Raw genomic sequence first — 1153433 nt, 5'->3', positions numbered from 1 at the left:
TGGTAATAATCAGCAAGCACAGCCAGAAATAAAGAACAGCACTCACCCTTTCCCAGCAGCACTAGTGATGTGGATGAATGCAAGAAGCTGTACAGATCTGTTGTGGGTGATTGTGACATGCTGGACAGCAGGGGTAAATAAATTCCTGGACTGCTTGCAGAGAGAAGGTTTTTTGCCCTACCAATCAAAAGGCATTGCACAACTATTCCATCTTTCCCTCCTTAACAGATTTTCTGTAGAAAGAAAAAAGATAGAAGAAATGGTGGGGGAACACCGGAGGATTACAAATGGAAGACATCATCATCTGTGTGTGTCCCCTGCCCCGGTAAAATTCCATAAACGAGGCAGGACAATTGCACAATAAAAGCCTCTCCTGAAAGCATCCCTGGAAAGCAACTTGTCAAGTTTCCCTTTGCCCCTGCTGAAATCTTCAAAAGCCAAATCAAAACACAGACAAAAAGCCTTCAATCCACGGCCCTTTAATCCACTTACTTCATTGGGTCATACAGATGCAAACTGTCAGTGACTCACAGTCTACAAAGGAAATGCCTTCAGGGAGTTCAAAGGAAAGCTACAAAAGTTGCCCACCATTTGAAGAAAAGGCGGGCTACAATCCTAACTTAAGCGGGGGGTCTCCCTCTCTCTTGTGAGACCTCTAAGTGCAGCTGTTCTTGCCAGGCCAAGCGGGCAGACCATCTAAGCTCCACCCCTGCCATGTCTCTCTTGGCTCTGCGTCTGTGCCTGGCGTCTAAGAATTCAGGCTCTCCAAGCCCCACCTCTCCCTGTTTGCTATCTCTCACAGGGGTGTGTGAAGACAGGCCCTCTCCATCCTAGGCCATTGAAGCCTGAGGAATCTGTGTCTCCATCTCTGGACAAGCCTGGGAAACTTCCTCCCCCGTGCCTTGCAATTCGTCTTCAGAATCTGAGCTACTGTGCCACCCCCTGTGCTCAGAGGCAACCCTGACTTCATCCCCACTCCCATGAGGCCCCCCCTTGCTCCCTCCCTGGGGCCCCAGGCTTGTGGGGGTATTGCCAGTGGAAATGGCTTAGCAGCAAAAGGGCATGTAAATGTTAGGCTGGTTCCCAGGAATGTTCACCCGGGCCATACCCCTTCCAGTCCACCAGGTATTGCAGGCGCCCACAGAGAAGGTGCGAGTCCAGGATGTCAGCGACTTCAAACTCCTCCTCCCCCTGCAACACCAGAGGTGTTGGGGATCGCCAGAGACCGCTGGGGAAAGCAAGGAGCAATGAAAAACAAGATGCACCATCATGGAGAAGGAGAGTGCCAGTTGAAAAGTGACAGGGTTAATCTGGGCTGCAATTTGGAAGGGACCCATCCATCAGTCTGTGAGCTTCTTAGAGCAGGGGGGAGAGGGGAGACCAGACCCAGTCCCCAACTTGCACAGGCAGGCCAGGCTGGCGACGTCAGTCCACAGTTTCTTTATACACTGCTTTCACCTGTTCGATGTAGTCCTGTAAGAGGTGGTGCACAGAGTGCAATTCCTCCCAAAATTCATGGGCCATGGGCACTGAGGCAGGGCCAGGTGAGAAGAGGAATGCCTTGGGATGGTACCCAAAATTGGCAAAGAAAGGAGTTTGGCGGGTGGAGGCATGGCATGCATTGTTGTAAGTAAATTCTGCCAGAGGCAGCAGGGAAAATCAGTTGTCTTGTTGGTAGTTTACATAACAGTGTAAGTATTGTTCCAGCATGGCATTGATACGTTCAGTCTGACCATCCATCTGGGGGTAGTGAGTGGAGGAAAGCCTGAGCGTCACATTGAGCAATGCAAGCAACTCCCGCCAGAAATAAGCCATGAATTGGGGGATCTGATCCAAAATAAGCCCCTCCGGCCAGCCATACAGCTGGAAAACATGACAAAAAGAGTCTCCCTGGCCGTGGGCAGCCCTGAGCACGGGATAAACTGAGCCATTTTAGAAAACAAGTCCACCACCACCAGAAGGGTGGTCTTACCTTGTGAGCAGGGCAAGTCAGTGATGAAGTTGAGGGAGATTAGCTTCCAGGGGCCTGAGGGTGTCTGAAGGGGGGTGTAAGCCAGTGGGTTTGCCTGAGGGGTCTTTCACTCATTGACAGGTCTCGCAGGAGGTGACATAGGTTCTGATGTCCTGACACACTTGGGGCCACCAAAATACCCGCGTAACTCCATGTAAGGGCTTGGAGAAACCAAAATGCCCAGTGGTGGGGGAGTTGTGGCACTGATGGAAGACTCTTTCTCAGAAGGCACATAAACCCTGAGTGAGTGGTAAAGCAGTCCTCCTTGCAAGGAGAAGGAGGTAGACTTGGACAAGCCAGTTGCTTGTTCTAGTTCCGCCACCTTTTCGCGGACAAAGGGATCCTGGGCTTGGTTGGTGCGAAGGAGCTCTATCCAAGAGTGAGGTCCCACAGCAGCAGAGAGACTTTGGGGAGGAAGGATCAGGGCAGGGGAGGGGCTCTCCTCACCTCCTAGCTGTAGGTCCGGCTTATGGGAGAGTGCATCCACCTGTTGGTTGTCGGTTGCTCTCATGTGGTGGATCTTTAGGTTAAATAATGAAAAAAATAAAGACCACCTAATCTGATGCTGTTTTAAGGCTCAGGCTGTCTGGAAATGTTCCAGGTTATGATGGTAACTTCTTACTTCGACTGGGTGCTGTGCCCCTTCCAAAAGGTGATGCCATGTCTCTAAGGTGGATTTTATGGCTAGCAGCTCTTTCTCCCAGATGGTACAATTCTGCTTGGACATGTTTAATTTCCTGGAGTGGTAAGCACAAGCCTGCAACTCACCTCCTGCTGCTCCTGGCTGAAAGAGTACGGCCCCCACCACAAAGTCAGAGGCGTCTGTTTGCACTACAAAAGGCTTCCCTGGCTCAGGATGTAAAAGGATCAGCTCAGAGCTAAATAGCCTTTTCAGCTTTTCAAAAGACTGTTGGGTGGAGGCAGTCCAGTGAAAGGGAGATTTCTTGCCTCTGAGGAGGAATGTGAGAGGAGTTGTCAGCCTTGCATAGCAAGGCAGGAACTTTCTGTAGAAATTGGCAAAACCCAGGAAATGTTGTAAGTCCTTCTTTGTGGATGGAGCCTGCCAGGAGAGGACAGCTTGGACCTTTGCAGGATCCATCTTGATGCCGTCTGCTGAAATAATGTAACCTAGGTAGTCCAAGTATGTCAAGTCAAAGGCAATTTATCCAGCTTTACAAAGAGGCGGTGATTCCAGAGACACTGTAAGACAGCTTCCACATTTATTTTTTATTTATTTATTAAATTTATTACTCACCCATCTGGCTGGTCACCCAGCCACTCTGGGCGATGTACAGCGTATAGTAAAGCAGTTCAAAACAATAAAATTCTACAATAAAAACGTTTTCTAAAATACCCTAACCCACCCCAAATGCCTGCCTGAACAACCACGTTTTTAATGCATGACGGAAGCTCATTAAAGAGGGGGCATGGCAGAGTTCCCTAGGGAGGGAGTTCCACAGAGTGGGGGCCACCACAGAAAAGGCCCTCTCCCTCGTCCCCACCAGTCTAGCTGTCCTGGCTGATGGGACAGAGAGAAGGCCATCCGAGGCTGATCTTGTTAAGTGGCCTGTCTGGTGTTGCTGGAGGCGCTCCTTAAGATAGGCTGGGCCGGAACCATATAGGGTTTTAAAGGTCAAAACCAACACCTTGAATTTGGCCCGGAAAACAACTGGTAACCAGTGCAACTCCTTCAGCACTGGAATGTTGTGATCTCACCGGGGGCTGCCTTTAATCAGGCAAGCCGCCGTGTTCTGTACCAGCTGCAGTTTCCGAACCGTCTTCAAGGGTAACCCCACGTAGAGTGCATTATAGTAGTCTAAACTAGAGGAGACCAGGGTACATACTTCCACATGTTGTTGATGGGAGTGGGGGTCAAGAAAATATAAGTAAATCATCCAGATAAATAATAAGAAGTGTCCAAATAGTCCTGGAAGATGGCATAAAACACGAAAAAGTAGAGGGAGCAGACGCTAGGCTGAAAGGCATGACTAAATATTCATAGGATCTGTACCATGTTCTGAAACAGGTCTTCCACTCATCTGCCTCCCAGATGCGAATCAGATTATAGGCACCACACAGGTCCAATTTAGTGAAAATCTTGGCTTGTTCCAGGTGCTTGAGCATCGCAGGAATTAGGAGAAGGGGGTATTTGTCAGGGATAGTAATTAAGGCATTGAGGTTTCTGTAGTCATGGATGGGATGGAGCTCCCCTGATTTCTTCTTCATGAACATAGTGAGAGCACTGGCAGGGGAGGTGGAGGGATGAATGAAACCGCGCCGCAGGTTAGTATCCAAAAACTCCCTCAGAGCTCGGAGTTCTGGCTCTGACATAGAGTACAGGTGGCCAGCCGGGGTGGTAGCTCCTGGGATCAGGTTAATGGTGCAATCATGGGGGGGGGGGGGGAGTCGGCCGGCCTTTTTCTTGTCAAAAACATCCCGGAACGCAAAATACTCTTCTGGTAGGATCCCTGGAGTTCAAGAAGAACTGCTTGGGGGAGATAAGGAGGGAGAGGAAAGGGTTAAGGCCTGAGCTGGGGCCGTCTTCGCTCCCAGGAAGCAAGGCTGTTGGCAGTAGGGGGATGAGAACTGCACTTGATGAAGCTCCCAAGAAATCTGAGGGTTATGTTTAGAGAGCCAGGACATGCCCAGCACAATTGGGTATTGGGGCACCATGGCCAGGTGAAATTGAATCTGCTCGGCATGCCCCTGGGAATGTAGGGTGACTGGAGTAGAGATGTCAGAGAATTCCGCCACGAATCTCGGGGAGGCCGAATGCCAGTGCATTTGGCCCCCCGAAATCGGTGGCAGAACGGTCTGCCCCCCCACCCCCACCCCGGGACGGGACTTACCTTGGGCGGATCTTCCTGGCGGCGGGGGCTCCGGCGGCGGTTCGGTGGCAGCAGCTGCGGCAGCCGGTCTTCTGACCGGCTGCCGCCGCCACCATTTCCAGTTAAAAAACAACAACAAAAAAAACGTGATAGGCTACGTAAAGATTTACGTAGCCTAGCAAGGCTAGATTTTTAAAAAACACCATGATAGGCTACGTAAATGTTTACGTAGCCTATCACAGCTGATTTAAAAGAAAAAAACGCGCGTATGCAAATGGCGGCGCCCATGGGCGCCGCCATTTGCGTTCCTTATTTTGGCACGTCTTAGTCTATGTAAACATTTACATAGACTAAGACGGCGAAAATAAGGGGAACGCAAATAGCGTAGCGTCTACACTATTTGCGTTCCCCTTATTTTCGCCATCTTAGTCTACATAAATGTTTACATAGACTAAGACGTGCCAAAAGAAGGAATGCAAATTGCGGTGCCCATGGGTGCCGCCATTTGCATACGCGCTTTTTTAAAAAAAAAATCAGCCGTGATAGGCTACATAAACATTTACATAGCCTATCACGGCTACCTGCAGGGAAGCAAATGGCGGTGGCTATGGCCGCCGCCATTTGCATCCCTGCTAGCCAGCGGCCGGATGTCCGGCTGCTGGAGGAGCCAGCCGGTGGCTCCGCAGAATCCCTGTGGAGCGGAGCCGGCCGGCCAGAATTTGGGGGGGGAGGGACGGAGCGCCTCCTCCCCGGCCAGAATTTCGGGGGGAGGGACAGAGCACCTCCCCCCCACCATGAATCACCCCGTCGAAAAGGTAAGTGACTTTCGTACATCCCTAGACTGGAGTTGTAATCTGAGTGACTGCTCTGGAAGAGAGAGGATGGCTGTCGATAGTCTCCATTTTCAAAGGGGTAGGGAGAGCAGAACAGAAATGTTGGTGCCCCAGGGTCCACCAGCACCATGACCTCTTCCCCCCACCGTTGGGAAGAATGGAGATGCACAGGAAGCAGCAGATGGGATGGGGGGGATGTGTGGAAGGCGTACCCTGGGTGTGGATGGTGTCTCCTCACTGGAGACCCCCAATACACTTGGTGGGGTGGCCTAGTCAGGCTTGGGGGGCAAGAGGTGGGGAGGGGGGGTGGGGCCATTGGTTGGGAATGGCAGAATCTGGCAAAGTGGCCCTTCTTTCTACACCTGAAGCACTGAGGCTTCGTGCACTGCCGCTCCAGTTCTTCCAGCGATAGCATGGATCGGGTTGCTCCCAGTTGCATCGGGGTCTCCTCTGTCCCTGCAGCAGGGCTGTGGGGGGAAGGGCAGTGGCCACAGGGGAATGGGAGGAGGGAAATCCTGGCTAACAGAGGTCTTCTTGGCTTGATGGTGCCCTTCCAGCCATCTGTCAATCTGCAGACAAGATTGGATGAGCTCCACCAGCGTCGGTGGATGTGGCACCCATGCTAGCTCATCTAAGATGTGGTGCCCGTGCTAGCTCAGCATTCAAGCTGTCCAAAAATTGGGCCACCAGATCCTCATTGTTCCATTGTAAATCCTGCATGAGCAAGTGAAAAGTGGTCTCATAGCTGGAAACTGAGTCCTTGCCTTGCTTGAGGTGGCAGATATCCCGGGTTGCCATCTCCGCACAAAGGGGGTCACCAAAAAATCCCCCCATCGCAGTCATGAAGCCTTGGTAGTCTGCCAGCAGGAGGTCATTTGGGAGAAGTGCTGAAGCCCATTTAGCCACTATGCCTGAAAGCAGGTTAATGATAAACCCCGCACGAATCTGGTCTTTCTGGAAATCTTCTGGCCAGAGGCACATATACAGTTCTGACTGGGCGCAAAAAATTTGAAAAACTCCTCTGTCACCAGCAAACTTCTCAGGCAGTGCCACAGGGCATTTTCAATGGGGAGGGATTGGGGGTGGAGGGGGCTGAGCGGCCACTTGTAAGGGTTGTTTAGCACCCGTCAGTTGATTGACCTGATCGCAAAGAGCCTGGTTCTCCTACATCAATGTGTTCAAAGCCTGCTCCATGGCGCTGTCCCAGAGCGTGGTCAGTGAAAAAGAAATGATGAAGAGAGTAGAGAAAGATGGGGGGAAAGGATGGTAGGCAAGCTGTCAGGTTTCCCTTTGCCCCTGCTGAAATCTTCAAAAGCCAACTCAAAACACAGACAAAAAGGCTTCAATCCATGGCTATTTAATCCACGGCTCTTTAATCCACTTACTTCATTGGGTCATACAGATGCAAATTGTCAGTGACTCACAGTCTACAAAGGAAATGCCTTCAGGGAGTTCAAAGGAAAGCTACGAAAGTTGCCCACAGTTTGAAGAAAAGGCTGGCTACCATCCTAACTTAAGGGGTGGGGTGGGGGACTCCCTCTCTCTTGTGAGACCTCTAAGTTCAGCTGTTCTCACCAGGCCAAGCGGGCAGACCGTCTAAGCTCCGCCCCTGCCATGTCTCTATTGGCTCTGCATCTGTGCCTGGTGTCTAAGAATTCAGGCTCTCCAAGCCCCACCTCTCCCTGTTTGCTATCTCTCACAGGAATGTATGAAGAGAGGCCCTCTTCGTCCTAGGCCTTTGAAGCCTGAGGAGTCTGTGTCTCCATCTCTGGACAAGCCTGGGAAACTTCCTCCCCCATGCCTTGCAATTCTTCTTCAGAATCTGAGCTACTGTGCCACCCCCTGTGCTCAGAGGCAACCCTGACACAACTTAAGGGCCAGTGTAGTACAGTGGCTATCATGCTGGACCACCTAAAAAGATCTATCTAGTTTTCAACAGTTGCACCAGGCATAATTTGTCCTAGCCCAGCACAGACTTGTGACATGGGTTCCCTCCTTCCCATGCCATTTCTTGTCAGTTTTGAAACATTCACAACATGTAGGGTGGCTGTATGTCCTATTTTCCAGAGGACAGTCCTCTGTTTGAAAGGCCGCCAGAGGACTATTCTGTATTTTGAAGGCATTCTGTATTTGAAGAGGTGTGCAGTCCAAGTCTGGTAAAAGATTAAAAAAAAAAACCTATCGGAAGAGCCTTGAAGTTGCCCATCAACAGCACTGGAACAGCAAAGCACACAGGTCACCTGGTCAGAGATATCCACACCATGGTAAATTTCTATGTTAATTATAATAATTATTTCTAATCTTGTATCTATACACATAAATTAGCATATGCAAAATCTTATGCAAACCATTGTCCTCTTTTCAGAGATTCACAACTGGCCACCCTATTTACAAGAAAAATCCTTGGCTGTCTTGAAAAAAAAAAGATTAGTATTCTTTAGCTTCATTAGATCCCTTTTTTTAAGCTCCTGTTTCTGACTGCCTGATTTATATTTATAGCCAGACATGGCAGTGTGACATTATACACAAGCAACAAACACCGTTTCAATGCTGTTCCCTGTCTCTGGGATCTAGTATTAGTTCTTCTGTGCACTATGGAGACAGAGGCCTATCTCACATCTGTTCCAAGGCTTGTAAATCCTATCAGCAGCACTGGCTCCCATTGTCCCAAGGATCTTAATGTTTATTACCATGGTACTTGCCTCTGCCTTCTGCTGCCAGTTGTGTGCCACACCCTGCTGGCTCTTCCTGCCTGTGCACAGAAAATGCTTGACAGAACATGTTACATAGGGAGGCACACATCTCTGTCTCTCAGACTAGAAGATCTATTATAATTTCCTGAACAAGCCTCTCTGTTCCAGAGAAAAAACAACTAAGAGTCTTGTGGCACCTTAAAGACTAACGAATTTATTCTGGCATGAGCTTTTGTGGACTACAGCCCACTGCATCAGATGTACTGCAGCCTGTGCTTTTGAATAATGGACATGATGCATTATCGTGGATAATAATATTCATGCAATGTGGTTCAGTGACTCTGACCTGCTTCACAAAAACTGCATATCCACTTTTGCAGATTAATACCCCAAGCAGGTGATGCCAGCATGTTGGAAGGCAGAACTATCTATAAAAATAAAATGGAACAGGTTTTACACAGCCATAGCAGAAGCTGGTACAATTTGCAATGTAATAATAACTTAATATTACCAACTTCTGTTTACTATAGTTTCCTTTCCTTAAAGAAGGCAATAGTTTGCAGTAACAACTATCTTTCCAGTTGTATCAAGGTATTCATATTTTTAGAAAAATGTTTCAGTTGTGAGGCCTTTTGTTTGCTTTTTTTATATATAACTAGGTATTTCAAAAACCAACAACAGTCATTAATTCCATGGTCTCTAAAGTGTTTTTCAAATGTCTTTTATGAAAGCAAATCAGCAGAACAGTATCATATTTTATGTCAAGCTATAAAATCCTTCCTTGACTGTATAACAAGAAATACCGTTTTCTACTTTTACAGGGTTTTTATATCTTCACATAAAAATAATTATGGGTTGGATCCAGATTTAAATCATGCTGACAGTAGACCCACTAAAATCAATTGGACAAATTAGCCATGACACACTTAAGCGCCATTGATTCCAATAGGTCTGTTCTATGTATGACTAATTCTGGAACCAACCCAGTGACTGTACATGTCCTTGCTTTTTGTATAAGCTTTTGATTGGTGTGATGTATACCTGAAAGCAATGGATCAGCACTACTACACACTTTTTTCTTCCCGATTACTCCAGGGACAAAGGAAGCAGGTATCACTTTCTCTTCCAACATACCACATGCAATTGAAAAAATTCTAATTAAGAGCTCTGTGTTTTTTACAGTTGTTGCTTTTTTAAAAACCCTACAGTCATTACCTTAGATACGCAGTGTTGGTGAAGTTCACAATTCATTGCAAATGCCCTGCAACCAGTCTCAAAATCTGTAACTTATGAATAAATAGAAATGGTGGCAAGAAAGTTTAAAATACAGTTTAAAATACATGAAAGGAAATCATAGTGTCCCCAAGTTAAATCATACACCCCCCAAATGATGGATGTGTAATATTTAGATGATATTTAGACATTTAGACAAGTGTAATATTTAGTATAAAATATTACACTTATATGTGTAATATAAGTGCCTTGGGAGAAGGACCCTGTAAAGGATTGTTGGTCTCACCTCAACAACACTGCAAGGTAGGCCAGGCCCAAATTGACCACAAGTTTCCCAAAGTTGACCCAGTAGCTCCCCTCCCAGGCTAATAGGCACTGTATTTAGCACTGAAGTTATATAGGACACACCATACCAACTGGAAGTTGGATAAAAGTTTATTAGGGGAAAGGAATAAAGAGGAAGGAAAAGGGAGAGGTAGTAGGTTGTACAGCAGATTACAAGCAAGTTAGAATACTCAAAGCAAAACCAGAAATGCCAAATACCAAGGCACACACTCCCAAGAGCAAAATAATAAAGCTAGCTAGTCTATCCTATACATACCAAAGTATGGGCCTCTCAGGATAGCCATCGACCAGCAGCACACCCTAGTACCGTCAGGCCCAAGAAGAGAACCTGCCCCTTCTTTAGCCCTCTTTTTATTGCCCAGCCCTAGCAACTCAGAGCAGATTTGAAACACCCAATCAAAGTCCAGTCCCACGTAGGGATGTACGAAAGTGACTTACCTGTTCGCGGATTATGTTTATGGTGGGGGGGGAGGCGTTCCGTCCCTCCCCCCGGAATCTTCGTCGGGGGGTAGGAGCTCCGTTCCTCCCCCCCCGGAATCCTCGAATGGCCGGCTGTGCTCCACGGCAGCTCCACAGAGCAGCCGGTCAGGCCCAGCCAGGCCAGAGGCGTCTGCAGCCGGATTTCCAGCCGCGGAGGGCTCTGGGTAAAACAAAACAGAACAAACCCCCCCCCCCACGTACGCAAATGGTGGCGGCTACGGCCGCCGCCATTTGCATTCCTTCTTTTTGGCCGTCTTAATCTACGTAAATATTTACGTAGACTATGACGGCGAAAATAAAGGGGAATGCAAATAGCGTAGCGGGCGCTATTTGCGTCCCTTTTTGATTCACTGTTTTAGCCTACGTAAATCTTTACGTAGGCTAAAATGGCGAATCAAAAGGGGACGCAAATAGCGCCCGCTACGCTATTTGCGTTCCCCTTTATTTTCGCCGTCATTGTCTACGTAAATATTTACGTAGACTTAAGATGGTCAAAAAGAAGGAACGCAAATGGCGGCGGCTACGGGGGGGGGTTGCATACGCGGGTGTTTGTTTTTTTTTAAACCCACCCAGCCATCACATCTTTTTTTTTTTTTTTACCAAGACTGGAAATGGTGGCAGTGGTGGCCGGTCGGAAGACCAGCCGCCGCCAGAGCCAGAGCCGCCCGGAAGATCCGCCCCAGGTAAGTCTCATCCCAGGGGGGATCCGTGGGGGGCCAAGGGGGTAGCAGGCCGTTCCGCCACAGATTTTGGGGGGCCGTATGCATTGGCATTTGGCCTCACCGAGATCCGGGGCGGAATTCTCTGCCATCCCTAGTCCCAGGACACCCCATTCCAGCTGCCAGAGAGGCTGAATCTTCCCACCAGGCACGGCTGTTATCATTTTCCCAATTAGCTGAAGCAGAGCATGGCCTTGAGCTGCTGGGCTGAGAAACGGCCAAAAAACAATCAACCTCCAAGTGGCTACTTCATACGTGACTACCCAAGTGGCCCTCATGGCTCCAACTTCTACTGTCCCATTCTTGACAGGCCACTATTCTTTTATGTTCTTTCTTTTTTTCTGTAGGCATTTCTACACCAGCCTAAAATCCTGCATTTAAAACGGGGCTTTCTGCTTCTGTTTTAAATGCAGGATCACAACGGACTCCCTTTACACATGCTTCCTTTCCCCGCTCCCCTTTTCCCCGTATCTGAGTCTTCCATTATCTTTCATTGATGTCGCTCCTCTTCTTGCCGCTTTAACTCTTTTGACAGAGGAAACTGAAGTGGAACACAATGGGGTAATTTGATAGCTCATTATCTGTGATCTATTTAAAAACGGAACAAAGGGCATTTAGTGCAGGACGATCACGGCAGGGTCACTACATCATGTAAAGAGCCCACGAACTTCCATGAAGGAACAATCTCAATCGCAGGATAAAAGCCCAGTGTGAAGGAGCCCTATGTTACTTTCTAAAGTGTTCCTGATGGCAACAAGAAGAACAAATACTCCTGAAATTATTTTAAGGAACTCCGAACTAGCAATTTCAGAAAAAACCCTAGGTATCAGAGCCCCAAGAATCAATTTCACAGAACCAGTTTTCTACCTTAAAAGGAATCAATAAACAGTGTGATCCTTCCTTACTTGAGAGGTGCTACTAACTATATGCAATAGTAGCACAATCTCTGTAGTGGAGCACAGGCCATGCTAAATTCGTATAAAAGAGTGGCAATTAGAAGGTGGGTGAACCTTTTGTTCACAGCCCTTCTCCTTCTCCTAATTGTCTTCTTTTTCCCTGGTGGAGTTTATTTCCAGCCTTAAACCCCACTTTGAGGGGGGAAAGTCTGGAAGTCAGGTTGCAAAGGAAAAGTAGCAGGCAGAAAAGGGTTGAGCACTCCCTCCTGCTCACTGCTTCAAATTGCTCCACTTCCAGCTCTTACTTTATATGTATTTGGCAGTGACTCATGTTCTAATACAACAGCCTGCTGCCATCACATGTTGTTAGCCTCTAAGCAGCAACCTGCTCTCTACTCAAACGATCCTGGGACCTTCCTAGACTTTTGGTCGCATTTCCTTCCTTTGCCTTGCTTTTCTGGCACTCATGTAGCACTTATTATTATTATTATTATTATTATAGACTTATAATAACATATTTTCAATGTAATTAATGAGCATATAAACATATTCTAAAAAAATACAACATTACATAGGAAATCCAGTTACAGTCAACAGGGATCACAAGAGTTTCAATGTATTAATAACCTTATATTTATCCACAGAAGTTCTTCAGGGGTTTAAGATTCAGTTGTAATTATTGAAATGTATCTCTCCATATCTGTCCATGACAGGGTGGTGGTTTTCTATGAGAATCTTGTTTACTAATAAAGTAAATGAATTTATACCAGAAGGTGTCAGATTCTTTTTGTTGTTTTTGGGCCCTTATCTGTTTAGTTAGTTTTTCAGTCAACGCAATATTCCAAAGGTAATTATACCACACAATTATTAATAGATCTGTAGATTCTTTCCAATTCTTTGATTTAATTGACAAGATGCTACCATCATAAAAGTCAGCATTTCTTTGTCTGGTAAATGTTCATTAGGGCCACTGAAGATAGTACTGCCAATTTAGGATCCATATGAACCTCCACTCCTATGACTACATTCTTGAAAGACCACCCTCCAAAAGCTATGTATTTGTCCACATTCCCACCACATATGATGGTATGTACCCTCTCCAACAGTTCGGTGATGTTGTTTTGTGTATATGGCATAAAGTTATTGGGGTTAAATACCACCTCAGTACCTCATGTAGTGTGCTGTCTCAGCTGTCTTCTGCCATTCCTCCCCTTCTCCTCTTTCAATTTCTTCCCTCTGAATCTACATTGTGTGTGACTGAAAATGTGCCAAGTAATTTAGTACATTCCCCTTTCCCCTATCTCTACCCCAAGTCTGAAGACCTATGATGTCCCATCCTGCTATTGTATCATGGGACCAGCACTTGGCCTCCTTGGGTAGCTGCCAGGATCATAGAATCATAGAACAGTAAGGTTGGAAGGGGCCTACAAGATCATTGAATCCAACCCCCCACTCAGTTCAGGAATCCAAGTCAGAGTATCCCTGACAGATGGCTGTCCAGCCTTGTCTTGAATGCCTCCAGTGTGGGAGAGCCAACCACCTTCCTGGGTACTTGGTTCCATTGTTGTATTACTCTAACCATCAGGAAGTTTTTCCTGATGTTCAGCTGAAAACTGGCTTCGTGTCACTTGAGCCCATTATTCCGTGTCCTGCACTCTGGGATGATCGAGAAGAGATCCTGGCCTTCCTCTCTGTGACAACCTTTCAAGTACTTGAAGAGCACTACCATATCTCCCCTCAGTCTTTTCTTCTCAAGGCTCAACATGCCCAGTTCTTTCAGTCTCTCTTCATAGGGCTTTGTTTCCAGTCCCCTGATCATCTTTGTTGCCCTCCTCTGAACCCTCTCCAGCTTGTCTGCATCCTTCTTAAAGTGCAGTGCCCAGAACTGGACACAGTACTCCAGATGAGGCCTAACCAGTGCTGAGTAGAAGGGAACTAGTACTTCCTGGGATTTGGAAGCTATGCTTCTATTAATGCAGCCCAAAAGAGCATTTGCCTTTTTTGCAGCCACATCACATTGTTGTCTCATATTCAGCTTGCAATCTACCACAGTTCCAAGATCCTTCTCGCTTGTAGTATTGTTGAGCCAAGTATCCCCCATCTTATAACTGTGCATTTGGTTTCTTTTTCCGAGGTGCAGAACTTGGCATTTATCCCTATTAAATTTCATTCTGTTGTTTTCTGCCCAGCACTCCAGTCTATCAAGATCACTTTGAATTTTGTTTCTGTTTTCCAAGGTATTAGCTATCCCGCCCAATTTTGTGTCATCTGCAAATTTGATCAGGTTCCCTGCACCTCCTCCTCCAAGTCATTAATAAAAATGTTGAAGAGCACTGGGCCCAGGATTGAGCTCTGCGGTACCCTGTTCATTACCTCTCCCCAGTTTGAGAAGATCCCATTGATAAGCATTCTTTGAGTCCAATTCTGTAGCCAGCTGTGGATCCACCTGATAGTAGATCTATCCCACTTTTAGCTAGTTTGTTCATCAGGATATCATGGGGCACTTTGTCGAAAGCTTTGCTGAAGTTGAGGTATATTATGTCCACAGCATTCTCACAGTCCACAAGGGAGGTTACTTGATCAAAAAATGAGATCAGATTCATCTGGCAGGATTTCTTCTTGACAAATCCATGTTGGCTTCGAGTAATAACGGCATTGTTTTCAAGGTGCTTTCAGATGGATTGCTTTATAATCTGCTCCAGAATTTTCCGAGGGACTGATGTCAGACTGACTGGTCTGTACTTCCCAGGTTCCTCCTTTTTACCCTTTTTGAAGATAGGGACAACATTAGCCCTCCTCCAGTCATCTGGCACTTCACCTGTCCTCCATGATTTCTCAAAGATAATAGGCAGTGGTTATGAGAGTTCTTCTGCCAGTTCCTTCATTACTCTAGGATACAGATCATCTGGTCCTGGAGATCTGAGCTCATGTGATTTGACTGAACACATCAGTGGCATGGAGTACCTTCTACCAGCTTAGGCTTGTGGCCCAGCTACACTCCTCTCTGAAGAGGGATAACCTGGTTACAGTAGTCTACACTTGAAGAAGTAACCTCCAAGTTGTACAATCAGCAAAATTAAGTGATACAGCTTTTCCTGGACTTTACCACTTCTTCATGTTCATCCATGTTTTCAGATGATCAGCACTGCACAAATGGTTAGCAACTTCAATGTGTCAAATATCAGTTTATATTTTGTTGACCCACATGATTTTTGAAGTTCAGTAAAATGATCACATCATGCATGCATCAATTACTGCTTGTATCCGATTGGTTTTCTAGACTTGTGTGATCTTATTCGTGGTTGCTGTTGCCAAGCATGGATGATTATAATTATTCACCAACTCATTCTCTTGCTTATTCATTACTCACACTCTTTATGTAGTTTACTCACTCAGTCCTATAATAAAAATAGTAATAATTTACACAAATAATAATTTATATTGCTCCCTTGCAAATTTAGTCATCTACTAACTTATATGCTTCCTCACTTCACTCACTTACTCATTTATTCACTTTTTTCACTTAATGCCTCACATATTCACTTGCTTCTCATAATAATTTTGCAGATACCCAATATAAGAGGGTAAAAACTTTATTGAACCAAAGCAGGGCCTCTCCTGCCTGGGCAAAAAATTATCCTCATTCTTATATTATAAAAGGGTGTCTGGCAAACTCTATCTACTGCGCACATCTGCATTTGAATGCTATCCACCTGGCCAGAATCAAATATCTCATACCAATAACGTCAAGCTGATAACCACTTTGAAAATAAGGTTCAAAGTTTTAGCTCTGTTGAGTTTGCTCCGGTAAGCTAGTGGTGGTAATTAGAAAGGACCAAAGTCAGAAAATAAATCTGAAGGATTTATTTAGTGACAAATGATGAAAACATGCAGAGTCAGCAATGAAATATGAAAGCAGTATATAAATGAACAAATAGATACATGGAATGATTTACCTGAAAAAATGTGAAAATGTAAATACAGAAACAATAGAAAATTAACCTCAGGGACCAGACAGTGCAATAGAGATATAAAGATAGCAGCAATTTATACAAAAATTATTGTAACTAAAACAATAATGGTCAGTTACCAATAAAGCATAAATATTAAAAAGTCCCAAATTGTATCCATCTAAAACTTCCACCTGTCCAAACTAGTAAAAGCTTACTACACTCCCAACTGTATAGCAGTTTAAAGGCCTAAACTGAGGAAGAAATACTAAGCAGAGGAGACAAACTCACGTGGGCTCAGATGGAAGTGGAGGAGGACTGATCCAGGTGGAAATTGAAAAAAAGGATTTAAAAAAAATAAGTGGGGCAGTTTGAGCCTCACAAGGGAATAAATGAAAATAAAATAAGAAATTTTATATTAAAAACAACACCAACAGGGCCTGAATCCATTCCAAATTGTTCATGAGTTCAGCATCTAGCCCAAAAGGCTTTCTCAGAAAAGATGGCTAAGAAAAGCTTCAAAAGCTTTAGGTCAAAGTAAGAAATCCCATCTGCCTGTCTGTCTGTCTCAAAGAGGAGGTAAAAAAGGCAAAATGGGATCCAAAACTTCCCAGAACAAGTAAGAATCTGCTAACAAATGGAAACTAAGCAAAAAGTAAAATTGAGAAGAGAGGAGTTGAGCAGAGTTCTGGTACTGAGATACAATTGGTTTTTGATCCATTCACACCCCTTAATTTTCCTGCCTTCTGACGAGCTTTTTCTTCTTCTCCCCAGTTGCCAATGGGAAATTTGGTTCTGGATTGATTAATGGCATGTTGAAGGGCAGAAACCTGCAGAGACAGTTTTCCGTTGTTTCACTGGCATACTCCCAATTTTTTCAGAATACCTAGGTACATGCAAGACCCATGAAGATCACCCAGAGTGGCTGGACATAGGGAGTGCTGTACTTTCTATCTTCTTCCATATTGATCTATTGTCTTGGCTCTAGATTTTGGCTTTATCCAGTGTTTCTATTTTCTGTCTTTCCAACATACCAAATTTCAAACTGATGTCTGACCTCAAGAAAGACAGTCTTGCTTTGCAAACCAAGCCATGATCCTATTGACCAATTTTTTCCTCCATTCTGTTCCATAGCTCCTGTAGGCCTCTATTACCTGAATCCTCAAAAAGGGACCTGAGTAATACACTCCACCTGACATGAGGCCATTGTAGGCACTAGTTAGTGTTCACCAAGCCATGCAAATAACGACTTGTGGTCTGTGAGATCATGAATGTATACGCTTACTAACTGCAATGGAACTTCTTGGCCCCAAAGAGAATTGTTAGTGCCTATTTATCTAGTGAGAATAATGTATCACTATATCCCTAGCAGAGGAAGCAAATCCAGGAAGCTTTTTTGAGTCATCTGGATATCCATGGGTCAAAACTACCTTCATTCTATACAGGGAGACATCAGCACCATTGGTAGACTACAGTCAAAGTTCATCAGTACCTTGATGATCACCACAGTATTTCTGAAATCTGGAATGCAACCTTTTGAGTCACCATCCATTTCCATTGGACATTTCTGTTCCATAACCATTCATGGAACGCGACCCATACTGCAGACAAATTAGGCAAAGCCCAATGTTCAAAGCATATTTGTGTCTCCTGAATTATTATTATTATTATTATTATTATTATTATTATTATTATTCAGGAGGCATAAATATGCTTTAAGCTCAAAGACTGTTACAGGTGATGGGACATCTGCAATTGCCTTGCAGGCAGAAGCTTCCTTCTTCAATAATACATCCTAGATATTGTACAGGGAAGACTGTCAAGGAACATTTACTCCTATATAGCTTTAATCCCACTTTAAATCTAGAGCCTTCCAAGCACTGCCTACACTCTCATAGTGGGATTCCTGATCTGCCTTTGATCTCAAAATATCATTTGCACAGCCAAGATTGGGAATCCCCCATAACACACTTTCCATCCCTCTTTGAAAAATTCCAGGGGCCAAAGTCATCTCAAAATATACTTAAATACTGCTTCTACCACCACCACGCGTGTTAATGGTTTAGCAATTCCTCACTGCAAAGCAGCTGCTGTTCATTATTTTGGGTGCTTCCAGATGTGGCTTTTATTGTGCAATCTCTGTGCCTCATTCACAGAATTTTACCAGGAGTCCAGATTACTTAGTCTTCAACTTGTAACACTCTCGTGTTTTCCTACCACTTCTTTCATCTTTTTTTCTTACTGCAGAAAATCCTGTTAAGGAAAAGATGGAACAGGTGCACAGTGTTTTTTGACTGGTGGCACTAGGATTCCTCCATCTGGAAGCACCCTTAGATCCTGTGTGAAGAATACTGTCCCACCCCCTCAACTAAGGATGCAAATAAATCATACATTTGGGGCAAAGGACATGGATCCAGCTTTGTGATCTTGTTGAGAGTCACTCTGTAATCCCTGCAAAACCTTACAAACTCATTTGCCTTAACAACTGGTAAAATCACTGTGGCCCAGCAAGAAAACTGGACGGCCTCCAAAATATCTTCTTTCTCCAGACGCTGTATATCTGCTTCCACTGTATTGCACAGGTCATGTGGCACTGGGTGGGTTTTCAAAAAATGAAGCTTTACATCTGGACTTGTGTGTATCTTGGCTGTCACCCTACATTGGAATAAAAATCTCCTGCTTGCTCCAAGAGTTCCTCCAGTGACCCCAAGCAGAGTAAATAAATGTGCTGCCAAGCCAATCTCAATTCTTTTAGCCAGTTCTGGCCCATCAAGGTTAGACCCTTTCCTTGCATCACCTACAAAAGTAAATTCTTGCATGTATGTCACTGGCAGGAGCACTCTGCAGGTCAGGGGAATAGTTTCTCATGCACAGGTTTGTTTGAAGCTGTGCCCTTGCAGATGGTCAGGGTGCTGGTGTGGCTGGGGCCTTTGGTATGAAAAAGGTGTCCTCCTCTATTTTGGAAAATGCTGCCCTGGTGTCCACTTACATGTCCAGGGTGTTACCTGCAATGGTCATGTGCCTGTATTGATGATGAAAGGTACACATGACTTTGATCTTTTCTACATGAGGCATTTATTGTGCACTCATCGTTCTCTACTCACAGTTGTTTACAGGTTCTTTAGATGATGAAGACACCCTCCCCTTTTGCTTCTGTTTTTAAACAGCACTTTCGACAAGGTTTTTGAGAGCAGGGAAAATGTGGTGTTATTTGTGAAAGTGAAAGAAAATGCACTTTTCCCTTGTGTAATTGTTCTATTCCACTATACCACAGTGCCACCTAGAGGTTATGTAGTGGAAAAATGGGAAAAGAAACGCTCTTCGTGTAGTGCTCAAATCTCAATTTTGTGCCAAAACCAAAAATAGATACAGCAGGTTAACAGCCTCATGTAGAAAAGCTCTATGATTCTGCCCACTGTCATCCTTACTTTCCTTGTTGTGCACCTCCACCAACTTGGCTTCTCTTGGCTGACACTGCTGATTCACTGGGTAGTTGTAGAATGGATGTTGGGTACTCATGTACTCACCACTGCACTGCCTATCCACTGTGGTGACAGTGCCAACAAACTGTGGACCTAGATGTGACACTGCAGTCATCACTCGTAATAAGAAAAAGCCAAGTTAATAGCAGGCACCAGGGGGTCACCTTTTGTTGGGATTGCGGTTCATGGGGAGGAGGTTTAACTCTTTCTTCCCCTACTATGGACCCAACAAACACACACACACACACACACACCCAAGCTGCTATTAGACCTGGTGATGGGGGAAGCTCCCATTGACACCAATGGGAATTTCCCTCCTGGGTTATGTTAAAAAAAAGTTTACAGCAAAAATTTAAAAAAAAAACACGTAATTATCCCTTTCCTTCTCTGCCATGGTCCCAATAAAATAACGCAACTGCAAATGATACCTTTAGTGACATGTCTCATTTGGCCTTTAGTATCTGTTGATCATTCAAGGCATTAGAACAGAAACAGCAGCCTGTCATGTTCTGTAAAGGAACATGATATCATCTGCCCCCATCCAGAATGCTGCAAAGTTGGCACCACAGAAGGCTGGTTTCTTGCTGTTCAATTAGTCCTTCCTATATGTAAATCCTGGACTTTTGAGACTGCCGTTTTCACTGATAAAGTACTGTCCACTGCCATTTTAACATGTTGTTTCTTTTCCAATAGCCAGTATTCTCTTGTCTGATCTATTACTCCTACTGCCACAAACGTATGTGACGTATGGTCTTAAGCATATCCAGTTTCACAAAACTTTGTCAAATGGCATGATTCATCCACAAAATCAGAAATTATTTCCCCCGTTGGCTGTCATCAGCTGTAGAATGTGAGGGACTGTATCATTACTGCAGACTGCAGGCATTTACATGTTGTTGTACTAGAGAGCACAATTTTTTCAAACTTTTCTTCCCTAGCTTTCGTGGCGCCACCAGCATTCATAACAGGACACAAGTCTTTTGCCCACAAACTTCAAAATTACACATTCCTCTTGGACTGCATTCCCCCAATCCTGTTTGTGTTCAAATAATATTCTAGCTTCTCCACATACCCGACCACTCACTCTGTCAGGCCCTGGGATTACACCATACATCGCCATGCTCTAGGCAGCAGTGTTATAATTCCTCAGGCACACAGGATAATAAACTTAATTGGAGCCAGAACAGGGACAAAAGTAAAATGACGAGCAACAAAAATGGAAAGTGAAACTAGACAAAAGTAACTCCTTTGCCCCTAAGATTTTGTCTTGGAATTCCTACTCATTGCAGCAGGGGAACATTACCAGATTTCCAGTTGCCAGCAGCAGTTATTCCATACAACATAATGCTTTCTCACATGCTGACTCATTGAGAAAGACTATGGCCTAAGTCTCACAAACCAACAGCATATGAAGTGGTAAGCCTCAGTCTGGACTTTAGGCTACAGGTTGGGGCTCATCTGAGTGAATGCTCCTCCATACAAAAGATTCCCTGCACATAGAAACCTAGATGATAGGGAGAAGGGTACTAGCCTAGCATTCTACCTGACATGCTCATTTTCTAAGTATATGAAACTTTGTCCATGCGGGAGCGTTGCATCATGTCAGTCCCCATCTGTAGTCTGATGTAGGTCTGCCCAGACACAGATTAATCTCCTTATCTGCTGTTCGTGAGAACTAGGCCTTAGAGGAGCCTCCCCCAACCTAGTGCCTTTTGGACTACAACTCCCAGCATTCCTAACCATTGTTGATGCTGGCTTGGGCTGATGGGAACTGAAATCCAGAACATCTGGAGGGGAAGGCTGCTTTAGAGATTGTCATTGTTGTACAAAAGAGAAGGTCAGTTGTCCAGCAGAGACAAATCCACAGCATCAGGAAGCGTGTGAAGTGCTGTCTGCATAACAGCAGACCTGAATAAAATACTGTACCTTCATAATAGACAGATGCTGACCATTTGATAGCCAAATCTGTCAGGCTGAGCATGAGACAACATATCTGCACTATAGTCAAGAGGAACACCAAAACTAATATATGAAACAGCATGCACTACACTACTGTCACTATACATTTTTCTGTACTCTGAACTTCAGATAGCAAAACCACTTTCCTGATAATAAATCAACTGGTTTTACAGCAAATTTGAAAAGTTGTAAGAATCTGCATAACTCTGCATTCCTGTTTAGAAAACATGATATTTGCAATTATTCATATTAAATAAATATTAAAGTATTCATATTAAAGTATATTGAACTAGGCTTACTAAGGGGTGATAACCTAAAAGCTCATAGTAAATTCTTTTCCTGGAAATCCTATATGTCAGCATTTGCTGTGGTTCTGGCTCCGAGTAAAGGTTAGATTTCTCCTTATTCTGTATTTTCATTAAGGTTAATATTTAATCTCTGCTGCTGGGGTGTTCAAGAGAACAGTTGGTCCTTGTACAGCTATAAATGGCAGAGATTGAGCCTGGCTCTGCTAGAACATGTCTGTCAGCTGTTTGAACAAGGCAAGCACCCTGATGCTGCTGGCCTTGGAGTGTGTGCCGTCCCACAGCCCTCATGGTATTTATTTCTACCGGCTCTGTGATTGGCTGAGGCTGCTGTCCTCCCTGCATCCTCTAGTGACTGCTGCTGACAGGGTATCTCTCCTCAACTGAGATTACTGCTGCGTATGACCTACTTTGAAAATGGTGTGAACCAAGGTTCACAAATTACCTTGGAAGGGTGCCATGGAGCTGGTGTGCAAAGAGAAGTCATCCAGGAGGCACTTGCCAGAATGAAATGAAATACACACACATGGTTTTCTGTGTCCTTCCAGAGGCAGTGTGTGCGTTCTTTTCCATGGGACCTTGGCCTGACAGTTTATCTTTGTGTTCTTCACGAGTGCAACACATTCATTTACTGTGCAGGCCTGCAAAATTAGACAGCTACTGGTCAATTAAAGAAAGGACAGGTCCTGCTGCTTTTCTCCTCAGAAAAACCAAAGTACTGATCAAAATGAATACAGGCTTTTGGACTGAGCTACCTAGGTATGGTGTCACTGTAGTTTATCATGGACCCTTGATGTCATCAGTAAAATCAGTGTTGTTACATACACAGTTCATCAGATGACAAAATTGTGTGCTTTGTTCCATGTGGTTGATGCTTTCATCTCTGTCAGAAGAGATCACTTGGACATTCCAGTCACTCCAAATACCAAGTGTAGTGAAAAATACAAAGCGATTGCCTAGAACACTCCCAGTCAAGATCACATTTTCTTCTTTTCTTCTTTGTGAATTTATAGTGTTGCTACAGGAGGTTTGTATTGAATCCAAAGGCGGATGGAGTTTTCTTGGAGCTGTAAATCAGCTTTAAAGAAGAGTTGTCCCCGCCCCCCCTTTCTGAGGCTAATGCATTTCATACAGAACAGAGCCACTTTTGTGTTTGCTATCTTATCAGATAATTAGCATTGGTTACAAGGTGAAGTAGTTGTATTTGTAAAGGGCAGTGTTGCTGTACATCAATAGAATTAAATAGCTTGCCTATCAGGCTGTTTCTCATAGAGAAGGATTTTCTTTCCTGGTCTTTAGGTCACAAAGCTCTGTAATAAATTAGCAATACAAATGAATTTTAATGTATATCCTTACAATATGAAAATATTTCATGGCATTTTGAGATTTTCTGCAGATTCTGCTTTAGAAATAGGGTAAATGAGAGACTTTTTGTTATAAACCTCTGATATAAAAATATTGTGCATTTATATCATGTTTTTGAGTGTCCAAAGCAATTCACATGCACTATTTTAATAATCTTACAATAATCCTGCATGGTAGCGCAGGATCAGAGTCCTCATATTGAGATGGGAGAGGGCTGAGATTTTTTAAAAACTACATTTATATCCTTACATATACATACCTATATGCTATCCATACATTCATACTTTTTAATATTACATTCATATGTTTGATGAAGAGATCTGAAGCTCTTGAAAGCTTGCACTTGTTTGTGATCTTTTGGTTGGCCTAATAAAGGCATTACATAATATAAATTTTTGTATTTTTCTTATGATCAACATGGTTACCTTTGTTTTTAGTTATATCCTGCTTTTCTTCCAAGGAGCTCAAGGTGGCATATAAGGTTCACCCTCCCATTTTATTCCCACAGCAACCTTGTGAGATAGATTAGGCTGAGATTGGACCAAGGTCACCCAGTAAGCTTCATGGCTGAATGAGAATTTGTACTAGGGATGTCAGAGAATTCCGCCACGGATCCCAGGGAGGCCGAATTCCAGTGAATTTGGCCCGCCGGAATCTGTGGCGGAACGAAGCATCCCCCCCTGCCACCCTGCGAAATGGGCCCAGAACGGAGCCTACCTTGTGTTGGCCGTCCGGCAAAGGACAGGGACACAAATGGTGGCAGCTACGGCGGCCGCCATTTGTGTCCCTGTGCAGCCCAGCGGCCGGATGTCCGGCTGCGGGTGGCCCCGGCCGGTGGCTCCATGGAGTTGCCGTGGAGTGGAGCCAGCTGGGAAGAATTCTGGGGGGAGGAATATAGCGCCTCCCCCCCCACCGCGAATGACCTCACGTGGAACGAGGTAAGGGATTCGTACATCCCTAATCTTCTTCCTTCATCCATGCCAAAACTGCCTCCGAGCACTTATTCAAGGTATTGCATTGCAACCTTAGCCACTATGCTATACCACCTGGGGAACACAAATTATCTTCCTTTTGACTGATGCTATCTGGAAGTATAACCTCTTGTGCTGGGCTGGATCTACATGACTGGTAAAAGATGGATCATCTTACCACATCCAGATTGACATCCATTGTGGTTTCTATGCAGTGTGATAGCAGAAACACAGTGCATCATTGTCATGGCTTTCAAGAACATAGGAGCCTGCCTTATACCAGGTCAGGCAGATAGGGATGCAGAGAATTCCGCCACGGATTCCATTGAGGCCGGATTCTAAAGAATCCGTGAAAACCCGGAATCCGTGGCAGAATGCCCTCCTGCCCCCCCGCCCCCCACGGAATTCCCCCGGGATGGCACTTACCGGGGCGGATTCAGCGGCGGCAGATTCGGCGGCAGCAGCTCCAGCGGCGGTGGCTGGTCTCCTGGCCAGCCACAGCAGGGCTGCCACCGCCACCATTGCCATCCTTGGATCATGATAGGCTATGTAAGAATTTATGTAGCCTATCATGGCTAACGTAAAAAAACCCCCAAAACACACGCAGCGTACGCAAATGGCGGCGGCTACGGCGGCCGCCATTTGCGTTCCCTATTTTTCGCCGACTTATCTTACGTAAATATTTATGTAAGATAAAACGGCGGAAAAAAAGGGGAACACAAATAGCGTAGTGGACGCTATTTGCGTTCCTTTATTTTTCGCTGTTCTGGCCTACGTAAATATTTACATAGGTTAGAATGGCGAAAAATAAAGGAACGCAAATAGCGTCCACTACGCTATTTGTGTTCCCCTTTTTTTTCCGCCGTTTTATCTTACGTAAATATTTACGTAAGATAAGTCGGCGAAAAATAGGGAACGCAAATGGCAGCCGCCGTAGCTGCCGCCATTTGCGTACGCTGTGTGTTTTTGTTTTTGTTTTGACGTTAGCTGTGATAGGCTACGTAAATTCTTACGTAGCCTATCACGGCTGTCTAGCTGGACGCAAATGGCGGCTGCTATGGCAGCCACCATTTGTGTCCACACCAGGCCGTCCGCAGCCAGAAATCCGGCTGCAGATGGCCCTGGCCGGCTGCTCTGCGGCCTGGCCGCAGAGTGGAGCTGGCCATCGAGGATTCCGGGGGGGAGGACCAGATCGCCTCCCCCCCGTCAAGGATTCCGCGGGGAGGGACGGAGCAAAGGTAAGTGAGTTTCGTAAATCCCTAATTTGTACCTCCTGGTTTCCCCCAATCCTTGTCTGACTGTCTAACCATTACTCTATACTGGCTCTTAATTGTACTGAGAGGCTGTTTATTGTCTAACGCTGCTTAGGCTGCAGTCCTATATACATTTACCTGGGAGTAAGTCTCATTGAATTCAGTGGGACTTATTTCTGAGTAAGCATGCATAGGATTGCAGTGAGTGACTTTATGGCTGATGTGAAGTAAGGTTTGGATCTGAGACTTGCAAATGTACAGCTCACCCTCTTAGCCATTACACTACCCAGGTTCCAGTTGCCAACCAATCAGAAAAAGGAAGTCATAGTTTGGTTGTTGGTTTGTTGGTTTGTTGAACCTTCTGGACATTTTTGAATAAAAGCCAGTATTTTAGGTTAATTGCCAGAATTTATTTATTCCCTCACCCCGCCCCGCCCCACCCCTATAGCTGGACCTTTCTGAGTAAAAGTCAGCATTTTCACATTGCTTACTCCACATTCTTTGACTGTGTCATCTCACACATATGTTCTAAGGATCCAGGTTGTTGAGTTCAATCCCAACATACCATATGACACATTGTGATACAACAGACTGTAGGATATTTGTGGCTGCTTCCACTGTAACTGTCCCCACAGATACTGATGAGCTGAGAGAGGCAGGATGGGTGGTGACAGAGCAGTTTCGTGACTGACAGATGCAGCTGTGGGGGTTGCCCTTACAGTCATTTCCATATGCTGGTTCCTCACCCTGCACAAGAACCTAAGCTCAGGCTCAGACCACTATATCTGCCAGCACTTACCACAGAAGTGGAATTAATTATTTATATCTATTACATTAATATCTCAACTTTCCTCAAAGGAGCTCAAGGCAGTGTATATGATTCACAACTCGAAGCTTTCAAGATCATGCCTCAATTAGAAAAAAAAAATTGCAGAGAAGCCCCGATTCTGCGAGGATAATGCCTGAATTTTAAAAAAAACACATCCAGAGCGGGGGATAGGAAGGGGTAAAACTTAATCTCATTTGAAGGAATACAACAATCCCCTACTCAGTGCAGGAAGCCTGATTCCCAGGTGGAATCCAATCCAAGCATTGACCAGGACCAACCCTGCTTAGCTTCCGAGATCAGACAAGCATGCGAACATCCAGCCCTTTGCTTGTTGCTGAGGAAATGGGGGCTGCTGAGGAAGCTATGTGATCGGTAGCTGGAAGAAGACATGGGGCTGTCGAGAGGTGTGATTGGACAGGAGGGAAATACAAACACTGCTGCATATGGACAGGCGGGGGAGGGGACTACGACTGGATATGGTAGCGAAGGCGGAAAATCAGAGCACATTAAGGGGAAATACTGGGATATTAGGGTACTGAAAGCGGGAGCACAGAAGTGGGAAATTCCGGTTCCAATTCGAGGCGGCTACTGCGTAGTGTGAAAGGTGGGCGGTGAAACCTCATTGGAAGCGAAAAAAGGCGGTAAGTATAGATCCAGCCTAAATTGCTGAAAGAACGCTTGGGATGAAAACCAGGAGTGGATTTTTGTGTAGAATGCTTGTGAGTTTTGTTAATTTCTGGTACTCAGAACAAATTTCTGGGCTCAGAATTCTTTAATTCTAAGTATATGTCTTTTGCGTCAAGCTCTAGTTGGTAGATCATGGGGTTGTAGTAAAAAAGCAAGTAGATTCTACAAGGCTGAAGTCTGTCCACCTCTGCTAAACACTGTGCATTTATTTCTGTTGTTTTTAAACCTTTGCTCTAAACCATCTTGAATGGCCCAGTAGAAAGGTGGGATACAAATTAATGAATAATAATGAAAAAATAATGAAATCCTATGCAATCTAATAAGAAGTTTTAAGAGTTTCTCACAAAGACTGGTCTCGGACTATACCCTGCAGATAGATTGCCAATTAGGGAAACATTTCCCAGTCACTAGTACCCACTGAAGAAATATCAATTGATCAGCCTTTACCATTAGCAAGCAATCAGCTTAAACAAAAGTTCATCACCCAACAGTCTACCGTGCAGAGGCCAATGGCAATCACCCTGTGCACATCAATTTAGTAGTGTGTTCACAGTGCAGTTATAGTGGTAAGTGCTTGAAGCCAGGCTGTGATGGTTTAAAAATAGGGGAAGCTGAGACAAAAGACCTTTAAGAATTCTACTATTGGAGGGTTATCTGTTGCAGACAGTATTAACACTACCATGTCAGGGACAGTGTCTTTGCTAGTTGCTAAACAGCTAAAAGCCTCACAGAGGTCATTGGAAAAGAAGCGGGGGGGTGGGGGGTAGAGTGGGGGGAAGGATATGAAACAGGAGCTTGGCTTTTGATGGTTGTCAGCCCAGTTCATTAAGTGATTGGTCCAGAATCAAGACAGCTTTGCGTCTCTGACTGACCAGCCTCTCAACTTGCTGAGATATTCTGCTGCAAAGTGTTCTAGTCGAACAAATGTATTAATATAAATTGCCACTCTGTTGACAGTTTGGCCTGGCAGGGTCATTCGTAAGTCTCAGATGGCAGTGTACATTTTAATGAAAACTGTTTGCTGAAGTGGTTTTTTTTTATTAAGACCCAGGGAGGTAGAAACCAGAGACAATAAATAAGGGGATACTTTTTATTCTCCAACTTGTGTGTAAGCTTTTCGCACAAGTTGGAGAATGAAAAGTATCCCCTTATTTCACACAGATTTTTGTTTTGTTTTTTCACACAAGTTTTTCATTCTCCAGTGTGTCACATTTCCAGGCTATTTCATGTAAATTCTGCTTTGGAAATTACCAACCCTGCCACTGAGGTTTACTTCCTCTGTGAGGAAAAAGGAGGTTTGTGTCAAGATGCCACAGCAACATCAATATGGTCAATGCAGTATTGATTTTACTGTGAACATAAAATAGATAGCAGTATCTGTTTAAAAAAAAGGTTGTCTGAAGCACAGAAGGCAAAAAGGGGACCTTAGGTATTTCTCTGCACCAACCTGGGATTCATAGTTAGTTAGTTAGTTAGTTAGTTATTAGAAATATAGCCAAAGCTCTCTGGGTGGTTTAGATGAAATGCAGGTAATCACAGCTGGGGCCAGTTTGGGGAGAGCATCAGCGGATAGCTCCTGTCATCCTGAAATAGCTTCTGAAGTTGCTGCAACTCACTTTTTAAAATTTTCTCACAGGTGGACAGTTTCTAAAATCAAGTCAGCACCAGCTAGCAGTTAGCAGTAAGAGCTTCAGAGCTGAGGAACTATTGGTCACTGGAGTAAGAGGTTATGAGTGGGTGGAGGAGATAATGTTCTTCCCTAAACATTGCTAAAGGCACTGCCCAGCCCTTCCCCCTGTGAAACCATGGCCAGGGATTGAATCTGGGGCCTCTTATGTACTGCTGTTCCACTGTAGCCCCACATTAGGCCTTTTTAGTCCATAGAATTGTGCACCCTGGATGGTATGCACGAGGCAGGGGCAGGGGGAGATGGAGAATACAGGTGTCATGGGCTAGGGCCCTGATTTACTACCCTCCATCCTCATGTGCCCCTTCATGGATCACTGCCTTGTTGTGGCGAAGGGGCTTGCGTAACTCAGTGAAGCCATAAGCTATGCCGTGCAGGGCCACCCAAGACGGACAGGTCATGGCAGAGAGTTCTGACAAAATGTGGTCCACTGGAGAAGGAAATGGCAACCCACTCCAGTATTCTTGCCAAGAAAACCCCATGGAACGTATCACAAGCCTAAAAGATATGACGCCGGAAGATGAGCCCCTCAGGTCGGAAGGTGTCCAATATGCTACTGGGGAAGAGCAGAGGATATTTCCAAGTAGCGCCAGAAAGAGTGAAGCGGCTGGGCCAAACCCGAAAGGACACTCAGCTGTGGATGTGTCTGGTGGTGAAAAGAAAATCCGATGCTGTAAAGAACAATATTGTTTAGGAACCTGGAATGTCAGATCAATGAATCAAGGTAAGCTGGAGGTGGTCAAACAGGAGATGGCAAGATTGAACATCGACATCTTGGGAATCAGCGAACTCAAATGGACAGGCATGGGCGAATTTAATTCAGGTGACCATCATATCTACTATTGTGGGCAAGAATCCCTTAGAAGAAATGGAGTAGCACTCATAGTCAACAAAAGGGTGGGAAAAGCAGTACTGGGGTACAATCTTAAAAATGATAGAATGATCTCAGTACGAATCCAAGGCAAACCATTCAACATCACAGTAATTCAAGTCTATGCCCCAACCACTGAGGCCGAAGAAGCTGAGGTTGATGGGTTCTATGAAGACCTACAACACCTTCTAGAACTAACACCAAAAAAAGATGTCCTCTTCATCATAGGGGATTGGAATGCTAAAGTAGGAAGTCAAGAAATCACCGGGATAACAGGCAGGCATGGCCTTGGTGTACAAAATGAAGCAGGACAAAAGCTAATAGAGTTTTGCCAAGAGAACATGCTGATCATAGCAAACACTCTTTTCCAACAGCACAAGAGGCGACTCTACACATGGACGTCACCAGATGGTCAATATCGAAATCAGATTGATTATGTCCTTTGCAGCCAAAGATGGAGAAGCTCCATACAGTCAGTAAAAACAAGACCTGGAGCTGACTGTGGCTCAGATCATGAGCTGCTTCTTGCAAAATTTCGGCTTAAATTGAAGAACGTCGGGAAAACCACTAAACCGTTCAGGTATGACCTAAATCATATCCCTGATGAATATACAGTGGAGGTGAGGAATAGATTTCAGGGATAAGACCTGATAGACAGAGTGCCTGAGGAACTATGGACGGAGGTCCGTAACATTGTTCAGGAGGCAGCAACTCAATCCATCCCAAAGAAAAAGAAATGCAAGAAAGCCAAGTGGCTGTCTGATGAGGCTTTACAAGTAGCTGAGGAAAGAAGGGAAGCGAAAAGCAAGGGAGAAAGGGGAAGATATACCCAACTGAATGCAGAGTTCCAGAGAATAGCAAGGAGAGAAAAGAAGGCCTTCTTAAATGAACAATGCAAAGAAATTGAGGAAAACAACAGAATGGGAAAGACTAGAGATCTCTTCAAGAAAATTGGAGATCTCAAGGGAACGTTTTGTGCAAAGACGGGCATGATAAAGGACAAAGAAGGCAGGGACCTAACAGAAGCAGATGAGATTAAGAAGAGGTGGCAAGAATAAACAGAAGAACTATACAGGAAAGATCTGAATGTCCCTGATAGCCATGATAGTGCGGTCACTGAACTTGAGCCGGACATCCTCGAGAGTGAAGTCAAGTGGGCCTTAGGAAGCATTAGTAACAACAAAGCTAGCGGAGATGACAGTATTCCAGCCAAGCTATTTAAAATCCTAAAAGATGATGCTGTTAAAGTGCTGCATTCAATATGCCAACAAATCTGGAACACTCAACAGTGGCCACAAGACTGGAAAAGGTCAGTTTACATTCCAATTCCAAAGAAGGGCAACGCCAAAGAGTGTTCAAACTACCGCACCATTGCGCTCATTTCACATGCCAGCAAGGTGATGCTCAAAATCCTACAAGCTAGGCTTCAGCAGTATGCGAACCGAGAACTACCGGAAGTACAAGCTGGGTTTAGAAGAGGCAGAGGAACTAGAGATCAAATCGCCAACATTCGCTGCATCATGGAGAAAGCAAGAGAATTCCAGAAAAACTTCTATTTCTGCTTCATTGACTACGCTAAAGCTTTTGATTGTGTGGATCACAACAAACTGTGGCAAATTCTTAAAGTGATGGGAGTACCAGACCACCTTACCTGTCTCCTGAGAAACCTGTACGAGGGTCAAGAAGCAACAGTAAGAACCAGACATGGAACAACCGATTGGTTCAAAATTGGGAAAGGAGTACGACAAGGCTGCATATTGTCACCCTGCTTATTTAACTTATATGCAGAGTACATCATGAGAAATGCCGGGTTGGATGAATCAGAGGTCGGAATTAAGATTGCTGGGAGAATTATCAACAACCTCCGATATGCAGACAATACCACCCTAATGGCAGAAAGCAAAGAAGATCTCAAGAGCCTCTTGTTGAGGGTGAAAGAGGAGAGTGCAAAAGCTGGTTTGAAACTCAACATTAAAAAAACTAAGATCATGGCATCTGGCCCCATCACTTCCTGGCATATAGAAGGGGAAGAAATGGAAGCAGTGACAGATTTTACTTTCTTGGGCTCCAAGATCACCGCAGACGGTGACTGTAGCCATGAAATTAAAAGACGCTTGCTCCTTGGGAGGAAAGCTATGGCCAACGTAGACAGCATAGTAAGAAGCAGAGACATCACCTTGCCGACAAAGGTCCGTCTAATCAAAGCTATGGTTTTCCCAGTAGTAATGTATGGCTGTGAGAGCTGGACTATAAGGAAGGCTGAGCGCCGAAGAATTGATGCTTTCGAACTGTGGTGCTGGAGAAGACTCTTACGAGTGCCCTGGACTGCAAGGAGGTCAAATCAGTCCATCCTAAAGGAAATCAACCCTGAGTGCTCATTGGAAGGACAGATACTGAAGCTGAAGCTCCAATATTTTGGCCACCTAATGCGAAGAGAAAACTCCCTGGAAAAGACCCTGATGCTGGGAAAGACTGAAGGCAAAAGGAGAAGGGGACGGCAGAGGATGAGATGGCTAGATAGCATCACGGATGCAATGAATATGGACTTGAGCACGCTCCGGGAGAGAGCGCAGGACAGGAAGGCCTGGTGTGCTATGGTCCATGGGGTCACGAAGAGTCGGACACGACTGAACGACTGAACAACAACAATCCTCATGTGTCTGTCTTCTGTCTGCTCCTGTGGCTGTGCAGTTAGTGAGTTGTTCTGTAGAATAGGAGGCTTCTGTACTAATACTTCTGCCACTCCCTTCCATCTAAACTGATTGTTGCTGGCATCACAGCCCACCAGCAAGGTTTGTCTGTTATACAGGTCATTTCCATATCTCCTTATAGTAGGACTCAAACCAACATCTTCTGTTTCTCTTTGCTAAGTTATATTCTCTGAACTACCAGGTGACTCTTCCTCATGCTGGTTCCTGAGAACTTCCTGTGTGATTTCCTTTCCTCTTTGTCCATGTGGCCCACTCTCTTCTAAAAGCCTTGGTCTCTTCTGTACAACTGCCTAGGGTGGCCAGTACAACTGTCTACAGAGGACAGTGTTCTATTTGAAAAACTGTCCAGACCAAGTCCAGTTGAAAGATAAAGAACCATAAAAAGCAGGAGCAGGGGCCTCGAAGTTGCTCATATACACTTACTAGCACCTAATCACAGTCTTCCCCACTATGTTAAGATATATTGGTTTTTCTATTTCAATTATAGGAATTATTTCGAAATGTCCATCTGTACATATAAATTAGCATATGCAAATTTTATGCAAATCTGCCCTCTTTTATTCTCTCTTTTTGGATAATTTCCTCTTTTCTGACAATATGTAAATGGACACCCTACTGTGTTGTGTGAGTGGCTCAATTAGTGTTGTGTAGAGCATTGTTCCCATAGCCAAATTCATTCATGCATTCAACACATTTGTATCCTGTTTTGCAGAGATAGCATCTTACAAACAATAAAGATGTTGAACACAAGCACATATCACTATACAAAAATAGCACTATTAGAACTGAAAAAATTAAGGCAAGTTTGAGGTTGTTGAGAGTAAAACACATGTTAACTACATACTCAGGAAAAGCCACGTTGAATAAGTATGTTTTTTAAAGCACAAAGCAGCAGGAAGGGAGTTCCAAAATCAAGGGGCCACCACCAAGGAAGTCCTTCACCCTTGTGCTCACCAATCTAGATGTTCTAACCAGCAAGCACATAAGCAGAGCCCTGATGATGACTTAATCATATGGGCAGGATTGTATGGATGAAGGTGGTGCTTTAGGTAACCTGATCCCAGACCATTTAAGGCATTAAAGATATTAACCAGCCCTTTGAAACAAGCCCAGAAATGAATTGGTAACCAATGTAACTGGCTAGAGATGAGGGGGCATAACCTTTAAAGGCTTACATTATTTGGGCCCAAGCTACTTGAATGACCGCCTTCTTCTATACCAGCCTGCCTGCACTTTGAGCTCATCAACAGAGATGCTTCTCACCTGCCTGCCACCAAGGCTGATGAGTAAAAAGAGAGAGGGCCTTCTCAGCAGGGGCCCCACACCTCTGGAATCAACTTCCATCAAGGGTTCGTCAGACTCCTTCTTGCAGGTCTTCAGGAAAGCTCTGAAGGACCCATCCGTTTTCATAGGCTTTCCCTTAAGTCTGGGCTGTTGGTTTTTACTGATAAGTCTCTCTTACTGTGCTCCATGCTAACAGTCCCTCTGCTAATCTGTACTACCTTATCCTTGATACTGTTGGCAGAAATGAGACAGTGAGCTGTGGGTTACCAACCCATCAATCAGACTCTTCATGAAAAACATGCAGACATATTTTGTTAAAATCTCGAATACTGTTACCTGCCTCAGACAAGAGATTGCCTTTAGAGCAAATGGATTATCAAATGGAGGTCTCCAGAATTTAGCTCATAGCTGGAGCTGTGAAACAAATTTTCTTGTCAGCAGGTTGTTAGCTGATTTTCTTATAAGGAAATAAATTGTCTGTATGGTGCAAGACCATCAACAATTTTATTAGGCCCAGTCTCAATGAAAAGATTGCCCTGTTTCCAAGTCATGGCACTACAGACAATCTTTAAAAAGCAAATATTGTAAAGCATTTGTAGCATTCCCTATGACGAAAATGCTGGGTGGGATTTTTTAAATTAAACCTGGCCCTAAGTAAGTAAAAGTGCTTTATAATCACTGTGCTATTCAAAGAAAGCCAGAAACATTCTTTTAATATTGGAGCTGTATGATAGATAAACTTGGATCCTCCAGGGAATCCTGGCAAATCAGTTTGGCAGAAAGTTAGCTTCAGGGGAAAACAAAGAGTCATAAGAATTAACTCAGGTGAACAAGACTATCAACGTTAAATGTACATGTGTTCTCTGGATTGCAGCCAAGTACTGGAAGAGAGAAGAGCACAAGGATCTAAGCCGCTGGTGAATGGGTAAGGGCAGAGAGAACAGGAAACTGAGACAGGTATGGGGAATAGATCAACAGGGCTTTAGGGTCAGGAAGACAACAATTGAGAGACAAGGCAACTGAATCCAAGCATGGGCCCTGAAAAACCATGGGATGGGCACAATGAAAGAGACAAAGTTTTAAAGCTCATCTATGGGTCCAGAAACCTGGACCAGCGCTGAGATCACAACTGAGTTAATCATTGGTTATGAAAGGGCAGCCTGCCACCTGGTTGTAATGTCTCTCCAGTCACATCTAAGCACACTGTTTTGCAACCTAGAAGATAAACATGGAACCAGATGCACCAGGAGAACATGGGAAAAGAAAACAGTACTGGACAGGTAGAGAGACGAGTTTGACTAGGACACTGCAGAGGTAACAGTAAGTGAGTGGAGGTATATGTTTCTTACCATGAAGGGATACAGACAGGGATGTTCACCAGAGAGTTGAAACACACCACCTAAAGCGTGAACTGGGCCTTTAAGGGTGCAATCCTGTGCAGGTTTAGGCAGAAAAAAGTCCTACAAGTTGAAAAAAGTCCTATGCTGTCTAAACTGCATAGGGTTACGCTCTGAACCTTGAGAGAAACACTGACTACCAATCTTATATCAGGGTCAAATGTAGTCCAAAAAATAAAATACCTGGTGGGAGTTATTAAGAATGAGACTATTTGGAAGTTTAAAAATCATGCCTTTACTGAGACCTTCCCTTTTCCAGTAAAACAACATAATTGCTCATGAGTCATCAGTGTCAACAATACCTCACAATGTAAACTACGAACGCCCGCACAAACGGTATGTGGGGGTCTAACTGACTCCATAGTACTTAGTCTCATTATATGACAATGAAAACATACAACTAAAAAATAAGGCTCTTCTGACATTCTTTTGGACAGTAAGGATGGAAATAGCGAGGAGTTGGAAAAGCACTCACAGTCCATCTATTCAACAATGGTGTCTCAGATTATGGTTGATAGCTTTAATGGAAAAGTTAACCAACACATGAAGGGCATACAGAAATGTTCAAGAAGGGGATAACTTCATCATGACTTGGTAGGATTTTATAAACTTTATGATGCAGCACAAAGAGGTAAATCAAGCACCACAGTCTTTTATGGAAAGATTTATTAGGTTAACAGAATATAAACTGATAAAGATAGGAAATCAGACAAGCAACACAATTGCATGTAACAAGGATCGAGATAAAGATGAATTGATGTTCTTATTTATATCTCGCATTGTGAAGTTACTTAGGGTGCCATCCTATGCATGTTTAGACAGAAAAAATGTCCTACAAATCCCAGCATGCCCCAGCCAGCATGGCTGGCTGGGGCATGCTGGGAATTGTAGGACATTTTTTCTGTCTAAACATGCATAGGACTGCACTTTTGATGTACTGTTAAATTTGAAAAATAAATTTATATATATATATATATACACACACACACACACACGCATTCACGCACTAATGGTACAATGTTTTGTTACACATACACACACCCCCAAACATTGTGCCATTGTTGTTGTTGTTCAGTCGTGTCCGACTCTTCGTGACCCCATGGACCATAGCATGCCAGGCCTTCCTGTTGTGATTGTGGCATTAGCATACATATAATTATAACTGTTGCACAAAAATAAGTGCAATAATCATGAGTTGTGCATTACTGGTAACAACAACCACACATTTCCTTGCAACCATAACACACACTATCCAAGCAGCCTATGTGCAATCTCCACATTTCACAACTGCATGAGTAGGACAGACAAAATGGTTACATAAAGCATAGTTGCAGTAATGTATTGTCAGCTGCAAAAATAACATCTCCGTTTTCTGGTGTTAGCAGGGGCAGGTCCTACCAGTTCTGAAGCTGCCTCTTTTGACATCCCAGGCAAGCTGGCTATGTGTCTAGTCTCAACCCAGGATTCGCTCTACCAGGTCTACTAGGAAAAGACTCCTTTTGGGATGTTTACATCATCATGTGTTTTCCACTTCCAAACAATATAGGCATTTAAGCAGGCAATGTCCACATATTTGAAGGGGAGGAAAAACATGACTGGACACCGTTTGATTATGTTTCTGGAAGTGTTCGTGGAGACCATCTGGTCACATGTGTCCACATCACCTTAAGTTTTATTATAATAAAGAATTATCTCAGCTTGGAATTTTGGTCTAAGATTGCTGCATTATTACACATTGAAGAAAGGAGAATAACTGTCCTTCCTTTCTTTGAGCATTTCTACATAAGGTTTTTATTGCACACTCATGATTGGTCACTCATGGAAGTTTGTGAGTCCCTTACATGACATTGTCAACCTCCAGGGCGTCTCCCGTGCTTTCTGATCTTTATCCTACCTTTTTAAAGATTGGAGATAACCTGATAATATAAGCAACAATCTGGTATATCGGCTCTGTGTAATTGCACAGTTCTGCTATAATCACAGTGCCATCTAGTGGCTGTAAAATGAAATATTTAGAACTTGGAATTCCCCAATTCAAAGGACATGTCTGCCCATGTAAAGGAGATGACCTTAATCCTGCAAAGAATCTGGAAGCAGAAGCCCCACTAAGGATGTGGGATTTTAGCCTTGTATGGTGAAGCTCTAAGTCTTTCAGGTGTGAAATGTTACTTACAAGTAAGCTAATTTACAAGTGTCAGATATTCTTAAAATCCAAATAAGCTACTGCTGACACTTCTGGATTTATGGGCAAGGGACTATGGGGAATTTCTGGGGGGTTTTTGTTCCCATTATGCTAAAGCATCTACTTTTTTGAAAATAGGCAAAATACAATGGGTTTCCCCCCCTCTGGTATGCTCCTTTCTCACAAAAAATTGAAAGAACAGGTTCTGGGCTAAGTATCTGTAGACATGAGTGACTATCAAATTTAAATATAATTTTGTGGGGTCACTTTGACCCATATCTTTTGTGCACAGTTTTTCATTTGTTTCAGTCCTTCCAATAACTAAGGGGTAGAACTGACCCCAAAAGCTGTAGGAATAAAAACACAGACACAAACATTTTATGATTCCCCACCCCCCACCCCAATGCTGTCAGGATGCATTTGAGCCCACCTCTTGATGGAGGGTTAAATTAGCATAACTACAATGAAGAAAGACTTTTGTTCCCAATCAGTTCTAACTCCAGACAAAAAAGGAGATTTAGGGAAGCACTGGCTCTATGAGGCTTGATTATAAAAGCCCACAAAACGGTGGCAGTTAAAATGTTATACCAAATGTAAGATAAGCTTCCAATGTGCTTTGTTTCGTGCCAGGTCTCTGGTGAGTGAAAGGCTTCCTCTTTTTCCTGCAAAATTTGAAACTTTCAAGGCTGTCTTCCGGAGAACAGTGCAATTAGGTTCCTATTAAGAGCTCATATTGGTCTTTTCTGACATAGCTGTTTCTCTGATCACTCTTTCATTTTGGAGGATTCCCTGGTAAGGGCAACAATAGTGGCATTTGACCTCTGACCTTTTTAATGACAGAATATGGCCCATTACTCTACAAACATAACTAGTCCTTGTCTACATAAAACAAATTTGAGTGTATTATCTCGCAATGTCTACAAAATTATTTTTAAAATGAAAATACGCCATACTGAGTTTCCAAATACATGGTCTGTTTTGGTTTGTGAAATATCCTTTGGAATCTGTAACAAGCATCTTTATTATACTTCTAGTTGGAGATAGTGTGCCATCAGCTTCAAGGCTCTTGAGATTCCAAAAGTCTATAAATGTTGTTAGAAACCATCACAGCAATATGAGTGGATGGCAGAAGTAAGTCTTATTAGACATATCCATCTAAAAAAAATATTTTCTGATTGGAACCTGTTTCAGAAGCAATTAAACATTTCACTGACTCCATAGATTTATTTTTCCACAGTGATTTGTACAAATTTGTGATACCTGACAGGAGTATTCTGATCACTTCTGTGGTACTGGGAAATAGATATTCCCTGCAATATTCCCTGCAATTTACTTTCCTAATTGTCACTGCTCAGAAACAAGCAATCTGGTGAGCTTTTAAGCACCACATTTATCCTGTAATTATGGAAGCTGATCTGGGTAAAAAAATAAATCTGTATCCCAAAGAACCAGGTGGAATTTATGAGGGTCCCCCACTTTCCACCAGAGCCTTATATCCTTTTGAAACAGCTTTCCCCAACCTGGTACTTTCCAGATGTTTGGGACTTCAACTCCCATCAGCCGCAGACAGCATGTCCAGTGGTCAGGAATGCTGTGGGTTGTAGTCCAAAGCTTCTGGAGGGCACCAGGGTGTGGAAGGCTGCTTCTGAAACTACCACACGAAGTCAGAAGATCCAATGCAACATGAGGAGTTGCAGTTGAATGGGAACACCCCAAAAGCCCTAATTTGCATGCAAACAAATGCTTGACCTGGGCTCTTTCATCTTTGCCTACCCTGCACATTTTAGTACATTAATTAATTTGTATGATGAATCATTTACATTGATCCAATGGCATCTTGTGCCCCCCAAATTTATTTATTTTTATTTATTTAGAATATTTGTATACTGCTCCATATCTAAAATAGATTTCAGAGCAGTGGACACAAAAGATAAAACAGTAATGTGGCAAAATGTGGCAGTGCATTCAAGCTCTTCCCCCCACCTTTGCTGTTCACATTCTGATATTTCTCCAATCAGATCAGAACGTTCACTTGCAACATGCCAGTCACAAACCCTTGGTAATACTAGAATTCTAATTAACTGTTCATAGACGATGACCTGGTTTGGATGTCATGATTACCCAGTTTACCTGGGTAGTCGAGAATGAGCGGGAGGAAGCAATCAAGCTGGCTCCTGGCCTCTGAATCGCTCCTGCTGAGCTAAACAAGCCAGGGATGCTCCGTTCCTGGGCTGTTTAGTGTGTTGTCTGAATGAGGAGCTCTGGGTTGTTGGGAGAGTTGTAACCCATGGTTTGTTCTTGGCTAAGAACTCTGGGTTGTCTTTCCCCCAACAACCCAGAGTTCTGTATTCAGACACCATACTAAACAACCCAGGGACGGGGCATCCAGGGTTGCATAGCTCTGCCTGGCTGCAGAAGGAGCAATTGGGTAACAAGAACTGGCACACTCCCTTGCTCCCACTTCTCTCACAACATCCCTGGATTTAAAAAATATATGAACTTGTTCTTTGGCTGAGTTCCTTGAACAGTAACATACTGACATTGCAAGTTGTCAAGGCTGGGAATCCACAGAAAAAGAAAAAGTTTTGCATACACTTCAGTATGAGTAACGTTACAGATTCTGCATACAAATAAATCCTGGGGCCAATCTACACAGTCGATTTAACACAGTTGTAGAGCGCATTGGGGTCATTTGTGACAGATGATATTGTCGCTAATCCACTGCCATCCCGCAGCATCTGTCCTGAAAATGTGCATTTTCGGAAAGTCCTTTTACTCCATTGTTTTTCTGAAATGAGGCTCTGGAGCAGTTCAGCAGCAGTATGCTCTGTCCCTGCCCCCATTAAATCCTAGGCATTAAATCCTAGTCACCTGGCTATGACCTCCAAGTGATATGGTCAAGAGGTGGAGCCAACCCTTCCCCCCTCCCTGTTTTTCCCCATTTGCAGTAGGGCTGCTTTCACAATAAGTAGTCTCCTTTTCCCATTCATAATAGCAGTAGTGCTGTTTCATTCACAATAGTGGAGTAGCCTGTTTATATGTAGTGCACAATAAGAATACACAGAGCTGAAGGAGAAAGGGCAGCCAGCAGCAGGAGCCTGCACCTGTGGTATTTTGCAGTCATGTTACTGCAATACACCTACAACTTCATAGTGGTATGACACACCTACAACTAAGGAATCCCTGGAAGGGAAGGAGAGAGGGTGGCCAGCCTTGGTATTTCGCAGCCATGATACACCTGCAACTTCGCAGTCACGATATACCTGCAGCTTCGCAGCCATGCGATACACCTACAACTTTGCAGTCGTGCAATACACTACAACTAAGGAATACCCAGAAGGGAAGGAGAAAGAGCACTACTGACCCCAGGGAGAGTAACTAGAGTAACTAGCCTGTATTTCCAACTCATCAAAGTGCTAGAGCGCTCTTTTGAGCCTTCAGAATCGCTCTGTGCTTCCTTTTTGCCAGTGGGAGTAACTAGTCTCCATTTCCCAGCCCATCTCTGTTGATAGCCATGATTATGTGCTTCTCTGATGTTTATGTTACTTTGGCACTTCTCTGATGATTGTGGAACTTTGCCACTTCTCTAATGCTTGTTTAATTTTGCTGTATTGGGGATGTACGATCAGGGAATCGTGATCCTTCTCTGATGCATGTGTAACTTCGTGTTTCTCTGATGTTTGTGTAACTTCACTGCTTCTCTGATGTTTGAGTTACTTCGCAGCTTGAAAAGTGTGCATAGAGGGGGAAAGGGGGTGGGAAGTATAACCCCCTGACAGTTTGCTGGAATGGGTCGAAATTGCACAGGAGGGATGACCTCAGGGTGCCCCTCTGAATGCTTTAGTGGATAATAGCAGGATTTAGCTTCTTAATTGAGAAGTGGGCATAAATAGGAAAAGGGGGTGGGAACTATAACTTCCTGGTGCTGGTGGGGTGCTCTCAGGGGAAGCCTTCAGATGCTGTACTGGATAATTGGGGATTTTAGTTTCTTCAGTGCCAACTGTGCATAACACTTCAGAACTGCAAAGTAGTTACTTCCCCATTCATAATAATGTAGTAGTGGGGGGGGGGGCAGGACACAAGCCACTCTCATTGATGAGCACCTGCCAGGTTGATGAGGTTCAGTTCTGCTCTGTCCACCCAACCTGGAAATATGTTGATTTCAAGTGCTGTGTGACCCATGAAAAGTGCAGTTTTAGGTACAGTGTACTCCACTTTTCTTGTTTCGTGTGTCACTGATGGACCAAAGCCAATTCCATGAAAATGCGGATAATATTCTGAAGCACTTCTCCACTGCCATGTAGATGGACTCCTGGTGGTTGTGTAAAACAAAACAAATGTTTATGTTTCAGACTCATTCTAGAACTCAAATACAAATACTTATCCTCCGATCTCCTATGTTAAGCTTCTGCCGTGGATGGCTCCTGTCTCCTTTGGACAGAAAATACAGTATCTTCATGTACTACATGATTAGTATAGTGTTCCTTGTCTTCAGTGAAATCTTTGAAGACATCATGTCAGAACTAACACCAGATCAGCCAAGCTACAACCAACACCAGATCAGAGAAGGCACCAAAAATATACTAAGCACTCTAAACGGGGAGCGTGGTGGGGAGGGCAATTAAGCAAACAGCAAATAGAAATAATGAATGAAACTGAACACAGCCGGAAAAGAGGAAGTGATTTGAACTAAAAATTGACTCAAAGTTAATACAAAATATGCACACTGAATATGAGACGGCATATTGAAAAGCTACATCAAGTTTTCACACAACTCAAAAGCTTCTAGCAAACTGCTTGCAGTTAGCCCATCGTGGAAGTCATCACATGTTCCCACACCATCATGAATTAATTTATCAAATTTCTCCTGCCCTGTTTTAGCTTTACCTTGCTTCTGTTCTGACCTTCTCCACAGTGCTTGCTCTCACACCACCTCGTATGTATAGCCCTTTAAGGGACAGAAGGGAACCAGGAGGAGCACTCTGGAGTTGCAGGTGCTCAGTGGGGTGTTAAGTTTGGATGGCTTCCTGGTTGTTGTTTTGTCACTTTATAATTGTTGCTGATGGAGTTGCAGGCCTAGTTTGGGGGGAAGTACCATATATATATATATACACACACATACATACATACATACATACACACACATACATACATATACATACACACACACACACACACCCTGAACAGCTTGGCTTAGGTAAGCTATACGTTTAGAAATTTAAATATTCCAGAGTAATACTTGTTGTGCCTGTATGAGTGCACGTAGCCTGTCAGGTGTTGTTTTTTTTAATTGTTGCATGGCTTCTTCTTTCATTTTATATCTTCTTGGTCTATTGCCTTAGGTGTGAACTGTGTTTTTATTACTGAAGCCTAGAAGTGTGTATTTCTCAAGGGTCTCTTCTACAGCCTGCCAAGTCTCCTAACTTTGAAGTTTGCCCTGCTGCTTACACTGATTTGCCAGTGGATGACAAAAGCAAGTCTTATTAGACATATCCATCTAAAGAAATATTTTCTGATTGGAGCCTGCCACCATCAGTTTTAGCTTGGAGAACATGGAGAGGGAGACACTCTAGTAGCCATGCTCTCTGTGTTTGGCCCTCTGTTCATGGCTGCTAGAACTTCTCCAAAAGCTGCATTTAGAGGGCCAACCATAGAGAGCATGGCTGCTAGAGCATCATCCTCTCCATGGTCTCCACGATAACACTGGCAGTGGTGGGAGTTTTTACTAAGATTTCTGGGGAGGGGAGCAGTTTTCATAGGCCTCACAGGGGAGAGGGAAGGGAAGCACCCACTGTGTGACAGAGATGGGGAGAGGAAGGTTGTGTGTCTGTATGTGTGTGGGAGCGGGGAAGGATGTGTGTCTATTTGTTTGTGTCTGTTTACTGTTGTAAATATCTGCAGGAGACCTTGTTATCAAGAGTGTTTATAATTATGGTTAGCATAAATATGCAGATGTGGGTGTTTATTCTCCAATTGACTCTTGAGTTTGCTCTAACATTAATCGCTATAACTTTAACCTTGGCAGAAAAAGAGAAGATTACATAGACATAGGGAAGCATTATGTCTTAGGACTCTTAGGAAAAGGGAGCAGACAACTATATGAAGTCTAGGGCGCAATCCTATGGCTGCTAGACAGCAGCTAGACTGCCAAAGGTTTGTTTGGCTCCCAGAATACCACCTCCCTGCCCTTGCCGCCCGGTAGGTGGTATGTATAGACCCCAGGCTCCGTGCTCAGAAGAGCAGCGTGGAGCGGGGCAAAAGGGGGCATTCCCAGGGACGGCAAGGCACAGGGAGTGCAGAAGTGCTGGCACGATGCTTCCTGTGCATCGTCTGGCCTCCCTCACCAGCTTCGAAATCCCATGACTAGACAGCTGAAATCAGCCATCTAGCCACAAATGCAAGGTGGCCAGAGCGTGGAGGAGAAGATCCCCTCCACACTCCACCCACCCTGCATTGGATGGTTGGTCACCCCTGAGTTCGGAGGCAGCTGCCTATTCCAATAGGATTGCTCCCTCTGAAATGGCCATGCTGTCTAGGAGTTATGGGGGTTGCAGCCCAACACTTCTGTAGAGCACCAGGTTGGGGAAGGCAGATCTGAAATATTTTCGCCCTGCTCTTCAGCCACAAAGAATATGGAGCAAAGTTCATATTCCACTTGCAGAAAAGCAATAATCAGGTGCCACTAAAGCACCCGTGTTTGGAAGCACCAACAGTGTGTGCCAGGATGCAGTGCAAAGTCCATTTTTGGGAAGGCGAAGCAGATAGTCCAGGTACAAAATTGTGTGTGTTAAAACAGCTGACTCAAAAGTACCATAGTCTGGGCAAGATTTTAAAAAATTATCTGACAGTCTCCACATTCATTCATTCGTTTTTCTTTCTTTTCTTTTTGATTGCGTGACAGCACTTATTGTGCAAAAATACACATGAGTCACGTAGTACTGGGGGACCACTGAGCTCTTGGGACCCCGAAACTCCCAAGAGCTCATCACTGCCCAGTCATAGTCCAGCCCCCAATGACAAATTGTTGCTGCTGCTTTAATCTCCAGTATTAAAAGCCCATCAGTTATCCATGAACACATCTAGATGCCATTACTGCTGCAAATTGTGGCCGTTTACAGACCAAAGAAAAGAAATGTGTCTCCAATGCAAATTAACCGCATTGCTTATTTTGGTCTCTAGGTGGCAGCAAGCCAAGATTGTTCTGTGCATAGTTTAATAATCTGAACTCTGTTTCCACTGCTAATCTGGGTTTGATGTTACATAGCATGGACTATCAGAGTCAAGAGATCACTTTGTTATCTTGACTTCAAAGCCAAGAACATACTGTCAGTCGGGCTTTCCAAAACACTTCGTTTTATCTGTCCTGCAAACTCTTTAGTAAACTAAAAACACACACCATATAACAAGAGTTGAAAATCCTAGTAGATTGTACACAGCTTTGTGTCACAGATTTATCCTTGAAAATATTAGGGACATATTTCTTTCTAACATTAACTAGCCACTGCATGTTGTAAAATTTATGATGAGTGTTTATCCCTGCTTATTTTTCAGTCACAAAATAGTAAATCCTGCATTTAATTTTCAGATTTCAGATTCAGGAAATTTGAATGTCATATATGAAAAAAAACATTTCAACATTTCACTGGAAAAACTTCAGTTTTCCAAAATACAGCCTTTGAACTCTTCAAAGTATACAAGTTATATGAGTATACTTTCATATTAAATGAAAAATTAGAGTAAAAGGATTAACTTTTAGTAGTTATTTCTCCTTAGTGTTCGCTAGCCTTTAATTTATCTTGGAATTTACTCTGTTACCTAGAAGTAGGACAATAGGTATTCAGCCTATTTGTGCAGAAGTTTAGTTGTAATGATAGTGATAATCTTGGTATAGTAACTCTGTTAGCCAATCAGATCGTATCTTTAATCCAGAGCACTTTCATTAGGTCTGATAATAAATGCTGAAATCTGGTGTTAAGGCATCATACAAAGATACTCTTTAATACACACAATTTGGATTATATTTGGAATTCTATATCCAACCTACAATTACTGTATTGTTTCCTTCCCTCTTTTTCCTCCTTCCAATTTATTTTTAATTCCACAAAAATATAAAAGAGCATCATGCTAGAGGCAGCAGTTTGAAGTCGAACTGCAGAGGATTTCAATGGAAAGTTGATTTATTTCAGGGGATTATGAGAGCCCAGGGATAAAGCTGGCACCATGCCATAGGGAGAGCCCTTGACCTAGAAGCAAGGAACAGTTACAAAGCTGTTCGTGTACATAACTGAACAGAACACTTTAATTTTGTGCAGAGCGTAACCTGAATTCTTTCTCCAAGGGAAGATGAAAGAAACAAGCCCTGCTGCTTAGTAGGACATTGGATGCCGTATCCAAGGCTCTTTGCCTTCTTTACATCTTACTTGGCAGGACTGCAAGAAGCAATTGTTTGTAACAAAGGGCATTTTGTTATTATCTGTTTTTTTTCATGGTGGAAAATTAATTAAGATGCCGCTCATAAAACCAGATCAGGATGCAGAATTCATTCAGTGTTCCAATGGGCAAAAGAAAAACTAACCAGCTGTAAAGCCATCCAGGTAGCTCTGCATTAATGCATGAAGCCTAATTTCTCTCTCTTTTGGCCTTGAGCTGTAATTATAAAGACTTCACATCTCCCTGGTGACATCAGACAGTTAACAAAATGTGAATTAGGGAAGGGAAACAACTGGTAGTCTCCTTGCTATAGCTTTGTTCATACTTCAGAAAAGACAATTTTTTCATGAGAGATCATTCCACCACTATGACTTATTAATTTTTGTGGCTACTTTTCAGTAAGCCTCCTATCACTCAAGATTCAAATAAACAATCTTGCACCACAGACAAGGAGCATAATAACACAGTGGGAGACTGTATTCCTGCAAAATCATATTACGAAACATTTACCAAGGCCTTGCACTAAATCAAACATGCCATAGTAATTACATTTACCTTCTTAAAGCTTCTTTAACCATCTTTAAGATTAACAGGAGTAGCTTTACTTTCCCTGAAAAGAACCTTCACAAAGTATGCATTTTATTTCAGCACTGAATGTTGTCCCATTAAAAGCTAGTTCACCCTAACACTTTTCGGGATCCCATCCTCTGTCAACAATAGAAGCCAAGAGTTTCAGCAGTGGAGCAGTGCCTCCTCCAACAGAGCAAGAAGGCAGGATCTAGCCTTCAGTGCTACCTGGTCTTGGGCATACACTGTTCTGAAGAAAGGTGTCCGGTAACCCTGTAAGACATGCTGTTCCTTCTTTCTTAAAAACCGCCACTACCCTTTTGCTTCTTTCATAGCTTTTAGGGAGAACGAAATCCCCCAAAGTTGTGGGTTTGTATTTAGAAAGGCAGCTTTAGCAAACTCTCCTCACTGCCGTGTGACAGAGCGCAATAGATCATCCCCTTCTCTCTTTTGAGACCAAAATGTGATCCTCAGTAACCAAACAATCTAGCAAGTAGGACAATATTCTGAGGGTGATCGAAATACGCAATGATCAGTTGTATGCCACAATTTGCCCATCCCTGCACTAGGGGGAAAATACTATTCTGGGCTGCTCTGAATGTGACAGAAGAGAATGCATGGAATGGAGGTGCTAGCTTAAAGATTATTAAAGAGACAGGGGGCATCTCTACACCAGCCTAAAATCCTGCATTTACAACGGGGCTTTCTGCTTCCGTTTTAAATGCAGGATCACAACTGACTCCCTTTACACGTGCTTCCTTTCCCCCTTGCCCTTCCCCCCTCCTTCCCCCAAAGCTGAGTCTTCCATTATCTATCATTGATCTTGCTATTCTTCTTGCCGCTTTTATTCTTTTCATAGAGGAAACTGAAGCAGAACACAATGGGGTAATTTGATAGCTCATTATCTGCCATCTTTTTAAAAAAAGGAGCAAAGGGCATTTAGTGCAGGAGATGCCCTGGAGGGTCACAGCAGGGTCACAGCATCATGTAAAGAGCCCGCAAACTTCCGTGAAGGAGCAATCTCAATCGCAGGATGAAAGCTCCGTGTGAAGGAGCCCAGGGTCAGTGTGGTCAGCCTGTCTTCACACTATCTATATCGGGGCAGGCAACACCATGCCCGCAGGTACCAAAGTGCCCCCAGACACCTTCCTTGATGCCCACTGAGTCACCCTAATCTTCCCAATTTTTATTTTAAAATATTTTTATATTTTCTTGTTGACAGCTGAGATTGCTTCAAAGCAAAATGGGAGTCTCTAGCTGCTGCCATCTTAATTTCCCACAAATGCTTCTGGGCAGGTTACTTGTCTTGTATAACTAGGCATGCCTACCCATGGTAGCCATTTTATGATTGTGCCCAGGACAGTTTCTTAAATTTCCAGATGCGCCTACAGGACAAAAGATTGCCTCCCCCTGATCTACATGCCTGGACTTTGAAACATTACTTCCATCTTGCTGGTTCTTCATATTAGAGAGTGGTGCAGTGTCATGATTAAGAGACTGAGGTACAAGACAGGATGTTCCTAGGACGAATCTCAGTGTTGTCAGGAAGTTACTGGGTGGCCTTAGGCAAGTCTTTCTCTCTCTCTCTCTCTCTCTACCTCAGCACACCCACTTGTAATGTAGGAATAATTATACTGTCCTACTTTATAGGTTTGATGTAAGGCTTATGTGAAGTTCTTTGAAATGGCTAGACTCTAAGGGCACAATCCTATGATTCTTTAGACAGAAAAAAGTCCTCCAACTCCCAGCATTCCCCTGCTGGCATGGCTCACTGGGGAATGTTGGGAGCCATGGGACCTTTTCTGTCTAAACATGCATAGGATTGTGCCCTAAACCAACAATATTTAGTAAATGATAAATATTATTATCACCATGAGAATTAATCTTCTGGTGTTTGTGATATATGTTGATTCTTATGTTTTATGTATATAGAATAGACACAAATGTGGATTCAATTACTTTCAGACAAAGTGAAAATCCTTCAAAGTTAGTTACCCCCTGTATAAGCAAAGGGTTGCTTGTGATCATACATAATTATTAATATAGTTGAATATATATTATAAAGGAATAAGTTCTTAAGCATGCTGTTGAAATGAACTTCAGAGAGGGGGAATAAGAACATTTTTGTGCTGACCATGGTTGACCCAATTGAGGGTGGCCGAAACACCAGAAAGAAACTAGAATATCTTCTTCCATGAATCCCCACTTATGCACTTCCTGATGTTGTCTGATCATGTGACATCACAAACAGTCTCATTTGCAAACCTTGGAATCCGGGGTATTTTGAATAACCCAGTATTTATCCTTCTGTACAGCTTTCAGTGAATTAGGAAGCAACTGAAGGATTTCCTGAGGGAGTAGGAGAAGGAAAAGTATCATTAAAAGATCAGAGTAGGCTTGTGCATTGAACATACTCTATGGTTACGGGGTGTGTGTGTGTGCTCAGTACAGAACTGAGTGCTTTAAACTCTACTTCTTTTAACTTTGAAAATGTCCTTCTCGGCATTCAGATTTCAAAGCATCCTGCTGAAATACAAGGCAGCTATACCAAGAAGGCAACGGGGGGGGGGGGGTGTCGCCACAGTTGATTTGCTGTGAGTTGGCTTGGCTCCGTTTGGAAGTTGTTCGGGACACATGATATCATGGCCATCCAGCAGCCACCCCGGAGCTTTTCATGGAAAAAACAGATTTCCTGAGACTACTTCAAGTCCGATTCTTTTCCTTACGTCAGGTTCTCTGCGCTACTGTTGTTGTGTACCCCAATCCCCACATTTGCTTTGGGTATGCTAGCCCTGCCCAGGGGTGTGTCTTTCACTGTGACCCCAGTCAAAGGGTGCTTCCCGTCCCTGTGTTTCCCAGCACAACCTATTTGTGTCTACTCGGAAGTAATTTCCCATTGTGATCAATGAGGCTTGTTCCCTAAAAGCGCACTCCCGAAGTTACTGAGATTCCCATCAATCAAAATAGCGCATTTAGGAGCCTTAAAGCACTAATTCTCCTAAAGCCTGTGAAGCGCGATCTCGAAGCTGCATTTTTTTGATGTTTGGTTCATTGCTTTTAAGAAGTAACAAATCTGCAGCTTTGATCCTTCACAGCATTACCCAGCAGGAGCTTAATGGGGAAGGAGGAAGGTGGTGAGAGCCTGGATGGGGGAGGGGAGGCTGTCTCATTGGTTGAGCTTCAGGGAGAAAGGAGGATACAGCCTGACCTGGGGGGGGGGCTCTCTCATGAGTTGAGCAGCCCCTGCCAGTCTGATAACGGTCAGTTCCAATCCCCTCACCCCACCTGGAAGTATGTGCCTATGAAGCGACTTATAAAGGTGCAGAGTGCTCGTTCGTGGAGTTGTCCTGCATGGACCAAAGCCGATTCCTCGAAAAATCCAGGTAAGCCACCATTTGCTTCTCATTCCATTGTCGTGGAGATTCCCACCAGGTCATTTTTAACTCGTGCCCTTATCTGATACTTCTGTTTTGTGTGTGTGTATGCCTAAGTACATAATCTTTGGGGAAATGTTGTAGTTAGACTTCTTAGGCTGCAGTCCTATACTCACTTATGTTGGAGGAAGCCTCATTTAACTTGGTGGGACTTACTTCTGAGTAGATATGTATAGGATTGCACTTTTAGTGATTGTAAATCTTTACTTGGCATCTACTTTTTATCAATTAACAAAATATTTCCATTTTCTTTAGCACTGGACCCCAGATAGCCACTTTATTCTGTTGCTACTTTCTTGTAATTTATTAATATTCATGGCTCTGAATCATCCAAGGGTAACACTAATAACTAAAAAAAAGCGAACATTATTGCCATTCGGTCATGTAGCCATAGAGCAGTCATCCACTACTCAGCCTGCCGCTCTGTTTAAGCAACCAATTTTTCACATTATATGCATCAGCTGTCTTTCTCTCCCCCTTCCTACAATGCAGGGAATGCTTTCTTTCATCAGTTAACAATAACTTTTGCTCTAGGTCACCACCACCCTCCCCCCACCAACATCCAAGCTCTTCTGAACATATCAACAAGCCCTAGGAGCTGCTTTGTAAATCTATTGACCTTTGATCCTGTGGATTTGTATTTTTAATTATTTCAATATTTATATCCCATCTTTTGGCCCTTCACTCCGCCCCCATGTGGTTCACAACATTAATTAAAAGTCCCTAAAACAATACAACTAATTAAAAAATGAAGCTACAAATCATAAGTTAGATATTAAAATTACAAAAGTGGGAGGACCCAAACCAAACGTGTAGTGAACCAAATGGGATTGGCATAATTGCAAAACGTTAATAAAGGGGCCAATTGAGCCTTCTGGACAAGGGAGTTGTGATGAACCTGCCAAGACAGGACCAATCTACACAGCTGATTTAATGCAGAGCGACAGCACATCAGGGTTGCTTGCAACAGATGGGGTTGTCGCCAATCCACAGCAACCCTGCACCTTCCCTCTGGAAAAGGCACATTTTCGGAAAGTCCTTTTAGTGCATTTTTCCCCTTAAACATGGCTCCTGCACAATTCCACTGTAGTGCCATCCCCCTGCATTAAATTCTGGGCATGCCTACTTCTGTGACCTGGTCAAGTGGTGGGGCTGCTTCCCCCACCCCATTCCCTCTCTTTCCCCATTTGCAGTAGGGCTGCTTTCCCATTAAAAATATCTGGCCTCTTTTTCCCATTCACAGTATCGAATTATTGAAACAGTATTGTTTCAAGCATTCACAATAGCTCAGTAGCTGCTTTCCCCATTCACCATATGTAGCCTGTTTTTCCCATTCAGAAAATCGCAGTAGCGCTGTTTCAGGAATTCACAATAGCACAGTAGCTGCTTTCCCCATTCACGGTCTGTAGCCTGTTTTTCCCATTCACAATAGCACAGTATCTTTTAAAAAAACAACAACCACAACAACAAATTAACAACACAGGCCTAATTCAGTGCTACTGGTAAACTTCCCTGAACAGGGGAGGGTGGACAGCAGCAGGGAAGGGAACAAGGTTCTCTCATTCTCTGAGCAGCAACTACAGGGCTGATGATGTTCAGTTCTACTCTGTCCACCCAATCCTGAAGTATGGGGGTTTCAAGTCCTGTGTGACCCACGAAAACAGGTTTTTAGGTACTGTATACTTTCCTTGCTTCATGTGCCCCTGACGGACCAAAGTGATTTCATGCAAATCTGGATATAACTAGAAAGCACTTCTCAGTCCATTTCCATGTAGATGGAGCCATAGGGTGCTACAACTGAAAAGGCCCTATCATGCACCCCACCCAGCCAGACCTCTGATGGCAATGGAACATCAAGCATGGCCCCTGATGACAATCACAGTGGGTATGCAGGCTCCTGTAGAAGAAGGCAGACCTTCAAAATCCTGGCTCCAAAACTTTTATGGCTTAATAAGTAATAACTAGCACTTTGAATTGTGCTCTGAAATAAACTGATAACCATTGAAGACTGAACAAAAAAGCAGGCCCAAGTCACAAACCCAGTCACATTTTCTATCAGCTGAAGTTTCCAAATGTTTTTCAGAAGCAACTCCTCAGCGAATGTGTTGCAGTAATCTAATCTGGATGTGCTCAAGCATCCTTTTCTGAACACAGTGCCTGGGCATTAGCTTTGAAGAGGATACTTCCCCATATATTCCCCACTATTCTCTCTAAAAGGGCAAATTCTCATGTGTTGGGTTTTTGTTTTTGTTTTGGTGGGTAAACATACCCAAGTACAACCTACATATGCCTCCATCAAGTTTGAAAGGTGTATGGGTATCTTTTCCCCTCTTTGTTTCCTTACATGCAACAGAGGCACTATTTGGGTACAATTGCCACTGACGTTATTTTAAAGAGAACATGGCAATTCATACTTACATACATGCAGTACATACAAGTTGCGTGCATCCTTCAGACCTGACAGCCACAGGTGTATGTTGCATTTGAGTATCTTTATCTTTAGATCAGAGTTGGAAAGGACAGCCCTTCAAATCAAGGACACTTTCAAAATAGAGGACAGTCCTCTGGCAGCCCTTCAAATAGAAGACTGTCCTCTGTAAAAGGGGACACATGGCCACCCTATGACAACAACAATTTAGGCATGCTTCTTGTCCTCGCCTGCCAAACACTTGTGAGAGATTAATGGAAGAGGCTTGATAAGGCACACATGTATTTTGTTCTCAGGTGTATATCTAATCAAATACAGATCGGAATTACCCTGCAATCCACTTCACAGAAACCCCTGTATACCCCATCACCTCCTCTTAAGACTGGTTCCTTGATGTTTTCCCTTCGGCCTGAACCTGCTCTGTGTCTACTGCTCTGCCTTTGTTGGCACGATGCTTGCCTGCAGCTTGGTCTCATGCCTTTGGACTCTCTGCCCCATGCCATTGCTCTGCACTTAGCTTGTGTCTTGCTCTGACCACTACAAAAAGGGCCAGCCCTCTTCTTGCCAGCCTTCTCCACCAGCCCTGATTCTGCATCCACCAGTCATTTGTTTTCTTTCATTTGATTTACAAACATTCCTGGTTGATGAGACTTCCCATTCTGTGCATTCGTTTTCTACTTAAGGATTGTTTGTAATTTACAGTTTAAGTTGGCATGCTGTTATTTTATGTTGTCAAAAAAGCATCTGTTGCAATTGCTGTCTCTTTGCATGTATAAGAGTTAAAATAAATCATCCCAGCAACATTAGCAGCCAATAGTAAGAGCGCCAAAGGCTGCTCAGAAGTTTACTAAAGTATCTTTGGGAGAGTGACCTACAAAGCTGTACAACCTTCTAGGATTCTGTATATGAAAGCTCCTGCCCCGTAAGCAGCTACCTATGCAGCCACATTCGTGTACCAGCACTGCACCCATCCTGATGATCTGGAACTGAGTCCAAACACACACAATTAGCAAAAGGCTCATGATGGACAGTACAGTGTTCAGTGCTGCATGTTTGTTTCACATCTCTTTTAATTAAGATGAAGATCTTATATTTGGGGCTATGAGAAATCCTGGAGTTCTTTTTTGAAACTAAAAAAAAAAAAGTCAGTACCACTGATATATATCCCCAGCTAACTCTATACTGGAATGATTAGGGGCTAAAAATTCTTTACGTATGCAAAAAATATAATTGGTAGTTTATAGAGCAATTAAAACACTAAGGGCGCAATCCTACAAGATTGCTGCCCATTTGACAAAAAGTCTTATGCCCTGCCAAGTTGTTGCCAGCAGGGCGGGAGGAGGATGGAGGCTATTTTGCCTTCTGTTCCTTGGCCAGAAAAAAAAACCCACCTAGATGGGCCTCCGAGCCTATCTAGCTCACTTCCTGACAATGGGTAGGGACCGGTGAAGGGAAGGCCACAGGATTCTGCAGAACCTGACCTCTCTTCTCCCCCTCCTTTCCCCACCCATTGGAACACCCCCCCTTTTTGACCTCTATGAGGTCATCCAAGGTTGCTGTTGTGACTTTGGAAATCAGCTGGCATAGTTCTTTCCATGATGGCCGTGAAGGGGTAAGGGAGAGGGTGCAGGGTGGGATCTGATGTCAGATTCCCCCTCCCAAGGTCATAGCAGTGTCTACAGCCTTGGGAGAGAGAGTCCAAAATATCCTATGGTCCTTCAGACATTCTCCCAGGTACCATAAGGTTGCTCTGCCTATAAATTAAGCGTGGTTTCACTGACAGGTGTAAGGGCACTTCCATAAGGAGGGCTCCTCACACTACGAATGAGAAGGCATTGTCTGCTCTTCCATCTCTGTCTTCCTTAATGGATTTTCTATGCTAAGGAAAAAGGTGGAAGAAGTGATGGGAAAACAGCGGAGGGTTACAGATGGAAGACAATGATGTCTGATCTCCCCATAAAATTATGTGAATGAGGCAGGAACATGGTATGATGAAAGCCTTTTCTTGAAGCCCCCTAGATTTAAAACAAGCAGGGACGTGCAGGCTCCTCTATTCTGTTGGTTAACATTACTTAAAGCACTCCCCCCCATCCCGGTTATTTTCTGCTTCCATTGTTCCCATATCAGAAGGTCATCCAAGTACACTGGTTATACTGGAGCATACCGTTTTCACCATTGTTACTTAGAAATAAATCAGTTTATTTGTTTTTACAGTTCCTGCACCTGCAATTTTAAAACTGAATTTTAAAACTTCACTTGTTAGTAGGTATACTCAATGTTAAAGCGGCTCCCTTATTTTTCTGCCTCACATTCAGAAGTAATGCATCCCAGACTAAAAGGCATTGTTTGAGTCACCTGTGGAAACGCCCTAATGATGTTTGGTTTCTCCTAGACTACTTTCTGTTCTTAAATCTCTCATGAGAATTACACATTCATGTACTGGGATAATGCCTGCTTTTCATTAAGCAAATGTCTGATATTGCATAGTTGTAGAAAGTGTAAACAGAACAATGGCCTAAAGCTTACAAATCCTGGCATTTTAAACCAGGATGTTGACAAGGAAATGTAGTACTTTTTCTACACAAGGTATTTCTTGTGGGCTTGTCATTCCTTGCTCAGGGTCGTTTATAGGTTCTTTAGATAATGCCATAACCTTCCAGTTTCGCTTCTGTTTTTAAAGAGCACTTTTCCGGGGGATGGGGGGGTTAGAGCAAGGAAAATGGAGCATTATTTGTGAAAGCGAAAGAAAATGTATTTTCCGGCTTTAGTAATTGTGTTATGCTGCCTAGAGGTTATGTAGCGGAAAAGCAGGAAAGGAAAAGTTCTTTGTGTAGAGTTTGGATCTCAATTCTGCTACAAAACCAAAAGTAGATACGGCAGATTAACAGCCTCATGTAGAAAAGCTCGTAGAGGGGGTGGGGGCAGGAATGCATATGAGACTGTAAAAGGTTTATTCCATGGCCAGCTGTTGAGGCTGGAATTCTCAGCATGTTAACACCACACAGGCATAGACTCTTACAGTGTAATTCTATGTCTACTGAGAATCGAGCCCCATGGAGTTCCTTGGACTTGGGGGACTTATTGGGAGACTTCCCAGGTAAGTGCAAATAGTATTGTAGTCTTAGATATTTTAATTGCCAGGAATGGAGATAAAATCCAGAAAATTGTCTGGCAACAACAGATGCTGCAGCATAACTGAGGGCTTGATCAGTAATGCTGAATTTGTATAATGCTCTTACATGAGGCTCCGAGATTACTGATTATCTGGGATTGTCACATCAATCAGCCACAGGATTCAAGGAGGGCCCCCAATGTGGACTGCTGAAGCAATATATCCAGAATGTTTCATGATACCATCTCTAGCACTGCAGGTGGAAAATGAATCCAACATTCATAGGCCAGAAAGCATTTTTGTTGAGCAACCGGCTTCCTCTAATTTATCACAGCCAGACATATGCACAGATTTGGATCTCCTGCAGAGCAGCATACTGGAGAGAGGACAATGTTATCCAGAACACCATCTAGAGACTTTATTTGTGAACTCTGCCTTCTATGGCTCTTCATAAAACACTTAGTATGTAATTTTGTTTTCATCATCTTTAGTCTTGGGGTACTGGAGGATAATTATCCTGTTATTATGGATCCTTTTCCATTTGTGCAGCCCAAGGATGTAGACAAGAGGCTTGGACGAGTGAGGGTGATACTTGAATGCTTGACCATTGCCCATCTTGGCTTGTTCAGGTAGGGTCATGCATTTGGTTAATACCTCCCTAGAGGAGGACGTAGTTCTATCCAGATTTAAATCAGCTGTAGTAAGATAGTTAATAAAGAAACTCTCTCTGGATCCCACTGTTTTGGATAATTTGTGGCAAGCCTTTAATATTCCTTTCTTAGGCACGGTGATTTAACATGTAGAGGAAAGCTTCAGGTGTTCTTGATGAAATGGATGATCTAAACCCATTTCATTCTGATTTTCAGCATGATTTCATGTCTTGTCTCGGGACAGAGACTGCTTTGCCTGCCCTAGTAGACAACCTACAGCAGGAACTAGATGGGGGAATGCTTCTCTGTTGGTTCTACTGGACTTCTCAGAAGCTTTAGTTATAAACCATGGTATTCTTCTGGATTGGCTTTCTGTGATGGGATTTAGAGGCACTGTTCTGAGGTGTGCTTCTGGTGCTTCCTGTTGGGTCAGTCCCAGAAGCTGATGCTGGCCCAATGAATATTACTTTACACTTGCTGACAACTGGACTACATTTACCATTTCAATGTCTATTCTGCCAATTTGGAGAGATCCTTTTGGAGGTTTTCACAATCCCTTTTTGTTTTAACCACTCTAAATTATTTGGTGTCATCAGCAACCTTAGCCAACTCATTGCTTAGCTGTAACTCCAAATTTATTTATTATTTTATTACATTTATCTCCCACCTTTTTTCCTCCTTAAGGAACCCAAGCTGGCAGACATAATCCTCCTCCTCTCTATTTTATCTCACAACAACAACGCTGTGAGGTAGGTTGGGCCGAGAGTAAGTGACTGGCCCAAGGTCACCCAGTGAGCTTCTATGGCCGAGTGGGGACTAGAACCTGGATCTCCTAAGTCCCAGTCCAACATTCTAGCCACCACAGCACACTGGTTCTCACCACAAATCATTTATGAACAAGTTAAAAAACACTAGTCTCAAGACAGATAATTGGCTGACCCAACTATTTACACTCTCCATTGGCAGAACTGACCATTCCTACTCTCCTATTCTTCATCAAGAAGCAGCCCGTGCCAGGAAACTGGGAGGCAGATCAGGAGGATCCTGGGCCCTCAGGGGAGATGGCTGCAGGTAGGGGAATTCCACCACGGAGGCTGAGTGACCACCAAGCCTCAAGAACGTTGTTGTCTCAGGACACGGGCCAGAACAATCTCTGTGAGAAGGAATGCCTATTTGCAAAGGAAGTAAAGGACTCCTTGTGAGTGGGCCTTCCTCACAAGGAAAACTTCTTCCAGAAGCCTCAGCTACAGTTGAGTCCTGGGTGGTGCTTTGGAAGCTCCACCTTCTAAGCCTCAGTTCTCGGCAGGGAGGTTGTTGGAACAACAGCTTTATTTCAGCTCCCAGTACCTAGCTTTCTTGACTTTGCTTCTTGACCTTTGGACTGATCTCTCATGCTGCTGACTCTTTCTCGGATTGTGCTTGATTTGGACTGCTTTCCTGTGCTCTGCCTCAGACCCTGCTTTTAGACTGCCCTTTCCTCTTGACCAGTAATACTGTGCATCTGATATCTGCCTGCTTTCTGACTTTGCTGAATGGATTTGCCTCATAGTTTGAGCCAGGGTAGTGTAGTGGTTTGAGTGTTGGACTGGGACTCAGGATACCTGGATTCTAGTCCCTTCTCAGTCATGAAGTTCACTGCGTGCCTTTGGGCCAGTCACTGACTCTCAGCCTAACCTACCTCACAAGGTTGTTGTGTGGATAAAATGGAGAGGAGGAGAATTGTGTGTGCTGCCTTGGGCTCCTTGGAGGAAAGGTGGGATATAAATATAACAAATAAATAAGTATAGTTTGTCCCAGGTCTGAGCTTGTCCCAGCTATAGCAGGACACAATAGGAAATGGGCATTTCCCAGAGAGCAAAAATTAAAACTGACCAATCAGTAGCCTGGGAAGACCTGATGGTGCAGCCTTCAGGTGATTTCTGCCGTGCTTGCTTTTATATAAGCTGAGTTAATACAGATTTTGGAGTCTATTATAGTCTGACCATGCCAGGCATGTTCTTTATTAGGCAACTTTTCCACGAAGAAGGGGTGGGGTAGGTTTGTTTCATCAGACCTCCCCTCTGGTCAGTTCTATGACCAACTATTCTAATGCAGAGTCATTCAGGATATATAAGCCCTACAAGTATTCTTCCATTTACTGCAATTAACGTTCTAAATATTCTGCATCCATTTATTATGGAAGTTTGATCTGACAAAAATAATTCAGATGCATGTTTTTCTAAGCTTTCCGCATCTGTGCCTAAATTTTTAACAGAACTGTCTTAATTTTTAGTGCTGATCTTGGGCTATCGTATTTTCTCCTTCACATTCCATCTTCTGCTTGCCCAGTTTTAGAAAGGACTGCCGTTTTGTTTTCCACGCACATTCTGGCATGCTGCTTTTGTGTAACAACATATAGTATGGAGAAGAAAACACCCTTCTTATTATAGCATAGCTGAAAGACCTGTCAGTGTTTCCATCTGAAATTCCTATTTTCAGGGACTTGCTACAGGGCTGTAACAAACTGAAGGCAGGATATCTGGCACTCCCCAGCCTAGGAGCAAATTCTTTTACCAACTCACAATAAATAAAATTAATTAGTATTAATGGCATGTCCTTCCAGTAACCAAAGCAAAGGAGAGTCATTTATATTTCTCTGAAACACACCGTAAAAGAATAAGAAAAGTAAGTGCTTTAAGTGTCTATGCACATGTAAAGAGCATGGGAAATAGGCTGAGAGTAATGTTTCTGAATGAGGAAGATTATTATTTATCCTTCGGGTATTATTGAAAGAAGATAAAATGCTTCTTGTAAGAGGGATATTGGTAGCTGTGAGCATTGATCAATAGATAGGAGACATAAAATAGAAGCAGAAAAAGGGAGGTCTGTTATCAAAAGTATTTCTAATGCCAGCAAATAGCATTTGACAATGGGTGAAGGTGACATTCTTTGTGTAAGGTTAAAAGAACTGGAGAGTAGGGATGTTGCAAACATTAGTTTCCTGCTCATGTTTGACGATCGCCTCTCTGTTCAGCTTCCCGAACTGAAGTTCGTGAACCCTCCCTTGCCCGACCCTGCTCCATTCCAGTTGAGAGATTCCCCTGAAGTCTTGGGTGCTATGGTAATCCTGTTCGCTAGTTTCCCCCAGCTTTGGTGGCTATCCCTTCGGTTTTGCGCATTTGCCCTTCATTTTTTCTCATTTACCCATGATGTGTGCATCTGCATATATGCGCATTTGGGGAGTGGGAAAAGAAATAGCGCAGCTGCCAGGGCCATTTTGATTTTGCACATTCAATGAATTGAGAAATGCCACAGCCACAGAGAGATCCAAGTGTTGTAGGGGTGGGGAGACGTCGAGGGGGGGAATAGAAAAAGATGAGAGCAAGCAACCCCCTTCCTACCTGAATGATGGTCATTTCATTCAGATTAAAATGGGCCATTGCCCTCAATTTCTGCATAACAATTAGAAAGTACTATTCCTTCACAGTGGCAAGTTGAGATACCCACCGAGCAAGGAGATGTGCTATTATGTTGCAAATCAATCCTAAAACTTAGAATTTAACTCCAACATTTGAGCGAATATGTTCACAAGCAGAAAATATGGAAAGAAAAATATAGTTCCTTCATTCATAAATCAATATATGCATGCATTAGGGATGTACGAAACCCCTACTTTCCTTTCCGGGGGAGGTGATCCGTTCTTCCCCCTGGAATCCTCGTGGGCCAGCTCCGCTCTGCGGCAATTCTGCGGAGCTGCCGGCCAGCTCCGTATAGCCAGCGATACAGCCACCATTGCCGTGCCGTATCGCTGAGGAAGGAATCCGGATGCAAATGGCATCCACTACACCATTTGCGGCTGTAAAGCTCTTAGATTAACCTACATGCAGCCCTAAATGGCTGCATTTAGGGCTTTACAGCTGCAAATGGTGTCCACTACGCCATTTGTGTCTGTGATTTTTCAAGCGATAGGCTAGCCTATCGTGGGAAAAACCACGGACGCAAATGGCGTAGTGGACACCATTTGCGTCTGGATTCCTTCCTCCTCAGTGATATGGCACGGCAATGGTGGCCATATCTCTGGCGATACAGAGCTGGCCACGGAGAGGAGCTGGCTTCACAGTGGATTCCGGGGGAGGTGGAGGTGAGTGTCCTGTTCCGCCATGGACTCTGAAGGCCGGATTCCTTTGAATCCGACCTCATTGGGGTCTGCGGCGGATTTCTCCGCCATCGCTAGCGTGCATATCTTTGGGCAGTGCTTTTCAATATGGAAATAAATAATTGTTTTACTGTGTGCTTTTTGTTGTAATTTCTGTGAACGGCAGCCCAGAGAGCTTTGGCTATTGGGCGGAATAGAAATGAAATACATACATACATAAAACAGGGCAGTGTGGTCTTGGTCTCTTGGTTATGGAGGCATTTTGTGTTTCAGCTTGGCCGGGGTGACCACTGGGCTGTGAGATAACCAAAAGGGCAGCCCAAGAAATATGCCCATGATGGTGACACCACTGTCACACTAGCAGGAACTATATACTATATGTATCTGGAGAAATGGGAAGTTCCCTTTCCAGCTGCAGCAGGCATGGTGCTAGGCTTTGCAGCAGGAGCAGACGGACATATCTGCGTAATTCTTTCCACCTCCTCCTTCCCAGTCATGCAGACTGGGAATGCACACAAACCTCATTTTCCGTATCTCTGCTTCTTGCATTTCTGTGTGTCTGCTGCAGTGTGGAAGGCATCAGAACCCCCCCCCCCCAAACAAGGGTCACGATGTCTCATAGGAAACAGCTGGAAAACCTTAATGAGTAGGATGAATTGCCGGGCAGGGCTGGAGTTTCTTGTGGCCCACTGAATGTGCAGTACATTTTTTAAAAGCTCTCCTTTTCCCCTCATTTTCTTGTTATGATTTAACTGGAGCTGTACATATCGGAGTACCGTTGTGTGAGGAATTTAACCAGCAACACATCCCAATGTTGACAACAGAAGACAGAAATGTGCCCTTTCTGCACAGCAAGAATTACTCCAACTCTCCTACCTATATGTTCTGCAAACTATTCTCCTCACCAATAACAAATAGTCAGATTGCTGATGGAATGAATCTTTGGGTTCCATGGCATCTCACAAACATACACATACTCTCACTGCAGGCTGCCCTCACTCCCATTCCCACCACTACCCGCCCTCAGCCAGAGAATTCATAGGGGGCCTGGAATGTCTGCCTATCCAGGCTTAGGAGGCAGAAAATGGGAAACTTCCCTGAAAGGAAACCAGAATCTGTCATTCCCTACAGGTAGGGATGTTGGAGAATTCTGCCACGGATTCCAGTGAGGCTGGATTCTTTAGAATCCATGATAGGCTACGTAAGTATCTACGTAGCCTATCACGGCAAAAGACAGGGACACAAATGGCATAGGGGACGCCATTTGAGTCCCTGCTTTAGCCATGATAGGCTATGTAAATATATACGTAGCCTATCATGGCCTAGTGTAGGGACGCAAATGGCGTCCCCTACACAGGACACCATTTGCGTACTCAGCAGCTCGGCAGTGGATGGAGGCCCCGCTGCAGATCAGCCCGGCCAGCGGCTCCGCGGACTGGCCACAGAGCAGAGCCGGCTGGGCAGGATTCTTGGGGGGAGGACCTGATCGCTTCCCCCCTGTTGAGGATTCCGGGGGAAGGACTGGATGCCCCCCCCCACGAAACCCAGCGGAGCCAGGTAAGTGGGGTTTCGTACACCCCTACCCGCAGGTGAGAGAGACCATTCCCTTCCCCTTTTCCCTCAGAGAAACAAGCAAGTCCCTCTGCTCTAGCCATGCCTGTCTCTCATTCAGAAGAACCCACTAAATAAAGCGGTTGATACACTTTCTGGCACAGGATAGGCAGTATCCTAGCAGCAAGGAAGCCAGAGGATGCCAAAGGGGATAGAGTACCTGAACTTTCGATGGCTGAGTAGAAGGCGACTTTCAGCAGGTGTAGGTGATCATGCAAGTAACACTGCTGAAATTCCCTCTTCCACCCAACTATTAAAAATGCAGGAGCCTTGCTGTTTTGCATCTGGCCACGTTATCCAGTAGGGCATCTTCACCAACCTTAACATTCAACATACTTGTCAAAACTTTGGTACTTTTATATTAATCCACTACAGGTTTGCTAAAAACATTGTAACTACCAAAGTACCTTATAGCGCTTTGAGACAAGGCTTTTCTCATGCAATCACCTTATTTAGGGAATTTCACTGGGTACAGACAACATCATCTTCAGCTTGGACCCTCCTGTGTTTTCCCACTGCATCTTCTATCTTTTTTCTTTCCACAAAACATTAATTAAGGAAGAAAAGACAGAATAGCTGCACAATTTCTTTTGACTGGTTGTGCTAGGAGACTTCCATGTGGAAGCATCTCTACATTCTCTTTGTAAGGAACATAGATCGTTTTGCATGGTTAAATAGGTTTCTGTCCTCTGCTTATCATTCCCTCTATTTCCAGTGTTCAGGCTTTGAGTATTGTTGCTTATTTCATTTCATTTATTATATTTCCATACTTCCCCCTAGCCAAAGCTCTCTGGGTGGTTCACAAATGTAGCCAAAATGTTTGAATGACCAAAGTATCTTGCTCATTGTCTCTGTAGGGAAGATTATTGCATTGTCTGCAAAGCTAAATAGGTTTTGGTTCCCACCTGCAACTCCTTCAATGATTTGTTCAGCCTGTGAGCAATGTAGCCAAAATTGCATCACCCAGGCACAAAAGGGCGGCACAAGCAGGCTTATCTGGAGGAATCCTGCAGGAGGGGCCCGTCTGGGGTTTGCAGAAGTCCAGAAAATATTTAGGAAGAAGGAAACTTAACTGGGGGGCACCCCCACCCCAACAGCTCAGTGAGGCTGTGCATGCTCAGTGGCCATGGCATGCTGACTGACTGTGTGTGGGGAACAGAAAATGGGGGGGGGTAGAATGGAGTGGCTACAATCCTGAACAGGGAGCCTTCCATACTGCCACTTGCATAGGTAGGATGGATGGCTGCACTTAAGAGGTATTTTCCCAAGGAAGCCCAGCTGAGCTGTAGCCCCAGGGGCCTGCCCCTTTCAGGGGTATTCCAGGCCGCTCCCTGAATCTTCAGGTTCCGTTTTAAAATGTAAGCCTCTAGCTCTTTTACTTATGGAGATATGCAAGGAGTCATAATTGCATTCAATTATGACTGAATTAATAATATGGCTTAGCTAGAGTTTTAACCTAGCTCTCTATCTAACACTCAGTCAGTTTCTATAGCCTTTTTAGAGTGTAGTGAGAAGACGGGCACCTCAGAACAGCCTTTTAGCTCAGGATGTATAAATACAATCATGAAACCAGCATTTTGGCCTCTCTGCCTAAAAAGATTTGTGCAAAATCAGGACTGTGTACAGTGCATTCCTGAAAGAAGGAATTATACAGGGGACCTATAGCAGTGGTCCAGTTCAGGCTGCATAGGCTGGGAAACTGTGTACTTTGCATCAGGGCCAGGACAAGACGTGGTTGCATCTGTAACTATTGGGCAAGGAATCACACATAGAACGTACCTGGACTGTTCAAGGTAAGTAGGAGAAGGGGAAATGAGTGCTGTTAATTAAGGAATGGGAAGAAGTTTCCAGTGTTCCCACGAAACAGAGGCCACCCACTGTTAAGATAAGACACTCCTGTCTTTGGTTGGTAGTACAATAGAGAGAGCAGAGAACACTATCCTACTGCAGCTAGAAGCTTTGATCCTGGGTTGGGATGCTATGAGGCAGCATGTAACTCTTTGCATGGCATTTTCTCTCTCAACATGCTCTGAGAGGCAGCGCTTCCAACTAGCTGTATTTTTACAAGGGGCAATTCCTCCACGTTTGCATGAAGAATACACTACACAATGGAGAGTGTGCATGTGGCGGGGGGACATGCTACTTGAACACCAGTTTGCCTTGTATGGCTGGCTCTGTGATGACATCCCAGTGCAGACAGGAAAGATTGCAGGCGTGGGAAGAGAGCCCAGCCCAGGACAAACCAAGGAGCATAGTTATACTAATACCATTTCCAACCTGGCTCTTACTGTGCTGGGATGACTGAAGTGACTTACACCGTACAACAGTCCCATGAAACCTGTGACAATCACATAAACAGAAATGCATTCAGGCAAAAGTCATGACAACAAAGTGTCTCTTTACTTTGCAAGGTCAATTAAAATATATAGAACATGAATATTTTAATTGTATACAACTGCTCCATTAAAAGGACAAGAAATACCATAGCCATAACGCAGCCTGCACATATGCTAATTGCAGAATGGAGAAACCAAAATGGACTGCAATTGTGTACAGTTGTGTACCTCAGGCAGAGATATTGCTTGGTAGGAATAGAAGAGGAAAGGCACATCTTCCATTCAGACACTGTAAATAAGTCCCCCTCCCCCCAGGCCCTTTCCACAGCCAGGCATGTGAATGAATGAATGACGGTAGTCAATAGACATTCAGTTATATCCCCAGGCAGTCAGCTAAAGAGAATGAATGAGGTACTGAGTCGCCTGCCCCGGCCTGTCCTTTATTATCATGGAAATGCATTCTTAAAACAAGGGAGAGGTGATTTTGCTTATTGCCCTCAGTTAGCAGATGAACAGTATTGCTGATTTCTGAGCAAGTGGGTCTTTCCACATTCTACCCAATGAACCAAAAAAACTGTGCTGATTGAGAGAAGTGGTCAAAGCCTCCATAGAAGCCTCAGTCTTACAAGGGGACTTTGGCTTTTTCAAATTCTTCTTCTTTTTATTTATTACAGTTATATGCTGCCTTTTCCCCTCCTTAAAGAACCCAAGGCAGCATACATAATCCTCCTCCTTTCCATTTTATCCTCACAAGAACAACCCTGTGAGGTCGGTTGGGCTGAGAGTCTGTGACTGGCCCTAAGTCACCCAGTGAGCTTCCATGGCCAAGTGGGGACTAGAAGTTCTAGAACCCTGGTCTCCTGACTCCTAGTCCAACATGGTCATCTCTCTCTCTGCATCAACATCATTTCTTCCAGAGTTCAGCTTTTAATTTCAGCAAGCCTTGTCCTACCTAGCAGCCTTCTTTCCAGGAAACTCATTCTGATGATGGATGGAGCTAGTGCTGCTTTTTCCTCTCTGAGCTCCCTCCAAATATCCCTGATTTACCAGGGGTTTGCCCCATATAGCCCAGTCCAGTGCCTGTCGCAGTGAAGCCCCATCCCTCTCCTCAAAGACTGTTGGAGAGAGGTTGCCACATCTAGGGATGGGGGAGAATTTCTCCCCGAAACTTCGGGGGGCCGAGTGCCAACGCATTCGGTCCTCCGAAGGTTGTTCGGGGAGAAATTCTCCGCCCCCCGCCCCCCCCCCGGGATGGGACTTACCTTTCATGAATGTCCCTCCCGGCTGCGGGTCCCGGCGGTGGTTCGGCAGGTCTTCGTCGGGGGCGGCAGCCGGTTTTTCAACCGGCTGCCGCTGCCGCCATTACAAGAAAAGTAAAAAAAAAAAAAGCCCCTGTGATAGGCTACATAACGATTAACGTAGCCTATCACGGCTAGATTTGCAAAGTCAGCCGTGATAGGCTACGTTAATCGTCACGTAGCCTATCACGGGTGACCTTAAAAAAAACAAACAGCACGTACGGCTAATGGCGGCCCCCAAAGGGAGCCGCCATTCGCGTTCCTTATTTGGTCCCTGTAGTCTACGTAAAGATTTACGTAGACTACGGCGAAAATAAGGACAACGCAAATAACGTTGCCCTTATTTTCGCCGTAGTCTACGTAAATCTTTACGTAGACTACAGGGACCAAATAAGGAACGCGAATGGCAGCTCCCTATGGGGGCCGCCATTTGTGTACGCGCTTTTTTTTTCTTCTCAAAGTCACCCGTGATAGGCTACGTGACGATTAACGTAGCCTATCACGGCTGACTTTGCAGATCTAGCCATGATCGGCTACGTTAATCGTTACGTAGCCTATCACAGGGGCGTTTTTTTTTTCTTTTGAAGTTCGCGGCCAGGGAGACAGGGAGCTTCTCCCTGACCTGAATTTCGGCCGGGTGAGGTGGGAAGCCTCCCCCCCGGCCTGAACTTCGGGGGGAGCAGCGAAGCGACTCCCCCCCACCGCGAAGCAAGCTGCGAGACCAGGTAAGTGACTTTCTTGCATCCCTAGCCACATCACAGTGGCATATTTTCTGAGGTTTACAAAGACTCAAATAAGTTGCCTTCTGGGACAATTAGCAAATGTACCCTGAAGCCTACACACACACACGCAGAAGGAAAAGTAGGGGTGGAGAGGAACCTACAGTTTGTAAGAGCATCCTCCCAACAAACAAAAGCAATATATCTTTCTTGGCTGAAGCCCTCTTCTGCAGACAGGAGCTAGTGCACAAAAATCCCCATGTCTGTTAATCTGCGATAGCACTGAACTGACCAGACCTCTGCATCCGCCCCCCCAACATATAATTGTGCATATTCTCAGACAACAAAAGACTCAAGTGCCCAGCATTAGCAAAACAAAGGAGAGGAGAGGTGCAGCAGGCAGAATCAATGAGTGAGTCATCATGCTAATTGTCAGGAGGTCGCCTCTGCCACCTTCTGAAATCCTCAGGTAGCCAGAATCAACACACAGACAATAGGGCTCTTTTCTAAGGCTTTATTCCCATTCAACCTAATGATGCTTACAGATGCTAATTGCTTGATCCTACGAGTGAGACTTAAGAGAGCTGCCTACCTCTGGGGTTCTAACCTTAGGAATCAGTTGATCTCCGTTTGGAGGGGAAGGCGGGAAACCTCTGTACTTATGGGCTAGGAGGAGAGAGTCCACCCCTTTCCTGTGGGGCATTGGGGCGCCACTGTTGCCATAACACCAAGCGGGCTGAGCGCCTCCTCTCAGCGCCCGCCATCTCCCACTTGATGCTGTGCCGGCACCTAGCGTCCAGAAACTGCTGTTGCGCCTCCCTCTCCCTGCCAGGGTCACTATCACTCTCAGGAATGTGTACCGGGAGGGGCTCCCCCCCAGCTGTCTGGGCTCCTCTGAACAGTGCGTGGGTTCCTCTCCCGTGGTTTCTATCTCTTCCTCAGAACCAGAACTGCTTTGGGGCTGTCTGGGCTTCAATCCAACCCTGACAATAATGGCTTACAGAATTAAAAATGGTCAGATTCATTCACTACACGGAAAGATCATTGTTCAATTGGGAAACACGGGGGCCTGCCCAACACACATCATCAGCTTCTTCTTTTTGCTTGGGGGATGGGGTGTCTGTGTCAGCAGCAGGGCAGGATGTTAGCACATCGCAGCAACAACTCAACACTCCTCAATACTGTATACAAATGTTGCGCAGATGTAGCTGAAAGAGCGCATTTCAGAGATTTCAAAGTGGGCAAATGTGAGGCTTTGTGTGTGCACTTCCCTTTTTTGTGCATATGAGTTCCCAAGTAAAAAAAAAACCTGGCGAAGCCACAAATGGTTCGTGGGACGATTGATGGTGACTACTGATTGCTTGCGTGCTTCGACGAAGGGGAGGAGAGGCGAGCAGCGGGGGGAGGGGTTCTCACATTCCTACTGGAGAGCAACAAAGAAACATCTCCTGTGGATCAGTACAGATGAAGAACTTCTAGATCCCAACAATCCAAATCATGGGATAGATGTGCAGGGTTGTTGATACATACTTAAAGAAGTTCCAATTGTCACTAAAATATATATCTGGGATCAAGATAGAAGATTCTTAAAGAGCACCTGAGTACTGCTGAGAATGGACCAACACAGAGGCAGTGAAGTTGTTTTCTTGCATTTACTAACCAGTAGTGCTGCTTGCTACTCATATCCCTGCATCTTTGCAGAATGGACCAACACAGGGGCAGTGAAGTTGTTTTCTTGCATTTACTAACCAGTAGCACTGCTTGCTATGGGGGCTGCGGTGGCTTAGTGGTTAAGATGCTGAACTGCAGACTGGAAGGTCAGCAGGTCAGCAGTTCGAGACCCGAGTGCTGCATGACGGAGTGAGCTCCTGTCTTCAGTCCCAGCTTCTGCCAACCTAGCAGTTCGAAAGCAAGAAATTGCGAGTAGATAAATAGGTACCGCCTCGGCGGGAAAGGTAACAGCGTTCCGTGCACCTCGGTGTTCAGTCATGCTGGCCACATGACCACGGAAGCATCTTCGGACAGCGCTGGCTCTTCGACTTAGAAACAGGGATGAGCACCGCACCCTAGAGTCGGACACGACTGGTTGGGGACACCTTTACCTTTACCTTTTTAGCACTGCTTGCTACTCATATCCCTGCATCTTTGCAGAATGGACCAACACAGGGGCAGTGAAGTTGTTTTCTTGCATTTACTAACCAGTAGCGCTGCTTGCTACTCATATCCCTGCATCTTTGGGCTCTGAAATGAGAAGCAATAACTCCCAGCAAACCAATTATCTTCTGCTATATATAGGCATAGAAACAACTCACCAGTGTTACTGGCTACAAATCACAATTTTTTTTGGCTTACCAGAGCACAGTGCTGGATTCAGAGGTGAGCCAGGATTTTTCAGAGTGAGAGAACACAGAAAAACAAACAAACAAACAGCAGTTTAGCAAGAGTGGAGCACTTTAAAAGTATGGCTCTATTCACCTATCATCTAATGGCCATCATGGCACATGGGTTCCATCACATTTAGGAAATAAACATGCCTCACAAATTGGTCTCAGCTTACAGCCAATCTTTGGCTAGTTTTGGCTGCATAAAAGTTCCAGGAAAACACCAGGGAAAAAACATTTTTTCCAGCCTTTCGTATCTCCAGTTTTGGACGATCTGGTATGCTTTCTCTCTCTCTCTCTCTCTCCCCCCCCCCCCAACACACACTCTCTAACACACACTCACATCATTTTTGGAAAAGAGGAGAGAAAGCAAATTTTCCTATCCCGTCTGGGGGGGGGGGGGATCTCCACGACAATGGGAGAAGAAGCAAATGGAGGATTTTTCAGGGAATTCAATTGGCCCGCACAGGGCTCCACGAATGAGTGCACTGTACCATTCTAAGTCACTTCACAGGAACATACTTTTGGGTGAGGTGGGGGGTTTGGAGTGAACATCATCAGACTGGCAGGGGCTGCTCAACCAATGGCAGGGACTCCCCCTGCCCCTCATCCAGGCTCTATCCTCCTTTCTCCTTCCCTCTGAAACTCCCGTTATGTGAAGGATTGAAGCTTTGCATTAATTACTTCTTCACAGCTGACAAACATTAAAGAAATGCAGCTTCAGCCTTCTCCCTCCCCTGAAGCTCCTGATGCTGTGAAAAATCGAAGCTTCCCATTAATTATTTTCTTACAGGTGACAAAGCAAACATCAAAGACACGCAGCCATTGCACTTCACAGCCTTTAGGAGAATTAACCCTATGAATACTTGAAGCACTGTAGCTCCAGCCAACCCCCTTCTAATCCCTTTCTCCTTTCCCCTGAAGCTCCTGATGCTGTGAAGGATTGAAGCTGTGAATTAATTACTTCTGAAAAGCAAGAAAGCAAACATCAAAGACACACAGCTTCAACATAGCTTTAAGGCTCCTAAATGCGTTATTCGATGCATGGGAATCTCGGTAACTTCTGGAGTGCATATTTTGGGAACAAGGCTCATTGACCACAATGGGAGTTACTTCTGAGTAGACACACATATGTTTGTGCTGGGAAAGACAGGGACAGGAAAGACAGGGACAGGAAACACCACTTGACTGGGGTCATGGTGAAAGGCACACCCCTAGGCAGGGCTAGCATACCCAAAGTAAATACGGGTAGCGGTACACAGCAACTACATGGAGAACCCGACTTAAGGAAAAGAATCAGACTTTAAGTAGTCTCAGGAAGTCTGGTATTTCCGCGAAAAGCTCTAGGGTAGCTGTGGGATGGCCATGACGTCATGTGCTCTGAACGACCTCCAAACACAGCCAGCTCGCAGCAAATTGCCCATGGAGACATCCTCCAGTTTTCCTTAAAGCAATTTTAAATTTTGTTTATTTTCCACAGGCCTGCATTATGCAGGCCTGGTGTATGTGCCGTATTGTACCCAGCTTTCGCATTCTGGTCTAAGTTTTCCCATTGTAAGTGGCAAGGTGGAGTGTGCTGCAGCTATTGAGTTAATACCTAGCCCATGTCAGCCAGCAACAGAGAAAAGCTGAGGAACAGGCTGAAGCAGCAGGTAAATGTGTGTGTGTGTATGGGGGGGGCATGGGCACCCATGGGTAAATGTTTTGTAGATTATTTTCCTTGACCACACAATGTATATTGCTTATGTGTGCCTATTGTGGCTTGATCTGGTCTGTGCCTTGGCTCACTTTTGTGAGTGATCTGCACTGCATTTATTTTTTTTTCTGTATCGTCGATTCACTGATAGTACTTGAAACTGGTCTTGGCCTCAATATTTCCACCTATAAAATGGGTAAGGTTTCTATAACGTCTTCTAAATGTTTAATACTATAATAACTAATATATGATATAGTAATGATACTAATAAATCCTTAACAGTATGCTGCATGTATGTCTATTATATATATGACTTGCTGTGTAGTGTGTGGCCAGCCTCACTGGCTTGAGCTATCTGCTCTACATGCACTAGTAATTTTTCCATTGTGCTTATGGAACGGTTACAGCTACAGTCTGCATTGTGTTAGACTGATACGTGGTGACCATAATACCTGTGATGTTATATGCAGATAAGAAAGCATTGCTTGGTAGCAGGGCACTTGCAAGCATATGTTGTAGCTGTACAACTTGAACAGAGTATTTTCTGTGGGTACCACACCCACACTCTACTCCATGACCTCCCAAGCACTATCCATTGGCCCCGTTTGTCTCCTCTGACCTACCAAGTTGAATCCCTTGATTTTCTGGGCTCTGTCCCCAGGCCATTATGAGAGAACAGATTTTTTTAAATTTCAAAAGTTGGCAACCCGTTTTTTCAAAGCCTGCTGAATCAAATGTAAAGCAGTGAATCGACTCCTTCACTCTGGAGATCCCTGCCTGTTGATGTCAGACAGACACCAACATAATTTCATTTTTGGTACTTACTGAAGACATTTTTATATAAATGAACTTTCCCTATCTGACCAGCCATGGTTTTATTTGTATAATTTGGTTTTAAAGATTTTAATTCTGAATTTTTATTCTTCCTTCCCCCCACCCCTTCCTTTTTTACTGTTCACCACAATAATTTCATTGGATATGGAGCGGTATGTATAAATATTGTAAGTAAAATAAATGGGAAGTTGTTACTTTTACCTAGAAAAGGATTCCCAGATTGAGAATGACAGCAAAATAAGAGAAGTTGTCACTGTGACCATGGACTGTGAGTTTTGCAACATGACATACACACGCTGCAACAGACAAGTGTAATAGCTTACTGGAAAGTAAATTATGAGGAAGTATACTATGCAAATAATATAAAGGGTCATGAGCAAAAATGTGTTGGTTTTGCATTCGTATATAATATAGTAGGATTTACAACCATGATTCTCAAAAGTAGGAGACATACCACACAAAGAAAGGAGAAATTCAGATCCCATTGCTCCAAGTCTAGGCCCAGCAGTCCTGCCTAGCAATGACTGCCTGCTCCTAAGTTTGATCTATAGGTATGGCAAAAAACCTGGGCCACTTCTGTTTTCCCATATTATTTCTTTCTGTCTTCCTATTTTCACATCACTCTAGAAAGGCTCAAAAAGAAGGATAAGACTTTGAAAAGAGTAATCTTGCCGTTAATCTTGATTTAAAACAACAACTAAAAAGTATATATGAAAAAGCTGAGGAATGTTTCACAGTTTGAAACAGATTTGAATTAAAATGCTACAGTGAATGTCTTACCAAAAAAACCCTTGAATATGTAAACTGGCGCAACTAGGCATTATTTCATAGCGATAGGAAACTTCTTTTAAGGAGGCAAAAAAGAGAGTACAGGTGAACCGCAACATGTCCTTGGAGAGGGAGTTGCATCGAGATAACAACAGTGAAGGCTTTGTTTTGCATTTTCATTAGTGATCTGGGAAAGATCTTGGTTGAAAAAACAATGACATGTGGAGACTGTGAGGATCTGAAAGGCCTGGGAATATTACTCAACCAAGGACCTTCAAGTGGAGGCAAAAATTCACAGTGCAGATTGATGAATTACATGATCAGCTTTGGTACACAAACAGGTTAAGTTATGCAATCAGTCTTTACAGCCAGGGCCATCGTCAAGGTTGGCATGGCTGGGCACCAGCTGAGGGCCCACACATCAGCAGGGGCCCACTGGCAGGAGCTGCTCCTCCTCTTCAGTCTGTTTCCCGCCTCCCAGCTGAGCAGAGCAGAGCAGAGCAAGCTGCTCCAGCTGGTCCAGGGACTACAGAAGCAGGCAAGCTCCCAGAGAGCGAGCGAACAGAGCGAGCGAACAGGGGGAGCAAACAGGAGTTGGCCAGGGGAGTTGCAGTGGTTGAAGAGACAAAGGAGACAAAGGAGACAGAGGCTAAGAGGTAAGTGGGTTGCAGGAAGCCCAGGGCGCTGCCCTTTATCCTTCTGACTGGCTGTGAGCTCACCAGGAGCTTCTGAGAGCTCCAACTGAATTGGAGGGGTGTGGCCTGAGTACTCCCAGCAGCTGACTGTGCGGGAAGCTTCAGTCTGTTTCCCGCCTCCCAGCTGAGCAGAGCAGAGCAGAGCAGAGCAAGCTGCTCCAGCTGGTCCAGGGACTACAGAAGCAGGCAAGCTCCCAGAGAGCGAGCGAACAGGGGGAGCAAACAGGGGGAGCAAACAGGAGTTGGCCAGGGGAGTTGCAGTGGTTGAAGAGACAAAGGAGACAAAGGAGACAGAGGCTAAGAGGTAAGTGGGTTGCAGGAAGCCCAGGGCGCTGCCCTTTATCCTTCTGACTGGCTGTGAGCTCACCAGGAGCTTCTGAGAGCTCCAACTGAATTGGAGGGGTGTGGCCTGAGTACTCCCAGCAGCTGACTGGGCGGGAAGCTTCAGTCTGTTTCCCGCCTCCCAGCTGAGCAGAGCAGAGCAGAGCAAGCTGCTCCAGCTGGTCCAGGGACTACAGAAGCAGGCAAGCTCCCAGAGAGCGAGCGAACAGGGGGAGCGAACAGGGGGAGCAAACAGGGGGAGCAAACAGGAGTTGGCCAGGGGAGTTCGGCAGGGGAGGTCAAGGGGGAGGCCCCTAACATTTTTTTTTTTTTTTTACTAACTTTTTTTCATTTATTTGTCTTGTAACACACACTTCCACACCAGTGGGACTCTGCTTTTAACCTCTACTGAGTAGAGGAGCAGGCACAGGCTAGTCTAGAACAATCACAAAGCTAGACACAAAAAGGGAAAAGAGGCAATGGAAGAACAAGACTCTCCAGTGGTGGTGACCTGCAAGGTGTGTGCAATGTTTGTTTTCTTGCCTGAGAACAACATGGCCTACACCTGCAACAAGTGCAAGTTGATCACGCTGCTGGAAGAGAAAGTAAGTGGACTGGAGCGGCGACTGTCAACCCTCCAGGGAATAAGAGAACACGAAGAGTTCTTGGACAGAATGGGAGAACTACAACAGCAAAGGGCAGACCAGAAGCTTGAAGAGCAACAGCAAGATGAGGCAGTGGGAAATGCTGAGGTGAAAAAAAATGGAGTAGAGGATACTCCTTGGAAAACGGTGACAGTTAGGAGAAGAAGAACTAGACGCCACTCTGCACCAGTGGAAGCGGTGGAGCTGTGGAACCGATTCCAGGTACTTGCAGATGAGACTGGAGGACAGCCTGCAGAGGAAGAATCACAGGGGAACCTGCATGAGAGTGAGCAAGAGGCTAAAGGTCAGTCAAACAGAGGCGATGAAACCCAGGCCTACAAGAAGAAGAAGAGAAGAGTGGTAGTAGTGGGAGACTCCTTGCTGCGTGGGATCGAGACCCAAGTATGTCGCGAAGACCCGTGGACTCGCCAGGTATGTTGTCTCCCGGGAGGACAGATTAGAGACGTGACTGAAAGGTTGCCTGCACTCATAAAGCCCACTGACAGGTATCCCTTTCTTCTCATCCATGTGGGAACAAATGATACCGCCAAGCGGAGCTACGAAGAGATCACGTCAGACTTTGAAGCTTTGGGAAGGAAACTCAAGAACTTTGGGGCCCAGATAGTTTTCTCATCCATCCTTCCAGTAGTTAGAAGAGGGATAGAAAGGGAACGAAAAATACTCCGGGTGAATGACTGGCTACGAAGGTGGTGCCGACGAGAGAGATTTGGATTCTGGGACCACGGGCTATACTTCCTGGAAGATGGGCTGTTGGCTAGGGATGGGTTGCACCTCACAAAGGCTGGGAAGAATGTGTTTGGCCACAGCATGAAGAACTTCATCAGGAGGGCTTTAAACTGAATCCTACGGGGAAGGGAGATGTAATGTTGGGGGTAACAATGGACGTAGGCGCATGCACTGCAATGGAGAGAACAGCTCTGATAGCGTCCAATAATAGTCTTCAGACACAGGTAGGAAGAAAGCCAGACTATGAAGCACATGGTCTTCGATGTCTATATACTAATGCCCAGAGTATGGGAAACAAACAGAACGAACTTGAACTCTTAATACAGGAGGGAAATTATGACTTGATAGGTATAACTGAGACTTGGTGGGATGACTCTCATGACTGGAATACAGCAATTGAAGGATATAACTTGTTCAAAAAGAACAGGAGGAACAGAAAGGGAGGCGGGGTTGCACTGTATGTGAAAAATACATATCTCTGCACAGAAATACAGGAGGAGGAGCTTGGTAGCCCCATCGAGAGCATCTGGGTTGAAATAAATGGAGCAAAGAATAAAAGGAACCTGGTGGTCGGAGTCTACTACCGGCCACCCAATCAAGGAGAAGACAAGGATGAAACTTTTGAAAAGCAAATAGCCAATGTTTTAAGGAAGCATGATGTAGTAGTAATGGGGGACTTCAATTTCCCCGATATTTGTTGGGAGACAAATTCTGCAAAACATGGCCCCTCCAGGAAATTCCTGACTTGTGTGGCGGATAACTTCCTCCTACAGAAAGTAGAGGAAGGAACTAGAGGATCGGCTATCCTTGACTTGATCCTAACCAACAGAGATGACTTAGTGGATAAAGTAGCAGTTACAGGAACTCTGGGGGAAAGCGACCATGTTGTACTTGAGTTCTTGGTTCTAAGGGAAGCAAAAGCCGAGTGTACTCAAACGCGTACCCTGGATTTTAGGAAAGCTGATTTTAATAAACTCAGAACAATGATCAGTAAGGTCCCATGGCAAGCAATGCTAGCGAGAAAAGGAGTCCAAGATGGGTGGGAACTTTTAAAAAAGGAAATTCTCAAGGCACAATCACAAACAATTCCAACAAGAAGAAAAGGTGGAAGACAACAGAAGAAGCCAATGTGGCTTCACAAAAAGCTTAGGGATGACCTGAAAACAAAAAAGGACACATATAGGAAGTGGAAAGAAGGCCAAGTAACAAAGGAAGAGTACAGGCAGGTAGCACAGAATTGCAGGGATGGCGTCAGGAAGGCTAAAGCGGACAACGAGGTGAGGTTAGCGAGGGATGCTAAAAACAACAAAAAGGGTTTCTTCAGCTACGTGCATAGTAAAAGGCAGAGGAAAGAAATGGTTGTTCAGCTATTAAATAAGGATGGCAAAATGATAACAGAGGACAAAGAAAAGGCAGAGGTGCTCAATTCCTACTTTGGCTCAGTCTTCTCCCAAAAGAGGGTCTATGACCCCCCTGGCAAAGGCGAAGTACAGGCTGAAGGGGCAGGATTGCAGCTTGAGATCGACAGGCATATGGTCAAGGAACACCTCATTACTTTGAATGAGTTCAAATCTCCAGGGCCAGATGAACTGCATCCTAGAGTCATAAAGGAACTGGCAGAAGAACTCTCAGAACCGCTGTCTATTCTCTTTGAGAAATCATGGAGGACCGGGGAAGTGCCAGATGACTGGAGGAGGGCTAACGTTGTCCCTATCTTCAAAAAGGGTAAAAAGGAGGAACCTGGGAACTACAGACCAGTCAGTCTGACATCAATCCCTGGGAAAATTCTGGAGCAGATGATAAAGGAATCCATCTGGAAGCACCTTGACAACAATGCCGTGATTACTCGAAGCCAACATGGATTTGTCAAAAACAAGTCCTGCCAGACAAATCTGATCTCATTTTTTGATCAAGTCACCTCCCTTGTAGACCGTGGGAATGCTGTAGACATCATATACCTCGACTTCAGCAAAGCTTTCGACAAAGTGCCCCATGATATCCTGATGAGCAAACTAGCTCGAAGTGGGCTAGATGAAACAACGATCCGGTGGATCCACAGTTGGCTACAGAATCGGACTCAAAGAGTGCTTATCAATGGGACCTTCTCAAGCTGGGGAGAGGTAACGAGTGGGGTACCGCAGGGCTCAGTCCTGGGCCCAGTGCTCTTCAATATTTTTATTAATGACTTGGAGGAGGAGGTGCAGGGAATGCTGATCAAATTTGCAGATGACACAAAATTGGGAGGGATAGCTAATACTTTGGAAGACAGAAACAAAATTCAAAGTGATCTGGATAGACTGGAGTGCTGGGCAGAAAACAACAGAATGGCATTTAATAGGGACAAATGCCAAGTTCTGCACCTAGGAAAAAGAAACCAAATGCACAGTTACAAGATGGGGGATACGTGGCTCAACCACACTATGAGCGAGAAGGATCTTGGAATTGTCGTCGATCACAAGCTGAATATGAGCCAACAATGTGATGTGGCTGCAAAAAAGGCAAATGCTATTTTGGGCTGCATTCATAGAAGCATCGCTTCCAAATCCCGGGAAGTACTAGTTCCCCTCTACTCAGCACTGGTTAGGCCTCATCTGGAGTACTGTGTCCAGTTCTGGGCACCACACTTTAAGAAGGATGCAGACAAACTGGAGAGGGTTCAAAGGAGGGCAACAAAGATGATCAGGGGACTGGAAACAAAGCCCTATGAAGAGAGACTGAAAGAACTGGGCATGTTTAGCCTTGAGAAGAGAAGACTGAGGGGAGATATGATAGCACTCTTCAAGTACTTGAAAGGTTGTCACAGAGAAGAAGGCCAGGATCTCTTCTCGATCATCCCAGAGTGCAGGACACGGAATAATGGGCTCAAGTTACAGGAAGCCAGATTCCGACTGAACATCAGGAAAAACTTCCTGAGTGTCAGAGCAATACGGCAATGGAACCAATTACCTGGGGAGGTGGTGGGCTCTCCCACACTGGAGGCCTTCAAGACGAGGCTGGACAGCCATTTGTCAGGGATGCTCTGACTTGGGTTCCTGCATTGAGCGGGGGGTTGGACTCGATGGCCTTGTAGGCCCCTTCCAACCCTACTATTCTATGATTCTATGATTCACCACGGCAACGTGCTTGTTCTCCTGCCTCGCCCTCTGGCCCAGACAACGGTGGGGGTGAGGAGCAGGAGCAGGAGATGCCACCGCCTGCTTGCTCCCTGGCCCTCTGCCTGTCAGGCAAGCAAGCGGTAGCAATGGTGAGAAAGCGGAGGAGGAGCCGTAGCAGCTGTCAACAATGGTGGTGAGACGGGGGACTCACTGAGGCAGGGGGCCCATGGAGGGTGTTTTGCTCAAGGGCACTCAAAAACCTGGAGCTGGCACTGTTTACAACAAAGAGCCATGTGTGACCTTAAAGACAAACAAATGTATTCAGGCACAATCTTCCATCGACTATAGTCCCTGTCATCAGATGCATAGAGTATTACGTAGAGTATCAGTTTTTTAATACAGCGCATATGGTTGAGTGTATGTGAAGAATTATAAACAGTGAGGTCAGAAGGAAGTTCAATGCACAGTACTGATGGTGACAACCACATTATTAAGATTATTAATCACATTATTTAATGTGATTGTCAGTATAAAATATTGGAGAGAGGAAAAAAGTCAACTGGTGACAGTTGGAGAGGCTGAGAAGAGACTGCTGCAGAGAGTCCGGAGGGAGAAGAAAAAGAGAAGAGAAGAGAGCAGATACAAGACACTGGAAAGTAGAGAAAGTGAACTCAAGCTGGAGGAACTCGATAGTGATAGAACTGTGTATAAAAAACTGATATTCAGCCAACAACAATTAAGTGGCATCGTGAATGTAATCAATAGTAGTTTGGGGCTAGGAAATCTATGTTCTGTTGTTGTTTGTTGTTTATTTTAATTTGTCCTTTGTTATTATAATATAAACATTCCCCAGATTCACTGGATTCCAGAACTGGTTCTACCTTGCCTCTCCTCATCCATAGTAAACAAAAAACAGTGTGCATTACAGATCAATTTAATAAGTGATTTGTGTGCATAAGGGCATCGGGGGATTCCTTGTATTTATTCATTTTGTTATATTAATTTACCTATTACAATTACTTCTGTTGGTAAAAATAAATTCCTAACACAAAAACGAGCTCAAAATATATAAGAATCTCTTTTTCAGGAAGGGTTCCATATTACGAAGAGGGAATACATGATCAAAAAACAAAAACAAAAAAACTAGAAGAATTACAGTTGGGTGATTTAGACATAATATTGCAAACCAAATACAATATATGATGTTAAAAACATAAACATTCTCTTTCTCAGCCCTGGAAAGAAAAATTATTGCTATTGTTAATGTCTACTTTACCCATATTGATAAATAGAGAACAAAGAGAATAGAAATAAATAAATAAATAAAATAAAGAGAAGCAGATCATATATGAACATAATTGGAATAGACTTCTATCCATCACTCAGAGGGTTTTCTGTTGCCAATTTGTAGCTAGCATTTAGTGCTCTAGCAAACAGTTGCAAAACATGTTTGAGTGAACAAAACCCCTTCCTCAAATGCATTAATTTGTGCCTTTGCTGTAGATATGAGGTTCGCTAACACTGGCTGTAAAAACTGCAGAAAGAATATTTATATATATGCACGTGTCATGGTGATGATATTCTGATCAGGTTGGATTAGATTGATATTCATATCATATATACTCATGCAGAGCAATTTAGGCATATTTACTTAGAAGTAATCCCCCACTATTTACAATGGGGTTTACACCCTAGTAAGTGTGTTTAAGATTGCAGCCTTAGGGTGCAATCCTATACTAAACTTATACTGGCTGGAGAGTCTTGAGGTTTGGCACAAGTCCCCTTTGCCAGCATATCTTGAGATGCCGCCCTTGGGGACCCTACACAAGCGGAGGGTCCAAAAAGAGGTGGCATTGGGCATATTGAGGGAGAAGCAGGTTCAGTGTAAATCTTCAACTCCTCTAGACCCTGTTCCCAGCCTCTACGTTATCATCATGTTACACCAATAGAGGAAGGGGGGCAAGTCAAAATACTTCCATTGAACTTGATGAAGAGGTATAAGACACGCTCCTCCCCCCGCCCCCGGTCTCTTTCTGTTCTGCTCAAACTGCCACTATGGAGTCTAGGTAGCAGCGAACCCTGCATTCAGCATACTCGCAGCAGTATATAAACCCCTCCCTGGGATCCCTTTGCAACAGGCAAGTGGCACATGGGCTACATCTCTCTGGCCTCATATTAGGACCATAGGAAGCTACTTTATACTGAGTCAAACCATTGGTCCATCTAGCTCAGTGTTGCCTACAATGACTCGGAACTGTTCTCCAGGGTTCCAGATCGGAGTCTTTCCCAGTACTACCTAGAGATGCCAGGGACTGAATCTGGGAACTTTTGAATGAAAAGCTCACGCTCTACTACTGAATTGCAGCCCTTCTCCTTTGCGCACGCAAGAAGGAACTCTGTAGATGGGAACTTTGCAAAAACAGTGTGGCCTCAGAATGCATATAAAGAAGAGCACATTGCTGATGCTTCTCAGTACCTTACAGTTCTCTACCTTGGATACAAACATCCAACAGCAACTAGCAGTCCATCCTTACAACTGGGGTTGCTGGAACAAAGCATCCCACACAGGTAAGTAAAGGATGGGGTAAGCCTTTGAGTATGACTGCTTCAAAAACATCCCATGTTGCTCCCCTTCCCTTGCTGTCACTTAACTATGAAGAACTGTGTCTTGGCTAAACTGTCTTGTTGGTTAAACCATCCTCCCTCCCTCAACAACAACTAAAAGCTTTGTCTCTCACCCAGGACAAACAAGGGGAAATGTTCACTGTGCAGAAGGGGAGGGCCTGGTGGCCATGAACCACTTCACTCGCTGCTGTTGCTGGCCAAACACTCTTGCAAGGCAAACACTTCTGCCTTGCATTATCACATTGAGCAGAATAAAGAAGATTATCCACGGCAACACTTACAGAAGTGTAAGTAATATCTCAGCCCCTACACTCTATTTATTGGTATGTGGCACTTGATTGCATTATAAAATGTTACCAAATGTCCTCTCTGAATGCATGTACAAGTGTACACAGAGAGATACACCCATCTACAGGATGTTTTAACTTAATGATGTGCATACACACACACAAAAAAGGGAACTTTGCTGAATGCGCAAGCATAAAACATATACACTGTGATTACTACTTGGGAATTAACTGGTTGGCAATAGGCACTATATGAATTTTAGAATGAACTCAATCAGTTTACAATTTACAAACACACCTAGACAGATTAGGCAAATGTAGTAAAAGGCAAAATGGAAAATGTAGTCATCAATGCACTGGGTTCAAGTGGTGGGGAAATTAGCTAAAAAAATCCACTTGGCATCTAAATGGAGGAATGTGGTGCACAGACAACTAGGTCACGGATGTGTGTGGAACGTCCAGGTTGGACTAATGAGTTTGTTAGTCCACTGTATCTACTTTCCGTTTTGTTGCAGAATTGAGATCTGAGCTCTACAAAGAGCTTTTCCTCTCCTGCTTTTCTGCTACATAACCTCTAGGTGGCACTGTACTACAATGGAATAATACAATTACACAAGTAGGAAAATACATTTTCTTTCACTTTCATAAATAACACTCCATTTTCCCCACTCTAACCCGCCCACCCCAGAAAGTGCGCTTAAAAAACAGATGTGAAACTGGAAGGTCATGACATTGTCTAAAGGACCTATAAACAACTGTGAGTGAGGTATGATGAGCGCACAATAAATGACTCATGTAGAAAAGGTCTGGGTTGGTCTATGGCTCTGAGGGAGTTTCAGAACTCAAGGCTAAGCAAATTGGGGGCCCTAACATTGCTTCTGAGAAAGAGAAAGATATTTGGGATCGAGATTGTACGAGTGGGGGGAGGAAAGAGCTCACAGGGGTTTGTCTGTAGCAGAATGTATTGCACAAGGCTAGTCCTTGTGCACAGTCACAGTGATGAAAAGAGAGGGGAGGACTTGGGTTACTTATATTTACACAGAGCATTTCTACACCAGCCTAAAATCCCACATTTAAAATAGGGCTTTCTGCTTTCGTTTTAAATGCAGGATCACAACAGACTCCCTTTACACATGCTTCCTTTTCCCCCTCTTTCCCCCTCGTCCCCTTATCTGAGTCTTCCATATGTTTCATTGATCTAGCTCCTGCTCTTGCAGCTTTTCCTTTCTCACAGAGGGAACTCAAGTGGAACACAAGTGGGGTAATTTGATACTTCATTATCTCCGATCTATTTTAAATTGGAATAAAGATCATTTAGTGTGGGAGACACCCTGAAGGTTAATGACGTCATCTAAAGGGCCCACAAACTTCCGTGAGTAATCAAGCTCAATAACAGGATAAAAGCTCCGTGTGAAGAAGCACTCACTTCAATTTATAGCACCTTCTCTGCAGCCCACTTCTTGTCTTCCCTTTAGGGAAACATGCTTGCACCCACCAACCAACCCCTTTGAAGAACTTGGCTCACCACAAAAGGGTGAGCCTTTTGTAGAGAGTTGAAGACAAAGAGGACCACAAAACAAGGAAGCCTGGTTGTGATCCTTCCCACTGGACAACCAGGGAAGGCGAAACTCAGGTGGCCAGGCTTCAAACCAAAAATGGATTAAAAATAGACCAAATTGCTACACATTCACACCAGCACATGATAGGAAAGTGGGTATGGGTTGGAGGCTAGAATTTGCTGATAGAGGAGCTCCAGAAGATAGGAGAAGGCCTGAAAGAAACCTTTCCTGGGATCTCATTAGATTTTTCTAGCAGATGGCACTGGGTGCAGTGAAACTCCTGAGGTTTCAGCAAAAGGATGGAATCCTTGAAAGAGGCTGCAGATGGATCACCACTTTAGCATAAACAGGGCCCTGGGAGAACAGAGCACGTGCTCTGGGAGAAGGGGTCTGATGAGGCTCTGACAGAACCCCAGGTTCTGCAGCTTTCAAGTGATTTCAGTGTATTATTATTATTATTATTATTATTATTATTATATTTATTTATATCACGCCTTTTCCCCAATACTGGCTAGAGTAGCTAGAGCCAACGCTTGCAACCAGGATTAACTGGGCCTGCCATGCAACCATGTGATTTCAGCAAAAGGTGCCTGCCTTGGGTGATCAGGACTTGAGTGATTTCAGCAGCACAGTGGTACCTTACCTTCAAGTGTCCTGGAAGACTGTGGACCTGAAGTCCAGGGTTTTTATAGGGTTTAAACAAGGACTACAAAGGGATCTGGGTCCAATGAAGACCATAAAACAAAAGAGGGGACAAGGCTCTGGGGCAGAGTCAAGACTGTTTTTGGACAACCATAAAAAAGACTGAGGTGGTTGGTTCCTAAAACCATCATGGATCCTAGTTTGGGATGGGCAAAATCTAAGCAGGAGAGTGCTGTGCCCAAAGCTGCAGTGCCTAAGATTGGGAAATTCCCTGTCAATTATTGTCACATGTGGAGGGAAGTCATTCTGAGCCTGGGGTGCATGCGTATCTACTTTCCTGATAGCTGTGCCTGATCTAATTATGGGGCACTTAATCTAGTGCTGTTTGATTAGGTGGTATTGCTAAATCTGGACCTGGGTATGTGACTCAGTGCTGCTGCCTTTATAGAAAGTTTGTTTGCTAAATTGCCCTGTAATGTCTCCAAGCATTGACTTGCTCCATTCTAGGCTGAGTTTCCTAAAGTGAACACACCATATGCTGCCAAATACTGGGGTGTGCTGTCTGTGCATACTCTGTGCCAAGAGCTTGCCAACAAAATATAGTGGATACTATACTGTATTCATTAACATGTGACCACAGAGCAGCAGTTGCAAGTGAAATAAACACTGGCAGAGGAGTGCCTTGGAAACAAAAGGGGCTCCAGTGTAAACTCTACCCAAGTCTTTCTCGTTACTCTGCTTTTAATCAATGGGAATTGCATTTGGCAAGAAAGAGGTGGCCACTGGTCTTCAACTATTAATTTGACTGAAACTTTATTTAAGTAAGAAATCATCTTAAGATCAGTGAAGATGTGTATATGTGGGGGGTGGGGATAAGGCAGGTATATATTGTCACTGTCTGTGGGCCTTTCTTACCCTCTTCACTGTGCTACCCATCATGGAAACAGACCAGCACCACTTGGCCTCCTTCCCTCTCCCCAGTATATGCCCCAAGAGGTTTTAAATCAGGGGTGCACAACCTTTTTGTGCACATCAGGTGTCTGCTGGGGTGGTGGGGGCAGCAAATGTGTGCATACACAATGCACACAGATGCACATGCATATTCACATACAACTCTCTCTCTCTCTCTCACACACACACACACACACACACACACTGCACTTGTCTTGTATACATTCTAATATTAAAACACCTTCCATTTAAGGAAGGGATGGGAAAACTTTGCTGCATTCCCTTGGGGGTAGTCTATCAGGAGAAGGGGTCCCTCTATGCCCCTTAACTCACACACACTACCCCCACTCATACGCACATCCACTCACTTCTCCCCTCAAGTCACTCGTCCCCGCTCAAGCATACATACACCTACTCACTCAAAGCTTTACCCCTTCCCTTCTCTCTGTCATCACTTAAAAAGAAAAAAATGCTCTAGGAATGGGCTCTGTGGCTCCTCCCATAGAAGCTTTGTTCCAAGAGCGTCCCCAAAACATCCTAGGAAGTAGGCAGAAACCTTTAAACGCAGCTTCCTAGGATATTCTAGGAATGAGGCTTCTATGGCAGGAACCATAGAGGCCATTCCTAGAGCAACTTTTTCTTTTCCAGTGATGGCAGCTGCTAGGGGCTTGGGGGGCTGCAGTCTACCTGCAGTCTATGTGCTGCACTTCTTGTACTCCTGTTTTAAATAACTGTGTCCGGGTTTGCCTCATCAAGATCAACTCCCTCAAGGGAAATGTGTAGGCCACTGTCTCAAATTGTGAACTCTCACCCAGGTAGCAGCAGTGCCCTCTTGCCCTTGGGATCCCAAGGGAAATGTGTAGGCCACTGTCTCAAACTGTGAACTCTCACCCAGGTAGCAGCAGTGCCCTCTTGCCCTTGGGATCCTTTACAGCTTGTGCATCTGTGCCTGAACCTACAAAATGGCCTCTTGTGCTTTCCCAGATCATTGTGCCCACAGCAAAATTGGTTGCTGGTGTCCTTGCCTGGGGAGGCCTCATGTAAGACCCCTTGCGCACCCTGTTCTCAGCACGTGGCCATTATTGGCCCTATTTCCTGGTGAGGCCCAGTCTGTAGACGTTAACATCCGGTCACATCTCTGATTGCTTTATGTCCCACCAGAGGGTTGTGCCCATGACAGCTTTCAATCTAAATTGTTCATTGCATCGAAGCCAAGTTGGCCCTGGCAATGAACTGTAAGTCCTGTGTTATGATGTCTGACATTCTACGGTTTTCCCTAGGGCAAAACAAACATGCATGTTCCTCATGACAGAAGTTGTATGCATCTCTGTCTTTCTACTAACATACACACAATACACACTGACATACCGATTTCCCTAGCCTGATCTCTCAGGTTCATTGCTTTATTTACAACTCCACATAGAACTTGTCGTCATTCCACAAAAGCCAATGTATCTATCTTAGGTCTTTAGCAGTAATAAAAAAAATCAAATTAAAAGCTGTTTATTTTGGTTCACTCATAAAAGCCACTATTCAAGTACTAGTCTGAGGAACTTCTCCTATTTCAGGCTGCAGCATAAAGCATGATGATATAAATACCAAAAAGCATAGACTAATATTGCGAAATGTTCCTTTCATTCGCTGGATATTCTTCAATCTTCATGACATCAAAATGCAAATCTGTTTTTTTTTTTTTAACTGCAATGCTCTTTAAAAAAAACCACTATATTTTTTGCACAAAAGTTTGCTGGGATCCCAAAATAAACTTCAGCCTCAAATGTTGAGGCTCTCACTCTCACTCTTAAAACTCTCACTCTTTGTTTAAAGAAAACTTTTGCATATTCAAGTATACAAACAAATTTAAGAAGAGAACAGGAAAACATAATGTATACAATAAATATTAAAAGAGAATAAACATTAAAAAGCTATAGTATCATAACACAATTATGTCTATGTAAGAGTGCTTGATTCTTTCATATCCAGTTTAAAAGCAGTATACCCATTAAAAACTCACAAGTGTCTCATACTCCTTTCTTATTCTGGCCCAAACACACTTTTAAATTCAACCACTGGATGCCACCCAAAACATTCTATCTTCCAGATAAAAGATAAATCTTATTACGCAAATCAGGATAATCTGTAAGGATAACAGCAGGACTGCACATCACACACAGTCTGCATTTCGATGTCACACTAGTCCAAAATTTAGCACGATACTGCTGGAGAATGCCTTGGGCTTGCATACCCACTCCCTTCTCCTCCGATGTGGCTGTGAGCTTTTGCTTCTGGTTTAGATTATCTGCAGCTTGTCATGTTGTCCAAACCCACCAGACTATGGTTAATCTCAACTATGCTTTGCTTGAAACAAGCCAACTTCAAACATGGGTTATGAAGCTGTTTTCTGTAAACAAACCATAGTTAACACTGAACACAGTTTAGGGTTTGGATGATGGACTAAACTGTTATCGTTTGAAATCAGAAGTAAAAGCTCCTGAACTCCTCTCATAGCCATGTTGGAAAAGTGTGTGTATGGGGGGGGGGGGGTGTGCGATCCTGAGGATCGCTGTGGCCCATTCTTGTCATGGTAAGCTATAGTCTGGTGTGACATCTGTCCACAGACACACTTTGCTTTTTCCTCTCTATTGTCAATGTTCACTGTCTTCTCTGTCACTGGACATTTGGAAGGAAGATTGGTAGAGTCCTACTTTAAAATTTCCAAACAGCCTCTTTCTTATAAAGAGTCTTCCAAGGGTAATGTTTTATTGCTTGCAACAGCAAAGACCCAAACGCACACATAGACAAAGCCACAAATTAACACAAATCTGTCTTCAGTAGCCATGTTGTGAGAGGCAACAACATGGGTACTGTTACCCCAGCCTTTCTGAGTGTTCTGTTATTTCAAAAGTGATCAACTACAGAATGATTTTCCTGGAGGAGTGACCTGGGGGTTGTTTCCCCCCGTGATTTACTCTGAGCCAACTGCATGTTGAGGTCATTAGGGATACATGACGTCGTGGCCATCCAGCAGCCATCCTGGAGCTTATCAGGGAAAAGCCGGATTTCCTGAGACTGCTTAAAGTCCGATTCTTTTCCTTAACTCAGGTTCTCCCCGGCATAGTTGTTGTATGCCCCAACCCCTGCATTTAGCGCGGGTATGCTAGCCCTGCCCAGGGGTGTGCCTTTCACCATGACTCCAGTCAAGGTGTGTTTCCTCCCATTGTGCTGAATGAAGCTTGCCCTCTCAATGACCACAGAAATAACAGAGAAGTCCCTCAATTGACATGGCACATGTTAAAGCCCAATTCTTTAAGTGCAATTAAGTGCACTCTTGAGGCTTCAATTCATTGCCTTAGGAAGTAACTACCTCACAGCTTCCTTATAGAGATCCTGTGCATTAAAATGGGTGCTGGTTTCTATCAGTTTCCCACAACAAACCTATTAGTGTCTCCTCAGAAGTAACCCCCATTGCAGTCAATGAGACTTGCCTTTGAATGCCCACATTAGAATGTACAGAGATTCCCCTCAACTGAAATTGCACACGTTAAAGCCCAATTTTAAGTACATCACAGCTTCCTTATAGATGTCCTCCAGGTTACAATGGGGGCTGGTTTCTGTCTTTGTGTTTACTGATCTCTTTCCCACAACAAACCCATTACTGTCTCCTCAGAAGTAACTTCCATTGTGGTCAATGAGGTCCTGTACGTTAAAGTGGGGGCTGGTTTCCATCTTTGTGTTCTCCCTCGCCCTTTCCCAGCACAAGCATATGTATGTCTACTTGGAAATAACTCTCATTGTGCTCAATGAGGCTTGCTCCTGAAATGCAGGTGCATCTGGGCTTTCAGGGGAAAGGAGAAAGTGGGAGGGGGAGAAGGGGGAAGCCTCTCTTTGTTGAGCAGCCCCTGTCAGTCAGATGATGTTCACTCCAACCCCCACTCCCACTGGGAAGCATGTTCAGTGAAGCGATTTTTACTGGTCCGGAGAATCTGCTCGTGGAGCTCTGCTCACAGCAAAGCCAATTCCTTTTTAAAAAATCTGGTACTTCCCCATTAGCTTCTCCTTCCATTGTCTTGGAAACACAGCCTAGGTCTTCCACAAAAAAATCAGCACAAAGTGCAGTTTTGATTATCCAGTGTTGGGACGCACCCTTCTCATGAACATAAGAAGAGCCCTACTGGATCAGGCCAAAGGCCATCCGGACCAGAGGTGAGAGAAAGTATATCCTCAGATGTTTGGGATGTCAGTTCCCAGCCTTCCTGACAATTGGCCATGATGGCAGGGGCTTCTGGGAGTTTAAGTCCAAAATGTCTGCAGATCTAACTTCTGCCCAGCCATGATCTAGACCAACTTCCTGTTTCCCAGAATCGGTAGCTTACAGCAGGGCATAACCACAGTATTCCTCTGCTTGCTCCCCAGAAACTGGTTGTCAAGAACAGCAGACAGGTTACCAGTTTCCACTCTGGTTGCCTCAGCCATCATGCTAGGCCCAGTTAGCACATAATGATGTAACCACCTGGAAATTTGCTGGTTCAGGGCAGCTCCCTGTGCTTAAGGCCAAGGCTAGGCTCTGCTATTGGGATAAATGATTACAGCTGGACTTGGTGAGAAAACGTAACTGGGGGGGGGGGCACTCCATTGGCACTGGCTCAGGATTGGCTGCCTGAGATCTGCCTTGAGTTGCCAGGGCCTGAGAGATAAAAGGTGATGGAGGACGGCTTAGTTGTGTCCCATCTTTGTGTGTCAGGTGGGTGTGAATTGGTGCATTCTTGAACCCTAGCTAGGACTCTATCCGGTGAGACCCTTACTCCACTAATGTATAGGGTAGGTCAGTTAGTGTTTTATTGTTTTGCTTGGGATATTGTATCAAAGATTCTCTCTAACTTCTTGTATAACCTTATTTTCCTTTTCCCCATTCCCCTTCCCTCATTTTAATAAACTGCTTATCTACCTCTGGGGCTGAATGTGGTTCCTTCTGGGTAAACCTCGGTGCTAAGGTCAGTGCCTCTTGGCTGAGCAATTGGTTACCATGTAATGTTTGGGCTTGGGGCCTAAGGTAGAGGGTGTCAGCTTGAGCCCTTGTTTTAGTGGACCCCAAGCAGACTTGAAGGTCTGAGAGTCCCCTGACTTGGACTGGATTAAAGGAATCAGGGGTGGTGGCAGCCTGTTGACTTGTGGCAGTCCCTACCTACCTTGCAGGGACTTTGGAGTAACTCCAATTCTCCCTTCACACTGGTATTCAAAGGCATGGTACCTCAGAGCACAGAGGTTCTATTATATGTATGTACGTACGTATTTATATCCTGGTGTTTATTTTTATCAGGGATTTCAAGGTAGTTTACAAACATTTAAACAAGTAAACAACAATAAACACAAAAACAACAGGAAATAAAAGCAAAATTAAAAGTTAGAGAGTTTAAAATATTTTAGATAGTTAAATAAAAAAGTTCCGGTCTGGCCCCTAAAAGATGGTGAAGTGAGCACCACGTAGACCGCCTTGGGGAGGACATTATTCCATGGCTGGGATGTCACAGTCAAGAAACCTCTCTCCTTTGTTGTAACAAACTTCACCTCTAATGGAGGCAATATTTGGAGAAGGGCCTCAGCCAGTGACAGTGTGTGGGCATGTTGGTATGAAGAAGCACCCCTTGAAGTACTTGGGTCCCAAGTTATTTAGGGCTTCAAAAGTAAGCACTAATAAGCAGACAGTTAAGTTATTTTAAAGCTGGCAAGATTTGATCCGAACAGGCTGTGCCTGTCAACATTCTGGCTGCTACATTCTACACTAACTAAAGTTGCCAGATTGTTTTCAGAGGCAACCCTCTGAAATAATGTTTTGCAGTAATACAGGCAGAATATCTATGGCCCAGGGTATCTCTGTCCAGGAGAGGTCACAGCTGGAAAAACAGCCAAAGCAGGGTACAGGCACTTCATACTACAGATGTCATCAGGAACTCTAAAGACAAGGTTGGATCAAAGAGCACCTACAAGCTGTGATCCTGTTCCTTCATGGTGAGTGCAAATACCATCTGCCTGAAAGAGAGAACCGTCTACTAATGGGACCTCTTTTTTTTGTTAATATTAAGCTCCTCTTTATTGTCCATCATCCAACGTGTTTCCGAATCCAAGCACTGGTTCGGCACGTTCACAATCTCACCTGGCTCAGATGACAAGGAGAAATACAGCTTAGTTGGTAAAGCATGCTAGAGACACTTCAAGTTCAAATCTCCAGATTATCTCTCCCAATGGCTTTGTATAGGTGTTAAAGAGCTTGGAGGATAAGAAGAACCTTGTGGGATCTAATAGCACACATGCCAAGGGGCTGAGTAGCAGTCCTTCAGTGCAGCTCTCTGGAAACGACCCTGGCTGTAAGTAGGAACAGAACCACTTACTGGTGGTTAGTGGTTACCACAACATCATGATACCAACTCCCCCTCACAGAGCCAGACTAGTAAAATACCATGGTTACTGCCATCAAAAGCTGCCAAGAGGCCAAGGGGAAACAACAGAGACTCGTTCCCACATCTTCCTTCCAACAGAGATCATCCATCAGGGTGACCAAAGCTGTTTATGTGCTGAAAATAGGGTTTGTTGGGTCTAGAAGGTAAATGTGTCTAGGTCAGGGGCAGACAACCTTTCTGGCCTGCGAGCACATCTGGCAATTTGAGAAACTGTCTTGGACACCACTACGAATAGCTGCCATGGGAAGCATGGCAAAGGACAAGTAACCTGCCCAAAAGACTGAGTACAAGGCAGAGGTGGGGTCTGTGCCTCAACACACTACTAAACAACTCATTTGAAGTCATAGTTTTCAGCACCAACAGAAACCTCTCATAGCAATCCCAGCTGCCAGTACGGCTCATCTGGACACACCGTCGAGGTTTATTTATTATTAAATTTATTAATCTGCCCTATGTCTGTCCTTGGACTCTCACAAGTGGTGATGTAGTCAGACAGTCCATCTACAACCCACCTTTTTCCTTGCATACTGCTTCATCACCACTTACTACCTCAGGTATGTCAAGGGGTCCAGTATCTGTTTACAGCAATGGGGAAGGAGAGTTGTGTATCAAATGGGTGAGGGCAGAACAGCTTAGATTTGCAGGAAAGTGGACTGTCAAAACTTTGAGAAAAAGCAGGGAGGGAGCACAAGGAGATAATGAAAAAGAAAAGGTTGTACCATTGGCCTTCAACCCTGTCAACTCAATGCACTTTGGCAAATAAATAAGTTGGAAATACTGACCTGGGTTATTTAACCCATGGATTGCCAAAAACAAGCACAAGCCGTTGAGTGTGCTGGCTTTGACATGCTCTTTGCTTGCGCTTTCAAGTAACAGCCCACAATTGCCCTGTTTGTAGGTTGTATGGCCTAAAGATCCATCACTGTTCTCCTTCCATTCTCACGGAGAAATTCTTGGCTCTTGCAACAGCTTCAGCACTGGCCTTCCATCTCGAAGCCCTGTGCCCAAGAGCAACCTTCTTGCAGGGGTCTTGCAAATTCCTGTCTAACTGATCAGGTTATCAGTTATCATAACATTGGGTCAACATGGATGACTGTCATCCCTTTATAAGAGCTTTGGTTATTGGGTGGTATAGAATGTAATAAATAAATACCGAATAATCTAGAACATTTCCCTCTATCCTGCTAGCAAATTCAAGCCACCACTATGATCTAAGCTCTCATAACTTGTGTTGGACAATGCTATGGTCAGGGATACCAAAAGTAGGGATGAGATAAATTCTTAACAAATGTATAAATACTGTGGAAAATTACATCTGTTGGGTTGTCGTGGCACGTGATTTTTTGTCTCAACTAATAGTTCATACACGTTCTTGTACACAGTTTCCATCCTATTGTTCTGAATCCAGAGATCCACTTCCAGCTGAAGGATCTCACTTTGATGGGCTGGGCTACATGTAGCCTGTTCATAGGCATGCAGTAGTGTGGTAAATTATGGGTTATGATTTGCCGAGTCATGTGCCAGTACTGTTTTGATTATGCAACCTCTGATCGGCCCGATCGTAAGTTGCTTCATGACATGCGAACTTTGACACTATAGGTAGTGGGTTAAACAACCCAGTTAACCTAAGAACTAATCGTAGGTTAACTTTGGGTTGTTTAACTCATGAATAACCCATAGTGCCTGGGTTTGCATGTTATGGAGTAGCCTACAATCGGGCCAATCAGAGGTTGCATATTCAAAACGGCAGCAACACACACACAGGTAGCGGCCGCCATTTGCGTGCCTGCGTTAGCCGTGATAGGTTACGTATATATTTACGTAGCCTATCACGAAAACAGCAGGGACGCAAATGGCGTAGCGGCCGCCATTTGCGTCCCTGCTCTTTGCTGTGATAGGCTATGTAAATACTTACATAGCCTATCACGGCTAAAGTAGGGAGACAAATGGTGGCCGCAGACCGGGGCAGCAGATGGACTGGACAGCCGACAAAAGGTAGGGTCTGTCCCAGGGAAATTTTGCGGGATGGCGGGCGGGATTGCTCCATTCCGCCACGGACTCTGGGCGGAATGGAGCAATTTCTTCTTTAGAATCCGGCCTCATTGGAGTTCGTGGCGGAATTCTCTAACATCCCTACTGGATAGTCCGCAGCCTCCAAGTTTGGTTGCTGGCAATCCACATAGGATTGTGCCCTGTGTGTGTATGAAATCCACACTGGCTTTCTGTTTCCTTTCAGATTGCATAAAGCAGTATCAGTATCACTAGAACTTATATTGTGGAGTTGGTGAGAGAGGCCACCACAACCACAGTGCTGCACATCTTGGAGGTAAGTGTTCAAGGAAAGATGGTGGCAACTGTATGTTTCATTTAAAGCAGGAACTTTAAAGTAGAACCTGGCAGGAAGATTTACCACCTGAACCACATGTGGTGAGCCTGCTGCTGCTCATGACTACAACTGTATGCAAGATACAACAATTAGAAGGAGAAGAAAAAACTCTAGCATCACAGAGCATGCGGAAGCACAATTACGTTCGTTTTTCAGAAGCAGTTATAATGTATGGAGTTTCCCTCATTCCTCATAAAGGACAGGGGAGGTTTGACAGGGGGACATAGAAATCTTGTTTTTTTTAAGGTAATTAATTCAACAGAAAGATTAGTTTTTATTCTAAAGAATGCACTTTAAAAATAAATAAAATACTTTGATAATGAAGAACATGGAATACTCTATACCTTCCTTGTTTATATATCTTTTTTGTTATTTTATGCCCTAGTAGTTTATTTTCTTTAGATAATTCCATGGTTTGTGTTTATATTACTCTGACTTAATAAATTCCATAATTTATGGCTCATGCATATAAAGTATTTAGTTCAATTAAAGTGCAGCTATTGATTTGATGGTTGAGCATACTTTTATCATCAATTGTTAGATGCTGGCATAGTATTCCCTAAGTGTTCATTAGAAGCCGGATGAATGTGTGATAAAGGCTGTGTAGAGATGTTAGTTCTGTATTGGAATTATACCATGTTCTGCAAACTATGTTCTGCAATTATTAATACTGTATGCAAAAATCAAGCTGTAAATGAAATTACATATAACAAAATGTTCTCCCTTAAGGACTTGTGTTAGATTCTCACAACAGCTCTGAGAAGTAAGATTAAGCAAAAAGATAGTATGTTACCCAGAACTATCCCATCCTTTTCATGGGTGAGCAGAAATTTGATCCTAAATGTACCAAACTCTACTGTATTTACTGCACCACATGACTAGGTTAGCACAATTACCGCGGCTCATGGTGGGTTGTGATGTGTGCTAACTGCTGTTTTTAATATTCAACCCCTGACAGGGGGTTGCCATACTTTATCATGTTGTCCGAACCCATGGGCTGTTATATGGTTATTTGAGGATTGTTTAACTCTCAAACAACCCCTGCTACTTGAGTTTGGACAATAGAGAATTGTAGATTTGGAAGGAAACTTGGAGGTATTTTACACTGTGGAGTAAAAAGTAATAACTTTTAATGAATTGGTCACACATTAGCTTTCACATTAGCTTCCAGAAAACAAGAGATTCCACCACCCTTTGAATATACATTTACTGCCCCCAGAGGATAGTGACCAATGGCAGTCATCAGCACTTTCTAACCACAGCCATTGAATATTAAAGGACATTGATTTGAGGGTCAATATGAGTGAAGTTTTCTTAATCGAATCTGGCTGTTTTACATGTAATTTAGGGGAGTCATGTTGTGCTACCAAATATGCAAATGTAGCTTTTCATTCTTGCAGTAGTGAGGTGATATTCCCGTTAAGTACTTGTGCTGCATACCCAGTGCAACAAAAAGAACTCTGCCCAGGATGGGCATTCCCTTTGGTACAACGTAAAACTTAGCTGCCACACGATTTGTCTCAAATGCTACTTTTGCTGACAGACAACCAAGAACTGGAATTGGATTCCTTTAGTAACTTTTGAGACACAATTTTGGTCACCAGATTGTTGTATTGCAAGAATTCCAGTATAGCGGAGACAAATATTAAAAGCCTCTTTAGTCTGTTGTTGTTGTTGTTCAGTCGTTCAGTCGTGTCCGACTCTTCGTGACCCCATGGACCATAGCACGCCAGGCCTTCCTGTCCTGCGCTCTCTCCCGGAGCGTGCTCAAGTTCATATTCATTGCATCCGTGATGCTACCTAGCCATCTCATCCTCTGCCGTCCCCTTCTCCTTTTGCCTTCAGTCTTTCCCAGCATCAGGGTCTTTTCCAGGGAGTTTTCTCTTCGCATTAGGTGGCCAAAATATTGGAGCTTCAGCTTCATTATCTGTCCTTCCAATGAGCACTCAGGGTTGATTTCCTTTAGGATGGACTGATTTGACCTCCTTGCAGTCCAGGGCACTCGTAAGAGTCTTCTCCAGCACCACAGTTCGAAAGCATCAATTCTTCGGCGCTCAGCCTTCCTTATAGTCCAGCTCTCACAGCCATACATTACTACTGGGAAAACCATAGCTTTGATTAGACGGACCTTTGTCGGCAAGGTGATGTCTCTGCTTCTTACTATGCTGTCTAGGTTGGCCATAGCTTTCCTCCCAAGGAGCAAGCGTCTTTTAATTTCATGGCTACAGTCACCATCTGCGGTGATCTTGGAGCCCAAGAAAGTAAAATCTGTCACTGCTTCCATTTCTTCCCCTTCTATATGCCAGGAAGTGATGGGGCCAGATGCCATGATCTTAGCTTCCTAAGGCCCACTTGACTTCACTCTCTAGGATGTCCGGCTCAAGTTCAGTGACCGCACTATCATGGCTATCAGGGACATTCAGATCTTTCCTGTATAGTTCTTCTGTGTATTCTTGCCACCTCTTCTTAATCTCATCTGCTTCTGTTAGGTCCCTGCCTTCTTTGTCCTTTATCATGCCCGTCTTTGCACAAAACGTTCCCTTGAGATCTCCAGTTTTCTTGAAGAGATCTCTAGTCTTTCCCATTCTGTTGTTTTCCTCAATTTCTTTGCATTGTTCATTTAAGAAGACCTTCTTGTCTCTCCTTGCTATTCTCTGGAACTCTGCATTCAGTTGGGTATATCTTCCCCTTTCTCCCTTGCTTTTCGCTTCCCTTCTTTCCTCAGCTACTTGTAAAGCCTCATCAGACAGCCACTTGGCTTTCTTGCATTTCTTTTTCTTTGGGATGGATTGAGTTGCTGCCTCCTGAACAATGTTACGGACCTCCGTCCATAGTTCCTCAGGCACTCTGTCTATCAGGTCTAATCCCTGAAATCTATTCCTCACCTCCACTGTATATTCATCAGGGATATGATTTAGGTCATACCTGAACGGTTTAGTGGTTTTCCCGACGTTCTTCAATTTAAGCCGAAATTTTGCAAGAAGCAGCTCATGATCTGAGCCACAGTCAGCTCCAGGTCTTGTTTTTACTGACTGTATGGAGCTTCTCCATCTTTGGCTGCAAAGGACATAATCAATCTGATTTCGATATTGACCATCTGGTGATGTCCATGTGTAGAGTCGCCTCTTGTGCTGTTGGAAAAGAGTGTTTGCTATGATCAGCATGTTCTCTTGGCAAAACTCTATTAGCTTTTGTCCTGCTTCATTTTGTACACCAAGGCCATGCCTGCCTGTTATCCCAGTGATTTCTTGACTTCCTACTTTAGCATTCCAATCCCCTATGATGAAGAGGACATCTTTTTTTGGTGTTAGTTCTAGAAGGTGTTGTAGGTCTTCATAGAACCGATCAACCTCAGCTTCTTCGGCCTCAGTGGTTGGGGCATAGACTTGAATTACTGTGATGTTGAATGGTTTGCCTTGGATTCGTACTGAGATCATTCTATCATTTTTAAGATTGTACCCCAGTACTGCTTTTCCCACCCTTTTGTTGACTATGAGTGCTACTCCATTTCTTCTAAGGGATTCTTGCCCACAATAGTAGATATGATAGTCACCTGAATTAAATTCGCCCATGCCTGTCCATTTTAGTTCGCTGATTCCCAAGATGTCGATGTTCAATCTTGCCATCTCCTGTTTGACCACCTCCAGCTTACCTTGATTCATTGATCTGACATTCCAGGTTCCTAAACAATATCGTTCTTTACAGCATCGGATTTTCTTTTCACCACCAGACACATCCACAGCTGAGTGTCCTTTCGGGTTTGGCCCAGCCGCTTCACTCTTTCTGGCGCTACTTGGAAATACCCTCTGCTCTTCCCCAGTAGCATATTGGACACCTTCCGACCTGAGGGGCTCATCTTCCAGCGTCATATCTTTTAGCCTTGTGATACGTTCCATGGGGTTTTCTTGGCAAGAATACTGGAGTGGGTTGCCATTTCCTTCTCCAGTGGACCACATTTTGTCAGAACTCTCTGCCATGACCTGTCCGTCTTGGGTGGCCCTGCACGGCATAGCTTATGGCTTCACTGAGTTACGCAAGCCCCTTCGCCACAACAACGCAGTGATCCATGAAGGGGTCTCTTTAGTCTAGGCCTTCACTAAAAAGTCTAGGCCTTCACTAAAAAGTGAAACTAAAAACACCATCACTCTGCAATCACCCTGGCTCTTCCTTCCACTTCCTCTTCCTCCCAGCTCCTTTTCATGTCTCTGCTACAACTACCAACATGCAGTTCACCGACCACAATACCACAGTTCTCAAATTCTTCCATTAAATATACATATTTGGCTGTGTAAAAAGGATGTTTTACCATTAAAAAAACATTTTGACTGTGAAAGAAACATAACCCCAATTATGATACTTTAGACTGCAGTTCTGACCTATGTGCATTTACCTGGGAGTAAGCCCCATTGAATGGGGCTTACTTCTGAGTAGACATGTATAGGGTTGTGCTCTTAATGTAGCCCTCAGCATAACACAGGTCAAAGAACTTAATTTGATAAGTCTGGTTTAAAGTCCAATAACTTGGGGTTACATACAATAGCTGTGCTTTTGGAAAGATATCTAGACTTGATTTTAAGTGCTGAAGACTTGGAAGCATTACCTTTATACCTATTCTAGTTATTGAAAAGTGGCGGTAAAATATGCTGTAAATACAGTCAATATCTAAAATGGAATAGAAGTTGTGTACAAGCATTATTTTTGAATTTACTTCCATGTAAATATTAAATGTCATTAAACAATTTATCTTCCCCTGACAAATTGTTAAGATCCTCTCTTCTTTCCCTGGCCACTTTCCCTAATTTTGTTCAGTGCCTCCTCTTATTGCAATAATCTAAGTCTAAAATTGTTCATACAATTCCTAGCAATACAACCAAATTAAATAAAGTCGATCTGAATTTCTTTTTTTAATAATTATTTCTATTGACTTTTAATCACATGTTTGCAATGTAATGAATGAGTATATAAAATATTACAACTTTTTCAACTAACAAAACACAAACATTACTTAGGAAAACCAATTACAGTTAACAGGAATCACAGGAATTTAAATACATTAATAACCTTATATGTCTCTGCAGAAGTTCATCAGGGGTTTAGGATTCATTTGTAAATATCTAAATGTATCTTTCCATATCTGTCCGTGATTTAAAAATTCTGATGCAGTTTATGGGCTGGGGCAAAAGAGAATCAGTTTTAGCTGAGCATGTGCAGAGGCAGCCTGTTGCGCCGGGTTATGGCTGATGTCAGTACAACCTTGTGGTTTACTGTGAGTGTGATATTCAAAATATAATGGAAAATATTACAAGAAAATCCATGTGTGTTCAGTTGTCTGCATTTGTTTGTTATGGGGCAGGATTCAACACTTACACCCCTGATTGAGATATGCATGTGGGTAGCTGTGTGCATTCTGACAGTACTGATAATTACCTATTTTGTGGGTGGTGGAGGAAAGGGGTCTGGATTTAATCCTCTCCACCGCTGAATATGTGATAAACAATGTAAGGGTGGACAGTGCTGGCATTCTTGAGCAGGGCTGTACTTAGTTTCCTGATTCAATGATGAGACCAATGCATGCAGTTCTGGAAGGTTGATGCAACTTGGAGCCATGTGCATAGCACACAAGTGCAGTTCCTTATTCAATAGGGGATGTGTGTGCATCACTGTAGCTCAGGAGTAGGCGACCTTTTGGGCCCATTTGGAAATTTGAGAAACTGTCCTGGGCACAACCATAAAATGACTGCCATGGGTGGGCATGCCTAATTACATAGGACTAGTAACCTGCCCAGAGGCATTCATAGGAAATTAAGATGGCAGCAGCTGGCGGCTCCCATTTCGCTTTGAAGCAATCTCAGCTGCCAGTAACAAAAGATAAATATATTATTTAAATAAAAATTGGGAAGAGTAGGGTGTCTCAGTGGGCACCATGGGAAGCACATTACCTATCCCTCCTCTATTTCTATAGGGACACATGTCTTTCAGGTCTGGACTGCGGCAGGTTACAGTCACAGCAAGGCCTTCTGCAATTGTGCTAGCCATCAGAAGCATTTGTTGTTCAGTCGTGTCCGACTCTTCGTGACCCCGTGGACCATAGCACACCAGGCCTTCCTGTCCTCCGCTCTCTCCCGGAGTGTGCTCAAGTCCATATTCATTGCATCAGTGATGCTATCTAGTCATCTCATCCTCTGCCGTCCCATCCCCTTCTCCTTTTGACTTCAATCTTTCCTAGCATCAGGGTCTTTTCCAGGGAGGTTTCTCTTCGCATTAGGTGGCCAAAATAGTTGAGCTTCAGCTTCAGTATCTGTCCTTCCAATGAGCACTCAGGGTTGATTTCCTTGAGGATGGACTGATTTGACCTCCTTGCAGTCCAGGGGACTCGTAAGAGTCTTCTCCAGCACCACAGTTCGAAAGCATCGATTCTTCGGCGCTCAGCCTTCCTTAGAGTCCAGCTCTCACAGCCATACGTTGCTACTGGGAAAACCATAGCTTTGATTATACGAACCTTTGTTGGCAAGGTGATGTCTCTGCTTCTTACTATGCTGTCTAGGTTTGCCATCGCTTTCCTCCCAAGGAGCAAGCGTCTTTTAATTTAATGGCTACAGTCACCGTCTGTGGTGATCTTGGAGCCCAAGAAAATACAATCTGTCACTGCTTCCATTTCTTCCCCTTCTATATGCCAGGAAGTGATGGGGCCAGATGCCATGATCTTAGTTTTTTTAATGTTGAGTTTCAAACCAGCTTTTGCACTCTCCACTTTCACCCTCAACAAGAGGCTCTTTAGATCCTCTTCTCCAGGGCACCACATTTTGTCAGAACTCTCCACCATGACCTGTCCGTCTTGGGTGGCCCTGCATGGCATAGTTTATGGCTTCACTGAGTTACACAAGCCCCTTTGCCACAACAAGGCAGTGATCCATGAAGGGGATCAGAAGCATACATAATGGTATATATTTAGGAAATAATTCTTGGACACAGAGCATTTAAAAAATTAGTTTAATTGAAGTGTTTTACAGTAAATATAATCAAAGAGGGGGGAAAGTCAATAAAAAGTGATCTATTGGGTCACCCTCAAGCTTACAGTAAATATGGTATTTTTGTTTTCTTTCCAATAGGATATTTTCTTTAAAAACACTTTATTTTAAATAAAAGCATTTATGGAATTGTTCAGTAAAACAAATTATAAATATCAATTAAAGAAATGCATAGATCCAGAATGACTACATTTCCTCTCTTGTAACAACAGACAGAAAATCTGAAATGTATTTGATTTTATTCATGTTACTTCTGTAACCAGAATCTCCTGAGAGTAGTAACTGTTTGAGAAAGCCTACTTTGTCTGAAGTTGGAAAGGGAAACTGCAAAAGAATATGCTCAGATGTTGGTAGTGTGTACTTGGACTGACCTGCCACAACTGAGCTCAAGGGTGGTGGCCTGAAATAAAGCTGTGGGTGTGTGAATTGCCCGAAGTAGAACTATTCCAAAGGTAATTGGCCGGACTCCAAAGGGAGTGCTTTGAGGTTTCTGTAGAGACAGAGCATGTGTGACTGCGTTGAGAAATAGATTACTGTTGTCCACTAGAGGCTGTAGTGAGACCAGTGATGTTATTTTTATGACAGGCCTGAAATGTAGACAATCATCAATTACTTTACAATATAATATTCAAAGGCCTTAGAAAGTAATTGGCAAAATATTCCTTTTCAGTGACCTGATGTTAAGATAGCATATCTAAATTTAACAGCTATTTTGTGTCTCCATTGTCATAAATAGAGGTATAATACATATATAGATCATGACACATGACCCCATGTGTCTCCATGGAGTATCTTCTGGACTCGTGTGTGTGTGTGTGTGTGTGTGTGTGAGTGTACAATGTCAAAATGAGTCATATCTTATCCTCATTAATTCATGTAGAAAATAATAATATGTACTACATCAGCAGCAGCAAGTACACTAACTACCGTGGATGCATCTTCTCTCTTCTCCTGGCACCTTAAATTTGTGCTTTTGCCAATGCCCAAGGCAGAGATAGTTAGCTGGGATTTACTAAAGGATATGTGAGCCTTGTGCTAAACATTTTGCATGCCTCAGACCTGCTTTATTTTTTCCTAAGATAGAAGTTAACACAGAAGCTAAGATGTGTCGGTACAGAATAGCTTCAAATATCACAACTGAGTTCTTGGGAGCTATAGGAGGTACATCCATTCTACCCACACTGTGTAAGCTTCCAGTTTTTGTTTTCCCGCTGCACAGAGTCTATAATCTCCAGGCATATCCATAAAGGTTTTGGCGGGGGGTTAGATCTGGTGTGACATGTTCTGGCAGGAAAGCTGATCATACCTGGGATTCTTCTAATGACTCATAGAATGGTGGTGTCAGCACAAAAAGGACAGTCCATTTGGGCATGTTGCACAAAATGTGTGTAAGTTTGTATCTCCTTTTTGGGGTATTGCTTCCCGCCTCTTCAGTTTAGCACTGAAGCTCCAAGCCAATTGCATGGAAAGCATGGGACCTTGTTGCCACTAAAGGGGACAAGTTAGAATTCGAAGTAAGAATTCTTACTTATTTTAAGTAAGAATAATATGTAACAGAAATATGCATCCTAACCCATGTAGTGGCATAATGCTACACTTTACAAATCGTATGCAGGTTTTTTCCTACTTGAATATTCTAGGTCATAAAAATGTTAGCAGTTTTCAGTAACTGAACATCTTCCCCTTGCGGTTTTGACATATACAAAGCATAAGCATATAAGAATTTGTTTGTCTTTTAGTGGCCAGCTAGTAAGACATTATTTGGAGAACTTTTGTTGGGGTTTGACATTTATTTATTAAGATTATTTGTATCCTCCTTTTCAAGGCTGTCAGATTCCCAAAAGATGGGTACATCTAGTCAGTCGTGACCTGTGCAGGTAGGCCATGTGTCCTACTTTACAGAGGATAGTCCCCTATTTGAAGGTGTCCTCTATTAGGTGGGCTATCCAGTCCAAGTCCAGTTTAAAGATAAAGAGCCATCAGAGGGAAGAGCTGGGCCTTGACGTTGCCCATCAGGAGCATCTGGACAGCAGACTGTGCAAGGCATACAGGCCCCCTGGTCACAGTTTTTCTCACTATGGTGAGATGTACTGTATTTCTATTTAAATTATAGTCATTTCTAAATTTGCATCTCTCTATATAAATTAGTATGTGCAATTTCTATGCAAAGCAATTCCTTCTTTTGTTCTCTTTTGGGGTGATGCATTTCCTCTTTGGGGGTGATGTGTAAGTGGCCACCCTATGTGCAGGGTTTGGGCTACTTATCACAGCGACCTCTGCTAGGCTGCACACAAGGGGACATAGGGGGGTCATACACTTTCCAGTTACAAGTGGTTTCTGAGGAGGAGAGATGGCCTAGATTGTATTGTGCAGGAAGCCTATGCGGAGTTGCATTTGTGGGATTTAAAATTTTGTAGACTGCCTATACTCTATGAGCTCCATTACCCTTAGTTTCTATTTTGCAGTGGGGCCCTGGAAGTACAACACACACAGACCTATGGAGCACAATGGAGTCTCACTGTGGTTATGAGGGTTTAAAAATCTGCATATCTTGTTTCTTTAGTTGTATGCCTGGTTTTGTACATGTTGTCCACTTTGAGCTCTTTGAATAGGGTGGGTTAAATAAATTAATAAATAACTCTGCAAACTGTTATTTCTAAACAAACATGAATAATTTTCAGCTTCATGTCTCCCATAATAATCCTCCACTGCAATGGATGCTGTACGATACATCCTTGAGGTCTCTGAGCAACAAGTGACTTCTGAAATAGGTGGGAGAATTATTTGGCTTCATTTGGAGCATTAAGGAAGCATAAACTCAGAGTAAAGGTTATCAAAACAGTGGGAGTGCTTTTGCACTGAACATAGGAAGGCTGGCCAGTTTACTTAATTGTGAGAAGCATCTTTCAAGTCTCTACCTTTTGCTTTTGCAGAGACCCACTCCCGCATGCCTTGTTTTTCAGCAGAAACGCTGGAAATCCAGCAGTGTGGTGGTGGGGCCACACCATGGAGGCAGAAAACCCAGTGGGGGCAGCATGTTACCCACCCCTGTGATACTGTATCAAAGTTCCCATCAAAGTTTGATGGGAAAGGCCTGTTTAAGTGGCAAGTTGCTCCACCACTGCTCTCGCCTGTGGCAGAGAGGATCCTCCAAGAGTCGTACATCCCATTCACCAGGGACACTGTGTTTTTATCCATCTGCTTTGCAATGGCAAAAAGATCATGCCCATCTACAAAGTTTTGGTGGCCTAGCCATTGCAGGGCCTTAGATGCCTCCTCGTATCAACTTTAAATCTGGACTTGTCATCGTTCAGGGACTGTGCACTTCAGTGTTTGGGACTAGGCTCTGGCACTTCAGTTTGGTGGGGCATGCCATCATCGACTGCTGGGTCTTGAGCATTGTTCTAATATAATTGAGTTCTTGCTTCCTCTCTGCTCCAGTCAGTGGACTCTGGCTGATTGGGCCAAAACCTTTTGGTTCTGTGAGTTGCTACAAATAAACATATTTGTCACCTGTGCCAATGAGTAGTGCTGCTAGTTCTGCAGCCTAGCAGGCATGTACTGTGGGATGTTGGAGGATGCATTCCTGCTCAGGTGTGACGAACATCTCCTCTACATAGTTTCCCCCTGATCTTGCTGTTGGTGTGGACAGTTACAAAGATATGATAAAATGGGGCAGACTGCATTGTTGTCATTCAAGGGCCACAACGCTCTCCTGCATGATTACCACCATCTGCTGGAGTCTTCAAGCCTTCTCTTTTGTGATTGAGAGCAAATTCTCCATCCCAATGTCCTCAAACTCAAGCTGATGAGATGGTGGATCTGGCCCCAATGTGGTTCCTAGACAGAAGGGTAACTGAACACTTATCTAGGTTTGTGGAGTAGCATAGCCTTGAAGCAGTATCTTGCCCCTATTTGATGTTCTATACTTCCTGCTTTTGCTCTGGACAGGTGGATTGGTGTTTTCCTTACTTAGAGTTTATCTGGCAACTATTTCCATGTTTCATTGTCCTGTTGACAATTGCACAGTGTTTGCTGCATGCAGCAATTAAATGGTTCATGAATGGTTTGTTGAACGTCTGCCCTCTTGTCCAAACCTCTCCATCACTGTTGAACCTCTCTGTGATTGATGGCAGAGTCCTTCAAACCACTGGGTACTCATGATCTCAGCCTGCTCACCTTCAGAGAGGCCTTCCTGGTGGCTATTAACTTCTACAAGAACTGGTATGCTTTGTGCTCTTCATTTTGATCTGCCCAATCTCATGCTGCATAGGGATACGGCAGTGCTCTAGCCAGACCTGTCCTTTCTGCTGAAGGTTGTGTCGGCATTCTATCTGCACCAGAAAATTGTCCTTTTGCTGTTCTACATGAACCTCCTCATTGAGCCTGGAGCATCCACTGTGTTGGGTATATGGCAACCCTTGGCCTTCTTCATTGACGAAACAGCTGGATCCTTTGTCATCTCAAAGTACAGCACCTACCAAAGCTCCAGCCACCCATGATCTTAATTTGCCCAGAGTGCATCTAGGCCCATGTGGGACCCCACATTGGGGCAAAAGACATGAGTCTTGGCAAGGACTGTGCTTTACAATGCAACCAGCCACCCTGGAAGAAAGGGGAGGGGAGGGGCAGGAGAGCCTCATAGGTGTTGCAGCAGGGCTTTACAAATGCCATGTTGGAGAAGCCTGAATTAAAAGTACTTCCCTTCTTATCCTCTGACCTCATTATGCTCGCAATCTCCTCCTGGGTTTCTGATCTCTATGCCTGCCCTGCATTTCTTGATGCTGTCGCTTAATCGGCTGTGATGTCATAGTGGCCCTGCAATACTCTTGATCATGAGGCAGCTTTCCTGGCCAATATATTTGAGGGCTTCAGGTATCACATGGATGCTATTGGGTTAGTTGCTCTGAAGGAACAGATGGGCATGTATTCTTGGAGCCAAACAACTGCTGGGGGTGGGGGTGGGTGGGAAAAACTTCAAATTCTGAGGTCTACAAGTAACTTTTGCTTGATTACACCAAGTGCTTTCCCCCAAATCCCTCCCTGATAGTTGATTGTGTTAGGCTGTACATGAAGTTGCCCATCCTTTCCAAAAAAAATATTACAAGGTTTGAAGTTCTATTAAAAATACATATATATTTTAGAGGTGAGCTTTACAGAGGTTTGTTACAGAGTAAGCCCATTTTAGGAAAATGAAATGCTAATCAGTATCATTCCTTAACTCATAATAGGGAGTTGCTTCCTATCTCTGGTTCTCTCTTGGCTAAGGCTCAGTTTCAATTATAGTTATCACTGCAATACAATAAGGGCACAGTCCTATGCATGTTTAGACAGAAAAAAGTCCTACAACTCCCAGCATTCCCTAGTCAGCCATGTTGCTGGGGAATGCTGGGCGTTGTAGGACTTCTTTCTATCTAAGTGTGCATAGGATTCTGTCCTGAAGAGGCTTCCTCCATACAGGTTTGGAGCAGCACTAAAGTATCATCTTCAGCTTTCAGGGTTGTATTTTCTTCCTTTCAATAACAGAATAACCTTGGGCAGACAACTGACTTTTCAGCACATCAACTCACTGTCATTTGGAAGGGACAAAATGCTTCAGCAGCTGGTTCTTTACCATTAGGGCCTTTCCTTAGTATATTTTCACACACACACAATAAATGCACACTTGCTACTCATCTGTTTGTGGTATCCCATTTTCAAGGAAGAATGTATTGTAGGAATACATTTATTTAAAGTACTTTTATCCTGCTCCCCACCCCAAAAAGGCCTGTGGAGCAGCTTATATATAATCAGTAAAATAAGACAGTCCCTGCCTGCAGGTTTACAATCCAAAAAGACATGACACACAAGGAAAAAGGAATGAAGAGGGAAGAGGAAAAAAAACAAGTTTTTCAGTAGGGGCATCTTCCTCAGCACAGCCTGCTGGAATAGCTCACATTTCATAAATATTACATAAATATCACATTTTCCCATAGGTCAAATATTTTGCTGAGAATGTGTATTGTTCCCCTACAGAGCATACCGATAAGGGTAGTCACATGCAGTGTTGAATTTGTGTGGGTACCGGGAGTGGGGCACCTGCTGGGTGCCTTTGATATTACTAACTACATGTGACACCCCCCCCCCGCCCCCATGAATGTGCTATTTTGTGAACCCTTAAAAAGTGTTCTATTTTTAAAATGCTCACAGAGTGAGCACTCCCTCAGTATACCACTCAGGCCTAGTATGAGTATATGCTGGGTTTATGCACGCTTAGGAGCAAGGCCCATTGAACGCAATGAAAGTTCTGAGTAAATATGCATAACATCAGGCTTTAAGAATGTTAAAGAATCATTTTTTTGGGTGTAATCTGAAAAGGCCTTTACAGTGCAACCCTATACGTGTCTACTCGGAAGTAAGTCACATTGAGTTCAGTGGGGCTTACCAGGTAAGTGGATACATGATTGCAGCCTTAGGGCTCAGTCCTATGCATTTTTAGACAGAAAAGAGGCCTGCAACTCCCAGCATGCTGAGAGGCTTTTTTCTGTCTAAACATGCATAGGATCGGATCCTTAAAGAATATTTTCCTCACATCTGTGAATGCTACCAAAATCATACAGAAAGCATAATAATGGGGGGGGGGGGAGAAAAGTCTCACAGGTATCTCGTAATAAAAACAGAACATCCACATTCCTTCCTGGAAGCTGCGAAGGAACTCTGGAAAGGGTTAAAGCTGGCTAGGCTCTGTTGTGCGTATGCAATAATCTGTGTGGCTCTCTTGGCCGCCTGACAAAGTGTTGCCTCCTTCTCCTCCCTCCCCCCTCCCTTTTGCATGAAGTAGGATCCTTGAGCTGATGCAGAGGCAGCCAACTGCTCCATATTTGGCTTCTATTACACATTTACATACTGGAGAAGAGAGGAGCGAGCTTCTATACCGCAGACATCATTTCCACTACCGTTGGTGAGGAGACATTCGTATCACAGCGAGGGGGAAGAGCAATAAAAAACATTTTTTAAAAAAAGCCAAGCAGTCCTTGCGATCGGCTGGCAAGACCTTGTGAGTCTTTCCCCCCTTTTACGCTCCCCCCCCCTACCCCGACACTTTATACAGAGTAAGTGGCTTAAAAAAAAAAAATCCTTCTCTGCTTTCGCTTCGCTTTCTCTCTCCACACTGCCCCCACCCCCCGAAAACCTCCAGCGATTTCCAGCTGGAAAAACACACACAGGGCCGCTGGAGGGAGGGGGGAGGGTAATGCGATGTCCCGTCATCTCAAGGGTTTGACGTCTCCCTTACTAGAACCCAACCCTGCATCTTTGCTCCCCCCTCCCCCCATCCTGAGTTGAGGAGGCTGGAGGTGCGGGAGGAAGGGGAAAGCGGGCCAGGAAATGTGTGTGTTTTGCCATGGGGGCGGTGCTGGCTGGAATTCTGTGCGCTCTGTGTGTGTGCATGCGAGAAATGTCCTCCTTACGCAAGCAAATAAACATAAAGACCGGGAGGTTGTAAGTGTCTTCCCACCGCCCCCACTCCGCGCGCGCGCGCGCTCCCGCCCGTGTATGTGGCTTGTTTGCTCGCTGTCCTTCCCCCCAGACGAGCGGGAGCGCCCCCGGTGCGAGCCTGCGTGCATTGGTGCTCGGAAGGCTGGCTGGCGCTGCCTGCGCGCCTGCCCTCTCCTTGGCGATATCGCGCGGCTGCGCCCTGGGAAGGAGGCTGGCGAAAAACTCGGGCGACGATGAGCGCGCGGAGTTCGCCCGGGCCCCGGGTTTTTGTGTGTCCCGAAGCAACGCCCTCCGCCGGTTGCGCCGCCGCCGTCTGGCTTGAGCTGCGTCCCTCTTGCCGCCGCCGCCGCCGCTCCTGAAGGCCGGCTCGACTGCCGTGGGCGAGCGGCGCGGCGCGCGCCCTGCCTCCCCTCCGTCCCTCCCTCCGCTTCGTAGTAGGGAGGGCCAGCCTTCGCTGCACTGTGTAGTACGGGGCTGGGTGGTTGCCGGAGGGGTGAATGAAGCGAGGAGGCGGCGGCGGAGGAGGAGGCGGCGGCGCTGGGACTGGGATGTGCCCGGCAGCAGCAGCAGCTCCACCACTATGCTCCTACATTCAGGGCCCAGGTCGGCTGGAGACTCCTGCGGACTCCCCAGCAAGGAGTCAGTGAGTGAGTGACGGCCACTGCTGAGCACCAGGACAGGAGGTAGGGGATCCGTGGGAGCGGGAGGCCTGCGTTCCCCCTTCAGCTTGACACCGTCCTCCAAGCCAGCTTCTGCTTTTTTTACCTTCCTCCAATCTTTGTCAGCGAGCAGATATGCACAGTCCAGTTTCTCCAAGGGACTGACAACATTCTTTTGGTTTTCAGGGGCTGATGGGCATGTTTCCACATATTACAGGATTCCCCATCTCTCTCCCCCCGCCCCATTTTTCTTCTTTTAATGGGGAGCGGGAAGACAGGAGAATTCTGAGACTGCAACTGTTTTTTAAATTGTTACATGCCTCCAATCTCCCCTCTCTCGTTCAGAATTATTTTTCAAAGTTACCTTATTTTAATTTGCCCGAGCTTTAATAATCTGTATACACAAGATAATTGTGTATCTCCCAAGAACGTTAGAAACAATTAAGGTTTTTTAAACATATGTTGGCGTGTCTGAAATACTATATTAATAATACAGCAACGTAATGTTAAAAACGCAGTATTGGAGGTGTTTGGAATTTTGTACAAAGAGCAGGCACGGTGATTAGAAAGCAATGATAGAAAAGAGAGCAAATTGAAAGCTTGTTATATAATGCCACACTATGTGGATAACAAGAACATGCTATTTTTATTTTGTTTACCGTATGGTATGCAATAGGGACTCCTCCAAAATAATATTTCTTCTCGGTTATCCTGGAACCCCATTACAGTTAGAGGAAAGAGAAAACCCACAAGGTGGCATATTATGCATAATATTGCTTTGTACAATTTTAAGCTTATATGCATGCACACACACACTTATGCAGATGTATGCCTTGAGTTTGTGGCTCCCTTTTTCTTCCATAAATATGGATAAGAAACATGACATGATGCAGTTGATTAAATATTCAGTAATTCCTGTTATATTTTATGCAACTAATATATGTTTGAATGTAGCCAATTACTTTGCTGACATTTTAGGCAGTTCATTTCAGTTTCTGATGAAACCCTTAACAGCAAATTCAGATTTCATCTCTGAATGTGGAGTTGTTTGGCTGGCTGGTGGGGACAGCCTAGTTTTATTGCTCTCAGGAGTAGGGCTTATGAATGAGGAAGAGATAATTGAAAGAGGGAGAAAGACTATATTGCTAGAGTTATGGGTTATTTTTATCTATTCTTTTTTTAAAAAACAGTATTTTACAGGTCATAGTTCTGTTGAATAGGTGGCTTTAATCTCATCACTTTTGTATGTCAGACAAAATACTGATAGGTTTTCCACAGCTGTGTGTGTGTGTGAGATCATGTAGAGACATGTCAGTGGTGTAGGTTTTCAGTGCACTCACTCTAGCCCTGATCAGTCATGTAATTAGATCGGGCTGCCATGGTAACAGACAGTATTCATCGTCCATTCAGGTGCATTTTTCTTGTGACTGGGATGCCTCAAATTGTGTCTGTACTGCAGGGATGGGCAACTTGTTAAGCTGTGTTTATTGTTTATTGTGTGCTGCAGCTTGTTTGCATTTCATTTACATAATTTGCATGTAATTTGAAATGGAAGATATCAGTGGCCCCTGTACATAACAGCACTTCTGTGATATCAGTAGTAGACTTTCTACTCTACTAGAAGTTGCAGTTAAGATTTTTTTGTAGCTGATTAATAATTATTTGAGATTTTTGTTTACAGTGCTTTAGCAGTGGTTACTGTGCCAAAAATAAAAAGTAGGTTAAGCTTGTTGCGCCACATTTACTTATTTTTAGTTCTTTTCAGAGACTGGTAAAATTCTGGATGGAGACCCACCTCCCACTAGCTTTGTGGGTCAGTTGGTTCCCTTTGCAGCTGTAGATACATTAGCTAAATTATTTGTTAAGAGCAGATACCACTCCGATGTTGTCTTTAAGAAGTTTCCTTTTAACTCCAGCCACACTTCCTCTGCAGTTGCCATCTATTTTTCATAATTGGCATTTTACTTTGAAGAAGCCCTTTGTGGCATTTTTGGAGGCATGGGAAGGCCTTCCTTGCTACTTACATCTTCTATTCAGTGGGGCTGCTCAAGCATGCATTGAATGACAACAACTCAAAATGTGACAACAGCTCTTTAATAGCATGACATTTGAAAAGAATAAAAATAGGATTTTTATTTGACTTTAATTTTTTTCTAGTATTGAATTAAATTCTAATTGTGTTTTCAAGTTTTTCTTCCTTATCTTGGTTCCCCTCCTCCAATACAACATGAGATTGTTAGGATTTTAACGAGATTGGACCAAGGATAGGAACTTGATGCCCTACAGATGTTTTACACTACAACTCCCATCAGCCCCAGCCAGCCTCTCCAGTGTTCAGGTATTATGAGAGCAGTAGTCCAAAAAATCTGGAGGGAACCAGGTTGCGTACCCCTAACAAAAGTGTCCCAGGAGGTGCCTGTGGGCCATTAATCTCTCATTTGGGATCTTTTGTATTAATAGCCCATAGCTTGTGTGTGGTGTTGTATTTTACTCATTACTCATCTTTGCATTACAACTGTGCCTAAAATGTTCAAAGCATCCCATTACTGTTGGAATTTAAGGGTTCCCGTCCTCAAATGTTGCAAAGGGATAAGCTTCCTGGAATAAGTCTTCTGGCCATGCTGTTTGATGAATGGCTGCTACATCCCAGTTTCTAAAATTTGTACCATTTTTTACAATAATGTGCAGGCTTGTAAGTAACTAGTGCTTTCTTATCTTTGGTTCCTGATCACTAAAAATTTAAGGAAGTTAATCCTGAATCATATAATGTTGGTAGATTTCCCCCCAGAAATAGATTATCTCTATATAGTAAAACTTGCATACAAATAACATGGGTGTGTGTTATTAGTCAGCCAGCAAATGTTTGTAGCTTTTAAAACCTTCAGAGTTGGTATCAAAAAGTTCTATACAATCTGGTGCTTTTGGTTGTGTATTTAACCTTTTGAAGACAGGAATTGCATGTGAAGCTTCAAAAGTATTCAAAATTTGACGAGACTGATGTATTAGTTTGTAAATTTGCAAAAATTATGCACGTATTTAATCTTAACTGTATCAAGTAGTGCAATTCAAAATGATAGAACTTAATTATCAAGGTTAAAGTTAAATGCATTGTGGCGTAAATGAGTTCTTGTTTTATTCCGGATATTTGTAATCTTAGAAAAAGGTTTAGACAAAATAAAACCAATGGAACTTAAAAAATATGTTTTCATTAATGGTTCAGGTAGTCAGTAGTTTTATTTTTCATTCAGTTTCACTATTTTCATTCGAAGTGAGGGAACAGTAAAGGCCTCTTACTGTTAAGTTAATACATTTTTAATGTAAAATAAGAGCACTTTGATATTGCAAATAGCTTATATTGCCATTTCCAGCATATATTTAACAGACATATTTTACCAGATTCAAAAGTTGGATTACCATGTTATTAAACAGCATTGAGATTTGAAATGTTTATAGTATGTGTGATACTTATTTTATTTTTTTCAGTATTTTAGATCATGCATTGCAGGTATGTTCATAGTCTGTCCTGTAGTATAACTGAACTGGCAGGCTTCTCTCCATCTGCCAAGACTCAGCTTCTCTTGCCTTGATGGGTTTTGGGAGCAGTTTCTCACAAATTGAGAAGGCTAAGCTCTATCATGCCAGCCTGGACAGTGCTCTTACGGCAGGCTGTAGTTAGTTTCCAGTCTTCAGCTTTTGTTTTGGGTCAGTGTGTCCAGGCCACTTGTCTGAAAACAGAAGGCAGATAGGAACAGGATGGGGAAAGTGAAATAGCAACATAAAAGTGCTTGTATAGAATGAGAGTCTGTGAATTGCATCATGGCCTTGGTACATATTGTTATATGTTGATTTGTTTATAATGTGAGGTTTTATGTGCTTCCAGAAATGGTTTAGATGAGTGATTGAGATGTCTGAAGAACCAATTACATGTTTTTCCCCAGGACGTCATTATGTAAAAACTTAGCAAAGGGGCTTTTATTTTAAAGGATATTTTATAAAAAGCTTCCCCGCTTATTTATGACTTATTAAATCATATCAAATGTTCTTTATTTTAGTATTTTACAGTACAATAAGCTATCTCGTGCAATATAACACATGATCTAACTCTTTGCTCTCTGACAGCCAGAGGCAATACTTACTTACATTGACGTCTGGGGGAGCAAAAACAGGCTTTTCTTTTCTTTTCTTTTCTTTTCTTTTCTTTTCTTTTCCTTTGCTGCATAATAGTAAATGTTGTCTGAAATGTTTACTGGTTTCAGGCACAATTTGGTAAGAGATGTTTCTGTGAGAGATGCACTGAGAAAATCCTTGAGCTCCTAGCTGACCCTAGCAACTGTTAAATGTTTAACTCTTTAGGTACAATTTATGCATTTAGTTCAGATAATAGGTTTAAGGTGCAATCCTATGCGAGTTTAGACAGAAAAAAGGCCTGCAGTTCCCAGATTCCCTCTAGCCATCCATTCTGGCTGGGGCAAGCTGGAAACTGTAGGCCTCTTTTCTGCCTAAACATGCATAGGATTGCACTCTTAGAGTCCAATCCTATACCCAGTTACCTGGGAGTAAGCCCATTGAAGTGGTACTTACTTCTGAGTAGATATTTATGGGATTTTGCTGTAAATTGGGCCTTTTATTGGGGACCGATGTAACAAGACAAACATAAATCATAAATAAACTCTATCACCAAATGATGACAATTGGGGAGTAGACGGAAAGTATTTCATACTTCCCAAAGGAAACTGTCTTGTGAAATTTACTGGAAAAAAGTGAAACTCCAAACCTTTTCCAGTTACTTAAGGTGTAGCTTTGAGGCTACCTTTACCTAAATGTTAAAATATTCATTTTTCAGTATTATAATTTATTCCTTGAGATGCAATTACTTGTAAATACAGCACATCATATCAAAACTGCATTAATATATCTGGAATATGACATGGAAAATTTTCATTCAGAATTCATGTTTTGTTTAAGAGAAGAACGAGATTGTAATTAAGGTCTGTATAGGTTTTTAAAAACAGAGTGCAGCAGACCAAATTGTCTATTGGCATTTAAAGTAAATCTCTGTGTTTTTTTTATAATGTATCTAAATTAATGAAAGGTGGATGAATGTTTAATGATCCATTGGATTTTTCTAGCATGATTGTATTGAGAATACCAATAATTATCGGCACAGTCCACCAGTGAAGTTTTCTTGCACCAGCTTTATTTAAATGGGGCTTGTGCAGGAGATCTTCCTGGTAGATTGTGCTCAGTGTGATTAATCCCTCTGCTTAATTTGACTTAAAGTTAAGCAGGGGTGTAAAGGTTGGAGGGGTGTGTGTGTATGTATATATGTGTGTACACAGACCCATACACTATTTCAAGGGTGAAAAGTTTAGCTTTCAAGCTTATGTGATCTGGAAGAATCATTGTGTGTATGTGTGTGCGTTCCAAAATAGTGTCGTGTCCCCCCCCCCCCCCGAGGAACAATGTAATATGTTTACATTACTGAGAGTTTGTACTGTGAATGTTGGGTGTAATGTGTCAGGAATAACATGGTAAATTGTAGATATGGGGAGAGAGATGATAAAGCTGGGCAGCTGGTCCTTGGACTCCTCTTGCGAAACACATTTTCCTGTTGTATTGTATTTTAAGCTAGAGTTTTAAAAACTACAACTTTAGCTGAAAGCTTGGCAAATAGTGCATCCCCCCAAAGAAGCAAATGCATTTTAATTGATTATGGTATTTTATTATTGATTGCTCTGTTGTTAGGGGTTCTAAATATATTTTCAGATAAGGTGGATTATGAATTTAAAAAATATTTATGTGTATATAGTTGTATTATAATTGGAAGGCTCCTCCTGCATTCTTTTTTTGTAAGGCAAGACGTCTTGGCCCTATAGGCATAGCTACTATACCAACTGCTGGCCCTGCAGTTAGACTCTTTGTCATTCACAACCCCATCATAAATGGTCACTTACAGTAATGGGCATTAAGCAGACAGATGTTTATCAATATAATGAATGTTATGGTGGCCAAAATCCTTTAAGAGAATGTGTAGGTGAATTGTCCCTACTATTCCATCTGCTGTGCCTCCTCTCTGCCCAAGTATGCACTGTACAACACGTTTGCATGGCATGACTGTTCCTGGAGAATATGGATGCACCTCTGCTCCTGTGTTGCATTTTGACTTGCAGATCATTTTGATTTGTATTGCATTATATCTTCAGGGCTTTATGGCCTTTGAGGGAACGAGAGTGAGCGAGCTATATTTTAGTTTGTTTAAAATCAAGAGCATAAAATATGCCAAAAAGGGAGTCCGTCATGCATGTAAAAACCTGAGTTTGGTGTAAAGGCGAGGAAATGAGAAATTAAGGTAGAGTTCTGCTTATCATACAGTTTTAGTTTCGTTTGGCTTAGGGCTTCTGGATCATGAAGGTTATGGTGCAGTCTGGCTTTTAAGCTATTTTCTCCAGCTATTGCCAAAAAAACTTTGCTATCTAAGGTTGGTTTTGAATGCAGTTTTAATGCATCTAGTTTCTTTTCGGGGTGTGTGTGTGAGAGAGTGAGAGGCAGACAGACAGTTTTCCAGAAATAATTTTTGGATTACTTTTTGAAAGTGAAATTTGTCCAGACACATTTATATTACAAAATCATATATATCATATCATGATAATGTCAGTTCAGTTTCAAGAGGGTTAACTGTGTTAGTCTGTTGCAGCAAATATAACCAACTGCCCCATGGCACCTTAAAGACTGACAGTATATTTCTGTGCATGGCAACTCAGAAGTAAGTTGCACTGAATTCAGTGGGACTTATTCCAGAGTAAGCATATATGATTGCAGACTAATAGACTTCTAGTGGCATAAATGTTTGTGGACTGCAGTCCTCTTCATCAGTTAAAGTTATTCTGCCCTGTTCAAAACAGTCTTCATATTTTTCCTAGGAGTGTTCTAGCACTTTGTAAGCAAGCGGCAAATTAACAATTTTTTTGTTCGTTTGTTTTTCTCTTCTCTTCAGTTTTTGGACCAACAGTTGCAGCAACATAGAAAGGCAGTCTAAGCACTGAGTTTCTTCTTGACCTCTCTAAGAAAAACCACCACTACAATTTTCACTGATGAAAGGTGCTGTGTAAATAAGGTGAGAATTTAAAACCTCCATTCTGTTCATGTATCGTATCCTCCAGAAATGTTTCTTTTGAGGTGGGCTTGGATACACTTCATGAGTTTTTATGTACCTCCTATTGGCAAGGGAATAACATGCTATGTATACAAAATAATTTTTACTACTCAGTCCTGAAAGACACACAGACGCACATGGATGCATACATGTACGTGTGTGTTGTGTGTGTGTTTGAGAGAGAGAGAGACTGCAACCTCAGATGTTTAGCATTTTTTTAGCTCCTGATTTTTTCCAAGCAAATTCCAGACTTTAAGATTTTGTTTTTGCTGTTAATAGCTAATGTGGTCACTTGTTCTGAGAGCAGGGAACATTATTTATTCTAATTTGCATGAACATACTAATTTAAATAGGTCCACCTTTTGAATTGTTTGTTCATCTCCTGGAGACTGAGCTAAAAAAGCCCACCCTCTGTAATGGTGGCAACCATAGAAGTAGATTAGAAACCTGCTCAGCCACAGATACTAAAGTATGAATGGTTGGGCAGGTTGCGGGGGAGTTGCAGTATTTGACTTGTGTAATATGAAACATGAAAAACCAAAATTCTATCTGTGCTTTTATTGGCTATTTAAAACAACAACAGTAACAACAACCACAGTTGTATAGACACCACAGTGAAGAACTATTCCACCTTCCTGTTTTGGTTTATAATCTCACCAAATCAGTAACTGTTAGCAGACTTTCCTCTCTTCCTACTCCCATCTTTAATATGGTTTAACTAACATAAAAAATCAAAAGTTAGAATAGTTTTTTAATAGCAATTCAAAGTGCTGGAGTATGAAGAATTTGTATAAACCTAGAAAATTACATTACTATAGTATTCTCCTTAGGAAAATCTGATAAAGATGTCCTTGGAAGAGCTTGTTCATGTATACAGAATGTCTTAATGAATTATATAGTACATAGTTTATGTTTTATTGTGTCTGTGGCTTGGGTGTTGCACTTTAAAGGAGAATAATTTCAAGAACTCACTGCATGTAAATACATGCAACCTCCAGTGCACATTGACTTGTTGGAATGGAGAAGGCATGTTTAAATTATGTCACTTAGCAATTTTACTCTTTCTAAATGATGTCAGACAAAACACTTTAATACTTGCACATTTAGACCCTTTATTATTTTTGTAAGGAAAATTACATAATGATAGATCACTTGGGATAAGTTGTGTCATAATAGCACTAATGTTTATCTGAAGCCAGTAGCAGTATGTGCATGATGAGCATTGCAGTTACTAGCCATCAGTACTGTGCTGAGGGTGAGTGGGAAGGCCTTGGTTTGCATGCTGGAGGCACTGTTATGTTCCATCTGCTCAGAGTCCTATAGTAGCTTGTAGAAAATGATGATGTCATTGGTTCTGGTTCACAACGGTACAGATACTATATACTTCCATACAAATTCAGTGTGAACTCTCATGCCCCCAACTCCCCAACTAGTTGACGTGCAAGCTAGGATTTTACAGTGTGTGTTGCAGAGTAAGTTCTGTTTGACCACACTTGAGACAGAGGACAACTGCAGGCTTTAAACAGGACCTTCATTTAATATTAACAGGCATCTTCTTGTTACAGCTAAAACAGGCAAAGTTAAAACCAACCCCCAACTCCCTACATGCATTAACCATTTAGTAGCTTTTCAACTAGTTATTTCCCTTCCATACAGTGGGTTTTGATTAATAGCTGTTGATTATTCCAGTAGTATGCACCACTACACAGGTTGCTGCTGCTTGGAGTGCATATTTGCAGAATTATCATAGCAGTGTTTTTGTTTATTGGGATGGTTGCTCTAGAACATGCTCATATTTAATAGATGAAATTATTTTTCAAAATCAAACCTAAGTGAGTTGAGAGAGTCTACTGCTTGTTGTTGTAAAGGCACTACGATGTCACATTTAGTATTCCTATTTCCTGCAAAATAAACCAATATTGAAAATAGTAAGAAAATATTTTGCAAGGATAGTTTAATATTGTGGGACAACCCATAGTAAGGATGGCATTTCTAAGGAGATGGGTGGAACTGGGGTTGTGTCTATACAATTGATCATACTTATTTCTGCTAATTCTTGCAGAGAGATTTGGGAAGAATATAGTAATAGTTTTGTACAGTGCTGGATAGTTTATAACTCTTGAAGAGTTTGCAAAGCACTTGGATTAGTGCCATGGTTGCCTTTCACTTGTCATGGAAAGTGAAAAGCATGGTACGTGGTTAAAAAACAAAACTCCCAAATGTGTTCAGTTAGGGTTGTCTGTAGTGCCTCTTGTTTGATTGGGACTGTATACATATATGTTGAATAGAGACAGTCAGGTTTGGTGGCTTTGGCAGTGCTGATCACCTAAGGGTACCTGATCTGGATAGAATCAGTCAATTCTCCATTTTGTATCCTCCTTTGGTGGAATTCATTATCTGTGTGTGCATCACAATTTATTTTTGAACTTGTTTTTATGGAATTGCTATATGTGATGGGTATTGATAGTTGTGTGATAATCTATAAATACATTTTAAAAACAGGGAGATTTTTGCAACTGAAGGGAAGATATTAGTGCCCCCTGCTGTCTATTTGAGAGCAGCATTTGTCTTACTTAGCAGCAGTATTTTGTTATGCCATTAACATTGCATACGCAATGACCTGAAGGGGAAGTGTGAAAAACAAGTTGAGAAAATTTTATTGAACTGAAAGTACGAGGAGAATGAATTTGGATTTTTGATTTCAGTGTAATTAGATTATAACTGGAGAAAACATCAACTCTTTTTAAAAAATTACATCCTTAGTATTGAAGTATAAAAGTGAACTTAATCTACTTAGAACTGACGTAGTGCTGGTGCTGTAGTACTCTACTTCATGAGATTCAAATTTTTAATCATTACTGGCTTTAAAATAATAGTGTTTTAGAAAGGTTCATCATCTTCATCATTATTTCTATACCGCCCAATAGCTGAAGCTCTCTGGACAGTTCACAACAGTTTATGAGTCCAAGCCCTTAAACTACATTTCTGTATTTTCTCTCTCTCTCTCTCTCACTCACTCACTCACTCCCGCCCTGTCTCCCCACCCCTGTAACATTGGAGAGTGAAATTAACCCACTTAGATATGAAAGTTGAGATTTCCAAATATATATTTTTATGATCTAGATTGGAACTTGAGGGCGAAAAGGCATTCAGTCTTTTCAGCTCTCTAGATCAAATTGTCATCAGTGGTCTCTTAATTGTGTGAACACAAGTGATCTTTTCCACTCTAGCCTACTTCTTCCAATGACAAGGGATAGAATTTTACCTGGGTGCACTTTTATTGCAGAATTTACACAGAAGTAGACCTATAACATAATCATCCTAGGATATTGTCACCTACAATTTCAGTGAGTCTGAAATCTGTTGATTCACAGTTATATTTCCGTTTACAAAAAGTTCCTGGAACAAAAAATAATCCAGAAAACCTGACTGATTCCAGTGTTTAGGGTGCTTTTTTGTCTCAGCCAATGGAATGTGTTGGGGTACATAATTTCTAACAAATTGATTAAACGAAGCCGATTTAAATACCCATACAGGGTTTTCTTCCTGAAAACCAAAGAAGGTCCGAGACAAAAGTATCACAGGAAATCTATTGATTTTTACCATTGGGATATGTTTACGTCCCAGCCAGTGGGAAGTATTGGGGTGAAAAAAGGGCTCATTGGGGTGAAAAAATGCTCCCATGATACAGGAAAGCCGAATTAAATGCCTTTTGCCTGTAACCACACACAGTTTTGTTTTTGGGGCATCTTACTATCCCAAGATAGATTTCAATGTGGCTTCTGGTAGTAGAATACCCCAAAACCATTTGACAGAGTTTTTGTTTATGAGACAGCCACATGTGCACTATAGATGTATGCATATAAAGTAAATGATGGCTTTGAAGTGACTATGCAGTGGAATCTAATCTTCTTGGAAATAAATGATAATATATCATTTGAGGGGGCTAAACTTACCCAAAATACTTTGGAACAGTTGCAACTATCATGTCATGTTTTTATTTCTTAGATATCTAATAAACCACAGATTTCAGACAAATGGTTGCAGAAATAAGCCTGATTCAGCCAAAGTTAAATGCTTTTAAGTACTAGTGGCTTCAGTGGGAGAGTTAAGCATATGCTTAGATCTCACATGGTGAGGTTTAAAGTGCTTAATTTTTGTTGGATTGGGCAAAATGTGAACGTAGTAGAATTCCAAAAAGAAATGCAGGCCTCTGAAGCTGACCTTGGCTCTCCTTGCCTTCCAGAATAAATATTTCTCAGTAGTTCTTTTTCATGTTGATGTCATGCTATACTTAACCAAGCAAGGAGTTTCTCTAGAGAAAATAATGGTCTGGCAATTCTTGAAGTGTGTTGTAGTGCTGATTTTTGAGGTGAAGGCCAATTTATCCTATAATGCAATTAACCATATAAGGTTTGTTTAAGTTTTCCGTATGTTTTAGCATTGGCGTGGTTAGAATGTAAGGACAACCCAGAGTATGGATTGAGTATGGGTTGTTCAGTTGTGGGATGTCATTGCATGTGAACCCTGTGCTATGGTTTTAACTATGGGTTGTTAACCACGAACAACCCAGGAAGAGAACCCGTGATTTGTTGTTGGGTTGTGAACTCTGGGTTGTTCATGATTAACAACCCATAGTTAAGTCATAGTGCAGGGTTCTCATGTAACGACATCTCATGATTGAACAACAACCCATACTCAGCCTATACTCAGGGTTGTTGTTACGAGCTAACCAGGTCATTGTGTTGTAAATAAGAACAGAGGGTTGTATCAAATGTTCATCTTGACTAGCTTAAGTCCCATTCATTTCAGTGGGTGTACTCTTAAGTAGGACTAGCATTGCATACAACCCATAAGAAGAGCCCTGCTGGATCACACCAAAATGTCCATCTACTCCAGCAACTTGTTTCCCACAATGGTCAGCCAGATGCCCCAATGGGATGCTCACAAGCAGGGCATGAATGAAACAGTCTTCTGTTCTTGCCTTCTAGCAACTGGTATTCAGTGGCATATTGCTTCTGAACATAAAGCTTCCATATAGTCGCCATGCCGAGAAACCATTGATAGCCTTATCCTCCATGAATTGTCTAATCCCTTTTTAAAGCAATCTAAGGGCAGTATCCAGTGCTGTTGCTGCACTAGTGAGAACAACTGCTAGAGCAATGGGAAACTAGTGCAACTGGAAACTAACTGCAGCTACCAGTTCCGGCAAGTCAATGGAGCAATTGCAGCATTTGTTAGTATCCAGGTTGGGCCCAGCCACTTTTGCAGCATCAGAGTCTCCGTCACTATTAGAAGCACTTACTGAGGCTGGTCAGGCAAAGTAACCCACAATTCATGTCTATAAATAGTTGTTATTGGTGAATAAATGCAAGTTGCCGCGTTTTAAGCAGGAATGGTATATGGAATTGAATTTTCCCATTCTGCCTAGACAGTGGATTGCCACTTTGGCATCTATACCTGTTGCGTCTTTGGATCTTAGTCTGGGTCTTACTCACTGAAAACTTTTGTTTCGTGTCTGTTGGCCACCGCAACATCTCTTTAATAAGGGATTGTCTAATTCGGCTAATTGCTGGTGGCGCAATGCAGCTAATGCTTCTTGTAAACATATGCTTTGGCAGTGTCCAGTAGTTCCTTCTTTTTTGTGGGAGGAGGTTATTACACAGATAAATTTTGCACTGGAGCAGTCTGTAATATTCACTGATGTACACACTCCTTTAAATTATTTACCTGCTTCATGGAAATTAACAATCAGTGCAAATGGATTCTCCATGGCTTCTTCACAGCTAAAAGACAGATACTACAAAATTGGAGGGATAAACTCTAACCTCCTATAATGCAATGGATTGAGGACATTATAATGCTTTTAACATTTGAACAGGTTGTATATATATGTCACCTTCAAATGGATACTTATTTGGATATCTGATCCACTTTTGTTGAAGCCTATGTATAATTGCTAGTAAGTTGCATTTTCTCACTTATGCATTTCATATGTATTCATTGCTATGGATATATACAGATTTATGTATGTGTATTAAAATAACTAAAAAAGAAAAAAAGGTTAGCAGAGCTCTCTTCCGCACCTTTGCTGACTTTCCCATTCCAGAAGTGGTTATGTGGCAGCAAATTTATTAATTTATTTAATAGATTTATATACCCCTGTCTATATTTAAAAATACCACTATTTAAAATGTATTGTGCGAAGAAGTATTTTCTTCTGTCTGTCCTTAGTTTCCTGCCAATTAGATGACAGCAATTTCTAGTATTATGAGAAAAAGAGAAACTTCTCTGTATCCATTTCCTTCATATCATGCTTAATTTTATAAACATCTATCATGATGTCAGGAATGAATCTGAGCGTGTGGAGGTGTCTGGCAGCTCAGATTAGGGATGTACGAAGGTCACTTACCTTTTCGCGGAATTGATTCATGGTGCGGGGGGAGGTGCTCCGTCCCTCCCCCCAGAATCCTCGCCGGAGGGAAGGCGATCTGGTCCTCCCCCCCGGAATCCTGCCTAGCTGGCCGCGCTCCACGGCTGCTCCGCGGAGCAGCCGGCCAGGGCTGTCCGCAGCCGGACTTCCATCCACAGACTGGCTGCTGCGGACGCAAATGGTGGCCGCCGTAGCGGCCACTATTTGCATCCAGCCAGGCTGCTGTGATAGGCTACGTAAGTATTTACGTAGCCTATCATGGTTGGGCAAAAACCCAAAAAACCCCAAAACAGCGTACGCAAATGGCGGCGGCTATGGCGGCCGCCATTTGCGTTCCCTATTTTTTGCCATTTTAGCCTACGTAAATATTTACGTAGGCTATTACCGCGGAAAAAAAGGGGACGCAAATAGTGTAGTGGGCACTATTTGCGTTCCCCTTCTTTTGCCGAAATAGCTTACATAAATATTTACGTAGGCTAAAATGGCGGAAAAAAAAGGAACGCAAATAGCGCCTACCTACTATGCTATTTGTGTCCCCCCTTTTTTTTCGCTGTAATAGCCTACATAAAAATTTATGTAGGCTAAAAAGGCGAAAAATTGGGAACGCAAATGGCGGCTGCCGTGGCCACCGCCATTTGCGTACGCTGTTTTTTTTTGTTTTTTTGCTTGGCTTGCCGTGATAGGCTACGTAAATACTTACGCAGCCTATCACGGCAAAGACCAAGATTCAAATGGCGGCTGTGGCAGCCGGTCGAAAGACCAGCCGCCGCCGGAGCCACCGCTGTCCGGAACATCCACCCCAGGTAAGCTTTGCCCGAGGGGGAATCTGCGGGGGGGCGGGGGGGCAGGCCGTTCCGCCACGGATTTTGGGGGGGGCCGAATGCCAGTGCATTCGGCCTCACTGAAATCTGTGGCGGAATTCTCCACCATCCCTAGCTCAGATATCAGAATCAGAACAGGAATATCAAGAACAGAGGGAGGAACCCTCCCTAGTGAGCCCAGATACGGCGAGACTTCCTTCCCAAGACCTTGACACACAGATGGCCCAGCCTGAACGGCTCCCCCATTCCTCCACCATGAGAACTCAAGTTTCAGAGGGAGAAGAGGAGGAAACCAAGGGGTGTGACTTGAAGGATGCTAGGGTCTGTCGCAGAGCAAAGCAGGAAAAGTTAGGGGCAGGGCTCAGATGCTCCGCTGGGTTGGCTGCTCATGGAAGCCAACGTAGGAGGGAGCCACCCTAAGGGAGGGACATTCCTGCCTAGCAAGTCTGGCCCTGAAGTTCATGCGCAAACTGCTGGCAAGTTCTCTAACTTCCACTTTGTATCCTCTGTTGATATTTGTAGATGTGTGGACTGGCAGGTTCTATGCAGTCTGACAATTTCCTAGAATCTGCATTTGTAAAGTAGCTAGTCGTTTACTAATAAAGTAGTGTTGGCCTGAAGCTTTGTTTCCTGGAGTGTGTTGATTTCAAAGGGAGAAGATGAAGGAATGTGGAACATGTCCCCCCGCCCCACCTGTCTTCCCCCCCCCAAACTAAAAAGCACAAATGTTGTAGCCTTCCCTCCTATGGAAGTTATTCCAGCCCCTTGATCATTTTGGTTGCTTTTGGGGGAGTACCTTTTCCAGATGTACAATATTCTTTTCGAGATGGGGTGACCAGAACTGTACACAGTATTCCAAGATTTGTATAATGGCATTACAATACTAGCAGTTTTATTTACAGTCCCTGGAATTCACCTTTTTTCACAGCTGCCACATATTCCTGACCACAGTGACATATCTGTGCGTGCTCAGCCCTGGTTGAGGTATCACAGCCCAGCTGCAATTAATTCCATCTTTCTGTGTCCCACACTGAAATCTTCCTATTTCCATGGGATTCCAGTTACCCACTTGCAGAAATTCAGTAATCAGGCAGTGGATTCTTATCTATAGGCTCTAAGCTTGTTTTGTCATAGAGCTGAATCCCTAAGAAAAACAGCAGCACTAGCTTAGAGCAACATTGCCATTTCCTCCAGGAATATATGTTATTGCAAGGGAAGAACATAAGAAGAGCCATGCTGGATCAGGTGTCATGGTCCCAGGTGTTACGCCGCCACTGGAGTCATCTTCAGAGGAAGAACCAGAACCATCAGAGCCAGGACTCAGTCTAGATCAGGACACCAAGGGTCTATCTAGTCTGTCAGCATTCTGTGGCCAACCAGCTGCCCAAGGGAAACCCACAAGCAGGTCACGAGTGCAACAGCACCCTCCTGCCCATGTTCCCTAGCAACTGGTGTACATAGGCATACTGCCTCTGATACTGGAAGTAGTATATAGCCATTGATAGTCTTATCCTCCATGAATTTGTTCAGTTGCCTTTTAAAGTAATCCAAATTGGTGGTCATCAGTATGTCTTGTGGTAGAGAATTCCATAGTTTAACTGTGCACTGTTAGCAGAAGTACTTCCCTTTATCTGTCCAGAATCTCCCACCAATTAGCTTCACGGGATGACTCTGGGTTCTAGTATTATGAGACAGGGAGAAACATGTCCCCCTATCCACTTTCTCCACACCATGCATAATTTTGTAGACCTTACATCATTTCCCCCCTTACTTGCCTTTTTCCAAGCTAAACAATCCCAGCTGTGATAACTTTTCCTCATAGGGAAGTTGCTCCAGCCCTTTGATCATTTTAGTTTCCCCTTTCAGCATTTTTTTCCAAATTGATAATATCATTTTTTAGGTGAAGCGACCAGAACTGTACACAGTATTCTAAGTGTGGTCACACCATAGATTTATATAAATGGCGTATGGTCTTGGCAGTTTCATTTTTAATTCCTCTCCTAATTATGCCTAACATGGAATTTGTCTTTTTCACAGCAGCTGCATACTGGGTTGACATTTTCATCGAGCTGCCCACCACAACCCCAAGATCTCTTTCTTGGTCAGTCACTGCTAGCTCAGATCCCATCAGCTTATACTTGAAGTTATAATTTTGATAAACTGGGTAGGTTCACCTAGGACTGACAGAGGCATATAAGTGCCCAGTGTCCATATCATATGAGTGACCTCACATTGCTGATAAATACATGATGTGGAGATCTTATGAATGTCTCCTTTGGGAAGGTATCTGTGATCCAAAGAGCTGGAAAACCTAAGCATTTGGATGCAGCTGTTTCTACTTTGGGTGGAGTGACCCTAGGAAAAACATTTGTTCTGTAGCAATATCTTAAAGTATACTGGATTATTTGACAAAACTGAATTTCAGGTTTATTACCAACGTTCCGCTAGTGATTAAAATATTATAGTTCTAATCCTATGCAGTATTTTATTTACAGATGAGAAAGCTCTGGTTCTGACATATGACTAAGAGAGCGCCCCTCCTTTTAGCAGTTGTATGTCATCTGCTTCAAAGAAATAATTACTTGGCAATTCCCATTTGATAATTCCTTCTTTATTTTCTGGTGAGTTACTTAATAATGATGGGATTGTTGAGCAGACTGTGTTTAATCTGAGCTTCAGAAGCGTCAGTGTGGATCTGGGGGTATAGTTGTATGTGTTTTTTATATTGTTTAGTCTTGCCATAAGAATACTCAGACTATGGCAAGACAAGTGAACACTTGACAATGGTGAATAATAGCTTTTAATGAATAATAGTTCTTTTAAATCAAAGCTAGGTTTTAATTCTTTTGGTCTTATTCTACATGTGTTTTAAACATATTGCATAAAGTATAAATGGGCTTCGAACAGGATTTTAAAAAGATAACATTTCCAAGACAAAATATGTAAACAGTCACACTAAGAGATACAAACTGCATCATAAGTGTAGCTTTACATTGTATTGCCCCTGCAGTAGGCGTTGAACTCTCAATTTAGAGGTGCCAAGATAGTAATAAATCAGATCCAGTTTTACTTACAAGGAGATACTCTATTGAGTACGATCAGCACACAGGCATACCCAGTGGTTGCATCAGATAGCTTCTCTGAACCCAGAGCCATGGGGTAAAATGGGTTTTATATCATACATGTTAGCAGTGAAGCAGCATGACAACAGCAAGCGTTAATTAGCATTCGTCTGCCACTTTCCCAGCATAGGCTAGCAGTGCTTGGTCAGAAGGGAAACAGTCAGAGCTTTCCCACTACAGACATCTGCAGCTTTAAAGCAAGTAAGCAAGCTTCACTTCCCAGGTGCATCCTAATAAGACCCTCTAACTTATTAGCATGGAATATGCTTGAGGCTGCACTATCGGCCTTTGACTCATCCTGGTAAATCAGGAGGCCTGTTGAGGAAAACAGTCTGCCAACTGAACCAAAGTCAGAGAGCACGTATGGATCATCTAAGCCCCTCTAAAACTGTTAATAGTTTGGTTCAGGCCTGGGGCCTTACATATATCTGTATTCACATTCTGATCTTCCCCATCCCATCCCAAATAATTGGTAACTTGGCAGTTTTTACAACACTTTTGCATTATAAAAGGTTCCTTGATCCGTTAGCATTTGTTTTCTCTAATATCCCTAGATACTTTGGTCATTGCTTTTTTCTCATTCTGTTGTTGTTATGGCCAGTCAGGTTCATTTCTGCTTGAGGAATGAATGATGGTTTGCAGGTCCCTCATTGCATGCAAGGCACCCAGAGAGCAGGAGGTTAGCATTTTTATGACTTTTTTGCCAAGTTAATTTGTTTTAAATGCAGGCCTGTGTTTGCAATGTGTTCCAATGATAAAAAAAAATAAGTATGTAGAGATTGGCTACTTCTGTTTGATTACCTCTTTTAAAAAAACAGCAACTCAGTAGTGGTTTGACTATTCAATTAGCACAAAAGAAAGCATATTCTATGAACTGCCTTATATAACATTGCATCATTCGACATATCAGATGTTTTCTAAGCATTATCATGGGCTCAGTTGTGTCCAGTAAACATAAAAACCTTTACTGTTGACTTGCTGTTCACTGGTGTGTGTGTGTGTTTTATCTTTTGAAATTTGTGGTAGGAGCAGTGAGTCACAAGTTTTGTTCACTCTACATGTATTTATTCATTCGTTAAATATTATCCTATAAAGACATAATTAAAGTTGGCATGCTATTATGGAAGGAGTACTGATTGGGGCACATTCGTTTCTGTAGTTCTGATATGTTCTCTTTTCATTCAAGAAAACAAAAATAGTAAAAAGTATAAGATTTTACTAAATCTCTTTTTAGTGCCGGACGCTGGTTACCCCAAAGTCTCTTCATTTCTCAAGTATAATTTGGTCTGTAGGTGTGGGAAAGAGTCATTTTGTTGGATTAAATATTGAGTAAAAAATCCTTGCAACTCTACTGCAGATCACCCAGAGATCTACCAGTAGATTCAAATCTACCTTCTGCCCACGCCTGCTGTAAGATGTTTCTGTGTGCAGAGAATAGAGGGATGCACTACACACCCATCCATCCATTGCTGGAGTGTGTACGTCCAATATCCAGATCTACCTTAGACTTCAGTTGCAAGGGTGGAATTGATGAAGGAGTTAGCTGTAGCAGACAGTAGGGTGAGGGAGGGGCCATAGCTCAGTGGTAGAGCCCCTACTTTGCATGCAGTAGGTCCCAGGGTCAATCCCCATCACCCCAGTTAGGGCTGGAAAAGCTCCTGCCTGAAACCTTGGAGAGCCGCTGCCAGTCAGTGTTGACAGTAGTGGGCTAGATGGACCCATAGTCTGACTCAGTAGAAGGCAGCTTCCTATGTTCCACTCTCTTGGAGATCGGAAAGCTCCATATGGTACCGTCTGCAACTGGCTTGGCTTGCCTCTTTGACCAGGGATGCTGCTGGCATGCTGAAAGTTGGAGAGGAGCTTGGGGTGGTTTCTACTTCATGCAAGGAAGAGAGTGCTGCTGGGTCAGAAGTTGTGCCTTTTGCTTATGCAGTGCTACTCCCTAACAAATGTGCTCTCAAAATGTGAATGAGTTTTTTCCTTTAAGGTTGCCAACCTTAAAAAAAAAGTATCTTCTGGGTAAGGGATGGGGGAAAAGCCTTCTGGATCAGAGGGAACAACCCAGCATTTTTTGCTGGCTTTAAGGGCAGTATAAAACCTGTATATTTATTTAAGGCATTCAGTCTTAAAAAAAATCTGAGCAGGAGAAAATGGCCCTGTCTCTTGTTTTTGGCAACTGTCCTGAAAAGAGTAAGCAAACAAATGATTTTTTCTGGTCCATTTGCTGTGAACATGCACAGGAGAGCTTTTGGGGAGAAATGTTTGCAAATTTGTATATTTTTATATATATATATAAAAATATATAAAAAATGCATTTTCATACTTTAGTCAGCGGGGGACAGTGCACACTTTCAAAAACTATGCACAGAAATGTGCACTTTTCCCGCTTGAATGAGCTGAAAAACAGGGTGAAAATTAAAATGGGGGTGAGTCAAAGAGAACTTTGACGTGGTTTTCGATGAATTTGTTGTTGTTGTTGTTGTTCAGTCGTTCAGTTGTGTCCGACTCTTCGTGACCCCATGGACCATAGCACGCCAGGCCTTCCTGTCCTGTGCTCTCTCCCGGAGCGTGCTCAAGTTCATATTCATTGCATCCGTGATGCTATCTAGCCATCTCATCCTCTGCCGTCCCCTTCTCCTTTTGCCTTCCGTCTTTCCCAGCATCAGGGTCTTTTCCAGAGAGTTTTCTCTTTGCATTAGGTGGCCAAAATATTTGAGCTTCAGCTTCAGTATCTGTCCTTCCAATGAGCACTCAGGGTTGATTTCCTTTAGGATGGACTGATTTGACCTCCTTGCAGTCCAGGGGACTCGTAAGAGTCTTCTCCAGCACCACAGTTCGAAAGCATCAATTCTTTGGCGCTCAGCCTTCCTTGTAGTCCAGCTCTCACAGCCATACATTACTACTGGGAAGACCATAGCTTTGATTAGACGGACCTTTGTCGGCAAGGTGATGTCTCTGCTTCTTACTATGCTGTCTAGGTTTGCCATAGCTTTCCTCCCAAGGAGCAAGCATCTTCTAATTTCATGGCTACAGTCACCGTCTGCGGTGATCTTGGAGCCCAAGAAAGTAAAATCTGTCACTGCTTCCATTTCTTGCCCTTCTATATGCCAGGAAGTGATAGGGCCAGATGCCATGATCTTCGTTTTTTTAATATTGAGTTTCAAACCAGCTTTTGCACTCTCCTCTTTCACCAAGAGGCTCTTTAGATCCTCTTCGCTTTCTGCCATTAGGGCAAGCTCAAAAATTGGTGGTTCTTTCATCCCTAGTAGTGACAACGTCATTGGGGGCGGGGAGAGCTTGCTTTAGTAGATTTGCTACTTTTCTTTTCCAACTTAATAACTTTAATCATACTTGGCATTTATAGAGCTGAACAACATACTTAGCATGTTGCAGCAGGAGTGAACAGGCAGCACGCATGAGCTTGCTGCTTATTGTGATCGGCAAACTGGGTCAGTTGCTTTATCATACAAGTGGACAGTATAACATCTGATAGAGAAGGTTTCTCTGTAAACAGGGAAAAATTAAGGGCACAATCCTATGCATGTTTAGACAACAAAAAGTCCTACAGCTCCCAGCATTCGCCAGCCAGCCATGCTGGCAGGCAAATGCCAGGATTTGTACAACTTTTTCTGTCTAAATATGCATAGGATTGTGCCTTAACAGTCTAGTGCAGAAAATATTATTCAACCACTGAGTGTTGCCTTCAAAATTCGATTAGGATATGGACTTGAGACATATTTGGAGTAATGCAAATCTGCTACTTGGTTTTATATCAGCTGTGTGTTGATATGTAGTTTGGTCATGAGACCTGTATAAATAGACTGGCATCTGCAGAGGTGTTAGATTGTCCATGATTTTTAGAGGTACTATATACTTTGCAGCCCACTACTTTGCTTCCTAATGCGTCCAACCTGCAGCAGTGGTGGGTATGACCACCTTACCCTGTGGCTCTGGGCAAATCAGTGTCACAGGGTTGCCCAGTTCCACAAAATTAGAATAATAAAGGTTCCATAGGATTGCTAAGTAGCATTGTAAAGCATTTTGTATACTAGTTCCACTAGCTTAATTGTACCCTTTACTGTTTCTGTTTTAGAAGTTTCTGTGCAACCCAAATGGAAACTCTTATATTTTCTGTGTCAGGCCACAACTCTGCCTAGGAATCTGGCTTCCTATTAGCATATTAAATCTGACACCCAATTAAAAACCACCCCATAAATGGTCTTTTGTTTTCTGAACATCCACTAACCTGCATTCAAAAAATATATAAAACAACTTTGCTTGGGTGCAGCCATGCTCAGTGGAGAATCTATGGCTAATCCAAGGACTAGCACCTGTGATATTTTCTTCTACATTAATGTATACTCACTTTTAGTGGAGAAAATCTATGGAGCTATAACTCTACTAAGACATACATTATTTCTAGCAATACAAATCTGATCTCTGTTGTGCTGTTTTCTCAGCAGCAGTAGTATATGAGCAGCTTTGGACTGTGTTGCTTAGTTGTGTATACACTCTTGACAGGAGCTCATAAACCAGCCTTCCTCAACCATGGCAGGCTAGGAGATGCTGGGAGTTGTAGTCCAACACATCTGGAGGGCACCAGTTGGGGAAAGCTGTCATAAGTAATATACCAGTGGTGATAAAAGTACTCTCAGATAATGGATTTGAGGCCAGTGTGGTTCAAAAACTTGTGAAAAATTCTTAACCTGATGTGGTTTTCAGAAACTAATGGCTGTAAGAAATAGGTTTTGAGTGGTTTGATTTGCACAAAAGGTATTCCCTAATATTAAAGAGAATAGGGTGTCCTCTGGTCAGAGCTCTGTGTTCAGCCAGAGAGCCCTGGAGGTACTGAAATAGGACAGGCATCTTTATTTTGTCTGTCTTCAACTATCTAGCTGGATAAGCTATAGATCTTCAGTGTATTTCAAAGGAATGCAGGATAAGTGAATTAAAATAGTTGGATTGTATTACATTTCCTGCCAGGTAGCACTGTGTATATTACGTTAAAGTCAAGACTACATTTTTAATAACAGAAATAGACATAGAAAAGGCTCCTTTTTTCTTTTTCTGTGTTAAACATTGCCAGACAATATGCACCCTTGTCAGGAGTTCAACTTGTGTGGAATGTTATTTAGAAGAAAAGGAATGGGAGAAATGCAAACCAAGTGACACTTCACCAACATTTATAATAGCCAGGCATACTGGAAAGTGCTTAGTGCTTTTTAAAATAGCTGTTGCTTGCAAGGGTATCCTAACAAATAGTTTTGTGTTCCATATGTTATACCCACCAAAGCCTTCTGTCCTTTATTTTCCCTAACATGTTTTATGTACCTCCTAAGATAGTAAGCTCATAGACGGCAGTTAAATGCCAGAAGCTCATTTAATTGCTGTAGGTTTACACTGCTAGGCTAAGGACCTGTGCTGGTAAAGAGAGGCAGGACTGTGGGAATGGTAAACCCCCACTACATGATCAAATTCTGCTTTTTTTAAGGGTCATTACTTTTGTAGTGTGTTGCATCCTCTCTTTTTTTTTTCTGGCCTTGTCTGTGACCCCTTGTTAGCTGAAGGATTTGTAAAGCTGTCAGCATTTCTGTAGAATTGCATGCAACAAAATCCTTTTTTGGGGGGCGGGGGAGGGGAATAGCCTTCTTTCCTTATTAGTCATAAATGAGTTCCAAGTCTCTACAGTTCATATGATTTGTCTGAAGTAGACTTTCATTCCAGGAACCCTCCCCCCGCTTTCACTCATGGGAAAATCTTTATATATACACATTCCTCTGAAACTTACTGCAATTTTAAGAATCTTGCATGCCCCTGCCAGCCGTTTTTTTTGTTTCAGTTGCAGTGCTTTTTAATGTCTGCTAGTTTTTAACATGAAAGTGGATAAAATGCAACTCATCATTTACATTGTAGACAGTTAAAAATCACGCAGCTGCTTTTTCTATATTGGTGCCTCATCAGGGAGGAACATTTAGTTCACCAGTTTTAAGGAATGCTGTTATGTTAAATGGTTGCAAGTCCTACATTGTAAGGCTCTAAACTTGTGGAGGGTTGTAAGCAATTGATGATGGTCAAGTCTTCTGTGTGCTGTTTCTTATACTAGAAGGAAAAGTAACAACAATAGAGTTGCCCATGATATTAGGATTTTTGTTGGTTGAAATAGTATAAATCGTGGGTGATAATGCTACAACACGAGTATTGCCAGTAGCACAGGTAGCAGGAGTTTGTGGTACTCCTGTACAAGAGCAAAAGAGTAGTGGGCCTTGTTATGGTATTGTCTGGTCTACACTTTGTCTCCTTCTATTGTGCCAGGGAGTAGTAATACTGTTCAATAGAACTAGAGGCAAAGCCACATCAAGGCATTAGAGTGGCACTGTCTAATAATCAATGATTGACTTGTGGCCACCACTAGTCTAACTTATATCTTTTGCTGTCAAAATAATATTTACTGTTCACTAAGTTATTTAGGTTACGTTTAGCACTTTATTATCAGGCATATGCCTACATAAGTTGCAGGTGGGTGCGGCAGAGGAGGCATGTGCAGGATGGGAGAGTCCATAACTCAGATGCCACAGTTTGCTTAGTGGAGGGACATATCAGGATACAGTGAGGCTGGACAGTCTAGAGAACTGAATAGGAAGAATATAGGAGACCAGAGAGCAATCTGGAAGCTACAAGGGATAGCCTAGTGGCTACTCTGACAATATTCAGTCTGACTGTGTACCAGGCATTCCCAACCATTTTGGGCCTGTTGCCACATTTTAAAATGTGAGAAACTGTCATATGTACCACTATAAAATGTCTGCCACAGGGATATGGCTGGTCACAAAATGGATGCAGTGAGGGCCTGCGTAGCACCTTGTCTGAGATACTGAATATAAGGCAGAGGTAGGGTCTGAATCCCAAATGCATGCATAGCCACACCAGCAGCAACTTCTAAAGTCTGGGGAGTGGACATTTTCCATCATCATCCCCCCAGAGCATCCCTAAGACATCACTTCATTTTCAATATTATTATGTGTTATGTAATGTGGTGTGGTGAACCAGTGTGGTGTAGTGGTTAGAGTGTCGGACTGGGACTCCAGAAATCCGAGGTCTAGCCTCCACTTGGCCATGAAGCTCACTGAATAACTTTGGGCCAGTCGCTGACTCTCAGCCTAACCCACCTCACAGGATTCATGTGAGGATAATACGGAGAGAAGGAGGACTATGTGAGCTGCCTTGGGTTCCTTGTGAGAGGATATAAATGTAATAATAAATTTAAAAAATAGCAGCATCCATTCTCACCAGTATTACTCACCTTGGTTATAACCTGTCATTGAGCATAATTGTGGGATATAAATATTTAAAATAAATAAATGCCAAACCACAGATATGCCCCCCACAAAGCATAACAAAATATCCATTTCACAGAAGCAAAACTGGTTATGCTCAGAGATAGACAGTCATAAACACGCACACACCCTACCCAATACTGCTATACATACTCAACAGACACACCTGGAAAAACCCACAGGCAAAATATGTGCACCCCCCCCAAATCAGGTACCCTCCCACTCAAGTGTGAGGGGGCCTTGAGCAAGATGTCCTCTGGGGCCCCCTGCACCACTCTGGTGGGCCCCCCTTGTAAGTTTAATAGGCAGCAGTGGGCAGGGCTTTGGGTAAGCAGTGTCTGTCCTGGTCTGAAATATCTGCATTGGCTCTGTTGGTGCAGGTAGTAGAACAGCAGTGCTTGGCCCACTGGGCTCTTGGTTCGAGCCACATAGAACAGTGTCCAACGGGGCTGCTGTGCTCCTGCTGATTGTGTTGTGCCAGCAGGGCTGATAGCTGGCGAAATAGGAAGTTAGCAGTTCTAAAAGTAACCCTGGAAATCAGCATCAGCTCTAAATTCCTGATTGGGACAGGTCAGCAAAGCTCCCTTCTGTGAGCTCCACTGACATGCCCCATTCTGGAAATGAGCATTTCTGCTAATTTCAGGTTGCTTTTAGACCCGCTAACTTCCGGTTGTGCTAATGGTTGGTCCTGCTGGCGCACACACACAATAGGACACTGTCCGTGGTGCCTGCCATTTACTTTAGAAAACATATCATGATGGGATTCTACCTTGTTGCCAATTAGTGTGTGTGTGTGTGTGTGTGAGAGAGAGAGAGAGAGAGAGAACAAGAAGCGCTGTAGTATTTATGCTTCAGATTTCTGTAAAGACTGCTTAAACCAAAACAAGTATGTTTTTATGAGATCATCCCCTGAGCTTGCTTTAAAAATAAAACAGAACACTTTGTAAAGTTGTTATTGTGTGGAGTATTTCTTTAAAAGCGTTACTTCAATTTTCAGTTTAGCAAGAAGGAAGAAGTCTTAACACACCGAAGAAAAGTTTGCTTAATTGGATTGGGTATTTCAGGCCAACTTTTAAAATAAGTAATGGCATTAAACAAAGCACTGAAATGCCTCAAATAGAGGAGAGGTTAATTTTATGTTAATTAACATAAATAAATAATTTTGGGAATAACAGATTTATTTTTTAATATAAGTAGTGTTCTGGATTTATAAGCCATGGCAGTGTAATTCAGAAGCTGGAGTCTTGAGCTTGGGCCTGAGTAACTTGTGCTCAGGTACCAGTTCAGCCACAGACCTGCTGTTGGATAAGTGTTGTGTGGCTTCAGTTTCCCTACAATAAGATGGGAAAGAATGAACTGGTTCACAGCACTGTGGTGAGCACAGGTAAGATAAAGACTGCAAAGAATTCCCCCCCCCCCAAATTGCATGTTAATGAACAAGGATCTATCAGACTTTTTAAAAGTCATTCAGAAAATTGTTTGCCACAATAAACTGCATACAGTTAGTACAAATGATAGAAATTAATGGAGAAAAGATCCTTTTCCAGTTTGTTTGCATTCTGTATTTGACAGCACTTTGTTTATAGTCAGTTTCACTTCTCTTCTGTATCATCAGTTTCCTCAGGGGAGAAAGAAAGAAAGAAAGAAAGAAAGAAAGAAAGAGAGAGAAAGAAAGAAAGAAAGAAAGAGAGAAAGAAAGAAAGAGAAAAATATCTCCAACCAGAAAATGTTGGCTTTCAGGAATTTGGAAATGGGTTTAATGCTGGAAAATGCTTTTAAGTTTAAAAAAATTCAATTAGCTACCATATTGATGGAGTCTCCTTAAAACCAGTGTCCTTTTAATCAGCAAACTGGTCCTTGTTGTTGTTGTTCAGTCGTGTCCGACTCTTCGTGACCCCATGGACCATAGCACGCCAGGCCTTCCTGTCCTGCGCTCTCTCCCGGAGTGTGCTCAAGTTCATATTCATTGCATCGGTGATGCTATCTAGCCATCTCATCCTCTGTCGTCCCCTTCTCCTTTTGCCTTCAGTCTTTCCCAGCATCATGGTCTTTTCCAGAGAGTTTTCTCTTTGCATTAGGTGGCCAAAATATTTGAGCTTCAGCTTCAGTATCTGTCCTTCCAATGAGCAGTCAGGGTTGATTTCCTTTAGGATGGACTGATTTGACCTCCTTGCAGTCCATGGGACTCGTAAGAGTCTTCTCCAGCACCACAGTTCGAAAGCATCAATTCTTTGGCGCTCAGCCTTCCTTATAGTCCAGCTCTCACAGCTATACATTGCTACTGGGAAAACCATAGCTTTGATTATGTGGACCTTTGTCGGCAAGGCGAAGTCTCTGCTTCTTACTATGCTGTCTAGGTTTGCCATAGCTTTCCTTCCAAGGAGCAAGCGTCTTTTAATTTCATGGCTACAGTCACCGTCTGTGGTGATCTTGGAGCCCAAGAAAGTAAAATCTGTCACTGCTTCCATTTCTTCCCCTTCTATATGCCAGGAAGTGATGGGGCCAGATGTCATGATCTTCGTTTTTTTAATGTTGAGTTTCAAACCAGCTTTTGCACTCTCCACTTTCACCCTCAACAAGAGGCTCTTGAGATCCTCTTCGCTTTCTGCCATTAGGGTGGTATCGTCTGCATATCGGAGGTTGTTGATAATTCTCCCGGCAATCTTAATTCCAACCTGTGATTCATCCAACCCGGCGTTTCTCATGATGTACTCTGCATATAAGTTAAATAAGCAGGGTGACAATATGCAGCCTTGTCGTACTCCTTTCCCACTTTTGAACCACTCGGTTGTTCCATGTCCGCTTCTTACTGTTGCTTCTTGACCCTTGTACAGGTTTCTCAGGAGACAGGTAAGGTGGTCTGGTACTCCCATCACTTTAAGAATTTGCCACAGTTTGTTGTGATCCACACAATCAAAGGCTTTAGCGTAGTCAATGAAGCAGAAATAGACGTTTTTCTGGAATTCTCTTGCTTTCTCCATGATGCAGCGAATGTTGGCGATTTGATCTCTAGTTCCTCTGCCTCTTCTAAACCCAGCTTGTACTTCCGGTAGTTCTCGGTTCGCATACTGCTGAAGCCTAGCTTGTAGGCTTTTGAGCATCACCTTGCTGGCATGTGAAATGAGCGCAATTGTGGGGTAGTTTGAACACTCTTTGGCGTTGCCCTTCTTTGGAATTGGAATGTAAACTGACCTTTTCCAGTCTTGTGGCCACTGTTGAGTGTTCCAGATTTGTTGGCATATTGAATGCAGCACTTTAACAGCATCATCTTTTAGGATTTTAAATAGCTCAGCTGGAATACTGTCATCTCCACTAGCTTTGTTGTTACTAATGCTTCCTAAGGCCCACTTCACTCTCGAGGATGTCCGGCTCAAGTTCAGTGACCGCACTATCATGGCTATCAGGGACATTAAGATCTTTTCTGTATAGTTCTTGTGTGTATTCTTGCCACCTCTTCTTAATCTCATCTGCTTCTGTTAGGTTTATCATGCCCGTCTTTGCACAAAATGTTCCCTTGAGATCTCCAATTTTCTTGAAGAGATCTCTAGTCTTTCCCATTCTGTTGTTTTCCTCGATTTCTTTGCCTTGTTCATTTAAGAAGGCCTTCTTGTCTCTCCTTGCTATTCTCTGGAACTCTGCATTCAGTTGGCTATATCTTCTCCTTTCTCCCTTGCTTTTCGCTTCCCTTCTTTCCTCAGCTACTTGTAAAGCCTCCTCAGACAGCCACTTTGCTTTCTTGCATTTCTGTTTCTTTGGGATGGATTTCATTGCTGCCTCCTGATCAGTGTTACGGACCTCCGTCCATAGTTGCTCACGCACTCTGTCTATCAGGTCTAATCCCTGAAATCTATTCCTCACCTCCACTGTTTATTCATAAGGGATATGATTTGGGTCATACCTGAACGGTTTAGTGGTTTTCCCTATGTTCTTCAATTTAAGCTGAAATTTTGCAACAAGAAGCCCATGATCTGAGCCACAGTCAGCTCCAGGTCTTGTTTTTACTGACTGTATAGAGCTTCTCCATCTTTGACTGCAAAGGACATAATCAATCTGATTTCAATATTGACCAACTGGTAATGTCCATGTGTAGAGTCGCCTCTTGTGCTGTTGGAAAAGAGTGTTTGCTATGATCAGCGTGTTCTCTTGGCAAAACTCTATTAGCTTTTGTCCTGCTTCATTTTGTACACCAAGGCCATGCCTGCCTGTTATCCCGGTGATTTCTTGACTTCCTACTTTAGCATCCCAATCCCCTATGATGAAGAGGACATCTTTTTTTGGTGTTAGTTCTAGAAGGTGTTGTAGGTCTTCATAGAACCGATCAACCTCAGCTTCTTCGGCCTCAGTGGTTGTGGCATAGACTTGAATTACTGTGATGTTGAATGGTTTGCCTTGGATTCGTACTGAGATCATTCTATCATTTTTAAGATTGTACCCCAGTACTGCTTTTCCCACCCTTTTGTTGACTATGAGTGCTACTCCATTTCTTCTAAGGCATTCTTGCCCACAGTAGTAGATATGATGGTCACCTGAATTAAATTCGCCCATGCCTGTCCATTTTAATTCACTGATTCCCAAGATGTCGATGTTCAATCTTGCCATCTCCTGTCTGACCACCTCCAGCTTACCTTGATTCATTGATCTGACATTCCAGGTTCCTAAACAATATTGTTCTTTACAGCATCGGATTTTCTTTTCACCACCAGACACATCCACAGCTGAGTGTCCTTTCGGGTTTGGCCCAGCCGCTTCACTCTTTCTGGCGCTACTTGGAAATACCCTCTGCTCTTCCCCAGTAGTATATTGGCCACTTTCCGACCTGAGGGGCTCATCTTCCGGCGTCATGTCTTTTAGCCTTGTGATATGTTCCATGGGGTTTTCTTGGCAAGAATACTGGAGCGGGTTGCCATTTCCTTCTCCAGTGGACCACATTTTGTCAGAACTCTCTGCCATGACCTGTCCGTCTTGGGTGGCCCTGCACAGCATAGCTTATGGCTTCACTGAGTTACGCAAGCCCCTTCGCCGCAACAAGGCAGTGATCCATGAAGGGGAAACTGGTCCTTAGTGCCTCTTTAAAATAACGAAAAATAGAGCACTGTTTGTGAAGAAGGCATCTTGCAAAAGTGCATGCATTTCCATCTGTATGTGCTTAGCAAAATGGCTTGCACTAAAGAGCACAATCCTTTTCCTGCTTTTTGTATTTTATCCTGGTGACCTGTTTCCTTGATAAATAGTTGTATTCAATAGTTTCTGTCCCAGGATTGTGAACATGTTTGAAAGTTTCTTGTTACACTTTGCAAAACTGGAAGGGACATTATGGGGTTGTCATGTTCAACTCCCAAACTTGTCAAAAGATTATGGCTTGGATCCTAAGATAAGTTAACTTAGGAGAGCTCATGGAAGGAAAGTTTCTTTTCCCTCCTCTCTCTCCACTTCTCACATTGTTTAGGAGGGCCCTCATACTCTCACATGGCTTTTCTTGGAGGGAAGGTGGTTGCAGGAAAGATGAGGGGATTGGAAACATTCCTTCTATGAACTTGGATAACTTATTTTAGGATCCATGCCTGGGTATTTTCATCCCCAATGAGAGGTACCATGGAAATTATCTCCAGTCTTCCTAATCTCAGTGAATGAATCCACTTCAGTTTGGCCAGGTGGGCAGCTGGTGGCCCTCCAGATGTTTTGGCTTGCAAGTTGCCTACCTCTGCACTAAGCCAAACTCAATCCACCAGTTATGTATGGTGGGCCACCAGGGGCTTGATAAACCTCCTGTTTTTGCTCCCTGCCTGGAATTGCAAAAGCAGGAAGGGCTGCCAAGCACCTGATAGGCCACAAAACCTGAGACCTTCTGCATTCAGAGCATATGCTCTACATTGAGCTATTCTTGAGAAGAACATACAACAAAAGACCCTTATTGAAGTAGGAGAAGAGTTTGAAAGCCTGTTTGCCCTTCATCAATTGGTAGAGTGAGAGCCTAGAGAAGACACAGAGAGCTGCAGTATGTTTCCAAATAAAAGCAAAAGACATTAATCAGTGGAGAATCTACCATATCCATAGGTAACATCTCCAACACTGCACAGTTCCTGCAGTTCCTCCTAATGTCCCTTCTAAATTTTTCAGTTGCATTTTGACCTGTTCTGTCTTGTCTTTAGTAGATAGAATGATCAACTGTTCCCTGTGTGTTTCCAGATGAGATGTTTATTGCGCCATTGTCCTGCTTCATTCACAGAATTTTATGGGTGTATCCAGATGAGGCTGTCTTCCACTCATAACTCTCCCACGTTTTCCCACTGCTTCCATCTTTTTCCTTATTGCAGAAAATCACTTAAAGGGAAAAAAGATGCAAATGCTGAACAATGCCTTGTAGCACTAGAAGCCTTCCGTCTGGAAGCACACTATCTTTAAGGCAACTCTTCATGTATTTCAAGGCCTAGCAGTTCTCCATTCAGTCTTCTCCCAGCTATCCACACCCAAGTCTTCCTATAAGTTTTTGTTACTTCTCTGGAGTTGTCCCTCCTGCCCCATCTTCTTCATATCTGTCTTGAAGTGAGGTAATCAGAACAAGACACAGCCCTCTAGCAAAACCTTTGCCAGGGGTGAATAAAATAGGAGGAGCATGTAAAGGGTTAACAGCAGAAGATGGAGAACAGGAAACATAGACATCATAGGGCTTGAGTGTGCTTTCCAAGATGTACAGTGAAGTGGAGAGCAGGAGTGCAGCCTGGTACACTTTGCTACTTATATGTTACATGAAAATGCATGTAATGAATCCTTAACAGCCTGCTTCCTTACTGCAAAGCAGTATCCTGGCAAGATAAAATTGCGGAGAAATAGTAGGCTGTGTAGGGCATTAGGGATACTGGAGAAATTTGAGGCAAACTAAAATGAGCTCGGATTTCTAAGAATCCGACCTGCAGAATACTCAGCGGAGCAACCCCCTCAGGCTATGCGGATGTTTTCCAGATTTTTTTTTACTTTCCCAAAATTTACACATTTATTTATAGGAAAATATTCAAGTTTCTGCTGAGGAAAAGTTGAATGGAATAGGGGATAATACGCTAAATGTTACGTACTAAGGTAAATTATGTAAATTCTTATGAAACCTCTTACATAATTATTTGCATATTTTTCCGCATGACAAAAAAATATTCCCATCTGTCTGTGAATGGATGATGGAACAAAAGGTGCCTGACAATCTGCGAACAGAGACGGAGAGGATTTTACACAGTCTGTACATCCCTAGGTGTACGTAAACCTTTCCCCATCAGCTGCCTTCCCATTGCAACTCCCACAAACCTCTTTTCCCACCCAGAGTGTTCCAGTTGCATGTTTACATCACAAACGCATGTCTAGAACAATGCTGTGCAAAAAGCAACTGAGGGGAAAAGCAAAGAGGAAGGGATGTTTCACCTCCCCCTGCTTTTCTGCTCTGAATTGCTCCTGGGCCATTGGGATTCCAATATGTATAAACACGTTTTCCTGTAGTTTGATTCTCCATAGCTTGTTCAGAGACAGCTGCTGTTACTTACAACAAGCAAGCAGGGCAGGAGCACATTACACATCTGACTTCAACCCATGTCCTTCATTTCACCATGTATACAAGATGCTGGCCTAGACCCTACTTCTGAGAACAACATCTTAGGGCACAATCCCATGCATGTTGATACAGAAAAAAATCCTACAACTCCCACCCCACCAATTCTATTTTAGGACAACTTTTTTTTTGGGGGGACAACTATTTTTTTTTGGTATAAACTCCATTTCATGTCTCTGGTTGCATTTGAATGAGTACTTGCATGTATAGACTTGCAAGTTCATTTTTTTCCTCAGGAAAGCGTGCAAGAAAGAATTGTCTTTTTACAAACAATGTGTTTTGCAATATATGGAGCTTAGCATATTTGTTCAGTTGTGTCGTTAACCAGATAATAGATAGGAATGAGACAAAGGTCTCAATCTTCTGTAGTCACTTCTTCTGTATAGCCTTCTGACCATCAGTATTACTTGCATATTCTGGGATAGTATCTTGGATGTAAAATTTCACACTCCTTGACAAATGTACTGCCTGTGAAAATGGAAGGATGCCTCTGTACTCATAGGGCTGATAACCCTGTACTCACCTGTTTCCTCATAAACTGTCTCTGATAGACAGATGTAGTGTGAGAAGTGGCCTTTAACTGCAATGTTTTTAGTTTGATCTGTCAGCAAATAGTAGCTTAGGTTAACTAAACTGAAGAGATGGAGGGAGCAATCCTATGGCCCCTAAGCCCAGTCTGTAGGCCCATAGAATATTTTGGATTCCTGGATCCAAGTTTGGAGATAGCCCTCTGACCTTGGACCCAGGAATCTGAGCTTCTTCCCCCCTCCCCCTCACAGCCAGCACAGAGAGAACTGTGCCAGCGACCTTGGATAGGAGGTAAACAGGGAGTTCCTGTGGGTGGGGAGGGGAGAGGATGGAATGGGACTGGAGAGGCCAGCTTATGCTGTATCCTGAGACCTCTTCAGCCTCCTTTCCTCTCCCTCTGTGATGCCTCAGCTAGATGGGCAAAAAAGCCCATCTATCTGAAATGGAGAGTGGGAGGTGTGGTGGAGGAGAGGATTACCATTGCTGCGCCTCTTGCTCTGCACTGGATATTTGTAAGCCTCTGAATCTGAGGCTTACGAGTGTCAAGGACAGATCTTATAGGATTTTAGTTCTATCACGCAGATTTTATGCGACTTTATTGAAAGCCCGCACAAATATTGCTCAAATTTGAAGGAAGAGTAGGGATGTCCATCACTGGGAAATCCGATTCTTTTTTGGTTTGATGGAGTTCCACGGTGTGCATAACCCGATTTGCATTTGCAAGCTGAGCTGCGAGCTTTTCCCTGAACTCCAGGAACTTTTTTGTGCGCACTTTCCCCTGGGTTTTACAATTTGAGCAAATTGCTCAGAAATTTGCGCAGATTGCCTAGCAAATCCATGAACTGGCCCGACTTGCTGCAGACTGAATAGTGCGCTGCAGTGGAAACCAGAACGAAGTCTAGAGGCCGAACCTAGGAAACCCCGTTTAACTGCACCCCTCAAATGGATTTCTCTGAAATCCCAAAGGAAGAGGCATGATCTGAGCTATACAATTTTAGTACATGTTACTATTAAGACAGCTGCTTGTAATAAAAAAGTAACAGCTCTGAAGAAGCACAAGCACTTGTTTTGGACTGCAATCCTATAACTACTTATCTGGAAATAAGCCCCATTAATCTCAGTGACACTGACTTCTTAGTAGATTGCACTGTTAAAAGAGTACACAGACAATCATGCCTGGCAAAGTATAGCAAAATGTTAAAATTGAGTGTTAAAAGAAATTAATTAAACTTTTCCATAAAATATATAAAGATGTGATGATTCACGGCAGGTTAAAGTGGCTATTGTATGCAGTGTGTATATATGAAACAAATATGTCACACTCAACAGTATAAACTCAAAGGATATATCAGTGTGAATAGCACTCCTTAGAAAGAATAAATATATATTGTATTTGGAAACCAGAATAACTGTTTCAGGAAATGCAAGAGCACTGTTATAAAGGCACACACAAAAGAGATTCAAAAGAAATGTTATACAAGTTTTTAAAGTGCTGTTTTCTTCCAGTCAGGCTTGTTGAAATTGCAAGTCAGTAGCAATATTAATGCATCACTTAAAATTGCTCCAAATGCCTTAGACATCACAGGAAATGTGTTTTCACATACTTGACATTTAGATATTAATACTGATACCAAAACCTTTTGACCACAAAGAAATGCTGGAACAAGATTTGGAAAGGGGACTTTTTGATTAGGTGAAATATAAACTAATTCTAGCAACACTGTCTAAAACTTGTCCTGTATTTTTAATATTTTGGTCACTTGGAGAACGTATACAAGATGAGGTAAGAGTGAAACTAGAAATGTGTTTTATTCTCACCTCTTATTTGGATTTGCTCCTTTAAAGAAAGAATAATTATGAATAATAATAATAATAATAATTTGCATTTCTATACTGCCCCATAGCTGAAGATCTCTGGGAGGTTTACAAATCAGTTAGAAACCATTAAAATGCATTATACAAAGTGTAAAACTATTTACATAAAAACATAAACAAACAGCAAACACACAGACAACATATCTAAAAACAATTTTAAACAATCAACCATAGGACAGATCCATAAAAACTCATCATGTGCTGCCAAATGCCTGAGAGAAGAGAAAGGTGCTGAAAAGATTGATTCATTGATTGATTGATTGCATTTCTATACTGCCCAATAGCCGAAGCTCTCTGGGTGGTTCACAAGAATTAAAACCAAAAAGTGCAGGGTAAAACAATATAAAATATAAAAGCATTAAAACCACAATATAACAATACAACCAGAATAAAACCTAGCAGCAATGCAGAGATTTCAAATACAGATTTAAAACACCAAAGCTAAAAGACGAGAAAGCTAAAATGCCTGGGAGAATAAAAAGGTCTACACCTGGCGCTGGAAGGAATACAGCGTAGGTGCCAGGTGAACCTCACTAGGGAGCTCATTCCACAGCTGGGTGCCACAGCAGAAAAGGCCCTCTTCCTGGTAGCCACCCACCTCACTTCCTTTGGCAGGGGCTCATGGAGAAGGAACACTGAGGATGATCTTAAGGTCTGGGCGGGCACATATGGGAGGAGGTGATCCTTCAGGTAGCCTGGCCTCAAGCTGTTTAGGGCTTTGAATATTAATACCAGCACTTGGAATTGGGCCCGGAAATGGACTGGCAGCCAGTGCAGCTGGAAAAGTACTGGCGTAATATGAGCTCATTGGCCAGTCCCAGTTAACAATCTTGCTGTCCTATTTTGGACTAGCTGAAGTTTCCAGACCATTTTCAAAGGCAGCCCCACGTATAATGCATTGCAGTAATCCAGACAAGAAGTTATCAGAGCATGGATAACTGTAGTTAGGCTATCTCTGTCAAGACAAAGGCGTAGTTGACATAACCGGCCTAAGCTGATAACAATTGCACCATGCCACTGAGTTCATCTGAGCCTCAAGTGACAGTTCTGGGTCCAAGAGCACCCCCAAACTATGAACCTCATCCTTTAGTGGGAGTGCAACCCCCTCTAGAACAGGTTGAATATCACCTAGCTGGGCAGATGAACCACCCACTAACACTACCTCCATCTTGACTGGATTGAGTTTCAGTTTATTGGTCCTCATCCAGTCCATTACCGTGCCCAGGCCCTGATTCAGAACAGCCACTGCCTCACCTGGTTTTGATGAGAAAGAGAGGTAGAGCTGGGTGTCATCCACATATTGATGGTACCTCAGCCCACACCTCTGGATAACCTCTCCTAGTGGTTTGATGTAGATGTTAAACAGCATGGGGGATAAAATGAGGCCATCTAAGCCTGAAGGTACAAAGATGGCTCTAGGGGAACCACCAAGCTACGAACCTGCTTCTTCGGGCAGGGGGCAGTGCAACTCCATCCAGAGCAGGTTGCGCATCCTCCATCTAGTCAGAAGAACCACCCACTAACAGCATCTCATTCTTGTCTAGATTGAGTTTCAGTTTATTAGCCCTATCCAGTCCATTGTTGCAGCCAGGCACTGATCTAGCACATCCACAGCCTCATCTGATGAAGATGAAAAGGAGAAGTAGTGCTGCAGGTCATCAGCATACTGATGACAACACACTCCAAAACTCAGATGACCGTACTCAGCGGTTTCATGTAGATATTGAATAGCATTGGGGACAAAACCAATATCTGAGGAACCCCATACTGGAGGGTCCATGGGGCCAAGAAATGTTCCCAAGCACCACCTACTGGAACTGACTCTCCCAAGTAGGACTGAAACCATTGCAAATGCAGTACCTCCCACTCCCAGTTCACACAGTCATCCCAGAAGGATACCATGGCTGATGGTATCGAAAGCAGATGAGAGATCAAGAAGAATTAAAAAGTTCAGACTCCCCCGATCTCTCTTCTGACATAGGTCATCATACAGGGCGATGAAGGCTGTTTCCATGCCAAAACATGGTCTGAACCGCAGTTGAAGTGATCCAGATAATCAGTCTCATCTAAGAGTGGAGTTGTAGGGGTGGGATGTTGCCCACTCCTGCAGTAGAATATATTACTCAAAAATTGGAAAGCTTTGTTATTATATTCCAGTTCTCAAGAATTTTTGAATGTGCCACAGTATGTTGCCTGTGATAGAAGTAGCCACAATTTACAGTTCTCAGTGTGGGATAGAACTTCATTTTTCATTGAAGTGAAGATCCCTGTACTGGCAAGAGGACTCTGCGCTAGCCATAACATATAAAAAGAGGTCCTATGAATCACATTCTTCTTCCTGTCAAGCACCTATCCTCTAAAAGCAAGGCCAATTGAGGAAGCTATCGTTTCAGTGATTACTGGGATATTTGTAGGGATGGGCGGATCACTTACCCTGTTCCGGGTGGGGGGTCTGCGAGGGGGGAGGCGATCTGTTCCTCCCCCCGGAATCCATCCAGGCCGGCTCCACTCCTCCTTGATCCATTTACGGCTGCATATAGGCTAATCTACCAGCTTTACGGCCACAAATGGCGTCCACTACGCCATTTACATCCCTGTTTTTAGACGTGATAGGCTACGCAAATATTTGTGTAGCCTATTGCGTGAACAGGGACACAAATGGCATACTGGACATATGGCGTACAGCAATGGCTGCTGGCTGTATTGACATTCGCCAGGGATGCGGCAGGGTCAAGGCAGCAACGGATCTGACCTGGAAGGATTCCGTGTGGAGGTGGAGGTGAGTGCTCTGTTCTGCCATGGGCCCCAATGGGGCCGGATTCTTGGAATCCGGCCTCATTGGGGTCCGTGGCGGATTTCTCCCCCATCCTTAGATATTTGGGGGATAGAGATTCATGGTATAAATACATACCCTGATCTCTTTACTGTGCTCTAACTTACCATGAAGAATTCTTGAGAAGTTCTCTCTTAAGGGAAGGAAACAGTGATCCTGTTTTACTTTATGGCTGTCTTGTGCTAACTCCCTTGCTCAAACTGCTCACTAGTAGGTTGTGGGCTAGTTGTGTATGCCGTGGCACTCTTTTATGATTAATACAGGTTGACTCAAATGGTTGCTGTTTATGTGCTTTCAGAAAACAGTTGTCATTGATTTATTGGTTTGTATAAAATGAACCGGTTACTCAGACTTTAAAATGTTGGTTTAACGTTTAGTTCCTCTGAAAACCGAAGGTCCGTGCTCTTGGCAAAGAGTAGACTAATGCTTTTCTTTGAAACACTTTGTCAGATGACGAGCTGCTGTAATTCTATTATAAGTATGCTTTCCTCCTTGAACAATGTGATGTGTGCTGCACAGTTGGTATCATTTCACAAATGGTTATACTCCTGGCCAGTCACGTTTTTCATATTTATGAAATTTAACTTCTTGAGCCAGTTCCATTCCAGCCATTGAGAGAAATGCTGACACAATTTCTATTGGACAAAGGTTTGAGTCTCCATTAATATCTTAAAAAGTAGATATAAATTGCTACTACAGATTTTATTTATTTATTTACAATATTTATATACCGCTCCACATCAAAGATTTTGGAGCAGTGAACAAGAAGATAAAAGAATAAAGCCCCATAATTAAAATAATTAAAACATTTTAAAAGAACATTATAAGAGATTTAATAGTGTAGAAGTGATAGTCAAATTAGTAAGCATTTATGCAGTTACTTATTGTAGTTACTGCTTTTGTGGACTGCAATTCCTCCTTAGTCATAAGGTAGTTAACTGCTAGCTTGTATGAGATAATTCATAGACTCGTACATTTAAAAACCCATAAGGGATCATTATGGTTGTGCCTGGCACTGTAACATAACACAGCACATAGAACGTGCTAGTAATTCCTATATTGTGCTTGTACTTTATGGCGGAGTTACTATTCCAGCACTTGATTTGGAGAGCTTGCGTGATGGATAATTAATCACCTTCTTAGGCTAGGGAGATTGTTCTCATGGCTAATTACTTTTGGTGTGGAATGGTTCATACTGTCACAGGAAAATACTGTCCTACTAAACACTTTGGAAATCAGCATATTAGGTCGCAATCCTGTCTTGATAGGCAGCCTCTGAGTTTGGAGGCGACCGCCTATCCAAAGCAAGGCAGGAGAAGCACGGAGGGGAACATTCACTCCGCGCTCCTCCTGCCCTGCTTTTTCTGCTAGACAGCTGATTGCGGGGAAGGAGGCTGCTGTATGACACATAGGATGTGCCATACAGGCAGCTACGCTCTCCCCGCCCCAGAACGCCCCTAGACATGCCCTTTTCTGGCCTCTCCGCTCTTCTCTAGCAAGCGCGGAGGACAGGGCTGTTCCACACTGCCTGCAACGCAGCATGGAAATGGGGGGAGGTCGGTTCCCGGATAACAGCATATCCTATGGCTGTCTAGCTGCTGTCTAGCAGCCATAGGATTGCTCCCTCCAGCAGAGTTTGTCTCCATCATTATGGAATGTTGCAGCCTCTGCTGGTTAAGGATGGTGAATTAAATTCATTCTCGGCACTGTATTAATTAAGTGTAATAGTAGGCAAGCTGGTGCCCTCCAAATGTTTTGGACTACATACGTATGGCCAGTGGTAAGGAGTTATGGGAGTTGTAGTCCAAAACATCTGGAGGGTACCAGGTTGCCTGCCCCTTACTCAGTAGACAGGATACTGTGTGCATGAAACAGAAAATCAACATTATGTAAAAATGATCAACTTAAGGAAGTGACAGATGGTAGCTGTAATGAATGAAAATGGGTATGGAGAAGTCATCAGACTGTTTAGTTTGTAGGTCACTGACACAGGTTGTTACGATGCTTCTAAAACATGCCACAAAACAAAATGTTTTAAATTCTGGATTACTACTTTAGCTACAGTCTGCTATGACAGTGTATTTTTAAACACGCATAATATGCCTAAACTTTAAAAGGTAACACTTATCTGTGCAGTTTTCTGTGTAAATGTTCATGCATATGGTGAAGGTCTTTCCTACATTTGTGTTTGCGGATGTGCACACACACACTCTCTAATCCTGTTGTTTGCAAAACTATGGTATTTTACCAGCATTTGCTTTCCCCATCTGTGTCTATTTTTAAAACATACAATTCAAGCTTGCAGTATAGAAGGCTTTCATCTTCCCAGCTTGTTTTTTCTTCTTCAAAAGGTTCCTATGCCAAAGCATTTTTTTCTGAATGTTCAAGTCTGTTGGCTTACATCGTGGGATAAAGTAAAGAATATGGGCCAAATAGATTTTGCTTTTGGAAATATGTTTTTGGGGAAAAGTTTACTGCTCCAAACAGAAAATTGCCACCACTCATAATACTGCTTGGTTGGTACTTCATAACTTGGCAGAAGTTCTTTCAGTGGCTATATTATGACACATTAGCAAGGATTTTTCATGTCATAATGAGAATTCTTTCTAAAAATTGTGTAATTCTAGGGCTAGGCTAAGCAACTTCTGGAGGATCTAACTAAAGGATAATGCTGTACCCCAGGGTAAACAGCATTCAAGGAGAGTGGTGGTCTAGTTGGATATAGGGTCCTTTTTAATGTACTGTGTCCTACAACCTGTTCTCATTCATTGCAAAGTAGTATATTTTTTCTTAACACAGCATGTATTGAGGTCAAATTGGTGCAAAACAGGAGTGGTTCAATGTTAGCTGAGCTGTATGAATGTTAACGGAACTGAAGTAATACTGAAACTATTGTGGGAGTAGAGGCAGTGGGGGGTGAGAACTTGAGAGAAGAAAATGTTTTATTGGACTATGAATTTAAAACAGTCTGTCTTGCATCCGTGAATGAAAAGTAAGCACTAAAATATGATATTTAGATATATTGTGGTATAATACTGATCAAGTTGCATTTTCAGTTATTTCCTGTTTCAGCTTCCATGTGCACCTTCAGTAAAACAATAGTGCTTTATCTCTGAATGTATCCCATTAAAAAAGTGTCCATGCTCTAATAATATAATGTAATCATTTCATGTAAATTTGAAAACATTCTGGTGCGAACTTTGCATTTCATTATGAAGTCATGTGTCATACTTTGTAAAGTCATTTATGCATTATGCTACCAGTGCTAAATGAGGTTATTTTCAAGCCATTATTATTATTATACATTGATCTTTGTACTGAAATTTTCAGTGGTTTTCTGGCTCCCAGGACACTGTTCAGTTACTTCTTTTCTAGTGAGATAGTCTTGCAACTTCCGTAAAAACCAAAACAACAACAACACCCCATACCCCCAAACCCTTCTACTTTAAAGATCTAGAGATGAACCCAAAATGCTAACAATCAAGCAGTTTTTGAGGAAGTTCATTATCACAATTTGCATCTTTTCATGCTTCGTAAGAAGCTGACTATATTCAATCGAAACTATATACTGCTAGTTTCTGATGAATTTTCCAAGATATTGACGGATACGGTTTGCCATATTGGGACTCCTGTGGTTGTGTGAATCCACCTTAAGCCCCAGTAAATAAAACTGTGCTTCATTGCTGGACAGCAGCATTGTTTCATAACAAAAATCAGTACAATATTAGGGATTCCAAGGGCTCATTGTATATAAAAGTGCTTCCACTCCTTTCACAACTGAGAGGGATTCTCTTTTGTAGACTGTTTGTGCCAAGAGTTAGAGAAGGGCACGCAGAGAGGTCTTTAATGCTTTTTCTGTAGCTCTGGAACTCTTTTCCTCTTCAGATTTGCCAAGGACAAAGTCTGGGTGTCTAGAATTGCTGTTAGATTTTTTGTTTCTGTAAGGTGTTAGTAACAGGTGATTAATGAAGGTGAACAGTACAGTACAGTATTAATGAACAGTACAAACATAAACATATGTTTATAAAGCCAGACAATTTAAAAACATTTCAAAAATTTCCTAGTATCTGGTTTAGATAAGGTATGGGCAGTATCCAAGCTGCCCGTGTACCTGCAGAGCCCAGCACTAGCACAATGGGGAGCTAGCAGTTCTAAAAGCAACCTGAAATGAGCAGAAATGCTCCTTTCTGGAACAGGGCAGGTTGGCAGACCCTTGTAGAAGGAAGCATTGTTGACCTGCCCCGATCAAGGAAGAAGCATTTCCACTTGTTTCCGTGGTTGCTTTTAGAACTGCTAGGTCCCCAGTGAGTGGGAGGTAGACCCCGCTTGCGCAACAGATTGAGCGGGAGCACTGTGGCAGTATTGGAGACTTCCCAATAAGGTTATATTATTTATTACATTTCTATACTGCCCCATAGCTGAAGCTCCCTGGGCGGTTTACAAAAGTTAAAACATTAAAATACAATATACAAAGTTTAAAAACCATTTACATAAAAGCATATGGACAATATATACAAACAACATATAACTAAAAATAACTTTTAACTAAAAACATTTAAAAAAAATCCAACAATAAAACAACACAGCTTAAAACAACACAGCTTAAAAATAGTATACAAAAGTCAGCAAAAGGAACAAGAGTTCTAAAAAGGGAAGGCCTGCCAGAATAATAGAGTCCTTAATGCCTGCTTAAAAACCTTCAAAGAGGTCAGCAGGCGCATTTCAACTGGCAGGTCATTCCACAACCGAGGGGCAGCAAAGGAAAAGGTCCTCTTGTGTGCGGCTGCCAATCTCATATTAGGCAGTTAGCCCTCGGAGTACCTTAAGTGGCAGACTGGGATGTAGGGGAGAAGGCGCTCCCTAAGGTACCTTGGTACCTAAAACCATATAAGGCTTTAAAGGTAAGAACCAGCACTTTATACTTTGCTTGGAAACAAATTGGCAGCCAGTGTAAATATTTTAAAACCAGTGTAATATGGTCTCCACGGGATGTCCCAGAGACCAACTTGGCTGCCATATTTTGTGCCAGTTGAAAACAAACAAACAAACAGTGTTTATAATTACAGCTAAATATCCAAAAAGGAATTAGGAATTCAGGCATTTTGCACAACTTTATGCAAACACATTGAATGACGTTTTGAGGTGATCCGTGTGTGTGTGTGTGTGTGTGTGTGTGTAAGTATGAGAGAGAGAGAGAGAGAGAACTCCCCCATATTTAGTAAAGATCCAAATTGAAATGTAAGACAATACCTATATATAAATATACTGAATTAAAAGAACTACAAAGCTGTTCTTTCATAATAGACTGCAACTTGTTTACTAGTTTTGAAAATGTGCGCACATCAAATCAATCTGTGGTATTTGGGCCAGAGTGTACCAGCATTGTGCAAAGGGAAGACTAACAGCACTTACTATAAAGCTACAATCCACTTTACTCTTGATTCCCAGACACTATCAGCCAAATCAACAAAGAACAAAACTAGTGAAGAGGTCATGTTCTTTAGTTCATTTGCATCATTATAAGGGAAAAATCTGCTAGAATAGTAAATCTCACTGCATCTAGTGCATTATCTCTTAATCATCATCACACATGTAGAAATATTATGGTTGGAGAAAAAAAGAGCCAGGAAAGGAAGAATGACAGACTGCTTCAGATATTTTACAACTACTGACATAGTAGTCCTCAGCTAGGTCTGCTTGTGGCCATTTCAGCTTCTGTACCCAACTCTTTGACTAACCTCGCTCCTCAAGGGGACAGTAGCCTTTAAAGCAGATGTGTCAGACCTGTGCGTATGATCAGAAATGATAGCAATAGGGAAATCATCTCCACTACATTTCTTGAGCCCAAGAAGAGAGGCAATGGATATTTGGTTCTCTTATTCATCTTTGCAATGAGACTAACAGGATGAGAATAAGGATTAATTACTATCCGTGCATCACATGAATTCCACATTCAGTGGGGAGGGGAGAATGGGAAAGTCAGCATAGCATTAATAGCAGATATCTCCCTTGGCTCCTCGCTTCATCTTTTGGTATTAAGACCAGAAGGCAAGGTGGCTAATAAAGCTGGAAAGAAGAGGGAGTAGGAGCATGGAAGGGTCATTGCTCAGGTATGTGAGATGGTGAATGGAAGTCAAAAAAAGGAGAGGCAAAGCCCCAAAATGATGCTCAGAGAACTTATGTTCCGATGTAATGTGGCCAACATATCATAATGTGTGTGTTTCAACATATCATTGCCTTCATCACTGAGAGGCAACAAGAACAATTAGTACTGAATGTTAAAAAGTATACATATTACATCAGATATAAGCCAATTATGCATAGCAGGGATGCAGAACCTCTTTCAGCCCAAGAGCTGAATTCCATTTTGTAGAAGCTCTCACTGGCCACGTTCCAGTGGTGGCTGGGGCTGAAGGCAAAGAGAGCAGGATACAACGCAAAAGAGGAAGGACCAGGAATTCAAAACATACCCCAAAATACCAGCTTAAAGCTCCTACTGTCAGTAACTAAGCCATAGGAGAGGCATTTCAGCCATTTTGGAAGGGAACCGTTGCATAAAAGCCAAGAGAGCACAGACCCCTGGAGGACTGGAATTGGCCCCTGGGCCTGAAGTTCTGCATCCCTGGTGAATAGCAACCACAATGTAAGATCAGCGAAAAGAGTTGATGATATTCAGTTTTGAATTGAATGGTGAATGATCACGCCCGGGGTTTTTTTTAATTGAATGGCTGAACTCTGTCTGCATGTGTATGTGTTATATACACGTGTGAGTGTATTATATAATCATCTTCCCTATTTCATAAAGATGCATTTTCTTTCTTGGCAGAAAACTATAGCAAGGTGGTTGGATATTTCAAGACTCAGAGGATTTTTACAGCAAAGCAAAGTAGGAAAAGGCCTTTATATTTATTCAGTAAGTAAGAATTTTTGTTTAAACTTTTCTATTTGTAGTTTTATGTATTACTTATGCCCGAGTGAATTTGACATCACAGTAAAAAGGAGCAAAATGATTGCATCTGAATTTTGCATTATAGCTTTGAAACTATTTGCTCAGTCCTGGGCCCAGTACTCTTCAACATTTTTATTAATGACTTGGAGGAGGAGGTGCAGGGAATGCTGATCAAATTTGCAGATGACACAAAATTGGGCAGGATAGCTAATACTTTGGAAGACAGAAACAAAATTCAAAGTGATCTGGATAGACTGGAGTGCTGGGCAGAAAACAACAGAATGACATTGAATAGGGATAAATGCCAAGTTCTGCACCTCGGAAAAAGAAACCAAATGCACAGTTACAAGATGGGGGATACGTGGCTCAACCACACTACAAGCCAGAAGGATCTTGGAATCGTTGTCGATCACAAGCTGAATATGAGCCAACAATGTGATGTGGGTGCAAAAAAGGCAAATGCTCTTTTGGGCTGCATTAATAGAAGCATAGCTTCCAAATCCCGGGAAGTACTAGTTCCCCTCTACTTAGCACTGGTTAGGCCTCATCTGGAGTACTGTGTCCAGTTCTGGGCACCGCACTTTAAGAAGGATGCAGACAAACTGGAGAGGGTTCAGAGGAGGGCAACAAAGATGATCAGGGGACTGGAAACAAAGCCCTATGAAGAGAGACTGAAAGAACTGGGCATGTTTAGTCTTGAGAAGAGAAGACGGAGGAGAGATATGATAGCACTCTTCAAGTACTTGAAAGGTTGTCACAGAGAAGAAAGCCAGGATTTCTTCTTGATCATCCCAGAGTGCAGGACACGGAATAATGGGCTCAAGTTACAGGAAGTCAGATTCCGGCTGAACATCAGGAAAAACTTCCTGACTGTTAGAGCAATACCACAGTGGAACCAATTCCCTAGGGAGGTGGTGGGCTCTCCCACATTGGAGGTGTTCAAGACAAGGCTGGACAGCCATCTGTCAGGGATGCTGTGACTTGGATTCCTGCATTGAGCAGGGGGTTGGACTTGATGGCCTTGTAGGCCCCTTCCAACCCTACTATTCTATGAGTCTATGATTCTATGAGACTCCAAAAAACAAGTGCAGTAGAAGAATGGCACTCCTAGGATCAGTGTAAGTAGATAATCTTGGGTAAGCATTGGAGGTGATGCTGCTGCTCGGTGGGGATAGGCACTTTTTAGTTGTAGCAACTCAATTTTGGAATGTTTTCTCCAGGGAGGCTTGTATGGGCTTCAATATCCATGCCGAGGCTGCCTTGTCATCAACTGCTCAGGACCCCTTGGGTTCCATGTTAAGTAACCATGGGGCCATCCCAACATGTCATAGGCCAAGTATACCCTGAGGGTCATACTCTGGATTTGGTGTTTTCATCAGGTCAGGAAGATGTTAGTCTGGATGTAGGTAATTTCTCTTTGATTTCCTTGTTATGATGAGCTCACTTCCTGGTGAAGTTTAGGCTTGCTGTAGTTTCTCCCTTCTGTGGTGGTGGAGGACCAGTTCGAATGGTCTGCCCTTGGAGGCTTACCTGGATTTATGGCTGGCTAGTCTGGCTGGTGCTCCTGTTGATGCCCTGGTCACTCTGTGGAATGTGGGGGTGACACAGGTGGTTGATCACCTCTTACTGCCATCTCCCACTAGATAGGATTTGTTTGGCTCCTTGGTTCATCAAGGAGCTGAGAGCAATGAAGCAGATGGGCTGACAGGTAGAATGCAAATGAAAAACTTAAAGTGAATCCAACTGTATATGTTAGAGCATGTTTTAGAGCAGGGGTGGCCAACTTGTGGCCCTCCAGATGTTTTGGCCTACACCTCCCATTATCCTTAGCCCACATAGCCAATGGTAAGGGATGATGGGAGTTGTAGGCCGAAACGTCTGGACGCCCACATGTTGCCCACCTGTTTAAAGAGCCTATTCTGTGGCAGTGAAGGTGGCAAAGAATGGTACTTCTCTGCCACTGTTGTGGCCTTGCAGTGCTGTCTAGTGGTACTTCTCTGAGTAGTTTCTCCAACCTGGTGGTCAGGTGAATTAAACATTCCTTGATGACCCATGGGGACTCATTTACTATGGCATTTCAGGGATAAAACCCATGGCAACTTGGGTGACACCTCATTTGTGCCATGTGAATGTTAGTGAATCTGTCTGGAGCGTATTCTAGTCATTTGGTGTTAGATGTTTCAGTTGTTAAGACCAAAGGATGTAAATGAGGTGCTTCAGGGAGTGCAGCCTACTTTGTGTCTGCTTGCCTTTGTCCTTCGTCTCTTATGATATCTAGCGGGGGAGAGGGGCTGACCATCTGGGCCCAGGAGATAATAAAAGTATACTTGCAAGAGGGGACCTTTTGAACCCCAGGATAGTTTTAGTTGTTGTTGTTGTTGTTCAGTCGTTCAGTCGTGTCCGACTCTTCGTGACCCCATGGACCATAGCACGCCAGGCCTTCAAATATACTTCTATTGGTTAAGGTGCTCAAGTGGGAAGTTGCTGTGCAACTCCAAGCATTCTTTGATGGTATTGGCTATCTGGAACCATTTTAATCTGGTTTCTGGTCTGGTTTTGGCATTGAAACAGCTTTTGTCACCCTTGTGAGTGACCTGTGGCAGAAGGACAGTAGGAATGTGACTCTGCTAATTCTGTTTGATGTTCTGGTAGGTTTCAATACCATAAACCACAATATTCTTCTGAACCATCTGCCTGAGTTCGAGATTGGTGGTACTGTGCTTCAGTGGTTCTGCTTCTATACAGATGGCCATTTCTAGAAGGCAGTGCTGGGGGACTATTGCATTGTCCCATGGCAGCTATTATATTGACCTGGTTTGACATGACAGCCTGCTGTGGGTTAATTTACCCATGGGGCTGTTGAGTTTGTGTCTGGCTTGCCAAGGGTTGTCGTGTCATGTGAACCCAGGCAGCGCAGGTTGTTAGAGGGTTAAATAATCCATAGCTTGTTTTAGGGTTATTTGAGGGTTAGACAACCCTCAAACAACCCTGATGCCTAGGTTTGCATGACACAACAAGCCATGGCAAGCCAGGAGCCCATGGCCACCATGCAGAAATGACGTCCGTGGGTGCCTGGCACAACACAACAGCCCTCGGAGGTAAATTAACCCATGGTGTACTGTCGTGTTGTGCAAACCAGCCCCTTGTATACTGCAGAGTTTTGTCTGTTTTGTCCCAAATGCTGCTGAACACCTACTTTAAATTTCTGAGTGAGGTCATTATGGATTTGGGTGAGGTCTCATCAGTGTGCTGATGATACCCAGCTCTGTTTCTCCTTTTCATTTGGTCCAGGTGAAGCTGTGGAAGTGTTGAATCAATATATGGAATTATTAATGGACTGGAAGGGAGCCAACAAACTAACTCTCAATCCAGACAAAATGGGGAAAATGTTGGTGGGCGTGGCATCAGTTTGGGGAGATGGTGTTTAGCCTATTATGGATGGGATGTTATTCCACTAAAGGATTAAGTTTGCAGCTTAGATCTGGCCAGTTTTGGAAGCTTGAGATAACTATCGCCAGGCTATCCCATTTGGATTACTGTAATGTGTAATACGTGAGGCTCCCCTTGAGGGCTGCTCTTAGATTTCAGTTCATTCCAAATACAACAGCTGGGATCAGGTGCATGGAACATCTCACCAGTTTTAAAAGAACTACACTGATTTTTGCTCTATTTCCAAGCACAATGCAAGGTACTGGTCTTAATCTTTAAAGCCCTAAACTGCTTAGGATTGGGCTATTTTAAGGACTGCCTTCTTCCAGATGAATGTGCCCAAGCACATATATGTGCTTGGGCATATGAATATGAGCCAATAATGTGATGTGGGTGTAAAAAAGGCAAATGCTCTTTTGGGCTGCATTAATAGAAGCGTAGCTTCCAAATCCCAGGAAGTACTAGTTCCCCTCTACTCAGCACTGGTTAGGCCTCATCTGGAGTACTGTGTCCAGTTCTGGGCACCACACTTTAAGAAGGATGCAGACAAACTGGAGAGGGTTCAGAGGAGGGCAACAAAGATGATCAGAGGACTGGAAACAAAGCCCTATGAAGAGAGAACGAAAGAACTGGGCATGTTTAGCCTTGAGAAGAGAAGACGGAGGAGAGATGTGATAGCACTCTTCAAGTACTTGAAAGGTTGTCACAGAGAAGAAAGCCAGGATTTCTTCTTGATCATCCCAGAGTGCAGGACATGGAATAATGGGCTCAAGTTACAGGAAGCCAGATTCCGGCTGAACATCAGGAAAAACTTCCTGACTGTTAGAGCAATACGACAATGGAACCAATTCCCTAGGGAGGTGGTGGGCTCTCCCACACTGGAGGCGTTCAAGATGAGGCTGGACAGCCATCTGTCAGGGATGCTGTGACTTGGATTCCTGCATTGAGCAGGGGGTTGGACTCGATGGCCTTGTAGGCCCCTTCCAACCCTACTATTCTATGATTCTATGATTCTATTCTAAGCATTAAGATCTGTCTTGGAGGCCTTTCTCCAGGTCCCTCCACCTTTGGAAGTAAGGTGGCTGGTGAACAGAGAAAGGCTTTTTCAGTCTTCGGGGTTTCCTCTTGTTCTGTGTCTGATATCTTTTTTGTCCCAAATGAAGACTACCTATTTTATTTGCCCAGACTTTTAAGATATTCTGCAATCTTCTTTTTAATCTTTGTCTTAATGTTAAATATGCTGCTGTGCTGTTTTCATTTTTCATTTTTCATTTATTGTTTTACTTGTTTTAACTGTTTTCTTTTATTGTGTTACAAAATTCTTTGCTGCTCTGAGAGGCCCTTGGGGCTAAAGAGCAGGGTACCAAATATTCTAAGTAAAGTTTCCTACATGTAATTTTTCTTGCTAAGGCAAGCTAGACATCAAACTTAGATATGTTTTGAATTAATTTCAAAAATGCCCTGCTTGAAAAAGTGTGCAAATTAGGTCTGTCTTCATAAGAACACTTTATCATAGGAGAATTGATAGGGAAAAGGCACAATGCAGTTACCTTTTCCTGCCAAAAGTAACTGTGGAAACTTGCCCTTAGTGCAAAGATGAGGACTGTGTTTGGGTTACGTTATGCACTTGATGTTTTTGCTTTGTTAGGAAAAAAGAGAATTGTTTATTCATAGATGAACCTTAGCAGTTCAGCACAATAGGCAAAGGCTTCAGATTTTCAAGGGCTAGTTTGTATATTTGCTATCCTAATTCAGCCAGTGACTGCTTGTGAGAAAAGGTGGCATTGCCTATCACATTGCTAATGGGGCTACTTCATATGTGATGTTTTCTTACTTGGAGATAAACTGCATGTAGGAAAAGGCACATACGATGTCACCTAAGGACTACTATGTACGTGTGTGGCTTGTTGCATGTCAACAGATTGGAAAGCCTTCAGGCTGCAACTTACATTTGTGATTTTTTTTAGAGTAGTTTTGATTCTTCAGTTGCTTCAAATGTCAAGTCATATGTTTACATTAAAACCTATACTTGCTTGATTTTTAGCATACTTAAGGCAACGCAGCAGATGCAACCCATCGTTATTCTGCAGGACATAAATCATTCATGTTATGGTAGTGATTTGTGGTTGAAAATTAATATTTTACTTAACCAGCATATCTGTGACGTGTGTTCTGAACTTCCTTTGAGCTTATAGGGAGTTTGATTTTTCTCCTCAAAGCTCATTGAATTATTTTATTAGCCTATATTTTAATTTAATTTTAATACACCAGTCAATAGTTGCTTCACATTCATTGACAGGAATGTCTTGCTTACTGTTGTTTATCATGGATGAAGAATATGAGGTTTTATTGATGCAGAAAAAATTAGGACATAAATCACTATCTCTTTACTTACCTGCTTTATGCAAATACACTACCCTGTGGGGTTTTTCCATTATGGAAACACCGATGAGGCAAAATGTATAGCAGAAATGTGATAAATCCAGTGGAGCCTTGGTGCAGAGTAATACTCAGCATTTTGTAGATGATGTAACATGAGCTTGATTTTTCCTTTTTGCAGCTTCCTTTTTGTACTTGTTATGTAGACTTAGGGCATTTCTACACCAACTCAAAATCCTGCATTTAAAACGGGGCTTTCTGCTTCCATTTTAAATGCAGGATCACAACTGACTCCCTTTACACGTGCTTCCTTTCCCCCACCCCCTTCCCCCTCCTTCTCTCCGTATTTGAGTCTTCCATTATCTTTCATTGATCTCGCTCCTCTTCTTGCCGCTTTAACTCTTTTCATGGAGGAAACTGAAGCAGAACACAACGGGGTAATTTGATAGCTCATTATCTGCGATCTATTTAAAAATGGAAAAAAGGGCATTTAGTGCAGGAGACTCCCTGGAGGGTCACGGCAGGGTCACAGCATCATGTAAAGAGCCCGCAAACTTCCGTGAAGGAGCAATCTCAATCGCAGGATGAAAGCTCCGTGTGAAGGAGCCCTTAGAAGTGGGATTTGGAGCAACATTAGTAGGGGAAGACTGCTATTAATCCATTATTTCTTGGCTTTTCTGCCACTTTACCTCATCCTCCTTACTACATGGAACTTTATATTGGTAACAGTGAGGCTGCTGTATTAGTGCGAGGAAGGGGGCAAGCAAGAAATGCCCATATCTTTTATTTCTCTGTACACATACATGATAGAACCAAATGGCTTCTGCCGAGTGATCATAGGTAATTGAACGGTGATGGGGGGCACAAAGGAGAAATGATTTGTCTAGAGGGCATGCAAAGTAATCCAACAAAGAACTAACTTCCCTGGATTTGGAACTATTTCTTGCCGTTGTGTTTCTCAAACATTTTCCACACAGGCAACTTTGAAAAAGTCATTTTACCTGCTGCCATCTCCTGTTCCTCCCTCCCATCTGGTATCTCTTCTGCAGGTGAGTTTGCTGAGATCCTCGCATACAGTTGTGGTACTAAACCAAAACAGGTAATGCAGTAAACTGGCATTAGATGACAAATAGAACCTCTTGGACCTCTTCTTAAAACCACCCACAGGGAAATAGGAAGAGCTGCTGCTTTGTTCTCGTAAGTTTACTTCCAAAACCAGTTAGAGAGGATGGGGCAATTGAAGAGATGTCATTCCCACAAACCAAGAGTGATTATAAAGGTCTTCTGACAAGGGCATTCAACCTACTCAGTTCTCAGAAAGAAGCTCCACGACCTGCTCCATGATTCTTTTCCTCCCCAGAACTTTGTTCTAGGCTCATTCTGCAGTTTGAGAATCTAAGACCGATTAGTTCATTTATCATCTCTATTGCCACTTGAGAATGTTTGGCCAGAATACTGCCTGCTGGCTGTTTTTCACGCCTTGTCATGTGATAGTTTCAGAAATAAATTGCGAGTCAAAATGAAAGTACAGAAAGGTGATATTTTAAGGTCTAAATTCATCTGATGACTGGAAAAATTTCTGCCCAAGTATACAAACCAGAGAGTAATATGAGGGGCAGAAGGCAGGGTGGACAGAAAATGAAGTGGGAGGAAGCAAATGTTCTGTTTCCATAATCTCTGTATTATTCTTTCTTGGTAAAGTAGTTGTTACCCTGCTGCTTCTGTTTTCATTTTTAAAATGTAATACATTTACATTTAACTCATGGATGCATTGCACAGCAGAACACAGCAACTCATAAAGCAAATCCTGTGGTAAACGTTGAGCAATGGGTTTTTCCAAGAGTGAATTCAAAATATCAAGTGTTGGATCCAGATTTAGTCAGACTTAGATTAGATCCATGACATCAATATGACTTAAGTTAGTTATGGCTATATTAAATCCCACTGATTTCAGTGGGTCTGCCCTAAGCATGACTATGTCAAGATCCAACAGTGATTGCCCCCAGCATGGACAGAAACTGTGTGCCCCTTTTTCTTTTGCCATTGTTTACTCTCTTCTCACATGAACTCTACCTACAAGGGTATATAGCTCTTCCTTTCCTCTGTTTTTACCTCCATTTTGCACATTTAAAAAACTGACACTGGTCTCCTAGATTGATTCTAGTTCAGAGGGGTGATAGACTTACAGCTTGTACCATAGGCACTGGCTGGAGCTCTCCTGGGGAGAGCCAACACATTGCAAAACCACCTCCTGCTGCTGATTCCTCTAGTTTCACTCCCTGATGGCAGAAAGCTGGCACAGAGATGCTGTGTAGCTGGGCAGCAAAGATGAGCAGAGGAACAACCATTATTGTTAGGCTGGAGTATTGTGTTCCCGCTTTTTATGTCTTACCTCTTCAGGTTGAGCCACAAAGTGGTTGGTATACTTGGAAGCTAAGTTGGTTTGTGATCTTAACCACATATATTGGAAATAAGTTCCATTAAAATCTATCAGATTAACCTCCTAGTAAGATTGTACAGTTACTCCCATAAAATCAGTGGAAGCAAACTGGTCTAACCTAGCTTAACTGGTTTGTGAATTCAGCTATATTTCCATAGAATCAGTTCATGATACATGCTGAGTACGTTCCTTATAAACAGGTCTGTACTGTATTTACTCTGGACAAAAACCACAATGCAGCAAACGTTTGTAATAAGTAAGACCACCTTTCTGCGCAGCCACACCTGTACAGAAGATGCTCCTATGGTGTGACCTGTGGCTGCAGTATGCGTGAGGGGTAGGGCTAATTGTGTGTCTTTCACACCTGATTTATATACATATCGTAGCCATGTGATAGTACCATGAAGAAGTGGCTGCCCCACAGCTTGGGTGGTAGGGAAGCTAACATGTCTTGAAACTAGGAGGCTTAAGAATTTGTACAGTTTAAGCCCTGCTGAAAGCAGTGAAACTAGTTACAGAGATTTCTGTTGGATTGCATGCCGAGGTTTTTTTAGCACATCTATAAAATATCCAAAATAGTGAAGGATCCCTGCAGTATAACAATAAGGCTTGGATCCAATGGAAACCGCTGGTAGAACAGGACTTCCCATCCTCTCCTGCGGGGGACCATGTTAGTGGTAACATCAGTAACTGGCTTGTGCACAAAATATATTCTTCCCTTGCTGGAATGGTTCAGAAGACCAGTGCTATAAACAGATTTAATTGATCATGAGTTTGAAATTATGTAGTCTCCAATTCTGAGATAAATCCAGGCATTTTAAATGAAGCAGTTTTACAGAATATTACATTGGCTACTTCAGCCCAACATCTTGTGCATTTGTGTACACAGCCCCTTTTGTAATAAACTCTTAGTCTGTGAAATATTTATTTTGTTTCTGCCGAACTTCTGCTGGGCAATCATTTATAATAGCCAGTTTAAGCTTGCTGTGTGGTTGTTGTCTAATATTTTATTTAATAATTTATGTAACAAATTTATACCGTGCCTTTATACAACAATAGCATTCGAGACAGTTTACAAATACACAGAATCATGGAGTTGGAGGGGACCTCAAAAGTCATTTAGGCCAACCCCCTATTGATTCAGGAAATTCACTATGATAGCATCTCTGATAGGTGGCTGTCCAACTTTTGCTTAAAAACCTCCAATGAAAGAGATCCCACCACCTTCTGGGGAAATCTGTTCCACTGTTGAACAGCTTGTACCGACAGGAAGTTCTTCTTAATGTTTAGTCTAATACAATTTAAAAGAATATAACCTCTAACAGTAGACAAAAATAATAAAAATTCAATGAAACAGCAACAAAGATGATATTAAAAGCTCTGTTTCCCCTTCTCATCTGAGTCAAAGAGGCTGTGCAGGTGCTGAACTAGCATCTGGACTCGGTCACAGGCTGGATGAGGGCTAATAAACTATGAATTTAAGCAAGACAGAGGTCTTCTGGGTAGGTGGTTCTCATGTCTGAGAATTGGATGCGCAGCCTGTCTGAGATGTGGTTGCACTCCTCCGGAAAGAGTAGCTGTGTAGCTTTTGGGGGTGCTCCTGGATCCAGCTTTGTCACTGGAAGCCTAGGTGGCCTCAGTGGGTTCGGGTACACTTACCAGCTTTGGCTGGTTCAACAGCCACAGCCATTTTTAGATAGGGATAGTCTGGCCATGGTGGTCCATGCTTTGTTAACCTCTCAATTGGACTACTGTAATGTGTTGTATATAGGGCTGGCCTTGAAGATGACCCAGACGCTTCAGTTAGTGGAGAATGCGGCTAATTAATGGTCATGGCTAGCTGGGATCATATTACACAGATTGTAAAGAGGTTTTGCTGGTTGCCTGCTTGCTTCCAGTCCCAGTTCAGTGTGCTGGTGTCGTCAGTGACTTGGGATCCGAATGCCTTTCTCTACATCAGCCTGCCCTTGTCTTAAGATTGGTAGGGTAGGCTCTTCTCAAAATAAATTCTCCTTGTAATTTGATTACTAGGGAAAGAGTCTTCTCTGTTATGGTGATCCATTTGTGGACCCCCCACCCCCAGAAGTGTGACTGGTGTTGACCCTTTCATCATGCCAAAGCCTTTCTTTTTGCCTGGGCATTTTAAGCTGGTCAGTCTGTTTTGTATTTTTACTGCTTTTTAATGATGATTTATGTGTTTCCTCAGGTCTGCCCACCTAAAAGTGGGGAAACCAGTAGCACAGCCTATGCAGAATTTCTCAATTAACTGGCAGGTTCATATGGAAGAAGGGAGTCCTGTAGATAACTTGATCTCAAACCTTTTAGAGCTTTTTAACCTATAAACCAGTACTTCGAATTGTGCCTGGAAAGATCCTCCAGAATGATTGCTATATAATAGGAAAATTTTTATGTCAGACTAGAGATACAACATTTTTGGAAATGTTGAAGCCATGAGGTGCGGGTTTTTTTTTTTTATCCTTTCTGTAAGATTCCCAGCATAGTTAGTTATTTCTTCCATTCCTTATTAAAATTATTAATATAACTGTTTTATTGATAGACATTTAGGAATGCTCCAAGTCATATCCAGTTTCTCAACATGTGACTAGAGTCACCATATTATAATATGTAAAGAAAATGTGTATTCTTGATATTTTGGATTTTGTTCTATAGAGTCCTGTGTTTTGGGGCTTGTTTTTGTTAGAAGCTGAGGTAGTCAGTTGAATGTAGTTCTAAAACCCATATGTGAGAGAAATACTGTAGGTTATCCTGCCATACCACTAGATGCGATGGAACAATGAGTGGCTTATCCCATGTATGTTTCTTAAAAAATAAAACACCACGTTGAGGTTTAGGTCTATGGAACTCACTGCCACAGTTTTTAATGAAGTTCCCAGTTATGCTTCACCATGCTGCCTCAGCGATAAAACCTTTAATCACTGCCACTAAAATAAACCTTTATATCTAAAAAGAATTCAGTATCCTGATTCCTATGGAATAGGAATGGGATTGACACCATCACTAGAGAACCTTTCAAAATGAACAAAAATTAAGATGTTTATTAAGGGGAAATATTTACCAAAGAGAATAAAATATCACTCTTCAAATAATGAGTTGACATTGCTTAAGGGTTCTTAAATTAAATATGCTTGGTTGCCATTCCTAATAGGGAAGACAGTCTTCTCCAGCTAAATAAGTTCTCAGTACCTTTTCCTTCAGATCAGATTTCCCTAAACTGCACCCCAACCAATTCCTCACAAACAGGCACAGATGCTTTACATTAATCTTCCTCTTCCTGATTCTTCTGGCTTCTAGAACGATTCAGATGTTTCAGGGACTAGTTGCTGAAGTTACTTCAGGTTGGATATAAAAAAGGAACCTAAAATGTATTATGTATAACTTGGTTTGCTCATATATTCAGTTTAAACGTATAGTTTATTCAGAGAATAATTGCAAATTTCCTGAGTTAACTTTTACATGTTTTAATGTTAATGATGTTATGAGCAAACCAAGTTATGCATAGTACATTTTATATTCCTAATCTGTAAAGAGCACTAAAACATTACATATTTTTTCAGTTTCCAGATTTCAGCATCTTTTTTCCCCCATGGCTTCAGAATTTCTGGAAATGTTATGTCTCTATTCAAAAACTTCCCAGTGAGGACTGAGCTTGCTTGGAGCCTCCAAGAGCCATGGAATGTTGAGTGTTATTTGGAAAAGAAAACTGGAAAATTGAGGTGGGGGTGCAGAGAATGAATTGGCCTGCCTGAGCCCCCTTAAAACAAATACTTTGTCAGAAGTGTACACTTTGTTCACTTTTATTATTTCATGCCATATACCCAGCCATTCCTGGGGCGGGGAAGAGTAGGAAGTAAAGATATTAAACAGTTTTGGGTTATTAGTCTTCACATGCTAGCGATGAGCGCATATATTAAAAATCCCATATTCATTGTGGGGAAAAAAAGGAGGTGGGCTGGTGTAATGCTTATGGCTAACTACTGATACTTAAAGGGAGGTATGCATAGGAGCTAGTTTGTCGTTGCTGTTGATTATGTTAAAAGTTCATATTACCTTTTCTGTGGGGTGGGATAGAGTGAGGGGCAGCAGTAGTTTGAGTCTAATAAATGTTGCTAAAGAAGCTACTTATTGGTAAAGCATCAAGGGGGGAAAATGAAGTTATCAGTCTGCAGTCATGATTACAAGAGATCAGAAGTGTGTATGAGAAATATCTTGAGGAGGGGCCATAGCTTAGTGGTAGTGTACTTGCTTGGCATGCAGAAGATCACGGGTTCAATCTCTGGAATCTCCAGGTAGGGCTAGGAAGGAATCCTGCCTGCAACCCTGGAGAGCCACTGTCAGTCAGTGTTGACAATACTTGACTAGATGGACTGAGGATCTGACTCGGTATAAGGCAGCTTCCTGTCTCCTGTGTTACTATGATGTTCATTTCTTTCATAAACAATGGCACCTTCATGTCCTAATATGGGTAATATCCTTAGGGATGCATTCCCTTTCTGTTGAGATTTTATTTGAAGGTTTGGGGTAATAGCTGTTGGGTCAAGTTCCATTCATGGGCATACTCCACTCCTTTTAGTGAATTTGGCTGTAAAGCTTCATTTTATTTTGTGCAATCCCTTCGTGTCACTATTTCCATAAAGCTGCATTTTGACAAACAAGAACCATATGTAAGGAAGGAAAGTACAACTTTTCTAAGCCTTTCTGCCAGTTAATCTGTTAGAACAAATCTGTTGCTTTTTCGCAGTATGTTAAGCCTTGCAGCTTCTCTTCCTGAGCACACCTGCCAACATTTTAATCTATAAATAAGGAGGTTTGTGGAAGAAAAATAAGACACACCTTCTAACTCCATTGAAATCTTCTGGAACAGGGAACTTATTTTGGCAGTGATGATAAGGAAAATGAAAAACAAAATAAAAAGCAACAACCCAGAACAGCAGAAATATAGAGGTTGCCCTTCCTAAACAGGAAAAGTTGACATGAGCACTAACTGGCAAAGCAGTTTCACTTACATGACCAGGCTGATGTTGCACCTGGCTTCAAAAAAAAAAAAAAAAGAACTTGAAAGAAAAGTATACAAATCAACCTTATTATCCTGAAATTGATTTTTGCTGCTGTGCATACTTAAATCTTGAATAACAATAGAACCAGAAACGTTTTGCCTTGCAATTCTAAACACTTTATTTCCAGCTAGCTACTGAGGTTTAGCACAGGCATGATGTTACTGCACTCTGAACCAGCCTTCTCCACAACATGACGCTCTCCAGATGTGTTAAATGACAACTCTCAGAATCCTTCAGTTATTGCTTTTTTTTCAGTGTCTTAAGCCCTGCAACTTCTCTTCCTGGGCAAACCTGGCAAAATTTTAATCTATAAATAAGGAGGTTCACGGAAGAAAAATTCCCCAGACTGGGGAATTCCGGGAGTTGTTGTCCAACACATCTGGAGGGCCTCAGGTGGGGAAAGCTGCTCTGAACCACATCTGTGATTTTGGGAACAGCTTGTGGACTTGTCTGCTCCCTTGCCCTTCCTCCCTCTCTCTCTCTCCCCCATGTGAATCTCTCCTTCCTTTTCTTATCAGCATTACTATGGTGTAATGTTATGGGGTTGAGGCAAAGTGAAGAGAAGATTCTTATCGTCCCATGCTTGGCACAGACTTACCAGTGGTGGTCTGGTAGCTGTTAGAAGGGCTGCCCTACACAGCCATAGCTGTGTCTGAGCATACAAAAAGAGCAACAGGTACAAAACATGAGTTTGTTTGCAACCAATTTTGGCACTTCTTTTGAGAAGCATTTCTATTCTAGTAGCAAAACCTGGAGCAAAGCAGGGTGGGTGTGGAGAGGCATGATTAAAGGAAGAAAACCTAGCTGTCAGTGTTAAATATAGTATTTTATTATAAGAATTAGCAGCTTCAAGCTCCATGGAGCCAGAAAATCTGCATTACAATCTTGTAGATTGTAACAAAACTAAATTTCTCTGAATTGCCATGATTCTTTGGACCATTCAGGAAAAAATGATGGCTCTTGTCTGCCAGCCTTTATTAAATATAGTTTCTCTGAGTGGAAGAAGCAGAAGCTACCTTTGACATGAAAGCAATTCTGGGCAGTAGCTGGGTGGGGTTGATGCCATATGTCTTTGTCCAGTTCTAAGGGTTGGATGCAGGATCTACCTTCCATTGACAGAAGGGCTGTGGTCACAGAAGGTGCCTCCACCTGATTTTGGGGAATGCTGCCCATGCGTTACACTTACCCTGTTCAGCAGAATCCCCTGTCCCTCTATGTAGCATTTTCAGACTGCAGGAGGGGGCTGCTGTGGGGAGATCTGCTTCCTCCAGCCCAGATGCACGTGCCTAAATTTGAATACAACCCTAAATATTTATCTACAAAAGGATTCGCCTCCCTGCTTTCCACGTGTGGGCTTGTTTGCCTGGAATTCTTATTCTTCAGACTTCAAAACACGTGACACTTGCATTATCTTTGCCTTTCTCACAACCAATTTGAATTGTGACACCTTTTTATGACTTGGCTTCTTAACACAGTATCATTTTTTTCAAAAGTGTTTTAAGGAATCGGAGATTTATTGGTCATATAGTGAGATATATTCAGCTGCCCTTTTCCCAATAGGTTTAAGCCCTGTAATCAAGACAAGATATATCTGCTTTGACTTGTATGCTGGTAATTCCTACAATATATAGTTTATATGACCTTCCCTGGCACTCTCATACTTTGAATTTCCTTTACAGCTATGACCTATGCTAGCATCCAGCCTTGGCGAACTAAAACACACCTTAGTTTTCACTCTTTTTCAGATCTTTGAACTTAGGAGTTCTGAAACTTTTTTTCCCTTGAAAACTCTGCACTGTAAGCTGAGTTCCTAAGATTTTGGCACCCACAGTGTGGTTCAGGCACCACAAAACAACCCCACAAAATTTTATTTACTGCATTTGCAGATTTACAAAGAAAACACTACAAGCACTATAAAAGCAACACCAGAGAGGCTGCTCAACAAGATCAGTCTCGGATGGCCTTCTCTCTGTCCCATTAGCCAGGACAGCTAGGCTGGTGAGGACGAGGGAGAGGGCCTTCTCTGTGGTGGCCCCCACTCTGTGGAACTCCCTCCCTAGGGAACTCTGCCGTGCCCCCTCTTTAATGAGCTTCCACCATGCATTGAAAACTTGGTTATTCAGGCAGGCATTTGGGGTGGGTTAGGGTATTTTTAAATAATGTTTAATGTGTAATTTTATTGTTTCATATTGTATTGCTGTACATCACCCAGAGTGGCCGGGTGACTGGCCAGATGGGTGATTAAGAAATTTAATAAATAATAATAATAATAATAATAAAGAATTAAGAAACAAACATTCAAATGGATAGAAAGGAAATAGGGTTCTCCCATCTCCTTTGTCTTGCAAGATGATGCTGTCAAGGTGATGCATGCCATATGCCAGCCAATTTGGAAAACACAAGAATGGCCAACAGATTGGAAAAAATCAACTTATATCCCCATACCAAAAAAGGGAAGCACCAAAGAATGTTCAAACTATCGAACAGTGGCACTTATTTCACATGCCAGTAAGGTAATGTTCAAGATCTTGCAAGGTAGACTCCAGCAATTCATGGAACGAGAATTGCCAGATATACAAGCTGGGTTTAGAAAAGGCAGAGAAACTAGAGACCAAATTGCCAATATCCGCTGGATAATGGAGAAAGCCAGGGAGTTTCAGAAAAACATCTATTTCTGTTTTATTGACTATTCTAAAGCCTTTGACTGTGTGGATCATAACAAATTGTGGCAAGTTCTTGGTGGTATGGGGATACCAAGTCATCTTGTCAGCCTCCTGAGGAATCTGTATAACGACGAAGTAGCAACGGTAAGAACAGACCACGGAAGAACGGACTGGTTTAAGATTGGGAAAGGAGTATGGCAGGGTTGTATACTCTCACCCTACCTATTCAACCCGTATGCAGAACACATTATGCGACGTGCTGGGCTTGATGAAGCCAAGGCTGGAGTTAAAATTGCCAGAAGAAACATTAACAATCTCAGATATGCAGATGATACCACTTTGATGGCTGAAAGCGAGGAGGAGCTGAGGAACCTTATGATGATGGTGAAAGAAGAAAGTACAAAAGCTGGGTTGCAGTTAAACCTCAAAAAAACCAAGATTACGGAAACCAGCTTGATTGAGAACTGACAAATAGAGGGAGAAAACGTGGAGGCAGTGACAGACTTTGTCTTTCTAGGCGCAAAGATTACTGCAGACGCTGACTGCAGCCAGGAAATCAGAAGACGTTTACTTCTTGGGAGGAGAGCAATGACAAATCTTGATAAAATAGTTAAGAGCAGAGACATCACACTGACAACCAAGGTCCGCATAGTTAAAGCAATGGTATTCCCTGTAGTAACCTATGGCTGCGAGAGCTGGACCGTAAGGAAGGCTGAGTGAAGGAAGATAGATGCTTTTGAATTGTGGTGCTGGAGGAGAATTCTGAGAGTGCCTTGGACTGCAAGAAGATCCAACCAGTCCATCCTCCAGGAAATCAAGCCAGACTGCTCACTTGAAGGAATGATCTTAAAGGCAAAATTAAAGTCCTTTGGCCACATAATGAGAAGACAGGACACCCTGGAGAAGATGCTGATGCTAGAGAAAGTGGAAGGAAAAAGGAAGAGGGGCCGACCAAGGGCAAGGTGGATGGATGATATTCTGGAGGTGACGGACTCGACCTTGGGGGAGTTGCGGGTGGTGATGGCCGACAGGAAGTTCTGGCGTGAGCTGGTCCATGAAGTCACAAAGAGTCGGAAGCAACTGACCGAATAAACAACAACAAACATCTCCTTTGAAAGCAGCTGTCACCCCAGACCCAGATATTTTACTCAGAAGTAGGTCTTCTATTTCAGTGAGATTTAATTTTGACATATTTACTTAGTACTGCAAGCCCTGTTTTCTCTTTCATGTGATATCATAACATCAGAAGTTTAAAAGGATAAACGAGTAGTAAGATATAAAGGCAACAGTTTTCAATGATTGCCTATGCTTTACATAAATTAAATGTATCAGAGAAATTCAGCCATGAATAATGATAATGGGAGAATGGCTCAGCTTTGATATTAGGGCCAAGATGAAAAGTGCCTTGGTCTTCCCCTCATATGCAACCAGGGTCATCCAGAACTGGTGCCTGTATAAATGCTCTGTCTCTATGTTTTGCCTGTGAACTTCCCTGGGGGCACCAGATTGGCTACTATTGAAGATGAAGTCCTGGACTAGATGGACCTTTAGTGTGATCTAGCACATGGCATTCTTATGTTCCTGTGCTCTCAGAAAGATTGCAGCCACTGTCTTGTTGAACCTCTTCTCTCAATTGCTTTATCCAGAAGGACTGTAAGAACAGAAGAAGAGCCATGCTGGATCAGACCAAGTGTCTATCTAGTCCAGCATTCTGTTCACACTGTGGCCAACCAGCTGCCCACAGGAACCCACAAGCAGGACATGAGTGCAACAGCACTTTCTCGCCCATGTTCCCAGAAACTGGTGTACGTAGGCTCACTGTCTCCAATACTGGAGGTAGCATCTAGCCATCTAGTGAGTAGTAGCCATTGATATCCTTATCCATGTCTAATCCGGTTTTAAAGCCATCCAAATTGGTGGTCATTACTACATCTTGTGGAAGTGAATTCCATAATTTAACTATGTGCTGTTTGAAGAAGTGCTTCCTTTTATCTGTCCTGAATCTCCCACCAATCAGCTTCAAGAGATAACCCCGGTTTCTAGTATTATGGGGGAGGGAGAAAAATGACTCCCTATCCACTTTCTCCACACCATGCATAAGAAATGGAATGGGAGATGCAGAAGATGCCTTAGTTGGTATCTTAAAGCATTTAGAAGTATAGGCACAATCTCTAGACAGGGTCCTGGCAATCCAACATATAGCCCTTAAACTTTACTTTGCTACTTACAAACAGCAAGGTAGGTTTCTTCCTCAAGTGTTCAGTATGAGATGCCCCTACCAGTGCCCTTTGTAACAGTGCTTTCAGTACAAGAAACAGTTTGTAATAACAGATAAACAGACAAATAGATTACGGGTTCAAACATTATTATCCATTTTAATTCCGTGTTGTAACACAACAAATTGTGGAAAAGTCAAAGGGGGTGAATACTTATGCAAGGCACTGTAGAACCAACATATAAACAGAAGCAGGAGGAATGCACATGTATTCTCAGTTTGCTCTTGGCATTTCTGAATATCAAAAGTATTACAGTTCCTTTAGATACTAAAATTCTGTTCTTTTTCATTGTTCAAAGTGCTATCTTGAAGCTCAGACCAGTAGAACATCATGGGCTTAGGCTATATATTTTCTAGCTCCTGTCTTTTGAGAAGACCCATGGAAAATATGACTAGTGAACCTTAAATGTCAAGAAACTAAAAGAAGAGAAACATTCTAAAGTACTTATTGTAATGCGCAATTCTTGCAGAGTTCTTAGTTTGATGTGATGTATGTGGTTTATTCTACAAGAAACGTTTGCCAGAAACGGACCTGTAAAGTTTACACAGTTTGTGCTGTCCATGAACCTTTAATTTTAAAGAGAAACGTGAGAATTACACATGGAATGCACCCTTCATGACTGACACGGTAAACATGTATTTTGAACCTGTGTCACTGTAGAATGTAGTGTGAGAAGTTGTCATAAGAGCATTCTGTTTTGAATGGAAGGACTGCTGGGTTTGACAATTTCCTGGCCCAGTCCCTCACGCCCAGGAATCCTCCTAAACATTGGGCCTGGGGAGAAAATGAAGGATAAGGACCAGATAATAATCAGCCATTGGTTATTGGTTAGAGCAACTATCCTTTTCGCCATTCCATAGACGAATGGAGGGACCAATACTATTTTAGAGGAAGTACTTGAATAGGTGCTCCCCTCCCCTCCCACCTGGCTCAGCTTTTAGTAACATCAGTATACATCATTTGAGTTATTTGCCATTTGAGTTATTTTAGCCTCAGTGTTTAGAACAGGGAAGCATGCATTAGGATTATAAGAGTTTGATGCATTGACTGAGAAAACAAGGGAAGAATACGATTCTTCTCGCTCCTGTGCCAATAGAAAAGAGGCCCTCTTTGCTGAAGCAATAGGCATAAACCAGCCCTTAACCTGTGTGTGTGTCTATACATTTATTTTTCTGGAGTTGAGAGGCATAGCAGAGGCCTTGGTAAAGTCAGATGCAAGAATCTAGGTATCTATTTGGGTTAGCAAGTAGTGTGGTATATATAACAATTGCCCTTCACTCTAAAAAATTATTGCCTTCAGTCCATTTTACTGCCTCAACCATCTGTTGCTAGCAGCCTGGGAACCCCGTCACAACTAACTTGTGTCACTGTTTAGGAAATGTTTTCATTAAGACAATATCCTACACAGTAATATCCTACATATAATTCATTCTCAGAGTATCCTTATGCAGCCAAAAGAGCACCTTCCATGCCCAGTCAGGAGGTACCAGCAAGCTTGGGAGAAGTTCACGTTTTGCAGAAGCTTAAAAAAAAAAAACAGTGAAAAAACCCTTGGGGGATCCTAAACACTAAGGGCACTAGGCATGCTCAGTAGCCAGAAAAGGCTGAGTGTTAAGAGGGGGAAAAATGAAAGTGGTGGGAGTGGGGAATGGAATAGAGTAACCTGAAAGCTGGCATGGCTGGCTGATTGGCTGACTTGTTTGCTGGCATCCTGAACCTTGTTTGCTGGCTTGTTGAAGGTCCCACTTTTTATATCTGATTGTGTTCTGTATTAGTACAGCATGACGTATTCATCTCCTAAGATACTTCCCTTTTAGTCTTTTCATGCCTGTAAATAAGATGGATGGATTGGGTAGAGCAGCTAATGCAGTCAGTGCTTAGGGTTGTTGCCAGACATTTTTTACAAAGTAGTGCCATTTCCTTTTACTAAATGTCATGTGTCTTATATAAGCATTCTTCAGGAAGCAACGCTAACACCGGGGGGGGGGGGGAATGTAAAAATGTTCACTGCTGTAGAAGAGCTGTTTTTCCCTTCTAAATCACACAAGGAAAATGTCTGTGTTGGAGGGGAAGAGTAGCCATTTAGCTTCCCTCTCCTTAGATCTTCTGCCACCTCTAAGGTAATGATTTTCATTTAGAGCCAAGTTTTTCTATCAGCATTCAAAGATGGGGAAGCGAGCCATAGGTTGTGCATGTGAAAAGCATTGCCAGTGGGTTTGGAAGGAAAGACCGCTGTGTAAAGAGAACATGTCCAAGAATGTTTATTATTCTAATGTGATTAATGGTGGAAGATGACAGTGAACAGTGATTGTTTTTCATATGATGAGAGTCCAAGTGAATTTAATTTAAAAGTAAATCCTCATCTCTCTGTATGCAAGTCCAAGCAATTATAGCCTGATCTCAGATGTGAAAATGATGCGTGTTTCCAAATCTCTTTTATGCTGTTCAGGTTCATGTCTGTGCTTGAAAGAATGCAGATAAATACCCAGGCCTGCTGTAGCTCTCTTGTCCATAGGGCAGGGCTATGTGTACTCTGCACTTACAATAAATTATTTGCCAAGAAAAAGCTGAATTCTGTACAAAGAATGCAAATTTGCACATATTTCTTTTAGCTTGCATAATTTGTTATTCTGTTAGGTATTGTGAGAAGAAAATGAGCTGTGCTTAAGCTCCAGCCCCAGACCCCCTTGAAATTCTATAGATGGCTACTTTTGCTTTCAGATATTTCCAACATATGAACATAAGAACCTTGCTGGATCAGACCAAAGGTCCATCTAGTCCAGTATTCTGTTCACACAGTGGCCAACCAGCTGTTGACCAGGAACCCACAAGCAGGACATAAGTGCAATAACACCCTCCCACCCATGTTCCCCAGAAACTGGTGTACATAGGCTCACTGCCTCTGATACCGGAGGTAGCACATAGCCATCAAGACTATCATAGCCATTGATAGCCTTTTCCTCCAGGAATTTGTCTAACCCCCTTTTAAAGCCATCCAGATTGGTAGCCATCACTACATCCTGTGGAAGTGAATTGTATAGTTTATGCGCTGTGTGAAGGAGTGCTTCCTTTTATCTGTCCTGGATCTTTCACCAATCAGCTTCATGGGTAGGGATGTCAGAGAATTCCGCCACGGATCTTGGTGAGGCCGAATGCCAGTGCATTCGGCCCCCCAAAATCTGTGGCGGAACGGCCTGCTACCCCCCGCCCCCTGCGGATCCCCCCCGGGACGAGACTTACTTGGGGCAGACCTTCCGGGCGGCGGCGGCTTTTCTGTGGTTACACAGGATTGCAGATACATATAGCTATTTCACAGTTCATCTTTTGACACTGCCATATAACATCTAAAGGTGTAGCTTTGGATTTTGAGGATGTTTTCCAGAATGTTCTGGAGATGCTAAATGTGCCAAACTGGCTGCAGGTGTCAGAACATTTCTGTATGCATTTAAAAAGACAAGGTTTGAGTTCTTTCTCCTTTACAGCATGCCTAGAGATATGGAAGCCCTGTACTGAACTGTTTTCTTGGATCCCTACAGCTTCATGGCCTACAGGTTGTTTTATTCTTTACACACATGTGCGTATGTATACAGTTGTGCACACACATACACATGCAGACTCACAGTAATACACTGGCCTACAAGCATATAAAGCAATTCTAACAGTTTTCTACGATTGCAGTGGATCTGGTGGATAGTTGCAGCTCAAACAGTCAGCTGTACTTATCTGAATTGGCAGTTAATGGGGAAGGAGAGAGTAGAAGGGAAGTAGTGTGCATTTTTTGTTCATGTGCAAGCATTTGCATGCAAATATACTACAACTAAGATGCACTTCTTCCCTTCCCAGTTAGATGATAAGTGGGAATTTGCTTTCTGCTTGGTTTTAATTTCAACACAGCTTTAAGTAGACTGGTGTAGGAGCATTGCTCAAGTATTTGGCTCCAGCTTTTGGGAGTTGTAGTCCAAAACGTCTGGAAGACACCAGGTCACCTATCCCTATTCAGCAGCTTTCCAAGGTTTTGGTGCATTTTCTTATCCTTGCTTCTCAATATCTCTTTAACTGTAATTACCAGGTGCTGAACCTGGAACTTTCTGCATACAAAGCATTTGCTGAGCTATGCCTTATCCACTAACAAAATGTACAAGCCGTATCATCCCTTGGCATGGGGGGGGGGGGAGTTTTTAACCAGCCCTACCTAGATTTAAGGGATTGAACCTGGGATGTTTTGCATGCTGAGCATGTCCTCTATCCTGGTCTATGACTCTCCTCCCAATGGTGTCGGTTTAAAAACCCTCTAAGAACCATTGGTATCACCTGGTGTCATGGATGGGGGATGGGGGAAATGGCTGGTGGGGGAAATGACTGGTGGAAACTTCTTTCCAAGTTTTCCCCCCAAATGAATTCATGATGGGCTGCTATCCTTACTGGGAATGGTTGTCATGGAGAAATCTGGCCCTTTTGGGGCTTGTCAGATTTCTCTGGAGCGCTTGGCTTGAATTTGCAAGCCAAGCACAGGCTATTTCTCAAAATCTGGGAACATAATCATTTTTTCTCCTTAAAACTGACATTTCCCCAGGATTCCGAACGTGGTGCCTGCAGGCACCATTTGCGCAAATTGCAGCTATAATTTGCTTAATTTGCGTAAATCATGGCTGTAAATTGCACAGATTATGCAAATGTGCACAATTTGTGGCCATAATTCATGCACATGTTTTTTACAGAAAGAATAATTTATGGAAATTCCGCCACCTGGCCTGACTTGTTGCTCACCGAGTTGGGCCAGTTGGTAGAAGACGGAATGTTGTTCAGGAGGCCAAGCTGAGAGAAGGAACTTGAGTTCTGGATGTGTATTCAGAGACAAAACCCAGGATTTCCAGCAAGGTGCCAATTTACCAGACTCTCTGGGCAGTAATGTTGGGCTACATCAAACGGTAGGGGTTTGTTGCACCTGGGTAGAATCCGAATACAGGGGCCCACAGTCCTGTATTCATTATCTTCACATTTGCTCTGTGATTACAGATGAATTAGATGTAGAGATTTCCCACTTCATTTGTCTACAACTTTTCCATTAATTAGGTGAATCAACTTTTTCACAGGGGTAGGAAGGGCACATGCCCAGAAGTAATTTAGCAGATACGATCACAGCAGCTCTTCTGTGTGAGTTGGCTGACATTACAAATTGCAGTTGAGACTGCAGTAAATGCCAAGTTTTCAAGCACAGCAGCATTGTTTTCTCTGAATCAGAGTAGTTTCTGTTTCCAGACGAGCCTTCAAGAACAACTGTGAAACTTGGGTCACTATTGCTTAGAAACATTTGAAGCCAACACAAAAATGCAATGTATGTAACTTTATTTGAAAGTGAAAACAAGCATTTCACATGACCCATCTAGCTGGTCGTGGTCCAATGCTAGCCCTGGGACAAAGTCACCACAATTGTTACTCAGCTCAGGGCACCTCACCCTGAGCTGATTGTTACTCACCTCAGGGCACCAAGCACAGTCCAAGGCTTTCCCCCACTTTGTCCTCACTAGGAAAGCCAGTAACCATCCCCACCCTCCATCCCTATGGCTAATGTGTGGCATTAGGTGAATGTGGAAAAGCTGACAGTGACTAGAACAGGATCTAGTAGGGAGGGTGGTGCAGCAGGATGAGGTTTCTGGTCCACTCTACATAAGATATCCTTCTCCTTCGAGACCAGGAGGAGTGGAGGAAGTGGAGTGGAAAGCACTAAGAAGAATGGGAAGCACTAAGTACAGGGAGAGCAAAGAGAGGAGGAGCAACGACACTAGGGTGAAAGTGGCCAGCACCTTTTCCCTTGCCCAGGCAGAACCTCTGGTTCCCTTTGGTTGTCACCTGCTTTGACTATCCTACACCAGACAAAAGAGCCTTCCACCTCCTTGGTAGAAGGCATTGCTGTTGAAACCCCACCAACAGGGAAAGGAGCTGCAAGGAAGCCTTCACCTTCATATCTTTACTTTGCATTGTTTTCCCCGTCAGGTGAGTGTTGAAACTCCAACTCCCTTCTAATAAAAGAGCAGAGGTCTAACTCAGCTGGGCTGTAAAGGACAGGATCAGCTTGGAGGGTGACACCCCACAAAAGAGAGCTGTACCGCTACTCTACGTGAAGGCTGAAGACCTGGCGCATGTCTGATAACAGCCAGCTTTCCTTCATTTGTATGCTATTCTTGAGAAGTTTACATCTACTCAGTCTTGATCGTTTCACTTGTAGTATATATTAATGCACTGAAGCAGTATTAGGCTAAATACACCGTTTCCTACCATTGTACTTCATCTGCCTAAGTGTTTTTATTGGATACATAAAGCATCAACAATGGTCCATATACTACATCTTCCCTTGTTGTTTCTGTAGTATCAGCAGCTAATGTTTTAAATTTTGGCAACTGGTGACAGTGGGCATATAGAGTTTAGATCAGTTCATTACTGAACTGTTTGTGAAGTACTCAGAACACTTGAAATACATTATATAAATTCTCCTCCTCCTTCCTTTCCTCTAGGGACCAACTTGTAGCCTTCCAGCTTTGTACTAGTAAAATACAGCAAATTATAGCCACCAGGCCTCAAACAACATCAGTGAGTGCAACACATGCTCCAACTTTTGTCAGTTTTCTGCATACAGGACATTCCATAGAACTGCCACCATGGCCTATAATATGTAAATGCACTTCTTAAGCTAATATTTTTATGTGTATATGTTTATGCACACATGACTTCAAAATATTCTAGAAAGAGACCCCTTCCACTCAAAAGTAGTTATTTATAGGCATTTGTACAAAAATTTTGAGATGTTAGTGAGATACTGAGGGTGCTTCTATATGGAAGAACCCTTTTGCTAACCATCAAAAGGCATCGTGGATCTATTCTGTCTTTTCTTCATGGATTTTTTCCAGTAAGAAAAAAGACAGAAGAAGCAGTGGGAAAACACAGGAGGGCTACAAATGGAAGACAGTGTCATCTGGACCCCCCATAAAATTCTGTGGAACAGGCAGTGCAGTAGCACAATAAAAGCCTTGTCTGGAAGCAGGCTGGAAGGGGCAAAGTATTGGGATTTTTTTCTGCTGTCTAATAGCCTTAGTTGTAGGCTGTAGTTTTCCTTTCATTTGCATTTAAATAAGTATATGATATATATGGTCCTGTTTTAACTACTGAAAAGAACTTTGTAATAATAAAGATCTCCATGCAGAGCTTCCAGGGTACCTTGTGTTTACCTTGTGACGTTTATGTGTGTAAGAGAATGTCTTGCTGCTCCACCATACCATTAGTCTCTGTTTTTCTGTGTACTTCACTCTTGGGAATAAGTCCAATGTCTGACTTTACTGTTGCTAATAAGTTTCCCTAGCAGCAGCCCAGTGAAGTATGCATGACTCTTCAGTTAAAGTGCTGTCTTTGGAGTCCGTTGCCAGTGACACTGTGACTACTCTTGTAAATTTACTCTCAGTTGTAGTTTGACAACTCAAAGCAGTGCTGTAGAACCTGGTTTGAATATTTACTCCTCCTTACTTTGCAGTAAGCCTGCTAATTTAAATTGAGTTTAAGATTCCAGTCTTAGACTGTATACTTATTCCTTTGGAATCAGTAGGCTTGATTGTTCACATCTTGGCCAAAGACTGTGTTATGCATTATGTTTTATTTCAAATTATTCGTATTCTGCTTTTCCAGTATTCATCCAAGGTGGCTGTTGCCTTTATTTGCTTTTTTTGTCTTTATTCTGCTACAGATCATGGCTTCAATGTAGATAGGGTTTTAATTGTGAAAGTTTGTTTCTAATAGTCTAGATTTGAGTTATGAGGATTTATCATGAACATGATGCTTCCTGATATTAGAGAAATAAAACAACCTGCCTTGTAAAACTGTAAAGCCAGAATGGAAACATAGGGTACAAAAGGCAATGATATTTTTCTCCTCCCCCACTTTAAATAGCCTTTTTTTCTATCACACACAGGCTGCCAACAATGTTTTGTGGTAATAAAGGTCATGAGCAGTAATGTCTGGAGAATAAATCATGCTATATCTGCCATATGGCAATTCAATGCAGCATTTTACTGCTTGCTTTTACATTGCTATTACTTGCCATACTTTTAACCCATATTTGTAATCTGCTGGTAGGTTGCCAGATGTAGATTTAGGCTGATGACCAGATGTTACATCCCTGATTATGTGGCCATTTTAGGATTCCTTACAACAGCATACCTTTGTGTGCTCACCAAAGAGACACATTTGAAACCATTACTCTTGCTCTTGTGTAACTGAGGAACTGGCACCTTGCCCACTTCACTGCTACAGAATATTATTGCTCTGCTGTTAGTTCTTTGTGTCTCGTGTGTTTAAATTTTCAAGTGAGGAAACCCGGTTAGTAGTCTGGTTCTTGTACCTTTACTTTTCTGTAAAAAGGAATGTGATAGTATGCAGGCATATGAGGAACTGTCCTTCTAGCTTACTCCCAAGTAAATGTGCATAGGATTGCAGCCTAAATATGTATATATTTTAGCACTCAGTTTATGGCAACTACTTTCTTGTAACCTTCAAGTCTTTTAATTATGGACTTGGGCACAGTACTTACATCACAGAAGGTATCCAGGGCAGAAACTTCCACTTTGGGAAACAGAGCCTGGGTGTCTTAACTGCCTGCCATATGACCCAGACTATAATCTGAGATCTGTGTTGGAGGTCCTGATCATATGTCCATTGGTGAAATCAGTTAGGTGGGTGAACTCAAGAGACAGGGCCTTCTCAGTAGTGGCCCTGTATCGGTTAAGATTTGCTTGGCCTCTTGTGGCATTTAGGAAAGACTTAAAAACGTATCTTTTTATTACTGCTTTTCCTTAGGTGAACGTGTGATCTAAAGCAAAGATAGATGGACTTCAGGCTTGCAGAATCTACTTGGTTTTTGTTTATCAGAATCCTGAGTTCCACCAACCAGAGTCAGATGCAAACTAGTGGCTCAGGAAAGGGAGAAAATATTTTTCGTATTAATGAACAAGGATGCCTCTGAGTACATGCTCAGCCCAGGATATTTTTCAGGGCCAAAACTGAGTTCGTAGTCCAATCACACAAAAGCCCGGTCACACAAAAGACCACACAGCTGCTGAGTACTCCCTGATTTGCATGATCAAAATAAGCCACCATGGCTTATTTAAATTGCATGCCGGGTGCATGTAGGGCACAATTTCCATAATCACAAGCCCTGGTGTGGCTTGTTGTGTTGTCCAAACCCAGGTGGCATGGTTTGTTGTAGGGGAAACAACAAACAACAGCCCACAGTTGCTTATTTTGATTGTGTGAATGGACTCCAAGTTCTGTCTGTCTATCTGCGCGCGTGCACGCACACACTCACACACACACCTTTCTCTGTGGTTATTAGTTTATCATTAATCCTATGCTAACCAAAACGCAACTAATGCCTATAGATTTTAAATGTGTTTGCCTAGAAGTAAATTCCACAGTGTACTTCCTAGTAAGTGAGCTAAGAATTGCAGCCTTAATGTGCAATGTTGATCAACAATCATCTTGTCATTGAAGGGGGGGGGGTTGCATTTAACATGGTTCCTGGGTTCCATGAGTAATTGCTGTGGTAAACAGATAAAAGTGTGAAAGGTACACTCGCGGGGGAGCCACAATCGATGACTGTGTCTCCTCAGTTTTTAAAGAACCTCAATGCCTTTATTTTTTGTTTTGCTTTCTTAGTATAATTATATAGTCTTCCATCAGGTTCTGATATACTTTGTGTGATTTTTTAGGATGTCAAAGGCAGCTTCACACATTGATTATGGGAATGCATGAAGTGTTTTTAAATGTGGCAGTTGTTCTCTATTAGCTTACTGTAAGCATATTTAAAAGTGGGAATTTCAAAAGTCCTACTTTTAATTATATGCAATAATTCAGTAATGAACATTACAGTTCATTACTGTTTCTCTGCAGTACATCTCACTTCATAATAAGTCTGAAATTTCAACCAGGGTGTTTGGTATCATCACAGACTGAAGATGGAATTACAACTTTAATTTAGGTAATTTAATTCAAGTGTCTTGCTTGCTGCTAGAATTCCTGGAAGTGGTGATGACAATTGTGGGTATGTTGCAATGCTTTTATTTTAGAACCTTTTGTTACAGCCTTACATAGAGCATGAACACCCACTTAATTCAATGAGGTTATAGAAAATACTCCAGGCATATCCATGCTTTTGCAGAGCTAGAGAGAGGCCTTAATGTCTAAAAGTATTCCTATTTTTGAGTTCTCCTTCAGTCATTCACTAACCTTTATGTGTGAGTGGGTGTATTATTAAAGATTATTTGAAAACCATAATGATGTTGTTGTTGTTATTATTAATAATAATAATAATAATTAATGGGAAGGTCTGAAGGGGGTTTCTGTGCACATTCAGTTGAATGTACATAGAAGTCTTTGCCTTACCAGGAACTCCACTTAAGGCAAGGGTGGGGACTTAGTGTGCAGGGTGAGTGTATGAAGGGATGTTGGGGCTAGTCAGAATATATGGTCCCACACATTTCCCTTTTTTAGGCAGAATGTCTGACAGGGCTAGTTTCTGTCCATAATCCTTTTAATATATCATGTTGAGTAATTGAGGCTCACAGATAACTTTGTAGTGTAGTGAAGTGGGAGTAACTTTAAGGGGAGTAATCTCAGTAGAAAAATGGTTCCTATTAATGGGTCACCCTTTTATAAGAAGTGTGCACACACATGCACTTCAGTCTCAGCAAATGCAGCCAATTTCCTTAAAATAGGATACAGTGGGCCAGTTCACACAAATCATTGGAGCCCACCATGGCTTAAATAAGCCATGGTGGGTTGTGGTGCGTACCATCAGCCATTTTGAATATTCAACCCCCAGTGGGGGGTTGCCATGGTTTGTCATGTTGTCCAACCTGGGCGGCAGGTGTTGTTTAAGGGTTAAACAACCCTCAAATAACCCATGGTCTGTTGTAGGATTATTTGAGGGTTATGTAACCCTCAAACAACAGCTGCTGCCCAGATTTAGACAACTTGATCCCCTGCTGGTGGCTGAATATTCAAAATGGTCACTGGCATGCACAGCAACCCACCTTGGCTTAAGTAAACCATGGTGGGCTGCAGTAGTCATGTTAACCTGATCATTCATTGGTGCTGATACTCAGTAGCTGATGCAGCAGAAATTGTAGCTCCGAGTCAATCACATGCAGCAGCTTTGGGGGGAATGTTTAAATAGTTTATATGCCTAATTCAATAATAATGTACTGTATACAAGTCTATTGTAATTTTACTTGCCCTGTGACTTGGCTTACCTAATTTGGTCGTGTGCAATGATTGGCTGCTCATGTACTTCATTATTTTATACTGTCTGGATTATGTGTCTCCCCTCCCCACAAAAAACGGGCCTTTGAGCCACACCATCTCTTTTAAATTTGTTAAATGTAAGCAGTTATGTAACTATCTCATTAGATATACAAAATGCTGCTATGGGGGGGGGGGAATATCCAGCCCACAGTGCGCACATCCAGCCCACACGTGTCCTCTTGCAGTATTCAACATCCCTCCCCATCCCCACTTACCACCTAACAGGTTATCAGTATGGTCATAGGTGTCAGTGTTGATAATCTGTTTAACAAGGAGGGAGGGAGGCATGGAAAAAAGACTCCTTGCTTGCAGCAGTGGGTAGGTAGCCTACTGCTATGCATTCAGATACTTTGGATCTGGGCCATTAATTATTGCACATGTATCCATTATGCCTAGGTTTGCTTTTTTAATGTTTCTCAGTTATTTTTGTACAGAATATGCTCATTGTGGTTTACAATCAAATTAAAAATAGCAATACTTTAAAACAGGTCATCTAATTTACTAGTTATAAAATAAAGAAAACAGTTTATTTGGGACATATTCAGTTGTTTTAATATTCAGTCGTATGCTTACTTACCTGCCTGCATTGGATAGGTCTGTTAATATTGCATACTTTTGAACTCAGTCAAAATTATTCCTTGCGCAAAGATATTCAGAGAAATATGGCTGGTTGTGTATTACTACATATCTGTATTTTGTGTACGCGCTAAGAACCCTTCTAGGGTTTAGAAGGGCAGCTGGATAGTGGTCATTTTATTGCATTTGGAAGGCGACTAAATTAGGTTTTGAAAAAGTGAAACGATGCCTGGGGATATGGTACATTTAACCAGCAACTACACTTTTATTTCTCCTCTTCCCCCTCTGTATTATGTAGAATCACCTACTCTTGTCCAGATTCTACAGCACTGTGCATGTTCTAATCCCTCTTCCACATAATTTGCAGGTGCTCCTTTAATGTATAGTTTTCCTGTTTTAAGACTGCAAACCTTATGCACACATGCTTGGAGTAAGTTCCTTGGAATTCAGATGGACTTACTTGTGAATAAACATCCTTAGCATCTGGCTGTGTGTCTTAAGCAGTTGTTTCTAAGAGGTAGATGGAGGCTGATTGTGTTTCCAGCAGTTAATGGGTCATGAATAATAATTTTGTATTAATATATTTGGGCATCACTATTATAAAAGACATTCATGCAATTTGGTTGCTGTTAGCTGCTCCAGAAACCTTATCTATATGTAGCCACAAGCACTGAGAAGATCATGGGACTTCCCCCACCTCCATGAGTTTCTGGGTTTCTGATAGTCACGTGGACTTATGCTCATCAGAGAACCTTGGCCACATGAAGTCTGGGGTCTTTGGAGGAGGGGAAAATCCCTCTGTTCCAATTTCAAAAAGGAGTTTTTTGCTAAAGTGTGAAGTTTAGAAAAAACTGTAATGAAGTAGCTTAAGAGAATTCTGCTAGCTGTCGGGAGGTCGCCCCTGCTGCTTTCTGAAATCCTCAGGTAGCCAGAATCGACACGCAGACAATAGGGCTCTTTTCCAAGGCTTTATTCCCATTCAACCTAATGATGCTTACAGATGCTAATTGCTTGATCCTACGAGTGAGACTTAAGAGAGCTGCCTACCTCTGGGGTTCTAACCTTAGGAATCAGTTGATCTCTGTTTGGAGGGGAAGGCGGGAAACCTCTGTACTTATGGGCTAGGAGGAGAGAGTCCACCCCTTTCCTGTGGGGCATTGGGGTGCCACCAAGTGGGCTGAGCGCCTCCTCTCAGCGCCCGCCATCTCCCACTTGATGCTGTGCCGGCACCTAGTGTCCAGAAACTGCTGTTGCGCCTCCCTCTCCCTGCCAGGGTCACTATCACTCTCAGGAATGTGTACCGGGAGGTGCTCTCCCCCTGGCTGCGCCTCTGAAGAGCGCACGGGTTCCTGTCCCGCGGTTTCTATCTCTTCCTCAGAATCAGAACTGCTTTGGGGCTGTCTGGGCTCCGATCCAACCCTGACACTAACTTTGGATGAAATATATAATTGTAGAAGGTGTCCCAAGGCATCTATTAAAGCAGGGGTTTAATTGCAGCTTGAGTAATATCCATAGGATTTTTGCTGCCTTTTTTCTGGAGGAAAAATTGAAGACTTGGATATGTTTCATCTTTTTTTTAAAGAAGCAGTAGTCACATTAACGGAGAAGAGATTGCATATTGACTTTAGAAAATAGTTTTACAGGTTGCAGTATTACACCTTTAAATTTTGCAGTAATAGCAGGATGGGGGAAAGGCTTCAGGTGTGATTCACTGTTATATACTTCTTTTTTTAAAGATTTCTGAGCTGGTATTTTCAACAGGCACTCAAAGTAGTGTACAGCAGTATCAACAGCATAAATAGAAATATACAGGGGTCCATAAATTTTGAGGGGGAGAGGTGGGATCTTGCCTGTGATATAGTGCCAAGCAGAATTGCAGAGGCAACTCTCCATTCTACTTTCCAAGCTCTGTGTGTGTGTGTGTGTGCGCGCGCGCGCATGTTGATGCTGTAAGCACTGAGCTGTGGAAAATCTTGCAATTCAGCAAAATGTCTTGCTGCTTTCAAAGCTCTTCTTCAACTCCATAGAAGTTAAATTTCTTCTGCCCTTCCCTGGAACTTGGAGAAGTGTGGGGAAATTTCTCCAATGTCAGACTTTGGAGAGGCTCAGGAAGCAGTGAGACGTCTTCCCAAGCTTCTAGGCTTCTCTGAGACCTAGAATGAGGTCAAGGATATCCTGGAGGATCTTGCAAGAATAAGAAATGGGTTCACCTATAGCATTTGCAGACCTGTGAAAATATATTAATGCAAAATATGCATAAAGCATACTTCCACATAAATAGAATTCAAGCTTTCATTCTCTCCCCTATTCTTTAACTGTAATAGGTATCTCCTATATGTGGTCTGTGGCAGGTGTGGGCAGCCTGCAGCCCTCAGCATAATTCCGTGTGGCCCTCGCCCTAATTTTAAATGCCCTCTGCATTCAGTTAGTTCAGAAGTCTGGCAAGAACGATCTTTCCCTTCCCTGGCAGCTTGCTGACCAGGAAGGAGGAGGGAGAGATGGAAAAGAGGGTGGCAGAAAGTAAGAAAGAAGGAGGTGGGAGAAAGAGAAAAGGATGGAGAGCACCCACTGCTCTCCACTGGCATGCAGCCTGTGGCAGAATACCCATGATGGAATGTAGCACTCAACAGAAAAAAAAGGTTGTCCACCTCCAGTCTATGGTCATGCCTCCGACTGCAAGGATTAAATAGGTTCCCCAGAGTGGGACTACTTCAAAAGTGCCTTTCTCAGCACTTTTCATTATGGTAGGCACTGTAATGGTAGTTGCCCATGTCCCCCCTTTCATAATTAACCCTGCCCAGTCTCAGTACAGATACTTGGAAGAACCCCTTGTTGACTTCCCTCCATTTACTCCAATCTTCTGCTTCCTTTTTTTTTAATGAGTTGCTAATCCATAAAAGAATATGGATTATTCTATCCCATTACTGCTGAGTTATTTTAGGAGCTTTTGATGAAGTTCCTGTAGTGAGTTGTTTAATGAGCGAAAATGTGGACTTCACAGAGTTCTTATGTGCTGTTGGCAGCCGTGTAGAGAACTCTGTGAAGTCCACATTTTTGCTCACTAATCATCTCGCTACAGGGACTTCAGCAACAGATTTTTGAAAATTCAACATAAAACAAAGTAAACCATATTGATCCCCCCCCCCAAATTCCCTGATCAGATAGATCCACAACCACAATATCTTCATTAGGACCAACCAATATTGCACAAAATTGTGAGCAAGCTTTTGAGATCTTCAAAACTCTCCATCAGACTAGGGATTTCATACAGCAGAGGGTGGGGAGGGGAAGAGGATGGTCAGAAATCATGGTCAGAGTCTTAGGGTAGAGTGTAGGAATAGATGGGTTAGGTCTACTAGGTTCCATGCAAGTTTGGTTACACCTAGGACTGTTGGGGCAAAGAAACATGTAACGGTTGATTTCCCCTATTTTTGAAAATATAAAATTCAGTTGTAACTTTGGATTTGTCTCCATCCTTAGGCAAAACACAGGGGGTCCTTGGCAGAGAATAACAGTAAACAGCAAAATTGGATATTAATTTTGCGTGGTGGAGTAGGTAAACAAAAACTAAAAGAAAAAAACTGCAATAGAAGCCAGATGTTACCAGTGTTACCTAGTAGTTGGAAGGAAAGTAACCCTCAAGGAGTAAAATCCCACTTTCAAGTGACAGAAACTCATCTTCTCCAGTTGTAGTAGCCTGCTTCTCCATTACTCAATTTGGTATTTTCCAATTTATTAAAGTAAGCCATTTTGGTCCATAAGAAAAATTCTGAAATCCATCTGCTGGAAATCACATCTATATATGGGCCAGCCCCTTTAATGTGAGATTTGTAATTCTTTACACTACCCAAATACAAAATAAAACAATGAATCTATACACTGTTTGTTTTGAGTTGGGAACAGTGCATCTGGCATGACTTGTCACATGACAACTCAGGCTGCTTGTCTGGTTACATTCCAATGAAAGAGATAAGTCCCTCCCATGTATTTCTTCTCTTTTGTCCAAGCCAAAGCTTCGTAGCTGGAAATCTAGCTCCCCGTTATCTCCCACCTCCCAGCCCTGCAAACCCAATAGCTGCCTTGTGGGGCTCAGAGGAAATGGACCCACTGAGAGCCCATCAGTGACCCACTGGAGCAGACTGTGCGGTAGGGAACTGTTTCCTGACTGCAGTCCAAAGAGACAAGACATCCTGAGTCATCACTGCACACTCAGACTTCCCACCCCCACTCTGCCTGAGTTTGAACTACATATTAGGTCTTGCTTGTCTTGGACCCTGCAACCCTGCCCTGTGTTGCAGACCTAAGTAGCCAGATTTCCACTCCTATCTGTGGAGTGAAAACTGTGAAGTAATCTTAACCATGAATGTTCCTATGTTTCAGTTCATTAATGCAGGGTTGTTGAACCTCTTTTAGCCTGGGCCCAAATTCCATTTTGGAGAAGGTCTTGGGGGCTGCATTCCAGCGGTGAGTGGGTCCACAGCCAAAAGGGGTGAGACCAAAATTGCTAGCATATTTTGGCTTAAAACTCTTACTGCCAGTATTAACAGAGGTGTTTCAACCATTTAGAATGGGGAAAAACTACAGATGATTGGCGGTCAGGGGAAATGGGGAGTGCCCAGGGGAAGGTGGTGTGGCCATCTGGGGAACTTTGGAGGGCCTGATTGGGACCCTATGAGAGCTGCATTTTGCTCCTGGACATGAGGTTCTACATCCCTAATTTAATGGGTGACTCAGGAGAGAGAGTATCATCTTGCAAAGAATTTTACTTGGGGTGGGGATTACTGTTTGCTAGATTACTTAACATGCATGCAGACACATATTTCAAGCAGTAAGTCTGGTTGTCATTTCTCAGTGACAGTAAGGAAGACTGACTGTACCTCTTTCCTTATGTTGCTTGGATGTTTTTGGGTCTGTAAAATGAAAAGTGTTAGGTTCCAAGTGTCCATCGATGTCACCCTGATGGATGCCCTGCTCCCTCGCTAAATCTGGAAGATGTTCTCCCTAATCCTGTATATATAGAGGCTAGTTCTCATCACTCTGTGCTGGGAAAGTACTCGGCACATGCTTAGAGATCACTCATATTCCAGGATCGAATCATGACTTTGCAAATCACTCCTTATATTAAGTATATTACATTATAAAGAGGAATCCCTGTTACAACTTAAGACATTTCAGGGAGATGCAGAATTGGCCCTAGAACAGGGGTGGAAAACCATTTTTAGATGGGGGCTAAATTGCCTCCCACAGGGCCCTCTATAGGCCTGATGACATCACTGACATCACTGCCCTGCCCGCTCATTTTGCCTTTCTTCAGGCTGACTCTGGGAGGCACAGAGTTCTGTGCCTCTCTCCACACAGAGAACGGGACAGTGGCCAGGTCCCTTGCTTTGCAAGTTGTGCATCATGTGAATGGAAGCAGCCAGTGCTGGGAGGAGCAGCTGCTCCTCCCAGTACTCCCAAGGCCCCCACTGCCTGCATCCTTGTTATCTCCAATCTGAGACCAAAAGAGAACAGTGGGGATTCCCTGGCATACCACTCCTTCTCCCCATGCAATCTAAGATTGGAGATAACGGCAAGAATTCCTCCAGAGGTGATTCCTCCAAACCCCACCCCCCTGAAGGAATCCAAAGAGGCTTCACTGGCCAGATGAGGAACCTCTGTGTAGTGGAGATTTCCCTCCCATGTTCTAGAGTAAGTGTGGGCAGCTTGTGGCCCTCCTGATGTTTTGGCCTACAACTCCCATGATCCCTCACCACTGCCTAGACTGGCAAGAGCTGATGGGAGTTTTAGGCCAAAACATCTGGAAGGCCAGAAGTTGCCCATCCCTGCTCTAGAAAGTTATACCACAGAGCTTGCGACTCCTGAGGCTAATTTTCACAAGTACATGCCTTAAGCCATAGTAGCGGTAGGGAGGGCTCCTCATAGCTTAGAGGAGAGCAGGTGGTTAAGCTGGATGCTGTTCTGAGAAGTACAGTTGGGGGATTTGGAGAGGGAGAGTAAAACTGGAGAAAAATATATTCTGTTTTGCTTTGCTCTCCACCTCCCTTTCTTTTGACCTGACCCCATGTACTGTCTAATGCTTAGCTCTGGCTCAAATTAAACACACAACATTATCCATGTAACCTAAATCATTTCGGTGTTAGGGAAAGAAATCATTTGGTTTTTGAGTGGTTGGATGGGTTTTCTGAAGAAATCACATGCAACCACAAAAACACGTTCCCTTGTATTTTAGAAGTTTTGATGTGTCTTTTTTGGCTTTTGGCAACTGGTGGCTTTCAGTGACTCCCCTCCCCCCCAAGTTTGAATTCAAAATAAAAGATTGAATTTTCCCACACTAGGACTTGTATCACACTTATAAATAAAAAAGAGCATTTAAACATGTGCAGAGAGCCATTGTCTTTCCACTGAGAAACTTCAGTTATTCGCTACACACTCATGCATAGACAGAATAGCTTCTATGTGAGAGGGCATGACAGTGACTTCCAAAGTTGGGCCCAGCACCTCTCATAAAGAAATTAAGCCAAAGGACATAAAATTAAGCCATAAGGAATTATGCCATGAGTTCTGGTGTAAGGAAAGGGAAGCATTTAAGTTTAAAAATACAGTACCATGATCTCAGAAAGTCATTGGTGTCATTGAAGAAAAGGAGTTGGTGGGCAAGAAACCCATGCATTTTCTTTTTTCTCTATAAATAATTACTTTTCAATAAGCTCATTTGTGCCAGTATTTACCACTTGGCTCTGTTTACCTCAGTATATTCTGTGAACATGAGAAGTCATGTAATTGCAGTTTACTGTCACATAAAAAAATGACTAATGGCATAATTTGTGTTTTCAAAATACATAAACATCACAGCATGAGAGAGTGATACAGTAAGCTACTTCCAGGGGACAAGGGTGAAGTGTTAAGACTAGAAGATGGAGGTGGCTGAGATTCCTCTTTAATGAGCTATAGCCTACAAATCCCTTTGAATAATGTATATTGTTTGCTTATGTTCTTCCATATACATGAGGTGTTTCACACCAAGGTCTGACAGTAATTGGGAACTACTATAGTCTTGTATAACAAGATATTACACATATTTTAAGTGGATGGCACTGTTAAAAGAACTGAGCATTGAACCTTAAACTAGTCTTGGGAGTATAGGACCAATTCTGACAACTTCCTCCCAAAGTGTGCTTTCAGAAGAATACCTTATCTAGGAATTAAATATTCATGTAGATTTCAATTCAGGTGTGTTTTCCATGGGAAGGCTGAATTCCCTTCTTACTTCCTCAGACGACAGTAGTAACTGTGAAAGTTCTGGGTGTTGTTTAGGCCATAATTCTGCAAATGCTTTGAGCTGTGGCAGATGCATTTATTAACCTTGAAGAAGTTTTAAGGAGACAAATAAGGATGTAGAAGTCAATAAGGCTCCCCTTCTCCACCTTTTATAGATTCAGGCCAAACCCTTAAAGAGTCTTTTAATTCAGAGTGACTTACCCTGAATCAACAGCAGGAACTCAGGTTTGCTTATGGGTGGGACATCAAAGTGACGCTGATAGTTACATCTCAATCTAAAATAATGGTGTCTTTTCTGTAAGTTGTAAACTGTGTCCGGCTTTGCCTTCCTGATATTGCATGTAGTTTTTATAATGTCATTGATCCCAATTCAGAGAAGCAAAGCAAGCGTCGTATGTCCCTTACACCTCCCCCCCCTTTCCATTTTGAGGATCTTGCCAAGAGAATCATGAAAAAGTTGGCCTGCCTTTCTGCTCTTCATGATTTTTTTAAAATTCCAAGATAATTGATGTGTCTCCTTGCTTTGAACTTGTTTCAGTCTTTGGATTTAGCCCTGATCATATAATCAGATTCAAGGTTAAAGAGAGGTCAGGTTTTTTAAATTTGGGTTATGGAATAGTGTAAACAAGCTTGGGTGTATGTAAAGAGAAAAAAACAGTGTTCCTAAAAGAATGCAAATAAAAATTCAAACATTTGTGTTAAGTTTATTTGACTTAACCAGCTGTCAACTGCAGCAAAACTGGTACATCACAGTTTATGAACACCCCTGAGATGACGTTTATGTAGTGCTTCATTTCATGTTCCAACTCCAGTCTGACTGCCAAGTCTAGACTCTCTGTGTGGTATATATATTGTGGCCTTACATTGATGTAATGTTGAAGAATTGCTATGGTAGTGTCCTGCTACATATACTCACACCAGTGCTTAGGAATGGCATGTGGCAGTCTGTATTAGGGCCAGTTCCAGTGGTCTCTTTCCTCTATTGAAGTGCCCAGTGACGTTCCCACTGGGATGTTTCCCAGTGGGAAATACATGTGAAATATGTATGTTGAAATTGAAAATTCATATGGATTTTTCAGGAATGCTCTTGGAAAACAATGATAGGGTACCTACTGTTTCCAGCTTACAAATCTTTATGTGGATTTTCATTGCCTAGATGATTTCAGAAGTCTTTGTTTAATTCAAAAGACTATTGTATGTGGTATAGACATTTCCTTTCTCCCTGTCTAGCACCCTTGTTAGTTTGAAGGCCCTAGGCAGATCTTTGAAGGGTTGAGGAGAGAACCAGAAAGATTTAGACCACCCAGACATGCAGGAGTGATACAGACTCACTCACTGTCTTGAGGGATATGTTTTTTGATCTGACATGACTTCCCAGGAGCAGTTTTGTAGCCCCATCAAAGTTCAGGCATCTGTCTAAATACCAGATCATAATACTAGTGATTTTGTTATGTGTTAGCGATAAGGGCCATTGAACCCATCCTTTTCTATACAGAAATGATATTCTGTGGGAGACATATTTATCACATTTGACAGGCTGCACCTCAACATATTTTTTGGACTTGGATGTTAGAATTTTGTAGTAGTGTTAATTCAAACATGAAGCATTTGGCACTTGTAATGACTTGCGTATATATATGTACAACTGGGTTTTGTGCATTTTAGACTGCCATTTCATACCTGCTTACCTGAGAGGAAGCCCCATTGAACTTAGTGGGATTGTCTGTCTGTCTGTCTGTCTGGCTTATACCCCACCTTTCTATCAAAAAATGGCACTCAAGGCAGCTTACAAAAACAATTTAAAATAGATGAAAACAATAAAACACATTAAAATACAATAAAAACATAACAATTACAGAATAAAAACAACGGCCAAGCCACAGACCCATTTACAGGTCAAAGGCCTTCTTGAATAAAGCAGTCTTTGCCTACCGTCAGAAGGATAATAGAGAGGGAGCGAACGTAGCCTTCCTTTGGAGGGAGTTCCACAGCCTGGGAGCATTCACTGAAAAGGCCATCTCTTTTTTCACCACCAAATGTGGCTCTGATGGTGGCAGTCTCAAAAGAAGGGCGTCTCCACAAGATGTTAAAGACTGGGGAGGCTCATATGGGAGAATGTGGTGTTTCAGGTAGCCTGGTCCCAACCCATATAGAGATTTTGAGGAGACATGTATAAGATTATGCTGCTGCTTGAATCTGTTGTTCATTCTCAAGGGACTCAACCAATTTAAAGACAGGATTTCTTTGTTGTCAGACAGACCTGTTAAAACTTGCGTTACATGTTAAAACTTGCTTGTATGCTTGTGGCCTGATTGCTCCTGCTGGCTCCTTTAAACCAGGATTCCTGGCTTGTTGCTCCCTTTACAAGTTACAACCACTAACCAGGGTTTGTTCTTGTGTTATGATTCCTTGTTTGTTTGGGAGTGACAAGCCAGGAACCATGGTACAGACATAATACTAAGCTTTCAATTCCTTATTAGTTAAGCTCCTCCTTATGGCAGGTGGAGCCAAGCAGGAGTGATCGGGCTCCTTACAGTGGCATACATTTTGTTTGCTATAAGCCAGATTTCTCTAGTGCTGTCAGTTTCAGCACCAGACAAGATACAGACTCATATTGGTCCTGTTCAGACGCACATTGGGGAATGGTGGTTAGGCTAATCATGGTACTAACCACTGCAAGCACTACTGTCACACATGCAGGTAGCCATGTTCCGCCACATGGTTAGACTAAGTATTCTCTAACCATCCTCCCTCCCTCAGGAACCCAGGAGGCCTTTGCACTCTCGGCCATTTTGGTGCTGCTGGTCATTTTGGTGCTCAGTGGTTCATCAGCCTGCTGCCCCCTGTGCTCTGGCACACGGCCGCTGGGCATGTCCCGCAGCATGGACTCACATGGTCCGAGATCCGTCTTCCTGTTCTTGAGGCCTATAATTGCTGCTCACCATTGTAGTCTGCTGCCTCGATGCACAGCGCATTCAGGTGTCCCCCGTGGCACAAGCAGATACGGGCAGCCTTCAGGAATCAGTTTCTGCCACTTCTGCCAACAGTTTATACTGCGGCAGGCACAGTGCCAGAGTCGATGTTGCCTCAGCAGTCTCATTGTAACAGGCGCCATTGCACATGGTGGCGCCTGGCAGTGCCCATAGAGTGCCCATAGTGGCGGCAAGCCAGGGCACAAGCGGCCGCGAGCTGCAGCTCTTTGCTCGCTTCTCTGCTGGCGTGCAGTGGGCTGTTGCTGGGGCTGGCATATGGGTGGGCTTGTGGCAGCTGCGTCATTTCCTGCTAGGCAGATCTGGACCATAGAGATCTGCCACTCAGGCATGAGTGGCTACGCCTTCTTTGGCCGCTCCTGCTGTGGAGCTCTATGGCAGCTGTCAGTTAATCACAGAGGCTGTTCAGACATCATGCTAAGCCATGCTAGAGCCCGCTAATCATCTTGCAGCAAGTGGTTAGTGAGTGTGGTTAGTCTGTGGTTAATAAACCACCATGATTGGGAAAAATGCCGTTCAGACATCACGCTAAGCCATCATGGTTAGCTCAGAAACACTAATCATCATGGCTTAGTGTGATGACTGAACAAGCCCATCCAGTGTTATGCTCATTTTATTTTACGAATTTCTATGCTGCACTTTCATGTAAACATTCTAAGTGTGGTTTACACAATAAAGAAAATATAGCAGGATAATAACAAAATGCATGTATAATTGACAGCATATTTTAACATTTAACAGCCTGGGAAAATAACAAGATCTTTGCCTGGTGCTGAAAAAGATAGCACAGCCTCAGTTATGATGGCAGGAACAATTGGAGGAGGGCCTCAGGTGATGGTGTTAGTGCCCTGACAGACTGATACGGAGTCATCTGTTGGTGATGAAAACTATAATTCCACCCACAATCTTCCATATTCCTATTTAGTGAAGCTGAAACTCCGTAATATTACGTTTGGTGAAAATCAATAGAAGAATATTTTTCCAAAATAGGGATGGGGTGAGTATGTTCCCATAACACCATACCTACAATAATAATGCTGTCTACCTAATTTGTGAAAAAATTGGATAGAGTTTGGGTGTATATATTTGTGAGGTTGCTGATGTTCCTGGTCTGGAATATGAATTTGTCTCATAAGGCCTGCCTTCATTACAAGATGAACTCTGTCCTCTCCCCCTGCCCCAAGACTAATGTGGTTTGCATTGTAATCTAAGAAGGTGGTCTTCCAGTTTCCCTTGGTTTTGTGGTGGTAATGTCAAGTTGGTGCACAGCTGATTGTGGTGCCTGCAGGGATTGCTTATACTGGTACGTTGTTGGGTTCTTTAACTGTAGGGGAATTTAGGAATAATTCTAGTTAGTCTTACCTATTGTGGGATATAAATGTGCTTGATGGCGAAATTGTCCCACTTATTTTTTTCATATTAATAGATGTTACACTAAGGGAAAGATCTACTGTGGAAGGGGAGCAGAAATTTCTAGGGATTAAAAGGTCAGTGACAGTGCCCTTTTTCAGAGAGTACATTTTGATAGAATTATCGTTATTACAGATGTATTGCAGTTTTATTTTTCAGTCTTGGCATACTACAACTATTTTAAACATGGAACATGGCCTCATAAAATCTCTAGTGATTTTCTCTACAAGTTGACACCTATTTGTACCTTCAATTGAGTCACTGGACTGCAGGACTGACCATCATGAACATCGTTTTGCTAAAATGTAGTAAACAATGCCGATGGAGAAGTGGAAACTCGAGTGAAAAAAAAGAATAAAATGCTAGAATATACACAGTGTCTGCAACAGTCATTGTGAAGCATGTTCACTTAGGAACTCTCTCTACCTCAGATAGCAATTCTTACTTTGACCTGGTTCAGATGTAAGAGCAAACTTTTTTTCCCCTCTACGTGAATGAGCTGTAGTGAGCCTTGATCTTGCACATTCACCCTTGCCTATCCTCTTCTTTCGCAGCTGTGAGGAGAAAACTGGAAGTTTTCACTTCTGATTATAAACAATCCACAGCTCCCCATTATGTCACAACTCTGGGAACTCTGGTTTGTTTAAACTATGGTTTCTGAATGGGCAAGAATCAAACACATGTTTTCAGATTCTGGCTTGTTCTGAAACTATAATTTAAACAAACTATACTTCACAGACTTTTGATGTAGTGGGGAATTGTGGTTTGCTTAAAATTGGAAGCAGGAGTTTCTGATCTCCTTGTAGCCTCAAAAGAGGAGGAGAAGGAGGGGAAGCCCACAAGCCCAAGGTTCTCTGTGGCTTATTCAGATAGCAGGAAATCATTACTTCCTGTTAGATCTGAACTGGGCCTTTGTGTTTAGAAAAGCAAGTTCATCCTCCAAAATCAAATAAGTTTCTCATCTTAGTATTGAACTTTAAAAAATCATGGGGAAGGCAGGCCAAAGGCTAACTTGAAAAGAAAGGTCTTCTGCCAGAAGATCCACCAAGAGGGGGATAACCCAGGGCAAGGAGTTCCACATTCTGGGTTGTCTCACTGATTATGGTCTCTCCTGTTTTCCTGCTAACTGTGTGCCTCAGATGGGGGCCGGACACAAGAGGGCCTTTCCTGCTGACTGAGGTGGTGGGGCAAGGTTGCTTGGTAGGAGACAGTCCTTTTATGTGTCCTATCCTGAAGTTGATTAGGTTTTTAAAGCAGAGATGGGAAACCTGCCAGATAGGCTCATCAGGCTCATGGGGTCTTGGGCGAGGCCCTGCCCCCTCTGAAAGGAGAGCAACTGGGAGAGTGGCTGAACCGGTTTCAGTCTGACTGAGCTGGTTTCACCCCTCCATTGCCTTCCTCATGTGGAGGGAGTGAAGCTGAGTCCACTTTGCTCCACTCCCATGTGAGGTGGAATATGAAGGAGGAATGAAGCTAGTGCTTCAATCTGGCAGTTGGCTTTGTTCTGTTCAGGCTTTCCCCATCTAGATCCAATGAAGTCAGGGGATGGGGCCCTGCTCCTGAAGTCATGGATAATCCCTATCATCAACATAATGGATGGTCCTTGCCTCCTGATATCATCTAGCCCATCTGAGGAGGCAACCCGGCTCCCTGCCCCCAAAATGTTCCCTACCTCTGCTAAGAAGGTAAGAAACTAGCACTTTGAATTTTTCCTGGAAATGAACTGGCACATGAGGTGGAATTGCTTGTTGCATTTTGAACTAGCTGAAGTTTCCATATAGTTTTCAAAGGGAGCCTCATATTGAGTTCAATACTATAATCCAATTTGATGTAATGAAGGCATGTATGATGTCAGGTCCGTCTTCTCCAGAAATTGGAGCAGTTGGCATACCAGGCTAAGGTGGGCCACGTCATTCTAGGCCACTTCTGCCACCTGGGAATCCAGAAGTTGATCAGGAACAATGTTTGTTGGAAGTCCAATGTTTGTTGGAAGTCTTACATCTTGAAAAATCTTGCAATTGCAACTAACATTCAGGCTATTCAGGAGCAGTAAATAGAAAGGTGATTATGCCTCTAATAAGATTTGGTTAGCTTGGCTCTCTTTCATCATGTATATCTTCGTAGAGGAATGTGTGTGCATTACGACTTCCATAACCCTTCCTTTTTGCGGAGTAAAAGATAAATAAGGAGTGTGGAATGCAGGGCACTTGTGATACTTTCTAGTTTGGAATTCATTTTGTCACCTCAGCTTTTTGAGTGTCTATACAACAATATATAGGATGGTTAAACTGTTTGTGGACTTCAGTACCTCAGCCTTCCAGTAGTAACAGTGAGGTTGCATGTGGTAGTGACCCCTTCGCTTCCAGTGGTAGTGATGGGGGTCTCATTTCCCACATAGAAGAAGTTACTATACCTTAAAAAAGGCATGTAAAGAGGAGATTATGATGCTAGGACCTTTCTCTATGACATCTGGGTTGCTGTGTGTACAAAGTTTTTGTTAAAAATGCGGGAGTCTTCAATCATGCAGTCATCTACTTCAGTTTTATCACCTCATCTGCTCTTTCTCTAGGCAAAGCCTCACTAAAAATTATGGATGGGGTTTGACAGTGCATAATATACCTAAAGTGCTTAAGGTAGTAAAATTGAGGTAGCTACAGTTGATCTTATTTTAGGAGCTATAAAATGATCCCATGGCTGCAGTAATATTAATTCAGTTTCCTACAGAGTGGTTTTGTTACGAGGATTCTGAAAAGTGTGCTAGACAAAAAGCAGACATGACCACACAAAAGGTTTCACAGTTTTATTAAGCCTTAAACTGAAGCCTTTCCTTTAACTTGAGTAAGAGAGCAATTCTGTGTCTCCTAGATAGTGTCTGTGGGACATAGGATTTTTTCAGTTTCTGGGTTCTGATCTCAGAACCAGGGCTCTGACCTCGGAGCCCAGAAACTGTGCTCCCTTCCCCTGCCCCCTTGGAGCTGGCACAGTTCTCTACACACTGGCTACATCGCCACACTTGGAAATGGAGTGTGGAGATGGGGAAAAAGGGGCTGGGAGGAGATTGCAGAAGCCATGTTATGCAGCTTCCTATGTGCTATGTGGCCTCGCGACCTCCCCCCCCGGCTCCGAAGCTCCCTGGCTAGCCAGGCAAAATTGCTTGGCTAGCAAAAAATGCAGGGTGCCCAGAGTATGGAAGCAAGGATCGCCTCCATGCTCCAGCCACCATGCATTGGATAGTTGTTAGCCTCCAAGTTCAGAGGCTGAGGACTATCTCCGTAGGACTGCACCCTAAAGGTGTATGTAGATTATTGTAATTCATCCTGAAGAAAGCTATGAGTTGTGCCAATATTTAGTAGGGGGGGTATTATTCTGCCGGTATCGTTTGTATTTGCGTTTTGAGTGTGTGTTTGTCTATAGACAGGTAATTGATATTTACTAGGGGAAAGAAAGATAGTCTTCCTGACAAAGAGGCAATTCACATCTCTTTAGAATATGATATGAAGTTTAGTTTAGCATATTTATATGCCGCTTTCCGACAGTAAACTATGCTCAAAACAGTTCCCAACAAACATTTAACAAATTATCAAAATACATAACATTTGAAAAAACAAATTTGTTACAAAATATAGGAATAAGTTCAAATAAGACAAAATCAGCAATTCAATAAACATAGGATAAGTTCAAGAATATAATGAAATGATCTTAACTTAATACATAAGTTTTAATCATTGTTCCACAGAACAAGTACAGGGAATAGGGATTCAACCTGTCTTGATTGTCTTCTGCCAGCAAGCAGTCTTCTGGTTTGTACCAGAGTTGTTGAACCTCTTTCAACCCGAGGGCTGAATTCCATTTCAGAGACGCTTTCAGGGCTGCATTCCACTGGTGGGTGGGGCTGAAGGCAAAAGGAGTGGGCCCTTTTTAACCCCCCCCCCCCAGCATATTCTGGTTTAAAGCTCTTACTTCCAAGAGCTATTGTCCTAGGAGAGCTATTTTGGCCTTTTCGATTGGGGATAAAACTGCACAAAAGCCAGGAAACCACCAAATCGTTGGTAGTCTGGGGAAAGGGGGTGGGATATGGAGAAGGGGGAGTGGCCACCTGGGGAATTCAAGAGGGCTGGATTTGGCCCTTGGGCCTGAGGTTCTGCACTACTAGTTTGTACAGATCAAAGATAATTAATAAAAGCATGCTCTACTTGCATTTTTACTTTTTTTCAGGGGAAGTAGCATAATAAATACTCCACCATCTCAAACAAAAAAAGAAACAATATAAGAGTTGCAGAATTTGAGCAGGGGCTCTTACCAATGATTATTGATTAACTGGTGAGGATTAACTTTGAAGTATTCGTGGGCAGAGAGTTAAAGGCACACCTGATTATTTTTTTTGAGAATCTGGAGTGTTAATGTGATATGGAATGAAAAAGGAAATACTAAGATGAGTCTTCTCGTCTTTTGCTTTACTATTTCCTAGAAGTATCTATATTGATATAATAATATCCATATCTACTTAAATTTAATAGAGTGATTAATAGAACAATCCTGCAGTCCCTGGGAGAATCTCCCAGAGACCACAGGATATGTCAGATTCGCCCTGAGGCCATAGACACTCCTGTCACCTCAAGAGGGGGAATCCAACATCAGTCCTCACCTGGCCCCACCCCCTTGCAGCCCCCACAGAAAGCACTGCTGTGGCTGCTAGTCAGGGGTCTCAAGAGCAAATTCCGAAAACCTCTGAAAGGTTTAAAAACGGGGGCAGGACGGTGGCTGGGGAGGGAAGAAGACAGGCCAGGATTCACAGCAGGCCCCTCTCACTGATTTTTTTTTTAAGGGGAACAGGAAGTGAAATTGCCTCTGTCATTCCTCTTGCCAGCACAGCATAATCTTGGCAGATGAACATAATCACTTAAAGCTTCTTTGATTGACAACCCTAAAAAAATACCCATAAAACAAGGCCCTGAAAGGGCAGACATAGCAGGTGGTTGGAAGGGTGTGTTTATAGCCTTGCTGGATGACCTCCAGACCATTTGATTGGTTATTTCTTAATTTTCTAAATCTTTCTTTCTCTCCCAGTCCTGTCCAGTGTTACGAAGGACTGGATCATAGTCAACAGTACAAAACAACAAGAGTTCAGCTCTGAACTGTCAGATCCCAGGTGGAGGATGGTAAAGGAAAGAGGATCAGGAATTGCAGTTGAATAAAACAGTAGAATTGTGGATGGGAGCGAAGAAGCTGCAAAGATGAATAACAGAAAATGGGACAAGAGAGAAAGGGAGAGACGTAACAATTCAAACACGATTTACATAGTTCTTCGAAGTTAGCCCTAGTAAAAATGGCAACTTAAAAAAAAATCTCTCAAGTAACACAGATTGGATGGATGTTTATTAATTTGTTCAACATATTTCGAGGCTGCCTTTCTAGTTACAAAAATTTCAAACTTATCTCAGGGGTCACACTGTGCTTTTGTAGGAGCCAAAATATTTCCCAAGCTCTGTTAAGTTTATGTTTACTTTATGGCTGTTGACAGCCATTGTTTTCCCTGTCTACTAGTGCCTTGGCACCATTCCCCACCCCCTTTCTTCTACCGGAAGTGATTCCAGCTAATCAGGAGTTGCATGTTAAATCTGATCATGTCACAGTGCTATTGGATGAAAGTTTTGGCTATGGGATGAAAGCACTGAGGGTAATGGTTTCATTGCATTGGTCTTTGTCTGAATAGATCAGAGATGGGCGTGACGTAGCCCCCAGAGGGAACTTTTTCAGCCCTACCTGGTCCCCTGCTTCCACGCACAACCCCATAGATTCTGCTGGGAAACAAGGCGCACGGGGAGCACATGACTTTTTCCCAGCAGAATCTCTCTCCCCCTGCCCCAGCTTGCCAAACAGCTGTGTGATTCCACTGGGAAAGTGTGGTTCCATTGGGAAAGATGCTTCCCACCTCCCAGCCTGCCAAACAGCTGAGAATGCAGCTGTGTGGCCTCTTCCACTTGCAGTGCAGCCACTTTCAGAATGTTCCATGGGGGGTCCAATGCCCCCCAACCCTTCAGAGTTGCCCACCCCCTGGAATAGATGAACACTCCTATCCCCACTTTTGATATGATCCCCCAAGTCTGCCAAAAAAGAGAGGCCTTTTTGCTGGTGCCAAAAAGCACTCACCCTCCCCTTTTGGCTTAGCCTTGTGTCACAGGCACCATCAAGTAGGTGCCTGTGATAGCCATGTAATAGCAATCTATGCAGCACTCAATAGAACAGTGAGCATTTACTGGGAGAGAGATAATATTTACTAAACAATCTGCTGCATTTTAAACTCTGGGGAAATAATACTTCCTTGTGGTGGTAGCATTCCCTTGATGGAAACTCTGGAATTCCTGCAATATGTAAGAAATTACTGCGTGTGCAGAAAATGAAAAAGGCCTACATAAGACCCAACAGAGTACAGGATGAGCACAATGAATTAGTTTGCCCTTTGCTAAATTGGTAGAGAAAAATTAAAATATGTTGAGCATACAGTTTCTATTGACTTCTTTGGCATGCTAAAGAAACAGTGATATGGGAAAATATACTGCTAGATTAGAACCCTTAAAGAGCCCCTAAAGAAGAAGATCCCCCTTCTCCCTGCTTTGATTGCAGAAAGCTGGTCATGTAAAGAAAAGTAAAGCTTAGGTTGATGCTAAACTGATCTTTGATGTGGTCGTGAAGGAGGTATTCAATGCAGCAGAAGGGGTGAGGATAATCTGTATGTCTCGAGATTGGGCAATGATGATTCTGAAACTAATTTGATATATTTGCTTACTTTCTTACAACATCTGTTTTGTTTATCACAATGATTATTTGTCCTGATTCTCTGTGGTTACTCCTACTTTCTACGTGAATGTATTCTTTTTAATCAGCAGTTGATTTCAAGTTAATCATCAAAGAATGTTAACAACCAAGCTAACAGAGACAGCATGTATTAAAAAAAATTCTTTAGGTTACAGAGTTAACAAAAAGAAGTACAACCCACAAAACTGACCACCTACTGTTCATTCTGGTTGCAAAACCAGCTTACTTAAAGTTATCAGAAGCACATTATAGACAGCTCAGGGATTTCCCCACCAACCACTTGAAGTGACATTTCCCCTCTCAATATTTCCTGTTTTGTTTTTAATTGTAGCATCCTGGAGCACAATGAAAGAGTTTTTATGCACAGACTAGACTTTAGAAAAAAGTGCTGCACCGACTGGTACAAGAAGTGAGAGAAAAGAGGTCTTATCGTAGCACCTTGGAACACTCCTATCATTTAAAGTAAGTAATGGGAAGCAGTCCTAATATATGGGAAATTGCAATTAATTTGTAATCTCATTTGTTTTTGTATCTCAGCCATTCTTTCTATCCAGTGCACACAAAAGAATCACTGGAAGGGTTAGGATCTGTATGTTTTAAGTTTGGGTCTGTCCAAATCATGTAGAAAGAGGATGTGAGGAAGAGGGTCTGCTTTTAACAGCAAAATTGGTGCATGGGCAGGTGGTGCTAACAGTTTCCTTGTCCATAGTTTACTTCATTGTGATCTCTCCCCCCTGCCCCCTGTGCTTTTTTTCCCTTAGCAAGGCTCCAATATAGGAAATGAGATCAGGTGGAAGAAAATCACTTGGAGAAGGGTTGGGACAGGATAAGAGGCAGGGGAAGGGTCTATCACCACCTGCTTTCATGCTTCTTTTTGCTATTAAAATCAGACCACATCCTCCCCCGTCTATGAAATTGGGGTAAATGATCAAGCTTTAAACACACAGATCTATTGCCATCATGTCCTGTTTGAGTCTGATTCTCAAATAAGTAGCCAATTGGGTCAGAAAAAGGGCACTAGGTTTGTGCCTAGCTTCTCAAGACCTTTATTTAGGTCATGTCAATGGTGTGAAAAGTTGATCCCTGCAAGCCAAAAAAATGTCTGCAGTAGTTCCTGCTAATTTATACAGCAGATAGAGATAGGGTGGAGGTGGGCTGTAGCATGGATAGCACATCCACACAGAGGAGTGCCAAGCAAAAGCAGAGCCAGATCCAGGCAAGTTTTAACTGGAAATTTGCTGCAGGCAAGATTTATTCAGAGACTTCCTTGCTGCTCAAGGCCCCCAGCTCTGCATTTTCCCAAAGAACGTTTTTTGGAGAAGCAGAATTGTTCACTGTGCATCAGATTTCCTTGTGGAAATTGAGATGGAAAATTTGACATTATGAGCACCCCTACTCAAGTAGGTGGCACCCTACTTCTTGCTGGCCTCCTGACCACATGGAAAGCAGTGAGGTAGGTAAATTAGGGACCATGAGTCCAGGCTTATGCAGTTGATTCACAGATTCTGGGATGATAGCACTAAGCAAGTGCAAAGCACAGCATGGCACCGCTTCCCATACTTCCAGTGTTAATTTAGCACTCATAGGAGCGTCCCTGTAAATATGCCTTAAGGGCTTTGCATGGAAACCACATTTTATTTCGTAGTTGTTTTGCAAACAGGGAGCCATTACATTTAACATGCCTTGCCCATGCCCTGCTGCAACTAGGCCTGTAACCAAGCCTAAAAATGTGTAACTGAAACATTTGAGTATTCTTTCCCTGTTCATTGCTGTCTCCCCTTCCTCATTTGTTCCCCCTGTATTGAATTTTCGACTTTGGGGCGAGGATCTGTCCTCTTGTACACACTCTCGGACACACTAATGGCATTATGACATTAATTATGATTCTTGGTTATAAATAAGTACGATAAAACTCTCATAACATGTAGTATATGCAGAAACCTAAATAGTTTTTTTAAAGCTATGTAGTTAGCTGTGTTGCTCTATTAGGAAAAAAAAATCCAAAATGCACAGTAGGGGTACCAACTAGGACCAACTAAAATCTTACTAAATAGTGAGCAAGCTTTCAAGTTCTCCAGAACTCTTCTTCAGGATGTTAAAAAAAAAGGGTGAGGGGATAGTCCTGGGTGTTGGGCAAAACAGCAAGTACAGGATTTAATGGCATTTAGGTAATTAGGTGTTTCAGGCTTTGCAATCAGATGTTTCACGTTCTGTGCAGAACAAGTAAAATAAGACTGGTTGTACTGGGTCTGACATCTAGTAAACATCTTTTTTTGCTTTGCTGCTGACCATTGAACTTTTATATCATTGTTCAGAGAAAGATGCCTAAAGAGTACTTTGCTTAGCAATGCAGGAGTTAAGAGTTCAGGGATTTCAAGGAAAATGAATGGGTTTAAATCGAATATTCTTCTTCAATTGTGTTGCTGTTTCATTTTATTGAAAGATCAATGCAGTTGCAGAACTTCGCGTTGCCTTTGTTAGTGTTCATAATTTGGCTGATACAGTTCTGTTCATGGGAAAAGTTTTAACTGATATGATTAAAACAAAATAACATTCCCTTTCTGCACCATTGCTATGAATTACACTGGAATGTTTGAATAGTACCATAATTAGCAACTGCATGACTCAGACTACATTGTGCTATTTTTTTTGTAATTAAAAACAAAAAAGTCCATGCAATATGAATTGTACTGAAGGGCTTCACCCCGCATTTATTTTTTCCAGCCCTTTATTTTTCTCATATGAAACTAAGGACCTCTACATCTCTCTCCTGGTACGTGCTCTGGAAGGCAAACAGTTGTAACCTGCAGTCTAATACCAATCAGAAGATAATAAATAGAGAAACAAAAAACTTGCAGGCATTTTTCCTTGTTAGAATTACAGAGTCTTGTTACTTCCACACATTGTAAAAGGATACAAAGAAATCACTGCAAGCAATCTGGCACCAATGCCTGCATTTACAGCTTTTCTTTCATTTGGAGAGATGAGTAGCCATAGAATGAAACAAGCTTTTAATTTCAGCGCAGTATAGAATTATGCTATTCCAGTTCCAGCACTAGCCTCTCTGATCTTGGGACATTTCAATGCAGCAATGAAAAACTATAGCAGGCATATGAAAACTGACCCCCCCCTGGGGGGGGGGGTCAAGAGATGCACAACAGGTCTTTTAATCAGTGTTTTCAAGGCAGTTTTTAAAATTAACTTCTCAGAAACTCTTCTGCCTGCTCATTGAGCACTGGATTATGTTGCAGATACCTAAGGTAGGGTTGTTAACTCTATTCCTCCTTAATTCAGGGATTTCTTTTCTTCATTAAGAACTTTTGTAGTTCTAACTGATCATGTCTGATGGGAAACTCATGAGTTGGGATGATGGCAACAGTGTCTGGAAAATTAACTAGCATTTTCATCTTTTTGTTTTGATTGTTCCGTATGGATTTTTGAGTTTTGTAACAAATACAGCCTAGTTTGGTGTCTCAGTTTCATGTGTTTTGTGTGGGCTGATGCACGACTGAAAAACCTCTACAGAGACCAAGGTAGGCTGACAGGGAGTGTGGCCAAGCAGAAACTCTTAGAAATGTGTTATCCCTTTATTTCATACATCAGTGGAGGGGTTTCTGGGTCCCGTCCTCCATTATTTCCTTGTTCCTTATGCAAAGACTCTCTTAGCTGATCCATGAGGGTAACTGAAATCCAGCTGGAATATTATTTTGGGCAATGATGTTATTAGAAAATGCTGTCTACTTTAAGTTTGTTTCTGTTGTTTATTTTCTTAAGGTTTATTTGTACCTGAATATCAATAACATAGGGGAATAAAACACCTCCACAGAGTTTCTCCTTTCTAGTGCCCTTTTTTGTCTTGCAAACTAAGGTGGTGTCCCAGTGAAGTGTGCACACTGTACCTACTGTGTTGATTGGACTATTCCTTTGAATAGTATTCTTTTTTTGGTCATGGAAAATTACATCCTTTTTAACCTTCCTATAATCCAAATACAGCAATATGATTTGGGACTATGGAGCAAAGAGAAAACCTTTGGTGGCAACAGATAATGTAACAGAACAGCAGGTACTATTTCTAGATTATGATTGTGTGTGTGGGTGTGGGTGTGTCTTTAAATACCTACTCATTTGCATATTGTGTAGTATTCCAGATATGTTTGGAGAATGCACAGGTCATATTTTCTTTTGAATACTTTTTCACAGCACAGAGCTAGAGCAAGGGGAAAATTTAGTCCTTTGGGGATTAATAATAGGTTTTTGTTCTTCCAAGTGGTCACAATTTATTTACCTTCTACCATCTCCATATTACTTATTTCTTCTAAAACATTCAGTTTAGCTCCTGGAAGAGTTAGATTCTTCTCAGCTAATGATAAAAAGAGCCTGCATCTTTCTCTATAGTAAGCTGCTTGTTTTCTAAAGAAATTTAGGCTAGGGTGAAATGAGGCCTTGATAATACATTGTTTTTTTAAAAAAATCTTTTGGAAACTACGTTTTGTTGTTTGTGTACCTTTCCAGTTGGGTACTGCTTTTGTGAATTAGAAAGAAAATATCTAGTCTGCCAGGCAAATAACAAAATTGTTTGCTTGTTTACCTCAGTTTGTGTGAGTCTCTTCAAAAAGGAGTTGGTGGAGAGATAGAACTAGGACTTGTTATGTGGCTGGAATAATGAGATTACAGCATTGTGGTATGTGGCTCCAGTGAGATAAGCTTCATATTTACAGCCATTTTGGAAACTGTTATAATGCTAAGTATACTGCAGTGGTATTCGGAGTGTCTCCAGTGTAAATGTTTGTGACGTAAGTGGTAGGGAAATGTGCACTCAGAAGTTAAGGTTTCCAATGTGTTTTAATGGGCCATGGTACTCCACAGCAAAGCAGGTTGTCCTCTGCACTACTCTGAGAATTTGCAAAATCTATGAGGGTACCTTTTTTTTTTTCATTTGACAAGGAAAGAAAGATATGACCTGAATCACCATTGATACAGAATAGCATTGGATGCACTCATTATTATGGGTGTGGGGATGTTGTAATGTTGTAGTGATGTGTATTTCCTACAGCTGCAGAGTAGCTCTTGTTATCCTCTGAAGGTGGCAGATAACTGCTCTGCCAGTGTTTACATGACCAACAGGAAAAAATAGCACACGCAGTCTCACTTCACCACTGGGTGTATTTGATTATGTTCCGTTGAAGCCTGTGTGCTTATGTGTTCTGGGAATAGGCCATTAGATATGCTGCATCTCTGAATTTTACTTAGCATTCAGCCTACGTATAAGTCTAGATGACTTGGAAGTTGAAGTAACATTTGTCTACTGTGCCTATAACTGCAGGAGGTGAAGTGTTTTGACATATATTCTCCCAAAAATTCTGGAAGGTTTCCAAACATTTCTTTAATCTGTATGCATAGTCTATCAAAAAGAGTGGTGTGAACATGAGCAAAGACAACAGATTTCTTCCTCCCTCATTGTTAAGGCTATTGATTGTCAGGAATCCTTGGCAAAACATTTGCTGTAGGATGGATCTAGTCTTTTAGAGCTGGCTTTTCCCTTCACAGCTGGAAATGGAAAAAGGTGGAAGCTGTTCCACTGGATCAAGTTTTTTTTTCTCTAACAGGTACCCACACAAGATGGTCCAGTGGAGGTGCAAGGCCCTAGAGCAAGAGGTAATATCAACCAAATTAGAGTTTTGTGCTCTATAAATATTAACGCATATCTAGCCTATCAGTGAAATTGTATCCCCATCATATTTTATCCATTGAGCACTAGTTTTACAGTTTCCCATTCAAAGGCAGCACTGTTATCCAGTCCACACAAATGGCCTTGTTGGGGACAGAAGCAAGAGACTGCTCTTTGCCCTTTGGTGGTGGTGGTGGGGAATGCTGTGGAGAATTATGCATTCTAGTTTTGTATGGGTGCACACATAGTGGTATTTCAGATATAACATCAAACCATGGTTTGGTGCTGTGTGAATAAGCCTTTAGCAAACCTTAGGTTTCTGTGTTTCCTTCTCTCCTTGAGTGTTATGATTCCCTCTCTCCTTTCATAGTTTTAGATGAATCATAGTTTTTGCAGTTCAGGCAAAAGGCGCAAATGATGGTTTGTCTCAAACCAGAAAAGTGGGGAGGAAATTGCTATGGGGAATATATAGTGGGAGGAGGAGAAGGAGCATGCAGGCTTGGAGGCTTGTTCATGTGGCCTCAAACCATGGCTTGGGGCTACATGACCCTGACAAATAAATAATAAATGCAAGCATTGATGAAATAGAGAGCCATTACAGTTCCCTACTTTACTGAAGTAGGAAAGCAAAGCAGAGAAGAAAATATTAAAAAAAAATTAAGTGAAGTTTGCCATATTGGTAATGACAACTAAAGAGTGATGTGGAGGGGGTGTTTTTTTTTTTTTTGATAAAATTGTTAAGTTTTACATGTTGGTGTTGACAGTAACATTTTAACTGAGAGGTGAAATCAAAGAAATGGGACCCGCATCAAAATATTGGAGTGTATCTTCATTCCATCAGAGGAGCACTCCTGTTCAAGAGTCTGATAGTGATGTTCAGTGTGCGCTCTGTCTCTGTCCCTCTCTCTCAAAATATCTCGTGTGTGTATGTGTGTGGTTGTGCATATAGTGTCAGGAGTGGGGGAAGGAAAAAGGACTTTTTCTTTTCCATGCACCTGAGGGCTTCCTTTGTGCTCTGTTGCTTTCAAGGTCTTAGGTGTGTTGCACACTGTTGCCATAATATGGCTGCATTTTCCTCATTGTGCTTTCTCAGTCTCTTGACTTTAAAAAGTTAAAAGAGACTATGTGTTTTGATAATGGAACAACCGGGGGGTGGGGGAGAGAGAATGGGAAGAAATGACTCTTAGCATAACCTACCTCACAGGGTTGTTGTGAGGATAAAATGGGGAGGAGGAGGACAATAATGTATGCTGCCTTAGGCTCTTTGGAGGAAAAAAGGCACGATATAAATAATAAATAAATAAATAAATGTTGCCACTTGGCTGCTCATTCAGGGGCGGCTGCTGCCCAATAGATGAGTGGCAAATTGCATACTTAGGGCGATTACTTACCAGTCTGTCTGGTATTTTTGTTTCTTGCATAGTTTAACAACATTGTAGCAAGAGACTGTAGAATTTGAAAGCTTGGGAAAGATTTGCGGTTGCACATTTCTCTGGGCCATTAAAAAGAGAAGTTTTTAAAGGGCAGTCAGTGTTTACATTTGGCAGATGAGGATGCCTTGTGATATGGTGGTGGTGGTAGGGATCTTCCACCAGCAAAATATAGAGATAGCCTTTCTTGAATTGCTTACAGCTTTCCTCTTTATAATCACAGGCTTTGTTCATAGTTAGACTACAATTAGTTACACAGAGCAAGTTTGTACTATGGTAAGTATAGTTGATGTAACATAAGACATGAACTGTAATGTACACAAGCCTTTAAACCTGAGAGAGTGCTTCCTTCTTTACCAACCTGCCCAGTCACTGAGTTCATCAGAGCGCATGTTCCTGGTGGTTCCCCATGGACCCATGGCATGGTTGGAGTCCATCAGGAAAGGAGCTTTCAGTGTGGTGGCCCCCTTGCTGTGGAATTCCCTGCCTTTAGAGTTCAGGCAGGTGCCAACATTGTGTTCCTTCCGGCACCTCCTGAAGACGTTGTTATTTCAAGAGGGCCTCCTTGTGTGACCAGCCATGGTTTATTAAATTCGACTTTATTGGAATTTGTCTTTTAAAAATAATCTTTTAACTGTTTTAACTTGGTGTTTTATTCTTTTACTTTGCTGTTCATGACTCTGAAATCTTCTGATGTGGAGTGGTATATAAATATTGTAAATAAAATAAATAAAATAAAATCGGGTGGGCAACCTCAGGCCCGGGGACCCAGTCTGGCCTTCTGGAGTTCCTTAGAAGGCCACACCCCTTCCCCCTAGCCCTTCCCCTTTTCCCCAACCATCAATCATTGGGTGGTTTCCTGGCTTATGTGCAATTTTTCCCCATTCTAAAAGGTTGAAATGGCTCTCTCAAGGCTCGGTTACTGGCAGTAAGAGCTTCACGCTACAATATGGTGGTATTTTCGGTCCTGCCCCTTTTAATTTTGCTTCACGTCCTTTGCCTTTGGCTCACTGCTGTAATGCAGCCCTCAAGAACTTCTCTGAAATTGAATCCAGCCCTCAGGCTGAAAGAGGTTCCCCACCCCTTCCTTAGAGTTGCACAAAAGGGATTAGGAGTATTAACTTTAATTTGACAAACATGCTTTACTCTGACAGGACTGTAAAAAAATGAAATGATTTTAAATTTGGCTCAAGATCTTAAGTCACTGACTGTATACATCTAAAAAAATTAGTGTGCCCTGCAGACAAATATGTTTGGAAGCAAAATATTGTTAAACCATTTCCTCAGTTGGCTATCTGCCAACACACACTGCATCCTTTTCTTGCATTGATAACATCATAAATACCTAAAGGGGTACAAAAGACTGTTGAGATTCATTTACTATTTTGGGTGTGTATCATGATAAGCAGTGGCAGCAGAAAAACAAAACTATGAATGTGAGTCTTAAAAGGGAAACCAAGAAATATGTGTTTTCACTTAAATAAATAGAAAATAAATAAATGTAGCTTTTCATTTACTTTCAAGGAAGCCACTAGGATGAAGCTTACGTGACAGCTTTAGGACTTTGTACCACTGATGCTTATTACCCAATGTTTCTGAGGTGTGAGAATGTATTTCAGAATTTGTTTAAGACAGATAGGCTTTGTCATATCTGGACAAAGGGCTGGATTTGATGGTCTTACAGGCCCCTTCCAACTCTACTATTCTGTGATATTGATAAGGCTTATGCCACTGCATCATGGAATTAATAATGTGTATGTGTATGGCCTTCTGATTTTTGTGCATGTGCTATATCTATATGGTCATGCTTTCTCCTGTTTTTAAGCATACTAGCTGTATTGCATTGCTAAGTTATGAGTTAAGATGTTTTAACACATAACACAGCAATCTGGTTTATACCAGCCTTCTCCTACCTGGTGCCCTCCAGAAGTGTTAGACACCCAGCATTAGGAACAAGAGTCAGCATAGCAAAACTAACAGCTCCTTGCACAAAATTTCTGGAAGCACTGCTGTCACCCTTTAATCATGATGTGGCTCACTGGTGACACCCCATATTAGCCGTGATGCAAGCACAAACCAACACGTTGGGATCACATGAATTAGAAAACCGAGAGGGAAGGCGCTGTACGCACAAAACATCAAAAAGGAAAAAAAGCCCAAAGAGTATGGACTGTAATAATAGTGCAGATCTCTCAAATACTTGTGGACTATAAAAATGTTTATTATGCAGATCTCTAAAATGCTCAATGTGTTTCAAGTCTCTTCCTCAGGAGCAATTGATCTGTTTAATATGTATTAAAAATATACATATATTTGTTGTATAGTGAAGTTTACATATAGAAAGAATAATATAAGAAAGCATGTCTCACTCCCCATTACTATATGATATGAGTATGGTTTTATCAAGTGTATGTGTTGTAAAGGACAGTAGCTCTAAATATCGTGGTTGACAACTAATTTTTAAGATTTCTAAGAATTGTATGTGTAAACTTCACTATACAGCAAAAATATGTATATTTTAATATATTTTTAACAGATCAATTGCTCCTGAGGACGAGACCTAGTCTTGAAACACGTTGAGCATTTTAGAGATCTGCATAATAAACATTTTTATAGTCCATGAGTATTTTAGAGATCTGCATAATAAATAAATAATTATTACAGTCCATACTCAAAGGTGCTTTTGGATTTTTTTTCCTTTTTGATGTTTTGGGGTCACATGTATACCAGGAAGGCATCATGGAACTCGGTCCATATTTCCTGCCATGCACAAGGTGCAAGCATGTTACAAGGATGGCCCATACCATAGTGCCCCCTCCCATCAGAGCCTCCTATGGCCAATCAGCAGGAGGACAGCAACTGACATCCATAGCCACAGGCCACTGAGCTCCCATGAGACAGGTTTTAAGCAGCAGCCTACAAACAAACTTTTTGAGAAGGAAAAAGCCAGGGTGAGACAAAGGCAGGATTGCTAACCAGGCATAATAGCTAGCCAGCTCAATAGTCTGGTCATTGAGAATCAGTTATGGTTTGGAGGCAGTTTCTGGTTAGTGCTAACCAGGGATGTATGGATTTTGTTTAATCTGTTCATCTGTGTTTTGCAGATTGTCAGATGTCTTCTGTTCTCTGTCTGCTCATGGACAGAATAGGATTTTTTTTGTCCTTCAGGAAAGTATGCAAAAAATTGGGCCACAATTTATGTAACTTCTGCTGGTGCATAAAATTTTGTGTATTTTTCTTAGCTCAGCATACAATCAGTGAGCAGAGCACATCCTCCAAAAGAGAGTATTACGCAGTGGAGGCTGAAGAGAGATCAGAGATGTATAAAATGTTGTGTTTGGTATTTTTTTGTTTTTAAATGGGGCATATATTAGCATATTTTCCAGCAACGTTCATACTTTTGTACAACTAAATTTGCTTATAATTCCAGAAAGTTTTTAAAAAATGGTCCGCAAGTCTGCGAGACTTGGAAGATGCTGGTCCACTGCGGAACCTGCCAGACGGAGTCATAGAAGTCCAAAGTCTTTTGAATATGTTTCCAATATCTCCAACATCCCTAATACTAACCATAGTTTGGCTGACTTGGAGTTCAGGGTTACTGCAAACCATGGAATTGGAGGAGTCCATGGTGTGAACATCAACTTTCATGATGTCTCAGTTGAGCCAATGATTAACAAGTGGTGGAAAGTTAGACTTCTGAATTGTGCATTAAAAGTTTGAATCCACATTAAAGTTTGTGGGCTCAGAACCTGCATGGTTTCTGTCAGTATCCTGGTTTAATTAAAGTCACTGCTGTGGTGATAGACAGTGTGAGGTTGAAGTCATACAGCATAAGAACATAAGAAGAGCCATACTGGAGCCATACAAGGGTCCATCTAGTCAACATTCTGTTCACACAGTGGCCAACCAGCTGTCGACCAGGAACCCACAAGCAGGACATGAGCACAACAGCATCCTCCCACCTGTGTTCCCAGCAACTGGTGTCCATAGGCTTACTGCCTCTGGTACTGAAGGTAGCACATAGCCATCATGACTAGTAGCCATTGATAGGCTTTTCCAGGAATTTGTCTAAGCCCCCTTTAAAGCCATCTAAATTGGTGGCCTTAACTGCATCCTGTGGTAGTGAATTCCATAGTTTAACTATGTGCTGTGTGAAGAAGTACTTCCTTTTATGTGTCCTGAAACTCCCACCAATCAGCTTCATAGGATGACCTCAGGTTCTAGTATTTTGAGAGAGGGAAAAAAATGTCAAAAATTACAAAGCAATTTTTGTCATTAGCATAGTGGCTAAGAGACTGAGCTACAGTTCAGGAAGTCCCTGGTTCTTGCATCATGAACTCATTAGGTGGCCATAAGAAAACCAGTCTCTGATTCAATTTATGAATTGGAAAGAAACTCCAGTTTTCAGACAAAAGTTTGATAAACTCAAAATAAAATACATACCTTGCAGTAAATCCCACTTTATGGTGGCAAACCATCTGAGATTTGTTTCCATGGGTGGTGATGTCAGCAAGATTTCTCCAGAGTTTTCATTAACCTGACCTTCCCCTGAGGATACTTGGGATACATTGCTCTTAAATGCTCTAGAATCTCTTAGGAGCAGACACTTCCCTTGTTTTGCTGTACTGTTTTCTCAAGTGGCTGCTCCAAGCCTTCCAGCTTCTTTGATTTGATTCTGCTCCTTGTGTTGGCTGGCAATCAAACAAGTGTAATTTACTACAGTTCTCTTCCACCAAGTTTTGGAAGACAAGAGGACGGTAAATACAGTCTGACTTGCCAGAATTCAAGGTATATTCCCTTGATGCATTCATGACTTTTATAGCTCATTACAACATCCCATTGTACCTCTTGCGGGTTCCTTCAGCTGAATGAGCAAGCAAGGTTGCTTGGGATTCCAGAGTTTCAAAAGTGATGGGTAGATCAGAGGTTACAATTGCAGGCTAATCCTACATCAATTTCATGTGATAAGAAGGGCAAATAAACCCTTGCCTGGAAAGTGTTCCATCTTCCTTTGTGCATTTGGGAAATATCTGTAGGTTGATAGCTTGTTGTTGTTCAGTCGTTCAGTCGTGTCCGACTCTTCGTGACCCCATGGACCATAGCACGCCAGGCCTTCCTGTCCTGCGCTCTCTCCCGGAGCGTGCTCAAGTTCATATTCATTGCATCCGTGATGCTATCTAGCCATCTCATCCTCTGCCGTCCCCTTCTCCTTTTGCCTTCAGTCTTTCCCAGCATCAGGGTCTTTTCCAGGGAGTTTTCTCTTCACATTAGGTGGCCAAAATATTGGAGCTTCAGCTTCATTATCTGTCCTTCCAATGAGCACTCAGGGTTGATTTCCTTTAGGATGGACTGATTTGACCTCCTTGCAGTCCAGGGGACTCGTAAGAGTCTTCTCCAGCACCACAGTTCGAAAGCATCAATTCTTCGGCGCTCAGCCTTCCTTATAGTCCATCTCTCACAGCCATACATTACTACTGGGAAAACCATAGCTTTGATTAGACGGACCTTTGTCGGCAAGGTGATGTCTCTGCTTCTTACTATGCTGTCTAGGTTGGCCATAGCTTTCCTCCCAAGGAGCAAGCGTCTTTTAATTTCAGGGCTACAGTCACCGTCTGCGGTGATCTTGGAGCCCAAGAAAGTAAAATCTGTCACTGCTTCCATTTCTTCCCCATCTATATGCCAGGAAGTGATGAGGCCAGATGCCATGATCTTAGTTTTTTTAATATTGAGTTTCAAACCAGCTTTTGCACTCTCCTCTTTCACCCTCAACAAGAGGCTCTTGAGATCCTCTTCGCTTTCTGCCATTAGGGTGGTATCGTCTGCATATCGGAGGTTGTTGATAATTCTCCCAGCAATCTTAATTCCAACCCCTGATTCATCCAACCCGGCATTTCTCATGATGTACTCTGCATATAAGTTAAATAAGCAGGGTGACAATATGCAGCCTTGTCGTACTCCTTTCCCAATTTTGAACCAATCGGTTGTTCCATGTCTGGTTCTGACTGTTGCTTCTTGACCCTCGTACAGGTTTCTCAGGAGACAGGTAAGGTGGTCTGGTACTCCCATCACTTTAAGAATTTGCCACAGTTTGTTGTGATCCACACAATCAAAGGCTTTAGCGTAGTCAATGAAGCAGAAATAGATGTTTTTCTGGAATTCTCTTGCTTTCTCCATGATGCAGCGAATGTTGGCGATTTGATCTCTAGTTCCTCTGCCTCTTCTAAACCCAGCTTGTACTTCCAGTAGTTCTCGGTTCGCATACTGCTGAAGCCTAGCTTGTAGGATTTTGAGCATCACCTTGCTGGCATGTGAAATGAGCGCAATTGTGCGGTAGTTTGAACACTCTTTGGCGTTGCCCTTCTTTGGAATTGGAATGTAAACTGACCTTTTCCAGTCTTGTGGCCACCGTTGAGTGTTCCAGATTTGTTGGCATATTGAATGCAGCACTTTAACAGCATCATCTTTTAGGATTTTAAATAGCTCGGCTGGAATACTGTCATCTCCACTAGCTTTGTTGTTACTAATGCTTCCTAAGGCCCACTTGACTTCACTCTCGAGGATGCCCGGCTCAAGTTCAGTGACCGCACTATCATGGCTATCAGGGACATTCAGATCTTTCCTGTATAGTTCTTCTGTGTATTCTTGCCACCTCTTCTTAATTTCATCTGCTTCTGTTAGGTCCCTGCCTTCTTTGTCCTTTATCATGCCCGTCTTTGCACAAAACGTTCCCTTGAGATCTCCAATTTTCTTGAAGAGATCTCTAGTCTTTCCCATTCTGTTGTTTTCCTCGATTTCTTTGCATTGTTCATTTAAGAAGGCCTTCTTGTCTCTCCTTGCTATTCTCTGGAACTCTGCATTCAGTTGGGTATATCTTCCCCTTTCTCCCTTGCTTTTCGCTTCCCTTCTTTCGTGAGCTACTTGTAAAGCCTCATCAGACAGCCACTTTGCTTTCTTGTATTTCTTTTTCTTGGGGATGGATTTCGTTGCTGCCTCCTGAACAATGTTACGGACCTCCGTCCATAGTTCCTCAGGCACTCTGTCTATCAGGTCTAATCCCTGAAATCTATTCCTCACCTCCACTGTATATTCATCAGGGATATGATTTAGGTCATACCTGAACGGTTTAGTGGTTTTCCCGACGTTCTTCAATTTAAGCTGAAATTTTGCAAGAAGCAGCTCATGATCTGAGCCACAGTCAGCTCCAGGTCTTGTTTTTACTGACTGTATGGAGCTTCTCCATCTTTGGCTGCAAAGGACATAATCAATCTGATTTCGATATTGACCATCTGGTGACGTCCATGTGTAGAGTCGCCTCTTGTGCTGTTGGAAAAGAGTGTTTGCTATGATCAGCATGTTCTCTTGGCAAAACTCTATTAGCTTTTGTCCTGCTTCATTTTGTACACCAAGGCCATGCCTGCCTGTTATCCCGGTGATTTCTTGACTTCCTACTTTAGCATTCCAATCCCCTATGATGAAGAGGACATCTTTTTTTGGTGTTAGTTCTAGAAGGTGTTGTAGGTCTTCATAGAACCGATCAACCTCAGCTTCTTCGGCCTCAGTGGTTGGGGCATAGACTTGAATTACTGTGATGTTGAATGGTTTGCCTTGGATTCGTACTGAGATCATTCTATCATTTTTAAGATTGTACCCCAGTACTGCTTTTCCCACCCTTTTGTTGACTATGAGTGCTACTCCATTTCTTCTAAGGGATTCTTGCCCACAATAGTAGATATGATGGTCACCTGAATTAAATTCGCCCATGCCTGTCCATTTGAGTTCGCTGATTCCCAAGATGTCGATGTTCAATCTTGCCATCTCCTGTTTGACCACCTCCAGCTTACCTTGATTAATTGATCTTACATTCCAGGTTCCTAAACAATATTGTTCTTTACAGCATCGGATTTTCTTTTCACCACCAGACACATCCACAGCTGAGTGTCCTTTCGGGTTTGGCCCAGCCGCTTCACTCTTTCTGGCGCTACTTGGAAATACCCTCTGCTCTTCCCCAGTAGCATATTGGACACCTTCCGACCTGAGGGGCTCATCTTCCGGCGTCATATCTTTTAGCCTTGTGATACATTCCATGGGGTTTTCTTGGCAAGAATACTGGAGTGGGTTGCCATTTCCTTCTCCAGTGGACCACATTTTGTCAGAACTCTCTGCCATGACCTGTCCGTCTTGGGTGGCCCTGCACGGCATAGCTTATGGCTTCACTGAGTTACGCAAGCCCCTTCGCCACAACAAGGCAGTGATCCATGAAGGGGAGGTTGATAGCTAGCAAATGGCTAAAGACAAGATGGATTGTCTTTGGACTGAGTCGTGGGTAATAAGTATTTGGAATAACAATAATATTAATCCTGGTAGGTGGCAAGTTTAAATATTCGCCACCTATGCCAAAAGCAAATGATTTTTGTGATATTGGATATCAGTGCAGGATGTGTAAATCAAAAGGTTCCCAGGAGGCTTGCAAGGCGCATCTCTTGTACTCCTATTTGACCATTACAAACATAGAATTCTAATGATAACAAACAAGAAATGTCTTCAGCCATTTTCTGCCTCTCTTCCAAATGTAAGTAGGGAAATGGCAGGTCAGAATTGCACCCTGAGTGCAGCAAAGGTGACACACAGTATAGGGTAATCATGCTGTCACTAGTAATGCATTAATAGGAAATATCTCATCTCTGTTATCCCAGAGAAGAAATTAAACAAATCCAACTTCGTAAAAGAAAAGTGTAACCTAACTCATATGTGAACTATGGAAAGAATAAGGTAACTACTGTGAGTATGTCATAAAGTAACAGGAGGTGCTAGAGCATCAGTGTGAAACAATGAATAGAGTGTTGGCCTTGGGTTGGAAAGTCTGGTTTCAAATCTTCACTGAGCCCTGAAGCTTTATGTGGACTTGGGTAAGTCGCTATTCCTCACTGTAACATCCCTTAGAGGATTGTTAGGATACAAGAGGATAACCTTTCAAAAACCCTGAACCTTTTTGTGGAAGGATAGGGTACACACCTGATAAATAAACACATGATACAGGGAAATAAGGAAGATGTAAAGAAAAGGAGAGAACTATTTTCAGATGAAAGTGGGTGTTGCTTGGATCTCACTAATCAACAATGTGTATAATTTAAATGATTTCACAATTTACATTCAATTAACCTGTTCAGTGTCTGTTTTGATGGATTGCTTATACTCCTAATAATTGTGTGGTTTGGTAAAACTTGTATATTACTCCTTTGCTAATCCACAGTTCATTTTTCATTATTAAATATGACTGTTGTTGTTATTATTATACTGCCCCGTAGCCGAAGCTCTCTGGGTGGCGTTGACGCATAAGAATAAGCCAGAATTGTGGAAAATACTGGCTTATTGTTCACGAGCAGCCTGCTTGTGCACGCTGCCTGATTGCTCCTGCTTGGCTTCTCCCACCAGCTAAAGTTAATCGGAAACTAACCAGGAGGCAAAAGGTATGTCCTAACTGGGACTTCTGGCTTGTCACTCCCAATCAAGTCATCCTAAAACAACTACAACCCTGGATTCAGATACTGGCTTATGAGGGGAGTGACAAATCAGGAGTCTTGGTTTGGACCTAACCATAAGCTGTTGCTTCCTGGTTAGTACCTGGACAGGAGGAGCCAAGAGAATATGATCAGGCAGTGTGTGCCTGTATGCTCCGTATGAACGATAAACCCAGATTCCCTGCAATTCTGGCGTATAATTACATACGAATATGGCTAGTGTTGCACTCAAAGTTATCCTTTCTATGATCCCCCCACCCCCAATTTAATACCCCATCTAGACACCTTTTCTTTCTCAATATCTCATTGGAATCTTTAATTACAAATCAAGAACATTACTCAGTGAATGAAATTGTTCCTTGCAATAACTGGTAGCCTCAATTGGCTGCAAATTACATTTATAACACTTCCATAGGATTCTTACTACTCATCCAAATTATGCTGCTTAGAGTTATAATTGAGGCTGTCATGCTATGGCATAATTGCATAGCAGTACCACTGAATGCCATTTGAGGATGCAGACAGAATGGTAGTGTTTTCAGAAAAATGGTATGCAATCGTTGACAGGCTGATAGGATTTTTTTTCATAATATCTAGCAGGGTTTGAATTTTCAGAGTAAAAGTGTTCTACTTCCTTTCCAGGGAGTAGTTAATAATGTGATACAAATATGTCTTAATGAGAAATCACAAATATTTATGTACGATATACCAGAACCTGCATTATCTGAAGACTGATTATCTGAAAGCATGTCAAACACATTTATAGACAGGTGAATATAATTTGGATTTTCAAAACATGTGGCTATCCCAGTGTTTAGTCCTGATGATAATTTGGGTGAATGAAGTGGCTAATATGGATCATAATTCAGCCACAGTTACAAACTTGAAGATCCATTGATTTCAGTGGGAGACTCTCATTGACATCTCTGGGTTTTTACTGGATTGTGAGATATTATACATACTTTATAATTCGGTTTTACAATGATCAGAAAAAGAGATTAGGAAGTCACTCAAGCCTGTACTGAAATTAATTTTCCATTCACTGTCATGCATAGGACAGTGCAAGACAAAGATCTAACTATGCATTCTCTGCTTTTCTTTTTGATAACCTTGTTATACATTGCATGGTTTTGGTTTGCATTCCTTGGTGTTTTGTCTTTCATCATATTCCTGGACTCCTGTGTCAGGCAGGCTTTTATTTTGTCTGTGTTCTCAACCTTTTCTTCAGAATGCATGGGTGTGGTTTACTTGCCAGGTCTTAGAATTCTTCAGAATAAATTTTGGGAGATATGCACAGTTGCACACCTATGTAGTACTGGAATCACATGATACAGCACTTGACAAACAAAGAGTGGGGGGAAAGTCATGAACAAGCTAGGAGGTCAGCCAGCATTGTAACGTGGCATTCATTTGGTTACCTGTGGTAAGGAGCAGCCACCAGCAGCTGATGAGGCACCTCTCCAGTGCTGCAGGGATAGAGCCTCATGCAGAACTGCCGTAACAAAGTGTATTTGCACAGGACTGGCTTGGGATGGCTACCTTTGCAGCAATTTCACAGCACAGTCCTCTGCATGTTTACTTGGAGCGAAGTCCCAGTGTGTTTAATGGGGCTTACTCCCCGAAGAGTGTGTCTGGGATTAGAGACTCGTTCTCCCTACTAGCCTTAGAACTGCTGCCTTTTAAACTAGAGGGAAGGATGACCTGTATGTGCCCTGCTCTACAGCTGGCTCATTCTCCTTTCTCGTTTAAGATCCATAAGGTCTAAGGCTGAGAGGCAGCTGCCTGCAACCACCAAAGTAGTGGCCTGTTTGAGAGAGGGCTGTGTCATGGAGGCTGACTGCTACATAGTTTTATCTATGCTGGTGGCCCCAGTCAGACTCCTCAGATATCCCCACAGCAGCAAAAGATAATAACTTTGAAGTGGCAGTAGGATGGGGTTGGTGGAAAGGCGTGGTAGTGGTAATATGCAGCAGAGCTGTGTTGTATCGATTCTAGGGATGGATGAATCTGTCCATTTTGCTTTCTCCCACATTCATTTTTTTTTTTAACCTCACGTTCTTTCTGTCCCAAATATGAAGAAATTTGTGAGTTTTGGTGACTTCAAAGGCAAACTGGAATGAAATTTTCATCCATCTACACCAACCAAATTCAATAGATACAGCTATTCCCAGCATGAACCATGTTATACCTGCCTGCCATTTAAGCTGCTACAGATGAGGACTCTGTCAGGCAAAAGAGGTGGCAGCCCTAATTCAGCACTAATATGGCTTCATGATTGAATACCCAGTATCAATTTGAGCCACAGTGACTTAAATAAGCCACCGTGACTTGCAGCACGTGCCGGGCACCCATCCCTTAACACAGCCCGTGCTAAAATAGCCCATGTGATGTGGGTGGTTTGCTAACCACACCATCGACCCACTGTCACGGGTTCAGTTGACACAAGAGCCTACCAGTGGGGGTTGGCTTATAGAACAGGTGCCCATGGGTGCCTGGCATGTGTCACAGGCCATGGTGGCTTATTAAAGCCACCGTGGCTTATTAAAGCCACGGTGGCTCAAATTGATCATGTGAACCCAGTCAGTGATTAAAACACAGACTTGTAAGAGTTAAGCACTCAAAACCCTGGGCCTGGATGTACAAATCTGTCAATTTGGGTTTCTCCCATATTTGTTTTTTTTAACGTCTACTTTTTTTCTGTCCCGAATGTAAAGAAATTTACCAAAATTTGCAGATTCTTATCAAAAATGAGCTGAACCAAAAATTCTCTCCCATCCTAAGGTATTCATTGGAAAGCAAGATTTAGAACTGAGGACAACCTAGAACTCTAGAACTTTAGAATTCTAAAACTCAAGAAGTTCACATCTTCTGTAGACTATATGCTTAAAATGGGTAGCAAGTTATACTGGACAAAACTATCAGACATTTGTTATTTATATGATGAAGTTTAGTCATATCAACTAAGGTGAGGTAGGTGTGTGCATGTATGTTTAAACCAAATCATCTCGTGTAAGAAGAGTGTTATCTTCTGAGTAACCTTTTTGCGAAACAGACAGGAAATGAAACCGTTAAATTATGAAATGCGGGGGGGGGGATGCAAACGAGCAAGAACACAATTAACCACAAGTATTAATTACAGCTACAGTAGATGTGAGATATATGCTTTTATAGTCTGATAGCCAACGTGTTCCCTCTGATTTTCTTTCTGTTTTGTTTCTTGCTCTTTTCAATATTTTTTTTAGCTATAACCCAGGCTTCTCCATCCCGGTGCCCTCCAGAATTCAGGTCCCATCAGCCTCAGCCAGCATGGTGAATAGTCAAGAATGATGGGAGTTGTATTCTAAAACGTCTGGAAGGTATCACGTTGGGGAATACTGACGTCCATTAAAACCTTTAATCCAGTGGAGGCTGGTGGTAAAGGAGCTATCCAAGGAGCTCCTTTAGAGTTCTGACTGGTTCTGACTGAAACCCAGAAAGGATGCACTACTCCACTGACATCGAAGCCACCATCCTCCACTGCTTTAATCACATTCCCTCCCATTCTGTGTCCCGCACAGGAAATTTATATTAAAAAATATTACAATTCATATTCCATGTCAGCAGTAGAATGACCCATAACTGTGGTGTAGTTCTAGGTTTGTAACCTTGTCCTCCTATTTTTCAGCAATAGCTGAAGAATTGATAATACCTCACACCACAGTAAGCACCAATTGCTCTGTGTAGTGCCAGTGCTCTAGCCACAGTTGGAATAACAGCTCAACGCAGTGAGCCTGCAACTGTGAAGGCAATAGGTTGATGAATGAAAATGATTTATGCAAAGTTCTCTGGATTATGTTATCTCCTAAGTGCATTTAATATTATACCATTCCTAGTGGTATCTAATGACCTTGTGCTCTGTACATTCTCTGCCTTGTAATCTGAATTTATTTGTCATTTTATAGGCTACTGAATTTACAGGAATGTAATTGACAAGAAAATTAACATAAATATTGTGGATGCTTGGGATGCCTCTGCTTTATAGTTAAACCTTTCCCCCCTTATACATTTTTACATGACAAGGCAGTTTTGCTTTAAAATTGAAGTGGAGCAGTGGAGCATGTAATCTAAAGGGATGTGTTTGGGGGTAGAAAGAACAAAAATTCACAAAACAACCACATGGTTTTAGGATGGTGGGTTTTTTTTTTTTTGTCCCAGTCCTAACACCTGCCGTGCCAACAAACATATTAAATGTCTGGGAAAGTAACTGTCATGGGGGAGGAGAATGCTGGCTATCAGTGCTGGGGCAGTGAAGCAAGCATCTAGATTACACTGGTGTTGCTGAAAAGTTTCGCCTATGCTGTAGGCAGATATGTGGGAACAAATTTTTACGACTAGAGTGTTAGTTCTGAAACATTATCATTATAAGCAGCCCTGCAAGTGTGACTAGGCCAGAAGAGATGTACTGCTGGATATTTAGTATCTGGTGCAATACTATACACCAGGGGTGTCTACACACAGGCCGCATACAGCCTCTACTGCTCCACAGTGAGCCCCTGCAGCCCCAGTTTGCTTCTGAATTTTGGAGGCAACCTGCTGTGGAGTGCTAAAAGGGTAAAATACAGCTTCAGAACAAGCAAACTTTGACTGTTTTATGACTCCGTAGTGCATTGCTGCTGAAATTCAGGGGCCAACTGCCATAAAATATTTGCTGCCATTAAAATTTGGCAGCTCGGTAGCAGTGGGGGGGTCAAAAGTGGACACCGGACCCCCCAAAGTTCCCCACCCCTGCTATAGGATATGGGAGCATCTTCCATTGATCTCAGTGGGACTTACTTCTGAGTAGATGTGTACAGGATCATGCTAGTGTGTCTGAGTAGACTGAAGGTTGGAAGTTTAGCTGCTTATTAAGAATGTTCTTATTTCTGAATCTTGAATTACCTACTTCCAATATAACTTAAGCTGGTTTTACAGCCTGCTCTTAGATGCCATTAGCTTATTCCCAAATTTACCCAAGACAGAAGGAATTCCTCCTTGTGGAAGAATATCAGTGCATTACCCTGGTCAGTAGTATAATTCTGAGGAAGACAATGGGGCTAGGGGACAGCATCCCCTTCGGTCATTCCTATCACAGCTACATATACTCCAGCCCCAGCTCCCCATTCTCTTGTCTACTTGCTACTGCAAATTTCCACTACTTATTCAGTGGGGGAAAGGTCTTTGGTTTTGTTTGGCTAGTCATTAGAATGGTTCTGTACGAGCCTTATGGCTGGTTCCTTGGTGACTTAAGCCATGTTCCATGCAGATGGAAGGCTTCCATTACTTCCAGGTTTTCAAGAAGTGAGAGGAGAAACATTACTGGATTGCATCCTAATACCACAGCCCTTCCTGGAAAAGCCCTTATGTAGATATAGCAGCCTATGAGGTTGGAATAATGGACTAGTGAGGAAGAATGGTGGCTGGAGTCTTCAGAAAGGTCAATGTATTAATCTGGAGGCCTGATCAACCCAGTGAAAATAGATTCTTTGGATTACCAAGATGACACTAGACCACTTGTGAAAGGAATGACAGTTTATTGATAGAGGATGGATGCAGAATAAAAAGTACAAAAAAAGCTCACACATCTCTTCAGTTGACAAAGTTGGCACCTTCATCACGGCTGAGTGTACGCAGAGGTCCCCATCAACAGTGTGCGGCATATTGTTCCTAGGACCAAAATTCTCCGTATTGGTTGGGCATGTTTCCCCCCATGGAGTGACACCAAAGAGCAAAACCAGCCTGCTGGATTTTATAGGAGCTGACAGGGAGAAGGGGGGCTTTCCTTCCCACAGGAAGCGAAATTTGTCTCATTTCTCAGGAAGAGATCATCCAGCTGACCAAAGCAACTTCAAAGTGAAGCTGTAAATTGCCAGCCTGTGTGGAAGACCTTTTAAATTAACTATAAAGCTGCTGGTTAGGCCAAACTATACAGGTTTCCGTGCATTCAAACAGCATATAGGACACTGTGTCAGTTCAAAACCCTGACTCTTCAAACTCACTACAGCCAAATTTATGGCCTTGGGATGGATGCAGTCTAGAGGTCACTAGTTGCTGGCCTCTAACTACCATACAAATAGATAATAAGTTGTACTTCATGTCTTATGAACTAACTACCCATAATGTTAGGATGCTTTCCACATTATTTCTAGGGCCACTAATATTTGCATTCATATTTGTAGTGATGATAATAGGATCTCCATTATTTATATACCAGAAATAGGTACAATTTGGCTGAGTGCCAGTGCTCATAGAGCTCTAGGGAAGCACAATGGGGTTTCCTCCATACTGGAAGCACCATCAGGTTTCCTCCATGCTAGTCCCTCCTGAGAAAAAAGGAAAGCACCTGAAGCGTCTACAGCCATGCTCCCAGATACAGAAACTAAAGGCAGTTTGTGGTTACTCTGTAGGAGGGATGCCATAGGCTGTTTCTGTTCTCGCCACAAACCTCTTTGTTCCTGCAGAATGGAGTTCAACATCTGAATGATTCTCTGGCAACTACCTCTTGGGATGCCTGCCTATCCCTCTAAGAACCATGAAGTTGTGGTCTCCAGTCTAATAGTCTTTTATTTTGTTTGTTTTTCCTTTGTACTTGGATGCTTTTTGGACAGAATTCTCAATGAGGTGGTGAACCTGTTTCTGGGCTGCACCACTTGAGAAAGCAGGTGAGGGATTGAATGAAAGCTCTTCTGTATACAAAATCCCTTCCGCATAGAAAACTAACATGGCAGGGAGGAAGGTTAGGCTACCCTTTGTCCCTGGCATATTAGTTTTCTATGTGGAGTAGATTTTATGTAATGAGGAGCTTTCAGTCATATGGGCCCCCACCTGTTGTCTGAAGTGGTACAGCTCAGACACAGGTTTACTGCCTCTGTGGGAACTAAACCTTAGATACGGGCTTGAAATAGTCTCCCCTTTGAAGTAAAAAGGCACTGAATGTGGCTTAAATAATACTAGTTGTTTCCCCTGTTCTCCTGCCTTGGTATCTGCAGGCCCAATGTACGCTTTGAACTTGAAAGAGAGGTAGTATAAAAAAGGAAACCACCTCCCTTCCGATATCTTGACAGAGCAGTTTCTAAATCATTACAGTCCTTGTGCTGTCCAGAGCAAGTAAAAACAATGAAACATATAGGTGACTTGGCATAAATTTCCTGATACCTTTTGGTATGTTTGCACTTTACACAGTTACACTTTGCTTATTCTTTTCTTTCCTTTTGCCTGGCAGAATTCTTTTAGTGAGTTAGCTCTAAAGGAATTTTTCCTGCTGTCAAAGGTGTTCATAGCCTCTAATTTGCTTGCCACGCCTTTTGCAAAGAACAGCAAGAGCTCAAAGAGATGGCAAGAAGCCACAGAACTGTCAGGCAGTTCGTTGTAGAAGCGTTGCCTCCCATCTCTTACTGCATTTGATGGAAATGAGAGAGAGAGAATAAGCTGTTTTACAAATAAGCCACACACTCTACAGCCATTCTCTCAAGCAGTGTCCTGAAAAGCTGACTTGTCAGCAAGCTATAAAATCTTATCAAAATGGAAAAGGTAGTCTTTGTACAGGCAAGTGAAAGGCAAGGAAATACTCACTCACAGGCTGACTAGATGGGGAAGCATTTGGGACCAAAATCTCAAGTTGCTGCTCTTCAGCTTGTTAATCACAGCATTCACTTTCTTTGTCTTGCAGCAGGGAATGACACCTTTAGATTTATTCTTGCATGGGCCCTTGAATGCTATTAAAAAGCTTTCCTTTTTCAAAAATAATGATGAGTACATGTAGCACGTGAATACCTTTTCCCCAAACCTCAGAGAGGTACATCACATGTTCCTGACCTTATTTCTCAAAGGAATTTTAAATGGGGGAAAATAGGAGTACTAATTAGTGCCTCATTAAATACTTTTAGTCAAGTATGGTAATTTTCTTGAAAGGATAATGTAGTCAGTGAATAAAAGTACACTCCATTAAATAGTGAATGCAAACTCTCCCCCCTCTCTCTTTTATACTATAGAGCTTTATTTTACATTTTTGAAAGAAAAAAAGTTAATGTGATTAAAGCACAATGTACTTAATTTAAAGTTAACACTCCCAAACTGTTCATGTTTTAGCTGATCTGACAGAAAGGAAACAAGTCCACTGGTCTGATTGCTAGTGAATAATGTTGTTCCCATGTTGATTTTCTGCAGTTGAAATTTCTGTTCTTAGTATATGGGGCATCTAGATCTTCTAAACACAGTTCTCACATATGGAGAAGTACTTCACTGCAACCAGTTCTAGGGCATAAGGAGTTTTTTGATAGGTATCTTGAAGACTATGTTATGGAAATGTCTAAATAACTCTCAAAAGTAGACAACATAGTTATATGTGCAATCTACTATTTTCTGTGTGCATATAGTATCAGGTTTACAACTATAAATGTTTTGCACAGTTAATCCAAGGCATTGCCAGTTGTTTTATTCCTATATTTGTGTTCCACCCTTCCTCCAAAGAGTTCAGGACTACATTTATGGGGTTATCTCATCATTATCTCCACAGTAACTATGTGAACTTGGTGTACTTGGGAGAGTCCAAGGCCTACCAAATGAATGTACTTTCAAGTGTAATACTCCACCCACCATCCCTGCCTGGCTCTCAGGGTGTTTCTAGTTGGACAAAGGCTTTATCAGTTTTGGGGATTGAGATTACTGGTTCAGTTACTTGAAACTCACAAATCACAATGGGACTGTGGCAGTCCAGTGCCGTGAGCCCGTAACAGTCCAGATAGACTGTGCTGCGTATGTTGTTTTTTGCTAAGTCACAAGCCTGCACAACATGATGCCTTTTTTCTTCTTTTTTTGGTGCTGGGTGGGGGGTGCGTGGCTGTGGAGGTACTTCTTCCACCGTTCCCAATTTAGTCCTGAAGGATTAAACCAGAATGCCTGCATTACATTTGCTGCTTCAGTGAAACTGAGAGAACCTTTCTTTTTGAAGAAGAAATGCTGCATGTAAATTTGAACAGACCGAAAGGGAAATTGGAGAGGTGTGGTAGTAGCTGAAGCTTTTCTAACACATTTGCGATATCTGACAAGAACTCAAAACTGGCAATTCTGCCTTAATAAAAATGCTTTTGTTACAAAGAGCACTGCTTAAACTGGTGAATAATTGTGGTAATTGAGAAGGGCTGTATTGTAGAATAGAAACCATTTCGTTATTCTGAAAGTCACTTTAGGTCAAGCCCTTTGTTTTGTGCGGCTTTATTTCCTGCACTAAATGGCTCTCAGAGCAACGGTGGACAAACCAGGTTCAGCTTTCTGTTGTTCTGTAGGTTGCCCAGCTAAATATATCTCTTCCTTTTCTTCACTGGTAAAGCTTCACAAAGGAGGATCTAGAATAGAGCAGACTAAGGAAACAGATTAAAGTGAAATCTTGCATCTAAATGACAAAATAATTCTGTAGGAGCTATTGCATCAGTTCAGATATAGCACCAGACTAAGGTTTAGTGTGATGTCTGAATGGATAAACCATGGTTTCTGATTGGCTGGGAAACCAGAATCGGAAACCATGATTTGAAATGGGTTTGCAAACCATGGTTTGTGATAAATGCTGCATAATGGAGATGGAAGTGAACTTTTGAAGAAAACAAGCAGTTTTAAAATATGATTTAAACTGCATATTGTTCTTGCATAAAGTATGAATTGAGCCACTGGGGTTGTTTGCATGATATGACAGCCCTCTGTGGGTTATTTAGCCCACAATGACAGTGTGGCATGTGTGGGGCATGTGCGACTGCCATTTTGAATATTCAACCCCACTCGGGGTTGTCATGTCATGCAAACCCAGCGAAAGTGGTTTATGTGAGGGTTAAACAACCCTCACATAACTCATGCTCTCTTTTAGGGTTATATGAAAGTTGTTTAACCCATGCATAACCCATGCTCACTGGGTTTGCACAAGATGACAACCCCCGACCAGAGGTTGCATATACAGTCTGGTGCTCACAGATGCTGCGGCTTGTCTGAACCCAGTCAGTGTTTTGAATGAATTGCCATTTCTTTTGTATGCAAAATCATTTAGCGAAGTTTCTTCTGTTGGTAGCTGTCCTTCAACCAGTGTAAGAAATAATCTGTCTATTGTTGCCTTTCTGAAGGTTTTCTTTAATATTTTAAAAATCTTCACTTCCCATGGATTTATGTTATTGAACTTTCAGTAATTCCAGGTAACAAAAGCTGTAAGGCTGCATCCAAAAATGGGAAATTTAGAAAACCTAGCTTTTCCTGTAAAGTAAAAATTAGCATTTATGGAACCAGTGAATTTGTACATGGCTGATTTTGTGGCTTGGTACATATACATTGGACAATTCTTATCCACTTTGTTACTCTAGTACCGTTACATAAACAACTTTCTTGCATGGCTGGGTAATACATGGCTGGGTAATCACTATTGGATTTTGGAAAATGAATTGACAAAAGCATAATTATCATTCCTTTTAAATTAATTATAACTTTCCTGGGATATGCTATTTGGATGTTATGATTAAAGCCAGTTCTTGTTTCATTATGTCCATATATATACATTAAAAAAAACAGTTAGTTATTCCTGTTTCATTGATGACAGGTCTCATAACAACTTAGCTTGTGGACAATTTCTACATCTCTGCAGAAACTCTTGTCGCATTCAGGATTTTCATGCACAAGCTCCTAGGTTGTAGAACAACCTAGGTTCTAGAGCAGGGGTGCATAACGCATGGCCAACAACAGGGATGCACCAAAAGTAGCCAAAAGTCAACAGAAGTGATACAGGATCGCACAGGTGCCAGTTTATTTTATGCCAACATTTTTGTTTAGTGGAGGTAAGAAATCTAGTTTTACTGAGTAGTTGTGTTTAGTTCATTTTGTTTTCCTTGTTCTATACATTTTAATTGTTTATAAATACATTCATGTAAGTGTTTCTACTTGGGAATTTTCTAGTGTTGGAAGCTTGCAATGTATTTTTGAACAAATAAAGTTGGGTAGTGTTTTTTTGTGCTGTGTGTCTTGTGTATGTATGAGTAAAAAACAGTAATATGTTATATATTTTAGGGAGCCCCAGAGGAAGGAGGTATGGGCAAGTTGGTACAAAATAAATTGGCATCTGTGTGATCCTGTATCACTTTTGGAGGAGGGGGTTGTGCACAAGCTATGGGCCACATGCGGCCCCCAGATAATGGGTTGTGCAGCTCCTCTACCCACCAAACTCCTCCCCTTGCCTATCAGCAGTGCTGCTTTTGCCAAACATTGTTGCTAATTGCAGCACAGAAGCAGTGATGACTAAAGCATCCTTCACCTCCTGGTGACCGAGATAAAGCCAACATCTCTGTTTCCATGTCCCTAATGGTGCCACAAAAGCAGCAGTGCTTGTGGGGGTTGCCAGGAGGGGTAGGAACCTTAAAGCCTCTTCTACCTGGCAGCCTGGCAGCAGCAGGCAATGATTTTTCCTGCATCCTTGGGCATTATGAAGAATGGTTTGGTCATCTGGAGTTCATAAAAACTGTCTTGGCACTTATGGTTGATTTAGGAGCTATTGCTTTTATTACTGTAAGAGTGGAGAGGTGCAGCCCAGCAACAAGTAATCTGAAATGGAACATGAAAGATTTTCTCCCAAGGACTCAAAATCAACAGATGTGGGCTAGATTAAGGCAATTTGCTGAAACAGATTTTGACTGGTATTCTGTAGTTATATTACACATGTAATTCATTCTTGTTATCATATATTGGTTGACAGTACAGTTCTGAATTGTATTATTGGGGTTTGTGGGTTTTGGATATTGTTTCAGAAACCCTTAGTGGAGTATTTTGTCCTTGAACTTTACATTAAGTCAGGAACAACTTGGTAAGGATCAAAACTAAAATTCTAAGAATAACTTTTAAGTCACATTCTGCAATAAAGAAAAGATGGCATTCATTATCACTGGTACTTTGTGGAAGACATTCCTTGTATTTAAGGTTAAAAACATCAAGGACTTGATAATCCAAATTGACTGGGGTCTTGATTTTCACCCAGTGCAACAATTGTTATCAGAGACAAGCTTCCACATAGTAACATCCCATGTTGCAAATGTGTATATCACAACAGCACATGATTTTTTTTAAACCCCTTTCTTCTTAATCTATTGGACAATAAGAATAGGCTATACTGAAGGATTTTACAACATGCAACAGTGCTAATTATCATATGCACTACTTTTGAAACAAATGATAGGTAGTTTTCTGAAAAAATGTATTGGGGTGCACAGCTACAACAAAATAGGATGTGTGCTGTTGTATAGTATTGTATTCACCAATTATCTGGAGCTTGTATGTTGTCAGTATTCAAAACAGCTTACAAGAAGAGTAAAAACAAAATGAAAATGTCATAACTCCAGTAACAGCAAAACTAAAAGGCCAACCCATTAGACGAATGGTAGAGTCACATCAAACTAGAGCAAATGGAAACTTCTAAGCAGAATTCAAATGAAAGGTAGGAGAAATTTTTACCTGGCACCTAAATGTAATCAGTGTAGGTGCCAGGCAAATATCCCTAGGGAGCATGTTCCAAAGCCATCACTACAGAGTAAACACAGCGATTTGAATTGCATTTCAAAATAAGCTGGAAACTGGTGTAGTTCTCATCACACTACTGTAACACATGTATTGTATTTTACAGCTAGTTCATCATGTAGTGGGCTTACTCCTGGACATAATTCTGAACTATTATCAGGCTTTAAGAACGCAATCCTATGGCTGCTAGACAGTGCCTAGATGGCCATAGGATTAGTCTACTCCTAGAGAACTGCCTCCCCACCCCAACCCCCCACCACCTTGTAGGCAGCCTGGATCGTCCCCACGCTCTGGGCTCATAAGAGCAGCATGGAGTGGGGAGAAAGGAGGCGTTCCTGGGGACAGGGCGGGGAGTTCATAAGTGCTGATATGGCAATGCCGATGTGTCATCTGGCCTCCCCACCCCACGCGCTGATGTCCCATGGCTAGACAGCTGAAATTGAATGCAGGGGCGGCTGGAGTGTGGAGGAGATGATCCCCTCTGTTCTCCTCCCACTGTGCACTGGATAGGCTGTCACCTCCGAGTTTGGAGGCGGCCGACTGTCCCCATAGGATCGCTCCCTCCAGCATTGCATTTGTATATACTTGGCATAAGTATGGAAGGTTGTTTGATAACATTCATTTTATACATCTATCAATTATCCCTTTGGGGAGGATTTCATATGACATCTTAATTTGCTATGCATTTCCCAAGTCATTGTAACTTACTGTAGGCAAAAATGTTTATCTGGGCTCTTTCCAGAGTCTTTAAAAGGTGTGGTGGAGGTTTAAAAACTGATCTTGTGCTTTAATATAGACATAGTTTTGAAATGGTTTATAGAGTTAAAATACAGTTATGGTTGATAAGGTATTTCAAATTAACTTGCATTGTGTCGGAAATCGTATATTCTGTGTGATAGACCTGTTGCACATGTAGGACATCTGTATCACATGTGCACATAGGATCTCATTGCATAGGGAGGGGGAAAGTTGAGATCCAGTTATTGGAATGCAGAAAAATAGAGTATCCTGCACTTATGGGGAGAGCAGATCTACTGCTGCTACTCCAAATATTCAAGACTTTGCACATGTCGGAGCATGCACAAGATAAGCAAGCCATCTGCCTCTGATTTCAGCAGTGTGTATATATTCACTTCCTCACTGGATGGGAATGACTATCCATGGATATGAATGTTTGAATACAGATTAAAATAGATACGTGTCTCTGATATGTGCTGGCCTCTGCATATACTACTACTTTGACCAATACTTTTTAACTCCTGAGTATCTCCAGATCAGGACTATCATCTGCAAGTAGCTTTTGGAATATGCACTTCTAAAGCACTGTGAAGTGATTGCTCTTTTTATCCTACGAGCTATTTTTACTGCTGAAGTGCGATTGGACTGGCCTCTTGTGCTGAACAACAGACCATTTCTGGTACTACATATTCTTCCAGGGTGTTTTGCACCTTCAGTTGTCATTGATTTCTCAATGAAGAGAGGGAACACATAATTTTAAAGCTTTAAAATGCTGTTGGCATCTTTCTCCTTGCAACCTTGTCCTGAAATTATAAATTAGCTAAAACTACTTTTCCATCCCTGGTTAAAAGTCAAGGCAACATACTGGCTGTGTGAATAACCCCAGCCTCCTACTGGGCTTGTGTACCCCTCCCCCCTCCCCCATTCTGGTACTGCCACAAGGAAGAAGAGATTTCACTTCTGTTTTTGATATGACTGCAGCTTGTCATATTGCCCAAATCTGACAGACTGTGATTAATCTTAACTATGGTTTGTTTGAAATGTGTCAACTTCAGACAATGGGTTATGACACACTAGCTTGCTTCAACACGCCATAGTTAATCACAGTTTAGGTTTGGACAATGCGCTAAACTCTGGTAAATCTAAAATGGAAGTGGCAACTTCTGATTTTGTCCTAATCTCTACACTGGAAGGAAGAGCGGGGAGGGGGGAGCGTGGGGGGCTGGTTAGAAGCTAGGCTCATTCCTGATTTTTGAATACAGCTGTTAGGTTGCAGAGTAACCAACCATTTGCAGGTATGAGCTGTACTTTTCAGAGACTAAAAGAAATCTCTTTTGCATCGCACCTGGCAAGCTAGTTCCAAACAAGTATTCCCCACGTTGCTGGACAAACAGAGGAAAACCACACTCCTTTAATCAAAGGAGGAAATTTATTTTTCAGTTATAGATATTACACATCAGGTGGTTTTGAACAAAACAAAAACTGTTGCAAAATAAAAGAGCTACAGATGAGTTGTCATGAGGACAGAGAAGTTCAAGTTTAATTATGACTATTCAGCAAGAGCCTTAGGATACAGTTGGTGTCCCAACAGAATTAACATGGAATCGATAGAGTTCATATAGAAAGAGCAAAAGATAATCATATCTTGTTACATTAGATTTGTTTATCTTGGAAAATTCCCCTTTCAATATGACTTCTGTCTACAGAGCACATGGTTATGTTATAGCTACTAGAATTAATATAGGAAACAGCATATTTCATAGTTCAGTTAAAGACAGCTCAGTTCTATAGTACTTAAATGTTAGCCACTGTAGAGAGCTGAGACGGCTTGGCCAGTTCCTCTCTCCTCTCCCCAATGCTGCAAGTCCCAAGACAGGATGGCTGTTAGCCCTGGCGCCTGCTTGTGATGTCATACACAGGTACAGGACAGCTGGCTGGAGCCTGCCTGACAGCTGGCTGGAGCCTGTGGAGGGGCTGACTGGGGAGAGGGCAGCATGGCCAGCTGGATAAGTCAGGCCATTTAAATGGCCAAATGAGACAAGCAGAAAAGGAGGGCTTGGCATTAAATGCTAGAGACGGGATAAGCGTGGGAAGGAGGAAGCACTGTTGCCAAGAGGAGGGAAACGGATGCCCAGCCTAGCTTGGAAGCTAGCACATGCTGGGCAAGGTGGAGGACGCCAAGGAGGAACACTGATTATCCCTCCAGGGAACCTAGGTGCACTTGGCTCTAGCACAAGTGCAGGGAGTTGAAGCTGGGAAACTCAGAAGTTAAGTGGCTGCCTTGCTCCGAGACAAGGGATTAGCCATTTTGAAGTTACCTCTACCCCAGTAGTCCCAGCAGCAAGCCAGCTCCTTCAGCCTAAGGACCTGTTAGCCCTGAATCAAGAGCTCAATCTACATCTGCTACACTCATCTCCCTCGCTTGTAGAGGTGGAACCCCAGTGAGGGAGGCTCAAGGGTGAAGATAGCATTTTCCCGGAGAAGCATGTGCAGAAGCCAGCCAAGAAGGAGCTCAAACCTCCAGAGGAACTGTCCTTAGGAGGTGAATGCACAATCCATTTCAAAGCACCCTTGGGGTAGAAATTACTCCCTACTCTGAGCATGCAAGCTCAAGATTTATTTTCCCAAGGCTATCCTTAGGGACAGGACTAGGAGGAGCCAATAAAGACTTGCCTTGTGAAACTACCTATCTTCAGCTGTTTCTTGGGCACCAAGGGATGGCATGGAAGAGGGTGGCTGTATCCATTCCCAGAAAAGTCATGACAGTCAGCTAAATGCCCACGTCATTTTGCAGCGACATGCAGAATTCTCACAGACGTGAAATGTACTTGAAGCCAACAAATGAATTGTAATTTATCTTAGTTTATTTTAGGCCCTCTGCTGTGTTTTTTATTTGGTTTACTGAACCACACAGTGCTTAAGTTAAGGTTATTAAATATAAGAATTCAGGGTGTGCATTCTGAATAGTTAAAATAGACTTTACACAGGCCATCCAAATTAGAAAGAGGATCACAAGCAATAATATTAGAATTGCAGTTGTCTTTGATTTTTCTGCATTATCCTTTCTGACATAAAACAAATACTAATACAGAAGAATCAGGCATGATGGGATTCTTGATTTCCAGAGATTCTTTGCTGTTATCACTCAATCCATTTGAGATGATCTTATTTTGCTCTTGCTGTTTCATCCCTTTCATTCTTAATGAAAGTACAAGCAAAAGGTAAAATGAAGGCATTGTTCATTTTATTGAAGGGATTGTTTTATTTACTGTAGCAGATATTTACACTGTACTGACTACATACAAATTTGAGGTGTAGCTCAGAAAAATGATGTAGAAAAAAGGCCGTGGTGGAAAAAAAGGGGGTAGAGCTAAATCACTTTTCATTTATTTAATCTCCACAAAGAGGGGTAACATTACTATTTCGTTTGCAGGGGGTGGGGGATGTATTCTGGGAAGGTCATGTTATCTTCCAGTGATGCCGAAACTGGCATAATTCAAATCTTCCTTTCCTGGCTGCCTTGCCCATATTCCAGCTAATCAGCAAGAGGATGCAGGTGCCTTTTCCACAGCCAGACCAGAATACTTCTGGTCTCCTACCATCTCTCTGCCACTTCCTCAGCACATCCAGATTTTATTTATTTGTTTAGACCAGGACCAAATAGCACATGATATGTACATATGGCCCTCAGATCATGCATGTAACTCCTGTTGCATATTATGGCCTGCCATGTGCTTGATAACATCTTTCACCCTTCTTTAATGCGTCAGAACCATTTTTAAAATATTCCTGACAAGACCAGTACGCTATGGATATGTTGTATAGATCAGATTTGGGAACCTCTGGCCCTGCCCACCCTACCTTTGGCTCCTCCTACAGATGGAATGCAGCCTTGAGACCTTTCCCAGTTTGGAATTGGGCCCTTGAACTGAAAAAGGTTCCCAACCCCTGGTTTTGAGTGTAGGGGCCTAAACAATGTACAAGCCAGATTTAATAAGGATAAACAGTAAGGGATCTGCAGCATGGACAAGGTCCACCGACATGACACTACATCAGAGGTGGGCAACTTGTAGGCCAAAACATCTGGGAGACCACAACTCCCATCATCCTTCACCATTGGCTATGCTGGCTAGGGCTGATGGGAGTTGTAGGCCAAAACACCTGGAGGACCACAAGTTGACCACCCCTGTACTGCATAGTGGTAGCTTGGCTGCATCATCGTGAGCAATCTTGGTGGCTTAATTATATCCCCCGGGATTTACATTGCTTCACTTTTTATAAAGAGTTTTCACTCTCCAGAAGGCTCAAGGTAGTGACATCTAGGACAAGATCACATAAGCATTGTTAAAAAACCAACTATACTCAACTTAAATGAATCCCTTGGTCAACTGCACCCACTAAATCCCTGCCCTAATTAAAGCATTGTTGTCAAACTAAGGTTGGGCTTTGTTGCAAAAAGAGTTTCACAGTTAGAAAGTAAGCAGTGAGAGTTCTATTCTGTGTGCCATCACAGTTATCAGTTTCTGCATGGAGAACACTGCCAAGAGGTTGCCCTATGGTTGACCATAGAATTCATGATGGGTTATACTGAAAGAGGTGGTGTGTCAGGCATATTGGAAGCATTCTATAATTTATTAACAAGTGTCTTTCGGGTAGTGTCAAGACAATGAGACTAGAGCAAAGGTCAGTACCAAGAACATAGTCCAAAGACAGTTCAAAGTTCTAGGCACACATGATCCCAAGAAGGTAGCCTGGGAATGTAAGTCTGGGGGCTGGAGTACACACATTCTAGCAACTCTGCACCTGGAGGCTCTTAAGCCTGAGCATTCAGAGCCCCACTCAGGCACAGCTGCCAGCCATCAGAGTCACCTGAGAGAAAGTCTTACTTGTGAGGGAAGTCTTTCTTCTGAGTAACTGCTTACTCCCTAGGAGTCTTATTACTGAGGTGGGCGCTTCAGTACAGCCTACACATTTAGGCACTGTACTCACTGGGACTAGGCAATAGCTCTGAATCAGAAAGGGGGCTGAATCAGAAAGGGGTCTCTCCAGATCTCAAAGAGGATGGTTCAGATACTGTCTTTCCTGAGGGGCCAAGGATCCCCCTGATCCACCACGTGGTCCCTGGTAGCAGGCTGTTCTTCTGAGATGTTCAGCTCATGGAGCTCTAGGTCATCCTCTGAATGGGATTCCTGCAGAGGGCATATGACAATGAGCCCTCTCGGATCTGGTAAATACCCCAGTTTTTTCAAGAAAAGCCTTGCTTGTAGAAAAGAAGCTCCCTGTTCTCCCTGCTCCCCTGCAGAGAAAAGGAGATGTGGTCTTTCTCCTGCAGAATGGGCTTTTGTAGAAAGCACCAGCAGCATCTTGCTGCTGCCTCCTGCCAATGGGAAAGGAGGAAGAACCACCTCTTCCTTTCTTTCATACAGAAATTGTGGGAGGAAGAAGGGGTAATTCTCTTTTCCTTCCTGTTGGGCTTTTGTGGGAGGCAGACATTGGGCACTTTTTACAATAACCTAATTTACAAGAGGAAAAAAACACCTCCCCCACCCCCCAAAACAGGATATATTTTTTATCCTACAGGTTGGACTTCCACATAAAGAGCCACGGGTACCGTACTGTTACCTCCCATGAAAACCTAATGGGGAGAAAACAAAGACACCTCTTCTGTAGTGGAAAGAAGGCTGTTTCTTTCCCTTTCCATTGTTCTTTTGTAGAAGGCAGCCAGAAGGCTCTACTGGGGTTATCTGCAAAAACCCATCTTGCAACAGAGAAACCACCTCTCCTTTCTCCCCCACCCCTTCTTTGTAGGGGTGGAAGGGTAGTTTTTTCCTTTCCTATTTGAGATTTGCTGCTTGTACCTTCTGCAAAATCCCAGCTCAAGGTCAAGCTCCCCCTCCATTCCCTGAGTTCCTCTGCAGATGAGGAGGGATCTGTGACAATCAGGAATAATGGGTTTGGCTAGTAAAGTCAAACTCTGTGAGAAAGCACTTCCATTTCATCTGTATTTTTGTCTAAGTCCTCAGCCCTAGCTGGAAGATGATTAGGTTTTAGTGAAGTGCGTACTCCCTTTAGCTTGCCCACAGAACATAGTTCAATAAAGCTCTCAGACCTTAGAAACAAAGGACCTGTGCAAGGGTTAAACGTATCTGAATGTTCTCTGACTGACTGAGTGAAAGCTTAGACAGAGTCCCTTTATTTGTGGGACTTTAATAAATCCCTAGGGATCACGGTGGCTTAGTGGTTAAGACGCTGAACTGCAGACCAGAAGGTCGGCAGGACAGCAGTTCGAGACCCAAGTGCCACGTGATGGAGTGAGCTCCCGTCTTCAGTCCCAGCTCCTGCCAACCTAGCGGTTCGAAAGCAAGAAATTGCAGGTAGATAAATAGGTACCACTTTGGTGGGAAAGGTAACAGCGTTCCGTGCACCTCGGTGTTCAGTCATGCCGGCCACATGACCACGGAAGCGTCTTCGGACAGTGCTGGCTTTTCGGCTTAGAAATGGAGATGAGCACCGCCCCCTAAAGTCAGACACTACTGGCTGGGGACACCTTTACCTTTACCTTTACCTTTTTATTAAGTCCCTGCTTATTACCAGCACGTTAAATTGTGCCTGGAAGGCAGATGCTAGAGCATTAGTACAATGTCCTTGTGGCAGCCCCACTCCCAAATCAAGAAGGTATCTGCCAAGCTCTGTATCAGCTGAAGATTCCAAAGAACCTTTCACCCAATAACACATGCAACTATGACGTTTCAAGGAATCACTGTGCAAATGTGAACATTAAAACATCATCTCAATTATCTCCAGTAGTTAAACAGTAAACAAAAGTTAATCTTCAAAAGTGATTGGGGAAATAGATCTAAATAACACAGAAAATATTTTAAGATTATATACACCTTTGAGAAGTAACGTGGTACAAAAGCAACAATTACAAACACTACAAGAGAGTGACATTTGTTTGTCTCTTTCGTCACAAAGAGTTTAAATTTAATCCCCTAATTAAATTTCAGGCTGCTATTTTTACATAAATGGGGGAAGCAATCCTATATCCCCAAGACGGCATCTGGGGGACATAGGATTTGTCAGACTCCTGGCTCTGCGCTTGAAGACAGGGCTCTGAGTTCTGAGCCAGGAAACCATGCATTCCTAGGGGCGGGGAGGGGAAGATTCAGGGGTAGCTGGCTTACTTCTTTTTCTATCACCACCCCAGCCTCCCACTCCCCGAAGCCTCTGTTAGACAGGCGAAATCGCTCGTCTCGTTAAAAGGCAGTGCGAGAGGTGTCCTTCCCGCTCTGTATAGGACACTCATAAGCCTCTGGGTTTGGGGGCTTATTAATTATTATTAATACTCAGGACACAACCCATAGGATTGCACCTGAAGTAGTGTAAAATTAACCTTTGAAACTCATTGCCTTTAGATATTGCGAAGACTAATAGTAGAAATAAATTCTAAAAAAAGAAAGGGGTTGACATGTTCATATGGCAATCACTGTTAGCATAGTTGATGCAGGTTGTTGTACTAGTAATGTATCATTGGACTCTTATCTCTGGAAATCTGAGTAAAATTTGTGGGGAATAAATCGTGCCTTAACTATCTTGTAGCTCATTTAAGAAACCAGATACTGGACTAATTAGTCATTGGTGTCATATAATACGTTCAGGTCTTTGGTAGTCTGCACCAAAAAATAAAAAATAAAAAATATTTACAAAGGTAATCCAAATTCTGTGGTGAGACAAAGACTGGGAACTACACACAGTTGCCATCCATCCATCCATCCATCCATTTTTGAAAATACTTTTTATTGTATTTTTATCTTTATAAATGAAATAAACAGTACCAACAACCTAATCAGTTTCTACAGTTTCCCAACAATACAGTATTCTTATGAGGACACAGCAATAACGAAAAAGAGAAAAAAATGAAAAAAGAAAACAGAAGGAGAAGGAAGAAGGAAGCTAGAAAGAAAATGAAAAAATATTAAAAAGTTACTTAAAAGGATTAAATTTAAACTCCATTACACACAAACGTCAAATACCATTCTACCTAAAAGTTATACCTATAACATTGCCAATAGTACAATTCAGTACAGCATAGATAATCAACCTTACATTTCAATATCATATCATCAATCTTAAAGCAAGGAAGCAGGCCTACAGTCCATTTCCAATAACCATATATTGCCCTTCAGTTAACATATAATAGTAGAGCTTAACAATTTAACCAGCCTAAATTATTACTAATCAGTCTCATAATAATGATAGTAATAATAATAAAAAGGAAGGAAATAAGTCACTAATAAATTTTATATTGTTGAATAATAATAAAGCTTAAAATCAACCTTACAATCACTAATGTATTTTGTACTAGATATATAAATGAGCGTGCACATTTCTATACACCCTCAAACAGTAAATTTAAGTAGAGTATATCATATCCATTTAAAGATAAAGGATTTAAAAGAAAAGGGGGAAAAAAAGAAGAAAAATGAGAGAAAAAAGATGAATATATATGAGCAATTATCTCTGGATCTTACAGACTAAATATAGCCAGTTGACAAAACATGTTTATAAATTCCATTTCATGGGGCTGAAACAGAAGTCTCATGTGTTTTTCCAATTAGCCACGCTTCCGCCATTTCATGATTTAGAAACTTCTTCATCTGACCTTCAGAAAAAATTCAAAATGTACCAGGATATTTTAAATGATATTGTAAGTTCATTTATTTTGCCAGGTTTTTTGCCTTGGTAAATTGCCTTCTTTTATCAGCAATTTCTTTGGTGTAATCCAGAAATAACATGATTTTTTCTTGTTTTGATCCCCAAACAAGACTTTTGCCCCCTCTTGCCAGACGCAGGATATAATTTTTTCTGGCAGTTCTTGCAAAATTGGACTATAATCGTATAACCAGTCCCTTTGGCATTTGGCACACGGAATGCCTGCTCAATATCAAGTAAATAATCAGATGACGGAGTATCTCATGCAGAAGCTTATCTACAAAAGTAGACAAATTTACATCAGTAGGTAGATCTTTAATACCAATAATACGTACATTTGCCCTGCACGTGAGAGCCTCAAGTTGGGAGATTCTGGCAGAATAATTGTTGTAAAAAGCTTGTGACATAGTCTTGTTCGCTGCCACCCAATCTTGCAGCTCGTTAACCTTCGCCTCCATTTTTTGCCAAGAAGTGTTAATTAAGTCCACAGCCACTTGCAGGGTGGTGATGGAATTTTGAATTGTATCCAGCCTCTTAGCCTGTTCAGCAAATTGCAAGGACAGAGTTTTTATCAGAACAAGTAAGTCCTCTGTATTTTCGCTTCTTGGAGACTTTGCCACTGGAGGTATTGGGGGGGGGGGTAGGTGGAGATCCTGCTCCTTTTTTCCTCCTTGATATAGCCATCCTTCTCTTCAAACAGATCTTGCAGGTCCTGAAATATTGTTGGTTTTTTTTAATCCATAAACTACATTGGAGCACGTCAGCCCTGATTTCTCCTAATTAGATAGGAGTTTCAGAACAACTTTGAGCAATGATTAAGCTCTGGCAGGCTAGCCCCGGAGCCCAGCTCCTTTGCTACTTCGCAAAGGGGGCTATTCTTCCAAGACTTCATCCAGATGTTGCTCTTGCCTCCCCTTTTCATTCCAGGAGAAGATGAAAAGGTTTTTCAGCCTTTTAAAAGCTGTTTGAGATAGCATCCTGTGGAGGCTCTGCAGAATGCTGCCAGGGCGACACTAGCTCCGGCCAGAAGTCTATTTATTTAAAACATTTCTTGGTCGCCTTTCAGGGCAAAAGCCCTCCCAAGACGGCTTACAGCTATAAAATACATAAAAACAGTTAAAATATTAAAAGCGAGAAAAACATAAAAACAATAAAAGCCAACAATAAAACCAGCAACAACGATAACAGCAGTAACAGCAACAATAGCTGTCATATCAAGAGAAGGCCACAGTAAAATAATATGTTTTTAAGGCCTTCTTAAAAACCTGCAATGGTGGAGCATGGCAGATTTCCGATGGCACTTTGTTCCAAAGGAGAGGGAAGGCCCTCTCACATGTGATCACCCACCTGACTGCTCTCATGGGTGTGCAAATGAGAAGGGCCTCTCTTTCTGATCTTAAAGTGTGAGCAAGCTAATATGGGTGAAGGCGGTCCTTCAAATAACTTGGTCCCAAACCGTTTAAGACTTTAAAGGTCAAAACTAGCATTTTGAATTGGGCTCAGAAACACACCGGTAACCAGTGCAGCTGGTGCAGTATAGGCATTATGTGATATAATCGCATTTACTTTGCAGATTCTATTTTGTTTTCAAAATCTAGTTTTTTAAAATAATTTTTTAATGTTTTGCAAAAACAGATACAGTACAGTTTGGAAGAGGGAGAAAAGTATGTGGAGAATAGAGTAGCCAGCTGTAATAGAGCCCTTCCAACTATTCTAATAGTCATATGAGAATTATTGAACATTGTAGGGAACCTTTGATTATCCCAACAAGTTGCTTTGTGTTCTGAGCTTTTCCTCACAATTATGAGATCTAGAAATCTGCTTTTAAAAAATGAACTAGTAATGAACTTACCATGCTCCACTTGGAGGGATCCTCACTTGAGAATGATCTGGAACTCCTCGTGCTGAACATCCCAGAGGAGCAGACTGTTTCAAGATTAGGGGGTTCCTACATCCTCAAGAGTGACATTAGTAGTCTTGTGTCCTCAGAATGCAGAGAGCCCCCTTTCTGATTCAGAGATGGAAGACTAGCCCCCTCCTTGTCCTGAGGGTGCAGGCTCACCTGGCTGCCAGGTGAAGAAGTATGCATCTAAGAATCAGAACTCTTCATGAGTAAAAGGCTACTTGTGAGTAAGCCTCTCCTTATGAGTAAGAACTTTCCAAGGCATCTCTGATGACCTGTAACTGAGCCCTGAGTGGGATTACAAGAGCTCAGATTTAAAAGTCTTCAGTTCTGAGCAGATGGTTGCTGGAACAGCATCTCCATTTCCAAGGCTTCTGTCTAGCATTCACTTGTTACCTAGTTCCCTTGGGTCATCTTCAGACCTCACCTTTTAGAAAACACCCAAGCCAAAGCTGCCTCCTTTGCTGGCTCCGAGCACCACAGCCTTTGTGTGCTGTATCATTGTGCAGCCCAAAATATTCAGTTAGTACCAAAGACCAGGTGCGGCTCCATTTGAAGCAGGACAGAACCAATAAAATGTAAATTGCAGGATGGTTCTTTTATTTGTATTACTATTCAAAGAGGTGTGTGCATAATTATAGCGCACATCTATATTCCTTAGTAATAATGATTTACAGTTATGGCTGAACTGAAAGAGGTGTTTGATTTTTGGGAAATTAAAGTAAAGGCTTAAACTTTTTTCCCATTCAGAATGAGCATGTTGCTTTTACTCAGAATTGGCTTCATTTTATCTTCCGATTTAGCTATATGACAAGAACACCGATTTGGCTATGTAGTGTCATAAGCTCACCACAATTGCTACATTATCCAAGATTGGTTGGAATCATTATCGCAGGAACAGGACAACCTGTTGGGAAATAAAATAGTTGCAAAAGCAGCAACATGTTGGGAGAATGAACAGGCATTGAATGCTGCGTCTGTGTGGTCAGGAAATAATTCATCCATGTTAAAGCTTACCTTTTGCCTCAGATATTAAATGGGTGAATATTCAGGTTACTCCTAATTAACCTGGCTGTTAAATATTTCTGGGGCATGCATCTTCTTGCTCCTGCATGCTGTGCCTTTGTAGTCAGTCTCTAGCCACATCATCTTTGTTCCACTCAGTTCCTCTCTTGCTGTTGGAGAGTGATAAGAAGGTGGGACGGGAGCCTGGGAGGAAGTCCGAGCTAAGCTTGGAGCTGACTGCATTGCTGGATAAGTGTCAGTAAGAAAAATCTTGGTATAGAGAGTCAGGACTGTGTTGGCTAAGAGAAAGAGACAAAAATGGATAAGATTTTTATTTTGATTGGAACAGTTTATATTTGTGAAAGAGCCTGCAAGTATTAGAGTTGCACACTCTACTTCATAAAGTGAAATAGAATGGTAGCTAAAATAAGTAACGATGCAATTACTGTGTGGAGGATGAAGAGAACAGTGTAGATTTTTTTTGTACTTTGCATGCTAACCTTAAACAACTCCATGGAGATTATATATAGTTCTATAGTAAGTAGACTCTGTATAAAACAGCTTGTATTAGAATATTCATACTCTTAGAGCTGAGCCAATAGCCATTTTATTTGTATTTAAACTGTGGGGAGCCGTGTTGTGTGAAGTGTTTCAATATGTGAGGAAAATGTGCATTCTTAACAATTTGGGTTTGTTCTTTAGAGACCCGTGCTTTTGTATTTGTTCTGGTTAGATGCTGTAGCAGTCAGTGAATGTCGTTCTAAATCCCACATATGAGAGAAATACAGTAGCTTATCCCACTACTGCCACCACATGTGACAGAACAACATATGGGTTATTCCACCTATGTTTCTTGTTTTAGAAAGAACCCACTGCTTTGGTTTTTAATAAACTTCAGAATTAGACTTGACCATTAAGGAATGCTGCCTCAGCTATAAAAACCTTTAACTGTTGTCACCGAAATAAACCTTCCATACCTAAAAGAAACTTGATAGCTTGGTGTCTATGGTATAGGCATGGGATTGACACCACCACTAGACAAAACCTTTCAAGATGAACAAAACTTAAGGTGAAATATTAAAAAAGGGAGTAAAATGTCACTCTTCAAATGATAGGTTATTTACATATGCTCAAAGGTTCTTTATACATGCTTGGTTGCAATTCCTAATAGGTAAGATAGTCTTCCCCAGCTAAATAAGATCTCATTAGCTTTACCATCAGACCAGATTCCTCTAAACTGCACCCCAACCAATTCCTTACAAACAGGCACAAATACTCACTGGTCTTCCAGTGCCTAAAAGCTTTTCCTGTTTCTTCTGGCAGCTAGGGTGATTCAAATGTTTCAGAGACTACTTGCTAAAGTACCCTCTTGTGAGACATAACATTGTAACCTAAAATATATTATGTATAACTTGCTTTGCTCATTAAATTACCTTGTTTGGTATATTAAATTTAAAAGTATAACTTACTGAGACAATAATTACTAATGTACTGAAGTTATTTTAAAATGTTCTTAATGATAATTTTATGAGCAAAGTTAAACATAATACATTTTATGTTCTTAAAGTAACAAAGTGACTTTAGATCTGTAAAGAGTACTAAAAAGGGTATTGCATATTTTTTTTCAAATTTGCCAAAGCTTTGTCCCCTTCCCCAGGTCAACGCTAATACCAAGTATGTAATTTATACTGCTTATTTAGGATGTGTCATTAGTGGGGGTTTACGCACAGGTACTGCATCTGTCAGTTTGACATTTCAACAGGAGAATATCAGTAATATCCAAAACCTGCTATTTATATAATTTATTTTGAGATTTTTTTCATTATTTTCTATGTTAAATGCAAACCAAATGGTGGGTGTGAATACAGAAACATCACCTAGAAATGGGTGAATCATTGCATGAATAGTATGCGTTCTTTGTTTGTCCCAAACCTTGGAGGATGTGTCCCTCCTTCCCTGTCTATTGTATTGTAGCCCAATTTAATGCATATTTACTTGGAAATTAGTCATACTGAATATAATGCAGCTTACTCCAGAGAAGTATATTTACTAGGATTATAGCCTCCTATGTAGAGTGGGAGGAATGCAGAGGCGATCTTCACCTTTGTGCTCCTTCCGCTCCTCATTTTTGCTAGATGGGCTTTTTCGCCCATCTAGCTGAGGCTCTGCAGAGTGGGAGAGAAGGAAGCTGGGAAAGCTGGAGGATTTTTTGTAAGCCATTCTCCCCAGTCCCCTCCCCTCCCCCAGAACCGCTCCCTTTCCCTCCTCTCTGAGGTTGCTTTTGCAATGGAGAGGCAGCCAGCACAGTTTTTTCTGTACCGGCAGCAAGGAGGGGGAGGGGAGCTCGGACTCCTGGGTTCAAGGTCAGAGTGCTGTCCAGGAATCTGAAAAATCCTATGGCCCCCCAGACACTGTCGAGGGACTATAGGATTGCTCCCTTTGTTTGTTTCCAGACAGTAGCTTTGCTGGTTGTTATTCCCTTTGCGTGCCCAGATTCTTATCCTTTCATTTTAGGTCTGTTAAAGATGGTAATTTCCCCCCATTATCTTATTATGAGGTGTATTAAAACCACCCACTGCAGAGTTAAAAGCAGCGGGGGGGGGGGGAGGGATCTTAAAAACAGAGTGAAGTTAGTGAGAGTTTTTGTAGGGTAGTAACTATTGCGGGTTTATTTGTGCATCTGCCTTATATATTCATGTACAGTTCTTTCTAGAAAATGTCAAAAATAAAAGAGGTTGGCTGCAATTATTCATTCACACATTTATAAGACTTTTCTATAATTAACCATGATAGGAATCCATACCTTGTGAACCATGTTGCTTTCAGTACCATATTTGCAGTTTGAAAAGGCAAATAATACTTTAAATGATTTATTCCATGTGAATTTTGAAATTGGTAAATGTGCAATAAGTTTTGTTACATATTGTTTTTTCTCCAGTCTCTGAACTCAGATGCCCTCCATAGCTTGTCATTTGCTTATTTAGTAGTCTGATAGGGTTACTGCCAGGATAAGAAAACCTTGCATAGACTCAAACTGTAGCTATTTTAATTCTAAAGGTCCATAAAGCACTTTACTAGCTTTGGCCATGAGATTCATTGGTATTTCAATGGAGAAAGGATAAATTAATCTAGGCCTGAACTGGTTTAAAACTCATAATACAGGAATTACTTCAGCTAGAGTAGGCAAAGCATTCAAAATTTTTTAAATAAAACCATAGGTGTATGATTTATAAGTGCATACAGAGTATTGATATAGAGTTAGTTGAAAGGAAAAATGGGGAGAGAGCTGCAAGAACAGTTGGTAATGAAATTTGATAATTTAATTATTTCATTTGAGAAAAGGATCATCTCACCAAAAATTCTGGAATTTTGCTTCAGTCCAAAAAGTATCTTTGATCGTACACATGTGCCCTTCTAGTAGCTCCTTGCTGTGAATCAAAAGCCACTGCTGAGGTTCCGCCGAGTTTGTGTCTGATATGCCCACTTTGTATGTCATGGCTACCCAAATCTTGGGTAGCCATGAACAAGCATGCTGGGTCCCACTCACTCATTGACTTCCATTTTGTTAAACAACCCAGCAATACTCTGTCCTTGGGTTGTTTATCGTGATATCCAAACCTGGAATTGGAGTTTCTTGGGGGAAGAACAACCCAGACTTAATCCATGGTTTGTTCTTCGTTTACAATTGTGGGTTGTTCTTCCCCCAGTATATATATTGGTGCTTCCAGCTCTTGCCCTTGTAGTGCAAAGACGCTAGCATACGCTAAACAATGTGATAATTGTCAGCTATTCTACATCAACAGAAAAAAAGTGGCTTAGGCCAATAATTGGCTGCCTTGGGTTCCTTGCAAGAGGAAAAAAGGCTGGATATAAATGCAATTAATAATAATAATAATAATAATAATAATAAATGTTATAATATTTGTGCACACTCTTCATATCCCATCATTCTCACATCTGAGGAGCTGAGTGGGAATATTTCAAATCATCATAAATTTTGTAATTCAATTAACATCTGGCCTTGAACAGACAAGCAGTTTGCTTAGAGCAATGCTTTCATGAATTGTTTTATGGTATGAGGATCTGGCTGATAAGTTGTCTTGTGGTTCCTTCTGACTCATCTCTTCTGTCTGGGAAGTGAAGCTTTGGGAGTCAGTTGTTTCATCACCTTTTGTTTGAGTATGAAAGAATAATTCTCACACTGCCCTCCCCCTTGGTTGATATATGTATGAATAGTGTCATTATATAGAAGCCTTCCCCAACTTGTTGTTCTCCAGAAGTTTGGGACTACAATTCCCATAAGCCCCGGGCAACAAAGGCAGTGGATTGCAATCCAAAACATCTGGAGGGCACCAGGTTGGGGAGGTTTGTTACGTAGTTTAGGCACTAGGTGGCACTGAAGATCATTAACACTGGAGTTAAGAGTTTCCTGTTAATATTCTATTCTTCTTTATAAGAGAGACCAAAAAATTTCCTGTCCAGCTTTTTCTCTGGTGCGCCTTGTAAGCCTTGCATGATAGTGTGAACTGATATACATTCTACAGAAATATGGCAACTAGCCTGGAGGTAAGAATTCTTACAGAGAAATTGTTTTTTATAGGCATACTTTATTTCAGAGTCCCCTTTGCTCCATAGCTGTCCATATAACAGTCTATAGCATTGCAATTTAAAAATTTGATCTAGTGATAGGTTCTTTTATTTTATTATTTGTAATTATTATTACAAATAATTTTATTACAAAAATTATCATGAGCAAAAATATGTCATGTCATAATTCAAATACTTTAATTGAGAAGAAAGTATAAAAATACAGTTGAAAATAAGTTGCACTTGCATTGCAAAATTTGTATTTGGACTTTCTTAAATGGGAATCTTGAATTGCCAAAATTTTGATACATGACTTCAGAAATCCATCTGAGTTGAAATGCAGAATGAAGCAGTTCTTTCCATTTGCCAACTTTTCTTTAATTGTTTGATATGTTTGCCACCATACTTTCTTATGACTCATCTTATCACTTTTACAATGAAGGTAAGGAACTCTTTAAAAACAATGAAAGCTGGAATGCTCAGAATAGAATATCTTAAAGGATCTTGTAAGGTACACTAAGGGTACTTGAGAGTGATATATTAACCACCACCCAATGGAAAATTGTACCTATATGTTTCAATTTTCAGTTAATCTGTTACTGTGGTCCTTAGATCAAAATATCTGAATATTTTTGCAGTGTCAAATATTGTGCTGGATATTTTTAGCTGAAGATGTGGATTGAAAAAAAGAAAGGAGCCATTGACCAAATGACCTGTCAGTTCTTTATTATCCTCTTGGGTTCCAATTGTTTGATTTGCGGTTGAGTGGCAGACAAAAATAACCACATAAGGGATTATTCTATAAGTAGCTCTGAAATTAAACAGTCTTGACTAATTGTGAAAAGACACAAATTCCTAAATATGAAGCACTTATAACTACATTAAAAGGCTCCTGCTTTTGCTTTCAGCTGCAACTGATATTTACATGTTCCAGACAAAGCATAATTTTAAACTGTTGTAAGTAGTGCACATTGAATCTCTGCAGACAAAGCTAGTGTATGATCGACAAAGATAGTGTACAATCGTGATGATTGTGTGTGTGCGCACGTGCATGTGTGTGCATGCACACGTACACATATTGTGTATCCTGGACAACAATGACACTTCCTCTCACAGGCCTTGGGTGGTATGCCTGTATTTACTTCAGACAGACGCCCAACCTAAAAAGGATACTCAGCAACAACAGACACAGGAAGCAGACCCTGTGGCAGACCCAGATGCCAACTCTGTCCCCATATCTACCCTGGCAACGCTATTATAGAACCTAATAATGCCATCCACAATTTGAGGGGTTTGCACACCTGCTCATCCTCCAATGTGATATAGGCTATCTTTTGCCAGCAATGTCCCACTGCACTTTACATATGACAAAGAGACCAGTCTCAAAAGAATAAATGCACACAAATCTGACATGAGGAATTGCAATGTTCAAGCGGGGGATCATTTCAACCTCCAGGGACACTTGTGTGAATGACCTTAATGTGGCCATTCTTGAACAAAGGAATTTTCAAGACAGATATTAAAGTGAAATTGCTGAAATACAATTCATTAAGAAATTCAGCTGTATTTCCTGTGATTTGAATAAGGACAAAGGTGTTTTGGTTTATTTTTTACTGCACTAATGTTAATCAACTCACCATTGCAAAGATGTCTGTGTGATGGCTCAACAATGTTTTGTGAATGACAACTGTTAAGCTAATTATCACTGTCAGTATTTTTTTTTTTTTGCGTTGCAGTTCCCTCTGACATCACTGTTTACATCTCCCCCATCCCGCCCCACCCCATCTGTATATAGCTTGGCAATTTGACATGGACAGTTCATGCATCTGATGAACTGGACAGTGTCCATTAAATAAATATGTCACAATAAATTTATTTGTTCGTCTCTAAGGTGCCACAATACTCTGTTGTTCACATATAGTCCATCAAGTGATTTTTGCCAAGCAAGTGAACCATAATGGCCGCATTCAGACAATCACAGTGGGGAAACAACCGTGTGATGTGTGCATGCCACCATTTCCATTATTCCCCGCGCTGCAGCACATGGCACGGCCAGGGTGTGTGTGTTTTTGTACCCACTCTACAACTTCTACTATACGTTGTGTGTTGTAGGATGGGTACAACCCACCCCCCGGTGCGCACCAAGTTTGGACGACATGCTGCACGTATGCCGGTGGGGGGAGCCGCCATGATGATTGCTTCCCCCTCTGCGATAATCTGAACCCAATCGCTGCCTTGATATCCTATGGCAGTTGGTCTCATTAGAAATAATACAAACATTCTTCTCATGCTTTATCTTACAGTTTTTACAACAGCTTACAGAACTGTTTTCCCCATATTATAGATGGGGGTTGGCTGGGGGGGAATAGTGCAAAGTTGAATGTATTAATATGAGATGTTTTGATGGATATATTTAAATATTGATTCTAGGTTTGTTTACACTTTGCTATTTATGTTCCAGATTGAACTGTTAATGAATTTTCTTGGAATGTTTCTGTTATGCTTTATTATGTATTGTACTGTGTTATTGTGTGAGTTGTTTTGACATACAGGTAAACTGATTATGGTGACTGTAGAGGCTAAGGCTGCAATCCTAAACACACTTAATAGAGAGCAAGCTGCAATGAATACAGTAGGACTTACTTCTAAGTAAAATATACACAGGGCTAAACTGCAGGTCTGAGAGAGTGGTTTACCTAAGGCCACTCAATGAATTCATGGCTCAGCTGAGCTATGAACTGGAGTATGTAACTCATCTTGTGCTGTCAACTGCTATAACTAGACTAGACCTGTCAGGGTGATCAGTGCCTGCTTTTTATTTTACAAAGAAAAAAATTGGGGTCTCCAACGTGGTGTCCGTGGGCACCAATGTGCCCATGGATACCTCTTTGGCGTTTACCAGGCTCCCTGCCCCTCCTGATCTTATTTTATTAAAAATTCATAAAAGTAAAAATATTTTATTTTTTACTGGGAAGCTGGCATGCTGTAAAGTGAAGTGTTGCTCTCCAGTGCCATCCTTACTTGGGCTGAAGAGGGTGATTTTTGTTTTGAGCTCAGATCACACCTCTGTCTTGGATTTAGGTTCTTGGGCAAGTTACTTTTCTTTTATTCTCATTAGTTTGTGTTCTGGGAAATGGGAATTTTGTGAATGGCCTTGCCCATCATGGCAGCACATTATGAATATGCAAGCCCCCCCATGGCAGGCATTTTATGAGAGCACCCATGACACTCTCAAAATTCCAAATGAGCCCACTGAGTCCAAAAAGGTTGGGGACTAGCCTTTATGATTGTTGACAGAATTAAAGAATAATATGAATGGGCCCAAGTCTCAGGAATTAGAACTGACTGTACGGTTGCAATCATTAAAAGGCTATGTTATAACTGTGAATATATGGGATTCATTCCCCTTCCCTTCCCCACAGATTTGAATAGTGAAAGTACGTGCTGCATTGTGGATACACTGCAGATTAGTAAAGTGCTACACAAGGCATGGGTACTTTGTTTATATACACATTTATTGGAAGGAACAATTAAAAACCAATTCATACGTTTAATGAGCACACATTTTTCAGCAGTAGACCTCATAGAATCATAGAATAGTAAGGTTGGAAGGGGCCTACAAGGCCATCGAGTCCAACCCCCGCCATCGAGTCCAACCCCTCTCTCTCTCCTCTCGTTTATATCATGATCACTGCAAATGGCAGTGTCAGAGATGTCAAGTACCACATTTATTTTATGCAAATTACCTTTATGAATAAGTCCTAACCCTTCAGCTGTTCATGTGTTTCTGAATGTGCCCTTTATGCAGACAGTTTCTCATTCCTGTTGTTATGTTTCCCATGGTTTTTATCATTATAGTACACTTCTGGAAGTGTATGCATAACAGGACCCCTTGCTGCTTATCAGGCAGCTCATTTCTGTGCACGGTTGTACTTTCCTTAAACGTTTTGCTTCAGAATACTTTTAAGAGCTGTGTTTTAGTTTCAGATTAGGAGCACTTCCATATGTCTGCCTGTCTTAGAATTGCAATGTAACCAGAAAACATATAAACTTTATTTGTTTATTTATTATTTAAATGTTATCTATGCTATCCTTCAGGAGCCCCTGCCAAAGGAAGTAAGGCGGGTGGTTACCAGGAAGAGGGCCTTTTCTGCTGTGGCACCCTGGCTGTGGAATGAGCAACCTAGAGAGGTTCGCCTGGTGCCTATGTTGTACTCTTTCAGGCACCAAGGTGAAGAAGTTTTTCTTTTCCCAACATGTTAGCATTTTAGCATTATAATCTTTTACCTTTGCTGTTTTAAATCTGTTACTATATTTTAAATCTCTGTATTGCTGCTAGGTTTTATTCTGGTTGTATTTTTATATTGTATTTTTAAGCTTTTATATTTTATACTGTTTTTATTCTGTACTTGGTTGTTTTAATTTTTGTGAACTGTCCAGGGAGTTTACTGCTATTGGGCGGTATAGAAATAAAATAAATAAATGAAAATAATATCCTTCATTGTGAAATTACAGTATTCATAAAAAAACAATTAAAATAAGCAAAAGCCACAATAAAAACAGAAAATCTGTCCACGCCAGGCTTTGCAAACCATTATCAAGACATTCAGATGTGTGGTCTGATCTCTCAGTTGTCCTCTTGAAAAGAGGTTTTCTGAAGAGTAAAACAGGCAGCTATTATCCAGGTGGAAGGAAAATAAATGAGTCAGCATGAGGGCACTGCTGCCAAGAGTAGGCTTCTGCCAAGTCATTAATTTCTCAGGTCTGCTCTGTGCCCTCTTCAGTAAGTCTTATTTGGAACAGGGGAAAGTCCAAGCAGAGTCCAACTTTAGTAATTGTTATAGGCCCTGGATGGGGTGTAAGAATAAGTATAAATTTCTTATTGGGACTGTTACCATTTTCTTTCTTCACTTTTTTCTGGTAAACAATTACCTATTTATTTAGCCTTGTTGAAGGAAGATGAATCTAAACTATTTCTGTGCTTTTACAATAACTGTGATTTGCTGGCCGTATTAATTCTAGTATTCGTGGTATTACCCTCACTCATTCTCACAGAAATTCCACAACAGCTAGGAGTTTATCTTTTTTGTCCATTCGGAATCTTTGCCTAGAATAGCCATGTGAGTTGGGTTGTATGAGAGGCCACGTTATTGTTGTCCTACATCTTAAAATTGGGTGAATTGTTACACTGAGTCTAAATCCGAGAAGTTTATGATGGGGGGGGGGAAGCACCCACATTTTGCAAGCTTACCACGTATGCTTAATTCATTTTATGTATCTGATTGTGCCAAAAAGGAAGCCCTGCTTGTGGAGAGTTTTATGTTGATCTGTTCTTATAGTCGTAGTTTGAGCAATCAGTGGCAGCCCTCAGATATGTACAAACCACATATAGCAACAGCTGCACATTCTGTGTTAGAAAATGAGTTCCTGAACTTGAAGGAACTTTCTGTTACAAAGGAGAGAAAGAGAAGTGAAAGAACAGGAGAAGATTCCCACTGTAGCATGCAAAGTGCTGTTCTTGTTCAGCGAGTGCTGCAGACTCGCTGAACCCAATGAAGTTCTAGTGAAATTGTATCTTGTCCACAATAGGAGCGCAGTAGCCATTGACTTCAAGAACTCTTGTTCCTTGGTAAATAATTTTCATATTGGAGGAGGATTTGGGAAAGCACGGTCTTTCCTTGATTTAGGAAGCAGAAGCAGAATATGACAGACTGAGCTTTGCTGCTGAAAAGCATTCAGACCTAAACACTGAATGATGGGATACTAGGCTAAATGGATGGTCATTGTAAGGTGGATGTTATCCCAGATATGCCAGATTTGCTAGATTTTTGTGGCAAAGCTATTCATAATGATTTCTTCCTGGGAAATGAGTATGTGAAGAGATACAACTGTTACAAACTGTTAGGTAAAGAGCCCTGTTCAGACATTAAGCCGAAACAAGGTATGTAAACTCAAGTAAGTGGCACATGTTGCACAACTGCCTGCCCCTCACCTGCTCTTTATATTATAAAATAATGATCCATAAAGCAAATGGATCTCTATTTCGTAATAGAAGTTGCAGGTGTGGGGCCCCCAATCCAGATCAGGCCCATAGTGGGGGAGGGGCTGCAGCGCCCCTATCGCCCTCCTCTCCCCATGCTAGGGTTCTGATTTGGATTGGGCCCCCATCCCTACTCTAGAATAAAAATGCAAAGAAAAAAAGCTGCTAGCTATGGCTTTAAAGCAATGTCTGTTGACCCTGATTTTTTATTCATTATATTTCTTCCTTTTTTATTGAGTTTCTCATTTTCAGTTTCAAGCTTGCCTAATCAGACAGCTTTAGGAAGGCAGAGCCTTGTCAAAACGTAATCAAATTCAGTTAACAAAAAACTTTGATTTAAGATATTTTGTTAAGGACTTTCCATGTTCACTCAAGCTCCAAAATGCTGGGAAGTTACAGCTTTATGGTTTATTCAGTTTATTCAACATGGTTATGGTACGGCATCCTATGCTGTGTTTAGTTCCAACTTCACTACCTTAGAACTGGCTGGCTGTCAGTGGCAGAGCAGTGACCTGAGTCTCAGATTTGCCTGTTCGCTGGAATAGACACATGACGTCTATGCAACTGAAGTTACCGTGCAACTGAAGCTACCATTCCACATTACAAGTACCCAGTGGGCATCTAGTACCATCCACATACCTTGAGTGAACATGGAAAGCCCTTAACGAAACATATTAAACCAAAAGATTTTTTCCTAATTAAATAATGGTCCCTGATCATGCAGAGTGTTCTACTTATGTTCAAACTAATGTGAGTATAACCCCTCTTTAGACCTTGCTGCTCAACACGATAAGGTTGGGCATGGAGAGGGCAGGGCTAACATTCACATCCTTGTGCTCCTTACTCATCTTTGCATATCCTGTTCAGGCTTAATGCCTGAACAGGGCTAAGGTCAACTAGTGGAGTAGATCATGGTACTTACTATGTAATAATACATAACCATAAACTTAGTTTGGGTAAATGTTCTTCTGGGACAACAGTTGGTGATTTTGGAACTTACTGTGCACTCCTAGGCATGTCTACTCAGAAGTACGATTGAGTGAGATAAATGGGACTTCCTCCTATGAAAGTGTGTATATTATGGGATTGCAATGTTAGAAAAACTACCTCATCATTAATTGTACTGCTTTAAGATGTGTGCATATGCATGTATTTTTAGTGATTAATGTACAGGGTGTAAAAGGTATGCTCATCTTCATGTTTCTGTCTATGACCCTTCCTCAGATGACCTCAGGGCAGTGTACATGTGTTTCCCTCTGTTTCTTTCCTTTATCCTCACAATGAACCTTTGAAGTAGATTAGGCTGACAGATAGTGACAGGCCCAAGGTCACCAAGACAGCTTCATGGCTGAATGGGGATTTGAATCTGGGTCTCCACAATCCCAGTCCAAAACTTGTATCTGCTGCTGTACCACACTGACACAGGGAGGTTCTGCTTATAGAATAGAATAGTAGGGTTGGAAGGGGCCTACAAAGCCATTGAGTCCAACCCCCTGCTCAGTGCAGGAATCCCAATGCTTGGGAGCTTGTGTTGGGAAAAGTCACTGTCAGGGAGTTCCATACCACTGCTTTCGCATTAGTAACTCCAAGCTGCATGAGTCTAGGTCCAAAAAGTCGTAGATCAAACCCAGCCTGCTGGTACACTGAGCTGACAACAAAGACACACAATCCGCAGCAAATGAGAGTTCAAGTCTGTGAAACGCCTCACAGTACTTTCCATGGCAAGTCTTTAGCAATCCAAAGTTCCAGTTAAGGGAGAGTCCAAGTGCAGAGTGCCTCCAAAAGCCCAGACGATGATGGATCCGAACAGTAAAGGCTTTGGGCAGTGAAGATGACATTTTCCTAGCAAAGGCTCATTGACTTTGCATCAGCCTAAAAGGGGAAGGCATGACTGTAAAACACTCCCTCCGGATCCCCTGACAGGCAAGGGTCTTTGGCCTTTCAGCAAGGCCCCTGTCTAAACAGTACGTCACTGCTCAGCTGTCCAGCAGTGGCACTTTAACATGCGTGACTCTTCTGTGAACCCCACCCAGCTCTGTCGGCTTCCAGCTTCCCTGCCTGCCAGGGCCAGACCAGCGGATGGACGGGCAGTTGGGTGACTCCCCCTGGTTCTGCTCTGGGAACACTGACAGAGATAAGCTCACACAGTTTCTGACATTCCAGAGGCTGAATAGATCCAAGTACTTCCAGCTAATTCTAATCAAATCCTGGCTACAACCTACAAAGCCCACTGCAGTGCTGAAGCCAGGCCCTGACAAGCACTTGACCAAGCTCTTTTATTCTCTTTGGCTTCATGGCACAAATCATAATATATTTCTTTGTAAACAAACCAAACCAAACCCTCAGGAATGTTAACAAATGCGGTAATTTCCCTGTTGGCTTACCCCTCCCCACTTCATCCTCATATGAAGGCCCTAAAGGGTGTCCTTTCAGTGCTCATAGCTGCTGCCTCCTGGCTCTGGCCAATTGCCTATAAATGACAACATTTGGGTTTTTTTGTTCTTTGATTTTTTTCTTAAATATGGCTAGCAAGTGCTGAGAGACAACTATGCCCGAGATGGGGGGAATGGAGGCTGACCCAAAAATGTGACAACAGGGTTATGTCAATTAGTATAAACAGTTTCAGAGAGGTAGAGCCTTCTCATTACTCCTCCAAAAAGCCATAAATGAATGAGGATTCATGCATGTCCTAATTTAGCATGTACAGCAGTGGATAAAACAGTTTCAATTTTTAGCAACACGGTGGAACATTTTGCCAAAATACCCTAGTATAGACAAGGCCATGCATATTTGCAACGTGTACTGTTCACAGAAGACAGATTGATGCTAATTAGGAGTGGGTGGCATGCGAGTATAAAAATAAAATTCCTTTCTACAATGTTTTACTATTAAAAATAGAGTACATGATGTGGTGATTAGTATGTGTGTGTGAAGAAGTTGTGTACCTTATAAATTTTGTAATGGTATTGGGAATTTGCGTAACTTGCTTAATAATAGAAGTATAAGAGTGCAGGCAGGCTCTCTTGTGCACAGCTCAGTATAACATATTCCAGGCTTGTTTCTGCTGGTTTGAAATACAAATACATATTTTGGTTAAGATAATTCTTAAGAATCCAATCGGTGTCTAGAAAACTATTCAGGCTGCAGTCCTATACACAATACCTGGGAGTAACTCTCATTTAAATCTCATTGGACACAATGGGTCTTACTTCTGAGTAGACATACAGAGGATTGTGCTGCCAGAGAACTGTGCCTTTTAAAGTTATTTTAGGTTTACCATTATAAGGAAGATCAAGTTTATTTGCAAATTTTGACAAATGGGGCACGTTAAATCTAAATGGGAGAATTGGCTAATGAGAGATTGCCCTAACTGAAATTCACTTATGGTGAAAACGGAAATTGCTAATTTATTAGCCTTTCAATGGCAAATTAAAGTTTCCTCTTTACCAGCATGAAAATAATATTTAATGTTTTGTTAACTATTAAAAGCAGATGTTAATACTTAAAACAAAATCCTCTAATCAGTTCTTAGGCCTAATTACAATATCTATCTATCTATCTATCTATCCATCCATCCATCCATATAAATAAACTATAGTACATTTCTTTAAAATGTAACACAAAGTTCTGTGTTCAAATATTTATTTTATATATACAGTAAAAACAGGATTTTATATATACGCGATATGTCCAAACTACATATGAGTGCTAATGGATTGTGGAAAATTTACTTCTATATTCAAGCTTTCGAGTTCTTCAGAACTCATTGTCAGACCAGATGCCCTTAATCAATACAATTGATCATTCCAATATAGATTTTGCAATTTTCTTATAGCCAACATAGCAAATATTAATTTTTATATTAAGGAAAATATAGATAAAAGGTGAGCTCGAGGCAGGTGGAAATTAAGTAAAAAGTGAGTTTTACTGTATGTTGCATAACAGTAGTTATATTTTTACAATACTAGAACCTGGAGTGATCCAGTGAAGCTGAGTAGTGGGAGATTCAGGACAAACACAACACACAGTTAAACTATGGAACTTGTTTCTTGAAAATGTGGTGATGGCTACCAGCTGTCCCCAACCTGGTGCCTTCCAGATGTTTTGGATTTTGTTGAAAGTCCAAAACATCTGAGAACACCAGGTTGGGGAAAGCTGCTATGTATACTCACCTGGGAGTAACTCCATACTCCACTGACCAACTTCCTTGCTCTGATCCAGCATGGCTCTTCTTATGTTCGTAGAAGAACTTACTTCTGAGTAAATATGTATAGCAGAGGTTGCAACCCAAGGAGGACCAAATCCAGCCCTCCTTTGGTTGCAGTTTGGCCCTCTGGAATTTCCCAGATAGCCACTCCTCTGGTCCCCCTCACTTGTAGGTGAGAGACAGAGTAAATACCAGAATTCTGGCGCATGTTGTAGTACTATCATTCATAGAAGAGGTAGCTGCACAAAAGGTCAGCGTTTGTCCAAACTAGGGATGTACGAAAGTGACTTACCTTTTCGCGGATTCTGTTCATGGTGGCGGGGGGGAGGCGTTCCATCCTTCCCCCTGGAATCCTCGATGGGGGGGAGGTGATCTGGTCCTCCCCCCCGGAATCCTCGACGGCCGGCTCTGCTCCACGGCAGCTCCGCGGAGCAGCCGGCCAGCCCAGGGCCGTCCGCAGCCAGATTTCTGGCCGCGGTGGCGCTGGGTAAAAAAACAAACAAACAATGGCGTACACAAATGGCGGTGGCTACGGCTGCCACCATTTGCGTTCCTTATTTTTCGCCATCTTAGTCTATGTAAATATTTACGTAGACTATTACGGCGAAAATTTGAGTTCCCCTTTATTTTCGCCGTAATAGTCTACGTAAATATTTATGTAGACTAACACGGCGAAAAATAAGGAATGCAAATGGCAGCGGTCGTAGCCACCGCCATTTGCGTGCATGTTTTTTTTTTTTTAAACCGGGATATGATAGGCTACGTAAGTCTTTTCGTAGCCTATCATGTCTCTGTAAAAAAAAACACACACACCAAACGACCAGACTGCAAATGGCGGTGGTGGCAGCCGGTCGGAAGACCAGCCATCGAAGCTGCCGCCACCTGAGCTGCCGCCGCCCGGAACATCTGCCCCAGGTAAGTCTCGTCCCGGGGGGGATCCGTGGGGGGGGCAGGCCGTTCCACCACAGATTTCGGGCGGCCGAATGCACTGGCATTCGGTCTCATCGAGATCTGTGGCGGAATTCTCTGACATCCCTAGTCCAAACCCAACTTCATTCTGCTTAGGCTGAGGACTTTCTAGACACCTCTTATATGCAGTTCTGAATATTTCCTGATATTTTCTGAATATTCAGATAAATAGTGTTGTCCCATTGATTACATAAGAATACTTAGCATTTCTATTGCACTTTTGAGTGTTCAAAGTGCTTTGCATGAATTACTCTGCTGTAATCCTATAACAGCCCTTTAAGATAGATATTATTATCCCCATATTGCAGATGAGGGGCTGACGCTTACAGAGAGTTTCTTACCGAAGGTCACTTTGTAAGTCTGTGGAAGAGATGAGATTCAAGCCAGGACCTTTCTGAACCATTCCTCAGGCACTTAGCCTTTATTCTGTTTTGCCAGTTTAGGTTTTGCATCTTAGTATTTCCCATCAGTAATTAGGCCCTTCTCTTTTACTAACCGTTCACATTAGAGAATCTTTCCCTGAATTATTTTCCTTCCCAGAAAGAAAAATATTATTGGAATAGGACTTTGTTATGCATTTCTTGAAACATTCCAGTGAGATTAATAAGACCAATATACTTTACTGTATTATCTGCAGATGCAATCCACTAATGACAACTAAGTCAGATTTTTGTGTGTGTCTGGAAAGGATTATCTTTCCTGGGCAATCCAGAAATAGTATAAACTGTATATTTCTGTTTTAAAATTATGGGAGCTGACTTCAGCTGGCAATAAAGTTTATCTAGAATTTTTTTTGTCCTATATCACTTGTTTATATGAAGCAGAATTCTTCAAGTGGCTTATTTAAAGTGTTTAGAACAATTTATTCAAAAATCTCTTTACTGTAGATGCAGTTGGGGTTTTCCTTTGCTTTCATTAGGAACTAACAAATGCTTGTGTTGGGTGAATAGGTCCTTGAATTCCTTGAATTCTTTGCTGATTTACAACAAACAAAACTGGTTGAAGAAGAGTTGGTAAAGCTTGAATATTAAATTGTGTAAAACAACACAATTCTATATGCTGCTTAAAGACAGTGGTCACAATTAGATGTAACACTAAGAGAGCAATCCTATGGTCCCTGAGTGACTGTCCCAGGAACCATAGGGTTGTTCAGATTCCCCCTTCCGAGGTTGGAGACAGTGCCAGCTGCCCTCCAATGTTGGAAAAGGGACCTCGGAGGAGGAGGAAAGGGGATGTTCTGGTGAGTGGGGAGGGGAGGAGCCCGGAGAGGCCAGGATAGGAGTTATCCTGAGCCTCTTCCGCCTCCTTCCCTTCCCCTCCGAAGTGCCCTCACTAAACAGGCTATAAACCCTGTCTAGTGAAATCTGCAGGGTGGGAGGACAGGAGGCAAAGATTGCCTTCGCCACTCCTCCTGGCCTGCATCAGATGATTTGTTGCATCCAATTTTGGGGGCTTCCAGTCACTGAGGGCACAATCAATTGGATTGCACACTAAGCTATCATTTTGTTTTAACCATGGTTTATTCCACATGCCAGGATCCAGCTCACACAGACATCAAAACAATAGCAGTTTGTTTTGCCTAATATTTATTGTATCGTTTCCCCATCTACTCTGTGAATGCCTGGCTGCTAGACCAAAGCCCTCACATCAACAGTTCCATTCCCATTGATTGGCTGCAGAAATGGGGTGTGAAACAGAAACTGTATATTCCTCTGACAACTTTGAAAGTTCTCCTACCAAGAAGCAATTGTAAAGCATCCCTTCTTTCCTCCATTTCTAGACACTCCCCACAAAGGCTTGTTACCACTCATTGTTAACCCTTTCCTCCCAATGCTTCCAAACAAAAGTCTACCTTGCCCACCCTTTCAATAAAGACACAAGTGGTTTTTTTCCAAGTGCTAGAACTTTACTTGTAAACCAGCAGAAAAACAGATATTAACAATAACTCAGTTCCTTAGAATATAAAAAGCCATGGTGGATTGTCGAAGACCCAGAGTTTAGCAGGAAGTGAGTGGGTGGCACTAGTGTTGATTAGGGGAGGCTTTTAGATCAAACAGTGCAATTACATCTGTTGAACTGTTGGTAAAGCTTGCTCAGAGTTCAGAGCAAAGGTGTGCTTTTAACATATAACCATTATTAGATATGGGTAAGACTGCCTGTGGTCCTTTAAAAAAACATTTTCCTCACAAGGCTGCTGTGAAGCTAAACAGCTAGGCTAGAGAGGGACAGCTTGTCAATGAGGACCCTGTTGCCAAGAAGGGTGAGGAGGGGTGGAGAGATGTGTGAAAGTCCCAGCAAGAGTTTCTTAGCTTCTCCTTTCTTGCAGCTCTGTAGCCAGATAGGCAGTGGGGATGGAACAATTCAACAAATTTAGCCAGGATATTGAGTTTAGACATAATGATAAATCACAGTTAGCACAAGCTGAGATTCACAAGCTAACTTCAAACCATCCTTTCAAACTGTGGTTTGTTGGCCCTAAACAAACCATAGTTAGTGAGTCTGTATGTACAAACAAGCCAGAGTTAAGCTAAACAAACCATGGTTTAACTTTACATCCAGACGAAGCCAGAGCCTAAGGGGCATAACTTTACTGCAAGCAAGCTTGTTTAATATTCATTCCCTTGCCAAAGGGAACAATAGGAATCTTAGCTCTGTGAAGGGGCGCTTGGGATCTCCAACAGAAATCTTTGCACTCTTGTCAAGATTCTTTTGGGGAAGCCATTATAGTTTAACAAGTTTACAACAGATATACATTTATGGTATAGATACTGCATATATTTCCTAGTGCAAGCACACAGCAGCTACCTTCAGCATTCTCACTCTGGTGCTATCCCACAGACCAAGTAGGGTACAACTGTTTCAGGCAAATACAACTGAGCTGTTTTGCAGAGATGGAAAAGACTGAGGATCTAATGGGTCTCATGTTGCATAGAAGACACAATGACTGTTTGCTCGTAATGCTAAACCATGGTATAGTGTTATGAGAATGAGCTTGTGCATGCTGAAGGCTTGCACCATCCTTCCTCCCTTCTCCTCCTTCAGCACAATTTTGGAGTTCAGAAGTTTCTTCTTCCACTTTTTACTAACCACAATTTAGATTAAGTCTGAACCCTAAACTTTGCTCAATTTTAACTATGGTTTACTAAAATAAGCCAGTTTCATAAACCATGTTTGATAGTTGGCTTTTTAAAAGTAGACCATAGTTAAGGCCAGCTACAGTTTTTCCAGGTTCTGATGGCTAAGCTTTGGTTAGTCAAAAATGGAAGTAAACACTTTTGAACTCTTCACAGCCACTTGGGAAGGGGAATGCAGAAGCCTGAGGCTCTCATAGGCTCATCTTTGTAACACTGGTTTAGTGTTATATGCAAACTAGGACAATGGGTGGCATAAGTCTTTGGAGTCTATAGCAAAATGATGATGATGATGATGATGGACGGAGATAGCAGTTTCCTAGGTAACTGCATTGAGCAAGCTAACTTTGCCTTGCTGCCCAGTCATAGGATTGTGCCGCTACTGTACAATTGCAACTTAAGCTGATCCATAGGTCTATGGTGTAAATTGCTAAATAATTCCAAATGCTGTTTTGCAGAGAGAGAGGCTGCATTCGCAAGAACAATAGGCCAGGATTCTGGAGAATCCTGGCTTATTGTGAACAAACTGTGTGCTGGTGCACACAGCCCATTCACGCCCACTTTCCTTCTCCCCACGATCATGACTGCTAAACAACCCAGGAAGGGTTTGTTTAGTGTGTCATCTGAACTGGGGATTCTGCCTTGTCTCTCCCTTTACAAGCTAGGATTGCAAATCAAGGTTTGTTCTTGGTTTACAAATCCTGGCTTGTTTGGGAGTGCCAATCTAGGATTCCCAGTTTGAAGAACACACTAAACAAACCCTTCCTGGGTTTGCATTGTTCAGTGCAAACACAGCCAATAAAAGTTTAAGAATAGACAGCATAGGTTTCTAAACAGAGAGCCAGCATGGTATAGTGGTGAGAGTGTTGGACTGGGAGCCAGGAAATCCAGGTTCTAGTCCCCACTTGGCCATGGAAGCTCACTGGGTGACTTTGGGCCCGTCATAGACACTCAGCCTAGCCTACCTCACAGGGTTGTTGTTGTGAGGATGAAATAGAGAGGAGGAGGATAACGTAAGCCTCCTTGGGTTCCTTGCAAGAGGAAAAAAGGTGGAATATAAGTGCAATAAATAAATAAATTAATAATAAACAAAACATTCTTATATTGGTAATTATACTACTTCCCTTGCAAGATGCACACCGATGCATGAATGGAGCAGCGGAAGACACATTTGCAAGGCTAATTTATAAGCTGCCAATGTATATGAAAGAGGTTGTTTAAGCACACATTTTACTTACCTCTGAAAGTCATCTCATTTCATCCTATGTATTCTTGTTTTATCTAGTACATACTATTAGCATGAAAGGCTGTGTCAGGCTTATGTCAGTTTTCCTTGGGTTTCTCCAGTTCCTCCCTTCTATCGTAACTTGTCTACTGGGTCCCCAAAGTCCATCCCATATCACATCAGTCATTTTGAACCCTCCATTTTCTCCACAAGACACACACATGAACCTGTGTTCTGCATCTCAGAAACGTACCCTTCCCTTGTATTTCTCACCATCCAATGTCTTCTGCTGTGTGCAAATATCCTTACCATTGCTTTCCAACAGGTTACCTTAGCATGATGCAATAGCATAGATGTCCCCCATGTACCACTGAGTTATCCTATGTCATATTTCTCCTTTGATTTCCTGTGCATTTGTGATTTTATTTTTTTTAACCTAGGCAATGCCACTTTCAGCCTCCTCTGCCTTAATGGCTCTAGTGTGAATTTTGATAAACTTTTCTGTTTGGTTATAAATCGAACTGGGCTAGCTTATAAGCTAAAATGCAAACCTGTCATGACACTTCTTAAAAATGTTTTCAGCTCTGATGGAAAAAGCCAGCGACTTTCAAAGTAGAATTTATGTAATCTGCTCCATCAGTGGAATAGTGATGTATGTTAATGAGCGTGGCAGGTTGACCAAATTAGTCTATTACATAGCTATTAAAAATCTGGCTACATAGCTAATAGCTCTGGAATCATTTTGTAAGTGAGATTTATTTTTAGACTCAAAAGCTGATACCATTTGTTTTAATAATTTGTTTAATTAGTAAATGTAATAGGCTTGGGGTGTGTGTATGAGTGAGTGAGATTTATAGCAAGTGAAATTACAAAGCAAACAGGCATGTTACCTTTGTGCTGTTGTTCTACACAGATGGATAGGAGGACACTGCAGTTCAGTTCTTGGTTCTAAGACTGAGTAGGGATGTACGAAAGTGACTTACCTTTCACGGATTATGTTGATGGTGAGGGGGGCATTCCATCCCTCCCCCCGGAATCCTGGCCGGGGGGGGAGGCACTCTGTTCCTCCCCCCGGAATCCTCGAACGGCCGGCTGTGCTCCACGGCAGCTCTGCAGAGCAGCCGGCCAGGCCCGGCCCGGCCAGACCAGAGCCGTCTGCAGCCAGATTTCCGGCCATGGAGGGCTCTGGGTAAAAAAAAACCCAACCGCGTACACAAATGGCGGCGGCTGTGGCCGCCGCCATTTTCGTTCCGTCTTTTTGGCCGTCTTAATCTTCGTAAATATTTACGTAGACTATGACGGCAAAAATCAAGGGGAATGCAAATAGCGTAGCGGGCGCTATTTGCATCCCTTTTTCATTCACTGTTTTAGCCTATGTAGGCTAAAATGGCGAATCAAAAGGGGACGCAAATAGCGCCCGCTACTCTATTTGCGTTCCCCTTGATTTTTGCCATCATAGTCTATGTAAATATTTACGTAGATTAAGACGGTAAAAAGAAGGAACGCAAATGGCAGCGGCCATAGCCGCCGCCATTTGCGTACGCGGTGTTTTTTTTTTAAACCCACCCCCAACCATGATAGGCTACATAAAGATTTACGTAGCCTATCACGTCTTTTTTTTTCTTTTTTTTTAAACCTAGCCATGATAGGCTACGTAAATCTTTACGTAGCCTATCATGTCTTTTTTTTTCTTTCTTCACAAGCCTGGAAATGGCGGCGGCGGCAGCTGGTTGGAAGACCGGCCGGAGCCGCCGCCGCCGCCCGAAAGATCCGCCCCAGGGAAATCTTGTCCTGGGTGGGATCCGTGGGGGGGGGGCAGGCTGTTCCACCACAGATTTCGGGGGGCCGAATGCACTGGCATTCAGCCTCACCGAGATCCGTGGCGGAATTCTCTGACATCCCTAAGACTGAGTAATATAAGCTTTTGTAAAAGCATTAGCCCCACACCTTTGCTACCCAGTCTTAGGGCATCAACAGAGATGATGGCAGTCACAGATAAATTGCTTGCCCATGTAATCATTCAGCATACATTTTATTATTTATTACTACATTTATATCCTGCCTTTTTTCCTCTTGCAAGGACCCCAAGATGGCTCACATGGTCCTTCTTCTCTCCATTTTATCCTCACAAAAACCCTGTGAAATAGGCTAGGTTGAGGATCAACTGGTCCAAAATCACCAGTGAGCTTCATTGCCCGAGTGGGGACTAGAACCTGGATCTCCGGAGTCCCAGTCAAACACTAACCGCTACACCACACTGGCCGCCATTACAGCTGGTTGTTATAAAAACGTTATAACATTAAGAACTGGTGCCTGTGTTTCCTTGTTTTTTCCCCTCCCATCCCCCGCAAATCCCTTTTGCGTCATGTCTGAAGGCTGGGACTGTCTTGTTTTTAATGATCTGCAAGCCACTCTGGGAAATAAGGCATATTTATAGCATTTGTCTCATCATGTATGCACCATTACACATGACACAAGCAGTGCATATATATATATATATATATATATATATGTCTGTCTGTCTGTCTGTCTGTGTGCATATGCCTGATTTATGTGACCCTTGTACAAAAATCAGGGGGAAAGGAACTGAACAAATACACCATATGTGTGTACCATCAGCATCATGTATTACCATGTGGGAATGGTGGGAAGTACACATAGAGCCCCATGCATCATCCATCACACATAGAGAATTTATGGTTATATAAGGTGTGTGAACTGGCCCTTCAGTGAAAGGGATCCCTCTGTCTAGCTTAAGATACAAACAACCACAAAATTACATATTAGTCTTGCTATCAATGCAGATTCTCGAATAAGCGCAACAAAAGTCAATTGGTTGGTTCCATTAAAATGTGGGTTTTTTAAAACTAATTTTGGACATTCCCACACCATCTACAACCTGAAATGTATAGAAACAATGGTTATTGCTTGTTTTCGAATGTATTTATTTTTAAACAAAAGCCTTTTACTTAAGCCTTTTCTTAGGGCTTCTTCAGGCAAGAACTTAACTTTGGTGTACTTGTAAATTTACTTGTAATTTCGCTGTTTGGTTAACAGGATGTAGTAAGGATCTAGGGTGTCTTTTCGTTAAAAAAATGGCTTAAAGCTTGAATGTTACTAGCTGCAGTTGCAATTATATATGCCATTCTTAATTCAAAGGAGTATGCTTTTTCCGTTTACATATTACACATGTAATTCTTTTAACATCTTAAAAGAGAACATGGGGGAAAATATTGTATAATATCAGGCTGGTGAGAATTTTGCTAAGGAATGGAAAATGCTAAGGGATGCAAAAAAAATTGTCTTCTGTATCTTCTGCTTTTGGTATTGCAGTATAAATTGTTAGTGGAGGATTATTTTTCCTTAATTCGTGATCTGCAGGTTTTGAAGAGTGAGCTCTGAAATCCTAGTTGTGATACTGTAAGGACTTCAGCCAAAAAGGTGTGCAGATGAGCTCAATAAAGCTAGATGTTTGCTTAAAACAGATCAAGTTGTGTGTGTGCGTGTGTGTGTGTGGCGCGGGGGGGGGGGGCTTAGGTGCATGACTGCATTATGTGCAAGTGTGTAAGCTCAAGATTACATTCCAGGATTGCTAGTCCAGAAGGATGTTGGAGAAGATGATGAATTTTATCACTATGCACAGGAGAGAGCTTTAGCCATTTCAAAAAATCTTCACTTGGCTTATCCACATACAGAGCAATGCCATGGTGAGAAAGGTAGCACCTTCTTTCCTTGACGTTATTTGTGCAGCACTCATTTCTCATGGTTGAGAGAATGGTAAGTCTGAATATACTCAAAAAACACTCTCCTCATTATTTGACATGTTCCAGGGCTCAAAACTGGGTCTGAAAGCAGTTCCAGCAGTAAGGCATAAGAACCCTGCTTGAAATTATACCCTAAAAAGTAGTTCCAACAAACCTCCCTTGTCTTTGCAGAAAAAAAGGTCTTTGAATTCTTGCTGATATATGGGTGGCTTTCATAACATAGTCAAGCCATAGTAATCTATTTGAACACTTGTGGCTGTTAACTATGAATTGCCTAATTCTTTAAATCTAAAGAATTCCTAAACTTAAATTTTTTAAACACATTCGTTTTGAAGAAAGGACTGACTCAGACCAGCTAGTTGGTCCTGTATGTTTGTTTATTATTATTTATTGCAGTTATTTATGTGTCAGGATATAAGTCTTTCCAAGGTTGCTTTCCAAGAAAGACAATACATTAACAAAAACCACTATAAACATTATTAAAAAATAACTAATAAGGATCTGTCCCACAGGGTAGTTGATGGTAGAAATCCCTGTGTGGGAAGGGAGGGACAGTCCAGCTGAAGCAGTCTCTGATGGGCTTCATCTGTCTGCCTGTCTCTTCTTGGATCCTCCCTACAGAGCAGTTGGTGGTAATGGCCCTGTATTTATGCATCCTTCTGGTACCAAGGTGTAAAACTGTGATCCCAAGTCCTCTTCCTTAAAAGTAAGTCCCAGTTCACATGTTTCAACAACCTACAGTTAACAAACCGTGGGTTGTTGAAAATGCAGTGGAAGCGAGTGAGTGTGTTCCTTCCCATCTGCCTTCCCGCTGCCAGGGAGAGTTCAACAACCCAAGGATGCTCTGACCCTGTGTTGTTTATCATGACATCCAAACCCAGACCTCTGGCTTCAAACTTGGGGTTGTTTGACCCCCCAACAACCCAGATTTCTGGGTTCAGATATCATAAAAACACAGAGACAGAGCATCCATGGGTTGTTTATTGCAGTGAGAGCGGGCGGGCGGGCACCAGCATGTTTGCTCACCCCGATGCATTTTCAAGAGCCTACGGTTAGCGAATATTGTTCAGGATTGGCTTATAAGGCAGTTGTATAGACACGTCCAACAGCTCTTCTGTCCTTGATATGTATTCCTTGATATGCATTTTATTGGCATTTTTATTCAAACTTGGCCAGCCCACAAAATACCCAGAACAGGTAATTACTTATTTGGTTATATAAAAGTATGAAATCTATAATATGTATTCATTTTAAAGCCATTTTTTTCTTTGCAACACCAGCTCTGCTCCTCACAGATATTTAATTTATCTCACTTGTTTCTGAAACACTTGGCACCCTCAAAAATGTAAAAGCTAATTCTTGGCCTGAATACTTCATTAGCAACATGAAAATCACCTTTTTGTTCAAAGCCTAAGATAAAATGCTTTCTGAATGGATCCAGTTTCTCATTAATTTGAGCTTTAGGAATCAGAATAAAGGCGTGCAAATAAGAGTGCTTTCAAATAACTCATAATTACATGTACATAAAAATGCCTTGACTAACTTTGAACGTGCTTTATAGCTCAGATGGGGTGCTCCTTATTCAAGCTTGAAACTGAAGATAAATTCACCTTTAATGACTGTTGAAATATTCTGGGTCTGATTCTTCTTTACTTAAATGGTTGTAAATCAGCAAAAAATGGGAGGAGTTTGAAAGATAGAGTAGATACATGGACAATTTTGTGAGAAAGCAATAGCTAAGCATGAATGATAGTCACCTTACTCAGACCTTGGGACCACATCATGGGTATGTCATGGGATAGAGTTACAGCTGGCTTTCATGTTTCAGTTGTACATAATTGATGCAGTTTGTATATCATTCTGATGAAAATGGTGATGCCATACTACAGCGTTTAGGCATGTTGCATTAACTTTACTTATATTCCTAAATGGATGCTTTAATGAACTCTTTTCTCTTTGGTAAAAAGTAAAACTGTGATTCTTGGGATTCTAACAAGAGCTTTTGTGCTACACAGTGTTTTGAGGATTGTATATCTCTATCACCTTGCTGCCTTTGTCCAGTCTGCCAAGCACTTGAAGTGTTTGGATAGCAGTCAGGTTCACATGGTTCCTTTGGGTGAGTTTACACATTCATATTTATCACTCATTGACTTCAGCATTGAGTGATGACTTGCATGTGTGAAATAAACATTATAGATCAAACACCACCAGCAGAACTTTCATACCTCTTATCGTTACCTCAGACGCAATACTTTCAATTTAAGACATTTACATTTCAACTGTAAGCCACTGGGTGTCAGGGTTGGATCAGAGCCCAGAGAGCCCCAAAGCAGTTCTGATTCTGAGGAAGAGATAGAAACTGCGGGAGAGGAACCCACGCTCTTCAGAGGTGCAGGCAGGAGCCCTATTGTCTGCGTGTTGATTCTGGCTATCTGAGGATTTCAGAAGGCGGCAGGGGCAACCTCCTGACACTGGGGAGGGTGTTTTTTAAAGTGGTGTGCAGTTCTCTGAAAGGCTTATTTAAAAAGTGAAAAATGATGATCTAGGAGATAGGCAGGCAAATAAAGTCTCTTCTAAAGAAGTGGAGGACAGAAGCATCACTTACCATGTCTGGGAACAGTGTTTTTGGCATGGAATAGTGAAAAGAGTAACTGCTCTTCTGAGCCTATGCCATATGTCAGGGGCCTCCAGTGTGGCGCCCATAGGCACCAACAAAACTTGTTTTGTCCACCCCCACACCCGTTTTTTAAATATATGCACATGGATTTGTATATATCCATAGCAAGGAAGACATGAAATGCATACAACTTTCTAGATACACTTCGACAAAAGCAGACCAAATATCCAAATATGTATCCATTTGAAGGTGACATCTATATGCCCCCCATTAGGCATTTTGTGGTGGTTCCCACAGCAGTTTCTCAAATTCCCAAATGTGACCATGGGTCCAAAAAGTTGGGGAGCTCCCTGTTAGCAGTTTGTTTCTAACTTAGTTACAGATTTTGCTTTGGTTCTTCCCATCCAGTTCTGTTGCTTTCTATGAAATAGGGGAGGGGGAAAAACAGCAATGGGAGAGAACACAGCTAGACCTTGCAAAGCACGACTTGTAGAGGATGGTGTCAATTTGCTTTTCAGAGGCAGGTACAATAAATTACTTTGCATCAGAATTAAAATTTTCTACACTGACAAGTTTCCTCCTCCACAGACTACTGCTGGGTTCTGAGACAGTGATAAAGAGCTAGTAGTCATGAAGTGTTGATAGCACTTCACTTATTTAGCTGCTTTTATGAAGTATATGGCATGTTACAGAGACAGGTTATTTGTGGGAAAATCGCATTATAATGTGCTATAATTATAAGGAATTTGCTTTCCACTTTGATTAGTTTCGACTTTGACTAATTGAAAAGAGAGAAGCATTGTGGGCAAAAATAAAGTCCTGAAGGGTACTTCTCATATTAATTTTTCTAGTGTTGAGATTAATCTGAATTTCAGGAGTCCCAACTCAATTTGCTTTCATTTCAGTACAGCTGTCTTGGAAATTGTTTCTGTCTTACACTTTTAGAGTTGAGAGTTTGTCTTTGAAAAGTTGTGTCAAAGAGCCTTGCAGCTCCTCTTAAAATTCCCCCAATTTAAGAAGTGGCTTAGGGTTTGGGGTGAAATCTTTGCAAAGAGGAATTGGTGCCAAGGCATGTGTGTTATTTCCCTACTCCCTTCCAATTTTCTTTTTATTAAGTAAAAAGTACAAAACTACAACATGACTCATGAGCTGGACTTCTAGCTGGACTTGGTGTTTGGCTAGAACAATCCTGGAGAAGGTGTGAGTGAGGGAGTAGAATAGATCATCAGAATGCATAACCAGCATGACAGATTTAATGTGCAGGAATAGCATGCACTACAGTCCTTCCTGGACTTTACCACTTGAGATTACATATCAGATTATATGTTTCAGGCTCCTCTCTCTCCAAAAAAAAAAGTTTTCCACGTATGAAAAGCTGCTTGACTTTCTCCCTGACTTACTAGCATTTCATGTGAGGCAGATATTTTTACTACAGGGGAGCACTGAAATAAGCAATTATCCACTTGCAGATATGTAGCAGTCCAGGAAAGATTAGTATGCACAATTTCTGCACCTTTGTACTGCCCTGGGAGGGTGAAGGGAGAAGTGTGAGAGAGACAACTAAGGGGTGACAGATAATTGGGGAGAATCTATTTCTGTGTGAGAAGCTGCTGGTTTCTTTGTGGGGAGAGAGAGAGTGAGTGAGTGTCTGTGTGTGTATGGAGTTGGAGGTAAGATACCATCTGGCATCGTAGGAAAATATTTAAAGAGTCCCAGGCCAGACCTTCTTGTCCTTAGCTGGGTAAAGCTAAACTGATTTCAAACATTTACCCCATTTTTTGGTCATAATAGAACTTAATTCCTAAGACCACAGCCCTCATGCTTCTTGGTTTAAATTACCCAGTAAATGGTTTGAAGATAACTGCCTAAGTTGAGTCTGGGATTACTAAAAAACACACACTAGTAAATCCTGCTGAACATTGGGTATTTATTATTGTCAGGGCAGGTTTGTTTGCATACCAGCCCAGCATGTAGACCTAGCAGTGGTATAGCGGGGAAAGTGAGCAGCTTTCATGTGGTTGGAATTTGATACCCACTCCAAAATTCACAACAAGATCTAAAACTGGCTTGACCTACTGAGAAAGAGGTTACAGGTCCAAGACTGTGAGCTTCTCCCAACCATCTAAATAAATCTGATGCAAGGTTGTTGAGTCCTGTTAATAGGCCTAAATAACCCTAATCATCCCTGGGATCATTAAGCAAGTCCATAGGCAATTTATTCTGAGTGAACTGTACTCTACTTTGCATTTACACATATTTATTCATGGATTATAAAATAAATTTTATCTTGTGGTAAAATAAATCTTAGGGGGGGGAAGAAAAGAGATGGCTTCATTTATGAACCACATTTGTTGCTTTTAGTAGATGAAATAACAGGGATTTGATGTACTCTGTTGTTAATATGAATATGCTAATAGTAAGCACAGACCGCTATTATCGATCAGTGATGTAATTGTCCTACAGATAGAGGGGAATGCTGTAATCCTTCTCAAGTTACTGCAGACATTGACCTTGAGCGAGATCAGATGACTGAACATCGTGGCTAGGAACAAAACATTCTTCATAAAAGCAAAAGTGTCCATATAGCAATAACAGTTAATAGAAGAGTGAATTTCGGGCAATTCAGTAATCATTCAAAAGATGCAGCACTTTCTCTCATGAGTAAGATAGCACTTGGAATATTGGGGAGATCTGGTATTTTAGCTTGTTTGTTTTACTTCAACATCCTGTAATGTCACACATACAAAATCACATCCTTTATTTTGAAATAATTCAGAAATCTTACCATTTCTAGTTTCATATTAAGAATATCGCAATCTCATCAACATGAACTTTTCCATCCATAAACATGGAAAGATAGAACTGTGGAAGGTGGGGTGGAGTCAGCCCTTCTAGGTTGCGATACTAAACATGCTTACTTGGAAATAAATTCCATGGAAAATTACTGCGATTTCCTTTCAAGTAAAGGTAGGGTGAAGGTACAAGTTTTATAACTTGTGTACATATCTTAATCTAATTTTGAGCTTTGAGAAGCTGGAAAATTGCCCTGCACACACTCACCAACAGAATGTGATCCTTACATGCTTTAAAAACCTTTCTGTTAGCACAGTAGGACAGTTAAATAATGTCAAGAGGTAACTAATTCATATTAAGGTAGACTACACATATATCAACATAAATAGGTATTTTACTAGTAGAACAGGAATAACACTGATACTGGCTTTTCTATATTCGCTTGTAAAGGAGTGAATCATTGAGCTCAATCTAATGCACTGTAAAAAGTGTATCACTGATAGTGTACCAGTAGTGATGCCCTGAGGCATTCATTTTGGAAGACACAGTCCTTTACAAGAGTGCATGTAGTATAATGGTTTATAACTATGTGTTTATAACTCTGTGGTTTATAACTCTGGTTTAAAAGATTAAACATCAAATAAAATACATCACTGCATTTGACCTGGGTTTTGGTAATGGAAATGCTCTCCAGTGCATCTCAGTATAACTATTCTAGAGAGATAAGAAACAAAGATAACTGCATTGGTCTGTAAGTGTGTGTGTGGGGTGGGGGGAGGATGGGGAGGAGTGGGGGAACAGAATCCACAGTTGGGGAATACCTATATTAGCACCAACCAAAATGCCACAATAGAGTGTCCAAGCTTTCCAATTCTCCAGAACTCTTCATCAGGCTAGGTGGTACAAAAGGTAGGTGATGGTAAAAGAAACAGAAACATCCAAATATGTGGCCATGAGGTCTATAGTTTAAACTGCAATTTGTACAAAATGACAACCAATTGGTTTAAAAACTGATGGATTGTCATACACAAGCGGGAGTGCACCCTCCCTCTTCTGCTTTTACTCAGCAGCCCATGATCAGCTCAGCAACCCACAGTTAGCTCCTGCTGAGTGAGACATCTGAACCCAGACTGCTGGGCTGCTTGGGGGTTAAATAACCCAGCAGATAACCCATGGTTTGTTGTTGCAGGCAGTGCACCCACTCTCTCCCAGTCATCTCCAACAACCCATTGGGTTTTAATCATATGCGTTGCTGTAACGCATATCTCAAGATGAAGATCGTAGAATGAATATATTAGTTACTGGTAGATGTTGCAGGAATCAGATTACACCTAGCAAAGAAGCACTAGCTGAAAACATAAAGTCTGGGTGGAACTCAGATGCCTTGGGTGAAACACACAGTTCCTAGGTGGGCAGAGAGCAGATGGAAAGATGAACATGACAGTCTTTATATTAGTAAACCCAGAGATACATTTTAGGTGGTGCACTAGGTAAAAAAGTAAATTCACGGCAAATAGTGTAGTATTACCTAGTGGAAAAGGCAAAAAATTGAGTGTCTCTTCTGCTATAATTTCTGCAAAGGTGGTTGTGAATACATGTTCACTGCTTTTAATGATTAATCTAATCCAGTCATGATTAGAAATGTACAATTTCCAGAAATCTTTAACCCATAGATGGGTGGGTGGGGAACTGAAATATATGCAATATATTGTATATATTTTTAACTGTTCTTTACAGATCTAAAGTCACTTTGCAACTTGGAACACAAAATGCATTAAATATAATTTGTTTTGCTTATAACATTATCATTAAAATTAAAACATTTAAAAGTAAACTCAGTAAATTTGTAATTATCTGAATAAACTTTTAAATTTAGTATACGAAACATGATAATTTTATGAGCAAGTCAAGTTGTACATAATACATTTTAAGTTTCTATTTTATGTCTGAGCAGAGGAACTTCAGCAAGTAGCCCCTGAAACATCCAACTCATCCTAGAAGCCAGAAGAATCAGGAAGAGCTTTTAAGCCTTAGAAGACTGGTGTGCATTATCTTTTCCTGTTTGTGAAGAATTGGTTGGGGTGGAGTTTAGGGAAATCTGGTCTGAAGGAAAAGTTAGTTAGCTGGGGAAGACTCTCTTACCTTTTAGGAATGGTAGCCAAATACATTTAATTTAAGTACCTTTAAGAAATCTCAAACTATGATTACCTTTTGTAAATAGCTTCCCTCCCTTAATATTTTTTTTTTAAAAAAAATTGTTCATTTTGAAAGGATGTCTCTAGTGGTGGTGTCAATCCCGTGCCTACACCATAGCAACCAGGCTATTGAGTTTCTTTTAGGTATAAAGCATGGGTGGGCAACACACAGGCTGCATGTGGCCACCCTGGCATTTTCTGTGGTTCCTACTTCCCCTTCCCCTACTTCCCCCACCGCCACATCAATGCAATTTGGTGATGGGGGGAAAAAGTGCCTCCCTTTAAAAGCACACATTTCGAGTTTTCTACTGAAATTTGGCAGTGTGGCAGCAGCAAAAAGGAGCAAAAGCAAAATAACCTCTTTTTCAAGTCATTGCCATGCCATTGAATTTTGATTCTGCTTTTAAAAAGAAACTTTTTTCACCCCACTGCCATGCCACTAAATTTCAATGGCATATTGGTGAAGCATTGGGAGCTGGGGAGCAGCTCCCAGTGGACTTTGGAGTGGGCGGTGCAGCCCTCCGAATCCTGGAAGTTGTTCACCATTAGTATAGGGGCTTTATTTTGGTGGCAGTGGTTAAAGGTTTTATAACTGAGGAACTTTATTAAAAACTCTGGCATAGACCCAAGCCTCAACATTCTTTTGAAAAAAAAAATATGTAGCAAAAAATACATTGTTTTGCTGCATGTGGTGACAGTGGCAGGATAACCTACAGTGTTTTTCTTATATGTGGGTTTTAGAACATCATTCATTACTGCTGCAGCATCTAACCAGAACAAGTCCAGAAACACAAGGCTATAGACTAAAACCTGAACTGTCAAGAATGCACATTTTCTTGATATATGATATCTGTAGTCTTATGTCATGTAGTTTTTAGAAGTCATTTTGGGGGAGTAAAGGCTGGGTAGCAATATATGCAAACCTTGTCGTAAATATTTTATTCATCGTTGTATAAGAAAATATTTCATGATTCACAATTTTTTATTTGGGGGTAGGGGTGGGAAGTCCTTGAAAAAAAATGGTAAAGAACCATTCCCCCCACCCCCACCCCCGTTTTTTCCCCCAGAAGTTCACATCAGTATGCTTTCTGAGTTCCGGGAGTTTTATTTACTGTTTTATCTGCTGTCTGCGGCATTTACTATTTATGCTGTATTTTTTGAAGTTTGTTATAATATAGCACAATATTAAATTGTGAGCCACCTTGAAAATTCATAAGGCTTGTAAAGCAGGATATAAATTACTCAGATAAATAAGGTATAATTATATGAAACCATAGTGATTCTATAAGTAAATACTTAATACGATGGAGTTTTGCTTTGTTATTTAAAAGCTGAAAAAAGACTGAAGAATATTCATTATCCTCCTTCTGCAGGTCAGGAGAGCAGATGTTGTACAGATATATTTGAAAACAAAGTAGAAAATTCCAAAGAAGGTTGTTCAGGCTGACATGGTGAGTAAATGGCTTTCTCTCTCTCTTAATGATGAGCATTCAGGCCTTACAGGGAAGCCTACATATGTTCTAGCTGTGATAAACAGAGATCAGAAGGTGCAAAATAACTGTTTAAAAGAGTCCAAAATCCACAGTAGATCAATATCTTTATTAGGACCAACCAAATTTCCACAAAAAATGTGCAAGCTTTCAAATTCTCGAGAACTTTTTGTCAGGCTAGGTGGTAGTGCAAAGTGCAGGGCATAAGTGAAGAAACAGCAAATCCAAAAATTTGGCCAGATGTTGTAGCCATGAAATCTGCAGTTCAGACTGACCCAATCTCAAGATGGAGATTTGCAGTCTGAATGAATTAGTCAGTGGTAGGTGATGCTGATATATTACACCTAGCGATGCATTTTGGGATGGAGAAGCAATAGCTAATCTCCATTTCTGAGAACACAGAAGTCGGCTGTAACTCTGATCTTTCTCTTGCCTTGAGCAAAACGCACGGGTTCCTGAGTTGGCACAGAACAGAAGTGCAGAGAAACAAAACAGTCCTTATATTAGCAAAGCTGGAGATTACATGTACCACCTAATATTAATTTTTTAGAACATTTTAGAAAAAATATTATCATGGACCAGCATGACTATCTTTGTTTTTGTGTGTGTGTTGTAAGGACATTTAGCCTAATTCAAATAAGAGTTTGGAAAACTTTTTCTCCTGTTTTGGATTTCCAGATTTCCTAATTTGGAAAACTTTGGGTAGTATCCAATAGGGGCCTGTGTGTGCACGGTCAGCCCCCCAGCTCCAACCTGTGTGTGCCTAGCTCTGCAAGCCTAGGAACGCAGATAACCCCAATATAGCACTTTGCCCTGACGTGAACGAAATGCTATTTTCTGGAAGGGGTGCGACTGACGTTTTGTTCACATCGAGACTTGTCCCAAAAGTGCTATATTGTGGCTGTGTGTGGACCTGGGCCAGTGGAGCTGGGTGCATGGTGGACTGGGGCCCGGTGTGGTTGGCTGCGCATGCATGGTGCCTATTGAATACTACCCTTTGTCTCCTATTTTGGATTAAAAGGAAGTTTTGGAGGAAGTATTCAATAATATATAAACTTAACTATACAGGGAGCAGGCAGATTTCTCTACTTTCAAAAGTTCTTTTATCCATCAGTGGAATGGTTTTGGAATGGCTTCAGTGAATTTGAAGAGCTGCATAGATTTTACATGAATGTTTTCCGAAAAAAAAGTTTCTTCAGTTACTTCAAATAGCCTGTACTAGGAGAAAATCTGCATTTTGTACGCAGCGCTGATTTTTTAAAAGTTCTTTCTCTCATTTTTCTTTTACTTTCTCTCCATGCTATTTCTAAAGAAATAAAGAAAAAATAGCATTTTAACGTGACCCCCCCCCCATGTCATGTCATGTCATGTCATGAGCAGGTTGACGTGCAGATCTAGAACAAATGTCACAACCTATCAGTTTATTTCTTTGAGATCAATTAGCAATCATGTTCTTTTATGTGAATTTGGATAGTTCCATTCATTTGAAACAAAAAAGTAATAATCATAGCCATGGCATTTTAGAAAAGGCTGCCATGCTGGAACAAATCTCAACATCTACCATGTTTCTGTCATGCTGATTTGTATGGTAACTCTTGTGTCTGATTTATTTCGGTGGGATTATAGTGCATATTACATTTGCGCCCATGGTGGTGTGAAGTACCACATGAACCAGCAAAATGCAAATCATGTACGCCTTGCAGTGATTTGCATGAGTGCAACAGTATGTTTTGTGGACACAGAAATTGCTCTAAAGTATTCTGTAAAATACTTGCTAGTTCACATGTGATCATGTACCCTGGAAATAGGAAAATGTTGAAAATGACTGTGGGAGTCAGTCCTAACATGTAATTACATTGATTTTAGAACCAGGAGGAGTAGGGACTTCATTTATCTTAACAATTGTACTTGCACTCAAATAGTTGAAACCTTGGAAACGAATGGCTTATCTAGACTGATGTTTACTGCCTTGGAGAATAGTTGTGTGGTTCATAGGGCATGATCTGCATTTAAGTTTTCACCTGCTCATTTAACTATATGTGTACATACTATAAAGCGAGTTTATATTTAACTATAAAGGGAGCAGGCAGAGATCTCTACTTTCAAAAGTTCATAAAACCTGAACTTTTATGTTTATGCAGCAGTTGATTATCCTATGCCTAAAAGGGAATCCCCCCCCCCTTCATGGATCACTGCCTTGTTGTGGCGAAAGGGCTTGCGTAACTCAGTGAAGCCATAAGCTATGCCGTGCAGGGCCACCCAAGACGGACAGGACATGGCAGAGAGTTCTGAGAAAATGTGGTCCACTGGAGAAGGAAATGGCAACCCACTCCAGTATTCTTGCCAAGAAAACCCCATGGAACGTATCACAAGGCTAAAAGATATGACGCCGGAAGATGAGCCCCTCAGGTCGGAAGGTGTCCAATATACTACTGGGGAAGAGCAGAGGGTATTTCCACGTAGCGCCAGAAAGAGTGAAGCGGCTGGGCCAAACCCGAAAGGACACTCAGCTGTGGATGTGTCTGGTGGTGAAAGGAAAATCCGATGCTGTAAAGAACAATATTGTTTAGGAACCTGGAATGTCAGATCAGTGAATCAAGGTAAGCTGGAGGTGGTCAAACATGAGTTGGCAAGATTGAACATCGACATCTTGGGAATCAGTGAACTAAAATGGACAGGCATGGGCGAATTTAATTCAAGTGACCATCCTATCTACTATTGTGAGCAAGAATCCCTTAGAAGAAATGGAGTAGCACTCATAGTCAACAAAAGGGTGGGGAAAGCAGTACTGGGGTACAATCTCAAAAATGATAGAATGATCTCAGTACGAATCCAAGGCAAACCATTCAACATCACAGTAATTCAAGTCTATGCCCCAACCACTGAGGCCGAAGAAGCTGAGGTTGATCGGTTCTGTGAAGACCTACAACACCTTCTAGAACTAACACCAAAAAAAGATGTCCTCTTCATCATAGGGGATTGGAATGCTAAAGTAGGAAGTCAAGAAATCACCGGGATAACAGGCAGGCATGGCCTTGGTGTACAAAATGAAGCAGGACAAAAGCTAATAGAGTTTTGCCAAGAGAACATGCTGATCATAGCAAACACTCTTTTCCAACAGCACAAGAGATGATTCTACACATGGACATCACCAGATGGTGAATATCGAAATCAGATTGATTATGTCCTTTGCAGCCAAAGATGGAGAAGCTCTATACAGTCAGTCAAAACAAGACCTGGAGCTGACTGTGGCTCAGATCATGAGCTTCTTGTTGCAAAATTTCAGCTTAAATTGAAGAACGTAGGGAAAACCACTAAACCATTCAGGTATGACCTAAATCATATCCCTGATGAATATACAGTGGAGGTGAGGAATAGATTTCAGGGATAAGACCTGATAGACAGAGTGCCTGAGGAACTATGGACGGAGGCCCGTAACATTGTTCAGGAGGCAGCAACTCAATCCATCCCAAAGAAAAAGAAATGCCAGAAAGCCAAGTGGCTGTCTGATGAGGCTTTACAAGTAGCTGAGGAAAGAAGGGAAGCGAAAAGCAAGGGAGAAAGGGGAAGATATATCCAACTGAACGCAGAGTTCCAGAGAATAGCTAGGAGAGACAAGAAGGCCTTCTTAAATGAACAATGCAAAGAAATCGAGGAAAACAACAGAATGGGAAAGACTAGAGATCTCTTCAAGAAAATCGGAGATCTCAAGGGAACGTTTTGTGCAAAGACGGGCATGATAAAGGACAAAGAAGGCAGGGACCTAACAGATGCAAATGAGATTAAGAAGAAGTGGCAAGAATACACAGAAGAACTATACAGGAAAGATCTGAATGTCCCTGATAGCCATGATAGTGCGGTCACTGAACTTGAGCCAGAGACTGAAGTCAAGTGGGCCTTAGGAAGCATTAGTAACAACAAAGCTAGTGGAGATGACAGTATTCCAGCTGAGCTATTTAAAATCCTAAAAGATGATGCTGTTAAAGTGCTGCATTCAATATGCCAACAAATTTGGAACACTCAACAATGGCCGCAAGACTGGAAAAGGTCAGTTTACATTCCAATTAAAGAAGGGCAACGCCAAAGAGTGTTCAAACTACCGCACAATTGCACTCATTTCACATGCCAGCAAGGTGATGCTCAAAATCCTACAAGCTAGGCTTCAGCAGTATGCGAACCGAGAACTACTGGAAGTACAAGCTGGGTTTCGAAGAGGCAGAGGAACTAGAGATCAAATCGCCAACTTTCGCTGGATCATGGAGAAAGCAAGAGAATTCCAGAAAAACGTCTATTTCTGCTTCATTGACTACGCTAAAGCCTTTGATTGTGTGGATCACAACAAACTGTGGCAAATTCTTAAAGTGATGGGAGTACCAGACCACCTTACCTGTCTCCTGAGAAACCTGTACGAGGGTCAAGAAGCAACAGTAAGAACCAGACATGGAACAACCGATTGGTTCAAAATTGGGAAAGGAGTACGACAAGGCTGCATATTGTCACCCTGCTTATTTAACTTATATGCAGAGTACATCATGAGAAACGCCGGGCTGGATGAATCAGAGGTCGGAATTCAGATTGCTGGGAGAATTATCAACAACCTCCGATATGCAGACGATACCACCCTAATGGCAGAAAGCGAAGAGGATGTAAAGAGCCTCTTGTTGAGGGTGAAAGAGAAGAGTGCAAAAGCTGGTTTGAAACTCAACATTAAAAAAACGAAGATCATGGCATCTGGCCCCATCACTTCCTGGCATATAGAAGGGGAAGAAATGGAAGCAGTGACAGATTTTACTTTCTTGGGCTCCAAGATCACCGCAGACGGTGACTGTAGCCATGAAATTAGAAGATGCTTGCTCCTTGGGAGGAAAGCTATGGCAACCCTAGACAGCATAGTAAGAAGCAGAGACATCACCTTGCCGACAAAGGTCCGTCTAATCAAAGCTATGGTTTTCCCAGTAGTAATGTATGGCTGTGAGAGCTGGACTACAAGGAAGGCTGAGCGCCGAAGAATTGATGCTTTCGAAGTGTGGTGCTGGAGAAGACTCTTATGAGTCCCCTGGACTGCAAGGAGGTCAAATCAGTCAATCCTAAAGGAAATCAACCCTGAGTGCTCATTGGAAGGACAGATACTGAAGCTGAAGCTCAAATATTTTGGCCACCTAATGTGAAGAGAAAACTCTCTGGAAAAGACCCTGATGCTGGGAAAGATTGAAGGCAAAAGGAGAAGGGGACGGCAGAGGATGAGATGGCTAGATAGCATCACCGATGCAATGAATATAAACTTGAGCACACTCCGGGAGAGAGCGCAGGACAGGAAGGCCTGGCGTGCTATGGTCCATGGGGTCACGAAGAGTCGGACACGACTGAACGACTGAACAACAACAAAAAGGGAATCCCAGTTCTTAGTAATATGCCTGTGTGATACCAGAGATCACTGGGTTGATGACATCATGTTCATCCCTCCACTCTCTTAGACTATCCATATATATATATATATATATATAATCATGGGTGTCTGTGAAAAAACAGTGTATTCTGAGGTAAAAGTTATTAAAATATGCAAAATTTATAAATAAGTGTGTAAAATGTATAAAAATAAATAAATAAGTATAAATAAAATAATATAACTTTATAAGCCAGGTGTGGGGAACCTTTATCAACCAAAGAGCTAACTTTGAATCTGGAAAAGGGCTTGGAGGCCACATTACATCTGTGGATGGGGCCAAAGGCATAGTGGACAGTGCCAAAATGTGTTCTCGATATTACGGAGTCAGACTGAATCAGTCAGCAGCACTTTCAAATAGCATCCCAACTACCAAGCCTCTGCAGGACAAGCCACAGAAGTGAGCAGGACTGAATCACTCAGCAGTTTCCTCCCCAGGCCCTGCCCACTCTTCCTGGCTGGAAAAGCTCTTATCTCCAATCAGGTGCTGATTCAGCATAAGAGCTTTTCCAGCCCAGAGAGGAGGCAGGGCATGGGCAAGAAGCTGGTGGGCCAGACAGGGAAACCACAGTGGCTGGAGGTTTCCCATCCCTGTTATAAGTGGTTAACAGAGAAGATGCGAAAGGGATACCACTTAACTGCGAGTTATTACTTATTTTGTAACTGAAGCCTACTCTAGCAGCCTGCCAACTGCAAGTAAACCTGTTATTGTTACTACCAAAGAAGCAGGTATGGCTGTTGTTGGTTCACAGTTAATCCTGCCAGTTTATATACTTGATAGGAGAATCAAAAAGGTCAGCTTGCAATAAGCCAGTTAATGAACATTTTATTGACTCATAAATATAGGCCAATGGTCTAGCAGCTAACAGTGTGTAAAAAGTAATTGGTCAGAAGGTTCTGGAATTCTCTTGCTTTCTCCATGATCCAGCGAAAGTTGGCGATTTGATCTCTAGTTCCTCTGCCTCTTTGAAACCCAGCTTGTACTTCCGGTAGTTCTCGGTTCGCATACTGCTGAAGCCTAGCTTGTAGGATTTTGAGCATAACCTTGCTGGCATGTGAAATGAGCGCAATTGTACGGTAGTTTGAACACTCTTTGGCATTGCCCTTCTTTGGAATTGGAATGTAAACTGACCTTTTCCAGTCTTGCGGCCATTGTTGAGTGTTCCAAATTTGTTGGCATATTGAGTGCAGCACTTTAACAGCATCATCTTTTAGGATTTTAAATAGCTCAGCTGGAATACTGTCATCTCTGCTAGCTTTGTTGTTAGTAATGCTTCCGAAGGCCTACTTGACTTCACTCTCTAGGATGTCCGGCTCAAGTTCAGTGACTGCACTATCATGGCTATCGAGGACATTCAGATCTTTCCTGTATAGTTCTCCTGTGTATTCTTTCCACCTCTTCTGAATCTCATCTGCTTCTCATTCTGCCTTCTTTGTCCTTTATCATGCCCATCTTTGCACAAAATGTTCCCTTGAGATCTCCGATTTTCTTGAACAGATCTCTAGTCCTTTGATTGTGTGGATCACAACAAACTGTGGCAAATTCTGAAAGAGATGGGGGTACCCGACCACCTTACCTATCCCCTGAGAAACCTGTACGAGGGTCAAGAAGCAACAGTAAGAACCAGACATGGAACAACCGATTGGTTCAAAATTGGGAAAGGAGTATGACAAGGCTGCATATTGTCGCCCTGCTTATTTAACTTATATGCAGAGTACATCATGAGAAACGCCGATTTGGATGAATCACTGGTCGGAATTAAGATTGCCGGGAGAATTATCAACAACCTCAGATACGCAGATGATGCCACCCTAATGGCAGAAAGCGAAGACGATGTAAAGAGCCTCTTGTTGAGGGTGAAAGTGGAGAGTGCAAAAGCTGGTTTGAAACTCAACATGAAAAAAACGAAGATCATGGCATCTGGCCCCATCACTTCCTGGCATATGGAAGGGGAAGAAATGGAAGCAGTACAGATTGTATTTTCTTGGGCTCCGAGATCACCGCAGGCGGTGACTGTAGCCATGAAATTAAAAGATGCTTGCTCCTTGGGAGGAAAGCTATGGCAACCCTAGACAGCATAGTAAGAAGCAGAGATATCACCTTGCAAAAGGAGAGGGGGACAGCAGAGGATGAGATGGCTAGATAGCATCACTGATGCAATGAATATGGACTTGAGCATGCTCTGGGAGAGAGCACAGGACAGGAAGGCCTGGCGTGCTATGGTCCATGGGGTCACAATGAGTCGGACAAGACTGAATGACTGAACAACAACAACAGAAGGTTCTGGCTAGAGTGTATAAAAGGACAGTCCCAACACTTGGAGTAGTTTGGTCAGTTGAGGCAGAGAAGGAGAAGACAGCAGTGCTTAGGGAAAAAGCTGAAAAAGGGAGAGTGGCTGAAATCACTGAAGGCAGAAGTTGTGAGAGTTTGTAAGGAGTGGGAGACTTCAGAGGCAGTTCACCAGGAAAGCATTTGGCCAAAGTGACAGTGGAAAACGGTTGGCCCAGGAAGCAATTAAGACTTGAGGAGGCAACCAAGTGAACTCCTTCTTTGCTGTGTCCTGGTCAAGAAGTACCTGACCAGAAGAAAGATTACAGGGAAAAGCTGAAGCAAGCCTGCTAATTAAAGTTCATTTCTCTCAAGGAGCTGGGAGTCTACTCTGAGACACTTCTGTCCAATCCTGTATCTTTCCAGTGAGTTCCTGACCAGAGGGAGCTGCAGATCTAGACCTCTGCGTCATTGTGGGAGAACGAATTGGGGTGGAAGTAGGAATAAGGGTAATCGGCAATTGAATTTAACAGGGAAGTGAACTAGGATAAGGAAATAGCTGCTTCCTTAAAGAGACAGTACCTTTAAATGCAAGTAACCACTAAAGCATATTGATAACATCTGAAGTGAATATATTTCAGTGTAAATAAGTTTTAAAAATTAAGAATGTATATTTGTTTTCACTTCTAAATAAATATTCTTGTCTGTATCTCATGCCTATAGTGAGTATAGCACACTCCTGCTAGTGAGTGTGCTGAGGGCATACGGTTTTATTAAGTATTCAGTGGTGGCAGGGAAAATTTAGGGATAAAGAATGGAGGTACATTTTTTATATATATTGGCAATTCAGGCGGCATAAAAAGTGGGTTTTGAAACTACAGTCCCCCACAACTGGTGGTCAGAGAGGTAAGCTAATAAAAAGGTACAAGGTCCCAACCCTCCACAGTTTAGTGACAGTTTTGATGAGATTTAAGACGCAAAGTCTCAAATATTACACAGTGGCCAATGGCAAAGTAGGGAATTGCAGAAACTCAATATGTAGATTTGCATATATACACAAGGAACAGCAGAAACCAAAATGAGCAACTAACCTTTGGTGCCCTGTGAAATGTTCACAGACCACAGACAGAAAGACAAGGAGTGGCCACAAAGACAGGCAAGCTTAGTCCATTCATAGCTGTTGGCCATGATCACAGCATGAAATTAACTCAAGATTTCAGTCTCCAGACACTTTTGTGCAGTTACATTTTCTCGGGGCCATTTGCTGTTCTGAAGAGGGGCAATGCTTGAACCTCTGAAATATGTTTTTATTGCCATTTTAATCAATAACGTTCAGTGTAGGGTCTGCATAGGGTCTGCTGCAGTAACTATTGGTGTAGACAACTCCTAAGCATATGTAGAAAGATAATAATTTTGCTTGCTGCAACTATTTATTGCAGTCCACCTTGAGAACTCTTTGAGGGGTGGAGTAAAACTGTCTATGAAAAATAAATAGTTAACATTGTATAAGATTATCAGTTTGCTGAATTACATTGATCAAATACGCATGGCCTTGCTTCTAGGCCCATGATGAGAAATCAACCATCCGATCCTAGTAGATCTCTGTCTATGCAGAGAAGCAATCAACACTTCCTCTTAATTTTTTAAAGGAGGGCATGAGTGATTTTAAGCTTACTCTCTCTTTTTTCCTGAGTATCTCTCTAAACCATTGATGTTTGTTCTGCATTAAACGTTCTGACAGTGCAGTATTAATTGGTATATCTTTACTATCTTTTATGTTCTTGTCAAAATAGATTCAAGCCATGTTGAAGTTGGTGCAAATCTGCTTCTACTATTATGTATTAACCTTTATTATTGCTTAACTTTGAAGCTATAAGCGTAAGAACATTAGCCTAACACAGCAGAGCAGTTCTTAAAATTTCATCTAGTCCAGAATTCTGTTTCCAGCACTAGCCAAACAAATGCCTCTGGGAAGTTCACAAGTAGGACATGTATTCAACATCTGTTTGTTGTTCAACATCTGGTACTCAGAGTTATACTGCCTCTGAATGAAGAGCTGCTAGTAATGGCCAGCTCCAGTTTTTTTGGGCCCTCAGACAGCAGAGTAGTGTAGACTGACCAGACCTGGAAAATATGATTAAGCTTAGTCACTTCATCTGGCTCCCATAATAGTAGAATTAGAAGCGGTGCTTTTCAGTCCAGTAGACAGTTAATTTATTGGCTACTAGAATTGGATATTTTATACCAGTTACTCACATGAATAATTATGACATGTTAATTTAATTGCAATGATAAATAGTAGTGTAGTAGTTTAGTCTGTGATACTACTTTTGCAATTACTTTCTAATCGTTACAAGAAAACAAAACAAAAAATTCACTCATATCTTTACTAAGTAATTCTTATGGACTTCACTGGGAATATTTACATTTGCCGAGGACTGCAGGCTCTGTTTCTGCTTTTCAAGTGAAGGTCATTCAGTTTTTCCTCTGTGATATACATCAGTCTGAAGCTGTGCAGAGTTAGAAGTTAGCAGCTAGAAGTTCCAGCATGAACTGTCTCCCCATAAGGAGTTTCACTCCTACTCAGCCCCATTACAAATCTAGAGGCAGGAGAGAAGCATGGAGGGAGTGATGACTGTAGACAACAGAACTTGCTTGCAGACCACTTTGATAATGGACAGGACTCCCATCTCCTCCTCAAAAGGCACTGTAGTACTACTTGCTGACCAAGAGTGTAGACAAAAAATAATATAGGTGAGTACTAGCGTTAAGAGAGGTTTTAAAACTAAGGCAGAAGAACTTATTTAACACAATCTACCATGCTGGTTTGTCATTTGGAGGCTATTGTAAACTGATGCTGAAATATACTTTATAGTTACACATAAATGCAGGTTGTGACTGGCTGAAGCTTTGTCCTTGCTTTTAACTATTTTTTCATATTCAGTTCACAGCACAAAATAACAGAAGTAATGATTCCACCTGATCCACATCAGACTACATGACTCAATAGCTCAATTTAGATCTCATACCAAACTATGGTTTGGCAGATGGGGTGCCTTGGGGGGTTTGTGTGCTCCTTCTTTCTTTCTTACACATGGGGTTGGCCCTCCATTTTCTAATTTCACTGACCATGGTTTTGCCTTGATGTTTAAATTGGCAAACTATAATTTGTATTAACATCCAAATCACAATTTGGAACCCTGTGTCAATCTATAGTTTCAAATTGTGGTTTAGAGGCAAAGTGTGACTACATACTTTGGACATAATGGCAAATGGGTAGCTAAACCTAGGACTTCTAGGACTAAGTCCTCTACTTAGAAGAGGGATTCCACAAGTGGGTGTGTGTGTGTGTGTGTGTGTGTGTGAGCATATGAGCCTGCAGGGGGCACATCTGATGTCAGTTTATGGTTTTACATTATGCATGAATTAAGCCACTATGATTAGCAGCATCTACCTATTTGTGAAAGTATCTTTATTTTAAATTAAGGCTCACTTCTGCCAGTGAGTGGCCTTTATTCACTGGAAGTCTGTATTACTCACATGAGACAGTTTTTCAGTTAAGCAACTATTTAGAAGATGGACATGTTGCATAAGTCCTTCTGATAATTCAGTTTCAGACTTGTGGTTTAGAGTTTTTGAAAAATGTTATTGCTGAATCGGTTATGTTATTGAACAGACAACCTCTAGTAACCATGGTCCAAATCAATATTCAAAGTGAACATTCAGTTTTAAATTGTAAGATTTTAAAGCTGCTATGCCCTGTGAGTAAGTGCCATTGAAGCCAGTGCAGTTTACTTCCAAGTTAACATCCGTAGGACATGGTTGCTTATGAACATAATTTTCATTCTCTCCTTTTTTTCAAAATTTGCATAGGTGGATGTTAAGTATTTGTGCTCTTTGGCTTTTCCAGAGGTGTTTTATTTAAATTATCTGTGTATTGCCAGTTGGTTAAACCAGAGGTGCATCTCTCCTTTTTCCTTCTAATATAATTAGTCTTGATTGCTTATATGTGGTAACAACTTTACTTCTATTTCTGTCTGCATAATTAGTCTTGTAATTTAAGTTGTCTCCTTTAGCACTGATTTTTCTTTTTTCTGTGTCTCAGCTTTCTTATCCTGTTAATAAATGAGGGTAGAGGAAGTTGTTTTTTGGTAAGGGTATCCAAGCTGGTGGTGGTGGTTTGTCTAAATGGCCTTTCAAGGGATTTATTTATTCATTTATTTTATTTAAACATTTAAATTAAATTAAATTTTATTTAAACATTTGTATCCCACCCTATATCATTAAGGTCTCAGGGCAGCATACAGATAAAATCAGTTTAAACAGTATAAAACAATAAAAATGTAAACAGCTAAAATCATATTAAACCATGGACAAGCTAATGCCAATTAAAATTTAAAACAATAAAACAGTTAAAACAGTGTGCTACTTTAGGGAATGCATTTATGGAACGCATTTGGTAAAAAATCCATGTTTTTACTTGGCGCCAAATGTGAGACCAATGTTTGCGCCAATCAGGCCTCTAAGGGGATGGCATTCCACAACCGGGGTGCCACAGCAGAAGAGGCCCTCTCCCATGTCCCATCACAGTATATGTGTTGCACTGGTGGGATGCAGAGGAGGGCCCCTCCAACAGATCTCAGTCCTCGGGCAGGCATATATAGAGAGAGGTGCTCCCTCAAATATCAAGGTGCCAAGCTGTTTAGGTTTTATGTTAATACCATTTTGCTTATCCTGCAGTAAACATTTTAGTAGTGTGAAAAACCCAGCTTTGGTTATGTGATTAAGCCCAAATGTAATTGTAAAACATTCCAGGACAAGGCTAGTCTAGAACATTTTGATGCCTCAGGTGAAAAATCCAAATAGTTTGTGTGTGTCCCATGACAGTCCACCTTAGTAATAATATAATAGTTTAACTGCACAGTGTTATTTATGTTTATTTGGAATGAAGTCCTACTATATTTAATGGGACTTTTTATAATGGAGGAGTGCAAACAGTGGGGTTCCCCAAGGTTCTGTATTGGGACAAATGCAATTTAACTGCCTCATAAATTATTTGGAAGAATTCCATACTGAGTGAATGGCATTAAAATGGCAAGTGAGGTTCAGTGTAAGTATAAAGTGATACACATTGTGGTAAAAAGAAAACCCTAACTTCACATACATAGAGACAAGATCTAAACTGAACAAGAAAAGACATCTTTGGGTTATAGTTCAGTTAAAATCTTCAACTCATTGTGTAGCAAGAGGATAAAAAGCAAATTTCATTAAAGGAAGCACTTGGTTGGCCACTGTGGAAGGCAGGATGTTGGACTAGATTGACCTTTGGTCTGATCCAGCAATGTGTTAGCTTACTTTTGAAGGTGACTCTCTCTCTGCCTAACTACAAGGGCTCAGTTCAGATGTCATAGCAGCCAATCACCAATATGTGGTTTGGCAATCAGGAATGTGTGTGTGTGTGGGTTTCTCCTCTCTTTCCTGGTTTGCTGTAGCTATCATTTCCCATGATAGGTGAATTGAGCAAACTATAGGTGGCACCAACCATGTTTTGGAATCCCATTTCAAACCGTAGCTTGGAGACAGTTGAAGGGATCTTCCCTTAAAGGTGGCCTACAACAGATAAATAAAATAATTCTTGCTTAGTGCTAACCGTCATTTGTCCAATCTGAGTGTTGTGGCGTACAGTGGTTAGATCAAACCAGAAATGGTGGAAGAAATCTATGTAAGAGGAGAGGGAAGCATGTGAGCCCATGTGGTGTTCTTGGCTACCTTAGTATCTGAACTTGGGCAGCATTGTTCTGGGCATAGAATGGGAAAACCCAGTGTATGCTTTCCAGACTTCCTTGGAGAAAGGCCAGATTACAAATATAATTAAAACAAAACCAAGATGATAGATAACATGACAGGAGAAGATAGCATATTTTGCAACTACCCTTCCTATCCTTGAATTATACTAGTCAGTTATGATAATTCAGTATTCCAGAACCTACTACACATTCCTGTTCTCTAAAGGAATGGCTGGGGCATGCTGGGAGTTGTAGGGCTTTTTTCTGTCTAAACATGCATAGGATTGTGCCTTAAAAGGGATTTAGGGCGCAAGCCTATGGAAATAGACGTCAGCCTCCAAACTCGGAGGCTGACACCTATCCAGTGCCAGGTGGCCAGAGCATGGAGTTGATCTTTGCCTCCATGCTCTGGCTTCACTGCATCTTCGCCTAGATGCGCAATTTTGTATGTCTGTTCGGGGACTTCGGGGGGGGAGGCTGCACAGCGCATAGGAAGTGTCATAAAGTGGCTCCCGCGGTCGCCTCCCCTCCCTGCCCCCAGGACCACCCCGTTTTTGCCCCCTCTGTGCTCCGTTTCTGAGTGCAGAGAAGTAGCCAGTGGGGAAAGAGCTGCTCTGGCTACAAGGGGGAGGGGAGCATGGTTTCTGAGAACTGAGCTCGGAAACAGGGCTCCGACCTCAGTTCCCAGAAACTGAAAAATCCTATGGCTCTCTAGACAGTGTCTAGTGACCATAGGATTGCTTCCTCCATGGTCATATTGTGTCTAAAAACAATATGTGCTACTCTGCTGAAGTGTGCTTGTACTTAGGCAATAATGATGGGTATGTAAGCATGAAATTATTGTGTGTGCAGTAATCCTGGGCAGAGAATCAAAATTTGCAGACTGATATTCAGTTCTAATATAGCTTATATGTCCCAGTGAATATAACTAAGATTAGGGTGTGAGAGGAGATGTTGTTCATAGGGCCTGTTCGGACAAACTCAGTTCATGGTTTACGAAGCAGGGAGTATTACATTTAAACTGGCCTGTTGCTTTTTAGCTATTCAGAGGCAATAGGAATCTTTAAATAGAATAATACTAGAGATGCTTATGAAATTCCTCTGAATTTCTCTCCAGATTTTGTGGTTCTGGGTTACCTGATTCTATTCACAGAGTGGCACCAATACGTTAGATAACCATTATTCAGCATTGGATTTCTGGGCTTTGCTGTTTATGCACCCTCCTGGCAGTTTCTTATTCCTTTTGCTTTTTCTTTTCCTTGTAAGTCAAGAGAATGTGTGCATTGAAAAACCCAGTGCAGCATTTTTTTTACTATGTTTTTGTGCATATTTGGAATACTTTGAAAAAAAGCAGTCGCCTCAGATTCAAGTTCACATCACCCATCTGCATCATAATGTTCTGATATGTAATTCTTACAGTTCCATTGTAAGGTAGGGAAATATTATGCCTCTATTGCAAATGAGATAAAACTGAGAGGTAGTATTTTTTTAATGCCAAGAATGAGTTCATGACTGAGGTGACATTTTTAATTTCTCTTAAATGTTTAATTTAAGCTTGCATTCTTAACCACTATACTACACCAGCTGTACAGGAGTTGTTAGTCTCATTTAAAAATGAATGTAGGATGTAGAAGTATTGGAATGCTCTAGGAGCACCACTTCTTACCATAAGTGGAAGCTGAAAAGAGCAATATACAATAATGACTCTGTGTATGTGTGACTTTCCATGCAACTAGAACAATAGACATACTACAGATGGGCTGCTTAGTGAATCGGTGCCCAAAACGTGGCAAGGGTTTACCAAGTCTAGCTATGATGACTCACTTTGTTCATCTACTGAATTGACTAATAGGCCATAAACTCTGTTACTTAAGAGTCTTTGGAACTCTCGGCTGTGATAAATGTGCAGTTAGCATTGTCAAGCACATTGCAGGTCAGCTTTTTTTAAAGCAGGAGTACAACAATTATGAAAAGTGTTTTATGTGAAAATAAAATCCAATTTTAAAATTATGAGTTTGCTGTAACAACAAATCCTTGGTTTATTATTGCAAAGAGGAAAATGAACTGCTCAGTGCGGTATTTATTTTGATACCCAGCCAATTGACTTTACTCTTCCATAAAACAGGTTATAGTAAGGATTTCTTGCCTATTAACTCTTTGGTGCTTGTTCATAGGAAAGCCTTATGCTGGAAATCATGCAAACACTAGCTGGGGAAATGGGCATTAAAATGGCAAATGCAGTTTGTAAGCAAGTATAAATGATGCACACTGGAGCAAAAACTTCTAACTTCACATATATGTGGATGGAGTCTGAGTTGGTGGTGTGACTGACCAGGAAAGGGATCTTTGGGTTGTAGAGAATAGCTCAATGAAAACGTCATAGTAGCTGCACACTGTGTTGAAAAAGGCAAATTGCATGTTGGAAATCATTAGGAAAGAAATGGAAAATAAAATGGCTAATATCATAATGCCTTTATATCATCTATGGTGCAACCACACTTAGAATACTGTGTATAGTTCTGGTTACTGAATCTCAAAAAGGATATTGTAGAGCTGGAAAAGGTGCACTAAAAGGGGCAACCAAAACTATCAACAGGCTGGGAATACTCCCCTATGAGGAAAGGTTTGGGGCCTTTCACCTTAGAAAAAAGGCAAGTACTTAGGGACATGATAAACGTGTATTGTGCATGGTAAGGAGAAGAGTGGATAGGGAGAAGATTGCATAATACTCTCATAATACTAGTCACCCAACGGGTCATCCAATGAAATTAAATGGCAGGAGATTCAGGACAGATAAAAGGAAGTACTTCTTCACATGTGTATAAACTGTGGAGGTTGCTTCCACAAGATGTAATGTTTGTCTGCCACTGCTCCAATTTCTTCTTGTGGTTATTGTCAGGTCTGGGGCATTGGTGGCAGGTGTCCTTGGCGAGAACACTGGGACCAGGAGGGATGGAGGTGGGTGGAGAGCAAAGGTTCCCCTGGCAAGGCTCAGACCAAACAAGGCATGGCAGGGCCAGGCAGGGGTCAGTTACCAGCAGGTTTGCAGCAGGGCCAGAAGCAGATTCCAAACAGGCAGGGGTCAAGAACCAGCAAGGCGTAGCAAAATTCAGGAACAAGCAACTGCAACACAGTACCGCCACCATGATGACTCATGTTGCTGTGGCAAGGTTTAAAAGGAAGAGGAAGCTCTTTATAGGGCTCCCTGAGGCTCCCAACTAGCCTGCATTAGAGGACCTGGGAGCCACCTGCAGGGCCAGGGCCTAATCCTGCAAGTATTGTGAGCCAGGCTGTCTTCTATGTCCGGCCCCCAGGTGTAGCTGCAGAGCTTCCCAGACTGAGCAGATCCTAACAGTTATGCTTAATTTAGGTGTTAGGGACAGAAGAGGAAGGTGGATCGAAACTGGTTCTCTATAGATGGGGAGCTCCCTTACTTGATTCTCATCCAGTATTGTTTGACACCTCCAACCCATTCCTGGAGTTCATTATTAAATTTGATTTCTTCCTCTTTCTATCTTCCTGCTCTCATCTTGTCTGTTTAATGGAGACTGAAATCTTCTAGATATGTACCACACCACTTTGTCCTTCTATATAGCTCCTGGCATACTTTTGAGTCTGCATAACAGTTAAAATAATAGTAGGAGGACAAATGCTATAGAAAGATAATGTATCTCCTCTGCAAACATGGAGTTGAAGAACCTCCGCTTACATCCTTCCTTTACCTCACCTCCACCTCCCCTTGCAATGAGAAGCCAACTCAACAAGAATATGATTGTGCAACACTAAAGTTAGCCAGAAAGTGTGAAATCAGTTGTGTTTCCTTACTAGATTACATGGCTGACAAGAACACTGATGAATCAGCATGGTAAGGGAATACCTTCACGGTATCTGAAAATTCTAGTAAAATTTACAAGAAAGGATGTAGCACCATCCATCCTAATCTGAAAATATTCTGACTGCCCGATGGAATATATGTGAAATTCAGACTACGAGGTTCCACTATTATTGGTCTTTGATATACTTGTTGTTTACTTTAAAAGAGAGAGCGAGAGAAGGATATCATTTTTAGTTTACAACAAGAAAAATGCATTTTCTCATAAATGTCTAGTTATAAAGTAATTTGAACTAAGTTTCTGCACAAATTGTTTACAAGAGATTGGCTGTCAAGTATTTTGTAAAACCCGATGAGACTGTAGAGTACGATTTTTTTTTCTGAACTTGAAGTGTGGTTGGAGATGTCAGTTTTTAAACAGTGCTTTGAAAAGTAGTTAGCTTTTAAAGTGCACCAATTCACAGTACACACAGAATGATTTTGAAGTGTAAAGTCTTGGGAAGAAAGTTGTCAGATTCCCTATAGTTAAGTGAGACAGGCACATACCTCAGTGCTGACGCTTCCCTATCCAACAGGTTTTGCACAGCTGGCATAAGTGAGAAACACATAATAGATTTACTTTTGATGGATTTACTTGGTAACCTAACATAACTGTATTGCCCTATATGAGGTGACATGGTTGGAAATGCAAGAAGCCTTAACTCTTTAAGGGTAATCTTTCAGAAAAGATTTGTAGGAATATTTAAAATGACAAGAAATATAAGCTTACTGTTTATACCAAGAATGCGGCATTTGTAAGAGAAAAATGTCTTCATCTTTTCACAAAGCCTGTTTTGTTAGGAAACCACTCCCTTCTGCTTGTGCTGTTCAGACTGGCTGCTAATTGCCTCCTGGTTGATGACATTTTCCATGCATTGCCACATTGTGCCCAGGATTGTTACAATTTAATGCTGTTAATTGTTTGCAGAGTCTTGGCTTGCAACTCATGCCAACGATGGCAGAGTGGTAAGTGAAGAGCCCTCTTTATTTAGAAAGCCTTTATTGTTTTCTAATTAAAAAAGCCTGAAATCTCTGTATCTTAGTATTTTACGTTATTTCCCTCTCTAACAGCACTTTTGTCACGAGAATGCTAACAGCACTTTTGTCATGCGAAAATAGCCACTCCTAATCCCATTGTATTGCACTTGTAAAATAGTAGGAATTGGGATTTTTTTTTTAAAAAAGTCCTAGTCAATTGTAACAAGCTCTCTTTTTCATGCAGACTGTATTTAGGGCTAGAAAGACTTCTTGATTTGAAGAGGTAGGCACTGTCCTATAGCACCCCAGTTGCCACCATCTGCCTGATTTTATGATTTAAGTTACGTTGCCAGTAGATTGTTATGCGATCTAACTGAACCAGCTAGTCCAGAACAGAACTATTGAATTACTGGGATTAGCCAACAAGATTAAATTCTAACATAGCTTCACTGGTTGCAGGTCTGCTTCTGGCACCAATTCAATATGCCTGTATTTCAAAGTCCAGTATGACTTGTTCCTGGGAAACTCAAGGTCCAGCTTCTCCCACTTGAGCCTGCCCATATGGTAAGAACATTATCAGGTGCCTTGGGTAGGATGCAAAAAAGGCCTTTTCTTTTGTGGTGCCCACCTTTGGAATGCCCTCCCACTGTTGCCAACTCATGTCGTTTTTGCACCGGGACAACCCCTTTTTATTTTGCAAGGCCTTTTAAAAGATTGGGCAGTATCCAATGGTGACCAGTCACACAGATCCAGTCTTGCTGATTATGTTGTGTAGGCAGCCCCTACCACTTGCGCGATTTCGATTTGACACTTACAAGGGCAACCCAAAATGAGTGGAAACATTTGTTTCTGGAAGGGGGCAGGTTGGTGGAGCTTGCATAAGTAATCTCCACCAACCTGCCCCCTTCTAGAAACGAGCATTTCCGCTCACGTCAGGGCGTGCCTCCAGAAGCACTAAATCACCACTGTGCAAGTGGTGGGGACCACTTGCGCAATGGGATTGGCGGGGCTGGCCACGCATGGAACAAAAGCAGCAGTGGGCCTTGTGCACAGATGGGCAGGATTGGATATTGCCCTTTGTTTAAAGCTGGTTTTACCTGTTCTGATTTTTTGTGTTTTACTGCTCTGCTGTTTTTATTGTTTTCGGTTTTATATTTATTGGGGGACTTTGAGGATTTTATCAAAAATAAGTATATAAATAACATAAGTAAATCAAATCCCCCTTTAATCCACACCTGGGGGAAAGGCGAGTTATGGACTGTCTGCACATGATATGAAGAATACCGCATAACCCCACTGGCACCATTGTGTTCACTTGTGAATGCCTGTAATATGTTATACGGTGCTTTAACTACAGACTCATTTAAAATTTTAAGGCCCGGCTGGAAGTGAATGCATATTGGCATATAGCTCCTGATACGCTGGTTTGATCAGCTGGGAATGGATTGGTGTTGAACAAGATTATTGAAAATGAAGCATTCTGTCTATATGCAGGGCATGCTCCTACCCTGTGTAAAAGATAGTAGTGGTGAGAAATTAGATGTAGGAAATTGCTGCATTGTGGTTATTCAGAATTCACCTGTTTCTGTTGTCTTAAAGATGCATGATATTTAAATAGTGATTTCAGTATGTCTGTGAAAACATTCATTTTAAATAAAATAGTCTGGAACAGTCTTCCTGACATGTCAGCTTGTATATGGAGGGGGTTTATTGGGGGAGTGTTTTAACATTTGATTGTCTATCTTAAGTAGTACATCCCATCAGTAGGCACACATGAGTCTGTTGATTGTGTCTTCTTGCTCTTAACCTGAATTTTGTGGACTAAGGCTAGGGGACAAGCATAAACTAGAAAACAATGTCCCTTGTGCTGCCTGCTTTATTCTGTATTAATGTAATGGTTCAGTAGCTCAATGTCTTAGATTTAAAGTAATAAATCTAGGCAACTTGCCAGTTTATGTGCTCACTGACAGTTGCTCAGGAAAACAACTAGCAACCAGCTATTTGTCAAGATAGCACACAAAACTAGAAGCTAAGTTACTAGTATCTTGAAAATACTATTTTGCTTTTGCAAATACTTTGTGTAAAATTTCCTTGTTCGTTATCATAGGCAGTAAAACAAAATGTCATTGGCGTGGAACTTAAGATTAATTAACTTTTCATGGAAATAAAGTTTTCCTCCCCATTGAAGCCACCTGAGCCCCACAAAAGGCGGGGGGTTACCTGAAGAGGTAACATGGAATATGGCAGCTGGGAGTGCTTGGGGAAGGAGTGAACAGAAAACTTCTCTTCCATGAACTTCCTTAATTTAACTGACCTTAGGAGCCAAGCCAGTGTCAGTTTCTGTATTGTGTAATAATTCATGTTTCTCTCACACACATTCACACATGCACCATGATTGAATGAAACACTACTGTTTCTGATACGTGGGTGGGTGAAGGAGAGATGGTAAACAGAAATGACTATATACAATTTCCTTAAAATATTTAGCTAGTTCCTTAAAATACTTAATAGTTTAACTGGAATAGAAAACAGCCGCTTGTGTGGGAATCGCATTAGGCACAGCTGACATAGTTAATACTGAGAACTGTGTATCTGATCATGGTACAGGAAGTAATTTCAGTCAGGATAGAAATTCAAAGGGGGGAAAAGGTCAAGTCAGCAGGTTAGTTGGGGATGGGGAGGAGGATTGGTAAGTGTAAAATTGCTGTTATGTATTCTAGTTAATTTAAGACATTAGCTAAATATTTTAAGATCAGTTAACTTAAGAAAGTTCATGGAAGGAAAGTTTTCTATTCATTTCTTCCCCGCCATTCAGGGAGGCTTTTCGGGGGCACAGGTGGCTTCACAGGGGAAGAAAACTTTTTTCCCATGAACTTCCTTAAGAAAATTTATCTTAGGTTCCAAGCCAATGACATTTTGTTTTACTTCATGTGATCAGGAGCAAGGAAATTTTACACAGAGTATCCAGCAAAATCAAAATCTCAGGATGCTAGTAACTTAGCTTCTAGTTTTATGGGTTATCTTGACAAATTATACAGATCCCTGTATAATTGAAGTATCATCTATTGTGTAAGAACAGAAGTTGGCCTGGAGGTACCACACTGTTACCCAAAGTGTCATCCCACCACCACCATCTGAAAACCTGAGGCATAAGGGCTCCAACTGTGCTTTGAGAAATAAAAGAATACAAGTGGGACCTGGAGCAAAATGTTGCAGTAGGGATTTATCTTGTTATGCCAGCCCAGGCATGCATTCTTTCAGGAGACTCTATTTGCCCTCCCCCAGTTTTCTAACCCTACCACCCCAACAGACTGAGTGTGCTTAGTCCTTATTGGCCTGTTTTGCAGGGAGGGGGTTGTCCCCTTATTTTATTTTTTCTTCTGCTGCAAACCTTGGGATTCCCCCAAGGATGCTAATACTCCTCTATTTTTTCTTAGTAGTCCTGTTTTAGCTATATAGCTGTAATAACTTATCACCTGAGTTTGCTATTCGGATAAATGATGATCAGCAGCAGTTTGAACATCAGCAGTTTGTATAAATGATGTTCAGGAGCATATTGGGGGATATCCTCCTTTTCCACTAAAGTCCTACACCCTGGTCCTCCTCCACGAAGTTCATTCCCCAAATCTTAGAGATCTTTCCTTCCTCATGTCATGCCTATGTAAGATGGGATAGTCCTCCTTCTTCCCCTAGTCTGAGGATGGCAGCTTTGTTCACTGAAAATCTGCTGTTATTTCTGCATTTTCTTCTTCTTTTAAAGAATCACAGCCTAACAGAAGCTGTCAGTAGGGAAGAGGTTTAGAATGGGCTCTCAAACAGAAGCTGGGCCCCAGGAATTCTCCCTTTGTCTCTCATAAGCTCTGGTTCTATCGCTACACTTTCCCCACATATGAAAGTTGAAACATATTAGAAATAAATAGACATAGCAGATTTTCACAGACTTTTAAAACAAGTGTTTAAAAATAAAATAGATATCGCCAGAGACCCCAGGGTGCCAACTTTTCTAAATGCTAGTTTTAAGACCATACTTTTTTTCTGGACATAATGAAAAGAGGAATATGAGAGCATTTTTATACTGAATATAGAAAAGAAAGGAGAGTAAAGCTCTATTCAGGCCTTCTACTTCTGTGAAAAAAATGAACACACTGAACATGGACGAGCACTCTAGATCCACCCCAGTCACCCTCCATGAGTTGGAGGGATACCTTCTGAAGCAGGGAGCCTTTATCATTCATGTAGGTTCGCCACACAATGTAGAAGTCTGATTTTCAATGATTTACATCATGCAGAGAGCCTACAAAAGTAGAGAAGGCTTCTGATTCAGAAGTTATCCCTCCAACTTGTGGAGAGTGAGTGGAATGACAGTGAAGGGGCCAAAGCTTACTTGCTCATCCTTGTTCTCTCCTCGTTCTCTCCCATCATGTGTTGATTTTTCACGGAAGTGGAATGCCTGAATAGTACTTAAGGGTGCAATCTTATGCATGTTTAGGCAGAAAAAATCCTACAACTATCAGCATGCCCCAGCCAGCCCCATGGGAGTTGTAGGACTTTTTTCTGTCTGTTGCACCCTAAATGTATTTTCCAAAGTGTTCTTGGTATCATGTTCTTTTGCCACACAATCCCTTTCCCCCAGTTTTCAGATGAATCCTAACAAGTGAAAAATTTGCTCGGTGAGTTCTTGTTTGGGCTGCACTTGATTTCAGTAGGACTGTACCAGTGCTAGAAATTGCCTCTTTGGCATAGTAAATAAATTCAAGATATTTGGCTGCTTTTAACAAGCAAATTACTCTGGGGATAGTGATTTAAAGGTTCCTTTCCACAGATAACATATTCATGCTCAAGCTACACATTTGTAAGGGTGGAAACTGAGCCCCTAGAGCCCCAGAGCAGTTCTGATTCTGAGGAAGAACAGCAATCCGTGGGAGAGGAGTTCGCTCATCTCTCACAAGCACAGCAGCTGGCAGAGATTCCTCCTGCCAGCATTCCTGAGAGAGATAGTGACCCTGGCAGTGAGAGAACGCTGGAGGGGGGCTTGCTGGACGCTCGCACAGACGCAGGGAGCGACGACAGATGGAGGGTGTGGAAAGGAGATATGCTCGTTTGGCGCTCAAACAACGGTCGCATCCCAAGGACCCAAGGGAAAGAGGGAGGATCTCTCCGTAGCCCATAAGTTCAGAGTCCTCCCGTGGATCCCCTTCAAACGGGGACCAACTGCCTTACCTGGAGCTTAGGCTACTCTGCTATCTTTCCCCAGTGCTGTTCCTTGCTTAGTCGCTAGTGATTAGTATCTGAAAGAGTCATAAAGTAATAACGGAATAAAGCCTTGGAAAGAATCTTGGTCATCTAAGTCCTGAGTTGCTTATTGGAGGGGACTGCAAGAGGCAGCTAGGGCGCTCCTGACAACATTCCATTTTCCCCCTGTGTATATTTTTAAAGCAAGAATTGCCTGGCCATGCTATGAGTTGAGTTGGAGTGGAAGATGGGGGCTGGAGAGCGGCTCCTTAATCCCTTTCTCTCTGATCTTCTTCAGCTCAAAATTATTCTCTTCCATGGGTTTGAGCCTAAATATCAGTGAATCCTGGGATTCCCATGGCAGTCACCCTCAGTCATTATCAGTACAAGGGAGCAAGTAACCTTTACATCCATTTGTAATCCTCTTTTTTTTAGAAAACAAGCTAACTCAATTTAAAATGGTACATTTTAGTCCTGTCCCCCATAGCTTTGTAAGGCACAGGTACCATTGACTAGTATCATCTGTATTACTTAAGACTATACTTGCCCTCAACAGGAAATTCAATGGTTTCAACACTGAACATCATTAATCAGGGACAGCACTTGGCAATAAATCCAAAGATACCCTGTTGAAGCGCTAGAGGGAAACACCTTTTGATGTGGGTTACTTAATAAGATGCAAAACCAGCTGTGTGTTTTATAACATCGTTTTTTCCTATTAATCTAGTATTTAAATTCAAGACATTGACTGTTGGGTAGAGTGTTCAGCATGAAATACTCTACACAGAGTAATGATTGTTCTGTTCATGTTGCATGCAGTAAATCAGCAACAGGTTCTTAACTTTGTCATTTACACTTTTCCTTGAAGTTGAGCTAAAACACTTGCTTCATTTTATACTGCTTCATGTATGGATTATTCAGCCATGGTGCAGGCATGATTATTCTTCATTAGATCACATTCTCGATTTCCATTCTATTCTGTAAAACATATATTTGAAGTCATTATATTTTCTGTAAAGCCTGTCAGGTATGTGTGTATGTAACAAAAATCAGCAGGAATTATTAAAATGCTACTGGAATTAATCATTGATATCCAATTCTAATGAAATCAATGGGATTTGCTTCCAACAAAATGTGTTTGGGATTGGGAAACAAAGGGCAGTATCCAAGTCAACATGAGGGCTAATGTAAATCACATCGTGCTAAGGTAAGGGAACTCTAGTGCAATCCCAAACTAGTGCAATGGTCTTTACAGGGAATCCCGTCGCGCCAGCTAACTCTATTGGCGTTGCACTAGAGGTCCTTTACACTACCACAGTATAATTTACATTAGCACTCATGTCGACTTGGATACTGCCCAAAGTTATTACTTAGCTTTCTACATTTGAAATCTCTTAGTTGCACCAGTATTTTCTTTTTAAAAGAAGTAAATAATAACTTGCTGTAGGCACTTTTTACTCCAGTCTGACAAACTGAGGATTTGAGGGTTCAGAGTGTTGAGACACACCACAAAGAACTTGGGGGAGGGGGAGGAGGTAGGAGAGACATCCTCCCCTCTACTTGTCACAGAGTTCTTGGAGGGGGTCTTAGTTTTCTCTATCCTATCTGCACAATGGGAAAGATTGTTACGTCTGCCCCTTCCAATCTTTTGCAACAAGAGAGAGGCTCTCTCTGCTTCTGACCTTCTCCAAAGCCTGCGACAAAAGAAGTCCTACAATACAGACCGTCAGTTTTTTGAGAAGGCTGTAAGCTGTAAATAACTCAATTCTCTCTCCCCCCCACCCGCATATATTGAGGAGGCCAACTTGAAGGTATCTTGCCTCAAGGGCACTTGAGAACCTAGAGCTAGCATTGCCTTGTTTCATCAACTTATGTGTGGTGTAGTGGCTAGAGTGTTGGACTGGGAGTCGGGAGATCCAGGTTCTAGTCCCCACTTGGCCATGGAAGCTCACTGGGTGACGTTGGGCCAGTCACAGACTCTCAGCCCAACCCACCTCACAGGGTTGTTGTTGTGAAGATAAAATGGAGGAGGAGGAGGGCTATGTATGCCGCCTCAGGTTCCTTAAGGAGGAAAAAAGTCCGGATAGAAATGTAATAAATAAAAAAATAAAATAAATAACCTTGTGGTGCAGATGCACACTTGGGAAATATGCTGCTGGTGTGGGGAAGGTAGGATAAGAGTGTTCCGTCAGCACACAAATGAACCATCAGGTTCAGAGCAGAGGGGAATGTTTCCTTCACACACATCTAAGACTTGGAGCAGAAGAGATGACGGTGCAGTGAGAGATGACACTGAAGCGCTTCTGCTTGCAATGTAGATGGCCTTGGCTAGCTGTCCCCCTCTGACCTTGCATCATTCTCCCTGCTGCTGTGAGCCTGGTGGCTTTGATGTGCTTTTGGGGAGCCTTCCCTACGGTCACAGCAGCCTAATAACATGATGCTATGGCTCAGATGCTGCCAGCTGGCCACCCGTTGACCATCTTTGCCAAGTGGAAAGCAGACTTCCAATCCTGCTGACGTCAGACTGCGAAGTCTTGCTTTCCTTAACTTTTTATTTTGTAGAATTTAAAAGCTCATTTTTGTTGCATATTTAGGTAAAATAAGAGGTCTTTTAAAAATATTATATTTCTAAAACAAAGCAACACCCCTGGGAATGAGCACATTATGGAACTGAACTGACAGCTCCTATTATCTAGCCTGGCAGAATGTCTGCATTTTTTTTTTTAAGTGCTAAATACTGTGAGTAGGAGGATGCAAAAATGGCCTATTTTTAATTCAGATTTTAGAATCCTTCCATATTGGACTTCTATTATTATTGTTGCTGCTGCTGCTGCTATTGCTGTTGTTGTAGTAACAACTGACTGTGTCAACAAAGCAGTTGACCGCAGCTCTGAAGGAATGACTTATTTAAGTTGCAATCTTGCACAGAGGCTTCTTAGTTCCATTTAAGTGAATGGGATTTAAGAAACCTATGTGTGCACAGAATTGCAGCATAAGGATACAGGGCTTTTGCCCTTTCCACTTTTCATTCGTGCTATTTGAGTTTTCTTCTCCTGATCTCCTCTTCATGTCCTACCACAAATAGAAAGTAACTTTTGTGGTACAGCTACATGTACCTAGTAGTGTGCATAAGAGACCACCTGTATGGGACCATTCTTCTAATCTCACCTTAACATGAGACAGTGAGGGACCTCCATTTTGAGAGATGGACTTGCTGAGACACAGCACAGTTAGCATGGCAGCAGCCCACTGAACAGAGGGGCAGCCTTTTTAGAGAGGGTACACTAGTTTCTTATGAAAGGCTATACTCTGCAAGATTGCAGTCTTTACATCCCAGATGGACTCCAGACCTTTTCTGCTGATCTTAGCAAAAGAGTGTTTTAATTATAGTCCCTGGGTGATCACTGTATTATTATTAGCTGGAGATCCAGGACAGATAAAAAGAAGTTCTTCTTCACACAGTGCATAGTTAAACTATGGAATTCACTTCCACAAGATAAAGTGATGGCCATCAGTTTGGATGGCTTTAAAAGGGGATTGGACAAATTCATGGAGGATAAGGCCATCAATGGCTACTAGTGTTGATGGTTAAACGCTACCTCCAGTATCAGAGGCAGAGGCACTATGCACACCAGTTGCTGAGAAACATGGGCGGGAGGGTGCTGTTGTGCTTGTGTCCTGCTTGTGGGTTCCTGGTCGACAGCTGGTTGGCCACTGTGTGAACAGAATGCTGGACTAGATGGACCCTTGGTCTGATCCAGCAGGGCTCTTCTTATATTATTATTTAGTATTATTATTTATTACATTTCTATACCGCCCAATAGCCAAAGCTCTGTGGGTGGTTTACAAAAAATCAAAACCTTAAAAATACAATATAAAGTATAATATAAAAACAATATACATGCAAAAATCATTTAAAACAATCAACAATAAAAATATTAGGACCAGCTAAAACCTTATCATACACTGTCAAATGCCTGGGAGGGCCTCAGATGACTATTGTAGTGTACAGGTAGGTTCATACAGGGAGTACTAGCAGTGTGAAGAGCTGCATAAAACCCTGGCCAGAGTGCAGCATCGAGTCAAGTATATATCAGCTCAATGAATGAGCTTAAGTGAATGTAACTTTTTGTTAAATTGTAGCTTTTGTGTATCATTGCCTTTCAACAATAATAGGAGTTATACTGCAAAAATAGTTAACAGTCTTTAGGACAGGTGAAATCCAGACTCATTGAAATCAGGGCAAGTTTGTGATTGACAGTGGTATATGGGGTAAACCCTGACAATTTCCCCAAATTTAGTGCATTTGAGGCATTAATAGTGAGTACTGCGTGCGTCTATAGTTGGAATAGAAATGGGTGAATGAAAGGCAGAAAATTTCTTACTTCTATCCCATGTTGTTTAATAAACCTGGTGAAAACTGTTTAAAATGACACATAATATGCACGTTAAGTAAATGAATGTCACGCGCTTGAAAAAGCCTAGCTTCATCTCATCCTAGTCTCAGCGGAACGTGAGTGAACCTGTTCAAGGCTTATTTCATGTGACGGTGAAGAGGAAGTGAACTAATGTTTAAAAAGAATGACAGATTAGTGATGGAAAAATATGAAAAATGAAATGGGAACATTGTTGCAGGCATTTATAACAGCATTTTATTACTGTAGTTGAATTGTGAATGAGAACAAACAAATTACAGAGTACTTCACAGGACAGCAAAAGGAGGCATTGTACAAATACCAAGAGGGTGGAGCTGTGTTATGCACAGTTGTCTGATTTTCAGGTGAAATGTAGGTTCTTCCCTCTTCCTTTAGTGAATCTTAAATAGCTTCCCTGCAAAAGAGCTAACAGCTTAATATATCTCCATCAGTCCCTCATATTGTAATTTGAAGCATAGTATGAAGCAAAGTGTGTGATTAGGATTTAGCTTTTACGGCAATATAGAAAATACCTAACGCAGTAAAATACCTAGTCAGCAACTACTTTTCCAAATGGACCACTTTGAAGAATGGCCTGGCAGCAAGTTCCATTGCTACAGATGCTGCTTTCTCAGCAACCTTTCTGCTTTTAGATTGGCAAAAACCAGGGGACCAGGCAGCACTTTTCAAAGAGACATTGTATTGCAAACCGCCCTGGGATTTAGAAATAAATCAGTTATGAAGGGTGGTATACAACTACCTTAAATTAAATAAATACATAAATTCAGATTTGGCCCACAAGGCTTAGCTGCTGCCCAGCATTCTCGAATTTCATTTGTGTTCCTGGCATATTTAGGATGCAGAAGGATAGGAACAGATTTTAAGATTGTAAGCAGTATAAAAGTAGTATAAATGAATAAAGGTCAGTGTCTAGCAGGACACTTACACCCCTGCCAATTCCCTTCGGCCCCTCCAGTTCCATTGTGCAAATGGGACCCACCACTTATGCAATGGAGATTTGGTGCTTTCTACAGGAAGCCCTGTAATTAGCAGAAATGCTTGTTTCCATATTGGGACAGGTTGGCAGAGCTGCCTTATGCGAGCTTCGTTGACCTGCCCCACTCCAGGAACAAAAATTTCCACTCGTTTCATGGAAGTGCTAAATTGCCATTGCGCAAGTGGTGGAAGCCAGTTGCGCAACGGAATCAATGGGGTGGAAGGGAATCAGCGGGGGTGTAAGCGCCCCACTGGATACTGCCCAAATGTAGGAAGCTGCCCTGTACCAGGTCAGACTATTGGTCTGTCTAGCTCAGTAATGTCTTCTCTTACTGGTGGCATCTCTCCAGGGTCACAGATAAAGGTTTTTCACGTCATGCTCACCCCAACTGGAGTCTATGCTAAAAATGCTGCAAATAATTTAAACTAAAAGCCAAATTCTGAAATGAGGCATAATAGAAAACATGCAGTTTTCCTATTAGGATTTATACTTTTCTACATAGTTCAATCATATGTCTGTGCATAATATGCATGCAGGGGAAAATAATTCGGCATGATCTGAGGGTGAAATTCTAGTTTGACACTTGGAACTGCATGTCTTTCATGTTTCCCACACCCACTAGCTGTGGCTCCGGAACCTCACATTGTGTGTCTTAAAAATACGGACAGTAAGTAGCACAACAAAAATAGGCATAGGTGGGTCTATGAAAAAGCAAGTAAACCAGGGTCATGGCTTAGACCATATAGAAGAATGCCCCTTACAGAAAATACTCCTTACTAGGGAATGAAGCTGTTTGTGAACATATTAAATGCTCTTTTACTGCAGTTGCACTTTATGCTGTATGTAAGTGTTTTTCTTAGTGGGTGGGGCTGGAAGATAGCCAAGTGGAAATTTTCACAGCACTGCAAAATTGTACAGTATTCTTATTGCTTTAAATTGTACAGTACCATGCAGACTTGTGACGTATTCCAAATAACAGCTCTTACAATGCACAGGTTTATGTGTGGGTGGACATTTAAGGCTTGTGTACTCAACAAAGAACAGATATAGTGAGACTCTAAAGCCCTACCCATGTGGGTTCTTTTGCTGTATTAGAGCCATATGTGTATGTGCGTTTACCACACATGTGGTAACACAAATCTAAAAGCTTCTTTTAGAAATTGCAAATTGTCTCGGTTCACAAGTCACAATAACCCATATTTTTTAAAACAAGCCTGAGTTCCAAGTTCACATGTCATAGCAAACAACCCAAGGGCAGAGCATCTCTCGGTTGCTTGCAGGATATGGAGGATATGGAGCAATAGCAGTTAATGACAATGGTGGTGAGAAGGTATACTCACTGAGGGAGGGAGCCCACTGAGGGTGATTCGCCCAAAGGCCCCCCCCCCCCCAAACCTGACACTGTTGCTGTAGGCCTTTATTATTTGTACTTTTTCAAACAAGAACTGCTGAGCCATAACCAATAATTAAGTTGAGGTGTAGGGCTCCAAGAACATTGTGGAGTTGTATCTTTAGTCACAATTGCATTTGGTCCATTAAGTTTATGGGAATTTTTTGAAACTTTTTTGTTGTTTAAGGATAATGTAGGGATTTTTTTACTCACTTTATCCCTCGCTATGTTTTTAAAAGATTTTTTGAAATTTTCTTTGAAAGAGAGCACCACTGAAGGCCTGTGAGCAATCCAGCAACATCTGCAAGTTCTTCAGGGTGAAGGATAATCTGGAACACTCAACAGACGACAGTGAATGTTGTGAGTAAACTATGCAATAGTAATGATTAAAGACTTCCACTGTAACTGACTTTGTCATTAAATAATCAGAATTACAAAGAGTGTTGGCTTGACTGACACCCAAAACATGTTTGGTGTCACATTTCATTTAAGGACTTATATTGCACCTACGATGCATCTTGAAGTCCAGTGTTTTTATTATATACAGTGGTCATGTTCTGAGGTGCCCCATATTTTATATATAGGAGCTGCTTCCCTTTCATTCCTCCACTAATGTCATAATCATTTTCTGTGGAGGGCATTTTCCCCTGAACTCCTTCAAAATTCACAAAGTGGATAGCTGGAAGTGCCTGTCCATTTTGGACATCTGTTCACTTCTTATGATCCCTTAAAAAACTGAAAATGAGAAGTATAGCTGAAATCTTATCCAGATATAATATATCATGTGGATTTAAGAATACTTTAGGTGTGTTTAAACAATAAACATTTAAAAGTAAAGTGGTGGAAAAATGTGATACCAGAAAGTATCATGTATTAATCATGTTTATGCTTGTCTTAACTGTCAAAAACATTTTTTTTCTTGAGGTAAATTACCTCTCTGACTCTTTCCAGAAGAAGAGGACACTCATTCTCTGACCTGTAGGATACCAGCACCCCTGAAGAGAATAACCTAGCCTCAAGTGTATATTTGGGAGTATGTCCCACTAACTTCAGTGGGAGTTGCCTGAGTTTAGGATTGTGGCAGACAACTCCCATTGAGTTTAGGATTATGTGCTTGAGTTTAGGATTATATGTTTAGGACTGTAAGGCTACAATCCTAAGCACATAAGCCTTGGAGTAAGTCTGTTAAACTCAGTGGGGTTCACATCTGAGTAAATATACATACAATCAAGCTGTAAGGCTCCCGTCCTAAGCACACAGACCTGGGTCCATTGAACTCAATGGGATTTTCTTCTGAATAAACATACATATGATCAGACTGTAAGTGTCAGTCCTCTTTTTTACTTGTCCTCGAGGCCAAGCAGGAGTCCCGGGCTACCTAGCATAGAGGAGTCCTAAGCTACCTTACTTTATTGAGACTAGCAGCAGCAGACCAAGTGAGTGAACATAAAGCAGAAGAAAAAGTGAGCTGAAAGTAAGTGTGTGCGGCTCAGTCTGATCAGGACCTGACCATTCATGGCGGGGGAGGAAACTTGCTTGCTTCCTGAAATTCGCACACACAGGTGGGGTGTGTGTGTAAAAAAAAAAAAAAAAGGTGGTTTCCCCCCTTTGTGGAGGCCTTTTCCTCCAACTTAAGGAAATAAGTGGCAGGGAGGAAGGTTTAAATTTCTCTCTCCTGCACATGGTAGTCTGATCTGGATCAGGCCCTGCATGCTTACTTTAGAGTAAAAAAAGAGAGGATCACCTTCATGTTAACATATGTAACTCTTGCCTCTCCCTATGATGACCCCTTGACTCCGCTCCATCAGCCCCATTAGGCATCAGCCACTATCTTAAAATTTTACAACTTGGTGACTTAAAGAACATGGACACACTAGGCCCATGTTCACTCAGCATCTGAGTTTTTAGCTTTGAAATATATGTTTATGTTATGCTTAAAGGAAATGACAATAACGTGTTAACTTCATGCTTCTACTGACTATTCTAGAATCTGTGACAGTCAAATGAGGATTGCTAATTTTTCCAGTGGAAGAATCAGAGCTATGCAACGTACTGAAATATATCTTTGTTCAGTCCTAGGAATGAATGGAATTGATTTTTATTTTCAGCTAAAGTTTTTCTGCCTTGTGCTTATAATTGCATCATTTCACCACCAGGTACAATCCAGAGCCAAATAAGTTTTAAAAATGCAGTTTAGAATCAGCTCCTTGTTTCCACCTAGAAATTGTTTGTTTACTAGGCAGCATCATTTTCCTTATACCCTCCTTTCATTCTCTTTTGGATGATAGCAAAGATATTTTGCTACAAATTAAGCATTGGGGACATTCCAAACATCTGTTAAGGAGGGACATAATTTATTTAGAAAAATAATGCACTTACACGTATGCTTCATTTTATATATGCAAGATACAAGTTTTAGGTTTTAATTAATAAGTGTTGTTTAAGCAATAATTGTATGTATTAAAACTGTATTTCACTCTTATTCTGAACATTGTTTTAGCCTCCCAATGAGCATGTAAGAAGGTTAGGCTAAGAGATGGTAACTTGCCCAAGACCTACTTGGTGTCAGGGACTGCTAAGCCTTCCCACTGAGTAGTGAGGTAACAGAGACTCCCTGTGCAATCCACAAAACCTTTTTTCAGTTAATCATCTCTTCACACCTGTAGCATTATGCGTTAAGAAAGTGGGGCAGTTACTTGGATGGATTCCCACCATACCCAGGCTTTTACTGGGCTCCTCCTTCAGGTAGAGACCTCCTGACCCAACTTCCGATGGGCAGCCAACCTGGTGGACCACCTCCCACCTCCTCTCAATTCTGCCTACTTAATGCTGCACTGAACTCTGGCATCTGTCAGTTCTGGTGCTCCCTCCCTCTCTGAGAGTTCCTATGGGGCAGGGGGATGATGGTCTCTGAATCTGGGCCTCCTTTTGATAAGTTGCTGGGAAGATTCATCCCTGACTCCTCCCCCACTCCCTGTCTTGGCTGGGCTTCTTTTAGCTCTGCCTCCAAATCTGAATCAGAATCCAAAACCAAACCAGGGAGCTTGGACCTAATCCTGACACTTGGTGAGTTTCACAGATGACCAGGGATTCAGGCTTTCCATATACAAACTCAGCACTTTTGTTTACTGTTAGCACACTGGTTCCCTTTGTATATGGACTGCTAAATCCATTGTTATGCACGTGTATGGATTAGTAGATTATCATATAGAGTAGTATATAGCAAGGATGAGAAGACTTCAAGCTTGCAGGATCTACTTTGTTTTTTACTAGTACCTAAGGTCCGGTAACCAGAGCATAGGTGCAAAATAGTGGTTTGACCAGCACACATATGCTAAGAATAAAAGAACAGGGTGCCTTAGAACATATGCTCAGCTCAGCCCAGGAATTTGTGATCATTACTAGAACCAAGCTCACAAATCCTTTCACACAAAAATCCACTCTGCCTCCTCCCACCTCGATTCTTTTTCATCAATCTAATTTGGGGAGGGGGAAGCTTTTTAGTTATTGCTATTGTGAAACAACTGGGAGTCGAAAACAATCCTACCGCAAACTGCACAGAAGTCTACCAGTAGATCCCTAACTACCTTCTGCCTAGCCCTGGTATATACAATATTTCAGACCCTTCTAAGGGAATTGAAAAAATAGCTTTTACAACTATATTTGGGACAGTAAATGAAGAGTTCTGAGATTGTTTCCATCAGTAACAGCTTACAAAAAGGAGGCAAATCCTCTATTTTGCAGGCTAGTTATTGCTACGGAGGTGGCTTTTTTTAATGTTTCAGAGTTTGCTTCAGAATAAATGGAGTGTGAAACTGAGTCTATAGCTCTCTCAATATGCTTCTTAAAATGTAGTTCTGGTAAACAGTGTCTGGTATTCTGCTTTTCCTTGCCTCTTTCTCATTGGTTCTTATTCCATATAGCCCTTTATTGTTTTTATCTTAGGGTATGTCTACACTGTAGATTTAGGGACCATTTGCAAGACACGACAGCCCACCGTGGGTTATTTATTTAATCCACAGTGAGGCTGCAGCACATGCAGGATGCATATGACCTCCATGTTGAATATGCAAATGCTGCTCAAGGGTTGTCATGTTGTGTGAACCCGGCAAGTGTGGATTATGGAAGAGTTAAAACAACCCTCAACAAACCATGATCTGGTTGCATAATCCACTCTCACCAAGTTCTCAAGACATGACAACCCCCAAGCAGGGGTTGCATACACAAGTCAGTGCCCACAGGCAGTGTGGCTCGTCGTGGGTTAAACAACTCATGATGAGCTGCAGCATGTCATCCGAACCAGAGGGGTGTCTCCATCAGTGATTTACTCCAAGCTGGCTGCATGTTGAAGTGGTTAGGGATACATGACATCGTGGTCATCCAGCCGCCAGCCTGGAGCTTATCTGGAAAAACTGGATTTCCTGAGACTGCTTAAAGTCCAATACTTTTCCTTAACTCAGGTTCTCCGCGTTATAGCTGTTGTGTGCCCCAACCCCCACATTTACCTCGGGTATGCTAACCCTGCCCAGGGGGTGTGCCTTGACCCTGGTAAAGGGGTGTTTCCTGTCCCCTGTGTTTCCCAGCACAAACCAATTAGAGTCTACTCAGAAGTAACTCCCATTGTGCTCAGTGAGGCTTGCGCACATCTGAATTTACAGAGATCCCCCTGAACTGAAATACAGATTCTAAAGCACTGATTCCCTGAAGCCTGTAAAGCACTTTACCGAACCTGCGATTCTCCATGGCTTGGTTTATTGTCTTAGGAAGTAACTACTTCACACCTTCGTTATAGAGATCCTGCGGTTAGAAAGGGGGCTGGTTTCCCATCCTCCCCCCCCCTTCCCAGCACAAACGTGTGTGTCTACTCAGAAGTAACTCCCATTGTTCTCAGTGAGGCTTGCTCCTGAATTGCAGGTGCATGTGGAATTCCAAGGGAAAGGAGAAAGTGGGGGAGAGGAGGGAAAGCAGCCCCTGGTTGAGCAGCCCCTGCCAGTCAGATGATGTTCACTCCCATCCCCATCAGAAACTATGTTCTGTGAAGTAATTTTTACTGGTGCAGAGCACTTGCTCGTGGAGACCTGCATGGACCAAAGTGCAGCAAAGCAAATTCATTTTAAAAAAATCCGGTACTCCTCCCTTCTCCTTCTGTTGTGGAGACACGGTCCAGGTCAATATCTGGTTTAACAATCATCCACCTTTCCCAGGGCCCAACCACATGTTATGTTAATTGCCTAGCATGTAGCTGAAGCTTGTGTTTTGTTTTAGTCTGGTGAAACTGTACATGGTCCCAATTTGGATTGGGACAAGCATGCTCTGGAAGGGGAGGATAAAACCTCCCTCCCTCACCTGTTCTCCCAGAATTCCACATATACTCTACAGGGGACTTAAAAAAGAAAAGAAAAAAGTCTCTTTTGGAGTCAATAGAGCCTTTTTTTCTCTTTTTCTACACCCCCAATAGGGGGAGTGAAATTTCAGGAAAAAATGGGTGGGGGGAGGTCTAATCTTCCCTCCTTGAGTGTGGTGATCCCTATCTGAATCAGGAATGTGCACAGTTACACTAGATTAAAAAAACAAAAACAAGCCTCAGCTATACGCTGTGCAATTAGTGTAAGGTGTAGTTTGGCTCTGAGAACTGTAGTTTGGGGTATGGGGGATATCTATTGGAAATGTCACATCTCACCAATCCAGAATTCCCAGAGTTCTTTGGGGGAAGTGGTATAAACTCATATAAGTTTGTAGTGTAGATAACGTTATAATAATGGAGCAAAACTTAGTGGAGCTGCTGTTATGCTGCTTCCTGCACTGGCTGGAAGAATTTATAGCAGCCCATGCACACCCTTTACTTGGACTAGAGTGTTCCTGCTTCTCGATAGCCATTACCCTTTCCTAGAACTGCATGGCAACAGCAGTAGAGTCCCATGGAGAGTATGGCAAAAATCTTTAGGAAGTATCATGAAAAACAATGTGTTAACGAACACTTTACAGAGGCATTCCGAATACAGGAAATACTTCTGTGTTCGTCCTTGAGAATATTGTGGGTCTCTTGGCAGAACTATCAACTCTTTACCATGGTGGAATGAATGGAAAGTTTTGACACGATTTAAAGTTCTGAATTTGTTTGCTTCTAAACTTGTTTGCATCTGTTTACAGCTCACTTCATGACTTTTTTTTTTTTAACAGAAAGTGCAGGCTGCTGAGACAGAGAGAGAGATCCATATGTCTCTGTTCTTGTAAGCAGCTCTCTTTTGTGTGCCACCTCGTATTTTTAGGGATGGGGCAGAAAGAGCAGGAATTGTAGTTATTTGAGAAATGCAGTCTCCGAAAAGGCAGTGATTTATTCTCAGGCATTATTCTTGATTAAGAGCCACAGACAGCTGCTGCTTTCCTTTAAATAGGCATAGCTCTGTAGGCATGCTGTATATCAGGGTTCAAGGGACTAATAGATCTCTGCCAAAATCATAAGTATTTAGCACCAAATGAATGATTACTCAGAATGTCTTATTTCCTGATTTGTTTTGTGTCATGTGCTTCTAGTACAGAGCAGAAGTTCTTGGGTTTTGTCATAGCGAGCCTCCTCAACACAACTGGGGAGAGATCATAGCTCAGTGGTAGAGCACCTGCTTTGTATGCAGAAGGTCCCAATTTCAATCCCCAGCATCTCCAGGTAGGGCTAGGAAAGAATCCTGCCTGGAACCCTGGAGAGCTGCTGCCAGTCAGTATTGACAACACTGGGCTCGGTGGACCAATGGTCTGACCCAGTATAAGCAGTGTTCTGTGTTCCTGTTTTGAGCTTTGCCAACCATATAACCTAAGACACAATAAAGATGATTTGGTTTGCAGAGCATTTTTTCCCTTCCAAGTAGCTATGAGGCAAAGGAGATCAGTGGAAAAAGTCAGCCCTGGCACAAGCTCTCCTGCTACCTGAGGCAAGAGAGTACATGCACCACCGTGTCACACCCACTTGCCCTTAACCGCCACCATGTCATGCCCCACCTCCTTCCCCTTCCCTTGATCATGCCATGTCTCCCTTCCTGCTACTGTGTTGTTTCCCCATGCATCTCTTTCCCCGTACTGGTGCTGCATTGCACCCCCACCCCTTCCCTTTACCATGCTGCATCCCCACACCCCTTCCCTTTACTGAGTTATGTTGCGCCCCACCCTTCCCTTCCTTTCCCCTCTGCTTCCCTTTTCCACATTGTGCCCTCCCACCCCCTTACCTTTATCAGTGCACACCTGGAGGAAGCAGCTGGCATGGCTCTTCAGAGAGCTAGCCAGGCTGAAATGCCTGGCTCTGAGGGCTTCCTCAGAACCAGGCATGGGAGGGTTGTCCTAGGAGATCGCCTGTAATAACACCCCTCCTCTCACAATGTTCTGGAGAGCCCGCCATCCACTCTCTCACTGCAGCAAATGTCATGGCAGGAGAGTGGCTGGCAGGGCTGTCTGGAGTACCCACTGAAGGTGGTGACCCCTCTTGGTAGGTATGTGGGGGAGCACTGCAATTCACCACTCCTCCCACTCTGCCACCTGACACAGAGGCTTTGCCTCGCCTCATGGGAAGGCCAGCCATGGAAAAAGGATAGCAACTTGCTTGGACTGCTCTATTTATCCCATTACCATCAATGAACAGAATAGGCAAGTTGTCCATTTACACAGATTTGGGACATGAGCAAGATAGCAAGGGCATACTTTGCCTCTTAACCAAGATATAATAGAGACTGGCAGAAGGGAACTTCTGGTTCCTCTAGCAACTGTTTATCTTACCACAGAACTACGGCTCTAATTGAGGACAGAATCAAGTTCAGTTTGTCATTGATCAAAAAAATGATAAAAGAAATCCTAAGCAAGTTTTACCTGGCAGAAACTTCCATGTAAGTTAGCAGGACTTACTTTCAAATAGATATGGATATGATCAAGCTGTAAATTTTAATTTTGGCTGAATTTTAATCACCCAGTGGTTGTTAAAATAAGCAAGATGGAAAACTTCTAGAGATTCACTAGAGATTCACTATCATATTAAGCATGTTTTCTATGTTACTCTAAAAGATATAGAAGGAAAATTGTTTATATGATACACACACACACACACACACACACACAGTTATATGCATAAGACTTTAAAAAAAATACAGGTGCACCTTTGGAATCTTACCTTTACTTTATGATCAATGGAAATATAATGTTAGAAAAATCATAAATCTATCTTTTTTGAAGAGAAGACATATATGGTATACCTTTTCACTAATTTGACGCAAGTGTAGCATTGAAGCGTACTCATGTTTTTGAAAGAGGCTAGAGTAATTTTCTATTTTTTAATTATTATTATCATGCAATTTGCAATGTGACACCATTTCTGGATAATTGGAGAGTTCTTGCAATATTCCTATGGTTCTTGATTTGAGAGCTTTGGCTAATGGGTGGTACAGAAATGTAATAAATAAATAAATTAGTGGAAATTCTGTCTTTTAAAAATACCTTCTCCTAGGATGCAAGTCTTTCCATTAAAATTCAGAAGGTGGGTTATGATTATACCACCCTTCCCCGACCTGGTGCCCTCCATTCAGTGTTGCCTTGGGATGATGGGAGTTGTAGTCCAGCAGTTCTAGAGGCACCAGGTTGGGGAATGCTGATTTAGGCAGTAGTTATGATTTAGCTAGTTCAAATGGCTGGAGCTGTTCGTTTATTTGATGTGCACTGTGATTATTAGGAAAGTACCCTTTCAGTGTAGTCCTATTAATTTTTACTCAACAGCAAGTTCCATTGAATGAGGCTTATACCCAATTCTACGCATATAATTGCAGCCTAAGAAACTGGTCTCCCCTACAAAAGTTTGTCAACTCTGATCTGCTTCTGATGTATATATGTGTTTACTAGGAAAAAACTGGGTGTCAGTGAGTTCGACATTCTAGTGAAACATACTGTAGGGTTTCATTTAGGATGTTTGAATGGCCATAGCAAGAAAATCTTTAGGTAGGTAGCATGCAATACCAGTTAAATGCTCTCATTTCTCAGTTTGCTGTGCTGGGCATCTATCCAAAAGAGGTCAATGTCACTGATGTACTAGTGAGAAGGATTCAGAGTCTATTGAATCTTGATAGGAAATACTATTCTCTTGAGAATAACATGCCTGCTCACATCCATTTCAGGTCTGTTTCCAGCCTTTGAAATACCTGACTGCAAACTGTATACATTCAGTAGTGCTGATAGATGATCTCATGAACACTTGGTGGTGTTGGCACTATCTGTATTTCTTCAGAATAAGGTTTATGTTTCTGGTTGTTTCAGGTATGGTACTCAGAGTTACAGGTGCTGATAATGTTTCAGAAGGATCTGATGACACAGAGGTCAGGAAGGAGGCATAAAATAAGGAAACAGCTACCTTGATTGCTCCTGGCTCCTTCTCTGTTAGCATGTAGAAACAAAGAATAGGCTGGGTAATTTAAGAAGATGCCATTATTTCTCAGTTATCTAGAATGGATTCTTTAAGCTATTTTCCAAGTAATAAAACAACCTCTCTGTCGCCATTGCCAGTAAAGTTCACTGTAATCAGCTATCTTTCACAGATTCTGGGGAGTAAAACTATATTCTGTAATCAGTTTCAGCTTTACTTCATAGAAAACAAATTCCTTAATACCAAAAATTCACAACAGAGCAGGAACTATTCCTAGCAATTTTCTGACAGTTCACAAACATAGGCAAATCTCATGTTAAAGTACCAGGCATTTAGTACGGCTTGTTACCAATATTATGTTTTGTCATAAGTTATTTGTCATACTGCCTGTTCCCAACATGCCAAAACACAACACAAAGCCCAGTCATCTTGTTGACTACTGCAACTTCCTCTGCTCTATCCTCCCACTCTTGGGCAACAACCAGTCAAGTCAAAATAAAACAACACTTGATTCCTGCTTCCTATACATCATCTCCATTCTTCCAGTTTGCTATTACTCATGATCTGAGAGTGGAGGTGGTAAAAATTACCCTTCTCCCCAATGTACAAACTATAGGAATTATAAGAAGCTTGAGTTTTCTGTAGCAACTGATGCTCTCAGAGCTGTACAGTGTGTGGAGCATGGGTGCAGAACCTCTTTCAGCCTGAGGCCTGAATTCCATTTTTGGAGGAGCTCCAGTGGTTGGCAGGGCCGAAGACAAAAGGCGCAAGACCAAAAATAACAGCATATTTTAGTTTAAAACTCTTACTGCTAGTAACTAAGCCTTAAGAAAGGCATTTCAGCCTTTTAGAATGGGGTGAAACTTCACAAAAACCAGGAAAACAACAAACTATCAGTGGTTGGTGGAAAGGGGGTTTGGTCAGGGAAAGGGGATATGGCCATTTGGGGAACCCTGAGGGGCTGGATTTGGCCTCCAGCCCTGAAGTTCTGCACCCCCAGTGTAGAGTAACTTGAAATCTCAAGTCATTTTTGAATATTTGGGTACATGGAGTTGGTAACCTTGTTGGCTTTTGTCAAAGCTTAAGACTCCATCCATCCATAACATTTTTATTCATATGTCCCTATTTTCATTGTCAGTTGTGCTTTAACCCTCACTATAAAAATAGATGTTCCTTATTTTCTTTTATTCACTTCTAATTGTAATCTACTTTCCTACACTTCCAGCACATAGGAATAAGCCTTTCCATGGACATCATACCTAATCCTTCTTGATAACTCTTTCTTACATCCACATATTGCGAAGCAGTCCAATTATAACAGCCACCCACAACTCTATTTCTGTATCGTATTGTTCTGCACTGTGTGAACGTGTTCCATTGTATCGTTATCCTTTTGATTTAGCATTAACTGTCTTAGCACAATTTTCTTGCTTTTTAGGGCTGCAACATAGAGTTGACAACAGAACAATAATGGTGCTATTTGTGGCAATAGTATAATTGAAAGATTTGTAATATATTTCAAGAAAAATGTTGGTCTTGAACTCTGTAACTGATACTGAAACCTGACTTAAATTTGATAAACAATGAGAACAATGTGATGAGTACTCCAAATATGAATAATATTGAAACCTACTTAATTTTAATCTGGTTGTGTTTTAATTAAATTAGTTAATATAATGCCAGCATACAAGTGAACTAGTGTTTTTGCTTGCTTAGTGAAACCTGAATTGTGAAGTCATTATTCCATTTGTTTCCCAGAAAGTTCCTGCATGATATTCCACACAGTTCTGCTTCTTCCCCCTTCACCAGGGCTAGTTCAATTTCATATAAAATTTGGACAAAGTTAACCACCGTTACCAAATTTCTTGGATTTATATATTTATTTATTGTAATGCCTATATACCGCTTAATATAATAAAATTGCTGAGCAATTCACATATAAACATTAAAAATCACATTTAAATACACTGTTAAAAACAATTCAAACCCACGATGATAATCCAAAACAATATAAGGAACAGTAAAATGGAGCAGAACCCACTTACAAACTGGGTTCTCAAACTAAATTTACAACAAAGTATTAATTTAGATAATAATGTTTAGATGTTCCATCCATTGTGGTTTATGGAAAAGAAACTAGATTTCAAGATCACGTGCTCCTGAATTTTCCAGGTCCTTTTTATCTTGAACTCACATGTGCTTGTAGCTTTAATTATTAGAATTTTCTGTTGACCTATGAAATTTCATGATGCACTTTCAGGGAGATTTTAGTACAATTATGAAAAACTAGTAAAATGCTCTCTTTGAAGGTGTATCTAAGTGACACGTGAATTGTAAACCAAAACCAAAAATACAGTCAGGGCCAGAAATATTGGGACAAGGTTAACTGTTTTGGCAGTTGGCCTCTGTACACCACCACATTGAAGTTGAAAGGAAACACACCCAGATGGGAGCCAAGGCAGGACTTCCAGCTGTAATTCAAGGGGTTTGACAAAAGTGGGGTACTAACCATTCAGGAAGGACAGCCAGTGGCATACACACACACCCATCATTGGTGGCTCATAAGTAATGGAATGAATGGCTGACAAGCAGCTGCATGGCCAGGTGTGGCCTGTTTCCTGGGTACCCCATGACCAATCAAGCAGAGAAAAGGCCTGGAGGTGGTTCTGAGGGTTACATTTGCATTTGGTAGCTGTTCACTGGAACTCCCAACATGAGGCCCAAAGAGGTGTCCATGTGAGTGAAGGATGCCATAATTAGGCTGAAGAAACAAAATAAACCCATCAGAGAGATAGCAAGAACAGTGAGAGTGGCCAATACAACAGTTTGGAACATCCTGAAAATGAAAGAATTAACTGGCAAGCTCAGCAACAGCAAAAGGCCTGGAAGACCACGGAAGACAACTAAAGTGGATGACCGCAGAATTCTGCTCATGGTGAAGAGGAACCCTTTCACAACATCTAGCCAGGTCAAGAACGCTCTTGAGGTGGTAGGCATGTCATTGTCAACATCTACAGTCAAGAGATGGCTTTATGAATGTAAATACAGAGGCTTCACAACAAGGTGCAAACCACTGGTAACGCTCAAGAACCGAAAGGCCAGATTAGCCTTTGCCACCAAACACCTTAAAAAGCCTGCCCAGTTCTGGAATAAGATTCTTTGGACTGATGAAACCAAGTTTAACTTGTACCAGAATGATGGGAAGAGAAAAGTATGGAGAAGGAAAGGAACAGCTCATGATCCCAAGCATACCACATCATCTGTCAAACATGGTGGAGGCAGTGTTATGGCATGGGCATGTATGGCTGCCAATGGAGCCGGGTCACTGGTGTTGATTGATGACCTGACTGCTGATAAAAGCAGCAGGATGAATTCTGCAGTGTATAGGGCTATACTTTCTGCTCAGATTCAGCCGAATGCTGCCAAACTGATAGGATGCCACTTCATATTGCAGATAGATAATGACCCAAAACATACAGCAAAAGCTACCCAAGAGGTTCTGAAGGCAAAGAAGTGGGCTGTTCTTCAATGGCCAAGTCAGTCACCTGATCTCAACCCCATAGAGCATGTTTTCACTTACTGAAGACAAGACTGAAGGCAGAAAGACCCACAAGCAAGCAGCAGCTGAAGGCAGCTGCAGTAAAGGCCTGGCAAAGCATCTCGAGGGAGGAAACTCAGCATTTGGTCATGTCCATGGGTTCCAGACTTCAGGCAGTCATTGACTGCAAAGGATTTTCATCCAGGTATTAAGGGCGCGGTGGGGCCGCGGTGGCTTAGTGGTTAAGACGCTGAAGTGCAGACCAGAAGGTCGGCAGGACAGCAGTTCGAGACCCGAGTGCCACGTGACGGAGTGAGCTCCCGTCTTCAGTCCCAGCTCCTGCCAACCTAGCAGTTCCAGTGCAAGAAATTGCAAGTAGATAAATAGGTACCACTTCGGCGGGAAAGGTAACAGCGTTCCGTGCACCTCGGTGTTCAGTCATGCCGGCCACATGACCATGGAAGCGTCTTCAGACAGCGTTGGCTCTTCGGCTTAGAAATGGAGATGAGCACCACACCCTAGAGTCAGACACTACTGGTTGGGGACATCTTTACCTTTTTATTAAAGGCGATCCTTCAGTTTGAAATGATGTTGGTTTGTTCCATTACTTACGAGCCCCCAACGATGGGTGTGTGTGTATGCCACTGGCTGTCCTTCCTGAATGGTTGGTGCCCCACTTTTGTCAAACCCCTTGAATTACAGCTGAAAGTCCCAACTTCACTCCCATCTCGGTGTGTTTCCTTTCAGTGTGGTGATGTACAGAGGCCAACTGCCAAAACAGTTATCCTTGTTCCAATATTTCTGGCCCTGACTGTATTAGTAAAAGGTAAATGCTTTTGTAATTAGTTTGCATATTTTATTTAGATTCCTTGGAGCGTAATCCTCTGTATGTTTAAACAGAAACAAATCCTACAACTTCCATCATGCCTCAGTTTCTGTCCACACTTGCATAGGATTGCATCACTAATGGCTTAACTATTCCCTCGTTTCCTTTGTATGAGCTTGGTGGGTGCAAAGCCACAGCTGTGGCCCATGTTTCACTCAGGGATGGTTAAGTGCAGTAGGATCCCCACCAGAGTCGATGCCTTTCCAGCTATTTAGCAATAATTCCTGACCTTGATGGAAATGATTGTTGGGATCACTGCTTTCCCGAGATGTAGCAACATGACTGTCTGATCAAACAAGGAGGAGTGGATAGATGTCAGCAAAGCACCCAGAATTGTAGATAGTCATCTGATGCTTATCTTTCTTGTATTTTTGCCCACTGTAGACTGAAACAGTACTTTAAGAATCTTAATATTTGAAATCCTTGTATTGCATTTGGGCTTGGTCACTCTGGGTCTCTTCTACCTCCTTTCCTTGAATTTTATACAGTTGTCATGCTCCATAATGCCTCACCTTCTTGAACAACTATCTTGAGTTATATTCCTTGTTCGAAATAATATCTAATCTCCAGCCTGGACATGTTAATCTTCCTGCTAATAAAAATCATCAGCCATCTTGTCCCTGGAGGATTTCCAGTTTCTCAGAGTTCAGTCATTCTTACTAAAACATAGCTTTTCCTTTTAATCTGCACCCCTGCCTTAGGCATACAGGATGTTTTGAAAATTATGATGCCTGTTAATCACGTGAACATTTAGCCTTTGGTTCTGAGTGGTGTTCATACAAATATCTAAGTTTTGTCCTGAACCAAGGTTAGTTTCCTCTTTTGGAGGAAAGTAACCTGCATTGTGGCAATAATTGCGGCATTAATTGGTTTCTGCATTGTGGCAATAATTGTTTTCCAGCTTGAGGACTCTTCCTTTGGATCTTTCAGAAAACTTTAGGCAGCACTTCAGGTCCTGTCCTGCCAAAACTCAAGACCCTTTCACTTTTCTGAATTGCTTATATCTAGCCATTTACGAAATACATAATGATAAGTGTTTTGATTATGCCATTTAATGTATCTGTCATTCTGTATCAGAGCTCATTTTTCCTCATATCACTAGCAAATCTTTAAGTGCATTGGGCTTGGTCTCTCTGCACAATTTAAGCAACAACATGCCTTGGGCACTCAACTGAGCAGGGGGTGTTTTTAACCTACTTAATCAACATCATTCTACCTCTCAAGACCCACTCAGTAAGTTAAAAAGAGCCCTGAGATCCATTCTTGCATCCTGTCTGTCATCCCATAAGGAAAGTTGCAGCAAGAAAGTGTATAAATTCTTTGATATTTACAGTGACCCACCTGGCATCCTAATTGACATACAAGCATAAGTTCAGTCTCTCTGTTTGGCCCAGACCAGTTCAGAAGGATCAAAGTCTAGAAAGGTTGGTAGAAGAGAGATGTTTTGGCAGAGAGCAGCCTAGTACTTAGCCTGGCCAAGTAAAAGTTGCAGCAAAGCTATGGAAAATCCCTAGATTTTTTTTGGATGGGATGACTGGAATCGTTTCAAGAAGACAGGGTAGAGACGTGGGGGGAGATGGTGAATGTAAAGCCAGCAAGACAGGGGGGCTAATGATATCCTTGATAGAGAGATAGTAAGTTGAGAGTAGCAACAGGGCAGTGTTGTTGTTGTTTATACTTTTATTAAATGGTTTTTCGTTTTCAGTTGAAAACATCACAATACTGAACAGGCTACACTAATAATATTCATACAAAAGGATGTGTGTGTGAGGGGGCAGGGGAAGTTCAGGGGCTTGGGTGGGATAAAAAAGAATAACATCAACATTACACTTGTGATAATTTAATGTTCAGTAGATGAATTAGCAGGTGGGTTCATGCCCAGGTGACCAGGTTTACTGTGTAGGCCAGAGAACATGTAATGTACAGCTATGCTTGCACAGCTGCAGGCAAGACCATGGGACTGGGACTTCTCCAGAAGAAAGGATTGGGGAACCCTTTCTGCCTGGGGTCTGTATCCTATCATGGCTAACCTTCCGGTGGCCACATGCCAGTGGTGGGCTGGGTCAAAACCAAAGTGGGCAAGGCCAAAGTTGGCAGTAGGTAGGGCCATTTTACACACACACATTAAGCACACATCAGTGTCCTTTAGCTTTTAGCAGAAAGGCATATATATAGAATGTCTAATGGCAGTTTGCAATTAAATGTTTGTAGATTGGCAGCACATAAATGTGCCTCTCAGACTGGATTTGGGCGTTGTCAGCACCTACAGCCTTATGGAAACACAAGTGTGTAATGTTTTCAGTTGTTGCAGCACTTCTGTAGTATCGACAGGACAAGTTGTTTTAGACAGATCCACAATTTTGGCTGTACTTCCAGCTTGCAAAGCTTTCCGGTGTGAGCTTGTCTTCAGACATTACAGCAGTGGTGCAACAGCCTGAAGCATCAGCCACTTGCACACCATGGGTGGGCTGAAGCTGTTATAATGTCTGCAGCTGTTTCTTCCTCTTTTGTGGCAGGGGGGAATGATCAAGAGCAGGTTACAACAGTGAAGGTGTTAGGTAGATACAGTGCACTGACTGGGCTTTAGGATTAGCACTGGAGAGTGAGTTGAAGGAGCGTGTTTTATGGCAGTGTTCAGGATTTGTTTCCAACAATTCAGGTTTAGGCCATATGGCAATAGACATCTGTAGGCTGAAGTCTGCTGCAAAAATTGTGATCTCAAGATATCTGATAAATGTAATTATTCCCATGAGAAAAAATATTCCCTCTAGCACTTCTCTATCACAAAATCTGGCTTGCAGATTCTCATTAATTGATGTCTGTAGTGTTTTGATATCACTATATATTGGGACAGTGATAAAACACCAGATGATAACTTCCTTGTTCAGTCTTTTTACTTAGAGCCATGTCTGTTCTGAAGTTCTAACTACAGGACAGAGACATCTTGTGGTCATTCTGCATGATTGCAAGTGAATCTCAAAAACAGTTTTAAGTTTGCGACACTATAATCCTTTGAAGAGGAACACATGAGCTGCATTCCTCAAGGTAGCTGGGAGGTGAAGGGGGGGGGGGATGGATTTTCCCAAGGACAATATATTGTTGAGAGCTATCCCTGTTGCAATGCAAAGTATTTTGGGGTGGCTTGGTCTTGAATGGATAATTAAGACTCATTAGCTTTAAAAAAAAAAAGAACTACAAAAGGAGTATGTATTACAAAAAGAGAGATATGGATCAACATGGCTGCCTGCATTTTTGGACTTTCCTTAAGGGTGTGGCTCTGGAGACTATCAGAATGAGGAACTGCACTTCAAAACTTAACACTAAACCACTGCTTTAACTAATGTGCTCAATATTCTTCTACAGGAACATGTTCTTTGCTTCCAACTGGATTAGATCAAATGTTCATCTAATCTGGTATCCTACTCCCTACAAGTGGCCAGTCATGATTGCAAGTTATTACATCTTGTGGCATCCAGGACTGACCCAGTTGATTTACAAAATGGAAGCAGGAGAGTGGTCAGGGGGCAAAACACTGACCCGGTTCATATGTAACAACCAGCCATGGGTTGGTTAACCCATAGTTGGTCAAGGCCATGTGGGAGTGAGTGAGTGTGCTGCCTCTTGAATGCAGTACTTCTTCCACTTTGCAAATCAACTCAGGAATGCCCATTTCTGAGTTGTGCTCCATGACTTGTGAACCTGGAATTCTACGTTGTTGAAGGAGAAGCAGCCCAGAGTTTTAACCCAAAAACAAATGATGGGTTAAAATTCTGGGTTGTTCCTTCCTCAACTACCCAGAATTTCGGATTCACACATCACGGAGGAGGAATTCTTGGATTGTTTTGTAATCCGGTAACAAAGTGGAAGTAGCAAGCGGTCGGGAGGCAGCACGCTTGCTCACTCCTGTGCAGCCCTAACAACCCATGGGTTAAATAACATATACTCCAGCCACCTTTGTTTTTAAGAAGTTGATATTTTAGCACTCATGAGCTCCTTTAATTGCTTGTAACAATAGTAACTTAAGGTGCAATCCTATGCATGTTTAGACAGAAAAAAGTCCTACACCTCCCAGCATTCCCTGGCTAACCATGCTGGCTGGAGAATGCTGGGAGTTGTAGGACTTTTGTCGGTCTAAACATGCATAGGATTGCACTCTTAGTGTATTTACCCAGCAGATTGGCTAGAAATACGTCTTCCCCTTCCCTTCTCTAAACAGCTGCCATTAATTTCCTTGTACTAGCTCTACTGGTCATTAATGTGGTAGCCTATAGACAGGGATACCACACTAGTTATGTACATTGAGCATTACAAGACATTTTGAAACTTGTGAGAATTATCCTGTGTTTTAACATCAGGACACGGAAAGCAGTTCTTCTGAAAGAACGTTGGAGCAGCATATCTGTTGCAGGGCATTTTAAATGTGTTTGCCTTTTCATATACAAACGGGAGCCAAGTCTAGCTATTTCTTTGTGTTTTACATCCATTTTAATTTGTTTTGTTGAAAACTCTTCTTGATAGAAGAGCATTGGGAGTTACTACCTCTAGGGCTTTTCCTGTTAAATTGACTACCAGACTGCCGTATGTAGCATGCAGTAGAATTCCCAGACTTTTACAGCTAGAATCAGGAACATCTTGTTAAGACACGTTGAAGTCATAAATTTGTGCTGCTTCCTGGCTAATCTAACATGGCTGGAAGCTCAAAGGGAGCAATTGGGAAGGCTGCTGTGCATAACCCCTTGCACATTTGCAAATTTCTTCTATTCCATTTTGTATTGGATGACACTCTAGAGATTGACCACTTTATCTGAAGTAGTGCAGATGTTTTTGCTTGATATCTTTGGCCAGCATGGATCAGTCTTTAGGAATTTCTTCTCTATGAAACAAAAGTGTTCTGTTTGGAGAGTTTATTATGTTGCTCTGCTTCCTATATTATACGAAGTATATTTCAGATTTAAGAATTGCTGCCTAACTGTACTTCAGCAAATATCTGGCTAGCATTAATTCCACTTGCAGCTAATCTGACATTATACACTTTTCAATGAAGTTACCACAATGTAAACTAGAAAAGGATAGGCTGAATAGTTTTTATTGCATGCTATAGCAGTGAAGGCATGGGAAAAAACTGTTGTTTTCCTCCAGACTGCTCTCTGAGGCTTGTTCTTGACCATGTTTTCATTGAAGTGGCAGTGAAGCTTAGGAGAGCATCATTGAAGAAATAACCATTTTTTTGTTTTTTAAGCTTGATTAAGTTGCTATTGTCAGTATAGAGGTTTTTAAACAAGTACAAAGGAAATATTTCAAATTTGAAAACTGATGTGAGCTGCCTAATATCACAAAACAACGTTATTGTTGTTGTTATTAGTCCAGTTAGGTACACAATGCTTCATAACATTGAAGAATCCAAGTCTAAGATATGAACAATGCTCAGAGAAACAACGTGGAGTGAGGCAGCGATGGCCATGGGAGTGGGAAGACATATGTAGATCACATGCAAGGACAATTACATGTAGTTAGCTTAATTTTCCTTCCCATTAATAAAGTTAAATATTGTTCAGATATTTCTGTAGGGGATATTCAGGGATAAGTGTTTCTGTACTGTTTGGGTGTGGATAAAAGCTCATCAGTCACCTTCCCCCTGTCAATGCAATAGAATAAAGTGAAGGAGACGTTTACAACCAACAGAATCAAGAAAGGGAGAGAACAACAACAATAATCTTGTAGAACTAACAAATTTATCCTGGCACAAGCTTTCGTGGGCTATAGGCCTCTTCATCAGATGCAAATGGGCTTTAGCTTATGCCAGAATAAATTTGTTAGACTTTAAGGTGCCTCAAGACTCTTTGTTGTTTTTTCTGCAATAGACTAACACAGCTACCCTCAAGAAAGAGAGAGCTTTTCTTGGGGAGGGAGGATACTTAGCACATTCAAGCTGCAGTTGGTGAAAGAGAGATCATGTTTGAATGATCTCCAGAAAAAAGAAAACTCCTGCATATGCTTATTTTCTGTGTACAGGGTGTATGTTTTGTTGTTCTCCCCACACCGTCCACTATTATGCAAACTCACTCCCTACTACCACCACCTGTAGTCTGACGAGGTGCAGTGTTCAAAAAGCTTCACCACTTGATTCTGCTGATTGTGTAAAGTACTAGTAAAGTGATGTGAAGATATCCCAGATTTTGGTTGGCTCTACTTTCTAGAGAGGAAGTAGTAACACACTAATTGGTGGACATTTCAGACATGCCGGTATACTACTATTATTTAAATAAGGGTCTGTAGGGTGGCCATCTCTCCATGGCCTTTAGGCTATTGTGCTAGTCATCAGTGCACTATGGCATCATTCCCTAATGCCATCTTCCCCCTAAAATGTTACAATATGTTGTGTCAGCCACACAGTCCTCAAGGGATATAGTCACATGTCTTTTATACAGGTAATAACAGTAAGATTCCAACTCAGGCTCAGGTATGATAGGTTAAAAAAGATCATGTTACCATCGGTATGAACTTATTTGACTTCTACAGGCATGTTATTGGGGAGTGGAGGTGTTGTAGGTCTGCCTGTAACGCTTTTCCTCCAAATCACCGCTGGCGGTGAAATCTGAATTCCATACCCCTACTGCTAGCGCCAACTGTACTATTGAGTTCTTGCATGTTATCAGAAGCTACGAAGCAGCATACTGGAGCCTTCCCCACCGAATAATCTACCCACTAGTAAGCCGCCCAGCTGACAAACATCATGGACAGGCTAGGCTGCTTACGAGTACCGTTGCTGCAGCTCTTTGCTGGTATGAACTTTGCACCCAGAAAGAGCAAGAGAACATTTCAGGAAGAGGAGGGACAGCTTCCCTCTTCTCCCAGAAAGGTGGTGGCTTGCACTAACACACCTTAAGAACACAGCCTTCAAACTTTAATATTAGGAAAGAGAGAGAGAAAGACTTTGTTAAATAAAAAATGATAGTCCCGTGCTTGTGCTTTATAGCAGTTATCTTCTCTGCTGGGTTCCCCTGCTTCCCATGCTACTGACTAAACTATACTGTGTTTCACCCAGTGAGGAAGAGACTAATCATAATCACTCACGCTCCAGATATTTTTTTTAAAAATAACAATGTTTCACTTTTGGAGGAAGTTAAGTAAATATGTTAAAGCTAGTTTATTTCTCCTTTCCCTGTTTCCTAGGATGAATACTTTAAATTCAATCTTGCGTTAATTAACTGAAGCAATTAGTAACTCACCAAGAAAAGCTGTAGGTTTATCTCTTGTGGTTAAATATTATATAGACCTCCCTAAGGGATATAATTTCAACTAGGAGCTGCACCTTTATTTGCACTCTCTTTGTGCAGTCGTTATTCAGGAAATCATTTTAAATAGTCAAATTAGTCCTCTACCATATATACACAGTGTAAATTCATGTCCAAATTTGGCCATTTATAAAGGGTTTACAGTTGATCAGCAGTAATGTTCAAAAGCACTGTACACTGTGGTGTGAAATAATTCCAATAGAACATGAATTAACTTTCCAGGTAGTTTGATCTGCTATATCTGTTTTTTTGTGACAGCAAATGTGCAAATTATTCATGCAGTGGGAAGCGTCTTTTAATTATGTTGCCAGTTATGAGGTATTTGAGGATAGTGGGAGTTTAAGGAGCTTTTGCCTTGGGTTTAACTCGATTAATTTTAGTAGTCTATTTCTGAGATTGAAAGCTTTAGGAATAGCAGTTCTGTTCCATCTTAGTTTTGGAATTAGATTCGGTGATACACATTTTTAAAATAACATGTAAAACATAAATAGTTTTAAACCTCTCCTTTCTGGGTAATTTGAGCAAATTCTAGCTGTAAGTATACATGGGAAAATTGCTTGTCTGGGTAAAATGTAATACTCACTGTATTGTAATTGTAAAGCCAAAGTGCCATTAAAAATGCCAGATCTACCTTTTTTTTTTAAATAGCTGAATAGTATTTGCATACATTCATTCCTAGAGTCTGAGCTTAAAGAAGTCTCTCTCAGAAGTTATTTTGAGAGGGATGTTTTGTTGTTTTTTTATAGTGAACTCAGAAGCTAAAGAGCTCAGCAATCAGCATGCTTGAATGCCAGCCAAGACACTAAACTGGCAGCCTTCCATTCCACTATTGATGTGAGTAAAATGCATACTCACTGACTTGAGTCTAGGCATACAGCTTTTACAAGCAAATGCTTCTGCTTTTTCCAGTTGTATGGAAACTGGGAAGAGGGTGTGTGTGTGTGTGTTCGTGCGCGCACTTGCGCGCAAAAGGAAAACAGAATCAATTCTTCATGTTTAGTTTCCTTCCACAGACCAGTTGAGACCTCGCTCTTAAAATATTGTTGTGAAGCCATGTTCCCCTTTCTAGGCAACACTTAATTATGTCTTCTAACATTTAAACAATTGAATCTACCTCGTTTAAAGGGCCATAAACATCTCATACTGGTATTATGCTGCAGGAAAGTAAAACTAATTGATGTTTGTATATAGAACTAGACAAGGCCAATTGAGAACTATGCAGATACAACCAACTTTGTATTTTCTTGTTGATTTGTAGAACATGAATTTTGGCATATTGCCTCTTGAAATAATCCATATACTAGTTTCCTAACTTCACAGGGTCAATTTAAGCAGTGTAACATTGTGATTTTCCATGCAGGTTCTCATTATTACTAAGCAACATGCAGCAATAAATAGTGACAGAGGAAACTGATTTCTAAGGTAAATGCATTCAGTATCTCAAAGATGTATCATACAAATTTTACATGCTGTCAGAATTACGTTGAGTAATTTCTTAGTTGGTAGTGCTGAACATTCCAAAATAAACCTTACCCTCTATCACTCTGATTGCCTTTTTATAGTAAATAACAGGGCGAGGCAACATAAGATCCCAATATTTTTAGGTTTCCACAGTATTCGTAGCATTAACATGCTGTTAGCTATCTACGTGTTTCATAGTCCAACACAGTTCACAAAAGAAGAATTATTGTTACTCCCATGCTTTCACTTCTGTTATACTTCTATGTGTTTGAAATGCTTTATAATTACTATCTGATTATCCCTCAAGAAGATGAAGTTAAGTCACCACTATTCCCATTTTTACAATGAAGGAACCAAAGCTGCCCCAGGTCACCAGAAACGTTTGTGACTCAACAAGAATTTGAATCTAGTTACAAGTCATACTGTACTGTCCACTGGACCACATTTGTTAACAGATGAAAGCCTTAATAAATTTTCAAATGGTTAAATAAAAAGGCACCAGAATTTGTCTTTAATGCTACATGTATTGTGCCAGAAGCTCAGTATTTCCTAACCATGTGTTGGATGAAAAATAGTAGCCCTGCTTCCAAGGGATGGCTACAGTCTTCTCCAGTATGTCCTCTTTTAATGCAGGAAGTGGTGGACAAATCCTAAAAGTATTATGATTGGTGAAAGGGAAATCTCAGTATGGAATGAGAAGTTACAGAAAGCTATCGTTCATGAAGTCAATAGAGCAGTCTTCTCAAACCTGGCCATACTGGTTTGAAATTATGGGAGTTTCAGACCAACACATCTGGAGGGCACCAGGTTGAGGAAAGGCTGGAATAAAGCTACTATTGCAACATGTGGTCTGAATATATCAAGTTATCTTTGGTGTTTGCATTCCACATTGTTGTTGTTCAGTCGTGTCCGACTCTTCGTGACCCCATAGACCATAGCACGCCAGGCCTTTCTGTCCTGCACTCTCTCCCGGAGCGTGCTCAAGTTCATATTCATTGCATCGGTGATGCTATCTAGCCATATTTCCACATAATTGATTAACACTGAGTTTAAATCCAAGTTTTGTTTTTGAAGTAGAGTGATTATTAATATTATTATAATATATTAATACAATCACTATACTTAACATAATATTCTTCATAGTGATATGAATAATATACTTCTTCACACAGCACATAGTTTAACTATGGAATTCGCTACTACAAGATGTAGTGATGGCTACTAATTTGGATGGCTTTAAAAGGGGATTGGACAAATTCATGGAGGATAAGACTGTCAGTGGCTACTAGTCCTGATGGATATATGCTACCTCTGTACACCAGTTGCTGGGGAACATGGGCAGAAGAACATGGGCTGTTGCAATCATGTCCTGCTTGTGGATTTCCTGTAGGGAGCTGGTTGGCTACTATGTAAACAGAATGCTGGACTAGATGGACCATTAGTTTGATCCAGCATGGCTTTTCTTATGTTCTTAATATTATATTGCCAATATTATTATTGATTGTTTATTTCATTTCTATACCACCCATTAGCTGAAGCTCTCTGGTTGGTTCACAACAATAATATATCTCACAGTTGCTGTTGGCCAGGGTTTCCAGAACCCTCTTGCTTAAAAATCACTAGTAAGAGAATTAGAGTTGGCGGAGAATTTCTCCACGAATCTTCGGGAGGCCGAGTGCCGACGCATTCGGCCCCCCGAAAGTGTTGGGGAAATTCTCCGCCGGCCCCCCGCCCCCCCCCGGGATGGGACTTACCTTCGGCGAATGTCCCTTTCGGCGGTGGGTCCCGGTGGCGTTTCGTCGGGGGTGGTGGCGGGGGCGGCGGCCGGTCTCCCGACCGGCTGCTGCCACCGCCATTGCAAAAAAAAAAAGTAAAGTAAAAACAAAACAAAACACACCCGTGGTAGGCTACGTAACGATTTACGTAGCCTATCACGGCTGGATTTCCAAAGTCAGCCGTGATAGGCTACGTAAATCGTCACGTAGCCTATCACAGGTGACTTTGGGGAAGAAAAAAAAAAGCGCGTACGTAAATGGCGGCACCCATGGGGCGCCACCATTTGCGTTCCTTATTTTGGCATGTCTAGTCTATTTGCGTTGCCCTTATTTTTGCCGTAGTCTACGTAAATCTTTACGTAGACTAGACGTGCCAAAATAAGGAACGCAAATGGCGGTCCCCATGGGATCCGCCATTTGCGTACGCGCTTTTTTTTTTCTTTTCAAAGTCACCCGTGATAGGCTACGTGACGATTTACATAGCCTATCACGGCTGACTTTGGAAATCTAGCCGTGATAGGCTACGTAAATCGTTACGTAGCCTATCACGGGTGTGTGTGTGTGTGTGTGTTTTACTTTTTTTTTGGCGGCCAGGTAGATGGGGCGCCTCCCCCCCGGCCTGAATTTCGGCCGGGCGAGGCAGAGTGCCTCCCCCCCCCTTGCTTGAACTTTGGGGGGAGAACCGAAGCGCCTCCCACGCACCGTGAAGCAAGCTGCGGGACGGGGTAAGTCCCTTTCGTCCATCCCTAAAGAGAATCCATGAAGAACTGTTTCGTTTTCTAATAGGGAAAAACCTGGGAGTTATCAAAAGTGTCTACACTTACTTATTTTCCTTCTTGCCCAAACTCTTTATAGGTTAGGAAACTGAAGTGGGTATATACATTGATTTTAGATGCTATATGCAATCAAGATCTTACTACCTGCACCATCACATTATTGCCTCTCATACAAACTGGAATAGTTTCAGATACAGAGGCTTCCACAAGAATTTTACCTCCTCACTCCACCACTTTTAGTGCACACTATAAAGAGTTTCTGGAGCTAGTTTTGTAAACATTTTGCATTAGTATTTTATGATCCTCTGATAAGCTTTATCCAATCCTAAGTTTAGATGTTTGAGTCAAATTTAATTAACATTTGTAAGTGTGGGTGGAATACATTTGCTTTGGCTAGATTATGGGTTTGGAAAGATATATGTAATTGCCACAGACTTAAGTGAAAATCCTCTGCATTCATCTTGAGGGCAAAACTATGCTCTTAATTTAACTGGATCACTGGGTGAGATATTGGATGTGTTTCCCTATTACAATTACCCACACAGAAAATCACAGCATTCTTGAAATGAATACTCCTATTGCCTAGTCATTTGTCAGGCGAACCTCTTAGTAACAACTTGTAATTAGACAAACTAATCCATTGGCATGAGGCAACACCCTTGTTTCAGAAGTCTGCCCAGAAAAAACATGTTTGTGTATTTAGAAACTTACTTTGTTTGAATTCTACCTAATGGCGGTGGCTTTCATGTTCAACAATATCAGTAAAATAATACCTTTATTACAATCAACCAGTGTTATTATGTGAAACTTCGAGTTACATAGAAGCCTGAGGAAGAGTCCTGTCACGGAGAACTCTTCCATAGGCTAGGTGTGGAGGAAAAATAAAAGAGTTTGGAAAATAAATGTCATGTAGGGCAGGGATGGGGGAACATATGGCTCTCCAAATGTTATTGGGATAAAGCTTCCATCATCCCATACCATTGGCTAGGTTTGCTGGGGCTAATGGGAGTTGCAAACCAATAACATTTGAAGGGCTACACATTCCCCACCCCGATGTAGATTGTTAAACACTTCTGTGCAGATTGCTTCAAGTTTAAGATGGAGTGAAGTAATAATAACTGCTGCTAATAACTACTAGGCTCTTCATTTTTTAAAGCATATATTTTGAGAACTGATGCTATTTTAAAGACGTTACTAGAACTGTGTAGGGGTTTTTGAGTCATTACTAGAAATAATATAGGTGACAGAATAATATCTCAACAGTAGCTAGATATGGAGGATTTGTTACTTATTTAAGATGGCATTTGCTAGCTTCAAAAGACAGAACAAAAAATACCCAAAGCTCACCCCCTAAAATACCCACTGTGCTTTTTGTTGTTTACTTTTCACAGTTATTCAAGTGACCAATAACTCCCTCATTCTGACTCTGAATAGACCCAGTTCAAATGAAGTATTTAAAATAATTCCAAGATCATTCTAAATAAAATTCAGTTTAACTTGACTCCGATTCTAGTTGGGCCCTGTTGCAGTCCTGATGATGTAATTGGGAGCACAGTGGGGACCTAGAGGTCTTTCCAAACCCCCTTCCTCACTCCCTTTCCTAAAAGTATCTTAATGAGACTTGAATTCTGCCATGAGCATGCATGGCAACATCCACTGACACTGCAAAGCATAGAGAACACATCGGACCTGTTCGCACAATTAAACAAGCCACTATGGTTTAAATAAGTGGTGCATGATGGGCGCCATTAGCCCAATTACCTGCCCAGGTGCAGCTTGTTGTGTCATCCAAACCCAGGAAGCATGGCTTATTTGAGGGGGAAACAACCCTCAAATAACCCAATCATACCAACTAAGCCAATATCTGCGCTTCCAGTGGGTATTGCCGTACAAGCTTGTGGAAGCATCCAGGCCTCATTTCTGAGGCCTACAGTTGCCACAAGTCCTCCCAACAGCCCTTTCCCAGGGCAAGTCTGTGGAAAGGGGGCCATTGGTCATCCAAGAGCAGAATGGGGAACACTTCAAAGCAAACTTGTTTTGAGGTGTCCTGGTTGCTGGAGGGTCCGTATCCATGACATTTTATTTCTAACCCTCCCCCCCCTTTTTTCAAGCCCTGCTCCATCACTCCAGATGATTACATCTTCCTTGCAGAGTTTTGCATTATGTAATTTATTCAGCTTTTATGACTTTAAACTTGCATTTCATGCCTTGCTACTCTTCTCTCTCTGTGAAGTCTGATACCAAAACACTCACAGATGCTTAACACTATAGTAGATTTTCCACTCCAGCTTTATATCCTGACTAGCATACTGTTTCTATATTGGTAAGAATGTATATCACTTCAGTCTATTACATAGTTCTCTAAGGCTACAATCCTAAACATACTTACTTGGAATTGAAATTAGTCTGGCTTATTTCCAGGTAACTGTGATTAGAAATGAGATACACATCTTCATCTAGGTTATTTTACTTACTGATGGTAATAGCTGAAAAGATTCTCCCCCTCCTGCCTTCCCTAGCATGTCTTAAGAAAGACTGTCTTGGTTGTCTTTTGGCAACTGCAGTTTGCCTGTAGCTTTATTGATGTTTTGCCAATAGCATTCACCGGTGGCGGGGGGGTAGGGGGATGAACTAGCATTGCTAAGTTAACTAACACCTGCAGTGGAACAGGAAATGATTACCACAGTTCAAGTCATGAATGACAGAACTGAACTTCTTGACATGTTGTTGTTCAGTTGTTTCATGCTGGAGTATTTCTTTAAAGTTCCTTTGTTCAAGAATGACCAAAACATTGTGTGTAAGAATCAATTTTCCTTAAGCTATGTCTTATATTTACATTGTTTTTAACTGTTTTATATTCTGTATGTTTTTAATATTTTTGTTGCAAGATGCGTTGGGTCTTTTTAAAGAGAAAGGCATCTAATTAATTCAAATAAATAAATAAATATTTCAAGTTCTGTTTTTAATTGTACCTTTTATTGTGTTTGCAATCCTGTGAAATATCTTCTGTATCCTATTGCAGAGGTGACCAATTTTGGGGGGCCAGTGGACAGATCTCGAATATTGAGGGAGTGTCAGTAGCACTTTCACAATATATATGCCATGGCAGGAGCTTGCCCATTCACAAAATGGCTGCCATGGTGAAAACAGCCATTTTCCAGAAGGCAAACTGTTGAGGTTAAAAGAAAAGTAATTTGCCCCAGACCCTAAGTATAAGGCAGAAGTGGGGTCCAAGCTCACACTCACAGGCAAAAGACAACCACCCCAAAACCACCAGACAAAGCACACACACACAAACTCCAGGTAAAACACACACCACATCACACACACACACACACACACACAGGCAAAACACACACAACAAATCCAGGTGTACACAGGCATACACATATGCACAAACCCAGGCAAAACATACACTACACCAAAACAAATCAGTCAAACTAGCAGCTTCCTCCCAGAAACACAAAAAGCACACACACTACAGGCAAAACACCTCCCTCTTCCCCCCTCTAGTCCCCCAGGACGTTCTCTCCTATCCCAAACTTATCTTACCATGTGGGGCCCAGAGGCTTTCTTGGAAATAAAAATGCAGCAGGCCTACCTCCCAATTAAACCAAAAATATTTTAATTAATTAAAAAACCCCTACAAAAATCAGGAGGGGTAGGGAGCCTGAAAGGCACCAAGTCCATGGGCACGACCTTTGGGCCCCTAGTCCTGTTGTCTTCTATCAGTTTTCCACTGAACACCCTCAATTTATACATTATAGCTGCACTCCTAAGAAGATGCAGTACATGTCTTAGTAAGGTGACTCTTTTTTTTCCCTTGTAGACACTTTCAGCAGCAACTTCCACTTCCAAAAAGTCATGCCATTTTTGAAACAGAATGGCTTCTCCAGAATTAAGAAGTGGGGCTGCTGCAGGGGGTATTTCAAAAGAAAGCTCTGGCTGTGCAGAGCTTACTCATATGTAAATTACTTCTTTTTTATCATAACTGTGATTTGCCTGTATTGATTCTCATCTTCCTCAAATTTTGTACGCACAAAGAGCAGAACCTCCTTCCATTATGACAAGGCTGTTGTTAGTAAAAAACATTTTAAATCCTTCCTGAGTCTTTACCCCCAAAATCTGTCCAGATATTTCTATTTCAAACAGTGTCTTTCAATATGCTATGGAGCAGCGGGTAGCTTTTGAAAGTAGACCAGGCTGCCCAGAGGTTAATGAATCCCTCTAATCACACCCTATCTGAACCATTTCTCTGTCTGTTTATAATCTGAAACTCACACTTCAGACATCCATGGATTGGATAGGAACTGGCCTTTTATTTGCATAGTATGGTGCTGAAAAGGTATGCGAGCATTCCTTTTGTACATTTAATCTCTGTACTTGACTGGCAGCAATCTCTAACTAGAAGCCAAGTTGTTTTGAGTAGACATTTTCCTGTTTGATCTTTTAACTTAATGCAACATGTCTCATCTATACAAGAGAAAATATTTCTGTGGATACATGATATTATATATTCAGAGCCACTGCAATTGCTAGAGTCTTGGGCTTGGATGTTGAAAATCCAGATTCAAAGTTATGATCAACAACATGGCTCACCAGGTGACCTTGGGCAAGTCTCTGAATTGGTTCAGTAGTAATGGCCCAGTTCAAACCATAGTTTAGTGTTATGTGTGAACCACACTGTTGTATCTGAACCAATTCAGTGACTTGCCCATAGTTTAGTGTTATGTATACAAACCCTGGGCTTGTGTACTCCCCACTTCCCTCCTCCAGTGCAGTTGAAAGGAATTCAGAAACATCTGCTTCCGTTTTCAGCTATCAGTGGTTGTTGTTATGTCCAAACATAACAACAATTGGGGGTTGGACTCGATGGCCTTGTAGGCCCCTTCCAACCCTACTATTCTATGATTCTATGATTCAAACCAGAAACTATTGTTAGCAGTAACTATGGTTAGAATCATAGAATAGTAGGGCTGGAAGGGGCTTATAAGACTATTGAGTCCAACCCCCTGGTCAGTGCAGGAATCCAAGTCAAACCATCCCCGACAGATGGCTGTCCAGCCTCATCTTGAATGCCTCCAGTGTGGGAGAGCCTACCACCTCCCTAGGTAATTGGTTCTATTGTTGTTTTGCTCTAACAGTCAGGAAGTTTTTGCTGATGTTCAGCCGGAATCTGGCTTCCTGCAACGTGAGCCCATTATTCCATGTCCTACACTCTGGGATGATCGAGAAGAGATCTTGCCCTTCCCCTCTGTGACAACCTTTCAGGTACTTGAAGAGCATTATATCTCCCCTCAGTCTTTTCAAGGCTAAACATGCCCAGTTCTTTCATTCTCTCCTCATAGGGCGTAGTTTCCAGTCCCCTGATCATCATTGCCCTCCTTTGAACCCTCTCCAGTATGTCTGCGTCTTTCTTAAAGTGTGTTGCCCAGAACTGGACACAGAATTTTCGCATGGATTGATGTCAGACTGACTGTTCTGTAGTTCCCAGGTTCCTCCTTTTTGCCCTTTCTGAAGATAGGGACAACATTAGCCCTCCTCCAGTCATCTGGCACTTCACCTGTCTTCAATGATTTCTCCAAGATAATAGACAGTGGTTCTGAGAGTTCTTCTGCCAGTTCCTTTATTATTCTAGGGTGCAGTTTATCTGGCCCTGGAGATTTGAACTCATTCAAAGTAATTTGGTGTTCCTTGACCATATGCCCATCAATCTCAAGCTGCAACCCTTCAGCCTGTATCTCCCCTTTGCCAGAGGAGTCATAGACCCTCTTTTGGGAGAAGACTGAGCCAAAGTAGAAATTGAGCACTTCTGCCTTTTCTGTGTCATCTGTTATCATTTTGCCATCTTTATTTAATAGCTGAACCACCATTTCTTTCCTCTATCTTTTACTATGCATGTAGCTGAATAAAACTTTTTTGTTGCTTTTAGCATCCCTCGCTAACCTCCGCTAGTTCTCAGCTTTAGCCTTCCTGATGCCATCCCCGCAATTCTGTGCTACCTGCCTGTACTCTTCCTTTGTAGCTTGGCCTTCCTTCCACTTCCTATATGTTTCCTTTTGGTTTTCAGGTCATCTCTAAGCTTTTTGTGAAGCCACACTGGCTTCTTCTGTTGTCCTCCACCTTTTTTTCTTGTTGGTTTATTGCAGCTTGGCCATATTGTCTGGGAATTATGGGTGTTTTAGTTCCAACACATCTGAATGGTACCATGTTGAGGAAGGCTGATTTGTTGGAAGAGCCAGGATCATTAAACACCGGCCTGGTTTTCATGTCACAGTAAGCCAAGGCTATGGAGAACCCTGGCTTATCATGATCGAGCAAGTGTGCAGATGTACGCTGCCTGATCACTCCTGCTTGGCTGCTCCCACTTACAGTAATCCTTTGTATGAATCAGCATTTGAAGTGGACTTGTTTCAATAACTACAGTTGTCTGGGTTTAGACATAATGACAAATGCTTCCAATCTCCTCCTTGCAGTTATGGGGGAGTCACTTAACACTAACTTATGGCTTAGTATTATGTGCAAATACAGCTAATGTTGCAAATATATTGTGTGCTCTTTCTACTCCATTTTTCCCTCACTTACTCTGATTTTGTCCTTTCCTCTTGTTTGAGGAAACCATAGCTTTCCTCCAAACCAAGGACTGATATCATGGGTTGAAGTGGGTTTCAGTCTCCACATTGGAGGAACATCGTGTCTAAACTAATTCACAATTTCTTGGCCCAGTAGTACATCTTGAGTAAGGCAATAGGGGCACTTGCCTCAGGCACTACCTGGACAGGGCTACATAACTGGCATCAAAGGGTAAAATTGCACATGCATTTACTATTTTTAAAACAATGTTAAATTATGTTATGTTTGTTTCTGGGTTGAAATGATCAGATATGGTTCAAGGTAGTAAATGAAAAGCCAGATATCAGCTTGTTCTGAGCTGTACTGAAGGCGGCAGGCTAGGCAGAGTGTTACTGCTGCAGCTTCTAGTTGTCTTTGTACCTGCACACCCTGCATTATAAAGGGCATTCAGCTGCTGAACACTGCTAGTGGAGAAAATGAGAGCATACTAATCTGCCCCATGGCTGCTACTGGGAGCAGCGAGTACATTTTTTGGACCACACCTTCTAAGTAGGTCTTTGTAGAACAGGAGGAGCAGTCTATCGGAGCAATGAAAGCAGTGGTAGCTTTACAGATCCAAAACTTTAATTAACTTGTTCTAGATGTTACCATGGAATGGGGGTCATTCCAGGGGTACTCCTATTTTAGATTTTTAATTTTTTTAACCTATTGCATAAAATATCAAACAGGAGAGGTGACTGTGCATTTTTAACCCATGCTATATCTGTGGCACAGGAGTCCACAGACAGAGGTTTGGCTTGCCAGCCAACAGCCACCCTCTGTTTGTGCTTGGCACCAACACTCTCCTTTCCTCTAAGTTCTCTGGCATGCACAAAGGACTTGGGGGAGGGACAGGGGTTTCTTTCATTTGTGCTGCAGTTTGGAGAAGACCAGAAACAGCAGGAGAGACTCCTGCCATTTCTTACCTTCTCCAAACCATAGAACAATTGAATTTGTGACTGCCTGACTGCCTGGGGAGGCAGGGGGCCATAGAACTGGGAGCCTGTCCCAAGTGGAAAAAATGGCTAGCTATGGCACTGTTTTGGCCTCACCTACCTCACAGGCTTGTTGTGTGGCTTGAGTTCCTTGGCAGTATACAAATGAAGCCATTATCTGGAGTACTGTCAGTAGGGTTATTTGCATAGGGAAAGGATAAGGCAAAATAGAGGCATGATGGTTCTCAAAAGGTTTTAGTTAACTAGTATGTTGTAGAAACAAATGTGAAGGAAAGAAACAAATGCAGAGTAGAGAAATAGTAGCAGCAGCAGTACAAACTACATAGTAGAACCTTGTCGTAGGTCTGGTGCAGTGGCTCATTCCATACTTTCATGGGAGTGGCCTCCTTCGTTTCTTCCTGCTATTGTGTTTGCTTTTAAGAATGTCAAAGGAATATAGATGATACAGATGATCTCCAGGGGTACAGATGATCTCCAGGGGACCCTCTCCCACAATGCCTGGCTCTGAGGAAGGACCCCTTGAGCCAGGCATTTGGGCCTGGCTAGGTTTCTGAAGAGCCATGCCGGACACTTTTCCAAATGCAGTGGCAGGCAGGGGGAGATAGATGCAGCAGCAGCAGGGGGGCGGGGAGACGGACGCAGCATGCACAGGGGGGAATGGACACAGTGGCGGTGCGTGTGCTCTACTGCCTCAGGTAGCAGGAGAGCTTGCAGCAGCGCTGCGTGGCAGGAATAAAACTATGTCTGCCACACTCTTCTCCTTGCCCAGGTCTGCTCACTGCTTGGACTCTTGGTTGCTGCATTGGCAAGGCTGGTGATAGCCTTTCCTGCTGCTTCTCTCACATGCATCTCATCCATACTTCACTTTACAGATTCCCTGTCCCCACCTGTAAAACACTCTATTCTCTCTGCCAGTCTTGTTCAATGAAGAGACTTTAGTTTGAGGCTGCAGTCCTATAGACACATGCCTTCTGAGTCAAGGGTTGCACTGAAAATCCTCTCCATTTAACTTCCGATTCACAGCAGCTGCCTGGCCAGTGGCTCCATACCAGCCCCCCGCTGAGAGTGGCAGCAATGCATCCTGCAAAGAAGAGATGCTTTACAGAGCAGAGGTCTAGAGCTAGTCTTTCCACACCTGTGGGCAAAGATCTCATATCTTTCCTGCATTTTCTCTTCCCATCCCCAGGAGAAAGCCCAGCTTGCATGCTTGCTTTTGAGTTGGCCAAACTACACTGGAAGGGTGCAGAATTCCTCTGTACCTAAACATGCTCCTTGAAATAGAAACAAGACTTCAAGAAAGAAGGAGAGAGGCTATCTTTTTGAGCCATCTTATCTTAAAACTTATTGTGGGTACATTTGAGGCTGACAAAACCAGCCATCTTAGATCATGCTGCTCCAGCAACAGGCAGCCCTCCCCTTTTGCACATACCCTCCCTCCAAGGAGCTGCTGCTAGAACCTTCTACTATGACCACTCCTTCTCTTCCTCCTCCCATGTGCAGTCTTGGAAAGTTGGCCGGCTCCTCACACACAGCTCTAGCAGCAGAGGGCAAGGGGGGCAAAGGCTGAAGCGTTGCTGCCACTGCCCCTGCTAGCTTTTCCTCCCATCTTCCTCCTCCTCCCACGAGCAGGGAACTTGTTGTAGCTGCTGCTGTGAGGGCTCAGAGAAGCCACCATTATGGACTGCAGCAGCAGCTGAAATTTTACTGGGCTTCTCTGTCTCTTGGACTGAAGTACACCATTCGTCAATCTAGCTTAGACAAACACAGCCACCTTGGAAGGCTCCTGGCATTCTCCTGTAGGTATGTATGAGAATTTCATTCCTATTTGCAAATCATGCGAACATGTTCCGTTCGCAATCTAGAATGTGAATATGAGCAGGAATACAATTCTTGGGAAATTTTTTCGCAATTTCCTGAACTTGCATTCACATTTGAAAGTGCGCACACATTTGCCTCCAAAATTTGAATTTTTACACTTTAGCCAATGGGGGGAAAATGTGCATTTTCAATCAGGAAAAATGCAATTTTTTTAAAAAATGTGGATTTTTCAACTGGGAAAAATGTGCACTTTAAAAAATGTGATTTTTTTTTCCTGTAGAAAACTCACATTTTTTTCCATTTAAAAAAAACGCATTTGGGAAAGCAAGTGAGGCAAACCAAGCATCAAGGAGGAATTTGGAGAACCTCAATGAGGTTCAGACATCACATGCTCGCCCATCTGTATTTTCCTGTACAGGCAGGGTATCAGTAACCAGGTGAAAAATTGGGTGGGATGGAAGCAATGAATGGGGTGGTTCACAGCAGTGGCAGCCAATAAGGGCGTGTGTGCTCCATCCGCCATTCCCCCTCCCAATCTGCTGCCTAAGCAAAGGGTTCACCTTGCCTAATGACTGGGCTGGCCCTGTTGGTCATGACCGACTTAATTCCCATTGATTTCAGTGGGCCTACTCTAACTATGACTAAGTCTGGAGCCAACCCGTTGAACATAGTGGGACTTACTTCTGACCAAACATGTATTATAAGATTGCACTGCAATTGTACATAGTCTCAAGTAGCCACATTAGGTAAGCAACTCCTTTTGTTCAACAGCACCATTGGAGCCATCTAGGCTTCCTTAAGTAGGAAATGGAGGAACATTTGTATGGTTTGTTATTATTGAAGTACTCAACATTGAGATTGCTTTTCCCTCCCACTGTCTGGAAGCCTTCTGAAATTTCTGTTAGTCCCGCATAGCAAAAATAGCTGGCAGGGAGGCAGAAGCACTTCTGCATTTTCTGGAAATGAGAGAAGTTGTCAGCTTTGTGGTAGCATATTGTGGGAGTTTCAGAGGAAACCAATTTTTCTTTGGAATGCTCGCTTATTTTTCTGATATTACAAAGGGCTGATGAAATTGGTTTGGTTGGCTGTCATTTTCCTAATTTTGAACTTTACTGTGCTTTCAGTATTAGTAGCATACTACAATTCCCGTTGTGGATTGTACTCTGGCAGTACATTCTCAGATAAGAAGCAGCCCCGTGGCTGTAGTTTTACTCTCCTACTCAGCATAGTATAGTTTACATCATCCCCTGACTTTTCCCATTTAAGTAAAGAATGAGTCCCATATAAGTAAAAAAAAAAAAAAAAGTGCCCTCTCAACACAAAATATATACCTCCCTTAATGCTTTGCCTTTTGAGATGTTACTATGACATGTCAAGATGTCAGAGTTTTGAGCAGGCTAAAGTGGGGGCGGGGGGATTCAAATAGCCAAATTAAATTGCTGAACAGTTTGAAAAATAATTTCTGGAGAGAAAGAAAAATGAAGAGAACATGAGAAATTTCATCCCATCCTAGGACCATTTAAAATATGTCCTTATTATATTGTTGAGACTTAGAACTGAATTTAAAAGGAGGGAGACTGCAATAACAATGATAGAATGTTGAATCTGTTGCTATTTTACTTAGATTCTTATAATGATGGTGCTGAACATAGTTTTTTTTTAACAACTGTCTTTTCTGTGTTAATTCCCTTTGTCCAAAATCCTACAGTGTACTACTTAGCTTTTGTGTAAGAATCAAAAGAGCCAAACCAATATTTTGTAAAGCAGCTGCTTTCTTTTTGCTAGAGTCAAGCTTAGCCCGTTTTCCAAACCCATATGCAAATTAGGGTTCAGTGTTGATATGTGGCTATGAAACTAAATAGACATTGTTATAAAAGTAGGGGGCATGCTTTGGGTTTTTTAAATCTTTTTAGTGGCGCTAAATTTTAAAATATAAAGCAGAAAGGAATATAATTTTTAACTATTCCATTTTATTCATACAAACTGTAAAGTACTCTCTCATACTACATTCTCTTTTATGGATCACTTTTTTATTCTGTTGCTGTTGCAACAAGGAATATAAAGCCATCTTGCTGCTCATGACACCTGCTTTCATACTTCCTAATAATTACTTCAGTTCACGTCTGACAGCCAGAGCTTGCCAGAGTACATACAAATCTTGACTTGCTTCAGGGTAATAAATAATGTCATAATGGCTTTACTATAATGTTCAGGATGTGTGTGGTACTGTGGTAAGAGATTAATATTTCAAGGGAAAATGTTTGGAATTGTACTGCATTGAAATTAAATATGCCACACACACATTAATATATGTTACACTAATGTGTAACATAATTTACATTCCCAGAAAAAGTTATGAGGAACACCAAATCACCAGAATTTTTCTACCAGAAATTCTAAGAGGAGTGGTGGTTGCTTTTGAGATTTGTAGAAGATGTGATAAACAATTGATAAAAGACTGTGGTTACCAAGTAAGAGGCAGGCATCTCTGAAATAGTTCCTCTTTGGTTCTCTGAGACTAGTAATTGTTCAAATCTTGTGGATGGGTTAGGTGAGGTCAGGGGTATGCAGATGGTAGATTGGGATCTACTGGTGATTTGCAGTAGATTGACAAGGTTTTCTAATGCCTAGTTATTTAATAATAGCAACAAAAGCAAAATGACTCCCCACACCCTACGAAATAATACTGCCATAATGAAGAAAGCTTGTGGAGAGGTGGGGAACCAGGAGAGGACCTTTGTGTGGAAGGACTCTGATCAGTTCTGGTACTCAAAACAAATTTCACTTCCTAGACTCAGCATTCTTTAGTTCTAAGTGTATGTCTTTTGCACCTGGCTGCAGCTGATGGAACTCAGGTTTCTAGTAAAAAAACAACAAGTAGATCCCGCAAGCCTGAAGTCTGCCCAGCCATGGAATAGGTGACAGAATAGTGGCATGTCCCCATACAGTCAGTGTGTTGTAGGCCATATGTGTGCATAGCCTGATACACACATGTACGTATCATGTCAATTGTGCTTTATGTTCTTGGGAACATGCTGCCTCAATTACTATCAGAGCTGGGCTGTGGCATCAGTCTGTGGTGTCGTGGGAGTTGGGAACCAGGAGTCACGGACAAGCTAGAAATGAAGAGTAAGCCAGAACCAAAGGACTAACCAGGAGGCAGGATTGAGGAGCAAGCCAGAAGGAGCTACCAAAGGATAAAGCCACACACCAGAGCTCAGAAAGTTCTTCTCAAGCAGGAAGCAAGCCGTCTTACAATCCTTCCTGTCCAGGAAGATTCAACAGCCAGCCTGGAGGACAGTGAATCCAGGCTCTGAGAATACTAAGCTGCCTATGCAGAAGGTGCAGCCTGCAGTTCAGCGGCCCGCACACAAACCCAAAGTTTCCTAGTTTGGGCCACTGCAGCTCTTTACAAGTAGTGCTGAAAGGGATGTTACTCTGGCCAAAGTAGATATGCTTCTGATTTCTGCAAAATCAGAAGCACAGTTTTGTAAAACTGCCAAGAAGGAAAGAATACCAGATTCCCAGAATTACCTTTCTGTAAACTTGTTGATCAGAGGTTACGTTGCTCTGTGCATAGTCTGTCCTCTGGTGCCTCTGGTTGTGGAGTGTTACACCTACCAGAGATCCAAAGCATAGCACAGTTGTGCCCAGTTCATTGAAAACCTTTGACCATATCCAAACTCCGGTGGTCTCACGCTGCACTTTGTATTGGTACATAAATAGATGTATAAAGCAAATTCTTCTGTGTTCTGTCCTGCATTAACAATAATCACACTTGGCCCAAATAATGTGTGAGAAACTCAAAGGTACTTTTTAGTCTGATGTTCTAAGACTGTACAGGGTTACAAGATTCTGACTTTAAAGGCTCCGCTACCTGCCCAGAAGCCACTTGCATAGTTTGTATAGACAGGAAAGGGGGCAGGGCAGGGCACTGTAGTGAACGGAGTGGGTGGGTGGGCAGGGGAAGCCTCACTGAGGCAGTTCTAAAGATGTCATTACATTTTTTTTCCTGATAATAGAATGCTATTCTAGGAACTTGCAACTTCCACATTAGCTTCTTTAACTCCAAGAGTAACCAGAACCATTAAATTTACTTCTCTGTATAGATCAGCTATGTGGTGGTAAGGAACACTTGCAGGAACCGTTTCTTAACTGATTCCAGATACAGTATTTTGCAGCTTTCTACTTTAACCTCTCTTAAAGTGTTGCACATTAAGGTACTTCTGGAGGGTATGGTTCTTATTCCTATTTGATTGAAACTATCAAAGGAGATGATTTTAGAAAACATATGCTATGTTTCTCTGTACATACAAGTTAGAGACAGCACTTGTCTTCGTCACTTCTGGCACCGTTTTGCTTTACAAAGTTCAGAAGTAACAAGGAGCTGGACTTACATTCACGTTTTACTTGAAAGTACAGTCCATTGATTTTAGTAGAACCCACTTCTAAATGTCAGTTAAAACTACATAGCATAGTTTAGTCTGCAGCTGGTTAAAAACACACACCACACACCACGACTTTTATTCTTTAATCTAACTATGGCATGCTGCTGAGTCAAGCAATTACATGTGCATTTATAGTCTGAAGTGGAATAGAGCTCTGTGTTATGAGTGAATGTGTTTTGTAACTAACATTAATAGTGTCTTGTGCATTTCCTAGGAAAGATAATTGCTTTTCAGCACAGATATAACTGCTGTGTTACTGTTTTGGCAGATTTCTTGCTCTTTCCATGTGTGTTTACTTATTATTCCTTGGAGACTTATCTCTCTCAAATTTTGTGTTCCCATGAGAACTCAGTGAGAGTGTTGATATTATAGCTTTAGATGGATAAAGTTGACTCCACCTCCACTTTTGTTACCAGCCACGGATTCCATTGTTCTTTTTTAAGACTGAAACTACATTTACATATTAAAGAGCTTTAATTATCACTTGGGAATCTTCCTCTGCTAGCTAATGCACATTGCCACCGTTCACAAGTTATGTTTTTCCCAGTTTAAATGTGATCATACCCTGCTTTAGCTAGAGTGGAAGAAGAAACTGTGTCACTTGCATACCCCAGATGCTGGCCCATAGTGCCGTATGGAAAGGAAAGGAAAGGTTCCTTCTGTGCAAGCACCGAGTCATTACTGACTCCCAGAGGGATGCTGCTTGCGCTGGCGTTTTCATGGCAGATATAGCGGAGTGGTTTGCCATTGCCTTCCCCAGTCATTCCTACCTTTCCCCCAGCAAGCTGGGTACTCATTTTACCAACCTCAGAAGGATGGAAGGCTGAGTCGACCTGAGCCGGCTACCTGGGATCCAGCTTCTGCTGGGATCGAACTCAGGTCGTGGGGAGAGTTTCGGTTGCAATACTGCCATCTACCACTCTGCACCACACAAGGCTCTAATAGAGCTGTATGACTAGATTCAAATTCAATTCCATCATATGGTGTGTAATCCTACTTTCCTACACTGCCTGCCGGCCCGCCCACCCCTCTGCCTTCAGCAAACAAATGAATTGCTTTGTATTCGAGATAGGAATACTTATCAGTTTTATTTTTGTGTGCCTTCTTGGTTTCCTTTGTAAAAATTAAAATATCACGATATTCTCCAGCATGGGTGCATGCACTCAGTCTTTCAAATGAGCAACAACAGTGCTTAGTTAGTGACTGGGAATGTGGAAGAGGAGGGAAAAGGGTACAGTAAATGAACGAGCACCTTTTTGGATTGCGGGCATGGAAGAAAAAGAGGTGACAATTTCATGAGGAAAAGAGAAAGAGGTAATATGTAACCATTATTCTCCATGAATTCGTCTAATCCCCATTTAAAGCTGTCCCAGTTGCCATCCATCACTACATCTTGTGGTAGCTAATTCCACAGCTTAACTATGCGTTGTGTGAAGAAGTACTTCATTTTATCTGTCCTGAATCTCCCAACATTCAGCTTCATTTGATGGCCCCTGAGGGTGTCTCCATGAGTGATTTATTTGTGAGGTTGCTTCGTTCGCAGGTTGGCCATCTCGCAGTCACTCCAGAGTTTCACGCCGAAAAACCAGTTCTTCTGAGACTACTTTTAGTCCGATTGTTTTCCTTAATTTGGCTTGTCTGCACGTCTGTTGTGGTGTGCACCACCTTCTGCATTTACTCTGGCATGATAGCCCTGCCCAGGGGTGTGTCTTTCACCTCATTGAGCTGGGTCAAGGGGTGTTTCCCCAATGTTTTCCCCGCCTGTGTTTCCCCGCCATTTCCGCCATTTCAGGGCTGGCCGTCAGAGTTCTGCACTACCTCATGGCATTTACTTCACCTTGCCTACCACTGAACTCTGGTGGCCATCCCTGCAAAGCTCTGGGCAGCCCAATAGCAATCCCCCCCATCTCGTTATTTCACTATGTCACTGTTGCACATTTGTCCAGCAATACCTATACTCCTTATCTCACTATGCCACTACCGTGTATAGCACTATCACATAATAGTGGCATAGCAAGATGGGGGTATAGATGTTGCTGGACAAATGCGTGATAGTGACAAAATGTGATAGTGGTGTTAGAGGGGAAGAATTTTTTTAAAAATTGGCGGAATCTGGCATAGCTTGGGGAAGCAGGTGTCACCTCAGAAGTAATGCCCATTGTGGTCAATGAGGCTTGTTCCCTTAGTATTCATGCTGCACATCTTTACTGTTTGCTTTGTTGAAAGGAAGTAATTAATGGGGGGGGAGAAAGAATTATTTTTGGCAAGACCATAGCACAGGACGAGACCTCCCAGGATTTTATCAATTAACAAAGGATCTGCAGCTGTGTTTCTTTACTATTTGCTTTGTTGGTGTAAGGAAGTAATTAACGCTAAACTTCAATCCATTGCATTATGGGAGTATCAAGGTAAGGAGAAAGGAGAGCCTGAATGGCAGTGGGGGGGAGCCTCTCTTATTGGTTGAGTGGCCCCTGCCAGTCTAATGACGTTTACTCCAATTCCCCCACCCCACCCCACCCCGGAGTATGTTCTGTGAAGCGACTTATACTGGTGCGGTGCACTTGCTCATAGAGCCCTGCATGGACCAAAGCGCACCAAAGCGAATTGCTTGAAAAAATCCGGGTACTCCTCCATTCGCTTCTCCTTCTGTTGTTGTGGAGAAACCCCCCAGATTCTAGTATTATGAAAGATCCACTTTCATAATCCTATCTACTGTCTCCACACCATGCATAATTTTATACACATCTATCATGCCCCACCTTACTTGTCTTTTAGCTAAGCTAAAAGTCCCAAATGTTGTAACCTTTCCTCATAGTGGAGTTGCTCCAGCCCACTTGATCCACTTTTCTGTACCCACTGTTGTACTGTATCCTTTTTGAGGTACAGTGACCACAGCTGTACAGTATTCGAAATGTGGTTGCACCAAAGATTTGTATAAAGGCATTATGATATTGGTAATCTTATTTTGACTCTTTTCTGAATGATCCCCAATATGGAATTTCCCTTTTTTACAGCAGCTGCATGCTGAGTCAATGTTTTAACTGAGCTATCCTACACAACCCCAGTTTCCCTTTACTGGTCAGTCACTGCCAGCTCAGACCCCTTCACCATATATGCAGTGTATACACCTGCTTACATTGAACTGCATTTGCCATTTTAATGGTTGAATGAAAGGGAAAAGTTCAACATGCATGTATTTTCCTCTACAAGTTCTGAAGTGACAGAAGAAGTTGCATTTGTGAAAATTCTTACCATTCAGCTAGCATAGAAGCATCCTTCAAAGCCTGACAGTCCATCCACACCCACATTTAGAAATGTGTGTTTGTTATCCACTGCCTATTGAATTGTTTGTTGCAGTTGAAGCTGAGCTTAGTCAAACCACCCAGTCAGACAGAAGAAAAAAGAAATGCATGTGTCTAAACTGTCCTAGTATAGCCAATATACTCGGAATAGAGACACTTTCTCTCTCTCTCTCTCTCTCTCTCTCTCTGTCTCTCTCTCTCTCTCTCTCACACACACACACACACACACACACGGCAATCTTGCAAATAGCTCCTCAGTCTTGCTTCACTATTTGCACCACCTCCCACTCATTCCACAGCCAGAAAAAGCCCTACAGAGCTATTTCAGCTATCTCTCTTGATGTTAGGGAGTGGAGGGACTCTGCAACACTATTTACAGCTTGTAGTCTTTCCAGTTCATTGGGCTGGAAAAAGTATCTCGGAGCTACATGCCTCTTCTCAGTTTAAGCGGCATGGGGGTAGGGGGTTAACCCTGGACGCTCTCTTCACCCAAGTAGCAAGGAATCCTTCCTTCACTCTAAAAAGACAGAGAGCCAACTGCACAAGCCTTATGGAGCAGTTTGGAAAGAACACTCTGGAGCTGGCAGCAGAGGGGGTGGTAGAGGGGAAGGGCAGGGGTTGCTACTTGCTGCTCAGCTCAGGAGCAATTTCTGTTCAAGCATGAGCTAGTGAGTGGCAAATTGCACCTTTGCCCTAGGAACAATCGTCTCTTCAGGTGAAGTGTGTGTAGGGGGCGGGTGGAAATCTTGTTTTTTGTGGTTTGGTGCTTTCTTCACAGTCAAATTGGTATTGGTCACTCTTACAGTGCTTGGTAGTAGCGTTCTCTGGCCAAAGTAGATGACTATGAAAAGGGAAAAAGCCAGTGCACTAGTGGAAGAGGAGCTCATGGAAAAGGAGGCTTGCTTCCAGACCAGGGTGAAGGAAAGATGGCGGAAGGTGTTAGAAAAGAAATAGCAGCTGCTTCTAGATGCTCCAGGCCATGCAATAAGGCTTTGATTTCCAACGCTGTCATTCCGGTGTTCGTTGTTCAGTGCTAAAGTGACAGCATCCCAGAGGGAAAAAGAATGGCTGCATAGAGAAGAAATTCATAATGCTTCATTACAAACCATGTTGTGAAAATAGCCATTTGGCAGATTTACTTAGCTGTGAGACAGATGAAATTCATGCTAGGAGTTGCTCTGGGTCACCCAAGACTCTACTTGCAGCCTTAACAGTGCAGAGCAAGTGAGCTGTAGAAGAAGCAGGGCTATCTATGATGATTGGACAGCAGGGCGATGAGTAGCACTTCTCATGGCAAATGTCATGCTGCTAAAATGTGAGCCGGCACTGAATGCGTGAACCTTCCTACTCCACCTTAAGCAGCACCTTTCAAGGCTGGGCAGTTGAAGACAAATGTAAGAGGTGAAGATGTTTTGGCAGTTTCTTCATTTCAAAGTAAAGACTAGGAGCATGTTTGCACTACTTTTTTATATGGGGAGCTGCTTCTCCTACTAGTCTCTGTCTCTGTTTCCCCCCTCCCAAAGCTGCTTTTCATTTGAAAAAACAGTTGGGGCTTTGTTACGTGCATTTGAGTGTAAGACGCCATTTGCCCAGATGGAGGTGGGAAATGTGCTGAAATTGGGCTGTGATGCCTTTCTCTACCAGTAGAATGGGCATAGTACTTTATACAGCAAGTGCAAGATGGGAAGTAAAGGGTGTCCTTGCAGCACACTGGTGGCCTCTAATCATCTAGGCTTGTTTCCAGGCCTGGTGCTTTGTTTATATACTTTCCAAGATCTTTTTTTTTTTTTAACCCTGTCTTCTCCACCCTACTGCAGCTTTCCCATTCCATCTTGTTGGCTAGTTTTTCTTCTTCTTTCTTCCATTTGATACTGAAGGCATGGCATTTTCACAACCAGAAAAGAAGGGAGATGGCTCAAAAAAGCCTTTCCTACCCTCCATCTTTGTGTGACGTTTTTATACAAAGGCTCATTTGGGAGCATCTCTGGGTCCTCTAAACTGTGATGAAAGCTCCAGTATTAGTCCAGACTGGCCAGCTGCAAACACAATTCATGACAGCATGTTCTGTACTCTTGTAATAAAATTCATGTTGCTATAAGCGTCAAACTTTGTGCATGCTCATGCTGGACATCTAAGTCTTGTTTTTCTTGTTGCATTTAATTTTGGAAAGCATTTTGTGAATAGTTGGTGGCATTTTAAAGGACCTTGTAAGATTTTATTCCAAGGACTATGCTCGTACCTTTACAATGCTCTGTGGAATTAAGATAGAAGGAGTTGCTGCATCCTCCCCACCCCACCCCTCCATCAGTTCTTTTGCTCACGCTCTTCTCCCATCCATGTTCTCTGGGGAGGAGCAGAGTGAGAGGTGCAGCAGAATTAAACATAAATTAAGACCCAATAAACCAGGTGACACAGATTCACCTACTAAACAAGCAGCTGATTCAAAGGCAAGTCAGTGTTATATTGGTAAGGCTGCACCAATATAAGCAGAGGCCAAAATCTCCATAAATTGAGTAATGAATTGATTCTAGAAAGTGCATATTTCAGCCAAACAGAAACAGTAAATACTTTGAATTGATATAGTGAGGGAAATTTAGTTCAGAGCTGGAAACTGCTCTTACACTTTGCATAAATGTAAACAGAGTAGTCCTGATAGTTTTTCCATCTGTGTGAAAGAGTGAAATGTGCTTTCGTTTTGATAGGTTTTTAAACTGACAGGTAAGAAAATCTGTTGGACACTAGTCACTCCTGGTTCTGCCCATGCAGCATGTAAATAATGTTGGTGGACTCTCACATCTGCAGCATATGACAGTGTTTTTGCCATAGATTATAAATTATATCACCTTCTGCCTATCATGTGAGGTACATAATCAGTTTTGTCGATCTTTGATCCAGAAGCAGTAAGATTTATTCCTCAGCTTCATGTAATCCTCAAGACTGAAATGAGTGGTGTTTAGTTATTTCACAAACGCTGATATTCCAGATGAATAACATTGTAAGCCATGTGAGAAAGCTGATTTTTAAAGTTCAGCTTTCCAGAACGTAATATGTATATACTAAAAACTGGGGGGGGGGGTGCTTTTTCTAGGAAAACAAACATGTAGGTTTGGGAGTATAACATCACATAAAACTGCATCACATTACACCCACACAGATACCAGGATAGAGTGGAAATGCCATCATCTGTCTTTACAGCAGTGTTAATAACACTCATCACTCTCTTGGTTGGAGGTTGTTCCTACCTTGCCACCAACACAACTTGTGATGCAAGAATTCTGAAACAGCCTTTTGGTAACCACAAAATCCTAACAAGGTAACTCAGAGAGTTTGTGGTTCATTTTCTCATTTAATACATTCCATTAAAAGTCAGAAGGTCTTAACTAGGGATGTACGAAAGTCACTTACCTTTTCGCAGCTTGGCTTCGCGGTGGGGGGGAGGCGCTTCGCTTTTCCCCCTGAAGTTCAGGCGAAGGGGGGGAGGCTTCCCGCCTCGCCCGGCTGAAATTCAGGCCAGGGGGGAGGCTTCCCGCCTCGCCCGGCCAAAATTCAGGCTGGGGAGAAGCGCCCCGTCTCCCTGGCCGCGAAACAAAAAGGAAAAAAAAAAAAAAGGACCCCATGATAGGCTACGTGACGATTTACGTAGCCTATCATGGCTAGATTTCCAAAGTCAGCTGTGATAGGCTACGTAAATCGTCATGTAGCCTATCACGGGTGTGTGGTGTTTTTTTTTTTACTTTAGTTTTTTTTTTTTTTGCAATGGCGGCAGCGGCAGCCGGTCAGGAGACCGGCCGCCGCCCCTGCCCGCGATGAACCGCCGCCGGGACCCACCGCCGGGAGGGACATTCACCAAAGGTAAGTCCCATCCCGGGGGGGCGGAGAATTTCACCACCGATTTCGGGGGGCCGAATGCGTTGGCGCTCGGCCCCCCGAAGATTCGGGGAGAAATTCTCCGCCATCCCTAATCTTAACAGAAGATTCAGAAGCAACATGGAAGAGTCCACTTTAATAGAATAGCACCTAAACACTTAAGGGCTGGCACCCTCCTAGCGTGCAGTCTACTAAATTGGAGGCCCAGGGAAAGGCAATTTATATGAAAACACTTCTTTTCTGTCTTGAGTTAAAATAAATTCTCTTGCACAGAACAATCTCCTTTGAGTCCTGCAACTAAAAAGCCATGTTGTGTTTTCACTGGGAAAGCATGTTTCTAGCCAAGCATTCTTCAAATTTCCCCCAGGATTTAGTCATAAAGATCATGCTGGATCTATTGCAAGTATGAAATGTGTGCTTATCTGATAAAAGGCAGCGATTCTGTTTTGCTACAAAACTCTCTGTGGAAACATTTATTTGCCACAGTCAGAAACAATATCTCAAGTACCCAGCCTCTTTGTCTGCTATTTCAGCTTCAATATGTAAAACGAGTGAGTTGAACTATATGGATTTTCAAACTGGCTTTAGTGGAACCATTTACAGCAAGTAACTGTGTGTTCCTGAGAAAGATCAAGGTATACTCTGCTTTGCTATTATGTACAGTTGCAAGCTTGCACATAAGTTTGTTCTCAAATGGGCTAAGCAGTATTGCTTTGCTCTAGAATTTAAGAGTGTTTCTTTTAAAGAGGTGCAGGTCGTGGGGTGGGGGGACAGTAACAGGTTTGAAGCATACCGATCAATATATGTATAAGGTGGTACTCTAAGTGTGTATTCATGAAATGAAAGGGACTTATTTCTAGTTTAAGGGAGGAGGATATGTACTAAAATGAATAAGCGGCAGAGGTAAGGAAAAGATACTTGACTTTTTCATAAATCCACTAAAGGAAAAACGCATTGAGAAAGTATTTAAGCCATCTGAATGAATACATTGTTGTAGGCTCAGGCACAATTCCTTATATGGACGTAATCCACAGTTTCTCATTCTCTGAAACATCTACTAAGCTTGTTTATATATATTCACTGATAATAGATATTGTTGATTCAAATATTGTTGTTATCCTGAATTAACAATCCATGTTTATATGATCAGGAAGTCCTGAGGTGTATTAGCCACACAGCTGCTTTCTGTTCTACCAGTATGGAAGCATATCCTGGTATTTAAGAGTAGCTGTTTGCAAGGGACAGCAAATCAAATGTAATTGTATGTACCTAATGTGTCACTTGTCACATGCATTTAAGAATATAAGAAGAGCCATTCTGGATCAGGTCAAAGGTCCATCTAGTCCAGCATTCTTTTCACACAGTGGCCAACCAGCTGCCTATAGGAAACCCACAAGTAGGACATGAGTGCAACAGCACCCACCCACACATTCTCCCCAGCAACTGGTGTACATAGACATACTTCTGATACTGGAAGTAGCATATAGCCATCAGGACTAGTACCATCAATAGCCTCATCCTCCATGAATTTGTCCAATCCCCTTTTAAAGGCGTGAAAATTGAGGGCTATCACTACATCTTGTGGAAGTGAATTCCATAGATTAACTATGCCCTTACTTCCTTTTATCTGTCCAGATTCTCCCACCAATCAGCTACTTTCTCCACACCATGTATAATTTTGTTCACTTCTATCATGTCTCCCACCCACTCGCTTTTTCTTAAAGCTAAACAGTCTCAGGTGTTGTAACCTTTAATCATAGGGGAGTTGTGCTAGGCCCTTGATCATTTTAGTTGCCCTTTTCTAACTCTTTATCCTTTTTGAGGTGTGGTGACCAGAACTATACACAGTACCCCAAGCATGGTCACACCATAGATTTGTATAAGGGCAGTATGGTATTGGAAGTTTTATTTTCAATTTCTTTCCGAATTATGCCTAACATGGAATGTACCTTTTTCATAGCAGCCACAGATTGGGCTGACATTTTCATTGAACTGTCCACCACAACCCCAAGATCTCTTCCTTGGTCAATCGCTGTTAGCTCAGACCTTATCAGCTTTTTGCCCCATTGTGCATCACTTTACATTTGCATACACTGAACCACATTTCCCATTTTGATGCCCATTCTCCCAGTTTGGAGAGATCCTTTTGGAGCTCTTCTCAATTCCTTTTAGTTTTAACCACCCTAAATAATTTGATGTCATCAGCAAACTTGGCCACTTCAATTCTCACTCTTAATTCCAGGTCATTTATGAATAAGTTGTAAAGCATTGGTCCCAGTACAGAGCCCTGTGGAACCCCACTGTTTATATCCCTCCATTGGGAGAATTTACCACTTATTTCTACTCTCTGTTTTCTGTTCTTTAACCAGTTACTGATCCATAAGATAACCTCCCCTCTTGTTCCATGACTGCTAAGTTTGCTCAGGAGTTTGCCTTTGGTGAGGCACTTCATCAAAAGCCTTTTGAAAGTCCAAGTAAATAATGTCTACCAAATCACCCTTATCCACATGTTTATTGACATTGTCAAAGAACTCTACAAGGTTAGTGAGACAGGGCTTACCTTTGTGGAAGCCATATTGATTCTTTTTCAGCAGGGCTTGTCCTTCTATATGCTTACTAATTTTATCTTTAATCATGCTTTCCACCATTTCCCCCTGAACAGACATTAAGCCAGCTGGCCTGTAATTTCCCACATCTCATTGGATCTTATTTTAAAAATTGATGTTGCATTGGCCTTTCTCCAGACCTTTGGTACAGAGGCTGATCTTAGGGACTTGTTACATATTTTTGTTAGAAAATCAGCATGTTCACATTTGAGTTCTTTAAGACCTCTAAGATGGATACCATCTGGCCATGGTGATTTATTTGCTTTCAGTTTGTCAATAAAGTTGAGAACTTCATCTTTTGTCTCTACTGTTTGCCACAGTTCCTCAGACTCCCTTCCTGCAAACATCAGCTCAGGCACAGGTATCTGTCCTACATCGTCTGCAGCGAAGACAGACATGAAGAATTCATTCAGCTTCTCTGCAGTTTCCTTATCCTCCTTTTAGTACTCCTTTAACTCCATTGTAATCCGATGGTACAACTGCCTCCCTAGCTGGTTTCCTGCTTCTTATATATTTAAATAATTCTTTATTGTTGGCCTTTATGTTGTTAGTGATATGCTCCTCAAAATGCTTTTTGTGTGTGTGCATCTCTTAGTGTCTGCTTGCATTTCCTTTGTTCAGGTTTGTGTTCTTTTTTGTTCTCATCATTTGGGCAACACTCCCATGTTCTGAAGGAAGCCTTCTTTTCTCTAATAGTTTCATTAACCAATGCTCATTAACCATGCTGGTAACCTCTTCGACTTGATGCTACCTTTTCTAACCTGTACTATACATTCTACCCGAGCTTTTATTATTGTGGTTTTGACTAACCTCCCCCTTTCAACTTACTTTTTACCAGTTCCTTCATTTTAGAGAAGTTTGCTCTTTTGAAGTCAAATATGACTGCTGGACTTTCTTGGCAATTTCCCATTTAAATATATATTAAATCTGAGAGCACTGTGGTCACTGTTTCCAGTTGGTTCGACAACACGCACATCTTGCACTAAATCTAGAGTCGCCTTCCCTTTGGTCAGTTCCATGATCAACTGTTCTAGGGTACAGTTGTTTAGGGCATTGAGAATTTAATCTCTTTGTCATGACTAGAACATTTCTGTTTGTTTCACTGTGGAACCTCATTGCCAGTTGGAGCCAGTTGTATACATGGAGAAATAGATGTTTATATTCATCACATGGCAGTGCACACATGTACATGGAGTTTCTCACATGGAAATATTATACATATAGGAAATGTTTTTCTTGTGAAGTAGCCTTGAGCAATGGAGAAGAGTCTGTGCTGTTGTGGTATTCAGAGTGCGTGATTGAGCAGGCCCCAGAAGTTACAATTGAATCAAGTCTAACAGAATATTAAGTGCCATTGAAGACTTGTGGTCATAACAAAAGAAGCTGGATCTATCTTTATGAGAACTTGCAGGAGAGATTAATTGGGTGTACAAGGTACTCATCTCTGTTTACAATGGATATCACATTGCATTCAGGGTGGATCAAGCTGGTGTCTGTTGCAAAATAGATCTATGAATATTTCAAGTTCAGCATCTTGAAATATGTAACCACTGTTGTTATTTTTTGGCAAAGTAACTTCTTTGTGCTGTTATACGCTTTAGCAGCTGTCATAGGAAGAACTTGTCTCAGCAGTTATCTTTATAATTTTTTTCTTAGTATTGAATCAATTTTGAAAGGATATTTAAGAACATAAGAAGAGCCCTGCTGAATCAGACCAAAGGTCTTATCTAGTTCAGCATTGGGTTTCCCACAGCAGCAAACCAGATGCCAATGGGAAGCCCATAAGCAGGACCTGAGGGCTATGGCCTCTCCTCCTATTGTTCCCCAGCAACTGGTATTCAGAAGCATGCTGGCTGTCTGATTCTGGAAGTATTATATAGCTGTCATTAGTAGGCTTATCTTCCATGAATTTGTCTAATCCTCTTTTAAAGCCGTGGAAGTTACTGGCCTTCACCACGTCTTGGGGTAATCAGTTCCATGGTTTTAAATATGCAATATGTCAAGAAATATTTCCTTTCCTTTTTGTCTGTCCTAAATCTCTGACCATTCTGCTTCATTGGATGACCCCAGTTCTAGTATTATGAGGGAAGAAGAAAAACTTATCCCTCCACATCATACATAATTTTATAAGCCTCCTATCGTGTTTTCCCTTACTCACCTTTTTTTCTAAACTGGAACGTTCCAAACGTTGCAACCTTTTTTGATAGAGGAGTTGCTCCAGCCCCCAAAGGTTGCCTTTTTCTTCACTTTTCCCAGATCTACAGTAACTTTTTTGAGATGAGTGACTAGAACTGCACACAGTGTTCCAAATGTGGTTAAACCATAGAACTATATCAAGGCATTATGGTACTGGCAGTTTATTTTTTATTCCTTTTTATAGTGATCCACAGCATAGAATTCACCTTTTTCACAGCTGCTAAAAACTGGATTGATGTTTTCACCGTGCCACAACCCCAAAAGCATTATTTTATTATTATGGGCCAGTTGTAGGAATTGTAGGAACTCTTAGATGAACCAAAGCACAATGCTATCTTTTTCCTCTTGCTTCACATTTATTCACAAGTGAAGTGTGTTCTAACTACTCTTATTTCTGCAATGAATAAACTGGAGGTTTTGCTAGAAGCTGAGGAAGACTAGAACAAAAAGTGAGGACATCATGACAACATTAGTAGTTTCTGATCTATCTTAGCTCCTGCATGCAAAGAGGTGGCAAAAGCACATGCATCCAGATGCTTCCTGCAGATATCAGAAATGAGAGAGCAAAAGAGAGAGAGAGAGAGAACAAGAACTGTGTGTAAATGAGACTGTAAATAGGAGCAAGAACATCACAGTGGTGAACAGATTTAACCCAAGGTGCTCCTTTTCTTAAAATATGAGAGGGAAGTATATTAAGGCTGTGTTGTTGCTAGGAAGTCCAACCATATACCTGGAATGGACTTGCCTTTCCTCCCCCTGCCAAATTACTGTAGATTTCACCATATCTATCTGTCAGTTTGCACAGGAATACTCTTGTGCATACTGTAAATATGTAATGCAAGAGGAAGACAAGCATACTTTAAAGATGTATAAAGGGACATATGTAATATGTGTCTTTGTGCCAGGGACCTGCCACTGTCCAAGGTGATATGCTTTTACAAACATATTTTTATCTCCTGTGATGTGTGAGAACCAATCCATAGAGCAGATCACATTGTACACTATGGTTGCAAAGGCAACTGTGATGGCATGGTATCATGAGCTAATATAATAGCTGTATGTATCTAAATTAACACATCCTACAGAGCAATAGCAGTGTTTGCCACCCCCACAGGGGTGGCATATCAAATGCAGATTCAAGACTGGAATTTCAATTTGCGTAAAAAGTAACTTGAAATTTACTCGTCTTCAAACAGGTAATTGAACAATAGCAGCAGCACGTTTGGTTTTACATATAGAGGTCACATGGGACTTTTAAATGTTTCAAGACTATGGCTGGTCTCCATGAGATGTTCCACTACCCTGTTGCTGTCTGAAGAACGCATATATGTTGTAGCAAGACCTGTATACCATTCCATAGATAATAATCCTTATGGCTCAAATTTGTAGTGCTGCAAAGAATTGACATTTCTGTGATAATCAGAATCTGTGTATAATGTCCTTTTCTTTCGCCCTTTGGCCGTTACAAAAAAAGTGTCAATGTACAACTTGGTGTCATATAGGGCAAAATAGGCCTATCGGGCAGACAAAGAGTTATGCACACAGTTTCCTTAAGCATGAAAGATCTAATGGCTGAAATTAGCACAAACCCTTATTTTTAAAAATGTGTTTGCTTCATTTGCCTATCAGCATTTTCTTTTAAAATACTCAAAAGAACTGTTTTAATGAAGCATTAAAATTGATAGTTTCTTGCCAGCAGGGATATTTCTCAGTCTTGAGATTATTAAAGACTTCATGAAAACTGCAAGAGTATCTTCTTGAATCATTTACATCTTCTTTCTTTTTCCTTTTACGGGCTTATGTAACCATGCAGAAAATCTAATAATAAGGGTGCTATTAGTATACACTGCAGTGCCTTTGCGCAAGCTGAGGTGTCATGTTATTACAAATTACAGTGCAGAAATGCTACTCATAGAGTTGCAGAACATTACTTATTTGAGTAACCTTTATCTAAAGATCCTAGGGTAATTGAACAATCTTTTCCCCTATTCTTTTCTTCAGCTTCATAGCCACTCAAGGGAACATTACAGATGGCCTTCATTTGACGATCGAAGAGTGGTTTTGATGTGCGAAATCTAGGCTTACTGGTTGGAGCCAGAATTGTAGAGCCCTTTACACACATGTGCACTTCATTACTGTACACTGTGGTTTGTTCCAAAGCAAAAGGGAAGCAATCTGTTTTTAGTGACAGCTACCACATCCAAGATCCCAAAATCTGGGCAAGATAAAGTGCATATTATGCAAATGCAATTTCCTACATTTTTTAAAATAGTGTAATTTCCATCAGGTGCTTCAGCCCTGCTGTTGCCATAAATTTGAAGTAGCAAGAGACAACACAATGGGAGGAGGGATTTATTACCAGATAGTTCTTTGTCTAAAGAGAGTGTCTTCTTGCATCAGTTCTTTTTCCGTTCTCCAGGAGGATATCCAAACAGTACAGTCACAGCTCCACCTATTTTTAGGACGTTGCACAGCAAAAGGGGCAGCTTCCTCGTCTCCTCCTCCCGCCTCAAACAAGGAGAGAGGCACATTTTTTTTCTTAAATGAAGTGAGTGTGCATATTGGCCACTTGAGGAGGTTATGGCAGCCCCAGCTACTACCTGTAGTGCTGTGAACCTGAAGACCTTGTGTGGCAGAGAAAGAGCATTCCCTTCCTCACCCCTTAGTTCCCATCCTCATCAGTAAGAAAGAAAAAAAGCAAACCACACACATATCCAGGGTGAATTCACACATCACAATAAGCCACCCTGAAAGCAAACCACGGCAGCTTGTTTAATTCATCACTAACCCATCCTCTGCCATCAGGCATTCCTCGGTTTGCCATAGTTTGTTTACCCCTTGGTCCTCCTGCCTGCTCCTGGTACATATCCCAGTGGCCTTTGCGGCACAACTTTTTTTTTTAAAGAGTAAAACTAAGGACATACAGATTTTGTGTTTTGTGGATTGTCAGGCATCTTTCGTTGCGTCTTCTGCTCATTGACGGAAGTGGAGTTTTTTTGTTGGAGAATTTAGTTCTACTTGCACGAATTCATAATAATGCAAATGTGCACTTGTGCAAATTTGCATTAACTAATGCACATTAGTTAATGCAGATTTGTACAGATCTCCACAGAAGTGAAAAAAACAAGGTAAAAAAGTGCAAATTCCCCCAAAATCTGCATTTTCACGCTTTAACTTATAGGGGGAAATGCATACTTTTGGTCTCTGTTTTTTTTTCCCCTCCTGCATTTTTGTGTGACTAAATTTGTGTACACTTCCAGAAAGTAAAAGTACGGCCTGAAAATGTTATTGGGTTGTGAACTTTGGGTTGTTCTTGGGTTGTTTTGCCAGACTACAGAGGTTGTGAGCAAGAACAGTACAAAAAAACCAGCCACTCTACATGCCAGTACTATAGTACCACAAGGCATTTGGGATACAGGGAGGGTGTGGGCAAAGGAGAAAGAAAACAAAAAACACAAGGATTGAGAAGATAAACCACAGTTTGTTCGATCATCTGCTGGACAAACTCTGAGGAGGGCAACAAACCGTGGTCTAAATAAACCCATAAATTGTGTTACGTGTGAACCAGGCCCATATATCACTCCCTCCAATAGTAAGTTCAGTGCAGCTGTGCTGACAAGTGGAATCAAAACAGGGCCACTGAGAAACATGAGGAAAGTATTAGCATGCTTGGGGCAACCCCCAAGGTTTGCAGAAGTAACAAAAATCATAGAATACTAGGGTTGGAAGGGGCCTATAAGACCATCGAGTCCAACCCCCTGCTCAATGCAGGAATCTAAGTCAACGGATCAAAATCTTTTTTTTTTTTAAGAAAACAAAACAGAGAAGATTGAGCATCATGCTCAGTGGTCGACATGAGCTATGGAATGTTGAATGTCCGTTGGAAAAGAAAAATGGACAAGAAAGTGGGGAGTGAGACAGCGAACTGGCCTCCTTGTGTCTCTTTAGCTTATAGTATTTTGGAGGAAGGCATGGCTGGCAGACTGGCTGGAAACCTGAACAAAATCTGAACAAGAACAAGGGGAGAGGGCATATGGAAACATCTTGTTGCAGGTCCAACTTGTTTCATATAATTTTGTACTCTAACTCAGGGGTGGGCAACTTGTGGCCCTCCAGATATTTTGGCCTACAACTCCCTTCATCCCTCACCATTGGCTGTGCTGGCTAGAGGTGATGGAAACTGTAGGGCAAAACATCTGGAGGGCCACAAGTTGCCCACCTTTGGCCTAACTCCTGAGTACAGTGTTGAAAAGATTCATTGTATCAACAAAATGTATCCTTACTCAACTTTAATTGTTTCCATTAAGCACCAGGCCCAAACTGAATAACTAAAGCTTGATGGGTATAGAGTTCTTCATTTTTATTTAGATAGGATTGTTTCCACAGAAGACTGAGGCCTTACTTGTTTCCTTTCATGACAATCTCAGGAGCTTTCAGGGGCAATGCATCTGTAGAAGAATATTCTGACATGCACTCTGGAAGACACAGGAAACAGGAATTCTCAGTAAGAAAGAACTGACCAGTTTCTCCTGATCATTACATGGTAGCTGGGACACAGGGGTGGGGAGAGCAACTGTCAGTTGCTGCTCCTTCATTGTCCTTGCATGTAAACAATTCCTGAACTGAAAGGCAAAATAATCCATAGTTATGTATTTTTAAGGAACATACTCATTTGTCAATTATTCCTCTGATTATTCAGTCCCCTTCCTGTATTTTGCAAGTCTTTCTCTTTGATTGCTGGCTTGTTAGCTGTGATATATATTTTATTATTATGTGCTACAGATGCACTTAACATTTTCTACAGCATCAAAGTTCTTATGTAACTGATCATTATAAAGCTGTGAATAAGACTGTGAAGTATGTTATCAGGGGCTTTAAGAGAATTGTAAATTGTTTGCTACAGATTGGCTTGTTAATCAAACACATCAAGAAAAGAAGGGAGCTGGGGAGCTATTTCTGAAGATGGGAGAAGTGGTGGTAATAAAATGTTGATCGCTATTAATTGACAAGCTTGGTTGAGCTTGATATTTGGTAACAACCAACACTGCGGTAGTCATAATTATATTGTTATCAATACATGTTATTTCAAAATTTTAGGGAGTTAACTCCTCAGTGGCTTCCATCCCACTTCTTAAAAGTTCACCACAGCACAGTTGTATTCTGTTTGTATCGTGTGGTATGTCAGAGGCTATTAGAAGGTTTCTTAATCAAATGTCTCTTCTCTACTTACTTTACTCCTCAAAACCATCTGTGTGCTTATTTTATTTGCCCCCTTTTGTCAATAAAAGTAGTTTTCCAGTTTGAAACCCAGTGAGCAAATGAGCAATTAAGAGAGTACTGCAATCAGATCAGAGTGAAATTACTGCCTTTGGGGGCATTCTTTCATGTTACTTATGCATAGCCTGGCTCTGTCCTGCGCCACAAAGGTTAAACCAGAAATCCCAGGCTACATTGGAGAAGTCCATGCTGAAGCTCTTTCCTATCACCTTCCTGGAACTTGAGGGAAAGATAGTGTAGAGTACACCTATGGCACAGCTCAGGCTCTTTGCATGTGGCCCAGGGCCAGCTATATCCAAACAGAAGAGATTTGGGGCAAGTAGAATCCTATATTATACCTTTGAAAACTAGGCTTTCACAACTTATAATAGTTTCTACAGAGAAAGTTGTCTGGACTTAAATTTCCCCAACTTGTCTCCTTATCACACAGGCCTGGGCAAGTTCTGATCTCTTCTTGATCAGCCCAGAGGGCAGGACACGGAATAATGGGCTCAAGTTACAGGAAGCCAGATTCCGGCTGAACATCAGGAGAAACTTCCTGACTGTTAGAGCAATATGACAATGGAACCAACTACCTGGGGAGGTGGTGGGCTCTCCCACACTGGAGGCATTCAAGACGAGGCTGGACAGCCATCTGTCAGGGATGCTCTGACTTGGATTCCTGCATTCAGCAGGGGGTTGGATTCGATGGTCTTATAGGCCCCTTCCAGCCCTACTATTCTATGATTTTATGATTCCGTAATTGTATTTTAATACTGATTCAAAGTGCTGGAAGCAGAAAAATGTGCAGGCCACAATCTCACCAGACCCCAATTCCACACTTCCTGATGCCCAGAGATGGGGGGAAGAAAATGACTTGCCATGTGAAAAATACTATGAAATTAGAGGGGAGAACGAGAACCCTCTTAGGGTGTTAATATAGATAATTGTTGTGTTGGGTGGTCTTTATCACCTTCCCAACATTTCCTAAAGGGCCCTGGGCTAAGTTAAATCTCTCATAACACTTAGCATATTCTGAGTGTATTCTGAAATCTATGCATCTCTGTAGTCTTCCTGTTTGTCTGTTAGGTGAAGAGCTGTTGTCAAATGTTCATTAAGTAAGTAATTGAAATGATAGACATGTATGCTCTTTTGTACCTAATAATAGTCTTCTTGTACTTTGAATCATAAATGACAGACATAGTACACAGAATGCTTACTGTTTGGGCTCAAAATATAGTCTTTAAAAATACTTTGCATTTCTCACCACTGCTGTTTTCCAAAATAGAGTTAATGCCAACTCTTCACAGGCCCTTGTGGCGAGATCGAGTTGGAAGTTAGTCTACAGTAAACTGCTCTAACTTGTATTCCTTCTCACCCCACCCCTCCCTGTCCACTAACATGCTCCATGCACACCTGACCTCTGTGGTTTGCTGAGCACATGATGCTGGCCCATGTATCTTGCCAAGAGGTGATTTTAAAAATCATGTTGTGGAGTCCAAAATTAAGTCCCCGTGGAGATCTTGCCCGATAATGATTACAATATAGAACCTAGAACCTGACTAGAATATTATATGAGAGCGTTCAAGAACTGTGATCCACATGAAGCCTTATAGATATATATTAATTGTTCTCTTAGGTAGGTAAATCAGAGTATATCTTATGTACAGATCATGGCTGTGCAAAAGTGAGGTATTGTCTCTTTAGGGCAAGGGTGGGGGACCTTTGGTCCTCCAGATGTTGTTGGACTACAACTCTCATCAATCATGACCATTGGCCATGCTGGCTGGGGCTGATGGGAATTGAAGTCCAACAACATCTGAGAGCCACTGATTCCCTACCTACCCCTGCTCTTGGAGGGCACTCTAGCGTCTGAATTTTCTTTGTTCAGCTGTATATATGAGTATGTGTCAGGTTGAAGGCCAGCTGTTTTTTCAGAACTATAAGGCAAATTAATTTTCTCTTTCACAACTTTTGTCTGAACCACAAACAATTCCTGATGTTTTATTTAACAGAAATATAACTGTATTTTCCATAGATAAATGTTACAGACACAAATTAGTGGAACGAATAAGCCAAACTAGTGACTGTAGATATTTCTTACATTTACCCTTCTATACTTAACAAACACTGACTTGAAACATCACAAAGCCAGAGCAGCAGTTTAGCCTGAATCACAGTTTAGCCTGTGAAGCAGATTATTCGATTGAGAGCTAGTGACCCAAAGCCACACAGTTAGGTAAAAGGTGAGCAGGGATGTGAACCTGGGCTTCTCCCATTCAAACTCAAGTGTTGCACCACACATGCTCTGTAGTTAAATGACTCCAGATAGTCTTCTGAGAGCTTTTTCATTCTCAGGCTTTTCTATCTTGTTAAGAGCCATTGTCATTCTGTGCCAGAGTTTTCACATCCTTTGTATATAACATTTTTGTTCTTTGACAAAGATTCCTTTTTTCCCCAAGCATTTTTTCATAGCTGCTAGGGGTGACTGCTGAAAACCTAATAACATTATGCTCTTTGCAAACAAATGCTCTCTCACACATGCACACACATGCTGTTCACACTTACACTTTATTAATAGACAAGGAGAAGTGTGTGTTCTCCACAAGAGTAAGCCACCTGTCAAGGTCATTTAAGGTTAGCAAAACTGCTGATAATTGTTTGTAATGCCTTTGTGTTTGTTGGTGTGACTTTGTTTCCCAGACCAAGCAAGACTACAGTTTTAAAAAACACAACACTTTATGTTTGATTTTTAGTAGTACAAGTAGAGACTTGCATAAATTCATGGGTGAGTGAGTGTTTGTAATAGCTTGTGTTTCAAAAACAGCAGCTTGCATTCAAATTGGTTTGTTTAGTTTTTCTTCTGTTTTACAGCCCATTCTATGCACATTTTGTGTCTTACACTCCATAGCAACATAGGAAGCTGCCTTATACTGAATCAGACAATCCATCCACCTAGCCCAATATTGTTGACACTGACTGGCAGTGGCTCTCCAGGGTTTCAGGCAGGAGTTTTTCCAGCCATACCTGGAGATGCTGGGGATCAAACCTGGGACTATCTGCATGCCAAGCATGTGTTCTACCACTGAGCCACAGCCACTCCCAACCTTTGTAGTGTCCCAAGGTTATCTACTATTTATAGCCAATAACTTATTATTAAAAGATTGCTGCCATGAAATTACGTGATTAGCTTAATCAGTTTGTGAAATTCAGCTTTCTTTGCTTCTGGCCCTCCTTGTCTACTTGGGCTATTATTTATTTATTTGATTTTTACCCTGCCTTTCTAACAAGAAAAAGGGCATTCAAGATGGCTTATAATCATAAATAAAAATAGATTAAAATAATAATAAAATAAATGCATTAAAACACAATTAAAAATACAACAATATCAGAATAAAAAACAACATCCAACCCAACAGACCTGCTTACACGCCAAAGGCTTGCTTGAATAAAAAGGTCTTTGTCTGCAAGTGGAAGGACAGTGGAGAGGGAACAAACCTAGACTCCTTGGCAGGGAGTTGCCCAACCTGGGAGCAGCCACTGAGAAGACCCTCCTTTGGGCCACTGCCAAATGCATGTCTGAGGACGGCAGTCTTGAAAGAAGGGCTTCTCCCAAGGATCTTAAGACCAGGGCAGGCTCATATGGGAGAAGGCGGTCTTTCAGGTGAGCTACAGGAGAAGCTACAAAATTCCCCTTCTATGTAACTATTCTAGACCTGGGAAGGGGAAACTGGCCCATATGTGTTCCTCAGCTTGATTTCATGTAGGGTGACAGAGAGCAAATGAGCTATGCGATCCTGCAAACTCATCCACAGTAGACTTTGGCCCTGCCCACCATCAACTATGCCCCCCAATTGACTTTTTCCATTGGTCAACAGCCTTTCATAGAAAAAAGGCTCCCTACCTTTGGCTAGCAACCCTAAACTGTAGACCTAGCTTAGCATACCTTTCTGGGGATTGAGTTCAACGATTGTGGGGCCACCATCGAGAAGGCCCTGTCTCTGATTCTCACCATTTGGGTCTTAGTTAATGTTGGAGCTAAGACATCAAGGCTTGGATAAGTTTTAAGTACATATATCTCAGCCATTAACAGCATTTTTGGGCTGGCTTACAAAATCGGACTATCAAAACAATTAAGGTACATACCTCAAATAAAACAAATATTACAATAACACATATGAAAGCATTAAATTGCTTGGCAGAGACAAAAATTAGGATGGAATCTAAAACAGATTGTGGGCACAACCCTGTACACTGTATTTCCTGTAGATAGAAATAAATGGCTGGATGGGGAATGCTGGGAGTTGTAGGACTTATTTATGTCTAAACATGCATAGGATTATGCCCTAAAAGACCTAATAGAAAAAATAAAAGACTTTTGGTGCCAAAATGACATCAAATAGATGTCAAACAATCCTCCCTATGGAAAGCATTCCATAGTTTGAATACCAACGCTGAAATGACTCACCCTTGGGTAACAACCTTCTGCACCTCACCTGTGAGACCACTCATAGAAGGGCCTCAGATGATCTTAGAGTCTAGGTTGGCACATGTGGAGATAAGCAATCCTCCAAGTATCTTTGTACCAAGCTGTGAAAGGCTTTAAATGTCAAATCCAGCACTTCGAATTAGGCCCAGAAACAGAGCAGGAGCTAGTGAAGTTGGCAAAACACACAAAATAAATGGCTCCTGGCTTTTATGAGGTTTTCCCCACTCTTATTTTAATTTCTAAATTGTTCTTCCAGTTGATGAGAAGAGAGTACAGTGCTGTTTTAAAAAAGCAAAGCAATACAGTGTTAAGTGAGCTGGATAAAGTGTAGGTCTTTGCAGCTGATAAAATTTAGTTCTCTGGGCCTTACATAGAGTTCGGTCTCTTAGGCTTTTATTATAGCCAGTTGTTTATATATATGAGCTGTTGGGAAGTTTGTGTATGAATTGCAGCAGCCAATACAGAGGAAAACAAGAGCTACCGGAGCAAGCAAGTTACCTTTGCTCCTTCCCACCAAAAGCAAGGTATTCCTGCTGAAGGAAACTAGGTGCCTGATAGAAGTGGAGCCATAGGTCTCTCTTGGCTTGGAGCACCAGGCATGGCAAGGTTTAAGTGAAGTTTCCCAACTCCAACCACTTATATTGTTTATTAGGGGAAGGAGATCACTCCTTCCAGTCCCACTCCAGTATAGACAGAGCGCAGCTTGAATCCATATGGTTGCTTAGCTCTGTTTGAAGAGGTGAGTGTGTGGTATGCTATGGGACATCTGTTCCTGAGAGCTACTGTGTTGGAATGGAATAAGCTATGTTTGTGGGTATATGGCTTTCTTCCCCCCGAGCTTTTATCCTACGATTGAGATTGCTCCTTCATGGAAGTTTGCGGGCTCTTTACATGATGCCATTAACCTGGCTTCAAGGCGTCTCCTGCACTAAATGCCCTTTGTTCCATTTTTAAATAGACTGCAGATAAAGAGCTATCAAATTACCCCGTTGTGTTCCACTTGAGTTCCCTCCGTGAAAAGAGGAAAAGCAGCAAGAAGAGGAGTAAGATCAATGAAAGATAATGGAAGACTCAGATATGGGGAGAAGCAGGGGGAAAGGGGAGGGGGGAAAGGAAAGGAAGCGGGTGAAAAAGGGAGTCATTGTGATCCTGCATTTAAAACGGAAGCAGTAAGTGCCATTTTAAATGTGGGATTTTAGGCTGGTGTAGAGATGCCCTATATGTTCATACATGTGTATGAAAGGTGTTCAGAATGCAGAGTTTAAAGTATGCATACTGTTGACTGTGCTTTGCCTATGTGTCTGTGCATTACAGTATCCATTGTGTAGCCTGCTGGGGTAAATTGTGTGCCCCAGTTGTCAGGAGCCATCCCAAGGTACTGCCTTTTTCCCTAGAATTGTAAAGCATTAGGAAAACTGCTAAACCAGATAATCTTCCAAGCCTGTTCCCGTCCAATTATTCTACTATTTTTTCCTGTTCAAGCATATTGATTCAGAGTTTTACAGATTTGGCAAGACTGTGCAGCCACAAAGACAAATGCAATTAGTATGTACACTTCTTTGACAAGAGTCAAGAAGCCACGGGCACATTCAATAATCTTTGCCTTTTATTACCTACACAATTGCAACTGGAATAATGGTATTGCATGAAGTGGTGCTGAATAAGTAATGTTGGAATCGTTTGCTAGAAGAAAATCTGCAGTTCTATTCCCAGAAGGTTTACCAGTATATATCAAGAAGGCTGTTTCCCAGGAAACAGTTAGATCATCTTGCTTTTATACTAATGTAAAGCACTCATTATAGCTCGGGACTAGCTCTTTGCTAATACATCAATCTTCCATCTTCCATGGCATGTTGAAAGAGCTCAGTATTTTATCAAATTAACTCTGGCAGGAGATGATGTGATCTCCTAAAAATATGCACAGTCCATCTTGAAAGCTATATCCTTGTACTGATCAGTATGTTTATGCACTAGGGCTGCCTGCCATTCTGGGAGGAAGGACTTCCACTCTCACTTTAAAATGCAGATGTGAACCATTGAGGTTGCACTTTATAAAATCTATCGAAGTGGCCAAGTTTCCAGTCATGGAATTTGGTTGGATGACATCCTTAGCATACATACACACACTTGCCCTCTAGTGTTTATGCAACACATATTTAGGGTATCCAAAAGGGGATTTAAATTGTGCACTATTGAATTACATTGGGCAGTATCCAGTGCAATACCTTCACTAAGATACAGTGGGGATGTTCACACAGCATGCTAACCCACACTGTACTGTAGTTTGTTTTGAACCATGGGTTGTTTGTTGAACCATGGGTTATTGTGTTGTCTGAATGCAGCCAGGTGGGCTTGTTAATCATAGAATAGTAGTATAGTAGGGTTGGAAGGGGCCTACAAGGCCATCGAGTCCAACCCCCTTGCAGTGTGGCTTATTTTCTCAAACAAGCCACCTTGAGAACCCATGGTTTGCTGGAGGGTCGTTCAGGGTGGTTAACAGGTCACACTGCATGGTTAACAAACCCTGGAAAACCTGTCATGCCAGTAAGCATTATTAGCATTGTGCTAGAGGTTGTTTATGATAGCACAACTTAATTTATATTAGTGGTAGTGTCGCATTGAATGCTGCCCACAGACTTAAAATGTTTATTAATGTCAACTTTTTAAAATGAGAGAAGGAAAAAAGAAGATTGTCTAGTTGCAGATATCTGTTGCATTGGTCCAGCCCATTGGGGTTAAAAGTGAGTTCTTTAATTGTCTATTTTTAGTAACACAATTAATAGATTCAACCTTTAATGGGTGTGTAGAAGACAGAGTATGCATTTATGAGCACTTACTGTGGCTGGGTTTTCTCTAGCATTTTACTGTCTTGCAGTGGAACTCCCTTGACTGACAAACGTCTCCGTGACATGGAGCGTGAGGAAACCTAGCAACACTTGCTTGCTACTTAATAATACTTCCCCTTTCCTTCACCTTGCATACTGAGTATCTCTGCATTAGCATGCAGAAGAAGCTGATTCTTAATTCACTGTGCATCCCTGTTTGCTCTAGAAGGTTTTCAGCATTTTCTGTCATTGTGGTAAAACAGTCCACCATGAACTGCATGTTCCACATGTGTATTTGGGGGCTACTTTGAAAACTTCTTGACGAGAAGTCCCTCTATAGGTCTCAGTCATGTGGACAGACAGTCTAGGGCAAAAACGAAGAGTGGATAGTTGGCTTCTGCAAAACAAGCCACGCTGGGAGTATCTGCTGGGGAAAATAATATTGAAAGCCCTTAATGTGCCTGGATCTTTCATGCATGTGTACTTTGTATCTCAGGTCTGTAGCCATAGCACCAAAACAATATAATTACAGTTGGAAAAGAAAGAAAAAACACAAGGATGTAAGGTGCGATGGGTGCATGTCCTGATTCAGCATCAACTTCCCATCAATGATTTCCTTGACTGTGGCTACAATTTTTCCAAACACCATGCTGATCAGAATTGCCACTGGGAAACTGGAGCTGTTTACAGGGATGTGCCAGGTCACATGTCTCCCCGAGGACGCAATTGTGTGGAAACATTGTGTGATTTGCACTGAAAACATTAAGAACTGGCCCATAGATTCTGTCTGTAACCTTGGCAACTATCTGTAAGTAGGCCACAAGGTTAAATGATTTTGCACAACCCTTTTCAGACGATCTATAAGTGTACCCCTTCTAAAACGTAAGATACAAAACCTGCAGCACAGAGAATATTATATCTGTAAAGTAAGAATAATACTAATACTTACCTTTATGAAGATATGCTGCTGCAGGTAAGTTTCTTTCTTGGGTTTTCTGACTGGTGATGAGAGTGGAGGCAATGGCATGGAAGGTAGAAGAACTGTATGCTGGCCAGCACTCTGTGGAGGAATCCATGTGAAAGCCTTATGTCAGAATTCAAAATCTGCATGGATTTTCCAGGGACTATTCATGAGCAGTTGGTCATAATAGAATGCAGTGTATGCACGTATTTAAATCTGAGCTATAGGTGTTTTTTTTAAAACAACCCCTTAAAATAATTATTGAACTTAAAGTAGTTGATGCAGTATCTGATTCTGGTAGCCCTTCCATGAGGGGGGGGCCTCACTTATCTACTACCATGCCATATGGCACTGTATGACCCACCCCAAATTATTTAGACAAATACCTTAAGGGCACAGCCGTATGCATGTTTAGACAGAAATAAGTCCTACAATTTCTAGCATTCCTTAGCCAGCATGGCTGGCTGGGAAATGCTGGGAGTTGTTGGACTTACTTCTGTCTAAACATGCATACCATTGTGCCCTAAGCAAGTGAACTTGCAGTGCTTCTAGAATGCTGTATACTAAACTGTCTTTTCAGTATTTTTGTTGCTATATTTCTGAACCTGGATCATGAAAAGGCTTAGCAGAAGTGGGATAGGTATCTCAACAGATTTTCAGAGAAGTAAAAAAAAGAAAAATAGCCCGTTAAAACGTTCCCAGCACGCTCACTCACTCACATAAATATCACAGGGAAGCTTGAGCAGTCTGCCAAGGTACTCACCCGGAAGAAGGCACTACTTGCCCTGGGGTTAATGGCTGACTGCAAAGCTTCATCATAACTATCTTGTTTCTCCATTACTACAAGGCCTTATTTTTTTTAACCTTTCTTGTCAAGCTGGTGTCCTGCAGCATCCCTTTCTGTTGCACTGACTTTGTGTGTTGTTCTCTACTGATTAGATTGCAAATGTGATGTTCTACCCTGTCTGAACATCCAGAAGTGTGTCTGCAATAAGATCAAAAGCAAGCAGTGGGGGAGAGAACCTAGGAATTATATCGGCAGTAAGCTACAACCCAAGTGCAGGTATGCTTAAAAAAGAGAACGGTTTGACCCCTGTTCCTGCACTGCTACCTTCAAGCGGAGGCTACCAAAAAGCCCTTCCACATGATATCTGTCCATAAGGTCGGCATAATGTTTAAAAGCTTTTTACAGCACTACACCTTACTCTAGTGGCTGCAACACTAATATGCAGATACGGCACACAACTGAGAAAACGCATGGTAAGGAACTTTAAAATATTTCACTTGCTGAGCGGACTGACACCATGAGGAAAGGATATTGAGCAGTCTCTGTTTAGGAACTATCGTGGTTAACCCCTCTCTCTTATGGACATGCACATTAGTTTCCTTTCTTGCCATCTCCATTAGCACTATCTTGGCCGGGCCCACTCCATAGCAGCTCTGAGCAAACTATTATTTGGAAGGCAAAAGTAAGTGGCACCCCTGCTTTGTTTCACATACTGTTCGGTTATCCCATGAAACCTAATTGAGTCACACCCTGCTTTGCTTCCTTAAGTACTGTACTTCTGGCTTGTACTATTGGGTTAGAGCCAAACCACATTGCTACAAGCCAACAGAAATTGCCACAGCCCCTGTAGAAAGGGACTAGGTCACAACAAGGTAGACGGAAAGAAGAACACCTTATTTGGCCTATTAATCTGATATTCTGTTGCTTAGATGTAATGTCACCTTCTACTAACAAGATTCTGGAGTAATTGTATTATGTCCTTGTTAGGGGTTAACTATTGGGTAGTTAACTATTGGGTTAGAGCCAAACCACATTGATACAAGCCAACAGAAATTGCCACAGCCCCTGTAGAAAGGGACTAGGTCACAACAAGGTAGACGGAAAGAAGAACACCTTATTTGGCCTATTAATCTGATACTCTGTTGCTTAGATGTAATGTCACCTTCTACTAACAAGATTCTGGAGTAATTGTATTATGTCCTTGTTAGGCACATTAGTTAATATATTCCCCGTTAAAAAAATAACCCAGTATCTTAGAGTATGCAGAAGTGTTTGACTTAGGCTGAAACAGATATCTAACAGTGTTAGGAGGAATGTTTAATCAATGTGAGAAGTTACTTTGTATGCCCCATCCAGCTCACATTTGTAGACAAGGCATCCTTTGTCTCAGTTCTTTCGTGTTTATTGAAGCAAGTGAGGTCCTTCTGCTTTCCACTCTGATAAATGATTCAGCTATAATAGGTTGCTGTTTAATCTACTCTGTTTGTAGCATAATGACTGTAATGTAGGTATCCTATATTTATGTTGTACCAAGCAAATCATATATCATCCATTCCAAGTAATCCCTCGCTTGCTATGAAAATATTGTATACATAAATCTAAAGAGAAAATTATGTTTCTTTCGGTAAGTGGTTTAAAGTAAACAAGCTACAAACACTTTACAGAGATATTAAAGAAAAATTCAACAAATTGAAATCAATGTGTTTGACTGAACTGGAAAGAAAAGCCTTTTAAACAAGAAGGCAGCCGCAAAAGGCAGCACTCAGTGAAGTAGTATTTCAAGATGTGGTGGTCAGTCTCTTTGGGGCTAGTGTGTTTTTTACCAAATGTTTCTAACCAAAACTTCCCAAACAATCATCAGTAGATTAAACAGGGTGGGTTTCCAACAGAGTAAATAATGTTTAGTTGATTGTTACAGGTGACCTTTTCAAATACTAAAAAAGTACGAGAACTTTGGTAAGCAAAGACTGCCACTCACTGTTGAAAGGAGAAGTCATCTGTTTTTATTTCCTTTACAGTAAGGCACTAGAACCACTATAACTCTCCCCTCTCAAACCTGCCAATTAAAATTGCACCCCACCAAAGTTTTAGTTGGATTAGTCTAATGAATTAACTGGTTAAAGCTTGCAGCTTTACAGCTCCATCCTACTCATATTACTTAGAAGTAAGGCTGCTTCCACAGTAGATATTTTGTGTGGAAGCACCATGCCTTGTTCACCTATGTTTTGAAGGGTGGGGGGAGTCCACACAACATCATCATCCATTCATTATCCTCCCATTTTTCCAGCGCTTCTTCCAACTTTTTTCTTACCACAGAAAGCCCACATTATTTGTCTCAGAACATTATTTATTTTAGAGATTTCTATACCACCCTTCAGCAGAGTTCCAGGTTAGTTTAAAATTAAAGTAAAACACAACACATTCTTACAAATTAATTAATACACTAAAATCCATTAAAAAGCATGGAAAAATAAAAATGCCTTTGTCTAGTGCTGAAAAGATAATGTTGGTGCCGGACAAGCCTCTCTAAGGAGAGAATTCCACAAACAGTGCACCACTGAAAAGGTGCTCTCTCTGTTCACCACCCACATTACCTCAATTGGATATGGAAAAAGGCCCTAAAGAAGACCTCAGTGTACTATCAGGAGTGGGCGTTCCTTCAGGTATCTGGGTCCTAAGCCAGGTAGAGATTTAAAGGTGAGCACCAGCACTTTGAATTGTGGTCAGAGACAGACTGGAAGCTAGTTAAGTTCTTTCAATACTGGTGAGATATTTCCCACCAAGCAGTTCCACCCAAGAGCTTAGTGACTATATTTTGAACTAACTGAGGTTTTCAAACAATCTTAAAGGGCATGCCCACATACAACACATTACAGTAGTCAATCCTAAATGTTACCAGAGCATGGATAACTGTGGGCAGGCTTGTTAAGAAGGAGAGACGTAGATGCTCTTAGCGCTACGTGTCCCTCTTCTTAAAGATATATGGATGATGTGGGCAATGATGTATCAGGCAGATAAACCTAGCACACATGCCTGTAACCTTTTTATACCCCCATTATTTTTTTAATTGTTCTTCTAATTAGCACCAAAATGCTTGTCTGGCTACACATTTTTTAAATAAATATTTGTGAAATACTGCTTAAATGAAAGAGTGTTGTAGTATAAGGCTCCTTTTTAAAACGAGATTGGAAACATTGTCTTTCTCTTTTTTTAAAAAACAATCACCACCATTTTAGGGGAAAAAAACACCCTAATTAAACATGTCCAATCCACACTTTCAATCCAGCTTCTAAAAATATTAACAAAATACTGCTTTAATTGAAAGAGTTATCGTATTATAACACTAAGGAAAGGAAAGGGGGGAAAAAAACTTTTCTGGTCACCATTGTTTAAGCTGTGTGGTGTTTTTTCCCTAATTAAACACTTCCTGTTTATACTTCTGATCTAAAACAACTTTAAACACTTTATTTTTGTCATTTCATGGGTAGTAATAGGCAATGCTGCTTAAATGAATAAGTGCTTAGTGATAGATTATTAAAATTTAAAGATCACTTAGATTCAACAACAGCAACACTGGTCAGGTGAATAAGACCTTCCCCACCTGTAGTACCACATCACACCCTCACATACAGAAAAAGTGCAGTATCCCTAATAATGTGGAAATTCCTCTTGTAGCTTAAGTGAAAGAACAATGAATTATTAGCGCTAGGAGCCACCTGTCTGTAAGCAGCCTAAAGCCATCTGAGTTACTAGAAAGTAAGTGAGCCATAGGATTGCAGCCTTCGAAAGAGTCTCTTTTTTCTATCTCCAGCCTTATGTTCAGAGAAGGTTGAGATATGTTACTCCCACCTTAAACCATTCATAGAAATTTAGGGTGGGTAGTAGTAAGACTGTTATAAAAAGGCCATTGCCATCTATTTTCCTTGTTTGTTTACTTGAAAAGGCATAGTTGACATCGAAGAGGAAAACTATCCTAAACCACTACAGCCGTTAGAAATGCTTTATCCAGGGGTATTGGACCTGACTGTTGTGAGTTGCACAAGAGCGCCATCCTCTTTTCATTCCCCTAAAGATGGAATATTGAATTGATTTATTCTAGGGATGTACGAAAGTCACTTACCTTTTTGCGGATTCTGTCCATGGTGGGGGGGAGGTGTTTCGTCCCTCCCCCCGGAATCCTCGACAGGGGGGAGGCAATCCGGTCCTCCCCCCCGGAATCCTCAATGGCCAGCTGTGCTCCGCAGCGGCTCCGCGGAGCAGCCGGCCAGGCCCAGGCCAGGGCCGTCTGCAGTCGGATTTCCGGCTGCGGAGGGCTCTGGGTAAAAAAAAAATGCTTACGCAAATGCCGGCGGCTACAGCCACTGCCATTTGCATTCCTTATTTTTCTCTGTCTTAGTCTACGTAAATGTTTATGTAGACTAAGATGAAGAAAAGAAAGGGGAATGCAAATAGCATACTGGGTGCTATTTGCGTTCCCGTTTTTTCTTCGTCTTAGTCTACGTAAATATTTACGTAGACTAAGATGGCGAAAAATAAGGAACACAAATGGCGGCGGCCATAGCCACTGCCATTTGCGTACGTGTGTTTTTTTCCCCCAGACGTGATCGGCTACATAAGTCTTTATGTAGCCTATCACGTCTGTGGTGGGGGGGGGACAGACTGCAAATGGTGGCGGCAGCCGGTCAGAAGACCAGCCGCCGCTGGAGCCGCTGCTGTCCAAAACATCCGCCCCAGGTAAGTCTCGTCCCGGGGGGATCCGTGGGGGGGCGGTGGGGTGGCAGGCCGTTCTGCAATGGATTTTGGGGGGCCAAATGCACTGGCATTCGGCCTCACCGAGATCTGTCACGGAATTATCTGACATCCTTAACATGTCTTAAAGTGCAATCCTATCTTGATAGTCAGCAGCCTCTGAAGTTAGAGGCTGCCGAGTATCCAATGCAGGGTAGCTGGAGTATGGAGGCAATCCTCGCCTGCATGCTCCAACCGCCCTGTATTTTCCCTAGACAGGCGATTTAGCCCATCTAGGCACAGATTCGGGGAGGGGGAGGAGGCTGGAACATGCAGAGGAAGCTGCATAAAGCAGCTTCCACGATCTCCTCTCCGCCCCCAGGACCACCCCCTTTTCACCCTCTCTTCGCTCCATTTCCAAGCCCGGAGATATAGCTGGCACAGAGAGAACCATAACAGCTACAAGGGGGAGGGAGAGGGGAGCACAGTTTCTGGTCTCTAAGTTCAGAGCCCTGGTTCTGACCCCGGATCCCAGAAACCAATATACCCTATGTCCCCCAGACGCTGTCTAGGGGACATAGGATTGTGCCCTTAATAAAGTATACGTTAAAAATAAGAACAATGTTTTTTATTATTTTCTACCCTTAACATTGGCTTAGATCCAGACTCGGGGCCAAAAACAAATGAAATTAAATTCATTTAATTTTGTTTTCATTCTAGAGGAGGTGCAGGGCTGGTTTGATTTGAACATAAGAGCCCTGTTGGATCAGATCAAGGTCCATCTAGTCCAGAATTCTGTCCACACAGTGGCTAACCAGATGCCCACGGGAAACCCACAAGCAGTACATGAGTGCAATAGCACCCTCCCACACATTCTGCCCAGCAACTGGTGTACATAAGCATACTTCTGATACTGGAAGTAGCATATAGCCATCAGGACTAGTACCATCAATAGCCTCATCCTCCATTAATTTTTCCAATCCCCTTTTAAAGGCATGAAAATTGAGGGCTATCACTACATCTTGTGGAAGTGAATTCCATAGTTTAACTATGCACTGTGTGAAGAAGTATTTCCTTTTATCTGTCCTGAATCTCCCGCCAATCAGCTTCCTGGAATGATCCCAGGTTGTAGTATTATGAGAAGCAGAGAAAAATGTCTTCCTGTCCACTTTCTCCACACCATGCATAATTTTGTACACCTTATATCATTTCTATCCTTACTCTCCTTTTTTGTAAGGATTTGGATTGGGACCCCAGTGTGGGGCTAGGGAGCTTTAACCCTCCCCCCCCCCATGCACTCAGTCCAGATCAGTGGCCTTGCAGCTGCAATTTCTATTGCCAAATAGCACTGTTTTGCAATAGAGATTGCAGGCATAAGTGATACCCCACCCCACCCCACCCCAATTGAGGTCAAGCCTAAAGGGGGGGAGGCGGCGAAAGGGTTAAAAAAAAACCCTATCCCCCATGTTAGCATTCTGATCTGGATCAGGCTCCCTGCACCTACACTAGAGTAAAAATGAAAGAAAGACATAACTGCTACCCACAACTTTAAAGTAATTCCTGTTTTGGTCCTCAGTCATTATTACAGCAGACCCACTGAAATCAATGAGACATGTTAATCCAGAGATGGACTAAGTCTGGATCCAGTGGCAGTATTTTTTAATCTACAGAGGCTGGTGAAGACCCTCCTTCCCTCCCCTGTTTTCCTCCTGTTGTATTACCACTTTTGTGGCAGGCCAGTGGTGGGGCTCTTAAATTGCCAGGTCATTGGTTAAAATGAAATACGGTATTCTAACTGTGTTTTAGTCACTGCCCTAATGCATTATCCAAGCTGGGTCACTTTTCTGTTATCATACGCTTAGTTTTCAAAGCAGGACTGCTGCCCTTAGCAGGCTGTGACATGAAGCACTTCTGCAAAATAAATTCCTTGCAAAACTGAATTGAATGAATACTAAACAGCCTCAAAAGTTATGCTCCGAAGCTTCATCTTTTGGCCTCAGGTTGGTGTGTGTGAGGTTGGCGCACTCCTTGCTTGTGCCTTTTGCTGGCTGCCAGCCAGTATGAGTATTAGAGACTTTTTCTTTCTTCCTTTCAATGAATGACTGAATGAATGAACACCTGATTAACTTAATGAAGCTAGGCCAGTGATGGGAGGAATGACTTGGCTGCTGAATGCTCCAGGAGATCTGGCAACCATTGAAACTTCCCTAATGCTCTTACAAATCCAGACTGCACTTCTTATGAGCCATAAAGGCTGCAGTAATTATTTGATTATTCCATTGAAAACAGCTGGAAGTACATAGTCGCTCCTCTGCCCATGTTGCTGGTGTCTGCAGGTAATTTTGCTAGGTTTCCAAGGTAGCTTTTCCATATAGCATCAAGAAAAAAAAGCTACCATTTGCCATCTTAAGGAATAAAACCAGAGTTTGTTTTCTTATTTTTTGTTTAGAATAGATGTACTTTCCTGGTGGCAGAATAAATATGTTTAGTTTTGTTTTAAGTAACTATTATACTTAGATCAACAGAATTACCCTTTGTTTGTCTTAATAGATGTGACTTTTGGAGTTTTTCTTATGGGCTAATATGGCTTTATTTTTATTTTTTTAATTAGAGTTCATGTATCTGCATTTAATAGGACTGCAGCACAAATCTTAGTGACAACATATTTAACAAAAAAAAAACTTCCCAAATTTACTCATATTATTTTACTATTACTTATTATTTCCTGCATCACAAGGACTCATGGCAGGTTTCATAATATCATTGCTACTTCTTAATTTCCTAACAACCCTTTGAAGTAGATTAGACTGAACTGAACACCAATTTAAACATGTAGAAAATAATGGGATCATGGGTCAGAATGCTGTCCCGCATCAGAAGCTTTCTGAGCAACATACTTGGCCATGTGTCGTGTCCCCCCCATGACCCAAACTGGCTATTAGAGATTCTCAACATGTTCCAAATGCTTCTTATGGATACAGGAGCTCTGGTAATACACGTGGGGCATGGACTTCCTTCATACCCCCTTAATGTGTGATGTGCTGTCCCTGCCCTGTTCTCAGTGGGGTTGCCTGCTCTTGTGAGAGTTCTGTGTGTACTCTAAAGCTCATGCCAGTTTTGTATTGGAGCAGAGGCTTTAAAACAGTCGCAGGTTTCTTAGATGAATGAAAGTTTGCACCTGAACCTCCCACATACCCCAGCTCTAACTAAACTACACCTTTGGCCTGTGTTTTTTGAGTCATACCTTTCAAAGCAGTTTCATAGACTTAATGTTGACACATTTCTTATTATTTTCCTGGTAAGAGTGACTCATATAACTGGCAGTCTTGATACGAACATATTTAATTTCCAGTGAAATATACTGGGAGGTATAACCCACATTGTGTATTTCAATCTAAATATCCCCACCTCCAGTCTTCTCTATTATATCTATAGAATGAGGCAGCAAGAGATTTCTCTGTTCCCCTTAGGGAAGTGGAAACAGAGCTGCACTGGGCTTCACTGGAGGGCTTTTAGACCCATTATCATTGCACACACTGGGATTCCTGTAAACACTTTTTAGTGTTTAGGAACTAACCAATGTAACTAAACTAACTTTTAGGAACTAACTTTTAGGAACTAACCAATGTAAATAAAGAGAAATGCCAAGTCTAAAGCTACCTGAAGCCACACGTTCAAGACTTGCTTGTGAATATGGCTAATATGCTGATTTGAACAGGGCTTATAAATGATTATTTCTGATGGCCTTAGTTATATTTAAGAATGCTATCTGTTGTATATGTGCACTTTTTAAAAGTTGGTAGTGGATGAGGAGTATCAGAAAATTGGAACATTATTGCTCCTGTGAGTAAAAGTGAAGTTCTGCTGTATGTTCCAAGGTAAGACTTGGTGCAAACATGACATAGATTAATGAAATAATTTGCATGCAGTGTACATAATTGGACTGTCATTAGGAGAGACATAGTACAAGCAAAATCTACCACTTCTGAATATACTACATTTAGAGTACAGTCCAGGAAACACTTACATGGAAGTAAGCCCCATTAAATTCAAGGGGACTTACTTCTGAGTAGACATGTATAGGATTGCACTGTAAGTCTGTTATTTTTTATACGGGCATAATTATCACCATCAAAATCAGAGAGTCATCATAGATTTCAGCTTGTTTTTCTTTCTTAATTTTCAGTTCTTCTAGACAAATTGCCATTGATTTTCTAGTATATCTCCATAGTCATGTGGAGCCTGCAAGCATCTCAAAATACTTTTCTCAATCATTTTTTCTGAGCTTTAGATTTGTTACTGCCCCTTACCAACCTATAACTTCCCCATTGTTCTGCTCATGCTATTTCTCTTTCTCGGGGAGCCTGTGCAGACATCCTCACCATGCAGAATGGGGGGCCCTCAAGTGTTTTCCATTCCCGTTGTCTCTAACCAATCCCTCCTTACTGAGGCCACCATTCCCCTTGCCTCCACAGACCAGCTGCATACAGTGGCACAACTAGAGCTGCACCTGGGGGCAAAAGTTCAGGGCCCTGCATCCCAGCACACACCCCCAATGACCACCCAGAGAGCAGCAGGAGATGAGGGCAGCAGAAGCAAACTCCATTTTATTTCCGTAGTCATGATTGTGTTATGTTTAGAGGAAAGGTTCCTCCTGTGCAAGCACCAGGTCATTATTGATCCCTAGAGGGATGCCGCTTGTGCTGGCGTTTTCATGGCAGATATAGCGGGGTGGTTTGCCATTGCCTTCCCCAGTCATGACTACCTTTCCCCCAGCAAGCTGGGTACCCATTTTACCGACCTCGGAAGGATGGAAGGCTGAGTCGACCTGAGCCGGCTACCCGAGCCAGCTTTCGTTGGGATCGAACTCAGGTCATGGGGAGAGTTTCGGTTGCAGTACTGCCGCCTACCACTCTGCGCCACACAAGGCTCTTGGTGTTATGTTTAAGTGAGCTTAAAATGCAAATCAGCACGTGCCCAGAGTATTTTATATTCTTATGATTATGATTCTAATCATCATCCTCATCATCAATGGCAAATATTCTAGCTTAATGGGAATGTAGAAGCAGTTGTAAAGCACAGAATTACAGTGCGGGAGGGGCAGTGAGATAAATGCTTCGCAACTGAAGCAATACACAACGCTGTGTAAAGGGCACCCCCGTAAGACCGTTCGATCCAGGGCCTATGATTACCTAGCTGCACCACTGGCTACAAAGTAGGGATGAGTGAGCCCCCTCCGGCTTGCATTGGTTGGCTCAAGGGGGAAAGCCAAGCTACTTCCCCCAAAATTTAGAATTCATTGTTCAAATATCTTCCCACTTCCCCCTCCTGTGAGACATGCCTAGCCCCAAATCCCCCAAACTGGTCCATGTTTCCTTTTAGCCACAACTAGCAGGAGGCAGAACAAGACTTATCCCTCCCCCCCTCCACAGATCTAATTTTTTACAAACTTTACAGACCCTTGAAACTCATATTTCCACACCAGGAAAGATGACTCTTGGTGACATTACCACCAAATGGCTGCTTCCCATTCCCTCACTAGGGACATCTGCTTCTCGCTTTCTCCCAGCTCTTGCTTACAGCCAATTAAATGCCTGCATCTCTTTTCTCCTACTTTATACCGGGGACTGTGAATCTTCTGTCTCATCCCCACTACACACACACACAGTCCCTCTCATCTCTCTTTGCTTTTGCCTTTTGACAAAAAGAGTCTTTTGCCTCTATATTCATGCCAAAATCTTCACTGTTTTGCTAGGACATTTTGCACTCTCTCTCCTTCTACTCCTTTTTTTTTTAAATCTCTGCCCAAGGCAACCACATTAATATACCTAGTGAGAGTTGGCTTTGGCAGTGGAAGGAGGTGAGTAGACCTGTTGGGGTGGAGCATCAATTTGTGAACAGACAGCAGTAAGTGTACTAGTAACACTGAATGATGTGATTAATCATATTATAGTCCAGTGTTTAGTGATCTTCACAATATCTGCACTGTTAGTCTTCAGCAAATATGTCTGGTAAGCCCTCATTTCACAACTTGAGATGTGCACATTTGCAGAATACAGAAACAGAATGAACCTTTCTCAGCGTTTAAGCTGAAGCTTTCAATATGAGACAAAATAAATACCAAACAAGTTGCATCAGTCTCTGTTGTGAAGGAAGGGGAAGAGGGAGCTCTGAAAGTTAAGTACAGTCAAGCTTCCATGGATATCTCTTTTATCCATACAGTGTTCATCAGGAATCCATTGGTGCTGGAAAGAGGTGCTCCATGTTTTAAAAGATGTATTTATTTTCATGTCTTACGCTCTTGCAGTTGCGCCCTTGGGAAATTTACTAGAAAACTGAGATCATAGTAGAGTTGGACCATAAGCTATGAAGCATTGTTGGCTAATAGTAATCAGTTGCAATTTGAACAGTGATTATGTGGCTGACAGAATGAATGTGTAAAATGACTGAGAGAAGATGGCAAACTGGATCACAATCAGATTGAAGATGCAGATTGAAGATCAAAATCAGATTGAATCCGTTTTTATTAAGTAAATAGATTGGTACATTTTTATCAATACCATACCACTCCTTTAGTAACAGGGTGCTTGAGGTAATAATGTGCTTACTCATTCTTAATGTGCTTAATGTGCCAGCTTCTCATTCACCAAATGGGGTTAACGCTTTTACCCAAGCTAAGGAAGGGAGAATCCTCCTTGAATATTATGGAAGATAGATTTTTTTCTTAGCTAAAATGACCAGTATTGCTATGATATAGCATTATTTTTGATGTGCCAAGGCAAACTAGGTTATTCTAGGTTAAAGAATGTGTCTTTATTAAATTGATATTTACTTGACTTATTTATTTATTAATTAAATTCACATCCTGCTATTCCAGTACAGATAGCAACAATACAGTTCAAGATAAAATACAAAATGAGAATTCAAAGTTAAAAGCAAATACATTTAAGCTGCATCAATAAAAAAGAGATAAGCAGCACCCACAAGTTAAACCCTACATATGAAGCTTACATATGCGAATATTAACATTGAACTTGCTAGGCATTTCTTGAGGTCCAGTTTTAATCATCCTTTGTGAGTAATATAGGTGTTCAGTTTTGAAGAGTCTTTCGCAACTCGATTAAAATACAAGTCAGCTAAATAATGTGTAAAGTTTCTGGATGCTGTTGGTTTCTGCACCTCTAAAATTACAATATCATTATCAGCAGCTTTGGTAAGAAATACGCAAGGCAGGGCTGACCCAAGACATTTTGATGCCTGAGGCAAAGCAACAAATGGTATCTCCCCTGCCCCAGTTGTAAGATTGCATAGTATCCAAGGCAGGCAGGTTGTTTTGGCACCTCAGGCAGAAAATCCCATACATGTATCTCCCTGGGAGGAAAAGTATAATAATTATACATTGCAGGACACCCCAAATTAGCTGCCTGAGACAGCCACCTTTCTCTGCCTAATAGTAGGGCTGGCCCTGATCAAGGCTTCTAAGGTTGCAACCCTGTCTACGCTCATATGAAAGTAATTCCCACTCAATGTAGTGAGATTTAATTCCAGGTAAACATGCGTAGGATAAGGCTGCATACAGTAGCCTTAAAAGATAGGTCTGATACACCTACTTGTCAGGACAATGGAATGCACAGAAAGAGAGAGGGGTTGTTACTCCAGCTGTCTATGTAAAGCCTATTATTCTTTGGATGAACAGAAGACAATTGGTTAAGATTTTGGTTTGTCAGGATGTTATAAAAATGTCTTTGTTCATATTTTTGGAAAAACTCATATTTCATACTTCAGATCCTTCAGAAGTGAAAATTCACTGAACTTCCCTCATATATCGTCCTCTATTTCAGACCGCTGCAGACTTAGATGATGACTTGTCCAATTTTTCTTTTTTTGCCTTGAGGCTTTCCAGGAATTTTAGTAAGTGTAGGCAGACTGCCAATGGACACTGGCTACCCAGACACTCCACAATGTTCCATGTGTGCTAGCTGACAAGGATGCCAAAATCCCAGCTGCAGTCCTCAATTTTCCTTGTTCTGTTTAGCTGGTCAGGACTCTTTCACTCAGATGGAGAAGGGCAGTAAAAATATAAGATTTATTGCTGGTGTGTTCACTTTGTTTAAATAAGACTGAAGAATAGATTAAAGAATGGAAAAGGAATTTAGAAGTAACCAATATTCTAATTAACTTCACAATTTAACAGATAGTAAATCGTTTATAGTATTGAAGGAACAGGAATGTGGTTCCACAACAGATAGTAAATTCTGTATTCTGCCTCTCTTAGTCCATTGCACAATTGTCTTAGGTTCTCGCTGTGCTCCAGAAGAAAATGTTAATCGTAGCTAGTTATGACTGCCACCATTTTATAGTATTCTTTGCAAAACTTTTCTGTCAGTGGTGTGGCTAACAAATACAAGCCGAATCCTTAGCAGATGGTTCCACTGGCACAATCTGATAGTGTACAAAAAAACTTTCAGCACTGTGTGTGTGATGATAGATAGATAGATAGATAGATAGATAGATAGGACACAGCTAAATTCACAATGCTGAGAAAAAGAACTCTGATACTTAAGACATAATTGTACAGTATACTGCTTATAAGTCTGGTACTGGTGCTCTTTATAGCTATTCTTGAGGATAATTTAGTGAAATTTGTGAAAATTCAGTTGTATCAGCAAATGAACTCCACAACAATCCACAGAATACTGCTTATACATCCCAACAGGCTGAAATTTGATTATTCATTATTCATTATACAAAATTAATGATGAGCTAAAACACAGTCAATAAATAATCCAAGACAGGAATGGTCGTATGGGATTTAATAAAAGTAAACAATTGGGAACAATTCAGGTGTGGTATCTTCCAGCTCTATTTCTGTAAAAGTAAGTCTATATTATAATAAGGACATTTAACAGATCTGTTCTAAAAACTAGAATATTCCTCCAGGAATTTGTTGGCTCCCACCAGTTTGATCTCATTCATGAGTCTATGACCAACATTGACCTATGTTGGCCAGTTTTGTAGAGACCATAATGACCTGGTTCTCACATAATACCAGTTCCTGGATTAAACAACCCAGGACTTGGTATGCCCACACGGGAGCGAATGAGCTCACTGTATGTGCTCACAAACTCATGGTTTGTAAATGATGGGTTGTTCGATTATCCGAACCGGACGTATGAGGAGGAGAGCACATCTTTACATGAAGAGGTAGAGCACATCTTTACAGGACTGAAGTCCCAGGCTTAATCTCTGGCATCTATGGTTTAAGGATGCCAGGTGACTGGCCTGGGCTGGCCTAAGGCATTGGAGAGAGACTGTTGCCAGTCAGTAAACTGAATCAGTTACTCAGCCAGTGTGAGATGAGTGAGTTGTACAGCTTTAACATAAACCGCATTGCCCTGGCACTATTTTCATGTAGGTATCTGTCTGTAAGGAGTTCTGTAGGTTCATAGTCCTTACCAAACTCTGAAAATCATAGCTGGGGGCATTGCATGACCATGATTGCATCATAAATAATAGTACTTAAATGTACTTCTCCTTAAAATCACCCCCTTTTAATGCACTCAGTCATTTTTCTAAGGCAAGGATGGGCAATATGCAGCCTGCAGACCATATGCGGCCCCTGTCACCACCAAAATACAGGGGGACCCCCCCAATGTAAAATTTTGCCAACAAAATGGCAAATGGGCTAACTTTGATCCTTTTGACACTCCATAGTAGCAGGTCCAGAAGCCATTTTCTAAACAAATCCTCCTCCTCTTCTTCTTCTTCTTCTTCTTCTTCTTCTTCTTCTCCTCCTCCTCCTCCTCCTCCTCCTCCTCCTGTTTGGTACCCATGGGGTGGAAAGTATGGCTCCCAGGGGGGCTCAGGCGCAGAAATGTCCCCCAGAATTCCCAGAGTTGCTCACCTGCTCTAAAAGGTTGGACTCCAAATTATTCCTGTCAGTGTGCCACCCAAGGTGTACAAGTAAACTTAAAAAAACTGTTCCATCTTGTTAGTGTCATGTGGTAGCATGAGATAAAGAAGCATCTTGCATTATATGTCAAGGATTCGATGCCAAGGATAGAAAGTCTACAGTGGCCTAAAGTTCATGAACAAATGTAGCTTGGCAATTTTTATTTTTAGCAGAACATAAAAATAAAAAGCAAGACATCAAATGCAAGACTGGATGATACCAAAAATACAAATAATGGGCAAGTAGTCCTGGCTGGTTTGTTGTTTTTAATTAAAGTCCAGCTAAGTAGGCAGTAGTAATAGATTTCTCATGCTTATTAAAATAAGCTTTTCTAGAGTAAAATTTCAACTTGCTGAAGTAAACAAGAGGCTGTCAGAAAATACATGATCCAAGATTTATTTTTAGTTTGTGTCTTTATTCTAAGTATTCAATCTCATTGTGCTATCCTACTCCATTTTTGCAACCTTTATATACCCTTAGCTGTTTTTCTTATTCCAATTACCATTTTTCTTCCCAGGGGATTATCATAATAATCTTCTGCAGTTTCCCTGTACCATTCCCTGAATGGTATTGCTGTTGTGTAATAATGGTACAAAAAGGTACTAGTATTACTTGAATCTTACAGACTGATCGTAAGATTTTTGGCACTAGCAGATCAGTGATTAAGTTGGGACTGAGCCACCCCTCACAATGATGGACTCCATGAGTAGCATTTCAGCAAATATTTAGGACTGGGGAACCCTGATTTGTTTATAAGGCCACTTATAAATATGTATCATTATTTTCTCTCTTAAAAGTCAGAAATATAAAGCATAGAATTATTTGATCATATGCAAACTTTTAATGAGCAACTTGACATTAACCTAACATCCAGTGCTCTAGAATATTACAACTATCCACTGTATTTTTTTCTTTTCTTTCTGGAGTTCATACTAGAATGGGATGGGTTAGTTCTGCTGCTGGATTATTTGTGATGTATTTGCTTGCTTGCTTACTTACTTACTTACTTATTTACTCATTTTCTATACCATCCAGTAGCCGAAGCTGTCTGAGCGGTTCACAACAATTACTGGAATTTGTTGTTGTTGTTGTTGTTCAGTCGTTAAGTCGTGTCCAACTCTTCATGACCCCATGGACCATAGCACGCCAGGCCTTCTTGTCCTCCACTCTCTCCCGGAGTGTGCTCAGGACTCAGGTTCATATTCATTGCATCGGTGATGCTATCGAGCCATCTCATCCTCTGCCGTCCCTTTCTCCTTTTGCCTTCAATCTTTCCCAGCATCAGGTAGGGATGGCGGAGAAATTTCTCCAGGAATCTCCGGGAGGCCGAACGCATTCACCCCCGAAATTGGTGGTGAAATTCTCCACCATCCCTACCTGATGCTGGGAAAGATTCCCCCCCCCCCCCCCGGGATGGGACTTACCTCGTGCGAATGTCCCTCTCGGCGGCAGGTCCCAGCGGCGGCGGCAGCCGGTCTTCTGACCAGCTGCCGCCACTGCCGCCATTGCAAAATAAAAAAGGAAAGTAAAAAAACACACACACACCCGTGATATGCTACGTAACGATTTACGTAGCCTGTCACGGCTACATTTCCAAAGTCAGCCGTGATAGGCTACGTAAATCGTTGCGTAGCCTATCACAGGTGTGTGTTTGGGTTTTTTTACTTTTTTTTTTCGCGGCCGTGTAGACGGGGCGCTCCTCCCCAGCCTGAATTTCGGCAGCGAGGGATGGGGCGCCTCCCCCCTGGCCTGAATTTCGGCCGGGCGAGGCGGGGCGCCTCCCCCCCCTCGCTTGAACTTTGGGGGGAGAACCGAAGCGCCTCCCCCCCACCGCGAAGCAAGCTGCGAGACCAGGTAAGTCCCTTTCGTCCATCCCTAGCATCAGGGTCTTTTCCAGGGACTTTTCTCTTCGCATTAGGTGGCCAAAGTATTTGAGCATCAGCTTCATTATCTGTCCTTCCAATGAGCACTCAGGGTTGATTTCCTTTAGGATTGACTGATTTGACCTCCTTGCAGTCCAGGGGACTCGTAAGAGTCTTCTCCAGCACCACAATTTGAAAGCATCAATTCTTCGGCGCTCAGCCTTCCTTATAGTCCAGCTCTCACAGCCATACATTACTACTGGGAAAACCATAGCTTTGATTATGTGGACCTTTGTTGGCAAGGTGATGTCTCTGCTTCTTACTATGCTGTCTAGGTGTGCCATAGTTTTCCTCCCAAGGAGCAAGTGTCTTTTAATTTCATGGCTACAGTCACCGTCTGCGGTGATCTTGGAGCCCAAGAAAGTAAATTCTGTCACTGCTTCCATTTCTTCCCCTTCTATATGCCAGGAAGTGATGGGGCCAGATGCCATGATCTTAGTTTTTTTCATGTTGAGTTTCAAAGCAGCTTTTGCACTCTCCTCTTTCACCCTCAACAAGAGGCTCTTGAGATCCTCTTCGCTTTCTGCCATTAGGGTGGTATCGTCTGCGTATCTGAGGTTGTTGATAATTCTCCTGGCAATCTTAATTCCGACCTGTGATTCATCCAACCCGGCGTTTCTCATGATGTACTCTGCATATAAATTAAATAAGCAGGGCGACAATATGCAGCCTTGTCGTACTCCTTTCCCAATTTTGAACCAATTGGTTGTTCCATGTCCAGTTCTTACTGTTGCTTCTTGACCCTCGTACAGGTTTCTCAGGAGACAGGTAAGGTGGTCTGGTAGTCCCATCTCTTTAAGAATTTGCCAGAGTTTGTTGTGATCAAAGGCTTTAGTGTAGTCAATGAAGCAGAAATAGACGTTTTTCTGGAATTCTCTTGCTTTCTCCATGATCCAGCGAAAGTTGGCGATTTGATCTCTAGTTCCTCTGCCTCTTCGAAACCCAGCTTGTACTTCCGGTAGTCCTCGGTTCACATACTGCTGAAGCCTAGCTTGTAGGATTTTGAGCATCACCTTGCTGGCATGTGAAATGAGCGCAATTGTGCGGTAGTTTGAACACTCTTTGGCGTTGCCCTTCTTTGGAATTGGAATGTAAACTGACCTTTTCAGGTCTTGTGGCCACTGTTGAGTGTTCCACATTTGTTGGCATATTGAGTGCAGCATTTTAACAGCATCATCTTTTAGGGTTTTAAATAGTGCAGCTGGAATACCGTCATCTCCGCTAGCTTTGTTGTTATTAATGCTTCCTAAGGCCCACTTGACTTCACTCTCTAGGATGTCCAGCTCAAGTTCAGTGGCCGCACGATTATGGCTATCAGGGACATTCAGATCTTCCCTGTATAGTTCTTCTGTTTATTCTTTCCACCTCTTCTTAATCTCATCTGCTTCTGTTAGGTCCCTGCCTTCTTTGTCCTTTATCATGCCCATCTTTGCACAAAACGTTCCCTTGATATCTCCGATTTTCTTGAAAAGATCTTTCCCATTCTATTGTTTTCCTCGATTTCTTTGCATTGTTCATTTAAGGAGGCCTTCTTGTCTCTCCTAGCTATTCTCTGGAACTCTGCATTCAGTTGGATATATCTTCCCCTTTCTCCCTTCCTTTTCACTTCCCTTCTTTCCTCAGCTACTTGTAAAGCCTCATCAGACAGCCACTTGGCTTTCTTGCCTTTCTTTTTCTTTGGGATGGATTTCGTTGCTGCCTCCTGAACAATGTTACGGACCTCCATCCAGAGTTCCTCAGGCACTCTGTCTTTCAGGTCTAATCCCTTAAATCTATTCCTGACCTCCACTGTATATTCATAAGGGATATGATTTAGGTCATACCTGAATGGTTTAGTGGTTTTTCCCTATGTTCTTCAATTTAAGCCGAAATTTTGCAAGAAGCAGCTCATGATCTGAGCCACAGTCAGCTCCAGGTCTTGTTTTTACTGACTGCAGAGAGCTTCTCCATCTTTGGCTGCAAAGTACATAATCAATCTGATTTCGATATTGACCATCTGGTGATGTCCATGTGTAGAGTTGCCTCTTGTGCTGTTGGAAAAGAGTGTTTGCTATGATCAGCGTGTTCTCTTGGCAAAACTCTCTTAGCCTTTGTCCTGCTTCATTTTGTACACCAAGGCCATGCTTGCCTGTTATCCCGGTGTTTTCTTGATTTCCTACTTTAGCATTCCAATCCCCGATGATGAAGAGGAAATTTTTTTTTGGTGTTAGTTCTAGAAGGTGTTGTAGGTCTTCATAGAACTGATCAACCTCAGCTTCTTCAGCATCAGTGGTTGGGGCATAGACTTGAATTACTGTGATGTCGAATGGTTTGCCTTGGATTCATACTGAGATCATTCTATCGTTTTTGAGATTGTACCCCAGTACTGCTTTTCCCACCCTTTTGTTGACTATGAGTGCTACTCCATTTCTTCTAAGGGATTCTTGCCCACAGTAGTAGATATAATGGTCACCTGAATTAAATTCAATAACCCCATTCAAATACTTTGCACAATTTGGTTCTAAACTGAAATGATAAATTCTACCAAAAGAAATGGATATACAGGGGTGGGGGCGGGGATACTTCAATCTTGGGTCATCTTCCTGTTTTGTACTAGTGCCAGCCATACTTCTGCTGCTTAAGTTAATACCTTGGTCTGCTATTTCAATTAGCAGAGATCATCCCAGGGATCACAGGTACGCTCGTTCAGTATATATCATCACCATTGCCCCAGATTCTAGGAATGGATTCATTGGGCCAGAATATATTTTACCAGAAAATGAAAGAATGAGTGAAGGTTGTATTCCCTAAGCATACGTGGACAGACTTCAGCTTGTGGAATCCACTTTGTCTTTTTACTAAAACTTCAAGATCCAGCAGGTGCAAAAGGCATACACTTAAAAATAAAGAATTCTGAGCTCAGGAATTAGTATTGATTACCAGAACTTGACTGAGCTAATAGTCCTTCCACACACAAAAACGCTCCTGGTTACCCCAAGGTTTCTTCATTTCAGCAGTGTGTGAGGGGGTGGGTGTGGGGATCATTTTGTTAAACAGTTGGGAGTTAGTTAGAAATCCTTGATCTACTTCAAGTCACTCAGTGATCTACCAGTAGAGCCTGCTGTGCCTTCTGCCCGCTCTGCTCTAAAGGACATAATTCTAAATGTAGTCTTCTAGATTTAAAAAGAACCAATCATTCTCTCTCTCTCTCTCTCACACACACACACACACACACACACACGAATGAGAGAGAGAGAGAGAATCTTTATTCTTTAGAGCTTGGCCCTAGGCAGAACTTCTGCTTTGCCAAAATTACCATTACTATGCAGCCTTGCTGTCTATTGCTGTCCTTCTCGGCAGTGCTCAAATTATGAGGGAAAATTAAATCCACACTCTTCACCCCAATTTGAGCCAAAGCATGCCCCCCCCATAATCTTCTATAAACAGTAGCTTTTAAGGAGGTGAGCTCCCTCTGTCCCCCTGTAATTCAAGCATTGCTTCTTGGATCTAGGCCAGGTCTCGGTATCCAAAAAATCCTGAGGGGGAAATTTTGAAAGAAAGGGGCCCCTTGTGTTATATCTTATTCTGAGACTCTAAGACCTCTCTGACCTATATACCATCATTTGGCTGCACTCACACAGGCAAAGATATTTATACCAACTCACGGAGAGAGGCAGCCTTTCTCTGCCATCCCACACTTAAAATCTGCCACAGTATGGAGAGCTGCGCCATCCTGTAAAGGAGGATGCCAGGATATGTCTGAACATTCAGATCTGAATTCTGCAGCTGCTGTCTAGCTCTGTTCTCTTCCTAATTTATAACATGGCTTTCCCCCACCCCGAAGTTTATTGAACCTGTTTCCTAATACAGAGTAGCTCCCAGGCATTTGTAAGTGCTCCTCTCCTACACAGAGAGTAATCAGGCAGCAGCTGCAGCTCACAATTCATTGGTTACTAAGAAACCAGGGAACATGATATGATTGGAGCTACATATGGGGTTATCAGAGTATGTAATTTTAACCATGTAGGTAGACTTTAACCTGTGCATGTAGATATACGTTGCAGGGATCAGAACGTAAAATCCTATACAGGCACTTCTCCAGTGAATACACCAAAGAAGCTGAGGAAGGGAGTTGGAAAGAGACCCTGCAGCACCTGTAATAAAAATACTGACTAATAGAGAGACATTACTTTGACTTTGTGCTCCTGATCTAGGTAATATTTGATACCTAGTAATAGGGATAAGCCCCCCAACTTATTGTCACACAGGTTGGTTTTGCCTCCCTTCTAGTTTAACTTACATAATTTCTAAAATGTATACGCCGCCTTGAGTTCCACAGTGGAAAAAAGGCAGGAATTAAATATACTAAATTAATTCAGATTAATTTTGGAATAGGTTTTATTCACAGCTTGTCACAGTAAGATTCCTTTTTGTTTAGTGTTTTAATCAATTATGTGCCTCTGTGTTCCTATGTTCTGGTAAACTATAAGGGGACAGGAGAGATGTGAATGTATGTACGTATGTGTGGTTCCACGGAAGGCTACAGTTACTGGTGTGTGTGTTCACCAAAAGTAGCCACCATGCAGTATGTAAATAATGCTGCATTCAAAGATTTGGGATACATGCTTTGTTGGGAACCATATATTAATTTCCTGTAAGTAAAGATGGAAAGGGGAGAGAATGACAGCCTGATACTACACTTTGTTACTTGGCAGTAAGCCCTGCTGTGTTCAGTGGATTTGTTCCCAAGTAAATGTGCCTGGGGTTGCAAGCCGAAGGACACACTCATGAAAATTCTGCCCTAGGGTGTGTGTTGAGAAAAATAATCATTTTGATTAGCCTAATGCCTTAATCGTGATATACCAGAGCTTCTTGTTTTATCATATAGCTTATAGAACTCTGAACAAAAGGAATGTCCTTGATTTTATATTAGTTTCCTTTTCTTTTTTTCTTACTGCTAGTATTTTGATTTCCTCTTCTCTCTCTCTCCCCTGCCCCTTCTTTTTCTCTCCTTCTCTCTCATTCCAGAGATGCTTGTGGAGGATTGTGCTCACAGGGAGATGATTCCTCATGAAGTCTCTGGATCCCCTTCAGAAATCAAATGTGACTTTCCACTTAGCAGACTGAAATCAGAGCCAACCAGGCAGTGAAGCCACAGAAGTGGGCAGGGGCCGGTGAAAAATGAAATCTAACCAGGAGAGAAGCAATGAATGCCTGCCACCCAAGAAGCGAGAGATCCCTGCCACCAGCCTGCCTTCTGACGTGAAGCCATTAGTTCTGGCCGGTGAAAACCACCGTGCAGATAACTTGTCATGGCTCTCAAGTACAACCACCAGCCAGAGCAGCATGGCTGGGCGGAACAGGCCTGGAGCAATCTCGGTGGAGGCTGGTTCACAACTAGGAATAGGTTTACACAAGTCGCTATCTACGGGAATAGATTATTCCCCACCTAGTGCTCCTAGGTCTGTTCCGGCGACCGCAACACTTCCCACAGTGTACCCATCTGCACTCTCACAGGCAGGGACGCCTGTTTCCCCAGTGCAGTACACACACCTGCAGCACACTTTCCAGTTTGTTGGGCCCCAGTACAGTGGACCATACGCCGGATTCATCCCATCCCCACTGATTTCCCCAACAGCCAATTCTGCAACCAGCACAGCGGCTTCCGCCACTGCTGTTGCAACCACTCCATCCCAGCGTTCCCAGCTGGAGGCATATTCCACTTTGCTGGCCAGTGTGAGCAACCTAAGCCAGCAAGGGCACAAAGTTGAGCCGCATCTAGTCAGGACACCTGGATTGATCACAGCAGGGTCTCCTCCACCAACCCAGCAAAACCAGTATGTCCACATTTCCAGCTCTCAGAGTGCCGTCAGAAATGTCTCTCCTCCGGCCATCCCAGTCCATTTGCATCCCCACCAGACAGTGATTCCTCATGCGTTCACTCTTGGTCCCTCCTCCCAGGTGGTGGTGCAATATGCGGATTCGGGCAGCCATTTTGTCACTAGGGAGTCCACCAAGAAGTCTGAGAGCAGCAGGCTGCAGGCTTTGCAAGCAAAAGAAATACTGAATGGGGAAATAGAGAAGAGTAGGCGGTATGGCATCTCTCCATCCTCAGAAGTGAATCTTATCAAATCAGGCAATAAACCATCTCCTCATCATTATGAGGCCAGGCATGTGGTGGTCCACTCGGGTCCTGCTGATTACATTGCACGGGATTCCTCCAGTGTCCGGTCCTCAGTTATGGTAGTCCCCAACAGTAGCACACCTACTGCAGACATGGAGGCCCAACAGGCCACCAACAGAGAAACACCTCCTTCAGCCCTCGGCGAAAAAGGAAGTTTGCATTTAGGAAAAACAGCTCACCGATCCTATGCTTTATCTCCGCAACAAACTATGGGTCATGAAGGAGTGAAAGCAGTCGCCACTTTGTCCCCTCACACAGTCATTCAGACCACCCACAGCGCCTCAGAGCAGCTTCCTGTTGGGTTGCCTGCTGCAGCCTTCTACACTGGGACTCAGCCACCAGTCATTGGCTATCTGAGCAATCAACAGCAAGCCTTTGGCTATCCTGGAAGTCTCCCACAACACCTGGTGATCCCTGGCACCCAGCCCCTCTTAATACCAGTAGGCAATGCAGATATCGACTCATCAGGGGTACCGCCTGCTATAGCCACTTCATCTCCCCAGTTGGCAGCAGTACCTCACACGTTCGTCACAACCGCCATTCCGAAAAGTGAGAATTACAGTGCTGAGTCACTAGCAAGTCAGCCAGCTTACCAGGCAGCAGTGGTACAGGCCCAGATCCACCTACCCCTGGTCCAGCCAGTACCTTCGTCAGCAACAGCTCCTCCTACACTGCCTCCGTACTTCATGAAAGGGTCTATAATTCAGTTGGCCAATGGAGAACTGAAGAAGGTAGAAGATTTAAAAACAGAAGACTTTATACAGAGTGCAGAAATTAGCAGTGACCTGAAAATAGACTCCAGCACTGTGGAAAGGATTGATGACAGCCATAACCCAGGCATTGCCATGATACAGTTTGCAGTTGGAGAGCATCGAGCACAGGTAATAAATCTGAGAGGTTGTGGCGGTGGTAGGTTATTAGGCAAGTAGAAGTAATATCCCTACTTACATTTAGAAGTCTCTTGGGAGCACAGAATGTCTTACAGACATAGTGGTGTGGTGGTAAAGGTGGTGAAGGGACTTGTGCAAAGTTATACTAGCGACAGGGGAAGGTGATTTTGGTGAAATCATGTTATAAACCAGGCACTGGCTTAAATTCAGGCTAATACTTCATTAGGACTTTCTAAAATCTCACTTGGCAATGAGCAATCTTTTGAATTCCCCAGACCTCTTCTTTAGACTAGATGTTAAGCAAAACAAAAAAGTGGGGGGAGGGGAGAGAAAGCTGGATATGATTGAAAAGCCCCAAAGTCTGCAGTTCGAAGAGTTGCGGGAAATTGAAAAACTTGTTCACTGTCTGGTGACATTTTAGTTTGTCCTAATAAAGTTGCAGCTTGATCATTATTTCTGATTGTTGTTTTATAAATGAACCAACACAGCTGCCTGCATTCTTGTTAGAAGTGTCTCCTCTTAAAGAAAGTTACAGTGCAAAGTAGGCCAAGGGAAAGGAATGGGACAAACCCATATAGATTTCCATGTGTTGAAACTCTGGAACACTCTTCGGGTATGCCTGAACCAGTGGGATTGGTTGGTTTTGGTTTTTCACAGCATCCTAGTAAAAGTGTCAGGACATGGCACATTCCATAGTGCCTCCTGTGGACTCTCATCCATTTTGGTTTACCACTTCATTTCTCAATTCCTTGATAGTAGTACAAACCTTCCCACAGTGAGTCTAGATAGACTTCTAGTGCTGTTTCCTTTTTCTTCCTGTTGCTCCTCAATTACGTTGAATTTGTACCGTTGCCTGTGCACTATGAACACCTAATTCGTTCCACTAATTACTCCATGGTCCTCTAATCTGGCTATTTTGTGATCCCTTCTAAAAGTTTATTTCACCCTTTTCCCCCCAGGACATTGCATCAAATTTATTAAGGTGTTATGTTGGTTAAATTGCACATATTCAGCCGTAATTAAAGAGCAAAAAAAAAAAAGAATATTACAATCCCAAGCCTGCGGGTCTGGAGAAGGAAGTGTATATGAACAGGAAACATGTAAAGATCAGCACTGAAACAGTACGGATAAGATCTAATTGGAAAGAAAGATGACAAGAATGGTACTCTGAATTCACCCAGAATGTTTCTACTTGAGTAAGAACCTCATTGGGTTTGCTTCAGGTTTCAGCACCATGCAGCTGGTAAATGCATTCTAGGGAATGTTAAGGAGAATAATTCCAATGCTTGATTGCGCCCATACTTCACATAATTTTAGTGGTTTTTATTATATGTGAAGAAAGGATTATCTTTCTAATGATCTTTCAGTGACTGGTATGCTACATGTGCGGACTGTAAACACTTAGCTTGACACTATCTGTTCGTTGGTGATTCAGTTTTCTGTGAATCCCCGATTAAACACTGCAGATGTCTTTTTCAGATCTGCTTTACAGATGCATATATTGTGCACCTTCAGATGAATTTAGCAGTCATGGCTTTGGCTGCAATTATTGTGTGATAGCGTGGCCATCTGAAACTTTTTGTCCCATTGTAGATAGAGCGTTTTTATGCTGTGCAAACATGAATAGGGAGGGAACTGTTGATCTTTGTATTTGATAAGTGGAGACCTGCAACAGAATGTTGCAAAGTGGAGTGCTTTTATTAAAATTTCTAGTCCATATTTTTTCTCAATTTGGGTTCTTTTCTTCCTATATGGGTTTTTTCTTCTGGGGTGGGGTGGACGTACTTATGCCCCGGCCTACCCCAACTCCATTAAAAATGTTGATTTCTCCATTGATGTTTGAACACCTGTCATTTCCATCCCTGGAACCATTTTAAAATAGTTTCTCAGTGATATATCCAGACAGCGGATCTGTTTGGATGATCAGACAGCCCACCACGACTTATTTAAGCCACAGTGGGTTGGAGCACATGACAGCGGCCATTTTGAATATTCGGCTTGTGTCATTCAAGCCTGGCAAGGGTGGGTTGTGCGAGGGTTAAACAACCCTCATGTAACCCTAAAACAGACATTGGTTTCTGTGTGGGTTGTTTAACCCTTGCACAACCCCTTGCCGCTGCCGTGTTCGGACAACACAAGCCACAGTCACAGCTTGAATTTTCAGGATGGCTCCCATGGGCACTGCAGCTCATCATGACTTAAATAAGCCACGACGAGTCATACCTATTGTGCGAACCTGGTCAATGGGATGGTTTTCTCTAGCCTTTTTAACTGCCCTCGTTGTCCAGCCACTCCATTATATTTCTCTTCCATCCAGTTCCCTTGTTTCCCCCACCCACTCCATTCCAGTACGTCTTCCACTCAGTTGTCGGCTTTTTTTCACCTCTGTCGGTCAACATTCTATGCCACTGGGTTATATCGGGCTGTTGGGGGGGGGAATGTCCCCCCTTAGGGGGATTTCCTAATATTTTTATATCCCTGCAGACTTACTCCAAGTCTGCTGATAACTCCCTCTTTTGTGTGAACCTTAATGTCGCATAAACTACTTCTGCCCCGCATCACAAGATAGAGGGTGCCCTTGCAAGGGTGGCTGAGGAGGCTATGTTGCTGGGTAAGATAGCTGATTCCTCCAGTCTCTTTAGCTGCGGGGATCCTCACAACCTTCCTATACCCACTTCCTTTAAGGTTAGTAACATTGTAGTAACGTGGGCACAGTGGGGTGGTTTGAACTTTTTAGTAATATATTGGTCTAGTTGATAGCACTTGGACAATCTGGCTTTTTTATTGGCAAAATCCTCCTTTTTTGAAAATAATGCCGGGGAAGGAAGAGGTAGCTTCTAAGGGGCTGAAATAATTTAAGCTGCTAACTTAGGTTCAGCCAGTGTTAAAAAGGCTATTACAAGTTGGGTGGGCACTCACAAGTATTCCTTTTGAATATAGAAGCCACTTCATATGATAATGAGTACGAAGGAATCCCCAAATTAGATTCCTTGTAACATTAGTAGGTCTAGATTTACAGAGTTTACCACTTGAACAGTAGGGATGGGCCATTATGAGAAGGGTAAATGTTTTGGCAAGGGATGTTCATTTGCTTTTGACAAACACCTCAGACATATGATTTCTAGCCGGAAGGAAGGGTTTGTAATTACCATGGAATCCACATTTCCTAGGATTGACAATAGCGAGGCATATCTACAAAACAAAGAAATTCTTAGCAATTGCAGCAAGGGAAATAAGCCACAGTGGGTTATTTGAGGGTCGCTGTACCCTCAACGAAGCTGCGCTGCCTGGGTTCAGATGATTACAGCAGCCGCACCAGCGAGAGTAATTAGGGAAATTCAGCCAGCACGTGCAGCGGTATTAACAAGCCACCATGGCTTGTTAACCATGCCGCATTCATGCGAAGTGGGTCTTCCTTAATTCAGACATTATAGCAAACCATGGTTTGCCATTACAAGCTCAAGACACCTTGAACTCTTGCATTCCCTACTTCCCTTATCCTGTACTCAAGGGCAGGAAATTAGAAGCTTCTGTTTCTAGCTTGTGGCAAGCCATAGTTCACCATTTTGTCCAAAACTAGCATGGTTTGTATAAATCATGACCCCAGTTTGTTCCTGGCTTGGCATCCTGGTTTGCTGACAAACTGTGGTTTGGGTAAATCAGGAATGGACATTTTTAATGTTCTCTCATTCACAGAGAAAGGGGAGGATGGAGTGTGCGAGGTTGAGGCTCATGCCTGCTCATACTTGTAAGAAACATCTAAATACAAATGCAGAGGACGTGACAGCATCAGCTTGTCCTTATGAGTGCATCTTGGATTGATAGTTGATTTATTGTATCAACAATGGTTTAAGAAAGGCTGTTTCCATCTCAAACACCAAAGCAGGCCAGCCAACTGTGAGAGGAGGAGATTGAAAATAGAAATGAGGCTTAAGATATTCGCAGCCCATTGTACTCAAGGGCCTTTTGCTCACCTGAGGGTGAGATTTGTGACTCGCTCAAGGTCACCCATGTTCACAAATCCAGTAGAGGTGATATAACTTGTTTGAGTATCGCAGATTGCGGCAGGAAACCAAGTGAAAGTGCTGACGAATGAACTAAAACTGGAACCAACATTTTTGAAATGGTGTAATTCCTATCGCATCTGTTTGAGTATCAAATAATGTAGGGCTTCTTCACATGGCCCACTTTACTCGTGTCACTTTAGTGAATCTCCTATGTTGATGGTGTCAAAACAGACACAGGTTCATGCGTTTAACACATGTATGATCCATGTAATTTCTATGTGAATGTTCTGTGTAGGAAATTGAACTTGTGATAAATGGTCCTAAGAATGGAAATTGGATACATAGTGGCCTGGTTCACACATAATGATGACAGTGAATGTAATATGGCTTGAGTACGGGTTGTCTTTAAATAATGGATTGTCATTAGATGTGAAGCCTGCACTGTGATTTAACTATGGGTTGTTAACTGTGAACAACTCAAGAAAAGAACTCATGGTTTGTTGTTGGATTGTGAACTCTGGGTTGTTTGTGGTTAACAACCCATAGATAAACTGTAGTGCAGGATTTGCACTTCACAACAACCCATGATTAAACAACAACTCAAAATTCAATGGCAACCCATACTCAACCCATATGCAACCTGTACTCTGGTTAGTTGTTATGTGCAAATCACGACAATGACACAGGTAATCTCTGTGTAGATAAAGGACCCATGTAAAAACATTTCACCCCCATCCCAACATAGCTTTGCTTAAAGAAAACAATTTAACCTGAAAGATAGAGCTATACATAGGGTGGATACACTCCTGTGTGTCATGTCACTAGCTCACATGGGTCAATACATCAGCAAACAACAATACAAAGCAATACATGTCTTGTATTATTGTATACATATCTGTCCTGGCATAAAGTCAAGTGCTAGAAGAAGCTTCATCTTCATCTGTGCAATAGCAGGCTGCTATTAAAGGCATAGTGGTGCTAGGAAAAAAGCGGCAGCTCTAGGGCAGTCAGATCCTGGAAGAAGGGGCACGCTGAGGAGTCACTCTGAGGGGGACAAGACACAATCACAGTCAGGAGCCAGGTAAAAGTTGATTCCAGGAGGTCAGTCACATTAGCTAGCCGAGGTACAGGTGCAAAAGCAGGTGGATGAGGAAGCAGAGATTAGTCCAGGTTGGAGCAGAAGAGAGCAAGAGCTGGTACAAGTAAGATGGAATGAGGTTTGGAAGCAATGCAAAGTGTGGTCTGCTGCACAGGCAGAGACTGCAGGCAGGAAGATATATAGGGGCAGAGTGAATAGTGACCAGTTCACAGCAGGGAGCGCACATCACGAATAAGAGTCTTTTTGACAGGACCTCTGGTTAGAACAGGCACACAGTTAATGCAAAAGAGAGGTGGTTGCTGAGTGACCCAAAGGTTTGTGGTTCCCTAATGCCCAGAGGGCCTAACACGGAGCTTCCTAATCAGATTTGCCAACATTCCCCTTCCCCCAAACGGGTTCTTTTGCCTTTTAACAGCTACAGAGCTGGCCCTGATCACTCACGAAGATGCAGTGATGCGAAAATCTTGTAGTCATGCAGCTGCTGAAAACACTGGAGCCCTGCCGGAAGAAGGGGTGGGAAACACCTCTCAACACAGAAAGCAGATGAGATTTGCTGTCTGTGTCTTATAATCTGGGACACTGGGAAAGTTGTGTTTTCGCCTGCAGATAAATGTTTTAAAAAACCAATCCTGTCTGTGACGCCCCACAGTATAGTTTGTTTTAGGGGGGCCCCCCATATCTTTTGATGTCACCCGACTACAATCATAATGCTGTCTTCTGTGCCAGCCGCAGAGATATGGAAGCAGATGCCTGTGTATGGTGTGTTCTCTTGCTTACACTCTTAGTGTGGCTAAAAGTGGCCCAGCTGGAGCCTGGAATTCTGGAAAGCTTCCCTTTCAGAGGTGGAGAGTGCCATCGTCCGGTAGAAAGGATTATGGCCTCTCTTATTAAAGTGTCACCTTATGCAAAAGCCTATCAAAATCTAGCTGACATCATCACACTTAAAATACTCCACCAGCTGTGTTTCTCACAAGGGACGCTTCCAGAATTCAGAAAGAGTCACGTAGAGATATGATTAAAATGTGGGTTTAAATTAGGTTTCCTGTAGATTCCAGGACTTGGATCCCTTCCCAGATCACTCATGTTCCTCTGTAGTAGCAGCTACTCTCCCGGTCGTGAGGATTTTGTTGTTGTTGCTTTTTAAAATCTTCTCTGGCTACATTTTTTTTTGGTTTCTTGTGTTTGGAATGTGTACTGAGTCCCCCTCACAAACAACTTTTATGTTTAAAATAAACAGCATTTGTGCAGCATAATGACTAAGGGTATCAGCCGGAAGTCCCTGTTCAAATGCTCCTGCAGCCATGAATGCCTTAGATGACGTTAGGTGTCTCTATTGCCTCAGCCTTCCCACCTTCAGTTTTGATAGGATGATAGTGCCCAACTTTGTAGGGTTGTTGTAAATATTGCTGAGATAATATATTTAAATTTATGTAAATCACCCTTGATTTAAATCAGACAACATGGTGCCCTCCAGTTGTTTTGGACTACAGCTTCCACTATCCTAGATCATTGGCCATGCTGGCTGTGGCTGATAGGAGTTGTAGTCTAAAACATCTGAAGGGTGCCCTGGTGGGGAAGGCTCCTTTTAAACACTTATAATGAGCTGTATACATGCTAGGTATTATTTTTAGGTGGCATTTGTGTTGAGAAAACTAACGTCCATAGTCAGAATAGTATAAGGCTTTCTGGGCAATCCAAACGTGTCACCAGATCAACATTTGTGATGCTAATTAAAAGTTGATTCCCGCACTCTGTACTCTTTCAAGCCCCAGCTCCTGGAACCGTGTGAAAATGGATCTTTTCTTGCCTCTGCTTTTCAAATGCAAGTTTCTTGCCTCTGCTTTTCAAATTCAAGTTTGTTTTGTTTAATTTATTCGATTATATCCTGCTTATTCCATAGGCTTGAAAAAATGACCCAGGAACTCGTACATTAGAAGAAAAACTCATATCTCCTCTTTGGGATGGGAGAGGGAAAGAGAAAGGATGATTGATACTTTTTAGTTTGTATAATACCTGGCCCTTTATAGACCTAAAGTGTGTGTGTGTGGGGGGGGGGGAGTTATAGCACAAAGGTTAAACAAAAGGGAAAATGGGAAAGAAGAAATGGAAAAAGATCCAGGGATGCACAGAAAAGATAGGGAGTCTAGTTGCATATACTCTGAGCTATTGGAAAGTAACGGCACGAAGATACAGGTTAGATTATGAATTACTTGAACTGCCCAAACCAGAACAGAGTGGCTGGGTCCACATGTAACAGGAAGCCATGTTTTCCTGCTACAAAATCAGGCCCTGACAAGTCTGAGGCTGACACATTCCTACTCTGTAACGCATCAGAGGAGGAGACTGAAAGCTTCCTGTGCAATTTTAAACTAACCACAGTTCCCTGTGATATTTGAAAGCATAGAACTATGATTTGTTTAAAATATGGTTTCATAACAAGCATTAACCTGAAACCACAGTTTCGTCCTGGATCACTAAACAAACCACAGTTCTCAGAGTTCAGATGTCACAGGAAACTATGGTTAATTTAAAATCTAAAGATGAAGCTTTTGATCTTGTAGACACAGAGGAGGGAGGGAGAACAAGATCCTGAGGCTCACCACTGCTCATGCTTTGCATGCAAAAGGTCCTGGGAAATCCCTGGCATCTCCAGATAGGGCTTGGAAGGAATCCTGTCTGAAACCCTGGACAGCTGCTTCCAGTCAGTGTTGACAATTCTGAGCTAGATGGACCAGTATAAGGCAGCATCCTATGTTCCTATGGCTTCCTGTTATGTGTGAATCCAGCCACTCTGTGGATTGGGATGATGGTTGTGCTGCCATCATGAAAGTCCTTTCTTAGACTCAGGAGGTTTTAGAAATATGGAAACTACCTACTCAGTTGGTAGGACTTACCAGAGGCAAGGGAAAACCTTTCCAGTTCAGAGTTCAATCACCCAGGCTGCAGTTTTAGGACATAAAGTCAAGAAGCTAAGATCAGTCAGTCCCCATTTCAGAAACGCTTGAATGAAACAAAAAAGACGTGTTCATCTTGACGATACTATTCACTAGAGCCATTTCAGTCAGATTTCAGGCAGGATGTGGGTCTGAGACTATTTTGGTTGCCTTGGTGGGTGACGTAGGCTAGGAACTGAATGCGGGGAGAGTGACACTATTAATTCTCTGGACCTCTCAGTGGCTTTCAGTTAGCATGGTATTCTTCTGGAACACCCAATGGGGTTGAGCTTTGGGGCACTGGGTTGCAGTGGTTCCAGTCTTTTTGACAGGACATGTCCGGAAGAGAGCGCTGAAGAACTGCTGTTCAAAACCATGGCCTTTGGCCTATGGTGTTCCACAGGATTCTATCTTGTCCCCTATGTCATTTAATATCTACATGAAGCTGCCGGAAGAGGTTATTTGGAGCTTTGGAGTGAAGTGCCACCAATATACGGATGACACCCAGCTCTATTGCTTTTTGTCACCTAACATCAGGGAATTAGGTGATACCCTTGAACGTTGCCAGGGTGCAATAATGGGCTGGATGAAGGTAAACAAGCTGAAATCAAATCCAGATAGGATGCAGGTGTTGTTGGTCAGGAGAAAGTCAAGTTTGGAAACTGGGATTCAACTTGTTCTGGAAGGAATTTCACTTCACCTGAAAAATTGGGTTCGTAGCTTGGGAGTGCTCCTTCATCCTACTGTTCCTGGATTTCCAGATGGCAGTGCTACCAAGGAATGCATTTGCACAATTACGTTTAGTGCACCACCTGAGTTGGTGTGATTTGGCAACAGTTATCCATGCCTTGGCATTTAGATTATTGCAGTGTACTCTGCACAGGTCTACTTTTGAAGAGCATCCAGAAGCTTCAGTTGATGCAAAATACAGCAGCTAGACTACTAACTGGTGCACATTGTTGTGTTGTTGTTGTTGTTCAGTCGTTCAGTCGTGTCCGACTCTTCGTGACCCCATGGACCATAGCACGCCAGGCCTTCCTGTCCTGTGCTCTCTCCCGGAGCATGCTCAAGTTCATATTCATTGCATCCGTGATGCTATCTAGCCATCTCATCCTCTGCCGTCCCCTTCTCCTTTTGCCTTCAGTCTTTCCCAGCATCAGGGTCTTTTCCATGGAGTTTTCTCTTCGCATTAGGTGGCCAAAATATTGGAGCTTCAGCTTCAGTATCTGTCCTTCCAATGAGCACTCAGGGTTGATTTCCTTTAGGATGGACTGATTTGACCTCCTTGCAGTCCAGGGGACTCGTAAGAGTCTTCTCCAGCACCACAGTTCGAAAGCATCAATTCTTCGGCGCTCAGCCTTCCTTATAGTCCAGCTCTCACAGCCATACATTACTACTGGGAAAACCATAGCTTTGATTAGACGGACCTTTGTCGGCAAGGTGATGTCTCTGCTTCTTACTATGCTGTCTAGGTTGGCCATAGCTTTCCTCCCCAGGAGCAAGCGTCTTTTAATTTCATGGCTACAGTCACCGTCTGCGGTGATCTTGGAGCCCAAGAAAGTAAAATCTGTCACTGCTTCCATTTCTTCCCCTTCTATATGCCAGGAAGTGATGGGGCCAGATGCCATGATCTTCGTTTTTTTCATGTTGAGTTTCAAAGCAGCTTTTGCACTCTCCTCTTTCACCCTCAACAAGAGGCTCTTGAGATCCTCTTCGCTTTCTGCCATTAGGGTGGTATCGTCTGCATATCGGAGGTTGTTGATAATTCTCCCAGCAATCTTAATTCCGACCTCTGATTCATCCAACCCGGCATTTCTCATGATGTACTCTGCATATAAGTTAAATAAGCAGGGTGACAATATGCAGCCTTGTCGTACTCCTTTCCCAATTTGGAACCACTCGGTTGTTCCATGTTCGGTTCTTACTGTTGCTTCTTGACCCTCGTACAGGTTTCTCAAGAGACAGGTAAGGTGGTCTGGTACTCCCATCACTTTAAGAATTTGCCACAGTTTGTTGTGATCCACACAATCAAAGGCTTTAGCATAGTCAATGAAGCAGAAATAGACGTTTTTCTGGAATTCTCTTGCTTTCTCCATGATGCAGCGAATGTTGGCGATTTGATCTCTAGTTCCTCTGCCTCTTCTAAACCCAGCTTGTACTTCCGGTAGTTCTCGGTTCGCATACTGCTGAAGCCTAGCTTGTAGGATTTTGAGCATCACCTTGCTGGCATGTGAAATGAGCGCAATTGTGCGGTAGTTTGAACACTCTTTGGCGTTGCCCTTCTTTGGAATTGGAATGTAAACTGACCTTTTCCAGTCTTGTGGCCACTGTTGAGTGTTCCAGATTTGTTGACATATTGAATGCAGCACTTTAACAGCATCATCTTTTAGGATTTTAAATAGTTCGGCTGGAATACTGTCATCTCCGCTAGCTTTGTTGTTACTAATGCTTCCTAAGGCCCACTTGACTTCACTCTCGAGGATGTCCGGCTCAAGTTCAGTGACCGCACTATCATGGCTATCAGGGACATTCAGATCTTTCCTGTATAGTTCTTCTGTGTATTCTTTCCACCTCTTCTTAATCTCATCTGCTTCTGTTAGGTCCCTGCCTTCTTTGTCCTTTATCATGCCCGTCTTTGCACAAAACGTTCCCTTGAGATCTCCAATTTTCTTGAAGAGATCTCTAGTCTTTCCCATTCTGTTGTTTTCCTCGATTTCTTTGCATTGTTCATTTAGGAAGGCCTTCTTGTCTCTCCTTGCTATTCTCTGGAACTCTGCGTTCAGTTGGGTATATCTTCCCCTTTCTCCCTTGCTTTTCGCTTCCCTTCTTTCATGAGCTACTTGTAAAGCCTCATCAGACAGCCACTTTGCTTTCTTGCATTTCTTTTTCTTTGGGATGGATTTCGTTGCTGCCTCCTGAACAATGTTACGGACCTCCGTCCATAGTTCCTCAGGCACTCTGTCTATCAGGTCTAATCCCTGAAATCTATTCCTCACCTCCACTGTATATTCATCAGGGATATGATTTAGGTCATACCTGAACGGTTTAGTGGTTTTCCCGACGTTCTTCAATTTAAGACGAAATTTTGCAAGAAGCAGCTCATGATCTGAGCCACAGTCAGCTCCAGGTCTTGTTTTTACTGACTGTATGGAGCTTCTCCATCTTTGGCTGCAAAGGACATAATCAATCTGATTTCGATATTGACCATCTGGTGATGTCCATGTGTAGAGTCGCCTCTTGTGCTGTTGGAAAAGAGTGTTTGCTATGATCAGCATGTTCTCTTGGCAAAACTCTATTAGCTTTTGTTAATAGCACATTACAAAGATCATATTACCCCACTATTGAAAGATCTGCACTGGCTGCCAATAGTTTTCTGGGCTTAGTTCTAAGGGACCGCCTCTCACACCATGAGTCTGTCCAGTTATTAAGATCTGCAGCAAAAGCCCTTTTGGAGATACCATCACTCACAGAGCCCATTTGTTGAGCACACATGAAAAGGTTTTATCCTGTATTGTCCCAAACTGTGGAATGCTCTCCCTTTAGAGTTAAGGTTTGCCCCCAGTCTCTTGTATTTTCAAAAAGAAATTAGGGTCTCTTCAATTTAGCCTTTTAATTTGTTTTAGTGTTTAAAATATTTTAGAACCACTAGCTTGGGGATACTCCTGGGTCCAGCTTTGTCACTAGAGGCCCAGGGGATCTTAGTGGCAAAGGGAGCAATCCTTTGGCCACTAGACACTGTCTAGAGGGCCATAGGATATTCTCTTTTCCGGGAACTGACCTCGGAGCCCACGGTTTCCCAGAAAACCGACCTCCCCCCACATCCTCCACGCTTGGAAGAGGAGCCTGGAGCGACTGAAAAGAGGCGAGGCTGGGGGCGTTCCAGGGCAGGGAAAGCAGAGCTGCGTGTACGACACATCCTAAGTGTAGTACACGCAGCCTCCTCTCTCAGTCGGCCCCCTGCAGCTAGACAGCCAAAAACGGCTGTCTAGTGGAAAATAGCAGGGCAGGAGAGGCGCGGCAGGAACGATCCCCTGTGCCTCTCCTGCCTTGCTTAGGATAGGTGGTAGCCTCCAAGTTCGGAGGCAGCCGCCTTTCTTGATAGGATTGTGCCCTTAGAGACCTTTGACTAGCTTAAATTCGTTCACCAGCTACAACAACAACTGGATAGGGATAGTCTGGCCATAGTGGTCCATGCTCTGGTAACTTCCCGACTGGACTACTGGAATGTATGGTATGTGGGGCTGCCTTTGAAGACTACCTGGAAGCATCAACTTGTGCAGAATGCAGGTGCTAGAATGTTAACAAGTGTGGCCAGATGAGATCATATTATAGCGATCCAAAGGGAGTTGTACTGGTTGTGTATTTGCTTCTGGGCCCAATTCAAGGTGCTGGTGCTTATCTGTAATGCCCTGAATGGCTGGAGACCCAAATACCTGAAGGAACCGTATACCAGCCTGTCCATGTCTTGAGATCTGCAGGGAGGCTCCTCTCTTTTACTTATTCTGTGTCTTCTGGATAAAGCGCCTTCTCTCTTTTGGCCCCTCATTTGTGGAACCCTTTCTCCATGAAGTTGTGACTGGTGCCAACTTTGGTATTGTTTCAGCCCCAGGTCAAAACTGTTTTGTGTACCCAGACATTTTAAGCTGGTCAGCTTGTTTTATGGGGTTTTTTACTGTCTTTTCTTGTTTTATGATTGTATGCTATTGTTTTTGTTATATATTTATTGTTCATTGCCCTGATCTCATTTGATGGTGTTCCTTAAATATCCAAACTAAAGAAATCATAGAAATGAATGGCTTTTCTGACAGTAATAGTAATATTACTAAAGAATATTAGGAAGTAAAGGTGTTATGGCAGATCCATCAAACTGGATCTCCCAGGAGACAAGAAAACACCTAGGTGTGCAAGCAAGCAGTATACAAGGAATCTAGAGAAGACATGTGGTGGGTGAGGGGACTGATTTTTGTGATTTTATATTTGTATCACACCTAGCTAACATGGTGCTTTATTAGAAAAAAAGAGCAGTAATAATCATTTTGAAATATCTAAAATGCATAGATTTATTACAGTTTACAAAACAAGGAAGCTGGCTACACTGATGATGGTTACACAGTAGTAATAATTTATTTGGATACCTCTCTTCATATTTGCCCTTGTTTTAACATGTTTATTGTAAGCTGTCTTGTGAAGACCTGCCCTAAAAAGTGGGGCAAAATATATTAAGGGCACAATCCTATCTATGCTTAGACCAAAAAAAAAGACAATCCTTCAACGCCCAGCATTCCCAAGTCTGCATAGGATTACACTCTAACTAAATAAATAAACCATCTTAAAAGCAGACACACATTTAAAGCAATTTACTTGGACTTAAATGGGATCCAGTACGGTGGATGAAATATAACTGCTCTAAAGGTCTGGCGTTTCATTATTATTCTTATTCCTATATTTATATCCCACCTTTTTTCCTCCAAGGAATCCAAGGCATCGTACACAATCCTCCTCCTCTCTATTTTACCCTCACAGCACCCCTGTGAGGTAGGTTATGCTAAGAGTCCGTGACTAGCTCAAAGTCATCCAGTGAACTTCATGGCCGAGTTCGGACTAGAACGTAGGTCCTCTGCGTACTAGTTCACCACTCTAACCACTATGCCACACTGGCTTTTTTACGACTTGGTTTCAGTTGTTGCTGTAAAAGCCCCCACAGTTTTAAATGTGAAAAGAGGAGTTGTGGTTTAGTCTCCGTCTCTGTGGGCTTTAGCAAAGTGCAAAAAGACAGTGATGAAAGAGCACTTATAGGTTATCCAGTCTGTCCCATTCTCCATTTAGCATTGTTCCCTCCAGCATTTTAGCCAGTCTGATTTTCAGGCTCTTTTCTCGTATACCAACCAAACCCTTGCCTTTTCTACTGGCTTATCTTTTCACTCTTCATTATATGTGCCTTGGATCTCTAGCAGACCCAGAAAGGTGAGGAAGTATTGGCTTCCTTTGCCTCAAGTGTAGGTATATATAGATTTCACCCTACTGTTGCGTTGGGTTCTCTGCATATCATTATTAACTGGACAAAGAAGCAGTAATTTTATATTCCAATGAACAATACTGAACCTGAATCATATTTTCAAATGCACTGTACTGTACCATTAACTTTGAAATGTGTAGGAATTAAGGAGAGCATCTGGGTAGACCTAGCGGAAGAACACTCACTGGAAGAACACTCATCAGACTGAACTCAGGGAAAACCCGTTCTTCTTGTTTGCAGCAGAACCTGCTGTGCACAGTGCTGATTGGCTGGAGCTGGTGAGGTTACTAACCAGTTTACCCTTCCCTCTCCCCTGACGTTTTCCAATACGTAACAAATATATTCAGCTTTTTTAAAGAATACAAATGTACATACAGTGCTTTCTTCCTAAATCATGGCAGCAGAGCAAGCTACTGAACCAGCTTTTGATTCACTGACTTTGACATCTATCAGATGGGTTGTGAATTAAGGCAAAAGCCAGGCTCAAGCTGCAGGAGAAAAAACACACCTCTGTATGTAGGTCTGTACACACCCAAAATGTCATTTAGTGACATTAGCCAATGTCATTTCTTCTTATGTTCTCATGTTTATTTGGTAATAGGGATTGGGAAATCACTTGCCACTAGAGTAGAATTTTTTAGCACCAGTTAAGTTTGGCATTGGCAAAAGGAGAAGGGGACAGGAGAGGATGAGATGCCTAGATACCATCACTGATGCAATGAATATGGACTTGAGCACGCTCCAGGAGAGAGCTCAGGACAGGAAGGCCTGGCGTGCTATGGTCCATGGGGTCACAAAGAGTCAGACACGACTGAACGACAACAACAACAAAGTTTGGCATTATAAATGTATGAGATTCATCAAGCAACAGAATTGTTGCAGCCTCTGGAGGGATACCTGTGTTGCAGCACATTAAAAAGTTAACAGACATATTGTGGCATAAGCTTTTGTAGACTACCCTCCATTTCATTAACTGGATTAAGTGTTATCCTGGGTAGGCAGAATTGTCAGTGTTACGTAGCTATCATATCACAGAGGGGAAGGGTAGAGCACGTGCTGTACATGTAAAAGGTTCAGTCCTGGGTGTCTCCAGGTACAGCTAGGGAAGACTCCTGTCTGAAAACCTGGACAGCTATTGGTGGATGGATCAGTGGCTAGGCTGATAGAAGGCAACTTTCTATGTTTGCAATTTGATAAAGGGGGCATCTGAACATCCCATTTACATTAGGGTTACAGGAAATCTTTATAGGCAGCTGTAATTTTGCCATGAGGTCTTTGATCGCTTCTGGGGAAAGGGTTTAATTTTGTAAAACCAATTCTGTAAACATTACAGGTATAAAACCTGGAAACACTATTCCTAACCCAATCTAGTTTAGAAACTGGTGATATATTACTTGGTAGATGAAAGGCCTAAGTCTCTGGGTTTCCCACTCAGCAATCCACCAAAACATGCTTCTGTGAAGCCTCTGTTCATTTCAGTGATGTTTTCATAGGAGCGCCATTGAAATTAATTCTTAGCAGCATTTGGTGCATGGTTGCCCCTGGGCTAAAATATCCATTGTCATCAGGATCTGGCCACTAATACGCTAAATAAATAACAAAGGTAGAATCAAACCAGGCAATATTATATAGTCCTCCAAAATGTTATAAAATAACTTAACCCATTAGAAGAAGCAAATGCTACATTAATAAAGCATTAACACACACATCCCTTTTCAATCTGTTTGGAAACATTTTGATCTTATGGACTTAAAATATGTATAGACTTGTTTCTGTTATTTTATTAAGAAATCATATGGCAGAAATACATTGTTGTTTAGCATGCCTGCAGTACATGTTATTTCACATACATTGATGATTAAATTCTTCCCAGCAGCCTGGATAGTTTCAAGTGTTGGCTGTCCCTCATGTGCCACATATTGTTTTCATATTATTGCCAGGTTTTTTTGAATGGATTGGGGTGTTGTCTGTATTTTGACTCTAATAAGTCTCTAGAATCATAGAATAGTAGGGTTGGAAGGGGCCTATAAGACCACTGAGTACAACCCCCTGCTGAATGCATGAATCCAAGTCAAAGCATCCCTGGCAGATGGCTGTCCAGCTTCATCTTGAATGCCTCCAGTGCGGGAGAGCCTAACACCTCCCTAGGTAATTGGTTCCATTGTCGTATTGCTGTAACAGTCAGGACGTTTTTCCTGATGTTCAGCCGGAAACTGGCTTGCTGTCACTTGAGCCCATTATTCCATGTCCTGCACTCTGGGATGATCGAGAAGAGATCCTGTCCTTCCTCTCTCTGACAACCTTTCAAGTACTTGAACAGTGCTATCATATCTCCCCTCATTCTTCTCTTCTCACTAGCTATCCTGCCCAATTTTGTGCCTGCAAATTTGACAAGCATTCCCTGCACCTCTTCATCCAAGTCATGAATAAAAATGTTGAGGAGCACTGGGCCCAGGACTTAATACAGGAGGGAAATTATGATTTGATAGGTATAACTGAGACTTGGTGGGATGACTCTCATGACTGGAATACAGCAATTGAAGGATATAACTTGTTCAAAAAGAACAGGAGGATCAGAAAGGGAGGTGGGGTTGCACTGTATGTGAAAAATACATATCTCTGCACAGAAATACAGGAGGATGACCTTGATAGCCCCATCGAGAGCATCTGGATCAAAATAAATGGAGCAAAGAATAAAAGGAACCTGATGGTCGGAGTCTACTACCAGCCACTCAATCAAGGAGAAGATGAGGATGAAACTTTTGAAAAGCAAATAGCCAATGTTTTAAGGAAGCATGATGTAGTAGTAATGGGGGGGACTTCAATTTCCCCAATATTTGTTGGGAGACAAATTCTGCAAAACATGGCCCCTCCAGGAAATTCCTGACTTGTATGGCGGATAACTTCCTCCTACAGAAAGTAGAGGAAGGAACTAGAGGATCAGCTATCCTTGACTTGATCCTAACCAACAGAGATGACTTAGCGGATAAAGTAGCAGTTACAGGAACTCTGGGGAAAAGCGACCATGTTGTACTTGAGTTCTTGGTTCTAAGGGAAGCAAAAGCCCAGTGTAGTCAAACGTGTACCCTGGATTTTAGTAAAGCTGATTTTAATAAACTCAGAACAATGATCGGTAAGGTCTCATGGCAAGCGACGCTAACGAGAAAAGGAGTCCAAGATGGGTGGGAGCTTTTAAAAAAGGAAATTCTAAAGGCACAATTACAAACAATTCCAACAAGAAGAAAAGGTGGAAGACAACAGAAGAAGCCAATGTGGCTTCACAAAAAGCTTAGGGATGACCTGAAAACAAAAAAGGACACATATAGGAAATGGAAAGAAGGCCAAGTAACAAAGGAAGGGTACAGGCAGGTAGCGCAGAATTGCAGGGATGGTGTAAGGAAGGCTAAAGCTGAGAACGAGGTGAGGTTAGCGAGGGATGCTAAAAACAACAAAAAGGCTTTCTTCAGCTACGTGCATAGTAAAAGGCAGAGGAAAGAAATGGTTGTTCAGCTATTAAATAAGGATGGCAAAATGATAACGGATGACAAAGAAAAGGCAGAGGTGCTCAATTCCTACTTTGGCTCAGTCTTCTCCCAAAAGAGGCTCTGTGACCCCCCTGGCAAAGGCGAAGTGCAGGCTGAAGGGGCAGGATTGCAGCTTGAGATCGATAGGCATATGGTCAAGGAACACCTAATTACTTTGAATGAGTTCAAATCTCCAGGGCCAGATGAACTGCACCCTAGAGTCATAAAGGAACTGGCAGAAGAGCTCTCAGAACCACTGTCTATTCTCTTTGAGAAATCATGGAGGACGGGGGAAGTGCTAGATGACTTGAAGAAGGCTAATGTTGTCCCTATCTTCAAAAAGGGTAAAAAGGAGGAACCTGGGAACTACAGACCAGTCAGTCTGACATCAATCCCTGGGAAAATTCTGGAGCAGTTGATAAAGTAATCCATCCGGAAGCACCTTGAAAACAATGCAGTGATTACTCAAAGCCAACAAAAACAAGTCCTGCCAGACAAATCTGATCTCATTTTTTGATCAAGTCACCTCCCTTGTGGACCGTGGGAATGCTGTAGATATCATATACCTCGACTTCAGCAAAGCTTTCGACAAAGTGCCCCATGATATCCTGATGAGCAAACTAGCTCAAAGTGGGCTAGATGAAACAACAATCCGGTGGATCCACAGTTGGCTACAGAATCGGACTCAAAGAGTGCTTATCAATGGGACCTTCTCAAACTGGGGAGAGGTAACAAGTGGGGTACCACAGGGCTCAGTCCTGGGCCCAGTGCTCTTCAACATTTTTATTAATGACTTGGAGGAGGAGGTGCAGGGAATGCTGATCACATTTGCAGATGACACAAATTGGGCAGGATAGCTAATACCTTGGAAGACAGAAACAAAATTCAGAGTGATCTGGATAGACTGGAGCGCTGGGCAGAAAACAACAGAATGACATTTAATAGGGATAAATGCCAAGTTCTGCACCTAGGAAAAAGAAACCAAATGCACATTCACAACATGGGGGATATGTGGCTCAACAACACTACAAATGAGAAGGATCTTGGAATTGTTGTCGATCACAAGCTGAATATGAGCCAACAATGTGATGTGGCTGCAAAAAGGGCAAATGCTCTTTTGGGCTGCATTCATAGAAGCATAGCTTCCAAATCCCGGGAAGTACTAGTTCCCCTCTACTCAGCACTGGTTAGGCCTCATCTGGAGTACTGTGTCCAGTTCTGGGCACCACACTTTAAGAGGGATGCAGACAAACTGGAGAGGGTTCAGAGGAGGCAACAAAGATGATCCGGGGACTGGAAACAAAGCCCTATGAAGAGAGACTGAAAGAAGTGGGCATGTTGAGCCTTGAGAAGAGAAGACTGAGGGAAGATATGATAGTTCTCCTCAAGTACTTGAAAGGTTGTCACAGAGAGAAAGGCCAGGATCTCTTCTTGATCATCCCAGGGTGCAGGACACGGAATAATGGGCTCAAGTTACAGGAAGCCAGATTCCGGCTGAACATCAGGAGAAACGTCCTGTTAGAGCAATACGACAACGGAACCAATTCCCTAGGGAGGTGGTGGGCTCTCCCACACTGGAGGCCTTCAAGACGAGGCTGGACAGCCATCTGTCAGGGATGCTCAGACTTGCATTCCTGCATTGAGCAGGGGGTTGGATTTGATGGCCTTGTAGGCCCGTTCCAACCCTACTATTCTGTTATTCTATGATTCTACCCCTCTCATTACCTCTCCCCAGTTTGAGAAGATCCCATTGATAAGCACTCTTCTGTAGCCGACTGTGGATCCACCTGATAGTTGTTTCACCATTCACTTTTAGCTGGTTTGCTGATTCAGGATATCATGGGGCACTTTGTCGAAAGCTTTGCTGAAGTCTAGATATATTATGTCCACAGCATTCCCACAGTCCACAAGGGAGGTTACCTGATCAAAAAATGTGATCAGATTAGTCTGGCAGGATTTGTTCTTGACAAATTTGTTCTTGACAGGATTTGTTCATGACAAAACAATCACTGCATTGTTTTCAAGATGCTTACATTTTGATTGCTTCATAATCTGCTGTAGAATTTTCCCAGAGATTGATGTCAGACTGACTGGTCTGTAGTTCCCAGGTTCCTCCTTTTTGCCCTTTTTGAAGACAGGGACAACATTAGCCCTCCTCCAGTCATCTGGCACCTCACTCGTCCTCCATGATTTCTCAGAGATAATAGACAGTGGTTCTGAGAGCTCTTCTGCCAGTTCCTTTATGACTCTAGGGTGCAGTTCATCTGGCCCTGGAGATTTGAACTCATTCAAAGTAATTAGGTGTTCCTTGACCATATGCCTATCGATTTCAAGCTGCAATTCTGCCCCTTGCCTGTACTTTGCCAGCGGAGACCAGTCTAGTCAGTTTATACCACTGACAACTGGAATCCTGGCCTACTCTTCAGTGAATAGTATTATGATGTCAAGGTTTAGGCAGGTGGAAGCCTGGGGCTTAAAAGGAATAGGTAAAGCAGCTGATTTTAACGGGCACTGCCAAGTTAAGCAATGCCCCACCATCATAGCCTATGCTCCAGCTCCATCATAGCCTGGAGCTGGATCTATGAAGATTCATTGGCATTTTCCTCTATGCATTTCAAACAACAGTTCCTATTTAGATACCCATTTGTCAGAGGCTGGTCTGAAACTCTTGTATGACCATCTGGTGCAGCACACTCATGCAGCACCAGAGTTCTGAATAACAGAAAACTGGCTCTCCTGAGCTTTTGCACCCTCACTTCCCTGAACGGGAAGTTCAGGCTCAGTTTCAAGTGAAGGAGGCAGCAGTGGAGACTTACGAGATCTTTGTAATGATCTTTTTATAAATATACATGCTGAGTAGGTAGTGAGAGGAAGAACAAAGCAGGACAAGTACCCTAAAAGCTTAAACTGTGTCTCCAACAACATCCAAACTACTTCAATTTTGACTTCTTTGTTACACATACTTTGCTAGGCAAAAACTAGGTCCAGCCCAGAGCCTGGCAGGTAAGTGTAATTGTTATGTACTTGATTTATTTACTTATCTATTTACTTCACTTACCTACTTGCTTAGTTTAGCTAAAGTTCTCCAGCTGCCCAGTTTCCAACCATCCAGGGTTCCATTCTTATTGAAATGATTGTAACAGAGAGACAGGTGTCATGTGTCTGATAAATTCTTACGCAGAGACATGGCATGGCATCATGGACACAGACTTAATCAGTATACGTTGCTGGAGAATGAAAGATTGGATATTATATTTTAGAATCTTAGAATTTCACATTCTTAGAATTGTATGAGTCATAATTCACTTGCATGAACTAGCAGAAAACAACTAACAGAATAATGCGCCTACTAAATATACGTAACCATGTTCTTTGAACAAGAAGCTTAAAAACAATGCAGTGAATCTGATATTCACATGCTGCAAATCCTAGGTGGAATTGATGCTTTGTAACATTCGCGAATGTCAGCATTCAGTGGTGCATGTCTTTGATTGTTAGGCATACAGTGGTGAATGCTGACAATCTTATTTAGGAGACTGGACGCATTCATTGGTGTGTGTCTGTAATTTTGGACATCCACAAAATTCATCTTGGGTTGTCAACATTCACATATATGTCAGCATTCACCACATTTCAGACTGTCACTGTACCATATATATTCTAGTATTCCCACGTGCATCTTTACATATTGACTGAGAATTCTGCTGTTCCATTTAATGAGCGTACAGTTCAGAAGCTCAGTTCATTTACAAAAAAAAGCCAGCCCTGATTAATCTTATTAATAGCAGAGTTCTAGGGTCATTATGGAAATATCTGTTTTCTCAAACAATAATTATAAACAGCAGCTAAAAATAAAAATAAGCAATAACTTCGGACATACTCAGGATGAGTTTAAACAACAGGATCAATAGTTTGGCTTCTAAAATGAATAGATGCCTTCCAGAAGTTCCTGGCTTCTTGATTAATTTTAGGCTGGCTAGTAGAGCCTTACAAAAGGCTTTTAAGGGACAGATAGAGGTTCTTATAATAAAGGTCTCCATGGGGGATACCACATGATACTTTAACTTTCTAATTTATCTTGAGGCAAAGACTCTCCAGGATTGGGCCATATTTCTTGCCAAAGCTTTAGATTGGCTCATTTGGGTCACCCTCGTGGGTTGTTTGGCTAAGGTGGTAACTTGAACATCAGGAAAATGTTTACATTTACCTGGCATTCTCATTGTCCCTTACATGAAGGCAATTCCTAGCAATTCATTTACAGTAGAGCGGGGGTGGGCAGAAAGCATCTCCAGATGTTTTGAACTTCAACTCCCAGAATACCTGACCATGGCCATGCTGGCAGGGGCTTCTGGGAGTTGGTCCAAAACTTCTGAAGATCTACCTTCTGCCCACCCCTGCAGGAGAAAACATGTAGGCCATGAACTTCTATTACAGTAAAGGCAGATAGCTAGCATGCTACCATCAGAATCCTCTTTCTCCTAGCCATCATGAGTTTCTTGTGCATAGAGGCCTTCCTAGAACAAAAGACATATTAGACAAGGAGCTAGGGTGATGCCAACAAAATACACATGTAACCATCGTGGTTGAGCTTCTCAGTATCAAATTGATCCCATGTTGTCACATCTACATCTAAATCTGGCTAGATTGGATTGTATTATATACCACCTCACTAATCCCCCCCCCCCCCAACAAGGAGGCAGGCATTATTAGCCTGGTACATAACCACCAGACCTTCCCTAACCAAATGGGCAGAAGATTTGGAGCTTACTAGGAACAACATGGGAGTAACTATAGAAGTGATAATAACCACACTGCTCTACGCAACACATAAATGGGGCCCAGCCATTCTCCAGAAGGAATCACAGTCAGCAACATGTCACCATTCTCCATGGAAGAGATTACTCAATAAAATGGTTTGTTTGAATATCTACATACTCCAGAAATTAGGAAATGCCTGAGTAGCTAATGAGGGAAGGTTGGAAGACAGTGCCGAGAACATTAGAAAGAAGGGGATGGCTGGTCGCAGGGAGTGGGCAGGTTTTGCTGGCACAATTTGGTCTTAAAATAGTAACTTCTTAATTGGTTTTAATTTGCTCTTAGCTATTTACATAGGCAGGCAGGATAGCCAAGTTTAATGTTTGTAAAAGAACCTGTGTTAATGAGAGTTTCTTGCCTGGTTTTATCTCCATGTAAATGACTTTATAAATGGTCATACTGCTGTAATTTCCCATGCAACAGAGGAAGATAATGTTCTGTAAATATACAGCATCCCAAGATGGTAACAAGGTGACTAAAACAGATTGGGTTGTATCCAGCATCTGCCTTCTGTGAGAGGAAGTTGCCAACTTATGGAAGGTCCCCTCTTGTGGAAGGTCCCTCTGCCTGATTTTTTGGGATGCCCCGTCCCTCCACAACACAGCTCACCCTATTCAGCAGGGTCTCCCTGTGGAACACTTTCAGGGGGCTGGAGGGGCTTCTATGGGAAGGAGGGGGTGGGGAAATCCACTCCCTTCAGTGCAGTGATCCAGTGTAAATTTGGATTCAACCCACTGAAACTTAATTTTGTGCTCTGTGCAAGACCCTGTACATGTAAACAAAGTCTGTTCATGTGAACTGTTCACATGATGCCTCTAAATCTTGTCACTGTGATCATATGAAGAAGTCCAGTGATAATCTTCATCTTGGCATTTTTCAAAATCTGAATGTTGTATTATAATGAAAGTTACAGTAAGATTACATTAGATTACTGGTTGCTGAAATAAAGATCACATAGAACAGAAAGCTCACACTTGAGTAAACAGAATTTAGTGACGTTTCATGTAGATCCCAACACTATGGTGTGTGTTTCCACAAAATTGCTTTAAGGCAAGAGGAAATGCTGCTATTCCCAGAAGAATGCAAAGGATTAGGCTCCATTCCCTGAGCTCCAACTTGTATTAATTAACCTACATGAAAGCTCTCTTGGGTTAATCACTGTGGAGTAGAAGAGGCTTATGAAATTGCTTCTACCCAGCTCTTAACAAATGCAAACTGTAAGCATGGGGAAGCAAACATGTGTATGATAACTTCTGCAGCCATATCCCATAGTATTAGATAGTCTACTTCCCCAAAGGTAGCCTGTTTTCAGCCCAAAAGGGTGGGGTATGTTGGTGGAAAACCTTAGCCCGGTGTTATGTTAGATGTGATACTGTCTGCTGAGGAAAAGATAAAGTGTTTGAAGATCCTCTCAAAAAAGGATGTTAATGCCCTCAAAGGGCATTAACAAAGTAGGCAGTTTTGACCTTCGTTTTGATCACTTCTCACTTTCTACATACCAAAAAGCACAGAGCCCCATAATTTATGCCAGTGGAAAGAAAGGTGTCCCTCTGCTCCCGGACTGGTTGAACATTTGAACAAGTAAGAATTTGCCTCAGCATTTGCACCGTACACACACACACACACACACACACACACGTTTCTTTTCAGAAGTGTGTAAAGGTAATTTTACTTATTCTACTCTTCCTCCCACTTGTTTGGAATGTCCAGAGCTAGTTCCACATCTCAGAGAACTGCCAGAGTAGAGAACAAGTATGAGCTCATACCAGTCGTAGCAATTGCCAGGAGCTAGGAGTACCTCCTTACAGAGGCTGCCCTTACTTTCTAGTGCTGCAGGTCTACACTTCTGCTAATGAGGTGACTTTCTGTGGAAGTGGATTCAGCAGGTTTTGACAATTCACCTATAGTAAACAAGCTAATGCACATTTTCAAACTCATGTTCATGTGTTTTTGTCTCTCTTTCCCCCTTCCCTCCCCTGCCCTCCCATTTTCTTCTCCCCTTGCAGGTCAGTGTTGAAGTCTTGGTAGAATATCCCTTTTTTGTATTTGGACAAGGTTGGTCATCCTGCTGCCCTGAGAGAACAAGCCAGCTCTTTGATTTGCCATGTTCCAAACTCTCAGTTGGGGATGTCTGCATATCACTTACACTCAAGAATCTGAAGAATGGCTCAATTAAAAAGGGCCAGTCCATGGACTCAGCTAGTATCTTGCTGAAGCACTCTAAGAATGACAGTCTAACTGGTAGTAGACATAGATATGCAGAGAAGGAAAATGGGATTGATCAGGCAAGCACCAAGATGTCATCTGAGAATGGTGAACTAAAGTTTCCAGACAAAATAGGATTGCCTGCAGCATCTCTGCTCACCAAAACAGAACCCAGCAAGCCCACAGCAACTAGGAAGAGGAGGTGGTCAGCCCCTGAAACACGGAAACTAGAGAAGTCAGAAGAGGAGCCACCGTTGACTCTTCCCAAGCCTTCTTTTATTCCTCAGGAGGTTAAGATTTGCATTGAAGGGCGATCTAATGTAGGCAAGTGAAGTCTGTTTAGGGAAAGGAAAATTAGGCTATCCCTTGTCATTTTTATCCAGATTACTGTACTGTAGGCTAAAATAACCCAGTATTTACATGTTATCATCTTATTTTAGGTTTATGTTATAACCTTGTTGTTATAGTTGCAGCTGGTATTATGCAGGAGACTGGTGCATACTCCCCCCCCCCGCCCCCACCGAAGTGTTTATCGGTGATTATTTTTATCGAGAGCTACAGAAAGGGCAGAATCTGCTTCCTCCAGGCCTTTCGTGGAAGCAAATGTTGTCGTCATGGCTTCTGTTTTCCAACATGTGAAGCAGAATAAGCTTTGGCTGTCTTTGGCGAGGAGATGGGAAGTGAACTGTAGCAGAGATGAACACTATTGCTTGATTCAATGAGAGCTTGGGACTGGAAGTTCCATAGCAGTGTGGTTTGATGGTTCCCTCAACAAGCAACTATTGGGAGTCCAGTCCAGAGGCAGTAACAGAGAACTACGCAGTCTCTGAGGCTTTGCACAATAAACCACCTTTTTTCAATTTTCCAAAGTTTGCCAGATATTTTTCCACTCCTCCCAGCCCCATCCTCTGCCCTACAATGGGGGCCTGACTGCACTATTTTTTTTAAATTATTACTATTATTATTATTATTATTATTATTCTCAGAGACTGCCACACAGAGATTTCATCTCCACTTGCTAGTACAGTTGCATTGCAATGGTGTAGCGACTGATCCTTGCTTTGCTAACACTGGGAATTTCTTTAAAGGAGGACATTGTTGCCGTAGGCCTAGCGAGTTTCAAATTGTGGGGACCCCAGCTAGTGCTCTTCATTACTTCTGTACAGGGTTAGCAAGATCCACTGAGTGTTACCAGCCACTGACATTTGCTTCCACAAGGTAAATATGCACTGCCCCTTTGGGAGAGTGAACATAGAAGTTCGCATTTAGGTTGCAAATCTTTGTCTAACTCTAGTACTGTTTTTAGTTCCTGATGATGGACAACTAGTGCCACTTTTTTCAAATTTCAGTGTGACACAAGGAAGTGGATGTCGAAGATGAACATAGAATGTCTTTAAGCACTTAAAATGCTGTCCACACTTTGGTTGCTGAGCATCCGGGCTTAACACTCAGCAAGTACTGTATCTCACTTTAATCTCTGTGATGAGAGAGAGAGAGAGAAAGAGAGAGAGAAACAAAGAAAAGAAAGAAAATTGATCTCTTCACTGTTAACTACATGCAAAGTATATAGAGGTTTTTCACAAGCAAGATGCTGAAAGTTTTTCATGTGGTTTCAAAGGGATGAATGTGAATTATGAACTGGTATGTGACAGTCATTGTCCACAAGGACTACTTAATAGGAGGCACTTTTAAAACTTTAATGCTTGTGAAAGAGTTAAAGGCATATGTGAGCTGACAGATAATAAATGAATAAGAGAGAGTATAAAAGAGAAGAAAAAATCATTATTGTCCAGTGTTTTTGAAAAAGATGGACTTTAAAGAATCTTGCAATTTGCACATCTTGAGTTTATCATTTGTGTGGTATTCCTGCAGTTTTTACCTAATAATTTTTGGGGAAGGGAGAGGGACTGAAAAAGCTTAAACAAATGTAGCAATTACTTACTAACCTGCCTAATCTCTAGGCCGTTTTTGTAGGGTTAGGTTTTGTTTCAAGCTCTTTATTTTCTTTCTGCCATATCTGTCACCCTGAACCAGGACAGACTCTGAGAATTTCTCTTCAAATTCACCGAGTTTTCCATAAGAGTTATTTTGACACAGAAGCAAGTTATGTTTTTTTCTTTTAATTTTAATCTGTTGTTGTTTTTATTGTGAATGTCACTCTTCGTTACTTTGAATAACTTCTTTTCCATCAGTAGTATAATGTAGGTGTCAAAAGACTGGTACAAAACAGACAATGGGTAGAAACTTTACCCAGTTAAGCTCTTTTGTTTTTGGTGTTGTTACTGTTCCCAGAAATCTGAAACAAATGTAAGAGTGGATCCAGAGATCCTGACTCCTGCTGATTCTGTGGCTTCCAACATGAAACCATTTCCTAACAAATAGCCACATTAAAGCCCTGGTGACAACTCACAGATGAGTGATTTACCAGTACCAGCCTGTGATAAATGTACAGCCTAGTTTAAAGCCCAGTTAATTAAAATAGTGCATCAGTCTCTGCAGTTTTATGATTAGGATCACCTGTTGAGAGATATTCTGGACATTTTCACACATGAAGTTTCATTTGGGTCCTGCTTGGATTGGTCTGTAATGTGAATCTAAAAACCGTGTTAGCATGTTCTACCCATGTTAACAGTGACATGTGGTGCAAATATTATGAGAAGCCCAAATACGGGTTTTTTAGTGTCATGTGTGAAAATGGTACAAGAACTTCTTAACATCAGTGCTTGATCCAGCTTATTGGGTGGGCAGGCAGGCATGAATTCTCTTCTTTCCCTGCTTGCCATCACTTTTTGATGCAGTCCAAAGCCAGGGCAAGGAAGGTAGAATGCAGGGCGTGTTGCTGTGTCAACAGGGTCTGCGTACCCTGATTTCCATGATCGTTCCACTTGCCTTGGGTTAGCCACTGTCCTCAAAGTGGCCTTGTTCGGGGAATGATGAAGCCGAAATAGACAATTCACAGATCTCTGCTATTCAAGTGAAGGGTAAACTGTAACCTTAGTCTGGGTTCATCATTGTTTAGTTGAGAGACTTGTCTAGCAGGAGTTTATCTCTTGATCAAGACGTTGACCTTGAACATGCTCCTGCTGGTTGCATTGGGGCTATGTGAGTTTGAGGCCCTTTCAGATCAAGAATATAAATTTTAAATACCAGAAAAGTACCTATAATGAACAAATTCCTCCAAATGTTCATTTGCTCCCCAACTTGCTTAAATACAATATATTTTAAAAATAACTCCCACCCTATTCCCTTCAATTCTTATGTCTCTTTGTTTGTTACTTGAACGTTAGCTCACACCAGAACTAATCATTTTTGTACCATTTTCTGGGGTGCACCAAAAATGTGTTTCAATTTTAAAATAGCTTGAAATCTGTCTTGAATTGTTGTTATAACCTCTCAGTAATATACCAAATAGCTGAGCAGGTTCCTCCTCACAATCACACTGCTTATTTAGTGCTGTAATTTCCCCCCCAATATTTCTGCTCAGAGAACTTGCTTAATCTTCCATAAACTCTGCTCAGGGCACTTTCAATTTATTGTTTATTGGAGTTTTATTTTGGCTTTTCTTGTTTGTTCATTTTTGTTTTCATTTCAACCTCTGATGGTGAGAAGAATAGAAAGATATGGGGCAGAATTCCCTATTTCATTCCCATCAGTACCACTATTCTCATGTGTACTCAGAGAGCATCACACATATAAGGAAGCAGGGAATATGAAACTGACCACATCTGTAAAACTAACACTAACAAGTAAATTAAGAATAAGAATAATAAAAGGTTGGAGCAATAGGAATGTATTTGTTCTCTGTTTTAATTGCAGACTTAGAATCCTACAATTGTTGCCTCCTTCCAAACATTGTTACCCTTTGTTGTGCTTTTGCTTTTTAGCACGTGCAATATTTTATGTGCCAATTTAGACTCACCCATATGTGAGCTAGACCTTTCCCCGGCCATCTTTTTTGTATGTATTAAATGTAAGGTTCTATACCTTTCTCAGTCCATGGTAAGGACAAAACCTCTCTGTATGCCAAAAGATATGGCACACATGGAACGAGGGCTTTATAGAGCTCTTATTCAAACCCACTTAGCCTCCACATTTAAAGAGGAGAAAAAATCAAGGAGAGAAAAATATATGATTAGATAATATCCTTCCCTCAAAGGATTTTAAAGGATAGGATGACTTGGGGAGGGACAGATTCTGTGACTATGAGTGATCTATAAATCAATAACTGGGCACCCTTAAGATGGGTGTAAGCAATCTTTTGCAGAATTACCAGCACCATATTCTGTCTTAATGCATGTTACTATTACTAATCTTCACCTTCCATTGGAAATGTGGATAAAATTCAAGCCTGTGCAAAGGAGCACAGGAACCATGCCCACTCTGACCTGGTTTGCACATAACAGCAAATCATGAGTTAATTAAACCTTGATTTTCCAGGCACGACTGGGAGAGTAAGTGCTTTCCCTCCAGCATGCTCCTCACTTCCACTTTCATTTTACAACTTACGTTCGCCCCGATCATAGGTTGCTCTTGTGACATCTGGCATTCTGGGTTGTTTCAGAGTTAATCCAGAGGTAACCCAAGAACAAATCGTAAGGGCAATCGTAGGTTGTAAAATGAAAGTGGAAGTGAGGCGCACACTGGAGGCAGCACGCTTGCTTGCTCCCGCTCATGCCTGGGTTTCAAAATACCTGCAAACTGGGTTGCTCACTTTCAGTTGTGGCTGTTTTCTGTTGGGTAAATACTCCTTTGCCCTTGGAGCATTCCAAGTTGTGCTTTGTGATAATAAACTGACAAGTTGTGGTCAAGTTCTGTGATCTCTTTATCTCCCACATTTCCCATTTTCCAGAATGATTCAAGATGGGTTCTGGCCCTGCTGATGTCCACAATGGGAATTGTATTGGATCTTTTGTCCTCGTCCTCAACTAGATTAGGATTTGAACCTTCGGCTCCAAAGTGCCTTGGTTTCTTTTGAAAAAGGCACCTAATTTCATGGGATGTATTCTAACCCGATTCATATTCCTAGGACTGCTCCTGCAAAATGTAGGTCACAGAATCAGTCCCTTCCCACTTCCTTCTCGTTTATTAAATAGCCATTGACAGATGTAGAGAACATTTTAAAATTAATGTCATTGTAAGAAGCCTCTGTACAGTGTCCACATGGCAATATTAACTGACACCAGTTACTTTTTTTTTTCCTTTGTTTTTATACCAGACCTATTTTAGTTTACAATGAAACTCATACAATCACCAATAAAAAATTAGTCAGGGCAAGAAAAAAAAATACCAGAACCTCTTTATAGGAATTTCTAAATAAATATATCTATATCTATATATCTATATCTATATATAAAATGACTGTTCCTTATAGTGTTTAACTTAGGCATCATTTCAGTTTGTCTGGGCCACATCGTGGGGGGGGGGTCTCAGAGTGAGATGTCACTTACCTCGTATCCTGTAAGTTAAACCTGAACTATTCTTTTTTTTAATGCCCTTCCATGCATCTTTCTCCTCTTCCTCCCCCCACCCTTTTCCCTTTTCTGGAAAAATGCATGTCTTATCCCTCTATTTTTATCCTGGTGTCTCATTCAAATTTGTTTGGGAGGGGGGGTGTTTGAGCCAGGAAGTGACATCACTACTCTTGTTTCCCTAAACCAAGGAACATTTAGAAACCTTTCACACCTCTTACTCAGGGATGGGGCTGGCGTATGTGTGGTACACTGATGTGACCAGAAGGAGCACTTTTACTGCTCTGGAGTAGGGATGTTCAATTCCAAGGAGATGTTTGGATTTCCTCCATGGTCATGGATTAATGTCCCAGATTTATTACATAGATTGCAATATAAAGCATCAGATCTAGTGTGAACTGTAGCTTTTGGTTGTGGAGAAGTTCATTCTGTGCACAGTGGCTTGTTTTACTTTGATATGTTGCCAAGCAATGGAAAAAACCCACAACGATATTTGAGTAGGAAATGAGAATACTATTTTAAGACAAATAGTTGGTGTTTCTTCTAATTTTCAGACATGGGTTCCTAAACCATTTTTTTAAAAAGATGCCATATACATCCAGGCCACGGTGTTGCAAAGCCTTACATACACCTTCAGGGGTCAGTCCTACAAGGGAATAGTCATGATTCTCCCAAATCCTTTCAATATGTAGGCTTAGCCTTTTAAAATCATGAGTCTAGCTGCATTTAAAACTATATGCTTTGGAGGGTCAGAGCTACCCATTAACCATTCCTTTCAAAAACAATGCTTAAATACCTGGCAAGGTCCATTCAAGACCCACTTGTGTGCATTTCTCTTTGCAGCATTGGAGCTATAATCATGTGGAGGTGTTTTCATGCATCTGCTATTTCAGGTGTTGCCATACACTGAGGTTTGGCAGTGGATATTTGGGTGTCTCTGGCTTCTAACATTCTCATGGACACATTCTTTTAGCTTCAATGGCAGCACTTTGAACAGCATATTTGTCACTGCAATTTAGAGTAAAGGGTTTTGCTGGCTATGTAGGTTTATCCATAAGTAGTCCAGCAGTTGTAAGAAGGCAACCAAAGCAGCTGTTGATGTGACCCAGAATGCAGTGATAGCTGAATAGTGAAAGCATCCTTAGGACTAAGCTTGAGTTACACAGTAGTGTCTGTCTGCATTAATGCTGGTGGCTTTGTGGCGTTAGTCCATGGGTTAAAATCCAGAAGTGCCCTTCCACATGTGGAAGGTGTCTTCTGCACATGGAAGGGCTGTTTCACAACCCTTGTGCCAGCAGAAGCATGCAAATGACCATAACAACCTACCTTGTTATAGCCCCATGCAAACACTTCTGCTGGTGATTACACAAGTGATCTAATGTCTATTTTCCTTTTGCTCACAGTTCTTTGGATGCAGTCTCTCATTTTTATCCACTTCAATTTAAAAACTGGGGCACTTTTGTGTCACATCTACTATGAAATTGTTAACAGCAATATGTGACTGGCATTCCCCCCCCCCCCATATTATTACAGATAACAGTGTTGTCCAGCCTTGGGACAGACTGTAATAGTGTGAAAACAAAGGGAAATTGTTCTGTGTCTGTTTTAAGCAGAATGTGGTTAGCGCTTTGCTTTTTTGTGTTTATCACGCTGAGAGTTCCTGAAAAATAAGAGGAATGAATAGTGTCCCAAATTGTGACTGTTGTTTTTGAGAGCACAGGAATATTCTGTTGATTTCTTTTGTAGTTTCCAAGATCAGTATTGTGTTTTTCTGTTAATAGGGAAATTCCAAACAAGTTGCACACTTCTACTCCAGAGTTCAATTTCTTTTACATAGACGACCTCGCTTCAGACGTGTTACCTTACTGATAGGATCTTTACTTGTAGCACTATAACTCGTGGGAATATTTTTTTATGTGAACCTAATTTGATGAGAAGCTTAAACAAACTTTTTTGAAGCACTCACATTGAGAGGAGTACAGGTAATGTTTTTTAAAAAAAATTGCACAAAAGAAACATGAATGTTGGAATGATTCATTCAGTGTTTGAAAAGCGATGGATATGTTGAAATCGTGTGTTTGTAAAAATGAATAAAAGTACAAAAGCCAAGAAAGGGTGAAAGTTACATGTTTTTTGTATATAGAAAACTCTCACGTCTAGATGATCCGATTGTATTGGTTCTGGCTGGAAAGAGTGGCTAATTAACAGGTTTTTCAAGAACAACTATGCTTACTTTTGTATTTGCATTACATGAATCCCATTGTCAGGACAGGGGAGAATGATTCACAATTATACTATATGTCCCTGTTTTAATTTAGATTTTGAACTCTATTGGGATGTTTTTACTCCTTCTAGGGATGATTATCTACATCTTCTGCACTTCCTGTTTTTAAAGAAAAAAGAAAGAACCCAAAGAATTTAACACTGATCAAGAAGTGCTTGTTACAATGGATTCTCGCAGCCAATAAAGAAGTCAGAAACTGCATATTTTCTCCTGTAATCCCGCATCTCTCCCCTCCCTGCACAGAGAAACACCCACCCACCCCCATTTATGCCTGGAGGTTTTAAAGACATAATTTCAGTTATTCTAGCAGTTGTGCAATTTGAATGATTTTTTGTTTGGTTGGAAAATGTATATTAGTGGCACACCAAAAACGAAAGGAGTTTAGGAATAAAATATTTCTAAGGAAGGGGTCCAAAATCCATTTACAATCGGAATACTTTAAAGTAAGGCAGTCTTGGGTCTGGGTGTTAGTTGTCTGAATCCTTCTCTCCTTCTCCCTTGCATACTATAGTAATAATCCAAGTTACCATTCTGGCATTTAATATGGAAAGGATATAGTTCTGTATTAAAATAACCCCTTCAGGTGCAGAAAGATGGCCTCTCACACAATAAAATTAAGTGCATTTGAGCAATGAGTAGTGTTTCTACAATAGGGATTGCAAGAACTCTGTGGTTTTTCTGATTGTTATCGGAAAGGACTCGAGTCTTCCATTGAGAATTAATCAGAGGCTTCATCCGAGGTTGCTTTTGTTTGTTCATTTTCATTCACTTGATTAAAGCTTTTGTTCCCTTTTCCTCAGTCATACAATAGGCAGCCATTGGAGGTGTCATCTGCAATAGATTTTAAGTCACTGGTGCTGTAACTGCTGTATGATAAGAATATTGAAAGTCTGCTTCATTGAGGCCTGGGACAAGTGACACTATAGAGGTCCAGATCATAGGCACTTGCCACTTTCAAAGGTGCCACTTTGCCAACTAAATTGTAGGTGTGAAAATGGTGGCTAGTGAATTGTAAAGCTGCTAAAAGCTTGGAACAGCTTGGCTGAATTCAGTTCTGAACATCAGATTACATAAGATCATCCTTTAGATGTGTTCATTTTGTTAAGTTATAAAGCTATATTCTGAACTAGTAGCGGTAGACCAATTTACACCAGGGGAAGAGCTGTTCACCAAGAGTTCTCTAAAAATTAGAAGTCTTTCGATGTACATACATACAACTCCTCTTGAGTTCAATATCTCTGTAACTGAGGTGACAGTTAAATTTCAAAATGGCTGCCAATATCCACCAGCCAAAGCCAAAGGAGGAGCATAATAGACGCAGTTATTTATTGCCCAGAAAAAAATAATAGAATTCTGATATATGTTGAGCACTAAAGGCTAATGATTGGCAGTGAATTAATTATTTTAATTCATAAATCTAGATGTTTATTAACTTACACACTTGTAAATTTGATTGTTGGATCTAGTTTGGATTCACTTGCAAAGTTTTATGTGTCTATTTGAATTTAAACCTGGAAGATAATCCTTAAGTACTTGAAATGCCTCAAAATGTTATTGTTTGCCTGGACAATAAATATCTGCATTTACTTAACTGGTCAATAGTTCTCATGTTTTCTCTTTGTACCTCAGAACTGTTGCCTCTCAAGGTTATTATTCTATTAAGAAATAAACTATAATTGTGGTCAATCCATCAGCTAGTACTAAAAATATCTATTTTAAAAAAATAATACTTAACATCACAAAATACTTTTGATCTCTTTCATTAAGATAATTTTCAGGCCCTTGAATTTAGTTTTGATAGTAATTTTGTCAACATTTTGAGTATCCAGCAAGTTCGTGAACAAAGTTTCCCAGATCAATAGATGGTTCATGCTAGGGGCTTTTTTCTCTTATACAAGTGATTAAAAATTACACTTTCAATGTCCTGCCTAGTGTTGTCCTAGGAAAAGAGGTATCATAGCTTTATGCTGAGGTCATATTGGGTTGACATGGCCAGTATAAAGGAGAAATAGGGAGGGAATGTTTTGCACCTTATAGAAAAGAGGAGAAAATTTTTAAGTGCATACAGACATAGGTAAGAGCTTTTATTGTGACAAGAGAACTTTTTCCATATGCGTGCATACTCTCTGTAATTCCAGTGTAAAATATTGTACTTGCACTAGCTTTTTTAAAACAAATATTAAAAAATGGAAGAATTCATATTCTATTTTCTAATCGTGGTGTGTCTATTTGTAGGATACACTCGCGTCTGTTTATTGAATTTTATGGTCCCTTTCTTTGATGGTGCTTGCAGGTTTTCTAGGTAGAAATTATTTCATTATTATAATAAAACAATGTTTGATTCAAAATTTGAACAAAATTGTTTTAAATAAATTGTCTGTATACCAGTACAAGTTTATTGTTTCAGTATACTCGTACTAATAAAATAACAGTGCCAATTGCAAATCATTGTTCTTTGTTGTGTCTGAATTAAGGAAGAGGTGGGTGGCAGTTCCTCTTTGAACAAACAATATGTCCACATGAATTTTCCCTTCCATGACAAGGAGGGGTTTGCTTTCTACAAAACAGCAAAACATATTTATTTTATCCATTATAAAAATTTACACAGAAGTTGATGCATATTGCATATTCTAGCTACTCCGCAAAACTGTTTGATACAGTATATCACCATTCATGGGTGCTATCTAGTTTCCTTCTCCCCCTCCCATGCATATGTAACAAAAAAGCTGGTGCTTAATTGTATTACCCATGCATAGTATGACTATGTATTCTGAATTTAGAGTTCATTTACTTCCATTATCTTTGTCTTGTATTCATGCATTCTTTCAAATCATTTTAAAAAGCTGTAGTAAGCTGTAATACTTGAAGTTTTACCCAGTTACGTGTGATTTCAGTTGTTACAGCCAAACTCTACTGTATGTTGTCTTCATAAAATGAAGAAAACATTGGAAATGAGAAAGTGGTGCGAAGGTTGTTAGGATGTATTGCCCAGTTGCTTTTAGGATGTTTTTAGCAATAGTGGCAATGCTGGAACCTAGAGCTCCAAGACATAAGATATAGGCCTGGTTCACAAATTATGTTAACCCATGGTTTATTTAACCCATGGCTTGTTGCCCTACCCTGGGTTTGTTTGGCAGATATTTGAACAAACTATGGTTTGTTTTTTCAATCCCTGGGTTGTTTGCTTCCCGCCTCCTTCACCTGCTCCTTCCCTGTATCCAAAAGTACTGTTGTACTGTCATGTAGAGCAGCTGGCATTTTTTACTACTCTTGCCCGCCAACTCTAGCCTGGTGAAACAAATGAAAAACACCACACAGTTCTGGGTTCACACATTATGCCAACCCATGGTTTAAACCACCCAGACTTCACATCCCAACAACAACCCAAAATTCAACAACCCAAACAATGGGCTAACATTATGTGCAAACCAGGCCATAAAGTATTTGCAGCCAGTCCTTTCTGTGAAGTGGAGATACGTACTTGCCATGCCAGAAAAGGAGGCAAGCCAGCACTGCATTTCCTAGGTGATGATCACAAGGGAAGGAATGGTATCATTTGACCCACCAACATAGCCCCTCTGTCTATATGTTACAGTCATCCTCAGGTGGTATCTGGGCTGGTGTTTCCCAAACAGCCATCCCAAAGGAAACATACATGGGAGAAAAAAACAGATGATCGCTCCCTAGCCTGTCCAGAAGCAATAGCAGCTTCCAACTGTGTTGTGTTCATCAGAAATGGCTACAAACTTTTGTCAAGCACCTCTGGCAATAGCTGCTTGCTATCTAAGTTAATTGGTTGGCATGGGAAGCCGTTACGGGAAGTATCGCCCACACTGCTGCAGTAATCTAAGAACTGGCCTGTGAAAAACCACCACCGGACATAAGTTGGTATTTATTCATAGATCTTGTGGTCTGAAGCTGCCCTGAGGCTTAATCCTCTTTCCTTCATGCATTTGTTTATATCACACAACAGATGTGGGGCATCAGGGTCTTTTCCAGGGAGTTTTCTCTTCACATTAGGTGGCCAAAATATTTGAACTTCGGCTTCAGTATCTGTCCTTCCAATGAGCACTCCGGGTTGATTTCCTTTAGGATGGACTGATTCGACCTTCTTGCAGTCCAGGGGACTCATAAGAGTCTCTAATATTTAATGTGTTCATAAGTGGTGTAGCTACTATCACTGTAATGCTCTTCTTTATTATCTGGACACTTCAACATATGCATTAGTTATAGACATCAAAATCTCACCCTCTGCTTGTGTGGGCAGCCAATACAATAATAATATATTTCATTCACTCAGTTTTATTTTTTTTATTTCATGAATGCATACATGCCTTCTGCTGCTCTTTTTCACATGGAACTAGACGGTGGTCACTTAAGTGGGGATGCCAGTTTTAGAATACAATTGCACAGTCATGTCCATGAAAGATGTTTAGCTAGTTTGGGAAGGGAGGGGGAGGTGTGCCTAAGTTCCATTCGGCAATCTTTTTACCCCTATAAAGATTGTATAAGCATCATTAAAGCAAAATGACACAAGTGCTATGGAGCTCTACAATGCAATGGAAAATGTACAGTAGGCAGAAAAAGTAGATTTTGTGTGCTAAATATTTTAAAAATATATTTCAAATATATTCATATCTTATATTTAAATCGACCCCAGAGAGGAAAGTGATTATTTACCGTGCAATCCTACGTATGTTTACTTGGAAGTAAGGTCTACTGTATTCAGTAGGCCTTACCCTTCAGTAAGTGTGTTTTAAGACTGCAGTCTCAGTGTTACTGTTTTAAAATCAATTAAACTTCAAGATAAAAACGGTGATTCTGCAAGTATCTATCAGGTGGTTTAAAAGATAAGGAACTTGTCTGTGCTGAAATCATGTCTGCAGGATCATGTCTACAGCTTTTGGGAGTACTGCAACAGTGAACTCCATGAATGATGGCATCCAGGTCTGCGTAGTTGGCAGGGAAGTCACTCTTGCCATTTGGAGTTTTCTGGCTTAACCGTGAAAGGAGCCATTTGTCTGCGATCTTTAAGGCTCAAGATCAGGGAAAAAAGTATTGGGAAGAAAGAAGACACTATTACAATACCCAGTGCTCATTCCTAAATATAATAGACCACAATTCCTTCAGCATCGTTGGTTTTAGTGTTTTTAAAAACACCACAAAGATGTAATGTCCCATCACCCCCAATACCGGGAAAGATTTAGCATGGTATTCTCTTTCCTGGAGTGTTTATTTTAAATGCTATGTTCTACCCCACCAAGTGCATGCTTTTATATGCTTGTCTGCCTCTTTACTGGCTAGATCATCTGTGGGAGTAAAATAATCAGCAAATAACAGGGGGATTATATTTGTTCCTTAACACGGTCAGTTGTACCAATTCTCTGTATATCTTGCTTTCCTGCTACACACGTGCCCTACTAGGTACAACTGGCTTTTCAAAGGAAGGCTGCTGAAGTGCCCATGGATTTCGGGGCCTCATAGGGAAGGAAACCATGTCGCTGTCTCTACACTCCCCGCCAATGGCAGGAGGGGAGGCAGGGCTTGTTTCATAAGAGTGTCATAAGAGCAGACCTTTTATTTTCTTCCATAGAAATGAATGCAGCCATGTAAGCAAGTAAAACGGCTGCACTTGGGGACATGGTGAATGCCAAACCTGATTTCTTTGCCCACAACATGAATGAGCCCAGGGTCAGAAATGGGCCATTCATTTCTCCTGCAGAAAGTGAAGAAGTCATGTGCCCACACCCACCAGAAAACAGGGGGCCCCAGTGGAGCAGAAAGGCTTCATGTTGTTGTTGTTCAGCCGTTAAGTCGTGTCCCAACTCTTCGTGACCCCACGGACCATAGCACGCCAGGCCTTCCTGTCCTCCACTCTCTCCCAGAGTGTGCTCAAGTCCATATTCATTGCATCAGTGATGCTATCTAGCCATCTCATCCTCTGCCGTCCCCTTCTCCTTTTGCCTTCAGTCTTTCCCAGCATCAGGGTCTTTTCCAGGGAGTTTTTTCTTCACATTAGGTGGCCAAAATATTTGAGCTTCGGCTTCAGTATCTGTCCTTCCAATGAGCAGTCAGGGTTGATTTCCTTTAGGATTGACTGATTTGACCTTCTTGCAGTCCAGGGGACTCATAAGAGTCTTCTCCAGCACCACAGTTTGAAAGCATCAGTTCTTCGGCACGCAGCCTTCCTTATAGTCCAGCTCTCACAGCCATACATTACTACTGGGAAAACCACAGCTTTGATTATACGGACTTTGTCGGCAAGGTGATGTCTCTGCTTCTTACTATGCTGACTAGGTTTGCCATAGCTTTCCTCCCAAGGAGCAAGCGTCTTTTAATTTCATGGCTACAGTCACTGTCTGTGATGAACTTGGAGCCCAAGAAAATAAAATCTGTCACTGCTTCCATTTCTTCCCCTTCTATATGCCAGGAAGTGATGGGGCTGCATGACCAAAGCCCGATTCAGACATTCAGTTTGAAAATCATGCAGAGGGAGGCAGGGATGTGGGGTCGATAAGTCCTGATAAGGCAGGCTTCCCAATTATATGGAACGTCAACATGGAGAGGTCAGGAATGGAGGGGGAAGGGGCAGAGCATGTGCGTCCAGCTCCCCTACACAGTTTTAAAACTGAATGCCTGAATAGGGCTCAACCTATCCAGGGAACTAGCTTTTATGGGACTAGGTTTGTTCACTCTGATAACAAACCACTGCAATATTCACTGCAAGTATTTCCACAGTTATGTCCCTTCCTCTGTGGAACAACCACAATGACCGCTTGTACTGCAGCTGGGAATAAGAATGAGGATAAAAGTTTTGACAAGGGCAGTTACAGACTGAATGACATGACAACTCTGCCACTCCTCACCTGCAAGGCCTTGGTTGCAAGGGACTGCAGGTCTCAGGATCTGATGCCTTTGACTGGCTCTTAAAAGAGAACTGCGCCTGCTCAATTTATAGCTTCTCTAATCTATGATGTAGTGTCTGAAAGCACTTGATCATTAACAAATGGAATGAGATTACCTATTCAGCCCTGTACAGTAGGCTCTAAAAATATGAAGCTGTTGTGTGTTCTTGGTCCTTACCCAAATGGATTTGGGAAATATAGCAACCATCGTGATCTTACTTGTTCCTTCTTTAAAATACTCTGTCTGAATACAAAGGGCATGGCAACATCTTCCACAGCAAAGCATTACAATAAAATGAATATAATTATTTAATCAACAATTTTAAGAACATTCATGTATCAGCACATTAAAAACTGAGCAGTTAATGTCACAGTGAAAAAAAAGCATATTTTACTTCCAGAAGTACTGGCATGCTGGGCAAGATCCCTGGCATGAGCATCCTTTAGTTTTTAAAGTTGCCCGCCTGTTCTTACTTCCATGCCATCTTGCAGGAGCAGCAAGAACTGGTCATTTGAACGTAAAGGCTTGAATGGATTTGCTTTTATTTGCAACAGGAATTGTTTCCGCAGACAAAGATACTAAGAATGGAGATCTGGGTGACTTTTCTGGGTTATCATTAAAAGATCAAACTAGATTTCTTGCTTAAATAGACCACGGCTATAAAAAGATAGTGCTATTGTATTTTGAACAAAAAATAATGATCGTGGACATGGTGGCAGCTTATGGCTTGTCCTCCTTATGCTTAACCCCACCACTACAATAAACACTGGTGGCAACCCACTTACTTTCCTAGCTTGGAGTATGCCAGCAAGAAACTGTATTGCCAACAAAAAGGAGGAGGAGGAGGAGGAGAAAGAACAGCCAGCAAGTTTCACAGCTCCAAGCTCACAGTATTTTTCCTCTTTGGCTAATGAAAGACTTGGCTGTGCTGCTGAGTTACCCGAATGAAGGTTGTCCTTCGACTCAGCTCTTTGAGTTTGGCAGCTCCCACATAGGTGCAGGTAGATCGCAGGCCTCCCAGGATATCACGGATGGTGTCTTCCACATCCCCTCTATAAGGCACTTCTACCGTTTTGCCCTCTGAAGCTCTGGAGATGAAAGTGGGTTTATTTAAATTGGTGGAATATATCCTTTGCAATTAACTAAAATATATATTCTCTGATTTTTAACATTGTGATTTTCTCAACCTGCATTGGAGGTTGGACTTCAACACTGTAAGCCCCCTCCAAATACAGTCATTTTTGCTTGTGCTCCTAACTCAGAAACCATCTACCCAGTGAGGAAGGTTGGTAAGGCAATCCTAGAAATTTGTTTGTTGTGTTACAATTGTTCTATATTGTGTATGTGGAGGTCAGAACACTTCAAATGAGATCTTAATGATACAGGGCAGGATACAAATGTTTTAGATAAAAATAAATGGACTACATATAATATCTTAAAAGTGCTTTTCTGAGCTCTCACAAACTGACTTGTCTCAACTGTTTTGCTTCTTATGAAAACCTTCACAGTATGCTTATAAGATGATCCAATCTGCTTGTCACCTCCAGGATGAGTTTGTCACCCCACTGGTATATAAATAATCTCTTTTGGAGTTCTTTTTTCACCAGCTAGGTAGGGGAATAGATTGTGCAGCTTCATCATACTTAATATGAAACATGGACATATTTTCACCCTATAACTTAATCTGGAAGAGGGAATGAATAAGATATACTTTGAGTGTCTAAGGCTGCCTGGACTTACTTGACCTGGACCTTGTCTCAAGACATGGTCAAATTCACTGTTTGAAGGCCAGGCTTTGATGGAAATACAGGTGAGAGGTGACTGATGGGCCTAACTTCCAAGTGGGCCTTTGTTATAGCCTGAAATCCTTATTTCAGCTAAAAGAAATCAGACAACACTATCTAGTGTTAGACAACTATTTCTATTTGAATGTGCTCCTGAATACTGTTTCCTTAATAAATTTCTTCCTGTTTTAGTATGACTCTGAAGGGTTTACAGCCTGTGACTTTGATACAGTTAAATTTGCACGATCAAACAGTCCACCACAGCTTAAACCACAGTGGTTGTGGCGCATGCCAGTGGCCATTCTGAATATTCAAGCCACTACTGCGTTTTGTTGTGTCATCTGAACCCAGGAATTGTTAAACATCCCTTGCATAACCCACAGTCCCCAGATTCGGACAACATGACAATCCACAGCGTAAATATTCAGGATGGCTTAAATAAGTCATGATGAGCCGCGGCAATCATGCAAACCTGGTCAGCGGCTGCCAAACAGCTCTGCAAGTGGTGCCTTTACACAGGGCAAAGCTAAGAGCAAAACAGCATACTCCCTTGGCTTGTAAGAAGCTAGCAAGCCAGAGGCCACAATCCTACACAAAGACCTGGTTCGTACATAATGATAACCCATCAATTTGGAAACCTGTCCGCAGCACTAGGATTCGTGCCTGACACCCCATAGTTTTTTAAGCCAATGGGTAGTTGTTATGCGTGAACAAAGCCAAAGTAAGGCACAGCTAAACATACTGAAATCAACAGGCTTAAGCACTCCTAACGGTTTTGGATAGTGGACACTGTTCTCCATATTATCAGATTACCTACTTTTAAGGGGAAACATTGTGATGAAGAAACTCCTATCTGACCTCCAGATAGACTGCTAGTGAGGATTTTGGACCCTCATACTAGTTAGGGGTACAGCCATGACATCTGTGGACAATAATAGGTTGCACTCAGATCTATGCTATTGGCTGCTAGTGACAATATTCAAAAATAAGGTTTTGAGAAGTAAAATTTAGCCCTGTGACAAAGAGGGAGTATAGCTGGTACCTGTATTCTGCAACGCCTCCTGCATGCTTCTTCATAGCTGTGTCAGAGCTCATCCCATAGAAAAGCTTAATTTTCTTGCCATTGTTTTCTACGACTTCCCCAGAACATTGATCGTGCCCTGCAAACATGCCCCCGAGCATCACGAAATCAGCACCAGCTCCTGTGGGCAGCACAGAGAAAGATTTTTTGTAGTTTTAAGGTGCTCCTGGATCCATCGCTGTCACTGGAGGCCCAAATGATCTCGGTGGCTAGGAGCACCTACTATCAACTGAGGTTGATATGCCAACTCTGTTCCTGATGAGGGATAGCGTAGCCACCGTGATCCACGCATTGGTAACCTACAGACTGGATTATTATAATGCGTTCTATGTGGGGCTGCTCTTCGGGCTGTTTTGGAAGTTGCACCTAGTGCAGAATGCAGCAACTAGGTTACAGACTAGGGATGCTGGAGAATTTCTCCACGAATCTCGGGGAGGCCAAATGCCAACGCATTCGGCCCCCCGAAATTGTTGGTGAAATTCTCCGCCACCCCCCCAGGATGGGACTTACCTCCCTCGAATGTCCCTCTTGGCGGCGGGTCCCAGCGGCGTTTCGGCGGGGGTGGCGGCGGCGGCCGGTCTTCCGACCGGCTGCCGCCACCGCCATTACAAAATAAAGTTAAAAAAAAAAACCCGTGATAGGCTACGTAACGATTTACGTGATTTCCAAAGTCAGCCGTGATAGGCTACGTAAATTGTTACGTAGCCTATCACGGGTGACTTTGAAAAAAAAAAACCGCATACGCAAATGGCAGCGCCCATGGGCGCTGCCATTTGCATTCCTTATTTGGGCCCAGGAAGTACTACGGCGAAAATAAGGGCAACGCAAATAGCGTACGCGCTTTTTTTTTTCAAAGTCACCCGTGATAGGCTACGTAACGATTTACGTAGCCTATCACGGCTGACTTTGGAAATCTAGCCTTGATAGGTTACGTAAATTGTTACGTAGCCTATCACGGGTGTGTGTTGTTGTTTTTTACATTTTCTTTTTTATTTCGCGGCCAGGGAGACGGGGCGCTTCTCCCCGGCCTGAATTTCGGCGAGGCGGGGCGCCTCCCCCCCCAGCCTGAATTTCGGCCGGGCAAGGCGGGGCGCCTCCCCCCCCGGCCTGAACTTCGGGGGAGAACCGAGGTGCCTCCCCCCCACCGCAAAGCAAGCTGCGGGACCAGGTAAGGGACTTTCGTCCATCCCTATTACAGACTGCGGTGCCTTACTGAGCACGTATTACCCCCGTGCTAAAGGATCTACACTGGCTGCCAGAATGCTACCAAGCTAGGTTTAAATGTTGGTATTACTACAAGGTGTTGGTATTGGTATACAAAGCCCTATACTACTTGAGACCAGGTAACTGCCAGGAATATCTCCCCCATACCAACTTTCCAAGCCACTACGATCTGTTGTCTGTGCCATGGCCTATGGATTTCTTTTTGGTAGTGACATGGAGATGGGCTTTTTTTGCAATGGTTCCTGCTAGGGATGGCAGAGAATTCCGCCACAGATCTCGGTGAGGCCGAATGCCAGTGCATTCGGCCCCCCGAACTCCGTGGCAGAATGGCCTGCCATAGCCGCCGCCATTTGTGTACGTGTGTTGTTTTTTTTTAAGCTAGACGTGATAGGCTACCTAAGTCTTTACGTAGCCTATCACGGCTGACTACAGGGACGCAAACGGCGGTGGCTACGGCCGCCGCCATTTGTGTCCCTGCTAGCCAGCGGCCGGATGTCCGGCTGCTGGCGGAGCTGGCCGGCGGCTCTGCAGAATCCCCGCGGAGCGGAGCCGGCCTGCCAGGATTCCGGGGGGGGAGGTGTGGAGCGCCTCCCCCCCCCGGCGAGGATTCTGGGGGGAGGGACGGAGCGCCTCCCCCCTCCCAGCGGAACCTGGCAGAGCCAGGTAAGGGGAGTTTCATACATCCCTAGATCCTGCCCTGTGGAATGATCTCCCCTCCGTGATAAGCCAGGCCTCAACTCTGGCATGTTTTAGGTGTTTATTTAAATACCTTTTTACTCTGGCTTCCCCGCAGTCTTTGAATCAGTCGTTAATATGGTACTATTTATTGTATTGTATTTATTGTAGTCTTTTTAAACAGCTTCAGGATTTGTGCAAATGAGAAGTGATAAAGAAATACTGATAATAAAGAATAATAAAGAAAGCACTTGAGTGAGTGTGCAATGGAGAAACAATGCCAAAAGAACACAGCAGTAAAAATGACTCCTTTCCATCTATGGCCCCATCCACATGGAGATGCTTCATGATCCATTTCTGGTTTAATCTGGAGTTTCATCAATTTGGGTTTGCTTCTTTAGCAGCACATGATAGCCAGTAAAGCAATGTATTCCTTTAAAAATAAAGCCTACTTACCCTGGGCAAACAGCACCTGAAGCTGCATTAGTTTGGGGTAGGGTGGGGGAGTAGAACAACGTCATGAATTGTGTGGATGCGGGGCAGCGGATGAGCAGATGCTTGCTCTCTGCCCCTGTTCTCCTTTCCCTGCTCAGTCAAGTGCAATGGATGTGCATGACTTACTTCCAAGTAGGCATGTTTAGCAAACACCTCCCTTCCAATGCTCCCTCTCTCAGGGGAAGTCGGGGTGAATTAAAGTACTTGAATTATGGGAGATGGGGATGATCCATATATGTGTACATTTGAACCATCAGCTCAAAATCAATAAACCTCTGCATACCTGCACATCTCCATTTTTTAGCCCTCTACTCCCGCTCCCCCCGCAGCTTTGAATCAACAGGCTTTCCCCCCCTTGCTTGGGTGCAATGGAGGAGTTATTCCCAGTAGACATGCAAACATTCTCTCTCCCTCTGGTGGTAGCAGTGGCGCCCTGAAGCGCGTAGCAACGCTCCTCTGGAAAAGCGGTATTATTAATGTCTGAGCCGCAGCAGTGCTGTTCCTGATGGGATTAGAGGTCATTTGGGAGCCATCAGATCTTAAAACCAATACAGCTCTGGGTACCTGAGAATCTGGAAGGGGATGGGCATTGCAGGAATGAGTGTAAAAGGAGGGCTACATGGAGATTCTTTTCTTACAAAGGGAACCCAAAAGCGACCTGCAGACTTTCTCAGGAGTAAGCTTCATTGAAAAAAATGTGATTTACTTCTGAGTAGACATGGTTATCCACACCAGCTCCTTGTTCCTTGAGGCAGAGAAATTAAAAGAGAGAAAGGAGAACTAGCCCCATTCATATTGGAAGATATGCAGATAGGGAGAAGCAGAAGGTTAACCCCTTCCACTCCTTCCTTCTCTGGCTGTTTCAGGCTTGCTCTTTGCCGCTCTTCCCTCCCTCCCCCTGCAGGTGGTGAACTGCAAAAGAAGATGAGTTACTCCCAAGTACGGATGTGTAGTTTTAAAATGGCAGGCTTGAGGCTTGCTCTCCACCACTCCCCCTTCCCACTCCTGTGCTCAATGAATATTACAACAACAGGCAGAGGAATTATCTTGACCCTCTGCTCCTGTACTCCACAAAGTGCAATTTGAAGTTACTTCCAGGTAGACATGACTCTGCTCTCCCCACACCCACCCCCTGCCACGTTCCCTTCCACCGATCAGTGCTGCTCCAGCAGCCCACAGTAAGGGCAGCTCAGCTCACACAGACCCCAAAAGCACTGTGAAAGTGCTGCAACAGGATAATCAATCAGAATAGCAGTTTCAGAAACACTCGATTTTAGAACTAGAAACTAGGGATGGTGGAGAATTCTGCCACGGACTCCAATGAGGCCGAATTCTTAGAATCGCCCCCCCCCCCCCCGGGAGTCCATGGTGGAACGGACCACTCCACCCCGCGAAGTCCTCCCCGGCTGGATCCTACCATCCGGGTCCGTCCGCTGCCCCTGTGCGGATGCAAAATGGCGTCTGGCATAGCGGACGCCATTTGCACCCTTCCCTTTTGCCGTGATAGGCTACGTAAATCTTTACATAGCCTATCACGGCCAAAGGGAGGCACGCAAATGGCGTCCACTATGCCACACATCATTTGTGTCCATAGACCAGCCGCGGCCAGAAGTCTGGCAGCACTGCGGACTTGCCGCGGAGTGGAGCTGGCCAGGGAGGATTCCGGGGGAGGACCGGATCGCCTCCCCCCCCCACGGACCACCCAGCGGATGAAGGTGAGTGGGGTTCGTACACCCCTAATAGAAACAGTGCACTGGCTACAGAGAAGAGCACATATCATCTGACTCTTATCAATTTCAGGACGCAATAGGACCAGCGTAAAAGCCCCGTGTAGATCCAGCTCAGGATACATCAGTAACAGCAACCTAGTAATCAATGCAAGTATTATATATAAGGAAGTAGTGCTATTACATGGGAGGACATAGAAATTGGGTCAGAGAAGAGCTCATATATGTCCTCTGCCCCACTGCACACACCTTCTAAGGAACGCCTTCCTCTGTAAGAACCATGGCCCTAGAAGAATAAAATGGTGGTAGTATACATCAGAATGTACATACACAACTTCATGATGACCAGAAGGAAAAGGAGAGATCTATGTGTTTCTTGGCCCAAATACAAGATCAGTAATGCTTTCTACCTCACAGGCTATGTGGAGGCGGCTTACGTTTTGGAAAGTACTTTGCGGGTGCATAGGGAGGAGAAATGACAAGACGACACCAATAGATTTGGGATAAAACAGGGCCACATTTATTGATAGATTACAATCTGCGAAGGAAGCACCGGCAGGCACGCAGCAAACAAGACCAACATGACAGGTGTGGAGTAAGGCATTTGTTGTCTGGGGTGAGGTGTCCACCATCGCCCCCCAATCCGACATACCCAATTCTGGTGACCTTCCCCTGTCACCCCCCCCCCCCCGAGCCACAGAACCAAAGTGGGTGAGGAGGGTTGGCCTCAGAGGTAAGCCGTATCTCCCGACTGGGGCCACAAAACCCAGAGCCGAAAGCCTCGGGCCTTACCAGTCACCTGAAATGGTGCCTACAAATGCTCACCTGTCCTCTCACACAGCGGAGTGCCTGCCTGGAGCCGCCAATACAGTTATGTGACCGGAAGCCAGAACAATTGGGTGATACACATTAACCTATGTTGCGCCCTATCCCAACTGCAGTGCGAAGTAGGCAAAAGACCCAAAGCCCGGCCAATATGGCTAAGAGCCAAAATTCCTACTCAGCCCCCAATAGGGTGACCAACATAACCCGCACTGTATGATGAGCAGGAGGGAAGGAGCTCAGAAGGCAGGAATGAAGAGCCAAGTGGGTGGCACAGCCTTAAATAGCAGCCGGCTCGACTCCACCCCCCCCCCCAGGTGAAGCCAGGAGCAAAGGCCAATGGCCTTCGTCCTTGTCCCATCCTCCCCCGCCCCCCCGCAACAGCCCCGCACCGCAGCCAGGCAAGCCAGGCGTGGGGCAAGGGCACTTCATGTCACAATCATAAAAACTGTGTTAAGGAAAGAAATAACACTCTTGTTAAAATTGAGTTCTTCTGCCAACAGAGGATATTTAGCTATCATTTAAATCTCTGGCATTTCTCCTCATGTTCTGCAGCCAGACTTCTTCAAGGGCAAACGTTGTTCTTGGATAAAAGATTTTTTTAAAAAAATCCTGACTAGTCAGGAGCCAAGATTTCACATCCATATTTCCACACATTTCAGAGGAGGCATCTTTTCCATTGCATGTAGACCAATTGAGATCAAAGAAACTCTGCAGGCAAGCAAAGCATTAGAAAGAAAGAAAACCAGTGCAACCCTTTGAAGTTGTTTCTTGTTTAATTCCTGGAAAGACTCCTATTGAAATAAAGCTTTTTTTCCCCCTATTAGTGAGATCTCAACCTCGCCTGCGTAGAATGTAGTGAGAAGCTGGAATAGCCTCCTAGAGAATGCTTTAAGTAAAGGAGTGGCACCATAAAATCATAGAACAGTAGGGTTGGAAGGGGCCTACAAGACCATAAAGTCCAACCCCCTGCTCAGTGCAGGAATCCAAGTCAAAGCATCCCTGACAAGTGGCTGTCCTGCCTCGTCTTGAACGCCTCCAGTGTGGGAGAGCCCACCACCTCCCTAGGTAATTCGCTCCATTGTCGTACTGCTCTAACAGTCAGGACGTTTTTCCTATTGTTCAGCCGGAATCTGGCTTCCTGTAACTTGAGCCCATTATTCCATGTCCTGCATTCTGGGATGATCGAGAAGAGATGTTGGCCTTCCTCTCTGTGATAATCTTTCAAGTACTTGAAGAGCGCTATCATATCTCCCCTCAGTCTTCTCTTCTCAAGGCTAAACATGCCCAGTTCTTTCAGTCTCTCTTCATAGGGCTTTGTTTCCAGTCCCCTGATCATCTTTGTTGCCCTCCTCTGAACCCTCTCCAGTTTGTCTGCATCCTTCTTAAAGTGTGGTGCCCAGAACTGGACACAGTACTCCAGATGAGGCCTAACCAGTGCTGAGTAGAGGGGAACTAGTACTTCCAGGGATTTAGAAGCTACGCTTCTATTAATGCAGCCCAAAAGAGCATTTGCCTTTTTTGCAGCCACATCACATTGTTGGCTCATATTCAGCTTGTCATCTACAACAATTCCAAGATACTTCTCGCTTGTAGTATTGTTGAGCCACATATCTCCCATGTTGTGACTGTGCATTTGGTTCTTTTTTCCTAGGTGCAGAACTTGGCATTCTATTAAATTTCATTCTGTTTTTTTCTGCCCAGCACTCCAGCCTATCAATATCGCTTTGAATTCTGTTTCTGTCTTCCAGGGTATTAGCTATTCTGCCCAAGTTTGTGTCATCTGCAAATTTGATCAGCATTCCCTGCACTTCCTCCTCCAAGTCATTAATAAAAATGTTGACGAGCACTGGGCCCAGGACTCAGCCTTGCAGTACCCCACTCATTACCTCTCCCCAGTTTGAGAAGGTCCCATTGATAAGCACTCTTTCAGTCCGATTCTGTAGCGAACTGTGGATCCACCGGATCATTGTGTCATCTAGCCCCCTTTTAGCTAGTTTGCTCATCAGGATATCATAGGGCACTTTGTCGAAAGCTTTGCTGAAGTCGAGCTATATTATGTCCACAGCATTCCCACAGTCCACAAGGGAGGTTACCTGATCAAAAAATGCGATCAGATTCGTCTGGCAGGACTTGTTCTTGACAAATCCATGTTGGCCTCGAGTAATCACTGCATTGTTTTCAAGATGCTTACAGATGGATTGCTTTATCATCTGCGCCAGAATTTTCCCTGGGATTGATGTCAGACTGACTGGTCTGTAGTTCCCAGGTTCCTCCTTTTGCCCTTTTTGAAGATAGGGACAACATTAGCCCTCCTCCAGTCATCTGGCACTTCACCTTTCCTCCATGATTTCTCAGAGAATAGACAGTGGTTCCGAGAGTTCTTCTGCCAGTTCCTTTATTACTCTAAGGTGCAGCTCATCTGGCCCTGGAGATTTGAACTCATTCAAAGTAATTAGGTGTTCCTTGACCATATGCCTATCGATCTCAAGCTGCAATCTTGCCCCTTCAGCCTGTACTTCGCCTTTGCCAGGGGGGTCATAGACCCTCTTTCAGGAGAAGACTGAGCCAAAGTAGGAATTGAGCACTTCTGCCTTTTCTTTTTCATCTGTTTTCATTCTGCCATCCTCATTTAATAGCTGAACCACCATTTCTTTCCTGTCTTTTACTATGCACGTATCTGAAGAAAGCCTTTTTGTTTTGTTTTAGCATCCCTCGCTAACCTCAGCACGTTCTCAGCTTTAGCCTTCCTGACGCCATCCCTGCAATTCTGTGCCACCTGCCTGTACTCTTCCTTTGTAGCTTGGCCTTCTCTCCACTTCCTATATGTGTCCTTTTTTGTTTTCAGGTCATCTTGAAGCTTTTTGTGAAGCTACATTGGCTTCTTCTGTTGTCTTCTGCCTTTTTTTCTTGTTGGAACTGTTTGTAATTGTGCCTTTAGAATTTCCTTTTTTAAAAACTCCCACCCATCTTGGACTCCTTTTCTCATTAGAGTCGCTTGCCATGGGACCTTACTTATCGTTGTTCTGAGTTTATTAAAATTGGCTTTCCTAAAATCCAGGCTACGCGTCTGGCTACACTCAGCTTTTGCGTCCTTTAGGACCAAGAACTCAAGTATAGCATGGTCACTTTCCCCCAGAGTTCCCGTAACTGCTACTTTATCCACTAAGTCATCTCTGTTGGTTAGGGTCAAGTCAAGGATAGCCAATCCTCTAGTTCCTTCCTCCACTTTCTGTAGGAGGAAGTTATCAGCAACACAAGTCAGGAATCTCTTGAAGAGGCCATGTTTTGCAAAATTTGTCTCCCAACAAATATCGGGGAAATTGAAGTCCCCCATTACTACTATATCATGCTTCCTTGAAACATTGGCTATTTGCTTTTCAAAAGTTTCATCCTCGTCTTTTGCTTGATTGGGTGGCCAGTAGTAGACTCTGACCACCATGTTCTTTTTATTCTTTGCTCCATTTATTTTAACTCAGATGTTCTCGATGGGGCTGCCAAGCTCATCCTCCTGTATTTCTGTGTAGAGATATGTATTTTTAACATATATTGCAACTACACCTCCCTTTCTGTTGCTCCTGTTCTTTTTGAACAAGTTATAGCTTTCAATTGCTGTATTCTACTCATGGGAGTCATCCCACCAAGTTTCAGTTACACCTATCAAGTCATAATTTCCCTCCTGTATTAAGAGTTCAAGTTCATTCTGTTTGTTTTCTATATTCTGGGCATTAGTATATAGACATCGAAGACCATATGCTTTATAGTCTGGCTTTCTTCCTACATGTTTCTGAAGACTATTACTGGGCGCTATTTGATCGGTTCTCTCCGTTGTGTTGAATGAGCCTTTGTCCACTGTTACCCCCAACTTTACGTCTCCCCCCCGCTGCACCCCATAGGATTCAGTTTAAAACCCTCCTGATGAAGTTATTCATGCTGTGGCCAAACACATTCTTCCCAGCCTTTGTGAGGTACAACCCATCCCTTGCCAACAGTCCATCTTTGAGGTTGTATAGCCCATGGTCCCAGAATCCAAATCTCTCACGCCGGTGCCACCTTCATAGCCAGTCATTCACCTGGAGTATTTTTCTTTCCCTTTCTATCCTTCTTCTAACTACTGGAAGGATGGATGAGAAAACTATCTGGGCCCCTTGAGTTTCCTTTCCAAAGCTTCAAAGTCTGACGTGATTTCTTCGTAGCTCCGCTTGGCGGTAGCATTTGTTCCCACATGGATGAGAAGAAAGGGATACCTGTCAGTGGGCTTTATGAGTGTAGGCAACCCTTCAGTCACGTCTCTAATCAGTCCTCCCGGGAGACTGCATACCTGCCAAGTCCATGGGTCTTCGTGACATACTTGGGTTTCGATCCCATGGAGCAAGGAGTCTCACTACTCCTACTCATCTCTTTTTGTTGTTGTGGGACTTGGTTTCATCGCCTCTTTGCTGCTGTAGTTCCAACATTCTGTCCAAGAACTCTTCGTGTTCTCTTATTCTCTGGAGGGTTGACATTCACTGCTCCAGTCCTCTTACTTCTTCTTCCAACAGTATGATCAACTTGCACTTGTTGCACATGTAGGCCATGTTGATCTCAGGCAAAAAAACACACACTGCACAGACCTTGCAGGTCACCACTACTGAGTCTTTTCCTTCCATAGTCTCTATTCCCTTTTTGTTTCTAGCTTTCTGATTGTACTGGAATAGCCTGTGTCCTCTATTCACTGGGAGTTAAAAACAGAGTTCCCACTGGTATGGAAGTGTGCGTTACAACTAAAATAATTTTTTTTAAAATGAAAAAAAAAAGTTAGGGGCCTCCCCCTTGACCTCCCCTGGCCAACTCCTGTTTGCACTCCCTGTTCACTTGCTCTAATCGCTCTCTCTCTGGGAGCTTACTTCCTTGTATAGCCCCTAGGCCAGCTGGAGCAGCTTCCTCTGCTCTGCTCTGCTCTGCTCAGCTAGGAGACAGGAAACAGCATGGGGAACATGGGGAATGTGCTAGACAGAACTATGGTCAAAACAACAGGTTCTGGTATGTATTCTAACCAGAACTGAGGTGGGGCTCTAAATTGGCACTTTGCTAGCCAATGTTCAGCAGGTCCAAAGTTGAGCAATGAGCACAGCATCATTCCACCTCAAGATCACCTAACTCCATACAGCTTGTATCCTGTATAAACCATTTTGGTTTGAAGTGCCGTTCAAGGAAATAGTTCTTGATTCTGCTCCCTTGATCTGTATCTAAGACCCTCTATCACTTCACTTGTCTTGATTCTATAGATTTAGGGACGACTGGGGACATAAATCGTTCTGTTAGCCACTAGACACAATCCCCAAGCACTTCTGCACGCTGCAATGTTCTTGTACAACCCATTCATCGCAACGGGATTTCCATAGGTGCAGTTTTGGTTGTTTATAGCAATTCCATCCAGCTTTCTTTCTTCAAATCTGTAGCTTTTGTACAAGTTATTGTGCCCTGCCCAGTCTGTATGATTTAACACAGACATATATACTTTGTCTTGGGAGGGTTTCTTCTAAAAGGTGGCCTATACAGCTTTTAACTAATTAAAGTGTTAGTCCTTCAGTGTTATGTATATCCACAGTAGCAACAGATAATATTGGGCAAAAAGTTGTCTCAGAAAGATAACCAAGGGGGTGGGAAAATGCCCATTGTATGATAATTGTAGAACTTACACCTACTGGGATCACAGTTCAGAGAACTGGACAGCTATACAAAGGGCCAGAATTTTCAGAGCCATAATAGTTATTGCGACCAAAACTAAGGATAGGAACTGCATATCTAAATTCCAAATTTAGTCTCTATTAGGTATTAGGAAACAGATGTTGATCAGTATCAGCCTATAGTGAAATGTGTGATTTCCTTCATTTAAGATACTTGGAAGATAACTAATCTAGAGACAAAATATTAAAGTAGAAACTATAGGTCATATTAGACTAGTCCTAATACTATTCACACTCCTCAAACAGTATACAGTACTCACCAAAAGCTTTGGCAACATCTCCAGGACAGCTACATCCCCCATCCTACATAAAAGAGGGGGAGGAGGAAAGAAGTCAGTGCCAACATTCACATTTGTGGCTGCCCCAACTAAGAGTTTTATCCAGTGATGCCAAAAGCAGTTCAATATACATACAAGTTCATATGGAATGATAATGTTATTTGCCTCTGCAGGTTAAGCACAGGAAGAGAGGTAGTCAAAAAGTCTATTCTGTGTGTGTAGTTCAGGGATATTTTTTCAGAAAGGGATTAATCAAAAGGGCTATAGGAGGGGACAGAGAAAATACGCCTGCCCCACCCCACACCTATTTAGCCTCTGTGCATTTGCCATAATGTTCAGTTGCCCGGCACATACATAGGCTCCTACATGCTAATTCATTAAAAATACCTCTCAAAATGATGGGGCAGGGGGAAGGGATTTTGCATATCAGGCACAGGTTCATTGGCCTCTTCATGTCTGCATGCCATACAGATGTCAAAGCAAATGCTAAAGCAAATGCATGGAAGGTTTGCTTTGAAAGGCACAATGTAGTTGTCCTACTGTACGTTAACTCTATCGGGTTTGCCCAACATATTTATAGGCCTAAAGCATTCACATCATTGTCATTACTTCAAGCCTAATTTGTTATACCCCTGCTGCCAGAAGATGGAGGATTTTTTTACCAAGAATTTAGGGATACATATGCAGCCCAGAGGCCTCACCACCAGGCAAAACATCATCGCAAGAAGACCAACCTGACCTCATCTATCAGCCAAAGAATGGGTCACTTATTGTGGAAATATTTTCTGTCTGGTATGACAGAGGCATCCAACAATGGGTTAAGTCTACCCACTGGCTAAGAGACGCGGGGATCACATGACCAAGATCTTTTCCTTAGTACTAGAGATATGAGACTTCTCCTCCAGTTCCTTCCTGTGGCTAAACCTAAAATGGAGCCATCACTGAGATGCCCATCACAGCGGGATACAGGTTAAGGCAGACAGAATTAACAGTACCCCAAAAGGTACTATTATTGATAATCAGTGAGCCCTAGATCCCGTGAAGACTGAGCCAGCTAGATCAGGGTGTGGTTTAGATGCCTCTGTCACACTCAAACTGGGAGGAACCTTCATGGTAAGTGACCAACGTTCTGTTCCCAGTTTGGTATGAGGAGGCATCCAACAATGAGGTGTTCACCAACTAATCTAACTGGTAGGAAGCGGGAAGCACCTGTTGCAATATCCTCCTTCCACATACTGCCTCTGGAGAACAGGTGTCTATTTTGTAGTACCTGGTGAATGTGTTAAGGTTGGACCACATGGTTGTTCTACAAATCTCTGACAGAGGGGTGTTAGTAGAAAGTGCTGTCAAGATGGCTGCAGCTCGACTGGAATGCGTAGTGAGGTATGACGACTTGGAGAGGTATTCAACCTTGTGGACCTTACAGATACAGTAGTACATGCCTTGAGACATCCAGTGAGGGTGGAATTGGATGCTCCCTCCACTCCACCTCCAAGAGAAATAGGATGAAAGGAAACAAAGTCAGAGTGTCTGTGGCCTGCTGTGGGTTTGATGCAAATTTTAAGGGGTTGGCAGCCATCCAGCTTGTGCCACACTCAAGGGTGAGAGGGAGTGGAGCAAAGGGAGGGCAGGATAAGTTCCTCTGTTCTATGGAAGAAAGCATTCACTTTTGGTTTTTGAAAATACTTTTTATTCTATTTTAATCTTTATAAATGAAATTAACAAAACCCAAACATTATCTACAGTTTCCAACAATACAGTATTCTTAAGAGGACACAGCACTAACAAGAAAAAGAAGGTGGGGCAGGGAAGAAAAAAGAAAAAAAAAGACAAAGGGGGAAGAAAGACAAAGGGGAAAAGAAAAAATATAAAAGTTACTTCAAGGGATTAAATTTAAACTTAATTACACACAGACTTCAACTATCATTCTATTTAAAAATTATACCTATATCATTGCCATTATTACACTTCAATACAGAATAGCTGTATTGAATACCTTAAATTTCAATATCTGATCATCAGTCTTCTAACACGGAAGGACGCATACAATTCATTTCCACTAAACATGTATTGCCCTTCAGTTAATATATAATAGAGCTTAAAAATTTAGCCAGTTAAAAATATTACTAATCAAGGTCTCATAGTATGAAAATAATAATAGTAAAAAAACGAAAAGAAAAAAAGAAAAGGGTAAAAAATAATAACAAATCACTAATATATTTTATATTATCTATCTTTTAAATAATATCATTTCTGGATATATATATATATATGTGTGTGTGTGTGTGTGTGTACATATCTATACACACCCAAATAAACATTTTATATAAAGTATATCATATCTAATATAAAAAAGAAGAAAGAAGAAAACAGGAATATATATAAACAATCCTCCTCACTGGCATACTGCCTGGCCCTTGTAGCCTAAACAAATCCAAAGAGCAATCTTGATTGAAGAATTCTCAGCTCACCAAGCTAGAAAAGATGTCTCCTGGGTTTTACTTTGTATGCCAGCTAACCAAGCCTCCGCCGATTCATGATTTAAATTTTTTTTCATCTGGCCTTCAAAAAGAATACAAAATATAGCAGGATATTTGATATGATATTGTAAATTCATTTGTCTTGCGTAAATTCTCGCCTTGGTAAATTGCCTTCTTTTGTCAGCAATTTCTTTGGTGTACTCTGGAAATAGCATAACTTTATCTTGATTTGGCCCTGAAAAAAGTCCTTTCATTTCTCTAGCCAAACGTAGGATATGATTTTTTTGTAGAGACTCTTGCAAATTGGTCTATGACAGTTGCAGTCCCATTGGTGCCACGAGCTACACCTGGAACACGGTATGCATGCTCAATATCCAGTAAATGATCAGTTGGCAGAGCAAGTAGCTCATGCAGAAATTTATCCAGGAATTTAGGCAGGCTTATCCCACCACGCACACCTTTAATACCCAGGATGCGCAGGTTTGCCCAGAAAGCATTCACTTTTGGGATTAAAAAGAGTCCTGGCAGAGGATTACTGATTCCTTCTGAAAAATACAGAGATGGGCCTTACTGAGGCCTCTGCGATCCTCCTGACCAATGTAATTGCCACCAGTGCACCTTCTGAGAGAGCAGCCTCAGTGATATGCATTTTATAACTCAAGGGACAGTTTGATCAGAGCCTTGATAACTATGAAGGTTTCACATGGGGAAGCAATGGACCACTGGAGCCTTTCTACACAAGGCTTTTATTGTGTGCTCGTACTTCCTCGCTCATGGTAGTTTACACGATGTCGTCATCCTCCAGGGCCTCTCCTGTGCTTGGCAACCATTATCAGGGTGTGGGTGTGTTCCTAATGGGGAAAGTCTAGTATTTTTTCTCAGTGGAATTATAACAGCACCATGTAATAGCGCAATTCTGCTATACCACACCACCACCTAATGGTTGTGTAATGGAATGCAGAGAAAGGCAGAGAAAGAAAACCCCCAGAAAAAAACACATGTAAAGGAGCTGATTTTAATCCTACAGAGAATCCGGAAGCCGAAGCACCTGAGGCGTAGGTGAGACTCCAGACCCAGAGATTGGGGGCCCAGCTTGGAGAGGACTGATGAGAGGGCAGTGACCCATCTGTGGACCATATTTCACTTGAGGCCTAAGTCCAAACCTGTTCTAAGAAGAGAACTAACTCTTTGATGTTTGCGATCCTGAGACTTCCATCTGCACTAGCAGGTGAAAGCCCTCCTAGATGTGGATTGTTGAGGGCTTGCTGGAAGAAAGAAAAGTCTTCACCACTTCTTCAGGGTCTCCAAGGCTAGGTAGGTGTCCCTTTGGGAACTCAGGCAGATAGGCAGAGTCAGCCTGGGTCTGAAGTAACCTTTGTAAGAGAAGGTGTGGGACTGCTGTTAGGAATCATGTCTCTCTTCGTGCCGAGTGTAGGATTTCTGAGAACTGTTATGACCCATCTCTGTTCTGCTGCAACATTTGATCAGTGCGCTCCAAAACAACTGCTCTTTTATTTCTGGCTACACGCCTGTTCTCCACATCAAAGTAGGGAAAATGTTGGGAGCTTCAACACCTGCCCAGAGGACCTAGAGGTCACTGTATCAAGTTGAAAGGTCTCCACAGTAAGTACTGGGGAGGCCTGGTGGACACCCTGCACACTACGCTGGACAACTGGTGCCTCTTTTTGGCATGAAGGGTTCTGCATTTCTTCTCCCCTCCCATCCTAGCTACACTCCTGCTTCTCTTGCTCTCTGGATGTCCACAAGTAATCCTTACATGACCATGTGACAGAGCATCGCTGACCCAATCTTTGTGGCAGCTTGGGCCAGCGTGAAGGGATTCTGCTGTGGAGAAGAGAAAGGGTTCTCATTGCCTTCGATGTCCTGAGAACCCTTAGGATAGCTAAGGCTGGACTCTACAGGCATGGCAGAGGTCCAATAGCAGCCAGGACCAGCACATGTGGCATCACCAGAGGTCTTGCCAATCAAGCAAGATAGGTTCAGTGACAGCAGCACTGAGAGTCTGGGTTTGTGTGAACTGCTTGGAGCTTTTCATCACAGGGTGTGTTAGATCATTTTTGCCTTCTATTTTGGAGGCTTGGAGGCAATGTTTTTCCCTGTTCACACCATGGACAGAGTTGGCTAGGCCAAGAAGTGAGAGGAAACTAGAAAATTCAGTAGAAGAGAACAATCTGAAAACTAAGAAAATACTTTTTTCTGAGGCGAGGCAAGTAGAAATCCCAAGAAGGCTTAAAGCAGGGGTGCATTGCCCTTGGGTCTCATGCACCCTGCCACACCACATTTACCGTGGATTTTGATGCCAGGGTTCTGTGCTGCTGTTCCCCAATCTGTTCCCATTCCCCTACTGCCGATCCTCAGGGATTCCAAACGTCCTTGCTTCCACTTCCTGATGGATACCCTACCAGCCAGTCTCAGAGGGCCAAAGTGTCTTCTAGCAGACACTTTAGCAGCAGCTGTCACAGGGCTCTCTAACCCTCTGACTGCTGCTTTTAGTGCTGCTGCTGCTCACAGAAAAATATACATGAGTATACCATTTTAAAAGTAAGCGTAAAAGGAATGGGATGATGGAGATGGTGGGAGGCATGCTAGAAGAAATCTGTGTGTGCGTGTGTGTGTGTGTGTGTGCGTGCGCGCAATTGTGCAGCTTCCCAGCTGACACTAGATACCCCTGAGGCTGAAAAGGTTGTGTACCCCTGGTGTAAAAGAAGAAACAATTTAGGAGCTTAAAGTAACAGAGAAACAAACAAAAGAGCTATCCTTGCCTTGGGCAGATGGCAGGAATGTATTGGTGAGAGCCCAAGATCTCTACTAATAAGGCAAAGACTTTGGTTGTGTGATCTTGGCCTTTCCTGCGCCCTGCCTCCACAACAATGGAAGGAGAAGTGAAGGGAGGCTTACCCGGATTTTTCCAAGGGATTGGCTTTGGTGCAGTTTGGCCCACGCAGGGCTCCACAAGCAAGTGTACCGCTCCAGTATAAGTCGCCTCACAGAACATACTTCTGGGTGGGGGGATTGGAGTAAATGTCATCAGACTGGCAGGGGCTGCTCAACCAATAAGAAAGCCTCCCCCACCCACCCACCCCGCCCAGGCTCTCCTTTTTCCTTCCCCTGATACTCCCGTAAAGCGATGGATGGAAGCTTAGCCTCATTGACCACAATGTGAGCTACTTCTGAGGAAACCCCTTCCCCAAGCTATGCCCGATCTCACCAATTGTTTTTTTTTTATTTCTCCCCCTCTAAAACCACTATCTCATTTTGTCACTATCGCACCATCATGACAGAGATAGGGGGCATAGCTGTTGCTAGACCAATGCGTGATAGTGACCTGGTGACATAAAAAAAAACCCTTTGTAGGTGATTTTTTTAACCTTCCTTTCTGGATGAGTGATTTCTTTCATGTCTCTATGCCTCTATCATGCATTTGCTCTATCACAGAATTGCGCTATTGCGCGATAGAACACTTGCATGATAGAGCAAGTGTCTCATGGAGACACCCCCCTGAGCAGTGGGGAGATTGAAGTTTAATGCCTTCTCAGAGAAAAGTGGGATGAAGCACCTCTGGCCTCGGCCATTGGCTGCAGCTCCAACATGGCAAGGGAAAGAGCAGCTTCCCATCTATTTGTCTGAGAAGGAGCAGCTGCAAGAATGTTAAGAACAGAAGAAGAGCCATGTGGGATCAGACCATGGGTCCATACAGAGCTTTTCTACATGAGGCTGTTAATCAGCTGTTAATCCGCTGGGTATAGGTTCACCTTCATCGCAGAAATGAGATCCAAGCACTACAGGAGTTTTCTTTCCTGCTTTTCTCCTACATAACCTCTAGAGGGTATTGTGGTACAGACGAACAGTGCAATTATATATATTATACAAGAGGAAATCACGCTTTCTTTCACTTTCAAAATTAAATGCCGTATTTTCCCTGCTCTAAAAAACCTCTCCAAAAGTGCTGGCAACACAGAAGCGGAACTGGAGGGTCACGACATCATCTAAAGAACCATAAACAACCATGAGTAGAAATAACAAGCGCACATTAAATGCCTCATGTAGAAAAGTCCACAGTCCAATATTCTGTTTACACAGTGGCCAACCAGCTACCTGTGGGAAGCCCACAAGTAGAACTTAAGTGCAACAGCACCCTCCTGATGATTTGAGTCGTCATCTGCAATCTAAAAGATTAGATATATTCTACATTATTACTTTGCAGAGGTAAGAGGGTATGTACTGATATGGAAAACTAGCATAAGTAAGGAATGGATTTGATATGAACTTGGGGAGAACTTGCCTGCTCAAAACAGACTTTTTGTTGTAAATAACCTGTGCTCTGTCAAACAGTGTCCTAAAAACAAGCAGGCCTTACGAAACATGAGATCCAGCTGGGTCTTCCTCAAAGGACAGGGAATTAAGAAGAGATGGTCTGCATTTTTTTTAACCATTTGGTTGGTCTTATTTCAATCACAGAAAAATTAACTGGCACAACTTAGAAACCCTCTGTGCAATGCTAATAACTTCAGAAAGAAACCAAACACCGCCAGAACTTAATCTGGAAGAAACACCAGATGCCTAAAAAACTTATGGATCTGGTCCCTGGGAAAAATGGTCATTGGAAGACTTGCTACAGACATGTAGCACAAGGCTGGGAAACTATAAAATGTCTAATATATTCTGTTTGTCATATGAAATTGTAAATCATGACCTGCATGTTTAGAAAAATGAAGGTGGGAAATCCCATATTTCTTTGTTTCTGAAACAGAAGCAATCAAAACCTTAAACAGACACTGGCCCGGTTCACACTTCATAATAACCCAGATTTTTTTTAAGTTCTGGGTTATTGTGAACACGGTAACATTCTGATGCACACCGCCCGATGGCTCCCACTGCAAGCAGAGATGGCCAAATAACCAATGGACCTCCTGTCCATGGTTATTTAGCGTTACATGCGATGTCACATGTGAACCAGGAATTCCAGCTTGATTCTCCACTGACAAGCCAGAGAAATAACCCATTTTTTTTGCTGGATTATTTCTCTGGCTTTTCGGGGGAGAGACAAGCCAGAGTTCCTAGTTCGTATGTAACTCTAAAATGTGTTTAGCTGCTCCTGTTTACAGCAGGAGTGATCGAGGAACATTCACCAGCACACTGTCACATTCACCACAACCCAGTTGTTGTTTTTTTAAAATCCAGGTTACTGTAATGTGTGAACCAGGCCACTGTGTCCTACGTACTACTTCAACATGGGGATGAGCTACTAGATACCAGTATTCAAAAATTATCACAGAAAAGTTTTCCTTGACTTCTACTTCTTGGAATGCTTAATTTACACCCTTACCTGTTTTGTCAATTTTAATACAAATCCCACTTACTGAAATGATATGGCCATTCAGTCCATGGGCAGAATCTGCACATTCAATCACTGCACTTAGCTGCGGATAACCCACACCAGTTTTTATCCGAGTGGTGCACACAGATCCTAGACATCAAAGACAAACAAAAAGAAAGATGAAACTAGAGCAATGACATCACATAGACTAGGAAAGGCATAATCTCTGCACTCATGCGGGAGCAACTTTTTAATGATGTCAGCCCACACAGGTGGGGGCTGTGTGCAAATGACACAACCACATAGGTAGAGGAGATTGCGAGGGTCTTTCCTATTAAATTGACACACTAGCTTTTTAGCAGAGGGGAAGAACACAGCATCCATAAACTCCACAAATGGCACCAAATAGGATTCACAAGGAGAGAGAGAGAGAAGGGCAGCATAACAATTGAGCCTAACAGCAATTCAGTACAATACTCCACTACAGGCACTTTCTGAACTGCAGAGGAATCTATTCCGTACATGGTTTCCCTCTTGATACCTGTCTTCCTTATAGTAGCACGCCAGGGCAAACACAGACTCACAGAGTTGGAGAGAGAGCCTTGTAGGCCATCAAGTCCAACCTCCTGCTCAGAGCTAGAGTATCCCCAACAGATGTCTGCTCAAAGACCTCCAGCGAGGGACAGCTCAATATACCTCTAGATCATGGGTGGGTAATATGTGGCCTCCAGAGGTTTTGGCCTACAACTCCCATCATCTTTCACCATTACCTGGCAAGGGCTAATGGGAGTTGCAGGCCAAACATCTGGAAGGCCACAAGTTGCCCGCCTCTGCTCTAGATACTACTCTTACCATTAAGAAGTTTCTCCTAATTTTCAATCAAAATCTACCCTCCTGTAACTTAAGCCCGTTAGATCTAGTCCTGCCCTCAGAGAATGCAGAGAACAGGTCTTTGCCCTGTTCTAAATGACAGCCCTTCAGGTATTTGAAGAGTGCTATCATATCCCCACTCAGTCTTCTCTTCTCTAGGCTAAATATACCTGTTTCTTTCATCCTTTCCTCACAGGATTCGTTTTCTATCCCCCTATCTTTGTTGTCTTCCTCTGAATCTGTTCTAATGGATTTACGTCCTTCTCAAAATGTGGACCCCAGAACTGGACACAATACTCTTGATGAAGTCTGATTAGTGTGAAACAAAGTGGAACTTCTTATGACTTAGAAATTATGGCTCCATTAATATAGCTTAAAATTGCATTCGCCTTTTTTGTAGCTGCGTCACACTGCTGTCTCATGTTTAACTTGTGATTGACTGCAATCCCTAGATACTTTTCACATGTACTATTTGCAAGACAGGTATCCCTCACCCTATACTTGTGTATTTGAGATGATGATGATGATGATGCTTTAATGCAAAACTTTGCATTTATCTCTATTGAATTTCAGTTTGTTTCTTTCAGCCTAGTCTTCCATTGTATCAAGGTCATTTTGAATTGTAATTTTGTCTTGAGGAGTTCGCTTTTCCTCCCAGTTTTGTGTTTGATACAGACTCCCTCCAACTCTTTATCTAAATCATTGATAAAAATGTTAAAGAATACCAGGCTCAGGACAAAACTCAGCTGCATCCTACACAAAACCTCCCTCCAGTTTGATGAGGAACCATTGATAAGCATTCTTTGAATATGGCCTCCCAACCAGATGTGATTCCACCTGATAATGGATTCATCCAGCTCACATTTAGCCAGTCTGCTAACCAAAGTTTCCTGTAGAATTCTGTCAAATGTTTTGCACTCCCCAATTTCTTGACCATCTTTAAGAAAGTTGCACACTCCCTCACTTCTCCTCTCCTGTGCAAAATCCCCGTCCTTCCATTTTACAGTTAACCATTACATCATCAGCACTATCTAATGCTTATTAGAGTTCCCTCTTAATCAGCATTTGAAACTACAGAGAGCACATCCTGGTTACAAGGGAACCCAATTAGTATTAACTGCAATGAACATCAGTGCCTATAGAACATATAACCCTTGTTAAAGGCAGTAATGGAAAGGTGGGAAAATTCATACACAGGAAGGGAAGGAGCGAGTGTACAATCTTGCAGCCTATACTTGATCTCTAAACCATAGCTAATAAATCAGAAATGGTGAGCACACATCAGCCCAAACTGTTTGGCTTACAATGACGTCAGGCTTGTCTCTGGATGTAAGGAGTCAGGATAGCTAAAGGCTTTTCCAGGCAAGCAAAAAGGGCTTGCCACAGGCAAGAATGGAATGATACGGATAGACCTGCTAATTTCAGCCTAAAAATGAGAGAGGGCTCCCACTCTGAGTCATGAGGATGAAGGGTCTGGTTAGACTGAGCTACCATTTTGTTTTTTGACTGACAAACTGGTACAGCTTAAAACATTTTTAATTCTGAAAGAGGGATAGGTTCTTTCATGGTACTACAACACCATAGCACAGCCTGATTACTAGGTTGTAATTCATTCATTCATCTAGTACTTTAAGTGTTTCTTTTGTTCATCCTCACAGCAATCCTTCAAAATAGAATATTGTCGTTTCTATTTCACATGTAGGGATCTGAGACTTAGAAGATGTGATTTGCCTAGAGCCGTGCAGAAAATATCTGAATCCTGGTGACTGAGAACTGAGACAACTTAACAGGAACATCTTCTCAACCTAAACTAACTATAGCATCATCATCTTTGCTCTGCACCCCACATCAGAATAGGAAAAGGAGCACACTGATTATAGCTTCTGATGTTGCTGCATTCTAACATCATGGCATATGAAGTACTAGTTCCCCTCTACTCAGCAGTAGTTAGATCTCATCTTGAGTACTGTGTCCAGTTCTGGGCATCACGCTTTAAGAAGGATGCAGACAAACTGGAGAGGGTTCAGAGGAGGGCAACAAAGATGATCAGGGGACTGGAAACAAGGCCCTATGAAGAGAGACTGAAAGAACTGGGCATGTTTAGCCTTGAGAAGAGAAGACTGAGGCGAGATATGACAGCGCTCTTCAAGTACTTGAAAGCCTGTCACAGAGAGGAAGGACAAGATCTCTTCTCGATCATCCCAAAGTGTAGGACATGGAATAATGGACTGAAGTTACAGGAAGCCAGATTCCGGCTGAACATCAGGAGAAACTTCCTGACTGTTAGAGCAATATGACAATGGAACCAATTACCTAGGGAGGTGGTGGGCTCTCCCACACTGGAGGCATTCAAGATGAGGCTGGACAGCCACTTGTCAGAGATGCTTTGATTTGGATTCCTGCACTGAGCATGGGGTTGGACTCGATGGTCTTATAGACCCCTTCCAACCCTACTATTCTATGATTCTACTGTATGTTGTTACCCATCTATTCTACCAGCCTAGTCTCCATGCACATAGAACACCCAACATGATATGGTATTGTGTGTTTAGACAGATATAGATATAAATTCTCCTAACATTATTGCACAAGTGAGTGACTAGTATATATAAATATAAAAGTGCACTCTCACTTTGTACTCAAAATCAGCTTACCTGGTCCAATTCCCACTTTAATAATGTCTGCTCCAGACAGAAGAAGTTCTTCCACCATCTCTCCTGTCACCACATTACCTGCCTGAAACACAGGCAAGAACATTATAGATGAAAAATCCACGTTCTCCTCCACATTCAGGCTGCCCTACATTTGCAGCTAAACAGCCGATTTCGGCTGTCTAACTGGTGTGCCTCAGAGCGGGGGGGGGGGGGAGGACTGATGGCGCATAGGAAGTGTTGTAACAGTGCTTCCGCTGTCCTCCCCCCCCCAGAAACACCCCATTTTCCGCCACTCCGCGCTGCTCCTCCGAGTGTGGAGCCACGGACAAACCGTATTTCCTATGAGCTGCCAGGGAGGGAGTGGGGAGTTTGATTTCTGGGAACTGAGCTCAGAGCACTGGCTCCAAGCTCGGTTCCTAGAAACTGAAAAATCCTACGGCCATCTAGACACAGTCTAGATGGCCACAGGATTGCACCCTTAGACTTTAAGGTGCCACAAGATCTGTTATTCAATCCAGTGTTTATTTTAATTGCACAAGATATACAAAATCAGGTCTTTTCTCTGTTAATGATATAGTTTCCGAAATCCATTATTTGGACGGGGGGACAGGGGGGACACCGTAACGCAGATCCCATTTAATAATTCAAAAGCAAGAGCAAAAACCACCCTTGGATATATTTAACAAACCTGCAAAGCCACAGGGCAAAGCTGACAATGCATGAACCATGATGAGCCTGGGGAAGGAGGACCAGCCAGCAGCTGCACCAGGTGGATCCTGAGCCTGAGCCTGCTTCTGCCCCCGCCCACAGGTACTTAAGGCGGGGCTGCCAGAGGCAGTGCCTCGGCGTCGCACCAAGTGCGACGCTAAGTGCGCACTTAGCGTCGCACTTGGAGTCGCGTAGGACCTGAAGATCTACCCACCTGCCTCTCCAGAGACACCAGCAGCCACAACACCAGCAGCAAATAGCAGCAGCAGCAGAGGGCAGCAGCTTTAAAGACAAGGGGAAGGGGCAAACGTGGACTATCTGCTCCTTCTTATTTATTTATTTATTTATTTATTTATTTATTGCATTTATACCCCGCCTTTCTCCCTCTCGCAAGGAACTCAAGGCGGCTTACATTATCCTCCTCCTCACCGTTGTATCCTCACAACAACAACCCTGTGAGGTAGGTTGGGCTGAGAGTCTGTGACTGGCCCAAAGTCACCCAGTGAGCTTCCATGGCCAAGTGGGGACTAGAACCTGGATCTCCCGGCTCCCAGTCCGTCACTCTCACCACTACACTACACTGGCTCTCCTTCTTCTTAGCTGCTGTTCTCTTTTATCTCTTTTATATTCTTTTAAACTGTTGTGTATTTTATATCTTAATATTTTAATATGTGCCTGGGAGGACTATTGGGCAACTCAGGGGGTGGGGGAGGTGCCACCATAACTGTGGTCACGGGCAGGGGGAGGTATGGCGTTGGGGGATTAACAGGCCAGCTGAGGAGAAGAGGGGCTAGACACCTTACAGCTGTCCCCTCTTCTGGTTCTTCCCCCAACCTGATGGTTCCTGGCAGCCTTACCAGTCTGCCCTCGGGTCTGGTGGTGCTGCTGCTGAATGCCAGGTCGGCCCAAAATAAGACCTCCCTCATCCATGATTTGATTGTGGATGAGGGGGCTGACCTGACATGTATTACTGAGACCTGGGTGGGGGAACTGGGAGGGGTCACTCTCTCCCAGCTGTGCCCTCCTGGGTACTCGGTGCAGCACCAACACCGACTTGAGGGTCGGGGAGGGGGGGTTGCCGTGGTCTATAGGAATTCAATCTCCCTCTCCAGGCTTCCTGCTCATTCGAGTGCAGATCTTGAGTGTCTGTACCTTGTGTTGGGTACCCGGGACAGATTAGGGATTCTGTTGGTGCACCGCCCACCTCGCTGCCCATCAGACTCCCTGCCTGAGCTGACGGAGGTGGTCTCGGACTTGGTGTTGAGGACCCCTAGGATGATGGTCCTGGGGGATCTCAACTTCCATGCCGAGGCCACTGTATCCGGGGCGGCTCAGGACTTCATGGCCGCCATGACAACCATGGGGCTGTCCCAACATGTCATCGGCCCAACGCATATAAAAGGACACACGCTTGATCTGGTTTTCTCGACTGGGCAGGTGGATGGTGATCTGAAAGTGGAGGAATTAACATCTGTCCCTTTGTCATGGTCAGATCACTTCCTGCTGAGGTTTAGACTTCTGGCAGCCTTCCCCCTCTGCAAGGGTGGGGGACCTATTAAAATGGTCCACCCCCGGAGATTAATGGATTCCGATGGATTCCAGCGGGCTCTGGGGGATTTTCCTGCTGGTATGGCTGGTGCTCCTGTCGAAGCCCAGGTCGCTCTGTGGAATGCAGAGATGACTTGGGCAGTTGACACGATCGCGCCCAAGCGCCCTCTCCCTCTGAGCAGAGCCCAGCCAGCTCCTTGGTATACACCTGAGCTGAGGGCAATGAAGCAAGAGGGGAGACGGCTAGAACGCAGGTGGAGGAAAACTTGTGCTGAGTCTGACCGAACACAGGTAAGAGCCCACTATCGAGCCTACTCTGTGGCGGTGAGGGTGGCAAAGAGGCAGTTCTTTTCCACCAGCATTGCATCTTCTCAGTGTCGTCCGGCGGAGCTTTTCCGAGTGGTTCGCCACCTGTTACATCCTGGGCCAGGGAGAGAGACGGTGGAACCCTCGGTAGCACGCTGTGACAAGTTTGCGCGGCACTTTGAGGATAAAGTCGCTCAGATTCGTCATGAATTGGACACCACCATTAATGCAGTTCCATTGGTAGAGGAGTTCAGAGCACCGTCTGGTCCAGTTTTATTGGATGAGTTTCAGTTACTGAGGCCTGAGGATGCGGACAAGGTGCTTGGCCAAGTCCGATCGACCACTTGTGTGCTTGACCCTTGCCCTTCATGGCTTATTAAATCAAACAAGGAGGGGTTGTCCGGCTGGGTCCAGGAGGCTGTAAATTCCTCCTTGAGAGAGGGAGTGGTGCCTGCTGCTTTAAAAGAGGCAGTAATTAGACCACTCCTGAAAAAGCCTAACCTGGACCCAGAGGATGTTAACAATTATAGGCCAGTGGCCAACATCCCCTTCCTGGGCAAGGTGCTTGAGCGGGTGGTTGTAGGACAGCTCCAGGCACTCTTGAATGAAACGGATTATCTAGATCCATTTCAATCGGGCTTCAGGCCTGGTTTTGGAACAGAAACTGCCTTGGTCGCCCTGTGGGATGACCTCTGCCGGGAGAGGGACAGGGGGAGTGCGACCCTGTTGATTCTCCTGGACCTCTCAGCGGCTTTCGATACCATCGACCATGGTATCCTTCTGGATAGGTTGTCTGGGTTGGGAGTTGGAGGCACTGCACTACAGTGGTTCCGCTCCTACTTGGATGGCCGATTCCAGAAGGTGGTGCTGGGGGATTATTGCTCTGTGCCATGGCAATTGTGCCATGGGGTTCCACAGGGCTCTATTTTATCCCCCATGCTGTTTAACATCTACATGAAACCGCTGGGGGAGGTTATCCGGAGGTGTGGGCTGAGGTGCCATCAATATGCGGATGACACCCAGCTCTACCTCTCTTTCTCATCAAACCCAGGTGAGGCAGTGGCTGTTCTGAACCAGTGCCTGGGCACGGTAATGGACTGGATGAGGGCTAATAAACTGAAACTCAATCCAGACAAGATGGAGGTACTGTTAGTGGGTGGTTCGTCTGCCCGGCTAGGTGATATTCAACCTGTTCTGGAGGGGGTTGCACTCCCCCTAAAGGATCAGGTTCGTAGTTTGGGGGTGCTCTTGGACCCAGAACTGTCACTTGAGGCACAGGTCAACTCAGTGGCACGGAGCACTTTTTATCAGCTTAGGCTGGTATACCAACTACGCCCTTATCTGGACAGAGATAGCCTAGCTACAGTGATCCATGCTCTGATAACTTCTCGTCTGGATTACTGCAATGCGTTATACGTGGGGCTGCCTTTGAAAACGGTCCAGAAACTTCAGCTGGTCCAAAATAAGGCAGCAAGATTGTTAACAGGGACTGGCCTGCGAGCTCATATTACGCCAGTACTTTTCCAGCTGCGCTGGCTGCCAGTCCATTTCCGGGCCCGATTCAAAGTGCTGGTGTTAACATTCAAAGCCCTTAACGGCTTGGGGCCAGGTTACCTGAAGGATCACCTCCTCCCATATGTGCCTGCCCGGACCTTAAGATCATCATCAGCGGCCCTTCTCCGTGAGCCCCTGCCAAAGGAAGTGAGGCGGGTGGCTACTAGGAGGAGGGCTTTTTCTGTTGTGGCACCCCGGCTCTGGAATGAGCTCCCTAGTGAGGTTCGCCTGGCGCCTACATTGTATTCCTTTCGGCGCCAGGTGAAGACCTTTTTATTTTCCCAGGCATTTTAGCATTTTAGCTTTCTAAATTTTTATCTTTGCTGTTTTAAATCTGTATTTTAAACTCCTGCACTGCTGCTAGGTTTTATTGTGGTTGTATTGTTATATTGTGGTTTTAATGTTCTATATATTTTAAATTGTTTTATTGTGTGTTGTTTGGTTTTAGTTTTTGTGAACCACCCAGAGAGCTTCGGCTATTGGGCGGTATAGAAATGAAATGAAATAAATAAATAAATAAAATTTTACTTGTCTCAAAATTATACTGCTTTTATTTCTTATTTTTTAAAATAAAAATTAAGAGTCACCATGATGCAAAGGCTAAGTAATACTGGATTTAGATGTGGGAGATCCAAGTTCAAATCCTTGCTCTGTTCCAAAGCTCAGTAATATGTCACTACAGCTACAATCCAACACAGAATCATACTTAATTAAGCCCACTGCTTTCAACTTAAAAAATGTCTATCTCAGTGCTGAATTGTACCCTAAATCTCTAGCCTAACCAACCCCATGGGCTTGTTGTGAGCCTTAAATGCTTTTCTGCTTCTTGTAATAAAAAGGGTGGGATACAAATATAAATAAATAAATAGCCATTACTATAATTACTCTTCTTGTTTGTGTTTGCATAGATGCAGAGGGCAGTGTAGGAAGAAATTCAAACATACCCCTTCGTTGAGCCCTCACTTTTTCACCTATGTGATAACTCAGAAAAAAATCCTGCTGATTTTAGGTCGGAAGTTGCCAGCTTGGGTGACCTAATAAAACTGATCGATCTTGCTGCTGCAGAACAACAAAGGTCCATCTGCACCCTGTTATTTCCCAAGACATATCCCAAATCCGGGATGGAGCCCTTATCAAAGAAAAAACTCTCAGATCATGTTTTTTTTTAATGAAAAATTGAGCCATGATCTTGTGTGAGTTTGCAGGTCCTTTGTTATCCTGTTCACGTATGTAGGTCATTTGTGTGAACAACTTTTTTAGCACAAATCAGCAGATAGCATATTAGTATTTTATCAGAACCAACTCTCAGTCCAAACATACATGTTATATTATCTTTTTAAAAAGCATCCTTAAGCTGGCTACTTTTATTTCAAAGGGATGGCAGATGCCAATCTGGAATGTGCTCCCAATCTAAATAGGAGCCTAGTGTTTACTGTAAACAGCACTTTCAAGGGCAAATACAAGTCAGCGTGAGCATGAAAATGTCGCAGGGCCCTGATCCAGATCAGAAGCATGTTCCAGACTGAAGCCTGTGTGGCTGATTTTCTTTTCTTTTTTTTAAAGTAGCACATTTAACACTTGTTTATGCTTAAATAAAATTGTTGTTTGGTTCTCAGCCTATCAAAAAGAGGAACAGACTGCCCTCTCCCCATGTTTCTCAAGATATTTAACAGGACAGTACTTTCTTTTGTCTCCCCACTCTCCTAAAGTTTTCAGATTAAGCAAGAGGCAGCAAAATTTACTTTTCTCCACAGCATTTATAATTTATAACCACTAATTAACGCCCCCATAACTCATCTTTTTCCTGAACTATAAAACCCCCAATGCTTTAACTTTCCCTGATAGGGAAGGTTCTCTGCTATACGCAAGTTCCGATATGCAATTCAGTTCCTAAGTTTCAGCTCTTTCTCAGTCTAGGGGCAATGTGTTGTGGTATGAACTGCAGGCACTGGTGACCTGTTTTTGTTCTGCTTTTTTGGATAGACTTTGAGGTGAACATGTTATTTGATCCAAAGAAGCAAAACATTACCCAAGGCTCCAGATCAGGTTGCAATTTTGCTCTGTGTGGTCTCTGCTGACTACAGAAAAAAACCTCAGTTTGGGGACCCAGAACAGAGTAGCCTGCAAAGCCCTAAAATACATCTTCTGTTATTAAACTCACTCCCTTCCACAGCCACTAGCCCTTCTTTTTCCTCCCTCTTTCTTCCTTCCTCCTGCATTTACAACAACCACAATACAGAAAATATCTCCTCATCTACTCTGTATCTGACACCTGCATGCAAGAGAGGTAAAAGCCTAAAATATTCATGCTGAGCCTTGATTCAGCCTATTCTTCTGAGAGCTAAGCTGGTCTACAGAAGACATACAGCTCTGGCATGAAAGACCTGAACTTAAATACTAACTCAGATGCTAGGTGCTCTTGGACAAGTCATTGGTTATGTTCCGTGGCTATGCATACGTTTTTGAATGTAATGTGCTCTCTCCCCTTCAATGGTTTCCCCAGCCCACCTCTGAAACTGTTTCAAACCCTCTTGTGTTTAGCAGTGCTTTGCAGTTCAACAGGGTGGAGGTGGGGGCCGAAGAGAAAAGAGCTCGACAGTCTAGGAAGCTTCCTTTTACCAAGGCAAGTCATTGGTCCACTCAGCTTAGTACTGACTACTCTGACTAGCAGCAGCTCTTCAGTGTTTCAAGAAGGAGTCTTTCCTAACCTTGTCTAGAGGTACCAGGAATTAAACTTTGGACTGTTTGCATGCATTATGACTACCGTGCAGGCCTGGCCCAACGTATTTTGCCACCTCAAGTGAGGCAGCCATCTGCCCACCAGCTCGCGCAGCTGGCCTACTTGCTGCTCCCTCACTTGCTTGGCTGCCTCTTGCTCCTGTGTGCCCAGCCGCTCCTGCCTTGTGGGAGCCATCTGCAGCAAGAAGCAGCAGCTGGCAGTGCACCCAGCAGGCTGCTTTAGAGAGCCCTGCAAGTTGCTCTCTGGCTGCGGCAAATGGCACAGTGCGAAAATGGCTGGCAGGGCTCTCCAAAGCACGGGAGGCAGTAGGGAGGCAGTGGAGAACACTCCTAGCAGGGGTGGGCGGGAGCGCAGCGCAATTCTCTGCTCTTCCTACTCTGCTGCCTGATGCAGGCACATCAGCCTGAGTAATGGTAGGGCTGTCCCTGCTAGTGTGTCTTAACCTTGGGACCCCATCTGTAACATGGGAATGACTGTAATAATTGATCGTACTCATATAAAAATGTGTAAAGTATCCAGTCCTCCAAACATAATGGAGCCACCAAAGTTGCATGACTCAGAACACAACTTGTTGGAAACAACATCTTTCACCAAATGACAAACTCATAAATTTCCTCACTTCCTCAACAGACCTACCATGATGGTGTGCTTTGGGAATCTGAGACGGACAGCTTTCACAAACTCCACAAAATGTTCTGAATAGCCATTGGCCACATCCAGACAGATGTACTTGATAAGTGGAATGGCCTCTATAATATTTGTCAGCCTCTCAAAGTCAGTCATTCCGCTGCCTGAGCTCACTGCTATATGCTGGAAAGAGAGGATGAAAATGGTCAGTGGCTTTTATACAAGTGAGGTCAAGAGCATTCTCTCTGAGTCTATTTGTGTAAGAAGCCTACTGGGAATATCAAAGACAGTCAAATCCTAGAATATACCTCTATTCTAAGGAAGGAAGGAAGGAAGGAAGGAAGGGTTTTTCAAATCTAAAGATCTAGCACAGCTTTAAAGATCTGAGAATTTGTGGCCAGGGCTTGCCACTACAGTTTGAGAATTTTTTAAAAAATATTTTTTTATTTATTTCCTTACAACATAGTTTTGGATATTGTACAATACCTTATCTCCTTGGTCTCTTAATTTCTACTTTAATAAAATCTTGTGTTTCTTTTGAAATTGTTTTCATATTCTGTCCCTACCAAATAAACCTATTTTCTATCTATTTTTGTCATGCCAACTAACTTTTCTGTATTTCTTCAATGAATCAGTTGTCTGATTCAATACAGGGCTTCCTACATACCATCCACTCTAAGACCTACAATATTTTAAAATTTGCTTTCACATTCCATATATATTTATTATTTAAGGCTGCAATCCTAAACACTTTTACTAGGGAGTAAGCCCCATTGAATACGGTAAGTCTTACTTTTGAGTAGAAATGTGAAGGCCCGGGAAAAATTGGGAAAATTCAGAAAAACACGTTTTCCCCTATTTTTTCCCCCAAGGACCATTATTTTTTCTGAAAAATTGTGCAGCTTTGGATTATGAAATCTTTTCTTTTAGAATTTAAGACAAAGTGTATCCCACCTAAGTTTCTTTTTTCTTTAATTAACATTAAGGCTTGGGTCTACAGAACTCACTACCACAGTTTTTAGTAAAGTTCTCAGACCTCATCACTAGGGAATGCTGCCTCAGCTATAAAACCTTTTAACTGCTGCCACTAGAATAAACCTTCTCTACCTAAAAGAAACTCAGTAGCCTGGTTCCTATGACATAGGCATGGCATATACACTACCACTAGAGACAACTTTTCAAATGAACAAAAAATAAGATGTTCATTAACAGAAATTATTTACAAAAGTGGACAAAATGTCACTCTTCAAATAATAGGTAGAGACTGCTTAAAGGTTCTGAAACTAAATATGATTGCTTACCATTCCTAAGCTGAGTCTTTCCTGGCTAAATAAAATCTCAAGAGCTTGTCCTTCAGCTCAGATTTCCCTAAGCTCTACCCCACAAACAGGAACAGATTTAGGAATTTCCCTTTCATTACAAATAGGAACAGATGCTATACATCAGTCTTCCTCTGCCTCCAGTTCTTCCTGCTTCTTCTGGCTTCTAGGATGATTCATATGTTTTAGGGACTACTTGCTGATGTTCCCTCTCGTCAGACATTAAATAGGAACCTAAATACGTTAGGTATATCTCTTGCTCATAAAATTATCATGTTTGGTACATTAAATGTAAAAGTATAGTTTATTCAGACAATAATTACAAATTTACTGAGTTTACTTTTAAGTGTTTTCAAATACAATGATAATTTTATAAACAAACCAAGTTATACACAAAATAACTTTAGGAACAGAAAGCCTGCTTTCTGTTCCTAAAGCAGCCCTCCGCAACCTGGTGCCTGCCAGATATTTTGGACTATAATGCCTGGCATACCTGACCATAGGCCATGCTGCTTGAGGCTGATGGGTACTGAAGTTCAAAATATCTGGAAGGCATCAAGTTGGGGAATGCTGTCTTAAAGCAACAAGGTGTTTTTAGATCTGTGAAAAGCGCTAAAAAAGCTAGCACTGCTTATTTTTCAATTTGTTTTCCAAAATTTCCATTTTCCCCCTGAAAAAGGCGGTTTTTTCCCATGGCCTCAAAATTTCTGGAATTTATACATCTCTACTTTTGAGTAAACATGCATAGGATTGCACTGCACAGCAAGAAATCTACAAAAAGCGGCACACCAGATTCAGACTTTTAATGTATGCATATTTAGCCAGATTACAATGGTCACTACAGACAGGCAGACTCACTCCAGTCCGCCTTGCGCACTACTCGCTGGAGCCCCGCTGGCCAGCCACCCCTGTTCGCCACGCCATGTGAGCCACGGGAAGTTCCCTCAGCAAGCCATCATTTTGTGTAAAAATACTGTCTCATTCTTTTATGTAAAGAGGTCATTTAGGCACAATTACAGACCTAAACGCTTTACGGCCGCCATTTGCATAAAAGTCCCTTTACATAAAAGAACGAGCTGCCATTTTTATGCAAAACGGCACACCAGTGGGGACTGTTGTGCTTGCCTGATTCACCGCTCATGGGGCCCAGCAAGTGTAGCAGTCCATAGACTGGAGTCCAGGAGGCCACACAGATTCCACGCCCTGTCAGACTCCCGCAACACCCCTACTGGTCACTGACTTTCAACCTTCAAGTCTATTTTGTTTCTTTAATTTTATCCTCATTCCTGTCTCTTTATTATAATTCATATATGTAGAGAATCCACATCTGTGACACTTATCTTAACACTTATATCATATACACACACACTCACATATACTCAAAATAAACCCTACTGAGTTCAGTGGGCCTTACTCTTAGGTAAGTGTGCATAGGATTGTAGCCTTACAGTGCAATCCTAAATGTAGCTATTCAAAAGTAAATCCCATTGAGTTCAATGTGTCGTACTCCCAGATAAATGGGTATAGGACTTTAGCCTTAGACTGCAATACTATACACATTTATGTAGGAATAAGTCCCATTAAACTCTGTATTATAGCCACTGTGATAAATGCTATGAGTTGCTGGGCAATCCATGTCTTCCTTGGCTGCAGGGCATGTACAGTCTATACACATCTTGGAGGATAAGGCTATCAACAGCTACTAGCCCTGATGGCTATATGCTACTTCTGGTATCAGAGGCAGATTTATTTATTAGATTTATTAGCTGCCCATCTGGCCAGCTACCTGGCCACTCTAGGCAGCGTACAATACAAATAACACAAAATACAACATAATCAACAAAACAACATTGCTCTAAAAAACACACAGCTAACCCATCCCAAATGCCCACCTGAACAGCTAGGTTTTCAAAGCCCAGCGGAAGCTCATCAAAGAGGGGGCATGGCAGAGGTCACTAGGGAGGGAATTACACAGAGTGGGGGCCACCACAGAAAAGGCCCTCACCCTAGTCCTCACCAGCCTAGCTGTCTTGGCTGATGGGTCAAACAGAAGGCCTTCCGAGGCCGTTCTCATTGAGCGGCATCCCTGGTGTTGCTGAAGGCTCTCCTTAAGATAGACTGGACGAGAACCGTATAGGGTTTTCAAAGTCAATACCAACACCTTGAATTGGGCTCAGAAAACAACTGGTAACCAGTGCAACTCCTTCAGCGCTGGAGTGATGTGACCTCGCCGACAGCTGCCTTTAATCAGGTGGGCCGCTACATTTTGCACCGGCTGCAACTTCTGAACCATCTTCAAGGGAAACCCCACACAGAACACATTACAGTAGTCTAGGCAAGAGGAGACCAGGACATGAACTACTGATGAGAGCAAATGGTGAGGGAGGGAGGGGCGCAGCTGCCGTATCAGATGGAGTTGGTACAGCGCCACCTGGCTCACAGCTGACACCTGAGCCTCCATGGACAGCTGGGAGTCTAAAATGACCTCCAGGCTGTGGACCTGGTCCTTCAGGGGCAGCCGCACCCCATTCAACACCAGGTCAACATCCCCCAACCTCCCCTTGTCTCCCACCAAAAGTACTTTGGTTTTGTCAGGGTTATTTCAGCTTATTCCTTCCCATCCAGCCACTCACCAACTCCAGACACTTGGACAGGGTTTCTACAGCCACCCTTGTGGAGGATTTAAATGAGAGGCAGAGTTGCATGTCATCCGCATATTGGTGACACTGCACCCCAAACCTCCTGATGATAGCCCCCAGCAGCTTCACATAGACGTTAAATAACATCAGGGAGAGAATAGAACCCTGTGGCACCCCGCAAGTGAGCAGCCATGGGTCAGAAGTCTCCTCCCCTAGAGCTACCCTCTGGTACTTGCCAGAGAGGAAGGAACAGAACCACTGTAATACGGGTGTCCCCTATGCCCAACCCCTCCAGGCGGTCCAGGAGGATACTGTGGTCAATGGCATCAAAAGCTGCTGAGAGATTGAAGAGAACAAAGAAGGAGCATTTGCCCCTGTCCAAAGCCCTCCTCATATCAGTATGCCTCTGAATACCAGTTGCTGGGAGCATGAGTGGGGGCAGGGGAAGGATGTTGTGCTATTGCATTCATGTACCACTTGTGGGTTTCCCACAAGCAGCTAGCCGGCCATTGTGAACAGAACACTGGACTAGATGGACCTTTGGTCTGACCCAGCATGGCCCTGCTTCTGTTCTTACCAGGGCTGCTGGAGAGTCAATCCCCACTCTGAAATCAATGGGAATTTAGAACTTACTTGTACATTTCCCACTGAAATCGATGAGAGTTTAACATTTAACTGTACACAGCTGATTTCAGTAGGACTTAGGCCTAGCCAACACTTGCAACAGAATTAGGTGAAATGAGGTGGAGACATCCTGAGGTGACAGAATGCACTATACCACTTCAAACTGCAAACAGTGGATCCTATTTTGGAATGCTCTCCTGTGTGGAAAAGCTCATTGAAAGTAGAAAGCTAGCACAACAGGAAGTGGTTTGGGAACTTTCCCCCTGATGTTCTTGCTTATTTGTATGCTTGCTTTCTTACAAGGAAAAGTGACACCCTCCACCAGCAACCTGAAATTTGTTAGTTCATTCTGTCATCATATTTTGTTGCATTTATAGACCAGACCTTATTTGTCTCTCATTTTTGCTGGATTTTACCAACTAAAGAACGTGCATAGCATATCTAGCTGGGTAAAAATGTTTTCTTTCCTGTACTTTATGTTCAAATTTTCTACCACAATTTCAATATTGTGCTAATGTGTTGTAGTAAATCACATGTGAGAAGTAGCCAACTAAAAGTTAACATAGGGAAGAAGCAAGCTGCTGAATAGTTCTGGCTGCCATGGGAGCTAAAGAATTCAGAGGAAGAGGCCAATGGGAACAGAGTCCTGAGAGGGAGGGCTGACAAATGAAAAGTGGAGACTGTTAGCTGGTGTTAACAGACATGTGGGCATTCTTATAAGAGTATCATTCAGGGGCTTCTGCAGGAGACCTTTTGCATGCTTAAATGTGTGAGAAATCAAGCTTGCTCAGTGCTTCACTAACTTTGGCACCAACTGTTTCACAGAGCGCTGCGAAGTAGTAGCTCCTAGCACAACTCATTCAAAATTGTGCATGTATAACTATATGCTTTAAAGGCCTCAGTTTCTAAAAAAGGAAACATTCTAAAAAAGGAAAAAAAGTTATACTTGTGAGAATAACAAGTGTGTGTCCCCTCCCCCTCCAGTAGCACCTATATAGAAACAGCAACAAGTATGTGAGGGAGAGGGTTTCCTTGCCTTTCAGATTGGCTAGGACAGGGGTTTAGAACCACTTTCAGTTCAAGGGCCAAATTCCATTTTGGAGAAGGTTTTGGGGGCTGCACTCCAGTGGTGGGTGGGCCAATGGCAAAAGGGGCAAGGCCAAAAAATACCAACATATTTTAGCTTAAAGCTCTTACTGCCCGTAACTAAGTCTTAGCAAAGGCATTTCAAAATGGAGAGAAAATGGCACAAAACCCAGGAAACCACCAAATGATCTGTAGTTGGGGGAAAGTGAGTGGGGCCTTCTGGATAACCCAGATGGATGTAGTCAGATCCCAGGAAGGTCAGATTTGGCCCCCAGGCCTGAGATTCTGCATCCTTGCTCTAGGACAACTGTAGGATTTTTCCCACTGGGAAGTGGAATGAAAAAGGATGAGGGGTTCATGGGAGTGGGCTTACCCCCTTACATTCAGATTTACAAAAGAACATTTAACCACATACAAAATACTCTCTTGCAACAAATACGTATTTTTTCATTGTACATATGTGAGATTTTTTCCTAAATTCCAAGAAATGCAGTTTAAAAAAGCTGTAATTACACATAATAACTAACTATATTAAAATATACCTCTAGGCACTCTGGGTGATTGCTTGCAAATAGCTTCCACTCTTCTAGAGAGTAATGCTTGTGTATCGCAGTGAACATTGCATACTAGGAAAAACAAACAGAGACAAAACAAACAAACTGTATTATTACCCAGTTTGAGGCAGCAGCACAAAAAAAGGATCTATGGCTACAAGGCAATACATTAATGGTCCTTATTTGACTAAAGAATATTGCAGGGCAATCTGTATGCAGAACTAGAATTCCATGCACAGATTTCTTCTGCCACACATAAAAGGAAGCAGTGGGGAAGGGAAAATGTTTGCCGAAATGCAGGTTTCAGGTAAATTTCTTGTTCAGTACATGGATCCCGCATCACTGAACTGTTGGCATTACTGGTAAATATAATCACTTTCATAGTTATTTACTTCCATATAGCACGGAGGAATAAGGCTGCAGTCCTCCAAACTACAGAGTAGTATTAGAGCAGGAGTAGTATATTTTAGAGAAAAAGGGTTGAGGATCGTGGTATAACAGCATGCATATACTAGATTTATTTATCTATTTAAAATTGATATCCTGCCATAAAATGGCTCTCAGGGCCCTCGTATCCATAAAGTAAATACAGTTATGCAATGATATATTGAATGTAAGCATGACCTAAGCACCTCAGCCAGGCTAGGCCCCATCCATCCTTGGGCCTTGTTAAGAGAAAGACATTGCTGCCCAACTGAGGGGAAGAGACAAGAATATAGGCCTGCCAACCAAACCATCAGTGGCAGGCCTGAGCCACTCCTCAAAGGAGCTAGGATCTGCCCACTCTTGAAAAAGCAGGCCTTGAAAAGGTGCTGCTGCCCTGTTGAGGGAAAGAGACAAGAACCCAGGCATGCCAGCTGTACAATTACTAAGTGATAGGGTTGAGTTGCACCTCAGCTGGGCTAGGCCCCACTTCGCCTCCTGGAAACTTGAAAATATGTTGGAATCCATAAGGCACTATTTAGGATAGGGTGGTGTCGGAAAAGAAAGTATGAAATGCTAAATCAGCCAGATGGGACTCTGCCACAGACTTAAGGTCCTTTGGGAATGCTCAATAATGCTTCTAGGTTTTTATATTTGAAAACAGATACAAATCTTTGCCTACTTTATTTGATCAATGGTCTCATCTAATGACCTTGAAGAAATGGTGTTAGCTGGATGGATGAGAGCTAATGCAATTTCCTGCACTTAGTTCTTTGATTTGATGGCTAGATTTTTAAATTTTTTGAATGGAATTGTATTGTATTTTATGTATGTTAGCTGCTTTCAGTACCTGTAGGTCAAAAAGCAGGGTATAAACTGACTGAATGGTTCAATTTATAATTGATTCTTCAGGAGAAAATTATAACAGTTAAGTTAATTTGGGAATGATAAACACAAAGCTAAGTACTTTGAAGATGTACTGATTTCAACAAGAGGGTTAAGCACATGCTTAAATCACTTATTCTAAAATTTGTGGTACTGGAAGTGCTTAACTTCAGCTGGATCACGCTTCACATATTTGTAGTGTAGGCAAGTCGTAAGACTAGCATCTAGAATGTTTTTATTCCAGATTAGTTTTATTAGAGAAAATGGAACACCTCAGAGTAAGCAGATTATACTGAAGATCACTGTGATTTTATTTTACTTGCAGGAGAGGGAGAATTAAAAAAAACGTACTTTAGTCATAACTTGTGCCATTTCAAAAGTGCCCACAGTGTCCATATTAGCTACAATAATGGGGATCCCTGTGTAGGTTTGCTTGGAGTTACGGAATGTGAAGGTACGCATGAGATCTACCTGTAAAAAAAAAAAATGAATGCATGTTTTAATCTGTACTTTCTACCAGCAAGGGGTAACAGTTTGTATATATTATTCTACAGCAAAATCCTAATTAAATATAGAATTACAGCATAAGGTTAGGAAAATGTAATCACTTAAAAAGAAGGTAATGCGAATTAAACCATTCTTTCCCCACATAAGTCCCTACAGTTTCATAATGCATGCTTATGCTAGAAGAAAAACATCCTGAAGATAGCAGGCTGGGAGCATATATTTCCAGCCAACCACCTTGATTCTAGCTCTCTGTTATACCCTATCTAAACTGTAGGCTGCTCTAAAGCATGTTAGTCAATTCACATACTTCATCTGGTCTTGACTATTCTGCAAATGCCACCAATGGAATCACACTCCCCTGGAAACAGCAGATTTGTACTTTGGGAATGTTTCCAGATCTAGGTCTTCTCCTGCATGATGACATTGAGACAGCGGCCAAGGACATGTTTTATCAGCTTTGGCTTTTTCACCAGCTATGCCCATTCCTGAAAGAGGGACTTGGCTGCTATGGCTCATGGCCAGATAATCTCACAAACGGACTGCAATACTCTACATGGGGCTGCCCTTGAAGGCTGTTCAACATTTGCAACCCATCTAGAATATAGCAGCCAGGTTAATTACTGAAGTTAGCTGTAGGGAGTTATAATACTAATTTTTGTGAGCTGCTCTGGCTGCCAGGACACATTCAACATGCTGGTTATTACATTTAAAGCCCTTCATGGTCTGGCCACCAGGAAACTACAAGGACTAACTTTTCCCACATGAACTCATTGAGATCCAGCTCAGAAAACTTCAGAAAACTTCAATTAGCCAGGTGGCCCCCAGATTATGGAACCAATTGCCTGTTGAGATCCATCCAGTTACAGATATTGGTCCTTTTTTAGGCTTTAAAGACCTATTTAGATACACTTTTTCTCCGTGATGTGTCTAATCTGATTATATTTGGTTTTATTGGCTGCTGTTTAGTCACTCTGCCTATTGGTTTTGGGTTGGTCTTAGTGTTGTATATTGTATTTTATATGAATCACTGTTCTTTTCCTTGAGAATCAGTGTATTGAAAAGTAAATTATGAATCTTATCCCCCAAATCAAAAATAATTATATGATGCTGGACCTCCTTCATTACAAGGAAGACTGTTATCCAATGTTCCCCAGACCTCTCAGTTTTTCATTGGAAGCAACCTAGACTCATCCTTCTAACTCAGTAATTAAAAGAAAGCAGAAGTTATGAAGTGGAACATAATGTCCATCTCTTTCTTAGCTGATGAGTAGAAAGACACCTAGCATTAGTACAGTAACCAATCATACCCGAATGAGAATGATTAAAAGGTTTAAAAGACTAGTTAACTACATATATAAAAGTTCCTGGGTTCCTGTTCTGGGGCACTCTCCTGCCCTTTTCACATGCTCAACAGAACATGTGTATGGGGGGGAGTAGGATCATGCCTGCTGGCCCACTCTGATCCCATATATGAGATCCAAAAGATTCAGCTAGTGTAAGGACAAAGCTGAATCTCATATGGATTAATGCACGCAAATAATCAATAGATGGTGCTCATTTTCCCCTGCAAGAAGCAGCATATTCTGGAATTATTCATATTATCCGTAACCTCCCTGACCCAATGCCTATATTCTCTCCACTTTGTAACACCATTAAATGATTTGAGACATCAATCTGTATTTAACCATGGGCAGTGGTGTTAAACTAGGGAGCCAGATTTCCCTTAATTAAAAAAAACAACAACTCTTTGGTCCAGAACAGAACATGGGGGGGAGGGGGGAGAATTTAAAGCCAATCCTAAACATGCATGGAGCCCAATCCTAGATGTTGTTGGACTACAACCCCCACCAACCCTAACCACTGACAATTCTGGCTAGGGCTGATTGGAGTTGGAGTCCAATAATACCTAGAGGGTCAAAGCTTCCCCACCCCTCCTTACTCGGAAGTAAGTTCCATGAAGTTCCATGGGGCTCACTCTCAAGTAAATGTGCACAACTGAATCCTTACTTGGTGTAAAGGGTGGAGCGGCCTTTACATCCAAAACAAACAAGTATTTGCTATTATTTTGTGGAGAGCCACAGCTAATCCTTGTTCCTTCCTTGGCTTGTGTACCTCTATCTATATGGTACATGCAGTTGAAAACATTGCATTACATATTTCATTTTTTAGGTGTGGATGTAAAACATCTGATGTGTATATCATAAAGCATGATGTTTCCCTAACATCAATGGAAATATACGTGAATTATGCCCAAAGATATTACAGACCAGGTTTAAAATTAAAGCAAATTTTAACCCCCAAAATATTTGACTAATTGTCTCACTATTCATAAGAAAAAATCTAGCCCTTATAGTACCCATTGAAAAGGCACCACAGTTCTAGAGTACCCCTTATCTTCGGAATGTTGTTCCCAAGGTGAGAAGTAACTCATAGCATAGGTCACGATAAGCTTGTTCGGTTAATGGATACTATAAACCCACTTTCCAGAGGGATTTCCAACAACATTATTGCAGTTACAGAGATATAATCCTGTGCTGTTTACTTGAAAATGCTTGTACTAGTAATGATGGCTGTCGGCCAATCAGAGAATAGGTGTCTATGTAACCTCCAGTCATGAAGCTAAATAGTTCTAATATACTTGTGCAAATCCTTGGAACACAACCAACAAGATTGCAGGAATTCACCTAACAAGGAAAGGAGTACGGGGGAGACTGCACTTTTATCAGCAGCCAACCAAGACCTTTTTTGACAAGCACAGAACAGTCGTGTTATAAGTGTGTGAATATAGAAGCCCTGCTGGATCAGACCCAAAGGAACATATAGATGAACATTCTGTCTCCCACAGTGGCCAACCAGATTGCAACATGCTTCTTCTGAACACAGAATATTCTATTTAGCTGCCATGGCTAGCAATCACTGATAGACCCATTCTTCATGAATTTATCTGATACCCTTTTAAAAAACTTCATTTGTGAAGTTAACATATAGTTGGAAGGTACCTTGGAGATCACTTAATCCAGGTTTCCCCAACCTTGGTGCCTTCCAGATATGTTGGAATTGTAGTCCAACCCATCTGGATAGCACCAGGTTGGGGAAGATTGACCTAGTCCAACCCCCTGCCCAACAAAGGATCTGCAATGCAGGCTGTGACTACAGCATCTGTGATTAAGTACCTTCTGTGAAGGAGGACCCACCTCCCATGGCAGTCTGTTCCACTATCAAACAACTCTCCCTGTTGGGAAGTTTATCCTAAACTTTAGACAAATTCTGGTTCCAGGCAATTTCCACCCCTCAGTTCTAGTCCTGCCTCTGGAGCAAAAGAGTTCAACTCTGCTCCATCTGCCACATGAAAACCTTTCAAATATTTAAAGATGTTCTGCTATCATGTCTCCCCTTAATATTGTCATCTTCAGGCCAAACATACCCAGCTCTTTCAAGCATTGTCATAGGACTTGGTTCCAGCCCCTTCACCATCCTGACTGTTCTCTGGACGCACTCGTTTGTCAATGCCCTTCTTAAAATGTGGAACCAGAACAGGATGCAATACTCGAGTGTGGCCTAACGCAGTTAGGGGTTGGACTCGATGGTCTTATAGGCCCCTCCCAACCCTACTATTCTATGATAGCGTTTTTAAAAACTTTGTCCTAGTGCTTTTTAGGTCTTGCACTTCTGCTCATTTTTACTTTGGTTTTATTCTGTCGTTGTTTTTTAGGTTAAAAACTTTGTCCTAGTGCTTTTTAGGTCTTGCACTTCTGCTCATTTTTACTTTGGTTTTATTCTGTCGTTGTTTTTTAGGTTTTCACATTGTTTTAGTATGTTTTTATATTATACGGTTTTAAGCTTTATTTTGTGAACTGCCAAGAGAGCTTTGCAGTTGGGCAGTATAGAAATCAAATAAATACATAAATAAAACGATTACTTCTGTGGCTCTTGGATCCTGGATACTACGGATCTTCAGCATCCTTTAAAAACATATGTAAAACAGAAGTATATTAATTAATTAATTTAAAATCGATCGATCTATATATATTTAAGGTTGCTGAAGATCCCATTTTAGCCATACATACAAATGCTTATCTCACACACAGCTAATAGTTTCTGCTAGTCACAAAAGGAATCTTTTTATTTGGATGCTGCCAATCTATAAAAATTCAAATCTCCCCCCCCACCGTCCCTGGGGGGGAGGGGCTGTATTCAGGACACCCGACCTGCCTTGTCCTCACAAAACTGCTTCTCTCTGGTATTACCTTCCCTGCCTCCACTCAACAAAACCGCAGGCCTGCGACGCATGGGTTGTAACTTGACGCTACAAGGGGACGCTATCCGCCCTGCTCCAGTCTACCCATTAGCCTGAAAGATGATGTGTCATGCTATTAGTTTATCCGCGCCACCACAAGCAATTCCGAGCACAATGCTGCCCAGCTCTAGGCCCCCTTCTTCCATCCATCCATCCATCCTAGTTTCTTGCAAACAAAAAAACTCGTCAGATGCGCCTGTCGGACCGAGTGACCCACCTATGAGGTCATAAATGGAAAGATCTGGATTATTTATATTTGGGATTAGGGAAGAAAAGACAAGAGGCGGGAAGGACAGGACGATTCATCCCTCAGCCGGGGAAATGCGAATCAAGAATAAAGAGGTTAGATGCGAAGAATTAAGCGCGGGAGGGGGGAGGAAGCATGCTTGTTCGGAAATGCCCCCACCTCTGCTCTGCTTTTGAGGCTGCTTCTTTTAGGTCTAACCAAGACATCTTTAAAGTCCAGTTTCAGATCTGCATCTACTCGGGGCATCTCGCTGCTTTAGTTAGGTTGGAGGAGGGCTGCTCCTCGCCTGAGGCTGCGCTGCTGCTGCCGCCGCCGCCGCCGCTTTTTTGCCGGTCTCGAGACAGACGCAAGCCCCCAAAGCTCGCTTTCGTTGCAGGGCGAGTATTTATAGGGAGGGACGCACCGGGAGACGGCGTCCAAGCCCCATAGCTTTATTAGGAACGGGCTGGTTTTGGAATGCGCGCGGCCGGCGGGCGGATCAGGTGGCTTGTCGTCCCATCGCCGGCTCCTTTCCCGGCCTCGCTTCTCCCTCTTGGCTTGCAGGCTGCCGGCTCTGGGTGCCTGCGCGTTACTACAGCAATGCAGGCCAGCAGCGGCCTGCTGGAGACACTGCAGCACTTACGAGGCGGCGGCGGCGGCAGCGGCGACACTAATATGTGGTCGGTGGTGCCGGGGCGGGTGAGGGAGGCACCGGCAAAGGGGGGCGGGCTGGGCTTTTCAGGGGCGTGGCGAAGAAATCCGGCCCCGGACAGAAGTGGCTTCGACGCAGCAGCTCCAAATCCGGAGCCGAGTGTGGAGGAGGAGAACTGAGGGCAACCCAAGGGCAGAGGAAGCTGGGAGCGCCCATGCGACTCTTTCCCCCAAATCGTCCGTATTTATGCTTGTATGAAAATAACACGCGCTCCTCCTCGCTTTCTCTCCTTCCCCCCTGCGCCTCCTCCATTTCGTCGGTTTTGTGCGCGTTACCTCTTCGGGAGGGCTTCCCCCCGCAGGGATGCTTCATTTGTTCTGCAGACCGATTATGGAACATATTGTTTATTTCGTCATTGAGAAAATGGACCAAAGTTGCTTGCAAACTCTAGGAAAAGGTGGGAAAAACTCTTCCCCTTAATAACGAGCATAGGCAGCTGCAAGCAAACTACTGATGCTTTAATGAACCGATATGATGTTACATATCTGTGCGGGATGTGAGGTCTCATGGAAGTGCTGGTCCTTTTGTAAACATTTGTACATGATCTTTTTTTTACAGAGGTAAAAAGACCTCGTGTTTTAAATTTTTTTCTTACATTAAATACCATCTTTCCTCCAAAAAAGTTTGCAGCAGCATACACGTTTTCCTCAAAACAACCCTGTAAGGTAGGTTATGTTGACAGCCAGAGACTAACTCAATATCACCCAGTGAGTTCTATGACCAAGTGGAATTTAAAGCTGGGTCTCTCTAGTCCCACACTAACCATTACACTACACTGGCAGAGATGTAGAAATGCACTGGTGTTTGAGATCAGCCAGTTCATACAATATTTCCTCTTGCACATTTTAAGAGCTGACATGAGTAATTACTCACTGTAGCATGTAGAATAGGATTAATATAACATTTCTATATTAATTACATACCAAAGATGGTGTAACAGAAAAGAATGACTCCAGCAAACATGGCCCTTTCAGCAAAAGTGGCTATCAGAAGAAAAATAATTCGGACTGTGTCTCACAGATTAAACTTTTCAGTGGATGCTGTTTTATGATGAGCATGCAAAAAACTTCAGTCAATTATGATTTACACACAATTCTATGTCAAAATGGGCCTCTTGGCATAGCAGTTCCTTATAAAGTGTACTCTGTTCATCAATAGATACTCACGAGATACATGACTTGAAAGAGATGCATGCCTTGATATTTGCTGATATAAAGCAGTGGCTATCTGCCAGGGTATGAAAACAGATAGGTCTGGTGCTTGCTCTTTACATCTTGGTTTGCTGACATTGTAATTGCACCCCTCAGTTCTTCCTTCTGAGGGTGTCACTGTCAACTCTACAATAAATTCCCTAGCCCTTATGGAACATGACCTTACACTTGTAGGCTTGTCTGTGATTCCACATGCCTATTTTCCAGAAAGTTAGACCCTATAGTCTAACTATAGGTCAGGAACCTCTACCCCTAAGGACCCCTAATCTTACCCCTTCAGTAAGATTGTTGGATCAGGTGTCTTCAGACAATGCATGTTTATAACTGATGATGCTTCAAGTGATGATTCAATATCTGTGAATGGAGCCATCACAGATAGAACATTCATTCTGCATCACGTCAAATGCAGAGCTTTTCAACAGAAACAGTTCACGCTTTCCACTGCCAGTAGTCAAGAATGGCTATATCAGATGATATGCATGCATATGTGAAAAGAGCCCTGCAGGAAGAAGTGAGCTGCATAGCCAGAAATACTGTGGTGAAAGGGCCTAAGTCTATACAGGGAAGGGGGAGAAATAATTAATGCTGAACAGCCACATTCGAAATTCAGGCAGCCTAATATATTTAAAGTTGTTTGTGTTAAATATTAATAACATATTTTTATTGTATAATGTTTTATAACAAGTGCCTAGTGTTTGTCTAGTATCCCAGTGCCTTTGTACTAATTGGCCAGAATTACTGGAAGGTGGGAAGAGGTTTACTTCTTACTAAGCAATTGAGTAGGATAGTGCCTGCACACTTATCCTCAAATGCCTAGAAAGAAAAGGGCTAGAGAGTTAGCTTCTTTTTTAAGTGACAGTACGGGAAAGGGCCTTGGATCCCCTGAGGGAGCTAGGATTCCAGAAGTTCACCCTCCTGCCACCCACCCGTGGCTGGATAGTTCCCTCCTCTGATATGAATATACTATCTGCAAGTTTCAAAACTCCCTGAGCTGGGGAAAATATTGCATGAACTAGCTCTTAACTGCAGCTTGTGCATCATGCAGTTCTGATGTCATATTCAGTAGGACTCAAGAATCCTACTTGAACTGAGAACTGTGTAGTCATCAGGAGCTCATGGATTTAACTGTGGATGGCATTCATGGGCCCCACTTCAAATGCTATTTTAATTACCAGTATTTAAAATAGTATTTTAAAAAGTGAGGCACTCACCATTCTGCAGTATTATGAACCAGCTTTCAGCTATGGACCTTTGCTGACTATCCTGAGACATGAGCAAGATCACGGTGTTTTTCTATGAACTTTGCCTATCTGAGAAACAATAGTACTATTGTTTACAGACCTTCTGTTGCTTACTGTATTTGTCCTAGCATGCCTCTGTGTAACCCAATACTTTAGTGCACAGCAGAGTTCTAAGAAAGCCTACAAGAACTGTCTCCATTAATAGCTTAAAAAGTAAAAGCATTTGCAAAGAAAGAGTATAATTCTGTGCCATCAACTCAGGAACACTATTTCCCCTTTAGCAGATTTTAATACATTAGTAGTAGTAGTAGCAGCAGCAGCACACCAACTATAATATCCAGTACAAGTATTGTCATTTTGATCTCAGGGAAGCCTTTCGCTGACAGGCTTTTAGACTGGGAGTTGAACACTTTTGTTCTGTTGCCTTGTGGTACGTTTAATTGACTTCACCTAACTGCTGCTCTGTTCTGTTTGGTTGTTGGAGGGTGCAATCCTATGGGGATAGTCGGCCGCCTCTGAACTCGGAGGTGGACGACTATCCAATGGTGGGTGGGCGGAGCGGATCTACTCCTCTGTGCTCTGGCCGCCCTGTATTTGTGGCTAGGCGGCTGATTTCAGCTGTCTAACCAGGGTGCCTTGGAGCGGGGAGACAGGAAGCCAGACAGTGCATAGGAAGCATTGTACCAACACTTCGTGGTCCCCACCCCACCCCCAGGAATGCCCCCTTTTCAGTCGCTCTGCGCTGCTCTTCCGAACACGGTGCCAGGGACGAACCAGGCCTCCTATAAGGGGGCGAGGAGTCAGATTTCTGAGAACTGAGCTCGGAGCACTGGCTCTGAGCTTGGTTCCCATAAACCGAAAAATCCTATGGCTGTCCAGACACTGCCTAGTGGCCATAGGGTTGTGCCCTCAATCTTTTTCCAACTCCACCACCCCATATATTGTTTTGTATTGTGTTTATTTTTAAATCTATATTTTGATTGTATATTTTAGACACTGTTGTAAGCCGCCTTGGGCACTAACAGAGAAAGGCAAGATATAGGTTCAATAAATAAATAAAAATTTGTTTGCATTGTGTGTGTGTTTTGGGAATAAAAGAGCAGTGAGTTAGAAGCCCCAGAACATTATCTTGTTGCCTTTTTACCGGTGTCAAATTCTGATTCAGTCCTTGAATGCATAAACACATCTGAGGCTGAAGATAGTTCAGAGAAGGTTATTATTTTCCCAAGTTAACTGGCTCACACAACCCCATATTAAAGCCATATATGTCCTTGTGTGCCCAGATGAACCTCCCTAACCACATCTAACCTCTTGCCCTCCCCATTTAACACCTTTCTCATGCTCTTCCTTCCCAAGCAGTTTCTAGCAGTAGAAGGAGGAACTACCAAGGGGTATAAATTTAGAGCAAGCTTACAAAGGAGCCCAATTCTACAACCACAAAGGAAGCCCAAGATGAGAAAACCTCAAGGAAAATGATTAAGCAGATACAGAAGTTAAGCACCTGGACAAGGAGAAGGTAAATTCTATTCATTTCATTATTTAATCATCAACTGAAGCTGAAAAAAGGGTACAGCAAGGCCACTGCATGCCAGGAGCTAAGTCCCAGGGAGGATGTTATTGTCGGGCAGCAGTGGATAACATTTTTCAGCCCAAGGGTTGAACTCCAATCTAGGAAAGCTCTTGGGGGTTGCGTTGTATCTGTGGGTGTGACCAAAGGCACACTGGGTAGGGGCAAAGGAAAAGTGGGCATGGCCAAAATAGGATTATTACTGATTTTAAGCCTACTCAGAAGTAAGCAGGATAAGGCTTCTGCACATCTACCCAGAAGTAAGCAGGACTGAATCACTTGGCAGCACTTTCAAATAGCATCCAAGACTCTGTAAATCTACGCAAAAGTAAGCATGTCTAATCACAAGTAAGCAGGACAAGCCTCAGAGATAAGAAGGACTGAGACCTCAATTCTATGCTTATTTAAACAAAAAAAGTCCTACAACTCTCAGCATACCCCAGCATTGAGCTCTGAATCACTCGGCAGCTTCTTCCCTAGTCCCCACCTCTTTTGTCCTGCAGGGAAAAGCAAGAGCCTTTCCCTGCTACACAGTGCCAAAAGCTCCCTTTCTCGCTGCACAGCATGGAAAAAACTCTTATCTCTAATTAGCTGCTTATCAGAGATAAGAGCTTTTAATTGGCGGAAGTGGAGAAGGGGCCTGGGGAAGATGCTGGCAGCCCAGATGGGAAACCCCCATGGGCCATATCTTGCCTGCAAGCCAGAAGTTCCCCATCTGCTGTGGAAAATTACAGCTCCTAGGGGAAAATGTTGTAGAAACTTGCAATTTTTTCAGCTCTGCTGCAACAATGGAGCCTTGATTGGCTGCAGCAAACCTCAACCAAACACCTAGAATAAACATCCTTGAGAACGTTAACAAGCATGTGGATGGGGTGATCCAGCAGACGTTGCATGCTTTTGACCCAAGTCCCTCACCAAAGACTGCAGAGTAAACTTAGTAGGCATGGGATAAGAGGATGGGTTCTCTTATGGATTGGTAACTGGTTAAAGAACAGGCAGGTGTGAAAAAGGCAAATTCCATCCTAGGGATTATTAGAAAAGGGGTCAAAAATAAAACCACCAATATAATGCCTTTGTACAAATCTATGGAGTGACCATACTTGGAATACTGTGTACAGTTCTAGTCACTGCATCTCAGAAAGGATATTATAGAGCTAGAAAAGATCCACAGAATGGCAGCTTAAATTATCAGGGATGGAGCAACTCCTCTACAAAGAAAGGTTACAATATTTGAAGCTTTTTAGTTAGAAAAAAAGTGAGTAAGGGGGGATAGGCCCAGCATCAGGGGTTGGCATAGACAGGCAGCTCCTGAGGGCCCAGTGGCTCAGATGGGCCTACCCCCGCTTCTGAGACTGCTGCTGCAGCTGCCACCACCTTCCTCTTCTTCCATTTCCTCCTAGCCCAATGGCTGAAAGGTCTGGGCCTGCAGGGCCTGCTGTGTGTCATATTAAAAGTTTTTTTAACTTACGTTTTGAGCAGCAGCAATCTGGGCCAATCAGACACTGCCTTTGTGGGGGGACTAGATATAGGCCTTTCACCTGATCCAGCAGGGCTCTTCTTATGTTCTTGTCCATGTAGGTTTTGTGTTTGACCAGATACAAAACAAAACAAATGTGAGGAAAACAGCAGAAAAAGGAGGGGACAACAGCTCCCTAGCAAATGCCCAGAAGGGGACATGTCTCTCATTGCAACTTTAACTTTTTGCGCTACCTTCGCTTATTTTTTAATTAAAGGATAAATGAGGGTAGATAAGAGAACATTCACTTGTGGTACTATAGCTTTCATGTCTTCTAAAGGCCATGAAAATATCCTATTTACTGTCTGTAATGGACTCGTAGCTGGAAAGCAGAGCATGATACTCCTTTCATTTTCAGGCCAAGAGCAGAAGAAAAATGATACAGCTGCCTGTTTTCTGCATTCAAGCCCTGTACTTTCTTATTATCTGTACCTTCCATGCAGTATTGTAGGCACAACCCTATTTTGGCAGGAACCGATGGTGCTATCCAGATAAGAAGTACCTTATTTTTAGTTTGACTTCTCTAGTTTGAACCAGCCATTGTATTTGAATGTTGGGTTCCAGAGTTGTAGCAGGTGAAGTTCATGAGTCAATCTAATGTATAGCTGCCTTTGGGTTGGATTCAAGATTTGCCTTCTGCAAGAGGCTCCACTCACAGAAGGTCCCCCCTCCACCTGATTTTTGGGGATCCCACTGCTATTACCACAGCTCACCCCATTCAGCAGGGTCTCCTGACTCCTGTGTAGCATTTTCAGTGCCTGAAGGGGCTCCCATGGGAAGGAGGGGGTGTGGAAGTCCACTTTCACCAGCCCAGTTGCTCACGCTTAAATCTGGATCCAACCCTTAATTTTTATTTAATTTTATGGCACTGTTTTCATGAACAATAGTTTTATTATATGCTTCACGAGATGACTGTGTGCCATTTACTTCAGCTTTTAATTTCAGTAGGAAAAATTTTTTTCCCACTAGTCAAAGGGGATTTAACACCAAAAAAGATCCAGAGCAGCTTTTAAATTGAGTTCTGGGGGAAAGCCAACAGGAACTGGGAAGCATCCGGTTTGAGACATCATCCCTTAGGAATGGTGGTGTAATGTAGATGATTCAGGTTCTCTAAATGGGTATAGGGTGACTTTGTTAAAAGCATTCAGAGCCAAATGACAGTTGTTTGAAGAGAGCAAACAATTGTAGAAAAAAGGCACACAAAAATACATTTGAAGAGGAACACAGTGCATAAGATAATTATATGCTAATGTCAGAAGCCTCAAAGCCAAGATGGAGAAATTGGAATGTTTACTACTAAAAGAGAACATAGACAGGGCATATAAGAAACCTGATGGACCAGTGTGTACCAAAATAGACATTACTTTAAATCTATATCTAGCAGCTATGTCTTTTTAACGTTTTTATTCTAGATCAGGACCCTAACATTGGAGAATACTTATTTTTATATTTATTGAAATTAGGAATCGCCCTATAGCAGAATCTCTCAAGGCAACGTACATAATAAAAACAAAAACAATAAACCAAGGGGATAGGGTGGGTTTTAAGATCTGGATCAGGCCCTCTAAACCTACTCTAGAGTAAACTTGAAAACATTGCTTCTAGATAGCGATTTAATGTAATGTCTGTTTTGGCCCTGAGAATCAGTCGTATATAGTTATCTCTGGATATACATGTATAGAAAAGACAGAGACGGGCATATTGAGTGCTAGGATTGCTCTATATGCCAAAGGGAGCATGAAGTCCAATAAACTAGGAAATGCATAGAACAACTTAATTTATAGAACCACTGTGGGTGGAAATACCACGCCCCAAAACAAATATTGTAGTAGGGACATACTGTTCACCTCCTTTAAGGGTGATCTTGAGATGTCCTGCCTTGTCAAGAAATTTCTTTACTTTGTTGGGTGGGTATTGTAGTTACAAGAATGCAACATCCTTGCACAACAATTATAAGCTGGTAGGAAGAGCGTATCTGGCTACCAACCACTAATACGGCACAATACAACACAAATATTATGCAATACTACCCAATATTTGCTAATATAAATATTAGCAAATATTGGGTAGTATTGTACAATTGTTTCTCTTTACTTCTGCGTGTTTCTCTTTACGTCTGCTCTTTACCTGCCCAGAAGCCTGTGTTTCACTCAAGGCAAGAGACAGATCTGAGTTAGAGCCGCCCTTTATGGTTTCAGAAATGGAGGTCCAGCCATTGCTTCTTTGTCCCAGATTGGTAGGTGTAATCTGATACCCACAACATCTACCAGTAACTAATTCATTCAATCTGAGATCTCCATCTTGAAACTGAGGCCTGATTCACACATAATGACAAACCCAGAGTATGGGTTGTGGTTTTAAGCTTTCATATTTTATATTGTTTTATGCTGCACTCTGTGGTTTTAATTTTTGTGAACCACCCAGAGAGCTTCAGCTATTGGGCAGTATAGAAATGAAAATAAATAAAATAAAGAAGGTTGTTGAATTGTGGGTTGTCATTATATACAAACCTTGTACTATGGTTTAACTATGGCTTGTTAACAATGAACAACCCAGGAAGAGAACTCATGGTTTGTTGTTCGGTTGTGAATTCTGGGTTGTTCATGGTTTACAATCCGTAGTTAAACCATAGTGCAGGGTTCTAACGTAACGACAGCCTATCGTTCAACAATAACCCACAATTCAATGGCAACCCATATTCAGCCTTACTCTGGCTTGTCATTACATGTGAACAAGGTCTGAGTCTAAGCTGCAGACCTCATGGCTACAATATCTGGCCTTTTTTGTCCCTTTCCCATCCAGTCCTTGCTTTTTGTACCATCTAGCCTGACAAAGAGTTCTGCAGAACTTGAATGTTTGCGTTTTGTGGCATTTTGGTTGGTCCTAATAAAGGTATTGCCTAACCGTGGACTATGTGTGAGGAAAATCACACATTTTACTTGGAACAGAATTTATTAGGTCATAGCCATTTAAAAACCACTGCAAGCACATTAACCATGGCTGGGTAAGAAATAAAATATTAATTGGCATGCCCAATAGCACCATCTACTGGTGTGAAGCATCACAAATTTATAATTAATTAAATACTAGTTATGTATTAGCAATACAGAATCCATGCAAACCAAACAAACCCTGGGTGTACTTGGGCTTGTACACTGTTGGATGAATGAGTAGGACAGAGAACTAAACTATGATCAGAACAATGTATGCCTCTTAGGCTTCTTAAAAGTTTGTCAAGTGGAAGCAAGTTCCTTGCGGTTAAAGGTGTGACAAAAGGTCCTTTAGGGGGTTTTTCAAACCGTGGTAATAATTGTTCTTATGCTGTGATAGAAGCAAATTAAAGCACTGTTAATGTACTTTGAAAGGGTTTACTTAGCTACTTATAATTTTAATGCAGTTCAAATAGGCCTTTATGCTAAAAAAAATTTCCAGGCAAAGTGCTTCTTATTTTAATAAAATATTACTCCCTGGTTTCTCCTCTATATATGGACCCAGGCCATGGCTGTTCTAAAGTTATGGTATCCTAATGTTAAACCATTTCCATATCTCTCCACAGGTGGCCACGTTTAAGGGAAGGCTGAGGCAACATTTGCAAACCATACAGAAAGTGCTTTGGGACCCTTAGGGATGAAAACTGTGATACTGTAAACTATTATTCATTTGCTTTTCTCAGGACACACCGTGCTAATAAGCTCCGCTTTCATCTTTAGTTCCCCGGATTAAATTGTCAAAAAATCTCCATAATAAAATGAACCTTTGCTCTCTACAGACTTATAATCACTGCTATTTGAATTCAGCTTTATAAAGAGAAATGCCTGTGCTCAGTGACTGGCTCTTATGCAATCAAATACCTCCTTATTCTCATCATTTTCAGTTGCTTCTGCTAATATTTCCCTCTCATTTACTGCATGACGGCTTACAGAACAAGGGACATATACAACAAAAGAGTTATACATAAGTTTTGTTGCTGATGATCATTCCATATATGTTTTATGTTCTAAGTAGAAATCTATCCATGATTATTTAAAATGACATGCTTTAAAAAGACAGACCTAAGCTGTGACACATGGGTTTTCTGCAAGTTCTGCTTTGCAAAGAAAGTCCTGCCACCAAATTTAAGAAATCTCTCACCAAGGAAAGGGGGGTTTGTACAACAAACACATTGTGCGATATTATCTTCAGCGATGTATTTCATCAGCCACATTACTATCCTCACCACTAGAGGTGGATCCATCCACATTTTAGTGTAATGAACTGGCCAGTAGGAAGATGATGATATGCAGATGTGCAAGTCACTATCCATGTAACCATAAATTTTGTGTGTGTACATTCTGACAGGAGAAATTTCTGTTTCATTCTTCTAACACACGTGATAGAGAATTACAAAGAGAAATTATGAAGTAGATGACAGAGGAAATTACATAGTTTTGCAACCCTGAACTGATACAAAAGGCTCATTACTTACATATATTAATTAGATGTACAATTTATTAATGTAGCTCTGAGATATTTTAAATTTATTTTTTCTTTATTGTATGTTTATGCACTTTATGTTTATCGTAAAATAAAGTATTTTTTAAATTGCTCTAAAGTTGGTAATACTTATTTCAAAACATCAATGTTGATATTTTGCACTCAGAAGTATTTATAGTCAAGGAATGCATAGATTGCAGTATAGAATGGCAGCCATATTGAATATCTATTAATAGATGAAATTATTATGAACTGTTGGATTCATTATACAGCTATGGAAATAAGAAAAACTAACGCTTACTGTATCTTTAAATTTAATTAGCCTCACTAAACTGTCAGCACGATCAATCCCTTTTTCTTGATCTCAGTTTATTCTAGCTATAATTACTGTAATGAATCATAGAATCATAGGGTTGGAAGGGAGCTACAAGACTATCGAGTCCAACCCCCTGCTCAATGCAGGAAGCCTGATACCCAGGCGGTCTCCCATCCAACTACTAACCAGGGCTGACCCTGCTTAGCTTCCGAGAACAGATGAGTTCGGGCACAGACAACCCATGTGCATTTATGTGCCCCTAGCCAAGCTAATGTAGAAGTTGCATACTGAAAGTGCGACATGAACATAGGAATATGGTTAGGAAATATTGAGTACACGTGACGCTTTCACAGTTAAAGCCAGGGTTCAGGCCCTCAGGCCTGGGGAGCAAATCCAGCCATCCTGAGGTCCCAATCCTCTGTTCCAGGGCTGGCCCTACCATTAGATGGGTGAGGCAGTTGCTTCAGGTGGCAGATGCTAGGAGGCAGCAGAAAGGTGTTCAAGGAAAGAACTGTGTGCCATGCAGCCTACTCTGCACCCCCTAAGTTAGCCTGCTGCCTTCATGTTCATTGGAGAACATCCCATAATTAGTGTTGAAGACAGATTCATCTGCCAGTCCACTCAGCTTTTGTACATGGAATGGGAAGGGATGCCGTCTTGTCCTTTGCTGGCCCTGAAAAGCAAAATGTCCTGGGCCAGCCCTCCCTGGCCCCACGTCCTTTCCCCCAAGCATTGATTGAAGGTTTCCTGGCTTTTGTGCAGCAGGTCCCACTTCCACAACAGAATTGGCAGGACCCACCGCTTGCGGAAAGGAATTAGCAGGGTGAACATAAGAAGAGCCATGCTGGATCAGACCAAGGGTCCATCTAGTCCAGCATTCTGTTCACAGTGACCAACCAGCTGTCTATCAGGAACCCACAAGCAGGGCATGAGTGCAACAGCACCCACCCTCCTGTGTTCCCCAGCAACTGGTGTACATAGGCTCACTGCCTCTAGTACTGGAGGTAGCACATAGCCATCAGGACTAATAGCTGTTGATAGGCTTTTCCTCCAGGAATTTGTCCAACCCCTTTTTAAAGCCATCCAAATTGGTGGCCATCACTACATCCTGTGGTAAAAAATTCCATAGTTTAACTATGCGCTGTGTGGAGAAGTACTTCCTTTTATCTGTCCTGAATCTCCCACCAGTCAGCTTCATGGGATGACCCTGGGTTCTAGAATTTTGAGAGAGAGAGAGAGAGATGTTTCCCTGTCCACCATCTCCACACCATGCATAATTTTGTACACCTCTATCATGTCTCCCTGTACCCTCCTTTTTTCCAAGCCAAACAAGTCCAACTGTTGTAACCTTCCCTCAGAGGGGAGATGCTCCAGCCCCTTGATCATTTTAGTTGCCCTTTTCTGCACTTTTTCCAGCTCTGCAATAGCTTTTTTTAGGTATGGTGACCAGAACTGTACAGCGAATTCTAAGTGTGGTCACACCATAGATTTGTATAAAGGCAGTATAATATTGACAGTTTATTCTCAGTTCCTTTTCTAATTATGCCTAACATGGTGTTTGCCCTTTTTACAACACCCACACACTGGGCCAACATTTTCATCAAGCTGTCCACCACAACCCCAAGTTCTCTTTCTTGTTTGGTCACTGCTAGTTCAGTTCCCATCAAGTTATACTTGAAGATGGGATTTTTTGCCCCAACGTGCATCACTTTACACTTGCTTACATTGAACCGCATTTGCCATTTGGATGCCTGTTCTCTCACTTTTGAGAGATCCTTTTGGAGCTCCTCACAATCCCTTTTTGTCTAAACCACCTTAAATAATTTGGTGTCACCCGCAAACTTGGCCACTTCATTGCTCACTCCTAATTCCAGATCATTTATGAACAAGTTGAAGAGCATTGGTCCTAATACAGATCCCTGTGGGACCCCACTATTTACTACCCTCCATGGGGAGAATTTACCATGTATTCCTACTCTCTGCTTTCTGTTCTTTAACCAGTTACTGATCCATAAGAGAACCTGTCCTCTGATTCCATGACTGCTAAGTTTGCTCAGAAGTCTTTGGTGAGATACTCTGTCAAAAGTCTTTTGGAAGTCCAACTAGACAATGTCTAACGGATCACCCCTGTTTACATGTTTTTTTACTAGGTTACCTAGTCTACCCTACCCTAGTTTATTGACTAGGGATTAGGCTACCTTGAGCCTTTAGGAAAATGTGGGTATAAATTCTAATATATAAAACCATCTGCATTTTTCTTCTTCCTCATGTTCTCATGGGGGAACTCAGGTACTTCCATAGATACGCCAGCAGAGGGCAGCTTTGCAACTGCTACTCAATTCAGTGTGCTGAACATTCTGGCTTTTAAGAAAGTAGAATGATTCCTATTCAACATTTGACTTTGAGGAACGTTTCCTGTCTGAGAATTAAATATATATATTTGTGTATTCTAATGGATCATTATGTCCTCAGAAAGTACTTATCCCTGAATTTTTTTTTTTAAATGCCAAATTAGTATTTCAAAGCTTGTAATTCCCATGATATTAACACATGGGGACATACCATCCAAAACATGTCCATCCATTCATTACAGTTAATTTGCCTCCCATCTTAAAATATTCGGGGGGGGTAATCCCATGAATTGTCCTATAACAAAGTATACATAGTGCAAAGGGCTTTATATTTCAATGGTCATAGAATCACAGAGCTGGAGAGGCTTTGTAAGCCATCTAATCCAAGCCAGAAAATCAAGTCTCTGTTTGAAGACCTCCAACGAGAAAGAGCCCACCACACCTCATGGAGCTTCTTCACACAGAGCTTGTATCCTGTTGAGATTGGTTACTCACAGAAGGTTGCAGGTCCTTTAGATTATGTTATTAACCTCCAGGGCGTGTCCCACACTAAATAACCTGTATTCCATTTTTTTAAAAGATCAGAGATAATGAGCTATCAAATTATAGCGCTTGAGTTCTGCTTGAGTTACCTGGTGAAAAGAAGAAAACTAGCAATAAGAAGAGCTAGACCACAGTGCCATCTAGCGACTGTATAATGAAACATATTGAAGACTCAGATAAGGGGGGGGGGAGAAAGGAAGCACATGTAAAGGGAGTCCGTTGTGATCTTGCATTTAAAACCAAAGCAGAAAGCCCCATTTTAAATTCAGGATTTTAGGCTGGTGTAGAGAAGCTCTAGGTAATGGTTTCCATTGTCAAATTGCTCTTAACCATCATTGAGGTAGTACAGGGGGCAGAGCAACCCTAACCCCTGCTAGAGGCTGGCTCCCTTCGCCTGGGTCTCTTTATCTTTAAACTGGACTGAGAGTGTGTTTCAAGTGGTGTTTGCGGTCACTGAAGAATCAGGCAAGAGTGATATGAAATCAAGTCAAACAAACATGCTTCCAATTCCTCAGCCCCTGCACAGCTCTGACACTGCACTAGTGTGCTTAGTCACTTCCTGGTAGTTATTCTTTCAATGTGTGGCTTCCCTCTGTGTCACTGAGTTACTCTTCCTATCTGCTACTCCATCCATCCTACCTAGTTCTTCCACATACATTGATACAGACGGGACAGCCTTCCAAAGACAGAACAGCTTCAAACAGGACTGTCCTCTGCAAAGTAGGACACATAGCCAACCTACAATCAACAATGCAGCTTAGAACACACACAATGCTCTTCTGTGGTTGCACATTGCAGAGGAAAATCAATAGTTTTTAATCAACTTTTTATTGTGAGTTTTAACAAAACAAACAAAAAACATAACACCAAAAATAAAAAATATAACAACATATTCAAAAAGTCTCAATATTCTACGGAGAAAAAAAGAAAACGAATAGATTACATATAAACTGTAGTAAAAGTAGACCAGATATCCAAATATAAGTTCATTTGCAAGTTACGCCTATATACCAGTCTTTCAAATGTTGCTAGTGTTGTTACTTCTTTAGTCCACTGCATTATAGCAGTGAGGTTTTATCCTTCCAGGATTGTAGTATCAGTAGCAACCAAAAGCATGCAAAAGATCCATTTATGCTGACCATGTGTTACATGCCAAAAAGCAGGTAAGTAATTTAAGAGAATATTTACATCAGTAAATATTAAAGAACTTTCCAATACAAAATGTATCCGTATATTAACTTCTTCCCAAAAGGAGACAACTATTGGGCATTTCCAAAACATGTAAATAAGAGAAGTGTTAACTGCATTACACCTCCAACAATTACCCAAGGTTGACAAACCTTTATTAAAGAGACATTGTGGTGTCCAATAGACCTGAAACAAAAGTTTTTGCTGAATAAGGTGTAACTGAAGATCCACAGAGATATCCAATACAGATGCCAAAACAGGGGTCCATTGATTAGACAAAATAGGACATCCAATTCCCTATTCCATTCCTGCTGTAGACCACGTGTAGCATATTTATTAATGGATAAGTATTTGTAAACATGAATCATGGGTCAATGTATCTGGTCAGCTTCAATAAGTGTTTCCAATAGCAAAGGAGACGCCGAGGCAGTAAAAGCAGCAGGACCGACTCTAGATACTAACAAATGTTTCAGTTGCAAATACTGCCATTCTGTTGTAGCGGGCAAATCAAATTTGATTCGCAAAGTTGAAAATAGAAAAAATTCTTCATCAACACCCAATAATTGATCCAGGGCATAATTAAGATAATATAAGATAATTATATCTGTCCAAATCTGCCACAAGAACATTTTCTTTCCAATTCTGAAATCTGGATTTCCCCATAAAGTCAACTTAGCATGGGAAAATGGGTTCAAACTGTAATTGGTGTGACGTTATACTCCATACATCTCTGACTGCCAAGATTGTGGGAGGAGCTCTATGTGCCTTAATATGTCGAGAACCTAATGCCATCCATTTGGAGAGAGGCTCCAGACAAGAAGATTCCAACACTGACCAAGGTGGAAAATCAAATCTGAGTGGAAAAGATCAAAATTGACTGTGTGGATCATAACAAATTGTGGCAAGTTCTTGGTGGAATGGGGATACCAAGTCATCTTGTCTGCCTCCTCAGGAATCTGTATAACGACGAAGTAGCGACGGTAAGAACAGACCACAGAACAACGGACTGGTTTAAGATTGGGAAAGGAGTACGGCAGGGTTGTATACTCTCACCCTACCTATTCAACCTGTACACAGAACACATCATGCGACGTGCTGGGCTTGATGAAGCCAAGGCTGGAGTTAAAATCGCTGGAAGAAACATTAACAATCTCCGATATGCAGATGATACCACTTTGATGGCTGAAAGCGAGGAGGAGCTGAGGAACCTCATGACAAAGGTGAAAGAAGAAAGTGCAAAAGCTGGGTTGCAGTGAAACCTAAAAAAAAAACAAGATTATGGCAACCAGCTTGATTGATAACTGGCAAATAGAGGGAGAAAACGTGGAGGCAGTGGCAGACTTTGTCTTCCTAGGCGCAAAGATTACTGCAGACGCTGACTGCAGCCAGGAAATCAGAAGACGTTTACTACTTGGGAGGAGAGCAATGACAGATCTTGATAAAATAGTTAAGAGCAGAGACATCACACTGACAACAAAGGTCCTCATAGTTAAAGCAATGGTATTCCCCGTAGTAACCTATGGCTGCAAGAGCTGGACCATAAGGAAGGCTGAGCGAAGGAAGATAGATGCTTTTGAACTGTGGTGCTGGAGAATTCTGAGAGTGCCTTGGACTGCAAGAAGATCAAACTAGTCCATACTCTAGGAAATAAAGCCAGCCTGCTCACTTAAGGGAATAATATTAAAGGCAAAACTGAGGAACTTTGGCCACATAATGAGAAGACAGGATACCCTGGAGAAGATGCTGATGCTAGGGAAAGTGGAAGGCAAAAGGAAGAGGGGCCGATCAAGGGCAAGATGGATGGATGATATTCTGGAGGTGACGGACTCGACCTTGGGGGAGCTGGGGGTGGCGATGGCTGACAGGAAGCTCTGGGGTGGGCTGGTCCGTGAAGTCACAAAGAGTAGGAAGCGACTGAATGAATAAACAACAACAATGTAGCAAGATCCAGAAAACCGAACCCACCAAGGATGATCAATAATGAAGAACAAGGTAACTTTCAAGGAAGGTTGTTTGCCATTAGGGCAGCCACTTGTGAATTCCCAAAAAGAGGACATGAATCACTGAAAAAGAGCACAAAAAAGATGCCTACTTGCATAAAATTCACATACGCTAGTTTATACTTATAGATGCAATTTAAAATAATTATTATACTTTAAATAGAAATATAGTATATCTCACGATGGAAGACTGTGACCTGTGTTCCTTGCTCAGTCTGCTGTCCAGATGCTGCTGATGGGTATCTTCAAGGCCCAGCTCTTCCTTCTGATGGTTCTTTAAAACAGAATTGGACTGGATAGTCCTTCAAATAGAGGAAGCCTTCAAAATAGAGAGCAGTCTTCCAGCAGCCCTTCAAACAGAGGAGTGTCCTGCATGAAAGAGGACACATGGCCACCTTATGCCATTACTAATCTTCTCATTGAGGAAAGCTGGAGTTCCCTGCAACCCCAGTTTCAAAATCATTGGAATATGAGACAATTGTAGAGGTGTGCAGTCATTCTGAAAAGTATCGGTAACATTCAAGATAAAAACCAACCAAACAAGGGAGAATTAAAAGGGGGGAAATAACTAATATTAACAGTGAGATTTTGGATGTCTAGCATGGGGCAGAATCCTATGCTGCTGTTGCATCTCTATTATTTGTGTTGTGCCACTGGGACCCATCACTAGTGCAACAGGAAGGTAGTACTTCCTAGAACAGCCCCAGAAAAGAGCTTAAACTCTGCTTTCCAGAATGGGACAGATCAGCAGAGCTCCCTTCTGCTAGCTCTGCTGACCTGTTCCATTCTGGAAATGTGTGTTTGGCTTGTTCCCAGCTGCTTTAGAAAGCACTAGCTTCCCGTTGCAGTAGTGCTGAGTGCACTCGCTGGTGCACAAGCAGCATTGAACACAGCCCATGGCAAACAACTGAAAAGCTAAACAAAAGCACATTCTTCCCGAGTCTAGATTTCAACAGACTTGAAAAGGTGCTTTAGCTATATTGTGCGCAAAACTTTTGGAAGAGAGTCAGAGAACTGGATACAGATCTTGTGCTGTTGAGAAAGAAAGCTGGAATGGGCCCGGAAACCTTTTACTGCATATTTAAAACACCGCGCATACATTGTTTATTCAAAAAGATCTCTCTTTGACAGGTTATCTGCATAAAAATGTGCAAGCTGGAGATGATGTCACATGACATTTGAGTAGTTTATAACATAAAATGGCAACATGCAATAGAAGCTTAAACTTGAAACTGAGCTAGAGAAGAAATATTCAAAGCCTTGCTGAATGCAGCATGCTACGTTATAAGTATCAATTGCCTAAACATACTTGATACCAGATGCTAGAAAGGTAAAGGGCCATTCATAACATGCCAAGGTTGGAAAATAAACTATTACTAATTAGGCTTGTGGATAAGGTCCAATACACAACACATTATTCTCATGTTCCACTGAGAAAACAGATTAAAACAAGGCTGAGAACAAGAGCAACAGAATGCCTTCAATGGGCCAAAAAATATGTTTTTTCTTGGGCCCACTGGAATATAGCAATTCCAAAAAAGCAAAACATGGAAAGAGCAAGAAAGGAAAAACTCTCTGAGGCTAGCTTCAAAATGAGTAATGTTGGCAGTTTGGAGTCTACCTATGCTGCAAGCAGCTCAGCTAAGACACACTATTGTTCTCAATTAAAAACCACATTTTACACTTAATGCCCCCAAATATTTATTTTTAGAGTGTAAGAAATAAAGTGTGCAGCTAATTCTAATTAAGAATAAAAGTAAAACAATTTCGTGTGCAATGTTATGCATGTTTAGACAGAAAAAACGTCCTACAAATCCCAGCATTCCCCACCCAGTCATGCTGGCTGGGGAATGCTGGGAGCTATAGGACATTTTTCTGTCAGCTATCCTTTGATCCTTCCCTCTCACCAGGGATTGGATACCCTCTGCTAATTTTATAGATAATTTATCTGTAAAAAGACAGGATTCAGATCTCCCAGAAAATTAAATTCTCTCTTCATCTCTGGTGAGTCTCTTTTTCGGATGCTTTCCTATGTGAAGTGCTTATTACATGCCAGAGCCCATATAACGGATGGCTGACTCCATTTTGAAACCCTTGGCTTGAAACAAAGGACTCTTGGAACCATGTAAGTTTTGGGGACCCTGCCTAGTACCCCATTTTTGCCAGGCAATGTACAAAGTCTTGTGCTTTTCTACTTTTTATGCTTTCTTGCTGGTTTTAGAGATATTTTCCACCTCTTATGTTTAAATACCACATGGATTCCGATGTCCTTTAAAATAAAATAAATGTTCTTCTTTTAAATTACAATACAGAGCCTTGCTTTTTACATTCTCGACCTATGTGTGTCTAAACTCTGATCACTGAAGCCAATGCTGTCCAAGTGTTGAAAAGCCACTCAAGATGGTATCCTGAGAATCGCACCTTTCAGTACATCTAGTGACTAGAAGTAGGAGGAGGAGAAAAAAAGGAAGAAGAGTGAGGAGGAGGAAGTTTCTAGCCCTTAAGTTGTTCATTTCAAAAATTTTATTCCACTTTTCCTTGGAATGAAATTTAAAGCAACCAACAGATAAACAATTCAAAATGATATCAAAACTACTTAGACTACTTCAGTGCATTTTATGTGGGGCTGCCCTTGAACGTGACTCGGATGTTGCAGCTAGTGCAGCAGCTAGACTGTTGACTGGAACATAACGTAAAGATCACATAACACCAGGCTTAAAGGAATTGCGCAGGCTGCCAATATGTTTCCGGTCGGAATTCAAAGTGCTAGTGATAACATGTAAAGCCCTAAGCAGCTTGGGACCTCGATATTTGAGGGAGTGCCTCTCCCTGTATATGCCTGCCTGAGGTCTGAGATCTGTGGGAGGGGCCCTCCTCTGCGTCCCACCAGTGCGAGACATACACTATGGTGGGATGTGGGAGGGTCTTCTCTGCTGTGGCAGCCCAGTTGTGAAATGCCCTCCCCTTGGAGGCTTGATTGGCACAGACATTGGTCTAATTTCAGCGCTGAGTAAAAACATGGCTTTTTACCAAAGCCTTTGAGGGCTAAATGCATTCCCTAAAGTAGCACACTGTTTTAACTGTTTTATTGTTTTAGATTTTAATTGGTATTAGCTTGTCCATGGTTTAATATGTTTTTAGCTGTTTAAATTGTTTATTGTTTTATACTGTTGAAACTGATTTTATCTGTATGCTGCCCTGAGATCTTAATGATATAGGAGTGGGATACATATGTTATAAATAAATAAATATAACAATACAATGGAGGCTGGTGGCTCCAATGTCAGGGGATCGGTGAATCCACTCCGGATTTCAGTCAGAACCAGCCCGAACTCTTATGGAGTTCCCTTAGAGTTGTGGCTGGTTCTGACTGAAACCCAGAGCGGATTTACCGCCTCATTGACATTGGAGCCACCAGCCTCCACTGCAACAAGACAGCAAATAAACAATAATAACAAAATGTCAGCAACTCCAAAGAAGCTGAAGTCAAGTGAAAACTAACCAACTGCAGTAGGAGTGCATTGATCGGAATCAAACACCAAAAACAGCAGCTACCCCCCCACAACGGCTTTGCAGAACCAGTGTGTGTGTGTGTGTGTGTGTGAGTGTTTTTAACCAGCCAATGAAAGACCAATGCTGATAGGGCAGGATGGGCCCTTTGACAAGGATCAGCTTTAAAGCTTGCGGCCATGCCAAATTAAGTCTTTCTTGGCACGTAAAATTGCTTTTAAAAATGCAGAGAAAACATGGCCTTGCTTACTGTTAGCTGTATGAAATGATGTTCTCAAAGTCACCACAAAGGGAAGGTGTTCCCCTTCTGTCACTCTGTTGTAAAGCTCATATGTTGCTCTTATAAACTCTGGGCCAAGAAGGTTTTAATTACTGACAGATTGAATAACATGCTCTCATTTCTCAACGCATTCTGATTAAACTTGGGTAAGCAAGGCATTGCCTAGGAAAAATCTACAAATCACCCTCGGTGATTCATTCCTTCAAACGGAATCACTTAAACTGATAGCACCAATTGCACTGTCAGTAAGAATTCAACTAAAGAAATCAAACAGCAGCAGTACCATCACCAACAACAAATTGATTACCCTTCCAATAATTTGATTTGTTGCTCTTTTCTGAAGACTGAAAATGGACTCGTGAATGCCCTTCGATTACTCTCTGACATAAGCAGCATGAAGATACCAGTGTCAGTCACTAGCAAGAGCATTGGGGAATTATAGTCATACTTCCTCACATAAATGTCTTCACTTCGGTAACAAAGGAAACACTGAAGCCAACAACACATACAATACGGTATGCATATGTGTGTGTGAGAGAGAGAGATGGAGAGAGACAGAGACAGAGAGAGAGAGAGAGAGAGGTCTAATCCAGGGGTTCCCAATGCGGGACCCATAAGTGCCATGGCACCTGCAGGACCCCCCAGTAGTGCCCACAAAGCTCTCCCCTCCCTGACCCCTTAAAAAATGTTTTAAGAAAATCTTGGAAAATGTTAGGGCAGTCTTCTTTCTCTCCCTTTCTAGCCTCTAGTGCTTGAGTGATTGGCTCTGTACAAATTTATAGTTCTTGCGGTTTACTTTGTGTTTGTAGTACATTGCACTAGTCTGGATTATGGTAGACTGACAGCAGTGGCCTCATGTCATCTGCTGAGACCTTCCTTCTTCTTGAGTTAGAATTCCATCCATATTCTTACTTCCTTGATTCTCATCTGAGTGACAGTTATTATTGGCATTACTGAACATGCCTTGTTATGCTTTGAATACAATGAGCATTATTCTCGCACCCCTCCCCTCCCACAAATGACCACTTAATTTCTCTCTACTTAACAACCCAACTTTGATAACACATGCCCAGGTGGAATGGATCAAGTATTTTACTCTCACTGAGAGCTCAGTAAAACTGCAAGTAATTGAATGGGATACTTAAAATGCATACATATGTGGGTGTATGATTGCCTACATGTTCATAAAAAGGCACTATGTATAGGTACATGGGTGATATATGTTAGATGCAGTAGGACATTTAGTTCCATGATGTTAATTCACCTCCATGTATACATAGGGAGTGGTGTCCATCTATCCAGTTTTACCTGGCATTATGGATTCCAAGTTGTCCCTAACTGTTGTTGAGATGGTCCTATGTGCTTTAATATCTAGGGCAATCATAGATGCTAGATGACCTTTGAAGTTACAAGGCAGGAAGAGTGACTGGAGCATACTTTTCCCAGGGGCATCAATTTGGATTTGATCCAATTTGTAGTGTACTACCCTGAGAAATAACCATACTTCTGAATCAGTGTTATAAGGGTTGGAACTGAAGTTGAAAGGTCATCTACAAAAAGCAGCATGCTATCTGCATACATGCCTATTCTGTGCTGAGTCTCTTCAAACTAGTTTTCCTGTTGCACTGTGCATGCCAAAGGAGCGCTCTTGAATGTCAAGAGGGCTCCCCTTTCCACCCTGCTAGGTGCAATTGTATTAGTTATGTTGTATACCCGACTTTGTAAATCATAAAGAAAAACTAAAATAAAACCCCACAATGTTCTACTCTTGATGAGGTAGAGTGTCGAGGGAGTTGAGATTCTGTACAGTCTACCGTGATCTGCCACTTTTGAATGCATCATCATTGTTTTTATTATTGTCATGCATGATTCTGATCATAGTCACTCACCTTCACATTGTTTGCTGGGTGGAGACTATTTGCTTTTAGAACACTAAGGGTTCAATCCAATATGATAGATGCCTGCTAGATAGGGATTTTTCCCTCCAAGCCCAGAGTTCTTGTTGGAAAGTCTGGTGTGACTTACAGCAGAGCTGCTTTATACAAAGAAAATGTAACACAGTATTTAGTATTAGAGGAAATAAATGCAGGCTAGAGCCAGCTTAGAAGGAATTCAAATCAACTGTATTAGTGCTTTTATATACATAATTGAAGAAGGCTATCTAACACTGTTCAACTACAAGCACCCCCTAAAGCTGGGTGTAAGTAAATGAAGATATGAGATATGGTTATTTGCTTCCTGTCTGGACAGAGCTGCATGGCATTTGTTGCAGAGGCGAAGAGGAATGAGAGAGAGTAGGAGAAAGGAACCGATCAAGTTACAGAACAAGGGGGATGAACAAGACAAGTGGCTGTTGGTACAACACATTCTCTATAACCCCTGGTGTCTGGAAGCATGTGGAGTTGTTCCTATTACCCAACAGTTCTGTCTACAGACTTGGAGGGGAAACTCCCCAATATCCTAGGGCCCCTCAGACACTGTGGCTGCCTTTACATTAAAGAAAACACCCACAGTCATCCCATTGTGGAGCCTTTCTGCGTTTAAACCGGGCTCCCAGACAGTGACCACGTGATTGCTGAGAGGGGATGTTTCTAATTTTCAAGTTTCCATAGAACTCCATGAAACAGCTCCATCTGGTGGCTGTTTTAATAGCGCAACAATCAGTCCTAATTTGATAGTTCATTATTTCCAGATCTTTTTAAGATGGAATAACCAGGGAATACCTCTGGATGTGCCCTGGAGGCTGACAACGTCATGAAAAGGACCTGCAAACTTCTGTGAGTGAGCAGTCTCAATAGCAGAATAAAAGCTCCATGTGAAGAAGCCCTGTCTAGGGTTCATAGGATTACTCTCTTAAATTATCAACAATTCATGTACTACTGAAAAAATAATGTTTATCAGATAAAGATATCTGATAAACAAATCCACACACACCCTTCTCCAGGTGGTTTCAAGGACAATAATTGACAGATGGATCTAGAGTCGGACCATAAACAAGAACTACTGAACAAGTAAGCTAAACATGGGCATGGCTGCTGATAACATTTGGTTCCTGTGAATCAATTATTTGCTTTTACTGGCATTACAGAACTTGCTTACCATGGAACTAGATGTTCCACTTTTGGAAGAGAGAAAAAAAGAAGTTTGAACCAAAGTACTGTCTCCTGCTTACAAATAAAACAACAGAATCCAGACAAACCTTCCATGCACTCCTATTCCAATTTTATTTATTTATTTTTATACAGAACTATTTGTTAAAACTACCCCTGCCAATGCTTCAGTTGTAAATTGCCTGGAGAGATCAAAACAATATTTGATTTGCTGTCAATTTGCCAATTTAGGTTTTCCAAATATATGCATATGAAATGAATGGTGCACATGACTATATTCAGGATAAACCTTTCAAAAACATTAAGAAAAATAAAGTACCTTATTTGGCGGCTGTTTGCTTATAAATTATAAATAATACCAGCAGCCAACAGCAAACAGACTCAGGAGGAGTGATTTGTATCTTTAGAAAAAGCACATTCTATACCCCTTCTCTGATAGGGTTTTGCATTTTGAATGTTGCACCAACAAACTCCATACAGAAAACTACTACCCATGAGAGAAGGCTAGAGCAGACCCCTTCCTCCTGACATTGTGGCTTTCCACAAACAGAATTATTTTTTTTTTTACATGGGGCCATTCAGTCATATAATTTCCAACTCCATTTTGAAGTGGTACAATCTCAGAAAGACTGTTCCACATGCCTTTTCTCAAGGTGTAAGAGTAGTCTTTATTCCAAGGATTTTCTGTGGAGTGATTTGGAATAAACGCATAATCCTGTTTTCAGCCACAGAAATGTTTAAGTCTCAACACCACCATTATGAGTACACAATTGGAAAAAAACACCCACACATGAGGGAACATTGCACCAATAACTGGCCATAATTCAGTTTTGAAATAGACTGCAAAATCTAAGCAGCACAGGCGTAACTAGTAGTAACCACACTCTCAAAGTCTGCATGTGCCTGGGAGCAGTCTCAGCATTAGAGATATGACACGTTATACTTCATAACTCATCTTCCTGCCTTCAGTCATGAGCAGCAGGAAATGGAGTCACTTGAAACTCGGACAGACTGCAGGAGTCAATGTAATTTTACCTCTGATCCAGAATGAGCCTGCTAAACATTTTTGTCTTGTGTATACCATGCTCATAATTTCCTGGGAATTCTTCACATTTTTCAGCCTTTGGTTGCGTTGTTCCCCTGGGTGTGGTAAGCCAGGCAAGTGAACACACTTAGACAGCATGACACTCGCTGTTCATTACAGTCTGCCATTCAGTTCGCTTAATTTATAGAAGTTTTCCAAAACACTGTTCAGATGTATGGTTACTGAAAGTAGATCTGAAAACAGTATTCCAACAGTAAACCAACAGGGCTGGTGTACCACATTTGGAAGTAAGTGAATTCATACATTACCATCTAAAGACCACCCACCCCATGTCCACCATTATACAATTAAGCCCAGAGTCTAAAATTACCTAACTTCTCCACTGAACGTGGAGTATAAATATTTTAAAATTAATAAATAATGGGGATTAGATGGACTATAAACTGAAAAAAAAATCCATTGTAATAAATCTGTTAGTTCTATTGGAGTCTAATCCAGCCATCAATTTTTACTGGATTGAAGCCTATATATATAGGCAGAGAAATGTGTAGAAAAGGGCAACTAAAATGATCAAGGAGCTGGAGCATCTCCCCTCTGAGGGAAGGTTACAACAGCTAGGATTGCTTAGCTTGGAAAAAAGGAGGGTAAAGGGAGACATGATAGAGGTGTACAAAATTATGCATGATGTGGAGAATGTGGATAGGGAGACTGTTTTCTCTCACTCTCATAATACTAGAACCCAGGCTCATCCCATGAAGCTGACTGGTGGGAGATTCAGGACAGATAAAAGGAAGTACTTCTTCCCACAGTGCATAATTAAACTATGCAGTTTGCTACCAGAAGATGTGGTGATGGCCACCAATTTGGATGGCTTTAAAAGGGGCTTCGATAAATACCTGGACGAGAAGGCTATCAATGGCTACTAGTCCTAATTGCTATGTGCTACCTCCAGTACAAGGGGCAAGAAGACTATGTACACCAGTTGCTGGGGAACACGGGTGGGAGGGTGCTGCTGCACTCATGTCCTGCTTGTGGTTTCCTGGTTGACAGCTGACTGGCCACTGTATGAACAGAATGCTGGACTAGATGGACCCTTGGTCTGATCCAGCATGGCTGTTCTTATATTCTTAGTATTATTTTTTTTTTTCAAACCCAACACTAAAAAGGTCCCTACAACTTCCATGGTAACCACTTAAGATCAGACCAAAGGCCTATCTCATCTAGCATCATGTTTCTCACAGTGACCAAGCAGATGCCTATGAAAAGTTCACAAGCATGACATGAGGGCAATAGCCCTCTTCTGCTGCCTCTGATCCTGGAGGCAGCATGTAGCCATCAAGACTAGCAGCCAGTGCTAATCTTATCCCCCATGAATTTATCTAATCCCCATATAAGGCCATAATTACATCCTATGGTAATGTATTCCATCAGTGAAGAAGTACTCAACACATACTATTTTAACCTCAACAAGTTCAAAACATAAACCACATACCCAGATACTGCATACCTTATGTCTCTATAATTAAGTCACCTTAAGATTAGTGTGGGTGTGGGTGCAAATGCAGAATTGGCAACATATTGATAAATAAAACAAAAGTGGAAGCTTAAGTATTTAGCAACTCTCATGTGTCTCTTTGCTACCTACGTGATGTTCACAAGGGGCTGTTCCCACAATATGCTATGTTTGAACCCAGGACATTTTCCACAGGCTGGCATGTTAACCATGCAGTGTGGCTTGTTAATCACCCTGAACAACAGAAAAATAAGCCACACTGCATGAGCAACAATCCACCCTGCAGAAAATGTCCTGGGTTCAGACAACACACTAACCCACAGTTCAGCAAACAACCCACGGTTCAACAACAACCCACACTCAACCACTGAGTGTGGGTTAGTGTGTTGTGCAAACCCAGTCATTAAGACATAAACTGTTGTCTGCTACTCCACAGACTTCAGAAAATGTGACTTTTAGAATAAAACATCCCAAACAGCAAAGAGACAAAGATCTGCCTTTCATATCACCAGCTAGTTTAAGGTGCACCAAATACTGTGAACTGAACTGTAAGCATTGAACAGAAAACTAGCCTATGATCCAGTAAGAGAAGAATGAATCTCTAATCTCTAAGGGGAGTGCTGCTAGGGAGAAGAGGGAGGGAAGGGCTAACCCTTCCCAGCCCTGAACCCCACCTTGAAAAATTGTCCCTTCCCCCACTGCAATCAGGCTTTTTAAAAGCTTCCACTGATGCCAATGGAGGTTTTTAACAGCTTAATTGCAGCGTGGTGGAGGCACTTTAAAAAAAGCGGGGTGGTGTGTGTGTGTGTGTTGAGAGAGAGAGAAAGAGAGGGAGAGAGAGGGAGATCTGGGCAATCACATTGGCGGCCACAATCTAGAAGTTTGGGATGTGGTCCTGCCCACTGATGACATCCCCCTACCCTGCAACATGTTTGCCCAGAGCCAATTTGTCCCTTGGGATGAAAAGGTTCCCCACCCCTGCACTAACGTGTAGAATAAGCAAAGTCCTTTAACAAGGAACTTGATATATTGTTCAGTTTTAGCTCTGCTTTCTAACTGCAACTCCAAATAAGCATGTTCACTTATCCTTTTGCACACATTGTGTCATGTAGAAATATGGAACTCAAACCTTCCCCATGGGGAGATGCAGGAACTATACTCATAGTCCCATGGCAAGCGACTCTAACAAGAAAAGGAGTCCAAGATGGGTGTGAGCTTTTAAAAAAGGAAATCATAGAATCATAGAATCATAGAATAGTAGGGTTGGAAGGGGCCTACAAGGTCATCGAGTCCAACCCCCTGCTCAATGCAGGAATCCAAGTCAGAACATCCCTGACAAATGGCTGTCCAGCCTCGTCTTGAAGGCCTCCAGTCTGGGAGAGCCCACCACCTCCCCAGGTAATTGGTTCCGTTGTCGTATTGCTCTTACAGCCAGGAAGTTTTTCCTGATGTTCAGCCGGAATCTGGCTTCCTGTAACTTGAGCCCATTATTCCGTGTCCTGCACTCTGGGATGATCAAGAAGAGATCCTGGCCTTCTCTGTGACAACCTTTCAAGTACTTGAAGAGTGCTATCCTATCTCCCCTCAGTCTTCTCTTCTCAAGGCTAAACATGCCCAGTTCTTTCAGTCTCTCTTCATAGGGCTTTGTTTCCAGTCCCCTGATCATCTTTGTTGCCCTCCTCTGAACCCTCTCCAGTTTGTCTGCATCCTTCTTAGAGTGTGGTGCCCAGAACTGGACACAGTACTCCAGATGAGGCCTAACCAGTGCTGAGTAGAGGGGAACTAGTACTTCCCGGGATTTGGAAGCGATGCTTCTATGAATGCAGCCCAAAATAGCATTTGCCTTTTTTGCAGCCACATCACATTGTTGGCTCATATTCAGCTTGTGATCGACAACAATTCCAAGATCCTTCTCGCTTGTAGTGTGGTTGAGCCACGTATCCCCCATCTTGTAACTGTGCATTTGGTTTCTTTTTCCTAGGTGCAGAACTTGGCATTTGTCCCTATTAAATGTCATTCTGTTGTTTTCTGCCCAGCACTCCAGTCTATCCAGATCACTTAGAATTTTGTTTCTGTCTTCCAAAGTGTTAGCTATCCCTCCCAATTTTGTGTCATCTGCAAATTTGATCAGCATTCCCTGCACCTCCTCCTCCAAGTCATTAATAAAAATGTTGAAGAGCACTGGGCCCAGGACTGAGCCCTGTGGTACTCCACTTGTTACCTCTCCCCAGTTTGAGAAGGTCCCATTGATAAGCACTCTTTGAGTCCGATTCTGTAGCCAACTGTGGATCCACCGGATCGTTGTTTCATCTAGCCCACATCGAGCTAGTTTGCTCATCAGGATATCATGGGGCACTTTGTCGAAAGCTTTGCTGAAGTCAAGGTATATGATGTCTACAGCTCAAGGCACAATTACAAACAATTCTCAAGGCACAATTACAAACAATTCCAACTAGAAGAAAAAGGTGGAAGACAACAGAAGAAGCCAATGTGGCTTCACAAAAAGCTTAGAGATGACCTGAAAACAAAAAAGGACACATATAGGAAGTGGAAAGAAGGCCAAGTAACAAAGGAAGGGTACAGGCAGGTAGCGCAGAATTGCAGGGATGGCACCAGGAAGGCTAAACCTGAAAACGAGCTGAGGTTAGCGAGGGATGCTAAAAACAACAAAAAGGCTTTCTTCAGCTGCGTGCATAGTAAAAGACAGAGGAAAGAAATGGTGGTTCAGCTATTAAATAAGGATGGCAAAATGATAACAGATGACAAAGAAAAGGCAGAGGTGCTCTATTCCTACTTTGGCTCAGTCTTCTCCCCAAAAGAGGGTCTATGACCGCCTGGGCAAAGGCGAAGTACAGGCTGAAGGGGCAGGATTGCAGCTTGAGATCGATAGGCATATAGTCAAGGAACACCTAATTACTTTGAATGAGTTCAAAACTCCAGGGCCAGATGAACTGCACCCTAGATTAATTAAAGGAACTGGCAGAAGAACTCTCAGAACCGCTGTCGATTCTCTTTGAGAAATCATGGAGGAAAGGTGAAGTGCAAGATGACTGGAGGAGGGCTAATGTTGTCCCTATCTTCAAAAAGGGTAAAAAGGAGGAACCTGGGAACTACAGACCAGTCAGTCTGACACCAATCCCTGGGAAAATTCTGGAGCAGTTCATAAAGCAATCCATCTGGAAGCACCTTGAAAACAATGCAGCGATTACTCGAAGCCAACATGGATTTGTCAAAAACAAGTCCTGCCAGACGAATCTGATCTCATTTTTTGATCAAGTAACCTCCCTAGTAGACCATGGGAATGCTGTAGACATCATATACCTTGACTTCAGCAAAGCTTTCGACAAAATGCCCCATGATATCCTGATGAGCAAACTAGCTCAAAGTGGGCTAGATGAAACAACGATCCGGTGGATCCACAGTTGGCTACAGAATCGGATTCAAAGAGTGCTTATCAATGGGACCTTCTCAAACTGGGGAGAGGTAATGAGTGGGGTACCGCAGGGCTCAGTCCTGGGCCCAGTGCTCTTCAACATTTTTATTAATGACTTGGAGGAGGAGGTGCAGGGAATGCTGATCAAATTTGCGGATGACACAAAATTGGGAGGGATAGCTAATACCTTGGAAGACAGAAACAAAATTCTAAGTGATCTTGATAGACTGGGGTGCTGGGCAGAAAACAACAGAATGACATTTAATAGGGATAAATGCCTATTAAGGAAAATGCACCTAGGCCTCATCTGGAGTACTGTGTCCAGTTCTGGGCACCACACTTTAAGAAGGAGGCAGACAAGCTGGAGAGGGTTCAGAGGGGGGCAACAAGGATGATCAGGGGACTGGAAACAAAGCCCTATGAAGAGAGACTGAAAGAATTGGGCATGTTTAGCCTTGAGAAGACTGAGGGGAGATAGGATAGTGCTCTTCAAGTACTTGAAAGGTTGTCACAGGGAGGAAGGCCAGCATCTCTTCTCTATCATCCCAGAGCGCAGGACACGGAATAACGGGCTGAAGTTACAGAAAGCCAGATTCCGGCTGAACGTCAGGAAAAACTTCCTGACTGTCCGAACAATACGACAATGGAACCAATTACCTAGGGAGGTGGTGGGCTCTCCCAGACTGGAGGCATTCAAGATGAGGCTGGACAGCCATCTGTCAGGGATGCTCTGACTTGGATTCCTGCATTGAGCAGGGGATTGGACTCGATGGCCTTGTAGGCCCCTTCCAACCCCACTATTCTGTGATTCTATGATTCATACTGGGAGCTTCATCATGGACATGAGCCAGTTCTCCTTTTGCATGAGATACTTAGTTAAAGCAGAGAAAGAAGATGCATGAGTCACTCCTGCAGCATCTCCTCCTGCTTCTGTGCCAGATGCAGAGAGGTGATTACTGTAGCATAATTTCAAGGATATCCAGTTTCCTTCCACATCAGCTTCTAACAGCACCATGGGAAACACAAGCGTATTCATGTTTGTTTCGGTTTTTTTAAATAAAAATTATGAGCAAGGAAGGAAAATTGTTGGGAATGTACTCAATTTGGATACTATTGATCAGAACAGCGTATTAAGTATATCAATAACCTAAATCTACAAATGGCTGCAAAAGGCCCCTGCAAACTAGTTTCCTGTGGTATATATACACAATAACTTCAAGCTGATTGCAGGCCACCTGCTTCTCTGCTCATTGTCCTTTATGCAGCCTCTCAATACCTCTTCATGGTCTGTAGTCACATGGTTGTTAGTGAGGTAGGATTCCCAGCAGTGGTTTAGGAAGTAAAATGCTTTGCGCAGCATCGTCACTTGTGTATCTGCTGTGCACACTTTGCAATGGAGCTCAGTGAGCTATATGGGATCGACTTTTCGACTAACACCCATTTAAAAATAAGAGCACTTCGCTCAAAAGCCATATTACGCTAATGTTAATTTAGGCTTGTTGGCAAATAGCCTTTGTATTCAACTGCAGCAATTCAAAATAATTGTCACAGAACAAAGTACAGGACATGAAAAATGGAAACTGCAAAACATTGTGTGCTTTGGTGAACTGCCTGGAACTAAATCCCATCGTGGAGTGCTACAGCAGTAACTTCCCCAGACAGTACGGCAGGTTCAGACTGTGATCAACTCATTCATAATAATCATAAGGCTTTCTATAGAATTTGTTTTAATTGGAGACGCAGTAGTTTTTTTTCTTAAAATACTTACTTAGATTTTGTTCACTAATTCCAGTGCTTGCTCATTTTTCTCCTTAACACTGCTGTAATAAATTATACCTGATCAAATGTTTCCCCCAAACAGAACATACATTATGTATCAGAGCACCTTCAGTTTTAGAGAAAAGTTAGGGCGCTTATCGATTAACTTAATTCATGCACCAAAAAAGTATGGATATTTTAATGTATGGTAAACACATTATACAGTCCCGTATGTTATGTGTGCTTACAAGTTATGCTCCATGAACTCACACTTTCCCTTAGTCTTTCAGCCCCAATGTTTTCCCCTTTGCATGTTGGGAGCAACACAGAAGCTTTGACACCAGGGCAGTAGGTAACTAATGCACTGCACACCTGCTTTCCTTGCATGCTTTCTTTTGGATTGGAGAGAATAGCACACATTAGCAGAGGTAGGCTGTATATGGAGAAACAAGGGCCTGATCTACACTCACAGTTTTTTACGCTTCCGATGAGTCCTCGTTCCCCTTGTTTCACATGACACTCTCGCTGTTTCGTTTTGGAACCGCAATTTCCCGCTGCCCTGTTACCGCTTTCATTACCCTGATATTCCATGATTTCCGAGTAGATTTCATTCATGTGCTCTGCTTTTCCGCTTTCATTACCAAAAATGGGCATGAAATTCTCCTCCCATGTCTGTCTATATACGGCGGTGTTTATATTTCCCTCCTGTCCAATCACAGCTCTCAACGTCCCCATGCAGTCTTCCAGCTACTGATAGCATAGCTTCCTCAGCACTCAAAGTTTTATTGCCAGTAAGTCAAGAGCTGGAGGTGCCTGCTCTTGTCTGATCTCGGAAGCTCAGCAGGGTCAGCCCTGGTCAGTACTTGGCTCTCTGCATTGAGCAGGGGGTTGTTCTATCCCTTTAAATAACATTAACTGTTACCTTCTTCTATCCCCTGCTTTGGCTTTTTTTTTTTTTTTAATTAAGGAATTATGTTCGAATCTTCAAAGAATCGTAGCTTTTCCAGTATGATTTCTCTGCACACTTGCCTGGGCAAACCCTGGCAACCGTAAATTTTTTCACAGTCCCCTCCATGCTCACAGCATGCTGTCTCGAACAGAAAGACATACACACACATCCAGGCAGACAGTCATCACTATTCACGGACTAACATCAATAAAGGTGCGGACAAAAACAGGACAATCTTCAAAGCTTTGAAGACACAAGCAGACCCCCCCAAACCCGAGCACTGGGGTACCACTGCTGCCCCTCTTCCTCGCGCCGTCTGTCAAGGACTGGCATGGGGAAAAGCGCCTCGGCAGGTATCCCCCAGCCTCTCGCTCTGGCCTTCCCTAGAGTAGGCCAGGGAGAGAGCACTGTAGTGCTGCTGCCGCTGCTCTTCCTCGGACCAGCTATCAAGGGCTGGCGCGGGGAAAAGTGCCTCGGCAGGCACCCCCCAGCCTCTCACCCTGGCCTCCAGCAGGCGGGGTGGGGGGGAGAAGAGGATAGGTACCTCCTTCTTCCCTCCATCCCCACTTGCTACAGCGGCAGCAGCAAGGGACAAGGTGGTCATTTTCTGTAAGGCCAGGAAAAGTTATGGAAAATGACCAGCCTCTCCTGTGCCACTGCTGCTGTAGCAGGTGGGGATGGAGGGAAGAAAGGGGGAGGATGACAGGCATTGCCTTCTTCCCCTCTTCTTGCTGAGGGAACTGGTGTCCAGGGGGCTGACCTGGCAACTTCTCACCAGGCTTCGAGCCCCAACAGGATGCTCGCGCAATCCCTACACACACACAGGGATAGAGGAAGAGAGGGATGGTGGGTGAGGAAAAGGCAGAAGCAGCAAGAGTTACTGCCCCTCCAATTGGAGCCACCTTATTTAAAAGCAGGAAAAGAGCACAGAGCTACAGTGTGAACCATGCTTGCGCATTTGATGAAGTACTGGAACAGGGAAACAGAGTGAATGTGAATAATCATGTTTTAATGGGATTGCATTTAATGTGACAGTCTACCAACTTCATTGCAATAGCGGACACAATGTAGATCGGCCCAAGGTTGATAGATGCAAATTGTAAAAAGCATCTCAAGACCAGAGGCAATTGGGCATTAGGACAAGTTTCCATATGATCATCAGGCTAAAAGTTATCAGGAGAAAGGAGATGGTTAAATTCTGCTTATAAGCAAACACGTGTAGGTTTGAGTTTTGCAAAAGGTTAGCCATTTACAATTTACAGCCAAAATGGAGCAAGTGTGATGTTCTGATAATGTCTGAATAGTTACTGTTTTACTTTTTATTCAACACACATAGCAGAAGATAAACTTTTACAAGAATGTGGTTGTCAGAGTTAAAGCTGAGAATTTATAAGCATATATCTTGTTAAACATTGACATAGCATTTGCCTCAGCTTCACTGTTGCCTCCAAGTGCAAAGGAAGGCAGTTGGGATCGAAAGGCCAAGGGAAAGTATAGGTGCATGAAACTCACGTTGTACAAGAACACAATGAGACTGTACATCTCAATTTTTGTGCTGTGTAAGCAAGTAAAGGCAGGAACCTTCATACATTTCCTATGCTTTTGGCTGCTTGACCGCCCAGTCAGTTTTGGCTATTGGGCAGTAGGGAAATGTAATTAATTGATTAATTAATTGACTGAATTTCTAAGACTCTTTAGTCTTTTCTTAAAGGTTATTTGATTCTTGAATTTCCATGTTGTTTGGAAAGAAAACTTACTGAATTACATGAGTTGTTTGTGAGGGAGGGGGAGTAAAATTTTACCTTACCCAGTGTTACATTGGCTCCTATGAGAAGTTCCCATTGTTACTTCTCTAACCAGAAATAGTCGTGACAAAAATTGCCAGTAAATCTGGTCTCCCAAAAATGATTCTGCTGGTACACAGTGGAGTTTGGGGAATTTGTCACCTTCCCCCACACCATTTGAGATTCATAATTACAGACGTTAGAATCCTGAGCTCTAATTTCTATATGAACACGACTTCCTTGTACATGTAGATGCTATACTGTGCTCCTTGTTTTGTAGCGTTGCAAAGAGCAACCAGCAATATATCTCCTAAATTTGCGGCCGGCTCTATCATGTCAGTTCTGTTCTTTTCTTAAAATAGCTAGCTAGCTTCATTAGCACAGACTGCATCTTTACTATCTGGACTGATGGACAGGAGGCTCTGGTAAAGTTCCACCAGGACTTCCAACAGTTTTCAGCCCACCGTCAACCTGAGCCTAGGTCAGTCCACACAACAGGTTCACTCTCTTGCCTACTACTGTGCAACTACATAAGGGACATATAAGCACCCCCTTATATCAGAAATCTACTGACCATTACACACACTTACATTCTTCCAGCTTCCACTCAGAACACACCACAAAATCCATTGTCTACAGTCAAGCCCTACGAAGCAGCCATATCTGCTCAGACTTGGACAGAGATTCACAAGTTAAGAATGTAAATCCAACAGTTCTCAGACTACAGTACCAACCCAACTAACTGAAAGAACAGATCCAACTGGGCCAGACTGGTACCTAGGACTAATCAACTACAGGCCAGACCCACAAGAGAAAACAGAACAGCACCTGTTGTCACCTACAGTTCCCAGCTAACACCACTCAAACGTATCAGCGGTCTACACCTCATTCTAGACAATGACACTTCCCTCTCACAGGCCTTGGGTGTACTTGCTTAGACAGCCCCCACCCCACCCCCGGCCACAACATAAAACAGCTACTCATCAGCAATCATGTAATAAGAGATCTGGACACCAGACGCCAAGTCTGTCTCCATATCTAGTCAGGCAACGCTATTACAGGACCTGATAGTGTCACCTTCCTGCTCATCTTCCAATGTGATATATACTATCATTTCCCAGTAATGCCCACCTGCATTCTACATAGGACAGACAGGCCAGTCTCTGTGCAAAGGAACAAATGGGCACAAATCTATTCGAAATGGCACGATTCAAAACCCAGGGGAGGGATATTTCCACTTTCCAGGATACTCTGTCAAGGCAGATTGCAATATGAAACAGCTGAACTACAATTCATGATAAGATCCTTCTCATTTTCTACAGCTTGTACTGGGACAAAAAGGTTTTTTTATTATTATTACACAATATGTGTTAATCAGTTCACCAGTGCAAGGCCCACCTGTTTTGTAAATGGCCAGTGTTACTTTCTGCATTTCATTTCCCTCTGACCTGAGTTTACAATTCCTCACCACACCTTCCATCCATGTAACTCAGCATAACCCTTCATGTGTCAGATGAAGTGGACTTCAGTCCACAAAAGCTTATGCCATAATAATGTGTTAATCTTTAAAGTACCACAAAAGTTACCTTCTCTTCTACACTCTTCTCCATTGAAAGAAATGGGAACATTACCTTTTAAACTACAGTGAATTTTCAACCCAACCAAAGGCTCGGTCTAGTTGCATGATCGGAGGTTAAAATTATTTTCCAAATTCAAAATGCTAGTTTTAATGTTTGTTTTTCCGGCAAGAAGTCAGGAACAGTCCAATTCATCCCAACAGCCAACATTTTAAAATTGCTGCCAAGTTACACACTTCTCATCCACTTTCTCTGAAATCTGGACAGCTTTTACAGCTCACCAAAGAAATTCTCCGTTTCATACTATTAGTTTGTCTATTTTATAAAGAATTTTCAGGCGCTGAAAGCTGTACATAATTGTTCTATTTGTTCCTTAGGAATACTTGTACAAAACGTTAAAGAATGTCATCACTCCAAGTACTAATCAGCAAGTACTAATCAAATACCTTTAAGCTCTTGAATAAAGGTTGCATTTAGCTTTACACTTCATCTATCATATAGTTGACTCACTGTTCTTGGATTTAGACAGACAATCACACTGTAGGTTAAAGGGCCAAACTTCCTATCAGTATATCCTCTTAACTGGATTATGGCCAGTATTCAAGATACAGTGCATAAAGGTTTCCTTTTATCTGGAAGGCTAAGGTCTTGTCACTTGCAAATTTAAGCATTTGCAGAAAGACCAGCTGTTTTCCAAGGTAAATATTAAATCTTTTAAAAAAAAACCCCACACAAACACACAGAGCCATTTAGAAAGTTCACTGACCAGTTTGTTAGTGGCTTTATTCAGCTGTTTTGATACTAACAGGTGATTTTTAGAGGTTGCATATTAGGAGTGTTGGCATATGCTAAATTTAAACAAAAGAGTACCAACTTTCTAACCAAATAAAATCTTAACCAACTCTCTTTCAAGAAGGCTTCTGTGGCAGGCAAATATCTATGTGCTCGGGAGTATATTTTCATTTCTTGTTTGTACAGTGAACTTCATCCCACATTTGTCAAAGCTGCAATTTATTTTTCCATAAAAATAGTTTAGGTGCTTTGCAATTCAGAATTTTAAACTTTCTACCCACAAAGGCTAACTACACCATGATTGTGATTCACAGAGCAGGCTTCCCCATGAGGTTTTGATATTTTGATTTATATCCCACCATTCAATTAAGAAGGTAACTTTCATAATATAATTGTTAGGGCTGCTTCAACCCCTTCCATAACACAGAGCATTGTTTGGGTGTAACATATTCTCATTTACTTGGTTCACACGATATGGCTGGGTCTTCATGTGTTATTTAACCCACAGTGTGCATGGCATAACTTCAGTGTGCATGGCAACCATGGCTGTTTTTTTTTAAAATACTTTTTATTTATTTTGTCTTTATAAATGAAATAAACAATACCAACAACTTGATCAATAACTACAATTTCCCAACAATGCAATATTCTTATGAGGACACAAGAGTAACAAAAAGAAAAAGAAAGGAAAAGAAGAAAATATTTTTTCTTTTTTTTCTTCTCCACTTCCCCCCCTTTTTTAAAGAGTTAAATTTAAACTCCAATACCCACAGGCTTCAGATCCCATTCTATTTTAAAAACTATACCTATAACATTAAGAATATTACAGTTTAATAATCAACCTTATATTTCAATATCATCAATCTTATAACAAGGAAGCAGGCCTACAATTTATTCCCAGTAACCATATATTGCCCTTAAGTTAAAATATAATATTAATAATAAAGCTTAACAAGTCAACCAACCAAAAATCTTACTAAGTAGTCTTATAGTAATGATGATAATAATAATAGTAATAGTGATTTAAAAAAGGATGAAATTATGTTATATAATAAAGCTTAAAAGCAACCTTACAACAATCAGTATTTTATACTAGATATATAAATGAGTGTGTACAATACACCCTCAAACAATATATTTAAAGACAGCATATCATATCTATTTTGGAAAATGAGAATTTAAAGAAAAATAAAAAAGAGAAGAAAAGTCAAAGTAAACAAATATATGTATAATCAGGTATCTTCTGGCCTAGCCTGAATCATGTAGACTAAACACAAACAGTTAACAAAGCTTGTTTAAAGATTCCAGTTCATGGGGCTGGAACAGAAATCTCACGCATTTTTATGTTCATCCATGCCTCCACTATTTCATGATTTAGAAACTTCTTCATCTGACCTTCAGAAACAATGCAAAATATAGCAGGATATTTTAAGTAATATTGTAAGTTCATTTGCTTTGCCATATTTTTCGCCTTGATTAATTGCCTTCTTTTATTCACCACCTCTTTGATGTAGTCTGGAAATAACATAACTTTATCCTGTTTCCAAAAAAGACTTCCACCCTCTCTTGCCAAACACAGGATATAATCCTTTGTGGAGACTTTTGCAAATTGGACTATAATCGTATAGTCAGTCCCATTAGCATTTGGCACACAAAATACCTGCTCAATATCAAGTAAATAATCAGATGGCACAGGAGTATCTTATGTATAAGCTTGTCCACAAAGGTAGGCAAATTTACATCACTAGACAGATTTTTAATCCCAATAATACATACATTGGATCTGCGCGTGAAGGCCTCCAGTTGGGAAATTCTGGCAGAGACATTTTGGAAAAAAGCTGTGTCAGTTTCATTCGTTGTCAGCCTATCTTGTAACTCGTTAACCTTCATCTCCATTTTTTTGCCAAGAAGTGTTAATTAAATCCACAGCTCCTTGCAGGGCGGTGATGGAATTTTGGATTAAATCCAACCTCTTGGCTTGTTCCGCAAATTGTGAAGATAAAGTTTTTATCAAAGTAAATAATTCCCCTTTATCTTCTGTTCTCGGAGCTTTGGGTAAAGGAGGTATGGGAGGAGAGGGCAGTGATGCAATTCCCCTCCTTCTCCTGGCTGCAGCCATGTTTCTCTTCAAACAAATCTTGCAGGTCCTCAAATATTGTTGCTATTTCTTAAACTCAACCTCAGGTGTTGAGATTTCTTAATTCATATATTACAATGGAACACATCAGCCATTTTCTCCTATTAAATAGGAGTTTCAGAACAGCTTTTTGCGATGGTTAAGCTCTGGGAAGTTAATCTTGGAATCCAGACCCCCTGCTGCCTCATGGGGAGTACTTTTCTCCAAGATGTTATCCAGATGCTGCCTTACCCCCCCCCCTTTTAATTCCAGGGGGGAGATGAAAAGGTTTTTCAACCTTTTAAAAAGCTGTTTGAGATAGCATCCCGTGGAGGCTCCGTGGGATGCTGCAAGGGCGACACTGGTTCCAACTGGAAGTCCCCTTGCATGGCAACCATGTTGAATGTGCATTTTGAATATGATTGGGGCCATCGGGAATTGTGCCATGTGCAAACCCTTGAGCAGTAATCGGGTTTAGAAGTTTAACCCTCAAATAACCCACAATGGCCGGTTTCATATGACACAGCACAACCGATTGCCCTGATCAGGGGTTGTATAATCAAAAAGGCAGCCACATGTGCCCAGTCTACACCACATGGCTCATAGTTAAATAACCCACAATAAATCAGCCTTGTTGTGCAAACTTGCCCATTGGGTCATTGCAGCTCACCTCCCTTAATTTCATTGCACTTCAACTTCTGGCAATTGGGGGGTAGCTGCCCTGATGCATGTACCTTAATTTCCATCCCCTTAGGACTAGAGATCTTTTCATTAGTCAAAAGCAAAGAGGGAGGAGCTGGTCTGTGCCTAGGTGAGCTGCTGAGTAATAGCAGTTGGATGGGATCATACTGCCCAATCAATGCAGATGAGTCTCTTATTTTATCGCAGTTCTGCATGCATGCTACACTTGGATCAGGGTGTGATGGTGTGGTTTGAATGCAGCAAATACACAAAATAGGTTTAAGAGAATGCTTAATTTGCAGGGTGTGACTACTCATTGAGCAGTTAACTACAAATGATCGGTAATACATCTCTTTACAGCACAATCCTATACATGTCTACTATGAAATACCTCTCAGTAAATTCATTGGGACATATTCCCAGCTAAGTGTGGAGGACTGCCACCATAGTCTCATGATGAACTGAAATTTAGTTAATGTGCAAGGTTAATAGGTAAATAAAGTACTCGCAAATTCTATTTAAAAAGTCCTTTATTAACCTGAATATATAAAAAAGACATATGTCTACCATATAGGAGCTCTTGCTTTATGTGGAAACAAAACATTTTACAAAGTGAAAAAATAAATACCTTTTGGAGTAAGGTTTATATGCTAATGTGCCATAAAAAAGTAGAGTTTTAATATTTTGACAAAATGTCTGTGCAAAGAAACAAATGCATACACACTGTACTGCTACATTAAGGCAATATGAAAAGTATATTCAGAAAGTCTCAGTAAAGTGACTTTTCTAGCTTTCGTTTCAGCTAGTATTGCACCTAAACATGGTCATCTAGTTTTCAATATTCTGGAGTATTCACTAGTTGACCAAAGTCCAAAATGCCAAGGGAAAGGGTTTGTGGTCGAAGGTAAGACGGTTTTTAGAAAGAATAATTTAACACAACTGCACTTTAGAAAACCACACAAAGATTATACTGTTCAAGGAAATGTTTCTCCAGACACAAGGCAGATGAGAAGGAACAGTTGATTCTTGCAGAAGAAAAATGTTTCTACAGATGTTCAAAGTAACACTTTTAAAATGTCCTTCAGCATTCTTTAAGAAGATGCCCAACAGGCTATCACATGTATTCAAATGTTGATAGTAATTTTGCAAGTAATCTATCTATTTTTGCTGAAACAAATACAGCTATTTGCTTAAAGCTTTGCAATCTTAGGTTCTTAAGTATATTGACTTAAAAATAATTTATTACTTCAAGTGGGACTAAAAGAAGAAACTAAATTATCGTACTACAACAGTTGTAGGTATTAAAAACTAGTTTTCCTAAAAGGTAAATGGAGTGATCATGCTAAATAAACTTTAAAATAAAAACAATCTTTATAAAATGTGTAAAAGAAGCTGGGTTACCCCTGCTGGATACTACAGAGAAACTTTCCATGTCTTCTCCTCTCAGAATTTTCAGAATATTGCCATTTTATAAATAATGTTGTTTCAGGTGACATGAGGTTGTCTATAAGTCATTCACAGTACACCCCCTAAAACATATTCTCAAACACTCTGAACAGAGGGATTCTTCCCCATTCTCCCCCCTTCCCCCCACCAGTTCCATAACAGTTCTTCTGTCTATAAATTGCTGGCAGATGCTGAAGTGACTGCTCTCCTTCACCATCAATGGAGTTGAACATTAGTGCAGTAGTTTGGAAGTACAAGATAGTTTAGAAGCTTGTATGGTGGATATTTTCCAGCGATAACATTGTCAGATTACTGTCAGATTAAGCAGACTAGTGTGGGTAGGCAAATACACATGCTGCACATGCTCTACTTGAGATCTGCAAACTGGACATGACTAGAAGAAAAAAAGCACAAGTTAGAACATTGCTTAACTGGTACTAACAACTCAATGCCTACTATAAGTTTTATTAGCTCACAAAACTTGAAGTTCTAATATTCAATTTACATTACAAATACTCATCACAACAGCAAGCCTCAGATTCCTACGAATATGATCATTAGCAGCAAATATATGCTTCCACTGACTATTTTCCAGAATCTAAGGTAGAGCGATCACATATATGCAAACAGTATTTATCATCTTCTTCAGATTTAAAAAAAAATTCAGAATGTGACAAAATGTAACTGATCTGGAATACAGGATTCCAACAAATGTGGGGTTCAAGAATTTCAAGCTTGCATGCAACACTTTTAGCTATTTCACTGAATTTTGTGTCATCACTTTTTGAACTCACTTACCTGGCTAGCTCGAGTCTGGCCAGCATTACCAGGTGTTTGACAGGGCCAACGGTGTGTTGACAACTACTAGGATACAGCCCTTTCTTCCTTTAAGGTATCCCAAAAGTTGCATGGCTATGCATAACATCATGCTATGGGACAATGCTATGAACTGATTTTTCTCCCTGTGCCTTTACTGCTATTCTACCTTTTGTAAATAGTTCTGAGAACTTGTTTTAGGTATGAAGAACTTCAATGTATTTTGAAAGATAGTAGTTCAACATGTGATTTGCAAGTGATTTTATAAGTACCTGTAATTGTGCAGCACATGACTCACAGCAGACAGTGTGACCACATGGACAAAATGTTGAATTTATTTCTTCTTCACAGCATACCATACACAGCAGAGATTCTTTAAGCTTCTGTAACTTTTCCTGAAGAGCTTTTGTCTGCTGGCAGTTGAGACCCTCACAGCTGTCACAGTTCATACTGCTTTCTGAAGACTTCAGGGGAGAACTGGGTGGGCTCTGGTCACTTCTTGAAACTAGATCCACAATGCCAGCATTGTAAAGGGCCCTCCTGGCATGATCATAAGCTTCCTTAGATGTCCGCTTAATATCAAACACATACTTTTTGCCAAGATTAATATTCTCATTCAGGAATAAGGATGCTAAGTGGCCTTTTAAGTCTCGACTGTACTGCATCATGACAGCACTAGTAACAGTGTCACACCTACCAGAAAAAAAAGGAAAGTACACCTAAGACAATTGAACACAAAGCTGACATTCTTAGTTCTGTTTATTCACAGAATTCCAACACCATATTTGGAATGAGAATATGGAAGACCATTCTGAAAACAAAATGACATGCTTAGCTTGAATACTCTCATTCTCAAAAGAGAATTATTCACAAGTTTAGTTTCACTTTCACGGCTTTCAGGCTGACCTAACACTTAATCATTCCAGAATTGCACAAGAAACTTAACTGTATTTTTAAAAAGTGTTAACTTTGTGCTGTGTTAATATCAGAGACTTCCTCAAGCATTGCTTCCTACTCCAAAGTGAGAAACAAAATTCCTAAGCAAAAATGAAATCCATTCAGGTCAACATTAGAGTAGAAGAAAACAAAACTTGGTATTTCACAGAACATTGTTTACACAATGAGCGGTACCCAACAAGGGTGCTTATGCCCCGATTCCTTTCTGCCCTGCCAATTCTGTTGCACAAGCTGCACCCACCACTTGTGCAACAGCGATTTAGCACTTCCGGGGGCAACCTGAAATGAGTGAAAATGCTCATTTCTATAATGAAGCATAAAGGAGCTCTGCCAACCAGTCCCGATTCAGAAACAAGTGTTTTGTTTGGGGGCTTCCTCTAGGAAGCGCTAAATCTCTATCGCGTAAGCAGCGGGTACCACTTGTGCAACGGAATTGGCGGGGTCCACCACTTTTGGAGGGGAACAGGTGGGGGCATAAGCACCCTATTGGAGATACTGCCCAATGATTTCACCAGATAAAGACAGAAACTTAAGAACTTTATGTAGGAAAGTATTTAATATTTAGCATGCAACTATTTACATTTTAAACCAATTGTGTCTCTCAGAAATACAAACCTGTAAAATGCGTGTGTTTCTGTTATTGCTCTGTACAGCCCACTAGCTGCTCTGGTGCTGATCATCTTGAAAAGGTGAACTATACTATTGCCAGACTCCTTTGTGACAGTCAAGTACACATTCTTCCCAGACTGTGTTGCCATCTGAACAACCGGGTATGCAATTCTAAAAGGAAAACAAAAATGTTAAAGAACAAGACATGTACTACTAGCCGAAAAATGCTGTAATGAGCAGCTAGGGACCAGCTTTGATTGGTAGTGCAAAATAAAGGCCAATACTAAAGCTGAAACAAGTTTTGAAGCCACACTGTGGCTCTTCTAGAAAGAAGCAAAACCAGCTACAACCGTTTTGACAACTTAATCCATCTTTCTCCAATGTGGTGCCTTCCAAATGTTTTGGACTACAACTCCCATCATCCCTTAAATCTAACCATGCTGGCTGGTGCTGATGGAAGTTGTAGTCTATAATACCTGGAGCATACCACATCGAGGAAGACCGGCTTAACCTATAGCATGAAATAACCCCCGAAGCTTCGAAGTTACAAACTGCGCTTAATAAATCTAAGCTATTTGGAGAATTCACATTTCTTTTTGGAAAAATACATTTGAATGAAATAATGTGTTTTAGCAATAGTACATTCAAAGCTAGAGATGGTTCTGTACCAGTGTTACACTAGCCACCACACATCTGAGCCTTGATAAGGTAAAAAAAATTCAAATGGATCTTTTACCTGTTGACAGGAATGAAGTCATCTTTACATATTGCAATACCCTCAGGACCAACACCTATAAAAAGTTTTTGCCCTTCGCTGTCTCTGACAGAATGCCACTCTACTCCATAGTTCTCCAGTGTTGACACTATCTGTAAAACTTGATATTCTGCTGAAGCTTGGCTGAGGCCTTCAAGTTCCTTATGCTTTGCAGTAATACTGTAGAGTAGCAAGAAATGAGAGATTAATCATTCAGATGAATGTGTCGTGATATGGTATTTAAAGACAAATTCATTCTCTACAGTTAATTTTTTATTTTTATTATTTTATTTAGAAGATTTATATACTGGCTCTCAACAATGTTTTCTCAAATGTTATTAATTTTACAGCTTTAAAAAATAGATAGTACATATTCCAGTAGTTTCTTGCCCTAATTTTAATGTATCTAGCTTAAGGTTTTCTGTGTAGTTTAGGATTTAGAATCAGTTTATAACTAATTAAACATTTGTTGATACAAGGATCAACATAAAATTAGGTCCCTTTTAAGAGAACTGAGATGAGTACATATCTGTTGAACTGTAAAAAGTGATCTCATACTTAAAAAGTCGTACTCAACTCAACTGGAGAATTAAGCACATGCTAATTCTCCCAATGAAACTAGGCCATCTTTTAGGGCACAATCCTAACTAGATAGGCAGCCACCTCCAACCTCAGAGGTGACCATCTATCCAAAGCAAGGCAGGAGAGGCACGGGGGGATCATTCCCTCTGCACCTCTCCTGCCTTGCTATTTTTCACTAGACAGTCAAAAACAGCTGTCTAGCGGCAGGGGGGCCGACTAGGAGAGGAAGCTGCTATACAGCACATTGGATGTGCACAGCTCCACTCTCCCTGCCCTGGAATGCCCCCCAGTCCCGCTCCTTTTCAGTCGCTTCTCTTGAGAGTTCGGAGGACTGGGCTTTTCTGCACTGCCTCTGAGGCAGCGCAGACAAAGGGGGGAGGTCAGGTTTCCGGGAACCGACCTCAGAATGCAGGCTCAGAGGTGGGTTCCCGGAAATCAGCATATCCTATGGCCCTCTAGATAGTGTCTAGCAGCCACAGGATTACTCTTAATATTTTATTTCATCATGCTAAGAATCTGAGATAATATGTTCTCTGTTACAGTAACACACTAGAAACAAATAGCTACAAAAATGAGCACCCTTAAATCTAATGAATACTGCGCGGACATCAAATCTGCAAACGTAAAAACTATAATGTGCAATTACAATGATTTTGCCACTGATGTGCATTTGAACAGGTTTTCTGCCATGTTCCTCCTTAAGAAACAAGCCCTCTTACCTGTCCAAAATAGCAGTTGTAAGCTCCTTTGCACAAAACTCTTCATAATGATATTTGGCAGTATTCTGATTATAATCACCAAACTTCAACTGGGCAAGCAGTGCACTAAGTTCAATTGCATGCTCAGAAGAACACTGAAGATTACCAGCCAGAAGATCCTCCTCTATATGCAAGAAGAAAATGTGCCTAAAAAGGAAATAAGTTTAAATGTTTTAATGTTTTAATGCAGAAAGTCAGATTTTGGAAAATGTAAAAACTTGTTCAACATGTGATATAAATAGTTCTGTTCCTGCTTATTAATTTTACACAATATCTGCTGATTTTCCTAGTTGAAAGAATGGGGAAAAAAAAACTACAGAATACTAAGGTGATCTAAAACAAGTGAAAGACTGATTCATTTTGAGAAATTAAAATACAGAGACAGTATTAAAGCATTAAAATTTAAGTATTCATTCTAAAGTTTGTTTACAGAAAATAAACATGTATTTCTACATGAAAATGTTTTAACTTCTGTCTTCACACTACTGATACAGTGGTAATGGAAGAATGGTGGTGACTGATAGTAAAAAATAGAACCGCAATAAATTGACGGAGTTATGGCCCCTGAAAATCCACTTACAGTAAACTCACTGAAACCAAGAGGACCTAAATAGTATTTAAATTAGTCATGGCTGCCCCAAGGCTCTGGAACTCCCTTCACAGGGATGCAGGAGTGGCACCCTCCTTGGCATGCTTTCGCAGGCATGTAAAAACTTTTTCGTTCCAGCAGGCCTTTGGGGATCACTAGTCTGGACCTGTGAGAATATAATGGATGGATAGTATATTTCTTGTTGTCTTTTAACGTTTTGATATCTTATACAATTTTAATATTATTGATGGTTTAATTATATTTTTAACTTTTTTATACTTCTATTTATAGATTTTAATTGTACAAGTTTTAATTTTGTAAAGCTGCCTTGAGTCCCTGTATTGGGAAAAAGGTGGGATATAAATAAATAAATAAATAAATAAATAAATAATCCCATTAATTTATCTGGGTCTACTCCAAGTATAAAAAAAGACTGAATCCAACTCAATGGTTAAAAACACATATAGAATTAGAAAGTTTAAGGTTAAAAAAGGCAGAGATATGAGCTGTCCCACCATTACAACTGCATTACTGATTCAATGCAAACAGAGCGCAGCTGGCTGAAAATCATCAGCCTTCAAGCTTTTATACAGATACTGCCTATACCGAGTAGTTTCCAAATGTAAACAAAGGGAAGAAGAAATTTTTTACAAACCTAATATTCTATCAAATATATCGTGAGAGACCATGAGTTTCTTGCACACCAAATTAGAAGCACCACTGAAACTTTTAATGTCAGTGTATTACAAATGTTAAACACATGATATCTGGTAACTCACAATTCATCTGTACTATTTCAAAATGTTGAAATTTTTGCGCTTCTGTACATTCTCTTTCTTTGATGTATTTGCCATGGCTGTTGGCTAGTACAATAAACTTTGAAGTTGGACAACTCATGAATATTCTGGCTAACGTTGGTTATACTTATATATAGGAATGAAAGTATAAGAGCCAGTGTGGTGTAGTGGGTAAAGTGTTGGACTAGGAGTCAGGAGATATGAGTTCTAGTCCCCACTCGGTCATGGAAGCTCACTGGGTGACTTTGGGCCAGTCACAGACTCTCAGCCCAACCTACCCCACAGGGTTGTTGTTGTTTGGATAAAATGGAGAGGAGGAGGAGGAATATGTATGCCACCTTGGGTTCCTTGCAAGAGGAAAATGGCGGGATATAAATACAATAAATAAGCAAACAAACAAACAAACTCACTCTGTCTCTGGTAGGTGTCAGACACTGCACAAAGAATACTACTGTCAATAACATTATATGTTCAATCATTTCCCAGGAAAATAGAAAACATAGACCATGGGTTGTTTAAGCCATGGGTAGTTGGGACTGCACAGGAGCGAGTGAGCTTGATGCCTCATGATCGCTCACTGTTTCCGCTTGGTTAAACAACCCAGGATGTACTCTGTGACATCCGAATCCAGCATTCTGGGTTGTTGAGGGAGAAACAATCCAGAGTTTTAACCCAACAACAAAACACAGGCTATTGTTGGGTTAAAACTTTGTGTTGCTCCCCTCAACAATCCAGAGTGCCGGGTTTAGACATCATGGAGTACAAGCCTGGGTTATTTACTAAAGCAGAAGCAGCAAGTAGTCAGGCAGTAGCACACTCACTCAGTCCCACCAACCCACAGTTTAAACAACCCATGGGCAATTGTTACATGCAAACCAAATCATAAGCTGGGTTCACACGACACGCTAAGCCATAGTGGGCAAGTTCCAGGAGTGACCCACGAGGCGTTAACGTGTCATGTTGGATAGGCCACCCATGCTGGGTTAATTACCCATCCTCACAACCCATGCACTGCAGTAGGGGTAAATGGCCCTGTGGTGGCTTACTGTGTCATGTGGCAAGCACACAGGGGTAACTGAGACCAAGCGCAGAGATGGAAACTTAGAGCAGCCGGAAGCACCACTGCTACTCTGCTCCATTTAGTGGATCTCTATGGCCAAGATCACCTAGCAACAGCTGGTGAAGCTGCTTTCCCGCCATGGTGGCCACTGGGATGTGTGGCTGCTGGGCTGGGAAGACTCCGGTGTGTGTGTGTGTGTGTGTGTGTGTGTGCGCGCGCGCGCGCGCTTTGGGGAGGGTAGGTAAACCACGCTGTTCAGCATGGTTGCATCGTCATGAAGGGGGCAACCCGCTGTTTCCCCAACCCTCTCCATGGCGTGGCTCCACACTGCCATTGGCCCCCATGCTCTGAACTTGCCCAGTGTTGGATTCAGACTCAGAATAGACCGACTGAGATCAATATATTCTAAGTCTGGATCCAACCCATGAGTTCAAAATACGCAGGATGGGATCCAGAAGAGCCATATGCAGAATGGTATGTGCATACTGAGGTTTTTCTTCCCTCTTCCTCCTTAGCCCTCTTGTACACACACTCTGAAACTTGGGAGACCCTTCAGAGCAGGATGTGACATGGTGCAAGTGGATTCAGTTGGGAGAAAAATTGCCAGTCTCCCCTCCTATAGTAGTGCTTTCTGGTCATGAACAGGGTTCTTTAAATCCCTGGCCACAGAACTGCGATGAAATTGCAATGAGTAAGTATCCAGATTGTTTAACAAGTACATTCTCAGAACGGAAAAGTGAGCCTGATCCCCATTACATCAAAATTGGTATTTTTATGTCTCACACCAATTCAGCTATACAGGACAAATCATCTGCATCTCTTCATGCTTGCTCAGCATTTCAAGTTTAAGCCCCTGTATTGCTGCTGTCTGCTGATATAGTCTAATGTTTAGTCTATAAATTAGCTACTTAACATTTTAATTTTACTATGAATGTATTTCTGAATATTGTCTTGTTCAACGGGCAGTATCCAACACTGCCTATGCACCGATACAACCCACCGCTAGCACAATGGGAAGTTAGCAAATCATGGAGCAATCGAAAATGAGTGAAACCCAAATTTCTGACAAGGGACAGGTCAGTGGAGCTTGCAGAAGGGAGCTCTGCTGACCTGTCCTGTTCTGGAAATGAGCATTTCCAGGAGTGCTGTCTGAACTGCTAGTTCCTGTTGTGCAAGCAGTGGGTCTTGCTAGTGCAATAGAAACAGCAAGAGCACAGTGGCAGTATTAGATACTGCCCAATATTTGTAAATAAAAACAAAACCATGTGTAGTCCACTGCAATACAAAAGTGATACCTGCACCAAATGTTTAGGCTTTGAGACAACTAGGCCTCTAGTATTCTAGCAGAATGCCACAAGCATGTGGTGAAAACAGAGAATATATCACTGTAGGAAGAGAGGAAGAATGTGAAGTAGCCTTAATTTATCTAGGTCAGTGTGCAAGATGAAAAGGAGATAGGTCTGTGGTCTATAATACCATTTAGCCACGTCATACTAAACACATCTGCAGAGCATACAAGATTCCCAGACTTTGTGCAACATTGTTGATTAATTAGGGGAAAGGCTACCAGCGGCTGTTCAACTCTGGTTCATACAGTTAGATGCATTCAGCACCAGTCTCATCAAAAGCCACTAGATTTTATTACACCTAGATAAGCAATCTAGTTCAGTGTCCATATATGTAGATTATGAATTATAAGTGAGAAATACCTCATGTATCCAAATGTTTAATGAAACTAGTGTTGCCTGAAACCAAGCTGCAAATTCAGAACAGTCCACCAGGCAGGCAAAAATTCTGATTTTACATCTTCAAATAAGAGGAAAACTAAACAACTAATTCAACAAATGCTATAATGTAAAATCAACATTTGTTTGCTTTTGTCATACTTAGTTCTCAGATCAGTCATTATAAAAAAGTTAGTTATTTCAGTAGCAAAACTAACTGCTTAACTGAAAAAGGAATTTTAATGCTAGAACCTGGCTAAAATCTAATATAAGCGTTTAAGCTTGTTTACTTAATGTCAACATTGCTTGTATTCCAGAAGGCTACCAAAGTTTAGAGCTATTATTACTTGCTTCACGAAAAGCCTCAACCACAAAAGCAGAACTTTCTGCTCAGAGGCAACTGTTGCAGACCAATCAGGAGTTGAATCTCCAGAAACTTGGCTTTCTTCCAATGCAGCAGTCACTGATTTCCTAGAACAGCCCAGCAGCTATTAAGAAGGGTTACTTTCAGTCAATGACCTACAGTAACATTGTTGTTGCTTCTCTGGAGCAGGAGCCATACATCCTTAATTGAAGCCAAACTTTTAACAAATACAGAAAGAGCCACACCCAGAACAAGTTTTGATTTTCAACTTTCACATTACAGTTGATTTCTGAACCCCTGGGTTTTTTTTAATAACTATCCTGTTTTACTTAAAAACAAATGTAATTGGCGAGCCCCTGTAAGCTGTCTTAAGTTCCTTGAAGGAAAAGCCAGCCAACAGAAGTCAGCTATTTTCCCTAATTCTACAGATGTTTTCCTAAAACCACAGTATCATCTATTTTAAAATGGGGGGGGGGAGAATCAGGGCAACACCCTTAAATATTTTCAATAGCAAATTGTTCAGTAGTCATGAGTACTGTAAGAGCTTCAAGTACTGAAACATTTGAACCTTGCACATACTCCTGAAATTTCAGCTGGCACACAGTTTTAATCCCCCCCCCCCCCCCCGGGCTGTACATTACTATAGTAGAATAGAGGCAAATTTAATAGTGATTATTTGCAACAGTGGAAAGCAAGGTTTCATTCAGCTTATCCAGTTAAACAGGAGAAAGCTAATCAAAGCTTCATACTTAATGTCACATTCCCACACATATTAAAATCAGTTTCATGCGTTAAGCCAAATCAAAGCAGACCATTACACCTTCAAAACCTAACATAATTCAGAGCTATGTGCAGAGTGGTCTAGGTTTGAACCTTTGGAATTTACACTAAAGAATATGCCACACCAGCCATCTCGTGAATCCCTCACATATACAAAGCTTCTCAATATAGTACATATTCACACAATGGCTGATACTGCAAGTGCTGAGAATAATCTTATGCTGTATCAGTACACTGCCTGGGTAGACAAGGAATTAGATTATGCAAGTGCAAGAAAATGGATCCTTTCAGTACTGTCAGGAACGTGTGCCTATTCTTTTTCAGTGACACCAAATAAATAAGGAGAAAATACTAGCATTAACACTTAAATCCTGAAAGAACACACACAGGGTGCTGGTTTACCTGTAGTCTCATTTTCTGGGGCTAGAGAGCATTCATAGGATAGTATCCCAACTGTGCCACAGCATCTGTGCTAATGATGTTACACTAACATAAACCACTAGTACAAGCAACTTAACTTGCATTTGCTAGGGCAATTGCAAATCGCTGCTTTTCAGCATTGCCCTAGTAAGTAACAGTTACATTGTGCAACATGTCATTAGCATAGTGCTGGGGCACAATTGGATAATACCCATAGCCTCTTAAAGCAGGCCACAAGACTGTTGATTTATTTACATGTGACGGGACATAAATTATCCTGGTGTAATTGTACTCACAGAACAAACCCAACATATTGCATGTCAGTGGAAAGATTTAACAGGCCCAGCCAGCTGTAAGTCAGGCCCTGCAGAGCTCCAACGAACTGCAACAGCATTGAAAATAATTCCCCAAGTTGAACTGTTCAGTGTTATATTCTTACAAGCAAAACATTAAGCAAAGGAATTCATGTAAGAAATACTCTTCCATCACATGTAAAGGAAGCTTTTACAATAAATGCTGTTGAAAACATGAGTGTACATCTAAGATTTACAGATATTTCAGACACATTCCAGTCCCTAAAATATTAGCAGCCCTCTCATCCTATGAATGAGGCACTGCAGTGAAGAAATGTTGTGTTCCAAGTGTGTTTTAGAAGTTTTTGTGAGTGCATGAATTTAACTTTAGGATTAAGATACATATTGTGTTAAATTATGTATTTCCCAAGGAAGAAAAACTAGCTGTTTTCTCTTTGTGGTTTGAAATAGGGCCTACAGTCACTTGAAACTTTACTGAAATATGATACCAGATTAAAAGGAGGAGTTTTGTAAGTTGAAACACTGGAGGAACAGTTTCCTGGTATGAACAATTTAAAATGACCTGCAATAACACTACCAAGAGGTTACTATCGGGCATTGGAACCAATACCTCATGTTTCTTCCACTTGTAAAATTACTTCTTTAATGACAGGAGTCATTATCAGGTTCCATATGTGGACGTTAATTATTACAATAGTTTTTCATCATAATAAATGCTATTTTACAGTAAGATCAGAACTTGAGATTCACATTAAAGGCATACTGAAAGTCACAGGCCAAAGTTATGCTGTGTAGCATATCTTCAAAATATTACACAAATGAAACATAAAACAAATGTCACTGTGTGTGTGTGTGGGGGGGGGGGTCATTTTCTCTTACCTTGTCTGTTCTTGCAAGATGAGATGTGGCTCCACAAAGAATTTGACACGCAACTTCAATCTGTAAGGAGGCAGACCATCCATCTGTTGGGATATTCTGTTTCGCAAATTCAACCACAAATTCTCTCCTTTGCTACCTGTGAACTGGAGTCCAAAGTAATCGACTTCTATAATCCCCAACCGTCTGCAAACCTATGATTAAAAATTGAATAATAAAAGTTAATGTAATGACCCAAGAAGTACCCAAGAAGATTAATTAAACAATTAATCTAGGAAATCTACCTAAACAATAATACTCCAATTGGAATTAGAATTGTACTAGTATACACATCAACACACCCAAGTGTGCACCCAAAAATGAGCAAGCCAGATCATGCATATGGCTTTCAGCAAAGAACAATCCAGCTCTTCAACAGACTGTAGTCCATGAAAGGTTATACCAAAATGAATTTGCTAGACTTTAAGTTGCCACAAGACTCTTCGTTGTTTTTGCTTCCAACAGACTAACAGGGATACCTTTCTGGAAACTGTACAATAGCCACTTCGGTTTTCTTCCCCTACTAAGAAAGCCTGAACATCTGGGCCAATGCACAGGGTTAAATGAGCACAAACAATGGATGCAGCCCGAGTAATGCATAAAACCAAAGATTTCTCCATATGAACACATAAGTCAGACAGTTCAGTATTACCACGATCACAAATGGCAGGTACATTACACCAACGAACCCGAGAGCTCCCAAGTGCCTGGTTACCACGCTCCCTCCAACGAGCATAACGCTTAGCCCATCAGCCTGGCGCACAGATAAAGGGGCGGCAGCAGTCCACTCGCCGCTACCCTCGCCCCCCGCGCAAAGCGCCACGTGACTGGCGCTGCTAACACGAGCTCTGGGGGAATTTTCACGGTCGCGGGGTGTGCGTGGGCAGCTCAGCAGCCACGCGCGGGAGGCTGCAGGAGCAGTGGCGACGCTGCAGGCTGCGCGGCTCGGAGGCCGTTCTCTCCCCTGCCCACGTCTCCCCTTCCCCCGGCCTCATCCTGAGCTACTCTCTGCCCGCTCCGCTGAACATGGGGAAAGGCGGCGGCTCCCCGCCAGCCCTCGCTCCGAAGCAGCGTTTGTGAACGTGTGAATGAGCGTGACGAGCGGCCGGGGCGGAGGACAGAGAAGAGAGAGAGGGCGGAGAATGTCATTTGGACGTCGGATCTCGAGTCAAGGGGAGAACACGCGAGAGCAGCCCCGTCAGGGGGCTCGAGCCGCCTCAACGGCCGTTCAGGAACGGGGGGGGGGGCGAGGAAGCGAACGCGCGGCTCTTCACCTGGTTGAGGCAGTCGTCGCCGTTGCCTTTGGCCTCTACCTCCACCTCCATCACCACCGCGTCCGGCCTGGTCACATAACACAGCATGGCCGCTGTCTCGTCGCGAAAACGCACACCGAGGAGCCCCAGCTGCTACCGCCTGCCCCCCTGGGCTGCCCTCCCCGTCCCGCCAGCACGCTCTCCACACGCTCAATCCTTTTCGCGCTATGAGGCAAACGGCGGCTAGCGCTGCTATATCTCCTCGGTCTACCCTACTCCCCCCTCAGGCTCCGCCCTCAGACGAAATCTAACCAATAAGCGAACGCTGTTCAGTTTACATGCAGCCGTCCAAGCCAACCAGAAGCGGCGCTGTCGGGAGGCGTGTTGTTTTTGTCAAAGGGCGGCAGATGCGATACAGAGACTTCTGGTTCCCGATTGCAGACTTAGACTCCTCCATGTGCGGGGCAACAATGGTGGAAGGTAATAGGAGTTAATACAAACATTGAAATAAAACAGGCAGCGTTAAAACTGGCATGGAGGATTTCCAATGAAGTAATGAGTATTTTTAAAGTGCTTAGTAGGCCAATAAAATAACAGACCAATGGTCACACTGAATGTTATCTGAAATATGGCTTCTAACAAACAATACCTAAAGGCTCGGATCAACAGATTGCACCAGGGACAGATTGCAGTACCAACAGTCTGTACAACTGCTTTTTATAATGGGCATAAACATAATATATAGGAGTTGCTGTGGTGTACTCTTAAGCTGTATGATCCATCACTCCCGTAAGACATGACTGAGGCATGGTGAGTTCAAGAGGTTGTCTTACTCTTGGAGATCTGCTAAGTAACAGAGAGAATAACATGTGGGAATATAGGAGGATGGATGTGGATTATATTTGAAGTCTAAAATGCTTGCATGACTGTCCTAAACCAGAAGTCTCTAGACACGGAGGCAGCAATCCTATGGCTGCTAGACAGCAGCTGGACAGCCATAGGTTATCATGTTATCCAGGAACCGACCTCCACCCACTTCCATGCTGCCTCTAAGGCAGAGCGGAACAGCCCCATCCTCACAAAAGGTGCGCAGAGCGGCCCAAAGGGGGCATAGTTGGGGGTGTTCCGGGGTGGGGAGGGCAGAAACGCCTGTACGACACATCCAATGTGTCGTACAGCAGCCTCCTTCCCCGTTCTGTCTAACTGAAAATGCAGGGCAGGAGAAGCACGGAGGGAACGATCCCCTCTGTGCTTCTCCTGCCCTGCTTTGGATAGGCGGTCGCCTCCTAGTTTGGAGGCGGCCGCCTATCTGAATAGGATTGCACCTGAAAAAGCTTACAAGATGATAGGAATTTCTCTCAACAAAGTCTATTGTTAAATAATAGATTCTGACTAAATCAAAGTTGAAGGTTGCATCACTGAGACAAGATTATACTGTCTACTGAAGAAAGATGGGTTTATGTGTTTTAGGGTGCAATCCTATGCATGTTTAGACAGAAAAAACGACCTACAACTGGGAGCTGCAGGAGTCTAAACATGCATAGGATTGCACCTTAAGTTGCTATTCACAAGAGTAATTAGAGCTGTAGGAGAAGAGGTCTTTGTTTTAATTTTGGAACTGTGAGCTAGTTTGGTCATATTGTATACATTTCCTGCTTAAGAAAATACTCAAAGCTCCAGCTGAGTTGTCATGGGCTGTTTGTTTTGCATTTCGCTGCCATTTAACTCCACCTTTTATGCCCCATATAACGATACATCCATACATGCCAACTGAGTGTAACCCTGCTGAAGCTGCTTCCATGTCATCACCTGTAGGAGGGGCAGAATACCTCAGTCAGCCCAGCCAGCAGCAGGAGAAACTCCACACAGGTCTGTGGCCTGGGATTTATTTACTGAGACTTGTCCCTAATTTTACAGATTACAGGCCCAAGCTGCAGTACAAGCAAGAGGCACCCTCTTCTGCATGTCAGTGGAAGAAGATGATTTATATTAGGCTGAGGACTTCTAAAGCATTGGGGGGGGGGGGTATTTTGTTGCTCTGCTGGATTCCACACGCACCCTTTCTGTTTGTGTGCAGTGTATTCTCTTGGAGGAATAGTGAAGAAACTAGAATTGTACTGTTGCTTATTTTGTTTTACACATTTCTGATAAAATACGTCTTTGAATATTTGATCTGTCTGTTTTTTCCCCCTTGAAGCAACTTTATAATTTTAGAGCCACACAAGGTAAAATATCTAAACTAATCTGTGACCTGTATTAGCCAGTTGGCAGGGTTACATAACATAATAATACATGTATTGATGTAGACACTTATCCACTAAAGCTTATGTTGTAAATGTGTTTATCTTAAGGTGCTGCAAGACTCCTGGTTGCTTTTGGCGCAATAACAAAATAGAGTTTCTAACCCTGTTTTGTTTCAGGTTTTTTTTTTCATATTTCTTATACAATTTACGCCTCTCACTCTGCATGAAGAGGATTCTATGAACTGCTGACTGTGGGGGACCTTTTAAAAACATTCTTGATTATTGTTGCTTGCAACCACCACCTGATGGTGGTGGTGAAAGGAACAATAGCAAAGATATTTTTCAGAGTTTCTCATAGACTGTCTGTAGTTCATAGAACTGGTGGCATTAAGGAACACCAAAGTCCCTGCAGTGAGGAAGAAAGGGGCTAGAGCATCTGACACCGTTGGGTACAAATGAGGCTGACACTACCCACTGTTGACAAGAATCTATATTGGTATTGGTCAAAAAAAGGCTCTTGTTTCATATTGGAAAAGCACAGTTCCATCTAAAGCAGAAGCTCACCGCCTTCTCTATAGAGGAAAAATGTCTCTAGTGCAACAGTGCACAACTCAAGAGGGCTGCAACACTATGTTTTACTTGCAGAAAACTATTTGGCATTGTATATCATGCCCATTTAATGTCATTGGAAAAAACAGAATGAGACAGAGGTGGTGGTCAGGTATGTCTGGAAACTCTTCTCCATTTTAGAAACACTTGTCAGTCAGTGGTAATGGAAGGACACTCTGCACTTGCTCGGGGACACTTTCATCTATTCGTACTTCATAAATTCCAAGGTTAAGGTTAAGTCCTGATGAAAATAGATGCCTTGGCTGAGGTCTGTCACACATTGAATCCTGACCATCCATCTCCTCCAAGCCAGATACTCACCATTACTTCGGAGTCCCATCAAACGCATACACACTTATTTGAGTTCCATGACAGAGGACCCACCAAGTAAACATCACAGTGTAGAAAGTATTTGCCAGTTTCATAAACTGAACTGGTTTATGTCAGAACAATACACCAAAGTAGGCCTCTTTTCCCACCCTGTAATTCAGGACATTCATAGAATCATAGAATAGTAGGGTTGGAAGGGGCCTATAAGACCATCGAGTCCAACCCCCTGCTCATTGCAGGAATCCAAGTCAGAGCATCCCTGACATACAGCTGTCCAGCCTCATCTCAAATGCCTCCAGTGTGGGAGAGCCCACCACCTCCCTAGGTCATTGGTTCCATTGTCAAATTGCTCTAACAGTCAAGAAGTTTTTCCTGATGATCAGCTGGAATTTGGCTTCCTGTAACTTCAGCCCAATATTCCGTGTCCTGCATTCTGGGATGATCGAGAAAAGATCCTGGCCTTCCTCTCTGTGACAACCTTTCAAGTACTTGAAGAGTGCTATCATATCTCACCTTAGTCTTCTCTTCTCAAGACTAAACATGCCCAGTTCCTTCAGTCTCTCTTCATAGGGCTTTGTTTCCAGCCCCCTGATCATCTTTGTTGCCCTCCTCTGAACCCTCTTCAGCTTGTCTGCATCCGTCTTAAAGTGCGGTGCCCAGAACTGGACACAGTACTCCAGATGAGGCCTAACCAGTGCTGAGTAGAGGGGAACTAATTCTTCCCGGGATTTGGAAGCTATTAACACAGCCCAAAATAGCATTTGCCTTTTTTGCAGCCACATCACATTGTTGGCTCATATTCAGCTTGTGATCGACAACAATTCCAAGATCTTCTCTCTTGTAGTGTTGTTGAGCCAAGTATCCCCCATCTTGCAACAGTGCATTTAGTTTCTTTTTCCTAGGTGCAGAACTTGGCATTTATCCCTATTAAATGTCATTCTGTTGTTTTCTGCCCAGTGCTCCAGTCTATCAAGATCACTTTGAATTTTGTTTCTGTCTCCCAAGGTATTAGCTATCCTGCCCAATCTTGTGTCATCTGCAAATTTGATCAGCATTTCCTAAACCTGGCTTGGAAAGTATTGAAGCCACATCCCAAGTTCCTGTATTAGGCTGCTGATATGCACATTTGGGCTTATATTATTATTACTCTTTTCACAAGGTTTATTGCTACACTTTTCTTGAAAGCTATTTTTACCAAGAAAGTTGAGATTTTAATGTGTACATTTGCTTCCTGATATGTTTTAATAAAAGCCAACTCATGTTGCATAAGGCATGTTAAACTCATAAATGGTAACAATGCTGGACTATATAAGAAACACAAGTGCTCCCTTCCACCCACATTCTCCTTCGTTTCTTCCAAGTTGTTTGCACAGAAGGGTGGTTTCTCGCTGAAGCATGTTAGTAACCTCTTACATTAGGAAAGCCTATTCAGTAAACACCTGGTTTATTGCAATTCTTTGCATGTTTACTTGAAAGTAAATCCCACTGTGTTGAGTGGATTTATTCCCAGAAAAATATACATAGGATTGTAGCTTGGTAGTGATAGATTGCTTTGCATTGCCTCTACCTTTCTCTGTGCAATCCACAGAGGAAACAATTACAGCCTAGGCAAAGTAAAACAGAAGTCAATGTATATTTCATACACACATTTCCAATATTATAGTACAAATAGCTCTGTAGTATCGTATGCACAGAATGTTGGATTGTTCTGGTTGCATCATAATTATAATAAGTATTATGTCTGAATGTGCCAAAACAAGCTCTTGCCAAAGGACAAACACCTGTCTTAAAAATGTGTTTGTCAATGACACAAAGTTTCTGTGAAATAAAAAGAGCCTCTTGTTAATGTACTTACAGCAAAATCTTATGACCTGCTGTGCCAACTCATACATATTTACAAATGGGATTCACCAATTGCTACGCCAGTGCAACCTAGATAAGGACATGGCATTAGGTGTTGCAGCGATGATAGGATGATTTGAACAGCTATACCATTACAAATACTCCAAGGCATAGGTCCTAGAAGACAGAAGCAGGTGAATTAAAGCTGCAACAGAAACAGGGATTTGAGCAATCAATAGGAAGTGGAAAGGAGGAACGTATTACCACTATAGAAATAACTATAGCTCTATTATTATCCCCAAACAGCAAAGTGTCTTGTGGCACATTCTGCCATAAACTTTCATGGACTTTGTCCACTCCATCAGATGTATCACAGTGGACAGTGTCCACAAAACCTTATGCCAGAATAAATTAATTAGTCTTTAAGGAGCCACAAGACTCCTTGTTGTTTTTGCTGCATCAGCAACAGAGGAACACTACACAAATCATTACCAATAAGGTCTAAATTAGCCATAGTTAGAATGCAGTTATTGCTGTTTCCTTTTATGCTTCTTTGCACTTCATCACTTTTGTTCTATTTTATAAGGCTGATGCAAAGCTGGAGCCACCATAATATACTATTTCAGAGCCCTTGTTTATTTTGGTATATTCAGCGCAGCCTTCCCATTCTCTTCCATTTGTTACTGCTATGACTTTGATAATAAATTAGTGGGTATTCCTTTGGCAGCAAAAGTCTATAGAAGAGGGAAATTATACTGTAATTCACTTCAGCTGGTACTTGGTCAATAAAAATGCTAGCAGCCTTTAGTCTCCCTATACAGAATACACCACTCTTAACTCAATCCTCAGATTAATGACCCACACATATACCTATAAAATTAGCTTTTTATCTTCCATGGTGCTTACTGCCTGCAAGTGATGTAGAAACCATAAGGTAGAAGGGCACCCAGGTGAAGAGATGGTCACAAACATCCAGTTAGAAAATACAGGCATGGAGAAGATATTGTGAGCCTGAGACAGCACTTCCTTCATATGGCCTCTTATCAGTGACTCTAGCTTGAAACCTTATTTGACATAGTTCTGCTGACCTACGCTACAACAGGAAAAATTGGATTTTATTCTGGCTCATGTATTATAAATAGGATGGTTGTGTACATTCCAAATATAATATGTCACTCACTTGCAGGTATTGTCTAAGCCCGAAATAATGCAACTTGACTTTCAGATTCTTAAGTGAGTTTCCATGGTTGACAGAAAATGAATTTTCTTGCCTGTAGCAGATGTCAGCTACACACAGTTCAGATGTTGCCGGCCCAGTAATTTAACTGCAAATGAAAAGACAGGAGACATTCTATCATAGAAGAAAATAAATATTGCCCCACATTTCTGAATGGATGAAATGTTCATTAGCAATTTGAAATTCATACCATGATTCCACAATGATTTCTCAAGACTGACAAGAGTTCAAGGAGCCAAGTGCAATCTTTCCTTTGTATAATCTTCAGCCAAGAATCTTAAACATCAAATACAATCAACAATGCAGAGAAGACAGCTTACCAAGGGAGCAGGGAACACCTTGAATTCTTTTTTTTTAAATGTGTTAGAGAAATGTGTTAATTCAATCACTTTGATCTGTGTAACACTATCTGTCTTTGTGTAATCTCCAGAGGGGCAGCTATGTGTTAGTCTATTGCAGCAAAAACAGAAAGGGTGGTGGGGGGGGGGTCATACGTCACACTAAGTGACCCTGCAAATAAACCATCATAGGTTGCTTGTTCGCTCACTAACCCAACAGACGATTGGGCACCCTGTGGCTTGCCATGGCTTGTCCCCCATCCCCCCTGTTCCCCTGCTGGCTCCAACATGTATCTCAGGTCTTTGTGGCAGAACTCCTAGTTTTCTCAGTCCCTAGGTCAGCACCTTTTCTGCAACTGGTCATAAGAACTTAAGAAGAGCCATGCTGGATCAGACCAGCATGTCCTACGTCTTCTGCAGCGAAGACAGATGACAAGAATTCATTCAGATTCTCTGCTTATCCTCTTATCCTCTTTTACTACTCTTTTAACTCTGTTGTCATCCAACATCCAACTGCTTCCATAGCTGGTTTCCTGCTTCTGATATGGCAATGGAACCAATTACCTAGGGAGGTAGTGGGCTCTCCCACACTGGAGGCATTCAAGATGAAGCTGGAAAGCCATCTGTCAGGAATGCTTCTTTGACTTCGATTCCTGCATTGAGCAGGGGGCTGAATTCAATGGTCTTATAGGCCCCTTCCAACCCTACTGTTCTATGATTCTATATATTTAAAGAATTATTTATTGTTGGCCTTTATGTTGTACCAATATGTTCCTCAAAATGCTTTTTTTGCATCTCTTATTGTCTGCTTGCTTCTTCTTTGTGCAAGTTAGTGCTTCCTTTGATTCACCTCATTTGAGCAAGATTTCCATTTTCTGAAGGAAGTCTTCCTTTCTCTTATAGCTTCCTTGACACTGCTCATTGACCATCCAAGACCACTTGACCTTGGTGCTACCTTTCCTAACTGGTGGTATACATTCATAACTTGTGTTATACATTCTATTATTGTGGTTTTGAGTAACTTCCAAGCATTTTCAAGGGATTTAACTCTCCTGACTCCCCCTCCCCTCCAATGGCATAGGGCAGGGGATTGGGAAGCAGGAGGAGTGAATTTGCGCCACCAGGAAGAAGAGGAAGCCCTATTCACTTTTTGCATGCTTGTGATGTCAGAGGCAAAAGAGGGGGAGATCCTTGGACTCACTCAAACTCACACTGCAAGCTCCACAGAACAGTTCCCTACTTACTCTGCCACAGGAAACTGATATATCATGGGGCATTTGTTCCCCCCCTTCCCTGCCCTGAGACCCCAGCCTCAGGATCCAGTTATATATGCCAGGATCACAGAGGATGCAGCAGGAGCCCTAACCTGGTGGAACAACTCAGATCTCACACATAGTGGTTACCAGGTTTGAATCCAGAACACAACCCCATGCTGGAACAGACAGTAGAGGGGCAACTGGCCCTGAGCTCATCAAGCTTCCTATCCCCCACCCAGAGTCCAATTCTGATGCTTGATCATCTTAGGGTACAGGAAAGGGATCCCGTCTAGCATGCTGTAATAACAAAGGAACAACACATGTGGCAAAGTCATAGCCTTTATTAAACAACATCCAGCAAAATACACTGAAAAGTTGTTGTCCAACAAAGCTGCACAACACTGCAGGGTTGTTATAAACCACTCAGAACCTGATCGGCAATATTTACTTATTTATTTATTTGATATGGACACAGACTTTCTATCAAGAAAAATGGCACTGAGTGGTATTCAGTGTGAACTACACTGTAGAGCTGTAATAAGCCTATTGTCTCCCAGCTGCAGCCCCTTCCAGCCTGCAAGACGGGAACAATGACTGGAGTGTATTTGCTTCGGTATTCGTATTAGCAGGGATATTTTTTTAAAAAATGTTTCGCTCCAAATCACAAAACTAATCTAAGGTTTAGATTAAAGCATTTTCAGGTGGTGAAAGAGAGAGTTAAAAATAAGCTAGAAAGAGCAGCTAGGACAGTCAAATGCCTTCAGAAAGCTTGAAGGTTACTGAAAAAAACTATTCATTTATATACCCCTTAACAATATCTCTAAGTGATTTCCTAATAGAGGCTCATAAGCTGTTTGCTTTGGGGGCAACTGAGGCTGCTGGGATCTTGCTTGCGTCCTGCTGGTGGTTCATGTCCAACATAGCAGTTTGCTTGCAGATATGCATAGCAGGAGAGCTGATGCCAGTACTCTTCCCCACAAGGAAACTGACTCTGTACTAGTGGCACACCTCTGAAACTGCCCATTGCACAGGCAAGTGTAAAGCCATGGAACAATGGGATTGGCAAAGGCATGAACAAGACAGGAGGAACTAGGGCGGAGGTGGAGACAGGGGCCCCAAGAAGATACAGCCAGGGGAAAACAAACTGGCCAACCTGCCACCACCTATTCTTCCTTTGTTTCCGCCCCTATCCCACCCTCATCTCTCTCTCACAATACACAGAGGCTGTTGGAGCCAATGAAACTCACTGGTGCAGTTAGGTAATTTTAGTTTCTGGACATATCAGTCTTATAGGGTCCTTCCTTCCTTCCTTCCTTCCTTCCTTCCTTCCTTCCTTATTTATTACATTTCTACACCACTCAATAGCCAAAGCTCTCTGGGCAGTTCACAAAAATTAAAATGATAAAGTACAGAATAAAAACAGTATAAAATGTAAAAGCTTAGAATTACAGTATAAAAATACAACCAGAATAAAACCTAGCAGCAATGCAGAGATTTAAAATACAGTAACAGATTTAAAACAGCAAAGTTAAAAGACTACAATGCTAAAATGCTGGGAAAACAAAAAGGTCTTCACCTAGTACAACATAGGTGCCAGGCAAACCTCTCTAGACAGCTCATTACACAGCCGGGGTGCCACAGCAGAAAAGGCCCTCTTCCTGGTAGCCACCCAACTCACTTCCTTTGGCAGGGGCTCCCGGAGAAGGGCTCCTGAAGATGACCTTAGAGTCTGGGCAGGTACATATGGGAAGAGATGATCCTTCAGATAACCTGGATCCAAGCCATTTAGGGCTTTGAATATTAATACTAGCACTTTGAATCGGGCCGGGACATGGGCTGGCAGCCAGTGCAGCTGGAAAAGTACTGGCACGATGTGATCTAGGTGGCCAGTCCCCATTAAAAATCTCACTGCCCTGTTTTGGATCAGCTGAAGTTTCCTGACCGTTTTCAAAGGCAGCCTCACCTATAATGCATTGAAGTAATTCAGGGGATTACATAGATCAAGTCTATGCCCCAACCACTGATGCCGAAGAAGCTGAGGTTGATCGGTTCTATGAAGACCTACAACACCTTCTAGAACTAACACCAAAAAAAGATGTCCTCTCTTCATCATAGTGGATTGGAATGCTAAAGTAGGAAGTCAAGAAATAACCGGGTTAATAGGCAAGCATGGCCTTGGTGTACAAAATGAAGCAGGACAAAGGCTAATAGAGTTTTGCCAAGAGAACACGCTGATCATAGCAAACACTCTTTTCCAACAGCACAAGGGGCGACTCTACACATGGACATCACCAGATGGTCAGTATCGAAATCAGATTGATTATGTCCTTTGCAGCCAAAGATGGAGAACCTCTATACAGTCAGTAAAAACAAGATCTGGAGCTGACTGTGGCTCAGATCATGAGCTTCTTATCGCAAAATTTTGGCTTAAATTGAAGAACGTAGGGAAAACCACTAAACCATTCAGGTATGACCTAAATCATATCCCTTATGAATATACAGTGGAGGTGAGGAATAGATTTAAGGGATTAGACCTGATAGACAGAGTGCCTGAGGAACTATGGATGGAGGTCTGTAACATTGTTCAAGAGGCAGCAACTCAATCCATCCCAAAGAAAAAGAAATGCAAGAAAGCAAAGTGGCTGTCTGATGAGGCTTTACAAGTAGCTGAGGAAAGAAGGGAAGTGAAAAGCAAAGGAGAAAGGGGAAGATATACCCAACTGAATGCAGAGTTCCAGAGAAGAGCAAGGAGAGACAAGAAGCCCTTCTTAAATGAACAATGCAAAGAAATCGAAGAAAACAATAGAATGGGAAAGACTAGAGATCTCTTCAAGAAAATCGGAGATCTCAAGGGAACGTTTTTGTGCAAAGACAGGCATGATAAAGGACAAAGAAGGCAGGGACCTAACAGAAGCAGATGAGATTAAGAAGAGGTGGAAAGAATACACAGAAGAACTATACAGGAAAGATCTGAATGTCCCTGATAGCCATGATAGTGAGGTCACTGAAGAGCCGGACATCCTAGAGAGTGAAGTCAAGTGGGCCTTAGGAAGCATTACTAACAACAAAGCTAGTAGAGATGACAGTATTCCAGCTGAGCTATTTAAGATCCTAAAAGATGATGCTGTTAAATTGCTGCACTCAATATGCCAACAAATTTGGAACACTCAACAATGGCCACAAGACTGAAATTACATTCCAATTCCAAAGAAGGGCAATGCCAAAGAGTGTTCAAACTACCGTACAATTGCACTCATTTCACATGCCAGCAAGGTTATGCTCAAAATCCTACAAGCTAGGCTTCAGCAGTATGTGAACCGAGAACTACTGGAAGTACAAGCTGGGTTTCGAAGAGACAGAGGAACTAGAGATCAAATCGCCAACATTCGCTGGATCATGGAGAAAGCAAGAGAATTCCAGAAAAATGTCTATTTCTGCTTCATTGACTACACTAAAACCTTTGATTGTGTGGACCACAACAAATTCTGTCAAATTCATAAAGAGTTGGGAGTACCAGACCACCTTACCTGTCTCCTGAGAAACCTGTACGAGGGTCAAGAAGCAACAGTAAGAACCAGACATGGAACAACCGAGTGGTTCAAAATTGGGAAAGGAGTACGACAAGGCTGTATATTGTTGCCCTGCTTATTTAATTTATATGCAGAGTACATCATGAGAAACGCCGGGTTGGATGAATCACAGGTTGGAATTAAGATTGCCGGGAGAATTATCAACAACCTCAGATATGCAGACAATACCACCCTAATAGCAGAAAGCAAAGAGGATCTAAAGAGCCTCTTGTTGAGGGTGAAAGAAGAGAGTGCAAAAGCTGGTTTGAAACTCAACATTAAAAAAACTAAGATCATGGCATTTGGCCCCATCACTTCCTGGCATATAGAAGGGGAAGAAATGGAAGCAGTGACAGATTGTATTTTCTTGGGCTCCAAGATCACCGCAGACGGTGACTGTAGCCATGAAATTAAAAGACGCTTGCTCCTTGGGAGGAAAGCTATGGCAAACCTAGACAGCATAGTAAGAAGCAGAGACATCACCTTGCCGACAAAGGTTCGTATAATCAAAGCTGTGGTTTTCCCAGTAGCAACGTATGGCTGTGAGAGCTGGACTCTAAGGAAGGCTGAGTGCCGAAGAATCGATGCTTTCGAACTGTGGTGCTGGAGAAGACTCTTACGAGTCCCCTGGATTGCAAGGAGGTCAAATCAGTCAATCCAAAGGAAATCAACCCTGAGTGCTCATTGGAAGGACAGATACTGAAGCTGAAGTTCAAATGTTTTGGCCACCTAATGTGAAGAGAAAACTCACTGGAAAAGACCCTGATGTTGGGAAAGATTGAAGGCAAATGGAGAAGGGGACAGCAGAGGATGAGATGGCTAGATAGCATCCCCAATGAAATGAATATGGACTTGAGCACATCCCAGGAGAGAGTGCAGGACAGGAAGGCCTGGCGTGCTATGGTCCATGAGGTCACAAAGAGTCGGACACAACTGAACGACTGAACAACAACAACAAATCCAGGGGAGAGGTTACCAGAGCATGGATAGCTATAGCTAGGCTATATACCCCAGATAAGGGTGTAGTTGGTATATCAGCCTAAGCTTTAGATGATAATGTGTAGTCCTGCTGTGTTTGGGGCGGTTGCTACTCATCCTGGACTCCAGCCCCCAAATCCTGTCCTGACAGTACCACTGATGAGACTCAACTAGATAAGCTAGTTCCATATATGCTCATCTAAAAGCAAGGAAGGACTACGCAATAATTCAAGACAGGCCTACCTTATGTAATATCAGTAACTAATCTTGGGTGGCTAGCATAAAGATTTGGATATGTCTAATAACAGACTTAGAGCTTCTCTACACAAATGATTTATTGCATGCTCGTAATTGATCACTCATGGAAGTGACCAATCACTTTACACAACATCCTTTACATGACACTGTCAACCTCCAGGACATCTCCCGTGCTTTCCCCCCTTTATCCCCCTTTTATCCCACTTTCAAAAAGATTGGAGATAAGCTGTAATAAAAGGTAATGGTGTGATATCGGCAGTGTGTAATGCCAGTGTAGTGCTATAATTCAGCCTCTAGATGGTGATGTTTCATTGAACATATAGAGCACTGCCAAAAAGGGAAGTTTTCAATTCCAAATCACGTGATCACCATCTAAAGGAGCCCATCGTAAATCTGGACAGACTCTGGAAGAAGAAAGTCCCGGTAAGGATGCAGAATTTTTGCTTAATGTAGTAAAGCCCTTAAGCGAAGGGGAAAGCACTGAACTATAAGAAATACTAAAGAAGTGTTACATGTGTACAGGTACTGCACTTGATAAATCCTATATTACCTGTTACTTGATGTGCAACATGTCCAGATCAACACTGGAGTATGAACATGAATGTTTGGTAATTCTGCCTCCTCATCCTTTATCGCGCATTAAAATGAGTCCTTATCTCATTTCCCTGGTGTTATTTTATTAAAGAAAACACTAAGATCCAGTGCTCAGTATACCATATCACAGACAGTGTAATGGACCATGCATTGATGGAACATGACACAATATACCCCAAGCAATAGGTCAAAAATAAAACATTCTTGAATCTAATATTCTATCTTAGCTGGAGTCAGTAGCTATCACCATCTGCGAAATGCTTGCCCCTTCAACAGAATGGATCTTCTTTTAAAGATTCTTCTTTCAAGAATCTCCAGTCTTGGAAAGCTATCTAATGCTGCACCTTATGCTATCGTATGCTGTCACTAGTGGTCCTGAGAATGTTATAAGAGCTTTGTTACCAACATCTATAGTCACAGTACAGATAAACTCAAGAGGAGGAGGAAGAAACAAGAGAAGAGAGAAGGCAAATCAATATTTTTTTTTTTGTACAGTTTTGTACAGCCATCTTATATCTAGGGAAGAAAGACAAAGAATAAAATACTACAAGGGAGAGGAAGGAGCGGGTTCAACTGCCTATAAATGAGAGACAACTTTGTTCAGAAGGCAGCAGGAACAAGTGAAGAGACAGAGAGCTGTCTTATTAAATAACTTACAGCATGGCTTGTATATCTAGAGCACCTTGTATCTCAAGAATACTACCAGCCAGATCCTATGCAGGTTTTCAGGGGTAGTATAATAACGTTTTCATAAAATTAGTACAAACTCAAACAAATAATGCATGGGGCAATATACAGTGTGGCAGAGCGTGACTCATTAAAGATTGAATATAATTCAAGTCCATTTATCTAAAAGAGTCCTTCCAAAGTCATGCTGAAAGAAATCCATTGAAATCAAGGGGCTTGGCCGCATATACGATTGCAGCCAATTTTCCACGTAATCACAATGCTTTGAAACAGGTGATTCATCCTTCTTTTATCTTCCTTTTATCAATACAATATTAGGCCTACTTTGATATTTTATATCAGAATATGTATGCAAGCTCCTACTGTGAATGAACAGTTTCTGCAATTGGCTCCCAGTTGATTCTGTAAACTTCAGCACTGTATCTAAAAAGTTGAACTTCATAGATAATTACATGTATTATTACATGTATTTTTCATTCAGGCAAGATGTTGGCATATGTATTTAGATACTAGAATGGCTCACAGAAGATTACTCATGTCTAAGGCAGCTGTTCTAATCACACTTAATAGGGAGCAAGTCCCATTGAACACAAAGGGACTCCTGACTAAACATGTTTAGGTTTGGGCTGTTAAAATAGCTCCTACCCTATGGAATTGTCTCCTGAGAGATACTGTATGTGGCTGCCTCCATCTGTGATGGGTGGCTCCATCTGTGGCTTTTCAGAGGGCGTTAAAAACATATTTGCTCTGTCTGGATTTTAATTGAAAATGCTTTGTGGTATTTATTTATTTATTACATTTTTATACTGCCCAGAGCCCAAGGCTCTCTGGGCAGTTCACAAACAGACCATAAAATACAACTTGAAAAAACACAATATGTTTAAAATACCAGGGAAAACCCATTGGCAATTACAGCCCAGGGAAAGCCTATGTGAAAAGGTGCACTTTCAGGAGGAGTTTAAAAGATGTTACATTTTCTGCCTCCCAAACTGCATGGAGAGGGTTTCCCAGAGGGTGGGTGCTGCTACAGAGAAGGCCTACCATCGAGGATCTTCATGGCAACATACTGTTCATTTTGGAATGACCAGCAGGACCTCCTCTGAAGATCTTAAATATTGTCTGGGTATATATAAGGGAAGGCGGTCTGCTAGGTAACCTGTTGTTTAGAGCTTTATATAATAATAACGTAACCCTGTACATGGCTCGGTAGCTAATAGGCAGCCAATGCAGTTCCTTTAACACAGGGGTTATGTGGACATAGTTAGGTATCCCAGTGAGCACCCTAGCTGCTGCATTCTGCACTAGCTGCAGCTTCTGAACCACACACGAGGGCAGCCCCACATTTTCTGCTGTTAGGTATTTGAAATTATATTTTATTTTAATTGACATATTTTAAGAATTGTTTAAATGTAAGGTGTTTTATAATTCCTTTAATAAATATTTTTACTCTCTCTATATACAGTCAGGGCCAGAAATATTGGAACAAGGATAACTGTTTTGGTAGTTGGCCTCGGTACACCACCACATTGAACTTGAAAGGAAACACACTGAGATGGGAGCAAAGTCAGGACTTTCAGCTGTAATTCAAGGGGTGTGACAAAAGTGGGACACTAACCATTCAGGAAGGACAGCTAGTGGCATACACACACACCCATCGTTGGTGGCTCATAAGTAATGGAACAAACCAACATCATTTCAAACTTAAGGATTGCCTTTAATACCTGGATGAAAATCCTTTGCAGTCAATGACTGCCTGAAGTCTGGAACCCATGGACATGACCAAATGCTGAGTTTCCTCCCTCGAGATGCTTTGCCAGGCCTTCACTGCAGCTGCCTTCAGCTGCTGCTTGCTTGTGGGTCTTTCTGCCTTCAGTCTTGTCTTCAGTAAGTGAAAAGCATGCTCTATGGGGTTGAGGTCAGGTGACTGACGTGGCCATTGAAGAACATCCCACTTCTTTGCTTTCAGAAACTCTTGGGTAGCTTTTGCTGTATGTTTTGGGTCATTATCTATCTGCAATATGAAGTGGCGTCCTATCAGTTTGGCAGCATTTGGCTGAATCTAAGCAGAAAGTATAGCCCTATACATTTCAGAATTCATCCTGCCGCTTTTATCAGCAGTCAGGTCATCAATAAACATCAGTGACCCGGCTCCATTGGCAGCCATATATGCCCATGCCATAACACTGCCTCCACCATGTTTGACAGATGATGTGGTCTGCTTTGGATCGATCATGAGCTGTTCCTTTCCTTCTCCATACTTTTCTCTTCCCATCATTCTGGTACAAGTTAATCTTGGTTTCATCAGTCCAAAGAATCTTATTCCAGAACTGGGCAGGCTTTTTTAGGTGTTTGCTGGCAAAGGCTAATCTAGCCTTTCGGTTCTTGAGCGTTACCAGTGGTTTGCACCTGTTGTGAAACCTCTGTATTTACATTCATAAAGCTGTCTCTTGACTGCAGATGTTGACAATGACATGCCTACCTCCGCAAGAGCATTCTTGACCTGGCTAGATGTTGTGAAAGGGTTCCTCTTCACCATGAGCAGAATTGTGCGGCCATCCACTTTAGCTGTCTTCCGTGGTCTTCCAGGCCTTTTGCTGTTGCTGAGCTTGCCAGTTAATTCTTTCTTTTTCAGGATGTCCCAAACTGTTGTGTTGGCCACTCTCACTGTTTTTGCTATCTCTCTGATGGGTTTATTTTGTTTCCTCAGCCTAATGATGGCCTCCTTCACTCACATGGACACCTCTTTGGGCCTCAAGTTGGGAGTTCCAGTGAACAGCTACCAAATGCAAATGTAACGCTCAGAATGTAACACCCACCTCCAAACCTTTTCTCTGCTTGCTTGATATTGGGGTACCCAGGAAACAGGCCACACCTGGTCATGCAGCTGCTTGTCAGCCATTTGTTCCATTACTTATGAGCCACCAACAATGGGGGTGTGTGCATGCCACTGGCTGTCCTTCCTGAATGGTTAGTACCCCACTTTTGTCAAACCCCTTGAATTACAGCTGAAAGTCCTGACTTTGCTCCCATCTGGGTGTGTTTCCTTTCAACTTCTATGTGGTGGTGTACAGAGGCCAACTGCCAAAATGGTTATCCTTGTTCCAATATTTCTGGCCCTGACTGTATGTGACAAACCCCTAAATTCTGATATAGCTAACAGTGCCTCCAAGAGCATGACATCATGCTGGGATGCCTGAATAACACAGATCTCACCTATTTGTTCCTTCATAAGCACCCAGAATGTATGCTCTTTCTTATAATAGTTTGCCCAGTTAGAATTGGACAGCTCTAAAAGTGTAGGGTCTTTATGAAAGTCGGTCCAGCCGCTAAGTAATTTCCTGACTTGCTGGATAGACTGTTGACATCAGAAATGGAGGATATCACACTATTGGACAAAACAAGTCAGTCAGTCTTCACTAAGGGGCCTGCTTTTTCTCCTCAGTTTCCCATAAAAGTGAGTTTGTTCTCACTACTTGTAGTCATCCTAGTAACTTCTAATCAGGAGGCCAAGATGCTCTCTTTCAGCCGTCTCTACAAGGAACTCTGCATATACTCTGAAACCTAAGATTCTATGCAAGTTGGTAACATGTAACTAGCTGAAGTAGGTTGACTTAGTTTATTTTATTTGGAATTTGGTGTGTGTGACCTCTCCTGCCCCCACTTGCATAATCTTTTTTATATTTGGATATTTGGCTGCAATATTTTAAAAGGGAATTGATTTCTCAGTAAAGCCTTCAACTTGTAAAAGTATTGCATGGCTACAAAGCTACTTCTTATGTTCTTAGGATTTTCACAAGGGTCTTCTGGGCCTTGGGACAATTTTTATTGTTTATTTTTTACAAGAGCTGGGCTGAAGGGACTTCACTTCTCAGCTGGACAGAATACACCGTGGAGGATTATCCTGACTAGTGGCAGCCTATCAGTAATTATTTTCAGGGGACACCCTTGTAAAGAAGGGGTCCAACAGCAGGAAAAATAATTTCACCTCCCAGATCCATAAAAGCATTGTAAGCCACCTTGGGAATACCACAGTCTTTTATAATATATATATAATACATTAAAATAAATAATGTGAGACAGAATCTGGAAGAACACAGCAGCTATATGGTTTGTCCAAGTCACCTGAATGTAGAGCAAACACTATATACTATTCCAGTCAAGTAGGGAATGGGATGTAGGCAAACACGGCAGGATTATAGTCAGATAGTGAGAAATTCCAGCAGACAAGGTGCAAAGAGCAATCAAGATTCCCAATGCAAACTTCCATCTTAGGGTTAGGTGCCAAGCAGGCAGTCTATAGGGAGAGGGAAAACAGCTGAGAGCAAGGGGCAGGACACTGTTGGGAATGGGATACATAGGGCATGAGCGGCCCCTACTCCTGGCGGCCGCGATGTAGCACTTCTGGGGGCAGGCCCCGAAATGAGCGGAAATGCTTGTTTCTGGAAGGGGCAAGTTGCTCATTTGGGGGCTTATCCCTGAAAGCGCTGCACTGTGGCTCTGCTAATTTTACGGCTTGCCCCTACATCACATCCACCAGCAGTAGAGGCTGTGAACGCACTGGGGCTGGCTGAGCCAGCTGTGTGCGAAAGGCCCCTGTTGGATGCTGCCTGAGGGCTACATGATTCCCCCTGAAGAAGTCCTGGGGCAGAGTTACTGAGCAGGGCAAACAGTGGGTCCATGGCTTCCAAGGATGACATCATCAAGTCCTTACACATGCTGGTACTTTATTGGGCTTGCATATGAACCCCTGAAGGTCGCTGCTTTCCCCAACTTGTTGCTAAACACTATATGCAACTGTAACAAATTATATAGCTTTTCTTAAAAGAATACGGCAAAAACTTCCAAAGCAATCAGGCCTTTTACAGCCAAGTCAAAAATGAGTTTCAACAATACTATTTGAGCTATTAAATTGTGAATGGATAATGAATAGGCACAATACTTAAATAAACTGGACTGCCTGCATGTGCAGAATCCCCCAGACATTTTTAATAAGCGATCATATTCATTGTCATCACAAACCATAATTCAGTGATCCAGAATTTATATGGATCCAATAATTTGTACCTATTATGTAACAAAACAAAACAAAAACAGCTATATAGGTGCTTATACAACCAATAAGGTAAAAGTTACCTTGTATACTGTTCTGAGTTGACTAGTTTTGTAAAATGCCATCTTTCTGTTTGACAACATTTAAAAATATAGAATAGATGCAACAGGGAAGATTTTTTTGTATAGCACTACATTCTATCTGACTATTTTAGGCACTGTATGGCTGACTTGCCTTACTAGCAGACTAGCAAAAGGAATTGCTTCTGGGGATGTTCCAGTTTTTAAGGCTGGGCAGCAAAGAGTCACATGGAAATCTGCTAAACAGTTGCCTAGAGGCCAGACTCAAGCTTCCAAGATGCTGTCAACTTCTCAGCACAGTAGATACTGCACCAATGCCCATGAGCGAGTTTGCAATGGAGCAGACAGGACAATGCACCTACCTGCAAAAGGATAATAATGTGTCAGGAACATTTCTTCTAAAAGAGACTTTATTGGTCTTGGCAAGTCAATGGTTTTCCATCCAATTCAGACAGAGGTGACAACAGGACACTATTAGCATAGCATTATTAAGAATATAGCTCCCTATTTTACCAATACTTGAATTTTAGCAATTCAAAAATGAATACTACAATTATTCAATTTACAAAAAACAACCCAATTTTAGTTTGCTTATTTCATAATGCCGATCACATAATTGTATGACTTTTACTTGGCAGATGATGGGGTTTCTTTCTTTCTTTCTTTCTTTCTTTCTTTCTTTCTTTCTTTCCTTCCTTCCTTCCAACAAACGAACAAACACAGAATTTAGGAAGCTAACGTCCACTGTTGCATTGCTAGACAGATCAGCAAATCCAGAAGCAAGTCATGTAGGGCATCTCTACACCAGCCTAAAATCTTGCATATAAAGCGGGGCTTCATGCTTCCATTTTAAATACAGGATCACAATGACTCTCTTTTTCGCCCGCTTCCTTTCCCCCTCCCTTTCCCCGTATCTGAGTCTTCCATTATCTTTCATTGATCTTGCTCCTCTTTTTGCCGCTTTTACTCTTTTCATGGGGGGAACTCAAGCGGAATACAACCGGGTAATTTGATAGCTCAATATCTGCGATCTATTTAAAAATGGAACAAATGGCATTTAAAGCAGGAGACGCCTTGAATGATCATGGCATCATGTAATGAGCCGGCAAACTTCTGTGAAGGAGCAATCTCAATCACAGGATAAAAGCTCCATGTGAAGAAAGCCGTAGACACCAAAGCTTGTGGTGTCCAGGCTGCCAAGATTACTCTTCTTGTGAATTCTTTCTTCAGAATACAGTGACATGAAGTATATAGATAAGGAGCACTTCTACACCAGGCTAAAATACTTCACCCTTACCAGGGCTTCTGCTTCCAGATTCCTTGCAGGCTCCTTTTCATGTGGTTTCATCCAGGTGTTTTTCTTTCTGGGCAAATTCTATATGTTTCATTATACGGCCACTAGATGACGCAGTAATATAGTGTGACTCCAGAATTTCAATGGAAAGTTATTGCGCTTTGAAGTCTCTTACCACGTTTTCCCCATAGAGAATTAAACTGCTATAATGACCAGAAGGGATGGGAGGGGCCCTGGAGGTTGATGACATTGTGTAAAGAGCCTGCAAATAAAAGCGAGTGACCAATTACGAGTGCACAATAAAAGCCTTGTGTAGAAATGCTCAAGCATTCTGCCTTATATACTTAGAAAGTTACATATAATAATCTTCTAGCAGATCTGAAATTTCCTTTAAAATAATCTATCAGGTACCAGGTACTGACACTTCTACCACTCATCATTTGCCATTCTCGTGATTCATTTGGCCCCCTGATTTGCACAGCCCCAGACTTTTGCTCCCAAATTTTGTCCTAACTGTGCCACTGGCATTCATGTGATACATTTATCACATGTATGAATCACACATACACGTAGTAATTGACAACCCCCCAAACACATTTAGCTCATTGTGTACTTAACTGGGTCCAAAACAAACTTTCAGTGCAAGAATCTTATGTTTTGCGGTGAAACACCAGCAAAATCCCCAGAGAGCTAATGAGATCTCCAATTTGCTGAGTCTAGGAAAACAAACACTTCCCTAGAGAAACTGGTGTTGATGACAAAGTTGCTATTATGTTCCTGCGTGACTGGAAGTTTGCACATCTATTATCCTACTTTATAAGCAGCTAGAACAGTTCATCCCTTGCAGGCACAGAGCCAGCAGAAAAGTCCCATTTGAAAGCTCATGGTGTAATGCCATCGATGGATATGTTTAATTTCACAGGAGATTTACATAAAACTTGGAACTCAGATTCTAAGGTTTGCTACTAGGCTAAGGCTGGCCAGACTCCTGCAGAGTTTCTAAGGTGGGGACATCAAAGCAGCTAAGCCAATGGCAGCTGGGGGGCTGTGACATCAGAGCATCAGCAGAGTCCCAGAAGAATCTTGAAGAGTGGTACATAGCAACCATAATAAGCTGATCTCTTTTATTCTTTGCAATGAATTGAACACTCACCACTCAGCCGTCATTTCACCACTGTAAAGGACCTGTATAAACAAGACATAGGACTGGAGTAGAATATGGTAGCAGAATATTGAGTCATTCCATTCAGTCACATGGGAGCTATGCTTCTTCCTGTTTTGAACTGCAAGATTAGCTTTTCCTCCTGGTAGATCCCTTCTTTACAAGGGTTCCCCAAGAAAATAATTTCTGATTGGCTGCCACCAGTTAAGATGATCCTCTGAGTCCTGACGCACTCTAGTCTGTCCAGCTGCTTGGGGAGTTCTGAGCCCTATTGCCAAGGGCCCCTCCCTTCGGCCAGGCCCTAGGAAAAAATAACAAGAAAGATGATTTGGACTTTCTGTCCCAAAATCCAGAAATGCAGAATGTAACAAAACTCTCTAAAAAATCCTAAAAACACAAGCAGTAGTTTTGTGACCATGTGGTCCTTCATGTGGAGAAGAATTTAGTGAGAATTCCATTTTAAAACTATGCAGCCGAATGTCCAAATATGAAAAAGGAGTTTAGTTAGGAAATTGGACAAAATGGGGGAAACCAAGGAAGGCAACAATCACACACACACAGAGAACTTCAAATAAAATCAATAAAGTCAATATAACTAACCTAGTAACATTACCTACTTGAGTAGAGTCTTGGGTTCCAGAGTATATGCAGAGTTTATTGCAGAGAGGATGGTCCGAGAGAGAGCATGTTGGCCTCCAGTTAGATGATATATGGAAAGCTCTTTAAGGAATGAGTAAACCCTTCTTTTATGGGGATCTCAGTTCAGTAAAAGCCAGCCCCTTAGCAGAGACTGATGGTTGTTTTGTCCAATAATGTGATAGCCTCCATCTCTGATGTCAGTGGTCTAGCCAGCAAATCAGAAAATGTCTTAGTGGCTAGACCCACCTTCTTAACAACTACTTACATCTTAATAGCCAAGGTGGTTGGAACCAATCAGCCTAGGCTAAAAAAGAGTTTACAGTTTTGGTTGTATTTTTGACAAAGAAGTGAGATAAGCCTATTCAGGTTGCATGGCAGGGTGCCAGTTTACTAGACACTCTAGAGGGCACTGTTGAGATCCCTCGGAATATAGGGGTTTGTCACAATGCTAGTTGAGAGGCTTTCAACGAATTGATTATACTTTTCCTGAGCTGTACCACTTCAAGCTGTGAATTCCTAACCTTCTCCCCAATGTGCTAGTTTTCTAAGTGTAGAAACTTTGGGGGTGGGCTGGCATTCACACATAAAGCGTGAAGTCCAGAAAAGTTTTTCTATTTGATAAAAAGGCCTACATTTACCACAAACTGTGGTAAGTTGCCATCTGGATACAATCTAACATATCAGAAGATCATCAGGTAGTTTGGAAATTCCTGGGAATGTCAAATAAATTCTGATCCATAATACGATAGTTATTCTGCTGCATTACTGAAGAAAATCTTCAGAACTATTCATAGATCATTACCTGGCAAGGAGTCTGCAAGTGTTCCAGAAAACATCCACTTTTTATGAGAACAAACGTGTCTTTGGGCTGCATTCTGCAGTTCTGACAAACTGCAACTGAATGGGAAGATTGTAGGAGTCATTTATTGGTGAGTGTCCCCCCCCTCGCCCCAGATTTGTTAAAAATTATCAAAAACACAAAGGTGGGGAGGGAGGAGAATACAAGCCTAGGCATCAACACTGCCAAAATTCTCAGAGGTCCCCAGATTGTCAGTTTTTGTGTGGATTCATGGAATATCTCAACACCTTTTGCCTGACAGCGCTTAGAACCACCCACATTCGCCACCCTTGCATTCCAGACAGAATAAAGATGATTCAGCAATGGCTAATAGCAACAATTTGCATATCAAGCAAGCTGGAGGAAAAAGTGATGGGAAAAGCTCCAGATGTCATTGGATATATATTTATGGTAGTTATGTTGCCTTTAATATGGGATAGTATACTCATTGAGGCTTTGCATTTTAGAACTTGACTGTTGCAATAGTAAATTCACAACCTTGCTTATGTTGTGATACACTCAACTCAACTTAGACGTGTTTTCATTGTTGTTGTTGTTCAGTCGTTAAGTTGTGTCCGAGTCTTCATGACCCCATGGACCACTTGAGCCTGAGGCTCACTGAAACTCATATATGCAGTGCTAAAGCTACGGTTTAGCGCAACACGTGAGAACCACCACCTCTGGCTCAGTCACAAGGAAGAAATCCTGATACTGCTTTTAAGACAAGTAGAATTCCCCATTATTTCTAAAGGGGGGGCACTCTGGTTAGTTTAAACTATGGTTTGTCCAAAGAAGCCAGGATCAAATTGGTTTATGATTCCAGCTTGTTAAAAGCTGGAATCATAAACCAATTTGATCCTGGCTTCTTTGGACAAACCATGGTTTAAACTAACCTGGGGCCCATCTACACAGGAGATTTACCATCGTGTTACATACAACTGCTCACAGTTGTCCATGTCACATGATGTTGTTACCGCTCCTTTTCAGCCGAAAACCCACATTCTTCCCTAAGGTGTTTTGTGCCACGTTTTTCCTTTAATTCAGCTTCCGCGCAGTTCCAGTGGAGCGTGTCATGCATCCCTGAATTAAATGCACCTTACTATATGTGTTGTGACGAGGTGTTTTGATGTTTCATGGCAAGGAAGATTGGGGTGGGTAGCAAGCTGCTAATCAGTTAAGTGAGGAGAAAGAGGTGTTGGCTAAATATGTCTACTCAGATGTAAGCAGAGAGAGGGGTGGGAAGCCATTCTCCCAGGCTTACAGATAAAAAGGCCACGGGGAAGGAAGTAAAGCTGCACTCATACATGCTTTTCCAAATGTCTGCAGGAGCAAATGATTGGGGCTTTCTAAACGTTTCTCAGATGTAAGGAGCAGAGGGGAGCAGACACAAGAGGTGGGTGCCCTTTTCCATAACAGCAATGAGCATAGCGAAGGGGTGGAATAGCCCTGTTAGGAAGAAGGGAAGTTGCGATCACTGCTTTGTAAACATACTCAGATATAAGGCGCAGAGGTGAGAAAGCGAGCAAGGGGAGCTGTAAGGAGCTGCCGTTGTGCCGCCTGCCCTCCCGCCACCTCCCTGCCTGTAGGGCTTCTGATGCTCTTTGGCGCCGCTGGCTCCTTGGTGCCGGTGGTGCTTGGCAGGGTGTCTTCCATTGCATTTCACTGAGCATAGGAGCAGGGAAAGGGTCAAGCCTGTTACAGGAGAATGAAGGAATGGAAGGAGTTAACCTTCGGCTTCTCCCTATGCTGACCATGAGGGCAGCAGGGGGGTGGGGTTGGTAATGCTATCTCCATACCTTTGAATATGAATGGGACCACAAGCTAGGCTTCAGCAGTATGCGAACCGAAGTACAAGCCGGGTTTCAAAGAGGCAGAGGAACTAGAGATCAAATCGCCAACTTTCGCTGGATCATGGAGAAAGCAAGAGAATTCCGGAAAAACGTCTATTTCTGCTTCATTGACTACGCTAAAGCCTTTGACTGTGTGGATCACAACAAACTGTGGCAAATTCTTAAAGTGATGGGAGTACCAGACCACCTTACCTGTCTCCTGAGAAACCTGTACGAGGGTCAAGAAGCAACAGTAAGAACCAGACATGGAACAACCGAGTGGTTCCAAATTGGGAAAGGAGTACGACAAGGCTGCATATTGTCGCCCTGCTTATTTAACATATGCAGAGTACATCATGAGAAACGCCGGGTTGGATGAATCACAGGTCGGAATTAAGATTGCTGGGAGAATTATCAACAACCTCAGATATGCAGACGATATTACCCTAATGGCAGAAAGCGAAGAGGATCTAAAGAGCCTCTTGTTGAGGGTGAAAGAGGAGAGTGGAAAAGCTGGTTTGAAACTCAACATTAAAAAAATGAAGATCATGGCATCTGGCCCCATCACTTCCTGGCATATAGAAGGGGAAGAAATGGAAGCAGTGACAGATTTTACTTTCTTGGGCTCCAAGAGGTGACTGTAGCCATGAAATTAAAAGACGCTTGCTCCTTGGGAGGAAAGCTATGGCACACCTAGACAGCATAGTAAGAAGCAGAGACATCACCTTGCCGACAAAGGTCTGTCTAATCAAAGCTATGGTTTTCCCAGTAGTAACGTATGGCTGTGAGAGCTGGACTCTAAGGAAGGCTGAGCGCCGAAGAATTGATGCTTTCGAACTGTGGTGCTGGAGAAGACTCTTACGAGTCCCCTGGACTGCAATGTGGTCAAATCAGTCCACCCTAAAGGAAATCAACCCTGAGTGCTCATTGGAAGGACAGATAATGAAGCTGAAGCTCCAATATTTTGGCCACCTAATGCGAAGAGAAAACTCTCTGGAAAAGACCCTGATGCTGGGAAAGATTGAAGGCAAAAGGAGAAAGGGACGGCAGAGGATGAGATGGCTAGATAGTATCACCGATGCAATGAATATGGACTTGAGCACGCTCCGGGAGAGAGCGCAGGACAGGAAGGCCTGGCGTGCTATGGTCCATGGGGTCACGAAGACTCGGACACGACTGAACAACTGAACAACAACAACAAAGTACTCTCCTTTATCCTTTTTAATTTCTTTGCCTCAAGGAATATGAGCTGGCATGGATAACTGTCTACTCAGAAGCAAATCACATTTTTTCAATTAGGGTTATTCCTGAGAAAGTCACCCAGTTGCTTTTGGATTGCCATTGTAAACAAAAAAAACCCTCCATGCAAGCATTGTACTATTGAATGTCTGAAGGCTTACTGAATGGCAAGAAAGTGAAGGAAACGTTGATGCCCTGCACAACAGAATGTAGTTTTTCATTCATTCCTGCAGTGCCCTCCACCCCCCACCCCCGATTCTCTCCTTTCTTTGCTTCAAGGAACAACTGCTGAAACTGCACTTCTGCCCAGAAGTAAATCACATCCTATTCAATGAGGCTTACTCCTGAGAAAGTCAGCAGCTTGCTTTTGGGATGGAAAACATCGCCACTCTTTCTTGCCAAGCTTAATGAATGTAAAAAAAAGGAAGAAAATGTGTTGATGATGTGCTGTTCAGTCTCAGGACTCCATCCACATATGCACGAAATAGTGCAATTTCTACTGCTGATGTTTGCCCAGAGACAGCATTTTCATTAGCAGGCAATGTGTGCCATGCAAGGAGCAAATCCGAAATGGTGAAAATCCAGTTTTACATAGAATTGTTGCAAAAAGCAAATGGGGCCCTGGGTTCCCCAGCTTCAGATGTATCAGGGAACTCTACTTAGTTTAAATGTGAAAGTGGAGACTTCCAGTCTCCTCTTTGTAGCTGTGCCAGTGGAGAGGGGAGAGGGAATGTGTGATCCTGAGGCTCACTGCTGTTCATGCACCTAGCATTAACTATGGCTTAGCATTATGTGCTTTACCAGCCATACCCACTTTTCCTCTTGTACCATTTAACTTTGCTTTCCTCTCCAGTTTCTTAAAATGTTGTTTACCATGCACTTTCTCCCAAATACTAACAACAGGTACGAACATGGTAACAGATAAATGGATAGATTCAATTATTTGCTGCAGGCCAATGCACACACTGAATTTACCTTCCTGGAAGGGTTTTCCCCATTTCTGAGAAGGCAATGTTCTGCGCACACCAAGGAATGCATAGACCTGCATGAAATTGCCACAGCCTGTTTTGGTGAATAGGGAAGCCCATGCATACAGGAGATCCACGTGTGTATTAGAAAAAAGATCACACTCCAGACTGAAGTGAAAAACATAGAGCATCTTTCCAGAACTATTATATATTACAATAGAAAATGTTAAGGTATAGATCGCTTTTGTGGCTTGCCCTCCTTTTATGTAATGTTTTCTGAAAGACCTGCAAACTCCTTCCTGGGTAATGATCCACAAGAAGCTCTCAAGGTTTTCCTGCATTAGCTATCTGAATAAACCAGCAGGAATGGGTGGATTGTGGACATTGCTAAATAAAATAAGATAAATAAGCATCAAATTCATATTACTCACTATAATTATGTGGTGCTAAAAGGAGGTTAAAGTTGGGGTCTAAAATAAATTGACAGTCTACTCTGAGGGCCTGAAAACAAGGTTGCCACCTCCCATTTCATATAGTTTTTAGTCATTTATTTTGAAAGCATGTGCTGCTTTAAAGAGAGAGATAATGGCTATAGCTGGCTTTTAAATGATGCAGCTGTCAGGAGGGACCTTCAGCTAGAAGTCTATAAGAAGGCAGTGCAGAACCTGTCTATAATGTGCTCTGAAATGCAAGGTCCACCTAAAGAAGATGATTACTGTTGCCTGCCCATCCTGAACAGACCAGAGCAGCACCTGTGCTTTTAAACAACTTCATCCATTATCCCGGACAGTCTCTTATGCTGAAACACTCTCCTAAAAGTGGAGCCAGCTTTCCCTCTTCCTTCGAATCCCTTATTTTCAGTGAAAACTTTGGCCTAGTCCCATATCTGCTATCCCCTACCAATTACTCTTGCTCTCTTTCAATCCTTGCCTCTCCCATTTTTCTTCTCATTTTGTTGTTTGCTATCCCTGCCTCTGTGTCCCTTCCCTCTCCTTTCCACCCATCCCTTCCCTGTCAAAATGCATCTTTTAAGCCCCTTGAGGCAGGGACCTGTCTTTGCTGCTTACTGTTACTCTGTAAAGTGCAATGTACAGTGATAGTGCTGTATAAATAAATAATTATAATAGTGCATTACAGTAATTTAGCATCAGAGTTACATAAACAGCAGTTGCTAGGTTTGCAGCTGAAAGAATCCATGTAAATTCTTAGACAACATCATATTAACAAAAAGGAGAAGGTTGGGTTGGGAATAAAAATGAGAGCCAAACTATACAAGACACAGGAGACCCATGCTCAGATGTCTAGAGACATTTCTGGTTTTAGTTAAAAGGCTACTGCTGGGGCTCTGATTTTGATTGCAGTGGATAGGCTTTTTAAACATTTCCCCCACTGTTTTTCTGCTCTAAAGGCACAGGAGCAGGCCAGACAATTTCTCTGTTCACTAGTGGCAATTTTAGCTTCCTGTTTCTTCTTATTTGAGAGCATACAGGGAAGTGAGGGCCTTGGGCAGTTGGTAAAGTGGCGGGTTTACACATCCTGCTTCCTGACTTGAAGAGTGAACCTGAGTGTGGTTTCTGAGGTGGCCAGGCTTTAACCCTTCCTTAGGTGGCTCGTGGAGTGCTCTCCCTGAAACTGGGCCTTGGGCACGCTTGGAGAATATATGGGGTTCCTGAGGCAGACTCCTGCTGACCCATATAGGGACGGGTCCCTATGTCTCAGAGTCAGTATTTAGTCACATGATACCAGTGAAAGGAAAAAGCAAGAGAGTGGTAAACGTCAATAGATTCTAACAAACCGTTTACTGAAAAGGTGATTTACAACAAACAAACAAACCTGTTGACATCTGATGTGTATTGAGTGTAAGCTCTCCTTCAAAAGCAATACATCTACCAGCAAGATAGTGTCTTTTTGTGCTCTAGAAGACAGCACACGAATTGCTTTGTCACAACTTTTTTTAATTCACATTTTTGATAAACTTTTTCCTAGCATCTGTTGATATTTGCCTCTTGCTTCTCCTTCTACTACATGTTTACTGACACCAGCTGCATCACAACAGATTCAAACAATTCATTCTCAATGCTTTAAAAAAACAATAATTTCCACCTCTTTTCTATTAGGGCCCGCAAAACTCTGACATTACGGAAGCCTTGTAATAATTTCACATTGTCATTGGGTGTACTATGAACAATGCTTATAGGGCAGCAGCTCTGTCCCCTTCAGTCCACTGATGTGCATCATATTTAGTTCCTTATTGCTTAAGAAAGTCTTCCCCAACCTAGCACTCCCAGATGTGTTGGACTGCAATTCCCATTATTCCCATTCACCATGCTGACTGGGAATTATGGTAGTTGCAGTCCAACACTTCTGGGGAGTGTGAGATTGTGGAAGACTGGCTTAAGATGTTACGCTTCTGAAGTCTGGTGAGGTCCTTGTTACACCTCTCCTTGGAGACTATTACCCAGAAATTGGTGTGGACGTGCTGGAGCGAGTGAGCGCACAGCCTTCTGCCTGCTCACCACTTCGGTTTTTCGAAACAGACATCACAAAACGTTCCTGGGTTGTTTCGAAAACCAGAAGTGGTGGGTGGTAGGCAGTGCACTAGCCCACTCCCACGCAGCCACACCAGTTCCTGGGTTATTTAACCTAGGAATTTAGTGTTACATGCAAACCAGGTCAGACTTTTATAAAAACCAAGATAAGTGGATTTGTATAGAAATATTTCAGGGTTTTTTTTGAAATACTGGAAATATATGCAGTACTGACTTATCAAATCTAAACTAACTTTATACTTTAAGAACATTAAATGTGTCATTATAACTTAGCGTGTAAAATTGTTGTTGTTGTTCAGTCGTGTCCGACTCTTCGTGACCCCATGGACCACAGCACGCCAGGCCTTCCTGATCTGCGCTCTCTCTCGGAGCGTGCTCAAGTCCATATTCATTGCATCAGTGATGCTATCTAGCCATCTCATCCTCTGCCGTCCCCTTCTCCTTTTGCCTTAAGTCTTTCCCAGCATCAGGGTCTTTTCCAGAGAGTTTTCTCTTCGCATTAGGTGGCCAAAATATTTGAGCTTCAGCTTCAGTATCTGTCCTTCCAATGAGCACTCAAGATTGATTTCCTTTAGGATTGACTGATTTGACCTCCTTGCAGTCCAGGGGACTCGTAAGAGTCTTCTCTAGCACCACAGTCCGAAAGCATCAATTCTTCGGCGCTCAGCCTTCCTTATAGTCCAGCTTTCACAGCCATACGTTACTACTGGGAAAACCATAGCTTTGATTATGTGGACCTTTGTCGGCAAGGTGATGTCTCTGCTTCTTACTATGCTGTCTAGGTGTGCCATAGCTTTCCGCCGAAGGAGCAAGCGTCTTTTAGTTTCATGGCTACAGTCACCGTCTGCGGTGATCTTGGAGCCCAAGAAAATACAATCTGTCACTGCTTCCATTTCTTCCCCTTCTATATGCCAGGAAGTGATGGGGCCAGATGCCATGATCTTAGTTTTTTTAATGTTGAGTTTCAAACCAGTTTTGCACTCTCCACTTTCACCCTCAACAAGAGGCTCTTTACGTCCTCTTCGCTTTCTGCCATTAGGGTGGTATCATCTGTGTATCTGAGGTTGTTAATAATTCTCCCGGCAATCTTAATTCCGACCTGTGATTCATCCAACCCGGCGTTTCTCATGATGTACTCTGCATATAAGTTAAATAAGCAGGGCGACAATATGCAGCCTTGTCGTACTCCTTTCCCAATTTGGAACCACTCGGTTGTTCCATGTCTGGTTCTTACTGTTGCTTCTTGACCCTCGTACAGGTTTCTCAGGAGACAGGTAAGGTGGTCTGGTACCCCCATCTCTTTAAGAATTTGCCACAGTTTGATGTGATCCACACAATCAAAAGCTTTAGCATAGTCAATGAAGCAGAAATAGACGTTTTTCCGGAATTCTCTTGCTTTCTCCATGATCCAGCGAAAGTTGGCGATTTGATCTCTAGTTCCTCTGCCTCTTCGAAACCCAGCTTTTACATCCGGTAGTTCTCGCTGAAGCCTAGCTTGTAGGTTTTTGAGCATAACCTTGCTGGCATGTGAAATGAGCACAATTGTACGGTAGTTTGAACGCTCTCTGGTGTTGCCCTTCTTTGTAATTGGAATGTAAACTGACTTTTTCCAGTCTTGTGGCCACTGTTGAGTGTTCCATGTAAAATTGTACTGCTTCTATTTATGAAATATAATCTATATGCCTTCAATTTAGTCAAACAATAATTACAGTTATTGCTACTGCACCCTAAGACTGCAATCCTAAACACACTTACCTTGGAGTAAACCCTATTGAGCTCAATTGGATTTATTTCTGAGTAGGAATTTATTTATTTATTTATTTATTTATTTATTAGATTTATTAGCCACCCATCTGGCCAGCTGCCCGGCCACTCTAGGCGGCGTACAATACTAATAACAAATTTACGTAATCCACTGTTAGGTACCCAAGCATATCTTAGAATAGTCATAGAATAGTAGGGTTGGAAAGGACCTATAAGACCACTGAGTCCATCTTAGTTTTTGCCATTTGGAAAAATAGGGGGAAAGGAGGAAAACTGAGTCTGTCAACATGGTAATAAATGAAGATTTTTTAAAATTATCTGGACTTGGAAACAGAGGCCGTATTCAGAAGTAATTACAAACCATGGTGTTGTCATTATGAGTTAGTTAAACAAGGATCTTATCATTCTAAAACAAAAAATGTTTCATAAAGAGTTTTTAAAAATTATTTTAGTTACTGGAAAATTTTCCTCAGAAAAAAATGGAAATATATTTTATCAATGTATTACATTTATGAGAAATATCCTATTTATCCTGGCTTTCACAGGTCTAGATTTGTGACAACATAAAGACTAACTAGTTTATTTTGGCTCAAATGTCATAGGCCAGAATGATGTCATATGTTGTAGGAAGCGTACATGCTTTGCATGGAAACAGTCCCAGATTCCGTCCTTGGCATTTCCAGGTAGGGAAAGATTCCTGTCTGAAACCCTGGAGAGTCACTGACAGTGTAGAGTGGTAGGGAATCTAGATGTTGTTAGACGCCAATTCCCATCCGCCCCAGCCAACATGGCCAATGGTCAGGGATGATGGGAACTGTAGTCTAAGAACAGCCAGAGGACGTTTTCCATCCCTGGTGCACATAACACTGCACTAGATGAACCAATGGTCTGGCTTAATAGCTTCCTGTGCCTACTGTGGCTCAGTGGTAGAGCACCTGCTTGGCATGCAGAAGGTTTCAAGTTCAGTCCCTGGCTTCTCCAGGTAGGGCTAGGAAAGAAACCTGCCTGATGCCCTGGAGAGCCGCTGTCAGTCAGTGTCGACAATACTGGGCTCGGTGGACCGATGGTCTGACCAAGGCAGCTTCCTATGTTCCTATGAAAGGGGAGAAGAAAAATGATAGATGTATAATGTATTATTTGCATGCACACACACAGAGCATATACATGCACCTGACACTTTTCTTTTTTTTTAACAAAGAGTAGTCCGAGAATATGACACTTCATTTTAGCCTGGCTATGCTATGTAAATATAGCTGTCCTGTCTCAAAAAGTTAGCTCCTCTCTCTCTCTATCTCCATTGAGCACATCATCCCAGCATATGGCTCAAGAAGCACTGGATCTTTCTTTGGCAGCTACAATCATCCGTCCAGACAGGCACCAGAAGGCAATCTGGTCATCTCTGTGGCATGTCAATGTGAAATATTGCTGGAGAGCGAGGAGGAGTGCCTTCCTAAATATCTCCAGAGCTATCTCCAAGCAGAGCAAGGTTTCTGTTTCTCTGTCATTGGTGCCCTGGAGCAGAAGGCAGGCACTTGGTTGTTTTGCATGAAGCTGAATTGTTTTGACAGGTTAGGGCTGAAAGGGGTCTTGGGTGCTTACAAAGAAGGAAAAGCCTAAGTGGAAACTGGCAGAATGAATTGGCAGCAATAGCGGAGGCAGCCCCATTTGCGCTGACACCCATTTAATCAGTGCTGGCCTTTGAATATTTGTTTTACAGTTTACACTAACAGGTTTCACCATCTCTAATTCCTGCCAAGCCAATCAAATGGACTAACACCATAAACTGTCAAAGTTTCTTTGTGTTCTCAAAACCCTGAAAGCACTTGCCATTATTGGGTCTACTTGTTTATTTAATCATTAGAGGTCTGTGTTTGCAAAAGCCTCCACAGAACCTGGCAGGGATTCCTCTGAAGGCAACACAGAGTTTCTTTGTGTTCCTCCAAAGGGAAACAGGGATATAAAAGCTATATCCGTCAAGTATTTCCAGGAGTTGGCATTTAGGAGAGACTGGTCTGTAAGCCTTAAAAGCTTGTTGGCAGCCACCTCTCTGGCTGAAAAATGCACTTGTTGCCCAATTGGGAGAGCTTATCTCATTCATGCCCCTCTGTTAACACAGTTTTTTTTTTTTTTTAAACAGTGCTATTAATCAGCAGACATAAGGAAAAGGAGATTACCTCCTTTCCAGTAAAGATCTTCAACATTAGGATAGATCCGGGACCGAAAAATTCGGAGTACAATTGAGAACAGAGATTCTCTACATGTTCCCCCTATACAGAACTTAATTTCCAGTGCAGAATTTGGATTCCTGACAGTTCCAACTTTTGGACTCCTGATAGTTTCCAGCCCTCCTGCTTTTGGATATATGTGAAAATGTGCTGTCTACCCGATAACTCCCCATCTTCTTTCGGAGCCTCCAATTATGTCCCCTACCAAGTGCCCCTACTATGCCTTGCTTATTTTCCTCTGCCATCAAATTACTCCAGATAAAGGCTTCTAAAGCTTGCATAATCTAAATATTGCATTCAGAATATATATAAGAGAAGCATGATTGTGAAATAAAGCACATCTGCACACATTTTCATTGCTTTGCATATTTTATTGTAATCTCAGAAGTAGAATTCTGATAGCGTAGTATTCAGGTTTCTTTGGTACAGCACATGGCATTTTTTGCTGCAAGGTATGGTACAAGGTCATAAATTTAGATGCAAAAATTTGAAAAGAAGAAACATACAACCCCAATATAACAGTCCTCAAAGATACCCAGTGGTGCACAGCTCATTAAAATGAATGTACCTTGCCACCAGCAGAGAGTTTTAAAGGACTGGTGTGCATATTTTCAGGCAATGACAAACAATCCTAAATCAATAGTTTTACAACATTGGCATCCCCAAATTTTCCTCTGTCTTAAGCTTAATTTTTTATTAACTAGTTGCCAAGTTAACTGCAGTGTGTGGCTCTTAGATGTTCCTCTAGGTCATTTCACCTCAGTGTGACCTTGCAACAGGGGTGGGCAACTTCTGGCCCTCCAGATACTTTGGCCTACAACTCCCATCAGCTCTAGCTAGCTTAGCCAATGGTGAGGGCTGATGGGAGCTGTCGGGCAAAACGTCTGGCAGCCACAGGTTGCCCATCCCTACCTTTCATGATCTATTTGCTATCCTGACTGGAAATACACCCAGTTTGGAAATATACCGTGGAGGCTGGTAGCTCCCATGTCAGTGGGGCTGTAAATCTGTTCTGGGTTTCAGCCAGACCTCTAAGGAGCTATCCAAGGTGCTGGACCCAATCCCCCAAATAGCTTTCCACTGGAAATATATTTTGGTGGGTTTCTTATCAGAGATATGTGTGTAGGGCTATCAACACTTGGCCAGAATCTTAGACCTAACATAGGGCAGCATCCAATGGGGCGCTTATACCCTCGAAGATTCTCGGACCCTGCCAACTGCATTGAACAAATGGCCCCCACCACTTGTGCAATGGTGATTTAGTGCTTCCAGAGCAACCCAAAACAAGCAGAATACTTGCATAAGGGAGCTCCACCAACCTGCCTCCTTCCAGCAACAAGCATTTACACTCTTTTTAGGAGTTCCTTTATGAAGTACTAAATCTCCCTTGCATAAGCGGTGGGTCCTGCTCACGCAACAGAATTGGCAGGGCCCGCCATTTGCAGAAGAGAATCGGCGAGGCAGAAAAGAATCTGCAGGATGGCATGAGAATGGTCATAGCCCATAATATTCCAGCTAAGTGTTTCCATGGGAACTAAGTGTTAGTCAATTGGTTCTTGATATAGGGCTATTATTGCATGTTCTGAATAGGAAAAACTGACCAGGGAAGAGGGTAAGGGAGCATACCTTTCCTCCCTTAGCTAAAGATGATGTCTGTGTGTGAAGACAGTTTGAGACTAGAGAGACTTAAGAGCTTTTCTACCCAAGGCATTTATTGTGTGCTTGTGATTCCTCACTCACGGTAGTTTGCAGGTGTTTTACAGGATGTCTTCATCCTCCAGGGCTTCTCCTGTGCTTTGTAACCATTATAGCGGGGGGGGGGGGGATCTAATGAGGAATGTCTGGTATTTCCCTGAATGGCAGCATGAAATTCTGGTGTATTTGCGCAATTCTGCTATACCACAGCACCCTGTAGTGGTTGTATAATGGAACATATAGAAAGGCAGAGAAGGACCCCCCACCACACAAAAAAAACATGCAAAGGAGCCAATCTTATTGCCACGAAGAATCCGGAAGCAGAGCCTTGGTAAAGAGGTGGGTTAAAAGCCTCATGTAGAAAAGCCCTAAGGAAGATACAGACAGCTGGGTTTGGGTATTTCAAGCTGACAGGATTTTGGGTGCTGGTTGCCTCTGATATAGGGCAGTAGATTTGGCCATCTGTTGGATTGTTTAAACTGTGCCTCCACCCATGCTGAACCTATCTATTTGTAAATAACCTCAAATATTATAAATCATCAGTAAGCATCCAGTGACATCCCAAAGGAAACAAAACCCGGGTAAGCATTGTGCCCTGGAACAACTCTCACAATTCAGAATGGGAAGAGCGGCTTGGGACCTCGATATTTGAGGGAGCACCTCTCCCTATATATGCCTGCCTGAGGACTGAGATCTGTTGGAGGGGCCCTCCTCTGCATCCCACCACTGTGAGACGTACACTATGGTGGGAAGTGGGAGAGCGCCTTCTCTGCTGTGGCACCCTGGCTGTGTAATGCCCTCCCTTTGGAGGCCCGATTAGCACAGATGTTGGTTTCATTTCGGTGCCAAGTTAAAACATGGCTTTTCACCAAAGACTTTGAGGGCTAATAGAATTCCCTTATTCACTGTTTTAACTGTTTTATTGTTTTAGATTTTGTAATTGGTATCAGCTTGTTTAATGGTTTAATAGTCTTTTAGCTTTTTAAATTATTTATTGTTTAATACTGTTTAAATTGATTTTATCTGTACATCGCCCTGAGATCTTAATGATATGCGGGGGGGATACAAATGTTTTAAATAAATAAATAAATAAATAAGAGCACGTCAGTATAGTACTGATATATTCCATTTCAGATGTAGTACAGATCCCAAATTAGACATATTTCAATGTTTTTAAAAAAATAGATTTTGAAATTATTTATTTGTAGATATTGGCCCTGATTCACAGATTCTTGTGCACAGCAGTTTGCATGAAGCTCACTGAACAGATGGTCGCTGCTGTCAGATTTGATGGCGCCAGTTACTTATTGGAATGGGCTTGAATAGAATTCAGTTCCCAACCTCCCGAAAGAGAAGATTGGAACTGGCTATGTCTAACCAATAAAGCAAGGATCACCACTTCAACAGCCCTGGGTGTTAGATCCTACTTTGAAATACTTCTTTTTATGATAGCCTTCTTTGACAATACAACTGTGTGCTTAGAGAGATCTTACTCTCTGGCAAAGCCTTAAGCAGGTTACACTTAGGCATAGTAATTGTTCAAGTTTAACTAACCTGCTGGCTTTTCAAATAAAGGGCAGGAATTGAAAGGATTAATCCTTTGGAATTATTCTTGTCCTCCTGGAGACAACGCCAATCAGAATGAATTAAGAAACAAATCTTCCTATGATTTCTTTGGGATTTAGGCAGCTACTACTATTTAGTATGTACATAGGGCTAACAGTCTGCCAAACCATTTACTACATAGTAAAGCCACTGACGTCAATAGGATTTGGTTGTAAGTATACATACTTAAGGCTGAGGATGAAGTCTTTCATTCTTATTTAAAGCTGTATTTATTTTACAGATATCACTGGTTTTCCATGAAATCCAGCCTTTCTCACAAGGCAATTTTCTTGGTTTAGTAAACTTTTTTTTCTTACTCATGAAATATCTAGACACATGAGCCCTGAAATATTAAAATGGAAACCATGAAATAATCAGTTTCTTAAGTTTTATGTTGCATGAAAAAAGCAAGGGGTCCAAAGAGGGTCTAGCACAAGCAGAAGTACTGTATACTCTTGTAAGGTGGCCCAGGGGGGTGGGGTGGGATCTTTAATTTCCACTAGTTTGCCTCCCACATACACACACATATTGCAGGCCTCTGTAGCACATTCTCCAGCTTTCCACAATGCCCCCCGACACAGTTTATATCATCCAGTGAGTGTGGTATTGATAGGAGTGTTCTCTATATGAGTTTTGGCTTGTGCAAAAATTGCATTTTAAATTAACCCAACCATTTCTCTATTTACTTATTTAGACCCACCCCCAAAAGTTTACAGCAGGTAACAAAACCAGACCAACAAGCTCCAGCCCTCCAAAAACTTCAGCAAAACAAAATAATAATCTACATGGAAATGTACTTAAATTCCCACCAGCCTCTGCTGACATAACCCTGAGTCTCCAAAGCCAGCCTGAACAAATCAGACTTCCAACAGGTGGTCAGACATGGATTTTGGTGAGGTTCCATCTTTCTCCTAGTCCTTTCACAAACTCAGTGGCTGCACTCAGAGTAGGGTGTAACCAACAGTACCCTTTCCTGCAGTCAAATAGAGTTCGAGGCCTGGCAGTTAGGTTCATCCTGGCGTCAGCACTTCCTTCTGCTCTCCTCTCAAGTCATGACTCCAAATATCAACACCTTCATAGTCCAGAGGTACAGAAATCTCAGGCCCGGGGACCAAATACAGCCCATCTTGGGTCCAAACTTGGCCACACCCTTTTCCTCTGACCCCACACCCTTTCCCCCAACCACCAGTGGTTTTCTGGTGTTTGTGCAGTTTTTTCCCCATTCTGAGAGATTGAAATGTCTCTCCTAAGGCCTAGTTACTAGCAGTAAGAGTTTGAAGCTAAACTACGCTGGTATTTTTGGCCTCACCCCTTTTGTCTTCGGCCCCACCCACTACTGGAATGAGGCCCCCAAGAAATCTCCAAAATGGAATTTGGTCCTTGGGCAGAAAGAGGTACAACACCCTTGGCGTAGGCAATGAGAGATAACTGCTGTATTACTACCACCAAGGGTTTGTCCCTGAGCGGGCCTGACCTTGGATATGGGGCTCTTTGAGCCTTCTGTTGTCTGCTGCATCTATGGGTGTGACTGGTAGTGGCCTCCACATACCTTCTCCAACAATCCCAATCTTTAGCCTTAGGCTGGTCCCATTAAATTTTTTTATTTTTTTAAGGAAAGGCTAGGCTTTGCAGGTGCTGAGGGTGGTATTTGAGGGTGCCCTGCCACCTAAAGGCACAGTATTGGAGACCTCAGGACAAATACGTAGAAGGTTGAACTGAATGATCTTTCTTACATAAACTACGGAATTCACTACCATAAGATGGACACTAACTTAGATGGCTTTAAAAGGGGATTAAACAAATTCATGAAGAATAAGGCTATCAATGACTACTAGTCATGACTGGAATATCAGGTGCAGGGGCTATCGCCCTCATGTCCTGTTTGTGGACTTTCTGCTTGGCCACTGTGGAAAACACAATGCTGTACTAGGTAGGGATTTAGTCTGATACAGCAAGGCTCTTCTTATATAAGTTTGCAACTCCATGAAAGGTATCCAAAGTGGAGATAATCCAACTTTAACGGAATCCAATATCAGCCTTATTTTAGGCAGTAATTGGAAGGGAGTTTGAGACAAAAGCTTAAGGGAAACTGCTTTTCTTCCCAAGGTTTATGGGATGATTTGTCATCAGGATGCACTGCAGATGCACTGCTACTTGCATTCTTCATGATCTAAAGTATGAGCATGAGGTATGTACATGTGTGTGTGTGCAAGACAGGCGCACAGCTCACTTATGAAAGAATGGGAATTCCCAAAGTGTTACAAGAAAAACATATTGTGTAACTATTAATCCTTCAGCAAGCAAGTTGGCTTATCCACAAAAGATGAACACACAATTGCAGTCAAAGTCTTTAAACAATTCATTTAAATGCATTAAAAAGTCTTTGTTCTCTTCAGTAGCAACACTGAAAGAGAGCTGGAGGTACTGTAAGTGAAAAAGAGAATTCAAATATTGTGTACATAGTGTACAGATACTTGGCACTTGTAAATAAAAACAGGGAAGACAATTTCCATTTAGTGGTGGAGATGAGGGAGCTCCCACCTGCCATCACACACAACAAAGAACACTGCTATTACAGCGCCTGAACCTTCTTTCATCCAAAATGCTCATGCTCTGTAGTTCCTTAAAGGCTTCAGTGCTAGCCTGATGGTAAAAGATATAATCAGCATCTTCAAAGAGCATCCACAGCAGAGATCCATACAGAGCAAAAGGGGAATGTATATGAGACAAAAATGGTATCTAATTTTTCCTGTTCTATTCCATATAGACCAGGATAAAAAAAAACACCAAGAGAGATATGAAAGAACATTGTGCCACTCCTGCATCAAACTCTTAAGCAGTTTCTCAAGCATAGGAGTTTACTGTGTGGTTTACGGTCATAATCCTCAATAGAATTTAAACTATTAAATGTGTATTTTAGGAGTACATACAGCAGGGATGGGGAATCTTCAGATAATAGTAATTTTTCTCCAGAAGTAAAAAGGGTTGTTTAACAAGCTTCTCTTCAGGAGCATAAATCTAGTCAAATTCAAAGCATATCAAGGCCTCTAATGCCACTTTCTAATGTTTAATTATGGGGTTATTAACAAGGCCAGCTCTACCACTAGGTAGAGTCAGGCAGCCACTTCAGGCAGTTGATTTGGGGTGTCATGAAATGCAGCAAACTGTTAGATATCTAATTTGTTGTAGTAGTATTTTTACTGCCAGGGATGGGGAGAGGTGCTCATGGCATTTCCTGCCGCAGGTGCCAAAATAATTTGACCTGCATTGTGTACTTCGCACTTTGACTTGGGCTGGGGTGTGGGGATGAGGGAGATCCCATCTGCCATCACACAGAACAACGAACACTGCTATTACAGTGCCTGAACTTTGTTGCATCCAAAATGCTCATGCTTTGTAGTTCCTTAAAGATTTCAGTGCTAGCCTGATAGTAAAAGATATAGTCAGTATCTTCAAAGAGCATCCACAGCAGAGATCCAATTTGCTGCTCTGCTTCAGGTGGCAAAATGCTTGGGTCACCCCATATTATTAAAATAATTTGGTTTAAATATCTGAAGCTGTATCTAACAATTACAATTGTATTGCCAGCTAGAGTACTGTTATTTCCATACAGGGGTAAAGACCCTGAAACATTATTTTTTTATTCTTAGCAAACTGTGAATTTGTTCCTATTTAGTTTTAGAACTGACAGCAATTGGGTTTGAAACACCCGATAGGTAACCAAGCGAGGTCTAAATAGGCAAACATCACCACAGACTCAGAATTTAATTGAAATGTATTAAGGGTGTAATCCTATGCATATTTAGACAGAAAAACTTCTACAATCCATGCTGGCAGGGAATGCTGGGAGTTGTGGGTTTTTTTCTGTCTAAACAGGCATAGGATTGCACCTTAAATAATCTTAACTTCTACTTGATGCACTCCTGCACACTTCTTGAATGTGAAAAGCTAAGCTAAAACATGATTTAGTTTCCCTGGGCATATAAAGGGCTACATCTGGCTACATCTGCTTACATCTAGTATAGAAGCTAAAGGAAAAGACAAAACAAAAATTATCCTCAAAATCTAACAAATTCAGTTTTCAAAATTCCAGGACCAAAAGGATTAATTTTAAACAAATTGGTATGAAAAGTGTTAAACCAATCCTAAAATCTTAAATCTTAATTTTAAACCTAGTTTTAAAACCTAAAATGTAAAGGCACTAAAAAGATTAACCAAAACTGGTAGTTAAAATGTTAAACAAGTTTGGTTCTAAGTTCTGAAATGATGCAAAGTGCCAACTTTAAGAAATATTCTAAGAACTCACTTCAGAAAATAATCTAAGTCATAAATGCTAAATAGGTCCATAGTTAACCAGATCCCTGGGTCCAGTGGTCCAGCGAAGATCAGAAGTGAAGAAGGACAGGCAAAGCTGACAGCAAGGACAAGGAACAAGACAGGAAAGGTACTTGTTAACTCAAATGTCTGTGTCACACGGACTTTTACTTTTTTTACATTTGTATTAATTAATTAATTAATTACAATTCTAAACTGCCCAATAGCTGAAGTTTTCTGGGTGGTTCCCAACTTTTTATTTACACACACACACACACACACACACACTTACTTGTTCTGGTCAGAAGTGGGTGCTATAATGGTGGTGGGACCAATCATCCATCAATCAGAGGCAAGTTGTTCCCCTGTCCTATATTCTACCACCCTCCCCACTTTGTTCTGGGAACATGTCTGCATGTTCTTCAAAGTTCCTTCATCTGGATATCTTATTTAGCGGGTACAGTATCTTAGCTCATATATTTTGGCCACCTAATGCGAAGAGAAAGGTCACTGGAAAAGACCCTGATGCTGGGAAAGATTGAAGGCAAAAGGAGAAGGGGACGGCAGAGGATGAGATGGCTAGATAGCATCACTGATGCAATGAATATGGACTTGAGCACACTCCGGGAGAGAGTGGAGGACAGGAAGGCCTGGTGTGCTATGGTCCATGGGGTCAAGAAGAGTCGGACACGACTGAACGACTCAACAACAACAACAACAACAACAACAGTATCTTACCCATAATCAGGTTGGCATATTTCCTGCAGGAATTAATTATTCTTTAAACTCCAGGTCATTTCACAGTTACCCTGACCAGTGTTCCTACTATTGTTGTGACTTTCCCCAAACCACGAGGCATTAGGCAAGAACATTCTCGGTCTTCTTATCAGTATAGGTTAGGGATGTACGAAAGTGACTTACCTTTTCGCGGATTCTGTTCATGGGGGGGGGAGGAGTTCTGTCCCTCCCCCCGGAATCCTCGACCGGGGGGGAGGCGATCCGGTCCTCCCCCCCGGAATCCTCAACGGCCAGCTGTGCTCCGTGGTGGCTCCACGGAGCAGCCGGCCAGGCCCAGGCCAGGGCCGTCCACAGCTGGATTTCCGGCCGTGGAGGGCTCTGGTTAACAAAACAAACAAACAAACAAAAAACGCGTACGCAAATGGCAGCAGCTATGGCCGCCGCCATTTGCATTCCTTATTTTTCGCCGTCTTAGTCTATGTCAATACTTACATAGACTAAGACAAAGAAAAGAAAGGGGAACGCAAATAGCGTAGTGGGCGCTATTTATGTTCCCTTCTTTTCTTCGTCTTAGTCTATGTAAATATTGACGTAGACTAAGACGGCGAAAAATAAGGAACGCAAATGGCGGCGGCCATAGCTGCCACCATTTGCATACGTGTTTTTTTTTTTTTAAACCCAGACGTGATAGGCTACGTAGGTCTTTACGTAGCCTATCACGTCTATGGGGCGGGGGGGGGGAAGACACAGACTGCAAATGATGGCGGTGGCAGCCGTTCGGAAGACCAGCCGCCGCCACTGCCAAAGCCGCCGCTGGAGCCGCCGCCGTCGTCCGGAACATCCGCCCCAGGTAAGTCTTGTCCCGGGGGGGATCCGCAGGGAGCAGGGGGGTGGCAGGCCATTCCGCGATGGATTTCAGGGGGCCGAATGCACTGGCATTCAGCCTCACTGTGATCCATCGCGGAATTCTCTGACATCCCTAGTATAGGTACAACCCGACAACCCTTCTCATAAGACTCATAGTCACAAAAGAGACAGGGAGTGTACTCCACAAAGGATTAGAATTCCTCTCCCTCTCCCCCAAAGAAAAATCTAGGGATGTCAGAGAATTCCGCCACAGATCTCGGTGAGGCCGAATGCCAGTGCATTCAGCCCCCCGAACTCTGTGTTGGAACGGCCTGCCACCCCCCCCGCGGATCCCCTCCGGGACGAGACTTACCTGGGGCGGATCTTCCGGGCAGTGGCGGCTCCGGCGGCAGCGGCGGCTGGTCTTCCGACCGGCTGCCACCACCGCCATTTGCAGTCTTGTAAAAAAAACCCCAACAACGACGTGATAGGCTACGTAAAGATTTACGTAGCCTATCATGGCTGGGTTTAAAAAAAACAACAACAACCGCGTATGCAAATGGCGGCGGCTACGGCCGCCGCCATTTGTGATCCTTATTTTTGGCCGTCTTTGTCTACGTAAATATTTACATGGACTATGACGGCGAAAATAAAGGGGAACGCAAATAGCGTAGCGGGCACTATTTGTGACCCTTTTTGATTCGCCGTTTTAGCCTACGTAAAGATTTACATAGGCTAAAACGGTGAATCAAAAAGGGATGCAAATAGCGCCCGCTACGCTATTTGCATTCCCCTTGATTTTCGCTGTCATAGTCTACGTAAATATTTACGTAGATTAAGACGGCAAAAATAAGGAATGCAAATGGCGGTGGCTGTAGCTGCCGCCATTTGCGGACGAGGTTGTTTCCCTCCCCCCAGAGCCCTCCGCGGCCGGAAATCCAGCTGTGGACGGCTCTGGCCTGGCTGGGCCTGGCCGGCTGCTCCGCGGAGCTGCTGCAGAGCACAGCCGGCCGCGGAGGATTCCGGGGGGAGGAACGGATTGCCTCCTCCCCCGTCAAGGATTCCGGGGGGAGGGACAGAACGCCTCCCCCTCCCATCAGCATAATCTGCGGAAAGGTAAGTGACTTTCGTACATCCCTAGAAAAATCTGCTAATGGGTAACAATATCACACAGATTTTCAAACAAACAGAACCAACTTTAATGGATCCAATAACAGTGTGATAATACAGTTGAAAAGGGCAAATTGCAAAAGTCCAACTAACTTCCCGTTCTGGAGCCTTTCCGTGTTTATCGCGGGGTCCCAGACAGCAAGCCACGTGATTGCTGAGAGGGAAAGCTTTTAATTTTCAGTGTTCCATAGACCTCAATGAAACAGTGCCATCTAGTGGCTGTTTTAATCATGTTACCTTCCGAGTTTAAAAAATGGGGGCTACTTCACACTGAGCTTTTATCCTGCTACTGAGATTGCTTACTCATGGAAGTTTGCGGGCACTTTAGATGACGTCATGAACCTCCAGGGTGTCTCCTGCACTAAATGACCACTTTTAAATAGATTGAAGATAATGAGCTATCAAATTACCCCGCTTGTGTTCTGCTTGAGTTCCCTCCATGAAAAGAAGAAAGGCGGCAAGAAGAGGAGCTAGAGCAATGAAACGTATGGAAGACTCGGATAAGGTGGAGGAGGAGGGGGAAAGGGGTGGGGGAAAGGAAGTACATGTAAAGGGAGTCCGTTGTGATCCTGCAATTAAAACAGGAGCAGAAAGCCCTGTTTTAAATGTGGGATTTTAGGCTGGTGTAGGAGATGCTCTGGTTCATTAGTTCTGGATATATTTGAGACGGAAAAACCAGGAAATACCTCTGGATGTGCTCTGGAAGTTAACGACATCATGAAAAGGACCCGCAAACTTCCGTGAGTGAGCAGTCTCAATTGCAGGATAAAAGCTCCGTGTGAAGGAGCGCTAAGCAATAGCAATCAGAAAAATTCCTGTGTGACCAAATGAGGTTTCACTTTGCATTTCTGTGGGCTTCAGTGCTCTTTCCCAATATGGCTAGAAACATGCAAAATTCTAAGCATAATTAGAACTTAGAAGACAGTGGGGAAGGAGCTTGTGGGGAAGGAGGACCAGCCAGCTGCACCAGGTGGACCTGAGCCTGTTTCTGCCCCTGTGAAACAGGTACTTAAGGCAGGGCTGCCAGAGACAGCACCTCAGTGTGTGCCTCAGCATTGTGCGAAGTCCATTGCACTTGGAGACACATGGAACAGCACATGAAGACCCACCCACTGCCTCTCCAGAGACACCAGCAGCCACAGATACCAGCAGCAAATAGCAGCAGCAGAGGGCAGCAGCGTTAAAGACCAGGGAGAAAGGGGCAAACGTAGATTTTATCTGCTCCTTCTTAGCTGCTGTTCTCTTTTATCTCTTTTATCTTTTATATTATTTTATATTGTTGTATATTTTATATCTTAACATTTTAATATGTGCCTGGGAGGACTATTGGGCAACTCAGGGGGTCAGGGAGGTGCCACTATAACTGTGGTCACGGGCAGGGGGAGGTATGGCGCTGGGGGATTAACAGGCCAGCTGAGGAGAAGAGGGGCTAGACACCTTGCAGCTGTCCCCTCTTCTGGTTCTTCCCCCAACCTGATGGTTCCTGGTGGCCTTACCAGTCTGCCCTTGGGTCTGGTGGTGCTGCTGCTGAATGCCAGGTCATCCCAAAATAAAATCTCCCTCATCCATGATTTGATTGTGGATGAGGCGGCTGACCCGGTATGTATTACTGAGACCTGGGTGGGAGAACTGGGAGACACTTACATAGTTTTTGGCAACAAAATCACATACCGATGGAAAGATTTCCAAACATCCATTTTCAAAATGCTCTCTCCATAGCATGAGTTTCTTTCGAAAAGCAGTTACTTTCTCACTGATTGTTAAAACACCACACACCTGACCCTTGAAGGCACAGATTAAGTGTGTTTATTTTTCCAAAAATATCTGCTAGGTAGCATACTACTGACAGCCACTTGTTATCACGGACAAATTTGGAACAAATTTGTTCTCCTTGGGCAGGCTGGCAGCTACTCCAGTACTGTGGCTGAGCAAGCAACTACACCTTCCTGTGCTGTACCTGGCAGAGACTGGCGCAGTTGCTCTCAGTGGCCGCAACAGACGCAGGATAGGACTGGAGGTGAGAGAGAAATGCCATGGCGCTTCCCTCTCAGCTCCCGTCCCATCCTGCTGCCTCTGCCACCGCCATCATTGTGCACAGTGATAGCTCATCAGGGCAGCAGGGGGCTGCTCAATTATGAGGCAGTTCATGCACCCCAGTGGATCATCTTGCGCACCCCCTGGGGTGCAAGCATCCCACTTTGGAGACCACTGGTCTAGTGTTTCAGAAAAGAATTGTGCTCTTTGGAATGCATATCTACGACTACCACGCAGTCCTATCTCACTGTTTACAACATCAGTCACTCAGGACCAAACTTGAAATTACTCTAATCACATCACTAGCAACTGTGCAGGATGTAGTTTTTAAAATAATTAATAATAGGCACAGGGTGGTGATTGTCATTGGGACTGCAGTAAAGGGAGGTTTAATCCTTCCCTCCCCAGCAGAGGTGGGGGGAGGGAAGGAACTATGGCAGCAGCCCCAATCTTGGCTGGGGGGCCCTGAATCTCTGGAGCTAGATGCACAGGCGCACTGACTTTTCCTCATTTCACTTTTTTTTTTGTTTCCTCTGGGGAAGGTGAAAGTGGAGAAAAGGAGCCATCCATTACTCTCTGTGTTTGTGACTGATGGATGGTGGGAGTATATTGGCGCCGTCTGATTGGCCGTAATGGGGCCAATCAGTGGCTACTACCAGCTTAGAAAGAGAGAGCCCAGCAGGTGTTTGGTCTCCCTTGGCCTCTCCCTCTGGGGCCATGGCTAAGTGGGCCCTGCATGCTCTACCATGGTCAGATTCTGGCTGGTGGCTGTGAGAGGTGCTCTGCACCTGCAAAAGAGATATTTTATACGTGCAGAAAAAGGATATTTTGTACATAAGGGAATACTAATACTTTCTTTGGGGCTTTCAAAAGACGCTTTACTGACACTTCTTAAGGACTCAAGAGGCCCTGTTGCTATTACAAGCCTCTTAATGACTTCTTTTGCCTCAGGCCATATTCCCTAAACTTCCACCCCAGGCAACTAGTTCCAGCTCTTGGTTACAGCCTTCCTTTAACTCCTAACATTACTCCTGGTGTATTTCTGGCTGACTAGAAGAACACAAGAAGAGCCATGCTGGACCACACCAAGGGTTCATCTAGTCCAGCATTCTGTTTACACAGTGGCCAACCAGCTGTCGACCAGGAACCCACAAGCAGGACATGAGTGCAACAGCACCCTCCCACCCATCTTCCTCAGTAACTTCTGTACATAGGCATACTGTCTCTGATACTGGAGGTAGCATATAGCCATCAGGACTAGTAGCCATTGATAGCCTTCTCCTCAATGAACAGTTTATCTGCCCACTTCTGGCAAGATCTTAGGGCAGCTGGCCTGCTCCCTATACCTGATCTTCACCAACCATGTAAGGTTACCTCACGGAGAGGGAACAGCTTAATATTCAGACCTTAACTATTCACTTTGTTCCATGAATAACCCACAGTGTGTGGCTTGTTTCCCTGCTCCTTCCATCTTGGTCCTCCACCCAGTATCCCAGGGACCTGTGTGGACCCTGTGTGCAGGATTCGTCTTGTTTGCCAGTCCTGACCCTCTCCCTGCTCCAATCGCCACCCCTTTTTGGTCACCAACTTTTTTTTTCTTTAATTTTTCGTTGTCTGTGTTTTGCAATAGCACCATAAAGAAGTTTTTAAGGGGGGGGGGGAGCAACCGACAAGAGCTGGGATGAAACTGACCAAGACATTGACAGAACTGGGAAAGTGGAAAGGGAAATATATTTAACTCTACTCTATGGTGAGATCTGACCTATGTTCTGAAAGTTATTAATCTGGAGTGATGGATGGTGAAATACAACATATGACAAATGTTTTGGAACATGCACTATCTCTTGAGGCAATTTTGAAAAAATATCCCCAACCAGTATGTCTGGTGTGGTAACAACAACAGTCACTGTAGTGCAGCACAGCCTTGACTAATGAGCGGTATGGATAGGGTTAACAGCCTGGTAAGGACTTTGCAGATCTATGTATTCCTCATCTGAAAGTAACAGTGGAAAGGTGGGACTGTGTGGGTGGTGGGTATCCATTGGCCTACGTTGTGATCTTCTCGGGCATAGAAACTGCCTGGCGAGTGTACAAATTTCACCAGGATACAAAACTTGCAGGGGCAAATTCCATTGGACTGTAAGGAAATACTTTTCCTATGGATATCCTTCTATTTAGACACAGGATTTGTACAGACAGCTCTGTGTTCCTCAGATTGCTTGCATCACAATGCCATAAAAGAGGGATTCTGTATAGCTCAGTGTGTGTTACACAGACCCAGTGGAGTGTCACCTCATACATTTCTGTAGGGGTTTCTATTCTGTGGACTGGTCAGAAAATACAGTGAGAACAAGTGGTCTTTAAATTCCAAACCACATCTCACCTGGAGTCCGCCTATCCCCCCAGCTGGGCTGTCCAGCACAGACCCATAGCTCGTGCATGAGCCGATAATACGGAGGCTGGGCTCTTGTGTGTGTGTGGGGGGGGGGGGGCTGACTACTCCTCCAGTGCCTCGAAAAACTTCCCCTTCAGGGACTTGAATTTAGTTTCACTTGTAGGGGACACTGTGGATATCCTGCCTCTCTGAGCCCTCTAGCTACACCCCTGAAAATACTTTTGTTGGAGTGAGTAGAGCAGCTCATCACCCTTTCCAGGTGTCTGCTCTGTAAGAGCAGCTCGAGTAGCGGTTCTATTTTGACATCTTGCCAATAGGCCAGCCAGTGTGGAGCCATTTTTGGGCAAGGATGAATCCAGGCTAGGAATAAAACCATAGAGACTAACAGTGAATAAATTAAAAAACAGTGCCACCTTCAGAATGATCTTCAAAGGACTGTATCTTTGAAGAAACGCAGAATACAAAAAGATAGAGCGTGGAGTGTATGGCTACAGAGAAAGAATTAACATGCACTACAGCTTTGGTTCAAAAACATTTACTTAGAGTTAGGAAAGTTCAATTTCACAGTAGGAACTAAATCGGTAGAGAAAAAGAAATATTTGTTCAATTAAAGGTACAGTGCAGTGGCAAGCATACACATATGCAATGTACAAATCAATACTGAGAAACTAGCTCCAGCTCTCCCTTCCCTTATTCTCCCAAAGATGATCTGAAAGAGCATTTCTAACTGCATTTCTCTGGTCAGAGTGCACATTTTCAGCATGAATATAGGGGAGGCCCAGTTTCTCCAACACAATTCTGTTGTGGTAATCTGCATGCTCAGCCAAAGCATGTCCCTTGGTTTCACCGAGATTGTGAAGAATAACACATACAAGGAGGCAACACTTTCCTCAGCAACCTCCAATCTTCCAGCAAGACATCTCCATCTGCTTTTTAGACTTCCAAAAGCACACTCCACCAAGTTTCTCGCTCTATGCAGGCACCGATTGAAGTGAGCTTGCTGCAGAGAAAAATGGCCACCAAAGGCCCTTATCAGCCAGCGCCGTATTGGATAAGCTCCATTGGCCAGTTTCAACAGTGGAATTTCAACACCACCAGCAGTCAATGTAGGATTCCCCGGCACAAAGGATGCACCGGCATCCATGGCCTTGCAAAGAGCAGAGTTTCAGAAGATAGAAGCATCATGGTTTCTCCCGCTCCATCCAATTTCAATGTTGATAAAATGACCAGTGTGGTCCGTGTTGCCTTGGAGAAGCACTGAATAATAATGCTTCTTATTGATAAAGTCGCTGCCTTGTCTGATCAGAGAAACTATTAAAACATGTGTGCCACGCAAGCAGCAAAGGTGCCATGGAACCCCAGGGAAGAGAAGCCCGCCATTGCCTGGGAAGAAGTGAGAGATGAGAGATAATATCACCAGTGAATCTGTTGAATGGGCCATGTATGAAATAATTCTAAACTAAAAAAAAAAAAAAGAATTATTTTCCATTATGTGCCCCTGCGGACAGGCATTCCCTGAAGCAAAGAGAAAATATATACAATCTTTCTATGGAGGCAGCACAGCCGTGCACATGCACGCACGCGCATGCGCACACACACCACACACACACACACACAGATACACACAGGAAGGAAAGTTACAATAACCACTAGCAGTGAAGCAACGAGAGCAGCATATCCCAGGCAGAAGCCTACAGAGAGAAGGACACTTAACTTCAAAGCTTCGATGTTTTAACAACGGATTAAAAAAAACAACTACCAAACAAACGTCTCCAAGGCACACAGTCCTCTGAAGAAGAAGTTACTCCATTGCTAGGCAACCCTCCACAAATATTTGGGCAACTGTGGATCTACCCACACCAAATTGCTCTGCTGCAGTCCTGTAGACTCTGGGACGGGCAAACTTCCAAATTGCAATGGCTACACACTTCGCCATGTGGACCGGCTGGCACATTGGGGTGATTTCTGTTTGCAGTGTTGGGGTGAGGTCACGCACAATTTTGAAGAAGGTGTGACGAGAGATCCTGAAGTTCTCCATCCACCTCGCATCGTTCCAGACCTTTAACACAAAGTTCTCCCACCAGTCCTGGCTGCTCGGTCAGACCCAGTACCTGCGGAAGACCTTTGGAAATGGAATGAAATGCACACACTGAGCCATGGTGTGGATATTTTGATGGAGTCTGGATCCCAGGTGCAGCCTCTGACAGTGGTACCACTTCAGAACTAGGATCCTGGATTGCCGCCGCTGGGTTGCAAGCCTATCCAAATTGTTCAGAGCTTGAAAGCCAGCCATGAGGAGATTCGCAGCTACAGACATTAGCACAAAATAAATGCTGTGTTCGCGATCCTTGTCTCTGCCTTCCATTTTCCTCTCTAGTGGATCCAATGTTTACTAAACAAGGTAAAAAAAACCCACTTGGGGACTGTAGATGCAGGTCAGCAGCGATAAAGTTTAGCAAATGAGAGGGGGAGGGGAATTGGGAGAAAAGGGCAGAGACAGTCCCTTCCCCTTCCAAGAACCCCCAGGTTTATACTGCATTAAACATTCTTACGTTGCAAGTATAAACCGAGCTAGCGCTTCAGAGGAAGTATGGAACCAGAAATTGATTCAGTGTGAATAATGACATTTTACTACGGTATGTTTTATAGCGACCTTAAGCTGGCTTCCTTGTGCTTAGATGTAAGATGTAGATTCTGCCCCTGTCATCTGAGTTCTGGTCCTCCTGTGTGGGGCTTATATACTGGTGCTAGTGTGTTGGGATTGGGTGCTGAATTTTACCAAATATACCATATAGTACGCTGTGCAATCAAGAAAGGAACCATATAGTTATAAAGTGGGTATAACTGTGATAGTATAATATCAGCATGTGTGGTTTGTAAGAGGTATATTATAGGCTGGAGAAAGAATTCAGCTGCCCTCCATAAGTAAGAAATGTTGGTTTAATGGAGGAATTCGTGGCTTTAAGTTGGTTTTGAAGAGGTAATGAAATGGGATATAAACAATTAATAACAACTGTTCCACCAGCTACAACAATTATAATCGTAGTCTTATAACAACTGCACTATATGTATATTATACTATCACAATTATACCCACTTTATAACTATATGGTTCCTTTCTTGATCTTTTATACAGACAGTGAAATTCCTTGTGCCAGGTCAAGGGGCTGATGTAAAGTTCGACAGTCAGTGGAGTCACAGGCCCCATTCACAAGTAACATTAGCAAATTGTGGGTTAATTAACCCAAGATTTGCTGTGGCATGTGCCTGGTGTGTGCCACCACCATTTTGAATATGCAACTTCCGATTGGCTGATAAATTAACTTTGGTTTGTTTAACCCACAATTAACTCATAGTGTCTGGATTCACATGTCATGGAGCATCCTCCGAGAGGGCCGATCAGAGGTTGCATATTCAGAAGGGAAGCTGCACACAACCCCAGCAAATTTTGGGTTAATTAACTCACGATTTGCCACCATTACATGCAAACTGGGTCACTGTCTGGAGAAGTATAGAATTTAGTGTAAGTGTGCTCCTCCACTCTGCTGCCCCATAGTCATACCACTGGCGTAATGTCACTGGTGGAATGGCTGCAGTGACAAGAATGCTCTGCCAATGTACCTAGATTGTTCCACCACTGGTGTATCTGTCATGGGAGTAGTGCTTCTGGCATTTTGCCAGCAAAGTGAGGCTTCCACCATATCCTATTGACTCTCTTGAGTACAGATTGGTGTAGCATGTCAGTTTAGGACAGGGATGGAGAACCTCAGGCCCAAGGGCCAAATCTAGCCCTCCTGGAGTCCTAAACCAGCCCTTGGGGTTCCCCAGATGGCCACACCCGCTCCTCGTGGCCCTACCGCCTTTCCCCCTACCACCAATTGTTTGGTGGTTTCCTGGCTTTTATGAAGCTTTTTTCCCATTCTAAAAGGTTGAAATGCCTCTCCTAAGACTTAGTTACTGGCAGTAAGAGCTGTAAACTGCAATATGCTGGCATTTTTGGCATTTTGGCTCCAAAGCCTTTGCCTTTGACCCCGCCCACCACTGAAAAGTGGCCCCTGAAAACTTCCCTGAAATTGAATTCAGCCCTTGGACTGAAAGAGAATCCCCACTCCTGTTTTATAGAGCATGGTTGCTTCAAGACGGAGGACTCTTAGGGGTTCATCACACAAGGCAGAAATCCTGGATTCCTGCTGGGGCTTTCTGCTTCCGTTGTCTTTGCGGGATTATGATCGGCTCCATACGCAGTCGACCACGTGGTTTGAATTTAAACCTTCCGTTTCAGCACTTTTCCTAGGTTTTCCTTTGGACAGCACCATCTAGTGGCTGAAAAATAGCGCTACGCTGGCAATACATACTAGCCATTATGTGCATTTTTTAAATAAACCTGATTAGATCTGGAGCTTTCTACAGCAGGATAAATCTGAAAAGGTGCAGGAGTATGTGCCTGGATGTCGACGAGGTCATATAATGGACCCACAAACTTCCGTGAGTGGCCAGTCAGAAGTGTGCAATAAACCACTGGTTGTAAAGAAGGCCTTAGTGTTACCAATTAGAAGGCGTTGTGTAGCTATTCCATCATTTTCTCCTTAACAGATTTTCTGCAGTAAGAAGAAAGGTGGAAGAAGTGGTGGAAAAACATGGGATGGTTATGACTGGAACACAATCACCTCTAGACCCCCACATAAAATTCTGTGAATGAAGCAGAGTGATGGTGCAACAAAAGCCCTATATGAAAGCACGATAGCAAAAGTTTACTGTGACAAAATGGCTAAGAAACTGAGGGCTTTTCCAGACAAGGATTTATTGAGGAATCACCATGGCTCATTCACTCACATTTCACAAGTGATCCAGATGTCATTGTCCTTTTGTAATTCGCTCTTGTTTTCCCAGCAATTCTCCTGACGTTTTGCTTGATGCGGAAAATCCCTTAGGGAGGGAAAGAGCAGAATAACTGCACATTTTCTTTGATGCTGTGGACAGGAAAATTGGAATGGAAGCTGAGTGGGAGGAGCTGTCCCTGGAGAAGCTGGATGTTGTGTTGGAGATTCCTCTCCTTTTCTGATTGCTTGCTGTGTATTTCCTGTTGTAGAACCATTTTGTGTTCTGCGGCTCTTTCCAGCTGTTGAGAATGGCATCAGCAGCTACTTAATTATTTGTTTCCTTTCCTGCTTTACTCCTGGAAAGCAATACTGAGATCACCTCCTTAACTTTGTATTTGATCTTTGGAAAATAAATATAAATGTATGTTAGTGATATTTTAGAAGAACAGACTTGTGCAAGAACTATAAGTAAAGAAATAAAATTGTGTGAAACAGCTTTGTAATGGGGGGGGGGGTTGCCAAGGCTTTTTTTTACAAACGGGAATTGCTCAGTCTGCTCCTAGCTGCCTGCCAGTAATGCCCCCTTTTTAGCATCTATGTTTGTTGGGAAAGTTAGCAGACATAGGAGAGCTGCATTCTCCATATTTCTAAATTAAAGAATTCTGAAATACCACACTCCCGGTAAAAAATAATTGCCTGCGCAAGCAAGTTACACTCACCAACGTACATTCCCAGAATAGATAAAAGATACTATAAGAAGGGTACAGAGCAATCTGAGGAGCAAGGGGAGGAGCAGGGAAATGACATTCCATCATGGATCGCCCCCCTCATGTTGATGGGAAATCTCGCTATGCCCACGAAGAAAAAGGGGCTTCGTGTGGATCATGGGTTTCAAAACTGCAGACAACAAAACCTAGTACAGATAGTGCCCAAATGCAAAAGAAGGGCTCCGTGTGGAAAAACCTGGAGCCAAAAATCAGGAAGTCAAATTTTGCTTCATCCACAAACTAAGCGATTTTAGGCAAGGCACTGTTCTTTCTGCTTCAGCCTCTCATCTACAATATTACTGACCTATCATACAGTGTTGTTGTAACAATGAGTGAGATGATATATGTAAAATGCTATGAATATTCTGAAAGCTAAATATTATTAAATTATATTACCTTCCTAATTAGTTTGACTTTCCTCAATAAAATAGGATAAATATTTCAGTGTTCTCCAGAGAAACCAAGAGTTTGGTCTGCCAATCATGGCTCTAGTGTTATCTTGATTTCCATTAATTAATCTTATTAAAGATCCATTTCTAATTCCTTCAGGGCTGAAATGGCATTTACTACAAATGCATATTAATAACATAAATGCATCGTTATTCAGGATCTGTTATAGGAAAAGAATTAACTGATTTGGTTTATTACAAGTATTCAGTGAAAAATCTCTGAAAGTGTATTGTATTATCAATGGCTTGCAACCAGAGTTTTATACATGCAATGGGATTCCCCCCCACCCACCGCCACCCACTGTGCCTCCAAAATACTGCTCCAGAAAGTTCGGGGATTGTTGTGGGATGGCAGAGATACTTTGTGTGTGTTTGGAGTTCTGTTCATGAATGTGCCTCACACAATTTCTGCCAATTCCCCCTCTGATTGTAGCCCCCTGCGTCACCTTGCATGCCATTTCAGAGGGTCTCCCAAACCCCCAGAGTGGCTTTTCAGTGTGGGCAGGGAAGGAGGAGGCAGAAAAGCCTATGCATGTCATAACGTACGGAATAGAAATCTGTGTAGAGAGTTCAAAAGTTTGGTAAATACCTTCTTGAGAATTGTCATCGTGCTATCATCTTCAGAGTCTCTTGTCAATTAAGGACCTTTGGTATGAAAGCTAATTCACAGAACAATATTTAACATGAAGGATTATGTGGGGAAGACCTTATGAGTTGACATTTTGGGGGTGAAAGCTAGCCCTGCAAATGCTCCAGATAGGGTGAAGATCATGACTCCCCACATTGTGGTTTAACCTGTAAATATTCCCCTTGTTGCAAGCTAGGCTGAGGGAGTAGTATACAAGCTTGCAGTGTAAATCACTGTTATAACCTTATCGCAGGTTGGGAGGTTGTGCTGAAAGAGAGTAATTTATGGCAGTCCTACAATGTGGTCCACTATCAATATATAAAAAGTTTGATCAACCTAAATTGTCCCCTCAAACCTCCTCCCAGGCCAAATCTAGCACTCAATTGCATTCAGAAGCCTCATGCTACATTGACTTACATGTAGACTGGTTGCACCTTTAAATTTTCAGAACCCCAAAATAATTAAAATTTGCACATGAAGTTAGACTCAAGTTAGAGCAGTGAATCATGTCTTTGATATTTTGGGGTTAAACTGAGTGTCTCGTGTATGGACTTTGCCTTGAGCAACGGGACTTCCCCCTGTAGTCCCTGTGCCCTCCCAAACTGATCTGGAGGGTCCCACAACCCTTCAGAGTAAATTTGGGGGTGCTTGGGGGGGAACCGTTCCATCAGCAGTTTCTGTTTAACTGGCAGATGGACAGGATTGGGTACCACCCTTTATTTTTTCAGTCACTACAGGCACAGACTCAGGTAACACATGTACCTGAGGTTCAGGGATACACTGCAACATTTTTCTGTAGTGTCTCACTTGTTTGTTAATAATTGTCATGGATGCTGAGTTCTGGATGTTGAAGCAATTATGTAGTTAAAATTAGCTGTAAATCTAATGTGGCTTTTTTCATGTTGTCAAATTAACTAGAGCTTGTCAGGGTTTTTTTCCCCATTCATATAGGATTAGATTAATTTTGTAGCTTCTGTCACAACTGATATGCCTTATAATGTATTCAGTCAGAATAATGCACTAACACCTAATATTTACCGATGTTTCCCCGCTCAGCATCTTGCATTTATATACACTCACCTGCCCACTGGATCACAGCTCAGTGACTTGATGTGAAAACGTAATCTAAAGTAACACTAAGAGTGCTGGTTATCAGTCTACAAATTAACAGGCAGTCCTGTGATTAAAAAGCATGCATATATTTCATCTATGTTCATAAGTGTTTTGTTATGCTGACACGAATGACATTGCTCAAATTCTCGACACCCATCTACATCACTATGCAAAACTTGAACTGTTTGCTCTGAAGTGGTACCACTGGCTCTAGTAGTAATTGCATTGCAATGTAAACAGTTAAAGAATTACAGCTATCCATTGCTGTCAAACTCTAAGTGGATTTTCAGTTTCAATATTCCAGTGGAAAGTCAAAACAAAACAAAACAAAAAACAACTTATAGAATAATAAATCCAAAACTGATACCGTTCCACTATAGTGATATTAATGGGAGATCACATACTGGGTTAGAAATATTCTACTAAAGCAAAGTTTCCAAAGTAACTGGACTGAACACAGCATCACCTGCAATGAGTGATGAAACTGTTAAAACAGTAGTTTAATTGAAAACTGTTCTTATTTATTTATTTATTTATTTCTATACCACCCAATAGCCGAAGCTCTCTGGGCGGTTCACAAAAATTAAAACCAAACGGCACACAATAAAACTATTTCAAATATATAGAACATTAGAACCACAATATGACAATGCAACCACAATAAAACCTAGCAGCAGTGCAGGAATTTAAAATAGAGATTTAAAATAGCAAAGCTAAAAGTCTAGAAAGCTAAAATGCTAAAATGCCTGGGAAAATAAAAAGGTCTTCACCTGGTGCCGGCAAGAATACAGTGTAGGTGCCAGGCAAACCTCACTAGGGAGCTCATTCCACAGCCGGGGTGCCACAGCAGAAAAAGCCCTCCTCCTAGTAGCCACCCGCCTCACTTCCTTTGGCAGGGGCTCACGGAGAAGGGCCGCTGACGATGATCTTAAGGTCCGGGCAGGCACATATGGGAGGAGGCGATCCTTCAGATAACCTGGGCCCAAGCTGTTAAGGGCTTTGAATGTTAATACCAGCACTTCGAATCGGGCCTGGAAATGGACTGGCAGCCAGTGCAGCTGGAAAAGTACTGGCGTAATATGAGCTTGCTGGCCAGTCCCTGTTAACAGTCTTGCTGCCCTATTTTGGACCAGCTGAAGTTTCCGGACCGTTTTCAAAGGCAGCCCCACATATAACGCATTGCAGTAATCCAGACGAGAAGTTATCAGAGCATGGATAACTGTAACTGGGCTATCTCTGTCCAGATAAGGGCATAGTTGGTATACCAGCCTAAGCTGATAAAAAGTGCTCCATGCCACTGAGTTCACCTGTGCCTCAAGTGACAGTTCTGGGTCCAAGAGCACCCCCAAACTATGAACCTGATCCTTTAGGGGGAGTGCAACCCCCTCCAGGACACATTGAATATCACCTAGCCGGGCAGATGAACCACCCACTAACAGTACCTTTGTCTTGTCTATATTGAGTCTAGGGATGTCGGAGAATTTCTCCACGAATCTCTGGGAATCTCCCCTGAAATTGGTGGAGAAACGGTCCGCGCCCCCCTCCCCCGGATGGGACTTACCTTCGGCGAATGTCCCTGGCGGCGGCGGCTCCTAGCGGCGGTTCAGCGGCGGTGCGGCAGCGGCCAGTCTTCCGACCGGCTGCCACCACTGCCATTTCCAAGTGTAAAAAAACAACAACAAACGTGATAGGCTACGTAAAGATTTACGTAGCCTATCATGGCTAGATTTTCAAAAAACACCGTGATAGGCTACGTAAATGTTTACGTAGTCTATCACGGCTGACTTTGGGGGGGGGGAAAGCACGTACGCAAATGGCGGCGCCTATGGGCGCCGCCATTTGCATACGCGCTTTCCCCCCCCCCCAAAGTCAGCCGTGATAGACTACGTAAACATTTACATAGCCTATCACGGCTGACTGGAGGGACGCAAACAGCGGCGGCTATGGCCGCCGCCATTTGCGTCCCCGCAGGACAGCAGGATTCACGGCCGGAGGGAAGGGGCACCTCCCCTCCGGCCAGAATTTTGGCCAGGGGGACGGGGCACCTCCCTCCCGGCCAGAAATTTGGCCAGAGGGATGGGGCGCCTCCCCCCCGCCAAGAATTTCGGGGGGAGGAACGGAGCGCCTCCCCCCCAACGTGAAGCAAGCTGCAGGACCAGGTAAGGGACTTCTGTCCATCCCTAAGTAGGGATGACAGGGAAATCCGCTGCGGATTCAAATGAGGCTGGATTCTTTGGAATCCGGCCTCAGGAATCCGCAGCAGATCGGGACCACTTACCTCTGCTCCAAGGGAACTGGAGGTGGAACGGCACTTGGCTGCTTCTTGCCAGCCAGAGCCGTTCGCCTCCTCCCTGTCCCTGCCGATTGCCATGTCTTTAAAAAAGGCGATCAGGAGGATGTGCCCATAGTCTTATACGCAAATAGAGTCATGAATCTTGCATATAAGTCTATGTGTCCTCCATTGCCTTATACGCAAGATTCACCGCTCTATTTTGCATATAAGTCTATGGGCACATCCTCCCGATCGCTTTTTTTTTTTTAAAGACATGGCAATTGGCAGGGACAGGGAGGAGGCAAATGGCTCTGGCTGGCAGGAGGGAAGGTAAGCACCCCCAAGCCAGTCCCCCCCCCCGATTTCCCACCAGAACAGACGGTGGGGAATCCGTACACCCCTAGCCAGGAGTCTAAACCTCAACAGGAAGTGATCTGACCATGACAAAGGGACAGATGTTAATTCTTGCACTTTCAGATCACCATCCTCCTGCCCAGTCAAGAAAACCAGATCAAGCATGTGTCCTTTTATATGCATTGGGCCGATGACATGTTGGGACAGCCCCATGGTTGTCATGGCGGCCATGAAGTCCTGAGCTGCCTCGGATACAGCGGCCTCAGCATGAAAGTTGAGATCTCCCAGGACCATCATCCTAGGGGTCCTCAACACCAAGTCTGAGACCACCTCCGTCAGCTCAGGCAGGGAGTCTGATGGGCATTGGGGTGGGGGGTACACCAACAGAATCCCTAATCTGTCCCAGGTACCCAACACAAGGTACAAACACTCAAGATCTGCATTCGAATGAGCAGGAAGCCTAGAGAGGGAGATTGAATTCCTATAGACCACGGCAAACCCCCCCCCCGACCCTCAAGTCAGTGTTGGTGCTGCACTGAGTACCCAGGAGAGCACATCTGGGAGAGAGTGACCTTACATATCTGCACACTTTAAAAACATGGAAATGGAATTTTCTAACCTGTTTAAAAATCTTCCAAATGAAGAGTTTCAGTGGGTTTTGAACCCATTTCTTAAAAATATAAAAATGCACCTCCTTCCAATTAGATTAGAACATCTGATTGACATCAGGGAAGATGGAAGTTTACTTGCTGAATTTCAACAAAAACCTTTGCATAATTGGTGCGTGGGATTGAAAAATGAGTATCATGATTTAGTAAGCGCAGCCAACAATGCATGTCTTCCATTTAGATCTACGTACCTTTGTGAGGTGTCTTTTTCAGTTATGAGAGCCATTAAAACCAAGTATCAAAATAAATTGAACTTAGAACCAGACCTTTGAATCGCTGAATCACAAAGTGTTAAACCAAGATTTTCAAAAATAATGAAACATCTTCAATCACATTGCTCTCACTAAAAAATGTTAAAAAATGTTAATATTTTTTTAGTGAGAGCAAAAAGGATTTTTATACCATTAATAAATAAAAGAAATTATTTTTAAAATACTGTTTATTTCATCTTTATATCATCTTTATTTTTGGTGTATGTTTTATAATGTACATAATATATTAGTACAGTAGTACACATATATCATTTATAAATATGCATATATTGGGGGTGCGTGCTCAAAAATCTTTTACTGATAGGAGTGTGCCATCAAAAAAGTTTGGAGACTACTGCACTAGACCACAGAAAGGGTGACTTGGGTTGATAACATTCCTGAAACGATAAAGGCATACAAAATTTATGTTTAAAACCCACACATTTAAAATTCCTGCTTTTTTCCAATTTAATATGGAATATATTAAAAAGCAGGAGCCAATCCATATTCCCGCTACCACCTTCAATCCCAAATTGGTCTATGGGTTTTTCTACATATGGCTTTTAATCTGCACCTTTACTGAGGCTTCTGCTTCTGGATTCTTTACGGGATTAAAACTGGTTCCTTCACAGCGGTTTTTTTTGGGGGGGTGTCTTTCTCTTTCTCTGCTTTTCTGTATGTTCCATTACATAACCACTAGGTGGTGCTGTGATATAGCGTAATTGCACAATTACACGAGGGTTCTATAATGCCACTGAGAAAAAATACTAGACTTTCCCCATTAGGAAAAAGCTCTGTGATAATTGTTGCAAAGCACAGGAGAGGCTCTGGAGGATGATGACGCAAACTGCTGAGAGTGAGGATGCAGCAGTTTGCGTCATCATCCTCCAGAGCCTCTCCTGTGCTTTGCAACAATTATCACAATAATTTATTGAGTGCACAATAAAGCCTCATGTAGAAAAGCTCTATGAAGAGGAGTCCCTTGATATTTCCCTATAAATATAAATGTATATTAATTAAATAAATAATGGATAAATGGTGGGGATAAATGGAGAGTTGCATTTGCAGGAGGAATTTATGTTCCTAATGGCATCTAAAATCAGCTCTCCATTTTTAAAGCTTTCTGAGAACCTTACATCCACCCCCACCCCCGAAAGCAACTTAGGGCGCAATCCTATGGGGATAGGCGACTGCCTCCAAACTTGGAGGCGACTGCCTATCCAATGCAGGGCAGGAGAAGCACGGAGGGGATCGTCCCCTCTGTGCTTCTCCTGCCCTGCATTTGCAGCTTAGACAGCCGATTTTGGCTGTCTAGCTGTGGGAAGGAGGAGTGGGGGAGGAGGCTTCCAGACAACAGATAGGATGTGTTGTACCGGCTTTTCCACCTTCCCCGCCCCGGAACGCCCCCCCGGAATGCCCTATTTTGGCTGTTCTGTGCTCCACTTCCAAGTGCAGGAGCATGGGGCTGCTCTGCGCTGCCTCCAAGGCAACGCGGATGCGGGGCAGGTTGGTTCTCCAGGAACCGACCTTGGAGCGCAGGCTCCAAGGTCGGTTTCCGGAAAACCACATATCCTATGGCCGTCTAGCTGCTAACTAGTGGCCATAGGATTGCTCCCTTATATTGTTACATGTTCCTCACTTCTCTGACAGTGAGAAGTTACAAGGGCAGTACTACTACCTCAGTTTGGTTTCCTTTGGATGAGATAGCAATATAGTCTTGAAATATAACTTTACAAAATATGTAATTTTAATTAGAAATATAAAAGTAGAGCATAAATGGAGCATAAACTTCTACAAGGGAACAGAGCCACTACTCCAGCCTTCCCCAACCTGGTATCCTCCAGATGTTTTGGATGGCAACGCCCAGCATTCATGGTCATTGGCCATGACTGGGGCTGATGGGAGTTGTAGTCCAAAACATCTGGTGGATGCAAGGTTGTGGAAGGATGCACTACTCTATATCCTACCGCCCAGAGGGGGTACACGGAAGGAGACTCCTCGAAGACTGTTGTACAATCGGGCGTACCCTGGTAACAGTGCATTGCTCTGGCTAATCCTTCTATCACCTGATCAAACCGCAGCTCAGCGGCGTGGTGGTGGCTACATTTTGGCGGAGCGGAGTTTGGTCTGGACACGACACGACGATGACTGCCCAGAGAGAGATAATGTGCACCCCAAAGTGTCTTCAACCAACATCTCCCTCTTTCTCTCTCTCTCTCTCTCTCTCTCTCTCTCTCTGCCTGTTTCAAACCGAAACAGGGTTTTCTTCAGACACAAGAGAACATACATCAGCCCACCCACCTAGCTCTGTGTGTCACCTTCCCCAAGCTCTGATTCAAAGATGCACAAGGATTGCCAGCTATCTCCCACTCAGTAACTCCCATCAATTCACCATTCTGAGCTATATGAACCAGCAATCTGCCAAAGAGAGAGGTTGCAGTTGGAGAGGGGGAGATGGCCAGCCAGAAAGCCACTGCAGAGTGTTTGGAGCACTTCAGATGAGGACAAGACAACCGTTACTACTGTCTGGTGGTGGTATCAGTAAAATTGAAGATGGAGACAGCAGATTGCTTAAAGCCACCTGCTGAATATCTATATCTATAATTAAATTTATATCCCACCTTTTTTTCTTGCAAGGAACCCAAGGCAGCTTACACAGTCCTCCTCCTCTCCATTTTATCCTCACAACAACCCTATAAGGTAGGCTAAGCTGAGAGTCAGTGACTGGCCCAGAGCTACCCAGTGGCTTCCTAGCTGAGTGGGGACTAGATCCCCCCCACCCCCGTCCAACGCTCTGACCACTACACCACACTGGTTCACTGACAGCAGAGGTGAGCTTTGAAATGGCGTCTTCATGGTTCACAGCTGAGTCTGTAATCCTATACACACTTCCCTGGGAGTAATTTCCATTGCGCTCAGTGGGGCTTTCTTCTGAGTAGACATTATAGGGTTGTTGTTCATCTGCCTCCCACTCTGGTGATGGTGAGGAAGAGAGTAAATGCTCCTGCTTGCTTACTGGTTCTCTACCTACCTAGCAAACAGGTGGTAGCAATGATGAGAAAGAGAATGAGGATCAACAGCTGATGACAATGGTGATAAGGTAGATATTGTGGTTTTAATGTTCTATATATTTTAAATTGTTTTATTGTGTGTTGTTTGGTTTTAGTTTTTGTGAACCGCCCAGAGAGCTTCGGCTATTGGGCGGTATAGAAATAAAATAAATAAATAAATAAATAAATTGCACTTTCAGCCTCTGAGCCAGCTTCTATGGTAGCTCCTGCTTCTACTCATCGTGACTGCAGCTCTCAAGTCAATACTCTTACTTCTAGTGTCACACTGCCTAATTCAGTAACTCGAGAGGTCTTGCACCAATATTTGTGTCGGTGAGCCATCTACTCAGTTTGAAACTGGACTCCTCCTTGGACATGATAATATGAGGGAATATAGGACCCAGCAGTGGGGGGGGGGAGCCTGAGCTCTTTCCTTAATTCGTGTGGATGGGTGGGTGGGGCTATGGCAGGATATATAAAGGCTGCCCGTAGCACTGACAAAGGTGATGGGTGTGTTTTGGGGAGAGGTTCTGCAGTTGGTTGCTAGTTTTGAAAAAGGCAGAGTGATTTGGTCTCTGTTTTATCTCTGAGGGCTTTTCTCTTTTCAGTTGTAGGGTAGATTAGGCAGGAGGGGCCCAGTAACCCTCATGATTAGAAAGAAACCTGTTATACAGCATAATCTTGGGGTGTTTTAGGGCTCTACTGAAACTTATATTAGCAGTTTCTTGGGTAATCTTCCCCTAAACTGTATCAGGCAGTCTATTTGGCCTCTGGCTGAATAATTATCAGCAGACACTGGATATGTGTGCAAATTTAGGTAGCACCATGGAGATTTCTTTTACCATTATAAAATAGAATATTTAAGCATGTGTGTAAGTTTTAAGTTCTTTATCCTCAGTTGAGCAATATCTTTATTAGGGCCAAACAAAATGTCACAAAATAGCAAGCAAGCTTTTGAATTCTTCAGATGCAGTTGATGCTGCAGCTGTAAATTGTATTTTGCCTTAAAACTGATGTGTAGGAAAATATTCTAGATTACCCTCCACCAGGGGTTGTGTAGGATTCAGATTACACCCAGGATTGCTGGGAGAGAGAAACATAATGGCTGAACCCAGTGCTGGCTCCAAGTTTTTGAAGGCACTTGGGCAAAACACCCTCATTGGGCCCCCTCCCAGTGAATCTACCTTATCACCATTGTCATCAGCTGTTGATCCTCATTCTCTTTCTCATCATTGCTACCACCTGTTTGCTAGGTAGGTAGAGAACCAGTAAGCAAGCAGGAGCATTTACTCTCTTCCTCACCATCACCAGAGTGGGAGGCAGATGAACAAGCAGGTTATAAGGCCAACGATGAGGGATAAATCCAGGGAGCTCTTGTCAGTAAGCCCCTGCTGGGGTGTGGGCCTTCAGAAGGTGCGCAACCATACCTACCTCTGACACTGGCCCTGGTTTACCCTTCCATTTTTGAAAGGGGGGAAGATTTTGTGCTTAATGATCTCTGGAGGCCCCACAATACCTGAATAGGTGGTGGGGACCATTTCCTTGTCTAGGACAGGAGTTTTTGGCAGGAAAAATAATGTAGCTTGATCTACCTTGGCTATGTTAAGACAAACTGGAATCTTGCAAGCCAATGCACCCAAGAGGGGAGACACAAAATGGGGCTACAGTTTTGCTCTATAATTGAGCTACAGCTGTTAAAAAGTGCATGCTTGACACATTCAGTTCCTGATATCTCTAGATAGGGCTGGGAACAACTCCTGTCAGAAAGTGTGGGAAGCTGATGCCAGTACACAATACCAAACTAGATGGATAAATGATCTGACTTGGTATTAGAGAGCTTTTCTATTTTCCTATCCCATATATGTAAATGCCACTGTGTTTAGTAGGGGCTTTCTCCCAGAGAAAACAAAATTCACAGAACTGCAGCTGTAGTGACAAAATAAACCAGGTTTGGCTGAGATGTGCAACTCCCCTACATCTCAATGGAAAAGAACCAGTAGATTCTCATCATGGGAAAAAGTGCTGCAGCAGATATTTGCTTTTGTGTGTGACTTTCCTGTTGTCACTTCTAATCACATATAATTTTGTTCCCTCATGCATTGTTAAGCTGCTTTTACCATATGGTGTTATCTAATATGAAATCATCTAGCTATAGGCCATAGAATCCAACTCACAGCCAGAAACAGGAACTCCTAAATTTATCTCATGGAAGAAGGAAGTTCCCCTATTGCCAATGGTGGATGCCCTTCAGTATACCACTGGAAGTGGCAGTTCTAGAAAAAGTTACTCCTGGCAACTTGATCAAAACAATGTACTTGCTGTATCAACAAAACATTTAATACCACATGTATTCCATGAGCCTTGAATCAGCTGAAGTTGATATATTCATCAAAATCCTCCTTCAGTGTAGAACTGAGAATCCTGTTACTGCTTGATTTAATTTATGGTTCTTTCATGAAACAGCTAAGTTAGTTGGGCTATTTGCTTTTGGCACATGGAACCTAGAGGAGTCCTGATCAGAAGTGACTGATTGCCAAGTAAGGCTAGATGCCACTTTACTGCAGCTAGTCACCCCAAGCGCAGCCAGGCCAAAGGCTTTAGCCACTCTGAATTATCCTTCTAGGAGCTGGAGTGCCAACATCCATAAGTTCTGCAATAGCTGCTTGTGGTCTCATCCCTCCCAAGGTTTCAGTAAGTTCAATTTTGTGGCATTCCAGATGACGGGGCATGGAGTGCAAAAATCCATGACTGTAAGAGTCACAGACTCAAACTGGTATCCAGGTGAAACTACCTATTCAGGTTCCCGGTCAAACACTCAGGTTGCAGGAAAAATAAAACGTATTTTACTCATACATCCAGAGCTCTAGCCTCAAGTGTAAATCAATGTAAATAACAAAGTTACCAGAGTAATACCTAAATCTGTTTTTTTTTAAATTCACTATAAGGAAGCCAAACTCCATGAGATGACAGTTCAGAGCTCAGAGATCCATGATGGGGAAACTTTTACAAAGGGTACTTACATCAAATGAGGGTTTAAAAAATACAAGTTTAAAAATCATAGTAACTCATCAAAACAAATGCCTCTGAAAAACATGCAAAAATGTAAGTTGAAAAATGGTAAAGTTATCAATGAAGTTATCAGTATCACTCAATCATGAAATCTAATGGAAACATACTCTTCAAAAATGCAGGTGAAATAACTTTATATAATACATGTTCACCCTTAATCAAGAAGTAAAAAGGCATACCCAAGTACTCTGTAACAATAGGAGGCTGCTCCTAGAGTAGTACAGCAAGCTGGCTCATCTCTTAAAAAGCCATTACTCAAGTGAATTTCAGAAAATACCTTTGTTCCAGTGCTGTGTAGGAGGAGAGGCCTGATGTTTAAACAGTAAAAATGAAGGAGTGAATACAGTGTAGTTCAGAGCGGGGTATAACAGCCAAACACTGTTAAAGGGATATTACTACTATATTGCTGTTGTAAATACATTCTAAAAAGTTACGACAACTGCTAATACTAAATGCACATTTCAAAATGCAGTAAATTAAACATTCTGAAATCTCATTAATCTATACATGAACATATATTCCTAAGCAGAGTTGGGAACAATGGTCTGAGAGAGCACCTTGGTCTCTTTATTACATGTTTTTAGGAAGGGGAAAAGGAATGAGCAAATTCGCTTTTATGGGAATCTGATTACAATAAAAACTGCCCCCTTACTAGAGACTGTTTATGTAAACTACTTGTATACCACTTGCTAGTCTACAACCTTTAAGCAGTTTACATAAAAATACATAAAATATCATAAAACCAATGTAAAAACAGTATAAATAATATTTTAAACATTACAGAAACAGCTGGGGTAAGATAGAAAAGCACTTATTTATTTATTTAGTTCATTTTTATACCACCCAATAGCCAAAGTTCTGGATGGTTCACAACAATTAACAATAAAATACAGAATACAGATGATAAAAACAATATAAAAGTTTAAAACTACAATATAAAAATAAAATAGAGCTTGCAGCAAGGCATTTAAAATACAGTACCAGATAAAAACAACTAAACTAAAATGCCTGGGACAATAAAAAGGTCTTCACCTGGTGCCGAAACAAGCACAACGTAGGTGCCAGGCGAACCTCTCTGGGAAGCTCATTCCACAATAGGAATGCCACCGCAGAAAAGGTCGCCCTTACAAGTCTGGGAATGCTTGAGTAAAAAGACAGATCTTCAAAAGGCACCTGAAGCTTTCCACAGTTTCTGCCTCTCAGGCCAAATGTGGGAAAACATTCCAGAGGGTGTGTGCCACTACTGAGAAGGCCTGCTTATGTGCTGTTACCTGATGACTTGCTGTTGGTCATGGAATGACGAGTTAGGCCTTCTTGGAAGATCTCAGGGGTTGATTTGGTGTATATAGGGGAAGAGGGTCCAATAGCGTGATAACTTCCATTTCTGATAATAGTCTAGCCCGCAAATTAGAAATTTACTTACTGGCTGGACCCATCTTCATAATGAAGTTACACCTGATGGTGAAAGAGGTAGCCAGTTCCAACTGGACAAATCATTGTGCAAAAGAGCTTAAGTTTTGGAAGAAAAAGTGGGTCTGAACAGAAAACGAACAAAAAGTGAGAACTAAACTATTCAGGTATCCCAGTACCAACTTACCAGACACTCTAGGAAGCACTATTGAGCTACTTCAGAAGTAGGGGTTTATCACACTGCCCTTTATGTCTTTGCACACTGATCTGAAAGTAAGCACACTGGACTAAGGGGATTTCTACACCAGCCTAAAATCCTGCATTTAAAATGGGGCTTTCTGCTTCTGTTTTAAATGCAGGATCACAACCTATTCCCTTTACACGTGCTTCCTTCTCTGTAGATGGCCATTCCCATAGCATTATGTTTCTGTGAAAAAGCATTACATACTCTCCAGGTTAAGTGATACTTGCTCCTGGGTTCCTGCCCCTTTCCCTCCCCTTGCACGACTGGTGGATGGGGACTGATAAGCGGACAGCCCCGCCTCCCTCTTCCATGCTTTTGGCCAGTCCCTGCTGCTCAGCCCCTCTGCTGCTCCTCCGCTCTGCCACCCCCTCTCGCTGCTGTTCTGTTTTGAAGAGGCAGGCTGAAAATGCTGAGGAACCAAAATAGCGCAGGTGCGGGAAGGCTAAAGGCCCATCAGACCTTCGACATCATGACCATGCCCCCAACAACCACACTCAGTGTTTCATTCATGCTAGGGGAGAAATACACGGGGAGGATATGGCGCTCCATTTGAGCCTATCTGGAAAAATACCCCATTTTTTCTGTTTGAGGAAAACACAGGACAGGTGGGAGGAAATAATGGAATAATGACTGGACAACGACAACATCATGTAATGGACCTGCACAATTCAGTGAGTGAGCAACCATGAATGTGCAATAAACTTGAGGTGTAGAGATCCCCACTGTATAAGGACAGTAATTTCACACCTTCTCAGGGCAATTTCTTCAGATTCAAACAAAAAGAAAAGTGTAAGCTTCCCAGTTACACAGGATTCTTTGTGCAACGGAATCAAAAGCATACCCTATCATGCACTCAGAAATTTACATTAATTTTTATCACAGATACTTCCACACTGCCAGTCACTTTTCAAAACCACTTTTGACATAGTGACATAGATTGAAATTGTATGCAAGCTTATTTCTTTATTGCATTTTATTCTGCCTTTTAGCTCAAAAGTCTCCTAAAGTGACTTATAAAGATAGGAAATAAGACAGCCCCTGTCCACAGGCTTACATGCTAAAAGACATAACACAAATGGAAAAGGGATTGCATTGGGGGGGAGGAGGAAACTAAGGGCTCCTTCACACCAGGCTATTATCCTGTGATTGAGATTGCTCCTTCTTGGAAGTTTGTGGGCTCTTTACATGATGCAGCCAAGTCGATTCCTGCAGTGACCCTCCTGCACTAATGCTCTTTTTCCCATTTTTAAATGGATAATGAGCTATCAAATTACACCGTTGTGTTCCGCTTCAGTTTCCTCCATCAAAAGAGTTAAAGCGGGAAGAAGAGGAGTGACATCAATGAAAGTTAATGGAAGACTCAGATATGGGGAGAAGGAGGGGGGAAGGGAGCGTGTGTAAAGGGAGTCTGTTGTGATCCTGCATTTAGAACAGAAGCAGAAAGTCCCGTTTTAAATGCTGGATTTAAGGCTGGTGTCGAAATTCCCAGTGTCTGCCTGACTTGAACCAGAAAGTCATGGATCGGGGGGAGGGGACTTTAAGAGTTTATTGAAACATCAGTGCCTTGCAGCATTTTCCCATCCCTTCAGCCAAGTCTATTCCTTTCCTAATTATGGCTTGGAGTACATGGAATGTGCCTTTTTTCACAGCAGCTGCACACTGGGTTGACATTGTCATGAAACTGTCAACCATAACCCCAAGGTCTGTCTTAGTCACGACTGTATAAGTGGGGATCCCCCCCCCCGCCCCCCATGTGCTTACCTAGAACTGCATTTGCCATTTTGATGTCCATTTTTCCACTGTGGAGTGATCCTTTTGGAGCTCTTTGCAATCCCTCTTTGTTTTAACTGCCCTAAATAATGTGGTGTAATCAGCAAACTTGGCCACCTTGCTGCTTAGTCCTAGTTCCAGATTATTATTATTACCATTACTGCTACTATTATTACATTTGTTATTACATTTATATCCTACCCTTTTTCCTCTTGCAAGTAACCCAAGGTAACTTACATGGGCATCCTCCTCCATTTCATCCTCACAACAACCACGTGAGGTAGGTTAGGCTCAGGGTTAGTGAGTGGCCCAAAGCCATGCAGTGAGCTTCATGGCCGAGTGGGGACTAGTACCCAGGTTCTAGTCTAACACTCTAACGGCTACGCCACACTGTCATTATGAAAAAGTTGAAAGGTATTGGTCCCAATACAGATCCCTGTTACCTAAAAACCTATCTAAAACTTCAATATTTTTGAAAATATATTTTAAAACTTAAAGCAGGAAAACAGTGAAAACCCTTTTAAGTTGTTAAATGAAATCATGCCACATGAGTAGCATGTCACTCAACACTGAGACAGTCACTGAGTGACTGGGTATTTTATTTTTCCGTTAACTGCTCTTTCTCCCTCAAATTTCTCCCTCTTGATACCTCAGGAGAGCTGTCAGTGGATTGGGGAAGGTGCAAGTAGGGGAAGATCTCCCAGACAGCTGGCCCCTCAGGAGGGAAGACTGCCACTTCAGTTGGTGACTGCTCTGTGGCTCTGAAGGACTCTTCGGAGTCCCGATATGTCGGCAAAAGTGAGTTGAGGTAATGTGTGGTGGGAGAGATTAGTTCAGGTCCTTAGTTCTCTCACCAGAGTGTCAAAGACCATGGGGCCCAGTCTCCCGGGCGAGCACCGGGAGAGTACTGTGGCTCACTTGGCTTTCCCACCTCCCCCCATGAACTCAGCACTTCGTCTTGAACTTTGTCACTGGATTTGCCAAATTTTAGGTAAAGAAATTAGATCAGCAACAGAGTGGGGGAGACGAGCTGAAAGTTTACCTCAGGAAAAGTGGGAAACCTAGTCTCAGACAGCTTTGTTTGGACATTCCTCAGCTGTCTATTTTAACTGCCTCAGGGGGAAAATGCGGGAACTTTTCCCTCACCATTTTCTTCTAATGAAGTTCTGTGGCTTCTGACAGAGGGTGTTCTTGCTGGAGAAGCCACAAATGAAGACATACCTCCTCTGTGTCTCCGCAGTCTTTGCCCAACCCTCAGTGGCAATTGGAGGGAAGGGGGCTTACAGACCTGAAGCCTCCTTGTCTAAGGAGGGGGGTGGGCAAGACTCGCAACTCCTAGCAACCACCATGTTCGCAGCCGAGTCAGAGAGGCAACAACACAGATTAGATCTACCTCATTACAAGTTTTGTCTGAGTCTCCCCTTCTCTCAATTAAAGAGGTAGGAGAGTTTTCAGTGGATGATGGGGGTGGGGGTCCTACTAAACCACTTCTAATTAGATTGTTTGAAGATGAGGATTTCCCAGTGCTTCTCAGAAAAGCACAAAAGGTCCTGGGAATTGAGGATAAAAGTGGTGGCGCTCAGAGGGCTGTGTGTCCGAACATTTGCCCTAGGCCTACATCTGATTCTTCAGTTGTGCCTTTTCCAGACATTTTTCTGGAAGCTGTTGAGAGGGAAGGGACAATCCTGGGTAAACTACAGCAGGCACTATGCATGCACAACATGTTCATGTTTCTCCAGAGGAAGGGATGGGTAAATTGAAGATCCTCATAGAGTGGCACTAGGACCCATCAGAGATCACAGAATCATAGAATCATAGAATAGTAGGGTTGGAAGGGGCCTACAAGGCCATCGAGTCCAACCCCCTGCTCAATGCAGGAATCCAAGTCAGAGCATCCCTGACAGATGGCTGTCCAGCCTTGTCTTGAAGGCCTCCAGTGTGGGAGAGCCCACCACCTCCCCAGGTAATTGGTTCCATTGTCGTATTGCTGTTACCGTCAGGACGTTTTTCCTGATGTTCAGCCGGAATCTGGCTTCCTGTAACTTGAGCCCATTATTCCGTGTCCTGCACTCTGGGATGATCAAGAAGAGATCCTGGCCTTCCTCTCTGTGACAACCTTTCAAGTACTGGAAGAGTGCTATCATACCTCCCCTCAGTCTTCTCTTCTCAAGGCTAAACATGCCCAGTTCTTTCAGTCTCTCTTCATAGGGCTTTGTTTCCAGTCCCCTGATCATCTTTGTTGCGCTCCTCTGAACCCTCTCCAGTTTGTCTGCATCCTTCTTAAAGTGTGGTGCCCAGAACTGGACACAGTGCTCCAGATGAGGCCTAACCAGTGCTGAGTAGAGGGGAACTAGTACTTCCCGGGATTTGGAAGCGATGCTTCTATGAATGCAGCCCAAAAGAGCATTTGCCTTTTTTGCAGCCACATCACATTGTTGGCTCATATTCAGCTTGTGATCGACAACAATTCCAAGATCCTTCTCGCTTGTAGTGTGGTTGAGCCACGTATCCCCCATCTTGTAACTGTGCATTTGGTTTCTTTTTCCTAGGTGCAGAACTTGGCATTTGTCCCTATTAAATGTCATTCTGTTGTTTTCTGCCCAGCGCTCCAGTCTATCCAGATCACTTTGAATTTTGTTTCTGTCTTCCAAAATATTAGCTATCCCTCCCAATTTTGTGTCATCTGCAAATTTGATCAGCATTCCCTGCACCTCCTCCTCCAAGTCATTAATAAAAATGTTGAAGAGCACTGGGCCCAGGACACTCATTACCTCTCCCCAGTTTGAGAAGGTCCCATTGATAAGCACTCTTTGAGTCCGATTCTGTAGCCAACTGTGGATCCACCGGATCGTTGTTTCATCTAGCCCACTTTGAGCTAGTTTGCTCATCTGGATATCATGGGGCACTTTGTCGAAAGCTTTGCTGAAGTCAAGGTATATGATGTCTACAGCATTCCCACGGTCTACAAGGGAGGTTACTTGATCAAAAAATGAGATCAGGTTTGTCTGGCAGGACTTGTTTTTGACAAATCCATGTTGGCTTCGAGTAATCACGGCATTGTTTTCAAGGTGCTTACAAATGGATTGCTTTATGATCTGCTCCAGAATTTTCCCAGGGATTGATGTCAGACTGACTGGTCTGTAGTTCCCAGGTTCCTCCTTTTTACCCTTTTTGAAGATAGGGACAATGTTAGCCCTCCTCCAGTCATCTGGCACTTCCCCCGTCCTCCATGATTTCTCAAAGAGAATAGACAGTGGTTCTGAGAGTTCTTCTGCCAGTTCCTTTATGACTCTAGGATGCAGTTCATCTGGCCCTGGAGATTTGAACTCATTCAAAGTAATGAGGTGTTCCTTGACCATATGCCTGTTGATCTCCAGCTGCAATCCTGCCCCTTCAGCCTGCACTTTGCCTTTGCCAGGGGGGTCATAGACCCTCTTTTGGGAGAAGACTGAGCCAAAGTAGGAATTGAACACCTCTGCCTTTTCTTTGTCATCGTTTTGCCATCCTTATTTAATAGCTGAACCACCATTTCTTTCCTCTGCCTTTTACTATGCACATAGCTGAAGAAAGCCTTTCTGTTGTTTTTAACATCCCTTGCTAACCTCAGCTCATTCTCAGCTTTAGCCTTCCTGACGCCATCCCTGCAATTCTGTGCTATCTGCCTGTACTCTTCCTTTGTTACTTGGCCTTCTTTCCACTTCCTATATGTGTCCTTTTTTTGTTTTCAGGTCATCCCTAAGCTTTTTGTGAAGCCACATTGGCTTCTTCTGTTGTCTTCCACCTTTTCTTCTTGTTGGAATTGCTTGTGATTGTGCCTTGAGAATTTCCTTTTTTAAAAGCTCCCACCCATCTTGGACTCCTTTTCTCGCTAGCATCGCTTGCCATGGGACCTTACTGATCATTGTTCTGAGTTTATGAAAATCAGCTTTCCTAAAATCCAGGGTACGCGTTTGACTACACTTGGCTTTTGCTTCCCTTAGAACCAAGAACTCAAGTACAACATGGTCGCTTTCCCCCAGAGTTCCTGTAACTGCTACTTTATCCACTAAGTCATCTCTGTTGCTTAGGATCAAGTCAAGGATAGCTGATCCTCTAGTTCCTTCCTCTACTTTCTGTAGGAGGAAGTTATCCGCCACACAAGTCAGGAATTTCCTGGAGGGGCCATGTTTTGCAGAATTTGTCTCCCAACAAATATCGGGGAAATTGAAGTCCCCCATTACTACTACATCATGCTTCCTTAAAACATTGGCTATTTGCTTTTCAAAAGTTTCATCCTTGTCTTCTCCTTGATTGGGTGGCCGGTAGTAGAGTCCGACCACCAGGTTCCTTTTATTCTTTGCTCCATTTATTTCAACCCAGATGCTCTCGATGGGGCTACCAAGCTCCTCCTCCTGTATTTCTGTGCAGAGATATGTATTTTTCACATACAGTGCAACCCCACCTCCCTTTCTGTTCCTCCTGTTCTTTTTGAACAAGTTATATCCTTCAATTGCTGTATTCCAGTCATGAGAGTCATCCCACCAAGTCTCAGTTATACCTATCAGGTCATAATTTCCCTCTTGTATTAAGAGTTCAAGTTCGTTCTGTTTGTTTCCCATACTCTGGGCATTAGTATATAGACATCTCAGACCATGTGCTTCATAGTCTGGCTTTCTTCCTACATGTGTCTGAAGACTATTATTGGGCGCTATCAGAGCTGTTCTCTCCATTGCAGTGCATGCGCCTATGTCCATTGTTACCCCCAACATTACATCTCCCTTCCCTGTAGGATTCAGTTTAAAGCGCTCCTGATGAAGTTCTTCATGCTGTGGCCAAACACATTCTTCCCATCCTTTGTGAGGTGCAACCCATCCGTAGCCAACAGCCCATCTTCCAGGAAGTATAGGCCGTGGTCCCAGAATCCAAATCTCTCTCGTCGGCACCACCTTCGTAGCCAGTCATTCACCCGGAGTATTTTTCGTTCCCTTTCTATCCCTCTTCTAAGTACTGGAACGATGGATGAGAAAGCTATCTGGGCCCCAAAGTTTTTGAGTTTCCTTCCCAAAGCTTCAAAGTCTGACGTGATCTTTTCGTAGCTCCGCTTGGTGGTATCATTTGTTCCCACATGGATGAGAAGGGATACCTGTCAGTGGGCTTTATGAGTGCAGGCAACCTTTCAGTCACGTCTCTAATCTGTCCTCCTGGGAGACAACATACCTGGGAGTCCATGGGTCTTCACGACATACTTGGGTCTCGATCCCACGCAGCAAGGAGTCTCCCACTACTACCACTCTTCTCTTCTTCTTCTTGTAGGCCTGGGTTTCATCGCCTCTGTTTGACCTTTAGCCTCTTGCTCACTCTTATGCAGGTTCCCCTGTGATTCTTCCTCTGCAGGCTGTCCTCCAGTCTCATCCGCAAGTACCTGGAATCGGTTCCACAGCTCCACTGCTTCCACTGGTGCAGAGTGGCATCTAGTTCTTCTTCTCCTAACTGTCACCCTTTTCCAAGGAGTATCCTCTATTCCATTTTTCTTCACCTCAGCATTTCCCACTGCCTCATCTTGCTGTTGCTCTTCAAGCTTCTGGTCTGCCCTTTGCTGCTGTAGTTCCCCCATTCTGTCCAAGAACTCTTCGTGTTCTCTTATTCCCCGGAGGGTCGACAGTTGCTGCTCCAGTCCACTTACTTTTTCCTCCAGCAGCGTGATCAACTTGCACTTGTTGCAGGTGTAGGCCATGTTGTTCTGAGGCAAGAAAACAACATTGCACACACCTTGCAGGTCACCACCACTGGAGAGTCTTGTCCTTCCATAGCCTCTTTTCCCTTTTTGTGTCTAGCTTCGTGATTGTTCTAGACTAGCCTGTGCCTGCTCCTCTACTCAGTAGAGGTTAAAAGCAGAGTCCCACTGGTGTGAAAGTGTGTGTTACAAGACAAATAAATGGAAAAAAGTTAGTTAAAATAAAAAATAAAAATAATTAAAAAAATGTTAGGGGCCTCCCCCTTGACCTCCCCTGCCGAACTCCCCTGGCCAACTCCTGTTTGCTTCCCCTGTCTGCTTGCTCTGTTCGCTCGTTCTCTGGGAGCTTGCCTGCTTCTGTAGTCCCTGGACCAGCTGGAGCAGCTTGCTCTGCTCTGCTCAGCTGGGAGGCGGGAAACAGACTGAAGCTTCCCGCCCAGTCAGCTGCTGGGAGTACTCAGGCCACACCCCTCCAATTCAGTTGGAGCTCTCAGAAGCACCTGGTGAGCTCACAGCCAATCAGAAGGATAGCAGAAGATGGCAGCAGTCACAGTCATTACCCAGGGGCTGTTTCTCTTACAAAAAAAAGAAGAAGAGGGGGGGTCTGCAAGCACTGGAGAGGAAGACTCCACTCTTCTCTCACCTCTGGCCTCAGAACACCATAGAGGAATGTGTCATAGAACTGTCTAGTGGGCTACATAATATATAGAACTGTCTAGTGGGCTACATAATATATTTCGAATGTCTACTTCACATTCACTTTCTTTCCTCCCTCAGCTCCAAGCAACCAGAGAAACATCACTTGGTATTGTGGGCACTGAAGCAGTTGTTCAACATGAGATACATCAACCTGGTTCCATCTTCTCAACGCCTCAGGATTCAGTCTTCCCTTTGGTGAGAACTTACCTGAGCTCCGGACTCAGTCTTCCCTTCCCTGGGGAAGACTCTGCTGAGAGCTAGTTTTCACACATTCCTTGCATGCCTCCACTTGATGGTGATGGCTGAGGTAGAGATGCTTTTCACATATGAATTTCAAGGCTCCCCTTCCTGGGGATGTCCCGGCTTAGAGCTGCTTTTGACGTAGGAGTTGCAAGGTTCCCCTTCATCGGGATGTCTCAGCTTACAGCTGCTTTTCACACAAGAATTGCAAGGCTGCCCTTCATGGGGATGGATTAACTTGGAGATGCATTTTGCACAGGAATTGCAAGGCTCATCTTCAAGGTGATGCCACATGGTTGAGCTGCATTTTGGACTAGCAAGGTTAGGAATAGCAAGGTTCCCCTGCATGGGGATGTCTCAGCCTTGAACTGGTTTTCAAAAAAGAATTGCGAGGCTCCCCTTCATGGGGATGGATTAATTCAGAACGGGCTTCCACACAGGAGTTGCAAGCTTCCCCTTCATGGGGATGTCTAGGCTTAGAGCTGCTTTTCACATGGGAGTTGCAAGGCTCCCCTTCATGGGATGTCTCAGCCTAGACCTGGTTTTCAAACGAGAATTGTAAGGCTCCCCTTTATGGGGATGGGTGAAGTTAGAGCTGGTGATCACAGTTGAATTGTAAGGATCATTTGCCTGGGAATTGCACAATGTAGAACTGCATTTTGCAAAAGAATTGCAAGGCTCGTCTTCATGGGGATGCCGCACCTGAGAGCTCCATTTCACCCAGAATTTGCAAGGCTCCCCTTCATGGGGTGGATTAATTTAGAGATGGATTTCACACATGAATTCAAAGGCTCCTGTTCATGGGGATGCCCAAGTTTAGACCTACTTTCTGCACATGATTTGCAAGACTCCTCTTCATGGGGATGCCTCACCTGAGAGCTCCTTTTCACCCAGAAATTGCAAAGCTCCCCTTCATGGGGATGTCTAGGCTTAGTGCTGCTTTTCACATAGGAGTAGCAAGGTTCCCATTCATGGGGATCCCTAACCTGAGAGCTGCTTTTAACCCACAATTTGCAAGGCTCCCCTTCATGGGGATGGATTAATAAAGAGCTGGCTACAACACATGAATTGTAAGGCTCTGCTTCATGGGGATGCCTCACCTGACACCTCCTTTTCACCCAGAAATAGCAAGGTTCCCCTTCATGGGGAGGTCTAGGCTTAGTGATGCATTTCAAACAGGAATAGCAAGTATCCCCTTCATAGGGATGGTTAGGCTTAGAGCTTCTTTTCATATGGGACTTGCATCCCCGTGAAGAGGAGCCTTGCCTCACCAGAGCTCCTTTTCACCAAGAAGTTGCACCGCTCCTCTTCATGGGGATGTCTAACCTTAGAGCTGCTTTTCAAATAAGAATTGCAATGCTGCCCTTCATGGGGATGGATTAATACACAGCTGGCTTTCACACATGAATTGTAAGGCTCCTCTTCAAGGGGATGCCTCACCTGAGATCTCCTTTTCAGCCAGAAATTGCAAGGTTCCCCTTCATGGGGACCTCCAGGCTTAGAGATGCATTTCACTCAGGAAGAGCAAGTATCCCCTTCATAGGGATGGTTAGGCTTATAGCTTCTTTTCACATAGGACTTGCAAGGCACCCCTTCATGGGGATGTCTAGACATAGAGAGCTCCTTGTACCCCACAATTTGCAATGATCCCCTTCATGGGGATGGATTAATACAGAGTTGGCTTTCAGATATGAATCATTAGTCTCCTCTTCACGGGGATGCCTCACCTGAGATCTCCTTTTCACCCAGAAATTGCAAGGCTCCCCTTCATGGGGATGGATTAATATAGAGCTGGCTTCAGCTGGACATCTGGCCGCTGGCTAGCAGGGACGCAACTGAAGTTTGCATAAAGTTTTTATTTAAAAACTTTATGAAAAAATTAAAGTTTTTTTAAAAACCCAGCCACATCATAGGCTACGTAAATCTTTACGTAGCCTATCACGTCGTTTCTTTTTTTTTTTTTAACCCAGCCATGATAGGCTACGTAAATCTTTACTTAGCCTATCACGTCGTGTGTTTTTTTTACACAAGACTGCAAATGGTGGCGGCGGCAGCCGGTCGGAAGACCAGCCGCCACAGCTGCAGCTGCTGCTGCCCGGAAGATCTGCCCCAGGTAAGTCTTGTCCCGGGGGGGATCCGCGGGGGGTGTGGCAGGCCGTTCCGCCACGGAGTTTGGGGGGCCGAATGCACTGGCATTCGGCCTCACTGAGATCCGTGGCGGAACTCTCTGCCATCCCTACTTTTCACCTACTATCTTCAAGGGTTCTCTTCATGGGGATGGATCAATACAGAGCTGGCTTTCACACATGAATTATAAGTCTCTTCATCGTGGGGATGCCTCACCTGAGAGCTCCTTTTCACCCAGGAATTGCGAGACTCCCCTTGAAGGGGATGTCTAGGCTTAGGGTTGCTTTTCAAACATGAATTGCAAGGCTCCCCTTCATGGGGATGGATTAATATAGAGCTGGCTTCAATACATAAATTGCAAGTCTCCTCTTCATGGGGATGTCTCTCGTTAGAGCTGCTTTTCACATAGGAGTTTCAAGGTTCCCCTTCATGAGGATCCCTAACCTGAGAGATCCTTTTCACACCCTATTTGCAAGGCTCCTCTTCATAGGGATGGATTAATACAAAGCTGGCTTTCACACATGAATTGTAAGTCTCCTCTTCACAGGGACGCCTAAGCTTAGTGATGCATCTCACACTGGAATAGCAAGTATCCCCTTCATAGGGATGGTTAGGCTTAGAGCTCCTTTTCACATGGGACTTACAGGGCTCCTCTTCACAGGGATGCCTCACCTGACACCTTTTCACACAGAAATTGCAAAATTCCCCTTCATGGGGATGTCTAGACATAGAGAGGTCCTTGTAACCCACAACTGATAGCTGATAGCTCCATTTACCCAGAAATTGCAAGGCTCTACTTCCTGGGGATCTCTAGGCTTAGTGCTGCTTTTTACATATGAATTGTAAGGCTCCTCTTCATGGTGATGCCCCACCTGAGAGCTCCTTTTCACCCAGAAATTGCAAAGTTCCACTTCATGGGGATGTACAGGCTTAGAGATGCATTTCACACAGGAATAGCAAGTATCCCTTTCATAGGGAGGGTTAGGCTTAGAGCTTCTGTTCACATGGGACTTGCAAGTCTCCTCTTCATGGGGATGCCTCACCTGAGAGCTTGTTTCCACCCAGAAATTGCAAGGCTCCCCTTCATGGGGATGTCTAGACATAGAGAGCTCATTGTAGCCCACAATTTGTAATGCTTCCCTTCATGGGGATGGATTAATACACAGCTGGCTTTCACACATGAATTGTAAGGCTCCTCTTCAAGGGGATGCCTCACCTGAGATCTCCTTTTCAGCCAGAAATTGCAAGGTTCTCATTCATGGGGATGGATTAATACACAGCTGGCTTTCACACATGAATTGTAAGGCTCCTCTTCATGGGGATGCCTCACCTGAGAGCTCCTTTTTTCACCCAGAAATTGGGAGGCTCCCCTCCATGGGGATGTCTAGGATTACAGCTGCTTTTCAAACAAAAATGTTATGGATTCATGGTTATGGATTAATATAGAGCTGGATTTCACATATGAATTGGAAGGCTGATCTTCACAGGGATGCCTCACCTGAGAGCTTGTTTCCACCCACAAATTGCAAGGCTCCCCTTCCGGGGGACGTCTAGGCTTAGAGATGCATCTAGGCTTAGAGATACTTACAGGAATAGCAAGTATCTGCTTCATAGGGATGGTCAGGCTTAGAGATTCTTTTCACATGGGACTTGCAAGGCTCCCTTTCACGGGGATGCCTCACGAGAGAGCTGCTTTCCACCCAGAATTTGCACAGCTCCTCTTCATGGGGATGTCTAACCTTAGAGCTGCTTTTCAAATAAGAATTGCAAGATTGGTTAGGCTTATAGCTTCTTTTCACATGGGACATGCAAGGCTCCTCTTCATGGGGATGCCACACCTGAGAGGTCCTTTTCACCCACTGTTTGCAAGGCTCCCCTTCATGGGGATGGATTAATACAGAGTTGGCTACAACACATGAATTTCAAGGCTCCTCTTCACGGGGATGCCTCACCTGCGAGCTCCTTTCCACCGAGAAATTGCAAGGCTCCCCTTCATGGGGATCCATAACCTGAGAGCTGCTTTTCACCCACTATCTTCAAGGGTCCCCTTCATGGGGATGGATTAATACAGAGCTGGCTACAACACATGAATTTCAAGGCTCCTCCTCACGGGGATGCCTCACATGAGATCTCCTTTTCACCCAGAAATTGCAAGGCTTCCCTTGACAGGGACATCTAGGCTTAGAGAGATGCATTTCACATAGGAATAGCAAGTATCCGCTTCATAGGGATGGTTAGGCTTACAGCTTCTTTTCACATGGGACTTGCAAGGCTCCTCTTCAAGGGGATGCCTCACCAGAGAGCTACTTTCCACCCAGAATTTGCGCGGCTCCTCTTCATGGGGATGTCTAAGCTTAGAGCTGCTTTTCAAATAAGAATTGCAAGGCTCCCCTTCATGGGGATGTCTAGACATAGAGAGCTCCTTGTAACCCACAATTTGCAATGCTCCCCTTCATGGGGAAAGATTAATACAGAGCTGGCTACAACGCATGAATTTCAAGGCTCCTCTTCATGGGGATGCCTCACCTGCAAGCTCCTTTTCACCGAGAAATTGGAAAGCTCCCCTTGATGGGGATGTCTAGGCTTAGAGTTGCTTTTCATACAAGAATTGCAAGGCTCCCCTTCATGGGGATGGATTAATATAGAGCTGGCTATTACACATGAATTGGAAGGCTGCTCTTCACTGGGATACCTCACCTGACACCTCCTTTTCAACCACAAATTTCAGTGCTCCCCTTCATGGGGATGTCTAGGCTTAGAGCTGCTTTTCACCCACTATATTCAAGGGTCCACTTCATGGGGATGGATTAATATAGAGCTGGCTTGAACACATGTATTGTGAGGCTCCTCTTCACAGGGATGCCTCATCTGAGAGCTCCTTTTTTCAGCCAGAAATTTCAGTGCTCCCTTTCATGGGAAGGTCTAGGCTTAGTGATGCATTTCACACAGGAATAGCAAGTATCCGCTTCATAGGGATGGCTAGGCTTAGACCTTCTTTTCCCATCTTTTCATATGGGACTTGCATCCCCATGAAGAGTAGCCTTGCGTCACCTGAGAGGTCCTTTTCACCCACTATTTGCAAGGCTCCCCTTCATGGGGATGGATTAATACAGAGCTGGCTACAACACATGAATTGCAAGGCTCTTCTTCACTGGGATGCCTCACCTGCGAGCTCCTTTTCCCCCCAATATTGCAAGGCTCCCCTTCATGGGTATTTTGGAGTTTAGTGCAGCTTTTCACATAAGAATTGCAAGGTTTGCCTTCATAGGGATGGTTAGGCTATGTTGAAAGAATTTGCAAGAATCAATGCTCTTGATTCTTGATTCACCCACAGTTTGCAAGAATCCCCTTAATGGGGATGGATTAATACAGAGCTGGCTTTCACATATGAGTTGTAAGGCTCCTCTTCATGGTGATGCCTCACCTGAGAGCTTGTTTTCACCCAGAAATTTCAAGGCTCCCCTTGATGGGGATATTCAGGCTTAGAGATGCATTTTACACAGTAATAGCAAGTATCTGCTTCATAGGGATGGTTAGGATTAGAGCTCCTTTTCACATGGGACTTGCACGGCTCCTCTTCACGGGGATGTCTAAGCTTAGAGCTTCTTTTCAAATAATAATTGCAAGGCTTCCCTTCATGGGGAAGTCTAAACATAGAGAGCTCCTTGTAGCCCACAATTCGCGATGTTCCCTTACATGGGGATGGATCAATACAGAGCTGGCTACAAGACATGAATTTCAAGGCTCCTCTTCACGGGGATGCCTCACCTGCGAACTCCTTTTCACCGAGAAATTGCAAGGTTCCCCTTCATGGGGATACATAACCTGAGAGCTGCTTTTCACTCACTGTCTTCAAGGGTCCTCTTCATGGGGATGTATTAATACAGAGCTGGCTTCAACACATGAATTGTAAGGCCCCTCTTCATGGGGATGCCTCACCTGATACCTCTTTTTCAACCAGAAATTTCAGTGCTCCCCTTCATGGGGATGTCTAGGCTTAGAGCTGCTTTTCACCCACTATATGAAAGGTTTTCCTTCATGGGGATAGATTAATACAGAGCTGGCTTCAACACATGAATTATAAAGCTCCTCCTCTTGGGGATGCCTCACCTGAGAGCTCCTTTTTTCACCCAGAAATTGGAAGGCTCCCCTTCATGGGGATGTCTAGGCTTACAGCTGCTTTTCATACAAGAATTGCAAGGCTCCCCTTCATGGTGATGGATTAATATAGAGCTGGCTTCAACACATGTGTTGTAAGGCTCCTCTTCACAGGGATGCCTCACCTGAGAGCTCGTTTTCACCCAGAAATTGCAAGGTTCCCCTTCACGGGGACGTCTAGGCTTAGTGATGCATTTCAAACAGGAATAGCAAGTATCCGCTTCATAGGGATGGCTAGGCTTAGACCTTCTTTTCATATGGGACTTGCAAGACTCCTCTTCATGGGGATACCTCACCTGAGATCTCCTTTTCACCCAGAATTTGCACAGCTCCTCTTCATGGGGATGTCTAAGCTTAGAGCTGCTTTTCAAATAAGAATTGCAAGGCTCCTCTTCATGGGGATGTCTAGACATAGAGAGCTCCTTGCAACCCACAATTTGCAATGCTCCCCTTCATGGGGATGGATTAATACACAGCTGGCTTTCACACATGAATTGTAAGGCTCCTCTTCACGGGGATGCGTCACCTGAGATCTCCTTTTCAGCCAGAAATTGCAAGGTTCCCCTTCATGGGGACCTCCAGGCTTAGAGATGCATTTCACACAGGAAGAGCAAGTATCCTCTTCATAGGGATGGTTAGGCTTATAGTTTCTTTTCACATGGGACATGCAAGGCTCCTCTTCATGGGGATGCCACACCTGAGAGGTCCTTTTCACCCACTATCTTCAAGGGTCCTCTTCATGGGGATGGATTAATACAGAGCTGGCTTCAACACATGAATTTCAAGGCTCCTCTTCATGGGGGTGCCACACCTGTGAGCTCCTTTTCAACCTGAAATTTCAGTGCTCCCCTTCAAGGGGATGTCTAGGCTTAGAACTGCTTTTCACCCACTATATTCAAGGTTCTCCTTCATGGGGATGGATTAATACAGAGCTGGCTTTCACACATGAATTGTAAGGCTCCTCTTCAAGGGGATGCGTCACCTGAGATCTCCTTTTCAGCCAGAAATTGCAAGGTTCCCCGTCATGGGGATCTCCAGGCTTAGAGATGCATTTCACACAGGAAGAGCAAGTATCCCCTTCATAGGGATGGTTAGGCTTATAGTTTCTTTTCACATGGGACATGCAAGGCTCCTCTTCATGGGGATGCCACACCTGAGAGGTCCTTTTCACCCACTAGTTGCAAGGCTCCTTTTCATGGGGATGGATTAATACAGAGCTGTCTACAACACATGAATATCAAGGCTCCTCTTCACGGGGATGCCTCACCTGCGAGCTCCTTTTCACTGAGAAATTGCAAAGTTCCCCTTCATGTGGATGTCTAGGCTTAGTGATGCATTTCAAACAGGAATTGCAAGGCTCCCCTTCATGGTGATGGATTAATATAGAGCTGGCTTCACCACATGTATTGTAAGGCTCCTCTTCACGGGGATGCCTCACCTGAGAGCTCGTTTTCACCCAGAAATTGCAAGGTTCCCCTTCACGGGGACGTCTAGGCTTACTGATGCATTTCAAACAGGAATAGCCAGTATCTGCTTCATAGGGATGGCTAGGCTTAGACCTTCTTTTCATATGGGACTTGGCTACAACAGAGCTGGCTTTTACACTTAAATTGTAAGGGCCCTCTACATGGGGATGCCTGACCTGAGAGCTCCTTTTCTCCTAGAAATTGCAAGGTTCTCATTCATTGGGATGGAATGATATAGAGCTGTCATAGACACATGAATTGTCCACCTCCCTGCCCCCCCTCGGATCCCCCTGGGAAGGAGACTTACCTGGGGCGGATGTTCCGGCAGATGTTCCAGCTGCCGCTGCCGCCATTTGCAGTCTTGTCGGGTTTTTTTTTTTTTTTTTAACTGAGACGTGATAGGCTACGTAAAGATTTGTGTAGCCTATCATGGCTGGGTTAAAAAAAAAAAAACGCGCACACGAATGGCGGCGGCTATGGTCACGCCCAATTGTGTTCCTCATCTTTGGCCATTTTAGCCTATGTAAATATTTTTTGACAGCCATTTGTGTACGCGGTGGTTTTTTTGTGTTTTTCACCCAGAGCCCTATGCAGCTGGAAATCTGGCTGCGGACGGCTCTGGCCTGGGCCTGGCTGTCTGCGCTCTGCGGAGCCGCCGCGAAGCACAGCCAGCTGTTTAGGATACCAGGGGAGGAAAGGATTGCCTCCCCCCCACACCATGAACATAATCCACGGAAAGGTAAGTGATTTTCGTACATCCCTACTTGCAAGGCTCCTCTTCACGGGGATGCCTCACTCGAAAGTTCCTTTTCCCCCAGAAATTGCAAGGCTCCCCTTCATGGGGATGTCTATGCTTAGAGCTGCTATTCACATAGGAGTTGCAAGGTTCCCCTTCATGGGGATGGATTTGTACCAACCTGGCTTTCACATAATAATTGAAGGCCCCTCTTCACAGGGATGCCTCAGCTGAGATCTCCTTTTCGCCCAGAAATTGCAAGGTTCCCATTCATGGGAAAGTCTAGGCTTAGAGATGCATTTCACACAGGAATGGCATGTATCCCCTTCATAGAGATGTGTAGGCTTACAGCTGCTTTTCACATGGGACTTGCAAGGCTCCTCTTCACGGGTATGCCTCACCCGAGAACTCCATTTCACCCAGAAATTCTAAGGCTCCCCTTCATGGGGATGTTTATACTTAGAACTGCTTTTCACATAGGAGTCGCAAGGTTCCCCTTCATGGGGATCCCTAACCTGAGAGCTCCTTTTCATGCAGAATTTGCAAGGCTCCTCTTCATGGGGATGTATTAATACAAAGCTGGCTTTCACACATGAATTGTAAGTATCCTCTTCACGGGGATGCCTCACCTGGGAGCGCCTTTTCACCGAAAAATTGCAAGGTTCCCCTTCATGGGGATGTCTAGTCTCAGAACTGCTTTTCACATAGGAGTTGCAAGGTTCCCCTTCATGGGGATCCCTAAGCTGAGAGCTCCTTTTCACGGACAATTTGCAAGGCTCCTCTTCATGGGGATGGATTAACCCAGAAATTGCAAGGCTCTCCTTCATAGGGATTTCTAGGCTTAGAGCTGCTTTTCACACATGAATTGCAAGGCTCCCCTTCATGGGTATTTCTAGGTTTAGTGCTGCTTTTCACATAGGAGTTTCAGGGTTCCCCTTCATGGGGATCCCTAACCTGGGAGCTGCTTTTAACCCACAATTTGCAAATCTCCCCTTCATGGGGATGGATTAATCGAGAGCTGGCATTCACAAATGAAGTGTAAGGCTCCTCTTCACGTGGATGCCTCAACTGAGAGCTCCTTTTCACCCAGAGTTTGCAAGATTCCCCTTCATGGGGATGTCAAGGCTTAGAGGTGGATTTCACACAGAAAGAGCAAGTACCCCTCTCATAGAGATGGTTAGGCTTAGATCGTCTTTTCATATGGGAGTATCACGGCTCCTGTTCACGGGGATTCCTCCTTTTCACCCAGAAATTGGGTGAGCTGTCTTAGACACAGGAATTGTAAGGCTCCTCTTCACGGGGATGCCTCACCTGAGAGCTCGTTTTCACCCAGAAATTGCAAGGTTCCCCTTCACGGGGACGTCTAGGCTTAGTGATGCATTTCAAACAGGAATAGCAAGTATCCGCTTCATAGGGATGGCTAGGCTTAGACCTTCTTTTCATATGGGACTTGCAAGACTCCTCTTCATGGGGATACCTCACCTGAGATCTCCTTTTCACCCAGAATTTGCACAGCTCCTCTTCATGGGGATGTCTAAGCTTAGAGCTGCTTTTCAAATAAGAATTGCAAGGCTCCTCTTCATGGGGATGTCTAGACATAGAGAGCTCCTTGCAACCCACAATTTGCAATGCTCCCCTTCATGGGGATGGATTAATACACAGCTGGCTTTCACACATGAATTGTAAGGCTCCTCTTCACGGGGATGCGTCACTTGAGATCTCCTTTTCAGCCAGAAATTGCAAGGTTCCCCTTCATGGGGACCTCCAGGCTTAGAGATGCATTTCACACAGGAAGAGCAAGTATCCTCTTCATAGGGATGGTTAGGCTTATAGTTTCTTTTCACATGGGACATGCAAGGCTCCTCTTCATGGGGATGCCACACCTGAGAGGTCCTTTTCACCCACTATCTTCAAGGGTCCTCTTCATGGGGATGGATTAATACAGAGCTGGCTTCAACACATGAATTTCAAGGCTCCTCTTCATGGGGGTGCCACACCTGTGAGCTCCTTTTCAACCTGAAATTTCAGTGCTCCCCTTCAAGGGGATGTCTAGGCTTAGAACTGCTTTTCACCCACTATATTCAAGGTTCTCCTTCATGGGGATGGATTAATACAGAGCTGGCTTTCACACATGAATTGTAAGGCTCCTCTTCAAGGGGATGCGTCACCTGAGATCTCCTTTTCAGCCAGAAATTGCAAGGTTCCCCGTCATGGGGATCTCCAGGCTTAGAGATGCATTTCACACAGGAAGAGCAAGTATCCCCTTCATAGGGATGGTTAGGCTTATAGTTTCTTTTCACATGGGACATGCAAGGCTCCTCTTCATGGGGATGCCACACCTGAGAGGTCCTTTTCACCCACTAGTTGCAAGGCTCCTTTTCATGGGGATGGATTAATACAGAGCTGTCTACAACACATGAATATCAAGGCTCCTCTTCACGGGGATGCCTCACCTGCGAGCTCCTTTTCACTGAGAAATTGCAAAGTTCTCATTCATTGGGATGGAATGATATAGAGCTGTCATAGACACATGAATTGTCCACCTCCCTGCCCCCCCTCGGATCCCCCTGGGAAGGAGACTTACCTGGGGCGGATGTTCCGGCAGATGTTCCAGCTGCCGCTGCCGCCATTTGCAGTCTTGTCAAGGTTCCCTTCATGGGGATGTCTAGGCTTAGAGATGCATTTCACACAGGAATAGCAAGTATCCCCTTCAGAGGGATGATTATGCTTATAGCTTCTTTTCACATGGGACTTGGAAGGCTCCTCGTCACAGGGATGCCTCACCGGATAGCTCCATTTACCCAGAAATTGCAAGGTTTTCCTTCATGGGGATCCCTAACCTGAGAGCTCCTTTTCATGGACAATTTGCAAGGCTCCTCTTCATGGGGATGGATTAATATAGAGCTGGCTTTCATACATGAATTGCAAGGCTCCTCTTCATGGGGATGCCTCACCTGAGAGCTCCTTTTCACCCAGAGATTGCAAGGCTCCCCTTCATGGGGACCTCCAGGCTTAGAGAAGCATTTCACACAGGAATAGCAAGTATCCCCTTCATAGGGATGGTTAGGCTTAGAACATCTTTTCACTTGAGAGTTGTGAGGCTCCTCTTCACGGGGATGCCTCAGCTTAGACCTCCTATTTGCATATGACTTGCAAGGCTCCCCTTCATGGGGATGGATTAATATAGAGTTGGCTTTAAGGCATGAATTGCAAGACTCCCCTTCACGGGGATGCCTCACCTGAGATCTACTTTTCACCCAGAAACAGCAAGGTTCCCCTTCATGGGGACCTCCAGGCTTAGAGATGCATTTCACACAGGAATGGCAAGTATCCCCTTCATAGGTATGGTTAGGCTTACCGCTCCTTTTCTCCCAGAAATTGCAAGGCTCCCCTTAATGGGGGCGTCCAGGCTTAGAGCTGCTTTTCACACATGAATTGGAAGGCCCCTCTTCAAGGGGATGCCTCACCTGAGATCTTCTTTTCACCCAGAAATTGCAAGGCTCCCCTTCATGGGGATGTCTATGCTTAGAGCTGCTTTTCACATGGGAGTTGCAAGGTTCCCCTTCATGGGGATCCCTAACCTGAGAACTCCTTCTCATGCACAATTTGCAAGGGTACCCTTCATGGGTATTTCTAGGTTTAGTGCTGCTTTTCACATAGGAGTTTCAAGGTTCCCCTTCATGGGGATCCCTAACCTGAGAGCTGCTTTTCACCCACAATTTCCAGATCTCCCCTTCATGGGGATGGATTAATACAGAGCTGGCTTTCACAAATGAAGTGTAAGGCTCCTCTTCATGGGGACGCCTCACCTGAGCGCTCCTTTTCACCCAGAATTTGCAAGGTTCCCCTTCATGGGTATTTCAGGGTTTAGTGCTGCTTTTCACATAGGAGTTGCAAGGTTTCTCTTCATGGGGATCTCTAACCTGAGGGCTCCTTTTTACCCACAATTTGCTAGACTCCCCTTCATAGGGATGGATTTATACCAACCTGCCCTTCACATATGAATTGTAAGACTCCTTCACGGGGATGCCTCACCTCAGAGCTCCTTTTCACCCAGAAATTGGAAGTCTCCTCTTAATGGGGATTTCAAGGCTTAGAGCTGTTGTTCACATAATAATTGAAGGCCCCTCTTCACGGGGATGCCTCAGCTGAGATCTCCTTTTTGCCCAGAAATTGCAGGGTTCCCATTCATGGGTCCTCTAGGCTTAGAGATGCATGTCACACAGGAGTAGCAAGCATCCCCTTCATAGGGATGGTTAGGCTTAGAACTTTTTTTCATTTGGGAGTTGCAAGGCTCCTCTTCACGGGGATGCCTCACCTGAGAGGTCCTTTTCACCCGGAAATTGCAAGGCTCCCCTTCATGGCCATGTCTATGCTTAGAGCTGCTTTTCACATAGGAGTGGCAAGGTTCCCCTTCATGGGGATCCCTAACCTAAGAGCTCCTTTTTACCCACAATTTGCAAGGCTCCTCTTCATGGGGATGGATTAATACAGAGCTGGCTTTCACACATGAATTGTAAGTCTCCTCTTCACAGGGATGCCTCACCTGAGAGCTCCTTTTCACCCAGAAATTGCAAGGTTCCCTTCATGGGGACATGTAGGCATAGAGATGCATTTCACACAGGAATAGCAAGTATTCCCTTCCGAGGGATGTTTATGCTTATAGCTTCTTTTCACATGGTACTTGGAAGACTCCTTGTCATGGGGATGCCTCACCGGATAACTCCATTTACCCAGAAATTGCAAGGCTCACCTTCATGGGAATGGATTAATATAGAGCTGGCTTCAACACATGAATTGCAAGGCTCCTCTTCAAGGGGATGCCTCACCTGAGATCTCCTTTTCACCCAGAAATTGCAAGGTTCCCCTTCTTGCGGACCTGTAGGCTTAGAGATGCATTTCACACAGGAATGGCAAGTATCCCCTTCATTGGATGGTTAGGCTTACAGCTTCTTTTCACTTGGGGCTTGCAAGGCTCCTCTTCAAGGGGATGCCTCACCTGAGATCTCCTTTTCACCCAGACATTGCAAGGCAACCCTTCATGGGGATGTCTATGCTTAGAGCTGCTTTTAACATAGGAGTTGCAAGGTTCCCTTTCATGGGGATCCCTAACCTGAGAGCTCCTTTTCACGCACAATTTGCAAGGCTCCTCTTCATGGGGATGGATTAATATAGAGCTGGCTTTCACACATGAATTGTAAGTCTCCTCTTCACAGGGATGCCTCACCTGAGAGCTCCTTTTCACCCAGAAATTGCAAGGTTCCCCTTCATGGGGACATGTAGGCATAGAGATGCATTTCACACAGGAATAGCAAGTATTCCCTTCCGAGGGATGTTTATGCTTATAGCTTCTTTTCACATGGTACTTTGAAGACTCCTCTTCAAGGGGATGCCTCCCCTGTGAGCTCCTTTTCACGCAGAAATTGCAAGGTTCCCCTTCATGGGGATGGATTAATATAGAGCTGGCTTTCACACATGAATTGTAAGTCTCCTCTTCACAGGGATGCCTCACCTGAGAGCTCCTTTTCACCCAGAAATTGCAAGGTTCCCCTTCATGGGGACATATAGGCATAGAGATGCATTTCACACAGGAATAGCAAGTATTCCCTTCCGAGGGATGTTTATGCTTATAGCTTCTTTTCACATGGTACTTTGAAGACTCCTCTTCAAGGGGATGCCTCCCCTGTGAGCTCCTTTTCACGCAGAAATTGCAAGGTTCCCCTTCATGGGGACCTCCAGGCTTAGAGATGCATTTCACACAGGAACAGCAAGTATCCCCTGCAGAGGGATGGTTATGCTTATAGTAGGGACGTACGAAAATCACTTACCTTTCGGGGATTATGCTACTGGTTGGGGGGAAGGTGTTCTGTCCCTCCCACTGGAATCCTCGCTGGGGGGGGGAGGTTCTCCGTTCCCCCCCCCCGGAATCCTGGCTGGCCGGCCGGCCAGCCAGCCGGCCGGCACCGCAGGGATTCTGTGGAGCTGCCGGCCGGCTCTGCCAGTAGCCGGACATCCGGCCGCTGGCTAGCAGGGACGCAACTGACGTTTGCATCCCTGCAGTCAGCCGTGATAGGCTACGTAAATGTTTACATAGCCTATCACCGCTGATTTAAAAGAAGAAAAAAATGCACGTACGCAAATGGCGGCAGCCATGGCCGCCGCCATTTGCGTTCCTTATTTTGGCACGTCTTAGTCTACGTAAACATTTACGTAGACTAAGACGGCGAAAATAAGGGGAACGCAAATAGCGTAGCGTCTTAATGCACTGACATTCGGCCTCCCCGAGATCTGTGGCGGAATTCTCTGACAGCCCTAGCTTATAGCTTCTTTTCACATGGGACTTGGAAGGGTCCTTGTCACGGGGATGCCTCACCGGATAGCTCCATTTACCCAGAAATTGCAAGGCTCCCCTTCATGGGGATGGATTTATACAGAGCTGGCTTTCAGATATGAATCATTAGTCTCCTCTTCACGGGGATGCCTCACCTGAGAGCTCCTTTTCACCCAGAAATTGCAAGGCTCCCCTTCATGGGGATGTCTAGGATTAGAGCTGTTTTTCACACAAGAATTGCAAGGCTCCCCCTCATGACAATGGATTAATACAGAGCTGGCTTTCACACATGATGCTTCACAGTTGAGCTGCATTTTGTACAGGAATAACAAGGTTCTCCTTCATGTGGATATCTCAGGCTAGACCTCGTTTTCAAACAAGAATTGCAAGGTTGCCCTTTTTGGCGATGGATTAATTTAGAGCTGGTGATCGCACTTGAATTGTAATGATCACATGTATGGTAATTTCACGTTGTAGAGCTGCATTTTGCACAGGAATTGCAAGGCTCCCCTCAATGTGGATATCTGAGGTTAGAGCTGGTTTATAGACATGCCATGCAAGACTCCCCTTCATGCCGATGTCTCAGCTTAGAACTCGTTTGTAGACATTTCGTGGAAGGCTCTTTTCATGAGGATGTTTCAGCTTAGACCTTGTTTTCACACAAGAATTGCATGGCCCCTCGCCATGGGGATGGATTAATTTCCAGCCAGCTTTCACACATTAATGGTAAGGCTCACTTTCATGGAGATGCCTCACCGCGGAGCTGCATTTTGCACAGGAATTGCGCGGCTGCTCTTCACAGGGATTCCTCACTTGAGAACTTCTTTTCAGCCAGAAGTTGCAGGGCTCCCTTGCATGGGGATGTCTAGGCTTAGAGCTGCTTTTCACATAGGAGTTGCAAGGCTCCCCTTCATGGGGATGGATTAATATACAGCTGGCTTTCACACATGATTTGTAAGGCTCGTCTTCAGGGGGATGCCTCACAGTTGAGCTGCATTTTGCACAGGAATAGCAAGGTTCCCCTTCATGGGGATGCCTAGGTCTGGAACTGCATTTCACATAAGAGTTGTAAGGTTCCCCTTCATGTGGATTTCTAGGCCTAGAGCTCCTTTTCACACCAGAGATGCAAGGCTCTCTTTCATGGGGATCGATTAATTTAGAGCTGGTGATCACACTTGAATTGTAAGGAACACATTCATGGGGATCGCACAATGTAGAGCTGCATTTGGACAGGAATTACTGGGGTTGGGCCTGACTATGTTTGCCCTTGAAGGTTGCCCTGGTTCTGAGTCAAGGAGGAGAAAGGGGAAGAAGACTTTTATTGAAGGGTGATTTAGAGCACTGTCATCTGAGATGTTAGGTTGTCAGGTCGCCATGGAAACTGAAAGCATTCAAACAATATTAGTGGGGAGGGACAGGGCTATCTAATAGCCCATTCAAAACACTACTTCTGTTTTTACCCCCTAACAGCCAGCCGTGATGCAACAGATGAATTAAGAAGGACCAGTGTCTGGGATAGGGGTGTACGAAAGTTCCGCCACAGATCTTGGGGAGGCCGAATGACAGCGCATTCGGCCCCCCGAAATCGGTGGTGGAACGGCCTGCCCCCCCCGGGACAGGACTTACCTTCAGATCTTCCTGGCGGCAGCGGCGGCTCCGGCAGCGGCTCCTGTGGCAGCGGCGGCAGCCGGTCTTCTGACTGGCGGCTGCCGCCACCATTTCCAGGTTAAACAAAAACCAAAAACAAAAAAACGTGATAGGCTACGTAAAGATTTACATTTAAGATAAATGTTTACGTAGCCTATCACGGCTGACTTAAAAACAACAACTATGTGCGTATGCAAATGGCGGCGGCCATGGCCGCCGCCATTTGCATTCCTTATTTTGGCACGTCTTAGCCTACTTAAACATTTAGGTAGACTAAGACGGCGAAAATAAGGGGAACGCAAATAGCGTAGACGCTACGCTATTTGTGTTCCCCTTATTTTCGCTGTCTTAGTCTACGTAAATATTTACGTAGACTAAGATGTGCCAAAATAAGGAACGCAAATGGCGGCGGCCATGGCTGCCGCTATTTGCATACGCGCATTTTGTTTTTGTTTTTTTAAATCAGCCGTGATAGGCTACGTAAACATTTACGTAGCCTATCACGGCTGACTGCAGGGACGCAAACAGCGGCGGTTACAGCTGCCGCCATTTGTGTCCCTGCTAGCCAGCGGCCGGATGTCCGGCTGCTGGTGGAGCTCGCCGGCGGCTCCGCAGAATCGCTGCGGAGCACAGCCGGCCGGCCAGGATTCCGGGGGGAGGGACGGAACGCCTCCCCCACCCCACCATCAGCATAATCCCCAAAAGGTAAGTGATTTTCGTACATCCCTAGTCTGGGATACTTGTCACTGCATGCACCAATGTGGGCTGATCCCTCTCACCATCTTATTTTTAAATCCACATCTCCCCTTCTTTAAAAGAGCAGCCAAAGGATTTGCAGATTGCCAAGGGCTCTCTGTGTTGAGTGAATAAAGATGAAAAGTGATTGTGATGGGGAGGAGGGGATAGCAATAATCACCCTTCTGTCCCTGTCACTGAAAGGCCTTGTTATGTCTGGACTGTCCTTTTTTTTTCACCTACATCTGGTTTATTTTATTATTACTTGTATTTGGAACCCAGATGGTTCAGGGGTATGTCCACAATAGGACTCTCCCAATTCATTGTTAAAATGTCACTTCCTACTTCCCTTGCTCAAGGGTAATGCCCGGCGCCCGCAGAGTGACCACATGAAGCAACAAGTATGAAGCTACCCATACGCTATGACCAACTTCTGAGACTCTCCTCTGAGCACTTCCTTTGAGGAAGGTTCGGAGGATGGCATCAAAGGAGAGGGCCCTCGGTAGTGCCTCCCTCCTCCCTGCCCCAATTGTGGAATGCTCTCTCCAGCCAGGCCTGCCTGGCACTCATATTGTAAAGTTTTTGGTACCAGATTAAAACTTTATTCACAGGATTTAATATCATATGATGGGCTCTTAGTTGTTTTGGTTGTCAATGATTTTTTATTTGTTTTTGGAGGTGGTGGTATTTTAGGGAATAACTGTTTCTAGCTATTTTAAATTTTGTAGTTTTAATTTTGTTGTAAGACGCCTTGAGTCTTTTTTTGAGAAAGCATCTAGTAAGAATAAGAATAATGAAGGTGTCTTACTGAGTCAGACCATGGATCCATCCTGCCCAGTATTCTGGCAGTGGTGGCTCTCCAAGGATTCAGATGGGGGTCATAGAAACATAGAATCATGATTCTATGATTCTGGGTCTTTATCACTTCATTAATGCTCAATTGCGCTTTAAATCCCCGTTTCAGGGGCAACAAGGAAGGTTTAAAGTGGGGTGGATGCTCCGGACACAGCGCTTTGATTTTTTGCCCCTTTGTTAATGCACAATTGTGGTTTCAATCTCCGTTTTAGGGGCAAAAAGGAAGGTTTAAAGTGGGGGGGATGCTCCAGACACAGCTCTTTGATTTTTCGCTCCTTCTCTAAAGCAAAACAAAAGGGTTGGGAAGGCAAGGAGGAGACTGGCCAGAGCAAGAAACTTCAGCAGGGCAGAGGGGGCGAGGGAGGTAGTAATCGGAAACAGGAGGAGGCAGGGAAACAGATGGGGTAAGTAGACCCAACCCAAAAAGTCTCCACCCAGCCATCAAGAGAATAACATGATTAGGGCTCTGTGGAACCAGCGCAGCCCACCAGGGTACAACGATGATAGACTGGGTCCTTTTGGACCATGGAAACATGCACAAGAGAAAATGCACTTGGGGAAACAGCGCAACAAAGTTGGAAAAGAAGTGAAGGCGACAGTGTGGAAACACATCCCAGGACTCTTCACGATGCTGCTGGCACTGAATTCTGTGCAGTGTTTGCATTTTTTTAGAATATCGGTTTTTGTTTAAACAAAGCTTTAGTCCTCATGAGAGTGGACATGGTGTCCAACTGTGCCTATTAGGGCCAGCCCTATTTTCTGTTACCTACCTCTGGGAAACCACTGCTCTTGTTTTGTTCCTATCTGGGGATAGCTTTCTTAAAATATTGTTAGCCTGCACAGACGTGCAAGAGAGTGACCTAGCTACACTTCCATCGCCTCTTCCTGCTCCACCCCCCCCCCCATAACAAGATCTCCTGATAGTGAATGCTGTTGAATGGGGTTTAACTTTCAAACATTCAGTGAGAACTAGCACCAGCTTAATTGTAAGAGTCAGTGTTCTCTTAAATACTAGTGAATGGACCCAACTTTGCACAGGTTGGAATAGCCCTTTGGTTGGTACAACGAAGCCTTCAAGCAAACTTATACAGCAGTCAGAGTTGGACACATTGTCCTGCAGCTCCCACCCCATCTAAGTAAAGTCATGCCTGCTGGCACCCCTAGGCATGGCCCCTGCTATTATGCACCCCCATAGCCACCTGAGGGAGGGCTCTGCCCAATCCATTTCCCTGAGGGGATGCTGCCACAAAGCAAGGCAGAGGGAGCAGCTGTCACATGCTTTACTAATCTCCCCTGGCTTCAAACTGCATGGACTGCAAAGCTATGTGCTGGTTCATCAAGTCTTCCACCTAGTGGTTAAAGATGTTACTGCAGGCTTCAACCATATGGACATATTTAAATTAGTTAAACTTAAATAATAAAATAACCCCAAGGTGCATGCCCCTAGGGTCCCCTTAGTAGGGGCACCAAGTTTCTGAAGTTTCACAGATTTGATGCTATAGCACTGTCAAACATATAGACACACATCCTTTTTATTAGTATAGATTTGTAAGTTTTTATAAACAAGCAAACAAACCAAAAACTGTTGTGAATGCCCAGCTGCCATGATCTGCCCCCTTCATCCCCTATGCTATTCAAAGCTGCTAGGCAGAGAGTGGCAAAACAAGTCCTATGCTGGGCCAAATCTTGAGAGAATGGCCTAGGGGTCATCACTTTCTCCTCCTCTCAAAAACAAAACCAACCCCACCTTCCATCTCATTTTCAACATCAGTCCTACAAATTGAGCAGCTCTGTGCACAATGAGCCCATTTGCACAAATTGCATTGGTTTGTATCCTTTGCTTTGTCTAAGACCCAAAGACAGAGCTTTCATTGGCATTCGTTCTAGCTCAGACATAAATAGGAAGTGATTACTTTTTCTTCCCACCTCCACACCCTGCTCCCCAAGGAAGTGATGCTTGTACTAGATTTCTGAATATCACTGAGCATATTTTAAATCCTTCATTCCCCCATTCATTTCTGCAACTATAGTTAATTTTTTTAATTATTATTTCCAGGATTTGTACACAGGGAAAGTAATATGCTACCTTTTGAAAACCAGTTGCCTGCCTGACTCTGGAGAACAATCATCTAAACTTTCTAAGCCTTGTTGGAATGCATTGCAGTGCAGCCAGGCATCCTATAAATGCTTCTGACATGTGAATACACTTTTGTGCCTTTTGCCATCTGCTGCTGCCATTAAAAATTAAATTTCCATCTGTTTTTACACCTTCCTCTTACACATACACAGTTCCCGGAGGTTCTTGATAAGCCCAGTTCCTTAGCAGCAAAGTCCCATGTCATTCATTCCAAGGAGGATATAACTGGTCTCTGTACATGGGGCCAGGGGGGAATAGCCTGATGGTCTGTGATTACGTAGAAGATGCTAATTTTCACAGGGTGAGAGCTCTCAATGTTGCTATTTATTTAGGCTCCCCCCCCCCCCGTTTAGTCTCTAATTAGAATCCACACTGAGGGAAAGAAAAGGGTGGGGGGAAGCCCAGTAAAAATGCAGTGATGTAGTGGAGCCGGCTTCCAGGGGCAGCACTTTTTAAGTAGCACGGATGCTGATGTCATCTGCCACCCTCCTTAGCTCAGCTGCAGTTCTCACAGTAGCTGTGGGGGGCGGGGGGGGAATGAATTTCCCAACCACAGTATATTATTCCCTGTTATAATGCACAGTATTTGGGGAAGCTTGGGCTGTGTTTCCACTGGCGATTTACTCCAACCTGCTGCGCGCTGAGGTCTCTGTGTTTCCATGACATCGTGGCCATTCAGCACCAGTGCCGTATTTTATCACTGAAAAACTGCTTCTTCTGAGACTGCTTATAGCCTGACTTGTTTCCTGTTTACCTTGGCTCCAGTACAGAGCTGTTTCCACACCTGCACTGGGTTTGGTATCCTAGTCCTGCCCATGGGGTGTGTAGCTGGCCCCATGGGGGTGTGTCAGCGGCTGGACGTTATGTGAAGGTAGGGATGTCAGAGAATTCCGCCATGGACCCCAGTGAGGCCGCATTCTTTGGAATTTGGCCCCCCGGAGTCCGTGGTGGAATGGCCTCTCCCCCGCCGCCACCTCACGGAATCCCCCAGGGACAGACCTACCTGGTGGTGGATGCAGCGGCGGCGGCGGATGACACGGCAGCTCCGGCTGCTGCCGGGCTGCTGCAGCCACAAATGGCGGCTGTCGTAGCAGCTGCCATTTGCGTCCCTGCTTTAGCTGTGATAGGCTACGTAACTATTTGCATAGCCTACCACGGGCTAGAGTAGGGATGCAAATGGCGTTCCCTACACAGGATGCCATTTGCGTCGGCAGCAGCCCAGCAGCGGCTGGAGGCCCTGCTGCGGATCAGCCCGGCTGGCGGCTCTGCGGACTGGCCGCAGAGCGGAGCCGGCCAGGCAAGATTCCGTGGGGGAGGAACAGATCCCCTCCCCCCATCAAGGATTCCGGGGGGAGGAACGGATCGCCTCCCCCCAACTGTGGACCCCAGCGGAGCCAGGTAAGTGGGGTTTCGTACACCCCTATGTGAAGGAGAGGGAGAGATGATCCTGGAGGGAGCAGTCAGGCAGAAGTGAAAAGATGCACACATAAGCACCCGTTTTAGGGGCAAGAAATAAAGTTTAAAGGGGTGGGGGATGCTCCAGACACAGCGCTTTGATTTTTAGCTTCTTCTCTAAAGCAAAACAAAAGGGTTGGGAAGGCAGTGAGGACACTGGCTACAACACTTTGCTTTTTCATCCCTTGGTTAATGCATAATTGCACTTTACATCCCAGTTTCAGGGACAAGAAAGAAGGTTTAAAGGGGTGAGGGATGCTCCAGACACAGCGCTTTGATTTTTCGCTCCTTCTCTAAAGCAAAACAAAAGGGCTGGGAAGGCAAGGAGGAGAGTGGCCAGAGCAGGAAACTTCAGTGGGCAGAGGAGGTGAGGGAGGGGGGAATCTGAAAGAGGAGGTGGCAGGAAAACAGACGGGGTAAGCAGACCCAACCCACTCTAAAAAGACTCCATCCAGCCATCAAATGAATAACGAGATTAGGGCTCTGAGGAAACAGCGCAGACCCCCAGCATACAACGATCATAAACCGGGTGTTTTAGGACATGGAAACATGCAAGAGAGAAGATGTGATTGGGGAAACATTGCAACAAAGTTGGACAGGAAGTGAAGCCAATAGTGTGGAAACACACCCTTGGTCTTGAATGTCAGTTGAGACATTCAAGCTTGTGTTAGCTTTACACAAGCAAATGATGAAAATCTGTTGAAGATAAAACTGCTAGAACTCGTTTATTGATATGGATCAAGAAATCTGCCTGAATCGTTGGACTCTCCTTGGGGGCGTGGCCATAGGGACTGTCATGATGAGTACATGCACTGAAAAATTACCGCTACACCACTGCTAAAGTGGCATCTATACTTTGGTGGAAGCATCATTTTATGGAATAGATCTAAAATGATCCTGTGTGAACAGCTGGATTAACACATGCATGCACGCATGCACACACGCGCACGCACTAAGATCTAGCAGAGCCGTCAATGGGATTTTCTACTCTTGGTACTAGTACACATACACTTCTAGAGATTCCACAACTTCTGCCCTATTGCAATCTTCTCCAGTCTAGTACCGTCCAGATGTGTTGGACTTCAACTCCCATCAGCCCCAGTCTGCATGGTCAATGGTCAAGAATGCTGGGAGTTGTAGTCCAGGTTGGGGAAGTCTGACCTATTGTAAGCTCATGCACACATAACTGATATAAATGCATATTCTCCCCCTGTTTACCCCTGCCGCTGCCAATGATGATAGCAGCAGCAGCAGGAATCACCACCTTAGAAGTTTTTTATTGGATAACTTGTACACCGACATATGTTACAAGTTGGCCCTCTGCAACCTATGGTCATCCCCTGAGTTGCTTATATACCCCTCCCCTCACCCCTATATGCAGGCCCACTGACTTGAGTGCCATCTTTCTGCTGTAAGGGTAAGTCCTGAGAATTATATTAGGGTTCATAATTCTAGTTGGATGTGCTATAATTAGGGTTGCCACAACTCCAGGCCTGGCCTGGTATATCTGCAATAATCATCTACCATGAGCCCATTCAGATCTAAGTTATCTGCACCAGGCACCCCTAAACCTCTTTTAAAGTGTGTAAGTGTGTGTGTGGAGGGGCATAACAACTGAACAGAGTTCATGAATGTTGTAAAATGGTAGAAGAAGTAGCTCACTATTCAGGCCTTGGCTTCTTCATTTTTAGCCTTGAAATTAACCGGGTTTGCACAATCACTGCAGCCCACTGTGGCTTAGCTAAACCATGGTGAGTTTTGGCATGTGCTGGGCAAACTTTGAACCCATATGCTGTTTTAGGGTTATGGGTGGGTTTTTTAACCACACCAACAACCCACCCTCACCAGGTTCAGACTACACGAGAAGCTGTGGTTGCAGCTTGGATGTTCAAAATGGTCATGGTGGAATCTGGGAGGGGGGGAAATAGTGGTGGGAGGTTTAATCCTCCATTCCTTGTGGGTGGTGGCCCTGATCCAAATTGGACCTAACACACACTAAAGAAAAACCTAACCCCCAGCAACACTCTACACAATTAGTGTAATGTGTAATTTTACTCCTGGCTCCAGTTGACGGATTTCAAGGTTCTAGTAAAAAAAAGAAAAGAAAAAAAGTAGATCCCACAAGCCTGAAGTCTCGATCATGTATTTCTTTGTAGAAGTTGTATCACAGGTAGCCATGAGGTTAAGATACATCTTTCTGATTAAGACAGGGCATATATAGAGTCTGCCAAGAATACATTTTAAAGTTTGGGCTGTACATGTGCAACATTGTCACTTATTGATAAATGAAGCACACTGGTGTTTGTTGTTTCCTGCTGATATAATTCACATCAGTAAGGATAATCCAAAACAGATCAATGAACTGACCTCACCTTTGGGATTGAATCTAAAGATCTTTCTGAAATATTAAGAAATACCTCGTCTGCACTGATGGACCTTGGAGCTTCTTTGTACCCATGCAAATTTGAGTCCGATAGATAGATAGATAGATAGATAGATAGACCTGTGCCCCATGTATTTTAGGATATTTGTATTTTTAACAACAACATCTGTTTATTGCTTTTAGCCATAGGCCATTGCAAAATATTTGTATTTTCAGTATTTTCTCTTTTTGTATTCATTGCATATTTGCTTTCACTGTAGTGTGTTTTTCTGACCATAGTGTGACATTTCTGGTATTGCTTTTTATAGTTATTAGGTCCTTCAGACCTTGGGGGCGGGATGGTTTTCCATGCCTTCATCGGTTTTGTTCTTTTGGTATGCACATACACACACACACACACACACTCCCAGTGTTGTACTGAATGAGGGCTTGCAGAATCAAAGTTCTGGGACCTTTTGATTAGCAGGGACAATTACATCATCCACCTCTTTCACCTTCCCTATTCCCATTGAGCTTAGCAGCAAAGGGGTGGTGGATCTGTTTTCCCAGCAACAGTATATTGTGAGGTACCCCTCTTGTAATGTGAAGTATTTGAGAATGGCTTGGTCTTGCATTGGCAATTAAAACCCATTCACTTTACAAAAGACCTGTTCCTGGTGGAGATGAAAACAGCTAGAACTGGTTTGTTGATATAGATCAACTCAGCTGCCTGCATTTTGGACTCTCCTTGGGGATGTAGCTATCTGGACTGCTATGGGGAATGGCTGCTACTACATCACTATAGACTCCCCTTTCTCCCCTCTTTTTGGTGAATCTCTTCCACTTTGAACCAGTTCCAGCACAGGGATTGCCCCAGTAGCTTGACTTACAAAAGCCTAAATAGGGCACGTGGCTGCTTCTGCATCTTTTTATTTATTTATTTATTAAATTTATTAATCGCCCATCTGACTGGTCACCCAGCCACTCTGGGCGATGTACAACCCACCATAAAACAATTTAAAACAATAAAATTTTACCATAATTTTTTTTTAAAAAAAAATACCCTAACCCACCCCAAACCTAACCCATCTTCTTGAAACCTCTATCTGGCTACTTCAGGCAACTTGAATGCTGAGCTAAGGTTTATCTGGAAAGCTAGCTAGGGCTGGATTACACATTTTGGTTGCAACACAGAAGCACCTTTAAATCACTGCCTGTTGCACCTGCTACCACATGGTGAATCGTTTGTGCACACTGCAATTCACTGTGCAGATCTGGTGCCTTTTTCCAGCCTCTAACAAGCTTTCTTTTTGTACAGCAGGGGAGGATAGAAGATCAATCTGGATCTACTGGTAGATCTCTGGTGATTTGCAATAGATTGGTAAGACTTTCTGGCTCCCAATTGTTCAACAAGAGCAGCAACACAATTACTCCCATGTGACCCCATCCTAAATTATACTGCTGAAGCAAAGGAAACTTGGGCTACTAAGAAGTGGATTTTTGCGTGCAAGGACTTAGTTCTGGTCCGTGGTGTGGCAGAGCCAGGGCTTGCTGGGTCAAAGTACCAGGATGTTTTGATTATCGGGGAGAATGACATCATCTGCCACTCCCCTCAGACTGCCCTGTTCCCTCTGACATTAGCTGCAATCCTCACAATAGCTAGGGAGGAATGGATTTTCCCAGCAACAAATACACACCCAGATAGATGGACAGATATGGATCAAAACAGCTGCCTGCATTTTTTTGGACTCTGACTATGGAGACTGTCACGATGAGTGCCTGCAAAATGTACCACTATGCCATTGGGAGCATTTATACACGAAGCTTTGATTGCATGCTCATGATTGGTCACTTAAAAGTGTTGTCAGGGATGTAGCTAGAAGGCTGAGAGAAGCAGGATATCCACAGTCCCCCCTCCAGGCCTGAATTAATTCAAGTCCCTGAAGGGGAAGTTTTTCGAGGCACTGGAGTACTCAGCTGCCCCCCCCCCCCAACCCAGCCTCCATATTACCGGCTCATGCACAAGCTATGGGTCCCAGCCCAGCTGGGGGGATAGGCGGACTCCAGGTGAGATGTGGTTTGGAATTAAAGACCACTTGTTCTCACTGTATTTTCTGACCAGTCCACAGAATAGAAACCCCTACAGAAATGTATGAGGTGACACTCCACTGGTCTGTGTAACACACACTGAGCAATACAGAATCCCTCTTTTATGGCATTGTGATGCAAGCAATCTGAGAAACACAGAGCTGTCTGTACAAATCCTGTGTCTAAATAGAAGGATATTCATAGGAAAAGTATTTCCTTACAGTCTAATGGAATTTGCCCCTGCAAGTTTTATATCCTGGTGAAACTTGTACACCAGGCAGTTTCTATGCCCGAGAAGATCACAACGTAGGGCAATGGATACCCACCACCCACACAGTCCCACCTTTCCACTGTTAATTTTCAGATGAGGAATACATAGATCTGCAAAGTCCTTACCAGGCTGTTAACCCTATCCATACTGCTCATTAGTCAAGGCTGTGCTGCACTACAGTGACTGTCATTTCTATCACACCAGACATACTGGTTGGGGATATTTTTTCAAAATATCTGCCTCAAGAGACAGCACGTTTCAAAACGTTTGTCATACACTGTATTTCGCCCTCCATCACCCCAGATTAGTAACTTTCAGAATGTAGATCAGATCTCACCATAAAGTTGGATTTAAATATGTTTCCCTAGGAAAAAATCAGTTAAATGGTTTTAGTGAGAATGGAGAAAAATGTTAGAGGAGGTAACACTCATAAATAACACTGACAATTCTGTGTGTTGTGCAATGTGACACTGTCCTGTGACACATTTCTTAAACCATTTCACGTTGCGCAGACTAAATGCATGAAACAGAAGCCAGTCTTGCAATTGCTCTATGTGGCAAAATTTTTTGAAACGTGTGTTTTCCTACATCACTCAACCAGCAATGCAGAGACAGAGAGAGGCAAGCCGGGGAGAATGGAGACTGAAGATGCAGGCGAAGGTCCATCTACCTCTGAACTGGCACAAGGCACCTCTGGTACTGCTGGGCATGCTGCATCTTCTGCTCCTTCGGCCCTGGTTCTGAAGGACTGCTTAAGGTGAGGAGCAGGGCAGTTGTCTAATTACCTTGCTTTCCTCAATCTAAGTGCAACACTACATTTCTAGCACTGCCATGCTGTGCTAGATTACATACTGTATGTAATCTATCTAACAATGCAACTCACCCCGTAAGAGATCTTTTCTGCTCCAGACGAAGTGTGCAACACTTGCAATGTTGCAACAAATACATGTTACATTTTAATGGTAATAATAGTTCTTGGGCATGTAACCTCAGGTCAAGCACAGGGTGAACTGCAATCAGTGGCCCAGTTGGACACTGCCAGACAAAATGGGAGCACCCCAACTGGAACCACTGAGGTTCTGGGTGCAGTGATGTGTATTGAAAAACAAGTTACCACCACAAGTAGGTGCCCATGGCAATGTGTGGAGCTTTGATTTTGAACATAATGTGTTATTGCGCCAACCATTATAGCTGAATGCATTTCTCTTCTCAGGGCACAAAACTGAGAGGCGCGTCAGTCTCCTAGAGAAAGAGGTCCTGAAGGCAAAGACTTGCTGGGAGGAGGCCAGTGGACATGGGTGGAGAAAACATTGAAAAAGGAGATGCGCAACTAATAATGGAATGTTTTGAAGTTATATGTGAGGCTATGAAAAGTTACATGAAAATATTGTTATATCGCTGTTTTAAGGCATGCACAAGTTACCATTGCAGACATGTTTATTTCTGAAATTTAATGAATGCAAAACAACAACAGCAAATAATGCTCTTCCAAAGACAGTGAGTCCGTGATGCATTCAGCAATATCGTTGGCAGCCCTCCGAGTCTTCCAATTTCTTATCTGGGCCAAGCGGGTAGTTGGGGAAAATGTGGCTTGTCTGTCTGGGACTCTGGAATCTGAAAAATAAAGCATTACAGGTGTTACATACACCAGGAATCCTACATAGTGAGTGAGAGTCTCTTCCAGAGTGAAATAATGCAGGCTGTCATTACTGTGGTGATTTTCTAAGTTATCATGATGCTGCAGTTCTGGCTGTGATTTTTTTAACACCTGGCACAGACATTAATGTAACTTGATGCCACAGCAACTGTCCACACAATGTTGGTTTTAGCAGAGATTTCAAGGAGATATGTGTACCCTGTAGTGACCACAGAATACAGATGGGATGTCCTAGAAGAGTCATTAGGGAAATGTGACCAGCCCCACTTCTGTAAAGTACACCACACGGCACAGTACCCACATGTCTGGGTGCAGTGTTCAAAAGAAATATATAGTTACAGCAACCAAATTTTTTGGATGGCCTTTCTGGGGATCACCACTTGGGTTCATCCCGCACCACTGATATCGATTGTAAGTGATGTATTTTGCGTACATTAGCAGAGGTTGCAGTGCTCTTTCTAGGGATGCACAAAAGTGACTTACCTTTCGCGGATTATGTTGATGGCGGGGGGGGGGAGGCGCTCCGTTCCTCCCCCCCGGAATCCTCGAACGGCCGGCTGTGCTCCACGGCAGCTCCGCGGAGCAGCCGGCCAGGCCCAGCCAGGCCAGAGCCATCCGCAGCCGGATTTCCGGCCGCAGAGGGCTCTGGGAAAACAAAAAACAAAAACCCGCGTACGCAAATGGCGGCGGCTATGGCCACTGCCATTTGCAGTCCTTATTTTTGGCTGTCTTAGCCTATGTAAATATTTATGTAGACTATGACGGTGAAAATAAAGGGGAACACAAATAGCGTAGAGGGCGCTATTTGCGTCCTTTTTTGATTCACCGTTTTAGCCTATGTAAATCTTTACGTAGGCTAAAACGGCGAATCAAAAGGGGACGCAAATAGCGCCCGCTACACTATTTGCGTTCCCCTTTATTTTCGCCATCATAGTCTACGTAAATATTTACGTAGACTAAGACGGCCAAAAATAAGGAATGCAAATGGCGGCGGCCGTAGCTGCCGCCATTTGCATACGCGGTTTGTTTTTTGTTTTTTTTAAACCCACCCAGCCATGATAGGCTACGTAAATCTTTACGCAGCCTATCACGTCTTTTTTTTTTTTTTACCAAGACTGGAAATGGCGGTGGTGGCAGCCGGTTGGAAGACCAGCCGCTGCAGCCGGTGCCGGAGCTGCCGCCTCCCGGAAGATCCGCCCCAGGTAAGTCTCATCCCAGGGGGGATCCGCGGGGGGTGCGGGGGGGTGGCAGGCCGTTCCGCCACGGAGTTCGGGGGGGCCGAATGCGCTGACATTCGGCCTCACCGAGATCTGTGGCGGAATTCTCTGCCATCCCTAGCTCTTTCATAATTGCAACCCACAAAGCATACTGTGTTGTTCTGGGATACTACTTTTCGTTTGAATACTGCAGAGAGGGTGCTGTAAAGTAAAGTACACATTTCAAGTCTGTCACAGTGAGCATCACTCGACTCAGAAACTGATGTTGTATGTTATCGTGGACAGGACTGAGTCCAAAATGTTGAACTGGGCTTGCTGCAGTTCCAAAGGATAACTCATAAGTACTGTGTGCACAAAGTACAATCAGAATGCAGCAACATTAGAGATGTGGTGTTGCCATATGCAGTAAATTTCACATGTGAACATTTCCTGCTGTTGTTCTCTGGACAGAGGGACAGTCGAGGGACAGTCAATACAGACAGGGCTACCTTAAATGGCAGTAACAAACATTCCGTGTTCTCATCTCACCACAATGTAACAGGATACACATTTCTTCTCTTACCTATATGTTATCTGTCCTCCATAGTAGTTAGTCTTGTAGTGGATCCATTCATGGCTGCTGTTTCTGCTGTAAATGAGATATTGTTAGTGAAGGGAGCATTTCTCAAATACAACGTATACCAAAACTAGAAGGATGATTACTTTACCACCCTTTCCTATGAGGAAAAGAGGACATTCCGATGTCAATAGTGGACAAGTAAAATTGTAACCGGGCTAGTTGTGCAATGAGATGCATAGTAGTTACTTTCTGCAACAGCAGAGGACTAGCAGCTCTGGGGAATGTCGGTGGCACAGTGAGCACGTGCTGTTCAGTTGCCTATCAGCCACAACAAGGAGCGGATGTTATATAAAAAAACTAATTTTGAAAGGTGTGTTCACCACCCTGTATTAAATGCATAGACACTGAAGAACTTAAAAGAATAAGCATTGTTACTCACAACTTCCTTCCCCCAATGTACTTTCCCCGTCATGGCAGTCAACTCTTCCTTCTGTGACCTCCTCCTGGCTCTCAATCACATTTCCTATGAAATAGAAAGACAGGCCAACACCTAAAAATTTTAATTGTTAAAAGAGTACTTTAAGGACAGGCAGGATGCTCGTGAAGTTTAAGCCACTTATGTCATCATGGACTTCTATTCTGCCTTAACTAGGATAATTGTAGCGCTTTCTAGTCTACACCCCATCCACCATATATGCCCAGCATATTTTAAGACAGTACTACGTGCATTTTTTGTTCATAGATCACATGTAGAATTTGACCAGTGTTTACGTAAAACTATTTGAAATGCTTTGCTGCAGTCTTGATAATACTTACCTGTTCAACAATGATTGCCATCATGAAGCTGTTCTGCATTACTGTGGTCCTGCTCATCAAAGAGTGGCTCCGAGGGATCATACCCATTTTGTCCTGCAATGTTGCTCTCCATCAGATCAGACTGTGCTGCTGTTCACATTATATGCAGACTTGCAGATACACGCTTGGGGCGAATGGTAGAATGTAGTGGAGCTGAGTGTAATAGGGAAAGGTTGCTGTGTTGTTTCCAGACTTTGTGTTGTGGTTCACCACTCTGCGGTACTTCGGTCTCATCGCTTTAGTTTTTGAACAGCACTCAATGGCACTGCAGTTGTGCCCTTGGGTGGCCATATCTCTACAAATCTGCTCAAAGAAGTCAAAGTTGCGGTGAGTGTTATGCAGCTGTTCCTGAATTTTCTGCTCCTCGCAAACATCCAGCAAGTCCTCCATCTCGTTATGCCTCCAGGATACTCCTCTCCCCTTCCTGGAAGATGGCATTGTTGACTGGTGAGGACTGAGCTACACTAACTGCACTGACTGAGAGACTGAACCTTCCCTTGAATGATCTGCATGTAACGAAGACAGTCTGCACTGGAATTCATCAGACATTAAAGCATACTTGGGAATAGCATACACTTTACGCTAGGAAAACCATAGAGAAAGCCCGGGGCACGGTTAGCTGAAGTTAGTGGTGCAGGAAATGTATTCTGACATTCTGGTAACACTGTCCCCTTGCAGTACTTATACTGGCCTTAAAATTGGCAACATGCATGCTGAGGTTAATGTGTGAATGGAAATTAAGTCTCTGTTCAGGGATAAAAATGTCCCTGAACTCTCCTGTTTAGCTGGCTTAGTATGAACCTGATAAACAGAGAGCAATAGAGTTTGTTATCATGCGTGCGCTTGCCCGACAGTGCTCCTCCAATGGCGACACATGCACTTCCACAAGAGAGAATTTTCTTCCCCCAAAAAAGCTTTCCCAGCCAGTATTGTCCGCAAACACAGATGGTATTGCTGCACTGGGGGAGGGGCGGAGGGTAAGCTTCTGGGTTACTCCAACTTGCACATTAAAACTCAGATGGGGCACTTTGGGAGCAGCAGTTCTCATGAATGGCCAGGCATACTTTGTTTATCTTTAGAAACTCTGGTACAAAAGGTTTTATTTGCATTGAAAATGCATATATCACAGTGGTATGTGTATCCTACTGTCCCGTTGAGGTTATCAGGCCATACAGTGGACATACAGTCAGGGCCAGAAATATTGGAACAAGGATAACTGTTTTGGCAGTTGGCCTCTGTACACCACCACATTGAACGTGAAAGGAAGCACACCCAGATGGGAGCGAAGTCAGGACTTTCAGCTGTAATTCAAGGGGTTTGATAAAAGTGGGGCACTAACCATTCAGGAAGGACAGCCAGTGGCATACGCACACCCCCATTGTTGGTGGCTCATAAGTAATGGAACATCATGTGAAATGAGTGCAATTGTACAGTAGTTTGAACACTCTTTGGCACTGCCCTTCTTTGGAATTGGAATGTAAACTGACCTTTTCCGGTCTTGTGGCCACTGTTGAGTGTTCCAAATTTGTTGGCATATTGAGTGCAACACTTTAACAGCATCATCTTTTAGGATTTTAAATAGCTCAGCTGGAATACTGTCATCTTCACTAGCTTTGTTGTTAGTAATGCTTCCTAAGGCCCACTTGACTTCACTCTCTAGGATGTCCGGCTCAAGTTCACTGACCGCACTATCATGGCTATCAGGGACATTCAGATCTTTCCTGTATAGTTCTTCTGTGTATTCTTTCCACCTCTTCTTAATCTCATCTGCTTCTGTTAGGTCCCTGCCTTCTTTGTCCTTTATCATGCCCGTCTTTGCACAAAACGTTCCCTTGAGATCTCCGACTTTCTTGAAAAGATCTCTAGTCTTTCCCATTCTATTGTTTTCCTCGATTTCTTTGCATTGTTTATTTAAGAAGGCCTTCTTGTCTCTCCTTGCTGTTCTCTGGAAATCTGCATTCAGTTGGATATATGAATCCTTTCTCCCTTGCTTTTCGCTTCCCTTCTTTCCTCAGCTACTTGTAAAGCCTCATCAGACAGCCATTTTGCTTTCTTGCATTTCTTTTTCTTTGGGATGGATTTAGTTGCTGTCTCCTGAACAATGTTATGGACCTCCGTCAATAGCTCCTCAGGCATTCTGTCTAGCAGGTCTAATCCCTTAAATCTATTCATCACCTCCACTGTATATTCATAAGGGATATGATTTAGGTCATACCTGGGGCCTATCTACATTGCGCCCGCCATCGCAATGAATTCGGTGTCCCGTCGGGTTAAATGCTCTCACATTAAAACATGATTATTCACACTGACCCATTTTCCCCATTGCAGTGCTTCATCGAATGTGTGAGCTTGGTTCACACTCGAGCGCTGTGCTGTTTTCCTGTGCGCGCTTGTCTGATCTCGGATGCTAAGCGGGGTCGGCCCCGGTCAGTAGTTGGATGGGCGACCGCCTGGGAATCAGGCTTCCTGCACTGAGCAGGGGGTTGTTCTATCCCTTCAAATGAGACTAAGTTTTACCCCCTCCTATCCCCCGCTCTGGATGTTTTTTTTAAAATTAAGGCGTTTTCCTTGCAGAATCAGGGCTTCTCCGCGATGTTTTTTTTTTTCTAATTGAGGCATGATCTTCGAAGCTTCCTGCTCAGTGCAGGAAGCCTGATTCCCAAGCGGTCTCCCATCCAAGCACTGACTGGGGCCGAAAGGGATGTACAAAAGTCACTTACCTTTCGCGGATTCTGTTTATGGTTGGGGGGGGAGGCGTTCCGTCCCTCCCCCCGGAATCCTCGCCGGCGGGGGAGGCGCTCCGTTCCTCCCCCCCCGGAATCCTGGCCGGCCGGCTGTGCTCCGCAGGGATTCTGCGGAGCTGCCGGCCGGCTCCGCCAGCAGCTGGACATCCAGCTGCTGACTAGCAGGGATGCAAATGGCGGCCGCTGTTTGTGTCCCTGCAGTCAGCCGTGATAGGCTACGTAAATCTTTACGTAGCCTATCACGGCTAACTAAAAAAAAAACAACAACAATGCGGACACTACGCTATTTGCGTTCCCCTTATTTTCGCCGTCTTAGTCTACGTAAATGTTTACGTAGACTAAGACGTGCCAAAATAAGGAACGCAAATGGCGGCGGCCGTGGCCGCAGCCGAACTGCCGCCGGAGCCGCTGCCGCCGCCGCCAGAAAGATCCGCCCCAGGTAAGTCTCGTTCCAGGGGGGCGGGGGGGCAGGCCGTTCCGCCACCGATTTCAGGGGGCCGAATGCACTGGCATTCAGCCTCCCCGAGATCCGTGGCGGAATTTTCATACATCCCTAAGGGCCGACCCCACTTAGCATCCGAGATCAGACAAGCACGTGCACATCCAGCCCTTTGCTTGTTGCTGAGGAAATGGGAGCTGCTGAGGAAGGTATGCAATTGGTAGCCGGAAGAAGACATGGGGCCGTCGAGAGCCGTGATTGGACAGGAGGGAAATACAAACACCGCCACATATGGACAGGTGGGGGAGGGGACTACGACCGGATACGGTAGTGAAGGTGGAAAATCAGAGCACATTAAGGGGAAATACCGGGATATTAGGGTATTGAAAGCGGGAGCACAGAAGTGGGAAATTCCGGTTCCAATTCGAGGCGGCTACTGCGTAGCGTGCAAGGTGGGCGGTGAAACCTCATTGGAAGCGAAAAAAGGTGGTAACTGTAGATCCAGCCCGGAATGGTTTAGTGGTTTTCCCTACGTTCTTCAATTTAAGCCGAAATTTTGCAACAAGAAGCTCATGATCTGAGCCACAGTCAGCTCCAGGTCTTGTTTTTACTGACTGTATAGAGATTCTCCATCTTTGGCTGCAAAGGACATAATCTGATTTCGATATTGACCATCTGGTGATATCCATGTGTAGAGTCGCCTCTTGTGCTGTTGGAAAAGAGTGTTTGCTATGATCAGCGTGTTCTCTTGGCAAAACTCTATTAGCTTTTGTCCTGCTTCATTTTGTACACCAAGGCCATGCCTGCCTGTTATCCTGGTGATTTTTTGGCTTCCTACTTTAGCATTCCAATCCCCCAATCCCCTATGATGAAGAGGACGTCTTTTTTTGGTGTTAGTTCTAGAAGGTGTTGTAGGTCTTCATAGAACCGATCAACCTCAGCTTCTTCGGCATCAGTGGTTGGGGCATAGACTTGAATTACTGTGATGTTGAATGGTTTGCCTTGGATTCGTACTGAGATCATTCTATCGTTTTTGAGATTGTACCCCAGTACTACTTTTCCCACCCTGGCCCTAATAAATTGACCCAACCCTGTAGCCAAGCAGTACAAAGGGTCTAGGATAACTAATAAACAGTAAGTTCATATTTTAAATGATATAAAATTAAACTTTATTTTATTAAGATTTAATACAGTTAAGGAGCAATCCTATGCCTGTTTAGAGAGAAAAGAAATCCTACAACTCCCAGCATTCCCCAGCCAGCAGTGCTGGCTGGAGCATGCTGGAAATTATACATATTGTTTCTGTCTAAATAGGCATAGTCTTGTGCCCTTAAAAAAACTTCAACTATACAAGGTGACCTGAATTAAGCTTCTGGTTCTTTTGTATTAATTCCTTCTTATTTATTCTTCCTCAGGTCTCCTCAGGACTGTATTTCTGGCCACCGGCCTAGGGCTAATTCGAACATATGCACGTTTTTAAGTTGAATCATGTCCCTACAAAAGAACAAGGAGCCCAGAATGTGCTTGGAAAATAGCTTGTCAGTAGAGAATAACCTCTTTGCAATTGTTAAAATCCCTCTGAAAGTAAATGAGGCAGAAAAATGTGATGTGAGATTAAAATAACAGCATCTAACTAGTTGGCAGATAGTTTAATGGAAACCGAAGGTCTGCATTGGCTGGGACCACCTGCTTTGTGCCTTGCTCCTCAGAGTGTTGCCATCCTTCTACTGACACTCATTGGCTTTGGCATAAAATGGATCTCTTAGGCGCTTGCTGTTAGTATACAATTAGGATATTCTAAACTTGAAAAGCCTGGTGCAATTTAAATTACTTACGCAGGCAGAAGTAGTTCTCTCATTAATCTTTTGTACATGGTTAACAAAGCACTCCTACGCATGTTTACTTGGTAATGCTGATATTCAGGTAAGTCTGCACAGGACTGCAGCTAAGGCTGAGAAGACATTCTCAGATTCTCAATAAAGAACTCTTTGGCTACAGGCACTGCTTGATTGCTTAAACTGTAGTTCTCACTGAGGTAATAAACTTATGCCTGAGCTGTGCCACTTGAGACTGCAGCTAGGGACTCACATGATTTAGATCTTCTCCATACCAAAATAATAATAATGAAAAATCCATGCCAACAGAAATCAGACTTAGGGAAGAGACTAAGCATGAACTCTCTTCCTTGATATATAGTTTTTTGCATACATTTTTTTTAACAGAGGAACAGTCGGTCATGACAGCCCTATGGTGCAGAGCATATGCACAAGTGACGTTTACAACCACAGTGAGGATCAGGCCACAGAGTTTATATATGGCACTAAGGACACTGCATGGGATTAGCAGGGGTATACAAATACACATCAAATCGGGCTGTTTCCCCCCTTTATTTGAAATGAAGAAAATTATGCTACAAAGGACTGGTTATGTTCTTCAACTGGTTGGTTAATTTGTGTTTTTATGTGAGAAGGGGCTGTAGAGGAAGCTAGCAGGAAGCTAACAGCTAGCTAATGTTAACTAGGGACAAAAAGAGAGGTAAGTTTTGCAACCAATGAAAGAAAAATGCGATCAAAGACATGGAAAGCTTATCCCAAACTCTAAATTTGAAACCACTACTGTATTCAACAAGATAACTTATCAAGATAAAGGACACTGAATTAGGTGTATTGCGATAATGCCTACACCAGCAAACAAAACGAAGGCCATGCATTTCAAACAAACAATCAAAATTCAGCCAGTGAATTAAGACATGCATCTGAAAAGAGAGTTAGACAGGAAATATCAGCAACTGTTAATAGGAAAAGGTTAAGTCAATGTTTGATCATTAATGCAATTCTACAGATGTCCTTAGGGAAGAGAATTCAGAAATTTCCAAGTTGGAAGTAAGCAAGAAGGCCAAAGCAATTAATGATAAAAAGATCTCAGGGCCAAATTAAGTGTGATGGTGAGAGATGGGGGGGGGGGATGCAGCTACTCAAAGTAGAGACAGAACCCAGCTGCTGTGGCCCCACAGGGCAAAACATTTGTCTAGGACTAAATCCATTTAATTCAATTTATTACTGAAGACCTTTTGTGAACTAGAATCCACTCCATCAGATACATGAAGTCTTAGGATGAAGTGTCAAGTTACAGGAATACATGAAGTACATGGGGCTCCATCACACGGGTGGAGAAATCTGCATCAATACTGGGGCTTTTTCCATCTGGTTTCATCACGGGATTAGATCGGGCTCCTTTACACAGCTTTTTCAATTTCATCGTATTCCATTCCTTACCCTTTCACAGGATGGATACTTTTCTGCAAAAAGCCATTACACACACTGAGGGCATCACGAAATTTCCTCCCTGGTTCCTGCCCCTTTCCCTCTCTTTGCAGGTTACTGGTGGCTTGGTTGTGATTGACATGTAATGCAGGTGGACAGCAACCTCCACTGAACTGGCTGAACTCCAGCCCCACAGGCACCGGCTTCCCGGCAAACTGCTGGCATGCTGGCCATGCTGTGTTGTGGAGTGAGCAGATGAAGTTGGGAGCCAAAGTCAATGCAATGCATTTAGTCACGGCAAGCCAACGTGGTGGCAAGCTGGCATGGCGGCAAGCTGGCAGGTCAGTATACCGACACGCCCACCACCCCGACATCTCTGCCGTCATCACCATGACTGCACCTCCAACAAACCAAAACAACCGCCCACAGCCGCACACACAGCAGTTTCTTTGCACTATGGGAGAAAGACACAGGGAAGTCACGGTGTTCCTGTTGTGTGGGCTGAAGAAATATCGCATTTTTTCCATTTGGAGATAACACGGGATAGGCAGGGGGAAATGGGGGGAAAATCACTGGAGGATTATGATGTCATGTACTGGACCCACAAACTTCCGTGAGTGGCCAATCATGAATGTGCAATAAATTGCAGGTGTAGAGATGCCCGTGGTTGGGGAGGGCGGGGGTTGTAAACAATGAGGTCCGAGGGAAATGAAATACAAAATGTGCCAAATACTTTCTGCATGTCATTTCCATTGAATCTCACTGAATACAATCCCTGCCCCCAAGCATATGTGTGTGTGTGTGTATTCCTGCAATTTAATATAAGACTTCATGCATCTGATGAAAAGGACTCCAGTCTACAAAAGCTCATGCCACATTATATTTGTGAAGGCTTTAAGGTGCTTCAACAAGACTCTTGGTTGTTTTTGCTGCAACAGACTAACATGGCAACCTCTCTAGGATTGAACTATTCATTTTTTTAGAACAGGTGGGAGATCTGTTTATGAGGGAATTTAGCTTTCTGGGCTAGATTGGCCCTTGGGTTCAATCTTATTCAATTTATTCCACAGTGGATGTGAGCATTACCTGACTGGCCTCATTTCTGCCTAGGACTTTACAGTCCAGAAAAAATCCCAGCAATTCTACCGATGTGAATAAAAAGAAAACAGCCCTGTGAATATTTTGTCCATTTATGTTTTCATGAAGGGTCTGCATCAGCACTTAGATGATTCTACACAAACCCACAACACGCTCTCATTCCCATTCTGGCACTCTACGAAGTACTCCCCCCCCCCCCCCAGTACTTGTTGAATATAGACCAAAGCAATGATCAAAAGACAGTGGCCTTATAATTCAGGCTATACATTCCTAATTTACACTTTAAAGTGCGGAGGGGAGAAGTTGTGCCCCTTGTAACAATATGGAGGAACTACTGGGTTCAATCTGAATGGGCTGTGTTTCTTGGGAGGAACCTGGAGGTCATTAAGGGCCACACCCACTGTTTCTGGTCTGAGGAGAGAGAGTACATAGCCTGAGAGAGCTCTGTAGAAAAGCCTCTTGTTTAAATAAAACTTAAAGGTTCGTTTATAAAGCAACGTGTCTGATTCTATAAGGTGCAATCCACCAACTCTGGAACAGCTCTTGCTCTCCAGATGTTATTGGACTCCAATTCTTTTCAGCCCCAGCCATCATTTCTAATGCTCATGGATGATGGAAGCTGTAAGCAAATAGCATTTGGAAGGCCACAGGTTCCCCACTACTGCCGTTTAAAACGTATCAGTGAATCGCTGATGGCAGAGCACTACATACAAATCAGGGGCTCATCAGGATGGATATAACTTTCAGGCTTGCCATCTACCACACCCATTTGAAGTGGAGACAGACATATCCTGCTCCCCACCCCCCAGCATTGAGAAGGGTGGTAGAGTACAGCCACCGTTGCTCATGACACAGACCCAAGCCAATCACATTTTGTGTGATTGTTTTATAAAACAGAGGAGCAGGTGTGGGGCTGATGAGGATTGTAACCATGGCACACAGGGATGGGGGTTTAACTCTTTCCCCTACTGGAGTCCCAATGAAACCGCACATGCGCCCAGCTGCTATTTGCCCCTTCATTTCTTTGTCTTGCTCCCCCCTCTCAAAAATGAGACATTGCAACAAAATGTTGCAGTGTAGAGTGCTCCTATTCACAGCGTCAGCCAGACATGTCGTCTTTCGGGATACTCCATTCAATTCCCACTCCCACCCATTTTTCCATTCCCCCTTCCAACAGTTAGTCAGCATTCTGTGCCTTTGAGCATGCAGAACCCTCACTGGGAAATTTTTGGATCCCTCCCTAGGGTCCCCCCCCCAAAAAAAGTTAATTTGTATTTCTGCAAACCTCCCTCAAGCCTGTTGATATTAACTTCTTGTGTGCAGGTGGTGTCCTTTCTGCTATGTAAGGATCAGCATTCGGAGAATGAGTTCGCTATTAGTTTATAGGACACTTCCACTTTGAGAAAGGGATACACTCTGGACTAATTGCAACTATCAGTGTGATCTTTCATCTTTTCTTAGAATTGCTGACTTCTGTTCTGATTCAAGGAGAGCTCCTAGGCCCTTAATAGCTGAGTCGCAGGGAAATAGTGTCACAATTATTGGAGAAACCGTCCCTGTGATATTTGCATCACTGCAGATACAGTGCAGTCTAGTTGCAACACTTTTCACCCTTCAAACAAGTAGGACCTATTCATAAGCAGAAGGCTACAGACTGAATAGTGGCCTACAAACTGCCAAGATGTCTGCTCAGGACATTATGTTTTAAATATGCCACAAAGTTAGGAATTTGAATGCTCAGGTCAGCCTTTCTGCCCTTCAGGACAGGATTTCCTATGTGCAGTGGAAGCTAGGGCTGTGCATGGACCCCCTGGTCTGACTTGGAAGCCGCTTTGTGGCTTCTGAGATGGGCCTGATTTGGCTCAGGCTGATTCAGGGGGCCCCTGACCTGACTTGGCCCTGAACCCTTGGGCCCCCCGACACGCCTGTGCAAACCCCCAGCTCCTTACCTGGGCCACCGCTGCCGCCGCCTCCTCCTCCTCCGTCTCTGCTGCCTCGTCCGCCACCTCCTCTGCCATCAACGCTTCCACCTCTGCTGCCGTTGCCATCACTGCCACTACCAGCTCCTGAGCCCTGGATGCGCAGTGGCTGTTCTTGCAGGGAGTCGCCATTTTTAAAATGGCAGCTTCCTGGAAATTGCCATTTTTAAAATGGTGACTGCCTGCAAGAAGAGCCACTGCATGTCCAAGGCTCAGGAGGTGGCAGTGGTGATGACGGTGGCGGCAGTGGTGGCAGCAATGACAGCAGTGGTGGTGGTGCAGGCAGAGGCAGTGGCAATGGAGGTGGTGACAGAGGCAGCGGCGGTAATGATGGCGGTGGCAGCGGTGGAGGGGGAGGCAGTGACAACAACAGTGATGGGTGGCTCAGGTAAGGAACTGGAGGCACCGTTGCAGCTGGGCCAGGGTGCTGAAGCTCCGAAGCTCATGGAAGCGCTTTGCCTTGGAAGGGGCCCGAAGTGGCTCGAAGCGGCCCGCTTCGACTCAAGCCTCAATGGTGCATAGCCCTAGTGGAAGCTGTATCATCTGATGTGTAAGACCCCTTGTCCCTCATGTAAGTAGGCTGGCTGCAACTACTCTGCCTATGCTCAAAGGCATTCTGTTCCTTAGTTTTTCATGTTCAAAGGCTGAACTTTGGCTATAAAAACAGGTTGCAGGACTAAGCCCTAGCAAAAGCCCCCTTTAAATCAAGAGAATTACTTGCAAAAACCCACCTAGCAAAATTTGCTAGGAATTTCCTGGCAATTTCTCCTGTATTATACACAGGCCCACAACCAACCCCCTCGTTTTCTCTTCATGTTTTTTGTCTTTTTGACAACTTTTTGCAGCTTTATACTCTGTCAGATCTTGTAGGAGATTTGTTGCATGCTGTTTTTATGTAGCACTTCCTCTGTGAAATGTTCCCCTGAGTGCTATTCTTAGCTGTTTTGTATATGAACCATTGCTTACTCCATTCTAAGCATGCAGTCAGCATTAATATCATGTTCAGCACAAAGCAGCACAGTGTGGCGATGCCAGACACTCATTGATCACTGATTGTACTTGTCCGTGTAAAGAAAAGCTTTTAATAAGCTCAAAACATATTCTGGTGGCTGCGCTCAAAAAGTCTCTGGTGGAATAGTCAGGTTTGTACAAAACTGGTGAGGGGGAAACACAATACATTGAGTCAAGGCATTCCTGCTCAGACACAATTCCTAAGTCATTCTTATTAAGGAAGGCTTGAATGGACTGTCAAGATTACAAAATAGTGTTTGAAGGGCTATTTATAAATTCCCATCACCACCGTGGAGTGTTGATACTGAATTGCGCAAAGCATACTACTGGAACAAAGCCAATGAACAGCTCAATCCTATGAAGAGGGTTTAGTGGTTACAGTGCAACTGTTTGGGCCAAACTGGACATGGCATCTTAATTGCATGTAAGCAACTGTGTGCAAGCAATGTTCAGGTTTTAAAAAATTAAATAGCTGCAAGCAGATTGGCTGAATGGGATTGCACCACCTAGCCCGTTAAAGAGTTCTGCAGAACTCAAAAGCTTGTACATTTTTGTAGAATTCTGGTTGGTCCTAATAAGGAAAAGGAGTGAGACCTTACTCTCTCCTGCCGTGATCTCAACAAAAAGTAAAATCCACTCAGCTGCTATTAGCCCCGGGGGTAGCTCCTATTGGCGCCAACTGTGCACATTAATTGCTTTCACACAATTAATGTCACATCTCATTTGGCCTCAATTTGTACTACAGAAGCTGAACCTATATCCTAAACTGGGCAAAAGTTGCTGAGACACCCTGTTCCACTGTCACGATATCAATATAAATTGCTGGTACATCCACATGTATTATGAGCTTCCATAAATTTAATTTCAGGATCGTTATAGTTGTGGCTTCATTTTGGTTGTGCCTTTTCTTTTGTAACAATGTTTTCTGGCGCTGATATTGGATGCCTCTGGAACCCTGCGGCAGGAAATGTCCCTTCTCTCCCCTGACAGTTCTCTACTCTAAATTCACCCCTCCAAAGTAGCCATACATTTTCGAATTGGCACATGCGTATGTACGTAACACATATTTAGCCTTCACTTTTGTTTGTTTGCTTCAGAACCCACCCACCTCAGCATCTGTACATGTTTCTGGTTCTCATGGAAACAGTGAAGTTTCTGGTGGATGTGAATCTACATCATGGATGGAGGATAAGCAGCCCTCCAGGAAGAAAGAGATAGAATAGGAAGGTCAGATAGAAACTTCAACAGGAGAAGGGTGGTTAGCGAGCACATTTTAAGGCTGGTAAAAATGGCCACTTTGGAGCTCAGAACGTCATACGGTCAGACTGCAAGGATGCGGTGAACCTCCAAGATCTGGTACAAACAGTGGGTGCCATTTAAATATTTTACCTAGAGTCGCAACTTCCCTGGTCCTGAGTAAGGTAGTGCCTTTTATTGGACTAATCTAATGTATTTTGGTCAGATTTTGTAAAGCTTTCCAGTTTCAGAGCATTGCTTTGAGAAGAAATATGAGAGATAATGCACAATACCTGTTTTAACCATCACAGACAACAAGCTGTTTTTACCTCTGCCTGGCTGCAGCAGGAGCAGTCAGGTGGAAGAACCAGCATACTCATGTGCTCCCGCTTCATTCACAACAAACCATGGGTTGTTGCGACATGCACACTAGGTCTTTTAGCGAGTGAGTGACTGGATGAGGGAAATCTGCAATGTTCTAGACATGAAGGCACTAAAAGTGTACGTAACCCATTTCCATCCAAATGCTTCATGTTTCTTCTCTCAGAGTTTTATTCTTCCTCACGCCTTCTATTCTGTTAAATAATTTCACATCTTACTGCCTCCTGAGAAGCCATGAGTGGATTTTAAAAATCAATTTAACAACTCGATTACACTAATGGTGCATGAAGTAAAATGTGGGGAGTATGTTATACATGAAGGGGGGAAATTATATATTTAAAAGGAGAGAGGGAAGACCACTGGAGAGCAGTATGGTCAATTCATTTCAAAGATGTATAAATTGACTTAAAAATGCTTTAACTTCCAAGTAAATCTTGGGAAGTAATTATACTAGACTGGAATGAAAAATACTGCTTGACTTGACAATGGAACAACAAAGCTGGGGGTAAGATTGCCAACTTTTTTCTTCTGGCATTACCCCTGTGCCTTCAAGACCAGCATGGCAAGCACACATCCAGCAGATGAAGCTTTTCCCATAATCACTGTGTCCACATAAGGTATAAACACATGAAGGGGTGAGAGAATGTAGCACAGCTACGACAGTGTGTGACAAGGGAAGAAAGGGTATGGGTTGAAATGTGATGTCTCACCCACACTTCTGTCTTTTTCTAGGCCACCTTTAAGACTTTTCAGCACAAATGCAACTTTTGAGCATCCTTACTTGGTACATTTAGGTACAGTTCTGTGTTCATAACCTCCTCTTTACACATGTCTCTCCATCTCACTTATTCTTTCCTTGTTGTTTCCATGCTTATTTCATGGTTAATTCTCTGCCTCACTTACCAGTCCCAGCATTCTACCTCAGGCTTTCCCAACTTGGTCCCTTCCAGATGTTTTGGACTGTAACTCCCAGCATTCCTGACTCTTTGCCATGTTGGCTGGTGCTGATGGGAGTTAAATTCCAAAACATCTGATCTGGATGGCACCAGGTTGGGAAAGGCTCCTCTACCTTCCCTGTATAATGGCAACATCTTTGCGCACATGTGCACGCGCGTGCACACACACACACGCACAGACACGCACACACATACACACACTGCTTTTGCCATTATATAGGTATAGCCAGTCAAAATTCTGAGCAACATAAAAGCAATGTTATAGGTCCTTCAGTTTTGTGTAGCTAAAAGTCTGGAATTTTTACTTTCTTCTTGGCACCCAGGGGACTATCAAGAGCAAACATTCCCACTTCTCCCTATCAGTACTCTAGAATGAAGTGCTGACCTTAATGCGCTCTTTAAGGTCCAGCAAGTGAAAGAAAAAGAAAGGGAATTTCCCTGCTGCAAAACTGAAGGACTTAGAAACATATTTATATGAGGGGCAAAGAACCTCTTTTAGTTCAAGGGCTGAATCCAATTTTAGAGAACATCACAGAGGGAAATGGTGGACTGGGATGAAAGCAAAATAAGATGGAGGCAAAGGCAAAGGGACAGGACCAAAAACAAAAATACCAGCATATTTTAGCTTAAAGCTCTTACTGCCAGTAAGTAAGCCCTAGGACAGGTATTTCAGTCGTTTAGAATACGAACAAAGCCTATGCAAAAGCTGGGAAACCACCAAATGATCAGCAGCCAGGAGGGCAAGGGAAGGGGATATGGCTATCCAGGGAACCACAGAAGGATGGGATTTGGCCCCGGACCTGAGGTTCTGCACCCCTGATTTATATCATACTGCCAACATATATTGCACTTTACAAGGTAACCTACACAGGAGCTTACAATCTAAATTCGATTGTTGGGCAGACACCAAATGGATTCATCAATTTCTGTTAGTGATGACACTGATGGTGTTGATGATGACTGACTATAATATTTTTAGTATAGTGAATCTCATTTATATTCCCAACACTATTAATCTCTTTGGCTTAGATCCTAACTATGGGCTTCTCTACATTAAGCAAAAATTGTGCATCCTTACTGGGGCTTTCTTCTTCTAGAGTCTTTCCGGATTTATGATGGGCTCCTTTAGATGGCGAACACATGATTTGGAATTAAAAACTTTCCTTCTCAGCAATGCTCTATATATTCACTGAAACTGCACCATCTAGTGGCTGAATTATAGTGCTACACCAGCTTTACACAATGGCCGATATCACACCATTTCCTTTTATTACAGCTTATCTCTGGGTTTTTTTAAAGCAGGATAAAGGGGGGGAAGTGTGGGAGACGTACTGGAGGTTGACGATGTTGTGTAAAGGACAGACAAACTTCCGTGACTGACCAGTCACAAGTGTTCAATAAATCACTCATGTAGAGAAGCTCTATGTGTCTGTAAATGGAAGAAGCCCAGTGGTAGAAGGGAAAGGAAGTCATTTTTGGTGATTTCTTCCTCCCCTTGCAGCCCATCCTCCTGTTCTAGAGGGTTCCACAGCGCTCCGTAGCAGATTTTCAGGGGAACAAAACGTCTGGCAGGAGCATCCATGAGTGGAACTCTAGGGGGTGTTCGCACCAGTGAGAGCAAACTCAGATTCCAGTAATTATTCATGACAAGGACTCCTGATGTAAACAAAAGTATGCTTGTATCATGGGTTTCCAAGGACTGCCACAGAAGGTCATATCTGTCCTTGTTCTATAACACCTTTTTCCTTTCTGAAATGTGTTCAATCCAAGGGCAAGAAATCTGTGAACCAAACAATGTTCATTGAGCTTAATGTTTCCTTAACTGTGCCTCTCTGGATAACAGAAAATAAAAATAAAATTGGAAATAATAAATAAAACAGAGGTGCTGAGGAACATTTATAATCTCAGAGGGGAAGAAGAGGCCAAGGAAAGGGTTGCAAAGGCATGTCTCAAGTGTATATGATTTTACTGCGGCGTGTGAATGAAAAAAAAATTGAATGCTCAGCTTATTCTATTTTGGTCCGTCCAATATTCAGTGGACAAGGCACTGGGATCAGGTCCTGTGAGGCACCTTGATCCCAGGAGTTCTGCTAGCAGTAGCTTATACTATTGGAATGGTCTCCCAAGGCAGACTGGTCAAAAGAGGAGAGAGAAGTAAATCACCATAATGCAGAAAGAACCAAAGGCTCCATGTGGGTATGCATCTAATTTTGTATAATAGCACCTATACTGTAGATTTAAAATACACAGTTGAGTTTGGGGAATTGGGTGTGGCTGGGAATCCAATTAGCCCTAAAAGAATTTGGTAAAAAGCCATGTTTTAACTTGGCACCAAAATGAAACCAGTGTGTGTGCCAGTCAGGCCTCCAAGGGGAGGGCATTCCACAACCAGGTTGCCACAGCAGAGAAGGACCACTTCTACGTCCCACCATAGTGTATGTCTCACACTGGTGGGATGCAGAGGAGGGCTTCTCCAACAGATCTCAATCCTCAGGCAGGCATATATAGGGGGAGGCGCTCCCTCAAATATCGAGGTTCCAAGCTGCTTAGGACTTTAAATGTCATCACTAGCACCTTGAATTCCAACCGAAAGCATATTGGCAGCCAGTGCAATTCCGTTAAGACCAGTGTTATGTGATCTTTACATGATATTCCAGTCAACAGTCTAGCTGCTGCATTTTGCACTAGCTGCAGCTTCCGAGTCGTCTACAAGGGCAGCCCCACATAAAGTGTATTGCAGTAGTCTAATCAGGAAGTTACCAGCATGCACTACCATGGCTAGGTTATCCTGGCCATGGCCATTTGGGACCCCTAGAGGGCTGGATTTGGGCATCAAGCCTGAGGTTCTGCATTCCTGGTTTAAGAGTTAAATGCAAAAATAACCTATCTACATTTTGTAATTGGCAATATTACTGTTGTATAACTTCCTTCCATGAAAACTTATTAATTCCAGAAAAAAAAGCTTAAAATTGATATAATTTAAAGTTATCAATTACTGACCACCTTGATACACCAAATAGACAGGTAATAAGTAAAGGTTCAGAAAGCCATATTTCATAATACTGCGGTAGTCTGAAAGGTAAACATAAGACAAGTTATCTTGTCTTATCTAATATTATTCAGAAGCAATTCTGCAGAAACACGGTGAAGGGGCAGTAACAGTAACACTACTTCAGAAACAGCAGTCGTAAGATAATTGAGATGCAACATGGATTCCTATTATTTCTGCCCAAAGTAGCAGTACCAGGTATATAAAATGGAAAAGGTAACTGAAGAGGTTGCTACAGGGATTAAGAGTCAAAATTGGGAAGCTCCCAGAAGGGATCAAATGCAGAACTATGTGAGCTTTCAATAACTTTTTCCAGGATTTAACAAGTTCTTTTATGCCACGGCATTATAGCCCTTCAGTCTAAGCAACCACATGCTTGCTGTAAGGGTACACCCCATAGAAATAGGGAGAGGAACCCAGGTAGATATGCTAGGAAGCCACACCATGTTGTTAGCCCAATATCTGTTTATTGCTTGCACTTTGGACAAGACTGCACTGTGTGTTCTGACAGGGCAGTGTCAGAGTGTTCAGACCTTGTGCTTTATACAAATTCGTTCTGGGCAGCACCAAGGGTAGGCATGGTTAGGTACCTCCCAAGGGCCCACACCCCAGAAGGGACCCACTGACAAGAGCCCTCTGGAATGGCCTCTCCTCTTCACCACTGGAACCTGCTTATTCAGCTGTCTCTTGCTCTGGCCCAGAGCATGGTGGTGATGGTAAGGAGGAGCTGTAGATGCCGCTGCCTGCTTGCTCCCTAGCCCTCTGCCTGTCAAGCAAGCAAGTGGTAGCGATGATGAGGAAGAAGAAGAGGAGCTATAGTAGCTAGTGACAATGGTGGTGAGAAGGCAGACTTACTGAGGGAGAGGGCCGATGAAGGTATCTTGCTCAAGGGCCCTCAAAAACCTGGAGCCTGATTTTCCCAAAGGGCCAAACTAGATGTGACATGGGAAATCCATGATGGGGTCTCGCAAAGGCTTATTTGGTTAAAAGCAGTTATGGAGGGAGAAATTTGGATCAGGGCCTGTGATCCTGATGCAGACAATTCTTTCCTCACGGAGTGATCTGAGGGACAGAGTGGAGAGCGTCCTCTGGGTCATGGGGAGTTTGGCGGTAGGGGTCAGGACATTCTTGTGAGGCCACAATTAAGGCCTGCAGCCTTACTGTATAGGATTGCAGCTGCAGCTGCTTTTCTCAGCGAATGTTATAGCTCTTACTTATTAGCATTGTGAAGTCTGTTCCATTTACCAAAAAGGATGAGTAAATTTTGCTGCTGGTGGAAAGATGTATCAACCAGACTTCAAGTATTTCTGTCTGATTGCTTTCCTGCTTATTCATAGCTTGCAGAAGAATTTCCCCCCTCAGAATTCTAAATCCTTTGAAACATGCACCACTTGCAACTGTAACGTTTATAGGTTGTCTGTCAATTCTTAAATGACAGGGGCTGGGGGAAGAGAAACTGGATTGATACCCACTAAATCTTTAGTTAAGTTTCTGTGGATGGATCTGTGTCATGTATCTTCACACACTACAGCAAGATTGTTTTGGGAGAAGTTTCATAATAGTAACTGAACATCTTTTATAACCTTACAGTAAAATTATTTTAGGCCATCATTTTCAGAAAGAGCTAATGATTTGGGGTTGCTCTGATTGAAACCATGACCTGGGCTGGCCTGATTTTCAATGCATTTATTTGGTGACCCCACTAGCTATCTCATTTCTAAACAGAAGAGAAGCTTAATGGTGACACTATTTTTATTCCTTTCAAACACTAACACACATTGTAAGGGACAAAGTAATTTAAAATGTAGAAATACAATAGTGTAGACAACAAAATCCATCAACAAATGTTTAAAGACTGTAAAATCCATAGATAGAGAGAGTCAATTCTTATAACTAGGATTAATTTCAGCAAAGGGTAACTTGAATGAGATAATGGGAATGTCTGTTCCATTGAAAACTAGTCCTGTTAGGAAACCCTCATTGTCTTGTACTGAATGATAAAGCTGCAAGGCTAAATCTTGCCCCTTCTTACTGTGTAAGGATACAAATTACCTGAAACCACATAGATTTTTTAAAAAAATAATTAAAGTATAGCAACTGCAGCATTTAAAATTGACTTTCAGGAATCTACTCTTCAGTGGCCTTAAATGAATTCTGGTGGCACCACTGGAGAATTATCTTACCTGCAATGAATTCACCTGCTTTCCCTCTATAATGTGGAATCCAGTTCTGTTAAGATGTAATATCCTTGTGCAGGCTGGTAAGGAGAAAAATGGGGACGGTTAGGTATGGCAGGGGTTGACAGCTCTTAATGACCATCCCTTCCATTTTATAGACTTGTCTGTAATGTTTTAGGTCAGCCTTCCCTGACAGAGTGCCCTCCAGGTATGTTGGCTGGACTACATCTCCCACCATCCCCAGCCACAATGGCCATTGATTATGCTGGCCGGGGATGATGAAAGTTGTGGTCCAACAAATCTGATGGACACCAGGTTGGGGAAGATTGTTTTAGTGTTTCTTCTGTAAGGAGGATAGAAGATACAAGGTGTACCTTTATTTAGGCTTCTAATTGGGTTTTATGTCTTTAAGGTGGGGTTTTAAGGTACAATGATAGAGAGCCTGTGGTCTGGGATTAATATTTTTTAAATAAATAAATAAATACATACATACATACATACATACATACTTAGAAATGTATTATACCTAATGACAATCCTTCAGATGGTTCTTTAGTTCAGACTTTTATTTGAAGGTCCTTGGTCAGACCTTCAAATAGAGGACTGACCTCTGTAAAAGAGGACACATGGCCACCCTAGCACTTCAAGTCAAATAGCTCAAGCCAGGCTACCTACACAGTGGGCTTTTCTACACAAGGCATTTATCGTGCGCTCATCATTCCCTACTCATGGTTGTTTGCAGGTTCTTTTGATGTCATCATGATTCTCCAGCTTCACTTCTCTGTCTAACCAGCGCTTCTGGCAAGTTTTTTTAGAGCAGGGAAAATGAGGCATTTAACTGTGAAAGTGAAAGAAGGAGACATTTTCTCTTGTGTATTTGCGCTGTTCCACTATACCACAGTGCCACCTAAAGGTAATGTAATGGGAAAGCAGGAAAAGAAACGATCCTCCTGTAGTGCTCGGATCTCAATTCTGTGACCAAACCGAAAGTAGATAGAGCGGATTAACAGCTGATTAACAGGCTCATGTAGAAAAGCTCAGCAAAACAAAAGTGGTGTATTTTAATCTTGCTCAATATTCTCTGCTTTGACTGGCAGGGGCTTTCCAGGGCATCTGAGATCCTATTAACTGGAGATGCCAGGGGATTGAACCTGGCTGGGACCTTTTGTGTACAAAGCAGGCGCGCTGCCTCTGAGCTGGCATTCCTCCCATTGTGGCATATGGTCATGTGCCCACAACTGTAGTTTTTCATCAGATGATACCACCCTAATGGCAGAAAGTGAAGAGGATCTAAACAGCCCCTTGTTGAGGGTGAAAGAGGAGAGGGAAAAAGCTGGTTTGAAACTCAACATTAAAAAAACGAAGATCATGGCATCTGGCCCCATCACTTCCTGGCATATGGAAGGGGAAGAAATGGAAGCAGTGACAGATTTTATTTTCTTGGGCTCCAAGATCACCGCAGACGGTGACTGTAGCCATGAAATTAAAAGACGCTTGCTCCTTGGGAGGAAAGCTATGGCAAACCTAGACAGCATAGTAAGAAGCAGAGACATCACCTTGCCGACAAAGGTCCGTCTAATCAAAGCTATGGTTTTCCCAGTAGTAATGTATGGCTGTGAGAGCTGGACTATAAGGAAGGCTGAGCGCCGAAGAATTGATGCTTTCGAACTGTGGTGCTGGAGAAGACTCTTACGAGTCCCCTGGACTGCCAGGAGGTCAAATCAGTCCATCCTAAAGGAAATCAACCCTGAGTGCTCATTGGAAGGACAGATACTGAAGCTGAAGCTCAAATATTTTGGCCACCTAATGCGAAGAGAAAACTCTCTGGAAAAGACCCTGATGCTGAGAAAGACTGAAGGCAAAAGGAGAAGGGGACGGCAGAGGATGAGATGGCTAGATAGCATCACTGATGCAATGAATATGGACTTGAGCACGCTCCGGGAGAGAGCGCAGGACAGGAAGGCCTGGCGTGCTATGGTCCATGAGGTCACGAAGAGTCGGACACGACTGAACGACTGAACAACAAATACTATGTGGTGTGATGATAGTGCTACGGGAGATTGCACTTCCTCACGGTTGAATGTATAACTTGAGCCTTAATGGCTCTTCCCTAGGTACCATGTCATTTAGTTATTGAATCCAGCCTGAGAGGGCTCATTTCCACTTGTTATCAATAAACAATTGCCCTACCAAGATGAACGAAGATGAACTGGGCATGTTTAGCCTTGAGAAGAGGAGACTGAGGGGAGATATGATAGTGCTCTTCAAGTACTTGAAAGGTTGTCACAGAGAGGAAGGCCAGGATCTCTTCTCGATCATCCCGGAGTGCAGGACACGGAAGAATGGGTTCAAGTTACAGGAAGCCAGATTCCAGCTGAACATCAGGAAAAACGTCCTGACTGTTAGAGCAATATGGCAATGGAACCAATTGCCTAGGGAGGTGGTGGGCTCTCCCACACTGGCGGCATTCAAGATGAAGCTGGACAGCCATCTGTCAGGGATGCTTTTGTTGCAGAACCCAGAGTCAGAGAGACCACGGAGTGAAGGAAAAAGAGATTCTTTATTTAATGCGCGGGCTTAAGGCTGGAATCGTTTCCAAAGAGCCAGAAGCCCCGATTTACATTAGCACATTGGTTTTATAGACATTGTGATACATATGAAATGGCTCCTCCTCCCCCTCCCGCATGGGGTTGCAATCCTCAACATTTCTTCTCTTAGCACTATTGTTTCTAATACAAGAACTGGGTTATAGGGTAGCCATGATAAGGAGAGAACAGAAGAGAATAGCAGAGAACAAGATATACAATTGTATGACCTTTGACAAGATAAGGAATTCCTGTGTCTCGTCAGCTTACAACAATATATTCAAGGGAGAAAGAGCTCAGCAAGAACATGAAGCATGAGACTGCATGAGGCTACTTAGTCTGACCCCCGATATGGCTGCTACACTTTGACTTAGATTCCTGCATTGAGCAGGGGGTTGGACACGGCAGTCTTATAGACCCCTTCCAACCCTACTATTCTATGATTCTATAATTCTATAATTCTATACCATCCTTTAATTTCTCATCCCCCTTGGTGGGAAAAGGTTCATATTGTCCCTTCGACAATGCCATTTTTATACTGTGCAATTTTACACTGCTTTTACCAGGGATGATCCATAAAGTATGCCATATGCTTTTAAAAACCACAGTAGTCACATGGTTAGAAAAGAAAGCAAGGCAACACATTTCAGGGCAGTCATGAAGGGTTGGTGCTTAATAGCCCAATCCTATACAGTGGGTATAGGATTGCCGCCTAAGGGGAATAAAACTAGTGCTGCTAAAATAATATGAATTAAAACCTTTAAAAACATAGCATTAGATTTTAAAATGTAAATAAGCACCACAACAACAAGCAGATGAAATAATCTCAGCCATTTTCTACTCAGGTGATGGAGTGCTCCAATTCCTTTTAACTGGTGCTCTCCATGAAGTGGCGATGTTCCCAGCTGTGGAGGCACATAAACTCAGGGAAGATTCCAACTCATAAAGAACAAGAGCAGTCCTGTAAATTCTTGCAGTTTCCAGATATTGTGTTAACAGTACAGAAGAAGCGTGTTTCTCCTTCTGTATGCTTGTAAGAGTGCTGGAAGGCAAAGAGGTCAGTACAGATGTCATGCTGCCAATTGCGTACCATGATAAAGTGACTGAAAGTAAAGAATCATACACCTTCCCTCACCCACTTATGAGTACATATGAAGTACATATGAAGTAGTCAGCAGACTAGTTGAGTATTGTCTGCACTGATTGGCGGCTTTCTCCATGATTTCAGACAAGGAAATTTCCTAGCACTACCTGGAGGTGCCAGGGAATGAACCTTTTATATTCGGCCACTGAGCTATGGTCCTTCCCCTTCTGGAGCACAAATTCTTACTGGATGTAACCCCAGTTACTCTGCATCAACAGCAACATTCTACATTTAGGATTAAGCAGAGCTCTTGCTTCATCCAAGGGTGCTTCCAGATGAGGCTTTTATTGCACCATCGCCCCACCTCATTCACAGAATTCTACAGGGGGCTCAGATGTTGTCAGGGTTCCCTTTTTGCCCCTGCTGAACTTCAAATAGCCAAATCAAAACACAGACAAGAGGCTTCTATCCACTGCTCTTTAATCCTTTTACTTCAATGGATCATACAGATGCAAATTGTCAGTAACTCACAGTCTACAAAGGAAATGCCTTCAGGGAGTTCAAAGGGAAGCTATGAAGGTTGGAAGTTGCCCACCGTTTGAGAAAAGGTGGGCACGCTTTCCTAACTTAAGGGGTGGGGGTGGGGATCTCCCTCTATCTCGTGAGGTCTCTACGCGTAGCTGTTCCTACCGGGCCAATCGGGCAGATCGCCTAAGCTCTGCCCCTCCCATCTCTCTCAGCTCTGCATCTGCTCCTAGCATCGAAGAATTCAGGCTGGCCAAGCCCCACCTCTCCCTGTTCGCTATGTCTCACAGGGGTGTGCGAAGAGAGGCCCTCCCCGTCCAGCTGGACATTGAAACCTGAGGAGTCTGTCTCTCCCTGTCTGGAAGAGTCTGGGAAAGTTCCTCCCCCACGTTTTGCAGTTCCTCTTCCGAATCTGAGCTACTCTGCCACTGCCTATGCTCTCAGGCACCCCTGACAGATGTCATCTTCCACCTGTGACCCTCTCGTGCTTTCCTACCACTTCTTCCATTTTGTTTCTTACCATGGAAAACCTGTTAAGGAAGAAAAGATGGAATAGCTACACAATGCTTTCTTATTGTTAGTGCTAGGATCCCTACATCTGGAAGCATCCCAGGATTTGAAATCTGCTTCAGTCCATCATGGTTTAATATCCTAGGCTGAGAGCAAATACTGCTTGGCTTTAACCTTTGTTAACTTTGCTGCCAGCATAATGGTTTGCCATGGCTAAACTCAGCAGGGGTGATTTGTGCTCCAAAAGGGAGGAGCAGACTATGATCAAGCAATCTGCAATTTCACATCCACACCAGCCCAATGAGTCTGGTATATGGATCAGACAGCGATAGTCCTGGCATGTGGGTCAGAGGGATATAGATCTCCAAGACATGGGTCCATGTCTTTTAACTCAAGGCTGGTTGACTGCTCCATTGGAATATGAATAAGTATTATTAAGAAATTTGCAATTTTGTTTTAAAAATACAGCTCCCTGAACTATCTATGACTAAATTGGCTCGATGCAAAGTAAAACAAAATGAAACAAAACAAAATGAAATGAAATGAAACGAAACCCCCCAAAGCTGTCTTGATTGATAAATGGGAAAGTGTAGCCAGTAGTCCTTCTTCAAAGCCATCTGATATCAAAGAGGTTGAGTAGGCTTTTGTATTTGTGTGTAACTTAATATCATTCTTACCAAACTACAAAGGTTGCATTGCAGTTGAAAGGATCTCCTTTGTATTTCAGTTTCCTTGTTGAAAGCACATGTGATTCAGTTTCATTGAAAACTTCAGTAGTATCATTAGGACACTACAAACAGTGTAGCAGAGATAGCTGTTAATGTAGGGTAAGGGAGTAATGTTTATGTCCTTTAGAAACTCCATTAAGTTGAAACTTGGTGTTATTGTTTTTAGTTATGGTGACTGTGTTTCAACCAACAGGAATTCAGTGGTGTGGCTGCGTTTTCAGGCTGCCAAAAAAGAAGGGGGCAATCCACATCCCACTGAAATCAATGGCCAAACTCCAATGGATTGTAATGGATTTGGACTCAGCCTATTTGAAGATGATTATAGGTGCTGGGCTCTGACACAAATGTGTCTCGTTGCCATTTCCAGTGTAACACTTCCTTCTATGGAAGTAATTGTGTAATTACTCCCATCCACTGGTGACACTGGGCATGAAGAGGCAGGCAGAGACTACTGGCAAAACATTTTACCTATGGTTGTTCAGCAGTACACTGGTTTGCACACTACTCCAGCTGCATGTGATGCTGCTTCTGTATTGTGACTTGATGGTTTGCTGTACCATCTAGCATGGCATGCCATGTCAAAGGGCATAGCTCTGTCACAGAGCACCTGCTTTGCATGAAGAAGGTCACGGATTTGATCTCTGGCATCCCCAGGTAGGACTAGGAAAGAATCCCGCCTGAAACTCTGGAGAGCCACTGCCAGCCAGTGTCACAGAATCATAGAATAGTAGGGTTGGAAGGGGCCTACAAGGCCATCGAGTCCAACCCCCTGCTCAATGCAGGAATCCAAGTCAGAGCATCCCTGACAAATGGCTGTCCAGCCTCGTCTTGAAGGCCTCCAGTGTGGGAGAGCCCACCACCTCCCCAGGTAATTGGTTCCATTGCCGTATTGCTCTGACACTCAGGAAGTTTTTCCTGATGTTCAGCCGGAATCTGGCTTCCTGTAACTTGAGCCCATGATTCCGTGTCCTGCACTCTGGGATGATCAAGAAGAGATCCTGGCCTTCTTCTCTGTGACAACCTTTCAAGTACTTGAAGAGTGCTATCATATCTCCCCTCAGTCTTCTCTTCTCAAGGCTAAACATGCCCAGTTCTTTCAGTCTCTCTTCATAGGGCTTTGTTTCCAGTCCCCTGATCATCTTTGTTGCCCTCCTCTGAACCCTCTCCAGTTTGTCTGCATCCTTCTTAAAGTGTGGTGCCCAGAACTGGACACAGTACTCCAGATGAGGCCTAACCAGTGCTGAGTAGAGGGGAACGAGTACTTCCCGGGATTTGGAAGCGATGCTTCTATGAATGCAGCCCAAAAGAGCATTTGCCTTTTTTGCAGCCACATCACATTGTTGGCTCATATTCAGCTTGTGATCGACAACAATTCCAAGATCCTTCTCGCTTGTAGTGTGGTTGAGCCACGTATCCCCCATCTTGTAACTGTGCATTCGGTTTCTTTTTCCTAGGTGCAGAACTTGGCATTTGTCCCTATTAAATGTCATTCTGTTGTTTTCTGCCCAGCGCTCCAGTCTATCCAGATCACTTTGAATTTTGTTTCTGTCTTCCAAAGTATTAGCTATCCCTCCCAATTTTGTGTCATCTGCAAATTTGATCAGCATTCCCTGCACCTCCCCATCCAAGTCATTAATAAAAATGTTGAAGAGCACTGGGCCCAGGACTGAGCCCTGCAGTACCCCACTCGTTACCTCTCCCCAGTTTGAGAAGGTCCCATTGATAAGCGCTCTTTGAGTCCAATTCTGTAGCCAACTGTGGATCCACCGGATCGTTGTTTCATCTAGCCCACTTTGAGCTAGTTTGCTCATCAGGATATCATGGGGCACTTTGTCGAAAGCTTTGCTGAAGTCGAGGTATATGATGTCTACAGCATTCCCACGGTCTACAAGGGAGGTTACTTGATCAAAAAATGAGATCAGATTTGTTGGCAGGACTTGTTTTTGACAAATCCATGTTGGCTTCGAGTAATCACGGCATTGTTGTCAAGGTGCTTCCAGATGGATTGCTTTATGATCTGCTCCAGAATCAACAATATTCAACAATACTGGGCTAGACAGACCCAGGGTCTGACTCGGTATGAGGCAGCTTTCTATGTCAATACTTTTGAATGTGTTTCCATGCTGGCACTGGATTTTCCTAGAGGACTCCAGCATTGGTTTGGTTTGGTTACTTATGGCACTCCTGGCTTCACACCTGGTGCAATGATCACAACACTAATTTATATTTTCCCAGACACAAAATATTTCACATAGACCAGGGCTGCCCCACATTACAGAATTAAACTGGTTTAACAGTTATTTTCTCTCCCCAGAGAACCTTGGAAATTGTAGTTCTGTGATTTGGGCTAGGGATCTCTAACAGAAAATTGACAAACAGCAATTCATAGGATTCTTTGGGGGAAACATTGACAGTTTCATTTTTGGCATGTCCCCATTCTTTTGTCATATCCCCATTGTGTTTGTCTTGTATAAAACAACCAAAAATGTCCAAATAAAAAGGACGCACACAGAGACAGGCATTGGAAAAGGTGGTTTCTGTCCCTCGGTTCCTCTCTGTCCTTTCCCAATAGGATTGCCCTGTAAGCCTCAGGATACTGGATGTTATTTACACATAAATGAAAAGAGACGGCTCCAGACACACATCCACAACAAGACGCATTTAATGCTTCTCATTTTGGCACACTCTCTGAAGCAGCATGGCAGTGTGATTAAATCACTTTCTTCCTCCTCTTTGCCTCTTGTCACAAGAGGCAGTACTTGTTCTGAATGGCTAAGCACAGGCATTACATGCCATCAAGGGAGGTGGGTTCATGCATATGTTTGACTTTCATTCCTTTGTTTGACAGGAGAAATGCTTCCAAAGGTACAGTATGGTAGAGCACGGAGCTGACACCAACTAATGAGAGGTTCAGTGAGCAAAGAAAAGCATAAAATAACAATTTTAAACTCTATTATATACACAGTTCTGAAACATCGTTGTACAATAGCAGTTCATGAATACCAATGTTGGTGTTAGTCTGTGTATCCTTAGCTCTGTGTCTCCTACCTGAAGGCTTGTGAGGAAAAAAAAGTGAAAAGGCAGAATAAATATGTATGAGCTGAGGTGGAGCAGATGGGGCTGTCATTTCAGAGAGAGAGAGAGAACAGGTCATGTTTAATACAGCTCATAACTGGTCTCTTTAAATGGGCCAATGAAATTTAAATAAGTATGTGGTGAAAAGTCAAACAGAAGAATAAAAGTAAGTTTTGAATTTTTTGTGGCATAATGAGAAAAGGGGAACTATATATAAATCTCATGATAAACTGATTATTAATGCTACACGTAATGCATACTTACTTGGAGTAAGCCCCATAAAATTCAGTCGGTCTTGCTTTTGCATAAAATGTAGTAGGACTGGACTACAAGTTTGTATGTAGCTCAGACCTTAGACAGGAGCCTAGAACCGCAGGCCCAGGTGCCAAATCCAGCCCCCTGGGGGGTTCCCAATCTGGTCCTCCAGGGTTTCCCAGATGGCCACACCCCATTCTCCCAGACCCACCCCTTTCCCCCCAACCACTGATTGTTGGATGGTTTCCTGGCTTCTCTGCAGTTTTCCCCATTCTAAATGGTTGAAATGCCGCTCCTGTGGCTTAGGTGCTAGCATTAAGAGCTTTAAGATAAGATATGATGGCATTTTGTATTTGGCTCCACCCCTTGCCCTTTGGCTCCACCCCTTCTGCCTTCACCACCACCCCCGAATGCCGCCCCTGAAAGCTTATCCAAAATGGAATCAGGCCCTCAGGATAAAAGCAGTTCTGTACCCCTGACCTAAGACAACCATGGATATCTCCCTGACATCTTGCCTGTTTAAGGAAATGGGAATAATTTAATGGACTCCTAGATCAACTTCCAACAGCTGGGAAAACTGTACCAACCCCTTTCAAATAAAGTAGGAGAGATGCATTGTTCTTTCATTTCCAACTGATGGTGGAACATCTCCCACCAAATAGCAGAGGAAAGCAGTTTCATTCAATAAGTATTACATTTGAAAATATCCCACGAAGTTGCAAGGTGCGCATGATGCTATGCATTTCTGCATTTAACATTCATGCTTTCTTCCACTTTCAAGTTCCAGAAAGTATTTCACAAAGTTGCCAGGGTGCTGTATGAAACTCAAGTGTGTCTTGAGTTTGCTCATACTCTACAAAAGTCAGCTGCTCCTTTCACTGTTTGACTATCATCTCAAGAAACCTTGCACTGCGGGCAAGTGTTGAATCCATATATTTGGCCTTTCCTGAAACAGTCTCTACATAGCTGACCTGACAATGTGTTTCAACATAATGGTTTCCATGTGTTTGCATGCATTAAACCAGTGCATTTTTGTGCCCCCTCTGATGGTCTGTCTGTCTGTCTGTCTTTTGAAACCAGCCTTTTTATTTTGAACAGGGAAAATAGATATTTATTTAGCTTGTTTTCAAGCTAAATTTGTCACTTTTAAGCCTGTTTTGGAGGGGGTTGCCATTGCCCCCCCCCCCAATTTCAGTGGCATAGCAATGGGCAGGAATGTGGCCCATGGGGAGGTCCTGGGGGGAAGTGCTCCCTAAACCCCACAAAGTTGCCCATCTCTGATCTAAACTATCTTGAGAGTAAGTAAGGGTGCAATCCTATGCATGCTGGCTGGGGAATGCTGGGAGTTGTAGGGCTTTTTCTGTCTAATGCATAGGATTGCACCCTAATAATCTTTGATAGTGGGTCTTATTGTGTTGGCAGCAATTAACAAAAATTCTGCTTGGTACTTTTTTTGCAAGACAGCTAATAGATTTGCCTGTGGGCTGGATCACCTGCACTAGCCAGGAGTAATGCTTTGGTTGTTTCCCTTTAATTTCTGCCTTTTCCATGGAAAGATAGCATTGTATACCAAAAACTGTGTGTTCTTAAAACCCCTCCCAAATGTACCTCTGGGTGCTAATGAGAGGTTTGTGGTTTTGAATTGGGATGGCTGTATGTCAGCAGTACTGAATAATTCATATTCAACCTTATAGGTTCTATCACATGTGATCTGTGATTTACCTTCTCTGGCTGTGCAGTGTGTTTGCATTTCAGTAAGCTTCGGATAACAAATGAATGATAGCGGGTACATTTGAACTCTCAAGTTGTATGGGATAATGATATGGGCATGACTGATCTGTTTCTGTGTGTATATTGGGGGGGGTGCGCGTTCCTCTTATTTCAGTTCAGTATAGTGCTATATTGCCATTTTATTTCTGGAAAACCAACATGATACTTTTATTACATCATCTTTTAGATTATACCGAGCTCTTCAGCATGTAGTCTGGAAAGGTAGCTAATGCTAAGGTCTATAGAGAGAAGGATTATTTATTGTGGGTAATAGATTTAGGCTGGAATCCTATACACACCTGGGAGTAAGTTCCCATTGAGTTCAGTGGGAGCTTACTCTCAGGTAAGAGTGTACAGGATTGCACTGGTAGTCTATAAAACCACAATACAGATAACAAACTGTGTGAAATGCTTATTTACTTATTACAATTCTTATACAAATCTATGGTGTGACCACACTCAGAATGCTATGTACAGTACTGGTCATCACACCTAAAAAAGGATGTTGTAGAGTTGGAAAAAGTGCAGAAATGAGCAACTAAAATGATCACTGTGGATTGTGAGACATTTTTCTCCCCCTCTCATAATACTAGAACCCAGGCTCATCCCAGGAAGCTGATTGGTGGGAGATTCAGGACAGATAAAAGGAAGTACTTCTTCACACATTACATAGTTAAATTATGGAATTCACTACCACAAGACATAGTGATGGCCACCAATTTGGATGGCTTTAAGAGGGGATTGGACAAATTCATGGAGAATAAGGCTATCAGTGGCTACTAGACATGATGCCTATATGCTATCTCCAGGATCAGAGGCAGCATGCCTCTCTGTACTAGTTGCTGAGAAACAACAGAAGTAGAGGGCTGTTGTGTTCCTGTCCTGCTTGTAGGTTTCCCATGGGCAGCTGGGTGGCCACTGTGTGAACAGAATGCTGGACTAAATGGACCCTTGGTCTGATCCAGCATGGTACTTCTTATGTTCTTATATTCTACACCTCTTAATATATTAAAATCCCTAAGCTGTTCACATTAAAATACAATATAACAATATAACAGCCCAGATAAAATAATACACAATTAAAGTATTAAAAAAATTAAAAACATTACAGTACTATAAAAATAACAACAAGATGGTAACAGAATGCCTCAGAGGTCAGGGAAAACTTCAGTGAGTAGGTGTGTTTGCAAGAAGTGTTTAAAACTTGCCACCATTTCTGTCTCTCAAACCACACGTGGATGAGTGCCACCACTGAGAAGGCCTGCTTACACACTGTTACCTAGTGACATTCCATTGGCCACAGAATGACTAGTAAGGCCTCCTCAGAAGGTCTCAGGGGTTGACTGAAGGAAGACAGTCAGCTAGCTATCCTGGTCTAGAGTCATTTATGTCTTTGTATGTCAACAGCAAAACCTTGAACATGGGTCAGTAGCTAATGATATTGTACTGATATAATTAAGTTCTTTAGACATCGGTAAACATCTCCTGCTCTAACCACAGCACAGAATTGGTGTGTAGGCATATGTGTATGTCCGTGTGTGTAGAAGACAAGTGCTGTGTCCTGTGCTTTGAAAAACTAAGAGAGATGTGTTGTCCTCATGAGAAACTTAATTTCAGGACTTGTGGATTCCAAAACAATTCTAATTTTAACAAAATTTGAACACCAGGGAAGGATTCAGTGTGAATAACTGTGACTTGGACAAAGACTTTTGATACTGTAAAAGGATCTCATTCCTGCCTTTAGTATTTCTTTAGCTACTAAAATAATTTGTTAGCACAATGGCTGTCGTGTCAACCCTGCATGTTTTACCTTGTAGGCACTTCATATTTCAACAGTAATGATGGAAATGGACTGAAAAATGAAGGCAATCAATCAGTAGTGGTCTATTCCTAGCGATACACTTCCATTGTAGTACTTTATATTGACAAGTCCTTTGTTAAATTTACACTGGAATTTCAAACCCCAATTAGAGCTGTATAAGGATTTTTTCATTGGTTGGTGCTGTTTATTTCTTTTATGGGTGTGTTTTTAATTATGTTTTTAATAGAATTGTCTTTATGTTTTAATTAAGATTTTGTTTTTAACCTGTTTTTTATTGTTAGCTGCCTTGAGTGACATTGTTTTGGCAGAAAGGTGGGATATAAATTAAACAAACAAATAAATAATAGAAGCAAGGGGCTGTGAAAATGTAAGTGAGGATGAGAGAGAATTGGACTCAGAGTGGTAACGTCATCCGCTCCCTAGATCCTTTCAGGTGCAAAGAGGCAGCTGCCCTCAAGCTTCAAGGATCTTGTGGTGGGAATTCTTGACCTCCATGCTCAAGTCCCTCCCCCAGCTTTAAGGCCACTGGTTGAAGGGAAGCAAGTGGCAGGCTCTTAGCTTGTCTAACTCCCAGCTGGCTGGTTGAGGATTTATGCAGATGTGCACAGCCCTTGAATTCTGCCAGTTTTGGGAGTTGAAAGGAGGGAGGATATCATTCTAAACCTCCAAAGTTTTTCTTTCCCACCCTGTACTCTGCCCCTTCCGTTTAGGCTGTTGTGGTGGCCATATGCAGATACCCCACTTTGCTAATGTATGTGGAATGAGGTTCTCCTATATGTTGTTATGAGGTTTGCTTTTAGATGCCTGTGAATAGGACTTTCCCTGTGGATTAGGCAATACTGTGGATTAAGCAATACAAGGCTAGAGTCTTGGATTTGACAAAGAAGTGATAATAGCCTGGGATATTCAGGTGATCTGTCTTCTTGGGAGCAAATTGTTAAGATGATTTCTTCTCCATACAAAGCCACTCTGGAATGTTCTGAATAGGAAAAACTAATTAGACGAATGGGCAGGGTGGTATATTTCCCTCTCTCTAGCTAAGGATGTTATAGAGCTTTTCTACATAAGGTATTTATAGTGAACTAGTCATTGACTACGCTAAAGCCTTAGATTGTGTGGATCACAACAAACTGTGGCAAATTCTTAAAGTGATGGGAGTACCAGACCACCTTACCTGTCTCCTGAGAAACCTGTACGAGGGTCAAGAAGCAACAGTAAGAACCAGACATGGAACAACCGATTGATTCAAAATTGGGAAAGGAGTATGACAAGGCTGCATATTGTCGCCTTGCTTATTTAACTTATATGCAGAGTACATCATGAGAAACGCCGGGTTGGATGAATCACAGGTCGGAATTAAAATTGCCAGGAGAATTATCAACAACCTCAGATATGCAGATGATACCACCCTAATGGCAGAAAGTGAAGAGGATCTAAAGAGCCTCTTGTTGAGGGTGAAAGAGGAGAGGGCAAAAGCTGGTTTGAATCTCAACATTAAAAAAATGAAGATCATGGCATCTGGCCCCATCACTTCCTGGCATATAGAAGGGGAAGAAATGGAAGCAGTGACAGATTTTATTTTCTTGGGCTCCAAGATCACCGCAGACAGTGACTGTAGCCATGAAATTAAAAGATGCTTGCTCCTTGGCAGGAAAGCTATGGCAAACGTAGACAGCATAGTAAAAAGCAGAGACATCACCTTGCCGACAAAGGTCCGTCTAATCAAAGCTATGGTTTTCCCAGTAGTAATGTATGGCTGTGAGAGCTGGACTATAAGGAAGGCTGAGCGCCGAAGAATTGATGCTTTCGAACTGTGGTGCAGGAGAAGACTCTTACGAGTCTCCTGGACTGCAAGGAGGTCAAAGCCCTCCAGTTTTGCTTCTGTGTCTAAAGAGCACTTTTGACAAGTTGTTTTAGAGCAAGGAAAATGCCGTATTATTTCTAAAAGTGAAAGAAAATGCTTTTTCTGCTTGTGTATTTGCACTATTCCACTATATCACAGTGACACCTAGAGGTTATGTAACAGACAAGCAGGAAAGGAAATGCTCTTCAGGTAGCGCTTGTATCTCAATTCTGTGATGAGACTGAAAGTAGATACAGTGGATTAATAGCCTCATGCAGAAAAGTTCATTATCAAAATGTGTGTGTGAAAGGGAACAAAGGGGACACAGTACAGTTTTTGAGTGACACACAGAGAAAGAGAGATGTGTTTTGGGCTTTATAAGCCTTTTTAGGGGAGCAGCCTCTCTCTGGACACTTGCGGCTTTTCTATATGAGGCATTTATTGTGCACTTGTCATTCCCTACTCTCAGTGGTTTATGGGTTCTTTAGACAAGGTTGTGAACACCCCCCCCCCAGTTTCATTTCTGTGTCTAAAGAGCACTTCTGATGAGTATTTTTAGAGCAGAGAAAATGTGGTATTTAATTGTAAAAGTGAAAGAAACTTTTTTCACTTGTGTATTTGTGCTATTCCAGAATACCACATTGCCACCTAGAGGTTATGTAGCAGGAAAGCAGGAAAGGAAACACTCTTCATGTAAGGTTCAGTTCTCAGTTTTGTGACGAAACCAAAAGTAGATACAGCAGATTAACAGTGGATTTACAGCCTCATGTAGAAAAGCTCCTGATGTGAAGCAATGGATTTGGCTACCAGTTGAATGTTAAGCTGTACCTTCACCTCCTCTTAAACAGTATATGTATAAATAAATAAGAGAGCAATTTTATGGCCCCTAGACTGGGGGACCATAGGATAATTCGGATTCCCAGGTCTGGATTCCCAGACAGCTCTCCGAACTCAGAGCTGGGAATTCAAGCTCCAGCCCCCCTCCCTCTAGGAGCCAGTGGGAAAGAACTGCACCAGCTGCCTCTCTGAGGTCAGGAACACAACCTTGGAGGATGAGGGAAGGAGGTGTTTCAGTGGCTGGGGAGGGGAGGAGACTGGGGAGGCCAGGGTACAAGCTATCCTGAGACCTCTCCAGCTTCCTTCCCTCTCCCTCCGAAATGCTTTCGCTAGATGGCAAAGAAGTCCTTCTAGAGAAAAATGCAGGGCAGGAAGATGGGGAGGCGAAGCTGGCCTCTGCCACTCCTCTCACCCTGCATAGGTTGCTTGTAAGCCTTTGAGTTCAGGGCTAATGAGCGTCGAGGGCACAGTCCATAGGATTTTACCCTAAAAATATTACAGAATACCATAAGCCAGCCTTCCCTGGTTTCCCCAACGTGCCACCCTCCAGGGAATTATGGGAGTTCAACACATCTGGAGGGCAACCAAGTGGGGAAGGCTGCTGTAGGATGTGGGATCACATAAATAAATATGCACACTGTGGCAATTGTGCACCAGAATACCACCTCCATATCTATAGCAAGCCATTGCGCTTGTTCACATGACATGACAGCCCACCGTGGTTTATTTATTTAACCCACAGTGAGGCTTTGGTGCATGCAGGGCGCATGCAGCCACCATTGTGAATATGTGACCCCCACTCGGGGGGTTGTCGTGTCATGCAAACCCAGCAAGCATGGGTTCTGCGAGGGTTAAACAACATTGACATAACCCATGGTCTGTTTTAGGATTATGTGAGGGTTGTTTAACCCTTGCATGACTAATGTTTTATTTATTTATTTATTTGATTTGTACTCTGGCTTTCCACCCAAAAATTACACTCAAGATGGCACTCAGCATTTTCTAGGTTTGCACGGCATGACAACCCCTGAGACATTAAGGTCTAAGAAATGGGTGACTAAATAGCATAAATTGCTGGAAACTGATTCTGAAGCAGTTAACATGTAGGTCAATTCCTTTCAATGAAGAACAGATCAGTAGGGACTAAATGCTGTTTGTCAGTTGTTCTGTCACATTTATCTAAAATTCACATACCTCAACCTTTCTCTGGCAAATTTTCTCTCTTCTTCATGGAAGCTACCCTCATACTCAGCATTAAAATCAAACCTTCGCTAGGCACTCTTACTACACTGAAAGCCAAAGAATGCATTTCCTTCCAGAATAATCTATCAGGTATTGATGTTCTGAAGCAATGAACAATGGTGGTATATCCTGGTATCTATTAATGCGTAAGATGTATTTTTAGTCACAAAGCAACTCTAGAATTCTTTCAGTTTTAAAAATATTTGTTAAGCTTGCACATAAATATATGAGGGTTTTTTTCATCTTGATCTTGTTCTTAATACTTTTTTTTTAAAAAAATCAGACACTCAAGTTAGCAGACACTCAGTGGTTACCTTATGGCTTTTGTACTCCACACTAAGGTCAAATCAGTCAATCCTAAAGGAAATCAACCCTGACTGCTCATTGGAAGGACAGATACTGAAGCTGAAACGCAACTATTTTGGCCACCTAATGCGAAGAGAAAAGTCACTGGAAAAGACCCTGATGCTGGGAAAGTTGAAGGCAAAAGGAGAAGGGGACGGCAGGGGGTGAGATGGCTAGATAGCATCACCGATGCAATGAATATGAACTTAAGCACACTCCGGGAGACAGCGGAGGACAGGAAGGCCTGGCGTGCTATGGTCCATGGGGTCACGAAGAGTCGGACACGACGTAATGACTGAACAACAAAAATTTTAGATGTTAAAACAATGTCTGGGTCAATTAAAATTCATAGCTGCCTTCCCAGATGATATTGACATTGGGCACAGAGGATAGTTTGACAGTGCCAGATATAGTTTTAATCTCTGAAGCAAGCAGTGCATGGGGTGGGAGTCAATCTAGTAACCCCACATACACTACTCAGGGCTTCTTGATGAATACTAGGATACGAGTGTTAACTATTCACATAACATGTAGAGGTTTGGTGGGAGAATCTGCAGGGCAGAGTCTTTTGGACCAAGACCTTGTTGCTAGCCTAGCCCAGAGAAAAAGCAGCCCAGCTTTTGCTCATTAAAACCATCATGTTATATTCGTCAGCCTTCCCTAACCTGGTGCCCTCCAGATGTGTTGGAAAGCAACTCCCATCACCCACAGCCAGCATGGCCATGTTGGTATAGGTAGATGCATCACCTCTCAGTGTGTTGATTTCAACAGTTGCACTGAAAACATTTTATTAACAGGTGTGAAGAACAGTACTAAGCATGAAAAACATGACTTCCACTTCTGCTAATCCCTATGGGCACTCACTTGCCATCTCAAAAGGCATCATCATTAATAACTAACATGGGGAAAACCATTTTAATTACTGCACTACAGCATTTTGCATGAATAAAACATCAGGATGTCCACAGAGTTAAGTATTTAAAAAAGAAGTAAAGCCTCTTCCCACTTAGAACTGTTCACACATCATTCCCCACTGTGGATTATGCTGATATCTAAAGAATTACTGTGGTTTAATCAACACATGCCCCTCCCTGGGGGAAAAACACACACCTAATGCTCCTCTGCTATGGCTGGGGCTATGCCAATGGTTTTCAAGAGTGATTGCATAAGATCCTCATGTACACAAATGATGCAGAGATAGTGGGGGGTGGGGGAACAGCAGTGGCTGTTGTATGCAATACCTGCACAGGGAAATAGGAAGCTGATAGCTTCAATTTTTACTGTTGGCATTTGACTTCAGGAAGAAAGAATTGACTATATTGTACCAACACACTTGGTTGTTGAAAATGTGGTGAATTCCATACTGGCTTGTTATATGCTTTATGGCATTGTCCTAGAGTACAAATATATTGGAAGCAAATCTTTCATGAGATAGAACAGGGATTGGGGTTTAATTTGACCGTGAATGTTTTATTAATATTGTTTAACTATATAACTGATGTCCCAAATGTGAATCAGGTGTATTTGATTGGTAATTTTCTGGTGGCTGCAAAGATCGTGTTGGCAAAATACTGGAAATCAGTCAGCAACCAGAGCAAATACTAGGGAATGGTTGTTTAAAGTACTATAATGGGCTTATATGGAGAAACTGACAGAACTGATTCATAAAAGAAGTGGTCTAAAGTTTCAAAAAATATGTTTTCTTAAAATGGAACCAATAGGCCTGGCGTGCTATGGTCCATGGGGTCACGAAGAGTCGGACATGACTGAATGACTCAGCAACAACAACAACAACAACATAAGGACATAAGAAGGCTCATGCTGGATCTGACCGAGAGTCCATCTCATCCAGCATTCTGTTCACACATTGGACAACAGCTGCCTGCAGGAAACCCACAAGTAGGTCATGAATGCAATAGCACCCTCCTGCCCATGTTTCCCAGCAACTGGAGTATAGACATACCGCCTCTGATACTGGACATAGCTTATAAACATCAGTACTAGCAGCCATTGGTAGTCTTATCCTCCATGAATTTGTTTAATCCCCGTTTAAAGCCATCCGAATTGGTAACCATTGCTACATCTTGTCCATAATGAAACAAAAATAGATGCCTTCTTTCAGCTAGACCACAACTAGCTGAACACATTCAGCTGACTTATACTAGCCCTGTTTAGATAGTCACTTAGGCACAAATGAAAGGTGGTGATTGGGGTCATTCATGCCTGCAGTAGTGGAAGGATCCCTTGTTACCAGCTTCGTTTATTTCACAGACTCCACCCCTTCTTGGATAGAGGAGACCGTGCAACACTGCTGCACCTCCAAGCTTGATCCTGTAATGTGCTCTACAAGGAGCTGCCCTTGAAGAAAACGCAGACAGTGCAGTTAGTGCAAAAACTACTGCATATCTCTTTATGGGTGTTGGAACTGGTGAGCACATACTGCTTATGCTATATCAGCTGTACTGGCTGCTAATAGGCTTCTTTTTCTGACTCAGTCCTAGGTGCTGGCCTTTAATGCCCTTCACAGCCAGGGCTCTATATATTTCAGAGAACATCTCTCCCTAATGCAGCCTCTGCACCAATTTCAGTAATCTAACCAGGCCCTGCTTTGTGTTCCTACTCTGTATGAGGTGAGGATAGAAACAGGGCCTTTCCGTCATTGCTCCAAGGCTGTGGAATTACCTTCCCCCAGCTGCATAGTTCCTCTGCCTCGCTGGCATTTAGAAGGCACATTTGGCCTTTAGCCTTACTAGCCAATGTGTTAACTGTTTTGTTGGATCTCCGTTATTTTCCCCCTATTTCTGTCTTTGATTGATAGTGAATTTTAAAATCTGTGTTGAGAGCTATCATAAGCCACTTTGACCTGGAAAGGCGGCATAAAAATAACTTTAAATATATAAACATTGTTCAAGGATAGGGACAGCTTTTTAGTTATCCTTAATGTTGGTTGTTATATTAAAAACAAAAATCCTGGGCCTAATAGTATGGCATTACTTTGTTTTCTTGTGCATCTCCACATTAAATTTGGCCACATTACAGAATGAAAGATGCAAATCCTTTTCTTCCTTTGTAATGATAAAAAAAGTATTCAGATAAGTAGGGAAGGGCAGGAAAACAAAGGAAGAAAAGAATTTAAAAAGCTATCTTTCACGTAAAGGATTTCAGTAGTTAATGAGAAGAAATTGTTCTTCTAATGAAAATCTTAGCCTTCAAGACAGGAAAACAAAAATGCAACTTGTCCTCTTAGGTTCCCAGAAAAGATCAATCTGTCACAAGATAGATAAATTAAAAGCCATGAAAGTGAATGAAAAGCCATGAACAGAATACATAGTTTAGCAATGTATAATCCAAGTTAAAAGATCCCAATTTGGATTCCATTTACACTTATTAATACTCTGGATTGTATCCAGGTTGTGTGTGTTTGTTTTATTTATTAAGGGAGATTAATAAATTATTTCACCAAAAGCTAAAGTAGCCTTGTAGGCCTAAAGGGAAAATGCCAAAATCCATATCACCATAATACCCTTATTAGGCCAACTCGAAGATCACAAAAAACTCTGCAGGCTTTTGAGTTCTCCAGAACTCTTTATCATTCAAGAAAGTAAACAAAGCCAGAAAAAAAAGGAGGGTGGGGGGAAGTGGCTGATGTTCAAGCCACTGAATTTGCATTTGGTTACCATCTTAAAATGGAAAGTGGGAAGAGGCTGCCGACAATTAGGCTCTACCAGCTTCTACCAGATGTAGCTTCAGTCTGCATCTGTAACCCTCCTAAGGGTTGCTGGGAAAGCTATAGGTCCAATCAATCCAGTACATGGTATGTTGGCAAACCCAGAAAGAACATTGGCTCTATCCTTGAAGGCAGGGGTGCTGAACCTCGGCCCCAGGGGCCAAATCTGGCCTGCTTGGAGTCTGCATCGAGCCCTCTGGGGTTCCCCAGATGGCCATGCTTCCTTCCTCTGGCCCCAACCACTTTCCCCAAACCATCAATCATTTAGTGGTTTCACAGCTTTTGTGCATCCCTGCCCCCTCATTCTAAAAAGTCAAAATGCCTCTTCTAAGGCTTAATTACTAGCAGTAAGAGATTTAAGCTAAAATATGCTTGCATTTTGGCCCCATCCCATTTGCCTTTGGACTCACCCACCACTGGAATGTAGCCCCTGAGAGCTTGTCCTTGTTTCCTCCTCAATCGATTTTCTGCAGAAAGAAAAATAGACAGGAGAAATGGTGGGTAAATATGGGAGGGTTACAAGTGGGAGAGAACATAATCTCGACTCTCCATAAAATTCCAAGAATGAATGCCACATAATGAAGGCACCATAAAAGGCTCATCTGGGCTGCCTTTACATTAAAGAAAAAACCTGCAGTCCTCCCATTGTGGAGCCTTTCTGCATTTACAGCAGCTACCACATGATTGCTGAAAGGGGAAACTTTTAATTTTCAAGGTTCCATAGAACTCAATGAAACAGCACCATCTAGTGGCTGTTTCAATAGTGCAACATCCCAACTTAAATAGATAGCTCACTATTTCCTGATCTTTTTGAGATGGAATAACCAGGAAATACCTCTGAGTGTGCCCTGGAGGTTCGCGATGTCATCTAAAGGGCCCGCAAACTTCCGTGAGTGAGCAATCTCAATAGCAGGATAAAAGCTCAATGTGAAGAAGCCCCTGGAAGCAGCCAATATCGGGAGAATGAGACTCAGGCATTTTATAGCCTTAGAAACACAATAATAAGCTTTTCAAGTTATACAACTCCTTGGTTCAGAAAAGGCAATAATATCTGTTCATCTGAGATGAACTTGCAACAAATTTTAGCAGAAATAGTAATTCCTAAATTCTTAGATTCAAGCTGATTTTCACAAACCTAAAGTCAATTGCAGGTTACATGAATCTAAGGTCATGCCAACAAGACAGATTGCTTTCGAAACTTTTTATCAGAACAATATTTAATAAGACACTGACATACACACATAGATTGCTGTTACATCTTTTGACAACATATTATATATTATATAAAGCAATGGTATTCCCCGTAGTAACCTATGGCTGTGAGAGCTGGACCATAAGGAAGGCTGAGCGAAGGAAGATAGATGCTTTTGAACTGTGGTGCTGGAGGAAAATTCTGAGAGTGCCTTGGACTGCAAGAAGATCAAACCAGTCCATACTCCAGGAAATCAAGCCAGACTGCTCACTTGAGGGAATGATATTAAAGGCAAAACTGAACTACTTTGGCCACATAATGAGAAGACAGGATACCCTGGAGAAGATGCTGATGCTAGGGAAAGTGGAAGGCAAAAGGAAGAGGGGCTGACCAAGGGCAAGGTGGATGGATGATATTCTGGAAGTGACGGACTCGACCTTGGGGGAGCTGGGGGTGGCGACGGCCGACAGGAAGCTCTGGCGTGAGCTGGTCCATGAAGTCACGAAGAGTCGGAAGTGACTGAATGAATAAACAACAACACACGACTTTATACAAAGCCCCTTGCTTTCCCTCACCCTATGTTAAATTCAGCAACAACAAAAATTAACTGTAACTAAGACTGACATAGATGTAGGTTTTATAAAAATCTTTCTGGTTCTCTTTCCTATTTTGCAACATATGGGCAGTATCCAGTGGTTGCAGTCTGCCAGCCCTAAACACATCGCACTAGCAGGAACAACAAGTAGCTCAGTGGTAACTGGAAATGAGTGGAAACTGCTGCTTCTGGAATGGAAGTGGAACTCCCTTCAGTGACTTGTCCCATTCTGGAAGTGGTGTCTTTGGCTAGTAGTTTCTGGTTGTGTTAGCCAGTGGTAGCTTCCTATTGTGCTAGTGGTCATTCCCGCCAGTGCAGTGGCAGCATTGGATACTGCCCTATATATGCAATTGTAATAAATAAAACATGGCAAGCTGCTATTAAATTCCCAATTCATATATGATGGCATCCACAGCCTACTGCCACCTGGGAATGACTGAATGATAGGGCAGATGCTGGCTCACATCAATGATGTAATCAGCTTACAGAAACCAATAGAGGCTATAATTGTATCCATGCAACCTAAGGGGATATTGATCGCCATTTCTTGTGTTAAGTGTAGCTTGAGATAAGTCCCATGCTTGTCAAACCTCTCCTGTTACATTCTGGAAAAAAAGTATGTTAAATGCCCCTCTACAGTGCCTCCAAATGGATTTTCTAGTCTGTTGATATTTAAGTTCCTTTTACAATGCACATCATTAAATGTGTGCACTTTGTAAAACTATGAATAACTATGCACATATCTCCATGCACATAAAGAGACTAACCGTGATCAAATTTTCTTATAGATGTGGTGGTGTGTTACCTGAACCAGCTACTCCCCTAAAGGGGTGTTAAAACACACTACATATACACTTTCCCATCCAATGGAAACAATCATAACAGAAGAAGCTGCTTCTATGTCTTGAGTGCATACTCTTCAAATCATTAATCCTTGAGATGTATTGTGCTCTATGGTATAATTACATGAGCACCTAGAATTGCAATAGATTTGCTTTATACTTTAGTTCTATAGTTTTGTGCCCTGGTTCTATAGTTTTCTATAGAGCCTCGTGTGGTGCAGAGTGGTAGGCGGCAGTATTGCAACTGAAACTCTCCCCATGACCCGAGTTCGATCCCAGAAGAAGCCGGGTCTCGGGTAGCCGGCTCAGGTCGACTCAGCCCTCCATCCTTCCGAGGTTGGTAAAATGAGTACCCAGCTTGCTGGGGGAAAGATAGTCACGACTGGGGAAGGCAATGGCAAACCACCCCGCTATAGTCTGCCATGAAAACGCCAGCACAAGCGGCATCCCTCTAGGGGTCAGTAATGACCCGGGGCTTGCACAGGAGGAGCTCTTCCTTTCTATAGTTTTCCAGTTGCATCTCTGCAAATAACCAAGCAGAGTGTTTTAAGAACGAAAATTTGTCATTGTCTGGGGCAGGGGTGTCATCATTAGAAGCAGGCTCACCTGGGCATGGGCCCCAAATCTTTCGAGCTGTGCCCCGGATCTTTTGAGCTGTCCTAATCGCCATTTTTTTTACATTTTCCAATTGACTTGCATTGCAAAACAAAAATGGCCATACCTTTTTTAGTTTGTATGATAAATGCATGAAATGTAGAGGATTGGTAGCCCCCATGGAGCTGATTGAATATGCCAAATTTCAGGCAGTTGGGTCCAGTGGCTTTTGTGCTAGTCACAGGTAAAATTTGCTATTTTCAAGAAAATCTGTCAAAGCAAAGAGCTATAATTTCTTTGTTCTTCCACATATATGCATGGAATTTGGGGACCTGGCAGCCCCCATAGAGCTCACTGAGCCTGCCAAATGTCAGACAGGTAGGCCTAGTGACTTTTGTGCTAGTCACAGGTAAAATTTGCTTTTTTCAAGAAAATCTGTCCAAGCAAAGAACTATAATTTCTTTGTTCTTCCACATTATATGGGACTTGGAAATCTGGCAGCCCCCATGGAGCTGATGGAACCTGCCAAATTTCAGGCAGTTATGTCCAGTGACTTTTGTGCTAATCACAGGTAAAGTTTGCTTTTTTCAAGAAAATGCGTCAAAGCAAAGAGCTATATATTTTTTTTTGCTTCCACATATGTGCATGGAATTTGGGGACTTGGCAACCTCTATAGAGATGACTGAGCCTGCCAAAGTTCAGACAGTTAGGTGTAGTGGCTTTTGTGCTAGCCACAGGTAAAATTTGTTTTTTTCAAGAAAATCTGTCAAACTAAAGAGCTATATTTTGGGGGGGCTTCCACATACATGCATGGAATTTGGGGACCTGGCAGCCCCTATAGAGATGACTGAGCTTACCAAATTTCAAACAGTTAGGTCCAGTAGCTTTTGCGCTAGCCATGCGTGAAGTTTCCTTTTCTCAAAGTCTAAAACAAAAAGTAAAAACTGTCAAGTCACCCAGGGGATTAGAGATCCTAATCGGAAGGTGTTTAAAGTAACCATTAGGAGGTCACTATCCCTAAAATCTGGTACAGGATTTTTTTGAGGTGCAAAAAACCTCTCACCTCCCTACTTTTCTTTTCTACTCTTACATGCCCACTGTTGGGAGCTTGCCTGCAATGAAATTTTAAAGAGGGAGAAGGAAGGGAAGAAAGAGCTTCATGTGAAATACTGGTATTTCACACAGCATCTGATTTTACTGCCCCGAACTAGAACCTTTGGTTTCTGCAGAAGTTTAGTAGCTTCAGTACAGCAAAGGATCCAATCAGCCTCCACAAACGTCTTTCCCCCCTCCACTTTAATTTCTCCTAAATAGCTGTAGGACTCAAATAACCCCAAAGGGGGGGGTTAGGATAGGACTATGTGGCTGTGACTATGTCATGATCGAGGAACTGCTGAGGTTTTTAAATAGGTTCTACAGTTTTAAAAAAAGCTAGAAAAAGCTCTCAGACACCTCACCTCATAAAGTTCATTTAACTTTGCAGGTTTCTTGCCTGGGGGACACCTCTAATGACCTATGCATATTCATACAAATTTATCCAAAAACTACTGGGGAAGGGGTGAATGGAAGGGAAAGCAAATCACTCCCTCCCCCAAATTGGAGAACTCCCCTTCCACATGAACTGCTGCACCTATCCTTCTGAAACTTTGCTAGTTTCTTACATAGGGACAACTGTAGGCTGTCTGTAATTTTCATAACAATGGTCCACAAGGAACATAGGGAGATAAGTATGTCCTCTTTTGGAGACCTCCAAATGTCAAGGCCACCCTTGCACAAAAACCCTTGTCGCTAGCATTTTGAAATTTGGCAGACATGATCTCCTTTGATGGGCCAATGAATCCTGAAATTTGTATCCAATTCTTCCAAGGAATAAAAATGCTATTGGCAGTTCCCTTTAAAAGAAAATCAAAATATAAACCCTGCACCTATTTTTCTGACACTGGGCAGGTGTGATCCCCTACTATGCCTGAAATTATCATCAAGTTCTGACCAAGAGAAAAAAGTTAACAGTTTTTTTTCCAATTTCCCATGGTAGCCAACAGGAAGCATAAAGACTCATTTTTCCAAACATTGACTCAGGTTTGGTGCTGAGCTGAAGTGGTCCAACTACAAATTGGCCAGAGCAGAAGCAGGATGTTTTCCAAAATGCTGAATCAGGGTCTGAGTTGAGGCGGGGGGGGGGGGTCAATGCACACTTCATATGTATGTATGTATGTAATCTATACACACACACACACACACACACACATGAAACGTGCGCTTAGACTTGTGAGTGTGTGTGTGTGTGTGTGTGTGTATATATATATATATATACACACAGACACACATACACATACATACAAATTTGTGTTATGGGCCTGTGCCCCGGATCTTTTAAGAACCTAGCAACGCCCCTGGTCTGGGGCCCATTTAAGGGACTAGTCAGATCACAATGTATCATTCACAACTTCTAACAATCTCTTCCACATCAATAAAAGCAGCATTGCCTATATCATTACTGTGCTGCATCTTGGCAGTATAATGCCTCATTTTGATAAGTGTTAAATTAAAAGTGTACCAAGAGTCCAAGCTAAGATGGGAATAGCCCTCAACCCTGCCTCGCCCCTCTGCATTCATACCCCTCATCCACAAGTCCCTTCAACATTTTAAAACGAAAGATCTAACAAGGCTTCTTTAGTTTGATCCACTGCACTTTCCTACTACCTGGTTTACTTAAAATCCAAAACATACAAAAAACTGAAAATAGAAATGTAATTTATACTAATAAATCACCATATACAGTCTTGGTGCCGTACTTTGAAGGATATAGACAGACTGGAATGGGTTCAGAAGAGTGCAACAAAGATGATCAGGGCTAAGGAAAACAATTCCTATGACTATGAAGAAAGGTTGAAGGAAATGGATATGTTTAGCCTAGAGGAAAGAAGACTATGGAGGATATTATAGTTTTTTACACAAGGCTGTTAGTCGGTGGTTAATCTGCTGTATCTACTTTCAGTTTCATTGCAGAATTGAGATCCGAGCACTACATTATGAACATTTTATTTCCTACTTTTCTACTACATAACCTCTAGGTGGCACTGTGGTAAAGCAGAATCATGCAAATACATTAGAGGAAATCACACTTTCTTTCGCTTTCACAATTAAATGCCATATTTTCCCTCCTCTAAAAAAGAAACTCACCAAAAGTGCTGGTTAGACACAGAAGCAAAAACAGAGGGTCATGCCATCATCTAAAGAACCCGTAACAACTGTGAATAGGGAATGATGAGCACACAATAAATGCCTTGTGTAGAAAAGCTCCCCAAAGAAGGAAAAGGCTTGTTCTCCGCTGCCCCAGAGAGCAGGACTAAACTTAGTGGGCTTAAAAACTGTACTTCATGCAGTTGATGCAACTTCATGAGGTGCTACCTTGTTCCACATTCACCACATCCACAGATGTTGTCGTACCGTGACATGTCCATCTGCTCTCACCATAGCACTTATGGGTGTGGCAACATGTGGATTCCAAGTAGGGGGGCAACATCTTCAAGAAAAAACATGCCCCAATATCATACCACAGATTTATCATGGAAAACTAGTTCCTTCCCTACCATGTTGAGAAGAACCACTTGTACTCTGTATTTTTTGTTTTGTTTTGTTAAGATCAATATTATAAATTCTATTTTTCTCAATTTCCCCTAATTTTTAATTTTCCCTGGGCCCATCAATCTGGCCTGTTGAGAGCCTTATAGGGGATGTGTCCCATTTTTATAATTCAAAGCTGTATTTACTGCCCTGAGTTCTCAGGACAAGGTGGGATAGAAATCCAAATTCATCATCATAAGAGTATTCCATGTATTAATTCATGGTGCCCTATTGCTACTTATATTTGTTTCCTAGGGAACCAGCTTGCAAAATAGTATCTGCCTAACATCAGGAGGTGCTGTGTTTGCTATGTGTCTGAGAGGAAATCATTCTATGAAAGAAAATCAAAATATACAACTTAGTCTGGAAAAAAAATGAAGGAAATTACAGTGATCAAGGCATCTGTGTTGAAATACCATTTTTCTTGAAACAGCACTTGAAAGTTGATGATCTTAAAACATAATAAAACATGTATATGTGACCCCAAAAGCTGCATGCTAATTATGATCAAAAATTGATTTATGGTTAAATAAGTTCAAGCATATTTTTTTTCCTAAAGCAATTATGATTCTCTTCACTAGATGAAAGCTAGCATAATTACAGGCTATTTTTTTTTTAAATACAGTTTGTTCAGTCTATTTCCTTCTTGGTAGAATTGCATCATGCAAAGCTATTTAATGCTGCTTGCTAGTAGCAAGAGATGGGGAAAAAATCTCCTTCCCCCTGCAATGCATTCTAAACACGTAAATAAAACTAAAATCCTTCTCTAGATAATCAATATTATGTGAATATCTTTCTGTGAATATGGCAATCACTGAAGAATCTAGGCTGTTGTGCTAACTTTTTTTCTTTGAATGATTGACAATGGGCTGGATTGATAGTTCTACATTTCTGTTCATTAGCCACAAGCTTAACAGTACATCAGGAGGACAGAAGCCATAATTACTCAGGCTTTTCTTTGTGCAAATATTTGTACAAATATTCTTTGTGCATTGATATGCACAAAGCCAATGGGAAAAGTTAGCTATGGGTGGATGAGTGGGCTGGCTGTAGGCTGTAAAGCCGAGTTAAATGTTTATGAATCAAAAGCATGCTATTACCTTCCTGGAGAGTTGAATGGAATGGGTGTTCTTGCTCTATGAAGCTTTTTAAAAGGCAAAAATGAGGATGCATGGGAGACAGAAGTAAGAAAAATTAGAGTGACACACAGGGGGTGTTCAGATGATCACAAGGGAAAAGAAGCCATCGTGGCTCTTCCCCTGCATTTGCACACGCCTGTCGTTTACATAATTACCTGCACTGAAGCACAGGTTGGTGTGTTGTCCAAACCCTGCATGAGGGTGCGGGGACAGCTTCATACCCACCCTACAAAGGTACGAAGCCACCCCTACTACACTGTTTGTTGGGTTTAGACAACATGCCAACCCACGCTGCAATGCAGGTAATTATGTAAACAATGGGTGCGCACATGGGACGCACAGGGGCAGGGGGAAAAGCCATGATGGCTTCTTTTCCCCTCGTGATTGTCTGAACCCGGACACAACCTTGAACTTTGGTTACACAACAAAGGTGCTTTTTAAGGACAAGAAGCACCATGTGGATAGGGGGAAGATAGGTATATACCCATGTAGCTCTGAGATGCTTTGCCCTACTTGCTTGGCTTTGGCAAGATAGCAAAGTCCAACTTCTCACCAGCATACAGTGTTGGAACTCCATGAATGTGTGGGCTTTTCTACACAAGGCTTGTAACCCACCACTTCACCGCTGCTTCTGCGTCTGGATTCTTTGCAGGATTAAGATCACATATCTACACTTGGTTTCCCCCGCTGCCCTTCTCTGCCTTTCTGTACATTCTGCTACATAACTTCTAGGTAGTATTGTGATATAGCGGAATTGCACAACTACACTAGTTTTTCATTCCGCCATTCCCCTAAATGCTGGATTTTCCCTGGTCAAAAACCCCCAAACACCTTGCACAAATGCTTGGAAAGGACAGGAAAGGCCCTGGAAGATGACAATGTCATCTAATGCACCCACAAACTACTGTGGGTGAAGAATGGCAAGTGCACAATAATAGCCTCATGCCCTGTAACCTGTTCCCTGTTTTGTGTAAAGATCTACTAAGCCAAATCAATTTTCATGTTCTGAATGCTTCAGAGAATTGTGAAGAGGCAGAGGAACTAGGATCAAATTGCCAACATTCGCTGGATCATGGAGAAAGCAAGAGAATTCCAGAAAAACATCTATTTCTGCTTCATTGACTATGCTAAAGCCTTTGATTGTGTGGATCACAACAAACTCTGGCAATTCTTAAAGAGATGGGAGTACCAGACCAGCTTACCTGTCTCCTGAGAAACCTGTACGAGGGTCAAGAAGCAACAGTAAGAACCGGACATGGAACAACCAATTGGTTCACAATTGGGAAAGGAGTACGACAAGGCTGCATATTGTCACCCTGCTTATTTAACTTATATGCAGAGTACATCATGAGAAACGCCGGGTTGGATGAATCAGAGGTCGGAATTAAGATTGCCGGGAGAATTATCAACAACCTCAGATACGCAGACGATACCACCCTAATGGCAGAAAGCGAAGAGGATGTAAAGAGCCTCTTGTTGAGGGTGAAAGTGGAGAGTGCAAAAGCTGGTTTGAAACTCAACATTAAAAAAACGAAGATCATGGCATCTGGCCCCATCACTTCTTGCCATATAGTTGTTGGAAGCAGTGACAGATTTTACTTTCTTGGGCTCCAGGATCACCGCAGACGGTGACTGTAGCCATGAAATTAAAAGACGCTTGCTCCTTGGGAGGAAAGCTATGGCCAACCTAGACAGCATAGTAAGAAGCAGAGACATCACCTTGCCGACAAAGGTCCGTCTAATCAAAGCTGTGGTTTTCCCAGTAGCAACGTATGGCTGTGAGAGCTGGACTATAAGGAAGGCTGAGCGCCGAAGAATTGATGCTTTCGAACTGTGGTGCTGGAGAAGACTCTTACGAGTCCCCTGGACTGCAAGGAGGTCAAATCAGTCAATCCTAAAGGAAATCAACCCTGAGTGCTCATTGGAAGGACAGATACCGAAGCTGAAGCTCAAATATTTTGACTACCTAATGCGAAGAGAAAACTCCCTGGAAAAGACCCTGATGCTGGGAAGGATTGAAGGCAAAAGGAGAAGGGGACGGCAGAGGATGAGATGGCTAGATAGCATCACTGATGCAATGAATATGAACTTGAGCACACTCTGGGAGAGAGCGGAGGACAGGAAGGCTTGGCGTCCTATGGTCCATGGGGTCACGAAGAGTCGGACACGACTTAACGACTGAACAACAACAATTACTTTGTAAACCACCATGGCATAATGATATATTTATATCTATATCTATATCTATATCTATATAATTATTTTAATGAACAGTGGTCTTATATGCAGAATAATTTGAGTTACGTAGGACTATAAGCAATAGGGGTGCAACACATGAAAGGGTATATCTTCCTGTCTCTTTTAAGGGCTCAAATGTATGCATGTTTAGACAGAAAAAAAGCCTTACAATTTCCAGCATTCTCCAGCCAGCATGGCTGGCTGGGGGATGCTTGGAGCTGTAGAACCAGCTGTCGACCAGGAACCCACAAGCAGGACACAAGTGCAACAGTGCCCAGCTGCCCATGTTCCCCAGCAACTGGTGTGCATAGGCGCACTGCTTCTGGTACTGGAGGTAGCACATAGCCATCAGGACTAGTAGGCATTGATAGCCTTTTCCTTCAGGTTATTTATCTAACCCCCTTTTAAAGCCATCGGAATTGGTGGCCATCACTACATCCTGTAGTAGCGAATTCCACAGTTTAACTGTACGCTGTGTGAAGAAGTACTTCCTTTTATCTGTCTTGAATCTCCCACCAATCAGCTTCATGGGATGACGCCTGGTTCTAGTATATTGACAGAGGGAGAAAAATGTCTCCCTATCCACATTCTCCACACCATGCATAATTTTGTACACCTCTATCGTGTCTCCCCTTACCCTCCTCTTTACCAAGCTGGACAATCCCAGCTGTTGCAACATTCCCTCACAGAGGAGATGCTCCAGACATTTTATATCCCCCCCGCCCCGTTTTCATTGTAGTAACTAGTTTTGGTAAACTGTTTTCTGTGACTCAAAGCACACACATAACCCATATGTTAATTTCTTGTTCATTCAGCACAAATAGAATGAAAACCAGCACTGTGTTATAAAAACCATAGGCCCTAGGCCTAGCCTCTGAGAAGAGCCCCTTTAACTGGTAATGTTTTACAGAAAATCAGTAGACAGCACCAGAACTGTATTATGGAAATCATGGTCCCTAAGCTAGGGCCTTATTGGCCTCTGGGCCTTATGAGCCTGGTCAAAACAAACCTCGATCTGTTTTCAGAGAAAATAAAGTGCAGGGCCATGTACAGATACCCTTGACTGTTCTGCAATCTTTGGTCCATAGACCAGTCTGAGAATCTCTTGTCTATGACATGTGGGCTAAAACACGGGTGGGGTGGGGGACAGTTATTCCATCTTCATGAAGATTCTGGAATTTTATGGAATCACTTATGTCAAGAACCCCATTTTCTTTTTGTGGTCTGTCTACAAGATTCCATTTGGCTAAGCTTAAGCTGCACTTAGTAATGCGCGTGTGCACGCACGTGTGTGTGTGTGATAGTGATCTCAAGATGTATCTAGCTCCATGGTCAACGTAAGGTTCAGTTAATTGGACTGAATGATCTTAGCTGCGATCCTGTGGTAACTCCCCCCTTTAGGGGTCTCGGAATGCTGTTCCAGCCTGCCTGTGACTGGCTATTAGAGATCTCCTTGGAGGTGTCAGGGGCTTGAGCATAAAAAGAAGGGAGCTGTAGCCACCCATTGTCTTCATCTTCATTTTTTCATCTTGCTTCTGGCTTGGGACATTGAGCATCACCTTTTGGGCCCTGTTTTATGTGAAGACCTGGGCCTAGGTACGTGGAGACAGGTGTAAGCAACTTTTATTATTTTTCTGCCTGCTCTCGTTCTTGTATGCCTGTTTATTCCTCTTCCCCTGTAAATAAACCTAACACCTCACTCAAGAGTGTCCTGCAAGGCCTGAGAGTCCCCTGGCTTAGGATGAGGTGGATGTAAAGGGCGGTGGCAGCCTACTTTGGCAACTGTTTGCCCCTGCCCACAATGCCTGGAGTTAGGGCAACCCCTTTCCTCCGTTCACAACTTACATTGTTACTTTTGGGGGCAGGGGGACAATTCTAACTGTTCAGCATGACTAGAAGGATAATGTTTTGTTGACTATAAAGAAGCAAAGAGCCTTTGGCAATTTTTGGCATTAGTAAAATGCAAGTGCTCCGTTCAGAGAGCTTGCCATATGTAGCAACACAGATGACATATGTAAGCTGACAGAGATGAAAGGTTTTGTGAATATGAGGAAAATCAGTCTGGCAACTGAGAAAAGCCTTGTCCTTACTGACCTCACTCATGGTGTACTTCTTGTTGCATACTGAGTAGTAGTTAACGGAAAGAAGCTGAGTTGTGTCAAGAATTTTGTGATGAATCGCTTTAAAAATCAGCATGATGACTAATTCAAGCCTATAAATTGGAGATCAAATAACTCAGTGTACAATATGTACAGTGTGTGTCCAAGTTACCATAAACAGGGTGATGAGACACCACCACCCCCGAACATCTCTAAAAGAAGCTGGGCAAAAAACTGTTCCAAAACACTGTTTCAACTTGCCTGCACTGAGAGCCAATGATTTGCATTATACTGTGTACCTGAAGACGTAAACCACGTTCTGTGATTCAATCTCTCTCTCTGGATTAATGCTGTAGGCTGTGCTAGTACTTTATAATGGACAGCCAGTACCCAGATCAGTTTATAGCTTCCATCTTAATTGATGTTATAAATTAAATGCAGTGCTATTGCCCTGAGCAAGCTGTAAATTCATGGTGCGTCCCTATAACCAGCTTTAGTCTAGGTCAGTCTTCCCCAACTTTATGCCCTCCAGATATTTTGAACTTCAGCACCCATCACCCTGAGCCAGAATGGCCAGTGATCAGGAATCCTGGGAGTTGTTGTCCAAAACATCTGGAGGACACCAGTTTGGGGAAGACTGATCCAGCTAATACATGGGTTTAACTCCTGCTGTTGTCAATGCATAGTTGGCCCAGTGCATAATTCCTTACACTGTTACTACTAGCACAGGCTGATTTGAATCTGTTCTAGATTAACTAAAGCACAACAGATGTTGGTTAACCACTGCCATTTTTTTTTTTAAAGAACACTAATGTGTTCATTGTTGACTAACAATCCAGAGCCTTTTGGCACAGGCTGGTGTCTGAACATATTATTATTGATTTTGTTTATTTTTTAAAAATCCCACCTTTCAACCGTAATAGTTTACAGGGTGGCTGCCAGCAAGGTTCAGACTGCCAGAGGTTAAGAACAAAAATAATCAAATTACAATCAAAACACAATAAAAGCTGTGACAAATGAAATAATACATGTATTCTGATGTAGCTCGACAGTGTCCCCTAGAGCATCTCATAAGTTGACATCATGCTGGGGAACCTGAAGAGCTTTACCTCATCTCTTTCCCAATATGCATCCAAAAATGTAAGCTGTTTTTAATAATGGGCTAACTGGTTCAAACTAGCCGAGCCTTTTGAGATGTAAGTTAGAGTCATAAGGAAGGTGGGTCCAGAAACTAAGTAATTTTTTTTTTATTTGCTAGCTAGTCCAGTGACATCAGAAACAGAGGTTATCACATTACTGGACAAAACAATCTCTGCTAAAGGTTTGGCTTTTACTAAGTCTGATCCCTATAAAAGTAAGAGTTTGCTCACTCCTGAAGAGCCTTCCATATACCCTCTACTTGGAGGCCAAGATGCTCTCTCTCATACCATCCTCTCTGCAATGAACTCTTCATATGCTCTGGAATCCAAGACTACCCAGTTAGGTAACATGCAACTAGCTAAGTTAGATTGACTTTTTGATTTTATTTGGAATTCTATATATGTGTGTGATTGTTGCCTTCCTTTGTTTTTTCCCTTTTCTTTTTCAAGCCCAAATAAACTCATTTTTACATTTGGACATTTGGCTGCATTGATTTAAAAGGGAATTCTCACCAAAATCTTCCCCACACAAAGAACCGCATGGTAACAAAAGCTACCATTTCTGTATTTAGGATTTTTATAGGGTTTGGTTAAGTTTTCTGTTTCTGAACTTCGGGCAGGAAGAATCCAAAGCACCTTCCTTTTTGTTTTTTCCTAGGGCTGTGCTAAATGGTGGGGTTCCTTATCAGAAGGGCTCAGAAACTCCCTGACAGCTGGACAGAATAGGGTATGTCAGGCAGTTCATCCTGATTGGTGGCGGCGTATCAGAAAATCTTTTGGAGGGAACCCTTGTAAAGAAGGGGTCCACCAACAGGAAAAGCTATGCCCCCTCCCAGTCTATAACAAAAGCAAAACCAACAAAAATAACAGCAGGAATATCGGTCAGCAGCAGCACCCTAGCAAAAGCAGGAATACAACAACACTGAAAACAAAAAACAGCAGCAACGCATGGGAGCAGGTGGGCCTTCAGATAAACCAATCCCAAGCCAGATAGGGTTTTACAGGTTGCTATGAAAGCACCTTTTATAAACTATCACTGTGAATTCAAACAGGAGTTTTCTCTTACTACAGTCTGCTTCAGTGCAACTGGTGGGCATTACTCTTTCTGACCTCACTTTTCTGTAGCGGTATGGCCATGCATTGTCCCCAGCCAGGAGCAGGTTGTTCAGTCTAGAATCACATACACAGCTGGAGTTTCAAGTTTTTAAAAATATTTGTAGAAATGTATGAGCAGATCTTCAAGAGTACAGTTATGAAAGTTAGTTTCTTCTATAAAGTCTTCAACTTTGGAGAGGAAAATAATGCATGTTCCAGTAATTACATTAGGCAGTTTATGCTAACCGGTACCTTGAATGTTCCATTTCACACCTTCTTAATAGCTTGTCTTTCTATGGATTCAAAATTATCTGCATGAAGGCACTTCCACCTTTTCCGTACTATTATTATAGTATTATAGGTTCCACAATATTATTGTTATAGCTTCATGTACTGGATTTAAAAATTCATCAGAATCACAAGAAAAACAGCAGTATAAAAATGTAGAAGACACATTTGCAAAAAACGACTTCTGCATAAAAAAGGAATCAAGTTCTTCAAGTACAAAGGGGATGAATATTTGATATGTTTTCTCAATAAATGATTAATCTAGGTGTACTTTTATATCTACTATAAAACTGGTGATAGATATCTGATAGATATCTGTCAGTGTATTTGAGTACGAGGCCTTAAGATTACATGCTGATAGCACACTGTATAGTAGGCAGGGGCAACAAAAGGCCTGCAGCAGGATGCCTGCAAACCTCATGGCACTATCTAAGGACCTGCAGTCCTTTGTTAGTTTTCCCGTCTACATGGTTGCAGGGGAAAGTTTGAAAATGGAGTAACAAAGAAAGTTGGTAATGCTCAAAAACATAAAATAAAATCTCAAAGTAATTTTTTATTTAAGCTGTTATGATTTTCAATTATGTACCTCATGATTTTTCAAGAGCCCATTGATGTTTTCCATATTTCTGGGTACCATTATTTCTCCCAAAATTGCAGCATTGCAGGACTGCCTGGGAAAATGAGCCAGAGATCTGCTGTGATTATGGGGAAAAGCAAATGGTGTGTGTTGCAGGCACTTATCATGAACATTAGCTATGGTTCTCAGACCTTCTATTATTTTTTATGTGCCAACTAAGCTTCTAAGCAGGGAAAGAGATGCGGTTTGCTGTAGGCTGATCCTGCAGATGGGATGCAGCAGCGATATGAAGAGTTGTACACTACAGGATGCGCAGAGAAAACTCCCTGGAAAAGACCCTGATGCTGGGAAAGGCTGAAGGCCAAAGGAGAAGGGGGCGGCAGAGGATGAGATGGCTAGATGGCATCACCGATGCAATGAGTATGGACTTGAGCACGCTCCGGGAGAGAGCGCAGGACAGGACAACACTACAGGATTGTGGGAAAAGGAAGTGTAGTGGGCAACTGAGGTGTTGGGCAGAGGTTGGACTGATTGTGATTCCTCTGCATGCCTCCTTAAAAGGATTTCAACCAGCACTGAGACAGCTACATCAGTGCAACCCTACCTGCCTAGATACGCAACTAATCCTTTTCATTGTACCCAACGGGCTGTAGGGAGGAATGGATTTGTTCTATTTGCCAAGCTCAGAATACCTCTGCTTACAAATCACCACAAGTTATTTCATGACCCATCACAGATCTAAACCATCTAGGATTTAGAGGTAAACCTTTCCCATTATCACCACCACTACAAACTCAGTTATGCAATAGAATGACCAGTTGTGCAACATATAGATCCAATATATACCAGCTACATTTTCCATCTCTAGTAAGCATAAAATGCACCCTAGCTTAAATAACATGTCTATATTTTAATTTTTAATTAGGTTTTATAAAAACCATAGAATCCCAGACCTTGGCTTTCTCTCAAGCATTTTCACCACATTGTATCTTGTCTTTCTGTCTGTCTAATCACTTTATAAGCAATAATGGTTTTGTTTACAGACCTGTCATCAGGATTACACAACAATAAGGATGGGAATAATAACAGCAACAGAAAAATGCACCTTATGACTTTCTCATCTGAAGCATATTAAAATAGTTATAGGAAAGGGCCCCAGATTTAATTTTCTAAGCTTTTCTGTTTGTTTATATACACAACCAACTCGGGCCTATGTGTTGCACAATTGCTCCTATTGGAGGTACTGGCCCTTTCTGTTTCTTCCGCACCACACACTTGGCTAACAAGGGCGCCCCCTGAACACGTCAACAAAGTCTCCTGATCTGAGAGAATCCAAAAAGGTATGTAACCCATACAATGGTATGTAACCCAAAGTACAAACACATCCAGATAATTGTTAGGGCTAATATGGAACAACCAATTAGTCCTAATATATTCATAATCATCATCAAAATACAGTGCAATCCTATTCATGTCTATTCAGAACTAAGTCCTATTCAGTTCAATGGGACTTACTTCCAGTTAAGTGCGTATAGGATTGTAGTTTTCATGTGCTATGAAGACTCAGATCTGTCTTTTTCATCTTTCATGATGAAAAGGATGTGTGTATGTCTGTCCATTGGTGCCATACCTCCAAGTCCATGAAACCTAGACACCTGAAACTTGGCATGCACACTAAGGAGACCCTACGGGTATGCATCTCAGGGTTATTTGATTTTTAAAACACATTGATTTTAATTAACTTAAGTGTGTCTGTGTATTTGAAGTCTGCGGTACCTTCTCCAGTCATTAGGTAGCAGACTTCCCTAATCAGTGCATAGCAGTGGAGTTGATACAGTTTGAAGCCAGGGTGGGGGAGTAGTCCCAGAGAGACAGAGGACTTTTCCACACGATGCTGTTAATCTGCTGCATCTACTTTCAGTTTCATCAGAGAATTGAGATCCGAGCACTACACGAGGAACGTTTCCTTTCCTGCTTTTCTGCTACATAGCCTCTAGGTGGCACTGTGGTATAGCAGAATAGCACAAACACACAAGATGAAATCATGCTTTCTTTAGCGATCAGAAATAACGCCACATTTTCCCTGCTCTAAAAAAACTCGCAGAAAGTGCTGTTGAAACTGGAGGGTCATGATGTCATCTAAAGAACCCGCAAACAACCGTGAGTAAGGAATGACTAGCACACAACAAATGCTTCATGTACAAAAGCTCAGAGTTATACAGCTGCCTCCTCCCCCCTGCTGTGGGGCTGCCCCCTCCCTCAGGGGCTACAGGGATGCACCATGGCAGGGTCTATGCCTAGGTGTGCCAGCAGCCATCCAACCCTGACAGCTGCATAACTTTGCTTGAAGGCCTTCCTGTATCAATCTAAGGGCTATTCTAATCTGTGCAAAGCCAGATACATTTGCTAGTATGAAAGATAGGGATTTGTGTGCAATTATCGTCTTATTAGAGGAACAAAAACATGTCATCCATGGGAATTCATACTGCAAATTAAAATAATTGCCTATGACAACATGATTCAGTGAAATGGTGTCTTGCAGAAAATATCTCATGCACCTGGATGAAACTATGTTTAACCTGTGATCCAATTCCTAAGAGAATGACCCAAGATCAAAATATAGCTCTCCAGAAGAATTATAACTCTAGTCTCATGTTCAAACAGGTTATTTCATGCACCTTTGACATGAAGGCATTAATGAGGTGAAAATGAAAATTATCCCACTACCCAATCAATTACTGCAGCTTTCTGTGGTCTGTTAAATGCCCTTTACCTTCCCCACAGCATGATTAGGTGATCAAGTCTGTTTGAAAAATCACATTGGGAGAAAATGAGCTGCACCAATAACTGTTTGAAACATGTTAGTGCCCTTGAAATATCTAACTCAGTTTTTTTAACAAGACAGGAGAATGACTAGCAGAAGCTCCAAAATACTATGAAGGCAGCACATTAAAAATGAAATCTTTTTTATGACCTCGGACCTATCATGAATCTTTAACATCTTTTCATGTATCTGACCAAGTGGGTTCTAGTCACAAAAACTTACGTTACGATAAATCTGTTAGTTGTAAAGGCACCACAAGAAACTTTTTAGTGATAGCAGCAGAAATTAATGCATTTTATCTCACATTCAGAGAGCTTCGGCTATTGGGCGGTATAGAAACAAACAAACAAACAAATTCACCAGTACTGCAGAGATCTTCAGCCTAGATACAAACAGTGAACTTAGCTACCTGAGCCCCATTATCCCCAGCAGTGCTGGCTCCAGATTTTGGAGGGCCCTCGGGCAAGCCACCCTCCATGGGCCCCTCCTTCAGGGAACCTACATTTTCACCATCAGTGTTACTGGCTGCTATTGTTCCTCATCCTCTTTCTCATCATTGCTAGCTCTTGCTTACTTGACAGGCAGAGAGCTGGTGAGCAAGTAGGCCGTGGCTTCTACTGCTCCTCCTCACCATCACCACCAATGTTTGGGCAGAGTGAGAAGCTGGTGAACAAGCAGGTTGCAATGGTGAAGAGGAGGAACAACTCCAAGGGCCTCTTGTCTGTGGGCCCCTGCTGGGGTGTAGGCCCTCAGTAAGTGCCTGACCTTGATACCGGCCTTGGTCCCCAGCAACTCTCAAGGCCCATGTGTACCACCGTTAGCCATCAGAACTCAAGTGACAGCTAGTCGATTATGCATGGCCTAGAAAAGGGCTGGCTGGAGAGGAAAGGATAGATGAATTAGATCTGGAGGAAGGAATTAGTTAGCCAGTTCCCCATCACCTCCTAACCGAAGTCCTCATGTTGTCTTAGAATCATAGAATAGTAGGGTTGGAAGGGGTCTATAAGAGCATCAATCACTATTGTGGCATAGTGATCAGCTACGCTCCCAGATCATCACTCAACAGATCATGGACATCCAGCAAAGGCTTCTCCTAGGTATTACTTGCAGAATGTTAAAAATATTGTTACATAACTGGGTGATCTTCTTTTGTTAGGGAGATTGCTTGTTAATAGCTGTTAGATGTTTCTTTAATGGGAGCTAATGATTAGTAAATAGTTGGGAGATATCTCTTGAGTATTTTGAGTGGGGATGTACCCTAAAGAATCTTCTGGTACCTTAAAAACTAACAAGTACAATATTTTGAAGCTTGTGGTACCTTAAAAATTAAGACAAACAGTATAAGCTTTTGTGGACTAGGGCCCACTTCATCAGATGCATGGGCTGTGATCCTCAGTTGTCATGGGTTTAAGGAGGGTGGAGGGGAATATAAAGGCCTATCTTATACTGCCCCAAGGAATTAAACAGTAGAAGCCTACGCATCTCTGGCAGCATACATAAAGGGCCTGTTTGAACACAAATGCAGTCTATCTGTTGTAGACTGTGGCATCCTGTGAGGACTTGCATGTGTGAATCAGGTAACACATTAATTGCCACAAGCAGAACTTTCATATCATTGAATGCCAACTGAAACACTTTCCTGTGGAGACAGTTCACACATTTGGCAGAGTGATAAGATGTCAAGTGGTGAATGAACATATGTGAACCAACCGTACAGCTTATTTTATTTTGTCTGGCTTGGTTAAGTGATGGTGTTTAGATGGGGAAGTCTGGTTTAGGAGTGCTCTGTTTTTATTGTTGGGTTAGGATTAATCTACAGTTGCACATACTGATGAGATAGGAAAGATTATGGTTTTAGAAATATATACTGAACGGGGATGAAGATGTTGACATTCTGCTCTGCTCAGTTCATGACATGTGATTTTTATGTGTGACCAAGGTGGCAAGCATCACTGGAGTTTCTGGTAACTGTACTGAATACTGTATCTTTGTGTTTTAAGCAAACATTTACAAAGAAAGAAGAACTAGCTCTTTCTATATGCAAAGTCCCCAAGAGTAAGACCCCATCCCCGTTCAGTTTTCTGTAACTGAAAGACCTGGGTATTGAAAACATTTAAAGGCCTAACTTTTCAACAAGAGTGAAAAAAGAGATTAACGTTTTGCATAACAAAGGATAAGAAGATTGGTGTCATGGGCTTTTGCTTGCAAAATGTGCTTTTCCACTGGTGTAGCCCAGAGCATAAATCTTTTCACAAAGGTCTAACACCTGTGCTTTTAAAGTACAGCTGGAGCTTCTAGGTGCATGGCTAAGCAGAGTGCATCTGTTACAGCGCTGAACGCACTGTGTTGATTGTTCTCCTGATTAACACATCACTGATTTAAGTCCAATGTTATGCTGAATGGGTAAGCCCTGCGCAGAAAGGGTGGCTTTTATCTATACTGATAAAATATATCAGTAGCTGAGCAGCCAGTGGGCCTGATCTTTCAGGATCTTTCCACCTGTACAGACTGCTTGTCTATTTTCTCCCCCAGCCTTACCCCAAGAGAAAGGAGACTAAAGAAAGGAGCCTGAAAAGCAGTAAACAGTATATAAGTCACAGGATCCGATTTCTGTGGCTGAGGATCATGGCCTTTGATGTGCGGTGGAGGGTTTTAGAAGGGGGCTCTGTGTTGAGGAGTAGAAATACTGTATTTGTGTATGAGAGATGATCTGAGTCTTGTGGACAGGGCAAGAACCAGACTGTGGACTGGAGTCTCTTTGCCCCACCAGACTGGCGCACAGATTGTCCCACCAGATTTACACAAATGACCCATCTAGTCTGAAATTTTGACCATTGTTTGTTTTTTCATCCCAGCAGTCCTAAGTGCAACCTGAAACCCGCATCACCTCTACTAAGCAGAGTCTAATTGTCTGCCACCTCTTCCCACATCTTAAGACTGTCACTAAATGCAGATTCCATGGCTTGAACATCAGCCACTTTTCCCCGCCCCTCCACCTGCTAAATTTACCATATAGCCTGATGAAGAGTTCTGGAGAACTCAAAAGCTTGCACACTAATTTATGACTTCTTGGTTGGCTTAATAAAGGTATTGCCCTAATATGGATTCTGATGCATTTGGGTCACTCGTCTTCACTTAGACCTGGTTCAAATGTTAGCTTTGTGACATGGTTGATTCTGTCTTCTGTTTGATTCCTACGTTCCAGTGGCTTCTTAATCCCTTGCCAGTATCAACAACCTCAATGTAAGCAGTGCAACTGTTGGAAGTCATCATGTGATCTATTACTCATGTGATGCAGAAGGTCAATTGTTACCAATGTGAAATGAAGTTGAACCTTTCTACACGAGGCATTTATTGTGCACTCATCATTCCCTACTCCCAGTTCTTTATGGGTTTTTTAGACGATATTGTGACCATCCAGTTTAGCGTCTGTTTTTAAACAGCACTTTCAGCAAGTTCTTTTTAGAGCAGGGAAAATGCAGTATTATTTGTGAAAGCGGAAGAAAATGCTTTTTCCACTTGTATAATTGCACTATTCTGCTATACCACAGTGCCACCTACAGGTTATGTACATTACCATGACAAAAACACAGAATTTTAGGGGAGTTTGTGCCCCAGGAGTTCTTGTCCTCCACTTGTAATCCTCCTGTGTTTTCCCACCGTGTCTTCTGTCTGTTTTCTTTCTGCATGACATTTGTTAAGGGGAAAAAATGGAATAGCTTCACAGGGCCTTTTGATTTATAGTTCTAGGGATGGTTCCACATGAGGCTTTTGTCATTTCATCACCCTGTGTCATTCACAGAATTTGACAGAGGGTCCAGACAACATTGTCTTCTGCTCATAACCCTTGTGGGTTTTCCCACCACGCTTTCCATGTATTTTATTATAACAGTGGAAAATCTGCTCAGGAGAAAAGGCGGAATAGCTTCTCCCCATAGCCATTGCTGACAGAGGCTGTAATGTCTTCCCAATACGGCAATTATAAATTTGCTGGCTGTGGGGTTTGGTCCCAGTCCTGCTCATCTCGCCCCCCCCCCCCATTTACACTGCTGGCTTGGTTGCTTTAACATGTTCCTAAGCACTAAGCCAGCAAAGAGCAGAGCAGCAGCGGTTTTGACCTCTCTTCCCACACAGCTCTGTAGCCAGCCAAAATAACCTACGGTGACCACCAGAGGACACGTTAACCCACGAAGGGTTAAATAACCTACTCTGCAGACCGTGGGTTATCAGAGTGGGTTATTTTGCCTGTCTAAGCCATTGTGGGTTAAAAAAAAAAAAAAGCTCCCACCAGACATCACAATAACCCACGATGGGTTAATTAAGCCATCGTGGCTTAGTTAAGCCATCATGGATTATCATGACATCTGAACCCAGTCATTAAAACCTTTAAAACCATAACAGCAACTTAAAAAGACAAATTATCAAGATGTGTCTTGACGTCCTTCCCGAACGCAGAGAGAGTGGGGGCAGTTGCATCACCAAAGGGAGTGCATGTCAGATTTTGGGACCTACCTCAGGAGAAAGGCCTTTCCTGCACGTCTGACAAGTGGGTCTTTGCAAGCGAGGTTGTCTTCAGAAGGGCCTCTCCTGCTGAACTTAATAACCGAGCCAGTTCATATCAAGATAGGTGGTTTGAACCTATCAGTATCCCTTATTGTGTGTCCCAGGGAAGCTCAGGGTTCCTTGGATGCTTATGGAGAGTTCCAGTTCCTCAGTGCAAAGATCAGTAATGGCAGGCAAGCTTTCCTGAAAGATAGACTGCCCAGTAGTACCAATCGATCTTCCCCTGCAATGTGCAGCTGCTGGGGAGGTTGGGTGTGTTCTTTTGGGGTGCACTCTTGTTTCACACGGGGAGGCAATGCAGCCTAACAGGCCTGGCCAGCACCTGCCATACACCCCATGACACGCTTCAGAATCTTCTGCAATGAGTAGGGGTTTCAACAAAACTGAAAGTAGATACTGCAGATTAGCAGCCTCGTGTAGGAAAGCGCTTAAAGGGACAGCAAACAGGAGAAATGTCCTTTGATGGGATAATAGAGAAAATCGCAAGTCCGGGGACAAGTTGATATTGAAGGTGTTCTGTTGAATGTTTTTAAATAACTGCTTTATGTATTGGTGGTCTTCAATGCTGTTCATTTGGAGGGAGGTACTATATTAAAAAGCTGCCTAGGTATTGCAGGTACCCCCAACCTGGTGAGGAGTAGCTTGGTGGCATTCAGCAGTGACAACTACTTTGCCTCATGAACGACTGGTCCATTTCCCTGGAGAGTAGTACACAGTTTGGGAAAGTCAGCTTTTAGCCGGAGATCTGACTACTTGTACAGTGCTGGCACTATTGACAGTCATAAACTACTCTTCTAGTAGTATTCTGTCTTCCATCTATAATACTAAACTAAAAGGAACTATTTTCCTGTGAACACTTTCTTGATATTTCTTCTATGTGAATCTTGCTGGTTTCTTTGGCATATTATTTATTTGTTTAATTGCAGCCATTTTTAAAGCACCATCAAAATCAGTGGACAATTCTGTAGTTCCCATTTCGGAGACAGATTGTAGCTACTTCTGTTTCCATGAGATTGTCCTGCTTGCAATATTTATTTACAATAAGAAATGTCAGCAACAAGTATTGCATTATAGCAACACAAGCCTAAGCGAATCCACTCTGCACAAATGCTATTAAGCTCTGTGAAAAGAGAGAATAACTTGAGTTACTCTATTCGTCTATATGAAGAACCATTTCACCTAACAACATTTCCAGCTAACCCTAAAGCAGCATTCAATATTTTCACACTAAACAAGCAATTCAGGGGCAAAATAAATGTTGTTATTAACTGTGTGTTGGCAAAATATCCCAGCTTTTGCCAACAATCAAGTAAATGCCACAGAAACTTGGCTTGCAGGATATTGCCTAATTGGTTGGCTTAATTGTCCATAATTAATTCTTACTTTGTTTATATTGTGAAAGAGAATAGATACATTTAAAGTTTATTCAGTGATACCATTAAGTTGTTGTTGTTGTTCAGTCGTTCAGTCGTGTCCGACTCTTCGTGACCCCATGGACCATAGCATGCCAGGCCTTCCTGTCCTGCGCTCTCTCCCGGAGCGTGCTCAAGTTCATATTAATTGCATCCGTGATGCTATCTAGCCATCTCATCCTCTGCCGTCCCCTTCTCCTTTTGCCTTCAGTCTTTCCCAGCATCAGGGTCTTTTCCAGGGAGTTTTCTCTTCGCATTAGGTGGCCAAAATATTGGAGCTTCAGCTTCATTATCTGTCCTTCCAATGAGCAGTCAGGGTTGATTTCCTTTAGGATTGACTGATTTGACCTCCTTGCAGTCTAGGGGACTCGTAAGAGTCTTCTCCAGCACCACAGTTCGAAAGCATCGATTCTTCGGCGCTCAGCCTTCCTTATAGTCCAGCTCTCACAGCCATACATTACTACTGGGAAAACCATAGCTTTGATTAGACGGACCTTTGTCGGCAAGGTGATGTCTCTGCTTCTTACTATGCTGTCTAGGTTTGCCATAGCTTTCCTCCCAAGGAGCAAGCGTCTTTTAATTTCATGGCTACAGTCACCATCTGTGGTGATCTTGGAGCCCAAGAAAGTAAAATCTGTCACTGCTTCCATTTCTTCCCCTTCTATATGCCAGGAAGTGATAGGGCCAGATGACATGATCTTAGTTTTTTTAATGTTGAGTTTCAAACCACCTTTTGCACTCTCCTCTTTCACCCTCAACAAGAGGCTCTTGAGATCCTCTTCGCTTTCTGCCATTAGGGTGGTATCGTCTGCATATCGGAGGTTGTTGATAATTCTCCCAGCAATCTTAATTCTGACCTCTGATTCATCCAATCCGGCATTTCTCATGATGTACTCTGCATATAAGTTAAATAAGCAGGGTGACAATATGCAGCCTTGTCGTACTCCTTTCCCAATTTTGAACCAATCGGTTGTTCCATGTCTGGTTCTTACTGTTGCTTCTTGACCCTCGTACAGGTTTCTCAGAAGACAGGTAAGGTGGTCTGGTACTCCCATCACTTTAAGAATTTGCCACAGTTTGTTGTGATCCACACAATCAAAGGCTTTAGCGTAGTCAATGAAGCAGAAATAGACATTTTTCTGGAATTCTCTTGCTTTCTCCATGATGCAGCGAATGTTGGCGATTTGATCTCTAGTTCCTCTGCCTCTTCTAAACCCAGCAGGGAAGTAAATTGAATGAGGATATTATAATGTATCTTCCCTTGCACAGATGTTGTAGTGATTTCTACCATAATGTAGCTTTTGTGGTTTTCTTTCAAAGGACACTTGTCCTGTGTACCGCCCCTTTAGTATCTTTTCTACACGAAAAATCTGCTGTGTCTACTTTTGGTTTTGTCGCAGAATTGAGATTCAAGCACAACATGAAGAGTGTTTGCGTTCCTGCTTTTCCACTACATAACCTCTAGGAGGCACTGTGGTACAGAAGAATAGTGCAAACACACAAGACGGAATCACACTTTCTTTTGCTTACACAATTAAATGCCGCATTTCCCCTGCTCTAAAAAAATCTTGCCAGAAGTGTTGGCTAGACACAGCATTGTCTAAAGAACCTGTAAACAACAATGAGTGGGGAATGATGAGCACACAATAAATGCCTCATGTAAAAAAGCCCTAAGAAGTGCCAGTTATCTCTTCTGGTGAATTGGTGTATCTTTGAAGAAGGGGGGGCAACTCCTTTTGGGAAAGGTAATAACTCTGTGGTACATCATCTGCTTTGCATGCAGAAAGTCCCAGGCTCAATCCTTGGCATCTCAGGTAGGACAGGGAAAGACCGCTGGCTGAAGGTGCTTTCAGACTGGGATTTCATCATGCAATCACCCTGCCCCATTTAGGGAATTTTATGGGGGGGCCAAATGACATTGTCTTCCACTTGTAACCCTCCTGTGTTTTCCCACCACTTTCCCACCTTTTTTCTTTCCACAACAAATCTGTTAAGGAAGAAGAAACAGAATAGCTGCACAATGCCTTTAGAGTGCAAGCACCCAGAAACCTTGGAGAGTTGTTGCCACTTAGCGTAGACCATAATGAGCTAGATGGACCAATGATCTGGCACTGTATAATACAGCTTCCTATATTCTTAACTGGAAGAGTAAAATGTAATTAATTGTGAGTCATTTATGTGACCATCAAAGATAACTGGGAGAAAAGTATGTGTGCCAGGGGAAGCAAAAACGGTCAGGGAAGCCAGAGGTTAAAAGGTCCTGAGAAGGTAGGGTATGTGTACTATGACAGTTGTTCTCGTATGTGTAACTTGTCCTTTCTCCAAAGAGCTCAGAGTGGCATACATGGTTCTCCCATTTTGTCTTCAGAACAACCATGTGAGGTAGGTTATGCTAGAGATAGGAAACAAAACTTCCTTAATCTCCAACGGGAGTCCCAACCCTTCCATCTCCTCTTGGTCCTTTCCTCTCCATTGCTAAAGCTTCCCTTTTTTACGTGGGGAGCAGAACATAATAGTAGTTAGCCTACAAATAGAGAAAAGTGTCTTACACTTATAACTATTATAGTTTAGTTACAGCCAGGGGGAAAAATAAGCAAGACCTTCAAATATTACACTTTTCCTTATGCAAAGTGCAAAACACACGAGGCGTTGTTTTAAAAATAATACCTAGCTGAAGATGTGTTGAATTCTGGGTGTGAAACTTTTAATTAGGGAGAACTGAAACATGTATGCAGAAGTTAAATTCTTGGGAGAGTTTCAAAGGCGGATTGCAGTAGTGGGTGGCTGGGTGTATATTATTTAAACCCAGTCACCCACATCAAACCCTGCTATGCCCACGCATGCCTTCTACTTTCCTAAAGGGATTTTCTAGAATAGATCACTGGCTGCATTGGAGACAGCAGAAGTATAACAAATGTTGCCATTACCGCTGCCACATTTTCTTGCTGACCTTTTAACAGTAGCCTGACACAGTGACCTGGTTCACACATAATGCTAAACCATGTTTTATTTAACCTATAGTTTATTGCCCTACCCAGAGTTTATCTGGCAGGCAAATTCATGGTTCATTTTCTCAGTCCCTGGGTTGTTTACCTCTTCCTTTGCCCACTCCCTTTCTGTATCCCAAATGTCTTTGTGGCACTGTAGTATTGGCATGTAGAGCTCCTGGGCTTTTTTTTATTGCTCTTGCCTGCCACGTCTGTAGCATGCATGGGGCATTCCTGGGTTGTCCAGGATCCAGCAAGAAAGCAGTAGTAGCAAGCAAGTAGAAGGCAGTGTGTTTGCTTGCACTGGTGTGGCCACAGCTAACCAAGGTTGTTTAACTCACAGTTACCCATTTCATGCAAACTGGGTCACTATTTTTGAACCCAAGAGAGCTGACAATGTAATGGCATTTAGATCACCCCTAATCTAATTGGACTGAATCCACTGACATTCAAAATGAGCTGCAGCAATATGGTAAGGTCTGAATAAGAAACATAAATGTTATCTTTCTAGTATGCAGTATTTCTGCATTTTGTCAGTATTTTATCTATTAATTTGCATGGGTCTAGGGAAAACACCTAGAATTAGAAATAAGCAGGACTCTTCAGAAAAAAACTATTTGTATATTGGCTGAGAATAAAAGCATCACTTTTCTGGATCAGATTGAAGGTCTGTTTAGATCAGTACTTTGTTTCCAAAGAAGTGAGTGGAACTTTGCTCTTGCCATGGGGCTTTCCCGGCCCTCTCTGCAGTTCCCTGTGCTCTTGAGGCTGAGAAGACCCTCTGGAATAGTGTGGGAAATGGAGTAAGAGAGGGGATTGGCTGAAACTCGTGCGGGACCTTGCACAAGTGGAAGGCGTTGCCACTTGCACGGGATATCTCGGGATCCAGGCCTCTGTGTGCACCAGTGCCCAGTCATTCTGGGATGCTCACAAACAAAGCACGGTAGTGATAAGCAGTTTGTCCCCAGCATCTGTTAATCAGAAGCACACTGCCTCTGAACATGTGGATTGTGTTAAGCTGTTATGGCTATTAGCTTTGATTTATCCCCCATTTACTGGTTTCAAAATCATTGTTCTTCACTAGACAGATTTCCCATCATCTAGTTTCCTTCAAAACACTAATAAGAGACTGGTATGGCTAATCTTTAGCCTTCACTAAACATACATGTGACTGAAGCAAACGGTGAACATCAGCATGGCCAAAAGGGTGAGAGAATTAAATTCTTTAAACTGGGCAGCAAAACTGGCAATCACTGTCCAAGTTTCTTTTCCTCAAGTGAGCAGCTTTAGCAATGTGTATTTACTGCACAATATGCCACAGCCACACCATGGACTTGGCTCTTCATTGTGTGAAAGGAGGGATGAGTGCAAGACCACCGTGCTATGACAGTAACCCCTGCCTCTTGCAGAAGTACCACACTCCCCCTCCATGTGCATAAAAAAAGGGTGACATTTTGAATTTTTGAGATGTGTGTTGAAAAGTGGTAGGTGGAATTGGAGCTATCTTTCTGGAAAACCCAAACACATGAGTAAAGATCAGATCCCTGTTTTGGAGGTACTATGGATCTGCCGTCTATCATTGGTCCATCTAGCCCAGTACTATCTGTGCTGATTGGCTAAAGCTCCCCAAGCTCTCCAAGGTGGAGGCCTTCCCCCAGTCTTACTTCTTGGAATTCTTTAATGCAATTGGACCCTAGACCAAATGTGTAGGGGAGAGCAATCCTATGGCCACTAGACACTGTATAGAGGGCCAAAGGATTTTTTGGTTTCTGGGAACCGAGCTCCGAGCCAGAGCTCCAAGCTCAGTTCCCAGAAACTGCGCTCCCAACCCCCTTGTAGGCAGCGTGGTTCTCGCTTGTCTCCCCGCTTGGAAACGGAGAGTGGAGAGGGTAAAAAGAGGGCATTCCCAGGAGTAGGGAGGGGAGGAGACTGCACAAGCTTTGTTACGAAGCTTCCTATGCACTGCATAACCTCCCCCCCCCAACTCCCAAGTGCCCTGGCTAGACAGCCAAAATCGGTTTTCTAGCCTCAAAAGCAGGGGAGGCAGAGCGTGGAGGAGAGGATTCCCTCCGTCCTCTCTAGGATAGTCAGCTAGGATGACTATGACTAGGATAGTCAGCTGCCTCCGACTTCGGAGGTGGCCGAGTATCCTGACAGGATTGTGCCCTAAAGCATGTATTCCAATGAAGCTATGGATTCTAGCACTATGTAGCATGGCTGAAACATAGATGCAGCCTTTGTTTATAAGCTCAAAATTCATAAGCTGGTCACCAAAGGTAAAATAAGGACACAGAGGAATTATGAGCTTGAAATCAGAATAATTGACTTACATAAGCAGCTGTTATAAAGCCGCTCTGAGCGTTCACATAAATAAAAATGTGTGGACTAGGTTTAGAGATTGCAGTACTTTAAAAATATCACAGAATGGTCCCAATTAACTCAGAATCGAGAACATTATTTTAACTCTTCAGGCAAAGATTAATGTGAAGCAAAGAAAAAAGCAGCAACAGAAAGCTGAAAAGTATTTTTAATTAATACATTTAGTACCTAACATTTCATTTAAAATAACAGTGCTTAAAAATAGATCTGCAACAGCTCTATGTGGACTTTGGCTATAATAGAGCAGTATCCTTATTTTTTAAGGAATAAAATGAAACAAAAACCCACCACCATTTGGGTATGTTCCATATATAATATATAGGGCTCAGTCCTACAATCGGTCTACATCTAGACGGTCATAGGATTTTTTCATTTCTGGGAACCGAGGTCAGAGCCAGCGCTCCAAGCTCGGCTCCCAGAAACCCGACTCTCTGCCCCCTCCCCTGCTGCCTTGTGGGCGGTGTGGCTCGTCCCCAGCTCTGCTCTCCCAACTGCAGCACAGAGCAGCCAAAAAAGGGGCATTCCTGGGGGAGGGGATTGCAGAAGCGCCGTGTAAGGAAACTTTTTTTAAATGCAAAACTATGCTAGATATTGGTGCAGGAAGGTTCCTTGGTGACATCACGGGAACTGGCCAATTAGCACTGTACATAGTTGGGTTCTGAATCCAACTTTTTTCTGATTAAAATATAAAAAAAAATATACAGTAGCCAATAATCAATGAATCATAAATTAGAAATATACAGTAACTAATATCTTTTCTATAGCAAAAATAAATGTCTGTCTAATCATATGCTCCAAGTTGTTATTTCAATAAAGGATAAAGTTCTTCCATTTTTCTGCAGCGCTGATTCTATGTTGATTTCTTCTCTAAATATTTTCTGTCAGCTCATCAATTTCTGCTATATCTAGACATTTTAATCCATTATTCAGGAATTCTATGTATTTTTCCAATTACATAGCCCAACTATTTCACTTCATCCCAACTCAATTATGGTGAATAAATAAAACATGATTATAAAAAATAGAAGCATCCAAGTTTTTTCCCCCAGTATAAGTGGATTACATTCTTGGCATAATGCACAAAGTAAGCAGGAAAAGAATTAAACTTTTAAAGTACTGAAACAATGTGAAAACTTCAGCCACACAGACTAGGGGTGTCATCACACAATGCAGAAGTCCCCCACCTGTACCAGGACTTTCTGTCTCTTTTCCTTCGCAGGATCATGATGTGCTCCATTTCCCGCCTCTTCCTCCTTCCCCCCTCCTCCCTCCCTTTTCTCCCTTTATTCAGGAGTTCTATATGTTTCTATATGTTTCATTTATGCAGCCACAAGATGGCGCTGTGAACTAGCTCTTCTTATCATGTTTTTTTAAATGGAAAAATCAGAACCAGATCTGTTTATTACTAGATTATTTCCATTTCAAATTAACCCGTGAAATTACTTGGAAAGGATGAGAGAGGCACTGGACATTGACGATGTCATGTACGGGACCCACAAACTTCCAATCTCAATGACAGGATAAAAGCCCCGTGTGATGACACCCTAAATTAAGGCTATCACAGGTTTTAATCAAATACTTGACAGTCATACAGAAAAGTTCTGAAGGAACTTCTATAACACAAGGATAGGATTATTGACAAATAAATAAATAAATAAATAAGAAAAAAACGAGAAAGAAAATTCCCTGATACGAAAGAAGAAAAACAGTAGATGGGCAGGGTTGCCTTTTCTTTAAAATCTGAGCCTAGAGAAATGTAAACATGATGTATTACCTTAATGGTACTCACAAGCAGAAACACATAAGGGCAGAAGTACACGTTATGAGAAATCACAGTCCTCCACTTTCTGCCTCCAAATGCCCTCTTAGGCTTAAAAAATAAATAAATCGTGGTTTTCCCAGCTGGTTTCTGAAGTGTTAGAAAATCCATCCTTGGGAGGGAGATTTGCAGGGGAAAATCCTATGGGTGTCTTCCCTTCTGCGTACCAGTCTTTTCCCACGCAAGCACTCCCCCTGTCCCTGCATTTCCATTGTCTTGGCAAACGTAGGTTTGGAAACATGCATCAAAGCATTATCACTGAAAGATACAGCTATGTTTTGGTGAAGCTTTTGAAATGTATTCCAATAATTAGTCAAATGGAAGTGAGCAAAATTAAAAGTGTGTCTTCCTTGTTTGGGGTTCAGGAATGAAAACGGCTTTAATCAATAACCTTGCTACAATCTACTTTTGTCTTCTAGGCTGCCTTACTTTGGACACTTTCTGAAGCCAGCTAAGGTATGCTATTGTTTTCAGGTGGCTTCATGTTAATTATGCAGTCAGAAGTAACAAATGCAGCACGGTCCTATGCATTTTTGCCACTGAATCCGATGGGATTTATAGTGCAATCCTACACAAGTTGGCTTAGAAGCGGAGTTCGATGGGGCTTACTCCCAAGTAAGTGTGTATAACAGGGATAGGCAACCTGGTGCCCTCCAGCTGTTTTGGACTACAGCTCCCATAATCCCTGACTATTCACCATGTGCTGGCTGAGACTGTTGTAGTCCAAAACATCTGGAGGACATGAGGTTACCTAGCCCTGGTGTACAACAGGATTGCAGCCACAGCATCAACATTCCATTGTATTTCACTGTGCAGGACTGGCCCAAGACATTTTGCTGCCTTAAGCCATAGAGGCTGGTGGCTCCGATGTCAGTGGGGCAGTAAATCTGTTCCAGGTTTCAGTTAGAACTCTAAAGGAGCTATCCAATGTCTACAGCACCTTGGACAGCTCCTTTTCTGACTGGTTCTGACTGAAACACGGAGTGGATTCACTGCCCCCCTGACATCGGAGCCACCAGCCTCCACTGGCCTTAAGAAAATTCCAAATGGTAGCCTCCACCTCCACCCCTCAGCATCATGTTCTCTGTTGTATATACAGGGCTGTCCCAAGACACTTTTCTGCCTTGAGGCAAAGGTAGCATCCCCCCATTCCATGTACAGAACGTGATCAGATTGGCAGTTGAGTCTTATTTAAATACGTTGATGGAACAACATCCTCTACTATACCTGTGGGTAGCTGGCTAACTTAGCAGGCACAGAACTGGCTAGCTTAGGGGGCTCAGAGGGAACAGTGGCAGAGGGGCTGCTGCTCCACCCTGCATTTGCTGCCTGAGGCAGCTGTCTCATTTTGCCTAATGGCAGGCCAGGCCATGCATTACCCATCACACCTTCTAGTTTGGGATAGGTCACATGTCAGTATTGTTAATGAGGTCTAGAGAGTGGAAGAGAGCTATTTTTAGACAGTATACATTGCATCAAGCCAATGGATGTTTAAACTTGAATTTCAGGCACAGCAATTAAAACTAAACAACTCATTTAAGTTTTGCTTGTGAAAATGATCTCTAAATGTCACCCCTTTAAAGCCTTGACGACAGAACATGCAGGCAGGGCTATAAAAACCTGAACTGTTGTATAGCTGTAGCTCAGCAATCCCACCAGATAAGAACAGAACTTGGCATCTGCCACAGAATGTCATCTAGTTCTGTTAAAAACATGATGATGATGTAGTGTTGCTACTCTAGTCTTATGCAGGTTGAAAAGGTAGGCAGTGTTTGTGTGTGTGTGTGTGTATCCATACACACACACACACACACACATAACCCAGAGGAGGCTGAGCAGAAGCTTCTGGCATCAGTGAATGAGGAGTGTCTAACTGAAACAAAATAAAGATGAAAATGTGCTTAAATGGCATAATGTGCTCTGAGTTAATAATCTGGTACCAAATTTGGGGCAGGAAGTCTACATAGCACGTGTAATAATCACAATGACAGCTTTTAGTGTTGAAACTCAAACACAGCTCTCTTGAAAGTCAATGAAAAATTATCAATTTGATTCAGTGCTTTGGATGATCTGGTAGTGTAGTTAAAGGTCACTGTACCTGAAATTTGTTTGCAGCTAAATGGGGCCTGTTCTCCTCAGACTGGAGAGCAGATCTTTTTCTGACTCTGCTCTGCCCTCTAGTGACCTTTACTATTACTGTTTCCGCAGACTTCTGGCATTTCTATATTATCAACCAAGTGTGTCTAACGTATTAATCATGAAATCCCTACATGCCCTAATCTAGGGCCAGTAATGCCATTATCCTATAGCAATGTAATGACTGAGGGGTAGCCTTGTCTTGGGGAAATAACCATCACCTGAAGTAATGGGACAGGATGGGAAATTGCCCTTGCCTCATGTCTTCTTTATGGGGCAGGCATTAAAATTTCCTCTCCTCGTCTTCAGATCTCAGTGGTCAATCAGTGCATTCAAAGGCTTCAATCCTAGTCACAATCGGGTGAGAGATGTGTATGTGCATCTGAATGTGTTCTGAAACTTTACTGCAACCTAACACCAAATGGAATGGGCAACCCACTTCCTTCAGCTTCTACCATGCTTTCTTTGGGCTTTTCAACACTACAAACCTTTAATACTACAGATGCATTGTTTATCTGTAATAAGCTGAAAGCAGAACTGAAGTGGTAGTTCCATGCCACACTTCATACAGCTCTATATTAACCTTTACAGTGTTACAGTACTTGGCCCCGTGGGCAAAATCTTAAGAATATTTGCTCAGACCCAAGTGCCATTTGGTTTAATAGAACTTATGCCATTGAGCAGGGGTGGGGAACCTGTGGAACTCCCATCATCCATGACATTGGCCATGTTGGCAGGGACTGATGGGAGTTTGAGTCCAACAACATCTGGAAGGCAATATGTTTCCCACCCCCTGCCCTTGAGTACGTCCTTAAGATTGCAGCCTTCAGTCATCAAATGTCTCCTTGCTTGGTGTGTTTGGAAGGGCTCCACTTCTTGCTGCTCCCAGCCCTTCAGTTAATTGTATCTTCTTTGCTCCCAGCCACTGCATTGCTGAATTGGCCTTTTAATTAGCCACTTCCTGTTCCCAGCTGTCAGGTTTGGTGATTACTGGTTTCTTTTCTGTAACCAGAGCAATTGCTTGTTCGTTTATTTTTTTTATATTCTCTCAGTTTCACTTTCATGAAAAAATAAAAAACACACACCAAGCAATTGCTCTGGCTGCAAAGCGGAAACAGGTATGTATATATGTATGTATTTATTTCATTTCTATACTGCCCAATAGCCGAAGCTCTCTGGGCCGTTCACAAAAATTGAAACCAAACAACACACAATAAAACAATTTAAAATATATAGAACATTAAAACCACAATATAACAATACAACCACAATAAAACCTGGCAGCAGTGCAGGAGTTTAAAATACAGATTTAAAACAGCAAAGATAAAAATTTAGAAAGCTAAAATGCCTGGGAAAATAAAAAGGTCTTCACCTGGCGCCGAAAGGAATACAATGTAGGTGCCAGGCGAACCTCACTAGGGAGCTCATTCCAGAGCCAGGGAGCCACAACAGAAAAAGCCCTCCTCCTAGTAGCCACCCGCCTCACTTCCTTTGGCAGGGGCTCACGGAGAAGGGCCGCTGAGGATGATCTTAGGGTCTGGGCAGGCACATATGGGAGAAGGCAATCCTTCAGGTAACCTGGCCCCAAGCCATTAAGGGCTTTAAATGTTAATACCAGCACTTTGAATCAGGCCCGGAAATGGACTGGCAGCCAGTGCAGCTGAAAAAGTACTGGCGTAATATGAGCTCGCAGGCCAGTCCCTGTTAACAAACTTGGGAGTTAATGAAGCGGAGCTGAGTTTGATGGGGCTTACTCCCAAGTAATTAAAAGGCCCAGTGACAGGAAACTAAAGGACCAAGACTGTAATCCTGTAATACAGGGGAGAATAACAAGACTGAATTTATCTTTGATTCAACAGATCTTCTATCCCAAATTCCTGTTTAATAAACACAGCGTAAGGAGGAATTTGGTCATCCCATTGTGAAAGCAGGTAATAAAATCTGTATGTGACACAGCTCTCTCTGCTAATTAGCCAGACAGAGGTAGAGATGTCTCATGAACTTCATCGCAGGAGAACTCAAAATCAGGATTCAATATCATTTTTAGTTAGGGTAGAGAATACATTTTTTTTCAGAGACCTGAAGGCAATATGAGAGAGCCACTGGGGTGGAGGATCAGAGACCCTCCCCAAGTATTCATGGAACAGGTGCCTCCACCATGCCTGGTTGCCATGCTCCTCCTCCCCTCCTGCTGTAAAGCTTGTGTGAGAAGGGGCTCTACATTCATATTTACATCAGCAGATTGAGATCCTCTATGTGAAAGGAGATCCTGATTAGGCAGGACCCCCTCTCATGTGGAGGATCTCTACATGCAGATGGTAATACATGCATAGAGCCCCTTTTCATGTGTGTTAGAGGTGGGGCTAGTCTGGTTCCTTGAACACAGAGGATCATCTGAACTCCCTTACTGTTGACAGTACACATGTTCTTTCTTTCTTTCTCAAACCTGATATGGTCAAACAAGTTTTGCGGGTTTTTGAAGTGCTTTAAAGACTTGCCTACATACATGATTCCCAATTAATTAGACCATGCATAGGCTTGCTTTGGATGCATACCTAGGGATTTCACAGAAAGTAGCATACTTGTTGCAACTAGGGAGTAGGGAAGGAGAAGAGAGGTGGCACAGGTTAAGAGATTATAGGCAACCACTTTGACAGGTAGGTACATTATACTGGTTTTTTTTTTAAAGGAACATTGATGATAACCTCATTTTAAACATTTGTCAAAACTAAATTCATTTTTCTGCTATGACATTAGCCCTGCAGCAGGGAAATGGAGACACAATTGAAGAGCGCTAGAGTTTCCTAATTTCCTTTAGAAAATGAGAGATGAGAATTTGATTGAGAAGTACTGGCAGACAGCTGCTCCTGGAAAAGTATGAGAACCTAGCCTCCCCTCACTCTGAAGGATGTTTTCAACTGCTTGCAGGAAGTTACACACACACACACACACACACACACACCATTAACAAGAATTATGCCTCTGTCTCCTTTCTATTATGCCTTCTAAAGGCAGTTCACTTTTATTCTTAATCAGAAACAATTTTTTTTTAAGAAAAATGTGGTGTTTGATCTTTGGTTCATGTCATGCTGTCTCAACCCAAAGACAGATCATAAAAGTGCAAGATTTTTAAAACAAGAACATGTTAAACAAACCTGATATAGAGAAGGCATACTTTCTGACAGAGGTTCAAAATGTAATCCGTCAAGAACGCAATCTCAATGGATTGCCATTCAATAAACAGAGAGCTCTGGGACTGAAGTCCTCTGTATATCCTAAAGTGAAGCATGAACCTGAGGGTACATTTGGCGATTTGAGAAACTGTCCCGGGCACCACAACAAAATGGGCATGCTGCAGAGGAAACCATTGGGCCAACAGCCATCTGCCATCTTCATTTCCTAAGAATGTCTCTGAGCCCCATGTGTGGCCCAGAGACATTAATGGCTAAAGAAGATGGGAGCAGCTAGAGGCCCTCACTTTGCTCTGAAGCAATCCCAGCTGCCAGTAAGAAACATCTATTTATTTAAAAATAAAAAGTGGAAGGGGTACTTTTATTTTTAAAAATAAAAAGTGGGAGGGCACTTCGGCAGGCACGAAGAAAGGTAACTGAGGGTGCGTGTTGCCTACCCGATCCTATGCTCTGCCCACAGAAGCCAGACAGGGTGAGAGGAGAATGGAAGCAAAAATGCCTCCATTCCTCCTTTTCTCTACATTTTCAGCTAGACAAGCCTCTTTGCTAGTCTAACTGACCTACCTTATTGTGGGTGGGAGGGCCTAGGGAGAGACTTTAGGATCCTGCCCTCTTCTCCCCCCTCCGTGCCCTCCCCCACCCCCTTTTCCCACTCAGAGATCTTACATCACTGTTGCAACCTTGAAAAGAAGCCACTGTCAAGGAGGAGGAGTGGGGGTTGTTAGCAGTATTTAAGGCCTTGGAGGGGTGGACCTGCCATACTACCAAGGATTATAGGGCTGCTCTACCCGACAGTTCCGTGAGAGATCCATGTATGCATCAGAATTCGACAGAATGTACAGCAATCTTCTAGAACATTCAGCTGCTGAGGTGGTTTTATGTTGGAACAACAGATTTCCCCAGTATTGCAAGGTATATCCTTTCACTTAATGTAGGAAATGGCATGTGGGGAACAATTCTTCAAGCGAATGCCATTTCCATACAGCCATGTTTCCAGAGTTGCACTTTGAAATACAAACTTTTCTGATGAATGATAATGAGGCAGAGGGCACATGTAATTTGAAACCAGGCAAGGGACAATTAGTCGCTTATTCCTTATATGTTTACATGATCATCAAAGGTGGGAAAAGATGGGGTCTTTTGAACAAGCATCACTTAAGCATATATGTAAGGAATACTTTTTAATAAATAACATTTTTGCTATTCTGAATAAAGACAGATAATGCACTCAGGACCCTTGAATTACTCTATATAGAATCACATGAGCAATCTTAGGGACGTTTACTTAAAGTTCCACTGTGTTCCAGGGGCTTAAGTGTGCATAGGAATGCAGCCTAAGAAAGGCCTTCATGTGCCATAATTAAAAATAAGTATAATGATCTTCATTCATTTTGCCTGCTAGCTCTGTCACTTTTCAGACCCAATGTGTTTTGTGTGGAACTGCCCCTAGGGCTTGTTCAGAAGCTGCAGCTATTGCAGAATACAGCAGCTAGATTACTGTTTGGGGTGCCTTACTGTCATATTACATCTGTGCTAAAGGATCTACACTGGCTGCCAGTGTGCTACTGAGCTATGTTTAAAGTGGTATTAGTATACAAACCCCTATACTACTAGAGACCAAGTTACTTCAATGAACGTCTGCCCCATCCCAGGAGAGTGCAACCTCTGGCTGGCATGCCTAATCAGGGCCATGTGGTTGCCCGATCTGCCCTGCAGAGACCATTCCCAACCTCTGCAGGCCCCACCCCCTCCAATCAGAGATAAGAGCCAGTGCAGTGTAGTGGCGAGAGTGCTGGACTGAGAGCTGGGAGATCTGGGTTCTAGTCCATACTCGGCCATGGAAGCTCACTGGGTGATTTTGGGCCAGTCACAGACTCTCAGCCCAACCTACCTCACAGGGTTGTTGTTGTGGGGATAAAATGGAGGAGGAGGAGGAGAATTATGTCCACCGCCTTGAGTTCCTTGGAGGAAAAAAGGCAGGATATAAATGTAATTAATAAAATAAAATAAGGGGATGCTCCCATGTTTGTTGGGCTTGCCGGACTGGGCCCTGCAAATGCTGACGAAGTCCCTTTCCATCTTCTTCATGGCCTAATCAGGACGCAAGCAGGATAGGAAATTGCCAGTTGACTCGGCCTGTTCCTGTAAGCCCTGGCTGAATCCCTTCCACCCCTGCTCGCACCCCAACCTGGATGCAAGTGGTGTAAGGGCACTCGACTCAGCTGGCTTGTAGGAGACAGCTCCTGCAAGCACCAGCTGTGCTGCTTTCTGTGCCTCTGTCTATGTGGAAAAGTGGGTCCATCATACAGCCTGCTGGGCTTGGCCCAGAGGGTAATCTGGCCCCCAGACCAAGAGAGGTTGTGGCCCCTGCCCTATACCAACCTCCCAGGCCACTACGATCTTCAGGGGAGGCCCTGTTGTCCATCTTGCAGCCTGCGGATTTCCATTTGATGGTAACATGGATATGATCCTTCCCTGTGGTGGCACCCACCTCCTCTCTGAGGTATATCAGGCCTCAACGCTGACACGTATTAGGCATTTACTAAAAGCATATCTGTTTGCTTTGGCTTTTCCCCAGCCATGAGGTAGCTTTGAACCAGCCTCTAATATACTTTTGTGTATATTTTGTATTCCTTTGTAAACTGCTTCAGGCTTTGTTCAATAAGGGGTTATATAAATTGTTGCTAGCAACAAGCCTTGTAAGCTGGTGCTTTTTCAAGCATGCTGTCGCCTAAAAAATACTGCTTTAGGGGTGACTACAGTGTAAACCAAGTTAGGGCACTTTTTCCACACATTCTCATTTGACTTTCTTTCCTCACTCTGTCCCAAAACAATCTTCAGTGTTTGTTTGCTCCCATCCTGAAGTTGTATGTCTTAAAAATACATACCGAGTTTTCACAATTGGAGAAAATTTCACAATGGAAAAATGAACATGCTCCTATTGTAAATAAAAAGGTATATACAATGTTAGGAAGAACCAAATAGCATAGTGCATTTACCTCTTTATTAAAGAGGTACTTAATTAAGAAACCAGGAAATAAATTGCAAATAGACTGTTAGTGGGATGCGGTACAAACTATGTCACTTCTTCACATGAAGCCCAGCAAAGGATTATGTTAAATACTTTGGGTGCAAACACACCCTAAAGAGAAGTGGCACCAGTTGATTGTTGCATGCTTCTTTCCTTCTGCTCAAAGAGGACCTATTCTTTCTATCTCTGTAACTCCTGCATGTGCCAAAATGAGAGTAAGGCACAATGCTAGAAATAATGTGCCCATGGCCTTAATTAATTTTGTTCTGGTACTGACTGCCCTCTAATAGGTTTGCCACTTGTTTGGTTTTAAAGTGAACTAAGTCAAGCACTGTGGTTTTTATTTTTCCTTCCTCGGGATTGTGTTACAATTTTTTGGAAAGCTGATCTTCAGTCCTAATCAAATGGACAATATATGTCTGCATATCCGACTAATGGTGTCCTATTCACTGCTGGAAAGGCAGCACCTTAATTCTTGATTGGTGAAAAACTACATCATGCTGATCTCTCTGAGCACAAAACTGGTATGCAAGAGCATACCATATGATAAAACTGTGCGGGCTCTAATGTACAGCACAACCCTATGTGTGTTCATTCAAGAAGTAAAGTCAGCCAAGTTCAATGGGGCTTAAAAAAGGTAAAGGTGTCCCCAATCAGTCGTGACCGACTCTAGGGTGCGGTGCTCATCCCCGTTTCTAAGCCGAAGAGCCAGCGCTGTCCGAAGACGCTTCCGTGGTCATGTGGCCGGCATGACTGAACACCGAGGTGCACGGAACGCTGTTACCTTTCCCGCCGAGGCGGTACCTATTTATCTACTTGCAATTTCTTGCTTTTGAACTGCTAGGTTGGCAGGAGCTGAAGACGGGAGCTCACTCCGTCGTGCGGCACTCGGGTCTTGAACTGCTGACCTGCCGACCTTCCAGTCTGCAGTTCAGCGTCTTAACCACTAAGCCACCGCGGCCCTTCAATGGGGCTTACTACTTTAAAATTAATTTCCAGCACCACATTTTAAACCACTTGGGGGAACAGATTTCTACTGTGTCTTTTAGTAGAAGTGTACTCTTTATGCTATATATTAAATACTTACACTGGACCTGGTGCAGTTGCTAAGAGTCAGGAAATTCCTAATTCCACCTCTACCACCTCACCAGGCAGCCTTAGGTAAACCTCCAGCTATAATAAGCAATACAATTACTGACTTACCTTACAAGCTCGTTTTAAAGATAACTGAGATAACGTATGTGAAGTTATTTGAGCAGCTCATAGAACATACAAACTCTGTATTGTTATATTAGTTTTCTGGGCCAGATTTGGAATATATATTTTGGAATATATATTTGGAATATATCAATATATTCCATTTTCCTAGGTGCGTTGCTGAAGGGTAGCTTATACAAAACAGTACAATAATCCATCAGCTAGCTACTTCCATAGGACAGACAGACTTTACATGAAACCATCAAGCAGCTGCAGTAAGATTAACATCACAGCATAGATTAATATTTAGACTAGCCTGTTTTAGTAACAATACAACAAAGTCATACAGGGCTTAACTACTTATGCTCATTTCCTTAATGAATGCATAGTATCGCGGCCTCCATTACTATCCCTCCCGCCCGCCAACACCCGCTTCCCCCAGTGGCTCTGTTACAGCAACAATTTATAGTAGGAGTGAATCACGTGCTGACGTCATCGCGCGACCGTGCGCATGAGGAAAGGGGACGCTAGCTACCTACCGTAGCTATAAATTTATAAAAAGTGTAGAGCGACACATAGTTTAGCAACGCAAAATAACATATCCAAATGTTCACACAAATAAGACCTGCGTTAGAAACAGCAGCGACTCCTCTCTTTGCTGGTACATTTGGATGTTAGTATTGGCGGGACGCTCCTATTCACTTACAGGGCGTGAAATTCCAGGATTTCTCCGTTGATTTCCGTGGGCAGGCCCCACTTCCGCTCCCGGGGTGACGGTTTCTGCCATGGAAACCCGGAAATTCCCTATGCGGACAGCGCTATAACTTGCTTCGCACGAGTTACGCCTCTATGACCCTGCCGGCCTTCTCTTCTTCCCTTTTCCTCTGGCGGGCGGTTGGATTGGGTGGCCCCAGGTGGGCGGGGCTTCTGTTGACAGGCGCGGCGCGTGACGGAACAGTCGACGGTTAGGCTGGGCTTCCGTGGGCCTTGCGTGAGAAGCCCGGCCCCGCCCCGCCGCGCCCCGCCCCGCCCCGCCCGCGGTGTCCCCTGCTTCCCGGGCGCCGCGGTGGGCTTGAGTCTTCCAGCTTGAGAGCGCGAGGGAGGGAGTGCGCGCGCGCCGGAGGGGAAGATGTTTGAGAGCCTGCGCGAGCGGCTCATGAGCGTCCAGCAGGATTTGACCTCGGGGTAAGTAACGGTCGCCGCGAGAAAGTCGCTGTGGCTTCCTGACCCGTTGAGGGAGGAGAGGCGCGGGCGCGGGATAGGGCTAGTGGGGAAGGGATGAAGTGGGTCTGAGCGAGCGGGTGTCCCTCTCAGGGCTCCGCTCGTGACAGACGTGCTGTGGGGCGTTGGGTCTTTTAACACCCTGTAGTTTATCCCCGCCGACCTGCCCTGTTCTAGAAATGAGAGTTCCCACATCGCAGAAGGAACACCAGCCGCCTCAGTCTGCGCTAGCAAGCAATGAAACGCCAGGATCCCGAGGCAACTTTAAGACGCAGGGTTGTATCCAGTGTTTGTCCTACTTAGACCCCGTTGGCGCGAGTGGGACTTTAGTTAGACTAACACTGGATCCAACCCGAAGGCTGCCGTCCTTGGTGCGCGTAGCTGGGAACTCAAGTCCCGTTGAACACAGTGGGGTGGACTTCCGAGGAAACATCTGTATGGAAGATTGCGTGTACTGTTGCAACCGTAAACACGTTGCAAGCAAGCCTCCCTGAACCCACTGGGGATTATTTCTGAGTAAACATGCAGAGGGTCCGGCAGGGCTGTAGGAAATGTATAGTGACATTAAGCTTTTGGGGGCAAGGGCTTACTTCACCAGACGTTGGTAGGTACCGGAATCTATGCTTTGGAATTTCATTTATTTTATTTTTCTCTGCCTTTAATATGTTGCCCCAAATAACGTTGTATGGGGTGGCCAATATGGGCAAAAATATCTGTATGGAGTTTTTTTGGCATGTGTGCGACCTTCATAAAAAAACACATTCTGTTATTCTCAGTTAATTAATCTTGAATAATAGGCATGTGCTGGCTTGGATTTCCCAAATTGCTAATCCTAATTTAGACGTGTCTATTCATGCTCAAACATGTTCTCAGAGAGTGCAAACCGCTCCACTCCATTTACCACCTATTTGAGGCTTTTGCTAAAGAGCAGCTCATCCGAGATCAGAGTACGTTACCTACAGTATAGTTTCATTTCCTTGGAATAAGAGTCCCAAACATAAGTTCCCTTTTCCTCTCTCCTCATCTTTTAAAAGCTGTTCCTGATTTAGTTCTGTAATTTGTAGTTCTGAGGGGCAGTTCTTTGCACTATTCCATCTTCCAATATGCAGCTCATGTGACTTTATGATCAGTCGTAAAAAACTGGCAGCAGAGTTTAGTTCCTTGTGGTAAGATTCTCAGTTGTATGTCTTATGAGTGCTGTTCCTCTTGTTACAGTTCTTGTTCACGGGGCTGCTTTAAGTCACTCTTTAGATTACAAGCCAAATGTGGGTTCAGGTTATGCTGTTGTGGGTATAATGAGAAACTTGGACTCTTGTCATACGTAGGTGTGAATCATGAGTGGACCTGGATTTATTTTGTTTATGCATCATAATTTTACCTTAACAATGCTAGCATGAGTACTTGCACAAACAAATACTATAATGTGACAGACCCTATTTGTTTTGTTGTGTTGATGATCCTTATTTTAAAGAATATTCCACTCATTGCAGAATGCCACAGATAGTCTTCTTATCATTGAAATGGTATTTGATCATCCTATAATTCATGTTTGCACATAACTCCATGGCAGCGTTAAATGATAAAACAGACATGATTTTACAATGGAGAATTTTAAACAGAATGTATCCTACACTGCTAGCAGAACTACACTGCTAGCAGAACTAGTGATTCCTGAAACAAGTGGCAATACTTGTTTCTGGAATGGGGCAGTTCAGCGGAGCTCACAGAAGGGAGCTCCGCTGACCTGTCCTGTTCTGGAAATGAGAGTTTCTGCTCATTTTCATTTTTTTTTTTTTTAGGAACTTCTAGTTCCTGTTGCACTAGTGGTCTGTTCTGCTGGCACAACAGAGCTAGCAGAGGCGCAGCAGCAGTATAGGATACTGCCTACTATTTTTTATGTATTTCAGATACAATATTTGTATTGTGATAGGCATCTTGCAGTGTTTTACGTGCACATTTTCAGTGTCTACAGAAGCACAGACTCTGCAGATGTTATTTCAGGCCAAAGAAGATGAAATAGCCATCTGTAAAGTCATTTTGAACTTCTGATTTACTACAGACCTAGGTCTAAATCAAAGTCGTGGACCCCTTACTTTACTTAATAATTTGAAACACAAGAGTGGACATGCAAAATTAGTGCGAGAGGCTTTCGATGCTGTCAAGTGAACGTGAAAATGAGTACTGAATGACATCCTGTTAATAGAAAAACCTTCTGACATCAGCAAAAGGCAGAAGACAATAAACATGTTAATAAAATAACTACTTATGGTAGGGCAGAATAATGACTTGATGGCAGCTATGACATGCACTCAGTTCCTACAATTGCTGTGTTATATCTACAAAAAGGCATACATGGGTGACTGTTTTGTGAGAGAAAGGGAAGGAGTAGCTTCTGTTCATAATTTATCAAGGTGAATGGTAGAAAGTTGAGTCCTACTTTATTCTTCTTTGCAGGCCGAGGTGGGGAATTCCAACTGTTTTTTCCCCCTTGGAACTAATAACAGCAGAGTTTCTCATGGGATTTACCATTGCTTCATAGATCTTGTATCTTGCCAAAAACGATAGCTCTAGGTGCTTCACTGATCTAAATGGAGTATTGTTTTTTAACGAACAGTTGCCATTTGTTCATGGATTGCTAGTTAGATTAGTTTTGTAGTTTCAGGTTATTTATTGTTCCTAATTTGCAGTTTTCAGGAACAATCCCTGTTAATATTGACTACAGATCAATTCAGATGTTGCATTTGAATGCTGAAGCCTAGTAGCCTAATTAAAATGTATCTTGATAACTCAGTTGGGACCTTTCATTCCCTGATCTCCATACTGTATTTGGAGATAAGGCAGTGTGATGTCTGAATTGAGCCACTGAAGTTATTTATTTTTATTACATTTATATACCGCCCAATAGCCAAAGCTCTCAAATCTCTTTACAAAGATTACAACATTTAAAAATACAGTATACAGATTTTAAAAGCCAATTCCATAAAAAACACATGAACAGAACAATATACAAGAACATATATCTAGAACGACTTCAACAAGCAATCTCAAAGCAGACAACCATAACCATCGCCATTCCGGGATCAATTAAAACTTATTATATGCTGCAAATGCCTGGGAGAAGAGAGAGGTCTTAACCTGGCGCCAAAAAGATAACAATGTTGGTGCCAGGTGGGCCTCGTCAGGGAGATCATTCCATAATTTGGGGGCCACCACCGAGAAGGCCTCTCCCTTGTTGCCGTCTTCCGAGCTTCCCTTGGAGTAGGTAGCCAGAGGAGGGCGTTAGATGTTGAGTGCAGTATACAGGTAGGTTCTTGTCTGGAGAGGCGCTCCGTCAGGTATCGTGGTCCCAAGCTGTATAAGTTATGGGTTTGATTGTATAATGTATTCATTTAAGGCATTTATATAAAACATCTGGAGGCAGTTTCCAAAGCAATTTAAAATCTAAAACAATGAAATATACCATAAAATCAACAAAACCCTAACACAACTTTAATCAACTAGACAAAATAGCAGTTTAGAAAACTGTCATTACCAGGGCTTAAAATATATGCTCATTAATGACAGAATAAAAATGATGCCTAAAAGGTTATAAAATAGCTACCAGGTGGAATTCTTTGGGGAGGGTGTTCTACAGCTGGGATAGAACAAATGAAAAAGCCCTCTCCTTTGTTTCCACCTGACTGATCTCTGGTGGTAGTGGCACTCTGAAAAGGACCTCAGTGGAGAATCTTACTGTTTGGGCAGGCTGACATGGGAGAAGGTGATCCTTAAGGCTGAATCCTGATAAAGTAGAGGCCCTTATGTCGAGCAGTTGGGTTGTAGCCTGTTTAGATGGGGTTCCACTCCCCTGAAAGAGCAAGTGCATAGCTTGGGGATACTCATTTATCCAGCGGTGTCACTTGAGGCCCTCTTGGCTTTGGTGGCTTTTACCATCTTTGGCTGATTTGCCAGCTATGACCATTCTGTGGTGGTTCATGCACTGGTAACCTCTTGGTTGAATTACTGTAATGCATTGTATGTGTGGCTGCCTCTGAAAATGGCTCAGAAGTTTCAGCTAGTTTCAGATTGCATCTGCCAGAATATTAATGGGCACGTTCAGGTTGGAGTATATTACACCAATTGTGAGGGAGCTGCGCTGGTTGCCTATATGCTTCCAGGCCCAATTCAAGGTGCTGGGACTTAACTTTGAAGCCTTAAACAGCTTGGGGCCAAAATACCTGAAGGAATACCTCTCCCTATACCAGCCTGCCCTTGTCTTAAGATCTGCAGGAGGTACCTGTCACATGTTTTGTGTCAGAAGGAGAGAGCCTTCGTTGTGGTGCCCTTGAGAAGTTGCCTTTTTATTAGTCTTACTGTTTTCCCCCCTATGTGTTGTGTTTTTCTAGGTTGAAGACTTTGGGTGACAAATCAAGAGAAGCCAAAGTAAGCAAACAGAGGTACTGTGGGGTATTTTAACATTACACTTTTTTTTTCCTGGCTCATTGTAATGTTTTACCCTCTAAAATTCTAGATGGTAGATATAGTAAAATTCCAGTTAACAACAGGTATTGCACTTGCAGCAATGGAGAGGTGGGAGTCTGTTCTGCATGTCTTCAGTTGTAGTTTTATCAAGGGGCTAGAGAAATGTTGCTTTACCCTGTTATGCAATCCCTTTCTGAGCAATCTTGAGTGTCCTTGCTGATTATTTTACTTGAGGGTTCCAACATCTTAATTACATAGCAAGTTGCTAAATTTTTAAATGTCACTATCCAGATCAGACCTCTATGATTGTTTCATGATTCAGCTCTTAAATTTCTATGTACTTTATTTTTCAGTACATATTTTTTTTGTTCTGTATGTCTGTGGTTGGTAGACTGTAAATAATAAACTACTAGTACCTTAGCAGCAGTACCACTCTCTGCCCTACTGCATCAAAGGAGACCAAAAAAGAGGATATTTTAACTGGATGTAATGACTGTAGGAAAAACTGTAGTGTTTATTGCAAAAAAATCTCCCCACATTGCCAGATGGATGCCCTTGATACTGTTAATACTTGCAGTCTGATTGTTAAAACGGTGTTTTGGCAATTCTGAGCATGAATTTGAGAAGCCTTGTAGGATTTCCACACTTTAATACATTACTATAATTTTTATTACAGGACTGTACAATGTTTGCCAGAGTTTTCTGCTGGATTAGTTCTCCTGAGCAGGTAAATTTCTTCTTGTACACTCTTACTGTTGAGTTTCAGGTAGAGTTATGATTCTGTTCATTTTTCTGGAAATATGGGACAGTATCCAATCAGATACTGGCATTAACATAAATTATATTGTGCTAGCATAAGGGACCTCTAGCACAATGTCAATAGCATTAACTGGCATGATGGGATTCCCCAGGAAATCCGTTGTGCCATCTAACGCTATTCGCATGCTATAAGTCCCTTATACTTGTTGTTCAGTCGTTCAGTCGTGTCCGACTCTTCGTGACCCCATGGACCATAGCACGCCAGGCCTTCCTGTCCTGTGCTCTCTCCCGGAGCGTGCTCAAGTTCATATTCATTGCATCCGTGATGCTATCTAGCCATCTCATCCTCTGCCGTCCCCTTCTCCTTTTGCCTTCAGTCTTTCCCAGCATCAGGGTCTTTTCCAGGGAGTTTTCTCTTCGCATTTGGTGGCCAAAATATTGGAGCTTCAGCTTCATTATCTGTCCTTCCAATGAGCAGTCAGGGTTGATTTCCTTTAGGATGGACTGATTTGACCTCCTTGCAGTCCAGGGGACTCGTAAGAGTCTTCTCCAGCACCACAGTTCGTAATTTGTTAGGTCTAGTGTCAGTTTAGATACTGCCCTCTGGATGTGACCGATAGAGAGGGATACTTTAGTAATACCTTGATCAGTGATCTTAAGTTGTAATCATATACACGCGTACCTGCAAGTAAGTCTCATTGCACTTCTGAAAAGACATGCATAGATTTGTGCTGTTAGTCTTGCTGTAAAGTTCTAACAACATGCTTGTTTTTTTTTAAAGCTTAACTATTGCAGCTTTGTGCCACTATGGAGTGCTTAACAAAAGAAAGTAAAGATGCTACAAATATAAGTGTTTAATGCATTATAAACTGACTCATTGTCAAAGGACTATCTTTCTTCTTTACAGTAAATAATACGTGTTTCAGTTCAGCACAGTTAGGTGTGCTTGTGACCTTCATCTTAAGTATAAGCTTAATTATGAACTCCAATATTATCACTTATTTCCTTTTGTGAAGGTATGAAGATACATGGGCAGCTCTTCACAGAGGAGCAAAAGAATGTGCAAAAGCTGGAGAGGTAAAATGTTTACCAAAACTAATATGCAAATATTTTTAATTTAAAACTACTTATCAGTATTTAGGGGTCTGGTATTCAGGAAGGCAACACCTTTCATCTGAGTGTTCTCCATATAGCATATGTTGTTAGAATCCAAAATGATGATGATTTTTAGAGAGTTCATGGTTTTAAAAGTTGAAGTTTAGTATCCCAAGTCTTGTTTTAATTGGTAATTGGTAACATACAGATTAAGGACCATGGATGACTAACAAGTCCCATTGATTTCAATGGGTCTACTCTAAGCATGACTAAATTTGGATCCAAAAGAAAATAGTTATCAGAAATATACAATATATATATCAAGGTAAGTTTATATGTGTTTTATGCAACTTATCTTCAGAAACCGCATCTAACAAAGCAAGTATAGTCTCCATTTGCAAATAAAGCAATTGACTTGAGTCACTGTACGTATGGCATGCAATAACATGGTGTGTGTTTCCACTTGCCATTAAACCTGTTTAAGAAGCAAGTGCATATGCACAATTTTAATTCTGCTGATGGACATCTTCACTTGTGCAAGGTTTTTTCCTATTACGTTTTTGTCCTACCTTTTCTCCAAACCCCCCAAACAGTATGAATTCTATGTATGTATAAGTGTATTGAAAATATACATCTATGCAATGTACACATTCTCCACGAACATGGACATATCTGTTTGTAGGAACCAGCACAACTCCTGTTCTGTGCTAAGCATCACACTTCCATTCCCCTGCTTGTATATGTTTGTGTGAACACAACCAGTTTAGTTTAACATATATCTGACTCAAGTGAAGCTATGGAAGTGCTGAATTGTTGTCCATGATCAGTAATGTACTTAATGGGGGCCAAACTCAGGGACAATCTGGATAAGACAGAGGTGCTGTGAGCGGGTGATTCTTTTGAACTGGAAAGTGATATTCATTTGTTCTGGGTGGTGTTGCATTTCCTGAAAGATCTGGTTCACAGTTCAGATTGAGCCCTATCTTTAGAGACCCGAGTGCCTCTGTGGCATGAACCATCTTTCACTAGGTGCAGCTTGTACGGCAGCTAAACACCTCCTAGACAGGGAGAGCCTAACTACAGTTATCCACACACTGGTAACATCTTGTTTACACTGTTACAATGCATTGTACATGGAGCTGCCTCTATTCAGGAACTACAATAGCACTCATTAATAGGGACTGGGCATATGGAACATATTGTGCTAGTTTGGGTACAGCTAGATTGCAGATGCTGGTGAAGTTCTCCTGAGGTGAGCTTGGAGGAGAACTTTGGAGGGCTTCTTAAAATCCTATCTCAACAGAGAGACTATTAGAAAACCATATAGAAGTCACCCTTATGTTGTTGCCTGCCTTAGCTACTTGCAGAATGGCAAGTATGTAACAATTTTATTTACTTATTTACTGATATTTATGAATCACTTAAAAATAAACTTCTAAGGGAGCAATATCCGCGTATTGATGGCACCTCAGCCCACACCTCCGGGTAACCTCCCCCAGCGGTTTCATGTAGATGTTAAACAGCATAGGGGATAAAATAGAGCCCTGTGGAACCCCATGGCACAATTGCCATGGCACAGAGCAATAATCCCCCAGCACCACCTTCTGGAATCGGCCATCCAAGTAGGAGCAGAACCACTGTAGTGCAGTGCCTCCAACTCCCAACCCAGACAACCTATCCAGAAGGATACCATGGTCGATGGTATCGAAAGCCACTGAGAGGTCCAGGAGAATCAACAGGGTCGCACTCCCCCTGTCCCTCTCCCGGCAGAGGTCATCCCACAGAGCGACCAAGGCAGTTTCCATTCCAAAACCAGGCCTGAAGCCCGATTGAAATGGATCTAGAAAACCAGGCCTGAAGCCCGATTCTGTTACCAACAAGGTTGCAGCTTTCTGCACCATCTCCATCTTACGGACCAGTTTTAAGGGCAGCCCTACATAAAGTGCATTTCAGTAACCTTATTTTGAGATTACCAGTGCATGGACTACAGTGGTCAAGCTCTCCCTGTCCAGGTATGGCTGTAGCTGTTGTACTGGCCAAAGCTGGTAAAAGGCACTCCTAGCCACTGAAGACACCTGCAACTCCAGTGACAGTGCTGGATTGAGGAGCAGCCCCTTGATCCAGGCTATGCACCTGCTCCTTCAGGGGGGAGTACAACTCCCATCCAGAACAGGCTGCTGACCCAATTCCTGGACACGGGAACCACTTGCCAACGGAGCCTCTGACTTGCCAGGATTCAGACTCTGTTTATTGGCCCTCATCCAACACTGGTCCAAGGCTTGCATAGCCTCCCTTGATTCAGACATTACAGAGAAAAAGAGTTGGATACCATCAGCGTACTGATGGTACTTAACTCTAAATCCCTAATGACCACTCCCAGCGGTGTCATCAATTATGTTAAAAGCAGTGGAGACAAAATAGTGCCCTGTGGCAGCCCAGGGGGGCAATGAGAACTTCCCCAAAACTCTCTGAATCCAACCCTCCGAGAGGACCAGAACCACTGAAGAACAGTGCCACTGATATCCATTTTACGAAGTCAGTCCAGGAAGATGCCATGGTCAATGATATAGAGAGCGCAGGACAGGAAGGCCTGGCGTGCTATGGTCCATGGGGTCACGAAGAGTCGGACACGACTGAACGACTGAACAACAACAACAAAAATTCCAGTAAGAGCAACACCGTAGTACTCCCCTTGCCCCTCTCCCGGAAAAGGTCATTCATCAGGGAATTTTCAGCTGAAGGTTTTGTAAACTTTAAAGAGTAGCAGAAATAATTGCTTAATTGACACATTTTATTTGATCCTTTTCATTATCTATAATAGACTGGAATTTAAAATGGTGTTCTGAATTAAAACCTATTGCCGCAATGTTGCTAAAGATATATGTCTCAGCTTGTGTTTGTAGCAGGAAAGATGTGAATACACTAATGGGTAAGAGTTGGCTGAATAGACTATGTAAGACAGCAATAATTAAAACAATTACAATTGATGTTAAATTGAATTGATTGTAATCAAAGTAAATGGCATTCATTTACTTATGGAGAGACTATGGGCAGGTATACGGCTTAGATAAAACAGTTGCGAAAGTGGAAAAATGTCATTTTGATCAATAATATTTTTGTCTTGACTTAAAAATGCTCATTTGTCTTCTCTTTAAAAAAACACGGCAATTTTTCTAAGTTCCATCGAAGTAATGGCTGTAAATTAGTCATGGCTAACATTTCAGTTGTTATGAAATATAGCTGGCTATTGTGAACAGAAATCTATAGTTATAAAGTCATATTTTTGTTTCTAATACCTGGCTTGTCAGCCTGTTTAGAGGCTTGAAAGTAGGTTGTAACATGTTTCATAATGTTAGTTTTATCCTTGGTTTTAAACATTGCAGCTGGTGGATAGTGAAGTTGTGATGCTGTCTGCCCACTGGGAGAAGAAGAGAAGTAGTCTCTTAGACCTTCAGGAACAGCTCCAGCAAATTCCAGTGTTTTTAGCGGATTTGGAATCCACAACAGCTAGCCTGAGTAAGCTGTGTTTGCTTTGTTTATTTATTTAATAGTTATATTCCCAGTTTTTAGAAAAGATCCCCCAAGGCAGCTTGCAAAAAGTGTAAAAACAATACAAATAACAATAAATTATAAATGTTAAAATAGTACAGCTAAACTTATAGGAATGAGTCAGCATGCACAAATAAAGACCAATTATAAAAGGCTTTCTTGAATAAGAACATTTTCAGAGTGCATTTAGAGGTGCAGATGGAGGGGTTTGCTGGATTTTCCTGAGATGGGGTGTTTAATAGTACAGGTGCTACTGCAAAGAGGCCCTTTGTCTGGTACTCATGAGTCTGATTTAAAAGGAGACCAGAGAGTATGGTAGAGCAGCGTTCCCCAACCTTTTTGGCACCAGGGACCGGTTTCATGGAAGACAATTTTTGTCGGGGGGGGGGGGGGATGGTTCGCTGGCGGACTTCTGGCTGCTGGGACGCAAATGGCGTCTGCATAGTGGACTTCATTTGCGTCCCTATTCTTTGCAGTAATCTGCTACATAAAGATTTACGTAGCCTATTACTTGAAGAACAGGGACGCAAATGGTGTCTGCTACGCGGATGCCATTTGCGTCCCAGCGGACGGAAGTCCACCAGAGGACAGAGCTGGCCGGCAGCTCAGCAGACTTGCCGTGGAGTGGAGCCGGCCAGGGCTGGTGAAGATTCGGGGGGGGGGGGGGAGGGACGGATCGCCTCCCCCCCCCACGGACCCCAGGTAAGGGGGTTTCACACACCCCTACTGCGGCCCGGTTGCTAACAGGCCACGGACCAGTACCGGTCCGCAGCCTGGGGGTTGGGGACCACTGTAGTAGAGAGGATAATTTTAAGGTTCATATGGCCAAAGCTGGTCCTTTAGATAACTGAGTCCCAGACTGTATAGGACTTTAATGATCAAAAGAAAGACCTTAAATTCAGCCTGGAAATAAATTGGTAACGGGGGTAATTGATGTAGGATAGGCTTTATATGATCTAACTGTCATGTCTACCAACATCATGATGGCAGCAATTTGAACCAATTGAAGTTTCCAAATTGTTTTTAAGGGCAGCCTCGAAAGACTTCTCGGTTGTCTTTTGGATTGCTCCTGCATCTTCTGCCTCATTATCTTGGTAATTGCCTAATTTTCTAGCTTTCACTTGTGGGAAATCATTCTCTCTTTCTTTGCCAACTATGTGCTGTTTTGTTTTCTTTGGCCTGATGGCTACAAAAAGGGTGTGAGGGGGGAAGTTGTGCCAACTGCCCCACCCCTGACTGCTGGGGCAGCAGTGGCTTTGCCTGAAGAATCCAAGGGAGATGTTATGGCACTACTTAGAGCTATGACTGGAGATTTAAAGATGACCAAAGCCTCTATGGGATGTTGTAAGATTCTGTGGACAAAATATCCATGAGGCTGGATGCTATGGAAACTAGAGTTTCACAGCTGGAAAATAAATCTGGGACTTGCGAAACTGTGTAGTCTGGTTTGCAGAGATCTAATGTTATTTTGAAGACTGAGCTTAATGAGCTAGACAGTCAATCTCGTTGTTGTAATTTACAAATCATTGGGGTATATGAACAGGCTGAGCAGGATCAAGCAACTGCCTTTATGGAGTCCTTTTTGCATGACTTATTGGAACTGCGTGAGGACTATCAATTAAATATTGAGAGGGCATACCAAATTCTGGCCCCCCTCTCCCTTGTCAAAGAGAGACCTTGTCTATTCATCTTGACATCTTCAAAGTTTTTTTTGTTAAGGAGTTTATTTTAAGAGCTGTTTTGAAGTTGTTCACCATCTTTCCCAGTACTGCCTCAAGAGTGTCCTCTACCTCCCTGAGATTTGTTGAGGGAAATGTGAGATAGTTTAGTATCATCAGCATCTTGATGATTTTTCAGCCAAATCTCTGGATAATCTTTCTCAGTGGGTTCATGTAGATTTATAAAAGCTTGGGAGATAAAATGGAAACCTGGGGCACCCTTTATGCCAAAGGCCATGGAATGGAGAAAGAGTCCTCGGCAGAAACCTTCTAGGAACAACTCTCTATATTGGACAGGAGGCACTGCAAAATAGTAATTATCAAGTCCTGATTTAGAGAGCAATCCCAGAAGGAAACAGTGCTCAGTGCTACTGCAGGCCACTGATATATCTAGGAGAATCAGCAGGGTCATTACACCCCCCCTCCCCGCTCTGTCCTCCAAAGAAGGTTTAAGGTAAGGTTTAAAATGGGTTTAAGAGGCATTATTCCTTCTAATAGTGAACTGAGCTGCTGCATGCTGACATAATTGTAGTCAAAATGGGGCCACTGAGAAACAAGAGGGAGTGTATGCTTGGGGGAATCCCAAGGTTTGCAGAAGTACAAAAAACCTTTAGGGAAAAAATATGTAAGTGGAGGAGAACCCAAAATAGCCCAGTGAGAACTAATCATGCTCAGTGACCACAAAATGCTGAGTATCTTGGGGGCAGGGGGAGAGAAAAGAAAGATGGAACACCTGGGTGGGCAGACTGGAGAATCCTCAAAGGGGGCATGGTTGTCTAACTGCACTTCACACTGCAACGTTTTGTTGCAGGTCCTACTTCTAATAATTTCTGTGTTGAGGTGTGAAAATGGATTATGTATTAGTTGTTTCAGAGATTTTAAAAATGCTCTTTTATTTTTTTCTGTATCAAGCTTAGTTTTGAAAAAAGGTAACATCTTAACTTCCATGAGAATTCTATGGTAATTGACTTATTCTGTATGTTACTATTTTGCCTAGAAACCTTCTGTTGGGCTATCTCTATGTGTTTAGACTCTCTTCCTCCAAGAAGCTTAGAGAGGTTACTTCCAACAATCCTGCAAGGCCATTTAAGTAGAGAGAGAGAGAGACAGAGAGAGAGCAACTAGCCCTGGGCCAAGTCTAACATTACATCACACTGGCTTTCAGCCAATTAATGGACAACATATATCTATTTGTAAGCCCTTATTACTCCTCATTGGGAGTAAGTCTGAGTGAACAAAAAGGGACTTCTGAGCAAATACCTATACTGCCTACATATTACTGCTCCTGTTCTTGTTATTGTCCTGTCTTGATTAATTTGCAGAGGTCAATCGTATCTTTTACTAAACTAAATAAATCTGGTACCTTTTAATCACCCATCTTGAGGCTAAACTACATGTTGCACTGAGAGATCCCTGATTGATCTCCCAGAGTTTTTTTTAACTAAATGCAGCTGCAGGGAGGGGGTAGAGTTGTTTAACCATTTCTGTCATACTGTTTCCTTAATCTAGCCTTCCCTAACCTGGTACGCTCCAGGTGTTTTGGACTACAGCTCCCATCAGCCTCAGCCATCACAGCCAATGTCTAGAGATGATGGGAGCTGTAATCCAAAAACATCTGGAAGCCACCAGGTTGAGGAAGGCTGCCCAAGTCTAAATCACGTCCTGCACCCTTCCCAAACAAACTGTATTTGCATTGTAAAGGGGGGAAATACAGGCATGATACAGCTGTGTTTATCTTTCCCCTTTGCAGCTGAAATTGCCTTGAAGAAGGGGTAGTTTAGATCAGGAAAATAGTTAAGGAAAGGGTTAAACACCCCCTTGTACTTTTCTCCTGATACATCTGCATCTAGTGTTGTTTCTTTTTAAAAATCTAAGAGAGAGATCATGGATTTCCTGGCATAATGTGTAATTTGGTGCTCAAAGTAGAAATTACACTCCTTTGTTTTTCCTAGTAAACCCTGGCCTTTGTCAGGTAGGAGAAACTCAAATTGCATTATTGTTGACTGGAAACTTGGATTAGGTCTTACAGATAGTGCCAGTATTCTGTTTTCTTTTGAGTAAAAATACACAAACTGCCATATAACATCATTTCACCTTTAATGTTACAATTGCTGATAGTTTGTCCTAGTGAATTTACTAATATTTGTCAATGTTTATCTCTCTTTTTGTTTTGCTATGATTTGCAAATTAAACAAACCACAATGTTTGAAGTTGTAATGGAAACCAGCTGCATTTTTGAGAGTGTCCACTAGGGGATGCACAATGACTACTTTTTCAGAAATTGAATGGCTAGACAACAGAGTTCACTTTTTTATTATCTGGCTTTATTAATTTTCTCTGTTGAGAACAGCAGGGTTTGTCTTAAAACAGGACTAAGGTTATAATACTATACAGACCTACTTTGGAGTGAGCTCCACTAAAAACCATGAAACTTCACTTCTGAATAAACTTCTGTATAGGATTGCACTGTAATTTCATATAATGGTACCTTGCTGATCTGTACATTGCTGGATTTTTGTACGTGTCTCAACTTTTCAAACTAATAAATGGGTTTGTTTGGAAAGCAAATGTATTGCACGAGTGATATGGATGTGGGAGAAAATTAGTTAGGAAAATTATTTTTTCCTAGTGTTCTAATAAGTAGCAAAAAATAAATGTATACAGTATCTTTCTCCAAGTGAAGTTGCTGGTAATTTGATTGACATTCCAGATTTGTATAAATCATTTTTTAATATTTTCAAGTGACTGGATTGTTGAAAGGGAAAGTGTGTTCCATAAGAACATATGAAGAACCATGCTGAATCAGACCAAAGGGTTCATCTAGTCCAGCATTCTGTTCACACAGTGGCCAACCAGCTGTCTCTAGGAAGCCCAGAAGTAGAACACAAGTGCAATAGCACCATCCTACTTGTGTTCCCCAGCAACTGATATACAAAGGCATACTGCCTCCAATAATGGAGGTAGTATATAATCGTCATTACTAGTAGCCACTGATAGCTTTATCCTCCATGAATTTATCTAATCCTTTTTTAAAGCCATCCAAGTTGGTGGCCATCACTACATCTTCTGGTAGTGAATTCCATAGCTTTACTATGTGCTGAGCGAAGAAGTACTTCCTCTTATCTGTCCTGAATCTCCCAACATTCAGCTTCATGGGATGACACCTGGTTCTAATAAATATGAATAATGAATAATGAATATTTATATAATAAATATATAATTTATAAATTAAATTATAAATAATAAAGATATCTCCCTATCCGCTTTCTCCACACCATGCATAATTTTGTACACCTCCATCATGTCTCGCCTTACTCACCTTTTTCTGAGCTAAACAGTCCCAGCTATTGTAACCTTTCCTTATAAGGGTGTTGCTCCAGATCCTTGATTGTTTTGATTGCCTTTTTCCACACCTTTTCCAACTGTACAATATCCTTTTTGAGGTGTAGTGATCAGAACTGTACACAGTATTCCAAGTGTGCTCACACTATGGATTTATATAAAGGCAGTATGATACTGGCAGTTTTATTTTTGAGTCCTTTTCTCTTTATGCCCAATATGGAATTTTGAACTGTCCACCACAACTCCAAGATCTCTTCCAATTTGAATTCATTGTTTCAAAATCCCTTATTCTTAAACAGTTCTCTTAAAATATATATATTTCATAAGGGAGCTCTGGATAAATTAAAACTGGGAACTGGTTTGTGTTTATGTTGAATTTAGAAGTGGATTTTATTATTAAAATTACTTTATTTTAAAATATTGCTTCCCTATCTTTTCACCTAGTGAGTCTAGAGAGTAGTTTACAACTTAATTTTAAAATATAAGGTACAATAATAATATTATAAAACATCAGATGAGCAGTAAAAGAACAACTGATCCTGGAACAAGCAGTTATTCAAGCAAATGACCAGCTCACCATACTTCACGTGGTGGTGCAATCCAGCGTAGGACTTTGAGGAAGCTATTAAACTATGTGTAGGTGCAGCTGGTGTATTGTTTGATGCTGATAAAAAGCACCCTTGGCCACTGCTGCCATCTAGGACTGCAAGAGAGTTTGGATTGCAGAACAAAATTGCATATCTTGGAGGAATAGAATCCCATCCAAAGCAAGCTGTTCCACATTTGGCTAGTTCTCAGGTAATGGTACTTCTTATGCAGTTTCTTTACCCTCATCAGTCATCTAAAATGCTTATTCAGAACTTCTGCTGTCTCCCCAGTATCCTGCAGTTAAATATTAATTGACATTTTTAAAGTACACTCAACCTTGAGCTGTATTCTATATTGGAAGGCATATCTAGAGATGGACATTTTCTAAAGCTCCTACAAATGTTTGTCAGGGCTTCTGATGAACTTTTTTTGAACTTGGGTTCAGAAATGAATGTCAGAGTCTTGTGAAAGCCTGTCTCAGAGGGAGAAATGAACTTTATAAGCGCCCCCCTGCCCTTTTTCACCTGTTCTGGTTAAAATCTGAGATGGATGGATTCCAGTCTTCCTACTCCCCTGAACACCTTTCCCTTTAAAGCTTTACTTTAGTGGGCTGTGGTGGCTGGAGCAGTGGTAATCCATAGGCTAATGGGGGAGAAGGATGTCCTCTCTCCAGTGCCCTTATGTGCTACTCTACAGGGCACAAAACCTGGTGGCCAGTAAGAGATGTAGTCCCTCTGAGAATTACTGCCATTGTAATATGTTTGGGGGATCATTGAGGGTGTGTGTAAATTTCCAAGCCTTGGATTGGCTCAGTAATTGAATGTTATTTCCAGTTTGGGAAGGGTGGGCAGGGAAGAGTAACTGTGTTCTCCGTTAGTTTTCATGGTGATCAGGGGTGAGATTTCCCCATCTCTATGCTTCATGTGGGAATTCCTCAAGTAACTCTAATCTTCCGTATGGTGAAGTAACCCAAAATCTCCACACAGAGTTTAATAGGAAGAACTATGTGGTGATGGAAGTGAGGGCAGAGGCAAAGGTATTTGTTAAGTATGGAACCAATTACCTAGGGAGGTGGTGGGCTCTCCCACACTGGAGGCATTCAAGATCAGACTGGACAGCCATCTGTTGGGGATGCTGTGACTGGGATTCCTGCATTGAGCAGGGGGTTGGACTCGATGGTCTTGTAGGCCCCTTCCAACCCTACTATTCTATGATTCTATGAAGGCTGAGAGTTCAGAAACAGAGTGGGACCAAGAGGTAGAAAAGCTTAAGGGATTAGGGAACATAAGGGTGGAGGGCTGAAGAAAGGAATGAGGAAACAATTCTGGGAGTTAACTGCTTGATGCCACTGAACCGTCTCATGCCACTTGCATTGCTGTATGATGCACAGAAAGGTTAAATGAAAGTGTGTGGTATATATAACTATTTTGAAACTTACCCAGTATTTATGTAGTACCAGATACTGAGAGTGGATTACCTTAGGCTTACCTGAGACATCTGGTTAATCTTGAGACTCTTGGGGCTTATGAGAAATAGTTACCCCCCCCCAACTTAAGTCCTCTCCAAAGAGACTCTAGCTACACGAGTCAGGCTTTGCCATGGTAAGGAGAAGTCAGTTATGTTAGGAAGGCAGAGAAGCAGATGACTTGTGTTGCTCCCCCCCCCCGCCCCTATATGTTCTCTTGATCACTGTGCCTAACTTATCACCATACTTGTGAACACTCCCTGTGAGATCCCTTCATAGCAACAATAGTAGTGGCTGTTAGGTCCTCTGTGTGTTTGCTCCATGGAAATTTTAAGTGGAAGAAATTGTCAATGCTAGGAGCTGCTACACTTCAGAATGTCTCTGGAGCAAGTGGTCTTATGGCAGTGGTGCTAGGAAGTATTGGATTCTTATGCGGGGATATTCCTGTGTTGGATTGCTTTACAGAGCCAGTTAGCAGATACACCAATGTGAAGGGGAGGTGTTTACCTATTCTGATATTAGAATATTTTGTTACAACAGTCCAGTTGGAAGAGAGTTTTAAGGAAATGGAGAATCATTTACTATATCTTGAGGATCTCTGTGGACAGTGTGAGTTGGAAAGATACAAGCATATGCAAGTACTACAGCTGGAAAATTACAAGAAGACTAAACGGTAAGTTTGAATATATTACCATTGTAAAGTTTTATATTTGTTTTTACTGACTGAATCCTTTCTGTTCTGCATTCAAGCGTAGGCTTGTCTTAATCTTTTTTTCTTGGCTGAGGGGTGTGCAAACTTTCATGTTTGCAGAACCCTTCATGAAAAGGAATTAGCACACCCCCTGTTGGCCAGGAGATTAAGGCTGGTATTTAGTGGACACTTTTTGGGGAGTAAGCCCCATAGTGGGACCTGCTTCTGAGTAAACATGCTTAAGATTGTGCTGAATATGTTCTAGAAAAGGCTTTATTTTGGTTTCTTAGGTCTTAATCTTTTACTAATAACAATGTATTTATCTGTCACATTAAATATCTTCTGTCAACATCACTCTGATTCATGGTAAAGAGCATTGCATAATTGTGATGGGCTTCATTACTTTTGCACAGATGAGAAAATAAATGCTGCTAACAATAGCTATTTCTGTGTGAGCCAAGTGGTAAATTTGTTCATCAAATTGTCACTCAACCCTCAGGAGACATTGCGGTGTCTGTTTGCTGTTCGCATGTAGTGAGGATAAGATAAATGGCTGTTGTGATCAGTTGATCCAAGTTTATCTCAAGTCAGTCCAGCTTAATTTAATTGGAAAGCCAAGTAGAACTAGAACTCCAACTAAGTTATTTGATTTTTGGAAGGCAGCTCTGGAGACAAATTTGTGAGGTGAGTAGCAATAGAGGGCTTATGCCCTTGAAGAAGAATGCTGGAGTTATCATTTTCACACAGAGCAAGATGGCAAAATTTTTCAGGAAAAGTCTTCAAGGTTCACCTGGATAACTAAAATTTAGGATGAGAAGGTGGAAATTATCCTATAAAGAATGGCAAAGGGCTTTTATTGTCAAAGACTGTTAGTTCAATTCATTTCTGTTCTTAGGTAGCTCTCAGGGGACCAAGTTCTACTGGTAGGTTGTATCGCCTCCCTTCCAGAAAGAATGTCATGGCAAGTGGAGAGACCAACTTGGTCCCATCTATTGGCCAGAGACGGAGCAGATGCAGGGAGTTTTGCTCTCCACCCCACCCCCCCGCCCCCAACTTGGCTCTGACTGTCAATTGCCCTTGAACTGGAGAGCAGAAGAGAAGCATTCTTTGCTCTCACTAATCAGCCATAGGACTAAGGGTCATGTATGTGTGCGTTGTATCTTTTGGTATTTACCTGTTCCTTGTAGAATCATTTGTAAAATCTTGAGAATCCTTTGATAGACAGGTATAAATCTTCAAAATAAATAAGTAAATAAACAGTGGCCCAAACACAAAAGAGAGTGCATTGTCAGAACATTACTAATCTGTCATTGCTAATTAAAAGAGAGAAAACTAGTATATACTAATCTTCTTTATAATGTTCCCCCAGATGCTTGTAGTATAGCAGAGGAAACTGTCTGTAGTTGTGAGGCTATCCCATGTTGCAGCATCTATTTAAATATCAAACAAATTTGATTTTTTCCTCAGGTGACCCAACAATATAATTCAAACATAATGAACTGAACATTAGTGTGCTGGAGCAGGGATGAGTTCAAGTGCTCCCTCCTCCTCCCTCCTAGCTGCAGAGGAGACTTCCTGGTTTGTTAAGCAATAGCTTCCTTGAAATGTCCAAACCAGGAAACAATGATTTAAGCACTTCCTATAAACCAGGATTAATCCTTGTTTGTAAGGAGGGCTTAAATCCTGTTCTTGGTTTAGATGTTACAAGGAAACTGGTTTAATAAACCAGGATGGCTCCTTTGCTACTGAGTGAGCAAAAGGAGAAAGGAACAGAAGGAGGAAGTCTGCTCTGTTTTTAGTAGCTTAATTATTTTAGTTCTTGGGCTTTGATTAATAGTTTTGTGAGCCATCTCATACATAGGATAAGTTGAAGAATAAATAAAAATGGCTTTTTAAATAATAAGGGAAGGTGCTGTTCAGTATTCATCCTCACTGATGAAAATTTGCCATCATTAATCAACAAGCTGTGGGCATGAGGAGAGCCTTTCCATCTGCTCAGGGGGATGCATCAGTTAGACAAAATAGGAAGGTGACAGCGTAACAGCAATAGCATCTGAAAAATTATATTTGCCACGGTTGCCCACAAAGTGAGGAGAGAGGGAATGTTCCCAAAGTGCTCTCCAGCCATTGGGGTTAATACACACACAGTGGTGTTCCTGGTTACACCAGTTCTTCATTAAGAGTGTGCTCTTAATTGTTTGAAGTATGGTGTGTGTGTGTGTGTGTGTGTGTGTGTTTCCTGTGGTTTCACTGGCTGGGCAGCTGAGCAGTCTGCTTATAAGATAATGAACACGTGAGCCATGCATGCTTCAAACAGCATGAAATACCCTTCTGTTCCCACGTGCTATGTGTGAAATGACATGTGAAATAATGTCAGACCCTGAACCATGCTGTGACTTACTGGACCATGCTGTGAGCTTGCTGTCTGCAGTAGCAGTATGATAAGGGTAGACTGAGAAGCCAGTGAGTCTTCAACTAAAATTGCTATGTAGATGTGACCTGTTATCTGCTAGTACTTATCTTATCTGTGACTTCTAGAGATGGAAAATTTCCAGAAATTTTGAGGCTGTGGAAATAGACTTTTTTTCGGGGGGGGGGGGTGGAAAAATGGGAAATTTTGGAAAAATAAGCAATACTGACTTTTTAAAGCACTCTTTACAAATCTAAAGTATTGCTTTAAGACAGTCTTCCCCAGCCTGATACCCTCCAGATATTTTGGACTTCAGTTCCCATCAGCCTCAGGCAGCATGGCCAATGGTCAGGAATGCTGGGCACTGTAGTCCAAAACATCTGGAGGGCACCATGTTGGGGAGGGCTGCTTTAGGAACATAAATCAGCCTTTCTGTTCCTAAAGTGATTTTATGTATGCCTTAGTTTGCTCATAAAACTATCATTATATTTTAAAACTTTTAAAAGTAAATTCAGCAAATTTGTAATTATTGTTTGAATAGATTAGAACTATTGCTACAGCATCAGAAACACAGGACTCTCTACAACAAAACTCAAACTGTCAAGAATGCACATTTACTGTCAAGAATACACAATGGTGACTCTATGCACATGTTGGGAAACTGAGCATAAATGTCTATCAGTAAAATATACTTTAGATCAATAATTTTAATAAGGAATGTAAGGAATAACTATGCTAGGAATCTTACAGAGAAGATTAAAAAATGTTTTCCCCCATGGCTTCATTATTTCCAGACATTTGACATCTCTAGTCTTTCTATAAAAGTGTTCTTATTACATAGTTTTTAGAAATCATTTTTTGGGGGTGGGGTGGGGTGGGGTAAAGGCTGGGTAAGAATATATAAATACTTGTCTTAAATTCTAAAAGAAAAAAATTCATAATCTCAAGGTGTTCAATGGTTCCAATATTTTGGAAAAAAATAAAAATGGTCCTCAGAAATAACACAGAAAAAATGTTTTTTTTTTTCTGTTTTTTTTCCGGGCCTTCACATCTCTATTGACTTCTTTCTTCACTGAGATCTTTTCTGCCTTGTTTTATCCCTTAAAACCGCCTTTTTAACTTCTTTTTGAAAGAACATCTACTAGGAAGAATATGAACCCACAGTTGCTGCTGTAATTCAGTACCTCCTTTCTCCTCTCCTGAATCTCCTCTCTCTGAGTTCTGTGTGAAATTGTGGGTATAACATAAAGGAAAATGCCTTCCTACTGTGCTGCCATTTATGCTGTATGCCTCCAGTGGTTCTACTTAATTAATTTGCATCCCTCCCTTTCTCCAAGACATTTAATAGCACACTCCTATGCATGTTTACTCAGAAGCAAACCCCACTGAGCTGAGGTGACTCACTCCCAGCCTACCAGTAGTTTTGTATTTGTTTATTTTTGTCTTACCTGCACCACAAACACATGATATAAGTTAGATGGAGAAATATTGACTTACCCAAGGCTTACCCTATGTGTATCAGCAGGGATTTTAAACTGTTCTCCTAAGTCAAATCTCTCTGCCCACTATATACTTCTGTCCTAATATTTTAGATGTACCTCTGAAATTAAAGCAGGTACATCATATACGTACACAGCTAACTCATTTTCAAGATTATTTTCTGATCTGAGCCTTTTTTTCTTGCCTAGCAAATGTACACTTTCCTTGAAGATGACATTCTGTAATGTCAGTTACATGTCGGCAACATTTAGGATTTGGCATTGCTGTATATTCAAGATATTAGGCCTTTTCTAAATATAGGAAATGCAGCTTGTTGAATGATGCAACATAGATTTTTATAATCTAAGAGTCAGAAACTCCTTTTGAGATTTCACTTAAAATAATGACAGCTCTTCAGATGACTTCCTGTGGCAAGAATCTTGTATGTTACAACATTGCCTTGAAGCTTGCTAGTATTATTTATAGTCAATAAGACAAGGTGCACTGGAGAGGTTTTACCTTTTACATAGAAATAAAAACTGTGTAGCTGTACCCTTGATTAAGAATTGCTAATCTTTATCATTGCTGAGATCTGTGTGTGTTCTCTCCCCTCCACCCCGCCAGTTACAGTTCACCATGGATATGATTTCCCCCAAACAATACTAAAATCAGTCATAAAATTACATTAAAGCCTTAAACATCATAGTTGATCTAGTGTAGTCTTGATATTGAGTTTACTAAAATGATAGAATATGACTTCTAATGTCTAAATCTTTTTGTAAGGTATGCATTTTATATTTTGCTGTAGTGATTTTGCATGAACAGCTTTCAGCACTCTGGGAAAGCAAGTGACAAATTGGTAAACAAAAAACCTTATCTTTCTTGTTAACCATTTTTGAACTGCAATGTGAATTTAGGTAGAAGTGCACGAAGTATAAATTTACTTTTTACCCAGCTCTTAGATATTGAAAGGTAAATTGCAAAATACTTTAGTTTCTCTGGATTCCATTGACACTGCCCTTCAATAATCTTCTCCCTGCCAAATCCAAAGGTCCTTACTTTTCTTGTCTTTTTTACCTCTCTTCTGCCTTTGATAGAATTGACCTTTGACTAACTTACTGCCTTGGGTTTTCATGACTGTTCTTAGCTGGTTCTTCGCCTATCTGTCAGGTTGCTCAGTTAACATTTCCAGTAGTGGAAACTCCTCTGCCTTTCCCCTCTCTGTTGGGGTCCATTGGCGTTCTTTGTACCCTGTTATTTTATTTTTTCTCTTTCGTCTTGGGTATTTCATCATTCAGGACCATCTAGATCAGGGGTGGGGAAACTCAGGCCTAGGGGGGCAAATCTGGCTCTCTTGGGCTCAATCCAGCTCTCTGGTGTTCTCCAGATGGCCACACCACCGCCTTTCCCCTGACTGCCTATTGTTCGGTAGTTTCTTGGACTTTACACAGTTTTTTTCCCCATTCTAAAAGGTTGAAATGCCTCTCAAGGCTTTTGTTGTTGTTGTTCAGTTGTTCAGTCGTGTCCGACTCTTCGTGACCCCATGGACCATAGCATGCCAGGCCTTCCTGTCCTGTGCTCTCTCCCAGAGCGTGCTCAAGTCCATATTCATTGCACCAGTGATGCTATCAAGCCATCTCATCCTCTGCTGTCCCTTTCTCCTTTTGCCTTCAGTCTTTCCCAGCATCAGGGTCTTTTCCAGAGAGTTTTCTCTTCGCATTAGGTGGCCAAAATATTTGAGCTTCAGCTTCAGTATCTGTCCTTCCAATGAGCACTCAGGGTTGATTTCCTTTCGGATTGACTGATTTGACCTCCTTGTAGTCCAGGGGACTTGTAAGAGTCTTCTCCAGCACCACAGTTTGAAAGCATCAATTCTTCGGCGCTCAGCCTTCCTTAGAGTCCTTCTCTCACAGCCATATTTTACTACTGGGAAAACCATAGCTTTGATTATACGGACCATTGTCGGCAAGGTGATGTCTCTGCTTCTTACCATGTTGTCTAGGTTTGCCATAGTTTTCCTCCCAAGGAGCAAGTGTCTCTTAATTTCATGGCTACAGTCACCGTCTGTGGTGATCTTGGAGCCCAAGAAAATAAAATCTGTCACTGCTTCCATTTCTTCCCCTTCTATATGCCAGGAAGTGATGGGGCCAGATGCTATGATCTTCGTTTTTTTAACGTTGAGTTTCAAACCAGCTTTTGCACTCTCCTCTTTCACCCTCAACAAGAGGCTCTTTAGATCCTCTTCGCTTTTTGCCATTAGTGGTACCATCTGTGTAACTGAGGTTGTTGATAATTCTCCCGGCAATCTTAATTCCGACCTGTGATTCATCCAACCCGACGTTTCTCGTGATGTACTCTGCATATAAGTTAAATAAGCAGGGCGACAATGTGCAACCTTGTCGTACTCCTTTCCCAATTTTGAACCAATCAAATTAAGACAGTTCCATGTCTGGTTCTTACTGTTGCTTCTTGACCCTCGTACAGGTTTCTCAGGAGACAGGTAAGGTGGTCTGGTACTCCCATCACTTTAAGAATTTGCCACAGTTTGTTGTGATCCACACAATCAAAAGCTTTAGTGTAGTCAATGAAGCAGAAATAGATGATTTTCTGGAATTCTCTTGCTTTCTCCATGATCCTGCGAAAGTTGGCGATTTGATCTCTAGTTCCTTTGCCTCTTCGAAACCAGCTTGTACTTCCAGTAGTTCTCGGTTCACATACTGCTGAAGCCTAGCTTGTAGGTTTTTGAGCATCACCTTGCTGGCATGTGAAATGAGCGCAATTGTACGGTAGTTTGAACGCTCTTTGGCATTGCCCTTCTTTCGAATTGGAATGTAAAGTGACCTTTTCCAGTCTTGTGGTCACTGTTGAGTGTTCCAAATTTGTTGGCATATTGAGTGCAGCACTTTAACAGCATTATCTTTTAGGATTTTAAATAGCTCAGCTGGAATACTGTCATCTCCTCTAGCTAGCTAAAATACGCTGGCATTCCTGGTATTTTTAGTATCTTTGACTGCTGCCCCTCTGCCTTTGGTGCTGCTGCTTTTGCCTTTGCCCCCACCCCCCACTGGAATGCAGCTCCTGACAGCTTCTTTGAAATTGAATTTGGCCCTTAATCTGAAAGAGGTTTGCCACCCCTCTTCTAGATGTTAATCACATCCCACTGGACCTCTGTAGCCCATACCTCTTCCCCCTTTTGTCCAGTCTCATATCTCTGATATCTCTACTTTGATATCTCATCATGGCCTCAAATTCAACATGTGGAAGACTAAACTGCTTGCCACTCTCCCAAACTTTCCATTTGCCCTCCTTATCCACCAACAGCTTCAGTCATCTGAACTGGCAAATTCAGTGTTTCATGAGGAAGCTACAGTGTTTTTTAGTCAGAGTTTCTTTTAAGGAATGGTTTGCATTACTTGCTTTTTCTCCATGTTTTCCAGAATTCATAGTAACAAGTACAGCTTTAAAAATGTGAATATTTTCAGTTTGCACGAGGTATTTTTTTAGGTTTATTTTTGTTTTGGAACGCTAGAATTGTTTATTTGTTAAGAAACCATGCTGTCATATCTCTGCATTCATACTGGTTTGTGTCTTGTGTGACGAGGACATTGGATGAATCTGTTTTTGTATCTTGGAGTGATATTCAATGTGTGTGAACTTTTTAGAGTGTTCTTTTCCCAACTTTGTGGGAGATGTGCACACAGTGGAGGTGAGATGCACATGCATGTGTGCGCACATACGAAAATCCACCCGAGTAAAGGAAAATGTTTTTGTTAGATCATTATATATAATATTTGCAAACATCATTATCATGAAAAAAATAATTACTTCCAGTTCCCCCTCACTCCCTGCAAGTAGTGGTAAAAAACTGAAGCAATGTATAGAGGGATAGAGCTAATGTCTTCATTCCATATAAACAGAACTAGTCATTATCTAGGGATAGAGTATCATAGTGATTTTGCAGTCAGTGGGAATAGAAGTGAAATATGTCCATTATGGTTGACTTATTGATTTTATTGCTTGGAATAAGCTATTTTACAAACCCTGATTATGTAAAGAAAAGGTTTCCTGAAAGGATTAGAATATCTTACTTTGTTTTCCTTTGTCTGTAAAACATTTTGCACAGATAAATCTATGACCATACATCATGTTTTGTTTTTCTCTCTTACAGGAAAGAACTTGAAATCTTCAAAGGTAATTTAAACCTTTTTTTTCCACTGAAGACAACTTTTTTAAAAATCCAACATAATAAATGATATCTTTTTTGTTTTTGTTTTTGTTTCAACATAAAGCTGCTTGCTTCTGGGCAAGCCAGTTCTGCATATCAACTTTAGCTGTCATGGTGTAAACAAGTGTCTTCCTCTTGTCTCTCTTGCTATACATTCTTGATGCTATAGTAGAATACCTATGCACAGTTGATGTTCCTGGTAGTAAAACTGATATATGGGGAGCACGGAGCTTGTGTTCCTCGATTGATTGAATGGAGGGAGGGTTGGTCAGGGATACATAAGAAGAGCCATGCTGGATCAGACCAAAGCTCTGTCTATTCTAACATTCTAGTCCAGTGTCCAACCAGTGCCCATGGGAAACTCACAAGCAGAACATGAGAGAGACAGCACCCTCTCGCCCATGTTCCCCAGCAACTGGATATGAGAAGTATGCACAAACCTTCCATTCCCCAAATTGGTGTAGTATGCTGAATACTTTTGTGTGTGTGCCGATGGGGAGGGCAGGAACTGGGCCATGTTAAGTCATAGAATCATAGAATAGTAGGGTTGGAAGGGGCTTATAATACCATCATGTCCAGCCCCCTGCTCAATGCAGGAATCCAAGTCAAAGCATCCCTGACAAGTGGCTGCCCTGCTTCATCTTGAATGCCCCCAGTGTGGGAGAGCCCACTACCTCCCTAGGTAATTGGTTCCATTGTCGTATTTTGCTCTAACAGTCAGGAAGTTTTTCCTGATGTTCAGCCGGAATCTGGCCTCCTATAACTTGAGCCCATTATTCCGTGATCTGCATTCTGGGATGATCGAGAAGAGATGCTGGCCTTCCTCTCTGTGACAACCTTTCAAGTACTTGAAGAGCACTATCATGTCTCCCCTCAGTCTTCTCTTCTCAAGGCTAAACACGCCCAGATCTTTCAGTCTCTCCTTATAAGGCTTTGTTTCCAGTCCCCTGATCATCTTTGTTGCTCTCCTCTGAACCCTCTCCAGTTTGTCTGCATCCTTCTTAAAGTGCGGTACCCAGAACTGGACACAGTACTCCAGATGAGGCCTAACCAGTGCTGAGTAGAGGGGAACTAGTACTTCCCGGGATTTGGAAACTACGCTTCTATTAATGCAGCCCAAAATAGCATTTGCCTTTTTTGCAGCCACATCATATTGTTGGCTCATATTCAGCTTGTGATCAACAACAATTCTAAGACCCTTCTCGCTTGTAGTATTGTTGAGCCACATATCCCCCATCTTGTAACTGTGCATTTGGTTTCTTTTTCCGAGGTGCAGAACTTGGCATTTATCCCTATTAAATGTCATTCTGTTGTTTTCTGCCCAGCACTCCACCCTATCCAGATCACTTTGAATTTTGTTTCTGTCTTCTAAGGTATTAGCTATCCCACCTAATTTTGTGTCATCTGCAAATTTGATCAGCATTCCCTGCACCTCCTCCTCCAAGTCATTAATAAAAATGTTGAAGAGCACTGGGCCCAGGACTGAGCCCTGCGGTACCCCGCTTGTTACTTCTCCCCATTTTGAGCAAATCCCATTGATAAACATGCTTTGAGTCCGAATCTGTAGCCAACTGTGGATCCACTGGATCGTTGTTTCATCTAGCCTACTTTGAGCTAGTTTGCTCATCAGGATATCATGGGGCACTTTGTTGAAAGCTTTGCTTTCGTATATTATGTCCACAGCATTCCCACAGTCCAAAAGGGACGTTACTGATCAAAACATGAGATCAGATTCGTCTGGCAGGATTTGTTCTTGACAAATCCATGTCAGCTTCGAGTAATCATTGCATTGTTTTCAAGGTGCTTGCAGATTTATTGCTTTATGATCTGCTCCAGAATTTTCCCGGGGTTTGATGTCAGACTGACTGGTTTGTAGTTCCCAGGTTCCTCCTTTTTGCCCTTTTTGAAGACAGGGACAACATTAGCCCTCCTCCAGTCATCTCGCACTTCCCCCATCCTCCATGATTTCTCAAAGATAATAGACAATGGTTCTGAGAGTTCTTCTGCCAGTTCCTTTATTATTCTAGGATGCAGTTTATCTGGCCCTGGAGATTTGAACTCATTCAAAGTAATTAGGTGTTCCTTGACCATATGCCTATTGATCTCAAGCTGCAATCCTGCCCCTTCAGCCTGTACTTGGCCTTTGCTAGGGGGGTCATAGACCCTCTTTTGGGAGAAGAATGAGCCACTTCTGCCTGTTCTTTGTCATCTGTTATCATTCTGCCATCCTTATTTAATAGCTGAATCACCATTTCTTTCCTCTGTCTTTTACTATGCATGTATCCGAAGAAAGCCTTTTTGTTGCTTTTAGCATCCGTTGCTAACCTCAGCTCGCTCTCAGCTTTAGCCTTCCTGATGCCATCCCTGCAATTATGTGCTACCTGCCTGTACTCTTCCTTTGTAGCTTGACCTTCCTTCTACTTCCTATATAAGTGCTTTTTTGTTTTCAGGTCATCTCTTTTTATGAGGCTGTATTGGCCCAAGGCCTGGGACAAGGCACCTGTATCTCCTTGTAAGTAAACCTGGATCTGATTTATCACTATCTTGGCACCTCTAAATTGAGAGTTCGAAGCCTACTGCAGGGGCAATACAGAGGCCACATTGGCTTCTTCTGTTGTCTTCCGCCTTTTTTTTTCTTGTTGGAACTGTTTGTAATTGTGCCTTGCGAATTTCCTTTTTTAAAAACTCTCGCCCATCTTGGGTTCCTTTTCTCGTTAGAGTCGCTTGCCATGGGACCTTACTTATCATTGTTCTGAGTTTATTAAAATCAGCTTTCCTATAATCAAGGGTGGTCACTTTCCTCCAGAGTTTCTGTAACTGCTATTTTATCCACTAAGTCATCTCTGTTGGTTAGGATCAAGTCAAGGATAGCCGTTCCTCTAGTTCCTTCCTCTCTGTAGGAGGAAATTATCAGCAACACGTCAGGAATCTCTTGGAGGGGCCATGTTTTGCAGAATTTGTCTCCCAACAAATATTGGGGAACTTGAAGTCCCCCATGACTACTACATCATGCTTCCTTGAAACCTTGGCAATTTGCTATTCAAAAGTTTAATCCTCGTCTTCTGCTTGATTGGGTGGCCGGTAATAGACTCTGACCACCATGTTCCTTTTATTCTTTGCTCCATTTATTTTAACCCAGATGCTCTTGATGGGGCTACCAAGCTCGTCGTCTTGTATTTCTGTGCAGAGATATGTATTTTTCACATATAGTGCAGCTCCACCTCTTTTTCTATTCCTCCTGTTCTTTTTGAACAAGTTATATCCTTCAATTGCTGTATTCCACTCATGGGAGTCATCCCACCAAGTTTCAGTTACACCTATCAAGTCTGGCTCATGTGGCTGTTATGCCCATAGTTGATTAGATCAAGCGCATAGTGCGATAGTGATTTTGCTACTGTTGTGTATGATGCACAAAATGTTGAGAGGTAACATCAGCAGGGTACTGCAGAGCTCAGTCTTGGGCCCAGTGCTTTTCAACATTTTTATTAATGACTAGGTTGAGGATGTGCAGGGAATGTTTCTCTAATTTGCAGATGACACAAAATTGGGCGAGATAGCTAATATCCTGGAAGACAGAAACAAAATTCAAAGTGATCTTGATAGGGTGGAGCGCTGGGCAGAAAACAACAGAATTAAATTTAATAGGGATAAATGCCAAGTTCTGAACCTTTGGCAGGATGGAAGCTGAGGGGAAAGCATGCTTCCTTCTCTGCATCATTCTGCCAAAGGAGAGTGGGAAGGGTTAATCTCCATTCTGCTCTCCTTTGGCAGGATGGCAGCTGCTCCAGTGCCACAGCAGAGCAAGCAACTGCACCTTCCTTTGCCATGCCTGGCAGAGACTGGCGCAGTTGCTCTTGGTGGCCATGGCAGAGGCAGGATTGGACTGGACTGGAGAGCGAAATGCCATGGAGCTTTCCTCTTGGTTCCTGTCCCATCCTCCGGCCTCTGCTGCAGCTGTCATTGCACACAATGGCAGGTCATCAGGGCAGTGGGAGGCTGCTCAATTATCAGGCAGCTCGCGCACCCGAATGGATCGTCTTGCGCCCCCCCAGGGTGCACGCACTCCACTTTGGAGACCACTGGTCTAGAAGAGCATGTGAACGCTGTGCTCTCTGTATTGATGCTCCATTTACAGTGTTTCATAAAGAGAAGGTTGTCCTTCGTCCTGACCTCACATTTCTTCCGAAAGTGGCTTTGGAGTTTCATCTCAATGAGTCTATTGTTCTCCCAGCTTTTTTTCCATCATCGTCTTTGGTGAAGAGATGTTTGCACAGTCTCGACACCTGAAGGGCTTTGGCATTTTAGAAGGCAAGAACTGAATCGTTTCGGAAATCGAAAAGATTATTTGTATGCTATGCTGACCCTGACAAGGGATTACCGGTATTGACCCAGAGGTTGGCTGCTTGGATAGTTCAGACCATCAAATTGATATACCAGCTTCCTCATCGAATCCAAGCTCATTTGAAGGACCTATTCAAGGCTGCAACGTGGTCTACCCACTGATGTCTGAACTGTGTTTTTCCCAACCATGGTGGTTTATTAGCCATGGACTAACCACACTCACTAACTACTTGCAGACCAGTGTGTGCAGCATAGTTACCATGGTGTAGCATAATGTCTGAATAGCCTCTGTGGTTAACAGACAGGTGCCATAGAGCTCTCCAACAAGAGTGGCCAAAGGAGGAGTAGCTGCTCATGCCTGAGTGGCAGATCTCTATGGTCAAGATCTGCCTAGCAGCAAATTATGTGGCTGCCACAAGCCCGCTGATATGCCCCCCTCCCAGCAACAGTACAGTGCATGCCAGCAGAGAAATGAGCATAGAGCTGTGGCTCACGGCCACTTGGGCCCTGACCAACCACCGCTATGGGCATGACCAGGCGCTGCCATGCGTGATGGCGCCTGTTACAGTGCGACTGCAGAGTCAGCATGGACTCTGGCACTGTGCCTGCAGCAGCATAAACAGTTGGAGGAAGTGACAGAAGCTGATTCCTGATGGCCGCCTGTGTCCATTTGCACTGCAGGAGATACTTGAATGCACTGTGCATCGGGGCAGTGGATTGCAATGGTGAGTGGTGATTGTAGGCTTCCAGAACAGGAAAGATGATTTCAGACTATGTGAATCCATGCTGTGGGACATGCCTGGGGGCCATGTGCCACAGCACAGGAGGCAGCAGGCTGCTGAACTGCCGAGCATCAGAATGGCTGGCAGTGCCAAACACCAAAACGGCCAACAGCGCCAAGGCCGCTGGGATGCATGGTGCCCATCCAGAGGACTACGGGTTCCTGTGGAATGGAGGGTGGTTAGAGAATGATTAGTCTAACCACATTGCGGAACATGATTACCTGCACGTGTGACAGTAGCACTCGCAGTGGTTAGCGGTAACCACCATGCATCATGGTTAGCCTAGCCACCCTTTCCCGGTGTGCGTCTGAACAGCGCCAGTGTTATATAAGAAGAAAATCTTAATGCATTTAGTTCTTAATTGCTATTAATAGCAATGAGGCTGAGTTGCAGAACAGGAAAAAGGGGAAGGCAGAGAGATGAGAGTTCAGAACCAGCAGTCACCTATGGGTGGAAGTAAGTCACTGAACTATGTAGCACACTTGCTCCATTATCCACAGATTTATGCCCCAGGGTTCAGCATAATGTCATCACTGAAAGCCCAGCACAGAGTGAAATGGGACACCATTTTGTGTGGGTTCAACATTTTCCATCGTTGTTGTTGTTGTTTGTGTTGTTGTGTAAGATACCAATTGCCTTATTTTGGAAAATGGCTCAGTCTAGGCTAACAAAATTCTTCAAACTGGTACATTTTGCAAACAGTGTCACTGAGACAGAACAAAGGAACTTGACTGTTGAGGATAGATGTGATGTTGAGATAAGTGTTGTGGACTATTGCTGCAATTTGAAAGTAACTGTGTGCAGTAATTGTGGTGATGACAAAAAAAAGATGAGGGGATTAATAGCAAGAACATCTTATCCAGCAAAAATGGTAAGAATATACCAGACCGTTGGTTTGTCCAAGAGGCTGTGGAATTTCAAAAAAGCCATGAATAAAAAGAGGCCTTTTAAATTTTGTGAACCGCCCAGAGAGCTTCGGCTATTGGGCGGTATAGAAAATAAATAAATAAATAAATAAATTTTAAAATTTCATTTTGCACAACTTTTGCTATTCCTATGCTGTGAGCTACAATGAGATCCAGTTATACCATGTTTTCCACATCTGGGAAATTGCCAGGGTCTACAATTGCCAGGGTCTCTATCACCCTTTCTTGTGATCCAGTGACTTCCAACCTTTGAGAGTGATTGTTAAAGGTACCGAGAGCTTACCCTTTCTGTCATGTGTCTCATCATGAATATGCCTGAGGTGAGATATGAGCATCTCCTTGTTAGGTAAATCTGCACCTGTTGCATATCTCTGTCATGCACTAAGACACTGGAGCCCTGCCAGTAAATTGATGGCTACCACAATATAAGTCCTGCTTCTTTGCTACAGAAGGCCTCCCTTGTGCATGGCATAGCATTGGGTGGGGAATGTCCTTGCCTCTGAATGTTGGATGGTTGCTTTTGGAAATACAAGAGGCACATGAGAATGCTCCATGGTAGTCTGCAGTTGGAACCAGAAAGTACCTGTGACTGGATACTTACTAGGTGCTGGTGAATGAGTCACTGTGCCACCATTTGAATTGCTTTTCCGTTCTGCATGTCCAGCTTCCCACTCTCCTGCTATTCCATCTGCGTAGGGGATTCACCTGTTGGGGAGATAATATGATGATACTTACTAATCTAATTGAGAGAGTAACTGGGGACACAGTTCCATTTCAGCTAGCTGTTCTGCTGTGTGTCTGCTGGCTATGATTCTTTAAGGAGGTAGGAGTCGGACAGTGCTGCCATCCAGCATTCTGCATTTTGAACAAAGTAATTGCACTCCATTCACCTTTGCATCTATCCTTATAGAAGCATGATTTGCTTTCCATGATACATTTTTATTTAATAAATTTATGCTCCACCCTTTATCATACAGAATTTCCAAGTTGCTTTGATTTAAGTTGAATCTACATGTGGCAACTTGCGCATGAGTATTACTTATTTTCCTACATTTTTTCCAGACCATGTAAATGCAGACAGCAAAGCACATACATTGTTCTTAATGTTACGAATACAAATGTGTACTCTTCTAGAGCTCCATGTTCTGTGTAGTGTCACCAGAGCATAGGTTTGGGGGCAGGGCTTCTAACACTCGGTGTTGGCATGGGGTGCTGCTTTAGCTGTTGCACTTCGTATAGGAGCTGAAGTTGCTAAAAATTATAGCTGAATTTGTGGAAAGTATTGGGTCATTGTGCACTCTGGCTTGTTAGGAGAGCAACATGCCTGGGATCCAGGTTCAGACATAACTAAACAAATCATGGACTGAGGTTGCCTGGTTATCATGACATGTGAAATGTCCCATTGTTTCCATGCGTATCTTAAATACTACAGGGAAAAGACTGACACTTACTGTGTTGCCAGAGAAGTAGTTGTATACTTGTATTTACAAGTATACAAGTAGCTGCAATCCTGTAAACACTTACCTGGGAGTAAGTTCCATTGAATTCAGTGGGATTTACTTCTGAGTAGATATGTATAGGATTGCACTAAGTTTTGCTTTAAGGCATTTTTAAAAAAAATTGAAACCTAACATTGTAGAGATGATCAGAAACAAGAATATAAGTGACTATTGCTCATATAGAATAAAACAAATTAATTTTAATGCCATTGTCATTGAGTAAGTGTAATACATATATATTGCCCTTTAACACAGTGCTTTGAAGTACAGGCTCATTTGTGTGTGTGCACATGCAAAAGGAGAAAATGCATTTCTAGTAAGACTAACACATAATCTTGCTTGTAGGGTTGTTAAACATCCATGATCAACAATTCTGGGAGGGGAGAATCAAGTAAACAGTAGGTATTGGAACTGAAATCTGTTCAGCAGGGGTTTAAGTGGAATAATGTATTATATTTTGTTAGGCTGCCAAGTATTAGGGGTTAATACATTCCTTAGAACCATATTTTTTCCACCCCTTTCTTGAACAGCATGTGGTATGCTCCCAGATACAGGCATGCATTCTGGTATACGACATCTCTTGACAGCTTGCATTCAGCTTATGGAGTAACACTAGCAAGAAGTGTAACTGCGCATTAAAATGTTATGTGAATGACCAATTGAAAAGTGGTATATCCTGTGTTCTTGAGAGAGAGGAATGGATGTGTAGCCTCTCTCTTCTTTTCTACATTGGGAAAGATGCACATCACTGGAGCTGCCTGGTGACTGGAGGTTTCACTTGACCAGTCCTGTATTTCTGTTTACTTGCCTGCTTCTCTCTGCCATGTCCTCCCCAGGAAGCAACGAGAATAGTCGGAAGAATTCTTGTAGGTGGTAGTTTATTACAATTGTCATTTGTCAAGCTCCTGTTATTAAAAGGCTGGTTAAAATATAAAGTAATTTTCAAGCTATTTTTAAGCATTTGTGTTGCTTAACTTGTAATGTGTATTCTGGCACTGGAAAGATTGGATACTGGTTTTATGTAGCTAAGCAGAATAAAATGGAAAAATGCATATTGTAGAAGTGATTATTCCTTTGCCTTATTGACAAAATGAAATTCATTGATGAGCCCGCATGAGTCTGAGTTTATGATCTGTAATTATGCAAGTGTGCACAGAAATTTGTATTGCCGGACGCTGGATAAAATTTGTCCAGCAGACTTTTTTTTATTTTTCTAGAACTCATTAATATCAGAGACAACTGATTTATTAGAGAAGTATGCCATGTTCAGTAGTCAGGAATCCATTTCTGTTGAATTGTTTCTTTAACACTGGCTGTTGGCATCCTTTAGTACAAGCATGTTTTAACGTTGAAGCAGTTAGTGTTGGATTTCATAGATTTGGAATAGTTTGTTTATAAGTCTGGTATAGTAATCCTTAACCTCTTTTTAGGCTAGTGAGATGTGCAGCTTACAGGTTTGCTTCTGTTTTGCGTTTTGTGTTGGAAACAGTCATTGAAAAGTCATGTTTTATTTTATAAATGAACATTTTCTCACAAATGCTCAAAACTACCTCTAAAAATCAGTTGAAAAGAAGGTTATTCAAATTAAATATATGTCTTACATATGCTTCAGTTAGGTTCATAGTCTGAATTATCTAAGATTTATATTTAGTCCTACTGTAGAAAATGTTTTTATGCAGTTAACACTGTGGTGGACAACGTTTTCAGGCTAATGTTACAAAGAACAATATACAGTAGTATTGCTTTCCAGTATTTTTTTAAAAAAATGGTATTTGACAATATACTAATTCCAAAATGGCGCACAAAAAAAGACCCTAAACATCCATTCATGATGTTACACATAATCAAGTCTATGATATATAATGTAATAGACCATTTTACAATTCTTGTATTTTTTTGTTGCAAACCCACATTTTGATGACTTGCACTCTAATATTTTTGTGCATTCTTCTTTAAAGTTTTCACTCCTCTTGCAATGTCTTTATTTTTTCATCTTCTGCTACATAATGGCATCTTATTTGTGTTTGTGTGGGTTATATAAGCCAATAAGAAGGTGAACAAAAGCATCTCTAAGGTCTAAAATATGGAATTGAGGTAGCATAGAAATTTAGTAACTAGCATGATAGTGTGGAAACTGAAGAGTGCTTCCACGTTTTTTCCACCTTGACCATAGTATTGGAATCATCCATCAATAGTATTGGAGAGCCATTGCATTCCTATGACAAACTGCTTGCCTATTCTGTACCATTAGAATTGCTAGAACATGATCCCTGAATTAAGTGTTATTTATTAACTTTACTGATTAAACATTAGTCTCTGACTTTAGAAAATATCACCAGTTAGGTGGGATAATATGTCTCCCTAAGAATTGTTCTAGCAGTACTGTTTTAGGAGCACAACACACACAATGGAGGAAGGAGAGCCCACAGAACTTTGCACTTTTGTAGTTCCCTGGGCAGGATGCCTTCCTAAGCTGAGGGTTCAAGGCACACCCAGGGAGGAGGAAAAGACTCTCTTGCTAACCAGCCAAGGGGAGGGGCCAGGACAGAGAACAAAGGCCGCCACAGACAGTGACCCAGTTCGCACAATCAGCAGGCAGTTAACTATGCTGTGCATGGCAGTCGCATATTGGGGATTTTCATAATTACCCACGGCAGTGTAGCTTGTCATGTCATGCGAACTCTGCCAGGGTGGACTTTTGCTGTAGGGTTGTGGGTGCTTTGTTACCTACAGCAGCAAACCACCCTGGCTGGGTTCGCACGACAAGCTATGCTGCTGTATGCAAATCCCCCTGGCATGTGACTGGCATGTGCAGCGTAGTTAACAAGACACCATGGCTTGTCAATTGCCTGCTGCTCATGTGAACCTGGTCACTGACAGCAGCAATCTCCACTGACTGGTTCACATGATTACCTCGATCCACCATGGCTCATTAGCCACGGTGGATTGCAGCACTCATGGGTGCTAGGTTGTCGATCCAAGCTCCCACTGCCACAGCTTCCTGTTAGGTGCGCACCCAGTGAGGTTGGGTTGTTGGAGTGGTTGACAAGCTACCCAGAATCTATGGGCTGTTTTAGGTTGTAGCGGCTTGTCAACCACCTCAGCAACCCACCCTTGCCAGGTTCACACCTAGTGACAAGCTTTGGCATACCCCCACCATGCCCCAAATATTCAAAATGGCAGCCACAGCCACAATGAGAAGCCCTGCAGGGAAATTCACTCATAGTGGCTTCTTGTTACATGCAAACGAGGCCAATGGCTCACTGCATGGGGTTGGGAAGCAAGAGTAGGAATTTGAGCGCCACCAGGGGGAAATGGTGAATATGGCTTCACACATGCCTGGTCTGCTGACAAAAACAGAGGATGCTCCCAGGTGTCAAATCCATCCTGTAAATAACACTCAGCTACAGCAGTGGACAGGAAACAGGCACATCATGGGACATTTGTCGCCCTATCCTCAACATCAAGTCATAGATGCCAGGAGGAGCCCTAGCTTGGTTGAACAGCCTATGTTTTACAAGCAGGGTTCCCTTTTTTAATCCAGGTTATAGCTGTACACTAGGAAAGGAGTCCTCCCTTACCCCCCTACAACATCCAGCCACACCTGAGTCAATCAGATGGCATGCTGCACAGACCAACAGCTTGACCCTTGAATGGGCTAATTAGCCTTCTTGACCTACACCTCCCGCTAACAACCCATGTGACCAGTCCACCACCCCTGCTGCTATTTTACCTTGTAGCGCAGGCCTGATGGGTAGCATTTCAGCAGGACTCTTCTCTCCTTTCTTATCTCCCCCGCCCCCAACTGATTACCTGACAGTATCTATCTCACATGCACCCTGAGAGGCTTGCTTCCTCATGTTATCAGGTACTTGAGTGAGCACAGAGTGGGGGGGCCGCTGGCCCTGAACTTATCGAGTTCCCTGCCCATCCCCCTCAGGGTCCCATTCTGAAGCCAAATCATGCTAGGGTAGGAGAAAGAGATCCCTATCCATCAATCCCTGGCAACAAAGAAACAAAATGTATGGCACATTCAAGGCCTTGACTGATCAGCATTTGGGATGAAGTATATCTTGAAAGGGAAAGACACGTGTGGGTTTGCCATCTAGTCTCCCCAGCAGGGCTCCTGTGCCTTGGACAGTAGTTTGACAGATAGCAGGGTAACACATGTAGTGTCTGTTATGGCACCAGCTCTATGTTAGCAACAACTTCACCTGTCTGTCATGGAGCTTGCAGGAATACAGGAGCCTTCCTGGAGCAAAACAACCCATGGAAGAACAGCCAAGAGCATGCTGGTCACTGCTGCTGAATATGGGGTGGGCCTCCCTCCTGGCCTGCACAGAACAGGGTGGGAGATGGATCCAGTATGTTTGTGACAGTGGCCTGCAAGGGAAGACACAAAGCAAGGAGAAATAGGTAGCAGCTTGAGCATATAGTCCCTGAACCTGGATGCACAGTATGTGTTTGTGAGGCAGTGTGATAGAAAAGGGAGTGGTGCCACCTGAGTGCACAGCCAGTGTTCATGCCCCAGGCTCCACCCCATGAACCTGGGGGACGGTGCAGTAACCACTTCCCATACAAGAACTCTGTGGGGTGATAGCTTGTTCTATTCAATGCATCTGGGCTTATGAGTGCTTGGCTAGCAGTGGCAGTGGTGGGAATGGAGTGCTTGGCCATGGCAACAGAGAGCTTACCTGTTTGTGGGGTCAGTGCCTTCCATATGCTGCTGGTCGGTACAGAAGACTGGTATAGTAATAGAGTTCAAACAAGACACACTATTCACATATGGCAAAGGGGTGTAGTGTGGGGAGACAGTTACTCTTTGCAGCAAGTGTTCCTCCTCCCGTTGCTCTTCTGTGTGGGGTGCTCTGTCCTGGTGTTGTGTGTTTGGAGTCCAATCCCTTAGGTGAGGTGATAGTCGACATAGGGGCAGTTATTTTTACATCCCCTCCACCAACCTGGTGAAGATTTAGCAGATCTTCCATGGTGGAATGTTCCACTGATATATCTGTTCATGGTAGTGGCACATCTGGTGTTTTGTCAGCATAGCAAGGCTTTTCCAAAATCCTACAGCCCTTCAGCTGTCAGATATTTAGTATAAGATTGCTCCCTAAATGTAAATTGTGTATTTTGTTTAAGTGTTTACCCATCAATTTTTGGCAAGTTCTACATATTGAAAACACCAAAGGGATGATAGTGTCAGGAGCGCCCTAGCTGCCTCTTGCAGTCCCCACCAATAGCCAACTCAGGACACAGACGACGAGGAATTCTTTCCGAGACTTTATTCCTTTATTCCTTTATGACTCTTTCAGAATACTAATCATTAGCGACAAAGCAAGGAACAGCACTGGGGAAAGATAGCAGAGTAACCTAAGCCCCAGGCAAGGCAGTTGGTCCCCGTTTGAAGGAGAATCACGGGAAGACCCTGAATTTATGGGCTAAGGAGAGATCCTCCCTCTTTCCCTTGGGTCCTCGGGACATGACCGTTGTTTGCGCGCCAAATGAACACTATGCCTCCTTTCTGCGTCCTCCATCTGTCGTCACTCTCTGCGTCTGCGCCAAGCGTCCAGCAAGCCCCCCTCACTGCCAGGATCACTATCTATCCCAGGAATGCTGGCAGGAGGAATCTCTGCCAGCTGCTGTGCTTGTGAGAGATGAGCAAGCTCCTCTCCCACGGATTGCTGTTCCTCCTCAGAATCAGAACTGCTCTGGGGCTCTATTGGCTCAGTTTCCACCCTGACAGATAGTGAATGTAATAGTGATGACCGAAAAAAGCAAAGGTTATGGAAGTATAGATATCATAGTGAAGGCATTGTTGTGAAGATCTCCCTCAGATGCAGGAATATAGATGGTAATACAGGTAAAAAAAATTGAGTAGGCAAGTGTGTTTGCGTGAACAAGTCTGGAAAAACTACATGAGTGAATTGAGAAGGAAGCTTAAACATATCTGCGTCTGCACAGTGCAGATTGAATTTGATGACATACCATGGTGGATTGACTTAAGATGCCAAACAGGAAAACCTAGTTTAAAGAACTACACTTTGTAATAATTCCAGAAAGAGACATTAGATTTGCAGTGGCCGGCCGACACAAATATTAACACATGTTGATTTCTTAGTTTAATGGAACCTCTGGCCAAGTGTTATACAGTGCAATCCTGCACAAGTAAGTCCCAGTGAGTTCAGTGGGGCTTAATCCTATGTTTGTGGGTATACGATTGCAGCCTAAGTGTACTATTTTTGTTAGCAAGAAGAGTACCCACCACACTCTTACTGGGAAAGCATTCTAGAATTAATGTGGTATCTAGCTTCTACTGCTTCCTGGCCAAATAAAGCAGTTGCTTTTCACATTTTGTTATTATCCACAGGTGGCAATAATCTGCTGCAGTAATGACTTCTGTATCTAGTCAATACTTTATATGTTTTTGTACATTGTGAAAACAGCTTTTCATGCCGCTTTCCATGCTTATGAACTTTAGACTGGAAGATGGTGTGGTGTGTTTTTTTTTCCTTTTGGTCTTTTTCTTGGTAAATGGTCAGATGAGAGCCTGAGGCTCTTCAAATAATAAAGTTCCCTGAAGCACTGTGCCAAAAACTTCTCTCATATAAATGTTGGATCATCTGAACATTATAAAGATTTGCCTCTTTGGAGACTTTCCAACCTCTTTTCTACAGCACAAAGGGGAAGAAAGTAAAGTGGGGAATGGCCCTGAGCTGCTGCCTTGAAAAATGGCTTCATTTATTAATTTGGATTTAATGCTACTAGCTATGGACTATTGAAGATATAAACACACTACCTAAACTGTAACACTATTGATATAGCACCTTTAAGTGTGTGCTGTTTGAGTGCTCAGACTGATTTACTAATCTTTATAACAGTAATGTAAGTGAATAAAAGATCTTAAGCTCTTTTACAAATAACCTGGAATTCTTAACTTAGCCTTGAAGTGCTTAAACTGGGAAGAAGCTAAAATGGGAGTGAAACATAGAGCAGCCTCACATTGAAGTCCCTATTGGAACCCAGTAACCTCAAGCCCAGGAAGGGCCATGTTTTCTTATTGACATGTTGATGTCAATAAGAAAAAAGGGAAGTTGCTTTAAAAATAAGACTTGAAGCAGAGGGGCCCCCTCTCTCAGACCTATGTCCACACCTAGTTTATAGAAGAGCTTGCCTATATAGGCTTAATAGAGGCCATAAATGTTGATGACTAGAGAAGATGATGTTACATCAGAGACAGACAAAAGCAAGAGCATATGTATATGAGCACTTGGAGTGTATTCACATTAGAACTTTAATTTTAGTCTAGACTTGGATATGCTTCTGGGGAATCCATTATAAAAGGATGTTGAAAGTTTAATAAACTTGGTGGAAGATTTAGCACTGCAAATTGTTACCATAGTGCTTCTGCACTAGGAGATAGCTGAAAATGGCTTTGAAGTAGAGAGAAATGTGTAGTTACCTGATGCAAGAAATTCTCCTGTGAACTATTTATGCATGAAGTCTGAACAAAGCAAAAAAAAAAGTGAATTAGAGTTGTCACTAGACAATGAATGAACAGGTGTATGTAATGCATTGACTTTGACACAGGTCCTAATCATTCATTTTTGGGCCCACTATGAGAGGAGAGTGACAACCGGGAGCTATCTCCATAACAATGAAAGGAGAAGCGAATGGTGGCTTACCTGGATTTTTCAATAAATCGGCTTAGGTCCACGCAGAGCTACACGAACGAGTGTACTGCACCATTCTAAGTCGCTTCACAGGAACATATTTCCAGATGGAGTGGGGGGATTGAAGTGAACATCATCAGACTGGCAGGGGCCACTCAACCAATAAGAGAGGCTCCTCCCCCCCCAGGCTCTACCCCCACTTTCTCCTTCCCCTGAAGCTCCCGTAATGCAAAGGAGTGAAGCTTCGCATTAATTACTTCCTTACAGCAGCAAAGCAAACTAAGAAAGCAAATTAACAAAGTTTACCAAGAAATGCAGAATCAATATTTAGGGAACACACCTCATTGACCACAATAGGAGTTACTTCTGAGGAGACACCTCCTTCCCCAACCTATGCCTGATTCTGCCAATTTTTTAAATTTCTTTCCCTTTAAAACCACATTAGTAAGCACTACCCCCATCTGACATTCTCAGTATCTTACTATTGCACAATAGCACTATTATGCAATAGTGAGATATGGGTTGTAGGAATTGCTGGCAGATATAAGATAGTGAGAAAAGGAGTGTGGGTACTGCCAACAAAACTGCTGTTTTGCTTTAATGCTTTACTTCGTAAAAAAAGTTAGAGACTGCCCAGAGCACACCTATACTTTGTAGGGATGGCTACCAGAGTTTAGTGGTAGGCAAGGTGAAGTAAATGCCATGAGATAGCTCAGAACTCTGACGACCAGCTGTGAACTGAAGGAAATATTGGGGAAACACAGGTGGGGAAAACATTGGGGAAACACCCCTTGACCAGGACAAACTGGCCAGGTGAAAGACATGCCCCTGGGCAGGGCTATCATGCTGGAGTAAAAGCAGAGGGTGGTGCACACCACAACAGAAGCACAGACAAGACGAATTAAGGAAAACAATTGGACTAAAAGTAGTCTCAGAAGAACCAGTTTTTTGGCACAAAACTCCAGGGTGGCTGTGAGATGGCTATGACATCATGTGCCCCAAATGACCTCTGAACGCAGCAACCTTGCAGTAAATCGCTTCTGGAGACACACACACACCCCCCCCCCGGTCTACATTTGCAGCTGAATAAGTAGTAGAATGGACAGTATGATCTCATCCCCACCTGCAGTCTAACATATTTGACATATCTAACATGAAACATATGTTTTCCTGTGTGTGAGAGAAACATCAAATCTTGCAAATCGAAAATTAGCACAGTAGGGAGTATGAGTAAAGCAAAGTGTTGGTTGTAGATGGCTGGGGGGATCATTAAAAAAATCCTTCCACTTGAAGTGGTACAGTCTATTCTTGCCACCTTTATGGCATTTATAGATCTGAATACCAGTCTTGTATGAACCCCCTTCCTGCCCTACTCTGGGTAGCCTGCCGCATTTCAGTTGCCACCATTCTATAAAACTAGTCAGACATTCGTTTTTGAATCTTGTATGAGAAGGAAGGAGGTCAATCCTGTTCTTCCTAGATTGTAACAATAGCTTGCCCAGCATTTTACTGGGTTTATCTGTCATTGGGATATCCATGGACCATCATCTCTTTCTCTGACTCAAGGTGGAAAAAGATGCATTGACAAATTGAGTTTCAAACCAACACGTTCAGTATAAGAGTAATACATTAAATTAAAAATGTGCAGTGGTAAAGACTACACAAAATAAGCAGTCCATAGTAACAATGTTAAAAGCCAAATTAAAAAGATGTCTTGAAACCCTTCATGAATGCAGAGAGAATGGGAACCAGTTGCAACTCTTAAATTAAAAATGTGCAATGGTAAAGACTACACAAAATAAGCAGTCCATAGTAACAATGTTAAAAGCCAAATTAAAAAGATGTATTGAAACCCTTCATGAATGCAGAGAGAATGGGAACCAGTTGCAACTCCAAAGGGAATGTGTCCCAGAGTGTGGGAGTAACACAGAAGAATGCCCTTTCCCATGAATTATTAACAGTTACTTAAATATAATCTAAACCTTCCTTCAATTTAAATCTGCCTACAAGGATTTGGATGTCTTTTTATTCATAGAAGGTTTTTACATATTTGACAACATATCCTATTCCTAAGACCTCAGTCTCTTTTTATGAACTTTTGTTTTTACAGTTTTTCTATCAATCAAAATGAACACAGCATCAGCATATGTTGCAGTAGTCAACTGAACTGGTGTGTGACTCAAGAGAAATGGGGCAAATTTTAATCAGAAATGTAAAACATGAAAATAAACATCTGTGAATCTTCTATTTGATTAAGAATGTGCTGAAGGGAACCAACATGTGTACTTATATCTAAGTGCTCTTGATATCCATTTTGTTTGTGTCTTTCTCTCATTGGACTGGAAGTTGGAATGATGATCATAGAATCATAGAATAGTAGGATTGGAAGGGGCCTACAAGGCCATCGAGTCCAACCCCCTGCTCAATGCAGGAATCTAAGTCAGAGCATCCCTGACAGATGGCTGTCCAGCCTCGTCTTGAACGCCTCCAGTGTGGGAGAGCCCACCACCTCCATAGCTCATTGGTTCCATTGTCGTATTGCTCTAACAGTCAGGAAGCTTTTCCTGATGTTCAGCCAGAATCTGGCTTCCTGTAACTTGAGCCGGTTATTCTGTGTCCTGCACTCTGGGATGATCGAGAAGAGATCCTGGCCTTCCTCTCTGTGACAACCTTTCAAGTACTTGAAGAGCACTATCATATCTCCCCTCAGTCTTCTCTTCTCAAGGCTAAACATGCCCAGTTCTTTCAATCTCTCTTCATAAGGCTTTGTTTCCAGTCCCCTGATCATCTTTGTTGCCCTCCTCTGAACCCTCTCCAGTTTGTCTGCATCCTTCTTAAAGTGTGGTGCCCAGAACTGGACACAGTACACCAGATGAGGCCTAACCAGTGTTGAGTAGAGGGGAACTAGTACTTCCCGGGATTTGGAAGCTATGCTTCTATTAATGCAGCCCAAAATAGCATTTGCCTTTTTTGCAGCCACATCACATTGTTGGCTCATATTCAGCTTGTGATCGACAACAATTCCAAGACCCTTCTCGCTTGTAGTATTGTTGAGCCACATATCCCCCATCTTGTAAGTGTGCATTTGGTTTCTTTTTCTGAGGTGCAGAACTTGGCATTTATCCCTATTAAATTCCATTCCGTTGTTTTGTGCCCAGCACTCCACCCTATCCAGATCACTTTGAATTTTGTTTCTGTCTTCTAGGGTATTAGCTATCCCACCTAATTTTGTGTCATCTGCAAATTTGATCAGCATTCCCTGCACCTCCTCCTCCAAGTCATTAATAAAAATGTTGAAGAGCACTGGGCCCAGGACTGAGCCCTGCGGCACCCCGCTTGTTACTTCTCCCCATTTTGAGCAAATCCCATTGATAAACATGCTTTGAGTCCAAATCTGTAGCCAACTGTGGATCCACTGGATCGTTGTTTCATCTAGCCTACTTTGAGCTAGTTTGCTTGGCCATATGCCTATCAATCTCAAGCTGCAATCCTGCCCCTTCAGCCTGTACTTCGCCTTTGCCAGGGGGGTCATAGACCCTCTTTTGGGAGAAGACTGAGCCATAGGAATTGAGCACCTCTGCCTTTTCTTTGTCATCTGTTATCGTTTTGCCATCCTTATTTAATAGCTGAACAACCATTTCTTTCCTCTAGCTTTTACTATGCACGTAGCTGAAGAAAGCCTTTTTGTTGCTTTTAGCATCCCTCGCTAACCTCAGCTCGTTCTCAGCTTTAGCCTTCCTGACACCATCCCTGGAATTCTGTGCTACCTGCCTGTACTCTTCCTTTGTTACTTGGCCTTCTTTCCACTTCCTATATGTGTCCTTTTCTTCTTGTTGGAATTGTTTGTAATTGTGCCTTGAGAATTTCCTTTTTTAAAAGCTCCCACCCATCTTGGACTCCTTTTCTCGTTAGCGTTGCTTGCCATGGGACCTTACTGATCATTGTTCTGAGTTTATTAAAATCAGCTTTCCTAAAATCCAGGGTACGCGTTTGACTACACTCGGCTTTTGCTTCCCTTAGAATCAAGAACTCAAGTACAACATGGTTGCGTTCCCCCAGAGTTCCTGTAACTGCTACTTTACCCACTAAGTCATCCCTGTTGGTTAGGATCAAGTCAAGGATAGCCGATCCTCTAGTTCCTTCCTCTACTTTCTGTAGGAGGAAGTTATCAGCAACACAAGTCAGGAATTTCCTAGAGGGGCCATGTTTTGCAGAATTTGTCTCCCAACAAATATCGGGGAAATTGAAATCCCCCATTACTACTACATCATGCTTCCTTGAAACATTGGCTATTTGCTTTTCAAAAGTTTCATCCTCCTCTTCTCCTTGATTGGGTGGCTGGTAGTAGACCGGAAAGGTTCCTTTTATTCTTTGGTCCATTTATTTTGGTCCAGATGCTCTCGATGGGGCTACCAAGCTCGTCGTCTTGTATTTCTGTGCAGAGATATGTATTTTTCACATACAGTGAAACCCCACCTCCCTTTCTGTTCCTCCTGTTCTTTTTGAACAAGTTATATCCTTCAGTTCCAGACATGAGAGTCATCCCACCAAGTCTCAGTTATACCTATCAAGTCATAATTTCCCTCTTGTATTAAGAGTTCAAGTTCGTTCCGTTTGTTTCCCATACTCTGGGCATTAATATATAGACATAGAAGACCATGTGCTTCATAGTTTGGCTTTCTTCCTACATGTGTCTGAAGACTATTATTGGGCACTATTAGAGCTGTTCTCTCTGTTGCAGTGCATGAGCCTACGTCCATTGTTACCCCCAACTTTACATCTCCCTGATATGTACATAATAGTCAGATTCTCAGGGAAAATCTCTCTCTCTCTAGGCTAGTTCACATGACATGACAGCCCATTGCAGGCTAATTTACCCTCAAAGAGTTGCGGGGTGCGCTAGCTGCCATTATTTATTTATTTATTTATTTGAGTTGATTTGTACCCCACCTTTCCACCTGAAAATGGCCCTCAAGGCGGCTTATGGGCACAGTTAAAATTGATTAAAACAGTACATAAAAATACAATAAAAAAATTACAGCTACAGGAAAAATAAATTAAAATCAACCAGCCAACCCAACAAACCCACTTACAAGCCAAGGGCCTTCTTGAATAAATCAGTCTTTTCCTCCTGTGGAAGGACAGCAGAGAAGGAGTGAACCTAGCTTCCCTTGGGAGGGAGTTCCATAGCTTGGGAGCAGCCACCAAAAAGGCACTCTCGCCACCAAATGTATCTTTGAAGGCAGTGATCTCAAAAGATGGGCTTTAAGGTCTTAAGGATCAGGCAGGCTCGTATGGGATGTTGTCTTTCAGGTAGCCTGGTCCCAAGCCATATAGGGCTTTGTAAGTCATAACCAGCACTTTTAATTCTGCCAGAAACATTATGAATATGCAGCCCCCGACTGTGTGTGTGTGTCATGTCATGTTGTATTGTGCGAACCTGGCCGGTGGGGGCTATTTAAGGATTAAACAGCCATGGTCTGTTGTAGGATTATACTAGGTTGTTTAACCGTGGCTGGCATATGCCTCAGCTCCTTGAGGATAAATTAACCCACAGTGGGCTGTTGTGTTGTGCGAACTGGATCTCTCTCTTTCTCCTACTGTTTGAAGGCTTTCAGCACACTATTCTGGTGTGCCTTAAGGACTTGAGAGTGACTGCAAATATATTTTTATACTACTTATCATGCAACATCAGTGATATGCAGTGTATTTACAAATACTTACAGAAATGGATAACTCCGAATGAAAGAAAATTCAGGGGTTCCTGGACTGTCATATTCCTATTATAGTGATTTTCTGTGATACTGCAGCGATAGTTAATTTTAACGGGTTTTATATCCCACTGCTGATATATTGTTGTGGTAGTGTTTTGCTACATTATAGGCAAGGCTTCCTTTTAAAAGGGATAGATAATATCCTCTCACTATAAAAAGGTAAGTATCACCTATAATTTCATCTGTGTGCTTGTGAGTCAAAACAACTGACGTTTTCAAAGACTATTTTTAAATGATAAAATGACCATAACGTACACAACTGTTTAATCGTTTTTAGACTGGATTTTAAAAAAAAGTTTTGGTTAATTTGAGCTTCTCCATCTCCCCTCTCCCCTTGACATACATGTAGCTCATGCCCTGGTTACATCCATACAGAACTATTATAATGTGCTCTGCATAGGGCTGCCTTTGAAAATGGTTCAGAAGCTTAATCTAGTGAAGAATGCAGTGGCTCAGATATTGATAGTGGCTAAACTTTCAGACCATATTATACCAGTTCTGCACCAGCTGCACTGGCTGCCTGTTTGCTTCTGGGCTCAATTCAAAGTTCTGGTACTGACCTTTACAGCCTTCAGCAGTTTGGGACCGTTACTTAAAGGACCATCTACTCCCATGTGAACCTGCCTGAGCATTAAGATCAGCTACAGACGTCCTGCTCTTGTACCTGCCAGGAGGGGTAGTTTATTTTTGTTTTTGTATGTTTTAGAATGTTGTACAGTTTTATCCAGCACAGGTTGTAAGAAGTCCTCTCTACTTTTCCTATACAAGCCACATTATAAGAGGGAGGGAGGAAAATCTTCCAATCAAGCAGTAAGTTATCATTAGGAACATCTGCTTTTTGGCATAGTTCTATTGCAAGGCTTGTAAATAAGACTGTAAAAGCTTCTAGCCTGAAAAAAATACTAGTCTGCCAGGGGCAGGCAGAGGAGTGATGGAGAGCTGCATTTCTAAAGCTAAACTTGACCTTTTTGGTGCTCCATAGCGCTCTGGATGCCTTTTTTCATTTTTTTCCCCAGGGGACAGCAGGAGCTGCATCGGGGAGGGGGGCATGTCACCCATGGGCTGTGTGTTGCCCACCCCTCTTTAAAGTAAGGGATATTTGTCTAGCAACCTTTAACATAGAGTACGTTTATATCCTGGAGTGTATTGTGGTTTCCTTTTGATTTAAGACATGATATGACAGTGAAACCTTTAAATATAGAACTGTCAACTTAAGTCTCAGTATCAAGATGAGTCTCTCCAAAGAACTTGCATATAGCCTAAGGATAGGTCATTCAAGGCAGCATCAAATAGCTTAACTAATGCATAGGCAACAAACCTGTAAATATTTGAATAAATCTATGCTTTCAGGTTCACATTGTGCACTAGATACTCTCAGGTTTCAGAATTTCCACCTCTGCTAATCTCCGATCATGGTTTTTGAATCACAGGAGGTTTCATGCCTCTAAAGGGGAAGCTGATAGTGTCTGCATCATAATCGTCAACTGTCACTTCCTTTCACAACAAAGTACAGTGATTACCAGACACTCAGTATGTCCTGTCCTCGTTCCCCCCATCTCCTCCTCTCATAGCATGGGCTTTATGGCAGCTTCCACAGTTCCTTGTGTGTATCCCCTGCCCCCTTCCTCAGTGTTCCACACTAGTTTTCAAGTTTATCATTGTTGGCAAAGCTGTCTCTCGTCATTGTAATTTCAATAATTAGTTTGCTTTTAATGGTCTATTTCCAGATGTTGAAACCTGGTCCCTGCCATATAGAAACACATTATTGTAACATTAGACAGGTATGATCTATGCATAGCCATTCTCTAAGCTAATCAGTCTACCTTGCTCAGAGCTTTAATCTTCGACTGGTGAAATCCAGCATAATAAGGGCATATTTAATTCACTAGTTCAACTTCTTTTCAGTAACTGATCTAAATAGTCAGTTGCCTTCTCTTCTTCCTCCTGAACAAGCCCATAGGGTGAGGGTGTTATTCTATTGTACAATTTGTTTCAGTGATGTCTGTTCTATATGTCATATTTGTATTAATTTAAAAAGGTTTTCTACCTGACCTGAATCCTTGATGATGAGGTAAACAAAATAGTTTACTAAAAATGCAAGATAAGGGACTGTGTAGTAACTTAAATAGTTACAATTGTTCTAAAGCTGTGAATACCTCTGTATGCTACACAAAATAATTCTTTCGTAGGCAACAGTATATTTGAAATAATTAAAATACTAATTGCCAATATCTGTTAGAATAGTTTTTGTATAATGATTGCTGAAATTGAAGGTACTGATAACTTCCATCCTGACTTATACTTGAATTTTTCTTATTGACTTTGTCCACAACATTAAAGGCAAAAAGTATTGTTAAACAGAAACTGGTGTTCTCAAAACAATTCAGAAAACACCAACTCATTACTTTTAACATGTCTTGAGGAGTTTTCAGTTCATTACATCGAGCAGTTTCATTTTGCATTCTGTCTTTGTTTTTATGTTCATAAGAATTATATTCTTAACTAATGCCTAATGTTCTTAATGTAAATCTCGATAGTCATTGTACTTTTAAAAAGCTCTTTATGTCCAAGACAATACGTGATATGTAAAGGAAACAATACAAAAACTACCCTTGTTTCATCCACCTCTGAAACCCAATTAACTCTCCTGACTGTGCCCCCTTCCCCCCAGTGAAAAGCCTGAATAAACAGATGCAGCTTGCAGCCTGCTCTAGGTCACTTAATCTGGGTTGTTAAGGAGAAAATACATTCTGTACTGGAGTACCTTTGGTAGGATTGCTTTTCTGAGAAAATTAATCATAAAGACAAATGAAGCTGTGCACATTTTATTGTTCTAAAGAATAGAGGTGCAAGTTTTACTGTCAGTTGATTGAATACAGATAACCAGATGTGCTTTAACTAAATCAGAAAAGTGGGCTTTTTGACTACAAGTATCTAGATATTTATGTTGAAAAATAATGGCCTATATATCTCCATAAGTAACTCTCTCGAGATTTTCTGGAAAGCCTTTGTCACTTCACTTTTTAGAAATTCAAATTGTATTTCTGTCAATAATAGTTTGCTTTAGTTCTTCTCATTAGTGTGTCAAATTAAAATACGCATTCTGCCCTGCCTCTACTAGTAAAACCTTGTGTTCTTTTTGGTAACTGGGTTTCTCTCATCTGCCTGCTGCTGCTGGTGGTGACATTAGTTAGGAATACACAATTTGTTAAGCACAGAAGGCTGCAGAGGAAATACATTGTGACCCACTGTGACCCAGAGGGCCATGGCTAACTTGAATACTTATATTGCATGTAATTTACTGCAAGCAGAGGGAGATGGGAAGCAGGGTCATTCCATCAGCGCTGTTGAAAGAACAGCTCCATTGGGCTTCTCCTTGCCCTGAACTGTTCTCCAGGTGGTCATTATAAGAACTATGGTTTAACTTTAAGAATTGGTGTTTGAGTTTCCCTTTTCCATCCTTTATGTGTTGTGTCTTTTAGATTGTAAGTCTGTGGAGAGGGACTGTATTACCTTTATTGATCATATGTAAGCTGTTCTTGGAGCCTTTCTGGCTGAAGAACGGGGTAAAATGCTTTAATTAAACAAACAAACAAATACATAGAGCATTCAGTGGTAACTGTTCTGGAATTGTTAGCCCAAAATGTGAAAAATGATACCAAATTCTCAAAATTGTGAAATGTTACTGAAAAGTAATTACCTTGTGAAAATGAGTAAATCTGATATTTCAAATGATTTATAAGTATATGAATACGTGCTGTCACATACACATTCAAGCTTCTCTCTGCAACAGGAAGGCTAGGCACTATTTTTAATGGAAATTAATCCTACTTAGCTTGCAAATGACATAGACTGGCTTCACACAACACATTAACCTACACTCAGTGGTTGAGTATGAGTTGTTGTTGAACTGTGGAGTGTTTGTTGAACTGTGTGTTGGTGTGTTGTCTGAACCCAGGACATTTTCCTCAGGGTGGATTGTTAACCATGCAGTGTGGCTTATTATTCTTGAACAAGCCACCTTGAGAACCCATGGTTTGTTGTTGGGTTATTCAGGGTGGTTAACAAGCCATACTGCGTGGTTAACCAGCCACCCTGAGGAGGATTCAGACAACACGCTAACCCACTGTTCAACAAATAACCAACCCACAGTACAACAATAACCCACACTGATCCACTGAGTGTGGGTTAGCGTGTTGTGTGAACAGCTCCAGACTGCAACTTTCTTCCACCCTTTCCTTATAGGATGATGCACAGACCACTTCCATTGGTGTGTCCATTACCTTAAGTTAAACTACAGAAGTATACACGCTCTATAAAAGGTATTATTTGTTCTCTTTGACGTTTGGCTGCAGGAGGATGTTGGAGTAGAGTGCAGTTGTACACATCTTTGCTCATTAAGTTTACTCATTAATAAGTGTGTTTAAGATCGCAGTCCAATTATTAGAAGTGTCTGAATACAGTAAGGAATTCAGATTATGTATTATGTTAATCCAAGAAGAAGAAGATTGGGAAACATGTGAAAGAGAAGCTAAAAAGATTATACTGTTGCTCAAACGTATGTCTCCAAAATGTGCCTAAATGGCATGTGAGAAACATCGCTGTGAAAATCCATCACATCTTATCAATGTGGATATGGAAAGTGTAGCCTGACATTCTGTGTTGACTTTAATGACTACTCTAGACAGGATTTACAGGCAGATTGTCTTTTCAGATGGTCTGTGAAGAAAACCTCATCTTAACAAGATTGCAAGCCTTGTTTGTATTGATTAGGAAAGAATTTGCAGTTCTTTGACATAACTGACTGCTGCTGTATAGTATTTGGATGAATGTGTTTGTTACGAGTCAGTAAGTAAATCTTTGGATTCTCATGGCTGACTGATTCTTTTGCAAGTTGCTGGCTTTTATTGAAGAGTGCCCAGGAATCATGTAGCCTGTCTTCTGACATTTCCCAATTTTTTCATAGTGTCAGAAAGAGAAACTTAAAACTGAACTCTTAATCCACTCTCACTTCTTATTTTCTTTGCCATGGGCTGGTCAATTCTCTAAAGCCAACATGTTTGTAATGTTAACTGCTATAGGTTAGCATTGGTTAGCACAAGGCTGTTAAGCCATAGGAAAGCTTTCTTCCCAGAAACTGATAAGACTTCCATATATTTGTACATTTACATCTGTCTGTCTGTCTGTCTGTCTGTCTGTCTGTCTTCTAATAATTATAGTCTCTTCTAATTACTAACTTACAGTGCATTCCTAAACATGTTTATTCAGAAGTCCTAGTGCCTTTAGTGGGATTTACTTCCTAGTAAGTGAATTTGATTGCAGCCTTAACCACACTTTTGCCTTTGGCACCTGATATGCATTATATTCCTTCTGTTCTCTCTCTGTTGTCTTTATGTATTTTCTTGGAAATATATTAGATTCTCTTTTCTTGAGTTTAATTCCTTTTATTTATTTCAAATATTTATATGCAATCTTTCTGGGAACAAACCCTCCCAAGGCTTAAATCAGAACAATAAAACACAGATGATAAAAAGTCAATCCCAAACTAAAAATATTACAATATTATGTTAAAATAGTAGCATTAAAAGGAATACATAGCTCCACATGTTAAATATCAGCTTGAACTATAAAAGTAAGGGTGAGGCCATATGTATCTCCCTTGAAGATGAACTATTACAGGAGACTGCTAGCTATGTGGAAAACTTTAATATTATCCCTATAAAAAAATTAGTTGCAATAGATGTACACGTGTGTGTGTGTGTGTGTGTGTGTACACACACACAAACACACTCTCTCTCTTATTGTTTAACTAGCTATGAAGTAGTTAGTATCTCACCAAGAATTTATCCTGTCGAAATCACAGTTGCTGCTTTTTGTGCAACTTTTTAGAACATTAGCAGTTTAAAATCTAGATTTTTTAAAAAATGGATGCCACATGTTTTTAATTATGTCTGGTTTGCCATGTGAAATGTAAATTACACTATATTGCAGACACTTGCAATGATAAATACTGTGGAAATAGATGGAAACTGTCAGTGCTCTTGACGGCAGAATCTAAGCCTACTTAAGTGGTTTGTAGAGGATTCAGGTACATGGGCAGTCTGAATAGAATGACTGCATAGAACTGGAGAAACAGATGGAATGCTTTAGATATAGCCCAGTAAGAAATGTGGAAAAGGCTGAGAAACAGCTGTGATCCTATATTCCTTGTGTTGGGACATATGATACGCTGTACTTGTTGTGGTGAAGGGGCTTGCATAACTCAGTGAAGCCATAAGCTATGCCGTGCAGGGCCACCCCAGACAGGTCATGGCGGAGAGTTCTGACAAAATGTGGTCCACTGGAGAAGGAAATGGCAACCCACTCCAGTATTCTTGCCAAGAAAACCCCATGGAACGGATCACAAGGCTAAAAGATATGACGCCGGAAGATGAGCCCCTCAGGTCGGAAGGTGTCCAATATACTACTGGGGAAAAGCAGAGGGAATTTCCAAGTAGTGCCAGAAAGAGTGAAGCGGCTGGGCCAAAGCCGAAAGGACACTCAGCTGTGGATGTGTCTGGTGGTGAAAAGAAAGTCCGATGCTGTAAAGAACAATATTGTTTAGGAACCTGGAATGTCAGATCAATGAACAAAGGTAAGCTGGAGGTGGTCAAACATGAAATGGCAAGATTGAACATCGACATCTTGGGAATCAGCAAACTAAAATGGACAAGCATGGGCAAATTTAATTCAGGTGACCATCATATCTACTACTGTGGGCAAGAATCCCTGAGAAGAAATGGAGTAGCACTCATAGTCAACAAAAGGGTGGGAAAAGCAGTACTGGGGTATAATCTCAAAAACGATAGAATGATCTCAGTACGAATCCAAGGCAAACCATTCAACATCACAGTAATTCAAGTCCATTCCCCAACCACTGAGGCCGAAGAAGCTGAGGTTGATCAGTTCTATGAAGACCTATAACACCTTCTAGAACAACACCAAAAAAAGATGTCCTCTTCATAATAGGGGATTGGAATGCTAAAGTAGGAAGTCAAGAAATCACCAGGATAACAGGCAAGCATGGCCTTGGTGTACAAAATGAAGCAGGACAAAGGCTAATAGAGTTTTGCCAAGAGAACACGCTGATCATAGCAAACACTCTTTTCCAACAGCCCAAGAGACGACTCTACACATGGACATCACCAGATGGTCAGTATCGAAATCAGATTGATTATGTCCTTTGCAGCCAAAGATGGAGAATCTCTATACAGTCAGTAAAAACAAAACCTGGAGCTGACTGTGGCTCAGATCATGAACTTCTTATTGCAAAATTTCGGCTTAAATTGAAGAATGTAGGGAAAGCCACTAAACCATTCAGGTATGACCTAAATCATATCCCTTATGAATATAGAGTGGAGGTCAGGAATAGATTTAAGGGATTAGACCTGATAGACAGAGTGCCTGAGGAACTATGGACGGAGGTCCATAACATTGTTCAGGTGGCAGCAACTCAGTCCATCCCAAAGAAAAAGAAATGCGAGAAAGCAAAGTGGCTGTCAGATGAGGCTTTACAAGTAGCTGAGGAAAGAAGGAAAGCAAAAAGCAAGGGAGGAAGGGGAAGATATATCCAACTGAAAGCAGATTTCCAGAGAACAGCAAGGAGAGTCAAGAAGGCCTTCTTAAATGAACAATGCAAAGAAATCGAGGAAAACAATAGAATGGGAAAGACTAGAGATCTTTTCAAGAAAATCGGAGATCTCAAGGGAACGTTTTGTGCAAAGACAGGCACGATAAAGGACAAAGAAGGCAGGGACCTAACAGAAGCAGATGAGATTAAGAAGAGGTGGAAAGAATACACAGAAGAACTATACAGGAAAGATCTTAATGTCCCTGATAGCCATGATAGTGCGGCCACTGAACTTGAGCCGGACATCCTAGAGAGTGAAGTCAAGTGGGCCTTAGGAAGCATTACTAACAACAAAGCTAGCGGAGATGACAGTATTCCAGCTGAGCTATGTAAAATCCTAAAAGATGATGCTGTTAAAGTGCTGCACTCAATATGCCAACAAATTTGGAACACTCAGCAGTGGCCACAAGACTGGAAAAGGTCAGTTTACATTCCAGTTTCAAAGAAGGGCAATGCCAAAGAGTGTTCAAGCTACCGTACAATTGCACTTATTTCACATGCCAGCAAGGTGATGCTCAAAATCCTACAAGCTAGGCTTCAGCAGCATGTGAACCGAGAACTACCGGAAGTACAAGCTAGGTTTTGAAGGGGCAGAGGAACTAGAGATCAAATCGCCAACATTCGCTGGATCATGGAGAAAGCAAGAGAATTCCAGAAAAACGTCTATTTCTGCTTCATTGACTACGCTAAAGCCTTTGATTGTGGGGATCACAACAAACTGTGGCAAATTCTTAAAGTGATGGGAGTACCAGACCACCTTACCTGTCTCCTGAGAAACCTGTACGAGGGTCAAGAAGCAACAGTAAGAACTGGACATGGAACAACCGATTGCTTCAAAATTGGGAAAGGAGTACGACAAGGCTGTATATTGTTGCCCTGCTTATTTAACTTATACGCAGAGTACATCATGAGAAACGCTGGGTTGGATGAATCACAGGGCAGAATTAGGATTGCCGGGAGAATTATCAACAACCTTAGATATGCAGATGATACCTCCCTAATGGCAGAAAGCGAAGAGGATCTAAAGAGCCTCTTGTTGAGGGTGAAAGAGGAGAGTGCAAAAGCTGGTTTGAAACTCAACATTAAAAAAACGAAGATCATGGCATCTGGCCCCATCACTTCCTTGCATATAGAAGGGGAAGAAATGGAAGCAGTGACAGATTGTATTTTCTTGGGCTCCAAGATCACCGCAGACGGTGACTGTAGCCATGAAATTAAAAGACGCTTGCTGCTTGGGAGGAAAGCTATGGCAAACCTAGACAGCATAGTAAGAAGCAGAGACATCACCTTGCCGACAAAGGTCCGTCTAATCAAAGCTATGGTTTTCCCAGTAGCAATGTATGGCTGTGAGAGCTAGACTATAAGGAAGGCTGAGCGCCGAAGAATCGATGATTTCGAACTGTGGTGCTGGAGAAGACTCTTACGAGTCCCCTGGACTGCAAGGAGGTCAAATCAGTCAATCCTAAAGGAAATCAACCCTGAGTGCTCATTGGAAGGACAGATACTGAAGCTGAAGCTGAAATATTTTGGCCACCTAATGTGAAGAGAAAACTCCCTGGAAAAGACCCTGATGCTGGGAAAGATTGAAGGCAAAAGGAGAAGGGGACGGCAGAGGATGAGATGGCTAGATAGCATCACGGATGCAATGAATATGAACTTGAGCACGCTCCGGGAGAGAGCGCAGGACAGGAAGGCCTGGCGTGCTATGGTCCATGGGGTCACGAAGAGTCGGACATGACTTAATGACTGAACAACAACAACAACACATTCTAAGGCAAAGCAAGTACACAGATGCAGCTTGGATTTCATGTGTGTGTTTCTAGTCTCAGTTTATGGCATCTAATTCAAAAACACAGTTCCACATTAGCAGTATGTTGGGAAACAGATAAGTTGTGTACTCTTGCTGGTGCTGAATAACCAACATTGTTCAACAGTGCAAACCTACTCCAAATTTAGAGGGCTTTAATGGTGACTCAACCATTAATGGTGACTCAACCATTGCTTCTGATTGGAAAAAGATATTCCAAGACTTAGGCTTTTAAAGCTTTTGTTGTTGGCAGCAATTACACTTGTGGTGATGGTGGTAGACATGTAAAAAATAATAATCAAAAATTCTTCAAGGCCATAATTCACCAGATTAATGAAATTTGTTCCTCCAAAAAGCAGTTGGGAGAAATGGGAGAGAGAAAGTTAGGATGAAAACATGTTGCAGTTGTTACAGACGTATCAAAATATTTTGGTAAATAAATGATAGGGACTTGAAAATAGTACCATCCTGATCATTCGCTATGTAGTCAACTGGGAACAGAATGTCACAAAAGAAAGGCTGATGTCTGTTGATGAATGCCGTCAATAGTCAAATCCCCTGAGGTAATGGTGTGGGATTGGCAACCATACCATCCTATCCTGAATCTCTGCCTGATGTATGAACAAGTAAGATCACCAGTTTCAGCAGTATGATGAAAATGATATTCTCTATTTGCCCCAGTGGTCAAGAAAGTGCTGCTAGAAATAACCAGAGTCTATTTATAGGCACAATAGATTTAAGAGATTTATTTAAATCACAAGAGATAAATGAGAAACCAGATTTATGAGATAAAGGCACAATACACAAGAAATCAGAGAAAAATATGAGTATGCTATAATTGAATAGTAGAGAAAATATAAGAAACATTATATGCATGGAAGACATAAAACAATGATTAACTAAAAAAAGAAAATGTGGAGCAACAAGGTGAATTGGCTTTTATGTACAAGCCTTACAACAAGCAAAATTAGCTATGATTATACAGCCCTACATTTGCCCCATATCTTCCACCAGCCCCCTAATTAAAGCTTAGTATGTTCCCAGTTGTATAGCAGTGTAGCCTAAAGGCTAAGGAAGGAAGACTTAAGACCTACCCATCCCAAGCAGAGGAGATAGGCTCATATGGGCTCAGGTGAAGGTTAGTGGAAATCAACCTGGTGCCCCGGGGGATGATCCAGGAAAAAATAATCTAGGTGGAAATTGAGGGGAATGTTTAAAAATAAAGTAATGAAGTCTTGAGCTTGACAAGGGAATAAAGAAAAGAAAATGGAAAAGGGTTACACCTGTGAAAACAAAAACTATTCAAAGTTGTCTGTAAGCCAAGAATCCAACACTGAAAAAGTTAACTCTGTTAAAATGGCAAAGAACAGTTCTGATAATGAAGCAGTGCAGTCTAAAAGCAAAGCTTCTTCAAATTCAGGAGAAAAGATAAACTGGCACCAGGGAAGCACAAAAATGTGTGTAAAATAATTCCGAGGGACGAACAAACCCAAAGAAAAAACAAAGATAAATCAGAACTGTGTTAAGAGTCTGTGGAAAATTCAGCATAGAAAACATACTCTAGTGTAAAATTATTGCAAGCAAAAAAGAATAAAATCTTAAAGCAAAGTTCTTTTCTCTCTGTTCCAGAGAAAAGTTGGAGCACAAAAAGGCATCAGGGAAAAAATTAGCAGCATGTAATTGAAAAAGAGAGCTGAAGCTAAGAGTCACATAAAGAAGTAAAGCTTCTCTCTTCTCCCCAACACCCTAAAAACTCTTCCTGCTCTCTGACTGATTTCTTCCCTTTCCCTACTCTTTCATACTGAAGTTCAGTTCTATATTGGTAGAAGGCAGATCAGGGGGAAAAGTTCACCTCTGCCCAGAAAAGCTTCCCTTTGTCTTGGGGCAGCTGATGTAATCCTAGGATCTTAGCATGGTACAGTACTCTGGGTACAAAGCCATTGGAAGCATCCAACTTTGTACCTTCTTCATACTGGTGCATTGTCCTTAATTTGGCCAATGCCTGGCCACCATGGCAGCCATTTGGCCAATGCCTGGCCACCATAGCAGCCATTCTCTTACTTCTAACAGCAAATAGTCTGTTATGCTGTTTGTGAGCCAACCCAAAGATGTCTCCTATTCGATAACTCTGTGGGCTTTGCCGCAGTACTCCAAAAATACGACCTGAGATTATGATACAGACATGGAGTATCACACAAAATCCCTTTAGAGCAGTCATGAGGAAAGCCCAAAACAAGTCCTTCAAGGCTAATTGCGGACCTCAAGATAATGTGGATTCCAGCCCTGTTCATCAGCGACCAACATTAGTCCATAACTATTCCCATGGAGAATTACAATTGACTACAAAAAGTGGAGTGAGTAGGAGGTACACTCTGTGTTGTGGCCTTGAATCCACTCCTTTCATGTTGCATGAGTAGTCCTGACGGATGTATTCTCATTCACTTCTGCCCTACATGTCCTGCTCATTTGCTCTAGCAGACATCATGGCATCTGTGAAAGTGGGCAGGGAGTTTCCATGGGACAGCCTAGTAGATGATTGGGGCCTTTCCATGTCCACTGACAAAATAGTTCCCACTTTAAGGTAAGAGCTAGCCTTCACATACTTTTCTCAGGTTTGTTAGCCATCAGTCTTAGTTGAATAAGGTAGGACGATATGTTTAATCTGGGTGGGTGAGGCAGTCTCAGATTCTGGGAACTGCAGACTCGTTGAGTATTACAAAAGAGAATAACTTTTGTCATTTGTATCAACAATAAAAATATCTATGAGGTCGTAAGGGGCAGGGAGCAGCTGCTGAAACATAAATTTGTAGACCAGCTGCATCCTTAATGCAAACTCTAAAGTTAGGTTATATTTTTGTCCCCATCCTGCAAACCCAGAGAGAGGGGAATTCATGGTAACTTCTCTGATTTTAACTATAACACTGGATTATTAATTTACCAGTATATAAAATCTTACATACTTTGAGGTTTTGTGCAGAGGTATTGATCTGAATATCATGGACTAGATGCTTTTTTGGATCTTTGCACTTTCTGCAAGCATTTTTTTAAAGTGTTTTTAGTTCTTGGCAGCGCCATGAAAGGTTAAATAACATGTTTTCCGCTTGATTTATGGTAATATTTCCGCTAGTCTATTTGGAACACTGGGTTTCCTCCAGCTGCTTTTACAAATTAAATGCTTGGAATGTAAAGTCTTTAGATGTGTACTTTGGTGTTAATTATATGATCTGCAGCAACTTTGAAAAAAACATTTTGACATTATTGATGTAGGTAAGTAAAATAGGTGTGCAGGACCCTATTTTAGCAAGCTTCCATGGAACTGATACGCTTATTATAAGGATAATTTTTTGGTAATAGTATTATCATTCTTGTTTTGTAACTGACCAGTAATGTTATACGTATCTAGTTTTACACTGATTTCAGAAGGAAATGATGTTTGTTATTTTGTTACAGCTATCTTCATGAGAAAGCTGTCTTGAAAAGCATTTCTATGTTTTAAATTTTGTATTTTGTGTGTTTTGTTTTCTTTAAGAAATAGGACTGCTATAAATGATCGAGATATTATTTTCAAGTTGGGCGCTGTTCCATGGTATTGTTCTGTATTTTCTGTTATTCCCACATCAGACTGTATTTCTGATCAAATCAATGGTTAAGGTTTGAGGCAGGTAAAATTCATCTGTCCCTTTACTCAGACTGATATTGAGCTGGGAACACTGATGTGACATACACGTTCAGTTAGGAAGGTACCAATGTTGAATATACAATATCTGTGGGCTGATTAATTGATATGAGGCACTTCTGTATATGTATCACCCAAAGCAAGTTTATGTTGGAGGAGTTTCCAGTGTCCCCAAATCAGCCTAATAGCGGTAATCATGACATGTAAAGAGAGGCTGTAAAGGGCAACTGTATTATTAAATGGAATTGATTGCTTGGAGAATTAGGAACAGCAATGTTTTTCATAAAATCATACCACAGAGTGTCACATTTTCCAGTATACATGGAAGAGGAAATAGACTGTGATTGCATGATGAATAAAATGGCGATACTGACCTTAGAGGCATTAATTAGGCAAGGTTGTTGGCATTAGGTAAATGACAGAAAACATTTTGCTTCAACAGATACAGCTACTTAAAATGTACAGTTACTAGGCAGTGCTGAAACTGGGATGCCATGAGGTCACTAGCTACTCATCACCAGATGAGAAATACATATTTATAGCTGCCAAAATCTAACTATAATGCAGTCAATAGAATTCAACATTGGAGCCAGTGTAAAAGTACATATAAGCTGGAGTCGTTTAAACTGAAGTATTTCAGTGTGTGGTGCAATACACCCATGGTAAAACTGTGAGCCATAAAATGTCTAAGCAGAGGTACTAGTTCTTCCTTTTAAAAGTGCTGAGGAAGTTGAAGAGGAATTATAGCACCCTTCCATTCTGTGCTCATCCACTTGCTTTCTCTGCTGTGAGGTATAATTGGGCTCCTGCTTGTTATAGCAGGGGTGGGGAGGAAGGTCCAAAGAGAGACTGGGCAGCAGCTGCAGCACCTATAACCTCTCCCACTCCTTGAAACTTTAAAAGGTGTTGGTGGGATCTCTGGATTGTAATCTGGCAACCTTAGTGGAGACATGGAGAGTATTACCTGTTTAAAAGTGAAACGATTCTTCACTTTTCATTATAGAAGGCAAAGTTCAATTTCTGATGTGAATGATTGCACACTCTTATGTAGACCAGTGCTTCTGGACACCATAATCGATGTGCAAGTGCAGTGACTCTGCATTTCGTCCTGGCTAGTCACTATTAATTTTTCTAGCATGAGTTCCCAGGGCAGACTGAATAGCTTCAAGGGGAAATGCTTCCAGGGATTGTGAAATTGGCCTAGAGCAACATCCTACCAGCAATACACATAAGCTAATCAAAGCAATTGGAATGTATTGATTTGTCCTGTTACTTATCAATCTAGTGAAGATTGTAAAATTTAATACAGTAAGTCACCCAAAGGCAAGAGAATGGAATATTGCCCCTTATGACACTTGATAACTTACGTTATAAGTAATGTTTATTAGATAATGCACATTTGATAATTTGATAACAAATGTATAGATTTTCTGTCAACATCCTTTTTTTGATAGTTGTCATATTGTACTTTTAGATATCAACAAACCTTAGGGAATTGTTTGTTCATATGTGCAGCAATATTTTGAAAATATGCTTCTACTTTTTCATGTGCTGTTTTCAGTTATAGAATATAATAGTTATATAATTAAGGAAAGGTGTGCAGTTGAATAACTTATCTTCACAAACCTGGACAAGCAAGCAGTTTATTGTGCTTTGGGCAGAAGGCCTTAATGGCATTTCCTGGCTGGTGTCCCCTATCTGCCATATGAAGTACTTGATTAGTAAAATGTCCCATATCTTCTGATGGTGATACTCTTTCTTGAGTGCATACAACATCATCAGGGGAAGAAATGGAAGGTGGCATTGAAGAATAGGAAGTGGAATCTGATTAATAGTCTTCAGCATCCGACTGTTTGGTTGTTGCGGCCTCAAAAGGTTTGTTGATTGTGGAACTCAAAAGGTTTGTTGATTGTGGAACCTGTACCAGTGTTGGAACTGAAGAAGATAGTTCCTGATGTGACTCCTGATGTTTATTCATCAAAGATGAAGAACATGGTGGAACTGATGGAGGAAGAAAATCACACACCACTGATGGAGATGGTGGTGGAGAGACTTGTTCCATTGGAGGCTGGGAAAGCAATGCTGATGGGGTTGTTCAGTATCAAAGCACAGGCGCTCCCTGTATCACATGCGATCATAATACTTGTCTTGATCTTGATGCTCCCAATCATCCCAATAATTTGGTTTCTGTGGTGGGTCATGGTAAACGGAATATTGATCCCAGTCTCGCAACGGTGAACTAGATGTTGTGCGATAATCCCTATCTCCATAGAAATCCACTCTGCGATCTGATCCAAGTGCGTGCGGAGATTCTGGGGATCTTTCTCTTGAGCACAAAATGTCTGGATGAAATATCGGTGGAGGGCAGGTGTGTACCCAAGGAGGCATAGTAATATGCAGTCGAACAGGTGAAGGATTGCGTATCTCACTCTCCAGTATCGATACCAAAAGGCCCGGATCCACAGTCTGTACTGAAGCCATTGGTACCGATGCCAGAATAGTTGGGATAGGCATGTCTAACAATGGCAGGGGAGGAGGAATAGACGATTTTCTCCTCTTCTTCTTCTTCTTCTTCTTCTTCTTCTTCTTCTTCTTCTGTCTGCTCTTCTACAGGTGGTTTTGAAGCTTTTGCTTTTTTAGTGAGCTTTTTTGCCACCATGAGTGACAAGGAATGCCCAGGCGTCGGTGGGTCTGCCCGCTCCTTAGTCGAAATTGACTGCTTCAGTGACATGGGTCGTGGTGAAGCCATACTGGAGGATTTAGCAATTGCTTCGGAAACACGAGACCTCTGCTCCCTGGGCGCATCCACTGCTTCCAGAGCCTTTTTCCAAAGAGTTTCAGTTTGTTGGCCCGATTTTTGCGAGCCTGTTCTGAGAAGAATTGGCAATGTGGGCATGCTTCAACCACGTGAGCTTCTCCTAAGCAGGCACAAAGAGTGTCTGTCTGTGGGAGGTAGCTTGCTCCCTCAACAAACACTTTTGAAAAGGGGCCTGTAGGGCCATCTGCGTGAGGCAGATAGCGATCAACGATTGCAAATGCAAATGAAATAAAATGCAAAAGAGAACTATAGAATAACAATAGCAGAAGAAAAGCTAGAATAAAATGAAAAGAAAATTAAACCTCAGCAATAAGAAGAACAGTCAAACTGATGCAGGAATTTCCCATTGAGGCAACTGCTACAGCAGTCAAAAGAACTGATGGATTGGGCAGGAACCGTTAGGACATGCAGAGTAGGATGGTGGGGGATGGTTCCTGGCCAAAATGATCCTCGGTTATAGACGTTTCCCAAATTGAGGCTCCGGCAGGCACAGAGGCCCTATGTGTGATGCACAGAGACCACGAAGAAGAATTTATAAAATAGAGAGCAAGGTGCACTTAAAAATAAAACAAACACTTATCCCCTGTGTTCAGATGAAAACTGAGATTAACTCGTGAAGAGCAAGAATGCATCTGTTACAAATTTGTCTTACTTTATTTTAAATATTCAGGAATACAAGGGAAATTCAGTGTTGGGAGGAAGTTTATGTGTGCTGCTAATTCTCCTAAGTCATTGGCTACTAATACTTAGGTCCTTTAAAACTTCCCTCTAAAATTGGATACCCTCACCAAACTTCAGTAGCTGTTCTCTCAAGGATGCGAGAAAGGTCATAATGCATATATGATGGTGCAGGCATGATATTCACTCTGGTGAATATCAAGTGCCCACTTCAGGAGGCCTCTGCTTGTAGCAACATTCATGAGAATGAACATGTTTGTTTCTTTGTAAAATAAATGATGCATCTGCTTCACTTCTAAATTTGCTGACTTTTTTTTTGTTTTTCAAAATAAATATAAAGGAAGCCTTTTCTTTCTTTTTATGCTTGGTCTGAGTAATTCCTGCAGCAGGATTTTGATATTGTCAGTAAATTATCTTTAGAGAACAAGCCACAAACTTCATGACTAAACCTCATGAACTGCATGACTAATTCCTTTCTCCCAGGTAAATCTTCAACCACTTTTTTTTAAGCAAACAAGCCAGCCACTCATAAAACATGAAGGAGCTCAAAATGCAGTTTGTCACTGAGCAGAGCAGCCTGGTGTTCAAGGAAAGCAGCTTTTAAATGCTACTGGACATGCTGAAGTAGCTCTCTGGATTGTGGCCCACTGCAGTTCTCATGTATGGAGCAGACCTGCTTCCTCTGGGCAGGTGGAAAGAGGAAGGAAAGAATCTCATTAATTTATCTTAGAGCTGCATGTGACATCAAGGAGTGTCTCTGCTGACATTCAACAACAATCTACTTTTTAGCAAAGAACCGTGGGGATGGTACATTTGTGAGGATGCTGAAATCCCATTATGGAATTGCAGTTTTTTCAAGGCTCCTTGGTAGGGAAGGCATGACAGTTAAAGACATGTTAGTACACGTGATGTTAGTTTTAACCAGTTATACTTTAAACGTTGAAACACACAAGGCTAATTGGGAGTTGTGGGGATTGGGGGGGTGCTAAAAGATTATATAAACTCCATTTGTTGTTTATCTTGCTGTGTCTATTTTGGGGATAAAGGGAAAAAGATATTGCCATTAAAATTCAACACTGTCAGGCAATATTAGGGGCAAATCAAGAGATTTCTGTACTTTCTAATAGCTGCTGGCCTTTTGTTGTTACAAAAGAATTGCATTTCTGCATCATACATAATAGAACTAGCAGTTGCTCACTACATGAGACAAACTTTGGGGTTTTGCTCTAGGTAAAAGAATACAGAAGCTTGTGCCTTTGACTGCAGAATGGCAAAGAACAAGCGCTGATGTTCATTTTGCAGCTTTATTCTTTCAACAGAATGGCTTCTCCCTAATTTCTGATGTCCCTGACTCATTTGCACTTCCAGTATGCTGTGATGCATAATTCTTAAAAAGGGCCTTACCAGGCATCCGCTCTGTAATAGTTTTGTTTAATAAAACAAAATTATTAGTGTTAGATGCCTAAGGAACTTCCTCTTTTAAAATGTGAATCCAGCTGTTTAATGACTTTAGTTCTATTAGCTTCATCAGAATTTACTTCATTGGGGTGAGGTCTTTGTAAAATGAGAATCATTCAAGCTCAATGTGCATTTCCCTACTGTAGCTGAAGTCAATGCAGAGCATGCTCAGAAGGTGCTAGAGATGGAGCATACCCAACAAATGAAGCTAAAAGAGCGGCAGAAATTCTTTGAAGAAGCTTTCCAGCAGGACATGGAACAGTACCTCTCCACAGGCTATCTGCAAATAGCTGAAAGACGAGGCAAGTACTGAGATCTTTCTGTGTTTAACTCTCAAGCTAGATCACAAAAGCAAACTTGCACAGTCACCATAGCACTCTCCTGGTATTTCCTGAGTTGGAGTTTGCAAGATGTATTTCTTCCTTACATCTATATCCCACTCTTCCTTCAGGAATGGCTTACATGCCCAGCCAGTCTCTTTTTCAAGCCATGAGCAGGTTGCGATCAGCTTTGCATTAGGTATTTATTTATTTGATTGATTGATTGATTGATACCCCTCCTTTCTACCAAAAAATGACACTCAAGGCGGCTTACAAAAACAATTTAAAAATAGATTAAAACAATAAATGCATTAAAATACAATAAAAACATAACAATTACAAAATAAAAACAACATCCAAACCAATAGATCCACTTACAGACCTTCTTGAATAAAGTGGTCTTTGCTTTCCAGCAGAAAGACAGCAGAGAGAGAGAGAGTGAACCTAGCCTCCCTTGGGAATGGCCACTGAAAAAGTGGCCTCTCGCATGGCCACCAAACTTGCCTCTGAGGGTGGTGGTCTTGAAAGAAGAGCCTCTCTAGAGGATTTTAAGGACAGGGCAGGCTCGTATAGGAGAAGGCGTTTTTTCAGGTAGCCTGGGCTTTAAAGGTCAAAACCAGCACTTTGAATTATGCCCGGAAACAGACCTGTAGCCAGTGAAGCTGCTGTAACAAGAGAGTCATGTGCTCCCTGTACCCAGCCTTGGTCAGTAATCTGGCCGCAGCATTCTGGACCAGCTGAAGTCTCTGAACAGTTTTCAAAGACAGCCCCACATAGAGCGTGTTACAGTAATCCAAAGGGGATGTAACTAAGGCATGTGTGACAGTGGCCAGAACAGACATCTCTAGGAATGGGTGCAGTTGGCGCACTAGCTTCAGCTGTGCGAAAACACTCCTGGCCACCACTCAGACCTACCTGGGCATCCAAGTTCAGAGCTGAGTAAAAGATTACACCCAGCCTGTTAGCCTGAGTCTTCATGGGGAGTGTTTGGACTCCATGGGGAATGTCTGGACTCCATCCAGCACAGGTTGAATCAACTATTCCCTGATCTGCCTTTTGATTGACCAGGAGCGCCTCTGTCTTGTCTGGTTTAAGCTCCATTTTGTTTGCCCTCATCCAGTTCGTTACCGACATCAGGCACCAATTTAAAACCAGAACACCTTCCTTGGATTTAGATGGAAAGGAGAGATAGAGTTTGGTGTCATCAGCATACTGGTGGCACTGAATCCCAAAACTCCAGACAATCTCTCCCAGAGGTTTCATGTACATGTTAAATAGCATGGGGGCTAAGATGGAACCCTCAGGGACACTGTAGGCCTATGGCCACAGTGTCAAACAAGAATCCTCCGGCCCCTCCAAGAAGGACCGGAGCCATCATATAACAGTACCTACCAGTCCCATCTCAGACAGATGCCTCAGAAAGATACCATTGTTGATAGTATCAAAAGCTGCTGAAAAATCCAGCAGAACTAACGGACAGACTCCCTGTGTCCAGTTCCCGGTGTAGATTGTCCACCAATGTCACCAAAACAGTCTCTGTCCCATAACCAGGTCTGAAGCCCGACTGAAATGGATCTACATAATCCATCTTATTCAAAAATCCCTGGAGCTGAGAAGCCACCACATGCTCCACAGAATCACACCTTGCCATAAAGAGGCATTCACCACTGCCCTTACCCACTCAGGCTGCTTTTATAAAACAGGAAGGGTAAGGTTCCAGCACACAAGTGGTAGGCCTCACTTCTCCAAGGATCCTGTCCACATCCTTGGGCTGTACAGTCTGAAAAGTATCCATTGTAACTGGACAAGAGCCAAAGTAACATCCACTGGACCTGTATCAACTATAGCATCCAAGTCAGCACTGATATGATCTATTTTATCAGTGAAGTGTCATGCAAATTGGTCACAGCAGGCTATTGAGCAGTCTGCCCCTTTTTCTTGCAGGTAACATGCCTCTGACCACCTGAAAAAGCTCTGCTGGGCAACTCTGAGCAGATGCAATGGTGGCAGAGATGTACAGGTTCTTTGCTGCCCTCATTGTCACAGAGTAGGCTTTTAAATGAGCTCTAGCCGATGTTCGATCAGATCCATTCTGAGTTTCCCACCAACATCGCTCTAGTCATTGTCCCACTCTTTTCAGCATCCTGGAAAACGTGGGGGCTTGTTTGACTCCACTCTGTGGCAGAGGACGCTCAGGAATGATCAACCAGAGATCTGATTCCAGAGATCAACCAGGGCTTCAACAGAATCACCTACTGAGGTGACAGGAAAATCCCCAAGAGCCATCTAGATCCATGAGTCTCTTTGGTTAGACCATTTTAATTGGCCCCCCTGTCCCTGTAGAGGCTCTGAGTCCTGGCAAGACTAAATCCCACCAGGTGGTGATCTGTCCATGTCAACAGAACTAGAGAAAGCTCCTCCACCCCCAGATCACCATTATCCCACCCTATACAGAAAGCCAGATCCAAAGTGTTCCCTACTGAATGACCGGGGCCAGATACTAATTGGGATAGACTCATGGTTGCCACGGAAGCCATGAAGTCCTGAGCCACTCCTGATGAGGCATCCTCAGTGTGTACATTGAAGTCTGCCAGTACAACAGTGAAACCTCCATTACCAACCCTGAGACCACCTTGGCTAGCTCAGGAAGGGAGACTGTTTAGCAGCGGGGTGGGCGGTGCACCAACAGAATCCCTATTCTGTCCTGAGCAATCACCTTCAGATACAGATATTCGAAACTGGGAGACTGGGATGGGTCACCAGGACAGGGGAATCGAATTACGATAGACGAGTGTGACTCCGCCTCCCCACCTCTCAGGTCTTTCCTGCTGCATCATGGAGAACCTAGATGGGCAAAGCTGGGAGCGGTTTACTCCCCCAGTCTCATCCAACCAGGTCTCCGTGATAGATCAGGTCGGCACACTCATCCAGGATCCAGCCCTGGCTGGCAGTCATTTTCCCATTCTCCAACTGGGCATTCAGTAGCAGTACCTTCAACCCAGGGCAGCTGTCACCAGGGCTACTCAGGCGTTCTGATACAGGGGACAGCTTGAGAGCAACCAATTCCCTGTTGTGTTCCCCACCCCCATAACGATCCAGCTTGCTCCAACCACCATCTCTCCCTCTGCCCTCTGCTGTTTCAATAGCCACTCCCTGAACCTCTCCACCTCTCTGTGCCTTTAAAAAACTCATTTCTCCCACCAACTGGCAGTAGTTGTAGGTCTAATAACACCAGGTATACCCAAGAAGGCAGATATACATGCATTAAGAATATAACAGCGGAATGTGTTCCCAGATATAGGGCTAACCTGGAGAGGGGAATAGCATAGCATTGGTTGAGGTGGTATAGCTGTAAATAGAATGGCAACAGCAGGTGGACAAGGGTAGACACATTTTGCTATTGATACCCATGTGATCAAGGAAGTGGCAAATTGCACCTCTGCTGTAGCCGTTTCCCTCCAAATTGGTGTGCTGGATGGAAGAAAATGCAGCCCAAACCTACACTTGCTATATAGGCAGATTACATCTTGCTGGTATAGCAGCAGCTGCAGAAATACATGAAAGCTGTAGGTTCCACTCTGGAATAAGTTTGATGATGTAAGAGTTTTCCTCGTGGATTCTGTTGAACAGCTTGATTATATATGTAGGAAGCCTACTATGGCAGAGAGAATTTCTGCAATGACAGAAACTTCTGGGATTTCGATAGAACCTGCTGGATTGCAATAAGACCCTAGATTCATTCTCAAAAAGTCAACCACCTTGTAATAGTGGGGGTAATACAGCTTGCAGGCCACTACTTCAGTTGGGTATTAGGTTGTTAGCTTCTTGTAATCACACAGTCACAGTCACAATTGCAATTATATGTTGATAGGAAGTTTTAAGATAGAAAAACTCAAGTTGCATCATTATAGGTTTGGGTCTGAAGTAGAACTGTAGTTCCCCTCTACTCAGCACTGGTTAGGCCTCATCTGGAGTACTGTGTCCAGTTCTGGGCTCCGCACTTGAAGAAAGATGCAGACAAACTGGAGAGGGTTCAGAGGAGGGCAATGAAGATGATCGGGACTGGAAACAAAGCCTTATAAGGAGAGACTGAAAGATCTGGGCGTGTTTAGCCTTGAGAAGACTGAGGGGAGATATGATAGTGCTCTTCAGGTACTTGAAAGGTTGTCAGAGACAGGAAGGCCAGGATCTCTTCTCGATCGTTCCAGAATGCAGGACACGGAATAAATAACAGCCTTGGAAGTTACAGGAAGCCAGATTCCGTCTGAACATCAGGAAAAACTTCCTGACTGTTGGAACAATACAACAATGGAACTGATTACCTAGGGAGGTGGTGGGCTCTCCCACACTGGAGGCAGTCAAGATGAGGGATGCTCTGACTTGAATTCCTGCATTGAGCAGGGGGTTGGACTCGATGGTCCAACCCTACTAGTCTATGATTCCGTGAATTCACACAAGCTGATATGGTGTATGTAAGGAAAATAAATATTAGTATTGTGTGTTTTGTGAATGGGCAATTCTTTACGTTTTATAAAAAGCCATCTTCCAGCATGTTTATTCATACAGTTAATTTAGCAATTATGAATGGGTCCAGCAGTCATCATGAAGGCATATATAGGTAAACTCATCAGTTTACTAATTTACTTTTTTTCTGATTGCAGAGCCAATAGGAAGTATGTCTTCTATGGAAGTGAATGTGGACACGTTGGAACAAATGGACCTCGTAGATATGTCTGACCAAGAAGCCTTAGATGTCTTCCTTAATTCAGGAGGAGAGGCCAGTACTATGCTATCTCCTATGATAGGTAGATAATGAGCTGTGACATTCCTGCTTGCAGTGGCATAACAATTAGATACAGTACTGATCATTGATGCATTATGGCAGGGTACATAGATCTTTTTCTTGGTGATTTTAGTCATCTTGATTTGAAATCAGTTGAAGACTGCAGTTTGCCTCCAGAGGTCAGCTAAGAGGCCACTGGATACAGCATAAGTCATGCTCTGTGTGTGGAGAGTAGGCCCATTGGCGTGGAGTCCTTATGCTGCTGAGGAGCCTATCGTATGCCTGCAGAAAGTGCAACAGGTCTACATTTACTGCTGGCGGTGTGTCACTAATAGGGCTTGAAAGAGAGCATGTTGGGGTGGATCACGGGAGGCCTTGGATCCATAGAATCCAAAGTCCTGTCTCTTCCCCTGGAGCTGGTGTAGTTATTTCCCCTCTCTTGTATTCCAGGGGAGGAGGAAACATTAAAAAGTTGAAAAGAAGAAAAGAAGGAACCGCCTCCATCCTGTCCAGTCTTCGAAGTGGCTGCTCTTGTCCCACACACCCCCAAGCATTTCTCTGCCTGTTAGTTAGTTTTTAGCAAGTTTCTTACTTTTAATTTGACACTTAGGCTATACAATATTGAGCTAATGTCTCAGTCCGGCTTCTAGTATGATCCCAAGATCTTTCTTGTGTGATTGACAGCCAATTTAGACCTGTCATGTAGATGTGAAAATTAAGGGTTTGGGGTGTTTGTTTTTGCCTTAGTGTGCATCCATTTCATACATCTGAAGTCACAGGTTGCTTAGAATGTTAAGAATCATGAACAACTCAGCATCTGTAAACTTGGCTCCTTCACTATTTATGCCCGATTATGTCATAAAAGGATACAGAATTAGGGGTAGACTGTGAAGTAGTCACAAAGTTCATAAAGTTATGAACCTAATACCAGCCCTTTGGGATACCCCACTATTTACTTACCTCCTTTCCTTCCTATCTCTTTAACCAGTTACCTCCGATTTGAAGTAAGATTCTTCAACTGATTTAGTAAAAAATAGTTATTACCAAGCCATATGGCTAAAGTACTTGTTAAAATATGTCTAATTGTATCTTGATCCTACCCCACCATTTTTTTAACAGGAAAAGCCACTTTGGGAAGGGCTAATTGTTTGGGAGAAAGGGCAAAGCACCCCCTCCTTTACTCCTATAGTTTTTCCTACTTTTTTAAAATAAAAGGCCATTGAGCTATTGTTACATATTTATATATAACGTATAATTTGGCTTCTACTGTTTGACATTAAATTAGATAAGGTGCATACACACATCCTGTGTTCAGATGTCATTATCAGTATCATTTTTTTCCTGTGAAATGGTAACAGGTGTAGGATTCTTCACTTCTGATGAATGATCATCTTATAAAAACATTTCAGTTCAGTTATCCCTGACACCCATATTTTCACATGGATGTAAAGTCAAACTTTACTTGCTTAATATGAGTGTTATTTCAAGTTTTGTCATGAGGGACAACCCATAATTTATGTTGCAGAGGATTGTCTACTGGGATTTCTATCTTTGAATACTGAATCTATTGAGACCAGTATACATATACTAAACAAATAGTTAAAATATACTGGACTGAATCCAGATTTAGGCATGATTAATGTAAGTTCCATTGATTTCAGTGGTCTGTTCCATGTACGACTAAGTCTGCATCCAACCCACTGTATGAGACATAGCCCTAAATCTCAAGTCTTCACACTTTGCAGTTCCTTTTCCCCTGTTTGAAACACACTTTGACTAAGATAAGACATTGGGTTGGATCCAGATGTCTACCTACAGAAGAGGGTGGACAGAAGCTGACTCTCCCATCGCCTCTTCTCCCTGGAACCACTCTTGGAAAGCGCTTCTCCCCAATTTTCTGTGATCTCCCCCCATGCCACAATCCCCTCTATTCAGCAGGGGCCCCAACCCTTGGAGTACTTTAATGGTGTAGGACTGTCTGCTTCTGCCCTCCCCACTCCATGCAGAAATATCTGAATCCAGCCCAGTAACATGTATAATTCTCCATTTTCAGGAATTAAAGATTTGTCCCTCATTTCCCAAAGCAATCCTACCTCACAGTCACCAGATCAGTGGGTCTTGCATCGCTTTGTAGAACCTGATCTGCACTTCTTTCCATCTTTACTTGTCTAAAACAATCGGCAGGATCCAAAAAGGAAAGCAACAGTGAGCTACTGGAAGTTGTGGCAACCCGTAAATATATTTTGGTGTTGGAAGCCTGGTCTAAGCATACCCTTGTTTTAATTACTAGACAGCTTTATCTCCTGAAGAATTTGGAAATGGTTCCCATGTAGTCTCTAGTGCCCAAAATCTTATTGGGTGAGCACTTGTTGTGATGAGGCCCTTTGCAAGTATCTCTCATTTCCTTATTTGTATTTCTTTATTAGCATTTGGTCTGGGAAATGAAGGGGCTCTGAGCCCTCATGTCCTTCGCCAAAGTCACAAGTAATTCACAAGTAAGCCCAATTTTCATTTTACAGAAACCTGGAGGCTCAAGTTGGGCAGAAGAAATAAGGCAAAGTAGCTGAGGGATACTTCATAAAGCTGGGATGTCCTGTCATGGCTGCAATTAGTTTTCCTGGTCTGGTCTCCATTAACCTCAATCTATTTGTTTTGGACTATTAGCACAGGAACGCTCAAGAATTTACTAAGGGTGGCTATGCATGCATGAAGCAATGTGCATGAACTCCTCAGCTTCTGTTGCACCCTGAGAAACTGAGTGCTGTTTCTGAACCATGTGTTCAAATCCCTTATTGCTTTTTCTCAACTGTGTTAGTCTGCTAATTTTTCCAATAAAATTGAGTCTAGTCGAGTTGATGATTTTGTAACAAATAACAAATATGCTGTAATAACTAGTCAACCACTTAGATCTTGTACTTAATAATTTCTCTCTCATTATTTTGAAGGATCAGACTCCAGCTCTTGTCAAAATGAAATCAGTCTTCAAGTTCCCACTCAGTCAGAGTTGAGGGAAAAGTTGTTTTCCTCAGCATTAGCCTGGACTGATTCTGCTAGCCCAGATGCCAGTGAGGGAGAGTCACCTGTGATTCAATCAGATGAGGAAGATGTGCAAGTGGACACTGCTCTTGTTGCTGTGAATACGGAAATGAAAGGCCCTTCTGATGTTAGCGACGAGAGTGATTCGCAAACTATTTGAGTCTTATATCACAGTGCTCTATCGGAATTAGGATCCTGGAATGAATGAGTAAAGAAATGATTGAATTAACTTGTCTGCTGTTAATATGATCTATCATGAAAAAGATTTACCATATACAAAATTTGAGTTTGACAGTCATGCAAAATACTGATTTTTATAAAAATTTCTTGAAGCACATCATTTAGCAATAAAGTCCTGGCTTTTGAACAGTGAACTTTGTATATGGAGGAATATCCAAAGAAGTCATGAAATGGTTTATTTTGAAATCTTCAACAGGAACGTATTACAGAAGCCATGTTTGGTCTTTGTGGTTGCAATGTTGATGTCTTCATTGTTGTACTAAAGACTGATAAAATCTGCTGCTTATACTCAGATCAAACAGCAGAATACCTGCTTCCAATGTTCTGACTTCCTTCAGGGTGTAAAAAAGGAAATCTGAACAGTTGGGCAAGAATGAGCGATTGTATCGGACTCTTATACAGGGCCTTTTCACTTCTTACTGAAGCAATGTGTTTTACACACCTATAAAAAGAACAAAGTGAATGTGTTGGGAGATTAAATACAATGTACTAAGAATGCCAAGTATTGTATAGTCATAGAACTTTTGCTTTAGCATTTTCTGACTTTTGCTTTAGCATTTTTTGGCAGCATACAAATTGATTCCATCTTCCTGTCCTGTTGTTGCTTTGTCCTATGTTTAAGGGGATGGCTCCAGTTGAAGGGGTAAGAAAGGGCCCAAGGGAAGTCCTGCTTGCCTTCTGATACAGGCTTGGTGCCTTTCACAACTTTAAACTAATACACTATATCAAAAAGTTGAAGAATTATTCTATCCTAATTTTAAAACTATGTTTGGGCTTATGTACTATCTGCTAGTACAGCATTAGGCCAACAGACTTGCTTCATAATGTTATCTTTATAGGTTCCTAAACGTGGGCCTTGTTCTAAATGGGCACCTCTTCCCAAACAATTGGCAATTTTAATTTCCAATCTTTAATATTGACCTTTAGAGAAAATACAGCTGTTAAGTATGTTCTAACTAGGAGGTCCTCTGCCTTGAACAAAGAGAGGAGTAGATATGATCAGAAACTTTCACTACTTCAGCCTCACAGTAATAGTAAGTGAGTTAAAGAACTTATTTCACTTTTGTTGAGATAATGTAGCTCTATAAATGAAAACTAGCAATGACTGCTACATAAATTACATATTTTCCTACCCTATGAGACTGGTCTTAACTGAAGAAATAGCTAGCTTTAATTATTTAATCTCTACTACTCTCTCAGAAGAAAGACAAAGTGTCCAAAAAGTGTGTTTTTATTAAACCTTGTATTACAAACCTGAAAAGTAAACAAAAACTGGCAATAAACATGAAGTCTTTCCTTACAAGGAAAGAGAGCAGAGCAGTGCTAATAAATTAAATGTCAAACTGTAAGCCATAGTCAGAAGTTTACTGTCAAGAAGGAAAAAGTACACAGCAAGGCCATAAAAACCGGACAACCACATTGGAAAACACTTGACTCTGTATGTTATTGTTAAATATTCCAAAACAATTCAGTCTTCTGCAACAACCAACAATATGTATTTTATAAGACTTTCCTGACAGTCACTCACCACTGGCAAGCTCAGTGCAATATGGGTAGCTCTACGGTCTTTTGAATTCAATTATGAAACAAGAGTTTGTGAAAACATTTTCCCTTTTTTATTCCACACATACTGTACACACAACTGGAAAAGGGCAACAACTACTCCATTATTATTTTTGTTGTTGTTCAGTGATGTAAGCAGCACTTATAAATGTTACAAGAAAAACCCTGTAAGCATCCAATCCAACCGATGAAGAAAGTGAAACGTAAGGCTTTTCTTCATCTTGTCTCTTTGCCACCCTTCCCCACCCTCCCAAGAAAAGGCTCAAGTATTTAAAACAATTTACAGGCTTATGTACAAAAGGTATGATTTTTTTTTTTTTGTTACAACATGAAGAAGAAAAAAAAATAGACAAGATGAGAGCAAATGCATTTTCACATTCAAAAGAAAGATGCAAACCTGCTAGTGGCTCTAAATGTGATCATACAACAAACAAAATTAATGCTGACTGTGAAAAGGTATGAACAACAGCAGTGGAATGGAAATGGAATGTTAAAGATTGCACGTCTATGACAAGAAGCACTTATGGCTTCGATCATTTTTTAAAGGATGCTATTGAAGGGTTTTTGATAAAGTAGCCAACAGCACCAAAAAATAACAGAATGGATTTCCTAATGAAATCAGGCACAGTTTTCGCTCGCATGACTCCTCAAGGCAGGCAGTCTTTTTCTTCTCTATCTTCTCCTCCTCCTCCTCGAACAGATGCATAGTGAAGTGCTGGTAACAGAGAACATTTTCTCCAAATCTCCCATTTTGCCTATGGTTAGAAAACTAAGTCCATCTTCAGCTGCCATAACCTCTCAAAGAAAAGTGTGTATTCTCCAATTTAAAAAGTTACAAAACTCATCCTGCCTGTTACAGAATACAAGCCAAAAGTATAGCAATTTCTTTCAAGTTTTGTCTCCTATCCCTTTCCTCTCTATAGAAAAAAAATTGCTGACATGACTGGAGAACAAATTATAAAACACACCAAACTTCAACCTATTAAAAAAAGGGTTTAAAAGCCTTCTCACAGTTACCAAAAAGGCTTTTTTTTTTAATTTTCAGGCAGAGGGACAAATACAAATGAATTTCATCAGCCCCTTGCTGCTTTTAAAACAGTGAATGTACAGCAGTTAAAAAAGACACCTGCTGTATCTATCCTAAGATTTAAAAAAAATAAAATAAAATTCAACAGTTTAATGCTAAAACAAAATTAGTTCTCTAAAACCAGAAGAAAATCTTCTTTAGAGCTAGTGCAAAGACAGCTTGTATTCTACAGAAAGTACTCCAAACTATGATATAATAATTACAAAAAATATATATAAAATTGACAAAAATGAGAGTGTGTGTTGGCATCTTCATGATTAACTTGAAGCACTTTTGGATGAACTGGAGGATGAAAGTCTTGATGACGGCACGTCGACTGTTGCTCTTTTCCGAGGTCCTCTTTTTGGTGTAGGCTTGCTGATACAGTTCTCAATGGTGCCATTTTTGCCAGATACTTTTCCACAGATTTGATTGACTAAACTAATTATTTGTTCCTGTTTGAGAAAGTGAAAGATAAGAAAAAATTGTATTTTCTCTGTCCTTTGAAGAACAAACTTTAGATCTCTTACAGTGGCCTTCTTTGGGTGTAATGCTAAATGATGACTTATAAATGAGCTGTGCGCTCTCCCCCCTCCTCCAGTGCAGCTGAAAGGAGATCAAAAACATTCGCTTCTGTTTTTAACTGCCCACGATACTGGAGATAACATAACATATAGCCAACATGACTGGTAGCCACTGACAGTCTTCTCCTCCAAGAATGACAGTGTTATGTTTAGCATTGTATCCAAACACAGTCAATGGCAGTCCCTCCCACCCCACCCCATTAATCTTGGTGATCAGCGTTAATGTTTGATTTACCAATTTGCTTTTTAAAAGGGAGTTATTTGTACATACTTTAAACAGCGTTGCTGAAATGTACATGCTTATCAAGCATAACAAAGTAATGGGACATGAGGCAAAAACTACATTTTAACAAAGCCTGTTAGTGCAAGAACAAAGAGATACCAAATGTGTACAGAGAACCCAAACACAGGTTTCTAATATACCTGAAAGCATTTGTAAGAATAAATTAGGATGTTTAACTACACATCACAGATGCAACATTTCCAACATACAAGCTGTCTGGCATGAACAATTGCAAGAACAGAATGTCACTCTACAGACCTCATCATAACGATACATTAGTTTCAGTCCACGACAAGACTTCTGTTTTTCTACATGCCGCAGGGCACATTCGAGGCAGAAGACAACATTTTCGTTTTCCTGTACAACCTGCCAATTGTTTTTTTTAAAAAAAGGTCAAGAACATTAATAAACCAGAGATTATCCCTGTATTTCTATTATTCTAAATGGACGATTAACTTGGAGGTCATAGCACTATGATCCCCACTTGCTATCTTTAGCTTGTACATAACTATGAGAACTTCTTTTTATGTACATTGAATGCACTTTGTTTTGTAAATATATGACTCTATAGTTATTATTGTTGTTATGGCAGACGTAATAACCATACCATTAATTACACTAGTGATACATCATCAACTTAGTTACTCTAATCAAATTCCAATGAGCAATAGAAGTAGAGTCAACATCTACAATGTTTAAGTTCTTCTTAAGCAAAACTGAGCCATGGTTAATCTTTTCTTCAACATAGGCTAAGCAGTGGTGCAAACATTAAAGCAACCTTGAAGATGCTGCTTTAAATTGCTCATGTGGCAAATGCTATCATCTAGTGAGCTGTGAATGTGCAATGGTTCACCAATGGGAAATTTTCTCTCTGCCACTGCAGGCCTTTTAAAAATATATTGGCAGTTTGCAGTGGAGTGGAGGAAATAATCCTATTCACAAATGAGGGACTGTACACAAATGGCTTATCACATGCTGAGTATTCAAAGTGGACTCCATGTGTGCATTAGCCTTATATTGTGCTTGATGGCAAAAAGATTTGTGGAGTACAGTGTGTATGGGAAATGTGCTTTTAGTCATAATTTTAATAATTTATAGTACCCAACCAATCAGTGGCTTATGAGACTAGCTAGAGAAAGCTATATTCCTTTTATGATCTAAAATTGAACTGTTCTATGCAACTACTCTCTGACCACTAACAGAGTGCTCACCATGACAACTCTTACAGATTATTGCTGTGCTAACAGCTGCACTTCTTTTTACACTAAATGTGCATTCCTTTTTCATGGGTCTCCTTCACTTGTACTGGCTTCTTGAGAAATCACACTGCTTGAACTCTAGACATTGTGAGGCATATTAAACACACTTAAAAAAAAACCCTTCACATTTTTTAATGAAAAAGGATCTGTTTCTGCTTAGAATTGGTACTATGTACAACAGTGATTTTCAAATCATGTTCCAGGTCATGCTGAAGTTCCTGAATGAGAAGTTCAGTAATGGTAGAAAAGCTTCTCCAGAACAGCCCTTGCACACCACTGCCATCTTTCACTACAATATGCAGCTGGAGGAGAGTGTTGGGTATGCTCTAGGTCAAACAAGGCAACTGTTGAAGCACAGCTAGTTTCTACAGTGCCCCACCTGAGTGTACATCCCAGAAGATACCTGATAATTCTCTGCAACATGGTGGGGTTCCTTGGCAGATGAGTCAGTGTAAAAAGTTTGAAAACAATGGTAACTACAATAAAAACTTGAGAAATACATTATCAAATATTTAGCGCTCCTGTTTTAGCCTAAAACATACTCCACCCTGAAGTTCTGTGGTGATGGGGGTTGCTGACCAGTTCTAAGCATCCCACTCAACAGTGCTTTCCAGCAGATTTCAACCTATACTTTATTGAAAAACATGTATTATTTTGGCCACTTGCTTTCCTGGAGCTATGGAATAACTGTAATTCAGCAAAAAAAGAAAAAGAAGAAATGGTTATATGACATTTGCAGAATTCCAGAGATTTCCATTACCATGGATAGGTAACACAAGTGCTGGCAAATCTGACACCTCCTCTCTGACGTCTCTAACTGCCACTTCCGAGGCTTTTTCTTCCCGTCCACTCCCGAACTGCTGCTATCATGGCTCCCATAGCGGGCTGAAGAATGGAGGCCTGCTTCATATAGCTGCCGTCGCTGCCTCAACTCGGTGTCCCTGTGAACATTAGAAATAATTAGGAAATGGCCATCCTTCCTATGAATTTCATGAAGCTGCACCCAGCAGGCCTCATTTTCTATAGGCACCTGAGATTTTAATAAATTGCCAGTGGTGCTGGTACCATTTTCTCCATGTTTCAAGGATGCAGTGCCAATGCTAAGTTGCTGCTAAATCTCAGTGATTCTGTCAGTGACCAGTATAGACAAAATCAGGAGTTCTCTGAACAGAGAACCTGAGATTTGGAGTCCACGATGGAGGTTTCTGTGACACTACTGGATCAGGCCACACTACTGGGGAAATATGGCTACCATCTGTGAATTGCCAGGACATATTACTATTGGGGGGGTGGGGGAAACCATTTTTACCAGGGGATAAGCAGGCCCATTCACTATACCAGGAATGGGTCCAACAATAGCGTGGCTAAGGGGAAAATGAGGCAGAAATGGAACAAGGTCCATGTCTTTAGTAGACTCTCCCTAGCAGTCCAACTAATGGCAAGACCTGACGTGCTATGACACTTATAAAGAAAAAGGGACTGAGCAGAGAGAAGGGAGAGATTAAACATCATGTACAGAAATAGTGAGCGAATGGGAATTGAGCTCAGGAATCAAAAAGGCAACACCACAAAGCAACCAAAACCAGTAAGTTGACGTTAGCAGTAACAATAAACAATTATGCCAAACAGCAAAGATCAGGCTTCAGGAGGAGAGAGATCCTTCAGGCTTCCCTAACCTAGTGTCCTGCAGACATCTTGGATTGCAACTCCCATCAGCCCGAACCAGCATAGCCAATGATCAGGGATGACAGGAGTTGTAGTCCCAAACATCTGGAGACTACCAGGTTGGGAAAGGCTACTCCAAAAGGTTACTCTCTTAGGAGCAGTCTACATCTGAACAAACTTGAGAACTACTCAAGTTGAACAGAAAAAAAAAAAATGCCAGCCCTTGTCACATCCACATGCATTTTTTCCTAGAAGGGATCAAACTTTGCAGATGTGAAAACACTGCACAAAGGAAGAAGCTCCATGTGGAGATCCCCAATGTGTCGCACAAGTCTTCCACTCTGAGCGTAAACACATAGTGGAGGAGACTTTAACCATTCTCTCCAAATTAACACATTAGCTTGTTAAATACAATTTGTAGATTCCAGCCATCAGATTTTCTATGGATCTCTTGATCTATCCGATGTGCTACCGACCAGCACTACCCAGTTGTCTCACACTTCAACTGTGGGTAGCGAAGCTACATGGTAAGAGAACAAAAGAGAACAGCATTACATAAGAAACACAGCACCTTTTCCCTCCTTTCAAACCTGTCTTGGGGAGGGCAAAAAAGCATTTAAAAATAGGTCCTGCATCGTCCCTAGCAAGGAGAAACTGTGGGTTCTCCTCATGCTACAGATAGGGTGAAAAGTCTGTTTCCTGGCTCAGTCAGTGATTACAAACAAAAAACAGCATCCTACATAAATCCCATGATGGTCTATTAGTTTTTAAACTCTGGGATCAGGCACACCAGGAAATACTGATTCCCATTCATTGGTGGAAAAAAAAGGCATCACTTGATGCTCCAAGTGCAGAGTTCTTTGCTCTGATCTCCAGTACTCTGACAGCAAACCAGCCATGGGATTTTCTTTTCCCATGTATGGTTGTGTTCAAGCAGGTTTCCTTGCTCAGCAAGTGCCAGCATTGGTCTTGGATTTCTCACAACACTCAGTCTACTTGCCCTTAGAAAGCAGGGTAAAACAACGCAAGACTTTGATTACCTGAGCTCTCCCAGAAGTGCTGATATTGTACTCAGAGCAGACCCATTTTCTTTCTTTGCTTCTGCTGTTGCAATCTGATAAAGCAGCTTCTCCATTGAAAATGGCTTGGGTATATGTCGCCGCTTCATTTCCTGCGTTGAGAAATTCCAGAGAGTTAGTTCTCCATTGACATACAATGAAAAGATACATTTTTGGAAAGAAAAAACAAAAGCCATAAACAGCACCCTTGGAGACAAAATAAAATAATAGTTACAAGAGGAACAAAAACAAAGACTTCCTGAGGATGCTTTAGGTAAAACAGGGACACTAGGCAAAGCTTGAGAGCTCAGAGCAAGCTATGCAAGGTACAAATTTGTGGAAGGGCTGGTATTTCTCACTCCCTGGATCAGCCCCAAAGTCCATCTAATGATAGCTATTCCTAATCGTTTGTTCTCAGCCATCAGAAGTATATTGTACTTTAGGTATCATGCCTTATCAGTGTTGGATAGACGTATCCTCCAAGGATTTGTCCAATCCTTTTAAATAAGCCATTTAAGCTGGTAGCCATCACTACATGTTGTAGTAGTATTTAAAAAAAAATAAAGTTAATTATGTGTCATGTGAAGAAATGCAGGTTGCTTACCTGTAAAGGTAGTTCTTCGAGTGGTCATCTGTGTCTTCACACATATGAGCTCTGTGCCTGCGCGGAGCCTTGTTTGGGAAATACCATAGCTGAGGAAAACATTTTTGGTGGGAACCCTCCCCCACTATCCACTGCACATGTCCCATCAGGCTCTTGCCCATCTCCTCAGTTCCTTGAGACAGGCTAACTGATCTCATATCGAGGAGAGTTGTTCACTCTGGCATTGAAAACAGTGATGACATCAACACTGAAGAGGGGACGGTGGGATGGCTTGTGTGAATACACAGATGACCACTCAAAGAACTACCACTACAGGTAAGCAACCTGCCTTTCTTCTTCGTGGTCTCTGTGCATCACACATATGGGAGATTAACAAGCTGACTTACTGGAGGTGGGTAGGTGTCCTATTGAAGGGCGGAAGACAGAACTGCTCGACCAAAGTTACAGCCCTCTCTAGCACGCACATTGAGCCGGGAGTGAGAGATGAACGTCAATTGTGTCGACCATGTTGCAGCTCTGCACATATCTGGTAGCAACACACCTCTTCCAAATGCCGCTGATGTCGAAACACCTCTAGTTGAATGTGCTCTAACAGGACCATCTGAGTGTAATCCAGCTATCTCATATGCTAAAGTGATGGTATGTATGACCCAAGGTGCAAGACGCTGTGACGACACCTGAAGACCTTTCTTTGGAACATCATAACATACAAAATATCTTTTCGATTTTCAAAATGTCTCGGTTCTTCCTTTATAAAACACGAGTGCTCTATGCATGTCTAAAGTATGAAGTGTGGATTCCAACTGAGATGCCGGAGAAGGGAAAAAGGTGGGCAAAATAATACCCTGGTTCACATGAAATGTAGACACCACCTTAGGTAGGCAGGCCGGACCTGTATGAAACACTGCCTTATGCTTATGAACCATGAGGTATGAAGGATCTATCCTTAAAGCACAAAGTTCACTCGACCTCCATGCCATGGTAACGGTAATCAAAAATGCTACTTTCCAAGAAAGCAGTCTTAAATCCACAGTGGCTAAAGGTTCAAATGGTTTTAGAAGTTAACATTTTTAACACAACTGATAAACTCCACTGTGGTACAAAAGTTTTAACTGGAGGCACCAGATTCTTGAGGCCTCGCAAAAACATACGCACAACAGTTGTGTAAATGTTGAAATACCCTCCATTGGTGGATGAAAAGCTGTACATAGCCGCCAGGTATGGCCTGATTGACAGTTTAAGTCTCCTCTCAAATACCATATGCTGGAAGGCAAGTATAATGTCTAGGGGAGCAGAGCGTGGATTGATGTCCTTTGAGGCCATAAATTTAGAAAATACTTGCCATTTGTTACTAAAGGAGAGTCTTGTACTCGGTTTTTGAGCTGTGCGTAGCACCTCCTGTACCTTCCCAGGTAAAGATGCAACAGCAGATGAAGCCTCCAAGCTGTCAGTTTGAGTGTGAGTGTAGGTCGGGGTGATGGACCCGGCCACTGTCCATTGTCAGTAACAATGGCATTGACAGGAGTCTGTAATAATGGCCCCTTGACTGCTTGATTAGCATGGCAAACCACTGCTGTCTGGGCCACTATGGTGCTATCAGGATACAGTTCACTTGGTCTCTCCTGATCTTTTGTAGGGCTCTTGGTATCAGAGGAAATGGTGGAAACAAGTAAAGCAGGTTCCCCAACCACCGAAGTTGAAAGGCGTCCCTGAACGACTCCTTTCCCAGTCCTCCTCTAGAGCAGTATTTTAGACAAGTAGCATTCTGAGCCATCGCAAACAGGTTTATAAGGTTTATTTTCTGCCCCATCTGCAGAAAATGTTCCTGAGGCATGACTTTGCCAACTGCCACTCGTGAGATACTTGAGGAGTTCAGCTTAAAGCGTCTGCTAAAAGATTGTCTTGGCCTGGCGTATGGGGGGCTGTGAGGGTGATGTTCCTCACGAGGGACCAAATCAACAAATCTACTGTCATTCTCACCAATATGATTGGTTGGGTGCCACTCTGCTTGTTCAGATGCCAGAGGACTGCTGAACTGCCATGCTTGTGTGCAAGTTGTGCCTCGAAGGACTGAAGTGCCTTTGTTACAGCGAGCAGCTCTAAGGCATCGATGTGTAAACATCTTTCAGTGTCGAGCCAAACCCTGCAAGTCTGTAGGGACCCACAGTGAGTGCCCCCATCCCAAGCAAGAGACATTGGTCACCAGCACTTGTGTCGGTACCAGTGGCAAAAAAGCCATCCCCTGATTCAGATCGACTGGATCCATCCACCACACCAAACTGTCCAACACCTTTCTGGGGATTGTCGATTTGACCTGACGTGCATTGTCTGTTGGGTTGAATGTGTGGTGGAACCAACTCTGTAGGCATCTCATCCTGAGCCTCACATAAGCGACTACATACACTGTTGATTCCATCAGACCGAGGAGCCTCTGAATATGGAAGGTGGTCTTAACATGATTCCGAAAAAGACTTTTGGTGAGGGTTACAAGTGTATGTAGCCTGTTGAGAGGAAGATAAGTGTGTGCTGTCACAGAGTCCAAAATTGCCCCAATGAACAGGATTCTATGAATGGGGTTGAGGTGTGATTTGTCTTCATTCAGTGAAAAACCCAGGGCATCTAGATTTCTGATCGCGATGACAGCCTGAGAAAGAAGGTTCTTGGACAATGCCACTACTAGCCAATCATCTAGGTAAGGATACATTTCTATTCCAAGGGTGCAGAGATAGGCACAAACTACAGCAACACACTTGGTAAAAATTGTCAGAGCCATCGACAAACCAAATGGGAGCACTGTGAATTGGAATATCTCTGTCCCTGTAGTGAAACGGAGGTATTTTGGTAATCTTCTCAAAACGCAATATGGAAATACGCGTTTCTGAGATCCACTGCTGCGAGCCAGACACCTTGAGTCAGAAGAGGCATTATTGTAGCTAAAGTCGTCATTCGAAATTTTTTGGTGTGGATGAACAGAGTGAGATGTCGAAGATCCAAAATAGGTTGAAGTCCTCCATCTCACTTCAGTATTGTGAAGCAACAGGAAAAAAACTTGTCTGTTTTCCTGAAAGGAACAACCCTCCGAATAGCACCATCTCCAAGAAGGGTTTCCATCTCCTCCTGAATGACCTTCGATGGAATGCTAACCTTCACAATACCGAGAGGAGGGAGGACTTCGAGCTCTATGCGGTATCCAAACTGAACGATGTTGAGGACCCATGCATCAGAGGTTATAATCATCCAAACAGGTAGGTGATGGGAGAGGACAGAACCAAACATTGGGCATATGGGAGTAAGAGAAGTTACATGTAGGTCCAAGTCAAAGCCTCAGTTTAGAAGAGGTGTCCCCCTTCAGGCAAGAAGGACGAAAATCGTTTGTTTGCTGCTGCTGCCATTTTGTCTTAAGACTGGAAACGAGGAAGACGATCCTGATATTGCCAGTGTTGGTAGAAAGGTAGCTGTTGGTACCATTTTCTCTGTCGATATGGGGTGTATTGGGTCAGTTGTGAAATTCACATTTTTTTGCCGTATTCTGTGCTTTCTGTATGGCATCCATAGCCTCATCAGTTTTAGTGTTAAAGAGGCCCTCCCCATCAAAAGGAAGGTCCTCTATTTGGGATCGTGCCTCTGGAGTTAATCCTGCTGACTGAAGCCAGGTACATCTTATATGGGCTATGGCCCTGACCATAGCTTTAGCAATGCAATCCACTTGATGTCTTCCCAACAGGTCTAAACACCTTCCCTCTTTATCAACCAGAAAGACATGGATTTTCTGAGACTTGCTTTGCGAAGACTCAGCAATAATTGGATGCGTAAACAAAAAACCTGCATCCTTCTCCTGTTTCTTATACAGAGATTCCAACCTCTTTAAAGTGGGAGCCATTGAAGAAGGGGCCTTCCAAGAGTCCTTGATCATCTGTAAGGGAGTAGGCAAAAATGGGATAGAAACTGGTGTTGATGCCTCGGTATAAACCACACTGAAAAACGTGTCTTGTAATTTCTCTAGAGATTGCTGGGTCTCAATCCCCAACGACTGTGCCATTTGGAGAATTTGATCCAAAAAAGGAAAACGACCATCCGAGGGGGATGCACCTTCCTGTGCACTCACCACATCATCTGGAGAGGATATTGAGGGAGGGACCGTTGAAATCGAAGACTCAGATTGGTAATCTATACATTGTGGGGATGTAACACCTTCCTGTGCAGCCTTACTAGGTTTTGCCCTTTGGAGGGGATCCAGAGACATATGCCTTACAAGGGCTGATGATTCTCTATTTCCTGTGGGAGAGCGATCTCTTAAAGAAGAAGACCAAGGTGGTATGGCGGGGTGGGGAGAGAAATTAATCCTCCTGTGTTGGCCATGATAATGACACCTCTGGTACCCGAGCATAATGTGGAGAGTGGCACCAAGATAGCGGGTCCATTCCAGATAGAAATCTCTAAGGTCTTGCCAATCATCGTAGGCATAATGCACTCGAGGTTGATGTAGCCAGTCATAAAGTCTACTATATTCCCTTATGGGTGAGTGTGACGTATAGCGTCTGTCCCTCTCATAATAATCGGTATAGGGAAAGTCAGACCTCTCAGATCTAAATTACTCAGGAGAGAACTCCCTCGCAAGGTGTTCTTGTGATATCTATGATGAAGGTTGCTACATAAGCTGAGGAGAAACCCGAGGTACTGATGGGGGCGATGGCTCCCTTATTTCTCCTTCAGCGGTCGATGCCGTCAGCAAGCTTTTCTGTAACAATACTGATGGGGGCCTCAGTAGCGACACTGATGACGATGGTGCTTTTGCAATGGCAGAGTCCAGCAAAGGCGGTGGTGGTGGAATTTGAGCTGGTTGAGCCAAGGTCTCTTCTGAAGCTTGTATTTCACATTTTAGACTTCTTACTCTTTTTCACGTCAGTGGAGGACTTAGGTGTCCTAGCCTTTTTACAATCTTCTTCGCTGTAGAAACAGCAAGAGAACGGCCAGGTGTAGGCGGGTCCGTCCGGCCTGTGGTTAGAGCTGGGGACTTAGAGAGGTGAGATGAAGATGTTTGCGAATTGCCTGACATAGCCGTAGGTTGAGATCTGTCAGTCTTTGAACTAGTGTCCACAGCTTCTAGCGCCTTTTTCCACAACAAAGCCTTTAAGCGGTCAGAGTGATGGCACTTAGTCTGCTTTGTGAAATTCATACAATGGCGGCAGGTTTCTACCACATGAGCTTCCCTCAGACAAAGCAGGCAGAAAGAATGTCCATCAGTGGGGGGTAGTTTGCTGCCACACTGAATGCATTTTGTGAAAGGGGGCCTTAATGGCCATATGCGCCTCTCGGCGATCCAAGATCGCAAAAAGAAGGAAAGTCTACAACAACACTAACTACGTTTTAGGAGGAGAAAGAGAGAGAAGAAATGAGGAGAGACTATCTACAGCTATGGAAGTTTCCCGAATGAGACTCCGCGCAGGTGCAGAGCCCATACGTGTGGTGCACAGAGACCACAAAGAAGAACTAGTTCCTTCTGTGTGTCTTGTCTCGTACATACTTGCCACTCACTGCACACTGGGTGATCTCAAGTTCGCATGGAGAGAGAGGATGTATATATTTCTGCATTTGCTCTCCCCATACTCCTTCTCACCCAACAAATACCTTTTCCATCCTTTCATCGCTACTCCTTTATCAAGCCCTGTCAACTCCCTATATGTGTTTACTTGCTGTTACTTGGTGCAAAGGCCCTTTGAGAGGGGACTGAAGCAATTCCATGTGCTGCATAATCCCTAGCAGTGTTGGGGCTAAATGAATGTTAACTTGGTGGTGGTGAGAAAGTAGGATGATATTACTTAACATTTTACAGGTAAAGGCACAGAGGCTAATAGTATGTTTGGTCAGCTGAACGTATAGAAATCACACTTTCTCTGCTGCTTATTACACTCATACAGGCACCCAGAGATGGAATTTTCTCCTGTTCAGCTAATTCCAACGAAGAGAGAGAGAGAGAGAACAGCCCCTTCAGTTCTTTGTGCTTTTTCAAGCTACCAATATTTTATGATTTCCTTACAACTGGGAACATGTCTGTTGCCTCCTGTTATCAGACATGGGAACAGCAACCATGAATTGTGGATAAGTTGGAAAGAGCCCAGCAAGAGGAGTAGGGTAAAACCAGGTCTCAACCACAGGCACAAAATGCTAGAGAACATGCCAGTCGGTTCATAAACCCAACCCTCTGCACCATGTTTGCCTGCCCAAAGTATGTGCATCAGGATCCTCCTGCTGCTGTTGGTGGTGGTGTCAGCAATTATGGGGGGAAAGTGGGGGCCCTGAGAATTACATCCACAAGCCCTGTCCTGGCAATTTTAGCCAAATCTGTGCTCCCCACCTGCCTCATAATTTGTGTGTCAGTGAACTAGACCAGCCTATATTCATCAGAAAGTACATGAACACTGTGCTTCATGCAATCCCTTGCAAGTCGCTTCCTGTCTCAACCTTGCCCATTTTCACAGCTAAAACATTCTGATGTTTAGTTCTGAAAATACGACAGTCTAATATTTTGTCACATTTCAAAAGGTTTCTTGCATCAAACAGAACTGCACGATGTGCATGATCCTTTTTAAAACCACACGCATGAATGCAAGCTCCTACCTTGGCAGTTTTGAAACCCATGCTTGTCCACTGGGTGGTAGCAAAGTGCACAGTTTCAGATACGTTGTAGCCACAGCACACTTTAGACACAAAAGATCCTGGAAAGCAGACAACGAACTGCCCACTCTGTTGTACAGTACGGTGCACCTTGATCCCCTCTTTGCACAACACCTCTGGGGAAATCTAGGGAGAGACAGGAAGGAAAAGAAATCCAGAGTGGGCACCCTTTTTACAATCCCATGCACCCTGTCATTCACTGCTTGCTGGAGTGTAGAGAAAATGCAATAGTGATGCTGCAACAGGAATGAACTGAAGCCCCAGAACTTACTACTTCCACTGCTGCTGTAAAGTACCTAAAACTAATTTGTTTCACATTTGATTTAAAAGCAAATGAGCAGCTACATCAGGGTGCAGGAACGTTGGGGGTGGGCAGCCTGTGTGGGGTGGCAGATCTGCATGTATCATACAAGCTGCTTTGGATAGAGATGTAAAATTTCCAAAGAATTTGAAGACATGGAAAAAGTCGTCATCGTCCTGCCCCATTTTTGTTCCGGGAAAAATGGAAATACTGGGAAAAATTGAATATTTACTTTTTAACCAAACCTAGACTTACTTTACTGTTTAACAACATAAAATGTCTCATAACATAGCTGGCACATACAATTGCAGTATTTGGCATATTTATGAAAATATAGAGCATTTTTAATTTAAATATATTTAGGGTAGCATTTAGGAAAATGCTAAGGCAGCTTGCATAAAAGAAATCTATGTTAGTTTGCTCAGACGTAAAACCCATTTTGTTTACTGGCACTTACTATGGGATGTAGCCTCAAAAGTATAAGCACCTTAATTTTGTACAAGCAAACTGTGAATATGCCCAATGTGAGAGATGCAAACTGCTGCAACCTATGTCACCTAAGCACATGTGTTTTTGCTATCCGGGAAGAAGAAATTGATGCAAGTTGAACATAGAAAGCACACATTTTGTGGTGAACAAAAGCAAGTGTATTATTTAGACAGAAATAGTCACATACAGTCACAATATCTAGCAGCGTATTTCAATATTGACTAGTGGAATATTTGAATATTGAGTTAAACTTTATAACAACACTGAAAACATTGAACGCTTCAAGAGTACTATCATTCTCTAATGTTGTAAATTGCCCTACATAAAAAAATAATTATACTACAAGTATGGAGAGAGTAATCCTATGGTCCTTGGGGGAGTGTCCCAGGGAACATACGACTGTTTGAAATTCCCTCCCGAGGCTGTAGACACTGCTACGACCTCAGAGTTCTGACCACTCTTCCCTTCTCCCTCACAGCTACTGCTGAAAGAAACATGCCAGCAGCTTCCTGAGGTTACAAATGCGGCCTTGGAGGGAGGGAAAAGTGGGGTTATGGTGGGCAAGGAGGGGAGAGGAGAAGCCAGGATATGAGAAATTCTATGGCCTCTCCAACCCTGATCCAGCCCCTGTCAGCAGGCCTCTCTAGATGGGCTCAAATTCCTGTTTACAAAAAAAAAAAAAAAAAATCTAAAAGGAGGACAGAGAGGTGAAAATCACTCCATCGCTCTGGCAGCAGCCTGTCAGGGCACTGGATATGCAGAAGCCTCTGAGATTGGAGGCGTTCTAAGGAAAGTAAAATCTTGTCTTAGAAAGCATTTCACTCATTCCAAAAGAGAAAATATTTCATAGACAGGGGCAGCTACCCAGCTTGCCAATCTCCAAATTACACATTTTTTAAGGCTGAAAGCAGGATGGAAGCAAATCAAGAAATTAGAATTGTATAGAAATTAGAGAAATGTTTGAAATGTCAAATCACTTCTCCCTCTCCTTTTCAATGGTTGTTGCAAAAAACCCCACACCCCTAAGTAAATACTTCCAGTAGTCTGTTTTAATTTAAAATGTGTTCATTTGGTAGCTCATCCACTGAGCCCTCCTGTCTTGTGGTGCTGCTATTTAATGCCACACTCATTCATGATTTAATCATGCATGAGAAGGCCGACCTGGCGTGTATTACTGAGACTTGGGTGGGTGAGCTGGGTAGGGTTGACCTGACTCAGCTCTGCCCACCTGGGTACTTGGTGCAGCACCAACACAGGTTGGAGGGCCGGGGGGGTGGGGTCACTGTGGTTCATAGAACTTCCATCTCCATCACCAGGAAACCACCCCACCTTGGAGCAGGCCGTGAAGGGCTGCACCTGCTGTTGGGCCATAGAGACATATTGGGGATGCTGCTGGTGTACCGCCCACCCTGCTGCCCAGCATCCTCCCTGACTGAGCTGGCAGAGGCAGTCTCGAGTGTGGTGTTGGAGGAACCCAGTACAGTGGTTCTGGGTGACTTCAACTTCCATGCTGAGGCTGTCTCTGGAGTTACAGTTCGGGACTTCATGGCCTCCATGACAACCATGGGGCTGTCTCAGTTTGTCATCGACCCGATACATGAAGCAGGGCACACCCTTGATTTGGTTTTTGCTCCAAGTTCTGAGCAGGGTGGTCTGAAGATTTGTGTATGTGTGTGTGGGGGGTGTCCAAGTAACCCCACTGTCATGGTCAGAACATTTCCTGGTTAGATTTGAAATCACGGTTCTACTTCCCTCCTGCAGGGGTGGGGGCCCTATTTGGATGGCCTGCCCCAGGAGACTGATGGAATCCAATGGATTTCTGAACGCTCGTGGGGATTTTCCAGTCGAGAGAGCTGGTGATCCAGCTGAGGCCCTAGCCTCACTGTGGAAAAGTGAGATGCAGAGGGCCATTGACGTGATTGCATCTGAGTGCCCTCTTCAGCACTGTAGAGCCCACTCTGCTCCTTGGTATACTGGGGAGCTGCAGTCAATGAAACAGGCTGAATGTCAGCTAGAGAGCAAATGGCATAAGACTCGACGCAAAGTTGACCGAGCACGCTCTAGAACACATAATCGTGCCTCCTGTGTGATGGTGCAGGCAGCGAAGAAGACTTATTTTGCTGCCTCCATTGCATCCTCAAGTAGCCATCCAGCAGAACTCTTCTGGGTGGTCCTGGGGTTGTTGACACCTTCCCCAGCAAATGGGCTCTGGCCCCATTGAGGACCTGCTGTGACCTTTTTGCATCGCACTTTGAGGACAAAATCGCTTGTCTCCGCAGTGAACATGATGCTGTTGTTATCACAGTTCCAGCTGAGGTGTCTGAAGCCACCATCTGCTGGATTTTGTGGGATCAGTTCCAGTTGCTGCGGCCTGATGGTGTGGACAAGGTGCTTGCAGCAATGCGGCTGACCATGTGCCCTCTCGATCCCTGCCCCTCTTGGCTAATAAAAGTAGTCGAGGGGGTATGACTGGGTGGGTCCAGGGAGTGATAAATGCTTCCCTATGGGAAGGGGTGATCCCTGCTGTCCTTAAGGAGGGAGTAGTGTGACCACTCCTGAAGAACCTCACTCTGGACCCAATGGTATTAGACAACTAACGCCCAGTAGCAAATACCCCTTTTTAGGAAAGGTACTTGAGACGGTTGTGGCGGAGCAACTGCAGACACTCTTGGAGGATACTGATAATCTAGACCCATTCCAGTCTGGGTTTTGGTTTGGTTATGGGACTGAATCAGCCTTGGTCCCCCTGATGGATGACCTTTATTGGGAGAGGGACAGGGGGAGTTTTATTGTTGTTTACTCTTCATTCTGCTCGACCTCTCATCAGCTTTTGATACTATCGACCATGGTATTCTCCTGGATCAACTCTGTGGGATGGGCATTGGAGGCTCTGTGTTACAGTGGTTCCGGTCCTACCTTCAGGGCCGATTTCAGACAGCAACATTGGGTGACCATTCCTTGGCCCCTCTGCAATTGAGCTATGGGGTGCCGCAGGGTACCATCTTGTCCCCAATGTTGTTTAACATCTATATGAAGCTGCTGGGAGTAGTCATTAGGGGATTTGGACCCAAGTGCTATCAGTATGCTGATGACACGCAGCTCTATCTCCCTGTGACATCTTAATCAGGAGAGGCTGTGCAAGTCCTGGACCAGTGCCTGAACTCAGTAATGGGCTGGATGAGGCCAATAAACTGAAGCTGAATCCTGGCAAGATGGAAGCCCTGTGGGTGAGTGGTTCCTGAGTCCGGGAGATAGGCTCATTTCCTGTTCTGGATGGGGCTGCACTCCCTCTGAAAGATCAGGTCCGTAGTTTGGGGGTAGTCCTAGATCCATCACTGTCTCTGGAAGCCCAAGTAGCCGCTGCGGCTTGGAGTGCCTTTTACCAGCTTCAGCTGGTTTGCCAGCTACAGCCTCTCCTGGACAGGGATAGCCTGGCCGCAGTGGTACAGGCATTAGTAACCTCAAGACTGGATTACTGCAACCTGCTCTATGTGGGGCTGCCCTTAAGACTGGTCTGGAAGCTGGCGCTTGTGCAGAATGCAGCGGCTCAGCTGTTATCAGGGGCTGCCCCCTTTCAGCATGTAACTCCTTTGCTGAGGGAACTGCACTGGCTGCCTATTTGCTGCCGGTCAAGTTTAAGGTATTAGTACTAGTGCCCTAAACAACTTGGGACCAGGATACCTGAGAGAGCACCTTCTTCGTTACCAACATGCCCGGTCACTGAGGTCACTGGGGGGCTTGTTCCTGGTGGTTTCACACAGACCTATAGTCCAGTTGGAGTGCACCAGGAAAAGAGCCTTCAGAGTGGTGGCCCCCTTCCTGTGAAATTCCCGCCTTTGGAGGTCGGGCAGGAACCAATGTTGTGTTGTTTTCGGTGCCTCCTGAAGACATTACTATTTCAAGAGGCCTTCCCTGCATGACCAGCTGCAGTTTATTAAGTTCAGAATCTGCTCTTTTAAAATGTTGTAACTGTTTTAATTATGGGGTTTTATTCTTTTATCTTATTGTTCACCACTCTGAAATCTTTGATGTGGAGAGGTATATAAATGTTGCAAATCAAATCAAATCAATAAATTTTGCAACATTTACATGTGCTATTAATAAAAAGGGCACTTGCCATACTATAATGTTCACATTTATTTAAAAATATGATGTCTTTATATGCATGTAGAGTGTGCTAATATTAGAGCTTCAATTTTAAAAGCCACCACTTTAGTTGCTTACATAATATAATGTAATGCTATCCATAAAATCACAAAAGAAACTGCCTTGAATTCTCCTAGAAACAAACTAGACAGCAACTCACCATGACGTTACTTTCAAGCATTTCCAGCCCTGGAGTGCCGTTGGCTTGCAGCAGGGTATGTACCACTTTGTCAAGTTTTTTCTCCTCTGCAGCAGGTATGCAATACCTGTGTATTTTTTGCCACAGAAAGGAAAAACAAAAGGAATATTTATTCTATGTTGAGCAGCATGAACATGAAGCACCATGGCAGCTGCCCAAATGTACACCTCCAAAGCTGACAGCAAACATACAATTTAAAATCTAACTTGCCTGCTGCACTGTTTGGGAAAGGCTCCTTCGGTTTGCAAAAAGCAATTCCATTAGATTCAGACAGAGGGCAGATGGGAGTTGCAGTTCAACAACATCTGGAGGGCCACACTTCCCCCATTCCTGGACTAGTGTGTTAAACACTTTCCCGTCTCTACAGGACACGGAGCTGACTGCATTTCTTAGAATACAGGGGCGAAAACCCATGCAACTGTGTTTGGACGAAGGATATTTTAAAGCTGCAGACAATATTTCTCCTTCTCTTTTGCTTGGACCTAACATGCCTCGCAGACCTGCCTCTTTTCCTGCATCTCGTAACTATCAAAAACAGCCATCCACACACACCACGTCAGCGGACCCAGGCTTGTGAACGAGCAAGCAACAAAGCCAGCAGCAGACAAGGAGCTCCAGACAGTCTCGGCTTGGGAACGAGTATACCTGTATGACAGCCACTCCCAATGACAACTTCTATGTTTGATTTGGGCTGCATGCTCAGAGAATACCTTGGTAATGCATATTAAACAAAGGAATGTGTGACGTGGCCCCCAAGCCAACTGAAAGCACCTTTTTATCAAATGCGTTCTGTATGCCGTCTTTGAACAGCAAAGGCACATTCAGAAGCATTCTTCAGGGCTACTCACATTTTAAGATATGCATATTTTAATTGCTTAGGGATTTATCTGTTGTTTTATTGCACACCACCCCTGACGCATTTTATATGGAATGTAGGGTGATGATGATGATAATGACGATGATAAAATAAATGCTTCCTAAGTTGGATTTTATAGCTTTTTAGAATTTTGGAACTGATGGTAAGAGGTTGTAGTTGGGCAGCTTTGGGTGCCACTGACTGCAAAAGTAGAAGTTAAGGTAACAAGAGCCAGAAAGTGGATCCTCCCTGGAAAGTGGCTTTGCGGACATGACTCCCTCAAGCAAGACATGCAGCCGCCTGACAGTAATGGAGCAAAGGAGGCAAACCTGAGGCTCACTTACCAAATGCAATCAGCACCAGTGTGTAAGTAGTCAATATATGGAAGGTGATTTTGGTCTCGAGACCAGCATGAGGTAGAAAAGACCATGCCAATATTTAGCCAAGGAATTGTCACTCCTAAAGTAAGTTTAGATTAGAAACAAAACCATTAACGAAATACAGCTTCAGTTGAAAATATTTTTAAAGTATTTTTAAAAGATATGTTGAAAACCACAGTGCCATTTGTGTTAGCACTTGAACATTTAAATCTAGTAGAAATAAAATAAGAATGATGCATTTAACAGAAATCAGCATGTCCTTGACCTGATTGGTCAGATACATTTCTTGACCCTTGTTCCTATTCTTTCCTTGCATCACTATGTTGACACTCAGCTCACACAGCTTCACACATGAATATGAATCTAAATTTCTGCAGATATTGTGTGTGAGTGCATGTGTTAATGTGTGCATGCACAAAAGACAAGTAATGCTCATAAACACTGGCTGGAGACAGATACCCTCTACCCCAAGTTGCAAATGGCATGTTAGGTATGCATACTCATCCCATTACCATCTCTGTTCACAGGCATTTGTAATACTTAAAAAATCTGCAAAGCCTATCAGACTACAGAGGAAAGTGGGACAAAACAAACAGGTAGCTCTATCATACCACCATCAACTTTCTGAAAAACTATTATCTGTCTCCACCAGCCATTACCAAGTATAAAATCACTGAAGAGCCTTCATGAAGAACCACAGAAAATTCTGCACATTTATTGGCTCAGCATTGCTCTCTCGAGACCACAGAGAATGAAGTTACATGTGCTCATCATTCAGCATACTGACACTAAACATGAGCATGAGTGCACTAAATAATGATAAACAAACATGCTACAACTGGGAGAAGTGAATGTCTTGAAGTACATGGTCTGGACGACATGTTTACCCTCCACCTCGGACTCACTTTTCTTTCTTTTTTGTAATACAAGAGGCTGAGCCAAACTGGGGGCATGTGCATTGTAACATACAAAGTGCACCTTTCTCAGCCTCTCTAGGAAAGGAGTGTGTCTATCTGTGCTGAACAGATTGAGGGCTCAATGGCCAGCAGAGTCACAAACAGGATTATAAATGCCCTGATGTGAAGCTTGCTGAATGTTAATTCATTTTTAAACAGCAGGTATAGATGCCTGCCTCCAGGGATGTGGCAAAAATATGATTTATTCAACACATTTTGTGGATTCCACAATGGATGGTTAAACTTGGAGAAAATAAATTGTCTTACCAGGCACAGCACCAAGATGTCGCAGGATGGATCCCGTGTTATTAGGAAGGACTGTTAGGTTCCACCCATGCCTGTTCAAATTAAGTGACAGAGATCATGATGAGCAAACGCTAAATGGCAAACCAGTTGCTGTTTATTTACCAACTTGTTAGGGATTCCTGATGACCAGGCATGGCTGTGGACTAAAGAGAGGGCAGGTTGCCACAGACCCATCAGGAATATTCCAGGCCCCTTCATTGAATTTCCAGGTTTGTTTTTGTTTTATTTTTAAAGGAAATCTCTAGTCCTTTTTCCTTATGCAGAAAAACATGCAAGCATATTCTATGCCATTGTTCAATAAGCCCACCTTTCAGTCTAGTCGCTAATCTTGCGAAGACATCAGGATGATTAAGAAGAACTTAGGACTTCTTGTTGAATTGTATAAAAAAAAATTTTTTTGTTAACATGATTAAAGTCATGAAAAACATTCGACTACTTGTACTTAACTGTACAATGATGTAAGATCTTCACTGCTATGTAGGAAAGCTGATGGCCACCCCTTCATAGCATCACAGCTGCCACATTTAAGCAGTGAGTATGGTTCCTAGCCATCTGTTTCTACCTAAATTAGGTTATGGTTAAGTTATTAACACACACACCACCACCAACAAAAATGGACTGAAAGAGTTAAGGTAAGAAGGACAGATTCCTGGTGGAACTGCCCACACCTCCCTTAAGGTGCTTCTCATACTTGGAACTTACAGTTGTAAAAAGGTACAATCATAGTGCCTGAATGTGCCCTTGTACAATTTTAGGAAGAGAGTTTGCACTGACACAGGGTGGGTTTCTAACGTGGGGTCACAGAAATCACAAAACAGATATGCACTGCAATTAATGTGATCCAACACTGCACCTGCATCTTAGTAAACCAATTAGGAGCTGCTGTTCCCTTACTTATCCAGAGCAGATGCAAATATACAACAGAACTCCAGTTAACATTGCCAGGTTTTACCTTGAAAACGGTTCTGATTTTCCCACAGGAAAGCCACTCCCATGGGTGTTGGTATCCACTTTCCCACAGTGCACTGCTACATGGCAGTCCTTCTGTTCCACTAACCTCCAATACTCTTGCTGCAGCAAAAGAAAGTTTTAATAGGTTTTAAAAATGAAAGCCTAGTACAATTTTTTAAGCAGTCCTCCAACCAGTTCCTTAGCAGTGATCTAGGCAAATTCCCTTTCTCTCTGTGCCTTGCGGCTGGCCCTGCACTACCTAAGATAGCCTGCTGCCCTCAGGTGTGGTAGAGGATGCTGTCCCACCGCTGGTGTTTGAGACTCCACAGGCCAGCTGACTCCTGTACAAGGAACCCAGTGGAGGCAAGTGGCTCCGATTTTGGTGGGCTGAAAATCCATTCTGGGATTTAGTAAGAACCAGCCGGGCCTCTAAAGGATCTATCCAAGGTGCTGAAGCTATTTTGGGAATTGGGTTCAGCACCTCTGATAGCTCCTTTGGAGTTCTGGCTGGTTCTGACTAAAACCCAGAATGGATTCATAGCCCCATTGAAATTGGAGCCACCAGCCTCCACTGAAAGAACCGCCTTGTCTTTCATCTCAGGCAGCAAAATGTCTTGGCTGGCCCTGGGAGGTGCACTTATACTCAAAACTGGGCTGTGCTACTACACTTCTAATAAACAGTTTCACAACACTATTTTAGGACTGCCTCTTTCTTTGCTACCAGTGGAGGCGGGCAGCTCTGTTTTTGGTGGGGCTGTCATTCTATTCTGGGTTTCAGTCAGAACCAGCCAGAACTCTAAAGGAGCTATCGAAGGTGCTGATCCCTATCTTCAAAATTGGTTCAGCGCCTTGGATAGCTCCTTTAGAGTTCTAGCTGGTTCTGACTGAAACCCAGAATGGATTACAGCCCCACCAAAATCAGTCACCCACCTCCACTGTGTGCTCCCTGCTGCCACCCTTCTTTTTCCTCTCAGATTCCAGCAGTGTTTTTTAAGCAATTGCTGCAATCATGGGAAATGGCTGAAGGCAGGCTGCATCTGTAGCAGCCAAGATTATGTTACATTATTGGCGGGTGTTTGGGACTTCTCACGTGCAGAAAAAATTGCTTTCAGTGGCCAGATTAAAGACTCACCCTAATGTTAGGGGATCTCTCACCTCTATTTCAGCTGCTGTAGGCTCTTTGCTGAAGCACATGTTCATGATGTTTCTTGCTGTTCGGTAAAAGGTTGTTAAAGAAACAGACCTTCCCTGGGAATCAAAGCAACAAAGGGGGGGATGTTATTTTCTTGTATTTCCTAATTGATCATAATCAAATGGAAGACTGAACGTGCAAAAACAAGTAGCTGGAAGAAGAGGTACGTTGTGGTACAAGATTTTTATGCCAACCGCTTTCCAGCTAGCAATTCCTCTCATCTGTCGCATGGAGAGCTGGCGGATTGTGTGGGCTGCAGGCTGGTTTCCTGTGGCATGTGGAGATTGACTGAATGACTGTACCACAGACCAGCCTTCACCAACCTGGTGCCCTCCAGAGGGGTTGGACTACAACTCCCATAAGTCCCAGCCAGCATGGCCATCGGCCAGGGAAGGCACCAGGTTGGGGAAGACTGCCACAGACTCAAACCCATCCCATCACTGCAAACATGCACTAAATGGTATCATACTTATGATACAGTTTGTTCTATTTTCATGTTACCCAAGAAAGGTGGTAACTTCTAGACACAGACCACTGCCTAGCAAGGCAAGAGAAGCCGTAATGACGCTTTTAAAGCATGATTTGGAGATGATCTGGAGCTAATGGAGATATCAGTGTACACCTGTTTTAAAAACAGCAATGATGCTGCTTGCTCACAGATGTACTGACAGGAATCAGCTGCAGGAAACAACTACAGGCATGTTAGAAAGTTAAATTACCTGTGTAAGATGACAAAAAAATTGTGTAAGATGACAAAAAAGTGCTGTGTTGCCAACCCCAAAAACCAAATAAAAATTTTAAATAATAGATTACATAGAACGCTACAGTACTAAAATAGAAATATTCTCATCAGAATTAAAAAAAAAGTGATAAGGGATCATGATAAAACATTTTCATCTCATGAACTAAGTATACACAGTGGTGCCCTTTTTAATTTCTTTAGCTGCTGTTGCAAAATTTGCTACCAATTGGTTTATAGCTCCTATTTCCTATTTCACTCCCAAGTACGTTGTCTAGTCAGGTACAATAATCATCTATGGTTTTCAGCTCAATAACCCATTATGCCAGCCTCCCCTGACCTGGTGCTCTTCAAATGTTTTGGACTACAATGTCCATCAGACCCAGAAAGCATGGCCAATGGTCAGTGGTGATGAGTGTTGTAGTCCAAGACGCCAGGTTGGGCAAGACTCCATTTTGCCCTTATGACAGCATTAAAAACCCAGTCCCACAAACAGTGCTCTATTGACAAAACATTAAAACACATGAATATAAGCTATTTATTTTTAACTCCAGTTTCAAGGCTCTCTTAGCATGACAACTTTCAGCTTCCCCCTGCAACTTATGAGGAAAAGTATTTTTGTTTTGTTTAAATGACAACAGAGATTTTCAAGATTCTAGTGAGGGTGCAAAGACCAAACCAAGGTGCTTTCAGTTATAATGCAACTCCACAATAAACTCTTTCCCTGATTTTCAATACCTGGCTCAATTCTGGACCCTAATCTGTTATTGGTCAGTATACATCGCAGATAGAAAAAAGCAATGAAGGTTGGTGATTTACCAAAGGTTTTAAGTTAATTAGTTCAAGTTACAGAGTAGACCATCCTCAATAATTCCCTGCTTACTTTATAGGAAAATGTGCCCAGAGCAAAAACAGACACAACAGAATATTTTTCCATAGTCAAAGACTTATCTTGGCCCACTAATTCCACATAAAAATGTGGAGTTGACCCTTTAAAAAAAAGGAAAAAGAATGCAAGGCAATTAAGCTATTACAAAACATTAGAACTGCCCATCATGGGAGGAGGGCTAAGACACTCTTAAATCAGAGTTGCACGCTCGTAAATAAAATGAGCAATTTCCGTCATCTTTTACTGCCATCTGAGCCATTTATTGGGGCTGTCTAACAAAAAACATCCTTGAAAAGTTGTATTCAACAGCCATCAAACTTGCATCTGTAATTCAGGGCTTACAAAGACTGACTGGATTTTAAGCAGTTGTCTGCCTTTTTTTTTTTCTTACCAGGCAAATGAAGGCAGAAATTATTCTCAAAAATGGGTTACTTTCAGAGAGAGATGGCAACTCTACCTCAGGGCAGAAGCCTTTGTAACCTTTAAGAATTATTAGTCATAATGGATTGAATTTATTAGAAAGTAGTTTTAGATTCCTTCAGCAAAAGCTCTTTCTCAAGTTCCAGCCTTTCCCTGAAATTATGAAGTTTTGAAGATAATTTCTCTCAGCTGGATTTGGTATGAAATTTTATCTAATTGGTAAAATAAAACAAAAAATGTCAATAAAACAACTACAAGTCACTTTGATTTAAAATGGAAAAGTGAAAAAAGAGAGATTTGTAATAGCTATCACTTCAGGGTTGGATCCAGGATCTGTCTTCTGCGTGAGGAAGGACTCTGTTTGTGAACAGTCCCTCAGCCCTATTTTGGGGGATCACCCCTCCCCCAACACAGTTCTCCCCATTCAACAGGATCTCCTTACTCTCTGTGACGTGGGGGGGGGGGGGGGCTTGAGGTACTGCCGTGGGAAGGAGAGTGTGGAGAAGTCCACTTCCACCAGCACAGCTGATCCAGTGTAAATCTGGATCCAACCCTCAGTGTTTTGCTCCTTGGTTCTATCTCAAAACATCTGCACAATTATTTAAATAATTCCCCAAGCATGAACACCAGACACCATCAGACAACATCCTCTAAATAGCTCAGCAACTGACAGACCCGAAGCCAAACCTGGCCCCATACAGGGTGATCCTTAACTCATCCCCACAATTATACATCTAGACGCAAAAGGTGGGTATGGAAGAGGCACTGACTGCAGCAAAAGGGGCTGCTAGCAAACCACTTTAAAGAAGAAGGTTTGCGGCTTGGCCCACTTGGTTCTCCATTTTATTGCTACGCAGTTCCACAACAAAGGTAGTTGCTGACCAGGACTCAATGCTGACTGAGGCCCCCACAAATCCACTTTTGATGGTATGCTGCATCCAAGCATGCCACAATTTCCAGAACTTTGCACAATTGTTTACATCCACAAGCTACTTCAGATTTAAATATGAAAATACAAATACTAATGAAAAATGTGACAATGGGCTATACGTTGCATATATATGATGCGGTCTTTGAAGTCACAGAGAGCTTCATGGCTGGCTCAGATGTAATGCTAAACCCTTGTTTTGTGATATGTGAATGAGTCTTTAAGGACTGCCAGGCTCACATGCTTTCCCTTCCTCCCCTGGTTTGCAGGTAGCCATTTTGCCTGAAATGTCAAACTGTGGTTTGTATTTTCCCTGCAAGCCAGGATTGGAAACAGTGCTTTTAATCTGTGTTTCCACTCATGCTTTGCAAGGCAATTGCAAACCACAGTTTGCCAATTCAGACAAAACAGCAAACTATAATCTGCTGGAACTCGGGAAAGGAGGCAGACGATTGTGATGGAGGAGAGAAAGGAAAGAGGGTGTGTGCAAACCTGAGCTTCTTTAAAAGTTCATTCATGTAACATCAAACCATGGTTTGGCACTATGTTTGAATCTGCACACAGTGACAGAATCTTTGGAATTTAAAGAAAGTCTGTAGTGAAAGTGCTTCCAAAAGATTACTTGCTGAATTCAGTTTAGATTAGGAGTGCCTTTAATTGCACCAAAGCAATGATTTTAGGAGAACTAAAATAATGGTGCGGCTACCCCCACAAAATAGAATGCTACGTATTACAATTAATCTCCCTTGATTTGTCTTCTCTTGTAATTATTTACTTGTGAAACCAGACATGTGGCTAGATCTGTTGGCATCTGTAGAACTGAACGTGGACAAGAATTGGGGGTGGGGGGTGGGAGGGAATCCTGGTGTAAATTAGCTTCAAGGAAGCAGGAACTCAAAAGGGAACTTAAGAGATCTGAAGTCCCTCCAAGAACAGCTGGTCAGATTAAAGGAATAAAGTTGACTAAATATGTTAAAAATAAGAGAAAGAGTCATGCTCATTGTGTGTATTCTTAGGATCCTTTTACACTACTTTTGCTTCCAGACAAGGCTTTTTATAGTGCAATTGTGCAATCATCATGCCTTAATCATGGAATTGTATGAGGGGTTCAGACAAGTCACCTTCTACTTGTAACTTTCCTGTGTTTTCCCACCGCTTCTTCCATCTTTTTTTCTTTCCACAAAAAAATCAATTAACGAGGAAAAGACGGAATAGCTGGACAATGTATTTTGTTCAGTAGCCATCTGTCCGGAAGCACTCCTAAACACAGGATCATTTTCGCAATATCCCACAGTATATAAAGGAGATATATAAACATGATCCTGCAACTGCAAGCATGGGCTGTGGGCTTCACCACACGCTAAAATCCCGCATCCTTATCGGAGCTTCTGCTTTTGGAGTCTTTGCAGGATTAAGCTTGGCTCCTTTACACAGGCTGACATGGGCTGTTTTTATTTCTCGGCAAGTTGTATATGTTCCATTTCACAGCCACTAGATGGTGCTGCTGCTATAGTGCCATTACAGAAGTACAAAGCTGGCAAAGAGCTTCATTGTACTTCCTAGAGAAAAATTGCACTTTCCCCATGTTTTACAAAGGCAGGGTAAAAGTTATAAACCATGGGAGGGGCCCTGGAGGTTGACAACGTTGTGTAAAGGACCCATGAGTAACCAATCTTGACTGCACGATATAAGCCCCGTGTAGAGAAGCCCTGTAGTTTAATGAGAGTACTCTTAACTGTAACTTTCCTAACCACTCCTCTATTAATCCACACATTTTAGCCCAGTGGAAATGGGGTTGCCAGTCATAAGGATTGTCATGTCACAGAGGTGGGACAATGGCCTCCAGTGAAGACAACCTATTTCTAGGACTGAACTGTATCAGGAGGAAGGTGCTGAGAAGAAGAGACCTGGCAACAGATCAATTTGTTTTTCAGGCAAACATACTGCAGCAAGAACAATCAAACAAAAGTTAAACAAAGTTAAAGAGAGCAAAGAAGTGGCACATTTTAATCTGCTATTTAAATTAAAGGGGAAAAAGCCCTAAGAATGGGGTGGGGAGATGGATTCTCCTGAGGTTTGGACACTTATGACTGAGCCACCAGAATTCAAGTTACTGCAAGCCCAAGAAAACACACTGTTTGAGTTGATAACAGGCAGATATGTGAATCAGTGTGACGCAGTGGCCTCTAGAGCGGCTTTCCTCAACCTGGTGCCCTCCAATAGCCATGCTGGCCATGGATGATGGGAAATGTTGTCCAACACATCTGGAAGGCACCAGGTTGGGGACGGCTACACTAAAGTGTTGCACCTGGATGTGGGAAAACCAGCCTTATTCCCAAACTCAGACTTGGGATTACTGGGAGGCCTTGGGCAAGCTAGAGTCTCACAGCCTAACTTCTCTCAGAGATTAAAGTCAGTTAACCCCATATACACTGCCTGGGCCTCTGTGAATGTGATTGATACATAAATAAATAACATTTGGCATGGGAGTGTGTATACGGGCCTCAGCCCTCGAGGATAGAGCGCCCCTGAACAGGCACAATAAGTCAATGGTTTGGGACGGATCAATTTTCCAAATAGGACCCCGATTTTCATGTCATAGTAATGGGAGACAGAGCAAAGATGGAAAAGCAGTGTGTGCTGCAGGCAGGCACCAGCGTCCTGAACACTGTTCTTTCTTTCTTTCTTGCATTTCAGCCTCACTCACTCAACCCAGCCTCGCTAACAATTACATAGCAAGCAGCAGTGCCAGTTCCTGCTTAATAGCGGGGAGGCTGCCAAATCAAATTGAGTGGAGGAGTCAACATTCCTTTGCAAATGGATGTGCTCAGCGTCAGGAGGAATAAGCCTTCCAAACCACCGTTTGCACTAAATCAGAGCTGGCACCGTGAGTGAAAATACTGTTTGCATTTCAAGTTGCACTTTCCGATCCAAATCTGAGGCAAGACTGCTGCTTACCTTATATGTACACTTGTGGAGGTCACTAAGAACGCCACCTTTCTCTTCCTCCTCTTCCTTCACGGTCTCTTTTTCCTGAGAGAAGAGTCGCCGCCTGCCTGTTTTCTGTGGGATTTCGACTTCCTTCGCTTTGCTCCGGAAGCCATTTTTATGAACCACACCATTGATGAGTCCGTTTTTGGGCTCATACCGGGGCAGAGACTGGAATTCATAGTTGTTATCCGAATGTACCTCCAGAGGGCCTTTCCGCTTTTCTAGGATCTCCTTTTCAAAGAGGACTTCCTTCTCCAGTCTCTTGTGCTCCTCAGCAGAAAGGGAGTCGTAGGAGAGCAAGTACTGGCAGTAGGCCTCCTGCAGCTTTGCTAACCTGTCCTGTGCAGTTTTGGGGATGCGCAGCATGTCTGCCAGCTTGTTCCATTTCTTGAGGTCAGTCACTTGCTGCATGCCCCCCATTTCATTGATCAGTTGGAAAAAGCAGGCCAAATCTAGCTCACAGCCTCCTAGATGGCGAAGAAGTGGAACCATGACAGGAATGGGGGAAGAGGAAATACAGGAAATGGTTAGGACAACTGATAGCAGAACAAAGTGGGAACATAAAAAGCCGGTTCGCAGAGTGTTAACTGAACCATGATGTGCCGGGTTGTGTGCAGTGCACAAGCCACTTCTGCTTTGCATAACCAACCTCCTGTCAGCCCGAATGGACGTTGTTGCATGACGTGCGAACTCAGACGTTCTGAGTTGTTCGTGCGTTAAACAACCCGAAATTCACCTCAGAACTCATCAGTTAACTTTGGGTTGTTTAACCAACAAATAACCCATAGTGTCTGGGTTTGCACATCACACCACAACCTATGGTCAGGCCGATCGGAAGTTGACTGTGCAATGTGGAACCAGCTCGTGAACAGGAAACAACCCAAACCAAGTCATAAGGTCAGACCATTGATCCGTCTAGCCCAGTACTGTCGACACTGACCGGCAGCAGGTCTCCATGGTTTGAGGCACGATTCTTTCTTAGGCCTGCTTGGAGATGCCGGGGACTGAACCTGGGACTTTCTGCATGCAAAGGATGCGTTCTGCCCACTGAGCTACAGGCCCTCTCCATTCATTCAGGCTTGCTTTTTGTGGAGGTGGTAGCCTGTGCCTGGGCTATATTGTTGCAGATTATGGGAGCAGTTTCGCTCCATGCAAATTTTAAGAAATGAAGTAATACAAATTGCTGGATGTCAGGAAGGATTGTGCACAATCCTAGCTTTCTCCCTGACAGTTTTCCATGTCCAGTTGGGAATAGTGTAACACAGATACAGGATTACTACTTCATTAAGAGCTAGGCCCCTATCTTTAGAAATGGACTGAAAGCTAATCAGATGTTATTTCTGTACTTAAACAAGGCAAGCTGAAGAAAATAAAGCACTTCCAAAGTTTCCATCCCTTCTCCATGGCCACTGTTCCTGCCCTGTGATTTGCTACTTCCCAGGCCACCAGGATCAAGTTGTAACTGCCTTTAGAAATCTATACGCCTGGCAAACTGAACCTGCCCCACATAGGCTGTACTTCTCTCTCTGTGGGAAACTCCCCATGAGAGCTATACTACATGATTTCTTTTCCTCTCCCAACCTGGAAGGCCCTTGAAAGCTAAAAGAAGAAAGTGTTCTTTCAGCAAAGGCCATTACAAATGTCAGTAGTTAGTCGTAACCCCGGCGCACGACACAAATCTGCTCCAAATTGGTTTTGTCATCACTATTAACCATTATGGTACACAGCGCCAGTCCTCTCATGAGGTGGCGGAGCGGCAAATTGCACACTCCCTCCCCTTCACCAGGAGGACCTGCCACAGTCACGCTCCCTTCTTTTGCTGCCGCCGCCACCATCAGCAGCACCACCATGTCTTGCGCTCCCTCCCTCCCTCCTCCCCACTCACCCCATTTCTGCCGGCTATTCCGCAGATCCCCTCAGAGCAAGCCAGCAGGGAGCCAAGCTCTCTGAAGAGCCGCCTCAGACGGAAAACCAGCTGACGAGGCTCTTCAGAGAGATGTCCGTGCTCAAATGCCACTCTCTGGTACAGGCGATCTTCAGGGACACCCCTCCTCCCACAGTGTCTGACGCTAAGCAAGGTCCTCCATGTGCCCAGGTGTTTGGATGCAACCACCTCTCTGAAGAGCTGTACCAGCCGCTTTTCCAGCTACATGTCTCTTCAGAGAGCTCAGCCGCCTTGTATGGGAGTGGCGGCAGCAATTCAGTAGGTAGGGAAGGTGGGAGAGAGGTGGGGGGAAGGAGGGAGACCAACGCAGCGGGTGGGGGGAAGGGAGACCGATGCAGGGGAGGGAAGGGGAGGTGGCGAAGGCAGCAATGGTAGCTGGTGGCGGCACGGGCGCTCTCCTCCCTCAGGCAGCGGAAGAGTTTGTGCCAGTGTATGTTGAACAACCTGTTTCCTATATAAACATATAATAGCTCCTTGATCAGCTTTTATGCTATTTTTCCTTTGGGATAAATACTTTAGGACTGGACAGTAGTTACTGCATTTATCAAGCAGCTATGTGATGCAAGTATCAACCGACAGAAGCTCATGACTGTAATTCATTTGGGCTCATCTGATGTCAAAGTACTTTTACAGAGGTGACAAAATCTTTTGCCTATAATTAACGAGCATGCAACTACTGCTTTGACTTTGGCCAGTCACCCCATGGGAAAAAAAGGTGTGATTGCCCAGGGGCAAAGTAGCTATTCCATGTTTTGTCAAGAAGTGAGTGCTTCAAGACAATGCAAAAACAGGCCCACAGCACCTCTGTTTTCAATGAGGCTTGGTAGTTTTCTTGAGCAATTTTATGATGTCTGACCCTTAAGTAAAAGGAGGCCACTAGTACCCATTCTGTGTTAGTTGTAAAATGTATAAGATCAGCAAAATCCTATTTCCCAGGGGAAAGAGCCAAGGAGAAAAACAAGTGCACACTACATAAACTGTATTATTTGCTGGCAAGGGGCAGGCAAATCCAAAACCTTCTACTTGCTCTAAAGCTTGAGGAAAACCCTTTCAGGGCATCTCAGAAGGACAGTAGTTGTGATAATAAGATGCTGAAGCAAACAACTATCCATATTTAATTACAGCATTGCTAAAGGATTTTAACAATTAAAAGCCTAGCAAACGTTTATGAAATTGGTTGCACTAGCAAAATTAGGGTCAGTAAAATGACACATTTACTTGGACCAGCCAATGGTAACAATGCAATATGCAAGCTTCTGAGTTACATAGAACTCTTCTTCAGGCAGAATGTTCACAAAAAATGAGTATTAAGCCCTTGTCTGAAGGTTGGTGTATGATGTTCTTGCAGTCTTAATTTGTTTAGAATTTTGCCATCTGCTAAGGTTTTAGGTTGCACAGAGGCATGCTGAGGTCAAAAAGCTATGAAAGAGTTTACATCATGTTAGCTGATCTGTGAAACCTTCCTGAAGTTAGTCTCCTATGATTTGGTAAAAGAAGAGTAAGAGGAGAGAAGGGTCCTTAAAAAAAATCCAGCACCATTTCACTGGTTAGATGAAAACTGCAAATCTGTCATCTAGCACTTGAGCTTATAGTTCTAATGAAAAACAGGTAGCACTTTTACAAGAATCTTATGAATGTTATAGGTGAGGGGAAGTCTGTACAGCTGCTTAGTCATTATTCCCAATTAGAGAGATACACCCTACACCCTTTTGCCCCGAGGCCAGAAAGAAGGTCAAGTCAACACTTGGGACAAAAACCCAAACCAACTTGAATCATTTTGTTCTGATCCTTGGATTCCCACAGAAACCATAGCTTTGTTCCATTAATTGCTCAAGGACTGTTGCTGCCTGGTAGGTTTAAAATCCTTTTCAACTCTAATATTTAACTGGTTACATGCCATTTGCTAGGGAGAAATTGTTGGCTTTTGTAAGTTTTAGAAGAACACTGCTGCATAAGTACTTGGACACCAGTGAGTACATAGCACACACTGTTGAGAATTACGAAGTGATGCATAAGCCTCTGTTTAACGTTACTGCAAATGATCAGTGCAACGTCTGTGCATGTTGGTTAAGCAATCAGTTGTAAGCTATTAATTATATGCTTTAAGAAGATGATAACCCATGGCTGTTGTAGGGTTATTTAGGTTTGTTAACCCTCCAACAAGTCATGCCGCCCAGGTTCGGACAACACTATAAGCCACGGCTGGGTGGTGATTATGCAAATCGTGCCTGGCATATGCTGGGGCTCACAACAAGCCATGGTGGCTTTTGATTGTGCAAACCATCTCTAACATAGCAGTTCACATTTAGAATGTGAATGCCTAGCCTAGCCTTCCCCAACCTGGTGCCCTACAGATGTTTTAGACTTCCAACTCTCATCGCCCCAGCCAGCATGGCCAATGATCAGAAATTCTGGGAGGTGTAGTCCAAAATATCTGGAGGGTTACTCTACCTTATTCTTATCTTCAATCATTGGCTGCATTTGGATGATATACTCAATCACGGTTTAGAATTATGAGAATGAGTCTCAGGCTCACACGCTCCCCACCTCTCTTCCAGCACAGCTGCGAGATGAGAAGCTTTTGCTTCTGTTTAAGATTAACCGCAGTGTAGTGTATTGTCCAAACCTTAAACTCAGGTTAATCTTAAGTGGATCACTGCCTTGTTGTGGCGAAGGGGATTGCGTAACTCAGTGAAGCCATAAGCTATGCCATGCAGGGCCACCCAAGACAGACAGGTTATGGTGGAGAGTTCTGACAAAATGTGGTCCACTGGAGAAGGAAATGGCAACCCACTCCAGTATTCTTGCCAAGAAAACCCCATGGAACGGATCACAAGGCTAAAAGAGATGACACTGGAAGATGAGCCCCTCCGGTCGGAAGGTGTCCAATATACTACTGGGGAAAAGCAGAGGGCATTTCCAAGTAGCGCCAGAAAGAGTGAAGCGGCTGGGCCAAAGCCGAAAGGACACTCAGCTGTGGATGTGTCTGGTGGTGAAAAGAAAGTCCGATGCTGTAAAGAACAATATTGTTTCAGAACCTGGAATGTCAGATCAATGAATCAAGGTAAGCTGGAGGTGGTCAAACATGAGATGGCAAGATTGAACATTGACATCTTGGGAATCAGCGAACTAAAATGGACAAGCATGGGCGAATTTAATTCAGGTGACCATCATATCTACTACTGTGGGCAAGAATCCCTTAGAAGAAATGGAGTAGCACTCATAGTCAACAAAAGGGTGGGGAAAGCAGTACTGGGGTACAATCTCAAAAATGACAGAATGATCTCAATACGAATCCAAGGCAAACCATTCAACATCACAGTAATTCAAGTCCATTCCCCAACCACTGAGGCCGAAGAAGCTGAGATCGATCGGTTCTATGAAGACCTACAACACCTTCTAGAACTAACACCAAAAAAAGATGTCCTCTTCATCATAGGGGATTGGAATGCTAAAGTAGGAAGTCAAGAAATCACCAGGATAACAGGCAAGCATGGCCTTGGTGTACAAAATGAAGCAGGACAAAGGCTAATAGAGTTTTGCCAAGAGAACACGCTGATCATAGCAAACACTCTTTTCCAACACCACAAGAGGCGACTCTACACATGGACATCACCAGATGGTCAATATCGAAATCAGATTGATTATGTCCTTTGCAGCCAAAGATGGAGAACCTCTATACAGTCAGTAAAAACAAGACCTGGAGCTGACTGTGGCTCAGATCATGAGCTGCTTCTTGCAAAATTTCGGCTTAAATTGAAGAATGTAGGGAAAACCACTAAACCATTCAGGTATTACCCAAATCATATCCCTTATGAATATACAGTGGAGGTGAGGAATAGATTTCAGGGATTAGACCTGATAGACAGAGTGCCTGAGGAACTATGGACGGAGGTCCGTAACATTGTTCGGGAGGCAGCAACTCAATCCATCCCCAAGAAAAAGAAATGCAAGAAAGCCAAGTGGCTGTCTGATGAGGCTTTACAAGTAGCTGAGGAAAGAAGGGAAGCGAAAAGCAAGGGAGAAAGGGGAAGATATACCCAACCAAATGCAGATTTCCAGAAAATAGCAAGGAGAGACAAGAAGGCCTTCTTAAATGAACAATGCAAAGAAATCGAGGAAAACAATAGAATGGGAAAGACTAGAGATCTTTTCAAGAAAATCAGAGATCTCAAGGGAACGTTTTGTGCAAAGACGGGCATGATAAAGGACAAAGAAGGCAGGGACCTAACAGAAGCAGATGAGATTAAGGAGAGGTGGAAAGAATACACAGAAGAACTATACAGCAAAGATCTTAATGTCCCTGATAGCCATAATAGTGCGGTCACTGAACTTGAGCCGCACATCCTAGAGAGTGAAGTCAAGTGGGCCTTAGGAAGCATTACTAACAACAAAGCTAGCGGAGATGACAGTATTCCAGCTGAGCTATTTAAGATCCTAAAAGATGATGCTGTTAAAGTGCTGCACTCAATATGCCAACAAATTTGGAACACTCAACAATGGCCACAAGACTGGAAAAGGTCAGTTTACATTCCAATTCCAAAGAAGGGCAATGCCAAAGAGTGTTCAAACTACCGTACAATTGCGCTCATTTCACATGCCAGCAAGGTGATGCTCAAAATCCTACAAGCTAGGCTTCAGCAGTATGTGAACCGAGAACTACCGGAAGTACAAGCTGGGTTTCGAAGAGGCAGAGGAACTAGAGATCAAATCGCCAATATTCGCTGGATCATGGAGAAAGCAAGAGAATTCCAGAAAAATGTCTATTTCTGCTTCATTGACTAAGCTAAAGCCTTTGATTGTGTGGATCACAACAAACTCTGTCAAATTCTTAAAGAGATGAGAGTACCAGACCACCTTACCTGTCTCCTGAGAAACCTGTACGAGAGTCAAGAAGCAACAGTAAGAACCAGACATGGAACAACCGAGTGGTTCAAAATTGGGAAAGGAGTATGACAAGGCTGTATATTGTCGCCCTGCTTATTTAACTTATATGCAGAGTACATCATGAGAAACGCCGGGTTGGATGAATCACAGGTCGGAATTAAGATTGCCGGGAGAATTATCAACAACCTCAGATACGCAGATGATACCACCCTAATGGCAGAAAGCGAAGAGGATCTAAAGAGCCTCTTGTTGATTGAAGGCAAAAGGAGAACGGGATGGCAGAGGATGAGATGGCTAGATAGCATCACCGATGCAATGAATATGGACTTGAGCATGCTCCGGGAGAGAGCGCAGGACAGGAAGGCCTGGCGTGCTATGGTCCATGGGGTCACGAAGAGTCAGACACGACTGAACAACAACAAACATGGTTAGTTGGAACAAGCCAAATTTCTAAACTATTATTAAGTTGGCTTGTTTCAACAAACCATAGTTCAGGTTAACGAAAGCGTAACCAGGTTCTACAAGCTGTGTTTAATGTCAAGCAGAAGCGAAAACTTCAGAACTTCCCTTCACGGCTGCACCAGAGGAGAAGGGGGCATGTGAACTCCTGAGGCTCACAACAGTTCATTCTTGTAATGCTAAACCATGATTTAACATTACATCTGAACAAGGACAGTGAAGTTAAATACATTCACGTGCAAATTTAATCAGAAGCACGAGGAGGTCGAGCCACCAACTAAAGCATTTCACATTGCCTATCACTTGCTTTTTAACAAATTACTTTATTGATTCAATTTAAATACATTGCCTGTTACCAAATCATCAATATAAGTGGGGGTTCTGAGATACTAAAGGAAGTGTGGGATAATAAACAAAGGCTAGAATCCTGTGCATCATTAAGCTGCTTAAATCCCACTGAAGTAAAAAAAAAAAAAAGCTGCCAATTACAGCTTACCATCACTAAATCTTAGAACTTAATTTAAAAACCTACTTTTTACTACAAGAAGAGGCCATATTTAATAGCTTCTTTTTCATTGCCAGAACCAAAATAGCCTTAAAACAAGGGTATCTGCAACTCTAAGCAATACTGATTAAAATTTGACCCCCCAATAAAAACTGACCTCCCCAATCAAACTGATTAAAATTTGCAACTCTAATAGTAGCTCAAGCAAATTTATTAATTTTTAAAATTGCTTATGAACAGCAGATAAAAAAGAGCTTCTTCAAAAAACTAAAGGGTGCTTTTAAGAAAACTCTTAAAACTCTTCACAAACATCACACCACTTCTTGAAACATCCGGTCAAGTGCTTCATATCTGATGGCAGATGGGAAAATCATCAATTTACTGGAGGGAGCAATCCTATGTCCCCTAGACAGAGTCTGGGAGACATAGAATTGTTCAGTTTTCTGGATCCGAGCTTGAATACAGGGCTCTGCACTCCCTGCCTGCTCCCCCAGCTGGTGCGGAGAGAACCGCAACTGGCCACCTCTGGGAGGGGAGGGTGTTCTTAGGTGGCTGGCTTATGCCTTATTGCCACCCCAGCCTCCTTCCCTCCCTCTCCCTGAAGCCTTCGCTAGATGGGAGAAATCGCCCATCTAACTGAAATGCAGCTACATTGGATACACGTAAGCCTCCATGTTTGGAGGCTTATGTGCACCCAGGGTGCAACCCGTAGGACTGCGCCCTAAATGGTCTAACATAGTACAGGTACCAGTCTTTACAGCCACCTACTGAGAAGGTTAATGAAACCCCAATTTTGCAACAAACTGCACTTTACTGCTTATTATTCAAAAGTTGTGAATCACTGAAAATGTGTGATTTCAGCTGTTCAGATATTGAAGTGGAAATCAAGAAAAGATGACTGGGGTAGAGTGGAAGGAATGTTTCAGGAAAAAGTAGTTTTGGGGAAGGAAAATAGTTAATTTGTTGTACACTGTTACTACACACACCTTCCTTGGAAAACCCCTAAAAATCTTTGTGTAATGAAGACCAAGGATACGCCATTAAACATGTATCTGATCACTCCTTTTTCTTTTGGGATAATATGGGAGTGTCTTGAAACCTGAGTACAGATGCCTCTTTTGCTCTAGGGGAAAAAAGAAAAATTGCTCTATAACTAGTGACAAAGGATTAATGTGTCTAAGCGAATCCTACAAGAGAAACATCCCTGTATCCACCTGCACTGCACCTAGGATATGAATCACTCAGAGAAGTGTAGGCTCCTGCAGTTTTCAGAAGGGATCAGTCAATTAGAAAAGAAATGGATGTTCAAAATGGCCACCTGCTATGAACTGCAAGAGGTGGCCAGTGAAAACAAAGCACTCACCTATGAGTGGAAGCTCGTCCATAGTAATGCCCTGAGATTTGAGGTGCTTCTTGATACAGGCCAGCCGCTGCACGTTGGGTCCCCAGCGTCTGCTCAGCTTGTGAATGTGCTGAATCTGGGTCACAAAGCGCATTTCTTCATTCAGCTTGCACTCGGGCCTCCAGTCAGGAGGAGGGATCACCCTGCACATCCCATACTTCTCAACCTGAGCACGGATTGACTCAATGTATATCAGCGGGTCATGGAACTCCTTCGGGGAAGGCTGGAGGATAGGAATCTCCTCCATCATGGCCCACCCAGACTTGATGCTACCCTTCTCGAGCTTCCCCGTTGAGTCGTGTGGCTTGTGCAAGGACTCTGTTTGAGAGGTAGAATGATTTTCACAGGAGGCATTTTCAGTTTTGCTATGTGCTTGTTTCCCTGGTGTGTTCTTCCCAGCAGCAGCTCTCTTCGGCCTATTCCTTTCCAGACTTTTCTGTGGCACTTCCTGACTTCCAGGCTTTTTCACGTGGCCATTCAGCAAAGGCTTCTCCACAGGGGCCTTTCTGCTTGGGGCTTCAATCATATGGGCCGCCCCCTTTATCTTCTTGGTCGGCAACTGTGTTTTTTCTATGTGGTTTGCCTCTTCCAGCCTCCTTTTTGAATTGCGCAGCCCCTCCCTCAACTGCCTCCCTACCTCCTTAGTGCATGTCTTTTGGTTCAACTTGCCATTGACCTTGACACCATTAACAGCAGGACTGTTGGGCTTGGCCGCTCCAAGGGATAGCACCTGTTTGCGGGTTTTTGCATTGCTACTTTCCATTTTCCCTGAGATTGTATGGTTGACAGGTGAACTGGGCTTGTGGTGATTTAGTTTGGTTTCCTTGACCAGTTCTTTCTTGGCTTTGGTGTATGTGACAGTTCCCTTTGTCACTGTTGCAGTGTACTTCACAGTTTTGGACGGTGAAGGTCTGACTTCTCTCATCTTTTTGGCACTGGCTGTGTTTGCACTCACAGATGACATTCGAGTGATACCATTGACCTTTGAAACCTGGGGAAGCCAGGAGGGCCACAGAGCAGGAGGAAGAAGAGAGAAAACAGGGGGAAGGGGAGAGGATAAATTAATAACAATTTGCAGTAAGCTTTGAAGGTCACAGTTCTCTAAAAAAAACACTTTGAAAAAGCCACATCATGGAGCCCTTTGGCCATGTTAGGTTACAATATATGGCATTATGTGCCATCTCTATGTCACGGACTTCACTCAGTGGAGAGCAGAATCAGACACATTTTTTAAATAAGGAAAGGAGAAAAATACAAAAGAAGTGTATGAGGTGTGTGTCTATCCTTCAATCATCTGACACTGTCTACTCTGAGTAAGATAGTGCATCTGTTCATTATCTCTGCTTTATAATGGGGTTATGCATATTGTGGTTTGGCTCTGGAAGGGGCCTGGTGCCCCACCCACAGCCCTAGAGCAGCAAACAACCTTGCTGCTGCCAGAACTTACTTCTTCCACTGCTACCATTTCTGAACGTCTAGTACAGTAAAAGTATTCCCCATGTAGATAAAGGCATCCTCAAAATGGCCACTGTTCAAAAACAAACACAAAGTGATGACTGGGCAGTTCTTAAATAGCGGCAGTAGCAAAAGTAAGGATGTGGGGGCAGCACCAAGAGGTATAGCAATTGGGAGTATCCAAATTCTCCAAATCTGTTTTGGGATAAAAGGTTTCCATATTCAAGGTTGGAATCTGTCCACTCTCGGTCTATTGGGGTTTCTCCCAGAGCCACATGCATAATCCCCAACTTTACAGTACCACAAGAGCAGATGAATCTAGCCTTCCCACTACAACCAATCCTCTTTTTCTGACATTAACACCCTTTCCCTGCCCAACTCCCACGTGCCAGATATGTCCACTCATTGCCTATTAAACCGATCAGAAACTGAACACTAGCAACTAATACTAACTCTAAGGGAAAATTGCCAGAATCTCTCACCATTTCACTTCCATCCTCCATCACGATTTTTTAAAAGCCATAAAATAATAACTTTAAATAATTACAAGGGCACACACAATTATGTCCAATATGTACCCAAGAGATTAGCCTGGCTCTGAAGGATCCAGCTTTTAAAATGAACTCATAGTGAGGAGGCACATATATTATATAATAAATTTTTGTCCAATAGTTATGAAATGTGCAGATGCTTATTTATTGATTTTCAAGAAGTTTGATATCCAGGCAGTTACACTTTTATTCAGCAGGCACAATCCACCTAAGGGCTGGAAGGAATATCCACTGAAAATTATCAAATAGGAGTTAGTCACAACTAACAATTTCCATTGATTTCAATGGGAATTAGTTGCAATTAATATTTGTTGAATTTTCCCCAGTATTTCTTAACTATATAATATCTTCAGAACTTGACCAACATTAGACAAAAGCCGCCTAGCTTTGTCAAAGGCAAGACAAGAATAGTTATTTCACGGGAACATAGACATCTACAAACCGTGCCACGTGCACTTAAAATGGTACAGTGGAGACAGTGGCCAGGTTCCCACGTCATCTTAAACCATGGTGGTGTATATGCTAAGCACAGTAGCTTAGTTTTCTAATAGCCTACTGTGCCCTGACAGACGGGCAGAAAAATAAGCTATTGTGTGTAGCTTATTTCTCCCCAGTTGCCCCTCCCTCCCCCTCAGTCCTCCAGCCCACATCCCAGGGAACCTGGTGGCAGACCCATCTTGTCTGCTGCCAAGTCCCCTTTCCTGGCTCCGATCACAATCGCAATCAGGGTCAGGGCCCTTTCTTTAATGTTCCTGGTTGCATTTTTGTGCAAAAATGAGACTGGGAACCTTGCCCGCACTTCTCCATAATTTTTCCCATGTCTGCAAATGGGGCTTCCCATTTGCGCACATGGGTAAAACAATTAATTTTTTTGCCCAAGCATGCAAGGATGCAGGTGGGGAGAGCCAGTATCTAGTCCCCGTTGTGACCGCTGTCTCCACTTTGCTTTTGAGAGCTGTCAAAAATGACAGCTCTCAAAAGCAAGGTGGAGAGATCCCTATGGGAGCTGGGAAAGCACCCCATTTCTTCTGAGGAAACAAAAGAGGGGAGGGGTGGGAGGGGGCACCCCCTCTCTCCCCTCCCTGTGCCTGGCCCCTTTGCTTCCTCAGAAGAAGTGGGGCACAACAACTTTTTAAAATTCTTCATTCCGTTTTTGCGAAACAACGGAAGACATTAAAAAAATGGAAAGGGGGGCAGGGGGGAGTGGATGCTGCAGAGAGGGGGCCCTTGGGTGCCAACCCATCCCACCCCAGCACAAATGGGGAACTGGCTGGTAAGCAGGTGTTTCAAAGCAAGGTGGTAAAGAGCCCCTCTGCTTTCCTCCACTGCACTCTGGAACACCCGCTTCCCAGTGGGATTCCCCTTCCTGCCAGAGTGGGGGGACACCCAAAAGCCCCCCCACTGGGGCCCCCCACTGGGGAACCCCTCACTCCCCCAAAGCCTTTTTCCAGCAGTCGGGGGGAAAGGTTTTCTCTTAAGGCCCGATTGTTAAAACTCAGAAAATGGAATGAAGGCATGGAAAGGGAGGAGGGGGTGCCCTAGTGGGGGGGAGCTTTGAGGTGTTCCCCACCCCGGCATTTAGGAGGATCCCTTTGGGAAGTGCCTTCCACCCTGCTCCTAAATACCCATTTCCTAGCAGGTTCCCCTTAGTGCCGGGGTGGGGGAACACCCAAACACCCCCCACACTGGGGATCTCACTCCTGCCCGGATCCCAGTCCTTCCCCCCCAAAAAAAGCTTTTTCCCCCCAGTTCAGGAGACGGATACTTGGCAAGACTTGACTTTTTAAACTCAAGCCTCACCAAGCATCCATCTCCCGAACTGGGGGTGGGGATGCTTTTTTGGGAGGGAGGACTAAGTTGGGGAGGGAGGTGGGCACCTTGGGGTCCCTCCCACCCTGGCACAAAAGGGGATTTTGTTGGGAAGCAGGTGTTTAGGTGTCAGGGTGGAAGGAAAACATAAGGAGTCTTCCTTTCTGCTTTCGTTCCACCCCGAGGACCCCCCTCTTGGGCACCCACTACCCCCGGCCCCACACCTCCCCACCTCTGTCCCTCCTTCCAAAAAAGCCTTTTCTGCCCCTAGTCTGGGGGGAAGGTTTTCTCTTGCAGCTTTAGTTTTTTAAACTCAAGCCTCAAATGAGAACCTTCCCCCTGACTGCCAGGAAATGCCTTTTTTCGGGGGGAGAAGGTGTGTCTGTGTGTGTGTGTGGGGGGGGTGAGTGGATGGAGGGGAGCCCCCTATGGTGATGACCCACCCCAGCATGAAGGGGAAACCCTTGGGTAAGTGGATATTTAAGACAAATGGGAAACACACAGGGAAATGTGTGTAACTGTAACCCTTTTCTTCCACTCCCCTCCCTTTAAAATCACCCACTTCCCTGTGTTTCCCATTCATGCTATTGCGGTGGTGGGGCCTTGGGGGGTCCCCCACATGGCTCACTACTCCCTACCCTGGCACCCCCCTACTAGCCATAAAAAAAGAAATTTCTCTTTTCCCAGATGGGAGACTTTATAATCCCCAATGCAAGCCAATGAAGGACACCTCTATTGCCTTGCATTAGGACTTAAAGGTGCCCAGTCTGGAAAATTGGGGCGGGGGGGGGGGAGAATCCAAGGCACACCCAGACTGTGTTACCCCCACAATCCTTGGGGGAGGCTTGGATTCCCTCCACCCCCATTTCTGCCATTTTTAAGAATTTCCCCAGTCCCATTGTGTGCAAAAATGGGTCTGAGAAATTTTTTTAAAAGTGCTCCTCCTGAAAATAGGATGTTGGAGCAACAGGACCCATGGCAGGGGGGATTTCCCCACCTCCCAATTTTGGGGAGGAGCACTTTTAAAATGCAACAGAAGCCTATGAAGCTCATTGCCCATAGGCTTCCATTGAGCTTGATGCCCGTCACTTTGAAAATCAAATGGAATCCAATGGGGAACGATCTGCATTGGATTCAATCTGATTATCAAAATGATGGGAAGGCGGGCATGGGTAGCGGCTTGGGTGTGATCGCGAATGGTGATCGCAGCCCCACTGGGTATGACCGGCACAGGTTTCTGCTGCTCTTGTCAAGTGGCTTGCTGGCCGATGCCCTTTACCCATGATAGGCTGACAGATGACATGTTAACCCATCATGGGTAAAATAACCCATGCTGTGGGTTCCCAGGGTGGCTTATTTTGGGTAAATAAGCCACTGTGGGTGACAAAAACAGCACACAGATGATATGCTAACCCACCATGGGTTACTCAGGATAATAAACCATCGTGAGTTAACGAGTTGTCTGAACCCAGTCAGTGTTTGTGATGTTTCTTCTCCAAACGGTGCTGGAGAAGACTGAGGCTACAGTGAAAGGCAAAAGGGTGCCTGTTATCCCTTCCTACTTCTTAATGTCATCTCTCATCATGCATGCCCCTCCACAGAGAGGTAGGTGTGTGCATGTATGTTTGTTTTAATATCAAGTAACAAAATACAGTAGTCCAATATTTAATTGTTAGAACTCAACCAATTGGGGGGGGGACCCCAAGACAATCACCTTCAGGCAGCCAAGTTTAAGTAATTCAACACTGTGTTATTTAACTGCTGAAGCCCAACAACTAAGAGGCAACACACTGGTATCCTGAAGAGCAGAATGGCACAATAAGCATCGCACAGTAGTCGTACAACTTATCTTCCCAGCTGTGATCATATACTCAATAGAGTACTAGGTTAAATGTGAATGAGGGTGCAAAAATGTCAGTGAATATGTATTATAATTAGCCTTAGAAGATATTATCTGAAGGTACAGGAAATCATCAACTTGAACCCATATCCTCCAAAGACTGCGCTTCCCTGGCGTCGCATTGCCAGTGCCATGGAAGGCAAAGCTGTGCCACTGTAAACCGCTGCAGTGGCAGGAAGATGTGCAGCAGCGGCAGCTTCACCTGCCTCCGCAGCACTGTGAAGCTAGACCTGTCCAATTTTGCCCTGCCATGAGGACAGGTTTACAACCACACATTTCACTTATTTTTCTTTGGAACAGGAAAGCAACCCCAAATGCCTACCTAGAAGCAAAAGTACAGCAATGGGAGACACCTTTGCTTCAACCACAAAGAATGCACTATTTATGTCTGTAGCTCAAGCAGTAAAGTTCTGAGAAGGAAGCCAGAAGGTTCACTGTCCAAGGCAGATACGTGGGGAGGGATATTTTGGGTCCAAGCAAATTACTTATTTTTCTCCAGTATGGCTTTTTGTTACAATTGCTGCTTCTGCCTGATTGACCTCCTGCAATTGTCTCAGTGTTAAGTATTGTAAAAGAGTCACACATATGCAAATCAGATGACAGAAGCTGCAATGTTGTGCTAACAAATCACAAAAAAAGCAACTAGGCCACTTTACACACCAGGAAACCAATAAGAAAGCATGACGAGGGATATAGATATGATGCAACAACACAGAACACAAACCGTAAAATGTAAGGGCATAAAATCATGCTTTCCAGCTGACAAGGAACTGCAAATTATGATATTTAGGTTTGAAATATTCTTAGATGGTACTGGTGACTGAGGCATGCTCTCAACCTCCTAAAAAGCAGCCTGCTTACTTCAAATACTCACATAAAACACAAGTGTACAACAGATATAGCAAACTGCAAGTATATAGAAGAGAGGGGAAGCCAGAACTACCCAGAGATTCTTAATTAATACTTTTGCGATTCTTTATTCTCTCATTTGGAGAATATAAACCATTTTACATTTCCCCCCTCTCAAGGTTTATGCATTCTAATATGAAATGCATATCCAGTATACATACCCATTACATCAGATGTGTTGGAGCCATAGTTTTACTGTAAGATGTAAATGGTTTAAACATAGCATACCTATCTTCCATAAAAGGATGGCCAAAGCTTGCCTGATATCTGCAGTTGTTCATATTAAGCACACATGGTATATTTGGGGTGCATGATAATAAGATACAGAAAGTCTTGCCCAGATTTTCTATCACACCAATTACTGCAGGAATTTCAGATTCCCAAACTAAGCAGACTCATCTCTTACAAGAAGTACCTTCAGTCCCAATCCAAAGTATACCAGCATTCACCAATCTAGTTCATACATAATTCTAACCCATGGTGTATTTAACCCATGCACTGTTGATTTCTGGGGTGTATAAAACCAGCCACGCGAACAAACCATGGTTTGTTAACTATGAACAACCCAGAAAGAGACCCATGGTTTGTTGTTGGGTTGTGAACTCTGAGTTGTTTAAACCATGGGTTGTAGTTACGGATGAACCCAGAACCATAGGTTGTTCATGGGTTGTTCTGCCAGACTACAAAGGCAGCAGGCAAGACTGGTAAAAAAAACCCAAACCAGCTGCTCTACATGTAAGTACTACAGTTCCGCAAGGGCATTTGGGATACAGGGAGGGAACTGGCAAGGAGGAGGGAAACAAACACGTTATGCATTAGCATCATGTGTGAACTAGGTCTACTGTCCCCAGATTTTTCTCCTTGAACTCTTATCACCTGCAGCTAGGGATGTAGGAACTGGGAAAAATCCGCTCCATCTGTGTTTCGCGGATTGTCATGCGCCTTTTGTTTCATCGTCCACTCACAAGACAGATGCAAATTGTTTTTCGTCATGAGGAAAAATATGCAAATTACATAAGTATTTACATAATTTGCCTTAGTACATAACATTTAGCGTATTGTCCCCCATTCCATTTAACGTTTCCTCCACAGAAACTTACATATTTTTCTACGAATTTATGTGTGCAAATTTCGGGAAAGTACAAAAATCATCCAAAAGCCCCATGGACTCAGTGTGGCCTGAGGGGGTTGCTCTGCAGCGGATTCCGCAGGTCGGATTCTTAGAAATCTGAGCTCATTTTAGTCCGTCTCAAATTTCTCCAGCATTGATAGCCTTCTAAACCTAGTAAGAGTTTGCCTTTCACAGGGCTTCAGCTGTTGGAGAACACAAGTAAAAAACAAATCCCTAATGAAATTCAACTGTTTTCCTCAATACCATCATAGATAAAGGAGTTTCTGTAACATGGACAAAAACAAACATTTTAAAAACAGAGAAACATTTGACACTTATTTAGAGTCAGAGTTGCTAAGCTCCTGTGAGGAACTCAGAAGTACTGCTATTCCTACCCAAGGGGCTTTCAAGAATAGGCAAGCAGGTAAGGAGTTGAAGGAAAAGGTCAGGGAAGAAGGAACAGTGGAGAATAAAGCAGAATGTGGAGGTGTGGTTAGTCTGGCTCTGGAAAAGGAGCTGCTGGAAATGAAGGTCTTAAGAACAAATGGATTTAATCTGAGAAAAAGGTGTGCCAGTCAGAGATGGAAGAGCCAAGGACAATGAACTGCAGATGAATTTCCAAGAAGCAGAGGGAAAAGGGTAGTAAAGGGAGACAAAAGGAGTGCTTTTAAATGGGGCTTTATCCTGCAATTGCCCTGCTGGAATTTTACCTGGCATCCAGACGCCATTATCTTTCACTTGTAACTCTCCAGTGTTTTCCCACCACTTCTTCTGTCTTTTTTCTCTCCCCCCCGCCCCCCTTCCATTACGGAAAGTTGGAATAGCTGTCTTTTGACAGGTAGTGCTGGGATCCACCCAAGGTATCAGTTGTGAAGGAGTGGCAGAACTTAAACATAATAAGACTAAAACCCTGAACCTGGTGCAGAGAGCAACAGGCACCACAGATCTTATGAAAGAGGTATCTATTTAAGCAGAGTGCCCTACAGAGATCTCAGAATGGTTAAGAAGGAGTCCTAGATTCTGGTTCCTTTAAAAAAAAACTTGTTTCATTCTTAACTGGCCTTGACTAAAACCAATGCAAAGTAGCCACAACAATCTAACAAGCCAGTCTTAGTTAGCCTTAGAAATGGCTTCAGGACAGGGTAAGATTTTATCATGACAAAATCTCTGTTCGGACGTTTGGAAACCCCTTTCTTCATGAGAGCAGCCCCCCCGCTCCCCCAATTCTTAGCCAGTTTTACACCAGAATAAAAACTGCCAGGACAGAAGCTTCTGATACTGCATGGGGAATTTCAGGAATTGCAACTTATCATAACTAGTTATATGCATAAAAACTACTTTAATTATACATCCATTTCGATCCTTCTGAGTCAGCTACAAAACTGCATGGGTACATATACTTTGTACATACACTATTTTCTATCTTCTAAAACTGTACATATCAGTATTTGGGTGTGCAGTAAATATTCTTAATTTCCCGTTCTGAGTCCTCTATACAGATACTGGAAGGCTAATATACTGTGGAAAACTTTGCTGGGTGCTGCTGACTTTTCTAGGTCTGCTCACAATGAAAACCTTTCAGACATTTTACTTCCTTCTCCAAAAAGAGGCTTGTTGCATATCGCATAAACAGGAAGAGCGTGCCCTGATTCAGAGACAATACACAAAGGCCAATGCAGACCAGATCACACTATATATTAAGCTGCAACAAACCTCTTCAACCCAGAAAAATATGAGAAAAAAAAACAACCTTACCCAGTCATGCTGAAGAGATTCTAGATTTCACATTGTTAAAAATTGCCTTAGAAGAGCCTGCGAGGTAACTGGTACCGAAAAAAGCAAAAGGAATTGCAGTAGGCAGTTTTGTTACCTTTCTACTGTTGATATGTCTCCCCTCATTAACCACATACACACAACCTTTGCGAGCCAGCCTAATAAAATGGCTCCACTGCCCAGCTGCGCAGGATCACCACAGAGTTCTAGAGCCAGAGTTCCATCCCGAGGCAGTGCTTACACTGAGTGCATAAGAAAGAAGTCAATTTAATTGTAAAAATAAGTAACAGTGATCAATCATTAGACTTTATCACTTGTTACACCGCACAAGCTCATCAGGTTTAAAAAACACACCACACACTCCCTCACAAAATATACAATTACTCTTTTCTATTTCTTGTCCCCCCTGCCCCCACCCCCAAAACCACACTCAGATTCAGATACACATTTTATCACTCACACTCAATTGTAACCAACGTTTGCCTAATCCAGTGAAATTCCATTGAACTCTTTTATAAAAATTGAAATACAAGAACCCATCTCAGTCCGGAGACAATATTTTGACCTTCACTTGCATAACAGACAGAGGGCCTCAATGAGTTACATTTCCTCTCCTCTCAACCCCTGAGGGGATTGAAGAGGGGGCTACAGAGCACGGGAGAGAAAGTATGTAAGCAACAGAAAATGTACACCAGAGAACGAGAGAGAAATGTGAAGGTCTATGAAACAGGGAGGATATTACAGGAAAAACGAAAGGGTTTTGGAGCTAAGACTCAAAAGAAATTTCCTCTTTTGGGGCAAAACTATAATTTGACATTAATCTCAAAAGCAGGAACATAATGCTGTGCTAAGCTGTAAATCTTTATATCTGCCCATGTCTAGTCATACTGAGAAAACAGCTTTTCCATTACAGGAGTTCAGACCTACAGTGAATTTATCCAGAGACTCAAAAGAATAGTGACTGAGGTTACTTTCTAGGATTAGCCTGAGGAATCAAATAAGATATTTCATCCTTTTAATATAGTAACACTAACTACTCTTGCCTAATTATGGGAAAGGAGCTTTATGGTTCTCCCCATCCAATTTCATTACTACATTTGTGACTATTCTGTATATATGTTTAGCATATGCTGATATCCCTATCTGAAAAGCAAACAAATGTATGAGAACCCTATTTTTTTAATTCAAGGTTGAAAAAACAGTTACATTAGTAGGAATGCCTTCATATCTCAGCCATCCAAAGCTTTTCACACTGACTTCTCAGAAGCCCCAACACCATTCTGTGAAGACCACACTTCCTTCCTCAGCTTTATCTGTCATTTGTTCCCTTCCTAAAAATACGAATGCCTTATGTTCCTCTCTCTGCTTCAAAAACACTGCCCCTAAAACCTGCAGATACTGTGAAAAATTAAGCATAAAAAATGAACTCCCTAAATGTTTCAAATTCATCTTATCATTCCCACAAAATGGCTTAACAGGTTATCTGCAGCCAGACAAATGGAGTTCTTTTCATTTTTGTTGTTTTTCTTCAGTCATCTGTTTATACTTTAATGCAGGCCCTATCGCTGCTGTTGTTTTTAATGGTGTACAAACCTCTGTGTTTTGTCACATGTCTTGTGCTGTCTATTTCCCAGCTTTCCTGGACCATCCAGGACATATATCCAGTGTAGAGTATTTAAGGGATCTCTGAGCCAATCATATGGTTAATGCTGAGATTCCGAGCTGTCTCAGTTACATTCTGGGATTGCGGGGAATCTTCATCTTCAAATTCTGGTCAGTTTACCTGTTCACATGAACACAGCAACAAAAATGCATAGTCATATGAACATTATGGCCAGGTTTGGACGATCTTTATTGGCTTCACAAACCAGAGTTTATGAAACCAGGAATGAGCATTGGGGCTCAGTACTCCTCCTTTGCCTCTCCCCTCCCTGGCCTCAGCACTTCATTTCTGGTTTGTATTAAAGACAGAATTTCCAGTTTTATCTGAACCAGGGAACTCTGTCTGTTAACAAACAAAATATCCGTTAACTGGCAGTCAGTTAATTAACAAAATATCAGTTATCATACCAATCTGATCCTGTCTTATGATCCTCGTTAACTGATATTAAGCTAGAGATATAATGGGAAACCATGGCTTAATACAAACCAGGAATAGTGTGATATTCCTTGTTTCCAGACATAGGAAACTTATGGCTTAATGTAAGCCAGGAATGAAGCAACGAAGTCCAAGTGTGAGGGGAGAAGGGAAGAGCATTTTGTCCTGATGCTCTTTCCCAGCTTCATAAACCATGGTTCATGGTTTATGAAGCCAGGACAGATCATCCAATCCTGGCCTATAAGTAAGTCCCACTTGTGTTAGTCCTCCTATTCCTGCATATGAGCCTTAAGAATGTCTGTGTTGATTTAAATCTACAGAGTCCTAAACAGAAAGATATTTATTGGCAAATGATGGCTTGGGGCTCCTGGCCTAATTGCTAAATATGGATGGGGAAGTTACCTCAAGGAGTGCCAGTCGGCAAACAGCCAAAAGCATTCAGGTCTTTCCAAGCCTTCTCCAGCTGAACAAACATCAGCCAAACAAAGCCTTGCTTTAGGCTCTGTTGGTTCATGGAGGTACTAGAGATTTCTGGCACTATATCTAAGAATCATTACCATACAGAGAGAGAGAAAATAGTTGATGTTAGAGCGGAACAAAAGGCAGTGGAAGACATTATATAGATATGGGCCTCTAAATCCTGAGATGTCCACTGACTAGCTGTAATTCAGCATACAAGCAGCAGTTTTCCTACTGTACCTTCTCAGTAAATTTGTAATGAACTGGCAAAGGGTGTGTTTATTAACTGTAGCCCTTCAATCCTTTTAAATATCAACTGGAAGAGTAATTCAGGTGGATAAGTTTGTCATAGCTGAGCTTTCCTCCCACTAATTGCTTACAAGGGTTGAAACAAATATCTCCTGAAGAAAGACAAATTCCCAAGACTTGGGTTATGACACCAGAAGAAAGATGCGGCCATATGAATTCATCCTTACTATCACTCAGGCGGATTTTTAAAAAGCCTCATGCACCAGAGGCAAGATAATAAAATGTTAGAGATATCTACTAATATGTGCAACATTTCTCTTCCTTGATCATCTGCTCACAGACAGTCAGTCCAAATGTCTTCATACTGCGCTTTTAGAAGCCTAACTGTGTTTCCTCAGTGTAGAACAAAACAACAGGCAAAGCATCTTACAATAAACTTGTACCGTTGCGTCCCAATTGGGGTATCACACACTACCTGTTTCCTTAAGTCCTGAGCCGATCGATGAAGGGTGTGGTGGTTGTTAGCAGTGAGCCCTTTTGTGGAGAAGCCTGTGTTTGTTGAAGAATGATGATTAGCAGCAGCCTGGTCTTTTCGACTCTCGGACCTGTGTTCACTGTGTCTCTCCTTTGCTGGGGTTGTCTCCTTGACTTTGTGTTTATGAACAGGTTCCCTCTCTCTTGTTGATTTGCTGGATCCATTGAAGACTGAAAAGGTGAAGAAAGACTCGTGAGAAAAACAAGGGGCAAAAAGAAAGAAGGGAGAAAGACAAAAGTTAATTCCAGATCAGTCTCCTTTTAAAAACAACAGGGGGGGAAAGCAGCTGCTACCAGCTCATACATGTAATGTCTAACTTGAGATGAAGAAAATAAAAACAACAGGACATAAAGTTGTTATATGTAGATCATTATCCTGCACCAATGTCTCAGGCAAGATCTTTCTTTGTACAGGGCAGGCCCAAGACATTTTGCTGCCTGAGGTGAAGGACAAGATAGCACCTACCCACCCCCATTCCATGTACAGAAGTGGACCAGACTGCAAATGAATCTTACTTCAAACACTTAGCATAGCAATACAATAAGTACGCCTGAAGGAAGCAGGCCTGTTTTAAGGGATGCAGAGGCAGGTTGAGTGGCATACAGAGCTCTGTCCCCCAACGCCTTGCTGCTGTTCCTCTTCCTCATAGGTGGCTGCCTCACTCTGCCTAATAGCGAGGCACAGTGCTAGTCACTGTGTTGGATCTGCACAGTTCCGTGGCCTCCATATTTCTCCAACACAAAAATGTTAAAACTTCACAGGCACGATAGCAGCTGCAACAGGCAAGGCCCAGCACTGCTCTAACATGAACAGAAAAGGGAGAATGGTGTTTGTGTGTGTGATGATGATGGGGGCGGGGAGGCATCAGAAGAGTAGCAAGGTTAGCATCTTTTCCAAATAGTAGTATTGGGGGACCCCCTCCTCATGGCCCCACAATGCTGTTGAAAGAAAACACAATACCAAAGCTAATACACAACACCACAGAACAAACAGTATACATATTCAAGTCTCAGTGACAGGACGACCTGTCTCAACACAAAAAAACGCATAATACAGGGAAAGTCTGGTGCCCTCCAGATGTGTTGGACTACAACTCCCATAATACATATCTGGAAGGCACTAGGTTGGGAAAGGCTGCTCTGAGCATACAATAAACAGCACCGTGTTTTTATAAATCACTTTTACATGTGTGCTAAACACAAAAAGAAGTACTCTCACAAATAACAGATCACCCAACATCCAAGAACTACAGAATGACAGAAAAGAAAGAAGAGCAGGGGTTTAACCCTTGTGCTTTCAGAATCTTAGTCCCAGGCTTTTGGACACAAACACCCATTCAGGAACTTTAGCTTTGCAGATGTGAAAGAAGGTTAAGTGTCAAAGCACTTCAAAGAGATAAGAAGTGAAGGAAAGGGAACAAATTACGGAGTCCAACACAAACATAGCCGACTATCCTTTTCTATTTGGCACTCAAAACAGTGCTGGGTGTAGAGGGCATCGGAAAACCAGTGGCAGCATACCACACTCATGATGACACAAAGCTTTGGGGTGCCTGCCAGAAACTTAACATCTGTTGCCTGCCCAACAGGATGCAGCAACGAGCAACAACATTAGGAGTAGCAACAGCTGCTTCCACAAAGATGGAGCACAGTAAGTATATGCAGAATCCATGGCAGGTATCTTTTTAAGTAAAGGTAAGAGGGAAGGATATCAAAGCAGTTTATGGCAAATCAACTGTGATGTTTATGCTTGGGATTTCTAAATATTCAAAACTGGGGCAAAAGGAGTTGTTAAACAGCTCAGGCACATTTTGTTTGCCCAATGACTTCTGAGCTCTTAAGATTAAAAACAAACGGAAAGAGCTCCAGTGCTGTCATTACCTAGGACCATGCCAATTAATGAGCTAGTCAGCTGGTATGAGGCAATGCCACTGGGCGATTATTTAAAAAGTAAACCAGCCCCACCACTTTCTCAACATGGTAACCATAGCATTATCTCAGAAAACAGTTTAACCACTAAAATGTATTGACGCCCTGCATTTGGGTCCTACCCATGCTGCAATCTATATCAACCCTGCCCCCAGTTTCCCAGACACTGCATTTTCTGTTGAGCAATAGCCATTCAATAATAATTAGAGGGTTAACTATTTCTCTCCCTTTTATTTTAACTGGATGACCACTGTAATGGGTTTTATGTATATTTCTTAGCATGAAGGTTAAAGAGCCAAAATAAATAGTCAAATAAACTCCACCTCTCTATTATTATCCACTCCCCACCCCCAAAGCAGGACATGGAAGCCACTATCCTTTCCCATCATATTAAAAGGGATGAAACTGCAAGATCGTTCTCTTGTAACAGGGGGAAGACGTGTCTCCTGTTATGATTCCAGTAACTGGGGGCGGGGAGGTAGTTCTTCTTCCCCTGAAGCATTTGGATACATTAAAAGGGTGGTTATTACTAGCAGTTCTCCAAAAATGTAAAAACTTTTGTGGAATGGAACTGGGAATTCTGAGGAAGAGATAAAACCCACACCTGCTATGTTCATTACTTCAGTCAAGGGAAGCTGGTCTAAGGAAAAGAGAGCTGAAGGGCAAAGAAACGGCTAGCTAAAGCAGGTGCCTTTCTCCGTGCAAAATGAGATGTGAAAAGAAACAGTCCTCTCTGCCAAAAGAAGCTGACCAGGCATCCCCTACAGGACACAGCAAAGAAAGAAAGAGGTATGAAAGGCAAGAGAATTTATCATTGAGTCCCAGGGAAAGAACACAGGACTGATTTACTGTGAAGGTGCTGCCAATGTCAATAGAATATGTATGACTTTGGTGGGGGTATGGTAGCTCAGGTATTTTTTCATCCTGGCTGCTAGAGCTTAGGGCTCCCAGCTACTCAGTGCTGAATACATTTTTCAAACTCTGCCGACAAGGCACCGATCAATTTATCTGGATATGACACGAAGGCCACGTGAAGAAAATACATCGTGACTAAGGCAGCTCTGCTGATTTGCAAGAAAGTAATTGATGTGATCCTACAGGAACAAAAAATGCTACATTAGTGACAGTGCTAATGTGTTAACCTAGCAACTAGGAAAACAGGATCCCAAATCAGAAATGAAAACAACACTGTTTACAGTATACACACTTTGCTGATAGTGGCTTCATACTGTGGTTTTATTTTCAACAGAAAAGGAAGGAGAGGGAAACACTAAACATAAATATAGAAACATTAAACATGCGTTCTGAGACAGGCAGAATAAGCCAACATATTATGAAATTAAGTTAATTATGAGGAGGTTTTAAACAGATCAACATCCTCTTGATTTACTGAGATAGACAGAAGCCACTCTACAGAAAACGATACAGTGAAAGAGGCTAAACGTCTCATCTTCATACTATGAACAGTAGTGATACATATTCTCATAAGTATGAAGGTACTGTAAGAATGAGAACTCATTTTAGCCCTCAACAATATCTCCCAGCCAACCCAACACAGTCCAGTACGTTTTTGTATTCAATGACCTACCATGCCCGTTATGAACTTGCTTGTGTGTTTTCCCTTTCCTGGGGGTCGACTGGCATGAAGATGAAGCATTGTTTGTGGCCACCTTTGTGTCCTCTGTTTCTTCATCTTCTTCTTCTTCATCCTCCTCATCCTGAGAGCTTCCAAAATATACCATGTTGCTGGGCAGGGCAGGAGAACCTGGTAACAAGTCAAGTTCGAAAATATCATCTGATTGCACACAGCTATTCACTCTAATTTTTAAAAAATGACCTTCAGAGTGAGGGCTCAGGAGCAGCCTGACCCTGGGCAGTATCTAATACTGCCATTGTGCTCTTGTTGTTTCTGTTGTGCCAGGAGGATCCACCACTAGCACTTCCTAATCCAACCCCAGAAACAAGGGGAACTCTTCTTCAAGCTCTGCTGACCTGCCCTGTTCTGGAAATGGGTATTTCCACTCATTTCTGTTTGCTTCAGGATCCACTAACTTCCTGTTGCACTAGCTGTGGTTCACACTAGTGTGCAGGCAGCACTGAATACTGCCCCATTTCTACATCCTTAACAGCATCATGACACACTGAAACTTAGTAGACGAAGCTTAATAGTTTGACCTCCTGAATCTGCGTGTGTCAAGCACCTATTAAAACAGAATCCTTTTTTGAATGATCACCTTATCTATTGGAGGCACAACTGTGCCTCCAATAATACACAAGAGCAGGGAAATAAAAAGTGGTGACTATTTTGGCTGGGAATCTTTTCCAGCATAGCATGGAGCCAGAGCTTGCTCACATGAACTACCTGTTCGCTAAACCCATTTTTGTGTGATGGGCACCTCTGCAACTTAACCCTTCCTGTTCATGGCTCATAGGAACCTTCCCCACACTCCACCTAAAGGCCACATTAGACGTGACAGCACCAGACCTTTTTCATACACTTGCCCAGCTCATGTATGTAGAGTGCGTGTGTGTGTGTGTACACACCTTACTTTTGCAGAGAAAAGAGCGTATGAGAAAAGGATGCTTAATCCAATCTGCATCTTGCCCCTTATCTGCTCTCAGGTTGTTGTTTTTTGATCCTGGTGTTTCTCCATCCCAGCTCACTTCCTGAATAGGAGCCCAATAGAGACAAAAGTGGATGGAACAACTGACTGCAGGGAAGTAAGGGGAGAGGGCTGAGCACCCCTATTCCGTGTACTCTTTCAATTGCTAATAACACATACACCCTGCTTTATATGCAAACATAGAGGACAAGGGAATGGATGCCCCATCACATCTAGTTTAGCCCTAAGATCATATGTCAGGGAGGGAGGGAACAAGTCTTTCTCCCTAGCTTTGGAACATGCGCTGGCTGATATTCATAAATGCAGGGTTTTATTTTATTTTATTGTTTGTTTGTTTATTTCTATCAGCAGAATAGCAACAATATATCAGCAAGCAGAATACAACAATGTATAATTGATAAACAGCATGGCTTTCGAATACGGCATCAACCACCACAGCCTTGCACACAAAAACACCCCAGGACCCTTTCCATTGCCATTTACTTTAATATGTCCTTCCAGAAGGATGTATGAGATTCAGGAGGTTTAAGGATTGGGCTGTTTTCATTCACATACATTATAAATGAAAACCACATGTCAATAAAATGATCACGTTTCATCATTCCTCTCAAAAGCCTACTGTGATGTGTTCGGATAACACTTTCTCCCATACTCTAGTTCAGCCTTCCTCAACCCGGTGCCCTCCATATGTGTTGGACTACAGCTTCCATCAGCCCAGCCAGCATGCTGGGGGAGGCTGAGTTAGCTGACCGGCCCTGGAAACTGAAGCCTGCTCTATATGAGCTGCTGCCAGGAAGTGCCTGGCTGATTCTTTGAATGCAGGATTTTCCCCTTTGTTTCTTAAATCCCCAGAAAGATGCAGGCAGCTCCATTAAGGGCGCAATCCTATGGATGGTTAGACAGAAAAAAGTGCTACAACTCCCAGCACAACTGGCTGGGGAATACTGGAAGTTGTAGGACTTTTTTCTGTCTAAACATGCATAGGATTGCGCCCTAAGAATGTTTAGATATGGCAAATCCTAGCTTCTGGGCACTGATTAATAAGGGATGGTCTTCAAGTTTTGTGGATTTTTATTTCATGTAAACCAAACCAATTTTACCCAGTTTTTTGGGCTAGGACATACCCTTAACGCAGCTTCCATGGGGGTGGGGAATGACAGAATATAAAATCCAATGTGTGAAGAGCGGCAAAGACTCCAATCTGAAGCATCTATGTTGAGGGTGGGGGGATTTGTGTATTGTGGATTAACACTTTACATTCATATTGTATTGTTTTTAAATTATGTTTTGTGGTGTTTATGTGTGTGTATATATATTATATAATATATATATTATTGCAACAAAGATGATCAGGGGACTGGAAACAAAGCCCTATGAGGAGAGATTGAAGGAACTGGCCATGTTTGGCCTTGAGAAGAGAAGACTAAGGGGAGTTATGATAGCGCTCTTCAAGTACGTGAAAGGTTGTCACAGAGAGGAAGGCCAGGATCTCTTCTCGATCACCCCAGAGTGCAGGACATGGAATAATGGGCTGAAGTTACAGGAAGCCAGATTCCGGCTGAACATCAGGAAAAACTTCCTGACTGTCAGAACAATACGACAATGGAACCAATTACCTAGGGAGGTAGTGGGCTCTCCCACACTGGAGGCATTCAAGATGAAGCTGGACAGTCATCTGTCAGGGATGCTCTGACTTGGATTCCTGCATTGAGTAGGGGGTTGGACTCAATGGTCTTATAGGCCCCTTCCAACCCTACCATGCTATGATTCTATGATTATGGTTTATATTGACTTTGGTTTTTTTCCCATTAATTATGGATTTTTGTATTTGTGTGTCACTTCGAGACTGCTTTTGCAATGGAAAGTGATGCATACATTTAATTATTATTATTATTATTTATCAAAGTGAAAGTCAAGAATTGTAAATATTCACTTTAATTTACAAAACAATCAGTCTATGAATTTTTAACAATCACTACTGTCATCAGATATGTCAAGTCATATCTGATGTTTGTGACAATGGCAATCTAAAGTAACAAATCCATACAAGCATGGGTCTAAACAACTACATACAGAGTTAATGTTATCTTTCTCAGTCAGAAGAGCACAAAGAATATAAAAACTCAAAATTTAGGGCAACAGAGACAGAAAATGAAATAGGTTGATGAACATTCCACTGGACATTTGTTGCCATATAGAGGCAAGGTTTCAAGTAACAAAGAGTTCATCATCATGCTGAATGGAAAGACATAAATATAAAACATAAGGGGAAATGCAAACTTAAGTGTTGATAAATGCTGTTCTTACTGCAATTTGACAAAAAATACAAATAGTGATCATTGCATTTTTGCACCTCAAGATTAATTTTGTTTCCTCTCCACTTAATACAGATTTGTGTTTTGTTTTTAAGAGAACTATGTCTCAAACCACTCAATTCAAGAGTATAGACAGCATCTGTTTTGCCAAAAGCAGCATTTCATTGCTCTTCAAGATTACCTGGCAGAGTATCTATAATATTTACTGAAACTAAATGTTTTCATTGGGACAGAAATCAAACCGCTACGCTGCAACCTCAGCAGAAACCATTTCAATCCAAAAGCCTTCTGTATAATTCGGGCTGTGGTTTCTGAAAAAATCAGACTCTTCTCTGTGAATTCTTTGCCCAGGCTCCCCTGCTCCCCTTTTCTGATCCTTTCTTTTTTCTCACAATTAAACGTAGCCCAGCTGTGCTCTTGAGAAACACTAAAACAATTTAAACCGTCACAGTGATTTAAGGATGAAGTCAGGTCAAGGTATGTGGGCCTTAAGCCTGGCCCAGTAAACACCTGGCATGCCAAGTTCTACATTTCTGAAGGATTAGGGTTTTCTCCCCCCCCCGCCCCCGCATTTGACAGGAGGGCCTATTTAAGGACTACATATAGGTGGAAAATTTTAGATGTGCTGCCTTGCCTTGCCTTCACCCCAGTACTCAGAATATAAGGCCTGACTTCTATTTACATGCAGGCCTCTGTGCCAACATCAATGTAATTTGAACCATTTAAAGGCTGCTTTTATACTTGCCAGCATGATGTAAAGGACCCATAGTGTAAATGAGAATCAGGTCTGTAGCCTCCAAGGGTAAAGAGCAACTGTACATATACTGTTGCTCTCTGAGGACTAATCACATAGGACAGAGTTTGCTGGTGCCTCAATAAGCAGAAGAAGTGCTTGGTTGGGTCAATTTAAAGTCTGCACGCAAGGCAAGGAGTGGAAAGACAGACTGCCCTTCAAAGCCTGTGCCCTCCATCACCAGTAGACCATGAACAGCCTAGTATTATGGCTATGACATACAGCCCAATTTCTTATTTTTTCCCTCCTTTAAAAGCAGCTAGTGAAAGCAGTGGAGCATGGGACAATTGTTTATCCTTTGTGGGAGAGAAATAGGGGGAACTTAGAGATTGTTTATTCTTTGTGGGAGAGGAATAAGCCGGGGTGGATGGGTGGAGAGATCAGTGAGAATCTTAGACCAAAAGTCCCAAATCCTTTCCCCCACTTCCAAACAGGACAGAAAGAAAATAGCAGAATCAATGATAATGAATGTTAATAAAGTAAAAGCAAAACTAAAGACTTATGTTCTTCAGCAAAATGTGTGTGTGTAGGGGATGATGGGAATAAGTCAGGCTTTGAGGTCCTTTGATGACCTAAAAGCAAATGGATCAAATTGGTGAAGAGCAATTTGAAAACACTCAGAGCCTATTTAGTTTTTCTTTATTTTTTGAATTTCAGATTTCAGAGTAGCAGTCAATATACAAACAAAATTATAACAAAAGGGGGAGGTGGAATTCCGATAATCTGTATACTCAACCGAACCTTGTTCCTTACTCATTGTGTCCCTACTCTTAAGCTCTGGCGCACTTGGTTCCTGTGTTGCTTGAAAGTATGGAGGTTATATAACTGCAGAAAACTAAACATGGGCCAAACCTGCAATGAGTAAATCTCAATGTTTCAGAAAAAGGGGACACTACCAGATGGGCCCAGAAGGTGGGACCCAATAGTTGGGCAGGTGGAGCCTGACACATCAGCAAACGAAAGCAGGTGGATCAAGCCATCTTCTACAAGCCTACACATTACAAACACACTCACACATCTACTCTTAAGGAGTTAAGGATGTATAATACTGTGTAGAAAACATTCCAGAAGGCATTTGTCCCCTTTTACAGTTGTAGAACACTGAGACCAAATTTCCTGTCAGAGAATTACATACAACTACCCCCATTTTATTGCTTTATTGCCAACCAGTGATGATTTTATTGTATTTGTATTGTCATTCAATACATGAACTTCGACCCTTCCTCCTCACCCATGACCATGCCAGGTCAGATACCAGGTGGCTAAAGCATGAATGGATCATGACCAGGAAGTGATGCACAGACTCTGAGCTCAGGATTGCATCACTGACTTCCACAGCAGCTTCCATTCCAAGCAATCATTGTAGATCACCCCTCAAAAAGAGATTTGCATAAAACATGCGAATGCTAATTTATATGCATGATGCACCTTTAGAAATTTAAATAGAAATATAATTTAAATAGAAATAATTTATATAGTTTAAATAGAAATATAATACATCTCACCATAGTGAGGAAGACTGTGATCAGGTGACCTGTGTGCCTTCCTCAGTCTGCTGTCCAGGTGTTAACTCTTAATGGGCAACTTCAAGGACCACATTCTTAGGATTCTTTATTTTTAAAAAATGGACTTGGAGTGGACAGCCCTTCAAATAGAGGTTTGTACGCTCTGTAAACTCACTGGAAAAGGCCCTGATGCTGGGAAAGATTGAAGGCAAATGGAGAAGGGGACGGCAGAGGGTGAGATGGCTAGGTAGCATCACCGATGCAATGAATATGAACTTGAGCACCCTCCGGGAGAGAGCGGACAACAGGAAGGCCTGGCGTGCTATGGTCCATGGGGTCACGAAGAGTCGGACACGACTGAACGACTGAACAACAACAACAACAACGCTTTGTAAAGTAGTACACATGGCCACCCTAAAATGTTGAGGTATTTTAGAACTTCAAATCATCTATATTGCTCAAAAGGTATAGGGGGGAGGAGAGAACCTAGAAGGACACAGACAAATTGAGGCCAGGAAGCGAATTCCCTTCCCCCATGCTTGGATAGTTACGAAGCCCTTGCATAAGTGCATCAGTAAATGTGTAGTTTGCTTTGGAATGTGCTTATTCAGCTTTGTTTAACCTGAGCCCCAAATGAATGCAGCTCAAGGAGACCTCAGTGCTACTAAGGAGGCTATTGTAGCTTTTGGAGGACAGGAAGAGAGCTTGTGTGTGTGTGTTGGGGGGAGTGTTGAGGAACTCTTTGTGTACCGTTCTTTTGGATACAATACGTTAAGATGCAAGACATTTTGGAGATTAAGTAAGGTAGGCAGCCATCAGGTTTTAAAGCAGTGAGCTGTCAAATAAGCACAGAATTATTCTGGTACTCTTGGAAATCACAGCACTGCATATAGTTATAACGTACAGTTTGCCTGATAACTGATAAAAAGATTTTAGGGGGAAAAAGACTTAACTAATCTATAACATTGCTTTCTGTGTAACATACTCAAAACAGCCCTAAATGTTAACACGTAACAGTTTCTCATTCTCCATTAGTTACTACATAGGCAACTCATAAATGGGCAATCTCCTCGAATGGGCTCAACGTAAGTTAATTTGCACTCAATTCAGATCCTATATGAATTAACTCATTTGTTGAGACACAAATCAGAATGACAAAAAGAAGCACAGCCTCAAAATGGAACTGAAAATATATGCAATTTAATAAAATAGTGACACGTCCAATACTTTTCAGTTAAATGATGTGTATATATCAATAATGTATGTATATACTAAATACACAGTATTTTATGATTTCATTAAATTACATTTTTTTCAGTACCATTTTCCTTCCTTCCTTCCTTCCTTCCTTCCTTCCTTCCTTCCTTCCTTCCTTGTGTTTGGTGCTCCCCTCCTTTTTCGCTCCCAATTTAAATCGGGCCCTGTCACCTCATCTGCAACACAATGCTTCCTCTGCTTCTAGCCCTCATCATATGCTGAGGGTATTCTAGCAGGGGGAGTTGACAGCTGGGAGGGATGGTAGTAGGGAGACTTTCTGGCAGCAGACGCCTTAGGTTTAAGGGATTACCCTTCTAAACACATTCAGAAGCATCCATCCATCCATCCACTGGGAAGAACTGAAAATGTAGCTTTCCGAAGCCTGGTTCAGGCATTCTTGTTCCTGGTTTCACTGAATGTGTGAGGAGTACTCTGCCCCACCCCTCTCTTCTGGTCCAGGGTCCTGGATCATGTGGGGAGCCTCTATGGATACTGGAGGCTCTCCTGTTTAGATCGTTGCCTTCTATGCATAAAGGGTGATAGATGCAACAATAGAGGGTGGCTGGAGTGCTCCTCTGCTCACAGGTTCAATGAAACCAGTAACAAGAATGCCTGAACAGAGCTAGAACCACTCCATTGATCCAGAAAGCCTTAGGACCTGCATCTCTCATATTTTCCAGTGGCAGCAGACACTCATGGGAATGTCAAGGCCATAACTGTAGGCCTCCGAAGCCAGGGGGTCTCCCCACTGACATTCCTCCCTGGTAAGTTTCAGACAGGTGGGATAGGCAGCACAAAGGGCTGGCAAGAGGGTTGATGGCACTTTCTCAATCAGGGAAGCAGGCCTCAATTTCAAGGGAGTTTGGGCCTGATTTGGAAGAGGTTTAGGGAGATAAATCTTTGTTTCCCTTTCCAAACCCTGGCATCCCAAGATTCACCACCATCTCAACTTACACCTATTCTTATTTCTACTAAACTTGGATGAGAGCTTAATAACTGCCATTATCTTGAGGAGCCTGGGGGCTCCATCACACAGGCAGAGAATTCCACATCAAGGCCCGTTCTTTTCCCATCCGGTATCATTGCAGGACTGGGTCATTCTCTTTAGATGGCTGTCCCCCATCACATTATTTTTCGTTTCTTTCCTTCGGGGGGGGGGGGTGATGCCGCTTGGGGTGTAGGGATAATTCCTCCCTGGTTCCTGCCCCTTTCCCTCACCTTGCACGTTTCTGGTGGATGGGGACTGACTGACACACTGCAAGTCTGCAACCCTCAGCACACTTACTTGGGAGTAAGCCCCATTGAACTTAATGGGGTGCTCTGAATCAACAGAGGACATTGCTTCTGAGCTTGGTGGGGTGGGGGATCAGATGTGCCTCCCTTCGTCGCAGGGAGGCATTTTACCCTCTTCTCCCTCCAATCAAGAAATGTGCTCAAGCATTTACATGGCAGACATGTGGTTTGAGAGAGCAATACACTTCTTCGGCGCTGTCTGGTGCTGCTGTTGCTGAGCGGGTGGCACGTTGTGTTGCAGCCAGGATTTGGGCAGTTTGGCAGGAGGGTTGCCTTGAAGCAAAGGGGAAAAACGCTGGCGGGGGGGGGGAGAGGGTTGGGCACAGATCTTTCCTTCCTCAGCAAGACTTGAATGGAGGCAGGAGTTACTCTCAAACTGTGTGCCATGCCCTCCCCTCCTTGCAAGGAATGGAGAGCACACAAGCCCTCATGCGGTCTCCTTCTGTGCAACCCCGTTCAGGATCTCCTGAGTGCGACACACCCTGCAGCCCATTCTCAATGCCTTTGTCATCCTGACCGCACCCCCAACAACTGAAAACAAATGCCCACAGCTGGTTTCTTCCGTTATTGGAGAATTTCACGAGGAGGTCATGGCGCTCCTGTTCCGTGGGCTGGGAAAAATTTTTTTTTTTGCGTTTGGGGAAAACACAGGATAGATTGAGGGAAATGGCGGGAGACACCCTGGGAGGGTAACACTGTCATCTAAAGAGCCCACAAATTTCCGTGACAGAGCCATCTCAATAGCAGGATGAAAGCTCCGTGTGAAGAAGCCCCGGTTCTATATGGAAGCTTGTCTGTACTCTACCAATTCTTCACGGCAAGAAGTTGAAAAGGGACAGCAAGTTACCTTTGTATTAGGCTGCAAACGAAAAAATGGTGTTGGCACAGAAAACACATACATACACACTTCCTGACATACACACATGCAAGTGTGCACACACACATACACAGAGTTACTCACTCACACTGTATAATAGAAGCGAGGAACCTCTTTTGGTCCAGGGCTTGGATTGCGCCCTTGGACCAATTTGGTGAGCCAAATGACATTACGGGGGCCAAACTTTTCTTTTTTATGAACAGAGAAAAGAAAAAAATGGGTGGGAATGACATAGGGAAGATGGGGTCCGCAGAGGTTCCTCTGCAGGCCAGATTAGGAACCTCCATAGGCTGAATTTGACCAGCAGACTGGAGGTTCTTCAGACTCTGTTCTGATGTCTAATAGTCTAGAACTCCTAAATTGTAGGCTGCTGATTATTTCTACACAAACATTACAAAGGTAAGAACAAAAACCTTGAAAAAATTAAGGAATGAGATACTGAGTTCTAGGAAACTCTTCTATCCAAGAAGCAAGAAACTCCGCTATCCAAGGCAGCCAACTAGGGATGGGGGAGAATTTCTCCCCGAAACTTCGGGGGGCCGAGTGCCAACGCATTCAGGCAACGAAAATAAGGGCAACGAATAGCGTTGCCCTTATTTTCGCCGTAGTCTACGTAAATCTTTACGTAGACTACAGGGACCAAATAAGGAACGCGAATGGCGGCTCCCTATGGGGGCCGCCATTTGCGTACGTTTTTTTTTTTTAAGTCACCCGTGATAGGCTACGTGACGATTAACGTAGCCTATCATGGCTGACTTTGCAGATCTAGCCGTGATAGGCTACGTAAATCGTTACGTAGCCTATCACGAGGCTTTTTTGGTTTTTGTTTACTTTTCTTTTGAAGTTCGCGGCCGGGGAGACGGGGCGCTTCTCCCCGGCCTGAATTTCGCATGAACTTCAGGGGGAGAAGCGAAGCGCCTCCCCCCACCGCGAAAAAAGCTGCGGGACAAGGTAAGTCCCTTTCGTACATCCGTACAGCCAACATGATGTAGTGGTTAGAGTATCGGACTGGGATTTAGAAGACCTGGGTTCTATTCCCCACACTGCCCTGAAGCTCACTGGGTGACTTTGGGCCAGTCACTGTCTCTCAACCTAACCTACACCACAGGGCTGTTATGAGGATAAAATGGAGAGGAGGAAGATCATGTATGCCACTTTGGGCTCCTTGGAAGAAAAGCAGGATATTTAATTAATTGATTAATTAATTAATGGCTTTTAAAAATAGCCAGAAGTGCTTAAATTAAGAAGTGCATAAGCACATTTATTAATAATAATAATAATAATGATTTTAAAACATGCTGGTTTTCCAGTTGATACCACTTTAAGCACTGTGTTTTTAAAAAACGCCAATCATTTAATTAGCCTAACACACTTTTTAGTGTAATCGTTAATAGCACCTAAATAAAAGAAACAACAAAAAGTATTGTTTGTTGTTGTTTATTCGGTCAGTCGCTTCCGACTCTTCGTGACTCCATGGACCAGCCCACGCCACAGCTTCCTGTCAGCCGTCGCCACCCCCAGCTCCCCCAAGGTCGAGTCCGTCACCTCCAGAATATCATCCATCCACCTTGCCCTTGGTCGGCCCCTTCCACTTTCCCTAGCATCAGCATCTTCTCCAGGGTATCCTGTCTTCTCATTATGTGGCCAAAGTACTTCAGTTTTGCCTTTAATATCATTCCCTCAAGTGAGCAGTCTGGCTTTATTTCCTGGAGTATGGACTGGTTTGATCTTCTTGCAGTCCAAGGCACTCTCAGGATTTTCCTCCAGCACCACAGTTCGTTGTGGCACTATACGGACTAATAAAAAGATCGATTGTAAAAGATTTGATTTTTTAAAACGGTGAGCTCAGGATTATCATAGCGGAATGTGTCTACACACGCACACATAGACCTGGTTTGCACAATCACAACAAACCACTGGGTTAACCTGTGGTGGCATGCCGTTCTGTTCCTCTTGGTCTGTTTAGTGAAGGCCTGACAGTGAGTACAGGATTCTACCTTGTGTGCCTTTCCGAGGCAAAAGAGGCAATCAGAGTGCCCATCAGTTAATGGTATCTTCCTGCCACAGTGGGTACACTTTTTGAAGAAGGCCTTGGAGGCCACGTACCCCTGAGGGACGGGAAGAGGAGGAGAGAAAACTCAGAGAAGATGGATGGATGGATGGAAGGAAGGAAGGAAGGAGAAAGGAGAGAGAAACTCTGTTCAGCATCCCAAGAGGGAGCTGAAGAAGTGTTCGGGGGGGTTTCCCTTTGTATCTTGGCTGTGAGGCGAGAGAACATTCCAAATGCTGCTAGTTGCTAAAGTGGACGAAAAGGAACTGAGAGGCAAGCGGGAGCCAGACCTGGAGCATGCGCAGAGGGGTGGGCAGGGCTTCCACCAAAAGCGCTGTTTAACTCTAGAATGTTCTGAATGACTGTTCTGTGCAGGCACATAACCCATATCTGTAAGTCACAGAGACCACAAAGAAAAACCTATGAACGACCTGATTGCAGGTTGTTGATTAAAAGCGGAAGAGGCAGGCACACTGCAGGCAGCATGCCAAATTTCTCCCACATATCCCTAACAGCCCATGGTTTGTTTAATCCATGGGACGTTAGAGATGTACAGATTTTGTTAAATCGGTTCCATCTGTGTTTCACGAATTGCCTGGTGTCTTTCATTGTGTCGTCTGCTCATCAACGAACTTGGATTTTTTTTTAGGGATGTACAAGAATTTCATTTCCCTTGTGCTAATGTGCACTTGCGATAATGTGCACTTGCGCAAGTGAGAATTTCTGCACACACACATACCCCAAAGTTAAAAAAAAGGTCTGCAAGTCTGCGGAATCATGTGACTTAGAAAAAGCCAGTCCACTGAAGAATCTGGAGGTTGGATTCATAGAAATCTGAACCCATTTGAATCCGTTGCTGATTTCTCTGACATCCCTGATGAATCAGTGAATGGAAGTATCAGTGAATGGAATTCCAAAATATGGTATAGGTACTTTACCACAGGTACTTTACTACAGAACAGAAATACATTGGTACTAGTGAAAGAGCTTTATTATGTCAATGGGGCATTTGCCACTGGCTTCAAACATTAACAAAGTTTACAAAGAGATACAAGGTGAAGGATGGAATGACAGAAAAAGTGAAGCCTTCTGTCAGTGAACAAGAGCTAGATGAATAAAAATCCCATTTATACCCTTGCTGGTCTACTTCTAGACCAGGGCCCTTATAATGATGGTGGTGTATTGCCCTCAAATTGCAGAGATGAAATATGTAATAGTTAGGAATGAGCATTTGAAAAGCAGTTTCAGGTTTGTTTCCTAGACTGGGGTGTGGGGGTGGAACTTACCTCGTAGGCAGAGAAACGTAAGGAAATCTTCTGTCTTGGGCTTCCTTTTGGAGAGGTCAGAAATCTGTGTAGCTGGAGGGGGCAATAATGGCTCCACTATCTTTATTGGAGTTGTGCTGGGGCTGTTTGGCTGAGACTGAGCAAACTTCCTTTGTGCTTGCAGCCTTGGCCTAGGAAAAACAGAGGAAGCAGAAATGCAATTAGGAGGAAAGGAACAGGGCAAATGATGGGGAAATTAGCACTCAGGCAAGACGAAGGGCAAGATTAGTGCCAATATAACCTTCTAGTAAATATGCCAACTATTCTGTATATTGCTGAATACAATAATTGTTAAAAGTCTGACAAAAATATTTAGGTGCTTTTTAAAAAAACAAACAAACATAAATCAGGTTCTACAATAACCAAGAAAAGTTTCATTAGGAGAGGGAGAAAGATAAAATTTAAATGGCAAATAAATTTCAACTTTGTATCTTTCATGACAATCAGATCCATTATTGTAGAAGATATACAACTTCCATAATTTTTGAAGACTTGGAAACAAAATGGGAAATGTTAGGCAAAAGCAGAACACCTTCAATACTTACCCACACTCAAAAGTAAACCTTAGCTAAACAACAAGAAGACGACAATAATAATAGTAATAATAATAGCTGGGCTTTTCATTTTCATCATACTGTATTAACTTAATTGATCTGAATAGTAAAGTTAAACGCTTCTTAGGGTCTCTTCAAATGAGTTTTCTTCCCCTGCTACAACATCCAAGTACAAAATGCATGTGCTGCACATCACATTTAAACTGAGAATATTAGGGATGCTGCCAAAACTTGCACTGTCTGCATGACTATTACATTTCCAATGTAAGGAAAACATATCACAGTGACACATGATGTCATGATGTATGTAGTATGATGCCATGCTACAGTTCCTAAGATGCACTTTGCTGATGCAGAAGCACAACAATTCATAACTGTTTGTTTGAGATTGGACCAAAGAATTCATAACTTGATGAGCAAATTATGATTTCTGCTGGGGTAAATCTGCCCATCACTAGCAACAATGTGCCCTTTAGGCTTTTATTCCTTTCAAATATACATGAAGAGTGACAGGAAAATCACCTGTCTTAACTAGACAAGCTGCTAAAAACATATGGTTGCATTCCATGTGGTTGCATCTTATGCTGGTGTGGTATCATCTGAAATGCAGAAACTACTTTCTGTATGGCATGGCTTGGTTTCTCCCCATGCCAGCACTGACCCTCCCTGGAAGCTAAGGGTAGTAACATGGAGAGGAACCATACCATCCACTTCTATCATGTGGTTTGCCTACTTGTACATTACCAGAGGAGCAAAGGACGTGGCCACATGGAAGCAGCAGCAACATCACTCAAGTAACATAAGAATTGGTCCTTTCTAGGACAAAGATGCAGAACTCCCGCAGTGATCTAGTCTTGTAGAATTCTCAGGAAGATAATTTATTAATGACTCATAAATACCACATGTTTGAACTGATGCAGAATATCAATAGTAAGACCATGGAAGAAACTCAAATAATCTGGTGATGTCCTCTGCACCACCTTTGTCCCGCAGGAGACCTTCCTTGAAATTACATTTCCTCCACAGTCCAACCAACTCAATCCAATTATGTATTATCAATAGGAATCCCAGCTTGGCTGGAGGATGACTGCAGAGCCTACAGTCTCTGACTAGCTAATGCTATTGGTTTTGTAAGAGATGCGGCATCTCTGAAACCAACGCCAAGTTCATGTCACTTCACCAGCCGAAAATGAACACTCTGCTGGTTCCCCTCCAAGCTGCTATCATTTGCATAAACACTCCCAGATTGTCCCTTCATATACCCTTAGTGAGAATTACCACATGTTTATTCACATTTTTTCTTCCCACAAAATGCAATATTATGTCAAGCATCAACTGGAGTTCTCCACAGCGTAACACATTTTCTCATAAGTACAAATGCAAGGCTCCCCTGTTATAGAGACAAAATTCTGCCAGAGAATTCCCAGTGGGGGAGGAACCTAAGAGGTTAAATGCTGGCTGTTGAAAAAGCAAGGAGACAAAAGGGGAGAAGGGTGAAAGTTCCCATGCCAATGAAATTTACAGCACAATCAGAATTCAAACTTCCAGCTCCTGTCTTCTTCCACAGGGAACAACCTAGGACAGGCTTCCCCAGCAAGGTGCCCTCCAGATGTGTTGGACTACAATTCCCATGGCCATGCTGGCTGGGAATGATGGAAGCTGTAGCCCAACGCATCTGGAGGGAGCCAAGTTAGGAAAGGCTGGCCTAGGAATTAAGCCCCGGACAGAAGAAAGTACCAGGCCACTGCACTCTACTTACTGGGGCTGCGATATATACAGAGCCCAAAGAGCCTTCTAGGCCAGTGGGGGGGGGGGGGTGATGGTGTCCATAAAGGAAAAAACCTCAGCACTGCAAGTTTGTCATGCACATCATGAAAGTGTATCACTCTTATCAGGATACCCTTAGGGAACATTCGTAATCCTCAGAATGTCTGCAAAACTCCATCTGCTACATGTAAGGAATGCCTTACTGTTCACTCCAATGATGAAGGATAAATCAGTCTACCAGCAAATTCCACTGTTGCAGCCACAACTGACCCCATAATTTCCTTTCGCTACAAGGCTGACAACTGCAGGATGAGATATCTACTCTCCCCTCAAGAGATCAGATTTGGCCCAGAGCTTCCACTTGCTGGTCGCAAAAGTGTTGACACTGAGGAATTAAGAGTGAGTGGTGGTAACTCACCTCTGGGATTTCTTGAACCCTGATTTTCCAGCGTTCTCAATTGTGTGGAGAGCCCTCACAGATAGAGGAGGCTCTCCTCTTCAGACAGTTGCTTTCCATGAGTAGAGGGCAATGAATGTAATAAGGGAGAAGGGCAGGGCGGGGCTGGAGCGCTCCTCGCATGTTGATTTTAACCCCTTTTTGAATGACTGAATAGGGCTTTAGAGATTCTTCCCAATCTGGGTTCAGGCCCAGTTTTGGAGCTGAAAACAGCCTTGGTGTATGACCTATGTCAGGAACTAGGCAGGGCATGTGTGTCCTGTTGGTTCTGCTTGAACATCTCAGCAGCTTTTGATACCATCAACCATGGTATCCTTCTGCGAGGCCTAGCCAGTATGGGGTTTGGAGGCACTGTTTTATGGTGGTACTGGTCCTATCTGGTTTGACGTTTCTGGAAGGTGATGCTATTGTTCAGCTCCTTGGGCACTGGGGTTCCTCGGGGTTCTATTCTGTCCCACATGCTATTTAACATCTACAAGAAACTGCAGAGAGAGGTCATCCAGAGTTTTGGAGTTGGGTGTCATGAATAGACTGACACTGAGGAATTAAGAATAGACTGACGACACCTGGCTCTCTCTTTCATTTGCAGCTGATGAAAAGGAGGCTGTGGAGATCCTAAGCCCATGTCTGGGTGAAGTGATGGACTGGATGTGGGCTAACAAGCTGAGACTTAAATCAAGGTGAGGCAGAAGTACTACTGGTCAGTAGAAATGGTGACCTAAGTTTGGAAGTACAACCTGTTCTGGATGGGGCTGCACTCTCTCTAAAAGACCAGATTCACAGTTTGGGAATGCTCCAGGACCCAGCATTGCTCTTGGATGGCCAAGGGGCAGCTCTGACTCAGCTTTGGTTGATGTGCCAGCTGGAGAAAGACCTGGCCAGAGTAACATATGCTTGAGTCACCAGATTAGAGTATTACAACACAGTCTAAATGGGGTTGCCCTTGAAAAGCGTTTGGAAAATACAGCAGGTGCAGAATGCTATGACCAGAATAATTTCTGATGTCCACTTTTCTGACCATATTATACTGGTCTTATTTAAATTGCACTGGCTTCCAATGTGCTTCTGAAATTCAAGGTGCTGGTTATTTCCTACGATGTCCTAAATGTCTTAGGACCAGGATATCTGAAGGACTGCCTCCTACTTCATGAACCTTCCTGTTAGTTGTGGTCATGTGGAGGCCCTGCTTTGCATTCTGCCACCAAGGGAAAGGTGCAGTTGGTGGGGTGCAGGACAGGGCCTTTTCAGTGGCAGTGCCCGGATTGTGGAGCGCCTTCCAAAGGAAGGTTAGGCAGGCTCCTTCTGTTGTCTTTAGGCAGGCGGTTAAGACTTTTATTCTGCCAGACCTTTAGTGCATTTTAAACTTGCTGACTATAGTTTCTGTTTTGACCATTTTACTCTGGCTTTTAATGCTTTCTGTTTTTAAGTGTACTGAGATTGTACTGTTGTAAATAGTCATAACAAAATGTTTATAAAAATAAATAAAATGACTTTGCTGCAGAAACAATTGAAGGAGTGTGAGATTTCAACCAGTAGCTCCTTTCCTCTGCCTCCCTATCAAAAAGTCACAAAGATGACATTTTTCCTTTCCTCCTTCATGGATAGCATTTTTTAAAGCAGACTTCCTCAACCTGGTACCCTCCATATGTGTTGTAGTAAAACTCCCATCATCGTCAGCCAGCGCTGCTTTATGGTAGTCCAACACATGCAAAAGGCACTGCATTAGGAAAGGCTACTTTAAAATGACCTCCAGAGAAAAGGGTCTTTAATTTTCAGGTACTGAGTAGAAATAGCACTGGTACTATCTCTATATAAAATATAAGTCTGGTGCATACCCACCTGTCTTATCATTTTTTAGATCTAGTACATGGGTTAAATGATCAAAAGAGAACCAGCCTTGTTCCAGAACTCATCGCAGCTGAAACACTCACACATTTGAAACAGAGATGGTTTCGCTAATGAGCATAACCTATTTTCTCTTTATTTTTGTTGCCTTAAGAAAAAAGTTTTAGGGAGTTCCCACTTTTAAAGTAGCAGGTAAAAAGGAAGTAGGAGTACAGCAGCCCCTAATTTAAAGACAATGAGGGTTAGAAGCATGCTAAAAACATAAACCAAAACCTCAAAAGGAAAAAAAAGAGACATTTATATTTATATATAAATATTTTATACCGCACATACTGAAATATATATTATCATTAAACTACCCCATTTAAAAACATATTTTAACAGAAGTTACAATTCTAAACCTCTACTAAACATAATACAAACAAACATCCGTCACATCTAACATACTTGTTTCTCGTTACGGAACTAAACTCAAAATTTCTCATTACAAAACCAAAAATGTTATAATTATAAATTCCTACAAGAAATGGACCTGGAGCTATGAAACTCTGACCATAGGAAGCCCTATCCAAAGCTCTTTTGGTTTCTGAATGATTGTGTGACACTGCCTAGTCCATAAAAATGAGGATTAGAAATGATAAAAACATAACATTCTCAAGTAGTCAAATTCAATGCCAGAGTCCAGATCCAATGCAGAGAGTAAATGCACACAGTTTTTCCAATAGCCTGGAATCATCAAGACAATATGATTTAAAATAGATAATCTAATTCAGCCAAGATGTATTCTGCACAGGAGGTTAGCTTAGATGATTAAAATGGCCTCTTCAGTGGCCTTCCGACTATGAAATTATATCAGGCTGCAGGATCAGCTCTGCTCTCATACCATGGAGATATTTATAGCATATAGCAACATAAATGGTTTAAATCAGTAGTGGGCACCCATCAACCGAAGTTGCATGCAGCTTCTGCTGACTACAAGGCAGCGACTGACCAGCGCACACACACACTGGTGGAGGAAGATGATGCTCAACTAGCAACACAGTCCAAAAAGGCAGGAAGCAAGTGGTTAGTGACAAAAGTTTGGCAGTAAGAACTGCATTTAACACCACCCAGTAAAGTCGCCAATTAACACCACCCAGTAACGTTCCCAATAACTGTTTTGTCATGAGACAGTTAGGCTACACAGTATGGTTCTTCTAAGCCAGGGTGTGTGTAAACTACATTACCCAGTTTGGGCCAGGTAACTGGAGTTAAAGGATCACTTTCCAAAATAGCCACAAAACATTGCAGTACAATTTCACAAGCCTCCTGACTTATATGCTGCAGAATAGATGGAGTGGGAAAGGACTTGCCCAGAAGGAATGGTTACTTGCAACTAATTGTTCTAGTAAATGTAGCAGAAGTATGCATTGTGCAGGCTCAAGCTGTTCAAAGTATACTCTCAGGGTACCTCATCTTAACCTTTGCAGGGCAGCTGTGTAGATCCTGATTCAAAACGCAGAAATGCAAAATACAGTCTACGTATAACGGTAGGCAAAGGAACATAACTGTACTGCTGTCCCCTTCCTCCTTCATTCCAAAAGCCTAAATGAAGTGCACTCTAGCATATGAATATCTGCATCAATTTGTACCAAAGTAAAGGCCCTCCAAGCATCAGAGAGCCTTCTCCTGAGTGGAAATTAACATGAATACTGCCATTATCTCACTGGGGATGTTGGGATACATAGTCCCAGTCAGCGGGAGCAGGTGCTCTACTTCAAAGTCTAGCAGGCCCTACTCACAATTTTCTTATAGCAGACTATGAGTTGGGCCTGGCTTGACTTGTGCCTATTCACCAGGAGTCAAATAAGGACACTCTCTTTTACAAGTACCTGTGCTTCATTTCGCACAGCAGCCTTACATGAAAAAGGCTATACTGGACAAAACTGAGCAGACACGCTGGTGGCAGAGAAACAAGCTGCCTTCACCAGCATCATAACCACACAGTAGGGCCTAAGATGGGTTCTAACCTTTGTTTGGTCAGATTAGGTCTTCCCAAGTCTTCTTCTGTTTGCACCCTAGATGCCTCCCAGAAAACTGAACTATATAGCCAACTCCTCAGAAAACCAAAAAAGAGGCTCCCTTTTTATAAAACAGGAGAGGGGGTCTAAGAGCAATCAGGTTGATCATCTACGTCACCTTTTAGATTCCAGAGGTCAACCTGGGCATTAACTGGTCGTAGCAGATGGAAAATCTCCAAAAAATGTCCGGAAACTAACTGGATCCATCAGCCCCCAGGTGCAGACCATTCAAATAGGCCTGGATCCGATCTTGGAATGTCTGCATTATCTATCATGTAGATAATGAAAGCTGCAGATATAATGCAAGGGGAACCAGGTGAGATGTGGCATGTCCCTAACCCCTTGATAGGTATGGGTTTCTTGCTTGCTCTTGGTGTTTCAGGATGCCTGAAAAAGTAGTTACACAACACGGAGAGCGAGTATAGCATTGTGACTAAAACACTTAGCTCTGAACAAGAAAATGCCACGGTCGAATCTCACCCTGCTCATGAACCTTCTAAGTTGTCTTAGGGGAGCCACTATGCCCCCCCCGCCCTGCAATATGGGGATAATAATACCAGCCTACCCCACAGGGTTGTTGTAAGGATCACTGACAATAATGTATGATTGTTTGTATGTAGAGTGAGCGCTCTAAAGCACTCGATGAAGATGATGATGATGATGGATTTATGTTTCTTATCTTGGTATATGGCATATTTTAGTTTTATATTGTTGTAAATTGTAAGGACTTTCTGGTCGGAGGGGACAGTTCAGAAATTTAATACGTTAATAAATAGAGCTAGTCTAACTCTTTAGTCCTGAGTGCAAGGCAGAGAATGGGCCTTTCAATGTTATACCCACTTTCCTGGGAGTAAGTTCCGCTGAATTCAATGGGACTTACTTCTGAGTAGCTTTGTACAGGATCGTACTGTTAATTTCAGTTCCCAAGCAATTCCCTCTTCGCAGGCTGAATATTACCCCTTTCCTCACCATGGAAGCTGGGACATGTAATTCCAGTCCCCTCCCCAGTGGTGATGGATGTGCCTCCTCCTCCGCTGCCTTTTCCTGTACAGATAAGGTTTGTAGACCCTTGGAGGGTGGAGGCGGGGACAGCAGCAGCAGGTTCTTCAAGTACTTATGAGCACATGGAATGTACGCAAAATATCAAGTGCCTTTCAGGGAGGGCATTGGAATGCTCTTGCATCTCTATTTCTGGGTGATGAAAGGCCTTTTACAAACTTGACATTGGTGATAGATTAGAACCTGCAGAAGCCTGTTGTGACCAATGTCCAAGGTATTTTGAACAGTCACTCACATCATTTATCCTATTGTTATAGCGGAATCTGTCCCAGTGGTCACCAGAGCTCCTCTGGTCATTATTTAATGGACAGCTTTCAGTTTGTGGGACGTGAACAAGAGCCTTGGAAAGGTCTACTATCCATCTCTTGGACCCATGGCCATCATGGCTGGTTAGATCTCCTAGGAGAGGGCTAAGGGTTATAAATGCCTCTTTGTGAGAAGGTGACTTCTCTTAAGCCATTATAGACATAGGCCCAAGAGACACACAGAAGGTCTGGTCAATCATTTATGTTTTTGTTACCTCAAGATTGGATCACTTTAATGTACTCTACATGGGGCTGCCATGGAAGAAGGCCATAAACTTCAAAGGTGAAGAATGCGTCAGCTAGTCTCTTGGCTGGTGCTAATAGTATGAACCATATTATGCCAGTATTGTAGCAGCTACACTGCCTACCAATTTGTTTCCAGGTTCAATTCAAGGTGCTGACTTTGGCCCTTTAAAGTTATAAATCAGGGATGAGCAACTTGTAGCTCCCCAGAGGCTTTGTCCTACAACTCTCATCAGCCTTAGCCAGCATAGCCAATGGTGAGAGATGCTGAGAATTGTAGGCCAAAACATCTGGAGGGCTACAAGTTGCTCACCCTTGCTTTAAATGATCTGGGGCTAGGGTACCTCAGAAATTGCCTCTTCCCATATGAACCTCTTTAGGAACGTTGCTAGTGGCAGGTCCACCACAAAGGACTCAGAAGCTGAGTGGAGGTTTGTTTCATGGGAACAAGAGTGCCATTTTGATTGTGGCACCCAAATTATGAAATGACTTCTTGAAAGAGAGGTGCTTTTGGCCCTTAAGGCAGTTTAGTTTCAGCAGGCTTTTCAAAGTTAAGGTCTTATAAAATGGTTGTTTTAAATCTTCCGTCTGTTCTACATTGTTTTAATTAACTGCTCTTTCACTACCATTTTAAATTAGTTTATTGTGACATTGTTTTTACTGGGTTGTTGTAAGCTACCTCATGTCCGATTACAGAGAAAAGTGGGCTAGAAAATATTATAAATACATTTTAAAAGTCCAATCTGTACGATCCTCAAATAGGTTAACTCAGTATTAAAACAGAAATACCAAAAGGAAAATCTAAAACACCAGGGCTTGGTCTCCACAAGAGTCTTTTCACCCCATTCTCCCAGTGTGCTTGCTTTCAGTTTCAACACACACACATAAATCTTGCCATTTACCAGATTTGCCCAAATCAACACTCACTCACACAAACCAGGCCAGTCAGAGATAAACAATAACAGCAATGCTGTATGGGTTATTTCATCCATCCTCTCTAGGGTTGAAAGAGTTCCTGTTCAATTAATTCCTTCATTAATTACTATCTGTTTGAGTAAATTTTCCCCATCTGCCAACAGGAAGTGATAAAAGTCACAAGGTCAGTTTGCTTCAGGGCAGCTTAACCTCTCGTGAAGGTTACTGTCTGCAGTCTCAGCGTACTAGAAACCAGATATCTGCAGCAGCTCACTGGGCCTTTTAATAGGTTCCCATCATCTGGGTCTTAGTAATTTCTCAGCATTCCATCAGAAAATGAAAACGGTTTTAAGTTGCCACAATATAAAACGATGTGTATGGCAGCCACTGTAATAAAGCTAAAGGCTGCTACTTCTTTTCTCACCCCCACTTCCAAATACAGAGACTAACAAAGGAGCTTAATCCATATGGTGCCTTCCCAACACATGTATTTAAAGCAGAAAAGGTACTAGCAGTAGAAGTCATATATTATAATGTATTGATTAATGAAGAACATAGAAAGGTGAGATGGTCGTACAAATATATGAAGCTACCCCTAGCTTCAATTTAAAGATGTAGTTTCAGTCAGGGGCGCAATTTCAAGAGAGCACTCTCCCCCTGCCCCTTGGTATTTCAAACATGTGATTATTTACAAGAAGCTTCTATATTATTTCTCAGAAGCAACTATATTTGTAGACATTGGCCAGCTTTCCAGCTCTTCACACTGGGTGATCATTCTTATAAACCATTAAATGGGCATATGCACTATGAGTGAACACAACAGAACACCGAGGTGACTGAACACCGAGGTGCACGGAACGCTGTTACCTTTCCCGCCGAGGCGGTACCTACTTATCTACTTGCAATTTCTTGCTTTCAAACTGGTTCAAATCTCCGCTCAGCTATGAAAATCACTGGGTGACCCTGAGCCAATTGCTCTTTCCCAGCCTAACCTACCTCACAAGGCTGCTGCAAGGATAAAATAATCCGGGGTAGGGGGAGCCCCATGCACACTGCCCTGAGCTCCTGGGAAAAGAAGCAGGATATTCATGTACATTAACAAAAATAAATAAACGTCCCATGCGAAGTCTGTGCTTTAGACACGAGATTTCCCTGAAGCAGCACATGTTTTTAAGATGTTTTACCCTAATTGCAGTTACCTAACCATGAATGCCAAATCCACATCCTGAGGAGAAAGGAAGAAAAGGATCAGCAACAACACCACAACACACATCACATAGAGAGGCACAGCTACACCACCTTAAAGCAAACGTTCACACTGCAAACGTTGCTAACACAAAACGCAAGAAGGGCAGAAATGCAGGATTCCTCAATCAAATATAGCTCACCACTTCCTTAAACCTTGTGATGAGCAGTGGTAAGTTAAAAACAGTTTAAAATGAAAAGGATATATATATGTCAAGTTGGACCCGCATTTAACCTCTAGCAACTGAAAACCAGCATAAATAAAAACTTCTTATACCTTTTCCAAATGGCACATAGGATCTGGTGGATCTCCTGGACAGGGTGCACCACCATTACAGTACATAAGGACATTGTTTGAAGGTCCATCTAGAACAGAGGTAGGCAAGCCGTGGGCGTATTTGGCAATTTGAGAAACTGATCTGAGCATCTCCACAAAATGGCTTCTATGGGAGGTGTGACAAAGGACAAGTAACCTGCCCAAAGGACTGAGTACAAGGCAGAAGCGGGGTCTGAATCCCAACACACTAAACAACTCCTTTGAACCTACAAGTTTCAGTATCAGTGGAAACCTATTTCACAGGAATCTTACCTGCCAGTAAGAAAATGCGTTAATTATAATAAAATAAAAAGTGGGAGGGGTAGGCCACCTTGGAGGGCACCAAGAAAAGTCTCCTGGGGCGCATGCTACCTACCCCTGATCTGGAAGGTCCATTTTTTTCCACCAGCAGCCAGATAGATGCTTCTAGGAAGCCCACAAGCATGAAGGCAACATGCTCTTTTCCTGTTCCTTGAAACAGAATTTGTTTTAATAGGGCACAATAGAGCTCCACATCCCCATGCAAAAAGACCGGGCTTAATTTACACAGATAAGCAATTATGGGGGCAGGAGGTGTTTAAACGGGACACATAAACTACATAGGCAGAATAGATTAAAAAGGACTTCGAAAAGCATGGTAGCAACCATTTTCTTCCATGGGGTTTTGAACATAAAGCGTTCAGTTACCCACATGGAATACGGCATACAAGTTCTCATGGGTGTTTGGGTAAACTTGCTCTTATCTAAGCCAATAGGTAGTACATTCTTTAGACATCATAAACATTTATACCTAGCTCAAAGAGTTCACATGCTTTCATAACACAGGAAATTCAAGGAATTTCCTTATCCTAAAAGGGCTGAGTTTTTTAGTCAGGATCTACTGATCATCTTGCTCACTTTGATAAATGAAACAGTTGGCAACCAGAGTAATACATTATAATAATGAGAAAAATAGTTTCACTACAAGTACTCAAAGCAGAGGACGAGCAAAACCAGCAAGGCTCGGCTTCTGACACAATAGCAGTGTGGGTACATGTGAGATGGAAATAAAGATGTTACCAACGCATATTGATCTATGGTGCTACAGCCAGTTGTAAACAGGTGGTCATAAGATCAATGAGTCACAAAAGCTCACCTTTTTTAATCCATGAAAACGAGTGGGAAAGGCTGAAGTTAATTAAGTAAAAATATACAGAGCCACAGCAATGTAACTCATTAGTCACTGAAGGTAAGTACACTTGGAAGTATTGGCAAAACAATTAATAGAGGAAATACGAGAGTCCACAAGGGGATGGGGGCGGACTTAAAATATTTCACTGAAAAGTTCCAATTCAGATACAATGTATTCCTATTTTTAAACCATCAGCTAGACTGATTATTTTGACAGAATAGTAAAGTGGAGAATTACATATGCTGAGGCTCAGCCATTAAACACACAGTTGTATAAATAGCAGAAACTTGGAATCTAAAACATTATAATTCTGGTTTCAAAGGTAATTTAAATGAAGAAATATTCCAAAAGTTATTGGTACAGGTTAATCCAAAGCCTCCAGTCTGGGCAACAATCAGTATCCCACCTCTTCCATGAATGAAGCTCCAGGGGTGAAACAAATTCCTTTTATTAAAAGCTTCTACAGCATTAGTACTCAAATGCTCTTAGTCATATAACAGGTACAAAAACATTACTGAAGTCCCATCCCCCCCCCCCCGCCCTGCATTCATGACTCAGCTTCAGTGTGCACTCCCTCTTTTCAATGTGAAAGCAGAGGCTAGCCATAAAACTACTTGCCCAAGCAGCTTCCTAAGCAACCATACAAGAACTGGCTCAACAAGCTTTTCTACCATTCCATAGTTAGATCCAATTTGAATTGGTTTTAATAAGCATTTTAATAATAAATGTCTGACATAAAAGCTTTGCTGCTTTAGGAAATTTTGGTTACAATTGACACTAGTAATAACACTACTCTCAAAAAAGACAATGAATGCTTCTAGTACCTCCTCCTCCTCCTCCTCGTTGTTGTTGTTGTTATTGTTATTATTACCACCACCACCACCACCACCACCACCACCTTTAGCTCAATATTATCTTTTAGTAGTAAAGAGCCATTTTAGTTGCTTCCTTGAATAACTTAACAGTAGCTCTAAACTACTGGTAGAATCATATTTATGCTCCTTCCATTTTATTTATAAAATATGAGGAGACCTTCAAGAAGTATTTCTTACTAATGAGGGAAAGACAAGCAACCATCCTACATGGAGCCTTAACTCTAGATTTGGAAAGGCAAAATTATGGTAAAATCAAGGCTACCATCTGTGTAGATGTAAACTGCTACTTGCCTTTGAAAGACTATATACAGCATTCTTCATAGAGATATGCACGCGCACACACTGCAATTGAGGCAACCAATAGCAAAATGGGTTGGATCCAACCCTTGTTTGAACAGACTCAACTTCCCTGTCCTCCCCTCTCCTATCCATGCCCCAAATCTGCTCCAAAGGGTCCCCCAACCCTCTGGAACAAAGGGGGGGGCGATGTGGGCTGCAGAGGGAAAGGGGAAATCCATTCTGTCAGCGGTTCCCTTCCATTGCTGGAACAGCACTATTGGATACAACCCTATGTGACTGTGGAATAATCCAAACTAGGATAGTTTATAGCTAAGCGCTGTATGGAGAATGCTGGATTGCAGAATTAAAGGTACTTTTAAGATACAGATAAGAGCTACACGCTAAATAAGTAGCCGCCGTGGTGAAGTGGTTAGAATGCTGGACTAGAACTAGGGGAGGCCCAGGTCCAATGAAGCTGAAGCTCACTGGGCAGTCAGGCCAATCACTCTCTCTCAGATAACTTACCTCAAAGGGGCGTCGCAAGGGACAAAAAGACAGTGGGGAGGGAACAACGTGTGCCACCTTCATCTCTTTAGGGAAGATTGCCTGGAGGAAAGCAAGGGGTGGCGAAAGCCCACTGAGTGCAGGCTTGCATAGGTAGGTGAGGCCGCACACCAGCAGTAGCTGTGGGCCCCACTTTGGGCTGTGGGTCTACCCACTGCTGTATGCAGCCCCCAACGTGCTTCTCCAGAGCCAATTTAGCCCTTGGGCTGAGAAAGTTTCCCCACTCCACCTTAGACGTTTGACTAGGGATGTAAGAAACTCACTTACCTTTGCTCCGTCCCTCCCTGCGGAATCCTCGAAGGAGGGGGGAGGCGATCCGGTCCTCCCCCCTGGAATCTTCGATGGCCAGGCCATGGAGCAGCTGGCCAGGGACGTCCACAGCTGGATTTCCGGCCGCGGACAGCCTGGTGCGGATGCAAATGGCAGCCGCCGTAGCAGCCACCATTTGCATCCAGCTAGACAGCCGTGATAGGCTATGTAAGAATTTACGTAGCCTATCACGGCTAACGTCAAAACAAAAAAACACGCAGCGTACGCAAATGGCGGCAGCTATGGCGGCCGCCATTTGCGTTCCCTATTTTTCGCTGACTTATCTTACATAAATATTTACGTAAGATAAGTCAATGAAAAATAGGGAACACAAATGGCGGCCACCGTAGCCGCCGCCATTTGCGTACACTGCATATTTAGGGGGTTTTTTGACGTTAGCTGTGAAAGGCTACGTAAATTCTTACGTAGCCTATCACGGTCCAAGGACGGCAATGGCGGTGGCAGCAGCCCTGCCACGGTCGGCCAGGAGACCAGCCGCCGCCGAATCCACCGCCGCCAAATCCGCCCCAGGTAAGTGCCATCCCACCATACACAACTGTTGGGCTGTGTTCAGCTTGGTGAGTCACAAATTGTGCAGGTCTGAATTAAGTACTGATGTTAGTTAGAGATAGATAGATAGATAGATAGGAAAAAAATTGTATCTCGCCCTATATTATTAAGATCTCAGATCTACAGATAAAATCAATTTAACCACTGTAAAACAATAAATAATTTTAATACCTAAAAACATATTAAATCATTAAGCTAGCTAATACCAATTTAACATCTAAAACAATAAAACAGTTAAAACAGTGTGCAAACTCAGGGAATCCAATTAGCCCTCAAAGGCTTTGGTAAAAAACCATGTTTTAACTTGACACTGAAATGAAACTAGTGTCTGTGCCAATCAGGCCTCCAAGGGGAGGGTATTCCACAACCGGGTGCCACAGCAGAAAAAGCCCTCTCCCATGTCCCACCATAGTGTATGTCTCGCACTGATGGGACACAGAGGAGGGCTTCTCCAACATATCTCAATCTTCAGGCAGGCATATATAGGGGAAGGCGCTCCTTCAAATATTGAGGTCTCAAGCCGCTTAGGGCTTTCCATGTCATCACTAGCACCTTGAATTCTGACCGGAAACGTATTGACAGCCCGCACAATTCCTTTAAGCCTGGTGTTATGTGATCTTTATGTGATGTTCCAGTCAACAGTCTAGCTGCTGTATTTTGCACTAGCTGCAACTTCTGAGTCATCTTCAAGGGCAGCCCCACCTAAAGTGCATTGCAGTAGTCTAATCAGGAAGTTACCAGCGAGTGTACTACAGTGGCTAAGTTATTCCTGCCCAGGAAAGGCTGTAGCTGGCAGATCAGGAGAAGCTGGCCCCAAGTACTATGGGCCACGGAGTCCAATTGGAACTCCAGTGACAGGGGTGGATCTAGGAGTACTCCCAAGCTAAGCCCCTGCTCCTTCAGGGGGAGTGCAACCCCATCCATGGCAGGTCGCTTACTCAGTTCCTGGACTTGGGAACTACCAATCCACAGAGCTTCCGTCTTGTCAGGATTCAGCTTCAGTTTATTGGCCCTCATCCAGCCCATTACAGCCTCCAGGCACTGGTCCAGCACCTTCACTGCCCCAGCTGACTTCGATGACCAGGAGAAGCTAGTCATTCCAGTACTCCTTTAGCTGTGAAAAAGAGTTCTTCACTTAGGGATTCATGGCTCACAGAAAAGAGGTCACCGGCTGTTGAGTATAATGATATGCTGGATGCTACTTACAGTCAAGGCAAACAAGCTGTCCGTCTGTTCTCACGATGTTTCTTTTAACATTAATACAAGTGATTTGCTACTTACAAGATCTTTGGTGATCACAACCTAATGCAACACACCCTTACCACAAACATTACTCAGGCCTGATTTATACACATTCCTGCCTTGAGGCACATGAAAATGCAAGAGAAGCAGGTCCACAGGGTGAATGTGTTTGGTGAAGCTGCTCCCCGCAAGGCCATTTTCACTGTTTAATCTGTCCTGTGAAAATGGCCAGAAACGTGTCTGGAAGCCACATTACACAAAGAGCTCACCATATGGACCTGTTTCCACATGGCTGCATTTTCAAGCGGCTAGGCTACCACACCACAGAGTATCGTGCAGCAGTCTCCAATGCAGTGCCCACAGGCACCAATCTGATAATAATGTCCCAGTTTTAAGTTAAAGTGACTACCTTTGGGAAAAAGTTAGCATTTGTGCAGAGAGAGAGAGAGAGAGAGAGAGAGAGGGAGGGAGGGAGGGAGGGAGAGCGGGAGGGGTGGTGATTCCAAAATGTAACATGAGTATGTTCCAAAGCCTTATCACCCTGCACTCCAAATGAACAAATTCCATTATTTAAACACTCATTATTTATGATTCACTACATTCTGTCAACAATTGAGAATACACACTTGAACAGGATTAAACCACTTTATTGCCAAAGCAGTAGGTGCTCAAAGTGCTATGGAGAGTGTTTTGTATTATACTGAGGAAGACTCATAATCATAATTGATTATTATGATTATGAGTAATAATCTTCAGCTTTAAATATTTTTAAGTACCTTCCCTGCATTGCTGCAGACAATGACATTTGAAGATTTGATAGGGCGATCCCTCTGTTACATATCTAATCCCCACAGGTTTGGGGCGGGGGGCAGGGGAGAGAGATTTAACAGCTCATCAAGTACTTTGATATCCAGAATAGAAAGATGTTCTATTAGTGGACAACAAGAAGCAACAAAGAAATGAAGGAAATCAAACTCTCTGGGAGTAACTTGCCCTCATCCCTGCAGCTGATATAGCCATTCAATCTCAGTTAGTAATAATTCCCTCTAGGCAAGCTGCCATAGGATAAATAGAAGCATGTAAATGAGAGTATAAAAATATTCTTAGCACTTATCTATGAGGCTGACCATATCCCTTTACAAGCCTGATACATAGTATAAACAGACATTCTTTTATCAGCCTACATTTGGGGTCCCCAATATGGTGCCCATAGCCACCACTGTACCCACAGACACCTTGCTTGGTGCCCACGAAGCTCCCTTGGTGCCCCTCCTAATTTTTTATTTTTTTATTTTTTGTAAAAACCTAATTAAAAAAACGCCTGGGTGGCTGGAGTGCTTGGCCCCACCATGGCAGCCATTTTGTGAGAGTGCCATGGAAATCATTCAAAATTTCAAATGTGTCCACTGACTAAAAAATATTGGGGAGCTCTGGCCTACATCAACAGACTGGATTTATATTACCCTCCAATGCGTTACCAGTGCTACTACTCACTGGAGGTACTATTGGGGAACATTATCCATCAACCTGTTCCACATGAAGCTGCATGCTGTGGAAGAATCAATTTCAAAAACATATTTTCTATTAGGAAACAGAATGAGGACCTCTAAATAACTGGCTGGATGAAAGACTGGTGCTTAAACACTTAATGGCAAGAAGAAGCCCTCTCAATTCCCTCCCCATGCTCTAGTGAAGGACAGTCCTCTGGAACAAACTCTGCTCTGATGTTGCTCCTCTTCCTAGAGGATCAGTAACAAGCCCTGATTAACAGACTTGCCAGTGGAATTAAACCTTTGTGCCACCTGTCTAAATGTTTGCTCCAGGGGATACAGCTTTCCCTTTCAAGACAGATACAAAGAAGTACATATCTATCCTGTAAAGGGGGTAGCCATCCTAAACATTTTTAAATGGTATTTGCTGTGCCTCGAACTAATGTAGAAGGCAAATAAAATGGTTAATGTTTTCAATGACTTCTACATCACTTTCTTAACAGTCCTTAGCATTTATGCACTACTTTGTCTAAGTGCTCAAACACACTTCACATACATCAGGCAGAGACAACCTTTTTGCCCAAGGGCCTCATCCAGTATTGGTGGGGACTCTGGAGGACACATACATACATACTATCCCCCATCTTAGCAATCCTGCAGCAAGATCACTGGGGTGGGGAAGCCAGTGGTAGGGTGGAAGAGGAAGCTTTAGCCTCACCCCGGTCACAGCAATCCTGCAGCAAGATCGCTGGGGGAGAGGGCTGAAGGGTTTCCTCTGCTAGTCCTTCACTAGCACAAGCAAGGGAATCCAATCAGTAATCAAAAATAAAAGCAGCTTTTCCCTTGACAACACTAGCTAGGAAAAGGGTGCTCTTATCTTTGATCAGTGATCAAAGATAAGAGCAGGCTTTTCCTTGCTTGGAAAATGGGCAGGGGCCCCATGGCTATACAGGCCGTATGGGAAGTGGCTGAGAGCTATCTGTTTCCCCGCCTTGGCATACAGAATCTAAGTAATCCTTACAACAACCCTGCAAGATATCCCAGTATTATTATGTGCAAAACAATGCTGCTGACATTATTTTCACTCTTGGATACACAGTGAATATACAACTTACGTTATCCATGCTTGACTCCTGAGCAAACATGGGTGTAACTCTTTCCAACACCACTGTTTTTAACAGGGAATTGGCTAACACTGGAGTATCTGAAGTGCTCTTCAGTGGGGAAGTTAGGTGTCAATTTAATTAGGAGCAAGATTATATCATCTTTTAAGCCTGATTTACTACTCAGCAAGGACCTCAAAAGGTCTTCGCTTCATTATCTGTGCAAAGCTTATGATTTGTTCCAGTGTGCATAGCAACAAGACATACTGCACATGTGGCATTACTCGAAAACCAAAACCAATGCATATGCTAGTTATGGGAGTGAGAGAATCATTGATAGCCTAGGTTTGGCATGCTCCTTGATTAAATGCATATTTCAACTGGCGGTATGCCAGTTTGAGTGTTACTCAAAGCTGCATAGGATCATTTTAACCACTAGGGGGCAAAATATACCAAAATGAAGATAAAAATCAGACGTGGGGGAGAAAAGATTGCTTGTATTTAATATTACAAAAGCTATATGCCATAATTTAATTTAACATACAGGGCCAAAGGAAACAGAGAAGATGGTGAGAACTGAAAGAAGGAAGGATATTCAAAGGCCACATTTTACATGCATGATCAGAAATACCACTGGTTGGTGCAAGATTTCCAGATTGCTTTAAGCACATTCCCCCATTCTCTATCTTAGCACAGCTTTTGTATTATTGTAGGCCATCCTGCTTTACAGACAGCAATTTGGGGGCTGGAAAAGTATTTTCCCATGCAAATAAAACCCTTCATGAGTAAACAAGCATTATCGTAAAACTGGCATTACCTAGTAGTAAGGGCTTTATAGTAATGAAATGTGTAGTGTAGAGCCAGTGTGGTGTAGTGGCAAGACTGTTGGACTAGGAGCTGGGAGATCCGGGTTCTAGTCCCCACTTGGCCATGGAAGCTCACTGGGTGACTTTGGGCCAGTCACAGACTCTCAGCCCAACCCACCTCACAGGGTTGTTGTTGTGAGGATAAAATGGAGAGGAGTAGGACAATGTAAGCCGCCTTGGGTTCCTTGAAAGAGGAAAAAAGGCGGGGTATAAATGCAATCAATCAATCAATCAATCAATCAATGAAGCCATGCCAAGGGACCATGCATAAAACCTCAATGGAAACTTTGCATTAAAATTATTGATTTAAGACATGGATGGGGAACCCTTGAGATGTTGGTGGACTGCAACTCCCATCAGCCCCAGCAAGCATAGACGTTGTTGAGGGGTGATGGGAGTTGCAGATCAATAGTGTCTAGAGGCCCACATGTTCCCCATCCTTGATTTAAAGAAAGTATACGTGTAAAAATGAACTCAAAGCAATTGCAAAAATAGCATAAAACCTACCTTAAAACAGCTATAATAAATGGTTAAAACAGAACAAATGGTTAAAACAGAACAACCGATTGGTTCAAAATTGGGAAAGGAGTACGACAAGGCTGCATATTGTCGCCCTGCTTATTTATCTTATATGCAGAGTACATCATGAGAAACGCTGGGTTGGATGAATCACAGGTTGGAATTAAGATTGCCGGGAGAATTATCAACAACCTCAGATACGCAGACGATACCACCCTAATGGCAGAAAGCGAAGAGGATCTAAAGAGCCTCTTGTTGAGGGTGAAAATGGAGACTGCAAAAGCTGGTTTGAAACTCAACATTAAAAAAACGAAGATCATGGCATCTGGCCCCATCACTTCCTGCCATATAGAAGGGGAAGAAATGGAAGCAGTGACAGATTTTACTTTCTTGGGCTCCAAGATCACCACAGACGGTGACTGTAGCCATGAAATTAAAAGACGCTTGCTCCTGGGGAGGAAAGCTATGGCAAACCTAGACAGCATAGTAAGAAGCAGAGACATCACCTTGCCGACAAAGGTTCGTATCATCAAAGCTATGGTTTTCCCAGTAGTAACGTATGGCTGTGAGAGCTGGACTATACGGAAGGCTGAGCGCCGAAGAATTGATGCTTTCGAACTGCGGTGCTGGAGAAGATTCTTACAAGTCCCCTGGACTGCAAGGAGGTCAAATCAGTCGATCCTAAAGGAAATCAACCCTGAGTGCTCATTGGAAGGACAGATACTGAAGCTGAAGCTCAAATATTTTGGCCACCTAATGCGAAGAGAAAACTCTCTGGAAAAGACCCTGATGCTGGGAAAGATTGAAGGCAAAAGGAGAAGGGGACAGCAGAGGATGAAATGGCTAGATGGCATCACCGATGCAATGAATATGAACTTGAGCACACTCTGGAAGAGAGTGGAGGACAGGAAGGCCTGGCGTGCTATGGTCCATGGGGTCATGAAGAGTCGGACACGACTTAACGACTGAACAAAAACAACAACAAAACAGACTGTCAATAAATTTTGCATCTCTATTTTTCAAACTGTGAAAAGTTTTCTTTTCTTAAGGAGTAATCTAAGGAGTAAAGTTTTACTTTATTTTGATTAAAATTTGGCAGGTCTGCCAGGGTGAGATAAAATTGTTTTGCAGTACACATCAAGCTCATGGGCTGCCAATTGGCCATCCCTGGATTAAATGATGCCCATACTGTTGTTTACAGAATCGGTTACTTTTACAGGAAACTGCAGCAAACAGCAGCAAATCAATAGCCCCTAATTAAACTGGGGCTCTTTTCCTAGCTTTCAACTTTCTTCAGCTTTTGTTTGTATCTTAAAAGGGATTACTCAATAGGAGAGGGAAACTGAGTTAACAACTATTTACCTCAAAAACTGATTGCATCAACAAGCCCTGGGAAGGGAAAGGCGCAGAAAGAATGTGCAGAAAAGAGTTGACAGAAAAGGAAGTGGTATAGAAAATGAGAAGAGAAAGTTGTTCAGAAGGTAAATTTAATTTAGACATAACAGGAGTTTCAAAGTGCCAAGCTTCCTGATGTCTAAAAAAGGAATTTTATAGACAACTTTTAGCAATTTCTACATCTTTCTCATAATATTCTCTTATGATCCCCTGGCAATATGCACAGTTACAAATGGATTTAGTTTTCCGTAACTAGAATGGGCCTTTTCCTTATTCAATTTCTAAGACTCTCAGGAAAAGAAAAGAAAACCCTTCAGGAAAGTGCTTTGGATTTCAGGTAATTTGTATAGATTACATTTTGTGCTGGGGCTGCAGCATAACCGTTTTAGTAAACCGCCTTTCCTTGGGCATCCAGTTTTCCTTCTTAACTTGATACAAGAAATAAAATCCTCATAATTCACTCTATACTTTCAGCATATTTTATGGAAGGAATTGGAAGGAGCCCCTCCATTTCAGTTCACATTTTGTACATTTAGGAAGTGGCCCAGATTGAAGCATAATGAGAGTCAACATGCATTTCATTATCGACTTCTAGGAGACAGGAGCAAGATAGTTACAGTATTATCTCAGAGTAGCCCCCCTACTGACAATAACCAACATCTTTATAATGAGGTCCCCTATACAGGCAGCACTCTCTGATTATCTATGCCTTTTAAACCCCTAGTCCTTTGGTTCCATTCCAAGTAAATCAAATGAGTTGACACTAACGGTTCTCTCTCAAGAAATTACATTATTTGTATGTAAACTATACAGTGACAAGGACAATTACCTTCAGAGATTTGAATAAATAGTATGACTACACGTTTTGTTTAACAAGTCAACCACTGAAAAAAGAAAGAGAAGAGAACCTTTTAGAAGACCCACGGAAAGCCTGAAAGGGGCATTTGCTTCAAATGGATCTGATGGGAACACTTACACATCTAAGATAAATGTTTCTATAATAGATATGGTACCTCTCATTTTTTTCACTGAAAAAAATAACAACATTATTAATAATCACACATGTAACCATGTTAACAACCAACCTTATTTTTGTTCACTATCTTGTTTGTTTTCACATCTCTTTCAGACAGATCCAATTTCAGGCAGCAGGGAAAGCAAGACTAAGAGATAATGACTTTCTCAAGGCCGTGCAATGAGCCCACAGGTAAGCAGGAATCTGAACCCACATCTGACAGATCTACTTCTTTATACACATTATTCACTGGACTACTCAGTATGGATGACACCGTTATTAGCTTTATATGCCTATGTTCTGTTATATTATTGGAATTTAGGAGAATCTGACCTTTTTCTTGATGGCCCTTCTTCAAAATCTGAAGAACTAATATCATTGCTTGTTGAGGACACTTGCGACGCATCATCCTTCTCATTCTCTAGCTGTTCAGACCCGGGTCGTAATCCTTTAGATTGGCCATTACTAAGAAGTCCTGTAATCAAGAAATCAAAATGGATGACTATAAGCAACAAAAACTGTAAAGCGATTTGCAGCAAATTAATTCCAAAATATGTAAAAGGCACACACAAGCATGAAAAGGAGCAGTGGCACGAAGAATCCTTTTCTACTGTGTTCAAAGTAATAAATGTACAAAATGTAGCCTAACTGAATGGTTCAAATAATACACTTGGTGAACCAACTATATTGCAGCATTTCACACATGTATTTCAGTAATCTTTTTCATAATCCTTTATCCCCACATCCTATGGGGTGCTGGCTGAGAATGTGTGCCTGCCTGAAGGCTACTTACGAGTCAGTGGTTAAGCTGAATGTTTACTCAGAGAATTTCTAGATCACCTTATTTATTTAAAATAATTTTAGGCCAAATTTAAGGGCTACAACCCTGTGAAGGTGGTTTAGATAATACAATAATAAAACAGCAAACATCAGTAAAATCACCAAGCAACAGCAATAACAAAAACATCCAGCCCAGAAAAATAATTATAGCTGAAAACCACCAACGTAAAACAAAACTCAAGTGAAAGCCACAGAAATCAAATTAGTCTTCAGAATTTTCCTAAAGGCCTGCAAAGATTGGGCCTGATGAACCATGGATTGTGGGGGGAAACTAGGTGTGAGGGAGGCAGGCACATTTGTTGTTCATGGCTTGCCCTATTCACATATACAGCAGCGCTGGACAGCCTTACATTAATATGAAAAGGAGCACACAGTGAGAGGAGATGAACTATTCTCCGCCTCCACCACCACCACCTTATCACCCCTTGCTCTGATATTTCATCAGAAGTAGACTAGGCTGAAGTGCCTGAAGTGACAGAGTGTGGGGAGAGAAAGCAGTGAGAGTGGGTTCTCATTTTCATGTTAAAATAAGACCTTCCCAACACCTACTTTATACATGAATGAGGCACACTAGTGAATAAACAAATATAGCTGCCTCCACTGCATCTAGCTTAAGCCCTTAGGTGCTATACTATTATCAGGTGCTGAGTTAGTCAGAAATCCTCATCCTACTTTCAAGCTTCTCTCTGCATCATGAGAGCTCAAGAGTTGTTTCTTTTAACCCTCCTACATTTGAGATCACAGCTGACACCAAAGATGCACAAAAAATTAAATGTATTTTCCCATGCCGGTTCTGACCTCTGTCATTTCCTACTTCAGGTATTTTCATTCAAAAAAGAGCAGAGCATTCTGTATTATTTCAATTCTACATTCCCACTGTTGTTGGGAATGCAGTTAAGACCCTGATTTCAGTGACTGGAAGCAAATTAAACTTTGCATATCTAAGGTGTTGGGGAGGTAGATTACCTCAGCCCCAGTAAAACTCACATTTCTTTTGATACAGAAGTTACGCTAAGAAGAAAATATTTTAGTAGGGAGATTTTCATCCATACATCCAGGAGATTTTTGTGTTGAAAATAGTGCACAGCTATGGTAATACAGACTCCTAAAATTCTACATAGAGAGTTGGTGTTATTATAGATAGTATTTCTTAGTGATTGTACCCCTGTTTTATAAACTCTAATTCTTAATAAAATGTTTAACATTAAACTGGAGGTGTTGTGAAATACATCTCTGGATTTTAAAAATGACTTAGTTGGACCCATTCTGGGTTAAAGACATAATTATCTTTTTAAGATCAAGCATTAAGATCAAGCATCCATCTATGTGTGCATACATACAATGTATGTGTGCATTTTAACCAGTCTGTAAATAACAAGCTCTTAAAAATAAATAGGGCCTGGACATAAAACAAAACAGTTCAGTTGCAACCCTAACCATGAACAAAAGATCACCCTCATATACAAAGGTATATGAGTAAGATTTGACTCAAGACTTGCTTCTGGTAAACAGCAGTTAAATACCTGTTCACTAAACCACACTAAAACTATTAAACATTTATGGACACATTAAATCTGTGACATACATTGCACCAAAGATATAAAAAAGAATAATAAAAATCAATAATATATTAAACTTTTAATAATAACTAAGAACTTTTAAAAGATCTATTCTCTGTAGGAATTTCAATCATATCTTGGAGAATAGCACCTTGTTCTCCATAGTTCCAAAACACTTTTCAATAAATATTTTAGACGATTGAATTTACACACACACACACACACGATTCTCCCTCACCACCTTCCTTGTTAATTGTTCTTCCTTCTACAGCTTTCTATTTCTACCCTTTACCTACAAGGTAACTGAAGCAGCAGCAGGATACAGTGACAATGAATCCATACATACAGTCAAAGTACTCTGGCAGGGATTGGTTCTCTGTGTGATTACTAGGGGGGTTCACTCATGTCCTTTCACACATTGAAAAAATAACCTGATTTGCACAATCAAAACCACCCACCATGGGTTGTTTAAGCCACAGTGAGCTGTGGCATGCACTGGCTGGCTGACTGTGGATTGTCGTTGTGTCCGAACCTGTGGCCACCGTGGGTTATGCGAGGATTAAACAACCCTCGGATAACTCTACAACAGACCATGGGTTACGCGAGGGTTGTTTGACCCTCGCATAAGCGATGGTGGCTGGGTTTGGACACAACGATAACCCTCAGTTGGGGATTGAATATGCAAAATGCTGGCTAGCACATGCTGGTAGGCACCAGGGCTCACCATGGCTTAAACAACCCACAATGGACTGTTTTGACTATGCGAACCGGCCCAATGTGTGAGTGGTCCTGCGGGCTACCATGCATAGACCCAGCTCCACAACCAACACGCACCCCAGCCATGCCCTCTGTCAGCGGTGTGTTGGCCAACTGTGTAAAAGAGCCCTATCTGCATGCCAACACATCAGCTGCCAAAACCACAGCCAGTGGGGTACGTGCCCTGTAAGTGAGGGGCTGGGGCTAACTGGTGTGGCCTCACAATCCTCCCCATTCTTTAGGTAAATGGCATGAAGAGGTTGTATTTATCCACCCATCCCAGTCAAATGGCAAAGTAGATTTACCACAGGTTTTCAATGTGTATTGAAAAGTGGGATACTGTGTGGCAAAATGGCCACCTATATCCACCCAAAGTGATGCTTTCAATGATGCAATTTAGGCTCCCTCAAACATAATCACAGTAAGCACAATTCAGTTCTTACATTCAAAACAGCAGTCCCAAAGGACTGTTTCTTGTTATATTCCTAGTCCAGCATCCTCTTTCCCACAGCCAAATACTTATAGGGAGCCCACAAGCAGGACATGAAGGCAGTAGCCCTCTCCCACTGTTGTTCCTCAGCAACTGTGGCTGAACACTTGTCCACAAGGTGCTGTGCTGCCATCCTGTCAATCAACGTGGTTAGGTTTCTGTTGAAAGAGAGTGAGGCAACATTAAAGATGTAGGCCTGCATGCTTTAGCTAACCACAGCACATATCCAGTATATGCACCAGGCGTTTCAATGGGATTTTCACTATAAGGACACATGTACAGCCACACAGGCATTAAGCTGGCTGAGGCTCACTCTAGCACTTCCTTCACAAGCAATCTTCAGTTTTCAGTCCACAACTTGATTTAAGTATATTTCAGGGTTTTGCTAAGTACTATTTAATCACAGACTGGAGTGTAAACTGAACATCCTGTCAGTGTAAACAGATCCAAAATTTAAACCTGTACCCACCAAAAAAGATGGGGCGGGGGGAGGATGGCAGCATCACTTCCAAGTAATTCAGTGCTGCTTATAAATTCTGAGAAAGCACAGAAAGCACCATTTCTTATTCAACTCAAGATATTTTAGTCTAGGAAGCAATGTGAATCAAGGGCTCCATCCAGGCACTTTCCTTTCTCTCAAAAGCCCCATTCAGGTGATCTTCTCCTCAAAAAGTCCTATGCAGATGTCCCCATCGCTAGATCCACAGTGATTCATGCACTGGAGGACAAACATCTGCATGGGAGCATGCTGAATCAATGTAGGCTCCCCATGCGAACTGTGCTGGGCAGCAGGGCTGGCAATGGGAGCACAGTGGAAGGGGTACTGCAAGGTAGTTCATACCCACTCTTCCTTCATGCAATTCTAATAGTGTGAGGAAAAGAACACCTGAATAAGGCTTCAGTCTACTTAAAATCATTTTTTTAGACACCAGTACCAGTACAGTACAGTCCTTTCTGAATCAAAGCCCATGCATACTGGCTACAATGTCTGTTTTATTTTTTTAAACCCACTAAAAAAAATCTCTTCTAAAAACAGAAGCATAAATTTCCCTGTTGAGGGAAATAAAGGAAGATTGATACTCTGGGCTAGATGTCTGCCCTGGCAAGGAGTTGCAAAGCAAAAATAACATTAAAAATGAAGCACAAATCACTGTTTTGATTTGTCCCCACTAATCAGACTATGAGGTGGATTCAAAACACAAATAAATCAAATTACCATATTCAAAGTCTTTCTCCCTTTCATTAAAACTTCTCTTGCTGAACATTTTTTAAATGACATCATAACCACAAAGATTTTCACTGCAGCCCATTATACCAAACTCTTTTCATGGAATAAAACAATATTTAGAAATAACTTCAGTGATCCTGAAAAGTTATTTCCGTCTTGTTGGTTATATCCAATATATAAATTTGACATGAACTTTTTATTATTTCCTTTTTCATTTCAGCATTTTTAATTGTTCATTAAATTTACAGTTAGAAACTCCAGGGATGTCTAAATCAAGCATATAATTTTAGACCCTCTAGTTATTTAGGTAACCATTAAGAGAGAATTTCACTTTTTTTTTTCAAGAGTAGTATTTGTTCTGGAGAAATGCCATGCTGAAAACCCAGCCATATGAAGAAAAGAGTCCTGTTGGCTGTCAATTCACTTGTGCTTGGAAAACAATTCTCCCCCTGCTCCAAATTCATACTCTCTCACTACATTCACTTAGAAACAGCTGACGTGTTATTTCCCCCTCCAAAGAGTGAACTGTTATCATTACTATGTTGTTGTTTTTGTTGTTCTAGGGCTTATTTGGTTTAAGTGAGACCCACATGGTACCAAGGCATAAAAAATGCCTTACTTTTTCCGTTGTTATATTGCTATGGGCAACACAGCCTTCTCATTTACTGCTTTGTCTCCAGAGGAACTTTGTAACCTAAATCCCTCAGCATTGCCTAACCATAATTTAATTAACATCATGTCTGCAGAACAGGGCTGCACACCAAGCATCTGTTTTTATTATTTCCTCTGACCATCCAAGCCTGAAGGAGGGTGCTGCATAACTCAAAAAAGTTTACTTCCAATATAATAAAATATTACTTCTGGTCATATAAAGTATATTGCCTCACTTGTTCTGCATTTGGCATCCTTGTTATTTACGTACATTCAGGTTATCGGTAAATTGTACTCCCTGCAAAAGTCTACAGGAGAGTTTGGGTTTTTTTAAAGGTAGCCAGCGTGGAGCTGCCAACATTAACAAAACAAGGGGGAAAGGAAGGAAGTCTAACTCCCCTCTTTTTCACATCCAGACCTTACCAGAAAAGCATTCTCAAGAGCAAGAGCAATTGCAAGGGGAAAAACAGTGTCCCAACCTCCAAGGACATGAAGCTCTAAAACAGCACTCTCATACAGCTGTATGGTGAAGAGAACCCTGTCACATATGATTCTTCTTACTTTTTCCATATTAGTCTACAAATAAAAATTATTCTCACATCTAACCAAATGGAAACTGGATTCTTTTATCCTGAGTTTGGTTTATTTTATTTCTAAAATTCTATCCCATCTTTCTCTCCAGGAGGAGATGCATGCCAGCTACCACAAAGTATAATATATCAAACAACAAAAAATAAAGCATAGCCTAAAATGGGTAAAAAAAAAAAAAACAGTATCAAAATTCAAAAGTCTGATTAAATCTTAACCCTGCTTAGGCAAAGGGATGGACAGATCAGTCTACAGATCAGTCCATGTTGGTTTTGCATGTGTTTATTCCATCCGGTTTTCTACAATTTTTTTTATACATTTCCCCTAAAAGTGCATTTTGGTACGCACTTCCCTCCAATATTTTCATGCACACTTTTTGAGCAGAGACGTACATTTCAACATTCGGAGAAGTGTGGCAACCAAAGGATAACTGCATTCTGATTTGTGTATTAGTCTAAGAAGTATGAATTAGGTCAGTTCGCTTTAAAATGAGGGCCAAACAAAACTCTCCAGCATCCCTACATCAGCAATTCAGCCTTCACCATCCCTCCTAAAGGATACAGGACAGAGATCCAAGAGGCCTCTCCAGGAGGGAAGTGCTGTAACTGGGTTGTCAATTCATGATGAAAAGAGGGCTTGTGAGCTTCTAACAGCTCTGTGGACTGGCATAGATCAAGTATGTGTAGCCTGTTCCATCACAGAGCTGCTGTAGTGACACACACAGCCACATGTGATGAAATGATCCCAATTCCTCCCACTGCAGACTGAAGTGATAAAGTCCAAGAATAGCTTTATTCCTTCATTCTACAGAATATATAAACCATGATCCTAAGGTTTCCAAAGTATAACAATTTAAATAAATGAAGTTAAAGGGTGTTTGAAAAGGTCTTTTATAAATAAAGTACTAACTAATGTTCTCTCTCTCTCTCGCACGCACACATAGTGCACAAATATATGTACATATATTACAAATATATGTAAAAAGCAGACTTTGCAATTACTTTAGTTTTGCAATTACTTTAGCAGAACACAAAAGAGCAAGATTTTTGCAGAGAGATATGTGGAATCATAAAATAATTATATCGCATAGGATACTGGGGATTTAAAGAAAAAAGGGGGAATAGAATGAACTCTTAGCTAAAAGCTAACCTGTGGGAACCCCATCAGTGGAACAATTTGACAAAGGGGCACAATGAAAGAGCATTCAAAATAATAGCTAAAAGAAGTTCCTTTTAGGATGGATTTCCCCCCCAATAAAAGACTTCCAGAAAATCACTACATATATCCATCATATCACCCAGGGGAATGCAGGGTTCCTATTCTCTCTTGGAGAATGGAAGAAACCTGGTAATGGTTTCTGCACACTGCAATTCATCAGACTGAGATGAGATAGGAAGAGAGAAACAGATGCACCAACGTTTTCACCTCTGTTATCTAGTTCACAAGGATAAGGCAAGAGCTACTGCTATTTTGCATTAATAGTGAGAAGCACATATAACAAGTCAAATATAGTTAAGTACATCAAATGACTTAAATAATTGTATGCCAGAGAAATCTTGCCCATAATTATATTAATCACATTCAACATGGTGTGAATAGCTTATACTAATTTGCGTGATAATGCAGGCAGACTGAAGCTCCTCTGCTGAATTGTCCTGCGGTAGTTTATGAAGCTTCTCACTCTTCTTCACAAGTACATATTTTTCTGGGTCACAGCTCAATACAATCTTCGGAATCTTTTTGCACATATGCTTATTAGATCACAGTGGCCCCATTCCTCTGGAATAAGCTGTCATCGGGGGTCAGCCAGACCCCATCATTGTAGGCTTTTAAGAAGGCCGTAAAGATTGACTGGTTTACTCTGGCCTTCCTTTGATTATGTTTTATCACACTGTGTTGTACCTGCAGTTGTGTTCTAGGTTCTGCCTTATACTGGCGTTTGTTGTTTCTTGGAACATTCCCTGTTTTTGTTATCCCATCTGTTTTTATTATATTAATGTTATTGTTATACACCACCTTGGAAGGGCTCCTGCCCGGAAAGGCAGCCTACAAATATTTTAAAGAAAGAAAAATGTGCAACTAGTTGCACAATGGGTTGCATAAGTGTAATGCACAGCTGGTTGTACAGTGCTCAACCAATTGTACAACAGGTTGCACAAGGGTAATGTGCAACTGGTTACATAACAGGATGCACAGGTGAAATGCACAACAGCCTTTATGCAACCATAACTTCCACTGGTTTCTCCTCCTGCGCATACTTCAGAACCTAGTTTCTGCTAGTGCAACATCATTTGCCCTCACAGAATGACACAGCTGGATACTGCCCTCTATCTTGACCCAGCCCCACTACTCGTAAAAACAAAGTGGCAAAAAATGAAGGAAGGAAGGAAGGAAGGAAGGAAGGAAGGAAGGAAGGAAGATGAAATGCCCACAAATAACAGGGAGAAGTAAGGTCTGACAGTTACAGGGCAGATTAGAGCATTTGATTTTTATTAGGTGAAAATAAAATATCTGTTTGGTAGATAGAGCATAAATATTCATATCTGAGAAATGATCAAATTAGTTCTTTGTTTACATAGGAAAAATGCCCTTTAACTCAGGATATCTGGTAAAGGCACTGATTCAGTTTAGAGATTAATTGAAGGGCTAACATGCTTATATCCAGACTACTTAACATTAACCTGGTTATTATTTCAGAGAAACTTGGTATTTACAGTTTTTTAAAAATAAAAATAACCTAATGCTTTAAAAAAAGTTTATCAGTTTTAAGCCACTTTGCGTCCCCAACTATTATTGTCTGGGGCTGTTGGAGAATCACAAGTCTTCCGGAAGTACTCCTCCTATTCTCCCATTTTTGGCTGAACACTATGTGAGAAGAGGCACGCCTTTCTGGTGCTTTAGGAAATTTATGTTGAGAAGTTTACAGTATTTCAATGTGATCTGGTATACGCTGTGCGCAAGACTTTATCTGGCTATATTGATAGCCTATTGTGTCTATAGTGGGCCTTTATGGAGGATACCTCTTTAGGATACCAGTCTATGATAATAAAAATAGGACTTGGTTTAAAATGTAAAAAATATGACTTTTTATGGCCACTAGATGAGTAACCTTTGGCATTTCATATGACAAGCCACTTGACATTAAACTGATAACCCTAGAACATACATACGCTCTTCTGCTGATATCATGCCAAAAAGTGTTAGCCCATGGCTTTTACAGTCCGTAAATGAACAGAAAACTGATTTTATATGTAGACTCACATCGTTACTATGGAAGTTAAGCATGCATGACATTACAGTGCAGCCTGTTTTTGTCAGGCTGTCAAAAGGAAGAGAGCACCACAACAGAATTGGCTTAATCATACAATCTGAGGAAAGCTACTTTGCCCTTCTGATTACATACATCCTGATCCACATTTCATTTTACAGTTACTTTGGTGTATAAGCTCCAATTGGACAATGATAGGTACATTTGATAAACCAACTGCTTTCTTGTCTCAGTCAAAAGATTAACATTTATCTAAGTCTTTGTGGCCTGCTTCACTTGAAATGGCTAGTACAGCTTGGCCATTTAATGCAGTGCTTTTTCCATGTGTACTGGTACTGGCTTGACATATGAATTGGCTCCTGGCCATGCAGTTTTCTCTGTGCCGCTATAAAATGCTAACACGAATTTTGAGCACTGGAATAAAAATAGCAAGGGCCAATTCGCATGGCAAATTTCTACATGTGAACAGTTCATCACATGGAGCAGCTGCCATGTGGACAACATTTCAAACAGCCATTTTGTGTGAAGCAGGCCACAAAAAAGAAGAAAAAAAGCTGAATGTAGTGAGACATAGTATTTGCTCCCTCAGCCACTGACACAAAAAACTTCTATCATTAACCAGTATCCTAGAGAATTTGGGCACAGTCAATGGAACATTAATTCAATGAATGGAAGTGTGTAAAAGCACTTACCCTAAGCCACACTGAAATGGATAGGGATGTACATTTCCAATTCATTTCTATGAATCTTGAAATTATTCAGTGAGAGCCAGTGTGGTGTAGTGGTTAGAGTTTTGGACTGGGACTCGGGAGATCCAGGTTCTAATCCCCGCTTGGCCATAAAGCTCACTTGGGTGACTCTGGGCCAGTCACTGACTCTCAGCCTAACCTACCTCACAGGGTTGTTGTGAGGAGAAAATAGAGAGGAGGAGGACTACTTAAGCTGCCTTGAGTTCCTTGCAAGAAGAAGAAAGGTGAGATATAAATTTAATAATAAATAAATCTGTCACAAACAAAGAACATAAGAAGAGACCTGCTAGATCAGACCACAGATCTCATTAGTCCAGCATCTCATTTCTCACAGTGGCCAACAAGATGCCTGCAGGAAGCTCCAAAGCAGATGCCCTCTCCCACTGTTGTTTCCCAGCAACTTGCATTCAGAGACACTGTTCTTCCGATACTGGAGGTTATAGTCATCATGACTACTAGCCATTAATTGCCTTTTCCTCCATGAATTTGTCTAATCCCCTTTTAAAGCCTCAAGGTCTGGGGCCATCACCATATTCTGTGGAAGCAAATGCTGTAATTTAACTATGCACTCTCTGAAGAAGTGCTTCCTTTTATCTGTCCTGAACCTCCCACCATTCAGCTTCAACAGATGACACTGACTTCTAGTATTATGTGAGGGAGAGACAAAAACATTTTCCTATCAACTTTCTCCACACCATGCATAATTTTGCAAATATTATAACCTTGTAGGGGAGATGCTCCAATTACCAACAAGTTCCGATTATAATTTTAATTCTGCAGGTTAACTGAACCTTTCAGCCTCAGTTGTGTGTGTATAAAATAATGTCTCTGTAAAAATGGTCCATCACTTAAGCAGTGGCGAGTTGACCCAAGGTTTTTCATATATTACCACAATGGCATTTCATGTTTCCTTACGGCTTCGTCCCACACCAGCCCAAATATATATATATGAAAAAACCACATCATTGACCCCGCCCACATGGCTTTTTCATACACATGCTACTAGAGCAGTATGGGAAGAAGCCATAGGGAAGCCACTCCCATGCCAATGTGGTAATGTATTGATTTGTACTGCCTACTCTCATGAAGAGGAAAGAAGTGCTGAGATATAGCTTCAAAAGGTATAGGAATAAATAAAGTAAAACAAAACAAAATACTGTGGTGTGGCATAGTGGTTCGAGTGTTGAACTGGGAGTCGGGAGATCAGGTTCTAGTCCCCACTTGGCCATGAAACTCACTGGGTGACTTTGAGCCAGTTGCTGACTCTCAACCTAATATACCTCACAGGGTTATTGTGAGGATAAACTGGAGAGGAGGAGAACCATGTAAGTTGCCCTGGGTTCCTTGCAAGAGGAATAAAAGCAGGATATAAATGTAACAATAAATAAATAAAATATTATTTTCATGTAGAGCTAGGGAGGGCTGCATTTTTACTGGAGTTGACACTTACACAGCTATATCAGCTGGAAAACAGTAAAACTTAGAAATAATCATTTCTTACTATAATTTCATACTGCACTCTAAAGCAGCATGAACATCCTAGAAACTTTTGATATATTTGTGCCGAAAGGGGAGATGTACATCCCTAGAAAGAGAGGCAATAGCTTCAATAAAACTGTATTCATTCATTCAGACATATCATATTCTCAATCCCTCTCTAAAATAGGCCACAGATATCACCCCAAAGACCTCTGGAATAGAGATTGAGATCTTCTGAGGTAAAGCTCAGCAGGGGTTAAATACATAGTGTTGTATGCAATTCTCTGTTTGGGCTGTGAAGAATACTGGTAAGTACTAGGAAGGGCAGATTTAGCACAGCAGGCAAAGAAATGGCACGCAAGTATTAAACAGATAAAAATCATTTGCAGCAAGCAGTGGCAGGTGCCAGGCATTGTATGCTTAGAAAAGAACACAAGTTACTTTTTACAGTTGTGAGGATAAAATAATTTCACTAAAATTTCATTGGAAAATAATTTCACTGAAGTACAAGAGGCTATTTTGGAATATGTGACTTGATGAATGCAGCATGAAACAAAGAAGGAACAATGATTTATTTCTGAAAGCCAGTAAAAAGAAAAGAAGCAAACCTAGAATCAGGAGAGAAAAGTTGAATGTAAGCATAGCTGATTAGTGCTTGAAATGGATAAAGAATAGAAAGAAACAGAAACTGCTCTTCATTTAGCAGTCTGCATGCTGCAATGTGTACGAGACGCAGAGAGCTTGAACAACTGACTAGGAGAAGCAAACCGCTGCAGCATATCTCCAATTGTGCAACCTCATTTGATATTGTAATGCATGTCATTCAGAATAGCCCTTCATGGCTTTGCCTGAAGCGTGGGCAGCCCTACAGACAAGAGTCAAGAAATATTTTTTTTCCAATGTGACACATGCTCTGAACAGGCCTCTTACAGCGGAAACACATGACCCAGTAATGGGGTGCTGACCCTCTAGTGCAAGCATTATCTGACAATAGATTTAATCCTCTGCTAAGCACAGCAATTCAAAACAAAAACCAAGCACTCCCCATCTTCCCAGCCATATCCAGATAAATTGTACTTCTACAGAAGCTTTCACAAAAGCACCTTAGTAATTGCCTGTAGAACTCAGATCTGGCCTAATGAATTCTATTCCCAAACATAAACATCTTGGAAAAAATATATATCTGTAGAACAGTGGAATAATCTGCTGACGAGGTCACAGAATATGACGTTCACAAATTATTCAGTGGAAAACAGTCACTAGTTCACAGACCAACTTGAAAGCCTCAAGAGTAATTTATTTACAGTTCAAAACAAAAAAATTCAAAACCTACAGCATTTTAGAAGAAAGCTATATACATTTCCTTAATGCGCCCACTCTCTCTAAATGCCTCAAAATACAAATCTATAAAACTGCACAAATTTTAGACTAACTTTGGAGGTCTGAGTATAGTTTCTTCCAATGAAATATAAACTGATCCTATGAATAAAGAGTCACAAGTGAAGTTCCCAAATTTTAAAGTTAAACATAGCCTATTTGTTTTTACTGTCTTGTCATTTTGTTTTTTTGAGATACGATTTTATGTTTATATGCCTTTTGTTAGCTCCTCAGAGGGCCCTATTAGGGGCAAAGGGGGGATACAAGTGAACTTAAAATCAAATAAATAAAATTAATAAACTTTATAAACCAAAACCTTGCGTAATTTGTTTGCTTTCTCATATTTCATTTACATTTCTAATTTTAGAAGCCAGGAATGATCTTAAACCTGAAAATGATACTTTCTACAGCAAGAGGAGATCCCCCCCCCCTTTTGAAAGAGATTATGTCAGTAACAAAAGGTTGGTCAACAATTTTCACCGCATATGTAAAATTCTATGTAGCAAGCATTCAATGTAGCATTCAATCCACTACAACGCATTGTCCATCCCCCCACAAATATTTATAGCATTAAAAACTGAACACTGAAAACTGATAAATAAGAGTGAGTAGAACCCTGGTGCAATACACCTACATCCTCTGCAGGCACAGCTCAGGACCAAAACAGACATTATTTTAAATCTGCATCTAGCAGCTACGTCTCTTTTCCAGTTTTACTCTAGAGTAGGTGTGGGGGTGATTTGCATTTTAAAAGCCCCCGCCCCACCCCTTATGCTAGCGTCTGGATCTGGATCGGGCTCTCTGAACTTACTCTGGAGTGACAATTTTAAAAGACATAGCTACTAAACAGAGATTTAATTTAAAGTCTGTTTTGGCCCTCAGACTAACACACTTATTTCTGGTCTTGACCACTGAATAAAGGCAGCAGGGCCTTACTATCAAAACAAACTATCAGAGGCTAAGAAAATCCAGTCCATGAAGGCACAGCTAGCACTGCAGTTATATCTGTCACTTAAGAGAAGAGAAGTCGTTCTATTGGAGGCCCAACCTTCACATAGACTACAGAGCATGGTAAAATGTTTGCCTTGGCTGTATTCCCTCCCTTGCCTTCAGCATTGAAGTCCAAGAGCAGAGCTGCTTGGTTACAGCCTGCAAAGAACAATATATCCAGCGAGAAGTTCCAATGATCGGCTTCAGATGATACGTTGTGGCTCGTGGTTGGTTAAATAACCCATGATGAACCACAACACCAGTGGGCATCATGATGCATATTCAGACCCCAGCTTAGGAGTTGTCATGTCATACAAACCCAGTGAGCATGGGTTATACGAGGGTTAAACAGACCATGGGTTATGTGAGGGTTTGTTTAACCCTCGCATAACCCCTACCCATGCTCACTAGGTTCACACGACACAACCCTCAAGCAGGAGCTGCATATTCAAAATGGTGGCCGCACATGCCCCGTATGCACCACAGCTTTGTGTTGTGTGAACAGCCCCCATATTCGCAACAGTAAGAAACAACTTAATTGCCTTCCCACCACTCAGCAAGCCACCACATTACATTTCAGATCTCCCATGACTGAGGTCCAACTCCCCCCCACACACACACACACAACACAACTTATTGGGTTGGTTATTTTTAGAGTACCATTCCACCTTATAGATTAATTGCTTGTGTTCCCAGTAATTTCAGAATTCATCCTGCCCTCATGCTGCCAGTGAATACTAGCAGTAGAGAGCAGCACAAAGGTGCAAGCCCACAGCCAATGTGTCCTGCTAATTCCACACCCATAGTGGTTCAATCTGGATGTAATGTTCCCAATCACCTAACCATAGTTAGGCGATAACGTGCATGCTACACATCCATTCTCCTTCCTTCTCCTATGGTATATAGCCTTCACCATGGTAGAAGTGTTACGTATGCAACAGTGCTAACCATCGTTACCACTCACCCAGACTAGCCTTATAACCAGGGTTTGAAGTAGGTTTCAAATAAAGGCAACAAAAAGATGGAAAGGGGATCCTTCCCACCTTTTCCTCCAAAATTCCTGAGGCCCTTTTAAGTTTCTAATATGCTGCAGTTCACTGACACTCAATACTAAGGTTTGGGGGACAATTGGAGAACCAAGAACTGCCACAGGACAAGAAAACAATGTGGAAAATAAGCAATATATGTCAAGCAAAGGAACCCAAGCTCCTCCAGATGAGCCAAAACTAGGAAACAAATTCCTATGGGCAAATAGGAAATGGAGGACCATACATGTGCTCACCAGTAAGTGGGATACAGGGCAGTATCTAATGGGGCTGCTTTGCTAGTTCCGTTGTACTGGCAGGACTCAACGCTTGTGCAACAGGGCTTTGCATTTCTAAAAACAACCATGGAAACGACCATAAATTATTGTTTCTGGATAGGGGCAGATACACTCTTCTGGCCATCCCTGCATAATCCCAGTCATCAAGGGGAGCGAATAAGCAGGAAGAAGAAAAGATACACACACATTCCACGAGCCTAGAATTGAATCAGATTCTCTTACCTAGTTGATCTGAGCTTCTTTGGTCTTTACTGATTTGTCTGCTGGTCAGGGATTGCTTAGTAAATGGGCCAGTTTGCACAGCTGAACAGCCCATTGTGACTTATTTAAGCCAATCACAGAATCATCGAGTCTAACCCCTGCTCAATGCAGGAATCCAAGTAAAAGCAACCTTGACAAGTGGCTTTCCAGCTTCATCTTGAATGCCTCCAGTGTGGGAGAGCCCACTGGAGCCCATGGTGGGCTGGGGCATGTGTGGGTGCAAGAGAGTGGCCATTTTGAATATTCAATGCCTGGCCACAACTTGTCGTGTCAAGTGAACCTGGGACCATGGGTTATGCGAAGGTTAAACCCATGCATAACCCATGGTCTGCTGTTGGGTTATGAGAGGGTTGTTTAATCCTTGTACAACCTACGGTCCCAGGGTTCACATCACATGACAAACCATGGCCAGACACTGGATATGCAAATCCTGCTCAGCACATGCTGGCACACACTGCAGCCCACTGTGGCTTAAACAACCCACAGTGGGCTGTTTTGATTGTGCAAACCAGATCAATGTGTTTGCACATCTGTTCTGGGGTGTGAGGTAACTGTGGGGATAGGAGTAATAATTCTCGGACTGCCTAGCAAATACAAATACTTAGAAGTGTAAAATAGGAGAGCCCCAAACACAGGGATAATCTCAAAATATTATATAGTAATGGAGTAATCATGCGTAATCTGAGTAAGAAACTGGTCCAGATTAGATGGGTCCAAATATGCAAACCTATATATGAACATTCTGTGGCCGTGTTCGCTAAACCAACGCAATAAGCCACAGCATGCATCAGGCCTAGGCGCTTCCCTCCCCTCTCCTCATCTGGCATGGCCACAAGGGGATCAGGAGTTTTTGCCTCAGTTTTTGATTAACCTGTTTAGCCTTATGTCTGAACCTTAAACTGTGGTCAATCTTAACTATGGTTTGTGTAAATAATCCATCTTCACAACCCATGGCTTGACATTAGCTTGTTTCAAACAACCCTTAGTTAAGATTAACCACAGTTTGTTGGTTCAGACAAAATAGCAAGTTGCAGTTAAGAAGGTATGGAAGAGGAAGCTTCCCAACTCCTCCTTGCGGCTGTGCCAGAGGAGAGGGGAGTGTTCGAGGCTTGCTATGACTTGTTCTTCCCATGCTAAACTATGGTTTAGTGTGATATCCAAATGGGCCTGTGTGCGTATGCATGCATATATGAAAATGCGACAATGAACTATGATGGATACTGAAACCCCAGCTATGGCGTACTGAAATAGACTGGAAGCCTCTGCAAAAGAATACAAATATTGCTGTCCAGGCAATATGCTATCAAGTATTGCTACTCATTTTCATTTAATTATCACTGAGCATTAGCCAAAGGCAGGGGTAGACAACCTGATTCCTCCCAGATGCTTTGGAGTACAACTCCCATCAGCCCAAGCCAGCATGGTCAATGGTCAGTGATTATGGGATTTATAGTTCGAAACACCTGAAAGGCACTGAGTTGCTTACCTCTGACCAGCTCCTAAAGAGGTGGAGAAAAAAACACACAGTTTGTCCCTCATTAAAGAGACACAAACCTTCCTTAGTCTGGACAGAAGTCAGAACGTTCACAATTGTGGGCTGCATGGGATATACACCACGAAGTGACATACAGACTAGTGCAGCAGCCCTCAGAATGTGGGCTCTGCAGTGTGCATCCAGCCCACATATTGCCCACCTCAGTCCTAAAAATAATGTTCAAAAATTCTAAAACAAAATTAATCCAGAAACAGAAAAAGTATGATAGCATCTCTTGGGAGCTTGCTAAAACCCACATTTCTAAATGGCAGTTTATTATTCCTGAATTAACCAGATATAGTAATTAAAAACTAAGGCAAATTGTTATTATTATTTATTAAATTTCTATACCGCCCCATAGCCAAAGCTCTCTGGGCGGTTTACAGAAGTTAAAACATTAAATACAATATAAAAAGTTTAAAAGCCATTTACATAAAAGCACACAGACAATATATACGAATGACATATAACTAAAAACAACTTTGAACAGTCAGTCATAACTAAAGACACATCCAGGACAGATTAAAACTCATGTGCTGCCAAATGCCTGAGAAAAGAGATAGGTCTTAACTGGGTGCTGAAAAGATAACAATGTTGGTGCCAGGCAGACCTCATCAGGGAGCTTCTTCCACAGATGGGGGGGCCACCACTGAGAAGGTCCTCTCCCTCGTTGTCGCCTTTCGAGCTTCCCTTGGAGGAGGCACTCAGAAGCTTAAATAAGAGCGCAATCCTAACTAGATAGGCGGCCGCCTCCGACCTCGGACGCGACCACCTATGCTAAGCAAAGCAGGAGAGGCACGGGGTGGGGGAATCGTTTGCTCCGCGCCTCTCCTGCCTTGCTATTTTTCACTAGACAGCTGTTTTTGGCTGTCTAGCAGCGGGGGGGGGGGGGAGCGACCAGGAGAGGAAGCTGCCGTACGACACACTGGATGCATCTTACATGCACCTCTGCTCTCCCCGCCCCAGAATGCCCCTTTTCAGTCACTCCGCACTCCTCTTCCAAGTGCGGAGGGTGGGGCTTCTCAAGGGGGGAAGTCAGTTTTCTGGGAAACGACCTCGGATTGCTCCCTTAGTCTCCTAAATTCTTTTACAATTCTAGGTATTTATAAGCTTTTCTTAGCCTCTTGTACTTCAGTGAAATTATTTTCTTTCAAAGTTGCTTGGACTTGTTTAATAAGAAGTGAGCACTTATACTAACCCTTTTATCTCTGGCTTTAGATTATAGAAGAGACTTGAAAGAGTTTAAAAATACGGTTGTCTTATTGCTTAAACCAGCTTTCCCCTCCCTGGTGACCTCCAGATGTGTTGAACTACAACTCCCATCATTCCCAGCCAGCATACTCAATGTCTGTGTTGGGTGGGGGTGATGGGGGTTGTAGTCCAACACATAAGAAGGACACCAAGATTGGGAAGGCTGGCCTAAGCCTTCAGGTATTTTTATATCCCACTTAAAAATATTTTACGGTATATTTATATCATCTTAAAAATAATTGAAACGCTCTACAAATAATTGTATTTTAATATCCTTTTAGGAACAAAGTATCCCTGAATTAAAGTTGGGAGTAAAAATACGGATAATGTTTAACTGGAACTCTTTAAAGCAGCACAGATGGTTCTTTGGTTTTCAGCCCTGTACCATGGAATGTTTACATATAACCAACTGACTTGAAGAGCCCAGCATGCATACCCTGAAGTCTTTTAATCACTAGTGTGGTGCCCACCCAGACAGAATACTTGATCCAACTCTACCTGCTGCTTAATTTTCTGGGAGTGTTCAATGGGAGTGTTCAATGGGATTACGAGTTGCCCACCTCACATTATATTTTGGCATTTTTACTACTGGCATTCTGAGAAGAAGTGTTGTGGTATCAGGTTCTTTCTGGGTCAGGAATGAGGACAGCAGATCTTCCACTGGGTGGGCAGCTCCTTGGGAAGGGATGAACACTTGGCCAGCCATCACTACAGTCCAGGTCAAAATGACTTCCCAGCAAAAGTAAATTTATATGTAACCATCGCGACCCTCCATGCTGAAGTGGCTCGTTTTTCCCTCACTCGAAACCAGAGCATTGCAGAGCACATCTTTAGCATTGCCCATAGTATGCTACACCACAGTGTTGTCTACCTATGAGGCCAAATTGCATACAGAGTGACAGAACACAGCAGTTCTGTCCTCTGGCTAATGAGAGGGGCAGAACGGTTCTTTCTCAAATTACATAGGGTAGGCTGGGACAGAGTTCTCTTGTTCCATAATTTTAGATGCTGAGCACAGCACCCGCAGAATCCAGAACAGATCAACCTTGTGAAACTCTCAGAAACTACAGTTTGAAGTGATTTACAAACCATGGTTTATGCTATGATTTTGGCATGATGTTTGCAGCAGCAAGCCATAGTTACAGCCATTACTGCACCTCCAGATACCCCTGAACCAACAGAAGGGAGTGCTGAGCAGACAAAATTAGAATACAATCAGCTCTAAACCATGGTTGGCCCAACAGTTTGGAAGGTCTTGCTTTGGGTTAGGTGATAAACTGTGGCTAGCCATGGTTTGGCATGATGTCTCCACTGATCCAATGTCCTTCCTAAGATGGAAGTCAAGAACACAAGAGAATTAGTGTGTGTGTAATTTAATAATATCTACATTCAACATCTAGGTATGTCTGGCTTAATCAAAAGTGGTGTTAATATGTTTTTAAGAACAGTGCTTTTTTAAAAAGAAAAGTACCTTGTTTTATGAGCTACTTTGCTGAGTGAGGATACGAAATACGGCCTCATGAATAAAAGCCAAGGATACTTACATGCTATCCTTCAATTTTACAGCCATCTATTTCATGTCTAAAGCAACATTAGAAAGAAAGCTATTTCCCATGAGAATGAGATTCTCTCTTACAAAGAGACCTCTGAAAAACTGATTATCACGATCCCAAACCCTAGGCTTATTAAAATCGTAGCTGAAATAGCAGAGAGTAACATTCAAAATTACACCACAGGTTCCCTTGGGCTTGCTGATGTGTTATCCTGTTTCCCAGACTTAGACTCCCATTGAATGCTACAAAGGCTTTCCTGACCATTTCTGTGTGATAATTTCCCCTTCTGATTTTAATGTTCCCACATGGTGGAAGAGAAATAAAATGAACAATGGCATACTGTAACAACAGGACAGTGGTCATTCTATATCCTGTGAATATCTAGAAGCAACAAAGCAAATACCCAGTAAGGCAAATATGTGGGTAAGCGAACTCCTCCATTTACAGAAACCTTTTCTAACACACTACAGCTGGAGAGATGACATGTGCTTGGTTCAGACATAATGTCAAACCATGGTTTGGCACTAAAGAAGGAACTTTGTGCTTGTGTGCTCTTTCCTCCCTATCCTTTCTGCCCTTGCATGCTCCAATTCAATGAGTTATTTCCTCTTTAACATACAACATAGTTTGCTATTATATCCAAACTGGCAACCTATGGTTTGAGCTTGCCTTCCAAACCAGGACTACAAGCCACATTTTGAAGCTGGTTTACAATCCTGGTTTGGAGGGCAAATGCAAACCATAAGTTGCCAGGGGGAGGGGGTTGTGTGTAATGGAAAACTATGGTTTGTCCTAAAGGGAAAGTAACTAAATTTGAGCGCTCCGGAGGGGGAAGGAGAGTGTGAGCATAAGATTTGCTCATGTGAACCAAGCCAGCAACAAGTAAAACATAAGCAAGATAGAAACATGTAGTCTATGCTTGCATCGTTCTGCCTTAACAAAAGAAATGAAGCTTTCCCGCTCTATAAAATAACTACAAAATGCTTTCAAAGTTGCCCCCAAAGCAAACTGGCACAGAATTCTAAGAAACACAACCAACATTTAAAAGCAAGTTTATAGCCTTCATGGGCATACGGATACATGTGAAAACCGGAAATAGCCTAACTGTGCACAGGATTTCAGCCAGTGTCTGCCAAAGCCTCCATTGTTCAGCCAGGGGCAGAGTATTGTGTGTGTTATGGGGTTGATCATGACCTTTGATCAAACTCCTCTGGACATACAATCACACATATACTGCACCTCACTAATCAATTTCTGCGTGAGGACAAACACTCACATATATTGCACTTCACTTAATCTCTCTTTCCCCCCACGCCCCCACCTCCAAAACTTAAGGATGCAGATGGACCGTGCAATGGAATACATATACGCTGAAAAAGAAGCCTAAATCATGCAAAATTAACAAAGTTCTGGAAAGAAAGAAAAACTGCATATATTTTGTGCATTTGTGAAATTTGGAAACCAGGCAGATTTTGTTTCACCAGTACTGAACTTGAATTTTTGGAATGCTGCTCTTGATGTACTCCCTTGTGTGTGAACTTTTCTGAGAGTGAAAACTGGGTTAACCCGCTTTTCATCAAGTCTACTTTGGGAGAAATGAGACACTATAAAATCGCAGTCATATTCTGTAACCTGGCACTCTCTCAAAGCTTTCCAACACACAGGTGCTTTGCATCAGGCCTTCAAGGCATTTTCTCCTCCCTCTATACTATGGCGAAAAAAGCCACAATGGGATAAGAAAGTCTCCTAAAGGAACTGTCTGATAGAAGATCAACTGAGCAGAGACATTACAGAAAACAGAAAGCTAAAGTTATTTTATGAACTTCTCCAGGTAGACTAGAGTGGTTTGCTGCTAAAACATGACTACTGATATTTGATATTTCATGTTATTACTGCGCGGAGAAATCAGAGTGACTTTCTTTATCAGATGCAAGATGCTGTAAATTGACCATGGAGTGCAGTGCTGTAGAGAATCTGTAGCTACATATACCACATGTTTGTAATTTTATTAATAAGCACTGAACGTATCAGTGAGTAGTGGTGAAATTATGACACATTGAAAATTATGCAATACAGGTAGAAGGAATCTGTACAAACAGCCAGCTGCTATTTTAATGTGTTGGTAAATGTGCATTTAAGCAGACATTAGGAAAATGCTCTAGACATGTCCGACATAACTGCTGTGGTTGTCAAATGAAAGCTTAAAAGAAGATGGTCCAGAATCAGGACTAATATAAAAGTGAGATTTTCCATTTTCTGTTATACAAAAGCAAAACTACTTTTGAGAAAAAGAACAATGCAGAATATTCTGCATGAGGCTCACATAATTTGAGAAGGACAAAACTGTTCCAGTTGCATATACAATGTACAATGAGAGCAAATACAGACAGCCATTTAAGAAGTGGTAAATCACTGTGGTAGTCACGCAGCCGCATGAGAAGCCAGTCATCTGTATCACTCCCCCATGCAATGAAAAGAATTTTATCACTTCACTGCTTCCCTGGATTTCCAACTGGGCGCATATGTGTGGTAAAAATTTCCCTCACCATGTGTTCCCTGAAACTGACACACTGATTCTCCATTGAGCTTTTGATTGTGATGAGAGTCAGTACTAGACTAAATAGACTTATCTGGCTCAAGAAGAAACAATTTCTATGTATTAAAGGGGGGAGCAAAAAACCTGCCAGACACATAGAAAGCATTCCCCCCGCACCTCCCTCAACATACAAATTGCTCAAGCAATTGTGCTATTCTATTCACAAAAGGGAAAAAGAAGAAAAAAGCAAGCATCAAGAAACTTCCACTGTGACTCCCAGATATAGCACTCTGACTTGAAACCAAGCCCATCTGTCAAGTAGAGACTTACCATTCACACTTTTGAGACTCCCATTAATGCCATCACCATGTTGCCTTTTCTGCGCATTCTTGAATTCCTTTAGGGATAAGTAAAGGACTTTTCGTACCACCCTCTCCTCCGACCACGGAATCCCATCGCTATCATCCTATTAGGACAAGAGAAAGGAGAGGAAAAATATACTTTAAGTATTTAAATATTGAAACACACACACAGCTCCTTATCGCCTGCCAAAAGGAGATTTCAATTTTTTAAAAGAGAGAGAGAGAACTCTCAAGGTTTTGGGGAGGCTAAAACACCACTGTGAAGCTTCGAAGAGGAAAGGTGGATAAAAACATTAGAATGAAGAAATAAACGAATACAATGAAACACACCAAGATTATACTTTTTGTTGAATCTAATTTTTGAGGGAAACATGAAGTCACCCATAGGTCTGTTACTTTCTGCACTGACCTCAAGCAGCTGTTCCTTAGGTTTCAGATTCTGTGTTACTTCAAGCTCTCTTTTTATATTTTTCTGCCCACTCTCAACTTCTTCCATGCCTCTCCTTATACCTGAACCAGCCTTCCGCTTTCAATCTGTCTATCTACTTCTCCTCTTGAAACCCACTTCTTCTGCAAGTTTTCCCTGGACAATCCTAGACATAATTATTTGATACTGTCTGCCATCCTCCCAAACATGATTGGCAGCTGCTTCCCAGTGTGTACACCCATGACAAAATAGCCATGTGCACATGATAGTGTGCACAGGAGTATATACACTCCACCTCTGTAAACAAAATACCATGTGTGATGGTATTTTGGCTCTCAACCAAAGAAAAACTGTGTTTAGTTACAAAATACTGATGTTTGGCTATCTTGTTTCTTATGTTCTAATTTCCCTGTTTTGCTGACTTTTTTGGAAAACAGTTCCTGGCCCTAGAGTTTCTCAAGGGCTGCACCACTGCCAAGTAAGAAGATTAGAGTCTTTTGGATGACCTTCATTTTGGAAAACATAACCCAACTCACTGCCACAGTTCAGTAAGAAATCAAAACACCAGTATCAGTGATCCATTCCAGAGGGCAAGAACGTTTACACACTGCATGACAAGCATGGTCAATAAGATTATAACATCTTTTAAAAATAAAAACTATTTTGGGCAAGCCTTCTTTGGTACTTGAAGCTGAAAGTATGCCACTGAACATTAAACATAAATGTTTGCTTTCAATTCTATGACAGATTAGTTGACTGGGGGAAAGGAAAGCACGGAGCAAAATAGTAGTGATAGCAAAGCAAGTTAGCAATTTGGCAGAAGATGATCATTACACACTGGGGAAACAGTACTCCACTGCAACAGCAGAAAATTATGCCTCGGTTGCTTTGAACATGAAGCATATGCACATTTGAGGCAAAATGATACCATTGGTGGAAGACTTTTCAAAGCAAGCAAAATCTACCCAAACTTCATGTTTCCTATTTTGCTACTGAGGGCTGCCCCCAACCAGTAGATCCAACATGAAAAGAGGGATGGGGAACATAATTATGAAAAACGTGTTAGCTAAAAGACACTCCCTGCAACTGCCAACAACAAATAACCCTGACTACTCACAAGTTATACAAAAGGAGCTAAATAATTAAATCACTAAATGTCCGGTAACCTCTTACTCCGGTGACACAGAGGAACCCCAGGTCACACAAAAGTAGTTTTCCCACCTGTCCTTGGGAAACTAGGTTCAAGCTGGCCAGGAGAGCAGCCACAGCATGGGAAAGGGATGGTGTTGCTATGGCTCCCATGTTGCTAAAATATTATGAGTACCAAGCCTAAGATTTTCAGAATCTAATGGCAATCACATCACAAGTTGGTCACATCCATATGAAAATGATAGTGGGGTATGTCACATGAAACACAAGAAGATAATTGTACAGAATACCCTATATTCCATTAGGAGACTTATGAAAACATTATATAGAGACAGTTTGTTTCACAAATAAACTATTCACCAAATGGAATGGCATAAATTGCCTTTCCTTGTATATGAAATGCTCAATACAGTCCAACTATAATGTTATAATAGCTAATAATAATATTTAAATATTCAGGGTTAAATTAAGGTCTGGCTCACAAGTAGTGTTCCTGGTCTGCTACTATGACTAAGGGATAATGAGGTGACCACAGGATTGTGTGTTCCCTCCACCTTATTTTTATATATGCCACATGCAAAAATAAATCTATGAAAATAAATCAAAATGTAAGCTACAGATTCTATTAATTCTGCTATGCTGCTGAAAGAACAGATCACAGCACTACTTACTACGTGAAATACACATTCACCCATAATGATAAACCAGGATTCCTGGGTTGTCCTGGTTTACTACAAACGATGAATGTGCTGGCATGCACACCCTGTTTTCTCCCACTTCACTGCTGCCTTTGTGTGAGTGGGTAAAACTCGTCAGAAATAGATAGGCTATTGTGCTGTCCAAACACAGGATCCTGGTTTGTTTCTTCTGAACAAGACAGGATCATCAACCAGCAACAGCCAGAGTTTATGCTCGTTTATAAATCCTGGCTTATTTGCGAGCAACAAGCCATGATGCTGGGTTTGGACTTCACAGTAACCTATCAATCTCTGATTTGTTTTCTCCGCTCCCACAAAGGGAGGAGCGAAGCAGGAAAGAATAGGCTGCATGTACCAGCAGGCTGCTCATTCACAGTAAATCAAGACTAAGGCAGGAATCCCAGTTTATATGTGATGAGTTTTCCCACCACCAAATAATTTCTGACCTTATTAAAACTGTACTATGCCTTAGGCACTTCACATGCAATCAAAATAAATGACAAGCCCCTGCTCAAAGGTTTGCAACCTAAATATAGTGAAGACACAAGGCAGATGGGGAAGAATAAGAGGGAAAAAAGGACAGGCAGCGTTATGAAGACCGAGTCCTCATAACAGTTTACAATCATGATTCCAAATCAATGAAAGCTGCTTTTTTTTCTTTTTCATACCTGAAAAATGAACACATGCTTATCCAAGATGTGACGTATGTAGAATTTTACTAGAAAACAAAAACTCTACAATCTAATTAACTAGCCCCAAATCTAATTAATTAGGATGTGAAGAGAGAAAACTCAGCCACTGGTACTATTTCACTGGCCAAGTGAAATCTGCTGATCGGATTAATTTTTTAAATTATTCTTGGCACACAATGATCAGCAGAGTTAGTGACCTACGAAAGGTACAGTCCATCTTCTGGGACATCACCATTATCAGTCTAACACAGAGGACACTGAAAAGGAGACTCAAACGAAAGGTATTTCTGACACATTACTGTTGCGTTGGTCGTGGACAACTTGTTGTTAAATAACTGAAATAAAAGGAAATTCAAAGCCTTCTTTCTTGTGTCCCTTCTGTAGTCACTGCAAGATGAAGTTGCTAAGCTAAGGCAATTCTTGGTGGGTATTAAAAATACAATGATACAATGTCATAATTGCAAAATACATGCTGATACATCTAATCTAGCTCCCAATTTCTCTAAAACAAACAAAACAGTTTCCTGCTTTTGTTGTTTTCTGTGTTTTGTTTGTTTTCTGAACCCACACTGAACCACTTTTGGGATGCAAAGTTGATATGTAAATTTAGTTAATAACCGCCATTACTCACCCACCAAATATTTTCAACCCACATTTCTAATAGTATGTTTTTGCACTCATGTAACATTGAGAAGAGTTCATTCATATATTTCCACATAGCATCCTCGCAAGGAGGACCAGTAAAGGCAACTACTGCGGCATAATTTGCACGGTTAGGGTCAAAAGGAGTATATAAATAAAGTTTTACTTACTTACTTACTTACAAGACTGGCATAATCGTGGCACCATGCTGTTGCATTATACTAACTTCTCTTAAAGGACCAGGGCTTTCTGTATTCGTTTCCTCCTGTTAGCATATCAGCAGATTTCTGGTTCTTAAGACAAGCCTTCAGCAAACAAGAGCCAGAGTCCAATATAGCAAAGAGCCTCTAGAGAAGAAGCTGGGCTATTTGTTTTATTGTATGTATACAGCTTGACAGCCGTGATTATTTTATTTGAAGAGGGAGTTCATAAGGTACGGCGATAGCTTTGAGCATGTATATTATGACTTGGTGTGTGTCTGGCAAGGTTCCAGTTCTATTCCTGGAGACTTCCCAGGCAAACACCTCCTGACCCCATTTCTCGTGCCAGGTCCTTAAGATAGCACAGCCACCCCCTCAAAATTACCCCCCCCCAAGCTTTTGTATCACCTCTCAGAAAAGGTCAGACATGGCACGTACTGAATAAATGGGCTTTTACAGTAGTGCAACCTCCAAAAGGTCTTCCCATATATCAAACTGGGAGCACGAGAGGAAAACAATGCTTCCAGCTTGCCATGGTATAAACCAGCCTTCCGCAACCTGGTGCCCTCCAGAGGTTTTGGACGACAACTCCCAGCCATTGGCCATGCCAGCATGGGGCTGATGGGAGTTGAAGTCCAAAACATCTGGAAGAAACCAGGTTGGGGAAGGCTGGTATAAATCCTGAATTAAGCACACAGGGAAAGCAAGTTACGTGCTAAATATGTGCAAGGTCCCTTTTCTTGGGATTTAAGGCAGAAGAACAGGTTGGGCTTATACAGGCAGGGCTTCTCCCATCTCACCTCCAAAGGCAGCATTAAATATATCTGGAGTCTTTGTTATTTATGAGAATAGAGACATCATTGGGAATAAACGGGTCTACCTTCCTTCAGAAGGTACAGCCCAAATGTTTGGGTATAAACTTTCATTAGATGACTGGAAGTTTTATGGCTGGGATCTGCAGTGCTGTTTTAGGCATGCCTAAAGACTTATACACGCCTACTGGTTCTTACTATTGCTACTAAAAATAATACTTAGAATTTAGTAAGTATTATTTATTATTATTTTACAGTATTCAGAGTACGTTAAACATTATCTCGGTAATGTTAACAACAATCCTGCAAGATGGGTATCAACTTCCCTGTACTATTTTAGTGCTTTTAGATCACTACACTTCTTTATTGCTGGGGGCTTTGGTTTTATGTAGTGTTTTTACTCTTTGCTGTTGATTTTATCTTGATTATTATTTGTATTTTATGTTTCTAATGTATTGTACACAACCCAGACAACTTGGGTTATTGGGCAGGTTAAAAGTATAATTAAGTAATAAAATATTGCTGATGGGGAGAATGGCTGAGGTTAAGATATCATGGCTTGTATAAAACTACATCCCAGACAGCTTTTGGATGAGGCAAGATTTCAACCCAGGATTTCCTTGTTCATAGTACACCCTCTTAGCCACATTAGCACACATTCAGTACTGTTTTAATGTTGACAAGCATTTAGCATTTGGACATTTCCTGCTGCTTTAAATTATTTCATTTATTTGCATTTGCATTTATTTTTAAACTTTATAAACCAGCCCTCATCCACAAGGAATCTGAGGGCAGTGTACATAACATGATAAACTACAAATATAATAACAGAAATATTACAAATTAAGAGACATAAAAAACTATTCAACTAGCAAACAAACATAATTAAGGGTGCAATCCTACGGATGTTTAGACAGAAAAAAAGGCCTTCATGTTCCAGCATGCCTCAGCCAGCACAGCAGTTGTAGGTAGGGATGTATGAAAGGGACTTACCTTGTCCCGCAGCTTTTTTCGTGGTGCAGGGGAGGCGCTTCGCTTCTCCCCCCGAAGTTCATGCGAGGGGGGGGAGGCTTCCCGCCTCGCCCGGCCGAAATTCAGGCCAGGTGGGAGGCGCCCCATCCCTCGCCGGCGAAAGTCAGGCCGGGTAGAAGTGCCCCGTCTACCCGGCCGCGAAAAAAACAAAACAAAAAACCACCCCCGTGATAGGCTACGTAACGATTAACGTAGCCTATCACGGCTAGATTTGCAAAGTCAGCCATGATAGGCTACGTGACGATTAACGTAGCCTATCACGGCTGACTTTGCAAATCTAGCCGTGATAGGCCACGTTAATCGTTATGTAGCCTATCGCGGGGGTGGTTTTTTTTTTTTTTAACTTTCCTTGTAATGGTGGTGGCAGCAGCCGGTCGAAAGACCGGCTGCCGCCCCTGCCCCTGACGAAGACCCGACGAACCGCCTCTGGGACCTGCCGCCGGGAGGGACATTCGTGAAAGGTAAGTCCCATCCCGGGGGGGTGGCGGGGGGGTGGAGGAGAATTTCACCGCCGATTTCGGGGAGAAATTCTCCCCCATCCCTAGTTGTAGGCCTTTTTTCTGTCTAAACATCCATAGGATTGCACCCTTAATTTTACAAATATAGTAATTAAAACACCTGGGCAAAAAGGAACGTTTTGATTTGGCGCCAAGAAAGCAAGGACAGCACCAATCATATCTCCCTCAAAAGAGCGCTCCAAAGTTTGTTTGTTTGTTTACAATATTTATATACCACTGCATATCTAGAACAGATTTCAAAGCGGTGAACACAAAAGATAAAACAGTAGATGAATAAAAAGATTAAAATACCACATTAAAATTATGCTTGTTTAAAACACACAATGCCAATAAAAACTGTAACTGGTCAATTAAGGAATGCCTCCTGGAACAGTGCTGTTTTCAGGAGGTGCCGGAAACAATGCAGTGTTGGTGCCTGCCTGACCTCCAGGGGCAGGGAATTCCAAAGAAAGGGGTCTTCCATGCTGAAGGCTCTTCTCCTGATGGACTCCAATCAGGCCATAGGTCTATGTGGAACCACCAGGAGCAAAGTTGGGGTGGCATCACAGAGAAAGTCCTCTTTTAATGCTGTTTTTATTTGCTGCTGCTTGTTTATTTTTATTGTTGAGTTTCTAGACTAATTCTTTATAGTTTTAATATATTAATTGTATTGCTCTTTGATATTGCATTCCACTCTAGTCAAATTTGCAAAGAAAGCAGTAAATTTTTGACTACGGTTAGCGTTGAGGTTTCCCCATTCATCAAGGGAAAAGCTAGGATTAAAATTGAAAGGTTTCTCCTCTGCAGACCATGGCTTGAGTTTAGGAACTTCCCTAATGCACCTTCTAATTCAATTGTTCTTTTTCAAATTACTGAATGAATCGTCATCCAGAAAGCAAGTCACTCCATTTCTGTTTATATATGTACATATACAAACACAGGGAATGAGATTCAGAAAGATTCAAAATCCCATGCCTGCAGGGACTATCCCATTCCTTTCTGTGAGCAAGGGGAACACTCCACCCCCATAACAGGAAACCTCACACATGCAGGGTGCATTTCACTTTACACAAGATAAAAAGGAAGCTCCTGTGTATATAAAGATTTACATCACGTCCACTTTCTCTACAAAAATACATGCATTGCATCTCAAACGTTCTACTTTCTGCATTGTGGAACGGTGTGGCCTTCCAGATGTTGGTAGACTGCAACTCCCATCAGCCTTAGCCAGCACAGCAAACCTCAAAGGCTGATGGAAACTGCAGTCCAACAATATCTAGAGGGCCACACATTCCCCATCCATGTTCTACACATCGGGTTGTATCCAATGTTAGTCCTACTTAGAGCAGACCCACTAAAATGAATGGGACTTAGAGCATACTCATTGAAATAGACGGGACTTAAATCAGACATGACTAACTTAAGTCCCACTGATTTCAATGGGTCTACTCGAAGTATGATTTAGCCTGGATCCAATCCATTGCAAGGGCACTTCCAGACAACTGTTTTCTCAACTGTAGCAGAACTGAACAGGAAGTGTAGAGAAGGCAGGGAGTATTGTGACTGAACTGAACCAAGATTTAAACCTAGGTTTATGTCTGCCAACTGATCCACTCTAAGAGTAATCAAATAGGCCCGACTGTATGAGTGAAGTTTATTTCTATATCGCAGGATTTACTCACCTCTGAATAACATACTTTGTTTATTTTAAACTACAGCTGAAATTGTTTTAAATTGTTTGAGATATATGTCATTGTGTGCGCTATCTGTTTTATGTCCTTATATAAATGGTTTTTTTATACTTTATACGACGTATTTTAATGGTTTTAATTTTTGTGAACCGCCCAGAGAGCTTCGGCTATGGGGCGGTATAGAAATGTAATAAATAAATGAAATGAAATTGGACTGCAGACTTTTGCTGTTACTGCATAGCACAGTTCTGACAGTCTGGGTATCTCAACACCAACTGAGGCTTTACGAAATCTACTGAACAGCTGCCAAGTCAGCTCTTTATTGAACAGCTGCCAAGTCAGCTCTTTGAGTGTGGGGCATGTGCTGTGTGACATCCATGTTATGCTTAAATGAAGTGCTATCAGACCACTTAAATGTAAGAGGCAAAGCCTCACTCGGCTGCCGATTCAAGGATTTTCATTTCACTGAGAAAGGCCAAGATCCTCTATACTATTTCTTTGTTATGCATCTGGAGTGAATTCAAACGTTGAATTCTGCTTTAAAATTCTGCTTCTATAGCCCAACCTATCCCTTCAGTGGTTCCCCGAACTTCAGCATGGACTTGGGAAATTTCACATATAAAAAACAACAAAATTCATTCTAATTTTATTTAAGTTAATCTGCGGATCTCTCAGTGGCACTGATCACTTTGGCCAGCACTGACGGCTACACTGAAAATATGATGAGCCAAAGGATCACAGCTTATTTCATTTACATATAACTAGCATATATAACGTGTGTATCATTTTCATAACCATGGAGGACCCCAAGGTACAACTGCAGTTATTCCACTATTTTTGTTCTCAAGTTAGTAAACACAAATGCAGAAACGCTGTACCACCTTTAATATGTTAACTTGGAAATCATGTCAGGTGGAGGCCAAACTAGACAAGATACAATTCACACAATTAACAGATCCAGGGGACCTGACCTGGATTTGGGACCCGGGTGTGGAAGACTTTAACCCTTTGCCCCCTTGCTGCCATCTTGATCCACATCCGGGATCTGTGTGTGTATGCACCTGCCATTTGCATTGAAAGAAAAGCTTCCATTGGAGGAATCAGGAGCTTTTCTTTCAATGCACAGGGCCCCCAATCCAGATTGAGACCAATAGGGGCAAAGGTTTACAGCCCTTCTACTACCCCATCAAGGTCTCAGTCTAGATCTGGTCCCCTTCTACATGCAAAGCATGCGCTCTAAGCATGATCTTAAGAACAGAAGAAGGGTCCATCTAGTCCAGCATTCTGTTCACACAGTGGCCAACCAGCTGTCAACCAGGAACCCACAAGCAGGGCAGGAGCACAATGGCAGCCTACCACCCATGTTCCCTAGCAGCCAGTGTACATAGGCATACTGCCTCTGATACGGGCGCTTGCTTAGTGTTAGCTCTGCAGTGATGTTTTTGGTGACCACAGTTAGTTCAAACCTGAGTTTTCCAAGCCACTATGGACTGCAAAAATATCAGTGAGGGCATTTTTGTTTGTTTGTTTGTTTGTTTATTCGTTCAGTCGCTTCTGACTCTTCGTGACTCCATGGACCAGCCCACACCAGAGCTTCCTGTTGGCCGTCACCACCCCCAAGTGAGGGCATAACATTAGCCATTTTATTTAATGGGCTGGTTTGCACCATCACCATGGGTTAAACAAGCCATGGTGACTTGTTTAAGCCACAGCACATGCCATTTGCCTAATCATTCGCCCAGACACAACTTGTCATGTCTCTGAACATGGGCAGCATGGCTTGTTGGGAGGGGGAAACAACCCTCAAATAACCGAACAACAGCCCATGATCTACTGTCTCAGAACCAAATGCAAATGCCAGCCTGTCTTCAGTTTTGCAGGGGCGCTAACTGTTCCAATAGGATTTGTCTGCACTTCTAAAAACAAAACTTGCAAGATGGCTGCAATATTAAAAGATGAAGAGAGCAGAACACCATTATGTCAACACTGCTCTGAGGTACTCACAAGTTGAGTTTGAACACAGCAATATTTTATCAAGATGCCAAAGTACAGTGAGCTGCTAATAACCTGAGGAGAAGGAAAGGCTGGTGCTGGAAGGAAAGCAGGCATTTAATAGCGAGCAATCATAACATCACGGAGTCCAATGAGGGTTCCTACTGTCTTTGCCCTATCCTTAATTTTCCAGAATGTAGGCATGCAACAACATGGGGTTTTCTGAGTCCCAATTCAGCACAGTATCACAGCATGCAGTTGGGCAAGGGAGATGATTTGGGGAAAGGGGGTTGACCAGAGAAAGGCAAAAAGCATTTATTTTTAAATTATGGATGAGTTGACTGTACATTAAACACTTCAAGAAAGTATTCGCACCACACATTTCCAGGTATTCAACCAGTAGTTGGGTAAGATGTGCATAAGCGCTGACTGGTTTAACGGTACATATTGTAATATGGTACATTTCTTATCCAAAAACAAAACCTTGTATGCACATTAGAATCAGTACTAATCTTATGAGTTATTTAAAATTAAACTCAAGAACAGTGGATAAATTAAGACTCTCAAAAGTCTTTCTCTCACCAAATCATAAAACTGTTACTGTGTGACAGCAATGCAAACAAGAGCACTTAAAATGGAAGAGGCAACCATTAACATACTTTAAACAGTCTTGTGTGCACACAAAATCAGGTGGTAAGATAATGGATGTTGTCTTATTCATTTTTAGTGGAATTATATTTGTGGAATGACAATCCTGAGCCACACTGAGATTGTGCAAATAGTATTGAGGGGTCACAGTTATTCCAGAATTCATTGAACCAAAGCATGAAAGGGCCAGGCCTTTGTATATGCCAGCCTTTCCAAACTGGGTGCCTGCCAGATGTTTTGGACTACAAATTAAAGCATTCCTGGGCCATTGGCCATGCTGGTTGAAGCTGATGGGAGTTGGGAGTTCAAAACATCGGGAGGGTACCAGGTCGGGGAAAGATGGTATAAGGTCTGGACTATGGTTCTTTACCTCAGCTTCAAATATACAAAAAGGAACAGAGGGCCACATCGCACACCAGTTTTCCAAATACATGTTCTTGAATCATTAGGGAGGATATAAGCAGAGTACAACCAGGGATTGTCAGCTGCTGTTTACATTGCACCTAGACTCACATCTGACTGTCTGCAGAAGTGGCCTGATTCCACTAACATTACATTTTAACAGATGCAAGAACCCTTCTGCCTCTGCATCTGCTGCTAGGAACTTAATGTATGAATCTCTGATATCCAGATCTCAGTCAGGGTCAAATTCATGTGCTAAGCAGGTGGATCTGACTACAGGTCACATGGATGCATCGAACACCATTACACAAGTGCGCTGAAGAAGCACAAGGGTTCCTCACACCTAAAAAAGTAACTGCTGAATCATCCCTTTGTACACTGCTGAATGAGTACCTGGGAATTAACTAGAAACATGTATGTTAAGCAAGGGTCCAAAAACGTGGGCATTGAGGTTGCCTACCCAGTACTCTGGCAATCTCATTTTCTGCTGCACTTCAGTGGCACTCAGAATGACTCCAAAGCTCAGTGATGTTAGCGACAAGACTGTGTCCCTCCTCCAGGTCCTCTATGCTGGAACAATGGTGACCACAAATAATGGCTGGCTGGCTACCAAGGTAAACCAAAATTTGTGAATCCCTTTCCTTGTGTCAAGTCACAAGGTACAGTCCTACACTGTAGCCAGAAAACAGATAATAAGGACGGGAGTTAGGGGAAATAGTGTGGGAAGCATTCTGTTTAGCTGTCAAAGGATTCAAGGGTAATTTGTTGGGGCATAAAGCAGAATATATATTTAAAAAAAGAGAACTCCCAGATAACCAACTGCTACTACCTAGCAGCTGATCATTTTAGCTTTGAAGAGCTTTGACTTCCGAGATCTCAGCAACTAATTATGTAAAAAAAGACACTGCAGAATAATACACATTATTCAAATAATTCCTCTTGCCAGGTTGATCTCCATTCTGTATAGTGAAAGAGTATTTACTCTCCATTGAATTTAGTTAGACTTGCACAATCATGTTTGAAATGAAAAGAATAGAGCTGAAGGTGTATGCTACCTTTCAAGAGGCCTGCCATCTGGAAGCATGCCATCAATTGTCTGTTCCCTACGTGAGGAGAGAGCAAATGTAAGCTGATGCATGGGAATTCACTGAACCTCATATTTGCAGCAGGGCTGTGGTGGTGGTGTTTTGAATGGCAATGTGATATTGTGGTAAGATGGTGTATAAGCTTTCTCACTTATTGACAAACATTTTAACTTCACCACAAAGTTAGACAAATTAGAAATTGGTCTAAAATTAGGGTAAACATGTACTTATTTTCAGTGTTCAGGAGAAGCAACAGAACTTCTCTCTTATTCCAATTCTGACAAGCATTCAATCTGGAAATGGCTTTGATCAGTTCATCCCAGCTACTAGGAACACATGAATGACCTACAATTCTGATAATCATTTCTGTGGGGAAAAGTTTAATCTAAAAGCTACTTGGGAAGTTATACCCTTGCCTCTTTTTAGTGTTTACACATAAATTATGGCAATAATGCATTATATAAAAATCATATACCTTGGAGGCGACCTTTGGATCGTTCCCTCCACACTTCTCCTGCCTTGCTATTTTTCACTAGACAGCCGTTTTCAGCTGTCTAGCGGCAGAGGGGCTGACTGGGAGAGGAAGCTGCCATTGGATGTGTTGTACGCACAGCTCCACTCTGCCCGCCCTGGAACGCCTCCCCAGAATGCCCCTTTTCAGTCACTCCGCACTCCTCTTCCAAGCGCGGAGGATGGGGCTTCTCTGCGCTGCCTCTGAGGCAGCACGGATGAGGGGGGCAGTCGGTTTTCCAGGAACCGACCTCGCAGCACAGGCTCCAAGGTCGGTTCCTGGCAATGAGCATATCCTACAGCCCTCTAGACAGTGTCTAGTGGCCATTGGATTGCTCCCTAAATCTTGCAAAAATACCGTATGAGAGCCTAAACCATCTCCAGAATCTGCTTTTATTTTTAGACAATAGCAAGGCAGCCCAACTACAAAGCATGGATGTTTCTACCACAGTACATATTTAGCACTTAATCATATATAGTTCATTACTCTCTTTACCTTGTTTATCCTCATATCCAGTTCGCATGTAACGTCTAACTATAGGTTGTTTAACTCATAGTTAGTGGTGGCAATGAACAAGCGCACTGCCTCCTGCATGCTTCTTGCTTCCACTTTCAATCAATAACCCAGGAATGCCCCAAACCGATAATTCTGGGTTGTTTAGGGGTTAAAAAACCCAGAGTTAACCCAACAATCTCCCATCATTACTGCTTAACCTTTAAACAACCCGGTTTGGATGTCACAATAACAATCCAAGAACAGGGGCATTCCTGGGTTGTTGACTGAAAGTGGTAGTGACGAGCGTGAGGAAGACAGCATGCTTGCTTGCTGTCCTACCGATTCCTCAGTTAAACAACCCAGGAATTGGCCATCACATGTAAAACAGGTCATTAATTACTTCATTCAGTTTGAGAACTAAAGCTGAGCAGTAAGAAAAGTAAAGTCTTCCTACCCACCCACCAACCCCAGTTAAACTGGGACTTTAAACCTTGGTCCAAGTCCAAAAGTCTTATCCAGTGGACCACACTGACTTGTCATTTGATGCTTAAAATGCCTGCTAGGTAACAACAACGAGGCCATGTGTCATAACATGCTGACCAGATGCCAATTAGGTCACAACATTTTTAATCAACTTCACAGAGAAGTATAACCCTTGGGCTGCAACCCAGACCAACATTGGATGTATTTAAATCCGATTAAAAAGGAAAAATCTCAAACAGATGCCACACAAGAAGAGAAGAATTCCTACACTAGATTAGACCAAAAATCCAACAAGCCCAGCATTTCATCTTGGCCATCTCCCTATATTGGCCCAGGTTCCCCAGAAATGCTCACAAGCAGACCAGTATGTAGATGGCCATCTTCTGTTAGGATCAAATAAGACCCATGAAACATGTCATTGACCTGGTTTGAATGACACAACAGCCCACCATGCCTTAATTTACCTGCTGGGGCTGTCACATCATGCCAGGCACCCACAAGCATCATTTTTGCATGGTGCCCACAGGAAGGCAGCTTGTCATGGATTGTCATGTTGTGCAAACCTAGGTCACAGGGGTTGCTTGGGAGTTAGGCAATGCTCAAATAACTCATGCCTTTTTAGGGTTATTTGAGGGTTGTCTAACCCTCAAACAATCCCTGCCACCTGGGTTCACACAACATGACAAGCCATGGCAAGGTGGGAGCCCACGAGCACTATGCAAAGTGACAGGCACTCGGCACAATGCAACCGCCCTCGCGGGTAAATTAAGCCACGATGGGCTGTGGTGTTGTGTGATCCAGGCCATTGTCTCTTTTATGGTGTTGTTTTACTTTAAAAAAAAAACAGTTGTTGTCCCAGTCCACCTCAAGCCCTCTTATGGCTGTTAAGTTAAAGATAAACAGAGGATGACAATGATACGCTTAACGTCTCATCTAGATGGCCTTGGTCCCAATTCCCTAGAATAAACTGCAGAGGCATTTGAAGTAGGACATGAGGCCATAAAGGCATGATAGTTTAGGAGGATGAGTATGTGCAGCTAAATTTGTACTTTGGGAACCTCTATGCCAGCATATTGCTGTCCATATAGCAATATGGATTCCTTTTTTGTTCACACTGCAATTGTGATTCTGCAGGAGAAGCATGTTCAAACAAAGCACTTTAAAATCTGAATGCTCAGGCAATCCGGCTAGACCACAGCACATGAGATCTTCCTGGCGATCTTCCGATTCTATTCTGGACAGAGGGCCAGGTTTTAAACTGGGAGAATTTTTCTTTTCTTTTCACAGCAGGAAATCCCTTTTGGGGGAGCAGGAATGCTGCCTGAATAGCCTGAAGACCAAACAAGCCTGGCTATGGACAGACCACAGATTTCCTTTGGTCTGAAAAACACTCAAATAGAGAATACATCTCAAGTTTCCAAAAGTGCAGGGTGTCCCCACCCCCTCTCCAGACACACATTTCCTAATATCCTTTCATCATTCAATGATAGGAGAACTGTTGCCATACTTTGCTGAAATATATAGCTTCCTGCCTTTCAGTTCTAAAAAAGTTATATAAACATCCACACATTCTTCCCTTCCTTCTATAACCAGTCTGATATATTAACCAATCTGCCATTCCCTCCTTCCCCTGCCTCTCTCTCACTCACTCACACACAGTCATCAAATAACACTACCTCACACAACGATCATGCCATCCATTTCTTTAACTGACTCAACCAGCAGTCATGTACCCCTGCCTTTATTCCTTATTCTATGCCTCAATCATTTTGGTATTAGCTATCTCAATTAGGGTTGCCATTTGTCCTCTGTCTGAAGAGTTACCAAAGGACCGTCCTCTTTTTGAAGGCACCTGGACAGCAGACTGAACAAGCAGGTACACAGGTCACCTGCTTACAGTCTTCCACAGTATGGTGGGATATGCTGTATTTCCGTTTAAATTATAATTATTATTTCTAAATTTACATCTCTCTATATAACTTATCATATGCACCTTTTATGCAAATCACTGTCCTCTTCTGTGGCGATGCATTTCCTCTTTTTTGGTGATTCATAAGTGGCCACCCTAATCTCAATTCTGAACTATCCACACATTCATAGCTCTGCTGGTATTCAACGATACCCATTTCCAATTCTTTGGCCTTTACAAGGACTTCACGAAAGACAAACAAACAAAAAGAACATTGTGACTGCTGTCATACCCTGCCTTGCGAAACAAGTTGGCTTTTCAACATTCTCTAGACAACCCATTCCCAAAGTGATATGGAGTAAAATACTCTTTAGGTAAAGGACTACGAGTCCAGTATGAAATCTTCAGGCACTTTAAATAGCTATTTTATTTATTTATTTACAATATTTATATACCGCTCTATATCTAGAACAGATTTCAGAGCAGTGAACATAAAACAGTAAAAGAATAAAAAGATTAAAACATTACATTAAAATAATACTTATTTAAAACACACAATGCCAATAAAAACGGTAACTGGTCAATTAAGGAATGCCTCCTGGAATAGTGCTGTTTTCCAGAGGTGCTAGAAACAACGCAGTGTTGGTGCCTGCCTGACCTCCAGAGGCAGGGAATTCCAAAGGAAGGGGGCTGCCACGCTGAAGGCTCTTCTCCTGGTGGACTCCAGTCGGGCCATAGATCCATGTGGAGCCACCAGGAGCAAGGCCTCCAATGACCTCAGTGACCAGGCAGGTTGGTAAGGGAGAAGGCGTTATCTCGGGTATCCTGGTCCCAAGTTGTTTAGGGCTTTGTACGCTAGTACTAAAACCTTAAATCTCACCGGGTAGCAAAGAAGCAGCCAGTGCAGTTCCCTCAGCAAAGAAGTCACATGCTAGAAAGGGGCAGCTCCTCAAATAACCGAGCTGCTGCGTTCTGCACTAGCTCCAGCTTCCAGACCAGCCTTAAGGGCAGCCCCACATAGAGTACATTGCAGTAATCCATACTTGAGGTTACTAGTGCCTGTGCCACTGTGACCACTGCGACTCTGTCCAGGAGAGGCCATAGCTGACAAATCAGCCAAAGCTGGTAAAAGGCACTCCAAGCCACCATGGCCACTTGGGCTTCCAGCGAAAATGATAGATCTAGGAGTACCCCCAAACTATGGAACTGATCTTTCAGAGGGAATGCAGCCCCATCCAGAACAGGCAATGAGCCTATCTCCCGGACTTGGGAACCACTCACCCACAGGGCTTCCGTCTTGCCAGGATTCAGCTTCAGTTTATTGGCCTCATCCAGCCCATTACTGAGTTCAGGCACTGGTCCAGGACTTGCACAGCCTCTCCTGATTCAGATGTCACAGGGAGATAGAGCTGTGTATCATCAGCATACTGATGGCACTTGGCTCCAAATCCCCTAATGACCGCTCCCAGCGGCTTCATATAGATGTTAAATAACATTGGGGACAAGATGGTACCCTGGGGAACCCCATAGCTCAATTGCCAAGGGGCTGAGGAAAAATCACCCAATATTACTCTCTGAATACAGCACTGCAGTTAGGACCAGAACCACTTTAACACAGTGCCTCCAATACCCATCCCACAGAGTCGATCTAGGATACCATGGTTGATAGTATCAAAAGCCGACGAGAGATCAAGCAGAATTAACAGGGTCGTCCTCCCTCTGTCCTTCTCTCAATAAAGGTTTTTCATCAGGGCAACGAAGGCTGATTCAGTCCCATAACCAGAATGAAACCCAGGATGAATGAAAGGGGGCTAGATAACCAGTATCCTCCAAGAGGGCCTGCAGTTGTTCTGCCACTAACCCCTCGAGAAGCTTGCCTAAAAAAGGTGTATTTGCAAGTGGGCAGTAGTTGTCCAATACCATTGGGTCCAGACTGGGGTTCTTCAGGAGTGGCTGCACTACTGCCTCCTTAAGAACGGCAGGGACCACCCCTTCCCAAAGGGAAGCATTCACCACACCCTGGACCCACACAGTCATATGACCTCAGATAGCTTTTATTAGCCAAGAAGGGCAAGGATCAAGAGGGCATGTGGTCGGTCGCATTGCTGCAAGCACCTTTTCCACGTCATCAGGCTACAATAACTGAAACTGACCCCACAAAATCGGGCAGATGGTGGCGCCAGACACCTCAGCTGGAACTGCACTCACAACAGCGTCACAGTTCGCTGCTGAGACAAGTGATTTTGTCCTCAAAGTGCGATGCAAAAAGGTAACAGCAAGTCCTCAATGGGGCCAGGGCCCATTTGCTGGGGAAGGTGTTAACAGCCCCCAGAAAGAGCTCTGCTGGACAGCTACTTGAGGACACAATGGAGGCAGCAAAGCAAGCCTTCTATGCTGCCCTCACCACCACACAACAGGGACAATTATGTGCTCTACAGCGTGCTTGGTCATCTTTGCTTTGACACTTGCACCATTTGTGCTCTAGCCGATGTCCAGCCTGTTTCACTGACTGCAGCTCCCCAGTATACCAGGGAGCAGCATGGGTTCTACAGCACCAGAGAGGGCACGCAGATGCAATTGAATTGATGGCCCTCTGCATCTCACTGTTCCACAGTGAGGCTAGGCTGGATCACCAGCTCTCTCCACTGGAAAATCCCCAAGAGCATTCAGAAATCCATCTGATTCCATCAGTCTCCTGGGAAAGACCACCCGAATGGGTCCCTCACCCCTGCAGATGGGAAGTAACGCCCTGAGTTCAAATCTCACTAGGAAATGATCTGATCATGACAATGGGGTTACTTCCCCCCCCCCATTTTCAGATTACTCATCTGACAGCTTGGAGCAAAAAACAAATCAACTATATGCCCTGCTTCATGTGTTGGGCCAGGGGCGTTGTTAGAAAACAGCCCACCTGAGTACGGGCCCTGGATCTTTTTGAGCTGTGCCCCGGATCTTTTAAGCTGTCCTAATTGTCGTTTTTTTTACATTTTCCCATTGACTTGCATTGGAAAATAGAAATGGCCATAACTTTTTTGGTTTGTATGATAAATACATGAAATTTGGAGACCTGGTAGCTCCCATGGAGCTGAGTGAGCCTGCCAAATGTCAGGCAGTTAAGCCTAGAGGCTTTTGTGCTAGTCACAGGTAAAATTTGCTTTTTTCAAGAAAATCTGTCCAAGCAAAAAGCTATTTTTTTTGTTCTTCCACATAAGTGCATGGAATTTGGGAACCTAGCAGCCCCTATGGAGCTGACTGAACCTGCCAGATTTCAGACAGTTAGGTCCAGTGGCTTTTGTGCTAGCCATGTATAAAGTTTCCATTTCTCAAAGACTAAAACAAAAAGTAAAAACTGTCAAGCCACATGGGGGATTAGAGATCTTAATCAGAAGGTGTTTAGGGTGACCATTAGGAGGTCACTATTCCTAATCTCTGGTGTAGGGTATTTTGTTTTTTGTTTTTGAGGTGCAAAAAACCTCTCTCCCTTTACTTTTCTGCTCTTACATGCCCACTGTTGGGAGTTTGCTTGCAATTAAATTTTGAAGAGGGAGATGGAAGGGAAGAAAGAGTTCCATTATTCCATGGTATTTCACACAGCATCTGATTTCACTGTCCCAAACTGGAATCTTTGGATTCTGCAGAAGTTTAGTAGCTTCAGTACAGCAAAGGATCCAATCAGCCTCCTCAAACTTCTTTCTCCCCCTCCACTTTAATTTCTCCTAAATAGCTGTAGGACTTGAATTATTCCAAAAGGACGGTTGGGATAGGACTATGTGGCTGTGACTATGTCATGATTGAGGAACTGCTGAGGCTTTTAAATAGGTTCTAGAGTTGTTTTTAAAAAGCTAGAAAAAGCCCTCAGCCACCTCACCTCATAAAGTTAATGTAAGTATGTGAAATCCTTACAAACCCTCCACAGCCTCCTAAATTCCTCTGAAGTACTACCTCTCTGAAAGGAGCCACTTGGCTTAGGGAATTCTCTCTACACGCCCCCCCCCCCGCATTTCCAATCACCATTCTTCTTTTCTTCTTCCCTCACCTATCCTATTCTTTCTTTCTCTTCTTTATTCCACCCAGAGTATATCTTGAGGAATTCTTAAAGAGAATTATCTTCCATGGGCAAGAGAAGTTCTGAACCATATTTGACTTTATACAAAAAGACAAGAGGGTTGGTTTTTCTCCTCCTCACTCAAGCCTTTGAGAAAAGTGGGTTCACATGGTTGCAGAGAAACAAATCTGGGTCTGTTTTGTTTGTCAGTTGCCATTATCCAGCAATAGGAAGGGCTGTAGCTCAGTGGTAGAGCACATGCTTGGCATGCAGAAGGTCCTAGGTTCAATCCCCAGCATCTCCAGGTAGGGCTACGAAAGAATCCTGCCTGAAACCCTGGAGAGCCGCTGCTGTCAGTCAGTGTCAACAATACTGCACTAGATGGACCCAGAGTCTGACTAGGTATAAGGCAGCTTCCTATGTTCCTAGGAAACTTTAATAAAAAACCAGGAGTTTTTGGTTCATTTTTTGCATGGAGGGAAGATAAATACTGCTCATTTGTGCAATCCTATGTATGCCTACTCAGAAGCCTCATTATGTTTAATGAGGCCTACCCTCAAGGAAGTGTGCATAGGTTTCCAGCACAAGTTACTTTTGCAGGGAGGTTTGCACCTTGATGTTCTGCCATGTTTACTCAAAAATAAGTCTCGAGTTGTGAGCATGGTACTGCAGACTTAATGCCTACCCAGTTCTGGCTAATGAACTGACTACCCTTTCAGCTCAGTCCTATGCATGTTTTGTCATGGGGTGTATGTGCATGAACTCTAGCTTCAGTGGTGAGGGAAAGGCACTTAATACATGCTCAGAGCTTCTCCATAACTTAGCCCTAGGTTTGAAAACAGACTCATTGAGTTTTGAAAACAACTCATTGAGTTTTGAAAACAGACTCACTGGCTGAGTCCTGGTGAAGTCTTGGCACAAATGAAGTTATGGAGAGGAAGATACAATGAGAGCTTGTGCATAACAAGGAAGAGGTAGAGGAGAGTTGCACAAAACAAAACATCTGTTTTTATGAAGAGTTGCTAGAAGATAGTAGGATGAGGAGGGATGGTTGTGTAGAGGGGAATAGAATTGGTAGGGGGAGAATGTAAGTGCCTAGTGGTGAAAGAAAAGCATTCTGCATATGCTCAGAGGCACTCTCTATTTAAGAACATAAGAAGAGCCGTGCTGCATCAGACCAAGGTCCATCTAGTCCAGCATTCTGTTTGCATAGTGGCCAACCAGATGCCCACTGGAAACCCACAAGTAGGACATGAGTGCAATAGCACCTTCCCACCCATGTTCCCCTGCTGCTAATATTGGTGAAATGTAAATAAATTCTAGTCATTCTAAATTCGCATGTTTCTTGCCTGGGAGACACCTCTAATGACCTGTGCATTTTCATACAAATTTACCCCCAAAACTATTGGGAAACGGGCGAAAGGAAGGGAAAGCAAAACACTCCCTCCCCCAAATTGGAGAACTCCCCCTTCCACATGAACTGCTGCACCTATCCTTATGAAATATCGCTGGTTTCTTACTTAGGGACACCTCTAGGCTGTCTGTAATTTTTAGAACAAAGGTCCACTTATGGAAACAAGTATGTCCTTTTTTGGAGACCTCAAAATGCCAAGGCCACCCTTGCACAAAAATCCTTGTGGGTATCATTCTGAAATTTGGAGACGTGATCTCTACTGATGGGGCAATGAATCCTGAAATTTTTATCCAATCCTTCCAAGGAATAAAGATATTATTGGCAGCTCCCTTTAAAAGAAAATCAAAATATAAACCTTGCACCTATTTTTCTGACATTGGACAGGTGTAATCCCTTTCTAGGGGGCTACGATGCCTGAAATGATCATCCAGTTCTGATCCAGAGAAAAAAGTTACCGTTTTACAACGGTGGTCAACAGGAAGCATAAAGACTCATTTTTCCAAACCTTGACTCAGGTTTGGTGCTGAGCTGAAATGGTCCAACTACAAACTGACCCAAGCAGAAGCAGGATGTTTTCCAAAATGCTGAATTGGTGTCTGAGTTGAAGTGGAGTGGGGGTGAGTGCACACTTCTTATGTAAGTATGTAATGTATACACACACGCAAGCACACCACATGCACACACCACACACACATATATATTAGAGGTGAGCTTAGACTCGGATATATTATGGCGTGTGTGTGCGTGCGCAAATTTGTGTTGTGGGCCTGCGCCCCAGATCTTTTAAGAACTTAGCAATGCCCCTATGTTGGGCCAATGACAAACTGAGACAGCTCCATGGTTGTCATGGAGGCCATGAAGTCCTGAGGTAGTACTCCAGGGACAGCCTCAGCATGGAAAGTGACGTCACCCAGAACTACCATCCTGAGTTCCTCCAACACCACACTGGAGACTGCCTCTGCCAGCTGGGCAGCAGGGTGGGCAGTACACCAGCAGCATCCCCAATCTGTGTCTATGGCCCAACACCAAGTGCAGCCCCTCAAGGGCTGCTCCAAGGTGGAGTGGTTTCCTGGTGAGAGAGATGGAGGTTTTATGAACCATGGTGACTCCCACCGCCCCCCAGCCTTCCAACCTATGTTTTAGACTACCAGTCATTTCAGCATACTCCATACACATCAGTAAAGAGAGCTTTGCAGGTCAACAAATAGCTTCCTGGACGTGGTTACTTCCCAAGGGTCCCAAAGCCATCTGCAGATAAGCTTTTGAGCTTCCACAGCCTAGAAGGCCTCTCCATAAAAGTGCTTTCCAGAAGTTTTAATGTGGCACAGTTTAAACAATACTTTCTTGAAGCTGCATGAGATAGATGGTGTAGTGGTGGACCAAGTAGTAGTATGAGTTTCTATGCTACAACTTTTCTGAACCTATTCCCAGTAATTATTATCCCACTAAAGTACAGTGCATGTTTTGTCTAAAAGATGTTCACAGGCTTCCCATTTCAAAACACACAAAAAGAACTTAGGAAGATTCCAACACAGAGTAGAGGCAATCTAATTTGAATAGTAAGGTTTTAAAATGAATGAAAGAAAGAAAGGCAATGAGGAAGAGGATACATTGTTGGTAGAGCCAAATCCATCTCCGTTTACTCCTTCCTCTATGCAGGCAGGGCTCTGCTATTTGCTCCTCTTTGTTGCCATCTACCTTCTGGCTTTTGTCCTTTCTGACAGGCCTGCTCCTTAAGCCACCAGCTTCGAATGTCTCCTCAAGACACACACTGCTTTTCTGGGCTTACCGATTCCAGCTCACCCTTCCTCATCGATTTGCATTATTCCTTTTTCAAGCTCTGTCTTCTCCTTTCATCTTTGCCCTATCTCTCTTACAAGGCACAGCTCCCAAGAAGGGCTGCTGTTTATAGCACTTTAGAGATATGTACCAAGCATACATACAGTTTGTCTACAATACACGTTTTTAAAGAGCTGCAGTAAGAATAGTCATCATTGCTATTACATATACTTCTCAGGGTCTTCACCGTACACACTGCAAACCCACCTACTTTCTGTACATTGCCCATTCACCCTGTTCCCCTGCCGTGTAGCTCCATAACCATCTCAGAGTTCAGTGCAGTCATATTTCCATTATATAACCTGCCATGCTCAAAGAGTTCTGCTAAGAGTAGAAGAAGGTTCCCTCCATTAGACTTCTTACTCCGGATAAAGATCAAAAAGTCATCTAACAACATTCAGAAATGGCTATGCTGGAATGTATATCTGAAGATTATAGCCAACTCAGGAGGCATTTTTTCCCCCTTGTAACACATGTAGTAGTGTATTTTTAATACCAAAGTTAGTATTAGAATGGAGCCATAGAAGATTAAAGTGTTATTGACCATTGTATTATATCAAGTTCATGCAAAGACAGAACTTTTAATTACATCCTTTAAGCTCCAGAAGCATTTGAAACATGAACATTCTTAAGTTGTGAGGTTAACTTTGTTTTTACTTTGAAAATAAGTAAATGGAGACAGCATTCATAAACTGATTTACTTGCCTGAGTATAGATTAAAATTTTCAAAACTTTCCTGATTTTTTGCAAGCTACACGGCATAGAAATGGTACACACAACCTTATGTATATGCTATATTTAGCCATTCCAGCATGGGAACAGGTTTTTAACACATTTCTTAAGCGTTACTCTAAGCGTCTGATAATTGTGTAATTGCATGGTACCCATACAGTTAAGACTCATACAATATAACCTCTATATAACCCTATTCCATATTAAATGTTCTTTATTCTAGAGGCATTGGAATTAAATGCAAGATACTTCCTCCGCCTCTTAAAAATGTATTTGTAAATGGAAACAACTTATTGATATGGTAATACTACAGATAATTGCATCTACTTTAGTATACTTTATAAATTTAAATCTGTTGACAGATAAAACACAAAGGATGCAGACGTTCAGGGTAAGGGGAGGGAAAAGGAGATTAAAACCAGAGTAGAAGTTGAAAATTGTTTAGGATGTTTGATGCCTTTTATTCCTTTGTGCATTCTATACGGACAATACAAAGAAAGGAGGGGAGACTCAATTTCCCTTCATGGTATCCTTCAACTCATTCAGTTCTCCTCCAGAACTCCTCCTATATCAGAAAGAGATTCCAAAAGCAATACATGAACTTTGGCAAAACTATATAGCGGAACAATGCCAAATCCCAGCCTTGCTTACTTTGCTAGAAATAGAAAAGAACTCTTTTCCTATCAGTAAACTGGTCAGTGTCCAAAACATTACAGCTTTAAAGCTCTGGAGTCTCCAACTGTGCTGCTTTTACAAGGAACTAGAAAGAGAAAGCATCAAATTTGCTGTGCACAAGAAGGATTAACAGCAGACCCTAGAAGTTCCTGGTTTATTGTCAATTATTTTTGGTGTTGCAAATGAGTCATCTGACACTCCCATTTCAAAACTCTGGCCCCTTCCACATTGGGATCTTTTAAAACCGTTAAGGCAGCTCTTCCAGGGTCAGCTGGGAAGCAGATTTATCACTATGACACCATCTGGTACTTAACACAGTCCTATATTCCACAGTGCAATCCCACAATGGCCATCCTGTGGCAAAGGCAAAAGTGGGTGAGGCATTACTGCACCAGCCAAAACAATCCCAAGCAACTAAGTTTAAAACATTTGTTCACCGTTATTTCTTGTTTAAAACATTTGTGCTAGAGTGAAAAAATCAAGCCAATTTGGAAAAAAATATGAAGAAAAAGCCCAGCTGTTTAAAAGTAATGAGGCAAGGGACTGCATCATAGTACATGTAATGGCAGGTGAGCATGCAGCTCGTGGTTGTTGTTGTTATAATTGTGTGCATTTGTACTTAAGCACAAAATGAAACTGCTGCAGGATATGTGATGGCGGATGTGCAAACCCTCAATGCTGTTTGGGGAAAGAAGGGGGAAATGAATCTAGCCCCCTGCTTCCTCTCCCCAGCAGCCAATCTAAAGAATACTATCCTACTTGAAAGGTCTCCATGGGAAGAGGACAGTTAATGATGGGAGGAAATGCAGAGCGAGCAAACATGGACATCACAGATTACTCCTCTGTACTAGGAGAGTCAACAGATCTTTGCCTGCCCAGACAGGATAGGGCGGAGCTGCAACTGAAGTGAACGTCAGAAAAATCATCACAACCCAGATCTTGAAAAAGACATTCCAGGCAAAACACTGGTATCCAGCAGCTTGATAGCGATAGCACCTGGAAACCCCGAAATACCCAAGGGAGTTAAAATGGCTCTTGTAGAAGCACCTTTCCAACCAGAAAAACCCAAACACTAAAATACCATTTGGGCCAGTATTCACTTGTATCAACATGCCATGACACTGGCCCCAAACAAAATCTGAACCTAGAATGGAACAAACTAAAATCCATGCCCCAGTAGACTCAAAAGACATTGCCTTTATCAGAACTTGTTTTATTGTTCCAAGACACTTCAGACTACCAGTAGGGACTAGCAGAGACTGTCACAGCCAAGGGCAACTCGCCCTCTCAGCAGTTGCAAAAACCCTGCAAGAGCCCATAATAAGGGGAAGGTTTGTCTCAAGTGAATAGGATGAAGAGCCCTTTGGCTCTATCTCGTGAGTCCATATGCAGAACTAATACTGCTGACCCTAGCTTGATTGAAAATGCAGCCTCTGTTAGAAATCGATTACTGATTAGGAGCATATTGATACTTGATTTGTCCCACTCGACATCGCTTTCTTTTGTTAGCTGTAACAATTTCCATGGCTTCCCATGGAAATTCTGACACCAGGCAAAGTCCTGTACAATACAGGGTTTCCTGTGGAAGTAGCATGTTGGTCAAGGAGTGTTGTTAAGAATATAGAGTCAGAGTCCGTTCACAAGTTTTCTCATAAGGAAGTCTTATGAATTGTAGTGTATGCACAACAGGTTTCTTTTTAAAAAAACAAACTGTTACGTTCTGCTTGGCAAGATCTATATTTTCACAGTTATTTCCAGAAATGGAGCTGATGTTGATTTGTATCATATTTATATTACTATACAGTCAAGCTCAAAGCATTGGGGGGGGGAGCGTACTAAAGGGTAATTTTCCTGAAAGCTGAAATTCAAAATATGGAAAGCAATCTGATTAACTACTTTAGACTTTCAAGTCTGTTTTTCCTTCCATCAACAGCTGGTTCTCATCTTTATGCAGCTGCAATTTCTTCAGAATCTCAAAGGATTTAAGGAGCTTGAGAATTTATTTCTATCAATAGAGATATTAAAATAAAAGGATTTTTAAAGATCTTTTCTAAGTTTGCTCTTTTCTGTAATCGAGGCCACAGAATTTAAATCTTTACATAATTTTCTTTAACCACTCTCAATAATTTACCACCATATCTTTCTAAGATTTAACACCTTTGCCTTTCAAAAAACAAAAAAACACACACCACCTCTTCACTGGGGAATACACAATGCTCTTTATCAAGCTACCACAATATAGCTCGCTAGGATAAACTGACGAGGTCCAATAATGAGAAGCTAAAAATAGCCCCTTGAAAATAACAGTGTAAGGTTATAGAAACATCAGATCATTTACCATAGAGCAAAAGACCAAAAAAACCCACCAAACCTGTTTCAGGAATCTGGTATGTAATAGAAGCAATCTGCCTTGTGACAAAAGATACATGTAATACAGAGGCAAAATAGAGAAATAATTACATCAACAGCTATTAAAGCCCCTCGGGAAAAGAATACTTTAACTTTAATGCATTTCTAGCTATTTCTTTCGACTTCTGGAATGAATTAAATTTTTTTAACAAACATGCAGTACACATATCTGAACTGTACATAAAATTGTTCAATAAATGGCAACATTACAACACACACACACACACACACTTTCAAGTGGAGTCAAGAGGAAAAGAAAAAGGAGGCCTCCCTGAGGCAGATGAGAAATTTTCCAAACACAAAGTGCTGTGCCAGCTACAGTGAAATAAATTAAATACTAGAAAGCATGCACAATATCTGCTGTACACCAGGTATGACAAATATTTTGCCAAAACAAAAACAAGTCCTGGCAACACACAGGCATTTCAAAGGCGCTGGCAATCTGAAGTACTTCAGAACACCAAAAAGACACACACTTTTGCATGGCACATATGTAGAGAAGTAGCCATTTCTCCTTGGAAACCAGGCAGATAGGAAGCACTGGGCCGTAGCTCTCAGCCACACAGGGCTAATCTCTAAAAAAGAGACTACAGATTCATAGAATACACATGCTCTGGACTTTCAACGAATATAAAAGCAACTTCTCTCAGAAGCTTATTGTAAGGATAAAAGACAAGGAAAATGGTTGCCCACTGTGTCTGGCAAGATGCGATAAAATGGGAGATCGACAGTGCAATCCTACCCATTTGCTCAGAAGTAAGTCCTACAATTCTGCAGCTGGAATACATTATAAGATATCTTCAGACATTTACACAGCTTTTGTTTTTCTAGTAATTGAGGGGGATTTCCCCCTCCCACCCAACAGAACTTACAGCATTTTTGTTGCAGAGTTTTTTCATAATAGGTTAGAGGAAGAGGACTTTGACATACTCGGGGTAAACAAGCATACAGAGGCAAAGAGAAGGTGAGGCATGAAAAGGAAAATACCATCAGGTCCTTCATTCAGACCCCACTGGAGTTTCTACATCCTTAGCAAAGGTTGCCCACATAGCTTCAGGGTTTTTTTTCCACAACCATGAAAGCTAAAACCTTGCCATCCCCTCCGACCGACCCTTAAAAAAAGTTTTAAGATGCCACTGCAAGTTACCACATTTTGGACCAGGACATTTCCCTTGCTCTGCAGCACTGTAGCAACCCTTCAGATTCCTAGAAAAAGCATTTGGAAACAGTTTTACAGTATTAATGGGCAAAAGTTCATATTTTCACTGAAACGAAAAATAGGGGTATATTTTCCGATCATATACTGATTAAAACAGTTGCAAGAAAATTACAAAAGAACTTGCATTGACCACGATATGTTACTCAACAATGTATGCACTACAGACAAATTATAAAATTTGTTGAGATATTTAGGTTAGTTTCTAGTAAACAAAATCTTATGCTTGGAAAATTAATGAACTTTTGTTATACTGGCAAGTGGAGGTACTTTACTATCTTGGCTCCTAATTTAAACGCCCCGATTTAACCACTGTAGATGTTATTAATCTAGAGACCTTCTGCTACAATTGTATGATTCTAGCTACTGACAAATTTGGAAATATGGTTGAAAATGTTGTGCCAACACACAGAGACGGCACACACTGTTATCACATAATTTCCATCTCTAAAGGTCTAGAACTTACTAAAAATCATTATGACTCTTTGTCCCACAGGTGGTGCCAATAGCCAGAATTGAAGTCCCAGGCCGTGGAAATTTCGGATTGATCTTCCACCTACTCAAGTAAAGATGATATTTCAGTTTGAGTAATCATTATAATGTGAACTCACTAGCCTGCATGCTTCCTCATTGCTTTAAAAGTTCACGTAGTGATTTAAATCTGTGGCTTATAAAAATAGTATTTACTGTACAGTGAAATGATTATGGTGCTTCTATTACAAAGAGGGGGAAAAAAACCCTACTAAATGTCTGCAAACCAAGCTAAATAAGTCTTAACGGACAAACTGGAATGCAAGATTGAAGACTTATTTCATGTGAAATCTGATTTCAAGAAATTAGCTTCAAACATCAATATTCCAAAAATCCATTATATGGATTATATGTAATCATCTTATTGCTGCAGTGATTAATGCAATAATAAAAGATGGAAGGATACAACTGTAACTATTAGACAAAAGGACATCTCTGGTTTATTATTAAGAGGGGTGTGGAGGGGAAATCCAATGAACCATTTAAGTTCAGTGCTACATGGAGACCTTATGCAAATTATCCACTACCACCGCTAAAAGAAAAATAGTTGCAGATTCACAGCAGAATTCTTTTGAAAGTATTAGATTACTTAATAAAAGAGGCATTTCGGACTAGCTCATATCGCCTTCTAAAAATGCCAAATACAGTAGTCACTCAATTTGCACTGGGTTTCCCCCAAAATTTAAAATTTATTATTATATACATTTCAGAATACATTGTCCTTTTTAGTTCTTCTCTCAATTACCCTGAATAAAGCATATCAGGCTGAGAGAGAATGGCTCTATTCTAGCTTACCCCAATCTGGTGTCTTACAGATGTTTTGGACTACAACTCCCATCATCTCTGACCACTGGTCATGCTCACTGGAGCTGATGGGAGTTGCAGTCTAAAACATTTGGAAAGCACCAGGTCAGGGTAGGGTGGTCTATTCATACACTGTCAACAAACTATGATTTGTCTTTATGAGAACAAGCAGCAGCCAGCTCCAGGCTCAAACGCTTGCTCTGCCGGTTTCCTTTGCACGCAATGGATGAAGATGAGGAGCATCCGCTTCCAATTTGCAGCAAAACTGTTTTGTCCAAAACAGCAAGCCATTTGGTCAGAATGGGGCAAAACTATGGTTTGCACAAACCATAGTTTGCCCGCAAAGCAGGATCCCAAACTAGGATAAAAACATTCAGACAAAACAGCAGTCTATGGTTTGGCACAAACTAGATGCAGAAGCTTCTAATCTCCTTGCCTCAGGCACAAAAGAGTGGAGAGTGGAGAAGCAAGTGAGCTCAGCATGTCCTTACTGAGCCACTGAAACCCTGCCAGCAGGCTTGATGGTGGAGAATTAACCTTTTCTGGGCTTCCCATGTCCAAGCCCAGCATTCTACCCACATTACTAGCTGAGAGACAATGTGGCATAGCAGTTAGTGTGTTGGATTAGGACCAGGATCCGCCAGGTTCAAATCTCCACTCAGCCACTGGGTGACGTTGGGCTGGTCAGTCTCTCTCAGCCTAACCTAACTTACAGGATCGCTGTGACTGTGAGGATAAAATGGGGGCAGACCATGTATGCCACCTTGAGCTCTTTGGGGGGAAAGGCAGGATGTCTTTCTTCTTCTAACCATAATAATAAAAGATGCATGTTTGTCTGTCTGCCTGTCAGTGCCATAGCACCAAGACTGTGAAACCCAGATACCTGAATCTTGGCATGCATACTAAGGGTTTGCTCCTCTAGGACCTTCAGGTAAAAAGGAAAATGTTACAGTGAAAGACACTGCTAGGTAATTCACTGTTTTAAATCATGGTTACTGCATTATACAAAAAGGTTGAATAAAAGTACATATGTGCTATGCAATTTCTTTTTGGTTTGTTATTTTATTTTACCTGTTTATAGCTCGCCTTTAAAAAAAATTAACAGTGTGGCTTACAAATACAACAATAAAACATAAAATAAAAATCCGGAAGTAAAACAGGTAAGCATATAAACAAAATTTTAAAAAACATTAAAAGCCTTCCAGAATAAAAACGGTTTTCAATGCTCACTTTGATGGGAGAGACTTCCACAGTCTTGGTGCCACTGCAGAGAAGGCACTGTTTCTGGGACTCACCAAATGGGTCTGATTTAATGGGGAGCAGACCCTAAGATGAAGATCTTAAAACTCAGATAGGTACATATGGGTGAAGATGGTCCTTTAGGTGACCAGATCTCAGATGGCTAAGGGCTTTAAAGGTTAATAATAGCACATTAAATTATGCCTAGAAACAAACTGGTAACCAGTATAAGTGGTATAGGATCTGTGTTCTACAAGCTGACCACCTTGCTCTTACCAGCATCCTGAGGACCACATTTTGTATCCAAACTGTCTTTAAGGGCAGTCCTAAGTATACAGCATTGCATTAATCCAAGCTGGATGTAACTAGTGCATGAGTAACCGAAGCAAAGTCATCAGTCCAAATTGTCTCCTTACAATGAATGGAAACATTTATTAGTGTAAATGGTCTTGTTCTGTATCCAGGTTGCTAAACAAATAGTTAAGTGCATACTACTTTCATCTGAAGAAGGTGGATTCTGGGTCTAGGATCTAAAGAATTCACTGCTTGGCTGGTGGTGAGAGATTTCTGGCTCAAAGTTTCAACTTAATTACCACTATTCCAACTGCAGTGCACAAGCTAGGTAGAGTCAAAACAATTTCTTTTCACAATGAGGAAAATCTTTGGTTTCTTAAAAAATTTTGTGGGCATCATGTTGTATTAGTTAGGGGCTCATTTACCAGTAACCCAACAATACTTAAAAACAGGTTTTTGCCTCTCTCCTCCATCTCAAATGTATGAAACTATATACACTTAAATAAAAGACGTGCATTTATCTCCAATTAAAATCGTGTCTAAATTTATATGCAAATTCAGTGAAAGCCTGAGGCTCCTGGCAAACTGCCAATCCAGCCCTTTAGTGCTGGGAAAGTCATGTATGCAACACTGCCATAAGAATTAGCATGTTGGCATTTGAATTGGAAGCAAATAGATAATTCCTGACAAATTAAGTGATATTATTATTCATATCTCTAATGACCTTAAAGAGGCAGAGTAAAGACAAGCTTCTGCCCCATACTTTCAGTCAACTGACAGCGGAACTTGGCATTTCTGCGAGAGTAAGTGGTCTGTCTTCGCAGAATAACAGTTTAAAACAAAACAACCTTCACCAAGTTAAAATAAATCAGGCATGTAAAAATTCTATCATCAAAAATATGAGCATTAATTTGGGAGACAGATGATCTCCAGAGCAAGGCATACCATCAGTCTGTACAAGTTTATATCTGATTTTCCTTGCAGTTACTGCACATGCTGCTACTTTATGAGACACATCATTATCATGATTGAACAACAGATATCAAAATCACTCCTCCCTAAAAAAAATCCTCCCAGGAATACCAGCCAAAAATCTCTCTAGGGCAGGGTTGATTAAAAAAAAAAATCAATGATTTTTTAAAATAAAAAATGGATTTTTAAAACTTAAATCAGATTTTGACATTTTCTTAAAACAATTAGTAAAAACAAGCTTAGGTCAAAGATATCATCATGAATACTAACTATACAACTAATTATATTCTATGAATATGTTAACAGCAGTTACTGGAGATTGGAGATAACCTGATCAGTCCTATTCTGCACTGCAAGTGGTGTACAGAAATGCATCCCGCCCCCCGCCCCCCGCAAGCCTTGCATCTCTCTCAGTGCAGAGATAGAGAACGTCAATGAATAGAGAATTTAAGGAGATGGAGTGGATCTGAACAAGGATGAGGAGTTTGGATATAAATGCAATGGATAGGGGAGAGAATAGAAAGTGAAACCAAACGTGCACAGAATATATTCATGCAGTCCTGACTCCTGAGGAAATTTCTGCTGCATGTATCCTCCACAAAAATCTGTGCGCGTGTTTTGTTAAAGTTTGTTTATTCTTCTGGTTAGTTTTGTTCTTCAACAACCTTATTAGTACAATTTAAAAGCCTGTTTGGTGGGTGTGATTCTGACACATCATGACAAAGATATCATGATTGATTGATCAGTTGGAGCTAGTTTGTGAACTGCCCAGAGATCTTCAGCTATTGGACGGTATAGAAATGAAATAAATAAATAAAATGGCTCATCTCCAGAATGACCTCACAAGTTCATTCTGTTTTAGTACTAAAATGACCAAATCATCATCCCATTTTTTGATGAAAATTAATCTGAAAACAATTCAGAATAATTGCTTAGTGTGTACCTACCTTCTAATGAAACCAACATCTCTGAATATATATTAAGATTATATTAAACAGTAATGTATTTCCACTAAAAATGATGATTAAATAGGATCTTCCTCACTAGTGATTTAAACTGTGATTTAAATCATTAAAATGGAGTCCTTCAGAGAAGTTATTTAAATCATGATTTAAATGTATTTGATTTAAATCAAATCAACCCTGCTACGAGATAGACAGTTCAGCAAATAATGCACTATATGTTTCCACAACCTGTGGTCCACATACTTCCACGGTCTTTGTAAACCTCCCTTCTATGTAAGTTGTTACCATTGTTTTGTTAGGTCATGAAAACAGAGTGCCTGGTTGTTATCAGAATCTTTAAAAAGTGAAATCACTGGAAAACGGTATCATAAACAGACTTCATATGAGCTTGAATAGCGATTTCTTCAACCCCATTTTTATAACTCCTTTTGCTTTATTATAGTTAAAACATTTCAGCTCTCTGAGTGTCAAATAATATTACTTAAACACTTATGTTTTTAAACATTGCATCAATGGAAGCCACTTCCACTGGCACAAGGGGACTCCCAAAGTTTCCAGTGATTCCGTCCTCCAACTGCAGCATCACCACTCCATGCTACATCCCACACAGAGGGCAACCCAATCCCCCAGAGCAGTTTTGGGGAGCTTAATGAGCTGCAGCAGGAAGCAGCAGCAGGGGAGCCATAGGAGGAGAATTCTGCTCACACTTCACTGGAGACAAGCCACCATGATCTCAGTATTTTACAACAGCCCTGTAATATAATACCACAGATCAGAGGCTGGGGTTGAGAAACAGTAGGGATGGCGGAGAATTTCTCCCCGAAACTTCGGGGGGCCGAGCGCCAACGTGTTTGGCCCCCCGAACAAGTTTCGGGGAGAAATCCTCCGCACCCCCCCCCGCCCCCCACACCCCCCCCCGGGACGGGACTTACCTTCGCCGATTGTCCCTCCCGGCGGCAGGTCCAGCCGGCAGTTCGGCGGGTGTTCATGCGGGGCGGGAGCGGCAGCCGGTCTTTTGACCGGCTGCGGCCGCCGCCATTCCAATAAAAGGAAAAAAAAAAAACGCCCCATGATAGGCTACGTGACGATTAACGTAGCCTATCACGGCTAGATTTGCAAAGTCAGCCATGATAGGCTATGTCAATCGTCACGTAGCCTATCACGGGTGACTATAAAAAAAAAAAGCGCGTACGGATAATGGCGGCCCCCATAGGGAGCCGCCATTCCTGTTCCTTATTTGGTCGCTGTAGTCTACGTAAAGATTTACGTAGACTACAGCGACCAAATAAGGAACGCGAATGGCGGCTCCCTATGGGGGCTGCCATTGGCGTACGCGCTTTTTTTTTTTAAAGTCACCCGTGATAGGCTACGTGACGATTAACGTAGCCTATCACGGCTGACTTTGCAGATCTAGCCGTGGTAGGCTACGTTAATCGTCACGTAGCCTATCACGGGGGCGTTTAAAAAAAAACCAACAACTTTCGAGTTCGCGGCCAGGCGAGGCGGGAAGCCTCCTCCCCCAGCCTGAACTTCGCGGGGGGAGCAGCGAAGCGCCTCCCCCCCACCACGAACAAGCTTCGGCGAAAGGTAAGTGACTTTCGTCCACCCCTACTTTCCTCAGGCTGCCTAAGAAGTTCATGCCATGCCATGGCTAAGGAAAGATTTAACGCAGGGAGTTCTTAACTGCACCTTGCATTACACCAAGCTTCCCCAACATGGCACCCTCCAGATATGTTGGGAATACAACTCCCATCAACCCCATGCTGGGTAGGAGTAGCCATTGTAGTCTCAACACATCTGGAGGGTGCCACATTGCAGAAGGCTACACTACTCTATATCTTCAATTCAGCAAGCTCCAAAACAGCTTTAATTCCCACTTTGCTCTCACTAAAAGGAAAGTTAAATCAAGGGAGGAGTTTGATCCTAAGTCTGATCGTAAGAAAGCTAAGTCTTACATCGCAATCATATGTATGATAAAGTCCCACTATGTTCAGTGGAATTTACTCCCTAGTAACTTTAGGGTTGCCACCTTAAGCCATGTTATTTATAGAGACCACCTGTCCATTTGGTCACTTCCTTTTCAGGCCACACATACATGATCAAAAAATGCTGATAGACCGAAAACTATGACTCACTTTTTCATTCAACTGTCTTGAATAAACTTCCAGAAGAGTAAATCAAGAGCAGTTAATGTTGGGGTAGGCCTTACCATGGAGCAATTGCATTGTGAAACAGACTCCAAGATGGCTTCCATCTCTGTATGCTGCTAAAGATACATGCCTGCGGGTATGTGTGCAGAACTCATTTTGACTTCTCACTTGAGGTACTAAACATTCTAAAGCGTTATCCACTACTGATTCACATGGGCGTAGACACATGCTCTCACAGCAACGCCCTGACATCCTTCACCCACTGAGGAGAGGAAAGCGAAGAGCAATGTGGTGCTGATAGACCCCACAAGATCATAAGCATCAGGACAACTGTAGGTGAGAAAAGCTGGAGTAGATATTCCTATGCATAAAGTATGTGACTATAAAGAAGCAAAATATCCAGAAGGAAAGTGCCACAGTTTATTTTTATTGAGTTAAGTAGGTTTCAGAGACAGAGAGATTTGCATCTGTTTTCTTCGAGGTTTTTAAAGACTTAGGGCACAATCCTATGGGGACATTTGGCCACCTCTGAACTCAGAGGTGACCGACTATCCAATGCAGGGCGGGTGGAGGACAGAGGGGATCTTCTCCTCTGCACTCCGGTCGCCCTGCATTTGCGGCTAGATGGCCGATTTTGGCTGTCTAGCTAGGGTAACTCAGAGCAGGGGAGGAGAGGCCAGATGGCACACAGGAAGTGTCATAACGGCGCTTCCGCCATCCCCTCCCCTCCCAGCCCCCAGGAACACCCTCTTTTTCCCCACTCCACACTGCTCTTACAAATGCAGAGCCAGGGATGAACCGCACGGCCTATAAGGTGGCGGGGGACACCGTTTTCTGGGAACTGACCTCAGAGTGCTGGCTCCAAGCTTGGTTCCCAGAAAATGAAAAATCCTATGGCTGACTAGCAGCCATAGGATTGCACCCTTAATTCAAGATTGCAAAGCAGGACTGAAACCTATGGTTTGAAAAAGTGCAGTAAAGTGCAGTAGTGAAAAAAAAAAAATGAGGAAGGCAACCAAGGGAGCAAAGGGGAAAAATACAACCAAAACATGTTAATCTGCTTGCCACTCTATGAACCACATCACCACTCTAATTGGAACCACATTCTGAAAGCTACAAAGAGCAAAGAGATGCAAGAACTTACAACAAAGCAACACAGAAAGTGATTTAATGACTTTCCACTACTCATTAGAAAAATAATCAAGCAGAAATTAGAATAAGATATCTTTAATGCACAAGTCAAACATTTTATCACTATAGGTCAAACTTTATAGTACTTAGCTGCTTACTTGGTGATTTAGCTCCTACAGTCACAGTGCTGTATTTTTATATGACGGTGAAGTTAACAAATTTGAATCAAAATCATTTCTTGTTTTCTACCAGTTTCCATTACAATAGCTACTGTGGCTCAGGTGTTGGAGCAGGACTGAGGAGACCCATGTTCAAATTCATACTCAGCCATGAACCTCACTGGGTTACTTTGGGCCAGTCATAGTCTCTCAGCCTATTTTACGTCACAGAGCTATTGTGAGGCTAAAATGTGTGTGTGTGTGTGGGGGGGTGTCATATATCCTGCCTTAGAAAGGAAGGTGGGATTTAAATATAATAAACGAACAAAGAGAAGTGCAGGACATCTTCAAGAACCTCGAAAACCTATTGGGTTAACTGGAAAATATCTCTCAATTTTCTTATTTAAATCAAGCAGTTAAAATATTCTTATTTATGTATGTATTTATTATTTATTTATTAAACTCCTATACCACTTAATATATTAAAATCCCTAAGCGGTTTACATTTAAATATAACATAACAAGATAGAAACAAGATAAAAATAATAAATAAAAACAGTTAAAAACAATTTAAAACATTACATCATTAAATAAAACGTGGTAGTAACAGAGTCCTTCACAGGTCAGGGAAAGGCTGTGTGAATAAGTGTGTTTTCAAGACGCCTTTAAAACTTGCCATCGTTTCTATCTCTCAAATCACACCTGGGAAAATGTTCCAAAGAGTGGGTGCCACCACTGAGAAGGCCTGCTTATGTACCACTACCTGATGACATTCCACTGACTGAGGAATGGATCAGTAAGACCTCCTCAAAAGATCTCAGGAGTCGACTGGGTATATATAAGGGAACTCTTGCTTTGTGAAGGCCTATGTGTGTACTTTATGTTGTGAACCTATTCCTATTTTTGTCGTTGCTCAATGTATATATAATAGGTAGCAAATACTAACACATTCATCATCATGAACAAGACATCAAACCATGACCTACTATTTGCAATACGTTTTCTTTAATGTTCTAGACATTTTGGTTCACATTTTCAATCTCAAATTATTTTGGTCACATGATTATGCTGAAAAAATCATAAAAAGCTAAGATTCCATGACAGCACACCCCTAAGACTTTGAGGAAAGAAAAAAAGCATTTAAACCAGGGGTAGGCAATCTGTTGCCCTCCAGATATTTTGGACTAGAAGTCCAATAAACTCTTACCACTGGCTGAGGCTGATGGGAGTTGTAGTCGAAAACATCTGGATGGCACCAGGTTGTCTAACCTGATTTCAACTATACATTTGCACTAAAGGTTCGACCATCCTGTTTTCAACAGTCTCAAAACACATGCTCAGATCCACTAGAGGTTTATTGCTAGATTACTGTTGGAATTATCTCAGATTATTAATGTGAAGCACTTTGAGCACTCAAAAAGCACTATGCTAAACAATGAAAACTACTGACAACTAGAAATGCTCTTCCTATTGTAAGGTGCACACTTCCACACTTCTCATTTAGTTTCCACTAGAAGGTTCTAGAAGGTTCACTTCTAGCCCAGTGATTAAATAGTCTAGACAGACCCCAGATTCTGAATAATCCCTTCTGTCTTGCCAGATAGAAATAGTTGGCTAGAGCAATGTAGTTGTTACTAAGCACAGCATCCCCCATGCTCTATTATATACTGCAAGGAAATGTGGGATAGCAAATTCCATCATCCAGTGGCACTAATGATAATGGGAAGTCATTTCCTCCTTCCTTGTAAGCAGCAAGTTACATCATTCTGTCTGTTGCCATTGAAAGGGGGTCTGAGATTACACCCACAAGGTGTCATTCAAAGCCCCATAACAACCTTTACTAAATTTAATTCCAGTTGCTGCCAGAACAGTGATGCCACTGGCTGATACCACTGGCTGATCTGTTCCACTATAATGGTACCAACTACCTGGCCAAAGACCCACTATAACATCTTAGGTGATAAGGCAAAGAGAGAGATCTAGGTTATTTTATTTATTTATGTATGTATGTATTTATTTATTTATTGCATTTATATCCCGCCTTTTTTCCTCCAAGGAACTCAAGGCAGCGTACATGATCCTCCTCCTTCCTCCATTTTATCCCCACAACAACAACCCTGTGAGGTGGGTTGGGCTGAGACTCTGTGACTGGCCCAAAGTCACCCAGTGAGCTTCCATGGCCGAGTGGGGACTAGAACCTGGATCTCCCGATTCCCAGTCCACCAGACAATTGCTTGTTTGGCATAACAGTAGTACGTGTATAGAGCTCAAATAATTTGTGTGGGAAGATGATGCAGGATCATTTGCAGGAGCAAGAAAGAGTGCAAGGACTCCATTTCCCCCACCCCAAGAGGCCTAAGGCAAGCCCCCCTCCCAACTGCCAAAGAGAATACTGGTGGGTGGCCCTGGAGGACAAATGCAGTGTGAAGATATTGTACATACCCATCTTCTACATGTACTACTTTGGCGGGAGGGGTGGAGTTGTTCTGACCCACCACTATTTATTTATTTTTTGCAAGAGGAGGGGAATACAATATGACAATAATTATTGTCAAGTCTGGTGATCTCTACAATCTCAAACATAACGAAGCACTACTATTAAATAATACTTTTTCTGAGGTATTTCCTTTCTCTATAAAACCATGTCTGCATCTCTGAGCTAGCCTCTAAGCAAAAGCTCTTGTGAACTATCTATAGGAGAGATGGATTACTCCCCAGTTGTCCAGACGGGATAAGGAAAATATCAGGATTAAATTGCACATGCAAGGAATAAGTGGTAACACCAGAGAAATGAGCCAGCTCAGATGAATGAGCCAAAGAGAGTGCACAACTCACAACATGACTGTATACTCTCAGGTGGTGAATTACCATACGGAGTGGGGTGGGAGGAGATTCAAATCTAGAGTTATATTTTGGGAACCTAAGTCTGACTGCTTAGTCATGCCCTGTGAAAATAATTTGTGACATGTAGGGCTAGGGATGTACGGACTGTGTAAAATCTGCTTCACCTGCGTTTCGCGGATTTTCAGGCACCTTTTGTTCCATTGTCCACTCACAGACGGATGCAAATTTCTTTTTCATGAGGAAAAATATGCAAATAATTACGTAAGAGATTTCGTAACAATTTACATAATTTACCTTAGCACGTAACATTTAGTGTATTGTCCCCCATTCCATCCAACTTTTCCTAAGCAGAAACTTGCACATTTTCCTACAAATAAATATGCATACATTTCGGGAAAGTTAAAAAAATCATCTGAAAGTCCATGGACTCCGCGCAGCTTGGGGGGGGGGGGGGTCGCTCCACAGCAGATTCCGTAGGTCAGATTCTTAGAAAGCTGAGTTCATTTTAGTCCATCTCAAATTTCTCCAGCATCCCTATGTAGGGCACTTGGGGTTGGGGGGGGGAGAACTGGAGTAAAAAAGAGGCAACCATGGATTCCTCAATGTGCTCACAAGCCCAAACAGTTTGTTGGGTAATATCTCCTGGTTACATAGAAAATTTCTTCTTCTAATCTAAAAGAACAGGCACAAAGTGATTAATGTATACCATCATCTGTTCATCTTATTCTAACAATTAGAAGAAATGTAAACGCAGCTCAAGACCTCTGTGCTCCTTTCTCCAAACACCTATCTCCAGATGTCAGGAAGGTCTGCAATAAGAGGATATAACAATACCGTGCATGTGAAAATGAGGTCAGGAGAAAAAGAGGAGGGAGGGAGGTTCTGAGAAGCTATCAGATAAGCATTAGTCGAAGCCCCCCATTCCCAAAGAAATGAACAAGGTCAAACTGCAGCACCTTTTCAATAATGGACACATGACCTTGACTGCACAGAGAACAAGCTACAGAGAAAGAAACGCAACACACCTCTTGCTTTGCAGTTATGCACTCAGCATCCATCTATTTTTTCTAGCAAATGTTACCTGTCTTTAAATAATAACAACAATAATATCATCATCATCATCATCACCATCCATGGTGAGCTTTAAGGAATGGAAGCTACATTAGTTTTGTGTGTGCGTTTTTTAAGTAAGCAGAAACTCTTTAACAGTTTAGCATATGCTCATGCTAAACACATTTCCCCCCTGTGACTTAAGTTACCTGCACTGCAAGTCACCATGCTTAATTCTGACAGAGCAATTCACATTGCTTGCACATTTCCTTTGGCTCACTGCTCTAATACCAGAACCACTTGTTGGCAATTTATGCAGTTTCTCCATGCCTTAAAAGTTATGCCAGGGCAACTGTTCAGCCCCGAGAATATATAGGCAGGCTTTATTTGTTTATTAATGTTGCCCCCCAAATTCTCTTATGAATTTGCATTTTCTAAAAACTACAACAGACTCCTATTGCAACTGCTCAAATCAGCAATCTTTACTGTTGTTTTTACAAAGGCGAATGAGTAGAAATATTATTATTATTATTATTATTATTATTATTATTATTATACAGTTTATTGCTTTTTAGCCAATCAGGCCGTCCGCACACAAAACAAATAGAATTCTCACATCAACCCAAAAGGGAGACCAAAGTACAAATTATTAATAAAATAACTAACAAGAGCAAGTTAAAAACATTTTAAAATCCTAAAACAATATCTGCTAGAATATTATTACCATGTTTACGGATTTAGTTTTTTTATAACAGTCAATGACTTTCGCCTCTCCAGGGCTCGACTGACAAACTTAGCAGTCCTATATGATGTATAATGATCTGTTCCAGCTAATAATAATCGAGTTATACTTGCACCAGAAGTATCCTCAAGCACAGCTAATAGGGGCTCAAGATATTGCTTCCTCAAATCGATATACAATGAGCATTCTGCTAAAAAGTGTACCATGTCCTCTACCTTGGGGCAACCAGCTGGGCAATCTGCACTCATGTCATGATGGATCCTATAACGAGCCTTCACCTCCATCAATTGAAGTGAGTTCAGTCTACACCTAGTCATGAGGCATCTCAATTCATGTGAGGTGATGGAAATCAAATACGGGGGAGCCTTCCCCGGAGAGGTCATGATGCTTTTATAGATCTTGTTAGAGCGACTTTCAGCAGCAACAGCCATTGTTGTTTGAATATCAACATCCTGTAATCTCTTTGAATCTCATCCCTAGCTCTATCATAGCCCCTCGCAAGCAAATATGATTGTGAAAAGCCCAACTCAGAGATAGATGTGGTTATCTTGTCTGCCCATGAGCCCCTTCCCATAGCTTCATATGCTAATAAGACCAAGGGGGAGGCCAGTTGGAACACTATCTTTAACCAGAAGAAAGTGGCAGCTTTTTGAACAAGCATTCCCACTGAGTGACAAGCTGTTTCTAGTCGGACAATGGCCTTAGAAGTGGATCTGGGAACCCCGAGTACTCTGGATAGAAATGTATGCTGCACTGACTCCAATGAAGCAATGTCAGCATGGGTCCAGGCAGGTGCCCCATATAATATTTGGGGAAGTAATTTGCCCTTGTATAGCTCTATTAAAGGGGCCACCATCTTACCACCTGGTCCAGCAGCAAAATGAAGAATGGCATTACTACTTACATTAGTTGTCAGGGCTATTGCTTTCAAGTGCTCCGACCAAGATCCTGAACTTTGAAATGTCACTCCTAGGTATTTATATTTGTTGACCTGATCAAGCAGATGGTTATCCAGCTGCCATCGGTATTTTTTCCTCCTTTTGCCAAAGACTAAGATTTTAGTTTTTTTGTAGTTGACCTGAAGGGCTTCTCTCACACAATATGAGCTTAGGGCTCTTAAAAGCCTACGCATCCCCACCTGGGTGTATGACAGGAGGACAGCATCATCTGCATATAATAACACTGAAATATTCCTGTCTTTTAAAAGAGGTGGGAAGAAGTCTGGATTAGATAAGTAGGGAACCATATCATTAAGATATAGATTGAATAAAAGAGGTGCAAGCAAACATCCCTGGCGCACTCCTTTGTTAACAATAATGGGGCCTGAAAGATCACCTAAAGACTCTCTCACACGCAAGATAGAATTCTCATACAGCCCCTGTATTCTCCTGAGCAATTTATAATCCACATTTAAAAGTGTAAGCTTCTGCCAAAGGCGAGGTCTAGATGTAGAATCAAAGGCTGCTCGAAGGTCTACAAATGCAGCAAAAAGTGAGTGATAAGGGGGAGATGTATATTTCCCAGCCAAATATTTTAGTAGAAAACAATGGTCTACTGTAGATCTGCCACATCGGAAGCCTGCTTGTTCTTCAACAAGGAGATTCTCCCTGAGCACCCAATTTTCCAGCTTATCTAAAAGATGTCTTGCATACAACTTACTTATAACATCCAGTAGACTTATAGGGCGATAATTCTTAGGGTCTGACGGATTGCCCTTTTTATAAATAGGCACTACAATAGCTACTGCCCAATCTTGGGGAAATTTCCCAGTTCTATCAATAAGTGTAAATAAGGTTGCTAACACTGGGATCCACCAATGAGGATAATCGATCAAGAAATCTGGTGAAATGCCACTCCTTCCGGGGGCCTTTCTGTGCTTCAACTTCCGTATCAGCATAGCTATTTCCTCACAGGTGACTGGGGGCCAACTAGATGATTCTGGGTCTTCCTCCTGCAATGGGGGAAGACAGGCCATCTCATCATAAAAGAGGGAATGGAAGTGTCATTCCCATTCATGTGTTGTAATAACAGAGTCAATGGATGGAGTCCCAGAGTATCTTAAGTCTGAAGTAAGGTGCCAAAATCTAGGTCTATCATTTCTTTCGAGTGCTGATGCTAGTTCCACCCATTGCAACCTAGCATGCTCTTGCTTTTTTTCTTTAATTGTATTTTTATATAATTTACGCAGTGCCAAATAGGACTGTGGTAAAGGGACTATACCTCTGTCTCTTAGGAGTTTATGTTGTCTTTTAATTTCCTGCTTAAGTTTCCTACAGTCCATGTCAAACCATGGATTACCCACTTTTGGCCTCTGGTTCTTTGACTGGCCTTTCCAAAATAAGAGAGGTTCGACTGCTGCTATAATCTGGGCATAACATTCTAGTACTACTTCCATCTCTTTGGAAGAGGACAGGGTATTCAGCAAGAGTTGTACATTTCCAGAATGCCATAAGCGTTCCAAAGCATTTAAATTCACATTTGCCCATTTACGATGGTATGTTGCAACCCTCGTGCTTGGGACTGGGAGCCTATTTTCTTGATTTGCCTGGGCATTTTTAAAACATTCTAACTGGACAATCAGTGGTTGGTGATCACTATATGGATATGAATCTACTCTAAAGAGCATAATCAGCCCAAACACAGCTGGAGGAACTGCAATATAATCAATTACAGTAGCCCCAAGATGGTTGATAAAGGTAAATTCCCCTGTCAAATCCTCGGGCAGAGAGCCATTCAGAATGAGAAGTCCAGATTGAAAGATCATTTGAATAAACTGCTTCCCTTGGGTGTTAATCGTGTGATCCTTTGACTGTCTATCCTTTATCAGTGGGAAGTCATCCAGGGAAAAATAGGAGACTGGCTCTATTGCATTCTAGTTTGGGCCAATCCGGGCATTAAAATCACCAACTAATATCAAATGAGCTCCAGATAGTTGGGTCTGCAGGCCAAGTATGTAATCTGTAAGGCTTTCCCAAACATTTTTGCTGTGATTAGTTGATTTCCAAGGAGGAATATATTATTATTATTATTATTATTATTATTATTATTTATACCCTGCCTTTTTCCCAGTACTGGGACACAAGGAGGCTTAAATGGACTCATGTGCATCACCTATCACCCTGGGGGGACATGGAGAGATGCAGCAGACAAACAGGCAAGCTCAAAGACTATCTGGGCTTGGCCCAAATATAAGAACCATGATGTCAGTGTCTTAGTTAACCCTGGATTTTTGGCCTCTACACTACACACATTTTTCTATCATGATACACAATAGAAAGGAAACAGCCCTTCAAAAGTGCCAGACCTTGGGGTTGTAGTGCACCTATACCAATTCATTCCCAGATGTCTTCACAGCAGAGCGTTCAGGCCAGATACACATCAAAATCTACTTCACCTTGGCACTAGCCTGCAGGAGCTGTCTAGTGCAAAGAAGCCCTTAAACCACTTCCGAAAACCATGCACTGCTTATGGAAGGACCATTATTATCAGGGTCAAAAAGTAAGAGAAAGCGTCTCCATCTCCACTACTGACACCTGCCACATCAGATCAAGAGCCTGAAGATGAAAAATGGAAACGTCTAAATTTCCAAAGATGAGAATATTTGTGTCAGATATGAAAGCAGCATCTGTTTCGTGCACATGAGACTACAGCATTGCTGTAAACTGCCTAAGGGGTTACACTGAGTTCTGACTTATTAATTAATTGCTTTGTTAATACAACAATTTGCAGTTCTGTTACTGCATTAGTTGCACAAGGAGTTTACATTGTTCCTGCCAAGATCAATGTACATTAATCTAAATCTCTGATGTTAAGCAGATTCTGCTCCTGTCAAAGATAGTGAAAACCTACAGTAACACGGAGAAACATCCGCTATTTAATGGACAAACAAGGGGGGAGAAAAAACATTCAAGAAGTTATATAACTCTCAAAAATTTCATGCGCAATTCTCCAAAAATTCCACCTATTTCTTAAAATGAACAAGCTAGTAACTTTACTTTGCCTCCAAAAGCTAAACATTGTAATAAATGCCATTACAGGGGATCTCAACCAGCTTTTAAATTACACAGTCTTAAAAGCATCACTATCTCCCTACTACATCTGGACCATTACACAACATGAAACCTACATTATGAAAATGTAACAGCCAATTCTCAATCAGCTACAATTTGAACACAAATGAGCCATCCTGGAAATATTTTTGAAGAATCCAGGGTGTGTTCTTTATCCATATTTACATTATTCCAATTAGCTTGTTTCTCCAGGTTTGTGTTCCCCAAAACTTAGTTGTGAATTTAATTGCAATCTGGACACCATTAATTTTCTTCTCTCTTTTTTCCCCCCACCCACCACAGCTCTGTGAATGCTTGTGTAATGAAGGCCAAGAAAGACAGACAGACAGACAGACAGACAGACAGACAGACAGATCACCTTGGACACATCCACTGCTACACAGTGGATTTTGGATTTTAAACACAGTAAGCACACCTTTGATGTAGAAATACAAAATCTCCAAATGGAAATCCCGTACAAAAAATACTATCTGCTATCTGACAGCCGCTGCCAGTAAGTATTGACAATACTGGGCTAGATGGACCAATGGTCTGATGCAGTACAAGGCAGCTTGCTGTGTTCTTAATTTTAGAAACCATGAAATCACAATCTGAAGTGCCAACCTGGCTGAGGGGGATAACTATTTCAAATTCCTAGGCAGTAGCATCAAATGTTTTAAGACAAATCCCTGTCGTGCAAAAAACGTCCAGCCCAAATTGCTAGAGTCCTTCAAAGTGATTTACTTTACATAGCCACAGAGATTGCACTGGGTATCCTTCTGAAAAATTGGGGGGAAAATAATTCTGGGGCTGAAATTATTATGGGCAATGTAATGAATTGAGCGATACGGAAGCATTTCACAAGCTGCTATTTGAGGTCCTACAGAATGACCTCGTAACATTTAGAGATTTAAACAAACAAATTAAAAAACACTTGTGGGAATCCTTCCATGTTAATGTATATGCTTCTGAAGGAGTAAGTCAGTGGAAGTATAACTCTTCTTAACAGTCTTAATCATATCACTGGTGACAGAAGCAGTAAGTGTGAGTATGCTCACTTACCAGGCAGTTGAAGAGGCAAATGTACTTACCTTTTAGCCTAAAAGAGGAGTTTTAACCCAAGAGGAAATCAGTTAGGGTACAATTTTCTTGGCATGTTGATATAATGTGAATTAAAACTAGTGGAGTTACTGCAGTGGTAGAGGCCCTGAGACCGAGAAGGCGCTGAATGGTGGTTGCTTGGCATTTGTTGGAGGCCCTTAGTCCTGTGCAAGGTGTCATAAGGTGTTTGCCATACTTCTTGGTGAACCGTCTCAGGAGTTATAGTATGGTTCCAGCAAGAAATGTTCCCTGGATTCACCCTCTGATACCAAACCCAGGCACTGGATATTGTCCAGGGAGTTACGGTCCCATGGAAATTGCAGTTTCTCTAGGATCAGTGTCAGCAATTGCAGAAGAGTTTGCAGCACCTACCAAGGACAGCTGATTTGGAGCCGGTGTAGGCTTGGGTTCGATGTTGGACTCTTATCATACGAGCAGTCTTCTTCTTGGGGGGGGGGGGTGTCCAGAGCCCAGAGGTTAGTGGGGCATTTATTTCGGGACTTGGTTTGTTTGACCTGTTCACTCTCAAGTGTCAGAACCAAACAGCTGGTTTCGAGCTGTTGGTCTGAGGGGATGGCCGAAGCTGTCAGTATGGCAAGGGCTGGTAGTCCCAGTACTGGGGACAGTTGCCCTGAAGTACTTTCCATTATATTGTGCACTGGAAGAAGCTGAGAAAGAACCAGAGCTGGCTTTTTCCAAATGGATGCCGAGGCAGTATACAGGGTGCAGCCATATCTGGTGTCTTGAGTGCTTGTTCTCACAATAGGTGTGCTGTCCTGTTTCTCCTGCTTATAAAGGCCTGACAGTGGGTACAGGAGTCCACCTTCTGCACCTCTCTAAGGCAAAGAAGGCGGATGGGAGTGTCCATTGGTCAACAGTATCTTCCCGACAATGCTCGTACAATTTTTGAAAAAGGTCTTGGAGGTCATGCACCCCGAAGGGACAACGAAGAAAAAAACTCTTCGAAGACAGGAAAGCAAGAAAAGAGAGAAAGAAAAATAACTCTGCTCAGTGCCCCAGAAGGGAACTGTAGAGTTTTATAGTTGTTTGCCGCTAGTCACTGCAAGCGGATGAAAAGGAACTGAGAGGCAGGTGGGAGCCACACCCAGAGCATGCACAGGAGGTGGGCGGGACTCCTGCCTAAAACTCTGTTAAGCTCTAGAATGTTCTGAATAACTGTTCTACGCAGGCGCATACCATATGAGACCATGAAGAAGAAAGCCAAATTTCCAGCCCGACCATTCAACAACAAAAAAGGTTTTTTTCCAAGACAGCACAGGGAAGAGATACCCTCCCCACCCACACACACACTGCATTGTTCTAGTTGTGGGGCAGGGGCAGACTACAGAGTTTGCTACGCACCCAGGCCTGAAGTCTCTGATAGAGCATTTCAGGCAACTGGGGATTAAAATGCGCTGCTCCATGTTGTGTGAAAAGGGCCTGTTTAAAAAACAGCTCTTAACAACTAAAGCAAAAACAGGAGTGGGCTGCCACTCTTCTAGCAATCGAGAGAAAGCTATACTTACCAAGCCAGCCCCACCTCTGCATCAAAGGAGTTTGACAACCAACAGGCTGACCTTATTTACAGCAGACTTGCTACCACCACCCACAGACAAATCAGTACAATCAAGTCAGAAAATCTGCAGAAGACAGGAGGATGTTGTGGGGAAATACTGAAGGGCCTTGGACCAGGGGGGTGGGGGATCCTTAAGTTGATATCAGATAAAAATAAATAAACACAAGGTAGTTTTTTTTTCTTTTTTGAATTGTAAGATAGCTTATCTTGAAGGAAACAACTCCTAAGGATCCATACCATCTCTAATAAGTTAATTTTAAGCATCATTAAAAGTTGTGAGCTTCGAATAGGTCCTGAAACTTATCTGGTCTTCTGGGCACTAATGGAAGATCATATATTCTTAACCAGTTGCTCACCCATCCACGTATCAGAGAATAGCCATGAGAATGCACTGTTATGGGCATAGGTGTGCTCTGCCAGACGTCCCTGTGTGGTACAAGGAATACATGCAGTAGGGCAACATCAGATGGTTCAATCAAGCAAGTAAACTGAGCCAAACTCTTCCAGGGAAAGGGAGAAAAAGAAACACAGAGACATCAGTGGGCCTATGTGTAGGCTGCAGTTCTCTTGAATCATAGTAAAAGCACAAATGTTAAATTGGGTACGAAATTGAGCATTTTGAGAATGTCAGTATTTATTTGTTGTTGTTTTTTAATACGTCTCCAGCCCTTTTGGGTGCAAAGGTCTATGCAATGACTTGTGAAATCCAAAAAGTCAGAAGAGTTGCTGAATAATAAATATTTCAGTGGGCAGAGGGTGTAACATCAGTGCCCTCATAGCTCCTTGCTGCCGCTCATGGGAAGAAGAGGCTATGTATGCAAAACAGTGCAAACAGTAAAACACACGCATCAGAATTATGCAAACATGAATCAAGTGTATTTAATATGCAAAATTGTAAAAGGAGCATAAAATCTAGATCAGGGGTCCCCAACGTTTTGGACCCATGGGCACATTTGGGAATTTGAGCCCATGCTGTGGGCACCACCACAAAATGCCTAATCAGTGGATTGCCACTTTGGCATCTACCTGTCGCGTCTATGGATCTTAGGCTGCCTCTTATTCAGCAAAAACGTCTCTTTAATAAGGGATTGTCTAAATTGGGTATTTGCTGGTGGTGCAATACAGCTAATACTTCTTTTAAACATCTGTTTTGCGAATGTCCAGTAGTTGCTTCTTTTGGAGCAGACATTATTGCACAGATAAATTTTGTACTGGAACACTTTCTATCTAATATTCACGGATGTACACACTCTTTTAAATTATTTACCTGCTTCATGGAAATTAAGAAATGGTCAGCATAAATGGATTCTCTGCACCCTTTGGACAGATACAAGACTGATATTACAACATTTGCAGGATAAATACTCACCTCCTATTATGCAATAGATTGAGGACCTTACAACACTATCAATATTTGAATGGGTGGCATATAGACACCACCTTCAAATGGATACTTATTTGGATATTTGGTCCACTTTTGTGGAATCCCAGGCATAATTGCTAGAAAGTTGTATGCATTTCATACAAATCCATGTATGTGTATTAAAATAGTGGGGGAGAGGGGGACAATCTGGGTGCCCATGGGCCCCCTGTTGGGGACCCATTCGTGGGCACCATTGGAGGACCCATGATATAGATGGTTCAGGCTCCCAGCAAAGTGTAAAGTACATCCCTAGTTATCAGTCAGTCAGTCTCAGGGTCAAACTAGACACGTGCTTAGGATCTCCCAGAGTTTTGGTTTTGCTAATTAGCAGCCCCATAAGGAACCTTTGAAGATCAGAGAAGTAGTTATTCCTTCCCTAAATGGCTATCAGAAACACTGTAAGGGGAGAGGGGGGACAGGTATAGATACTGTTCCTGTCTCCCCGCCCCCCTCGCTTCCTAGATTTAATACCAGTGTAAGTTATAATTGGGGAGGGGCGCATGGGAGGAAAGGGTTAAAACCATTTCCCAGATCTTTGAAACAGCCCCATAAGGCTGCTCATTAGCAAAACTCTGACCTTTATTTTTTAAACACAAGTATTTAATACTATTTAAAAACACACACAAAATTATATACACACACACACACACACACACACGTCTTTTGGGCCTATTCTAAAGATGTGAACCAGGCCTTTATTACATTGTTATCTTCTTCCTGTGAAATAGTTTCAGATGAGAGATGTGAACCTGGCCAAAACTACCCACAATCTGATGAAGGATTTGAAGGGTGGCCTTCCACACCCAGGCCCAACATACTATCCACTGTACTATTTGCTAAGTCATTTATAATTATAATAGGACTTACACAGTGCATTTCAAATGTTCAGTACCTCTTATAGCAGCACTATATGTAGAGATGGTTATTATTCCCCAATTTGCAGAAAAGGGGGCTATTTGATGGAAAGTAAGGGCTTGCCTGGGACCACAGTGAGTATGTGGGGATTGTGTAAACTGAGGGGATTCTCTTAGCACTACATCAGCTTTCCCCAAAGTACTGCCCTCCAGATGTATTGGGCTTCAACTCCAAGCTGTCCCAGCCAGCATATCCAGTGGTCAGAAATGCTGGGTAGTCCAAAACATCTGGAGGGCCTCAGGTCAGAGAAGCCTGGACTACACTATACCAAATCTTGTGTAACTTCACACAAAACTATTATCTATTACAGGTCTGGTCAAAGACATTTGTTGCCTGAGATGAAGGACAAAATGGAGCCTCCCCCTCCCCCACATCTCCCATTTGACATATAGAAGCCAACTGGATCAACACTTGAATCTTACTTCAGCAGATGGGACAGCATCCTCCACCACAACAGCTGGCTATCTTAGGAGGCAGAGGCCAGGTCATGTAGCACACACAGCTCTGTCTCCTCAACACTTTGTCTGCATCTCCCACCCCTACTCCCAACATGTAGCCAGCTCACCCTGCCTAATGGTAGGGCAGGCCTTGATCTAAAGGTGTAGCATCTTCAGCTTCTTTCTCAGAACGTGTTATGGTGAAACCTCTCTACTACCACTTACCACAACCTGCATACAGGCTGTCAAAATCCTGCCCCCCTGCATGAATCCCCTGTTATTTGCTAGGGAAAGGAAGTGTTTTAAGAACAACAAAGTTAGGGCTGCAATGTTTACTCAACTAATCAATTAGATTTACCGATTTTTAAACATATAATCAACTAAAAAGGTGCCTCTGACTAATCGGACAGCAAATACTTTAAAAAATATTATTTTCAATATATATTTCTTTATAAAAACTGCAGATAACAAACATTATCTTTAAAAAGGCATCCTCCCCTGCCTCACACACAATAGGAAAGCTTCTTTTAAGATGATGGCTGCTATGACATGTATGCCTCATCTAAAAACAAAGAAAATATGCTTCTTGGTTGAGAAATTTTATTTTCTATGCATATGCAAGTTTAAAACCAATAGATAAATCCACGGATGGGCAACTGGCCATGCTAGCTATGACTGGTGGGAGTTGTAGTCCAAAATATCTGGAGGGCACTGGGTTGCTTACCCCTAGATCTATTTAAATGTATTTAATTGGCTCAGAGCCCTATGAAAAATACCGAATGCAACGAAGGAAAACTAGTGAACATGATTGCTCTTAGTAGATACTTAGAACATTACATTTTGAATTAAAGCCTAAAAATACATAAACAGCAAGCATTACTGGAACACAGAAATACAACATAAGCCTCATGTATCTACTGTAGCGGTATAATCTGAACTCCAGCCATCATGGTGCCTTATCAACAGATGGCCACACAAGTGGATCAATGAACCATTCTAGTCCTCATGGCCATTTTGCACAAAGTGGCATTAAGGAAAGAAAACCTTTCAAAACGTACCTCTTGCTAGACCAAATTACCTTCTGACCACACAAGTGGAAAATAATTGAAAAAAACACTCCAATCCAAATTGGGTTCAAAACCAGATGGTGAACTGGTGAATAACTAAAAAAACAAAACAAACAAACAAAAACAACAGCCAGCCAAAGGTTCAGTCTTGTGAGTCACAATGGGGAGCAATATTACTCGTATGTTTTGAGGAGAAAGACATAAAGCAAAAAGGAAAGGGGAAAGAAAAGATTATCTATTCATAATACACTAAGTTTAATACTTGAGATGAGGAGGAGAGAGGTCTTGCTCAAATTCTCCTTTATAGTATGGGTCCTTGAATAAGAGGGTACTGAGATTAAATTTCATTGCATCCCATTTCACCAGGGTCTGACAAGAGAAGGGTTTTATTGGCCATTTAAGTTCCTCCACAGTATCTTAACAGGGAACAGAAAGTGCACATATCCTGCTTCCCTTCCACATTGCCGCTTTCAAACTTGAATATTTAATGAGGTGCATAAAAGCGCAAATATCATCAAATGGAAGGTGGGCGGTTGGGCAAGGAGGAGGGAGGCAAGCTCCAACTACGGTGCTGTATGCAGCGCAATAAGCCTCTAAAGGAAGAGAGACAGAAAAAAAAAAGAATAATGGGGAACAAACCTCAGCTCTCTTCAAAACATGATCTCAACCACATTGCTACCCCACAAGGTCAGGCAGACTTTCAGAATGCGATCGCAAATTAAAATTATATAGCCTGACCTTCACAGAATATGGTCAGATTAAATTCAGTTTAGCCCTGGTATTTAAGAGGATGAAAAGCCTCCTCTCAGGAAAAGGCAGCCATTAACTAATCTGCTTATACAAAAGGGCGGGGGCGGGGGCGGGGGGGGGAGAAGAGACGCATATATACACAGGCATAAATGTGGTTTGCAGTAAGTCCACCAAGAATGCACTGTCATCATCCTAACATAATTTATTTTAGCACATCATGCTTAACTATTCTGCTTCTTTACTGAATCAGGCATGCTGTCAAGAATCCCACTACAGTCTAAAACCATAGCTGCTGACATCACCGGGCCTCAAATGGCTCCTACACTAGAGTTTGCTACACTGTGCATGGCCACTGCCAGCTGATATACCCTGCGGAGACTTTCCTGCCCTCCCAGAAGTAACTGCAAGCAGCCAAGCATATAATTTAGAGAATGGAGCCAGAAACAACAAGAAGGCAGAAGTAGGGAAAGGAGGAGGGAAATTGGCAAACAGCATTTGCCCACACTAGAGGATAGCATGCTGCCCATGTGATGAGTGGATTTGTTATCACTCTACTGCTTCTCCAGATTTCTATTCAGATGCGAGATGTGTGGTAAAACTTTCCTCACTGCTCAGCAAAACGATACAGATGATCAGCTTACCCAGTGGATATATGTGGCAAACTGCCACTTGGTAGATGGTTGGTGAAGTGCCACTCCCTGCCCGGCCAAGGTTCCAGCACAGTCAAGATATGAGTTATGGAAACAAAGAGGGCAAGCAGCGGAAATAAACATAACTTCCTTACAAAGCCTTTGCTTCACATCGGACCCTTTTACTCAGATTAAAGGAAATCAACAGAAGTACCTAGCTTGAGAGGCCATTCAAAATATCGTCATCTTTTAAACCAAAATGAGTACTACCTCTGGTTTTAAACACAAAAGTCACCAAACACAAAATTCAGATCACTAAAGCTCCACAGACTTCAGGACAACTTCTTGAAGAATTTATCAACATAATGTAAAACTTCTCCATTAACATTTAAGGTGGCTGAACAATTACAATCCATATTTATAGGAGTACCCCAACCATGCTACATTAATGTTTCTGCGGGTGGTAGTGAGGTGTAGGGGTGTTTAACTGGGAAGCATTAACATGAGTTCTGTTCAGACGACCAACCATACATACAATACGCATACACAGATTCATTCCCACATCCGCAATGTCCCTACACATGGATAAACTGCATATGTATAGACTCATATATGTGATCTGGGATACTGCAAGAAGCACAGTCCCAAATATTTACTTACTTACTTATTTAATTTCTATACCGCCCAATAGCTGAAGGTCTCTACATATAGACACACTATAGATGTGCAAATAAACACGTGTGGGGTGGGAGTTGGGCTTGCTGCTGTGATCACACTCTACCCCACACATGCCTGGTTGTCTGAATACTACTTTGGGGTGTTCTCACTGGGCTGATTTGCACATCATGCTAAGCCATGGGTTAATTTACCCACAGGGCTTGGTGGCGTGTGACAGTGGCCATTTTTATGATTCAAGCTGCAATCACAACTTACTGTGTCAATCACAACGTCCCATGAACCTGGTGAGGGTGGGTTGTTGGCGTGGCTAAAAACCACCCAGAAGCCATGGGCTGTTTTAGGTTTGTGGATGGTTTGAGTTCGCACGACATGAGAAGACGCGGTTGTGGCATGAATTTTCCTAAGTCACTTGACAAGCACCACACCCCACCATGGCTTAAACAAACCACAGTAGGCTGTGGTGTTTGTGCGAACTGGGTCACTATCACTCACATGAATTGGAAGACTCCTACCTCTTTTTATGTGTGAAAAGGGACAGAAAAAAGTGTTTTTTCTTTACTAAGCTTTAGTGATGGCCCAATTGTTAAAGACAAACAATAGTCTTTGAATATTTTAAACTAGTGCAATTTCCTCTCCCTTTTCAGTTACAAAATGTGGAATATACTGTATCAAGATCCCAGTACTTTCTATATTATTTCTCCAAAATATGTAGATAACAAGAAAGACATTTTAAGGGAGCAATCCTATCGAGGTGGGCAGATGTCTCCAAACTCGGAGGTGACCACCTATCCACTGCAGGGCAGGCAGAGTGCGAAAGGGATCTTCTCCTCCGAGCTCCAGCCACTCTGAATTTGCACTTAGATGGCTGATTTCAGCTATCTAGCCACAGGACTTCGGACTGTGGAGGCCGGACGATGCATAGGAAACATCATACTGGCACTTCTGCACTCCACGCCCCCAGTAATGCCCCTTTTTGCCCCAGTCCGCGCTGCTCTTATGAGTGTGGAGCCCGGGGATGATCCACACTGCCTACAAGGTGGCAGGGGAGGGGGACGGGAGGCAATTTTCCGGGAACCAACCTCAGATCGTGGGCTCCAAGGTTAGTTCCCGGACACCGAACAATCCTATGGCCGTCTAGCTGCTGTCTAGCGGCCATAAGATTGCGCCCTGAATGTTTGTACTTTTTCAAAAATATTAAATAGTTTCTCCCCATTTCTTTTGGAATCTTTTAACCTACCACACTAAGCATTATGCTATTCTGTATGACTCCAATGCTGCACATATCCTACTTGAGTCCCACTGGAGTCAGTGCGATTTAAGCAGCCAATGTCTATACTCACTTTTTGTAGGGTACCTTTCATGCTTATTTTTGCAGTTGAGGTATACAACCAGAAACATTTAGTTATTTATTTCTCACATCTCCATACCGTACAATAGCCGAAGCTCTCTTAAGCATTATCCACAGAATGAAGGAAATGATAGAACTCACATGGCTAATTGCCAAAAAGAGATACATTTTCAGTAGCTACTTCCAACATTTTCTTCTGAGGGGGATCTATTCTAGAAACTCAAGATGGAATTCTGATTAGATCAAAGCAGGAAACGTTAGCTATATGATTGCATCTTGTTTAGCAACCATACCATAATGCATGCCATATGAAAGAAAATTCAGCAGCTTTAAACACAAGCACCACTATTTTAAAAATTCATTATATATTTTCTACTTAATGATTAATAATTATTTTATCTCACATTCCCCGCATATCCCCAATTTAATTTAGCATCAAATTTCCTCCTTTACAAGCCTCAGAAAACTTTTAATGTGACAACAGGACCCAAAATGTATTTTCCAGTATGCACTTTTATTATTTATAAACCTCCTTAACTAACAATACATTATTCTGAAGAGCTGCCTAGGTCAACTCCCTTTGTTTGCTTAGCATGCAACGGGAATTAATTCATTATGTTCTAAGAATTTAAATAGGGATCTACTGCTCCCCTCATGGAAGCTAACTTATTCTGGGAAATTGTCAACCACAATAACATTCAGTCTCTCACATGCACACTCACTTTGTCTTTCGATACCACATTGGGCTTGGGTACAATACAGATATGATACTTCTCATGGTTAAATGGACCAGGAATAGGCCAAACAATCGAGCATTTTCCTCTCTGGAGTGTGAATTTGTCCGACCTTTCACCATGGTTCAGTGTTATGTCTACACCAACATTAGTCATCAGTGCTAATCAGGTTTTGTTCCCTTACCCAGGATTTGAAACCAAATTTCAGAATGAGTCATATATAACTCTCCTGCTTACTATCTTGGCTCACTCTCAACCGACTGTTTTGCTTGCACTTAACTTCAACCATCACCCATAACCCATCACTCCAAAAGGCCAATCTAGAGCCAAGAATTGGGGCCACAAGACATTCCATCCATTTTCTTCCAGTTAGGCCTCTTCACTGTGCATTATTACCACAGGAGATGCACATCTCTAATTGGTGCTGTTCCTTACTCCTCAAATTATTCACTAGGATTTGGATTTAGTAAAGCGTTAAGCTTGCTTCACAGGAAATAATCAGTGCACCAGCTGGCAGCTTCCCTTAGGTTAGGGCATATAGAACCCTAGGGTTGCCAGTTGCTGACCATCATATTTTTTTTACTTTTAGTTTCTCAAGGCATTGTTCAGAGTAGAGTCATTGCATCAGGATGGTGCACAGTTATATCCTCTAAACCAAAAACAGTTGAGATTTTAGCACTTTCATTAACAAAATTGCTACCACTTTGGGAAAGCAATTAAAATAGCAAGAACTGTGATTAGATAGCAAGAACTCAGTCTAAATATAAACAGCAGACAGTATGCGCATCATATGTTTTCCAAGCATAACAATATAGGAACATTAGTCACTTCATTAAACAAATCTTAGACCATTAATGTTTGAATTTTAATTAATCAGTTCACTCTCCATAAAGCTACATGTGGATATAGCAATCATTCTGGAAAAGAATGTTTCACTCCTGGTGTTAGATGATGCACGCATGTGTCACAGTGGGCTCCATCTTGGAAGAGGCATTCCCCCTGTAAATGAAAGGAAGGCCTCTTGTAAGACAGTGCCCGCCACCCACGGATTTTCTGAACATTAACAAGCATGAACAATGGTGTCTGTGTGTGGTAGGGAGTCTGCATCCCAAATCATTGGAAATTCGTAAGGGATTAAAAGACAACGGGCCGATCTACACTGCACCCGCCATCACAATGAATTCGGTGTCCCGTCGGGTTAAACGCTCTCGCATTAAAATGTGATTATTCACACTCACCCATTTTCCCCGTTGCAGTGCTTCATCGAATGCGCGAGCTCGGTTCACACTCGAGCGCTGTGCTGTTTTCCTGTGCGCGCTTGTCTGATCTCGGAAGCTAAGCAGGGTCGGCCCCGGTCAGTAGTTGGATGGGCGACTGCCCAGGAATCAGGCTTCCTGCATTGAGCAGGGGGTTGTTGTATCTAGGGATGTACGAAAGTCACTTACCTTTTCACAGGTGTGATTTGCGGTGGGGGGGAAGCGCTCTGTCCCTCCCCCCGGAATCCTCCCTGGCCAGTTCTGCGGAGCTGCCGGCCAGGGCCGTCCGCAGTCGGAGCTCCGGCTGCAGCCAGGCTGCTGCGGGCGCAAATGGCAGCCGCCGTAGTGGCCGCCACTGCTCTTTTCGTGATAGGCTACGTAGCCTATCACAAAAAGAGCAGCGGCGCAAACGATGTAGCGGCCGCCGTTTGCATCCCTGCTCTTTGCCGTGATAGGCTACGTAAATACTTACGTAGCCTATCACGGCAGCCTGGCAGGACGCAAATGGCGGCCACTACGGCGGCCGCCATATGCATCCGCAGCAGCTGGCCAAAAGACCAGCCACCGCTGCCGCCTCAGGTAAGTTTCGTTCCGGGGGGATTCCGCAGGGTGGGAGGCCGTTCCACCACAGGTTTCAGGAGGCCGAATGCCAGTGCATTCGTCCTCACTGAAATCTGTGGCAGAATTCTCCACCATCCCTAGTTGTATCCCTTCAAATGAGATTAAGTTTTACCCCCTCCTATCCCCCCATCCGGATGTTTGTTAAAAAAATTAAGACGTTATCCTCGCAGAATTGGGGCTTCTCCGCGATGTTTTTTTCCTAATTGAGGCATGATCTTCTAAGCTTCGAAGTTGTGAAGCTTCACAGCTTCGAAGATCATGCCTCAATTAGAAAAAAAAACATTGCGGAGAAGCCCCGATTCTGCAAGGATAAAGCCTGAATTTAAAAAAAAAAAATCCAGAGCGGGGGATGGGGGGGTAAAACTTAATCTCATTTGAAGGGACAGAATAACCCCCTGCTCAGTGCAGGAAGCCTGATTCCCAGGCGGTCTCCCATCCAAGCACTGACCGGGACCGACCCCGCTTAGCATTCGAGATCAGACAAGCGCGCACACATCCAGCCCTTTGCTTGTTGCTGAGGAAACGGGGGCTGTTGAGGAAGCTATGCGATCGGTAGCCGGAAGAAGACATGGGGCCGTCGAGAGCTGTGATTGGACAGGAGGGAAATACAAATACTGCCGCATATGGACAGGTGGGGGAGGGGACTACGACTGGATATGGTAGCGAAGGCGGAAAATCAGAGCACATTAAGAGGAAATACCGGGATGTTGGGGTATTGAAAGCAGGCGGTGAAACCTCATTGGAAGTGAAAAAAGGCGGTAGGTATAGATCCAGCCCAAGATATTAATTGCCTATATTAATCCATTAAACACCATAGTACTAATAAAACGCCTTTTTCCCAAAGACAGCTCACTAGCCCATTGTGACCAATTTGCATAATACTTTGCAAATAAAATCGCTCATACCAATGCCGATTTGGATGCCACAATTGGTACTGATCCAGTGGATGTATCTTTAGCTTCTGCTTGTCCAGTTATAATGGATACTTTTCAATTTGTACGGCCAGAGGACATGGACAGGAGAGGCGAGACCTACCATGTGTACTTGACTCTTGCCCTTCCTGGCTTGTAAAAGCAGCTGGGCGTAGGGGGACTGGCTAAGTGGGTAAGAGCAGTGGTGCCTAAAAGAGGTGGTGGTAAGACCTTTGTTTAAAAAAACCTTCCCTGAACTTCACTGTATTGGATAATTTCCAGCAATTCTCCAATATTCTATTCTTGGACAAGGCGTTGGAGTATGTGATGACATTTCAGCTCCAGGAGTTTCTGGATGAAGCAGATTATCTGGATCCATTTCAATCTGACTTTCAGTCTTATTATGGGACTGAGACGGCTTTAGTCATCTTGGAAGATGATCTAGGCCGACAACAGGGGGAGTTTCTGCTGGACTTCTCAGTAGGTTTCAGTACCATCACCTGTCTGGAACAGGACTTGGAAGAACTGTTTTAAGGTGGTTCCAGTCTTTCTTGGAGGGATAATTTCAGAAAGTGGTACTGTGGAATTCTACACGATGGCCATTGGCTTATGGCAGCCTTCCTCAACTTGGTACCCTCCAAATGTTTTGGACTTCAACCCTCACCAGCCTAAGCCAACGTAGCCAATGGTTAGGAATGCTAGGAGTTGTAGTCTAAAACATCAGGAGGTCTTCAAGTAGGGGAAGACTGGCCTATGGTGTTCCTCAGGCTTCCATCTTGTCCCTCAAGCTATTTAAGATATACATGAAACAGTTGGCAAAGGTCATTCAGAGTTTGGGGGTTTGGTGCTATAAGTATGCTGATGATATGCAAGCCAATCTTTCTGTTCCAGCAAAATCCAAGAAAGCTGTTAACCCTCAAACAACCCGAGCCGCCTGGGTTCAGACAACACGACGAACCATGGCAACCCCATGCTGGGGAGGGGGGAATATTCAAAATGGCCTCCAGCATTCCCCGCAACCCACCATGGCTTAAATAAGCCACGGTGAGTTGTAATGATCATGTAAACCGGCTCAGAGTTCTGCGGCACATTCCAATTTCATACATCCCACCTCCTCTCCTTCTTTTATATATCCCTACTATTTCTTAAGGAGAGAGGGGGTGCATTCCAGAGACTCAATTAGCCACTCAAGAGACTAGATTACATCCCCGCACCACCTGTTAATATACTGTACTCTAACCAAAATTATTCCAAAAGCGAATTTTATGAATGTAACCCAGGTTTCCTCATTGTTAGTTATGTAACATTTTGTGCCCATTACATATAGGACACAGTTGTGCACACCAGTCTGTAGATATGCAAATATTTGAAGTTCATAAATTTCAGTTGATTAGAATGGTTGATGAATAACAATTGTGCTAATGTCATAAAAATATACATATCCGCATTTAAAAGGTGTTCTGTTTTAACAGTTACTACACCATGTCAACAGAATAATAAGTAGAAGGCTTCATATTATTGTGCAGTGGGCTGCAACCTGAAATTCTGATCCTAAATAGACTGACTTGCAAATCCTACCAATTTCAATAGTTCTTGCTTCTAAATAAATACGTTTAGAATTACCACCTACTTCTCTATAGGTCCAAACTGTGGTGCCTTTATAATTTTTATAGAATAAATGTAGGCATACTTTCAGAATGTATAGGCACAAAAACAAAATCCTGTGCCTAGAAATAGCAAATTTCCCCCCAAAATGCACATACCTGCTAGAAAAACAGTTACATAGAATCAGAATCTCTAATTATTTTGATATGTCCTCTTTCTTAAGAAATAGGCCCACTCTCTCCAAGAGTAAGGTGGCTGTCAAACATTGTTATGTGATGAAAATGATTTTTTAATTAGACTTTAAAAACAAAACAAAACAATGTTTTTCAAGTTAGCCAATAAAAGCTAAAAGGGAAGCCCTGTCTAGGTTGCTTCCTTACACCTTATTAATGAGGCCAGATGCAGGCAAAAATGTGGAAACAGGAGGCTGTTGGAAGGAAACAAGGAAGCTAAGGGATGGAGGAAGCGATGGAGACTTGGTGATTTTAGCTACTTGCCTCTTAACATCCTCTGGTCAAACTGCTGCATCTCTCACTCAATAACCCAGCACAAGATCAAACAAAGGCACTTGTGTTTACAACATCCTGAGCAATTTAGGAATCCCAGCAGACATTGCTTCCTCCTTGTCTCCCCTTTTAAAGAGTATTGCTTCTAATGAAGCGACTACAAGTTTATGAGTTTATAATCACCATGAGTCAGGCTTGCTGCAGAAAAGGATTTAAAAGCAAGAAAAGGACTAAAGGCTTCTACCTTCCCCATTCTTCAAGTATTTCTCCTAAAAACCTTGGGTTGAAAAAAATCTGCTTTAAAGTTACAACTACAACCATTTCATGAGGTGATGGTTTCTATAATCAATCTCCATTTCCCAGCAGTACAACGTGACACAGTCTCTGAGGTTAGATATTCTCATTTTATGACACTTAAAGGGAGGAGGAAAAGTCAGAAAACAAGTATTTGCTAAGTACAGCAGATGTTCCAAGAACTTGTATATGCAATTTTTCTCTCATGCCCTACAAATTTGATTGACGGTTATGGTCACTTTCATTTACGTCACAAATTCAGAGGCTTTTATTTTGCATTTAGTGGAGGAAAGTGCAATTACAGCAAGTTGTTCCCAATAACGTACAAATATTATAACTGTACTTATGGAGTAGCTGGCTGAAGCAAAAACAAGAGTCTCTTGTGGCACCTGGAAGACTAACAAATGTATTGAGGCATAAGCTATTGTGGATTCCTGAGGTTAATATCCTAAGTTTGGTAAATGTATATGGTTGGCGGAAGGTTGGTGGAGGACTGAAAGCAGTGAAGTCAGAAAAAATGAAATGCATGAGTACGGTCTGTGTTAGCCTTTAACGTTGTATTTACGGCAGATGCCCGTGTTCAGAGCGCTTGGAAACTGCTTTCATACATGATAAAAAGAGGTTGTTTTTATTTAAAAGAAATCATAAAATCAATATTAAGTCATCTTGGGAAAACACTATAAAGAGTAGAGAGCAGCAATTCTAGTCTGTTAACAACTTTTGTAACATATAAATCTAAATTTATTTTTCTTGTGCACGTCTCAGCAACAGCACATAATACAAATCAAAATCTTAGGTGCTCTGTTAATCCTGCAGAATAAAATCAAAGAAGTGAGGCAATCGTATTCTATTGGCATAATGAATATTACAATATTCAGTGTGCAAACTTTGAAGTTGGCACAGATCTCTTCAACATTATGGCTTCCATCTCTCACTTTCTACATATACATATTTCCGCTTTTGACATTTAAAACTTCAAGCCATTATATAAGCAGCAGAACTGCATACAGAAAAAGCCAATTCAAGTACAATATACTAAAGGCTTGATCTTCACACCTACTGTGCCAGTAAATCAATGGATAGGACTGGGCATACTAACTGCTGGGTCAGCACAGCATCACAAAGTATAACAATACACCGCTATTGCAGGAGTGTTAATGGTGGCACTGCAGACACAACATGTTGGTCTAGATAGTTGGGTTCAAAATTAATAATCATGCCACACACATGGTTATTCCAAATAAATGCTTTCATTTCAACTACAAATATACTGTCAATAACTAAAGAGAACCTGGAGGAAAAAAACAAACAGTCCCGTGTGGATTTTCCATTCTAATTTCATTTCTGTTAATACTGCAAACCAAAAAGTTCATGTCTGATATTTTATTTATTTATTTATTTCATTTCTATACCGCCCAATAGCTGAAGCTCTCTGGGTGGTTCACAAAAATTAAAACCAAACAACACACAATAAAACAATTTAAAATATATAGAACATTAAAACCACAATATAACAATACAACCACAATAAAACCTAGCAGCAGTGCAGGAGTTTAAAATACAGATTTAAAACAGCAAAGCTAAAAATTTAGAATGCGAAAATGCCTGGGAAAATAAAAAGGTCTTCACCTGGCGCCAAAAGGAATACAATGTAGGTGCCAGGAGAACCTCACTAGGGAGCTCATTCCAGAGCCGGGGTGCCACAGCAGAAAAAGCCCTCCTCCTAGTAGCCACCCGCCTCACTTCCTTTGGCAGGGGCTCACGGAGAAGGGCTGCTGAGGATGATCTTACGGTCCGGGCAGGCACATATGGGAGGAGGCGATCCTTCAGGTAACCTGGCCCCAAGCCGTTAAGGGCTCTGAATGTTAACACCAGCACTTTGAATCGGGCCCGGAAATGGACTGGCAGCCAGTGCAGCTGGAAAAGTACTGGCGTAATATGAGCTGGCAGGCCAGTCCCTGTTAACAATCTTGCTGCCCTATTTTGGACCAGCTGAAGTTTCCGGACCGTTTTCAAAGGCAGCCCCAAGTATAACGCATTGCAGTAATCCAGATGAGAAGTTATCAGAGCATGGATAACTGTAGCTAGGCTATCTCTGTCCAGATAAGGGTGTAGTTGGTATACCAGCCTAAGCTGATAAAAAGTGCTCCGTGCCACTGAGTTCACCTGTGCCTCAAGTGACAGTTGTGGATCCGAGAGCACCCCCAAACTATGAACCTGATCCTTCAGGGGGAGTGCAACCCCCTCCAGAACAGGTTGAATATCACCTAGCTGGGCAGATGAACCACCCACTAACAGTACCTCCGTCTTGTCTGGATTGAGTCTCAGTTTATTGGCCCTCATCCAGTCCATTACTGTGCCCAGGCACTGATTCAGAACAGCCACTGCCTCACCTGGTTTTGATGAGAAAGAGAGGTAGAGCTGGGTGTCATCCACATATTGATGGCACCTCAGCCCACACCTCCGGATAACCTCCCCCAGCGGTTTCATGTAGATGTTAAACAGCATGAGCCCTGTGGAACCCCATGGCACAATTGCCATGGCACAGGGCAATAATCCCCCAGCACCACCTTCTGGAATCAGCCATCCAAGTAGGAGCGGAACCACTGTAGTGCAGTGCCTCCAACTCCCAACCCAGACAACCTATCCAGAAGGATACCATGGTCGATGGTATCGAAAGCTGCAGAGAGGTCCAGGAGAATCAACAGGGTCGCACTCCCCCTGTCCCTCTCCCAGCAGAGGTCATCCCACAGGGCGACCAAGGCAGTTTCCATTCCAAAACCAGGCCTGAAGCCCGATTGAAACGGATCTAGATAATCCGTTTCATTCAACAGTGCCTGGAGCTGATATCTGATAACAGTGCCTGGAGCTGACATTCTGATATCTCAGAAACACTTCAGAAAACTGTGTAGATATTTTAATGTGCACATGCAGACCGATTTACAAACCTATTAAGCATTGCTTTGTCTGCATCCATTAAAATCTATTATGCAAAATGGCTTCTCTCAATCGCTGCATAGCTGGTTTGAGGATCTCAACTATATTTGGTGACATTAGCTTATAACAATGTGGTTCAGAAAATCTGTAGCATTTTTATTCCCTAATGAAGAGTGCGAAATGTGAACCAAGTATCGTGCTTAGAACATTATCTCTATGTATAAACATACAACTCTCCACTAATCCTGATAAAGCCAGAAGCAATTACTGTATTTAAATTTAAAAGGTGTGCTTGTTTTGCTCTTCCTAAGAAGAAAGTGTACTTAGTAGAAAACATGTACTTCATTAATGGTTGACACAGATTTAAGATTATATATCTCCTGCAAATGTACTGAAATGTAGTCTTTGTACTGAAGTTTATTGACAACAGTACCAGAACGGTCTCTCATCTTTTTGTTTTAAAATCAGAAACAAACAGTGATTTTCTCTTGACATTTTAGAACTTGCAGCTGGGCTTAGGCCCAAACTACACATTACATGCAAATGCATAATATAACAGCAGCACAATAGTCATTTTAGAAGCCAGAAACTTGATGGGGGCAATGGGAGACTGAAAGCAGAAAAGTAGTGGAGGACAAGGTGATTCTTAACTCCTGGCCTACCTTTTTCTTGTTTAAAAAACACCTCCCCCAACTCAGTTCCAAACTTATTTATTGGTGTTTTTTTATTTATAACAATTAGTTCCATATGGATTCCGGAGTAGTGAACAATAAAAGATAAAAGGAATGTAACACAATGTTAACAGTTATTTTAAAAACACAATAAAAACCATGGCTAGTCAATCGGGGAAGGGTTGTTGAAATAAAAATGTCTTCAGCAGACATTGGAAGCAAACTAATGTTGGTGCGTGCCTGACATCCAGAGGCAGGGGCTTCCACAGAGAGCGAGCCACTACACTGTCTACTATGGAGAGATTTCAATCGAGCCATAGGGCCATACAGAACCACCAGAATTGCCTCATTTGATGACCTCAGTGACCTGGGCAGGTTCATAAGGTGCTCTTTCAAGTATCCTGGTCCCAAGTTGTTTAGGACTTTATGTACTAGTAATAAAACCTTACTAGTAGCAAATAGGCAGCCAGTTCAGTTCACTCAACAAAGGAGTTGCATGCTGAAAAGGGGCGGCTTTTGGCAATCTATCTCCCGGACTCAGGAATCAATCACGCACAAGGCTTCCATCTTGCCATGATTCAACTTCAGTTGATTGGTGCTCATCCAGCCCATCGATGAGTCTAGGCACTGATCCAGGACCCTCACAAACATGTTTTCTCACCAGCTTAGCTTGAATGATACTGCAACATTAGGTGCTCCCAGACCCCTCATCTGCCTCTGTGTGTGTGTGTGTGTGTGTGTGTACATATACTCCCTCCATCCCCTCTCCAAGTCAATTCTCCTCGAAGTCTACTTCATAATCACACATAGTATCTCTGAAAAATGGAAGACTACCTTGCTGCGTCTACTCACTTCATATGCTTATACTTTTCATCAGCTTTCCTGTACAAAATATTGTCAAGTCAGGTGATTACCAGGATGTGGATTTTTATATTATACACACAGACACGCATTCTTCAGAAATACCTGCTTTGTAGACTTTAGAGTGGTCACACTGGGCACAGTTAAATCAGCAATCACCGCAAATTGTAGGTTTGGTTAGCAATTATTATATGAGTCACAAAATCTAGACTTATTGTTGCCACAGGAAATGTTACCATTGTTCTTTTCCTCCTCTCCCCCTTCCCCAATTAGGATTAGAATTGTAGGCTCTTCACAAAAGCTGCATTTCTGATTCTCTCACATGAGCAGCAGTGGGATCAGGTAACTATCAAAACAAATTACACCATGAGCTTGATTCAGCCAATCTTAAATCCCAGTGATATCAGTGAGAGAGTTAAGGACACCCTGAGCCCTTATATACCACTCTAGTTTACACATATATTAATGTATTTTATGTTATTTTCACATGTAACAAGGATCATCTCTGGATCATTGCTGTTAACACCGACACCCATTTTAAAACAAACATTTTAATGTCAAGCATGTATTGCAGGTTCAGCCCAGTGAAGCAACACCAAATTTGTCTCAGCAGTTGTACCTTCTCAGGCATTCACTTTCTGTACACGCTGTGTTGCAAAATGTGGATGGCAGAGCTAAGGGAAGCAAAGGCCTTACGCAGCATCTTTTGGGTGCCATTAAAGGCAATGGCAAATCTGATCTTGGGTACCTAATCCTCTCTTGCATAGCTCCCAGTCAGAGAAAGAAAGAGAGAGAGAGAGAGAGAGAGAATGGAGAGTATGAATTGGGTTGGGGATGGAATTTTGAATTTCTCTCTCATGTCTCAGGCTGGCCTTCTAGAGGAGGCTTCCCGCTGGCCTTCTCAGCCATCACGACACAGTGCTATGTTTCCAAACAAGTGGGAAAAAATCCACAACTTCATAATCTTCTTTGGATGAAATCCAACTCGTGTCTCTCACCAATGGAATATCTTCCATAGGCAGAACAGGGAGGAGGTGATTCCTCCCTACCCCACTCCAAAAATCTGTTCTGGGGGGTTGGGAAACCCTCTGGAGTAGATTTCAGAAGGGCATGGGGAGCAGCAGGGGGGACGAGGAGAAAGGAAAGGTCCACTCATGCCATGTTGGATTTGCCCTTTATTTTTGCTATTTTGACTGACAAACACTTTTTTCTGCTAGGAATACCTAGCATGCTGGGTATGGCATGCTAACCAGGTAATCAGCAGAGTAATACAGTTTTTTTTTATTCTGTTGTTATACAATGGCAGCAATTTTATAGGGCGTGTACCTCTTTAAATTAACTTCTAATTAAATAAATCTGATGGACCACATATGGTGCTGGTTCAGAAAAGCACTTCTACTATACACCATTCAGTTGATTGGTAAAACTGGAAAGCAAAGTAATATTTAAAGAAATTGCTTCATAAATATATATATTCCCTGCTGGTTACAAAGAGGTGTGTGTGTGTGTGTGTATATGTATATATATATGTGTGTATATATATATATATATATATATATGTATATGTGTGTGTATGTGTATCTTTAGAATGACTCTAGTTAGCACACAGATCTGCTAAAGAACTATTTTGCTAGGAACAGAAGGTTTTGTTGAAAATGCTGAAGTTGTTGTCACCTTTCCATCATTTCGTGAATGAAAATTAAACTGAGCAGCCTTTTGAACATACAGAATAAGTCAAGCATTCCACAAAGCTGGCAGAATATTAAGCTAAGGTGGAAATATGTACAAACACTGCATTAGTTTTTATAAAGACAAAGGCAGGTATTTGCTTGAAAGCAAAAATAACTGAATGTGAAGAGCTTTAAGAGGACATCTTGTGCCACAATAATAGCCATGAAGAAAAACACTTCAGCAAGGCTTGCAAAGGAAGAGTCTCCTAAACGCTTTAAATGAGGTATTGCTAGACCTTGTAAAATCAGCATAAGGCTCCATTATTTCATAGCACTGGTGTCTGGGAAATTTTCCCCTGTAAAACTACTTTACAAGTGCAATTTACAAAAAGGAAAAAGGTGACTGTTTCACCTGTGTTGATAACATTGTTATAATTATTATGAGGCATTAAAATGTAACCACAACAAATGGCTCCCAACATACACACATACAGCATTTTCCCTTTTTAACCTTTATACATATGCAAGAACAGTCCTGTGAACCTTGCTGTAAATGCAATAGTAGGCTTGCTATCAATGGTTACTAGTCATGATGGCTACATATTACCTCAAGAAACAGTCAGCATCTCTCTGAATACCAGTGTCTGGGTGACATGAATGGGAGAGAAATATAACATTCATGCCCTGCTGAGGGCTTCCACAGAGGCATCTAGTTGGCCACTGTGTAAACAGAATGCAGGACTATATAGATCTTTGGCTCTTCTTAAGTACTTAAATTATTTCCCTCATTACTGAAAAGTATCTCCTCCCATAATGAATTCTGAAATGGTACCCATGGAAATGTTATGGCAATAAGACAAAGAGAATCCTTGTGCACATCAGGAATGACCAACTACAATATTTTTGGTGCTGCTTTCTGCAGAGTGGTCTGTGGGCCCAAAGTATATTTTGCTACACAAACTAGCCCTATTCAGGCATTCTGAAAGTGGTTAAAGTAAACGTGTGAGGAATGCGAACAATTGCACTATCCTCATCCCACTCCGCAGGTGATTCTATCACCATCTTCCCATGAAAGGTGACTTTCTGAAGAGGAGAGCCTCCTGTACCTGTGGAGGCTCTCCATGCGAGTCAGAATGCTGGAAATTCAGAGTCCTCCATCATGGGGAGAGCCTCCATGGATACCGGAGGCTCTGTCCAGAAAGTTGCCCTCCACAAGCAGAGGTTATGGGGAGGGAGGGGGAGGGGGAGGGGGCTAAGGCACTCATTCTCTGCACATGTTTACTTTAACCACTTTTGGAATGCCTGAATTGGGCTGCCTCCCTCACACGTGGTCAGGCTCTATATGAGAGTTTGCTACCATGTAGCAGTAAGGCTTCATAGTTATGGAGAAAATGAGCTCAGGCAAGCATTATAATCAAGAGATATATGTTTACGTATTACATACAAAATCTAAGACAGAGATGCAACTTTAAAGTTTCTTCTGCCTTAATCATGAAACTAGGGACAAACCATCAACTCTGCCTTGCATAAAATTTGGTAGGGTCAGTAGGGGCCAGAAAATATTGTCTCAGGGGCTCAATCTGGTCTACAGGCTAGTAATGACTGACTAGCACTCTAAATAAAATAGAGAACCAGAGCAGACTATGTTACAGTGCTTCCCCTTCCTCTTCCCTCAAAAGAGTATTGGGTAAGGTGTAGATTAGGGATGTACGAATCCCACTCACTCGTCCGTTCTGGGGCATCCACGGTGGGGGGGAGGCGCTCCATCCCTCTCCCCAACCAGCTCCGCTCTGCAGCAACTCCGCGGAGCCGCCGGCCAAGGCTGGCCGCAGCCGGAATTCCACCCACTGTCGGGCTGCTGTGGCCACAAATGGAGGCCGCTATGCCATTTGTGTGGCTGCCTTTTGCCGTGATAGGCTACATAAGTATTTATTATTACGGCAAAAAGCAGGGGTGCAAATGGCGTAGCGGCCACCACTTGCGCCCCTGCTCTTTCCCTTGATAGGCTATGTAAGTATTTACGTAGCCTATCATGGCAAAAGGCAGCCACGCAAATGGCGGCCAGTACGACGGCCACCATTTGTGGCCGCAGCAGCCCGGCAGCAGCCAGGAGACCAGCTGGAGCTGCCGCCGCCGCATCCACTGCCGCCGCCGCTGCATCTGCTGCCAGGTAAGCTCTGTCCAAGGGGGATTCCGCGGGGTGGCGGGGGGGAGGCCATTCCGCCACGGATTCTGGGGGGACAGATTCTAAAGAATCCAGCCTCACTGGAGTCCGTGGCGGAATTCTCTGACATTCCTAGTGTAGATGTCATAGTATCATAGAAATGATATTCTTTACATTTTCAGTAGTTCCAGCTATCCTGCATTGCTGTGGGTTCCAAATAATGGCAAGAGAAAGCAGTGAACAATGGTGACTGAAGGCCTTCAGAATCAATGTAGACCTCACTGGGCTACAGCAGGGATGCAACAGATTTCCCTCTGGCTGATGAGCGTCTTTGTGGCAAAGGATAAAGCCTGGATGAAGTACAAAATTACCAAGTGCTTGCCCTGCCGCAAAAAAGAAAACTTTATATACCTATGTCTTTTAATTAGAATAGCTGCTGATTTCTGTGACTCGAATAAGAAATCAGTGTCCTACGCTAAGTGATGAGAAGAAACACTCTCCTTTAAATTAAAAGCACTGTATGCAACAGTTCCGAATATAACCTACCTAGAAATGTATTCAATCCACTGAGTTTTTATGCCACTATGGAAATAAACTTTTCAGTAAAACAGGATTGGGCCATTGAGATGATTAATCTAACCCTGATTAAAATCAAGCAGCACAATCTTATCAAAAGTTATTTAATACAAGTACTCATAAAAACCATGGGCAGCAGCAATCATCTTCGAAATAGGATGGAATGCTTATAAGATGGTGCCTGAGACATGGGCACATCATCTAAAAACAAAGAAAAATGCTTTCCCCTCCCTTTCATTTTGAATTAAATATGCAGCTTTGATTACATCTATTAAAACTCCTAAATCGACCCAAGATTTCTTTAGCTGGCAATAGCAATAGTAAAATTTCAGAGAAAACAACATGATAGAATGGAGCCCAAGATAGACCTGTAAGAATTGGTGAATGCAAGGCACATATTAGCCCTATTCGGGTGTTATTGATTATTATTTATTTCAAACGATTTTTAGGTCACCTTTAGGGGCAGAACACTCTCAAGGTAGCGCACAAGACAAAAACAATATTAAAACTATGCAAACTACAATAGACAAGCAGTAAGTAAATATTCAATAAAAATACTATAAACACAGATATTACGTATTAGGAATCAGAGCTGAGTAAATGCACAAGGAGGGGAAGCACATTAGCTCTGAAATGCAGAGTTCCAAATGCGGACAGCCTCCATCAATAGATGAGGCTCTCTTATTCAGAAAGTCACCTCCCACATATAGAGGATGACAGTGTCATAAACAGTGACAGAGGGATCAGAGCTAGTGCATCCCCCCCCCCCACACACACACATTTATTCAACTTGTATTCTTAATGCCTGAATAGATTTACATGGGTCTGACTCCCTAACAGCTTAGGCCACTGGAATATGAAAAATCAACTAGAAACTAGATCTCACCACTACTGCTTTTGACTGCTATACTTTTCCTTTGTATCTAGTAATGGTTAGTGCCAGCGAGAGGACGCCAAGCTACAATAATCAGTGTTGTGAACTAACAGACTTTCAGTGTCTGCCTACTGCACTTTGTGCAGTGTGTGCATGTGTGTGTATGCATGTGTGTGGTGTGGTGCGTAGACGGGGTGGGGATTATCTTATGCTTCATATTGCTTTAAAGGAGTACACGTTCAAAAAATGATAAAACTTTTATGTGTGACCATCTCATCATGCACATAGGACAATTCTTCTAGCTATACAATGCTTCATCACTTTAAAGCGTCCAGGGCTCAACTCTACTCCAGGAGACTAGGTGATGGCAATAGGCAGGGGTGCCTTTATTAGCATTGCCTGGTACATAAACTGTGGCACCACCCAGAAAAAAACAGACCTGGCTACCTTCATGCTGCCTTGAAAAGTGTACAGAAACTAATCGATTACAAAAGCAGTGGCCTGATTATTATCTTGTGCTTGTCATACTGAGCATATTTCAATATTGTTCCATCTTTACTAGTTGCTTATTTGTTTCAGGGCCAAACTGAAAGTGTTGCTGCTGACTGGGTCTGGGATAAGTATATGAGAAAGACTGCCTCCTTCCATACAAACCTGTCTGTGTACTTAGATTTGCCCTCCCCAGTGTGTTGCCCTCCAGGTGTGTTGGACTACAACTCCCAGCATGCTGGCTGGGGGATGCTGGGTCCTGTATGTCCAACCCACCTTGCAACACATTGGGCAATGGTGACCAATCAACATCAGAAGGCCTGCCCTGCGTTCCAGCACTATCTGAGGTGCAGATGGCAGGGACTAGACTAGAGACAGGGTCTTTCAACTCATGACACCTCAGCTGTGGAACACCCTCCCACAAAAGATTCATCTGGCCTCATCACAACTTGTCTTTTAGTGAGCAGTGAAGACTTGGCTATTTCAGCAGCCATTCTGGATCATATTAATAAATTTGGGATTCAGCTGCTTCTTTGTAGTTTTATATTTGTTGTTGGCGTTGTTGTTTCAATTACTCTTTTATTATTATTTTTTGCTTATTTTGTTGTTAGCTGTTTTGCGGGTCTTCTGACCAAAGAATAGGCAAAAAGTATTTTAAATAAATTAATAAAAGTAATAAAATTGTTTTTATGGATGCAAGAACATAAAAAATATCTTTGCTTCTGGCACTCCTCTACCTATAAAAGAAAAGCCTATTGTAAACCTATTCATGCCTTCCTATTCATGCCTTCCTATTCATATCAAAACTATGCAGAAGTATAAATGAATGCACATTTTCAACATTTTTTACAGATAGACCAGTACAGCCAGTCCCTAATTAAGCAAAAATTAATTTTAAGTGCCAATATAAAGATCTGACAACTAATTTATGCAACCATTGATCGTGCTCAGGAAAAAAGCCAATAATAACTGCTTTCTGTCTTGTCATTATTAGGATTTGCCAAATAGAAATGACAAGTCACAACCGCAGAGAGAGAGAAAAATGAAGTCGTTTGGGTACATTACAAACTGAGTAATAAACAGTCTGTCAAGTTTGTTTCCAATCCTCTTTCAACAGGGCATTTTTAAAAGGGTGCTCTGCATAGTGTGTGTGCAGAATAAGTTAAACAAAAGCTACTATAACTCCACAGACCACACACTGAGGGCAACTTATACTGGTCACTGTTGCTTAAATGGTTTTGTGGTAGGGCTGGGGTCTGAACAGTATTCTTCATTTTGATTTTGACATTTTTTTTCATCTGTCTTTTCTTTTAGAAGAGGATGCTCTTCTTTGCAATGCATGTAGTCATTTCTACGAAAACAGTAGAAAAAATATTATGGAACAGTGGAAGTGTGTGATTTTCCATTGCTTTTGTAACATCAGCAGATAGTCCTACCCTTTTTGTTCACTGCTGGTTCACATACCTTGGAAATAATCCATTTTGGAAAAAATTGAGAAACGCTAACTTTTTAATCTTAACAAGCACCATTGTCACATAAGTGTTTGCACATTGTTTCATACAATGGAATATGTCTAGGAAGAACCATTTAATCTGCCACACTCCCTTTTACATATATATATCAGGAAAGGGCGGGGAGGAATAGCTTATTTACACCAGTGCTGTTTGTCTTATTTGAGTTGTTGCCTCCCAAGAATTTTATTAAAAGCCCTCATATGGTCTCCAACCAATGCTCAAGTTATGTACCATATGTGAAGGGGGGGCTGCTCTAAAATGTTTTTTCCCCAAATCATAATTGTGTGTCACTAACGTGGCAGCTACAGTTAAACTTTCTGTTATAAAGAATACTGTGCCATCTGTTCAGGTGGATCGTTTAAGGTAGAATATCAAAGTCTTCACCAGGATCACTTATCTGTTTTGTGGCTTGCTCTCTACTTTGTGACATTTTACTTAGTCCTAATAAAGGCAAAGCCCTACTTGCTATTTTTGGATTTTATATTTTTTACCCTCAGATAATTGGCGGGGGGGGGGCAGAGTTTATCCCTATGAATTATTTCCCCATCCCCCCACCCCCATGTTTAGATACACAATTATGTATGAGAACTACAGGAGCGAAGTATTGTGATATAGTAATTAAAGTAGCAGCTAATACTGTTGCTGTTTGGTAAAGTGAAGTTGTGATCACGCTCATAACATAGTTTGATACTAGCGTAGCTTTTCTGTTCACTCTGCTCTTGTGCATGTTGAAAGCAATCAGACACAGAATTCCCCATCGCCTTATTGCCATTTCAGGAAAAGCATTACCTGCTCAATTTCTGTGTGTTAGGCTATTGTTAAAATAAAAAAGAGCAGGACCATTAAAAAAGCTGGCTATCCTACTTGCCATGCAAGATTAAGAATCAGAACACATATCCTATACCTCTATTCTAAGAGACATTTGAAAGCAAGCAGGAATTACATCTGAGGTTTTAGGACGGCAGCTTTATGCTATTTCTCGCTAACCTATCTCTGGCCTCCTTGAATGCTTTGCTTACTATTTCCTACAGCCGGGCTCCCCAACCTTTTTGGACCTGTGGGCACATCTGGGAATTTGAGAAACTGCTGTGGGCACCACCCCAAGATGGCTATCATGGAGGATGTGGCTAGTCACATAATGGCTGACATGGGAGGCTAGCTAGTCAAAAGTGCGCTAAAGAAGGTGCAGGGAGAGATATAATGAGGCTAGAGGCTGGGAGGGAGGGGGAAATAGCAAGGCAAAGGGGTAGAGGGGAAAGAAAGATTAAGGCTAAAGGCTAGAAAGGGAGAGAAAGAAGACTGACTAACTTTTTCTAAGGTTTTGTTTAAATCTATTTTTTTGAAGGGGAGAGCTTCGTGGGCACCATCGGATGACCCCATCGGCCCTACAGCATCCCCATAAGGTGCCAACACCTAAAATTCTGTCTCACTTGACCAGTCCGTATGCGATATGTATTCACTACTAGAATAATATCAGACTTCTGGAGGAGACCAAATAAAGCACGTGCAAAATGTTCCTTTTGATGACAGATAATTCATTATTTCAGAAGCATTAATTTATTTATTTTTAGAGATAGTCATGTATAATAAAGGAAAAGAGGATTAGTAAGAACTCTTCAGAATATCTGCAAAAGTGTAACGAAAAGAGCTCCGTTTATTGTTCCTCAGAGTCCAACCACAATACATTTTTAAGAAGAAAGAAATTCCTCTGCTTCTAGTGTTAAATACTTAATGACATTTTAAAAGTTTACAAAGAGGAGGAAGTGCCTTCTACAAGAGAAAAACATTTCGGCTGAGTAATTTCAGAAAGAAAGTACAGCACAGTCATCTCATACCTTCAACCCTACCCACTCTAGATTTTTCAGTAACTCCTTTACAGTAGTTGTTCTCCCACTTCTGCGAGTTACTACATATTCCTTCACAATCTATGATAAAGCCATGTGGCAATGGAAGAATATGAAAGCCATCCTTGTCAGCGTTCACTTCAACCTGTTCCATGTGTAAGTGATGCGGGGTCAAGTGACTGGAGCCTACCACCCAAACAATTCAGTTAGAAATAAGGACTTGCAAGTTTTCAGAAATTAAAAAAAAAGTTAGGGTGTGTCCTATTCTGAAAGCAGACTTTAACTACCAGCTATATTTTGTGGTCACATTATAATCAGTAACAGCATAGTCAAAAGAACATGGGGGAAAATAGGGGTTTTCCTTGTAGAGAAGACACGGTATGGCCTGAATTCTCAAACCAAGAAAGGTGACTACAATTAGTAATGGTAGACTAGGGAGGACAAAACAATTCCCAACTTTTGGGAAAGTATTTTGCCACTCAGAGGCTTTCCTTTGGAGGCCTTAAAGCACATCATGGTAGAGGCTTTCCGTTCTTATTCATTCACCTGTAACAAGAGTAAACTATTGTAGCTGGTTGGACTATTCTACTATTGGGCAAGTTGAGAAAATTAACTGTAAGTCATTTCTAACTGATTTTTTCATCACATCAACTGCACAAGGAATTGGTTATAGCAAAAGCTAAAAAAAACAGGGGGAGACTCAAATCTTTTGTTCCTCCAACATGAAAAGGATTGCCATGACAAACCAGATGAATCACTGATCTACAGTAACCTAACTAAAATCTTTTAAACCGATTTTTAAAACTGACATCAGGGCAACTGAATAAATGTTTATATGAAACACTGTAAATTATATTAGAAAATATGTTCACCCAGGGATGCCAGTCAAGGTGTTACTGTTAACTAACTGTCCTTTTATTTTTAACAATTAATCAATAATCATCTGACCAAAATAAATACTGTGGTATTCAGCACTTCCACACAATTCCTCGCCGAAATAGTGATTTCTCCTGACTAATAAAATCATGTCTCCTGTGAAGAGGAGTAGAAGCCAAGTAACAATTCCATCACAACAGAAGCCAAGCAACAATTTCATCACAACTGAAACTCATTTTACAGACGAAAACTCCTATTAAAACCTAAAGAACCACACAGCTACTTCTGCACGCCCAACTCCTGTTTTTCCAAAACTGCCCCACATAACAAAAAGAAACTGAAACTGAGGTCACTTTCAAAAGCAATGTGTGACAGCATGCAGGGTACGGGGGCAGGGTGGAGTCTTGCCCATCCATGAAAAGAATTGACATAAGTCCCACCCAGCAAGCCCTTGAACACATCTAATTGTGCGCTGGATGCTGGCCATGTTTTTTTTTTTAAATCCAAACATTAATTTAAGCTTTCCAATCCATCTGAGACTCATTTAGATGAATCTCCAAACAGCAGACTGTTGTGGTACTTTCCCTTACCTGAACGGTGGCATGACTTAAAGAGAAGAAGGTTTATGGGTCGATAGAAAGAAGGAACTCTTCAACCTAAACCCTTCTGTACAGAATTGGAAAGGAAGCATTTAGCAATGCCACCACATCCTGGTTGCAGACATCCTTAAAATCAGGCCAAATCTTTGTAAATGGAATACTTTAGACACATCAACATTTGGACAAGGAGCACTAAACATCCAAGGTTAGGAAAACCTGAGGGAGACATTTCCAAAAGGGCGTAAGAGTGGTTACACAATTCGCTCATCCCACCAGGGACTACTTTTGTTTGTTACATTTGACCTTTCGACCCTTGACTCATTCTGAAGCTTTAAAAAACAAGCAGAACAAATAACCACTTTACACTGCACTGACCTTATCAAATGGCTATTAATGTTTGCAAAGCAGGGGAAGAACAACTTTGCTTCCTTGGCCCTGGGACACTCAATAAACTTGAGCTCTCCTTTAAAAAATGCAGTCTAGACGTCATCATTTTTAGAGGGAAGGAGCTGGTTCACACAACTTAGGCTCAACATTAGAAGGGTGGTTTTCATTCTACAACTTCTATGAAAAATACAAATGTTGCCCAACTTTAAGATATTTGGGGGGAGGGGGAGATGAATTCAAGCCCTGGATCATCATCATTTAAACTTGGCAATACCAAAATTCTTTGTTGCTCCAGAGGGCTGAAAGGGAAAGACTACCTTAGTTTCTGCCGTATTATTTTTCTGTGAATGTGTACATCTTTCTTGTGGTTTTTAAACCAGGAAAACCTAGTTTCAAAACCGGGTATTTGTTATCTATCAAATCATTATGTAGGAGACAGAGGGGTGTTTCCACCAGCGATTTACTCTGAGCCGGCTGTGTGTTGAGGTCATTAGGGATAGATGATGTTGTAGCCATCCAGCAATCACCTTGGAGCTTATAAGGGAAAAACAGGATATCCTGAGACTGCTTAAACTCTGATTCTTTTCCTTAAGTTGGATTCTCCCCAGTATAGCTGACAGCTGGACCATAAGGAAGGCTGAGCGAAGGAAGATAGATGCTTTTGAACTGTGGTGCTGGAGGAAAATTCTGAGAGTGCCTTGGACTGCAGAAAGATCAAACCAGTCCATACTCCAGGAAATAAAGCCAGACTGCTCACTTGAGGGAATATTAAAGGCAAAACTGAAGTACTTTGGCCACATAATGAGAAGACAGGACAGCCTGGAGAAGATGCTGATGCTAGGGAAAGTGGAAGGCAAAAGGAAGAGGGGCCGACCAAGGGCAAGATGGATGGATGATATTCTGGAGGTGACGGACTCTACCTTGGGGGAGCTGGGGGTGGCAACGGCCGACAGGAAGCTCTGGCATGGGCTGGTCCATGAAGTCACAAAGAGTCGGAAGCTACTGACCAAATAAACAACAACAAATGCTAGCCCTGCCCAGGGGTGGCCCTTTCACCATGACCCCAGTCAAGGGGTGTTTCCTCCCACTGTGCTGAATAAGACTTGAATAACCCTTTGGTATATAGATCCTGTGGGTTAAAATGGGGGCTGGTTTCCATCTTTGTGTTTAGTGCTCTCTTTCCCACAACAAACCCATTAGTGTCTCCTCAGAAGTAACCCCTGTTGTGATCAATGAGATCCTCTGGGTTAAAATGGGGGCTAGTTTCCCTCTTTGTGTTCTCCCTACCCCTCTTTCCCAGCACAAGCATGTGTGTGTCTACTCATAAGTAACTCCCATTGTGTTCAATGAGGCTTGGTCCTGAAATGCAGGTGCATCTGGACTTTGAGGGGAAAGGAGAAGGGGGGGAGAGGGGGGAAGCCTCTCTTATTGGTTGAGCCACCCCTGCCAGTCAGATGACGTTCACTCCAACCCCCACCCCACCAGGAAGTATGTTCTGTAAAGCAATTTTTACTGGTCTGAAGAATCTGCTTGTGGAGCTCTGCTTGCAGAAAAGTTGATTCCTTTAAAAAAAAATCCGGTACTCCTCCATTAGCTTCTCCTTCTGCTGTCATGGAAACACAGCCAGAGACTGGACTTACTCCCCTCAACTACTGAAGAATCATAGAATCACGGAGTTGGAGGGAGCCCTGGCCTTGTATGTTACTGAGTCCCAACCCCTGCTCCAAACAGAAAATCCAAAGCTAGAGCATACTTAAAAGATGGCTGTCCAGCCTCCACTTGAAGACCTTCAGAGGTAAGTCCACAACCACCCTAGTAATTAGTTCCACTGTCAAACTGCTTTATTTTATCTCTAAAATGGGTGTTGAGGGCTCAGCTAGAATGCGTAACCTTTGATCTAGACATCCTGTCCCCTAATCCAAGGCTTATAATGGTGGCTATGAGGGATAGGCATGCAGCCCATTCTAAGATGCACTTTAAACACAGTAATGAAAGCAGTAGAGGCTGGCGGCTCCTATTTCAGTGGGGCACTAAATCCACTCTGGGTTTCAGACAGAACCACTCAGAACGCTAAAGGAGCTATCCAAAGCACTGAGCCCTATCCCCCAAATGGGTTCAGCACCTTGGGTAGCTCCTTTAGAGTTCTGATTGGTTCTGACTGAAACCCAGAGGAGATTCACTGCCCCCTGAAATAGGAGCCACCAGGCTCCACTGTGTGGGAGGTAGAATGTAGCACAGAGATGTTGAGCCTCAGGTTCGTGTGCAAAATCCAGCCTGCCTGGGGACAAAATCTGGCCCACTGGGGCTCCCTAGAAGGCCATGCACCATTTCCCCCAGCTGCCGATCATTTCATAGTTTCCTGGCTTTTGCATGTTTCTCCTCCATTTTAAAAGGTTGAAATGTCTCTCCGAAGGCTTAGGTACTGGCAGTGAGAGCTTTAAGCTAAAATATGCTGGTAATTTGGCTCTGCCTCACTTTGCCTTTGGCCTTGCCCACCACTGGAGTGCAGATCCCCACCCCCGCCTGAGAGCTTCTCCAAAACTGAATTTGGCCCTCAGGCTTGAAAAGGTTTGACCCTCTGATGTAGGTTTATATAAGCAGTTTACACATAGGTTCAACTGATTGGAAGCCACCTTTGCTCCAAAGTCTATTGTCTCCCAACTTCTTTTGCCAAATTCAGAAGATACAGAAATGTGCACCCCAATTCAGTGAAGAACTCTCTACAACCAGTAAGACCAAGCATGCATTTCAGTATAAGGTGGAGTCCATTCATTGTGTGTACATATGGACTGCATTATGTAATAGTTTGTAGATACCTAATTTGTGGTGCAATATATTTTTAGTTAAAACTTCAGGCTGACTTAGTAAAATAAAATGAAGTGCATCCATAAATACAAATAAATGACACACATACAGTTGTAAAAATTATAACTTGCTACCCTAGAGAAATAGTACTGTCTGATTTCTGATTTGCCTTTAACTCCTTTAAAGGCATAAAAAATAAACAGTGTAGTCAAGAGAAAGCTAGTTTTAAAAGAATTGGTTATTTGCTAGTGAATTAGCCTACCTATACCTCCTGCTTTTTAATTTTGTTTTAACTTTGAATGTCACGTAATGCATCCCCCTCCTCTGAAAATAATATATACCCCAGCATTTAAAAAAGAACAATGTTTATAAATGGGTGAAATGTCACACATTAATCCAAAGTAGTCTGCAAATCAATCGCACCAGAAGGGCAGAAAAGTGGGCAATTTTTTAAAAATCACAACCCTTTTTCATATGCTTTCAGGCTTGGGTTCAAGTTTTCTGTGCATCTCCTTTTGTGGTCTGGCATATGTCAGCAAATAAAAATTATGTTATTCCAGAATTTTCTCTGTATTGTGTCAGATTTTTACCCTTCCACTGTTCTTGGCAAAAATAATCCAGCCAAAGCAAAGAATTGCAACCCCACTTCACTGAATATGGTACAGAGGGCAGGAAGGGCTCACTCTGAAATCAGGGGCTGGCACCAACATGAAGGTCTGAGACAAAAATCTATTGTGGGATTGTCTTAGTAAAAAGACATAGGAGGCACAGGGCCTAACAGATCAATGTAGGGTGCCATATGTGGGTTGTCATTGAACGGTGGGCTGTCATTATGTTTGAATCCTGCACTATAATTTAATTATGGGTTGTTAACCACAAACAACCCAGGAAGAGAACCTATGGTTTGTTGCTAGGTTGTGAACTGTGGGTTGTTCATGGTTAACACCCCATAGTTAAACCATAGTACAGGGTTTACAGGTAACGACAACCCACGATTCAACAACAACCTATACTCAACCTATACTCTGGTTGTTATTATGTGTGAACCAGGTCAATTTAATTACAGTTTGCCAATCCCATTCATTTAAATTCCGAAGATTACCTGCTCATTTCATGGTCAACAAAACCTGCATTTTCAATAGTTGAGTTAAAAAGGCACAATAAATTGTTAGGAAACTCTCCAGGGAATTTCAAAACTTGCAGGGAAATGATAATTGCTGTAAACAATACAAAGAAACTTTCCTACAAATATTGGGCAAACAACAGGAGAACATAGAAAGGACATGGGGAATCTGCATCCTATGAATACTTCCTTTTGATCTTCTTCAAACTCAATACTGGAAGAAATCCTATATATACTGATATACAAGCATATGTATCTTGAAACCAGCAATAGTTGCCTACATGGAAAGCGTCCATATGGCTATAGCCACTCTTACGTTGACTAACGCTCTACAACCTTAAGACCAAACATACATTTTAGTATAAATTATAGTCCATTCATTCTGTGTACATATGGACACCGTTATGAAATGGCTTGTAGATACCTCATTTGCGGTGCAATACATTTTTGATTAAAACTTGAGGCTAACTTATTAAAAGTAAAATAAAATAAAGTATATCCAGAAATACAAATAATGACCCACATAGGGTTGTAAAAATCATTACTTGCTTCCCTACAGAAATGATACTATCTGATTCTCAATTTTGAAGGAGCACCTTCTCCCACACGAACCTGCCCATACATTGATACAATCCTACACATACCTACTCAGAAGTAAGTCCTATCAAGTTCAGTGGAGCTTACTCCCAGATAAGTGGGTGTAGGATTACAGCCTCAGATTTACTTATTATCACAATTCAGGCCACTGTTGATAGAATTTAATTTCTTGCTAATCTATAACAGGAGTAAAGAGAAGGTAGATCTCTGGTAGATCAGCAAGGATTTCTAACTCCCAACTGTTTAACAAAAAGAACAGAAGGATGCCTCTGCTCTAAATTATACGGCTGAATAAGCTTGGAGTAACCAGGAGTGGTTTTTTGTGTGAAAGGATTGTGAGCTCCATTCTGTTCTACTACTCAAAAACAAATTCCTGGGCTCAGAATTCTTTAATTCTAAGTGTATATGCCGTTTGTACCAGGCTCTTGATGGTGGTTCTCGGGGTTTTAGTAAAGAACAAAGTAGATCATGCAAGCGAGAAGTCTGTTTACTCCTGATTTAAAAGACAAGACACAAGAGGAAAAAAAGGGATCGGGGTGGAAAGTTGTAGCAATATGTTATAGTAGACAGAGTGCTCACATTTCAACTGAAGAGACCCGTTTTCCTGCTGGGCTTTGAGCACCATATTTCATCCTAACTGACATCACAGAGTTGTTGTGAGCAAAAGAAAAGGGGGAAAAGGAAGGGGGTAATCCAATGTCCTTCAGTATCCCAAATTGGTTTGTTGTTTTGAATTTGTTTTAAATATTCTTCTTCTTTTTGTACACCACATGGGGCGGTGTCTTTGGGCCAAAAGGTGGTTATAAATATTAATTAATAAAATTAAAATTTGTAAGGGTAATATCCAATGTTAGTCCTACATAGTGTAGATCCATTGAAATGAATGAGATTTAGGTTAGTCACAACTAACTGATTTCAATGCATCTTCTCTACATAGGACTAACATTGGATACTGCCCTTAAGACTGTGAAATAAACTGTGAGCTTCCCTAAGAAAGTATTTCCTTCCCACACTCATACTCTTGCGTTCAACGTTCCACACAGAACATCAACAGCGCACATGTTCTCAGTTTGGAGTTCACTTTCTTGCCTGCTCTGGGAAAAGGGTGTTCTGAAGTGCCCAAGGAGCTTCGGCTATTGGGTGGTATAGAAATGTAATTAATAAATAAATCAAAGAGAATCAAAGGGAAAATAATCAGAATAAATGGGACTAATCTACTGTGTCCTAGAACACATTGACCTGTTTTGCACATCATGGTAAGCCCCTGTGGGTTAATTCACCTGCACTCCTCCGAGATGAACACTGGTCACCATTTTGAATATGCAAGCCACAGCACAGGTACACCACAGTTTGTGGTGTCATGCGAACCTGTGCATCATGGATTATTTGAAGGTTAAACAACCCTTAGATAACCCTAGAACAACCCATGCGTTTAACCCTTAAATAATTCATGACACCAGGGTTCGCATGACACAACAAGCCATGGGATGCTACCACCACAGTTTGTATATTCAAAATGACAACTGGTGTGCATCTCGAAGCCCTGCAGGTGAATTAACCCACGATGGCTTATTGTGACATGCGATCCAGCCCATTCTTTCAAAAGGGTGGCACGATAAAATACCAGCAAGGTGCTTACAGAAAGTTTTCCATGACCTGTCAGTAACTCACCTCTCAACAGTCACCCAACAGGGCTTCCCAAAGCATAGCTTCATACCAGCAACAGGATCACTGAAAACAGGGTTTGCATCAAGGGTGGGCATGATTGGGCACCTGCCGAGGGTCCACACCCCAGCAGGGGCCTATTGGCAAGAACCCCCTACAACTGTTCCTTCACTATTGCAATGTGTTTGTTCCCCTGCCTCTCACTCTGGCCCAGGCAATGGTAGTGGTGAGAAGGAGGAGGAGTAGATGCCACCACCTACTTGCTCACTGGCTCTCTGCCTGTCAAGCAAGCAAGTGGTAACAATGGTGAGGAAAAGGATGAGGAGCAATAGGAGCTAGTGATAATGGCAGTGAGAAGGTAGACTCACTGAGGCAGGGGTCCACTGAGGGTGTCTTACTGAAGGGCCCTCAAAAACCTGAAGTTGGCACTGGCTGGAGGGCGGGGGGACATGGCTTTGAGAGCGCTGCTTTTACTTCAGACTGGAAAGTGACTCAGGGGAAGAGAGTACGTAGCAGCTGTATGGGGTGGGAGGGGGGATGAAAAGTGGCATTTTAGACAAAAAACCCTAGTTGCCCACAAATCTAACCTTTAAGTAATACTTCTCTCACCTGCTTGTATTAGGATGGCAAAAATGTCAGCTTTATTTCAAACAATTCTTTTAAATCAGTTGTTGAGAGTAAAATCATTTGAACAGCTAACAACAAAAATACAATACTTAGTTGCAAAGACCTGTTCTTTAGAAGAATGTCGTATGTACCTTCTCCTGCTGAGGAAGCAATATGTTACTTACATTTCAAAGTTCACCACAGTGATGCTTCTTAATGCAACATTCCTACACAAGCAAATTTTAATTAGCTTTCTTCCACCTCCAGTCCCATTGCCTTTAAGCTCATTTTACAGTACCTACCTTCATGATCTAATGTTAACAACTTTAATCTTCTAACAAAAGTGCAGGCAGACTTCAGGCTTGCATGATCTACTTTGTTTTATGAGAATACTGACGTCTACAAAGCCAGACACAAAATGGTAACTCAGGGGTCAGGTTCTATTATCTACTATACTCCATGACCCTTAAACTAGCATATAGACAAATCTACTTCTGAGTTACCAGAGATCAGGAATACTAACAACATTCTCTAAAACTGCCCATCAAAGCTGAACAAAGACCTGGTCAAAAACAACCAATTTGTACAACCAATTTGTGTTTTTACAGATGAAGAATACTGAGCCTGAGAGATAATCAATTAGCACAAGCCAGCAGGCCTAGTAGGGCTTTTTCCTTGCAATTTTACTTGCTCTTGTTAAAGTACTGGGAGTTAGAAACTCTTGGAGATCTACTACAAATCACAGATCTACCCAGTAGATCCCGAACTACCTTTTGCCCACTCCTGCTCTAACAAACATATGCTCTCTGAAAAGACTGTGAAACAAAACATTGAAATATATTTCCATTTTAAATACAGAAATAGTTCCTTCTCTTTATGCAAACAAAACTACTTAGCATCTTAAAAAACCTCTCTTCACAATAAAAAAGAATGCTAACGTAGTTTTGTTGTTGTTCAGTTGTTGTGTCCGACTCTTCGTGACCCCATGGACCATAGCATGCCAGGCCTTCCTGTCCTCCGCTCTCTCATGGAGTGTGCTCAAGTGGAGCTGCTATTGCAGGGTTACTATTCCAAATAAACTCACTTTAGTTTTGTTCATATGGAGAATCCAAAGAATCCATCAGGTCTACACCCTCTTAGTCAACAGTAATATGGAATAACCATTATCAACCAATCACTCACACTGATTAGATCTACAGTACCCAGTAACAGTAGCCCAAAACTACTCTGCACAGCATGCTTTCAACTTTAACAAAAAATCTTGAAACTTTCCTTGATCAAACTTATATACTTCTCCTCCTACTCTATTTAACTTCTAAATCGACCCCTTGATTCATTATAAAAGCATACGCAAATCCAAAGCTGAGGGATTTCCTTCTGCCTTCCCACTGGATAACTTGCTATAAACAAGGCCTACAAGAGCATCAAAGGCCACATGAATTAAATTATTCTCAGGCAACAGCAGCTTCTAATTATAAACTTACAAGTTGTATACCAGAGGAAAAGCTAATAATCTAGAATCACAGTTCTCACAGAGCAAAGTAGGTATTACTATTATTTAATTAAGGGTGCAATCCTATGGCAGTTAGACAATGGCTAGACGGCCATAGGATTGGTCAGTTCCTGGAGAACCGCCTCCCCATCCCTTCCCCTGCCACCTCGTAGGCAGCACGGACCGTCTCCATGCTCCGCACTTGTAAGAGCAGCGTGGAGCAGGGAGAAAGGGGGCGTTCCCGAGGATGGGGACGGGCGTTCGTAAGTGCCAGTACAACACTTCCTATGTGTCATCTGGCCTCCCCACCGCATGCTCTGATGTCCCGTGGCTAAACAGCTGAAATCAGCCATCTAGCCACGAATGCAGGGAGGCTGGAGCGCAGAGGAGACAATCCCCTCCACGCTCTTCCAGCCATGCATTGGATAGGCGGTCGCCTCTGAGTTCAGAGGTGGCCGACTATCCCCATAGGATTGCTCCCTAAATCATTTATTTTGAAAAAGTTGCATGCCACCAAAAATGGCTTCTCAGATCAGATATATATTATATGAACCAACATCCATTTGCATTACACATACAAGTAACACAACATATCAACAACACATTCTGCTCAGTAGCAGAGAAAAACAGAAATGCATTTCTGGAAGGGCTGAAGACATAAAATAACCATGCCAGCGCATATAAAATGTCCCATCAGCAGGAGAGATGAAAAGCAAGGGCACTCCACCGGCTTTGCGGAAAGACCAGCTTCATCGGGCTCTTCTTCCCTTCTCCCCAGCTAGTCATTATAAGAACTAGTACATAAGAATTAGTGCCTGAATTTGTTTTGCTCTCCCTCTTCCCTCCTCATGTCTTTACCCTTTTATGTTGTGTCTTTTAGACTGAAATCCAGCAGGCAGGGACTGTCTTGTTTCTATTGATCTTACATAAACCACTCTGGGAGCTTTTTCTGCTGGAGAGTGATAAAAATGCTTTAAATAAATAAATATAATATAATCAGACAAGGTCTCAAAACCACTACCACCACCCGCCAAGTCCTGCTGAAACAAAAATGTTTTCACTTAGCTTTTGAAGGTTAAACTCAACAGGCATGGGAGACTTCTTTGCAGAGGGAGTTCCACAGTGACAGTAACCTCCACAGAAAATATAATTTTCCATGTCACTGCGCCTGACAAAGATGGAAGTTAAGGCAATATCCCAGAGATTTCAGTGTACGGGGCCCTCATACAGAAGAAGATGTTATCTAAGATAAGATGGACCAAGGACACTTAAGGCTTTAAAGTTTAAAACCAGCATGTTGAACTTTGCACAGAAGCAAACAAATTGTGCAGGTCTCAGTTAGCACTAGTGTTATATGCTACCTTTGGACTCACTGTCACCATCAGGCAAGCAGCTGCATTTTGAACTAATTGAAATTTCCAAACAATCTTCAACGGCGGCCCCATGTAGAGTGTTTTACAATAATCTAGGTAGGAGATGACCACAGCACGTATCACAGTAGCGGGGTCACTATTTTCTAGGAGCAGTTGCAATTGGCAAACAATTTCTATAGGCAAAAGGCATTCCTGAACGTGAACACTATGAAGAGAAGAAATGTAACCATTTCCCAGCTACTGAGGCCTTTGCTCCACAGGGCTTGACTGGGCACAAAAGTATGATTTCCATTCAACTTGCGATGCTGTGTTGTAATGCTGCTGTAGTACTGCTTGGGAACAAATGTAATGATGCACTATTATTCATCAGCTCTTGGGTTCCAAGTTACCACTTAAATCAAAGCAAGCTACCTGCTAACAAACACAGCTTTGCCCTTTTGGATCCGCCTACTCCAAGATGAAGAGCAAGTGCCATCAGCTGGCCTGTCTGGTCTTTCCTCCCACAGTGGTTCTCTTAATTTAAGGAGGACTTCCTACTGTAAACTATGAAAATGCTACTATACTAATTTTAAGATCAAAAATGTAGCCACACAAACATTATAGACGAGTTTTCTTCTCTATGCAAATAGAATCCAGCAGTCATCTCTCCACCCACCTAAATGTGGATTCTTTATGAATTGGCTCAGCCACTCTTAAACCCTCCACACTGACTATCCCCATGGACACAACCACGTGGAAGAAGTTGACACAGTTTGCACATAACAACCCATATGTTGTTTAAGCTATGGGTTGTTGGGCTGAGCAGGAGCAAATAAGTGCACTGCCTCCTGCATGCTCTCTGCTTCTGCTTTGCAAAACAACCCCGGAACAATCTTGGGTTGTTATAATGTCCAAACTCAGACCTCTGGTTTGTTGAGGGTTAAATAACCAGGGTTTAAACCCATGGTTTGTTGTTGAGTTAAAACTCTGGGATGTTTGACCATCAACAATCCAGAGTGCTAGGTTCAGACATCACAATGAACAACCAAAATTCCTAGGTTGTTTAGCCAAGGGGATGCCAAGGGGAAGTGGCAAGCGAGCAAGCAGGAGGCAGCATGCTCGCTTGAGCAGCTCTGCCAATTCATGGTTTGTTTAACCAATAAATTGGCGGTATGTGCAAACCAGGTCATGTCTGAACCAATCGACCAGGTTGATAACGTGAGAAAAGGCATTGTGGAATTAGAAGTTGCTTTAGATCATTCTAGAAAGTTTGGAGAATGAGAATGTTGGTGATGGGAATGGTGACACAGAGAATGTCTATCCCTGTATTCACTGTGCTGCCGTTAAGGCGGTGAGCGGTCCTCGTAAAAATAGGGAGGAGACTTAAAGAACCTGGGAGAAGGCCTTCTCAGTGGCTGTCCCATGGCTGTGGAATTGCCCTTCCCAGGGAGACTAGGATGGCTCCCTCCTTGATGTGTTTCTGGAGGTAAGCTAAAACATTCTTATTCCAGCAGGCCTTTGGGACATAGTTGGAACCTGGGGGAAAGCTGCTAAAACGCTGTTTTAGAATGCTGGTTTAATGTTTTTAATATAATTTTAATTGTATGGTTGTTCAACTATATTTTAACTTTTGTATATTTTCATATGTTTTAATTGTATATGTTTTAATGTTTGTAAGCCGCCTTGTGTCCCAGTACTGGGGAAAAGGTGGGGTATAAATAATAATAATAATAATAATAATAATAATACAGAAGCAGGGTTGTCTATGGCTCTCCCATGACATATCGTAATGATGGTGAAGAAAACCTCACGAGGAAGCCAGTGAGGTCTGTTGGTATCTAGGGGATCTATACTTCCATAGAGAATAGCCTCAAGGGAGGTGAGTATGGTTCTGGCAAAAAATGTTCCCTTTTTTAAGGGATTCACCTTCCATTACTGAGCCTAGACACTAGATTGTTTGGGAAGTTATGGTCCCACAAGAGTTGTAGTTTCTCTAGGATTGGTGTCAGCAATTGCAGAAGAGTTTGAGGCACTGTCTGTACTGATAGCGGCTGATTTGGAACCGATGCAGGTTTGGCTCCAATGTCAGACTCTATCCTGTGAGCCATCTCATAGGTTGCCCTGAAGCACTTTCCATGATAGTGTGCACTGGAAGAACCTGAACCTGTTCCTATAGCAGAACACGGAGTGTTCTGTTTGTCCTGGTCTGCTTTGTAATGCCTGGCAGTGGGCACAGAAGTCCACCCTATATGCCTCTCTGAAGGAGAGATGGCAGTTGGAGTGTCCGCTGGTCAACAGTATCTTCCTGACACAGCAGGTACAATTTTTGAAGAAGGGCTTGGAGACCATGCGCCCCAAGGTGGCAATTTAGAAAATAGGAAGAAGACTCAAGAGAAGATAGGAAAGGAAGAAAAATGAGAAAGAAAAACTCTGTTCAGCGTCCCAGGAGGGGACACTAGAATTTTTATAATGTTTTTTTGCCGTGAGGTGAGAGAATGTTCCAAATGCTGCTAGTCGCTGCAGCGGACGAAAAAGAACTGAGAGGCAGGTGGGAGCCACTCCTGGAGCATACGCAGAGGAGGTGGGCAGGACTCCCGCATAAAACTCTGTTTATCTCTAGAATGTTCCAAATGACTGTTCTGCACAGGCGCATAACCCACATATATGAATCGGTGAGACCACAAAGAAGAACATGTTGTTTTCCCGAATGTAGTTTCACACAAGCACAGTGGCCTCAATCCAACGTACTGTTAGCAGAAGAAATTGCTGCACTAATGGAGCTCCACTGCCTTTACCTGTTGTGCAAGCAGCTGCATTAGCAGACCGGTCTGTAAACGTAAGATGTTGCAAGTGGCTGTGCAAGCAGAACTTCAGGTGGATTCTCCCTTGTGCGTAGTTTGGAACGTGGTTTCCGCTAGCGCAACGTCATTTGCACTACCAGAACGCCACCACTGGATACAACCCAATGGTTTGTTGTTATTTTTAAAGGCGAGGGCATGCTTATAGCAATCATCACCATGAAATGGCAGCTATCAGTATGGCTGTGTTGCTTCCCCGCACAGCTGCATACAAAGGGATGCTTTGTATGAAGGGTTTCAACTTAAAGGATCTAAGATTGCCTCCATTTTTCCTTTATGCAACCTCAACTGGAAGTTTTATTTCTCAATATTATTACATCATTAAAAATGGAACATTGATGGGGAAAGTAGTTCAGTTAAAATAATTATGCATAGCCCTGTTAGCAATATTTCTTTTCACAGGAGTTGGGAAAATTATGTTGAACTTTTCTATAGCAGCCTTAACTCTGCCCTTACATGGCTACAGTGCAGTTTTAAAAACTCTGCAACTTGGCATATCACCACGAAGCATACTAGCATACCACCCTCCACCCCCCACCAAATGGGACACACACGCACACACTGGATAGATCCAGACCAAAATTCTCTGTCCCTGAACAACTGCACATCCGCAACCCAGGGTTGCATTCGTTTAAAAGGTTGGAGGTGATGCTTTCCTCTCACTATGAAAGCCCATTCTGAAAGTGATAGCCTTGAAGTAGTAACTGGAACGAGATGATTAAAATTATCTTATTTGGGCACCAACAGGACATATCTGCCATGCCAGCAGTACAAAACGTTTCTGTTCTTGTTCCTCTCAATTAGAGCTCCACATGTTTCCTAGTTCGGAAAGGGGAGTTGAGTGGGGTGCAAGAAAGGCAGCATTCAAAATGCAATCTATGTTTATAGGCTTTAATCCAATTTCACACCTTGCTCCCCCACTCCTTCCCCCATCTTGAAAATTCAATTCTTATTACAGCCAAGCAACTACTAGAGCTCATAAACCAAGTTTGTGGATCCTGTAGATTGGGCAGTGCATACAACATATGAATAGTAGTTTTATAAATCACCACTGTTTTGTTTGTTAAGCCTATGCATTTCAGTCATTTGCTGAATAGTTTATTAAGCGATATGTTCCTAGTAGGCCTGGGCCATATTAACCTTTAGTTGAAACAGTCTCCAGGCTCAGAATGTGGACCTTGTGCTGTTAATTACAGGAGGCACTGCTAGACTCCCATGTGGTTATATGATCCTATGTAACCTTTGAACAAGGGACTATAAGGAGGCCTGCTTTCCACAGTTTAAAAAAAAGGGGGTGGAGGGAGATCTTGCTACGAGGAGAACATGTGGCTGATTAGCCTTTCAAGCAGACTCCACCACCCCATAACTAGCTCATAAATTTCATTCATAACTTGAAGTGGAACGGGGTCAAAATGAACTATCTGTATTTTTTAAGTTTTGGCATTACTCTCCTGTCAGCAAGTGCTTTTCTTTTTTTTGGGGGGGGGGGGGAGTCTTGTATAGTGAGTGCCTGCACCATTGGCATATTTATTTTACAGCTCCACAAACCAACTACAACCAGGACCTCTCCAGAGAAGACTGATGAATGCAGAACTCTGCAATCAATGGGTCAGTTAATCAAAAGTGACACAATCTACAGGAAATTGAGGGTTTGCAACCCATTCTGCAGAGCCATGCTGCCCTCTTTCTCCCCACCTCCCCACATCTCCCCAGTTTCTTGTTCAGGGAGTGGGGATCAAAACTATCTTACAGGCACAGCGTTATTGTTAAAAGGAATCCCAGGCATGACTTTCCTTCAGCACATTTAGACACTTCTGCGTTACTTGAAAGAGAGGCTTTCATTATTAGAAAGCAAATGAGTGGAAAGGAAAAGAAGGGAAATGAAGATGACAGAATGCGTTCAAAAAACCATAATTGAAAAATAAATTCATCTGTGTATTTTAAACACCCTCTCAGCTATATAACAAACCAAAAATAAAAAAATAATTCTGTAATCGTTTATGTTTATATTCATGAATTTACTTTGCTGTTGTTATGCATTAATAGCCAATTACAATGGTTTCTGGACTCTTGTCAAAAAATTTGGAGACCAAAATAGGAGGAAAATATGGTAATTAAACTGTAAGGTCTTTATAAATGCTTTTAGCTATTATGGAGAACATTTAAAGTTTATGAAAGCTTATATGAAACATGTGTAGGGGGGTTTAAAATCACATTTGCTTCCACATTTATACCAGCATTTGTAACAGAAAGAACAAGGAGCTTGTTCTTGAACTGCAGAATGACAGGAGGGAAAGTATATTAACATCAGGAGCATTTCATTTCACCAGAAGCATTTCATTTCTGTCAACATTGCATAAAGCTGTGGAAAGACTGGTTGTGTGTCCTAAAACTACTGATTTGAATAATAATAATTGGAAACAGTCCAGAAATCATGCAGGGATCCAATCATCACAGACAAGAAAAAAGTACACAAATCTGATACTTTTGGCTGTCCACTGCAGAAACAAGAGGCCTTGGAGAAGCTTCCATCATGATAATCAGAGACACAAACATTCAGTTGTAGTTGCAACTCTAGCAAACGCACCTGTTTTACATTTCAGTCATGATTGGTCTTATTACGCTGAAGGGGATATCAGTTGCCATTATTTTTAAACAGAATACTCCTGCAACAGAAAAGCGTAGCCTATAGCAACTCCACTTACAAGGGCCAAAGCTAAACATAAAGTTATAGACAAGAGGAAATGAAAGTCGAAGGTAGAAAGACATACAAAATAGAGAGGCAGGGCTGGCTCAAGCAAACAGGCAATGCAAGTGGCCACATGGAAGGGTAGAACTCAAGCGGAGCCAGATGGCAATTTGCTTTTTGTCAGCATGGGGTTGTGGGGGGCACGCAAGATTGGACGGCAGGCCCTACTGTGAAGCAAGCTGCCTCCAGTATTAAAGGTACAATCCTATGCATGTTTAGAGCCCCCCAAAAGTCCTACAGCTCCCAGTGGCCAGCCATGCTGGCTGGGGCACACTGGGATAACTTTTTTGGGGGGGGTCTAAAACATGCATAGGATTATGCCCCAAGAGAAGGCAGGTTTTGAGCTTCCCCTCCTCCCCCTTTTTTGCACTTTAAAAAAATAAAAATACCACCCAGTGCTTGGCAGTGGGGGCCAAGGAAGAAGGGTGTGTGTGGAAGGATTTCTCGTGGATGTTCTCCAGCTTTTTAACACTCATGGTCTTTCAGGTAGTCTGGTCCCAGGTTGTGTTTGTTTTTATATCGCCCTGCTTATTTAATTTATATGCAGAGTACATCATGAGAAACGCCGGGTTGGATGAATCACAGGTCGGAATTAAGATTGCCAGGAGAATTATCAACAACCTCAGATACGCAGACGATACCACCCTAATGGCAGAAAGCGAAGAGGATCTAAAGAGCCTCTTGTTGAGGGTGAAAGTGGAGAGTGCAAAAGCTGGTTTGAAACTCAACATTAAAAAAACGAAGATCATGGCATCTGGCCCCATCACTTCCTGCCATATAGAAGGGGAAGAAATGGAAGCAGTGACAGATTTTACTTTCTTGGGCTCCAAGATCACCGCAGATGGTGACTGTAGCCATGAAATTAAAAGATGCTTGCTCCTGGGGAGGAAAGCTATGGCAAACCTAGACAGCATAGTAAGAAGCAGAGACATCACCTTGCTGACAAAGATTTGTATAATCAAAGCTATGGTTTTCCCAGTAGCAACGTATGGCTGTGAGAGCTGGACTATGGCTAAGCCCCGAAGAATTGATGCCTTTGAACTGTGGTGCTGGAGAAGACTCTTACGAGTCCCCTGGACTGCAAGGAAGTCAAATCAGTCCATCCTAAAGAAAATCAACCCTGAGTGCTCACTGGAAGGACAGATACTGAAGCTGAAGCTCAAATATTTTGGCTATCTAATGCGAAGGGAAAAGTCACTGGAAAAGACCCTGATGCTGGGAAAGACTGAAGGCAAAAGGAGAAGGGGACAGCAGAGGATGAGATGGCTAGATAGCATCACGGATGCAATGAATATGAACTTGAGCACACTCCGGGAGAGAGTGGACAGGAAGGCCTGGCGTGCTATGGTCCATGGGGTCACGAAGAGTCGGACACGACTGAACAACAATTTTGATTTTGTGTAACAGCACCCAACCTCCTGATTCTTAAGACATCCATCTGCTGGGTTCGAGAGAGTGAAGCCATTAAGAGTATACCCGCCATTAAGGATTGGAAGATTTTTTAAAACATCATTTACAAGCCTTTCTTCCCCCTCCCTCCCTCCCACTGCAGTTTTACAAAGAAATCATCATATGGTAGTGTTGCAAGAGAGGGGCATATTCTTCTTTCACAGGAACACAACATTAACTGAGCTTTGAGGAGTGGGTAATCAGAGGGCAGAATCGGGGGAGGGGGGTGTTCTTTAAAAGTTCAAAACTCCAGAAGCAAGGAACAAACCAAGACGGGGGCAGAAACAGAAACAGAGAGGCAGGATATCAGTAGGTGGTGGGGAAAGACAACGAGAAAGAAACGAAAAGATGGATGGGGCAGTTGTGTAAACCACTTGAAAAAGTAATGCAAAAGAGGAGGTGAAAGATCGGAGAGAGAGAAATGTATAACCCTCCACTGGGGGTTTGCACAGTCAAGCCAACTGCTTGCGATTATACCCTTCTGAGCAATCAGGAAGATGACAAATCACCGCTGCTTAATGTCAAGAGAAAGCAGTTCTGGAGCTCAATTATGTCTGGGAGCAGCACCATCTGTGATACACACCCGAACTGCTCCATAAGCCTGAGTTGCTGTGTTAGGAGAGAGTGGCACTCTGCACGTGCTCAGAGGCGCTTTTCTTTATTGTTCATATATTTCTAGAAGTTAGCACCAACAGTGAACACAGATTTCAGGTTCAGCCCTGCCACAAATTAAGCCCTAGCAACACCTTGTCCTGCCAATACAGTGCTATATATCTGAGAAAGATCACATTCCTACTGCATGTATATTAAGGGGGGGGAGCCTCCGTGCCTTTTCATTTACTGGAAGTGTCATTTATCTTTTTTAGTAGTATTTTGTTTTCTAATTGTTAATGTAAGGCTTTATTGTTCTCATAGTTCATATAAGAAAGTCTGGAATGTTCTTTTAAAGTCTTATTTCAAGATAACATAGTTTAACAATTACTTTGGAACCTCAGATATAACCTACAAGGCAGACATGTCTAATCAATATTGACTAAACTAGGATAACAATCACCTCCTGTTCCATAGTCACCATCACAAATGCAGAACAGAGCTCCTGCCTCAGCCATAAGCACGCATCAAATGGGAAGAGATGCACTGTTATTGATCTTAACAGTGGTTCTCCTCCCTACCCGCCCGCCCCCCCCCCGCCTGCCAGGCCTTACAGCCAAGGATGTTAAAAGGGTAAACTAATCTGACTTCACCAGTGATACCTGGAATTGAGTGCTTGTCTTACTTAACTTTCAGCATGTGACTAATTACAGCTGATCATTAATTTTATTCATGGGCTAAATTTTAACAAAATAGATTGTATCGTTCCTATGATGATCTTGCAGATAAAAGATACAGAGAATAGCTACAACTAATGGCTGCAATCCAGGGGAAGTTAACTTTTAAATTAAACACTGTTAATGAGTAACTGCTGTTTTAACAACATCTATAATTTACGCATCAACATTTTGGTCAAGGTGCTTAAAAGTGATCTTGCTTGGGGCAGCAAACCAGAATTTGCCTTTAATCAAGGCCAACAATACACATGGGATGCATTCACATAAACCATAAACCATAACTTAGCATTATATGCACAAACTTCAGGCCCATGAACTCCCTCTCCTCCTCTGGCATGGCTGTGGAGGTGACTGGAAGCTTTTGCTCCCATTTTCAACTCTTGGTTTCTTGATCTGCCTGAACGAGGAAAGTCAGTATTAACTTTAGTTTACTGAAACAAACCGGGATCATTAACCAGTGTCTGAAGATGGCTTGTTTTCCTAAACCATAGTTACGACTAACCACATTTTATTGGGGTACAGACATAACAAGAAGCTCATGGTCGTTACGGTCAAGTTGGAGGAAGAATGCAGAGCAGAGAACATATAAACCTGATGCTCATGAACATAATGCTAACTACAGTTTAACGTTACATGCAACCAGGCCACTGGAACAGAAAGCATTCCCTGCAAAAAGTGCCAAAGCACTATGCAGAAAGCTGATGCTTGGGTTTTGTTTTATTTTTAAGCACTATTATGCCAGGAGGTAAACATCTGGTTAGCTCCCAGCTAGCATCTGAAAGCAAGTCTAAAAAAATGGCAAGGCTAGAATTTTTACCAGGAAATCCATTAGGCCTTGTTTCAGGTATCATATGGATAGAGGTCAATAGTATAAAGTACAGATGGCTCAGGCAAACAGTCCTTCCACAATACATTTTTGGCTTTTAAAAGTCTCCCAGAATGCACAGCTTCTTGGAATTCTAGTGTTCAGTGAGCTACTGAACCAATATCTACTGCTTCTACTGTGTAAATGCTATTCAAAAACAATTTTATTCAGCACAAGAGAAGTATTTATGTAAATAGGACTGCAGTCATTTAGCGATAATATTTTAAAGTAAACATTGTGTGCCAGTTTGTGCTTCATGTTCTACTAAGGCGATCAACTTTTACTCTCATTAGTCTCTTCCCAAAATTGAATTATTCTTGCTTTTCATTCCGTTCCCTCAGAGACCAGAGGCATTTGGTTCCACAGAGAGAAGGAGCCTTATGGGGACATTATCGAAAGTATATTACTTAATTAAGGAGGATTAGGATTCTATGAATAGCCTTGTCTACCAGACAGACAGACCAGCTTAGAGTTTGTTTATTTGCTTAAGCTGTTAATGGCTTAAAAAAAAAAACTCTGCTTTTTTTCTTTTTTAAAAAGAAGCTTTTAGTAGTGTTACTCTGTATGCTTTGAGCTGTGTATCCTCATGTTAAGGGACATAAGAATGTTTGCCAAGCACCTAATACAAAAAAGGAGTTTGTAATCTAAGGAGGTCAAGTCAGGGTACAAAGTACAGTAATGAGGAGGATAGTCAGACAATATTTACTAGCAGGTTTAAAAACACAAACAAAGCCTAAGTTTTCATAGCTCATTTAACAGCCTACACTAATATTCTAATCCAGTGGTTAAAAAAAAAAAAAAAAACCTACCTCCAGGGAACCCTTTCACTGCAACTCATCTACTAAGAAGCCCCTCCATATTACAAAAAAGTCTGGGGCGGACATGCAGCCTATGTTGGGCTTAACTGATGCCCCATAAGAACTAAGCATCCCTTAAACACACCAAACGATCGTCTGTGGCTGCACCTTACATGGATTAGACTACTGCAATGCACTTCACATGGGGCTGCCCTTGAAGACAACTCAGAAGTTGCAGCTAGTGCAAAATGCAACAGCTAGACTGTTGACTAGAACAACTCATAAAGATCATATAGCACCAGTTTTTAAGGAATTCCACTGGCTGCCAATACACTTCCGGTCGGAATTCAAGGTGCTGGTGATGACATTTAAAGCCCTATATGGCTTGGGACCTTGATATTTGAGGAAGCGCCTCTCCCTATATATGCCTGCCCGAGGATTGAAATCTGTTGGAGGGGCCCTCCACTGCATCTCACTGGTATGAGACATATACTATAGTGGGACGTGGGAGATGGTCTTCTCTGCTGTGACACCCCGGTTGTGGAATGCCCTCCCCTTGGAGGCCTGACTGGCACAGACATTGGTTTCATTTCAGTGCCAAGTTAAAACATGGCTTTTCATCAAAGCCTTTGAGGTCTAACTGAATTCCCTAAAGTTGCACACTGTTTTATTGTTTTAGATTTTCCAATTGTATTAGCTTGTTTAATGGTATAATATGCTTTTAGCTGTTTAAATTATTCATTGTTTTATACTGTTTAAATTGATTTTATAGGTATGCTGCCCTGAGAGCTTCATGATATAGGGCGGGACACAAATGTTTTAAATAAATAAATAAATAAAATACATAAGCGGGGATTATTAAGTGGTTGCCAAACTTTCAGGGAAGTCTTATCTGCTGTTACTGATCTTCATGTTGAAGAACCCAGTAAGTTATCAAGGTACACCAAGTTTGACTTGAACACAGCCTGAAAACCAACACTGCAATCAAATGCTACAAACCATTCTTGTCTTCCCAGTTCTCCTAGTCAGTTAAAGCATGCTGGGTCCCGTTTCCCCTTTCTTCTTTTCCAACAAAACACTACCATGATGGCAGAAGCATTGCTTGCCATCAGAGTCGGCTGCAGACGTCATAATGTAGCAACTGGATTCTGCAAAATAATGATATCTGAAGTCAAATCTCGTTTTTTCTGCCCTAGTTCTGGCACCCTGTGAGTAGTGAAAAAGGAAACACTAGCAGCCTGCGGTGTTTTTTGTGACCCTCCCCAACAAAAGAGTCAGAACATGCGTGCCCCGCAACACACACTCACAATTTGCAGCCTGTGCGCAGAATGGCAAAGTGGAGGGGGGGCAATTTTGACTCAGCCCTAATTAAGATACTAGACAGCAGCCTTACCCAACCTAGTACCCTCCAGATGTATGTTGGCTGGGAATGATGGGAGTTGCAGTCCTATACATCCAGAGGACACCAGATTGGGGAATGCTCCTATAACACAAGGAACATACTCACATACGTGTTTGGCGCTTTTAAGAACGGCACCTAAATGGGATTACTGAATCTCTATTTATATGTATAGATTCTTGTGAGGGTATTTTTGCTCACCCATATTTCAACTGAATACCTCTGCCAGCACCACTTATCACAGGGCACAGAAGCCAAAATTAATGAGGTAGGTGGACTGTAATAATACACCCAACTTATTCAAAGTGTGCATTAAATCCTCAAAAGAACAAAGCCAAGGGTGCCCCATGCATGCTGGGTAAAAAGACAAAAGTAATGATTAGTTGGCCACCTCTCTTTTTTTTACCACCATTCCCATTACTTAAGCATAAAACAGACTTTTTAAAGGGAACTTTAATGATCATTAAATATACCTTTACCCTTTAATTAAAATGCAGGCTCCAACTAAGTGCATCGAATTAGCCGAAAATAGCAATACAGCTGGGTCACCTTTGGCACATTCTCACTCACCACCATGCACAACCTTCCTGTAGCCATTTCCTCTTGAGTGCACCACCTTCATTTAACTGCCAAGTTTGAAAGAGATGCAAAAGCGTTGCTTCTTGCCAGAGAAAGAGAGAAAGAGGGAGGGAGGGAAGAAAACAGAGCTACTGTGTAGCAAGGTACATTACCTTTTGTCAGAAGGTTCAGAAGATTTCAAATTCATTGTGTATTTAAAGGCAGTTTCTTTGTCAACATGATTTAAGAGGAAAGATCTAGCCAGGCTAAGAAATATTCCCACATAATTATTTAGCCACATTTTTCTATATTTAATTGTCAAAAAGGTTACAAGGCTTATATAATATTTGACTCGCATAACTGTACTGGCTAGCAAACAAGTGCGAACACGGCACACACACACGCACAGACCAGGTATTGACATTGGAGAGTGCTCACTCTACTCACACAAACATCACAACTCTCTCGGATTTATACGTATCCTCATGAACAATTCTCAAAAGCACTTTACTGAATGGACAGAAGGAAGGACTAAAACTAACCAATACTACCCCGCCATTACAAATTAGATAAAGGGTTGCTTATCAAATGCAATAAACGCTTGATTGTGTTTGTATTCCACCAGAGGAACAATGGCTAAGAACAGGCATGGAGAAAAAATGAAAGAGTAGTACAGCCTTCCCCAACCTGGTACCCTCCTGATGTTTTAGACTACAACTTCCATCGTCCCAGCCAACATGCCCAACAGACAGTCTAAAATGTAGTCTAAAATGGGGTGGGCAGAAAGGAGAGCTCCAGATGTTTTACACTTCACCTCCCAGCATTCCTAACCATTGGCCATGCTGACAGGGGCTTCTGGGAGTCGAAGTTCTAAAAATCTTGAGATCTACCTTCTGCCCACTCCTGGTCTAAAACATCTGGAGGGCATCAGGTTGGAGGAGGCTAGAGTAGAAAGTAGGGTTTTTTTCAAATACACTTCCAAACATCTCAAAAGGGCAACTTTTACAGCACTAGTAAAGCAATAATACCCAGTCCCACTTACAGAAACTTTAAACTTAATTTTTAAAAGGTAACAATAAGAACTTTCCTGCTCCAGCCAAGCCTAGGGATTGAAATTTTTACAGGAAAGCACTAGTTTTAACATGATGTGTATTCCTGGGCAGATTTTTTTTTAATGAAAAGCCACATTCTGAGTGGGCAAGCAGTAGTGCTTAACCCTCCACTGTTTTTCTCCTCACACATCTGGAATTCCATGGGAGGGGGAAGTAGCTGAGAGGGGTGATTTTGAGCAGAAAAAGATAGCTGGCAGGGAAAGAATCACAAACCAAACACATACAAACCAAAGCTGCTTTTAAAAAGAAGCCAAGTATACAGAGTTACAGACCTAAAACCACTATCTGTGATAATCATAGACCCATTCCTTTGCCAAGTGCTATGGCACGTGCAGAGAACTCAAAGGAGGGAAGGCTCTTTGCCTCTGGTGATAGACTCTTTCAGGACATGCATGAATGCTTTGCTGATGCTGCCTTCTGCACACACAAAAAACTATGTGACAAAGCAGAAAAGAGGAGAGTGGCTTCTCTCCTAAAAGCAGGTACAGGGGTACTCACCAGATGGGTGAAGGGCACTTACTGCTGGCGAGCAAGCAAATGAATTCATGGAACTCTGTCTATAACATGCAGTTTGCCCCCATGTCTTCCCTGCCCCTTGGGTACTTGTTTGGATATCAGGCCCTAATGCAACATACTGGACAGCAGCTTTCAATGGAGACTACCATAAAGGAGGTTACATTCCAGCACAACTCAGGAAAGCGTCCCTCTTATTCAAGGCTTCTACAAGACAGATATACCTCTGAGCAACAAGGCTATGCAAACACTTCTAGGCTCTGAAGAGATTGAGCAATTCTTGATGATGGCATGCAAACCACAAGGGGGGAAAGGCTGACTGGCTGAATGTTTATAGAGCCTTACAGCTCAAACACATTTTATGTGTCTGGAGAAATAGTGAACATTTTATAAATTACTCATGGTCCTTTCAGCTTCACAAGTCAAAGGTTCAGAGACTATTATCTTGTCTCCCATCCAGGACACTACAGAGAGGCAAAAGACCAAATGAACCAAACAGAGAAGAAAAGGCTTACATATGGATCACTACGGAAATGGAGGTATAGTAGTAAGGCAGCTTCCTGTGCTCCTGAGTCAAACCATTGGTCCATCTAGCCCAGTATTGTCAACACTGACTGGCAGCAGTAGTCCAGAGTTTCAGGCCAGGATTCTTTCTTAGCCCTACCTGGAGATGCTGCGGATTGAACCTGGGACCTTCTGCATGCAAAGCAGGTGCTCTACCGCTGAACTAGGGCCCCCTCCTGCATGCCCCTCTTCATTACACCCAAGTTTATGAAGAGAGACTAGAAGGGGTTCTTTTTAAAGTACAGACTAGCCTTGCCTCCAGATTATAGAATAAGTGGAACCTGCAACAAAATGACGCAGTGTGGAGCGCTCCTGTTCAGATATGCCCTCCTCCAGGATACTCCATTCCATTTCCCCTCTCCAGTTTTCAGTGGGGTTCCCCACCCCACTGGCAGCATTTCATGCCCATGGAGCATGTTCAGTCCTCACTGAGTGGTTTGGAGAGGTGAAGTCCCTCCTGAGAGATTTCCCCCACCCTTGAAATTTTTTGTTTTTCTGCAAACCCTATGGGTTCCCTCAAGTCTGCTGATATCTCCATCTCGTGCACAGATGGCATCTTTTTGGCTATATAAGGATTAGCACTCATATAACTGAGATTGCTATACGTATGTATCAACCTGCCCCAATCTGGTGCCCTCCAGATGTTTTAAGACTACTGCTCACATCATCCCCCAGCCAGTAGAGTGTGCTGGGGGATTATAGTCCAAAACAGATGGAGGGCACCAAGTTGGAGAAGGCTGAAATATTATCTCATTTATTTGGGGAAGTGACATCTTACTCCCATGCCCAAGATACGCTTTCATCTATATGCATGCTTACAGTTCAAATATCATATCCTCCATCCCATACGACACAAGTCATTAAATATATTTCTGAATTTACAATGTTAATGCAGCAGTGTCCTAGACACAAATCCAATACATTCCAAAATCATGTCTACAAATCCTGAAACAAATCCAGATGTCAGGCAGTAGAGAGTTAACCAACCACAGATGGCAGAACATATTCTTCCCACCACAGAGTCTCAAGCGTCTTGCCTGCCTCTTGCACACCATTCAAAATCAGTGCACAATCTCAGATCAAAACATTCCTGGCTGCATCACCACCATCACCTTATGCCACCAAAAAGGATGCTCAACCTCGCTAACAGCCCCCCAAGGGCACCTCACTGAGTCTTGAGAGATTTGAACTTAATGCATTATTAAAATAGCACGAGGGGGAAAGGAAACAGCATTTTGGAACTAGAGTCAGCAGTGATGAGAAATCAATCTCTCGGCTTGGCCCAGCTTTAGCTTAAATGCAAACAAATCTAGGGAACAGCTACATTATTACTGTTGATATGATGCTAATATTAATTCTGGCAGTTCATACTAAGTCATTGATTTTTACCCTCTTCATTACAGCTAAAGTGCTAGCAGAAACACCAGCACATTATTCTATTATTTCTTAATACAAAATGAAAAGGCTTGGATTAAAACAAGAGTGCCAGGCAGTGCCTGAACATTTCAGAGGTCATACCAAGACCATATGCTTTTGCCTCAGGTTTGCTGCCCATGGTCTGTTGTTGGGTTAACTCTGGATTGTTTAACCCATAAATAACCCAGAGTTTCAGAGCATCACAAAACAATCCAGTAACAGGGTGTTACTCGGTTGTTAATTAAAAGTGGAAACAACAGATGTGCGGAAGGCAGCACACTTGTTGCTTTGCTCATCCTCAGAAATTCCTGGGTTAAACAATCCAAAAATTGCAGTATGACGTGCAAACCCAGTTATGGAGAGAATCTATGACATTTATATCCCAGGAGCCTTTCCTCTAAGAAGCTCAAGGTGGCATACATGGTTCTCCCTGCTCCCAGTTATATGCTCACAACAACCCTGTGAGGTTAGGTTAGTCTAAAAGATAGTAGCTAGCCCAAGCCCACCCAAGGAGTATCATGGCTAAGTGCACCTTTGCACCCAAGACTCTCCAGTGCTAGGCCAACACAATCATTTTGGGGTCAGTACTATTAGTAGATAAACCGAATGTGGATCGTGGGAGCTTAGAACGAGCAGTACAATCTGTTTTCACACATTCGGGACTAGTCACATGGATTTCTCATCCTGCTCACTCCCATGACTAATGCCAGCTTGGCTGTTGGGCAAATAGAAAGTTATCTAATGCCATCACCAACACCTTTCAGAAAACACCCAGAAACCAAGAACCCCTTCTTCCCCTGCCCCAGTTTTAATTTTCAAGATTTCTAAAATCCATATATTAGCAAGGACTCATGTTTTGCATATCTGAGATCACTATATCAAACTGCTAATATTTAGAATAACTAACATATTCAGCAACCATAATTTGTCCTTGTACAAGCGTACGAATGCAACAGCAATTATGTCCAGTACATGCACCCAAAATATTAACATTTATTGTGTCTCCCTGGCCCCTGACAATATGCACATTAGCTGCTGTCCCTTGGCACATTTCCAATGAGATCTACAACACCGGAACAAGCTAACGAATGTCTGTTATGGTGTGTTCCTAAGGAAAGCGCATAAAGCCAAAAGGTGCTAAACAGGGTAAATTAAGAAATGAAGTGAAAACTAGTCATACTTATAGTGGGTATAAATCAGTCATCATCTCACTAAATCCTCCCCAAAATCCTTGTGCAGGCCTTATGCCTGGTGGTAGAACAAAGAATCCTTACACAATTGTGAGGATAGGAAAATATTTTTTTTTTTACCAAGAGAGGTGACACACCATAAAAACACAAAAGTTGGCTTTAGAAAACATTTGCTGCCAAAAGAAATCATTCTCACACTTTGGATAGACTGCATTGTCATTTATTACTGCAGAAAACCTTTAAATGACTGCACTGCAGCAAGCTTACTTGGACGCTAAACAGGGTCAACCCTGGTTAGTACTTGGATGGGAGACTGCCTGGGAATCAGGCTTCTTGCACTGAGCAGGGGGTTGGATTCGATGGTCCTGTAGGCCCCTTCCAACCCTATATTTCTATGATTCTAATGCATACATGAACACACATACACACAGGAGATCTACTGTGTTCTGCATTTTCTAAATCCATCATTCAAAATGTAACTCCATGGTTCAGCAGGGCTTGTATTCACATAAGGTCAGAAATTTGGAATAGCACTAATGTTATAAATTAAAGGTTTTGGATAAAGTGGATAACTCAACTCTTTGTTGGCTTCAGTTGCACCAACATTCCCTGAGAATACATCCACATTAACAGTCACTGAATTAAACCCCCATTGATAGTTCTACTCTTGAGAATCCCTTCAACTACAACTGAAATAGGCCTACTTGGGCATAGATGAGTTTCAATGGCAGAAGCAAATGTCACAGCAGTGTTACTCGCAAAGTATTTCAAGAAAAAATAAATCTCAGTGGCTCTCTTTTAATCGACCTTCTTCCCTCCTCTATGCAGCTATCGATATTGTTTTTGCACACAGTATACTTTAAAACCATGTCTTACATGTCATGCCCTGATTTTCTGAGCACTTTAACTGATGTCAGAAAGACGGTGTGCCGCTATCTCACGTTAAATCATAATTGCAGCTGTGTTGCAAAATTAAACCCACAGAATTTAATATAAGCAACACCAATAGGTATTTCTTTCTCTCTCTGAAGATGAGAGAAGAAATATAGAAACAGACTGCATTATGGCCATCTGATTTCTAGAATCTCGGCACATTAAAGAGTAGTCATTCAAGCTATCCCTCTTGGTACCAGTCATACAATTATCAAACACCAAATGGCAGCGATATTGAAGTAGGACGTGGCAATTTGATTTCTGCAGTGGCAAAGTCTCGATTCTGGATGAACAGAACAAACATGTCGGGTTCAGACATAACAATCTCAGTCTAATAAACCAAGAAAGAGCCTTGCGCCTGCAGGATTTGTCCTTGCTCATCTGCTCCTCCTCCACCTTCAGCACTTTTTTTTCACGAAATTTTATTTTATTTTGAAAGGCAACTAAAAGAAGAACATATATAATAATAAACCAAGATCACTAAAGAAACAAAGGAATTCACTAATTATAATTCTTAGCCTATAATCAATATGCTTATGGAACATATAGAGTAAAACACCCTAAGAAGGAGCTCAATATCTGATAGAAAAATAAAAATACAATTTGTAGCACATATAAAAGGAGTGTGTGCAAGCGTGTGTTGTTTTGTGTGTATGTGTATATTAGAAAAAATACAGGCAACTGTATTTGGTTGGAATTTGATCAAAAGTTTGATGGGCTTCAACACAGGAAATAAATGGAAACCATGGTGCCATAATATTTTTCTTAAAGTTGGGATTCCTTGGTGCTGCACTTGCTGAGTAAGTTTATACATAGTCATAGCCTCCCAAATTTTATCAATCCACTGCTCTTGGTTGCTTTGGAGACTTCCAATTACACACTGTACATGACTTGGCAGCTGTATACCATTTCTTAAGGTTTTTATGCAGAAATCCAGGATCATTAGGTTCAAAAAGTTGAAGAAGCATAGCTTGTGAAGAAATTCTTGATAGGAATCAGCAACCATGTTCCAAAACTCCTGTACTGCTGAACACTCCCACCAAAGATAAAAGTATGAACCTATGTAACCAATCTTCAGCATTTTTATTGTTTCCTGTTCCAAAGTTTCCCAGTTCAGATGCAACAGAAGACTTTAGTTTAATAAACCCCATAAGCCTTTATTATGGTTCATGAAGGAAAAAAAGGATGAAAAGGGGTAGGTAAAGTACACATGCACAACACGTGTCCTCAGTCTAATAAGCAATGGTGTATCATACTGAGATAGTTGTGTCTGAAGCAGCCATTGTCTCCAAAACACAGGACTCTAAAAAGAAAGGCATATACATGCATTTAGCCATAGTTATCGCTGTTGCTCCACCTCTAGAGGCCGTCATACCTACAGACTGGAGTGCTAAACAGATAGAAAATGAAATTAGATAAACAGCATAACAAACCATGAACAGTAGACAAACCATGGTTTGTGTGCTTGTTAAGAAGCTTAAACCACAGTATGGGTTCTAAACTATGAGTAGAACAAACCATGATTTGGCACGATGCCTGACTTTTTATTTTTTGGCATGATACCTGAACTGAGCCAGAATTGTCTGGAAATGACTGCACTTTAGAGCCACTGAACAGAAAATACCAGTCCCACATCTAATTGCATAATGAAACTGACCATGCAAAACACCATATTCACATCAGCACAAACAAGGCCAACGGTCAAAGAATAAACGGAAAAAGTTATTGCTTATGAAAGAACATTTAGTTTGAATCACATGAGAAGTAAAATGCAGGTGATGTGACCGTTTAGAAATCCGGGGAAGAGGAGACACACATAGTGAAATTACACATTTAAACCATTTTAGTAGTTAGTGTCTGTAACTTTTGAAATGGGCATACTTGACAGCCTACTGGTTTAACTATCCTACTTAAGTATTGTCTCTAGATACGTTTCATCAAAAAATGTAGCATTAATAGTTGAACTGCAGTTGAGGACTTTAAAAAGACAAAACAATTTTATTTAGATACTAGCTAAGGACCGATCAGTACAATGGTCTGCATTTTCATTCTCCTACAAAACCTGCTTCTCATCTTGTGATCTATTTCACTCTGGCAACAATCCCTTCAGCCACTGTCTTCTTCTTCGTGCCACCCCTACCACCCACCACCCTAGTGTCACAGTGCAGCTTTTCAGGCAGGGGTGTCATGGCATCTTTGGCTGTCATTGGGTTACTTGTTCTGATAGCACAGTGTGGCTTGGGAGTCCTAAGCCAGGCCATAGAATGCTAAGAGGGGGACTTGGCAGGCCTTAGAATCGGTATTCAAACATCCATGGAATTAAACTACATCAGTAGAGCTTGGATGCCATGGGATCCAAATGACATCTTGCTGGCGAGAGTGCTTGAGCAATGAAATGGGCAGATGCTGCTGCTTCATACATACATAAAAAGGTAAAGATGTCCCCAACCAGTCGTGTCCGACTCTAGGGTGCGGTGCTCATCCCCGTTTCTAAGCCGAAGAGCCAGCGCTGTCCGAAGACGCTTCTGTGGTCATGTGGCCGGCATGACTGAACACCGAGGTGCACGGAATGCTATTACCTTTCCCGCCGAAGCGGTACCTATTTATCTACTTGCAATTTCTTGCTTTCGAACTGCTAGGTTGGCAGAAGCTAGGACTGAAGACGGGAGCTCACTCCATCACGCAGCACTCGGGTCTTGAACTGCTGTCCTGCCGACCTTCCAGTCTGCAGTTCAGCGTCTTAACCACTAAGCCACCGCGGCCCCTTATACATACATACATACATATGTTTTCATATAATTTTTCTTTGTGAAATACATTCCCAAGAGCATATTGCATAAGATATGGAAAATAAACACATTCCATTAACACAAGCCAACAAGAACAAAGAAGAACAGAAGCCAACCTGCTGTGGAAATACATCCCCCCACCCCACCTCCAAAAAGACATGTGCGGGGGAAAACAAGCTCACCAACTATTCTCTAATGATTATACATCACAGACTCAAAAGCAGGAAATGAAAATAGTGCTGCTTACATCATGTGAACGGCATAAAAGAGGGGGAAAGAGTTCATATAATCTAAGCAGAAGATGGCAGAGCAGAAGCAGAGCAGTCTTGCAAATCCAACCAGTTGCTTTAGAGCAGGATCTGCCAAACATCCTCTTCCTCCGAGTAATCTGCATACTGCTACCACAGCAGAAGCAAACTAGCAGATTGCACTGATGTTGCCTAATTTTGCCTTTAAGAGACCCCACCCTTCATTTTCTTTACTTCAGCCAGCCTTTTACCCCAGCTTAAAATATCTGTATTAATAGCCATCCTTCTGAATTTAAGTATTCATTTTTTACATGATGCCTTCCTACCTGCGCAAAAGCTCTTCTACTATTACAGTAGAAAGGATAGAAAGTGCAATTCCTAAAAAAATTAAAAACCCTTCATGCACATGGGTAAATGAGGGACAAATTAAACGTTCTGGTAATCACACATAGTTTAGGTATGCGCGATATGTTTCCTTATGCTGGTTTAAGTGTGGGTGGCCCTGATTCAGATTAGGACTGTGGTGATCTGGAGGGTGGTAAACCTCCCCCCCCACCTATTTTGTCCTGAAATTCCACCCAATTGGGGGGGGGGTGTTAAAAAAAAGAAAAAAGTATCCACTGACTGCAATGGAGCCTTTTTTCTTTTCTTTTTTTAACCTCCTCCCTACAGCACCAGGGTGTGGAATTTCAGGGGGGGAAATAGGTGCAGGGGAAAATTTAACCCCCTCCCTCCCAGATCACTGCATTCCGGATCCTAATCAGGGCCACGCACACTTACACTAGCATAAGGAAACCTATCATGCATAGCTAAACTATGCATGATTATCAGTATGTTTAGCTCGGCCCTGAGATTGTGAAAATGTGCAATGTGTGATCTTCAGTGAATGATGCCAAGAAGGGAACAAGTTGTTGTTGTTGTTCAGTCGTTCAGTCGTGTCCGACTCTTCGTGACCCCATGGACCATAGCACGCCAGGCCTTCCTGTCCTGCGCTCTCTCCCGGAGCGTGCTCAAGGGCTCCTCATAAATAAGAAGTACTTGGTATAGATATACCACTGAGCTTGAGCTCCTGCATTCCCTTAAGATAGAGGGAGCTACAAGGAGGACCAAGTATATGGCTACTAGGGATGGCTCATTGGCTTGCAGCGCTTCAAACCTCAGGCAAATTAACTTTAATATATATAATCCCGCCAGGTCTAAATACAAACATCTAGAAGGCTATCCAAAATAAAAAGCACCATTCCATTTGTGAAGCTTTGGAGGACTTTAATAAAACAGGGAATGTGAAGAATTTGAGAGCCATGGCACACTCTTCTTGTTGCTAGCAGCTAATAGTTATGCTCAAAGATCTTTTAGAAACACTTAACCCACCACTCATTCATTAGCTTTACATTTTGTAGTTATGCAATACTGTTCTAAAAGGAGGAGCATTCCTGGTGAACATATCCTAAAAGGATTTTTTCCTGCACTTTGAGTTTCTAAAAAAGGAAGTGGCTGGTTCAGTTCATAACCCTTATCATGTATAAAAGATAAATGGATCACTCAACTTCTGAGTTCTCACTTCATGAAACAACCTAGGAGCAGGCATTCTTGAGTTGTTAATTAAAAGCGGAAATATGCATGCTCCATTCATCCCCACAATTCCAGGGTTAAACAACCCAGGAACTGCCGCCATGATTGCGAATTAGGTCAACTTATCCAGGGCAGTGAAGAAAAAGGCTTTTTTTGACACCTTAAATAGTAGACAACTTTTTAAAAAATCTTTCCCGATTTTCCTGCCTGAGTAACATTTCAAATATATAGTCCCCAGTTACCTCACCAAGCCCTGGGCTCAGGCACTCCCCCACTCTCCCCCTCCAGTGTAGCCACATAAAGATCGGAACCTTCTGCTTTGGATTAAACCTCCGTTTAGCATTACATCTGAACTCTACACTGTGGTTAATCTTAAATATGGTTAGTGACAAGCTAGTTTCATAAATTATAGTTTGAAGTTCGCTTGTTTCTACTAACCATAGTTAAGACTAATTGCAGTATGTCTGGGTTCAGACATCACAACAATGGGAGTTGTAGGCTGATGGGAGTTGTAGTCCAAATATGGAGGCTGCCTACCTCTGTGTCATGGTACAACATGAGGAGACAATGATACAACCCAAGTTAAAAATCCCTCTGTCATACAGGATGCCATCTTGCTGAGTGTCAACTGAAAAGATCACCACACCTCCACACTGAGCTCATTAAGTCAGCCTGTGGACTTGTTCATCAAACATAATGCAAGCGAAATACCAAAGTTAAAGATATCTTAATGCAGGTACACAGTTGCTTGCATTTTTCATCTCAGTGTCTAACTAAATTATATGTTTGAGGAGGATGTTCCAAAAACACAAAGAGAAGAAGCAGCCTTAACCAGAACTTCCTTGGCTTTAATTACACTTGGCTCCAAGTTCTGAAAGTCTCTACCTTCCCATTTCAGTTTTGCGGTTCTATTAATGTCTTTAAGAGTAAGAAAAAGCTGCAAAAAGGGAATGCAAGTGTTTGCAGCTGCATACAAATGAGCTTTCTGCCAACTAAAATGCTGAAGATTGCCTCTGTTAACAAGTGGTAATTTGAGAAAGGCGGGGGGGGGGGGGGGATGCACATAAGGAACCAAAAATGCATAATACTTGAATATCCAAAAGTTCTTTTCAATGTCAGCACTGTCCAAACCAAACCTTTCCCTTTACACCCACAAAATTATTAAGTCTGATCCCATATTTATCTGCCATGACATGCACTGTCATTCTATGCCAGTCAGAGTAGTAGACGATACAGTCCATGGGCTAGCCTTATTTTTAGCTTAACCCAAATGTTAGGCAATTGGTCTACTGTTGCATACTTTAAATACATTGACTTAACAAGGGGAGAAAAAAATGCTTTCATCTCTGGCACTCCATAAACATGGCCAAATATCACAGCTGTCAGCAGGGTTACACCAAGAGTGGGCTGTGGTTCCAGATTTAGAGCTCTCCCCTGACATTCATGGCCCTTTCCAGTCTTCTCTGACTCACTCACTGACCTGGTTCCCACATAACGCTCATTCATGGGAAGGTTGCTGCTTCCGCTTTGCATCAGTTTTCATAAATAACTCAGGTACCCCATTCCTGGGTTCTTTGATACAACATCCAAACCCAGAACTTCAGGTTATTGAGGGAGAAAGAACCCAGAGTTTTAACCCAACAACAAACCATGGGTTAAAACTCTGGGTTCCTAGGTTGTTTATGAAAGCTGATGCAGAGCAGAAGTCGCAAGCGGGCAGGAAGCAGTACACTCACTTACTTGGGCAAAGCCGTGACTAACTTTGGGTTATTTAACCCATAGGTAATCAATACGTGCAATACCGGGTTTCCCCACAACATCCTTTCTTTCTGCTACAGATTCCAGAAAGCAGCTGTGCTTGAAACCGTAACCCAGGCTTTGTTCTACACTTAATTCTTTAAAAATCAGAGATGTGTGGAAGCGCCAAAGCTCAGTGGTAAAATACATGTTTTGCATGTGGAAGGTCTCAGATTCAATCCCTTGCATCTCTAGGCAGAACGAGTAAAGAAAGACTCCTTTCTGAAACGACAGACAGCTGCTGCCAGTCAGTGTAGACCAGGGGTCCCCAGCCTTTTTGGACCAGTGGGTGCATTTTGGAATTTGAGTCCATGCTGTGGGCACAAAATGCCTAATCAGTGGGTCAATGCTTTAGCATCTACCTTTCATGCCTATGGAACTTAGGCTGCGTCTTATTCAGCAAAAACATTTGCTTTATGTCTCTTGGACACCACAATGTCTCTTTAATAAGGGATTGTCTAATTCAGCTAATTGCTGACAGTGCAATATAGTTAAAGCTTCTTTTAAACCTATGTTTTGGCAATGTCCAGTAGTTGCTTCTTTTTACGGGGAGGTTATTACACAGAAAAAAATTGTACTGGAACAGTCTTTAATATTCAGTGATATACATACTCATGCTCTTTTAAATTATTTACCTGCTTCATGGAAATTAACAAATGGTCAGCATACATGGGCTGTCTGCACCATTTTGACAGCTAAAATACTGATATGACAACACTTAAAGGACAAACACTCACCTCCTATAATGCAATGGATAGAGGACCTTCCATCACTTTCAATATTTGAAAGGGTGGCATATAGATGTCACCTTCAAATGGATAATTATTTGGATATTTGGTCTATTTTTGTTGCAGCCCATATATAACTGCTAGAAAGTTGTATGCATTTCGTACAACACCATGTATGTATATTTAAAAAATGGGGGGGGGGAATCGTAACAATTTTTTAAAAAATCAGATGCCCATGGGCACCACGTTGGGGGCCTGTGGTGTAGATACTACTGAGCTTGATGGACCAACTGCCTGACTCTGTATAGGGCAGCTTCCCAGATGTGTCCAGTGCTCCATTACTGAAGTACCAGCAGGAGGCAGGAGCTTACAGCTCTGTGTCTGGTACTGATGTCCAACTTGTCCATTCAGCTGGCCAGCTCTCAGTGGTATCGGAATACAGCGCTGGTGGGCTTGTTCCTTGAAACTACAACACACATGCACATGTTAAGACACAAGCTGCCCACTTTTGCCCTAGACGCAAGCAGGCAAACGTCTGCATGGGGGCACAATTTGCCAATGATATACCTGAAAGTCTGAACAGAAACATTTAGTAAAATATCCTTGCTATCAAGAAAAAGTATGTGTGGAAAAATAAAGAAGTTAATACACCGGAGCAAAAGTAAGTCAGGATTAAAAATTAAAGACATGAGATTAAAAATAGATCAGAAACCACTGAAATCCAAAACATTCTTTTTCAATGTATTGCTTTGACTGACTCTTTAAAAGATGAAAAGGTACTAGCTTTTCTTCTTTTTACTGACAGGAAGTTTCTCTATTTTTCATCCTAATTCATAACTAACTTTTCCAGAGAACTTTAATGCCACATGAAACAAACAAAAATCCATTTTTCATCCAGTGCTTGAAAGCATAAAAGTCAGGCCCCATAATCAGAGAGAAACTCAGCTGAAACGCTACTAACACAAGACTATCAGAATTAGGAGGTTGAGTAAATTACTCGTTTGTGGTTTATTGAAAGTAGGCATGAAAAGAAACAAAAATGTGTTTTTGTTGCAGCGCAGAGCATAGACCGCATGCCTCTGGAATCTCTGCACATTTATAAGGAACTAAGAGGTACAGCACCCACCCCAGGATATAAACACCATAATTATCCAAATTCACCATGTTCTGCTCATTTAACTCCACTGCTATATAGCTTAGTATTTCAGGCATGAGTAATGCCCTGCCTTCCCCCTACTGCTTACCTTTCACTTCTTGCACTTCACCTGCCCACAAACAGCACACCCCTAGAATCTGCTGACACACCTTGATGTATGCAGTTACAAAGCAAAACTTGATGTACAAAGTTACAAAGTGTGTTCATAACCTCTCTCGCCCAAGCATTAAGAGGTTTTTCTTCCTCCTCCTCCTGTTTGTGTGGATAAGGCCTTCTCTTGCACAAGGAATCTGGATTTAACACAAGGGCGATGAGGCCACTAGGACACCACTGAGGCAGCAGAGTGGGAAATGGATCTAAACTGATCCAGGGGGGAAAATACACCATAAGGACTGGATTCGGACAACACGATAACCCACAATGGGTTAAATAACCCACGATGGTTTATTTAACCAATCGCGGATTATCATGTTGTCTATCAGGAAATTTTTAATCCACGATGGCTAATTTGCCACAAATAACCCACTCTGATATCCCACCGTCTGCAGTAAGGGTTATTTAACCCACCGTGGGTTATCGTGCCATCTGACAGTCACCGTGGGTTATTTTGGTTGCCTACAGAGTTGTGCTGCAAGAGCGGTTCAGATTGCTGTCGCTCTGCTGGGTGTCCTCTGTGTTAAGGAAACAGCCTATACGGGCTATTTCAGTAGTGTCTATGGGGTGAAATGCGCAATTGGGAACACCTTAAGTTAGCAGGACTGGGACCAAACTTCATACACAGCCTCCCCCAGTCAGGAGTCACTCGATGCACCAGCAAAACTCTGCATGATAACTCACAAAGGAGAGAAAATCCTGGGTGCACCAAAAACGGGGTGGTTGGTATAACACCTTGGAGGTCTGCAGGATCAGGAACAAACTTCACACGCAGCTATAGCATCTTTCACTCATTCACTAAAGTGCTATAGTGCCTTTTGCTTTAGCGCTTTAGCAACCACAGCTGGGTATGAAGTTTGGTCCGGAGCCTGCAAAGCTCCAAAGCTTTATAGCTGCCACTCCCTTTTTGGTGCACTTGGGATTTTCACTCCTTGGTGAGTAATCGCATAGGGTTTTGATGGTGGATCAGGTGCCTCCCAACTGGGGGAGGCTGTGTATGAAGTCTTGTCCCAATCCTGCAAACCTCCAGCACTTTAGAGCTGACACCCCCCTGTGGGTGTGACGCTGGAATGTTGTCAATGGGTTGCACAGCACCACGGCTCGGGCGGGAGGACTGCAATAAGCTACCATGACAAGCTGATTAAGCTACTGTGGCTTAAAGTGATGTCCAAACACAGCCAAAGTGTGCAAAAGATTTCTGGTGGATTGTCTTTATGTTAAAAAGTAAGGAGGCAGTTGCTATTTGGATCTCTTGTCTCAGGAACCAGAGTACCTTGGGGGCAGCCCTGAATTATTATTGGTTTTAATTAATACTTTCACTGCACCTAAAATTTTCTTTACACGGTCAACATCACTACTAAAAAAGTAGCTATGTTGACTGTAAGAAAAATTCCATATTAGTGTAATACCTTTATTAGGTCATCCAAAGGATCAAAAAAATTGTGCAAACGTTCGAGAATTCCAGATTTCTTGCCTGATTAAGAGATCTGGAGATCTCGAATGCTTGCACAGTTTTTGTGATCTTTTGGATAACCTAATAAAGGTATTACACAAATATAACATTTTCTAACAGATATTCTGTACACATATTAAAAGGCAGTCACCTGCCCAAAGACTCGCATTCTGATGGATGCTAAACAAAAACAAAAAGGAATGGGAAGAGGAAGAGGAAGAGGAAGAAAGCATGCGCTGGGGCAGCTGCACCTCTACTGGCCAGGCTGGTCTCCCCATTGCCATTATGTTCTTCCAGGGAGGCAGGGGGTGCAGACTCCCAATGGCTCTTGGCCTCTTGGTGGAGGCCAGAATGTCCTTCCCTTCAGCTCTGAAGCTTCAGGGTAACATATAGCTACAAGCAGCCCCCAAATCATTGTGCTTATGAGAGGACACCCTTCTCTTCCCTGACCCACTAAATACATGGTTTCAGCAACACATTCATATTTCTACCATTATGGGTAAAACACAGACACTCCCCTTTAAAACTGGTCAGAGCTTTTAATTACAGCTACCAGCTGCTTTATAGCAAATATTCTTCTAGTCTAGCAATTGTAATACATGAATGTTACCAGATGTCCACCCTAACTGTCCAGATATGTAAAACCTATGTTTAAATTATACCACAGTTCTGAGGGGCTACCCTAAAGGCCACAGTTTTAAATAGAACTCTGAAACAGTCCCCATCTGCCCACATGCTCCATGGGAAATCCTACCTCCTGATCAATTTAATCATAATACTCCAACAAAACAAACTAATAGAAAGATTATTCAGGTCACAAGAATGTGACATTTGACTTTATTTACAAGTATGTTATCTCTGCAGAAAATATTGTGCTTTTAAAAACAAACTGAATTCTGAATTAATGTTTTGGGACCATTAACAGAACATTTTCCGTTCTTACATCAGCAAGCAAAACAACAGCAGAAAAAGCGAAGCAACCAAACTATGGAGTTAAACCATCACTTTAAGGTAATTTAAACATAGGAAAATGAAAAACTGCCTAACAAAGCACCTCTGGATGGCACAGGATAGCTGCAGGATCAACCCGCTTCTAGAAGACCCTGCCACTTCTAGAAGGAAACAGCTGATGGTCAGTTGCGTGTGTATCTACACATCCAAGAAAGCTTGCCCCATGCTACACTCCTAAGTAAACTGGTCAGCTCCCAGGGGTGGGACAAAAATCCTATATAAGCCAGAACCTAGTTCACAAATACATGAAGAAATGTGCCATTTTTGCAGAGCAACTTCCCTGTGAGTAACTCTCACTGACTCCTGATTGAATGAAGTACTTCACATCTCCTTCAAAACACTATTATCACACATGGATCAAAAAGCACAAAGGAAGAGGACAGATACAGCTGGAGCACAAGTATATTCCCAGTATCCAAAAAATTAAAGTAAACCACCAGCTGACCAAGCGGTTACAAGCACATTGTCTCAAGTTACCACTCAGTAAATGGTTTTGCCATTTCCCCATTTATGCTGTAGGCAGGTCTAAAAATTGTTCTCCATGTTGACTTGCACTGCCTTCAACACTAACATAAAAGAGTTCCTTATGTCAGATTCTAGGTCTTTAATTCTCTCAGAGTATCTTGATGACAGGGTGGAAACTGAGCCCATAGAGCCCCAGAGCAGTTCTGATTCTGAGGAGGAACAGCAATCCGTGGGAGAGGAGCTCGCTCATCTCTCACAAGCACAGCAGCTGGCAGAGATTCCTCCTGCCAGCATTCCTGAGAGAGATAGTGACCCTGGCAGTGAGAGAGCGCTGGAGGGGAGCTTGCTGGATACTCGGCACAGACGCAGGGAGTGGCGACAGATGGAGGGTGCCGAAAGGAGGCGCTCTGCTCATTTGGCGCTAAAACAACCGTCACATCCCGAGGACCCAAGGGAAAGAGGAAGGATCTCTTCCTGGCCCATAAGTTCAGAGTCTTCCCGCGGTTCTCCTTCAAACAGGGACCAACTGCCTTACCTGGAGCTTAGGCTACTCTGCTATCTACCCCAGTGCAGTTCCTTGCTTAGTCGCTAGTGATTAGTATCTGTAAGAGTCATAAAGTAATAAAGGAATAAAGCCTTGGAAAGAATCCTCATTGTCTGTGTCCTGAGTTGGCTATTGGAGGGGGCTGTAAGAGGCAGCTAGGGCGCTCCTGACACTCAGATTCTGTCACACATAGTGCTCTGTGTACTCAAAATTTTATCAGTGATCATTTTGCAAAGAATTGTCACCTTTATGCAACTCATGTGGAAATAACCTTCCCTTATACAAAACACAAAACTGAAAACATTTTCCTAAACCATAAACAAACTATATAATTCCCATCCCAAAATAAAGATTAAATTGTCCCAGTATGTATACACTACTGATTTTATTGGGATTTGAACAGACATAAATAGCTGAGACAGGAGGTACAACTCAGGAGAAACAGGTGCATGGTTCAGCACTTAAGCCCCAAAGAATGAAGTGGATTTAAAGTTGCAATCCTGCCCACAGAGGTAGGCTGCTTAAATCCCATTGAAATCAATGGGATTTAAGCAGCCTAATTACATGTAGGATGGCAGATTTGGATGTACCTTACTTTCACTGGTTTGCCCATGGGACCATAATTTTCAACATCTGGAGGCTTATTTTCCACTTTACAACCTACATACTATGTAAAACCAACTATTCAGTTTTAAAGACAGGATTACCGGCGATGAAATCCAAAACTGTGATAACTACAGATGTGAAAAATACCAAAGGATGGTCCACACCTGGGCTTGAGCTGCAGTTACCACTTTAGAGGCAAATTAAAAATAAAAACCTTTGTATTAATAGCTAGAGGAAGACTAGAAAATTGGAAAATGGGTAAGGAATGATATTGTAAATATATGACACATTAGACTGGCACATGGTACAGAGGACTCCAGGCAAGCGTCCCAGGGTTTTTTTGGAGCAAAAAGAACTGGAAGTCATGAAGAGGCAAAAAATCTCAGCCCCCAAGTGAAATGCCATGACTTGCATTGTTAAGCAGCAAGTGTGAAATGAATCAATGTTATTCTTTAATTGGCTGGAAGGAGGTCTATTTAGTCTTTGGCAACCAGAAGGGAAAGCAGAGAAAGCAATGGTCAGATTGATTTCTATGGAAAAATAAAGCCACCAATGTTAATGGAACAGCATCTTACCTACTTGACACTAAAACAAACTGGATTCAGTTCTATTTTATAAAGAGCTTCATAACCATCCAACCAAAAAAATAAAAATAAAGTACCAATATACATTATCCCCTATTACAGTGTCCCACAAATCAGGATCACAACATATATCTACGCTAACAAATTAAACTGGTTTTAAAACTGTTTTACCAACATGGCTTCTCTCAAGGAAATACAATGTTTTTCAAGAAGCGATTAATTTTATTAGCGCCAGCCTGCTCACAGAACTACAATTCCCAGGATTCTTTGCAGAGGAAGAAGCCAAAACCAGTCTAGGCCTATAGAAGACACAGGTGTCAGTTAGTTTCAGTAGGGAAAAAAGTCTAATAAAAATTAGTGAGTCAATACATGACTAAAGGAAGCCCTTATTTGATGGCAGATGTAACACAAGTACTATTTTCAGTATCTTCCAAAGTAATTTTATGCCAGCTTACAACCATTAAAATAATTTTGTTGCGGGTGGAAATCCTAAACAGTTCACATGATGGAAGTTATTAAAATGGTTTTATTCCTGTCCCAAGATTGTTCCCTCCCCCACTTCAAGGCACACTTGTGTGTCAAGTTATTTTAAAGTTCAAAATAAAACAGTAATGCTGTAAAACAACAATGCCTACAGCATGTACACTGAATGTTGGAATGGATTCCTCCACTTGGCCTCATCGCTTATGCATGGGATAAAACAAACACTGACAGCTTTTTTGCATTTGTAAAGGCCCCAATAGCAGCTGTGGTGATCCCACCATAGAGCAATGAATTAAGCCTGAAATCCAGCTGGGTTTGAACAGAAGCCTTCTTTTTTCTCCACAATACGGCAAGACTGTCATTGTTAACCTAGGCATTATTGCAAAATATTCCACATGACATTAAGAGAGGGAGCTACGCCCTACAAAATTAGCTCTTGTAAGCATTTTTAATATATTTTTAATTTTTTTATAGAGCTAACTGAGCTAACTGATTGCTAGTTTCATTGTAGAAGTATAAGTATATTAGTATGACAAATCAGGTCATCTCAGTATACTGATCAACGGAAAAAGGAGATTTAAAAAAAAACACTTTTACCCAATTTTACTGAACTGCTCGGTTCACAACAAGAGGCTTGAATATATAGTACTTTTAATTTTACTAACATAAAGAAACAGACCAGAAGGCCTCCTGCCAAAATGTCATTTCCATGCAACACTGATTTTTTAAGATAATTTTGGCAAAAAACACCCCCTTTTAAAAATAAAATAAAATCAAACAGCAGCATTCAGCAAGACGGACACTCATTTTGTGCATTATATAAGAAGAGAATTTCCAGTCTTGGCACACATGGAATGGAAAGGAAAGAGCCGACAGTTATGCTAAAGACAAGCCTCACAGAGTATATTTGGGTTTTTTAGCAACTGGGTCTTCCATCTTATTCAACATTATATTTGAAACAGTATTATTCTTGATACCTCTCCCATTTCTCTGGTGGAGAGATTGTCACAAAAGTCATACAATGTTGTGTAGAGATGGAGGTAAGCATGTAGGCTACAGTGAATTAATAAGCAAATATTCTGCTTCTCACAGAGGTTATAACAAGCTATTTAAGGTAGAATTGCATGGTATGCACCAATAGATGGAAAATTCTTAGGCACCTGGAAGGAAAGGGATAAGTTTGCATCCTTCCTCCCACCTCTCACCTTAAGAAGATCCCTCCCCAAACCTCTTTTCCTTACAGCAGAAATGGGGAACATGTCGCCCTCCAGATATTGGACCAAAATTGCCATCCTACCTCACCATTAACGATGCTGGCTAGGACTGATGGGAACTGCAGTCCAATACCATCTGGAGGGCCACATGTTCCCTAACCCTGCCTTAGAGAAAGGAGCTGTCAGGTATTTATTATACACAGGTGCATGTAATATATAGTTGGGCCCTTAGTCTTCCAAGGACTGAAGCTGTTGCGGCCAGTTTCGACTTTGTTCATGCCAACGAGTTTCCCATGGAGTGTTTGGAAGTACTGCTGAAGTCCCAGCCTCACTTAAAATCCATTTTCATACAGAATGATCATCAGGAAAGCAACAGCCCACCAAAGGCAGAGTACATGCCACAATTAACCAACCGCTAGTTTGAATGCACCTAGAAAATCAGCCAAAATAGGCTGGGCTATCCTTAAACTGAGAAGTGTCCTGGGCCAAGCACATGAAATCTGAATGCACTCGGGAAGGGCTGTAGCTCAGTGGTGAAGCACAGGCTTTGCATGTAGAAGGTCCCAAGTTCAATCCCCGGCATCTCCAAGTAGGGCTAGGAAAGAATCCTGCCTAAAACCCTGTAGACCTGCCGCCAGTCAGTGTAGACAATACTGGGCTGGATGAACCAATGTAAGGCTCCTTCCTATCTTCCTATAGGGCAATGGATCAATTGAGCGATTTATGCTTAGCAAGGCAGACCTTAGGCAATCACACTGGAGATCACAGGAGCTGCTTCTGTGGGCTGACATCTTTACCATTAGCCAGCTATTAAAACCATCCGCATCTCCTTCCCACCCACCTACCCCCAAAAAGAAAGTGTTAACAACCTGGATTATGACATCAACTGCCAAGAACCAGAGGAGGCTGCCATAAACACCTCCACATACCCCAAATATAGTGTACGTTTTGTGGATTTAAATTGTACCCTGCTTTAGTTTCAGTCTTGACTGAAAAGTGGGGTGTGAATAAAATAAGGGACAATAAAAACTGGTAACACCAGTCTCCATGTGGTAACTAGAGAGTGTTGCCTCTTAATACATCTGGACATAGCTCTCATTTGGGGATATATCTGCCTGAAGTGGCAAAGATGAAACGTACATGTGGCGATTGACAGCATCGTGACTGATTCTAGCTATTTCATATGTTCAGGTCATGTTATTAATAGCTAGAACTACTATGTGCGTTATGTTCACGCTCAATTATGTGTGAATGTGGCCTATGACTCCATATTGATTTCCTCAACCCATATGACAATGCAATCCTATGCATGTTTATTCAAAAGTAAGTCCCGCTGTGTTCAATATGGCTTATTCCCTAGTATGTATTGCTTACTGTTTAGGCCTGCAGATTAAACTACCATCTATTTAAGATATGGGGGATACTTTACCTGCCTTATGTGAGTGCTTGAGTAGGGACAGATGTGGAAGAGGAGGAGAGAAATCTTTAGCACCATTGGGATATGTAGCAAGTCATAAGGCTAGGACAGCCTTGCTGGATCATACCAAGCATCTATCACCCTCCAGACATATGCCTCTAGTAAGTCCATACGCAGGGTATGAAATGTGTTCTATTGCATCTTTTCTGAGCTATGGAATCAGGGAGCCCTCTGTGACTGACAGGCTCTGAGGCATGTTTGAAAATATATAAATAGAACAAGTTTATGAATTAACATTTAAGAAATCAGAGAACTGAAAACTGATAATCTTCCACAGCTTTTCCAACAATGTCTTTATTTGGGGGAGAGAAGAAAGACAGCAAAGAGCCACAAACCAGAGAAGCCTGCGGCAGATGGAAGGAAGCTCAACCCCGCATGTAAGAGAACTTTACAATTTAAATGCAACTTTAGAGGCACTGAGTAAACCAGGGACTGTGGTCAGGATACTCCTTGTCTGGACATATTTGCAAAGATAAGCCAGCCTTATGAAGAGAGAAAATCTAGTTAATTCTAGAGACAGGAATACAGAATTGTCTCAGATGTTCAATTAGAGAAAGTTTGTGCCTCAGCAGCGAACAATTTGGGAGAGTAACCTATCTCTCATGATGTAGACATATTTGACTACAACTCCCATCATCCCCAACAATAGAAATGGTTGTCCAACACATCTAGAAAGCACCAGGTTGGGGAAAGCTGCTTTCCTAAAAGAATATGGGATGAGAGACGACTGCTGTTTCTACCAACTTGAATATTTCATCCAATTTATCCCCCAAAATTATATATCCTGGACAGGCTCTAAGTTTTTATGAGCCTCCAAACAGAAGACAAAAAATGGGCCCAGGCTTGGGCAAAAGATTTGTTATGCTTCCATTGAGACCACCCTGCTGTCTCATCTGTGATCCTTAATTCACCTTGACCACTACGTTCCAAAGCCTTCAGGAGACCCAGAGGAAGGTTGTAGAGTAAGAATCACATAGGGGCAGAAATTATGCAAGAGGCAGATGGCCGCAGAGGGAAAGGCTCACTATTGGATGCACTGAAGTGCTGTATCCAGGCAGCAGTCGGCCCCCCCGCCCCGAGATTATTACAAATGCCTTGCTAGATCAAGCCAAAAGGTCCAGCCTTCCTCAGTGTGGTTCCTTCCAAAAGCTTTGACCTGCAACTCCCACCAGCCCCAGACAGCATGGCCAATGGTCAGGAATCATGGCCATTGTTGTCCAAAGCATCTGGAGACCACCAGATTGGGGAAGGCTGAACTAGTCCACCATTTTGGTAGCAACAGTGGCCTGACAGATGTCTCTGGAAGCTCACAAGCAGAGCACCGTGACAACAGATATCCCCTGTTGTCTGTCCCCCACACCTGGTATCCAGTGATATATACTGCCCATCTCGCTGACTGGGTTTGCATGATCATGGAGGAAAAATAAGCCACAGCAACTTATTTTCTCTCCCCATGTGTGCCAGTCATGAGCCGCCTAATGAGCATAATTACTCTCACCGGGCGTGGATTGTCATGACATCTGAATTCGGCGAGGGTGGGTGACTGGGGTTGTTTACAAACCACCCAGAAACCCTTGAATAAGCCATGGGTTTCAGGGTGGTTTGTAACTCACCCCAGCCACGCACCCTTGCTGGATTTCGACATCATGACAATTAGCATAATTACCCGCCTAATTAGCATAATTACCCTCACCGGGTGTGTGTTGTCATGATGTCGAAATCCAGCAAGGGTGGGTGGCTGGGGTGAGTTACAAACCACCCTGAAACCCATGGCTTATTCAAGGGTTTCTGGGTGGTTTGGAAACCACCCCAGTCACCCACCCTCGCCGAGTTCAGACGTCATGACAACCCACGCCCAGTGAGGGTAATTATGCTAATTAGGCGGCTCATGACTGGCACACATGGGGAGAGAAAATAAGTTGCCGTGGCTTATTTGTCCTCCATGATCATGCAAACCCAGTCAGCGAGATGGGCAGTATATACCACTGGATACCAGGTGTGGGGGACAGACAACAGGGGATATCTGTTGTCACGGTGCTCTGCTTGTGAGCTTCCAGAGACATCTGTCAGGCCACTGTTGCTACCAAAATGTGGTGGTCTCCAGATGCTTTGGACAACAATGGCCATGATTCCTGACCATTGGCCATGCTGTCTGGGGCTGATGGGAGTTGCAGGCCAAAGCTTTTGGAAGGAACCACATTGAAGAAGGCTGGACCTTTTGGCTTGATCTAGCAGGGCATTTGTAATGATCTTGGGGTGGGGGGGGGACTGCTGCCTGGACACAGCACTTCAGTGCATCCAATAGTGAGCCTTTCCCTCTGCGGCTGTCTGCCTCTTGCATAATTTCTGCCCCTATGTGATTCCTACTCTACAACCTTCCTCTGGGTCTTAGGCAGTTCACAACCAGCACATGCAGGGAGGGAAAATAAGCCACCACAGCTTATTTTCCCTCCATAATCATGCAAAGCCGCCCACTGTGGGAGAGAAGAGGCTGATCAGTCCCACTATAGCACTGTAAATGAAACGGAGGAGGGAGGATAAAGGAAATTACAGGATTTTTAAAAGAGAGAAGTATAGGAGGTAATAATATAGGTAATTCATTATTCAGACTTGGTGCCTCTTTGCATATGCATGAGTCACTTGATGGACTGTGTACTGAACATATGAACTGCCTCCATTTAAAAGGTTGGGGTCTGTCTAAGGTGATGTCAGACTGATCAGAGATCCTGACTTTCCCTTTAAACATTCTGGGGCAGCAGAAAATGATGTAGTTACTACACCTTCCAGTCTGTGGTCCATTCGTAAAGGGACCAATCTGCCTCTCCTGCCTGTTGCAAGGCAAAACTGTTGTCGTGCTTTCTACAGCAAGCACAGCAGGAGATTGGGTAACGGTGCCAGGGAAATGGGGAAGAAGGTTCTGCAGGCAATTTTAGAAGCGCAGTGCAAGGAAGCCTTGTCTGCGCTGCTTGATCTGCAACAGCACTTTCTGCACATTCAAGTTGTCACTTGATGCTGTAGTCACTGAAGGGTAAGCATAAACTGTGATCTCATTCACAGTCAGTTCAGAAGTAACATGAGCCCCGTGCTTGTGCAGTCTCCCCTTCTCCTCCTGCATTCTGCTTGATTAATAACTTCCTGGATTTTGGCAACCCATAGTTTGCAGTTACATCTGATCTGCTGAACTATGGTTTGCATAAGCCCTGAAAAGCAGGACTGGAAACCAGGATTTGGTGATATGTCTGAGCGGACCTTTTGAGTTGGCTGCTGCTGAGAATGGAAGTCACGGGACATCATTAAAGACCTTTGTTTTAAACGTCAAAATAGGTGACAGCTGCTTGTACTAACAAGTTGATAACAAGGCTGTGCAAACTACAAATAGGGATGACAGGGCTTTCATATTATTACAGATGTTCCTGGACAAAACTGATTTTATATTCAATAACTACAAAAATAGAATCAGAGTTACCCCATCTGGAAAATGTGACAAAAATAACAATGGCTTGGATCCATTGGGAGAAGGGCTGGAGATCCAGCAGAGACTCCCACTCATGGAATGTGGAGGAGAAGCGACTTTCACCAGTTCTCACTTTCCCCTACCATCTCCTGCACTATCTCTGCCACTATTCCAGAGGACCCAAACCTCCAGAGCAGATTTACAGGGGGAATAGGCAAAAATCACCTCCCCCACCCTTTTGCTCACAAGAGGTCCCATGAGTGGAAATCCACTCACAGGATGACTGGATTCAACCCACGGACGTTTTCAACAACAACCATGTAGCCAACATGATCTAGACAAGTGAGTCTGTAATGGATGTTAGAAACAAATTACAGAGGGATAGCTGTGTTGACCAGTTTTATCAAACTCAACAAAGAGTCCTTTGGCACCTTAAAGACAAACAATCTTATTGCAACACAAGTGAACTATAGGCCATTAAAGCATATGCTGCAATAAATCTTCAAAAGGTGTCACAGAACTCTGTTATTTTAGAAGTCAGTTGGGTCACCTAATTTATCCCTGGCTTCCTGTTTTCCCTTTCATTTGTAATTACTGCCAATCTAGATTAGGGATGGGCAATTAGTAGCCCTCCAGGTGTTTTGGCCTACAACTCCCATCAGTCTAGCCAGCACAACCAATGGTGAGGGATGCTGGGAGTTGAAGGCCAAAACATCCCGAAAGCCACAAACTGCCCACCCCTGATCTAGAGAGTGCTCACTGTACAGCAAGAACTGAACATAAGAAGGGCCATGCTGGATCAGACCAAGGGTCCATCTAGTCCAGCATTCTGTTCACACAGTGGCTAACCAGCTATCGACCAGGAACCCACAAGCAGAACACAAGCGCAACAGCACCCTCATGCCCATGTTCCCCAGCAACTGGTGTACATAGGCTCACTGCCTCTGGTACTGGAGGTAGCTTTCCTAGCTCGCTGCATTTCTACACCCAGATCCCAAAGTCCTAATGAGAAATTATTTTATGTATAAAATTGGACTTGCTTTTCAAAGTGCTTATTAAGTGCTCAGCAATATACAAATATGAATCAAACAGCAAGAAAGACACTCAAGAACAATAAATGGTTAAAGCCTGTAAATGGTGTTAAGAGAATAAAACAGATACGGGTCTGCATGTTTCACAAATCCCCCACCCCAAAATACTTGGAACAATGCAAAAACACTTGTTAACTTTCCATCAATTTAAAGTTGTTGTTTTTAAAAGAGCTCTAGTAGTTTTGACATTGTTTATGAAAAATACATTTGCTTTGTTTTATCACACAACTATCGTTACTCACCTCACCACTGCAATGATGTCTGTGTTATCACCCAACAACATATTGTAAATGGCAACCGTTAAGGTAATAATCACTGTACTTTTTTGCTTCTCAATCTTGCATTTCAGTATGTTAATCTGATCACCACAACATTTGTGGATGACAACTGTTTGTTTGTTTATTTATTTATTGCATTTATACCCCGCCTTTTTTCCTCTTGCAAGGAACCCAAGGCGGCTTACATTATCCTCCTCCTCTCCATTTTATCCTCAGAACAACCACCCTGCGAGGTGGGTTGGGCTGAGAGTCTGTGACTGGCCCAAAGTCACCCAGTGAGCTTCCATGGCTGAGTGGGGACTAGAACCTGGATCTCCCAGCTCCTAGTCCAACACTCTTGCCACTACACCACACTGGCTCTCACACTGTTAAGCTAATTATCACTGTCTGTACTTTCTTGCATTTCAATCCCCCTGACATCACTGTTTATAACACACACACACACACACAGGAATGTGTATACAGATCGGCCAATTTGAAGTTGACACTCATACATCTGATGAAGTGGACAGTGTTCACCAAAGCTTATCCCAGAATAAACAAATCTGTTAGTCTTTAAGGAGCCGCAAGTCTCTATTGTTTTAAGTACAGAGGGAGAAGATTAATACAAGCGATGGGCCAGAATTCAAAGAGTCCTGTGTGTGCATCTAAGTGTTTCTGCACATATACAAGAACTCTCCCTGAGTTTCTAGAAACCCCTTTTTGCAACATCAAGTGCTACAGAAGCTCCAGAGTATATGGAGAAGTCTCCCATGTCAAGGAATATCATAACAGTAAGAGAAATGAGGATTAAACCAACACTACAGCTTTCAAGAAATCAATTTGTGCCAGCATATTCTGTGTTGTCCCCAAAACAGTATGAACCCCTCAACTGTTTGTCTGCATCATGACCCAATCCTGCATGCAAATACAAAGACTTCCACCCATCTAAGTGGCTGACTGAGCACATACAAAAGTCTCTTGGACTTTGCTAATCACACGCATACATATAACTGATCTAAATGTTCAGTTACCTCAAGGCCCAGTGTTGCAATTCCTTCCAAAAAGACAGATAACAAAAGATTACATTGCATTCTTTTTAGGATATTTGCCAGCCATCAAGTAGCCATTCTAGGTTTTCTTAGCATCATTTAATTGTGAACATCGGTCACAGGGAAGCAAACGTTAGGCTTGCAATATAGCAAAAAATATGCAAGATACAGGCCACATTCGCCAATGACGATAAACCATGAAATCTGGATTAAACCACAATGTGATTGAGCAAGCTTGTGCATGCAGCCTATTTGATACCACTGCACCTCTCCTTTCACAAGAATGGGTAAACAAACCAGACAGGGATAGCTTGGCATGACGTCCAAAGCCGGGATTATGATACCTTGCAAACTGACAAACCAGGATTTTAAGCGAACCACAAATCCTAGTTTAAAACTGGTTTACAAATCCTAGATTGTTGTGCAATAAATGATATTCCCAAGTTTGGACATCATGCTAAGCTATTCCTGCTTGACTTGTTTACTCCTCACACAAATATAGGAACAAATAGGCTGCATGCACAAGCAACCACTCCTTCGCATTATGGTTTTAATAAGCCAGAATTTTTGGTTTATCTGTATGTGCAAAATCAGATGCAGATTAACAACAATGGAAACCAGCTACAAAACTTAGAATGTGAACTAAAAATACACCAATATTGGAATCGTATAGACGTTTCCCTGGGAATACAGTTCACTGCACTCAATGGGACCTACTTCAGAGTAAACATGCCTAGGACGTGTCTGCAAACCAGGGTTGGGCAAAAGGTAGATCTGGATCTACTGATAAATCTTTGGGTGATTTGCAGTAAATTGGCCAGGATTTCTGACTCCAAATTGTTTAACAATAGCAGCAACAAAATGATTCCCCCTCTCCCACTATATTCTTCTGCTGAAATGAAGAAACCCTGAGGTAACCAGGAATAAATTCTTGCGTGGAAGGGCTGTGAGCTCCTCTCAGGTCTGGTACTCCAAACAAATCTCTAATTCTTTAATTCTTAAGTGTGTATCTTTTGCACCAAGTTCTGGTTGGTAGATCTTGGGGTTCTAGTAAAAAACAAAGTAGAACCCACAAGCCTGAAGTCTGCCAACTCCTGCTGTAAACCATTAGATAAGATGGCCCCCACACCACTTAATCACATTTTGTACAGCAACAGACGATGTCTCACAAATCATGAGCTTTTCGCTTATAAAGGAGATGAATATCATTCATCTTCAGACATTTAAAACTTCAGGGTGTGTCATAAACACCAAGTTCACACACTTTTTTTTTTTTTTACAATTATTTAGCCAAAAAAAAAAAAAGGCACTTGGAAGTTATGAGTCTAGCTGCTAAACCACCTTAAAACCAATCACGGAGTGGATTGTCTTAATTCGAGTAGGATTTTTTTGAGCTGAAACTTGGCTTGAGTTCTGTGTTTCTGACACAGAAATATGAGCAGTCCTAAATTTTTTCCTCAGCTGTAGTTCAACAAAGTTAATTGTCTTGGCTCACACATTGAGGCTGAAGAGTTATGCATGCTGCTCTCCATATCTGAAAGCCCTGGCTTTCAATGCCAAACACAATACATGATGTAGTTCAGGACCAAAATATATAAAAACTCTAATTCTGACCGTCAGGTACCTTAAAAATAGATGTAGGTTACAGATTGCTTTAAACAAAGTTCAGCCCCTCCTCAAAAATGCAGGTCCACAACACAGCAGTTCCTGGGAAATTTGATTACTATTTTAAGACAATACCAGCAGATAAGTCAATTAAAATAAGGAGCATTCATAAAATCCCCAGAGTTAAGTAGCACCCGGTAGACGCCTGCTCAAGATAACAGAGAAGGAGCTGGCAGCAAACCCCTTCTCAAGCTGTTTTGGATCACAAAAATGAAGTTAATGTCAGACATCCCAATGTTTTTAAAGAATCAGGATTGCACCCTATCTTAGTAAATGGCTAAAGAAGATCAAATGTGTCTATTTGCTTTGTTTAAGTCTAGTACCCAACAGCACAATCCTATGCCTTAGGCTACAACCTTACACACACTTTCCTGGGAGTCTCATTGAACACAGTGGGTTTTACTTCCAGGTAAACATGCACAGGAACACGCTGAATATCTTGCAAAAAAAAATCCTTCTGGATGGTATGGCATTGCCTTAAAGTTTATGAAAATTCTATACCATATAGGTAGCTCGGGGGGGGGGGGGGGAGAAGAAACAACAAAATGCATGCTTTATACAGTCCAACATATGCTGCAGAATCTTATCTGGAAATTTGCCAGGAAAAAGCCAATTTACATTTAAACAAGGAAGCCAGAAGTGTGGCAAAATATAAGGGCCACACTTCAATGTGGAGTCATGCACACTTTAAGTACACCTAATTTGTGTTGGATTGTGGCCAAGGAAAGCAGCACAAAGACCCAAAGATTATGACCCATTTGCAGTGAGTAGTCTTCCTTTGTTACTTATTATCTGTAGAATGCTTTAAAAAAAAATACACTGCAAATTTGTTGTGTGCTCTAAGGAATGGGGTAGCCAAAAAAAAGCGATCCCTTTATCTAGATGGTTTCCACAGAGAAAAGAAAGTAGTTTCTAACAAAGGGAAGGATTTCTCAATCCTGTGGAACAGTGACATTCCAACACTGTAGCTTCAGGAAACTCTTTCCATACGGATTTGTCTGCTGGGGTACTCTTGCACATGACAGAGGACTCCGGAAAGTGTTCTGGGCAGGGGCACACTCAGTTCACCACTATCCTGGAAGAATCAATGGTACGTACGACACAGAATACAGCCAATGCTCTCCTCGGGCTGCACATTGCAAAGGGAAGATTGGTGCTAGCAAGCAAGCTGTCCTTCAGAGAAGTTTGTCTGCTGTTACTGATCTTAAAAACATCAGAAGGGCCATACTGGATCAGACCAAAGGCCTATTTAGCCCAGTATTCTGTTTCCACAGTGGCCAACCAGATGCCTGTGGGAAGCCCACAAGCAAGACATGAGTACAACAGCACTCCCTGCTCATGTTTGGGGGACTTCTGCCCCCAAATCCTACCTCGGTATTCAGAGGCATACTGCCTCTGATCTTGGAAGTAGCATATAGCCATCAGGCCTAATAACCACTGATGACCACCACCACCCTAATAGGCCTCTGAAGTACAGTAGAAAACTATTGTGCTAGAACTTAGCATGGGCAGCTCCCAAACTGGAGAAGTCTCCTCTTCTTTTGAGAACTCTCAGGACAGGAAGACATTCCATAGATATATGGGTATGACATCCCCATGCAAAATAAATTATTTTGTGAACATTAGAGCAATTAGCATCTGTAAAGCGAAGGACCCTTTGGAACTGCTACTGCACAGAAAGGAAAGTATGAATTCAAAAGTGAGTATGCAAATGTTTTATGACAACAGATAGCTCATTATTATTTCCTTTATGCAGAAGAGTAACTGAACCCCCCAAAACTGTGACCTCCACAAAGAACACCTAAGTATGAAATCAAAGCTAAGTTTTCGAATTCCCAAGGTATGTTTTGTGGGACTCTGCTAGTTTCTGTATAGAAACAAAACTACATGTTATTCTTGAAGGAGCTGAACACGAAGGAACACTCTTTGACTTCCCCCCCCCCATTCCCAACCAGAATTGCAAGTGAAATAACTTGCTTCTTATCCTTAGCTGAGTTGAAATAAGGGGCACTGGAAGATTAAGGTCATCTTTTATGTAAAAAGTATTTCTCATCCAGGACACAGAGACCTGGTTTGCACATAATGCCAATTTGTGGGTTGTTTAACCAATGAATTGGCGGGGCTGTGCCAGGGCGAGTGCATGCACTGCCTCCTGTGCACTGACCACTTCCACTTTGCATCCAATTTCATAAACAACCCAGGAATGCCCCGGTTCCTGGGTTGTTTGATACGAAGTGTGAACCCGGAATTCAGGGTTGTTGCGGGACAAGCAACCCAGAGTTTTAACCCTTAATTTGTTGTTGGGTTAAAACTCTGGGTTGTTTGTCCATCAACAGCCCAGAGTTCCGGGTTCAGACATCACATCATGTTTATGAAATCTGATGTAAACCAGAAGTGCCAAGCCGGCTGGAGGTAGCACGCTCACTTGCTGCCATTGGGCCCTGATTTATTATAGTTTGCTTAACCCATATTTAGTCATTATGTGTGAACCAGCTCAATATCTCTCAGACTACACTTGCAGTACAGTCGCATAAAAAAGAGCAGCAATTTCAGAATCCCCAATATATTTCCAAACCAGAGTCACAACTCCTCCTTGATGCAATACAAACTGAAGACCTTGATCTCCCAGGAAAATTAGGAATCCCAAACACTGAGTGCAACTATCCCTCACAACTTCCCAACAAGTAGAGCTATGTGCAAAAGCTGGCCCGACTTTGGCATAAATCCCCATCCATCAACAATCTTTTTCAGCAGACAAGAGTATACAGATGTATCCCATAGTACTCTGTAACACGGGTGTTGTTGTTCGGTCATTAAGTCGTGTCCAACTCTTTGTGACCCCATGGACCATAGCACGCCAGGCCTTCCTGTCCACTCTCTCCCAGAGTGTGCTCAAGTTCATATTCATTGCATTGGTGATGCTATCTAGCCATCTCATCCTCTACTGTCCCCTTCTCCTTTTGCCTTTGATCTTTCCCAGCATCAGGGTCTTATCCAGTAACTTTTCTCTTCGCATTAGGTGGCCAAAATATTTGAGCTTCAGCTTCAGTATCTGTCCTTCCAATGAGCAGTCAAGGCTGATTTCCTTTAGGATGGACTGATTTGACCTCCTTGCAGTCCAGGGGACTCGTAAGAGTCTTCTCCAGCACCACAGTTTGAAAGCATCAATTCTTCAGCGCTCATTTTTATTTCAGTTTTTGGTCCTCCTGCTAAGGAGATTAGTTATCTGATTATACATGTGTGTGTGCACGTGCGCGTGCGCACACACACCAAATTGAATGTGCAAAATTTGATTAATGTTGTCATTCACATGTGAAAGTTGACATTTCGAGATATTGTATATATCCAAAGAGAGATACATGCTTTATGTATCTGAAGTAGGGTATATATCAGTGAATGCTGGCAAACGCATTAAGGGCAAAATTGGGTGGCGGGGGGGACCATGAAAAAGTACTTTTTTTCTATGTTTTGACTAATTTCCCCCACCTTGCTTTGCATCTATTATGAGAGTACTTCCCATTCATGGGCACATAGAAAATGTAATTAAACTGCACACAATTTTTACCAAATAAAGTTCAAAATTTAACAGGGCAAATCTACACTACCCAAAAAGGGTGTGTGTGTGGGGGGGAATGATTTTCAGTAAGCTTCCCGCTACCCTATGCTTTTCCTTTAGGCATCAATTAAATATTGATTAACAAATGCTCAATTAATTGATCTATATATCTGATGTAGTTAATATTTAAGCTTAGAAATCACAATTATATCCCACCCTTCCCCTAAGGAGTTCAGGGAGACATACATGAGTTTCATCCCATTCTAGCCTTATACCAACCTTCTGAGAGAGGTAGATTAGGCGGAGTATGTATGATTTCCCCATGGCCACCCAGTGATTTGAACCCAGGCCTCTCCAGACCATGTCAACCACTCTATCCATTATATCATGGGGGGGTGAATCTCCAGCTTGTGGGACTGACCTGGCCCAAAGAGTTTCTCCATCCAGCCCACAGAGCCTTCATGGATTCCTCCAGTAGGTGGTGCTTGATCACACTGACGATCACAGATTTACAAGAACATTTATTTATTTTTTATTTATTAAATTTATTAATCGCCCATCTGGCTGGTCACACAGCCACTCTGGGTGATGTACAATAATAGAAACAGTTTAAAACAATAAAATTCTACATTAAAAACATCATATTTCTAAAAATACCCTTGTTGTTGTTCAGTCGTTAAGTCGTGTCCGACTCTTCGTGACCCCATGGACCATAACACGCCAGGCCTTCCTGTCCTCCGCTCTCTCCCGGAGTGTGCTCAAGTTCATATTCATTGCATTGGTGATGCTATCTAGCCATCTCATCCTCTGCCATCCCCTTCTCCTTTTGCCTTCGATCTTTCCCAGCATCAGGGTCTTTTCCAGTGAGTTTTCTCTTCGCATTAGGTGGCCAAAATATTTGAGCTTCAGCTTCAGTATCTGTCCTTCCAATGAACAGTCAGGGTTGATTTCCTTTAGGATTGACTGATTTGACCTCCTTGCAGTCCAGGGGACTCATAAGAGTCTGCCTGCCTGAACAACCACATTTTTAATGCGTGGCGGAAACTCATTAAAGAGGGGGCATGGCGGAGTTCCCTAGGGAGGGAGTTCCACAGAGTGGGGGCCACAACAGAGAAGGCCCTCTCCCTCATCCTCACCAACCTAGCTGTCCTGGCTGATGGGACAGAGGGAAGGCCATCCGAGGCTGAGGCTGGGCCAGAACTATAAAGGGTTTTAAAGGTCAAAACCAACACCTTGAATTTGGCCCAGAAAACAACTGGTAACCAGCGCAACTCCTTCAGCACTGGAGTGATGTGATCACGCCGGCAGCTGCCTTTAATCAGGCGAGCCGCCGCTTCAGTACCAGCTGCAGCTTCCAAACCATTTTCAAGGGTAACCCCATGTAGAGCGCATTACGGTAGTCTAAACGAGAGGAGACTAGGGCATGTACTACCGATGGGAGCAGATGGTCAGGAAGGTAGGGGCGCAGCCGCCGTATCAGATGGAGTTGGTACAGTGCTGTCCGGCTCACAGCTGACACCTGATCCTCCATGGACAGCTGGGAGTCTAAAATGACCCCCAGGCTGCAGACCTAGTCTTTCAAGGATAGCCATACCCCATTCAACACCAGGTCGACATCCCCCAGCCTCCTCTTGTCTCCCACCAAAACTACCTCATTCTTGTCAGGGTTCAGCTTCAGCTTATTCCTCCCCAACCAGCCACTCACCGTCTCCATTTGGACAGGGATTCTACAGCCAACCTTGGTGAAGATTTGAATGAGAGGTAGAGCTGTGTGTCATCCACATACTGATGACACCGCAACCCAAACCTCCTGATGATAGCCCTCAGCAGCCTCACATAGATGTTAAATAGCATCAGGAAGGGGATGGAACCCTGTGGCACCCCACAAGTGAGTGGCCACAGGTCCAAAGCCTCCTCTCCCAGTGCTACCCTCTGGTACCTGCTGGAGAGGAAGGACCGGAACCACCATAATACGGGGTCTCCAGTGCCCAACCCCTCCAGGCGGTCCAGGAGGATACCGTGGTCAACGGCATCAAAAGCCGCTGAGAGATCGAGGAGAACAAAGAAGGAGCATTTGCCCCTATCCAGAGCTTTCCTCATATCATCCACCAAGGCCGTTTCTGTCCCATGCCCAGGCCTGAAGCCTGACTGAAATGGATCTAGATAATCAGCTTCTTCCAAGTGTGCCTTCAACTGCATCGCCACCACCTGCTCAATCACCTTGCCCCAAAATGGCAGATTCGAGACTGGGCAAAAGTTGTTCAGAACTTGGGGATCCAAGGAGAGCTTCTTTAAGAGCAGTGTTACCACTGCCTCCTTGAGGGCTGATGGCATCACTCCCACTTCTCCAGAAACAAATACAAGGTCTAGCGCATGACCGGCTACATGGGTGGGCCCAGCTGGAATAGGGTGCAGCTCCCAGGAAGCCATGGTCTCCATGAAGTCCCAAGGTGCCCCCGTGAGGACGGCCTCTGAATGTACACTGAAGTCCCCCAACACCAATACGTTAGGGGACTGTACACGCACATCAGAGACCACCTCAAGCACCTCGGCCAGAGAGTCAGTCGTGCAGCGGGGTGGCCAGTACACGAGCAGAACCCCCAGACTGCCCTTCGGGTCCAACCTCCAGTACATGCCCTCAGCAACCTTGGTCTCCCGGAGAGGGGGTCTGGGGAAGACCAAGGACACTCAGTAGATAACAGCCACTCCTCCTCCCCGATCCCCAACCCTCAGCTGCTGTGCACACGAAAATCCAGCTGGACACATGGCCACAAGAGTTGGAGCAGTGGCCTCAGCCAGCCAGGTCTCCGTAATACATGCCAGGTCTGCACCCTCATCCAGGATCATGTCATGGATGAGGGATGTTTTCTGGGTAACAGACCTGGCATTGCTGAGCAGCAGATGAAGGCCAGAAGATGGAGTCACGCCTCCCCCAGCCATCCTTTGGCTCTGGACAGGCCCGGAACAGGGGACAGATATTACACGTCTCTCCCTTGTTCCCCTTACCTGGCATGGCCTGCCCCTAGCACTCCGTCAACGCCTGCCACCTAGCCTCGGTATGTTCTGGCCCCCAACACTCCCCCTACTACCTCTGTCAGGTAGACAGATGCCCAGAATGCAGCAGGAGATGCTTCATAAGAGAATGCAGGCAGGGGATGCTTCACAGCGCAGGCAAAGCGTCGCCGGCTGAGCCAGTAGCTGGAGCCCTCCTCCAGCCAATGACTCAGCTGGGTGCACAGCAAATTAGGGTACCGGGTGAAGCATGATGCTAGGGGACATGGCCTCGCTTCCTCATGTCATCTGGCCCACAGAGGGCTGGGTGGGGTGGGGGGTGGGGTCCCACCCCAATTTAGTTGCCCATCCCTGCATTATATGAATTAAAAGACCTTCACCATGTGTTCCACATGCCTGAAGAACTAAATCTTTCAGTGATCCTGAAACTGCACCAAGGCTAGAACTCCAATGAAATTCTGGAGGAAGGCATTTCTTAGCTGATATAGACTAGCTTCCAAGTTTGTCTCTCTTTAGATCATGTTCAAACCTTATGCAGTGATGGTATAGTCAAGAAAGTACTCTCTGATAATCTTAGAAACTGCAAGAGGATATAGACAAGTAGTTAGAAATCTATGTATGCCCCAAGCTGTTTAGGGCTTTGCGGGTCATAACCAACATATCACTTCAGGTGGTGAAACTTTCAGTCTCCCAAAAAAATAGCTTAGTCCTCAAATTTATATAAACATATTCAGAAGCCAAAGACTGAATATGATTCCACAATCCCCCCACCAATCTATGTGATCCCAACAATAGGGTTGATCTCACTTAGCAGAAACCACTCAAGTGCCAAGCAAAGATAACTCCCACTCATCAGCTATTTAAGTCATATGGTTGAGTGATCTGAGCTTCAAATGGGGTTATTTGGTGCTTTAGCATTCTGCAAGACATGTCACTGCCACAGGATGGACTTCTTGATTTTTCAAGAAACCAGGGGGAAAATACGCTACCATAAAAATGGACAAATCTCAAGTCTTAGTTCATAGGTAGCTAGCTCAGGGATGAGGTTCCCATGTACTTGAATGTTACGGTCTCACTGTATCTACGGAGTTTCACTAAGGTAGGATATTTAATATTATGGTATGACCAAAGATCGTGTGAGTAAAGAGACATTTTCTACAAACAATATTATCAGTTTAAGCATTTGTGTCCTGTCCTATCCCAAAAGCTTACTCCAGGTTACAACACAGCACATAAAACAAGAAAATTTATTTTTTTAAATAATAGAAACTCAATTTAATCACAGCAGATTCATAAACCCAAGCTCCTTAGGACTTGGCCACCACTGCAGACAAATGGATTTCTTTTTTCAGCTCTACAGATTGACAAGCTTCAAGAGCGTCAAGCAATACAAGAGCCTGTTTTATCTAATGGGCCGTGACAGGGCTTTGATCTGGGTTCAAATTCAACCACAGTCATTATTTGAAAATTAGCCCTCAGCACCTGCATCCCAGTAGGTAAAATGAACCAGTACAACCACAGCCACTGCAAGAATGAGTTGAGTGGGCTCCATTCAGCATTTTGCACCCTAAGGACTCAATCCTTTGAGCCACAGCACTAGAATTATATCTCTGCTGGCACAGTGGCTTAAGCAATCAAGCAATTATGTACTTTTGAATGGATTTTCCTCATCTGAATCCCACCCTTGCTCCAAGGAACTCCACTCACCTTATCTTATTCTCACAAGAACTCTGTGATGTAGGTTAAACTAATAAATGATGACTGGCCTAAAGTTACAGAGAGAACTTCAAGGCTGAGCTGTCATTTGAACCCAGGACTCCTTAGTCATAGTTCTGTGCTTTCTCCACTACATCACAACAGTCTCTCCAATAAACTCAGGCTAGGTGATAAAAGATATTTGATTCATTTGCAGCAGAGGTAGGGAACATGTAGCTCTCCATATGTTGTTGTATTGCAGCTCCCATCAGCCCTAGCCAGCATAGCCAAGTCAGGGATTATGGGAGGGGCAGTCCAGCAACATCTGGATGACCACACATTCCCCATCCCTCATGTATAGATTCACCCCTGAATTTCAAACAATAGGTTAGTCTTCTTTGAGAACAATGCACAGGAAAAGGCACCTATGAAAGTCAGGTTTAGGAGTTCAGAGTCCTGAACTAAACTGACTTGCATATAGAGGAGAGACTTCTAAAATGTTCTGTCAAATTTAACCTCAACTATTTAAACTATTTAATATGGGAGAGAATGCTTGGGAAATGACACACAGTAGACAGCAATTTAATTAATTAGCTGTAGTTCATTATACAGAAAAAGTGAAATATACACAGGTACTGAATTTATGGTTTATCCCTTCTAAATGTATTAATGCACTACAAATTGAAACAATCCTATTTTTGTCCTTTGTAAAACAGCAAACTGTGCATTAAGAAAACCAATATTTCCACTTGTAGTCATAACTACATCTCCAGTTAAAATGCATGCTAGCATTTAAAAAAGGAATAGCTTTACAATGCTTTTTCAAAAGGATCTGGATGAGTTGTGGCAATCTCTACACACTGTGCTTTCCAATTTCTGCATCAGCAGGAAACATGGTTTTCATTTCACAAAACAGCCTAGGTGCTCTCCAGCATAATCTTACAGTATATTACTCACCAATATATCAAACTTCCAACTTCTAATCTATACTTACGGAAAATTATCATCAGCAAGTCACCAACAGAAACAATACATTAAGAGTTGGATCCAGATCCTTCATTCTATCATTGGAAGGACACTTCTTGCAAAAAGCAACTCCCACGTCCCCTCCTCCCCCTGCAGCCCACCACATGCCCTCCACATCTACTCTGGAGGCTTGGGGGACCCTCCAGTACAGATTTGGATGGTGGGGGGGGAGGGGACTGCAGAGGAGCAGAGGAAGTCCAGTTCTGCCAATAGTGTCCTTCCACTGGCAGAATGAAACATCTGGATCCAACCCTCATTACCTCGGAGTAAGCTCCATTTAACTCAGTGGGACTTACTGCTGAGTACAGATGTAGAATTGCACATCAGTGAATTTTCCACTGACGGTAATTACTAGATGCTTGTAAAGGCCCAATCCACAAGCTGGTGACACAAGAATATTAGGGCATTCTAGGCAGTGAAGTGAGTTCCATGCCTCCTTAGGCGTCAGAGTTCAGCAGCGAATGTGGGCAAAATGTTTTGCTAGTACTTCATGATGTGCTGACATGCAGCCCCCCCACCCATTCATGAACTTACCTTCAAGAACCCTAACAAAAAAAACTATTTGGCATGTGCTTAAAGTTACTTAAAGCAGCAAAGTGCTCAAAGCAGCTGTGGCTCTGCAATTTTGAAGTAAATATTAAGTGTTTGGGGTAGGAAGACAACAGAAGAGTGTTAAGTGGGGAGGAGGCTGGAATACAATATGCACTGTCAAGCTGCATTAGGAATGGTTTTGGAAACAGGAACCTAGTAAGGGGCATGATCTTGTTTGGGCCCAAAAGATACACCACCAACCTTCAGTGGGTGCCAAAGCTGTGATGAAAAATTATCTGCCGCGATGATGCATTATTTATGGGCTGGCAGGAGAAGAGGAAAGTAGAAACAAGAACTCCCTTTATACGTTTGGCCACAGGAGTGTGTGTCTAATATGCTTTCCACAAAGAATTGGGGCATACAGAAATGTGATCGACCTTCGTCCTTTCACAAGAAAGTTACTTTCACAATGGAAGCGTCAGAGGAAGCCGATTAACCTAACCAGGTCACAGAGCCAGAAGGGCTCTGGCCTTGCCTCGTGGGAAGGCGAGAGCAACAAAAGGGTGGAGGGAAGCACCAGAGTTATGCAAATACTTGCTACACCTGTTCACCTAGCCAGGGAGGCCTAATTGGTACCATGCTCCGGAGCTGCTTCCTCCCTCGCGACAGCCGTTTCTCATACACGTACCCAGTCTATACGGCCCGCCTCGTGCTTGACGTCACAGAGTAGTGGGAGGGGGGTTCAGAACGTTCAGGAGACGAAGATTCCAGCGGGCCCAGGCCCTTCCCTTTGTGACGTCAGGACAACAAGAACCTGGCCCCCGACTGGGCTGAGTGGCCGGGAACTGAGGGGGGCTTGTGCTGACATTTCGCTTAACCTGTTGCTGCCGCTGTGTCTAGGATGCATAAGAAATACACGTAGCTGCGAACGGCAGGCAGGTCCAAAGCAGCAGCCATGCTTGTGAGTGCTATTCACTGCAATGGCAAGACAGCCCACCTATTTCCACCACCCCCTCCTCCTCCTCGCAACCTGCCCTCCCTCCCCGCGCAATTTTTTCCTAACTTGACGAATCTAAAACTTGTGTGAACACATGAAACATGGTCTCCCCTTTCCAAATGGAGCCAGAGGAGAGGAGTGGCACTATTTCTAATTTTTCCTGCAGGCTGCATGAACGGAGCAGAGTTGCATTGTTCACTCGTGCAGACGTGAAATATCTCAAAACAGATTTTGGCGATTAAAAAAAAACCGCTGCAAATTCCCCACCCCCTTTCTGCTTTGTTTCACTACACGAACATGCGAGCTGTACACGTTTCCCAGCAGCAGTCTTCTTCCATTAATATTCCTCTTTCGACAAAAATATAGTTTAAAGTAGCGTGCATTAGATGCTCACTTTCCCCTGCAATGCGGATGTATTTTAATTCGTAAATTCGTTGGAGAATTGCTTAAAGTGTCCCGTTATTGTCTGGCCTCGCGTTTCCCCAAAATACAAGACGGCACAAATGGTAGAAAGACTCATCCAAAGTCTACTGCAGCTTTATGAAATATTTATTAAAAACAAAGGGGAAGGATTTGGAACATGACCCAGGACACAGGCGCCCCACAAGAGAATGCCCTCGTTCCAAACGACAGACGCACTATATTGTATACAACTTTTGTGTGTCATCTGATGTCACATTTAGATAATTTTTCTCACCAAAGTAAAAACCTCTTGTTATTCGGTGTTTAGGCTCATTTTAAAAATCGCCATTATAGAGCATGTTTGGCTATTTCACTCTGTTGCTGTAAACTTAAAAGTAACTCCCCCCGCCCTAATCCTAACCAAAACATAGGTAGAGCAAAAGAAAAAGGCACGATCACAGCAATCTCTACATATTTATACAATTATGAGAGATTCAGTGGTTGACTAAGATTTCGTAGGTATATACACCATTAGCTAGAACACAGGCTCTTCACATTTCAAAGCATCATTCCGAATGTTAATAGCTATTTTCCCAGGGACATACACAAAATTAGCAAAACTCCGAGCCATTTCCCCAATATTGAAGTCAGGCCTTGTTGCAAATACATTCCTTGTAACATGATTCCCAACTGGTTTTGGTTCTATGCAAGCCAGATAAATCAACGATCACACATGCCAGAGTTGATGGGAGTAGAAGCAGCAAGCTCGCCATAACCAGACATTCGATTTCAAGTTAACATTTTCGTTGAACAACAATGGTGCCTTCGCAAACCCGTAACTATATGTTATAATAATATAGTCATTTGCATGCAAAGTGTATTAGTAAATCCGCTTGAGAAAGCAGTCTAGTTGCGTTATCGCAGCAGCTCCCCGAGCTCCACGTCTTTCATCTTCTAAAACTAGATTATGGTTGTGTCATTTGAGGTCAATACATTTATTCACTTGAGGTATCGTTACACAAATCTGTTTTTTTAAACCAGTTTTTCAATTAAAAGGGGCTTTTGAGACTTGCCCCTATTCCCAGGGGAGGGAAAACCCAACATTTCTAGGTATTCTATAAACCCACCGTTAGCTATAAACTTGACATTCATGGATATTTCCAAAACCTAGACACAAATAATACGGTACAACCACTTACGTATTTCTTCTGAATTATATTCCTCTTCGGTCTTTCTTTGCTCATTCTGATATCCAGATTGTGATTGCAAATGGGGACAATCGCTTCATGAATTAAAAGCCGCAACCAATTTGGGGAGGGGGGATCCTTTTTTGTTTCTTGTTTGTAGTGGTTTCTTGTAATCCGATTTTCGTCGCACACAATGCAATTCTCCTTGCAATAAATCCAAAATATGTTGGGTGGCGGAGTCAAAAAAGAAAAAAAAAGACAAATGCAAAGCAAACCAGCCCCCCCAAAAAAATCACTTCAGAGAAACATTCATAATGAAAATTTTACACCCTAAACACACACACACGCACGCACACACACAAAAAGACACCCTTGATGTCCCCTTTTTCTCTTTCCCACGACACCAAAGAGATCCGTAGGCCCGTAGTGTCCGAGGTGTAGTTTACATCTTGAAAAAGGGGGAGGGGAAGGATTAAAAGGGGGAGATTTTTTTTTAATGTTGGAAGTCACGTTTCTACTGCTGCAGCACCGATAACTCCAGCAGCAATGAAGGCTGCACACACTGTATGAGTCTCTGCTTCTTCAGTTCCCACACATACATACACAACCAATGAGAGCAGCTTTACAGCAGCAACTTTAAATGGCCCGATTTTTTAAAAAAATATTATATTATGTATGTATATAGACAGGCGGCCAGGCAGGCAGGAGACAGACCGGGGGGGGGGGGTGGAGAAAGGGAAGGAAGGAAGGAGGGGAGAGAAGGGTTAGGGCTTAGCCTCAATTCTTAACGCGGTACGAGCCGCAAAAATATCACTCTCTCCGCATCCCCGCAGCAGCCGCAGCCAAAGGAGCCCGGGGCACATTCACAGCGGCGTTTCTCTCGTCCTCCCGTCCTCGTCCAAGCACGCCCGGTGGCTTCTCCTGCCGGAGGCACCAAGCGCAGCTGATGCTGCCCGCCAAGCAATCCTGGCGAAGAATTTGAGGACAACCCCTGCGCTCCCGACACGCTCCGTCGCCAGCCCTTCTCCTTTCTGTGTCTGCAAAGCTCTTTAATTGTCCTGCCTTGCCCTCCCCCCTCGCCTGGCGAGCCTACGCCGCCTGGTCCTGCTACATCTCCCGCTCGAGGAGCGCCAGGGCTAGCGGGCTCGCTCTCCCAGGACTCAGCCTCGCGGGCAGGAGGAAGACGCGGCAACAGCTCCGTGCGGTGCCTGAGAATCGCCCTTGGTCTCTATCTAGGACTCAAGTTGTAGTCCTCCCCACAAAATGGCTACAATAATGAAAGGAGAACTACAAGTCCCAGGCTGCACGGCGGCAGCCGCTGCAGCAGCGGCGGCCTGATTGGGCGCTGGGAGAGGGAATGTCCTCAAGACACCTTTCTCTCACCTCCTGCCCCGCCCCTTTTTCGGTGCCATCCTGAGCGCGAGCGGAGGAGGCTCCTGCGCGAGCTTTGTCCGCGCAACGACGGGCGGCCGTCGGTTGCTCAGCGCTTCGGTGGGGAGGCGTGAGGGGAGGAAGAGGTGACAGGTCGTTGCGGGGTGGGTGTCGGGGTTTGTTTTAAATTGTCTTACTCCATTTATGCGATTGTGATTGAGGAAAGAGGATGGGGGGGGGGGTAGAGCCGAGCCGCTAGTTCGCAGAGATGAATTTGTGTGAGACCGGCGTGGGGAACCTCTTTCAGTGCGAGGGCAGAATTCAATTTCAGAAGGGGGCTGCAGGCAAAAGGGACCCCCCAAATACCCCCAAAACCGCATATTTGAGCTTAAGGGCGCAATCCTATGCATGTTTAGACAGAAAAGATGTCCTACAACAGCCAGCTGGCTGAGGATTGCTGGGAGTTGCACGACTTTTTTTTCTATCTAAACATGCATAGGATTGCATCTTAAAAAGCTCTCACTGCCAGCAATTAAGCCTTAGGAGGGGCATTTCAGCCTTTTAGAATGGGAAACGGTGCAAAAGCTGGAAAAGCACCACACGGTAGGAGAAAGGGGGGTCATGGGAAGGAGCAGAGCCATCTGGGGTTCCCTGGAGGGGTGGATTGGGACTGCCAGGTGGGCCAGATTTGGGCTGTGGGCCTGAAGTTCAACACCCCCAAGTGAAAGAGGAAGTTGCATGATTCTTGTTTCCGTGGCTATTGAAGAAAGGTGGGGGACCCCAACATTGGCACAGATGATGAGAGGTTCTTGATGTTTATCACAGACTGGGAAGAAATCAAGGGCAGAAATGGTACCTGAGGCATCTAATATTTATCTTGATAATAGCATGGGAAAGGGACAGAGAGAGGAGAAGGATTTCATAATGTGGTGATGTTTCCTGTAGAATTAAGGAAATGACCCATGTCCGTATGTGGAGTCTTTGTCTGAGCCTATACATGTTGACTTGGAAGTAAGCCTCCTGAATTCAAGGGTGCTGACTCTCAGATATGCATGCATAGGATTGCACTCTGGCTCAGGGGCAGAACAGTTTTATTTGATTGGAGGGAGAGGACAAAAACATTCTGAAAAAGGACATGCTGTACTAGAAGGGGAGAGTGAAGAAGGGGCCACCTTCTAGAGGCAGGCTTTTTCTTGGGAAAGCAGGGATTAAAGTGCATGAGTTGAGGGGTGTGTGGGGGTAATAAAAGAGCATTTATCTAAATTACAAGCTGGACAGAAAATACCTCTTGCTGGTTGCTAAGTAGTTGTTGGGAGCCTCTGCTTTCCAGACAGTGTCACCTCAGGACAGTGAGCATGGTTTGTAGAAAACTTGCTCAACATGTCTCCAAGGTACTCTAAGGTCATTGCCCTCCCCTTTCTCTAATACTGTAGGAAACTAAACCCTGCTGTACCAGATTCTTTTTTAGCTTGTATATGCAGCATCAGCCAAGCTGGTGGAAAAGGGCATATTATAATGAGTGTATTTACATGTAACTTCTCAGGGGGCGTTGCTACTAGTTTTAAACTGTTGCAAAATTGCAATCTCTGATAAAAGATAAAATAAAATGCTTCTAAACATTGTGAAGTTGCAATCTCTGATAAAGGATAAAATAAAATGCTTATTAAACATCTTTTATAAATATGACATAGGTTAATAAGTGAATTATTATAGTATCTTCCCCTTTTAAACTGTAGTAAGTGTGGCACTTACTTGGGTTTCCACACACAAGCTCATCTCCTTGGGCCTATTTATAAGATATGTTCCAGTCCAAATTCAGCACTTTTAAGTCCCATTGGTTTCATTTGGAGGATATAGGACATGTGTTTAAATCTTTCCACTGAAATCAGTGGGACTTAAAAAGTGCCTTCTTTGGCTGGTTTGTGTCCGTAATATAATGTCAGCAGAACAGCATGTAATAATATGTCATGCTACTAAAATGGCTCCTACCTGTTAAATATACAGTGAATTTAAGGAAGGAAGTAGAAGATGAGAAAAATATTTACTGCTAAACTTTAAATCACTGACGTAAATGAAAGCAACTAAGGGTGCAATCCTATGGGGATAGGTGGCCGCTTATCCAACGTAGGGCAAGAGAAGCATAGAGGGGATAATTCCCTCCACACTTCTCCTGCCCTGCATTTATGGATAGACAGCCAATTTCGGCTGTCTAGCCGCAGGAAGGCGAAGCGGGGGAGGAGGCTGCTGGACAACACCTAGGATATGTCGTACCGGCCTTTCCGCCTTCCCCACCCCAAACGCCCCATTTTAGCCGCTCCGCTTTCCTTTTCAGAGCAAGGAATGCAGGGCTGTTCTGTGCTGCCTGTGAGGCAGCGCGGAAGTGGAGGAAGGTCGGTTCTCCGGGAACTGACCTCAGAGCATGGGCTCCGATCTCAGTTCCTGGAAAACCACATATCCTATGGCCGTCTAGCCGCTGGCTAGTGGCCATAGGATTGCTCCCTAAGAGAAGTAGCAGCCTGATCCTACACAAAGCTAGGTGTAACTCGTCCCATTAAAATCAAAGAGGCATAAGTGTGCCTTACGCTGCACAGAACTGAGCTCCAAGTATTATATGTTTTCTCTCCCACATAGCTGTCATGAAAGATAACTTATGATGCCTGAAGGTTCTTAACTAAAAGACTAAAAGACTCCAAAGTGGCTAATAAGATGTGCTAAAAACAACACTATTCATCATATTAAACACACCCAAATTTTAAAACTACCTATAAATACTAATTGGCTGCAAAATTAATCATGGCAGCAAAGCCAGAGGAGGCTAGTCGAGGTGATCCAAAAGCCCTCTGGAGAAGGGCTTGTTGTCTAAAAACCAGTAAGGAAGGAGCCAGGAGAACTTCCCTAGAGAAGGGATTCCACAGTTTCAATACCACTACAAAGAAGACCCTGTCCCATATCACCATTCACCACACTTCACACATTGGGAGCACATCAATCGGGGCCTCTGATGAAGATTTCACCTCACAGTTAGGTTCATAGGAAACAAGCCAAGTGTCAGGGGTCACCAAGGCTGGGTAGCAACTGAGGGCCGATGGGCTCATAAGGCCCCTTCCCTGCTGACCCTCCACTCACCAACGCTGCTGCTGCTGCCTGTCCTTTGGAGAAAATGTCCAGCTAGGCCCCAATCTTCAGATAGACAGTCAGACCCAAATGCCTGACGCTGATGGGGTCCTTCCTCAGAGCCAAGCATTGTGGAGACTGGAGAGGTGTTCCAGGAGATTGCCTGTGCTGCAGGTTATCTCCCAGGATACCTCATGAGGAGCAGCTGCCTGTCTTCTGTTAGCTCTGGCAGAACAGAGGACATGCAGCTGCTACTGAGGAGACAGGTGTCCTTGGAGATCACCTGGGACACCTCCCCAGTCTCCACAATGCCTGGCTCTGAGGAGGGACCCCATCAAAGCCAGGCATTTGGTCATGGGCGGGAGTGAGTGGAGGGGGTTGGCGGTGGTGGTGCGGATGAGGGGGAGGGGTTGAGGGGAGGGGGCGAGAAGCAGTGACACAGGCAAGTGGAGTGAGAGAGGCCAGCAGTGAAAGGGCTTTCAGTGGCACTATGCCCAAGGGCACCCAGAAGTCTAGAGCCGGTCCTGATAGGGGAGCAGGTGTTCCTTTAGGTATCCAAAGCCCAGACATAAGAACATAAGAAGAGCTGTGCTGGATCAGACCAAGGGTCCATCTAGTCCAGCATTCTGTTCACACAGTGGCCAACCAGCTGTCAACCAGGAACCCACAAGCAGGAACCCACGTGAGTGCAACAGCACCCTCCCACCCATGTGGGAGGTTGTAGGCCTTTTCTCTGTCTAAACATGCATAGGCTTGCTCCCTTATTGTCTTCTTACGTCCCTTTGTACAAGCTTGTGCTCCCTTTTGTTTTTCCTCACTTGGGCAAGACTTCCAGTTTCTGAAAGAAGCCCTCTTTTCTCTAATAGCTTCCTTAACACTGCTTGTTAACCATGCTGGCGGCCTCTTGGACTTGGTGCTTCCTTTCCTAACTTGTGGTATACGTTTTAGCTGGGCTTCTATTATTGTGGTTTTGAGTAATCTCCAAGCATTTTGAAGGGATTTAATCCTCCTGAACTTCCTTTTCACCCGTTCCCTCATTTTAGAGAAGTTTCCTCTTTTGAAGTCAAATATGACTGCGTTGGACTACCTGGGCAATTTTCCACTTAAAGACCTTATAGGACTTAAGAGTCAAAATCAGCACTTTAAATTGGGCTCAGGAACCAACTGACACTATACCTGTGGAGATGTCCAGAGCACCGTCTAGTCTGGTTTTATGGGATCTGTTTCAGTTGTTGCAGCATGAGGATATAGACATTGTGCTTGGAGGGGTTTGGCCAACCACCTGTATTCTTGGCCATTGGCCATCCTGGTTTTTATTCTTTGCATTTCTGTACTGTCCATTAGCCAAAGCTCTCTGGATGGCTCACAAAACAAAACAGAAAAACATAAAATACAATAATATTGTAAAACATAATATAAAAGACTTAAGCTTAAAACAGAATAAAACCAAGATAAAAGCCAGCAGGAGTTCAAAGATCTTAAAAGGCACTAACACAATTTTTAAAACAAGGGCAAAAAAGCATGGGAAAATGAAAAGGTCTTCACCTGGTGCCCAAAAGAGCACAAACTAAGCACCAGGAGAGCCCCTTTGGGGAGGGCATTTCACAACTGAGGTGCCACAACAGAAAAGGCCCTCTTCTTAGTAACCACCCACCTCACTTCATTTGGCAGAGATTCCCAGAGAAAGGCCGCTGAAGGCAGCCTTAGGGTCTGGACAGGTATATATGGGAGGGGACAATCCTTCAGGTAACCTGGCCCCAAGCCATTAAGGGTTTTGACTGTTAATAGCAGCATTTTGAATCAGGCCTGGAAATGGACTGGCAGCCAGATGGAAAAGTACAGGCATAATATGATCACATTGGCCAGTCCCCGTTGACAATCTTGTTGCTCTGTTTTGGACCAGCTGAAGTTTCTGGACCATTTTCAAAGACGGCCCCACATATAGTGCATTGCAGTAATTCAGATAAGAGGTTACTAGAGCATGGATGCTGTAGCTAGGCTACCTCCATCCAGATAAGGACATGATTGGTATATCAGCCTAAACTGATAAAATGTGCTTCATGCCACCAAGTCCACCTGTGCTTCTAGTGACAATGCTAGATTCAAGAGTACCTCCAAACTACAAACCAGATTGTTTGGGAGCAGTGCAGCCCCCACTAGAACAGGTCGAACATCACTTAGCCAGGGAGACAAACCACCCACTAACAGTACCTCCATCTTGTCTGCATTGAATCTCAGTTTATTGGCCCTCATGCAGTCCATTACCATGCCCAGGCACTGATTAAGAACAGCCACTGACTCACCTGAATTTGATAAGGAGAGACAGAGCTGGGTCTCTTCCACTTACTGATGATGCCTCAAACCACACCTCCGGATAACCTCCCCTAGTGGTTTCATGTAGATGTTGAACAGCATGGAGGACAGAATAGAGCGCTGTGGAACCCCATAGCATAGCTGCGAAGGCGTAGAGCAATAATCCTCCAGCACCACCTCCTAAAATTGGCTATCCAAGTAGGAGCAGAAGCACTACAGCACAGTGCCTCCAACTCCCAGCCTAGGCAATCTGTCCAGAAGGATACCCTGGACAATGGTATTGAAAGCTGCCTGGAGATCCAAGAAAATCAACAGAGTTGCAATCCCCCTGTTCCCCTCTCAGCAAAGGCCATCCCACAGGGTGACTCAAGGCAGCTTCCATTCTAAAACTAGGCCTGAAGCCTGATTCAAATGGATCTAGATAATCAGTTCATTCAAGAGGCAAATGGCAACTGAGAACAGGGCGTTTTCAAATGTGGCACTCCACCCTCTCCCGGAAGGCTCACCTGACACTTACTTTGTCGTCTTTTCAGAATCAGGTGGAGACCTTTTTATTTTCCCAGGCTTTTTAACTTTATGAGATGGTTATGCTGCTATTTTAACATTTTATTGTTTTGATATTAAATTGGTGTAATTGCCAAATGCATCTTAATGTTTATTTGTTTATTTTAAAAACTGTCTTAATTGAGATCTATATGACTTTTGTACTGGATTGGTAAAGTGCATTTTCCAGGTATAGGAGGCTAAATTTGTCAATGTTGCATGTAATATATTCGTGTATTCCCTTTTGATCTTTGCTTTACAGTGAAAGTGGGGCAGACTCTGGCACTCTGTTTCATGAATGATCTGATCAGTATTCCACACTCCTCTCTTCCTAATAAGCAGACTTGGAAAAACACGTTTCTCTTGTGATCAGTCATCCATATGAAGACTTTAATAAAACAAACAAGTTAAGTAAAAAAGCCTGATACACTCATGCAGCACTCTCCATAAGCCAATTAGGGAGACTAATTGTAATAGGCCTCAAAAGTGAGTCAGCAAGTTTATTCTAATGAGCAAAGTATAGAGGAGGAATAGAACATGTACTTGCTGCTGAGAAGGCAATCCATTCATGTGGTCTTGGAAGGAGGCAAATAGTCTTGTCTGAAAGGTAATTTAGTTCTTCCTCTATTGGACAGCAAAAGGCATTGCACAAGCTAGCTAGCATCCCACTCCAAGGTGCTGAGTCCACTGACCTCCTAGTACAAAGCATCTAGCCCAGAAAGATTTCAAGCTTTAAACTGTGCCAATATGGAATTGCTGTTTCCTTGTGTATCTTTCCCATCTATTAGTCAAGCTAGTCAGCAAACTCATGTGGTAGAGTCCTTCCTGGATTGCAAGTGGTGAACTGCATTTTTAATTAGTATCCCACATTAAAGCAGCAACAGCAGATTTCCTGCATGTGGAAAATTACCACATCAGGGGGAAAGCCTAGCTTTTTTCTTCATTGGAAAGGAACTGGACTATTTTATTTGTTTGATGATAGATTAGCCCTGACCCAGCCCAAATTCTTTTTGTTTATTTTCCCATCATTTATTCTTGGCTTAATGTTGTGCAAGTGCAATGTCCATCATTATGACCAGCAAGGTGTGTGTGGAGGAAGTGCATGCATATTGCAGGGGAGTATTGTATATAGACTTCCCTGTTTATAGTGGATGGGCACCCTATGCCTGGGACTGGTGGCAGGTTTTCCCTACACCACAGCATTCTCCCCATATACAGTATTTTATTTTTGCCTATAGGAGTGAATGATAGCCTATATTGGTGGGGCGGGGGGGAATAAGACACCACTAAAATAAAAAATAAGACAACAGTGGGGATAAATCTAGCCACTGCCTCTGTTTCCTCTGTGCCAGTGACAAGGGACCCATTCCACGGGGGGGGGGGGGGAGAAAGCAAGCTTTGTCCCAGTTTGTAGCCCATTTACTGCATCCCATAGAACTCAGTGGGAACCATTGAGAACTGAGCCAACTATCTATACAACCCTACAGTGAATCTATCTCTGTTCATGCAGAGTATAACGGAACCCAAGAAATGTTTTTAATGCATCCAGATAAGCGCAAGTGGGTGATTATTTGCAGTACCCCTTTTAACTGAAATGCAGTTATTTGAATTCCCTGCATTGGAATTTCTCAGCACATACAGTATATCCCCATGTCCTTGTAACCCTATATAAAACAGTGATGCCCTTAAGCCAAAATTCTGATTACGTAAATGTTTCAGATTAGGGCATGAACTAAACATTGAGCTCTTGGATTAACTATGTCAGTGTGCATTTCACAAGCAGTGAACAATCTCAGAGCAGCATTTACTTGGTTAGAGATTTTTTTTAACCTTTCAATCTCAAAAAAGAAACTGCCTCCACTCTTTTAAGATATAAATGATTGCTTTAAAATATTACTTTGCAGACTCATGTAGGATTGTTGAGCAGGTTATTAAAATTAACTCTGAAACCTTACTGTATGTGGGGGGAGGACTGCTTAATGTCTTGCCATCACTGTTCCCAACTCCCCCTGTTAGTGAATCACCCACAACAGATTTCTCTGAGCTCACATTTCAATGCTCCTGATTTCATGCATCAAGAAAGGATCCTCCAAAATCAATCCAGCATCAAAAATAGTCGTACTATCAATCCCTGCTCCACATCTTCAGCAGCTATTCCACACCACCCAAACCCCCAATTACCTAAGATTGCCTTTTATCTGACAGATGGAACTGTAGCACTTCACTCTACAGAAAACTCTGTCTGCCTAACCAGTCAAGATCCATCCATTTTGCCAGCCTTCCAAAAAACCAAATAAAATACTGATGGACCAGCAAGTGTATTATAATATGAGTTGTTTTTAGATTTGCAGCATTGCTTGATTGACTGACAAGTCACTGGCATGGCTCCTACTCCAGAAGGTGGAAGAGTCTGGCTTTTGCTGCGGCCCCAAGAATGTCAAAGGATCCACCACCTCAATGAGTCTGGTATTCTCACTTTGGGAGGGCACCCAAAAAGTTTGGAGGCAGCCTGTGAAAACTCTCAGCATGCCTCACTTCTTGAGGGTTAAAGAGCCCCACTGAGGGGAGCCTGAAGGCTCCAAAATCCTGCAGCTGTCACTGAGAGGAGAAGGCACAGTTCAAGGGTAGAACGCATGCGTTGCATGCAGAAGGTTCAGCCCCCAGCATCTCCAGTTAAACAAAGGATCAGCCAGGTGATGGGGGAAATCCTTGTTGGAGAACCACCATCAGTCAGTGGGCCAGTTTGCACCACATAGCAGCTCACTGTGGGTTAATTTACCTGCAAGGAGCTGCGGTGCACACCAGCCACCATTGTGAATATAGAAGCCCTGGCTGGGGGTTGCCATGGCTTGTCACATTGTGCGAACCCAGCTGGTGGGGGTTATTTGAGGGTTAAACAACCCTTGCATAACCCTAAAACAGACCATGGCTTCTGAGAGGGTTGTTTAACCCTCAGTAACCCCCGCTGGCTGGGTTCACATGACGCAATACCCCTGGCCAGGGGTTACATATTCATAATGGTGGATGGCATGCACTGCAGTGCCCTGAGGGTTAAGTAACCCATGGTGGGCTGTTGTGTTGTCCAAACCAGGTCAGTGTATACTACAGGGCTAGGTGGACCAGTAGTCTGATTCCACATATGGCAACTTTGTGCATTCACTGTGCCAACTGCAACCAAAGCTTTCTAAGTGTATGTACAAAAGTATATGCAGATCGTTCTCAGTTTCTTACAATGGGATTAGGAATGTTGAGCCGGACAGACAGTAAGTGATGTGCGTGACCAATGTCTAAAAATTGTTTTAAAATGTGTTTAACTTATACCAGTCTTTATTAGACTTATTACTGATTTAAGAGGAAAACAGAAACAATATTTTGTGACAGAACTGTTTTAAACCTTTTAATCTATTTTTTTTATCATCTCTCACCTCACCCCACACAACCATGCAAATGTTCCTAAGTATAAATTCTCTATTTCAGCTAGCATTGCACTGCTTGCAGGATTAACCACATCAGTTCCAGAGCAAAGACTAAATGTCCTGACTGGGGTAACTGTCCAAGATTTAGATATTCAGCCAGATCCTAAACATGTTTATTTGGATATAGGCCCCCATTGATTTCAGTGTGATTTATTTCCAAGTAAGTGTGTATATGGCTTAAGGCCCAACCCTATGCATGCTTACTCAAAAGTAAGTCTCAGGTAAGGCTACATAGGATTGTAGTGTAAAGGTTTGAAATGGGTTTTTCTTTGGAGTAAGCATTATTGAAATAATTGGAACTTACTTCTGAGCATACATACTTAGGATCTGACTGCATCTTTACTAGCAAATAAGTGCTTAATATGATGTATTGATCACCATGACAGTGCAATGGCCTAATTGATGATACGTTGATTTTCTGGAGCAAACTTTTAGTATTGTGGCCTTTAATGCTATTTTAAATAGCCCTCTTAATAAATAACACAAGAATGGCTTGTATCCAAAGGTGTCCTTCCGCCAGCAGAACGGACAGCGCTAGAGGATCAGATTACTCCTCTCCCCTTCAGTCAGTGCCCCTTCAGCATATGCTCCAGATATGCTCCGAAGGGTCAGGGCATCCTGCAGACCAGATTTTGGGGACATACAGAGAACTGCAGGGAAAACTCCTATTGTGCGAGCGGAAGTCTGCTCACATAACATTGCTTTTAGCCCAATATGTGTTCAGTTTGCCACTGTATTTTCATTGACTGTTCCCATAACACTTTGGTCTTCACGTTTAACCAAAAGATAGCCAAAGGAGTGTGGCAAATGTAGTTTTTTATTCTAGCTGTAGCAATTCCAAGGCCAAGCAATCAGTTCAAGTGACAAGACGGAATTTGGAGAAAATTTATTATCTTAACCTAATCTCTCTCTCTAGAAAAAGGGACAAAGAGCATGACTTCATTGTCCTGTTATTTGTCTTCCTTTTGTTATAGCTTCGTAGACCTCAGGGGTTGAATTTTACAGCTGATTGGTTTTTTATAAACTCTAAAGCAATGGAATGTGCAACAACTGTAAGATATTAATATGCATGCCTATTGACAAATATTTTATTTGTATCTCACCTAGCATCTTTGGTCTCGTGTAGTTATTATGGTGCAAGTTCACAAGCCAAAAAGATTCCATTTCAGGACTGAACCATTTTAAATCTTTAAATTTAGGTTATTAACCCAACTGTTCAGTTCCACTAAAACTTATTCACCAAATGTTTGTAAGGATGCAAGACCAAAATATGTAAATGGGCAATACCACAGCCTCAGATGCAGTCTCCACCAAGGTAAGGTACATAAAGTCTGCACTGCTGTAGATTATTATCTATGTGAGATAAACTGTGAGGCTCTGAGCCACAAACCAATCAACTGACTGGATTTAAGCAGATTCTGTCTACTGGTAAATGGGACAAAGTCCTTGATCCATTCCTAAGCACAGGGGCAGCATTGGACACTGCCCATTATGTGACTGTCCCATAGACTTCAGTGGGAGCTTACTGCCTTCTCAGTTTGCACCTGTGAGTGTGGGACTCCCTAGATTTTTGGGCCCATGGGCATATTTGCCACCTTACGGAATTGTCCTGGGCACCACCACAAAATGGGCATGCTGCAGACAAAAACATCAGCCTGCAGCCACTTCCCATCTTCATTTCCTAAGAATGTCTCTGAGCCCACATGTGGCTCATGACAAAAGAAGATGGAAGCAACTAGGGGCCCTCACATTGCTTTGAAATGATCCCAGCTGCCAGTAAGGAACGTATTTTTCCTTCTTCTTTAAATTAGGAGCAGTAGGACACCCCGGTGGGTGCCAAGAAAGGTGTCCAAGGGTACACTGGTGCCCCTGGGTGTCAAGTTACACACCTCTGCCCTAAATGTACGTATAGCAATGTGCACATCATATATTTGACTACAAGAAACACAATTGGTTATATAAATAGGCCCTGAGGTTTTTAGCCCCCCACCTTCTCTCTATATATATTTACGTTTGTCTGTGATGTTTTCAGCTAGCAATATCTTGTTTTAACTTTCCAATTAAGAACATTTGGCCTGTATGCTCTTGATAAAGAACAAACATAACATCTGCATTGTATGCTTTATTTAAAGAGTCATTTTTTAAAAAATACACAGTACTTTAAAAATTACATTAAAATATTTAATTTTTTAACCTCTGGTTCTGTATGTTTTTGGTTTTGAAAATAAGATAATAGCACAATGATAATCAATTTAAAGTCTCTTTTTCTTTCTCCCCCTCCCTCCAGCCATTTGAGGTGTCAGCACTAGAAAGATGAATCACTTATTAGTAGGAGGCCTGACACATGATGAAATCACCAACTGACACTTCAATGACTTTTAATATTGTTTTGTGTAACACATCACGAAGAGGGACATTCTGAGTGTGGGATTCTGAGTGTTCCACAGGGCACGGATGATGTGATGTTGCAATTCTGTGGGTAGTGTTTTTCTTTCTCCCCACGCCCCTGATGAAATGCTTTATCAACACAGGAAATGTGAAAACTTGCCTTTGTAGGGGTATGACTAGCCCACGGCTATTTTTAAGTGAATCATGATTAATAATGTCTCCTCAAAAACACACTACACATCCAAAACTTGCTAAGAAAGACCTGTCTTTACTGTTACTTTTGAGAATCAGTGGAAAGGCAGAGGTAGGTCCAACAAAAGAGCTCTAGCTACTTCAAAAGACAGGTTTACATTATGGATCTTACTCATGAATATTATAGACCTTAGATGTCATATGTGGCATATAATTCTGTATAATATTGTGAAGGAAGCACATGGGACTCCGGCATGAATGATGGCTAGACAAAGGAATTGCTGGGGATTATGTAGGGTTTACAGCAGATAAAACCCACATTAATAATGGCCTGGTGTAGGGGCCAAGCTGGGCCTCTGGAAAATGGTGTAGTCAGGTTTTTCAGACAAGGATCCAAAGGGCCAGAGGCAGATGCTATGGTCTAGGATGGACTGGTGTCAGGTTGCAAACCAGGCAAGGTGAGTATATAAGGCCAACCAGGCCCCTATTGGTTCCTCAGGTCACCTGGTGTAGCTGGGATGACAAAGCCATAGCACCAACTCTGCCCATTCCAGTGCTTTGCAGCAGAGAGTGGACTAGAAGCACTATCTGCCTGAAAGCTTCCCTGGTGGCACAGCGAGTAATGCAGCTGAGCCTTGGTACCAGAGTCCCCGGTTCAAAACCCATTTTACCTACCATCACCGATAGACTTTCCATCTGTTTTTTAAGAGTCAACTCACACATTCAGCCACCGGTTGTCAAGTGCTGAGGGCAGAGCTACATCTGATGGCAGCAGAACCATATCTTCAAAGGTGGATTGCTGCCAGACAGCAGTGAAGCTGTTGGATGTCAGTGGGATTTCTGATGGGGAAGCAGTGAGAGGAGATGCTGAACCATTCTTCTGTACGCCACCCACTTCCCAGAACCTCATACATTCCAGGTGGGCTTGAAATCCAGGTGTGTGTGGGGCAAACTGGCCTGGGGAGAAGAGTTGGGTGGGGGGTAGTGGTAGGCAGAGTCTTTATTATTTATTAAACTTGATATAACAAAATCTAAGCGATTTATAGGCCAAAGTCTTTAAATCTCCTAAAATATTAAATTAATAAACAACTACAGGTACAACAAAAATAAGTAAATAACTGAAACAAAACCATTAAAAAGAACAGAAAACAACCCAAGGGAGCAGCATCATAATATCAATTAACAGCGAAGGAAAGATTGAGCCCACAGTTACATTTTCAGGAGGGGTTTAAAATTCACCATAATTTCTGCCTTCTGAAAGATATAGGGGAGGGCATTCCAGAGGACGGGTACTATAGCTGTGAAGGCCTGCTTTCTAGATGTCACATGGCAACATTTCATTGGTTGTAGAATGACCTCAGCAAGACCTCCTCTGATGATCTTCATGGTTGGCTGGGTGCATATAGAGGAAGACGGCCTCCTAGGTATCCTGGTCCCAAGTTGTAAGAGGTCAGCACCCCTTATGACTGCTGCTCCTCTGCTGGAGCTTTACTGCTGTTGGGTGGTGACCAGTTTTGAAGAAACATCATGAGGTTCCACCCTGAGCAATCAATGATGAAGAAGCAAGTACTATACATGCATGTGTGAACCAGTTCAGTGGGTATAGCACAGCAGGCCCATAGCACTTTCGGTTTTATTAATGGAAGAATTACATAATGCCAACATTGTATTGAAAAATGTGGTATCCTGGTGGGATATCACATTTCAAAAACAATGACAATGTAGTGGGAAGGATTCAAAGGAAAGTGCTCCAGAGATGATATGGGGTCTACAAAGAAGTCCAAAATCTCATGTAAAGGAAGGCTATAAGAAACAACATCACTACAGAGTAAACAAGACAGACACATGCCAGAATATATGGTTTCTTCCACACTAGGGCCCATTAGTGCCTCTGAGGCATTGCTCTTCCACAATCAACTGGAAGCAGGCTTAAAATTATTGTTCACGTGGCATTTAATATAGAACTACGCTACCCATAAGAATCTCACAAACCCTGTATCCACAGACAAGTTCCAAATATCTGCTTACTCAGAAGTAAATCTCATTCTGCAGAAGTTCCACCTTTCCTGACTAACACTCTTTTAAGGTGCAATCCTATGGGGATAGGCAGCCATCTCTGAACCCAGAGGTAACCGCCTATCCAATGCAGGGCAGGAGAAGCTCAGAGGGGATTGTTCTCTCCGTGCTTCTCCTGCCCTGCATTTGCAGCTAGACAGCTGATTTTGGCTGTCTAGCTGCAGGAAGGCAGAGCAGGGGAGGACGCTGCCGGACAACGCATAGGATGTGTTGTACCAGCATTTCCACCTTCCCCACCCTGGAGCACCCCATTTTGGCTGCTCTGCACTCCTCTTCCAAGCGCGGGGTGTGGGGATGTTCTGCACTGCCTGCAAGGCAGCACCGAAGGTGGGGAAGGTCATCTCCCAGAAACCCCACATCCTATGGCCGTCTAGCTGCTGACTAGAGGCCATAGGATTGCTCCCTCCATTAGTTTTTCTTTCTTTAATCCCTTTTTTTGAAGGTGGCTACTTCATGGTGGCTACTGGTCCTTTAATTAGCTGTTGCCTTCACTTTGACCACGGCATTACTGGATAAGCCCTTTAGTTAAGCCCTATTCAGGCATTCTGAACCTGAATAGAGCAAACCTGTGAGAAAAGGGAGCACTCCAGCCCCACCTCCTTTGTTGTCACAATTGCCCCCCCCCTTTGTGTTCCCACCTCCCAGCTAAGCAGAGCAGAGCAGAGCAAGCTGCTCCAGCTGGTCCAGGGACTACAGAAGCAAGCGAGCGACCACAGAGCGAGCGACCAGAGCAAGCGGACAGGGGGAGCAAACAGGAGTTGGCCAGGGGAGTTGCAGTGGTAGAAGAGACAAAGGAGACAGAGGCTAAGAGGTAAGTGGGCTGCAGGAAGCCCAGGGGGATGCCCTTTATCCTTCTGAGTGGCTGTGAGCTCACCAGGTGCTTCTGAGAGCTCCAACTGAATTGGGGGTGTGTGGCCTGAGTACTCCCAGCAGCTGAGTGGGCGGGAAGCTTCAGTCTGTTTCCCGCCTCCCAGCTGAGCAGAGCAGAGCAGAGCAAGCTGCTCCAGCTGGTCCAGGGACTACAGAAGCAAGCAAGCAAGCGACCAGAGAGCGAGTGACCAGAGCGAGCGGAAAGGGGGAGCAAACAGGTGTTGGCCAGGGGAGTTCGGCAGGGGAGGTCAAAGGGGAGGCCCCTAACATTTTTTTTCTTTTTTAACTAACTTTTTTATTATTTATTTGTCTTATAACACACACTTCCACACCAGTGGGACTCTGCTTTTAACCTCTACTGAGTAGAGGAGTAGGCACAGGCTAGTCTAGAACAATCACAAAGCTAGACACAAAAAGGGAAAAGAGGCTATGGAAGGACAAGACTCTCCAGTGGTGGTGACCTGCAAGGTGTGTGCAATGTTTGTTTTCTTGCCTGAGAACAACATGGCCTACACTTGCAACAAGTGCAAGTTGATCACGCTGCTGGAGGAAAAAGTAAGTGGACTGGAGCGGCGACTGTCGACCCTCCGGGGAATAAGAGAACACAAAGAGTTCTTGGAAAGAATGGGGGAACTACAGCAGCAAAGGGAAGACCAGAAGCTTGAAGAGCAACAGCAAGATGAGGCAGAAGTGGGAAATGTTGAGGAGAAGAAAAATGGAGTAGAGGATACTCCTTGGAAAAGGTTGACAGGAGAAGAAGAACTAGACACCACTTTGCACCAGTGGAAGCAGTGCAGCTGTGGAACCAATTCCAGGTACTTGCAGATGAGACTGGAGGACAGCCTGCAGAGGAAAGATCACAGGGGGACCCACATGAGAGTGAGCAAGAGGCTGAAGGTCAGTCAAACAGAGGCGATGAAACCCAGGCCTACAACAACAAGAAGAGTGGTAGTAGTGGGAGACTCCTTGCTGCGTGGGATCAAGACCCAAGTATGTTGCGAAGACCTGTGGACTTGCCAGGTATGTTGTCTCCCGGGAGGACGGATTAGAGACGTGACTGAAAGGTTGCCTGCACTCATAAAGCCCACTGACAGGTATCCCTTTCTTCTCATCCGTGTGGGAACAAATGATACTGCCAAGTGGAGCTACAAAGAAATCAGTCAGACTTTGAAGCTTTGGGAAGGAAACTCAAGAACTTTGGAGCCCAGATAGTTTTCTCATCCATACTTCCAGTAGTTAGAAGAGGGATAGAAAGGGAACGAAAAATACTCCAGGTGAATGACTGGCTACGAAGGTGGTACCGGCGTGAGAGATTTGGATTCTGGGACCATGGGCTATACTTCCTGGAAGATGGGCTGTTGGCAAGGGATGGGTTGCACCTCACAAAGGATGGGAAGAATGTGTTTGGCCACAGCATGAAGAACTTCATCAGGAGGGCTTTAAACTGAATCCTACGGGGAAGGGAGATGTAAAGTTGGCGGTAACAATGGACGTAGGCTCATGCATTGTAGCGGAGAGAACAGCTCTAATAGTGCCCAATAATAGTCTTCAGACACATGTAGGAAGAAAGCCAGACTATGAAGCACATGGTCTTCGATGTCTATATACTAATGCCCAGAGTATGGGAAACAAACAGAACAAACTTGAACTCTTAATACAAGAGGGAAATTATGACTTGATAGGTATAACTGAGACTTAGTGGGATGACTCTCATGACTGGAATACAGCAATTGAAGGATATAACTTGTTCAGAAAGAACAGGAGGGAGGTGGGGTTGCACTATATGTGAAAAATAAATATATCTGCACAGAAATACAGGAGGATGAGCTTGGTAGCCCCATCGAGAGCATCTGGATCAAAATAAATGGACCAAAGAATAAAAGGAACCTGATGGTCGGAGTCTACTACCGGCCACCCAATCAAGGAGAAGTCGAGGATGAAACTTTTGAAAAGCAAATAGCCAATGTTTCAGGGAAGCATGATGTAGTAGTAATGGGGGACTTCAATTTCCCCGATATTTGTTGGGAGACAAATTCTGCAAAACATGGCCCCTCCAGGAAATTCCTGACTTGTGTGGCAGATAACTTCCTCCTACAGAAAGTAGAGGAAGGAACTAGAGGATCGGCTATCTTTGACTTGATCCTAACCAACAGAGATGATTTAGTGGATAAAATAGCAGTTCCAGGAACTCTGGGGGAAAGCGACTGTGTTGTACTTGAGTTCTTGGTTCTAAGGGAAGCAAAAGCTGAGTATAGTCAAACGCGTACCCTGGATTTTAGGAAAGCTGATTTTAATAAACTCAGAACAATGATCAGTAAGGTCCCATGGCAAGCGATGCTAATGAGAAAAGGAGTCCAAGATGGGTGGGAGCTTTTAAAAAAGAAAATTCTCAAGGCACAATTACAAACAATTCCAACAAGAAGAAAAGGTGGAAGACAACAGAAGAAGCCAATGTGGCTTCACAAAAAGCTTAGAGATGACCTGAAAATACAAAAGGACACATATAGAAAGTGGAAAGAAGGCCAAGTAACAAAGGAAGAGTACAGGCAGGTAGCACAGAATTGCAGGGATGGCGTCAGGAAGGCTAAAACTGAGAACGAGCTGAGGTTAGCGAGGGATGCCAAAAGCAACAAAAAGGCTTTCTTCAGCTATGTGCATAGTAAAAGGCAGAGGAAAGAAATGGTTGTTCAGCTATTAAATAAGGATGGCAAAACGATAACAGATGACAAAGAAAAGGCGGGAGTGCTCAATTCCTACTTTGGCTCAGTCTTCTCCCAGTCTATGACCCCCCTGGCAAAGGTGAAGTACAGGCTGAAAGGGCAAGATTGCAGCTTGAGATCAATAGGCATATGGTCAAGGAACACCTAATTACTTTGAATGAGTTCAAATCTCCAGGGCCAGATGAACTGCATCCTAGAGTAATAAAGGAACTGGCAGAAGAACTCTCAGAACCGCTGTCTATTCTAATATGACAATGGAACCAGTTACCTAGGGAGGTGGTGGGCTCTCCCACACTGGAGGCGTTCAAGACGAGGCTGGACAGCCATCTGTCAGGGATGCTCTGACTTGGATTCCTGCATTGAGCAGGGGGTTGGACTCGATGGCCTTGTAGGCCCCTTCCAACCCTACTATTCTATGAGGGTAATGGTCTGAAGAGGAGAGCATCCAGTAGCCATGAAGGCTCTCCATATGACCAAGAACCCTGATTTTCCAGCATTCTTGCTTGCATGGAGATACCAGATAGAGGAGGTTGTCCTCACCACCCTCCATGAACAAAGGGCAACAAATACGATGACGGGAGGGGAGGGGATAGAGTGCTCCCTCTCCTCACATGTTTGCATGGTTCAGGTTCAGAATGCCTGAATAGGGCTTTAGTCAGTTCCAGTCCCTTGCTAGGGTCAGTGTCTGACTTTAATTACTTGGGTGCTCTTTACAGCCAGGGCAATGGCTCATTCATTAATATATGATAGCAATTGTGAATTATAATAAAAGTAATAATGAGCAAATGTGGTATACAAACATTTTAAATAAATAAAATACAGTGTAGATTTTAGTTGGTTAAGTGGAAGATGTGATAACAGAAATGAACAAAAATGGTAGCATGCCTTTAGCTCTTTTCTTCATCCTTTCTCTTCAGTGAACCCTCCTTTCAGGGATGTGTGCAGTGTGCAGGGATGTGTCTTCCATCAGGCATCTGAACCCCTAATAAACCATCTGACTGTTCCCCAGAGCAGGTTACCCTAATGTTCCTGGTTGGAGCTGCTGGGTTAGACTTGACCATGGTTGGTATGACTAGATAGTTCCTTGTTACTATTGATACCAGTGGTTTCCCAGTGCATCTTGATAAAATGGTCCCTTTACCACAACAAGGAGCAAAGGGAAGCATAATCTCCTGATAAGCAGTCCCTGTGTAGCACAACTCTCAGAGCATAATAATTGAAAATGTAATTTACTTATGCTGATTGGCACCGTTTCATGCAGCAATTTAATTTGTCATAGGGAAGATGTTTAACAGTTATAATGAAACAATTATAGTTCAAAAGGAAAGCTGTCAGTCTTTGTTGCCTTCCCTCCCCCTCCCCCCTAATGCCTGACAGACCCAGAAGGTTCTCTTCTATCACAGGGACTAGGAGGGTCATGACATGTTGGGCATCTGGCCAGGCAGGGCTGATCTCATAATCTGCAACTGCCCTGGTTACTAGGGCTGCTTGTATGAGTCTTAATTCAGTGCTGTTGTGTTCCCATTTTACTTATCTGAAAGCTAAGCCGTAATGCATCTAGTGGTGAATTGCACTGATGGACATCGACAACAGCATGCTCAGTTAGGCTCTCATCTATTAATCTTATGGCTTCTATCAAGTTGAGATAAAAGTATGGCCACATAAAGAAGCTCATGGGTAAAGTCATCTGAGGTTAGCCAAATTAATATAATATAGGTCAGCCTTCCCCAAACTTGGTGCCCTCCAGACATTTTGGACTTCAACTCCCATCAGCCTCAGCCAGCATGGCCAGTGGTTAGGAATGCTGGAAGGTGTAGTCCAAAAATGTCTGTAGGGCACCAGGTTGAGGAAGACTGATAGAGGTCTTTCTTTTTTTTCAAGGCCAAATTTGCAACTGATGAGAAATCCACAGATGCGGGACAAAGTAAGATTCTCCTTACGTATCAAAGTAAGATACACCAGGACAAGATCCTGATTCAGCCATAAATTTTACTGAGAAGTGTTAGCCATGTCATTTTACATTTAGCCATTTTGTGTTTCACTCTTGATTGTAAAATCATTGTTTTCTATTTAAAGACTGTTCTTGCCATGAGATTCAAAAGGTCAAAGGAAGTACAATAAGTCAACCCAGGAAATTGAAACTGGGGGCGGGGGGAGAAACCTAGTTGTTATGGGAACTAGAAGCTTAACAAAATTCTACTGCTCTTCTGATTGGCTAAGAGGTTGGGAGGAGGAGTTAGAATAGTATATATAAGTGAAACAGAGCAAGGGTGTTGTTGAAAAGTTCAGAAGAGAAAGGGTAGAAATCAAGAGGAGCCAAGAAGGAGAGTGTTGCAGAACAACCAGACTCCAGGGACAAAAGAAGCTGAGCTGCCAATGGACTAGAATGAGCTGAAATTGCATTATCGCTAGATCTTGGCTTAAGTAGGGAAACGGTCTACAATAAATAGATGTATTTTTAATGTTTAATTTTTCATGTACTAATTGCTCTTATGGTTATCGGCTAAAACTGTTTTAAAATTTGTTTATATTTATAGAAATATAATTACAATAAGTGTTTAATTGCTCTTCAGCAATTTAGTAAAAGCTAAATTTGTTGGTTTAACCTTGATGCCTTGATTTTCACCCCACACCCAATTGCCTTACCATACTACCCAGTATAGTGAGTGGAAGGGTCAGTAAGGTGACAACATTGGGGACAACAAAATCACATCATAACAGGCTGTTTTTGTGAAGGCAGCCAGGAAAACTAAAGGTGTTCACCTGGTGGCAATAGTGAGGGCCAGAGGAGGGGCTATGTTAGCTGGTTTGCTCCCCTCCCCTCCTTTCCCTCCCATGGTGTCATCTTTACTATGGAGCCACATTTGATTTGCTATTTTTATGTTGCTTGTTTATAGTTGAGTTCTGAGCAGCTCACAAACACTAACAAAGCATTCAAATATAACATATTAATACAATTTCTGTCAATATAATATCAACAAACTTAGTACCATATCAATAAAGCAGAAACAAACTTTTAAAAAAACAGTCATGCTGTTTTTGTTTTTAGTGTAATTCTTTTGTGTTTGGTATTTTAACTTGTTGCACCTTGCACCAAAACAATTTGTTGTGGAGTGGTTTATAAATTCCATTATAAATAATAAATAAATAAACTTCCACAAAATTGTGCAAGATTTTGAGATCTCCAGAACTCTTCCTCAGGCCAGGTGGTACAAAAAGAAGAGGATGGGAAAAGAGACAGGAAGTAAAAAAAAAAATGGCCTTGTGAAAAGTTCTGGAGAACTTGAAAGCTTGCACAATTTCGTGGAATTTTGTTTGGTCCTAATAAAGGTATTGCCCAACTGCGGATTTTGGATTTGATTCAAAATATGTTCTCAGAAAGGGCTGCTGAGTACTAGTCCACTCCCAGCTGACACACATTCTCTGGGAAGGGGCTTCCTTGCCTGGTGCAGGTAGACAAGGCTCTGCTTGGCTCTGCTTTTCCTCTCAGTAGCATTAAAAATAGAAACAGTCTTGTCTCCAAGTGTCCCCCATCTAAGAAGCAGCTTCTTTTAGAGTTTCAGCCACAAGGGAGGCGTTGGTCTCACTCAGCCATGGATGAAACGCATACTCCCTTGGAGGTAGCTGCACCATCTCCAGCAGCAGCAACAGTGTTTATAGTTTCAGCCACAAGGGAGGTAGGGCGCCCATCACCTGTGACTGTATGAGGGCCAGTTTGTACACTATAATATGTTTCTGGCCTCAGGGGACTAATGTCAGGCCCCCAAGATTACAGAAATTAGACTTCCCTGCTCTAGTGCAGCAGTTATGTTTCTGCTTCAAAGCATTGCCCTTTATGGATGGTATTCTATACGCAGACCTGCCACCATTACGTGCGAACAGGCCCATCGTTTCTTTTTAAGATAAACTCCTAAGGTCAATTTCCAGAAGGTACCTGGATTAGTCTATTGTAGCAAAACCAACAAAGAGCCTTGTGGCACCTTAAAGGTGAACAAATTTATTCTGGCCCCAATAAATGTGTTGGTCTTTAAGGTGCTATATGATGTTTTGTTGTTCTGTTAAGGTCAATGATCTTGAATAATAAATAACTCCTCTTCTATGGTGACTTCTTGTCCTCAAGGTTTTTTTTTTAAATCAGATTTTATTCCATTTTTGCTGTGTTGACTTTCGCCATAACTCCAACCCACAATAAAACAAGACAATGCCCTATTAAAATTGATATGATTCTTGCAAACTAACAATTTGTGCCTAGGGCAGTGTTAGTGGGGAGGAGGGATTAACATTCTTAAGGCATCTTGCACTGTATCTATAGAGCTTTACCATTTGCAAATATGAAGTGGTTAATTGACTACTTTACCTTATTGTTTCGCTCCTTTATTTGTGTTCACTCAGACTAGCCATTGACATAACATTATTTTATTTGCTTAATGAGTGATTGAAGACAGCATTACTTGGACACTGGTAAGATTCCAAAGGCATAAATATGTCAAACCACCCATAATAACCATTCTAGGGTTGATAAGACTTTACAGTGCCCTAATGCTTCAAGCTATTTTTAAAAAACTTATAGTGTGCCTTATCGAGCTGTACAGTATAAATTTGAAGTGCTTTTCTTTGCCTGTTTCATGCCTTAAAAAGTCCATGTGAAATGTTTTGTATTGTTACCCCCATGCACTTCTATGTGATTTATGATACCTTACTCACAGTGCAATCCTATATGTGTTTATTCAGAAGTTAGTGCCTGTGACCTGGTTTGCACAACATGACAGCCCACCATGGCTTAATTTACCCATGGGGGCTATCACATCATGCTGCCATAGTTTATTGTGTGAAACCAGGCATCAGGGGTTGTTTGAGGGATAGATGCCTTGGTTTGTATTAACACAACAAGCCATGCAAAAATGGTGCCCACAGGTACCCAGCACAATTGCCACAAATGGGCAAATTAAGTCACAGTGGGCTGTTGTGATATGCGAACAGCTCTGCTGAGTTTCATAGGACTTACTTTTAGGTAACTGGGTATAGGATTGCTGCCTCAGTGGACTAAATTCATTGAGCAGACTTCCACCCGCACAATGGGAGTTTCCTTTTCCCTCCTTCCCTTTGTAGTGAACCTGCTCTAGAAGGCCTCCCAACCCTCTGGAGCAAATTTTGGAAGTATGAAAGGGGCTGCAGGGGGAGAGGGGAAATTCGATCCACCAGCAGTGTCCGATCTGCTGGTGGAAGGACACCACTGGATACAACCCAATGTTATGGCACACAGGGAATATTAGGAATCAATAGGGGAGATGTAGTGTGTGTACTTACAGAACAATGGCCCTTAAAATATCATGGAAATTTATTTCTGACAGATATTAGCAGTTGTTTGGCCTGATGTCATTGCTTGGAATGCAAGGGTTTTGCTAATTCCTGGCCATTAGTTGTTTTCAGGTGTATTTTTTTTTCTGGCAAAACCAATTCAGCTTATGAATCAATTAACTGACTTCCATAGATGCGGAACATTTTAACATAGTATTTGTTTCATGCAGTGTTATTTGCTAATTTACAGTTCCTTTAATGTTGCCACATAAATTTTCTCTGAGTAAGATTTGACTCACTTTAACGTAACTTAAAAACGATAACCTTCCTTGCAGTTAATGGGCCAGTTCACACACAATGACAACCCAGGATTTATTAACATTCTGGGTTGTTGTGAACAAGCCAGCGTGCTGCAGCTTGAGTGCTCCCACTTGACTCCTCCTGCCAGTGGGAGTGGCTAAGCAACCCAAGGGCTCTCCATCAATGGGTTATTTATCGTGACATCAGAACCCGGAATGTCCAAACATGAGACACTGACAAGCCACAGTTGGAACACAGATTTGGAACCTGGGGGAGAGAAAAGCCAGAGTTCTGAGTTTGGATGTCTCACTAAACAACCCTGGGTTGTTGTTGTGTGTGAAATGGGCCAATGGAAAGGGATGAAAAACAATACCAACTGTTACCTTAAGAGATTTTAGAGAAATAAATTTCTCCATTGACAAAAACATATTTGCCTAGGCATATTCTCAGACATAGGAGCAACACCATTATGTTCTAAAACCTCAGGATTCTGCGGGTTTCTTTTTTGGAAAAATAATCTGTTTTATGCAAGTTTAAAGGCAGTAGTATCTAAATTATGTCTAAATTAGTTTTGAATTGATTTACATGCAATACATCAAAAGATGACAGTACCTTTAAATGCTGGCATTGATTTGCACTCAAAGGCCTCACTGATTTCTGTGGGAGTTGCCTGTGATCATCAATGAAAGTATCAGCTTAATAAATAATTCACTAAAAACTGCATTAAAAGGATATTAAGGGCCTGACTTAAGCCAAAGCTAGAAAGATTCCATCTATTCCCAACACAGTTTTATGGGACAGATTTGGCTATGTGCACAAAAATGTTGGATTTCAATTACAAATTATACATGATTAATAATATATACTGTGCAAATTAGCATACTTTTATAATTTATTGTAAACTAAAAATGTGTGTGTGTGTGTGTGTGTGTGTGTGTGTGTAAAATTTAGAATACTTTGTCAGGGATTGGAATGGTAAGTTACAACAAGAGCTGGGTGAAAAGAGCTGGATACCCTGACAAAGGCAAGAGGGACAAGCAGAATTCAGAAGTTCTACCACAAACTAATTCTTGTTTCTGAATTCCCATGTTCAAGCCACTACAGCCCTATAAAAAGTTAGTTCTATGCTAAAGAGATAGGTTTTTAATTGCACTTACTGATAGTTGCTATGAAGATAACCTTGATCCTGTAGCTTCCACCAGTATGGATTTTAGACCTTTCTGTCTATCACACAGCTTTACTACAAAATTGGATCTTATATTTACCTTTCAGAAAATAAGATTCAAATCAATTTTATTTTGTGGCATACCTGGAATATGCTTGTTCAGCATGAAAGCTTAGACAGTCCAAGACCATGCAGCTGAATATGCATTAGTATTACAGCTGAGGTCAGCTACTACATTGGTCAGGGGTCCAATGTAACCCTGCTGATGGGATGCTGTTCCAGGACTCTGTACAGCCTCACCTATGTCCTTTACCTTGTATTTCCCCTCTATACATCACTTAGCTTAGGCTTGGGCTCTGGCTACCCCTTAACGCCTATGCATACCTCCCAGAATGCCTGTGTACAGCCACCTCCCTGATTTCCTTTAACTCCCTCCTTCAAACTCACCTTTTCTGGGAAGTCTGTGGATCATCCAGGAAGCCCTTGGATGATTGTAACTAAGCCAAAGTAGCATAACTGAAACAATCACATATTTTTCCCCATTTCCCCCTTCCTCTGTTGTTTCCATGTCCTTATTTTAGATTGTAAGACCTATCATACCTATTATCTCTTTTGCAGAGACTTCTATTTTGATCATTCAGTGCTGTTGTTTTTAGCACAGCTGATGAACAGCACTGATCACACTGAGGTTGCAATTACATACCCGCTTAGGTGGAAGTAAGCCTAAATTGACCTGAATGGTACTTAATTTTGAGTAGGCACATGTAGGCTTGCACTGTGAAATGTTTTTCTTAGCGCAGGAGTGTTGAACTTCAGGCTTGCAGGACTTCCCAGCGGGCCATGTACCTTTCCTCAAGCATTTGATGGTGTCCTGGCTTTTGCACAGTTTTTCCCCCATTCTAAAGCATGGAAATGCCTCTCCTAAGGCTTAGTTACTGTCAGTAAGAGCTTTAAGTGAAAACTTGCTGGATTGTTGTTCTTTTCGTATTTTGGCTCCACTCTTTTTGCCTTCGGCCCCACCCATCACTGGAATGTGGCCCCCAAGAGCTTCTTCAACCTTGAATTTCATCCTCTGGCTGAAAGGGTTTGATGCCCCTGTCTTAGGGCCAGTGCTGGCTCTGGGTTTTTGAGGGCCTTTGGGCAAGACATCCTCAGTGGGCCACGTCCCTCAGTGAGGCTGCCTTCTCACTGCCGTTGTCACCAGCTGCGTTGCTCCTCCTCCTCTTTCTCATCATTAGAACCACTTGCTTGCTTGACAGACAGAGAGCCAGCGAGCAAGCAGGCCATGGCATCTATCTTCTCACCACCACCGTTGTCTGCACCAGAGTGAGAGGCCAGTGAACAAGCAGGTTACAATGGTGAAGAGGGGGAGCAAGTCCAGAGGGCTATTCTCAGTGGGCCCCTGCTGGGGTGTGGGCCCTTGTCAAGTGCCCGATCATGCTTACCCTTCATGCCGGTCCTGCTTAGAGCATGTCTGTACCTTTCACTTCGTCAGTTCTAGTGACTGAGCAAGGAGAGGGGCTGCAAGGATGTTGACATCTCCCAGAGCAGGAAGACTGTAACCTCAGAATTTTAGGTCCTGTGAACATAAGGAATACAGCAGGCCAGGGCAAAACTTGACAGAATAATTTGTTTAAATGTGGTTCACCCAGCTCTTGTTGTAACAGGAGATGAACCCACACATGTATGCTGCACGCACCACCTGTCATGTAATGAAGAGTACAGGCAGGTAGCACAATTACAATTACAGGGATGGTGTCAGGAAGGCTAAAGCTGAGAACGAGTTGAGGCTAGCGAGGGATGCTAAAAACAACAAAAAGCCTTTCTTCAGCTACGTGCATAGTAAAAGGCAGAGGAAAGAAATGGTTGTTCAGCTATTAAATAAGGATGGCAAAATGATAACAGATGACAAAGAAAAGGCAGAGGTGCTCAATTCCTACTTTGGCTCAGTCTTCTCCCAAAAGAGGGTCTATGATCCCCCTGGCAAAGGCGAAATGCAGGCTGAAGGGACAGGATTGCAGCTTGAGATCAATAGGAATACCGTCACAATAGGAATACTGTCAAGGAACACCTAATTACTTTGAATGAGTTCAAATCTCCAGGGCCGGATGAACTGCATCCTAGAGTAATAAAGGAACTGGCAGAAGAACTCTCAGAACTGCTGTCTATTCTCTTTGAGAAATCATGGAGGACGGGGGAAGTGCCAGATGACTGGAACAGGGCTAATGTTGTCCCTATCTTCAAAAAGGGTAAAAAGGAGGAACCTGGGAACTACAGACCAGTCAGTCTGACATCAATCCCAGGGAAAATTCTGGAGCAGATGATAAAGCAATCCATTTGTAAGCACCTTGAAAACAATGCCGTGATTACTCGAAGCCAACATGGATTTGTCAAAAACAAGTCCTGCCAGACGAATCTGATCTCATTTTTTGATCAAGTAACCTCCCTTGTAGACGGTGGGAATGCTGTAGACATCATATACCTCGACTTCAGCAAAGCTTTCGACAAAGTGCCCCATGAGATCCTGATGAGCAAACTAGCTCAAAGTGGGCTAGATGAAACAACGATCCGGTGGATCCACAGTTGGCTACAGAATCGGACTCAAAGAGTGCTTATCAATGGGACCGTCCCAAACTGGGGAGAGGTAACGAGTGGGGTACTGCAGGGCTCAGTCCTGGGCCCAGTGCTCTTCAACATTTTTATTAATGACTTGGAGGAGGAGGTGCAGGGAAGGCTGATCAAATCTGCAGATGACACCAAATTGGGTGGGATAGCTAATACTTTGGAAGACAGAAACAAAATTCAAAGTGATCTGGATAGACTGGAGCGCTGGGCAGAAAACAAGGGAATGACATTTAATAGGGATAAATGCCAAGTTCTGCACCTAGGAAAAAGAAACCAAATGCACAGTTACAAGATGGGGGATACGTGGCTCAACAACACTACAGGCGAGAAAGATCTTGGAATTGTTGTCGATCACAAGCTGAATATGAGCCAACAATGTGATGTGGCTGCAAAAAAGGCAAATGCTATTTTGGGCTGCATTAACAGAAGCATAGCTTCCAAATCCTGGGAAGTACTAGTTCCCCTCTACTCAGCACTGGTTAGGCCTCATCTGGAGTACTGTGTCCAGTTCTGGGCACCACACTTTAAGAAGGATGCAGACAAACTGGAGAGGGTTCAGAGGAGGGCAACAAAGATGATCAGAGGACTGGAAACAAAGCCCTATGAAGAGAGACTGAAAGAATTGGGCATGTTTAGCCTTGAGAAGAGAAGACTGAGGGGAGATATGATAGCACTCTTCAAGTACTTGAAAGGTTGTCACAGAGAAGAAGGCCAGCATCTCTTCTCGATCATCCCAGGGTGCAGGACACGGAATAATGGGCTCAAGTGACAGGAAGCCAGATTCCGGCTGAACATCAGGAAAAACTTCCTGACTGTTAGAGCAATACGACAATGGAACCAATGACCTAGGGAGGTGGTGGGCTCTCCCACACTGGAGGCGTTCAAGACAAGGCTGGACAGCCATCTGTCAGGGATGCTCTGACTTGGATTCCTGCATTGAGCAGGGGGTTGGACTCGATGGCCTTGTACGCCCCTTCCAACCCTACTGTTCTATGATTCTATGATTCTCTATAGGTTCTTCTTCTCAGCTGAACTTGCTTCTGGTATCAGAGCCTAACCGGGGGGAGGGGGGGGGGAGAGAGAGAGAGAGAGACTAGGTAAATAGTGTCATTACATGGCTTTGTCATTAGGTGGCACTGGACTTAGTAGTATCTGGGTGGAGTCTGGAATTTCCTGTGTCTAGTTTAAGAGAGACAATAAATTTCTTGCCTAGCTTCCTGACTGGTGTGTCCCCTAAGCCTTTCATGACAGGGGATTGTGAGGAAAGGGTTTAGTGCCCTGCGTACTCATGCTCCCTTTTTGCTTTTAAACCCTACCAAACACACGTGCAGCCACTTTATATGCAGTGATGTATGGATCCAGGGCTTGTAGAGAAGCAGCACCGGCACTTACTGATTATCAAGGATGCTGACATCATCTGCCCCCTCTCCCCACTTGCTCCCTCTGAGTTTAGCTCCAATCCTCTCCATAGCTGGGGCAGGAATTCATTTTTTCAGTAACAATATATAGTTGTGAGCTATCCCTGTTGTAATGCAAAGTACTTTGGGATAGCCTCTTCTTGAAAAGTCAATTAAAACCCATTAGATTTACAAAAGACCTGATCCTGGTAGAGGTGAAAGCTGCTAGAATTGGTTTGTTGATATGGATCAACACTGCTGCCCTGTTTATATGTGAATGGGGCAGCAGACCTGGGTCTGCCAGGATCACATCTAGTTTGGCCTACATACAGTATTGTGTCAGCTGCTGCTTGTTTTTCTGCTGTTTGCATGGTTTACTCAAAGTGCAGCATGAAGAAGTAATTTCCTTGGAGAGCAATCCTATGGGGATCAACGGTCGCCTTCGAATCCAGGGGCAACCACCTATCCACTGCAGGGCGGGAGGAGTGGTGAGGAGCACATCTCCTCCATGCTCACTCCGCCCTGCTTTTGTGGCTAGACAGGACCTCGGAGTGCGGGGTGGGGAGGCCGGATGACTCATAGGAAGTGTCGTACCGGCACTTCCAACCTCCTTGGCCCACCCTCAGGAACACCCCATTTCCCCGGCTCTGCGGTGCTGTTCCGAGCGCAGAGCATGGTGCCGATCCACGCTGCCTACGAGGTGGCGTAGGAGGGGGTGCAGATCGGTTCTCCAGGAACTGACCTTGGAGCATGGACTCCGAGGTTGGTCCCTGGGAACCGACCAATCCTATGTCCATCTTGCCACTGACTTGCAGCCATATGAATGCGTCCTTAGTGCATAATTTAGATGCGAGGAGGCATACTGCACACAGCTCTTCTAATACTGAGTTCTTAAATTTTTAAGGCATACATTTTCATTACCTTTTTAGCACACTTCTAATAGAGGTCTTTATGTGTGAGGTGGTGAATCAAGATTTTTGTAAAAATAAAAATAAAAAAATCCATCAGAGCATACTGGCTTTATATACATAATTTTGGTAACCTCTTTAGAACAGGGGCTAGTCATACAGTAGGGAAAAGATTAAGTCCCTCTAACTCATCAAGCAGATTTTCCAACTGTTCTTCCTCTGGTTAAACCATTCTAATCCTGAACAATAATCCAAACATCACATAAGCGAGCTGTCCAATGTCTTCTCACGGTGTTCTTGGGTTATAAAACTGTGTAGTTGTTTTGCTCACTCACTCTCTTTCAAAAACCACAACTTTGTGCTTTTAGAAGGTATCAGCATAAAATGAGATCAAAATAAATACAAATCAATTAGATCAAGAGCTGGTAGGTTTAACATGTGAACTTTTCAATGTTTAACAGAATTTACCTTTTGATGAAAATTTAGTGTTCTATGATGTTTCCCCATTTCTTTTGCTAAGAGATGTTTGCATTTGTGCTTTGTGGGTGTAGACTTACTTCTGTGCTTTTCTTCACCTATAAGAAATTAGTTTCAATCAATTTAATTGACAACTGCATTGTATCTATGAAAGTTCTGGCACACATGCTTCTGTATCAGTAGTTAAGCTAACTAAAGGTGCAATCGTATGCATCTTTAGACAGAAAAACATGCTATAGCTCCTAGCATGCCCCAGTCTAAACATGCATAGGATTGCACCTTAAGGCTCTTCATTGGACCACTTACTCCTAATATTGCCAGCTGATTACGGTTAATTGGTAAATTGTATCGTTCCTGTGGCTTTCAAGTTGTCCACAGATAGATTTTCATTTTCTCGGGCAACATGGCAATGCATAGCAAGCAAGTGGGAAACCATTTGCAATAGAGAAGATGTTAGAGCTGATTGAAAGAAAATAGCAGGTAGTGGGCAGAAAAGCATAGACCTGAGTTAAGGATATGTTTAATTTTTGTGAACCTCCTAGAGAGCTTCAGCTATTGGGAGGTATAGAAATGAAATAAATAAAATAAATATGTGGAGAGCTTTGAGGCATAGTCATCCCCAAACTACACAACTGTGGGAGCATTATAAGTCCCAACACCAAAGGAGGACTACACGTTCACTGTTGAGCATGGATTCACCTCAGCAGAAATGTGAGTGACACAAGAAGTACATCGTCACATCATCCAGTGAAAGTGAATGATAGCACTTCTTCACACAGTGAATAACTAAACTATGGAATTAGCTACCACAAGATGTAACGACCACCCACTTAGATGGCTTTAAAAGCAGATTAGACAAATTAATGGAAGAAAAGGCTATCAATTGCTACTAGTTATGATAACTATAGGCTACGTCCAGGATCAGTTGCTGAGGAACAACGGCGGGAGAGGGCTATTTCCCTCATGTTCTGCTTGTGGGTGTCCCATTGGGGCATCTGGTTGGCCCCTGTGGGAAGCAGGTAATTAGATGAGGTGGGCCTTTGGGCAGATCTAGCAGCACTCTTCTTCTGTCCTTACATTTGGGAAGAGGCTGCCTCATGGGGCATAACTGTTGTATTATGTACTTAACAGGGAATTTCCCAGCTGGAGCAAACCCAGTTGCTTCACTAGCCCACTGTCACCATGACTTAGGCCAGATCTACACCTTGTGTCATATCGATAGGATCCCATCATGGTGACGCTATATCCCTCTTGCACATTTATACCTCATAGTATGCACACAATTACATCTGTGGTGGTATCTTGGATAATACGGAATAAAAAGTGGGAAAATATGCTAGAAAAGCACTATATGGAATGCATAACATGCCCCAATGGTTATCAATGCACTTCGATACCAACAACAAGCACTAGTGTAGCTCTAGCCTTAGACTCTCCAGTTATGGTAAAATCACCAGTAGAGGTGTCCAGAACAGCATCTGGGTCAGTTTTGTTGGATAATTTGCACATGCTGGAGCCTGAGGATATAGACAAGGTACTTGGATGAGTCTGGACTACTACTTTTATGTTCAACACTTGCCCTTCCTCCTGGCTCATCAAAACTAGCAGGAAAGGGTTATTTATGTGGGTGCAGGAGGTTGTAAATGCCTCTTTGAAAGAGGGAGGGGTCCCAGCTTCTTTAAAAGAAGCAGTAATTCAACCACTCAATGTATTCAAAGAATATTCTTTACTCATTTCTGTTGTAGTTCTTTTTTCATGAGCAAAGGCCAGAGTTGCATGAAGGCTTTCTTCAGAGAAGAGAGAAAAATCTAGAATTGAAAGGAGATGTGGTCACCTTGGACTTGTCCTAAGGCGATTTCATTGGGGGGGGGGGTCTGAATAGACCCACCTGATGGGCCATTAAAGGGCCTGCATAACATAGCATTTAGTCCTGCCAGCTATATTTTGTGAGTAATCAGGGCTCTCCAGTGGGAAGTGGTCTAATGGTAAACATGTCACCTATCACAGGTTGCCTTATGACAGCAAAGTCCCGCTGATCGGCAGTGTTGAACCTTTATCTGCAGTAGGTTTTCACATTTAATTAATGTTTTCTTCCTGAAAAGCTTTGTGTAGACGGACCCTAGAAAATAATAAGTTTTAAAACTGCCCTACAAAGAGTGTGCTGGTGGGAATTCTTAACTCCTCGAATCCACACCAAGAACAATACAGAAATGTCCTTATTTTTTTAGCCAGACAGACCAAAGTAATGCCATTTACACAGAGAAGAGTGGAAACATGGCAATTTAGGCCGCAATCCTAGACACACCTGAGAGTAGGTCTCATTGAACTCAACGGGTCTTACTTCTGAACAGACATGCATAGGATTGCACTGCTAAATATTTGAAAAGACATATTTCTACCTGTCTAATGTCTCTAGAGACGGATAAAAAATTAGGGAGAGAGCAATCCTGGGCCCCCCAGACAGTGGCGGGGGGGGGGTGGTAGGATAATTTGGCTTCCTGGCTCTGAGCTTGGAGCCAGGAAACTCACTCCTTCCCCCTTCCCCATCCCCCTCGTAGCCGGCATGGAGAGAACTGTACCAGCTACCTCTCCACACTTGGAAAATGGAGCGCAGAGATGGGGAATGGGGGGGGGGGCATTCCTGGGGGCAGGGAGGAGAGGAGGCTGCATTGTACCATCTCCTATGGCCACCACTCTTTCTCTCTCCCTCTGAGGCGCTGCTGCTAGATGGGCGAAACTGCGCATGTAGCAGAAATGCAGGGCGGCTGGAGCGCGGAGCATCTGCTCTCCTCCAGCCCTGCACTGGATACCCGGCAGCCTCTGAGTTCGGAGGCTGCCGACTATCTGGCTGGGGTTGCGCCCTAAGTTGACTTTGCAAGCCTGTGTCTCTGAATTGTTGTTTTCTGGTTATGGTTTCAAAAGAATGAGAAAGCAGCCATCTGTATTAGACCTTGTCTATACAAACTGCCAAGTATGTTGTAAAACTGTGGCTGGGTCGCGTGGCCCCATCTCCCTTTTCTGTCTGCCTGTTCTCCCACGCCCATCCCCACCCTCTAATTAATTTAAACACCGCACGTAAAAACTAGATGTCAGGAAGAAAGGGAGTCCATTCTTTCATACCCTTTTGTGGGTGGTAGGAGTAGTAACGTGCATCATGATGCAATTCATAATGAAGATCAGGAAGTCACACCAGCAGACTGAGCAGCTGCTGAAGTGGCACATTGAAAGGGTGCTGCTCATCATACCAGAAGAGGCCATTCAGGTCAGGGCCAGCATCAAGGGTAGGCATGGCTGGGCACCTGCCAAGGGCCCACACCCCAGCAGGGGCCCAGAGATAAGAGCCCTCTGGACCTACTCCCCCTCTTCACCATTGCAACCTGCTTGTTCACCTGCCTCTCCCTCTGGCCCAGACAATGGTGGTGGTGAGAAGATAGAACGACAGATGCAGTAGATGCCACTGCCCACTTGCTCGCTGGCACCCACTCTGTTGTTCTGCTAGTCAAATGACAAGAGCAGTACTTCTGGCGTACGCACTCGCACAAATGTTGCTCTCCCATTGCATTTCACTGTGCATACTGCTATTTGCCTATGCTGTGTATATCACTTCATAATAAATACTTCTAAGGCGCAATCTTATGCATGTTTAGACAGAAAAAAGCCCTACAACTCCCAGCATTCCCCAGCCAGCATGGAATTGTAGGACTTTTTCTGTCTTAACATGCATAGGATTGCACCCTTAGTTTAACACTTTAAGACGGCCCACAGGCCCACAGGTTCCTCAGATGGCCACACTCCCTTCCCCTGGCCCTATTCCTGTTACACCAACCTCCTGGTGGTGTTCTGCTTATTGTGCCATCTCCCGCCGCCCTCATTCTGAAAGTTTGAAATGCCTCACCTAAGGCTTAGTTCCTGGCAGTAAGAGCTTCAAGCTATGCTGGTATTTTTGGTTCCACTTCTTTTGCCTTTGGCTCTGCCATCTCTGAAATGTGGCCCCTGAAATCTTATCCGAAATGGAATTCAGCCCTCTGGCTGAAAGAGGTTCTGCAACCTGCTCTCAGACTTTCCAGAATTGCTGTTTAAAATGACACATTCCTTCATTTACCAGAACACTCATCCTCAAGGTCTTCAGAGGTCTGATTACAACAGCTTCCTTGCTCTTTCATGTGTGTTTGCTTTTGTAACAGAAACAACAAGGCTGTGTCACACAGTTACTAACTGAGGTAATTACAACTTCCAGGATCTGATTTGCTATTGTTATATGACATCAAACAAGTTGAGTTTCATATACAATTGTGAATATCTATATCTATATGATTAATTTAGGATTATAGCAGGTAATGAATCTATCAAAATGTCCTGCCTTAGATAGGCCTGAGTTTTTCTGAAATATTTTGGCCATCATATACTCATTGTCCTCAGCATTAGACATGACAAGTCCACTATAAGTTAATGTCACATCTTTTTTTTAATAATAAAATAAATGGTGACAAAACATGTGGCGAAGCTTGGCCTGTGAGAGGAACAGAGAGTAAATCAAAAACGTACAACATACCAATTACTATGATTACAATGCCATGGAAACAGGCTATGTCCTATATACCAGGGGTGACTAAAAACCCATTCAAGTACAGCTTCTTTCTCTATTTGTTGCTTCCACTTAACTGGAAAGAGGATGACAAGGAAGCTGTGCCTCTGAGTTATTTTTTTCCCTGGTCTATTATATCCTCCCCGTCATTCCTATTTCTTCAGTAAAACTAGCAGATAGATGGGAGAATTTTGACTGAGAAGGCTTGAGAATAGGCAGGGCAACAAGAAAGGTTGGTTGCATGAGTGAATAGGAACACAGCTTTCAGCACAGCCTCAAAGGCTTTTTTGCAGGCCTGGAAATGAAAAGGGTTAATCTGGAATTCATCCATAGGGCGAGTTCAGATGTCACGCTAAGCCACCCTGAGGGTAAGCCATGGTGAGTGGATGACTTGTCCATTACTCCTGACGGATGATTGCCTGCTCAGTGGCTTGCCATGACTTGTCTCCCTCAGCCCCTCTCAGTCCTCCCAGCCATTGCTGGCATGTATCCCAGGGGGCATTACAGCAGAAATCCTTGTTTCCTGGTTCCCTACATCAGCACCCTTTCTGCAGTGGGTCCACTGGGGGTGCTGGCTTATAAGGGAAACTCTCTCCCCTCCTGCATCAGATTGCAAAAGGGGATTTAAGTTTCTGAGCCCTTATGAATGTGAGAATGTGTTCACAAACATTTTTAAATTTTTATTTCCACAATGCCTCTCTAAGAACGCAGGAACACATTCACACTTTTTTTCCCCTGGGAATTGCACACTTGCACAAGAGCACCTGTACAATATTTACTCAAGCATACTGATATCCCTGTCTTGCCAGTGTCCTTGTCAATTTCATCCTCCACTTTGGCCCTTCCCTTGCTAGCGAACAACTTAACTTTTTTTTTGTAGGGCTGCTTCACCTTCTACTGAAGTAATAACACCCCCCTCCCCGCAAAGTTCCTTCTCTCCTGCAGCCATCAACTGCTTTTGCCTCCCCCACCCCTTCATCCTTGTCGCTGCCCTCCACAGGTCTCCACTGCTAGCTGTCAGACATACATGAGGGTTACAGAGTGGCGAGCAGAATTGCTAAACGTACCTAAATGTCAAGGCAGAGCAAGGACTCGATGGGTAAACACATGCAAATTTCATGGCAGAATAGTAAAATGAAGGGGAAATTGTACAAATTTCAAGGCAGAGCAGTAAAATGGGGGGATTGTGCAAATTTCAAGGCAGACCAGTAAAACTGAGGGCAAAATTACACAAAAATTTTAGCAGAGGGTATTCACACCTGCGCATTTGCACAGGTCCAAAAAAACAACAACAATTGCGAACATGTTCAAGACACTCTCCAGTCTCCTTTCTTTAAAATTCCTGTGAAAAAAATTAAAAATCCATCCAGAGGCGGAGGGCAGGATATGTTCACCCACCTCCCACTTTGGCCAAGAGGGGCTGAGCAAGCAAGCAAGCAAGCGAACAAACAGACATGGTGAGAAGGAATAGTGGCTGCTGCCACTGCCTACTTTCTCACTGGCTCTGTGCTTTGCTAGCAAGCCGAAATGATGAGGAAGAGGAGCAGCAGCAGCTGGCAGCAATGGCCGTGAGGGAGTGGGCTGATTGAGTAAGGGTAGCTTGGCTGAGGGCCCCCCACAACCTGGAGCCAGCACAGCTTTTCTGTCTCTTTCTTTCTCTGTTTGGTATTGGGAGACAAGAAGCATAAAACAAACACAGCTAGGCCCAACTATCGTGGCATAACACAGATAAGGGAGGCCAGGAAGATCAGCTTGTCACAGGATGGCTGTAAAATGCACTGCGGAGTCACAAATCTAAACATGCAAATTACGACAGCTATTTTATCCAGCCTCTCCTCATTCTCCAGACATTGCCATTTTATTTTTATTGCTTAGATGTGTTAATTTGGGCACCATATGTGCATGGCAACATTTACATCAGCAGCCAACACAATAGAAAACATAAGCGCTGGAAAACTGAACCTCAGGAAGAAGGAAAGAAGTGCCTTGCCAGCAAGAACTATTAAACTGTGGAATAATCCCCAAGGGAAGAGGTGGGGCATCAGCTTCTGAATCACTGATAGCTAGACAGGACAGATCTCAGAAAATGCGCTGAGAGGAGTAATCTTCCATTTGCAGACAGGAGGATAAGCAATTTCCTCGCTCTTATTACTATCATTCTGTGATACTTTACAAAATAACCAATGTGGTTGCTAGCAATGTAATATCTGGGAATCATCATGGAATGAGGAACGAAATGTACCTTTGTCCCAAATTGCAGAGAATAATGATGATGACTATTGTTCGAAAGGTTTGGCGGTGCCATCCAAGGAGCACAACTGTCCGTTGTTTCAAGTGGGTATGGCTTGAGGGCAAGCATCCAGATGCTGCTGGATAATGAATACGAACAAGCATTTTTAGAGAATTTTTGATTTAGAATAAAGGATTTAATTCAATGGTAAATTTTAGAGTTGTTTCTGAAATCCGTGCTGAAGTAAACTTCAGTTTACTGGGTTTGTGGTTTTTTTTTAAAAAAAGCTTAGTTGCTCCTTAAAACTTACCTTCAATGCTGATAGGTTCTTTCTTGACTGTAAGAAATCAGAAATAAAGTTTCCACAGCACAAAATAAAATTCTAAACACAGGAGAGCATCTGTGCATGGGAAGGGAAATATTTTTGGTGATATACTGAGCCAGTTCGCATGTCACATTGCATGCCAATTCCACCTACTCATTGCTTCCACTTGTATAATCAGCAACCCAGAAACACCCTGTTCCTGGGTTGTTATCATGATGTTGTCAGGAGCGCCTTGGTGGCCTCTCTCAGTAGATTCCAATAGCCAACCCAAGACACAGACGAAAGGAATTCTTTTCAAAGCTTTAATCCTTTTACAACTTAATGACTCTTTCAGATGCTAATCACCAGTGACTAAAGCAAGGAACAGCAGAGTGGCCTAAGCTTCAAGTAGGCAGTTGATCCCTGTTTGAAAGAGAGTCACTTGAAGACCCAGAACTTATGGGCTAGGGAGAGATCCTCCCTCTTTCCCTTGGGTCCATGGGAGGCGGCCGTTGCTTGCACACCAAACAGGCACTACGCCTCCTTTCCGCGCCCTCCATCACTCGTCGCTCTTTGCGTCTGCATCGAGCATCTAAGAAGCCCCCCTCCCACACTCCCTCACTGCCAGGGTCACTATCTATCTTAGGAATGCTGGCAGGAGGAATCTCCCAGATGCTGAGCCTGTGAGGGATGAGCTGGCCCCTCTCCCACGGATTGCTGTTCCTCCTCAGAATCCGAACTGCTCTGAGGCTCTCTGGGCTCAGTTTCCACCCTGACAGATGTCTGAACCCAGAACTCTAGGTTGTTAGGGGTTAAACAACCTGGAGTTAACCTAACAATCACCTATGGTTGACTGGAAGTGGAAGCTATGCTGCAGTGTAGCCACAACCCATAGTTAGTTCTTACATACAAATCAGGTCACTGGTTGTGTTCACAGATAACACTAACCCATGGTATGGGTTGTTGAATTCTGGATTGTCGTAATGTGTGAACCCGGCCATACTAACAAACCATGATCTATTAACCAAAGACAACCCAGAAAGAGAACCCATGGTTTGTTGTTGGATTGTGAACTCTGAGTTGTTTAAACCATGGGTTGTCATTGCATGTAAACCATGGGTTGTTTCACCAGGCTACAGAGGTGGTGGACAAGAGTGGTCAAAACCCCCAGCCGCTCTACATGCTAGTAATACAGTACCACAAAGGCATTTGGGATACAGGGAGAGAGCAGATGAAGGAGGAGGGGAGCAAACAACCCAGGAATTGAGAAAACAAAATGCAGTTTGTTTTATCGTCTTACCCAACCCTGGGTAAGGCAACCAACCATGGGTTAGCATTATATGTGAACTAGGCCACTATCATGAGAATGTATGAGACAAGCACCACAATCCTATTCATGTGTATTCAGAAGCAAGTCCCACTGTGTTCAGTGAGGCTTACTTTCAAGTAACAATACATAGGATTGTAACCAAAGTCTGAAAATAAGGGAGAAAGACTGAAGTGATTGGCTTGTGTGTACATCCAGAGGAAATGGCTTCCATTTTTCTTCTAGAATTATCCTATACAGGGCCAAAAGAAGTTAGAAGCTAAGGACCTGGGCCCCAATTTAAATAAAACTGATAGTGATTATTTGTGCATTCCATTGAACTCAATGGGAGACTTGACTGCCTGCTATTGAAACTAATGGAAATTAAAAGTGTTTGAACTTGGCTAGATAGCACCCATAATTACTTCAGAACCAAGTAATTTGAGGCTGATTAGGAAGCTTGCAACTTTTAATGACACTAGCATTGCACACTTGCTTCTTCATCAATGGAGCCAATGCAGCTACTAAGATTTTAATAATCATAGTGGTGTTAATTCCTGTTATGTACAGGAATTAACACAATTATGAATACTTGAAAAGCTGACTTGTGAAGTTCACAAAAAAATCAGATTGTGTAAAGAAAAGAAAAGTAGAGAAAATAAAAAGCTAATGACACATCCATGTGTTAGGGTTTTGTTTGTTCTTTGAGCCCCCAAATGGCATGGCTGCAGCCCACATACATTTGAAACCTGACATCGTCTGTATGGCTTTACTTCTCGTATCAAATTTTAACTCTCCCTTTTCCCACATACTCAAAGTATTAAATAATTTACCTTGTGCTGACCTGAAATAATTTTCTTGCAATAGCCAAAGTGCAGGGCAGGCCCTATCATTAGGCAGAGTGAAACAGTTGCCTCAGGTGACAGATGCTGGGAGATGGCAGCAAAGTGTTGGGGAAACAGCAGTGTGCCACATGGCCTGCTCTCTTCTCCCTAAGCTAGCCTGATGCTTTCAAGTGTGGTGAAAGATTCAACTGCTGGTCCAGCTGGTTTTTGTGCATAGAATGGGAGGGGGAGCCATCTTGTTCTTTGCCACAGGTAGCAAAATATCTTGGGCTGGCCCTGCCAAACTGCCCCCATTCTCTCTCTAGCTGAGAACCACCTGCAAGACCTATGTGCACTTTCTTGAAAGTAAGCTCAATGGAACTTACATCTGAGTAAACATGCATAAGATTAGGTGATGGGTATAATTTATTTATTTATTTATTTCATTTCTATACCACCCAATAGCCGAAGCTCTCTGGGTGGTTCACAAAAATTAAAACCAAACAACACACAATAAAACAATTTAAAATATATAGAACATTAAAACCACAATATAACAATACAACCACAATAAAACCTAGCAGCAGTGTAGGAGTTTAAAATACAGATTTAAAACAGCAAAGATAAAAATTTAGAAAGCTAAAATGCCTAGGAAAATAAAAAGGTCTTCACCTGGCGCCGAAAGGAGTACAATGTAGGCGCCAGGCAAACCTCACTAGGGAGCTCATTCCAGAGCCGGGGTGCCACAGCAGAAAAAGCCCTCCTCCTAGTAGCCGCCCGCCTCACTTCCTTTGGCAGGGGCTCACGGAGAAGGGCCGCTGATGATGATCTTAAGGTCCGGGCAGGCACATATGGGAGGAGGCGATCCTTCAGGTAACCTGGCCCCAAGCCGTTAAGGGCTTTGAATGTTAACACCAGCACTTTGAATCGGGCCTGGAAATGGACTGGCAGCCAGTGCAGCTGGAAAAGTACTGGCGTAATATGAGCTCGCAGGCCAGTCCCTGTTAACAGTCTTGCTGCCCTATTTTGGACCAGCTGAAGTTTCCGGACTGTTTTCGAAGGCAGCCCCACGTATAACGCATTGCAGTAATCCAGACGAGAAGTTATCAGAGCATGGATCACTGTAGCTAGGCTATCTCTGTCCAGATAAGGGCGTAGTTGGTATACCAGCCTAAGCTGATAAAAAGTGCTCCGTGCCACTGAGTTCACCTGTGCCTCAAGTGACAGTTCTGGATCCAAGAGCACCCCCAAACTACGAACCTGATCCTTCAGGGGGAGTGCAACCCCCTCCAGAACAGGTTGAATATCACCTAGCCGGGCAGACGAACCACCCACTAACAGTACCTCCGTCTTGTCTGGATTGAGTTTCAGTTTATTGGCCCTCATCCAGTCCATTACCGTGCCCAGGCACTGATTCAGAACAGCCACTGCCTCACCTGGTTTTGATGAGAAAGAGAGGTAGAGCTGGGTGTCATCTGCATATTGATGGCACCTCAGCCCACACCTCCGGATAACCTCCCCCAGTGGTTTCATGTAGATGTTAAACAGCATGGGGGATAAAATAGAGCCCTGTGGAACCCCATGGCACAATTGCCATGGCACACAGCAATGATCCCCCAGCACCACCTTCTGGAATTGGCCATCCAAGTAGGAGCGGAACCACTGTAGTGCAGTGCCTCCAACTCCCAACCCAACCTATCCAGAAGGATACCATGGTCGATGGTATCGAAAGCTGCTGAGAGGTCCAGGAGAATCAACAGGGTCGCACTCCCCCTGTCCCTCTCCCGGCAGAGGTCATCCCACAGGGCGACCAAGGCAGTTTCCGTTCCAAAACCAGGCCTGAAGCCCGATTGAAATGGATCTAGATAATCCATTTCATTCAAGAGTGCCTGGAGCTGTCCTACAACCACCCGCTCAAGTACCTTGCCCAGGAAGGGGATGTTGGCCACTGGCCTATAATTGTTAACATCCTCTGGGTCCAGGTTAGGCTTTTTCAGGAGTGGTCTAATTACCGCCTCTTTTAAAGTGGCAGGCACCACTCCCTCTCTCAAGGAGGAATTTACAACCTCCTGGACCCAGCCGGACAACCCCTCCTTGTTTGATTTAATAAGCCATGAAGGGCAAGGGTCACGCACACAAGTGGTCGATCGGACTTGGCCAAGCACCTTGTCCGCATCCTCAGGCCTCAGTAACTGAAACTCATCCAATAAAACCGGACCAGACGGTGCTCTGAACGCCTCTACCAATGGAACTGCATTAATGGTGGTGTCCAATTCATGACGAATCTGAGCAACTTTATCCTCAAAGTGCCACGCAAACTTGTCACAGCGTGCCACCGAGGGTTCCACCATCTCTCTCCCTGGCCCAGAATGTAACAGGCCGCGAACCACTCGGAAAAGCTCCGCTGGATGACACTGAGAAGATGCAATGCTGGTGGAAAAGAACTGTCTCTTTGCCACCCTCACCGCCACAGAGTAGGCTCAATAGTGGGCTCTTACCTGTGTTCGGTCAGACTCAGCACAAGTTTTCCTCCACCTGCGTTCTAGCCATCTCCCCTCTTGCTTCATTGCCCTCAGCTCAGGTGTATACCAAGGAGCTGGCCGGGCTCTGCTCAGAGGGAGAGGGCGCTTGGGCGCGATCGTGTCAGCCGCCCGAGTCATCTCTGCATTCCACAGAGCAACCTGGGCTTCGACAGGAGCACCAGCCATACCAGCAGGAAAATCCCCCAGAGCCCTCTGGAATCCATCGGAATCCATTAATCTCCGGGGGCGGACCATTTTAATAGGTCCCCCACCCTTGCAGAGGGGAAATGCCGCCAGGAGTCTAAACCTCAGCAGGAAGTGATCTGACCATGACAAAGGGACAGATGTTAATTCCTCCACTTTCAGATCACCATCCACCTGCCCAGTCGAGAAAACCAGATCAAGCATGTGTCCTTTTATATGCGTTGGGCCGATGACATGTTGGGACAGCCCCATGGTTGTCACGGCGGCCATGAAGTCCTGAGCCACCCCGGATACAGCGGCCTCGGCATGGAAGTTGAGATCCCCCAGGACCATCATCCTGGGGGTCCTCAACACCAAGTCCGAGACCACCTCCGTCAGCTCAGGCAGGGAGTCCAATGGGCAGCGGGGTGGGCAGTACACCAATAGTCTTCCCAGGCACATATTAAAATGTTAGGATATAAAATGCACAACAGTTTAAAAGAATATAAAAGAGATAAAAGAGAACAGCAGCTAAGAAGGAGCAGATAGTCCACGTTTGCCCCTTCCCCTTATTTTTTGCCCTCTGCTGCTGCTATTTGCTGCTGGTATTGTGGCTGCTGGTGTCTCTGGAGAGGCAGGTGGGTAGATCTTCAGATCCTACGCGACTCCAAGTGCGACACTAAGTGCGCACTTAGCGCGACGCCGAGGCACTGCCTCTGGCAGCCCCGCCTTAAGTACCTGTGGGCGGGGGCAGAAGCAGGCTCAGGGTCACCCGGTGCAGCTGCTGGCTGGTCCTCCTTCCTCAGGCATAAAAAATATGGAATTGGCCTTTTGAGATTTAAACGCAGGGCTGAACAGGCTATTGTAGGGCCTTAATTTGAATTTGGATTATAAGTGTCTGTGACATAGCGGAGGCAGAGGTTAGTAAAGGAGAATAGCTAATTTCTTATAACAATTACTGTTGTCATGTTAGGATCTTCTCAGAACTTTTCATGGAAAAGGCAACATTTAGGACACATAACCAGTGCTTGCACATAAAAACAGATTTTAACTAGAAAAGAGAGCATATAAGCATTCAGGTAAGAAACAATTGCTAGTGCACACAAGCAAGCTGAGCGACAGAACATTAAACAATGGGATTTATAGTGCAATACGCATGTTTACTCAGAAGCAAGCCTCCTTGAGTTCAGTGGAACTTACTCCCATGTAAGTGTGTATGTAGGGCTGCAGCCCAACTGACTAACCAAGAGTGAGCCAAAACCCTGTTTAGAGCAAGAAGATCACCAAAGACATGCTGACTTCTTGAGAGACATGTTCACCCACAGGTGGCAAAATTATTTTGCCAACCAGAGTTAATTCAATTGAATTAATTTGAATGGGTTGCCAGCTCCTAGCCTTGAGATGGCACCTATACCTTTAAATAGGTCTCCACCCAATCTTGCATCAGCCCCTTTGCTCACCCTCTTCAGCTTGTTGTGGGGCAAAAGAGAATCTTATTGGTCACAGCAGGTAAAGAAAGAGAGATGGTGAGAAGATCAGTGGAGGACTCAGGCGAGAACTGCAATGACTGCAGCCTTAATCCACTGAAGATACAAGTGCCACTCCTAAAGACCTGGCAACTTTAGGACAGACAAATATAGTAGTAGAGAAACAGAAGAGTGAGCTATGCATGTTGTGGGCATAGAACAGACTGGGTGAGGGTGAGTGTATGAAGCAACAAGCCAGACATATTAATGCATTTCTCACATCTACAAAGCTGGCTTTTTGAAAAAGTCAACCTATAAAAATGAGATGAGGCTTTAATTTAGGTTGCTTCCACACCAAAGCCCTTTATTGCTTCTCTGCAATTAGCTGGAAGCAAACTGAAACAGAGGTTCCATACACAAGTACTTAATATACTATATTATCTGGCAAATGCTCTTCTGGCCAAGATCACCTTTATTGTCAGTTCCATTCACTGAAGTTTCCCAGAAATGTTATTTAGAAGCTTCCTCCTCCTGGTAGCAACCAGTTTTTATTGTTTCCAGAGGAGCACAGGTAATTGTGCTATTAAAAATGGGGAGGGAGGACAGCAAAGAAACTTGTAATTAACACCTTTCCTGGGAGAGGGGTGGGGAATAGAAACTGACATTGGGGCAATTTAGAGAGGCTATTACAAGGGCAATTAGGAGGGTATACTTCGCTAATCTCCCAGTTGAAATCAATAAAACAGGCAGTACCTGCAAGGAAGAAACTTCTAATTAAAGGCATAGCCCCCCAGAAAAGCCTCAGTTGCACTTTGCTTGCACTGGACAGGCTAGTGCTGATTATTGGGGGATGGGGGAAGAGTCACAGGGCAGGTCTGAAAAAGCATGGGAGGACAACACATAAGGATGCAATGGGCTGATAATGATGTAACCTGGATGCTCCATAAAAAGTAAGTGAAGAAAGAATGATACTTCCAAGGAAAGGGGATAGTGTGAAAGCAAGCTTATAGAAATGAAAGATGCCATATGGTTTTCCATTTCCAAGCACTTGAAGTTAAGATGAATGTTGACATGTAGGTGTGTGCTGGGTTTATTTAGATTGTTGGTGCATCTGACAATGATAGATTTATTAACCATTTATAAAATAGTAATGTCACCAATTGTTTTGGGTTTTTTAAATGATAAGGTATAACTAATATTAACCCCTCCAAGTTAATTGCTACCTTTTAAAAGTTTACTTTTTTAAAGTGAAAAAAATGCTTTTGAGAGATAATCACAATTTGGCTTTGGGGGGTCTTTGGGAGAAGAGCATTTGCAATTGCAAAGGTGGCCGCCAAGAATGTGTTAGGCCTTCAGGCGTTTGATGGCCTGACTTGACACACAGATGGTATTTATAAGAGGGCATCTTCAGTTTGTGTGAGAAACCACACCGGGGCTTAAAGGAGGGTGGTAGCAATCTCTTTGATATGCTGAGCCCAAGCTCTGAGGGGCTTTATAGATCAAGACTAACACCTTGAATTGCATATGATCCAGTGTTCAAGTACATGAAAGAGATTTTAGCACATGGAATCCATCATGGTGCTGAACCTTGAGCCTTAATTTGAGAAATGTAAGCCTTTTAGCTACAAAACAGATTTTCAAAAGCATCTGGAGAGGACAAGATATGTGCAAAATACTAAGACATTTTCTTGAAAAGCACATAGAAACAAATTTGTTTAGATATGAATGCACTGGAGAACTTGCCCATATCCATTGTTTAAGCGTGGGACAGAGTGCAAACAAACTTGGCAGGCAGATTTAATTAACATTACTTATGCCTCATGAAACCTGTTTTATTAAACACACCAGGATATCCACACTAGGTGAAATATGGAGAATCTTATCCTGTGATCTTTGATAGTGACAAAAAGATCAAGATTTTTGAAGAGATGTAAGTTTCCTTCAACAATGTAAAAGTTCAAAGTGAAGATGTTAAGGTTGTGACCCTTAGCTCAGTGGTAGCAAGCACGCTTTGCATTCAGGAAGTCCCAGGTTCAATCTAGTGGAGGCCCTGGATATTGGATAGCTCCTTTAGGGCACAATCCTATGCGTTGTTTAGAAAGAGAAAAGGCCTACAACCTCCAGCATGCCCCAGCCAGCATTGATTCCCATGTAATGCCAAATCATGGTTTGGCATTAGATGAACCGATCTGCTTTGGAGGGCAAGTTGTTGTTGTTGTTCAGTCGTGTCCGACTCTTCGTGACCCCATGGACCATAGCACGCCAGGCCTTCCTGTCCTGTGCTCTCTCCCGGAGCGTGCTCAAGTCCATATTAATTGCATCAGTGATGCTATCTACCATCTCATCCTCTGCTGTCCCCTTCTCCTTTTGCCTTCAGTCTTTCCCAGCATCAGGGTCTTTTCCAGAGAGTTTTCTCTTCGCATTAGGTGGCCAAAATATTGGAGCTTCAGCTTCAGGATCTGTCCTTCCAATGAGCACTCAGGGTTGATTTCCTTTAGGATGGACTGATTTGACCTCCTTGCAGTCCAGGGGACTCGTAAGAGTCTTCTCCAGCACCACAGTTCAAAAGCATCAATTCTTCGGCGCTCAGCCTTCCTTATAGTCCAGCTCTCACAGCCATACGTTACTACTGGGAAAACCATAGCTTTGATTAGACGGACCTTTGTCGGCAAGGTGATGTCTCTGCTTCTTACTATGCTGTCTAGGTTTGCCATAGTTTTCCTCCCAAGGAGCAAGCGTCTTTTAATTTCATGGCTACAGTCACCATCTGCAGTGATCTTGGAGCCCAAGAAAATAAAATCTGTCACAGCTTCCATTTCTTCCCCTTCTATATGGCAGGAAGTGATGGGGCCGGATGCCATGATCTTAGTTTTTTTAATGTTTCAAACCAGCTTTTGCACTCTCCTCTTTCACCCTCAACAAGAGGCTCTTTAGATCCTCTTCACCTTCTGCCATGAGGGTGGTATCGTCTGCGTATCTGAGGTTGTTGATAATTCTCCCGGCAATCTTAATTCCAACCTGTGATTCATCCAACCCGGCGTTTCTCATGATGTATTCTGCACATAAGTTAAATAAGCAGGGCGACAATATGCAGCCTTGTCATACTCCTTTCCCAATTTGGAAACAATCGGTTGTTCCATGTCTGGTTCTTACTGTTGCTTCTTGACTCTTGCACAGGTTTCTCAGGAGACAGGTAAGGTGGTCTGGTACTCCCATCTCTTTAAGAATTTGCCACAGTTTGTTGTGACCCACACAATCAAAGGCTTTAGTGTAGTCAATGAAGCAGAAATAGACATTTTTCTGGAATTCTCTTGTTTTCTCCATGATCCAGCGAAAGTTGGCGATTTGATCTCTAGTTCCTCTGCCTCTTCAAAACCCAGCTCGTACTTCCGGTAGTTCTCGGTTCACATGCTGCTGAAGCCTAGCTTGTAGGATTTTGAGCATCACCTTGCTGGCATGTGAAATGAGCGCAATTGTACAGTAGTTTGAACACTCTTTGGCGTTGCCCTTCTTTGGAATTGGAATGTAAACTGACCTTTTCCAGTCTTGTGGCCACTGTTGAGTGTTCCAAATTTGTTAGCATATTGAGTGCAGCACTTTAACAACATCATCTTTTAGGATTTTACATAGCTCAGCTGGAATACTGTCATCTCGGCTAGCTTTGTTATTAATGCTTCCTAAGGCCCACTTGACTTCACTCTCTAGGATGTCCGGCTCAAATTCAGTGACCACACTATCATGGCTATCAGGGACATTCAGATCTTTCCTGTATAGTTCTTCTGTGTATTCTTTCCACCTCTCCTTAATCTCATCTGCTTCTGTTAGGTCCCTGTCTTCTTTGTCCTTTATTATGCCCGTCTTTGCACAAAACGTTCCCTTGAGATCTCCGATTTTCTTGGAGAGATCTCTAGTCTTTCCCATTCTGTTGTTTTCCTCGATTTCTTTGCATTGTTCATTTAAGAAGGCCTTCTTGTCTCTCCTTGCTATTCTCTGGAACTCTGCATTCAGTTGGATATATCTTCCCCTCTCTCCCTTGCTTTTTGCTTCCCTTCTTTCCTCAGCTACTTGTAAAGCCTCATCAGACAGCCACTTGGCTTTCTTGCATTTCTTTTTCTTTGGGATGGATTGAGTTGCTGCCACCTGAACAATGTTACGGACCTCCGTCCATAGTTCCTCAGGCGCTCTGTCTATCAGGTCTAATCCCTGAAATCTATTCCTCACCTCCACTGTATATTCATAAGGGATATGATTTAGGTCATACCTGAATGGTTTAGTGGTTTTCCCTACGTTCTTCAATTGAAGCTGAAATTTTGCAACAAGAAGCTCATGATCTGAGCCACAGTCAGCTCCAGGTCTTGGTTTTACTGACTGTATAGAGATTCTCCATCTTTGGCTGCAAAGGACATAATCAATCTGATTTCGATATTGACCATCTGGTGATGTCCATGTGTAGAGTCGCCTCTTGTGCTGTTGGAAAAGAGTGTTTGCTATGATCAGCGTGTTCTCTTGGCAAAACTCTATTAGCCTTTGTCCTGTTTCATTTTGTACACCAAGGCCATGCTTACCTGTTATCCCAGTTATTTCTTGACTTCCTACTTTAGCATTCCAATCCCCTATGATGAAGAGGACATCTTTTTTTGGTGTTAGTTCTAGAAGGTGTTGTAGGTCTTCATAGAACCGATCAACCTCAGCTTCTTCGGCCTCAGTGGTTGGGGCATAGACTTGAATTACTGTGATGTTGAATGGTTTGCCTTGGATTCGTATTGAGATCATTCTATCGTTTTTGAGATTGTACCCCAGTACTGCTTTTCCCACCCTTTTGTTGACTAGGAGTGCTACTCCATTTCTTCTAAGGGATTCTTGCCCACAGTAGTAGATATGATGGTCACCTGAATTAAATTCGCCCATGCTTGTCCATTTTAGTTCGCTGATTCCCCAGATGTCGAGTTCAATCTTGCCATCTCATGTTTGACCACCTCCAGCTTACCTTGATTCATTGATCTGACATTCCAGGTTCCTAAACAATTTTGTTCTTTACAGCATCGGACTTTCTTTTCACCACCAGACACATCTACAGCTGAGTGTCCTTTCGGCTTTGGCCCAGCCGCTTCACTCTTTCTGGCACTACTTGGAAATACCCTCTGCTCTTCCCCAGTAGTATATTGGACACCTTCCGACCTGAGGGGTTCATCTTCCGGCGTTGTATCTTTTAGCCTTGTGATCCGTTCCATGGGGTTTTCTTGGCAAGAATACTGGAGTGGGTTGCCATTTCCTTCTTCAGTGGACCACATTTTGTCAGAACTCTCTGCCATGACCTGTCCGTCTTGGGTGGCCCTGCACAGCATAGCTTATGGCTTCACTGAGTTACGCAACATGCAAGCTCCTTCACCACAACAAGGCAGTGATCCATGAAGGGGAGGAGGGCAAGTACAAACCATATTTTGAATTAACTGAATCTGAGCATGCATAGAGAGAGGAGAGAGTTTGGGAGCCTGTGGCATGTTCTCAATCTTCCATCCAAACCATGATTTAAGGATCGGGAATCTGAACCAACCCATTATGGCTTCTGGGGAGGAAGGGGCCATCTTATTGTCACTTCTTAGCTGTGCTTGCTCGAGGCCCATTGCAATAAAGAGCTGTGGCCTTGTGCAACTCTCACTCATTTCCATGTAGCTTGCAAGTGGTAGTTAGTCCTACATAGAGCAGAACCTTTAAAATAAATGGAACTGCAATTAGTCATATCTAACTTAAGGCGCAATCCTATGCATGTTTAAACAGAAAGAATTCCTACAATTCCCAGCATTCCCCAGCCAGCCATGTAGGACATTCTTCTGTCTAAACATGCATAGGGTTGTGCCCTTAGAGTACTTGACTACTCTGCATAGGACTAACACTGGATACTACCCATGCTGTTTCCTTCGAAGTCCACAGATATAGCCACTTCTTCATTGGGCTCGCATGTTATGTTTTTTATCGAGACTCATAAAATGTCTAGGCATTGGACCAACACAGGTTTGCAAATGTGTGCATCACATGATGGGTATATAGCCAGGGAACTGGCTATAGAATTTACTATGGCTCCTTGTCAAATGCACAGTGTCAGAAAGCATGTGCTTCCCATCACAGCATATGTTGTTGTTATGAGCTGCCCAGTTCCCTGAGTGGCAAGGAGCCCCAGGGGTGAAGCTATAGGCTTCATTCCCTTTTGGATGAGAGAACACTAGAAATTATTCATAGCATTTTTGTGATCATTGTTTATTTACAAATATAAACATTGTGTTTGGAGAAGTGGCCAAGCACCCTTGACAACAGTGACTGGCAATATCAGATCACCATAAAGAAAGCAGGCATCTATTTGGATCCCCCAAGCATCTTTCTTCCAAACCGCTGCTACTTTACTCAACCCTTGAGTCTCTCTTTCTTGCTACACTGCATCCCCCCCAATGCTTGTCCAGCCTCAGGTGTGCAGGGTGTCTCCTAGCCTCCAACCACCAAAGTTCACTTTAGAAACATCTGTTGTCCTCCAAAAGCCATTCGGCAAGCTTTTTCAGCTAGCCCAGGAAAACATTGACTTCCCATCACTGACAATTAACCAACAATTGAGTACACAAATTATTAAATGATTGTCACTTGACAGCTTGTTATACCATGAGGTGATGCATAGAGTTGCATGGCTCCTATGTGTTCTACTGCCACCACCACCATAGGATGAATAGTAGCTTGGGGGTGGGAAGGCAATTTAAATAGAGAAAATGGCAAAACAGCAAGGTTAACAACCCCAAGCCACAGTCCCAATCCAAATCACACGCACTCCTGCATCTGTTTTTAAATTGTGGAAGGTCCTGTTTATGGTCCTCCGATGTAGTGTCTAGTTAGGCCCTGAAACTGGTGCACCATTGATCTCACTGGCAGGCAGCTCACCGACCTCCTCTTTACCAAGATCAAGAACTAGGTAGGCTCAGTCTGTGACCTAGAAACAGAAAGGATGTCCAACCTTGTATCTCTCTTTCTGCACAAAGAGCTGCAGTTGCAACTAGGCTTACCACCATTTTTTCCCTTACAGATTTTGTGACTTTTAACAGTGGAGAGACAGACATAAATTTAGCAGGCGCAACTTATCTTGGCATGGATTGACAATGATAGGAAAAGATGCACCGATTGCTATCTCTGTGGATGGCAAATATATGTGGGAAATCAATCATGTTTTAAAAGAAAAAGCACTAACTTATGAAACCGGGCACATGTCAAGCTGTTGGCAAATTAGTTCTTGGGATGAAGTATGCAATAAAAAAGAAGGTAGCAGGAGTGCAGGAAGAGGTGGATTTGAAAGTGGGTTATGTGTAACATAGAAAATGTGAAAGATAATTATCTTAACTTTTGTTTTTTCCTTCAGTCTTTATTGTTACAATAATGAAATCCTCAGGCAGAGCAATACATGGTTCCTGGAGAGTGTCCCAGGGACCATAGGGTTTCTCAGATTCCCCTTCCTCAAACCATGGACACTACTATGATTTCAGGAGGGGGATTACACGATTTGATCCCTTCCCCTCCTCTGCCTCCCTCCCTGCTTTCTGAGGTCGCAAAAGCAGCCTCAGAGGATCTAGTAGAGGTACAATAATGGGGGGGGGGGCTTTCTGGTAGGAGGGTAAGGGAGAGGAGAGGTTCGGATAAAACAAATCCTACAGCCTCTCCGGCCCTGCCCCCACCAGCACACTTCCTCGAGACTGGCTTAAAGGCCCAACGAGACGGGAAAAGTTTAAAAAGAGGACGGAGAGGCAAAAATCACCATTGTCACTCCTTCTGCTCTGCTGGCAGATCTATTTATCTTCTTAATTGCCCATCTGGCCGGTCACCCGGCCACTCTGGGTGATATACAATGGTACAATTTAAAACAGTAAAATTACACATTAAAACATTATTTAAAAATACCCTAACCCACCCCAAATGCCTGCCTGAATAACTAAGGTTTCAGTGCGTGGCGGGAGCTCATTAAAGAGGGGGCATGGTGGATTTCCCTAGGGCGGGAGTTCCACAGAGTGGGGGCCACCACAGAGAAGGCCCTCTCCCTCTCCCTCTCCCTCTCCCTCTCCCTCTCCCTCTCCCTCTCCCTCGTCCTCGTCCTCACCTCATCTAGTAGCTATCAACCTGATAGGGTTGTGGCCTAAGTTCCTTTACTGTTTCTTTGAGCAGGATATTTAGCAGTAGGCACTAGATTTCTTTGGGGGCTGGGGGAAGAAAAAGAACATGAAAACATTTGCAAATAATGATCAAAAGATGCTAGATTCAGCCTTCGATAGTTTCGTAAGTTAGTGCTTTCTTCCTGTGCAGAACTGTGTGTGCATCAAGTTGCGGAGTTCCCAAAATTAAAGAAGTAAATGTGTTTGGAAACTGCAACCAATGCAAAATGCAGCTGCTTTGAATGACCATATAATATTGGTTTTGAAAGATTTGCCTGTACATATCCAGATACAACTGTGCTGGTTTTAACCTAAACAGGCTGTGGCTAGGATATCTGAAGGGGAAACATATGTTGCTCTTTCATATGTTGTCAGAAGAGGCCCTGCTGGGTTTGTGGAGCCACAGACAAGGGCAGTGAGATTTCTTCTCTGTGATGGCACCTCACTTTGGCACTCTTTTCTCCCTAGATTAGTAATTCCCTAACCATAACCAGTTTCCGTACAATAGCAAAGACTTACTATTTAGGAAGACCTTTGGTTTAGAATATCCCTGAGTGAAAGCCGCTTTGTTTACTGTGTTGTTATTTTAGATCTGTTGCTGCTTTTTAGATACGTCAGGCTGCAATCCTACACTCACTTATATGGGTACTCAATGGGACTTACTTCTGAGTAGACATATATACAGTATCTAATAGCGCAATCTTATACACAGATTATTTTAAAATATATCTGTATGATTATATCTATCTATACACACACACATACATACACGCACACATACATTGCAGCAGGAGACCTTGACTGGGCTGGGCTGAACATAGGGAGGAGGAAGGTGGAGGTAGAAATATAAACATTTACTAAAATAAAATAATGTGAATAATGAATCTAGCTGAGCCTCTTTCCTAATAGGTTACTTTATGCAGCTGATTCAGTTCATCACGCTGCACAGTCAGGATTCAACGTACGCTTTCAAGTTAGGGTATTCATCTTTATCCTGCAAAGGCCCCATGTCTTTTAAACAACTGCATTGTAGTAAAAATCCAACATCTGGACATTTTGTTGCATGCAGAGGCAGAAATGAACAAAGGCTTCGCCTGCTAAATTTTTCCCTTTCATAAAAGTGTGGTAGACATAGCTGGATTAACCACAGGGCTAAGGTTGCTGTAGCCCCCAGCCTCTGAGGTGGCCCACTACCCAGCCCAGATTCCCAGCTTTCATATAATAAAAAGCAAGGCTCTAGCCCTTGTATAACCCGAGATATGAGGCAAAACGTTCAGGCACATTCCAATAGTTTTGTCAGAAATGAGCCTGCTATTACCTTTCAGTGTGTTTCTCTCCAACGAATGAAGTCCCAGCTATGATCAACATTTGGCCCTAGAGAGGGCCAGATGTTGATCAACATTTGGCGGGATAGCTAATACTTTGGAAGACAGAAACAAAATTCAAAGTGATCTGGATAGACTGGGGTGCTGGGCAGAAAACAAGGGAATGACATTTAATAGGGATAAATGCCAAGTTCTGCACCTAGGAAAAAGAAACCAAATGCACAGTTACAGGATGGGGGACACGTGGCTCAACAACACTACAAGTGAGAAAGATCTTGGAATTGTTGTTGATGTCAAGCTGAATATGAGCCAACAATGTGATGTGGCTGCAAAAAAGGCAAATGCTATTTTGGGCTGCATTAATAGAAGCATAGCTTCCAAATCCTGGGAAGTACTAGTTCCCCTCTACTCAGCACTGGTTAGGCCTCATCTGGAGTATTGTGTCCAGTTCTGGGCACCACACTTTAAGAAGGATGCAGACAAACTGGAGAGGGTTCAGAGGAGGGCAACAAAGATGATCAGAGGACTGGAAACAAAGCCCTATGAAGAGAGACTGAAAGAACTGGGCATGTTTAGCCTTGAAAAGACTGAGGGGAGATATGATAGTGCTCTTCAAGTACTTGAAAGGTTGTCACAGAGAGGAAGGCCAGGATCTCTTCTCGATCACCCCAGAGTGCAGAACACGGAATAATGGGCTCAAGTGAAAGGAAGCCAGATTCCGGCTGAACATCAGGAGAAACTTCCTGACTGTTAGAGCAATACGACAATGGAACCAGTTACCTAGGGAGGTGGTGGGCTCTCCCACACTGGAGGCCTTCAAGACGAGGCTGGACAGCCATCTGTCAGGGATGCTCTGACTTGGATTCCTGCATTGAGCAGGGGGTTGGACTCGATGGCCTTGTAGGCCCCTTCCAACCCTACTATTCTATGATTCTATGATTGTGCTGTAAGGCTGCCGTCCTTTTCCTAGGTATAAAACCCAGTGAACACTGTGGTACTTACTTCTGAGTAAACATGTATAGGGTTGTGCCATTAATAAACACCAGAGTGAGTCTGTTTCTCTTTGTTATTTTTGCGATTAATAAGGTTTCCTTGAGTTTATGTGCATGCCGCAGGTAGAGGCATAGGGTTGGGGCATGCGAGAAGCAAGAGGATGTTCTTCCAGTTTTTGAATGAATAAGAGTTAGAAGAGTTGGGATCAGTCTCCAGGCTCCCTCCCCAGGATCTCTGTAAGACACATTTCCAAGAGGGGTACTGGATGCATCTTGTCTCTTGTGCACATGCATATGAACATGTGTACAACGTGCAATGCACAGTTGGCCATTTTACATGCTGTTATGAGCATAGCATGAGACAATTATGTTTTTCTGCTAGGAGGGAGCAATCCTATGCAGATAGGCGGCCGCCTCCGAACTTAGAGGCGGCCACCTATCGAATGCACAGTGGGAAGAGCGCAGAGGGGGTTGTCTCCTCCGCACTCCAAATGCCCTGCATTTGCGACTAGACAGCCGATGTCAGCTGCCTAGCCACTGGACATCAGAGCGTGGGGCGGGGAGGCTCTACGATGCATAGGAAGCATTGTACGGGCACTTGTGCACTCCCCACCCCTCCCTGCCTCCGGGAACACCTCCTTTTGCCCTGCTCCACGCTGCTCTTATGAATCTGGAGCGCAGGGACGACCTGCGGCGTGTGCAAGGGAGGTGGTTCTCTGGAAACCGACCTCAGAGGATGGGCTCCAAGGTCAGTTCCCGGAAACTGACCAATCCTGTGACAGTCTAACCACTGTCTAGCGGCCATAGGATTGCGCCCTTAAAGTATTTACTTTATTATATTATGTTTATGTTCTGTCTTTCTCCAAGTATTAAAGATCTCCCCATTTGTATCCTCACAACAATCCTGTGAGGTAGGTTAGTCTGAGGTCATCCATTGAGAAATGGGAGGCATTTGCTGGTCCTCAGGCACCAAAATGTGATGTGTGTGTGGGTCCTATTTGGCTGTTATATCTAAATGAGGCAGTCTCTTTCTGAGTATGTGTGATTGTGCATGCATGCATGCGTGAGTGAGTTAGAGGGAGAGAGCCTCAATGTGTTTTATGTTGTCTGTGTCTGTGTATCCTGTAAAAAGGAAAGCTTATATTTGAGTTCCCTACCATGTAAGAGATACGTTTTGGGTTGGCTCTGCATATGGATCAGGACTTACTGTAAAAAGGACTTCAGCAAACTGAACAAAGGGATTAATTTTTTAAGTGATTGCAGTAGCAACACACTCTTGACTCCCCTCCTCTCCTTTAAAAAAACACAACTCCTTACTTATTCTTGGTCAGTAAGGTCCAGGACAATGTGTACTGTGGTATCTAATGACCAATTTAAAATTAGCATCTGCAGGTGAGAACACCCAAAAGAGATTCCAAGTGGCGACAATTCCATGTGGCAGATGTAACATTTGGAAGCGCATACTCCTGGTGACTGGTGCTGCCATGTCATACATGATTGGACATGTATGCATGGAATGTGCCTTTCAAAGGGCAGTATCCAACAGTGACATTCCACAAACTCAAATAGAGCTAGTGGAGCTCTGCTGAATCTGTTGCACAAGTGGTTGCCCATTACTCTAGTGCAACCAGTTGTGCAAGCAGTTGTGCTGCTTGCACAACGGGTCACACAATGCATTGCACAATGGATGCGAATAGTTGCATAACCCAAGCAAAATGTGCAACCAGTTCCACAATGGGTTTCACAATGCCTTGCACAAGCATAATACAAAACTGCTTGCACAACGATGCTTGGGCAAACATCACTTTTGGATTCTTCTCTTGTGCATAGTTCAGAACCTAGTTTCTGCTCTCACAATATAATTTGTGCTTACAGAATGACAGCTGGATACTGCCCAAATGTTCCCATCATATGGAGTGCTCTCATATGAAAGTATTTTTGGGTGGTCTCCGCATGGAGTATGTTACATTGGCCCTAGCCAGATGCCATGAGTAACATAACCTTGAGATGCTGGAATCCAGCTCAATTATGCTCTTAGCTCTCACGTATGCTCAGTTGGTATCAGTTCAAATGTTGATAAGCTAGTGTGATGGGATAGCCTGAGAGAGTGTTTACTGTATCTACAAAATGAGCATTATGTGAGCCTCATACGGCACATCCAAATTAATGGCCTTTTTGGCATCACAAGTGAGCTATCAATTTAATAGGAATACAGCAGATATATCAGAGATGGGGGGATGACTGGATATTCAGGCACAAAAATCAGCATTGTATATTTTGTTGAGCACTTATGGATAAAAACAGGGATACAGATACACCTGATTTTTAAAAGCGGGATACATACAAACAAGTGTATGAATCCCGCTTCCAATGAATCAGCAGAAATGGCTGCTTTTATCTTATATATTTTTATGAGTAGTAGTAGTGATAAACATAATAATCTCATCATTTATAGTGTGCTTTTAGTGTTCAAAGCGCTTCACATACATTATCTCAGAAAAAGCAGCTATCTATATTCTAGCATTTCCTGATGCCCAGCTCATTAAGATCTCCGGTAAACCATGCGTATTTTTAAACATTTGATGATACTCTGAGAAATTAATCACTTTGCCTTTATAACGTTGTAATTTACCATAGATGGCTCTTAACATGCAAATGTGTTATTGCTCTCATGACGCGTCATATCTTGCGAAGTGTGCTGTATCTGGAATAAGAAAGGTAATCTACATAATGTATGAACTTTATTACTAATTGCCATCTTAGCATTAAGCAATAGTTAATTGCAGAGCAAAGAGCAGCTGCCCCTTTCATAATATCATAAGGATGCTGCCTGAGGGATGCAAGTTCATCCCTTGATGACAGCAATGTCAAGCGGTGACGTGCATGTGAGAAACCGCTGACACCAATCAAAATCCATGATAGAGCTTTTCACATTGCATCAGACATAGTACTTTGCAGTGCAGGCTGTTCACATATTAAGCTGGGAGTCATTCAGTGATAAGATATTGAATGATGTAAATGTATGCAAGACATGCCGTTATGCTGCATATAATTAACCAGATCCCACCACTACAAGGGAATAGTGTGAATGGCATTGTTTCAAGAGAAGTAAATGAGGGGTTCTGTGTCTTGATCTTGCTTGAGTGTGCTGGAATGCTGGGAATGGTTTTTTTTTTTTTTTAATAGACTGACTGATGAAATGCCCTATCCTTCATTGTGATGAATATGGCATCTTTGGAGAGAAGCATGGATATGGTAGGAATCCTAGTATCAGGGACAGACAGTAGGCCAGGGGTAGGGAACTTTGGCCCGCGGTCTCATACTGCTCACAGGGGTTCGTCATCCAGCCTGTCAGCTTCTTTCCCAGGCCTCACCCCCTCTCCCACCAGGAAAAAGCTCTTATCTCTGATTAGGAGCTGATTGGAGATAAAAGTTTTTTCCTCCTACAGAGGAGAGTGGGCAGAGCCTGGGAAGGAATTTGCTAAACCATTCAGTCCTGCTTCCTTCCTTCTGAGGCTTGTCCTACTTACTTGTGATTCAGTCTTGCTTATGTCTGAGTAGTAGGTGTATCCTGCTTGCTTGTAGGCTTAAAATCAGTAATCACATTTTATCCCCACCCGTGGATGGAATGCAGCCTTCTGAGACCTTTCTCAGACTGATGAACAGTTCTTGAGAACCCAACAGCTTGCTCAGTATTTTGTGACATTTTAGTTAGTCCTAATAAAGACATCACCGAACTGTGGATTTTATACAATATTTTGTTTTACCATCTAAAAACATGAATGCAAGTAACAGTGGAAATTAGCTGTTGGTATATTTATTTATTTGATTTCCAACCATCCCATCCTTCAGATGTAAAGATCACCACAACTATGTATAACCAACCAAGATAACAAACAACTGATATTGGTGAATTACTGATTCAGAATATTGTATTAGCAGACATTACTTTATTGCAGTTATCTTGGAGATGTTCTATTTCTAGGCAAATCAGATGCATGCATTTGAAGAAGTAGGTTATTTTCTATGAAAGTTTATGCTGGACCAGTTAGAAGAGTATCTAGGGCAAAAACCAAGTAGTAGAAACTGCTTAAGGGTGCAATCCTATGCATATTTAGAGAGACAAAAGTCCTACAACTCCCAGCATTCCCCAGCCAGCATGGCTGGGGAATGCTGGGAGTTGTAGGACTTTTGTCTCTCTAAACATGCATAGGATTGCACCCTAAGGTTCGTAAAGGAGGACTGAATAGAAGTCTATAAATGTGTGATGGGAGTAGAATTTTTTCCTCACGTCTCCTAATGCTAGAACTCAGGATCATGCCATGAAGTTGACTGTCAACAGGTTCAGGATAGACAAAGTAAGTACTCCTTCATGCAGCGTGAAAATAAATTAATGGCATTCACTACCACAATGACACCAATGATGGTGGCCACTACCTTAGATGGGTTGTAACAAGGAATCAACAACTCACGTAGGCTTGGTCTTTCACTGCTTGTAGCTAAATGGAAGTATCTTATTCAGAGGCAATGTCTCTCTTGAGCACCTAGCACTGGGGATAAATAAGGTGGAAAGGCAATCAGCTTCATTCATTGCTTGTAAACTCCCAAAGACATCTGGCTAGCTGCTGTTAGAAACAGAATATTAGGCAAGGTGATTCTTTGGTCTGATCCAGAAAGGCAATTCTTATGTTCAAAAATCCCAGCTTTCCAGATGTGTTGGACTACAACTCCCATGATCCCTAGCCAGCGTGGGCATCTGCCTGCTGTCTGGGGATGGTGGGATTTGTAAACCAGCATTTGGAGGGCACCAGGTTAGGGAAAGTTGATATATTCTGTTTATTTGGCATGTAGGCCTTCCATATACAGTCAGGGCCAGAAATATTGGAACAAGGATAACTGTTTTGGCAGTTGGCTTCTGTACACCACCACATTGAAGTTGAAAGGAAACACACCCAGATGGGAGGAAGTACATTCAGGAAGTACAGCCAGTGGCATACACACACACCCATCGTTGGTGGCTCATAAGTAATGGAACAAACCAACATCATTTCAAACTTAAGGATTGCCTTTAATACCTGGATGAAAATCCTTTGCAGTCAATGACTGCCTGAAGTCTGGAACCCATGGACATGACCAAATGCTGAGTTTCCTCCCTCGAAATGCTTTGCCAGGCCTTCACTGCAGCTGCCTTCAGCTGCTGCTTGCTTGTGGGTCTTTCTGCCTTCAGTCTTGTCTCCAGTAAGTGAGAAGCATGCTCTATTGGGTGGAGATCAGGTGACTGATGTGGCCATTGAAGAACAGCCCACTTCTTTGCCTCCAGAAACTCTTGGGTAGCTTTTGCTGTATGTTTTGGGTCGTTATACATCTGCAATATGAAGCGGCGTCCTATCAGTTTGGCAGCATTCGGCTGAATCTGAGCAGAAAGTATAGCCCTATACACTTCAGAATTCATCCTGCTGCTTTTATCAGCACTCAGGTCATCAATAAACACCAGTGACCCGGTTCCATTGGCAGCCATACATGCCTATGCCATAACACTGCCTCCACCATGTTTGACAGATGATGTGGTATGCTTTGGATCATAAGCTGTTCCTTTCCTTCTCCATACTTTTCTCTTCCCATCATTCTGGTACAAGTTAATCTTGGTTTCATCAGTCCAAAGAATCTTATTCCAGAACTGGGCAGGCTTTTTTAGGTGTTTGCTGGCAAATGCTAATCTGGCCTGTCTGTTCTTGAGCGTTACCAGTGGTTTGCACCTTGTTGTGAAGCCTCTGTATTTACATTCATAAAGCCATCTCTTGACTGTAGGTGTTGACAATGACATGCCTACCTCTGCAAGAGAGTTCTTGACCTGGCTAGATGTTATGAAAGGGTTCCTCTTCACCATGAGCAGAATTCTGTGGCCATCCACTTTAGTTGTCTTCCGTGGTCTTCCAGGCCTTTTGCTGTTGCTGAGCTTGCCAGTTAAGTCCTTCTTTTTCAGGATGTTCCAAACTGTTGTGTTGGCCACTCCCACTGTTTTTGCTATCTCTCTGATGGGTTTATTTTGTTTCCTCAGCCTAATGATGGCCTCCTTCATTCGCATGGACACCTCTTTGGACCTCATGTTGGGAGTTCCAGTGAACAGCTACCAAATGCAAATGTCACACTCAGAACCACCTCCAGGCCTTTCATCTGCTTGATTGGTCATGGGGTACCCAGGAAACAGGCCACACCTGGCCATGCAGCTGCTTGCCAGCCATTTGTTCCATTACTTATGAGCCATCAAGGATGGGGCAGGGTGTATGCCACTGGCTGTCCTACCTGAATGGTTAGTGCCCCACTTTTGTCAACCCCCTTGAATTACAGCTGAAAGTCCTGACTTCGCTCCCATCTGGGTGTGCTTCCTTTCAACTTCAATGTGGTGGTGTACAGAGGCCAACTGCCAAAACAGTTATCCTTGTTCCAATATTTCTGGCCCTGATTGTATATGTTATTATAGTGGATACAGTCTAATGTCCCGCCGGCGAGATCACATCACTCCAGTGTTGAAGGAGTTGCACTGGTTACCAGTTGTTTTCCGGGCCAAATTCAAGGTGTTGGTTTTGACCTTTAAAACCCTATATGGTTCCGGCCCAGCCTATCTTAAGGAGCGCCTCCAGCAACACCAGACAGGCCGCTTAACAAGATCAGCCTCGGATGGCCTTCTCTCTGTCCCATCAGCCAGGACAGCTAGACTGGTGGGGACGAGGGAGAGGGCCTTCTCTGTGGTGGCCCCCACTCTGTGGAACTCCCTCCCGGTGAACTCCGTCATGCCCCCTCTTTAATGAGCTTCCGTCGTGCATTAAAAACGTGGTTGTTCAGGCAGGCATTTGGGGTGGGTTAGGGTATTTTTTTTAAAAAAAATTTATGGTAAAATTTTATTGTTTTAAATTGTTTATGGTGGGTTGTACATCGCCCAGAGTGGCTGGGTGACCAGTCAGATGGGCGATTAATAAATTTAATAAATAAATAAATAAATAATAATTCTGTTTAATGACGTCTTAATTCCAGTTCCCCCATCCCATATTTAAACTTATTCATATTGGACTAATATACAGTCATCCCATGGGCTGCATATTTAGAGTTCTTAATATGTCCTCTTGAAAAACACCAGATCAGATGAACAATTGAATGCATACTTCATGTCTACATATTCATAAATCGTATAGATTGTAAGAGTTAATATTTCTTTATGCTTGGCTAGGACCAGTGGTAACAATTTATGCCTTCAAGTTACAATACGGAAGGTCTCTTTATTTCTAGGCTAGGCTTAAGAAAAACATTGCTCCAAGTTATTAAAGACTGACGTTTTCGAATGTAACAAAAAGTTCTTCAAATCCTTTAACCTCAAGTTACAGATTGGTGTTCACTTTTTTTTTTCTTGTAAATGTCCTTCTTGTGTTTTAGTCTTTCTAACTTTTCTGATGAAAATTAAACAGAATCATAAAAAAAAGAACTTTGAAGCTCAAGAAAGACTCTGTAGTGAACTATCCCAGAGGAAAACAAGAGTTCCACATGACTTATGGGCCATTTGGGCTCAATTGAAATTAATGGGTTTCAGCTGTACCTCTACAATGGCTTTGAAGAGCATATTGAAGGGGGATCTGATATAGTCTGAGCGACTCCATTTTAGCTTCTTTTAAGAGACAGGAGTGCTCGTAGAGTGGAACTGGATGTTAAAATGCATGACTTCTGACAACTTGAGAAATGCAGAGAGGACCTGATAAAAGAAATTGGGGTCTCATCACATTGTCCTGTCACCTAAAGACTCTTATTTACACTTGGATATCTAAAAGAAAATAATCATCTTTGAACTATCAGTTTGGAATGTGGCATTAATCTTTCTTTTGGGGGGTTGTACAGAAGAAGGGAGAGCTTAATTTTAAGGAGCCAGACAAAATCACTCTACCACATTAATGGTTCCTTGATGTGTATCTTGCTCTCTCTTCTTTTGAAGTGGGAGCTGAACATTTCTGTAAATACTTGTTGGTTGCTGCCTATCTCAGTATAACTATTTGGTAGTTTTAAACTTTTTTTCCCATCTGTGAGCTGAGGCATAGCTCAACTCACCCAGACCTGAGCTGGAGAAAAAGGTGAAGGAGCCAGAGTTGCAGAATCTTGGGAAACAGAGATGTCCGCTGGGGCTGGATATCATGTCCAGACTGGTGACTGCTGCATGGAGTAGCCACCTGTCACCCTTCCAATTGAATGGCGACCACAGGGAAGGAGGTTGGCAGCACAGATCAGAAACTGAAGCAAGAAGCAGTGGTGTAGTAATAAATTTTGAAGTGCAGGTAATCATCATGACGGTCCCTGTAGCCACATCCCCAAGGCGAGTCCAAATATGCAAGCAGCTGTGTTGATCTCTGTGTGTGTGTGTGTGTGTGTGTGTGTGTGTGTGTGTGAGAGAGAGAGAGAGAGAGAGAGAGAGAGAGAGAGAGAGATGTCCCCTCTAGGTCTCATAGTTTACAACAATAAATCCATTCCCCACCCCCAGCTTCTGTGACGATTGCAGCTAAGCTCAGATGGAACAGGGAAGCCTGAGGGGACGGCAGATAACATTATAGTCCCTATTGATCAGAATGTCCCTTTGACCCTGTGAGTCCTGGCTCCACTACACCACTGGCAGTGAGGCAGGTGAAGTCTGTGGCCTCCCTGCCCTAAGGAGGCAGGAAGGCCCAATTCTGAGAACAGTGGAGCAACTGTCAAGTGGAAGCCAGATATCTCAAGGAAGAGCAGGGAAGCCATCAGCAATAACCTGAATCTAAAATAAAAAGGGACTTTTCCTATGACTCATCTTGGCTTCCTCATTTGCTTCTTGGGAAAGGAGCAGATAGAGGAAACTGAACCCCACGTCCCCATGACAAATTTGTGTTCACGTTTCCTATTGCTGAAGTTCTCAGACAGGACTTTCTTGCAGATCTATGCAAGCATTTTTAGATCCGCCTAGATGAGGGCTGGGCGAATTTAATTTGCATTTTTTGTTCACTGGGTCATGTGATGAATGAAGTGGTTGTGCGAATGCTTCCCCAGGCACTCATATTCAGATTTATGGCATTCGCCGCTGTTAGGAAATGTATTGAACGCTGCATGATATGAATCATTGCACTTTGTTTCGCGGTTCCCCAGAGCCAATGATGCAAGATGAGGGGGAGGACATGCTCAGTGCGATGATGGCACATCATATTGTACTAGATGGGTGAGGGGAAGGTGGGTTTCCAGATGTTTTGGACTTCAACTCCTAGAAGTCCCTGCCAGCATGGACAATGGTCAGGAATATTGGAAGTTGAAGCCCCAAACATCTGGAAATTACCTCTGTTGTAGTAGACCAGCCTTCCCTAACCTGGTGCCCTCCAGATGTGTTGTACATGTACTGGGGCATGCTGGGAATTTTAGTCCAGCACATCTGGAGGTCCCCACTTTGGGGAAGGCTGGTAGATGCTGAGGAAGAGTAAGCAAAGGGATGTGCAGTTATTGCCTCGGTTGTATGTTTGATTGGGTCAGGAGACAGATGGAGTCGTGTTCCTTCATTTCCTTCCCAGATATGCAGTATAGGCAAGGCAGGAATGCTACATACCAGTTTTATCCCCACCTCTTACTTGCACTGATTGAACTTTTCTCTTAGAATCAGTCTTCTTTCAGACCAATTACCTCTCCCTCTCTCAGAATCCCTCCGCTCCTTTCATTCTCTCCCTCTCCCACCTCTCTTTCCAATTCCATCCTGAAGTTAGGTTTTGCTAAAGATTGGCTCTATCTTTAATGACTTAATGGACAGAATCTGTTAGCAAACAAAACAACTCTGATGGTTCTGTGAGGTCAGAGAATACCTGGAAATAGTTCTGAAGTTGGTGCTCATGAGAGTACTAATTGATTGCCTGTGATTGGGTCTTTGTGTAGCTCTCCTAGTCATGGTAGATTTTTAAAATTTGATAGTAGACTCTCTGGTCTGTAGCAAACAGTGGGTTTGTGCTTGTGTCAACAGGTCACCCCACCGTGCAGTTCATGCAGTGGTGCAGTTGTGCAATTTCAAACCCTGGACTTAATTGTCTTATGAGGACCCCCTTGAGATGCTCATGTGTATTATTTCAGTTGTGAAGCACACAATTAGTGTTGCTGTTCTCTCTCCCCTGCCCCTGCCCATTCCATGCCTTACAACTGCTTCTACGCTCCTGGTACGTTAGAACAAACAAGAGCAACCCCCCCCCCAAAAAAAAACTTTGCCAACCCTGCTAAAAAACTGAGGATGCCGTTTTGCATTTTAAAATCACTTTACTCATAGCACTATCACAACTGCAGGAATAAAATGAAGTCTGGTTCTGCAGCCCTGATACTCAAAAGAGATTTACTTGGGAATAAGTACCATTTTGTTGTAGGAAAGGATCCTATATTTTAAAAGCAAAAATAATAAAATGAGTATCTGTAACCATGTACATGCCCAGCCGGCTGCCTCCTAACAATGTTTTTTTTTTTAATTAAGAAAGGGTACTGTGGTGAGCAGCGTCAACCCCAGTGGGCCTTGGCATGTCCATGCTGGCCCAGTGCTGATGGTGGACCTGTTTGCTGCTGCTTCCATCCCCTGCCACTCTCCGGGTGGTCATTTGGGCCCCCCTGGGCTGCAGGGCCTGGAGGCTGGCCTGGAGACCCATCCTGGGCTGCACTACTGAGCCCCTGGGGAACAGCACTGACTGGCTCTACCTCTGAGCCACCATCTGTGACTAGCTTTGGCTGATGAACACAAGATTCTGATTAAAAAATGAAAGGGGGGGGAGGGACATCTCCCTCAAGTCTGTTTGAAGCTACCACTGCCCTTCTGCTGTTTCCATAGGTCAAACATAGCAGTCTCTATGTGAGAGAATGAACAGATATAAACCAGAAATCAAACCCCCAAGTATACAGAAATCGGTGTGGAAGCATTTCAGTTTCCCTGGAAGTTCTCTCACTGTTACTGACCTGACGTTACCTACCCTAGCTGGTGTGTACAGCTTTTATGTAGTATTCACACTTCGATATTTCAAAAAAAGCAGATTAGCTATTGTATCTTTCCAGTGTGGTGTAGGGGTTCCAGCAGGGATGGGGGACATGCGGCCTTCCCAATGGCGCTGGTCTACAACTCCCATAATCTCTAGCTTGCATGGCCAAGGATGATGGAAGTTGGAGTCCAGCATCATCCGGAGGGCCACAGGTTCTCCAGCCTTGGGTTACAGTGTCGAGGCTGCGGAGTCTCAGGTTTACCTCTCCATTTAGCCATGAAACTCAGGTGACCTTTGGCCAGTCACTATCTGTCAGCCTAACCTACATCACAGGGTTGTTGTGGAGATAACATGGAGGGGCTGTAGGCTGCCTTGAGCTCCTTGGAGGAAGGGTGGGATAATAAATAATGAAATATCAGGATGCATTATTTGCAGTTCCCTTACCTTTGGCTTTTAATCTTATCTTGCTCCTCCGCGTGCTTATTTCTCATGGGGTAGTGTTGTGTGTGTTTGTTTATGGCTTCAAGAGACCATGGGCGGATTCTCATGGCCTTTTCTCTAGTATGTTATGATGCACTGTGAATGCTGCACCTCATGCAGAAGTCAGCACGGAATGGCTTTTGCACAGTATTCTAACTACTTGACCAAGTGAGTATGGCAGCACCACCCCTTCAATAAGTGTGTTGCCTTCTGAATGTGGTCACTAGCATTTCCATGAGAGCCTTGGCATGTGGCAGTGCAGCTAAAAATTAGCACTGGCTAAAAACCAGGGCTGCCCCATGTGGAAATTATCCTTGAAGGTGAACCTTCTGCAAGTGAGAAAACTGTCTAGAAATTCAGCCCATAGAGCTTTAATGAGATGTTGTTATCTCTTTGCATTCCTGAGGAAAGTTAAAAGCCTTGCTTGGCAGCAGCAGAGCAAGAAGGGGGCAGAAATGGCCACACCATGGTTTGTTTGACCAACATCAAAGCAGTCTTGCTAGTTTTATTAATATCTCTGCTTTTAATAGATTGATAACAGATTAGCATGACAAAATACCTTTCAGCATAAAGGAAGAAACAAATAAACTTCTATCCCTTTCTAAGAATGTAATACCTAAGAAAAATGTGGAGATATATTCCCTTAGAATTAAGCCTTGTTGAGTCATTGTAATAAGTAATTTCATTTTTTAAGCACTGTTTAGTGTCACACAGCAACCGATGTAAACCCTCTTTGAGAGCTATTCCTTGAATGACTTCCCAAGTCCAAGCAACTTCTAGCCTTGGCTACCGAACTGTGAAAAGGCTCCCATTCTCCCCTCCTGCTTTCAGAAGCGGAAAAGAGTTGTTTTGTTCACCCCTTTCAGATGTGTTCAGAAAAATGGCATACTTCTGTTTGGCTCTTCATTTAAGATGAGGTGAATGGGGCAACATTACAAGACTTACAAGACCCAATCTACACTAAAGACCTCTCTCCCCGCAATGTGGTCCATGAATGTCTTTGAATTCTTTCTTTCTATACACAGTCCAGACTCTTCAGGTTAAACCTGACGTTTACAATCCTGCAGAGAATAGTGGCTTAACACCTGAAACTGAAAGCCGGCCAGGTTGATATAACGCAGAGGAGAAACTGAAATGAATTGTCCCATTCATTCGCCTTATTGTGTTTATCTTCTCTCCTCAGATAATATAAAACAAACATGTTGTATCCTTTTATCAAAGGACTTTGAACATACACATATATATTCTTTAAAGCAGAAACAGCTTATGTGAAATTCCAGGTCAGAGGAGTACAGGGAGACTTAAGTTACTGCGTATTTTCCCCTCTTGTAACCTGTAAATCCAGATTTTCAAAACACAGCATGTCAGCAGCTACTTTCACATTCAATCAGGAGTAATCACTTCTCTGTGTGTAGGTAGTACTTATATGGCTCTCATCTACAGCTTGAAAAACATTTAATGGGCTTATCCTCCTAGCCCATCAAGCCAGTGTGGCTGTCTGAACGACCTGCTGACTGTGAGGGTAGTGTTACTGAAGAAGCATGTTGTACAATTAAGCATCATTCTCAGAGTCATTTGAATAGTTCTAGCAGAGACGTCTGAGCCCAGGCTCTGGGAGACTAACCTCCTGGGGAAGCACAGAGTTGCTGGGCTATGTGGTTGGCTTTCTTCTCTTCCAACTTTTCTTCTGCCCCACCATTTGTGATATGTTCTGAACTCAGTGGATTAAAACTCTGATATGTGTCAGTCAGCAGATGATTGCAGGGTATGTGGATGGCACTGTATTAATCTTTTGCTAATCCTGTTCCTATCAAGAGTGACAACTGAAATGAGATGCAGGCCTTAGGGATTCACAGAATGTATTTTGACAGTGCAATCCTATCCATATCTATTCAGAAGAAAGCCCCACTGAGTTCGATGGGACTTATTCCCAGGTATATGAGTACAGGATTGCAGGCTGAATCTATTAAACTCTGTAGCACTTACTTAGGCATGTACAACCCTTCAAATGCATAAAGTGCTTTACAATGCTGCATTATTATTTTTTTTTTAAAATTGCATCTGCTTCCTATGTGTTTTGTGGGACTGGGCACTATTATTCCTGTTTTAGAGATGGGAAACAAAGGTGCAAAAATTATGACTTGCCAAAAGGCCACAGAGTGAATCCATAATTTCTAGTGAGAGCCAGACTTACAAGATCCAGTGTGGAATACACTGAAGACCTCTCTCCCCTCAATGTGGTCCATGAATGTGTGAGTGGAGTAGTAGGATTGTGTGGATAACTCATGCCACTACACACCAATGTGTGTGGTGGCCACACCCCTTGGTGGCAGCTCATTCACCATCAACATGAAGGGGGCCTATGCATGTACAAATGTACGCGCATGGGGCATCTGAATTGCCTGGGGTTCCTGATTGTGTGGAAGCATGGCCAGCACATGTATCCGCATAGTGTGTGGGACATGTGATGGAGTGGTACCAGGAGGTGTGGGCTCTATGCCCCCTCCATGTGTGTACGTATGTGTGGAGGGGCCTCTAAGTGAACCACCCCTAATTCTGAACAACCTGTAATCTAAAACACATCGACAGCTTTTCTACATGAGGCTGTTAATCGCTGTACCTACTTTTGGTTTCACCGCAGAATTGAGATCCAAGCTCTACACAAAGCACTTTTCCTTTCTTGCTTTTCTGCTACAAAACCTCTAGGTGGTGCTGTGCTATAGCAGAATATCGCAATTACACAAGTAGGAAAATACCTTTTCTTTCGCTTTCAGAAATAATACTCCATTTTCCCTGCTCTAAAACCCCCCGGGAAAGTGCTCTTAAAAAACAGAAGCAAAACTGGGGGATCATGACGTCGTCTAAAGAACCTGTAAACAACCGTGAATAAGGAATGACAAGTGCACAATAAATGCCTTGCATAGAACAGCTCCTAATGTTAGTAGCATGATATTTTGGCTCCACTGTCCGTTGTTGCTAGGTGAATTATACTGAGAATAAGTTGAGCTAGACCTGTTGTACTTTGCCTTGATTTGAGGTCCCTTTTGTGACAATGAACTTTGCTCCTTTCCTCATTTATTCTGCGTTTGACTAACTCCAGGAGTAATCAGTCCTACACAAGCAGATAATTTTCTTGCTTTCAAGTAATGTGAACTGAGTTCTGGAAGATACTGCTCAAGTTTGTCTAATTAACTTCCTGTCACTGCCAGCCGAGGCCTGAGCTCAGGTACGGTAACTAACTCATTTTTGCAGTCACTCTATCTGGCACTGAATATAGATTGGGAAAATTCTTTGCTTGAGCAAGATGTGTGGTAATGTTGTTACGCTCTGTTAAAGTGCTCTTTAAAAATACATTAGGTTCTCCTGAGATGGAGCGGCTGTTACTGGCTTCTACAGCCAGACTTTGCACAGGCAGTGGTAGTCTCCCCTGCATGCTGTTTTGAGCAGAGATGTGCTCTGATCTTAAGGCAGACAAATGTGTTAAAAAGGCAGATAATGGTGATGACTACACCACACTGATTTTCAGCTGATGCCCAAGCAAGACTTAATCTCATATCTTCAGAAAACTGAGAACAAGGAGAGGACTACAGTCGCCTTCAGTTGAAACAAGCACCGCTCACATTCACCAACCAAGAAAAGGACCTTCTTACACAGGACATTTGAAATGTCACCAAACCACTGTCTTCCAGGCATGCTTACATGTGTGGAGTTCTGAGGGTTTCTCTACACTACAGGGAGTCATTTATAATGTTAGGCAATATGGTGCTTTTGACAGATTTTAAAGAGCGCCTGGGGCAAGTTAGAGCTGACACAATTTTCAACCTTGCATGGAAGCAGAAGGACTGAGGACATCTGAAACACGGTGCTGCTTCTCCACCATGCCAGATTCAATGTACTGTCTACAGGTGACTAGGATGTTGCCACCTGGGTCAGCCACAGTCCACAGAGAAGGATAAGCTGATGAACTAGGTGGGCACCAATTTCCCTTCTGTTCTGTGCTCCTGTATCAGGCTGCAGGGTGCTTCAGGTTTTCGTAGGGCTCTCAGCAAGAAACTGTCCTTCCTCCCAGAGAGGATACTCAAGTTCTATATTCCCTACTCCACTTTCTCCACTGGGCTCCCAAGAGCTAGGGGAGCAGCAAGGAATGAGGAGTAGGGATTGATGTAGACCAGGGGTAGACAACATCATGCCTATTGGCACGAGTGCACCGATGGATAACTTCCGTGTTGCCCGCCAAGGTTCCCTACCCCTCCCACTTTGGGGTAGGTTACTTGTCCATTGTGACTAGCCGTGCCTCAAATGGCAGCCATTTCATGGTAGTGTCCAGGACAGTTTCTCAAATTGCCAAGTGTGTCCATGGGCCCCAAAAGGCTGCCAATCCCTGAGGTAGGAGATTAACCCTAGCCTTGCTGGGGGTGGGTGCCAGGCATATCAAGCTGCAACCTGGAGTTACAAGCTGAAACATGAAAATCTGTAATAATTTGTCATGGCTGGTAATGATAAACTCTCAGCTTTTTCTCAGGTCATCCCTTCCTATATTGGTCCTCCTCATGAGGTGGTATGCATCCCAAAGAATCAGTCTTCCACAGGGCAACCTCCTGCTGTAGGCCTGTTAGGATTTAGTTCTGTTCTGACCATAGACAGGAGACATTGGGTAGTGTCCCATGCTGTTCTGGCACTAGTGATGCTGGGCTAGTGTAAACCAAAGCCTGTGCAACTACATTAGCACAGTGTGTGTGTGTGGGGGGGAAATAGCAATTTGCTGGACTGCTTGGCTCTGAGCAAGTCCCATGCAGCTCAAGACAAGAGCAGCCAGCTTTGTCTTCCAGTACTTTGTTAGTTCAAATAAAATATTGGTTTGTAACGGAATTTTTTTTTTTAGAAGATAAAGTATTTATTTTTTAACTGATTTTTAATTTGTTTATTTGATTTATATCCCACCCTTCCTTACAAATTGCCCAGGGCGTGTTTTGTCTGCAGTGTTATAGTGATGAATGTTGTGCTTATGTGCCATTAATTAAGGTTAGTGTTAACACACACACTGGCTGGTGGTAGATGAAAGATCATTTGACTTTATAAACAGCCAGATGCACCAGCAGGCCTGTATGAACCAGTGAATAGCGTACTGGACCTTGGAGGGCTGGGTTCAGCTCTCACTTCTTGATAGCTCCTGTTAATCTCTAAAATGGGAATTTATAACAACAGGATATGTTGTGAAAATGAACAAGTTGTGTGCAAAGCCCTGTGTTCATTAGGTACTATAGGGCATGATGAGCAATAACTGCTGCTATTAGGATAGCGAACAAGTTTCTTGACTGGTAGAAATATACCTCTGTTCCAAGCTAGTATAGTATAAATTCAAAAACAACTAATGTCATGCCTTTTATTAAGACTAATATGTCAGAGTGGTGAGAGAACTTCTGAGCTTGTGACTACTGTTTTAATTGGTATTAATACTAACAGGAGGTATTACTACTGTTGTATTTGTTGGATTTTTTTCCTGATGGACCAGGATGGATTCCTGCAATTTTTCTCTATTATAGTGACATATCGTGCAATCTTATTCATGCTTACTTAGAAGTGAGTCCCATGGTTCTCAATGAGGCTTACTTTTTAATAACTGTGCTTGGGATTATAGCCTGACAAAGCTGCTGAGAACAGCCCCATACTCCATCTGCAAAATGTGTTATTCTATTCTATTCTATTCTATTCTATTTTATTTTATTTTATTTTATTTTTTATTTTATTTATTAATTTCTATACTGCCCAACAGCTGAAGCTCTCTGGGCAGTTCACAAAAATTAAAAGCACATAGTACAGCATAAAAAGGGTTAACAATACAGGCCTATTTTACAGGGTTGTTGTAAGGGAATACTGAGATAATATATGTGAAACACATGGAAAATCCAAAGCCCTATATAGTAATCATAATCATAAAACAATCTAATGGAAATCCACATAACTAGTAGGTCCTAGATGAACCCAAGGACTATTTGGGCATTAGGCGGTGGAGACTGGTGGCCTGTTAGGCCTTCAGTCAGAATGCTTCACACCTTGGATAGCTCCTTTAGAGTTCTAATTGGTTCTGACTGAAACCTGGAGTGGATTCACCACCAACTGACATTGGAGCCACCAGCCTCCACTGGCATTAGGTCAACTCACATACAAAGAATGTGCGGAAGGCGAGTGGGACTGCACTGCGCATATCAAACACCCTCAGCCCAACCAATCAGGGTACCCAATTACAGGGATGATTCTAAGCACATTCAGCAGAACACTGTTAGAATCCTCCTTCAGAACTTCATGCTAAACCTGCGAAGGTCGGGCATGGAGGGAATAGGCAAGGGAACATTAGAGGTGGGGCTTTCACATCTGGCCCCACTGCTCTCTTCACACCTTCACTGCAACACCATGACAAGGGCTCTAGCCTTTCTGAATATATAATAATATCCCAACAATCAGGGCTGGTTCACCCATTGTCATCTTATTGAGGCAATACATAGAGACCTGGTTTGCATGATCATTTTCAGCTATGGTGGCTTAAATAAGCCACCATGGTTTGCGGCACATGCCATGCCCATTCTGTACCTATGGGTAGTTAAAGGTTGTTAACCATGCCAACAACGCACCCTCTCTGGATTCAGACAACACGACAACTTACAAGCAGGAGCTGGGTTACAGAATAGTGCCTGTGGGCACCTGGCACGTGTCACAAACTACAGTGGCTTATTTCATGATTGTGTGAACCCACCCAGACAGAGGCCTCTCTGTGTCTACCTGCAAATCCACATTGCAGCTCAGTGCTCACTAATATAATCCTAATAAAATACATGATATTACCAGGTTTAATTATACAGTCTAGGTATTAAGAGCTTTACCCCTTGCTGTTCTCCATCCTGCTCTCAAGCTGCAATCTCCTTTCATCTTATCCTCACCACATGAAACAGGGTAGGAGTTCCCTTTAAACGGCTCAGGGCTGTGGTCATATGACTGCCCAAACTTTATTTAATCAGTTCAAAGAATCAAAAACTACTAGAGGTCTTTTATCAGCTCTAATCCTCAGTCTTCATGCAAAGCATAAAAAGCTGGAAAAACATGAATATTCACACACTCAAACACCTCAGGAGTACCTGCCTTAAAAGGGCAGATGAAAGGAACACCTGTGCCTTAGGAGAATTTCTTACCTATTGTCAGGGCAACATCACCGACAATATTTTCGATGTGTGTCATTTCACAACCTGAAACCTTTGTAAATGCAGATTTCTGCTCTTGGGTTGTTATTCCAATTGGAAGGTTAAGTTTGCCTCAAGTTAAATCACACTTCCACAACCTGGAGCCCTCCAGCTGTAGACTACAATTCCCATCACCCCAGCCAGCATGAGCAGGTTGGGTAAGGCTCAGTTAAAACATAATTATTTAAAAAAATATTCTAGAAGGTGACAAAGAAATTATATGGAACTTTTCTTCTCACAGTTTCGTAAATGATCATGTATACCATAGGCTGCTTCTGAAGTCATATTTTTCACCAGGTGCATCATTTCAGCAGGTGTGAGAGTCCAGTGGTGGGGAGGCAATATTCAATCACTTTGTGCAATGCACCAGTGTAACAGATAGAGCAGGACTAGGCAAGCTTTTGGGGCTGTGCACGCATTTGGAAATTTGAGAAGCTGTCCTGGGCTTCACCACAAAATGGCTGCCAGGGAGGCGTGGCAAATGACAAATAACTGTAACCTGCCCAAAAGACTGAGTAGAAGGCAGACGTGGAGTCCAAGCCCCAGCACGCTAAATAGCTCCTTTGAACCCACAGTTCTCAGCACCAACAGAAACTTATTTCACAGCAATCCCAACCGCCAGTAAGAAAAAAATGTTAATTAAAAATGTGGTCAGGGTAGAGCACATTAAAGGTAAAGGTAAAGGTGTCCCCAACCAGTCGTGTCCGACTCTAGGGTGCGGTGCTCATCCCCGTTTCTAAGCCGAAGAGCCAGCGCTGTCCGAAGACGCTTCCGTGGTCATGTGGCCGGCGTGACTGAACACCGAGGTGCACGGAACGCTGTTACCTTTCCCACCAAAGCGGTACCTATTTATCTACTTGCAATTGCTTGCTTTCGAACTGCTAGGTTGGCAGAAGCTGGGACTGAAGACGGGAGCTCACTCCGTCACGCAGCACTCGGGTCTCAAACTGCTGGCCTGCCGACCTTCCAGTCTGCAGTTCAGCGTCTTAACCACTAAGCCACCGCGGCCCTAGAGCACATTACTGGGCACCAAAAAAGGTGTCCAGGGGCACACTGGTGCCTGTGGGCATCCCATTGCCTACCCCTAGAGTAGAGATATAGGCACTCCTGAAGCCCAGTCATATTTGTTTTGAAATTGAGGTGGTGGGGGAAGGCTGCCTTGCCCCCACATCAGGAACTGGGGGTGGGAGGTACCAGCTCCTCTTTTGTCCCAGCTTCTCTACCCACATGTTGCTTTCTTTGGCCTTCCTATCAGTTTGCAATAAGCCACAGCCTTGGTGCAATGGTCAAGCTACAACACCCCCAATTGTTTATTTGCAAGATCCTTGCCAATTGGGGGGAAAGATGACTTTCTGCCCAGCACGTTCTGTCTTAGCAGGCTTCTCGCACATTTTATTCTCTTCCCCAACAACTGATTGAGCTGTCATTTGAGACGTGTGAGTGGGCCTCCATATATATGTGTAAATGATATGCAAGAGTTAACCATTGTCTTAAAAAAACAACTCCAAACAGAATGTAAGGAAGTTCTATTCTTATACAAAAGAGTGAAAGAATTTACAATTTAAGTAATGTTAGTAAACTTCTGGGGCCAGTTTAAAACTCGTGAATGAAAATTACTTGTCAAAATAAATAGGATAAAGAAAGAGGGTTGTGCAAGTGCTACTGAATCTGTAATTTTGGCATATCCTGTAGCACTATGTAAGCACTATTGAGGGCATAAGTGGGCAAGCATAGTCATCTTTTAATGCAGGTTTACATGCATGTAATTACTATGGCACTGGGTCCAGATACTGCAACATGAAAGCAAGCATTGTGTACAGCTAGTACTGAACATGGGGAAACTACTCATGGGGCAGTGGTCAGGGTATGGAGAGACTGACTACCTGTGGGGCAGTGTTTGTTTTCTCCATCTGCGGTGAGATACAGATGCAGTGCTGGAGACTACATTGCACCGTATGTGACCACATACTCATTGCGTATCAATGTGTGTGGGAGGTGGCATCAATGGACTCACACCTGCATTTATTTTTAGGCTGCCGAGGTATATATGCAAAAGACATAACTTTTGAAGCTGTCAGTTTTGACCCATGTGTACTCGGGTGTGGGGTTGCACATGTAAAACCAGGGTTCCGCACACAGAAAGACCTTGCTACCTGAGAACGCCAGTTGGTGAAACAAAGGATATATCGCTTATAGCCAACAGACAGGGCTGTACTCCTATTTCTTTCCCGCCAAAACGTAAAAGCTTCGAAATATCAACACATTTCATGTAAAATATACATTATTTATATACAATGTCAGAAAAAAAGTTTAGCTCTGAGCTATAAAATTACCGCCTTTTAAAAACAAGTGCTGTTTTTGTTGGTTTAACTTATGGCAAATGTTACTTTGAAAGGAGGAAAAGAAAGGAACTATTTTCTTTTGTGGGCTTTAAAAAAAAAAGAATTTTTGAAACAAAACCATAATGTGTCAGGCAATAGATTTGAAAGTCAAATGATACTAAAGTCAGAAAATATGTACTACAGAGTGCTTTAAGAGACCATTTTAAAAATACTAATTAGAGGCAGATCAATGAACATAGATCATAGCAGGACATCAATTTCCTTTGTCTTTCCAAATCTAGTTGCATTAATTAACTCTCTCTTTGGCCTTCATCCTAATGTATAGTTAGTCATGATGGTAATAGTTTTTCTGCCTTGGAGATGGAGCAGCAGCAGGAGAACGCTGTGGCTGCTTTTACACGTGTGTTCTCAAATAGGTTCATCATGGCATTAGATGAGTTGATGCTGAAAGGCAATGTATTTTTAAAACAAAATATTATTTTGGCAACTTTAGAGAAGCCTTCTTAGGATGTAATCATCCACTTTCTTGTTTCTGTTCTGGAGTGAGGCAAAGGCAGAGTTTGTAACTTTTATTCAGCTGCTTTTGTTCTGTTGTTGACAATTTAAGCAAAGATCTTGGAATCCTTAATTTAATTGGCACTGAATTACTTTGAACATGCAACATTGTCTTGCACCACCTGCAATGGATAAACCTCAGTGTTCAGGTTCTTATTTGCTGTGCTTGTTGCACAGATATTAAATTATCTTGTATCCTTTCACTTTAACTCAGACACAATCTTGTCAGCCCTCTCAGCAATCCTGATTCTGCTGTCTGTAGTTATAAGAGGCTGACAAAACCAGTGCTTCACATACATTCCTCAATCAGCTTCCGCTCAGACTACTTGGTCACTAGGGTTCCCACCTTGCAATCCAGACACTGAGTATAGACCTTTAAATCTCCTGTGCCTCTTCCACCTCTTCCCTGCCTGGTCTTCTAACTTGCCCCTCTCCCTCACCATCTCTAGCAAGCTAGTCTCCAGGTCAGCAGGTGGGTGATAAGACCAGGGAAGGAAAAGGTGGGGGGGAGCTATGACTCTGTCCAGTGGGAAACCAAAAGGTTCCTGTTTGTTGTCCATGTTACGAGTGACACCCACAAAGGTCCTCTTTGAGTAAGGTTGCTGAACTACGGCTACTCTGGAGTTTCAGGCCAACTGAACAGATAATGGATTCTTGGAGCCTCACCTGTCAAGTTATATATTCCATGGAGTTCCATGGGGGTGGGGGTGGGGGTGGGGGGTCTGTGATTTTTTAAAAAGCAAAATCAGCCCAGGCAGGCTGCAAATGGAGGCAGTGGAAGAGCTCAAAATTCAGCTCAAAGTCACACCCCTAACTCACTTTTTTCTCCCATTGGAAAAATATGTGTATCTCCCTCGCCCCCCAGGTGAAACCAGCTTGGGGGGTATGATTTCGAGTTGGAAAAGAACTACCAAAGGTGAAAGAACTAAGCAGCCTTTCTCCACCTGTCCTGCCTAATTTTGTTGCTGTTTTTAAAGGGGGGTGGGAAGCCTACAAAACTCTTAACTGCCCAGTGAATATTTTAAATTAAATAAAATGACATGTAATTTGAACCTGACTTGCAAGCAAACATTTCTGTGACTCTTGAGGTTTTACACTTTGCCTTTGAGTAATGATCTCTGTATGAAGATTGATTAGGAGAACTCTGTTCTGTTGGGTGAGTGATGTTGTTGCTTTGACTTTGTGATCTAGCAGGTACAAATGAGAGTCTTCTGTAATCAGCCTGTTTGTCCCTGCCAGTGAGGTCCCACAGGGTGGCAAGGGAAAAAGAAGAGGAGAATATTGTTGACAGGCAGTGGGGTGCTCCCTTCTCCGCCCCATCACTTCCTGGCATATAGAAGGGGAAGAAATGGAAGCAGTGACAGATTTTACTTTCTTGGGCTCCAAGATCACCGCAGACGGTGACTGTAGCCATGAAATTAAAAGACGCTTGCTCCTTGGGAGGAAAGCTATGGCCAACCTAGACAGCATAGTAAGAAGCAGAGACATCACCTTGCCGACAAAGGTCCGTCTAATCAAAGCTATGGTTTTCCCAGTAGTAATGTATGGATGTGAGAGCTGGACTATAAGGAAGGCTGAGCGCCGAAGAATTGATGCTTTCGAACTGTGGTGCTGGAGAAGACTCCTACGAGTGCCCTGGACTGCAAGGAGGTCAAATCAGTCCATCCTAAAGGAAATCAACCCTGAGTGCTCATTGGAAGGACAGATAATGAAGGTGAAGCTCCAATATTTTGGCCACCTAATGCGAAGAGAAAACTCCCTGGAAAAGACCCTGATGCTGGGAAAGACTGAAGGCAAAAGGAGAAAGGGACGGCAGAGGATGAGATGGCTAGATAGCATCACCGATGCAATGAATATGAACTTGAGCACGCTCCGGGAGAGAGCGCAGGACAGGAAGGCCTGGCGTGCTATGGTCCATGGGGTCACAAAGAGTCGGACACGACTGAACGACTGAACAACAACAATCCTGGGTATATGCACATGTGTGACTTAAAATGATGGCATTTACAGCAGCATCAATTGAAAAGGGCAATTACAAGGCTCATGAGTTATGAGTTCTCCACATAAGAGGAAGGTGGGAACCACATTGACTCAACACTGTATAAATAAAATATCCGGTGTACCTGTATCGATGGTGGATGTATCAATTTCATAGTGAGGGTAGTGGGAGTATCAAGAACAGTTTCAGCGCTCCTATCTTCCCTTGAATACTATTGGCTTCATTTCGGAGTTGTTGCAGATGCCATCAGCACACGGCCACACACATGCCTCTTGGGCAGCATGTTTGGCTTCTCTCTGTCTTCCAGCACACGTGTTCCAGGCCATATGTTCATCCTGGCATTCCTTCCTGCAGTACATTTTCTGATGACTAATTGTAGACTGAATACATTCCCTTGGATTTCTTAACGTGGAGGTGATCCATCTCGGGAACAAAGCAGATTGTCCCAGATTAAATTGTCATCCTTTATCCCAGATGGGACTGCATTGATTTTGCAAGTCTGGGAGTACTAGCAGTAACTTACCAACCATTAATTTCCATAATTCCCTTCTTATTTCCTACCACAAGCCCTCTGTCACCCCTACCTCACAATAGTTCAGGGCGGGAATACGCCTGTTACATTTATTGTTGAAGATGCCACTGAAAACAGTATCCCAGTGGCGGCACCCGCCCCCCCAACAGTTAGAAGACCTTAACATACAGCACACAAGCATCTACCTCCTCCTAGCAGTCATATGGAATTTTCATTTATTATTTCATTTCATTTATTATATTTCTATACTGCCCCACAGCCAAAGCTCTCTGAGTGGTTCACAAAAATTTAACACCATAAAAAATACATTATACAAAGTGCAAAACCATTAACATAAAACATATAAATAGACAGCACACACCCAGACAACATATATCTAAAAAATATATTTTTTGAAAAACAATAAACCAAAGACAATCCAAAACCCTATTGAAAACTTATTATATGCTGCCAAATGCCTGAGAGAAGTGGGCAATTTTAACCTGGCACGGAAAAGATAACAATGTTGGTGCTAGGTGGGCTTCATCAGGGAGATACTTCCATAATTGGGGGGCCACCATCAAGAAGACTGTCTTCCTTGTTGCTACCCTCTGAGCCTCCCTTGGAGGATGCACCTGGAGGAGGGCCTTAGATGCTGAATGTAGTGCACGGGTTGGTTCATGCTGACTAAAAGCACAGAGATTCACAGCATGACAGTGATGATGCCATAGGAACACAGGAACCTGCCTTATACCAAGTCAGACCATTGGTCCATTTAGCTCCATGGTATCTACACCAGCGTTTCCCAACCTGGTGCCCTCCAGAATTCTTGGACTACAAATCCCATGATATCTGACCATTGGCTATGCTGGCTGGTGCTGATGGGAGTTCTAGTTTATTTATTTATTTAAAATGTTTGTATCCCACCCTACATCATTAGGGTCTCAAGGCAGCGTACAGATAAAATCAATTTAAACGGTATTTGACAATACATAATTTAAACAGCTAAAAACATATTAAATAATTAAGCTAGCTAATACCAATTTAAAATCTAAAATGTTAAAACAGTGTGCAAACTCAGGGAATCCAATTAGACCTCAAAGGCTTTGGTAAAACGCCATGTTTTAACTTGGCACCGAAATGAAACCAGTGTCTGTGCCAATTGGGCCTCCAAGGGGAGGGCATTGCACAACAGGGGTGCCACAGCAGAAAAAGCTCTCTCCCACATCCCACCATAGTGTATATCTCGCACTGGTGGGACGCAGAAGAGGGCTCCTTCAACAGATCTCAGTCCTCAGGCATATATAGGGGGAGGCGCTCCCTCAAATATCGAGGTCCCAAGCTGCTTAGGGCTTTAAATGTGATCACTAGTAGCACCTTGAATTCCAACAGGAAATGTATCGGCAGCCAGTGCAATTTCTTTAAGACCGATGTTATGTGATCTTTACATGATGTTCCAGTCAACAGCCTTGCTGCTGCATTTTGTACTAGCTGCAACTTCCGAGTTGTCTTCAAGGGCAGCCCCACCTAAAGTGCACTTCAGTAGTCTAATCGGGAAGTTACCAGTACATGCACTACCATGGCTAGGATATCCCTGTCCAGGAAAGACTGTAGCTGGTAGATCAGCTGAAGTTAACCCCAAGTACTCCAGTCCACCTGGGGCTCCAGTGACAGGGATGGATCTAGGAATACTCCCAAACTCTGCACCTGCTCCTTCAGGGAGAGTCCAACCTCATCCAGAACAAGCCACTTACCCAACTCCTGGACTTGGGAACCACTAATCCACAGAGCTTCCATCTTGTCAGGATTCAGCTTCAGTTTATTGGCCCTCATCCAGCCAATTACAGTCTCCAGGCACTGGTCCAGCACCTTCACTGCCCCAGCTGACTCTGACAACAAGGAGAGGTAGAGCTGAGTGTCATCAGCATACTGGTGACACCCCACCCCAAAACTCCTAATAACCTATCCCAATGGCTTTATATAGATGTTGAACAGCATGGGGGATCGAATAGAGCCCCGTGGCACCCCACAGCTTAATAGCCATGAGGTAGAACAGGAATCCTACAATACCACTTTGGAATCGGCCCCACAGGTAGGAGCAGAATTACTGTAGCACAGTGCCCCCAACTCCCATCCCACAGAGCTGATCCAGTAAGATACCATGATCAATGGTATCAAAAGCTGCTGAGAGATCCAAGAAGTTCAACAGGGTAGCTCTCCCCCTGTCTTTCATCCAGAGTAGGTCATCAATCAGAGCAACCAAGGCCATTTCCGTGCCATACCTTGGCCTGAAACCAGACTGAAATGGGTCCAGATAATCAGTTTCCTTCACGAACATCTGAAGCTGCCCACGCTCAAGCACCTTGCCTCAAAAGGGGATATTAGTGATGGGGTAATAGTTCTCACACAGCTCTGGGTCCAGGGAGGGCCTCTTCAGGGGAGGGCACACTACAGCCTCTTTCAAGGCAGCAGGAACCACTCCCAGAGCAAAGCATTTACCACTCCCTGGACCCACCCAGCCAATCCACCCCTGCTATATCATATTAGCCAAGTTGGGCAAGGGTCAGGCTTACATGTGTTGGGATGGACTAATTCAAGCGTCTTGTCCACAGCACGAGGCTGCAACAACTGAAACTGATCCCAGGAAACAAAACCAGACTGAGCACCGGACACCTCCCCAGACTCTGCAATAACAGTAGCGTTCTGCGCAAATACGAGTGACTTTCTCCTCAAAATGCCTGGCAAATTTATTACAGCAAATGACCGAGGGTTCCAATCCCAGTTTCTCTGAGCCCAGGCCAGATCTCAACAGGCTCCTCACCACTCAGAACAATTCTGCTGGGGGAAATTTCAAGAATGAAATAATAGAGGTGTAATAAGATTTTTTTTGCCATCCTCACTGTCGCATAATAGGCACAACAAAGAATCTTTGCTAATCTTTAATCATACTCGCTCCGTGACCTGCGTCACCTGCACTCTAGCCATCATCCAGCCTATTTCATTGCCTGTAAATCTTCTGTAAACCAAGGTGAATTACAGCTCCACAGCACTAGAGTGGGCGCTTGGGAGCGACTGTATCGATGGCCTTTATCAATTTACCATTCCACAGAGAGACCAAGGCCTCGACTGAATCACCACCCCTATCAGCCGGAAAATCCCCCAGAGCGTTCAGGAATCCATCAGATTCCATAAGTCTCTGTGGGCGGACCATCTTAATTGGTCCCCCACCCCCGCAGGGAGGATCTGCTATTGCCAAACCAAACTTCACAAGGAAATTAACTGACCATGTTGAACCCCCCCCCGCCGCCCCAAACCAGATCATCCCTCATTCACCCAACAGCAAAAAACAGGTCCAGGGTATGTTCTGCCACATGTGTCGTGCCAGTGATGTACTAAAACAGCCCCAAGGTTATGGTTGTCCTGAAGTCCCGAGCAGGCCCTGTCAGGATAGCCTTGGCGTGGATGTTGAAGTCCCCCAGGGACAGGTCTCAGTAATACACACCAAGTCAACCCCTTCATCCACAATCAAATTATGCATAGTAATTGTTTTGTTATGGACTGACCTGGAGTTCAAAAGCAGCACGGATAGATCAGAGGGTGGGCTGATAGGGCAACCTAGTTTTTGAGGTATGGGGGAAGGACCAAAAGACGGAACATATTTAAAAAATCTCTCCCACCTTTCCCTTACCCTGACATGTCCAGCCCCAATGCCATCCCTCCCTCTGCCTGATATTACTCCAATAGGGGCACCCCGTTCCTCTCCCCTCCCCTGGGATTCACCTGAGCACATGTACAACTTTAAAATAACATAAAAGTAATAACAAAAACCCAGTACAGCCAGACAAACAAACCAGGCCAGTAAAAGGCTGTAGTGACACCCTAACATTAAAATAGGCCTACTCTGCCTCCCTGCTCCAGCACTCCACATTTCTATACTCCTATAAGGCTGTCATCCAGGCTATGCCTAGCCTCTCACCCTAGCCAATTGCCCCCACCCCTCAACTCTCACCTAAGGGATGGTTGGACTTCAGCCTCCCCAGCTATCTGATGCTCCCACACTGGGATAGCGCTCTCACGCAAGACATGTGCGCGTGTGCACGCAGTTGCTCAGGGAGAGATTGGTATCCTTCTCACTCTCGCTTGGGCAGCAGCCAGCCACTGCAGCCAGCCAGCTTATATATCAACTTCTAAAAAGGGGACAGGTGGAGGTAGTCAGCAACACCTGGCTCAGTACTCAGGGGCCTGGTCCTGCAGGGAATGGTGGTCTGCCAGGCAGAAGTCCACCGGAAGAGAGCAGTGATGATGATAGTTGTGGCAGCAGCAGGCAGGCAGCAGCCATCACTCCCTCTTCCTTGCGCTACCCCTTTCTTCGATGGCGGCTTCTCCTCCTTCTCCTGCAGGTACTGGCTCTCCTCTAGTTTAAAACCTCTGGAGTGCACCAGGTTGAGGAAGACGGGTCTCCACTGTCTAGGAGTGGCTCTCTGGGATTTTGGACAGGAGTCTTTCCTAGCCCTACCTGAAGATGTCAGGGACTGAACCTGGTACCTTTTGCATGCAAAGCATGTGCTCTACTACTGAGCTATGGCCCTTTCCCAGAGTAGACAGTACTGGACTAGATGGGCCAATGCCTCATGTCGTAAGAGCTTGGGAAAATTACAGCAGGGAAGGGACATAGCACTTGGCCCATAAGTTTTCCTAGGCCATGAAACTCATGGATTCATAGAAAATCCAGGGAGTTTCCAATTTCTGGGTAACATGCAGTTTACCATATAGTAACTGGTTGTTGTTGTTGTTGTTCAATCGTTCAGTCGTGTCCGACTCTTCGTGACCCCATGGACCACAGCACACCAGGCCTTCCTGTCCTGTGCTCTCTCCCAGAGTGTGCTCAAGTTCATGTTCATTGCATCGGTGATGCTATCTAGCCATCTCATCCTCTGCCGTCCCCTTCTCCTTTTGCCTTCAATCTTTCCTAGCATCAGGGTCTTTTCCAGTGACTTTTCTCTTTGCATTAGGTGGCCAAAATATTTGAGCTTCAGCTTCAGTATCTGTCCTTCCAATGAGCACTCAGGGTTGATTTCCTTTAGGATGGACTGATTTGACCTCCTTGCAGTCCAGGGGACTTGTAAGAGTCTTCTCCAGCACCACAGTTCGAAAGCAGCAATTCTTTGGCACTCAGCCCTCCTTATAGTCCAGCTCTCACAGCCATACGTTACTACTGGGAAAACCATAGCTTTGATTATACGAATCTTTGTCGGCAAGTTGATGTCTCTGCTTCTTACTAGGCTGTCTAAGTTTGCCATAGCTTTCCTCCCAAGGAGCAAGCATCTTTTAATTTCATGGCTACAGTCACTGTCTGCGGTGATGTTGGAGCCCAAGAAAATAAAATCTGTCACTGCTTCCATTTCTTCCCCTTCTATATGGCAGGAAGTGATGGGGCCAGATACCATGATCTTAGTTTTTTTAATGTTGAGTTTCACACCAGCTTTTGCACTCTCCACTTTCATCCTCAACAAGAGGCTCTTTAGATCCTCTTCGCTTTCTGCCATTAGGTGGTATCGTCTGTGTATCTGAGGTTGTTGATAATTCTCCCAACAATCTTAATTCCGACCTGTGATTCATCCAACCCGGCATTTCTCATGATGTACTCTGCATAGTTTGAACACTCTTTGGCGTTGCCGTTCTTTGGAACTGGAATGTAAACTGACCTTTTCCAGTCTTGTGGCCACTGTTGAGTGTTCCAAACTTGTTGGCATATTGAGTGCAGCACTTTAACAGCATCATCATTTAGGATTTTAAAAAGCTCAGCTGGAATACTGTCATCTCCGCTAGCTTTGTTGTTAGTAATGCTTCCTAAGGCCCACTTGACTTCACTCTCTAGGATGTCCGGCTCAAGTTCAGTGACCGCACTATCATGGCTATCAGGGACATTAAGATCTTTGCTGTACAGTTCTTCTGTGTATTCTTTCCACCTCTTCCTAATCTCATCTGCTTCGGTTAGGTCCCTGACTTCTTTGTCCTTTACCATACCTGTCTTTGCACAAAATGTTCCCTTGAGATCTCCGATTTTCTTGAAGAGATCTCTAGTCTTTCCCATTCTGTTGTTTTCCTTGATTTCTTTGCATTGTTCATTTAAGAAGGCCTTCTTGTCTCTCCTTGCTATTCTCTGGAACTCTGCATTCAGTTGGGTATATCTTCCCCTTTCTCCCTTGCTTTTCGCTTCCCTTCTTTCCTCAGCTACTTGTAAAGTCTCATCAGACAGCCACTTGGCTTTCTTGCATTTCTTTTTCTTTGGGACGGATTGAGTTGCTGCCACCTGAACAATGTTACAGACCTCCATCCATAGTTCCTCAGGCACTCTGTCTATCAGGTCTAATCCCTTAAATCTATTCCTCACCTCCACTGTATATTCATAAGGGATATGATTTAGGTCATACCTGAATGGTTTAGTGGTTTCCCCTGCGTTCTTCAATTTAAGCTGAAATTTTGCAATAAGAAGCTCATGATGTGAGCCACAGTCAGCTCCAGGTCTTGTTTTTACTGACTGTATAGAGCTTCTCCATCTTTGGCTGCAAAGGACATAATCAATCTGATTTCGATATTGACCATCTGGTGATGTCCATGTGTAGAGTCGTCTCTTGTGCTGTTGGAAAAGAGTGTTTGCTATGATCAGCATGTTCTCTTGGCAAAACTCTATTAGCCTTTGTCCTGCTTCATTTTGTACACCAAGGCCATGCTTGCCTGTTATCCCGGTGATTTCTTGACTTCCTCCTTTAGCATTCCAATCCCCTATGATGAAGAGGACATCTTTTTTTGGTGTTAGTTCTAGAAGGTGTTGTAGGTCTTCATAGAACCAATTAACCTCAGCTTTTTCGGCCTCAGTGGTTGGGGCATAGACTTGAATTACTGTGATGTTGAATGGTTTGCCTTGGATTCGTACTGAGATCATTCTATCATTTTTGAGATTGTATCCCAGTACTGCTTTTCCCACCCTTTTGTTGACTGAGTGCTACTCCATCTCTTCTAAGGGATTCTTGCCCACAGTAGTAGATATAATGGTCACCTGAATTAAATTCGCCCATGCTTGTCCATTTTAGTTCACTGATTCCCAAGATGTCGATGTTCAATCTTGCCATCTCATGTTTGACCACCTCCAGCTTACCTTGATTCATTGATCTGACATTCCAGGTTCCTAAACAATATTGTTCTTTACAGCATCAGACTTTCTTTTCACCACCAGACACATCCACAGCTGAGTGTCCTTTCGGCTTTGGCCCAGCCGCTTCACTCTTTCTGGCGCTACCTGGAAATTCCCTCTGCTCTTCCCCAGTAGTATATTGGACACCTTCCAATATACTGAGGGGCTCATCTTCCGGCGTCATATCTTTTAGCCTTGTGGTCCGTTCCATGGGGTTTTCTTGGCAAGAATACTGGAGTGGGTTGCCATTTCCTTCTCCAGTGGACCACATTTTGTCAGAATTCTCCGCCATGACCTGTCCGTCCTGGGTGGCCCTGCATGGCATAGTTTATGGCTTTCTAACGTAGTTTTTCATACACTCAGCTGCATGGATGGTAGAGTGATCATGGAAAACTGCTTGATACACTCCCATTGTTCACGCTCACTATGATGTTGGCCACCATCGTCATGGTATTCAAGGGCAAATAAGGGTAAATTTCCCTGTGCCTTATTTTGTCACTCAGGGTAGGGCACATTGCTCCAAAGAAGGGCAAAGTAGCCTTGGATGATGGACAGGTTCAAGTGGCTCTTCCTGAGAATGCTTAGGCTGCCTAAAGGGCATATTAGTCCTAAAGAGAGAGGAGATCTGCTGTGGCTATACAATGTGGCTGAGAGACCAGGCATATTTTTCCGCCAGCACACAATGCTATCTTGCTCAAAGCAGCCTCTGTGTGTAAAATGCACGTTCTGTCCATCCTGTCTTTGACCATTTTTTTTTTGCTGATGTAGTTGTTGTAATCAGGCCTTGATAAGAGATGCTGCCAGACATAACCAATCAGTCCTGTGTTATCACCTGGAAATGATCAGAGCCCTTGGGTTAGATTGAAACCATTTTATAGGATTGATTAGTTCCTTATTTCTTGGTTGTGCCATTCTTTTTCTTGTTGCTTGCTGTCCCTGCCTATTTCACTCCACTTGTCTGTTTTACATTGTAAATAGTGGAACTTCATTTGTGTGAACCCAAAGCCTTGAGCATGCTTTGAAGTCTGTGGCTTTGTAATTCAGAAGTCATCTGGATAGTGTCTGCTCTTTTGCCAGCTTTAATCAATGGACAATAATCAATTATCATATCAAAGTGTTCAGTGGCTTCCCCCATGATGTAGTAATGTAGTTGGTTGGCCTCATTTCCAGGGTTGACTTTGCCCTCTTGCCTTGTCTGCACCACACAATTGTGTTACTCAGTTCATTACTTAAAGATGTCAACTCTGTTCATTTCTTTTATCGTTTCATTTTTGGAAACCCAAAGGGATCATTATGTTCCAGTTAATAAGTCCCAAAGCTACCCTGCAATCCTAAACAAACATATTAGCAAAGTAAATCCCATTGAAATAATTGGAATCCACTTTTGGAAAAAAAAAACCTGCCTAGGGTTGGTCTCATGTTTAGGATTGCTCTCATGCAGCCTGATCCTACATATGCTTACTTGGAAGTAAGTCTACTGCATTCACTGATACTCATTCTCAAGTAGGTGCTTAGGTTTGCAATTGAGCAGCCACATATGCATCACCAAAAAAGAGGACAAAAGAGGATACTGATTTGCATGAAATTTGTATATAATAATGTATATGTTTAGATGCAAACTTAGAAATAATTATTTAAATAGAAATACAGTACATCTCATCATTATGTGGAAGACTGTGAAAAGGTGACCTGTGTGCCTGCCTCTTCGGTCTGCTGTCCCGGGCTGCTAACTGTTGATAGGCAGCAGTTCTTACGGTTCTTTATCTTTAACACGGAACTGGATGGGGCAGCCCTTCAAACAGAGGACTGCCCTCTGTAAAAGATACATGGCTGGCCTAGATTGCAAATCTAGGGTCCCTTGTGATGTTGCCTACTGAGCATGCAAGTGACTGCCGTGCTGCTCTTCCTGCCCTGTGAAGGTAATACCTGAAGCTCTGGGATATACGGGAGGGGCCTAAACTGTGGCTTTCTCTCTCTGTGCCAACATTACACCTTCTGGAAACTGGGGTAATGCTGGGGTGGGGAGCAGCGACAGCAAGGACTCCTCCCATGTTGCCTAGGGCTTCTGATGTTTGGAATACAGGAAGGAGCCACGTGTAGTGGCACCCATGCCACGAAGACAATGTAGGAAGGGACTCTTAGTCGCAGTGTGCCTGAAGTCTCATAGTTAGAATATTGGCAAATACTGAGGAGACATTCTAGGGTGGGTTGGGGGAAGAGTCTTTGGAAGTTTATGTATGCTTTTGTATTCTCATACTCAGACCGTTTTTGTACCCATGTCTATGATTCTGCAGTATCATCATGGTTTGTATTTGCTTTCTGAAAGCACTTCTACAACAATTAGGGGTCAGGTCCCAAGTCAGGGGTGTGTGTGTGTGGGGGGGTTGCACAAAAAGGTAATTCCTTTTAAGGATGAAAAAATCCAGCTATTTCTAACTGTTTCTAACCCTCTAAAGAAGATTCAGGATAAGAAATTGAAGAGGAAAACAAGAAACACATCTTATTTCTCCAGGGAGACAGGCCACAAATTAGAGAGGGGAGGGCCAGCCCCACTTTGTATCTTGTTGTTTATGCATGCTCTGTGCCTTGCCTCCCTTCACAGACCTACAATTTAAGTCAAGCAAGCACTTACATACTAGGAAGTAAGTGCAACTGAATAAACCCACTATAAGGTTTGCTGGAAGGGTGCAATCCTATTTAGGCAGAAAAAAGAGCCTACAACTCCCAGTATCTCCCAGCTGGCTGGGAGTTGCAGGGCTCTTTTCGGTCTAAACCTGCATAGGATGGCAGTCTTAAGTGTATTTAATTTTAAACATTTAAATAATTCTAACTTGCAGGTGTGTATGTGTGTGTGCACATTCAAAGCCTTTGTCCTGATCCAGCTGTAGCTATGAGCAACTAGTCACATGCAACAATTGGTAGTCAACAAGATTTGAGCTAAGTATGCTATCTCTCAAGAACCAGAAGATTTCCAAACCTCGGTCGAGGTGGCTTAGGAGCATTAGAGGTGTGTTTAAACAAGTCCTTCCCATGGTAGAATGGTCCGGTGCAGACAAAGATAACATTTGAAAAGCAGCACCCAAGCATCAAAAGGCCAAAAACAGGTAGCGTAATCCAGGGCAGATAGGAGGTCAAGTCACAAAACAGCAGTGTGTGATAGAGAGCAGACAGTTAGCCTGGCAGGATCCTTTCTCAGCAAGACACATTGCTCAAATTGAAGATCTTGCTCCTGCTGGGCTTAGTGGAGCTGGATTGGTCTTTGAGGATCAACTAAGTGCTAAGTCAGCTGGTGGGGCTTGTATTATAGCCTTGGTGGTATACTTGAGAAATACAGCTCATTCTGCATGACTTGTGGCAAAAACACAGCCTTGATCCTGGTAGCACAGCAGGATAGGTGCCGGAGCCTAGCTCCTGGGGGCTCCAATTCACTTTATAAGCCAGCACTTTACAGTATGGTGAAATGGAGTTATGTGCCCTGGAATAATCTTGTTCAAGTGAAATACGGATGAAAAACTGCAAGAAGTCCAAGGCTACCAGGAAACTGAACAGCAATGCAAATACTCTTAAGGATTCTCTAGGCATTTTATGGGCAATAGTGTTTGGAAGAAATCTTGTGATTTGATAGCAAGACTAGTAAGGACTATCCACATTCAAAGTGATGACGCCTGGGCTTCCATTTGAGACTCTGTGTTTAAAAAGTGCTTGTCTCCAGCAACCAGGAACAAATAAAAGTAATTTTAAAAATTGCAATATGCCTTCTCTATTGGATCAAAGTCCCGAAACTCCTTGTGATGCTTCTCTGTAACCAGATTTTCCTCTGTGAGGACAGCTGCCACACCATGGGATTGGACATGGAAAAATGGATTTTCTAATCCAAAGAGGTTTGTTCTACTGATGCTTCATATCACATCAAGAAAGCACTACCAGGGGAGGATTCATTGTGCTCCATGATCTCTTCCCCTGCCAGGAGGTCTGCTGCATGCGGCCTTCTGGAATAGATTACAAGGGAATGTAATTTCTGCTAAAAAAGAAAAACTGGTATAGAAACAAAAAGAGAGTTAACATCACAAATAGGTGAGCCCTGTGAATTGAAAATAAATCATTTTTTAAGAACAACCCATGTTTCCTCCTGTGTTATCCTTGAGCCCAAATAATTTCCTATATCATGGGAACAGTTGTGTTGTTTTTATTGGACCATTTCACCTATCACAGATCTGGCTTAGGCTGTCTAAATATGGGCACTGACTGATCCAGTTTTGCAAGATGTAAGGTTGGTAAACAAGGGACAAATTTAAATTGGTAAATGGTTGCTGGCTGGGTTGTTATGTTTGCAACAGATGGTTGGTAAGTGGATTCAACTACCCTTCTTCCACTTGATATATCTCATAGAATCAACAATGGAAGCTCACTGTTTTAGGTGAAGCCATTGTCAAGATCTGAGAAATACCCCATTATCTCTCTTCTATAAGCTTTTCTACAAGAGGCTCATTATTCCCTACTCAAGGTTGTTTACAGGGTCTTTAGACGATGTCATGACCCTCCGGTTTTGCTTCTGTTTATAAACAGCACTTTCTGCAAGTTTTTTTTAGAACAGGGAAAATGGGATATTATTTCTGATGGTGAAAGAAAGCATAATTTTCTCTTCTATATTGGCGCTATTTGACTTTACCACAGAGCCACCTAGAGGTTATGTAGCAGAAGAACAAGAAAGGAAATGCTCCTTATGCGCTTGAATCTCAATTCTGTGACAAAACCAAAGGTAGATGCAGTGGATTAACAGCCTCGTGTCGAAAAGCCCATGGGTATAGAAAAGCCCACCATATCTATAAGGTGAATATATTGCCCTCAGTATGAATGAATTATTGGCATGCCAGTTCTAGTTCCAACATAACTTAGGGTCCAATCCTATCTGGATCCCCATCAGCCTCTGAACTTGGAGGCTGACGGGCATCCTATGCAGGGTAGGAGGAGCCCAGAGGCGATCATTGCCTCCTCCTCCGATTTTGCCCATCTAGCTGGGGCTCTGCAGAGTGGGAGGGAAGGAGGCTGGGGCAGCTGGAGGATTCTCTGTAAGCCAGCCGCCTGGTCTCCTCCCCTCCCTGCCCAAAGAACCGCCCCTTTTCCCTCCTCTCGGAGTTCAAGTTTGTGAGTACAGGCAGGTAGCATGGTTCTCTCCATACCAGCTGGGAGGGAGCTCAGACTCCTGGGTCTGAGGTGGGAGCACTGTCTCTAGCTTCAGATCTAGGAATCTGAAGTATCCTATGGCCCCCCAGACTCTGTCTAGGGGCTATAGGATTGCTCTCTTACTTCAGTAAGTATACTTGAGATTCGAACCTAAATGTTTGTACAGTTGAAGACCATCGTAAAACCTCAGGCATATTAGGAAAACAAGGTGGATTGAGTGTGACTTCATCTTTGATAAGGAGATACTTGAGAGGGTAGGTGTAGGTGACAATTTTTGTCATCTGCCACACTTACAAATTCACAGTTTATTGACGCCCTTAACACACAGAAGTCCTAGCATAAGGAAAATATGCCAGGGCATTATATTACTTGGATATGCTCCTTCAGTTACCCCTGAGGAAGAGTAATTGAACTAATGTAACATCCTCACCCTGCAGCTAACTTTGAAGACGAGTCAAAGGCATGTATTCCAAGTTACTTTGCCTTTAAAAACATGAATACAGCCCTGTGTACAGATTGCTGGTGCATACAGAACTTCTGTCTGAGACTGGAGCTTAGCTGCCCAACTGTGATTCTTTGGCCAGCACCACACTGTCTGTCTTATTTGGGAACCGGTTTGTTCTCGCCACATTGCCAGTACAAACTGAAGCTGAAAACATTAGGAGGTTGTGAACTAGATCTGTGAGTGGCAAGTAAGCTAATATTTCCACAAAGGGTTATGCGTGGGCCATCAGACTCAACTGAAGTCTAGCCTAGTTAGTATTATTTGCTCATTCGCATATTATGAACCCATTTGTATACTTCACACGTAACCGGTGTACTTACTGTCTTCTGTGTGTGCCGGCTTCCATGGTATAGACTTGGCATATGGGAGCATTCTGAAGGGTCTAACAGAAAACTCCATGAAGCTACGGTGCTCAGCACAGCCTGGCAGCAGGGCCCGATGCTTGCAAACAAGCCTGACAGAAGCTGGCTGGAAACTTCAGCTGCAGAGTATATCAGGAGAGTATCAGGAGAGCAGGGGGCACAAAGTTCTCAGCTGTAGACTGGGAACCTTAAATCATTTCTGTCAAGCATAGAAGGGCAATAGGGAAAACCTGGGCAAGGCAGAGCAAGACAACACAACCTGTAACTGCTCAGGTAGCTGGAAGAGTGGAGAAATGCATTCCGGTCTAGCAAATGAGTCAGATCAAAAAGGTGAGACTGGGGAGTTGTTGCCAGAAGAAGGAAAGGGGCAATGCAGAAAGAGGGACTGGCTGGGGAAGAGAGCCAGGACTGAGAGCAAAGTGAGGGTGGCAGAAGTGAGAAGATTGCCAAGAGAAGCTGAATCTCCTGTCCTTAAAGGGGCATCCCTTTTAAAGCTTGGCCCAGTACCAGTAAGCCTGGAAAGGGGAGCTGTTTACCTGACCTCCAGACTATCCCATAAAGTTCCTCTTCTCCTTTCACAAGGACAATAATACATACATACATACATACATACATACATATATAAATAATAATATGTTCCGTTAGTTAAATATCCTCTATTTGTGGAGCCCTACAATACACAAAGGCAGTGAAATATGGAAACATTTATATACTTCCCATTCAAATATGCAGAAGGCATAGACTAGGAGTGTAATTCCATATGAGCCTTCCTTAGCTCTGAGTCAAGGAATTAAGATAATTAGAGAAAGATCATTATAAATATTGCACCTCCTGCTAAATCCTGTTTGTTGAATGGTTCCAACATCTTTATTAGCATCCTTCAAATATAACCCATCTCTAATTTTAGCCTTAGACTCACTTAGATGAAAGGAAGCCAATGAAAGAGAAAAGTGGGCCAGTTTTTCAAAACAAGAAGTCCAGCCACCCCTGTTCTTTTGTTCTGGATGGCAAAGTTTACCCAAAATGGTGGCTAGGCATGCTAATCAGTCTTTTCAGATAAAAGAAAATGGTCTTGTTTACCTACTGTGAGTCTCATACTGCAAGATGATGCAATTTTACATTTTCTGTTGAAACTTTCTTAAATATGTATTGGGATACGTTTTCTACCCAGTATTGGCTATTCCATCATTGTTCTTTCAAACATTTTTCTTCAAGAAAAGTCATAGCCCTCAAATAATCTTTTAAGGTTTCCCAACTATGCTGTAAAATGTTGCTTAAGTGAAGCAGCTGCCTCAGGCAGTAGATTTTGGGTGACATACAAGGGCATCAAATAATTGGTTATTTAATTTATTATTGTATTTTTACTGCCAGGCAGGGGGAGAGTGAGAGGTGCTTGCTGTGGTATTTTTTTGCCTCATATACCAAAAAACCCTGGCTGGCTTTGGTACTGCACACCTTGACTTGAGAGGGTGTGTGCGTGAGGGGCACCATTTGCTGCTCTGCCTTTGGCTGCGAAGTGTCTTGGGCTGGCCCTACTTAATTCCATATATCCCTTCTGTATTTGTTCCTCGTATTTCTCCCTGCTGGACTTTATTGACTCAGTCAAAGAAAAAAACAACGCAAAGTGTCATTTTAAGTTCGAGTAAGCCTTGGCCCCTCAATTTCCTGTGAAGCGTTCCTGCTGTGAAAGTGAAGAGGAAAGCTGAGTGTGAGCTGACAGGATGCCATTGCAAACATGACATGTCTTAAAAATATTAAAACAGAAAATGCAGCTGAAAACACGAACATTGTTTCTCAAGGTGTGGAATGCTGATCAGATTCGTGGCATTAAATATTTCACTGTACGGTATCCCACAGGGGTTCTTCTTTTAGGTTCTGTAGTTGAGCTGTAAAAGGCCAGGCTGCTTGCTGCCTTCATAGTGCTAAACGCCAGTCTCCTTCTGCATGAGTTCTGGTCAACAATAAAAGATGGAAGTAATTTTGACAACAGTTTTTATATTGCTCCTCTTTTCCCAAGCAATGAGGGGTTCAGGGTAGTCTTTATAAGCTTCATTGCAGGACCAATGTTTGTGATTTCAGTGTGGGAGGAGGAACTAATTTCAGGAGCAGTTGTGACATTTGGCAAAGTCCAAAGGCCCACTCTGTGATACTATCAAAGATAAAGAATGCAAAGGCATTTGCACACAGAGCATCACTTGGAACCTTCTAGAGCTGAAGCCTACAGGTTTTTGGCATGCCACCTCAGCCAATACACATGCCCAAGTAGTGGAGGGTGGCCCTCATACCTTCCTGCTCAGTTCAGTTGTTCAGTTGTTCTTCAACCCCTCAGTGGTGGCAGCATCATGATTTTTTTCCTCTCAGTTTGCAGTTCCAAGTGAGCCAGGCCTCCTGTAGCTCAGTGGCAGAGTTGATGCTTTCCATGCAGAAGATTTCCAGGATCAATCTGTCATATCCAGTTAAAAAGAATCTGGTACCAGGTGATAGGAGAGACTGCAGCCTAAGACTCCAGAGGACTGCCAGTTAGAGTAGATAACTGGGGAAGAGGGACAAATAGTCTGACCTGGTATAAAGCAGCAGGTTCCTATATTCATTAAGGACACAATCCTATGCATTTTTAGATACATGCCATCTGATATAAATGGTCAATGGTATACTATTTTGAGAGGCCTTGGCTTAAACAAAATAAATATGGGGAGACTGCTCCCACCTTGCTTCCCTATTAATTTTCTTTATAGGAGAAAACAGCGGAGACACATGGCTTATTTGTGATATTACAGACATATGAAGTGGGAGGGGCTGATGGAGGAAAGGAATCTATTTTTGGTGTCTGCTGGATCTAAGCTGAGACTGTTTTCCCCTCCTACTGCAGTTACTAAAGCCAGGGAAGGCACCCTGGTGCCCTCCAGATGTTTTGGATGAGAGCTTCCATAATTCCTGATAATCACCCATTTTTACAAGGGCTTATGAGACTTGTAGGTCCAAAACCTCTGGAGGACACCAGGTTGCCTGTGCTCTGCATTGCCTAAATTGCAAGCTGAAAAGCAAGAGCCAAAGGGCTCTTGGCCTGTAGCTTGAGGCCTGTGGCACTATGTGATCCTAGGGACTTTTGCTGCCTTTTCTTGCTTTATTGTTGCCTGATAACCATCTAGACACTTTAAATAAGGGAGGAGAAAGGTGGGTGCAAAACCAAACCGACTAATCTTCATTGCCAGAGCTTAAGCAATCAAGGATGGATGATTACCTAGAACTGACTGAAGAGCAAACTATGGAAGATATTTATTCATTGCCAGTGATAAGTAGATATTCCTGTTTGATTCCAGATAACCATTGTCCAATGGAGCAGATTAGCCACAAGATCAATAGATAACATGTACCTTCAGAAGGCAAAACAGTAGCCCAGTCCTCTGGATGACTTCCCCCAGCAGTTTCATGTAGGTATTTAAAAAGAAGAAGGCAACAAGATGGAACTTTGTGGCACCCCAAAAGCCAAATGTCAGGAGGTGGAGCAGAAGTCCTCCAAAAACATAGAGTTCACCCTTCCAGAAGGGACTGGAGCCACCATAATACTGTGCCACCCACCCCTACTCCAATCAGATGAGTCAGAAGGATACCTTTGTCTGAAGGTATTGTCCAGGAGAACTAATAGGGTCATGCTCCCTCTAGCCATTCCCTAGCATAAGTTATCTACCAGGACGACCAAGTTGACCATTCCGTCCCATGTCCAGGCTGAAAGCCAGACTAGAATGGATCTAAATTAGCCATCCTCAACCTGGTGCCCTCCAAATGTTTGGGAGTACAACAGGCAGCAACTACAAATTCCTTACCATTTGCCATGCAGGTTGGGGCTGATGGGAGATGAAGTCCAAAACACCTGGAGAGCACCAGGTTGGGGAAAGCTGATCCTAAATAAGCAGTGTCATCCCAAACTGCCTGGACTTTGAATGGTTTACTAAGATTTCACAGGACAAAAAGTAGAAATTTGGTTAAGCCAGCCCTAGAAATATACACATGTAGAATTGTGCCACAATTTATGTATGGGGCAGCTTTGTGGCCTGTGAACAAGTTAAATTCTTTAGAAAAGGCGTAGAGTGCTGTCAATACTTAGCTCAATAAAGTTAGCTACAGTAGAGCAGAATTGGGCTTGGCATTAATTATAAAATAAAGCATACAAGTTAGCATTGTTTTTCTGGCTGATTGTTTTCCGAAAAGCTTCAGGACAGTCAGTAGAATTGTTTGAGGAGTTGGGGGCTGGGTTTTAGTGGCATAAGCACCTTACTGCAGTTCTGAATGTGGGTTTTTCCATTTCTTTCTATGTGTTTTGGGCTACAACAAAGCCAAAGGCATATTACTGCAATGGTTGAAACATGTTTCATTTCATAATTGCACTGATACCTTTTCTTGTAAATCTTTTGAAAAACAAAAAACACAGCATCATGATTATTCCTGTTCTTCTGTATTTTGAGGACCTGGTGCAGAGCTTGCCTTCACACAAGCTTGGTTAACTGTGCTGCTCCTGGCAGACCATGCTGGGCATATAAATAACATCCCTTGGAGTGCTGGGACATGTTTATGTAACTCATTTGTGATGAAGGATCTTACGCAGTTTTAAACTGGAGTGTGAAATGTACATGGAACTGCAAGTTAGATATATTTTACAATTATTGTTAGCATTCAGAAGGAAATCAAATCATGAGAAATTAGCGGATTTATTGTCCCATCAGAACAAGTATGTCACGTTTAGAACAGCAAAATCTATTGTTAGCAGCTTTGAAAAATAACTTGAAAGATAAAGGATTTTAGCTAGGAAATTTCCTTCCATACACTGTATGTAACTGGAGAACCCATGGTCCTCCTGATGTTGTTGAACTCCAAGTCCCATAAGCCCCAGCCAGTGTGACCAATTGTCAGGGATGGTAGGGGTTGTAATCCTACAACATCTGTAGGGCCACAGGTTCCTCATACCTGCTCTAAGTCAAAGTCACCCGTCTGCAAGAAAGCAGTACATTGCTCTCAGAACCAGGAGTTTTTGAAATGAAGAGGAATGTTAAAAATAAGAATGTTTAGAAGAGTTATGATTCTCATTTCTTACACTGCAAAGACCTGGCCTGCATAAAGTTTTGTGAATGTTGCAGAGTTTATAAACAAAATGCCTGCTACATCTGGATTTATTTTTCAGCATCATAATTCCTTTCTCCTTCACTGAAGTTCACTTTTTATTTTTGCTGTACTTTTGTGAGCTTAAAATGTGCCTTGCTAATGCTGAGCAAATTGGTGAACAGAGAAATGGTAGATTTAACATCCCAAGAGAATCTTCTCTTTTGGAGCAAAAGTGGCTCTGGCTCTGTTTTCATTAATCATCCAAAGATAAACTTCCCAGTGTAAAGGCATCATAATGCCATATAATCATTGCTTCCCTCTACACTCCTTTAACTCTCCCCACCCCCATTTTATAAGTATATTGGGTTGTAACTCCAGAGTCAATTTCAGGTCATCTTTCATTTGGTTAAAATATATTCTTATTGGCAAGCTCTTTCCTTATTCAGGAACACACATCATGTTTTACTTACAGCTGTTTTGTATTTTATGTTCTCATATAAATGTTATGCCTCAATTATTATAGAAAATTGGATGTCAGTTTTATTATTATTTTTATTCTAATAAGAGAGTAGGATCATTATATGTATTTTTTCATGACACGATCCTAATGTCGTAATACGAAAACTTACTATTTGCTCTGTCAATTATTTCTAGTTGACTTACAGCAGGGAGCACATTTTCTTTCCCAAAGGAAGAAAAGTAATTGAAGGGTGTGTACAGATATACATAATTTGAGCAATGAGCCTGCTGTGGAAGTGCACTCACTGTGTTTTGTTCAGGCATACCATCTTCTCTCTCGGATAGAACTCAAGGGAAATCAGTCCTGCATATTTGCAGCAGAAGCTAGTGTGCACAGTACTGATTGGCTGGAACTGGTGATGTTACTAATCTACCCAATCCACTTGTCCTATGAACAGTTATTGATTCCGCTTTTTAAAAGAAAACATGGGGAGATGAATGTATATTTAGTTGAATAAATATAGATGCAGTATTTTAAAAATAAAAAGGTGGCAGTATTAGAACTGGGGGAAAGGTGCAAGACAGATGACAATATGTCTGTCAAAGGTGTTGTGTAAGCAAGAGGAACCCAGACTTACCTGCAGGAGCTAAAAAATGGAGCGAGTCCTGCTATGTATCTATGTATGTACCCCCTATCTCGGCTTGCTTGATGTAATTTTACATTGAACAATTACTAGAAAATAAAACTTGAGATTTTTGAATAGGTGAAATGGTCTCTTGCAAATGAATCTTCTGGGCAAATACCACGTGATTGGCAAACATAGGAGACAACAGGTAAAGAAGGCATATTTTATTTGGTCAAGTTGCTAACAAATGTCCTGGGACTTAGGCAAAGTTATTATATAACTCATAAACTGTGTTTTTAGGGTGTATCCATATGGGAAACTTTCAGGATCCACAAGCTAGGGCCAAAACAGACATTGCTTTCAATCTGTTTCTAGAACCTACATCTTTTTTCATGTTTACAGTACTTTAGAGTAGGTGTAGGCGGCCTGATTTGGATTGGGAACCTAGTGTGGGTGTTGGGGGGCTTTTAAGATCCAGATCGGACTACCAGCACCTATTTAGAGTAAAAATGAACAAAAGACATAGCTGCTAGACACAGACATAAAGTAACATCTGTTTTGGCCCCTAGTGTAGTATAGTAGACAGAGTTGTGGACTTTTAACCAAGGAGACCTGGGTTCAAATACCTTCACAAGCTGCGACCCTTGCTGAGTGTCAGAGCTGTCATCTGGAGGGAAGGAGGCAATCAGTCAAGCAAATATGCAAGGATAGGCACTCTCAGGAGCAAGTCCAAAGTCAGTAGATATGTACCAGGCAGGACTGTATTGGCCCCTTGTGTCACCTGGTTGTTGTTGAGCTGGTAGAGAAAATGTCACCCTTTGGCCATTTGCAGTGAAGCACAGCATTGGGCAGACAAGCAGCTGCTTGCTGTTGATGGAGTCCCTCCTTTGTGTCCACTGAATGGCTTTGGGCAAATCGTGGCCTCTCCCTCTAACCAAGCTCAAAGGGTTGTTGTGAGGCTAAAATGAGATAATCTCATGTACTCTGTCCTACATATCTTGGAGGAAAGGCAGAATACGAGGCTCTGTAGGTAACTTAAAAGACTCTGACCTGGTTCGCACATCAAGGTAAGCCACTGTGGGTTCATTCACTCAACGGGGCTCCAAGATATGCATTGGCCACCATTCTAAATATGTAAGCCAGAAGGCAGGGGCACACTGCGGTTTCTTGTGGAGTGTGAACCTGGGCATTGTGTGTTATTTGAGAGTTAAACAGCCATTAGGTAACCCTAGAACCACCTAAAATATGCAGGCACTTTCAAAATGGCTTGCATATTCAAAATGGTGTCTGGCATGTGTCTCGGAACCCTGCAGGTGAATTAACCCATGGAGGCTTATTGTGACATGTGAACCTCTACATTTTCTTAGTAGCTCTTACACAATGATCCATGATTATTTTAATGGCTTACAGTTGTGTTGACATTGTTGAGCTAGCTATCTTTCTCATGTTGGAAGATGCTGACTGCATATTGACAGTACAGTATCTGCACACAATATTTTTTATGTGAGATGTTTTGAGGACCCTTGCTGGATAGAAATACGGCATCTGATTGTAAAAAAATAGTGAGATATAGCCTTTTCTTGGGAAACAAGCTGTGTGAAGAGCTGACCTGTAGCATGAATAATGTGAATGAGGTCTTACTTTTTATAGCTTATATTTAGGTTTATTGACTGTTGCTTATTCAGATTCCTGAGAAATCTGGTTAATGTTGTAGGTGGTCATCGTGAAATAGGTTTCTTTAAACTTATACATAAGAGTGTTTTTCTTCCAGATGTGAATATAGATTGAGTCTGGGTTTGCAACTGATTTAATAAGTGCTCTAGAAAGGACTGCAATATTTAACCAGTATCTGGTATTTGAAGAGGCAGTAGATTAATGTGCATCGCCACAACACGCAAAGCAAAGCGCTTCAGTTCACGTCTCTCTGAATATTTATAAGGCTGTTGCATTGTTTCATTTCTGACACCATTCACTAACACAATAGCTTGCCAATGTTTTATTATTTGCAAATACATCTTCATGCATGGGACTGCAGGGCACATCTGGCTTGGAATAGGAACTCAATACTTATAATCAATTTTAAGTTTCTCTTTCTCTTGGATTCCAGCAGCTTGGCTGCACTAAGTCAGTCAGTTGGGGAGAGATGGAAATTCTACTTGAGGGGATTCTTTGGCAGCTTGCTGACAGGAATATAACTTAAAGAAGAATGTCAAACCAAATGACAAGGCATACAGTGAATTTCAATGATAATGCAAATGCACATCCCTCCTGGCTTTCTGAATTGATTCCATTGATACATGCTTCAGTATTACAGTGTTATTGAAATACCAAAAGACCATCTGACAATCAAGGCCTGTCCTCTTCTTTCCTGCTTATCCTATTCACCTGTAAATAGTCTAGAGCTGATTATCAACCAACTATCAACTTGTATTTTAAGGAGATTTGTTTTTCATTTTTGGCCCTTGGTCCCTGATCAGAAAAAATAGAACTTGAGATTTTTCAAATTGGGCGTAATGTCATCCTTTTAAAATTTCCCCACAGATGCAGACGTTGGTTAATTCTTTGTTAAAGATTATTCTTGTCCTGTTGAACTGGTATGCTAATTGGTTCTCTTGAGACATGGAAGTAGCCAGCATTTCCAAAGTTGTAAATTTATTTAGGGTGCAATCCTATTTTTTTTAGACAGAACAAAGTCTTACAACTCCCAGAATGGGAGTTGTAGGACTTTATTCTGTCTAAACATGCATAAGATTGTGCTGCTAATTATTTAAAATATTTATAGGCCGCCTTTCAGGGCAGGAGCCCTCCCAAGGCAGCGTACAGCAATAAAATGCATATAATATTCATAATAAAAAACCAACACGGTAATAGAAGCAGCAAAAGTTCCACACAACAACAAACGTCAGTAAACCATGATACAATTCTATTTTTATTTTATTATTTGAGATATTTTTAGGCTGTCTTTAAAAGTAAAGATGCTCTCAAGATGGCATCCCAGATAAAATGATGTACCATAAACACAAAATAATTAATAAAAGCCAGTGATCAAAACAAAGATCCCATCCAAGAAATGCTAAAATCTAATGAACAGCTGCAGCCAAGCCATTAGCGGTCCAATAAAACACAACTCAAAAGCCAAGGAGAACAAATCAATCTTTAGGACTTTCCTGAAATCCTGTAGTGATGGCGCCTGATGGACCGCAGTTGGTAATGCATTCCAGAGACATGGTGCAACTGCAGAAAAGGCCCTCAGGGACTCCAGAGAGGGGAGTCTTCTGTCAGAGGTGGGAGGGTGAGTAGAGCCTCCATTGCTGATCTTAAGGCAGGCTGGTATGGGTCAAGATGGCCCTTCAAGTAATTTGGCCCCGAACTGTTAAAGGCTTTAAAACAGGGGTGGGCAATTTGTGGCCCACAGATGTTTTGTCCTACAATTCCCATCATCCCTCACTGTTGGCTATGCTGGCTAGGGCTGACGGCAGTCGTAGGCCAAAACACCTGGAGGACCACACGTTGCTCAGTCCTGCTTTTAAAGTGTCATTTTAAACCTTTAATTAGACTCAAAAACGGCAACCAGTGCGGCTGGCACAATGTAAGTGTTACATGAACTGACTGTAATCAGATGGCTGCATTTTGTACCAGCTGAAGTTTCTGAACAGTCTTTAAATTCAGCCCCACATGAAGCACATTACAGTAGTCCAGCCTGAACGTCATTAGTGCATGGATAATTGAGACAAGGTCATTCCACTGAAAACAGCAAGCCGCCCAAATTCACTCCCCTCCAAGCCTTCCAAGTGACCAAAAAATAGACAATTGAGTTTAAATTTCAGTTATAATACTATGATGATTACTAAGTAAACCAATAATCTTCCAGAACAATAAGATGTTTCTTGGGGTCAACATTAATCCAACCTTTGTTAAAAACCTACCAAAATCTCAAATATGGTGTGACCACATGAGTGAATTAGGTTAGATCCAAACGAAGTTAGTCATTCTTACTTTCCATTGAAATCAGTGGGACTTGTTATTCCTGATTAAGTTATTACAGTGATTTCAGTGGGATTTAAGTGTGAGTAACTTAATCTGAATCCAGTCCTTTGCAGTTGACCACTTTTTGTGGTTGTCTGCTTGTGGCACAAAGAGGTAGTACAATTTGTTTGCTACTGCAAGTTCCTCAATGGAAAAACATGCAGAATTAGTTCCTGGTCAGGTTGAACAGCTCAGACACAACAGGTAGGCAGCTTTGGGGTTAAACCCAATGCTGGGGAAGCAGACTTCCCCTTGTTCTCCCCTCCCGCTACAGACCCTGTGCGCTCCCCACGTCTGTTGTGGAGGATCCTGCAATCCTCTGGAGCAGATGTGGGGACAGTAGGGGGAGGGGACATCCATTCTGCTGGGGGAGGCCAGCGTTGGATCCATCCTGTCATTGCCACAAGCGGAAAAGCTGACACCCACAAACAGGCTTGTTCATCAGCCTTCACTTAAAGTCTTTCCATCTTGATATATGCTCCATCTGTTTGGAAAGCAAGAACAAAGCAATGGGCATGAATACTTTAATACTTGGCTTCAAGCTAAATTTGAATGGACTCTTGTTCTGAACAGTAACCTACTTTCCTTCTTGTTATACAGATGAATCTGGTTGCAGACAAATCAGAATCGACTGCAGGCAGATCTGACCCTTCAAGACGCAAAGCTAATTGCATGCTCTCCAATTTTCTCCATTAGGAGGATCAAAGGACTGGTTGCCTTCACTGGTAAATCTCAAGGATGAGTCGTGGCAGCTAGACCAGAACTGGTCTATGATGAACTGTAGCCTTCCAGAATGAATCAGCAGTAATTACAGACCAGTTTGGGCTTTCTGAAGTGGCAGTTTAAAACGACAACAACAACCAAACAATGGGCCTGAGCCTTTTAACTTCATGGTTGCAAAATCAGGCTCAATACCACATTCTACTGATTGCAAGTAAATATAAAAACCCCCAGGAGAACCCTTGTGATATTGCCCAAGAACAGAAGAAATTCAATAGTTATTCTAACATCCTCTATGGTCTTCTGGAACCAAGGGTTGAAACCCTCTGTTCACCTTAAAATAAGAAAGGCTCCAGTTCTACCCCTTTTCTTCCCTTGATCAAACGCTTCATATATATTCACGTTTTCTCAAACACCAATCCCCAACTGGCTATTCAACCAACTGCTTTTCCTGTAATACAAAGAATCTTCACTTCTTCATTCTGACAGGATTATCTTGAACAGGCTTCCAGGAAGAACCCTGTTTCTGTCAAGTTCTTTCCATCTCCTGTCTTTGGAAGGCAAAGAATTTGGTTTTCATATCTGATTTTGAAGCTAGTTGAACCTCATTTAATTTTCTTCTTGTTTTGTAACATTTCCATAAAGGAATGCTGCAGTAAAGTGATATACCCTTTGGGTTTTGGTGGGGTGGGGGGGGGGTGCTCAAGTCAAACAGGCTGCAGTCCAGCATTTTGAACATTGGTAGAAGAGGAGTAATGTATGAAGGAACCATCTTATTAACCTTCTAATGGCCACAGCTGCCCTAGTTAATGAAATAATGCATCCTAGATTATTCAGATCTAGTCTAGATCAGTTATAGACAACAGAGAAGTTGTGGAGTGCTTCTGCCCAGATGCACATGTAGACTTTGACATAGTTTTCACATGCAGCAAAGTGGTCTGGGGGTGGAAACCTGTTTATGGATTGTGCTACTTCAGAAAGTAATTCAAGACCTTATCACTTAAAACTTCTCCGTCCCTGCACCTGACATGTCTAGGCTAGAATCTTCATAACATCTGCTTTTCTATGTGCAGGGATTTTTGTTTATGTAGATATGTATGAAAGATCATTCAGTCATGTGAGATCACACTAGCAATCGGAAGTGGAGAAACAAGCCATCACCCCATCTGCTCTTCTGTGCAAACTAAGCCTAAGCCTGTCCATCTAGGAGGTTGCCTTTGTGTGTCTGTTGTAGGGTGACCACTTATGAATTAGAAAAGAGGACATGCATCATCAGAAAAGAGTACGCCAATTTGCATAAAGTTTGTATATGCTAATGTATATATATTTAGATTTAGAAATAATTTTTATAATTTAAATAGAAATACAGTATATCTCACTAAAGTGTGGAAGACTGTGACCAGGTGACCTGTGTATCTTTCTCAGTTTGCTGTCCAGGTGCTGCTGATGGGCACCTTCAAGGCCCAGCTCTTCCTTCTGATGGTTCTTTATCTTTAAACTGGACTTGGACTGGATAGCCCATCCAATAGAGGACATCTTCAAATAGAGGACTGTCCTCTGTAAAGCAGGACACCTCACCACTCTTAATTGCCCATTCATTCCTGATTGCAGAGGATGTGGGCTGTTATGTGGGGTACAGTAGAGATCCCAGCAATTGAGTCCATCTGAAACTCAACAGAAGATTCACTACTGGGTGACTATACAAGTACATCAGAGTAAGGAGGAGTCTTTAAGAAACTTCCCTTCCCACCAGGGGACTAAATATGCTCCTTTAGTTCCACTTTGTACTTGTTTTTTTGTAGGGTGTGGGTTCTGGTTTAATGTTGAAATATCAGGATGGGAGAAGGCCCCATGTGGAGGGGGCCTTCATTAAGTAATTCGTCTTCCCCAATCTGTTGGTCATGCTGGCCGGGGATGGTGGGAGTTGTAGTCCAATACATCTAGAAGGCACCAGGCTGGGGAGGACTTGCTGAACTCAGACTAAGAAGCCTTCTTAAAATTGCCTCTGAAGATGCTGCATGTTCCTGTTTATATAATAATAGGACTCTTGAGGTTGACTTTGAGTTGTAAAATACAACTCAAGCAAAATAACATGTGTAAGCAAATATTCAACCTATCCTATATAAAAGGCTATTATACTTGAAACGATTTACAAAAGTTGTTAAAGTTTTTTGGGGGAAGGGCTGTTTTTTTTTTTTTAATACAGAATTGTAGTGAGGGAGTGACATTTTCCAAAATAGCTGAAGAGTTTAAGATGTGATTTTTTTCTTCCCCCTTCTGATGTTAATGGGAAGCACATGATAAAAACTTCTAGCCAAGACTTTGAAGATCTAGAAGTAAATGTTAGAAACTTAGTCCGTGTAACGTGCAAGATGGAGTAATGACACACATGCACGCTCCCCGACACCTTTGCAAATAAATTGCTGCTTTTATTTCACCGAACCGTAAGCTTATGCAACAGCTGAGGTGGAAAACAAACAGATCAAAGACCTGGTCCTATTACTTAAATCCTACACAGTGCCATTTCATCTCTGGATAAGTGATATTTATAATCTCAAGTCCTAACCGCTCCAGCTTGTCTTTGTACGGAAGACTAGCCATGACTGATCCCTTTTCTGCACATTTGTCCAGTTCTGCTACAGGCTTTTTGAGATGATGTGATATAAACTGCACACGAGGCTCATAGGGTGCTGCCAGACAGGGTGTTTATTGTGCAACTGCGCTGCCTCATTCATGGCATTTTACAGGGGATCCGGGCGATGTCACCTTCCACTCATAACCCTCCCATGTTTTCCCACCGCTTCTTCTGTCTTCTTTTCTTACCAAAGCAAAGAAAGGTGGGATAGCTGCACAATGATGTGGATTGGTAGTGCTAGGAGATTTCGAATGGGAAGAACCCATGGTGGGGGCACACTGTTTGATGTATACGAGGTATAATATACAGGTGTACAGAGCAAGCCTGGCTTTCCTCTGCCTTAACCATGTGAGACACTGATAAGTATTTCTTGCCCCTCTAAACATGCAGCTGCATTTTTTTGAGGTAGAACATAAACATTCAATGGAACAGTTGTTTGTTCATTTTTTTTTAGTAAGACAACACTGTAATCAACTTTTTATAAATGTTGGAAAATTGCTCTGAGGAAAAGTAGAAATAATCCCAGACTCATGACAGTATGGGGACTGACCAGTCATTACTGTGCACATCTGGCTTTGACTGTGTCCAGGAGGAACATGTTTCCCCTGAGCTCGATCCTGGGGAAAAAAGATGGTACCTGTAGAAAAAATGTGAGTCCACTTCCACTCCAAGTTCATGACTCAAAAGTAGTTCTGGCTTACTTGATAGAGGAATACATATAACTTGGCTATGTGAGATGATATCTAAGTGTGTTCTTCAAAACTACAATTGATTTACATGTCTACATTTGTGATACTTTCAATGAGGACCTCATTTTATGAAGGTGTAAAGTTAAGAAAATTAGAGATCTTCCTTAAAGAACGTTGACATCCCTGGAGTTCTTTGGAGACCTTACCTCTTTTCTTAACTTGGCAGTCAGGTAAGCTGAATTAAATGGGTGTCTAGTTGCCTCAGCTTTACCCACTCACCAGGTGGTGAGTTAACTCACCATTTAGTGAGTTCACAAAGCAGTAGGACTCTAAATTATTATAAATGCAGAGATCTATCTGGGTCTGGTTTCTTAACTACTTTAAAACACACACATGCATTTATATAGTTCTGGTCTGCTAACTGAATTCTTGTTTAGGCTGACTTTTTTTCCCGTCTCATTTCTATACCGCCCAATAGCTGAAGCTCTTTGGGCAGTTCACATATCCTAAAATATGTTTTACGCCTTTTACTGTTCAGACTTGCTCATTTATGTTTTTGCATGACTGCTATATTCCATACCATTAAAACAATTATATGGCATGTTCCATATTTTATCAATTGAATGTGAAATAGATGAGGCATCTGAAGATTTCCAGTTGGTTGCTGCTAACAGGCTT

General features: G+C 42.7%; 6 protein-coding genes and 2 long non-coding RNA genes across 67 annotated transcripts; 4 read left to right on the top strand and 4 right to left on the bottom strand.

Annotated features, from left to right (window-relative positions):
* Window positions 1–105604: 105604 nt before the first annotated feature.
* ATXN1 (ataxin 1) lies at window positions 105605–420176 on the top strand. 38 transcript variants are annotated; one of them, XM_084850232.1, is made up of 11 exons: window positions 105932–106964; window positions 113935–114054; window positions 151457–151543; window positions 200592–200722; window positions 204254–204323; window positions 205867–205915; window positions 220119–220232; window positions 274685–274762; window positions 305446–305542; window positions 392034–394070; window positions 418480–420176. In XM_084850232.1, exons 10-11 carry the CDS (start codon window positions 392187–392189, stop codon window positions 419008–419010), a joined length of 2415 nt encoding a protein of 804 aa, XP_084706358.1. In that variant the 5' UTR covers window positions 105932–106964; window positions 113935–114054; window positions 151457–151543; window positions 200592–200722; window positions 204254–204323; window positions 205867–205915; window positions 220119–220232; window positions 274685–274762; window positions 305446–305542; window positions 392034–392186; the 3' UTR covers window positions 419011–420176. The 38 variants fall into 38 exon arrangements, 37 of the variants coding, with proteins under 37 accessions (XP_084706372.1, XP_084706375.1, XP_084706371.1 ...); XM_084850221.1 differs by lacking the exon at window positions 220119–220232 and adding an exon at window positions 273071–273157 and having other exon boundaries at window positions 105931–106964; window positions 200592–204323; XM_084850222.1 differs by having other exon boundaries at window positions 105931–106964; window positions 200592–204323; window positions 220119–220185.
* GMPR (guanosine monophosphate reductase) lies at window positions 414508–479184 on the bottom strand. 5 transcript variants are annotated; one of them, XM_084850256.1, is made up of 10 exons: window positions 478717–479184; window positions 473858–473977; window positions 472187–472270; window positions 465986–466159; window positions 458494–458575; window positions 455013–455119; window positions 447134–447176; window positions 436163–436322; window positions 434277–434424; window positions 414508–414885 (listed from the first exon to the last, which is right to left on the bottom strand). In XM_084850256.1, the coding sequence occupies exons 1-10, from the start codon at window positions 478801–478803 to the stop codon at window positions 414832–414834; spliced, it is 1059 nt and encodes a 352-aa protein (XP_084706382.1). In that variant the 5' UTR covers window positions 478804–479184; the 3' UTR covers window positions 414508–414831. The 5 variants fall into 5 exon arrangements, with proteins under 5 accessions (XP_084706382.1, XP_084706386.1, XP_084706385.1 ...); XM_084850260.1 differs by lacking the exon at window positions 465986–466159; XM_084850259.1 differs by lacking the exon at window positions 473858–473977.
* LOC146347248 (uncharacterized) lies at window positions 478274–489462 on the top strand. 4 transcript variants are annotated; one of them, XR_014790215.1, is made up of 3 exons: window positions 478274–478652; window positions 483060–483216; window positions 488340–489462. It is a non-coding gene; the product is annotated as an uncharacterized LOC146347248 (long non-coding RNA). The 4 variants fall into 4 exon arrangements; XR_014790214.1 differs by having other exon boundaries at window positions 478290–479645; window positions 483057–483216; XR_014790213.1 differs by having other exon boundaries at window positions 478291–479645.
* A 29252-nt stretch (window positions 489463–518714) lies between these two features.
* On the bottom strand, window positions 518715–532569 carry MYLIP (myosin regulatory light chain interacting protein). Of its 2 annotated transcripts, none has more exons than XM_084850213.1 (7): window positions 532362–532569; window positions 531052–531242; window positions 524086–524271; window positions 522767–522964; window positions 522037–522201; window positions 520737–521157; window positions 518715–520042 (listed from the first exon to the last, which is right to left on the bottom strand). In XM_084850213.1, exons 1-7 carry the CDS (start codon window positions 532446–532448, stop codon window positions 519953–519955), a joined length of 1338 nt encoding a protein of 445 aa, XP_084706339.1. In that variant the 5' UTR covers window positions 532449–532569; the 3' UTR covers window positions 518715–519952. The 2 variants fall into 2 exon arrangements, with proteins under 2 accessions (XP_084706339.1, XP_084706340.1); XM_084850214.1 differs by lacking the exon at window positions 532362–532569 and adding an exon at window positions 531740–532177.
* A 40990-nt stretch (window positions 532570–573559) lies between these two features.
* LOC146347246 (uncharacterized) lies at window positions 573560–636258 on the top strand. Of its 4 annotated transcripts, XR_014790218.1 has the most exons (6): window positions 573560–573662; window positions 602235–602378; window positions 608071–608187; window positions 633560–633622; window positions 635202–635357; window positions 635814–636258. XR_014790218.1 is itself a non-coding variant. In XM_084850274.1 (4 exons), exons 1-4 carry the CDS (start codon window positions 602928–602930, stop codon window positions 635824–635826), a joined length of 378 nt encoding a protein of 125 aa, XP_084706400.1. In that variant the 5' UTR covers window positions 602843–602927; the 3' UTR covers window positions 635827–636258. The 4 variants fall into 4 exon arrangements, 2 of the variants coding, with proteins under 2 accessions (XP_084706400.1, XP_084706401.1); XR_014790219.1 differs by lacking the exons at window positions 573560–573662; window positions 633560–633622 and having other exon boundaries at window positions 602283–602378; XM_084850274.1 differs by lacking the exons at window positions 573560–573662; window positions 602235–602378; window positions 633560–633622 and adding an exon at window positions 602843–603019.
* Window positions 635939–719419, bottom strand: LOC146347245 (uncharacterized). 4 transcript variants are annotated; one of them, XR_014790221.1, is made up of 6 exons: window positions 719240–719419; window positions 677980–678036; window positions 657228–657301; window positions 638473–638556; window positions 638037–638102; window positions 635939–636214 (listed from the first exon to the last, which is right to left on the bottom strand). It is a non-coding gene; the product is annotated as an uncharacterized LOC146347245 (long non-coding RNA). The 4 variants fall into 4 exon arrangements; XR_014790222.1 differs by having other exon boundaries at window positions 677984–678036; XR_014790223.1 differs by lacking the exon at window positions 657228–657301 and having other exon boundaries at window positions 636022–636214.
* Window positions 719420–719615: 196 nt separating this feature from the next.
* Window positions 719616–812965, top strand: DTNBP1 (dystrobrevin binding protein 1). Of its 2 annotated transcripts, XR_014790217.1 has the most exons (11): window positions 719616–719718; window positions 724140–724190; window positions 724892–724942; window positions 725991–726051; window positions 729453–729585; window positions 737272–737404; window positions 745480–745502; window positions 784781–784936; window positions 789616–789759; window positions 792683–804340; window positions 805099–812965. XR_014790217.1 is itself a non-coding variant. In XM_084850273.1 (10 exons), the coding sequence occupies exons 1-10, from the start codon at window positions 719663–719665 to the stop codon at window positions 792931–792933; spliced, it is 1059 nt and encodes a 352-aa protein (XP_084706399.1). In that variant the 5' UTR covers window positions 719616–719662; the 3' UTR covers window positions 792934–812965. The 2 variants fall into 2 exon arrangements, 1 of the variants encoding a protein (XP_084706399.1); XM_084850273.1 differs by having other exon boundaries at window positions 792683–812965.
* JARID2 (jumonji and AT-rich interaction domain containing 2) lies at window positions 794865–1047274 on the bottom strand. 8 transcript variants are annotated; one of them, XM_084850269.1, is made up of 19 exons: window positions 1046013–1046027; window positions 1003110–1003258; window positions 906456–906591; window positions 884025–884166; window positions 861489–861658; window positions 849077–849253; window positions 845501–845730; window positions 832673–833702; window positions 823481–823980; window positions 817510–817602; window positions 816356–816474; window positions 815365–815435; window positions 814106–814220; window positions 812867–812972; window positions 807714–807896; window positions 800474–800604; window positions 798529–798709; window positions 796768–796875; window positions 794865–796097 (listed from the first exon to the last, which is right to left on the bottom strand). In XM_084850269.1, the coding sequence occupies exons 2-19, from the start codon at window positions 1003110–1003112 to the stop codon at window positions 795921–795923; spliced, it is 3672 nt and encodes a 1223-aa protein (XP_084706395.1). In that variant the 5' UTR covers window positions 1003113–1003258; window positions 1046013–1046027; the 3' UTR covers window positions 794865–795920. The 8 variants fall into 8 exon arrangements, with proteins under 8 accessions (XP_084706395.1, XP_084706390.1, XP_084706392.1 ...); XM_084850264.1 differs by lacking the exon at window positions 1003110–1003258 and having other exon boundaries at window positions 1046013–1047274; XM_084850266.1 differs by lacking the exons at window positions 1003110–1003258; window positions 1046013–1046027 and adding an exon at window positions 1044018–1046006.
* Between the last annotated feature and the right edge of the window lie 106159 nt (window positions 1047275–1153433).

The sequence above is a fragment of the Heloderma suspectum genome, chromosome 4 (genome assembly GCF_057233095.1).
Source record: "Heloderma suspectum isolate Gila_16-S chromosome 4, 16-S_ref, whole genome shotgun sequence".
NCBI classification, from domain to species: domain Eukaryota; kingdom Metazoa; phylum Chordata; class Lepidosauria; order Squamata; family Helodermatidae; genus Heloderma; species Heloderma suspectum.
Note: the sequence above shows the minus strand (reverse complement) of the source record. Positions and strands in the feature narration are given on the sequence as shown.

What these genes read in the sequence shown, in the direction of transcription:
- ATXN1 (XM_084850246.1), top strand. Translation starts at nt 392,187, where the DNA reads ATGAAATCTAACCAGGAGAGAAGCAATGAATGCCTGCCACCCAAGAAG. An exon ending in TTGGAGAGCATCGAGCACAG is followed by an intron (nt 394,071 to 418,479) that starts GTAATAAATCTG and finishes CTCCCCTTGCAG; the next exon opens with GTCAGTGTTGAAGTCTTGGT.
- GMPR (XM_084850256.1), bottom strand. Translation starts at nt 478,803, where the DNA reads ATGCCCCGAGTAGATGCAGATCTGAAACTGGACTTTAAAGATGTCTTG. An exon ending in ATCACCCAGAGTGCCTAGAG is followed by an intron (nt 466,160 to 472,186) that starts GTATATTTTAAT and finishes CTCTCTTTCCAG; the next exon opens with CATATAGCAGTGAGCTCAGG. An exon ending in GGAGGCGTTGCAGAATACAG is followed by an intron (nt 434,425 to 436,162) that starts GTACCAGCTATA and finishes TTTCATCTCCAG; the next exon opens with AGCTTCAGAGGGCAAAACGG.
- MYLIP (XM_084850213.1), bottom strand. Translation starts at nt 532,448, where the DNA reads ATGCTGTGTTATGTGACCAGGCCGGACGCGGTGGTGATGGAGGTGGAG. An exon ending in GAAACACACGCATTTTACAG is followed by an intron (nt 521,158 to 522,036) that starts GTTTGTATTTCT and finishes TTTTTCTGGTAG; the next exon opens with GTGTGACACTGTTACTAGTG. An exon ending in CATGTGCTGCACAATTACAG is followed by an intron (nt 520,043 to 520,736) that starts GTACTTATAAAA and finishes TTTTTCTTCTAG; the next exon opens with TCATGTCCAGTTTGCAGATC.
- LOC146347246 (XM_084850274.1), top strand. Translation starts at nt 602,928, where the DNA reads ATGTTCGCAGCCGAGTCAGAGAGGCAACAACACAGATTAGATCTACCT. An exon ending in CCCTTCTCTCAATTAAAGAG is followed by an intron (nt 603,020 to 608,070) that starts GTAGGAGAGTTT and finishes TTCCTCCCTCAG; the next exon opens with CTCCAAGCAACCAGAGAAAC. An exon ending in AGGATTCAGTCTTCCCTTTG is followed by an intron (nt 608,188 to 635,201) that starts GTGAGAACTTAC and finishes TCACTCAACCAG; the next exon opens with CAATGCAGAGACAGAGAGAG.
- DTNBP1 (XM_084850273.1), top strand. Translation starts at nt 719,663, where the DNA reads ATGTTTGAGAGCCTGCGCGAGCGGCTCATGAGCGTCCAGCAGGATTTG. An exon ending in GCCAAAGTAAGCAAACAGAG is followed by an intron (nt 724,191 to 724,891) that starts GTACTGTGGGGT and finishes TTTTTATTACAG; the next exon opens with GACTGTACAATGTTTGCCAG. An exon ending in AATGTGCAAAAGCTGGAGAG is followed by an intron (nt 726,052 to 729,452) that starts GTAAAATGTTTA and finishes TAAACATTGCAG; the next exon opens with CTGGTGGATAGTGAAGTTGT.
- JARID2 (XM_084850264.1), bottom strand. Translation starts at nt 1,046,057, where the DNA reads ATGAGCAAAGAAAGACCGAAGAGGAATATAATTCAGAAGAAATAC. An exon ending in GCAAGTTCATAACGGGCATG is followed by an intron (nt 845,731 to 849,076) that starts GTAGGTCATTGA and finishes TCACCTTTTCAG; the next exon opens with TCTTCAATGGATCCAGCAAA. An exon ending in TGCTTGAAAGTAACGTCATG is followed by an intron (nt 807,897 to 812,866) that starts GTGAGTTGCTGT and finishes GTCTCTCCCTAG; the next exon opens with ATTTCCCCAGAGGTGTTGTG.